Below are 1,153,433 nucleotides of genomic sequence, written 5' to 3' on the forward strand. Positions count from 1 at the left end.
TCCTCAATGTTCTATCCTCAATACGGAATCCTCAGCCTTCAATCCTCAATCCTCAACCCTCAATCCTCATTCTTCAATCCTCAATACCCAATCCTCAATCTCCAATCCTCAATCCTCAATCCTCAATTCTCAATCCTCGATCCTCAATCCTCAATCCTCAATCCTCAATCCTCAATGTTCAATCCTCAATACCCAATCCTCAATCTTCTATCCGCAATCCTCAATCCTCAATCCTCAATGCTCAATCCTCAATCCTCAATCCTCAGTTCTCAATCCTCAATGCTCAACCCTCAAACCTCAACCCTCAACCGTCAGTACTCGTCCTCAATCGTCAACACTCAATTCTCAATCCTCAATCCTCAATCCTCAATTCTCAATCCTCAATCCTCAGTCCCCAGTCCTCAAACATCAATCCTCAACCCTCAGCCCTCATCCTCAATCCTCAATCCTCAATCCTCAATCCTCAATCCTCAATCTTCAATTCTCAATACTCAATCTTCAATCCTCGATCCTCAATCCTCAATCCTCAATCCTCAATCCTCAATCGTCAGTCTTCAATCCTCAATACTCAATCTTCAATCCTCAGTCCTCAATCCTCAATCCTCAATCCTCAATCTTCAATCCTCAATACTCAATCTGCAATCTTCAATCCTCAAACCTCAATCTTCAATCCTCATTCTCCAATCCTCAATCCTCAGTACTCAAACCTCAATTCTGAATCCTCAATCCTGCATCCTCAATCTTCAGCCCTCAGTCCTCAACAATCAGTTGTCAACACTCAATCCCCAATAGAATATCCTCAATTCACAGCTTTCAATACTCAATACTCAACCAGCAATCCTCAATCTTCAATCCTCAATACTCAATCCTCAATCCTCAATCCTCAATCCTCAATCCTCAATATTCAATCCTCAGTCACACATACTCAATCTTCAATACTCACTCCTCAATCCTGAATCTTCAATCCTCAATACTCAGTCTTCAATCCTCAATCCTCAATCCTCAATCCTCAATTCTCAACCCTCATTCTTCAATCCTCAATACCTCATTCCTCAATCTTCAATCCTCAATCCTCAATCCTCAATTCTAAATCCTCAATCCTCAATCCTCAATCCTCAATCCTCAATCCTCAATCCGCAATCCTCAATCCTCAATCCTCAATCCTCATTCTTCAATCATCAATACCCAATCCTCAATCTTCAATCCTCAATCCACAAACCTCAATTCTCAATCCTCAATCCTCTATCCTCAATCCTCAATCCACAATCCTCAATGTTCCATCCTCAATCCTCAATCCTCAATCCTCAATCCTCAATTTTCAATCCTCAATACTCAATCTTCAATCCTCAATCCTCAATCCTCAATCCTCAACCCTCAATCGTCAGTCTTCAATCCTCAATATTCAATCTTCAATCCTCAATCCTCAATCCTCAATCCTCAATACGCAATCTTCAATCCTCAATACTCAATCTGCAATCTTCAATCCTCAAACCTCAATCTTCAATCCTCATTCTCCAATCCTCAATCCTCAGACCTCAAACCTCAATTCTGAATCCTCAATCCTGCATCCTGAATCTTCAGCCCTCAGTCCTGAACAATCAGTTGTCAATACTCAATCCCCAATAGAATATCCTCAATTCACAGTTTTCAATACTCAATACTCAATCTGCAATCTTCAAATCTCTATCCACAAACATCAATTCTCACCACTCGACCCTGAGCGCTCAGACCTCAATGTTCAACCCTCAATCCTCAATTCTCAATCTTCAATCCTCAATACTGAACTTTCAATCCTCAATCCTCAATCATCAATCCTCAATCCTCAATCCTCAATCCTCAATGCTCAATCCACATTCTTCAATCCTCAACACCCAATCCTCAATCTTCAATCCTCAATCCTCAACCCTCAATTCTCAATCCTCATTCCTCAATCCTCAGACCTCAAACATCAATACTCAACCCTCAGTCCTCGTCCTCAATCCACAACGCTCAATCCTCGATCCTCAATCTTCAATCCTCAATACTCAATCTTCAAACCTCAATCCTCAATCCTCAATCCTCAATCCTCAATCCTCAATCCTCAATCCTCAATTTTCAATCCTCAATCTTCAATCCTCAATACTCAATATTCAATCCTCCATCCTCAATCCTCAATCGTCAGTCTGCAATCCTCAATACTCAATCTTCAATCCTCAGTCCTCAATCCTCAATCCTTAATCCTCAATGTTCAATCCTCGATACTCAATCTGCAATCTTCAATCCTCAGTCCTCACTCCTCAATCCTCATTCTTCAATCCTCAATACCGAATCCTCAATCGTCAATCCTGAATCCTCAATCCTCAGTCCTCAATCTTCAATCCTCAATACTCAATCTGCAATCCTCAATCCTCAGTCCTCACTCCTCAATCCTCATTCTTCAATCCTCAATACCGAATCCTCAATCTTCAATCCTCAATCCTCAATCCTCATTCTTCAATCCTCAATACCCAACCCTCAATATTCAATCCTCAATCCTCAATCCTCAATCCTCAATCCTCAATCCTCAATCCTCAATCTTCAATCCTCAGTCCCAAATCCTCAATCTTCAAGACTCACTCCTCAATCCTCAATCTTCAATCCTAATTGCTCAGTCTTCAATCCTCAATCCTCAATCCTCAATCCTCAATCCTCATTCTTCAATCCTCAATACCCAATCCTCAACCTTCAATCCTCAATCCTCAATCCTCAATCCTCAATCCTCAATCGTCAATCCTCAATCCTCAATACTCATTCTTCAATCCTCAATACCCAATCCTCAATCTTCAATCCCCAATCCTCAATCCTCAATCCTCAATACTCAATCCTCAATCCTCAATGTTCTATCCTCAATACGCAATCCTCAACCTTCAATACTCAATCCTCAATCCTCAATCCTCAATCCTCAATCGTCAATCCTCAATCCTCAATACTCATTCTTCAATCCTCAATACCCAATCCTCAATCTTCAATCCCCAATCCTCAATCCTCAATTCTCAATCCTCAATCCTCAATCCTCAATCCTCAATCCTCAATCCTCAATGTTCAATCCGCAATACCCAATCCTCAATCTTCTATCCGCCATCCTCAATTCTCAATCCTCAATCCTCAATCCTCAATCCTCAATCCTTAATCTTCAATCCTCAATACTCAACCTTCAATCCTCAATCCTCAATCCTCAATCCTCAATCCTCATTCTCCAATCCTCAACACCCAATCCTCAATCTTCAATCCTCAATCCTCAACCCTCAATTCTCAATCCTCATTCCTCAATCCTCAGACCTCAAACATCAATACTCAACCCTCAGTCCTCGTCCTCAATCCACAACGCTCAATCCTCGATCCTCTATCTTCAATCATCAATATTCAATCTTCAATCCTCAATCCTCAATCCTCAATACTCAATCCTCAATCCTCAATGTTCTATCCTCAATACGCAATCCTCAACCTTCAATACTCAATCCTCAATCCTCAATCCTCAATCCTCAACCGTCAATCCTCAATCCTCAATACTCAGTCCTCAATCTTCAATCCTCAATACTCAATCTGCAATCCTCAATCCTCAGTCCTCACTCCTCAATCCTCATTCTGCAATCCTCAATACCGAATCCTCAATCTGCAATCCTCAACCCTCAATCCTCAATTCTCAATCCTCAATCCTGAATCCTCAGACTTCAAACATCAATACTCAACCCTCAGTCCTCGTCCTCAATCCACAACACTCAATCCTCAATCCTCAATCCTCAATCCTCATTCTCCAATCCTCAACACCCAATCCTCAATCTTCAATCCTCAATCCTCAGTCCTCAATTCTCAATCCTCAATCCCCAATCCTCAGACCTCAAACATCAATACTCTACCCTCAGTCCTCGTCCTCAATCCACAACACTCGATCCTCGATCCTCAATCTTCAATCATCAATATTCAATCTTCAATCCTCAATCCTCAATCCTCAATACTCAATCCTCAATCCTCAATCTTCAATACCCAATACTCAATCTTCAATCCTCAATCCTCAATACTCAATCCTCAGTCCTCAATCTTCAATCCTCACTCGTCAATCTTCAATCCTCAATACTCGACCTTCAATCCTCAATCCTCAATACTCAATACTCAATCCACATTCTTCAATCCTCAATACCCAAACCTCAATCTTCAATTCTCAATCCTCAATCCTCTATCCTCAATCCTCAATCTTCAATCCTCACTCCTCAATCCTCAATCCTCAATCCTCAATCTTCAATCCTCAATACTCAATCTTCAATCCTCAATCCTCAATCCTCAATACTCAATCCTCAATCGTCAATCCTCAATCGTCAATCTTCAATCCTCAATACTCAATCCTCAATCCTCAATCCTCAATCCTCAATCCTCAATCTTCAATCCTCAGTCCCAGATCCTCAATCTTCAATACTCACTCCTCAATCCTCAATCTTCAATCCTCAATACTCAGTCTTCAATCCTCAACCTCAATCCTCAATCCTCAATCCTCAATCCTCAATCTTCAATCCTCAGTCCCAAATCCTCAATGTTCAATACTCACTCCTCAATCCTCAATCTTCAATCCTCAATACTCAATACCCAATCTTCAAACCTCAATCCTCAGTCCTCAATCTCCAATCCTCAATGCTCAATCCTCAATCTTCAATCCTTAGTCCTCAATCCTCAATCCTCAATCCTCAAACCTCAATCCTCAACCGTCAGTCCTCGTCCTCAATCCTCAACCCTCATTCCTCAATCCACAATCTTCAATCCTCAATACTCAATATTCAGTCCTCAATCCTCAATCCTCAATCCTCAATCTTCAATCCTCAATCCTCAATCCTCAGTCCTCAATCCTCATTCTTCAATCCTCAATACCCAATCCACAATCTTCATTCCTCAATCCTCAATCATCAATTCTCAATCCTCAATCCTCAATCTTCAATCCTCAATGCTCAATCCTCAATCCTCAATCCTCAGTCCTCAATCCTCAATGCTCAACCCTCAAACCTCAACCCTCAACCGTCAGTACTCGTCCTCAATCGTCAACACTCAATCCTCAATCCTCAATCTTCAATCCTCATTCTTCAATCCTCAATACCCGATCCTCAATCTTCAATCCTCAATCCTCAATCCTCAATTCTCAATCCTCAATCCTCAGTCCCCAGTCCTCAAACCTCAATCCTCAACCCTCAGCCCTCATCCTCAATCCTCAATCCACAATCCTCAATCCTCAATCCTCAATCTTCAATCCTCAGTCACACATACTCAATCTTCAATACTCACTCCTCAATCCTGAATCTTCAATCCTCAATACTCAGTCTTCAATCCTCAATCCTCAATCCTCAATCCTCAATTCTCAACCCTCATTCTTCAATCCTCAATACCTCATTCCTCAATCTTCAATCCTCAATCCTCAATCCTCAATCCACAATCCTCAATGTTCAATCCTCAATCCTCAAACCTCAATTCTCAATCCTCAATCCTCAATCCTCAATCCTCAATCCACAATCCTCAATGTTCAATCCTCAATCCTCAATCCTCAATCCTCAATCCTCAATTTTCAATCCTCCATATTCAATCTTCAATCCTCAATCCTCAATCCTCAATCCTCAACCCTCAATCGTCAGTCTTCAATCCTCAATATTCAATCTTCAATCCTCAATCCTCAATCCTCAATCCTCAATACGCAATCTTCAATCCTCAATACTCAATCTGCAATCTTCAATCCTCAAACATCAATCTTCAATCCTCATTCTCCAATCCTCAATCCTCAGTCCTCAAACCTCAATTCTGAATCCTCAATCCTGCATCCTCAATCTTCAGCCCTCAGTCCTGAACAATCAGTTGTCAATACTCAATCCCCAATAGAATATCCTCAATTCACAGTTTTCAATACTCAATACTCAATCTGCAATCTTCAAATCTCTATCCGCAAACATCAATTCTCACCACTCGACCCTGAGCGCTCAGACCTCAATGTTCAACCCTCAATCCTCAATTCTCAATCTTCAATCCTCAATACTGAACTTTCAATCCTCAATCCTCAATCATCAATCCTCAATCCTCAATCCTCAGTAATCAATCCTCAATCTTCAATACTCAATCGTCATTCCTCAGTCCTCGATCCTCAATCCTCAATCCTCGTTCCTCAAACCTCAATCCTCAACCCTCAGTCCTCGTCCTCAATTCTCAATTCTCAATCCTCAATCCTCAATCCTCAATATTCAATCCTTAATAATCAATCTCCAATCCTAGATCCTCAATCCCCAATCTTCAATCCTTAATCCTCAATCTTCAATCCTCAATCCCCAGTCCTCAATCTTCAATCCTCAATGTTCAATCCTTAATCCTCAATCCTCAGTCCTCAATCCTCAACCCTCAACCCTCAAACCTCAATCCTCAACCGTCAGTCCTCGTCCTCAATCGTCAACACTCAACCCTCAATCCTCAATCTTCAATCCTCAATACTCAATATTCAATACTCAATCCTCAATCTTCAATCCTCAATAATCAATCCTCAATCCTCAATCCTCAATCCTCAATCCTCAATATTCAATCCTCAGTCACACATGCTCAATCTTCAATACTCACTCCTCAATCCTGAATCTTCAATCCTCAATACTCAGTCTTCAATCCTCAATCCTCAATCCTCAATCCTCAATCCTCAATCCTCATTCTTCAATCCTCAATACCTCATTCCTCAATCTTCAATCCTCATTCTTCAATCCTCAATCCTCAATCCTCTATCCTCAATCTTCAATTTTCAATCCTCAATACTCAATCTTCAATCCTCGATCATCATTCCTCAATCCTCAACCCTCAATCGTCAGTTTTCAATCCTCAATATCCAATCTTCAATCCTCAATACTCGACCTTCAATCCTCAATCCTCAATACTCAATACTCAATCCTCATTCTTCAATCCTCAATACCCAAACCTCAATCTTCAATTCTCAATCCTCAATCCTCTATCCTCAATCCTCAATCTTCAATCCTCAATCCTCAATCCTCAATCCTCAATCCTCAATCTTCAATCTTCAACCCTTAATCCTCAATCCTCAATGCTCAATCCTCATTCTTCAATCCTCAACACCCAATCCTCAATCTTCAATCCTCAATCCTCAACCCTCAATTCTCAATCCTCATTCCTCAATCCTCAGACCTCAAACATCAGTACTCAACCCTCAGTCCTCGTCCTCAATCCACAACGCTCAATCCTCGATCCTCAATCTTCAATCCTCAATCCTCAACCCTCAATACTCAATCCTCATTCCTCAATCCTCAGACCTCAAACATCAGTACTCAATCCTCAGTCCTCGTCCTCAATCCACAACGCTCAATCCTCGATCCTCAATCCTCAATCCTCAATCCCCAATCCTCAATTTTCAATCCTCAATCTTCAATCTTCAATACTCAATATTCAATCCTCCATCCTCAATCCTCAATCGTCAGTCTTCAATCCTCAATACTCAATCTTCAATCCTCAGTCCTCAATCCTCAATCCTCAATCCTCAATGTTCAATCCTCGATACTCAATCTGCAATCTTCAATCCTCAATCCTCAACCCTCAATCCTCATTCTTCAATCCTCAATCCTCAATCCTCAATCCTCAATCCTCAATTTTCAATCCTCAATACTCAATCTTCAATCCTCAATCCTCAATCCTCAATCCTCAACATTCAATCGTCAGTCTTCAATCCTCAATATTCAATCTTCAATCCTCAATCCTCAATCCTCAATCCTCAATACGCAATCTTCAATCCTCAATACTCAATCTGCAATCTTCAATCCTCAAACCTCAATCTTCAATCCTCATTCTCCAATCCTCAATCCTCAGTCCTCAAACCTCAATTCTGAATCCTCAATCCTGCATCCTCAATCTTCAGCCCTCAGTCCTCAACAATCAGTTGTCAATACTCAATCCCCAATAGAATATCCTCAATTCACAGTTTTCAATACTCAATACTCAATCTGCAGCCTTCAAATCTCTATCCACAAACATCAATTCTCACCACTCGACCCTGAGCGCTCAGATCTCAATGTTCAACTCTCAATCCTCAATTCTCAATCTTCACTCCTCAATACTGAACTTTCAATCCTCAATCCTCAATCCTCAATCCTCAATCCTCAATCCTCAGTAATCAATCCTCAATCTTCAATACTCAATCGTCATTCCTCAGTCCTCGATCCTCAATCCTCAATCCTCGTTCCTCAAACCTCAATCCTCAACCCTCAGTCCTCATCCTCAATTCTCAATTCTCAATCCTCAATCCTCAATCCTCAATATTCAATCCTTAATAATCAATCTCCAATCCTAGATCCTCAATCCCCAATCTTCAATCCTTAATCCTCAATCTTCAATCCTCAATCCCCAGTCCTCAATCTTCAATCCTCAATGTTCAATCCTTAATCCTCAATCCTCAGTCCTCAATCCTCAACCCTCAACCCTCAAACCTCAATCCTCAACCGTCAGTCCTCGTCCTCAATCGTCAACACTCAACCCTCAATCCTCAATCTTCAATCCTCAATACTCAATATTCAATACTCAATCCTGAATCTTCAATCCTCAATAATCAATCCTCAATCCTCAATCCTCAATCCTCAATCCTCAATATTCAATCCTCAGTCACACATGCTCAATCTTCAATACTCACTCCTCAATCCTGAATCTTCAATCCTCAATACTCAGTCTTCAATCCTCAATCCTCAATCCTCAATCCTCAATCCTCAATCCTCATTCTTCAATCCTCAATACCTCATTCCTCAATCTTCAATCCTCATTCTTCAATCCTCAATCCTCAATCCTCTATCCTCAATCTTCAATTTTCAATCCTCAATACTCAATCTTCAATCCTCGATCATCATTCCTCAATCCTCAACCCTCAATCGTCAGTTTTCAATCCTCAATATCCAATCTTCAATCCTCAATACTCGACCTTCAATCCTCAATCCTCAATACTCAATACTCAATACTCATTCTTCAATCCTCAATACCCAAACCTCAATCTTCAATTCTCAATCCTCAATCCTCTATCCTCAATCCTCAATCTTCAATCCTCAATCCTCAATCCTCAATCCTCAATCCTCAATCTTCAATCTTCAACCCTTAATCCTCAATCCTCAATGCTCAATCCTCATTCTTCAATCCTCAACACCCAATCCTCAATCTTCAATCCTCAATCCTCAACCCTCAATTCTCAATCCTCATTCCTCAATCCTCAGACCTCAAACATCAGTACTCAACCCTCAGTCCTCGTCCTCAATCCACAACACTCAATCCTCGATCCTCAATCTTCAATCCTCAATCCTCAACCCTCAATACTCAATCCTCATTCCTCAATCCTCAGACCTCAAACATCAGTACTCAACCCTCAGTCCTCGTCCTCAATCCACAACGCTCAATCCTCGATCCTCAATCCTCAATCCTCAATCCCCAATCCTCAATTTTCAATCCTCAATCTTCAATCCTCAATACTCAATATTCAATCCTCCATCCTCAATCCTCAATCGTCAGTCTTCAATCCTCAATACTCAATCTTCAATCCTCAGTCCTCAATCCTCAATCCTCAATCCTCAATGTTCAATCCTCGATACTCAATCTGCAATCTTCAATCCTCAATCCTCAATCCTCAATCCTCATTCTTCAATCCTCAATCCTCAATCCTCAATCCTCAATCCTCAATTTTCAATCCTCAATACTCAATCTTCAATCCTCAATACTCAATCTTCAATCATCAATCCTCAATCCACAATCCTCAATCCTCATTCTTCAATCCTCAACACCCAATCCTCAATCTTCAATCCTCAATCCTCAACCCTCAATTCTCAATCCTCATTCCTCAATCCTCAGACCTCAAACATCAATACTCAACCCTCAGTCCTCGTCCTCAAACCACAACGCTCAATCCTCGATCCTCAATCTTCAATCATCAATCTTCAATCTTCAATCCTCAATCCTCAATCCTCAATACTCAATTCTCAATCCTCAATGTTCTATCCTCAATACGGAATCCTCAACCTTCAATCCTCAATCCTCAATCCTCAATCCTCATTCTTCAATCCTCAATACCCAATCCTCAATCTTCAATCCTCAATCCTCAATCCTCAATTCTCAATCCTCGATCCTCAATCCTCAATCCTCAATCCTCAATCCTCAATGTTCAATCCTCAATACCCAATCCTCAATCTTCTATCCGCAATCCTCAATCCTCAATCCTCAATGCTCAATCCTCAATCCTCAATCCTCAGTTCTCAATCCTCAATGCTCAACCCTCAAACCTCAACCCTCAACCGTCAGTACTCGTCCTCAATCGTCAACACTCAATTCTCAATCCTCAATCTTCAATCCTCATTCTTCAATCCTCAATACCCGATCCTCAATCTTCAATCCTCAATCCTCAATCCTCAATTCTCAATCCTCAATCCTCAGTCCCCAGTCCTCAAACATCAATCCTCAACCCTCAGCCCTCATCCTCAATCCTCAATCCTCAATCCTCAATCCTCAATCCTCAATCTTCAATCCTCAATACTCAATCTTCAATCCTCGATCCTCAATCCTCAATCCTCAATCCTCAATCCTCAATCCTCAATCCTCAATTTTCAATCCTCAATCTTCAATCCTCAATACTCAATATTCAATCCTCCATCCTCAATCCTCAATAGTCGGTCTTCAATCCTCAATACTCAATCTTCAATCCTCAGACCTCAATACTCAGTCCTCAATCCTCAATCTTCAATCCTCAATACTCAATCTGCAATCTTCAATCCTCAATCCTCAACCCTCAATCCTCATTCTTCAATCCTCAATCCTCAATCCTCAATCCTCAATCCTCAATTTTCAATCCTCAATACTCAATCTTCAATCCTCAATCCTCAATCCTCAATCCTCAACACTCAATCGTCAGTTTTCAATCCTCAATATTCAATCTTCAATCCTCAATGCTCAATCCTCAATCCTCAATACCCAATCTTCAATCCTCAATACTCAATCGGCAATCTTCAATCCTCAATCCTCAATCTTCAATCCTCATTCTCCAATCCTCAATCCTCAGTCATCAAACCTCAATTCTGAATCCTCAATCCTGCATCCTCAATCTTCAGCCCTCAGTCCTCAACAATCAGTTGTCAATCCACAATCCCCAATAGAATATCCTCAATTCACAGTTTTCAATACTCAATACTCAATCTGCAGTCTTCAAATCTCTATCCACAGACATCAATCCTCATCACTCGACCCTGAGCGCTCAGACCTCAATGTTCAATCCTCAATCCTCAATTCTCAATCTTCAATCCTCAATACTGAACTTTCAATCCTCAATCCTCAATCCTCAATCCTCAATCCTCAATCCTCAGTAATCAGTCCTCAATCTTCAATACTCAATCGTCATTCCTCAGCCCTCAATCCTCAATCCTCAATCCTCGTTCCTCAAACCTCAATCCTCAACCCTCAGTTCTCATCCTCAATTCTCAATTCTCAATCCTCAATCCTCAATCCTCAATATTCAATCCTCAATAATCAATCTCCAATCCTAGATCCTCAATCGCCAATCTTCAATCCTTAATCCTCAATCTTCAATCCTCAATCCCCAGTCCTCAATCTTCAATCCTCAATGTTCAATCCTTAATCCTCAATCCTCAGTCCTCAATCCTCAACCCTCAACCCCCAAACCTCAATCCTCAACAGTCAGTCCTCGTCCTCAATCGTCAACACTCAACCCTCAATCCTCAATCTTCAATCCTCAATACTCAATATTCAATACTCAATCCTCAATCTTCAATCCTCAATCTTCAATCCTCAATACTCAATCCTCAATCCTCAATCCTCAATCCTCAATCCTCAATATTCAATCCTCAGTCACACATACTCAATCTTCAATACTCACTCCTCAATCCTGAATCTTCAATCCTCAATACTCAGTCTTCAATCCTCAATCCTCAATCCTCAATCCTCAATCCTCAATCCTCATTCTTCAATCCTCAATACCTCATTCCTCAATCTTCAATCCTCATTCTTCAATCCTCAATCCTCAATCCTCAATCGTCAACCTTCAATTTTCAATCCTCAATACTCAATCTTCAATCCTCGATCCTCAATCCTCAATCCTCAACCCTCAATCGTCAGTTTTCAATCCTCAATATCCAATCTTCAATCCTCAATACTCGAGCTTCAATCCTCAATCCTCAATCTTCAATCTTCAACCCTTAATCCTCAATCCTCAATGCTCAATCCTCATTCTTCAATCCTCAACACCCAATCCTCAATCTTCAATCCTCAATCCTCAACCCTCAATTCTCAATCCTCATTCCTCAATCCTCAGACCTCAAACATCAATACTCAACCCTCAGTCCTCGTCCTCAATCCACAACGCTCAATCCTCGATCCTCAATCTTCAATCCTCAATACTCAATCTTCAAACCTCAATCCTCAATCCTCAATCCTCAATCCTCAATTTTCAATCCTCAATCTTCAATCCTCAATACTCAATATTCAATCCTCCATCCTCAATCCTCAATCGTCAGTCTGCAATCCTCAATACTCAATCTTCAATCCTCAGTCCTCAATCCTCAATCCTCAATCCGCAATGTTCAATCCTCGATACTCAATCTGCAATCTTCAATCCTCAATCCTCAATCCTCAATCCTCATTCTTCAATCCTCAATCCTCAATCCTCAATCCTCAATCCTCAATTTTCAATCCTCAATACTCAATCTTCAATCCTCAATCCTCAATCCTCAATCCTCAACCCTCAATCGTCAGTCTTCAATCCTCAATATTCAATATTCAATCCTCAATCCTCAATCCTCAATCCTCAATACGCAATCTTCAATCCTCAATACTCAATCTGCAATCTTCAATCCTCAAACCTCAATCTTCAATCCTCATTCTCCAATCCTCAATCCTCAGTCCTCAAACCTCAATTCTGAATCCTCAATCCTGCATCCTCAATCTTCAGCACTCAGTCCTCAACAATCAGTTGTCAATACTCAATCCCCAATAGAATATCCTCAATTCACAGTTTTCAATACTCAATACTCAATCTGCAATCTTCAAATCTCTATCCACAAACATCAATTCTCACCACTCGACCCTGAGCGCTCAGACCTCAATGTTCAACCCTCAATCCTCAATTCTCAATCTTCAATCCTCAATACTGAACTTTCAATCCTCAATCCTCAATCCTCGATCCTCAATCCTCAATCCTCAGTAATCAATCCTCAATCTTCAATACTCAATCGTCATTCCTCAGTCCTCAACCCTCAATCCTCAATCCTCGTTCCTCAAACCTCAATCCTCAACCCTCAGTCCTCATCCTCAATTCTCAATTCTCAATCCTCAATCCTCAATCCTCAATATTCAATCCTCAATAATCAATCTCCAATCCTAGATCCTCAATCCCCAATCTTCAATCCTTAATCCTCAATCTTCAATCCTCAATCCCCAGTCCTCAATCTTCAATCCTCAATGTTCAATCCTTAATCCTCAATCCTCAGTCCTCAATCCTCAACCCTCAACCCTCAAACCTCAATCCTCGACCGTCAGTCCTCGTCCTCAATCGTCAACACTCAACCCTCAATCCTCAATCCTCAATCCTCAATACTCAATATTCAATACTCAATCCTCAATCTTCAATCCTCAATCTTCAATCCTCAATACTCAATCCTCAATCCTCAATCCTCAATCCTCAGTCCTCAATATTCAATCCTCAGTCACACATACTCAATCTTCAATACTCACTCCTCAATCCTGAATCTTCAATCCTCAATACTCAGTCTTCAATCCTCAATCCTCAATCCTCAATCCTCAATCCTCATTCTTCAATCCTCAATCCTCAATCCTCAATCCTCAACCCTCAATCGTCAGTTTTCAATCCTCAATATCCAATCTTCAATCCTCAATGCTCAATCCTCAATCCTCAACACTCAACCCTCAGTCCTCGTCCTCAATCCACAACGCTCAATCCTCGATACTCAATCTTCAATCATCAATATTAAATCTTCAATCCTCAGTCCTCAATCCTCAATACTCAATCCTCAATCCTCAATGTTCTATCCTCAATACGGAATCCTCAACCTTCAATCCTCAATCCTCAATCCTCAATCCTCAATCCTCAATCCTCAATCGTCAATCCTGAATCCTCAATCCTCAGTCCTCAATCTTCAATCCTCAATACTCAATCTGCAATCCTCAATCCTCAGTCCTCACTCCTCAATCCTCATTCTTCAATCCTCAATACCGAATCCTCAATCTTCAATCCTCAATCCTCAATCGTCAATCTTCAATCCTCAATCCTCAATCCTCAATCCTCAATCCTCAATGTTCAATCCGCAATACCCAATCCTCAATCTTCTATCCGCAAACCTCAATCCTCAGTTCTCAATCCTCAATGCTCAACCCTCAAATCTCAACCCTCAACCGTCAGTACTCGTCCTCAATCGTCAACACTCAATTCTCAATCCTCAATCTTCAATCCTCATTCTTCAATCCTCAATACCCGATCCTCAATCTTCAATCCTCAATCCTCAATCCTCAATTCTCAATCCTCAATCCTCAGTCCCCAGTCGTCAAACATCAATCCTCAACCCTCAGCCCTCATCCTCAATCCTCAATCCTCAATCCTCAATCCTCAATCCTCCATCTTCAATCCTCAATACTCAATCTTCAATGCTCGATCCTCAATCCTCAATCCTCAATCCTCAATCCTCCATACTCAATCTTCAATCCTCAATCCTCAATCCTCAATCCTCAACCCTCAATCGTCAGTCTTCAATCCTCAATATTCAATCTTCAATCCTCAATCCTCAATCCTCAATCCTCAATACGCAATCTTCAATCCTCAATACTCAATCTGCAATCTTCAATCCTCAAACCTCAATCTTCAATCCTCATTCTCCAATCCTCAATCCTCAGTCCTCAAACCTCAATTCTGAATCCTCAATCCTGCATCCTCAATCTTCAGCCCTCAGTCCTGAACAATCAGTTGTCAATACTCAATCCCCAATAGAATATCCTCAATTCACAGTTTTCAATACTCAATACTCAATCTGCAATCTTCAAATCTCTATCCACAAACATCAATTCTCACCACTCGACCCTGAGCGCTCAGACCTCAATGTTCAACCCTCAATCCTCAATTCTCAATCTTCAATCCTCAATACTGAAATTTCAATCCTCAATCCTCAATCATCAATCCTCAATCCTCAATCCTCAGTAATCAATCCTCAATCTTCACTACTCAATCGTCATTCCTCAGTCCTCGATCCTCAATCCTCAATCCTCGTTCCTCAAACCTCAATCCTCAACCCTCAGTCCTCATCCTCAATTCTCAATTCTCAATCCTCAATCCTCAATCCTCAATATTCAATCCTTAATAATCAATCTCCAATCCTAGATCCTCAATCCCCAATCTTCAATCCTTAATCCTCAATCTTCAATCCTCAATCCCCAGTCCTCAATCTTCAATCCTCAATGTTCAATCCTTAATCCTCAATCCTCAGTCCTCAATCCTCAACCCTCAACCCTCAAACCTCAATCCTCAACCGTCAGTCCCCGTCCTCAATCGTCAACACTCAACCCTCAATCCTCAATCTTCAATCCTCAATACTCAATATTCAATACTCAATCCTCAATCTTCAATCCTCAATAATCAATCCTCAATCCTCAATCCTCAATCCTCAATCCTCAATATTCAATCCTCAGTCACACATGCTCAATCTTCAATACTCACTCCTCAATCCTGAATCTTCAATCCTCAATACTCAGTCTTCAATCCTCAATCCTCAATCCTCAATCCTCAATCCTCAATCCTCAATCCTCAACCCTCAATACTCAATCCTCATTCCTCAATCCTCAGACCTCAAACATCAGTACTCAACCCTCAGTCCTCGTCCTCAATCCACAACGCTCAATCCTCGATCCTCAATCCTCAATCCTCAATCCCCAATCCTCAATTTTCAATCCTCAATCTTCAATCCTCAATACTCAATATTCAATCCTCCATCCTCAATCCTCAATCGTCAGTCTTCAATCCTCAATACTCAATCTTCAATCCTCAGTCCTCAATCCTCAATCCTCAATCCTCAATGTTCAATCCTCGATACTCAATCTGCAATCTTCAATCCTCAATCCTCAATCCTCAATCCTCATTCTTCAATCCTCAATCCTCAATCCTCAATCCTCAATCTTCAATCCTAATTGCTCAGTCTTCAATCCTCAATCCTCAATCCTCAATCCTCAATCCTCAATCCACATTCTTCAATCCTCAATACCCAATCCTCAATCTTCAATCCTCAATCCTCAATCCTTAATTCTCAATCCTCAATCCTCAATCCTCAATCCTCAATCCTCAATCCTCAATCCTCAATGTTCAATCCGCAATACCCAATCCTCAATCTTCTATCCGCAAACCTCAATCCTCAATCCTCAATCCTCAATCCTCAATCCTCAATCCTCAATCTTCAATCCTCAATACTCAATCTTCAATCATCAATCCTCAATCCACAATCCTCAATCCTCATTCTTCAAACCTCAACACCCAATCCTCAATCTTCAATCCTCAATCCTCAACCCTCAATTCTCAATCCTCATTCCTCAATCCTCAGACCTCAAACATCAATACTCAACCCTCAGTCCTCGTCCTCAAACCACAACGCTCAATCCTCGATCCTCAATCTTCAATCATCAATCTTCAATCTTCAATCCTCAATCCTCAATCCTCAATACTCAATTCTCAATCCTCAATGTTCTATCCTCAATACGGAATCCTCAACCTTCAATCCTCAATCCTCAATCCTCAATCCTCATTCTTCAATCCTCAATACCCAATCCTCAATCTTCAATCCTCAATCCTCAATCCTCAATTCTCAATCCTCGATCCTCAATCCTCAATCCTCAATCCTCAATCCTCAATGTTCAATCCTCAATACCCAATCCTCAATCTTCTATCCGCAATCCTCAATCCTCAATCCTCAATGCTCAATCCTCAATCCTCAATCCTCAGTTCTCAATCCTCAATGCTCAACCCTCAAACCTCAACCCTCAACCGTCAGTACTCGTCCTCAATCGTCAACACTCAATTCTCAATCCTCAATCTTCAATCCTCATTCTTCAATCCTCAATACCCGATCCTCAATCTTCAATCCTCAATCCTCAATCCTCAATTCTCAATCCTCAATCCTCAGTCCCCAGTCCTCAAACATCAATCCTCAACCCTCAGCCCTCATCCTCAATCCTCAATCCTCAATCCTCAATCCTCAATCCTCAATCTTCAATTCTTAATACTCAATCTTCAATCCTCGATCCTCAATCATCAATCCTCAATCCTCAATCCTCAATCCTCAATTTTCAATCCTCAATCTTCAATCCTCAATACTCAATATTCAATCCTCCATCCTCAATCCTCAATAGTCGGTTTTCAATCCTCAATACTCAATCTTCAATCCTCAGACCTCAATACTCAGTCCTCAATCCTCAATCTTCAATCCTCAATACTCAATCTGCAATCTTCAATCCTCAATCCTCAACCCTCAATCCTCATTCTTCAATCCTCAATCCTCAATCCTCAATCCTCAATCCTCAATTTTCAATCCTCAATACTCAATCTTCAATCCTCAATCCTCAATCCTCAATCCTCAACACTCAATCGTCAGTTTTCAATCCTCAATATTCAATCTTCAATCCTCAATGCTCAATCCTGAATCCTCAATACCCAATCTTCAATCCTCAATACTCAATCGGCAATCTTCAATCCTCAATCCTCAATCTTCAATCCTCATTCTCCAATCCTCAATCCTCAGTCCTCAAACCTCAATTCTGAATCCTCAATCCTCCATCCTCAATCTTCAGCCCTCAGTCCTCAACAATCAGTTGTCAATCCACAATCCCCAATAGAATATCCTCAATTCACAGTTTTCAATACTCAATACTCAATCTGCAGTCTTCAAATCTCTATCCACAAACATCAATCCTCATCACTCGACCCTGAGCGCTCAGACCTCAATGTTCAATCCTCAATCCTCAATTCTCAATCTTCAATCCTCAATACTGAACTTTCAATCCTCAATCCTCAATCCTGAATCCTCAATCCTCAATCCTCAGTAATCAGTCCTCAATCTTCAATACTCAATCGTCATTCCTCAGCCCTCAATCCTCAATCCTCAATCCTCGTTCCTCAAACCTCAATCCTCAACCCTCAGTTCTCATCCTCAATTCTCAATTCTCAATCCTCAATCCTCAATCCTCAATATTCAATCCTCAATAATCAATCTCCAATCCTAGATCCTCGATCGCCAATCTTCAATCCTTAATCCTCAATCTTCAATCCTCAATCCCCAGTCCTCAATCTTCAATCCTCAATGTTCAATCCTTAATCCTCAATCCTCAGTCCTCAATCCTCAACCCTCAACCCCCAAACCTCAATCCTCAACAGTCAGTCCTCGTCCTCAATCGTCAACACTCAACCCTCAATCCTCAATCTTCAATCCTCAATACTCAATATTCAATACTCAATCCTCAATCTTCAATCCTCAATCTTCAATCCTCAATACTCAATCCTCAATCCTCAATCCTCAATCCTCAATCCTCAATATTCAATCCTCAGTCACACATACTCAATCTTCAATACTCACTCCTCAATCCTGAATCTTCAATCCTCTATACTCAGTCTTCAATCCTCAATCCTCAATCCTCAATCCTCAATCCTCAATCCTCATTCTTCAATCCTCAATACCTCATTCCTCAATCTTCAATCCTCATTCTTCAATCCTCAATCCTCAATCCTCAATCCTCAACCTTCAATTTTCAATCCTCAATACTCAATCTTCAATCCTCGATCCTCAATCCTCAATCCTCAACCCTCAATCGTCAGTTTTCAATCCTCAATATTCAATCTTCAATCCTCAATGCTCAATCCTCAATCCTCAATACCCAATCTTCAATCCTCAATACTCAATCGGCAATCTTCAATCCTCAATCCTCAATCTTCAATCCTCATTCTCCAATCCTCAATCCTCAGTCATCAAACCTCAATTCTGAATCCTCAATCCTGCATCCTCAATCTTCAGCCCTCAGTCCTCAACAATCAGTTGTCAATCCACAATCCCCAATAGAATATCCTCAATTCACAGTTTTCAATACTCAATACTCAATCTGCAGTCTTCAAATCTCTATCCACAGACATCAATCCTCATCACTCGACCCTGAGCGCTCAGACCTCAATGTTCAATCCTCAATCCTCAATTCTCAATCTTCAATCCTCAATACTGAACTTTCAATCCTCAATCCTCAATCCTCAATCCTCAATCCTCAATCCTCAGTAATCAGTCCTCAATCTTCAATACTCAATCGTCATTCCTCAGCCCTCAATCCTCAATCCTCAATCCTCGTTCCTCAAACCTCAATCCTCAACCCTCAGTTCTCATCCTCAATTCTCAATTCTCAATCCTCAATCCTCAATCCTCAATATTCAATCCTCAATAATCAATCTCCAATCCTAGATCCTCAATCGCCAATCTTCAATCCTTAATCCTCAATCTTCAATCCTCAATCCCCAGTCCTCAATCTTCAATCCTCAATGTTCAATCCTTAATCCTCAATCCTCAGTCCTCAATCCTCAACCCTCAACCCCCAAACCTCAATCCTCAACAGTCAGTCCTCGTCCTCAATCGTCAACACTCAACCCTCAATCCTCAATCTTCAATCCTCAATACTCAATATTCAATACTCAATCCTCAATCTTCAATCCTCAATCTTCAATCCTCAATACTCAATCCTCAATCCTCAATCCTCAATCCTCAATCCTCAATATTCAATCCTCAGTCACACATACTCAATCTTCAATACTCACTCCTCAATCCTGAATCTTCAATCCTCAATACTCAGTCTTCAATCCTCAATCCTCAATCCTCAATCCTCAATCCTCAATCCTCATTCTTCAATCCTCAATACCTCATTCCTCAATCTTCAATCCTCATTCTTCAATCCTCAATCCTCAATCCTCAATCGTCAACCTTCAATTTTCAATCCTCAATACTCAATCTTCAATCCTCGATCCTCAATCCTCAATCCTCAACCCTCAATCGTCAGTTTTCAATCCTCAATATCCAATCTTCAATCCTCAATACTCGAGCTTCAATCCTCAATCCTCAATCTTCAATCTTCAACCCTTAATCCTCAATCCTCAATGCTCAATCCTCATTCTTCAATCCTCAACACCCAATCCTCAATCTTCAATCCTCAATCCTCAACCCTCAATTCTCAATCCTCATTCCTCAATCCTCAGACCTCAAACATCAATACTCAACCCTCAGTCCTCGTCCTCAATCCACAACGCTCAATCCTCGATCCTCAATCTTCAATCCTCAATACTCAATCTTCAAACCTCAATCCTCAATCCTCAATCCTCAATCCTCAATTTTCAATCCTCAATCTTCAATCCTCAATACTCAATATTCAATCCTCCATCCTCAATCCTCAATCGTCAGTCTGCAATCCTCAATACTCAATCTTCAATCCTCAGTCCTCAATCCTCAATCCTCAATCCTCATTCTTCAATCCTCAATCCTCAATCCTCAATCCTCAATCCTCAATTTTCAATCCTCAATACTCAATCTTCAATCCTCAATCCTCAATCCTCAATCCTCAACCCTCAATCGTCAGTCTTCAATCCTCAATATTCAATATTCAATCCTCAATCCTCAATCCTCAATCCTCAATACGCAATCTTCAATCCTCAATACTCAATCTGCAATCTTCAATCCTCAAACCTCAATCTTCAATCCTCATTCTCCAATCCTCAATCCTCAGTCCTCAAACCTCAATTCTGAATCCTCAATCCTGCATCCTCAATCTTCAGCACTCAGTCCTCAACAATCAGTTGTCAATACTCAATCCCCAATAGAATATCCTCAATTCACAGTTTTCAATACTCAATACTCAATCTGCAATCTTCAAATCTCTATCCACAAACATCAATTCTCACCACTCGACCCTGAGCGCTCAGACCTCAATGTTCAACCCTCAATCCTCAATTCTCAATCTTCAATCCTCAATACTGAACTTTCAATCCTCAATCCTCAATCCTCGATCCTCAATCCTCAATCCTCAGTAATCAATCCTCAATCTTCAATACTCAATCGTCATTCCTCAGTCCTCAACCCTCAATCCTCAATCCTCGTTCCTCAAACCTCAATCCTCAACCCTCAGTCCTCATCCTCAATTCTCAATTCTCAATCCTCAATCCTCAATCCTCAATATTCAATCCTCAATAATCAATCTCCAATCCTAGATCCTCAATCCCCAATCTTCAATCCTTAATCCTCAATCTTCAATCCTCAATCCCCAGTCCTCAATCTTCAATCCTCAATGTTCAATCCTTAATCCTCAATCCTCAGTCCTCAATCCTCAACCCTCAACCCTCAAACCTCAATCCTCGACCGTCAGTCCTCGTCCTCAATCGTCAACACTCAACCCTCAATCCTCAATCCTCAATCCTCAATACTCAATATTCAATACTCAATCCTCAATCTTCAATCCTCAATCTTCAATCCTCAATACTCAATCCTCAATCCTCAATCCTCAATCCTCAGTCCTCAATATTCAATCCTCAGTCACACATACTCAATCTTCAATACTCACTCCTCAATCCTGAATCTTCAATCCTCAATACTCAGTCTTCAATCCTCAATCCTCAATCCTCAATCCTCAATCCTCATTCTTCAATCCTCAATCCTCAATCCTCAATCCTCAACCCTCAATCGTCAGTTTTCAATCCTCAATATCCAATCTTCAATCCTCAATGCTCAATCCTCAATCCTCAACACTCAACCCTCAGTCCTCGTCCTCAATCCACAACGCTCAATCCTCGATACTCAATCTTCAATCATCAATATTAAATCTTCAATCCTCAGTCCTCAATCCTCAATACTCAATCCTCAATCCTCAATGTTCTATCCTCAATACGGAATCCTCAACCTTCAATCCTCAATCCTCAATCCTCAATCCTCAATCCTCAATCCTCAATCGTCAATCCTGAATCCTCAATCCTCAGTCCTCAATCTTCAATCCTCAATACTCAATCTGCAATCCTCAATCCTCAGTCCTCACTCCTCAATCCTCATTCTTCAATCCTCAATACCGAATCCTCAATCTTCAATCCTCAATCCTCAATCGTCAATCTTCAATCCTCAATCCTCAATCCTCAATCCTCAATCCTCAATGTTCAATCCGCAATACCCAATCCTCAATCTTCTATCCGCAAACCTCAATCCTCAGTTCTCAATCCTCAATGCTCAACCCTCAAATCTCAACCCTCAACCGTCAGTACTCGTCCTCAATCGTCAACACTCAATTCTCAATCCTCAATCTTCAATCCTCATTCTTCAATCCTCAATACCCGATCCTCAATCTTCAATCCTCAATCCTCAATCCTCAATTCTCAATCCTCAATCCTCAGTCCCCAGTCGTCAAACATCAATCCTCAACCCTCAGCCCTCATCCTCAATCCTCAATCCTCAATCCTCAATCCTCAATCCTCAATCTTCAATCCTCAATACTCAATCTTCAATGCTCGATCCTCAATCCTCAATCCTCAATCCTCAATCCTCAATCCTCAATCCTCAATCCTCAGTCCTCAATCCTCAATGCTCAACCCTCAAACCTCAACCCTCAACCGTCAGTACTCGTCCTCAATCGTCAACACTCAATCCTCAATCCTCAATCTTCAATCCTCATTCTTCAATCCTCAATACCCGATCCTCAATCTTCAATCCTCAATCCTCAATCCTCAATTCTCAATCCTCAATCCTCAGTCCCCAGTCCTCAAACCTCAATCCTCAACCCTCAGCCCTCATCCTCAATCCTCAATCCACAATCCTCAATCCTCAATCCTCAATCTTCAATCCTCAGTCACACATACTCAATCTTCAATACTCACTCCTCAATCCTGAATCTTCAATCCTCAATACTCAGTCTTCAATCCTCAATCCTCAATCCTCAATCCTCAATTCTCAACCCTCATTCTTCAATCCTCAATACCTCATTCCTCAATCTTCAATCCTCAATCCTCAATCCTCAATCCACAATACTCAATGTTCAATCCTCAATCCTCAAACCTCAATTCTCAATCCTCAATCCTCAATCCTCAATCCACAATCCTCAATGTTCAATCCTCAATCCTCAATCCTCAATCCTCAATCCTCAATTTTCAATCCTCCATACTCAATCTTCAATCCTCAATCCTCAATCCTCAATCCTCAACCCTCAATCGTCAGTCTTCAATCCTCAATATTCAATCTTCAATCCTCAATCCTCAATCCTCAATCCTCAATACGCAATCTTCAATCCTCAATACTCAATCTGCAATCTTCAATCCTCAAACCTCAATCTTCAATCCTCATTCTCCAATCCTCAATCCTCAGTCCTCAAACCTCAATTCTGAATCCTCAATCCTGCATCCTCAATCTTCAGCCCTCAGTCCTGAACAATCAGTTGTCAATACTCAATCCCCAATAGAATATCCTCAATTCACAGTTTTCAATACTCAATACTCAATCTGCAATCTTCAAATCTCTATCCACAAACATCAATTCTCACCACTCGACCCTGAGCGCTCAGACCTCAATGTTCAACCCTCAATCCTCAATTCTCAATCTTCAATCCTCAATACTGAAATTTCAATCCTCAATCCTCAATCATCAATCCTCAATCCTCAATCCTCAGTAATCAATCCTCAATCTTCACTACTCAATCGTCATTCCTCAGTCCTCGATCCTCAATCCTCAATCCTCGTTCCTCAAACCTCAATCCTCAACCCTCAGTCCTCATCCTCAATTCTCAATTCTCAATCCTCAATCCTCAATCCTCAATATTCAATCCTTAATAATCAATCTCCAATCCTAGATCCTCAATCCCCAATCTTCAATCCTTAATCCTCAATCTTCAATCCTCAATCCCCAGTCCTCAATCTTCAATCCTCAATGTTCAATCCTTAATCCTCAATCCTCAGTCCTCAATCCTCAACCCTCAACCCTCAAACCTCAATCCTCAACCGTCAGTCCCCGTCCTCAATCGTCAACACTCAACCCTCAATCCTCAATCTTCAATCCTCAATACTCAATATTCAATACTCAATCCTCAATCTTCAATCCTCAATAATCAATCCTCAATCCTCAATCCTCAATCCTCAATCCTCAATATTCAATCCTCAGTCACACATGCTCAATCTTCAATACTCACTCCTCAATCCTGAATCTTCAATCCTCAATACTCAGTCTTCAATCCTCAATCCTCAATCCTCAATCCTCAATCCTCAATCCTCAATCCTCAACCCTCAATACTCAATCCTCATTCCTCAATCCTCAGACCTCAAACATCAGTACTCAACCCTCAGTCCTCGTCCTCAATCCACAACGCTCAATCCTCGATCCTCAATCCTCAATCCTCAATCCCCAATCCTCAATTTTCAATCCTCAATCTTCAATCCTCAATACTCAATATTCAATCCTCCATCCTCAATCCTCAATCGTCAGTCTTCAATCCTCAATACTCAATCTTCAATCCTCAGTCCTCAATCCTCAATCCTCAATCCTCAATGTTCAATCCTCGATACTCAATCTGCAATCTTCAATCCTCAATCCTCAATCCTCAATCCTCATTCTTCAATCCTCAATCCTCAATCCTCAATCCTCAATCTTCAATCCTAATTGCTCAGTCTTCAATCCTCAATCCTCAATCCTCAATCCTCAATCCTCAATCCACATTCTTCAATCCTCAATACCCAATCCTCAATCTTCAATCCTCAATCCTCAATCCTTAATTCTCAATCCTCAATCCTCAATCCTCAATCCTCAATCCTCAATCCTCAATCCTCAATGTTCAATCCGCAATACCCAATCCTCAATCTTCTATCCGCAAACCTCAATCCTCAATCCTCAATCCTCAATCCTCAATCCTCAATCCTCAATCTTCAATCCTCAATACTCAATCTTCAATCATCAATCCTCAATCCACAATCCTCAATCCTCATTCTTCAAACCTCAACACCCAATCCTCAATCTTCAATCCTCAATCCTCAACCCTCAATTCTCAATCCTCATTCCTCAATCCTCAGACCTCAAACATCAATACTCAACCCTCAGTCCTCGTCCTCAAACCACAACGCTCAATCCTCGATCCTCAATCTTCAATCATCAATCTTCAATCTTCAATCCTCAATCCTCAATCCTCAATACTCAATTCTCAATCCTCAATGTTCTATCCTCAATACGGAATCCTCAACCTTCAATCCTCAATCCTCAATCCTCAATCCTCATTCTTCAATCCTCAATACCCAATCCTCAATCTTCAATCCTCAATCCTCAATCCTCAATTCTCAATCCTCGATCCTCAATCCTCAATCCTCAATCCTCAATCCTCAATGTTCAATCCTCAATACCCAATCCTCAATCTTCTATCCGCAATCCTCAATCCTCAATCCTCAATGCTCAATCCTCAATCCTCAATCCTCAGTTCTCAATCCTCAATGCTCAACCCTCAAACCTCAACCCTCAACCGTCAGTACTCGTCCTCAATCGTCAACACTCAATTCTCAATCCTCAATCTTCAATCCTCATTCTTCAATCCTCAATACCCGATCCTCAATCTTCAATCCTCAATCCTCAATCCTCAATTCTCAATCCTCAATCCTCAGTCCCCAGTCCTCAAACATCAATCCTCAACCCTCAGCCCTCATCCTCAATCCTCAATCCTCAATCCTCAATCCTCAATCCTCAATCTTCAATTCTTAATACTCAATCTTCAATCCTCGATCCTCAATCATCAATCCTCAATCCTCAATCCTCAATCCTCAATTTTCAATCCTCAATCTTCAATCCTCAATACTCAATATTCAATCCTCCATCCTCAATCCTCAATAGTCGGTTTTCAATCCTCAATACTCAATCTTCAATCCTCAGACCTCAATACTCAGTCCTCAATCCTCAATCTTCAATCCTCAATACTCAATCTGCAATCTTCAATCCTCAATCCTCAACCCTCAATCCTCATTCTTCAATCCTCAATCCTCAATCCTCAATCCTCAATCCTCAATTTTCAATCCTCAATACTCAATCTTCAATCCTCAATCCTCAATCCTCAATCCTCAACACTCAATCGTCAGTTTTCAATCCTCAATATTCAATCTTCAATCCTCAATGCTCAATCCCGAATCCTCAATACCCAATCTTCAATCCTCAATACTCAATCGGCAATCTTCAATCCTCAATCCTCAATCTTCAATCCTCATTCTCCAATCCTCAATCCTCAGTCCTCAAACCTCAATTCTGAATCCTCAATCCTCCATCCTCAATCTTCAGCCCTCAGTCCTCAACAATCAGTTGTCAATCCACAATCCCCAATAGAATATCCTCAATTCACAGTTTTCAATACTCAATACTCAATCTGCAGTCTTCAAATCTCTATCCACAAACATCAATCCTCATCACTCGACCCTGAGCGCTCAGACCTCAATGTTCAATCCTCAATCCTCAATTCTCAATCTTCAATCCTCAATACTGAACTTTCAATCCTCAATCCTCAATCCTGAATCCTCAATCCTCAATCCTCAGTAATCAGTCCTCAATCTTCAATACTCAATCGTCATTCCTCAGCCCTCAATCCTCAATCCTCAATCCTCGTTCCTCAAACCTCAATCCTCAACCCTCAGTTCTCATCCTCAATTCTCAATTCTCAATCCTCAATCCTCAATCCTCAATATTCAATCCTCAATAATCAATCTCCAATCCTAGATCCTCGATCGCCAATCTTCAATCCTTAATCCTCAATCTTCAATCCTCAATCCCCAGTCCTCAATCTTCAATCCTCAATGTTCAATCCTTAATCCTCAATCCTCAGTCCTCAATCCTCAACCCTCAACCCCCAAACCTCAATCCTCAACAGTCAGTCCTCGTCCTCAATCGTCAACACTCAACCCTCAATCCTCAATCTTCAATCCTCAATACTCAATATTCAATACTCAATCCTCAATCTTCAATCCTCAATCTTCAATCCTCAATACTCAATCCTCAATCCTCAATCCTCAATCCTCAATCCTCAATATTCAATCCTCAGTCACACATACTCAATCTTCAATACTCACTCCTCAATCCTGAATCTTCAATCCTCAATACTCAGTCTTCAATCCTCAATCCTCAATCCTCAATCCTCAATCCTCAATCCTCATTCTTCAATCCTCAATACCTCATTCCTCAATCTTCAATCCTCATTCTTCAATCCTCAATCCTCAATCCTCAATCCTCAACCTTCAATTTTCAATCCTCAATACTCAATCTTCAATCCTCGATCCTCAATCCTCAATCCTCAACCCTCAATCGTCAGTTTTCAATCCTCAATATCCAATCTTCAATCCTCAATACTCGACCTTCAATCCTCAATCCTCAATCTTCAATCTTCAACCCTTAATCCTCAATCCTCAATGCTCAATCCTCATTCTTCAATCCTCAACACCCAATCCTCAATCTTCAATCCTCAATCCTCAATCCTCAACCCTCAATTCTCAATCCTCATTCCTCAATCCTCAGACCTCAAACATCAATACTCAACCCTCAGTCCTCGACCTCAATCCACAACGCTCAATCCTCGATCCTCAATCTTCAATCCTCAATACTCAATCTTCAAACCTCAATCCTCAATCCTCAATCCTCAATCCTCAATCCTCAATCCTCAATCCTCAATTTTCAATCCTCAATCTTCAATCCTCAATACTCAATATTCAATCCTCCATCCTCAATCCTCAATCGTCAGTCTGCAATCCTCAATACTCAATCTTCAATCCTCAGTCCTCAATCCTCAATCCTCAATCCTCAATGTTCAATCCTCGATACTCAATCTGCAATCTTCAATCCTCAATCCTCAATCCTCAATCCTCATTCTTCAATCCTCAATCCTCAATCCTCAATCCTCAATCCTCAATTTTCAATCCTCAATACTCAATCTTCAATCCTCAATCCTCAATCCTCAATCCTCAACCCTCAATCGTCAGTCTTCAATCCTCAATATTCAATCTTCAATCCTCAATCCTCAATCCTCAATCCTCAATAGGCAATCTTCAATCCTCAATACTCAATCTGCAATCTTCAATCCTCAAACCTCAATCTTCAATCCTCATTCTCCAATCCTCAATCCTCAGTCCTCAAACCTCAATTCTGAATCCTCAATCCTGCATCCTCAATCTTCAGCACTCAGTCCTCAACAATCAGTTGTCAATACTCAATCCCCAATAGAATATCCTCAATTCACAGTTTTCAATACTCAATACTCAATCTGCAATCTTCAAATCTCTATCCACAAACATCAATTCTCACCACTCGACCCTGAGCGCTCAGACCTCAATGTTCAACCCTCAATCCTCAATTCTCAATCTTCAATCCTCAATACTGAACTTTCAATCCTCAATCCTCAATCCTCAATCCTCAATCCTCAATCCTCAGTAATCAATCCTCAATCTTCAATACTCAATCGTCATTCCTCAGTCCTCAACCCTCAATCCTCAATCCTCGTTCCTCAAACCTCAATCCTCAACCCTCAGTCCTCATCCTCAATTCTCAATTCTCAATCCTCAATCCTCAATCCTCAATATTCAATCCTCAATAATCAATCTCCAATCCTAGATCCTCAATCCCCAATCTTCAATCCTTAATCCTCAATCTTCAATCCTCAATCCCCAGTCCTCAATCTTCAATCCTCAATGTTCAATCCTTAATCCTCAATCCTCAGTCCTCAATCCTCAACCCTCAACCCTCAAACCTCAATCCTCAACCGTCAGTCCTCGTCCTCAATCGTCAACACTCAACCCTCAATCCTCAATCCTCAATCCTCAATACTCAATATTCAATACTCAATCCTCAATCTTCAATCCTCAATCTTCAATCCTCAATACTCAATCCTCAATCCTCAATCCTCAATCCTCAGTCCTCAATATTCAATCCTCAGTCACACATACTCAATCTTCAATACTCACTCCTCAATCCTGAATCTTCAATCCTCAATACTCAGTCTTCAATCCTCAATCCTCAATCCTCAATCCTCAATCCTCATTCTTCAATCCTCAATCCTCAATCCTCAATCCTCAACCCTCAATCGTCAGTTTTCAATCCTCAATATCCAATCTTCAATCCTCAATGCTCAATCCTCAATCCTCAACACTCAACCCTCAGTCCTCGTCCTCAATCCACAACGCTCAATCCTCGATACTCAATCTTCAATCATCAATATTAAATCTTCAATCCTCAGTCCTCAATCCTCAATACTCAATCCTCAATCCTCAATGTTCTATCCTCAATACGGAATCCTCAACCTTCAATCCTCAATCCTCAATCCTCAATCCTCAATCCTCAATCCTCAATCGTCAATCCTGAATCCTCAATCCTCAGTCCTCAATCTTCAATCCTCAATACTCAATCTGCAATCCTCAATCCTCAGTCCTCACTCCTCAATCCTCATTCTTCAATCCTCAATACCGAATCCTCAATCTTCAATCCTCAATCCTCAATCGTCAATCTTCAATCCTCAATCCTCAATCCTCAATCCTCAATCCTCAATGTTCAATCCGCAATACCCAATCCTCAATCTTCTATCCGCAAACCTCAATCCTCAGTTCTCAATCCTCAATGCTCAACCCTCAAATCTCAACCCTCAACCGTCAGTACTCGTCCTCAATCGTCAACACTCAATTCTCAATCCTCAATCTTCAATCCTCATTCTTCAATCCTCAATACCCGATCCTCAATCTTCAATCCTCAATCCTCAATCCTCAATTCTCAATCCTCAATCCTCAGTCCCCAGTCCTCAAACATCAATCCTCAACCCTCAGCCCTCATCCTCAATCCTCAATCCTCAATCCTCAATCCTCAATCCTCAATCTTCAATCCTCAATACTCAATCTTCAATCCTCGATCCTCAATCCTCAATCCTCAATCCTCAATCCTCAATCCTCAATCCTCAATCCTCAATTTTCAATCCTCAATCTTCAATCCTCAATACTCAATATTCAATCCTCCATCCTCAATCCTCAATCGTCGGTCTTCAATCCTCAATACTCAATCTTCAATCCTCAGTCCTCAATACTCAATCCTCAATCCTCAATCTTCAATCCTCAATACTCAATCTGCAATCTTCAATCCTCAATCCTCAACCCTCAATCCTCATTCTTCAATACTCAATCCTCAATCCTCAATCCTCAATCCTCAATTTTCAATCCTCAATACTCAATCTTCAATCCTCAATCCTCAATCCTCAATCCTCAACACTCAATCGTCAGTTTTCAATCCTCAATATTCAATCTTCAATCCTCAATGCTCAATCCTCAATCCTCAATACCCAGTCTTCAATCCTCAATACTCAATCGGCAATCTTCAATCCTCAATCCTCAATCTTCAATCCTCATTCTCCAATCCTCAATCCTCAGTCCTCAAACCTCAATTCTGAATCCTCAATCCTGCATCCTCAATCTTCAGCCCTCAGTCCTCAACAATCAGTTGTCAATCCACAATCCCCAATAGAATATCCTCAATTCACAGTTTTCAATACTCAATACTCAATCTGCAATCTTCAAATCTCTATCCACAAACATCAATCCTCATCACTCGACCCTGAGCGCTCAGACCTCAATGTTCAATCCTCAATCCTCAATTCTCAATCTTCAATCCTCAATACTGAACTTTCAATCCTCAATCCTCAATCCTCAATCCTCAATCCTCAATCCTCAATCCTCAGTAATCAATCCTCAATCTTCAATACTCAATCGTCATTCCTCAGCCCTCAATCCTCAATCCTCAATCCTCGTTCCTCAAACCTCAATCCTCAACCCTCAGTTCTCATCCTCAATTCTCAATTCTCAATCCTCAATCCTCAATCCTCAATATTCAATCCTCAATAATCAATCTCCAATCCTAGATCCTCAATCGCCAATCTTCAATCCTTAATCCTCAATCTTCAATCCTCAATCCCCAGTCCTCAATCTTCAATCCTCAATGCTCAATCCTTAATCCTCAATCCTCAGTCCTCAATCCTCAATCCTCAACCCTCAAACCTCAATCCTCAACCGTCAGTCCTCGTCCTCAATCGTCAACACTCAACCCTCAATCCTCAATCTTCAATCCTCAATACTCAATATTCAATACTCAATCCTCAATTTTCAATCCTCAGTCTTCAATCCTCAATACTCAATCCTCAATCCTCAATCCTCAATCCTCAATCCTCAATTCTCAACCCTCAATCCTCAGTCCTCAGTCCTCAAACCTCAATCCTCAAACCTCAGAACTCATCCTCAATCCTCAATCCTCAATCCTCAATCCTCAATCTTCAATCCTCAATACTCAATCTTCAATCATCAATCCTCAATCCTCAATCCCCAATCGTCAACCTTCAATCCTCAATACTCAATCCTCAATCCTCAATCCTCAATCCTCAACCTTCAATCCTCAATACCCAATCCACAATCTTCATTCCTCAATCCTCAATCATCAATTCTCAATCCTCAATCCTCAATCATCAATTCTCAATCCTCAATCCTCAATCTTCAATCCTCAATGCTCAATCCTCAATCCTCAATCCTCAGTCCTCAATCCTCAATGCTCAACCCTCAAACCTCAACCCTCAACCGTCAGTACTCGTCCTCAATCGTCAACACTCAATCCTCAATCCTCAATCTTCAATCCTCATTCTTCAATCCTCAATACCCGATCCTCAATCTTCAATCCTCAATCCTCAATCCTCAATTCTCAATCCTCAATCCTCAGTCCCCAGTCCTCAAACCTCAATCCTCAACCCTCAGCCCTCATCCTCAATTCTCAATCCTCAATCCTCAATCCTCAATCCTCAATCTTCAATCCTCAGTACTCAATCTTCAATCCTCGATCCTCAATCCTCAATCCTCAATCCTCAATCCTCAATCCTCAATCCTCAATTTTCAATCGTCAATCTTCAGTCCTCAATACTCAATATTCAATCCTCCATCCTCAATCCTCAATCGTCAGTCTTCAATCCTCAATACTCAATCTTCAATCCTCAGTCCTCAATCCTCAATCCTCAATCCTCAATCTTCAATCCTCAATACTCAATCTGCAATCTTCAATCCTCAAACCTCAATCTTCAATCCTCATTCTCCAATCCTCAATCCTCAGTACTCAAACCTCAATTCTGAATCCTCACCCTGCATCCTCAATCTTCAGCCCTCAGTCCTCACCAGTCAGTTGTCAATACTCAATCCCCAAAAGAAAATCCTCAATTCACAGTTTTCAATACTCAATCCTCAATCCTCAATCCTCAATCCTCAATCCTCAGTAATCAATCCTCAATCTTCAATACTCAATCGTCATTCCTCAGTCCTCAATCCTCAATCCTCAATCCTCGTTCCTCAAACCTCAATCCTCAACCCTCAGTCCTCATCCTCAATTTTCAATTCTCAATCCTCAATCCTCAACCCTCAATATTCAATCCTCAATAATCAATCTCCAATCCTAGATCCTCAATCCCCAATCTTCAATCCTTAATCCTCAATCTTCAATCCTCAATCCCCAGTCCTCAATCTCCAATCCTCAATGTTCAATCCTTAATCCTCAATCCTCAGTCCTCAATCCTCAACCCTCAACCCTCAAACCTCAATCCTCAACCGTCAGTCCTCGTCCTCAATCGTCAACACTCAACACTCAATCCTCAATCTTCAATCCTCAATACTGAATATTCAATACTCAATCCACAATCTTCAATCCTCAATCTTCAATCCTCAATACTCAATCCTCAGTCCTCAATCCTCAATCCTCAATCCTCATTATTGAATCCTCAGTCACACATACTCAATCTTCAATACTCACTCCTCAATCCTGAATTTTCAATCCTCAATACTCAGACTTCAATCCTCAATCCTCAATCCTCAATCCTCAATCCTCAATCCTCAACCTTCAATCCTCAATACCCAATCTTCAAACCTCAATCCTCAGTCCTCAATCTCCAATCCTCAATGCTCAATCCTCAATCTTCAATCCTTAGTCCTCAATCCTCAATCCTCAATCCTCAAACCTCAATCCCCAACCGTCTGTCCTCGTCCTCAATCCTCAACCCTCATTCCTCAATCCACAATCTTCAATCCTCAATACTCAATATTCAGTCCTCAATCCTCAATCCTCAATCCTCAATCTTCAATCCTCAATCCTCAATCCTCAATCCTCATTCTTCAATCCTCAATACCCAATCCACAATCTTCATTCCTCAATCCTCAATCATCAATTCTCAATCCTCAATCCTCAATCTTCAATCCTCAATGCTCAATCCTCAATCCTCAATCCTCAGTCCTCAATCCTCAATGCTCAACCCTCAAACCTCATCCCTCAACCGTCAGTACTCGTCCTCAATCGTCAAAACTCAATCCTCAATCCTCAATCTTCAATCCTCATTCTTCAATCCTCAATACCCGATCCTCAATCCTCAATCCTCAATCTTCAATGCTCAATGCTCAATCCTCAATCCTCAATCCTCAGTCCTCAATCCTCAATGCTCAGCCCTCAAACCTCAACCCTCAGCCGTCAGTACTCGTCCTCAATCGTCAACACTCAATCCTCAATCCTCAATCTTCAATCCTCATTCTTCAATCCTCAATACCCGATCCTCAATCTTCAATCCTCAATCCTCAATCCTCAATTCTCAATCCTCAATCCTCAGTCCCCAGTCCTCAAACCTCAATCCTCAACCCTCAGCCCTCATCCTCAATCCTCAATCCTCAATCCTCAATCCTCAATCCTCAATCTTCAATCCTCAATACTCAATCTTCAATCCTCGATCCTCAATCCTCAATCCTCAATCCTCAATCCTCAATCCTCAATCCTCAATTTTCAATCCTCAATCTTCAATCCTCAATAATCAATATTCAATCCTCCATCCTCAATCCTCAATCGTCAGTCTTCAATCCTCAATACTCAATCTTCAATCCTCAGTCCTCAATCCTCAATCCTCAATCCTCAATCTTCAATCCTCAATCCTCAATCCTCAATCCTCAATCCTCAATCCTCAATCCTCAATCCTCAATCTTCAATCCTCAGTCCCAAATCCTCAATCTTCAATACTCACTCATCAATCCTCAATCTTCAATCCTCAATACTCAGTCTTCAATCCTCAATCCTCAATCCGCAATCCTCAATCCTCAATCCTCAATCCTCATTCTTCAATCCTCAATACCCAATCCTCAATCTTCAATCCTCAATCCTCAAACCTCAATTCTCAATCCTCAATCCTCAATCCTCAATCCTCAATCCACAATCCTCAATGTTCCATCCTCAATCCTCAATCCTCAATCCTCAATCCTCAATTTTCAATCCTCAATACTCAATCTTCAATCCTCAATCCTCAATCCTCAATCCTCAACCCTCAATCGTCAGTCTTCAATCCTCAATATTCAATCATCAATCCTCAATCCTCAATCCTCAATCCTCAATCCTCAATACGCAATCTTCAATCCTCAATACTCAATCTGCAATCTTCAATCCTCAAACCTCAATCTTCAATCCTCATTCTCCAATCCTCAATCCTCAGTCCTCAAACCTCAATTCTGAATCCTCAATCCTGCATCCTCAATCTTCAGCCCTCAGTCCTGAACAATCAGTTGTCAATACTCAATCCCCAATAGAATATCCTCAATTCACAGTTTTCAATACTCAATACTCAATCTGCATTCTTCAAATCTCTATCCACAAACATCAATTCTCACCACTCGACCCTGAGCGCTCAGACCTCAATGTTCAACCCTTAATCCTCAATTCTCAATCTTCAATCCTCAATACTGAACTTTCAATCCTCAATCCTCAATCATCAATCCTCAATCCTCAAACTTCAGTAATCAATCCTCAATCTTCAATACTCAATCGTCATTCCTCAGTCCTCAATCCTCAATCCTCAATCCTCGTTCCTCAAACCTCAATCCTCAACCCTCAGTCCTCATCCTCAATTCTCAATTCTCAATCCTCAATCCTCAATCCTCAATATTCAATCCTCAATAATCAATCTCCAATCCTAGATCCTCAATCCCCAATCTTCAATCCTTAATCCTCAATCTTCAATCCTCAATCCCCAGTCCTCAATCTTCAATCCTCAATGTTCAATCCTTAATCCTCAATCCTCAGTCCTCAATCCTCAACCCTCAACCCCCAAACCTCAATCCTCAACCGTCAGTCCTCGCCCTCAATCGTCAACACTCAACCCTCAATCCTCAATCTTCAATCCTCAATACTCAATATTCAATACTCAATCCTCAATCTTCAATCCTCAATCTTCAATCCTCAATACTCAATCCTCAATCCTCAATCCTCAATCCTCAATCCTCAATATTCAATCCTCAGTCACACATACTCAATCTTCAATACTCACTCCTCAATCCTGAATCTTCAATCCTCAATACTCAGTCTTCAATCCTCAATCCTCAATCCTCAATCCTCAATCCTCAATCCTCATTCTTCAATCCTCAATACCTCATTCCTCAATCTTCAATCCTCATTCTTCAATCCTCAATCCTCAATCCTCAATCCTCAATCTTCAATTTTCAATCCTCAATACACAATCTTCAATCCTCGATCCTCAATCCTCAATCCTCAACCCTCAATCGTCAGTTTTCAATCCTCAATATCCAATCTTCAATCCTCAATACTCGACCTTCAATCCTCAATCCTCAATCTTCAATCTTCAACCCTTAATCCTCAATCCTCAATGCTCAATCCTCATTCTTCAATCCTCAACACCCAATCCTCAATCTTCAATCCTCAATCCTCAACCCTCAATTCTCAATCCTCATTCCTCAATCCTCAGACCTCAAACATCAATACTCAACCCTCAGTCCTCGTCCTCAATCCACAACGCTCAATCCTCGATCCTCAATCTTCAATCCTCAATACTCAATCTTCAAACCTCAATCCTCAATCCTCAATCCTCAATCCTCAATCCTCAATCCTCAATCCTCAATTTTCAATCCTCAATCTTCAATCCTCAATACTCAATATTCAATCCTCCATCCTCAATCCTCAATCGTCAGTCTTCAATCCTCAATACTCAATCTTCAATCCTCAGTCCTCAATCCTCAATCCTCAATCCTCAATGTTCAATCCTCGATACTCAATCTGCAATCTTCAATCCTCAATCCTCAATCCTCAATCCTCATTCTTCAATCCTCAATCCTCAATCCTCAATCCTCAATCCTCAATTTTCAATCCTCAATACTCAATCTTCAATCCTCAATCCTCAATCCTCAATCCTCAACCCTCAATCGTCAGTCTTCAATCCTCAATATTCAATCTTCAATCCTCAATCCTCAATCCTCAATCCTCAATACGCAATCTTCAATCCTCAATACTCAATCTGCAATCTTCAATCCTCAAACCTCAATCTTCAATCCTCATTCTCCAATCCTCAATCCTCAGTCCTCAAACCTCAATTCTGAATCCTCAATCCTGCATCCTCAATCTTCAGCCCTCAGTCCTCAACAATCAGTTGTCAATACTCAATCCCCAATAGAATATCCTCAATTCACAGTTTTCAATACTCAATACTCAATCTGCAATCTCCAAATCTCTATCCACAAACATCAATTCTCACCACTCGACCCTGAGCTCTCAGACCTCAATGTTCAACCCTCAATCCTCAATTCTCAATCTTCAATCTTCAATACTGAACTTTCAATCCTCAATCCTCAATCCTCAATCCTCAATCCTCAATCCTCATTCTTCAATACTCAATCCTCAATCCTCAATCCTCAATCCTCAATTTTCAATCCTCAATACTCAATCCTCAATCCTCAATCCTCAATCCTCAATTCTCAACCATCAATCCTCAGTCCTCAGTCCTCAAACCTCAATCCTCAAACCTCAGAACTCATCCTCAATCCTCAATCCTCAATCCTCAATCCTCAATCTTCAATCCTCAATACTCAATCTTCAATCCTCAATCCTCAATCCTCAATCCTCAATCCTCAATCCTCAATCCTCAATCGTCAACCTTCAATCCTCAATACTCAATCCTCAATCCTCAATCCTCAATCCTCAACCTTCAATCCTCAATACCCAATATTCAAACCTCAATCCTCAGTCCTCAATCTCCAATCCTCAATGCTCAATCCTCAATCTTCAATCCTTAGTCCTCAATCCTCAATCCTCAATCCTCAAACCTCAATCCCCAACCGTCAGTCCTCGTCCTCAATCCTCAACCCTCATTCCTCAATCCACAATCTTCAATCCTCAATACTCAATATTCAGTCCTCAATCCTCAATCCTCAATCCTCAATCTTCAATCCCCAATCCTCAATCCTCAATCCTCATTCTTCAATCCTCAATACCCAATCCACAATCTTCATTCCTCAATCCTCAATCATCAATTCTCAATCCTCAATCCTCAATCTTCAATCCTCAATGCTCAATCCTCAATCCTCAATCCTCAGTCCTCAATCCTCAATGCTCAACCCTCAAACCTCATCCCTCAACCGTCAGTACTCGTCCTCAATCGTCAAAACTCAATCCTCAATCCTCAATCTTCAATCCTCATTCTTCAATCCTCAATACCCGATCCTCAATCTTCAATCCTCAATTCTCAATCCTCAATTCTCAATCCTCAATCCTCAGTCCCCAGTCCTCAAACCTCAATCCTCAACCCTCAGACCTCATCCTCAATTCTCAATCCTCAATCCTCAATCCTCAATCCTCAATCTTCAATCCTCAGTACTCAATCTTCAATCCTCGATCCTCAATCCTCAATCCTCAATCCTCAATCCTCAATCTTCAATCCTCAATTTTCAATCCCCAATCTTCAGTCCTCAATACTCAATATTCAATCCTCCATCCTCAATCCTCAATCGTCAGTCTTCAATCCTCAATACTCAATCTTCAATCCTCAGTCCTCAATCCTCAATCCTCAATCCTCAATCTTCAATCCTCAATACTCAATCTGCAATCTTCAATCCTCAATCCTCAATCCTCAATCCTCATTCTTCAATCCTCAATCCTCAATCCTCAATCCTCAATCTTCAACTTTCAATCCTCAATACTCAATCTTCAATCCTCAATCATCAATCCTCAATCCTCAACCCTCAATCGTCAGTCTTCAATCCTCAATATTCAATCTTCAATCCTCAATGCTCAATCCTCAATCCTCAATACGCAATCTTAAATCCTCAATACTCAATCTGCAATCTTCAATCCTCAATCCTCAGTAATCAATCCTCAATCCTCAATACTCAATCGTCAGTCCTCAGTCCTCAATCCTCAACCCTCAGTCCTCGTTCCTCAAACCTAAATCCCCAACCCTCAGCCCTCATCCTCCATTCTCAATTCTCAATACTCAATCCTCAATCCTCAATCTTCAATCCTCAATAATCAATCTCCAATCCTAGATCCTCAATCCCCAATCCTCAATCCTTAACCCTCAATCTTCAATCCTCAATCCCCAGTCCTCAATCTCCAATCCACAATGCTCAATCCTCAATCTTCAATCCACAGTCCTCAATCCTCAATCCTCAATCCTCAAACCTCAGTCCTCAACCGTCAGTCCTCGTCCTCAATCCTCAACCCTCAATCCTCAATCCACAATCTTCAATCCTCAATACTCAATATTCAGTAATCAATCCTCAATCCTCAGTCCTCAATCTTCAATCCTCAATCGTCAATCCTCAATCCTCAATCCTCAATCCTCATTCTTCAATACTCAATACCCAATCCACAATCTTCATTCCTCAATCCTCAATCATCAATTCTCTATCCTCAATCCTCAATCTTCAATCCTCAATGCTCAACCCTCAATCCTCAATCCTCAGTCCTCAATCCTCAATGCTCAACCCTCAAACCTCAACCCTCAACCGTCAGTACTCGTCCTCAATCGTCAACACTCAATCCTCAATCCTCAATCTTCAATCCTCATTCTTTAATCCTCAATACCCAATCCCCAATCTTCAATCCTCAATCCTCAATCCTCAATTCTCAATCCTCAATCCTCAGTCCCCAGTCCTCAAACCTCAATCCTCAACCCTCAGCCCTCATCCTCAATCCTCAATCCTCAATCCTCAATCCTCAATCCTCAATCCTCAGTCTTCAATCCTCAATCTTCAATCCCCAATACTCAATCTTCAATCCTCAATCCTCAATCCTCAATCCTCAATCCTCAATCCTCAATCCTCAATCTTCAATACCCAATACTCAATCTTCAATCCTCAATCCTCAATACTCAATCCTCAGTCCTCAATCTTCAATCCTCAATCGTCAATCTTCAATCCTCAATACTCGACCTTCAATCCTCAATCCTCAATACACAATACTCAATCCTCATTCTTCAATCCTCAATACCCAAACCTCAATCTTCAATTCTCAATCCTCAATCCTCTATCCTCAATCCTCAATCTTCAATCCTCACTCCTCAATCCTCAATCCTCAATCCTCAATCTTCAATCCTCAATACTCAATCTTCAATCCTCAATCCTCAATCCTCAATACTCAATCCTCAATCGTCAATCCTCAATCGTCAATCTTCAATCCTCAATACTCAATCCTCAATCCTCAATCCTCAATCCTCAATCCTCAATCTTCAATCCTCAGTCCCAGATCCTCAATCTTCAATACTCACTCCTCAATCCTCAATCTTCAATCCTCAATACTCAGTCTTCAATCCTCAATCCTCAATCCTCAATCCTCAATCCTCAATCCTCAATCTTCAATCCTCAGTCCCAAATCCTCAATGTTCAATACTCACTCCTCAATCCTCAATCTTCAATCCTCAATACTCAATACCCAATCTTCAAACCTCAATCCTCAGTCCTCAATCTCCAATCCTCAATGCTCAATCCTCAATCTTCAATCCTTAGTCCTCAATCCTCAATCCTCAATCCTCAAACCTCAATCCTCAACCGTCAGTCCTCGTCCTCAATCCTCAACCCTCATTCCTCAATCCACAATCTTCAATCCTCAATACTCAATATTCAGTCCACAATCCTCAATCCTCAATCCTCAATCTTCAATCCTCAATCCTCAATCCTCAGTCCTCAATCCTCATTCTTCAATCCTCAATACCCAATCCATAATCTTCATTCCTCAATCCTCAATCGTCAATTCTCAATCCTCAATCCTCAATCTTCAATCCTCAATGCTCAATCCTCAATCCTCAATCCTCAGTCCTCAATCCTCAATGCTCAACCCTCAAACCTCAACCCTCAACCGTCAGTACTCGTCCTCAATCGTCATTCCTTAGTCCTCAATCCTCAATCCTCAATCCTCGTTCCTCAAACCTCAATCCTCAACCCTCAGTCCTCATCCTCAATTCTCAATTCTCAATCCTCAATCCTCAATCCTCAATATTCAATCCTCAATAATCAATCTCCAATCCTAGATCCTCAATCCCCAATCTTCAATCCTTAATCCTCAATCTTCAATCCTCAATCCCCAGTCCTCAATCTTCAATCCTCAATGTTCAATCCTTAATCCTCAATCCTCAGTCCTCAATCCTCAACCCTCAACCCCCAAACCTCAATCCTCAACCGTCAGTCCTCGCCCTCAATCGTCAACACTCAACCCTCAATCCTCAATCTTCAATCCTCAATACTCAATATTCAATACTCAATCCTCAATCTTCAATCCTCAATCTTCAATCCTCAATACTCAATCCTCAATCCTCAATCCTCAATCCTCAATCCTCAATATTCAATCCTCAGTCACACATACTCAATCTTCAATACTCACTCCTCAATCCTGAATCTTCAATCCTCAATACTCAGTCTTCAATCCTCAATCCTCAATCCTCAATCCTCAATCCTCAATCCTCATTCTTCAATCCTCAATACCTCATTCCTCAATCTTCAATCCTCATTCTTCAATCCTCAATCCTCAATCCTCAATCCTCAATCTTCAATTTTCAATCCTCAATACACAATCTTCAATCCTCGATCCTCAATCCTCAATCCTCAACCCTCAATCGTCAGTTTTCAATCCTCAATATCCAATCTTCAATCCTCAATACTCGACCTTCAATCCTCAATCCTCAATCTTCAATCTTCAACCCTTAATCCTCAATCCTCAATGCTCAATCCTCATTCTTCAATCCTCAACACCCAATCCTCAATCTTCAATCCTCAATCCTCAACCCTCAATTCTCAATCCTCATTCCTCAATCCTCAGACCTCAAACATCAATACTCAACCCTCAGTCCTCGTCCTCAATCCACAACGCTCAATCCTCGATCCTCAATCTTGAATCCTCAATACTCAATCTTCAAACCTCAATCCTCAATCCTCAATCCTCAATCCTCAATCCTCAATCCTCAATCCTCAATTTTCAATCCTCAATCTTCAATCCTCAATACTCAATATTCAATCCTCCATCCTCAATCCTCAATCGTCAGTCTTCAATCCTCAATACTCAATCTTCAATCCTCAGTCCTCAATCCTCAATCCTCAATCCTCAATGTTCAATCCTCGATACTCAATCTGCAATCTTCAATCCTCAATCCTCAATCCTCAATCCTCATTCTTCAATCCTCAATCCTCAATCCTCAATCCTCAATCCTCAATTTTCAATCCTCAATACTCAATCTTCAATCCTCAATCCTCAATCCTCAATCCTCAACCCTCAATCGTCAGTCTTCAATCCTCAATATTCAATCTTCAATCCTCAATCCTCAATCCTCAATCCTCAATACGCAATCTTCAATCCTCAATACTCAATCTGCAATCTTCAATCCTCAAACCTCAATCTTCAATCCTCATTCTCCAATCCTCAATCCTCAGTCCTCAAACCTCAATTCTGAATCCTCAATCCTGCATCCTCAATCTTCAGCCCTCAGTCCTCAACAATCAGTTGTCAATACTCAATCCCCAATAGAATATCCTCAATTCACAGTTTTCAATACTCAATACTCAATCTGCAATCTCCAAATCTCTATCCACAAACATCAATTCTCACCACTCGACCCTGAGCTCTCAGACCTCAATGTTCAACCCTCAATCCTCAATTCTCAATCTTCAATCTTCAATACTGAACTTTCAATCCTCAATCCTCAATCCTCAATCCTCAATCCTCAATCCTCATTCTTCAATACTCAATCCTCAATCCTCAATCCTCAATCCTCAATTTTCAATCCTCAATACTCAATCCTCAATCCTCAATCCTCAATCCTCAATTCTCAACCATCAATCCTCAGTCCTCAGTCCTCAAACCTCAATCCTCAAACCTCAGAACTCATCCTCAATCCTCAATCCTCAATCCTCAATCCTCAATCTTCAATCCTCAATACTCAATCTTCAATCCTCAATCCTCAATCCTCAATCCTCAATCCTCAATCCTCAATCCTCAGTCCCCAGTCCTCAAACCTCAATCCTCAACCCTCAGACCTCATCCTCAATTCTCAATCCTCAATCCTCAATCCTCAATCCTCAATCTTCAATCCTCAGTACTCAATCTTCAATCCTCGATCCTCAATCCTCAATCCTCAATCCTCAATCCTCAATCTTCAATCCTCAATTTTCAATCCCCAATCTTCAGTCCTCAATACTCAATATTCAATCCTCCATCCTCAATCCTCAATCGTCAGTCTTCAATCCTCAATACTCAATCTTCAATCCTCAGTCCTCAATCCTCAATCCTCAATCCTCAATCTTCAATCCTCAATACTCAATCTGCAATCTTCAATCCTCAATCCTCAATCCTCAATCCTCATTCTTCAATCCTCAATCCTCAATCCTCAATCCTCAATCTTCAACTTTCAATCCTCAATACTCAATCTTCAATCCTCAATCATCAATCCTCAATCCTCAACCCTCAATCGTCAGTCTTCAATCCTCAATATTCAATCTTCAATCCTCAATGCTCAATCCTCAATCCTCAATACGCAATCTTAAATCCTCAATACTCAATCTGCAATCTTCAATCCTCAATCCTCAGTAATCAATCCTCAATCCTCAATACTCAATCGTCAGTCCTCAGTCCTCAATCCTCAACCCTCAGTCCTCGTTCCTCAAACCTAAATCCCCAACCCTCAGCCCTCATCCTCCATTCTCAATTCTCAATACTCAATCCTCAATCCTCAATCTTCAATCCTCAATAATCAATCTCCAATCCTAGATCCTCAATCCCCAATCCTCAATCCTTAACCCTCAATCTTCAATCCTCAATCCCCAGTCCTCAATCTCCAATCCACAATGCTCAATCCTCAATCTTCAATCCACAGTCCTCAATCCTCAATCCTCAATCCTCAAACCTCAGTCCTCAACCGTCAGTCCTCGTCCTCAATCCTCAACCCTCAATCCTCAATCCACAATCTTCAATCCTCAATACTCAATATTCAGTAATCAATCCTCAATCCTCAGTCCTCAATCTTCAATCCTCAATCGTCAATCCTCAATCCTCAATCCTCAATCCTCATTCTTCAATACTCAATACCCAATCCACAATCTTCATTCCTCAATCCTCAATCATCAATTCTCTATCCTCAATCCTCAATCTTCAATCCTCAATGCTCAACCCTCAATCCTCAATCCTCAGTCCTCAATCCTCAATGCTCAACCCTCAAACCTCAACCCTCAACCGTCAGTACTCGTCCTCAATCGTCAACACTCAATCCTCAATCCTCAATCTTCAATCCTCATTCTTTAATCCTCAATACCCAATCCCCAATCTTCAATCCTCAATCCTCAATCCTCAATTCTCAATCCTCAATCCTCAGTCCCCAGTCCTCAAACCTCAATCCTCAACCCTCAGCCCTCATCCTCAATCCTCAATCCTCAATCCTCAATCCTCAATCCTCAATCCTCAGTCTTCAATCCTCAATCTTCAATCCCCAATACTCAATCTTCAATCCTCAATCCTCAATCCTCAATCCTCAATCCTCAATCCTCAATCCTCAATCTTCAATACCCAATACTCAATCTTCAATCCTCAATCCTCAATACTCAATCCTCAGTCCTCAATCTTCAATCCTCAATCGTCAATCTTCAATCCTCAATACTCGACCTTCAATCCTCAATCCTCAATACACAATACTCAATCCTCATTCTTCAATCCTCAATACCCAAACCTCAATCTTCAATTCTCAATCCTCAATCCTCTATCCTCAATCCTCAATCTTCAATCCTCACTCCTCAATCCTCAATCCTCAATCCTCAATCTTCAATCCTCAATACTCAATCTTCAATCCTCAATCCTCAATCCTCAATACTCAATCCTCAATCGTCAATCCTCAATCGTCAATCTTCAATCCTCAATACTCAATCCTCAATCCTCAATCCTCAATCCTCAATCCTCAATCTTCAATCCTCAGTCCCAGATCCTCAATCTTCAATACTCACTCCTCAATCCTCAATCTTCAATCCTCAATACTCAGTCTTCAATCCTCAATCCTCAATCCTCAATCCTCAATCCTCAATCCTCAATCTTCAATCCTCAGTCCCAAATCCTCAATGTTCAATACTCACTCCTCAATCCTCAATCTTCAATCCTCAATACTCAATACCCAATCTTCAAACCTCAATCCTCAGTCCTCAATCTCCAATCCTCAATGCTCAATCCTCAATCTTCAATCCTTAGTCCTCAATCCTCAATCCTCAATCCTCAAACCTCAATCCTCAACCGTCAGTCCTCGTCCTCAATCCTCAACCCTCATTCCTCAATCCACAATCTTCAATCCTCAATACTCAATATTCAGTCCACAATCCTCAATCCTCAATCCTCAATCTTCAATCCTCAATCCTCAATCCTCAGTCCTCAATCCTCATTCTTCAATCCTCAATACCCAATCCATAATCTTCATTCCTCAATCCTCAATCGTCAATTCTCAATCCTCAATCCTCAATCTTCAATCCTCAATGCTCAATCCTCAATCCTCAATCCTCAGTCCTCAATCCTCAATGCTCAACCCTCAAACCTCAACCCTCAACCGTCAGTACTCGTCCTCAATCGTCAACACTCAATCCTCAATCCTCAATCTTCAATCCTCATTCTTCAATCCTCAAAACCCGATCCTCAATCTTCAATCCTCAATCCTCAATCCTCAATTCTCAATCCTCAATCCTCAGTCCCCAGTCCTCAAACCTCAATCCTCAACCCTCAGCCCTCATCCTCAATCCTCAATCCTCAATCCTCAATCCTCAATCCTCAATCTTCAATCCTTAGTCACATATACTCAATCTTCAATACTCACTCCTCAATCCTGAATCTTCAATCCTCAATACTCAGTCTTCAATCCTCAATCCTCAATCCTCAATCCTCAATTCTCAACCCTCATTCTTCAATCCTCAATACCTCATTCCTCAATCTTCAATCCTCAATCCTCAATCCTCAATCCACAATCCTCAATGTTCAATCCTCAATCCTCAAACCTCAATTCTCAATCCTCAATCCTCAATCCTCAATCCTCAATCCACAATCCTCAATGTTCAATCCTCAATCCTCAATCCTCAATCCTCAATCCTCAATTTTCAATCCTCCATACTCAATCTTCAATCCTCAATCCTCAATCCTCAATCCTCAACCCTCAATCGTCAGTCTTCAATCCTCAATATTCAATCTTCAATCCTCAATCCTCAATCCTCAATCCTCAATACGCAATCTTCAATCCTCAATACTCAATCTGCAATCTTCAATCCTCAAACCTCAATCTTCAATCCTCATTCTCCAATCCTCAATCCTCAGTCCTCAAACCTCAATTCTGAATCCTCAATCCTGCATCCTCAATCTTCAGCCCTCAGTCCTGAACAATCAGTTGTCAATACTCAATCCCCATTAGAATATCCTCAATTCACAGTTTTCAATACTCAATACTCAATCTGCAATCTTCAAATCTCTATCCACAAACATCAATTCTCACCACTCGACCCTGAGCGCTCAGACCTCAATGTTCAACACTCAATCCTCAATTCTCAATCTTCAATCCTCAATACTGAACTTTCAATCCTCAATCCTCAATCATCAATCCGCAATCCTCAATCCTCAGTAATCAATCCTCAATCTTCAATACTCAATCGTCATTCCTCAGTCCTCGATCCTCAATCCTCAATCCTCGTTCCTCAAACCTCAATCCTCAACACTCAGTCCTCATCCTCAATTCTCAATTCTCAATCCTCAATCCTCAATCCTCAATATTCAATCCTTAATAATGAATCTCCAATCCTAGATCCTCAATCCCCAATCTTCAATCCTTAATCCTCAATCTTCAATCCTCAATCCCCAGTCCTCAATCTTCAATCCTCAATGTTCAATCCTTAATCCTCAATCCTCAGTCCTCAATCCTCAACCCTCAACCCTCAAACCTCAATCCTCAACCGTCAGTCCTCGTCCTCAATCGTCAACACTCAACCCTCAATCCTCAATCTTCAATCCTCAATACTCAATATTCAATACTCAATCCTCAATCTTCAATCCTCAATAATCAATCCTCAATCCTCAATCCTCAATCCTCAATCCTCAATATTCAATCCTCAGTCACACATACTCAATCTTCAATACTCACTCCTCAAACCTGAATCTTCAATCCTCAATACTCAGTCTTCAATCCTCAATCCTCAATCCTCAATCCTCAATCCTGAATCCTCATTCTTCAATCCTCAATACCTCATTCCTCAATCTTCAATCCTCATTCTTCAATCCTCAATCCTCAATCCTCTATCCTCAATCTTCAATTTTCAATCCTCAATACTCAATCTTCAATCCTCGATCATCATTCCTCAATCCTCAACCCTCAATCGTCAGTTTTCAATCCTCAATATCCAATCTTCAATCCTCAATACTCGACCTTCAATCCTCAATCCTCAATACTCAATACTCAATCCTCATTCTTCAATCCTCAATACCCAAACCTCAATCTTCAATTCTCAATCCTCAATCCTCTATCCTCAATCCCCAATCTTCAGTCCTCAATCCTCAATCCTCAATCCTCAATCCTCAATCTTCAATCTTCAATCTTCAACCCTTAATCCTCAATCCTCAATGCACAATCCTCATTCTTCAATCCTCAACACCCAATCCTCAATCTTCAATCCTCAATCCTCAATCCTCAATCCTCAATCCTCAATCCTCAATCCTCAATCCTCAATCTTCAATCCTCAGTCCCAAATCCTCAATCTTCAATACTCACTCATCAATCCTCAATCTTCAATCCTCAATACTCAGTCTTCAATCCTCAATCCTCAATCCGCAATCCTCAATCCTCAATCCTCAATCCTCATTCTTCAATCCTCAATACCCAATCCTCAATCTTCAATCCTCAATCCTCAAACCTCAATTCTCAATCCTCAATCCTCAATCCTCAATCCTCAATCCACAATCCTCAATGTTCCATCCTCAATCCTCAATCCTCAATCCTCAATCCTCAATTTTCAATCCTCAATACTCAATCTTCAATCCTCAATCCTCAATCCTCAATCCTCAACCCTCAATCGTCAGTCTTCAATCCTCAATATTCAATCTTCAATCCTCAATCCTCAATCCTCAATCCTCAATCCTCAATACGCAATCTACAATCCTCAATACTCAATCTGCAATCTTCAATCCTCAAACCTCAATCTTCAATCCTCATTCTCCAATCCTCAATCCTCAGTCCTCAAACCTCAATTCTGAATCCTCAATCCTGCATCCTCAATCTTCAGCCCTCAGTCCTGAACAATCAGTTGTCAATACTCAATCCCCAATAGAATATCCTCAATTCACAGTTTTCAATACTCAATACTCAATCTGCATTCTTCAAATCTCTATCCACAAACATCAATTCTCACCACTCGACCCTGAGCGCTCAGACCTCAATGTTCAACCCTTAATCCTCAATTCACAATCTTCAATCCTCAATACTGAACTTTCAATCCTCAATCCTCAATCATCAATCCTCAATCCTCAAACTTCAGTAATCAATCCTCAATCTTCAATACTCAATCGTCATTCCTCAGTCCTCAATCCTCAATCCTCAATCCTCGTTCCTCAAACCTCAATCCTCAACCCTCAGTCCTCATCCTCAATTCTCAATTCTCAATCCTCAATCCTCAATCCTCAATATTCAATCCTCAATAATCAATCTCCAATCCTAGATCCTCAATCCCCAATCTTCAATCCTTAATCCTCAATCTTCAATCCTCAATCCCCAGTCCTCAATCTTCAATCCTCAATGTTCAATCCTTAATCCTCAATCCTCAGTCCTCAATCCTCAACCCTCAACCCCCAAACCTCAATCCTCAACCGTCAGTCCTCGTCCTCAATCGTCAACACTCAACCCTCAATCCTCAATCTTCAATCCTCAATACTCAATATTCAATACTCAATCCTCAATCTTCAATCCTCAATCTTCAATCCTCAATACTCAATCCTCAATCCTCAATCCTCAATCCTCAATCCTCAATATTCAATCCTCAGTCACACATACTCAATCTTCAATACTCACTCCTCAATCCTGAATCTTCAATCCTCAATACTCAGTCTTCAATCCTCAATCCTCAATCCTCAATCCTCAATCCTCAATCCTCATTCTTCAATCCTCAATACCTCATTCCTCAATCTTCAATCCTCATTCTTCAATCCTCAATCCTCAATCCTCAATCCTCAATCTTCAATTTTCAATCCTCAATACACAATCTTCAATCCTCGATCCTCAATCCTCAATCCTCAACCCTCAATCGTCAGTTTTCAATCCTCAATATCCAATCTTCAATCCTCAATACTCGACCTTCAATCCTCAATCCTCAATCTTCAATCTTCAACCCTTAATCCTCAATCCTCAATGCTCAATCCTCATTCTTCAATCCTCAACACCCAATCCTCAATCTTCAATCCTCAATCCTCAACCCTCAATTCTCAATCCTCATTCCTCAATCCTCAGACCTCAAACATCAATACTCAACCCTCAGTCCTCGTCCTCAATCCACAACGCTCAATCCTCGATCCTCAATCTTCAATCCTCAATACTCAATCTTCAAACCTCAATCCTCAATCCTCAATCCTCAATCCTCAATCCTCAATCCTCAATCCTCAATTTTCAATCCTCAATCTTCAATCCTCAATACTCAATATTCAATCCTCCATCCTCAATCCTCAATCGTCAGTCTTCAATCCTCAATATTCAATCTTCAATCCTCAATCCTCAATCCTCAATCCTCAATCCTCAATACGCAATCTTCAATCCTCAATACTCAATCTGCAATCTTCAATCCTCAAACCTCAATCTTCAATCCTCATTCTCCAATCCTCAATCCTCAGTCCTCAAACCTCAATTCTGAATCCTCAATCCTGCATCCTCAATCTTCAGCCCTCAGTCCTGAACAATCAGTTGTCAATACTCAATCCCCAATAGAATATCCTCAATTCACAGTTTTCAATACTCAATACTCAATCTGCATTCTTCAAATCTCTATCCACAAACATCAATTCTCACCACTCGACCCTGAGCGCTCAGACCTCAATGTTCAACCGTTAATCCTCAATTCTCAATCTTCAATCCTCAATACTGAACTTTCAATCCTCAATCCTCAATCATCAATCCTCAATCCTCAAACTTCAGTAATCAATCCTCAATCTTCAATACTCAATCGTCATTCCTCAGTCCTCAATCCTCAATCCTCAATCCTCGTTCCTCAAACCTCAATCCTCAACCCTCAGTCCTCATCCTCAATTCTCAATTCTCAATCCTCAATCCTCAATCCTCAATATTCAATCCTCAATAATCAATCTCCAATCCTAGATCCTCAATCCCCAATCTTCAATCCTTAATCCTCAATCTTCAATCCTCAATCCCCAGTCCTCAATCTTCAATCCTCAATGTTCAATCCTTAATCCTCAATCCTCAGTCCTCAATCCTCAACCCTCAACCCCCAAACCTCAATCCTCAACCGTCAGTCCTCGTCCTCAATCGTCAACACTCAACCCTCAATCCTCAATCTTCAATCCTCAATACTCAATATTCAATACTCAATCCTCAATCTTCAATCCTCAATCTTCAATCCTCAATACTCAATCCTCAATCCTCAATCCTCAATCCTCAATCCTCAATATTCAATCCTCAGTCACACATACTCAATCTTCAATACTCACTCCTCAATCCTGAATCTTCAATCCTCAATACTCAGTCTTCAATCCTCAATCCTCAATCCTCAATCCTCAATCCTCAATCCTCATTCTTCAATCCTCAATACCTCATTCCTCAATCTTCAATCCTCATTCTTCAATCCTCAATCCTCAATCCTCAATCCTCAATCTTCAATTTTCAATCCTCAATACACAATCTTCAATCCTCGATCCTCAATCCTCAATCCTCAACCCTCAATCGTCAGTTTTCAATCCTCAATATCCAATCTTCAATCCTCAATACTCGACCTTCAATCCTCAATCCTCAATCTTCAATCTTCAACCCTTAATCCTCAATCCTCAATGCTCAATCCTCATTCTTCAATCCTCAACACCCAATCCTCAATCTTCAATCCTCAATCCTCAACCCTCAATTCTCAATCCTCATTCCTCAATCCTCAGACCTCAAACATCAATACTCAACCCTCAGTCCTCGTCCTCAATCCACAACGCTCAATCCTCGATCCTCAATCTTCAATCCTCAATACTCAATCTTCAAACCTCAATCCTCAATCCTCAATCCTCAATCCTCAATCCTCAATCCTCAATCCTCAATTTTCAATCCTCAATCTTCAATCCTCAATACTCAATATTCAATCCTCCATCCTCAATCCTCAATCGTCAGTCTTCAATCCTCAATACTCAATCTTCAATCCTCAGTCCTCAATCCTCAATCCTCAATCCTCAATGTTCAATCCTCGATACTCAATCTGCAATCTTCAATCCTCAATCCTCAATCCTCAATCCTCATTCTTCAATCCTCAATCCTCAATCCTCAATCCTCAATCCTCAATTTTCAATCCTCAATACTCAATCTTCAATCCTCAATCCTCAATCCTCAATCCTCAACCCTCAATCGTCAGTCTTCAATCCTCAATATTCAATCTTCAATCCTCAATCCTCAATCCTCAATCCTCAATACGCAATCTTCAATCCTCAATACTCAATCTGCAATCTTCAATCCTCAAACCTCAATCTTCAATCCTCATTCTCCAATCCTCAATCCTCAGTCCTCAAACCTCAATTCTGAATCCTCAATCCTGCATCCTCAATCTTCAGCCCTCAGTCCTCAACAATCAGTTGTCAATACTCAATCCCCAATAGAATATCCTCAATTCACAGTTTTCAATACTCAATACTCAATCTGCAATCTTCAAATCTCTATCCACAAACATCAATTCTCACCACTCGACCCTGAGCTCTCAGACCTCAATGTTCAACCCTCAATCCTCAATTCTCAATCTTCAATCTTCAATACTGAACTTTCAATCCTCAATCCTCAATCCTCAATCCTCAATCCTCAATCCTCATTCTTCAATACTCAATCCTCAATCCTCAATCCTCAATCCTCAATTTTCAATCCTCAATACTCAATCCTCAATCCTCAATCCTCAATCCTCAATTCTCAACCATCAATCCTCAGTCCTCAGTCCTCAAACCTCAATCCTCAAACCTCAGAACTCATCCTCAATCCTCAATCCTCAATCCTCAATCCTCAATCTTCAATCCTCAATACTCAATCCTCAATCCTCAATCCTCAATCCTCAACCTTCAATCCTCAATACCCAATATTCAAACCTCAATCCTCAGTCCTCAATCTCCAATCCTCAATGCTCAATCCTCAATCTTCAATCCTTAGTCCTCAATCCTCAATCCTCAATCCTCAAACCTCAATCCCCAACCGTCAGTCCTCGTCCTCAATCCTCAACCCTCATTCCTCAATCCACAATCTTCAATCCTCAATACTCAATATTCAGTCCTCAATCCTCAATCCTCAATCCTCAATCTTCAATCCCCAATCCTCAATCCTCAATCCTCATTCTTCAATCCTCAATACCCAATCCACAATCTTCATTCCTCTATCCTCAATCATCAATTCTCAATCCTCAATCCTCAATCTTCAATCCTCAATGCTCAATCCTCAATCCTCAATCCTCAGTCCTCAATCCTCAATGCTCAACCCTCAAACCTCATCCCTCAACCGTCAGTACTCGTCCTCAATCGTCAAAACTCAATCCTCAATCCTCAATCTTCAATCCTCATTCTTCAATCCTCAATACCCGATCCTCAATCTTCAATCCTCAATTCTCAATCCTCAATTCTCAATCCTCAATCCTCAGTCCCCAGTCCTCAAACCTCAATCCTCAACCCTCAGACCTCATCCTCAATTCTCAATCCTCAATCCTCAATCCTCAATCCTCAATCTTCAATCCTCAGTACTCAATCTTCAATCCTCGATCCTCAATCCTCAATCCTCAATCCTCAATCCTCAATCTTCAATCCTCAATTTTCAATCCCCAATCTTCAGTCCTCAATACTCAATATTCAATCCTCCATCCTCAATCCTCAATCGTCAGTCTTCAATCCTCAATACTCAATCTTCAATCCTCAGTCCTCAATCCTCAATCCTCAATCCTCAATCTTCAATCCTCAATACTCAATCTGCAATCTTCAATCCTCAATCCTCAATCCTCAATCCTCATTCTTCAATCCTCAATCCTCAATCCTCAATCCTCAATCTTCAACTTTCAATCCTCAATACTCAATCTTCAATCCTCAATCATCAATCCTCAATCCTCAACCCTCAATCGTCAGTCTTCAATCCTCAATATTCAATCTTCAATCCTCAATGCTCAATCCTCAATCCTCAATACGCAATCTTAAATCCTCAATACTCAATCTGCAATCTTCAATCCTCAATCCTCAGTAATCAATCCTCAATCCTCAATACTCAATCGTCAGTCCTCAGTCCTCAATCCTCAACCCTCAGTCCTCGTTCCTCAAACCTAAATCCCCAACCCTCAGCCCTCATCCTCCATTCTCAATTCTCAATACTCAATCCTCAATCCTCAATCCTCAATCCTCAATCCTCAATTTTCAATCCTCAATCTTCAATCCTCAATACTCAATATTCAATCCTCCATCCTCAATCCTCAATCGTCAGTCTTCAATCCTCAATACTCAATCTTCAATCCTCAGTCCTCAATCCTCAATCCTCAATCCTCAATGTTCAATCCTCGATACTCAATCTGCAATCTTCAATCCTCAATCCTCAATCCTCAATCCTCATTCTTCAATCCTCAATCCTCAATCCTCAATCCTCAATCCTCAATTTTCAATCCTCAATACTCAATCTTCAATCCTCAATCCTCAATCCTCAATCCTCAACCCTCAATCGTCAGTCTTCAATCCTCAATATTCAATCTTCAATCCTCAATCCTCAATCCTCAATCCTCAATACGCAATCTTCAATCCTCAATACTCAATCTGCAATCTTCAATCCTCAAACCTCAATCTTCAATCCTCATTCTCCAATCCTCAATCCTCAGTCCTCAAACCTCAATTCTGAATCCTCAATCCTGCATCCTCAATCTTCAGCCCTCAGTCCTCAACAATCAGTTGTCAATACTCAATCCCCAATAGAATATCCTCAATTCACAGTTTTCAATACTCAATACTCAATCTGCAATCTTCAAATCTCTATCCACAAACATCAATTCTCACCACTCGACCCTGAGCTCTCAGACCTCAATGTTCAACCCTCAATCCTCAATTCTCAATCTTCAATCTTCAATACTGAACTTTCAATCCTCAATCCTCAATCCTCAATCCTCAATCCTCAATTCTCATTCTTCAATACTCAATCCTCAATCCTCAATCCTCAATCCTCAATTTTCAATCCTCAATACTCAATCCTCAATCCTCAATCCTCAAACCTCAATTCTCAACCATCAATCCTCAGTCCTCAGTCCTCAAAACTCAATCCTCAAACCTCAGAACTCATCCTCAATCCTCAATCCTCAATCCTCAATCCTCAATCTTCAATCCTCAATACTCAATCCTCAATCCTCAATCCTCAATCCTCAACCTTCAATCCTCAATACCCAATATTCAAACCTCAATCCTCAGTCCTCAATCTCCAATCCTCAATGCTCAATCCTCAATCTTCAATCCTTAGTCCTCAATCCTCAATCCTCAATCCTCAAACCTCAATCCCCAACCGTCAGTCCTCGTCCTCAATCCTCAACCCTCATTCCTCAATCCACAATCTTCAATCCTCAATACTCAATATTCAGTCCTCAATCCTCAATCCTCAATCCTCAATCTTCAATCCCCAATCCTCAATCCTCAATCCTCATTCTTCAATCCTCAATACCCAATCCACAATCTTCATTCCTCAATCCTCAATCATCAATTCTCAATCCTCAATCCTCAATCTTCAATCCTCAATGCTCAATCCTCAATCCTCAATCCTCAGTCCTCAATCCTCAATGCTCAACCCTCAAACCTCATCCCTCAACCGTCAGTACTCGTCCTCAATCGTCAAAACTCAATCCTCAATCCTCAATCTTCAATCCTCATTCTTCAATCCTCAATACCCGATCCTCAATCTTCAATCCTCAATTCTCAATCCTCAATTCTCAATCCTCAATCCTCAGTCCCCAGTCCTCAAACCTCAATCCTCAACCCTCAGACCTCATCCTCAATTCTCAATCCTCAATCCTCAATCCTCAATCCTCAATCTTCAATCCTCAGTACTCAATCTTCAATCCTCGATCCTCAATCCTCAATCCTCAATCCTCAATCCTCAATCTTCAATCCTCAATTTTCAATCCCCAATCTTCAGTCCTCAATACTCAATATTCAATCCTCCATCCTCAATCCTCAATCGTCAGTCTTCAATCCTCAATACTCAATCTTCAATCCTCAGTCCTCAATCCTCAATCCTCAATCCTCAATCTTCAATCCTCAATACTCAATCCTCAATCTTCAACTTTCAATCCTCAATACTCAATCTTCAATCCTCAATCATCAATCCTCAATCCTCAACCCTCAATCGTCAGTCTTCAATCCTCAATATTCAATCTTCAATCCTCAATGCTCAATCCTCAATCCTCAATACGCAATCTTAAATCCTCAATACTCAATCTGCAATCTTCAATCCTCAATCCTCAGTAATCAATCCTCAATCCTCAATACTCAATCGTCAGTCCTCAGTCCTCAATCCACAACCCTCAGTCCTCGTTCCTCAAACCTAAATCCCCAACCCTCAGCCCTCATCCTCCATTCTCAATTCTCAATACTCAATCCTCAATCCTCAATCTTCAATCCTCAATAATCAATCTCCAATCCTAGATCCTCAATCCCCAATCCTCAATCCTTAACCCTCAATCTTCAATCCTCAATCCCCAGTCCTCAATCTCCAATCCACAATGCTCAATCCTCAATCTTCAATCCACAGTCCTCAATCCTCAATCCTCAATCCTCAAACCTCAGTCCTCAACCGTCAGTCCTCGTCCTCAATCCTCAACCCTCAATCCTCAATCCACAATCTTCAATCCTCAATACTCAATATTCAGTAATCAATCCTCAATCCTCAGTCCTCAATCTTCAATCCTCAATCGTCAGTCCTCAATCCTCAATCCTCAATCCTCATTCTTCAATACTCAATACCCAATCCACAATCTTCATTCCTCAATCCTCAATCATCAATTCTCTATCCTCAATCCTCAATCTTCAATCCTCAATGCTCAACCCTCAATCCTCAATCCTCAGTCCTCAATCCTCAATGCTCAACCCTCAAACCTCAACCCTCAACCGTCAGTACTCGTCCTCAATCGTCAACACTCAATCCTCAATCCTCAATCTTCAATCCTCATTCTTTAATCCTCAATACCCAATCCCCAATCTTCAATCCTCAATCCTCAATCCTCAATTCTCAATCCTCAATCCTCAGTCCCCAGTCCTCAAACCTCAATCCTCAACCCTCAGCCCTCATCCTCAATCCTCAATCCTCAATCCTCAATCCTCAATCCTCAATCCTCAGTCTTCAATCCTCAATCTTCAATCCCCAATACTCAATCTTCAATCCTCAATCCTCAATCCTCAATCCTCAATCCTCATTCGTCAATCTTCAACACCCAATCCTCAATCTTCAATCCTCAATCCTCAACCTTCAATTCTCAATCCTGATTCCTCAATCCTCAGACCTCAAACATCAATACTCAACCCTCGGTCCTCGTCCTCAATCCACAACGCTCAATCCTCGATCCTCAATCTTCAATCATCAATATTCTATCGTCAATCCTCAATCCTCAATCCTCAATACTCAATCCTCAATCCTCAATGTTCTATCCTCAATACGGAATCCTCAACCGTCAATCCTCAATCCTCAATCCTCAATCCTCAATCCTGAATCGTCAATCCTCAATCCTCAATCCTCAGTCCTCAATCTTCAATCCTCAATACTCAATCTGCAATCCTCAATCCTCAGTCCTCACTCCTCAATCCTCACTCTTCAATCCTCAATACCGAATCCTCAATCTTCAATCCTCAATCCTCAATCGTCAGTCTTCAATCCTGAATACTCAATCTTCAATACTCAATCCTCAATCCTCAATCCTCAATCCTCATTCTTCAATCCTCAATACCCAATCCTCAACCTTCAATCCTCAATCCTCAATCCTCAATCCTCAATCCTCAATCCTCAATCCTCAATCCTCAATCTTCACTCCTCAGTCCCAAATCCTCAATATTCAATACTCACCCCTCAATCCTCAATCTTCAATCCTCAATACTCAGTCTTCAATCCTCAATCCTCAATCCTCAATCCTCAATCCTCAATCCTCAATCCTCATTCTTCAGTCCTCAATACCCAATCCTCAATCTTCAATCCTCAATCCTCAATCCTCAATTCTCAATCCTCAATCCTCAATCCTCAATCCTCAATCCTCAATCCTCAATGTTCAATACGCAATACCCAATCCTCAATCTTCTATCCGCAATCCTCAATCCTCAATCCTCAATCCTCAATCCTCAATCCTCAATCCTCAATCCTCAATCCTCAATCCTCAGACCTCAATCCTCAATCCTCTATCGTCAATCTTCAATACTCAATACTCAATATTCAATCCTCAATCCTCAATCCTCAATCCTCAATCCTCATTCTTCAATCTTCAATTCCCAATCCTCAATCCTCAATCCTCAATCCTCAATCCTCAATCTTCAATCCTCAGTCCCAAATCCTCAATCTTCAATACTCACTCCTCAATCCTCAATCTTCAATCCTCAATATTCAGTATTCAATCCCCAATCCTCAATCCTCAATCCTCAATCCTCAATCCTCATTCTTCAATCCTCAATACCCAATCCTCAATCTTCAATCCTCGATCCTCAATCCTCAATTCTCAATCCTCAATCCTCAATCCTCAATCCTTAATCCTCAATCCTCAATGTTCATTCCGCAATACCCAATCCTCAATCTTCTATCCGCCATCCTCAATTCTCAATCCTCAATCCTCAATCCTCAATCCTCAATCCTTAATCTTCAATCCTCAATACTCAACCTTCAATCCTCAATCCTCAATCCTCAATCCTCAATCCTCATTCTCCAATCCTCAACACCCAATCCTCAATCTCCAATCCTCAATCCTCAACCCACAATTCTCGATCCTCATTCCTCAATCCTCAGACCTCAAACATCAATACTCAACCCTCAGTCCTCGTCCTCAATCCACAACGCTCAATCCTCGATCCTCAATCTTCAATCATCAATATTCAATCTTTAATCCTCAATCCTCAATCCTCAATACTCAATCCTCAATCCTCAATGTTCTATCCTCAATACGCAATCCTCAACCTTCAATACTCAATCCTCAATCCTCAATCCTCAATCCTCAATCGTCAATCCTCAATCCTCAATACTCATTCTTCAATCCTCAATACCCAATCCTCAATCTTCAATCCTCAATCCTCAATCCTCAATTCTCAATCCTCAATCCTCAATCCTCAATCCTCAATCCTCAATCCTCAATGTTCAATCCGCAATACCCAATCCTCAATCTTCTATCCGCCATCCTCAATTCTCAATCCTCAATCCTCAATCCTCAATCCTCAATCCTTAATCTTCAATCCTCAATACTCAACCTTCAATCCTCAATCCTCAATCCTCAATCCTCAATCCTCATTCTCCAATCCTCAACACCCAATCCTCAATCTTCAATCCTCAATCCTCAACCCTCAATTCTCAATCCTCAATCCCCAATCCTCAGACCTCAAACATCAATACTCTACCCTCAGTCCTCGTCCTCAATCCACAACACTCAATCCTCGATCCTCAATCTTCAATCATCAATATTCAATCTTCAATCCTCAATCCTCAATCCTCAATCCTCAATCCTCAATCCTCAATCCTCAATCTTCAATACCCAATACTCAATCTTCAATCCTCAATCCTCAATACTCAATCCTCAGTCCTCAATCTTCAATCCTCAATCGTCAATCTTCAATCCTCAATACTCGACCTTCAATCCTCAATCCTCAATACACAATACTCAATCCTCATTCTTCAATCCTCAATACCCAAACCTCAATCTTCAATTCTCAATCCTCAATCCTCTATCCTCAATCCTCAATCTTCAATCCTCACTCCTCAATCCTCAATCCTCAATCCTCAATCTTCAATCCTCAATACTCAATCTTCAATCCTCAATCCTCAATCCTCAATACTCAATCCTCAATCGTCAATCCTCAATCGTCAATCTTCAATCCTCAATACTCAATCCTCAATCCTCAATCCTCAATCCTCAATCCTCAATCTTCAATCCTCAGTCCCAGATCCTCAATCTTCAATACTCACTTCTCAATCCTCAATCTTCAATCCTCAATACTCAGTCTTCAATCCTCAATCCTCAATCCTCAATCCTCAATCCTCAATCCTCAATCTTCAATCCTCAGTCCCAAATCCTCAATGTTCAATACTCACTCCTCAATCCTCAATCTTCAATCCTCAATACTCAATACCCAATCTTCAAACCTCAATCCTCAGTCCTCAATCTCCAATCCTCAATGCTCAATCCTCAATCTTCAATCCTTAGTCCTCAATCCTCAATCCTCAATCCTCAAACCTCAATCCTCAACCGTCAGTCCTCGTCCTCAATCCTCAACCCTCATTCCTCAATCCACAATCTTCAATCCTCAATACTCAATATTCAGTCCACAATCCTCAATCCTCAATCCTCAATCTTCAATCCTCAATCCTCAATCCTCAGTCCTCAATCCTCATTCTTCAATCCTCAATACCCAATCCACAATCTTCATTCCTCAATCCTCAATCGTCAATTCTCAATCCTCAATCCTCAATCTTCAATCCTCAATGCTCAATCCTCAATCCTCAATCCTCAGTCCTCAATCCTCAATGCTCAACCCTCAAACCTCAACCCTCAACCGTCAGTACTCGTCCTCAATCGTCAACACTCAATCCTCAATCCTCAATCTTCAATCCTCATTCTTCAATCCTCAAAACCCGATCCTCAATCTTCAATCCTCAATCCTCAATCCTCAATTCTCAATCCTCAATCCTCAGTCCCCAGTCCTCAAACCTCAATCCTCAACCCTCAGCCCTCATCCTCAATCCTCAATCCTCAATCCTCAATCCTCAATCCTCAATCCTCAATCCTCAGTCCTCAATCCTCAATGCTCAACCCTCAAACCTCAACCCTCAACCGTCAGTACTCGTCCTCAATCGTCAACACTCAATCCTCAATCCTCAATCTTCAATCCTCATTCTTCAATCCTCAAAACCCGATCCTCAATCTTCAATCCTCAATCCTCAATCCTCAATTCTCAATCCTCAATCCTCAGTCCCCAGTCCTCAAACCTCAATCCTCAACCCTCAGCCCTCATCCTCAATCCTCAATCCTCAATCCTCAATCCTCAATCCTCAATCTTCAATCCTCAGTCACATATACTCAATCTTCAATACTCACTCCTCAATCCTGAATCTTCAATCCTCAATACTCAGTCTTCAATCCTCAATCCTCAATCCTCAATCCTCAATTCTCAACCCTCATTCTTCAATCCTCAATACCTCATTCCTCAATCTTCAATCCTCAATCCTCAATCCTCAATCCACAATCCTCAATGTTCAATCCTCAATCCTCAAACCTCAATTCTCAATCCTCAATCCTCAATCCTCAATCCTCAATCCACAATCCTCAATGTTCAATCCTCAATCCTCAATCCTCAATCCTCAATCCTCAATTTTCAATCCTCCATACTCAATCTTCAATCCTCAATCCTCAATCCTCAATCCTCAACCCTCAATCGTCAGTCTTCAATCCTCAATATTCAATCTTCAATCCTCAATCCTCAATCCTCAATCCTCAATACGCAATCTTCAATCCTCAATACTCAATCTGCAATCTTCAATCCTCAAACCTCAATCTTCAATCCTCATTCTCCAATCCTCAATCCTCAGTCCTCAAACCTCAATTCTGAATCCTCAATCCTGCATCCTCAATCTTCAGCCCTCAGTCCTGAACAATCAGTTGTCAATACTCAATCCCCAATAGAATATCCTCAATTCACAGTTTTCAATACTCAATACTCAATCTGCAATGTTCAAATCTCTATCCACAAACATCAATTCTCACCACTCGACCCTGAGCGCTCAGACCTCAATGTTCAACACTCAATCCTCAATTCTCAATCTTCAATCCTCAATACTGAACTTTCAATCCTCAATCCTCAATCATCAATCCGCAATCCTCAATCCTCAGTAATCAATCCTCAATCTTCAATACTCAATCGTCATTCCTCAGTCCTCGATCCTCAATCCTCGTTCCTCAAACCTCAATCCTCAACCCTCAGTCCTCATCCTCAATTCTCAATTCTCAATCCTCAATCCTCAATCCTCAATATTCAATCCTTAATAATGAATCTCCAATCCTAGATCCTCAATCCCCAATCTTCAATCCTTAATCCTCAATCTTCAATCCTCAATCCCCAGTCCTCAATCTTCAATCCTCAATGTTCAATCCTTAATCCTCAATCCTCAGTCCTCAATCCTCAACCCTCAACCCTCAAACCTCAATCCTCAACCGTCAGTCCTCGTCCTCAATCGTCAACACTCAACCCTCAATCCTCAATCTTCAATCCTCAATACTCAATATTCAATACTCAATCCTCAATCTTCAATCCTCAATAATCAATCCTCAATCCTCAATCCTCAATCCTCAATCCTCAATATTCAATCCTCAGTCACACATACTCAATCTTCAATACTCACTCCTCAAACCTGAATCTTCAATCCTCAATACTCAGTCTTCAATCCTCAATCCTCAATCCTCAATCCTCAATCCTGAATCCTCATTCTTCAATCCTCAATACCTCATTCCTCAATCTTCAATCCTCATTCTTCAATCCTCAATCCTCAATCCTCTATCCTCAATCTTCAATTTTCAATCCTCAATACTCAATCTTCAATCCTCGATCATCATTCCTCAATCCTCAACCCTCAATCGTCAGTTTTCAATCCTCAATATCCAATCTTCAATCCTCAATACTCGACCTTCAATCCTCAATCCTCAATACTCAATACTCAATCCTCATTCTTCAATCCTCAATACCCAAACCTCAATCTTCAATTCTCAATCCTCAATCCTCTATCCTCAATCCCCAATCTTCAGTCCTCAATCCTCAATCCTCAATCCTCAATCCTCAATCTTCAATCTTCAACCCTTAATCCTCAATCCTCAATGCACAATCCTCATTCTTCAATCCTCAACACCCAATCCTCAATCTTCAATCCTCAATCCTCAACCCTCAATTCTCAATCCTCATTCCTCAATCCTCAGACCTCAAACATCAGTACTCAACCCTCAGTCCTCGTCCTCAATCCACAACGCTCAATCCTCGATCCTCAATCTTCAATCCTCAATCCTCAACCCTCAATACTCAATACTCATTCCTCAATCCTCAGACCTCAAACATCAGTACTCAACCCTCAGTCCTCGTCCTCAATCCACAACGCTCAGTCCTCGATCCTCAATCCTCAATCCTCAATCCCCAATCCTCAATTTTCAATCCTCAATCTTCAATCCTCAATACTCAATATTCAATCCTCCATCCTCAATCCTCAATCGTCAGTCTTCAATCCTCAATACTCAATCTTCAAGCCTCAGTCCTCAATCCTCATTCCTCAATCCTCAATGTTCAATCCTCGATACTCAATCTGCAATCTTCAATCCTCAATCCTCAATCCTCAATCCTCATTCTTCAATCCTCAATCCTCAATCCTCAATCCTCAATCCTCAATTTTCAATCCTCAATACTCAATCTTCAATCCTCAATCCTCAATCCTCAATCCTCAACATTCAATCGTCAGTCTTCAATCCTCAATATTCAATCTTCAATCCTCAATCCTCAATCCTCAATCCTCAATACGCAATCTTCAATCCTCAATACTCAATCTGCAATCTTCAATCCTCAAACCTCAATCTTCAATCCTCATTCTCCAATCCTCAATCCTCAGTCCTCAAACCTCAATTCTGAATCCTCAATCCTGCATCCTCAATCTTCAGCCCTCAGTCCTCAACAATCAGTTGTCAATACTCAATCCCCAATAGAATATCCTCAATTCACAGTTTTCAATACTCAATACTCAATCTGCAACCTTCAAATCTCTATCCACAAACATCAATTCTCACCACTCGACCCTGAGCGCTCAGATCTCAATGTTCAACTCTCAATCCTCAATTCTCAATCTTCAATCCTCAATACTGAACTTTCAATCCTCAATCCTCAATCCTCAATCCTCAATCCTCAATCCTCAGTAATCAATCCTCAATCTTCAATACTCAATCGTCATTCCTCAGTCCTCAACCCTCAATCCTCAATCCTCGTTCCTCAAACCTCAATCCTCAACCCTCAGTCCTCATCCTCAATTCTCAATTCTCAATCCTCAATCATCAATCCTCAATATTCAATCCTCAATAATCAATCTCCAATCCTAGATCCTCAATCGCCAATCTTCAATCCTTAATCCTCAATCTTCAATCCTCAATCCCCAGTCCTCAATCTTCAATCCTCAATGTTCAATCCTTAATCCTCAATCCTCAGTCCTCAATCCTCAACCCTCAACCCTCAAACCTCAATCCTCAACCGTCAGTCCTCGTCCTCAATCGTCAACACTCAACCCTCAATCCTCAATCCTCAATCCTCAATACTCAATATTCAATACTCAATCCTCAATCTTCAATCCTCAATCTTCAATCGTCAATACTCAATCCTCAATCCTCAATCCTCAATCCTCAATCCTCAATATTCAATCCTCAGTCACACATACTCAATCTTCAATACTCACCCCTCAATCCTGAATCTTCAATCCTCAATACTCAGTCTTCAATCCTCAATCCTCAATCCTCAATCCTCAATCCTCATTCTTCAATCCTCAATCCTCAATCCTCAATCCTCAACCCTCAATCGTCAGTTTTCAATCCTCAATATTCAATCTTCAATCCTCAATGCTCAATCCTCAATCCTCAATACTCAACCCTCAGTCCTCGTCCTCAATCCACAACGCTCAATCCTCGATACTCAATCTTCAATCATCAATATTCAATCTTCAATCCTCAGTCCTCAATCCTCAATACTCAATCCTCAATCCTCAATGATCTATCCTCAATACGGAATCCTCAACCTTCAATCCTCAATCCTCAATCCTCAATCCTCAATCCTCAATCCTCAATCGTCAATCCTGAATCCTCAATCCTCAGTCCTCAATCTTCAATCCTCAATACTCAATCTGCAATCCTCAATCCTCAGTCCTCACTCCTCAATCCTCATTCTTCAATCCTCAATACCGAATCCTCAATCTTCAATCCTCAATCCTCAATCGTCAATCTTCAATCCTGAATACTCAATCTTCAATACTCAATCCTCAATCCTCAATCCTCAATCCTCATTCTTCAATCCTCAATACCCACCCTCAATATTCAATCCTCAATACCCACCCTCAATATTCAATCCTCAATCCTCAATCCTCAATCCTCAATCCTCAATCCTCAATCCTCAATCTTCAATCCTCAGTCCCAAATCCTCAATCTTCAATACTCACTCCTCAATCCTCAATCTTCAATCCTAATTGCTCAGTCTTCAATCCTCAATCCTCAATCCTCAATCCTCAATCCTCAATCCACATTCTTCATTCCTCAATACCCAATCCTCAATCTTCAATCCTCAATCCTCAATCCTTAATTCTCAATCCTCAATCCTCAATCCTCAATCCTCAATCCTCAATCCTCAATCCTCAATGTTCAATCCGCAATACCCAATCCTCAATCTTCTATCCTCAATCCTCAATCGTCAATCCTCAATCCTCAATCCTCAATCCTCAATCCTCAATCCTCAATCTTCAATCCTCAATACTCAATCTTCAATCATCAATCCTCAATCCACAATCCTCAATCCTCATTCTTCAATCCTCAACACCCAATCCTCAATCTTCAATCCTCAATCCTCAACCCTCAATTCTCAATCCTCATTCCTCAATCCTCAGACCTCAAACATCAATACTCAACCCTCAGTCCTCGTCCTCAAACCACAACGCTCAATCCTCGATCCTCAATCTTCAATCATCAATCTTCAATCTTCAATCCTCAATCCTCAATCCTCAATACTCAATCCTCAATCCTCAATGTTCTATCCTCAATACGGAATCCTCAACCTTCAATCCTCAATCCTCAATCCTCAATCCTCAATCCTCAAACGTCAATCCTGAATCCTCAATCCTCAGTCCTCAATCTTCAATCCTCAATACTCAATCTGCAATCCTCAATACTCAGTCCTCACTCCTCAATCCTCATGCTTCAATCCTCAATACCGAATACTCAATCTTCAATCCTCAATCCTCAATCGTCAATCTTCAATCCTGAATACTCAATCTTCAATACTCAATCCTCAATCCTCAATCCTCAATCCTCATTCTTCAATCCTCAATACCCAATCCTCAATCTTCAATCCTCAATCCTTAATCCTCAATCCTCAATCCTCAATCCTCAGTCCTCAATCTTCAATCCTCAATACTCAATCTGCAATCCTCAATCCTCAGTCCTCACTCCTCAATCCTCACTCTTCAATCCTCAATACCGAATCCTCAATCTTCAATCCTCAATCCTCAATCGTCAGTCTTCAATCCTGAATACTCAATCTTCAATACTCAATCCTCAATCCTCAATCCTCAATCCTCATTCTTCAATCCTCAATACCCAATCCTCAACCTTCAATCCTCAATCCTCAATCCTCAATCCTCAATCCTCAATCCTCAATCCTCAATCCTCAATCTTCACTCCTCAGTCCCAAATCCTCAATATTCAATACTCACCCCTCAATCCTCAATCTTCAATCCTCAATACTCAGTCTTCAATCCTCAATCCTCAATCCTCAATCCTCAATCCTCAATCCTCAATCCTCATTCTTCAGTCCTCAATACCCAATCCTCAATCTTCAATCCTCAATCCTCAATCCTCAATTCTCAATCCTCAATCCTCAATCCTCAATCCTCAATCCTCAATCCTCAATGTTCAATACGCAATACCCAATCCTCAATCTTCTATCCGCAATCCTCAATCCTCAATCCTCAATCCTCAATCCTCAATCCTCAATCCTCAATCCTCAATCCTCAATCCTCAGACCTCAATCCTCAATCCTCTATCGTCAATCTTCAATACTCAATACTCAATATTCAATCCTCAATCCTCAATCCTCAATCCTCAATCCTCATTCTTCAATCTTCAATTCCCATTCCTCAATCCTCAATCCTCAATCCTCAATCCTCAATCTTCAATCCTCAGTCCCAAATCCTCAATCTTCAATACTCACTCCTCAATCCTCAATCTTCAATCCTCAATATTCAGTATTCAATCCCCAATCCTCAATCCTCAATCCTCAATCCTCAATCCTCATTCTTCAATCCTCAATACCCAATCCTCAATCTTCAATCCTCAATCCTCAATCCTCAATTCTCAATCCTCAATCCTCAATCCTCAATCCTTAATCCTCAATCCTCAATGTTCATTCCGCAATACCCAATCCTCAATCTTCTATCCGCCATCCTCAATTCTCAATCCTCAATCCTCAATCCTCAATCCTCAATCCTTAATCTTCAATCCTCAATACTCAACCTTCAATCCTCAATCCTCGATCCTCAATCCTCAATCCTCATTCTCCAATCCTCAACACCCAATCCTCAATCTCCAATCCTCAATCCTCAACCCACAATTCTCGATCCTCATTCCTCAATCCTCAGACCTCAAACATCAATACTCAACCCTCAGTCCTCGTCCTCAATCCACAACGCTCAATCCTCGATCCTCAATCTTCAATCATCAATATTCAATCTTCAATCCTCAATCCTCAATCCTCAATACTCAATCCTCAATCCTCAATGTTCTATCCTCAATACGCAATCCTCAACCTTCAATACTCAATCCTCAATCCTCAATCCTCAATCCTCAATCGTCAATCCTCAATCCTCAATACTCATTCTTCAATCCTCAATACCCAATCCTCAATCTTCAATCCTCAATCCTCAATCCTCAATTCTCAATCCTCAATCCTCAATCCTCAATGTTCAATCCGCAATACCCAATCCTCAATCTTCTATCCGCCATCCTCAATTCTCAATCCTCAATCCTCAATCCTCAATCCTCAATCCTTAATCTTCAATCCTCAATACTCAACCTTCAATCCTCAATCCTCAATCCTCAATCCTCAATCCTCATTCTCCAATCCTCAACACCCAATCCTCAATCTTCAATCCTCAATCCTCAACCCTCAATTCTCAATCCTCAATCCCCAATCCTCAGACCTCAAACATCAATACTCTACCCTCAGTCCTCGTCCTCAATCCACAACACTCAATCCTCGATCCTCAATCTTCAATCATCAATATTCAATCTTCAATCCTCAATCCTCAATCCTCAATCCTCAATCCTCAATCCTCAATCCTCAATCTTCAATACCCAATACTCAATCTTCAATCCTCAATCCTCAATACTCAATCCTCAGTCCTCAATCTTCAATCCTCAATCGTCAATCTTCAATCCTCAATACTCGACCTTCAATCCTCAATCCTCAATACACAATACTCAATCCTCATTCTTCAATCCTCAATACCCAAACCTCAATCTTCAATTCTCAATCCTCAATCCTCTATCCTCAATCCTCAATCTTCAATCCTCACTCCTCAATCCTCAATCCTCAATCCTCAATCTTCAATCCTCAATACTCAATCTTCAATCCTCAATCCTCAATCCTCAATACTCAATCCTCAATCGTCAATCCTCAATCGTCAATCTTCAATCCTCAATACTCAATCCTCAATCCTCAATCCTCAATCCTCAATCCTCAATCTTCAATCCTCAGTCCCAGATCCTCAATCTTCAATACTCACTCCTCAATCCTCAATCTTCAATCCTCAATACTCAGTCTTCAATCCTCAATCCTCAATCCTCAATCCTCAATCCTCAATCCTCAATCTTCAATCCTCAGTCCCAAATCCTCAATGTTCAATACTCACTCCTCAATCCTCAATCTTCAATCCTCAATACTCAATACCCAATCTTCAAACCTCAATCCTCAGTCCTCAATCTCCAATCCTCAATGCTCAATCCTCAATCTTCAATCCTTAGTCCTCAATCCTCAATCCTCAATCCTCAAACCTCAATCCTCAACCGTCAGTCCTCGTCCTCAATCCTCAACCCTCATTCCTCAATCCACAATCTTCAATCCTCAATACTCAATATTCAGTCCACAATCCTCAATCCTCAATCCTCAATCTTCAATCCTCAATCCTCAATCCTCAGTCCTCAATCCTCATTCTTCAATCCTCAATACCCAATCCACAATCTTCATTCCTCAATCCTCAATCGTCAATTCTCAATCCTCAATCCTCAATCTTCAATCCTCAATGCTCAATCCTCAATCCTCAATCCTCAGTCCTCAATCCTCAATGCTCAACCCTCAAACCTCAACCCTCAACCGTCAGTACTCGTCCTCAATCGTCAACACTCAATCCTCAATCCTCAATCTTCAATCCTCATTCTTCAATCCTCAAAACCCGATCCTCAATCTTCAATCCTCAATCCTCAATCCTCAATTCTCAATCCTCAATCCTCAGTCCCCAGTCCTCAAACCTCAATCCTCAACCCTCAGCCCTCATCCTCAATCCTCAATCCTCAATCCTCAATCCTCAATCCTCAATCCTCAATCCTCAGTCCTCAATCCTCAATGCTCAACCCTCAAACCTCAACCCTCAACCGTCAGTACTCGTCCTCAATCGTCAACACTCAATCCTCAATCCTCAATCTTCAATCCTCATTCTTCAATCCTCAAAACCCGATCCTCAATCTTCAATCCTCAATCCTCAATCCTCAATTCTCAATCCTCAATCCTCAGTCCCCAGTCCTCAAACCTCAATCCTCAACCCTCAGCCCTCATCCTCAATCCTCAATCCTCAATCCTCAATCCTCAATCCTCAATCTTCAATCCTCAGTCACATATACTCAATCTTCAATACTCACTCCTCAATCCTGAATCTTCAATCCTCAATACTCAGTCTTCAATCCTCAATCCTCAATCCTCAATCCTCAATTCTCAACCCTCATTCTTCAATCCTCAATACCTCATTCCTCAATCTTCAATCCTCAATCCTCAATCCTCAATCCACAATCCTCAATGTTCAATCCTCAATCCTCAAACCTCAATTCTCAATCCTCAATCCTCAATCCTCAATCCTCAATCCACAATCCTCAATGTTCAATCCTCAATCCTCAATCCTCAATCCTCAATCCTCAATTTTCAATCCTCCATACTCAATCTTCAATCCTCAATCCTCAATCCTCAATCCTCAACCCTCAATCGTCAGTCCTCAATCCTCAATATTCAATCTTCAATCCTCAATCCTCAATCCTCAATCCTCAATACGCAATCTTCAATCCTCAATACTCAATCTGCAATCTTCAATCCTCAAACCTCAATCTTCAATCCTCATTCTCCAATCCTCAATCCTCAGTCCTCAAACCTCAATTCTGAATCCTCAATCCTGCATCCTCAATCTTCAGCCCTCAGTCCTGAACAATCAGTTGTCAATACTCAATCCCCAATAGAATATCCTCAATTCACAGTTTTCAATACTCAATACTCAATCTGCAATCTTCAAATCTCTATCCACAAACATCAATTCTCACCACTCGACCCTGAGCGCTCAGACCTCAATGTTCAACACTCAATCCTCAATTCTCAATCTTCAATCCTCAATACTGAACTTTCAGTCCTCAATCCTCAATCATCAATCCGCAATCCTCAATCCTCAGTAATCAATCCTCAATCTTCAATACTCAATCGTCATTCCTCAGTCCTCGATCCTCAATCCTCGTTCCTCAAACCTCAATCCTCAACCCTCAGTCCTCATCCTCAATTCTCAATTCTCAATCCTCAATCCTCAATCCTCAATATTCAATCCTTAATAATGAATCTCCAATCCTAGATCCTCAATCCCCAATCTTCAATCCTTAATCCTCAATCTTCAATCCTCAATCCCCAGTCCTCAATCTTCAATCCTCAATGTTCAATCCTTAATCCTCAATCCTCAGTCCTCAATCCTCAACCCTCAACCCTCAAACCTCAATCCTCAACCGTCAGTCCTCGTCCTCAATCGTCAACACTCAACCCTCAATCCTCAATCTTCAATCCTCAATACTCAATATTCAATACTCAATCCTCAATCTTCAATCCTCAATAATCAATCCTCAATCCTCAATCCTCAATCCTCAATCCTCAATATTCAATCCTCAGTCACACATACTCAATCTTCAATACTCACTCCTCAAACCTGAATCTTCAATCCTCAATACTCAGTCTTCAATCCTCAATCCTCAATCCTCAATCCTCAATCCTGAATCCTCATTCTTCAATCCTCAATACCTCATTCCTCAATCTTCAATCCTCATTCTTCAATCCTCAATCCTCAATCCTCTATCCTCAATCTTCAATTTTCAATCCTCAATACTCAATCTTCAATCCTCGATCATCATTCCTCAATCCTCAACCCTCAATCGTCAGTTTTCAATCCTCAATATCCAATCTTCAATCCTCAATACTCGACCTTCAATCCTCAATCCTCAATACTCAATACTCAATCCTCATTCTTCAATCCTCAATACCCAAACCTCAATCTTCAATTCTCAATCCTCAATCCTCTATCCTCAATCCCCAATCTTCAGTCCTCAATCCTCAATCCTCAATCCTCAATCCTCAATCTTCAATCTTCAACCCTTAATCCTCAATCCTCAATGCACAATCCTCATTCTTCAATCCTCAACACCCAATCCTCAATCTTCAATCCTCAATCCTCAACCCTCAATTCTCAATCCTCATTCCTCAATCCTCAGACCTCAAACATCAGTACTCAACCCTCAGTCCTCGTCCTCAATCCACAACGCTCAATCCTCGATCCTCAATCTTCAATCCTCAATCCTCAACCCTCAATACTCAATACTCATTCCTCAATCCTCAGACCTCAAACATCAGTACTCAACCCTCAGTCCTCGTCCTCAATCCACAACGCTCAGTCCTCGATCCTCAATCCTCAATCCTCAATCCCCAATCCTCAATTTTCAATCCTCAATCTTCAATCCTCAATACTCAATATTCAATCCTCCATCCTCAATCCTCAATCGTCAGTCTTCAATCCTCAATACTCAATCTTCAAGCCTCAGTCCTCAATCCTCATTCCTCAATCCTCAATGTTCAATCCTCGATACTCAATCTGCAATCTTCAATCCTCAATCCTCAATCCTCAATCCTCATTCTTCAATCCTCAATCCTCAATCCTCAATCCTCAATCCTCAATTTTCAATCCTCAATACTCAATCTTCAATCCTCAATCCTCAATCCTCAATCCTCAACATTCAATCGTCAGTCTTCAATCCTCAATATTCAATCTTCAATCCTCAATCCTCAATCCTCAATCCTCAATACGCAATCTTCAATCCTCAATACTCAATCTGCAATCTTCAATCCTCAAACCTCAATCTTCAATCCTCATTCTCCAATCCTCAATCCTCAGTCCTCAAACCTCAATTCTGAATCCTCAATCCTGCATCCTCAATCTTCAGCCCTCAGTCCTCAACAATCAGTTGTCAATACTCAATCCCCAATAGAATATCCTCAATTCACAGTTTTCAATACTCAATACTCAATCTGCAACCTTCAAATCTCTATCCACAAACATCAATTCTCACCACTCGACCCTGAGCGCTCAGATCTCAATGTTCAACTCTCAATCCTCAATTCTCAATCTTCAATCCTCAATACTGAACTTTCAATCCTCAATCCTCAATCCTCAATCCTCAATCCTCAATCCTCAGTAATCAATCCTCAATCTTCAATACTCAATCGTCATTCCTCAGTCCTCAACCCTCAATCCTCAATCCTCGTTCCTCAAACCTCAATCCTCAACCCTCAGTCCTCATCCTCAATTCTCAATTCTCAATCCTCAATCATCAATCCTCAATATTCAATCCTCAATAATCAATCTCCAATCCTAGATCCTCAATCGCCAATCTTCAATCCTTAATCCTCAATCTTCAATCCTCAATCCCCAGTCCTCAATCTTCAATCCTCAATGTTCAATCCTTAATCCTCAATCCTCAGTCCTCAATCCTCAACCCTCAACCCTCAAACCTCAATCCTCAACCGTCAGTCCTCGTCCTCAATCGTCAACACTCAACCCTCAATCCTCAATCCTCAATCCTCAATACTCAATATTCAATACTCAATCCTCAATCTTCAATCCTCAATCTTCAATCCTCAATACTCAATCCTCAATCCTCAATCCTCAATCCTCAATCCTCAATATTCAATCCTCAGTCACACATACTCAATCTTCAATACTCACTCCTCAATCCTGAATCTTCAATCCTCAATACTCAGTCTTCAATCCTCAATCCTCAATCCTCAATCCTCAATCCTCATTCTTCAATCCTCAATCCTCAATCCTCAATCCTCAACCCTCAATCGTCAGTTTTCAATCCTCAATATTCAATCTTCAATCCTCAATGCTCAATCCTCAATCCTCAATACTCAACCCTCAGTCCTCGTCCTCAATCCACAACGCTCAATCCTCGATACTCAATCTTCAATCATCAATATTCAATCTTCAATCCTCAGTCCTCAATCCTCAATACTCAATCCTCAATCCTCAATGATCTATCCTCAATACGGAATCCTCAACCTTCAATCCTCAATCCTCAATCCTCAATCCTCAATCCTCAATCCTCAATCGTCAATCCTGAATCCTCAATCCTCAGTCCTCAATCTTCAATCCTCAATACTCAATCTGCAATCCTCAATCCTCAGTCCTCACTCCTCAATCCTCATTCTTCAATCCTCAATACCGAATCCTCAATCTTCAATCCTCAATCCTCAATCGTCAATCTTCAATCCTGAATACTCAATCTTCAATACTCAATCCTCAATCCTCAATCCTCAATCCTCATTCTTCAATCCTCAATACCCACCCTCAATATTCAATCCTCAATACCCACCCTCAATATTCAATCCTCAATCCTCAATCCTCAATCCTCAATCCTCAATCCTCAATCCTCAATCTTCAATCCTCAGTCCCAAATCCTCAATCTTCAATACTCACTCCTCAATCCTCAATCTTCAATCCTAATTGCTCAGTCTTCAATCCTCAATCCTCAATCCTCAATCCTCAATCCTCAATCCACATTCTTCATTCCTCAATACCCAATCCTCAATCTTCAATCCTCAATCCTCAATCCTTAATTCTCAATCCTCAATCCTCAATCCTCAATCCTCAATCCTCAATCCTCAATCCTCAATGTTCAATCCGCAATACCCAATCCTCAATCTTCTATCCTCAATCCTCAATCGTCAATCCTCAATCCTCAATCCTCAATCCTCAATCCTCAATCCTCAATCTTCAATCCTCAATACTCAATCTTCAATCATCAATCCTCAATCCACAATCCTCAATCCTCATTCTTCAATCCTCAACACCCAATCCTCAATCTTCAATCCTCAATCCTCAACCCTCAATTCTCAATCCTCATTCCTCAATCCTCAGACCTCAAACATCAATACTCAACCCTCAGTCCTCGTCCTCAAACCACAACGCTCAATCCTCGATCCTCAATCTTCAATCATCAATCTTCAATCTTCAATCCTCAATCCTCAATCCTCAATACTCAATCCTCAATCCTCAATGTTCTATCCTCAATACGGAATCCTCAACCTTCAATCCTCAATCCTCAATCCTCAATCCTCAATACTCAATATTCAATACCCAATCCTCAATCTTCAATCCTCAATCCTTAATCCTCAATCCTCAATCCTCAATCCTCAATCCTCAATCTTCAATCCTCAGTCCCAAATCCTCAATCTTCAATACTCACTCCTCAATCCTCAATCTTCAATCCTCAATACTCAGTCTTCAATCCTCAATCCTCAATCCTCAATCCTCAATCCTCAATCCTCATTCTTCAATCCTCAATACCTAATCCTCAATCTTCAATCCTCAATCCTCAATCCTCAATTCTCAATCCTCGATCCTCAATCCTCAATCCTCAATCCTCAATCCTCAATGTTCAATCCTCAATACCCAATCCTCAATCTTCTATCCGCAATCCTCAATCCTCAATCCTCAATGCTCAATCCTCAATCCTCAATCCTCAGTTCTCAATCCTCAATGCTCAACCCTCAAACCTCAACCCTCAACCGTCAGTACTAGTCCTCAATCGTCAACACTCAATTCTCAATCCTCAATCATCAATCCTCATTCTTCAATCCTCAATACCCGATCCTCAATCTTCAATCCTCAATCCTCTGTCCTCAATTCTCAATCCTCAATCCTCAGTCCCCAGTCCTCAAACATCAATCCTCAACCCTCAGCCCTCATCCTCAATCCTCAATCCTCAATCCTCAATCCTCAATCCTCAATCTTCAATCCTCAATACTCAATCTTCAATCCTCGATCCTCAATCCTCAATCCTCAATCCTCAATCCTCAATCCTCAATCCTCAATTTTCAATCCTCAATCTTCAATCCTCAATACTCAATATTCAATCCTCCATCCTCAATCCTCAATCGTCGGTCTTCAATCCTCAATACTCAATCTTCAATCCTCAGACCTCAATACTCAATCCTCAATCCTCAATCTTCAATCCTCAATACTCAATCTGCAATCTTCAATCCTCAATCCTCAACCCTCAATCCTCATTCTTCAATCCTCAATCCTCAATCCTCAATCCTCAATCCTCAATTTTCAATCCTCAATACTCAATCCTCAATCCTCAATGTTCTATCCTCAATACGGAATCCTCAACCTTCAATCCTCAATCCTCAATCCTCAATCCTCAATCCTCAATCCTCAATCGTCAATCCTGAATCCTCAATCCTCAGTCCTCAATCTTCAATCCTCAATACTCAATCTGCAATCCTCAATCCTCAGTCCTCACTCCTCAATCCTCATTCTTCAATCCTCAATACCGAATCCTCAATCTTCAATCCTCAATCCTCAATCGTCAATCTTCAATCCTCAATCCTCAATCCTCAATCCTCAATCCTCAATGTTCAATCCGCAATACCCAATCCTCAATCTTCTATCCGCAAACCTCAATCCTCAGTTCTCAATCCTCAATGCTCAACCCTCAAATCTCAACCCTCAACCGTCAGTACTCGTCCTCAATCGTCAACACTCAATTCTCAATCCTCAATCTTCAATCCTCATTCTTCAATCCTCAATACCCGATCCTCAATCTTCAATCCTCAATCCTCAATCCTCAATTCTCAATCCTCAATCCTCAGTCCCCAGTCCTCAAACATCAATCCTCAACCCTCAGCCCTCATCCTCAATCCTCAATCCTCAATCCTCAATCCTCAATCCTCAATCTTCAATCCTCAATACTCAATCTTCAATCCTCGATCCTCAATCCTCAATCCTCAATCCTCAATCCTCAATCCTCAATCCTCAATCCTCAATTTTCAATCCTCAATCTTCAATCCTCAATACTCAATATTCAATCCTCCATCCTCAATCCTCAATCGTCGGTCTTCAATCCTCAATACTCAATCTTCAATCCTCAGTCCTCAATACTCAATCCTCAATCCTCAATCTTCAATCCTCAATACTCAATCTGCAATCTTCAATCCTCAATCCTCAACCCTCAATCCTCATTCTTCAATACTCAATCCTCAATCCTCAATCCTCAATCCTCAATTTTCAATCCTCAATACTCAATCTTCAATCCTCAATCCTCAATCCTCAATCCTCAACACTCAATCGTCAGTTTTCAATCCTCAATATTCAATCTTCAATCCTCAATGCTCAATCCTCAATCCTCAATACCCAGTCTTCAATCCTCAATACTCAATCGGCAATCTTCAATCCTCAATCCTCAATCTTCAATCCTCATTCTCCAATCCTCAATCCTCAGTCCTCAAACCTCAATTCTGAATCCTCAATCCTGCATCCTCAATCTTCAGCCCTCAGTCCTCAACAATCAGTTGTCAATCCACAATCCCCAATAGAATATCCTCAATTCACAGTTTTCAATACTCAATACTCAATCTGCAATCTTCAAATCTCTATCCACAAACATCAATCCTCATCACTCGACCCTGAGCGCTCAGACCTCAATGTTCAATCCTCAATCCTCAATTCTCAATCTTCAATCCTCAATACTGAACTTTCAATCCTCAATCCTCAATCCTCAATCCTCAATCCTCAATCCTCAATCCTCAGTAATCAATCCTCAATCTTCAATACTCAATCGTCATTCCTCAGCCCTCAATCCTCAATCCTCAATCCTCGTTCCTCAAACCTCAATCCTCAACCCTCAGTTCTCATCCTCAATTCTCAATTCTCAATCCTCAATCCTCAATCCTCAATATTCAATCCTCAATAATCAATCTCCAATCCTAGATCCTCAATCGCCAATCTTCAATCCTTAATCCTCAATCTTCAATCCTCAATCCCCAGTCCTCAATCTTCAATCCTCAATGCTCAATCCTTAATCCTCAATCCTCAGTCCTCAATCCTCAATCCTCAACCCTCAAACCTCAATCCTCAACCGTCAGTCCTCGTCCTCAATCGTCAACACTCAACCCTCAATCCTCAATCTTCAATCCTCAATACTCAATATTCAATACTCAATCCTCAATTTTCAATCCTCAGTCTTCAATCCTCAATACTCAATCCTCAATCCTCAATCCTCAATCCTCAATCCTCAATTCTCAACTCTCAATCCTCAGTCCTCAGTCCTCAAACCTCAATCCTCAAACCTCAGAACTCATCCTCAATCCTCAATCCTCAATCCTCAATCCTCGATCTTCAATCCTCAATACTCAATCTTCAATCATCAATCCTCAATCCTCAATCCCCAATCGTCAACCTTCAATCCTCAATACTCAATCCTCAATCCTCAATCCTCAATCCTCAACCTTCAATCCTCAATACCCAATCCACAATCTTCATTCCTCAATCCTCAATCATCAATTCTCAATCCTCAATCCTCAATCATCAATTCTCAATCCTCAATCCTCAATCTTCAATCCTCAATGCTCAATCCTCAATCCTCAATCCTCAGTCCTCAATCCTCAATGCTCAACCCTCAAACCTCAACCCTCAACCGTCAGTACTCGTCCTCAATCGTCAACACTCAATCCTCAATCCTCAATCTTCAATCCTCATTCTTCAATCCTCAATACCCGATCCTCAATCTTCAATCCTCAATCCTCAATCCTCAATTCTCAATCCTCAATCCTCAGTCCCCAGTCCTCAAACCTCAATCCTCAACCCTCAGCCCTCATCCTCAATTCTCAATCCTCAATCCTCAATCCTCAATCCTCAATCTTCAATCCTCAGTACTCAATCTTCAATCCTCGATCCTCAATCCTCAATCCTCAATCCTCAATCCTCAATCCTCAATCCTCAATTTTCAATCGTCAATCTTCAGTCCTCAATACTCAATATTCAATCCTCCATCCTCAATCCTCAATCGTCAGTCTTCAATCCTCAATACTCAATCTTCAATCCTCAGTCCTCAATCCTCAATCCTCAATCCTCAATCTTCAATCCTCAATACTCAATCTGCAATCTTCAATCCTCAAACCTCAATCTTCAATCCTCATTCTCCAATCCTCAATCCTCAGTACTCAAACCTCAATTCTGAATCCTCACCCTGCATCCTCAATCTTCAGCCCTCAGTCCTCACCAGTCAGTTGTCAATACTCAATCCCCAAAAGAAAATCCTCAATTCACAGTTTTCAATACTCAATCCTCAATCCTCAATCCTCAATCCTCAATCCTCAGTAATCAATCCTCAATCTTCAATACTCAATCGTCATTCCTCAGTCCTCAATCCTCAATCCTCAATCCTCGTTCCTCAAACCTCAATCCTCAACCCTCAGTCCTCATCCTCAATTTTCAATTCTCAATCCTCAATCCTCAACCCTCAATATTCAATCCTCAATAATCAATCTCCAATCCTAGATCCTCAATCCCCAATCTTCAATCCTTAATCCTCAATCTTCAATCCTCAATCCCCAGTCCTCAATCTCCAATCCTCAATGTTCAATCCTTAATCCTCAATCCTCAGTCCTCAATCCTCAACCCTCAACCCTCAAACCTCAATCCTCAACCGTCAGTCCTCGTCCTCAATCGTCAACACTCAACACTCAATCCTCAATCTTCAATCCTCAATACTGAATATTCAATACTCAATCCACAATCTTCAATCCTCAATCTTCAATCCTCAATACTCAATCCTCAGTCCTCAATCCTCAATCCTCAATCCTCATTATTGAATCCTCAGTCACACATACTCAATCTTCAATACTCACTCCTCAATCCTGAATTTTCAATCCTCAATACTCAGACTTCAATCCTCAATCCTCAATCCTCAATCCTCAATCCTCAATCCTCAACCTTCAATCCTCAATACCCAATCTTCAAACCTCAATCCTCAGTCCTCAATCTCCAATCCTCAATGCTCAATCCTCAATCTTCAATCCTTAGTCCTCAATCCTCAATCCTCAATCCTCAAACCTCAATCCCCAACCGTCTGTCCTCGTCCTCAATCCTCAACCCTCATTCCTCAATCCACAATCTTCAATCCTCAATACTCAATATTCAGTCCTCAATCCTCAATCCTCAATCCTCAATCTTCAATCCTCAATCCTCAATCCTCAATCCTCATTCTTCAATCCTCAATACCCAATCCACAATCTTCATTCCTCAATCCTCAATCATCAATTCTCAATCCTCAATCCTCAATCTTCAATCCTCAATGCTCAATCCTCAATCCTCAATCCTCAGTCCTCAATCCTCAATGCTCAACCCTCAAACCTCATCCCTCAACCGTCAGTACTCGTCCTCAATCGTCAAAACTCAATCCTCAATCCTCAATCTTCAATCCTCATTCTTCAATCCTCAATACCCGATCCTCAATCCTCAATCCTCAATCTTCAATGCTCAATGCTCAATCCTCAATCCTCAATCCTCAGTCCTCAATCCTCAATGCTCAGCCCTCAAACCTCAACCCTCAGCCGTCAGTACTCGTCCTCAATCGTCAACACTCAATCCTCAATCCTCAATCTTCAATCCTCATTCTTCAATCCTCAATACCCGATCCTCAATCTTCAATCCTCAATCCTCAATCCTCAATTCTCAATCCTCAATCCTCAGACCCCAGTCCTCAAACCTCAATCCTCAACCCTCAGCCCTCATCCTCAATCCTCAATCCTCAATCCTCAATCTTCAATCCTCAATACTCAATCTTCAATCCTCGATCCTCAATCCTCAATCCTCAATCCTCAATCCTCAATCCTCAATCCTCAATTTTCAATCCTCAATCTTCAATCCTCAATAATCAATATTCAATCCTCCATCCTCAATCCTCAATCGTCAGTCTTCAATCCTCAATACTCAATCTTCAATCCTCAGTCCTCAATCCTCAATCCTCAATCCTCAATCTTCAATCCTCAATCCTCAATCCTCAATCCTCAATCCTCAATCCTCAATCCTCAATCCTCAATCTTCAATCCTCAGTCCCAAATCCTCAATCTTCAATACTCACTCATCAATCCTCAATCTTCAATCCTCAATACTCAGTCTTCAATCCTCAATCCTCAATCCGCAATCCTCAATCCTCAATCCTCAATCCTCATTCTTCAATCCTCAATACCCAATCCTCAATCTTCAATCCTCAATCCTCAAACCTCAATTCTCAATCCTCAATCCTCAATCCTCAATCCTCAATCCACAATCCTCAATGTTCCATCCTCAATCCTCAATCCTCAATCCTCAATCCTCAATTTTCAATCCTCAATACTCAATCTTCAATCCTCAATCCTCAATCCTCAATCCTCAACCCTCAATCGTCAGTCTTCAATCCTCAATATTCAATCATCAATCCTCAATCCTCAATCCTCAATCCTCAATCCTCAATACGCAATCTTCAATCCTCAATACTCAATCTGCAATCTTCAATCCTCAAACCTCAATCTTCAATCCTCATTCTCCAATCCTCAATCCTCAGTCCTCAAACCTCAATTCTGAATCCTCAATCCTGCATCCTCAATCTTCAGCCCTCAGTCCTGAACAATCAGTTGTCAATACTCAATCCCCAATAGAATATCCTCAATTCACAGTTTTCAATACTCAATACTCAATCTGCATTCTTCAAATCTCTATCCACAAACATCAATTCTCACCACTCGACCCTGAGCGCTCAGACCTCAATGTTCAACCCTTAATCCTCAATTCTCAATCTTCAATCCTCAATACTGAACTTTCAATCCTCAATCCTCAATCATCAATCCTCAATCCTCAAACTTCAGTAATCAATCCTCAATCTTCAATACTCAATCGTCATTCCTCAGTCCTCAATCCTCAATCCTCAATCCTCGTTCCTCAAACCTCAATCCTCAACCCTCAGTCCTCATCCTCAATTCTCAATTCTCAATCCTCAATCCTCAATCCTCAATATTCAATCCTCAATAATCAATCTCCAATCCTAGATCCTCAATCCCCAATCTTCAATCCTTAATCCTCAATCTTCAATCCTCAATCCCCAGTCCTCAATCTTCAATCCTCAATGTTCAATCCTTAATCCTCAATCCTCAGTCCTCAATCCTCAACCCTCAACCCCCAAACCTCAATCCTCAACCGTCAGTCCTCGCCCTCAATCGTCAACACTCAACCCTCAATCCTCAATCTTCAATCCTCAATACTCAATATTCAATACTCAATCCTCAATCTTCAATCCTCAATCTTCAATCCTCAATACTCAATCCTCAATCCTCAATCCTCAATCCTCAATCCTCAATATTCAATCCTCAGTCACACATACTCAATCTTCAATACTCACTCCTCAATCCTGAATCTTCAATCCTCAATACTCAGTCTTCAATCCTCAATCCTCAATCCTCAATCCTCAATCCTCAATCCTCATTCTTCAATCCTCAATACCTCATTCCTCAATCTTCAATCCTCATTCTTCAATCCTCAATCCTCAATCCTCAATCCTCAATCTTCAATTTTCAATCCTCAATACACAATCTTCAATCCTCGATCCTCAATCCTCAATCCTCAACCCTCAATCGTCAGTTTTCAATCCTCAATATCCAATCTTCAATCCTCAATACTCGACCTTCAATCCTCAATCCTCAATCTTCAATCTTCAACCCTTAATCCTCAATCCTCAATGCTCAATCCTCATTCTTCAATCCTCAACACCCAATCCTCAATCTTCAATCCTCAATCCTCAACCCTCAATTCTCAATCCTCATTCCTCAATCCTCAGACCTCAAACATCAATACTCAACCCTCAGTCCTCGTCCTCAATCCACAACGCTCAATCCTCGATCCTCAATCTTCAATCCTCAATACTCAATCTTCAAACCTCAATCCTCAATCCTCAATCCTCAATCCTCAATCCTCAATCCTCAATCCTCAATTTTCAATCCTCAATCTTCAATCCTCAATACTCAATATTCAATCCTCCATCCTCAATCCTCAATCGTCAGTCTTCAATCCTCAATACTCAATCTTCAATCCTCAGTCCTCAATCCTCAATCCTCAATCCTCAATGTTCAATCCTCGATACTCAATCTGCAATCTTCAATCCTCAATCCTCAATCCTCAATCCTCATTCTTCAATCCTCAATCCTCAATCCTCAATCCTCAATCCTCAATTTTCAATCCTCAATACTCAATCTTCAATCCTCAATCCTCAATCCTCAATCCTCAACCCTCAATCGTCAGTCTTCAATCCTCAATATTCAATCTTCAATCCTCAATCCTCAATCCTCAATCCTCAATACGCAATCTTCAATCCTCAATACTCAATCTGCAATCTTCAATCCTCAAACCTCAATCTTCAATCCTCATTCTCCAATCCTCAATCCTCAGTCCTCAAACCTCAATTCTGAATCCTCAATCCTGCATCCTCAATCTTCAGCCCTCAGTCCTCAACAATCAGTTGTCAATACTCAATCCCCAATAGAATATCCTCAATTCACAGTTTTCAATACTCAATACTCAATCTGCAATCTCCAAATCTCTATCCACAAACATCAATTCTCACCACTCGACCCTGAGCTCTCAGACCTCAATGTTCAACCCTCAATCCTCAATTCTCAATCTTCAATCTTCAATACTGAACTTTCAATCCTCAATCCTCAATCCTCAATCCTCAATCCTCAATCCTCATTCTTCAATACTCAATCCTCAATCCTCAATCCTCAATCCTCAATTTTCAATCCTCAATACTCAATCCTCAATCCTCAATCCTCAATCCTCAATTCTCAACCATCAATCCTCAGTCCTCAGTCCTCAAACCTCAATCCTCAAACCTCAGAACTCATCCTCAATCCTCAATCCTCAATCCTCAATCCTCAATCTTCAATCCTCAATACTCAATCTTCAATCCTCAATCCTCAATCCTCAATCCTCAATCCTCAATCCTCAATCCTCAATCGTCAACCTTCAATCCTCAATACTCAATCCTCAATCCTCAATCCTCAATCCTCAACCTTCAATCCTCAATACCCAATATTCAAACCTCAATCCTCAGTCCTCAATCTCCAATCCTCAATGCTCAATCCTCAATCTTCAATCCTTAGTCCTCAATCCTCAATCCTCAATCCTCAAACCTCAATCCCCAACCGTCAGTCCTCGTCCTCAATCCTCAACCCTCATTCCTCAATCCACAATCTTCAATCCTCAATACTCAATATTCAGTCCTCAATCCTCAATCCTCAATCCTCAATCTTCAATCCCCAATCCTCAATCCTCAATCCTCATTCTTCAATCCTCAATACCCAATCCACAATCTTCATTCCTCAATCCTCAATCATCAATTCTCAATCCTCAATCCTCAATCTTCAATCCTCAATGCTCAATCCTCAATCCTCAATCCTCAGTCCTCAATCCTCAATGCTCAACCCTCAAACCTCATCCCTCAACCGTCAGTACTCGTCCTCAATCGTCAAAACTCAATCCTCAATCCTCAATCTTCAATCCTCATTCTTCAATCCTCAATACCCGATCCTCAATCTTCAATCCTCAATTCTCAATCCTCAATTCTCAATCCTCAATCCTCAGTCCCCAGTCCTCAAACCTCAATCCTCAACCCTCAGACCTCATCCTCAATTCTCAATCCTCAATCCTCAATCCTCAATCCTCAATCTTCAATCCTCAGTACTCAATCTTCAATCCTCGATCCTCAATCCTCAATCCTCAATCCTCAATCCTCAATCTTCAATCCTCAATTTTCAATCCCCAATCTTCAGTCCTCAATACTCAATATTCAATCCTCCATCCTCAATCCTCAATCGTCAGTCTTCAATCCTCAATACTCAATCTTCAATCCTCAGTCCTCAATCCTCAATCCTCAATCCTCAATCTTCAATCCTCAATACTCAATCTGCAATCTTCAATCCTCAATCCTCAATCCTCAATCCTCATTCTTCAATCCTCAATCCTCAATCCTCAATCCTCAATCTTCAACTTTCAATCCTCAATACTCAATCTTCAATCCTCAATCATCAATCCTCAATCCTCAACCCTCAATCGTCAGTCTTCAATCCTCAATATTCAATCTTCAATCCTCAATGCTCAATCCTCAATCCTCAATACGCAATCTTAATTCCTCAATACTCAATCTGCAATCTTCAATCCTCAATCCTCAGTAATCAATCCTCAATCCTCAATACTCAATCGTCAGTCCTCAGTCCTCAATCCTCAACCCTCAGTCCTCGTTCCTCAAACCTAAATCCCCAACCCTCAGCCCTCATCCTCCATTCTCAATTCTCAATACTCAATCCTCAATCCTCAATCTTCAATCCTCAATAATCAATCTCCAATCCTAGATCCTCAATCCCCAATCCTCAATCCTTAACCCTCAATCTTCAATCCTCAATCCCCAGTCCTCAATCTCCAATCCACAATGCTCAATCCTCAATCTTCAATCCACAGTCCTCAATCCTCAATCCTCAATCCTCAAACCTCAGTCCTCAACCGTCAGTCCTCGTCCTCAATCCTCAACCCTCAATCCTCAATCCACAATCTTCAATCCTCAATACTCAATATTCAGTAATCAATCCTCAATCCTCAGTCCTCAATCTTCAATCCTCAATCGTCAATCCTCAATCCTCAATCCTCAATCCTCATTCTTCAATACTCAATACCCAATCCACAATCTTCATTCCTCAATCCTCAATCATCAATTCTCTATCCTCAATCCTCAATCTTCAATCCTCAATGCTCAACCCTCAATCCTCAATCCTCAGTCCTCAATCCTCAATGCTCAACCCTCAAACCTCAACCCTCAACCGTCAGTACTCGTCCTCAATCGTCAACACTCAATCCTCAATCCTCAATCTTCAATCCTCATTCTTTAATCCTCAATACCCAATCCCCAATCTTCAATCCTCAATCCTCAATCCTCAATTCTCAATCCTCAATCCTCAGTCCCCAGTCCTCAAACCTCAATCCTCAACCCTCAGCCCTCATCCTCAATCCTCAATCCTCAATCCTCAATCCTCAATCCTCAATCCTCAGTCTTCAATCCTCAATCTTCAATCCCCAATACTCAATCTTCAATCCTCAATCCTCAATCCTCAATCCTCAATCCTCAATCCTCAATCCTCAATCTTCAATACCCAATACTCAATCTTCAATCCTCAATCCTCAATACTCAATCCTCAGTCCTCAATCTTCAATCCTCAATCGTCAATCTTCAATCCTCAATACTCGACCTTCAATCCTCAATCCTCAATACACAATACTCAATCCTCTTTCTTCAATCCTCAATACCCAAACCTCAATCTTCAATTCTCAATCCTCAATCCTCTATCCTCAATCCTCAATCTTCAATCCTCACTCCTCAATCCTCAATCCTCAATCCTCAATCTTCAATCCTCAATACTCAATCTTCAATCCTCAATCCTCAATCCTCAATACTCAATCCTCAATCGTCAATCCTCAATCGTCAATCTTCAATCCTCAATACTCAATCCTCAATCCTCAATCCTCAATCCTCAATCCTCAATCTTCAATCCTCAGTCCCAGATCCTCAATCTTCAATACTCACTCCTCAATCCTCAATCTTCAATCCTCAATACTCAGTCTTCAATCCTCAATCCTCAATCCTCAATCCTCAATCCTCAATCCTCAATCTTCAATCCTCAGTCCCAAATCCTCAATGTTCAATACTCACTCCTCAATCCTCAATCTTCAATCCTCAATACTCAATACCCAATCTTCAAACCTCAATCCTCAGTCCTCAATCTCCAATCCTCAATGCTCAATCCTCAATCTTCAATCCTTAGTCCTCAATCCTCAATCCTCAATCCTCAAACCTCAATCCTCAACCGTCAGTCCTCGTCCTCAATCCTCAACCCTCATTCCTCAATCCACAATCTTCAATCCTCAATACTCAATATTCAGTCCACAATCCTCAATCCTCAATCCTCAATCTTCAATCCTCAATCCTCAATCCTCAGTCCTCAATCCTCATTCTTCAATCCTCAATACCCAATCCATAATCTTCATTCCTCAATCCTCAATCGTCAATTCTCAATCCTCAATCCTCAATCTTCAATCCTCAATGCTCAATCCTCAATCCTCAATCCTCAGTCCTCAATCCTCAATGCTCAACCCTCAAACCTCAACCCTCAACCGTCAGTACTCGTCCTCAATCGTCAACACTCAATCCTCAATCCTCAATCTTCAATCCTCATTCTTCAATCCTCAAAACCCGATCCTCAATCTTCAATCCTCAATCCTCAATCCTCAATTCTCAATCCTCAATCCTCAGTCCCCAGTCCTCAAACCTCAATCCTCAACCCTCAGCCCTCATCCTCAATCCTCAATCCTCAATCCTCAATCCTCAATCCTCAATCTTCAATCCTCAGTCACATATACTCAATCTTCAATACTCACTCCTCAATCCTGAATCTTCAATCCTCAATACTCAGTCTTCAATCCTCAATCCTCAATCCTCAATCCTCAATTCTCAACCCTCATTCTTCAATCCTCAATACCTCATTCCTCAATCTTCAATCCTCAATCCTCAATCCTCAATCCACAATCCTCAATGTTCAATCCTCAATCCTCAAACCTCAATTGTCAATCCTCAATCCTCAATCCTCAATCCTCAATCCACAATCCTCAATGTTCAATCCTCAATCCTCAATCCTCAATCCTCAATCCTCAATTTTCAATCCTCCATACTCAATCTTCAATCCTCAATCCTCAATCCTCAATCCTCAACCCTCAATCGTCAGTCTTCAATCCTCAATATTCAATCTTCAATCCTCAATCCTCAATCCTCAATCCTCAATACGCAATCTTCAATCCTCAATACTCAATCTGCAATCTTCAATCCTCAAACCTCAATCTTCAATCCTCATTCTCCAATCCTCAATCCTCAGTCCTCAAACCTCAATTCTGAATCCTCAATCCTGCATCCTCAATCTTCAGCCCTCAGTCCTGAACAATCAGTTGTCAATACTCAATCCCCAATAGAATATCCTCAATTCACAGTTTTCAATACTCAATACTCAATCTGCAATCTTCAAATCTCTATCCACAAACATCAATTCTCACCACTCGACCCTGAGCGCTCAGACCTCAATGTTCAACACTCAATCCTCAATTCTCAATCTTCAATCCTCAATACTGAACTTTCAATCCTCAATCCTCAATCATCAATCCGCAATCCTCAATCCTCAGTAATCAATCCTCAATCTTCAATACTCAATCGTCATTCCTCAGTCCTCGATCCTCAATCCTCAATCCTCGTTCCTCAAACCTCAATCCTCAACCCTCAGTCCTCATCCTCAATTCTCAATTCTCAATCCTCAATCCTCAATCCTCAATATTCAATCCTTAATAATGAATCTCCAATCCTAGATCCTCAATCCCCAATCTTCAATCCTTAATCCTCAATCTTCAATCCTCAATCCCCAGTCCTCAATCTTCAATCCTCAATGTTCAATCCTTAATCCTCAATCCTCAGTCCTCAATCCTCAACCCTCAACCCTCAAACCTCAATCCTCAACCGTCAGTCCTCGTCCTCAATCGTCAACACTCAACCCTCAATCCTCAATCTTCAATCCTCAATACTCAATATTCAATACTCAATCCTCAATCTTCAATCCTCAATAATCAATCCTCAATCCTCAATCCTCAATCCTCAATCCTCAATATTCAATCCTCAGTCACACATACTCAATCTTCAATACTCACTCCTCAAACCTGAATCTTCAATCCTCAATACTCAGTCTTCAATCCTCAATCCTCAATCCTCAATCCTCAATCCTGAATCCTCATTCTTCAATCCTCAATACCTCATTCCTCAATCTTCAATCCTCATTCTTCAATCCTCAATCCTCAATCCTCTATCCTCAATCTTCAATTTTCAATCCTCAATACTCAATCTTCAATCCTCGATCATCATTCCTCAATCCTCAACCCTCAATCGTCAGTTTTCGATCCTCAATATCCAATCTTCAATCCTCAATACTCGACCTTCAATCCTCAATCCTCAATACTCAATACTCAATCCTCATTCTTCAATCCTCAATACCCAAACCTCAATCTTCAATTCTCAATCCTCAATCCTCTATCCTCAATCCCCAATCTTCAGTCCTCAATCCTCAATCCTCAATCCTCAATCCTCAATCTTCAATCTTCAACCCTTAATCCTCAATCCTCAATGCACAATCCTCATTCTTCAATCCTCAACACCCAATCCTCAATCTTCAATCCTCAATCCTCAATCCTCAATCCTCAATCCTCAATCCTCAATCCTCAATCCTCAATCCACAATCCTCAATGTTCCATCCTCAATCCTCAATCCTCAATCCTCAATCCTCAATTTTCAATCCTCAATCCACAATCCTCAATGTTCCATCCTCAATCCTCAATCCTCAATCCTCAATCCTCAATTTTCAATCCTCAATACTCAATCTTCAATCCTCAATCCTCAATCCTCAATCCTCAACCCTCAATCGTCAGTCTTCAATCCTCAATATTCAATCTTCAATCCTCAATCCTCAATCCTCAATCCTCAATCCTCAATACGCAATCTTCAATCCTCAATACTCAATCTGCAATCTTCAATCCTCAAACCTCAATCTTCAATCCTCATTCTCCAATCCTCAATCCTCAGTCCTCAAACCTCAATTCTGAATCCTCAATCCTGCATCCTCAATCTTCAGCCCTCAGTCCTGAACAATCAGTTGTCAATACTCAATCCCCAATAGAATGTCCTCAATTCACAGTTTTCAATACTCAATACTCAATCTGCATTCTTCAAATCTCTATCCACAAACATCAATTCTCACCACTCGACCCTGAGCGCTCAGACCTCAATGTTCAACCCTTAATCCTCAATTCACAATCTTCAATCCTCAATACTGAACTTTCAATCCTCAATCCTCAATCATCAATCCTCAATCCTCAAACTTCAGTAATCAATCCTCAATCTTCAATACTCAATCGTCATTCCTCAGTCCTCAATCCTCAATCCTCAATCCTCGTTCCTCAAACCTCAATCCTCAACCCTCAGTCCTCATCCTCAATTCTCAATTCTCAATCCTCAATCCTCAATCCTCAATATTCAATCCTCAATAATCAATCTCCAATCCTAGATCCTCAATCCCCAATCTTCAATCCTTAATCCTCAATCTTCAATCCTCAATCCCCAGTCCTCAATCTTCAATCCTCAATGTTCAATCCTTAATCCTCAATCCTCAGTCCTCAATCCTCAACCCTCAACCCCCAAACCTCAATCCTCAACCGTCAGTCCTCGTCCTCAATCGTCAACACTCAACCCTCAATCCTCAATCTTCAATCCTCAATACTCAATATTCAATACTCAATCCTCAATCTTCAATCCTCAATCTTCAATCCTCAATACTCAATCCTCAATCCTCAATCCTCAATCCTCAATCCTCAATATTCAATCCTCAGTCACACATACTCAATCTTCAATACTCACTCCTCAATCCTGAATCTTCAATCCTCAATACTCAGTCTTCAATCCTCAATCCTCAATCCTCAATCCTCAATCCTCAATCCTCATTCTTCAATCCTCAATACCTCATTCCTCAATCTTCAATCCTCATTCTTCAATCCTCAATCCTCAATCCTCAATCCTCAATCTTCAATTTTCAATCCTCAATACACAATCTTCAATCCTCGATCCTCAATCCTCAATCCTCAACCCTCAATCGTCAGTTTTCAATCCTCAATATCCAATCTTCAATCCTCAATACTCGACCTTCAATCCTCAATCCTCAATCTTCAATCTTCAACCCTTAATCCTCAATCCTCAATGCTCAATCCTCATTCTTCAATCCTCAACACCCAATCCTCAATCTTCAATCCTCAATCCTCAACCCTCAATTCTCAATCCTCATTCCTCAATCCTCAGACCTCAAACATCAATACTCAACCCTCAGTCCTCGTCCTCAATCCACAACGCTCAATCCTCGATCCTCAATCTTCAATCCTCAATACTCAATCTTCAAACCTCAATCCTCAATCCTCAATCCTCAATCCTCAATCCTCAATCCTCAATCCTCAATTTTCAATCCTCAATCTTCAATCCTCAATACTCAATATTCAATCCTCCATCCTCAATCCTCAATCGTCAGTCTTCAATCCTCAATATTCAATCTTCAATCCTCAATCCTCAATCCTCAATCCTCAATCCTCAATACGCAATCTTCAATCCTCAATACTCAATCTGCAATCTTCAATCCTCAAACCTCAATCTTCAATCCTCATTCTCCAATCCTCAATCCTCAGTCCTCAAACCTCAATTCTGAATCCTCAATCCTGCATCCTCAATCTTCAGCCCTCAGTCCTGAACAATCAGTTGTCAATACTCAATCCCCAATAGAATATCCTCAATTCACAGTTTTCAATACTCAATACTCAATCTGCATTCTTCAAATCTCTATCCACAAACATCAATTCTCACCACTCGACCCTGAGCGCTCAGACCTCAATGTTCAACCCTTAATCCTCAATTCTCAATCTTCAATCCTCAATACTGAACTTTCAATCCTCAATCCTCAATCATCAATCCTCAATCCTCAAACTTCAGTAATCAATCCTCAATCTTCAATACTCAATCGTCATTCCTCAGTCCTCAATCCTCAATCCTCAATCCTCGTTCCTCAAACCTCAATCCTCAACCCTCAGTCCTCATCCTCAATTCTCAATTCTCAATCCTCAATCCTCAATCCTCAATATTCAATCCTCAATAATCAATCTCCAATCCTAGATCCTCAATCCCCAATCTTCAATCCTTAATCCTCAATCTTCAATCCTCAATCCCCAGTCCTCAATCTTCAATCCTCAATGTTCAATCCTTAATCCTCAATCCTCAGTCCTCAATCCTCAACCCTCAACCCCCAAACCTCAATCCTCAACCGTCAGTCCTCGCCCTCAATCGTCAACACTCAACCCTCAATCCTCAATCTTCAATCCTCAATACTCAATATTCAATACTCAATCCTCAATCTTCAATCCTCAATCTTCAATCCTCAATACTCAATCCTCAATCCTCAATCCTCAATCCTCAATCCTCAATATTCAATCCTCAGTCACACATACTCAATCTTCAATACTCACTCCTCAATCCTGAATCTTCAATCCTCAATACTCAGTCTTCAATCCTCAATCCTCAATCCTCAATCCTCAATCCTCAATCCTCATTCTTCAATCCTCAATACCTCATTCCTCAATCTTCAATCCTCATTCTTCAATCCTCAATCCTCAATCCTCAATCCTCAATCTTCAATTTTCAATCCTCAATACACAATCTTCAATCCTCGATCCTCAATCCTCAATCCTCAACCCTCAATCGTCAGTTTTCAATCCTCAATATCCAATCTTCAATCCTCAATACTCGACCTTCAATCCTCAATCCTCAATCTTCAATCTTCAACCCTTAATCCTCAATCCTCAATGCTCAATCCTCATTCTTCAATCCTCAACACCCAATCCTCAATCTTCAATCCTCAATCCTCAACCCTCAATTCTCAATCCTCATTCCTCAATCCTCAGACCTCAAACATCAATACTCAACCCTCAGTCCTCGTCCTCAATCCACAACGCTCAATCCTCGATCCTCAATCTTCAATCCTCAATACTCAATCTTCAAACCTCAATCCTCAATCCTCAATCCTCAATCCTCAATCCTCAATCCTCAATCCTCAATTTTCAATCCTCAATCTTCAATCCTCAATACTCAATATTCAATCCTCCATCCTCAATCCTCAATCGTCAGTCTTCAATCCTCAATACTCAATCTTCAATCCTCAGTCCTCAATCCTCAATCCTCAATCCTCAATGTTCAATCCTCGATACTCAATCTGCAATCTTCAATCCTCAATCCTCAATCCTCAATCCTCATTCTTCAATCCTCAATCCTCAATCCTCAATCCTCAATCCTCAATTTTCAATCCTCAATACTCAATCTTCAATCCTCAATCCTCAATCCTCAATCCTCAACCCTCAATCGTCAGTCTTCAATCCTCAATATTCAATCTTCAATCCTCAATCCTCAATCCTCAATCCTCAATACGCAATCTTCAATCCTCAATACTCAATCTGCAATCTTCAATCCTCAAACCTCAATCTTCAATCCTCATTCTCCAATCCTCAATCCTCAGTCCTCAAACCTCAATTCTGAATCCTCAATCCTGCATCCTCAATCTTCAGCCCTCAGTCCTCAACAATCAGTTGTCAATACTCAATCCCCAATAGAATATCCTCAATTCACAGTTTTCAATACTCAATACTCAATCTGCAATCTCCAAATCTCTATCCACAAACATCAATTCTCACCACTCGACCCTGAGCTCTCAGACCTCAATGTTCAACCCTCAATCCTCAATTCTCAATCTTCAATCTTCAATACTGAACTTTCAATCCTCAATCCTCAATCCTCAATCCTCAATCCTCAATCCTCATTCTTCAATACTCAATCCTCAATCCTCAATCCTCAATCCTCAATTTTCAATCCTCAATACTCAATCCTCAATCCTCAATCCTCAATCCTCAATTCTCAACCATCAATCCTCAGTCCTCAGTCCTCAAACCTCAATCCTCAAACCTCAGAACTCATCCTCAATCCTCAATCCTCAATCCTCAATCCTCAATCTTCAATCCTCAATACTCAATCTTCAATCCTCAATCCTCAATCCTCAATCCTCAATCCTCAATCCTCAATCCTCAATCGTCAACCTTCAATCCTCAATACTCAATCCTCAATCCTCAATCCTCAATCCTCAACCTTCAATCCTCAATACCCAATATTCAAACCTCAATCCTCAGTCCTCAATCTCCAATCCTCAATGCTCAATCCTCAATCTTCAATCCTTAGTCCTCAATCCTCAATCCTCAATCCTCAAACCTCAATCCCCAACCGTCAGTCCTCGTCCTCAATCCTCAACCCTCATTCCTCAATCCACAATCTTCAATCCTCAATACTCAATATTCAGTCCTCAATCCTCAATCCTCAATCCTCAATCTTCAATCCCCAATCCTCAATCCTCAATCCTCATTCTTCAATCCTCAATACCCAATCCACAATCTTCATTCCTCAATCCTCAATCATCAATTCTCAATCCTCAATCCTCAATCTTCAATCCTCAATGCTCAATCCTCAATCCTCAATCCTCAGTCCTCAATCCTCAATGCTCAACCCTCAAACCTCATCCCTCAACCGTCAGTACTCGTCCTCAATCGTCAAAACTCAATCCTCAATCCTCAATCTTCAATCCTCATTCTTCAATCCTCAATACCCGATCCTCAATCTTCAATCCTCAATTCTCAATCCTCAATTCTCAATCCTCAATCCTCAGTCCCCAGTCCTCAAACCTCAATCCTCAACCCTCAGACCTCATCCTCAATTCTCAATCCTCAATCCTCAATCCTCAATCCTCAATCTTCAATCCTCAGTACTCAATCTTCAATCCTCGATCCTCAATCCTCAATCCTCAATCCTCAATCCTCAATCTTCAATCCTCAATCCTCAATCGTCAGTCTTCAATCCTCAATACTCAATCTTCAATCCTCAGTCCTCAATCCTCAATCCTCAATCCTCAATCTTCAATCCTCAATACTCAATCTGCAATCTTCAATCCTCAATCCTCAATCCTCAATCCTCATTCTTCAATCCTCAATCCTCAATCCTCAATCCTCAATCTTCAACTTTCAATCCTCAATACTCAATCTTCAATCCTCAATCATCAATCCTCAATCCTCAACCCTCAATCGTCAGTCTTCAATCCTCAATATTCAATCTTCAATCCTCAATGCTCAATCCTCAATCCTCAATACGCAATCCTCAGTCCCCAGTCCTCAAACCTCAATCCTCAACCCTCAGCCCTCATCCTCAATCCTCAATCCTCAATCCTCAATCCTCAATCCTCAATCTTCAATCCTCAGTCACATATACTCAATCTTCAATACTCACTCCTCAATCCTGAATCTTCAATCCTCAATACTCAGTCTTCAATCCTCAATCCTCAATCCTCAATCCTCAATTCTCAACCCTCATTCTTCAATCCTCAATACCTCATTCCTCAATCTTCAATCCTCAATCCTCAATCCTCAATCCACAATCCTCAATGTTCAATCCTCAATCCTCAAACCTCAATTCTCAATCCTCAATCCTCAATCCTCAATCCTCAATCCACAATCCTCAATGTTCAATCCTCAATCCTCAATCCTCAATCCTCAATCCTCAATTTTCAATCCTCCATACTCAATCTTCAATCCTCAATCCTCAATCCTCAATCCTCAACCCTCAATCGTCAGTCTTCAATCCTCAATATTCAATCTTCAATCCTCAATCCTCAATCCTCAATCCTCAATACGCAATCTTCAATCCTCAATACTCAATCTGCAATCTTCAATCCTCAAACCTCAATCTTCAATCCTCATTCTCCAATCCTCAATCCTCAGTCCTCAAACCTCAATTCTGAATCCTCAATCCTGCATCCTCAATCTTCAGCCCTCAGTCCTGAACAATCAGTTGTCAATACTCAATCCCCAATAGAATATCCTCAATTCACAGTTTTCAATACACAATACTCAATCTGCAATCTTCAAATCTCTATCCACAAACATCAATTCTCACCACTCGACCCTGAGCGCTCAGACCTCAATGTTCAACACTCAATCCTCAATTCTCAATCTTCAATCCTCAATACTGAACTTTCAATCCTCAATCCTCAATCATCAATCCGCAATCCTCAATCCTCAGTAATCAATCCTCAATCTTCAATACTCAATCGTCATTCCTCAGTCCTCGATCCTCAATCCTCAATCCTCGTTCCTCAAACCTCAATCCTCAACCCTCAGTCCTCATCCTCAATTCTCAATTCTCAATCCTCAATCCTCAATCCTCAATATTCAATCCTTAATAATGAATCTCCAATCCTAGATCCTCAATCCCCAATCTTCAATCCTTAATCCTCAATCTTCAATCCTCAATCCCCAGTCCTCAATCTTCAATCCTCAATGTTCAATCCTTAATCCTCAATCCTCAGTCCTCAATCCTCAACCCTCAACCCTCAAACCTCAATCCTCAACCGTCAGTCCTCGTCCTCAATCGTCAACACTCAACCCTCAATCCTCAATCTTCAATCCTCAATACTCAATATTCAATACTCAATCCTCAATCTTCAATCCTCAATAATCAATCCTCAATCCTCAATCCTCAATCCTCAATCCTCAATATTCAATCCTCAGTCACACATACTCAATCTTCAATACTCACTCCTCAAACCTGAATCTTCAATCCTCAATACTCAGTCTTCAATCCTCAATCCTCAATCCTCAATCCTCAATCCTGAATCCTCATTCTTCAATCCTCAATACCTCATTCCTCAATCTTCAATCCTCATTCTTCAATCCTCAATCCTCAATCCTCTATCCTCAATCTTCAATTTTCAATCCTCAATACTCAATCTTCAATCCTCGATCATCATTCCTCAATCCTCAACCCTCAATCGTCAGTTTTCAATCCTCAATATCCAATCTTCAATCCTCAATACTCGACCTTCAATCCTCAATCCTCAATACTCAATACTCAATCCTCATTCTTCAATCCTCAATACCCAAACCTCAATCTTCAATTCTCAATCCTCAATCCTCTATCCTCAATCCCCAATCTTCAGTCCTCAATCCTCAATCCTCAATCCTCAATCCTCAATCTTCAATCTTCAACCCTTAATCCTCAATCCTCAATGCACAATCCTCATTCTTCAATCCTCAACACCCAATCCTCAATCTTCAATCCTCAATCCTCAATCCTCAATCCTCAATCCTCAATCCTCAATCCTCAATCCTCAATCTTCAATCCTCAGTCCCAAATCCTCAATCTTCAATACTCACTCATCAATCCTCAATCTTCAATCCTCAATACTCAGTCTTCAATCCTCAATCCTCAATCCGCAATCCTCAATCCTCAATCCTCAATCCTCATTCTTCAATCCTCAATACCCAATCCTCAATCTTCAATCCTCAATCCTCAAACCTCAATTCTCAATCCTCAATCCTCAATCCTCAATCCTCAATCCACAATCCTCAATGTTCCATCCTCAATCCTCAATCCTCAATCCTCAATCCTCAATTTTCAATCCTCAATACTCAATCTTCAATCCTCAATCCTCAATCCTCAATCCTCAACCCTCAATCGTCAGTCTTCAATCCTCAATATTCAATCTTCAATCCTCAATCCTCAATCCTCAATCCTCAATCCTCAATACGCAATCTTCAATCCTCAATACTCAATCTGCAATCTTCAATCCTCAAACCTCAATCTTCAATCCTCATTCTCCAATCCTCAATCCTCAGTCCTCAAACCTCAATTCTGAATCCTCAATCCTGCATCCTCAATCGTCAGCCCTCAGTCCTGAACAATCAGTTGTCAATACTCAATCCCCAATAGAATATCCTCAATTCACAGTTTTCAATACTCAATACTCAATCTGCATTCTTCAAATCTCTATCCACAAACATCAATTCTCACCACTCGACCCTGAGCGCTCAGACCTCAATGTTCAACCCTTAATCCTCAATTCACAATCTTCAATCCTCAATACTGAACTTTCAATCCTCAATCCTCAATCATCAATCCTCAATCCTCAAACTTCAGTAATCAATCCTCAATCTTCAATACTCAATCGTCATTCCTCAGTCCTCAATCCTCAATCCTCAATCCTCGTTCCTCAAACCTCAATCCTCAACCCTCAGTCCTCATCCTCAATTCTCAATTCTCAATCCTCAATCCTCAATCCTCAATATTCAATCCTCAATAATCAATCTCCAATCCTAGATCCTCAATCCCCAATCTTCAATCCTTAATCCTCAATCTTCAATCCTCAATCCCCAGTCCTCAATCTTCAATCCTCAATGTTCAATCCTTAATCCTCAATCCTCAGTCCTCAATCCTCAACCCTCAACCCCCAAACCTCAATCCTCAACCGTCAGTCCTCGTCCTCAATCGTCAACACTCAACCCTCAATCCTCAATCTTCAATCCTCAATACTCAATATTCAATACTCAATCCTCAATCTTCAATCCTCAATCTTCAATCCTCAATACTCAATCCTCAATCCTCAATCCTCAATCCTCAATCCTCAATATTCAATCCTCAGTCACACATACTCAATCTTCAATACTCACTCCTCAATCCTGAATCTTCAATCCTCAATACTCAGTCTTCAATCCTCAATCCTCAATCCTCAATCCTCAATCCTCAATCCTCATTCTTCAATCCTCAATACCTCATTCCTCAATCTTCAATCCTCATTCTTCAATCCTCAATCCTCAATCCTCAATCCTCAATCTTCAATTTTCAATCCTCAATACACAATCTTCAATCCTCGATCCTCAATCCTCAATCCTCAACCCTCAATCGTCAGTTTTCAATCCTCAATATCCAATCTTCAATCCTCAATACTCGACCTTCAATCCTCAATCCTCAATCTTCAATCTTCAACCCTTAATCCTCAATCCTCAATGCTCAATCCTCATTCTTCAATCCTCAACACCCAATCCTCAATCTTCAATCCTCAATCCTCAACCCTCAATTCTCAATCCTCATTCCTCAATCCTCAGACCTCAAACATCAATACTCAACCCTCAGTCCTCGTCCTCAATCCACAACGCTCAATCCTCGATCCTCAATCTTCAATCCTCAATACTCAATCTTCAAACCTCAATCCTCAATCCTCAATCCTCAATCCTCAATCCTCAATCCTCAATCCTCAATTTTCAATCCTCAATCTTCAATCCTCAATACTCAATATTCAATCCTCCATCCTCAATCCTCAATCGTCAGTCTTCAATCCTCAATATTCAATCTTCAATCCTCAATCCTCAATCCTCAATCCTCAATCCTCAATACGCAATCTTCAATCCTCAATACTCAATCTGCAATCTTCAATCCTCAAACCTCAATCTTCAATCCTCATTCTCCAATCCTCAATCCTCAGTCCTCAAACCTCAATTCTGAATCCTCAATCCTGCATCCTCAATCTTCAGCCCTCAGTCCTGAACAATCAGTTGTCAATACTCAATCCCCAATAGAATATCCTCAATTCACAGTTTTCAATACTCAATACTCAATCTGCATTCTTCAAATCTCTATCCACAAACATCAATTCTCACCACTCGACCCTGAGCGCTCAGACCTCAATGTTCAACCCTTAATCCTCAATTCTCAATCTTCAATCCTCAATACTGAACTTTCAATCCTCAATCCTCAATCATCAATCCTCAATCCTCAAACTTCAGTAATCAATCCTCAATCTTCAATACTCAATCGTCATTCCTCAGTCCTCAATCCTCAATCCTCAATCCTCGTTCCTCAAACCTCAATCCTCAACCCTCAGTCCTCATCCTCAATTCTCAATTCTCAATCCTCAATCCTCAATCCTCAATATTCAATCCTCAATAATCAATCTCCAATCCTAGATCCTCAATCCCCAATCTTCAATCCTTAATCCTCAATCTTCAATCCTCAATCCCCAGTCCTCAATCTTCAATCCTCAATGTTCAATCCTTAATCCTCAATCCTCAGTCCTCAATCCTCAACCCTCAACCCCCAAACCTCAATCCTCAACCGTCAGTCCTCGTCCTCAATCGTCAACACTCAACCCTCAATCCTCAATCTTCAATCCTCAATACTCAATATTCAATACTCAATCCTCAATCTTCAATCCTCAATCTTCAATCCTCAATACTCAATCCTCAATCCTCAATCCTCAATCCTCAATCCTCAATATTCAATCCTCAGTCACACATACTCAATCTTCAATACTCACTCCTCAATCCTGAATCTTCAATCCTCAATACTCAGTCTTCAATCCTCAATCCTCAATCCTCAATCCTCAATCCTCAATCCTCATTCTTCAATCCTCAATACCTCATTCCTCAATCTTCAATCCTCATTCTTCAATCCTCAATCCTCAATCCTCAATCCTCAATCTTCAATTTTCAATCCTCAATACACAATCTTCAATCCTCGATCCTCAATCCTCAATCCTCAACCCTCAATCGTCAGTTTTCAATCCTCAATATCCAATCTTCAATCCTCAATACTCGACCTTCAATCCTCAATCCTCAATCTTCAATCTTCAACCCTTAATCCTCAATCCTCAATGCTCAATCCTCATTCTTCAATCCTCAACACCCAATCCTCAATCTTCAATCCTCAATCCTCAACCCTCAATTCTCAATCCTCATTCCTCAATCCTCAGACCTCAAACATCAATACTCAACCCTCAGTCCTCGTCCTCAATCCACAACGCTCAATCCTCGATCCTCAATCTTCAATCCTCAATACTCAATCTTCAAACCTCAATCCTCAATCCTCAATCCTCAATCCTCAATCCTCAATCCTCAATCCTCAATTTTCAATCCTCAATCTTCAATCCTCAATACTCAATATTCAATCCTCCATCCTCAATCCTCAATCGTCAGTCTTCAATCCTCAATATTCAATCTTCAATCCTCAATCCTCAATCCTCAATCCTCAATCCTCAATACGCAATCTTCAATCCTCAATACTCAATCTGCAATCTTCAATCCTCAAACCTCAATCTTCAATCCTCATTCTCCAATCCTCAATCCTCAGTCCTCAAACCTCAATTCTGAATCCTCAATCCTGCATCCTCAATCTTCAGCCCTCAGTCCTGAACAATCAGTTGTCAATACTCAATCCCCAATAGAATATCCTCAATTCACAGTTTTCAATACTCAATACTCAATCTGCATTCTTCAAATCTCTATCCACAAACATCAATTCTCACCACTCGACCCTGAGCGCTCAGACCTCAATGTTCAACCCTTAATCCTCAATTCTCAATCTTCAATCCTCAATACTGAACTTTCAATCCTCAATCCTCAATCATCAATCCTCAATCCTCAAACTTCAGTAATCAATCCTCAATCTTCAATACTCAATCGTCATTCCTCAGTCCTCAATCCTCAATCCTCAATCCTCGTTCCTCAAACCTCAATCCTCAACCCTCAGTCCTCATCCTCAATTCTCAATTCTCAATCCTCAATCCTCAATCCTCAATATTCAATCCTCAATAATCAATCTCCAATCCTAGATCCTCAATCCCCAATCTTCAATCCTTAATCCTCAATCTTCAATCCTCAATCCCCAGTCCTCAATCTTCAATCCTCAATGTTCAATCCTTAATCCTCAATCCTCAGTCCTCAATCCTCAACCCTCAACCCCCAAACCTCAATCCTCAACCGTCAGTCCTCGTCCTCAATCGTCAACACTCAACCCTCAATCCTCAATCTTCAATCCTCAATACTCAATATTCAATACTCAATCCTCAATCTTCAATCCTCAATCTTCAATCCTCAATACTCAATCCTCAATCCTCAATCCTCAATCCTCAATCCTCAATATTCAATCCTCAGTCACACATACTCAATCTTCAATACTCACTCCTCAATCCTGAATCTTCAATCCTCAATACTCAGTCTTCAATCCTCAATCCTCAATCCTCAATCCTCAATCCTCAATCCTCATTCTTCAATCCTCAATACCTCATTCCTCAATCTTCAATCCTCATTCTTCAATCCTCAATCCTCAATCCTCAATCCTCAATCTTCAATTTTCAATCCTCAATACACAATCTTCAATCCTCGATCCTCAATCCTCAATCCTCAACCCTCAATCGTCAGTTTTCAATCCTCAATATCCAATCTTCAATCCTCAATACTCGACCTTCAATCCTCAATCCTCAATCTTCAATCTTCAACCCTTAATCCTCAATCCTCAATGCTCAATCCTCATTCTTCAATCCTCAACACCCAATCCTCAATCTTCAATCCTCAATCCTCAACCCTCAATTCTCAATCCTCATTCCTCAATCCTCAGACCTCAAACATCAATACTCAACCCTCAGTCCTCGTCCTCAATCCACAACGCTCAATCCTCGATCCTCAATCTTCAATCCTCAATACTCAATCTTCAAACCTCAATCCTCAATCCTCAATCCTCAATCCTCAATCCTCAATCCTCAATCCTCAATTTTCAATCCTCAATCTTCAATCCTCAATACTCAATATTCAATCCTCCATCCTCAATCCTCAATCGTCAGTCTTCAATCCTCAATACTCAATCTTCAATCCTCAGTCCTCAATCCTCAATCCTCAATCCTCAATGTTCAATCCTCGATACTCAATCTGCAATCTTCAATCCTCAATCCTCAATCCTCAATCCTCATTCTTCAATCCTCAATCCTCAATCCTCAATCCTCAATCCTCAATTTTCAATCCTCAATACTCAATCTTCAATCCTCAATCCTCAATCCTCAATCCTCAACCCTCAATCGTCAGTCTTCAATCCTCAATATTCAATCTTCAATCCTCAATCCTCAATCCTCAATCCTCAATACGCAATCTTCAATAATCAATACTCAATCTGCAATCTTCAATCCTCAAACCTCAATCTTCAATCCTCATTCTCCAATCCTCAATCCTCAGTCCTCAAACCTCAATTCTGAATCCTCAATCCTGCATCCTCAATCTTCAGCCCTCAGTCCTCAACAATCAGTTGTCAATACTCAATCCCCAATAGAATATCCTCAATTCACAGTTTTCAATACTCAATACTCAATCTGCAATCTTCAAATCTCTATCCACAAACATCAATTCTCACCACTCGACCCTGAGCTCTCAGACCTCAATGTTCAACCCTCAATCCTCAATTCTCAATCTTCAATCTTCAATACTGAACTTTCAATCCTCAATCCTCAATCCTCAATCCTCAATCCTCAATCCTCATTCTTCAATACTCAATCCTCAATCCTCAATCCTCAATCCTCAATTTTCAATCCTCAATACTCAATCCTCAATCCTCAATCCTCAATCCTCAATTCTCAACCATCAATCCTCAGTCCTCAGTCCTCAAACCTCAATCCTCAAACCTCAGAACTCATCCTCAATCCTCAATCCTCAATCCTCAATCCTCAATCTTCAATCCTCAATACTCAATCCTCAATCCTCAATCCTCAATCCTCAACCTTCAATCCTCAATACCCAATATTCAAACCTCAATCCTCAGTCCTCAATCTCCAATCCTCAATGCTCAATCCTCAATCTTCAATCCTTAGTCCTCAATCCTCAATCCTCAATCCTCAAACCTCAATCCCCAACCGTCAGTCCTCGTCCTCAATCCTCAACCCTCATTCCTCAATCCACAATCTTCAATCCTCAATACTCAATATTCAGTCCTCAATCCTCAATCCTCAATCCTCAATCTTCAATCCCCAATCCTCAATCCTCAATCCTCATTCTTCAATCCTCAATACCCAATCCACAATCTTCATTCCTCAATCCTCAATCATCAATTCTCAATCCTCAATCCTCAATCTTCAATCCTCAATGCTCAATCCTCAATCCTCAATCCTCAGTCCTCAATCCTCAATGCTCAACCCTCAAACCTCATCCCTCAACCGTCAGTACTCGTCCTCAATCGTCAAAACTCAATCCTCAATCCTCAATCTTCAATCCTCATTCTTCAATCCTCAATACCCGATCCTCAATCTTCAATCCTCAATTCTCAATCCTCAATTCTCAATCCTCAATCCTCAGTCCCCAGTCCTCAAACCTCAATCCTCAACCCTCAGACCTCATCCTCAATTCTCAATCCTCAATCCTCAATCCTCAATCCTCAATCTTCAATCCTCAGTACTCAATCTTCAATCCTCGATCCTCAATCCTCAATCCTCAATCCTCAATCCTCAATCTTCAATCCTCAATTTTCAATCCCCAATCTTCAGTCCTCAATACTCAATATTCAATCCTCCATCCTCAATCCTCAATCGTCAGTCTTCAATCCTCAATACTCAATCTTCAATCCTCAGTCCTCAATCCTCAATCCTCAATCCTCAATCTTCAATCCTCAATACTCAATCTGCAATCTTCAATCCTCAATCCTCAATCCTCAATCCTCATTCTTCAATCCTCAATCCTCAATCCTCAATCCTCAATCTTCAACTTTCAATCCTCAATACTCAATCTTCAATCCTCAATCATCAATCCTCAATCCTCAACCCTCAATCGTCAGTCTTCAATCCTCAATATTCAATCTTCAATCCTCAATGCTCAATCCTCAATCCTCAATACGCAATCTTAAATCCTCAATACTCAATCTGCAATCTTCAATCCTCAATCCTCAGTAATCAATCCTCAATCCTCAATACTCAATCGTCAGTCCTCAGTCCTCAATCCTCAACCCTCAGTCCTCGTTCCTCAAACCTAAATCCCCAACCCTCAGCCCTCATCCTCCATTCTCAATTCTCAATACTCAATCCTCAATCCTCAATCTTCAATCCTCAATAATCAATCTCCAATCCTAGATCCTCAATCCCCAATCCTCAATCCTTAACCCTCAATCTTCAATCCTCAATCCCCAGTCCTCAATCTCCAATCCACAATGCTCAATCCTCAATCTTCAATCCACAGTCCTCAATCCTCAATCCTCAATCCTCAAACCTCAGTCCTCAACCGTCAGTCCTCGTCCTCAATCCTCAACCCTCAATCCTCAATCCACAATCTTCAATCCTCAATACTCAATATTCAGTAATCAATCCTCAATCCTCAGTCCTCAATCTTCAATCCTCAATCGTCAATCCTCAATCCTCAATCCTCAATCCTCATTCTTCAATACTCAATACCCAATCCACAATCTTCATTCCTCAATCCTCAATCATCAATTCTCTATCCTCAATCCTCAATCTTCAATCCTCAATGCTCAACCCTCAATCCTCAATCCTCAGTCCTCAATCCTCAATGCTCAACCCTCAAACCTCAACCCTCAACCGTCAGTACTCGTCCTCAATCGTCAACACTCAATCCTCAATCCTCAATCTTCAATCCTCATTCTTTAATCCTCAATACCCAATCCCCAATCTTCAATCCTCAATCCTCAATCCTCAATTCTCAATCCTCAATCCTCAGTCCCCAGTCCTCAAACCTCAATCCTCAACCCTCAGCCCTCATCCTCAATCCTCAATCCTCAATCCTCAATCCTCAATCCTCAATCCTCAGTCTTCAATCCTCAATCTTCAATCCCCAATACTCAATCTTCAATCCTCAATCCTCAATCCTCAATCCTCAATCCTCATTCGTCAATCTTCAACACCCAATCCTCAATCTTCAATCCTCAATCCTCAACCTTCAATTCTCAATCCTGATTCCTCAATCCTCAGACCTCAAACATCAATACTCAACCCTCGGTCCTCGTCCTCAATCCACAACGCTCAATCCTCGATCCTCAATCTTCAATCATCAATATTCTATCTTCAATCCTCAATCCTCAATCCTCAATACTCAATCCTCAATCCTCAATGTTCTATCCTCAATACGGAATCCTCAACCGTCAATCCTCAATCCTCAATCCTCAATCCTCAATCCTGAATCGTCAATCCTCAATCCTCAATCCTCAGTCCTCAATCTTCAATCCTCAATACTCAATCTGCAATCCTCAATCCTCAGTCCTCACTCCTCAATCCTCACTCTTCAATCCTCAATACCGAATCCTCAATCTTCAATCCTCAATCCTCAATCGTCAGTCTTCAATCCTGAATACTCAATCTTCAATACTCAATCCTCAATCCTCAATCCTCAATCCTCATTCTTCAATCCTCAATACCCAATCCTCAACCTTCAATCCTCAATCCTCAATCCTCAATCCTCAATCCTCAATCCTCAATCCTCAATCCTCAATCTTCACTCCTCAGTCCCAAATCCTCAATATTCAATACTCACCCCTCAATCCTCAATCTTCAATCCTCAATACTCAGTCTTCAATCCTCAATCCTCAATCCTCAATCCTCAATCCTCAATCCTCAATCCTCATTCTTCAGTCCTCAATACCCAATCCTCAATCTTCAATCCTCAATCCTCAATCCTCAATATTCAGTATTCAATCCCCAATCCTCAATCCTCAATCCTCAATCCTCAATCCTCATTCTTCAATCCTCAATACCCAATCCTCAATCTTCAATCCTCAATCCTCAATCCTCAATTCTCAATCCTCAATCCTCAATCCTCAATCCTTAATCCTCAATCCTCAATGTTCACTCCGCAATACCCAATCCTCAATCTTCTATCCGCCATCCTCAATTCTCAATCCTCAATCCTCAATCCTCAATCCTCAATCCTTAATCTTCAATCCTCAATACTCAACCTTCAATCCTCAATCCTCAATCCTCAATCCTCAATCCTCATTCTCCAATCCTCAACACCCAATCCTCAATCTCCAATCCTCAATCCTCAACCCACAATTCTCGATCCTCATTCCTCAATCCTCAGACCTCAAACATCAATACTCAACCCTCAGTCCTCGTCCTCAATCCACAACGCTCAATCCTCGATCCTCAATCTTCAATCATCAATATTCAATCTTCAATCCTCAATCCTCAATCCTCAATACTCAATCCTCAATCCTCAATGTTCTATCCTCAATACGCAATCCTCAACCTTCAATACTCAATCCTCAATCCTCAATCCTCAATCCTCAATCGTCAATCCTCAATCCTCAATACTCATTCTTCAATCCTCAATATCCAATCCTCAATCTTCAATCCTCAATCCTCAATCCTCAATTCTCAATCCTCAATCCTCAATCCTCAATCCTCAATCCTCAATCCTCAATGTTCAATCCGCAATACCCAATCCTCAATCTTCTATCCGCCATCCTCAATTCTCAATCCTCAATCCTCAATCCTCAATCCTCAATCCTTAATCTTCAATCCTCAATACTCAACCTTCAATCCTCAATCCTCAATCCTCAATCCTCAATCCTCATTCTCCAATCCTCAACACCCAATCCTCAATCTTCAATCCTCAATCCTCAACCCTCAATTCTCAATCCTCAATCCCCAATCCTCAGACCTCAAACATCAATACTCTACCCTCAGTCCTCGTCCTCAATCCACAACACTCAATCCTCGATCCTCAATCTTCAATCATCAATATTCAATCTTCAATCCTCAATCCTCAATCCTCAATCCTCAATCCTCAATCCTCAATCCTCAATCTTCAATACCCAATACTCAATCTTCAATCCTCAATCCTCAATACTCAATCCTCAGTCCTCAATCTTCAATCCTCAATCGTCAATCTTCAATCCTCAATACTCGACCTTCAATCCTCAATCCTCAATACACAATACTCAATCCTCATTCTTCAATCCTCAATACCCAAACCTCAATCTTCAATTCTCAATCCTCAATCCTCTATCCTCAATCCTCAATCTTCAATCCTCACTCCTCAATCCTCAATCCTCAATCCTCAATCTTCAATCCTCAATACTCAATCTTCAATCCTCAATCCTCAATCCTCAATACTCAATCCTCAATCGTCAATCCTCAATCGTCAATCTTCAATCCTCAATACTCAATCCTCAATCCTCAATCCTCAATCCTCAATCCTCAATCTTCAATCCTCAGTCCCAGATCCTCAATCTTCAATACTCACTCCTCAATCCTCAATCTTCAATCCTCAATACTCAGTCTTCAATCCTCAATCCTCAATCCTCAATCCTCAATCCTCAATCCTCAATCTTCAATCCTCAGTCCCAAATCCTCAATGTTCAATACTCACTCCTCAATCCTCAATCTTCAATCCTCAATACTCAATACCCAATCTTCAAACCTCAATCCTCAGTCCTCAATCTCCAATCCTCAATGCTCAATCCTCAATCTTCAATCCTTAGTCCTCAATCCTCAATCCTCAATCCTCAAACCTCAATCCTCAACCGTCAGTCCTCGTCCTCAATCCTCAACCCTCATTCCTCAATCCACAATCTTCAATCCTCAATACTCAATATTCAGTCCACAATCCTCAATCCTCAATCCTCAATCTTCAATCCTCAATCCTCAATCCTCAGTCCTCAATCCTCATTCTTCAATCCTCAATACCCAATCCACAATCTTCATTCCTCAATCCTCAATCGTCAATTCTCAATCCTCAATCCTCAATCTTCAATCCTCAATGCTCAATCCTCAATCCTCAATCCTCAGTCCTCAATCCTCAATGCTCAACCCTCAAACCTCAACCCTCAACCGTCAGTACTCGTCCTCAATCGTCAACACTCAATCCTCAATCCTCAATCTTCAATCCTCATTCTTCAATCCTCAAAACCCGATCCTCAATCTTCAATCCTCAATCCTCAATCCTCAATTCTCAATCCTCAATCCTCAGTCCCCAGTCCTCAAACCTCAATCCTCAACCCTCAGCCCTCATCCTCAATCCTCAATCCTCAATCCTCAATCCTCAATCCTCAATCCTCAATCCTCAGTCCTCAATCCTCAATGCTCAACCCTCAAACCTCAACCCTCAACCGTCAGTACTCGTCCTCAATCGTCAACACTCAATCCTCAATCCTCAATCTTCAATCCTCATTCTTCAATCCTCAAAACCCGATCCTCAATCTTCAATCCTCAATCCTCAATCCTCAATTCTCAATCCTCAATCCTCAGTCCCCAGTCCTCAAACCTCAATCCTCAACCCTCAGCCCTCATCCTCAATCCTCAATCCTCAATCCTCAATCCTCAATCCTCAATCTTCAATCCTCAGTCACATATACTCAATCTTCAATACTCACTCCTCAATCCTGAATCTTCAATCCTCAATACTCAGTCTTCAATCCTCAATCCTCAATCCTCAATCCTCAATTCTCAACCCTCATTCTTCAATCCTCAATACCTCATTCCTCAATCTTCAATCCTCAATCCTCAATCCTCAATCCACAATCCTCAATGTTCAATCCTCAATCCTCAAACCTCAATTCTCAATCCTCAATCCTCAATCCTCAATCCTCAATCCACAATCCTCAATGTTCAATCCTCAATCCTCAATCCTCAATCCTCAATCCTCAATTTTCAATCCTCCATACTCAATCTTCAATCCTCAATCCTCAATCCTCAATCCTCAACCCTCAATCGTCAGTCTTCAATCCTCAATATTCAATCTTCAATCCTCAATCCTCAATCCTCAATCCTCAATACGCAATCTTCAATCCTCAATACTCAATCTGCAATCTTCAATCCTCAAACCTCAATCTTCAATCCTCATTCTCCAATCCTCAATCCTCAGTCCTCAAACCTCAATTCTGAATCCTCAATCCTGCATCCTCAATCTTCAGCCCTCAGTCCTGAACAATCAGTTGTCAATACTCAATCCCCAATAGAATATCCTCAATTCACAGTTTTCAATACTCAATACTCAATCTGCAATCTTCAAATCTCTATCCACAAACATCAATTCTCACCACTCGACCCTGAGCGCTCAGACCTCAATGTTCAACACTCAATCCTCAATTCTCAATCTTCAATCCTCAATACTGAACTTTCAATCCTCAATCCTCAATCATCAATCCGCAATCCTCAATCCTCAGTAATCAATCCTCAATCTTCAATACTCAATCGTCATTCCTCAGTCCTCGATCCTCAATCCTCGTTCCTCAAACCTCAATCCTCAACCCTCAGTCCTCATCCTCAATTCTCAATTCTCAATCCTCAATCCTCAATCCTCAATATTCAATCCTTAATAATGAATCTCCAATCCTAGATCCTCAATCCCCAATCTTCAATCCTTAATCCTCGATCTTCAATCCTCAATCCCCAGTCCTCAATCTTCAATCCTCAATGTTCAATCCTTAATCCTCAATCCTCAGTCCTCAATCCTCAACCCTCAACCCTCAAACCTCAATCCTCAACCGTCAGTCCTCGTCCTCAATCGTCAATACTCAACCCTCAATCCTCAATCTTCAATCCTCAATACTCAATATTCAATACTCAATCCTCAATCTTCAATCCTCAATAATCAATCCTCAATCCTCAATCCTCAATCCTCAATCCTCAATATTCAATCCTCAGTCACACATACTCAATCTTCAATACTCACTCCTCAAACCTGAATCTTCAATCCTCAATACTCAGTCTTCAATCCTCAATCCTCAATCCTCAATCCTCAATCCTGAATCCTCATTCTTCAATCCTCAATACCTCATTCCTCAATCTTCAATCCTCATTCTTCAATCCTCAATCCTCAATCCTCTATCCTCAATCTTCAATTTTCAATCCTCAATACTCAATCTTCAATCCTCGATCATCATTCCTCAATCCTCAACCCTCAATCGTCAGTTTTCAATCCTCAATATCCAATCTTCAATCCTCAATACTCGACCTTCAATCCTCAATCCTCAATACTCAATACTCAATCCTCATTCTTCAATCCTCAATACCCAAACCTCAATCTTCAATTCTCAATCCTCAATCCTCTATCCTCAATCCCCAATCTTCAGTCCTCAATCCTCAATCCTCAATCCTCAATCCTCAATCTTCAATCTTCAACCCTTAATCCTCAATCCTCAATGCACAATCCTCATTCTTCAATCCTCAACACCCAATCCTCAATCTTCAATCCTCAATCCTCAACCCTCAATTCTCAATCCTCATTCCTCAATCCTCAGACCTCAAACATCAGTACTCAACCCTCAGTCCTCGTCCTCAATCCACAACGCTCAATCCTCGATCCTCAATCTTCAATCCTCAATCCTCAACCCTCAATACTCAATACTCATTCCTCAATCCTCAGACCTCAAACATCAGTACTCAACCCTCAGTCCTCGTCCTCAATCCACAACGCTCAGTCCTCGATCCTCAATCCTCAATCCTCAATCCCCAATCCTCAATTTTCAATCCTCAATCTTCAATCCTCAATACTCAATATTCAATCCTCCATCCTGAATCCTCAATCGTCAGTCTTCAATCCTCAATACTCAATCTTCAAGCCTCAGTCCTCAATCCTCATTCCTCAATCCTCAATGTTCAATCCTCGATACTCAATCTGCAATCTTCAATCCTCAATCCTCAATCCTCAATCCTCATTCTTCAATCCTCAATCCTCAATCCTCAATCCTCAATCCTCAATTTTCAATCCTCAATACTCAATCTTCAATCCTCAATCCTCAATCCTCAATCCTCAACATTCAATCGTCAGTCTTCAATCCTCAATATTCAATCTTCAATCCTCAATCCTCAATCCTCAATCCTCAATACGCAATCTTCAATCCTCAATACTCAATCTGCAATCTTCAATCCTCAAACCTCAATCTTCAATCCTCATTCTCCAATCCTCAATCCTCAGTCCTCAAACCTCAATTCTGAATCCTCAATCCTGCATCCTCAATCTTCAGCCCTCAGTCCTCAACAATCAGTTGTCAATACTCAATCCCCAATAGAATATCCTCAATTCACAGTTTTCAATACTCAATACTCAATCTGCAACCTTCAAATCTCTATCCACAAACATCAATTCTCACCACTCGACCCTGAGCGCTCAGATCTCAATGTTCAACTCTCAATCCTCAATTCTCAATCTTCAATCCTCAATACTGAACTTTCAATCCTCAATCCTCAATCCTCAATCCTCAATCCTCAATCCTCAGTAATCAATCCTCAATCTTCAATACTCAATCGTCATTCCTCAGTCCTCAACCCTCAATCCTCAATCCTCGTTCCTCAAACCTCAATCCTCAACCCTCAGTCCTCATCCTCAATTCTCAATTCTCAATCCTCAATCATCAATCCTCAATATTCAATCCTCAATAATCAATCTCCAATCCTAGATCCTCAATCGCCAATCTTCAATCCTTAATCCTCAATCTTCAATCCTCAATCCCCAGTCCTCAATCTTCAATCCTCAATGTTCAATCCTTAATCCTCAATCCTCAGTCCTCAATCCTCAACCCTCAACCCTCAAACCTCAATCCTCAACCGTCAGTCCTCGTCCTCAATCGTCAACACTCAACCCTCAATCCTCAATCCTCAATCCTCAATACTCAATATTCAATACTCAATCCTCAATCTTCAATCCTCAATCTTCAATCCTCAATACTCAATCCTCAATCCTCAATCCTCAATCCTCAATCCTCAATATTCAATCCTCAGTCACACATACTCAATCTTCAATACTCACTCCTCAATCCTGAATCTTCAATCCTCAATACTCAGTCTTCAATCCTCAATCCTCAATCCTCAATCCTCAATCCTCATTCTTCAATCCTCAATCCTCAATCCTCAATCCTCAACCCTCAATCGTCAGTTTTCAATCCTCAATATTCAATCTTCAATCCTCAATGCTCAATCCTCAATCCTCAATACTCAACCCTCAGTCCTCGTCCTCAATCCACAACGCTCAATCCTCGATACTCAATCTTCAATCATCAATATTCAATCTTCAATCCTCAGTCCTCAATCCTCAATACTCAATCCTCAATCCTCAATGATCTATCCTCAATACGGAATCCTCAACCTTCAATCCTCAATCCTCAATCCTCAATCCTCAATCCTCAATCCTCAATCGTCAATCCTGAATCCTCAATCCTCAGTCCTCAATCTTCAATCCTCAATACTCAATCTGCAATCCTCAATCCTCAGTCCTCACTCCTCAATCCTCATTCTTCAATCCTCAATACCGAATCCTCAATCTTCAATCCTCAATCCTCAATCGTCAATCTTCAATCCTGAATACTCAATCTTCAATACTCAATCCTCAATCCTCAATCCTCAATCCTCATTCTTCAATCCTCAATACCCACCCTCAATATTCAATCCTCAATACCCACCCTCAATATTCAATCCTCAATCCTCAATCCTCAATCCTCAATCCTCAATCCTCAATCCTCAATCTTCAATCCTCAGTCCCAAATCCTCAATCTTCAATACTCACTCCTCAATCCTCAATCTTCAATCCTAATTGCTCAGTCTTCAATCCTCAATCCTCAATCCTCAATCCTCAATCCTCAATCCACATTCTTCATTCCTCAATACCCAATCCTCAATCTTCAATCCTCAATCCTCAATCCTTAATTCTCAATCCTCAATCCTCAATCCTCAATCCTCAATCCTCAATCCTCAATCCTCAATGTTCAATCCGCAATACCCAATCCTCAATCTTCTATCCTCAATCCTCAATCGTCAATCCTCAATCCTCAATCCTCAATCCTCAATCCTCAATCCTCAATCTTCAATCCTCAATACTCAATCTTCAATCATCAATCCTCAATCCACAATCCTCAATCCTCATTCTTCAATCCTCAACACCCAATCCTCAATCTTCAATCCTCAATCCTCAACCCTCAATTCTCAATCCTCATTCCTCAATCCTCAGACCTCAAACATCAATACTCAACCCTCAGTCCTCGTCCTCAAACCACAACGCTCAATCCTCGATCCTCAATCTTCAATCATCAATCTTCAATCTTCAATCCTCAATCCTCAATCCTCAATACTCAATCCTCAATCCTCAATGTTCTATCCTCAATACGGAATCCTCAAGCTTCAATCCTCAATCCTCAATCCTCAATCCTCAATCCTCAAACGTCAATCCTGAATCCTCAATCCTCAGTCCTCAATCTTCAATCCTCAATACTCAATCTGCAATCCTCAATACTCAGTCCTCACTCCTCAATCCTCATGCTTCAATCCTCAATACCGAATACTCAATCTTCAATCCTCAATCCTCAATCGTCAATCTTCAATCCTGAATACTCAATCTTCAATACTCAATCCTCAATCCTCAATCCTCAATCCTCATTCTTCAATCCTCAATACCCAATCCTCAATCTTCAATCCTCAATCCTTAATCCTCAATCCTCAATCCTCAATCCTCAGTCCTCAATCTTCAATCCTCAATACTCAATCTGCAATCCTCAATCCTCAGTCCTCACTCCTCAATCCTCACTCTTCAATCCTCAATACCGAATCCTCAATCTTCAATCCTCAATCCTCAATCGTCAGTCTTCAATCCTGAATACTCAATCTTCAATACTCAATCCTCAATCCTCAATCCTCAATCCTCATTCTTCAATCCTCAATACCCAATCCTCAACCTTCAATCCTCAATCCTCAATCCTCAATCCTCAATCCTCAATCCTCAATCCTCAATCCTCAATCTTCACTCCTCAGTCCCAAATCCTCAATATTCAATACTCACCCCTCAATCCTCAATCTTCAATCCTCAATACTCAGTCTTCAATCCTCAATCCTCAATCCTCAATCCTCAATCCTCAATCCTCAATCCTCATTCTTCAGTCCTCAATACCCAATCCTCAATCTTCAATCCTCAATCCTCAATCCTCAATTCTCAATCCTCAATCCTCAATCCTCAATCCTCAATCCTCAATCCTCAATGTTCAATACGCAATACCCAATCCTCAATCTTCTATCCGCAATCCTCAATCCTCAATCCTCAATCCTCAATCCTCAATCCTCAATCCTCAATCCTCAATCCTCAATCCTCAGACCTCAATCCTCAATCCTCTATCGTCAATCTTCAATACTCAATACTCAATATTCAATCCTCAATCCTCAATCCTCAATCCTCAATCCTCATTCTTCAATCTTCAATTCCCATTCCTCAATCCTCAATCCTCAATCCTCAATCCTCAATCTTCAATCCTCAGTCCCAAATCCTCAATCTTCAATACTCACTCCTCAATCCTCAATCTTCAATCCTCAATATTCAGTATTCAATCCCCAATCCTCAATCCTCAATCCTCAATCCTCAATCCTCATTCTTCAATCCTCAATACCCAATCCTCAATCTTCAATCCTCAATCCTCAATCCTCAATTCTCAATCCTCAATCCTCAATCCTCAATCCTTAATCCTCAATCCTCAATGTTCATTCCGCAATACCCAATCCTCAATCTTCTATCCGCCATCCTCAATTCTCAATCCTCAATCCTCAATCCTCAATCCTCAATCCTTAATCTTCAATCCTCAATACTCAACCTTCAATCCTCAATCCTCAATCCTCAATCCTCAATCCTCATTCTCCAATCCTCAACACCCAATCCTCAATCTCCAATCCTCAATCCTCAACCCACAATTCTCGATCCTCATTCCTCAATCCTCAGACCTCAAACATCAATACTCAACCCTCAGTCCTCGTCCTCAATCCACAACGCTCAATCCTCGATCCTCAATCTTCAATCATCAATATTCAATCTTCAATCCTCAATCCTCAATCCTCAATACTCAATCCTCAATCCTCAATGTTCTATCCTCAATACGCAATCCTCAACCTTCAATACTCAATCCTCAATCCTCAATCCTCAATCCTCAATCGTCAATCCTCAATCCTCAATACTCATTCTTCAATCCTCAATACCCAATCCTCAATCTTCAATACTCAATCCTCAATCCTCAATTCTCAATCCTCAATCCTCAATCCTCAATCCTCAATCCTCAATCCTCAATGTTCAATCCGCAATACCCAATCCTCAATCTTCTATCCGCCATCCTCAATTCTCAATCCTCAATCCTCAATCCTCAATCCTCAATCCTTAATCTTCAATCCTCAATACTCAACCTTCAATCCTCAATCCTCAATCCTCAATCCTCAATCCTCATTCTCCAATCCTCAACACCCAATCCTCAATCTTCAATCCTCAATCCTCAACCCTCAATTCTCAATCCTCAATCCCCAATCCTCAGACCTCAAACATCAATACTCTACCCTCAGTCCTCGTCCTCAATCCACAACACTCAATCCTCGATCCTCAATCTTCAATCATCAATATTCAATCTTCAATCCTCAATCCTCAATCCTCAATCCTCAATCCTCAATCCTCAATCCTCAATCTTCAATACCCAATACTCAATCTTCAATCCTCAATCCTCAATACTCAATCCTCAGTCCTCAATCTTCAATCCTCAATCGTCAATCTTCAATCCTCAATACTCGACCTTCAATCCTCAATCCTCAATACACAATACTCAATCCTCATTCTTCAATCCTCAATACCCAAACCTCAATCTTCAATTCTCAATCCTCAATCCTCTATCCTCAATCCTCAATCTTCAATCCTCACTCCTCAATCCTCAATCCTCAATCCTCAATCTTCAATCCTCAATACTCAATCTTCAATCCTCAATCCTCAATCCTCAATACTCAATCCTCAATCGTCAATCCTCAATCGTCAATCTTCAATCCTCAATACTCAATCCTCAATCCTCAATCCTCAATCCTCAATCCTCAATCTTCAATCCTCAGTCCCAGATCCTCAATCTTCAATACTCACTCCTCAATCCTCAATCTTCAATCCTCAATACTCAGTCTTCAATCCTCAATCCTCAATCCTCAATCCTCGATCCTCAATCCTCAATCTTCAATCCTCAGTCCCAAATCCTCAATGTTCAATACTCACTCCTCAATCCTCAATCTTCAATCCTCAATACTCAATACCCAATCTTCAAACCTCAATCCTCAGTCCTCAATCTCCAATCCTCAATGCTCAATCCTCAATCTTCAATCCTTAGTCCTCAATCCTCAATCCTCAATCCTCAAACCTCAATCCTCAACCGTCAGTCCTCGTCCTCAATCCTCAACCCTCATTCCTCAATCCACAATCTTCAATCCTCAATACTCAATATTCAGTCCACAATCCTCAATCCTCAATCCTCAATCTTCAATCCTCAATCCTCAATCCTCAGTCCTCAATCCTCATTCTTCAATTTTCAATCCTCAATACTCAATCTTCAATCCTCGATCATCATTCCTCAATCCTCAACCCTCAATCGTCAGTTTTCAATCCTCAATATCCAATCTTCAATCCTCAATACTCGACCTTCAATCCTCAATCCTCAATACTCAATACTCAATCCTCATTCTTCAATCCTCAATACCCAAACCTCAATCTTCAATTCTCAATCCTCAATCCTCTATCCTCAATCCCCAATCTTCAGTCCTCAATCCTCAATCCTCAATCCTCAATCCTCAATCTTCAATCTTCAACCCTTAATCCTCAATCCTCAATGCACAATCCTCATTCTTCAATCCTCAACACCCAATCCTCAATCTTCAATCCTCAATCCTCAACCCTCAATTCTCAATCCTCATTCCTCAATCCTCAGACCTCAAACATCAGTACTCAACCCTCAGTCCTCGTCCTCAATCCACAACGCTCAATCCTCGATCCTCAATCTTCAATCCTCAATCCTCAACCCTCAATACTCAATACTCATTCCTCAATCCTCAGACCTCAAACATCAGTACTCAACCCTCAGTCCTCGTCCTCAATCCACAACGCTCAGTCCTCGATCCTCAATCCTCAATCCTCAATCCCCAATCCTCAATTTTCAATCCTCAATCTTCAATCCTCAATACTCAATATTCAATCCTCCATCCTGAATCCTCAATCGTCAGTCTTCAATCCTCAATACTCAATCTTCAAGCCTCAGTCCTCAATCCTCATTCCTCAATCCTCAATGTTCAATCCTCGATACTCAATCTGCAATCTTCAATCCTCAATCCTCAATCCTCAATCCTCATTCTTCAATCCTCAATCCTCAATCCTCAATCCTCAATCCTCAATTTTCAATCCTCAATACTCAATCTTCAATCCTCAATCCTCAATCCTCAATCCTCAACATTCAATCGTCAGTCTTCAATCCTCAATATTCAATCTTCAATCCTCAATCCTCAATCCTCAATCCTCAATACGCAATCTTCAATCCTCAATACTCAATCTGCAATCTTCAATCCTCAAACCTCAATCTTCAATCCTCATTCTCCAATCCTCAATCCTCAGTCCTCAAACCTCAATTCTGAATCCTCAATCCTGCATCCTCAATCTTCAGCCCTCAGTCCTCAACAATCAGTTGTCAATACTCAATCCCCAATAGAATATCCTCAATTCACAGTTTTCAATACTCAATACTCAATCTGCAACCTTCAAATCTCTATCCACAAACATCAATTCTCACCACTCGACCCTGAGCGCTCAGATCTCAATGTTCAACTCTCAATCCTCAATTCTCAATCTTCAATCCTCAATACTGAACTTTCAATCCTCAATCCTCAATCCTCAATCCTCAATCCTCAATCCTCAGTAATCAATCCTCAATCTTCAATACTCAATCGTCATTCCTCAGTCCTCAACCCTCAATCCTCAATCCTCGTTCCTCAAACCTCAATCCTCAACCCTCAGTCCTCATCCTCAATTCTCAATTCTCAATCCTCAATCATCAATCCTCAATATTCAATCCTCAATAATCAATCTCCAATCCTAGATCCTCAATCGCCAATCTTCAATCCTTAATCCTCAATCTTCAATCCTCAATCCCCAGTCCTCAATCTTCAATCCTCAATGTTCAATCCTTAATCCTCAATCCTCAGTCCTCAATCCTCAACCCTCAACCCTCAAACCTCAATCCTCAACCGTCAGTCCTCGTCCTCAATCGTCAACACTCAACCCTCAATCCTCAATCCTCAATCCTCAATACTCAATATTCAATACTCAATCCTCAATCTTCAATCCTCAATCTTCAATCCTCAATACTCAATCCTCAATCCTCAATCCTCAATCCTCAATCCTCAATATTCAATCCTCAGTCACACATACTCAATCTTCAATACTCACTCCTCAATCCTGAATCTTCAATCCTCAATACTCAGTCTTCAATCCTCAATCCTCAATCCTCAATCCTCAATCCTCATTCTTCAATCCTCAATCCTCAATCCTCAATCCTCAACCCTCAATCGTCAGTTTTCAATCCTCAATATTCAATCTTCAATCCTCAATGCTCAATCCTCAATCCTCAATACTCAACCCTCAGTCCTCGTCCTCAATCCACAACGCTCAATCCTCGATACTCAATCTTCAATCATCAATATTCAATCTTCAATCCTCAGTCCTCAATCCTCAATACTCAATCCTCAATCCTCAATGATCTATCCTCAATACGGAATCCTCAACCTTCAATCCTCAATCCTCAATCCTCAATCCTCAATCCTCAATCCTCAATCGTCAATCCTGAATCCTCAATCCTCAGTCCTCAATCTTCAATCCTCAATACTCAATCTGCAATCCTCAATCCTCAGTCCTCACTCCTCAATCCTCATTCTTCAATCCTCAATACCGAATCCTCAATCTTCAATCCTCAATCCTCAATCGTCAATCTTCAATCCTGAATACTCAATCTTCAATACTCAATCCTCAATCCTCAATCCTCAATCCTCATTCTTCAATCCTCAATACCCACCCTCAATATTCAATCCTCAATACCCACCCTCAATATTCAATCCTCAATCCTCAATCCTCAATCCTCAATCCTCAATCCTCAATCCTCAATCTTCAATCCTCAGTCCCAAATCCTCAATCTTCAATACTCACTCCTCAATCCTCAATCTTCAATCCTAATTGCTCAGTCTTCAATCCTCAATCCTCAATCCTCAATCCTCAATCCTCAATCCACATTCTTCATTCCTCAATACCCAATCCTCAATCTTCAATCCTCAATCCTCAATCCTTAATTCTCAATCCTCAATCCTCAATCCTCAATCCTCAATCCTCAATCCTCAATCCTCAATGTTCAATCCGCAATACCCAATCCTCAATCTTCTATCCTCAATCCTCAATCGTCAATCCTCAATCCTCAATCCTCAATCCTCAATCCTCAATCCTCAATCTTCAATCCTCAATACTCAATCTTCAATCATCAATCCTCAATCCACAATCCTCAATCCTCATTCTTCAATCCTCAACACCCAATCCTCAATCTTCAATCCTCAATCCTCAACCCTCAATTCTCAATCCTCATTCCTCAATCCTCAGACCTCAAACATCAATACTCAACCCTCAGTCCTCGTCCTCAAACCACAACGCTCAATCCTCGATCCTCAATCTTCAATCATCAATCTTCAATCTTCAATCCTCAATCCTCAATCCTCAATACTCAATCCTCAATCCTCAATGTTCTATCCTCAATACGGAATCCTCAAGCTTCAATCCTCAATCCTCAATCCTCAATCCTCAATCCTCAAACGTCAATCCTGAATCCTCAATCCTCAGTCCTCAATCTTCAATCCTCAATACTCAATCTGCAATCCTCAATACTCAGTCCTCACTCCTCAATCCTCATGCTTCAATCCTCAATACCGAATACTCAATCTTCAATCCTCAATCCTCAATCGTCAATCTTCAATCCTGAATACTCAATCTTCAATACTCAATCCTCAATCCTCAATCCTCAATCCTCATTCTTCAATCCTCAATACCCAATCCTCAATCTTCAATCCTCAATCCTTAATCCTCAATCCTCAATCCTCAATCCTCAGTCCTCAATCTTCAATCCTCAATACTCAATCTGCAATCCTCAATCCTCAGTCCTCACTCCTCAATCCTCACTCTTCAATCCTCAATACCGAATCCTCAATCTTCAATCCTCAATCCTCAATCGTCAGTCTTCAATCCTGAATACTCAATCTTCAATACTCAATCCTCAATCCTCAATCCTCAATCCTCATTCTTCAATCCTCAATACCCAATCCTCAACCTTCAATCCTCAATCCTCAATCCTCAATCCTCAATCCTCAATCCTCAATCCTCAATCCTCAATCTTCACTCCTCAGTCCCAAATCCTCAATATTCAATACTCACCCCTCAATCCTCAATCTTCAATCCTCAATACTCAGTCTTCAATCCTCAATCCTCAATCCTCAATCCTCAATCCTCAATCCTCAATCCTCATTCTTCAGTCCTCAATACCCAATCCTCAATCTTCAATCCTCAATCCTCAATCCTCAATTCTCAATCCTCAATCCTCAATCCTCAATCCTCAATCCTCAATCCTCAATGTTCAATACGCAATACCCAATCCTCAATCTTCTATCCGCAATCCTCAATCCTCAATCCTCAATCCTCAATCCTCAATCCTCAATCCTCAATCCTCAATCCTCAATCCTCAGACCTCAATCCTCAATCCTCTATCGTCAATCTTCAATACTCAATACTCAATATTCAATCCTCAATCCTCAATCCTCAATCCTCAATCCTCATTCTTCAATCTTCAATTCCCATTCCTCAATCCTCAATCCTCAATCCTCAATCCTCAATCTTCAATCCTCAGTCCCAAATCCTCAATCTTCAATACTCACTCCTCAATCCTCAATCTTCAATCCTCAATATTCAGTATTCAATCCCCAATCCTCAATCCTCAATCCTCAATCCTCAATCCTCATTCTTCAATCCTCAATACCCAATCCTCAATCTTCAATCCTCAATCCTCAATCCTCAATTCTCAATCCTCAATCCTCAATCCTCAATCCTTAATCCTCAATCCTCAATGTTCATTCCGCAATACCCAATCCTCAATCTTCTATCCGCCATCCTCAATTCTCAATCCTCAATCCTCAATCCTCAATCCTCAATCCTTAATCTTCAATCCTCAATACTCAACCTTCAATCCTCAATCCTCAATCCTCAATCCTCAATCCTCATTCTCCAATCCTCAACACCCAATCCTCAATCTCCAATCCTCAATCCTCAACCCACAATTCTCGATCCTCATTCCTCAATCCTCAGACCTCAAACATCAATACTCAACCCTCAGTCCTCGTCCTCAATCCACAACGCTCAATCCTCGATCCTCAATCTTCAATCATCAATATTCAATCTTCAATCCTCAATCCTCAATCCTCAATACTCAATCCTCAATCCTCAATGTTCTATCCTCAATACGCAATCCTCAACCTTCAATACTCAATCCTCAATCCTCAATCCTCAATCCTCAATCGTCAATCCTCAATCCTCAATACTCATTCTTCAATCCTCAATACCCAATCCTCAATCTTCAATACTCAATCCTCAATCCTCAATTCTCAATCCTCAATCCTCAATCCTCAATCCTCAATCCTCAATCCTCAATGTTCAATCCGCAATACCCAATCCTCAATCTTCTATCCGCCATCCTCAATTCTCAATCCTCAATCCTCAATCCTCAATCCTCAATCCTTAATCTTCAATCCTCAATACTCAACCTTCAATCCTCAATCCTCAATCCTCAATCCTCAATCCTCATTCTCCAATCCTCAACACCCAATCCTCAATCTTCAATCCTCAATCCTCAACCCTCAATTCTCAATCCTCAATCCCCAATCCTCAGACCTCAAACATCAATACTCTACCCTCAGTCCTCGTCCTCAATCCACAACACTCAATCCTCGATCCTCAATCTTCAATCATCAATATTCAATCTTCAATCCTCAATCCTCAATCCTCAATCCTCAATCCTCAATCCTCAATCCTCAATCTTCAATACCCAATACTCAATCTTCAATCCTCAATCCTCAATACTCAATCCTCAGTCCTCAATCTTCAATCCTCAATCGTCAATCTTCAATCCTCAATACTCGACCTTCAATCCTCAATCCTCAATACACAATACTCAATCCTCATTCTTCAATCCTCAATACCCAAACCTCAATCTTCAATTCTCAATCCTCAATCCTCTATCCTCAATCCTCAATCTTCAATCCTCACTCCTCAATCCTCAATCCTCAATCCTCAATCTTCAATCCTCAATACTCAATCTTCAATCCTCAATCCTCAATCCTCAATACTCAATCCTCAATCGTCAATCCTCAATCGTCAATCTTCAATCCTCAATACTCAATCCTCAATCCTCAATCCTCAATCCTCAATCCTCAATCTTCAATCCGCAGTCCCAGATCCTCAATCTTCAATACTCACTCCTCAATCCTCAATCTTCAATCCTCAATACTCAGTCTTCAATCCTCAATCCTCAATCCTCAATCCTCGATCCTCAATCCTCAATCTTCAATCCTCAGTCCCAAATCCTCAATGTTCAATACTCACTCCTCAATCCTCAATCTTCAATCCTCAATACTCAATACCCAATCTTCAAACCTCAATCCTCAGTCCTCAATCTCCAATCCTCAATGCTCAATCCTCAATCTTCAATCCTTAGTCCTCAATCCTCAATCCTCAATCCTCAAACCTCAATCCTCAACCGTCAGTCCTCGTCCTCAATCCTCAACCCTCATTCCTCAATCCACAATCTTCAATCCTCAATACTCAATATTCAGTCCACAATCCTCAATCCTCAATCCTCAATCTTCAATCCTCAATCCTCAATCCTCAGTCCTCAATCCTCATTCTTCAATCCTCAATACCCAATCCACAATCTTCATTCCTCAATCCTCAATCGTCAATTCTCAATCCTCAATCCTCAATCTTCAATCCTCAATGCTCAATCCTCAATCCTCAATCCTCAGTCCTCAATCCTCAATGCTCAACCCTCAAACCTCAACCCTCAACCGTCAGTACTCGTCCTCAATCGTCAACACTCAATCCTCAATCCTCAATCTTCAATCCTCATTCTTCAATCCTCAAAACCCGATCCTCAATCTTCAATCCTCAATCCTCAATCCTCAATTCTCAATCCTCAATCCTCAGTCCCCAGTCCTCAAACCTCAATCCTCAACCCTCAGCCCTCATCCTCAATCCTCAATCCTCAATCCTCAATCCTCAATCCTCAATCCTCAATCCTCAGTCCTCAATCCTCAATGCTCAACCCTCAAACCTCAACCCTCAACCGTCAGTACTCGTCCTCAATCGTCAACACTCAATCCTCAATCCTCAATCTTCAATCCTCATTCTTCAATCCTCAAAACCCGATCCTCAATCTTCAATCCTCAATCCTCAATCCTCAATTCTCAATCCTCAATCCTCAGTCCCCAGTCCTCAAACCTCAATCCTCAACCCTCAGCCCTCATCCTCAATCCTCAATCCTCAATCCTCAATCCTCAATCCTCAATCTTCAATCCTCAGTCACATATACTCAATCTTCAATACTCACTCCTCAATCCTGAATCTTCAATCCTCAATACTCAGTCTTCAATCCTCAATCCTCAATCCTCAATCCTCAATTCTCAACCCTCATTCTTCAATCCTCAATACCTCATTCCTCAATCTTCAATCCTCAATCCTCAATCCTCAATCCACAATCCTCAATGTTCAATCCTCAATCCTCAAACCTCAATTCTCAATCCTCAATCCTCAATCCTCAATCCTCAATCCACAATCCTCAATGTTCAATCCTCAATCCTCAATCCTCAATCCTCAATCCTCAATTTTCAATCCTCCATACTCAATCTTCAATCCTCAATCCTCAATCCTCAATCCTCAACCCTCAATCGTCAGTCTTCAATCCTCAATATTCAATCTTCAATCCTCAATCCTCAATCCTCAATCCTCAATACGCAATCTTCAATCCTCAATACTCAATCTGCAATCTTCAATCCTCAAACCTCAATCTTCAATCCTCATTCTCCAATCCTCAATCCTCAGTCCTCAAACCTCAATTCTGAATCCTCAATCCTGCATCCTCAATCTTCAGCCCTCAGTCCTGAACAATCAGTTGTCAATACTCAATCCCCAATAGAATATCCTCAATTCACAGTTTTCAATACTCAATACTCAATCTGCAATCTTCAAATCTCTATCCACAAACATCAATTCTCACCACTCGACCCTGAGCGCTCAGACCTCAATGTTCAACACTCAATCCTCAATTCTCAATCTTCAATCCTCAATACTGAACTTTCAATCCTCAATCCTCAATCATCAATCCGCAATCCTCAATCCTCAGTAATCAATCCTCAATCTTCAATACTCAATCGTCATTCCTCAGTCCTCGATCCTCAATCCTCGTTCCTCAAACCTCAATCCTCAACCCTCAGTCCTCATCCTCAATTCTCAATTCTCAATCCTCAATCCTCAATCCTCAATATTCAATCCTTAATAATGAATCTCCAATCCTAGATCCTCAATCCCCAATCTTCAATCCTTAATCCTCAATCTTCAATCCTCAATCCCCAGTCCTCAATCTTCAATCCTCAATGTTCAATCCTTAATCCTCAATCCTCAGTCCTCAATCCTCAACCCTCAACCCTCAAACCTCAATCCTCAACCGTCAGTCCTCGTCCTCAATCGTCAACACTCAACCCTCAATCCTCAATCTTCAATCCTCAATACTCAATATTCAATACTCAATCCTCAATCTTCAATCCTCAATAATCAATCCTCAATCCTCAATCCTCAATCCTCAATCCTCAATATTCAATCCTCAGTCACACATACTCAATCTTCAATACTCACTCCTCAAACCTGAATCTTCAATCCTCAATACTCAGTCTTCAATCCTCAATCCTCAATCCTCAATCCTCAATCCTGAATCCTCATTCTTCAATCCTCAATACCTCATTCCTCAATCTTCAATCCTCATTCTTCAATCCTCAATCCTCAATCCTCTATCCTCAATCTTCAATTTTCAATCCTCAATACTCAATCTTCAATCCTCGATCATCATTCCTCAATCCTCAACCCTCAATCGTCAGTTTTCAATCCTCAATATCCAATCTTCAATCCTCAATACTCGACCTTCAATCCTCAATCCTCAATACTCAATACTCAATCCTCATTCTTCAATCCTCAATACCCAAACCTCAATCTTCAATTCTCAATCCTCAATCCTCTATCCTCAATCCCCAATCTTCAGTCCTCAATCCTCAATCCTCAATCCTCAATCCTCAATCTTCAATCTTCAACCCTTAATCCTCAATCCTCAATGCACAATCCTCATTCTTCAATCCTCAACACCCAATCCTCAATCTTCAATCCTCAATCCTCAACCCTCAATTCTCAATCCTCATTCCTCAATCCTCAGACCTCAAACATCAGTACTCAACCCTCAGTCCTCGTCCTCAATCCACAACGCTCAATCCTCGATCCTCAATCTTCAATCCTCAATCCTCAACCCTCAATACTCAATACTCATTCCTCAATCCTCAGACCTCAAACATCAGTACTCAACCCTCAGTCCTCGTCCTCAATCCACAACGCTCAGTCCTCGATCCTCAATCCTCAATCCTCAATCCCCAATCCTCAATTTTCAATCCTCAATCTTCAATCCTCAATACTCAATATTCAATCCTCCATCCTCAATCCTCAATCGTCAGTCTTCAATCCTCAATACTCAATCTTCAAGCCTCAGTCCTCAATCCTCATTCCTCAATCCTCAATGTTCAATCCTCGATACTCAATCTGCAATCTTCAATCCTCAATCCTCAATCCTCAATCCTCATTCTTCAATCCTCAATCCTCAATCCTCAATCCTCAATCCTCAATTTTCAATCCTCAATACTCAATCTTCAATCCTCAATCCTCAATCCTCAATCCTCAACATTCAATCGTCAGTCTTCAATCCTCAATATTCAATCTTCAATCCTCAATCCTCAATCCTCAATCCTCAATACGCAATCTTCAATCCTCAATACTCAATCTGCAATCTTCAATCCTCAAACCTCAATCTTCAATCCTCATTCTCCAATCCTCAATCCTCAGTCCTCAAACCTCAATTCTGAATCCTCAATCCTGCATCCTCAATCTTCAGCCCTCAGTCCTCAACAATCAGTTGTCAATACTCAATCCCCAATAGAATATCCTCAATTCACAGTTTTCAATACTCAATACTCAATCTGCAACCTTCAAATCTCTATCCACAAACATCAATTCTCACCACTCGACCCTGAGCGCTCAGATCTCAATGTTCAACTCTCAATCCTCAATTCTCAATCTTCAATCCTCAATACTGAACTTTCAATCCTCAATCCTCAATCCTCAATCCTCAATCCTCAATCCTCAGTAATCAATCCTCAATCTTCAATACTCAATCGTCATTCCTCAGTCCTCAACCCTCAATCCTCAATCCTCGTTCCTCAAACCTCAATCCTCAACCCTCAGTCCTCATCCTCAATTCTCAATTCTCAATCCTCAATCATCAATCCTCAATATTCAATCCTCAATAATCAATCTCCAATCCTAGATCCTCAATCGCCAATCTTCAATCCTTAATCCTCAATCTTCAATCCTCAATCCCCAGTCCTCAATCTTCAATCCTCAATGTTCAATCCTTAATCCTCAATCCTCAGTCCTCAATCCTCAACCCTCAACCCTCAAACCTCAATCCTCAACCGTCAGTCCTCGTCCTCAATCGTCAACACTCAACCCTCAATCCTCAATCCTCAATCCTCAATACTCAATATTCAATACTCAATCCTCAATCTTCAACCCTCAATCTTCAATCCTCAATACTCAATCCTCAATCCTCAATCCTCAATCCTCAATCCTCAATATTCAATCCTCAGTCACACATACTCAATCTTCAATACTCACTCCTCAATCCTGAATCTTCAATCCTCAATACTCAGTCTTCAATCCTCAATCCTCAATCCTCAATCCTCAATCCTCATTCTTCAATCCTCAATCCTCAATCCTCAATCCTCAACCCTCAATCGTCAGTTTTCAATCCTCAATATTCAATCTTCAATCCTCAATGCTCAATCCTCAATCCTCAATACTCAACCCTCAGTCCTCGTCCTCAATCCACAACGCTCAATCCTCGATACTCAATCTTCAATCATCAATATTCAATCTTCAATCCTCAGTCCTCAATCCTCAATACTCAATCCTCAATCCTCAATGATCTATCCTCAATACGGAATCCTCAACCTTCAATCCTCAATCCTCAATCCTCAATCCTCAATCCTCAATCCTCAATCGTCAATCCTGAATCCTCAATCCTCAGTCCTCAATCTTCAATCCTCAATACTCAATCTGCAATCCTCAATCCTCAGTCCTCACTCCTCAATCCTCATTCTTCAATCCTCAATACCGAATCCTCAATCTTCAATCCTCAATCCTCAATCGTCAATCTTCAATCCTGAATACTCAATCTTCAATACTCAATCCTCAATCCTCAATCCTCAATCCTCATTCTTCAATCCTCAATACCCACCCTCAATATTCAATCCTCAATACCCACCCTCAATATTCAATCCTCAATCCTCAATCCTCAATCCTCAATCCTCAATCCTCAATCCTCAATCTTCAATCCTCAGTCCCAAATCCTCAATCTTCAATACTCACTCCTCAATCCTCAATCTTCAATCCTAATTGCTCAGTCTTCAATCCTCAATCCTCAATCCTCAATCCTCAATCCTCAATCCACATTCTTCATTCCTCAATACCCAATCCTCAATCTTCAATCCTCAATCCTCAATCCTTAATTCTCAATCCTCAATCCTCAATCCTCAATCCTCAATCCTCAATCCTCAATCCTCAATGTTCAATCCGCAATACCCAATCCTCAATCTTCTATCCTCAATCCTCAATCGTCAATCCTCAATCCTCAATCCTCAATCCTCAATCCTCAATCCTCAATCTTCAATCCTCAATACTCAATCTTCAATCATCAATCCTCAATCCACAATCCTCAATCCTCATTCTTCAATCCTCAACACCCAATCCTCAATCTTCAATCCTCAATCCTCAACCCTCAATTCTCAATCCTCATTCCTCAATCCTCAGACCTCAAACATCAATACTCAACCCTCAGTCCTCGTCCTCAAACCACAACGCTCAATCCTCGATCCTCAATCTTCAATCATCAATCTTCAATCTTCAATCCTCAATCCTCAATCCTCAATACTCAATCCTCAATCCTCAATGTTCTATCCTCAATACGGAATCCTCAACCTTCAATCCTCAATCCTCAATCCTCAATCCTCAATCCTCAAACGTCAATCCTGAATCCTCAATCCTCAGTCCTCAATCTTCAATCCTCAATACTCAATCTGCAATCCTCAATACTCAGTCCTCACTCCTCAATCCTCATGCTTCAATCCTCAATACCGAATACTCAATCTTCAATCCTCAATCCTCAATCGTCAATCTTCAATCCTGAATACTCAATCTTCAATACTCAATCCTCAATCCTCAATCCTCAATCCTCATTCTTCAATCCTCAATACCCAATCCTCAATCTTCAATCCTCAATCCTTAATCCTCAATCCTCAATCCTCAATCCTCAATCCTCAATCTTCAATCCTCAGTCCCAAATCCTCAATCTTCAATACTCACTCCTCAATCCTCAATCTTCAATCCTCAATACTCAGTCTTCAATCCTCAATCCTCAATCCTCAATCCTCAATCCTCAATCCTCATTCTTCAATCCTCAATACCTAATCCTCAATCTTCAATCCTCAATCCTCAATCCTCAATTCTCAATCCTCGATCCTCAATCCTCAATCCTCAATCCTCAATCCTCAATGTTCAATCCTCAATACCCAATCCTCAATCTTCTATCCGCAATCCTCAATCCTCAATCCTCAATGCTCAATCCTCAATCCTCAATCCTCAGTTCTCAATCCTCAATGCTCAACCCTCAAACCTCAACCCTCAACCGTCAGTACTAGTCCTCAATCGTCAACACTCAATTCTCAATCCTCAATCATCAATCCTCATTCTTCAATCCTCAATACCCGATCCTCAATCTTCAATCCTCAATCCTCTGTTCTCAATTCTCAATCCTCAATCCTCAGTCCCCAGTCCTCAAACATCAATCCTCAACCCTCAGCCCTCATCCTCAATCCTCAATCCTCAATCCTCAATCCTCAATCCTCAATCTTCAATCCTCAATACTCAATCTTCAATCCTCGATCCTCAATCCTCAATCCTCAATCCTCAATCCTCAATCCTCAATCCTCAATTTTCAATCCTCAATCTTCAATCCTCAATACTCAATATTCAATCCTCCATCCTCAATCCTCAATCGTCGGTCTTCAATCCTCAATACTCAATCTTCAATCCTCAGACCTCAATACTCAATCCTCAATCCTCAATCTTCAATCCTCAATACTCAATCTGCAATCTTCAATCCTCAATCCTCAACCCTCAATCCTCATTCTTCAATCCTCAATCCTCAATCCTCAATCCTCAATCCTCAATTTTCAATCCTCAATACTCAATCCTCAATCCTCAATCCTCAATCCTCAATCCTCAATTTTCAATCCTCAATCTTCAATCCTCAATACTCAATATTCAATCCTCCATCCTCAATCCTCAATCGTCGGTCTTCAATCCTCAATACTCAATCTTCAATCCTCAGACCTCAATACTCAATCCTCAATCCTCAATCTTCAATCCTCAATACTCAATCTGCAATCTTCAATCCTCAATCCTCAACCCTCAATCCTCATTCTTCAATCCTCAATCCTCAATCCTCAATTTTCAATCCTCAATATTCAATCCTCAATACTCAATATTCAATCCTCCATCCTCAATCCTCAATCGTCGGTCTTCAATCCTCAATACTCAATCTTCAATCCTCAGACCTCAATACTCAATCCTCAATCCTCAATCTTCAATCCTCAATACTCAATCTGCAATCTTCAATCCTCAATCCTCAACCCTCAATCCTCATTCTTCAATCCTCAATCCTCAATCCTCAATCCTCAATCCTCAATTTTCAATCCTCAATACTCAATCTTCAATCCTCAATCCTCAATCCTCAATCCTCAACACTCAATCGCCAGTTTTCAATCCTCAATATTCAATCTTCAATCCTCAATGCTCAATCCTCAATCCTCAATACCCAATCTTCAATCCTCAATACTCAATCGGCAATCTTCAATCCTCAATCCTCAATCTTCAATCCTCATTCTCCAATCCTCAATCCTCAGTCCTCAAACCTCAATTCTGAATCCTCTATCCTGCATCCTCAATCTTCAGCCCTCAGTCCTCAACAATCAGTTGTCAATCCACAATCCCCAATAGAATATCCTCAATTCACAGTTTTCAATACTCAATACTCAATCTGCAGTCTTCAAATCTCTATCCACAAACATCAATCCTCATCACTCGACCCTGAGCGCTCAGACCTCAATGTTCAATCCTCAATCCTCAATTCTCAATCTTCAATCCTCAATACTGAACTTTCAATCCTCAATCCTCAATCCTCAATCCTCAATCCTCAATCCTCAGTAATCAGTCCTCAATCTTCAATACTCAATCGTCATTCCTCAGCCCTCAATCCTCAATCCTCAATCCTCGTTCCTCAAACCTCAATCCTCAACCCTCAGTTCTCATCCTCAATTCTCAATTCTCAATCCTCAATCCTCAATCCTCAATATTCAATCCTCAATAATCAATCTCCAATCCTAGATCCTCAATCGCCAATCTTCAATCCTTAATCCTCAATCTTCAATCCTCAATCCCCAGTCCTCAATCTTCAATCCTCAATGCTCAATCCTTAATCCTCAATCCTCAGTCCTCAATCCTCAATCCTCAACCCTCAAACCTCAATCCTCAACCGTCAGTCCTCGTCCTCAATCGTCAACACTCAACCCTCAATCCTCAATCTTCAATCCTCAATACTCAATATTCAATACTCAATCCTCAATCTTCAATCCTCAGTCTTCAATCCTCAATACTCAATCCTCAATCCTCAATCCTCAATCCTCAATCCTCAATTCTCAACCCTCAATCCTCAGTCCTCAGTCCTCAAACCTCAATCCTCAAACCTCAGAACTCATCCTCAATCCTCAATCCTCAATCCTCAATCCTCAATCTTCAATCCTCAATACTCAATCTTCAATCCTCAATCCTCAATCCTCAATCCTCAATCCTCAATCCTCAATCCTCAATCCTCAATCGTCAACCTTCAATCCTCAATACTCAACCCTCAATCCTCAATCCTCAATCCTCAATCTTCAATCCTCAATACCCAATCTTCAAACCTCAATCCTCAGTCCTCAATCTGCAATCTTCAATCCTCAATGCTCAATCCTCAATCCTCAATCCTCAATCCTCAATCCTCAATTTTCAATCCTCAATCTTCAGTCCTCAATACTCAATATTCAATCCTCCATCCTCAATCCTCAATCGTCGGTCTTCAATCCTCAATACTCAATCTTCAATCCTCAGTCCTCAATCCTCAATCCTCAATCCTCAATCTTCAATCCTCAATACTCAATCTGCAATCTTCAATCCTCAAACCTCAATCTTCAATCCTCATTCTCCAATCCTCAATCCTCAGTACTCAAACCTCAATTCTGAATCCTCAATCCTGCATCCTCAATCTTCAGCCCTCAGTCCTCAACAATCAGTTGTCAATACTCAATCCCCAATAGAATATCCTCAATTCACAGCTTTCAATACTCAATACTCAATCTGCAATCCTCAATCTTCAATCCTCAATACTCAATCCTCAATCCTCAATCCTCAATCCTCAATCCTCAATATTCAATCCTCAATCACACATACTCAATCTTCAATACTCACTCCTCAATCCTGAATCTTCAATCCTCAATACTCAGTCTTCAATCCTCAATCCTCAATCCTCAATCCTCAATTCTCAACCCTCATTCTTCAATCCTCAATACCTCATTCCTCAATCTTCAATCCTCAATCCTCAATCCTCAATTCTAAATCCTCAATCCTCAATCCTCAATCCTCAATCCTCAATCCTCAATCCTCAATCCGCAATCCTCAATCCTCAATCCTCAATCCTCATTCTTCAATCATCAATACCCAATCCTCAATCTTCAATCCTCAATCCTCAAACCTCAATTCTCAATCCTCAATCCTCAATCCTCAATCCTCAATCCACAATCCTCAATGTTCCATCCTCAATCCTCAATCCTCAATCCTCAATCCTCAATCCTCAATTTTCAATCCTCAATACTCAATCTTCAATCCTCAATCCTCAATCCTCAATCCGCAACCCTCAATCGTCAGTCTTCAATCCTCAATATTCAATCTTCAATCCTCAATCCTCAATCCTCAATCCTCAATCCTCAATACGCAATCTTCAATCCTCAATACTCAATCTGCAATCTTCAATCCTCAAACCTCAATCTTCAATCCTCATTCTCCAATCCTCAATCCTCAGTCCTCAAACCTCAATTCTGAATCCTCAATCCTGCATCCTCAATCTTCAGCCCTCAGTCCTGAACAATCAGTTGTCAATACTCAATCCCCAATAGAATATCCTCAATTCACAGTTTTCAATACTCAATACTCAATCTGCAATCTTCAAATCTCTATCCACAAACATCAATTCTCACCACTCGACCCTGAGCGCTCAGACCTCAATGTTCAACCCTCAATCCTCAATTCTCAATCTTCAATCCTCAATACTGAACTTTCAATCCTCAATCCTCAATCATCAATCCTCAATCCTCAATCTTCAGTAATCAATCCTCAATCTTCAATACTCAATCGTCATTCCTCAGTCCTCAATCCTCAATCCTCAATCCTCGTTCCTCAAACCTCAATCCTCAACCCTCAGTCCTCAACCTCAATTCTCAATTCTCAATCCTCAATCCTCAATCCTCAATATTCAATCCTCAATAATCAATCTCCAATCCTAGATCCTCAATCCCCAATCTTCAATCCTTAATCCTCAATCTTCAATCCTCAATCCCCAGTCCTCAATCTTCAATCCTCAATGTTCAATCCTTAATCCTCAATCCTCAGTCCTCAATCCTCAACCCTCAACCCCCAAACCTCAATCCTCAACAGTCAGTCCTCGTCCTCAATCGTCAACACTCAACCCTCAATCCTCAATCTTCAATCCTCAATACTCAATATTCAATACTCAATCCTCAATCTTCAATCCTCAATCTTCAATCCTCAATACTCAATCCTCAATCCTCAATCCTCAATCCTCAATCCTCAATATTCAATCCTCAGTCACACGTACTCAATCTTCAATACTCACTCCTCAATCCTGAATCTTCAATCCTCAATACTCAGTCTTCAATCCTCAATCCTCAATCCTCAATCCTCAATCCTCAATCCTCATTCTTCAATCCTCAATACCTCATTCCTCAATCTTCAATCCTCATTCTTCAATCCTCAATCCTCAATCCTCAATCCTCAATCATCAATTCTCAATCCTCAATCCTCAATCTTCAATCCTCAATGCTCAATCCTCAATCCTCAATCCTCAGTCCTCAATCCTCAATGCTCAACCCTCAAACCTCAACCCTCAACCGTCAGTACTCGTCCTCAATCGTCAACACTCAATCCTCAATCCTCAATCTTCAATCCTCATTCTTCAATCCTCAATACCCGATCCTCAATCTTCAATCCTCAATCCTCAATCCTCAATCCTCAATCCTCATTCTTCAATCCTCAATACCCAACCCTCAATATTCAATCCTCAATCCTCAATCCTCAATCCTCAATCCTCAATCCTCAATCCTCAATCTTCAATCCTCAGTCCCAAATCCTCAATCTTCAATACTCACTCCTCAATCCTCAATCTTCAATCCTAATTGCTCAGTCTTCAATCCTCAATCCTCAATCCTCAATCCTCAATCCTCAATCCTCAATCCACATTCTTCAATCGTCAATACCCAATCCTCAATCTTCAATCCTCAATCCTCAATCCTTAATTCTCAATCCTCAATCCTCAATCCTCAATCCTCAATCCTCAATCCTCAATCCTCAATGTTCAATCCGCAATACCCAATCCTCAATCTTCTATCCGCAAACCTCAATCCTCAGTTCTCAATCCTCAATGCTCAACCCTCAAATCTCAACCCTCAACCGTCAGTACTCGTCCTCAATCGTCAACACTCAATTCTCAATCCTCAATCTTCAATCCTCATTCTTCAATCCTCAATACCCGATCCTCAATCTTCAATCCTCAATCCTCAATCCTCAATTCTCAATCCTCAATCCTCAGTCCCCAGTCCTCAAACATCAATCATCAACCCTCAGCCCTCATCCTCAATCCTCAATCCTCAATCCTCAATCCTCAATCCTCAATCTTCAATCCTCAATACTCAATCTTCAATCCTCGATCCTCAATCCTCAATCCTCAATCCTCAATCCTCAATCCTCAATCCTCAATTTTCAATCCTCAATCTTCAATCCTCAATACTCAATATTCAATCCTCCATCCTCAATCCTCAATCGTCGGTCTTCAATCCTCAATACTCAATCTTCAATCCTCAGTCCTCAATACTCAATCCTCAATCCTCAATCTTCAATCCTCAATACTCAATCTGCAATCTTGAATCCTCAATCCTCAACCCTCAATCCTCATTCTTCAATCCTCAATCCTCAATCCTCAATCCTCAATCCTCAATTTTCAATCCTCAATACTCAATCTTCAATCCTCAATCCTCAATCCTCAATCCTCAACACTCAATCGTCAGTTTTCAATCCTCAATATTCAATCTTCAATCCTCAATGCTCAATCCTCAATCCTCAATACCCAATCTTCAATCCTCAATACTCAATCGGCAATCTTCAATCCTCAATTCTCAATCTTCAATCCTCATTCTCCAATCCTCAATCCTCAGTCCTCAAACCTCAATTCTGAATCCTCAATCCTGCATCCTCAATCTTCAGCCCTCAGTCCTCAACAATCAGTTGTCAATCCACAATCCCCAATAGAATATCCTCAATTCACAGTTTTCAATACTCAATACTCAATCTGCAATCTTCAAATCTCTATCCACAAACATCAATCCTCATCACTCGACCCTGAGCGCTCAGACCTCAATGTTCAATCCTCAATCCTCAATTCTCAATCTTCAATCCTCAATACTGAACTTTCAGTCCTCAATCCTCAATCCTCAATCCTCAATCCTCAATCCTCAGTAATCAATCCTCAATCTTCAATACTCAATCGTCATTCCTCAGCCCTCAATCCTCAATCCTCAATCCTCGTTCCTCAAACCTCAATCCTCAACCCTCAGTTCTCATCCTCAATTCTCAATTCTCAATCCTCAATCCTCAATCCTCAATATTCAATCCTCAATAATCAATCTCCAATCCTAGATCCTCAATCGCCAATCCTCAATCCTTAATCCTCAATCTTCAATCCTCAATCCCCAGTCCTCAATCTTCAATCCTCAATGCTCAATCCTTAATCCTCAATCCTCAGTCCTCAATCCTCAATCCTCAACCCTCAAACCTCAATCCTCAACCGTCAGTCCTCGTCCTCAATCGTCAACACTCAACCCTCAATCCTCAATCTTCAATCCTCAATACTCAATATTCAATACTCAATCCTCAATCTTCAATCCTCAGTCTTCAATCCTCAATACTCAATCCTCAATCCTCAATCCTCAATCCTCAATCCTCAATTCTCAACCCTCAATCCTCAGTCCTCAGTCCTCAAGCCTCAATCCTCAAACCTCAGAACTCATCCTCAATCCTCAATCCTCAATCCTCAATCCTCAATCTTCAATCCTCAATACTCAATCTTCAATCATCAATCCTCAATCCTCAATCCTCAATCGTCAACCTTCAATCCTCAATACTCAATCCTCAATCCTCAATCCTCAATCCTCAACCTTCAATCCTCAATACCCAATCTTCAAACCTCAATCCTCAGTCCTCAATCTCCAATCCTCAATGCTCAATCCTCAATCTTCAATCCTTAGTCCTCAATCCTCAATCCACAAACCTCAATCCCCAACCGTCAGTCCTCGTCCTCAATCCTCAACCCTCATTCCTCAATCCACAATCTTCAACCCTCAATACTCAATATTCAGTCCTCAATCCTCAATCCTCAATCCTCAATCTTCAATCCTCAATCCTCAATCCTCAATCCTCAATCCTCATTCTTCAATCCTCAATACCCAATCCACAATCTTCATTCCTCAATCCTCAATCATCAATTCTCAATCCTCAATCCTCAATCATCAATTCTCAATCCTCAATCCTCAATCTTCAATCCTCAATGCTCAATCCTCAATCCTCAATCGCCAGTCCTCAATCCTCAATGCTCAACCCTCAAACCTCAACCCTCAACCGTCAGTACTCGTCCTCAATCGTCAACACTCAATCCTCAATCCTCAATCTTCAATCCTCATTCTTCAATCCTCAATACCCGATCCTCAATCTTCAATCCTCAATCCTCAATCCTCAATTCTCAATCCTCAATCCTCAGTCCCCAGTCCTCAAACCTCAATCCTCAACCCTCAGCCCTCATCCTCAATTCTCAATCCTCAATCCTCAATCCTCAATCCTCAATGTTCAATCCTCAGTACTCAATCTTCAATCCTCGATCCTCAATCCTCAATCCTCAATCCTCAATCCTCAATCCTCAATCCTCAATTTTCAATCCTCAATCTTCAGTCCTCAATACTCAATATTCAATCCTCCATCCTCAATCCTCAATCGTCAGTCTTCAATCCTCAATACTCAATCTTCAATCCTCAGTCCTCAATCCTCAATCCTCAATCCTCAATCTTCAATCCTCAATACTCAATCTGCAATCTTCAATCCTCAAACCTCAATCTTCAATCCTCATTCTCCAATCCTCAATCCTCAGTACTCAAACCTCAATTCTGAATCCTCACCCTGCATCCTCAATCTTCAGCCCTCAGTCCTCAACAGTCAGTTGTCAATACTCAATCCCCAAAAGAAAATCCTCAATTCACAGTTTTCAATACTCAATACTCAATCTGCAATCTTCAAATCTCTATCCACAAACATCAATTCTCACCACTCGACCCTGAGCGCTCAGACCTCAATGTTCAACCCTCAATCCTCAATTCTCAATCTTCAATCCTCAATACTGAACATTCAATCCTCAATCCTCAATCCTCAATCCACAATCCTCAATCCTCAGTAATCAATCCTCAATCTTCAATACTCAATCGTCATTCCTCAGTCCTCAATCCTCAATCCTCAATCCTCGTTCCTCAAACCTCAATCCTCAACCCTCAGTCCTCATCCTCAATTTTCAATTCTCAATCCTCAATCCTCAACCCTCAATATTCAATCCTCAATAATCAATCTCCAATCCTAGATCCTCAATCCCCAATCTTCAATCCTTAATCCTCAATCTTCAATCCTCAATCCCCAGTCCTCAATCTGCAATCCTCAATGTTCAATCCTCAATCCTCAATCCGCAATCCTCAATCCTCAATCCTCAATCCTCATTCTTCAATCCTCAATACCCAATCCACAATCTTCATTCCTCAATCCTCAATCATCAATTCTCAATCCTCAATCCTCATACTTCAATGCTCAATGCTCAATCCTCAATCCTCAATCCTCAGTCCTCAATCCTCAATGCTCAGCCCTCAAACCTCAACCCTCAGCCGTCAGTACTCGTCCTCAATCGTCAACACTCAATCCTCAATCCTCAATCTTCAATCCTCATTCTTCAATCCTCAATACCCGATCCTCAATCTTCAATCCTCAATCCTCAATCCTCAATTCTCAAGCCTCAATCCTCAGTCCCCAGTCCTCAAACCTCAATCCTCAACCCTCAGCCCTCATCCTCAATCCTCAATCCTCAATCCTCAATCCTCAATCCTCAATCCTCAATCTTCAATCCTCAATACTCAATCTTCAATCCTCAATCCCCAATCCTCAATCCTCAATCTTCAATCCTCAATACTCAATCTGCAATCTTCAATCCTCAATCCTCAATCCTCAATCCTCATTCTTCAATCCTCAATCCTCAATCCTCAATCCTCAATCCTCAATCCTCAATTTTCAATCCCCAATACTCAATCTTCAATCCTCAATCCTCAATCCTCAATCCTCAACCCTCAATCGTCAGTCTTCAATCCTCAATATTCAACCTTCAATCCTCAATCCTCAATCCTCAACCCTCAATACGCAATCTTCAATCCTCAATACTCAATCTGCAATATTCAATCCTCAAACCTCAATCTTCAATCCTCATTCTCCAATCCTCAATCCTCAGTCCTCAAACCTCAATTCTGAATCCTCAATCCTGCATCCTCAATCTTCAGCCCTCAGTACTCAACAATCAGTTGTCAATACTCAATCCCCAATAGAATATCCTCAATTCACAGCTTTCAATACTCAATACTCAATCTGCAATCCTCAATCTTCAATCCTCAATACTCAATCCTCAATCCTCAATCCTCAATCCTCAATCCTCAATATTCAATCCTCAGTCACACATACTCAATCTTCAATACTCACTCCTCAATCCTGAATCTTCAATCCTCAATCCTCAATCCTCAATCCTCAATTCTCAACCCTCATTCTTCAATCCTCAATACCTCATTCCTCAATCTTCAATCCTCAATCCTCAATCCTCAATTCTAAATCCTCAATCCTCAATCCTCAATCCTCAATCCTCAATCCTCAATCCTCAATCCTCAATCCTCAATATTCAATCCTCAGTCACACATACTCAATCTTCAATACTCACTCCTCAATCCTGAATCTTCAATCCTCAATACTCAGTCTTCAATCCTCAATCCTCAATCCTCAATCCTCAATCCTCAATCCTCATTCTTCAATCCTCAATACCTCATTCCTCAATCTTCAATCCTCATTCTTCAATCCTCAATCCTCAATCCTCAATCCTCAATCTTCAATTTTCAATCCTCAATACTCAATCTTCAATCCTCGATCCTCAATCCTCAATCCTCAACCCTCAATCGTCAGTTTTCAATCCTCAATATCCAATCTTCAATCCTCAATACTCGACCTTCAATCCTCAATCCTCAATCTTCAATCTTCAACCCTTAATCCTCAATCCTCAATGCTCAATCCTCATTCTTCAATCCTCAACACCCAATCCTCAATCTTCAATCCTCAATCCTCAACCCTCAATTCTCAATCCTCATTCCTCAATCCTCAGACCTCAAACATCAATACTCAACCCTCAGTCCTCGTCCTCAATCCACAACGCTCAATCCTCGATCCTCAATCTTCAATCCTCAATACTCAATCTTCAAACCTCAATCCTCAATCCTCAATCCTCAATCCTCAATCCTCAATCCTCAATCCTCAATTTTCAATCCACAATCTTCAATCCTCAATACTCAATATTCAATCCTCCATCCTCAATCCTCAATCGTCAGTCTTCAATCCTCAATACTCAATCTTCAATCCTCAGTCCTCAATCCTCAATCCTCAATCCTCAATGTTCAATCCTCGATACTCAATCTGCAATCTTCAATCCTCAGTCCTCAATCCTCAATCCTCATTCTTCAATCCTCAATCCTCAATCCTCAATCCTCAATCCTCAATTTTCAATCCTCAATACTCAATCTTCAATCCTCAATCCCCAATCCTCAATCCTCAACCCTCAATCGTCAGTCTTCAATCCTCAATATTCAATCTTCAATCCTCAATCCTCAATCCTCAATCCTCAATACGCAATCTTCAATCCTCAATACTCAATCTGCAATCTTCAATCCTCAAACCTCAATCTTCAATCCTCATTCTCCAATCCTCAATCCTCAGTCCTCAAACCTCAATTCTGAATCCTCAACCCTGCATCCTCAATCTTCAGCCCTCAGTCCTCAACAATCAGTTGTCAATACTCAATCCCCAATAGAATATCCTCAATTCACAGTTTTCAATACTCAATACTCAATCTGCAATCTTCAAATCTCTATCCACAAACATCAATTCTCACCACTCGACGCTGAGCTCTCAGACCTCAATGTTCAACCCTCAATCCTCAATTCTCAATCTTCAATCCTCAATACTGAACTTTCAATCCTCAATCCTCAATCCTCAATCCTCAATCCTCAATCCTCAGTAATCAATCCTCAATCTTCAATACTCAATCGTCATTCCTCAGTCCTCAACCCTCAATCCTCAATCCTCGTTCCTCAAACCTCAATCCTCAACCCTCAGTCCTCGTCCTCAATTCTCAATTCTCAATCCTCAATCCTCAATCCTCAATATTCAATCCTCAATAATCAATCTCCAATCCTAGATCCTCAATCCCCAATCTTCAATCCTTAATCCTCAATCTTCAATCCTCAATCCCCAGTCCTCAATCTTCAATCCTCAATGTTCAATCCTTAATCCTCAATCCTCAGTCCTCAATCCTCAACCCTCAACCCTCAAACCTCAATCCTCAACCGTCAGTCCTCGTCCTCAATCGTCAACACTCAACCCTCAATCCTCAATCCTCAATCCTCAATACTCAATATACAATACTCAATCCTCAATCTTCAATCCTCAATCTTCAATCCTCAATCCTCAATCCTCAATCCTCAATCCTCAATATTCAATCCTCAGTCACACATACTCAATCTTCAATACTCACTCCTCAATCCTGAATCTTCAATCCTCAATACTCAGTCTTCAATCCTCAATCCTCAATCCTCAATCCTCAATCCTCAATCCACATTCTTCAATCCTCAATACCCAATCCTCAATCTTCAATCCTCAATCCTCAATCCTTAATTCTCAATCCTCAATCCTCAATCCTCAATCCTCAATCCTCAATCCTCAATCCTCAATGTTCAATCCGCAATACCCAATCCTCAATCTTCTATCCGCAAACCTCAATCCTCAATCCTCAATCCTCAATCCTCAATCCTCAATCCTCAATCTTCAATCCTCAATACTCAATCTTCAATCATCAATCCTCAATCCACAATCCTCAATCCTCATTCTTCAATCCTCAATACCCAATCCTCAATCTTCAATCCTCACTCCTCAATCCTCAATCTTCAATCCTAATTGCTCAGTCTTCAATCCTCAATCCTCAATCCTCAATCCTCAATCCTCAATCCACATTCTTCAATCGTCAATACCCAATCCTCAATCTTCAATCCTCAATCCTCAATCCTTAATTCTCAATCCTCAATCCTCAATCCTCAATCCTCAATCCTCAATCCTCAATCCTCAATGTTCAATCCGCAATACCCAATCCTCAATCTTCTATCCGCAAACCTCAATCCTCAGTTCTCAATCCTCAATGCTCAACCCTCAAATCTCAACCCTCAACCGTCAGTACTCGTCCTCAATCGTCAACACTCAATTCTCAATCCTCAATCTTCAATCCTCATTCTTCAATCCTCAATACCCGATCCTCAATCTTCAATCCTCAATCCTCAATCCTCAATTCTCAATCCTCAATCCTCAGTCCCCAGTCCTCAAACATCAATCATCAACCCTCAGCCCTCATCCTCAATCCTCAATCCTCAATCCTCAATCCTCAATCCTCAATCTTCAATCCTCAATACTCAATCTTCAATCCTCGATCCTCAATCCTCAATCCTCAATCCTCAATCCTCAATCCTCAATCCTCAATTTTCAATCCTCAATCTTCAATCCTCAATACTCAATATTCAATCCTCCATCCTCAATCCTCAATCGTCGGTCTTCAATCCTCAATACTCAATCTTCAATCCTCAGTCCTCAATACTCAATCCTCAATCCTCAATCTTCAATCCTCAATACTCAATCTGCAATCTTGAATCCTCAATCCTCAACCCTCAATCCTCATTCTTCAATCCTCAATCCTCAATCCTCAATCCTCAATCCTCAATTTTCAATCCCCAATACTCAATCTTCAATCCTCAATCCTCAATCCTCAATCCTCAACACTCAATCGTCAGTTTTCAATCCTCAATATTCAATCTTCAATCCTCAATGCTCAATCCTCAATCCTCAATACCCAATCTTCAATCCTCAATACTCAATCGGCAATCTTCAATCCTCAATCCTCAATCTTCAATCCTCATTCTCCAATCCTCAATCCTCAGTCCTCAAACCTCAATTCTGAATCCTCAATCCTGCATCCTCAATCTTCAGCCCTCAGTCCTCAACAATCAGTTGTCAATCCACAATCCCCAATAGAATATCCTCAATTCACAGTTTTCAATACTCAATACTCAATCTGCAATCTTCAAATCTCTATCCACAAACATCAATCCTCATCACTCGACCCTGAGCGCTCAGACCTCAATGTTCAATCCTCAATCCTCAATTCTCAATCTTCAATCCTCAATACTGAACTTTCAGTCCTCAATCCTCAATCCTCAATCCTCAATCCTCAATCCTCAGTAATCAATCCTCAATCTTCAATACTCAATCGTCATTCCTCAGCCCTCAATCCTCAATCATCAATCCTCGTTCCTCAAACCTCAATCCTCAACCCTCAGTTCTCATCCTCAATTCTCAATTCTCAATCCTCAATCCTCAATCCTCAATATTCAATCCTCAATAATCAATCTCCAATCCTAGATCCTCAATCGCCAATCTTCAATCCTTAATCCTCAATCTTCAATCCTCAATCCCCAGTCCTCAATCTTCAATCCTCATTGCTCAATCCTTAATCCTCAATCCTCAGTCCTCAATCCTCAATCCTCAACCCTCAAACCTCAATCCTCAACCGTCAGTCCTCGTCCTCAATCGTCAACACTCAACCCTCAATCCTCAATCTTCAATCCTCAATACTCAATATTCAATACTCAATCCTCAATCTTCAATCCTCAGTCTTCAATCCTCAATACTCAATCCTCAATCCTCAATCCTCAATCCTCAATCCTCAATTCTCAACCCTCAATCCTCAGTCCTCAGTCCTCAAACCTCAATCCTCAAACCTCAGAACTCATCCTCAATCCTCAATCCTCAATCCTCAATCCTCAATCTTCAATCCTCAATACTCAATCTTCAATCATCAATCCTCAATCCTCAATCCTCAATCGTCAACCTTCAATCCTCAATACTCAATCCTCAATCCTCAATCCTCAATCCTCAACCTTCAATCCTCAATACCCAATCTTCAAACCTCAATCCTCAGTCCTCAATCTCCAATCCTCAATGCTCAATCCTCAATCTTCAATCCTTAGTCCTCAATCCTCAATCCACAAACCTCAATCCCCAACCGTCAGTCCTCGTCCTCAATCCTCAACCCTCATTCCTCAATCCACAATCTTCAACCCTCAATACTCAATATTCAGTCCTCAATCCTCAATCCTCAATCCTCAATCTTCAATCCTCAATCCTCAATCCTCAATCCTCAATCCTCATTCTTCAATCCTCAATACCCAATCCACAATCTTCATTCCTCAATCCTCAATCATCAATTCTCAATCCTCAATCCTCAATCATCAATTCTCAATCCTCAATCCTCAATCTTCAATCCTCAATGCTCAATCCTCAATCCTCAATCGCCAGTCCTCAATCCTCAATGCTCAACCCTCAAACCTCAACCCTCAACCGTCAGTACTCGTCCTCAATCGTCAACACTCAATCCTCAATCCTCAATCTTCAATCCTCATTCTTCAATCCTCAATACCCGATCCTCAATCTTCAATCCTCAATCCTCAATCCTCAATTCTCAATCCTCAATCCTCAGTCCCCAGTCCTCAAACCTCAATCCTCAACCCTCAGCCCTCATCCTCAATTCTCAATCCTCAATCCTCAATCCTCAATCCTCAATGTTCAATCCTCAGTACTCAATCTTCAATCCTCGATCCTCAATCCTCAATCCTCAATCCTCAATCCTCAATCCTCAATCCTCAATTTTCAATCCTCAATCTTCAGTCCTCAATACTCAATATTCAATCCTCCATCCTCAATCCTCAATCGTCAGTCTTCAATCCTCAATACTCAATCTTCAATCCTCAGTCCTCAATCCTCAATCCTCAATCCTCAATCTTCAATCCTCAATACTCAATCTGCAATCTTCAATCCTCAAACCTCAATCTTCAATCCTCATTCTCCAATCCTCAATCCTCAGTACTCAAACCTCAATTCTGAATCCTCACCCTGCATCCTCAATCTTCAGCCCTCAGTCCTCAACAGTCAGTTGTCAATACTCAATCCCCAAAAGAAAATCCTCAATTCACAGTTTTCAATACTCAATACTCAATCTGCAATCTTCAAATCTCTATCCACAAACATCAATTCTCACCACTCGACCCTGAGCGCTCAGACCTCAATGTTCAACCCTCAATCCTCAATTCTCAATCTTCAATCCTCAATACTGAACATTCAATCCTCAATCCTCAATCCTCAATCCACAATCCTCAATCCTCAGTAATCAATCCTCAATCTTCAATACTCAATCGTCATTCCTCAGTCCTCAATCCTCAATCCTCAATCCTCGTTCCTCAAACCTCAATCCTCAACCCTCAGTCCTCATCCTCAATTTTCAATTCTGAATCCTCAATCCTCAACCCTCAATATTCAATCCTCAATAATCAATCTCCAATCCTAGATCCTCAATCCCCAATCTTCAATCCTTAATCCTCAATCTTCAATCCTCAATCCCCAGTCCTCAATCTGCAATCCTCAATGTTCAATCCTTAATCCTCAATCCTCAGTCCTCAATCCTCAAACCTCAACCCTCAAACCTCAATCCTCAACCGTCAGTCCTCGTCCTCAATCGTCAACACTCAACACTCAATCCTCAATCTTCAATCCTCAATACTGAATATTCAATACTCAATCCACAATCTTCAATCCTCAATCTTCAATCCTCAATACTCAATCCTCAGTCCTCAATCCTCAATCCTCAATCCTCATTATTCAATCCTCAGTCACACATACTCAATCTTCAATACTCACTCCTCAATCCTGAATTTTCGATCCTCAATACTCAGACTTCAATCCTCAATCCTCAATCCTCAATCCTCAATCCTCAATCCTCATTCTTCAATCCTCAATACCTCATTCCTCAATCTTCAATCCTCAATCCTCAATCCTCAATCCTCAATCTTCCATCCTCAGTCCCAAATCCTCAATCTTCAATACTCACTCCTCAATCCTCAATCTTCAATCCTCAATACTCAGTCTTCAATCCTCAATCCTCAATCCGCAATCCTCAATCCTCAATCCTCAATCCTCATTCTTCAATCCTCAATACCCAATCCACAATCTTCATTCCTCAATCCTCAATCATCAATTCTCAATCCTCAATCCTCATACTTCAATGCTCAATGCTCAATCCTCAATCCTCAATCCTCAGTCCTCAATCCTCAATGCTCAGCCCTCAAACCTCAACCCTCAGCCGTCAGTACTCGTCCTCAATCGTCAACACTCAATCCTCAATCCTCAATCTTCAATCCTCATTCTTCAATCCTCAATACCCGATCCTCAATCTTCAATCCTCAATCCTCAATCCTCAATTCTCAATCCTCAATCCTCAGTCCCCAGTCCTCAAACCTCAATCCTCAACCCTCAGCCCTCATCCTCAATTCTCAATCCTCAATCCTCAATCCTCAATCCTCAATCTTCAATCCTCAGTACTCAATCTTCAATCCTCGATCCTCAATCCTCAATCCTCAATCCTCAATCCTCAATCCTCAATCCTCAATTTTCAATCCTCAATCTTCAGTCCTCAATACTCAATATTCAATCCTCCATCCTCAATCCTCAATCGTCAGTCTTCAATCCTCAATACTCAATCTTCAATCCTCAGTCCTCAATCCTCAATCCTCAATCCTCAATCTTCAATCCTCAATACTCAATCTGCAATCTTCAATCCTCAAACCTCAATCTTCAATCCTCATTCTCCAATCCTCAATCCTCAGTACTCAAACCTCAATTCTGAATCCTCACCCTGCATCCTCAATCTTCAGCCCTCAGTCCTCAACAGTCAGTTGTCAATACTCAAACCCCAAAAGAAAACCCTCAATTCACAGTTTTCAATACTCAATACTCAATCTGCAATCTTCAAATCTCTATCCACAAACATCAATTCTCACCACTCGACCCTGAGCGCTCAGACCTCAATGTTCAACCCTCAATCCTCAATTCTCAATCTTCAATCCTCAATACTGAACTTTCAATCCTCAATCCTCAATCCTCAATCCACAATCCTCAATATTCAGTAATCAATCCTCAATCTTCAATACTCAATCGTCATTCCTCAGTCCTCAATCCTCAATCCTCAATCCTCGTTCCTCAAACCTCAATCCTCAACCCTCAGTCCTCATCCTCAATTTTCAATTCTCAATCCTCAATCCTCAACCCTCAATATTCAATCCTCAATAATCAATCTCCAATCCTAGATCCTCAATCCCCAATCTTCAATCCTTAATCCTCAATCTTCAATCCTCAAACCTCAATCCTCAACCGTCAGTCCTCGTCCTCAATCGTCAACACTCAACACTCAATCCTCAATCTTCAATCCTCAATACTGAATATTCAATACTCAATCCACAATCTTCAATCCTCAATCTTCAATCCTCAATACTCAATCCTCAGTCCTCAATCCTCAATCCTCAATCCTCATTATTCAATCCTCAGTCACACATACTCAATCTTCAATACTCACTCCTCAATCCTGAATTTTCAATCCTCAATACTCAGACTTCAATCCTCAATCCTCAATCCTCAATCCTCAATCCTCAATCCTCATTCTTCAATCCTCAATACCTCATTCCTCAATCTTCAATCCTCAATCCTCAATCCTCAATCCTCAATCTTCCATCCTCAGTCCCAAATCCTCAATCTTCAATACTCACTCCTCAATCCTCAATCTTCAATCCTCAATACTCAGTCTTCAATCCTCAATCCTCAATCCGCAATCCTCAATCCTCAATCCTCAATCCTCATTCTTCAATCCTCAATACCCAATCCACAATCTTCATTCCTCAATCCTCAATCATCAATTCTCAATCCTCAATCCTCATACTTCAATGCTCAATGCTCAATCCTCAATCCTCAATCCTCAGTCCTCAATCCTCAATGCTCAGCCCTCAAACCTCAACCCTCAGCCGTCAGTACTCGTCCTCAATCGTCAACACTCAATCCTCAATCCTCAATCTTCAATCCTCATTCTTCAATCCTCAATACCCGATCCTCAATCTTCAATCCTCAATCCTCAATCCTCAATTCTCAATCCTCAATCCTCAGTCCCCAGTCCTCAAACCTCAATCCTCAACCCTCAGCCCTCATCCTCAATCCTCAATCCTCAATCCTCAATCCTCAATCCTCAATCTTCAATCCTCAATACTCAATCTTCAATAATCGATCCTCTATCCTCAATCCTCAATCCTCAATCCTCAATCCTCAATCCTCAATTTTCAATCCTCAATCTTCAATCCTCAATAATCAATATTCAATCCTCCATCCTCAATCCTCAATCGTCAGTCTTCAATCCTCAATACTCAATCTTCAATCCTCAGTCCTCAATCCCCAATCCTCAATCCTCAATCTTCAATCCTCAATACTCAATCTGCAATCTTTAATCCTCAATCCTCAATCCTCAATCCTCATTCTTCAATCCTCAATCCTCAATCCTCAATCCTCAATCCTCAATCCTCAATTTTCAATCCCCAATACTCAATCTTCAATCCTCAATCCTCAATCCTCAATCCTCAACCCTCAATCGTCAGTCTTCAATCCTCAATATTCAACCTTCAATCCTCAATCCTCAATCCTCAACCCTCAATACGCAATCTTCAATCCTCAATACTCAATCTGCAATATTCAATCCTCAAACCTCAATCTTCAATCCTCATTCTCCAATCCTCAATCCTCAGTCCTCAAACCTCAATTCTGAATCCTCAATCCTGCATCCTCAATCTTCAGCCCTCAGTCCTCAACAATCAGTTGTCAATACTCAATCCCCAATAGAATATCCTCAATTCACAGCTTTCAATACTCAATACTCAATCTGCAATCCTCAATCTTCAATCCTCAATACTCAATCCTCAATCCTCAATCCTCAATCCTCAATCCTCAATATTCAATCCTCAGTCACACATACTCAATCTTCAATACTCACTCCTCAATCCTGAATCTTCAATCCTCAATACTCAGTCTTCAATCCTCAATCCTCAATCCTCAATCCTCAATTCTCAACCCTCATTCTTCAATCCTCAATACCTCATTCCTCAATCTTCAATCCTCAATCCTCAATCCTCAATTCTAAATCCTCAATCCTCAATCCTCAATCCCCAATCCTCAATCCTCAATCTTCAATCCTCAATACTCAATCTGCAATCTTCAATCCTCAATCCTCAATCCTCAATCCTCATTCTTCAATCCTCAATCCTCAATCCTCAATCCTCAATCCTCAATCCTCAAACCTCAACCCTCAAACCTCAATCCTCAACCGTCAGTCCTCGTCCTCAATCGTCAACACTCAACACTCAATCCTCAATCTTCAATCCTCAATACTGAATATTCAATACTCAATCCACAATCTTCAATCCTCAATCTTCAATCCTCAATACTCAATCCTCAGTCCTCAATCCTCAATCCTCAATCCTCATTATTCAATCCTCAGTCACACATACTCAATCTTCAATACTCACTCCTCAATCCTGAATTTTCGATCCTCAATACTCAGACTTCAATCCTCAATCCTCAATCCTCAATCCTCAATCCTCAATCCTCATTCTTCAATCCTCAATACCTCATTCCTCAATCTTCAATCCTCAATCCTCAATCCTCAATCCTCAATCTTCCATCCTCAGTCCCAAATCCTCAATCTTCAATACTCACTCCTCAATCCTCAATCTTCAATCCTCAATACTCAGTCTTCAATCCTCAATCCTCAATCCGCAAACCTCAATCCTCAATCCTCAATCCTCATTCTTCAATCCTCAATACCCAATCCACAATCTTCATTCCTCAATCCTCAATCATCAATTCTCAATCCTCAATCCTCATACTTCAATGCTCAATGCTCAATCCTCAATCCTCAATCCTCAGTCCTCAATCCTCAATGCTCAGCCCTCAAACCTCAACCCTCAGCCGTCAGTACTCGTCCTCAATCGTCAACACTCAATCCTCAATCCTCAATCTTCAATCCTCATTCTTCAATCCTCAATACCCGATCCTCAATCTTCAATCCTCAAACCTCAATCCTCAATTCTCAATCCTCAATCCTCAGTCCCCAGTCCTCAAAGCTCAATCCTCAACCCTCAGCCCTCATCCTCAATCCTCAATCCTCAATCCTCAATCCTCAATCCTCAATCTTCAATCCTCAATACTCAATCTTCAATCCTCAATCCCCAATCCTCAATCCTCAATCTTCAATCCTCAATACTCAATCTGCAATCTTCAATCCTCAATCCTCAATCCTCAATCCTCATTCTTCAATCCTCAATCCTCAATCCTCAATCCTCAATCCTCAATCCTCAATTTTCAATCCCCAATACTCAATCTTCAATCCTCAATCCTCAATCCTCAATCCTCAACCCTCAATCGTCAGTCTTCAATCCTCAATATTCAACCTTCAATCCTCAATCCTCAATCCTCAACCCTCAATACGCAATCTTCAATCCTCAATACTCAATCTGCAATATTCAATCCTCAAACCTCAATCTTCAATCCTCATTCTCCAATCCTCAATCCTCAGTCCTCAAACCTCAATTCTGAATCCTCAATCCTGCATCCTCAATCTTCAGCCCTCAGTCCTCAACAATCAGTTGTCAATACTCAATCCCCAATAGAATATCCTCAATTCACAGCTTTCAATACTCAATACTCAATCTGCAATCCTCAATCTTCAATCCTCAATACTCAATCCTCAATCCTCAATCCTCAATCCTCAATCCTCAATATTCAATCCTCAGTCACACATACTCAATCTTCAATACTCACTCCTCAATCCTGAATCTTCAATCCTCAATACTCAGTCTTCAATCCTCAATCCTCAATCCTCAATCCTCAATTCTCAACCCTCATTCTTCAATCCTCAATACCTCATTCCTCAATCTTCAATCCTCAATCCTCAATCCTCAATTCTAAATCCTCAATCCTCAATCCTCAATCCTCAATCCTCAATCCTCAATCCTCAATCCTCAATCCTCAATATTCAATCCTCAGTCACACATACTCAATCTTCAATACTCACTCCTCAATCCTGAATCTTCAATCCTCAATACTCAGTCTTCGATCCTCAATCCTCAATCCTCAATCCTCAATCCTCAATCCTCATTCTTCAATCCTCAATACCTCATTCCTCAATCTTCAATCCTCATTCTTCAATCCTCAATCCTCAATCCTCAATCCTCAATCTTCAATTTTCAACCCTCAATACTCAATCTTCAATCCTCGATCCTCAATCCTCAATCCTCAACCCTCAATCGTCAGTTTTCAATCCTCAATATCCAATCTTCAATCCTCAATACTCGACCTTCAATCCTCAATCCTCAATCTTCAATCTTCAACCCTTAATCCTCAATCCTCAATGCTCAATCCTCATTCTTCAATCCTCAACACCCAATCCTCAATCTTCAATCCTCAATCCTCAACCCTCAATTCTCAATCCTCATTCCTCAATCCTCAGACCTCAAACATCAATACTCAACCCTCAGTCCTCGTCCTCAATCCACAACGCTCAATCCTCGATCCTCAATCTTCAATCCTCAATACTCAATCTTCAAACCTCAATCCTCAATCCTCAATCCTCAATCCTCAATCCTCAATCCTCAATCCTCAATTTTCAATCCACAATCTTCAATCCTCAATACTCAATATTCAATCCTCCATCCTCAATCCTCAATCGTCAGTCTTCAATCCTCAATACTCAATCTTGAATCCTCAGTCCTCAATCCTCAATCCTCAATCCTCAATGTTCAATCCTCGATACTCAATCTGCAATCTTCAATCCTCAATCCTCAATCCTCAATCCTCATTCTTCAATCCTCAATCCTCAATCCTCAATCCTCAATCCTCAATTTTCAATCCTCAATACTCAATCTTCAATCCTCAATCCCCAATCCTCAATCCTCAACCCTCAATCGTCAGTCTTCAATCCTCAATATTCAATCTTCAATCCTCAATCCTCAATCCTCAATCCTCAATACGCAATCTTCAATCCTCAATACTCAATCTGCAATCTTCAATCCTCAAACCTCAATCTTCAATCCTCATTCTCCAATCCTCAATCCTCAGTCCTCAAACCTCAATTCTGAATCCTCAACCCTGCATCCTCAATCTTCAGCCCTCAGTCCTCAACAATCAGTTGTCAATACTCAATCCCCAATAGAATATCCTCAATTCACAGTTTTCAATACTCAATACTCAATCTGCAATCTTCAAATCTCTATCCACAAACATCAATTCTCACCACTCGACGCTGAGCTCTCAGACCTCAATGTTCAACCCTCAATCCTCAATTCTCAATCTTCAATCCTCAATACTGAACTTTCAATCCTCAATCCTCAATCCTCAATCCTCAATCCTCAATCCTCAGTAATCAATCCTCAATCTTCAATACTCAATCGTCATTCCTCAGTCCTCAACCCTCAATCCTCAATCCTCGTTCCTCAAACCTCAATCCTCAACCCTCAGTCCTCGTCCTCAATTCTCAATTCTCAATCCTCAATCCTCAATCCTCAATATTCAATCCTCAATAATCAATCTCCAATCCTAGATCCTCAATCCCCAATCTTCAATCCTTAATCCTCAATCTTCAATCCTCAATCCCCAGTCCTCAATCTTCAATCCTCAATGTTCAATCCTTAATCCTCAATCCTCAGTCCTCAATCCTCAACCCTCAACCCTCAAACCTCAATCCTCAACCGTCAGTCCTCGTCCTCAATCGTCAACACTCAACCCTCAATCCTCAATCCTCAATCCTCAATACTCAATATTCAATACTCAATCCTCAATCTTCAATCCTCAATCTTCAATCCTCAATCCTCAATCCTCAATCCTCAATCCTCAATATTCAATCCTCAGTCACACATACTCAATCTTCAATACTCACTCCTCAATCCTGAATCTTCAATCCTCAATACTCAGTCTTCAATCCTCAATCCTCAATCCTCAATCCTCAATCCTCAATCCACATTCTTCAATCCTCAATACCCAATCCTCAATCTTCAATCCTCAATCCTCAATCCTTAATTCTCAATCCTCAATCCTCAATCCTCAATCCTCAATCCTCAATCCTCAATCCTCAATGTTCAATCCGCAATACCCAATCCTCAATCTTCTATCCGCAAACCTCAATCCTCAATCCTCAATCCTCAATCCTCAATCCTCAATCTTCAATCCTCAATACTCAATCTTCAATCATCAATCCTCAATCCACAATCCTCAATCCTCATTCTTCAATCCTCAATACCCAATCCTCAATCTTCAATCCTCAATCCTCAACCCTCAATTCTCAACCCTCATTCCTCAATCCTCAGACCTCAAACATCAATACTCAACCCTCAGTCCTCGTCCTCAAACCACAACGCTCAATCCTCGATCCTCAATCTTCAATCATCAATCTTCAATCTTCAATCCTCAATCCTCAATCCTCAATACTCAATCCTCAATCCTCAATGTCCTATCCTCAATACGGAATCCTCAACCTTCAATCCTCAAACCTCAATCCTCAATCCTCAATCCTCAATCGTCAATCCTGAATCCTCAATCCTCAGTCCTCAATCTTCAATCCTCAATACTCAATCTGCAATCCTCAATCCTCAGTCCTCACTCCTCAATCCTCATTCTTCAATCCTCAATACCGAATCCTCAATCTTCAATCCTCAATCCTCAATCCTCAATCGTCAATCTTCAATCGTCGGTCTTCAATCCTCAATACTCAATCTTCAATCCTCAGTCCTCAATACTCAATCCTCAATCCTCAATCTTCAATCCTCAATACTCAATCTGCAATCTTCAATCCTCAATCCTCAACCCTCAATCCTCATTCTTCAATCCTCAATCCTCTATCCTCAATCCTCAATCCTCAATCCTCAATCCTCAATCCCCATTCTTCAATCCTCAATACCCAATCCTCAATCTTCAATCCTCAATCCTCAATCCTCAATTCTCAATCCTCAATCCTCAATCCTCAATCCTCAATCCTCAATCCTCAATCCTCAATGTTCAATCCGCAATACCCAATACTCAATCTTCTATCCGCAATCCTCAATCCTCAATCCTCAATGCTCAATCCTCAATCCTCAATCCTCAGTTCTCAATCCTCAATGCTCAACCCTCAAACCTCAACCCTCAACCGTCAGTACTCGTCCTCAATCGTCAACACTCAATTCTCAATCCTCAATCTTCAATCCTCATTCTTCAATCCTCAATACCCGATCCTCAATCTTCAATCCTCAATCCTCAATCCTCAATTCTCAATCCTCAATCCTCAGTCCCCAGTCCTCAAACATCAATCCTCAACCCTCAGCCCTCATCCTCAATCCTCAATCCTCAATCCTCAATCCTCAATCCTCAACCTTCAATCCTCAATACTCAATCTTCAATCCTCGATCCTCAATCCTCAATCCTCAATCCTCACTCCTCAATCCTCAATCCTCAATTTTCAATCCTCAATCTTCAATCCTCAATACTCAATATTCAATCCTCCATCCTCAATCCTCAATCGTCGGTCTTCAATCCTCAATACTCAATCTTCAATCCTCAGTCCTCAATACTCAATCCTCAATCCTCAATCTTCAATCCTCAATACTCAATCTGCAATCTTCAATCCTCAATCCTCAACCCTCGATCCTCATTCTTCAATCCTCAATCCTCAATCCTCAATCCTCAATCCTCAATTTTCAATCCTCAATACTCAATCTTCAATCCTCAATCCTCAATCCTCAATCCTCAATACTCAATCGTCAGTTTTCAATCCTCAATATTCAATCTTCAATCCTCAATGCTCAATCCTCAATCCTCAATACCCAATCTTCAATCCTCAATACTCAATCGGCAATCTTCAATCCTCAATCCTCAATCTTCAATCCTCATTCTCCAATCCTCAATCCTCAGTCCTCAAACCTCAATTCTGAATCCTCAATCCTGCATCCTCAATCTTCAGCCCTCAGTCCTCAACAATCAGTTGTCAATCCACAATCCCCAATAGAATATCCTCAATTCACAGTTTTCAATACTCAATACTCAATCTGCAATCTTCAAATCTCTATCCACAAACATCAATCCTCATCACTCGACCCTGAGCGATCAGACCTCAATGTTCAATCCTCAATCCTCAATTCTCAATCTTCAATCCTCAATACTGAACTTTCAGTCCTCAATCCTCAATCCTCAATCCTCAATCCTCAATCCTCAGTAATCAATCCTCAATCTTCAATACTCAATCGTCATTCCTCAGCCCTCAATCCTCAATCCTCAATCCTCGTTCCTCAAACCTCAGTCCTCAACCCTCAGTCCTCATCCTCAATTCTCAATTCTCAATCCTCAATCCTCAATCCTCAATATTCAAACCTCAATAATCAATCTCCAATCCTAGATCCTCAATCCCCATCTTCAATCCTTAATCCTCAATCTTCAATCCCCAATCCCCAGTCCTCAATCTTCAATCCTCAATGCTCAATCCTTAATCCTCAATCCTCAGTCCTCAATCCTCAATCCTCAACCCTCAAACCTCAATCCTCAACCGTCAGTCCTCGTCCTCAATCGTCAACACTCAACCCTCAATCCTCAATCTTCAATCCTCAATACTCAATATTCAATACTCAATCCTCAATCTTCAATCCTCAGTCTTCAATCCTCAATACTCAATCCTCAATCCTCAATCCTCAATCCTCAATCCTCAATTCTCAACCCTCAATCCCCAGTCCTCAGTCCTCAAACCTCAATCCTCAAACCTCAGAACTCATCCTCAATCCTCAATCCTCAATCCTCAATCCTCAATCTTCAATCCTCAATACTCAATCTTCAATCCTCAATCCTCAATCCTCAATCCTCAATCCTCAATCCTCAATCCTCAATCCTCAATCGTCAACCTTCAATCCTCAATACTCAATCCTCAATCCTCAATCCTCAATCCTCAATCTTCAATCCTCAATACCCAATCTTCAAACCTCAATCCTCAGTCCTCAATCTCCAATCCTCAATGCTCAATCCTCAATCTTCAATCCTTAGTCCTCAATCCTCAATCCTCAAACCTCAATCCCCAACCGTCAGTCCTCGTCCTCAATCCTCAACCCTCATTCCTCAATCCACAATCTTCAACCCTCAATACTCAATATTCAGTCCTCAATCCTCAATCCTCAATCCTCAATCTTCAATCCTCAATCCTCAATCCTCAGTCCTCAATCTTCAATCCTCAATGCTCAATCCTCAATCCTCAATCCTCAGTCCTCAATCCTCAATGCTCAACCCTCAAACCTCAACCCTCAACCGTCCGTACTCGTCCTCAATCGTCAACACTCAATCCTCAATCCTCAATCTTCAATCCTCATTCTTCAATCCTCAATACCCGATCCTCAATCTTCAATCCTCAATCCTCAATCCTCAATTCTCAATCCTCAATCCTCAGTCCCCAGTCCTCAAACCTCAATCCTCAACCCTCAGCCCTCATCCTCAATTCTCAATCCTCAATCCTCAATTCTCAATCCTCAATCTTCAATCCTCAGTACTCAATCTACAATCCATCGATCCTCAATCCTCAATCCTCAATCCTCAACCCTCAATCCTCAATCCTCAATTTTCAATCCTCAATCTTCAGTCCTCAATACTCAATATTCAATCCTCCATCCTCAATCCTCAATCGTCAGTCTTCAATCCTCAATGCTCAATCTTCAATCCTCAGTCCTCAATCCTCAATCCTCAATCCTCAATCTTCAATCCTCAATACTCAATCTGCAATCTTCAATCCTCAATCCTCAATCCTCAATCCTCATTCTTCAATCCTCAATCCTCAATCCTCAATCCTCAATCCTCAATTTTCAATCCTCAATACTCAATCTTCAATCCTTAATCCTCAATCTTCAATCCTCAATCCCCAGTCCTCAATCTGCAATCCTCAATGTTCAATCCTTAATCCTCAATCCTCAGTCCTCAATCCTCAATCCTCAATCCTCAATCCTCAGTCCTCAATCCTCAATGCTCAACCCTCAAACCTCAACCCTCAACCGTCAGTACTCGTCCTCAATCGTCAACACTCAATCCTCAATCCTCAATCTTCAATCCTCATTCTTCAATCCTCAATACCCGATCCTCAATCTTCAATCCTCAATCCTCAATCCTCAATTCTCAATCCTCAATCCTCAGTCCCCAGTCCTCAAACCTCAATCCTCAACCCTCAGCCCTCATCCTCAATTCTCAATCCTCAATCCTCAATCCTCAATCCTCAATCTTCAATCCTCAGTACTCAATCTTCAATCCTCGATCCTCAATCCTCAATCCTCAATCCTCAATCCTCAATCCTCAATCCTCAATTTTCAATCCTCAATCTTCAGTCCTCAATACTCAATATTCAATCCTCCATCCTCAATCCTCAATCGTCAGTCTTCAATCCTCAATACTCAATCTTCAATCCTCAGTCCTCAATCCTCAATCCTCAATCCTCAATCTTCAATCCTCAATACTCAATCTGCAATCTTCAATCCTCAAACCTCAATCTTCAATCCTCATTCTCCAATCCTCAATCCTCAGTACTCAAACCTCAATTCTGAATCCTCACCCTGCATCCTCAATCTTCAGCCCTCAGTCCTCAACAGTCAGTTGTCAATACTCAAACCCCAAAAGAAAATCCTCAATTCACAGTTTTCAATACTCAATACTCAATCTGCAATCTTCAAATCTCTATCCACAAACATCAATTCTCACCACTCGACCCTGAGCGCTCAGACCTCATGTTCAACCCTCAATCCTCAATTCTCAATCTTCAATCCTCAATACTGAACTTTCAATCCTCAATCCTCAATCCTCAATCCACAATCCTCAATATTCAGTAATCAATCCTCAATCTTCAATACTCAATCGTCATTCCTCAGTCCTCAATCCTCAATCCTCAATCCTCGTTCCTCAAACCTCAATCCTCAACCCTCAGTCCTCATCCTCAATTTTCAATTCTCAATCCTCAATCCTCAACCCTCAATATTCAATCCTCAATAATCAATCTCCAATCCTAGATCCTCAATCCCCAATCTTCAATACTTAATCCTCAATCTTCAATCCTCAATCCCCAGTCCTCAATCTGCAATCCTCAATGTTCAATCCTTAATCCTCAATCCTCAGTCCTCAATCCTCAAACCTCAACCCTCAAACCTCAATCCTCAACCGTCAGTCCTCGTCCTCAATCGTCAACACTCAACACTCAATCCTCAATCTTCAATCCTCAATACTGAATATTCAATACTCAATCCACAATCTTCAATCCTCAATCTTCAATCCTCAATACTCAATCCTCAGTCCTCAATCCTCAATCCTCAATCCTCATTATTCAATCCTCAGTCACACATACTCAATCTTCAATACTCACTCCTCAATCCTGAATTTTCAATCCTCAATACTCAGACTTCAATCCTCAATCCTCAATCCTCAATCCTCAATCCTCAATCCTCATTCTTCAATCCTCAATACCTCATTCCTCAATCTTCAATCCTCAATCCTCAATCCTCAATCCTCAATCTTCCATCCTCAGTCCCAAATCCTCAATCTTCAATACTCACTCCTCAATCCTCAATCTTCAATCCTCAATACTCAGTCTTCAATCCTCAATCCTCAATCCGCAATCCTCAATCCTCAATCCTCAATCCTCATTCTTCAATCCTCAATACCCAATCCACAATCTTCATTCCTCAATCCTCAATCATCAATTCTCAATCCTCAATCCTCATACTTCAATGCTCAATGCTCAATCCTCAATCCTCAATCCTCAGTCCTCAATCCTCAATGCTCAGCCCTCAAACCTCAACCTTCAGCCGTCAGTACTCGTCCTCAATCGTCAACACTCAATCCTCAATCCTCAATCTTCAATCCTCATTCTTCAATCCTCAATACCCGATCCTCAATCTTCAATCCTCAATCCTCAATCCTCAATTCTCAATCCTCAATCCTCAGTCCCCAGTCCTCAAACCTCAATCCTCAACCCTCAGCCCTCATCCTCAATCCTCAATCCTCAATCCTCAATCCTCAATCCTCAATCTTCAATCCTCAATACTCAATCTTCAATCCTCGATCCTCTATCCTCAATCCTCAATCCTCAATCCTCAATCCTCAATCCTCAATTTTCAATCCTCAATCTTCAATCCTCAATAATCAATATTCAATCCTCCATCCTCAATCCTCAATCGTCAGTCTTCAATCCTCAATACTCAATCTTCAATCCTCAGTCCTCAATCCCCAATCCTCAATCCTCAATCTTCAATCCTCAATACTCAATCTGCAATCTTCAATCCTCAATCCTCAATCCTCAATCCTCATTCTTCAATCCTCAATCCTCAATCCTCAATCCTCAATCCTCAATCCTCAATTTTCAATCCCCAATACTCAATCTTCAATCCTCAATCCTCAATCCTCAATCCTCAACCCTCAATCGTCAGTCTTCAATCCTCAATATTCAACCTTCAATCCTCAATCCTCAATCCTCAACCCTCAATACGCAATCTTCAATCCTCAATACTCAATCTGCAATATTCAATCCTCAAACCTCAATCTTCAATCCTCATTCTCCAATCCTCAATCCTCAGTCCTCAAACCTCAATTCTGAATCCTCAATCCTGCATCCTCAATCTTCAGCCCTCAGTCCTCAACAATCAGTTGTCAATACTCAATCCCCAATAGAATATCCTCAATTCACAGCTTTCAATACTCAATACTCAATCTGCAATCCTCAATCTTCAATCCTCAATACTCAATCCTCAATCCTCAATCCTCAATCCTCAATCCTCAATATTCAATCCTCAGTCACACATACTCAATCTTCAATACTCACTCCTCAATCCTGAATCTTCAATCCTCAATACTCAGTCTTCAATCCTCAATCCTCAATCCTCAATCCTCAATTCTCAACCCTCATTCTTCAATCCTCAATACCTCATTCCTCAATCTTCAATCCTCAATCCTCAATCCTCAATTCTAAATCCTCAATCCTCAATCCTCAATCCTCAATCCTCAATCCTCAATCCTCAATCCTCAATCCTCAATATTCAATCCTCAGTCACACATACTCAATCTTCAATACTCACTCCTCAATCCTGAATCTTCAATCCTCAATACTCAGTCTTCAATCCTCAATCCTCAATCCTCAATCCTCAATCCTCAATCCTCATTCTTCAATCCTCAATACCTCATTCCTCAATCTTCAATCCTCATTCTTCAATCCTCAATCCTCAATCCTCAATCCTCAATCTTCAATTTTCAATCCTCAATACTCAATCTTCAATCCTCAATCTTCAATCCTCAATACTCAATATTCAATCCTCCATCCTCAATCCTCAATCGTCAGTCTTCAATCCTCAATACTCAATCTTCAATCCTCAGTCCTCAATCCTCTATCCTCAATCCTCAATGTTCAATCCTCGATACTCAATCTGCAATCTTCAATCCTCAATCCTCAATCCTCAATCCTCATTCTTCAATCCTCAATCCTCAATCCTCAATCCTCAATCCTCAATTTTCAATCCTCAATACTCAATCTTGAATCCTCAATCCCCAATCCTCAATCCTCAACCCTCAATCGTCAGTCTTCAATCCTCAATATTCAATCTTCAATCCTCAATCCTCAATCCTCAATCCTCAATACGCAATCTTCAATCCTCAATACTCAATCTGCAATCTTCAATCCTCAAACCTCAATCTTCAATCCTCATTCTCCAATCCTCAATCCTCAGTCCTCAAACCTCAATTCTGAATCCTCAACCCTGCATCCTCAATCTTCAGCCCTCAGTCCTCAACAATCAGTTGTCAATACTCAATCCCCAATAGAATATCCTCAATTCACAGTTTTCAATACTCAATACTCAATCTGCAATCTTCAAATCTCTATCCACAAACATCAATTCTCACCACTCGACGCTGAGCTCTCAGACCTCAATGTTCAACCCTCAATCCTCAATTCTCAATCTTCAATCCTCAATACTGAACTTTCAATCCTCAATCCTCAATCCTCAATCCTCAATCCTCAATCCTCAGTAATCAATCCTCAATCTTCAATACTCAATCGTCATTCCTCAGTCCTCAACCCTCAATCCTCAATCCTCGTTCCTCAAACCTCAATCCTCAACCCTCAGTCCTCGTCCTCAATTCTCAATTCTCAATCCTCAATCCTCAATCCTCAATATTCAATCCTCAATAATCAATCTCCAATCCTAGATCCTCAATCCCCAATCTTCAATCCTTAATCCTCAATCTTCAATCCTCAATCCCCAGTCCTCAATCTTCAATCCTCAATGTTCAATCCTTAATCCTCAATCCTCAGTCCTCAATCCTCAACCCTCAACCCTCAAACCTCAATCCTCAATCCTCAATATTCAATCCTCAGTCACACATACTCAATCTTCAATACTCACTCCTCAATCCTGAATCTTCAATCCTCAATACTCAGTCTTCAATCCTCAATCCTCAATCCTCAATCCTCAATCCTCAATCCACATTCTTCAATCCTCAATACCCAATCCTCAATCTTCAATCCTCAATCCTCAATCCTTAATTCTCAATCCTCAATCCTCAATCCTCAATCCTCAATCCTCAATCCTCAATCCTCAATGTTCAATCCGCAATACCCAATCCTCAATCTTCTATCCGCAAACCTCAATCCTCAATCCTCAATCCTCAATCCTCAATCCTCAATCCTCAATCTTCAATCCTCAATACTCAATCTTCAATCATCAATCCTCAATCCACAATCCTCAATCCTCATTCTTCAATCCTCAATACCCAATCCTCAATCTTCAATCCTCAATCCTCAACCCTCAATTCTCAACCCTCATTCCTCAATCCTCAGACCTCAAACATCAATACTCAACCCTCAGTCCTCGTCCTCAAACCACAACGCTCAATCCTCGATCCTCAATCTTCAATCATCAATCTTCAATCTTCAATCCTCAATCCTCAATCCTCAATACTCAATCCTCAATCCTCAATGTTCTATCCTCAATACGGAATCCTCAACCTTCAATCCTCAATCCTCAATCCTCAATCCTCAATCCTCAATCGTCAATCCTGAATCCTCAATCCTCAGTCCTCAATCTTCAATCCTCAATACTCAATCTGCAATCCTCAATCCTCAGTCCTCACTCCTCAATCCTCATTCTTCAATCCTCAATACCGAATCCTCAATCTTCAATCCTCAATCCTCAATCGTCAATCTTCAATCGTCGGTCTTCAATCCTCAATACTCAATCTTCAATCCTCAGTCCTCAATACTCAATCCTCAATCCTCAATCTTCAATCCTCAATACTCAATCTGCAATCTTCAATCCTCAATCCTCAACCCTCAATCCTCATTCTTCAATCCTCAATCCTCTATCCTCAATCCTCAATCCTCAATCCTCAATCCTCAATCCCCATTCTTCAATCCTCTATACCCAATCCTCAATCTTCAATCCTCAATCCTCAATCCTCAATTCTCAATCCTCAATCCTCAATCCTCAATCCTCAATCCTCAATCCTCAATGTTCAATCCGCAATACCCAATACTCAATCTTCTATCCGCAATCCTCAATCCTCAATCCTCAATGCTCAATCCTCAATCCTCAATCCTCAGTTCTCAATCCTCAATGCTCAACCCTCAAACCTCAACCCTCAACCGTCAGTACTCGTCCTCAATCGTCAACACTCAATTCTCAATCCTCAATCTTCAATCCTCATTCTTCAATCCTCAATACCCGATCCTCAATCTTCAATCCTCAATCCTCAATCCTCAATTCTCAATCCTCAATCCTCAGTCCCCAGTCCTCAAACATCAATCCTCAACCCTCAGCCCTCATCCTCAATCCTCAATCCTCAATCCTCAATCCTCAATCCTCAACCTTCAATCCTCAATACTCAATCCTCAATCCTCAATCCTCAATCCTCAATCCTCAATCCTCAATCGTCAACCTTCAATCCTCAATACTCAATCCTCAATCCTCAATCCTCAATCCTCAATCTTCAATCCTCAATACCCAATCTTCAAACCTCAATCCTCAGTCCTCAATCTCCAATCCTCAATGCTCAATCCTCAATCTTCAATCCTTAGTCCTCAATCCTCAATCCTCAAACCTCAATCCCCAACCGTCAGTCCTCGTCCTCAATCCTCAACCCTCATTCCTCAATCCACAATCTTCAACCCTCAATACTCAATATTCAGTCCTCAATCCTCAATCCTCAATCCTCAATCTTCAATCCTCAATCCTCAATCCTCAGTCCTCAATCTTCAATCCTCAATGCTCAATCCTCAATCCTCAATCCTCAGTCCTCAATCCTCAATGCTCAACCCTCAAACCTCAACCCTCAACCGTCAGTACTCGTCCTCAATCGTCAACACTCAATCCTCAATCCTCAATCTTCAATCCTCATTCTTCAATCCTCAATACCCGATCCTCAATCTTCAATCCTCAATCCTCAATCCTCAATTCTCAATCCTCAATCCTCAGTCCCCAGTCCTCAAACCTCAATCCTCTACCCTCAGCCCTCATCCTCAATTCTCAATCCTCAATCCTCAATTCTCAATCCTCAATCTTCAATCCTCAGTACTCAATCTACAATCCATCGATCCTCAATCCTCAATCCTCAATCCTCAACCCTCAATCCTCAATCCTCAATTTTCAATCCTCAATCTTCAGTCCTCAATACTCAATATTCAATCCTCCATCCTCAATCCTCAATCGTCAGTCTTCAATCCTCAATGCTCAATCTTCAATCCTCAGTCCTCAATCCTCAATCCTCAATCCTCAATCTTCAATCCTCAATACTCAATCTGCAATCTTCAATCCTCAATCCTCAATCCTCAATCCTCATTCTTCAATCCTCAATCCTCAATCCTCAATCCTCAATCCTCAATTTTCAATCCTCAATACTCAATCTTCAATCCTTAATCCTCAATCTTCAATCCTCAATCCCCAGTCCTCAATCTGCAATCCTCAATGTTCAATCCTTAATCCTCAATCCTCAGTCCTCAATCCTCAAACCTCAACCCTCAAACCTCAATCCTCAACCGTCAGTCCTCGTCCTCAATCGTCAACACTCAACACTCAATCCTCAATCTTCAATCCTCAATACTGAATATTCAATACTCAATCCACAATCTTCAATCCTCAATCTTCAATCCTCAATACTCAATCCTCAGTCCTCAATCCTCAATCCTCAATCCTCATTATTCAATCCTCAGTCACACATACTCAATCTTCAATACTCACTCCTCAATCCTGAATTTTCAATCCTCAATACTCAGACTTCAATCCTCAATCCTCAATCCTCAATCCTCAATCCTCAATCCTCATTCTTCAATCCTCAATACCTCATTCCTCAATCTTCAATCCTCAATCCTCAATCCTCAATCCTCAATCTTCCATCCTCAGTCCCAAATCCTCAATCTTCAATACTCACTCCTCAATCCTCAATCTTCAATCCTCAATACTCAGTCTTCAATCCTCAATCCTCAATCCGCAATCCTCAATCCTCAATCCTCAATCCTCATTCTTCAATCCTCAATACCCAATCCACAATCTTCATTCCTCAATCCTCAATCATCAATTCTCAATCCTCAATCCTCATACTTCAATGCTCAATGCTCAATCCTCAATCCTCAATCCTCAGTCCTCAATCCTCAATGCTCAGCCCTGAAACCTCAACCCTCAGCCGTCAGTACTCGTCCTCAATCGTCAACACTCAATCCTCAATCCTCAATCTTCAATCCTCATTCTTCAATCCTCAATACCCGATCCTCAATCTTCAATCCTCAATCCTCAATCCTCAATTCTCAATCCTCAATCCTCAGTCCCCAGTCCTCAAACCTCAATCCTCAACCCTCAGCCCTCATCCTCAATCCTCAATCCTCAATCCTCAATCCTCAATCCTCAATCTTCAATCCTCAATACTCAATCTTCAATCCTCGATCCTCAATCCTCAATCTTCAATCCTCAATCCTCAATCCTCAATCCTCAATTTTCAATCCTCAATCTTCAATCCTCAATAATCAATATTCAATCCTCCATCCTCAATCCTCAATCGTCAGTCTTCAATCCTCAATACTCAATCTTCAATCCTCAGTCCTCAATCCCCAATCCTCAATCCTCAATCTTCAATCCTCAATACTCAATCTGCAATCTTCAATCCTCAATCCTCAATCCTCAATCCTCATTCTTCAATCCTCAATCCTCAATCCTCAATCCTCAATCCTCAATCCTCAATTTTCAATCCCCAATACTCAATCTTCAATCCTCAATCCTCAATCCTCAATCCTCAACCCTCAATCGTCAGTCTTCAATCCTCAATATTCAACCTTCAATCCTCAATCCTCAATCCTCAACCCTCAATACGCAATCTTCAATCCTCAATACTCAATCTGCAATATTCAATCCTCAAACCTCAATCTTCAATCCTCATTCTCCAATCCTCAATCCTCAGTCCTCAAACCTCAATTCTGAATCCTCAATCCTGCATCCTCAATCTTCAGCCCTCAGTCCTCAACAATCAGTTGTCAATACTCAATCCCCAATAGAATATCCTCAATTCACAGCTTTCAATACTCAATACTCAATCTGCAATCCTCAATCTTCAATCCTCAATACTCAATCCTCAATCCTCAATCCTCAATCCTCAATCCTCAATATTCAATCCTCAGTCACACATACTCAATCTTCAATACTCACTCCTCAATCCTGAATCTTCAATCCTCAATACTCAGTCTTCAATCCTCAATCCTCAATCCTCAATCCTCAATTCTCAACCCTCATTCTTCAATCCTCAATACCTCATTCCTCAATCTTCAATCCTCAATCCTCAATCCTCAATTCTAAATCCTCAATCCTCAATCCTCAATCCTCAATCCTCAATCCTCAATCCTCAATCCTCAATCCTCAATATTCAATCCTCAGTCACACATTCTCAATCTTCAATACTCACTCCTCAATCCTGAATCTTCAATCCTCAATACTCAGTCTTCAATCCTCAATCCTCAATCCTCAATCCTCAATCCTCAATCCTCATTCTTCAATCCTCAATACCTCATTCCTCAATCTTCAATCCTCATCCTTCAATCCTCAATCCTCAATCCTCAATCCTCAATCTTCAATTTTCAATCCTCAATACTCAATCTTCAATCCTCGATCCTCAATCCTCAATCCTCAACCCTCAATCGTCAGTTTTCAATCCTCAATATCCAATCTTCAATCCTCAATAGTCGACCTTCAATCCTCAATCCTCAATGTTCAATCTTCAACCCTTAATCCTCAATCCTCAATGCTCAATCCTCATTCTTCAATCCTCAACACCCAATCCTCAATCTTCAATCCTCAATCCTCAACCCTCAATTCTCAATCCTCATTCCTCAATCCTCAGACCTCAAACATCAATACTCAACCCTCAGTCCTCGTCCTCAATCCACAACGCTCAATCCTCGATCCTCAATCTTCAATCCTCAATACTCAATCTTCAAACCTCAATCCTCAATCCTCAATCCTCAATCCTCAATCCTCAATCCTCAATCCTCAATTTTCAATCCTCAATCTTCAATCCTCAATACTCAATATTCAATCCTCCATCCTCAATCCTCAATCGTCAGTCTTCAATCCTCAATACTCAATCTTCAATCCTCAGTCCTCAATCCTCAATCCTCAATCCTCAATGTTCAATCCTCGATACTCAATCTGCAATCTTCAATCCTCAATCCTCAATCCTCAATCCTCATTCTTCAATCCTCAATCCTCAATCCTCAATCCTCAATCCTCAATTTTCAATCCTCAATACTCAATCTTCAATCCTCAATCCCCAATCCTCAATCCTCAACCCTCAATCGTCAGTCTTCAATCCTCAATATTCAATCTTCAATCCTCAATCCTCAATCCTCAATCCTCAATACGCAATCTTCAATCCTCAATACTCAATCTGCAATCTTCAATCCTCAAACCTCAATCTTCAATCCTCATTCTCCAATCCTCAATCCTCAGTCCTCAAACCTCAATTCTGAATCCTCAACCCTGCATCCTCAATCTTCAGCCCTCAGTCCTCAACAATCCGTTGTCAATACTCAATCCCCAATAGAATATCCTCAATTCACAGTTTTCAATACTCAATACTCAATCTGCAATCTTCAAATCTCTATCCACAAACATCAATTCTCACCACTCGACGCTGAGCTCTCAGACCTCAATGTTCAACCCTCAATCCTCAATTCTCAATCTTCAATCCTCAATACTGAACTTTCAATCCTCAATCCTCAATCCTCAATCCTCAATCCTCAATCCTCAGTAATCAATCCTCAATCTTCAATACTCAATCGTCATTCCTCAGTCCTCAACCCTCAATCCTCAATCCTCGTTCCTCAAACCTCAATCCTCAACCCTCAGTCCTCGTCCTCAATTCTCAATTCTCAATCCTCAATCCTCAATCCTCAATATTCAATCCTCAATAATCAATCTCCAATCCTAGATCCTCAATCCCCAATCTTCAATCCTTAATCCTCAATCTTCAATCCTCAATCCCCAGTCCTCAATCTTCAATCCTCAATGTTCAATCCTTAATCCTCAATCCTCAGTCCTCAATCCTCAACCCTCAACCCTCAAACCTCAATCCTCAACCGTCAGTCCTCGTCCTCAATCGTCAACACTCAACCCTCAATCCTCAATCCTCAATCCTCAATACTCAATATTCAATACTCAATCCTCAATCTTCAATCCTCAATCTTCAATCCTCAATCCTCAATCCTCAATCCTCAATCCTCAATATTCAATCCTCAGTCACACATACTCAATCTTCAATACTCACTCCTCAATCCTGAATCTTCAATCCTCAATACTCAGTCTTCAATCCTCAATCCTCAATCCTCAATCCTCAATCCTCAATCCACATTCTTCAATCCTCAATACCCAATCCTCAATCTTCAATCCTCAATCCTCAATCCTTAATTCTCAATCCTCAATCCTCAATCCTCAATCCTCAATCCTCAATCCTCAATCCTCAATGTTCAATCCGCAATACCCAATCCTCAATCTTCTATCGGCAAACCTCAATCCTCAATCCTCAATCCTCAATCCTCAATCCTCAATCCTCAATCTTCAATCCTCAATACTCAATCTTCAATCATCAATCCTCAATCCACAATCCTCAATCCTCATTCTCCAATCCTCAATACCCAATCCTCAATCTTCAATCCTCAATCCTCAACCCTCAATTCTCAACCCTCATTCCTCAATCCTCAGACCTCAAACATCAATACTCAACCCTCAGTCCTCGTCCTCAAACCACAACGCTCAATCCTCGATCCTCAATCTTCAATCATCAATCTTCAATCTTCAATCCTCAATCCTCAATCCTCAATACTCAATCCTCAATCCTCAATGTTCTATCCTCAATACGGAATCCTCAACCTTCAATCCTCAATCCTCAATCCTCAATCCTCAATCCTCAATCGTCAATCCTGAATCCTCAATCCTCAGTCCTCAATCTTCAATCCTCAATACTCAATCTGCAATCCTCAATCCTCAGTCCTCACTCCTCAATCCTCATTCTTCAATCCTCAATACCGAATCCTCAATCTTCAATCCTCAATCCTCAATCGTCAATCTTCAATCGTCGGTCTTCAATCCTCAATACTCAATCTTCAATCCTCAGTCCTCAATACTCAATCCTCAATCCTCAATCTTCAATCCTCAATACTCAATCTGCAATCTTCAATCCTCAATCCTCAACCCTCAATCCTCATTCTTCAATCCTCAATCCTCTATCCTCAATCCTCAATCCTCAATCCTCAATCCTCAATCCCCATTCTTCAATCCTCAATACCCAATCCTCAATCTTCAATCCTCAATCCTCAATCCTCAATTCTCAATCCTCAATCCTCAATCCTCAATCCTCAATCCTCAATCCTCAATGTTCAATCCGCAATACCCAATACTCAATCTTCTATCCGCAATCCTCAATCCTCAATCCTCAATGCTCAATCCTCAATCCTCAATCCTCAGTTCTCAATCCTCAATGCTCAACCCTCAAACCTCAACCCTCAACCGTCAGTACTCGTCCTAAATCGTCAACACTCAATTCTCAATCCTCAATCTTCAATCCTCATTCTTCAATCCTCAATACCCGATCCTCAATCTTCAATCCTCAATCCTCAATCCTCAATTCTCAATCCTCAATCCTCAGTCCCCAGTCCTCAAACATCAATCCTCAACCCTCAGCCCTCATCCTCAATCCTCAATCCTCAATCCTCAATCCTCAATCCTCAACCTTCAGTCCTCAATACTCAATCTTCAATCCTCGATCCTCAATCCTCAATCCTCAATCCTCAATCCTCAATCCTCAGTCCTCAAACCTCAATTCTGAATCCTCAATCCTGCATCCTCAATCTTCAGCCCTCAGTCCTCAACAATCAGTTGTCAATCCACAATCCCCAATAGAATATCCTCAATTCACAGTTTTCAATACTCAATACTCAATCTGCAATCTTCAAATCTCTATCCACAAACATCAATCCTCATCACTCGACCCTGAGCGCTCAGACCTCAATGTTCAATCCTCAATCCTCAATTCTCAATCTTCAATCCTCAATACTGAACTTTCAGTCCTCAATCCTCAATCCTCAATCCTCAATCCTCAATCCTCAGTAATCAATCCTCAATCTTCAATACTCAATCGTCATTCCTCAGCCCTCAATCCTCAATCCTCAATCCTCGTTCCTCAAACCTCAATCCTCAACCCTCAGTTCTCATCCTCAATTCTCAATTCTCAATCCTCAATCCTCAATCCTCAATATTCAATCCTCAATAATCAATCTCCAATCCTAGATCCTCAATCGCCAATCTTCAATCCTTAATCCTCAATCTTCAATCCTCAATCCCCAGTCCTCAATCTTCAATCCTCAATGCTCAATCCTTAATCCTCAATCCTCAGTCCTCAATCCTCAATCCTCAACCCTCAAACCTCAATCCTCAACCGTCAGTCCTCGTCCTCAATCGTCAACACTCAACCCTCAATCCTCAATCTTCAATCCTCAATACTCAATATTCAATACTCAATCCTCAATCTTCAATCCTCAGTCTTCAATCCTCAATACTCAATCCTCAATCCTCAATCCTCAATCCTCAATCCTCAATTCTCAACCCTCAATCCTCAGTCCTCAGTCCTCAAACCTCAATCCTCAAACCTCAGAACTCATCCTCAATCCTCAATCCTCAATCCTCAATCCTCAATCTTCAATCCTCAATACTCAATCTTCAATCATCAATCCTCAATCCTCAATCCTCAATCGTCAACCTTCAATCCTCAATACTCAATCCTCAATCCTCAATCCTCAATCCTCAACCTTCAATCCTCAATACCCAATCTTCAAACCTCAATCCTCAGTCCTCAATCTCCAATCCTCAATGCTCAATCCTCAATCTTCAATCCTTAGTCCTCAATCCTCAATCCACAAACCTCAATCCCCAACCGTCAGTCCTCGTCCTCAATCCTCAACCCTCATTCCTCAATCCACAATCTTCAACCCTCAATACTCAATATTCAGTCCTCAATCCTCAATCCTCAATCCTCAATCTTCAATCCTCAATCCTCAATCCTCAATCCTCAATCCTCATTCTTCAATCCTCAATACCCAATCCACAATCTTCATTCCTCAATCCTCAATCATCAATTCTCAATCCTCAATCCTCAATCATCAATTCTCAATCCTCAATCCTCAATCTTCAATCCTCAATGCTCAATCCTCAATCCTCAATCGCCAGTCCTCAATCCTCAATGCTCAACCCTCAAACCTCAACCCTCAACCGTCAGTACTCGTCCTCAATCGTCAACACTCAATCCTCAATCCTCAATCTTCAATCCTCATTCTTCAATCCTCAATACCCGATCCTCAATCTTCAATCCTCAATCCTCAATCCTCAATTCTCAATCCTCAATCCTCAGTCCCCAGTCCTCAAACCTCAATCCTCAACCCTCAGCCCTCATCCTCAATTCTCAATCCTCAATCCTCAATCCTCAATCCTCAATGTTCAATCCTCAGTACTCAATCTTCAATCCTCGATCCTCAATCCTCAATCCTCAATCCTCAATCCTCAATCCTCAATCCTCAATTTTCAATCCTCAATCTTCAGTCCTCAATACTCAATATTCAATCCTCCATCCTCAATCCTCAATCGTCAGTCTTCAATCCTCAATACTCAATCTTCAATCCTCAGTCCTCAATCCTCAATCCTCAATCCTCAATCTTCAATCCTCAATACTCAATCTGCAATCTTCAATCCTCAAACCTCAATCTTCAATCCTCATTCTCCAATCCTCAATCCTCAGTACTCAAACCTCAATTCTGAATCCTCACCCTGCATCCTCAATCTTCAGCCCTCAGTCCTCAACAGTCAGTTGTCAATACTCAATCCCCAAAAGAAAATCCTCAATTCACAGTTTTCAATACTCAATACTCAATCTGCAATCTTCAAATCTCTATCCACAAACATCAATTCTCACCACTCGACCCTGAGCGCTCAGACCTCAATGTTCAACCCTCAATCCTCAATTCTCAATCTTCAATCCTCAATACTGAACATTCAATCCTCAATCCTCAATCCTCAATCCACAATCCTCAATCCTCAGTAATCAATCCTCAATCTTCAATACTCAATCGTCATTCCTCAGTCCTCAATCCTCAATCCTCAATCCTCGTTCCTCAAACCTCAATCCTCAACCCTCAGTCCTCATCCTCAATTTTCAATTCTCAATCCTCAATCCTCAACCCTCAATATTCAATCCTCAATAATCAATCTCCAATCCTAGATCCTCAATCCCCAAACTTCAATCCTTAATCCTCAATCTTCAATCCTCAATCCCCAGTCCTCAATCTTCAATCCTCAATGCTCAATCCTTAATCCTCAATCCTCAGTCCTCAATCCTCAATCCTCAACCCTCAAACCTCAATCCTCAACCGTCAGTCCTCGTCCTCAATCGTCAACACTCAACCCTCAATCCTCAATCTTCAATCCTCAATACTCAATATTCAATACTCAATCCTCAATCTTCAATCCTCAGTCTTCAATCCTCAATACTCAATCCTCAATCCTCAATCCTCAATCCTCAATCCTCAATTCTCAACCCTCAATCCTCAGTCCTCAGTCCTCAAACCTCAATCCTCAAACCTCAGAACTCATCCTCAATCCTCAATCCTCAATCCTCAATCCTCAATCTTCAATCCTCAATACTCAATCTTCAATCATCAATCCTCAATCCTCAATCCTCAATCGTCAACCTTCAATCCTCAATACTCAATCCTCAATCCTCAATCCTCAATCCTCAACCTTCAATCCTCAATACCCAATCTTCAAACCTCAATCCTCAGTCCTCAATCTCCAATCCTCAATGCTCAATCCTCAATCTTCAATCCTTAGTCCTCAATCCTCAATCCACAAACCTCAATCCCCAACCGTCAGTCCTCGTCCTCAATCCTCAACCCTCATTCCTCAATCCACAATCTTCAACCCTCAATACTCAATATTCAGTCCTCAATCCTCAATCCTCAATCCTCAATCTTCAATCCTCAATCCTCAATCCTCAATCCTCAATCCTCATTCTTCAATCCTCAATACCCAATCCACAATCTACATTCCTCAATCCTCAATCATCAATTCTCAATCCTCAATCCTCAATCATCAATTCTCAATCCTCAATCCTCAATCTTCAATCCTCAATGCTCAATCCTCAATCCTCAATCGCCAGTCCTCAATCCTCAATGCTCAACCCTCAAACCTCAACCCTCAACCGTCAGTACTCGTCCTCAATCGTCAACACTCAATCCTCAATCCTCAATCTTCAATACTCATTCTTCAATCCTCAATACCCGATCCTCAATCTTCAATCCTCAATCCTCAATCCTCAATTCTCAATCCTCAATCCTCAGTCCCCAGTCCTCAAACCTCAATCCTCAACCCTCAGCCCTCATCCTCAATTCTCAATCCTCAATCCTCAATCCTCAATCCTCAATGTTCAATCCTCAGTACTCAATCTTCAATCCTCGATCCTCAATCCTCAATCCTCAATCCTCAATCCTCAATCCTCAATCCTCAATTTTCAATCCTCAATCTTCAGTCCTCAATACTCAATATTCAATCCTCCATCCTCAATCCTCAATCGTCAGTCTTCAATCCTCAATACTCAATCTTCAATCCTCAGTCCTCAATCCTCAATCCTCAATCCTCAATCTTCAATCCTCAATACTCAATCTGCAATCTTCAATCCTCAAACCTCAATCTTCAATCCTCATTCTCCAATCCTCAATCCTCAGTACTCAAACCTCAATTCTGAATCCTCACCCTGCATCCTCAATCTTCAGCCCTCAGTCCTCAACAGTCAGTTGTCAATACTCAATCCCCAAAAGAAAATCCTCAATTCACAGTTTTCAATACTCAATACTCAATCTGCAATCTTCAAATCTCTATCCACAAACATCAATTCTCACCACTCGACCCTGAGCGCTCAGACCTCAATGTTCAACCCTCAATCCTCAATTCTCAATCTTCAATCCTCAATACTGAACATTCAATCCTCAATCCTCAATCCTCAATCCACAATCCTCAATCCTCAGTAATCAATCCTCAATCTTCAATACTCAATCGTCATTCCTCAGTCCTCAATCCTCAATCCTCAATCCTCGTTCCTCAAACCTCAATCCTCAACCCTCAGTCCTCATCCTCAATTTTCAATTCTCAATCCTCAATCCTCAACCCTCAATATTCAATCCTCAATAATCAATCTCCAATCCTAGATCCTCAATCCCCAAACTTCAATCCTTAATCCTCAATCTTCAATCCTCAATCCCCAGTCCTCAATCTGCAATCCTCAATGTTCAATCCTTAATCCTCAATCCTCAGTCCTCAATCCTCAAACCTCAACCCTCAAACCTCAATCCTCAACCGTCAGTCCTCGTCCTCAATCGTCAACACTCAACACTCAATCCTCAATCTTCAATCCTCAATACTGAATATTCAATACTCAATCCACAATCTTCAATCCTCAATCTTCAATCCTCAATACTCAATCCTCAGTCCTCAATCCTCAATCCTCAATCCTCATTATTCAATCCTCAGTCACACATACTCAATCTTCAATACTCACTCCTCAATCCTGAATTTTCGATCCTCAATACTCAGACTTCAATCCTCAATCCTCAATCCTCAATCCTCAATCCTCAATCCTCATTCTTCAATCCTCAATACCTCATTCCTCAATCTTCAATCCTCAATCCTCAATCCTCAATCCTCAATCTTCCATCCTCAGTCCCAAATCCTCAATCTTCAATACTCACTCCTCAATCCTCAATCTTCAATCCTCAATACTCAGTCTTCAATCCTCAATCCTCAATCCGCAATCCTCAATCCTCAATCCTCAATCCTCATTCTTCAATCCTCAATACCCAATCCACAATCTTCATTCCTCAATCCTCAATCATCAATTCTCAATCCTCAATCCTCATACTTCAATGCTCAATGCTCAATCCTCAATCCTCAATCCTCAGTCCTCAATCCTCAATGCTCAGCCCTCAAACCTCAACCCTCAGCCGTCAGTACTCGTCCTCAATCGTCAACACTCAATCCTCAATCCTCAATCTTCAATCCTCATTCTTCAATCCTCAATACCCGATCCTCAATCTTCAATCCTCAATCCTCAATCCTCAATTCTCAATCCTCAATCCTCAGTCCCCAGTCCTCAAACCTCAATCCTCAACCCTCAGCCCTCATCCTCAATCCTCAATCCTCAATCCTCAATCCTCAATCCTCAATCTTCAATCCTCAATAATCAATCTTCAATCCTCAATCCCCAATCCTCAATCCTCAATCTTCAATCCTCAATACTCAATCTGCAATCTTCAATCCTCAATCCTCAATCCTCAATCCTCATTCTTCAATCCTCAATCCTCAATCCTCAATCCTCAATCCTCAATCCTCAATTTTCAATCCCCAATACTCAATCTTCAATCCTCAATCCTCAATCCTCAATCCTCAACCCTCAATCGTCAGTCTTCAATCCTCAATATTCAACCTTCAATCCTCAATCCTCAATCCTCAACCCTCAATACGCAATCTTCAATCCTCAATACTCAATCTGCAATATTCAATCCTCAAACCTCAATCTTCAATCCTCATTCTCCAATCCTCAATCCTCAGTCCTCAAACCTCAATTCTGAATCCTCAATCCTGCATCCTCAATCTTCAGCCCTCAGTCCTCAACAATCAGTTGTCAATACTCAATCCCCAATAGAATATCCTCAATTCACAGCTTTCAATACTCAATACTCAATCTGCAATCCTCAATCTTCAATCCTCAATACTCAATCCTCAATCCTCAATCCTCAATCCTCAATCCTCAATATTCAATCCTCAGTCACACATACTCAATCTTCAATACTCACTCCTCAATCCTGAATCTTCAATCCTCAATACTCAGTCTTCAATCCTCAATCCTCAATCCTCAATCCTCAATCCACATTCTTCAATCCTCAATACCCAATCCTCAATCTTCAATCCTCAATCCTCAATCCTTAATTCTCAATCCTCAATCCTCAATCCTCAATCCTCAATCCTCAATCCTCAATCCTCAATGTTCAATCCGCAATACCCAATCCTCAATCTTCTATCCGCAAACCTCAATCCTCAATCCTCAATCCTCAATCCTCAATCCTCAATCCTCAATCTTCAATCCTCAATACTCAATCTTCAATCATCAATCCTCAATCCACAATCCTCAATCCTCATTCTTCAATCCTCAATACCCAATCCGCAATCTTCAATCCTCAATCCTCAACCCTCAATTCTCAACCCTCATTCCTCAATCCTCAGACCTCAAACATCAATACTCAACCCTCAGTCCTCGTCCTCAAACCACAACGCTCAATCCTCGATCCTCAATCTTCAATCATCAATCTTCAATCTTCAATCCTCAATCCTCAATCCTCAATACTCAATCCTCAATCCTCAATGTTCTATCCTCAATACGGAATCCTCAACCTTCAATCCTCAAACCTCAATCCTCAATCCTCAATCCTCAATCGTCAATCCTGAATCCTCAATCCTCAGTCCTCAATCTTCAATCCTCAATACTCAATCTGCAATCCTCAATCCTCAGTCCTCACTCCTCAATCCTCATTCTTCAATCCTCAATACCGAATCCTCAATCTTCAATCCTCAATCCTCAATCCTCAATCGTCAATCTTCAATCGTCGGTCTTCAATCCTCAATACTCAATCTTCAATCCTCAGTCCTCAATACTCAATCCTCAATCCTCAATCTTCAATCCTCAATACTCAATCTGCAATCTTCAATCCTCAATCCTCAACCCTCAATCCTCATTCTTCAATCCTCAATCCTCTATCCTCAATCCTCAATCCTCAATCCTCAATCCTCAATCCCCATTCTTCAATCCTCAATACCCAATCCTCAATCTTCAATCCTCAATCCTCAATCCTCAATTCTCAATCCTCAATCCTCAATCCTCAAACCTCAATCCTCAATCCTCAATCCTCAATGTTCAATCCGCAATACCCAATACTCAATCTTCTATCCGCAATCCTCAATCCTCAATCCTCAATGCTCAATCCTCAATCCTCAATCCTCAGTTCTCAATCCTCAATGCTCAACCCTCAAACCTCAACCCTCAACCGTCAGTACTCGTCCTCAATCGTCAACACTCAATTCTCAATCCTCAATCTTCAATCCTCATTCTTCAATCCTCAATACCCGATCCTCAATCTTCAATCCTCAATCCTCAATCCTCAATTCTCAATCCTCAATCCTCAGTCCCCAGTCCTCAAACATCAATCCTCAACCCTCAGCCCTCATCCTCAATCCTCAATCCTCAATCCTCAATCCTCAATCCTCAACCTTCAATCCTCAATACTCAATCTTCAATCCTCGATCCTCAATCCTCAATCCTCAATCCTCAATCCTCAATCCTCAATCCTCAATTTTCAATCCTCAATCTTCAATCCTCAATACTCAATATTCAATCCTCCATCCTCAATCCTCAATCGTCGGTCTTCAATCCTCAATACTCAATCTTCAATCCTCAGTCCTCAATACTCAATCCTCAATCCTCAATCTTCAATCCTCAATACTCAATCTGCAATCTTCAATCCTCAATCCTCAACCCTCGATCCTCATTCTTCAATCCTCAATCCTCAATCCTCAATCCTCAATCCTCAATTTTCAATCCTCAATACTCAATCTTCAATCCTCAATCCTCAATCCTCAATCCTCAATACTCAATCGTCAGTTTTCAATCCTCAATATTCAATCTTCAATCCTCAATGCTCAATCCTCAATCCTCAATACCCAATCTTCAATCCTCAATACTCAATCGGCAATCTTCAATTCTCAATCCTCAATCTTCAATCCTCATTCTCCAATCCTCAATCCTCAGTCCTCAAACCTCAATTCTGAATCCTCAATCCTGCATCCTCAATCTTCAGCCCTCAGTCCTCAACAATCAGTTGTCAATCCACAATCCCCAATAGAATATCCTCAATTCACAGTTTTCAATACTCAATACTCAATCTGCAATCTTCAAATCTCTATCCACAAACATCAATCCTCATCACTCGACCCTGAGCGATCAGACCTCAATGTTCAATCCTCAATCCTCAATTCTCAATCTTCAATCCTCAATACTGAACTTTCAGTCCTCAATCCTCAATCCTCAATCCTCAATCCTCAATCCTCAGTAATCAATCCTCAATCTTCAATACTCAATCGTCATTCCTCAGCCCTCAATCCTCAATCCTCAATCCTCGTTCCTCAAACCTCAGTCCTCAACCCTCAGTCCTCATCCTCAATTCTCAATTCTCAATCCTCAATCCTCAATCCTCAATATTCAATCCTCAATAATCAATCTCCAATCCTAGATCCTCAATCCCCATCTTCAATCCTTAATCCTCAATCTTCAATCCCCAATCCCCAGTCCTCAATCTTCAATCCTCAATGCTCAATCCTTAATCCTCAATCCTCAGTCCTCAATCCTCAATCCTCAACCCTCAAACCTCAATCCTCAACCGTCAGTCCTCGTCCTCAATCGTCAACACTCAACCCTCAATCCTCAATCTTCAATCCTCAATACTCAATATTCAATACTCAATCCTCAATCTTCAATCCTCAGTCTTCAATCCTCAATACTCAATCCTCAATCCTCAATCCTCAATCCTCAATCCTCAATTCTCAACCCTCAATCCCCAGTCCTCAGTCCTCAAACCTCAATCCTCAAACCTCAGAACTCATCCTCAATCCTCAATCCTCAATCCTCAATCCTCAATCTTCAATCCTCAATACTCAATCTTCAATCCTCAATCCTCAATCCTCAATCCTCAATCCTCAATCCTCAATCCTCAATCCTCAATCGTCAACCTTCAATCCTCAATACTCAATCCTCAATCCTCAATCCTCAATCCTCAATCTTCAATCCTCAATACCCAATCTTCAAACCTCAATCCTCAGTCCTCAATCTCCAATCCTCAATGCTCAATCCTCAATCTTCAATCCTTAGTCCTCAATCCTCAATCCTCAAACCTCAATCCCCAACCGTCAGTCCTCGTCCTCAATCCTCAACCCTCATTCCTCAATCCACAATCTTCAACCCTCAATACTCAATATTCAGTCCTCAATCCTCAATCCTCAATCCTCAATCTTCAATCCTCAATCCTCAATCCTCAGTCCTCAATCTTCAATCCTCAATGCTCAATCCTCAATCCTCAATCCTCAGTCCTCAATCCTCAATGCTCAACCCTCAAACCTCAACCCTCAACCGTCAGTACTCGTCCTCAATCGTCAACACTCAATCCTCAATCCTCAATCTTCAATCCTCATTCTTCAATCCTCAATACGCGATCCTCAATCTTCAATCCTCAATCCTCAATCCTCAATTCTCAATCCTCAATCCTCAGTCCCCAGTCCTCAAACCTCAATCCTCAACCCTCAGCCCTCATCCTCAATTCTCAATCCTCAATCCTCAATTCTCAATCCTCAATCTTCAATCCTCAGTACTCAATCTACAATCCATCGATCCTCAATCCTCAATCCTCAATCCTCAACCCTCAATCCTGAATCCTCAATTTTCAATCCTCAATCTTCAGTCCTCAATACTCAATATTCAATCCTCCATCCTCAATCCTCAATCGTCAGTCTTCAATCCTCAATGCTCAATCTTCAATCCTCAGTCCTCAATCCTCAATCCTCAATCCTCAATCTTCAATCCTCAATACTCAATCTGCAATCTTCAATCCTCAATCCTCAATCCTCAATCCTCATCCTTCAATCCTCAATCCTCAATCCTCAATCCTCAATCCTCAATTTTCAATCCTCAATACTCAATCTTCAATCCTTAATCCTCAATCTTCAATCCTCAATCCCCAGTCCTCAATCTGCAATCCTCAATGTTCAATCCTTAATCCTCAATCCTCAGTCCTCAATCCTCAATCCTCAATCCTCAGTCCTCAATCCTCAATGCTCAACCCTCAAACCTCAACCCTCAACCGTCAGTACTCGTCCTCAATCGTCAACACTCAATCCTCAATCCTCAATCTTCAATCCTCATTCTTCAATCCTCAATACCCGATCCTCAATCTTCAATCCTCAATCCTCAATCCTCAATTCTCAATCCTCAATCCTCAGTCCCCAGTCCTCAAACCTCAATCCTCAACCCTCAGCCCTCATCCTCAATTCTCAATCCTCAATCCTCAATCCTCAATCCTCAATCTTCAATCCTCAGTACTCAATCTTCAATCCTCGATCCTCAATCCTCAATCCTCAATCCTCAATCCTCAATCCTCAATCCTCAATTTTCAATCCTCAATCTTCAGTCCTCAATACTCAATATTCAATCCTCCATCCTCAATCCTCAGTCGTCAGTCTTCAATCCTCAATACTCAATCTTCAATCCTCAGTCCTCAATCCTCAATCCTCAATCCTCAATCTTCAATCCTCAATACTCAATCTGCAATCTTCAATCCTCAAACCTCAATCTTCAATCCTCATTCTCCAATCCTCAATCCTCAGTACTCAAACCTCAATTCTGAATCCTCACCCTGCATCCTCAATCTTCAGCCCTCAGTCCTCAACAGTCAGTTGTCAATACTCAAACCCCAAAAGAAAATCCTCAATTCACAGTTTTCAATACTCAATACTCAATCTGCAATCTTCAAATCTCTATCCACAAACATCAATTCTCACCACTCGACCCTGAGCGCTCAGACCTCAATGTTCAACCCTCAATCCTCAATTCTCAATCTTCAATCCTCAATACTGAACTTTCAATCCTCAATCCTCAATCCTCAATCCACAATCCTCAATATTCAGTAATCAATCCTCAATCTTCAATACTCAATCGTCATTCCTCAGTCCTCAATCCTCAATCCTCAATCCTCGTTCCTCAAACCTCAATCCTCAACCCTCAGTCCTCATCCTCAATTTTCAATTCTCAATCCTCAATCCTCAACCCTCAATATTCAATCCTCAATAATCAATCTCCAATCCTAGATCCTCAATCCCCAATCTTCAATCCTTAATCCTCAATCTTCAATCCTCAATCCCCAGTCCTCAATCTGCAATCCTCAATGTTCAATCCTTAATCCTCAATCCTCAGTCCTCAATCCTCAAACCTCAACCCTCAAACCTCAATCCTCAACCGTCAGTCCTCGTCCTCAATCGTCAACACTCAACACTCAATCCTCAATCTTCAATCCTCAATACTGAATATTCAATACTCAATCCACAATCTTCAATCCTCAATCTTCAATCCTCAATACTCAATCCTCAGTCCTCAATCCTCAATCCTCAATCCTCATTATTCAATCCTCAGTCACACATACTCAATCTTCAATACTCACTCCTCAATCCTGAATTTTCAATCCTCAATACTCAGACTTCAATCCTCAATCCTCAATCCTCAATCCTCAATCCTCAATCCTCATTCTTCAATCCTCAATACCTCATTCCTCAATCTTCAATCCTCAATCCTCAATCCTCAATCCTCAATCTTCCATCCTCAGTCCCAAATCCTCAATCTTCAATACTCACTCCTCAATCCTCAATCTTCAATCCTCAATACTCAGTCTTCAATCCTCAATCCTCAATCCGCAATCCTCAATCCTCAATCCTCAATCCTCATTCTTCAATCCTCAATACCCAATCCACAATCTTCATTCCTCAATCCTCAATCATCAATTCTCAATCCTCAATCCTCATACTTCAATGCTCAATGCTCAATCCTCAATCCTCAATCCTCAGTCCTCAATCCTCAATGCTCAGCCCTCAAACCTCAACCCTCAGCCGTCAGTACTCGTCCTCAATCGTCAACACTCAATCCTCAATCATCAATCTTCAATCCTCATTCTTCAATCCTCAATACCCGATCCTCAATCTTCAATCCTCAATCCTCAATCCTCAATTCTCAATCCTCAATCCTCAGTCCCCAGTCCTCAAACCTCAATCCTCAACCCTCAGCCCTCATCCTCAATCCTCAATCCTCAATCCTCAATCCTCAATCCTCAATCTTCAATCCTCAATACTCAATCTTCAATCCTCGATCCTCTATCCTCAATCCTCAATCCTCAATCCTCAATCCTCAATCCTCAATTTTCAATCCTCAATCTTCAATCCTCAATAATCAATATTCAATCCTCCATCCTCAATCCTCAATCGTCAGTCTTCAATACTCAATACTCAATCTTCAATCCTCAGTCCTCAATCCCCAATCCTCAATCCTCAATCTTCAATCCTCAATACTCAATCTGCAATCTTCAATCCTCAATCCTCAATCCTCAATCCTCATTCTTCAATCCTCAATCCTCAATCCTCAATCCTCAGTAATCAATCCTCAATCTTCAATACTCAATCGTCATTCCTCAGTCCTCAACCCTCAATCCTCAATCCTCGTTCCTCAAACCTCAATCCTCAACCCTCAGTCCTCGTCCTCAATTCTCAATTCTCAATCCTCAATCCTCAATCCTCAATATTCAATCCTCAATAATCAATCTCCAATCCTAGATCCTCAATCCCCAATCTTCAATCCTTAATCCTCAATCTTCAATCCTCAATCCCCAGTCCTCAATCTTCAATCCTCAATGTTCAATCCTTAATCCTCAATCCTCAGTCCTCAATCCTCAACCCTCAACCCTCAAACCTCAATCCTCAACCGTCAGTCCTCGTCCTCAATCGTCAACACTCAACCCTCAATCCTCAATCCTCAATCCTCAATACTCAATATTCAATACTCAATCCTCAATCTTCAATCCTCAATCTTCAATCCTCAATCCTCAATCCTCAATCCTCAATCCTCAATATTCAATCCTCAGTCACACATACTCAATCTTCAATACTCACTCCTCAATCCTGAATCTTCAATCCTCAATTCTCAGTCTTCAATCCTCAATCCTCAATCCTCAATCCTCAATCCTCAATCCACATTCTTCAATCCTCAATACCCAATCCTCAATCTTCAATCCTCAATCCTCAATCCTTAATTCTCAATCCTCAATCCTCAATCCTCAATCCTCAATCCTCAATCCTCAATCCTCAATGTTCAATCCGCAATACCCAATCCTCAATCTTCTATCCGCAAACCTCAATCCTCAATCCTCAATCCTCAATCCTCAATCCTCAATCCTCAATCTTCAATCCTCAATACTCAATCTTCAATCATCAATCCTCAATCCACAATCCTCAATCCTCATTCTTCAATCCTCAATACCCAATCCGCAATCTTCAATCCTCAATCCTCAACCCTCAATTCTCAACCCTCATTCCTCAATCCTCAGACCTCAAACATCAATACTCAACCCTCAGTCCTCGTCCTCAAACCACAACGCTCAATCCTCGATCCTCAATCTTCAATCATCAATCTTCAATCTTCAATCCTCAATCCTCAATCCTCAATACTCAATCCTCAATCCTCAATGTTCTATCCTCAATACGGAATCCTCAACCTTCAATCCTCAAACCTCAATCCTCAATCCTCAATCCTCAATCGTCAATCCTGAATCCTCAATCCTCAGTCCTCAATCTTCAATCCTCAATACTCAATCTGCAATCCTCAATCCTCAGTCCTCACTCCTCAATCCTCATTCTTCAATCCTCAATACCGAATCCTCAATCTTCAATCCTCAATCCTCAATCCTCAATCGTCAATCTTCAATCGTCGGTCTTCAATCCTCAATACTCAATCTTCAATCCTCAGTCCTCAATACTCAATCCTCAATCCTCAATCTTCAATCCTCAATACTCAATCTGCAATCTTCAATCCTCAATCCTCAACCCTCAATCCTCATTCTTCAATCCTCAATCCTCTATCCTCAATCCTCAATCCTCAATCCTCAATCCTCAATCCCCATTCTTCAATCCTCAATACCCAATCCTCAATCTTCAATCCTCAATCCTCAATCCTCAATTCTCAATCCTCAATCCTCAATCCTCAATCCTCAATCCTCAATCCTCAATCCTCAATGTTCAATCCGCAATACCCAATACTCAATCTTCTATCCGCAATCCTCAATCCTCAATCCTCAATGCTCAATCCTCAATCCTCAATCCTCAGTTCTCAATCCTCAATGCTCAACCCTCAAACCTCAACCCTCAACCGTCAGTACTCGTCCTCAATCGTCAACACTCAATTCTCAATCCTCAATCTTCAATCCTCATTCTTCAATCCTCAATACCCGATCCTCAATCTTCAATCCTCAATCCTCAATCCTCAATTCTCAATCCTCAATCCTCAGTCCCCAGTCCTCAAACATCAATCCTCAACCCTCAGCCCTCATCCTCAATCCTCAATCCTCAATCCTCAATCCTCAATCCTCAACCTTCAATCCTCGATACTCAATCTTCAATCCTCGATCCTCAATCCTCAATCCTCAATCCTCAATCCTCAATCCTCAATCCTCAATTTTCAATCCTCAATCTTCAATCCTCAATACTCAATATTCAATCCTCCATCCTCAATCCTCAATCGTCGGTCTTCAATCCTCAATACTCAATCTTCAATCCTCAGTCCTCAATACTCAATCCTCAATCCTCAATCTTCAATCCTCAATACTCAATCTGCAATCTTCAATCCTCAATCCTCAACCCTCGATCCTCATTCTTCAATCCTCAATCCTCAATCCTCAATCCTCAATCCTCAATTTTCAATCCTCAATACTCAATCTTCAATCCTCAATCCTCAATCCTCAATCCTCAATACTCAATCGTCAGTTTTCAATCCTCAATATTCAATCTTCAATCCTCAATGCTCAATCCTCAATCCTCAATACCCAATCTTCAATCCTCAATACTCAATCGGCAATCTTCAATTCTCAATCCTCAATCTTCAATCCTCATTCTCCAATCCTCAATCCTCAGTCCTCAAACCTCAATTCTGAATCCTCAATCCTGCATCCTCAATCTTCAGCCCTCAGTCCTCAACAATCAGTTGTCAATCCACAATCCCCAATAGAATATCCTCAATTCACAGTTTTCAATACTCAATACTCAATCTGCAATCTTCAAATCTCTATCCACAAACATCAATCCTCATCACTCGACCCTGAGCGATCAGACCTCAATGTTCAATCCTCAATCCTCAATTCTCAATCTTCAATCCTCAATACTGAACTTTCAGTCCTCAATCCTCAATCCTCAATCCTCAATCCTCAATCCTCAGTAATCAATCCTCAATCTTCAATACTCAATCGTCATTCCTCAGCCCTCAATCCTCAATCCTCAATCCTCGTTCCTCAAACCTCAGTCCTCAACCCTCAGTCCTCATCCTCAATTCTCAATTCTCAATCCTCAATCCTCAATCCTCAATATTCAATCCTCAATAATCAATCTCCAATCCTAGATCCTCAATCCCCATCTTCAATCCTTAATCCTCAATCTTCAATCCCCAATCCCCAGTCCTCAATCTTCAATCCTCAATGCTCAATCCTTAATCCTCAATCCTCAGTCCTCAATCCTCAATCCTCAACCCTCAAACCTCAATCCTCAACCGTCAGTCCTCGTCCTCAATCGTCAACACTCAACCCTCAATCCTCAATCTTCAATCCTCAATACTCAATATTCAATACTCAATCCTCAATCTTCAATCCTCAGTCTTCAATCCTCAATACTCAATCCTCAATCCTCAATCCTCAATCCTCAATCCTCAATTCTCAACCCTCAATCCCCAGTCCTCAGTCCTCAAACCTCAATCCTCAAACCTCAGAACTCATCCTCAATCCTCAATCCTCAATCCTCAATCCTCAATCTTCAATCCTCAATACTCAATCTTCAATCCTCAATCCTCAATCCTCAATCCTCAATCCTCAATCCTCAATCCTCAATCCTCAATCGTCAACCTTCAATCCTCAATACTCAATCCTCAATCCTCAATCCTCAATCCTCAATCTTCAATCTTCAATACCCAATTTTCAAACCTCAATCCTCAGTCCTCAATCTCCAATCCTCAATGCTCAATCCTCAATCTTCAATCCTTAGTCCTCAATCCTCAATCCTCAAACCTCAATCCCCAACCGTCAGTCCTCGTCCTCAATCCTCAACCCTCATTCCTCAATCCACAATCTTCAACCCTCAATACTCAATATTCAGTCCTCAATCCTCAATCCTCAATCCTCAATCTTCAATCCTCAATCCTCAATCCTCAGTCCTCAATCTTCAATCCTCAATGCTCAATCCTCAATCCTCAATCCTCAGTCCTCAATCCTCAATGCTCAACCCTCAAACCTCAACCCTCAACCGTCAGTACTCGTCCTCAATCGTCAACACTCAATCCTCAATCCTCAATCTTCAATCCTCATTCTTCAATCCTCAATAGCCGATCCTCAATCTTCAATCCTCAATCCTCAATCCTCAATTCTCAATCCTCAATCCTCAGTCCCCAGTCCTCAAACCTCAATCCTCAACCCTCAGCCCTCATCCTCAATTCTCAATCCTCAATCCTCAATTCTCAATCCTCAATCTTCAATCCTCAGTACTCAATCTACAATCCATCGATCCTCAATCCTCAATCCTCAATCCTCAACCCTCAATCCTCAATCCTCAATTTTCAATCCTCAATCTTCAGTCCTCAATACTCAATATTCAATCCTCCATCCTCAATCCTCAATCGTCAGTCTTCAATCCTCAATGCTCAATCTTCAATCCTCAGTCCTCAATCCTCAATCCTCAATCCTCAATCTTCAATCCTCAATACTCAATCTGCAATCTTCAATCCTCAATCCTCAATCCTCAATCCTCATTCTTCAATCCTCAATCCTCAATCCTCAATCCTCAATCCTCAATTTTCAATCCTCAATACTCAATCTTCAATCCTTAATCCTCAATCTTCAATCCTCAATCCCCAGTCCTCAATCTGCAATCCTCAATGTTCAATCCTTAATCCTCAATCCTCAGTCCTCAATCCTCAATCCTCAATCCTCAGTCCTCAATCCTCAATGCTCAACCCTCAAACCTCAACCCTCAACCGTCAGTACTCGTCCTCAATCGTCAACACTCAATCCTCAATCCTCAATCTTCAATCCTCATTCTTCAATCCTCAATACCCGATCCTCAATCTTCAATCCTCAATCCTCAATCCTCAATTCTCAATCCTCAATCCTCAGTCCCCAGTCCTCAAACCTCAATCCTCAACCCTCAGCCCTCATCCTCAATTCTCAATCCTCAATCCTCAATCCTCAATCCTCAATCTTCAATCCTCAGTACTCAATCTTCAATCCTCGATCCTCAATCCTCAATCCTCAATCCTCAATCCTCAATCCTCAATCCTCAATTTTCAATCCTCAATCTTCAGTCCTCAATACTCAATATTCAATCCTCCATCCTCAATCCTCAATCGTCAGTCTTCAATCCTCAATACTCAATCTTCAATCCTCAGTCCTCAATCCTCAATCCTCAATCCTCAATCTTCAATCCTCAATACTCAATCTGCAATCTTCAATCCTCAAACCTCAATCTTCAATCCTCATTCTCCAATCCTCAATCCTCAGTACTCAAACCTCAATTCTGAATCCTCACCCTGCATCCTCAATCTTCAGCCCTCAGTCCTCAACAGTCAGTTGTCAATACTCAAACCCCAAAAGAAAATCCTCAATTCACAGTTTTCAATACTCAATACTCAATCTGCAATCTTCAAATCTCTATCCACAAACATCAATTCTCACCACTCGACCCTGAGCGCTCAGACCTCAATGTTCAACCCTCAATCCTCAATTCTCAATCTTCAATCCTCAATACTGAACTTTCAATCCTCAATCCTCAATCCTCAATCCACAATCCTCAATATTCAGTAATCAATCCTCAATCTTCAATACTCAATCGTCATTCCTCAGTCCTCAATCCTCAATCCTCAATCCTCGTTCCTCAAACCTCAATCCTCAACCCTCAGTCCTCATCCTCAATTTTCAATTCTCAATCCTCAATCCTCAACCCTCAATATTCAATCCTCAATAATCAATCTCCAATCCTAGATCCTCAATCCCCAATCTTCAATCCTTAATCCTCAATCTTCAATCCTCAATCCCCAGTCCTCAATCTGCAATCCTCAATGTTCAATCCTTAATCCTCAATCCTCAGTCCTCAATCCTCAAACCTCAACCCTCAAACCTCAATCCTCAACCGTCAGTCCTCGTCCTCAATCGTCAACACTCAACACTCAATCCTCAATCTTCAATCCTCAATACTGAATATTCAATACTCTATCCACAATCTTCAATCCTCAATCTTCAATCCTCAATACTCAATCCTCAGTCCTCAATCCTCAATCCTCAATCCTCATTATTCAATCCTCAGTCACACATACTCAATCTTCAATACTCACTCCTCAATCCTGAATTTTCAATCCTCAATACTCAGACTTCAATCCTCAATCCTCAATCCTCAATCCTCAATCCTCAATCCTCATTCTTCAATCCTCAATACCTCATTCCTCAATCTTCAATCCTCAATCCTCAATCCTCAATCCTCAATCTTCCATCCTCAGTCCCAAATCCTCAATCTTCAATACTCACTCCTCAATCCTCAATCTTCAATCCTCAATACTCAGTCTTCAATCCTCAATCCTCAATCCGCAATCCTCAATCCTCAATCCTCAATCCTCATTCTTCAATCCTCAATACCCAATCCACAATCTTCATTCCTCAATCCTCAATCATCAATTCTCAATCCTCAATCCTCATACTTCAATGCTCAATGCTCAATCCTCAATCCTCAATCCTCAGTCCTCAATCCTCAATGCTCAGCCCTCAAACCTCAACCCTCAGCCGTCAGTACTCGTCCTCAATCGTCAACACTCAATCCTCAATCCTCAATCTTCAATCCTCATTCTTCAATCCTCAATACCCGATCCTCAATCTTCAATCCTCAATCCTCAATCCTCAATTCTCAATCCTCAATCCTCAGTCCCCAGTCCTCAAACCTCAATCCTCAACCCTCAGCCCTCATCCTCAATCCTCAATCCTCAATCCTCAATCCTCAATCCTCAATCTTCAATCCTCAATACTCAATCTTCAATCCTCGATCCTCTATCCTCAATCCTCAATCCTCAATCCTCAATCCTCAATCCTCAATTTTCAATCCTCAATCTTCAATCCTCAATAATCAATATTCAATCCTCCATCCTCAATCCTCAATCGTCAGTCTTCAATCCTCAATACTCAATCTTCAATCCTCAGTCCTCAATCCCCAATCCTCAATCCTCAATCTTCAATCCTCAATACTCAATCTGCAATCTTCAATCCTCAATCCTCAATCCTCAATCCTCAATCCTCAATGTTCAATCCGCAATATTCAATCCTCAGTCACACATACTCAATCTTCAATACTCACTCCTCAATCCTGAATCTTCAATCCTCAATACTCAGTCTTCAATCCTCAATCCTCAATCCTCAATCCTCAATTCTCAACCCTCATTCTTCAATCCTCAATACCTCATTCCTCAATCTTCAATCCTCAATCCTCAATCCTCAATTCTAAATCCTCAATCCTCAATCCTCAATCCTCAATCCTCAATCCTCAATCCTCAATCCTCAATCCTCAATCCTCAATATTCAATCCTCAGTCACACATACTCAATCTTCAATACTCACTCCTCAATCCTGAATCTTCAATCCTCAATACTCAGTCTTCAATCCTCAATCCTCAATCCTCAATCCTCAATCCTCAATCCTCATTCTTCAATCCTCAATACCTCATTCCTCAATCTTCAATCCTCATTCTTCAATCCTCAATCCTCAATCCTCAATCCTCAATCTTCAATTTTCAATCCTCAATACTCAATCTTCAATCCTCAATCTTCAATCCTCAATACTCAATATTCAATCCTCCATCCTCAATCCTCAATCGTCAGTCTTCAATCCTCAATACTCAATCTTCAATCCTCAGTCCTCAATCCTCAATCCTCAATCCTCAATGTTCAATCCTCGATACTCAATCTGCAATCTTCAATCCTCAATCCTCAATCCTCAATCCTCATTCTTCAATCCTCAATCCTCAATCCTCAATCCTCAATCCTCAATTTTCAATCCTCAATACTCAATCTTCAATCCTCAATCCCCAATCCTCAATCCTCAACCCTCAATCGTCAGTCTTCAATCCTCAATATTCAATCTTCAATCCTCAATCCTCAATCCTCAATCCTCAATACGCAATCTTCAATCCTCAATACTCAATCTGCAATCTTCAATCCTCAAACCTCAATCTTCAATCCTCATTCTCCAATCCTCAATCCTCAGTCCTCAAACCTCAATTCTGAATCCTCAACCCTGCATCCTCAATCTTCAGCCCTCAGTCCTCAACAATCAGTTGTCAATACTCAATCCCCAATAGAATATCCTCAATTCACAGTTTTCAATACTCAATACTCAATCTGCAATCTTCAAATCTCTATCCACAAACATCAATTCTCACCACTCGACGCTGAGCTCTCAGACCTCAATGTTCAACCCTCAATCCTCAATTCTCAATCTTCAATCCTCAATACTGAACTTTCAATCCTCAATCCTCAATCCTCAATCCTCAATCCTCAATCCTCAGTAATCAATCCTCAATCTTCAATACTCAATCGTCATTCCTCAGTCCTCAACCCTCAATCCTCAATCCTCGTTCCTCAAACCTCAATCCTCAACCCTCAGTCCTCGTCCTCAATTCTCAATTCTCAATCCTCAATCCTCAATCCTCAATATTCAATCCTCAATAATCAATCTCCAATCCTAGATCCTCAATCCCCAATCTTCAATCCTTAATCCTCAATCTTCAATCCTCAATCCCCAGTCCTCAATCTTCAATCCTCAATGTTCAATCCTTAATCCTCAATCCTCAGTCCTCAATCCTCAACCCTCAACCCTCAAACCTCAATCCTCAATCCTCAATATTCAATCCTCAGTCACACATACTCAATCTTCAATACTCACTCCTCAATCCTGAATCTTCAATCCTCAATACTCAGTCTTCAATCCTCAATCCTCAATCCTCAATCCTCAATCCACATTCTTCAATCCTCAATACCCAATCCTCAATCTTCAATCCTCAATCCTCAATCCTTAATTCTCAATCCTCAATCCTCAATCCTCAATCCTCAATCCTCAATCCTCAATCCTCAATGTTCAATCCGCAATACCCAATCCTCAATCTTCTATCCGCAAACCTCAATCCTCAATCCTCAATCCTCAATCCTCAATCCTCAATCCTCAATCCTCAATCTTCAATCCTCAATACTCAATCTTCAATCATCAATCCTCAATCCACAATCCTCAATCCTCATTCTTCAATCCTCAATACCCAATCCTCAATCTTCAATCCTCAATCCTCAACCCTCAATTCTCAACCCTCATTCCTCAATCCTCAGACCTCAAACATCAATACTCAACCCTCAGTCCTCGTCCTCAAACCACAACGCTCAATCCTCGATCCTCAATCTTCAATCATCAATCTTCAATCTTCAATCCTCAATCCTCAATCCTCAATACTCAATCCTCAATCCTCAATGTTCTATCCTCAATACGGAATCCTCAACCTTCAATCCTCAATCCTCAATCCTCAATCCTCAATCCTCAATCGTCAATCCTGAATCCTCAATCCTCAGTCCTCAATCTTCAATCCTCAATACTCAATCTGCAATCCTCAATCCTCAGTCCTCACTCCTCAATCCTCATTCTTCAATCCTCAATACCGAATCCTCAATCTTCAATCCTCAATCCTCAATCGTCAATCTTCAATCGTCGGTCTTCAATCCTCAATACTCAATCTTCAATCCTCAGTCCTCAATACTCAATCCTCAATCCTCAATCTTCAATCCTCAATACTCAATCTGCAATCTTCAATCCTCAATCCTCAACCCTCAATCCTCATTCTTCAATCCTCAATCCTCTATCCTCAATCCTCAATCCTCAATCCTCAATCCTCAATCCCCATTCTTCAATCCTCTATACCCAATCCTCAATCTTCAATCCTCAATCCTCAATCCTCAATTCTCAATCCTCAATCCTCAATCCTCAATCCTCAATCCTCAATCCTCAATGTTCAATCCGCAATACCCAATACTCAATCTTCTATCCGCAATCCTCAATCCTCAATCCTCAATGCTCAATCCTCAATCCTCAATCCTCAGTTCTCAATCCTCAATGCTCAACCCTCAAACCTCAACCCTCAACCGTCAGTACTCGTCCTCAATCGTCAACACTCAATTCTCAATCCTCAATCTTCAATCCTCATTCTTCAATCCTCAATACCCGATCCTCAATCTTCAATCCTCAATCCTCAATCCTCAATTCTCAATCCTCAATCCTCAGTCCCCAATCCTCAAACATCAATCCTCAACCCTCAGCCCTCATCCTCAATCCTCAATCCTCAATCCTCAATCCTCAATCCTCAACCTTCAATCCTCAATACTCAATCTTCAATCCTCGATCCTCAATCCTCAATCCTCAATCCTCAATCCTCAATCCTCAATCCTCAATTTTCAATCCTCAATCTTCAATCCTCAATACTCAATATTCAATCCTCCATCCTCAATCCTCAATCGTCGGTCTTCAATCCTCAATACTCAATCTTCAATCCTCAGTCCTCAATACTCAATCCTCAATCCTCAATCTTCAATCCTCAATACTCAATCTGCAATCTTCAATCATCAATCCTCAACCCTCGATCCTCATTCTTCAATCCTCAATCCTCAATCCTCAATCCTCAATCCTCAATTTTCAATCCTCAATACTCAATCTTCAATCCTCAATCCTCAATCCTCAATCCTCAATACTCAATCGTCAGTTTTCAATCCTCAATATTCAATCTTCAATCCTCAATGCTCAATCCTCAATCCTCAATACCCAATCTTCAATCCTCAATACTCAATCGGCAATCTTCAATCCTCAATCCTCAATCTTCAATCCTCATTCTCCAATCCTCAATCCTCAGTCCTCAAACCTCAATTCTGAATCCTCAATCCTGCATCCTCAATCTTCAGCCCTCAGTCCTCAACAATCAGTTGTCAATCCACAATCCCCAATAGAATATCCTCAATTCACAGTTTTCAATACTCAATACTCAATCTGCAATCTTCAAATCTCTATCCACAAACATCAATCCTCATCACTCGACCCTGAGCGCTCAGACCTCAATGTTCAATCCTCAATCCTCAATTCTCAATCTTCAATCCTCAATACTGAACTTTCAGTCCTCAATCCTCAATCCTCAATCCTCAATCCTCAATCCTCAGTAATCAATCCTCAATCTTCAATACTCAATCGTCATTCCTCAGCCCTCAATCCTCAATCCTCAATCCTCGTTCCTCAAACCTCAGTCCTCAACCCTCAGTCCTCATCCTCAATTCTCAATTCTCAATCCTCAATCCTCAATCCTCAATATTCAATCCTCAATAATCAATCTCCAATCCTAGATCCACAATCCCCAATCTTCAATCCTTAATCCTCAATCTTCAATCCCCAATCCCCAGTCCTCAATCTTCAATCCTCAATGCTCAATCCTTAATCCTCAATCCTCAGTCCTCAATCCTCAATCCTCAACCCTCAAACCTCAATCCTCAACCGTCAGTCCTCGTCCTCAATCGTCAACACTCAACCCTCAATCCTCAATCTTCAATCCTCAATACTCAATATTCAATACTCAATCCTCAATCTTCAATCCTCAGTCTTCAATCCTCAATACTCAATCCTCAATCCTCAATCCTCAATCCTCAATCCTCAATTCTCAACCCTCAATCCCCAGTCCTCAGTCCTCAAACCTCAATCCTCAAACCTCAGAACTCATCCTCAATCCTCAATCCTCAATCCTCAATCCTCAATCTTCAATCCTCAATACTCAATCTTCAATCCTCAATCCTCAATCCTCAATCCTCAATCCTCAATCGTCAATCCTCAATCCTCAATCGTCAACCTTCAATCCTCAATACTCAATCCTCAATCCTCAATCCTCAATCCTCAATCTTCAATCCTCAATACTCAATCTGCAATCTTCAATCCTCAAACCTCAATCTTCAATCCTCATTCTCCAATCCTCAATCCTCAGTCCTCAAACCTCAATTCTGAATCCTCAACCCTGCATCCTCAATCTTCAGCCCTCAGTCCTCAACAATCAGTTGTCAATACTCAATCCCCAATAGAATATCCTCAATTCACAGTTTTCAATACTCAATACTCAATCTGCAATCTTCAAATCTCTATCCACAAACATCAATTCTCACCACTCGACGCTGAGCTCTCAGACCTCAATGTTCAACCCTCAATCCTCAATTCTCAATCTTCAATCCTCAATACTGAACTTTCAATCCTCAATCCTCAATCCTCAATCCTCAATCCTCAATCCTCAGTAATCAATCCTCAATCTTCAATACTCAATCGTCATTCCTCAGTCCTCAACCCTCAATCCTCAATCCTCGTTCCTCAAACCTCAATCCTCAACCCTCAGTCCTCGTCCTCAATTCTCAATTCTCAATCCTCAATCCTCAATCCTCAATATTCAATCCTCAATAATCAATCTCCAATCCTAGATCCTCAATCCCCAATCTTCAATCCTTAATCCTCAATCTTCAATCCTCAATCCCCAGTCCTCAATCTTCAATCCTCAATGTTCAATCCTTAATCCTCAATCCTCAGTCCTCAATCCTCAACCCTCAACCCTCAAACCTCAATACTCAATCCTCAATATTCAATCCTCAGTCACACATACTCAATCTTCAATACTCACTCCTCAATCCTGAATCTTCAATCCTCAATACTCAGTCTTCAATCCTCAATCCTCAATCCTCAATCCTCAATCCTCAATCCACATTCTTCAATCCTCAATACCCAATCCTCAATCTTCAATCCTCAATCCTCAATCCTTAATTCTCAATCCTCAATCCTCAATCCTCAATCCTCAATCCTCAATCCTCAATCCTCAATGTTCAATCCGCAATACCCAATCCTCAATCTTCTATCCGCAAACCTCAATCCTCAATCCTCAATCCTCAATCCTCAATCCTCAATCCTCAATCTTCAATCCTCAATACTCAATCTTCAATCATCAATCCTCAATCCACAATCCTCAATCCTCATTCTTCAATCCTCAATACCCAATCCTCAATCTTCAATCCTCAATCCTCAACCCTCAATTCTCAACCCTCATTCCTCAATCCTCAGACCTCAAACATCAATACTCAACCCTCAGTCCTCGTCCTCAAACCACAACGCTCAATCCTCGATCCTCAATCTTCAATCATCAATCTTCAATCTTCAATCCTCAATCCTCAATCCTCAATACTCAATCCTCAATCCTCAATGTTCTATCCTCAATACGGAATCCTCAACCTTCAATCCTCAATACTCAATCCTCAATCCTCAATCCTCAATCGTCAATCCTGAATCCTCAATCCTCAGTCCTCAATCTTCAATCCTCAATACTCAATCTGCAATCCTCAATCCTCAGTCCTCACTCCTCAATCCTCATTCTTCAATCCTCAATACCGAATCCTCAATCTTCAATCCTCAATCCTCAATCGTCAATCTTCAATCGTCGGTCTTCAATCCTCAATACTCAATCTTCAATCCTCAGTCCTCAATACTCAATCCTCAATCCTCAATCTTCAATCCTCAATACTCAATCTGCAATCTTCAATCCTCAATCCTCAACCCTCAATCCTCATTCTTCAATCCTCAATCCTCTATCCTCAATCCTCAATCCTCAATCCTCAATCCTCAATCCCCATTCTTCAATCCTCTATACCCAATCCTCAATCTTCAATCCTCAATCCTCAATCCTCAATTCTCAATCCTCAATCCTCAATCCTCAATCCTCAATCCTCAATCCTCAATGTTCAATCCGCAATACCCAATACTCAATCTTCTATCCGCAATCCTCAATCCTCAATCCTCAATGCTCAATCCTCAATCCTCAATCCTCAGTTCTCAATCCTCAATGCTCAACCCTCAAACCTCAACCCTCAACCGTCAGTACTCGTCCTCAATCGTCAACACTCAATTCTCAATCCTCAATCTTCAATCCTCATTCTTCAATCCTCAATACCCGATCCTCAATCTTCAATCCTCAATCCTCAATCCTCAATTCTCAATCCTCAATCCTCAGTCCCCAGTCCTCAAACATCAATCCTCAACCCTCAGCCCTCATCCTCAATCCTCAATCCTCAATCCTCAATCCTCAATCCTCAACCTTCAATCCTCAATACTCAATCTTCAATCCTCGATCCTCAATCCTCAATCCTCAATCCTCAATCCTCAATCCTCAATCCTCAATTTTCAATCCTCAATCTTCAATCCTCAATACTCAATATTCAATCCTCCATCCTCAATCCTCAATCGTCGGTCTTCAATCCTCAATACTCAATCTTCAATCCTCAGTCCTCAATACTCAATCCTCAATCCTCAATCTTCAATCCTCAATACTCAATCTGCAATCTTCAATCATCAATCCTCAACCCTCGATCCTCATTCTTCAATCCTCAATCCTCAATCCTCAATCCTCAATCCTCAATTTTCAATCCTCAATACTCAATCTTCAATCCTCAATCCTCAATCCTCAATCCTCAATACTCAATCGTCAGTTTTCAATCCTCAATATTCAATCTTCAATCCTCAATGCTCAATCCTCAATCCTCAATACCCAATCTTCAATCCTCAATACTCAATCGGCAATCTTCAATCCTCAATCCTCAATCTTCAATCCTCATTCTCCAATCCTCAATCCTCAGTCCTCAAACCTCAATTCTGAATCCTCAATCCTGCATCCTCAATCTTCAGCCCTCAGTCCTCAACAATCAGTTGTCAATCCACAATCCCCAATAGAATATCCTCAATTCACAGTTTTCAATACTCAATACTCAATCTGCAATCTTCAAATCTCTATCCACAAACATCAATCCTCATCACTCGACCCTGAGCGCTCAGACCTCAATGTTCAATCCTCAATCCTCAATTCTCAATCTTCAATCCTCAATACTGAACTTTCAGTCCTCAATCCTCAATCCTCAATCCTCAATCCTCAATCCTCAGTAATCAATCCTCAATCTTCAATACTCAATCGTCATTCCTCAGCCCTCAATCCTCAATCCTCAATCCTCGTTCCTCAAACCTCAGTCCTCAACCCTCAGTCCTCATCCTCAATTCTCAATTCTCAATCCTCAATCCTCAATCCTCAATATTCAATCCTCAATAATCAATCTCCAATCCTAGATCCACAATCCCCAATCTTCAATCCTTAATCCTCAATCTTCAATCCCCAATCCCCAGTCCTCAATCTTCAATCCTCAATGCTCAATCCTTAATCCTCAATCCTCAGTCCTCAATCCTCAATCCTCAACCCTCAAACCTCAATCCTCAACCGTCAGTCCTCGTCCTCAATCGTCAACACTCAACCCTCAATCCTCAATCTTCAATCCTCAATACTCAATATTCAATACTCAATCCTCAATCTTCAATCCTCAGTCTTCAATCCTCAATACTCAATCCTCAATCCTCAATCCTCAATCCTCAATCCTCAATTCTCAACCCTCAATCCCCAGTCCTCAGTCCTCAAACCTCAATCCTCAAACCTCAGAACTCATCCTCAATCCTCAATCCTCAATCCTCAATCCTCAATCTTCAATCCTCAATACTCAATCTTCAATCCTCAATCCTCAATCCTCAATCCTCAATCCTCAATCCTCAATCCTCAATCCTCAATCGTCAACCTTCAATCCTCAATACTCAATCCTCAATCCTCAATCCTCAATCCTCAATCTTCAATCCTCAATACCCAATCTTCAAACCTCAATCCTCAGTCCTCAATCTCCAATCCTCAATGCTCAATCCTCAATCTTCAATCCTTAGTCCTCAATCCTCAATCCTCAAACCTCAATCCCCAACCGTCAGTCCTCGTCCTCAATCCTCAACCCTCATTCCTCAATCCACAATCTTCAACCCTCAATACTCAATATTCAGTCCTCAATCCTCAATCCTCAATCCTCAAACTTCAATCCTCAATCCTCAATCCTCAGTCCTCAATCTTCAATCCTCAATGCTCAATCCTCAATCCTCAATACTCAGTCCTCAATCCTCAATGCTCAACCCTCAAACCTCAACCCTCAACCGTCAGTACTCGTCCTCAATCGTCAACACTCAATCCTCAATCCTCAATCTTCAATCCTCATTCTTCAATCCTCAATACCCGATCCTCAATCTTCAATCCTCAATCCTCAATCCTCAATTCTCAATCCTCAAACCTCAGTCCCCAGTCCTCAAACCTCAATCCTCAACCCTCAGCCCTCATCCTCAATTCTCAATCCTCAATCCTCAATTCTCAATCCTCAATCTTCAATCCTCAGTACTCAATCTACAATCCATCGATCCTCAATCCTCAATCCTCAATCCTCAACCCTCAATCCTCAATCCTCAATTTTCAATCCTCAATCTTCAGTCCTCAATACTCAATATTCAATCCTCCATCCTCAATCCTCAATCGTCAGTCTTCAATCCTCAATGCTCAATCTTCAATCCTCAGTCCTCAATCCTCAATCCTCAATCCTCAATCTTCAATCCTCAATACTCAATCTGCAATCTTCAATCCTCAATCCTCAATCCTCAATCCTCATTCTTCAATCCTCAATCCACAATCCTCAATCCTCAATCCTCAATTTTCAATCCTCAATACTCAATCTTCAATCCTTAATCCTCAATCTTCAATCCTCAATCCCCAGTCCTCAATCTGCAATCCTCAATGTTCAATCCTTAATCCTCAATCCTCAGTCCTCAATCCTCAAACCTCAACCCTCAAACCTCAATCCTCAACCGTCAGTCCTCGTCCTCAATCGTCAACACTCAACACTCAATCCTCAATCTTCAATCCTCAATACTGAATATTCAATACTCAATCCACAATCTTCAATCCTCAATCTTCAATCCTCAATACTCAATCCTCAGTCCTCAATCCTCAATCCTCAATCCTCATTATTCAATCCTCAGTCACACATACTCAATCTTCAATACTCACTCCTCAATCCTGAATTTTCAATCCTCAATACTCAGACTTCAATCCTCAATCCTCAATCCTCAATCCTCAATCCTCAATCCTCATTCTTCAATCCTCAATACCTCATTCCTCAATCTTCAATCCTCAATCCTCAATCCTCAATCCTCAATCTTCCATCCTCAGTCCCAAATCCTCAATCTTCAATACTCACTCCTCAATCCTCAATCTTCAATCCTCAATACTCAGTCTTCAATCCTCAATCCTCAATCCGCAATCCTCAATCCTCAATCCTCAATCCTCATTCTTCAATACTCAATACCCAATCCACAATCTTCATTCCTCAATCCTCAATCATCAATTCTCAATCCTCAATCCTCATACTTCAATGCTCAATGCTCAATCCTCAATCCTCAATCCTCAGTCCTCAATCCTCAATGCTCAATCTTCAATCCTCAGTCCTCAATCCCCAATCCTCAATCCTCAATCTTCAATCCTCAATACTCAATCTGCAATCTTCAATCCTCAATCCTCAATCCTCAATCCTCATTCTTCAATCCTCAATCCTCAATCCTCAATCCTCAATCCTCAATCCTCAACCCTCAATCCTCAACCCTCAGCCCTCATCCTCAATCCTCAATCCTCAATCCTCAATCCTCAATCCTCAATCTTCAATCCTCAATACTCAATCTTCAATCCTCGATTCTCAATCCTCAATCTTTAATCCTCAATCCTCAATCCTCAATCCTCAATTTTCAATCCTCAATCTTCAATCCTCAATAATCAATATTCAATCCTCCATCCTCAATCCTCAATCGTCAGTCTTCAATCCTCAATACTCAATATTCAATCCTCAGTCCTCAATCCCCAAACCTCAATCCTCAATCTTCAATCCTCAATACTCAATCTGCAATCTTCAATCCTCAATCCTCAATCCTCAATCCTCATTCTTCAATCCTCAATCCTCAATCCTCAATCCTCAATCCTCAATCCTCAATTTTCAATCCCCAATACTCAATCTTCAATCCTCAATCCTCAATCCTCAATCCTCAACCCTCAATCGTCAGTCTTCAATCCTCAATATTCAACCTTCAATCCTCAATCCTCAATCCTCAACCCTCAATACGCAATCTTCAATCCTCAATACTCAATCTGCAATATTCAATCCTCAAACCTCAATCTTCAATCCTCATTCTCCAATCCTCAATCCTCAGTCCTCAAACCTCAATTCTGAATCCTCAATCCTGCATCCTCAATCTTCAGCCCTCAGTCCTCAACAATCAGTTGTCAATACTCAATCCCCAATAGAATATCCTCAATTCACAGCTTTCAATACTCAATACTCAATCTGCAATCCTCAATCTTCAATCCTCAATACTCAATCCTCAATCCTCAATCCTCAATCCTCAATCCTCAATATTCAATCCTCAGTCACACATACTCAATCTTCAATACTCACTCCTCAATCCTGAATCTTCAATCCTCAATACTCAGTCTTCAATCCTCAATCCTCAATCCTCAATCCTCAATTCTCAACCCTCATTCTTCAATCCTCAATACCTCATTCCTCAATCTTCAATCCTCAATCCTCAATCCTCAATTCTAAATCCTCAATCCTCAATCCTCAATCCTCAATCCTCAATCCTCAATCCTCAATCCTCAATCCTCAATATTCAATCCTCAGTCACACATACTCAATCTTCAATACTCACTCCTCAATCCTGAATCTTCAATCCTCAATACTCAGTCTTCAATCCTCAATCCTCAATCCTCAATCCTCAATCCTCAATCCTCATTCTTCAATCCTCAATACCTCATTCCTCAATCTTCAATCCTCATCCTTCAATCCTCAATCCTCAATCCTCAATCCTCAATCTTCAATTTTCAATCCTCAATACTCAATCTTCAATCCTCGATCCTCAATCCTCAATCCTCAACCCTCAATCGTCAGTTTTCAATCCTCAATATCCAATCTTCAATCCTCAATAGTCGACCTTCAATCCTCAATCCTCAATCTTCAATCTTCAACCCTTAATCCTCAATCCTCAATGCTCAATCCTCATTCTTCAATCCTCAACACCCAATCCTCAATCTTCAATCCTCAATCCTCAATCCTCAACCCTCAATTCTCAATCCTCATTCCTCAATCCTCAGACCTCAAACATCAATACTCAACCCTCAGTCCTCGTCCTCAATCCACAACGCTCAATCCTCGATCCTCAATCTTCAATCCTCAATACTCAATCTTCAAACCTCAATCCTCAATCCTCAATCCTCAATCCTCAATCCTCAATCCTCAATCCTCAATTTTCAATCCTCAATCTTCAATCCTCAATACTCAATATTCAATCCTCCATCCTCAATCCTCAATCGTCAGTCTTCAATCCTCAATACTCAATCTTCAATCCTCAGTCCTCAATCCTCAATCCTCATTCCTCAACCTTCAATCCTCAGTACTCAATCTTCAATCATCAATCCTCAATCCACAATCCTCAATCCTCATTCTTCAATCCTCAACACCCAATCCTCAATCTTCAATCCTCAATCCTCAACCCTCAATTCTCAATCCTCATTCCTCAATCCTCAGACCTCAAACATCAATACTCAACCCTCAGTCCTCGTCCTCAATCCACAACGCTCAATCCTCGATCCTCAATCTTCAATCATCAATCTTCAATCTTCAATCCTCAATCCTCAATCCTCAATACTCAATCCTCAATCCACAATGTCCTATCCTCAATACGGAATCCTCAACCTTCAATCCTCAATCCTCAATCCTCAATCCTCAATCCTCAATCGTCAATCCTGAATCCTCAATCCTCAGTCCTCAATCTTCAATCCTCAATACTCAAGCTGCAATCCTCAATCCTCAGTCCTCACTCCTCAATCCTCATTCTTCAATCCTCAATACCGAATCCTCAATCTTCAATCCTCAATCCTCAATCGTCAATCTTCAATCCTGAATACTCAATCTTCAATACTCAATCCTCAATCCTCAATCCTCAATCCTCATTCTTCAATCCTCAATACCCAATCCTCAATCTTCAATCCTCAATCCTCAATCCTCAATCCTCAATCCTCAATCCTCAATCTTCAATCCTCAGTCCCAAATTCTCAATCTTCAATACTCACTCCTCAATCCTCAATCTTCAATCCTCAATACTCAGTCTTCAATCCTCAATCCTCAATCCTCAATCCTCAATCCTCAATCCTCATTCTTCAATCCTCAATACCCAATCCTCAATCTTCAATCCTCAATCCTCAATCCTAAATTCTCAATCCTCAATCCTCAATCCTCAATCCTCAATCCTCAATCCTCAATGTTCAATCCGCAATACCCAATCCTCAATCTTCTATCCGCAATCCTGAATCCTCCATCCTTAATCCTCAATCCTCAATCCTCAATGCTCAATCCTCAATCCTCAATCCTCAGTTCTCAATCCTCAATGCTCAACCCTCAAACCTCAAACCTCAACCGTCAGTACTCGTCCTCAATCGTCAACACTCAATTCTCAATCCTCAATCTTCAATGCTCATTCTTCAATCCTCAATACCCGATCCTCAATCTTCAATCCTCAATCCTCAATCCTCAATTCTCAATCCTCAATCCTCAGTCCCCAGTTCTCAAACATCAATCCTCAACCCTCAGCCCTCATCCTCAATCCTCAATCCTCAATCCTCAATCCTCAATCCTCAATCTTCAATCCTCAATACTCAATCTTCAATCCTCGATCCTCAATCCTCAATCATCAATCCTCAATCCTCAATCCTCAATCTTCAATCCTCAATCCTCAGTGTTCAATACGCAATACCCAATCCTCAATCTTCTATCCGCAATCCTCAATCCTCCATCCTGAATCCTCAATCCTCAACCCTCAATCCTCAATCCTCAGACCTCAATCCTCAATCCTCAATCGTCAATCTTCAATCCTCAATACTCAATCTTCAATCCGCAATCCTCAATCCTCAATCCTCAATCCTCATTCTTCAATCTTCAATACCCAATCCTCAATCCTCAATCATCAATCCTCAATCCACAATCTTCAATCCTCAGTCCCAAATCCTCAATCTTCAATACTCACTCCTCAATCCTCAATCTTCAATCCTCAATATTCAGTATTCAATCCCCAATCCTCAATCCTCAATCCTCAATCCTCAATCCTCATTCTTCAATCCTCAATACCCAATCCTCAATCTTCAATCCTCAATCCTCAATCCTCAATTCTCAATCCTCAATCCTCAATCCTCAATCCTCAATCCTCAATCCTCAATCCTCAATCCTCAATGTTCAATCCGCAATACCCAATCCTCAATCATCTATCCGCAATCCTCAATTCTCAATCCTCAATCCTCAATCCTCAATCCTCAATCCTCAATCTTCAATCCTCAATACTCAATCTTCAATCCTCAATCCTCAACCCTCAATCCTCAATCCTCATTCTCCAATCCTCAACACCCAATCCTCAATCTTCAATCCTCAATCCTCAACCCTCAATCTTCAATCCTCAGTCCCAAATCCTCAATCTTCAATACTCACTCCTCAATCCTCAATCTTCAATCCTCAATACTCAATCTGCAATCTTCAATCCTCAATCCTCAACCCTCAATCCTCATTCTTCAATCCTCAATCCTCAATCCTCAATCTTCAATCCTCAATACTCAATCTTCAATCCTCGATCCTCAATCCTCAATCCTCAATCCTCAATCCTCAATCCTCAATTTTCAATCCTCAATCTTCAATCCTCAATACTCAATATTCAAATCCTCCATCCTCAATCCTCAATCGTCGGTCTTCAATCCTCAATACTCAATCTTCAATCCTCAGTCCTCAATACTCAATCCTCAATCCTCAATCTTCAATCCTCAATACTCAACCCTCAAACCTCAATCCTCAACCCTCAATCCTCATTCTTCAATCCTCAATCCTCAATCCTCAATCCTCAATCCTGAATTTTCGATCCTCAATACTCAATCTTCAATCCTCAATCCTCAATCCTCAATCCTCAACACTCAATCGTCAGTTTTCAATCCTCAATATTCAATCTTCAATCCTCAATGCTCAATCCTCAATCCTCAATACCCAATCTTCAATCCTCAATACTCAATCGGCAATCTTCAATCCTCAATCCTCAATCTTCAATCCTCATTCTCCAATCCTCAATCCTCAGTCCTCAAACCTCAATTCTGAATCCTCAATCCTGCATCCTCAATCTTCAGCCCTCAGTCCTTAACAATCAGTTGTCAATCCACAATCCCCAATAGAATATCCTCAATTCACAGTTTTCAATACTCAATACTCAATCTGCAATATTCAAATCTCTATCCACAAACATCAATCCTCATCACTCGACCCTGAGCGGTCAGACCTCAATGTTCAATCCTCAATCCTCAATTCTCAATCTTCAATCCTCAATACTGAACTTTCAATCCTCAATCCTCAATCCTCAATCCTCAATCCTCAATCCTCAATCCTCAGTAATCAATCCTCAATCTTCAGTACTCAATCGTCATTCCTCAGCCCTCAATCCTCAATCCTCAATCCTCGTTTCTCAAACCTCAATCCTCAACCCTCAGCCCTCATCCTCAATTCTCAATTCTCAATCCTCAGTCCTCAATCCTCAATATTCAATCCTCAATAATCAAACTCCAATCCTAGATCCTCAATCCCCAATCTTCAATCCTTAATCCTCAATCTTCAATCCTCAATCCCCAGTCCTCAATCTTCAATCCTCAATGCTCAATCCTTAATCCTCAATCCTCAGTCCTCAATCCTCAATCCTCAATCCTCAATCCTCAATCCTCAATCCTCAATCCTCAATGTTCAATCCGCAATACCCAATCCTCAATCTTCTATCCGCAATCCTGAATCCTCCATCCTTAATCCTCAATCCTCAATCCTCAATGCTCAATCCTCAATCCTCAATCCTCAGTTCTCAATCCTCAATGCTCAACCCTCAAACCTCAAACCTCAACCGTCAGTACTCGTCCTCAATCGTCAACACTCAATTCTCAATCCTCAATCTTCAATGCTCATTCTTCAATCCTCAATACCCGATCCTCAATCTTCAATCCTCAATCCTCAATCCTCAATTCTCAATCCTCAATCCTCAGTCCCCAGTTCTCAAACATCAATCCTCAACCCTCAGCCCTCATCCTCAATCCTCAATCCTCAATCCTCAATCCTCAATCCTCAATCTTCAATCCTCAATACTCAATCTTCAATCCTCGATCCTCAATCCTCAATCATCAATCCTCAATCCTCAATCCTCAATCTTCAATCCTCAATCCTCAGTGTTCAATACGCAATACCCAATCCTCAATCTTCTATCCGCAATCCTCAATCCTCCATCCTGAATCCTCAATCCTCAACCCTCAATCCTCAATCCTCAGACCTCAATCCTCAATCCTCAATCGTCAATCTTCAATCCTCAATACTCAATCTTCAATCCGCAATCCTCAATCCTCAATCCTCAATCCTCATTCTTCAATCTTCAATACCCAATCCTCAATCCTCAATCATCAATCCTCAATCCACAATCTTCAATCCTCAGTCCCAAATCCTCAATCTTCAATACTCACTCCTCAATCCTCAATCTTCAATCCTCAATATTCAGTATTCAATCCCCAATCCTCAATCCTCAATCCTCAATCCTCAATCCTCATTCTTCAATCCTCAATACCCAATCCTCAATCTTCAATCCTCAATCCTCAATCCTCAATTCTCAATCCTCAATCCTCAATCCTCAATCCTCAATCCTCAATCCTCAATCCTCAATGTTCAATCCGCAATACCCAATCCTCAATCATCTATCCGCAATCCTCAATTCTCAATCCTCAATCCTCAATCCTCAATCCTCAATCCTCAATCTTCAATCCTCAATACTCAATCTTCAATCCTCAATCCTCAACCCTCAATCCTCAATCCTCATTCTCCAATCCTCAACACCCAATCCTCAATCTTCAATCCTCAATCCTCAACCCTCAATCTTCAATCCTCAGTCCCAAATCCTCAATCTTCAATACTCACTCCTCAATCCTCAATCTTCAATCCTCAATACTCAATCTGCAATCTTCAATCCTCAATCCTCAACCCTCAATCCTCATTCTTCAATCCTCAATCCTCAATCCTCAATCTTCAATCCTCAATACTCAATCTTCAATCCTCGATCCTCAATCCTCAATCCTCAATCCTCAATCCTCAATCCTCAATTTTCAATCCTCAATCTTCAATCCTCAATACTCAATATTCAAATCCTCCATCCTCAATCCTCAATCGTCGGTCTTCAATCCTCAATACTCAATCTTCAATCCTCAGTCCTCAATACTCAATCCTCAATCCTCAATCTTCAATCCTCAATACTCAACCCTCAAACCTCAATCCTCAACCCTCAATCCTCATTCTTCAATCCTCAATCCTCAATCCTCAATCCTCAATCCTGAATTTTCGATCCTCAATACTCAATCTTCAATCCTCAATCCTCAATCCTCAATCCTCAACACTCAATCGTCAGTTTTCAATCCTCAATATTCAATCTTCAATCCTCAATGCTCAATCCTCAATCCTCAATACCCAATCTTCAATCCTCAATACTCAATCGGCAATCTTCAATCCTCAATCCTCAATCTTCAATCCTCATTCTCCAATCCTCAATCCTCAGTCCTCAAACCTCAATTCTGAATCCTCAATCCTGCATCCTCAATCTTCAGCCCTCAGTCCTTAACAATCAGTTGTCAATCCACAATCCCCAATAGAATATCCTCAATTCACAGTTTTCAATACTCAATACTCAATCTGCAATATTCAAATCTCTATCCACAAACATCAATCCTCATCACTCGACCCTGAGCGGTCAGACCTCAATGTTCAATCCTCAATCCTCAATTCTCAATCTTCAATCCTCAATACTGAACTTTCAATCCTCAATCCTCAATCCTCAATCCTCAATCCTCAATCCTCAATCCTCAGTAATCAATCCTCAATCTTCAGTACTCAATCGTCATTCCTCAGCCCTCAATCCTCAATCCTCAATCCTCGTTTCTCAAACCTCAATCCTCAACCCTCAGCCCTCATCCTCAATTCTCAATTCTCAATCCTCAGTCCTCAATCCTCAATATTCAATCCTCAATAATCAAACTCCAATCCTAGATCCTCAATCCCCAATCTTCAATCCTTAATCCTCAATCTTCAATCCTCAATCCCCAGTCCTCAATCTTCAATCCTCAATGCTCAATCCTTAATCCTCAATCCTCAGTCCTCAATCCTCAATCCTCAACCCTCAAACCTCAATCCTCAACCGTCAGTCCTCGTCCTCAATCGTCAACACTCAACCCTCAATCCTCAATCTTCAATCCTCAATACTCAATATTCAATACTCAATCCTCAATCTTCAATCCTCAGTCTTCAATCCTCAATACTCAATCCTCAATCCTCAATCCTCAATCCTCAATCCTCAATTCTCAACCCTCAATCCTCAGTCCTCAGTCCTCAAACCTCAATCCTCAAACCTCAGAACTCATCCTCAATCCTCAATCCTCAATCCTCAATCCTCAATCTTCAATCCTCAATACTCAATCTTCAATCCTCAATCCTCAATCCTCAATCCTCAATCCTCAATCCTCAATCCTCAATCCTCAATCGTCAACCTTCAATCCTCAATACTCAATCCTCAATCCTCAATCCTCAATCCTCAATCTTCAATCCTCAATACCCAAACTTCAAACCTCAATCCTCAGTCCTCAATCTCCAATCCTCAATGCTCAATCCTCAATCTTCAATCCTTAGTCCTCAATCCTCAATCCTCAAACCTCAATCCCCAACCGTCAGTCCTCGTCCTCAATCCTCAACCCTCATTCCTCAATCCACAATCTTCAATCCTCAATACTCAATGTTCAGTCCTCAATCCTCAATCCTCAATCCTCAATCTTCAATCCTCAATCCTCAATCCTCAATCCTCAATCCTCATTTGTCAATCCTCAATACCCAATCCACAATCTTCATTCCTCAATCCTCAATCATCAATTCTCAATCCTCAATCCTCAATCTTCAATCCTCAATGCTCAATCCTCAATCCTCAATCCTCAGTCCTCAATCCTCAATGCTCAACCCTCAAACCTCAACCCTCAAACGTCAGTACTCGTCCTCAATCGTCAACACTCAATCCTCAATCCTCAATCTTCAATCCTCATTCTTCAATCCTCAATACCCGATCCTCAATCTTCAATCCTCAATCCTCAATCATCAATTCTCTATCCTCAATCCTCAATCTTCAATCCTCAGTACTCAATCTTCAATCCTCGATCCTCAATCCTCAATCCTCAATCCTCAATCCTCAATCCTCAATCCTCAATTTTCAATCCTCAATCTTCAGTCCTCAATACTCAATATTCAATCCTCCATTCTCAATCCTCAATCGTCAGTCTTCAATCCTCAATACTCAATCTTCAATCCTCAGTCCTCAATCCTCAATCCTCAATCCTCAATCTTCAATCCTCAATACTCAATCTGCAATCTTCAATCCTCAATCCTCAATCCTCAATCCTCATTCTTCAATCCTCAATCCTCAATCCTCAATCCTCAATCCTCAATTTTCAATCCTCAATACTCAATCTTCAATCCTCAATCCTCAATCCTCAATCCTCAACCCTCAATCGTCAGTCTTCAAACCTCAATATTCAATCTTCAATCCTCAATGCTCAATCCTCAATCCTCAATACGCAATCTTAAAACCTCAATACTCAATCTGCAATCTTCAATCCTCAATCCTCAGTAATCACTCCTCAATCCTCAATACTCAATCCTCAGTCCTCAGTCCTCAATCCTCAACCCTCAATCCTCGTTCCTCAAACCTAAATCCCCAACCCTCAGCCCTCATCCTCAATTCTCAATTCTCAATACTCAATCCTCAACCCTCAATCTTCAATCCTCAATAATCAATCTCCAATCCTAGATCCTCAATCCCCAATCCTCAATCCTTAATCCTCAATCTTCAATCCTCAATCCCCAGTCCTCAATCTCCAATCCTCAATGCTCAATCCTCAATCTTCAATCCTCAGTCCTCAATCCTCAATCCTCAATCCTCAAACCTCAGCCCTCAACCGTCAGTCCTCGTCCTCAATCCTCAACCCTCAATCCTCAATCCACAATCTTCAATCCTCAATACTCAATATTCAGTAATCAATCCTCAATCCTCAGTCCTCAATCTTCAATCCTCAATCCTCAATCCTCAATCCTCAATCCTCATTCTTCAATCCTCAATACCCAATCCACAATCTTCATTCCTCAATCCTCAATCATCAATTCTCTATCCTCAATCCTCAATCTTCAATCCTCAATGCTCAACCCTCAATCCTCAATCCTCAGTCCTCAATCCTCAATGCTCAACCCTCAAACCTCAACCCTCAACCGTCAGTACTCGTCCTCAATCGTCAACACTCAATCCTCAATCCTCAATCTTCAATCCTCATTCTTTAATCCTCAATACCCAATCCTCAATCTTCAATCCTCAATCCTCAATCCTCAATTCTCAATCCTCAATCCTCAGTCCCCAGTCCTCAAACCTCAATCCTCAACCCTCAGCCCTCATCCTCAATCCTCAATCCTCAATCCTCAATCCTTAATCCTCAATCCTCAATCCTCAATCCTGAATCTTCAATCCTCAATACTCAATCTTCAATCCTCAATCCTCAATCCTCAATCCTCAATCCTCATTCGTCAATCCTCAACACCCAATCCTCAATCTTCAATCCTCAATCCTCAACCCTCAATTCTCAATCCTCATTCCTCAATCCTCAGACCTCAAACATCAATACTCAACCCCCGGTCCTCGTCCTCAATCCACAACGCTCAATCCTCGATCCTCAATCTTCAATCATCAATATTCTATCTTCAATCCTCAATCCTCAATCCTCAATACACAATCCTCAATCCTCAATGTTCTATCCTCAATACGGAATCCTCAACCGTCAATCCTCAATCCTCAATCCTCAATCCTCAATCCTGAATCGTCAATCCTCAATCCTCAATCGTCAGTCCTCAATCTTCAATCCTCAATACTCAATCTGCAATCCTCAATCCTCAGTCCTCACTCCTCAATCCTCATTCTTCAATCCTCAATACCGAATCCTCAATCTTCAATCCTCAATCCTCAATCGTCAATCTTCAATCCTGAATACTCAATCTTCAATACTCAATCCTCAATCCTCAATCCTCAATCCTCATTCTTCAATCCTCAATACCCAATCCTCAATCTTCAATCCTCAATCCTCAATCCTCAATCCTCAATCCTCAATCCTCAATCCTCAATCCTCAATCTTCAATCCTCAGTCCCAAATCCTCAATATTCAATACTCACTCCTCAATCCTCAATCATCAATCCTCAATACTCAGTCTTCAATCCTCAATCCTCAATCCTCAATCCTCAATCCTCAATCCTCAATCCTCAATCCTCAATCCTCATTCTTCAGTCCTCAATACCCAATCCTCAATCTTCAATCCTCAATCCTCAATCCTCAATTCTCAATCCTCAATCCTCAATCCTCAATCCTCAATCCTCAATCCTCAGTGTTCAATACGCAATACCCAATCCTCAATCTTCTATCCGCAATCCTCAATCCTCCATCCTGAATCCTCAATCCTCAACCCTCAATCCTCAATCCTCAGACCTCAATCCTCAATCCTCAATCGTCAATCTTCAATCCTCAATACTCAATCTTCAATCCGCAATCCTCAATCCTCAATCCTCAATCCTCATTCTTCAATCTTCAATACCCAATCCTCAATCCTCAATCCTCAATCCTCAATCCACAATCTTCAATCCTCAGTCCCAAATCCTCAATCTTCAATACTCACTCCTCAATCCTCAATCTTCAATCCTCAATATTCAGTATTCAATCCCCAATCCTCAATCCTCAATCCTCAATCCTCAATCCTCATTCTTCAATCCTCAATACCCAATCCTCAATCTGCAATCCTCAATCCTCAATCCTCAATTCTCAATCCTCAATCCTCAATCCTCAATCCTCAATCCTCAATCCTCAATGTTCAATCCGCAATACCCAATCCTCAATCTTCTATCCGCAATCCTCAATTCTCAATCCTCAATCCTCAATCCTCAATCCTCAATCCTCAACCTTCAATCCTCAATACTCAATCTTCAATCCTCAATCCTCAAACCTCAATCCTCAATCCTCATTCTCCAATCCTCAACACCCAATCCTCAATCTTCAATCCTCAATCCTCAACCCTCAATCTTCAATCCTCAGTCCCAAATCCTCAATCTTCAATACACACTCCTCAATCCTCAAACTTCAATCCTCATTCTTTAATCCTCAATCCTCAATCCTCAATCCTCAACCTTCAATTATCAATCCTCAATACTCAATCTTCAATCCTCGTTCCTCAATCCTCAATCCTCAACCCTCAATCGTCAGTTTTCAATCCTCAATATCCAATCTTCAATCCTCAATACTCGACCTTCAATCCTCAATCCTCAATACTCAATACTCAATCCTCATTCTTCAATCCTCAATACCCAAACCTCAATGTTCAATTCTCAATCCTCAATCCTCAATTCTCAATCCTCAATCCTCAATCCTCAATCCTCAATCCTCAATCCTCAATGTTCAATACGCAATACCCAATCCTCAATCTTCTATCCGCAATCCTCAATCCTCCATCCTCAATCCTCAATCCTCATTCCTCAATCCTCAATCGTCAGACCTCAATCCTCAATCCTCAATCGTCAATCTTCATTCCTCAATACTCAATATTCAATCCTCAATCCTCAATCCTCAATCCTCAATCCTCATTCTTCAATCTTCAATACCCAATCCTCAATCCTCAATCCTCAATCCTCAATCCACAATCTTCAATCCTCAGTCCCAAATCCTCAATCTTCAATACTCACTCCTCAATCCTCAATCTTCAATCCTCAATATTCAGTATTCAATCCCCAATCCTCAATCCTCAATCCTCAATCCTCAATCCTCATTCTTCAATCCTCAATACCCAATCCTCAATCTTCAATCCTCAATCCTCAATCCTCAATTCTCAATCCTCAATCCTCAATTCTCAATCCTCAATCCTCAATCCTCAATCCTCAATCCTCAATCCTCAATGTTCAATCCTCAATACCCAATCCTCAATCTTCTATCCGCAATCCTCAATCCTCAATCCTCAATCCTCAATCCTCAATCCTCAATGCTCAATCCTCAATCCTCAATCCTCAGTTCTCAATCCTCAATGCTCAACCCTCAAACCTCAACCCTCAACCGTCAGTACTCGTACTCAATCGTCAACACTCAATTCTCAATCCTCAATCTTCAATCCTCATTCTTCAATCCTCAATACCCGATCCTCAATCTTCAATCCTCAATCCTCAATCCTCAATTCTCAATCCTCAATCCTCAGTCCCCAGTCCTCAAACATCAATCCTCAACCCTCAGCCCTCATCCTCAATCCTCAATCCTCAATCCTCAATCCTCAATCCTCAATCTTCAATCCTCAATACTCAATCTTCAATCCTCGATCCTCAATCCTCAATCCTCAATCCTCAATCCTCAATCCTCAATCCTCAATTTTCAATCCTCAATCTTCAATCCTCAATACTCAATATTCAATCCTCCATCCTCAATCCTCAATCGTCGGTCTTCAATCCTCAATACTCAATCTTCAATCCTCAGTCCTGAATACTCAATCCTCAATCCTCTATCTTCAATCCTCAATACTCAATCTGCAATCTTCAATCCTCAATCCTCAACCCTCAATCCTCATTCTTCAATCCTCAAACCTCAATCCTCAATCCTCAATCCTCAATTTTCAATCCTCAATACTCAATCTTCAATCCTCAATCCTCAATCCTCAATCCTCAACACTCAATCGTCAGTTTTCAATCCTCAATATTCAATCTTCAATCCTCAATGCTCAATCCTCAATCCTCAATACCCAATCTTCAATCCTCAATACTCAATCGGCAATCTTCAATCCTCAATCCTCAATCTTCAATCCTCATTCTCCAATCCTCAATCCTCAGTCCTCAAACCTCAATTCTGAATCCTCAATCCTGCATCCTCAATCTTCAGCCCTCAGTCCTCAACAATCAGTTGTCAATCCACAATCCCCAATAGAATATCCTCAATTCACAGTTTTCAATACTCAATACTCAATCTGCAATCTTCAAATCTCTATCCACAAACATCAATCCTCATCACTCGACCCTGAGCGCTCAGACCTCAATGTTAAATCCTCAATCCTCAATTCTCAATCTTCAATCCTCAATACTGAACTTTCAATCCTCAATCCTCAATCCTCAATCCTCAGTAATCAATCCTCAATCTTCAATACTCAATCGTCATTCCTCAGCCCTCACTCCTCAATCCTCAATCCTCGTTCCTCAAACCTCTATCCTCAACCCTCAGTCCTCATCCTCAATTCTCAATTCTCAATCCTCAATCCTCAATCCTCAATATTCAGTCCTCAATAATCAATCTCCAATCCTAGATCCTCAATCCCCAATCTTCAATCCTTAATCCTCAATCTTCAATCTTCAATCCTCAATGCTCAATCCTTAATCCTCAATCCTCAGTCCTCAATCCTCAATCCTCAACCCTCAAACCTCAATCCTCAACCGTCAGTCCTCGTCCTCAATCGTCAACACTCAACCCTCAATCCTCAATCTTCAATCCTCAATACTCAATATTCAATACTCAATCCTCAATCTTCAATCCTCAGTCCCAAATCCTCAATATTCAATACTCACTCCTCAATCCTCAATCTTCAATCCTCAATACTCAGTCTTCAATCCTCAATCCTCAATCCTCAATCCTCAATCCTCAATCCTCAATCCTCAATCCTCAATCCTCATTCTTCAGTCCTCAATACCCAATCCTCAATCTTCAATCCTCAATCCTCAATCCTCAATTCTCAATCCTCAATCCTCAATCCTCAATCCTCAATCCTCAATCCTCAATGTTCAATACGCAATACCCAATCCTCAATCTTCTATCCGCAATCCTCAATCCTCCATCCTCAATCCTCAATCCTCAATCCTCAATCCTCAATCCTCAGACCTCAATCCTCAATCCTCAATCGTCAATCTTCAATCCTCAATACTCAATATTCAATCCTCAATCCTCAATCCTCAATCCTCAATCCTCATTCTTCAATCTTCAATACCCAATCCTCAATCCTCAATCCTCAATCCTCAATCCACAATCTTCAATCCTCAGTCCCAAATCCTCAGTCTTCAATACTCACTCCTCAATCCTCAATCTTCAATCCTCAATATTCAGTATTCAATCCCCAATCCTCTATCCTCAATCCTCAATCCTCAATCCTCATTCTTCAATCCTCAATACCCAATCCTCAATCTTCAATCCTCAATCCTCAATCCTCAATTCTCAATCCTCAATCCTCAATCCTCAATCCTCAATCCTCAATCCTCAATGTTCAATCCGCAATACCCAATCCTCAATCTTCTATCCGCAATCCTCAATTCTCAATCCTCAATCCTCAATCCTCAATCCTCAATCCTCAATCTTCAATCCTCAATACTCAGTCTTCAATCCTCAATCCTCAAACCTCAATCCTCAATCCTCATTCTCCAATCCTCAACACCCAATCCTCAATCTTCAATCCTCAATCCTCAACCCTCAATCTTCAATCCTCAGTCCCAAATCCTCAATCTTCAATACTCACTCCTCAATCCTCAAACTTCAATCCTCATTCTTCAATCCTCAATCCTCAATCCTCAATCCTCAATCTTCAATTTTCAATCCTCAATACTCAATCTTCAATCCTCGTTCCTCAATCCTCAATCCTCAACCATCAATCGTCAGTTTTCAATCCTCAATATCCAATCTTCAATCCTCAATACTCGACCTTCAATCCTCAATCCTCAATACTCAATACTCAATCCTCATTCTTCAATCCTCAATACCCAAACCTCAATCTTCAATTCTCAATCCTCAATCCTCTATCCTCAATCATCAATCTTCAATCCTCAATCCTCAATCCTCAATCCTCAATCCTCAATCTTCAATCTTCAACCCTTAATCCTCAATCCTCAATGCTCAATCCTCATTCTTCAATCCTCAACACCCAATCCTCAATCTTCAATCCTCAATCCTCAACCCTCAATTCTCAATCCTCATTCCTCAATCCTCAGACCTCAAACATCAATACTCAACCCTCAGTCCTCGTCCTCAATCCACAACGCTCAATCCTCGATCCTCAATCTTCAATCCTCAATACTCAATCTTCAAACCTCAATCCTCAATCCTCAATCCTCAATCCTCAATCCTCAATCCTCAAACCTCAATTTTCAATCCTCAATCTTCAATCCTCAATACTCAATATTCAATCCTCCATCCTCAATCCTCAATCGTCAGTCTTCAATCCTCAATACTCAATCTTCAATCCTCAGTCCTCAATCCTCAATCCTCAATCCTCAATGTTCAATCCTCAATCCTCAATCCTCATTCGTCAATCCTCAACACCCAATCCTCAATCTTCAATCCTCAATCCTCAACCATCAATTCTCAATCCTCATTCCTCAATCCTCAGACCTCAAACATCAATACTCAACCCTCGGTCCTCGTCCTCAATCCACAACGCTCAATCCTCGATCCTCAATATTCAATCATCAATATTCTATCTTCAATCCTCAATCCTCAATCCTCAATACACAATCCTCAATCCTCAATGTTCTATCCTCAATACGGAATCCTCAACCGTCAATCCTCAATCCTCAATCCTCAATCCTCAATCCTGAATAGTCAATCCTCAATCCTCAATCCTCAGTCCTCAATCTTCAATCCTCAATACTCAATCTGCAATCCTCAATCCTCAGTCCTCACTCCTCAATCCTCATTCTTCAATCCTCAATACCGAATCCTCAATCTTCAATCCTCAATCCTCAATCGTCAATCTTCAATCCTGAATACTCAATCTTCAATACTCAATCCTCAATCCTCAATCCTCAATCCTCATTCTTCAATCCTCAATACCCAATCCTCAATCTTCAATCCTCAATCCTCAATCCTCAATCCTCAAACCTCAATCCTCAATCCTCAATCTTCAATCCTCAGTCCCAAATCCTCAATGTTCAATACTCACTCCTCAATCCTCAATCTTCAATCCTCAATACTCATTCTTCAATCCTCAATCCTCAGTCCTCAATCCTCAATCCTCAATCCTCATTCTTCAATCCTCAATACCCAATCCTCAATCTTCAATCCTCAATCCTCAATCCTCAATTCTCAATCCCCAATCCTCAATCCTCAATCCTCAATCCTCAATCCTCAATATTCAATCCGCAATACCCAATCCTCAATCTTCTATCCGCAATCCTCAATCCTCAATCCTCAATCCTCAATCCTCAGTCTTCAATCCTCAATACTCATTCTTCAATCCTCAATCCTCAATAGTCGGTCCTCAATCCTCAATCGTCAATCTCCAATCCTGAATACTCAATCTTCAATCCTCAATCCTCGATTCTCAATCCTCAGTCCTCAATCCTCATTCTTCAATCCTCAATACCCAATCCTCAATCTTCAATCCTCAATCCTCAATCCTCAATTCTCAACCCTCAATCCTCAGTTCTCAGTCGTCAAACCTCAATCCTCAGACCTCAGCACTCATCCTCAATACTCAATCCTCAATCCTCAATCCTCAATCCTCAATCTTCAATCCTCAATACCCAATCTTCAAACCTCAATCCTCAGTCCTCAATCTCCAATCCTCAATGCTCAATCCTCAATCTTCAATCCTTAGTCCTCAATCCTCAATCCTCAATCCTCTATCCTCAATCCTCAACCTTCAATCCTCAATCCTCAATCCTCAATCCTCAATCCTCAATCCTCATTCTTCAATCCTCAATGCTCAGTCTTCAATCCTCAATCCTCAATCCGCAATCCTCAATCCTCAATCCTCAATCCTCATTCTTCAATCCTCAATACCCAATCCTCAATCTTCAATCCTCAATCCTCAAACCTCAATTCTCAATCCTCAATCCTCAATCCTCAATCCTCAATCCTCAATCTTCAATCCTCAATACTCAATCTTCAACCCTTAATCCTCAATCCTCAATGCTCAATCCTCATTCTTCAATCCTCAACACCCAATCCTCAATCTTCAATCCTCAATCCTCAACCCTCAATTCTCAATCCTCATTCCTCAATCCTCGGACCTCAAACATCAATACTCAACCCTCAGTCCTCGTCCTCAATCCACAACGCTCAATCCTCGATCCTCAATCTTCAATCCTCAATACTCAATCTTCAAACCTCAATCCTCAATCCTCAATCCTCAATCCTCAATCCTCAATCCTCAATCCTCAATCCTCAATTTTCAATCCTCAATCTTCCATCCTCAATACTCAATATTCAATCCTCCATCCTCAATCCTCAATCGTCAGTCTTCAATCCTCAATGTTCAATCCGCAATACCCAATCCTCAATCTTCTATCCGCAATCCTCTATTCTCAATCCTCAATCCTCAATCCTCAATGCTCAATCCTCATTCTTCAATCCTCAACACCCAATCCTCAATCTTCAATCCTCAATCCTCAACCCTCAATTCTCAATCCTCATTCCTCAATCCTCAGACCTCAAACATCAATACTCAACCCTCACTCCTCGTCCTCAATCCACAACGCTCAATCCTCGATCCTCAATCTTCAATCCTCAATACTCAATCTTCAAACCTCAATCCTCAATCCTCAATCCTCAATCCTCAATCTTCAATCCTCAATACCCAATCTTCAAACCTCAATCCTCAGTCCTCAATCTCCAATCCTCAATGCTCAATCCTCAATCTTCAATCCTTAGTCCTCAATCCTCAATCCTCAATCCTCAAACCTCAATCCTCAACCGTCAGTCCTCGTCCTCAATCCTCAACCCTCATTCCTCAATCCACAATCTTCAATCCTCAATACTCAATCTTCAATCCTCAATACTCAATCTTCAACCCTTAATCCTCAATCCTCAATGCTCAATCCTCATTCTTCAATCCTCAACACCCAATCCTCAATCTTCAATCCTCAATCCTCAACCCTCAATTCTCAATCCTCATTCCTCAATCCTCAGACCTCAAACATCAATACTCAACCCTCAGTCCTCGTCCTCAATCCACAACGCTCAATCCTCGATCCTCAATCTTCAATCCTCAATACTCAATCTTCAAACCTCAATCCTCAATCCTCAATCCTCAATCCTCAATCCTCAATCCTCAATCCTCAATCCTCAATTTTCAATCCTCAATCTTCAATCCTCAATACTCAATATTCAATCCTCCATCCTCAATCCTCAATCGTCAGTCTTCAATCCTCAATACTCAATCTTCAATCCTCAGTCCTCAATCCTCAATCCTCAATCCTCATTCTTCAATCCTCAATCCTCAATCCTCAATCCTCAATCCTCAATCCTCAATCCTCAATCCTCAATCCTCAATCCTCAATCCTCAATCTTCAATCCTCAATACCCAATCTTCAAACCTCAATCCTCAGTCCTCATTCTTCAATCCTCAATACCCAATCCTCAATCTTCAATCCTCAATCCTCAATCCTCAATTCTCAACCCTCAATCCTCAGTTCTCAGTCCTCAAACCTCAATCCTCAGACCTCAGCACTCATCCTCAATACTCAATCCTCAATCCTCAATCCTCAATCCTCAATCTTCAATCCTCAATACCCAATCTTCAAACCTCAATCCTCAGTCCTCAATCTCCAATCCTCAATGCTCAATCCTCAATCTTCAATCCTTAGTCCTCAATCCTCAATCCTCAATCCTCAAACCTCAATCCTCAACCGTCAGTCCTCGTCCTCAATCCACAACGCTTAATCCTCGATCCTCAATCTTCAATCCTCAATACTCAATCTTCAAACCTCAATCCTCAATCCTCAATCCTCAATCCTCAATCCTCAATCCTCAATCCTCAATCCTCAATCCTCAATTTTCAATCCTCAATCTTCAATCCTCAATACTCAATATTCAATCCTCCATCCTCAATCCTCAATCGTCAGTCTTCAATCCTCAATACTCAATCTTCAATCCTCAGTCCTCAATCCTCAATCCTCAATCCTCAATCTTCAATCCTCAATACTCAATCTGCAATCTTCAATCCTCAATCCTCAATCCTCAATCCTCATTCCTCAATCCTCAATCCTCAATCCTCAATCCTCAATCCTCAATCCTCAATCCTCAATCCTCAGTCTTCAATCCTCAATACTCATTCTTCAATCCTCAATCCTCAATAGTCGGTCCTCAATCCTCAATCGTCAATCTCCAATCCTGAATACTCAATCTTCAATCCTCAATCCTCGATCCTCAATCCTCAGTCCTCAATCCTCATTCTTCAATCCTCAATACCCAATCCTCAATCTTCAATCCTCAATCCTCAATCCTCAATTCTCAACCCTCAATCCTCAGTTCTCAGTCCTCAAACCTCAATCCTCAGACCTCAGCACTCATCCTCAATACTCAATCCTCAATCCTCAATCCTCAATCCTCAATCTTCAATCCTCAATACCCAATCTTCAAACCTCAATCCTCAGTCCTCAATCTCCAATCCTCAATGCTCGATCCTCAATCTTCAATCCTTAGTCCTCAATCCTCAATCCTCAATCCTCAAACCTCAATCCTCAACCGTCAGTCCTCGTCCTCAATCCTCAACCCTCATTCCTCAATCCACAATCTTCAATCCTCAATACTCAATATTCAGTCCTCAATCCTCTATCCTCAATCCTCAACCTTCAATCCTCAATCCTCAATCCTCAATCCTCAATCCTCAATCCTCATTCTTCAATCCTCAATACACAATCCACAATCTTCATTCCTCATTCCTCAATCCTCAATCATCAATTCTCAATCCTCAATCCTCAATCTTCAATCCTCAATGCTCAATCCTCAATCCTCAATCCTCAGTCCTCAATCCTCAATGCTCAACCCTCAAACCTCAACCCTCAACCGTCAGTACTCGTCCTCAATCGTCAACACTCAATCCTCAATCCTCAACCTTCAATCCTCATTCTTCAATCCTCAATACCCGATCCTCAATCTTCAATCCTCAATCCTCAATCCTCAATTCTCAATCCTCAATCCTCAGTCCCCAGTCCTCAAACCTCAATCCTCAACCCTCAGCCCTCATCCTCAATCCTCAATCCTCAATCCTCAATCCTCAATCCTCAATCTTCAATCCTCAGTACTCAATCTTCAATCCTCGATACTCAATCCTCAATCCTCAATCCTCAATCCTCAATCCTCAATCCTCAATTTTCAATCCTCAATCTTCAATCCTCAATACTCAATATTCAATCCTCCATCCTCAATCCTCAATCGTCAGTCTTCAATACTCAATCTTCAATCCTCAGTCCTCAATCCTCAATCCTCAATCCTCAATCTTCAATCCTCAATACTCAATCTGCAATCTTCAATCCTCAAACCTCAATCTTCAAACCTCATTCTCCAATCCTCAATCCTCAGTCCTCAAACCTCAATTCTGAATCCTCAATCCTGCATCCTCAATCTTCAGCCCTCAGTCCTCAACAATCAGTTGTCAATACTCAATCCCCAATAGAATATCCTCAATTCACAGTTTTCAATACTCAATACTCAATCTGCAATCTTCAAATCTCTATCCACAAACATCAATTCTCACCACTCGACTCTGAGCGCTCAGACCTCAATGTTCAACCCTCAATCCTCAATTCTCAATCTTCAATCCTCAATACTGAACTTTCAATCCTCAATCCTCAATCCTCAATCCTCAATCCTCAATCCTCAGAAATCAATCCTCAATCTTCAATACTCAATCGTCATTCCTCAGTCCTCAATCCTCAATCCTCAATCCTCGTTCCTCAAACCTCAATCCTCAACCCTCAGTCCTCATCTTCAATTCTCAATTCTCAATCCTCAATCCTCAACCCTCAATATTCAATCCTCAATAATCAATCTCCAATCCTAGATCCTCAATCCCCAATCTTCAATCCTTAATCCTCAATCTTCAATCCTCAATCCCCAGTCCTCAATCTTCAATCCTCAATGTTCAATCCTTAATCCTCAATCCTCAGTCCTCAATCCTCAACCCTCAACCCTCAAACCTCAATCCTCAACCGTCAGTCCTCGTCCTCAATCGTCAACACTCAACCCTCAATCCTCAATCTTCAATCCTCAATACTCAATATTCAATACTCAATCCTCAATCTTCAATCCTCAACCTTCAATCCTCAATACTCAATCCTCAATCCTCAATCCTCAATCCTCAATCCTCAATATTCAATCCTCAGTCACACATACTCAATCTTCAATACTCACTCCTCAATCCTGAATCTTCAATCCTCAATACTCAGTCTTCAATCCTCAATCCTCAATCCTCAATCCTCAATCCTCAATCCTCATTCTTCAATCGTCAATACCTCATTCCTCAATCTTCAATCCTCAATCCTCAATCCTCAATTCTAAATCCTCAATCCTCAATCCTCAATCCTCAATCCTCAATCCTCAATCCTCAATCTTCAATCCTCAGTCCCAAATCCTCAATCTTCAATACTGACTCCTCAATCCTCAACCTTCAATCCTCAATGCTCAGTCTTCAATCCTCAATCCTGAATCCGCAATCCTCAATCCTCAATCCTCAATCCTCATTCTTCAATCCTCAATACCCAATCCTCAATCTTCAATCCTCAATCCTCAAACCTCAATTCTCAATCCTCAATCCTCAATCCTCAATCCTCAATCCTCAATCCTCAATCTTCAATCCTCAATACTCAATCTTCAACCCTTAATCCTCAATCCTCAATGCTCAATCCTCATTCTTCAATCCTCAACACCCAATCCTCAATCTTCAATCCTCAATCCTCAACCCTCAATTCTCAATCCTCATTCCTCAATCCTCAGACCTCAAACATCAATACTCAACCCTCAGTCCTCGTCCTCAATCCACAACGCTCAATCCTCGATCCTCAATCTTCAATCCTCAATACTCAATCTTCAAACCTCAATACTCAATCCTCAATCCTCAATCCTCAATCCTCAATCCTCAATCCTCAATCCTCAATTTTCAATCCTCAATCTTCAATCCTCAATACTCAATATTCAATCCTCCATCCTCAATCCTCAATCGTCAGTCTTCAATCCTCAATACTCAATCTTCAATCCTCAGTCCTCAATCCTCAATCCTCAATCCTCAATCTTCAATCCTCAATACTCAATCTGCAATCTTCAATCCTCAATCCTCAATCCTCAATCCTCATTCTTCAATCCTCAATCCTCAATCCTCAATCCTCAATCCTCAATCTTCAATCCTCAATATTCAATCTTCAATCCTCAATCCTCAATCCTCAATCCTCAACCCTCAATCGTCAGTCTTCAATCCTCAATATTCAATCTTCAATCCTCAATGCTCAATCGTCAGTCCTCAATACGCAATCTTCAATCCTCAATACTCAATCTGCAATCTTCAATCCTCAATCCTCGATCTTCAATCCTCATTCTGCAATCCTCAATCCTCAGTCCTCAAACCTCAATTCTTAATCCTCAATCCTGCATCCTCAATCTTCAGCCCTCAGTCCTCAACAATCAGTTGTCAATCCTCAATCCCCAATAGAATATCCTCAATTCACAGTTTTCAATACTCAATACTCAATCTGCAATCTTCAAATCTCTATCCACAAACATCAATCCTCATCACTCGACCCTGAGCGCTCAGACCTCAATGTTCAATACTCAATCCTCAATTCACAATCTTCAATCCTCAATTCTGAACTTTCAATCCTCAATCCTCAATCCTCAATCCTCAATCCTCAATCCTCAGTAATCAATCCTCAATCTTCAATACTCAATCGTCATTCCTCATCCCTCAATCCTCAATCCTCAATCCTCGTTCCTCAAACCTCAATCCTCAACCCTCAGTCCTCATCCTCAATTCTCAATTCTCAATCCTCAATCCTCAATCCTCAATATTCAATCCTCAATAATCAATCACCAATCCTAGATCCTCAATCCCCAATCCTCAATCCTTAATCCTCAATCTTCAATCCTCAATCCCCAGTCCTCAATCTCCAATCCTCAATGCTCAATCCTCAATCTTCAATCCACAGTCCTCAATCCTCAATCCTCAATCCTCAAACCTCAATCCTCGACCGTCTGTCCTCGTCCTCAATCCTCAACCCTCAATCCTCAATCCACAATCTTCAATCCTCAATACTCAATATTCAGTCCTCAATCCTCAATCCTCAATCCTCAATCTTCAATCCTCAATCCTCAATCCTCAATCCTCATTCTTCAATCCTCAATACCCAATCCACAATCTTCATTCCTCAATCCTCAATCATCAATTCTCAATCCTCAATCCTCAAACTTCAATCCTCAATGCTCAATCCTCCATCCTCAATCCTCAGTCCTCAATCCTCAATCCTCAACCCTCAAACCTCAACCCTTAACCGTCAGTACTCGTCCTCAATCGTCAGCACACAATCCTCAATCCTCAATCTTCAATCCTCATTCTTCAATCCTCAATACCCAATCCTCAATCTTCAATCCTCAATCCTCAATCCTCAATTCTCAATCCTCAATCCTCAGTCCCCAGTCCTCAAACCTCAATCCTCAACCCTCAGCCCTCATCCTCAATCCTCAATCCTCAATCCTCAATTCTCAATCCTCAATCCTCATTCCTCAATACTCAATCTTCAATCTTCAATCCTCAATCCTCAATCCTCAATCCTCAATCTTCAATCCTCAATACTCAATCTTCAATCCTCAATCCTCAATCCTCAATACTCAATCCTCAATCCTCAATCCTCAATCGTCAATCTTCAATCCTCAATACTCAATCCTCAATCCTCAATCCTCAATCCTCAATCCTCAATCTTCAATCCTCAGTCCCAAATCCTCAATGTTCAATACTCACTCCTCAATCCTCAATCTTCAATCCTCAATACTCAGTCTTCAATCCTCAATCCTCAGTCCTCAATCCTCAATCCTCAATCCTCATTCTTCAATCCTCAATACCCAATCCTCAATCTTCAATCCTCAATCCTCAATCCTCAATTCTCAATCACCAATCCTCAATCCTCAATCCTCAATCCTCAATCCTCAATATTCAATCCGCAATACCCAATCCTCAATCTTCTATCCGCAATCCTCAATCCTCAATCCTCAATCCTCAATCCTCAGTCTTCAATCCTCAATACTCATTCTTCAATCCTCAATCCTCAATAGTCGGTCCTCAATCCTCAATCGTCAATCTCCAATCCTGAATACTCAATCTTCAATCCTCAATCCTCGATCCTCAATCCTCAGTCCTCAATCCTCATTCTTCAATCCTCAATACCCAATCCTCAATCTTCAATCCTCAATCCTCAATCCTCAATTCTCAACCCTCAATCCTCAGTTCTCAGTCCTCAAACCTCAATCCTCAGACCTCAGCACTCGTCCTCAATACTCAATCCTCAATCCTCAATCCTCAATCCTCAATCTTCAATCCTCAATACCCAATCTTCAAACCTCAATCCTCAGTCCTCAATCTCCAATCCTCAATGCTCAATCCTCAATCTTCAATCCTTAGTCCTCAATCCTCAATCCTCAATCCTCAAACCTCAATCCTCAACCGTCAGTCCTCGTCCTCAATACTCAACCCTCATTCCTCAATCCACAATCTTCAATCCTCAATACTCAATATTCAGTCCTCAATCCTCAATCCTCAATCCTCAATCTTCAATCCTCAATCCTCAATCCTCAATCCTCAATCCTCATTCTTCAATCCTCAATACCCAATCCACAATCTTCATTCCTCAATCCTCAATCTACAATTCTCAATCCTCAATCCTCAATCTTCAATCCTCAATGCTCAATCCTCAATCCTCAATCCTCAGTCCTCAATCCTCAATGCTCAACCCTCAAACCTCAACCCTCAACCGTCAGTACTCGTCCTCAATCGTCAACACTCAATCCTCAATCCTCAATCTTCAATCCTCAAACCTCAATCTTCAATCCTCATTCTCCAATCCACAATCCTCAGTCCTCAAACCTCAATTCTGAATCCTCAATCCTGCATCCTCAATCTTCAGCCCTCAGTCCTGAACAATCAGTTGTCAATACTCAATCCCCAATAGAATATCCTCAATTCACAGTTTTCAATACTCAATACTCAATCTGCAATCTTCAAATCTCTATCCACAAACATCAATTCTCACCACTCGACCCTGAGCGCTCAGACCTCAATGTTCAACCCTCAATCCTCAATTCTCAATCTTCAATCCTCAATACTGAACTTTCAATCCTCAATGCTCAATCCTCAATCCTCATTCTTCAGTCCTCAATACCCAATCCTCAATCTTCAATCCTCAATCCTCAATCCTCAATCCTCAACCCTCAATCCTCAATACCCAATCCTCAATCTTCAATCCTCAATCCTCAATCCTCAATCCTCAATCCTCAATCTTCAATCCTCAAACCTCAATCCTCAACCCACAATCCTCAATCTTCAATCCTCAATACTCAAACTTCAATCCTCAATCCTCAATCCTCAATCTTAATCTTCAATCCTCAGTACGCAATCTTCAATCCTCAATCCTCAATCCTCAATCCCCAATCCTCAATCTTCAATACTCAATACTCAATCTTCAATCCTCAGTCCTCAATCCTCAATCCTCAATCCTCAATCCTCAATCCTCAATCGTCAATCTTCAATCCTCAATACTCAACCGTCAATACTCAATCCTCAATACTCAATACTCAATACTCAACCGTCAGTCCTCGTCCTCAATCCACAACCCCCAATACTCAAGCCTCAATCTTCAATTCTCAATCCTCAATCCTCAATCCTCAATCCTCAATCCTCAATCCTCAGACCTCAAACAGCAATAGTCAACCCTCAGTCCTCGTCCTCAATCCACAACCATCAATCCTCAATCCTCAATCTTCAATCATCAATATTCAACCTTCAGTCCTCAATCCTCAATCCTCAATCCTCAACACTCAATCCTCAATGTTCAATCCGCAATACCCAATCCTCAATCTTCTATCCGCAATCCTCAATCCTCAATCCTCAATCCTTAATCCTCAATCCTCAATCTTCAGTCCTCAATACTCAATCTTCAATCCTCAATACTCAATCCTCAATCCTCAATCCTCATTCTTCAATCCTCAACACCCAATCTTCAATCTTCAATAATCAATCCTCAATCCTCAATTCTCAATCCTCAACCCTCAATCCTTAGACCTTAAACATCAATACTCTACCCTCAGTCCTCGTCCTCAATCCACAACACTCAATCCTCGATCCTCAATCTTCAATCATCAATATTCAATCTTCAATCCTCAATCCTCAATCCTCAATACTCAATCCTCAATCCTCAATGTTCTATCCTCAATACGCAATCCTCAATCTTCTATCCTCAATCCTCAATCCTCAAACCTCAATCCTCAATCCTCAATCCTCAATCTTAATCTTCAATCCTCAGTACGCCATCTTCAATCCCCAATCCTCAATCCTCATTCCTCAATCCTCAATCTTCAATACTCAATACTCAATCTTCAATCCTCAATCCTCAATCCTCAGTCCTCAGTCCTCAATCCTCAATCCTCAATCGTCAATCTTCAATCCTCAATACTCAATCGTCAATACTCAATCCTCAATACTCAATACTCAATCCTCATTCTTCAATCCTCAATACCCAATCCTCAATCTTCAATCCTCAATCCTCAATCCTCAGTCCTCAGTCCTCAATCCTCAATCCTCAATCGTCAATCTTCAATCCTCAATACTCAATCGTCAATACTCAATCCTCAATACTCAATACTCAATCCTCATTCTTCAATCCTCAATACCCAATCCTCAATCTTCAATCCTCAATCCCCAATCTTCAATCCTTAATCCTCAATCTTCAATCCTCAATCCCCAGTCCTCAATCTTCAATCCTCAATGTTCAATCCTTAATCCTCAATCCTCAGTCCTCAATCCTCAACCCTCAACCCTCAAACCTCAATCCTCAACCGTCAGTCCTCGTCCTCAATCGTCAACACTCAACCCTCAATCCTCAATCTTCAATCCTCAATACTCAATATTCAATACTCAATCCTCAATCTTCAATCCTCAACCTTCAATCCTCAATACTCAATCCTCAATCCTCAATCCTCAATCCTCAATCCTCAATATTCAATCCTCAGTCACACATACTCAATCTTCAATACTCACTCCTCAATCCTGAATCTTCAATCCTCAATACTCAGTCTTCAATCCTCAATCCTCAATCCTCAATCCTCAATCCTCAATCCTCATTCTTCAATCGTCAATACCTCATTCCTCAATCTTCAATCCTCAATCCTCAATCCTCAATTCTAAATCCTCAATCCTCAATCCTCAATCCTCAATCCTCAATCCTCAATCCTCAATCTTCAATCCTCAGTCCCAAATCCTCAATCTTCAATACTGACTCCTCAATCCTCAACCTTCAATCCTCAATGCTCAGTCTTCAATCCTCAGTCCTGAATCCGCAATCCTCAATCCTCAATCCTCAATCCTCATTCTTCAATCCTCAATACCCAATCCTCAATCTTCAATCCTCAATCCTCAAACCTCAATTCTCAATCCTCAATCCTCAATCCTCAATCCTCAATCCTCAATCCTCAATCTTCAATCCTCAATACTCAATCTTCAACCCTTAATCCTCAATCCTCAATGCTCAATCCTCATTCTTCAATCCTCAACACCCAATCCTCAATCTTCAATCCTCAATCCTCAACCCTCAATTCTCAATCCTCATTCCTCAATCCTCAGACCTCAAACATCAATACTCAACCCTCAGTCCTCGTCCTCAATCCACAACGCTCAATCCTCGATCCTCAATCTTCAATCCTCAATACTCAATCTTCAAACCTCAATACTCAATCCTCAATCCTCAATCCTCAATCCTCAATCCTCAATCCTCAATCCTCAATTTTCAATCCTCAATCTTCAATCCTCAATACTCAATATTCAATCCTCCATCCTCAATCCTCAATCGTCAGTCTTCAATCCTCAATACTCAATCTTCAATCCTCAGTCCTCAATCCTCAATCCTCAATCCTCAATCTTCAATCCTCAATACTCAATCTGCAATCTTCAATCCTCAATCCTCAATCCTCAATCCTCATTCTTCAATCCTCAATCCTCAATCCTCAATCCTCAATCCTCAATCTTCAATCCTCAATATTCAATCTTCAATCCTCAATCCTCAATCCTCAATCCTCAACCCTCAATCGTCAGTCTTCAATCCTCAATATTCAATCTTCAATCCTCAATGCTCAATCGTCAGTCCTCAATACGCAATCTTCAATCCTCAATACTCAATCTGCAATCTTCAATCCTCAATCCTCGATCTTCAATCCTCATTCTGCAATCCTCAATCCTCAGTCCTCAAACCTCAATTCTTAATCCTCAATCCTGCATCCTCAATCTTCAGCCCTCAGTCCTCAACAATCAGTTGTCAATCCTCAATCCCCAATAGAATATCCTCAATTCACAGTTTTCAATACTCAATACTCAATCTGCAATCTTCAAATCTCTATCCACAAACATCAATCCTCATCACTCGACCCTGAGCGCTCAGACCTCAATGTTCAATACTCAATCCTCAATTCACAATCTTCAATCCTCAATTCTGAACTTTCAATCCTCAATCCTCAATCCTCAATCCTCAATCCTCAATCCTCAGTAATCAATCCTCAATCTTCAATACTCAATCGTCATTCCTCATCCCTCAATCCTCAATCCTCAATCCTCGTTCCTCAAACCTCAATCCTCAACCCTCAGTCCTCATCCTCAATTCTCAATTCTCAATCCTCAATCCTCAATCCTCAATATTCAATCCTCAATAATCAATCACCAATCCTAGATCCTCAATCCCCAATCCTCAATCCTTAATCCTCAATCTTCAATCCTCAATCCCCAGTCCTCAATCTCCAATCCTCAATGCTCAATCCTCAATCCTCAATCCTCATTCTTCAATCCTCAATACCCAATCCACAATCTTCATTCCTCAATCCTCAATCTACAATTCTCAATCCTCAATCCTCAATCTTCAATCCTCAATGCTCAATCCTCAATCCTCAATCCTCAGTCCTCAATCCTCAATGCTCAACCCTCAAACCTCAACCCTCAACCGTCAGTACTCGTCCTCAATCGTCAACACTCAATCCTCAATCCTCAATCTTCAATCCTCAAACCTCAATCTTCAATCCTCATTCTCCAATCCACAATCCTCAGTCCTCAAACCTCAATTCTGAATCCTCAATCCTGCATCCTCAATCTTCAGCCCTCAGTCCTGAACAATCAGTTGTCAATACTCAATCCCCAATAGAATATCCTCAATTCACAGTTTTCAATACTCAATACTCAATCTGCAATCTTCAAATCTCTATCCACAAACATCAATTCTCACCACTCGACCCTGAGCGCTCAGACCTCAATGTTCAACCCTCAATCCTCAATTCTCAATCTTCAATCCTCAATACTGAACTTTCAATCCTCAATGCTCAATCCTCAATCCTCATTCTTCAGTCCTCAATACCCAATCCTCAATCTTCAATCCTCAATCCTCAATCCTCAATCCTCAACCCTCAATCCTCAATACCCAATCCTCAATCTTCAATCCTCAATCCTCAATCCTCAATCCTCAATCCTCAATCTTCAATCCTCAAACCTCAATCCTCAACCCACAATCCTCAATCTTCAATCCTCAATACTCAAACTTCAATCCTCAATCCTCAATCCTCAATCTTAATCTTCAATCCTCAGTACGCAATCTTCAATCCTCAGTCCTCAATCCTCAATCCCCAATCCTCAATCTTCAATACTCAATACTCAATCTTCAATCCTCAGTCCTCAATCCTCAATCCTCAATCCTCAATCCTCAATCCTCAATCGTCAATCTTCAATCCTCAATACTCAACCGTCAATACTCAATCCTCAATACTCAATACTCAATACTCAACCGTCAGTCCTCGTCCTCAATCCACAACCCCCAATACTCAATCCTCAATCTTCAATTCTCAATCCTCAATCCTCAATCCTCAATCCTCAATCCTCAATCCTCAGACCTCAAACAGCAATAGTCAACCCTCAGTCCTCGTCCTCAATCCACAACCATCAATCCTCAATCCTCAATCTTCAATCATCAATATTCAACCTTCAGTCCTCAATCCTCAATCCTCAATCCTCAACACTCAATCCTCAATGTTCAATCCGCAATACCCAATCCTCAATCTTCTATCCGCAATCCTCAATCCTCAATCCTCAATCCTTAATCCTCAATCCTCAATCTTCAGTCCTCAATACTCAATCTTCAATCCTCAATACTCAATCCTCAATCCTCAATCCTCATTCTTCAATCCTCAACACCCAATCTTCAATCTTCAATAATCAATCCTCAATCCTCAATTCTCAATCCTCAACCCTCAATCCTTAGACCTTAAACATCAATACTCTACCCTCAGTCCTCGTCCTCAATCCACAACACTCAATCCTCGATCCTCAATCTTCAATCATCAATATTCAATCTTCAATCCTCAATCCTCAATCCTCAATACTCAATCCTCAATCCTCAATGTTCTATCCTCAATACGCAATCCTCAATCTTCTATCCTCAATCCTCAATCCTCAAACCTCAATCCTCAATCCTCAATCCTCAATCTTAATCTTCAATCCTCAGTACGCCATCTTCAATCCCCAATCCTCAATCCTCATTCCTCAATCCTCAATCTTCAATACTCAATACTCAATCTTCAATCCTCAATCCTCAATCCTCAGTCCTCAGTCCTCAATCCTCAATCCTCAATCGTCAATCTTCAATCCTCAATACTCAATCGTCAATACTCAATCCTCAATACTCAATACTCAATCCTCATTCTTCAATCCTCAATACCCAATCCTCAATCTTCAATCCTCAATCCTCAATCCTCAGTCCTCAGTCCTCAATCCTCAATCCTCAATCGTCAATCTTCAATCCTCAATACTCAATCGTCAATACTCAATCCTCAATACTCAATACTCAATCCTCATTCTTCAATCCTCAATACCCAATCCTCAATCTTCAATCCTCAATCCCCAATCTTCAATCCTTAATCCTCAATCTTCAATCCTCAATCCCCAGTCCTCAATCTTCAATCCTCAATGTTCAATCCTTAATCCTCAATCCTCAGTCCTCAATCCTCAACCCTCAACCCTCAAACCTCAATCCTCAACCGTCAGTCCTCGTCCTCAATCGTCAACACTCAACCCTCAATCCTCAATCTTCAATCCTCAATACTCAATATTCAATACTCAATCCTCAATCTTCAATCCTCAACCTTCAATCCTCAATACTCAATCCTCAATCCTCAATCCTCAATCCTCAATCCTCAATATTCAATCCTCAGTCACACATACTCAATCTTCAATACTCACTCCTCAATCCTGAATCTTCAATCCTCAATACTCAGTCTTCAATCCTCAATCCTCAATCCTCAATCCTCAATCCTCAATCCTCATTCTTCAATCGTCAATACCTCATTCCTCAATCTTCAATCCTCAATCCTCAATCCTCAATTCTAAATCCTCAATCCTCAATCCTCAATCCTCAATCCTCAATCCTCAATCCTCAATCTTCAATCCTCAGTCCCAAATCCTCAATCTTCAATACTGACTCCTCAATCCTCAACCTTCAATCCTCAATGCTCAGTCTTCAATCCTCAATCCTGAATCCGCAATCCTCAATCCTCAATCCTCAATCCTCATTCTTCAATCCTCAATACCCAATCCTCAATCTTCAATCCTCAATCCTCAAACCTCAATTCTCAATCCTCAATCCTCAATCCTCAATCCTCAATCCTCAATCCTCAATCTTCAATCCTCAATACTCAATCTTCAACCCTTAATCCTCAATCCTCAATGCTCAATCCTCATTCTTCAATCCTCAACACCCAATCCTCAATCTTCAATCCTCAATCCTCAACCCTCAATTCTCAATCCTCATTCCTCAATCCTCAGACCTCAAACATCAATACTCAACCCTCAGTCCTCGTCCTCAATCCACAACGCTCAATCCTCGATCCTCAATCTTCAATCCTCAATACTCAATCTTCAAACCTCAATACTCAATCCTCAATCCTCAATCCTCAATCCTCAATCCTCAATCCTCAATCCTCAATTTTCAATCCTCAATCTTCAATCCTCAATACTCAATATTCAATCCTCCATCCTCAATCCTCAATCGTCAGTCTTCAATCCTCAATACTCAATCTTCAATCCTCAGTCCTCAATCCTCAATCCTCAATCCTCAATCTTCAATCCTCAATACTCAATCTGCAATCTTCAATCCTCAATCCTCAATCCTCAATCCTCATTCTTCAATCCTCAATCCTCAATCCTCAATCCTCAATCCTCAATCTTCAATCCTCAATATTCAATCTTCAATCCTCAATCCTCAATCCTCAATCCTCAACCCTCAATCGTCAGTCTTCAATCCTCAATATTCAATCTTCAATCCTCAATGCTCAATCGTCAGTCCTCAATACGCAATCTTCAATCCTCAATACTCAATCTGCAATCTTCAATCCTCAATCCTCGATCTTCAATCCTCATTCTGCAATCCTCAATCCTCAGTCCTCAAACCTCAATTCTTAATCCTCAATCCTGCATCCTCAATCTTCAGCCCTCAGTCCTCAACAATCAGTTGTCAATCCTCAATCCCCAATAGAATATCCTCAATTCACAGTTTTCAATACTCAATACTCAATCTGCAATCTTCAAATCTCTATCCACAAACATCAATCCTCATCACTCGACCCTGAGCGCTCAGACCTCAATGTTCAATACTCAATCCTCAATTCACAATCTTCAATCCTCAATTCTGAACTTTCAATCCTCAATCCTCAATCCTCAATCCTCAATCCTCAATCCTCAGTAATCAATCCTCAATCTTCAATACTCAATCGTCATTCCTCATCCCTCAATCCTCAATCCTCAATCCTCGTTCCTCAAACCTCAATCCTCAACCCTCAGTCCTCATCCTCAATTCTCAATTCTCAATCCTCAATCCTCAATCCTCAATATTCAATCCTCAATAATCAATCACCAATCCTAGATCCTCAATCCCCAATCCTCAATCCTTAATCCTCAATCTTCAATCCTCAATCCCCAGTCCTCAATCTCCAATCCTCAATGCTCAATCCTCAATCTTCAATCCACAGTCCTCAATCCTCAATCCTCAATCCTCAAACCTCAATCCTCGACCGTCTGTCCTCGTCCTCAATCCTCAACCCTCAATCCTCAATCCACAATCTTCAATCCTCAATACTCAATATTCAGTCCTCAATCCTCAATCCTCAATCCTCAATCTTCAATCCTCAATCCTCAATCCTCAATCCTCATTCTTCAATCCTCAATACCCAATCCACAATCTTCATTCCTCAATCCTCAATCATCAATTCTCAATCCTCAATCCTCAAACTTCAATCCTCAATGCTCAATCCTCCATCCTCAATCCTCAGTCCTCAATCCTCAATCCTCAACCCTCAAACCTCAACCCTTAACCGTCAGTACTCGTCCTCAATCGTCAGCACACAATCCTCAATCCTCAATCTTCAATCCTCATTCTTCAATCCTCAATACCCAATCCTCAATCTTCAATCCTCAATCCTCAATCCTCAATTCTCAATCCTCAATCCTCAGTCCCCAGTCCTCAAACCTCAATCCTCAACCCTCAGCCCTCATCCTCAATCCTCAATCCTCAATCCTCAATTCTCAATCCTCAATCCTCATTCCTCAATACTCAATCTTCAATCTTCAATCCTCAATCCTCAATCCTCAATCCTCAATCTTCAATCCTCAATACTCAATCTTCAATCCTCAATCCTCAATCCTCAATACTCAATCCTCAATCCTCAATCCTCAATCGTCAATCTTCAATCCTCAATACTCAATCCTCAATCCTCAATCCTCAATCCTCAATCCTCAATCTTCAATCCTCAGTCCCAAATCCTCAATGTTCAATACTCACTCCTCAATCCTCAATCTTCAATCCTCAATACTCAGTCTTCAATCCTCAATCCTCAGTCCTCAATCCTCAATCCTCAATCCTCATTCTTCAATCCTCAATACCCAATCCTCAATCTTCAATCCTCAATCCTCAATCCTCAATTCTCAATCACCAATCCTCAATCCTCAATCCTCAATCCTCAATCCTCAATATTCAATCCGCAATACCCAATCCTCAATCTTCTATCCGCAATCCTCAATCCTCAATCCTCAATCCTCAATCCTCAGTCTTCAATCCTCAATACTCATTCTTCAATCCTCAATCCTCAATAGTCGGTCCTCAATCCTCAATCGTCAATCTCCAATCCTGAATACTCAATCTTCAATCCTCAATCCTCGATCCTCAATCCTCAGTCCTCAATCCTCATTCTTCAATCCTCAATACCCAATCCTCAATCTTCAATCCTCAATCCTCAATCCTCAATTCTCAACCCTCAATCCTCAGTTCTCAGTCCTCAAACCTCAATCCTCAGACCTCAGCACTCATCCTCAATACTCAATCCTCAATCCTCAATCCTCAATCCTCAATCTTCAATCCTCAATACCCAATCTTCAAACCTCAATCCTCAGTCCTCAATCTCCAATCCTCAATGCTCAATCCTCAATCTTCAATCCTTAGTCCTCAATCCTCAATCCTCAATCCTCAAACCTCAATCCTCAACCGTCAGTCCTCGTCCTCAATACTCAACCCTCATTCCTCAATCCACAATCTTCAATCCTCAATACTCAATATTCAGTCCTCAATCCTCAATCCTCAATCCTCAATCTTCAATCCTCAATCCTCAATCCTCAATCCTCAATCCTCATTCTTCAATCCTCAATACCCAATCCACAATCTTCATTCCTCAATCCTCAATCTACAATTCTCAATCCTCAATCCTCAATCTTCAATCCTCAATGCTCAATCCTCAATCCTCAATCCTCAGTCCTCAATCCTCAATGCTCAACCCTCAAACCTCAACCCTCAACCGTCAGTACTCGTCCTCAATCGTCAACACTCAATCCTCAATCCTCAATCTTCAATCCTCAAACCTCAATCTTCAATCCTCATTCTCCAATCCACAATCCTCAGTCCTCAAACCTCAATTCTGAATCCTCAATCCTGCATCCTCAATCTTCAGCCCTCAGTCCTGAACAATCAGTTGTCAATACTCAATCCCCAATAGAATATCCTCAATTCACAGTTTTCAATACTCAATACTCAATCTGCAATCTTCAAATCTCTATCCACAAACATCAATTCTCACCACTCGACCCTGAGCGCTCAGACCTCAATGTTCAACCCTCAATCCTCAATTCTCAATCTTCAATCCTCAATACTGAACTTTCAATCCTCAATGCTCAATCCTCAATCCTCATTCTTCAGTCCTCAATACCCAATCCTCAATCTTCAATCCTCAATCCTCAATCCTCAATCCTCAACCCTCAATCCTCAATACCCAATCCTCAATCTTCAATCCTCAATCCTCAATCCTCAATCCTCAATCCTCAATCTTCAATCCTCAAACCTCAATCCTCAACCCACAATCCTCAATCTTCAATCCTCAATACTCAAACTTCAATCCTCAATCCTCAACCCTCAATCTTAATCTTCAATCCTCAGTACGCAATCTTCAATCCTCAATCCTCAATCCTCAATCCCCAATCCTCAATCTTCAATACTCAATACTCAATCTTCAATCCTCAGTCCTCAATCCTCAATCCTCAATCCTCAATCCTCAATCCTCAATCGTCAATCTTCAATCCTCAATACTCAACCGTCAATACTCAATCCTCAATACTCAATACTCAATACTCAACCGTCAGTCCTCGTCCTCAATCCACAACCCCCAATACTCAATCCTCAATCTTCAATTCTCAATCCTCAATCCTCAATCCTCAATCCTCAATCCTCAATCCTCAGACCTCAAACAGCAATAGTCAACCCTCAGTCCTCGTCCTCAATCCACAACCATCAATCCTCAATCCTCAATCTTCAATCATCAATATTCAACCTTCAGTCCTCAATCCTCAATCCTCAATCCTCAACACTCAATCCTCAATGTTCAATCCGCAATACCCAATCCTCAATCTTCTATCCGCAATCCTCAATCCTCAATCCTCAATCCTTAATCCTCAATCCTCAATCTTCAGTCCTCAATACTCAATCTTCAATCCTCAATACTCAATCCTCAATCCTCAATCCTCATTCTTCAATCCTCAACACCCAATCTTCAATCTTCAATAATCAATCCTCAATCCTCAATTCTCAATCCTCAACCCTCAATCCTTAGACCTTAAACATCAATACTCTACCCTCAGTCCTCGTCCTCAATCCACAACACTCAATCCTCGATCCTCAATCTTCAATCATCAATATTCAATCTTCAATCCTCAATCCTCAATCCTCAATACTCAATCCTCAATCCTCAATGTTCTATCCTCAATACGCAATCCTCAATCTTCTATCCTCAATCCTCAATCCTCAAACCTCAATCCTCAATCCTCAATCCTCAATCTTAATCTTCAATCCTCAGTACGCCATCTTCAATCCCCAATCCTCAATCCTCATTCCTCAATCCTCAATCTTCAATACTCAATACTCAATCTTCAATCCTCAATCCTCAATCCTCAGTCCTCAGTCCTCAATCCTCAATCCTCAATCGTCAATCTTCAATCCTCAATACTCAATCGTCAATACTCAATCCTCAATACTCAATACTCAATCCTCATTCTTCAATCCTCAATACCCAATCCTCAATCTTCAATCCTCAATCCTCAATCCTCAATCCTCAATCCTAAATCTTCAATCCTCAAACCTCAGTCCTCAACCCTCAATCCTCAATCTTCAATCCTCAATACTCAAACTTCAATCCTCAATCATCAATCCTCAATCCTCAATCCTCAATCCTCAATCCTCAATCGTCAATCTTCAATCCTGAATATTCAATCTTCAATACTCAATCCTCAATCCTCAATCCTCAATCCTCATTCTTCAATCCTCAATACCCAATCCTCAATCTTCAATCCTCAATCCTCAATCCTCAATCCTCAATCCTCAATCCTCAATCCTCAATCTTCAATCCTCAGTCCCAAATCCTCAATATTCAATACTCACTCCTCAATCCTCAAACTTCAATCCTCAATACTCAGTCTTCAATCCTCAATCCTCAATCCTCAATCCTCAATCCTCAATCCTCATTCTTCAGTCCTCAATACCCAATCCTCAATCTTCAATCCTCAATCCTCAATCCTCAATTCTCATTCCTCAATCCTCAATCCTCAATCCTCAATCCTCAATCCTCAATGTTCAATCCGCAATACCCAATCCTCAATCTTCTATCCGCAATCCTCAATCCTCAATCCTCAATCCTCAATCCTCAATCCTCAATCCTCAATGTTCAATCCTCAATACCCAATCCTCAATCTTCGATCCGCAATCCTCAATCCTCAATCCTCAATCCTCAATCCTCAATCCTCAATGCTCAATCCTCAATCCTCAATCCTCAGTCCTCAATCCTCAATGCTCAACCCTCAAACCTCAACCCTCAACCGTCAGTACTCGTCCTCAATCGTCAACACTCAATCCTCAATCCTCAATCTTCAATCCTCAATCCTCAATCATCAATTCTCAATCCTCAATCCTCAGTCCCCAGTCCTCAAACCTCAATCCTCAACCCTCAGCCCTCATCCTCAATCCTCAATCCTCAATCCTCAATCCTCAATCCTCAACCTTCAATCCTCAGTACTCAATCTTCAATCCTCGATCCTCAATCCTCAATCCTCAATCCTCAATCCTCAATCCTCAATCCTCAATTTTCAATCCTCAATCTTCAATCCTCAATACTCAATATTCAATCCTCCATCCTCAATCCTCAATCGTCAGTCTTCAATCCTCAATACTCAAACTTCAATCCTCAGTCCTCAATCCTCAATCCTCAATCCTCAATCTTCAATCCTCAATACTCAATCTGCAATCTTCAATCCTCAAACCTCAATCTTCAATCCTCATTCTCCAATCCTCAATCCTCAGTCCTCAAACCTCAATTCTGAATCCTCAATCCTGCATCCTCAATCTTCAGCCCTCAGTCCTCAACAATCAGTTGTCAATACTCAATCCCCAATAGAAAATCCTCAATTCACAGTTTTCAATACTCAATACTCTACCTGCAATCTTCAAATCTCTATCCACAAACATCAATTCTCACCACTCGACCGTGAGCGCTCAGACCTCAATGTTCAACGCTCAATCCTCAATTCTCAATCTTCAATCCTCAATACTGAACTTTCAATCCTCAATCCTCAATCTTCAATCCTCAATACTCAATCCTCAATCCTCAATCATCAATCCTCAATCCTCACTATTCAATCCTCAGTCACACATACTCAATCTTCAATACTCACTCCTCAATCCTGAATCTTCAATCCTCAATACTCAGTCTTCAATCCTCAATCCTCAATCCTCAATCCTCAATCCTCAATCCTCATTCTTCAATCCTCAATACCTCATTCCTCAATCTTCAATCCTCAATCCTCAATCCTCAATTCTCAATCCCCAATCCTCAATCCTCAATCCTCAATCCTCAATCCTCAATATTCAATCCGCAATACCCAATCCTCAATCTTCTATCCGCAATCCTCAATCCTCAATCCTCAATCCTCAATCCTCAGTCTTCAACCCTCAATACTCATTCTTCAATCCTCAATCCTCAATAGTCGGTCCTCAATCCTCAATCGTCAATCTCCAATCCTGAATACTCAATCTTCAATCCTCAATCCTCAATACTCAATCCTCAATCCTCAATCCTCAATCGTCAATCTTCAATCCTCAATACTCAATCCTCAATCCTCAATCCTCAATCCTCAATCCTCAATCATCAATCCTCAGTCCCAAATCCTCAATGTTCAATACTCACTCCTCAATCCTCAATCTTCAATCCTCAATACTCAGTCTTCAATCCTCAATCCTCAATCCTCAATCCTCAATCCTCAATCCTCATTCTTCAATCCTCAATACACAATCCTCAATCTTCAATCCTCAATCCTCAACCCTCAATTCTCAATCCTCAATCCTCAATCCTCAATCCTCAATCCTCAATCCTCAATATTCAATCCGCAATACCCAATCCTCAATCTTCTATCCGCAATCCTCAATCCTCAATCCTCAATCCTCAATCCTCAGTCTTCAATCCTCAATACTCATTCTTCAATCCTCAATCCTCAATAGTCGGTCCTCAATCCTCAACCGTCAATCTCCAATCCTGAATACTCAATCTTCAATCCTCAATCCTCGATCCTCAATCCTCAGTCCTCAATCCTCATTCCTCAATCCTCAATACCCAACCCTCAATCTTCAATCCTCAATCCTCAATTCTCAATTCTCAACCCTCAATCCTCAGTTCTCAGTCCTCAAACCTCAATCCTCAGACCTCAGCACTCATCCTCAATACTCAATCCTCAATCCTCAATCCTCAATCCTCAATCTTCAATCCTCAATACCCAATCTTCGAACCTCAATCCTCAGTCCTCAATCTCCAATCCTCAATGCTCAATCCTCAATCTTCAATCCTTAGTCCTCAATCCTCAATCCTCAATCCTCAAACCTCAATCCTCAACCGTCAGTCCTCGTCCTCAATCCTCAACCCTCATTCCTCAATCCACAATCTTCAATCCTCAATACTCAATATTCAGTCCTCAATACTCTATCCTCAATCCTCAATCTTCAATCCTCAATCCCCAATCCTCAATCCTCAATCCTCAATCCTCATTCTTCAATCCTCAATACCCAATCCACAATCTTCATTCCTCAATCCTCAATCATCAATTCTCAATCCTCAATCCTCAATCTTCAGTCCTCAATGCTCAATCCTCAATCCTCAATCCTCAGTCCTCAATCCTCAATGCTCAACCCTCAAACCTCAACCCTCAACCGTCAGTACTCGTCCTCAGTCGTCAACACTCAATCCTCAATCCTCAACCTTCAATCCTCATTCTTCAATCCTCAATACCCGATCCTCAATCTTCAATCCTCAATCCTCAATCCTCAATTCTCAATCCTCAATCCTCAGTCCCCAGTCCTCAAACCTCAATCCTCAACCCTCAGCCCTCATCCTCAATCCTCAATCCTCAATCCTCAATCCTCAATCCTCAATCTTCAATCCTCAGTACTCAATCTTCAATCCTCGATCCTCAATCCTCAATCCTCAATCCTCAATCCTCAATCCTCAATCCTCAATTTTCAATCCTCAATCCTCAATCCTCAATACTCAATATTCAATCCTCCATCCTCAATCCTCAATCGTCAGTCTTCAATACTCAATCTTCAATCCTCAGTCCTCAATCCTCAATCCTCAATCCTCAATCTTCAATCCTCAATACTCAATCTGCAATCTTCAATCCTCAAACCTCAATCTTCAATCCTCATTCTCCAATCCTCAATCCTCAGTCCTCAAACCTCAATTCTGAATCCTCAATCCTGCATCCTCAATCTTCAGCCCTCAGTCCTCAACAATCAGTTGTCAATACTCAATCCCCAATAGAATATCCTCAATTCACAGTTTTCAATACTCAATACTCAATCTGCAATCTTCAAATCTCTATCCACAAACATCAATTCTCACCACTCGACTCTGAGCGCTCAGACCTCAATGTTCAACCCTCAATCCTCAATTCTCAATCTTCAATCCTCAATACTGAACTTTCAATCCTCAATCCTCAATCCTCAATCCTCAATCCTCACTCCTCAATCCTCAGTAATCAATCCTCAATCTTCAATACTCAATCGTCATTCCTCAGTCCTCAATCCTCAATCCTCAATCCTCGTTCCTCAAACCTCAATCCTCAACCCTCAGTCCTCATCTTCAATTCTCAATTCTCAATCCTCAATCCTCAACCCTCAATATTCAATCCTCAATAATCAATCTCCAATCCTAGATCCTCAATCCCCAATCTTCAATCCTTAATCCTCCATCTTCAATCCTCAATACTCAGTCTTCAATCTTCAATCCTCAATCCTCAATCCTCAATCCTCAATCCTCATTCTTCAATCCTCAATGCGTCATTCCTCAATCTTCAATCCTCAATCCTCAATCCTCAATTCTAAATCCTCAATCCTCAATCCTCAATCCTCAATCCTCAATCCTCAATCCTCAATCTTCAATCCTCAGTCCCAAATCCTCAATCTTCAATACTGACTCCTCAATCCTCAATCTTCAATCCTCAATGCTCAGTCTTCAATCCTCAATCCTCAATCCTCAATCCTCAATCCTCAATCCTCAATCCTCATTCTTCAGTCCTCAATACCCAATCCTCAATCTTCAATCCTCAATCCTCAATCCTCAATTCTCATTCCTCAATCCTCAATCCTCAATCCTCAATCCTCAATCCTCAATGTTCAATACGCAATACCCAATCCTCAATCTTCTATCCGCAATCCTCAATCCTCAATCCTCAATCCTCAATCCTCAATCCTCAATCCTCAATGTTCAATCCTCAATACCCAATCCTCAATCTTCTATCCGCAATCCTCAATCCTCAATCCTCAATCCTCAATCCTCAATCCTCAATGCTCAATCCTCAATCCTCAATCCTCAGTCCTCAATCCTCAATGCTCAACCCTCAAACCTCAACCCTCAACCGTCAGTACTCGTCCTCAATCGTCAACACTCAATCCTCAATCCTCAATCTTCAATCCTCAATCCTCAATCATCAATTCTCAATCCTCAATCCTCAGTCCCCAGTCCTCAAACCTCAATCCTCAACCCTCAGCCCTCATCCTCAATCCTCAATCCTCAATCCTCAATCCTCAATCCTCAACCTTCAATCCTCAGTACTCAATCTTCAATCCTCGATCCTCAATCCTCAATCCTCAATCCTCAATCCTCAATCCTCAATCCTCAATTTTCAATCCTCAATCTTCAATCCTCAATACTCAATATTCAATCCTCCATCCTCAATCCTCAATCGTCAGTCTTCAATCCTCAATACTCAAACTTCAATCCTCAGTCCTCAATCCTCAATCCTCAATCCTCAATCTTCAATCCTCAATACTCAATCTGCAATCTTCAATCCTCAAACCTCAATCTTCAATCCTCATTCTCCAATCCTCAATCCTCAGTCCTCAAACCTCAATTCTGAATCCTCAATCCTGCATCCTCAATCTTCAGCCCTCAGTCCTCAACAATCAGTTGTCAATACTCAATCCCCAATAGAAAATCCTCAATTCACAGTTTTCAATACTCAATACTCTACCTGCAATCTTCAAATCTCTATCCACAAACATCAATTCTCACCACTCGACCGTGAGCGCTCAGACCTCAATGTTCAACGCTCAATCCTCAATTCTCAATCTTCAATCCTCAATACTGAACTTTCAATCCTCAATCCTCAATCTTCAATCCTCAATACTCAATCCTCAATCCTCAATCATCAATCCTCAATCCTCACTATTCAATCCTCAGTCACACATACTCAATCTTCAATACTCACTCCTCAATCCTGAATCTTCAATCCTCAATACTCAGTCTTCAATCCTCAATCCTCAATCCTCAATCCTCAATCCTCAATCCTCATTCTTCAATCCTCAATACCTCATTCCTCAATCTTCAATCCTCAATCCTCAATCCTCAATTCTCAATCCCCAATCCTCAATCCTCAATCCTCAATCCTCAATCCTCAATATTCAATCCGCAATACCCAATCCTCAATCTTCTATCCGCAATCCTCAATCCTCAATCCTCAATCCTCAATCCTCAGTCTTCAACCCTCAATACTCATTCTTCAATCCTCAATCCTCAATAGTCGGTCCTCAATCCTCAATCGTCAATCTCCAATCCTGAATACTCAATCTTCAATCCTCAATCCTCAATACTCAATCCTCAATCCTCAATCCTCAATCGTCAATCTTCAATCCTCAATACTCAATCCTCAATCCTCAATCCTCAATCCTCAATCCTCAATCATCAATCCTCAGTCCCAAATCCTCAATGTTCAATACTCACTCCTCAATCCTCAATCTTCAATCCTCAATACTCAGTCTTCAATCCTCAATCCTCAATCCTCAATCCTCAATCCTCAATCCTCATTCTTCAATCCTCAATACACAATCCTCAATCTTCAATCCTCAATCCTCAACCCTCAATTCTCAATCCTCAATCCTCAATCCTCAATCCTCAATCCTCAATCCTCAATATTCAATCCGCAATACCCAATCCTCAATCTTCTATCCGCAATCCTCAATCCTCAATCCTCAATCCTCAATCCTCAGTCTTCAATCCTCAATACTCATTCTTCAATCCTCAATCCTCAATAGTCGGTCCTCAATCCTCAATCGTCAATCTCCAATCCTGAATACTCAATCTTCAATCCTCAATCCTCGATCCTCAATCCTCAGTCCTCAATCCTCATTCCTCAATCCTCAATACCCAACCCTCAATCTTCAATCCTCAATCCTCAATTCTCAATTCTCAACCCTCAATCCTCAGTTCTCAGTCCTCAAACCTCAATCCTCAGACCTCAGCACTCATCCTCAATACTCAATCCTCAATCCTCAATCCTCAATCCTCAATCTTCAATCCTCAATACCCAATCTTCGAACCTCAATCCTCAGTCCTCAATCTCCAATCCTCAATGCTCAATCCTCAATCTTCAATCCTTAGTCCTCAATCCTCAATCCTCAATCCTCAAACCTCAATCCTCAACCGTCAGTCCTCGTCCTCAATCCTCAACCCTCATTCCTCAATCCACAATCTTCAATCCTCAATACTCAATATTCAGTCCTCAATACTCTATCCTCAATCCTCAATCTTCAATCCTCAATCCTCAATCCTCAATCCTCAATCCTCAATCCTCATTCTTCAATCCTCAATACCCAATCCACAATCTTCATTCCTCAATCCTCAATCATCAATTCTCAATCCTCAATCCTCAATCTTCAATCCTCAATGCTCAATCCTCAATCCTCAATCCTCAGTCCTCAATCCTCAATGCTCAACCCTCAAACCTCAACCCTCAACCGTCAGTACTCGTCCTCAGTCGTCAACACTCAATCCTCAATCCTCAACCTTCAATCCTCATTCTTCAATCCTCAATACCCGATCCTCAATCTTCAATCCTCAATCCTCAATCCTCAATTCTCAATCCTCAATCCTCAGTCCCCAGTCCTCAAACCTCAATCCTCAACCCTCAGCCCTCATCCTCAATCCTCAATCCTCAATCCTCAATCCTCAATCCTCAATCTTCAATCCTCAGTACTCAATCTTCAATCCTCGATCCTCAATCCTCAATCCTCAATCCTCAATCCTCAATCCTCAATCCTCAATTTTCAATCCTCAATCCTCAATCCTCAATACTCAATATTCAATCCTCCATCCTCAATCCTCAATCGTCAGTCTTCAATACTCAATCTTCAATCCTCAGTCCTCAATCCTCAATCCTCAATCCTCAATCTTCAATCCTCAATACTCAATCTGCAATCTTCAATCCTCAAACCTCAATCTTCAATCCTCATTCTCCAATCCTCAATCCTCAGTCCTCAAACCTCAATTCTGAATCCTCAATCCTGCATCCTCAATCTTCAGCCCTCAGTCCTCAACAATCAGTTGTCAATACTCAATCCCCAATAGAATATCCTCAATTCACAGTTTTCAATACTCAATACTCAATCTGCAATCTTCAAATCTCTATCCACAAACATCAATTCTCACCACTCGACTCTGAGCGCTCAGACCTCAATGTTCAACCCTCAATCCTCAATTCTCAATCTTCAATCCTCAATACTGAACTTTCAATCCTCAATCCTCAATCCTCAATCCTCAATCCTCACTCCTCAATCCTCAGTAATCAATCCTCAATCTTCAATACTCAATCGTCATTCCTCAGTCCTCAATCCTCAATCCTCAATCCTCGTTCCTCAAACCTCAATCCTCAACCCTCAGTCCTCATCTTCAATTCTCAATTCTCAATCCTCAATCCTCAACCCTCAATATTCAATCCTCAATAATCAATCTCCAATCCTAGATCCTCAATCCCCAATCTTCAATCCTTAATCCTCCATCTTCAATCCTCAATCCCCAGTCCTCAATCTTCAATCCTCAATGTTCAATCCTTAATCCTCAATCCTCAGTCCGCAATCCTCAACCCTCAACCCTCAAACCTCAATCCTCAACCGTCAGTCCTCTTCCTCAATCGTCAACACTCAACCCTCAATCCTCAATCTTCAATCCTCAATACTCAATATTCAATACTCAATCCTCAATCTTCAATCCTCAATCTTCAATCCTCAATACTCAATCCTCAATCCTCAATCCTCAATCCTCAATCCTCAATATTCAATCCTCAGTCACACATACTCAATCTTCAATACTCACTCCTCAATCCTGAATCTTCAATCCTCAATACTCAGTCTTCAATCTTCAATCCTCAATCCTCAATCCTCAATCCTCAATCCTCATTCTTCAATCCTCAATGCGTCATTCCTCAATCTTCAATCCTCAATCCTCAATCCTCAATTCTAAATCCTCAATCCTCAATCCTCAATCCTCAATCCTCAATCCTCAATCCTCAATCTTCAATCCTCAGTCCCAAATCCTCAATCTTCAATACTGACTCCTCAATCCTCAATCTTCAATCCTCAATGCTCAGTCTTCAATCCTCAATCCTCAATCCGCAATCCTCAATCCTCAATCCTCAATCCTCATTCTTCAATCCTCAATACCCAATCCTCAATCTTCAATCCTCAATCCTCAAACCTCAATTCTCAATCCTCAATCCTCAATCCTCAATCCTCAATCCTCAACCTTCAATCCTCAATACTCAATCTTCAACCCTTAATCCTCAATCCTCAATGCTCAATCCTCATTCTTCAATCCTCAACACCCAATCCTCAATCTTCAATCCTCAATCCTCAAACCTCAATTCTCAATCCTCATTCCTCAATCCTCAGACCTCAAACATCAATACTCAACCCTCAGTCCTCGTCCTCAATCCACAACGCTCAATCCTCGATCCTCAATCTTCAATCCTCAATACTCAATCTTCAAACCTCAATCCTCAATCCTCAATCCTCAATCCTCAATCCTCAATCCTCAATCCTCAATCCTCAATTTTCAATCCTCAATCTTCAATCCTCAATACTCAATATTCAATCCTCCATCCTCAATCCTCAATCGTCAGTCTTCAATCCTCAATACTCAATCTTCAATCCTCAGTCCTCAATCCTCAATCCTCAATCCTCAATCTTCAATCCTCAATACTCAATCTGCAATCTTCAATCCTCAATCCTCAATCCTCAATCCTCATTCTTCAATCCTCAATCCTCAATCCTCAATCCTCAATCCTCAATTTTCAATCCTCAATACTCAATCTTCAATCCTCAATCCTCAATCCTCAATCCTCAACCCTCAATCGTCAATCTTCAATCCTCAATACTCAATCCTCAATCCTCAATCTTCAATCCCCAGTCCCAAATCCTCAATGTTCAATACTCACTCCTCAATCCTCAATCTTCAATCCTCAATACTCAGTCTTCAATCCTCAATCCTCAGTCCTCAATCCTCAATCCTCAATCCTCAATCCTCATTCTTCAATCCTCAATACCCAATCCTCAATCTTCAATCCTCAATCCTCAATCCTCAATTCTCAATCCCCAATCCTCAATCCTCAATCCTCAATCCTCAATCCTCAATATTCAATCCGCAATACCCATTCCTCAATCTTCTATCCGCAACCCTCAATCCTCAATCCTCAATCCTCAATCCTCAGTCTTCAATCCTCAATACTCATTCTTCAATCCTCAATCCTCAATAGTCGGTCCTCAATCCTCAATCGTCAATCTCCAATCCTGAATACTCAATCTTCAATCCTCAATCCTCGATCCTCAATCCTCAGTCCTCAATACTCATTCTTCAATCCTCAATACCCAATCCTCAATCTTCAATCCTCAATCCTCAATCCTCAATTCTCAACCCTCAATCCTCAGTTCTCAGTCCTCAAACCTCAATCCTCAGACCTCAGCACTCATCCTCAATACTCAATCCTCAATCCTCAATCCTCAATCCTCAATCTTCAATCCTCAATACCCAATCTTCAAACCTCAATCCTCAGTCCTCAATCTCCAATCCTCAATGCTCAATCCTCAATCTTCAATCCTTAGTCCTCAATCCTCAATCCTCAATCCTCAAACCTCAATCCTCAACCGTCAGTCCTCGTCCTCAATCCTCAACCCTCATTCCTCAATCCACAATCTTCAATCCTCAATACTCAGTATTCAGTCCTCAATCCTCTATCCTCAATCCTCAACCTTCAATCCTCAATCCTCAATCCTCAATCCTCAATCCTCAATCCTCATTCTTCAATCCTCAATGCTCAGTCTTCAATCCTCAATCCTCAATCCGCAATCCTCAATCCTCAATCCTCAATCCTCATTCTTCAATCCTCAATACCCAATCCTCAATCTTCAATCCTCAATCCTCAAACCTCAATTCTCAATCCTCAATCCTCAATCCTCAATCCTCAATCCTCAATCTTCAATCCTCAATACTCAATCTTCAACCCTTAATCCTCAATCCTCAATGCTCAATCCTCATTCTTCAATCCTCAACACCCAATCCTCAATCTTCAATCCTCAATCCTCAACCCTCAATTCTCAATCCTCATTCCTCAATCCTCAGACCTCAAACATCAATACTCAACCCTCAGTCCTCGTCCTCAATCCACAACGCTCAATCCTCGATCCTCAATCTTCAATCCTCAATACTCAATCTTCAAACCTCAATCCTCAATCCTCAATCCTCAATCCTCTATCTTCAATCCTCAATACCCAATCTTCAAACCTCAATCCTCAGTCCTCAATCTCCAATCCTCAATGCTCAATCCTCAATCTTCAATCCTTAGTCCTCAATCCTCAATCCTCAATCCTCAAACCTCAATCCTCAACCGTCAGTCCTCGTCCTCAATCCTCAACCCTCATTCCTCAATCCACAATCTTCAATCCTCAATACTCAATATTCAGTCCTCAATCCTCTATCCTCAATCCTCAACCTTCAATCCTCAATCCTCAATCCTCAATCCTCAATCCTCAATCCTCATTCTTCAATCCTCAATGCTCAGTCTTCAATCCTCAATCCTCAATCCGCAATCCTCAATCCTCAATCCTCAATCCTCATTCTTCAATCCTCAATACCCAATCCTCAATCTTCAATCCTCAATCCTCAAACCTCAATTCTCAATCCTCAATCCTCAATCCTCAATCCTCAATCCTCAATCTTCAATCCTCAATACTCAATCTTCAACCCTTAATCCTCAATCCTCAATGCTCAATCCTCATTCTTCAATCCTCAACACCCAATCCTCAATCTTCAATCCTCAATCCTCAACCCTCAATTCTCAATCCTCATTCCTCAATCCTCAGACCTCAAACATCAATACTCAACCCTCAGTCCTCGTCCTCAATCCACAACGCTCAATCCTCGATCCTCAATCTTCAATCCTCAATACTCAATCTTCAAACCTCAATCCTCAATCCTCAATCCTCAATCCTCAATCCTCAATCCTCAATCCTCAATCCTCAATTTTCAATCCTCAATCTTCAATCCTCAATACTCAATATTCAATCCTCCATCCTCAATCCTCAATCGTCAGTCTTCAATCCTCAATACTCAATCTTCAATCCTCAGTCCTCAATCCTCAATCCTCAATCCTCATTCTTCAATCCTCAATCCTCAATCCTCAATCCTCAATCCTCAATCCTCAATCCTCAATCCTCAATCCTCAATCCTCAATCCTCAATCTTCAATCCTCAATACCCAATCTTCAAACCTCAATCCTCAGTCCTCATTCTTCAATCCTCAATACCCAATCCTCAATCTTCAATCCTCAATCCTCAATCCTCAATTCTCAACCCTCAATCCTCAGTTCTCAGTCCTCAAACCTCAATCCTCAGACCTCAGCACTCATCCTCAATACTCAATCCTCAATCCTCAATCCTCAATCCTCAATCTTCAATCCTCAATACCCAATCTTCAAACCTCAATCCTCAGTCCTCAATCTCCAATCCTCAATGCTCAATCCTCAATCTTCAATCCTTAGTCCTCAATCCTCAATCCTCAATCCTCAAACCTCAATCCTCAACCGTCAGTCCTCGTCCTCAATCCACAACGCTTAATCCTCGATCCTCAATCTTCAATCCTCAATACTCAATCTTCAAACCTCAATCCTCAATCCTCAATCCTCAATCCTCAATCCTCAATCCTCAATCCTCAATCCTCAATTTTCAATCCTCAATCTTCAATCCTCAATACTCAATATTCAATCCTCCATCCTCAATCCTCAATCGTCAGTCTTCAATCCTCAATACTCAATCTTCAATCCTCAGTCCTCAATCCTCAATCCTCAATCCTCAATCTTCAATCCTCAATACTCAATCTGCAATCTTCAATCCTCAATCCTCAATCCTCAATCCTCATTCCTCAATCCTCAATCCTCAATCCTCAATCCTCAATCCTCAATCCTCAATCCTCAATCCTCAGTCTTCAATCCTCAATACTCATTCTTCAATCCTCAATCCTCAATAGTCGGTCCTCAATCCTCAATCGTCAATCTCCAATCCTGAATACTCAATCTTCAATCCTCAATCCTCGATCCTCAATCCTCAGTCCTCAATCCTCATTCTTCAATCCTCAATACCCAATCCTCAATCTTCAATCCTCAATCCTCAATCCTCAATTCTCAACCCTCAATCCTCAGTTCTCAGTCCTCAAACCTCAATCCTCAGACCTCAGCACTCATCCTCAATACTCAATCCTCAATCCTCAATCCTCAATCCTCAATCTTCAATCCTCAATACCCAATCTTCAAACCTCAATCCTCAGTCCTCAATCTCCAATCCTCAATGCTCGATCCTCAATCTTCAATCCTTAGTCCTCAATCCTCAATCCTCAATCCTCAAACCTCAATCCTCAACCGTCAGTCCTCGTCCTCAATCCTCAACCCTCATTCCTCAATCCACAATCTTCAATCCTCAATACTCAATATTCAGTCCTCAATCCTCTATCCTCACTCCTCAACCTTCAATCCTCAATCCTCAATCCTCAATCCTCAATCCTCAATCCTCATTCTTCAATCCTCAATACACAATCCACAATCTTCATTCCTCATTCCTCAATCCTCAATCATCAATTCTCAATCCTCAATCCTCAATCTTCAATCCTCAATGCTCAATCCTCAATCCTCAATCCTCAGTCCTCAATCCTCAATGCTCAACCCTCAAACCTCAACCCTCAACCGTCAGTACTCGTCCTCAATCGTCAACACTCAATCCTCAATCCTCAACCTTCAATCCTCATTCTTCAATCCTCAATACCCGATCCTCAATCTTCAATCCTCAATCCTCAATCCTCAATTCTCAATCCTCAATCCTCAGTCCCCAGTCCTCAAACCTCAATCCTCAACCCTCAGCCCTCATCCTCAATCCTCAATCCTCAATCCTCAATCCTCAATCCTCAATCTTCAATCCTCAGTACTCAATCTTCAATTCTCGATACTCAATCCTCAATCCTCAATCCTCAATCCTCAATCCTCAATCCTCAATTTTCAATCCTCAATCTTCAATCCTCAATACTCAATATTCAATCCTCCATCCTCAATCCTCAATCGTCAGTCTTCAATACTCAATCTTCAATCATCAGTCCTCAATCCTCAATCCTCAATCCTCAATCTTCAATCCTCAATACTCAATCTGCAATCTTCAATCCTCAAACCTCAATCTTCAATCCTCATTCTCCAATCCTCAATCCTCAGTCCTCAAACCTCAATTCTGAATCCTCAATCCTGCATCCTCAATCTTCAGCCCTCAGTCCTCAACAATCAGTTGTCAATACTCAATCCCCAATAGAATATCCTCAATTCACAGTTTTCAATACTCAATACTCAATCTGCAATCTTCAAATCTCTATCCACAAACATCAATTCTCACCACTCGACTCTGAGCGCTCAGACCTCAATGTTCAACCCTCAATCCTCAATTCTCAATCTTCAATCCTCAATACTGAACTTTCAATCCTCAATCCTCAATCCTCAATCCTCAATCCTCAATCCTCAGAAATCAATCCTCAATCTTCAATACTCAATCGTCATTCCTCAGTCCTCAATCCTCAATCCTCAATCCTCGTTCCTCAAACCTCAATCCTCAACCCTCAGTCCTCATCTTCAATTCTCAATTCTCAATCCTCAATCCTCAACCCTCAATATTCAATCCTCAATAATCAATCTCCAATCCTAGATCCTCAATCCCCAATCTTCAATCCTTAATCCTCAATCTTCAATCCTCAATCCCCAGTCCTCAATCTTCAATCCTCAATGTTCAATCCTTAATCCTCAATCCTCAGTCCTCAATCCTCAACCCTCAACCCTCAAACCTCAATCCTCAACCGTCAGTCCTCGTCCTCAATCGTCAACACTCAACCCTCAATCCTCAATCTTCAATCCTCAATTCTCAATATTCAATACTCAATCCTCAATCTTCAATCCTCAACCTTCAATCCTCAATACTCAATCCTCAATCCTCAATCCTCAATCCTCAATCCTCAATATTCAATCCTCAGTCACACATACTCAATCTTCAATACTCACTCCTCAATCCTGAATCTTCAATCCTCAATACTCAGTCTTCAATCCTCAATCCTCAATCCTCAATCCTCAATCCTCAATCCTCATTCTTCAATCGTCAATACCTCATTCCTCAATCTTCAATCCTCAATCCTCAATCCTCAATTCTAAATCCTCAATCCTCAATCCTCAATCCTCAATCCTCAGTCCTCAATCCTCAATCTTCAATCCTCAGTCCCAAATCCTCAATCTTCAATACTGACTCCTCAATCCTCAACCTTCAATCCTCAATGCTCAGTCTTCAATCCTCAATCCTGAATCCGCAATCCTCAATCCTCAATCCTCAATCCTCATTCTTCAATCCTCAATACCCAATCCTCAATCTTCAATCCTCAATCCTCAAACCTCAATTCTCAATCCTCAATCCTCAATCCTCAATCCTCAATCCTCAATCTTCAATCCTCAATACTCAATCTTCAACCCTTAATCCTCAATCCTCAATGCTCAATCCTCATTCTTCAATCCTCAACACCCAATCCTCAATCTTCAATCCTCAATCCTCAACCCTCAATTCTCAATCCTCATTCCTCAATCCTCAGACCTCAAACATCAATACTCAACCCTCAGTCCTCGTCCTCAATCCACAACGCTCAATCCTCGATCCTCAATCTTCAATCCTCAATACTCAATCTTCAAACCTCAATACTCAATCCTCAATCCTCAATCCTCAATCCTCAATCCTCAATTCTCAATCCTCAATTTTCAATCCTCAATCTTCAATCCTCAATACTCAATATTCAATCCTCCATCCTCAATCCTCAATCGTCAGTCTTCAATCCTCAATACTCAATCTTCAATACTCAGTCCTCAATCCTCAATCCTCAATCCTCAATCTTCAATCCTCAATACTCAATCTGCAATCTTCAATCCTCAATCCTCAATCCTCAATCCTCATTCTTCAATCCTCAATCCTCAATCCTCAATCCTCAATCCTCAATCTTCAATCCTCAATATTCAATCTTCAATCCTCAATCCTCAATCCTCAATCCTCAACCCTCAATCGTCAGTCTTCAATCCTCAATATTCAATCTTCAATCCTCAATGCTCAATCGTCAATCCTCAATACGCAATCTTCAATCCTCAATCCTCAATCCTCAATCCTCAATCCTCAATCTTCAATCCTCAGTCCCAAATCCTCAATATTCAATACTCACTCCTCAATCCTCAAACTTCAATCCTCAATACTCAGTCTTCAATCCTCAATCCTCAATCCTCAATCCTCAATCCTCAATCCTCATTCTTCAGTCCTCAATACCCAATCCTCAATCTTCAATCCTCAATCCTCAATCCTCAATTCTCAATCCTCAATCCTCAATCCTCAATCCTCAATCCTCAATCCTCAATGTTCAATCCGCAATACCCAATCCTCAATCTTCTATCCGCAATCCTCAATCCTCAATCCTCAATCCTCAATCCTCAATCCTCAATCCTCAACCCTCAGACCTCAATCCTCAATCCTCAATCGTCAATCTTCAATCCTCAATACTCAATCTTCAATCCTCAATCCTCAATCCTCAATCCTCAACCCTCATTCTTCAATCTTCAGTACCCAATCCTCAATCTTCAATCCTCAATACTCAGTCTTCAATCCTCAATCCTCAATCCTTAATCCTCAATCCTCAATCCTCATTCTTCAATCCTCAATACCCAATCCTCCATCTTCAATCCTCAATCCTCAATCCTCAATCCTCAATCCTCAATCCTCAATCCTCAATCTTCAATCCTCAATACTCAATCATCAATCCTCAATCCTCAATCCTCAATCCTCAATCCTCAATCCTCAATCTTAATCTTCAATCCTCAGTACTCAATCTTCAATCCTCAATCCTCAATCCTCAATCCTCAATTCTCAATCCTCAATCCCCAATCCTCAGACCTCAAACATCAATACTCTACCCTCAGTCCTCGTCCTCAATCCACAACACTCAATCCTCGATCCTCAATCTTCAATCATCAATATTCAATCTTCAATCCTCAATCCTCAATCATCAATCCTCAATCTTCAATCCTCAATCCTCAATCCTCTATCCTCAATCCTCAATCTGCAATCCTCAATACTCAATCTTCAATCCTCAATCCTCAATCCTCAATCCTCAATACTCAATCCTCAATCCTCAATCCTCAATCCTCAATGTTCTATCCTCAATACGCAATCCTCAATCTTCAATCCTCACTCCTCAATCCTCAATCCTCAATCCTCAATCCTCAATCTTAATTTTCAATCCTCAGTACGCAATCTTCAATCCTCAATCCTCAATCCTCAATCCTCAATCCTCAATCCTCAATCTTCAATACCCAATACTCAATCTTCAATCCTCAATCGTCAATCCTCAATCCTCAATCCTCAATCTTCAATCCTCAATCGTCAACCTTCAATCCTCAATACTCGACCTTCAATCCTCAATCCTCAATACTCAATACTCAATCCTCATTCTTCAGTCCTCAACACCCAATCCTCAATCTTCAATCCTCAATCCTCAATCCTCAATTCTCAATCCTCAATCCTCAGACCTCAAACATCAATACTCTACCCTCAGTCCTCGTCCTCAATCCACAACACTCAATCCTCGATCCTCAATCTTCAATCATCAATATTCAATCTTCAATCCTCAATCCTCAATCCTCAATACTCAATCCTCAATCCTCAATGTTGTATCCTCAATACGCAACCCGCAATCTTCAATCCTCTATCCTCAATCCTCAATCCTCAATCCTCAAACGTCAATCTTCAATCCTCAATACTCAATCGTCAATACTCAATCCTCAATACTCAATACTCAATACTCAACCGTCAGTCCTCGTCCTCAATCCACAACCCCCAATACTCAATCCTCAATCTTCAATTCTGAATCCTCAATCCTCAATCTTCAATCCTCAATCCTCAATCCTCAATCCTCAATCCTCAATCCTCAATCCTCAATCTTCAATCCTCAGTCCCAAATCCTCAATCTTCAATACTCACTCCTCAATCCTCAATCTTCAATCCTCAATACTCAGTCTTCAATCCTCAATCCTCAATCCGCAATCCTCAATCCTCAATCCTCATTCTTCAGTCCTCAATACCCAGTCCTCAATCTTCAATCCTCAATCCTCAATCCTCAATTCTCAATCCTCAATCCTCAATCCTCAATCCTCAATCCTCAATCCTCAATCCTCAATGTTCAATCCGCAATACCCAGTCCTCAATATTCTACCCGCAATCCTCAATGCTCAATCCTCAATCCTCAATCCTCAATCCACAATCCTCAATCTTCAATCCTCAATACTCAATCTTCAATCCTCAATCCTCAATCCTCAATCCTCAATCCTCATTCTTCAATCCTCAACACCCAATCCTCAATCTTCAATCCTCAGCCCTCAACCCTCAATTCTCAATCCTCGTTCCTCAATCCTCAGACCTCAAACATAAATACTCAACCCTCAGTACTCGTCCTCAATCCACAACGCTCAATCCTCGATCCTCAATCTTCAATCGTCAATATTCAATCTTCAATCCTCAATCCTCAATCCTCAAAACTCAATCCTCAATCCTGAATGTTCTATCCTCAATACGGAATCCTCAACCTTCAATCCTCAATCCTAAATCCTCAATCCTGAATCGCCAATCCTCAATCCTCAATCCTCAGTCCTCAATCTTCGATCCTCAATACTCAATCTGCAATCCTCAATCCTCAGTCCTCACTCCTCAATCCTCATTCTTCAATCCTCAATACCGAATCCTCAGTCTTCAATCCTCTATGTTCAATCCGCAATACCCAATCCTCAATCTTCTATCCGCAATCCTCAATCCTCAATCCTCAATCCTCAATCCTCAATCCTCAATCCTCAATCCTCAGACCTCAATCCTCAATCCTCAATCGTCAATCTTCAATCCTCAATACCCAATCTTCAATCCTCAATCCTCAATCCTCAATCCTCAAACCTCATTCTTCAATCTTCAATACCCAATCCTCAATCTTCAATCCTCAATACTCAGTCTTCAATCCTCAATCCTCAATCCTCAATCCTCAATCCTCAATCCTCATCCTTCAATCCTCAATACCCAATCCTCCATCTTCAATCCTCAATCCTCAATCCTCAATCCTCAATCCTCAATCCCCAATCTTCAATCCTCAATACTCAATCTTCAATCCTCAATACTCAATCCTCAATCCTCAAACATCAATACTCAACCGTCAGTCCTCGTCCTCAATCCACAACCCCCAATACTCAATCCTCAATCTTCAATTCTGAATCCTCAATCGTCAATCCTCAATCCTCGGTCCTCAAACCACAATCCTGAATCCTCAATCCTGAATCCTCAACCTTCAGCCCTCTGTCCTCAACAATCAGTTGTCAATCCTCAATCCTCAAGAGAATATCATCAATTCACAGTTTTCAATCCTCAATCCTCAATCTTCAATCCTCAAACCTCAATCTTCAATCCTCAATCCTCAATCCTCAATTCTCAATCCTCAATCCTCAATCCTCAATCCTCAATCCTCAATCCTCAATGTTCAATCCGCAATACCCAATCCTCAATCTTCTATCCGCAATCCTCAATCCTCAATCCTCAATCCTCAATCCTCAATCCTCAGACCTCAAACAGCAATAGTCAACCCTCAGTCCTCGTCCTCAATCCACAACCATCAACCCTCATTCCTCAATCTTCAATCATCAATCCTCAATCTTCAATTCTCAATCCTCAATCCTCAATCCTCAATCCTCAATCCTCAATCCTCAGACCTCAAACAGCAATAGTCAACCCTCGGTACTCGTCCTTAATGCACAACGCTCAATCCTCGATCCTCAATCTTCAATCATCAATATTCAATCTTCAATCCTCAATCCTCAATCCTCAATACTCAATCCTCAATCCTGAATGTTCTATCCTCAATACGGAATCCTCAACCTTCAATCCTCAATCCTCAATCCTCCATCCTCAATCCTGAATCGTCAATCCTCAATCCTCAATCCTCAGTCCTCAATCTTCAATCCTCAATACTCAATCTGCAATCCTCAATCCTCAGTCCTCACTCCTCAATCCTCATTCTTCAATCCTCAATACCGAATCCTCAATCTTCAATCCTCAATCCTCAATCGTCAATCTTCAATCCTGAATACTCAATCTTCAATACTCAATCCTCAATCCTCAATCCTCAATCCTCATTCTTCAATCCTCAATACCCAATCCTCAATCTTCAATCCTCAATCCTCAATCCTCAATCCTCAATCCTCAATCCTCAATACCCAATCCTCAATCTTCAATCCTCAATCCTCAATCCTCAATCCTCAATCCTCAATCTTCAATCCTCAAACCTCAATCCTCAACCCACAATCCTCAATCTTCAATCCTCAATACTCAAACTTCAATCCTCAATCCTCAATCCTCAATCTTAATCTTCAATCCTCAGTACGCAATCTTCAATCCTCAATCCTCAATCCTCAATCCCCAATCCTCAATCTTCAATACTCAATACTCAATCTTCAATCCTCAGTCCTCAATCCTCAATCCTCAATCCTCAATCCTCAATCCTCAATCGTCAATCTTCAATCCTCAATACTCAACCGTCAATACTCAATCCTCAATACTCAATACTCAATACTCAACCGTCAGTCCTCGTCCTCAATCCACAACCCCCAATACTCAATCCTCAATCTTCAATTCTCAATCCTCAATCCTCAATCCTCAAACCTCAATCCTAAATCCTCAGACCTCAAACAGCAATAGTCAACCCTCAGTCCTCGTCCTCAATCCACAACCATCAATCCTCAATCCTCAATCTTCAATCATCAATATTCAATCTTCAGTCCTCAATCCTCAATCCTCAATCCTCAACACTCAATCCTCAATGTTCAATCCGCAATACCCAATCCTCAATCTTCTATCCGCAATCCTCAATCCTCAATCCTCAATCCTTAATCCTCAATCATCAATCTTCAGTCCTCAATACTCAATCTTCAATCCTCAATACTCAATCCTCAATCCTCAATCCTCATTCTTCAATCCTCAACACCCAATCTTCAATCTTCAATAATCAATCCTCAATCCTCAATTCTCAATCCTCAACCCTCAATCCTTAGACCTTAAACATCAATACTCTACCCTCAGTCCTCGTCCTCAATCCACAACACTCAATCCTCGATCCTCAATCTTCAATCATCAATATTCAATCTTCAATCCTCAATCCTCAATCCTCAATACTCAATCCTCAATCCTCAATGTTCTATCCTCAATACGCAATCCTCAATCTTCTATCCTCAATCCTCAATCCTCAAACCTCAATCCTCAATCCTCAATCCTCAATCTTAATCTTCAATCCTCAGTACGCCATCTTCAATCCCCAATCCTCAATCCTCATTCCTCAATCCTCAATCTTCAATACTCAATACTCAATCTTCAATCCTCAATCCTCAATCCTCAGTCCTCAGTCCTCAATCCTCAATCCTCAATCGTCAATCTTCAATCCTCAATACTCAATCGTCAATACTCAATCCTCAATACTCAATACTCAATCCTCATTCTTCAATCCTCAATACCCAATCCTCAATCTTCAATCCTCAATCCTCAATCCTCAATCCTCAATCCTAAATCTTCAATCCTCAAACCTCAGTCCTCAACCCTCAATCCTCAATCTTCAATCCTCAATACTCAAACTTCAATCCTCAATCATCAATCCTCAATCCTCAATCCTCAATCCTCAATCCTCAATCGTCAATCTTCAATCCTGAATATTCAATCTTCAATACTCAATCCTCAATCCTCAATCCTCAATCCTCATTCTTCAATCCTCAATACCCAATCCTCAATCTTCAATCCTCAATCCTCAATCCTCAATCCTCAATCCTCAATCCTCAACCCTCAATCTTCAATCCTCAGTCCCAAATCCTCAATATTCAATACTCACTCCTCAATCCTCAAACTTCAATCCTCAATACTCAGTCTTCAATCCTCAATCCTCAATCCTCAATCCTCAATCCTCATTCTTCAGTCCTCAATACCCAATCCTCAATCTTCAATCCTCAATCCTCAATCCTCAATTCTCAATCCTCAATCCTCAATCCTCAATCCTCAATCCTCAATCCTCAATGTTCAATCCGCAATACCCAATCCTCAATCTTCTATCCGCAATCCTCAATCCTCAATCCTCAATCCTCAATCCTCAATCCTCAATCCTCAACCCTCAGACCTCAATCCTCAATCCTCAATCGTCAATCTTCAATCCTCAATACTCAATCTTCAATCCTCAATCCTCAATCCTCAATCCTCAACCCTCATTCTTCAATCTTCAGTACCCAATCCTCAATCTTCAATCCTCAATACTCAGTCTTCAATCCTCAATCCTCAATCCTTAATCCTCAATCCTCAATCCTCATTCTTCAATCCTCAATACCCAATCCTCCATCTTCAATCCTCAATTCTCAATCCTCAATCCTCAATCCTCAATCCTCAATCCTCAATCTTCAATCCTCAATACTCAATCTTCAATCCTCAATCCTCAATCCTCAATCCTCAATCCTCAATCCTCAATCTTAATCTTCAATCCTCAGTACTCAATCTTCAATCCTCAATCCTCAATCCTCAATCCTCAATTCTCAATCCTCAATCCCCAATCCTCAGACCTCAAACATCAATACTCTACCCTCAGTCCTCGTCCTCAATCCACAACACTCAATCCTCGATCCTCAATCTTCAATCATCAATATTCAATCTTCAATCCTCAATCCTCAATCATCAATCCTCAATCTTCAATCCTCAATCCTCAATCCTCTATCCTCAATCCTCAATCTGCAATCCTCAATACTCAATCTTCAATCCTCAATCCTCAATCCTCAATCCTCAATACTCAATCCTCAATCCTCAATCCTCAATCCTCAATGTTCTATCCTCAATACGCAATCCTCAATCTTCAATCCTCAATCCTCAATCCTCAATCATCAATCTTAATTTTCAATCCTCAGTACGCAATCTTCAATCCTCAATCCTCAATCCTCAATCCTCAATCCTCAATCCTCAATCTTCAATACCCAATACTCAATCTTCAATCCTCAATCCTCAATCCTCAATCCTCAATCCTCAATCTTCAATCCTCAATCGTCAACCTTCAATCCTCAATACTCGACCTTCAATCCTCAATCCTCAATACTCAATACTCAATCCTCATTCTTCAGTCCTCAATACCCAAACCTCAATCTTCAATCCTCAATCCTCAATCCTCTATCCTCAATCCTCAATCTTCAATCCTCAATCCTCAATCCTCTATCCTCAATCCTCAATCTGCAATCCTCAATACTCAATCTTCAATCCTCAATCCTCAATCCTCAATCCTCAATACTCAATCCTCAATCCTCAATCCTCAATCGTCAATCTTCAATCCTCAATACTCAATCCTCAATCCTCAATCCTCAATCCTCAATCCTCAATCTTCAATCCTCAGTCCCAAATCCTCAATCTTCAATACTCACTCCTCAATCCTCAATCTTCAATCCTCAATACTCAGTCTTCAATCCTCAATCCTCAATCCTCAATCCTCAATCCTCAATCCTCAATCCTCATTCTTCAATCCTCAATACCCAATCCTCAATCTTCAATTCTGAATCCTCAATCGTCAATCCTCAATCCTCGGTCCTCAAACCACAATCCTGAATCCTCAATCCTGAATCCTCAACCTTCAGCCCTCTGTCCTCAACAATCAGTTGTCAATCCTCAATCCTCAAGAGAATATCATCAATTCACAGTTTTCAATACTCAATACTCAATCTGCAATCTTCAAATCTCTATCCACAAACATCAATTCTCATCACTCAACCCTCAACACTCAGTCTTCAATCCTCAATCCGCAGTCCTCAATCCTCAATCCTCATTCTTCAATCCTCAATACCCTATCCTCAGTCTTCAATCCTCAATCCTCAATCCTCAACTCTCAATCCTCAATCCTCAATCCCCAGACCTCAAACAGCAATAGTCAACCCTCAGTCCTCGTCCTCAATCCACAACCATCAATCCTCAATCCTCAATCTTCAATCATCAATATTCAATCTTCAGTCCTCAATCCTCAATCCTCAATCCTCAATCCTCAATACACAATGTTCAATCCGCAATACCCAATCCACAATCTTCTATCCGCAATCCTCAATCCTCAATCCTCAATCCTCAATCCTCAATCCTCAATCTTCAATCCTCAATACTCAATCTTCAATCCTCAATACTGAATCCTCAATCCTCAATCCTCATTCTTCAATCCTCAACACCCAATCCTCAATCTTCAATCCTCAATCCTCATTCCTCAATTCTCAATCCTCAATCCTCAGACCTCAAACATCAATACTCTACCCTCAGTCCTCGTCCTCAATCCACAACACTCAATCCTCGATCCTCAATCTTCAATCATCAATATTCAATCTTCAATCCTCAATCCTCAATCCTCAATACTCAATCCTCAATCCTCAATGTTGTATCCTCAATACGCAACCCGCAATCTTCAATCCTCTATCCTCAATCCTCAATCCTCAATCCTCAATCCTCAAACGTCAATCTTCAATCCTCAATACTCAATCGTCAATACTCAATCCTCAATACTCAATACTCAATACTCAACCGTCAGTCCTCGTCCTCAATCCACAACCCCCAATACTCAATCCTCAATCTTCAATTCTGAATCCTCAATCCTCAATCTTCAATCCTCAATCCTCAATCCTCAATCCTCAATCCTCAATCCTCAATCCTCAATCTCCAATCCTCAGTCCCAAATCCTCAATCTTCAATACTCACACCTCAATCCTCAATCTTCAATCCTCAATACTCAGTCTTCAATCCTCAATCCTCAATCCGCAATCCTCAATCCTCAATCCTCATTCTTCAGTCCTCAATACCCAGTCCTCAATCTTCAATCCTCAATCCTCAATCCTCAATTCTCAATCCTCAATCCTCAATCCTCAATCCTCAATCCTCAATCCTCAATCCTCAATGTTCAATCCGCAATACCCAGTCCTCAATATTCTACCCGCAATCCTCAATCCTCAATCCTCAATCCTCAATCCTCAATCCACAATCCTCAATCTTCAATCCTCAATACTCAATCTTCAATCCTCAATCCTCAATCCTCAATCCTCAATCCTCATTCTTCAATCCTCAACACCCAATCCTCAATCTTCAATCCTCAGCCCTCAACCCTCAATTCTCAATCCTCGTTCCTCAATCCTCAGACCTCAAACATAAATACTCAACCCTCAGTACTCGTCCTCAATCCACAACGCTCAATCCTCGATCCTCAATCTTCAATCATCAATATTCAATCTTCAATCCTCAATCCTCAATCCTCAAAACTCAATCCTCAATCCTGAATGTTCTATCCTCAATACGGAATCCTCAACCTTCAATCCTCAATCCTAAATCCTCAATCCTGAATCGCCAATCCTCAATCCTCAATCCTCAGTCCTCAATCTTCGATCCTCAATACTCAATCTGCAATCCTCAATCCTCAGTCCTCACTCCTCAATCCTCATTCTTCAATCCTCAATACCGAATCCTCAGTCTTCAATCCTCTATGTTCAATCCGCAATACCCAATCCTCAATCTTCTATCCGCAATCCTCAATCCTCAATCCTCAATCCTCAATCCTCAATCCTCAATCCTCAATCCTCAGACCTCAATCCTCAATCCTCAATCGTCAATCTTCAATCCTCAATACTCAATCTTCAATCCTCAATCCTCAATCCTCAATCCTCAAACCTCATTCTTCAATCTTCAATACCCAATCCTCAATCTTCAATCCTCAATACTCAGTCTTCAATCCTCAATCCTCAATCCTCAATCCTCAATCCTCAATCCTCATTCTTCAATCCTCAATACCCAATCCTCCATCTTCAATCCTCAATCCTCAATCCTCAATCCTCAATCCTCAATCCCCAATCTTCAATCCTCAATACTCAATCTTCAATCCTCAATACTCAATCCTCAATCCTCAAACATCAATACTCAACCGTCAGTCCTCGTCCTCAATCCACAACCCCCAATACTCAATCCTCAATCTTCAATTCTGAATCCTCAATCGTCAATCCTCAATCCTCGGTCCTCAAACCACAATCCTGAATCCTCAATCCTGAATCCTCAACCTTCAGCCCTCTGTCCTCAACAATCAGTTGTCAATCCTCAATCCTCAAGAGAATATCATCAATTCACAGTTTTCAATACTCAATACTCAATCTGCAATCTTCAAATCTCTATCCACAAACATCAATTCTCATCACTCAACCCTCAACACTCAGTCTTCAATCCTCAATCCGCAGTCCTCAGTCCTCAATCCTCATTCTTCAATCCTCAATACCCTATCCTCAGTCTTCAATCCTCAATCCTCAATCCTCAATTCTCAATCCTCAATCCTCAATCCTCAGACCTCAAACAGCAATAGTCAACCCTCAGTCCTCGTCCTCAATCCACAACCATCAATCCTCAATCCTCAATCTTCAATCATCAATATTCAATCTTCAGTCCTCAATCCTCAATCCTCAATCCTCAATCCTCAATACACAATGTTCAATCCGCAATACCCAATCCTCAATCTTCTATCCGCAATCCTCAATCCTCAATCCTCATTCTTCAATCCTCAATCCTAAATCCTCAATCCTCAACCCTCAATCGTCAGTCTTCAATCCTCAATATTCAATCTTCAATCCTCAATCCTCAATCCTCAATCCTCAATACGCAATCTTCAATCCTCAATACTCAATCTGCAATCTTCAATCCTCAAACCTCAATCTTCAATCCTCATTCTCCAATCCTCAATCCTCAGTCCTCAAACCTCAATTCTGAATCCTCAATCCTGCATCCTCAATCTTCAGCCCTCAGTCCTCAACAATCAGTTGTCAATACTCAATCCCCAATAGAATATCCTCAATTCACAGTTTTCAATACTCAATACTCAATCTGCAATCTTCCAATCTCTATCCACAAACATCAATTCTCACCACTCGACCCTGAGCGCTCAGACGTCAATGTTCAAACCTCAATCCTCAATTCTCAATCTTCGATCCTCAATACTGAACTTTCAATCCTCAATCCTCAATCCTCAATCCTCAATCCTCAATCCTCAGTAATCAATCCTCAATCTTCAATACTCAATCGTCATTCCTCAGTCCTCAATCCTCAATCCTCAATCCTCGTTCCTCAAACCTCAATCCTCAACCCTCAGTCCTCATCCTCAATTCTCAATTCTCAATCCTCTATCCTCAATCCTCAATATTCAATCCTCAATAATCAATCTCCAATCCTAGATCCTCAATCCCCAATCTTCAATCCTTAATCCTCAATCTTCAATCCTCAATCCCCAGTCCTCAATCTTCAATCCTCAATGCTCAATCCTTAATCCTCAATCCTCAGTCCTCAATCCTCAACCCTCAACCCTCAAACCTCAATCCTCAACCGTCAGTCCTCGTCCTCAATCGTCAACACTCAACCCTCAATCCTCAATCTTCAATCCTCAATACTCAATATTCAATATTCAATCCTCAATCTTCAATCCTCAATCTTCAATCCTCAATACTCAATCCTCAATCCTCAATCCTCAATCCTCATTCTTCAATCCTCAATACCCAATCCTCAATCCACAATCCTCAATGTTCAATCCTCAATCCTCAATCCTCAATCCTCAATCCTCAATTTTCAATCCTCAATACTCAATCTTCAATCCTCAATCCTCAATCCTCAATCCTCAACCCTCAATCGTCAGTCTTCAATCCTCAATATTCAATCTTCAATCCTCAATCCTCAATCCTCAATACTCAATACGCAATCTTCAATCCTCAATACTCAATCTGCAATCTTCAATCCTCAAACCTCAATCTTCAATCCTCATTCTCCAATCCTCAATCCTCAGTCCTCAAACCTCAATTCTGAATCCTCAATCCTGCATCCTCAATCTTCAGCCCTCAGTCCTCAACAATCAGCTGTCAATCCTCAATCCCCAATAGAATATCCTCAATTCACAGTTTTCAATACTCAATACTCAATCTGCAATCTTCAAATCTCTATCCACAAACATCAATTCTCACCACTCGACCCTGAGCGCTCAGACCTCAATGTTCAACACTCAATCCTCAATTCTCAATCTTCAATCCTCAATATTCAATCCTCAATAATCAATCTCCAATCCTAGATCCTCAATCCCCAATCTTCAATCCTTAATCCTCAATCTTCAATCCTCAATCCCCAGTCCTCAATCTTCAATCCTCAATGCTCAATCCTTAATCCTCAATCCTCAGTCCTCAATCCTCAATCCCCAACCCTCAAACCTCAATCCTCAACCGTCAGTCCTCGTCCTCAATCGTCAACACTCAACCCTCAATCCTCAATCTTCAATCCTCAATACTCAATATTCAATACTCAATCCTCAATCTTCAATCCTCAGTCTTCAATCCTCAATACTCAATCCTCAATCCTCAATCCTCAATCCTCAGTCCTCAATTCTCAACCCTCAAACCTCAGTCCTCAGTCCTCAAACCTCAATCCTCAAACCTCAGAACTCATCCTCAATCCTCAATCCTCAATTCTCAATCCTCAATCTTCAATCCTCAATCCTCAATCCTCAATCCTCAACCCTCAATCGTCAGTCTTCAATCCTCAATATTCAATCTTCAATCCTCAATCCTCAATCCTCAATCCTCAATACGCAATCTTCAATCCTCAATACTCAATCTGCAATCTTCAATCCTCAAACCTCAATCTTCAATCCTCATTCTCCAATCCTCAATCCTCAGGCCTCAAACCTCAATTCGGAATCCTCAATCCTGCATCCTCAATCTTCAGCCCTCAGTCCTCAACAATCAGTTGTCAATCCTCAATCCCCAATAGAATATCCTCAATTCACAGTTTTCAATACTCAATACTCAATCTGCAATCTTCAAATCTCTATCCACAAACATCAATCCTCATCACTCGACCCTGAGCGATCAGACCTCAATGTTCAATCCTCAATCCTCAATTCTCAATCTTCAATCCTCAATACTGAACTTTCAATCCTCAATCCTCAATCCTCAATCCTCAGTCCTCAATCCTCAGTAATCAATCCTCAATCTTCAATACTCAATCGTCATTCCTCAGCCCTCAATCCTCAATCCTCAATCCTCGTTCCTCAAACCTCAATCCTCAACCCTCAGTCCTCATCCTCAAAACTCAATTCTCAATCCTCAATCCTCAATCCTCAATCCTCAATATTCATTCCTCAATAATCAATCTCCAATCCTAGATCCTCAATCCCCAATCTTCAATCCTTAATCCTCAATCTTCAATCCTCAATCCCCAGTCCTCAATCTACAATCCTCAATGCTCAATCCTTAATCCTCAATCCTCAGTCCTCAATCCTCAATCCTCAACCCTCAAACCTCAATCCTCAACCGTCAGTCCTCGTCCTGAATCGTCAACACTCAACCCTCAATCCTCAATCTTCAATCCTCAATACTCAATATTCAATACTCAATCCTCAATCTTCAATCCTCATTCTCCAATCCTCAATACTCAATCCTCAATCATCAATCCTCAATCCTCAATCCTCAATTCTCAACCCTCAATCCTCAGTCCTCAATCCCCAAACCTCAATCCTCAAACCTCAGAACTCATCCTCAATCCTCAATCCTCAATCCTCAATCCTCAATCTTCAATCCTCAATACTCAATCTTCAATCCTCAATCCTCAATCCTCAATCCTCAATCCTCAATCCTCAATCCTCAATCCTCAATCGTCAACCTTCAATCCTCAATACTCAATCTTCAATCCTCAATCCTCAACACTCAATACCCAATCCTCATTCTTCAATCTTCAATCCTCTTTCTTCAATCCTCAATACCCAATCCTCAGTCTTCAATCCTCAATCCTCAATCCTCAATTCTCAACCTTCAATTCTCAGTCCTCAGTCCTCAAACCTCAATCCTCAAACCTCAGCACTCATCCTCAATCCTCAATCCTCAATCCTCAATCCTCATTCCTTAATCCTCAGACCTAAAACATCAATACTCAACCCTCAGTCCTCGTCCTCAATCCACAACGCTCAATCCTCGATCCTCAATCTTCAATCATCAATATTCAATCTTCAATCCTCAGTCCTCAATCCTCAATACTCAATCCTCAATCCTCAATGTTCTATCCTCAATACGGAATCCTCAACCTTCAATCCTCAATCCTCAATCCTCAATCCTCAATCCTCAATCGTCAATCCTGAATCCTCAATCCTCAGTCCTCAATCTTCAATCCTCAATACTCAATCTGCAATCCTCAATCCTCAGTACTCACTCCTCAATCCTCATTCTTCAATCCTCAATACCGAATCCTCAATCTTCAATCCTCAATCCTCAATCGTCAATCTTCAATCCTGAATACTCAATCTTCAATACTCAATCCTCAATCCTCAATCCTCAATCCTCATTCTTCAATCCTCAATACCCAACCCTCAATATTCAATCCTCAATCCTCAATCCTCAATCCTCGATCCTCAATCCTCAATCCTCAATCTTCAATCCTCAGACCCAAATCCTCAATCTTCAATACTCACTCCTCAATCCTCAATCTTCAATCCTCATTACTCAGTCTTCAATCCTCAATCCTCAATCCTCAATCCTCAATCCTCAATCCTCATTCTTCAATCCTCAATACCCAATCCTCAATCTTCAATCCTCAATCCTCAATCCTCAATTCTCAATCCTCAATCCTCAATCCTCAATCCTCAATCCTCAATCCTCAATCCTCAATCCTCAATCCGCAATACCCAATCCTCAATCTTCTATCCGCAAACCTCAATCCTCAATCCTCAATCTTCAATACTCACTCCTCAATCCTCAATCTTCAATCCTCAATCCTCAATCTTCAATCCTCAATACTCAATCCTCAATCCTCAATCCTCAATCCTCAATCCTCAATCCTCAATCTTCAATCCTCAGTCCCAAATCCTCAATGTTCAATACTCACTCCTCAATCCTCAATCTTCAATCCTCAATACTCAGTCTTCAATCCTCAATACTCATTCTTCAATCCTCAATCCTCAATAGTCGGTCCTCAATCCTCAATCTTCAATCCTCAATATTCAATCCGCAATACCCAATCCTCAATCTTCTATCCGCAATCCTCAATCCTCAATCCTCAATCCTCAATCCTCAGTCTTCAATCCTCAATACTCATTCTTCAATCCTCAATCCTCAATCCGCAATACCCAATCCTCAATCTTCTATCCGCAAACCTCAATCCTCAATCCTCAATCCTCAATCCTCAATCCTCAATCCTCAATCTTCAATCCTCAATACTCAATCTTCAGTCATCAATCCTCAATCCACAATCCTCAATCCTCATTCTTCAATCCTCAACACCCAATCCTCAATCTTCAATCCTCAATCCTCAACCCTCAATTCTCAATTCTCATTCCTCAATCCTCAGACCTCAAACATCAATACTCAACACTCAGTCCTCGTCCTCAATCCACAACGCTCAATCCTCGATCCTCAATCTTCAATCATCAATCTTCAATCTTCAATCCTCAATCCTCAATCCTCAATACTCAATCCTCAATCCTCAATGTTCTATCCTCAATACGGAATCCTCAACCTTCAATCCTCAATCCTCAATCCTCAATCCTCAATCCTCAATCGTCAGTCCTGAATCCTCAATCCTCAGTCCTCAATCTTCAATCCTCAATACTCAATCTGCAATCCTCAATCCTCAGTCCTCACTCCTCAATCCTCATTCTTCAATCCTCAATACCGAATCCTCAAGCTTCAATCCTCAATCCTCAATCGTCAATCTTCAATCCTGAATACTCAATCTTCAATACTCAATCCTCAATCCTCAATCCTCAATCCTCACTCTTCAATCCTCAATACCCAATCCTCAATCTTCAATCCTCAATCCTCAATCCTCAATCCTCAATCCTCAATCCTCAATCCTCAATCTTCAATCCTCAGTCCCAAATCCTCAATCTTCAATACTCACTCCTCAATCCTCAATCTTCAATCCTCAATACTCAGTCTTCAATCCTCAATCCTCAATCCTCAATCCTCAATCCTCAATCCTCATTCTTCAATCCTCAATACCCAATCCTCAACCTTCAATCCTCAATTCTCAATCCTCAATCCTCAATCCTCAATCCTCAATCCTCAATCCTCAATGTTCAATCCGCAATACCCAATCCTCAATCTTCTATCCGCAATCCTCAATCCTCAATCCTCAATCCTCAATCCTCAATCCTCAATGCTCAATCCTCAATCCTCAATCCTCAGTCCTCAATCCTCAATGCTCAACCCTCAAACCTCAACCCTCAAGCGTCAGTACTCGTCCTCAATCGTCAACACTCAATCCTCAATCCTCAATCTTCAATCCTCATTCTTCAATCCTCAATACCCGAACCTCAATCTTCAATCCTCAATCCTCAATCCTCAATTCTCAATCCTCAATCCTCAGTCCCCAGTCCTCAAACATCAATCCTCAACCCTCAGCCCTCATCCTCAATCCTCAATCCTCAATCCTCAATCCTCAATCCTCAATCTTCAATCCTCAATACTCAATCTTCAATCCTCGATCCTCAATCCACAATCCTCAATCCTCAATCCTCAACCCTCAATCCTCAATTTTCAATCCTCAATCTTCAATCCTCAATACAAAATATTCAATCCTCCATCCTCAATCCTCAATCGTCAGTCTTCAATACTCAATACTCAATCTTCAATCCTCAGTCCTCAATCCTCAATCTCCAATCCTCAATCTTCAATCCTCAATACTCAATCTGCAATCTTCAATCCTCAATCCTCAATCCTCAATCCTCATTCTTCAATCCTCAATCCTCAATCCTCAATCCTCAATCCTCAATTTTCAATCCTCAATACTCAATCTTCAATCCTCAATCCTCAATCCTCAATCCTCAACCCTCAATCGTCAGTTTTCAATCCTCAATATTCAATCTTCAATTCTCAATGCTCAATCCTCAATCCTCAATACCCAATCTTCAATCCTCAATACTCAATCGGCAATCTTCAATCCTCAATCCTCAATCTTCAATCCTCATTCTCCAATCCTCAATCCTCAGTCCTCAAACCTCAATTCTGAATCCTCAATCCTGCATCCTCAATCTTCAGCCCTCAGTCCTCAACAATCAGTTGTCAATCCTCAATCCCCAATAGAATATCCTCAATTCACAGTTTTCAATACTCAATACTCAATCTGCAATCTTCAAATGTCTATCCACAAACATCAATCCTCATCACTCGACCCTGAGCGCTCAGACCTCAATGTTCAATCCTCAATCCTCAATTCTCAATCTTCAATCCTCAATACTGAACTTTCAATCCTCAATCCTCAATCCTCAATGCTCAATCCTCAATCCTCAGTAATCAATCCTCAATCTTCAATACTCAATCGTCATTCCTCAGCCCTCAATCCTCAATCCTCAATCCTCGTTCCTCAAACCTCACTCCTCAACACTCAGTCCTCATCCTCAATTCTCAATTCTCAATCCTCAACCCTCAATCCTCAATATTCAATCCTCAATAATCAATCTCCAATCATAGATCCTCAATCCCCAATCTTCAATCCTTAATCCTCAATCCTCAATCCTCAGTCCCCAGTCCTCAATCTTCAATCCTCAATGCTCAATCCTTAATCCTCAATCCTCAGTCCTCAATCCTCAATCCTCAACCCTCAAACCTCAATCCTCAACCGTCAGTCCTCGTCCTGAATCGTCAACACTCAACCCTCAATCCTCAATCTTCAATCCTCAATACTCAATATTCAATACTCAATCCTCAATCTTCAATCCTCATTCTCCAATCCTCAATACTCAATCCTCAATCCTCAATCCTCAATCCTCAATCCTCAATTCTCAACCCTCAATCCTCAGTCCTCAATCCCCAAACCTCAATCCTCAAACCTCAGAACTCATCCTCAATCCTCAATCCTCAATCCTCAATCCTCAATCTTCAATCCTCAATACTCAATCTTCAATCCTCAATCCTCAATCCTCAATCCTCAATCCTCAATCCTCAATCCTCAATCCTCAATCGTCAACCTTCAATCCTCAATACTCAATCTTCAATCCTCAATCCTCAACACTCAATACCCAATCCTCATTCTTCAATCTTCAATCCTCTTTCTTCAATCCTCAATACCCAATCCTCAGTCTTCAATCCTCAATCCTCAATCCTCAATTCTCAACCTTCAATTCTCAGTCCTCAGCCCTCAAACCTCAATCCTCAAACCTCAGCACTCATCCTCAATCCTCAATCCTCAATCCTCAATCCTCATTCCTTAATCCTCAGACCTAAAACATCAATACTCAACCCTCAGTCCTCGTCCTCAATCCACAACGCTCAATCCTCGATCCTCAATCTTCAATCATCAATATTCAATCTTCAATCCTCAGTCCTCAATCCTCAATACTCAATCCTCAATCCTCAATGTTCTATCCTCAATACGGAATCCTCAACCTTCAATCCTCAATCCTCAATCCTCAATCCTCAATCCTCAATCGTCAATCCTGAATCCTCAATCCTCAGTCCTCAATCTTCAATCCTCAATACTCAATCTGCAATCCTCAATCCTCAGTACTCACTCCTCAATCCTCATTCTTCAATCCTCAATACCGAATCCTCAATCTTCAATCCTCAATCCTCAATCGTCAATCTTCAATCCTGAATACTCAATCTTCAATACTCAATCCTCAATCCTCAATCCTCAATCCTCATTCTTCAATCCTCAATACCCAACCCTCAATATTCAATCCTCAATCCTCAATCCTCAATCCTCGATCCTCAATCCTCAATCCTCAATCTTCAATCCTCAGTCCCAAATCCTCAATCTTCAATACTCACTCCTCAATCCTCAATCTTCAATCCTCATTACTCAGTCTTCAATCCTCAATCCTCAATCCTCAAGCCTCAATCCTCAATCCTCATTCTTCAATCCTCAATACCCAATCCTCAATCTTCAATCCTCAATCCTCAATCCTCAATTCTCAATCCTCAATCCTCAATCCTCAATCCTCAATCCTCAATCCTCAATCCTCAATCCTCAATCCGCAATACCCAATCCTCAATCTTCTATCCGCAAACCTCAATCCTCAATCCTCAATCTTCAATACTCACTCCTCAATCCTCAATCTTCAATCCTCAATCCTCAATCTTCAATCCTCAATACTCAATCCTCAATCCTCAATCCTCAATCCTCAATCCTCAATCCTCAATCTTCAATCCTCAGTCCCAAATCCTCAATGTTCAATACTCACTCCTCAATCCTCAATCTTCAATCCTCAATACTCAGTCTTCAATCCTCAATACTCATTCTTCAATCCTCAATCCTCAATAGTCGGTCCTCAATCCTCAATCTTCAATCCTCAATATTCAATCCGCAATACCCAATCCTCAATCTTCTATCCGCAATCCTCAATCCTCAATCCTCAATCCTCAATCCTCAGTCTTCAATCCTCAATACTCATTCTTCAATCCTCAATCCTCAATCCGCAATACCCAATCCTCAATCTTCTATCCGCAAACCTCAATCCTCAATCCTCAATCCTCAATCCTCAATCCTCAATCCTCAATCTTCAATCCTCAATACTCAATCTTCAGTCATCAATCCTCAATCCACAATCCTCAATCCTCATTCTTCAATCCTCAACACCCAATCCTCAATCTTCAATCCTCAATCCTCAACCCTCAATTCTCAATCCTCATTCCTCAATCCTCAGACCTCAAACATCAATACTCAACTCTCAGTCCTCGTCCTCAATCCACAACGCTCAATCCTCGATCCTCAATCTTCAATCATCAATCTTCAATCTTCAATCCTCAATCCTCAATCCTCAATACTCAATCCTCAATCCTCAATGTTCTATCCTCAATACGGAATCCTCAACCTTCAATCCTCAATCCTCAATCCTCAATCCTCAATCCTCAATCGTCAGTCCTGAATCCTCAATCCTCAGTCCTCAATCTTCAATCCTCAATACTCAATCTGCAATCCTCAATCCTCAGTCCTCACTCCTCAATCCTCATTCTTCAATCCTCAATACCGAATCCTCAAGCTTCAATCCTCAATCCTCAATCGTCAATCTTCAATCCTGAATACTCAATCTTCAATACTCAATCCTCAATCCTCAATCCTCAATCCTCACTCTTCAATCCTCAATACCCAATCCTCAATCTTCAATCCTCAATCCTCAATCCTCAATCCTCAGTCCTCAATCCTCAATCCTCAATCTTCAATCCTCAGTCCCAAATCCTCAATCTTCAATACTCACTCCTCAATCCTCAATCTTCAATCCTCAATACTCAGTCTTCAATCCTCAATCCTCAATCCTCAATCCTCAATCCTCAATCCTCATTCTTCAGTCCTCAATACCCAATCCTCAACCTTCAATCCTCAATTCTCAATCCTCAATCCTCAATCCTCAATCCTCAATCCTCAATCCTCAATGTTCAATCCGCAATACCCAATCCTCAATCTTCTATCCGCAATCCTCAATCCTCAATCCTCAATCCTCAATCCTCAATCCTCAATGCTCAATCCTCAATCCTCAATCCTCAGTCCTCAATCCTCAATGCTCAACCCTCAAACCTCAACCCTCAAGCGTCAGTACTCGTCCTCAATCGTCAACACTCAATCCTCAATCCTCAATCTTCAATCCTCATTCTTCAATACTCAATACCCGAACCTCAATCTTCAATCCTCAATCCTCAATCCTCAATTCTCAATCCTCAATCCTCAGTCCCCAGTCCTCAAACATCAATCCTCAACCCTCAGCCCTCATCCTCAATCCTCAATCCTCAATCCTCAATCCTCAATCCTCAATCTTCAATCCTCAATACTCAATCTTCAATCCTCGATCCTCAATCCACAATCCTCAATCCTCAATCCTCAACCCTCAATCCTCAATTTTCAATCCTCAATCTTCAATCCTCAATACAAAATATTCAATCCTCCATCCTCAGTCCTCAATCGTCAGTCTTCAATACTCAATACTCAATCTTCAATCCTCAGTCCTCAATCCTCAATCTCCAATCCTCAATCTTCAATCCTCAATACTCAATCTGCAATCTTCAATCCTCAATCCTCAATCCTCAATCCTCATTCTTCAATCCTCAATCCTCAATCCTCAATCCTCAATCCTCAATTTTCAATCCTCAATACTCAATCTTCAATCCTCAATCCTCAATCCTCAATCCTCAACCCTCAATCGTCAGTTTTCAATCCTCAATATTCAATCTTCAATTCTCAATGCTCAATCCTCAATCCTCAATACCCAATCTTCAATCCTCAATACTCAATCGGCAATCTTCAATCCTCAATCCTCAATCTTCAATCCTCATTCTCCAATCCTCAATCCTCAGTCCTCAAACCTCAATTCTGAATCCTCAATCCTGCATCCTCAATCTTCAGCCCTCAGTCCTCAACAATCAGTTGTCAATCCTCAATCCCCAATAGAATATCCTCAATTCACAGTTTTCAATACTCAATACTCAATCTGCAATCTTCAAATCTCTATCCACAAACATCAATCCTCATCACTCGACCCTGAGCGCTCAGACCTCAATGTTCAATCCTCAATCCTCAATTCTCAATCTTCAATCCTCAATACTGAACTTTCAATCCTCAATCCTCAATCCTCAATCCTCAATCCTCAATCCTCAGTAATCAATCCTCAATCTTCAATACTCAATCGTCATTCCTCAGCCCTCAATCCGCAATCCTCAATCCTCGTTCCTCAAACCTCAATCCTCAACACTCAGTCCTCATCCTCAATTCTCAATTCTCAATCCTCAACCCTCAATCCTCAATATTCAATCCTCAATAATCAATCTCCAATCCTAGATCCTCAATCCCCAATCTTCAATCCTTAATCCTCAATCCTCAATCCTCAATCCCCAGTCCTCAATCTTCAATCCTCAATGCTCAATCCTTAATCCTCAATCCTCAGTCCTCAATCCTCAATCCTCAACCCTCAAACCTCAATCCTCAACCGTCAGTCCTCGTCCTCAATCGTCAACACTCAACCCTCAATCCTCAATCTTCAATCCTCAATACTCAGTATTCAATACTCAATCCTCAATCTTCAATCCTCAGTCTTCAATCCTCAATACTCAATCCTCAATCCTCAATCCTCAATCCTCAGTCCTCAATTCTCAACCCTCAATCCTCAGTCCTCAGTCCTCAAACCTCAATCCTCAAACCTCAGAACTCATCCTCAATCCTCAATCCTCAATCCTCAATCCTCAATCTTCAATCCTCAATACTCAATCTTCAATCCTCAATCCTCAATCCTCAATCCTCAATCCTCAATCCACAATCCTCAATCCTCAATCGTCAACCTTCAATCCTCAATACTCAATCTTCAATACTCAATCCTCAACACTCAATACCCAATCCTCATTCTTCAATCTTCAATCCTCATTCTTCAATCCTCAATACCCAATCCTCAATCTTCAATCCTCAATCCTCAATCCTCAATTCTCAACCTTCAATTCTCAGTCCTCAGTCCTCAAACCTCAATCCTCAAACCTCAGCACTCATCCTCAATCCTCAATCCTCAATCCTCAATCCTCAATCCTCAATCCTCTGTCTTCAATCCTCAATACTCAACATTCAAACCTCAATCCTCAGTCCTCAAACCTCAATTCTGAATCCTCAATCCTGCATCCTCAATCTTCAGCCCTCAGTCCTCAACAATCAGTTGTCAATCCTCAATCCGCAATAGAATATCCTCAATTCACAGCTTTCAATGCTCAATACTCAATCTGCAATCTTCAAATCTCTATCCACAAACATCAATTCTCATCACTCAACCCTGAACGCTCAGTCCTCAATGTTCAATCCTCAATCTTCAATTCTCAATCTTCAGCCCTCAATACTGAATCTTCAATACTCAATCCCCAATCCTCCATCCTCATTCCTCAATACTCAATCCTCAATCCTCAATCTTCAATCCTCAATACTCTATCTTCAAACCTCAATCCTCAATCCTCAATCCTCAATCCTCAATCCTCAATCCTCAATCCTCAATTTTCAATCCTCAATCTTCAATCCTCAATACTCAATGTTCAATCCTCCATCCTCAATCCTCAATCGCCAGTCTTCAATCCTCAATACTCAATCTTCAATCCTCAGTCCTCAATCCTCAATCCTCAATCCTCAATCTTCAATCCTCAATACTCAATCTGCAATCTTCAATCCTCAATCCTCAACCCTCAATCCTCATTCTTCAATCCTCAATCCTCAATCCTCAATCCTCAATCCTCAATTTTCAATCCTCAATACTCAATCTTCAATCCTCAATCCTCAATCCTCAATCCTCAACCCTCAATCGTCAGTCTTCAAGCCTCAATATTCAATCTTCAATCCTCAATCCTCAATCCTCAATCCTCAATACGCAATCTTCAATCCTCAATACTCAATCTGCAACCTTCAATCCTCAAACCTCGATCTTCAATCCTCATTCTCCAATCCTCAATCCTCAGTCCTCAAACCTCAATTCTGAATCCTCAATCCTGCATCCTCAATCTTCAGCCCTCAGTCCTCAACAATCAGTTGTCAATCCTCAATCCCCAACAGAATATCCTCAATTCACAGTTTTCAATACTCAATACTCAATCTGCAATCTTCAAATCTCTATCCACAAACATCAATTCTCATCACTCGACCCTGAGCGCTCAGACCTCAATGTTCAACCCTCAATCCTCAATTCTCAATCTTTAATCCTCAATACTGAACTTTCAATCCTCAATCCTCAATCCTCAATCCTCAATCCTCAATCCTCAGTAATCAATCCTCAATCTTCAATACTCAATCGTCATTCCTCAGTCCTCAATCCTCAATCCTCAATCCTCGTTCCTCAAACCTCAATCCTCAATCTTCAATCCTCAATACTCAATCCTCAATCCTCAATCCTCAATCCTCAATCCTCAATCCTCAATATTCAATTCTCAGTCACACATACTCAATCTTCAATACTCACTCCTCAATCCTGAATCTTCAAACCTCAATACTCTGTCTTCAATCCTCAATCCGCAATCTAAATCCTCAATCCTCAATCCTCATTCTCAATCCTCAATACCCAATCCTCAATCTTCAATCCTCAATCCTCAATCCTCAATTCTCAATCCTCAATCCTCAATCCTCAGTCCTCAATCCACAATCCTCAATGTTCAATCCGCAATACCCAATCCTCAATCCTCTATCCGCAATCCTCAATCCTCAATCCTCAATCCTCAATCCTCAATCCTCAATCCTCAATCCTCAATATTCAATCCGCAATACCCAATCCTCAATCTTCTATCCGCAATCCTCAATCCTCAATTCTCAATCCTCAATCCTCAATCCACAATCCTCAATCTTCAATCCTCAATACTCAATCTTCAATCCTCAATCCTCAATCCTCAATCCTCAATCCTCATTTTTCAATCCTCAACACCCAATCCTCAATCTTCAATCCTCAATCCTCAACCCTCAATTCTCAATCCTCATTCCTCAATCCTCAGACCTCAAACATCAATACTCAACCCTCAGTCCTCGTCCTCAATCCACAACGGTCAATCCACGATCCTCATTCTTCAATCCTCAATACCCAATCCTCAATCTTCAATCCTCAATCCTCTATCCTCAATTCTCAATCCTCAATCCTCAATCCTCAATCCTCAATCCTCAATCCTCAATATTCAATCCGCAATACCCAATCCTCAATCTTCTATCCGCAATCCTCAATCCTCTATTCTCAATCCTCAATCCTCAATACTCAATCCTCAATCCTCAATGTTCTATCCTCAATACGCAATCCTCAACCTTCAATCCTCAATCCTCAATCCTCAATCCTCAATCCTGAATACTCAATCCTCAGTCCTCAAACCTCAATCCTGAATCCACAAACCTGAACGCTCAATCTTCAGCCCTCAGTCCTCAACAATCAGTTGTGAATCCTCAATCCCCAATAGAATATCCTCAATTCACAGGTTTCAATACTCAATACTCAGCCTGCAATCTTCAAATCTCTATCCACAAACATCAATTCTCATCACTCAACCCTCAACACTCAGTCCCCAATCCTCAATCTTCAAACCTCAATCCTCAATCCTCAATCCTCAATCCTCAATCCTCAGTCATCAATCCTCAATACTCATTGTTCAATCCTCAATCCTCAATAGTCGGTCCTCAATCTTCAATCCTCAATACTCAATCTGCAATCCTCAACACCCAATCCTCAATCTTCAATCCTCAATCCTCAATGTTCTATCCTCAATACGCAATCCTCATTCTTCAATCCTCAATACCCAAACCTCAATCTTCAATCCTCAATCCTCAATCCTCTATCCTCAATCCTCAATCCTCAATCCTCAATCCTCAATCCTCAATCCTGCATCCTCTATCTTCAGCCCTCAGTCCTCAACAATCAGTTGTCAATCCTCAATCCGCAATAGAATATCCTCAATTCACAGCTTTCAATACTCAATACTCAATCTGCAATCTTCAAATCTCTATCCACAAACATCAATTCTCATCACTCAACCCTGAACGCTCAGTCCTCAATGTTCAATCCGCAATCTTCAATTCTCAATCTTCAATCCTCAATACTGAATCTTAAATACTCAATCCCCAATCCTCAATCCTCAATCCTCAATCCTCAATCCTCAGTAATCAATCCTCAATCCTCAATACTCAATCGTCAGCGCTCAGTCCTCAATCCTCAACCCTCAATCCTCGTTCCTCAAACCTAAATCCTCAACCCTCAGACCTCATTCTCAATTCTCAATTCTCAATACTCAATCCTCAATCCTCAATCTTCAATCCTCAATAATCAATCTCCAATCCTAGATCCTCAATCCCCGATCCTCAATCCTTAATCCTCAATCTTCAATCCTCAATCCCCAGTCCTCAATCTCCAATCCTCAATGCTCAATCCTCAATCTTCAATCCTCAGTCCTCAATCCTCAATCCTCAATCCTCAAACCTCAATCCTCAACCGTCAGTCCTCGTCCTCAATCCTCAACACTCAATCCTCAATCCACAATCTTCAATCCTCAATACTCAATATCCAGTCCTCAATCCTCAATCCTCAATCCTCAATCTTCAATGCTCAATCCTCAATCCTCAATCCTCAATCCTCATTCTTCAATCCTTAATACCCAATCCACAATCTTCATTCCTCAATCCTCAATCATCAATTCTCAATCCCCAATACTCAATCTTCAATCCTCAATGCTCAATCCTCAATCCTCAACCCTCAGCCCTCAATCCTCAATGCTCAACCCTCAAACCTCAACCCTCAACCGTCAGTACTCGTCCTCAATCGTCAACACTCAATCCTCAATCCTCAATCTTCAATCCTCAATACTCAATATTCAATACTCAATCCTCAATCTTCAATCCTCAATCTTCAATCCTCAATACTCAATCCTCAATCCTCAATCCTCAATCCTCAATCCTCAATATTCAATGCTCAGTCACACATACTCAATCTTCAATACTCACTCCTCATTCCTGAATCTTCAATCCTCAATACTCAGTCTCCAATCCTCAATCCTCAATCCTCAATCCTCAATCCTCAATCCTCATTCTTCAATCCTCAATACCTCATTCCTCAATCTTCAATCCTCAATCCTCAATCCTCAATTCTAAATCCTCAATCCTCATTCTTCAATCCTCAATACCCAATCCTCAATCTTCAATCCTCAATACTCAATCCTCAATCCTCGGTCCCACATCCTCAATCTTCAATATTCAATCCTCAGTCCCACATCCTCAATCTTCAATACTCACTCCTCAATCCTGAATCTTCAATCCTCAATACTCAGTCTTCAATCCTCAATCCTCAATCCTCAATCCTCAATCCTCAATCCTCATTCTTCAATCCTCAATACCCAATCCTCAATCTTCAATCCTCAATCCTCAATCCTCAATTCTAAATCCTCAATCCTCAATCCTCAATCCTCAATCCTCAATCCTCAATCTTAATCTTCAGTCCTCAGTACTCAATCTTCAATCCTCAATCCTCAATCCTCAATACTCAATACTCAATCCTCAATCTTCAATCCTCAATACTCAATCTTCAATCCTCAGTCCTCAATCCTCAATCCTCAATCCTCAATCTTCAATCCTCAATACTCAATCTGCAATCTTCAATCCTCAATCCTCAATCCTCCATCCTCATTCTTCAATCCTCAATCCTCAATCCTCAATCCTCAATCCTCAATCCTCAATCTTAATTTTCAATCCTCAGTACGCAATCTTCAATCCTCAATCCTCAATCCTCAATCCTCAATCCCCAATCCTCAATCTTCAATACCCAATACTCAATCTTCAATCCTCAATCCTCAATCCTCAATCCTCAATCCTCAATCCTCAATCCTCAATCGTCAATCTTCAAACCTCAATACTCAACCTTCAATCCTCAATCCTCAATACTCAATACTCAATCCTCATTCTTCAATCCTCAATACCCAAACCTCAATCTTCAATCCTCAATCCTCAATCCTCTATCCTCAATCCTCAATCCTCAATCCTCAATCCTCAATCCTCAATCCTCAATCCTGCATCCTCTATCTTCAGCCCTCAGTCCTCAACAATCAGTTGTCAATCCTCAATCCACAATAGAATATCCTCAATTCACAGCTTTCAATACTCAATACTCAATCTGCAATCTTCAAATCTCTATCCACAAACATCAATTCTCATCACTCAACCCTGAACGCTCAGTCCTCAATGTTCAATCCGCAATCTTCAATTCTCAATCTTCAATCCTCAATACTGAATCTTAAATACTCAATCCCCAATCCTCAATCATCAATCCTCAATCCTCAATCCTCAGTAATCCTCGGTCCCACATCCTCAATCTTCAATATTCAATCCTCAGTCCCACATCCTCAATCTTCAATACTCACTCCTCAATCCTGAATCTTCAATCCTCAATACTCAACCGTCAGCTCTCAGTCCTCAATCCTCAACCCTCAATCCTCGTTCCTCAAACCTAAATCCTCAACCCTCAGACCTCATCCTCAATTCTCAATTCTCAATACTCAATCCTCAATCCTCAATCTTCAATCCTCAATAATCAATCTCCAATCCTAGATCCTCAATCCGCGATCCTCAATCCATAATCCTCAATCTTCAATCCTCAATCCCCAGTCCTCAATCTCCAATCCTCAATGCTCAATCCTCAATTCTAAATCCTCAATCCTCAATACTCAATCTTCAATCCTCAGTCCTCAATCCTCAATCCTCAATCCTCAATCTTTAATCCTCAATACTCAATCTGCAATCTTCAATCCTCAATCCTCAATCCTCCATCCTCATTCTTCAATCCTCAATCCTCAATCCTCAATCCTCAATCCTCAATCCTCAATCTTAATTTTCAATCCTCAGTACGCAATCTTCAATCCTCAATCCTCAATCCTCAATCCTCAATCCCCAATCCTCAATCTTCAATACCCAATACTCAATCTTCAATCCTCAATCCTCAATCCTCAATCCTCAATAATCAATCCTCAATCCTCAATCGTCAATCTTCAAACCTCAATACTCAACCTTCAATCCTCAATCCTCAATACTCAATACTCAATCCTCATTCTTCAATCCTCAATACCCAAACCTCAATCTTCAATCCTCAATCCTCAATCCTCTATCCTCAATCCTCAATCCTCAATCCCCAATCCTCAATCCTCAATCCTGCATCCTCTATCTTCAGCCCTCAGTCCTCAACAATCAGTTGTCAATCCTCAATCCGCAATAGAATATCCTCAATTCACAGCTTTCAATACTCAATACTCAATCTGCAATCTTCAAATCTCTATCCACAAACATCAATTCTCATCACTCAACCCTGAACGCTCAGTCCTCAATGTTCAATCCGCAATCTTCAATTCTCAATCTTCAATCCTCAATACTGAATCTTAAATACTCAATCCCCAATCCTCAATCCTCAATCCTCAATCCTCAATCCTCAGTAATCAATCCTCAATCCTCAATACTCAATCGTCAGCTCTCAGTCCTCAATCCTCAACCCTCAATCCTCGTTCCTCAAACCTAAATCCTCAACCCTCAGACCTCATCCTCAATTCTCAATTCTCAATACTCAATCCTCAATCCTCAATCTTCAATCCTCAATAATCAATCTCCAATCCTAGATCCTCAATCCGCGATCCTCAATCCTTAATCCTCAATCTTCAATCCTCAATCCCCAGTCCTCAATCTCCAATCCTCAATGCTCAATCCTCAATCTTCAATCCTCAGTCCTCAATCCTCAATCCTCAATCCTCAAACCTCAATCCTCAACCGTCAGTCCTCGTCCTCAATCCTCAACACTCAATCCTCAATCCACAATCTTCAATCCTCAATACTCAATATCCAGTCCTCAACCCTCAATCCTCAATCCTCAATCTTCAATCCTCAATCCTCAATCCTCAATCCTCAATCCTCATTCTTCAATCCTCAATACCCAATCCACAATCTTCATTCCTCAATCCTCAATCATCAATTCTCAATCCTCAATCCTCAATCTTCAATCCTCAATGCTCAATCCTCAATCCTCAATCCTCAGCCCTCAATCCTCAATGCTCAACTCTCAAACCTCAACCCTCAACCGTCAGTACTCGTCCTCAATCGTCAACACTCAATCCTCAATCCTCAATCTTCAATCCTCAATACTCAATATTCAATACTCAATCCTCAATCTTCAATCCTCAATCTTCAATCCTCAATACTCAATCCTCAATCCTCAATCCTCAATCCTCAATCCTCAATATTCAATGCTCAGTCACACATACTCAATCTTCAATACTCACTCCTCATTCCTGAATCTTCAATCCTCAATACTCAGTCTCCAATCCTCAATCCTCAATCCTCAATCCTCAATCCTCAATCCTCATTCTTCAATCCTCAATACCTCATTCCTCAATCTTCAATCCTCAATCCTCAATCCTCAATTCTAGATCCTCAATCCTCAATCCTCAATCCTCAATCCTCAATCCTCAATCCTCAATCTTAATCTTCAATCCTCAGTACTCAATCTTCAATCCTCAATCCTCAATCCTCAATACTCAATCCTCAATCGTCAATCTTCAATACTCAATACTCAATCTTCAATCCTCAATCCTCGATCCTCAATCCTCAATCCTCAATCCTCAATCCTCAATCGTCAATCTTCAATCCTCAATACTCAATCTTCAATCCGCAATCCTCAATACTCAATACTCAATCCTCATTCTTCAATCCTCAATCCTCATTCTTCAATCCTCAATACCCAATCCTCAATCCTCAATCCTCAATCCTCAATCCTCAATTCTCATTCTTCAATCCTCAATACCCAATCCACAATCTTCATTCCTCAATCCTCAATCATCAATTCTCAATCCTCAATCCTCAATCTTCAATCCTCGATGCTCAATCCTCAATCCTCAATCCTCAGTCCTCAATCCTCAATCCTCAACCCTCAAACCTCAACCCTCAACCGTCAGTACTCGTCCTCAATCGTCAACACTCAATCCTCAATCCTCAATCCTCAGTAATCAATCCTCAATCCTCAATACTCAATCGTCAGCGCTCAGTCCTCAATCCTCAACCCTCAATCCTCGTTCCTCAAACCTAAATCCTCAACCCTCAGACCTCATTCTCAATTCTCAATTCTCAATACTCAATCCTCAATCCTCAATCTTCAATCCTCAATAATCAATCTCCAATCCTAGATCCTCAATCCCCGATCCTCAATCCCTAATCCTCAATCTTCAATCCTCAATCCCCAGTCCTCAATCTCCAATCCTCAATGCTCAATCCTCAATCTTCAATCCTCAGTCCTCAATCCTCAATCCTCAATCCTCAAACCTCAATCCTCAACCGTCAGTCCTCGTCCTCAATCCTCAACACTCAATCCTCAATCCACAATCTTCAATCCTCAATACTCAATATCCAGTCCTCAATCCTCAATCCTCAATCCTCAATCTTCAATCTTCAATCCTCAATCCTCAATCCTCAATCCTCATTCTTCAATCCTCAATACCCAATCCACAATCTTCATTCCTCAATCCTCAATCATCAATTCTCAATCCCCAATCCTCAATCTTCAATCCTCAATGCACAATCCTCAATCCTCAATCCTCAGCCCTCAATCCTCAATGCTCAACCCTCAAACCTCAACCCTCAACCGTCAGTACTCGTCCTCAATCGTCAACACTCAATCCTCAATCCTCAATCTTCAATCCTCAATACTCAATATTCAATACTCAATCCTCAATCTTCAATCCTCAATCTTCAATCCTCAATACTCAATCCTCAATCCTCAATCCTCAATCCTCAATCCTCAATATTCAATGCTCAGTCACACATACTCAATCTTCAATACTCACTCCTCATTCCTAAATCTTCAATCCTCAATACTCAGTCTCCAATCCTCAATCCTCAATCCTCAATCCTCAATCCTCAATCCTCATTCTTCAATCCTCAATACCCAATCCTCAATCTTCAATCCTCAATCCTCAATCCTCAATTCTAAATCCTCAATCCTCAATCCTCAATCCTCAATCCTCAATCCTCAATCTTAATCTTCAATCCTCAGTACTCAATCTTCAATCCTCAATCCTCAATCCTCAATACCCAATCCTCAATCCTCAATCTTCAATCCTCAATACTCAATCTTCAATCCTCAGTCCTCAATCCTCAATCCTCAATCCTCAATCTTCAATCCTCAATACTCAATCTGCAATCTTCAATCCTCAATCCTCAATCCTCCATCCTCATTCTTCAATCCTCAATCCTCAATCCTCAATCCTCAATCCTCAATCCTCAATCTTAATTTTCAATCCTCAGTACGCAATCTTCAATCCTCAATCCTCAATCCTCAGTCCTCAATCCTCAATCCTCAGTCTTCAATACCCAATACTCAATCTTCAATCCTCAATCCTCAATCCTCAATCCTCAATCCTCAATCCTCAATCCTCAATCGTCAATCTTCAAACCTCAATACTCAACCTTCAATCCTCAATCCTCAATACTCAATACTCAATCCTCATTCTTCAATCCTCAATACCCAAACCTCAATCTTCAATCCTCAATCCTCAATCCTTAATCCTCTATCCTCAATCCTCAATCCTCAATCCTCAATCCTCAATCCTCTATCTTCAGCCCTCAGTCCTCAACAATCAGTTGTCAATCCTCAATCCGCAATAGAATATCCTCAATTCACAGCTTTCAATACTCAATACTCAATCTGCAATCTTCAAATCTCTATCCACAAACATCAATTCTCATCACTCAACCCTGAACGCTCAGTCCTCAATGTTCAATCCGCAATCTTCAATTCTCAATCTTCAATCCTCAATACTGAATCTTAAATACTCAATCCCCAATCCTCAATCCTCAATCCTCAATCCTCAATCCTCAGTAATCAATCCTCAATCCTCAATACTCAATCGTCAGCGCTCAGTCCTCAATCCTCAACCCCCAATCCTCGTTCCTCAAACCTAAATCCTCAACCCTCAGACCTCATCCTCAATTCTCAATTCTCAATACTCAATCCTCAATCCTCAATCTGCAATCCTCAATAATCAATCTCCAATCCTAGATCCTCAATCCGCGATCCTCAATCCTTAATCCTCAATCTTCAATCCTCAATCCCCAGTCCTCAATCTCCAATCCTCAATGCTCAATCCTCAATCTTCAATCCTCAATCCTCAATCCTCAATCCTCAATCCTCAATCGTCAATCTTCAATCCTGAATATTCAATCTTCAATACTCAATCCTCAATCCTCAATCCTCAATCCTCATTCTTCAATCCTCAATACCCAATCCTCAATCTTCAATCCTCAATCCTCAATCCTCAATCCTCAATCCTCAATCCTCAATCCTCAATCTTCAATCCTCAGTCCCAAATCCTCAATATTCAATACTCACTCCTCAATCCTCAAACTTCAATCCTCAATACTCAGTCTTCAATCCTCAATCTTCAATCCTCAATCCTCAATCCTCAATCCTCATTCTTCAGTCCTCAATACCCAATCCTCAATCTTCAATCCTCAATCCTCAATCCTCAATTCTCAATCCTCAATCCTCAATCCTCAATCCTCAATCCTCAATCCTCAATGTTCAATCCGCAATACCCAATCCTCAATCTTCTATCCGCAATCCTCAATCCTCAATCCTCAATCCTCAACCCTCAGACCTCAATCCTCAATCCTCAATCGTCAATCTTCAATCCTCAATACTCAATCTTCAATCCTCAATCCTCAATCCTCAATCCTCAACCCTCATTCTTCAATCTTCAGTACCCAATCCTCAATCTTCAATCCTCAATACTCAGTCTTCAATCCTCAATCCTCAATCCTTAATCCTCAATCCTCAATCCTCATCCTTCAATCCTCAATACCCAATCCTCCATCTTCAATCCTCAATCCTCAATCCTCAATCCTCAATCCTCAATCCTCAATCCTCAATCTTCAATCCTCAATACTCAGTCTTCAATCCTCAATCCTCAATCCTCAATCCTCAATCCTCAATCCTCAATCTTAATCTTCAATCCTCAGTACTCAATCTTCAATCCTCAATCCTCAATCCTCAATCCTCAATTCTCAATCCTCAATCCCCAATCCTCAGACCTCAAACATCAATACTCTACCCTCAGTCCTCGGCCTCAATCCACAACACTCAATCCTCGATCCTCAATCTTCAATCATCAATATTCAATCTTCAATCCTCAATCCTCAATCATCAATCCTCAATCTTCAATCCTCAATCCTCAATCCTCTATCCTCAATCCTCAATCTGCAATCCTCAATACTCAATCTTCAATCCTCAATCCTCAATCCTCAATCCTCAATACTCAATCCTCAATCCTCAATCCTCAATCCTCAATGTTCTATCCTCAATACGCAATCCTCAATCTTCAATCCTCACTCCTCAATCCTCAATCCTCAATCCTCAATCCTCAATCTTAATTTTCAATCCTCAGTACGCAATCTTCAATCCTCAATCCTCAATCCTCAATCCTCAATCCTCAATCCTCAATCTTCAATACCCAATACTCAATCTTCAATCCTCAATCCTCAATCCTCAATCCTCAATCCTCAATCTTCAATCCTCAATCGTCAACCTTCAATCCTCAATACTCGACCTTCAATCCTCAATCCTCAATACTCAATACTCAATCCTCATTCTTCAGTCCTCAATACCCAAACCTCAATCTTCAATCCTCAATCCTCAATCCTCTATCCTCAATCCTCAATCTTCAATCCTCAATCCTCAATCCTCTATCCTCAATCCTCAATCTGCAATCCTCAATACTCAATCTTCAATCCTCAATCCTCAATCCTCAATCCTCAATACTCAATCCTCAATCCTCAATCCTCAATCGTCAATCTTCAATCCTCAATACTCAATCCTCAATCCTCAATCCTCAATCCTCAATCCTCAATCTTCAATCCTCAGTCCCAAATCCTCAATCTTCAATACTCACTCCTCAATCCTCAATCTTCAATCCTCAATACTCAGTCTTCAATCCTCAATCCTCAATCCTCAATCCTCAATCCTCAATCCTCAATCCTCATTCTTCAATCCTCAATACCCAATCCTCAATCTTCAATTCTGAATCCTCAATCGTCAATCCTCAATCCTCGGTCCTCAAACCACAATCCTGAATCCTCAATCCTGAATCCTCAACCTTCAGCCCTCTGTCCTCAACAATCAGTTGTCAATCCTCAATCCTCAAGAGAATATCATCAATTCACAGTTTTCAATACTCAATACTCAATCTGCAATCTTCAAATCTCTATCCACAAACATCAATTCTCATCACTCAACCCTCAACACTCAGTCTTCAATCCTCAATCCGCAGTCCTCAATCCTCAATCCTCATTCTTCAATCCTCAATACCCTATCCTCAGTCTTCAATCCTCAATCCTCAATCCTCAACTCTCAATCCTCAATCCTCAATCCCCAGACCTCAAACAGCAATAGTCAACCCTCAGTCCTCGTCCTCAATTCACAACCATCAATCCTCAATCCTCAATCTTCAATCATCAATATTCAATCTTCAGTCCTCAATCCTCAATCCTCAATCCTCAATCCTCAATACACAATGTTCAATCCGCAATACCCAATCCACAATCTTCTATCCGCAATCCTCAATCCTCAATCATCAGTCCTCAATCCTCAATCCTCAATCTTCAATCCTCAATACTCAATCTTCAATCCTCAATACTCAATCCTCAATCCTCAATCCTCATTCTTCAATCCTCAACACCCAATCCTCAATCTTCAATCCTCAATCCTCATTCCTCAATTCTCAATCCTCAATCCTCAGACCTCAAACATCAATACTCTACCCTCAGTCCTCGTCCTCAATCCACAAAACTCAATCCTCGATCCTCAATCTTCAATCATCAATATTCAATCTTCAATCCTCAATCCTCAATCCTCAATACTCAATCCTCAATCCTCAATGTTGTATCCTCAATACGCAACCCGCAATCTTCAATCCTCTATCCTCAATCCTCAATCCTCAATCCTCAAACGTCAATCTTCAATCCTCAATACTCAATCGTCAATACTCAATCCTCAATACTCAATACTCAATACTCAACCGTCAGTCCTCGTCCTCAATCCACAACCCCCAATACTCAATCCTCAATCTTCAATTCTGAATCCTCAATCCTCAATCTTCAATCCTCAATCCTCAATCCTCAATCCTCAATCTTCAATCCTCAGTCCCAAATCCTCAATCTTCAATACTCACTCCTCAATCCTCAATCTTCAATCCTCAATACTCAGTCTTCAATCCTCAATCCTCAATCCGCAATCCTCAATCCTCAATCCTCATTCTTCAGTCCTCAATACCCAGTCCTCAATCTTCAATCCTCAATCCTCAATCCTCAATTCTCAATCCTCAATCCTCAATCCTCAATCCTCAATCCTCAATCCTCAATCCTCAATGTTCATTCCGCAATACCCAGTCCTCAATATTCTACCCGCAATCCTCAATCCTCAATCCTCAATCCTCAATCCTCAATCCACAATCCTCAATCTTCAATCCTCAATACTCAATCTTCAATCCTCAATCCTCAATCCTCAATCCTCAATCCTCATTCTTCAATCCTCAACACCCAATCCTCAATCTTCAATCCTCAGCCCTCAACCCTCAATTCTCAATCCTCGTTCCTCAATCCTCAGACCTCAAACGTAAATACTCAACCCTCAGTACTCGTCCTCAATCCACAACGCTCAATCCTCGATCCTCAATCTTCAATCATCAATATTCAATCTTCAATCCTCAATCCTCAATCCTCAAAACTCAATCCTCAATCCTGAATGTTCTATCCTCAATACGGAATCCTCAACCTTCAATCCTCAATCCTAAATCCTCAATCCTGAATCGCCAATCCTCAATCCTCAATCCTCAGTCCTCAATCTTCGATCCTCAATACTCAATCTGCAATCCTCAATCCTCAGTCCTCACTCCTCAATCCTCATTCTTCAATCCTCAATACCGAATCCTCAGTCTTCAATCCTCTATGTTCAATCCGCAATACCCAATCCTCAATCTTCTATCCGCAATCCTCAATCCTCAATCCTCAATCCTCAATCCTCAATCCTCAATCCTCAATCCTCAGACCTCAATCCTCAATCCTCAATCGTCAATCTTCAATCCTCAATACTCAATCTTCAATCCTCAATCCTCAATCCTCAATCCTCAAACCTCATTCTTCAATCTTCAATACCCAATCCTCAATCTTCAATCCTCAATACTCAGTCTTCAATCCTCAATCCTCAATCCTCAGTCCTCAATCCTCAATCCTCATTCTTCAATCCTCAATACCCAATCCTCCATCTTCAATCTTCAATCCTCAATCCTCAATCCTCAATCCTCAATCCCCAATCTTCAATCCTCAATACTCAATCTTCAATCCTCAATACTCAATCCTCAATCCTCAAACATCAATACTCAACCGTCAGTCCTCGTCCTCAATCCACAACCCCCAATACTCAATCCTCAATCTTCAATTCTGAATCCTCAATCGTCAATCCTCAATCCTCGGTCCTCAAACCACAATCCTGAATCCTCAATCCTGAATCCTCAACCTTCAGCCCTCTGTCCTCAACAATCAGTTGTCAATCCTCAATCCTCAAGAGAATATCATCAATTCACAGTTTTCAATACTCAATACTCAATCTGCAATCTTCAAATCTCTATCCACAAACATCAATTCTCATCACTCAACCCTCAACACTCAGTCTTCAATCCTCAATCCGCAGTCCTCAGTCCTCAATCCTCATTCTTCAATCCTCAATACCCTATCCTCAGTCTTCAATCCTCAATCCTCAATCCTCAATTCTCAATCCTCAATCCTCAATCCTCAGACCTCAAACAGCAATAGTCAACCCTCAGTCCTCGTCCTCAATCCACAACCATCAATCCTCAATCCTCAATCTTCAATCATCAATATTCAATCTTCAGTCCTCAATCCTCAATCCTCAATCCTCAATCCTCAATACACAATGTTCAATCCGCAATACCCAATCCTCAATCTTCTATCCGCAATCCTCAATCCTCAATCCTCATTCTTCAATCCTCAATCCTCAATCCTCAATCCTCAATCCTCAATTTTCAATCCTCAATACTCAATCTTCAATCCTCAAACCTCAATCCTCAATCCTCAACCCTCAATCGTCAGTCTTCAATCCTCAATATTCAATCTTCAATCCTCAATCCTCAATCCTCAATCCTCAATACGCAATCTTCAATCCTCAATACTCAATCTGCAATCTTCAATCCTCAATTCTCAATCCTCAATCCTCAATCCACAATCCTCAATCCTCAATCCTCAATGTTCAATCCGCAATACCCAGTCCTCAATATTCTACCCGCAATCCTCAATCCTCAATCCTCAATCCTCAATCCTCAATCCACAATCCTCAATCTTCAATCCTCAATACTCAATCTTCAATCCTCAATCCTCAATCCTCAATCCTCAATCCTCATTCTTCAATCCTCAACACCCAATCCTCAATCTTCAATCCTCAGCCCTCAACCCTCAATTCTCAATCCTCGTTCCTCAATCCTCAGACCTCAAACATAAATACTCAACCCTCAGTACTCGTCCTCAATCCACAACGCTCAATCCTCGATCCTCAATCTTCAATCATCAATATTCAATCTTCAATCCTCAATCCTCAATCCTCAAAACTCAATCCTCAATCCTGAATGTTCTATCCTCAATACGGAATCCTCAACCTTCAATCCTCAATCCTAAATCCTCAATCCTGAATCGCCAATCCTCAATCCTCAATCCTCAGTCCTCAATCTTCGATCCTCAATACTCAATCTGCAATCCTCAATCCTCAGTCCTCACTCCTCAATCCTCATTCTTCAATCCTCAATACCGAATCCTCAGTCTTCAATCCTCTATGTTCAATCCGCAATACCCAATCCTCAATCTTCTATCCGCAATCCTCAATCCTCAATCCTCAATCCTCAATCCTCAATCCTCAATCCTCAATCCTCAGACCTCAATCCTCAATCCTCAATCGTCAATCTTCAATCCTCAATACTCAATCTTCAATCCTCAATCCTCAATCCTCAATCCTCAAACCTCATTCTTCAATCTTCAATACCCAATCCTCAATCTTCAATCCTCAATACTCAGTCTTCAATCCTCAATCCTCAATCCTCAATCCTCAATCCTCAATCCTCATTCTTCAATCCTCAATACCCAATCCTCCATCTTCAATCCTCAATCCTCAATCCTCAATCCTCAATCCTCAATCCCCAATCTTCAATCCTCAATACTCAATCTTCAATCCTCAATACTCAATCCTCAATCCTCAAACATCAATACTCAACCGTCAGTCCTCGTCCTCAATCCACAACCCCCAATACTCAATCCTCAATCTTCAATTCTGAATCCTCAATCGTCAATCCTCAATCCTCGGTCCTCAAACCACAATCCTGAATCCTCAATCCTGAATCCTCAACCTTCAGCCCTCTGTCCTCAACAATCAGTTGTCAATCCTCAATCCTCAAGAGAATATCATCAATTCACAGTTTTCAATACTCAATACTCAATCTGCAATCTTCAAATCTCTATCCACAAACATCAATTCTCATCACTCAACCCTCAACACTCAGTCTTCAATCCTCAATCCGCAGTCCTCAGTCCTCAATCCTCATTCTTCAATCCTCAATACCCTATCCTCAGTCTTCAATCCTCAATCCTCAATCCTCAATTCTCAATCCTCAATCCTCAATCCTCAGACCTCAAACAGCAATAGTCAACCCTCAGTCCTCGTCCTCAATCCACAACCATCAATCCTCAATCCTCAATCTTCAATCATCAATATTCAATCTTCAGTCCTCAATCCTCAATCCTCAATCCTCAATCCTCAATACACAATGTTCAATCCGCAATACCCAATCCTCAATCTTCTATCCGCAATCCTCAATCCTCAATCCTCATTCTTCAATCCTCAATCCTCAATCCTCAATCCTCAATCCTCAATTTTCAATCCTCAATACTCAATCTTCAATCCTCAATCCTCAATCCTCAATCCTCAACCCTCAATCGTCAGTCTTCAATCCTCAATATTCAATCTTCAATCCTCAATCCTCAATCCTCAATCCTCGATACGCAATCTTCAATCCTCAATACTCAATCTGCAATCTTCAATCCTCAATTCTCAATCCTCAATCCTCAATCCACAATCCTCAATCCTCAATCCTCAATGTTCAATCCGCAATACCCAGTCCTCAATATTCTACCCGCAATCCTCAATCCTCAATCCTCAATCCTCAATCCTCAATCCACAATCCTCAATCTTCAATCCTCAATACTCAATCTTCAATCCTCAATCCTCAATCCTCAATCCTCAATCCTCATTCTTCAATCCTCAACACCCAATCCTCAATCTTCAATCCTCAGCCCTCAACCCTCAATTCTCAATCCTCGTTCCTCAATCCTCAGACCTCAAACATAAATACTCAACCCTCAGTACTCGTCCTCAATCCACAACGCTCAATCCTCGATCCTCAATCTTCAATCATCAATATTCAATCTTCAATCCTCAATCCTCAATCCTCAAAACTCAATCCTCAATCCTGAATGTTCTATCCTCAATACGGAATCCTCAACCTTCAATCCTCAATCCTAAATCCTCAATCCTGAATCGCCAATCCTCAATCCTCAATCCTCAGTCCTCAATCTTCGATCCTCAATACTCAATCTGCAATCCTCAATCCTCAGTCCTCACTCCTCAATCCTCATTCTTCAATCCTCAATACCGAATCCTCAGTCTTCAATCCTCTATGTTCAATCCGCAATACCCAATCCTCAATCTTCTATCCGCAATCCTCAATCCTCAATCCTCAATCCTCAATCCTCAATCCTCAATCCTCAATCCTCAGTCCTCAATCCTCAATCCTCAATCGTCAATCTTCAATCCTCAATACTCAATCTTCAATCCTCAATCCTCAATCCTCAATCCTCAAACCTCATTCTTCAATCTTCAATACCCAATCCTCAATCTTCAATCCTCAATACTCAGTCTTCAATCCTCAATCCTCAATCCTCAATCCTCAATCCTCAATCCTCATTCTTCAATCCTCAATACCCAATCCTCCATCTTCAATCCTCAATCCTCAATCCTCAATCCTCAATCCTCAATCCCCAATCTTCAATCCTCAATACTCAATCTTCAATCCTCAATACTCAATCCTCAATCCTCAAACATCAATACTCAACCGTCAGTCCTCGTCCTCAATCCACAACCCCCAATACTCAATCCTCAATCTTCAATTCTGAATCCTCAATCGTCAATCCTCAATCCTCGGTCCTCAAACCACAATCCTGAATCCTCAATCCTGAATCCTCAACCTTCAGCCCTCTGTCCTCAACAATCAGTTGTCAATCCTCAATCCTCAAGAGAATATCATCAATTCACAGTTTTCAATACTCAATACTCAATCTGCAATCTTCAAATCTCTATCCACAAACATCAATTCTCATCACTCAACCCTCAACACTCAGTCTTCAATCCTCAATCCGCAGTCCTCAGTCCTCAATCCTCATTCTTCAATCCTCAATACCCTATCCTCAGTCTTCAATCCTCAATCCTCAATCCTCAATTCTCAATCCTCAATCCTCAATCCTCAGACCTCAAACAGCAATAGTCAACCCTCAGTCCTCGTCCTCAATCCACAACCATCAATCCTCAATCCTCAATCTTCAATCATCAATATTCAATCTTCAGTCCTCAATCCTCAATCCTCAATCCTCAATCCTCAATACACAATGTTCAATCCGCAATACCCAATCCTCAATCTTCTATCCGCAATCCTCAATCCTCAATCCTCATTCTTCAATCCTCAATCCTCAATCCTCAATCCTCAATCCTCAATTTTCAATCCTCAATACTCAATCTTCAATCCTCAATCCTCAATCCTCAATCCTCAACCCTCAATCGTCAGTCTTCAATCCTCAATATTCAATCTTCAATCCTCAATCCTCAATCCTCAATCCTCAATACGCAATCTTCAATCCTCAATACTCAATCTGCAATCTTCAATCCTCAAACCTCAATCTTCAATCCTCATTCTCCAATCCTCAATCCTCAGTCCTCAAACCTCAATTCTGAATCCTCAATCCTGCATCCTCAATCTTCAGCCCTCAGTCCTCAACAATCAGTTGTCAATACTCAATCCCCAATAGAATATCCTCAATTCACAGTTTTCAATACTCAATACTCAATCTGGAATCTTCAAATCTCTATCCACAAACATCAATTCTCACCACTCGACCCTGAGCGCTCAGACGTCAATGTTCAAACCTCAATCCTCAATTCTCAATCTTCAATCCTCAATACTGAATGTTTCAATCCTCAATCCTCAATCCTCAATCCTCAATCCTCAATCCTCAGTAATCAATCCTCAATCTTCAATACTCAATCGTCATTCCTCAGTCCTCAATCCTCAATCCTCAATCCTCGTTCCTCAAACCTCAATCCTCAACCCTCAGTCCTCATCCTCAATTCTCAATTCTCAATCCTCTATCCTCAATCCTCAATATTCAATCCTCAATAATCAATCTCCAATCCTAGATCCTCAATCCCCAATCTTCAATCCTTAATCCTCAATCTTCAATCCTCAATCCCCAGTCCTCAATCTTCAATCCTCAATGCTCAATACTTAATCCTCAATCCTCAGTCCTCAATCCTCAACCCTCAACCCTCAAACCTCAATCCTCAACCGTCAGTCCTCGTCCTCAATCGTCAACACTCAACCCTCAATCCTCAATCTTCAATCCTCAATACTCAATATTCAATATTCAATCCTCAATCTTCAATCCTCAATCTTCAATCCTCAATACTCAATCCTCAATCCTCAATCCTCAATCCTCATTCTTCAATCCTCAATACCCAATCCTCAATCTTCAATCCTCAATCCTCAAACCTCAATACTCAATCCTCAATCCTCAATCCTCAATCCACAATCCTCAATGTTCAATCCTCAATCCTCAATCCTCAATCCTCAATCCTCAATTTTCAATCCTCAATACTCAATCTTCAATCCTCAATCCTCAATCCTCAATCCTCAACCCTCAATCGTCAGTCTTCAATCCTCAATATTCAATCTTCAATCCTCAATCCTCAATCCTCAATCCTCAATACGCAATCTTCAATCCTCAATACTCAATCTGCAATCTTCAATCCTCAAACCTCAATCTTCAATCCTCATTCTCCAATCCTCAATCCTCAGTCCTCAAACCTCAATTCTGAATCCTCAATCCTGCATCCTCAATCTTCAGCCCTCAGTCCTCAACAATCAGTTGTCAATCCTCAATCCCCAATAGAATATCCTCAATTCACAGTTTTCAATACTCAATACTCAATCTGCAATCTTCAAATCTCTATCCACAAACATCAATTCTCACCACTCGACCCTGAGCGCTCAGACCTCAATGTTCAACCCTCAATCCTCAATTCTCAATCTTCAATCCTCAATACTGAACTTTCAATCCTCAATCCTCAATCCTCAATCCTCAATCCTCAATCCTCAGTAATCAATCCTCAATCTTCAATACTCAATCGTCATTCCTCAGTCCTCAATCCTCAATCCTCAATCCACGTTCCTCAAACCTCAATCCTCAACCCTCAGTCCTCATCCTCAATTCTCAATTCTCAATCCTCAATCCTCAATCCTCAATATTCAATCCTCAATAATCAATCTCCAATCCTAGATCCTCAATCCCCAATCTTCAATCCTTAATCCTCAATCTTCAATCCTCAATCCCCAGTCCTCAATCTTCAATCCTCAATGTTCAATCCTTAATCCTCAATCCTCAGTCATCAATCCTCAACCCTCAACCCTCAAACCTCAATCCTCAACCGTCAGTCCTCGTCCTCAATCGTCAACACTCAACCCTCAATCCTCAATCTTCAATCCTCAATACTCAATATTCAATACTCAATCCTCAATCTTCAATCAACAATCTTCAATCCTCAATACTCAATCCTCAATCCTCAATCCTCAATCCTCAATCCTCAATATTCAATCCTCAGTCACACATACTCAATCTTCAATACTCACTCCTCAATCCTGAATCTTCAATCCTCAATACTCAGTCTTCAATCCTCAATCCTCAATCCTCAATCCTCATTCTTCAATCCTCAACACCTCATTCCTCAATCTTCATTCCTCAATCCTCAATCCTCAATTCTAAATCCTCAATCCTCAATCCTCAATCCTCAATCCTCAATCTTCAATCCTCAGTCCCAAATCCTCAATCTTCAATACTCACTCCTCAATCCTCAATCTTCAATCCTAAATACTCAGTCCTCAATCCTCAATCCTCATTCCGCAATCCTCAATCCTCAATCCTCAATCCTCATTCTTCAATCCTCAATACCCAATCCTGAATCTTCAATCCTCAATCCTCAAACCTCAATTCTCGATCCTCAATCCTCAATCCTCAATCCTCTATCCACAATCCTCAATGTTCAATCCTCAATCCTCAATCCTCAATCCTCAACCCTCAATTTTCAATCCTCAATACTCAATCTTCAATCCTCAATCCTCAATCCTCAATCCTCAACCCTCAATCGTCAGTCTTCAATCCTCAATATTCAATCTTCAATCCTCAATCCTCAATCCTCAATCCTCAATACGCAATCTTCAATCCTCAATACTCAATCTGCAATCTTCAATCCTCAAAACTCAATCTTCAATCCTCATTCTCCAATCCTCAATCCTCAGTCCTCAAACCTCAATTCTGAATCCTCAATCCTGCATCCTCAATCTTCAGCCCTCAGTCCTCAACAATCAGTTGTCAATCCTCAATCCCCAATAGAATATCCTCAATTCACAGTTTTCAATACTCAATACTCAATCTGCAATCTTCAAATCTCTATCCACAAACATCAATCCTCATCACTCGACCCTGAGCGCTCAGACCTCAATGTTCAATCCTCAATCCTCAATTCTCAATCTTCAATCCTCAATACTGAACTTTCAATCCTCAATCCTCAATCCTCAATCCTCAATCCTCAATCCTCAATCCTCAGTCTTCAATCCTCAATACTCAATCCTCAATCCTCAATCCTCAATCCTCAATCCTCAATCCTCGTTCCTCAAACCTCAATCCTCAACCCTCAGTCCTCATCCTCAAATCTCAATTCTCAATCCTCAATCCTCAATCCTCAATCCTCAATATTCATTCCTCAATAATCAATCTCCAATCCTAGATCCTCAATCCCCAATCTTCAATCCTTAATCCTCAATCTTCAATCCTCAATCCCCAGTCCTCAATCTTCAATCCTCAATGCTCAATCCTTAATCCTCAATCCTCAGTCCTCAATCCTCAATCCTCAACCCTCAAACCTCAATCCTCAACCGTCAGTCCTCGTCCTGAATCGTCAACACTCAACCCTCAATCCTCAATCTTCAATCCTCAATACTCAATATTCAATACTCAATCCTCAATCTTCAATCCTCATTCTCCAATCCTCAATACTCAATCCTCAATCCTCAATCCTCAATCCTCAATCCTCAATTCTCAACCCTCAATCCTCAGTCCTCAGTCCTCAAACCTCAATCCTCAAACCTCAGAACTCATCCTCAATCCTCAATCCTCAATCCTCAATCCTCAATCTTCAATCCTCAATACTCAATCTTCAATCCTCAATCCTCAATCCTCAATCCTCAATCCTCAATCCTCAATCCTCAATCCTCAATCGTCAACCTTCAATCCTCAATACTCAATCTTCAATCCTCAATCCTCAACACTCAATACCCAATCCTCATTCTTCAATCTTCAATCCTCTTTCTTCAATCCTCAATACCCAATCCTCAGTCTTCAATCCTCAATCCTCAATCCTCAATTCTCAACCTTCAATTCTCAGTCCTCAGCCCTCAAACCTCAATCCTCAAACCTCAGCACTCATCCTCAATCCTCAATCCTCAATCCTCAATCCTCATTCCTTAATCCTCAGACCTAAAACATCAATACTCAACCCTCAGTCCTCGTCCTCAATCCACAACGCTCAATCCTCGATCCTCAATCTTCAATCATCAATATTCAATCTTTAATCCTCAATCCTCAATCCTCAATACTCAATCCTCAATCCTCAATGTTCTATCCTCAATACGGAATCCTCAACATTCAATCCTCAATCCTCAATCCTCAATCCTCAATCCTCAATCCTCAATCGTCAGTCCTGAATCCTCAATCCTCAGTCCTCAATCTTCAATCCTCAATACTCAATCTGCAATCCTCAATCCTCAGTCCTCACTCCTCAATCCTCATTCTTCAATCCTCAATACCGAATCCTCAAGCTTCAATCCTCAATCCTCAATCGTCAATCTTCAATCCTGAATACTCAATCTTCAATACTCAATCCTCAATCCTCAATCCTCAATCCTCACTCTTCAATCCTCAATACCCAATCCTCAATCTTCAATCCTCAATCCTCAATCCTCAATCCTCAATCCTCAATCCTCAATCCTCAATCTTCAATCCTAAGTCCCAAATCCTCAATCTTCAATACTCACTCCTCAATCCTCAATCTTCAATCCTCAATACTCAGTCTTCAATCCTCAATCCTCAATCCTCAATCCTCAATCCTCAATCCTCATTCTTCAATCCTCAATACCCAATCCTCAACCTTCAATCCTCAATTCTCAATCCTCAATCCTCAATCCTCAATCCTCAATCCTCAATCCTCAATGTTCAATCCGCAATACCCAATCCTCAATCTTCTATCCGCAATCCTCAATCCTCAATCCTCAATCCTCAATCCTCAATCCTCAATGCTCAATCCTCAATCCTCAATCCTCAGTCCTCAATCCTCAATGCTCAACCCTCAAACCTCAACCCTCAAGCGTCAGTACTCGTCCTCAATCGTCAACACTCAATCCTCAATCCTCAATCTTCAATCCTCATTCTTCAATCCTCAATACCCGAACCTCAATCTTCAATCCTCAATCCTCAATCCTCAATTCTCAATCCTCAATCCTCAGTCCCCAGTCCTCAAACATCAATCCTCAACCCTCAGCCCTCATCCTCAATCCTCAATCCTCAATCCTCAATCCTCAATCCTCAATCTTCAATCCTCAATACTCAATCTTCAATCCTCGATCCTCAATCCACAATCCTCAATCCTCAATCCTCAACCCTCAATCCTCAATTTTCAATCCTCAATCTTCAATCCTCAATACAAAATATTCAATCCTCCATCCTCAATCCTCAATCGTCAGTCTTCAATACTCAATACTCAATCTTCAATCCTCAGTCCTCAATCCTCAATCTCCAATCCTCAATCTTCAATCCTCAATACTCAATCTGCAATCTTCAATCCTCAATCCTCAATCCTCAATCCTCATTCTTCAATCCTCAATCCTCAATCCTCAATCCTCAATCCTCAATTTTCAATCCTCAATACTCAATCTTCAATCCTCAATCCTCAATCCTCAATCCTCAACCCTCAATCGTCAGTTTTCAATCCTCAATATTCAATCTTCAATTCTCAATGCTCAATCCTCAATCCTCAATACCCAATCTTCAATCCTCAATACTCAATCGGCAATCTTCAATCCTCAATCCTCAATCTTCAATCCTCATTCTCCAATCCTCAATCCTCAGTCCTCAAACCTCAATTCTGAATCCTCAATCCTGCATCCTCAATCTTCAGCCCTCAGTCCTCAACAATCAGTTGTCAATCCTCAATCCCCAATAGAATATCCTCAATTCACAGTTTTCAATACTCAATACTCAATCTGCAATCTTCAAATCTCTATCCACAAACATCAATCCTCATCACTCGACCCTGAGCGCTCAGACCTCAATGTTCAATCCTCAATCCTCAATTCTCAATCTTCAATCCTCAATACTGAACTTTCAATCCTCAATCCTCAATCCTCAATCCTCAATCCTCAATCCTCAGTAATCAATCCTCAATCTTCAATACTCAATCGTCATTCCTCAGCCCTCAATCCTCAATCCTCAATCCTCGTTCCTCAAACCTCAATCCTCAACACTCAGTCCTCATCCTCAATTCTCAATTCTCAATCCTCAACCCTCAATCCTCAATATTCAATCCTCAATAATCAATCTCCAATCCTAGATCCTCAATCCCCAATCTTCAATCCTTAATCCTCAATCCTCAATCCTCAATCCCCAGTCCTCAATCTTCAATCCTCAATGCTCAATCCTTAATCCTCAATCCTCAGTCCTCAATCCTCAATCCTCAACCCTCAAACCTCAATCCTCAACCGTCAGTCCTCGTCCTCAATCGTCAACACTCAACCCTCAATCCTCAATCTTCAATCCTCAATACTCAGTATTCAATACTCAATCCTCAACCTTCAATCCTCAGTCTTCAATCCTCAATACTCAATCCTCAATCCTCAATCCTCAATCCTCAGTCCTCAATTCTCAACCCTCAATCCTCAGTCCTCAGTCCTCAAACCTCAATCCTCAAACCTCAGAACTCATCCTCAATCCTCAATACTCAATCCTCAATCTTCAATCCTCAATACTCAATCTTCAATCCTCAATCCTCAATCCTCAATCCTCAATCCTCAATCCACAATCCTCCATCCTCAATCATCAACCTTCAATCCTCAATACTCAATCTTCAATCCTCAATCCTCAACACTCAATACCCAATCCTCATTCTTCAATCTTCAATCCTCATTCTTCAATCCTCAATACCCAATCCTCAATCTTCAATCCTCAATCCTCAATCCTCAATTCTCAACCTTCAATTCTCAGTCCTCAGTCCTCAAACCTCAATCCTCAAACCTCAGCACTCATCCTCAATCCTCAATCCTCAATCCTCAATCCTCAATCCTCAATCCTCTGTCTTCAATCCTCAATACTCAACATTCAAACCTCAATCCTCAGTCCTCAAACCTCAATTCTGAATCCTCAATCCTGCATCCACAATCTTCAGCCCTCAGTCCTCAACAATCAGTTGTCAATCCTCAATCCGCAATAGAATATCCTCAATTCACAGCTTTCAATGCTCAATACTCAATCTGCAATCTTCAAATCTCTATCCACAAACATCAATTCTCATCACTCAACCCTGAACGCTCAGTCCTCAATGTTCAATCCTCAATCTTCAATTCTCAATCTTCAGTCCTCAATACTGAATCTTCAATACTCAATCCCCAATCCTCAATCCTCATTCCTCAATACTCAATCCTCAATCCTCAATCTTCAATCCTCAATACTCTATCTTCAAACCTCAATCCTCAATCCTCAATCCTCAATCCTCAATCCTCAATCCTCAATCCTCAATTTTCAATCCTCAATCTTCAATCCTCAATACTCAATGTTCAATCCTCCATCCTCAATCCTCAATCGCCAGTCTTCAATCCTCAATACTCAATCTTCAATCCTCAGTCCTCAATCCTCAATCCTCAATCCTCAATCTTCAATCCTCAATACTCAATCTGCAATCTTCAATCCTCAATCCTCAACCCTCAATCCTCATTCTTCAATCCTCAATCCTCAATCCTCAATCCTCAATCCTCAATTTTCAATCCTCAATACTCAATCCTCAATCCTCAATCCTCAATCCTCAATCCTCAACCCTCAATCGTCAGTCTTCAAGCCTCAATATTCAATCTTCAATCCTCAATCCTCAATCCTCAATCCTCAATACGCAATCTTCAATCCTCAATACTCAATCTGCAACCTTCAATCCTCAAACCTCGATCTTCAATCCTCATTCTCCAATCCTCAATCCTCAGTCCTCAAACCTCAATTCTGAATCCTCAATCCTGCATCCTCAATCTTCAGCCCTCAGTCCTCAACAATCAGTTGTCAATCCTCAATCCCCAACAGAATATCCTCAATTCACAGTTTTCAATACTCAATACTCAATCTGCAATCTTCAAATCTCTATCCACAAACATCAATTCTCATCACTCGACCCTGAGCGCTCAGACCTCAATGTTCAACCCTCAATCCTCAATTCTCAATCTTTAATCCTCAATACTGAACTTTCAATCCTCAATCCTCAATCCTCAATACTCAATCCTCAATCCTCAGTAATCAATCCTCAATCTTCAATACTCAATCGTCATTCCTCAGTCCTCAATCCTCAATCCTCAATCCTCGTTCCTCAAACCTCAATCCTCAACCCTCAGTCCTCATCCTCAATTCTCAATTCTCAATCCTCAATCCTCAATCCTCAATATTCAATCCTCAATAATCAATCTCCAATCCTAGATTCTCAATCCCCAATCTTCAATCCTTAATCCTCAATCTTCAATCCTCAATCCCCAGTCCTCAATCTTCAATCCTCAATGTTCAATCCTTAATCCTCAATCCACAGTCCTCAATCCTCAATCCTCAACCCTCAAACCTCAATCCTCCAGCGTCAGTCCTCGTCCTCAATCGTCAACACTCAACCCTCAATCCTCAATCTTCAATCCTCAATACTCAATATTCAATACTCAATCCTCAATCTTCAATCCTCAATCTTCAATCCTCAATACTCAATCCTCAATCCTCAATCCTCAATCCTCAATCCTCAATCCTCAATATTCAATTCTCAGTCACACATACTCAATCTTCAATACTCACTCCTCAATCCTGAATCTTCAATCCTCAATACTCTGTCTTCAATCCTCAATCCGCAATCTAAATCCTCAATCCTCAATCCTCATTCTCAATCCTCAATACCCAATCCTCAATCTTCAATCCTCAATCCTCAATCCTCAATTCTCAATCCTCAATCCTCAATCCTCAGTCCTCAATCCACAATCCTCAATGTTCAATCCGCAATACCCAATCCTCAATCTTCTATCCGCAATCCTCAATCCTCAATCCTCAATCCTCAATCCTCAATCCTCAATCCTCAATCCTCAATATTCAATCCGCAATACCCAATCCTCAATCTTCTATCCGCAATCCTCAATCCTCAATTCTCAATCCTCAATCCTCAATCCACAATCCTCAATCTTCAATCCTCAATACTCAATCTTCAATCCTCAATCCTCAATCCTCAATCCTCAATCCTCATTTTTCAATCCTCAACACCCAATCCTCAATCTTCAATCCTCAATCCTCAACCCTCAATTCTCAATCCTCATTCCTCAATCCTCAGACCTCAAACATCAATACTCAACCCTCAGTCCTCGTCCTCAATCCACAACGGTCAATCCACGATCCTCATTCTTCAATCCTCAATACCCAATCCTCAATCTTCAATCCTCAATCCTCTATCCTCAATTCTCAATCCTCAATCCTCAATCCTCAATCCTCAATCCTCAATCCTCAATATTCAATCCGCAATACCCAATCCTCAATCTTCTATCCGCAATCCTCAATCCTCTATTCTCAATCCTCAATCCTCAATACTCAATCCTCAATCCTCAATGTTCTATCCTCAATACGCAATCCTCAACCTTCAATCCTCAATCCTCAATCCTCAATCCTCAATCCTGAATACTCAATCCTCAGTCCTCAAACCTCAATCCTGTATCCACAAACCTGAACGCTCAATCTTCAGCCCTCAGTCCTCAACAATCAGTTGTGAATCCTCAATCCTCAATAGAATATCCTCAATTCACAGGTTTCAATACTCAATACTCAGCCTGCAATCTTCAAATCTCTATCCACAAACATCAATTCTCATCACTCAACCCTCAACACTCAGTCCCCAATCCTCAATCTTCAAACCTCAATCCTCAATCCTCAATCCTCAATCCTCAATCCTCAGTCATCAATCCTCAATACTCATTGTTCAATCCTCAATCCTCAATAGTCGGTCCTCAATCTTCAATCCTCAATACTCAATCTGCAATCCGCAATCCTCAGTCCTCACTCCTCAATCCTCATTCTTCAATCCTCAATACCGAATCCTCAATCTGCAATCCTCAACCCTCAATCCTCAATTCCCAATCCTCAATCCTGAATCCTCAGACTTCAAACATCAATACTCAACCCTCAGTCCTCGTCCTCAATCCACAACCCCCAATCCTCAATCCTCAATCCTCAATCCTCATTCTCCAATCCTCAACACCCAATCCTCAATCTTCAATCCTCAATCCTCAATCCTCAATTCTCAATCCTCAATCCCCAATCTTCAGACCTCAAACATCAATACTCAATCCTCAATCCTCAATGTTCTATCCTCAATACGCAATCCTCAATCTTCAATCCTCAATCCTCAATCCTCAATCCTCAATCCTCAATCCTCAATCTTAATTTTCAATCCTCAGTACGCAATCTTCAATCCTCAGTCCTCAATCCTCAATCCTCAATCCTCAATCCTCAATCTTCAATACCCAATACTCAATCTTCAATCCTCAATCCTCAATCCTCAATCCTCAATCCTCAATCGTCAATCTTCAATCCTCAATACTCAACCTTCAATCCTCAATACTCAATACCCAATACTCAATCCTCATTCTTCAATCCTCAATACCCAAACCTCAATCTTCAATCCTCAATCCTCAATCCTCTATCCTCAATCCTCAATCCTCAATCCTCAATCCTCAATCCTCAATCCTGCATCCTCTATCTTCAGCCCTCAGTCCTCAACAATCAGTTGTCAATCCTCAATCCGCAATAGAATATCCTCAATTCACAGCTTTCAATACTCAATACTCAATCTGCAATCTTCAAATCTCTATCCACAAACATCAATTCTCATCACTCAACCCTGAACGCTCAGTCCTCAATGTTCAATCCGCAATCTTCAATTCTCAATCTTCAATCCTCAATACTGAATCTTAAATACTCAATCCCCAATCCTCAATCCTCAATCCTCAATCCTCAATCCTCAGTAATCAATCCTCAATCCTCAATACTCAATCGTCAGCGCTCAGTCCTCAATCCTCAACCCTCAATCCTCGTTCCTCAAACCTAAATCCTCAACCCTCAGACCTCATTCTCAATTCTCAATTCTCAATACTCAATCCTCAATCCTCAATCTTCAATCCTCAATAATCAATCTCCAATCCTAGATCCTCAATCCCCGATCCTCAATCCTTAATCCTCAATCTTCAATCCTCAATCCCCAGTCCTCAATCTCCAATCCTCAATGCTCAATCCTCAATCTTCAATCCTCAGTCCTCAATCCTCAATCCTCAATCCTCAAACCTCAATCCTCAACCGTCAGTCCTCGTCCTCAATCCTCAACACTCAATCCTCAATCCACAATCTTCAATCCTCAATACTCAATATCCAGTCCTCAATCCTCAATCCTCAATCCTCAATCTTCAATGCTCAATCCTCAATCCTCAATCCTCAATCCTCATTCTTCAATCCTTAATACCCAATCCACAATCTTCATTCCTCAATCCTCAATCATCAATTCTCAATCCCCAATACTCAATCTTCAATCCTCAATGCTCAATCCTCAATCCTCAACCCTCAGCCCTCAATCCTCAATGCTCAACCCTCAAACCTCAACCCTCAACCGTCAGTACTCGTCCTCAATCGTCAACACTCAATCCTCAATCCTCAATCTTCAATCCTCAATACTCAATATTCAATACTCAATCCTCAATCTTCAATCCTCAATCTTCAATCCTCAATACTCAATCCTCAATCCTCAATCCTCAATCCTCAATCCTCAATATTCAATGCTCAGTCACACATACTCAATCTTCAATACTCACTCCTCATTCCTGAATCTTCAATCCTCAATACTCAGTCTCCAATCCTCAATCCTCAATCCTCAATCCTCAATCCTCAATCCTCATTCTTCAATCCTCAATACCTCATTCCTCAATCTTCAATCCTCAATCCTCAATCCTCAATTCTAAATCCTCAATCCTCATTCTTCAATCCTCAATACCCAATCCTCAATCTTCAATCCTCAATACTCAATCCTCAATCCTCGGTCCCACATCCTCAATCTTCAATATTCAATCCTCAGTCCCACATCCTCAATCTTCAATACTCACTCCTCAATCCTGAATCTTCAATCCTCAATACTCAGTCTTCAATCCTCAATCCTCAATCCTCAATCCTCAATCCTCAATCCTCATTCTTGAATCCTCAATACCCAATCCTCAATCTTCAATCCTCAATCCTCAATCCTCAATTCTAAATCCTCAATCCTCAATCCTCAATCCTCAATCCTCAATCCTCAATCTTAATCTTCAATCCTCAGTACTCAATCTTCAATCCTCAATCCTCAATCCTCAATACTCAATCCTCAATCCTCAATCTTCAATCCTCAATACTCAATCTTCAATCCTCAGTCCTCAATCCTCAATCCTCAATCCTCAATCTTCAATCCTCAATACTCAATCTGCAATCTTCAATCCTCAATCCTCAATCCTCCATCCTCATTCTTCAATCCTCAATCCTCAATCCTCAATCCTCAATCCTCAATCCTCAATCTTAATTTTCAATCCTCAGTACGCAATCTTCAATCCTCAATCCTCAATCCTCAATCCTCAATCCTCAATCCCCAATCCTCAATCTTCAATACCCAATACTCAATCTTCAATCCTCAATCCTCAATCCTCAATCCTCAATCCTCAATCCTCAATCCTCAATCGTCAATCCTCAATCCTCTATCCTCAATCCTCAATCCTCAATCCTCAATCCTCAATCCTCAATCCTGCATCCTCTATCTTCAGCCCTCAGTCCTCAACAATCAGTTGTCAATCCTCAATCCGCAATAGAATATCCTCAATTCACAGCTTTCAATACTCAATTCTCAATCTGCAATCTTCAAATCTCTATCCACAAACATCAATTCTCATCACTCAACCCTGAACGCTCAGTCCTCAATGTTCAATCCGCAATCTTCAATTCTCAATCTTCAATCCTCAATACTGAATCTTAAATACTCAATCCCCAATCCTCAATCCTCAATCCTCAATCCTCAATCCTCAGTAATCAATCCTCAATCCTCAATACTCAATCGTCAGCTCTCAGTCCTCAATCCTCAACCCTCAATCCTCGTTCCTCAAACCTAAATCCTCAACCCTCAGACCTCATCCTCAATTCTCAATTCTCAATACTCAATCCTCAATCCTCAATCTTCAATCCTCAATAATCAATCTCCAATCCTAGATCCTCAATCCGCGATCCTCAATCCTTAATCCTCAATCTTCAATCCTCAATCCCCAGTCCTCAATCTCCAATCCTCAATGCTCAATCCTCAATTCTAAATCCTCAATCCTCAATACTCAATCTTCAATCCTCAGTCCTCAATCCTCAATCCTCAATCCTCAATCTTTAATCCTCAATACTCAATCTGCAATCTTCAATCCTCAATCCTCAATCCTCCATCCTCATTCTTCAATCCTCAATCCTCAATCCTCAATCCTCAATCCTCAATCCTCAATCTTAATTTTCAATCCTCAGTACGCAATCTTCAATCCTCAATCCTCAATCCTCAATCCTCAATCCCCAATCCTCAATCTTCAATACCCAATACTCAATCTTCAATCCTCAATCCTCAATCCTCAATCCTCAATCCTCAATCCTCAATCCTCAATCGTCAACCTTCAAACCTCAATACTCAACCTTCAATCCTCAATCCCCAATACTCAATACTCAATCCTCATTCTTCAATCCTCAATACCCAAACCTCAATCTTCAATCCTCAATCCTCAATCCTCTATCCTCAATCCTCAATCCTCAATCCTCAATCCTCAATCCTCAATCCTGCATCCTCTATCTTCAGCCCTCAGTCCTCAACAATCAGTTGTCAATCCTCAATCCGCAATAGAATATCCTCAATTCACAGCTTTCAATACTCAATACTCAATCTGCAATCTTCAAATCTCTATCCACAAACATCAATTCTCATCACTCAACCCTGAACGCTCAGTCCTCAATGTTCAATCCGCAATCTTCAATTCTCAATCTTCAATCCTCAATACTGAATCTTAAATACTCAATCCCCAATCCTCAATCCTCAATCCTCAATCCTCAATCATCAGTAATCAATCCTCAATCCTCAATACTCAATCGTCAGCTCTCAGTCCTCAATCCTCAACCCTCAATCCTCGTTCCTCAAACCTAAATCCTCAACCCTCAGACCTCATCCTCAATTCTCAATTCTCAATACTCAATCCTCAATCCTCAATCTTCAATCCTCAATAATCAATCTCCAATCCTAGATCCTCAATCCGCGATCCTCAATCCTTAATCCTCAATCTTCAATCCTCAATCCCCAGTCCTCAATCTCCAATCCTCAATGCTCAATCCTCAATCTTCAATCCTCAGTCCTCAATCCTCAATCCTCAATCCTCAAACCTCAATCCTCAACCGTCAGTCCTCGTCCTCAATCCTCAACCCTCAATCCTCAATCCACAATCTTCAATCCTCAATACTCAATATCCAGTCCTCAACCCTCAATCCTCAATCCTCAATCTTCAATCCTCAATCCTCAATCCTCAATCCTCAATCCTCAATCCTCATTCTTCAATCCTCAATACCCAATCCTCAATCTTCAATCCTCAATCCTCTATCCTCAATTCTCAATCCTCAATCCTCAATCCTCAATCCTCAATCCTCAATCCTCAATATTCAATCCGCAATACCCAATCCTCAATCTTCTATCCGCAATCCTCAATCCTCTATTCTCAATCCTCAATCCTCAATACTCAATCCTCAATCCTCAATGTTCTATCCTCAATACGCAATCCTCAACCTTCAATCCTCAATCCTCAATCCTCAATCCTCAATCCTGAATACTCAATCCTCAGTCCTCAAACCTCAATCCTGTATCCACAAACCTGAACGCTCAATCTTCAGCCCTCAGTCCTCAACAATCAGTTGTGAATCCTCAATCCTCAATAGAATATCCTCAATTCACAGGTTTCAATACTCAATACTCAGCCTGCAATCTTCAAATCTCTATCCACAAACATCAATTCTCATCACTCAACCCTCAACACTCAGTCCCCAATCCTCAATCTTCAAACCTCAATCCTCAATCCTCAATCCTCAATCCTCAATCCTCAGTCATCAATCCTCAATACTCATTGTTCAATCCTCAATCCTCAATAGTCGGTCCTCAATCTTCAATCCTCAATACTCAATCTGCAATCCGCAATCCTCAGTCCTCACTCCTCAATCCTCATTCTTCAATCCTCAATACCGAATCCTCAATCTGCAATCCTCAACCCTCAATCCTCAATTCCCAATCCTCAATCCTGAATCCTCAGACTTCAAACATCAATACTCAACCCTCAGTCCTCGTCCTCAATCCACAACCCCCAATCCTCAATCCTCAATCCTCAATCCTCATTCTCCAATCCTCAACACCCAATCCTCAATCTTCAATCCTCAATCCTCAATCCTCAATTCTCAATCCTCAATCCCCAATCTTCAGACCTCAAACATCAATACTCAATCCTCAATCCTCAATGTTCTATCCTCAATACGCAATCCTCAATCTTCAATCCTCAATCCTCAATCCTCAATCCTCAATCCTCAATCCTCAATCTTAATTTTCAATCCTCAGTACGCAATCTTCAATCCTCAGTCCTCAATCCTCAATCCTCAATCCTCAATCCTCAATCTTCAATACCCAATACTCAATCTTCAATCCTCAATCCTCAATCCTCAATCCTCAATCCTCAATCGTCAATCTTCAATCCTCAATACTCAACCTTCAATCCTCAATACTCAATACCCAATACTCAATCCTCATTCTTCAATCCTCAATACCCAAACCTCAATCTTCAATCCTCAATCCTCAATCCTCTATCCTCAATCCTCAATCCTCAATCCTCAATCCTCAATCCTCAATCCTGCATCCTCTATCTTCAGCCCTCAGTCCTCAACAATCAGTTGTCAATCCTCAATCCGCAATAGAATATCCTCAATTCACAGCTTTCAATACTCAATACTCAATCTGCAATCTTCAAATCTCTATCCACAAACATCAATTCTCATCACTCAACCCTGAACGCTCAGTCCTCAATGTTCAATCCGCAATCTTCAATTCTCAATCTTCAATCCTCAATACTGAATCTTAAATACTCAATCCCCAATCCTCAATCCTCAAACCTCAATCCTCAATCCTCAGTAATCAATCCTCAATCCTCAATACTCAATCGTCAGCGCTCAGTCCTCAATCCTCAACCCTCAATCCTCGTTCCTCAAACCTAAATCCTCAACCCTCAGACCTCATTCTCAATTCTCAATTCTCAATACTCAATCCTCAATCCTCAATCTTCAATCCTCAATAATCAATCTCCAATCCTAGATCCTCAATCCCCGATCCTCAATCCTTAATCCTCAATCTTCAATCCTCAATCCCCAGTCCTCAATCTCCAATCCTCAATGCTCAATCCTCAATCTTCAATCCTCAGTCCTCAATCCTCAATCCTCAATCCTCAAACCTCAATCCTCAACCGTCAGTCCTCGTCCTCAATCCTCAACACTCAATCCTCAATCCACAATCTTCAATCCTCAATACTCAATATCCAGTCCTCAATCCTCAATCCTCAATCCTCAATCTTCAATGCTCAATCCTCAATCCTCAATCCTCAATCCTCATTCTTCAATCCTTAATACCCAATCCACAATCTTCATTCCTCAATCCTCAATCATCAATTCTCAATCCCCAATACTCAATCTTCAATCCTCAATGCTCAATCCTCAATCCTCAACCCTCAGCCCTCAATCCTCAATGCTCAACCCTCAAACCTCAACCCTCAACCGTCAGTACTCGTCCTCAATCGTCAACACTCAATCCTCAATCCTCAATCTTCAATCCTCAATACTCAATATTCAATACTCAATCCTCAATCTTCAATCCTCAATCTTCAATCCTCAATACTCAATCCTCAATCCTCAATCCTCAATCCTCAATCCTCAATATTCAATGCTCAGTCACACATACTCAATCTTCAATACTCACTCCTCATTCCTGAATCTTCAATCCTCAATACTCAGTCTCCAATCCTCAATCCTCAATCCTCAATCCTCAATCCTCAATCCTCATTCTTCAATCCTCAATACCTCATTCCTCAATCTTCAATCCTCAATCCTCAATCCTCAATTCTAAATCCTCAATCCTCATTCTTCAATCCTCAATACCCAATCCTCAATCTTCAATCCTCAATACTCAATCCTCAATCCTCGGTCCCACATCCTCAATCTTCAATATTCAATCCTCAGTCCCACATCCTCAATCTTCAATACTCACTCCTCAATCCTGAATCTTCAATCCTCAATACTCAGTCTTCAATCCTCAATCCTCAATCCTCAATCCTCAATCCTCAATCCTCATTCTTGAATCCTCAATACCCAATCCTCAATCTTCAATCCTCAATCCTCAATCCTCAATTCTAAATCCTCAATCCTCAATCCTCAATCCTCAATCCTCAATCCTCAATCTTAATCTTCAATCCTCAGTACTCAATCTTCAATCCTCAATCCTCAATCCTCAATACTCAATCCTCAATCCTCAATCTTCAATCCTCAATACTCAATCTTCAATCCTCAGTCCTCAATCCTCAATCCTCAATCCTCAATCTTCAATCCTCAATACTCAATCTGCAATCTTCAATCCTCAATCCTCAATCCTCCATCCTCATTCTTCAATCCTCAATCCTCAATCCTCAATCCTCAATCCTCAATCCTCAATCTTAATTTTCAATCCTCAGTACGCAATCTTCAATCCTCAATCCTCAATCCTCAATCCTCAATCCTCAATCCCCAATCCTCAATCTTCAATACCCAATACTCAATCTTCAATCCTCAATCCTCAATCCTCAATCCTCAATCCTCAATCCTCAATCCTCAATCGTCAATCCTCAATCCTCTATCCTCAATCCTCAATCCTCAATCCTCAATCCTCAATCCTCAATCCTGCATCCTCTATCTTCAGCCCTCAGTCCTCAACAATCAGTTGTCAATCCTCAATCCGCAATAGAATATCCTCAATTCACAGCTTTCAATACTCAATTCTCAATCTGCAATCTTCAAATCTCTATCCACAAACATCAATTCTCATCACTCAACCCTGAACGCTCAGTCCTCAATGTTCAATCCGCAATCTTCAATTCTCAATCTTCAATCCTCAATACTGAATCTTAAATACTCAATCCCCAATCCTCAATCCTCAATCCTCAATCCTCAATCCTCAGTAATCAATCCTCAATCCTCAATACTCAATCGTCAGCTCTCAGTCCTCAATCCTCAACCCTCAATCCTCGTTCCTCAAACCTAAATCCTCAACCCTCAGACCTCATCCTCAATTCTCAATTCTCAATACTCAATCCTCAATCCTCAATCTTCAATCCTCAATAATCAATCTCCAATCCTAGATCCTCAATCCGCGATCCTCAATCCTTAATCCTCAATCTTCAATCCTCAATCCCCAGTCCTCAATCTCCAATCCTCAATGCTCAATCCTCAATTCTAAATCCTCAATCCTCAATACTCAATCTTCAATCCTCAGTCCTCAATCCTCAATCCTCAATCCTCAATCTTTAATCCTCAATACTCAATCTGCAATCTTCAATCCTCAATCCTCAATCCTCCATCCTCATTCTTCAATCCTCAATCCTCAATCCTCAATCCTCAATCCTCAATCCTCAATCTTAATTTTCAATCCTCAGTACGCAATCTTCAATCCTCAATCCTCAATCCTCAATCCTCAATCCCCAATCCTCAATCTTCAATACCCAATACTCAATCTTCAATCCTCAATCCTCAATCCTCAATCCTCAATCCTCAATCCTCAATCCTCAATCGTCAACCTTCAAACCTCAATACTCAACCTTCAATCCTCAATCCCCAATACTCAATACTCAATCCTCATTCTTCAATCCTCAATACCCAAACCTCAATCTTCAATCCTCAATCCTCAATCCTCTATCCTCAATCCTCAATCCTCAATCCTCAATCCTCAATCCTCAATCCTGCATCCTCTATCTTCAGCCCTCAGTCCTCAACAATCAGTTGTCAATCCTCAATCCGCAATAGAATATCCTCAATTCACAGCTTTCAATACTCAATACTCAATCTGCAATCTTCAAATCTCTATCCACAAACATCAATTCTCATCACTCAACCCTGAACGCTCAGTCCTCAATGTTCAATCCGCAATCTTCAATTCTCAATCTTCAATCCTCAATACTGAATCTTAAATACTCAATCCCCAATCCTCAATCCTCAATCCTCAATCCTCAATCCTCAATCCTCATTCTTCAATCCTCAATACCTCATTCCTCAATCTTCAATCCTCAATCCTCAATCCTCAATTCTAGATCCTCAATCCTCAATCCTCAATCCTCAATCCTCAATCCTCAATCCTCAATCTTAATCTTCAATCCTCAGTACTCAATCTTCAATCCTCAATCCTCAATCCTCAATACTCATTCCTCAATCCTCAATCTTCAATCCTCAATACTCAATCTTCAATCCTCAATCCTCGATCCTCAATCCTCAATCCTCAATCCTCAATCCTCAATCGTCAATCTTCAATCCTCAATACTCTATCTTCAATCCGCAATCCTCAATACTCAATACTCAATCCTCATTCTTCAATCCTCAATCCTCATTCTTCAATCCTCAATACCCAATCCTCAATCCTCAATCCTCAATCCTCAATCCTCAATTCTCATTCTTCAATCCTCAATACCCAATCCACAATCTTCATTCCTCAATCCTCAATCATCAATTCTCAATCCTCAATCCTCAATCTTCAATCCTCGATGCTCAATCCTCAATCCTCAATCCTCAGTCCTCAATCCTCAATCCTCAACCCTCAAACCTCAACCCTCAACCGTCAGTACTCGTCCTCAATCGTCAACACTCAATCCTCAATCCTCAATCCTCAGTAATCAATCCTCAATCCTCAATACTCAATCGTCAGCGCTCAGTCCTCAATCCTCAACCCTCAATCCTCGTTCCTCAAACCTAAATCCTCAACCCTCAGACCTCATTCTCAATTCTCAATTCTCAATACTCAATCCTCAATCCTCAATCTTCAATCCTCAATAATCAATCTCCAATCCTAGATCCTCAATCCCCGATCCTCAATCCTTAATCCTCAATCTTCAATCCTCAATCCCCAGTCCTCAATCTCCAATCCTCAATGCTCAATCCTCAATCTTCAATCCTCAGTCCTCAATCCTCAATCCTCAATCCTCAAACCTCAATCCTCAACCGTCAGTCCTCGTCCTCAATCCTCAACACTCAATCCTCAATCCACAATCTTCAATCCTCAATACTCAATATCCAGTCCTCAATCCTCAATCCTCAATCCTCAATCTTCAATCTTCAATCCTCAATCCTCAATCCTCAATCCTCATTCTTCAATCCTCAATACCCAATCCACAATCTTCATTCCTCAATCCTCAATCATCAATTCTCAATCCCCATTCCTCAATCTTCAATCTTCAATGCACAATCCTCAATCCTCAATCCTCAGCCCTCAATCCTCAATGCTCAACCCTCAAACCTCAACCCTCAACCGTCAGTACTCGTCCTCAATCGTCAACACTCAATCCTCAATCCTCAATCTTCAATCCTCAATACTCAATATTCAATACTCAATCCTCAATCTTCAATCCTCAATCTTCAATCCTCAATACTCAATCCTCAATCCTCAATCCTCAATCCTCAATCCTCAATATTCAATGCTCAGTCACACATACTCAATCTTCAATACTCACTCCTCATTCCTAAATCTTCAATCCTCAATACTCAGTCTCCAATCCTCAATCCTCAATCCTCAATCCTCAATCCTCAATCCTCATTCTTCAATCCTCAATACCCAATCCTCAATCTTCAATCCTCAATCCTCAATCCTCAATTCTAAATCCTCAATCCTCAATCCTCAATCCTCAATCCTCAATCCTCAATCTTAATCTTCAATCCTCAGTACTCAATCTTCAATCCTCAATCCTCAATCCTCAATACCCAATCCTCAATCCTCAATCTTCAATCCTCAATACTCAATCTTCAATCCTCAGTCCTCAATCCTCAATCCTCAATCCTCAATCTTCAATCCTCAATACTCAATCTGCAATCTTCAATCCTCAATCCTCAATCCTCCATCCTCATTCTTCAATCCTCAATCCTCAATCCTCAATCCTCAATCCTCAATCCTCAATCTTAATTTTCAATCCTCAGTACGCAATCTTCAATCCTCAATCCTCAATCCTCAGTCCTCAATCCTCAATCCTCAATCTTCAATACCCAATACTCAATCTTCAATCCTCAATCCTCAATCCTCAATCCTCAATCCTCAATCCTCAATCCTCAATCGTCAATCTTCAAACCTCAATACTCAACCTTCAATCCTCAATCCTCAATACTCAATACTCAATCTGCAATCTTCAAATCTCTATCCACAAACATCAATTCTCATCACTCAACCCTGAACGCTCAGTCCTCAATGTTCAATCCGCAATCTTCAATTCTCAATCTTCAATCCTCAATACTGAATCTTAAATACTCAATCCCCAATCCTCAATCCTCAATCCTCAATCCTCAATCCTCAGTAATCAATCCTCAATCCTCAATACTCAATCGTCAGCGCTCAGTCCTCAATCCTCAACCCCCAATCCTCGTTCCTCAAACCTAAATCCTCAACCCTCAGACCTCATCCTCAATTCTCAATTCTCAATACTCAATCCTCAATCCTCAATCTGCAATCCTCAATAATCAATCTCCAATCCTAGATCCTCAATCCGCGATCCTCAATCCTTAATCCTCAATCTTCAATCCTCAATCCCCAGTCCTCAATCTCCAATCCTCAATGCTCAATCCTCAATCTTCAATCCTCAGTCCTCAAACCTCAATCCTCAATCCTCAAACCTCAATCCTCAACCGTCAGTCCTCGTCCTCAATCCTCAACACTCAATCCTCAATCCACAATCTTCAATCCTCAATACTCAATATCCAGTCCTCAATCCTCAATCCTCAATCCTCAATCTTCAATCCTCAATCCTCAATCCTCAATCCTCAATCCTCATTCTTCAATCCTCAATACCCAATCCACAATCTTCATTCCTCAATCCTCAATCATCAATTCTCAATCCTCAATCCTCAATCTTCAATCCTCAATGCTCAATCCTCAATCCTCAATCCTCAGCCCTCAATCCTCAATGCTCAACCCTCAAACCTCAACCCTCAACCGTCAGTACTCGTCCTCAATCGTCAACACTCAATCCTCAATCCTCAATCTTCAATCCTCAATACTCAATATTCAATACTCAATCCTCAATCTTCAATCCTCAATCTTCAATCCTCAATACTCAATCCTCAATCCTCAATCCTCAATCCTCAATCCTCAATATTCAATGCTCAGTCACACATACTCAATCTTCAATACTCAACCCTCAATCCTCAATCCTCAATCCTCAATCCTCATTCTTCAGTCCTCAATACCCAATCCTCAATCTTCAATCCTCAATCCTCAATCCTTAATTCTCAGTCCTCAATCCTCAATCCTCAATGCTCAATCCTCAATCCTCAATGTTCAATCCGCAATACCCAATCCTCAATCTTCTATCCGCAATCCTCAATCCTCAATCCTCAATCCTCAATCCTCAATCCTCATTCCTCAATCCTCAGACCTCAATCCTCAATCCTCAATCGTCAATCTTCAATCCTCAATACTCAATCTTCAATCCTCACTCCTCAATCCTCAATCCTCAATCCTCAATCTTCATTCTTCAATCTTCAATACCCAATCCTCAATCTTCAATCCTCAATACTCAGTCTTCATTCCTCAATCCTCAATCCTCAATCCTCAATCCTCAATCCTCATTCTTCAATCCTCAATACCCAATCCTCCATCTTCAATCCTCAATCCTCAATCCTCAATCCTCAATCCTCAATCTTCAATCCTCAATACTCAATCTTCAATCCTCAATCCTCAATCCCCAATCCTCAATCCTCAATCCTCAATCTTAATCTTCAATCCTCAGTACTCAATCTTCAATCCTCAGTTCTCAATCCTCAATCCTCAATCCTCAATCTTCAATCCTCAATACTCAATCTTCAATCCTCAATTCTCAATCCTCAGTCCTCAATCCTCAATCCTCAATCCTCAATCCTCAATCGTCAATATTCAATCCTCAATACTCAATCCTCAATCCTCAATCCTCAATACTCAATACTCAACCGTCAGTCCTCGTCCTCAATCCACAACCCCCAATACTCAATCCTCAATCTTCAATTCTCAATCCTCAATCCTCAATCCTCAATCCTCGGTCGTCAAACCACAATCCTGAATCCTCAATCCTGAATCCTCAACCTTCAGCCCTCAGTACTCAACAATAAGTTGTCAATCCTCAATCCTCAAGAGAATATCATCAATTCACAGTTTTCAACACTCAATACTCAATCTGCAATCTTCAAATCTCTATCCACAAACATCAATACTCATCACTCAACCCTCAACACTCAGTCTTCAATCCTCAATCCTCAGTCCTCAATCCTCAATCCTCATTCTTCAATCCTCAATACCCAATCCTCAATCTTCAATCCTCAATACTCAATCCTCAATTCTCAATCCTCAATCCTCAATCTTAATCTTCAATACTCAATACTCAATCTTCAATCCTCAATCATCAATCCTCAATCCTCAATCCTCCATCCTCAATCCTCAATCGTCAGTCTTCAATCCTGAATATTCAATCTTCAATACTCAATCCTCAATCCTCAATCCTCAATTCTCATTCTTCAATCCTCAATACCCAATCCTCAATCTTCAATCCTCAATCCTCAATCCTCAATTCTCAATCCTCAATCCTCAATCCTCAATCCTCAATCCTCAATCCTCAGTGTTCAATCCGCAATACCCAATCCTCAAACTTCTATCCGCAATTCTCAATCCTCAATCCTCAATCCTCAATCCTCGATCCTCAATCCTCAATCTTCAATCCTCAATACTCAATCTTCAATCCTCAATCCTCAATCCTCGATCCTCAATCCTCATTCGTCAATCCTCAACACCCAATCCTCAATCTTCAATCCTCAATCCTCAACCCTCAATTCTCAATCCTCATTCCTCAATCCTCAGACCTCAAACATCAGTACTCAACCCTCAGTCCTCGTCCTCAATCCACAACGCTCAATCCTCGATCCTCAATCTTCAATCATCAATATTCAATCTTCAATCCTCAATCCTCAGTCCTCAATACTCAATCCTCAATCCTCAATGTTCTATCCTCAATACGGAATCCTCAACCTTCAATCCTCAATCCTCAATCCTCAATCCTCAACCTGAATCGTCAATCCTCAATCCTCAATCCTCAGTCGTCAATCTTCAATCCTCAATACTCAATCTGCAATCCTCCATCCGCAATCCTCAATCCTCAATCCTCATTCTTCAATCCTCAATACCCAGTCCTCAATCTTCAATCCTCAATCCTCAATCCTCAATTCTCAATCCTCAATCCTCAATCCTCAATCCTCAATCCTCAATCCTCAATGTTCAATCCGCAATCCCCAATCCTCAATCTTCTATCCGCAATCCTCAATCCTCAATCCTCAATCCTCAATCCTCAATCCTCAATCATCAATCATCAATCATCAATATTCTATATTCAATCCTCAATCCTCAATCCTCAATACTCAATATTCAATACTCAATCCTCAATCTTCAATCCTCAATCCTCAATCCTCAATTCTCAATCCTCAATCCTCAATCCTCAATCCTCAATCCTCAATCCTCAATGTTCAATCCGCAATACCCAATCCTCAAACTTCTATCCGCAATCCTCAATCCTCAATCCTCAATCCTCAATCCTCAATCCTCAATCCTCATTCGTCAATCCTCAATACCCAATCCTCAATCTTCAATCCTCAATCCTCAATCCTCAATCCTCAATCCTCAATCCTCAATGTTCAATCCTCAGTCCCAAATCCTCAATCTTCAATACTCAATCCTCAATCCTCAATCTTAATCTTCAATCCTCAGTACGCAATCTTGAATCCTCAATCCTCAATCCTCAATCCCCAATCCTCAGTCTTCAATACTCAATACTCAATCTTCAATCCTCAGTCCTCAATCCTCAATCCTCAATCCTCAATCCTCAATCCTCAATCGTCAATCTTCAATCCTCAATACTCAATCGTCAATACTCAATCCTCAATACTCAATACTCAATACTCAACCGTCAGTCCTCGTCCTCAATCCACAACCCCCAATACTCAATCCTCAATCTTCAATTCTCAATTCTCAATCCTCCATCCTCAATCCTCAATCCTCAATCCTCAGACCTCAAACAGCAATAGTCAACCCTCAGTCCTCGTCCTCAATCCACAACCATCAATCCTCAATCCTCAATCTTCAATCATCAATATTCAATCTTCAGTCCTCAATCCTCAATCCTCAATCCTCAGCCCTCAATCCTCAATGTTCAATCCGCAATACCCGATACTCAATCTTCTATCCGCAATCCTCAATCCTCAATCCTCAATCGTTAATCCTCAATCCTCAATCTTCAATCCTCAATACTCAATCTTCAATCCTTAATACACAATCCTCAATCCTCTATCCTCATTCTTCAATCCTCAACACCCAATCTTCAATCTTCAATACTCAATCCTCAATCCTCAATTCTCAATCCTCAACCCTCAATCCTTAGACCTTAAACATCAATACTCTACCCTCAGTCCTCGTCCTCAATCCACAACACTCAATCCTCGATCTTCAATCTTCAATCATCAATATTCAATCTTCAATCCTCAATCCTCAATCCTCAATACTCAATCCTCAATCCTCAATGTTCTATCCTCAATACGCAATCCTCAATCTTCAATACTCAATCCTCAATCCTCAATCCTCAATCCTCAATCCTCAATCCTCAATCTTAATCTTCAATCCTCAGTACGCCATCTTCAATCCCCAATCCTCAATCCTCATTCCTCAATCCTCAATCTTCAATACTCAATACTCAATCTTCAATCCTCAATCCTCAATCCTCAATCCTCAATCCTCAATCCTCAATCCTCAATACCCAATCCTCAATCTTCAATCCTGAATACTCAATCCTCAATTCTCAATCCTCAATCCTCAATCTTAATCTTCAATACTCAATACTCAATCTTCAATCCTCAATCATCAATCCTCAATCCTCAATCCTCCATCCTCAATCCTCAATCGTCAGTCTTCAATCCTGAATATTCAATCTTCAATACTCAATCCTCAATCCTCAATCCTCAATTCTCATTCTTCAATCCTCAATACCCAATCCTCAATCTTCAATCCTCAATCCTCAATCCTCAATTCTCAATCCTCAATCCTCAGTCCTCAATCCTCAATCCTCAATCCTCAGTGTTCAATCCGCAATACCCAATCCTCAAACTTCTATCCGCAATTCTCAATCCTCAATCCTCAATCCTCAATCCTCGATCCTCAATCCTCAATCTTCAATCCTCAATACTCAATCTTCAATCCTCAATCCTCAATCCTCGATCCTCAATCCTCATTCGTCAATCCTCAACACCCAATCCTCAATCTTCAATCCTCAATCCTCAACCCTCAATTCTCAATCCTCATTCCTCAATCCTCAGACCTCAAACATCAGTACTCAACCCTCAGTCCTCGTCCTCAATCCACAACGCTCAATCCTCGATCCTCAATCTTCAATCATCAATATTCAATCTTCAATCCTCAATCCTCAGTCCTCAATACTCAATCCTCAATCCTCAATGTTCTATCCTCAATACGGAATCCTCAACCTTCAATCCTCAATCCTCAATCCTCAATCCTCAACCTGAATCGTCAATCCTCAATCCTCAATCCTCAGTCGTCAATCTTCAATCCTCAATACTCAATCTGCAATCCTCCATCCGCAATCCTCAATCCTCAATCCTCATTCTTCAATCCTCAATACCCAGTCCCCAATCTTCAATCCTCAATCCTCAATCCTCAATTCTCAATCCTCAATCCTCAATCCTCAATCCTCAATCCTCAATCCTCAATGTTCAATCCGCAATCCCCAATCCTCAATCTTCTATCCGCAATCCTCAATCCTCAATCCTCAATCCTCAATCCTCAATCCTCAATCATCAATCATCAATCATCAATATTCTATATTCAATCCTCAATCCTCAATCCTCAATACTCAATATTCAATACTCAATCCTCAATCTTCAATCCTCAATCCTCAATCCTCAATTCTCAATCCTCAATCCTCAATCCTCAATCCTCAATCCTCAATCCTCAATGTTCAATCCGCAATACCCAATCCTCAAACTTCTATCCGCAATCCTCAATCCTCAATCCTCAATCCTCAATCCTCAATCCTCAATCCTCATTCGTCAATCCTCAATACCCAATCCTCAATCTTCAATCCTCAATCCTCAATCCTCAATCCTCAATCCTCAATGTTCAATCCTCAGTCCCAAATCCTCAATCTTCAATACTCAATCCTCAATCCTCAATCTTAATCTTCAATCCTCAGTACGCAATCTTGAATCCTCAATCCTCAATCCTCAATCCCCAATCCTCAGTCTTCAATACTCAATACTCAATCTTCAATCCTCAGTCCTCAATCCTCAATCCTCAATCCTCAATCCTCAATCCTCAATCGTCAATCTTCAATCCTCAATACTCAATCGTCAATACTCAATCCTCAATACTCAATACTCAATACTCAACCGTCAGTCCTCGTCCTCAATCCACAACCCCCAATACTCAATCCTCAATCTTCAATTCTCAATTCTCAATCCTCCATCCTCAATCCTCAATCCTCAATCCTCAGACCTCAAACAGCAATAGTCAACCCTCAGTCCTCGTCCTCAATCCACAACCATCAATCCTCAATCCTCAATCTTCAATCATCAATATTCAATCTTCAGTCCTCAATCCTCAATCCTCAATCCTCAACCCTCAATCCTCAACGTTCAATCCGCAATACCCGATCCTCAATCTTCAATCCGCAATCCTCAATCCTCAATCCTCAATCGTTAATCCTCAATCCTCAATCTTCAATCCTCAATACTCAATCTTCAATCCTTAATACACAATCCTCAATCCTCAATCCTCATTCTTCAATCCTCAACACCCAATCTTCAATCTTCAATACTCAATCCTCAATCCTCAATTCTCAATCCTCAACCCTCAATCCTTAGACCTTAAACATCAATACTCTACCCTCAGTCCTCGTCCTCAATCCACAACACTCAATCCTCGATCTTCAATCTTCAATCATCAATATTCAATCTTCAATCCTCAATCCTCAATCCTCAATACTCAATCCTCAATCCTCAATGTTCTATCCTCAATACGCAATCCTCAATCTTCAATCCTCAATCCTAAATCCTCAATCCTCAATCCTCAATCCTCAATCCTCAATCTTAATCTTCAATCCTCAGTACGCCATCTTCAATTCCCAATCCTCAATCCTCATTCCTCAATCCTCAATCTTCAATACTCAATACTCAATCTTCAATCCTCAATCCTCAATCCTCAATCCTCAATCCTCAATCCTCAATCCTCAATCCTCAATCGTCAATCTTCAATCCTCAATACTCAATCGTCAATACTCAATCCTCAATACTCAATACTCAATCCTCATTCTTCAATCCTCAATACCCAATCCTCAATCTTCAATCCTCAATCCTCAATCCTCAATCCTCAATCCTCAATCTTCAATCCTCAAACCTCAATCCTCAATCCTCAATCCTCAATCTTCAATCCTCAATACTCAAACTTCGATCCTCAATCCTCAATCCTCAATCCTCAATCCTCAATCGTCAATCTTCAATCCTGAATATTCAATCTTCAATACTCAATCCTCAATCCTCAATCCTCAATCCTCATTCTTCAATCCTCAATACCCAATCCTCAATCTTCAATCCTCAATCCTCAATCCTCAATCCTCAATCCTCAATCCTCAATCCTCAATCTTCAATTCTCAGTCCCAAATCCTCAATCTTCAAAACTCACTCCTCAATCCTCAATCTTCAATCCCCAATACCCAGTCCTCAATCTTCAATCCTCAATCCTCAATCCTCAATTCTCAATCCTCAATCCTCAATCCTCAATCCTCAATCCTCAATCATCAATGTTCAATCCGCAATACCCAATCCTCAATCTTCTATCCGCAATCCTCAATCCTCAATCCTCAATCCTCAATCCTCAATCCTCAATCCTCAATCCTCAATCTTCAATCCTCAATACTCAATCTTCAATCCTCAATCCTCAATCCTCAATCCTCAATCCTGAATGTTCTATCCTCAATACGGAATCCTCAACGTTCAATCCTCAATCCTCAATCCTCAATCCTCAATCCTGAATCGTCAATCCTCAATCCTCAATCCTCAGTCCTCAATCTTCAATCCTCAATACTCAATCTGCAATCCTCAATCCTCAGTCCTCACTGCTCAATCCTCATTCTTCAATCCTCAATACCGAATCCTCAATCTTCAATCCTCAATCCTCAATCGTCAATCTTCAATCCTGAATACTCAATCTTCAGTACTCAATCCTCAATCCTCAATCCTCAATCCTCATTCTTCAATCCTCAATACCCAATCCTCAATCTTCAATCCTCAATCCTCAATCCTCAATCCTGAATCCTCAATCCTCAATCCTCAATCTTCAATCCTCAGTCCCAAATCCTCAATATTCAATACTCACTCCTCAATCCTCAATCTTCAATCCTCAATACTCAGTCTTCAATCCTCAACCCTCAATCCTCAATCCTCAATCCTCAATCCTCATTCTTCAGTCCTCAATACCCAATCCTCAATCTTCAATCCTCAATCCTCAATCCTCAATTCTCAGTCCTCAATCCTCAATCCTCAATCCTCAATCCTCAATCCTCAATGTTCAATCCGCAATACCCAATCCTCAATCTTCTATCCGCAATTCTCAATCCTCAATCCTCAATCCTCAATCCTCGATCCTCAATCCTCAATATTCAATCCTCAATACTCAATCTTCAATCCTCAATCCTCAATCCTCAATCCTCAATCCTCATTCGTCAATCCTCAACACCCAATCCTCAATCTTCAATCCTCAATCCTCAACCCTCAATTCTCAATCCTCATTCCTCAATCCTCAGACCTCAAACATCAGTACTCAACCCCCAGTCCTCGTCCTCAATCCACAACGCTCAATCCTCGATCCTCAATCTTCAATCATCAATATTCAATCTTCAATACTCAATCCTCAGTCCTCAATACTCAATCCTCAATCCTCAATGTTCTATCCTCAATACGGAATCCTCAACCTTCAATCCTCAATCCTCAATCCTCAATCCTCAACCTGAATCGTCAATCCTCAATCCTCAGTCCTCAGTCGTCAATCTTCAATCCTCAATACTCAATCTGCAATCCTCCATCCGCAATCCTCAATCCTCAATCCTCATTCTTCAATCCTCAATACCCAGTCCTCAATCTTCAATCCTCAATCCTCAATCCTCAATTCTCAATCCTCAATCCTCAATCCTCAATCCTCAATCCTCAATCCTCAATGTTCAATCCGCAATACCCAATCCTTAATCTTCTATCCGCAATCCTCAATCCTCAATCCTCAATCCTCAATCCTCAATCCTCAATCCTCAATCTTCAATCATCAATATTCTATCTTCAATCCTCAATCCTCAATCCTCAATACTCAATATTCAATACTCAATCCTCAATCTTCAATCCTCAATCCTCAATCCTCAATTCTCAATCCTCAATCCTCAATCCTCAATCCTCAATCCTCAATCCTCAGTCCTCAATCCTCAATCCTCAATCCTCAATCCTCAATCCTCAATCCTCAATCGTCAATCTTCAATCCTCAATACTCAATCGTCAATACTCAATCCTCAATACTCAATACTCAATACTCAACCGTCAGTCCTCGTCCTCAATCCACAACCCCCAATACTCAATCCTCAATCTTCAATTCTCAATTCTCAATCCTCCATCCTCAATCCTCAATCCTCAATCCTCAGACCTCAAACAGCAATAGTCAACCCTCAGTCCTCGTCCTCAATCCACAACCATCAATCCTCAATCCTCAATCTTCAATCATCAATATTCAATCTTCAGTCCTCAATCCTCAATCCTCAATCCTCAGCCCTCAATCCTCAATGTTCAATCCGCAATACCCGATCCTCAATCTTCTATCCGCAATCCTCAATCCTCAATCCTCAATCGTTAATCCTCAATCCTCAATCTTCAATCCTCAATACTCAATCTTCAATCCTTAATACACAATCCTCAATCCTCTATCCTCATTCTTCAATCCTCAACACCCAATCTTCAATCTTCAATACTCAATCCTCAATCCTCAATTCTCAATCCTCAACCCTCAATCCTTAGACCTTAAACATCAATACTCTACCCTCAGTCCTCGTCCTCAATCCACAACACTCAATCCTCGATCTTCAATCTTCAATCATCAATATTCAATCTTCAATCCTCAATCCTCAATCCTCAATACTCAATCCTCAATCCTCAATGTTCTATCCTCAATACGCAATCCTCAATCTTCAATACTCAATCCTCAATCCTCAATCGTCAATCCTCAATCCTCAATCCTCAATCTTAATCTTCAATCCTCAGTACGCCATCTTCAATCCCCAATCCTCAATCCTCATTCCTCAATCCTCAATCTTCAATACTCAATACTCAATCTTCAATCCTCAATCCTCAATCCTCAATCCTCAATCCTCAATCCTCAATCCTCAATCCTCAATCGTCAATCTTCAATCCTCAATACTCAATCGTCAATACTCAATACTCAATCCTCATTCTTCAATCCTCAATACCCAATCCTCAATCTTCAATCCTCAATCCTCAATCCTCAATCCTCAATCCTCAATCTTCAATCCTCAAACCTCAATCCTCAATCCTCAATCCTCAATCTTCAATCCTCAATATTCAAACTTCGATCCTCAATCCTCAATCCTCAATCCTCAATCCTCAATCCTCAATCGTCAATCTTCAATCCTGAATATTCAATCTTCAATACTCAATCCTCAATCCTCAATCCTCAATCCTCATTCTTCAATCCTCAATACCCAATCCTCAATCTTCAATCCTCAATCCTCAATCCTCAATCCTCAATCCTCAATCCTCAATCCTCAATCTTCAATTCTCAGTCCCATATCCTCAATCTTCAATACTCACTCCTCAATCCTCAATCTTCAATCCCCAATACCCAGTCCTCAATCTTCAATCCTCAATCCTCAATCCTCAATTCTCAATCCTCAATCCTCAATCCTCAATCCTCAATCCTCAATCCTCAATGTTCAATCCGCAATACCCAATCCTCAATCTTCCATCCGCAATCCTCAATCCTCAATCCTCAATCCTCAATCCTCAATCCTCAATCCTCAATCCTCAATCTTCAATCCTCAATACTCAATCTTCAATCCTCAATCCTCAATCCTCAATCCTCAATCCTGAATGTTCTATCCTCAATACGGAATCCTCAACGCTCAATCCTCAATCCTCAATCCTCAATCCTCAATCCTGAATCGTCAATCCTCAATCCTCAATCCTCAGTCCTCAATCTTCAATCCTCAATACTCAATCTGCAATCCTCAATCCTCAGTCCTCACTCCTCAATCCTCATTCTTCAATCCTCAATACCGAATCCTCAATCTTCAATCCTCAATCCTCAATCGTCAATCTTCAATCCTGAATACTCAATCTTCAGTACTCAATCCTCAATCCTCAATCCTCAATCCTCATTCTTCAATCCTCAATACTCAATCCTCAATCCTCAATCCTCAATACTCAATACTCAACCGTCAGTCCTCGTCCTCAATCCACAACCCCCAATACTCAATCCTCAATCTTCAATTCTCAATCCTCAATCCTCAATCCTCAATCCTCGGTCGTCAAACCACAATCCTGAATCCTCAATCCTGAATCCTCAACCGTCAGCCCTCAGTACTCAACAATAAGTTGTCAATCCTCAATCCTCAAGAGAATATCATCAATTCACAGTTTTCAACACTCAATACTCAATCTGCAATCTTCAAATCTCTATCCACAAACATCAATACTCATCACTCAACCCTCAACACTCAGTCTTCAATCCTCAATCCTCAGTCCTCAATCCTCAATCCTCATTCTTCAATCCTCAATACCCAATCCTCAATTTTCAATCCTCAATCCTCAATCCTCAATTCTCAATCCTCAATCCTCAATCCTCAGACCTCAAACAGCAATAGTCAACCCTCAGTCCTCGTACTCAATCCACAACCATCAATCCTCAATCCTCAATCTTCTATCATCAATATTCAATCTTCAGTCCTCAATCCTCAATCCTCAATCCTCAACCCTCAATCCCCAATGTTCAATCCGCAATACCCAATCCTCAATCTTCTATCCGCAATCCTCAATCCTCAATCCTCAATCCTCAATCCTCAATCCTCAATACTCAATCTTCAATCCTCAATACTCAATCTTCAATCCTCAATACTCAATCCTCAATCCTCAATCCTCATTCTTCAATCCTCAACACCGAATCCTCAATCTTCAATCCTCAATCCTCAATCCTCAATTCTCAATCCTCAATCCTCAATCCTCAGACCTTAAACATCAATACTCTACCCTCAGACCTCGTCCTCAATCCACAACACTCAATCCTCGATCCTCAATCTTCAATCATCAATATTCAATCTTCAATCCTCAATCCTCAATCCTCAATACTCAATCCTCAATCCTCAATGTTCTATCCTCAATACGCAATTCTCAATCTTCAATCCTCAATCCTCAATCCTCAATCCTCAATCCTCAATCCTCAATCTTAATCTTCAATACTCAATACTCAATCTTCAATCCTCAATCCTCAATCCTCAATCCTCAATCCTCAATCGTCAATCTTCAATCTTCAATACTGAATCGTCAATACTCAATCCTCAATACTCAATACTCAATCGTCATTCTTCAATCCTCAATACCCAATCCTCAATCTTCAATCTTCAATCCTCAATCCTCAATCCTCAATCCTCAATCTTCAATCCTCAAACCTCAATCCTCAATCCTCAATCCTCAATCTTCAATCCTCAATACTCAAACTTCAATCCTCAATCATCAATCCTCAATCCTCAAACGTCAATCTTCAATCCTGAATATTCAATCTTCAATACTCAATCCTCAATCCTCAATCCTCAATTCTCAATCTTCAACCCTCAATACCCAATCCTCAAACTTCAATCCTCAATCCTCAATCCTCAATCCTCAATCCTCAATCCTCAATCCTCAATCCTCAATCTTCAATCCTCAGTCCCAAATCCTCAATCTTCAATACTCACTCCTCAATCCTCAATCTTCAATCCTCAATACTCAGTCTTCAATCCTCAATCCTCACTCCGCAATCCTCAATCCTCAATCCTCATTCTTCAATCCTCAATACCCAGTCCTCAATCTTCAATCCTCAATACTCAATCCTCAATTCTCAATCCTCAATCCTCAATCCTCAATCCTCAATCCGAAATCCTCAATGTTCAATCCGCAATACCCAATTCTCAATCTTCTATCCGCAATCCTCAATCCTCAATCCTCAATCCTCAATCCTCAATCCTCAATCCTCAATCTTCAATCCTCAATACTCAATCTTCAATCCTCAATCCTCAATCCTCAATCCTCAATCCTCATTCGTCAATCCTCAACACCCAATCCTCAATCTTCAATCCCCAATCCTCAACCCTCAATTCTCAATCCTCATTCCTCAATCCTCAGACCTCAAACATCAATACTCAACCCTCAGTCCTCGTCCTCAATCCACAACGCTCAATCCTCGATCCTCAATCTTCAATCATCAATATTCTATCTTCAATCCTCAATCCTCAATCCTCAATACTCAATCCTCAATCCTCAATGTTCTATCCTCAATACGCAATCCTCAATCTTCAATCCTCAATCCTCAATCCTCAATCCTCAATCCTCAATCCTCAATCCTCAACCTTAATCTTCAATCCTCAGTACGCCATCTTCAATCCCCAATCCTCAATCCTCATTCCTCAATCCTCAATCTTCAATACTCAATACTCAATCTTCAATCCTCAATCCTCTATCCTCAATCCTCAATCCTCAATCCTCAATCCTCAATCGTCAATCTTCAATCCTCAATACTCAATCGTCAATACTCAATCCTCAATCCTCATTCGTCAATCCTCAAACCTCAATCCTCAATCCTCAATCCTCAATCTTCAATCCTCAATACTCGAACTTCAATCCTCAATCATCAATCCTCAATCCTTAATCCTCAATCCTCAATCCTCAATCGTCAATCTTCAATCCTGAATATTCAATCTTCAATACTCAATCCTCAATCCTCAATCCTCAATCCTCATACTTCAACCCTCAATACCCAATCCTCAATCTTCAATCCTCAATCCTCAATCCTCAATCCTCAAACTTCAATCCTCAAACCTCAATCCTCAATCCTCAATCTTCAATCTTCAATCCTCAATACTCAATCCTCAATCTTCAATCCTCAAACCTCAATCCTCAATCCTCAATCTTCAATCTTCAATCCTCAATACTCAAACTTCAATCCTCAATCATCAATCCTCAATCCTCAATCCTCAATCCTCAATCCTCAATCGTCAATCTTCAATCCTGAATATTCAATCTTCAATACTCAATCCTCAATCCTCAATCCTCAATCCTCATTCTTCAATCCTCAATACCCAATCCTCAATCTTCAATCCTCAATCCTCAATCCTCAATCCTCAATCCTCAATCCTCAATCCTCAATCCTCAATACCCAATCCTCAATCCTCAATGTTCTATCCTCAATACGCAATTCTCAATCTTCAATCCTCAATCCTCAATCCTCAATCCTCAATCCTCAATCCTCAATCTTAATCTTCAATACTCAAAACTCAATCTTCAATCCTCAATCCTCAATCCTCAATCCTCAATCGTCAATCGTCAATCTTCAATCCTCAATACTCAGTCGTCAATACTCAATCCTCAATACTCAATACTCAATCCTCATTCTTCAATCCTCAATACCCAATCCTCAATCTTCAATCCTCAATCCTCAATCCTCAATCCTCAATCCTCAATCTTCAATCCTCAATCGTCAATCTTCAATCCTGAATATTCAATCTTCAATACTCAATCCTCAATCCTCAATCCTCAATCCTCATTCTTCAATCCTCAATACCCAATCCTCAATCTTCAATCCTCAATCCTCAATCCTCAATCCTCAATCCTCAATCCTCAATCCTCAATCTTCAATCCTCAGTCCCAAATCCTCAATCTTCAATACTCACTCCTCAATCCTCAATCTTCAATCCTCAATACTCAGTCTTCAATCCTCAATCCTCCATCCGCAATCCTCAATCCTCAATCCTCATTCTTCAATCCTCAATACCCAGTCCTCAATCTTCAATCCTCAATCCTCAATCCTCAATTCTCAATCCTCAATCCTCAATCCTCAATCCTCAATCCTCAATCCTCAATGTTCAATCCGCAATACCCTATCCTCAATCTTCTATCCGCAATCCTCAATCCTCAATCCTCAATCCTCAATCCTCAATCCTCAATCCTCAATCCTCAATCTTCAATCCTCAATACTCAATCTTCAATCCTCAATCCTCAATCCTGAATCCTCAATCCTCATTCGTCAATCCTCAACACCCAATCCTCAGTCTTCAATCCTCAAACCTCAACCCTCAATTCTCAATCCTCATTCCTCAATCGTCAGACCTCAAACATCAATACTCAACCCTCGGTCCTCGTCCTCAATCCACAACGCTCAATCTTCAATCATCAATATTCTATCTTCAATCCTCAATCCTCAATCCTCAATAATCAATCCTCAATCCTCAATGTTCTATCCTCAATACGGAATCCTCAACCTTCAATCCTCAATCCTCAATCCTCAATCCTCAATCCTGAATCGTCAATCCTCAATCCTCAATCCTCAGTCCTCAATCTTCAATCCTCAATACTCAATCTGCAATCCTCAATCCTCAGTCCTCACTCCTCAATCCTCATTCATCAATCCTCAATACCGAATCCTCAATCTTCAATCCTCAATCCTCAATCGTCAATCTTCAATCCTGAATACTCAATCTTCAATACTCAATCTTCAATCCTCAATCCTCAATCCTCATTCTTCAATCCTCAATACCCAAACCTCAATCTTCAATCCTCAATCCTCAATCCTCTATCCTCAATCCTCAATCTTCAATCCTCAATCCTCAATCCTCAATCCTCAATCCTCAATCCTCAATCTTAATTTTCAATCCTCAGTACGCAATCTTCAATACTCAATCCTCAATCCTCAATCCTCAATCCTCAATCCTCAATCCTCAATCTTCAATACCCAATACTCAATCTTCAATCCTCAATCCTCAATCCTCAATCCTCAATCCTCAATCTTCAATCCTCAATCGTCAATCTTCAATCCTCAATACTCGACCTTCAATCCTCAATCCTCAATACTCAATACTCAATCCTCATTCTTCAATCCTCAATACCCAAACCTCAATCTTCAATCCTCAATCCTCAATCCTCTATCCTCAATCCTCAATCTTCAATCCTCAATCCTCAATCCTCAATCCTCAATCCTCAATCTTCAATCCTCAATACTCAATCTTCAATCCTCAATCCTCAATCCTCAATACTCAATCCTCAATCCTCAATCCTCAATCGTCAATCCTCAGTCCTCAATCCTCAATCCTCAATCCTCAATCTTCAATCCTCAATACTCAATCTGCAATCTTCAATCCTCAATCCTCAATCCTCAATCCTCATTCTTCAATCCTCAATCCTCAATCCTCAATCCTCAATCCTCAATTTTCAATCCTCAATACTCAATCTTCAATCCTCAATCCTCAGTCCTCAATCCTCAACCCTCAATCGTCAGTCTTCAATCCTCAATATTCAATCTTCAATCCTCAATGCTCAATCCTCAATCCTCAATACGCAATCTTCAATCCTCAATACTCAATCTGCAATCTTCAATCCTCAATCCTCAATCTTCAATCCTCATTCTGCAATCCTCAATCCTCAGTCCTCAAACCTCAATTCTGAATCCTCAATCCTGCATCCTCAATCTTCAGCCCTCAGTCCTCAACAATCAGTTGTCAATCCTCAATCCCCAATAGAATATCCTCAATTCACAGTTTTCAATACTCAATACTCAATCTGCAATCTTCAAATCTCTATCCACAAACATCAATCCTCATCACTCGACCCTGAGCGCTCAGACCTCAATGTTCAATCCTCAATCCTCAATTCTCAATCTTCAATCCTCAATACTGAACTTTCAATCCTCAATCCTCAATCCTCAATCCTCAATCCTCAATCCTCAGTAATCAATCCTCAATCTTCAATACTCAATCGTCATTCCTCAGCCCTCAATCCTCAATCCTCAATCCTCGTTCCTCAAGCCTTAATCCTCAACCCTCAGTCCTCATCCTCAATTCTGAATTCTCAATCCTCAATCCTCAATCCTCAATATTCAATCCTCAATAATCAATCACCAATCCTAGATCCTCAATCCCCAATCCTCAATCCCTAATCCTCAATCTTCAATCCTCAATCCCCAGTCCTCAATCTCAAATCCTCAATGCTCAATCCTCAATCTTCAATCCTCTGTCCTCAATCCTCAATCCTCAATCCTCAAACCTCAATCCTCAATCGTCTGTCCTCGTCCTCAATCCTCAGCCCTCAATCCTCAATCCACAATCTTCAATCCTCAATACTCAATATTCAGTCCTCAATCCTCAATCCTCAATCCTCAATCTTCAATCCTCAATCCTCAATCCTCAATCCTCATTCTTCAATCCTCAATACCCAATCCACAATCTTCATTCCTCAATCCTCAATCATCAATTCACAATCCTCAATCCTCAAACTTCAATCCTCAATGCTCAATCCTCCATCCTCAATCCTCAGTCCTCAATCCTCAATCCTCAACCCTCAAACCTCAACCCTTAACCGTCAGTACTCGTCCTCAATCGTCAGCACTCAATCCTCAATCCGCAATGTTCAATCCTCATTCTTCAATCCTCAATATCCAATCCTCAATCTTCAATCCTCAATCCTCAATCCTCAATTCTCAATCCTCAATCCTCAGTCCCCAGTCCACAAACCTCAATCCACAACCCTCAGCCCTCATCCTCAATCCTCAATCCTCAATCCTCAATTCTCAATCCTCAATCCTCATTCCTCAATACTCAATCTTCAATCTTCAATCCTCAATCCTCAATCCTCAATCCTCAATCTTCAATCCTCAATACTCAATCTTCAATCCTCAATCCTCAATCCTCAATACTCAATCCTCAATCCTCAATCCTCAATCGTCAATCTTCAATCCTCAATACTCAATCCTCAATCCTCAATCCTCAATCCTCAATCCTCAATCTTCAATCCTCAGTCCCAAATCCTCAATGTTCAATACTCACTCCTCAATCCTCAATCTTCAATCCTCAATACTCAGTCTTCAATCCTCAAATCCTGAATCGTCAATCCTCAATCCTCAATCCTCAGTCCTCAATCTTCAATCCTCAATACTCAATCTGCAATCCTCAATCCTCAGTCCTCACTCCTCAATCCTCATTCTTCATTCCTCAATACCGAATCCTCAATCTTCAATCCTCAATCCCCAATCGTCAATCTTCAATCCTGAATACTCAATCTTCAATACTCAATCCTCAATCCTCAATCCTCAATCCTCATTCTTCAATCCTCAATACCCAATCCTCAATCTTCAATCCTCAATCCTCAATCCTCAATCCTCAATCCTCAATCCTCAATCCTCAATCCTCAATCTTCAATCCTCAGTCCCAAATCCTCAATATTCAATACTCACTCCTCAATCCTCAATATTCAATCCTGAATACTCAGTCTTCAATCCTCAATCCTCAATCCTCAATCCTCAATCCTCAATCCTCATTCTTCAGTCCTCAATACCCAATCCTCAATCTTCAATCCTCAATCCTCAATCCTCAATTGTCAATCCTCAATCCTCAATCCTCAATCCTCAATCCTCAATCCTCAATGTTCAATCCGCAATACCCAATCCTCAATCTTCTATCCGCAATCCTCAATCCTCAATCCTCAATCCTCAATCCTCAATCCTCAATCCTCAATCCTCAGACCTCAATCCTCAATCCTCAATCGTCAATCTTCTATCCTCAATACTCAATATTCAATCCTCAATCCTCAATCCTCAATCCTCAATCCTCATTCTTCAATCTTCAATACCCAATCCTCAATCCTCACTCCTCAATCCTCAATCTTCAATCCTCAATACTCAATCTTCAATCCTCAATCCTCAATCCTCAATCCTCAATCCTCAATCCTCAATCCTCAATCCTCAATCCTCAATCGTCAACCTTCAATCCTCAATACTCAATCTTCAATCCTCAATCCTCAACACTCAATACCCAATCCTCATTCTTCAATCTTCAATCCTCATTCTTCAATCCTCAATACCCAATCCTCAATCTTCAATCCTCAATCCTCAATCCTCAATTCTCAACCTTCAATTCTCAGTCCTCAGTCCGCAAACCTCAACCCTCAAACCTCAGCACTCATCCTCAATCCTCAATCCTCAATCCTCAATCCTCATTCCTCAATCCTCAGACCTCAAACATCAATACTCAACCCTCAGTCCTCGTCCTCACTCCACAACGCTCAATCCTCGATCCTCAATCTTCAATCATCAATCTTCAATCTTCAATCCTCAATCCTCAATCCTCAATACTCAGTCCTCAATCCTCAATGTTCTATCCTCAATACGGAATCCTCAACCTTCAATCCTCAATCCTCAATCCTCAATCCTCAATCCTCAATCGTCAATCCTGAATCCTCAGTCCCCAGTCCTCAATCTTCAATCCTCAATACTCAATCTGCAATCCTCAATCCTCACTCCTCACTCCTCAATCCTCATTCTTCAATCCTCAATACCGAATCCTCAATCTTCAATCCTCAATCCTCAATCGTCAATCTTCAATCCTGAATACTCAATCTTCAATACTCAATCCTCAATCCTCAATCCTCAATCCTCATTCTTCAATCCTCAATACCCAATCCTCAATCTTCAATCCTCAATCCTCAATCCTCAATCCTCAATCCTCAATCCTCAATCCTCAATCTTCAATCCTCAGTCCCAAATCCTCAATCTTCAATACTAACACCTCAATCCTCAATCTTCAATCCTCAATACTCAGTCTTCAATCCTCAATCCTCAATACTCAATCCTCATTCTTCAATCCTCAATACCCAATCCTCAATCTTCAATCCTCAATCCTCAATCCTCAATTCTCAATCCTCAATCCTCAATCCTCAATCCTCAATCCTCAATCCTCAATGTTCAATCCGCAATACCCAATCCTCAATCTTCTATCCGCAATCCTCAATCCTCAATCCTCAATCCTCAATCCTCAATCCTCCATGCTCAATCCTCAATCCTCAATCCTCAGTTCTCAATCCTCAATGCTCAACCCTAAAACCTCAACCCTCAACCGTCAGTACTCGTCCTCAATCGTCAACACTCAATTCTCAATCCTCAATCTTCAATCCTCATTCTTCAATCCTCAATACCCGATCCTCAATCTTCAATCCTCAATCCTCAGTCCTCAATTCTCAATCCCCAATCCTCAGTCCCCAATCCTCAAACATCAATCCTCAACCCTCAGCCCTCATCCTCAATCCTCAATCCTCAATCCTCAATCCTCAATCCTCAATCTTCAATCCTCAATACTCAATCTTCAATCCTCAATCCTCAATCCTCAATCCTCAATCCTCAATCCTCAATCCTCAATCCTCAATCCTCAATCGTCAACCTTCAATCCTCAATACTCAATCTTCAATCCTCAATCCTCAACACTCAATACCCAATCCTCATTCTTCAATCTTCAATCCTCATTCTTCAATCCTCAATACCCAATCCTCAATCTTCAATCCTCAATCCTCAATCCTCAATTCTCAACCTTCAATTCTCAGTCCTCAGTCCGCAAACCTCAACCCTCAAACCTCAGCACTCATCCTCAATCCTCAATCCTCAATCCTCAATCCTCATTCCTCAATCCTCAGACCTCAAACATCAATACTCAACCCTCAGTCCTCGTCCTCACTACACAACGCTCAATCCTCGATCCTCAATCTTCAATCATCAATCTTCAATCTTCAATCCTCAATCCTCAATCCTCAATACTCAATCCTCAATCCTCAATGTTCTATCCTCAATACGGAATCCTCAACCTTCAATCCTCAATCCTCAATCCTCAATCCTCAATCCTCAATCGTCAATCCTGAATCCTCAGTCCCCAGTCCTCAATCTTCAATCCTCAATACTCAATCTGCAATCCTCAATCCTCAGTCCTCACTCCTCAATCCTCATTCTTCAATCCTCAATACCGAATCCTCAATCTTCAATCCTCAATCCTCAATCGTCAATCTTCAATCCTGAATACTCAATCTTCAATACTCAATCCTCAATCCTCAGTCCTCAATCCTCATTCTTCAATCCTCAATACCCAATCCTCAATCTTCAATCCTCAATCCTCAATCCTCAATCCTCAATCCTCAATCCTCAATCCTCAATCTTCAATCCTCAGTCCCAAATCCTCAATCTTCAATACTAACACCTCAATCCTCAATCTTCAATCCTCAATACTCAGTCTTCAATCCTCAATCCTCAATCCTCAATCCTCAATACTCAATCCTCATTCTTCAATCCTCAATACCCAATCCTCAATCTTCAATCCTCAATCCTCAATCCTCAATTCTCAATCCTCAATCCTCAATCCTCAATCCTCAATCCTCAATCCTCAATGTTCAATCCGCAATACCCAATCCTCAATCTTCTATCCGCAATCCTCAATCCTCAATCCTCAATCCTCAATCCTCAATCCTCCATGCTCAATCCTCAATCCTCAATCCTCAGTTCTCAATCCTCAATGCTCAACCCTAAAACCTCAACCCTCAACCGTCAGTACTCGTCCTCAATCGTCAACACTCAATTCTCAATCCTCAATCTTCAATCCTCATTCTTCAATCCTCAATACCCGATCCTCAATCTTCAATCCTCAATCCTCAATCCTCAATCCTCAATCTTCAATCCTCAATACTCAATCTTCAATCCTCGATCCTCAATACTCAATCCTCAATCCTCAATCCTCAATCCTCAATCCTCAATTTTCAATCCTCAATCTTCAATCCTCAATACTCAATATTCAATCCTCCATCCTCAATCCTCAATCGTCAGTCTTCAACCCTCAATACTCAATCTTCAATCCTCAGTCCTCAATCCTCAATCCTCAATCCTCAATCCTCAATCTTCAATCCTCAATACTCAATCCTCAATCCTCTATCCTCAATTTTCAATCCTCAATCTTCAATCCTCAATACTCAATATTCAATCCTCCATCCTCAATCCTCAATCGTCAGTCTTCAATCCTCAATACTCAATCTTCAATCTTCAGTCCTCAATCGTCAATCCTCAATCCTCAATCTTCAATCCTGAATACTCAATCTGCAATCGTCAATCCTCAATCCTCAACCCTCAATCCTCATTCTTCAATCCTCAATCCTCAATCCTCAATCCTCAATCCTCAATTTTCAATCCTCAATACTCAATCTTCAATCCTCAATCCTCAATCCTCAATCCTCAACACTCAATCGTCAGTTTTCAATCCTCAATATTCAATCTTCAATCCTCATAGCTCAATCCTCAATCCTCAATACCCAATCTTCGATCCTCAATACTCAATCGCCAATCTTCAATCCTCAATCCTCAATCTTCAATCCTCATTATCCAATCCTCAATCCTCAGTCCTCAAACCTCAATTCTGAATCCTCAATCCTGCATCCTCAATCTTCAGCCCTCAGTCCTCAACAATCAGTTGTCAATCCTCAATCCCCAATAGAATATACTCAATTCACAGTTTTCAATACTCAATACTCAATCTGCAATCTTCAAATCTCTATCCACAAACATCAATCCTCATCACTCGACCCTGAGCGCTCAGACCTCAATGTTCAATCCTCAATCCTCAATTCTCAATCTTCAATCCTCAGTACTGAACTTTCAATCCTCAATCCTCAATCCTCAATCCTCAATCTTCAATCCTCAGTAATCAATCCTCAATCCTCAATACTCAATCCTCAATCCTCAATGTTCAATCCGCAATACCCAATCCTCAATCTTCTATCCGCCATCCTCAATTCTCAATCCTCAATCCTCAATCCTCAATCCTCAATCCTCTATCCTCAATCATCAATCTTCAATCCTCAGTCCCAAATCCTCAATCTTCAATACTCACTCCTCAATCCTCAATCTTCAATCCTCATTGCTCAGTCTTCAATCCTCAATCCTCAATCCTCAATCCTCAATCCTCAATCCTCATTCTTCAATCCTCAATACCCAATCCTCTGTCTTCAATCCTCAATCCTCAATCCTTAATTCTCAATCCTCAATCCTCAATCCTCAATCCTCAATCCTCAATCCTCAATGTTCAATCCGCAATACCCAATCCTCAATCTTCTATCCGCAAACCTCAATCCTCAATCCTCAATCCTCAATCCTCAATCCTCAATCCTCAATCCTCAATCTTCAATCCTCAATACTCAATCTTCAATCATCAATCCTCAATCCACAATCCTCAATCCTCATTCTTCAGTCCTCAACACCCAATCCTCAATCTTCAATCCTCAATCCTCAACCCTCAATTCTCAATCCTCATTGCTCAATCCTCAGACCTCAAACATCAATACTCAACCCTCAGTCCTCGTCCTCAATCCACAACGCTCAATCCTCGATCCTCAATCTTCAATCATCAGTCTTCAATCTTCAATCCTCAATCCTCAATCCTCAATACTCAATCCTCAGTCCTCAATGTTCTATCCTCAATACGGATTCCTCAACCTTCAATCCTCAATCCTCAATCCTCAATCCTCAATCCTCAATCGTCAATCCTGAATCCTCAATCCTCAGTCCTCAATCTTCAATCATCAATACTCAATCTGCAATCCTCAATCCTCAGTCCTCACTCCTCAATCCTCATTCTTCAATCCTCAATACCGAATCCTCAATCTTCAATCCTCAATCCTCAATCGTCAATCTTCAATCCTGAATACTCAATCTTCAATACTCAATCCTCAATCCTCAATACTCATTCTTCAATCCTCAATACCCAATCCTCAATCTTCAATCCTCAATCCTCAATCCTCAATCCTCAATCCTCAATCCTCAATCCGCATTCTTCAATCCTCAGTCCCAAATCCTCAATCTTCAATACTCACTCCTCAATCCTCAATCTTCAATCCTCAATACTCAGTCTTCAATCCTCAATCCTCAATCCTCAATCCTCAATCCTCAATCCTCATTCTTCAATCCTCAATACCCAATCCTCAATCTTCAATCCTCAATCCTCAATCCTCAATTCTCAATCCTCAATCCTCAATCCTCAATCCTCAATCCTCAATCCTCAATCCTCAATGTTCAATCCGCAATACCCAATCCTCAATCTTCTATCCGAAATCCTCAATCCTCAATCCTCAATCCTCAATCCTCAATCCTCAATGCTCAATCCTCAATCCTCAATCCTCAGTTCTCAATCCTCAATGCTCAACCCTCAAACCTCAACCCTCAACCGTCAGTACTCGTCCTCAATCGTCAACACTCAATTCTCAATACTCAATCCTCAATCTTCAATCCTCAATACTCAATCTTCAATCCTCGATCCTCAATCCTCAATCCTCAATCCTCAATCCTCAATCCTCAATCCTCAATTTTCAAACCTCAATCTTCAATCCTCAATACTCAATATTCAATCCTCCATCCTCAATCCTCAATCGTCAGTCTTCAATCCTCAATACTCAATCTTCAATCCTCAGTCCTCAATCCTCAATCCTCAATCCTCAATCTTCAATCCTGAATACTCAATCTGCAATCGTCAATCCTCAATCCTCAACCCTCAATCCTCATTCTTCAATACTCAATCCTCAATCCTCAATCCTCAATCCTTCAATTTTCAATCCTCAATACTCAATCCTCAATCCTCAATCCTCAATCCTCAATTCTCAACCATCAATCCTCAGTCCTCAGTCCTCAAACCTCAATCCTCAAACCTCAGAACTCATCCTCAATCCTCAATCCTCAATCCTCAATCCTCAATCTTCAATCCTCAATACTCAATCTTCAATCCTCAATCCTCAACCCTCAATCCTCAATCCTCAATCCTCAATCCTCAATCGTCAACCTTCAATCCTCAATACTCAATCCTCAATCCTCAATCCTCAATCCTCAACCTTCAATCCTCAATACCCAATCTTCAAACCTCAATCCTCAGTCCTCAATCTCCAATCCTCAATGCTCAATCCTCAATCTTCAATTCTTAGTCCTCAATCCTCAATCCTCAATCCTCAAACCTCAATCCCCAACCGTCAGTCCTCGTCCTCAATCCTCAACCCTCATTCCTCAATCCACAATCTTCAATCCTCAATACTCAATATTCAGTCCTCAATCCTCAATCCTCAATCCTCAATCTTCAATCCTCAATCCTCAATCCTCAATCCTCATTCTTCAATCCTCAATACCCAATCCACAATCTTCATTCCTCAATCCTCAATCATCAATTCTCAATCCTCAATCCTCAATCTTCAATCCTCAATGCTCAATCCTCAATCCTCAATCCTCAGTCCTCAATCCTCAATGCTCAACCCTCAAACCTCATCCCTCAACCGTCAGTGCTCGTCCTCAATCGTCAAAACTCAATCCTCAATCCTCAATCTTCAATCCTCATTCTTCAATCCTCAATACCCGATCCTCAATCTTCAATCCTCAATTCTCAATCCTCAATTCTCAATCCTCAATCCTCAGTCCCCAGTCCTCAAACCTCAATCCTCAACCCTCAGCCCTCATCCTCAATTCTCAATCCTCAATCCTCAATCCTCAAACCTCAGTCCTCAACCGTCAGTCCTCGTCCTCAATCCTCAACCCTCAATCCTCAATCCACAATCTTCAATCCTCAATACTCAATATTCAGTAATCAATCCTCAATCCTCAGTCCTCAATCTTCAATCCTCAATCCTCAATCCTCAATCCTCAATCCTCATTCTTCAATCCTCAATACCCAATCCACAATCTTCATTCCTCAATCCTCAATCATCAATTCTCTATCCTCAATCCTCAATCTTCAATCCTCAATGCTCAACCCTCAATCCTCAATCCTCAGTCCTCAATCCTCAATGCTCAACCCTCAAACCTCAACCCTCAACCGTCAGTACTCGTCCTCAATCGTCAACACTCAATCCTCAATCCTCAATCTTCAATCCTCATTCTTTAATCCTCAATACCCAATCCCCAATCTTCAATCCTCAATCCTCAATCCTCAATTCTCAATCCTCAATCCTCAGTCCCCAGTCCTCAAACCTCAATCCTCAACCCTCAGCCCTCATCCTCAATCCTCAATCCTCAATCCTCAATCCTCAATCCTCAATCCTCAGTCTTCAATCCTCAATCTTCAATCCCCAATACTCGATCTTCAATCCTCAATCCTCAATCCTCAATCCTCAATCCTCATTCGTCAATCTTCAACACCCAATCCTCAATCTTCAATCCTCAATCCTCAACCCTCAATTCTCAATCCTGATTCCTCAATCCTCAGACCTCAAACATCAATACTCAACCCTCGGTCCTCGTCCTCAATCCACAACGCTCAATCCTCGATCCTCAATCTTCAATCATCAATATTCTATCTTCAATCCTCAATCCTCAATCCTCAATACTCAATCCTCAATCCTCAATGTTCTATCCTCAATACGGAATCCTCAACCGTCAATCCTCAATCCTCAATCCTCAATCCTCAATCCTGAATCGTCAATCCTCAATCCTCAATCCTCAGTCCTCAATCTTCAATCCTCAATACTCAATCTGCAATCCTCAATCCTCAGTCCTCACTCCTCAATCCTCATTCTTCAATCCTCAATACCGAATCCTCAATCTTCAATCCTCAATCCTAAATCGTCAGTCTTCAATCCTGAATACTCAATCTTCAATACTCAATCCTCAATCCTCAATCCTCAATCCTCATTCTTCAATCCTCAATACCCAATCCTCAACCTTCAATCCTCAATCCTCAATCCTCAATCCTCAATCCTCAATCCTCAATCCTCAATCCTCAATCCTCAATCCTCAATCCTCAATCTTCACTCCTCAGTCCCAAATCCTCAATATTCAATACTCACTCCTCAATCCTCAATCTTCAATCCTCAATACTCAGTCTTCAATCCTCAATCCTCAATCCTCAATCCTCAATCCTCAATCCTCAATCCTCATTCTTCAGTCCTCAATACCCAATCCTCAATCTTCAATCCTCAATCCTCAATCCTCAATTCTCAATCCTCAATCCTCAATCCTCAATCCTCAATCCTCAATCCTCAATGTTCAATACGCAATACCCAATCCTCAATCTTCTATCCGCAATCCTCAATCCTCAATCCTCAATCCTCATTCCTCAATCCTCAATCCTCAATCCTCAATCCTCAGACCTCAATCCTCAATCCTCTATCGTCAATCTTCAATACTCAATACTCAATATTCAATCCTCAATCCTCAATCCTCAATCCTCAATCCTCATTCTTCAATCTTCAATTCCCAATCCTCAATCCTCAATCCTCAATCCTCAATCCTCAATCTTCAATCCTCAGTCCCAAATCCTCAATCTTCAATACTCACTCCTCAATCCTCAATCTTCAATCCTCAATATTCAGTATTCAATCCCCAATCCTCAATCCTCAATCCTCAATCCTCAATCCTCATTCTTCAATCCTCAATACCCAATCCTCAATCTTCAATCCTCAATCCTCAATCCTCAATCCTCAATCCTCAATCCTCAATCCTCAATCTTCAATCCTCAGTCCCAAATCCTCAATCTTCAATACTCACTCCTCAATCCTCAATCTTCAATCCTCAATACTCAGTCTTGAATCCTCAATCCTCAATCCTCAATCCTCAATCCTCAATCCTCATTCTTCAATCCTCAATACCCAATCCTCAATCTTCAATCCTCAATCCTCAATCCTCAATTCTCAATCCTCAATCCTCAATCCTCAATCCTCAATCCTCAATCCTCAATCCTCAATGTTCAATCCGCAATACCCAATCCTCAATCTTCTATCCGAAATCCTCAATCCTCAATCCTCAATCCTCAATCCTCAATCCTCAATGCTCAATCCTCAATCCTCAATCCTCAGTTCTCAATCCTCAATGCTCAACCCTCAAACCTCAACCCTCAACCGTCAGTACTCGTCCTCAATCGTCAACACTCAATTCTCAATACTCAATCCTCAATCTTCAATCCTCAATACTCAATCTTCAATCCTCGATCCTCAATCCTCAATCCTCAATCCTCAATCCTCAATCCTCAATCCTCAATTTTCAAACCTCAATCTTCAATCCTCAATACTCAATATTCAATCCTCCATCCTCAATCCTCAATCGTCAGTCTTCAATCCTCAATACTCAATCTTCAATCCTCAGTCCTCAATCCTCAATCCTCAATCCTCAATCTTCAAACCTGAATACTCAATCTGCAATCGTCAATCCTCAATCCTCAACCCTCAATCCTCATTCTTCAATACTCAATCCTCAATCCTCAATCCTCAATCCTCAATTTTCAATCCTCAATACTCAATCCTCAATCCTCAATCCTCAATCCTCAATTCTCAACCATCAATCCTCAGTCCTTAGTCCTCAAACCTCAATCCTCAAACCTCAGAACTCATCCTCAATCCTCAATCCTCAATCCTCAATCCTCAATCTTCAATCCTCAATACTCAATCTTCAATCCTCAATCCTCAACCCTCAATCCTCAATCCTCAATCCTCAATCCTCAATCGTCAACCTTCAATCCTCAATACTCAATCCTCAATCCTCAATCCTCAATCCTCAACCTTCAATCCTCAATACCCAATCTTCAAACCTCAATCCTCAGTCCTCAATCTCCAATCCTCAATGCTCAATCCTCAATCTTCAATCCTTAGTCCTCAATCCTCAATCCTCAATCCTCAAACCTCAATCCCCAACCGTCAGTCCTCGTCCTCAATCCTCAACCCTCATTCCTCAATCCACAATCTTCAATCCTCAATACTCAATATTCAGTCCTCAATCCTCAATCCTCAATCCTCAATCTTCAATCCTCAATCCTCAATCCTCAATCCTCATTCTTCAATCCTCAACCCTCAATCGTCAGTCTTCAATCCTCAATATTCAATCTTCAATCCTCAATGCTCAATCCTCAATCCTCAATACGCAATCTTCAATCCTCAATACTCAATCTGCAATCTTCAATCCTCAATCCTCAATCTTCAATCCTCATTCTGCAATCCTCAATCCTCAGTCCTCAAACCTCAATTCTGAATCCTCAATCCTGCATCCTCAATCTTCAGCCCTCAGTCCTCAACAATCAGTTGTCAATCCTCAATCCCCAATAGAATATCCTCAATTCACAGTTTTCAATACTCAATACTCAATCTGCAATCTTCAAATCTCTATCCACAAAAAACAATCCTCATCACTCGACCCTGAGCGCTCAGACCTCAATGTTCAATCCTCAATCCTCAATTCTCAATCTTCAATCCTCAATACTGAACTTTCAATCCTCAATCCTCAATCCTCAATCCTCAATCCTCAATCCTCAGTAATCAATCCTCAATCTTCAATACTCAATCGTCATTCCTCAGCCCTCAATCCTCAATCCTCAATCCTCGTTCCTCAAGCCTCAATCCTCAACCCTCAGTCCTCATCCTCAATTCTGAATTCTCAATCCTCAATCCTCAATCCTCAATATTCAATCCTCAATAATCAATCCTCAATCCTCAATCCTCAATCCTCAACCTTCAATCCTCAATACCCAATCTTCAAACCTCAATCCTCAGTCCTCAATCTCCAATCCTCAATGCTCAATCCTCAATCTTCAATCCTTAGTCCTCAATCCTCAATCCTCAATCCTCAAACCTCAATCCCCAACCGTCAGTCCTCGTCCTCAATCCTCAACCCTCATTCCTCAATCCACAATCTTCAATCCTCAATACTCAATATTCAGTCCTCAATCCTCAATCCTCAATCCTCAATCTTCAATCCTCAATCCTCAATCCTCAATCCTCATTCTTCAATCCTCAACCCTCAATCGTCAGTCTTCAATCCTCAATATTCAATCTTCAATCCTCAATGCTCAATCCTCAATCCTCAATACGCAATCTTCAATCCTCAATACTCAATCTGCAATCTTCAATCCTCAATCCTCAATCTTCAATCCTCATTCTGCAATCCTCAATCCTCAGTCCTCAAACCTCAATTCTGAATCCTCAATCCTGCATCCTCAATCTTCAGCCCTCAGTCCTCAACAATCAGTTGTCAATCCTCAATCCCCAATAGAATATCCTCAATTCACAGTTTTCAATACTCAATACTCAATCTGCAATCTTCAAATCTCTATCCACAAAAAACAATCCTCATCACTCGACCCTGAGCGCTCAGACCTCAATGTTCAATCCTCAATCCTCAATTCTCAATCTTCAATCCTCAATACTGAACTTTCAATCCTCAATCCTCAATCCTCAATCCTCAATCCTCAATCCTCAGTAATCAATCCTCAATCTTCAATACTCAATCGTCATTCCTCAGCCCTCAATCCTCAATCCTCAATCCTCGTTCCTCAAGCCTCAATCCTCAACCCTCAGTCCTCATCCTCAATTCTGAATTCTCAATCCTCAATCCTCAATCCTCAATATTCAATCCTCAATAATCAATCACCAATCCTAGATCCTCAATCCCCAATCCTCAATCCCTAATCCTCAATCTTCAATCCTCAATCCCCAGTCCTCAATCTCAAATCCTCAATGCTCAATCCTCAATCTTCAATCCTCTGTCCTCAATCCTCAATCCTCAATCCTCAAACCTCAATCCTCAATCGTCTGTCCTCGTCCTCAATCCTCAGCCCTCAATCCTCAATCCACAATCTTCAATCCTCAATACTCAATATTCAGTCCTCAATCCTCAATCCTCAATCCTCAATCTTCAATCCTCAATCCTCAATCCTCAATCCTCATTCTTCAATCCTCAATACCCAATCCACAATGTTCATTCCTCAATCCTCAATCATCAATTCACAATCCTCAATCCTCAAACTTCAATCCTCAATGCTCAATCCTCCATCCTCAATCCTCAGTCCTCAATCCTCAATCCTCAACCCTCAAACCTCAACCCTTAACCGTCAGTACTCGTCCTCAATCGTCAGCACTCAATCCTCAATCCGCAATGTTCAATCCTCATTCTTCAATCCTCAATATCCAATCCTCAATCTTCAATCCTCAATCCTCAATCCTCAATTCTCAATCCTCAATCCTCAGTCCCCAGTCCACAAACCTCAATCCACAACCCTCAGCCCTCATCCTCAATCCTCAATCCTCAATCCTCAATTCTCAATCCTCAATCCTCATTCCTCAATACTCAATCTTCAATCTTCAATCCTCAATCCTCAATCCTCAATCCTCAATCTTCAATCCTCAATACTCAATCTTCAATCCTCAATCCTCAATCCTCAATACTCAATACTCAATCCTCAATCCTCAATCGTCAATCTTCAATCCTCAATACTCAATCCTCAATCCTCAATCCTCAATCCTCAATCCTCAATCTTCAATCCTCAGTCCCAAATCCTCAATGTTCAATACTCACTCCTCAATCCTCAATCTTCAATCCTCAATACTCAGTCTTCAATCCTCAAATCCTGAATCGTCGATCCTCAATCCTCAATCCTCAGTCCTCAATCTTCAATCCTCAATACTCAATCTGCAATCCTCAATCCTCAGTCCTCACTCCTCAATCCTCATTCTTCAATCCTCAATACCGAATCCTCAATCTTCAATCCTCAATCCTCAATCGTCAATCTTCAATCCTGAATACTCAATCTTCAATACTCAATCCTCAATCCTCAATCCTCAATCCTCATTCTTCAATCCTCAATACCCAATCCTCAATCTTCAATCCTCAATCCTCAATCCTCAATCCTCAATCCTCAATCCTCAATCCTCAATCCTCAATCTTCAATCCTCAGTCCCAAATCCTCAATATTCAATACTCACTCCTCAATCCTCAATATTCAATCCTGAATACTCAGTCTTCAATCCTCAATGCTCAATCCTCAATCCTCAATCCTCAATCCTCATTCTTCAGTCCTCAATACCCAATCCTCAATCTTCAATCCTCAATCCTCAATCCTCAATTGTCAATCCTCAATCCTCAATCCTCAATCCTCAATCCTCAATCCTCAATGTTCAATCCGCAATACCCAATCCTCAATCTTCTATCCGCAATCCTCAATCCTCAATCCTCAATCCTCAATCCTCAATCCTCAATCCTCAATCCTCAGACCTCAATCCTCAATCCTCAATCGTCAATCTTCAATCCTCAATACTCAATATTCAATCCTCAATCCTCAATCCTCAACCCTCAATCCTCATTCTTCAATCTTCAATACCCAATCCTCAATCCTCACTCCTCAATCCTCAATCTTCAATCCTCAATACTCAATCTTCAATCCTCAATCCTCAATCCTCAATCCTCAATCCTCAATCCTCAATCCTCAATCCTCAATCCTCAATCGTCAACCTTCAATCCTCAATACTCAATCTTCAATCCTCAATCCTCAACACTCAATACCCAATCCTCATTCTTCAATCTTCAATCCTCATTCTTCAATCCTCAATACCCAATCCTCAATCTTCAATCCTCAATCCTCAATCCTCAATTCTCAACCTTCAATTCTCAGTCCTCAGTCCGCAAACCTCAACCCTCAAACCTCAGCACTCATCCTCAATCCTCAATCCTCAATCCTCAATCCTCATTCCTCAATCCTCAGACCTCAAACATCAATACTCAACCCTCAGTCCTCGTCCTCACTCCACAACGCTCAATCCTCGATCCTCAATCTTCAATCATCAATCTTCAATCTTCAATCCTCAATCCTCAATCCTCAATACTCAGTCCTCAATCCTCAATGTTCTATCCTCAATACGGAATCCTCAACCTTCAATCCTCAATCCTCAATCCTCAATCCTCAATCCTCAATCGTCAATCCTGAATCCTCAGTCCCCAGTCCTCAATCTTCAATCCTCAATACTCAATCTGCAATCCTCAATCCTCACTCCTCACTCCTCAATCCTCATTCTTCAATCCTCAATACCGAATCCTCAATCTTCAATACTCAATCCTCAATCGTCAATCTTCAATCCTGAATACTCAATCTTCAATACTCAATCCTCAATCCTCAATCCTCAATCCTCATTCTTCAATCCTCAATACCCAATCCTCAATCTTCAATCCTCAATCCTCAATCCTCAATCCTCAATCCTCAATCCTCAATCCTCAATCTTCAATCCTCAGTCCCAAATCCTCAATCTTCAATACTAACACCTCAATCCTCAATCTTCAATCCTCAATACTCAGTCTTCAATCCTCAATCCTCAATCCTCAATCCTCAATACTCAATCCTCATTCTTCAATCCTCAATACCCAATCCTCAATCTTCAATCCTCAATCCTCAATCCTCAATTCTCAATCCTCAATCCTCAATCCTCAATCCTCAATCCTCAATCCTCAATGTTCAATCCGCAATACCCAATCCTCAATCTTCTATCCGCAATCCTCAATCCTCAATCCTCAATCCTCAATCCTCAATCCTCCATGCTCAATCCTCAATCCTCAATCCTCAGTTCTCAATCCTCAATGCTCAACCCTAAAACCTCAACCCTCAACCGTCAGTACTCGTCCTCAATCGTCAACACTCAATTCTCAATCCTCAATCTTCAATCCTCATTCTTCAATCCTCAATACCCGATCCTCAATCTTCAATCCTCAATCCTCAGTCCTCAATTCTCAATCCCCAATCCTCAGTCCCCAATCCTCAAACATCAATCCTCAACCCTCAGCCCTCATCCTCAATCCTCAATCCTCAATCCTCAATCCTCAATCCTCAATCTTCAATCCTCAATACTCAATCTTCAATCCTCAATCCTCAATCCTCAATCCTCAATCCTCAATCCTCAATCCTCAATCCTCAATCCTCAATCGTCAACCTTCAATCCTCAATACTCAATCTTCAATCCTCAATCCTCAACACTCAATACCCAATCCTCATTCTTCAATCTTCAATCCTCATTCTTCAATCCTCAATACCCAATCCTCAATCTTCAATCCTCAATCCTCAATCCTCAATTCTCAACCTTCAATTCTCAGTCCTCAGTCCGCAAACCTCAACCCTCAAACCTCAGCACTCATCCTCAATCCTCAATCCTCAATCCTCAATCCTCATTCCTCAATCCTCAGACCTCAAACATCAATACTCAACCCTCAGTCCTCGTCCTCACTACACAACGCTCAATCCTCGATCCTCAATCTTCAATCATCAATCTTCAATCTTCAATCCTCAATCCTCAATCCTCAATACTCAATCCTCAATCCTCAATGTTCTATCCTCAATACGGAATCCTCAACCTTCAATCCTCAATCCTCAATCCTCAATCCTCAATCCTCAATCGTCAATCCTGAATCCTCAGTCCCCAGTCCTCAATCTTCAATCCTCAATACTCAATCTGCAATCCTCAATCCTCAGTCCTCACTCCTCAATCCTCATTCTTCAATCCTCAATACCGAATCCTCAATCTTCAATCCTCAATCCTCAATCGTCAATCTTCAATCCTGAATACTCAATCTTCAATACTCAATCCTCAATCCTCAATCCTCAATCCTCATTCTTCAATCCTCAATACCCAATCCTCAATCTTCAATCCTCAATCCTCAATCCTCAATCCTCAATCCTCAATCCTCAATCCTCAATCTTCAATCCTCAGTCCCAAATCCTCAATCTTCAATACTAACACCTCAATCCTCAATCTTCAATCCTCAATACTCAGTCTTCAATCCTCAATCCTCAATCCTCAATCCTCAATACTCAATCCTCATTCTTCAATCCTCAATACCCAATCCTCAATCTTCAATCCTCAATCCTCAATCCTCAATTCTCAATCCTCAATCCTCAATCCTCAATCCTCAATCCTCAATCCTCAATGTTCAATCCGCAATACCCAATCCTCAATCTTCTATCCGCAATCCTCAATCCTCAATCCTCAATCCTCAATCCTCAATCCTCCATGCTCAATCCTCAATCCTCAATCCTCAGTTCTCAATCCTCAATGCTCAACCCTAAAACCTCAACCCTCAACCGTCAGTACTCGTCCTCAATCGTCAACACTCAATTCTCAATCCTCAATCTTCAATCCTCATTCTTCAATCCTCAATACCCGATCCTCAATCTTCAATCCTCAATCCTCAATCCTCAATCCTCAATCTTCAATCCTCAATACTCAATCTTCAATCCTCGATCCTCAATACTCAATCCTCAATCCTCAATCCTCAATCCTCAATCCTCAATTTTCAATCCTCAATCTTCAATCCTCAATACTCAATATTCAATCCTCCATCCTCAATCCTCAATCGTCAGTCTTCAATCCTCAATACTCAATCTTCAATCCTCAGTCCTCAATCCTCAATCCTCAATCCTCAATCCTCAATCTTCAATCCTCAATACTCAATCCTCAATCCTCTATCCTCAATTTTCAATCCTCAATCTTCAATCCTCAATACTCAATATTCAATCCTCCATCCTCAATCCTCAATCGTCAGTCTTCAATCCTCAATACTCAATCTTCAATCTTCAGTCCTCAATCGTCAATCCTCAATCCTCAATCTTCAATCCTGAATACTCAATCTGCAATCGTCAATCCTCAATCCTCAACCCTCAATCCTCATTCTTCAATCCTCAATCCTCAATCCTCAATCCTCAATCCTCAATTTTCAATCCTCAATACTCAATCTTCAATCCTCAATCCTCAATCCTCAATCCTCAACACTCAATCGTCAGTTTTCAATCCTCAATATTCAATCTTCAATCCTCATAGCTCAATCCTCAATCCTCAATACCCAATCTTCGATCCTCAATACTCAATCGCCAATCTTCAATCCTCAATCCTCAATCTTCAATCCTCATCCTCCAATCCTCAATCCTCAGTCCTCAAACCTCAATTCTGAATCCTCAATCCTGCATCCTCAATCTTCAGCCCTCAGTCCTCAACAATCAGTTGTCAATCCTCAATCCCCAATAGAATATACTCAATTCACAGTTTTCAATACTCAATACTCAATCTGCAATCTTCAAATCTCCATCCACAAACATCAATCCTCATCACTCGACCCTGAGCGCTTAGACCTCAATGTTCAATCCTCAATCCTCAATTCTCAATCTTCAATCCTCAGTACTGAACTTTCAATCCTCAATCCTCAATCCTCAATCCTCAATCTTCAATCCTCAGTAATCAATCCTCAATCCTCAATACTCAATCCTCAATCCTCAATGTTCAATCCGCAATACCCAATCCTCAATCTTCTATCCGCCATCCTCAATTCTCAATCCTCAATCCTCAATCCTCAATCCTCAATCCTCTATCCTCAATCATCAATCTTCAATCCTCAGTCCCAAATCCTCAATCTTCAATACTCACTCCTCAATCCTCAATCTTCAATCCTCATTGCTCAGTCTTCAATCCTCAATCCTCAATCCTCAATCCTCAATCCTCAATCCTCATTCTTCAATCCTCAATACCCAATCCTCTGTCTTCAATCCTCAATCCTCAATCCTTAATTCTCAATCCTCAATCCTCAATCCTCAATCCTCAATCCTCAATCCTCAATGTTCAATCCGCAATACCCAATCCTCAATCTTCTATCCGCAAACCTCAATCCTCAATCCTCAATCCTCAATCCTCAATCCTCAATCCTCAATCCTCAATCTTCAATCCTCAATACTCAATCTTCAATCATCAATCCTCAATCCACAATCCTCAATCCTCATTCTTCAGTCCTCAACACCCAATCCTCAATCTTCAATCCTCAATCCTCAACCCTCAATTCTCAATCCTCATTGCTCAATCCTCAGACCTCAAACATCAATACTCAACCATCAGTCCTCGTCCTCAATCCACAACGCTCAATCCTCGATCCTCAATCTTCAATCATCAGTCTTCAATCTTCAATCCTCAATCCTCAATCCTCAATACTCAATCCTCAGTCCTCAATGTTCTATCCTCAATACGGATTCCTCAACCTTCAATCCTCAATCCTCAATCCTCAATCCTCAATCCTCAATCGTCAATCCTGAATCCTCAATCCTCAGTCCTCAATCTTCAATCATCAATACTCAATCTGCAATCCTCAATCCTCAGTCCTCACTCCTCAATCCTCATTCTTCAATCCTCAATACCGAATCCTCAATCTTCAATCCTCAATCCTCAATCGTCAATCTTCAATCCTGAATACTCAATCTTCAATACTCAATCCTCAATCCTCAATACTCATTCTTCAATCCTCAATACCCAATCCTCAATCTTCAATCCTCAATCCTCAATCCTCAATCCTCAATCCTCAATCCTCAATCCGCAATCTTCAATCCTCAGTCCCAAATCCTCAATCTTCAATACTCACTCCTCAATCCTCAATCTTCAATCCTCAATACTCAGTCTTCAATCCTCAATCCTCAATCCTCAATCCTCAATCCTCAATCCTCATTCTTCAATCCTCAATACCCAATCCTCAATCTTCAATCCTCAATCCTCAATCCTCAATTCTCAATCCTCAATCCTCAATCCTCAATCCTCAATCCTCAATCCTCAATCCTCAATGTTCAATCCGCAATACCCAATCCTCAATCTTCTATCCGAAATCCTCAATCCTCAATCCTCAATCCTCAATCCTCAATCCTCAATGCTCAATCCTCAATCCTCAATCCTCAGTTCTCAATCCTCAATGCTCAACCCTCAAACCTCAACCCTCAACCGTCAGTACTCGTCCTCAATCGTCAACACTCAATTCTCAATACTCAATCCTCAATCTTCAATCCTCAATACTCAATCTTCAATCCTCGATCCTCAATCCTCAATCCTCAATCCTCAATCCTCAATCCTCAATCCTCAATTTTCAAACCTCAATCTTCAATCCTCAATACTCAATATTCAATCCTCCATCCTCAATCCTCAATCGTCAGTCTTCAATCCTCAATACTCAATCTTCAATCCTCAGTCCTCAATCCTCAATCCTCAATCCTCAATCTTCAATCCTGAATACTCAATCTGCAATCGTCAATCCTCAATCCTCAACCCTCAATCCTCATTCTTCAATACTCAATCCTCAATCCTCAATCCTCAATCCTTCAATTTTCAATCCTCAATACTCAATCCTCAATCCTCAATCCTCAATCCTCAATTCTCAACCATCAATCCTCAGTCCTCAGTCCTCAAACCTCAATCCTCAAACCTCAGAACTCATCCTCAATCCTCAATCCTCAATCCTCAATCCTCAATCTTCAATCCTCAATACTCAATCTTCAATCCTCAATCCTCAACCCTCAATCCTCAATCCTCAATCCTCAATCCTCAATCGTCAACCTTCAATCCTCAATACTCAATCCTCAATCCTCAATCCTCAATCCTCAACCTTCAATCCTCAATACCCAATCTTCAAACCTCAATCCTCAGTCCTCAATCTCCAATCCTCAATGCTCAATCCTCAATCTTCAATTCTTAGTCCTCAATCCTCAATCCTCAATCCTCAAACCTCAATCCCCAACCGTCAGTCCTCGTCCTCAATCCTCAACCCTCATTCCTCAATCCACAATCTTCAATCCTCAATACTCAATATTCAGTAATCAATCCTCAATCCTCAGTCCTCAGTCTTCAATCCTCAATCCTCAATCCTCAATCTTCAATCCTCATTCTTCAATCCTCAATACCCGATCCTCAATCTTCAATCCTCAATTCTCAATCCTCAATTCTCAATCCTCAATCCTCAGTCCCCAGTCCTCAAACCTCAATCCTCAACCCTCAGCCCTCATCCTCAATTCTCAATCCTCAATCCTCAATCCTCAAACCTCAGTCCTCAACCGTCAGTCCTCGTCCTCAATCCTCAACCCTCAATCCTCAATCCACAATCTTCAATCCTCAATACTCAATATTCAGTAATCAATCCTCAATCCTCAGTCCTCAATCTTCAATCCTCAATCCTCAATCCTCAATCCTCAATCCTCATTCTTCAATCCTCAATACCCAATCCACAATCTTCATTCCTCAATCCTCAATCATCAATTCTCTATCCTCAATCCTCAATCTTCAATCCTCAATGCTCAACCCTCAATCCTCAATCCTCAGTCCTCAATCCTCAATGCTCAACCCTCAAACCTCAACCCTCAACCGTCAGTACTCGTCCTCAATCGTCAACACTCAATCCTCAATCCTCAATCTTCAATCCTCATTCTTTAATCCTCAATACCCAATCCCCAATCTTCAATCCTCAATCCTCAATCCTCAATTCTCAATCCTCAATCCTCAGTCCCCAGTCCTCAAACCTCAATCCTCAACCCTCAGCCCTCATCCTCAATCCTCAATCCTCAATCCTCAATCCTCAATCCTCAATCCTCAGTCTTCAATCCTCAATCTTCAATCCCCAATACTCGATCTTCAATCCTCAATCCTCAATCCTCAATCCTCAATCCTCATTCGTCAATCTTCAACACCCAATCCTCAATCTTCAATCCTCAATCCTCAACCCTCAATTCTCAATCCTGATTCCTCAATCCTCAGACCTCAAACATCAATACTCAACCCTCGGTCCTCGTCCTCAATCCACAACGCTCAATCCTCGATCCTCAATCTTCAATCATCAATATTCTATCTTCAATCCTCAATCCTCAATCCTCAATACTCAATCCTCAATCCTCAATGTTCTATCCTCAATACGGAATCCTCAACCGTCAATCCTCAATCCTCAATCCTCAATCCTCAATCCTGAATCGTCAATCCTCAATCCTCAATCCTCAGTCCTCAATCTTCAATCCTCAATACTCAATCTGCAATCCTCAATCCTCAGTCCTCACTCCTCAATCCTCATTCTTCAATCCTCAATACCGAATCCTCTATCTTCAATCCTCAATCCTAAATCGTCAGTCTTCAATCCTGAATACTCAATCTTCAATACTCAATCCTCAATCCTCAATCCTCAATCCTCATTCTTCAATCCTCAATACCCAATCCTCAACCTTCAATCCTCAATCCTCAATCCTCAATCCTCAATCCTCAATCCTCAATCCTCAATCCTCAATCCTCAATCCTCAATCCTCAATCTTCACTCCTCAGTCCCAAATCCTCAATATTCAATACTCACTCCTCAATCCTCAATCTTCAATCCTCAATACTCAGTCTTCAATCCTCAATCCTCAATCCTCAATCCTCAATCCTCAATCCTCAATCCTCATTCTTCAGTCCTCAATACCCAATCCTCAATCTTCAATCCTCAATCCTCAATCCTCAATTCTCAATCCTCAATCCTCAATCCTCAATCCTCAATCCTCAATCCTCAATGTTCAATACGCAATACCCAATCCTCAATCTTCTATCCGCAATCCTCAATCCTCAATCCTCAATCCTCATTCCTCAATCCTCAATCCTCAATCCTCAATCCTCAGACCTCAATCCTCAATCCTCTATCGTCAATCTTCAATACTCAATACTCAATATTCAATCCTCAATCCTCAATCCTCAATCCTCAATCCTCATTCTTCAATCTTCAATTCCCAATCCTCAATCCTCAATCCTCAATCCTCAATCCTCAATCTTCAATCCTCAGTCCCAAATCCTCAATCTTCAATACTCACTCCTCAATCCTCAATCTTCAATCCTCAATATTCAGTATTCAATCCCCAATCCTCAATCCTCAATCCTCAATCCTCAATCCTCATTCTTCAATCCTCAATACCCAATCCTCAATCTTCAATCCTCAATCCTCAATCCTCAATCCTCAATCCTCAATCCTCAATCCTCAATCTTCAATCCTCAGTCCCAAATCCTCAATCTTCAATACTCACTCCTCAATCCTCAACCTTCAATCCTCAATACTCAGTCCTGAATCCTCAATCCTCAATCCTCAATCCTCAATCCTCAATCCTCATTCTTCAATCCTCAATACCCAATCCTCAATCTTCAATCCTCAATCCTCAATCCTCAATTCTCAATCCTCAATCCTCAATCCTCAATCCTCAATCCTCAATCCTCAATCCTCAATGTTCAATCCGCAATACCCAATCCTCAATCTTCTATCCGAAATCCTCAATCCTCAATCCTTAATCCTCAATCCTCAATCCTCAATGCTCAATCCTCAATCCTCAATCCTCAGTTCTCAATCCTCAATGCTCAACCCTCAAACCTCAACCCTCAACCGTCAGTACTCGTCCTCAATCGTCAACACTCAATTCTCAATACTCAATCCTCAATCTTCAATCCTCAATACTCAATCTTCAATCCTCGATCCTCAATCCTCAATCCTCAATCCTCAATCCTCAATCCTCAATCCTCAATTTTCAAACCTCAATCTTCAATCCTCAATACTCAATATTCAATCCTCCATCCTCAATCCTCAATCGTCAGTCTTCAATCCTCAATACTCAATCTTCAATCCTCAGTCCTCAATCCTCAATCCTCAATCCTCAATCTTCAATCCTGAATACTCAATCTGCAATCGTCAATCCTCAATCCTCAACCCTCAATCCTCATTCTTCAATACTCAATCCTCAATCCTCAATCCTCAATCCTCAATTTTCAATCCTCAATACTCAATCCTCAATCCTCAATCCTCAATCCTCAATTCTCAACCATCAATCCTCAGTCCTCAGTCCTCAAACCTCAATCCTCAAACCTCAGAACTCATCCTCAATCCTCAATCCTCAATCCTCAATCCTCAATCTTCAATCCTCAATACTCAATCTTCAATCCTCAATCCTCAACCCTCAATCCTCAATCCTCAATCCTCAATCCTCAATCGTCAACCTTCAATCCTCAATACTCAATCCTCAATCCTCAATCCTCAATCCTCAACCTTCAATCCTCAATACCCAATCTTCAAACCTCAATCCTCAGTCCTCAATCTCCAATCCTCAATGCTCAATCCTCAATCTTCAATCCTTAGTCCTCAATCCTCAATCCTCAATCCTCAAACCTCAATCCCCAACCGTCAGTCCTCGTCCTCAATCCTCAACCCTCATTCCTCAATCCACAATCTTCAATCCTCAATACTCAATATTCAGTCCTCAATCCTCAATCCTCAATCCTCAATCTTCAATCCTCAATCCTCAATCCTCAATCCTCAATCCTCATTCTTCAATCCTCAATACCCAATCCACAATCTTCATTCCTCAATCCTCAATCATCAATTCTCAATCCTCAATCCTCAATCTTCAATCCTCAATGCTCAATCCTCAATCCTCAATCCTCAGTCCTCAATCCTCAATGCTCAACCCTCAAACCTCATCCCTCAACCGTCAGTGCTCGTCCTCAATCGTCAAAACTCAATCCTCAATCCTCAATCTTCAATCCTCATTCTTCAATCCTCAATACCCGATCCTCAATCTTCAATCCTCAATTCTCAATCCTCAATTCTCAATCCTCAATCCTCAGTCCCCAGTCCTCAAACCTCAATCCTCAACCCTCAGCCCTCATCCTCAATTCTCAATCCTCAATCCTCAATCCTCAAACCTCAGTCCTCAACCGTCAGTCCTCGTCCTCAATCCTCAACCCTCAATCCTCAATCCACAATCTTCAATCCTCAATACTCAATATTCAGTAATCAATCCTCAATCCTCAGTCCTCAATCTTCAATCCTCAATCCTCAATCCTCAATCCTCAATCCTCATTCTTCAATCCTCAATACCCAATCCACAATCTTCATTCCTCAATCCTCAATCATCAATTCTCTATCCTCAATCCTCAATCTTCAATCCTCAATGCTCAACCCTCAATCCTCAATCCTCAGTCCTCAATCCTCAATGCTCAACCCTCAAACCTCAACCCTCAACCGTCAGTACTCGTCCTCAATCGTCAACACTCAATCCTCAATCCTCAATCTTCAATCCTCATTCTTTAATCCTCAATACCCAATCCCCAATCTTCAATCCTCAATCCTCAATCCTCAATTCTCAATCCTCAATCCTCAGTCCCCAGTCCTCAAACCTCAATCCTCAACCCTCAGCCCTCATCCTCAATCCTCAATCCTCAATCCTCAATCCTCAATCCTCAATCCTCAGTCTTCAATCCTCAATCTTCAATCCCCAATACTCAATCTTCAATCCTCAATCCTCAATCCTCAATCCTCAATCCTCATTCGTCAATCTTCAACACCCAATCCTCAATCTTCAATCCTCAATCCTCAACCCTCAATTCTCGATCCTGATTCCTCAATCCTCAGACCTCAAACATCAATACTCAACCCTCGGTCCTCGTCCTCAATCCACAACGCTCAATCCTCGATCCTCAATCTTCAATCATCAATATTCTATCTTCAATCCTCAATCCTCAATCCTCAATACTCAATCCTCAATCCTCAATGTTCTATCCTCAATACGGAATCCTCAACCGTCAATCCTCAATCCTCAATCCTCAATCCTCAATTCTGAATCGTCAATCCTCAATCCTCAATCCTCAGTCCTCAATCTTCAATCCTCAATACTCAATCTGCAATCCTCAATCCTCAGTCCTCACTCCTCAATCCTCATTCTTCAATCCTCAATACCGAATCCTCAATCTTCAATCCTCAATCCTAAATCGTCAGTCTTCAATCCTGAATACTCAATCTTCAATACTCAATCCTCAATCCTCAATCCTCAATCCTCATTCTTCAATCCTCAATACCCAATCCTCAACCTTCAATCCTCAATCCTCAATCCTCAATCCTCAATCCTCAATCCTCAATCCTCAATCCTCAATCCTCAATCTTCACTCCTCAGTCCCAAATCCTCAATATTCAATACTCACTCCTCAATCCTCAATCTTCAATCCTCAATACTCAGTCTTCAATCCTCAATCCTCAATCCTCAATCCTCAATCCTCAATCCTCAATCCTCAATCCTCATTCTTCAGTCCTCAATACCCAATCCTCAATCTTCAATCCTCAATCCTCAATCCTCAATTCTCAATCCTCAATCCTCAATCCTCAATCCTCAATCCTCAATCCTCAATGTTCAATACGCAATACCCAATCCTCAATCTTCTATCCGCAATCCTCAATCCTCAATCCTCAATCCTCATTCCTCAATCCTCAATCCTCAATCCTCAATCCTCAGACCTCAATCCTCAATCCTCTATCGTCAATCTTCAATACTCAATACTCAATATTCAATCCTCAATCCTCAATCCTCAATCCTCAATCCTCATTCTTCAATCTTCAATTCCCAATCCTCAATCCTCAATCCTCAATCCTCAATCCTCAATCTTCAATCCTCAGTCCCAAATCCTCAATCTTCAATACTCACTCCTCAATCCTCAATCTTCAATCCTCAATATTCAGTATTCAATCCCCAATCCTCAATCCTCAATCCTCAATCCTCAATCCTCATTCTTCAATCCTCAATACCCAATCCTCAATCTTCAATCCTCAATCCTCAATCCTCAATTCTCAATCCTCAATCCTCAATCCTCAATCCTCAATCCTCAATCCTCAATGTTCAATCCGCAATACCCAATCCTCAATCTTCTATCCGCCATCCTCAATTCTCAATCCTCAATCCTCAATCCTCAATCCTCAATCCTTAATCTTCAATCCTCAATACTCAACCTTCAATCCTCAATCCTCAATCCTCAATCCTCAATCCTCATTCTCCAATCCTCAACACCCAATCCTCAATCTTCAATCCTCAATCCTCAACCCACAATTCTCAATCCTCATTCCTCAATCCTCAGACCTCAAACATCAATACTCAACCCTCAGTCCTCGTCCTCAATCCACAACGCTCAATCCTCGATCCTCAATCTTCAATCATCAATATTCAATCTTCAATCCTCAATCCTCAATCCTCAATACTCAATCCTCAATCCTCAATGTTCTATCCTCAATACGCAATCCTCAACCTTCAATACTCAATCCTCAATCCTCAATCCTCAATCCTCAATCGTCAATCCTCAATCCTCAATACTCATTCTTCAATCCTCAATACCCAATCCTCAATCTTCAATCCTCAATCCTCAATCCTCAATTCTCAATCCTCAATCCTCAATCCTCAATCCTCAATCCTCAATCCTCAATGTTCAATCCGCAATACCCAATCCTCAATCTTCTATCCGCCATCCTCAATTCTCAATCCTCAATCCTCAATCCTCAATCCTCAATCCTTAATCTTCAATCCTCAATACTCAACCTTCAATCCTCAATCCTCAATCCTCAATCCTCAATCCTCATTCCCCAATCCTCAACACCCAATCCTCAATCTTCAATCCTCAATCCTCAACCCTCAATTCTCAATCCTCATTCCTCAATCCTCAGACCTCAAACATCAATACTCAACCCTCAGTCCTCGTCCTCAATCCACAACGCTCAATCCTCGATCCTCAATCGTCAGTCTTCAATCCTGAATACTCAATCTTCAATACTCAATCCTCAATCCTCAATCCTCAATCCTCATTCTTCAATCCTCAATACCCAATCCTCAACCTTCAATCCTCAATCCTCAATCCTCAATCCTCAATCCTCAATCCTCAATCCTCAATCCTCAATCCTCAATCCTCAATCCTCAATCTTCACTCCTCGGTCCCAAATCCTCAATATTCAACACTCACTCCTCAATCCTCAATCTTCAATCCTCAATCCTCAATTCTCAATCCTCAATCCTCAATCCTCAATCCTCAATCCTCAATCCTCAATGTTCAATACGCAATACCCAATCCTCAATCTTCTATCCGCAATCCTCAATCCTCAATCCTCAATCCTCAATCCTCAATCCTCAATCCTCAATCCTCAATCCTCAGACCTCAATCCTCAATCCTCTATCGTCAATCTTCAATACTCAATACTCAATATTCAATCCTCAATCCTCAATCCTCAATCCTCAATCCTCATTCTTCAATCTTCAATTCCCAATCCTCAATCCTCAATCCTCAATCCTCAATCCTCAATCTTCAATCCTCAGTCCCAAATCCTCAATCTTCAATACTCACTCCTCAATCCTCAATCTTCAATCCTCAATATTCAGTATTCAATCCCCAATCCTCAATCCTCAATCCTCAATCCTCAATCCTCATTCTTCAATCCTCAATACCCAATCCTCAATCTTCAATCCTCAATCCTCAATCCTCAATGCTCAACCCTCAATCCTCAATCCTCAATCCTCAATCCTCAATCCTCAATCCTCAATGTTCAATCCGCAATACCCAATCCTCAATCTTCTATCCGCCATCCTCAATTCTCAATCCTCAATCCTCAATCCTCAATCCTCAATCCTTAATCTTCAATCCTCAATACTCAACCTTCAATCCTCAATCCTCAATCCTCAATCCTCAATCCTCATTCTCCAATCCTCAACACCCAATCCTCAATCTTCAATCCTCAATCCTCAACCCACAATTCTCAATCCTCATTCCTCAATCCTCAGACCTCAAACATCAATACTCAACCCTCAGTCCTCGTCCTCAATCCACAACGCTCAATCCTCGATCCTCAATCTTCAATCATCAATATTCAATCTTCAATCCTCAATCCTCAATCCTCAATACTCAATCCTCAATCCTCAATGTTCTATCCTCAATACGCAATCCTCAACCTTCAATACTCAATCCTCAATCCTCAATCCTCAATCCTCAATCGTCAATCCTCAATCCTCAATACTCATTCTTCAATCCTCAATACCCAATCCTCAATCTTCAATCCTCAATCCTCAATCCTCAATTCTCAATCCTCAATCCTCAATCCTCAATCCTCAATCCTCAGACCTCAATCCTCAATCCTCTATCGTCAATCTTCAATACTCAATACTCAATATTCAATCCTCAATCCTCAATCCTCAATCCTCAATCCTCATTCTTCAATCTTCAATTCCCAATCCTCAATCTTCAATCCTCAATCCTCAATCCTCAATTCTCAATCCTCAATCCTCAATCCTCAATCCTCAATCCTCAGTCCCAAATCCTCAATCTTCAATACTCACTCCTCAATCCTCAATCTTCAATCCTCAATATTCAGTATTCAATCCCCAATCCTCAATCCTCAATCCTCAATCCTCAATCCTCATTCTTCAATCCTCAATACCCAATCCTCAATCTTCAATCCTCAATCCTCAATCCTCAATTCTCAATCCTCAATCCTCAATCCTCAATCCTCAATCCTCAATCCTCAATGTTCAATCCGCAATACCCAATCCTCAATCTTCTATCCGCCATCCTCAATTCTCAATCCTCAATCCTCAGTCCTCAATCCTCAATCCTTAATCTTCAATCCTCAATACTCAACCTTCAATCCTCAATCCTCAATCCTCAATCCTCAATCCTCATTCTCCAATCCTCAACACCCAATCCTCAATCTTCAATCCTCAATCCTCAACCCTCAATTCTCAATCCTCATTCCTCAATCCTCAGACCTCAAACATCAATACTCAACCCTCAGTCCTCGTCCTCAATCCACAACGCTCAATCCTCGATCCTCTATCTTCAATCATCAATATTCAATCTTCAATCCTCAATCCTCAATCCTCAATACTCAATCCTCAATCCTCAATGTTCTATCCTCAATACGCAATCCTCAACCTTCAATACTCAATCCTCAATCCTCAATCCTCAATCCTCAATCGTCAATCCTCAATCCTCAATACACAGTCCTCAATCTTCAATCCTCAATACTCAATCTGCAATCCTCAATCCTCAGTCCTCACTCCTCAATCCTCATTCTGCAATCCTCAATACCGAATCCTCAATCTGCAATCCTCAACCCTCAATCCTCAATTCTCAATCCTCAATCCTGAATCCTCAGACTTCAAACATCAATACTCAACCCTCAGTCCTCGTCCTCAATCCACAACACTCAATCCTCAATCCTCAATCCTCAATCCTCATTCTCCAATCCGCAACACCCAATCCTCAATCTTCAATCCTCAATCCTCAGTCCTCAATTCTCAATCCTCAATCCCCAATCCTCAGACCTCAAACATCAATACTCTACCCTCAGTCCTCGTCCTCAATCCACAACACTCAATCCTCGATCCTCAATCTTCAATCATCAATATTCAATCTTCAATCCTCAATCCTCAATCCTCAATCCTCAATCCTCAATCCTCAATCTTCAATACCCAATACTCAATCTTCAATCCTCAATCCTCAATACTCAATCCTCAGTCCTCAATCTTCAATCCTCAATCGTCAATCTTCAATCCTCAATACTCGACCTTCAATCCTCAATCCTCAATACTCAATACTCAATCCTCATTCTTCAATCCTCAATACCCAAACCTCAATCTTCAATTCTCAATCCTCAATCCTCTATCCTCAATCCTCAATCTTCAATCCTCACTCCTCAATCCTCAATCCTCAATCCTCAATCCTCTATCCTCAATCCTCAATCTTCAATCCTCACTCCTCAATCCTCAATCCTCAATCCTCAATCTTCAATCCTCAATACTCAATCTTCAATCCTCAATCCTCAATCCTCAATACTCAATCCTCAATCGTCAATCCTCAATCGTCAATCTTCAATCCTCAATACTCAATCCTCAATCTTCAATCCTCAGTCCCAGATCCTCAATCTTCAATACTCACTCCTCAATCCTCAATCTGCAATCCTCAATACTCAGTCTTCAATCCTCAATCCTCAATCCTCAATCCTCAATCCTCAATCCTCAATCTTCAATCCTCAGTCCCAAATCCTCAATGTTCAATACTCACTCCTCAATCCTCAATCTTCAGTCCTCAATACTCAATACCCAATCTTCAAACCTCAATCCTCAGTCCTCAATCTCCAATCCTCAATGCTCAATCCTCAATCTTCAATCCTTAGTCCTCAATCCTCAATCCTCAACCCTCAAACCTCAATCCTCAACCGTCAGTCCTCGTCCTCAATCCTCAACCCTCATTCCTCAATCCACAATCTTCAATCCTCAATACTCAATATTCAGTCCTCAATCCTCAATCCTCAACCCTCAGCCCTCATCCTCAATCCTCAATCCTCAATCCTCAATCCTCAATCCTCAATCTTCAATCCTCAGTCACACATACTCAATCTGTAATACTCACTCCTCAATCCTGAATCTTCAATCCTCAATACTCAGTCTTCAATCCTCAATCCTCAATCCTCAATCCTCAATTCTCAACCCTCATTCTTCAATCCTCAATACCTCATTCCTCAATCTTCAATCCTCAATCCTCAATCCTCAATCCACAATCCTCAATGTTCAATCCTCAATCCTCATTCTTCAATCCTCAATACCTCATTCCTCAATCTTCAATCCTCATTCTTCAATCCTCAATCCTCAATCCTCTATCCTCAATCTTCAATTTTCAATCCTCAATACTCAATCTTCAATCCTCGATCATCATTCCTCAATCCTCAACCCTCAATCGTCAGTTTTCAATCCTCAATATCCAATCTTCAATCCTCAATACTCGACCTTCAATCCTCAATCCTCAATACTCAATACTCAATCCTCATTCTTCAATCCTCAATACCCAAACCTCAATCTTCAATTCTCAATCCTCAATCCTCTATCCTCAATCCTCAATCTTCAATCCTCAATCCTCAATCCTCAATCCTCAATCCTCAATCTTCAATCTTCAACCCTTAATCCTCAATCCTCAATGCTCAATCCTCATTCTTCAATCCTCAACACCCAATCCTCAATCTTCAATCCTCAATCCTCAACCCTCAATTCTCAATCCTCATTCCTCAATCCTCAGACCTCAAACATCAGTACTCAACCCTCAGTCCTCGTCCTCAATCCACAACGCTCAATCCTCGATCCTCAATCTTCAATCCTCAATCCTCAACCCTCAATACTCAATCCTCATTCCTCAATCCTCAGACCTCAAACATCAGTACTCAACCCTCAGTCCTCGTCCTCAATCCACAACGCTCAATCCTCGATCCTCAATCCTCAATCCTCAATCCCCAATCCTCAATTTTCAATCCTCAATCTTCAATCCTCAATACTCAATATTCAATCCTCCATCCTCAATCCTCAATCGTCAGACTTCAATCCTCAATACTCAATCTTCAATCCTCAGTCCTCAATCCTCAATCCTCAATCCTCAATGTTCAATCCTCGATACTCAATCTGCAATCCTCAATCCTCAATCCTCAATCCTCAATCCTCATTCTTCAATCCTCAATCCTCAATCCTCAATCCTCAATCCTCAATTTTCAATCCTCAATACTCAATCTTCAATCCTCAATCCTCAATCCTCAATCCTCAACATTCAATCGTCAGTCTTCAATCCTCAATATTCAATCTTCAATCCTCAATCCTCAATCCTCAATCCTCAATACGCAATCTTCAATCCTCAATACTCAATCTGCAATCTTCAATCCTCAAACCTCAATCTTCAATCCTCATTCTCCAATCCTCAATCCTCAGTACTCAAACCTCAATTCTGAATCCTCAATCCTGCATCCTCAATCTTCAGCCCTCAGTCCTCAACAATCAGTTGTCAACACTCAATCCCCAATAGAATATCCTCAATTCACAGCTTTCAATACTCAATACTCAACCTGCAATCCTCAATCTTCAATCCTCAATACTCAATCCTCAATCCTCAATCCTCAATCCTCAATCCTCAATATTCAATCCTCAGTCACACATACTCAATCTTCAATACTCACTCCTCAATCCTGAATCTTCAATCCTCAATACTCAGTCTTCAATCCTCAATCCTCAATCCTCAATCCTCAATTCTCAACCCTCATTCTTCAATCCTCAATACCTCATTCCTCAATCTTCAATCCTCAATCCTCAATCCTCAATTCTAAATCCTCAATCCTCAATCCTCAATCCTCAATCCTCAATCCTCAATCCGCAATCCTCAATCCTCAATCCTCAATCCTCATTCTTCAATCATCAATACCCAATCCTCAATCTTCAATCCTCAATCCACAAACCTCAATTCTCAATCCTCAATCCTCTATCCTCAATCCTCAATCCACAATCCTCAATGTTCCATCCTCAATCCTCAATCCTCAATCCTCAATCCTCAATTTTCAATCCTCAATACTCAATCTTCAATCCTCAATCCTCAATCCTCAATCCTCAACCCTCAATCGTCAGTCTTCAATCCTCAATATTCAATCTTCAATCCTCAATCCTCAATCCTCAATCCTCAATACGCAATCTTCAATCCTCAATACTCAATCTGCAATCTTCAATCCTCAAACCTCAATCTTCAATCCTCATTCTCCAATCCTCAATCCTCAGTCCTCAAACCTCAATTCTGAATCCTCAATCCTGCATCCTCAATCTTCAGCCCTCAGTCCTGAACAATCAGTTGTCAATACTCAATCCCCAATAGAATATCCTCAATTCACAGTTTTCAATACTCAATACTCAATCTGCAATCTTCAAATCTCTATCCACAAACATCAATTCTCACCACTCGACCCTGAGCGCTCAGACCTCAATGTTCAACCCTCAATCCTCAATTCTCAATCTTCAATCCTCAATACTGAACTTTCAATCCTCAATCCTCAATCATCAATCCTCAATCCTCAATCTTCAGTAATCAATCCTCAATCTTCAATACTCAATCGTCATTCCTCAGTCCTCAATCCTCAATCCTCAATCCTCGTTCCTCAAACCTCAATCCTCAACCCTCAGTCCTCATCCTCAATTCTCAATTCTCAATCCTCAATCCTCAATCCTCAATATTCAATCCTCAATAATCAATCTCCAATCCTAGATCCTCAATCCCCAATCTTCTATCCTTAATCCTCAATCTTCAATCCTCAATCCCCAGTCCTCAATCTTCAATCCTCAATGTTCAATCCTTAATCCTCAATCCTCAGTCCTCAATCCTCAACCCTCAACCCCCAAACCTCAATCCTCAACAGTCAGTCCTCGTCCTCAATAGTCAACACTCAACCCTCAATCCTCAATCTTCAATCCTCAATACTCAATATTCAATACTCAATCCTCAATCTTCAATCCTCAATCTTCAATCCTCAATACTCTATCCTCAATCCTCAATCCTCAATCCTCAGTCCTCAATATTCAATCCTCAGTCACACATACTCAATCTTCAATACTCACTCCTCAATCCTGAATCTTCAATCCTCAATACTCAGTCTTCAATCCTCAATCCTCAATCCTCAATCCTCAATCCTCAATCCTCATTCTTCAATCCTCAATACCTCATTCCTCAATCTTCAATCCTCATTCTTCAATCCTCAATCCTCAATCCTCAATCCTCAATCTTCAATTTTCAATCCTCAACACTCAATCTTCAATCCTCGATCCTCAATCCTCAATCCTCAACCCTCAATCGTCAGTTTGCAATCCTCAATATCCAATCTTCAATCCTCAATACTCGACCTTCAATCCTCAATCCTCAATCTTCAATCTTCAACCCTTAATCCTCAATCCTCAATGCTCAATCCACATTCTTCAATCCTCAACACCCAATCCTCAATCTTCAATCCTCAATCCTCAACCCTCAATTCTCAATCCTCATTCCTCAATCCTCAGACCTCAAACATCAATACTCAACCCTCAGTCCTCGTCCTCAATCCACAACGCTCAATCCTCGATCCTCAATCTTCAATCCTCAATACTCAATCCTCGATACTCAATCTGCAATCTTCAATCCTCAATCCTCAATCCTCAATCCTCATTCTTCAATCCTCAATCCTCAATCCTCAATCCTCAATCCTCAATCCTCAATCGTCAATCCTGAATCCTCAATCCTCAGTCCTCAATCTTCAATCCTCAATACTCAATCTGCAATCCTCAATCCTCAGTCCTCACTCCTCAATCCTCATTCTTCAATCCTCAATACCGAATCCTCAATCTTCAATCCTCAATCCTCAATCCTCATTCTTCAATCCTCAATACCCAACCCTCAATATTCATTCCTCAATCCTCAATCCTCAATCCTCAATCCTCAATCCTCAATCCTCAATCTTCAATCCTCAGTCCCAAATCCTCAATCTTCAAGACTCACTCCTCAATCCTCAATCTTCAATCCTAATTGCTCAGTCTTCAATCCTCAATCCTCAATCCTTAATCCTCAATCCTCATTCTTCAATCCTCAATCCTCAATCCTCAATCCTCAATCCTCAATCCTCAATCCTCAATCCTTAATTCTCAATCCTCAATCCTCAATCCTCAATCCTCAATCCTCAATCCTCAATCCTCAATGTTCAATCCGCAATACCCAATCCTCAATCTTCAATCCTCAATCCTCAATCCTCAATCCTCAGTCCTCAATCCTCATTCTTCAATCCTCAATACCCAACCCTCAATATTCAATCCTCAATCCTCAATCGTCAATCCTGAATCCTCAATCCTCAGTCCTCAACCTTCAATCCTCAATACTCAATCTGCAATCCTCAATCCTCAGTCCTCACTCCTCAATCCTCATTCTTCAATCCTCAATACCGAATCCTCAATCTTCAATCCTCAATCCTCAATCCTCATTCTTCAATCCTCAATACCCAACCCTCAATATTCAATCCTCAATCCTCAATCCTCAATCCTCAATCCTCAATCCTCAATCCTCAATCTTCAATCCTCAGTCCCAAATCCTCAATCTTCAAGACTCACTCCTCAATCCTCAATCTTCAATCCTAATTGCTCAGTCTTCAATCCTCAATCCTCAATCCTCAATCCTCAATCCTCATTCTTCAATCCTCAATACCCAATCCTCAACCTTCAATCCTCAATCCTCAATCCTCAATCCTCAATCCTCAATCCTCAATCCTCAATCCTCAATCTTCACTCCTCAGTCCCAAATCCACAATATTCAATACTCACTCCTCAATCCTCAATCTTCAATCCTCAATACTCAGTCCTCAATCCTCAATCCTCAATCCTCAATCCTCAATCCTCAATCCTCAATCCTCATTCTTCAGTCCTCAATACCCAATCCTCAATCTTCAATCCTCAATCCTCAATCCTCAATTCTCAATCCTCAATCCTCAATCCTCAATCCTCAATCCTCAATCCTCAATGTTCAATACGCAATACCCAATCCTCAATCTTCTATCCGCAATCCTCAATACTCAATCCTCAATCCTCAATCCTCAATCCTCAATCCTCAATCCTCAATCCTCAGACCTCAATCCTCAATCCTCTATCGTCAATCTTCAATACTCAATACTCAATATTCAATCCTCAATCCTCAATCCTCAATCCTCAATCCTCATTCTTCAATCTTCAATTCCCAATCCTCAATCCTCAATCCTCAATCCTCAATCCTCAATCTTCAATCCTCAGTCCCAAATCCTCAATCTTCAATACTCACTCCTCAATCCTCAATCTTCAATCCTCAATATTCAGTATTCAATCCCCAATCCTCAATCCTCAATCCTCAATCCTCAATCCTCATTCTTCAATCCTCAATACCCAATCCTCAATCTTCAATCCTCAATCCTCAATCCTCAATTCTCAATCCTCAATCCTCAATCCTCAATCCTCAATCCTCAATCCTCAATGTTCAATCCGCAATACCCAATCCTCAATCTTCTATCCGCCATCCTCAATTCTCAATCCTCAATCCTCAATCCTCAATCCTCAATCCTTAATCTTCAATCCTCAATACTCAACCTTCAATCCTCAATCCTCAATCCTCAATCCTCAATCCTCATTCTCCAATCCTCAACACCCAATCCTCAATCTTCAATCCTCAATCCTCAACCCTCAATTCTCAATCCTCATTCCTCAATCCTCAGACCTCAAACATCAATACTCAACCCTCAGTCCTCGTCCTCAATCCACAACGCTCAATCCTCGATCCTCTATCTTCAATCATCAATATTCAATCTTCAATCCTCAATCCTCAATCCTCAATACTCAATCCTCAATCCTCAATGTTCTATCCTCAATACGCAATCCTCAACCTTCAATACTCAATCCTCAATCCTCAATCCTCAATCCTCAATCGTCAATCCTCAATCCTCAATACTCAGTCCTCAATCTTCAATCCTCAATACTCAATCTGCAATCCTCAATCCTCAGTCCTCACTCCTCAATCCTCATTCTGCAATCCTCAATACCGAATCCTCAATCTGCAATCCTCAACCCTCAATCCTCAATTCTCAATCCTCAATCCTGAATCCTCAGACTTCAAACATCAATACTCAACCCTCAGTCCTCGTCCTCAATCCACAACACTCAATCCTCAATCCTCAATCCTCAATCCTCATTCTCCAATCCTCAACACCCAATCCTCAATCTTCAATCCTCAATCCTCAGTCCTCAATTCTCAATCCTCAATCCCCAATCCTCAGACCTCAAACATCAATACTCTACCCTCAGTCCTCGTCCTCAATCCACAACACTCGATCCTCGATCCTCAATCTTCAATCATCAATATTCAATCTTCAATCCTCAATCCTCAATCCTCAATACTCAATCCTCAATCCTCAATCTTCAATACCCAATACTCAATCTTCAATCCTCAATCCTCAATACTCAATCCTCAGTCCTCAATCTTCAATCCTCACTTGTCAATCTTCAATCCTCAATACTCGACCTTCAATCCTCAATCCTCAATACTCAATACTCAATCCTCATTCTTCAATCCTCAATATCCAAACCTCAATCTTCAATTCTCAATCCTCAATCCTCTATCCTCAATCCTCAATCTTCAATCCTCACTCCTCAATCCTCAATCCTCAATCCTCAATCTTCAATCCTCAATACTCAATCTTCAATCCTCAATCCTCAATCCTCAATACTCAATCCTCAATCGTCAATCCTCAATCGTCAATCTTCAATCCTCAATACTCAATCCTCAATCCTCAATCCTCAATCCTCAATCCTCAATCTTCAATCCTCAGTCCCAGATCCTCAATCTTCAATACTCACTCCTCAATCCTCAATCTTCAATCCTCAATACTCAGTCTTCAATCCTCAACCTCAATCCTCAATCCTCAATCCTCAATCCTCAATCTTCAATCCTCAGTCCCAAATCCTCAATGTTCAATACTCACTCCTCAATCCTCAATCTTCAATCCTCAATACTCAATACCCAATCTTCAAACCTCAATCCTCAGTCCTCAATCTCCAATCCTCAATGCACAATCCTCAATCTTCAATCCTTAGTCCTCAATCCTCAATCCTCAATCCTCAAACCTCAATCCTCAACCGTCAGTCCTCGTCCTCAATCCTCAACCCTCATTCCTCAATCCACAATCTTCAATCCTCAATACTCAATATTCAGTCCTCAATCCTCAATCCTCAATCCTCAATCTTCAATCCTCAATCCTCAATCCTCAGTCCTCAATCCTCATTCTTCAATCCTCAATACCCAATCCACAATCTTCATTCCTCAATCCTCAATCATCAATTCTCAATCCTCAATCCTCAATCTTCAATCCTCAATGCTCAATCCTCAATCCTCAATCCTCAGTTCTCAATCCTCAATGCTCAACCCTCAAACCTCAACCCTCAACCGTCAGTACTCGTCCTCAATCGTCAACACTCAATCCTCAATCCTCAATCTTCAATCCTCATTCTTCAATCCTCAATACCCGATCCTCAATCTTCAATCCTCAATCCTCAATCCTCAATCCTCAATTCTCAATCCTCAATCCTCAGTCCCCAGTCCTCAAACCTCAATCCTCAACCCTCAGCCCTCATCCTCAATCCTCAATCCACAATCCTCAATCCTCAATCCTCAATCTTCAATCCTCAGTCACACATACTCAATCTTCAATACTCACTCCTCAATCCTGAATCTTCAATCCTCAATACTCAGTCTTCAATCCTCAATCCTCAATCCTCAATCCTCAATTCTCAACCCTCATTCTTCAATCCTCAATACCTCATTCCTCAATCTTCAATCCTCAATCCTCAATCCTCAATCCACAATCCTCAATGTTCAATCCTCAATCCTCAAACCTCAATTCTCAATCCTCAATCCTCAATCCTCAATCCTCAATCCACAATCCTCAATGTTCAATCCTCAATCCTCAATCCTCAATCCTCAATCCTCAATTTTCAATCCTCCATACTCAATCTTCAATCCTCAATCCTCAATCCTCAATCCTCAACCCTCAATCGTCAGTCTTCAATCCTCAATATTCAATCTTCAATCCTCAATCCTCAATCCTCAATCCTCAATACGCAATCTTCAATCCTCAATACTCAATCTGCAATCTTCAATCCTCAAACCTCAATCTTCAATCCTCAATCCTCAGTCCCAAATCCTCAATCTTCAATACTCACTCCTCAATCCTCAATCTTCAATCCTCAATATTCAGTATTCAATCCCCAATCCTCAATCCTCAATCCTCAATCCTCAATCCTCATTCTTCAATCCTCAATACCCAATCCTCAATCTTCAATCCTCAATCCTCAATCCTCAATTCTCAATCCTCAATCCTCAATCCTCAATCCTCAATCCTCAATCCTCAATGTTCAATCCGCAATACCCAATCCTCAATCTTCTATCCGCCATCCTCAATACTCAATCCTCAATCCTCAATCCTCAATCCTCAATCCTTAATCTTCAATCCTCAATACTCAACCTTCAATCCTCAATCCTCAATCCTCAATCCTCAATCCTCATTCTCCAATCCTCAACACCCAATCCTCAATCTTCAATCCTCAATCCTCAACCCTCAATTCTCAATCCTCATTCCTCAATCCTCAGACCTCAAACATCAATACTCAACCCTCAGTCCTCGTCCTCAATCCACAACGCTCAATCCTCGATCCTCTATCTTCAATCATCAATATTCAATCTTCAATCCTCAATCCTCAATCCTCAATACTCAATCCTCAATCCTCAATGTTCTATCCTCAATACGCAATCCTCAACCTTCAATACTCAATCCTCAATCCTCAATCCTCAATCCTCAATCGTCAATCCTCAATCCTCAATACACAGTCCTCAATCTTCAATCCTCAATACTCAATCTGCAATCCTCAATCCTCAGTCCTCACTCCTCAATCCTCATTCTGCAATCCTCAATACCGAATCCTCAATCTGCAATCCTCAACCCTCAATCCTCAATTCTCAATCCTCAATCCTGAATCCTCAGACTTCAAACATCAATACTCAACCCTCAGTCCTCGTCCTCAATCCACAACACTCAATCCTCAATCCTCAATCCTCAATCCTCATTCTCCAATCCTCAACACCCAATCCTCAATCTTCAATCCTCAATCCTCAGTCCTCAATTCTCAATCCTCAATCCCCAATCCTCAGACCTCAAACATCAATACTCTACCCTCAGTCCTCGTCCTCAATCCACAACACTCAATCCTCGATCCTCAATCTTCAATCATCAATATTCAATCTTCAATCCTCAATCCTCAATCCTCAATCCTCAATCCTCAATCCTCAATCTTCAATACCCAATACTCAATCTTCAATCCTCAATCCTCAATACTCAATCCTCAGTCCTCAATCTTCAATCCTCAATCGTCAATCTTCAATCCTCAATACTCGACCTTCAATCCTCAATCCTCAATACTCAATACTCAATCCTCATTCTCCAATCCTCAACACCCAATCCTCAATCTTCAATCCTCAATCCTCAACCCTCAATTCTCAATCCTCATTCCTCAATCCTCAGACCTCAAACATCAATACTCAACCCTCAGTCCTCGTCCTCAATCCACAACGCTCAATCCTCGATCCTCTATCTTCAATCATCAATATTCAATCTTCAATCCTCAATCCTCAATCCTCAATACTCAATCCTCAATCCTCAATGTTCTATCCTCAATACGCAATCCTCAACCTTCAATACTCAATCCTCAATCCTCAATCCTCAATCCTCAATCGTCAATCCTCAATCCTCAATACACAGTCCTCAATCTTCAATCCTCAATACTCAATCTGCAATCCTCAATCCTCAGTCCTCACTCCTCAATCCTCATTCTGCAATCCTCAATACCGAATCCTCAATCTGCAATCCTCAACCCTCAATCCTCAATTCTCAATCCTCAATCCTGAATCCTCAGACTTCAAACATCAATACTCAACCCTCAGTCCTCGTCCTCAATCCACAACACTCAATCCTCAATCCTCAATCCTCAATCCTCATTCTCCAATCCTCAACACCCAATCCTCAATCTTCAATCCTCAATCCTCAGTCCTCAATTCTCAATCCTCAATCCCCAATCCTCAGACCTCAAACATCAATACTCTACCCTCAGTCCTCGTCCTCAATCCACAACACTCAATCCTCGATCCTCAATCTTCAATCATCAATATTCAATCTTCAATCCTCAATCCTCAATCCTCAATCCTCAATCCTCAATCCTCAATCTTCAATACCCAATACTCAATCTTCAATCCTCAATCCTCAATACTCAATCCTCAGTCCTCAATCTTCAATCCTCAATCGTCAATCTTCAATCCTCAATACTCGACCTTCAATCCTCAATCCTCAATACTCAATACTCAATCCTCATTCTTCAATCCTCAATACCCAAACCTCAATCTTCAATTCTCAATCCTCAATCCTCTATCCTCAATCCTCAATCTTCAATCCTCACTCCTCAATCCTCAATCCTCAATCCTCAATCCTCTATCCTCAATCCTCAATCTTCAATCCTCACTCCTCAATCCTCAATCCTCAATCCTCAATCTTCAATCCTCAATACTCAATCTTCAATCCTCAATCCTCAATCCTCAATACTCAATCCTCAATCGTCAATCCTCAATCGTCAATCTTCAATCCTCAATACTCAATCCTCAATCTTCAATCCTCAGTCCCAGATCCTCAATCTTCAATACTCACTCCTCAATCCTCAATCTGCAATCCTCAATACTCAGTCTTCAATCCTCAATCCTCAATCCTCAATCCTCAATCCTCAATCCTCAATCTTCAATCCTCAGTCCCAAATCCTCAATGTTCAATACTCACTCCTCAATCCTCAATCTTCAATCCTCAATACTCAATACCCAATCTTCAAACCTCAATCCTCAGTCCTCAATCTCCAATCCTCAATGCTCAATCCTCAATCTTCAATCCTTAGTCCTCAATCCTCAATCCTCAACCCTCAAACCTCAATCCTCAACCGTCAGTCCTCGTCCTCAATCCTCAACCCTCATTCCTCAATCCACAATCTTCAATCCTCAATACTCAATATTCAGTCCTCAATCCTCAATCCTCAACCCTCAGCCCTCATCCTCAATCCTCAATCCTCAATCCTCAATCCTCAATCCTCAATCTTCAATCCTCAGTCACACATACTCAATCTGTAATACTCACTCCTCAATCCTGAATCTTCAATCCTCAATACTCAGTCTTCAATCCTCAATCCTCAATCCTCAATCCTCAATTCTCAACCCTCATTCTTCAATCCTCAATACCTCATTCCTCAATCTTCAATCCTCAATCCTCAATCCTCAATCCACAATCCTCAATGTTCAATCCTCAATCCTCAAACCTCAATTCTCAATCCTCAATCCTCAATCCTCAATCCTCAATCCACAATCCTCAATGTTCAATCCTCAATCCTCAATCCTCAATCCTCAATCCTCAATTTTCAATCCTCCATACTCAATCTTCAATCCTCAATCCTCAATACTCAATCCTCAACCCTCAATCGTCAGTCTTCAATCCCCAATATTCAATCTTCAATCCTCAATCCTCAATCCTCAATCCTCAATACGCAATCTTCAATCCTCAATACTCAATCTGCAATCTTCAATCCTCAAACCTCAATCTTCAATCCTCATTCTCCAATCCTCAATCCTCAGTCCTCAAACCTCAATTCTGAATCCTCAATCCTGCATCCTCAATCTTCAGCCCTCAGTCCTGAACAATCAGTTGTCAATACTCAATCCCCAATAGAATATCCTCAATTCACAGTTTTCAATACTCAATACTCAATCTGCAATCTCCAAATCTCTATCCACAAACATCAATTCTCACCACTCGACCCTGAGCGCTCAGACCTCAATGTTCAACCCTCAATCCTCAATTCTCAATCTTCAATCCTCAATACTGAACTTTCAATCCTCAATCCTCAATCATCAATCCTCAATCCTCAATCCTCAGTAATCAATCCTCAATCTTCAATACTCAATCGTCATTCCTCAGTCCTCGATCCTCAATCCTCAATCCTCGTTCCTCAAACCTCAATCCTCAACCCTCAGTCCTCATCCTCAATTCTCAATTCTCAATCCTCAATCCTCAATCCTCAATATTCAATCCTTAATAATCAATCTCCAATCCTAGATCCTCAATCCCCAATCCTCAATCCTTAATCCTCAATCTTCAATCCTCAATCCCCAGTCCTCAATCTTCAATCCTCAATGTTCAATCCTTAATCCTCAATCCTCAGTCCTCAATCCTCAACCCTCAACCCACAAACCTCAATCCTCAACCGTCAGTCCTCGTCCTCAATCGTCAACACTCAACCCTCAATCCTCAATCTTCAATCCTCAATACTCAATATTCAATACTCAATCCTCAATCTTCAATCCTCAATAATCAATCCTCAATCCTCAATCCTCAATCCTCAATCCTCAATATTCAATCCTCAGTCACACATACTCAATCTTCAATACTCACTCCTCAATCCTGAATCTTCAATCCTCAATACTCAGTCTTCAATCCTCAATCCTCAATCCTCAATCCTCAATCCTCAATCCTCATTCTTCAATCCTCAATACCTCATTCCTCAATCTTCAATCCTCATTCTTCAATCCTCAATCCTCAATCCTCTATCCTCAATCTTCAATTTTCAATCCTCAATACTCAATCTTCAATCCTCGATCATCATTCCTCAATCCTCAACCCTCAATCGTCAGTTTTCAATCCTCAATATCCAATCTTCAATCCTCAATACTCGACCTTCAATCCTCAATCCTCAATACTCAATACTCAATCCTCATTCTTCAATCCTCAATACCCAAACCTCAATCTTCAATTCTCAATCCTCAATCCTCTATCCTCAATCCTCAATCTTCAATCCTCAATCCTCAATCCTCAATCCTCAATCCTCAATCCTCAATCTTCAATCTTCAACCCTTAATCCTCAATCCTCAATGCTCAATCCTCATTCTTCAATCCTCAACACCCAATCCTCAATCTTCAATCCTCAATCCTCAACCCTCAATTCTCAATCCTCATTCCTCAATCCTCAGACCTCAAACATCAGTACTCAACCCTCAGTCCTCGTCCTCAATCCACAACGCTCAATCCTCGATCCTCAATCTTCAATCCTCAATCCTCAACCCTCAATACTCAATCCTCATTCCTCAATCCTCAGACCTCAAACATCAGTACTCAACCCTCAGTCCTCGTCCTCAATCCACAACGCTCAATCCTCGATCCTCAATCCTCAATCCTCAATCCCCAATCCTCAATTTTCAATCCTCAATCTTCAATCCTCAATACTCAATATTCAATACTCAATCCTCAATCTTCAATCCTCAATCTTCAATCCTCAATACTCAATCCTCAATCCTCAATCCTCAATCCTCAGTCCTCAATCCTCAATCCTCAGTAATCAATCCTCAATCTTCAATACTCAATCGTCATTCCTCAGTCCTCAACCCTCAATCCTCAATCCTCGTTCCTCAAACCTCAATCCTCAACCCTCAGTCCTCATCCTCAATTCTCAATTCTCAATCCTCAATCCTCAATCCTCAATATTCAATCCTCAATAATCAATCTCCAATCCTAGATCCTCAATCCCCAATCTTCAATCCTTAATCCTCAATCTTCAATCCTCAATCCCCAGTCCTCAATCTTCAATCCTCAATGTTCAATCCTTAATCCTCAATCCTCAGTCCTCAATCCTCAACCCTCAACCCTCAAACCTCGATCCTCAACCGTCAGTCCTCGTCCTCAATCGTCAACACTCAACCCTCAATCCTCAATCCTCAATCCTCAATACTCAATATTCAATACTCAATCCTCAATCTTCAATCCTCAATCTTCAATCCTCAATACTCAATCCTCAATCCTCAATCCTCAATCCTCAGTCCTCAATATTCAATCCTCAGTCACACATACTCAATCTTCAATACTCACTCCTCAATCCTGAATCTTCAATCCTCAATACTCAGTCTTCAATCCTCAATCCTCAATCCTCAATCCTCAATCCTCATTCTTCAATCCTCAATCCTCAATCCTCAATCCTCAACCCTCAATCGTCAGTTTTCAATCCTCAATATCCAATCTTCAATCCTCAATGCTCAATCCTCAATCCTCAACACCCAACCCTCAGTCCTCGTCCTCAATCCACAACGCTCAATCCTCGATACTCAATCTTCAATCATCAATATTAAATCTTCAATCCTCAGTCCTCAATCCTCAATACTCAATCCTCAATCCTCAATGTTCTATCCTCAATACGGAATCCTCAACCTTCAATCCTCAATCCTCAATCCTCAATCCTCAATCCTCAATCCTCAATCGTCAATCCTGAATCCTCAATCCTCAGTCCTCAACCTTCAATCCTCAATACTCAATCTGCAATCCTCAATCCTCAGTCCTCACTCCTCAATCCTCATTCTTCAATCCTCAATACCGAATCCTCAATCTTCAATCCTCAATCCTCAATCCTCATTCTTCAATCCTCAATCCTCAATCCTCAATCCTCAATCCTCATTCTTCAATCCTCAATCCTCAATCCTCAATCCTCAACCCTCAATCGTCAGTTTTCAATCCTCAATATCCAATCTTCAATCCTCAATGCTCAATCCTCAATCCTCAACACCCAACCCTCAGTCCTCGTCCTCAATCCACAACGCTCAATCCTCGATACTCAATCTTCAATCATCAATATTAAATCTTCAATCCTCAGTCCTCAATCCTCAATACTCAATCCTCAATCCTCAATGTTCTATCCTCAATACGGAATCCTCAACCTTCAATCCTCAATCCTCAATCCTCAATCCTCAATCCTCAATCCTCAATCGTCAATCCTGAATCCTCAATCCTCAGTCCTCAATCTTCAATCCTCAATACTCAATCTGCAATCCTCAATCCTCAGTCCTCACTCCTCAATCCTCATTCTTCAATCCTCAATACCGAATCCTCAATCTTCAATCCTCAATCCTCAATCCTCATTCTTCAATCCTCAATACCCAACCCTCAATATTCATTCCTCAATCCTCAATCCTCAATCCTCAATCCTCAATCCTCAATCCTCAATCTTCAATCCTCAGTCCCAAATCCTCAATCTTCAAGACTCACTCCTCAATCCTCAATCTTCAATCCTAATTGCTCAGTCTTCAATCCTCAATCCTCAATCCTCAATCCTCAATCCTCATTCTTCAATCCTCAATCCTCAATCCTCAATCCTCAATCCTCAATCCTCAATCCTCAATCCTTAATTCTCAATCCTCAATCCTCAATCCTCAATCCTCAATCCTCAATCCTCAATCCTCAATGTTCAATCCGCAATACCCAATCCTCAATCTTCAATCCTCAATCCTCAATCCTCAATCCTCAGTCCTCAATCCTCATTCTTCAATCCTCAATACCCAACCCTCAATATTCAATCCTCAATCCTCAATCGTCAATCCTGAATCCTCAATCCTCAGTCCTCAACCTTCAATCCTCAATACTCAATCTGCAATCCTCAATCCTCAGTCCTCACTCCTCAATCCTCATTCTTCAATCCTCAATACCGAATCCTCAATCTTCAATCCTCAATCCTCAATCCTCATTCTTCAATCCTCAATACCCAACCCTCAATATTCAATCCTCAATCCTCAATCCTCAATCCTCAATCCTCAATCCTCAATCCTCAATCTTCAATCCTCAGTCCCAAATCCTCAATCTTCAAGACTCACTCCTCAATCCTCAATCTTCAATCCTAATTGCTCAGTCTTCAATCCTCAATCCTCAATCCTCAATCCTCAATCCTCATTCTTCAATCCTCAATACCCAATCCTCAACCTTCAATCCTCAATCCTCAATCCTCAATCCTCAATCCTCAATCCTCAATCCTCAATCTTCACTCCTCAGTCCCAAATCCACAATATTCAATACTCACTCCTCAATCCTCAATCTTCAATCCTCAATACTCAGTCCTCAATCCTCAATCCTCAATCCTCAATCCTCAATCCTCAATCCTCAATCCTCATTCTTCAGTCCTCAATACCCAATCCTCAATCTTCAATCCTCAATCCTCAATCCTCAATTCTCAATCCTCAATCCTCAATCCTCAATCCTCAATCCTCAATCCTCAATGTTCAATACGCAATACCCAATCCTCAATCTTCTATCCGCAATCCTCAATCCTCAATCCTCAATCCTCAATCCTCAATCCTCAATCCTCAATCCTCAATCCTCAGACCTCAATCCTCAATCCTCTATCGTCAATCTTCAATACTCAATACTCAATATTCAATCCTCAATCCTCAATCCTCAATCCTCAATCCTCATTCTTCAATCTTCAATTCCCAATCCTCAATCCTCAATCCTCAATCCTCAATCCTCAATCTTCAATCCTCAGTCCCAAATCCTCAATCTTCAATACTCACTCCTCAATCCTCAATCTTCAATCCTCAATATTCAGTATTCAATCCCCAATCCTCAATCCTCAATCCTCAATCCTCAATCCTCATACTTCAATCCTCAATACCCAATCCTCAATCTTCAATCCTCAATCCTCAATCCTCAATTCTCAATCCTCAATCCTCAATCCTCAATCCTCAATCCTCAATCCTCAATGTTCAATCCGCAATACCCAATCCTCAATCTTCTATCCGCCATCCTCAATTCTCAATCCTCAATCCTCAATCCTCAATCCTCAATCCTTAATCTTCAATCCTCAATACTCAACCTTCAATCCTCAATCCTCAATCCTCAATCCTCAATCCTCATTCTCCAATCCTCAACACCCAATCCTCAATCTTCAACCCTCAATCCTCAACACACAATTCTCAATCCTCATTCCTCAATCCTCAGACCTCAAACATCAATACTCAACCCTCAGTCCTCGTCCTCAATCCACAACGCTCAATCCTCGATCCTCAATCTTCAATCATCAATATTCAATCTTCAATCCTCAATCCTCAATCCTCAATACTCAATCCTCAATCCTCAATGTTCTATCCTCAATACGCAATCCTCAACCTTCAATACTCAATCCTCAATCCTCAATCCTCAATCCTCAATCGTCAATCCTCAATCCTCAATACTCATTCTTCAATCCTCAATACCCAATCCTCAATCTTCAATCCCCAATCCTCAATCCTCAATTCTCAATCCTCAATCCTCAATCCTCAATCCTCAATCCTCAATCCTCAATGTTCAATCCGCAATACCCAATCCTCAATCTTCTATCCGCCATCCTCAATTCTCAATCCTCAATCCTCAATCCTCAATCCTCAATCCTTAATCTTCAATCCTCAATACTCAACCTTCAATCCTCAATCCTCAATCCTCAATCCTCAATCCTCATTCTCCAATCCTCAACACCCAATCCTCAATCTTCAATCCTCAATCCTCAACCCTCAATTCTCAATGCTCATTCCTCAATCCTCAGACCTCAAACATCAATACTCAACCCTCAGTCCTCGTCCTCAATCCACAACGCTCAATCCTCGATCCTCTATCTTCAATCATCAATATTCAATCTTCAATCCTCAATCCTCAATCCTCAATACTCAATCCTCAATCCTCAATGTTCTATCCTCAATACGCAATCCTCAACCTTCAATACTCAATCCTCAATCCTCAATCCTCAATCCTCAATCGTCAATCCTCAATCCTCAATACTCAGTCCTCAATCTTCAATCCTCAATACTCAATCTGCAATCCTCAATCCTCAGTCCTCACTCCTCAATCCTCATTCTGCAATCCTCAATACCGAATCCTCAATCTGCAATCCTCAACCCTCAATCCTCAATTCTCAATCCTCAATCCTGAATCCTCAGACTTCAAACATCAATACTCAACCCTCAGTCCTCGTCCTCAATCCGCAACACTCAATCCTCAATCCTCAATCCTCAATCCTCATTCTCCAATCCTCAACACCCAATCCTCAATCTTCAATCCTCAATCCTCAGTCCTCAATTCTCAATCCTCAATCCCCAATCCTCAGACCTCAAACATCAATACTCTACCCTCAGTCCTCGTCCTCAATCCACAACACTCGATCCTCGATCCTCAATCTTCAATCATCAATATTCAATCTTCAATCCTCAATCCTCAATCCTCAATACTCAATCCTCAATCCTCAATCTTCAATACCCAATACTCAATCTTCAATCCTCAATCCTCAATACTCAATCCTCAGTCCTCAATCTTCAATCCTCACTCGTCAATCTTCAATCCTCAATACTCGACCTTCAATCCTCAATCCTCAATACTCAATACTCAATCCTCATTCTTCAATCCTCAATACCCAAACCTCAATCTTCAATTCTCAATCCTCAATCCTCTATCCTCAATCCTCAATCTTCAATCCTCACTCCTCAATCCTCAATCCTCAATCCTCAATCTTCAATCCTCAATACTCAATCTTCAATCCTCAATCCTCAATCCTCAATACTCAATCCTCAATCGTCAATCCTCAATCGTCAATCTTCAATCCTCAATACTCAATCCTCAATCCTCAATCCTCAATCCTCAATCCTCAATCTTCAATCCTCAGTCCCAGATCCTCAATCTTCAATACTCACTCCTCAATCCTCAATCTTCAATCCTCAATACTCAGTCTTCAATCCTCAACCTCAATCCTCAATCCTCAATCCTCAATCCTCAATCTTCAATCCTCAGTCCCAAATCCTCAATGTTCAATACTCACTCCTCAATCCTCAATCTTCAATCCTCAATACTCAATACCCAATCTTCAAACCTCAATCCTCAGTCCTCAATCTCCAATCCTCAATGCTCAATCCTCAATCTTCAATCCTTAGTCCTCAATCCTCAATCCTCGATCCTCAAACCTCAATCCTCAACCGTCAGTCCTCGTCCTCAATCCTCAACCCTCATTCCTCAATCCACAATCTTCAATCCTCAATACTCAATATTCAGTCCTCAATCCTCAATCCTCAATCCTCAATCTTCAATCCTCAATCCTCAATCCTCAGTCCTCAATCCTCATTCTTCAATCCTCAATACCCAATCCACAATCTTCATTCCTCAATCCTCAATCATCAATTCTCAATCCTCAATCCTCAATCTTCAATCCTCAATGCTCAATCCTCAATCCTCAATCCTCAGTTCTCAATCCTCAATGCTCAACCCTCAAACCTCAACCCTCAACCGTCAGTACTCGTCCTCAATCGTCAACACTCAATCCTCAATCCTCAATCTTCAATCCTCATTCTTCAATCCTCAATACCCGATCCTCAATCTTCAATCCTCAATCCTCAATCCTCAATTCTCAATCCTCAATCCTCAGTCCCCAGTCCTCAAACCTCAATCCTCAACCCTCAGCCCTCATCCTCAATCCTCAATCCACAATCCTCAATCCTCAATCCTCAATCTTCAATCCTCAGTCACACATACTCAATCTTCAATACTCACTCCTCAATCCTGAATCTTCAATCCTCAATACTCAGTCTTCAATCCTCAATCCTCAATCCTCAATCCTCAATTCTCAACCCTCATTCTTCAATCCTCAATACCTCATTCCTCAATCTTCAATCCTCAATCCTCAATCCTCAATCCACAATCCTCAATGTTCAATCCTCAATCCTCAAACCTCAATTCTCAATCCTCAATCCTCAATCCTCAATCCTCAATCCACAATCCTCAATGTTCAATCCTCAATCCTCAATCCTCAATCCTCAATCCTCAATTTTCAATCCTCCATACTCAATCTTCAATCCTCAATCCTCAATCCTCAATCCTCAACCCTCAATCGTCAGTCTTCAATCCTCAATATTCAATCTTCAATCCTCAATCCTCAATCCTCAATCCTCAATACGCAATCTTCAATCCTCAATACTCAATCTGCAATCTTCAATCCTCAAACCTCAATCTTCAATCCTCATTCTCCAATCCTCAATCCTCAGTCCTCAAACCTCAATTCTGAATCCTCAATCCTGCATCCTCAATCTTCAGCCCTCAGTCCTGAACAATCAGTTGTCAATACTCAATCCCCAATAGAATATCCTCAATTCACAGTTTTCAATACTCAATACTCAATCTGCAATCTTCAAATCTCTATCCGCAAACATCAATTCTCACCACTCGACCCTGAGCGCTCAGACCTCAATGTTCAACCCTCAATCCTCAATTCTCAATCTTCAATCCTCAATACTGAACTTTCAATCCTCAATCCTCAATCATCAATCCTCAATCCTCAATCCTCAGTAATCAATCCTCAATCTTCAATACTCAATCGTCATTCCTCAGTCCTCGATCCTCAATCCTCAATCCTCGTTCCTCAAACCTCAATCCTCAACCCTCAGTCCTCATCCTCAATTCTCAATTCTCAATCCTCAATCCTCAATCCTCAATATTCAATCCTTAATAATCAATCTCCAATCCTAGATCCTCAATCCCCAATCTTCAATCCTTAATCCTCAATCTTCAATCCTCAATCCCCAGTCCTCAATCTTCAATCCTCAATGTTCAATCCTTAATCCTCAATCCTCAGTCCTCAATCCTCAACCCTCAACCCTCAAACCTCAATCCTCAACCGTCAGTCCTCGTCCTCAATCGTCAACACTCAACCCTCAATCCTCAATCTTCAATCCTCAATACTCAATATTCAATACTCAATCCTCAATCTTCAATCCTCAATAATCAATCCTCAATCCTCAATCCTCAATCCTCAATCCTCAATATTCAATCCTCAGTCACACATGCTCAATCTTCAATACTCACTCCTCAATCCTGAATCTTCAATCCTCAATACTCAGTCTTCAATCCTCAATCCTCAATCCTCAATCCTCAATCCTCAATCCTCATTCTTCAATCCTCAATACCTCATTCCTCAATCTTCAATCCTCATTCTTCAATCCTCAATCCTCAATCCTCTATCCTCAATCTTCAATTTTCAATCCTCAATACTCAATCTTCAATCCTCGATCATCATTCCTCAATCCTCAACCCTCAATCGTCAGTTTTCAATCCTCAATATCCAATCTTCAATCCTCAATACTCGACCTTCAATCCTCAATCCTCAATACTCAATACTCAATCCTCATTCTTCAATCCTCAATACCCAAACCTCAATCTTCAATTCTCAATCCTCAATCCTCTATCCTCAATCCTCAATCTTCAATCCTCAATCCTCAATCCTCAATCCTCAATCCTCAATCTTCAATCTTCAACCCTTAATCCTCAATCCTCAATGCTCAATCCTCATTCTTCAATCCTCAACACCCAATCCTCAATCTTCAATCCTCAATCCTCAACCCTCAATTCTCAATCCTCATTCCTCAATCCTCAGACCTCAAACATCAGTACTCAACCCTCAGTCCTCGTCCTCAATCCACAACGCTCAATCCTCGATCCTCAATCTTCAATCCTCAATCCTCAACCCTCAATACTCAATCCTCATTCCTCAATCCTCAGACCTCAAACATCAGTACTCAACCCTCAGTCCTCGTCCTCAATCCACAACGCTCAATCCTCGATCCTCAATCCTCAATCCTCAATCCCCAATCCTCAATTTTCAATCCTCAATCTTCAATCCTCAATACTCAATATTCAATCCTCCATCCTCAATCCTCAATCGTCAGTCTTCAATCCTCAATACTCAATCTTCAATCCTCAGTCCTCAATCCTCAATCCTCAATCCTCAATGTTCAATCCTCGATACTCAATCTGCAATCTTCAATCCTCAATCCTCAATCCTCAATCCTCATTCTTCAATCCTCAATCCTCAATCCTCAATCCTCAATCCTCAATTTTCAATCCTCAATACTCAATCTTCAATCCTCAATCCTCAATCCTCAATCCTCAACATTCAATCGTCAGTCTTCAATCCTCAATATTCAATCTTCAATCCTCAATCCTCAATCCTCAATCCTCAATACGCAATCTTCAATCCTCAATACTCAATCTGCAATCTTCAATCCTCAAACCTCAATCTTCAATCCTCATTCTCCAATCCTCAATCCTCAGTCCTCAAACCTCAATTCTGAATCCTCAATCCTGCATCCTCAATCTTCAGCCCTCAGTCCTCAACAATCAGTTGTCAATACTCAATCCCCAATAGAATATCCTCAATTCACAGTTTTCAATACTCAATACTCAATCTGCAACCTTCAAATCTCTATCCACAAACATCAATTCTCACCACTCGACCCTGAGCGCTCAGATCTCAATGTTCAACTCTCAATCCTCAATTCTCAATCTTCACTCCTCAATACTGAACTTTCAATCCTCAATCCTCAATCCTCAATCCTCAATCCTCAATCCTCAGTAATCAATCCTCAATCTTCAATACTCAATCGTCATTCCTCAGTCCTCGATCCTCAATCCTCAATCCTCGTTCCTCAAACCTCAATCCTCAACCCTCAGTCCTCATCCTCAATTCTCAATTCTCAATCCTCAATCCTCAATCCTCAATATTCAATCCTTAATAATCAATCTCCAATCCTAGATCCTCAATCCCCAATCTTCAATCCTTAATCCTCAATCTTCAATCCTCAATCCCCAGTCCTCAATCTTCAATCCTCAATGTTCAATCCTTAATCCTCAATCCTCAGTCCTCAATCCTCAACCCTCAACCCTCAAACCTCAATCCTCAACCGTCAGTCCTCGTCCTCAATCGTCAACACTCAACCCTCAATCCTCAATCTTCAATCCTCAATACTCAATATTCAATACTCAATCCTGAATCTTCAATCCTCAATAATCAATCCTCAATCCTCAATCCTCAATCCTCAATCCTCAATATTCAATCCTCAGTCACACATGCTCAATCTTCAATACTCACTCCTCAATCCTGAATCTTCAATCCTCAATACTCAGTCTTCAATCCTCAATCCTCAATCCTCAATCCTCAATCCTCAATCCTCATTCTTCAATCCTCAATACCTCATTCCTCAATCTTCAATCCTCATTCTTCAATCCTCAATCCTCAATCCTCTATCCTCAATCTTCAATTTTCAATCCTCAATACTCAATCTTCAATCCTCGATCATCATTCCTCAATCCTCAACCCTCAATCGTCAGTTTTCAATCCTCAATATCCAATCTTCAATCCTCAATACTCGACCTTCAATCCTCAATCCTCAATACTCAATACTCAATCCTCATTCTTCAATCCTCAATACCCAAACCTCAATCTTCAATTCTCAATCCTCAATCCTCTATCCTCAATCCTCAATCTTCAATCCTCAATCCTCAATCCTCAATCCTCAATCCTCAATCTTCAATCTTCAACCCTTAATCCTCAATCCTCAATGCTCAATCCTCATTCTTCAATCCTCAACACCCAATCCTCAATCTTCAATCCTCAATCCTCAACCCTCAATTCTCAATCCTCATTCCTCAATCCTCAGACCTCAAACATCAGTACTCAACCCTCAGTCCTCGTCCTCAATCCACAACGCTCAATCCTCGATCCTCAATCTTCAATCCTCAATCCTCAACCCTCAATACTCAATCCTCATTCCTCAATCCTCAGACCTCAAACATCAGTACTCAACCCTCAGTCCTCGTCCTCAATCCACAACGCTCAATCCTCGATCCTCAATCCTCAATCCTCAATCCCCAATCCTCAATTTTCAATCCTCAATCTTCAATCCTCAATACTCAATATTCAATCCTCCATCCTCAATCCTCAATCGTCAGTCTTCAATCCTCAATACTCAATCTTCAATCCTCAGTCCTCAATCCTCAATCCTCAATCCTCAATGTTCAATCCTCGATACTCAATCTGCAATCTTCAATCCTCAATCCTCAATCCTCAATCCTCATTCTTCAATCCTCAATCCTCAATCCTCAATCCTCAATCCTCAATTTTCAATCCTCAATACTCAATCTTCAATCCTCAATCCTCAATCCTCAATCCTCAACATTCAATCGTCAGTCTTCAATCCTCAATATTCAATCTTCAATCCTCAATCCTCAGTCCTCAATCCTCAATACGCAATCTTCAATCCTCAATACTCAATCTGCAATCTTCAATCCTCAAACCTCAATCTTCAATCCTCATTCTCCAATCCTCAATCCTCAGTCCTCAAACCTCAATTCTGAATCCTCAATCCTGCATCCTCAATCTTCAGCCCTCAGTCCTCAACAATCAGTTGTCAATACTCAATCCCCAATAGAATATCCTCAATTCACAGTTTTCAATACTCAATACTCAATCTGCAACCTTCAAATCTCTATCCACAAACATCAATTCTCACCACTCGACCCTGAGCGCTCAGATCTCAATGTTCAACTCTCAATCCTCAATTCTCAATCTTCACTCCTCAATACTGAACTTTCAATCCTCAATCCTCAATCCTCAATCCTCAATCCTCAATCCTCAGTAATCAATCCTCAATCTTCAATACTCAATCGTCATTCCTCAGTCCTCAACCCTCAATCCTCAATCCTCGTTCCTCAAACCTCAATCCTCAACCCTCAGTCCTCATCCTCAATTCTCAATTCTCAATCCTCAATCATCAATCCTCAATATTCAATCCTCAATAATCAATCTCCAATCCTAGATCCTCAATCGCCAATCTTCAATCCTTAATCCTCAATCTTCAATCCTCAATCCCCAGTCCTCAATCTTCAATCCTCAATGTTCAATCCTTAATCCTCAATCCTCAGTCCTCAATCCTCAACCCTCAACCCTCAAACCTCAATCCTCAACCGTCAGTCCTCGTCCTCAATCGTCAACACTCAACCCTCAATCCTCAATCCTCAATCCTCAATACCCAATATTCAATACTCAATCCTCAATCTTCAATCCTCAATCTTCAATCCTCAATACTCAATCCTCAATCCTCAATCCTCAATCCTCAATCCTCAATATTCAATCCTCAGTCACACATACTCAATCTTCAATACTCACTCCTCAATCCTGAATCTTCAATCCTCAATACTCAGTCTTCAATCCTCAATCCTCAATCCTCAATCCTCAATCCTCATTCTTCAATCCTCAATCCTCAATCCTCAATCCTCAACCCTCAATCGTCAGTTTTCAATCCTCAATATTCAATCTTCAATCCTCAATGCTCAATCCTCAATCCTCAATACTCAACCCTCAGTCCTCGTCCTCAATCCACAACGCTCAATCCTCGATACTCAATCTTCAATCATCAATATTCAATCTTCAATCCTCAGTCCTCAATCCTCAATACTCAATCCTCAATCCTCAATGATCTATCCTCAATACGGAATCCTCAACCTTCAATCCTCAATCCTCAATCCTCAATCCTCAATCCTCAATCCTCAATCGTCAATCCTGAATCCTCAATCCTCAGTCCTCAATCTTCAATCCTCAATACTCAATCTGCAATCCTCAATCCTCAGTCCTCACTCCTCAATCCTCATTCTTCAATCCTCAATACCGAATCCTCAATCTTCAATCCTCAATCCTCAATCGTCAATCTTCAATCCTGAATACTCAATCTTCAATACTCAATCCTCAATCCTCAATCCTCAATCCTCATTCTTCAATCCTCAATACCCAACCCTCAATATTCAATCCTCAATCCTCAATCCTCAATCCTCAATCCTCAATCCTCAATCCTCAATCTTCAATCCTCAGTCCCAAATCCTCAATCTTCAATACTCACTCCTCAATCCTCAATCTTCAATCCTAATTGCTCAGTCTTCAATCCTCAATCCTCAATCCTCAATCCTCAATCCTCAATCCACATTCTTCAATCCTCAATACCCAATCCTCAGTCCTCAATCCTCAATCCTCAATCCTCAATGTTCAATCCTCGATACTCAATCTGCAATCTTCAATCCTCAATCCTCAATCCTCAATCCTCATTCTTCAATCCTCAATCCTCAATCCTCAATCCTCAATCCTCAATTTTCAATCCTCAATACTCAATCTTCAATCCTCAATCCTCAATCCTCAATCCTCAACATTCAATCGTCAGTCTTCAATCCTCAATATTCAATCTTCAATCCTCAATCCTCAATCCTCAATCCTCAATACGCAATCTTCAATCCTCAATACTCAATCTGCAATCTTCAATCCTCAAACCTCAATCTTCAATCCTCATTCTCCAATCCTCAATCCTCAGTCCTCAAACCTCAATTCTGAATCCTCAATCCTGCATCCTCAATCTTCAGCCCTCAGTCCTCAACAATCAGTTGTCAATACTCAATCCCCAATAGAATATCCTCAATTCACAGTTTTCAATACTCAATACTCAATCTGCAACCTTCAAATCTCTATCCACAAACATCAATTCTCACCACTCGACCCTGAGCGCTCAGATCTCAATGTTCAACTCTCAATCCTCAATTCTCAATCTTCACTCCTCAATACTGAACTTTCAATCCTCAATCCTCAATCCTCAATCCTCAATCCTCAATCCTCAGTAATCAATCCTCAATCTTCAATACTCAATCGTCATTCCTCAGTCCTCGATCCTCAATCCTCAATCCTCGTTCCTCAAACCTCAATCCTCAACCCTCAGTCCTCATCCTCAATTCTCAATTCTCAATCCTCAATCCTCAATCCTCAATATTCAATCCTTAATAATCAATCTCCAATCCTAGATCCTCAATCCCCAATCTTCAATCCTTAATCCTCAATCTTCAATCCTCAATCCCCAGTCCTCAATCTTCAATCCTCAATGTTCAATCCTTAATCCTCAATCCTCAGTCCTCAATCCTCAACCCTCAACCCTCAAACCTCAATCCTCAACCGTCAGTCCTCGTCCTCAATCGTCAACACTCAACCCTCAATCCTCAATCTTCAATCCTCAATACTCAATATTCAATACTCAATCCTGAATCTTCAATCCTCAATAATCAATCCTCAATCCTCAATCCTCAATCCTCAATCCTCAATATTCAATCCTCAGTCACACATGCTCAATCTTCAATACTCACTCCTCAATCCTGAATCTTCAATCCTCAATACTCAGTCTTCAATCCTCAATCCTCAATCCTCAATCCTCAATCCTCAATCCTCATTCTTCAATCCTCAATACCTCATTCCTCAATCTTCAATCCTCATTCTTCAATCCTCAATCCTCAATCCTCTATCCTCAATCTTCAATTTTCAATCCTCAATACTCAATCTTCAATCCTCGATCATCATTCCTCAATCCTCAACCCTCAATCGTCAGTTTTCAATCCTCAATATCCAATCTTCAATCCTCAATACTCGACCTTCAATCCTCAATCCTCAATACTCAATACTCAATCCTCATTCTTCAATCCTCAATACCCAAACCTCAATCTTCAATTCTCAATCCTCAATCCTCTATCCTCAATCCTCAATCTTCAATCCTCAATCCTCAATCCTCAATCCTCAATCCTCAATCTTCAATCTTCAACCCTTAATCCTCAATCCTCAATGCTCAATCCTCATTCTTCAATCCTCAACACCCAATCCTCAATCTTCAATCCTCAATCCTCAACCCTCAATTCTCAATCCTCATTCCTCAATCCTCAGACCTCAAACATCAGTACTCAACCCTCAGTCCTCGTCCTCAATCCACAACGCTCAATCCTCGATCCTCAATCTTCAATCCTCAATCCTCAACCCTCAATACTCAATCCTCATTCCTCAATCCTCAGACCTCAAACATCAGTACTCAACCCTCAGTCCTCGTCCTCAATCCACAACGCTCAATCCTCGATCCTCAATCCTCAATCCTCAATCCCCAATCCTCAATTTTCAATCCTCAATCTTCAATCCTCAATACTCAATATTCAATCCTCCATCCTCAATCCTCAATCGTCAGTCTTCAATCCTCAATACTCAATCTTCAATCCTCAGTCCTCAATCCTCAATCCTCAATCCTCAATGTTCAATCCTCGATACTCAATCTGCAATCTTCAATCCTCAATCCTCAATCCTCAATCCTCATTCTTCAATCCTCAATCCTCAATCCTCAATCCTCAATCCTCAATTTTCAATCCTCAATACTCAATCTTCAATCCTCAATCCTCAATCCTCAATCCTCAACATTCAATCGTCAGTCTTCAATCCTCAATATTCAATCTTCAATCCTCAATCCTCAATCCTCAATCCTCAATACGCAATCTTCAATCCTCAATACTCAATCTGCAATCTTCAATCCTCAAACCTCAATCTTCAATCCTCATTCTCCAATCCTCAATCCTCAGTCCTCAAACCTCAATTCTGAATCCTCAATCCTGCATCCTCAATCTTCAGCCCTCAGTCCTCAACAATCAGTTGTCAATACTCAATCCCCAATAGAATATCCTCAATTCACAGTTTTCAATACTCAATACTCAATCTGCAACCCTCAAATCTCTATCCACAAACATCAATTCTCACCACTCGACCCTGAGCGCTCAGATCTCAATGTTCAACTCTCAATCCTCAATTCTCAATCTTCACTCCTCAATACTGAACTTTCAATCCTCAATCCTCAATCCTCAATCCTCAATCCTCAATCCTCAGTAATCAATCCTCAATCTTCAATACTCAATCGTCATTCCTCAGTCCTCAACCCTCAATCCTCAATCCTCGTTCCTCAAACCTCAATCCTCAACCCTCAGTCCTCATCCTCAATTCTCAATTCTCAATCCTCAATCATCAATCCTCAATATTCAATCCTCAATAATCAATCTCCAATCCTAGATCCTCAATCGCCAATCTTCAATCCTTAATCCTCAATCTTCAATCCTCAATCCCCAGTCCTCAATCTTCAATCCTCAATGTTCAATCCTTAATCCTCAATCCTCAGTCCTCAATCCTCAACCCTCAACCCTCAAACCTCAATCCTCAACCGTCAGTCCTCGTCCTCAATCGTCAACACTCAACCCTCAATCCTCAATCCTCAATCCTCAATACTCAATATTCAATACTCAATCCTCAATCTTCAATCCTCAATCTTCAATCCTCAATACTCAATCCTCAATCCTCAATCCTCAATCCTCAATCCTCAATATTCAATCCTCAGTCACACATACTCAATCTTCAATACTCACTCCTCAATCCTGAATCTTCAATCCTCAATACTCAGTCTTCAATCCTCAATCCTCAATCCTCAATCCTCAATCCTCATTCTTCAATCCTCAATCCTCAATCCTCAATCCTCAACCCTCAATCGTCAGTTTTCAATCCTCAATATTCAATCTTCAATCCTCAATGCTCAATCCTCAATCCTCAATACTCAACCCTCAGTCCTCGTCCTCAATCCACAACGCTCAATCCTCGATACTCAATCTTCAATCATCAATATTCAATCTTCAATCCTCAGTCCTCAATCCTCAATACTCAATCCTCAATCCTCAATGATCTATCCTCAATACGGAATCCTCAACCTTCAATCCTCAATCCTCAATCCTCAATCCTCAATCCTCAATCCTCAATCGTCAATCCTGAATCCTCAATCCTCAGTCCTCAATCTTCAATCCTCAATACTCAATCTGCAATCCTCAATCCTCAGTCCTCACTCCTCAATCCTCATTCTTCAATCCTCAATACCGAATCCTCAATCTTCAATCCTCAATCCTCAATCGTCAATCTTCAATCCTGAATACTCAATCTTCAATACTCAATCCTCAATCCTCAATCCTCAATCCTCATTCTTCAATCCTCAATACCCAACCCTCAATATTCAATCCTCAATCCTCAATCCTCAATCCTCAATCCTCAATCCTCAATCCTCAATCTTCAATCCTCAGTCCCAAATCCTCAATCTTCAATACTCACTCCTCAATCCTCAATCTTCAATCCTAATTGCTCAGTCTTCAATCCTCAATCCTCAATCCTCAATCCTCAATCCTCAATCCACATTCTTCAATCCTCAATACCCAATCCTCAATCTTCAATCCTCAATCCTCAATCCTTAATTCTCAATCCTCAATCCTCAATCCTCAATCCTCAATCCTCAATCCTCAATCCTCAATGTTCAATCCGCAATACCCAATCCTCAATCTTCTATCCGCAAACCTCAATCCTCAATCCTCAATCCTCAATCCTCAATCCTCAATCCTCAATTTTCAATCCTCAATCTTCAATCCTCAATACTCAATATTCAATCCTCCATCCTCAATCCTCAATAGTCGGTCTTCAATCCTCAATACTCAATCTTCAATCCTCAGACCTCAATACTCAGTCCTCAATCCTCAATCTTCAATCCTCAATACTCAATCTGCAATCTTCAATCCTCAATCCTCAACCCTCAATCCTCATTCTTCAATCCTCAATCCTCAATCCTCAATACTCAATCCTCAATTTTCAATCCTCAATACTCAATCTTCAATCCTCAATCCTCAATCCTCAATCCTCAACACTCAATCGTCAGTTTTCAATCCTCAATATTCAATCTTCAATCCTCAATGCTCAATCCTCAATCCTCAATACCCAATCTTCAATCCTCAATACTCAATCGGCAATCTTCAATCCTCAATCCTCAATCTTCAATCCTCATTCTCCAATCCTCAATCCTCAGTCCTCAAACCTCAATTCTGAATCCTCAATCCTGCATCCTCAATCTTCAGCCCTCAGTCCTCAACAATCAGTTGTCAATCCACAATCCCCAATAGAATATCCTCAATTCACAGTTTTCAATACTCAATACTCAATCTGCAGTCTTCAAATCTCTATCCACAAACATCAATCCTCATCACTCGACCCTGAGCGCTCAGACCTCAATGTTCAATCCTCAATCCTCAATTCTCAATCTTCAATCCTCAATACTGAACTTTCAATCCTCAATCCTCAATCCTCAATCCTCAATCCTCAATCCTCAGTAATCAGTCCTCAATCTTCAATACTCAATCGTCATTCCTCAGCCCTCAATTCTCAATCCTCAATCCTCGTTCCTCAAACCTCAATCCTCAACCCTCAGTTCTCATCCTCAATTCTCAATTCTCAATCCTCAATCCTCAATCCTCAATATTCAATCCTCAATAATCAATCTCCAATCCTAGATCCTCAATCGCCAATCTTCAATCCTTAATCCTCAATCTTCAATCCTCAATCCCCAGTCCTCAATCTTCAATCCTCAATGTTCAATCCTTAATCCTCAATCCTCAGTCCTCAATCCTCAACCCTCAACCCCCAAACCTCAATCCTCAACAGTCAGTCCTCGTCCTCAATCGTCAACACTCAACCCTCAATCCTCAATCTTCAATCCTCAATACTCAATATTCAATACTCAATCCTCAATCTTCAATCCTCAATCTTCAATCCTCAATACTCAATCCTCAATCCTCAATCCTCAATCCTCAATCCTCAATATTCAATCCTCAGTCACACATACTCAATCTTCAATACTCACTCCTCAATCCTGAATCTTCAATCCTCAATACTCAGTCTTCAATCCTCAATCCTCAATCCTCAATCCTCAATCCTCAATCCTCATTCTTCAATCCTCAATACCTCATTCCTCAATCTTCAATCCTCATTCTTCAATCCTCAATCCTCAATCCTCAATCCTCAACCTTCAATTTTCAATCCTCAATACTCAATCTTCAATCCTCGATCCTCAATCCTCAATCCTCAACCCTCAATCGTCAGTTTTCAATCCTCAATATCCAATCTTCAATCCTCAATACTCGACCTTCAATCCTCAATCCTCAATCTTCAATCTTCAACCCTTAATCCTCAATCCTCAATGCTCAATCCTCATTCTTCAATCCTCAACACCCAATCCTCAATCTTCAATCCTCAATCCTCAACACTCAATTCTCAATCCTCATTCCTCAATCCTCAGACCTCAAACATCAATACTCAACCCTCAGTCCTCGTCCTCAATCCACAACGCTCAATCCTCGACCCTCAATCTTCAATCCTCAATACTCAATCTTCAAACCTCAATCCTCAATCCTCAATCCTCAATCCTCAATTTTCAATCCTCAATCTTCAATCCTCAATACTCAATATTCAATCCTCCATCCTCAATCCTCAATCGTCAGTCTGCAATCCTCAATACTCAATCTTCAATCCTCAGTCCTCAATCCTCAATCCTCAATCCTCAATGTTCAATCCTCGATACTCAATCTGCAATCTTCAATCCTCAATCCTCAATCCTCAATCCTCATTCTTCAATACTCAATCCTCAATCCTCAATCCTCAATCCTCAATTTTCAATCCTCAATACTCAATCTTCAATCCTCAATACTCAATCCTCAATCCTCAACCCTCAATCGTCAGTCTTCAATCCTCAATATTCAATCTTCAATCCTCAATCCTCAATCCTCAATCCTCAATACGCAATCTTCAATCCTCAATACTCAATCTGCAATCTTCAATCCTCAAACCTCAATCTTCAATCCTCATTCTCCAATCCTCAATCCTCAGTCCTCAAACCTCAATTCTGAATCCTCAATCCTGCATTCTCAATCTTCAGCACTCAGTCCTCAACAATCAGTTGTCAATACTCAATCCCCAATAGAATATCCTCAATTCACAGTTTTCAATACTCAATACTCAATCTGCAATCTTCAAATCTCTATCCACAAACATCAATTCTCACCACTCGACCCTGAGCGCTCAGACCTCAATGTTCAACCCTCAATCCTCAATTCTCAATCTTCAATCCTCAATACTGAACTTTCAATCCTCAATCCTCAATCCTCAATCCTCAATCCTCAATCCTCAGTAATCAATCCTCAATCTTCAATACTCAATCGTCATTCCTCAGTCCTCAACCCTCAATCCTCAATCCTCGTTCCTCAAACCTCAATCCTCAACCCTCAGTCCTCATCCTCAATTCTCAATTCTCAATCCTCAATCCTCAATCCTCAATATTCAATCCTCAATAATCAATCTCCAATCCTAGATCCTCAATCCCCAATCTTCAATCCTTAATCCTCAATCTTCAATCCTCAATCCCCAGTCCTCAATCTTCAATCCTCAATGTTCAATCCTTAATCCTCAATCCTCTGTCCTCAATCCTCAACCCTCAACCCTCAAACCTCAATCCTCAACCGTCAGTCCTCGTCCTCAATCGTCAACACTCAACCCTCAATCCTCAATCCTCAATCCTCAATACTCAATATTCAATACTCAATCCTCAATCTTCAATCCTCAATCTTCAATCCTCAATACTCAATCCTCAATCCTCAATCCTCAATCCTCAGTCCTCAATATTCAATCCTCAGTCACACATACTCAATCTTCAATACTCACTCCTCAATCCTGAATCTTCAATCCTCAATACTCAGTCTTCAATCCTCAATCCTCAATCCTCAATCCTCAATCCTCATTCTTCAATCCTCAATCCTCAATCCTCAATCCTCAACCCTCAATCGTCAGTTTTCAATCCTCAATATCCAATCTTCAATCCTCAATGCTCAATCCTCAATCCTCAACACTCAACCCTCAGTCCTCGTCCTCAATCCACAACGCTCAATCCTCGATACTCAATCTTCAATCATCAATATTAAATCTTCAATCCTCAGTCCTCAATCCTCAATACTCAATCCTCAATCCTCAATGTTCTATCCTCAATACGGAATGCTCAACCTTCAATCCTCAATCCTCAATCCTCAATCCTCAATCCTCAATCCTCAATCCTCAATCGTCAATCCTGAATCCTCAATCCTCAGTCCTCAATCTTCAATCCTCAATACTCAATCTGCAATCCTCAATCCTCAGTCCTCACTCCTCAATCCTCATTCTTCAATCCTCAATACCGAATCCTCAATCTTCAATCCTCAATCCTCAATCGTCAATCTTCAATCCTCAATCCTCAATCCTCAATCCTCAATCCTCAATGTTCAATCCGCAATACCCAATCCTCAATCTTCTATCCGCAAACCTCAATCCTCAGTTCTCAATCCTCAATGCTCAACCCTCAAATCTCAACCCTCAACCGTCAGTACTCGTCCTCAATCGTCAACACTCAATTCTCAATCCTCAATCTTCAATCCTCATTCTTCAATCCTCAATACCCGATCCTCAATCTTCAATCCTCAATCCTCAATCCTCAATTCTCAATCCTCAATCCTCAGTCCCCAGTCCTCAAACATCAATCCTCAACCCTCAGCCCTCATCCTCAATCCTCAATCCTCAATCCTCAATCCTCAATCCTCAATCTTCAATCCTCAATACTCAATCTTCAATCCTCGATCCTCAATCCTCAATCCTCAATCCTCAATCCTCAATCCTCAATCCTCAATCCTCAGTCCTCAATCCTCAATGCTCAACCCTCAAACCTCAACCCTCAACCGTCAGTACTCGTCCTCAATCGTCAACACTCAATCCTCAATCCTCAATCTTCAATCCTCATTCTTCAATCCTCAATACCCGATCCTCAATCTTCAATCCTCAATCCTCAATCCTCAATTCTCAATCCTCAATCCTCAGTCCCCAGTCCTCAAACCTCAATCCTCAACCCTCAGCCCTCATCCTCAATCCTCAATCCACAATCCTCAATCCTCAATCCTCAATCTTCAATCCTCAGTCACACATACTCAATCTTCAATACTCACTCCTCAATCCTGAATCTTCAATCCTCAATACTCAGTCTTCAATCCTCAATCCTCAATCCTCAATCCTCAATTCTCAACCCTCATTCTTCAATCCTCAATACCTCATTCCTCAATCTTCAATCCTCAATCCTCAATCCTCAATCCACAATCCTCAATGTTCAATCCTCAATCCTCAAACCTCAATTCTCAATCCTCAATCCTCAATCCTCAATCCTCAATCCACAATCCTCAATGTTCAATCCTCAATCCTCAATCCTCAATCCTCAATCCTCAATCCTCAATTTTCAATCCTCCATACTCAATCTTCAATCCTCAATCCTCAATCCTCAATCCTCAACCCTCAATCGTCAGTCTTCAATCCTCAATATTCAATCTTCAATCCTCAATCCTCAATCCTCAATCCTCAATACGCAATCTTCAATCCTCAATACTCAATCTGCAATCTTCAATCCTCAAACCTCAATCTTCAACCCTCATTCTCCAATCCTCAATCCTCAGTCCTCAAACCTCAATTCTGAATCCTCAATCCTGCATCCTCAATCTTCAGCCCTCAGTCCTGAACAATCAGTTGTCAATACTCAATCCCCAATAGAATATCCTCAATTCACAGTTTTCAATACTCAATACTCAATCTGCAATCTTCAAATCTCTATCCACAAACATCAATTCTCACCACTCGACCCTGAGCGCTCAGACCTCAATGTTCAACCCTCAATCCTCAATTCTCAATCTTCAATCCTCAATACTGAAATTTCAATCCTCAATCCTCAATCATCAATCCTCAATCCTCAATCCTCAGTAATCAATCCTCAATCTTCACTACTCAATCGTCATTCCTCAGTCCTCGATCCTCAATCCTCAATCCTCGTTCCTCAAACCTCAATCCTCAAGCCTCAGTCCTCATCCTCAATTCTCAATTCTCAATCCTCAATCCTCAATCCTCAATATTCAATCCTTAATAATCAATCTCCAATCCTAGATCCTCAATCCCCAATCTTCAATCCTTAATCCTCAATCTTCAATCCTCAATCCCCAGTCCTCAATCTTCAATCCTCAATGTTCAATCCTTAATCCTCAATCCTCAGTCCTCAATCCTCAACCCTCAACCCTCAAACCTCAATCCTCAACCGTCAGTCCTCGTCCTCAATCGTCAACACTCAACCCTCAATCCTCAATCTTCAATCCTCAATACTCAATATTCAATACTCAATCCTCAATCTTCAATCCTCAATAATCAATCCTCAATCCTCAATCCTCAATCCTCAATCCTCAATATTCAATCCTCAGTCACACATGCTCAATCTTCAATACTCACTCCTCAATCCTGAATCTTCAATCCTCAATACTCAGTCTTCAATCCTCAATCCTCAATCCTCAATCCTCAATCCTCAATCCTCAATCCTCAATCCTCATTCTTCAATCCTCAATACCTCATTCCTCAATCTTCAATCCTCATTCTTCAATCCTCAATCCTCAATCCTCTATCCTCAATCTTCAATTTTCAATCCTCAATACTCAATCTTCAATCCTCGATCATCATTCCTCAATCCACAACCCTCAATCGTCAGTTTTCAATCCTCAATATCCAATCTTCAATCCTCAATACTCGACCTTCAATCCTCAATCCTCAATACTCAATACTCAATCCTCATTCTTCAATCCTCAATACCCAAACCTCAATCTTCAATTCTCAATCCTCAATCCTCTATCCTCAATCCTCAATCTTCAATCCTCAATCCTCAATCCTCAATCCTCAATCCTCAATCTTCAATCTTCAACCCTTAATCCTCAATCCTCAATGCTCAATCCTCATTCTTCAATCCTCAACACCCAATCCTCAATCTTCAATCCTCAATCCTCAACCCTCAATTCTCAATCCTCATTCCTCAATCCTCAGACCTCAAACATCAGTACTCAACCCTCAGTCCTCGTCCTCAATCCACAACGCTCAATCCTCGATCCTCAATCTTCAATCCTCAATCCTCAACCCTCAATACTCAATCCTCATTCCTCAATCCTCAGACCTCAAACATCAGTACTCAACCCTCAGTCCTCGTCCTCAATCCACAACGCTCAATCCTCGATCCTCAATCCTCAATCCTCAATCCCCAATCCTCAATTTTCAATCCTCAATCTTCAATCCTCAATACTCAATATTCAATCCTCCATCCTCAATCCTCAATCGTCAGTCTTCAATCCTCAATACTCAATCTTCAATCCTCAGTCCTCAATCCTCAATCCTCAATCCTCAATGTTCAATCCTCGATACTCAATCTGCAATCTTCAATCCTCAATCCTCAATCCTCAATCCTCATTCTTCAATCCTCAATCCTCAATCCTCAATCCTCAATCCTCAATTTTCAATCCTCAATACTCAATCTTCAATCCTCAATCCTCAATCCTCAATCCTCAACATTCAATCGTCAGTCTTCAATCCTCAATATTCAATCTTCAATCCTCAATCCTCAATCCTCAATCCACAATACGCAATCTTCAATCCTCAATACTCAATCTGCAATCTTCAATCCTCAAACCTCAATCTTCAATCCTCATTCTCCAATCCTCAATCCTCAGTCCTCAAACCTCAATTCTGAATCCTCAATCCTGCATCCTCAATCTTCAGCCCTCAGTCCTCAACAATCAGTTGTCAATACTCAATCCCCAATAGAATATCCTCAATTCACAGTTTTCAATACTCAATACTCAATCTGCAACCTTCAAATCTCTATCCACAAACATCAATTCTCACCACTCGACCCTGAGCGCTCAGATCTCAATGTGCAACTCTCAATCCTCAATTCTCAATCTTCAATCCTCAATACTGAACTTTCAATCCTCAATCCTCAATCCTCAATCCTCAATCCTCAATCCTCAGTAATCAATCCTCAATCTTCAATACTCAATCGTCATTCCTCAGTCCTCAACCCTCAATCCTCAATCCTCGTTCCTCAAACCTCAATCCTCAACCCTCAGTCCTCATCCTCAATTCTCAATTCTCAATCCTCAATCATCAATCCTCAATATTCAATCCTCAATAATCAATCTCCAATCCTAGATCCTCAATCGCCAATCTTCAATCCTTAATCCTCAATCTTCAATCCTCAATCCCCAGTCCTCAATCTTCAATCCTCAATGTTCAATCCTTAATCCTCAATCCTCAGTCCTCAATCCTCAACCCTCAACCCTCAAACCTCAATCCTCAACCGTCAGTCCTCGTCCTCAATCGTCAACACTCAACCCTCAATCCTCAATCCTCAATCCTCAATACTCAATATTCAATACTCAATCCTCAATCCTCAATCCTCAATCCTCAATCCTCAATCCTCATTCTTCAATCCTCAATCCTCAATCCTCAATCCTCAACCCTCAATCGTCAGTTTTCAATCCTCAATATTCAATCTTCAATCCTCAATGCTCAACCCTCAATCCTCAATACTCAACCCTCAGTCCTCGTCCTCAATCCACAACGCTCAATCCTCGATACTCAATCTTCAATCATCAATATTCAATCTTCAATCCTCAGTCCTCAATCCTCAATACTCAATCCTCAATCCTCAATGATCTATCCTCAATACGGAATCCTCAACCTTCAATCCTCAATCCTCAATCCTCAATCCTCAATCCTCAATCCTCAATCGTCAATCCTGAATCCTCAATCCTCAGTCCACAATCTTCAATCCTCAATACTCAATCTGCAATCCTCAATCCTCAGTCCTCACTCCTCAATCCTCATTCTTCAATCCTCAATACCGAATCCTCAATCTTCAATCCTCAATCCTCAATCGTCAATCTTCAATCCTGAATACTCAATCTTCAATACTCAATCCTCAATCCTCAATCCTCAATCCTCATTCTTCAATCCTCAATACCCAACCCTCAATATTCAATCCTCAATCCTCAATCCTCAATCCTCAATCCTCAATCCTCAATCCTCAATCTTCAATCCTCAGTCCCAAATCCTCAATCTTCAATACTCACTCCTCAATCCTCAATCTTCAATCCTAATTGCTCAGTCTTCAATCCTCAATCCTCAATCCTCAATCCTCAATCCTCAATCCACATTCTTCAATCCTCAATACCCAATCCTCAATCTTCAATCCTCAATCCTCAATCCTTAATTCTCAATCCTCAATCCTCAATACTCAATCCTCAATCCTCAATCCTCAATCCTCAATGTTCAATCCGCAATACCCAATCCTCAATCTTCTATCCGCAAACCTCAATCCTCAATCCTCAATCCTCAATCCTCAATCCTCAATCCTCAATCTTCAATCCTCAATACTCAATCTTCAATCATCAATCCTCAATCCACAATCCACAATCCTCATTCTTCAATCCTCAACACCCAATCCTCAATCTTCAATCCTCAATCCTCAACCCTCAATTCTCAATCCTCATTCCTCAATCCTCAGACCTCAAACATCAATACTCAACCCTCAGTCCTCGTCCTCAAACCACAACGCTCAATCCTCGATCCTCAATCTTCAATCATCAATCTTCAATCTTCAATCCTCAATCCTCAATCCTCAATACTCAATTCTCAATCCTCAATGTTCTATCCTCAATACGGAATCCTCAACCTTCAATCCTCAATCCTCAATCCTCAATCCTCATTCTTCAATCCTCAATACCCAATCCTCAATCTTCAATCCTCAATCCTCAATCCTCAATTCTCAATCCTCGATCCTCAATCCTCAATCCTCAATCCTCAATCCTCAATGTTCAATCCTCAATACCCAATCCTCAATCTTCTATCCGCAATCCTCAATCCTCAATCCTCAATGCTCAATCCTCAATCCTCAATCCTCAGTTCTCAATCCTCAATGCTCAACCCTCAAACCTCAACCCTCAACCGTCAGTACTCGTCCTCAATCGTCAACACTCAATTCTCAATCCTCAATCTTCAATCCTCATTCTTCAATCCTCAATACCCGGTCCTCAATCTTCAATCCTCAATCCTCAATCCTCAATTCTCAATCCTCAATCCTCAGTCCCCAGTCCTCAAACATCAATCCTCAACCCTCAGCCCTCATCCTCAATCCTCAATCCTCAATCCTCAATCCTCAATCCTCAATCTTCAATTCTTAATACTCAATCTTCAATCCTCGATCCTCAATCCTCAATCCTCAATCCTCAATCCTCAATCCTCAATTTTCAATCCTCAATCTTCAATCCTCAATACTCAATATTCAATCCTCCATCCTCAATCCTCAATAGTCGGTCTTCAATCCTCAATACTCAATCTTCAATCCTCAGACCTCAATACTCAGTCCTCAATCCTCAATCTTCAATCCTCAATACTCAATCTGCAATCTTCAATCCTCAATCCTCAACCCTCAATCCTCATTCTTCAATCCTCAATCCTCAATCCTCAATCCTCAATCCTCAATTTTCAATCCTCAATACTCAGTCTTCAATCCTCAATCCTCAATCCTCAATCCTCAACACTCAATCGTCAGTTTTCAATCCTCAATATTCAATCTTCAATCCTCAATGCTCAATCCTCAATCCTCAATACCCAATCTTCAATCCTCAATACTCAATCGGCAATCTTCAATCCTCAATCCTCAATCTTCAATCCTCATTCTCCAATCCTCAATCCTCAGTCCTCAAACCTCAATTCTGAATCCTCAATCCTGCATCCTCAATCTTCAGCCCTCAGTCCTCAACAATCAGTTGTCAATCCACAATCCCCAATAGAATATCCTCAATTCACAGTTTTCAATACTCAATACTCAATCTGCAGTCTTCAAATCTCTATCCACAAACATCAATCCTCATCACTCGACCGTGAGCGCTCAGACCTCAATGTTCAATCCTCAATCCTCAATTCTCAATCTTCAATCCTCAATACTGAACTTTCAATCCTCAATCCTCAATCCTGAATCCTCAATCCTCAATCCTCAGTAATCAGTCCTCAATCTTCAATACTCAATCGTCATTCCTCAGACCTCAATCCTCAATCCTCAATCCTCGTTCCTCAAACCTCAATCCTCAACCCTCAGTTCTCATCCTCAATTCTCAATTCTCAATCCTCAATCCTCAATCCTCAATATTCAATCCTCAATAATCAATCTCCAATCCTAGATCCTCAATCGCCAATCTTCAATCCTTAATCCTCAATCTTCAATCCTCAATCCCCAGTCCTCAATCTTCAATCCTCAATGTTCAATCCTTAATCCTCAATCCTCAGTCCTCAATCCTCAACCCTCAACCCCCAAACCTCAATCCTCAACAGTCAGTCCTCGTCCTCAATCGTCAACACTCAACCCTCAATCCTCAATCTTCAATCCTCAATACTCAATATTCAATACTCAATCCTCAATCTTCAATCCTCAATCTTCAATCCTCAATACTCAATCCTCAATCCTCAATCCTCAATCCTCAATCCTCAATATTCAATCCTCAGTCACACATACTCAATCTTCAATACTCACTCCTCAATCCTGAATCTTCAATCCTCAATACTCAGTCTTCAATCCTCAATCCTCAATCCTCAATCCTCAATCCTCAATCCTCATTCTTCAATCCTCAATACCTCATTCCTCAATCTTCAATCCTCATTCTTCAATCCTCAATCCTCAATCCTCAATCCTCAACCTTCAATTTTCAATCCTCAATACTCAATCTTCAATCCTCGATCCTCAATCCTCAATCCTCAACCCTCAATCGTCAGTTTTCAATCCTCAATATCCAATCTTCAATCCTCAATACTCGACCTTCAATCCTCAATCCTCAATCTTCAATCTTCAACCCTTAATCCTCAATCCTCAATGCTCAATCCTCATTCTTCAATCCTCAACACCCAATCCTCAATCTTCAATCCTCAATCCTCAACCCTCAATTCTCAATCCTCATTCCTCAATCCTCAGACCTCAAACATCAATACTCAACCCTCAGTCCTCGTCCTCAATCCACAACGCTCAATCCTCGATCCTCAATCTTCAATCCTCAATACTCAATCTTCAAACCTCAATCCTCAATCCTCAATCCTCAATCCTCAATCCTCAATCCTCAATCCTCAATTTTCAATCCTCAATCTTCAATCCTCAATACTCAATATTCAATCCTCCATCCTCAATCCTCAATCGTCAGTCTGCAATCCTCAATACTCAATCTTCAATCCTCAGTCCTCAATCCTCAATCCTCAATCCTCAATGTTCAATCCTCGATACTCAATCTGCAATCTTCAATCCTCAATCCTCAATCCTCAATCCTCATTCTTCAATCCTCAATCCTCAATCCTCAATCCTCAATCCTCAATTTTCAATCCTCAATACTCAATCTTCAATCCTCAATCCTCAATCCTCAGTCCTCAACCCTCAATCGTCAGTCTTCAATCCTCAATATTCAATCTTCAATCCTCAATCCTCAATCCTCAATCCTCAATAGGCAATCTTCAATCCTCAATACTCAATCTGCAATCTTCAATCCTCAAACCTCAATCTTCAATCCTCATTCTCCAATCCTCAATCCTCAGTCCTCAAACCTCAATTCTGAAACCTCAATCCTGCATCCTCAATCTTCAGCACTCAGTCCTCAACAATCAGTTGTCAATACTCAATCCCCAATAGAATATCCTCAATTCACAGTTTTCAATACTCAATACTCAATCTGCAATCTTCAAATCTCTATCCACAAACATCAATTCTCACCACTCGACCCTGAGCGCTCAGACCTCAATGTTCAACCCTCAATCCTCAATTCTCAATCTTCAATCCTCAATACTGAACTTTCAATCCTCAATCCTCAATCCTCAATCCTCAATCCTCAATCCTCAGTAATCAATCCTCAATCTTCAATACTCAATCGTCATTCCTCAGTCCTCAACCCTCAATCCTCAATCCTCGTTCCTCAAACCTCAATCCTCAACCCTCAGTCCTCATCCTCAATTCTCAATTCTCAATCCTCAATCCTCAATCCTCAATATTCAATCCTCAATAATCAATCTCCAATCCTAGATCCTCAATCCCCAATCTTCAATCCTTAATCCTCAATCTTCAATCCTCAATCCCCAGTCCTCAATCTTCAATCCTCAATGTTCAATCCTTAATCCTCAATCCTCAGTCCTCAATCTTCAATCCTCAATACTCAATCTGCAATCCTCAATCCTCAGTCCTCACTCCTCAATCCTCATTCTTCAATCCTCAATACCGAATCCTCAATCTTCAATCCTCAATCCTCAATCGTCAATCTTCAATCCTGAATACTCAATCTTCAATACTCAATCCTCAATCCTCAATCCTCAATCCTCATTCTTCAATCCTCAATACCCAACCCTCAATATTCAATCCTCAATCCTCAATCCTCAATCCTCAATCCTCAATCCTCAATCCTCAATCTTCAATCCTCAGTCCCAAATCCTCAATCTTCAATACTCACTCCTCAATCCTCAATCTTCAATCCTAATTGCTCAGTCTTCAATCCTCAATCCTCAATCCTCAATCCTCAATCCTCAATCCACATTCTTCAATCCTCAATACCCAATCCTCAATCTTCAATCCTCAATCCTCAATCCTTAATTCTCAATCCTCAATCCTCAATACTCAATCCTCAATCCTCAATCCTCAATCCTCAATGTTCAATCCGCAATACCCAATCCTCAATCTTCTATCCGCAAACCTCAATCCTCAATCCTCAATCCTCAATCCTCAATCCTCAATCCTCAATCCTCAATCTTCAATCCTCAATACTCAATCTTCAATCATCAATCCTCAATCCACAATCCACAATCCTCATTCTTCAATCCTCAACACCCAATCCTCAATCTTCAATCCTCAATCCTCAACCCTCAATTCTCAATCCTCATTCCTCAATCCTCAGACCTCAAACATCAATACTCAACCCTCAGTCCTCGTCCTCAAACCACAACGCTCAATCCTCGATCCTCAATCTTCAATCATCAATCTTCAATCTTCAATCCTCAATCCTCAATCCTCAATACTCAATTCTCAATCCTCAATGTTCTATCCTCAATACCCAATCCTCAATCTTCTATCCGCAATCCTCAATCCTCAATCCTCAATGCTCAATCCTCAATCCTCAATCCTCAGTTCTCAATCCTCAATGCTCAACCCTCAAACCTCAACCCTCAACCGTCAGTACTCGTCCTCAATCGTCAACACTCAATTCTCAATCCTCAATCTTCAATCCTCATTCTTCAATCCTCAATACCCGATCCTCAATCTTCAATCCTCAATCCTCAATCCTCAATTCTCAATCCTCAATCCTCAGTCCCCAGTCCTCAAACATCAATCCTCAACCCTCAGCCCTCATCCTCAATCCTCAATCCTCAATCCTCAATCCTCAATCCTCAATCTTCAATTCTTAATACTCAATCTTCAATCCTCGATCCTCAATCCTCAATCCTCAATCCTCAATCCTCAATCCTCAATTTTCAATCCTCAATCTTCAATCCTCAATACTCAATATTCAATCCTCCATCCTCAATCCTCAATAGTCGGTCTTCAATCCTCAATACTCAATCTTCAATCCTCAGACCTCAATACTCAGTCCTCAATCCTCAATCTTCAATCCTCAATACTCAATCTGCAATCTTCAATCCTCAATCCTCAACCCTCAATCCTCATTCTTCAATCCTCAATCCTCAATCCTCAATCCTCAATCCTCAATTTTCAATCCTCAATACTCAATCTTCAATCCTCAATCCTCAATCGTCAATCCTCAACACTCAATCGTCAGTTTTCAATCCTCAATATTCAATCTTCAATCCTCAATGCTCAATCCTCAATCCTCAATACCCAATCTTCAATCCTCAATACTCAATCGGCAATCTTCAATCCTCAATCCTCAATCTTCAATCCTCATTCTCCAATCCTCAATCCTCAGTCCTCAAACCTCAATTCTGAATCCTCAATCCTGCATCCTCAATCTTCAGCCCTCAGTCCTCAACAATCAGTTGTCAATCCACAATCCCCAATAGAATATCCTCAATTCACAGTTTTCAATACTCAATACTCAATCTGCAGTCTTCAAATCTCTATCCACAAACATCAATCCTCATCACTCGACCCTGAGCGCTCAGACCTCAATGTTCAATCCTCAATCCTCAATTCTCAATCTTCAATCCTCAATACTGAACTTTCAATCCTCAATCCTCAATCCTGAATCCTCAATCCTCAATCCTCAGTAATCAGTCCTCAATCTTCAATACTCAATCGTCATTCCTCAGCCCTCAATCCTCAATCCTCAATCCTCGTTCCTCAAACCTCAATCCTCAACCCTCAGTTCTCATCCTCAATTCTCAATTCTCAATCCTCAATCCTCAATCCTCAATATTCAATCCTCAATAATCAATCTCCAATCCTAGATCCTCAATCGCCAATCTTCAATCCTTAATCCTCAATCTTCAATCCTCAATCCCCAGTCCTCAATCTTCAATCCTCAATGTTCAATCCTTAATCCTCAATCCTCAGTCCTCAATCCTCAACCCTCAACCCCCAAACCTCAATCCTCAACAGTCAGTCCTCGTCCTCAATCGTCAACACTCAACCCTCAATCCTCAATCTTCAATCCTCAATACTCAATATTCAATACTCAATCCTCAATCTTCAATCCTCAATCTTCAATCCTCAATACTCAATCCTCAATCCTCAATCCTCAATCCTCAATCCTCAATATTCAATCCTCAGTCACACATACTCAATCTTCAATACTCACTCCTCAATCCTGAATCTTCAATCCTCAATACTCAGTCTTCAATCCTCAATCCTCAATCCTCAATCCTCAATCCTCAATCCTCATTCTTCAATCCTCAATACCTCATTCCTCAATCTTCAATCCTCATTCTTCAATCCTCAATCCTCAATCCTCAATCCTCAACCTTCAATTTTCAATCCTCAATACTCAATCTTCAATCCTCGATCCTCAATCCTCAATCCTCAACCCTCAATCGTCAGTTTTCAATCCTCAATATCCAATCTTCAATCCTCAATACTCGACCTTCAATCCTCAATCCTCAATCTTCAATCTTCAACCCTTAATCCTCAATCCTCAATGCTCAATCCTCATTCTTCAATCCTCAAGACCCAATCCTCAATCTTCAATCCTCAATCCTCAACCCTCAATTCTCAATCCTCATTCCTCAATCCTCAGACCTCAAACATCAATACTCAACCCTCAGTCCTCGTCCTCAATCCACAACGCTCAATCCTCGATCCTCAATCTTCAATCCTCAATACTCAATCTTCAAACCTCAATCCTCAATCCTCAATCCTCAATCCTCAATCCTCAATCCTCAATCCTCAATTTTCAATCCTCAATCTTCAATCCTCAATACTCAATATTCAATCCTCCATCCTCAATCCTCAATCGTCAGTCTGCAATCCTCAATACTCAATCTTCAATCCTCAGTCCTCAATCCTCAATCCTCAATCCTCAATGTTCAATCCTCGATACTCAATCTGCAATCTTCAATCCTCAATCCTCAATCCTCAATCCTCATTCTTCAATCCTCAATCCTCAATCCTCAATCCTCAATCCTCAATTTTCAATCCTCAATACTCAATCTTCAATCCTCAATCCTCAATCCTCAATCCTCAACCCTCAATCGTCAGTCTTCAATCCTCAATATTCAATCTTCAATCCTCAATCCTCAATCCTCAATCCTCAATAGGCAATCTTCAATCCTCAATACTCAATCTGCAATCTTCAATCCTCAAACCTCAATCTTCAATCCTCATTCTCCAATCCTCAATCCTCAGTCCTCAAACCTCAATTCTGAAACCTCAATCCTGCATCCTCAATCTTCAGCACTCAGTCCTCAACAATCAGTTGTCAATACTCAATCCCCAATAGAATATCCTCAATTCACAGTTTTCAATACTCAATACTCAATCTGCAATCTTCAAATCTCTATCCACAAACATCAATTCTCACCACTCGACCCTGAGCGCTCAGACCTCAATGTTCAACCCTCAATCCTCAATTCTCAATCTTCAATCCTCAATACTGAACTTTCAATCCTCAATCCTCAATCCTCAATCCTCAATCCTCAATCCTCAGTAATCAATCCTCAATCTTCAATACTCAATCGTCATTCCTCAGTCCTCAACCCTCAATCCTCAATCCTCGTTCCTCAAACCTCAATCCTCAACCCTCAGTCCTCATCCTCAATTCTCAATTCTCAATCCTCAATCCTCAATCCTCAATATTCAATCCTCAATAATCAATCTCCAATCCTAGATCCTCAATCCCCAATCTTCAATCCTTAATCCTCAATCTTCAATCCTCAATCCCCAGTCCTCAATCTTCAATCCTCAATGTTCAATCCTTAATCCTCAATCCTCAGTCCTCAATCCTCAAACATCAATACTCAACCCTCAGTCCTCGTCCTCAATCCACAACGCTCAATCCTCGATCCTCAATCTTCAATCCTCAATACTCAATCTTCAAACCTCAATCCTCAATCCTCAATCCTCAATCCTCAATCCTCAATCCTCAATCCTCAATTTTCAATCCTCAATCTTCAATCCTCAATACTCAATATTCAATCCTCCATCCTCAATCCTCAGTCGTCAGTCTTCAATCCTCAATACTCAATCTTCAATCCTCAGTCCTCAATCCTCAATCCTCAATCCTCAATGTTCAATCCTCGATACTCAATCTGCAATCTTCAATCCTCAATCCTCAATCCTCAATCCTCATTCTTCAATCCTCAATCCTCAATCCTCAATCCTCAATCCTCAATTTTCAATCCTCAATACTCAATCTTCAATCCTCAATCCTCAATCCTCAATCCTCAACCCTCAATCGTCAGTCTTCAATCCTCAATATTCAATCTTCAATCCTCAATCCTCAATCCTCAATCCTCAATACGCAATCTTCAATCCTCAATACTCAATCTGCAATCTTCAATCCTCAAACCTCAATCTTCAATCCTCATTCTCCAATCCTCAATCCTCAGTCCTCAAACCTCAATTCTGAATCCTCAATCCTGCATCCTCAATCTTCAGCCCTCAGTCCTCAACAATCAGTTGTCAATACTCAATCCCCAATAGAATATCCTCAATTCACAGTTTTCAATACTCAATACTCAATCTGCAATCTTCAAATCTCTATTCACAAACATCAATTCTCACCACTCGACCCTGAGCTCTCAGACCTCAATGTTCAACCCTCAATCCTCAATTCTCAATCTTCAATCCTCAATACTGAACTTTCAATCCTCAATCCTCAATCCTCAATCCTCAATCCTCAATCCTCATTCTTCAATACTCAATCCTCAATCCTCAATCCTCAATCCTCAATTTTCAATCCTCAATACTCAATCCTCAATCCTCAATCCTCAATTCTCAACCATCAATCCTCAGTCCTCAGTCCTCAAACCTCAATCCTCAAACCTCAGAACTCATCCTCAATCCTCAATCCTCAATCCTCAATCCTCAATCTTCAATCCTCAATACTCAATCTTCAATCCTCAATCCTCAATCCTCAATCCTCAATCCTCAATCCTCAATCCTCAATCGTCAACCTTCAATCCTCAATACTCAATCCTCAATCCTCAATCCTCAATCCTCAACCTTCAATCCTCAATACCCAATATTCAAACCTCAATCCTCAGTCCTCAATCTCCAATCCTCAATGCTCAATCCTCAATCTTCAATCCTTAGTCCTCAATCCTCAATCCTCAATCCTCAAACCTCAATCCCCAACCGTCAGTCCTCGTCCTCAATCCTCAACCCTCATTCCTCAATCCACAATCTTCAATCCTCAATACTCAATATTCAGTCCTCAATCCTCAATCCTCAATCCTCAATCTTCAATCCTCAATCCTCAATCCTCAATCCTCATTCTTCAATCCTCAATACCCAATCCACAATCTTCATTCCTCAATCCTCAATCATCAATTCTCAATCCTCAATCCTCAATCTTCAATCCTCAATGCTCAATCCTCAATCCTCAATCCTCAGTCCTCAATCCTCAATGCTCAACCCTCAAACCTCATCCCTCAACCGTCAGTACTCGTCCTCAATCGTCAAAACTCAATCTTCAATCCTCAATCTTCAATCCTCATTCTTCAATCCTCAATACCCGATCCTCAATCTTCAATCCTCAATTCTCAATCCTCAATTCTCAATCCTCAATCCTCAGTCCCCAGTCCTCAAACCTCAATCCTCAACCCTCAGACCTCATCCTCAATTCTCAATCCTCAATCCTCAATCCTCAATCCTCAATCTTCAATCCTCAGTACTCAATCTTCAATCCTCGATCCTCAATCCTCAATCCTCAATCCTCAATCCTCAATCTTCAATCCTCAATTTTCAATCCCCAATCTTCAGTCCTCAATACTCAATATTCAATCCTCCATCCTCAATCCTCAATCGTCAGTCTTCAATCCTCAATACTCAATCTTCAATCCTCAGTCCTCAATCCTCAATCCTCAATCCTCAATCTTCAATCCTCAATACTCAATCTGCAATCTTCAATCCTCAATCCTCAATCCTCAATCCTCATTCTTCAATCCTCAATCCTCAATCCTCAATCCTCAATCTTCAACTTTCAATCCTCAATACTCAATCTTCAATCCTCAATCATCAATCCTCAATCCTCAACCCTCAATCGTCAGTCTTCAATCCTCAATATTCAATCTTCAATCCTCAATGCTCAATCCTCAATCCTCAATACGCAATCTTAAATCCTCAATACTCAATCTGCAATCTTCAATCCTCAATCCTCAGTAATCAATCCTCAATCCTCAATACTCAATCGTCAGTCCTCAGTCCTCAATCCTCAACCCTCAATCCTCGTTCCTCAAACCTAAATCCCCAACCCTCAGCCCTCATCCTCCATTCTCAATTCTCAATACTCAATCCTCAATCCTCAATCTTCAATCCTCAATAATCAATCTCCAATCCTAGATCCTCAATCCCCAATCCTCAATCCTTAACCCTCAATCTTCAATCCTCAATCCCCAGTCCTCAATCTCCAATCCACAATGCTCAATCCTCAATCTTCAATCCACAGTCCTCAATCCTCAATCCTCAATCCTCAAACCTCAGTCCTCAACCGTCAGTCCTCGTCCTCAATCCTCAACCCTCAATCCTCAATCCACAATCTTCAATCCTCAATACTCAATATTCAGTAATCAATCCTCAATCCTCAGTCCTCAATCTTCAATCCTCAATCCTCAATCCTCAATCCTCAATCCTCAATCCTCATTCTTCAATACTCAATACCCAATCCACAATCTTCATTCCTCAATCCTCAATCATCAATTCTCTATCCTCAATCCTCAATCTTCAATCCTCAATGCTCAACCCTCAATCCTCAATCCTCAGTCCTCAATCCTCAATGCTCAACCCTCAAACCTCAACCCTCAACCGTCAGTACTCGTCCTCAATCGTCAACACTCAATCCTCAATCCTCAATCTTCAATCCTCATTCTTTAATCCTCAATACCCAATCCCCAATCTTCAATCCTCAATCCTCAATCCTCAATTCTCAATCCTCAATCCTCAGTCCCCAGTCCTCAAACCTCAATCCTCAAACCTCAGCCCTCATCCTCAATCCTCAATCCTCAATCCTCAATCCTCAATCCTCAATCCTCAGTCTTCAATCCTCAATCTTCAATCCCCAATACTCAATCTTCAATCCTCAATCCTCAATCCTCAATCCTCAATCCTCATTCGTCAATCTTCAACACCCAATCCTCAATCTTCAATCCTCAATCCTCAACCCTCAATTCTCAATCCTGATTCCTCAATCCTCAGACCTCAAACATCAATACTCAACCCTCGGTCCTCGTCCTCAATCCACAACGCTCAATCCTCGATCCTCAATCTTCAATCATCAATATTCTATCTTCAATCCTCAATCCTCAATCCTCAATACTCAATCCTCAATCCTCAATGTTCTATCCTCAATACGGTATCCTCAACCGTCAATCCTCAATCCTCAATCCTCAATCCTCAATCCTGAATCGTCAATCCTCAATCCTCAATCCTCAGTCCTCAATCTTCAATCCTCAATACTCAATCTGCAATCCTCAATCCTCAGTCCTCACTCCTCAATCCTCACTCTTCAATCCTCAATACCGAATCCTCAATCTTCAATCCTCAATCCTCAATCGTCAGTCTTCAATCCTGAATACTCAATCTTCAATACTCAATCCTCAATCCTCAATCCTCAATCCTCATTCTTCAATCCTCAATACCCAATCCTCAACCTTCAATCCTCAATCCTCAATCCTCAATCCTCAATCCTCAATCCTCAATCCTCAATCCTCAATCTTCACTCCTCAGTCCCAAATCCTCAATATTCAATACTCACCCCTCAATCCTCAATCTTCAATCCTCAATACTCAGTCTTCAATCCTCAATCCTCAATCCTCAATCCTCAATCCTCAATCCTCAATCCTCATTCTTCAGTCCTCAATACCCAATCCTCAATCTTCAATCCTCAATCCTCAATCCTCAATTCTCAATCCTCAATCCTCAATCCTCAATCCTCAATCCTCAATCCTCAATGTTCAATACGCAATCCTCAATGTTCAATCCTCAATCCTCAATCCTCAATCCTCAATCCTCAATTTTCAATCCTCCATACTCAATCTTCAATCCTCAATCCTCAATCCTCAATCCTCAACCCTCAATCGTCAGTCTTCAATCCTCAATATTCAATCCTTAATAATGAATCTCCAATCCTAGATCCTCAATCCCCAATCTTCAATCCTTAATCCTCAATCTTCAATCCTCAATCCCCAGTCCTCAATCTTCAATCCTCAATGTTCAATCCTTAATCCTCAATCCTCAGTCCTCAATCCTCAACCCTCAACCCTCAAACCTCAATCCTCAACCGTCAGTCCTCGTCCTCAATCGTCAACACTCAACCCTCAATCCTCAATCTTCAATCCTCAATACTCAATATTCAATACTCAATCCTCAATCTTCAATCCTCAATAATCAATCCTCAATCTTCAATTCTCAATCCTCAATCCTCTATCCTCAATCCCCAATCTTCAATCCTCAATCCTCAATCCTCAATCCTCAATCCTCAATCTTCAATCTTCAACCCTTAATCCTCAATCCTCAATGCACAATCCTCATTCTTCAATCCTCAACACCCAATCCTCAATCTTCAATCCTCAATCCTCAACCCTCAATTCTCAATCCTCATTCCTCAATCCTCAGACCTCAAACATCAGTACTCAACCCTCAGTCCTCGTCCTCAATCCACAACGCTCAATCCTCGATCCTCAATCTTCAATCCTCAATCCTCAACCCTCAATACTCAATACTCATTCCTCAATCCTCAGACCTCAAACATCAGTACTCAACCCTCAGTCCTCGTCCTCAATCCACAACGCTCAGTCCTCGATCCTCAATCCTCAATCCTCAATCCCCAATCCTCAATTTTCAATCCTCAATCTTCAATCCTCAATACTCAATATTCAATCCTCCATCCTCAATCCTCAATCGTCAGTCTTCAATCCTCAATACTCAATCTTCAATCCTCAGTCCTCAATCCTCAATCCTCAATCCTCAATGTTCAATCCTCGATACTCAATCTGCAATCTTCAATCCTCAATCCTCAATCCTCAATCCTCATTCTTCAATCCTCAATCCTCAATCCTCAATCCTCAATCCTCAATTTTCAATCCTCAATACTCAATCTTCAATCCTCAATCCTCAATCCTCAATCCTCAACCCTCAATCGTCAGTCTTCAATCCTCAATATTCAATCTTCAATCCTCAATCCTCAATCCTCAATCCTCAATACGCAATCTTCAATCCTCAATACTCAATCTGCAATCTTCAATCCTCAAACCTCAATCTTCAATCCTCATTCTCCAATCCTCAATCCTCAGTCCTCAAACCTCAATTCTGAATCCTCAATCCTGCATCCTCAATCTTCAGCCCTCAGTCCTCAACAATCAGTTGTCAATACTCAATCCCCAATAGAATATCCTCAATTCACAGTTTTCAATACTCAATACTCAATCTGCAATCTTCAAATCTCTATTCACAAACATCAATTCTCACCACTCGACCCTGAGCTCTCAGACCTCAATGTTCAACCCTCAATCCTCAATTCTCAATCTTCAATCCTCAATACTGAACTTTCAATCCTCAATCCTCAATCCTCAATCCTCAATCCTCAATCCTCATTCTTCAATACTCAATCCTCAATCCTCAATCCTCAATCCTCAATTTTCAATCCTCAATACTCAATCCTCAATCCTCAATCCTCAATTCTCAACCATCAATCCTCAGTCCTCAGTCCTCAAACCTCAATCCTCAAACCTCAGAACTCATCCTCAATCCTCAATCCTCAATCCTCAATCCTCAATCTTCAATCCTCAATACTCAATCTTCAATCCTCAATCCTCAATCCTCAATCCTCAATCCTCAATCCTCAATCCTCAATCGTCAACCTTCAATCCTCAATACTCAATCCTCAATCCTCAATCCTCAATCCTCAACCTTCAATCCTCAATACCCAATATTCAAACCTCAATCCTCAGTCCTCAATCTCCAATCCTCAATGCTCAATCCTCAATCTTCAATCCTTAGTCCTCAATCCTCAATCCTCAATCCTCAAACCTCAATCCCCAACCGTCAGTCCTCGTCCTCAATCCTCAACCCTCATTCCTCAATCCACAATCTTCAATCCTCAATACTCAATATTCAGTCCTCAATCCTCAATCCTCAATCCTCAATCTTCAATCCTCAATCCTCAATCCTCAATCCTCATTCTTCAATCCTCAATACCCAATCCACAATCTTCATTCCTCAATCCTCAATCATCAATTCTCAATCCTCAATCCTCAATCTTCAATCCTCAATGCTCAATCCTCAATCCTCAATCCTCAGTCCTCAATCCTCAATGCTCAACCCTCAAACCTCATCCCTCAACCGTCAGTACTCGTCCTCAATCGTCAAAACTCAATCCTCAATCCTCAATCTTCAATCCTCATTCTTCAATCCTCAATACCCGATCCTCAATCTTCAATCCTCAATTCTCAATCCTCAATTCTCAATCCTCAATCCTCAGTCCCCAGTCCTCAAACCTCAATCCTCAACCCTCAGACCTCATCCTCAATTCTCAATCCTCAATCCTCAATCCTCAATCCTCAATCTTCAATCCTCAGTACTCAATCTTCAATCCTCGATCCTCAATCCTCAATCCTCAATCCTCAATCCTCAATCTTCAATCCTCAATTTTCAATCCCCAATCTTCAGTCCTCAATACTCAATATTCAATCCTCCATCCTCAATCCTCAATCGTCAGTCTTCAATCCTCAATACTCAATCTTCAATCCTCAGTCCTCAATCCTCAATCCTCAATCCTCAATCTTCAATCCTCAATACTCAATCTGCAATCTTCAATCCTCAATCCTCAATCCTCAATCCTCATTCTTCAATCCTCAATCCTCAATCCTCAATCCTCAATCTTCAACTTTCAATCCTCAATACTCAATCTTCAATCCTCAATCATCAATCCTCAATCCTCAACCCTCAATCGTCAGTCTTCAATCCTCAATATTCAATCTTCAATCCTCAATGCTCAATCCTCAATCCTCAATACGCAATCTTAAATCCTCAATACTCAATCTGCAATCTTCAATCCTCAATCCTCAGTAATCAATCCTCAATCCTCAATACTCAATCGTCAGTCCTCAGTCCTCAATCCTCAACCCTCAATCCTCGTTCCTCAAACCTAAATCCCCAACCCTCAGCCCTCATCCTCCATTCTCAATTCTCAATACTCAATCCTCAATCCTCAATCTTCAATCCTCAATAATCAATCTCCAATCCTAGATCCTCAATCCCCAATCCTCAATCCTTAACCCTCAATCTTCAATCCTCAATCCCCAGTCCTCAATCTCCAATCCACAATGCTCAATCCTCAATCTTCAATCCACAGTCCTCAATCCTCAATCCTCAATCCTCAAACCTCAGTCCTCAACCGTCAGTCCTCGTCCTCAATCCTCAACCCTCAATCCTCAATCCACAATCTTCAATCCTCAATACTCAATATTCAGTAATCAATCCTCAATCCTCAGTCCTCAATCTTCAATCCTCAATCCTCAATCCTCAATCCTCAATCCTCAATCCTCATTCTTCAATACTCAATACCCAATCCACAATCTTCATTCCTCAATCCTCAATCATCAATTCTCTATCCTCAATCCTCAATCTTCAATCCTCAATGCTCAACCCTCAATCCTCAATCCTCAGTCCTCAATCCTCAATGCTCAACCCTCAAACCTCAACCCTCAACCGTCAGTACTCGTCCTCAATCGTCAACACTCAATCCTCAATCCTCAATCTTCAATCCTCATTCTTTAATCCTCAATACCCAATCCCCAATCTTCAATCCTCAATCCTCAATCCTCAATTCTCAATCCTCAATCCTCAGTCCCCAGTCCTCAAACCTCAATCCTCAAACCTCAGCCCTCATCCTCAATCCTCAATCCTCAATCCTCAATCCTCAATCCTCAATCCTCAGTCTTCAATCCTCAATCTTCAATCCCCAATACTCAATCTTCAATCCTCAATCCTCAATCCTCAATCCTCAATCCTCATTCGTCAATCTTCAACACCCAATCCTCAATCTTCAATCCTCAATCCTCAACCCTCAATTCTCAATCCTGATTCCTCAATCCTCAGACCTCAAACATCAATACTCAACCCTCGGTCCTCGTCCTCAATCCACAACGCTCAATCCTCGATCCTCAATCTTCAATCATCAATATTCTATCTTCAATCCTCAATCCTCAATCCTCAATACTCAATCCTCAATCCTCAATGTTCTATCCTCAATACGGTATCCTCAACCGTCAATCCTCAATCCTCAATCCTCAATCCTCAATCCTGAATCGTCAATCCTCAATCCTCAATCCTCAGTCCTCAATCTTCAATCCTCAATACTCAATCTGCAATCCTCAATCCTCAGTCCTCACTCCTCAATCCTCACTCTTCAATCCTCAATACCGAATCCTCAATCTTCAATCCTCAATCCTCAATCGTCAGTCTTCAATCCTGAATACTCAATCTTCAATACTCAATCCTCAATCCTCAATCCTCAATCCTCATTCTTCAATCCTCAATACCCAATCCTCAACCTTCAATCCTCAATCCTCAATCCTCAATCCTCAATCCTCAATCCTCAATCCTCAATCCTCAATCTTCACTCCTCAGTCCCAAATCCTCAATATTCAATACTCACCCCTCAATCCTCAATCTTCAATCCTCAATACTCAGTCTTCAATCCTCAATCCTCAATCCTCAATCCTCAATCCTCAATCCTCAATCCTCATTCTTCAGTCCTCAATACCCAATCCTCAATCTTCAATCCTCAATCCTCAATCCTCAATTCTCAATCCTCAATCCTCAATCCTCAATCCTCAATCCTCAATCCTCAATGTTCAATACGCAATCCTCAATGTTCAATCCTCAATCCTCAATCCTCAATCCTCAATCCTCAATTTTCAATCCTCCATACTCAATCTTCAATCCTCAATCCTCAATCCTCAATCCTCAACCCTCAATCGTCAGTCTTCAATCCTCAATATTCAATCCTTAATAATGAATCTCCAATCCTAGATCCTCAATCCCCAATCTTCAATCCTTAATCCTCAATCTTCAATCCTCAATCCCCAGTCCTCAATCTTCAATCCTCAATGTTCAATCCTTAATCCTCAATCCTCAGTCCTCAATCCTCAACCCTCAACCCTCAAACCTCAATCCTCAACCGTCAGTCCTCGTCCTCAATCGTCAACACTCAACCCTCAATCCTCAATCTTCAATCCTCAATACTCAATATTCAATACTCAATCCTCAATCTTCAATCCTCAATAATCAATCCTCAATCTTCAATTCTCAATCCTCAATCCTCTATCCTCAATCCCCAATCTTCAATCCTCAATCCTCAATCCTCAATCCTCAATCCTCAATCTTCAATCTTCAACCCTTAATCCTCAATCCTCAATGCACAATCCTCATTCTTCAATCCTCAACACCCAATCCTCAATCTTCAATCCTCAATCCTCAACCCTCAATTCTCAATCCTCATTCCTCAATCCTCAGACCTCAAACATCAGTACTCAACCCTCAGTCCTCGTCCTCAATCCACAACGCTCAATCCTCGATCCTCAATCTTCAATCCTCAATCCTCAACCCTCAATACTCAATACTCATTCCTCAATCCTCAGACCTCAAACATCAGTACTCAACCCTCAGTCCTCGTCCTCAATCCACAACGCTCAGTCCTCGATCCTCAATCCTCAATCCTCAATCCCCAATCCTCAATTTTCAATCCTCAATCTTCAATCCTCAATACTCAATATTCAATCCTCCATCCTCAATCCTCAATCGTCAGTCTTCAATCCTCAATACTCAATCTTCAATCCTCAGTCCTCAATCCTCAATCCTCAATCCTCAATGTTCAATCCTCGATACTCAATCTGCAATCTTCAATCCTCAATCCTCAATCCTCAATCCTCATTCTTCAATCCTCAATCCTCAATCCTCAATCCTCAATCCTCAATTTTCAATCCTCAATACTCAATCTTCAATCCTCAATCCTCAATCCTCAATCCTCAACATTCAATCGTCAGTCTTCAATCCTCAATATTCAATCTTCAATCCTCAATCCTCAATCCTCAATCCTCAATACGCAATCTTCAATCCTCAATACTCAATCTGCAATCTTCAATCCTCAAACCTCAATCTTCAATCCTCATTCTCCAATCCTCAATCCTCAGTCCTCAAACCTCAATTCTGAATCCTCAATCCTGCATCCTCAATCTTCAGCCCTCAGTCCTCAACAATCAGTTGTCAATACTCAATCCCCAATAGAATATCCTCAATTCACAGTTTTCAATACTCAATACTCAATCTGCAACCTTCAAATCTCTATCCACAAACATCAATTCTCACCACTCGACCCTGAGCGCTCAGATCTCAATGTTCAACTCTCAATCCTCAATTCTCAATCTTCAATCCTCAATACTGAACTTTCAATCCTCAATCCTCAATCCTCAATCCTCAATCCTCAATCCTCAGTAATCAATCCTCAATCTTCAATACTCAATCGTCATTCCTCAGTCCTCAACCCTCAATCCTCAATCCTCGTTCCTCAAACCTCAATCCTCAACCCTCAGTCCTCATCCTCAATTCTCAATTCTCAATCCTCAATCATCAATCCTCAATATTCAATCCTCAATAATCAATCTCCAATCCTAGATCCTCAATCGCCAATCTTCAATCCTTAATCCTCAATCTTCAATCCTCAATCCCCAGTCCTCAATCTTCAATCCTCAATGTTCAATCCTTAATCCTCAATCCTCAGTCCTCAATCCTCAACCCTCAACCCTCAAACCTCAATCCTCAACCGTCAGTCCTCGTCCTCAATCGTCAACACTCAACCCTCAATCCTCAATCCTCAATCCTCAATACTCAATATTCAATACTCAATCCTCAATCTTCAATCCTCAATCTTCAATCCTCAATACTCAATCCTCAATCCTCAATCCTCAATCCTCAATCCTCAATATTCAATCCTCAGTCACACATACTCAATCTTCAATACTCACTCCTCAATCCTGAATCTTCAATCCTCAATACTCAGTCTTCAATCCTCAATCCTCAATCCTCAATCCTCAATCCTCATTCTTCAATCCTCAATCCTCAATCCTCAATCCTCAACCCTCAATCGTCAGTTTTCAATCCTCAATATTCAATCTTCAATCCTCAATGCTCAATCCTCAATCCTCAATACTCAACCCTCAGTCCTCGTCCTCAATCCACAACGCTCAATCCTCGATACTCAATCTTCAATCATCAATATTCAATCTTCAATCCTCAGTCCTCAATCCTCAATACTCAATCCTCAATCCTCAATGATCTATCCTCAATACGGAATCCTCAACCTTCAATCCTCAATCCTCAATCCTCAATCCTCAATCCTCAATCCTCAATCGTCAATCCTGAATCCTCAATCCTCAGTCCTCAATCTTCAATCCTCAATACTCAATCTGCAATCCTCAATCCTCAGTCCTCACTCCTCAATCCTCATTCTTCAATCCTCAATACCGAATCCTCAATCTTCAATCCTCAATCCTCAATCGTCAATCTTCAATCCTGAATACTCAATCTTCAATACTCAATCCTCAATCCTCAATCCTCAATCCTCATTCTTCAATCCTCAATACCCACCCTCAATATTCAATCCTCAATCCTCAATCCTCAATCCTCAATCCTCAATCCTCAATCCTCAATCTTCAATCCTCAGTCCCAAATCCTCAATCTTCAATACTCACTCCTCAATCCTCAATCTTCAATCCTAATTGCTCAGTCTTCAATCCTCAATCCTCAATCCTCAATCCTCAATCCTCAATCCACATTCTTCATTCCTCAATACCCACTCCTCAATCTTCAATCCTCAATCCTCAATCCTTAATTCTCAATCCTCAATCCTCAATCCTCAATCCTCAATCCTCAATCCTCAATCCTCAATGTTCAATTCGCAATACCCAATCCTCAATCTTCTATCCTCAATCCTCAATCGTCAATCCTCAATCCTCAATCCTCAATCCTCAATCCTCAATCCTCAATCTTCAATCCTCAATACTCAATCTTCAATCATCAATCCTCAATCCACAATCCTCAATCCTCATTCTTCAATCCTCAACACCCAATCCTCAATCTTCAATCCTCAATCCTCAACCCTCAATTCTCAATCCTCATTCCTCAATCCTCAGACCTCAAACATCAATACTCAACCCTCAGTCCTCGTCCTCAAACCACAACGCTCAATCCTCGATCCTCAATCTTCAATCATCAATCTTCAACCTTCAATCCTCAATCCTCAATCCTCAATACTCAATCCTCAATCCTCAATGTTCTATCCTCAATACGGAATCCTCAACCTTCAATCCTCAATCCTCAATCCTCAATCCTCAATCCTCAAACGTCAATCCTGAATCCTCAATCCTCAGTCCTCAATCTTCAATCCTCAATACTCAATCTGCAATCCTCAATACTCAGTCCTCACTCCTCAATCCTCATGCTTCAATCCTCAATACCGAATACTCAATCTTCAATCCTCAATCCTCAATCGTCAATCTTCAATCCTGAATACTCAATCTTCAATACTCAATCCTCAATCCTCAATCCTCAATCCTCATTCTTCAATCCTCAATACCCAATCCTCAATCTTCAATCCTCAATCCTTAATCCTCAATCCTCAATCCTCAATCCTCAATCCTCAATCTTCAATCCTCAGTCCCAAATCCTCAATCTTCAATACTCACTCCTCAATCCTCAATCTTCAATCCTCAATACTCAGTCTTCAATCCTCAATCCTCAATCCTCAATCCTCAATCCTCAATCCTCATTCTTCAATCCTCAATACCCAATCCTCAATCTTCAATCCTCAATCCTCAATCCTCAATTCTCAATCCTCGATCCTCAATCCTCAATCCTCAATCCTCAATCCTCAATGTTCAATCCTCAATACCCAATCCTCAATCTTCTATCCGCAATCCTCAATCCTCAATCCTCAATGCTCAATCCTCAATCCTCAATCCTCAGTTCTCAATCCTCAATGCTCAACCCTCAAACCTCAACCCTCAACCGTCAGTACTCGTCCTCAATCGTCAACACTCAATTCTCAATCCTCAATCTTCAATCCTCATTCTTCAATCCTCAATACCCGATCCTCAATCTTCAATCCTCAATCCTCTGTCCTCAATTCTCAATCCTCAATCCTCAGTCCCCAGTCCTCAAACATCAATCCTCAACCCTCAGCCCTCATCCTCAATCCTCAATCCTCAATCCTCAATCCTCAATCCTCAATCTTCAATCCTCAATACTCAATCTTCAATCCTCGATCCTCAATCCTCAATCCTCAATCCTCAATCCTCAATCCTCAATCCTCAATTTTCAATCCTCAATCTTCAATCCTCAATACTCAATATTCAATCCTCCATCCTCAATCCTCAATCGTCGGTCTTCAATCCTCAATACTCAATCTTCAATCCTCAGACCTCAATACTCAATCCTCAATCCTCAATCTTCAATCCTCAATACTCAATCTGCAATCTTCAATCCTCAATCCTCAACCCTCAATCCTCATTCTTCAATCCTCAATCCTCAATCCTCAATCCTCAATCCTCAATTTTCAATCCTCAATACTCAATCTTCAATCCTCAATCCTCAATCCTCAATCCTCAACACTCAATCGCCAGTTTTCAATCCTCAATATTCAATCTTCAATCCTCAATGCTCAATCTTCAATCCTCATTCTCCAATCCTCAATCCTCAGTCCTCAAACCTCAATTCTGAATCCTCTATCCTGCATCCTCAATCTTCAGCCCTCAGTCCTCAACAATCAGTTGTCAATCCACAATCCCCAATAGAATATCCTCAATTCACAGTTTTCAATACTCAATACTCAATCTGCAGTCTTCAAATCTCTATCCACAAACATCAATCCTCATCACTCGACCCTGAGCGCTCAGACCTCAATGTTCAATCCTCAATCCTCAATTCTCAATCTTCAATCCTCAATACTGAACTTTCAATCCTCAATCCTCAATCCTCAATCCTCAATCCTCAATCCTCAGTAATCAGTCCTCAATCTTCAATACTCAATCGTCATTCCTCAGCCCTCAATCCTCAATCCTCAATCCTCGTTCCTCAAACCTCAATCCTCAACCCTCAGTTCTCATCCTCAATTCTCAATTCTCAATCCTCAATCCTCAATCCTCAATATTCAATCCTCAATAATCAATCTCCAATCCTAGATCCTCAATCGCCAATCTTCAATCCTTAATCCTCAATCTTCAATCCTCAATCCCCAGTCCTCAATCTTCAATCCTCAATGCTCAATCCTTAATCCTCAATCCTCAGTCCTCAATCCTCAATCCTCAACCCTCAAACCTCAATCCTCAACCGTCAGTCCTCGTCCTCAATCGTCAACACTCAACCCTCAATCCTCAATCTTCAATCCTCAATACTCAATATTCAATACTCAATCCTCAATCTTCAATCCTCAGTCTTCAATCCTCAATACTCAATCCTCAATCCTCAATCCTCAATCCTCAATCCTCAATTCTCAACCCTCAATCCTCAGTCCTCAGTCCTCAAACCTCAATCCTCAAACCTCAGAACTCATCCTCAATCCTCAATCCTCAATCCTCAATCCTCAATCTTCAATCCTCAATACTCAATCTTCAATCCTCAATCCTCAATCCTCAATCCTCAATCCTCAATCCTCAATCCTCAATCCTCAATCGTCAACCTTCAATCCTCAATACTCAACCCTCAATCCTCAATCCTCAATCCTCAATCTTCAATCCTCAATACCCAATCTTCAAACCTCAATCCTCAGTCCTCAATCTGCAATCCTCAATGCTCAATCCTCAATCTTCAATCCTTAGTCCTCAATCCTCAATGCTCAAACCTCAATCCCCAACCGTCAGTCCTCGTCCTCAATCCTCAACACTCATTCCTCAATCCACAATCTTCAACCCTCAATACTCAATATTCAGTCCTCAATCCTCAATCCTCAATCCTCAATCTTCAATCCTCAATCCTCGATCCTCAATCCTCAATCCTCATTCTTCAATCCTCAATACCCAATCCACAATCTTCATTCCTCAATCCTCAATCATCAATTCTCAATCCTCAATCCTCAATCATTAATTCTCAATCCTCAATCCTCAATCTTCAATCCTCAATGCTCAATCCTCAATCCTCAATCCTCAGTCCTCAATCCTCAATGCTCAACCCTCAAACCTCAACCCTCAACCGTCAGTACTCGTCCTCAATCGTCAACACTCAATCCTCAATCCTCAATCTTCAATCCTCATTCTTCAATCCTCAATACCCGATCCTCAATCTTCAATCCTCAATCCTCAATCCTCAATTCTCAATCCTCAATCCTCAGTCCCCAGTCCTCAAACCTCAATCCTCAACCCTCAGCCCTCATCCTCAATTCTCAATCCTCAATCCTCAATCCTCAATCCTCAATCTTCAATCCGCAGTACTCAATCTTCAATCCTCGATCCTCAATCCTCAATCCTCAATCCTCAATCCTCAATCCTCAATCCTCAATTTTCAATCCTCAATCTTCAGTCCTCAATACTCAATATTCAATCCTCCATCCTCAATCCTCAATCGTCAGTCTTCAATCCTCAATACTCAATCTTCAATCCTCAGTCCTCAATCCTCAATCCTCAATCCTCAATCTTCAATCCTCAATACTCAATCTGCAATCTTCAATCCTCAAACCTCAATCTTCAATCCTCATTCTCCAATCCTCAATCCTCAGTACTCAAACCTCAATTCTGAATCCTCAATCCTGCATCCTCAATCTTCAGCCCTCAGTCCTCAACAATCAGTTGTCAATACTCAATCCCCAATAGAATATCCTCAATTCACAGCTTTCAATACTCAATACTCAATCTGCAATCCTCAATCTTCAATCCTCAATACTCAATCCTCAATCCTCAATCCTCAATCCTCAATCCTCAATATTCAATCCTCAGTCACACATACTCAATCTTCAATACTCACTCCTCAATCCTGAACCTTCAATCCTCAATACTCAGTCTTCAATCCTCAATCCTCAATCCTCAATCCTCAATTCTCAACCCTCATTCTTCAATCCTCAATACCTCATTCCTCAATCTTCAATCCTCAATCCTCAATCCTCAATTCTAAATCCTCAATCCTCAATCCTCAATCCTCAATCCTCAATCCTCAATCCTCAATCCGCAATCCTCAATCCTCAATCCTCAATCCTCATTCTTCAATCATCAATACCCAATCCTCAATCTTCAATCCTCAATCCTCAAACCTCAATTCTCAATCCTCAATCCTCAATCCTCAATCCTCAATCCACAATCCTCAATGTTCCATCCTCAATCCTCAATCCTCAATCCTCAATCCTCAATCCTCAATTTTCAATCCTCAATACTCAATCTTCAATCCTCAATCCTCAATCCTCAATCCTCAACCCTCAATCGTCAGTCTTCAATCCTCAATATTCAATCTTCAATCCTCAATCCTCAATCCTCAATCCTCAATACGCAATCTTCAATCCTCAATACTCAATCTGCAATCTTCAATCCTCAAACCTCAATCTTCAATCCTCATTCTCCAATCCTCAATCCTCAGTCCTCAAACCTCAATTCTGAATCCTCAATCCTGCATCCTCAATCTTCAGCCCTCAGTCCTGAACAATCAGTTGTCAATACTCAATCCCCAATAGAATATCCTCAATTCACAGTTTTCAATACTCAATACTCAATCTGCAATCTTCAAATCTCTATCCACAAACATCAATTCTCACCACTCGACCCTGAGCGCTCAGACCTCAATGTTCAACCCTCAATCCTCAATTCTCAATCTTCAATCCTCAATACTGAACTTTCAATCCTCAATCCTCAATCATCAATCCTCAATCCTCAATCTTCAGTAATCAATCCTCAATCTTCAATACTCAATCGTCATTCCTCAGTCCTCAATCCTCAATCCTCAATCCTCGTTCCTCAAACCTCAATCCTCAACCCTCAGTCCTCATCCTCAATTCTCAATTCTCAATCCTCAATCCTCAATCCTCAATATTCAATCCTCAATAATCAATCTCCAATCCTAGATCCTCAATCCCCAATCTTCAATCCTTAATCCTCAATCTTCAATCCTCAATCCCCAGTCCTCAATCTTCAATCCTCAATGTTCAATCCTTAGTCCTCAATCCTCAGTCCTCAATCCTCAACCCTCAACCCCCAAACCTCAATCCTCAACAGTCAGTCCTCGTCCTCAATCGTCAACACTCAACCCTCAATCCTCAATCTTCAATCCTCAATACTCAATATTCAATACTCAATCCTCAATCTTCAATCCTCAATCTTCAATCCTCAATACTCAATCCTCAATCCTCAATCCTCAATCCTCAATCCTCAATATTCAATCCTCAGTCACACGTACTCAATCTTCAATACTCACTCCTCAATCCTGAATCTTCAATCCTCAATACTCAGTCTTCAATCCTCAATCCTCAATCCTCAATCCTCAATCCTCAATCCTCATTCTTCAATCCTCAATACCTCATTCCTCAATCTTCAATCCTCATTCTTCAATCCTCAATCCTCAATCCTCAATCCTCAATCTTCAATTTTCAATCCTCAATACTCAATCTTCAATCCTCGATCCTCAATCCTCAATCCTCAACCCTCAATCGTCAGTTTTCAATCCTCAATATCCAATCTTCAATCCTCAATACTCGACCTTCAATCCACAATCCTCAATCTTCAATCTTCAACCCTTAATCCTCAATCCTCAATGCTCAATCCTCATTCTTCAATCCTCAACACCCAATCCTCAATCTTCAATCCTCAATCCTCAACCCTCAATTCTCAATCCTCATTCCTCAATCCTCAGACCTCAAACATCAATACTCAACCCTCAGTCCTCGTCCTCAATCCACAACGCTCAATCCTCGATCCTCAATCTTCAATCCTCAATACTCAATCTTCAAACCTCAATCCTCAATCCTCAATCCTCAATCCTCAATCCTCAATCCTCAATCCTCAATTTTCAATCCTCAATCTTCAATCCTCAATACTCAATATTCAATCCTCCATCCTCAATCCTCAATCGTCAGTCTGCAATCCTCAATACTCAATCTTCAATCCTCAGTCCTCAATCCTCAATCCTCAATCCTCAATGTTCAATCCTCGATACTCAATCTGCAATCTTCAATCCTCAATCCTCAATCCTCAATCCTCATTCTTCAATCCTCAATCCTCAATCCTCAATCCTCAATCCTCAATTTTCAATCCTCAATACTCAATCTTCAATCCTCAATCCTCAATCCTCAATCCTCAACCCTCAATCGTCAGTCTTCAATCCTCAATATTCAATCTTCAATCCTCAATCCTCAATCCTCAATCCTCAATACGCAATCTTCAATCCTCAATACTCAATCTGCAATCTTCAATCCTCAAACCTCAATCTTCAATCCTCATTCTCCAATCCTCAGTCCTCAGTCCTCAAACCTCAATTCTGAATCCTCAATCCTGCATCCTCAATCTTCAGCCCTCAGTCCTCAACAATCAGTTGTCAATACTCAATCCCCAATAGAATATCCTCAATTCACAGTTTTCAATACTCAATACTCAATCTGCAATCTTCAAATCTCTATCCACAAACATCAATTCTCACCACTCGACCCTGAGCGCTCAGACCTCAATGTTCAACCCTCAATCCTCAATTCTCAATCTTCAATCCTCAATACTGAACTTTCAATCCTCAATCCTCAATCCTCAATCCTCAATCCTCAATCCTCAGTAATCAATCCTCAATCTTCAATACTCAATCGTCATTCCTCAGTCCTCAACCCTCAATCCTCAATCCTCGTTCCTCAAACCTCAATCCTCAACCCTCAGTCCTCATCCTCAATTCTCAATTCTCAATCCTCAATCCTCAATCCTCAATATTCAATCCTCAATAATCAGTCTCCAATCCTAGATCCTCAATCCCCAATCTTCAATCCTTAATCCTCAATCTTCAATCCTCAATCCCCAGTCCTCAATCTTCAATCCTCAATGTTCAATCCTTAATCCTCAATCCTCAGTCCTCAATCCTCAACCCTCAACCCTCAAACCTCAATCCTCAACCGTCAGTCCTCGTCCTCAATCGTCAACACTCAACCCTCAATCCTCAATCCTCAATCCTCAATACTCAATATTCAATACTCAATCCTCAATCTTCAATCCTCAATCTTCAATCCTCAATACTCAATCCTCAATCCTCAATCCCCAATCCTCAGTCCTCAATATTCAATCCTCAGTCACACATACTCAATCTTCAATACTCACTCCTCAATCCTGAATCTTCAATCCTCAATACTCAGTCTTCAATCCTCAATCCTCAATCCTCAATCCTCAATCCTCATTCTTCAATCCTCAATCCTCAATCCTCAATCCTCAACCCTCAATCGTCAGTTTTCAATCCTCAATATCCAATCTTCAATCCTCAATGCTCAATCCTCAATCCTCAACACTCAACCCTCAGTCCTCGTCCTCAATCCACAACGCTCAATCCTCGATACTCAATCTTCAATCATCAATATTAAATCTTCAATCCTCAGTCCTCAATCCTCAATACTCAATCCTCAATCCTCAATGTTCTATCCTCAATACGGAATCCTCAACCTTCAATCCTCAATCCTCAATCCTCAATCCTCAATCCTCAATCCTCAATCGTCAATCCTGAATCCTCAATCCTCAGTCCTCAATCTTCAATCCTCAATACTCAATCTGCAATCCTCAATCCTCAGTCCTCACTCCTCAATCCTCATTCTTTAATCCTCAATACCGAATCCTCAATCTTCAATCCTCAATCCTCAATCGTCAATCTTCAATCCTGAATACTCAATCTTCAATACTCAATCCTCAATCCTCAATCCTCAATCCTCATTCTTCAATCCTCAATACCCAACCCTCAATATTCAATCCTCAATCCTCAATCCTCAATCCTCAATCCTCAATCCTCAATCCTCAATCTTCAATCCTCAGTCCCAAATCCTCAATCTTCAATACTCACTCCTCAATCCTCAATCTTCAATCCTAATTGCTCAGTCTTCAATCCTCAATCCTCAATCCTCAATCCTCAATCCTCAATCCACATTCTTCAATCGTCAATACCCAATCCTCAATCTTCAATCCTCAATCCTCAATCCTTAATTCTCAATCCTCAATCCTCAATCCTCAATCCTCAATCCTCAATCCTCAATCCTCAATGTTCAATCCGCAATACCCAATCCTCAATCTTCTATCCGCAAACCTCAATCCTCAGTTCTCAATCCTCAATGCTCAACCCTCAAATCTCAACCCTCAACCGTCAGTACTCGTCCTCAATCGTCAACACTCAATTCTCAATCCTCAATCTTCAATCCTCATTCTTCAATCCTCAATACCCGATCCTCAATCTTCAATACTCAATCCTCAATCCTCAATTCTCAATCCTCAATCCTCAGTCCCCCGTCCTCAAACATCAATCATCAACCCTCAGCCCTCATCCTCAATCCTCAATCCTCAATCCTCAATCCTCAATCCTCAATCGTCAATCCTCAATACTCAATCTTCAATCCTCGATCCTCAATCCTCAATCCTCAATCCTCAATCCTCAATCCTCAATCCTCAATCCTCAATTTTCAATCCTCAATCTTCAATCCTCAATACTCAATATTCAATCCTCCATTCTCAATCCTCAATCGTCGGTCTTCAATCCTCAATACTCAATCTTCAATCCTCAGTCCTCAATACTCAATCCTCAATCCTCAATCTTCAATCCTCAATACTCAATCTGCAATCTTGAATCCTCAATCCTCAACCCTCAATCCTCATTCTTCAATCCTCAATCCTCAATCCTCAATCCTCAATCATCAATTTTCAATCCTCAATACTCAATCTTCAATCCTCAATCCTCAATCCTCAATCCTCAACACTCAATCGTCAGTTTTCAATCCTCAATATTCAATCTTCAATCCTCAATGCTCAATCCTCAATCCTCAATACCCAATCTTCAATCCTCAATACTCAATCGGCAATCTTCAATCCTCAATCCTCAATCTTCAATCCTCATTCTCCAATCCTCAATCCTCAGTCCTCAAACCTCAATTCTGAATCCTCAATCCTGCATCCTCAATCTTCAGCCCTCAGTCCTCAACAATCAGTTGTCAATCCACAATCCCCAATAGAATATCCTCAATTCACAGTTTTCAATACTCAATACTCAATCTGCAATCTTCAAATCTCTATCCACAAACATCAATCCTCATCACTCGACCCTGAGCGCTCAGACCTCAATGTTCAATCCTCAATCCTCAATTCTCAATCTTCAATCCTCAATACTGAACTTTCAGTCCTCAATCCTCAATCCTCAATCCTCAATCCTCAATCCTCAGTAATCAATCCTCAATCTTCAATACTCAATCGTCATTCCTCAGTCCTCAATCCTCAATCCTCAATCCTCGTTCCTCAAACCTCAATCCTCAACCCTCAGTTCTCATCCTCAATTCTCAATTCTCAATCCTCAATCCTCAATCCTCAATATTCAATCCTCAATAATCAATCTCCAATCCTAGATCCTCAATCGCCAATCTTCAATCCTTAATCCTCAATCTTCAATCCTCAATCCCCAGTCCTCAATCTTCAATCCTCAATGCTCAATCCTTAATCCTCAATCCTCAGTCCTCAATCCTCAATCCTCAACCCTCAAACCTCAATCCTCAACCGTCAGTCCTCGTCCTCAATCGTCAACACTCAACCCTCAATCCTCAATCTTCAATCCTCAATACTCAATATTCAATACTCAATCCTCAATCTTCAATCCTCAGTCTTCAATCCTCAATACTCAATCCTCAATCCTCAATCCTCAATCCTCAATCCTCAATTCTCAACCCTCAATCCTCAGTCCTCAGTCCTCAAACCTCAATCCTCAAACCTCAGAACTCATCCTCAATCCTCAATCCTCAATCCTCAATCCTCAATCTTCAATCCTCAATACTCAATCTTCAATCATCAATCCTCAATCCTCAATCCTCAATCGTCAACCTTCAATCCTCAATACTCAATCCTCAATCCTCAATCCTCAATCCTCAACCTTCAATCCTCAATACCCAATCTTCAAACCTCAATCCTCAGTCCTCAATCTCCAATCCTCAATGCTCAATCCTCAATCTTCAATCCTTAGTCCTCAATCCTCAATCCACAAACCTCAATCCCCAACCGTCAGTCCTCGTCCTCAATCCTCAACCCTCATTCCTCAATCCACAATCTTCAACCCTCAATACTCAATATTCAGTCCTCAATCCTCAATCCTCAATCCTCAATCTTCAATCCTCAATCCTCAATCCTCAATCCTCAATCCTCAATCCTCATTCTTCAATCCTCAATACCCAATCCACAATCTTCATTCCTCAATCCTCAATCATCAATTCTCAATCCTCAATCCTCAATCATCAATTCTCAATCCTCAATCCTCAATCTTCAATCCTCAATGCTCAATCCTCAATCCTCAATCGCCAGTCCTCAATCCTCAATGCTCAACCCTCAAACCTCAACCCTCAACCGTCAGTACTCGTCCTCAATCGTCAACACTCAATCCTCAATCCTCAATCTTCAATCCTCATTCTTCAATCCTCAATACCCGATCCTCAATCTTCAATCCTCAATCCTCAATCCTCAATTCTCAATCCTCAATCCTCAGTCCCCAGTCCTCAAACCTCAATCCTCAACCCTCAGCCCTCATCCTCAATTCTCAATCCTCAATCCTCAATCCTCAATCCTCAATCTTCAATCCTCAGTACTCAATCTTCAATCCTCGATCCTCAATCCTCAATCCTCAATCCTCAATCCTCAATCCTCAATCCTCAATTTTCAATCCTCAATCTTCAGTCCTCAATACTCAATATTCAATCCTCCATCCTCAATCCTCAATCGTCAGTCTTCAATCCTCAATACTCAATCTTCAATCCTCAGTCCTCAATCCTCAATCCTCAATCCTCAATCTTCAATCCTCAATACTCAATCTGCAATCTTCAATCCTCAAACCTCAATCTTCAATCCTCATTCTCCAATCCTCAATCCTCAGTACTCAAACCTCAATTCTGAATCCTCACCCTGCATCCTCAATCTTCAGCCCTCAGTCCTCAACAGTCAGTTGTCAATACTCAATCCCCAAAAGAAAATCCTCAATTCACAGTTTTCAATACTCAATACTCAATCTGCAATCTTCAAATCTCTATCCACAAACATCAATTCTCACCACTCGACCCTGAGCGCTCAGACCTCAATTTTCAACCCTCAATCCTCAATTCTCAATCTTCAATCCTCAATACTGAACATTCAATCCTCAATCCTCAATCCTCAATCCACAATCCTCAATCCTCGGTAATCAATCCTCAATCTTCAATACTCAATCGTCATTCCTCAGTCCTCAATCCTCAATCCTCAATCCTCGTTCCTCAAACCTCAATCCTCAACCCTCAGTCCTCATCCTCAATTTTCAATTCTCAATCCTCAATCCTCAACCCTCAATATTCAATCCTCAATAATCAATCTCCAATCCTAGATCCTCAATCCCCAATCTTCAATCCTTAATCCTCAATCTTCAATCCTCAATCCCCAGTCCTCAATCTGCAATCCTCAATGTTCAATCCTTAATCCTCAATCCTCAGTCCTCAATCCTCAAACCTCAACCCTCAAACCTCAATCCTCAACCGTCAGTCCTCGTCCTCAATCGTCAACACTCAACACTCAATCCTCAATCTTCAATCCTCAATACTGAATATTCAATACTCAATCCACAATCTTCAATCCTCAATCTTCAATCCTCAATACTCAATCCTCAGTCCTCAATCCTCAATCCTCAATCCTCATTATTCAATCCTCAGTCACACATACTCAATCTTCAATACTCACTCCTCAATCCTGAATTTTCAATCCTCAATACTCAGACTTCAATCCTCAATCCTCAATCCTCAATCCTCAATCCTCAATCCTCATTCTTCAATCCTCAATACCTCATTCCTCAATCTTCAATCCTCAATCCTCAATCCTCAATTCTAAATCCTCAATCCTCAATCCTCAATCCTCAATCCTCAATCCTCAATCCTCAATCCTCAATCCTCAATATTCAGTCCTCAGTCACACATACTCAATCTTCAATACTCACTCCTCAATCCTGAATCTTCAATCCTCAATACTCAGTCTTCAATCCTCAATCCTCAATCCTCAATCCTCAATCCTCAATCCTCATTCTTCAATCCTCAATACCTCATTCCTCAATCTTCAATCCTCATTCTTCAATCCTCAATCCTCAATCCTCAATCCTCAATCTTCAATTTTCAATCCTCAATACTCAATCTTCAATCCTCGATCCTCAATCCTCAATCCTCAACCCTCAATCGTCAGTTTTCAATCCTCAATATCCAATCTTCAATCCTCAATACTCGACCTTCAATCCTCAATCCTCAATCTTCAATCTTCAACCCTTAATCCTCAATCCTCAATGCTCAATCCTCATTCTTCAATCCTCAACACCCAATCCTCAATCTTCAATCCTCAATCCTCAACCCTCAATTCTCAATCCTCATTCCTCAATCCTCAGACCTCAAACATCAATACTCAACCCTCAGTCCTCGTCCTCAATCCACAACGCTCAATCCTCGATCCTCAATCTTCAATCCTCAATACTCAATCTTCAAACCTCAATCCTCAATCCTCAATCCTCAATCCTCAATCCTCAATCCTCAATCCTCAATTTTCAATCCTCAATCTTCAATCCTCAATACTCAATATTCAATCCTCCATCCTCAATCCTCAATCGTCAGTCTTCAATCCTCAATACTCAATCTTCAATCCTCAGTCCTCAATCCTCAATCCTCAATCCTCAATGTTCAATCCTCGATACTCAATCTGCAATCTTCAATCCTCAATCCTCAATCCTCAATCCTCATTCTTCAATCCTCAATCCTCAATCCTCAATCCTCAATCCTCAATTTTCAATCCTCAATACTCAATCTTCAATCCTCAATCCCCAATCCTCAATCCTCAACCCTCAATCGTCAGTCTTCAATCCTCAATATTCAATCTTCAATCCTCAATCCTCAATCCTCAATCCTCAATACGCAATCTTCAATCCTCAATACTCAATCTGCAATCTTCAATCCTCAAACCTCAATCTTCAATCCTCATTCTCCAATCCTCAATCCTCAGTCCTCAAACCTCAATTCTGAATCCTCAACACTGCATCCTCAATCTTCAGCCCTCAGTCCTCAACAATCAGTTGTCAATACTCAATCCCCAATAGAATATCCTCAATTCACAGTTTTCAATACTCAATACTCAATCTGCAATCTTCAAATCTCTATCCACAAACATCAATTCTCACCACTCGACGCTGAGCTCTCAGACCTCAATGTTCAACCCTCAATCCCCAATTCTCAATCTTCAATCCTCAATACTGAACTTTCAATCCTCAATCCTCAATCCTCAATCCTCAATCCTCAATCCTCAGTAATCAATCCTCAATCTTCAATACTCAATCGTCATTCCTCAGTCCTCAACCCTCAATCCTCAATCCTCGTTCCTCAAACCTCAATCCTCAACCCTCAGTCCTCGTCCTCAATTCTCAATTCTCAATCCTCAATCCTCAATCCTCAATATTCAATCCTCAATAATCAATCTCCAATCCTAGATCCTCAATCCCCAATCTTCAATCCTTAATCCTCAATCTTCAATCCTCAATCCCCAGTCCTCAATCTTCAATCCTCAATGTTCAATCCTTAATCCTCAATCCTCAGTCCTCAATCCTCAACCCTCAACCCTCAAACCTCAATCCTCAACCGTCAGTCCTCGTCCTCAATCGTCAACACTCAACCCTCAATCCTCAATCCTCAATCCTCAATACTCAATATTCAATACTCAATCCTCAATCTTCAATCCTCAATCTTCAATCCTCAATCCTCAATCCTCAATCCTCAATCCTCAATATTCAATCCTCAGTCACACATACTCAATCTTCAATACTCACTCCTCAATCCTGAATCTTCAATCCTCAATACTCAGTCTTCAATCCTCAATCCTCAATCCTCAATCCTCAATCCTCAATCCACATTCTTCAATCCTCAATACCCAATCCTCAATCTTCAATCCTCAATCCTCAATCCTTAATTCTCAATCCTCAATCCTCAATCCTCAATCCTCAATCCTCAATCCTCAATCCTGAATGTTCAATCCGCAATACCCAATCCTCAATCTTCTATCCGCAAACCTCAATCCTCAATCCTCAATCCTCAATCCTCAATCCTCAATCCTCAATCCTCAATCTTCAATCCTCAATACTCAATCTTCAATCATCAATCCTCAATCCACAATCCTCAATCCTCATTCTTCAATCCTCAATACCCAATCCTCAATCTTCAATCCTCAATCCTCAACCCTCAATTCTCAACCCTCATTCCTCAATCCTCAGACCTCAAACATCAATACTCAACCCTCAGTCCTCGTCCTCAAACCACAACGCTCAATCCTCGATCCTCAATCTTCAATCATCAATCTTCAATCTTCAATCCTCAATCCTCAATCCTCAATACTCAATCCTCAATCCTCAATGTTCTATCCTCAATACGGAATCCTCAACCTTCAATCCTCAAACCTCAATCCTCAATCCTCAATCCTCAATCCTCAATCGTCAATCCTGAATCCTCAATCCTCAGTCCTCAATCTTCAATCCTCAATACTCAATCTGCAATCCTCAATCCTCAGTCCTCACTCCTCAATCCTCATTCTTCAATCCTCAATACCGAATCCTCAATCTTCAATCCTCAATCCTCAATCGTCAATCTTCAATCGTCGGTCTTCAATCCTCAATACTCAATCTTCAATCCTCAGTCCTCAATACTCAATCCTCAATCCTCAATCTTCAATCCTCAATACTCAATCTGCAATCTTCAATCCTCAATCCTCAACCCTCAATCCTCATTCTTCAATCCTCAATCCTCTATCCTCAATCCTCAATCCTCAATCCTCAATCCTCAATCCCCATTCTTCAATCCTCAATACCCAATCCTCAATCTTCAATCCTCAATCCTCAATCCTCAATTCTCAATCCTCAATCCTCAATCCTCAATCCTCAATCCTCAATCCTCAATGTTCAATCCGCAATACCCAATACTCAATCTTCTATCCGCAATCCTCAATCCTCAATCCTCAATGCTCAATCCTCAATCCTCAATCCTCAGTTCTCAATCCTCAATGCTCAACCCTCAAACCTCAACCCTCAACCGTCAGTACTCGTCCTCAATCGTCAACACTCAATTCTCAATCCTCAATCTTCAATCCTCATTCTTCAATCCTCAATACCCGATCCTCAATCTTCAATCCTCAATCCTCAATCCTCAATTCTCAATCCTCAATCCTCAGTCCCCAGTCCTCAAACATCAATCCTCAACCCTCAGCCCTCATCCTCAATCCTCAATCCTCAATCCTCAATCCTCAATCCTCAACCTTCAATCCTCAATACTCAATCTTCAATCCTCGATCCTCAATCCTCAATCCTCAATCCTCAATCCTCAATCCTCAATCCTCAATTTTCAATCCTCAATCTTCAATCCTCAATACTCAATATTCAATCCTCCATCCTCAATCCTCAATCGTCGGTCTTCAATCCTCAATACTCAATCTTCAATCCTCAGTCCTCAATACTCAATCCTCAATCCTCAATCTTCAATCCTCAATACTCAATCTGCAATCTTCAATCCTCAATCCTCAACCCTCGATCCTCATTCTTCAATCCTCAATCCTCAATCCTCAATCCTCAATCCTCAATTTTCAATCCTCAATACTCAATCTTCAATCCTCAATCCTCAATCCTCAATCCTCAATACTCAATCGTCAGTTTTCAATCCTCAATATTCAATCTTCAATCCTCAATGCTCAATCCTCAATCCTCAATACCCAATCTTCAATCCTCAATACTCAATCGGCAATCTTCAATCCTCAATCCTCAATCTTCAATCCTCATTCTCCAATCCTCAATCCTCAGTCCTCAAACCTCAATTCTGAATCCTCAATCCTGCATCCTCAATCTTCAGCCCTCAGTCCTCAACAATCAGTTGTCAATCCACAATCCCCAATAGAATATCCTCAATTCACAGTTTTCAATACTCAATACTCAATCTGCAATCTTCAAATCTCTATCCACAAACAGCAATCCTCATCACTCGACCCTGAGCGCTCAGACCTCAATGTTCAATCCTCAATCCTCAATTCTCAATCTTCAATCCTCAATACTGAACTTTCAGTCCTCAATCCTCAATCCTCAATCCTCAATCCTCAATCCTCAGTAATCAATCCTCAATCTTCAATACTCAATCGTCATTCCTCAGCCCTCAATCCTCAATCCTCAATCCTCGTTCCTCAAACCTCAGTCCTCAACCCTCAGTCCTCATCCTCAATTCTCAATTCTCAATCCTCAATCCTCAATCCTCAATATTCAATCCTCAATAATCAATCTCCAATCCTAGATCCTCAATCCCCAATCTTCAATCCTTAATCCTCAATCTTCAATCCCCAATCCCCAGTCCTCAATCTTCAATCCTCAATGCTCAATCCTTAATCCTCAATCCTCAGTCCTCAATCCTCAATCCTCAACCCTCAAACCTCAATCCTCAACCGTCAGTCCTCGTCCTCAATCGTCAACACTCAACCCTCAATCCTCAATCTTCAATCCTCAATACTCAATATTCAATACTCAATCCTCAATCTTCAATCCTCAGTCTTCAATCCTCAATACTCAATCCTCAATCCTCAATCCTCAATCCTCAATCCTCAATTCTCAACCCTCAATCCCCAGTCCTCAGTCCTCAAACCTCAATCCTCAAACCTCAGAACTCATCCTCAATCCTCAATCCTCAATCCTCAATCCTCAATCTTCAATCCTCAATACTCAATCTTCAATCCTCAATCCTCAATCCTCAATCCTCAATCCTCAATCCTCAATCCTCAATCCTCAATCGTCAACCTTCAATCCTCAATACTCAATCCTCAATCCTCAATCCTCAATCCTCAATCTTCAATCCTCAATACCCAATCTTCAAACCTCAATCCTCAGTCCTCAATCTCCAATCCTCAATGCTCAATCCTCAATCTTCAATCCTTAGTCCTCAATCCTCAATCCTCAAACCTCAATCCCCAACCGTCAGTCCTCGTCCTCAATCCTCAACCCTCATTCCTCAATCCACAATCTTCAACCCTCAATACTCAATATTCAGTCCTCAATCCTCAATCCTCAATCCTCAATCTTCAATCCTCAATCCTCAATCCTCAGTCCTCAATCTTCAATCCTCAATGCTCAATCCTCAATCCTCAATCCTCAGTCCTCAATCCTCAATGCTCAACCCTCAAACCTCAACCCTCAACCGTCAGTACTCGTCCTCAATCGTCAACACTCAATCCTCAATCCTCAATCTTCAATCCTCATTCTTCAATCCTCAATACCCGATCCTCAATCTTCAATCCTCAATCCTCAATCCTCAATTCTCAATCCTCAATCCTCAGTCCTCAATCCTCAATGCTCAACCCTCAAACCTCAACCCTCAACCGTCAGTACTCGTCCTCAATCGTCAACACTCAATCCTCAATCCTCAATCTTCAATCCTCATTCTTCAATCCTCAATACCCGATCCTCAATCTTCAATCCTCAATCCTCAATCCTCAATTCTCAATCCTCAATCCTCAGTCCCCAGTTCTCAAACCTCAATCCTCAACCCTCAGCCCTCATCCTCAATTCTCAATCCTCAATCCTCAATCCTCAATCCTCAATCTTCAATCCTCAGTACTCAATCTTCAATCCTCGATCCTCAATCCTCAATCCTCAATCCTCAATCCTCAATCCTCAATCCTCAGTTTTCAATCCTCAATCTTCAGTCCTCAATACTCAATATTCAATCCTCCATCCTCAATCCTCAATCGTCAGTCTTCAATCCTCAATACTCAATCTTCAATCCTCAGTCCTCAATCCTCAATCCTCAATCCTCAATCTTCAATCCTCAATACTCAATCTGCAATCTTCAATCCTCAAACCTCAATCTTCAATCCTCATTCTCCAATCCTCAATCCTCAGTACTCAAACCTCAATTCTGAATCCTCACCCTGCATCCTCAATCTTCAGCCCTCAGTCCTCAACAGTCAGTTGTCAATACTCAATCCCCAAAAGAAAATCCTCAATTCACAGTTTTCAATACTCAATACTCAATCTGCAATCTTCAAATCTCTATCCACAAACATCAATTCTCACCACTCGACCCTGAGCGCTCAGACCTCAATGTTCAACCCTCAATCCTCAATTCTCAATCTTCAATCCTCAATACTGAACTTTCAATCCTCAATCCTCAATCCTCAATCCACAATCCTCAATATTCAGTAATCAATCCTCAATCTTCAATACTCAATCGTCATTCCTCAGTCCTCAATCCTCAATCCTCAATCCTCGTTCCTCAAACCTCAATCCTCAACCCTCAGTCCTCATCCTCAATTTTCAATTCTCAATCCTCAATCCTCAACCCTCAATATTCAATCCTCAATAATCAATCTCCAATCCTAGATCCTCAATCCCCAATCTTCAATCCTTAATCCTCAATCTTCAATCCTCAATCCCCAGTCCTCAATCTGCAATCCTCAATGTTCAATCCTTAATCCTCAATCCTCAGTCCTCAATCCTCAAACCTCAACCCTCAAACCTCAATCCTCAACCGTCAGTCCTCGTCCTCAATCGTCAACACTCAACACTCAATCCTCAATCTTCAATCCTCAATACTGAATATTCAATACTCAATCCACAATCTTCAATCCTCAATCTTCAATCCTCAATACTCAATCCTCAGTCCTCAATCCTCAATCCTCAATCCTCATTATTCAATCCTCAGTCACACATACTCAATCTTCAATACTCACTCCTCAATCCTGAATTTTCAATCCTCAATACTCAGACTTCAATCCTCAATCCTCAATCCTCAATCCTCAATCCTCAATCCTCATTCTTCAATCCTCAATACCTCATTCCTCAATCTTCAATCCTCAATCCTCAATCCTCAATCCTCAATCTTCCATCCTCAGTCCCAAATCCTCAATCTTCAATACTCACTCCTCAATCCTCAATCTTCAATCCTCAATACTCAGTCTTCAATCCTCAATCCTCAATCCGCAATCCTCAATCCTCAATCCTCAATCCTCATTCTTCAATCCTCAATACCCAATCCACAATCTTCATTCCTCAATCCTCAATCATCAATTCTCAATCCTCAATCCTCATACTTCAATGCTCAATGCTCAATCCCCAATCCTCAATCCTCAGTCCTCAATCCTCAATGCTCAGCCCTCAAACCTCAACCCTCAGCCGTCAGTACTCGTCCTCAATCGTCAACACTCAATCCTCAATCCTCAATCTTCAATCCTCATTCTTCAATCCTCAATACCCGATCCTCAATCTTCAATCCTCAATCCTCAATCCTCAATTCTCAATCCTCAATCCTCAGTCCCCAGTCCTCAAACCTCAATCCTCAACCCTCAGCCCTCATCCTCAATCCTCAATCCTCAATCCTCAATCCTCAATCCTCAATCTTCAATTCTCAATACTCAATCTTCAATCCTCGATCCTCTATCCTCAATCCTCAATCCTCAATCCTCAATCCTCAATCCTCAATTTTCAATCCTCAATCTTCAATCCTCAATAATCAATATTCAATCCTCCATCCTCAATCCTCAATCGTCAGTCTTCAATCCTCAATACTCAATCTTCAATCCTCAGTCCTCAATCCCCAATTCTCAATCCTCAATCTTCAATCCTCAATACTCAATCTGCAATCTTCAATCCTCAATCCTCAATCCTCAATCCTCATTCTTCAATCCTCAATCCTCAATCCTCAATCCTCAATCCTCAATCCTCAATTTTCAATCCCCAATACTCAATCTTCAATCCTCAATCCTCAATCCTCAATCCTCAACCCTCAATCGTCAGTCTTCAATCCTCAATATTCAACCTTCAATCCTCAATCCTCAATCCTCAACCCTCAATACGCAATCTTCAATCCTCAATACTCAATCTGCAATATTCAATCCTCAAACCTCAATCTTCAATCCTCATTCTCCAATCCTCAATCCTCAGTCCTCAAACCTCAATTCTGAATCCTCAATCCTGCATCCTCAATCTTCAGCCCTCAGTCCTCAACAATCAGTTGTCAATACTCAATCCCCAATAGAATATCCTCAATTCACAGCTTTCAATACTCAATACTCAATCTGCAATCCTCAATCTTCAATCCTCAATACTCAATCCTCAATCCTCAATCCTCAATCCTCAATCCTCAATATTCAATCCTCAGTCACACATACTCAATCTTCAATACTCACTCCTCAATCCTGAATCTTCAATCCTCAATACTCAGTCTTCAATCCTCAATCCTCAATCCTCAATCCTCAATTCCCAACCCTCATTCTTCAATCCTCAATGCCTCATTCCTCAATCTTCAATCCTCAATCCTCAATCCTCAATTCTAAATCCTCAATCCTCAATCCTCAATCCTCAATCCTCAATCCTCAATCCTCAATCCTCAATCCTCAATATTCAATCCTCAGTCACACATACTCAATCTTCAATACTCACTCCTCAATCCTGAATCTTCAATCCTCAATACTCAGTCTTCAATCCTCAATCCTCAATCCTCAATCCTCAATCCTCAATCCTCATTCTTCAATCCTCAATACCTCATTCCTCAATCTTCAATCCTCATTCTTCAATCCTCAATCCTCAATCCTCAATCCTCAATCTTCAATTTTCAATCCTCAATACTCAATCTTCAATCCTCAATCTTCAATCCTCAATACTCAATATTCAATCCTCCATCCTCAATCCTCAATCGTCAGTCTTCAATCCTCAATACTCAATCTTCAATCCTCAGTCCTCAATCCTCAATCCTCAATCCTCAATGATCAATCCTCGATACTCAATCTGCAATCTTCAATCCTCAATCCTCAATCCTCAATCCTCATTCTTCAATCCTCAATCCTCAATCCTCAATCCTCAATCCTCAATTTTCAATCCTCAATACTCAATCTTCAATCCTCAATCCCCAATCCTCAATCCTCAACCCTCAATCGTCAGTCTTCAATCCTCAATATTCAATCTTCAATCCTCAATCCTCAATCCTCAATCCTCAATACGCAATCTTCAATCCTCAATACTCAATCTGCAATCTTCAATCCTCAAACCTCAATCTTCAATCCTCATTCTCCAATCCTCAATCCTCAGTCCTCAAACCTCAATTCTGAATCCTCAACCCTGCATCCTCAATCTTCAGCCCTCAGTCCTCAACAATCAGTTGTCAATACTCAATCCCCAATAGAATATCCTCAATTCACAGTTTTCAATACTCAATACTCAATCTGCAATCTTCAAATCTCTATCCACAAACATCAATTCTCACCACTCGACGCTGAGCTCTCAGACCTCAATGTTCAACCCTCAATCCTCAATTCTCAATCTTCAATCCTCAATACTGAACTTTCAATCCTCAATCCTCAATCCTCAATCCTCAATCCTCAATCCTCAGTAATCAATCCTCAATCTTCAATACTCAATCGTCATTCCTCAGTCCTCAACCCTCAATCCTCAATCCTCGTTCCTCAAACCTCAATCCTCAACCCTCAGTCCTCGTCCTCAATTCTCAATTCTCAATCCTCAATCCTCAATCCTCAATATTCAATCCTCAATAATCAATCTCCAATCCTAGATCCTCAATCCCCAATCTTCAATCCTTAATCCTCAATCTTCAATCCTCAATCCCCAGTCCTCAATCTTCAATCCTCAATGTTCAATCCTTAATCCTCAATCCTCAGTCCTCATGCCTCAACCCTCAACCCTCAAACCTCAATCCTCAACCGTCAGTCCTCGTCCTCAATCGTCAACACTCAACCCTCAATCCTCAATCCTCAATCCTCAATACTCAATATTCAATACTCAATCCTCAATCTTCAATCCTCAATCTTCAATCCTCAATCCTCAATCCTCGATCCTCAATCCTCAATATTCAATCCTCAGTCACACATACTCAATCTTCAATACTCACTCCTCAATCCTGAATCTTCAATCCTCAATACTCAGTCTTCAATCCTCAATCCTCAATCCTCAATCCTCAATCCTCAATCCACATTCTTCAATCCTCAATACCCAATCCTCAATCTTCAATCCTCAATCCTCAATCCTTAATTCTCAATCCTCAATCCTCAATCCTCAATCCTCAATCCTCAATCCTCAATCCTCAATGTTCAATCCGCAATACCCAATCCTCAATCTTCTATCCGCAAACCTCAATCCTCAATCCTCAATCCTCAATCCTCAATCCTCAATCCTCAATCTTCAATCCTCAATACTCAATCTTCAATCATCAATCCTCAATCCACAATCCTCAATCCTCATTCTTCAATCCTCAATACCCAATCCTCAATCTTCAATCCTCAATCCTCAACCCTCAATTCTCAACACTCATTCCTCAATCCTCAGACCTCAAACATCAATACTCAACCCTCAGTCCTCGTCCTCAAACCACAACGCTCAATCCTCGATCCTCAATCTTCAATCCTCAATCTTCAATCCTCAATACTCAATCTGCAATCTTCAATCCTCAAATCTCAATCTTCAATCCTCATTCTCCAATCCTCATTCCTCAGTACTCAAACCTCAATTCTGAATCCTCACCCTGCATCCTCAATCTTCAGCCCTCAGTCCTCAACAGTCAGTTGTCAATACTCAATCCCCAAAAGAAAATCCTCAATTCACAGTTTTCAATACTCAATACTCAATCTGCAATCTTCAAATCTCTATCCACAAACATCAATTCTCACCACTCGACCCTGAGCGCACAGACCTCAATGTTCAACCCTCAATCCTCAATTCTCAATCTTCAATCCTCAATACTGAACTTTCAATCCTCAATCCTCAATCCTCAATCCACAATCCTCAATATTCAGTAATCAATCCTCAATCTTCAATACTCAATCGTCATTCCTCAGTCCTCAATCCTCAATCCTCAATCCTCGTTCCTCAAACCTCAATCCTCAACCCTCAGTCCTCATCCTCAATTTTCAATTCTCAATCCTCAATCCTCAACCCTCAATATTCAATCCTCAATAATCAATCTCCAATCCTAGATCCTCAATCCCCAATCTTCAATCCTTAATCCTCAATCCTCAATCCTCAATCCCCAGTCCTCAATCTGCAATCCTCAATGTTCAATCCTTAATCCTCAATCCTCAGTCCTCAATCCTCAAACCTCAACCCTCAAACCTCAATCCTCAACCGTCAGTCCTCGTCCTCAATTGTCAACACTCAACACTCAATCCTCAATCTTCAATCCTCAATACTGAATATTCAATACTCAATCCACAATCTTCAATCCTCAATCTTCAATCCTCAATACTCAATCCTCAGTCCTCAATCCTCAATCCTCAATCCTCATTATTCAATCCTCAGTCACACATACTCAATCTTCAATACTCACTCCTCAATCCTGAATTTTCAATCCTCAATACTCAGACTTCAATCCTCAATCCTCAATCCTCAATCCTCAATCCTCAATCCTCATTCTTCAATCCTCAATACCTCATTCCTCAATCTTCAATCCTCAATCCTCAATCCTCAATCCTCAATCTTCCATCCTCAGTCCCAAATCCTCAATCTTCAATACTCACTCCTCAATCCTCAATCTTCAATCCTCAATACTCAGTCTTCAATCCTCAATCCTCAATCCGCAATCCTCAATCCTCAATCCTCAATCCTCATTCTTCAATCCTCAATACCCAATCCACAATCTTCATTCCTCAATCCTCAATCATCAATTCTCAATCCTCAATCCTCATACTTCAATGCTCAATGCTCAATCCTCAATCCTCAATCCTCAGTCCTCAATCCTCAATGCTCAGCCCTCAAACCTCAACCCTCAGCCGTCAGTACTCGTCCTCAATCGTCAACACTCAATCCTCAATCCTCAATCTTCAATCCTCATTCTTCAATCCTCAATACCCGATCCTCAATCTTCAATCCTCAATCCTCAATCCTCAATTCTCAATCCTCAATCCTCAGTCCCCAGTCCTCAAACCTCAATCCTCAACCCTCAGCCCTCATCCTCAATCCTCAATCCTCAATCCTCAATCCTCAATCCTCAATCTTCAATTCTCAATACTCAATCTTCAATCCTCGATCCTCTATCCTCAATCCTCAATCCTCAATCCTCAATCCTCAATCCTCAATTTTCAATCCTCAATCTTCAATCCTCAATAATCAATATTCAATCCTCCATCCTCAATCCTCAATCGTCAGTCTTCAATCCTCAATACTCAATCTTCAATCCTCAGTCCTCAATCCCCAATCCTCAATCCTCAATCTTCAATCCTCAATACTCAATCTGCAATCTTCAATCCTCAATCCTCAATCCTCAATCCTCATTCTTCAATCCTCAATCCTCAATCCTCAATCCTCAATCCTCAATCCTCAATTTTCAATCCCCAATACTCAATCTTCAATCCTCAATCCTCAATCCTCAATCCTCAACCCTCAATCGTCAGTCTTCAATCCTCAATATTCAACCTTCAATCCTCAATCCTCAATCCTCAACCCTCAATACGCAATCTTCAATCCTCAATACTCAATCTGCAATATTCAATCCTCAAACCTCAATCTTCAATCCTCATTCTCCAATCCTCAATCCTCAGTCCTCAAACCTCAATTCTGAATCCTCAATCCTGCATCCTCAATCTTCAGCCCTCAGTCCTCAACAATCAGTTGTCAATACTCAATCCCCAATAGAATATCCTCAATTCACAGCTTTCAATACTCAATACTCAATCTGCAATCCTCAATCTTCAATCCTCAATACTCAATCCTCAATCCTCAATCCTCAATCCTCAATCCTCAATATTCAATCCTCAGTCACACATACTCAATCTTCAATACTCACTCCTCAATCCTGAATCTTCAATCCTCAATACTCAGTCTTCAATCCTCAATCCTCAATCCTCAATCCTCAATTCTCAACCCTCATTCTTCAATCCTCAATACCTCATTCCTCAATCTTCAATCCTCAATCCTCAATCCTCAATTCTAAATCCTCAATCCTCAATCCTCAATCCTCAATCCTCAATCCTCAATCCTCAATCCTCAATCCTCAATATTCAATCCTCAGTCACACATACTCAATCTTCAATACTCACTCCTCAATCCTGAATCTTCAATCCTCAATACTCAGTCTTCAATCCTCAATCCTCAATCCTCAATCCTCAATCCTCAATCCTCATTCTTCAATCCTCAATACCTCATTCCTCAATCTTCAATCCTCATTCTTCAATCCTCAATCCTCAATCCTCAATCCTCAATCTTCAATTTTCAATCCTCAATACTCAATCTTCAATCCTCAATCTTCAATCCTCAATACTCAATATTCAATCCTCCATCCTCAATCCTCAATCGTCAGTCTTCAATCCTCAATACTCAATCTTCAATCCTCAGTCCTCAATCCTCAATCCTCAATCCTCAATGATCAATCCTCGATACTCAATCTGCAATCTTCAATCCTCAATCCTCAATCCTCAATCCTCATTCTTCAATCCTCAATCCTCAATCCTCAATCCTCAATCCTCAATTTTCAATCCTCAATACTCAATCTTCAATCCTCAATCCCCAATCCTCAATCCTCAACCCTCAATCGTGAGTCTTCAATCCTCAATATTCAATCTTCAATCCTCAATCCTCAATCCTCAATCCTCAATACGCAATCTTCAATCCTCAATACTCAATCTGCAATCTTCAATCCTCAAACCTCAATCTTCAATCCTCATTCTCCAATCCTCAATCCTCAGTCCTCAAACCTCAATTCTGAATCCTCAACCCTGCATCCTCAATCTTCAGCCCTCAGTCCTCAACAATCAGTTGTCAATACTCAATCCCCAATAGAATATCCTCAATTCACAGTTTTCAATACTCAATACTCAATCTGCAATCTTCAAATCTCTATCCACAAACATCAATTCTCACCACTCGACGCTGAGCTCTCAGACCTCAATGTTCAACCCTCAATCCTCAATCCTCAATCTTCAATCCTCAATACTGAACTTTCAATCCTCAATCCTCAATCCTCAATCCTCAGTCCTCAATCCTCAGTAATCAATCCTCAATCTTCAATACTCAATCGTCATTCCTCAGTCCTCAACCCTCAATCCTCAATCCTCGTTCCTCAAACCTCAATCCTCAACCCTCAGTCCTCGTCCTCAATTCTCAATTCTCAATCCTCAATCCTCAATCCTCAATATTCAATCCTCAATAATCAATCTCCAATCCTAGATCCTCAATCCCCAATCTTCAATCCTTAATCCTCAATCTTCAATCCTCAATCCCCAGTCCTCAATCTTCAATCCTCAATGTTCAATCCTTAATCCTCAATCCTCAGTCCTCAATCCTCAACCCTCAACCCTCAAACCTCAATCCTCAACCGTCAGTCCTCGTCCTCAATCGTCAACACTCAACCCTCAATCCTCAATCCTCAATCCTCAATACCCAATATTCAATACTCAATCCTCAATCTTCAATCCTCAATCTTCAATCCTCAATCCTCAATCCTCAATCCTCAATCCTCAATATTCAATCCTCAGTCACACATACTCAATCTTCAATACTCACTCCTCAATCCTGAATCTTCAATCCTCAATACTCAGTCTTCAATCCTCAATCCTCAATCCTCAATCCTCAATCCTCAATCCACATTCTTCAATCCTCAATACCCAATCCTCAATCTTCAATCCTCAATCCTCAATCCTTAATTCTCAATCCTCAATCCTCAATCCTCAATCCTCAATCCTCAATCCTCAATCCTCAATGTTCAATCCGCAATACCCAATCCTCAATCTTCTATCCGCAAACCTCAATCCTCAATCCTCAATCCTCAATCCTCAATCCTCAATCCTCAATCTTCAATCCTCAATACTCAATCTTCAATCATCAATCCTCAATCCACAATCCTCAATCCTCATTCTTCAATCCTCAATACCCAATCCTCAATCTTCAATCCTCAATCCTCAATCCTCAATTCTCAATCCTCAATCCTCAATCCTCAATCCTCAATCCTCAATCCTCAATGTTCAATCCGCAATACCCAATACTCAATCTTCTATCCGCAATCCTCAATCCTCAATCCTCAATGCTCAATCCTCAATCCTCAATCCTCAGTTCTCAATCCTCAATGCTCAACCCTCAAACCTCAACCCTCAACCGTCAGTACTCGTCCTCAATCGTCAACACTCAATTCTCAATCCTCAATCTTCAATACTCATTCTTCAATCCTCAATACCCGATCCTCAATCTTCAATCCTCAATCCTCAATCCTCAATTCTCAATCCTCAATCCTCAGTCCCCAGTCCTCAAACATCAATCCTCAACCCTCAGCCCTCATCCTCAATTCTCAATCCTCAATCCTCAATCCTCAATCCTCAACCTTCAATCCTCAATACTCAATCTTCAATCCTCGATCCTCAATCCTCAATCCTCAATCCTCAATCCTCAATCCTCAATCCTCAATTTTCAATCCTCAATCTTCAATCCTCAATACTCAATATTCAATCCTCCATCCTCAATCCTCAATCGTCGGTCTTCAATCCTCAATACTCAATCTTCAATCCTCAGTCCTCAATACTCAATCCTCAATCCTCAATCTTCAATCCTCAATACTCAATCTGCAATCTTCAATCCTCAATCCTCAACCCTCGATCCTCATTCTTCAATCCTCAATCCTCAATCCTCAATCCTCAATCCTCAATTTTCAATCCTCAATACTCAATCTTCAATCCTCAATCCTCAATCCTCAATCCTCAATACTCAATCGTCAGTTTTCAATCCTCAATATTCAATCTTCAATCCTCAATGCTCAATCCTCAATCCTCAATACCCAATCTTCAATCCTCAATACTCAATCGGCAATCTTCAATCCTCAATCCTCAATCTTCAATCCTCATTCTCCAATCCTCAATCCTCAGTCCTCAAACCTCAATTCTGAATCCTCAATCCTGCATCCTCAATCTTCAGCCCTCAGTCCTCAACAATCAGTTGTCAATCCACAATCCCCAATAGAATATCCTCAATTCACAGTTTTCAATACTCAATACTCAATCTGCAATCTTCAAATCTCTATCCACAAACATCAATCCTCATCACTCGACCCTGAGCGCTCAGACCTCAATGTTCAATCCTCAATCCTCAATTCTCAATCTTCAATCCTCAATACTGAACTTTCAGTCCTCAATCCTCAATCCTCAATCCTCAATCCTCAATCCTCAGTAATCAATCCTCAATCTTCAATACTCAATCGTCATTCCTCAGCCCTCAATCCTCAATCCTCAATCCTCGTTCCTCAAACCTCAGTCCTCAACCCTCAGTCCTCATCCTCAATTCTCAATTCTCAATCCTCAATCCTCAATCCTCAATATTCAATCCTCAATAATCAATCTCCAATCCTAGATCCTCAATCCCCAATCTTCAATCCTTAATCCTCAATCTTCAATCCCCAATCCCCAGTCCTCAATCTTCAATCCTCAATGCTCAATCCTTAATCCTCAATCCTCAGTCCTCAATCCTCAATCCTCAACCCTCAAACCTCAATCCTCATTCTTCAATCCTCAATCCTCTATCCTCAATCCTCAATCCTCAATCCTCAATCCTCAATCCCCATTCTTCAATCCTCAATACCCAATCCTCAATCTTCAATCCTCAATCCTCAATCCTCAATTCTCAATCCTCAATCCTCAATCCTCAATCCTCAATCCTCAATCCTCAATGTTCAATCCGCAATACCCAATACTCAATCTTCTATCCGCAATCCTCAATCCTCAATCCTCAATGCTCAATCCTCAATCCTCAATCCTCAGTTCTCAATCCTCAATGCTCAACCCTCAAACCTCAACCCTCAACCGTCAGTACTCGTCCTCAATCGTCAACACTCAATTCTCAATCCTCAATCTTCAATCCTCATTCTTCAATCCTCAATACCCGATCCTCAATCTTCAATCCTCAATCCTCAATCCTCAATTCTCAATCCTCAATCCTCAGTCCCCAGTCCTCAAACATCAATCCTCAACCCTCAGCCCTCATCCTCAATCCTCAATCCTCAATCCTCAATCCTCAATCCTCAACCTTCAGTCCTCAATACTCAATCTTCAATCCTCGATCCTCAATCCTCAATCCTCAATCCTCAATCCTCAATCCTCAATCCTCAATTTTCAATCCTCAATCTTCAATCCTCAATACTCAATATTCAATCCTCCATCCTCAATCCTCAATCGTCGGTCTTCAATCCTCAATACTCAATCTTCAATCCTCAGTCCTCAATACTCAATCCTCAATCCTCAATCTTCAATCCTCAATACTCAATCTGCAATCCTCAATCCTCAATCCTCAATTTTCAATCCTCAATACTCAATCTTCAATCCTCAATCCTCAATCCTCAATCCTCAATACTCAATCGTCAGTTTTCAATCCTCAATATTCAATCTTCAATCCTCAATGCTCAATCCTCAATCCTCAATACCCAATCTTCAATCCTCAATACTCAATCGGCAATCTTCAATCCTCAATCCTCAATCTTCAATCCTCATTCTCCAATCCTCAATCCTCAGTCCTCAAACCTCAATTCTGAATCCTCAATCCTGCATCCTCAATCTTCAGCCCTCAGTCCTCAACAATCAGTTGTCAATCCACAATCCCCAATAGAATATCCTCAATTCACAGTTTTCAATACTCAATACTCAATCTGCAATCTTCAAATCTCTATCCACAAACATCAATCCTCATCACTCGACCCTGAGCGCTCAGACCTCAATGTTCAATCCTCAATCCTCAATTCTCAATCTTCAATCCTCAATACTGAACTTTCAGTCCTCAATCCTCAATCCTCAATCCTCAATCCTCAATCCTCAGTAATCAATCCTCAATCTTCAATACTCAATCGTCATTCCTCAGCCCTCAATCCTCAATCCTCAATCCTCGTTCCTCAAACCTCAGTCCTCAACCCTCAGTCCTCATCCTCAATTCTCAATTCTCAATCCTCAATCCTCAATCCTCAATATTCAATCCTCAATAATCAATCTCCAATCCTAGATCCTCAATCCCCAATCTTCAATCCTTAATCCTCAATCTTCAATCCCCAATCCCCAGTCCTCAATCTTCAATCCTCAATGCTCAATCCTTAATCCTCAATCCTCAGTCCTCAATCCTCAATCCTCAACCCTCAAACCTCAATCCTCAACCGTCAGTCCTCGTCCTCAATCGTCAACACTCAACCCTCAATCCTCAATCTTCAATCCTCAATACTCAATATTCAATACTCAATCCTCAATCTTCAATCCTCAGTCTTCAATCCTCAATACTCAATCCTCAATCCTCAATCCTCAATCCTCAATCCTCAATTCTCAACCCTCAATCCCCAGTCCTCAGTCCTCAAACCTCAATCCTCAAACCTCAGAACTCATCCTCAATCCTCAATCCTCAATCCTCAATCCTCAATCTTCAATCCTCAATACTCAATCTTCAATCCTCAATCCTCAATCCTCAATCCTCAATCCTCAATCCTCAATCCTCAATCCTCAATCGTCAACCTTCAATCCTCAATACTCAATCCTCAATCCTCAATCCTCAATCCTCAATCTTCAATCCTCAATACCCAATCTTCAAACCTCAATCCTCAGTCCTCAATCTCCAATCCTCAATGCTCAATCCTCAATCTTCAATCCTTAGTCCTCAATCCTCAATCCTCAAACCTCAATCCCCAACCGTCAGTCCTCGTCCTCAATCCTCAACCCTCATTCCTCAATCCACAATCTTCAACCCTCAATACTCAATATTCAGTCCTCAATCCTCAATCCTCAATCCTCAATCTTCAATCCTCAATCCTCGATCCTCAGTCCTCAATCTTCAATCCTCAATGCTCAATCCTCAATCCTCAATCCTCAATCCTCATTCTTCAAACCTCAATCCTCAATCCTCAATCCTCAACCCTCAATCGTCAGTTTTCAATCCTCAATATTCAATCTTCAATCCTAAATGCTCAATCCTCAATCCTCAATACTCAACCCTCAGTCCTCGTCCTCAATCAACAACGCTCAATCCTCGATACTCAATCTTCAATCATCAATATTCAATCTTCAATCCTCAGTCCTCAATCCTCAATACTCAATCCTCAATCCTCAATGTTCTATCCTCAATACGGAATCCTCAACCTTCAATCCTCAATCCTCAATCCTCAATCCTCAATCTTCAATCGTCAATCCTGAATCCTCAATCCTCAGTCCTCAATCTTCAATCCTCAATACTCAATCTGCAATCCTCAATCCTCAGTCCTCACTCCTCAATCCTCATTCTTCAATCCTCAATACCGAATCCTCAATCTTCAATCCTCAATCCTCAATCGTCAATCTTCAATCCTGAATACTCAATCTTCAATACTCAATCCTCAATCCTCAATCCTCAATCCTCATTCTTCAGTCCTCAATACCCAACCCTCAATATTCAATCCTCAATCCTCAATCCTCAATCCTCAATCCTCAATCCTCAATCCTCAATCTTCAATCCTCATTGCTCAGTCTTCAATCCTCAATCCTCAATCCTCAATCCTCAATCCTCAATCCACATTCTTCAATCCTCAATACCCAATCCTCAATCTTCAATCCTCAATCCTCAATCCTTAATTCTCAATCTTCAATCCTCAATCCTCAATCCTCAACCCTCAATCCTCAATCCTCAATGTTCAATCCGCAATACCCAATCCTCAATCTTCTATCCGCAAACCTCAATCCTCAATCCTCAATCCTCAATCCTCAATCCTCAATCCTCAATCCTCAATCCTCAATCCTCAATGTTCAATCCGCAATACCCAATCCTCAATCTTCTATCCGCAATCCTGAATCCTCAATCCTCAATCCTCAATCCTCAATCCTCATTGCTCAATCCTCAATCCTCAATCCTCAGTTCTCAATCCTCAATGCTCAACCCTCAAACCTCAAACCTCAACCGTCAGTACTCGTCCTCAATCGTCAACACTCAATTCTCAATCCTCAATCTTCAATGCTCATTCTTCAATCCTCAATACCCGATCCTCAATCTTCAATCCTCAATCCTCAATCCTCAATTCTCAATCCTCAATCCTCAGTCCCCAGTTCTCAAACATCAATCCTCAACCCTCAGCCCTCATCCTCAATCCTCAATCCTCAATCCTCAATCCTCAATCCTCAATCCTCAATCTTCAATCCTCAATACTCAATCTTCAATCCTCGATCCTCAATCCTCAATCCTCAATCCTCAATCCTCAATCCTCAATCCTCAATTTTCAATCCTCAATCTTCAATCCCCAATACTCAATATTCAAATCCTCCATCCTCAATCCTCAATCGTCGGTCTTCAATCCTCAATACTCAATCTTCAATCCTCAGTCCTCAATACTCAATCCTCAATCCTCAATCTTCAATCCTCAATACTCAACCCTCAAACCTCAATCCTCAACCCTCAATCCTCATTCTTCAATCCTCAATCCTCAATCCTCAATCCTCAATCCTCAATTTTCAATCCTCAATACTCAATCTTCAATCCTCAATCCTCAATCCTCAATCCTCAACACTCAATCGTCAGTTTTCAATCCTCAATATTCAATCTTCAATCCTCAATGCTCAATCCTCAATCCTCAATACCCAATCTTCAATCCTCAATACACAATCGGCAATCATCAATCCTCAATCCTCAATCTTCAATCCTCATTCTCCAATCCTCAATCCTCAGTCCTCAAACCTCAATTCTGAATCCTCAATCCTGCATCCTCAATCTTCAGCCCTCAGTCCTTAACAATCAGTTGTCAATCCACAATCCCCAATAGAATATCCTCAATTCACAGTTTTCAATACTCAATACTCAATCTGCAATCTTCAAATCTCTATCCACAAACATCAATCCTCATCACTCGACCCTGAGCGGTCAGACCTCAATGTTCAATCCTCAATCCTCAATTCTCAATCTTCAATCCTCAATACTGAACTTTCAGTCCTCAATCCTCAATCCTCAATCCTCAATCCTCAATCCTCAGCAATCAATCCTCAATCTTCAATACTCAATCGTCATTCCTCAGCCCTCAATCCTCAATCCTCAATCCTCGTTCCTCAAACCTCAATCCTCAACCCTCAGTCCTCATCCTCAATTCTCAATTCTCAATCCTCAATCCTCAATCCTCAATCTTCAATCTTCAACCCTTAATCCTCAATCCTCAATGCTCAATCCTCATTCTTCAATCCTCAACACCCAATCCTCAATCTTCAATCCTCAATCCTCAACCCTCAATCCTCAATCCTCAATCCTCAATCCTCATTCTTCAATCCTCAATACCCAATCCACAATCTTCATTCCTCAATCCTCAATCACCAATTCTCTATCCTCAATCCTCAATCTTCAATCCTCAATGCTCAACCCTCAATCCTTAATCCTCAGTCCTCAATCCTCAATGCTCAACCCTCAAACCTCAACCCTCAACCGTCAGTACTCGTCCTCAATCGTCAACACTCAATCCTCAATCCTCAATCTTCAATCCTCATTCTTTAATCCTCAATACCCAATCCTCAATCTTCAATCCTCAATCCTCAATCCTCAATTCTCAATCCTCAATCCTCAGTCCCCAGTCCTCAAACCTCAATCCTCAACCCTCAGCCCTCATCCTCAATCCTCAATCCTCAATCCTCAATCCTCAATCCTCAATCCTCAATCCTCAATCCTCAATCCTCAATCTTCAATCCTCAATACTCAATCTTCAATCCTCAATCCTCAATCCTCAATCCTCAATCCTCATTCGTCAATCCTCAACACCCAATCCTCAATCTTCAATCCTCAATCCTCAACCCTCAATTCTCAATCCTCATTCCTCAATCCTCAGACCTCAAACATCAATACTCAACCCTCGGTCCTCGTCCTCAATCCACAACGCTCAATCCTCGATCCTCAATCTTCAATCATCAATATTCTATCTTCAATCCTCAAACCTCAATCCTCAATACTCAATCCTCAATTCTCAATGTTCTATCCTCAATACGGAATCGTCAACCGTCAATCCTCAATCCTCAATCCTCAATCCTCAATCCTCAATCCTCAATCTTCAATCCTCAGTCCCAAATCCTCAATATTCAATACTCACTCCTCAATCCTCAATCTTCAATCCTCAATACTCAGCCTTCAATCCTCAATCCTCAATACTCAATCCTCAATCCTCAATCCTCAATCCTCAATCCTCAATCCTCATTCTTCAATCCTCAATCCTCATTCTCCAATCCTCAACACCCAATCCTCAATCTTCAATCCTCAATCCTCAATCCTCAATCTTCAATCCTCAGTCCCAAATCCTCAATCTTCAGTACTCACTCCTCAATCCTCAATCTTCAATCCTCAATATTCAGTATTCAATCCCCAATCCTCAATCCTCAATCCTCAATCCTCAATCCTCATTCTTCAATCCTCAATACCTCATTCCTCAATCTTCAATCCTCATTCCTCAATCCTCAATCCTCAATCCTCAATCCTCAATCCTCATTCTCCAATCCTCAACACCCAATCCTCAATCTTCAATCCTCAATCCTCAATCCTCAATCTTCAATCCTCAGTCCTAAATCCTCAATCTTCAATACTCACTCCTCAATCCTCAATCTTCAATCCTCAATCCTCAATACTCAATACTCAATCCTCATTCTTCAATCCTCAATACCCAAACCTCAATCTTCAATTCTCAATCCTCAATCCTCTACCCTCAATCCTCAATCTTCAATCCTCAATCCTCAATCCTCAATCCTCAATCCTCAATCTTCAATCTTCAACCCTTAATCCTCAATCCTCAATGCTCAATCCTCATTCTTCAATCCTCAACACCCAATCCTCAATCTTCAATCCTCAATCCTCAACCCTCAATTCTCAATCCTCATTCCTCAATCCTCAGACCTCAATCCTCAATCCTCAATCCTCAATCCTCAATCCTCAATCCTCAATCCTCAATCCTCAATCCTCAATCCTCAATCCTCAATCCTCAATTTTCAATCCTCAATCTTCAATCCTCAATACTCAATATTCAATCCTCCATCCTCAATCCTCAATCGTCAGTCTTCAATCCTCAATACTCAATCTTCAATCCTCAGTCCTCAATCCTCAATCCTCAATCCTCAATCCTCAACCCTCAATCGTCAGTCTTCAATCCTCAATATTCAATCTTCAATCCTCAATCTTCAATCCTCAATCCTCAATACTCAATACTCAATCCTCATTCTTCAATCCTCAATACCCAAACCTCAATCTTCAATTCTCAATCCTCAATCCTCTACCCTCAATCCTCAATCTTCAATCCTCAATCCTCAATCCTCAATCCTCAATCCTCAATCTTCAATCCTCAATACTCAATCCTCAATCCTCAATCCTCAATCCTCAATCTTCAATCCTCAATACCCAATCTTCAAACCTCAATCCTCAGTCCTCAATCTCCAATCCTCAATGCTCAATCCTCAATCTTCAATCCTTAGTCCTCAATCCTCAATCCTCAAACCTCAATCCCCAACCGTCAGTCCTCGTCCTCAATCCTCAACCCTCATTCCTCAATCCACAATCTTCAACCCTCAACACTCAATATTCAGTCCTCAATCCTCAATCCTCAATCCTCAATCTTCAATCCTCAATCCTCAATCCTCAGTCCTCAATCTTCAATCCTCAATGCTCAATCCTCAATCCTCAATCCTCAATCCTCAGTCCTCAATCCTCAATGCTCAACCCTCAAACCTCAACCCTCAACCGTCAGTACTCGTCCTCAATCGTCAACACTCAATCCTCAATCCTCAATCTTCAATCCTCATTCTTCAATCCTCAATACCCGATCCTCAATCTTCAATCCTCAATCCTCAATCCTCAATTCTTCAATCCTCAATCCTCAGTCCCCAGTCCTCAAACCTCAATCCTCAACCCTCAGCCCTCATCCTCAATTCTCAATCCTCAATCCTCAATTCTCAATCCTCAATCTTCAATCCTCAGTACTCAATCTACAATCCATCGATCCTCAATCCTCAATCCTCAATCCTCAACCCTCAATCCTCAATCCTCAATTTTCAATCCTCAATCTTCAGTCCTCAATACTCAATATTCAATCCTCCATCCTCAATCCTCAATCGTCAGTCTTCAATCCTCAATGCTCAATCTTCAATCCTCAGTCCTCAATCCTCAATCCTCAATCCTCAATCTTCAATCCTCAATACTCAATCTGCAATCTTCAATCCTCAATCCTCAATCCTCAATCCTCATTCTTCAATCCTCAATCCTCAATCCTCAATCCTCAATCCTCAATTTTCAATCCTCAATACTCAATCTTCAATCCTCAATCCTCAATCCTCAATACTCAACCCTCAATCGTCAGTCTTCAGTCCTCAATATTCAATCTTCAATCCTCAATGCTCAATCCTCAATCCTCAATACGCAATCTTAAAACCTCAATACTCAATCTGCAATCTTCAATACTCAATCCTCAGTAATCAATCCTCAATCCTCAATACTCTATCGTCAGTCATCATTCCTCAATCGTCAACCCTCAATCCTCGTTCCTCAAACCTAAATCCCCAAACCTCAGCCCTCATCCTCAATTCTCAATTCTCAATACTCAATCCTCAATCCTCAATCTTCAATCCTCAATAATCAATCTCCAATCCTAGATCCTCAATCCCGAATCCTCAATCCTTAATCCTCAATCTTCAATCCTCAATCCCCAGTCCTCAATCTCCAATCCTCAATGCTCAATCCTCAATCTTCAATCCTCAGTCCTCAATCCTCAATCCTCAATCCTCAATCCTCAGTAATCAATCCTCAATCTTCAATACTCAATCGTCATTCCTCAGTCCTCAACCCACAATCCTCAATCCTCGTTCCTCAAACCTCAATCCTCAACCCTCAGTCCTCATCCTCAATTCTCAATTCTCAATCCTCAATCCTCAATCCTCAATATTCAATCCTCAATAATCAATCTCCAATCCTAGATCCTCAATCCCCAATCTTCAATCCTTAATCCTCAATCTTCAATCCTTAATCCCCAGTCCTCAATCTTCAATCCTCAATGTTCAATCCTTAATCCTCAATCCTCAGTCCTCAATCCTCAAACCTCAATCCTCAATCCTCAATGTTCAATCCGCAATACCCAATCCTCAATCTTCTATCCGCAAACCTCAATCCTCAATCCTCAATCCTCAATCCTCAATCCTCAACCTTCAATCCTCAGTACTCAATCTTCAATCATCAATCCTCAATCCACAATCCTCAATCCTCATTCTTCAATCCTCAACACCCAATCCTCAATCTTCAATCCTCAATCCTCAACCCTCAATTCTCAATCCTCATTCCTCAATCCTCAGACCTCAAACATCAATACTCAACCCTCAGTCCTCGTCCTCAATCCACAACGCTCAATCCTCGATCCTCAATCTTCAATCATCAATCTTCAATCTTCAATCCTCAATCCTCAATCCTCAGTACTCAATCCTCAATCCTCAATACTCAAGCTGCAATCCTCAATCCTCAGTCCTCACTCCTCAATCCTCATTCTTCAATCCTCAATACCGAATCCTCAATCTTCAATCCTCAATCCTCAATCGTCAATCTTCAATCCTGAATACTCAATCTTCAATACACAATCCTCAATCCTCACTCCTCAATCCTCATTCTTCAATCCTCAATACCCAATCCTCAATCTTCAATCCTCAATCCTCAATCCTCTATCCTCAATCCTCAATCCTCAATCCTCAATCTTCAATCCTCAGTCCCAAATCCTCAATCTTCAATACTCACTCCTCAATCCTCAATCTTCAATCCTCAATACTCAGTCTTCAATCCTCAATCCTCAATCCTCAATCCTCAATCCTCAATCCTCATTCTTCAATCCTCAATACCCAATCCTCAATCTTCAATCCTCAATCCTCAATCCTAAATTCTCAATCCTCAATCCTCAATCCTCAATCCTCAATCCTCAATCCTCAATGTTCAATCCGCAATACCCAATCCTCAATCTTCTATCCGCAATCCTGAATCCTCAATCCTCAATCCTCAATCCTCAATCCTCATTGCTCAATCCTCAATCCTCAATCCTCAGTTCTCAATCCTCAATGCTCAACCCTCAAACCTCAAACCTCAACCGTCAGTACTCGTCCTCAATCGTCAACACTCAATTCTCAATCCTCAATCTTCAATGCTCATTCTTCAATCCTCAATACCCGATCCTCAATCTTCAATCCTCAATCCTCAATCCTCAATTCTCAATCCTCAATCCTCAGTCCCCAGTTCTCAAACATCAATCCTCAACCCTCAGCCCTCATCCTCAATCCTCAATCCTCAATCCTCAATCCTCAATCCTCAATCCTCAATCTTCAATCCTCAATACTCAATCTTCAATCCTCGATCCTCAATCCTCAATCCTCAATCCTCAATCCTCAATCCTCAATCCTCAATTTTCAATCCTCAATCTTCAATCCCCAATACTCAATATTCAAATCCTCCATCCTCAATCCTCAATCGTCGGTCTTCAATCCTCAATACTCAATCTTCAATCCTCAGTCCTCAATACTCAATCCTCAATCCTCAATCTTCAATCCTCAATACTCAACCCTCAAACCTCAATCCTCAACCCTCAATCCTCATTCTTCAATCCTCAATCCTCAATCCTCAATCCTCAATCCTCAATTTTCAATCCTCAATACTCAATCTTCAATCCTCAATCCTCAATCCTCAATCCTCAACACTCAATCGTCAGTTTTCAATCCTCAATATTCAATCTTCAATCCTCAATGCTCAATCCTCAATCCTCAATACCCAATCTTCAATCCTCAATACTCAATCGGCAATCATCAATCCTCAATCCTCAATCTTCAACCCTCATTCTCCAATCCTCAATCCTCAGTCCTCAAACCTCAATTCTGAATCCTCAATCCTGCATCCTCAATCTTCAGCCCTCAGTCCTTAACAATCAGTTGTCAATCCACAATCCCCAATAGAATATCCTCAATTCACAGTTTTCAATACTCAATACTCAATCTGCAATCTTCAAATCTCTATCCACAAACATCAATCCTCATCACTCGACCCTGAGCGGTCAGACCTCAATGTTCAATCCTCAATCCTCAATTCTCAATCTTCAATCCTCAATACTGAACATTCAGTCCTCAATCCTCAATCCTCAATCCTCAATCCTCAATCCTCAGTAATCAATCCTCAATCTTCAATACTCAATCGTCATTCCTCAGCCCTCAATCCTCAATCCTCAATCCTCGTTCCTCAAACCTCAATCCTCAACCCTCAGTCCTCATCCTCAATTCTCAATTCTCAATCCTCAATCCTCAATCCTCAATCTTCAATCTTCAACCCTTAATCCTCAATCCTCAATGCTCAATCCTCATTCTTCAATCCTCAACACCCAATCCTCAATCTTCAATCCTCAATCCTCAACCCTCAATCCTCAATCCTCAATCCTCAATCCTCATTCTTCAATCCTCAATACCCAATCCACAATCTTCATTCCTCAATCCTCAATCACCAATTCTCTATCCTCAATCCTCAATCTTCAATCCTCAATGCTCAACCCTCAATCCTTAATCCTCAGTCCTCAATCCTCAATGCTCAACCCTCAAACCTCAACCCTCAACCGTCAGTACTCGTCCTCAATCGTCAACACTCAATCCTCAATCCTCAATCTTCAATCCTCATTCTTTAATCCTCAATACCCAACCCTCAATCTTCAATCCTCAATCCTCAATCCTCAATTCTCAATCCTCAATCCTCAGTCCCCAGTCCTCAAACCTCAATCCTCAACCCTCAGCCCTCATCCTCAATCCTCAATCCTCAATCCTCAATCCTCAATCCTCAATCCTCAATCCTCAATCCTCAATCCTCAATCCTCAATCTTCAATCCTCAATACTCAATATTCAATCCTCAATCCTCAATCCTCAATCCTCAATCCTCATTCGTCAATCCTCAACACCCAATCCTCAATCTTCAATCCTCAATCCTCAACCCTCAATTCTCAATCCTCATTCCTCAATCCTCAGACCTCAAACATCAATACTCAACCCTCGGTCCTCGTCCTCAATCCACAACGCTCAATCCTCGATCCTCAATCTTCAATCATCAATATTCTATCTTCAATCCTCAAACCTCAATCCTCAATACTCAATCCTCAATTCTCAATGTTCTATCCTCAATACGGAATCGTCAACCGTCAATCCTCAATCCTCAATCCTCAATCCTCAATCCTCAATCCTCAATCTTCAATCCTCAGTCCCAAATCCTCAATATTCAATACTCACTCCTCAATCCTCAATCTTCAATCCTCAATACTCAGCCTTCAATCCTCAATCCTCAATACTCAATCCTCAATCCTCAATCCTCAATCCTCAATCCTCAATCCTCATTCTTCAATCCTCAATCCTCATTCTCCAATCCTCAACACCCAATCCTCAATCTTCAATCCTCAATCCTCAATCCTCAATCTTCAATCCTCAGTCCCAAATCCTCAATCTTCAGTACTCACTCCTCAATCCTCAATCTTCAATCCTCAATATTCAGTATTCAATCCCCAATCCTCAATCCTCAATCCTCAATCCTCAATCCTCATTCTTCAATCCTCAATACCTCATTCCTCAATCTTCAATCCTCATTCCTCAATCCTCAATCCTCAATCCTCAATCCTCAATCCTCATTCTCCAATCCTCAACACCCAATCCTCAATCTTCAATCCTCAATCCTCAATCCTCAATCTTCAATCCTCAGTCCTAAATCCTCAATCTTCAATACTCACTCCTCAATCCTCAATCTTCAATCCTCAATCCTCAATACTCAATACTCAATCCTCATTCTTCAATCCTCAATACCCAAACCTCAATCTTCAATTCTCAATCCTCAATCCTCTACCCTCAATCCTCAATCTTCAATCCTCAATCCTCAATCCTCAATCCTCAATCCTCAATCTTCAATCTTCAACCCTTAATCCTCAATCCTCAATGCTCAATCCTCATTCTTCAATCCTCAACACCCAATCCTCAATCTTCAATCCTCAATCCTCAACCCTCAATTCTCAATCCTCATTCCTCAATCCTCAGACCTCAATCCTCAATCCTCAATCCTCAATCCTCAATCCTCAATCCTCAATCCTCAATTTTCAATCCTCAATCTTCAATCCTCAATACTCAATATTCAATCCTCCATCCTCAATCCTCAATCGTCAGTCTTCAATCCTCAATACTCAATCTTCAATCCTCAGTCCTCAATCCTCAATCCTCAATCCTCAATCCTCAACCCTCAATCGTCAGTCTTCAATCCTCAATATTCAATCTTCAATCCTCAATCCTCAATCCTCAATCCTCAATACGCAATCTTCAATCCTCAATACTCAATCTGCAATCTTCAATCCTCAAACCTCAATCTTCAATCCTCATTCTCCAATCCTCAATCCTCAGTCCTCAAACCTCAATTCTGTATCCTCAATCCTGCATCCTCAACCTTCAGCCCTCAGTCCTCAACAATCAGTTGTCAATACTCAATCCCCAATAGAATATCCTCAATTCACAGTTTTCAATACTCAATATTCAATCTGCAATCTTCAAATCTCTATCCACAAACATCAATTCTCAACACTCGACCCTGAGCGCTCAGACCTCAATGTTCAACCCTCAATCCTCAATCCTCAGTCCTCAATCCTCAATCCTCAACCCTCAAACCTCAATCCTCAACCGTCAGTCCTCGTCCTCAATCGTCAACACTCAACCCTCAATCCTCAATCTTCAATCCTCAATACTCAATATTCAATACTCAATCCTCAATCTTCAATCCTCAGTCTTCAATCCTCAATACTCAATCCTCAATCCTCAATCCTCAATCCTCAATCCTCAATTCTCAACCCTCAATCCCCAGTCCTCAGTCCTCAAACCTCAATCCTCAAACCTCAGAACTCATCCTCAATCCTCAATCCTCAATCCTCAATCCTCAATCTTCAATCCTCAATACTCAATCTTCAATCCTCAATCCTCAATCCTCAATCCTCAATCCTCAATCCTCAATCCTCAATCCTCAATCGTCAACCTTCAATCCTCAATACTCAATCCTCAATCCTCAATCCTCAATCCTCAATCTTCAATCCTCAATACCCAATCTTCAAACCTCAATCCTTAGTCCTCAATCTCCAATCCTCAATGCTCAATCCTCAATCTTCAATCCTTAGTCCTCAATCCTCAATCCTCAAACCTCAATCCCCAACCGTCAGTCCTCGTCCTCAATCCTCAACCCTCATTCCTCAATCCACAATCTTCAACCCTCAATACTCAATATTCAGTCCTCAATCCTCAACCCTCAACCGTCAGTACTCGTCCTCAATCGTCAACACTCAATCCTCAATCCTCAATCTTCAATCCTCATTCTTCAATCCTCAATACCCGATCCTCAATCTTCAATCCTCAATCCTCAATCCTCAATTCTTCAATCCTCAATCCTCAGTCCCCAGTCCTCAAACCTCAATCCTCAACCCTCAGCCCTCATCCTCAATTCTCAATCCTCAATCCTCAATTCTCAATCCTCAATCTTCAATCCTCAGTACTCAATCTACAATCCATCGATCCTCAATCCTCAATCCTCAATCCTCAACCCTCAATCCTCAATCCTCAATTTTCAATCCTCAATCTTCAGTCCTCAATACTCAATATTCAATCCTCCATCCTCAATCCTCAATCGTCAGTCTTCAATCCTCAATGCTCAATCTTCAATCCTCAGTCCTCAATCCTCAATCCTCAATCCTCAATCTTCAATCCTCAATACTCAATCTGCAATCTTCAATCCTCAATCCTCAATCCTCAATCCTCATTCTTCAATCCTCAATCCTCAATACTCAACCCTCAATCGTCAGTCTTCAGTCCTCAATATTCAATCTTCAATCCTCAATGCTCAATCCTCAATCCTCAATACGCAATCTTAAAACCTCAATACTCAATCTGCAATCTTCAATACTCAATCCTCAGTAATCAATCCTCAATCCTCAATACTCTATCGTCAGTCATCATTCCTCAATCGTCAACCCTCAATCCTCGTTCCTCAAACCTAAATCCCCAAACCTCAGCCCTCATCCTCAATTCTCAATTCTCAATACTCAATCCTCAATCCTCAATCTTCAATCCTCAATAATCAATCTCCAATCCTAGATCCTCAATCCCGAATCCTCAATCCTTAATCCTCAATCTTCAATCCTCAATCCCCAGTCCTCAATCTCCAATCCTCAATGCTCAATCCTCAATCTTCAATCCTCAGTCCTCAATCCTCAATCCTCAATCCTCAATCCTCAGTAATCAATCTTCAATCTTCAATACTCAATCGTCATTCCTCAGTCCTCAACCCACAATCCTCAATCCTCGTTCCTCAAACCTCAATCCTCAACCCTCAGTCCTCATCCTCAATTCTCAATTCTCAATCCTCAATCCTCAATCCTCAATATTCAATCCTCAATAATCAATCTCCAATCCTAGATCCTCAATCCCCAATCTTCAATCCTTAATCCTCAATCTTCAATCCTTAATCCCCAGTCCTCAATCTTCAATCCTCAATGTTCAATCCTTAATCCTCAATCCTCAGTCCTCAATCCTCAAACCTCAATCCTCAATCCTCAATGTTCAATCCGCAATACCCAATCCTCAATCTTCTATCCGCAAACCTCAATCCTCAATCCTCAATCCTCAATCCTCAATCCTCAACCTTCAATCCTCAGTACTCAATCTTCAATCATCAATCCTCAATCCACAATCCTCAATCCTCATTCTTCAATCCTCAACACCCAATCCTCAATCTTCAATCCTCAATCCTCAACCCTCAATTCTCAATCCTCATTCCTCAATCCTCAGACCTCAAACATCAATACTCAACCCTCAGTCCTCGTCCTCAATCCACAACGCTCAATCCTCGATCCTCAATCTTCAATCATCAATCTTCAATCTTCAATCCTCAATCCTCAATCCTCAGTACTCAATCCTCAATCCTCAATACTCAAGCTGCAATCCTCAATCCTCAGTCCTCACTCCTCAATCCTCATTCTTCAATCCTCAATACCGAATCCTCAATCTTCAATCCTCAATCCTCAATCGTCAATCTTCAATCCTGAATACTCAATCTTCAATACACAATCCTCAATCCTCACTCCTCAATCCTCATTCTTCAATCCTCAATACCCAATCCTCAATCTTCAATCCTCAATCCTCAATCCTCTATCCTCAATCCTCAATCCTCAATCCTCAATCTTCAATCCTCAGTCCCAAATCCTCAATCTTCAATACTCACTCCTCAATCCTCAATCTTCAATCCTCAATACTCAGTCTTCAATCCTCAATCCTCAATCCTCAATCCTCAATCCTCAATCCTCATTCTTCAATCCTCAATACCCAATCCTCAATCTTCAATCCTCAATCCTCAATCCTAAATTCTCAATCCTCAATCCTCAATCCTCAATCCTCAATCCTCAATCCTCAATTCTCAATCCTCAATCTTCAATCCTCAGTACTCAATCTACAATCCATCGATCCTCAATCCTCAATCCTCAATCCTCAACCCTCAATCCTCAATCCTCAATTTTCAATCCTCAATCTTCAGTCCTCAATACTCAATATTCAATCCTCCATCCTCAATCCTCAATCGTCAGTCTTCAATCCTCAATGCTCAATCTTCAATCCTCAGTCCTCAATCCTCAATCCTCAATCCTCAATCTTCAATCCTCAATACTCAATCTGCAATCTTCAATCCTCAATCCTCAATCCTCAATCCTCATTCTTCAATCCTCAATCCTCAATCCTCAATCCTCAATCCTCAATTTTCAATCCTCAATACTCAATCTTCAATCCTCAATCCTCAATCCTCAATACTCAACCCTCAATCGTCAGTCTTCAGTCCTCAATATTCAATCTTCAATCCTCAATGCTCAATCCTCAATCCTCAATACGCAATCTTAAAACCTCAATACTCAATCTGCAATCTTCAATACTCAATCCTCAGTAATCAATCCTCAATCCTCAATACTCTATCGTCAGTCATCATTCCTCAATCGTCAACCCTCAATCCTCGTTCCTCAAACCTAAATCCCCAAACCTCAGCCCTCATCCTCAATTCTCAATTCTCAATACTCAATCCTCAATCCTCAATCTTCAATCCTCAATAATCAATCTCCAATCCTAGATCCTCAATCCCGAATCCTCAATCCTTAATCCTCAATCTTCAATCCTCAATCCCCAGTCCTCAATCTCCAATCCTCAATGCTCAATCCTCAATCTTCAATCCTCAGTCCTCAATCCTCAATCCTCAATCCTCAATCCTCAGTAATCAATCCTCAATCTTCAATACTCAATCGTCATTCCTCAGTCCTCAACCCACAATCCTCAATCCTCGTTCCTCAAACCTCAATCCTCAACCCTCAGTCCTCATCCTCAATTCTCAATTCTCAATCCTCAATCCTCAATCCTCAATATTCAATCCTCAATAATCAATCTCCAATCCTAGATCCTCAATCCCCAATCTTCAATCCTTAATCCTCAATCTTCAATCCTTAATCCCCAGTCCTCAATCTTCAATCCTCAATGTTCAATCCTTAATCCTCAATCCTCAGTCCTCAATCCTCAAACCTCAATCCTCAATCCTCAATGTTCAATCCGCAATACCCAATCCTCAATCTTCTATCCGCAAACCTCAATCCTCAATCCTCAATCCTCAATCCTCAATCCTCAACCTTCAATCCTCAGTACTCAATCTTCAATCATCAATCCTCAATCCACAATCCTCAATCCTCATTCTTCAATCCTCAACACCCAATCCTCAATCTTCAATCCTCAATCCTCAACCCTCAATTCTCAATCCTCATTCCTCAATCCTCAGACCTCAAACATCAATACTCAACCCTCAGTCCTCGTCCTCAATCCACAACGCTCAATCCTCGATCCTCAATCTTCAATCATCAATCTTCAATCTTCAATCCTCAATCCTCAATCCTCAGTACTCAATCCTCAATCCTCAATACTCAAGCTGCAATCCTCAATCCTCAGTCCTCACTCCTCAATCCTCATTCTTCAATCCTCAATACCGAATCCTCAATCTTCAATCCTCAATCCTCAATCGTCAATCTTCAATCCTGAATACTCAATCTTCAATACACAATCCTCAATCCTCACTCCTCAATCCTCATTCTTCAATCCTCAATACCCAATCCTCAATCTTCAATCCTCAATCCTCAATCCTCTATCCTCAATCCTCAATCCTCAATCCTCAATCTTCAATCCTCAGTCCCAAATCCTCAATCTTCAATACTCACTCCTCAATCCTCAATCTTCAATCCTCAATACTCAGTCTTCAATCCTCAATCCTCAATCCTCAATCCTCAATCCTCAATCCTCATTCTTCAATCCTCAATACCCAATCCTCAATCTTCAATCCTCAATCCTCAATCCTAAATTCTCAATCCTCAATCCTCAATCCTCAATCCTCAATCCTCAATCCTCAATGTTCAATCCGCAATACCCAATCCTCAATCTTCTATCCGCAATCCTGAATCCTCAATCCTCAATCCTCAATCCTCAATCCTCATTGCTCAATCCTCAATCCTCAATCCTCAGTTCTCAATCCTCAATGCTCAACCCTCAAACCTCAAACCTCAACCGTCAGTACTCGTCCTCAATCGTCAACACTCAATTCTCAATCCTCAATCTTCAATGCTCATTCTTCAATCCTCAATACCCGATCCTCAATCTTCAATCCTCAATCCTCAATCCTCAATTCTCAATCCTCAATCCTCAGTCCCCAGTTCTCAAACATCAATCCTCAACCCTCAGCCCTCATCCTCAATCCTCAATCCTCAATCCTCAATCCTCAATCCTCAATCCTCAATCTTCAATCCTCAATACTCAATCTTCAATCCTCGATCCTCAATCCTCAATCCTCAATCCTCAATCCTCAATCCTCAATCCTCAATTTTCAATCCTCAATCTTCAATCCCCAATACTCAATATTCAAATCCTCCATCCTCAATCCTCAATCGTCGGTCTTCAATCCTCAATACTCAATCTTCAATCCTCAGTCCTCAATACTCAATCCTCAATCCTCAATCTTCAATCCTCAATACTCAACCCTCAAACCTCAATCCTCAACCCTCAATCCTCATTCTTCAATCCTCAATCCTCAATCCTCAATCCTCAATCCTCAATTTTCAATCCTCAATACTCAATCTTCAATCCTCAATCCTCAATCCTCAATCCTCAACACTCAATCGTCAGTTTTCAATCCTCAATATTCAATCTTCAATCCTCAATGCTCAATCCTCAATCCTCAATACCCAATCTTCAATCCTCAATACTCAATCGGCAATCATCAATCCTCAATCCTCAATCTTCAACCCTCATTCTCCAATCCTCAATCCTCAGTCCTCAAACCTCAATTCTGAATCCTCAATCCTGCATCCTCAATCTTCAGCCCTCAGTCCTTAACAATCAGTTGTCAATCCACAATCCCCAATAGAATATCCTCAATTCACAGTTTTCAATACTCAATACTCAATCTGCAATCTTCAAATCTCTATCCACAAACATCAATCCTCATCACTCGACCCTGAGCGGTCAGACCTCAATGTTCAATCCTCAATCCTCAATTCTCAATCTTCAATCCTCAATACTGAACATTCAGTCCTCAATCCTCAATCCTCAATCCTCAATCCTCAATCCTCAGTAATCAATCCTCAATCTTCAATACTCAATCGTCATTCCTCAGCCCTCAATCCTCAATCCTCAATCCTCGTTCCTCAAACCTCAATCCTCAACCCTCAGTCCTCATCCTCAATTCTCAATTCTCAATCCTCAATCCTCAATCCTCAATCTTCAATCTTCAACCCTTAATCCTCAATCCTCAATGCTCAATCCTCATTCTTCAATCCTCAACACCCAATCCTCAATCTTCAATCCTCAATCCTCAACCCTCAATCCTCAATCCTCAATCCTCAATCCTCATTCTTCAATCCTCAATACCCAATCCACAATCTTCATTCCTCAATCCTCAATCACCAATTCTCTATCCTCAATCCTCAATCTTCAATCCTCAATGCTCAACCCTCAATCCTTAATCCTCAGTCCTCAATCCTCAATGCTCAACCCTCAAACCTCAACCCTCAACCGTCAGTACTCGTCCTCAATCGTCAACACTCAATCCTCAATCCTCAATCTTCAATCCTCATTCTTTAATCCTCAATACCCAACCCTCAATCTTCAATCCTCAATCCTCAATCCTCAATTCTCAATCCTCAATCCTCAGTCCCCAGTCCTCAAACCTCAATCCTCAACCCTCAGCCCTCATCCTCAATCCTCAATCCTCAATCCTCAATCCTCAATCCTCAATCCTCAATCCTCAATCCTCAATCCTCAATCCTCAATCTTCAATCCTCAATACTCAATATTCAATCCTCAATCCTCAATCCTCAATCCTCAATCCTCATTCGTCAATCCTCAACACCCAATCCTCAATCTTCAATCCTCAATCCTCAACCCTCAATTCTCAATCCTCATTCCTCAATCCTCAGACCTCAAACATCAATACTCAACCCTCGGTCCTCGTCCTCAATCCACAACGCTCAATCCTCGATCCTCAATCTTCAATCATCAATATTCTATCTTCAATCCTCAAACCTCAATCCTCAATACTCAATCCTCAATTCTCAATGTTCTATCCTCAATACGGAATCGTCAACCGTCAATCCTCAATCCTCAATCCTCAATCCTCAATCCTCAATCCTCAATCTTCAATCCTCAGTCCCAAATCCTCAATATTCAATACTCACTCCTCAATCCTCAATCTTCAATCCTCAATACTCAGCCTTCAATCCTCAATCCTCAATACTCAATCCTCAATCCTCAATCCTCAATCCTCAATCCTCAATCCTCATTCTTCAATCCTCAATCCTCATTCTCCAATCCTCAACACCCAATCCTCAATCTTCAATCCTCAATCCTCAATCCTCAATCTTCAATCCTCAGTCCCAAATCCTCAATCTTCAGTACTCACTCCTCAATCCTCAATCTTCAATCCTCAATATTCAGTATTCAATCCCCAATCCTCAATCCTCAATCCTCAATCCTCAATCCTCATTCTTCAATCCTCAATACCTCATTCCTCAATCTTCAATCCTCATTCCTCAATCCTCAATCCTCAATCCTCAATCCTCAATCCTCATTCTCCAATCCTCAACACCCAATCCTCAATCTTCAATCCTCAATCCTCAATCCTCAATCTTCAATCCTCAGTCCTAAATCCTCAATCTTCAATACTCACTCCTCAATCCTCAATCTTCAATCCTCAATCCTCAATACTCAATACTCAATCCTCATTCTTCAATCCTCAATACCCAAACCTCAATCTTCAATTCTCAATCCTCAATCCTCTACCCTCAATCCTCAATCTTCAATCCTCAATCCTCAATCCTCAATCCTCAATCCTCAATCTTCAATCTTCAACCCTTAATCCTCAATCCTCAATGCTCAATCCTCATTCTTCAATCCTCAACACCCAATCCTCAATCTTCAATCCTCAATCCTCAACCCTCAATTCTCAATCCTCATTCCTCAATCCTCAGACCTCAATCCTCAATCCTCAATCCTCAATCCTCAATCCTCAATCCTCAATCCTCAATTTTCAATCCTCAATCTTCAATCCTCAATACTCAATATTCAATCCTCCATCCTCAATCCTCAATCGTCAGTCTTCAATCCTCAATACTCAATCTTCAATCCTCAGTCCTCAATCCTCAATCCTCAATCCTCAATCCTCAACCCTCAATCGTCAGTCTTCAATCCTCAATATTCAATCTTCAATCCTCAATCCTCAATCCTCAATCCTCAATACGCAATCTTCAATCCTCAATACTCAATCTGCAATCTTCAATCCTCAAACCTCAATCTTCAATCCTCATTCTCCAATCCTCAATCCTCAGTCCTCAAACCTCAATTCTGTATCCTCAATCCTGCATCCTCAACCTTCAGCCCTCAGTCCTCAACAATCAGTTGTCAATACTCAATCCCCAATAGAATATCCTCAATTCACAGTTTTCAATACTCAATATTCAATCTGCAATCTTCAAATCTCTATCCACAAACATCAATTCTCAACACTCGACCCTGAGCGCTCAGACCTCAATGTTCAACCCTCAATCCTCAATCCTCAGTCCTCAATCCTCAATCCTCAACCCTCAAACCTCAATCCTCAACCGTCAGTCCTCGTCCTCAATCGTCAACACTCAACCCTCAATCCTCAATCTTCAATCCTCAATACTCAATATTCAATACTCAATCCTCAATCTTCAATCCTCAGTCTTCAATCCTCAATACTCAATCCTCAATCCTCAATCCTCAATCCTCAATCCTCAATTCTCAACCCTCAATCCCCAGTCCTCAGTCCTCAAACCTCAATCCTCAAACCTCAGAACTCATCCTCAATCCTCAATCCTCAATCCTCAATCCTCAATCTTCAATCCTCAATACTCAATCTTCAATCCTCAATCCTCAATCCTCAATCCTCAATCCTCAATCCTCAATCCTCAATCCTCAATCGTCAACCTTCAATCCTCAATACTCAATCCTCAATCCTCAATCCTCAATCCTCAATCTTCAATCCTCAATACCCAATCTTCAAACCTCAATCCTTAGTCCTCAATCTCCAATCCTCAATGCTCAATCCTCAATCTTCAATCCTTAGTCCTCAATCCTCAATCCTCAAACCTCAATCCCCAACCGTCAGTCCTCGTCCTCAATCCTCAACCCTCATTCCTCAATCCACAATCTTCAACCCTCAATACTCAATATTCAGTCCTCAATCCTCAACCCTCAACCGTCAGTACTCGTCCTCAATCGTCAACACTCAATCCTCAATCCTCAATCTTCAATCCTCATTCTTCAATCCTCAATACCCGATCCTCAATCTTCAATCCTCAATCCTCAATCCTCAATTCTTCAATCCTCAATCCTCAGTCCCCAGTCCTCAAACCTCAATCCTCAACCCTCAGCCCTCATCCTCAATTCTCAATCCTCAATCCTCAATTCTCAATCCTCAATCTTCAATCCTCAGTACTCAATCTACAATCCATCGATCCTCAATCCTCAATCCTCAATCCTCAACCCTCAATCCTCAATCCTCAATTTTCAATCCTCAATCTTCAGTCCTCAATACTCAATATTCAATCCTCCATCCTCAATCCTCAATCGTCAGTCTTCAATCCTCAATGCTCAATCTTCAATCCTCAGTCCTCAATCCTCAATCCTCAATCCTCAATCTTCAATCCTCAATACTCAATCTGCAATCTTCAATCCTCAATCCTCAATCCTCAATCCTCATTCTTCAATCCTCAATCCTCAATACTCAACCCTCAATCGTCAGTCTTCAGTCCTCAATATTCAATCTTCAATCCTCAATGCTCAATCCTCAATCCTCAATACGCAATCTTAAAACCTCAATACTCAATCTGCAATCTTCAATACTCAATCCTCAGTAATCAATCCTCAATCCTCAATACTCTATCGTCAGTCATCATTCCTCAATCGTCAACCCTCAATCCTCGTTCCTCAAACCTAAATCCCCAAACCTCAGCCCTCATCCTCAATTCTCAATTCTCAATACTCAATCCTCAATCCTCAATCTTCAATCCTCAATAATCAATCTCCAATCCTAGATCCTCAATCCCGAATCCTCAATCCTTAATCCTCAATCTTCAATCCTCAATCCCCAGTCCTCAATCTCCAATCCTCAATGCTCAATCCTCAATCTTCAATCCTCAGTCCTCAATCCTCAATCCTCAATCCTCAATCCTCAGTAATCAATCTTCAATCTTCAATACTCAATCGTCATTCCTCAGTCCTCAACCCACAATCCTCAATCCTCGTTCCTCAAACCTCAATCCTCAACCCTCAGTCCTCATCCTCAATTCTCAATTCTCAATCCTCAATCCTCAATCCTCAATATTCAATCCTCAATAATCAATCTCCAATCCTAGATCCTCAATCCCCAATCTTCAATCCTTAATCCTCAATCTTCAATCCTTAATCCCCAGTCCTCAATCTTCAATCCTCAATGTTCAATCCTTAATCCTCAATCCTCAGTCCTCAATCCTCAAACCTCAATCCTCAATCCTCAATGTTCAATCCGCAATACCCAATCCTCAATCTTCTATCCGCAAACCTCAATCCTCAATCCTCAATCCTCAATCCTCAATCCTCAACCTTCAATCCTCAGTACTCAATCTTCAATCATCAATCCTCAATCCACAATCCTCAATCCTCATTCTTCAATCCTCAACACCCAATCCTCAATCTTCAATCCTCAATCCTCAACCCTCAATTCTCAATCCTCATTCCTCAATCCTCAGACCTCAAACATCAATACTCAACCCTCAGTCCTCGTCCTCAATCCACAACGCTCAATCCTCGATCCTCAATCTTCAATCATCAATCTTCAATCTTCAATCCTCAATCCTCAATCCTCAGTACTCAATCCTCAATCCTCAATACTCAAGCTGCAATCCTCAATCCTCAGTCCTCACTCCTCAATCCTCATTCTTCAATCCTCAATACCGAATCCTCAATCTTCAATCCTCAATCCTCAATCGTCAATCTTCAATCCTGAATACTCAATCTTCAATACACAATCCTCAATCCTCACTCCTCAATCCTCATTCTTCAATCCTCAATACCCAATCCTCAATCTTCAATCCTCAATCCTCAATCCTCTATCCTCAATCCTCAATCCTCAATCCTCAATCTTCAATCCTCAGTCCCAAATCCTCAATCTTCAATACTCACTCCTCAATCCTCAATCTTCAATCCTCAATACTCAGTCTTCAATCCTCAATCCTCAATCCTCAATCCTCAATCCTCAATCCTCATTCTTCAATCCTCAATACCCAATCCTCAATCTTCAATCCTCAATCCTCAATCCTAAATTCTCAATCCTCAATCCTCAATCCTCAATCCTCAATCCTCAATCCTCAATGTTCAATCCGCAATACCCAATCCTCAATCTTCTATCCGCAATCCTGAATCCTCAATCCTCAATCCTCAATCCTCAATCCTCATTGCTCAATCCTCAATCCTCAATCCTCAGTTCTCAATCCTCAATGCTCAACCCTCAAACCTCAAACCTCAACCGTCAGTACTCGTCCTCAATCGTCAACACTCAATACTCAATCCTCAATCTTCAATGCTCATTCTTCAATCCTCAATACCCGATCCTCAATCTTCAATCCTCAATCCTCAATCCTCAATTCTCAATCCTCAATCCTCAGTCCCCAGTTCTCAAACATCAATCCTCAACCCTCAGCCCTCATCCTCAATCCTCAATCCTCAATCCTCAATCCTCAATCCTCAATCCTCAATCTTCAATCCTCAATACTCAATCTTCAATCCTCGATCCTCAATCCTCAATCCTCAATCCTCAATCCTCAATCCTCAATCCTCAATTTTCAATCCTCAATCTTCAATCCCCAATACTCAATATTCAAATCCTCAATCCTCAATCCTCATTCTTCAATCCTCAATACCCAATCCTCAATCTTCAATCCTCAATCCTCAATCCTAAATTCTCAATCCTCAATCCTCAATCCTCAATCCTCAATCCTCAATCCTCATTCTTCAATCCTCAATACCTCATTCCTCAATCTTCAATCCTCATTCCTCAATCCTCAATCCTCAATCCTCAATCCTCAATCCTCATTCTCCAATCCTCAACACCCAATCCTCAATCTTCAATCCTCAATCCTCAATCCTCAATCTTCAATCCTCAGTCCTAAATCCTCAATCTTCAATACTCACTCCTCAATCCTCAATCTTCAATCCTCAATCCTCAATACTCAATACTCAATCCTCATTCTTCAATCCTCAATACCCAAACCTCAATCTTCAATTCTCAATCCTCAATCCTCTACCCTCAATCCTCAATCTTCAATCCTCAATCCTCAATCCTCAATCCTCAATCCTCAATCTTCAATCTTCAACCCTTAATCCTCAATCCTCAATGCTCAATCCTCATTCTTCAATCCTCAACACCCAATCCTCAATCTTCAATCCTCAATCCTCAACCCTCAATTCTCAATCCTCATTCCTCAATCCTCAGACCTCAATCCTCAATCCTCAATCCTCAATCCTCAATCCTCAATCCTCAATCCTCAATTTTCAATCCTCAATCTTCAATCCTCAATACTCAATATTCAATCCTCCATCCTCAATCCTCAATCGTCAGTCTTCAATCCTCAATACTCAATCTTCAATCCTCAGTCCTCAATCCTCAATCCTCAATCCTCAATCCTCAACCCTCAATCGTCAGTCTTCAATCCTCAATATTCAATCTTCAATCCTCAATCCTCAATCCTCAATCCTCAATACGCAATCTTCAATCCTCAATACTCAATCTGCAATCTTCAATCCTCAAACCTCAATCTTCAATCCTCATTCTCCAATCCTCAATCCTCAGTCCTCAAACCTCAATTCTGTATCCTCAATCCTGCATCCTCAACCTTCAGCCCTCAGTCCTCAACAATCAGTTGTCAATACTCAATCCCCAATAGAATATCCTCAATTCACAGTTTTCAATACTCAATATTCAATCTGCAATCTTCAAATCTCTATCCACAAACATCAATTCTCAACACTCGACCCTGAGCGCTCAGACCTCAATGTTCAACCCTCAATCCTCAATCCTCAGTCCTCAATCCTCAATCCTCAACCCTCAAACCTCAATCCTCAACCGTCAGTCCTCGTCCTCAATCGTCAACACTCAACCCTCAATCCTCAATCTTCAATCCTCAATACTCAATATTCAATACTCAATCCTCAATCTTCAATCCTCAGTCTTCAATCCTCAATACTCAATCCTCAATCCTCAATCCTCAATCCTCAATCCTCAATTCTCAACCCTCAATCCCCAGTCCTCAGTCCTCAAACCTCAATCCTCAAACCTCAGAACTCATCCTCAATCCTCAATCCTCAATCCTCAATCCTCAATCTTCAATCCTCAATACTCAATCTTCAATCCTCAATCCTCAATCCTCAATCCTCAATCCTCAATCCTCAATCCTCAATCCTCAATCGTCAACCTTCAATCCTCAATACTCAATCCTCAATCCTCAATCCTCAATCCTCAATCTTCAATCCTCAATACCCAATCTTCAAACCTCAATCCTTAGTCCTCAATCTCCAATCCTCAATGCTCAATCCTCAATCTTCAATCCTTAGTCCTCAATCCTCAATCCTCAAACCTCAATCCCCAACCGTCAGTCCTCGTCCTCAATCCTCAACCCTCATTCCTCAATCCACAATCTTCAACCCTCAATACTCAATATTCAGTCCTCAATCCTCAATCCTCAATCCTCAATCTTCAATCCTCAATCCTCAATCCTCAGTCCTCAATCTTCAATCCTCAGTGCTCAATCCTCAATCCTCAATCCTCAATCCTCAGTCCTCAATCCTCAATGCTCAACCCTCAAACCTCAACCCTCAACCGTCAGTACTCGTCCTCAATCGTCAACACTCAATCCTCAATCCTCAATCTTCAATCCTCATTCTTCAATCCTCAATACCCGATCCTCAATCTTCAATCCTCAATCCTCAATCCTCAATTCTCAATCCTCAATCCTCAGTCCCCAGTCCTCAAACCTCAATCCTCAACCCTCAGCCCTCATCCTCAATTCTCAATCCTCAATCCTCAATTCTCAATCCTCAATCTTCAATCCTCAGTACTCAATCTACGATCCATCGATCCTCAATCCTCAATCCTCAATCCTCAACCCTCAATCCTCAATCCTCAATTTTCAATCCTCAATCTTCAGTCCTCAATACTCAATATTCAATCCTCCATCCTCAATCCTCAATCGTCAGTCTTCAGTCCTCAATATTCAATCTTCAATCCTCAATGCTCAATCCTCAATCCTCAATACGCAATCTTAAAACCTCAATACTCAATCTGCAATCTTCAATACTCAATCCTCAGTAATCAATCCTCAATCCTCAATACTCTATCGTCAGTCATCATTCCTCAATCGTCAACCCTCAATCCTCGTTCCTCAAACCTAAATCCCCAAACCTCAGCCCTCATCCTCAATTCTCAATTCTCAATACTCAATCCTCAATCCTCAATCTTCAATCCTCAATAATCAATCTCCAATCCTAGATCCTCAATCCCGAATCCTCAATCCTTAATCCACAATCTTCAATCCTCAATCCCCAGTCCTCAATCTCCAATCCTCAATGCTCAATCCTCAATCTTCAATCCTCAGTCCTCAATCCTCAATCCTCAATCCTCAATCCTCAGTAATCAATCCTCAATCTTCAATACTCAATCGTCATTCCTCAGTCCTCAACCCACAATCCTCAATCCTCGTTCCTCAAACCTCAATCCTCAACCCTCAGTCCTCATCCTCAATTCTCAATTCTCAATCCTGAATCCTCAATCCTCAATATTCAATCCTCAATAATCAATCTCCAATCCTAGATCCTCAATCCCCAATCTTCAATCCTTAATCCTCAATCTTCAATCCTTAATCCCCAGTCCTCAATCTTCAATCCTCAATGTTCAATCCTTAATCCTCAATCCTCAGTCCTCAATCCTCAAACCTCAACCCTCAAACCTCAATCCTCAACCGTCAGTCCTCGTCCTCAATCTTCAACACTCAACCCTCAATCCTCAATCTTCAATCCTCAATACTCAATATTCAATACTCAATCCTCAATCTTCAATCCTCAATCTTCAATCCTCAATACTCAATCCTCAATCCTCAATCCTCAATCCTCAATCCTCAATATTCAATCCTCAGGCACACATACTCAATCTTCAATACTCACTCCTCAATCCTGAATCTTCAATCCTCAATACTCAGTCTTCAATCCTCAATCCTCAATCCTCAATCCTCAATCCTCAATCCTCATTCTTCAAACCTCAATCCTCAATCCTCAATCCTCAACCCTCAATCGTCAGTTTTCAATCCTCAATATTCAATCTTCAATCCTAAATGCTCAATCCTCAATCCTCAATACTCAACCCTCAATCCTCAATGTTCTATCCTCAATACGGAATCCTCAACCTTCAATCCTCAATCCTCAATCCTCAATCCTCAATCTTCAATCGTCAATCCTGAATCCTCAATCCTCAGTCCTCAATCTTCAATCCTCAATACTCAATCTGCAATCCTCAATCCTCAGTCCTCACTCCTCAATCCTCATTCTTCAATCCTCAATACCGAATCCTCAATCTTCAATCCTCAATCCTCAATCGTCAATCTTCAATCCTGAATACTCAATCTTCAATACTCAATCCTCAATCCTCAATCCTCAATCCTCATTCTTCAATCCTCAATACCCAACCCTCAATATTCAATCCTCAATCCTCAATCCTCAATCCTCAATCCTCAATCCTCAATCCTCAATCTTCAATCCTCATTGCTCAGTCTTCAATCCTCAATCCTCAATCCTCAATCCTCAATCCTCAATCCACATTCTTCAATCCTCAATACCCAATCCTCAATCTTCAATCCTCAATCCTCAATCCTTAATTCTCAATCTTCAATCCTCAATCCTCAATCCTCAACCCTCAATCCTCAATCCTCAATGTTCAATCCGCAATACCCAATCCTCAATCTTCTATCCGCAAACCTCAATCCTCAATCCTCAATCCTCAATCCTCAATCCTCAATCCTCAATCCTCAACCTTCAATCCTCAGTACTCAATCTTCAATCATCAATCCTCAATCCACAATCCTCAATCCTCATTCTTCAATCCTCAACACCCTATCCTCAATCTTCAATCCTCAATCCTCAACCCTCAATTCTCAATCCTCATTCCTTAATCCTCAGACCTCAAACATCAATACTCAACCCTCAGTCCTCGTCCTCAATCCACAACGCTCAATCCTCGATCCTCAATCTTCAATCATCAATCTTCAATCTTCAATCCTCAATCCTCAATCCTCAGTACTCAATCCTCAATCCTCAATACTCAAGCTGCAATCCTCAATCCTCAGTCCTCACTCCTCAATCCTCATTCTTCAATCCTCAATACCGAATCCTCAATCTTCAATCCTCAATCCTCAATCGTCAATCTTCAATCCTGAATACTCAATCTTCAATACACAATCCTCAATCCTCACTCCTCAATCCTCATTCTTCAATCCTCAATACCCAATCCTCAATCTTCAATCCTCAATCCTCAATCCTCTATCCTCAATCCTCAATCCTCAATCCTCAATCTTCAATCCTCAGTCCCAAATCCTCAATCTTCAATACTCACTCCTCAATCCTCAATCTTCAATCCTCAATACTCAGTCTTCAATCCTCAATCCTCAATCCTCAATCCTCAATCCTCAATCCTCATTCTTCAATCCTCAATACCCAATCCTCAATCTTCAATCCTCAATCCTCAATCCTAAATTCTCAATCCTCAATCCTCAATCCTCAATCCTCAATCCTCAATCCTCAATGTTCAATCCGCAATACCCAATCCTCAATCTTCTATCCGCAATCCTGAATCCTCAATCCTCAATCCTCAATCCTCAATCCTCATTGCTCAATCCTCAATCCTCAATCCTCAGTTCTCAATCCTCAATGCTCAACCCTCAAACCTCAAACCTCAACCGTCAGTACTCGTCCTCAATCGTCAACACTCAATTCTCAATCCTCAATCTTCAATGCTCATTCTTCAATCCTCAATACCCGATCCTCAATCTTCAATCCTCAATCCTCAATCCTCAATTCTCAATCCTCAATCCTCAGTCCCCAGTTCTCAAACATCAATCCTCAACCCTCAGCCCTCATCCTCAATCCTCAATCCTCAATCCTCAATCCTCAATCCTCAATCCTCAATCTTCAATCCTCAATACTCAATCTTCAATCCTCGATCCTCAATCCTCAATCCTCAATCCTCAATCCTCAATCCTCAATCCTCAATTTTCAATCCTCAATCTTCAATCCCCAATACTCAATATTCAAATCCTCCATCCTCAATCCTCAATCGTCGGTCTTCAATCCTCAATACTCAATCTTCAATCCTCAGTCCTCAATACTCAATCCTCAATCCTCAATCTTCAATCCTCAATACTCAACCCTCAAACCTCAATCCTCAACCCTCAATCCTCATTCTTCAATCCTCAATCCTCAATCCTCAATCCTCAATCCTCAATTTTCAATCCTCAATACTCAATCTTCAATCCTCAATCCTCAATCCTCAATCCTCAACACTCAATCGTCAGTTTTCAATCCTCAATATTCAATCTTCAATCCTCAATGCTCAATCCTCAATCCTCAATACCCAATCTTCAATCCTCAATACTCAATCGGCAATCATCAATCCTCAATCCTCAATCTTCAATCCTCATTCTCCAATCCTCAATCCTCAGTCCTCAAACCTCAATTCTGAATCCTCAATCCTGCATCCTCAATCTTCAGCCCTCAGTCCTTAACAATCAGTTGTCAATCCACAATCCCCAATAGAATATCCTCAATTCACAGTTTTCAATACTCAATACTCAATCTGCAATCTTCAAATCTCTATCCACAAACATCAATCATCATCACTCGACCCTGAGGGGTCAGACCTCAATGTTCAATCCTCAATCCTCAATTCTCAATCTTCAATCCTCAATACTGAACTTTCAGTCCTCAATCCTCAATCCTCAATCCTCAATCCTCAATCCTCAGTAATCAATCCTCAATCTTCAATACTCAATCGTCATTCCTCAGCCCTCAATCCTCAATCCTCAATCCTCGTTCCTCAAACCTCAATCCTCAACCCTCAGTCCTCATCCTCAATTCTCAATTCTCAATCCTCAATCCTCAATCCTCAATCTTCAATCTTCAACCCTTAATCCTCAATCCTCAATGCTCAATCCTCATTCTTCAATCCTCAACACCCAATCCTCAATCTTCAATCCTCAATCCTCAACCCTCAATCCTCAATCCTCAATCCTCAATCCTCATTCTTCAATCCTCAATACCCAATCCACAATCTTCATTCCTCAATCCTCAATCACCAATTCTCTATCCTCAATCCTCAATCTTCAATCCTCAATGCTCAACCCTCAATCCTTAATCCTCAGTCCTCAATCCTCAATGCTCAACCCTCAAACCTCAACCCTCAACCGTCAGTACTCGTCCTCAATCGTCAACACTCAATCCTCAATCCTCAATCTTCAATCCTCATTCTTTAATCCTCAATACCCAATCCTCAATCTTCAATCCTCAATCCTCAATCCTCAATTCTCAATCCTCAATCCTCAGTCCCCAGTCCTCAAACCTCAATCCTCAACCCTCAGCCCTCATCCTCAATCCTCAATCCTCAATCCTCAATCCTCAATCCTCAATCCTCAATCCTCAATCCTCAATCCTCAATCTTCAATCCTCAATACTCAATCTTCAATCCTCAATCCTCAATCCTCAATCCTCAATCCTCATTCGTCAATCCTCAACACCCAATCCTCAATCTTCAATCCTCAATCCTCAACCCTCAATTCTCAATCCTCATTCCTCAATCCTCAGACCTCAAACATCAATACTCAACCCTCGGTCCTCGTCCTCAATCCACAACGCTCAATCCTCGATCCTCAATCTTCAATCATCAATATTCTATCTTCAATCCTCAAACCTCAATCCTCAATACTCAATCCTCAATTCTCAATGTTCTATCCTCAATACGGAATCCTCAACCGTCAATCCTCAATCCTCAATCCTCAATCCTCAATCCTCAATCCTCAATCTTCAATCCTCAGTCCCAAATCCTCAATATTCAATACTCACTCCTCAACCCTCAATCTTCAATCCTCAATACTCAGCCTTCAATCCTCAATCCTCAATACTCAATCCTCAATCCTCAATCCTCAATCCTCAATCCTCAATCCTCATTCTTCAATCCTCAATCCTCATTCTCCAATCCTCAACACCCAATCCTCAATCTTCAATCCTCAATCCTCAATCCTCAATCTTCAATCCTCAGTCCCAAATCCTCAATCTTCAGTACTCACTCCTCAATCCTCAATCTTCAATCCTCAATATTCAGTATTCAATCCCCAATCCTCAATCCTCAATCCTCAATCCTCAATCCTCATTCTTCAATCCTCAATACCTCATTCCTCAATCTTCAATCCTCATTCCTCAATCCTCAATCCTCAATCCTCAATCCTCAATCCTCATTCTCCAATCCTCAACACCCAATCCTCAATCTTCAATCCTCAATCCTCAATCCTCAATCTTCAATCCTCAGTCCTAAATCCTCAATCTTCAATACTCACTCCTCAATCCTCAATCTTCAATCCTCAATCCTCAATACTCAATACTCAATCCTCATTCTTCAATCCTCAATACCCAAACCTCAATCTTCAATTCTCAATCCTCAATCCTCTACCCTCAATCCTCAATCTTCAATCCTCAATCCTCAATCCTCAATCCTCAATCCTCAATCTTCAATCTTCAACCCTTAATCCTCAATCCTCAATGCTCAATCCTCATTCTTCAATCCTCAACACCCAATCCTCAATCTTCAATCCTCAATCCTCAACCCTCAATTCTCAATCCTCATTCCTCAATCCTCAGACCTCAATCCTCAATCCTCAATCCTCAATCCTCAATCCTCAATCCTCAATCCTCAATTTTCAATCCTCAATCTTCAATCCTCAATACTCAATATTCAATCCTCCATCCTCAATCCTCAATCGTCAGTCTTCAATCCTCAATATTCAATCTTCAATCCTCAATCCTCAATCCTCAATCCTCAATACGCAATCTTCAATCCTCAATACTCAATCTGCAATCTTCAATCCTCAAACCTCAATCTTCAATCCTCATTCTCCAATCCTCAATCCTCAGTCCTCAAACCTCAATTCTGTATCCTCAATCCTGCATCCTCAATCTTCAGCCCTCAGTCCTCAACAATCAGTTGTCAATACTCAATCCCCAATAGAATATCCTCAATTCACAGTTTTCAATACTCAATATTCAATCTGCAATCTTCAAATCTCTATCCACAAATATCAATTCTCAACACTCGACCCTGAGCGCTCAGACCTCAATGTTCAACCCTCAATCCTCAATTCTCAATCTTCAATCCTCAATACTGAACTTTCAATCCTCAATCCTCAACCGTCAGTCCTCGTCCTCAATCTTCAACACTCAACCCTCAATCCTCAATCTTCAATCCTCAATACTCAATATTCAATACTCAATCCTCAATCTTCAATCCTCAATCTTCAATCCTCAATACTCAATCCTCAATCCTCAATCCTCAATCCTCAATCCTCAATATTCAATCCTCAGGCACACATACTCAATCTTCAATACTCACTCCTCAATCCTGAATCTTCAATCCTCAATACTCAGTCTTCAATCCTCAATCCTCAATCCTCAATCCTCAATCCTCAATCCTCATTCTTCAAACCTCAATCCTCAATCCTCAATCCTCAACCCTCAATCGTCAATCTTCAATCCTCAATCCTCAACCCTCAATCCTCAATCCTCAATCCTCAATCCTCATTCTTCAATCCTCAATACCCAATCCACAATCTTCATTCCTCAATCCTCAATCACCAATTCTCTATCCTCAATCCTCAATCTTCAATCCTCAATGCTCAACCCTCAATCCTTAATCCTCAGTCCTCAATCCTCAATGCTCAACCCTCAAACCTCAACCCTCAACCGTCAGTACTCGTCCTCAATCGTCAACACTCAATCCTCAATCCTCAATCTTCAATCCTCATTCTTTAATCCTCAATACCCAATCCTCAATCTTCAATCCTCAATCCTCAATCCTCAATTCTCAATCCTCAATCCTCAGTCCCCAGTCCTCAAACCTCAATCCTCAACCCTCAGCCCTCATCCTCAATCCTCAATCCTCAATCCTCAATCCTCAATCCTCAATCCTCAATCCTCAATCCTCAATCCTCAATCTTCAATCCTCAATACTCAATCTTCAATCCTCAATCCTCAATCCTCAATCCTCAATCCTCATTCGTCAATCCTCAACACCCAATCCTCAATCTTCAATCCTCAATCCTCAACCCTCAATTCTCAATCCTCATTCCTCAATCCTCAGACCTCAAACATCAATACTCAACCCTCGGTCCTCGTCCTCAATCCACAACGCTCAATCCTCGATCCTCAATCTTCAATCATCAATATTCTATCTTCAATCCTCAAACCTCAATCCTCAATACTCAATCCTCAATTCTCAATGTTCTATCCTCAATACGGAATCCTCAACCGTCAATCCTCAATCCTCAATCCTCAATCCTCAATCCTCAATCCTCAATCTTCAATCCTCAGTCCCAAATCCTCAATATTCAATACTCACTCCTCAACCCTCAATCTTCAATCCTCAATACTCAGCCTTCAATCCTCAATCCTCAATACTCAATCCTCAATCCTCAATCCTCAATCCTCAATCCTCAATCCTCATTCTTCAATCCTCAATCCTCATTCTCCAATCCTCAACACCCAATCCTCAATCTTCAATCCTCAATCCTCAATCCTCAATCTTCAATCCTCAGTCCCAAATCCTCAATCTTCAGTACTCACTCCTCAATCCTCAATCTTCAATCCTCAATATTCAGTATTCAATCCCCAATCCTCAATCCTCAATCCTCAATCCTCAATCCTCATTCTTCAATCCTCAATACCTCATTCCTCAATCTTCAATCCTCATTCCTCAATCCTCAATCCTCAATCCTCAATCCTCAATCCTCATTCTCCAATCCTCAACACCCAATCCTCAATCTTCAATCCTCAATCCTCAATCCTCAATCTTCAATCCTCAGTCCTAAATCCTCAATCTTCAATACTCACTCCTCAATCCTCAATCTTCAATCCTCAATCCTCAATACTCAATACTCAATCCTCATTCTTCAATCCTCAATACCCAAACCTCAATCTTCAATTCTCAATCCTCAATCCTCTACCCTCAATCCTCAATCTTCAATCCTCAATCCTCAATCCTCAATCCTCAATCCTCAATCTTCAATCTTCAACCCTTAATCCTCAATCCTCAATGCTCAATCCTCATTCTTCAATCCTCAACACCCAATCCTCAATCTTCAATCCTCAATCCTCAACCCTCAATTCTCAATCCTCATTCCTCAATCCTCAGACCTCAATCCTCAATCCTCAATCCTCAATCCTCAATCCTCAATCCTCAATCCTCAATTTTCAATCCTCAATCTTCAATCCTCAATACTCAATATTCAATCCTCCATCCTCAATCCTCAATCGTCAGTCTTCAATCCTCAATACTCAATCTTCAATCCTCAGTCCTCAATCCTCAATCCTCAATCCTCAATCCTCAACCCTCAATCGTCAGTCTTCAATCCTCAATATTCAATCTTCAATCCTCAATCCTCAATCCTCAATCCTCAATACGCAATCTTCAATCCTCAATACTCAATCTGCAATCTTCAATCCTCAAACCTCAATCTTCAATCCTCATTCTCCAATCCTCAATCCTCAGTCCTCAAACCTCAATTCTGTATCCTCAATCCTGCATCCTCAATCTTCAGCCCTCAGTCCTCAACAATCAGTTGTCAATACTCAATCCCCAATAGAATATCCTCAATTCACAGTTTTCAATACTCAATATTCAATCTGCAATCTTCAAATCTCTATCCACAAATATCAATTCTCAACACTCGACCCTGAGCGCTCAGACCTCAATGTTCAACCCTCAATCCTCAATTCTCAATCTTCAATCCTCAATACTGAACTTTCAATCCTCAATCCTCAACCGTCAGTCCTCGTCCTCAATCTTCAACACTCAACCCTCAATCCTCAATCTTCAATCCTCAATACTCAATATTCAATACTCAATCCTCAATCTTCAATCCTCAATCTTCAATCCTCAATACTCAATCCTCAATCCTCAATCCTCAATCCTCAATCCTCAATATTCAATCCTCAGGCACACATACTCAATCTTCAATACTCACTCCTCAATCCTGAATCTTCAATCCTCAATACTCAGTCTTCAATCCTCAATCCTCAATCCTCAATCCTCAATCCTCAATCCTCATTCTTCAAACCTCAATCCTCAATCCTCAATCCTCAACCCTCAATCGTCAATCTTCAATCCTCAATCCTCAACCCTCAATCCTCAATCCTCAATCCTCAATCCTCATTCTTCAATCCTCAATACCCAATCCACAATCTTCATTCCTCAATCCTCAATCACCAATTCTCTATCCTCAATCCTCAATCTTCAATCCTCAATGCTCAACCCTCAATCCTTAATCCTCAGTCCTCAATCCTCAATGCTCAACCCTCAAACCTCAACCCTCAACCGTCAGTACTCGTCCTCAATCGTCAACACTCAATCCTCAATCCTCAATCTTCAATCCTCATTCTTTAATCCTCAATACCCAATCCTCAATCTTCAATCCTCAATCCTCAATCCTCAATTCTCAATCCTCAATCCTCAGTCCCCAGTCCTCAAACCTCAATCCTCAACCCTCAGCCCTCATCCTCAATCCTCAATCCTCAATCCTCAATCCTCAATCCTCAATCCTCAATCCTCAATCCTCAATCCTCAATCTTCAATCCTCAATACTCAATCTTCAATCCTCAATCCTCAATCCTCAATCCTCAATCCTCATTCGTCAATCCTCAACACCCAATCCTCAATCTTCAATCCTCAATCCTCAACCCTCAATTCTCAATCCTCATTCCTCAATCCTCAGACCTCAAACATCAATACTCAACCCTCGGTCCTCGTCCTCAATCCACAACGCTCAATCCTCGATCCTCAATCTTCAATCATCAATATTCTATCTTCAATCCTCAAACCTCAATCCTCAATACTCAATCCTCAATTCTCAATGTTCTATCCTCAATACGGAATCCTCAACCGTCAATCCTCAATCCTCAATCCTCAATCCTCAATCCTCAATCCTCAATCTTCAATCCTCAGTCCCAAATCCTCAATATTCAATACTCACTCCTCAACCCTCAATCTTCAATCCTCAATACTCAGCCTTCAATCCTCAATCCTCAATACTCAATCCTCAATCCTCAATCCTCAATCCTCAATCCTCAATCCTCATTCTTCAATCCTCAATCCTCATTCTCCAATCCTCAACACCCAATCCTCAATCTTCAATCCTCAATCCTCAATCCTCAATCTTCAATCCTCAGTCCCAAATCCTCAATCTTCAGTACTCACTCCTCAATCCTCAATCTTCAATCCTCAATATTCAGTATTCAATCCCCAATCCTCAATCCTCAATCCTCAATCCTCAATCCTCATTCTTCAATCCTCAATACCTCATTCCTCAATCTTCAATCCTCATTCCTCAATCCTCAATCCTCAATCCTCAATCCTCAATCCTCATTCTCCAATCCTCAACACCCAATCCTCAATCTTCAATCCTCAATCCTCAATCCTCAATCTTCAATCCTCAGTCCTAAATCCTCAATCTTCAATACTCACTCCTCAATCCTCAATCTTCAATCCTCAATCCTCAATACTCAATACTCAATCCTCATTCTTCAATCCTCAATACCCAAACCTCAATCTTCAATTCTCAATCCTCAATCCTCTACCCTCAATCCTCAATCTTCAATCCTCAATCCTCAATCCTCAATCCTCAATCCTCAATCTTCAATCTTCAACCCTTAATCCTCAATCCTCAATGCTCAATCCTCATTCTTCAATCCTCAACACCCAATCCTCAATCTTCAATCCTCAATCCTCAACCCTCAATTCTCAATCCTCATTCCTCAATCCTCAGACCTCAATCCTCAATCCTCAATCCTCAATCCTCAATCCTCAATCCTCAATCCTCAATTTTCAATCCTCAATCTTCAATCCTCAATACTCAATATTCAATCCTCCATCCTCAATCCTCAATCGTCAGTCTTCAATCCTCAATACTCAATCTTCAATCCTCAGTCCTCAATCCTCAATCCTCAATCCTCAATCCTCAACCCTCAATCGTCAGTCTTCAATCCTCAATATTCAATCTTCAATCCTCAATCCTCAATCCTCAATCCTCAATACGCAATCTTCAATCCTCAATACTCAATCTGCAATCTTCAATCCTCAAACCTCAATCTTCAATCCTCATTCTCCAATCCTCAATCCTCAGTCCTCAAACCTCAATTCTGTATCCTCAATCCTGCATCCTCAATCTTCAGCCCTCAGTCCTCAACAATCAGTTGTCAATACTCAATCCCCAATAGAATATCCTCAATTCACAGTTTTCAATACTCAATATTCAATCTGCAATCTTCAAATCTCTATCCACAAACATCAATTCTCAACACTCGACCCTGAGCGCTCAGACCTCAATGTTCAACCCTCAATCCTCAATTCTCAATCTTCAATCCTCAATACTGAACTTTCAATCCTCAATCCTCAACCGTCAGTCCTCGTCCTCAATCTTCAACACTCAACCCTCAATCCTCAATCTTCAATCCTCAATACTCAATATTCAATACTCAATCCTCAATCTTCAATCCTCAATCTTCAATCCTCAATACTCAATCCTCAATCCTCAATCCTCAATCCTCAATCCTCAATATTCAATCCTCAGGCACACATACTCAATCTTCAATACTCACTCCTCAATCCTGAATCTTCAATCCTCAATACTCAGTCTTCAATCCTCAATCCTCAATCCTCAATCCTCAATCCTCAATCCTCATTCTTCAAACCTCAATCCTCAATCCTCAATCCTCAACCCTCAATCGTCAGTTTTCAATCCTCAATATTCAATCTTCAATCCTAAATGCTCAATCCTCAATCCTCAATACTCAACCCTCAGTCCTCGTCCTCAATCCACAACGCTCAATCCTCGATACTCAATCTTCAATCATCAATATTCAATCTTCAATCCTCAGTCCTCAATCCTCAATACTCAATCCTCAATCCTCAATGTTCTATCCTCAATACGGAATCCTCAACCTTCAATCCTCAATCCTCAATCCTCAATCCTCAATCTTCAATCGTCAATCCTGAATCCTCAATCCTCAGTCCTCAATCTTCAATCCTCAATACTCAATCTGCAATCCTCAATCCTCAGTCCTCACTCCTCAATCCTCATTCTTCAATCCTCAATACCGAATCCTCAATCTTCAATCCTCAATCCTCAATCGTCAATCTTCAATCCTGAATACTCAATCTTCAATACTCAATCCTCAATCCTCAATCCTCAATCCTCATTCTTCAATCCTCAATACCCAACCCTCAATATTCAATCCTCAATCCTCAATCCTCAATCCTCAATCCTCAATCCTCAATCCTCAATCTTCAATCCTCATTGCTCAGTCTTCAATCCTCAATCCTCAATCCTCAATCCTCAATCCTCAATCCACATTCTTCAATCCTCAATACCCAATCCTCAATCTTCAATCCTCAATCCTCAATCCTTAATTCTCAATCTTCAATCCTCAATCCTCAATCCTCAACCCTCAATCCTCAATCCTCAATGTTCAATCCGCAATACCCAATCCTCAATCTTCTATCCGCAAACCTCAATCCTCAATCCTCAATCCTCAATCCTCAATCCTCAATCCTCAATCCTCAACCTTCAATCCTCAGTACTCAATCTTCAATCATCAATCCTCAATCCACAATCCTCAATCCTCATTCTTCAATCCTCAACACCCAATCCTCAATCTTCAATCCTCAATCCTCAACCCTCAATTCTCAATCCTCATTCCTCAATCCTCAGACCTCAAACATCAATACTCAACCCTCAGTCCTCGTCCTCAATCCACAACGCTCAATCCTCGATCCTCAATCTTCAATCATCAATCTTCAATCTTCAATCCTCAATCCTCAATCCTCAGTACTCAATCCTCAATCCTCAATACTCAAGCTGCAATCCTCAATCCTCAGTCCTCACTCCTCAATCCTCATTCTTCAATCCTCAATACCGAATCCTCAATCTTCAATCCTCAATCCTCAATCGTCAATCTTCAATCCTGAATACTCAATCTTCAATACACAATCCTCAATCCTCACTCCTCAATCCTCATTCTTCAATCCTCAATACCCAATCCTCAATCTTCAATCCTCAATCCTCAATCCTCTATCCTCAATCCTCAATCCTCAATCCTCAATCTTCAATCCTCAGTCCCAAATCCTCAATCTTCAATACTCACTCCTCAATCCTCAATGTTCAATCCTCAATACTCAGTCTTCAATCCTCAATCCTCAATCCTCATTCCTCAATCCTCAATCCTCATTCTTCAATCCTCAATACCCAATCCTCAATCTTCAATCCTCAATCCTCAATCCTAAATTCTCAATCCTCAATCCTCAATCCTCAATCCTCAATCCTCAATCCTCAATGTTCAATCCGCAATACCCAATCCTCAATCTTCTATCCGCAATCCTGAATCCTCAATCCTCAATCCTCAATCCTCAATCCTCATTGCTCAATCCTCAATCCTCAATCCTCAGTTCTCAATCCTCAATGCTCAACCCTCAAACCTCAAACCTCAACCGTCAGTACTCGTCCTCAATCGTCAACACTCAATTCTCAATCCTCAATCTTCAATGCTCATTCTTCAATCCTCAATACCCGATCCTCAATCTTCAATCCTCAATCCTCAATCCTCAATTCTCAATCCTCAATCCTCAGTCCCCAGTTCTCAAACATCAATCCTCAACCCTCAGCCCTCATCCTCAATCCTCAATCCTCAATCCTCAATCCTCAATCCTCAATCTTCAATCCTCAATACTCAATCTTCAATCCTCGATCCTCAATCCTCAATCCTCAATCCTCAATCCTCAATCCTCAATCCTCAATTTTCAATCCTCAATCTTCAATCCCCAATACTCAATATTCAAATCCTCCATCCTCAATCCTCAATCGTCGGTCTTCAATCCTCAATACTCAATCTTCAATCCTCAGTCCTCAATACTCAATCCTCAATCCTCAATCTTCAATCCTCAATACTCAACCCTCAAACCTCAATCCTCAACCCTCAATCCTCATTCTTCAATCCTCAATCCTCAATCCTCAATCCTCAATCCTCAATTTTCAATCCTCAATACTCAATCTTCAATCCTCAATCCTCAATCCTCAATCCTCAACACTCAATCGTCAGTTTTCAATCCTCAATATTCAATCTTCAATCCTCAATGCTCAATCCTCAATCCTCAATACCCAATCTTCAATCCTCAATACTCAATCGGCAATCATCAATCCTCAATCCTCAATCTTCAATCCTCATTCTCCAATCCTCAATCCTCAGTCCTCAAACCTCAATTCTGAATCCTCAATCCTGCATCCTCAATCTTCAGCCCTCAGTCCTTAACAATCAGTTGTCAATCCACAATCCCCAATAGAATATCCTCAATTCACAGTTTTCAATACTCAATACTCAATCTGCAATCTTCAAATCTCTATCCACAAACATCAATCCTCATCACTCGACCCTGAGCGGTCAGACCTCAATGTTCAATCCTCAATCCTCAATTCTCAATCTTCAATCCTCAATACTGAACTTTCAGTCCTCAATCCTCAATCCTCAATCCTCAATCCTCAATCCTCAGTAATCAATCCTCAATCTTCAATACTCAATCGTCATTCCTCAGCCCTCAATCCTCAATCCTCAATCCTCGTTCCTCAAACCTCAATCCTCAACCCTCAGTCCTCATCCTCAATTCTCAATTCTCAATCCTCAATCCTCAATCCTCAATATTCAATCCTCAATAATCAATCTCCAATCCTAGATCCTCAATCCCCAATCTTCAATCCTTAATCCTCAATCTTCAATCCCCAATCCCCAGTCCTCAATCTTCAATCCTCAATGCTCAATCCTTAATCCTCAATCCTCAGTCCTCAATCCTCAATCCTCAACCCTCAAACCTCAATCCTCAGCCGTCAGTCCTCGTCCTCAATCGTCAACACTCAACCCTCAATCCTCAATCTTCAATCCTCAATACTCAATATTCAATACTCAATCCTCAATCTTCAATCCTCAGTCTTCAATCCTCAATACTCAATCCTCAATCCTCAATCCTCAATCCTCAATCCTCAATTCTCAACCCTCAATCCCCAGTCCTCAGTCCTCAAACCTCAATCCTCAAACCTCAGAACTCATCCTCAATCCTCAATCCTCAATCCTCAATCCTCAATCTTCAATCCTCAATACTCAATCTTCAATCCTCAATCCTCAATCCTCAATCCTCAATCCTCAATCCTGAATCCTCAATCCTCAATCGTCAACCTTCAATCCTCAATACTCAATCCTCAATCCTCAATCCTCAATCCTCAATCTTCAATCCTCAATACCCAATCTTCAAACCTCAATCCTCAGTCCTCAATCTCCAATCCTCAATGCTCAATCCTCAATCTTCAATCCTTAGTCCTCAATCCTCAATCCTCAAACCTCAATCCCCAACCGTCAGTCCTCGTCCTCAATCCTCAACCCTCATTCCTCAATCCACAATATTCAACCCTCAATACTCAATATTCAGTCCTCAATCCTCAATCCTCAATCCTCAATCTTCAATACTCAATCCTCAATCCTCAGTCCTCAATCTTCAATCCTCAATGCTCAATCCTCAATCCTCAATCCTCAGTCCTCAATCCTCAATGCTCAACCCTCAAACCTCAACCCTCAACCGTCAGTACTCGTCCTCAATCGTCAACACTCAATCCTCAATCCTCAATCTTCAATCCTCATTCTTCAATCCTCAATACCCGATCCTCAATCTTCAATCCTCAATCCTCAATCATCAATTCTCAATCCTCAATCCTCAGTCCCCAGTCCTCAAACCTCAATCCTCAACCCTCAGCCCTCATCCTCAATTCCCAATCCTCAATCCTCAATTCTCAATCCTCAATCTTCAATCCTCAGTACTCAATCTTCAATCCTCGATCCTCAATCCTCAATCCTCAATCCTCAATCCTCAATCCTCAATCCTCAATCCTCAATTTTCAATCCTCAATCTTCAGTCCTCAATACTCAATATTCAATCCTCCATCCTCAATCCTCAATCGTCAGTCTTCAATCCTCAATGCTCAATCTTCAATCCTCAGTCCTCAATCCTCAATCCTCAATCCTCAATCTTCAATCCTCAATACTCAATCTGCAATCTTCAATCCTCAATCCTCAATCCTCAATCCTCATTCTTCAATCCTCAATCCTCAATCCTCAATCCTCAATCCTCAATTTTCAATCCTCAATACTCAATCTTCAATCCTCAATCCTCAATCCTCAATACTCAACCCTCAATCGTCAGTCTTCAATCCTCAATATTCAATCTTCAATCCTCAATGCTCAATCCTCAATCCTCAATACGCAATGTTAAAACCTCAATACTCAATCTGCAATCTTCAATACTCAATCCTCAGTAATCAATCCTCAATCCTCAATACTCTATCGTCAGTCATCATTCCTCAATCGTCAACCCTCAATCCTCGTTCCTCAAACCTAAATCCCCAAACGTCAGCCCTCATCCTCAATTCTCAATTCTCAATACTCAATCCTCAATCCTCAATCTTCAGTCCTCAATAATCAATCTCCAATCCTAGATCCTCAATCCCGAATCCTCAATCCTTAATCCTCAATCTTCAATCCTCAATCCCCAGTCCTCAATCTCCAATCCTCAATGCTCAATCCTCAATCTTCAATCCTCAGTCCTCAATCCTCAATCCTCAATCCTCAAACCTCAGTCCTCAACCGTCAGTCCTCGTCCTCAATCCTCAAACCTCAATCCTCAATCCACAATCTTCAATCCTCAATGCTCAATATTCAGTAATCAATCCTCAATCCTCAGTCCTCAATCTTCAATCCTCAATCCTCAATCCTCAATCCTCAATCCTCATTCTTCAATCCTCAATACCCAATCCACAATCTTCATTCCTCAATCCTCAATCACCAATTCTCTATCCTCAATCCTCAATCTTCAATCCTCAATGCTCAACCCTCAATCCTTAATCCTCAGTCCTCAATCCTCAATGCTCAACCCTCAAACCTCAACCCTCAACCGTCAGTACTCGTCCTCAATCGTCAACACTCAATCCTCAATCCTCAATCTTCAATCCTCATTCTTTAATCCTCAATACCCAATCCTCAATCTTCAATCCTCAATCCTCAATCCTCAATTCTCAATCCTCAATCCTCAGTCCCCAGTCCTCAAACCTCAATCCTCAACCCTCAGCCCTCATCCTCAATCCTCAATCCTCAATCCTCAATCCTCAATCCTCAATCCTCAATCCTCAATCCTCAACCTTCAATCCTCAATACTCAATCTTCAATCCTCAATCCTCAATCCTCAATCCTCAATCCTCATTCGTCAATCCTCAACACCCAATCCTCAATCTTCAATCCTCAATCCTCAACCCTCAATTCTCAATCCTCATCCCTCAATCCTCAGACCTCAAACATCAATACTCAACCCTCGGTCCTCGTCCTCAATCCACAACGCTCAATCCTCGATCCTCAATCTTCAATCATCAATATTCTATCTTCAATCCTCAAACCTCAATCCTCAATACTCAATCCTCAATCCTCAATTCTCAATCTTCAATCCTCAATACTGAACTTTCAATCCTCAATCCTCAATCCTCAATCCTCAATCCTCAATCCTCAGTAATCAATCCTCAATCTTCAATACTCAATCGTCATTCCTCAGTCCTCAACCCTCAATCCTCAATCCTCGTTCCTCAAACCTCAATCCTCAACCCTCAGTCCTCATCCTCAATTCTCAATTCTCAATCCTCAATCCTCAATCCTCAATATTCAATCCTCAATAATCAATCTCCAATCCTAGATCCTCAATCCCCAATCTTCAATCCTTAATCCACAATCTTCAATCCTCAATCCCCAGTCCTCAATCTTCAATCCTCAATGTTCAATCCTTAATCCTCAATCCTCAGTCCTCAATCCTCAAACCTCAACCCTCAAACCTCAATCCTCAACCGTCAGTCCTCGTCCTCAATCTTCAACACTCAACCCTCAATCCTCAATCTTCAATCCTCAATACTCAATATTCAATACTCAATCCTCAATCTTCAATCCTCAATCTTCAATCCTCAATACTCAATCCTCAATCCTCAATCCTCAATCCTCAATCCTCAATCCTCAATATTCAATCCTCAGTCACACATACTCAATCTTCAATACTCACTCCTCAATCCTGAATCTTCAATCCTCAATACTCAGTCTTCAATCCTCAATCCTCAATCCTCAATCCTCAATCCTCAATCCTCATTCTTCAATCCTCAATCCTCAATCCTCAATCCTCAACCCTCAATCGTCAGTTTTCAATCCTCAATATTCAATCTTCAATCCTAAATGCTCAATCCTCAATCCTCAATACTCAACCCTCGGTCCTCGTCCTCAATCCACAACGCTCAATCCTCGATACTCAATCTTCAATCATCAATATTCAATCTTCAATCCTCAGTCCTCAATCCTCAATACTCAATCCTCAATCCTCAATGTTCTATCCTCAATACGGAATCCTCAACCTTCAATCCTCAATCCTCAATCCTCAATCCTCAATCTTCAATCGTCAATCCTGAATCCTCAATCCTCAGTCCTCAATCTTCAATCCTCAATACTCAATCTGCAATCCTCAATCCTCAGTCCTCACTCCTCAATCCTCATTCTTCAATCCTCAATACCGAATCCTCAATCTTCAATCCTCAATCCTCAATCGTCAATCTTCAATCCTGAATACTCAATCTTCAATACTCAATCCTCAATCCTCAATCCTCAATCCTCATTCTTCAATCCTCAATACCCAACCCTCAATATTCAATCCTCAATCCTCAATCCTCAATCCTCAATCCTCAATCCTGAATCCTCAATCTTCAATCCTCATTGCTCAGTCTTCAATCCTCAATCCTCAATCCTCAATCCTCAATCCTCAATCCACATTCTTCAATCCTCAATACCCAATCCTCAATCTTCAATCCTCAATCCTCAATCCTTAATTCTCAATCTTCAATCCTCAATCCTCAATCCTCAATCCTCAATCCTCAATCCTCAATGTTCAATCCGCAATACCCAATCCTCAATCTTCTATCCGCAAACCTCAATCCTCAATCCTCAATCCTCAATCCTCAATCCTCAATCCTCAACCTTCAATCCTCAGTACTCAATCTTCAATCATCAATCCTCAATCCACAATCCTCAATCCTCATTCTTCAATCCTCAACACCCAATCCTCAATCTTCAATCCTCAATCCTCAACCCTCAATTCTCAATCCTCATTCCTCAATCCTCAGACCTCAAACATCAATACTCAACCCTCAGTCCTCGTCCTCAATCCACAACGCTCAATCCTCGATCCTCAATCTTCAATCATCAATCTTCAATCTTCAATCCTCAATCCTCAATCCTCAATACTCAATCCTCAATCCACAATGTCCTATCCTCAATACGGAATCCTCAACCTTCAATCCTCAATCCTCAATCCTCAATCCTCAATCCTCAATCGTCAATCCTGAATCCTCAATCCTCAGTCCTCAATCTTCAATCCTCAATACTCAAGCTGCAATCCTCAATCCTCAGTCCTCACTCCTCAATCCTCATTCTTCAATCCTCAATACCGAATCCTCAATCTTCAATCCTCAATCCTCAATCGTCAATCTTCAATCCTGAATACTCAATCTTCAATACTCAATCCTCAATCCTCAATCCTCAATCCTCATTCTTCAATCCTCAATACCCAATCCTCAATCTTCAATCCTCAATCCTCAATCCTCAATCCTCAATCCTCAATCCTCAATCTTCAATCCTCAGTCCCAAATCCTCAATCTTCAATACTCACTCCTCAATCCTCAATCTTCAATCCTCAATACTCAGTCTTCAATCCTCAATCCTCAATCCTCAATCCTCAATCCTCAATCCTCATTCTTCAATCCTCAATACCCAATCCTCAATCTTCAATCCTCAATCCTCAATCCTAAATTCTCAATCCTCAATCCTCAATCCTCAATTCTCAATCCTCAATCCTCAATGTTCAATCCGCAATACCCAATCCTCAATCTTCTATCCGCAATCCTGAATCCTCAATCCTTAATCCTCAATCCTCAATCCTCAATGCTCAATCCTCAATCCTCAATCCTCAGTTCTCAATCCTCAATGCTCAACCCTCAAACCTCAAACCTCAACCGTCAGTACTCGTCCTCAATCGTCAACACTCAATCCTCAATCCTCAATCTTAAATGCTCATTCTTCAATCCTCAATACCCGATCCTCAATCTTCAATCCTCAATCCTCAATCCTCAATTCTCAATCCTCAATCCTCAGTCCCCAGTTCTCAAACATCAATCCTCAACCCTCAGCCCTCATCCTCAATCCTCAATCCTCAATCCTCAATCCTCAATCCTCAATCTTCAATCCTCAATACTCAATCTTTAATCCTCGATCCTCAATCCTCAATCATCAATCCTCAATCCTCAATCCTCAATCCTCAATTTTCAATCCTCAATCTTCAATCCTCAATACTCAATATTCAAATCCTCCATCCTCAATCCTCAATCGTCGGTCTTCAATCCTCAATACTCTATCTTCAATCCTCAGTCCTCAATACTCAATCCTCAATCCTCAATCTTCAATCCTCAATACTCAACCCTCAAACCTCAATTCTCAACCCTCAATCCTCATTCTTCAATCCTCAATCCTCAATCCTCAATCCTCAATCCTCAATTTTCAATCCTCAATACTCAATCTTCAATCCTCAATCCTCAATCCTCAATCCTCAACACTCAATCGTCAGTTTTCAATCCTCAATATTCAATCTTCAATCCTCAATGCTCAATCCTCAATCCTTAATACCCAATCTTCAATCCTCAATACTCAATCGGCAATCTTCAATCCTCAATCCTCAATCTTCAATCCTCATTCTCCAATCCTCAATCCTCAGTCCTCAAACCTCAATTCTGAATCCTCAATCCTGCATCCTCAATCTTCAGCCCTCAGTCCTTAACAATCAGTTGTCAATCCACAATCCCCAATAGAATATCCTCAATTCACAGTTTTCAATACTCAATACTCAATCTGCAATATTCAAATCTCTATCCACAAACATCAATCCTCATCACTCGACCCTGAGCGGTCAGACCTCAATGTTCAATCCTCAATCCTCAATTCTCAATCGTCAATCCTCAATACTGAACTTTCAATCCTCAATCCTCAATCCTCAATCCTCAATCCTCAATCCTCAGTAATCAATCCTCAATCTTCAGTACTCAATCGTCATTCCTCAGCCCTCAATCCTCAATCCTCAATCCTCGTTTCTCAAACCTCAATCCTCAACCCTCAGCCCTCATCCTCAATTCTCAATTCTCAATCCTCAATCTTCAATCCTCAGTACTCAATCTTCAATACTCGATCCTCAATCCTCAATCCTCAATCGTCAATCCTCAATCCTCAATCCTCAATTTTCAATCCTCAATACTCAATCTTCAATCCTCAATCCTCAATCCTCAATCCTCAACCCTCAATCGTCAGCCTTCAATCCTCAATATTCAATCTTCAATCCTCAATGCTCAATCCTCAATCCTCAATACGCAATCTTAAAACCTCAATACTCAATCTGCAATCTTCAATCCTCAATCCTCAGTAATCAATCCTCAATCCTCAATACTCAATCGTCAGTCCTCAGTCCTCAATCCTCAACCCTCAATCCTCGTTCCTCAAACCTAAATCCCCAACCCTCAGCCCTCATCCTCAATTCTCAATTCTCAATACTCAATCCTCAACCCTCAATCTTCAATCCTCAATAATCAATCTCCAATCCTAGATCCTCAATCCCCAATCCTCAATCCTTAATCCTCAATCTTCAATCCTCAATCCCCAGTCCTCAATCTCCAATCCTCAATGCTCAATCGTCAATCTTCAATCCTCAGTCCTCAATCCTCAATCCTCAATCCTCAAACCTCAGTCCTCAACCGTCAGTCCTCGTCCTCAATCCTCAACCCTCAATCCTCAATCCACAATCTTCAATCCTCAATACTCAATATTCAGTAATCAATCCTCAATCCTCAGTCCTCAATCTTCAATCCTCAATCCTCAATCCTCAATCCTCAATCCTCATTCTTCAATCCTCAATACCCAATCCACAATCTTCATTCCTCAATCCTCAATCGTCAACACTCAATCCTCAATCCTCAATCTTCAATCCTCATTCTTTAATCCTCAATACCCAATCCTCAATCTTCAATCCTCAATCCTCAATCCTCAATTCTCAATCCTCAATCCTCAGTCCCCAGTCCTCAAACCTCAATCCTCAACCCTCAGCCCTCATCCTCAATCCTCAATCCTCAATCCTCAATCCTTAATCCTCAATCCTCAATCCTCAATCCTCAATCTTCAATCCTCAATACTCAATCTTCAACCCTCAATCCTCAATCCTCAATCCTCAATCCTCATTCGTCAATCCTCAACACCCAATCCTCAATCTTCAATCCTCAATCCTCAACCCTCAATTCTCAATCCTCATTCCTCAATCCTCAGACCTCAAACATCAATACTCAACCCCCGGTCCTCGTCCTCAATCCACAACGCTCAATCCTCGATCCTCAATCTTCAATCATCAATATTCATTCTTCAATCCTCAATCCTCAATCCTCAATACACAATCCTCAATCCTCAATGTTCTATCCTCAATACGGAATCCTCAACCGTCAATCCTCAATCCTCAATCCTCAATCCTCAATCCTGAATCGTCAATCCTCAATCCTCAATCGTCAGTCCTCAATCTTCAATCCTCAATACTCAATCTGCAATCCTCAATCCTCAGTCCTCACTCCTCAATCCTCATTCTTCAATCCTCAATACCGAATCCTCAATCTTCAATCCTCATTCCTCAATCGTCAATCTTCAATCCTGAATACTCAATCTTCAATACTCAATCCTCAATCCTCAATCCTCAATCCTCATTCTTCAATCCTCAATACCCAATCCTCAATCTTCAATCCTCAATCCTCAATCCTCAATCCTCAATCCTCAATCCTCAATCCTCAATCTTCAATCCTCAGTCCCAAATCCTCAATATTCAATACTCACTCCTCAATCCTCAATCATCAATCCTCAATACTCAGTCTTCAATCCTCAATCCTCAATCCTCTATCCTCAATCCTCAATCCTCAATCCTCAATCCTCAATCCTCATTCTTCAGTCCTCAATACCCAATCCTCAATCTTCAATCCTCAATCCTCAATCCTCAATTCTCAATCCTCAATCCTCAATCCTCAATCCTCAATCCTCAGTGTTCAATACGCAATACCCAATCCTCAATCTTCTATCCGCAATCCTCAATCCTCCATCCTGAATCCTCAATCCTCAACCCTCAATCCTCAATCCTCAGACCTCAATCCTCAATCCTCAATCGTCAATCTTCAATCCTCAATACTCAATCTTCAATCCGCAATCCTCAATCCTCAATCCTCAATCCTCATTCTTCAATCTTCAATACCCAATCCTCAATCCTCAATCATCAATCCTCAATCCACAATCTTCAATCCTCAGTCCCAAATCCTCAATCTTCAATACTCACTCCTCAATCCTCAATCTTCAATCCTCAATATTCAGTATTCAATCCCCAATCCTCAATCCTCAATCATCAATCCTCAATCCTCATTCTTCAATCCTCAATACCCAATCCTCAATCTTCAATCCTCAATCCTCAATCCTCAATTCTCAATCCTCAATCCTCAATCCTCAATCCTCAATCCTCAATCCTCAATCCTCAATGTTCAATCCGCAATACCCAATCCTCAATCATCTATCCGCAATCCTCAATTCTCAATCCTCAATCCTCAATCCTCAATCCTCAATCCTCAATCTTCAATCCTCAATACTCAATCTTCAATCCTCAATCCTCAACCCTCAATCCTCAATCCTCATTCTCCAATCCTCAACACCCAATCCTCAATCTTCAATCCTCAATCCTCAACCCTCAATCTTCAATCCTCAGTCCCAAATCCTCAATCTTCAATACTCACTCCTCAATCCTCAATCCTCAATCGTCAATCTTCAATCCTCAATACTCAATCTTCAATCCGCAATCCTCAATCCTCAATCCTCAATCCTCATTCTTCAATCTTCAATACCCAATCCTCAATCCTCAATCATCAATCCTCAATCCACAATCTTCAATCCTCAGTCCCAAATCCTCAATCTTCAATACTCACTCCTCAATCCTCAATCTTCAATCCTCAATATTCAGTATTCAATCCCCAATCCTCAATCCTCAATCATCAATCCTCAATCCTCATTCTTCAATCCTCAATACCCAATCCTCAATCTTCAATCCTCAATCCTCAATCCTCAATTCTCAATCCTCAATCCTCAATCCTCAATCCTCAATCCTCAATCCTCAATCCTCAATGTTCAATCCGCAATACCCAATCCTCAATCATCTATCCGCAATCCTCAATTCTCAATCCTCAATCCTCAATCCTCAATCCTCAATCCTCAATCTTCAATCCTCAATACTCAATCTTCAATCCTCAATCCTCAACCCTCAATCCTCAATCCTCATTCTCCAATCCTCAACACCCAATCCTCAATCTTCAATCCTCAATCCTCAACCCTCAATCTTCAATCCTCAGTCCCAAATCCTCAATCTTCAATACTCACTCCTCAATCCTCAATCTTCAATCCTCAATACTCAATCTGCAATCTTCAATCCTCAATCCTCAACCCTCAATCCTCATTCTTCAATCCTCAATCCTCAATCCTCAATCCTCAATACTCAATTTTCAATCCTCAATACTCAATCTTCAATCCTCAATTCTCAATCCTCAATCCTCAACACTCAATCGTCAGTTTTCAATCCTCAATATTCAATCTTCAATCCTCAATGCTCAATCCTCAATCCTCAATACCCAATCTTCCATCCTCAATACTCAATCGGCAATCTTCAATACTCAATCCTCAATCTTCAATCCTCAATCCTCAATCCTCAATTCTCAATCCTCAATCCTCAGTCCCCAGTTCTCAAACATCAATCCTCAACCCTCAGCCCTCATCCTCAATCCTCAATCCTCAATCCTCAATCCTCAATCCTCAATCTTCAATCCTCAATACTCAATCTTCAATCCTCGATCCTCAATCCTCAATCCTCAATCCTCAATCCTCAATCCTCAATCCTCAATTTTCAATCCTCAATCTTCAATCCTCAATACTCAATATTCAAATCCTCCATCCTCAATCCTCAATCGTCGGTCTTCAATCCTCAATACTCAATCTTCAATCCTCAGTCCTCAATACTCAATCCTCAATCCTCAATCTTCAATCCTCAATACTCAACCCTCAAACCTCAATCCTCAACCCTCAATCCTCATTCTTCAATCCTCAATCCTCAATCCTCAATCCTCAATCCTGAATCCTCAATTTTCGATCCTCAATACTCAATCTTCAATCCTCAATCCTCAGTCCTCAATCCTCAACACTCAATCGTCAGTTTTCAATCCTCAATATTCAATCTTCAATCCTCAATGCTCAATCCTCAATCCTCAATACCCAATCTTCAATCCTCAATACTCAATCGGCAATCTTCAATCCTCAATCCTCAATCTTCAATCCTCATTCTCCAATCCTCAATCCTCAGTCCTCAAACCTCAATTCTGAATCCTCAATCCTGCATCCTCAATCTTCAGCCCTCAGTCCTTAACAATCAGTTGTCAATCCACAATCCCCAATAGAATATCCTCAATTCACAGTTTTCAATACTCAATACTCAATCTGCAATATTCAAATCTCTATCCACAAACATCAATCCTCATCACTCGACCCTGAGCGGTCAGACCTCAATGTTCAATCCTCAATCCTCAATTCTCAATCTTCAATCCTCAATACTGAACTTTCAATCCTCAATCCTCAATCCTCAATCCTCAATCCTCAATCCTCAATCCTCAGTAATCAATCCTCAATCTTCAGTACTCAATCGTCATTCCTCAGCCCTCAATCCTCAATCCTCAATCCTCGTTTCTCAAACCTCAATCCTCAACCCTCAGCCCTCATCCTCAATTCTCAATTCTCAATCCTCAATCCTCAATCCTCAATATTCAATCCTCAATAATCAAACTCCAATCCTAAATCCTCAATCCCCAATCTTCAATCCTTAATCCTCAATATTCAATCCTCAATCCCCAGTCCTCAATCTTCAATCCTCAATGCTCAATCCTTAATCCTCAATCCTCAGTCCTCAATCCTCAATCCTCAACCCTCAAACCTCAATCCTCAACCGTCAGTCCTCGTCCTCAATCGTCAACACTCAACCCTCAATCCTCAATCTTCAATCCTCAATACTCAATATTCAATACTCAATCCTCAATCTTCAATCCTCAGTCTTCAATCCTCAATACTCAATCCTCAATCCTCAATCCTCAATCCTCAATCCTCAATTCTCAACCCTCAATCCTCAGTCCTCAGTCCTCAAACCTCAATCCTCAAACCTCAGAACTCATCCTCAATCCTCAATCCTCAATCCTCAATCCTCAATCTTCAATCCTCAATACTCAATCTTCAATCCTCAATCCTCAATCCTCAATCCTCAATCCTCAATCCTCAATCCTCAATCCTCAATCGTCAACCTTCAATCCTCAATACTCAATCCTCAATCCTCAATCCTCAATCCTCAATCTTCAATCCTCAATACCCAATCTTCAAACCTCAATCCTCAGTCCTCAATCTCCAATCCTCAATGCTCAATCCTCAATCTTCAATCCTTAGTCCTCAATCCTCAATCCTCAAACCTCAATCCCCAACCGTCAGTCCTCGTCCTCAATCCTCAACCCTCATTCCTCAATCCACAATCTTCAATCCTCAATACTCAATGTTCAGTCCTCAATCCTCAATCCTCAATCCTCAATCTTCAATCCTCAATCCTCAATCCTCAATCCTCATTTTTCAATCCTCAATACCCAATCCACAATCTTCATTCCTCAATCCTCAATCATCAATTCTCAATCCTCAATCCTCAATCTTCAATCCTCAATGCTCAATCCTCAATCCTCAATCCTCAGTCCTCAATCCTCAATGCTCAACCCTCAAACCTCAACCCTCAACCGTCAGTACTCGTCCTCAATCGTCAACACTCAATCCTCAATCCTCAATCTTCAATCCTCATTCTTCAATCCTCAATACCCGATCCTCAATCTTCAATCCTCAATCTTCAATCATCAATATTCAATCTTCAATCCTCAATCCTCAATCCTCAAAACTCAATCCTCAATCCTGAATGTTCTATCCTCAATACGGAATCCTCAACCTTCAATCCTCAATCCTAAATCCTCAATCCTGAATCGCCAATCCTCAATCCTCAATCCTCAGTCCTCAATCTTCGATCCTCAATACTCAATCTGCAATCCTCAATCCTCAGTCCTCACTCCTCAATCCTCATTCTTCAATCCTCAATACCGAATCCTCAGTCTTCAATCCTCTATGTTCAATCCGCAATACCCAATCCTCAATCTTCTATCCGCAATCCTCAATCCTCAATCCTCAATCCTCAATCCTCAATCCTCAATCCTCAATCCTCAGACCTCAATCCTCAATCCTCAATCGTCAATCTTCAATCCTCAATACTCAATCTTCAATCCTCAATCCTCAATCCTCAATCCTCAAACCTCATTCTTCAATCTTCAATACCCAATCCTCAATCTTCAATCCTCAATACTCAGTCTTCAATCCTCAATCCTCAATCCTCAATCCTCAATCCTCAATCCTCATTCTTCAATCCTCAATACCCAATCCTCCATCTTCAATCCTCAATCCTCAATCCTCAATCCTCAATCCTCAATCCCCAATCTTCAATCCTCAATACTCAATCTTCAATCCTCAATACTCAATCCTCAATCCTCAAACATCAATACTCAACCGTCAGTCCTCGTCCTCAATCCACAACCCCCAATACTCAATCCTCAATCTTCAATTCTGAATCCTCAATCGTCAATCCTCAATCCTCGGTCCTCAAACCACAATCCTGAATCCTCAATCCTGAATCCTCAACCTTCAGCCCTCTGTCCTCAACAATCAGTTGTCAATCCTCAATCCTCAAGAGAATATCATCAATTCACAGTTTTCAATACTCAATACTCAATCTGCAATCTTCAAATCTCTATCCACAAACATCAATTCTCATCACTCAACCCTCAACACTCAGTCTTCAATCCTCAATCCGCAGTCCTCAGTCCTCAATCCTCATTCTTCAATCCTCAATACCCTATCCTCAGTCTTCAATCCTCAATCCTCAATCCTCAATTCTCAATCCTCAATCCTCAATCCTCAGACCTCAAACAGCAATAGTCAACCCTCAGTCCTCGTCCTCAATCCACAACCATCAATCCTCAATCCTCAATCTTCAATCATCAATATTCAATCTTCAGTCCTCAATCCTCAATCCTCAATCCTCAATCCTCAATACACAATGTTCAATCCGCAATACCCAATCCTCAATCTTCTATCCGCAATCCTCAATCCTCAATCCTCATTCTTCAATCCTCAATCCTCAATCCTCAATCCTCAATCCTCAATTTTCAATCCTCAATACTCAATCTTCAATCCTCAATCCTCAATCCTCAATCCTCAACCCTCAATCGTCAGTCTTCAATCCTCAATATTCAATCTTCAATCCTCAATCCTCAATCCTCAATCCTCAATACGCAATCTTCAATCCTCAATACTCAATCTGCAATCTTCAATCCTCAAACCTCAATCTTCAATCCTCATTCTCCAATTCTCAATCCTCAGTCCTCAAACCTCAATTCTGAATCCTCAATCCTGCATCCTCAATATTCAGCCCTCAGTCCTCAACAATCAGTTGTCAATACTCAATCCCCAATAGAATATCCTCAATTCACAGTTTTCAATACTCAATACTCAATCTGCAATCTTCAAATCTCTATCCACAAACATCAATTCTCACCACTCGACCCTGAGCGCTCAGACGTCAATGTTCAAACCTCAATCCTCAATTCTCAATCTTCAATCCTCAATACTGAACTTTCAATCCTCAATCCTCAATCCTCAATCCTCAATCCTCAATCCTCAGTAATCAATCCTCAATCTTCAATACTCAATCGTCATTCCTCAGTCCTCAATCCTCAATCCTCAATCCTCGTTCCTCAAATCTCAATCCTCAACCCTCAGTCCTCATCCTCAATTCTCAATTCTCAATCCTCTATCCTCAATCCTCAATATTCAATCCTCAATAATCAATCTCCAATCCTAGATCCTCAATCCCCAATCTTCAATCCTTAATCCTCAATCTTCAATCCTCAATCCCCAGTCCTCAATCTTCAATCCTCAATGCTCAATCCTTAATCCTCAATCCTCAGTCCTCAATCCTCAACCCTCAACCCTCAAACCTCAATCCTCAACCGTCAGTCCCCGTCCTCAATCGTCAACACTCAACCCTCAATCCTCAATCTTCAATCCTCAATACTCAATATTCAATATTCAATCCTCAATCTTCAATCCTCAATCTTCAATCCTCAATACTCAATCCTCAATCCTCAATCCTCAATCCTCATTCTTCAATCCTCAATACCCAATCCTCAATCCACAATCCTCAATGTTCAATCCTCAATCCTCAATCCTCAATCCTCAATCCTCAATTTTCAATCCTCAATGCTCAATCTTCAATCCTCAATCCTCAATCCTCAATCCTCAACCCTCAATCGTCAGTCTTCAATCCTCAATATTCAATCTTCAATCCTCAATCCTCAATCCTCAATCCTCAATACGCAATCTTCAATCCTCAATACTCAATCTGCAATCTTCAATCCTCAAACCTCAATCTTCAATCCTCATTCTCCAATCCTCAATCCTCAGGCCTCAAACCTCAATTCGGAATCCTCAATCCTGCATCCTCAATCTTCAGCCCTCAGTCCTCAACAATCAGTTGTCAATCCTCAATCCCCAATAGAATATCCTCAATTCACAGTTTTCAATACTCAATACTCAATCTGCAATCTTCAAATCTCTATCCACAAACATCAATCCTCATCACTCGACCCTGAGCGCTCAGACCTCAATGTTCAATCCTCAATCCTCAATTCTCAATCTTCAATCCTCAATACTGAACTTTCAATCCTCAATCCTCAATCCTCAATCCTCAATCCTCAATCCTCAATCCTCAGTAATCAATCCTCAATCTTCAGTACTCAATCGTCATTCCTCAGCCCTCAATCCTCAATCCTCAATCCTCGTTTCTCAAACCTCAATCCTCAACCCTCAGCCCTCATCCTCAATTCTCAATTCTCAATCCTCAATCCTCAATCCTCAATATTCAATCCTCAATAATCAAACTCCAATCCTAGATCCTCAATCCCCAATCTTCAATCCTTAATCCTCAATCTTCAATCCTCAATCCCCAGTCCTCAATCTTCAATCCTCAATGCTCAATCCTTAATCCTCAATCCTCAGTCCTCAATCCTCAATCCTCAACCCTCAAACCTCAATCCTCAACCGTCAGTCCTCGTCCTCAATCGTCAACACTCAACCCTCAATCCTCAATCTTCAATCCTCAATACTCAATATTCAATACTCAATCCTCAATCTTCAATCCTCAGTCTTCAATCCTCAATACTCAATCCTCAATCCTCAATCCTCAATCCTCAATCCTCAATTCTCAACCCTCAATCCTCAGTCCTCAGTCCTCAAACCTCAATCCTCAAACCTCAGAACTCATCCTCAATCCTCAATCCTCAATCCTCAATCCTCAATCTTCAATCCTCAATACTCAATCTTCAATCCTCAATCCTCAATCCTCAATCCTCAATCCTCAATCCTCAATCCTCAATCCTCAATCGTCAACCTTCAATCCTCAATACTCAATCCTCAATCCTCAATCCTCAATCCTCAATCTTCAATCCTCAATACCCAATCTTCAAACCTCAGTCCTCAGTCCTCAATCTCCAATCCTCAATGCTCAATCCTCAATCTTCAATCCTTAGTCCTCAATCCTCAATCCTCAAACCTCAATACCCGATCCTCAATCTTCAATCCTCAATCTTCAATCATCAATATTCAATCTTCAATCCTCAATCCTCAATCCTCAAAACTCAATCCTCAGTCCTCAGTCCTCAAACCTCAATCCTCAAACCTCAGAACTCATCCTCAATCCTCAATCCTCAATCCTCAATCCTCAATGTTCAGTCCTCAATCCTCAATCCTCAATCCTCAATCTTCAATCCTCAATCCTCAATCCTCAATCCTCATTTTTCAATCCTCAATACCCAATCCACAATCTTCATTCCTCAATCCTCAATCATCAATTCTCAATCCTCAATCCTCAATCTTCAATCCTCAATGCTCAATCCTCAATCCTCAATCCTCAGTCCTCAATCCTCAATGCTCAACCCTCAAACCTCAACCCTCAACCGTCAGTACTCGTCCTCAATCGTCAACACTCAATCCTCAATCCTCAATCTTCAATCCTCATTCTTCAATCCTCAATACCCGATCCTCAATCTTCAATCCTCAATCTTCAATCATCAATATTCAATCTTCAATCCTCAATCCTCAATCCTCAAAACTCAATCCTCAATCCTGAATGTTCTATCCTCAATACGGAATCCTCAACCTTCAATCCTCAATCCTAAATCCTCAATCCTGAATCGCCAATCCTCAATCCTCAATCCTCAGTCCTCAATCTTCGATCCTCAATACTCAATCTGCAATCCTCAATCCTCAGTCCTCACTCCTCAATCCTCATTCTTCAATCCTCAATACCGAATCCTCAGTCTTCAATCCTCTATGTTCAATCCGCAATACCCAATCCTCAATCTTCTATCCGCAATCCTCAATCCTCAATCCTCAATCCTCAATCCTCAATCCTCAATCCTCAATCCTCAGACCTCAATCCTCAATCCTCAATCGTCAATCTTCAATCCTCAATACTCAATCTTCAATCCTCAATCCTCAATCCTCAATCCTCAAACCTCATTCTTCAATCTTCAATACCCAATCCTCAATCTTCAATCCTCAATACTCAGTCTTCAATCCTCAATCCTCAATCCTCAATCCTCAATCCTCAATCATCATTCTTCAATCCTCAATACCCAATCCTCCATCTTCAATCCTCAATCCTCAATCCTCAATCCTCAATCCTCAATCCCCAATCTTCAATCCTCAATACTCAATCTTCAATCCTCAATACTCAATCCTCAATCCTCAAACATCAATACTCAACCGTCAGTCCTCGTCCTCAATCCACAACCCCCAATACTCAATCCTCAATCTTCAATTCTGAATCCTCAATCGTCAATCCTCAATCCTCGGTCCTCAAACCACAATCCTGAATCCTCAATCCTGAATCCTCAACCTTCAGCCCTCTGTCCTCAACAATCAGTTGTCAATCCTCAATCCTCAAGAGAATATCATCAATTCACAGTTTTCAATACTCAATACTCAATCTGCAATCTTCAAATCTCTATCCACAAACATCAATTCTCATCACTCAACCCTCAACACTCAGTCTTCAATCCTCAATCCGCAGTCCTCAGTCCTCAATCCTCATTCTTCAATCCTCAATACCCTATCCTCAGTCTTCAATCCTCAATCCTCAATCCTCAATTCTCAATCCTCAATCCTCAATCCTCAGACCTCAAACAGCAATAGTCAACCCTCAGTCCTCGTCCTCAATCCACAACCATCAATCCTCAATCCTCAATCTTCAATCATCAATATTCAATCTTCAGTCCTCAATCCTCAATCCTCAATCCTCAATCCTCAATACACAATGTTCAATCCGCAATACCCAATCCTCAATCTTCTATCCGCAATCCTCAATCCTCAATCCTCATTCTTCAATCCTCAATCCTCAATCCTCAATCCTCAATCCTCAATTTTCAATCCTCAATACTCAATCTTCAATCCTCAATCCTCAATCCTCAATCCTCAACCCTCAATCGTCAGTCTTCAATCCTCAATATTCAATCTTCAATCCTCAATCCTCAATCCTCAATCCTCAATACGCAATCTTCAATCCTCAATACTCAATCTGCAATCTTCAATCCTCAAACCTCAATCTTCAATCCTCATTCTCCAATTCTCAATCCTCAGTCCTCAAACCTCAATTCTGAATCCTCAATCCTGCATCCTCAATCTTCAGCCCTCAGTCCTCAACAATCAGTTGTCAATACTCAATCCCCAATAGAATATCCTCAATTCACAGTTTTCAATACTCAATACTCAATCTGCAATCTTCAAATCTCTATCCACAAACATCAATTCTCACCACTCGACCCTGAGCGCTCAGACGTCAATGTTCAAACCTCAATCCTCAATTCTCAATCTTCAATCCTCAATACTGAACTTTCAATCCTCAATCCTCAATCCTCAATCCTCAATCCTCAATCCTCAGTAATCAATCCTCAATCTTCAATACTCAATCGTCATTCCTCAGTCCTCAATCCTCAATCCTCAATCCTCGTTCCTCAAATCTCAATCCTCAACCCTCAGTCCTCATCCTCAATTCTCAATTCTCAATCCTCTATACTCAATCCTCAATATTCAATCCTCAATAATCAATCTCCAATCCTAGATCCTCAATCCCCAATCTTCAATCCTTAATCCTCAATCTTCAATCCTCAATCCCCAGTCCTCAATCTTCAATCCTCAATGCTCAATCCTTAATCCTCAATCCTCAGTCCTCAATCCTCAACCCTCAACCCTCAAACCTCAATCCTCAACCGTCAGTCCCCGTCCTCAATCGTCAACACTCAACCCTCAATCCTCAATCTTCAATCCTCAATACTCAATATTCAATATTCAATCCTCAATCTTCAATCCTCAATCTTCAATCCTCAATACTCAATCCTCAATCCTCAATCCTCAATCCTCATTCTTCAATCCTCAATACCCAATCCTCAATCCACAATCCTCAATGTTCAATCCTCAATCCTCAATCCTCAATCCTCAATCCTCAATTTTCAATCCTCAATGCTCAATCTTCAATCCTCAATCCTCAATCCTCAATCCTCAACCCTCAATCGTCAGTCTTCAATCCTCAATATTCAATCTTCAATCCTCAATCCTCAATCCTCAATCCTCAATACGCAATCTTCAATCCTCAATACTCAATCTGCAATCTTCAATCCTCAAACCTCAATCTTCAATCCTCATTCTCCAATCCTCAATCCTCAGGCCTCAAACCTCAATTCGGAATCCTCAATCCTGCATCCTCAATCTTCAGCCCTCAGTCCTCAACAATCAGTTGTCAATCCTCAATCCCCAATAGAATATCCTCAATTCACAGTTTTCAATACTCAATACTCAATCTGCAATCTTCAAATCTCTATCCACAAACATCAATCCTCATCACTCGACCCTGAGCGCTCAGACCTCAATGTTCAATCCTCAATCCTCAATTCTCAATCTTCAATCCTCAATACTGAACTTTCAATCCTCAATCCTCAATCCTCAATCCTCAATCCTCAATCCTCAGTAATCAATCCTCAATCTTCAATACTCAATCGTCATTCCTCAGCCCTCAATCCTCAATCCTCAATCCTCGTTCCTCAAACCTCAATCCTCAACCCTCAGTCCTCATCCTCAAATCTCAATTGTCAATCCTCAATCCTCAATCCTCAATCCTCAATATTCATTCCTCAATAATCAATCTCCAATCCTAGAACCTCAATCCCCAATCTTCAATCCTTAATCCTCAATCTTCAATCCTCAATCCCCAGTCCTCAATCTTCAATCCTCAATGCTCAATCCTTAATCCTCAATCCTCAGTCCTCAATCCTCAATCCTCAACCCTCAAACCTCAATCCTCAACCGTCAGTCCTCGTCCTGAATCGTCAACACTCAACCCTCAATCCTCAATCTTCAATCCTCAATACTCAATATTCAATACTCAATCCTCAATCTTCAATCCTCATTCTCCAATCCTCAATACTCAATCCTCAATCCTCAATCCTCAATCCTCAATCCTCAATTCTCAACCCTCAATCCTCAGTCCTCAATCCTCAAACCTCAATCCTCAAACCTCAGAACTCATCCTCAATCCTCAATCCTCAATCCTCAATCCTCAATCTTCAATCCTCAATACTCAATCTTCAATCCTCAATCCTCAATCCTCAATCCTCAATCCTCAATCCTCAATCCTCAATCCTCAATCGTCAACCTTCAATCCTCAATACTCAATCTTCAATCCTCAATCCTCAACACTCAATACCCAATCCTCATTCTTCAATCTTCAATCCTCTTTCTTCAATCCTCAATACCCAATCCTCAGTCTTCAATCCTCAATCCTCAATCCTCAATTCTCAACCTTCAATTCTCAGTCCTCAGCCCTCAAACCTCAATCCTCAAACCTCAGCACTCATCCTCAATCCTCAATCCTCAATCCTCAATCCTCATTCCTTAATCCTCAGACCTAAAACATCAATACTCAACCCTCAGTCCTCGTCCTCAATCCACAACGCTCAATCCTCGATCCTCAATCTTCAATCATCAATATTCAATCTTCAATCCTCAGTCCTCAATCCTCAATACTCAATCCTCAATCCTCAATGTTCTATCCTCAATACGGAATCCTCAACCTTCAATCCTCAATCCTCAATCCTCAATCCTCAATCCTCAATCGTCAATCCTGAATCCTCAATCCTCAGTCCTCAATCTTCAATCCTCAATACTCAATCTGCAATCCTCAATCCTCAGTACTCACTCCTCAATCCTCATTCTTCAATCCTCAATACCGAATCCTCAATCTTCAATCCTCAATCCTCAATCGTCAATCTTCAATCCTGAATACTCAATCTTCAATACTCAATCCTCAATCCTCAATCCTCAATCCTCATTCTTCAATCCTCAATACCCAACCCTCAATATTCAATCCTCAATCCTCAATCCTCAATCCTCGATCCTCAATCCTCAATCCTCAATCTTCAATCCTCAGTCCCAAATCCTCAATCTTCAATACTCACTCCTCAATCCTCAATCTTCAATCCTCATTACTCAGTCTTCAATCCTCAATCCTCAATCCTCAATCCTCAATCCTCAATCCTCATTCTTCAATCCTCAATACCCAATCCTCAATCTTCAATCCTCAATCCTCAATCCTCAATTCTCAATCCTCAATCCTCAATCCTCAATCCTCAATCCTCAATCCTCAATCCTCAATCCTCAATCCGCAATACCCAATCCTCAATCTTCTATCCGCAAACCTCAATCCTCAATCCTCAATCCTCAATCCTCAATCCTCAATCCTCAACCTTCAATCCTCAATACTCAATCTTCAATCATCAATCCTCAATCCACAATCCTCAATCCTCATTCTTCAATCCTCAACACCCAATCCTCAATCTTCAATCCTCAATCCTCAACCCTCAATTCTCAATCCTCATTCCTCAATCCTCAGACCTCAAACATCAATACTCAACTCTCAGTCCTCGTCCTCAATCCACAACGCTCAATCCTCGATCCTCAATCTTCAATCATCAATCTTCAATCTTCAATCCTCAATACTCAATCCTCAATCCTCAATCCTCAATCCTCAATCCTCAATCTTCAATCCTCAGTCCCAAATCCTCAATGTTCAATACTCACTCCTCAATCCTCAATCTTCAATCCTCAGTCTTCAATCCTCAATACTCATTGTTCAATCCTCAATCCTCAATAGTCGGTCCTCAATCCTCAATCGTCAATCTCCAATCCTGAATACTCAATCTTCAATCCTCAATCCTCGATCCTCAATCCTCAGTCCTCAATCCTCATTCTTCAATCCTCAATACCCAATCCTCAATCTTCAATCCTCAATCCTCAATCCTCAATTCTCAACCCTCAATCCTCAGTTCTCAGTCCTCAAACCTCAATCCTCAGACCTCAGCACTCATCCTCAATACTCAATCCTCAATCCTCAATCCACAATCCTCAATCTTCAATCCTCAATACCCAATCTTCAAACCTCAATCCTCAGTCCTCAATCTCCAATCCTCAATGCTCAATCCTCAATCTTCAATCCTTAGTCCTCAATCCTCAATCCTCAATCCTCAAACCTCAATCCTCAACCGTCAGTCCTCGTCCTCAATCCTCAACCCTCATTCCTCAATCCACAATCTTCAATCCTCAATACTCAATATTCAGTCCTCAATCCTCAACCCTCAATCCTCAATCTTCAATCCTCAATCCTCAATCCTCAATCCTCAATCCTCATTCTTCAATCCTCAATACCCAATCCACAATCTTCATTCCTCAATCCTCAATCTACAATTCTCAATCCTCAATCCTCAATCTTCAATCCTCAATGCTCAATCCTCAATCCTCAATCATCAGTCCTCAATCCTCAATGCTCAACCCTCAAACCTCAACCCTCAACCGTCAGTACTCGTCCTCAATCGTCAACACTCAATCCTCAATCCTCAATCTTCAATCCTCAAACCTCAATCTTCAATCCTCATTCTCCAATCCACAATCCTCAGTCCTCAAACCTCAATTCTGAATCCTCAATCCTGCATCCTCAATCTTCAGCCCTCAGTCCTGAACAATCAGTTGTCAATACTCAATCCCCAATAGAATATCCTCAATTCACAGTTTTCAATACTCAATACTCAATCTGCAATCTTCAAATCTCTATCCACAAACATCAATTCTCACCACTCGAACCTGAGCGCTCAGACCTCAATGTTCAACCCTCAATCCTCAATTCTCAATCTTCAATCCTCAATACTGAACTTTCAATCCTCAATCCTCAATCCTCAATCCTCAATCCACAATCCTCAGTAATCAATCCTCAATCTTCAATACTCAATCGTCATTCCTCAGTCCTCAATCCTCAATCCTCAATCCTCGTTCCTCAAACCTCAATCCTCAACCCTCAGTCCTCATCCTCAATTCTCAATTCTCAATCCTCAATCCTCAATCCTCAATATTCAATCCTCAATAATCAATCTCCAATCCTAGATCCTCAATCCCCAATCTTCAATCCTTAATCCTGAATATTCAATCCTCTATCCCCAGTCCTCAATCTTCAATCCTCAATGTTCAATCCTTAATCCTCAATCCTCAGTCCTCAATCCTCAACCCTCAATCCTCAAACCTCAATCCTCAACCGTCAGTCCTCGTCCTCAATCGTCAACACTCAACCCTCAATCCTCAATCTTCAATCCTCAATACTCAATATTCAATACTCAATCCTCAATACCCAACCCTCAATATTCAATCCTCAATCCTCAATCCTCAATCCTCGATCCTCAATCCTCAATCCTCAATCTTCAATCCTCAGTCCCAAATCCTCAATCTTCAATACTCACTCCTCAATCCTCAATCTTCAATCCTCAATCCTCAATCTTCAATCCTCAATACTCAATCTTCAATCATCAATCCTCAATCCACAATCCTCAATCCTCATTCTTCAATCCTCAACACCCAATCCTCAATCTTCAATCCTCAATCCTCAACCCTCAATTCTCAATCCTCATTCCTCAATCCTCAGACCTCAAACATCAATACTCAACTCTCAGTCCTCGTCCTCAATCCACAACGCTCAATCCTCGATCCTCAATCTTCAATCATCAATCTTCAATCTTCAATCCTCAATACTCAATCCTCAATCCTCAATCCTCAATCCTCAATCCTCAATCCTCAATCTTCAATCCTCAGTCCCAAATCCTCAATGTTCAATACTCACTCCTCAATCCTCAATCTTCAATCCTCAATACTCAGTCTTCAATCCTCAATACTCATTCTTCAATCCTCAATCCTCAATAGTCGGTCCTCAATCCTCAATCTTCAATCCTCAATATTCAATCCGCAATACCCAATCCTCAATCTTCTATCCGCAATCCTCAATCCTCAATCCTCAATCCTCAATCCTCAGTCTTCAATCCTCAATACTCATTCTTCAATCCTCAATCCTCAATCCGCAATACCCAATCCTCAATCTTCTATCCGCAAACCTCAATCCTCAATCCTCAATCCTCAATCCTCAATCCTCAATCCTCAATCTTCAATCCTCAATACTCAATCTTCAGTCATCAATCCTCAATCCACAATCCTCAATCCTCATTCTTCAATCCTCAACACCCAATCCTCAATCTTCAATCCTCAATCCTCAACCCTCAATTCTCAATCCTCATTCCTCAATCCTCAGACCTCAAACATCAATACTCAACTCTCAGTCCTCGTCCTCAATCCACAACGCTCAATCCTCGATCCTCAATCTTCAATCATCAATCTTCAATCTTCAATCCTCAATCCTCAATCCTCAATACTCAATCCTCAATCCTCAATGTTCTATCCTCAATACGGAATCCTCAACCTTCAATCCTCAATCCTCAATCCTCAATCCTCAATCCTCAATCGTCAGTCCTGAATCCTCAATCCTCAGTCCTCAATCTTCAATCCTCAATACTCAATCTGCAATCCTCAATCCTCAGTCCTCACTCCTCAATCCTCATTCTTCAATCCTCAATACCGAATCCTCAAGCTTCAATCCTCAATCCTCAATCGTCAATCTTCAATCCTGAATACTCAATCTTCAATACTCAATCCTCAATCCTCAATCCTCAATCCTCACTCTTCAATCCTCAATACCCAATCCTCAATCTTCAATCCTCAATCCTCAATCCTCAATCCTCAATCCTCAATCCTCAATCCTCAATCTTCAATCCTCAGTCCCAAATCCTCAATCTTCAATACTCACTCCTCAATCCTCAATCTTCAATCCTCAATACTCAGTCTTCAATCCTCAATCCTCAATCCTCAATCCTCAATCCTCAATCCTCATTCTTCAATCCTCAATACCCAATCCTCAACCTTCAATCCTCAATTCTCAATCCTCAATCCTCAATCCTCAATCCTCAATCCTCAATCCTCAATGTTCAATCCGCAATACCCAATCCTCAATCTTCTATCCGCAATCCTCAATCCTCAATCCTCAATCCTCAATCCTCAATCCTGCATCCTCTATCTTCAGCCCTCAGTCCTCAAACATCAATCCTCAACCCTCAGCGCTCATCCTCAATCCTCAATCCTCAATCCTCAATCCTCAATCCTCAATCTTCAATCCTCAATACTCAATCTTCAATCCTCGATCCTCAATCCACAATCCTCAATCCTCAATCCTCAACCCTCAATCCTCAATTTTCAATCCTCAATCTTCAATCCTCAATACAAAATATTCAATCCTCCATCCTCAATCCTCAATCGTCAGTCTTCAATACTCAATACTCAATCTTCAATCCTCAGTCCTCAATCCTCAATCTCCAATCCTCAATCTTCAATCCTCAATACTCAATCTGCAATCTTCAATCCTCAATCCTCAATCCTCAATCCTCATTCTTCAATCCTCAATCCTCAATCCTCAATCCTCAATCCTCAATTTTCAATCCTCAATACTCAATCTTCAATCCTCAATCCTCAATCCTCAATCCTCAACCCTCAATCGTCAGTTTTCAATCCTCAATCCTCAGTCCTCAAACCTCAATTCTGAATCCTCAATCCTGCATCCTCAATCTTCAGCCCTCAGTCCTCAACAATCAGTTGTCAATCCTCAATCCCCAATAGAATATCCTCAATTCACAGTTTTCAATACTCAATACTCAATCTGCAATCTTCAAATCTCTATCCACAAACATCAATCCTCATCACTCGACCCTGAGCGCTCAGACCTCAATGTTCAATCCTCAATCCTCAATTCTCAATCTTCAATCCTCAATACTGAACTTTCAATCCTCAATCCTCAATCCTCAATCCTCAATCCTCAATCCTCAGTAATCAATCCTCAATCTTCAATACTCAATCGTCATTCCTCAGCCCTCAATCCTCAATCCTCAATCCTCGTTCCTCAAACCTCAATCCTCAACACTCAGTCCTCATCCTCAATTCTCAATTCTCAATCCTCAACCCTCAATCCTCAATATTCAATCCTCAATAATCAATCTCCAATCCTAGATCCTCAATCCCCAATCTTCAATCCTTAATCCTCAATCCTCAATCCTCAATCCCCAGTCCTCAATCTTCAATCCTCAATGCTCAATCCTTAATCCTCAATCCTCAGTCCTCAATCCTCAATCCTCAACCCTCAAACCTCAATCCTCAACCGTCAGTCCTCGTCCTCAATCGTCAACACTCAACCCTCAATCCTCAATCTTCAATCCTCAATACTCAGTATTCAATACTCAATCCTCAATCTTCAATCCTCAGTCTTCAATCCTCAATACTCAATCCTCAATCCTCAATCCTCAATCCTCAGTCCTCAATTCTCAACCCTCAATCCTCAGTCCTCAGTCCTCAAACCTCAATCCTCAAACCTCAGAACTCATCCTCAATCCTCAATCCTCAATCCTCAATCCTCAATCTTCAATCCTCAATACTCAATCTTCAATCCTCAATCCTCAATCCTCAATCCTCAATCCTCAATCCACAATCCTCAATCCTCAATCGTCAACCTTCAATCCTCAATACTCAATCTTCAATCCTCAATCCTCAACACTCAATACCCAATCCTCATTCTTCAATCTTCAATCCTCATTCTTCAATCCTCAATACCCAATCCTCAATCTTCAATCCTCAATCCTCAATCCTCAATTCTCAACCTTCAATTCTCAGTCCTCAGTCCTCAAACCTCAATCCTCAAACCTCAGCACTCATCCTCAATCCTCAATCCTCAATCCTCAATCCTCAATCCTCAATCCTCTGTCTTCAATCCTCAATACTCAACATTCAAACCTCAATCCTCAGTCCTCAAACCTCAATTCTGAATCCTCAATCCTGCATCCTCAATCTTCAGCCCTCAGTCCTCAAGAATCAGTTGTCAATCCTCAATCCGCAATAGAATATCCTCAATTCACAGCTTTCAATGCTCAATACTCAATCTGCAATCTTCAAATCTCTATCCACAAACATCAATTCTCATCACTCAACCCTGAACGCTCAGTCCTCAATGTTCAATCCTCAATCTTCAATTCTCAATCTTCAGTCCTCAATACTGAATCTTCAATACTCAATCCCCAATCCTCAATCCTCATTCCTCAATACTCAATCCTCAATCCTCAATCTTCAATCCTCAATACTCTATCTTCAAACCTCAATCCTCAATCCTCAATCCTCAATCCTCAATCCTCAATCCTCAATCCTCAATTTTCAATCCTCAATCTTCAATCCTCAATACTCAATGTTCAATCCTCCATCCTCAATCCTCAATCGCCAGTCTTCAATCCTCAATACTCAATCTTCAATCCTCAGTCCTCAATCCTCAATCCTCAATCCTCAATCTTCAATCCTCAATACTCAATCTGCAATCTTCAATCCTCAATCCTCAACCCTCAATCCTCATTCTTCAATCCTCAATCCTCAATCCTCAATCCTCAATCCTCAATTTTCAATCCTCAATACTCAATCTTCAATCCTCAATCCTCAATCCTCAATCCTCAACCCTCAATCGTCAGTCTTCAAGCCTCAATATTCAATCTTCAATCCTCAATCCTCAATCCTCAATCCTCAATACGCAATCTTCAATCCTCAATACTCAATCTGCAACCTTCAATCCTCAAACCTCGATCTTCAATCCTCATTCGCCAATCCTCAATCCTCAGTCCTCAAACCTCAATTCTGAATCCTCAATCCTGCATCCTCAATCTTCAGCCCTCAGTCCTCAACAATCAGTTGTCAATCCTCAATCCCCAACAGAATATCCTCAATTCACAGTTTTCAATACTCAATACTCAATCTGCAATCTTCAAATCTCTATCCACAAACATCAATTCTCATCACTCGACCCTGAGCGCTCAGACCTCAATGTTCAACCCTCAATCCTCAATTCTCAATCTTTAATCCTCAATACTGAACTTTCAATCCTCAATCCTCAATCCTCAATCCTCAATCCTCAATCCTCAGTAATCAATCCTCAATCTTCAATACTCAATCGTCATTCCTCAGTCCTCAATCCTCAATCCTCAATCCTCGTTCCTCAAACCTCAATCCTCAACCCTCAGTCCTCATCCTCAATTCTCAATTCTCAATCCTCAATCCTCAATCCTCAATATTCAATCCTCAATAATCAATCTCCAATCCTAGATTCTCAATCCCCAATCTTCAATCCTTAATCCTCAATCTTCAATCCTCAATCCCCAGTCCTCAATCTTCAATCCTCAATGTTCAATCCTTAATCCTCAATCCACAGTCCTCAATCCTCAATCCTCAACCCTCAAACCTCAATCCTCCAGCGTCAGTCCTCGTCCTCAATCGTCAACACTCAACCCTCAATCCTCAATCTTCAATCCTCAATACTCAATATTCAATACTCAATCCTCAATCTTCAATCCTCAATCTTCAATCCTCAATACTCAATCCTCAATCCTCAATCCTCAATCCTCAATCCTCAATCCTCAATATTCAATTCTCAGTCACACATACTCAATCTTCAATACTCACTCCTCAATCCTGAATCTTCAATCCTCAATACTCTGTCTTCAATCCTCAATCCGCAATCTAAATCCTCAATCCTCAATCCTCATTCTCAATCCTCAATACCCAATCCTCAATCTTCAATCCTCAATCCTCAATCCTCAATCCTCAATCCTCAATCCTCAATCCTCAATCCTCAATCTTAATTTTCAATCCTCAGTACGCAATCTTCAATCCTCAGTCCTCAATCCTCAATCCTCAATCCTCAATCCTCAATCTTCAATACCCAATACTCAATCTTCAATCCTCAATCCTCAATCCTCAATCCTCAATCCTCAATCGTCAATCTTCAATCCTCAATACTCAACCTTCAATCCTCAATACTCAATACCCAATACTCAATCCTCATTCTTCAATCCTCAATACCCAAACCTCAATCTTCAATCCTCAATCCTCAATCCTCTATCCTCAATCCTCAATCCTCAATCCTCAATCCTCAATCCTCAATCCTGCATCCTCTATCTTCAGCCCTCAGTCCTCAACAATCAGTTGTCAATCCTCAATCCGCAATAGAATATCCTCAATTCACAGCTTTCAATACTCAATACTCAATCTGCATCTTCAAATCTCTATCCACAAACATCAATTCTCATCACTCAACCCTGAACGCTCAGTCGTCAATGTTCAATCCGCAATCTTCAATTCTCAATCTTCAATCCTCAATGCTCAATCCTCAATCTTCAATCCTCAGTCCTCAATCCTCAATCCTCAATCCTCAAACCTCAATCCTCAACCGTCAGTCCTCGTCCTCAATCCTCAACACTCAATCCTCAATCCACAATCTTCAATCCTCAATACTCAATATCCAGTCCTCAATCCTCAATCCTCAATCCTCAATCTTCAATGCTCAATCCTCAATCCTCAATCCTCAATCCTCATTCTTCAATCCTTAATACCCAATCCACAATCTTCATTCCTCAATCCTCAATCATCAATTCTCAATCCCCAATACTCAATCTTCAATCCTCAATGCTCAATCCTCAATCCTCAACCCTCAGCCCTCAATCCTCAATGCTCAACCCTCAAACCTCAACCCTCAACCGTCAGTACTCGTCCTCAATCGTCAACACTCAATCCTCAATCCTCAATCTTCAATCCTCAATACTCAATATTCAATACTCAATCCTCAATCTTCAATCCTCAATCTTCAATCCTCAATACTCAATCCTCAATCCTCAATCCTCAATCCTCAATCCTCAATATTCAATGCTCAGTCACACATACTCAATCTTCAATACTCACTCCTCATTCCTGAATCTTCAATCCTCAATACTCAGTCTCCAATCCTCAATCCTCAATCCTCAATCCTCAATCCTCAATCCTCATTCTTCAATCCTCAATACCTCATTCCTCAATCTTCAATCCTCAATCCTCAATCCTCATTCTTCAATCCTCAATACCCAATCCTCAATCTTCAATCCTCAATACTCAATCCTCAATCCTCGGTCCCACATCCTCAATCTTCAATATTCAATCCTCAGTCCCACATCCTCAATCTTCAATACTCACTCCTCAATCCTGTATCTTCAATCCTCAATACTCAGTCTTCAATCCTCAATCCTCAATCCTCAATCCTCAATCCTCAATCCTCATTCTTCAATCCTCAATACCCAATCCTCAATCTTCAATCCTCAATCCTCAATCCTCAATTCTAAATCCTCAATCCTCAATCCTCAATCCTCAATCCTCAATCCTCAATCTTAATCTTCAGTCCTCAGTACTCAATCTTCAATCCTCAATCCTCAATCCTCAATACTCAATCCTCAATCCTCAATCTTCAATCCTCAATACTCAATCTTCAATCCTCAGTCCTCAATCCTCAATCCTCAATCCTCAATCTTCAATCCTCAATACTCAATCTGCAATCTTCAATCCTCAATCCTCAATCCTCCATCCTCATTCTTCAATCCTCAATCCTCAATCCTCAATCCTCAATCCTCAATCCTCAATCTTAATTTTCAATCCTCAGTACGCAATCTTCAATCCTCAATCCTCAATCCTCAATCCTCAATCCCCAATCCTCAATCTTCAATACCCAATACTCAATCTTCAATCCTCAATCCTCAATCCTCAATCCTCAATCGTCAATCTTCAAACCTCAATACTCAACCTTCAATCCTCAATCCTCAATACTCAATACTCAATCCTCATTCTTCAATCCTCAATACCCAAACCTCAATCTTCAATCCTCAATCCTCAATCCTCTATCCTCAATCCTCAATCCTCAATCCTCAATCCTCAATCCTCAATCCTGCATCCTCTATCTTCAGCCCTCAGTCCTCAACAATCAGTTGTCAATCCTCAATCCGCAATAGAATATCCTCAATTCACAGCTTTCAATACTCAATACTCAATCTGCAATCTTCAAATCTCTATCCACAAACATCAATTCTCATCACACAACCCTGAACGCTCAGTCCTCAATGTTCAATCCGCAATCTTCAATTCTCAATCTTCAATCCTCAATACTGAATCTTAAATACTCAATCCCCAATCCTCAATCCTCAATCCTCAATCCTCAATCCTCAGTAATCCTCGGTCCCACATCCTCAATCTTCAATATTCAATCCTCAGTCCCACATCCTCAATCTTCAATACTCACTCCTCAATCCTGAATCTTCAATCCTCAATACTCAATCGTCAGCTCTCAGTCCTCAATCCTCAACCCTCAATCCTCGTTCCTCAAACCTAAATCCTCAACCCTCAGACCTCATCCTCAATTCTCAATTCTCAATACTCAATCCTCAATCCTCAATCTTCAATCCTCAATAATCAATCTCCAATCCTAGATCCTCAATCCGCGATCCTCAATCCTTAATCCTCAATCTTCAATCCTCAATCCCCAGTCCTCAATCTCCAATCCTCAATGCTCAATCCTCAATTCTAAATCCTCAATCCTCAATACTCAATCTTCAATCCTCAGTCCTCAATCCTCAATCCTCAATCCTCAATCTTTAATCCTCAATACTCAATCTGCAATCTTCAATCCTCAATCCTCAATCCTCCATCCTCATTCTTCAATCCTCAATCCTCAATCCTCAATCCTCAATCCTCAATCCTCAATCTTAATTTTCAATCCTCAATCTTAATTTTCAATCCTCAGTACGCAATCTTCAATCCTCAATCCTCAATCCTCAATCCTCAATCCCCAATCCCCAATCTTCAATACCCAATACTCAATCTTCAATCCTCAATCCTCAATCCTCAATCCTCAATCCTCAATCCTCAATCCTCAATCGTCAATCTTCAAACCTCAATACTCAACCTTCAATCCTCAATCCTCAATACTCAATACTCAATCCTCATTCTTCAATCCTCAATACCCAAACCTCAATCTTCAATCCTCAATCCTCAATCCTCTATCCTCAATCCTCAATCCTCAATCCTCAATCCTCAATCCTCAATCCTGCATCCTCTATCTTCAGCCCTCAGTCCTCAACAATCAGTTGTCAATCCTCAATCCGCAATAGAATATCCTCAATTCACAGCTTTCAATACTCAATACTCAATCTGCAATCTTCAAATCTCTATCCACAAACATCAATTCTCATCACTCAACCCTGAACGCTCAGTCCTCAATGTTCAATCCGCAATCTTCAATTCTCAATCTTCAATCCTCAATACTGAATCTTAAATACTCAATCCCCAATCCTCAATCCTCAATCCTCAATCCTCAATCCTCAGTAATCAATCCTCAATCCTCAATACTCAATCGTCAGCTCTCAGTCCTCAATCCTCAACCCTCAATCCTCGTTCCTCAAACCTAAATCCTCAACCCTCAGACCTCATCCTCAATTCTCAATTCTCAATACTCAATCCTCAATCCTCAATCTTCAATCCTCAATAATCAATCTCCAATCCTAGATCCTCAATCCGCGATCCTCAATCCTTAATCCTCAATCTTCAATCCTCAATCCCCAGTCCTCAATCTCCAATCCTCAATGCTCAATCCTCAATCTTCAATCCTCAGTCCTCAATCCTCAATCCTCAATCCTCAAACCTCAATCCTCAACCGTCAGTCCTCGTCCTGAATCGTCAACACTCAACCCTCAATCCTCAATCTTCAATCCTCAATACTCAATATTCAATACTCAATCCTCAATCTTCAATCCTCATTCTCCAATCCTCAATACTCAATCCTCAATCCTCAATCCTCAATCCTCAATCCTCAATTCTCAACCCTCAATCCTCAGTCCTCAGTCCTCAAATCTCAATCCTCAAACCTCAGAACTCATCCTCAATCCTCAATCCTCAATCCTCAATCCTCAATCTTCAATCCTCAATACTCAATCTTCAATCCTCAATCCTCAATCCTCAATCCTCAATCCTCAATCCTCAATCCTCAATCCTCAATCGTCAACCTTCAATCCTCAATACTCAATCTTCAATCCTCAATCCTCAACACTCAATACCCAATCCTCATTCTTCAATCTTCAATCCTCTTTCTTCAATCCTCAATACCCAATCCTCAGTCTTCAATCCTCAATCCTCAATCCTCAATTCTCAACCTTCAATTCTCAGTCCTCAGCCCTCAAACCTCAATCCTCAAACCTCAGCACTCATCCTCAATCCTCAATCCTCAATCCTCAATCCTCATTCCTTAATCCTCAGACCTAAAACATCAATACTCAACCCTCAGTCCTCGTCCTCAATCCACAACGCTCAATCCTCGATCCTCAATCTTCAATCATCAATATTCAATCTTCAATCCTCAGTCCTCAATCCTCAATACTCAATCCTCAATCCTCAATGTTCTATCCTCAATACGGAATCCTCAACCTTCAATCCTCAATCCTCAATCCTCAATCCTCAATCCTCAATCGTCAATCCTGAATCCTCAATCCTCAGTCCTCAATCTTCAATCCTCAATACTCAATCTGCAATCCTCAATCCTCAGTACTCACTCCTCAATCCTCATTCTTCAATCCTCAATACCGAATCCTCAATCTTCAATCCTCAATCCTCAATCGTCAATCTTCAATCCTGAATACTCAATCTTCAATACTCAATCCTCAATCCTCAATCCTCAATCCTCATTCTTCAATCCTCAATACCCAACCCTCAATATTCAATCCTCAATCCTCAATCCTCAATCCTCGATCCTCAATCCTCAATCCTCAATCTTCAATCCTCAGTCCCAAATCCTCAATCTTCAATACTCACTCCTCAATCCTCAATCTTCAATCCTCATTACTCTGTCTTCAATCCTCAATCCTCAATCCTCAATCCTCAATCCTCAATCCTCATTCTTCAATCCTCAATACCCAATCCTCAATCTTCAATCCTCAATCCTCAATCCTCAATTCTCAATCCTCAATCCTCAATCCTCAATCCTCAATCCTCAATCCTCAATCCTCAATCCTCAATCCGCAATACCCAATCCTCAATCTTCTATCCGCAAACCTCAATCCTCAATCCTCAATCCTCAATCCTCAATCCTCAATCCTCAATCTTCAATCCTCAATACTCAATCTTCAATCATCAATCCTCAATCCACAATCCTCAATCCTCATTCTTCAATCCTCAACACCCAATCCTCAATCTTCAATCCTCAATCCTCAACCCTCAATTCTCAATCCTCATTCCTCAATCCTCAGACCTCAAACATCAATACTCAACTCTCAGTCCTCGTCCTCAATCCACAACGCTCAATCCTCGATCCTCAATCTTCAATCATCAATCTTCAATCTTCAATCCTCAATACTCAATCCTCAATCCTCAATCCTCAATCCTCAATCCTCAATCTTCAATCCTCAGTCCCAAATCCTCAATGTTCAATACTCACTCCTCAATCCTCAATCTTCAATCCTCAATACTCAGTCTTCAATCCTCAATACTCATTCTTCAATCCTCAATCCTCAATAGTCGGTCCTCAATCCTCAATCTTCAATCCTCAATATTCAATCCGCAATACCCAATCCTCAATCTTCTATCCGCAATCCTCAATCCTCAATCCTCAATCCTCAATCCTCAGTCTTCAATCCTCAATACTCATTCTTCAATCCTCAATCCTCAATAGTCGGTCCTCAATCCTCAATCGTCAATCTCCAATCCTGAATACTCAATCTTCAATCCTCAATCCTCGATCCTCAATCCTCAGTCCTCAATCCTCATTCTTCAATCCTCAATACCCAATCCTCAATCTTCAATCCTCAATCCTCAATCCTCAATTCTCAACCCTCAATCCTCAGTTCTCAGTCCTCAAACCTCAATCCTCAGACCTCAGCACTCATCCTCAATACTCAATCCTCAATCCTCAATCCACAATCCTCAATCTTCAATCCTCAATACCCAATCTTCAAACCTCAATCCTCAGTCCTCAATCTCCAATCCTCAATGCTCAATCCTCAATCTTCAATCCTTAGTCCTCAATCCTCAATCCTCAATCCTCAAACCTCAATCCTCAACCGTCAGTCCTCGTCCTCAATCCTCAACCCTCATTCCTCAATCCACAATCTTCAATCCTCAATACTCAATATTCAGTCCTCAATCCTCAATCCTCAATCCTCAATCTTCAATCCTCAATCCTCAATCCTCAATCCTCAATCCTCATTCTTCAATCCTCAATACCCAATCCACAATCTTCATTCCTCAATCCTCAATCTACAATTCTCAATCCTCAATCCTCAATCTTCAATCCTCAATGCTCAATCCTCAATCCTCAATCATCAGTCCTCAATCCTCAATGCTCAACCCTCAAACCTCAACCCTCAACCGTCAGTACTCGTCCTCAATCGTCAACACTCAATCCTCAATCCTCAATCTTCAATCCTCAAACCTCAATCTTCAATCCTCATTCTCCAATCCACAATCCTCAGTCCTCAAACCTCAATTCTGAATCCTCAATCCTGCATCCTCAACCTTCAGCCCTCAGTCCTGAACAATCAGTTGTCAATACTCAATCCCCAATAGAATATCCTCAATTCACAGTTTTCAATACTCAATACTCAATCTGCAATCTTCAAATCTCTATCCACAAACATCAATTCTCACCACTCGACCCTGAGCGCTCAGACCTCAATGTTCAACCCTCAATCCTCAATTCTCAATCTTCAATCCTCAATACTGAACTTTCAATCCTCAATCCTCAATCCTCAATCCTCAATCCACAATCCTCAGTAATCAATCCTCAATCTTCAATACTCAATCGTCATTCCTCAGTCCTCAATCCTCAATCCTCAATCCTCGTTCCTCAAACCTCAATCCTCAACCCTCAGTCCTCATCCTCAATTCTCAATTCTCAATCCTCAATCCTCAATCCTCAATATTCAATCCTCAATAATCAATCTCCAATCCTAGATCCTCAATCCCCAATCTTCAATCCTTAATCCTGAATATTCAATCCTCTATCCCCAGTCCTCAATCTTCAATCCTCAATGTTCAATCCGTAATCCTCAATCCTCAGTCCTCAATCCTCAACCCTCAACCCTCAAACCTCAATCCTCAACCGTCAGTCCTCGTCCTCAATCGTCAACACTCAACCCTCAATCCTCAATCTTCAATCCTCAATACTCAATATTCAATACTCAATCCTCAATACCCAACCCTCAATATTCAATCCTCAATCCTCAATCCTCAATCCTCGATCCTCAATCCTCAATCCTCAATCTTCAATCCTCAGTCCCAAATCCTCAATCTTCAATACTCACTCCTCAATCCTCAATCTTCAATCCTCAATCCTCAATCTTCAATACTCAATCCTCAATCTTCAATCCTCATTCTCCAATCCTCAATACTCAATCCTCAATCCTCAATCCTCAATCCTCAATCCTCAATTCTCAACCCTCAATCCTCAGTCCTCAGTCCTCAAACCTCAATCCTCAAACCTCAGAACTCATCCTCAATCCTCAATCCTCAATCCTCAATCCTCAATCTTCAATCCTCAATACTCAATCTTCAATCCTCAATCCTCAATCCTCAATCCTCAATCCTCAATCCTCAATCCTCAATCCTCAATCCTCAATCGTCAACCTTCAATCCTCAATACTCAATCTTCAATCCTCAATCCTCAACACTCAATACCCAATCCTCATTCTTCAATCTTCAATCCTCTTTCTTCAATCCTCAATACCCAATCCTCAGTCTTCAATCCTCAATCCTCAATCCTCAATTCTCAACCTTCAATTCTCAGTCCTCAGCCCTCAAACCTCAATCCTCAAACCTCAGCGCTCATCCTCAATCCTCAATCCTCAATCCTCAATCCTCATTCCTTAATCCTCAGACCTAAAACATCAATACTCAACCCTCAGTCCTCGTCCTCAATCCACAACGCTCAATCCTCGATCCTCAATCTTCAATCATCAATATTCAATCTTCAATCCTCAGTCCTCAATCCTCAATACTCAATCCTCAATCCTCAATGTTCTATCCTCAATACGGAATCCTCAACCTTCAATCCTCAATCCTCAATCCTCAATCCTCAATCCTCAATCGTCAATCCTGAATCCTCAATCCTCAGTCCTCAATCTTCAATCCTCAATACTCAATCTGCAATCCTCAATCCTCAGTACTCACTCCTCAATCCTCATTCTTCAATCCTCAATACCGAATCCTCAATCTTCAATCCTCAATCCTCAATCGTCAATCTTCAATCCTGAATACTCAATCTTCAATACTCAATCCTCAATCCTCAATCCTCAATCCTCATTCTTCAATCCTCAATACCCAACCCTCAATATTCAATCCTCAATCCTCAATCCTCAATCCTCGATCCTCAATCCTCAATCCTCAATCTTCAATCCTCAGTCCCAAATCCTCAATCTTCAATACTCACTCCTCAATCCTCAATCTTCAATCCTCATTACTCTGTCTTCAATCCTCAATCCTCAATCCTCAATCCTCAATCCTCAATCCTCATTCTTCAATCCTCAATACCCAATCCTCAATCTTCAATCCTCAATCCTCAATCCTCAATTCTCAATCCTCAATCCTCAATCCTCAATCCTCAATCCTCAATCCTCAATCCTCAATCCTCAATCCGCAATACCCAATCCTCAATCTTCTATCCGCAAACCTCAATCCTCAATCCTCAATCCTCAATCCTCAATCCTCAATCCTCAATCTTCAATCCTCAATACTCAATATTCAATCATCAATCCTCAATCCACAATCCTCAATCCTCATTCTTCAATCCTCAACACCCAATCCTCAATCTTCAATCCTCAATCCTCAACCCTCAATTCTCAATCCTCATTCCTCAATCCTCAGACCTCAAACATCAATACTCAACTCTCAGTCCTCGTCCTCAATCCACAACGCTCAATCCTCGATCCTCAATCTTCAATCATCAATCTTCAATCTTCAATCCTCAATACTCAATCCTCAATCCTCAATCCTCAATCCTCAATCCTCAATCTTCAATCCTCAGTCCCAAATCCTCAATGTTCAATACTCACTCCTCAATCCTCAATCTTCAATCCTCAATACTCAGTCTTCAATCCTCAATACTCATTCTTCAATCCTCAATCCTCAATAGTCGGTCCTCAATCCTCAATCTTCAATCCTCAATATTCAATCCGCAATACCCAATCCTCAATCTTCTATCCGCAATCCTCAATCCTCAATCCTCAATCCTCAATCCTCAGTCTTCAATCCTCAATACTCATTCTTCAATCCTCAATCCTCAATAGTCGGTCCTCAATCCTCAATCGTCAATCTCCAATCCTGAATACTCAATCTTCAATCCTCAATCCTCGATCCTCAATCCTCAGTCCTCAATCCTCATTCTTCAATCCTCAATACCCAATCCTCAATCTTCAATCCTCAATCCTCAATCCTCAATTCTCAACCCTCAATCCTCAGTTCTCAGTCCTCAAACCTCAATCCTCAGACCTCAGCACTCATCCTCAATACTCAATCCTCAATCCTCAATCCACAATCCTCAATCTTCAATCCTCAATACCCAATCTTCAAACCTCAATCCTCAGTCCTCAATCTCCAATCCTCAATGCTCAATCCTCAATCTTCAATCCTTGGTCCTCAATCCTCAATCCTCAATCCTCAAACCTCAATCCTCAACCGTCAGTCCTCGTCCTCAATCCTCAACCCTCATTCCTCAATCCACAATCTTCAATCCCCAATACTCAATATTCAGTCCTCAATCCTCAATCCTCAATCCTCAATCTTCAATCCTCAATCCTCAATCCTCAATCCTCAATCCTCAATCCTCATTCTTCAATCCTCAATACCCAATCCACAATCTTCATTCCTCAATCCTCAATCTACAATTCTCAATCCTCAATCCTCAATCTTCAATCCTCAATGCTCAATCCTCAATCCTCAATCATCAGTCCTCAATCCTCAATGCTCAACCCTCAAACCTCAACCCTCAACCGTCAGTACTCGTCCTCAATCGTCAACACTCAATCCTCAATCCTCAATCTTCAATCCTCAAACCTCAATCTTCAATCCTCATTCTCCAATCCACAATCCTCAGTCCTCAAACCTCAATTCTGAATTCTCAATCCTGCATCCTCAACCTTCAGCCCTCAGTCCTGAACAATCAGTTGTCAATACTCAATCCCCAATAGAATATCCTCAATTCACAGTTTTCAATACTCAATACTCAATCTGCAATCTTCAAATCTCTATCCACAAACATCAATTCTCACCACTCGACCCTGAGCGCTCAGACCTCAATGTTCAACCCTCAATCCTCAATTCTCAATCTTCAATCCTCAATACTGAACTTTCAATCCTCAATCCTCAATCCTCAATCCTCAATCCACAATCCTCAGTAATCAATCCTCAATCTTCAATACTCAATCGTCATTCCTCAGTCCTCAATCCTCAATCCTCAATCCTCGTTCCTCAAACCTCAATCCTCAACCCTCAGTCCTCATCCTCAATTCTCAATTCTCAATCCTCAATCCTCAATCCTCAATATTCAATCCTCAATAATCAATCTCCAATCCTAGATCCTGAATCCCCAATCTTCAATCCTTAATCCTGAATATTCAATCCTCTATCCCCAGTCCTCAATCTTCAATCCTCAATGTTCAATCCGTAATCCTCAATCCTCAGTCCTCAATCCTCAACCCTCAACCCTCAAACCTCAATCCTCAACCGTCAGTCCTCGACCTCAATCGTCAACACTCAACCCTCAATCCTCAATCTTCAATCCTCAATACTCAATATTCAATACTCAATCCTCAATACCCAACCCTCAATATTCAATCCTCAATCCTCAATCCTCAATCCTCGATCCTCAATCCTCAATCCTCAATCTTCAATCCTCAGTCCCAAATCCTCAATCTTCAATACTCACTCCTCAATCCTCAATCTTCAATCCTCAATCCTCAATCTTCAATCCTCAATACTCAATCTTCAATCATCAATCCTCAATCCACAATCCTCAATCCTCATTCTTCAATCCTCAACACCCAATCCTCAATCTTCAATCCTCAATCCTCAACCCTCAATTCTCAATCCTCATTCCTCAATCCTCAGACCTCAAACATCAATACTCAACTCTCAGTCCTCGTCCTCAATCCACAACGCTCAATCCTCGATCCTCAATCTTCAATCATCAATCTTCAATCTTCAATCCTCAATACTCAATCCTCAATCCTCAATCCTCAATCCTCAATCCTCAATCTTCAATCCTCAGTCCCAAATCCTCAATGTTCAATACTCACTCCTCAATCCTCAATCTTCAATCCTCAATACTCAGTCTTCAATCCTCAATACTCATTCTTCAATCCTCAATCCTCAATAGTCGGTCCTCAATCCTCAATCTTCAATCCTCAATATTCAATCCGCAATACCCAATCCTCAATCTTCTATCCGCAATCCTCAATCCTCAATCCTCAATCCTCAATCCTCAGTCTTCAATCCTCAATACTCATTCTTCAATCCTCAATCCTCAATCCGCAATACCCAATCCTCAATCTTCTATCCGCAAACCTCAATCCTCAATCCTCAATCCTCAATCCTCAATCCTCAATCCTCAATCTTCAATCCTCAATACTCAATCTACAGTCATCAATCCTCAATCCACAATCCTCAATCCTCATTCTTCAATCCTCAACACCCAATCCTCAATCTTCAATCCTCAATCCTCAACCCTCAATTCTCAATCCTCATTCCTCAATCCTCAGACCTCAAACATCAATACTCAACTCTCAGTCCTCGTCCTCAATCCACAACGCTCAATCCTCGATCCTCAATCTTCAATCATCAATCTTCAATCTTCAATCCTCAATCCTCAATCCTCAATACTCAATCCTCAATCCTCAATGTTCTATCCTCAATACGGAATCCTCAACCTTCAATCCTCAATCCTCAATCCTCAATCCTCAATCCTCAATCGTCAGTCCTGAATCCTCAATCCTCAGTCCTCAATCTTCAATCCTGAATACTCAATCTGCAATCCTCAATCCTCAGTCCTCACTCCTCAATCCTCATTCTTCAATCCTCAATACCGAATCCTCAAGCTTCAATCCTCAATCCTCAATCGTCAATCTTCAATCCTGAATACTCAATCTTCAATACTCAATCCTCAATCCTCAATCCTCAATCCTCACTCTTCAATCCTCAATACCCAATCCTCAATCTTCAATCCTCAATCCTCAATCCTCAATCCTCAATCCTCAATCCTCAATCCTCAATCTTCAATCCTCAGTCCCAAATCCTCAATCTTCAATACTCACTCCTCAATCCTCAATCTTCAATCCTCAATACTCAGTCTTCAATCCTCAATCCTCAATCCTCAATCCTCAATCCTCAATCCTCATTCTTCAATCCTCAATACCCAATCCTCAACCTTCAATCCTCAATTCTCAATCCTCAATCCTCAATCCTCAATCCTCAATCCTCAATGTTCAATCCGCAATACCCAATCTTCAATCCTCAATACTCAATCGGCAATCTTCAATCCTCAATCCTCAATCTTCAATCCTCATTCTCCAATCCTCAATCCTCAGTCCTCAAACCTCAATTCTGAATCCTCAATCCTGCATCCTCAATCTTCAGCCCTCAGTCCTCAACAATCAGTTGTCAATCCTCAATCCCCAATAGAATATCCTCAATTCACAGTTTTCAATACTCAATACTCAATCTGCAATCTTCAAATCTCTATCCACAAACATCAATCCTCATCACTCGACCCTGAGCGCTCAGACCTCAATGTTCAATCCTCAATCCTCAATTCTCAATCTTCAATCCTCAATACTGAACTTTCAATCCTCAATCCTCAATCCTCAATCCTCAATCCTCAATCCTCAGTAATCAATCCTCAATCTTCTATACTCAATCGTCATTCCTCAGCCCTCAATCCTCAATCCTCAATCCTCGTTCCTCAAACCTCAATCCTCAACACTCAGTCCTCATCCTCAATTCTCAATTCTCAATCCTCAACCCTCAATCCTCAATATTCAATCCTCAATAATCAATCTCCAATCCTAGATCCTCAATCCTCAATCCTCAATCCCCAGTCCTCAATCTTCAATCCTCAATGCTCAATCCTTAATCCTCAATCCTCAGTCCTCAATCCTCAATCCTCAACCCTCAAGCCTCAATCCTCAACCGTCAGTCCTCGTCCTCAATCGTCAACACTCAACCCTCAATCCTCAATCTTCAATCCTCAATACTCAGTATTCAATACTCAATCCTCAATCTTCAATCCTCAGTCTTCAATCCTCAATACTCAATCCTCAATCCTCAATCCTCAATCCTCAGTCCTCAATTCTCAACCCTCAATCCTCAGTCCTCAGTCCTCAAACCTCAATCCTCAAACCTCAGAACTCATCCTCAATCCTCAATCCTCAATCCTCAATCCTCAATCTTCAATCCTCAATACTCAATCTTCAATCCTCAATCCTCAATCCTCAATCCTCAATCCTCAATCCACAATCCTCAATCCTCAATCGTCAACCTTCAATCCTCAATACTCAATCTTCAATCCTCAATCCTCAACACTCAATACCCAATCCTCATTCTTCAATCTTCAATCCTCATTCTTCAATCCTCAATACCCAATCCTCAATCTTCAATCCTCAATCCTCAATCCTCAATTCTCAACCTTCAATTCTCAGTCCTCAGTCCTCAAACCTCAATCCTCAAACCTCAGCACTCATCCTCAATCCTCAATCCTCAATCCTCAATCCTCAATCCTCAATCCTCTGTCTTCAATCCTCAATACTCAACATTCAAACCTCAATCCTCAGTCCTCAAACCTCAATTCTGAATCCTCAATCCTGCATCCTCAATCTTCAGCCCTCAGTCCTCAACAATCAGTTGTCAATCCTCAATCCGCAATAGAATATCCTCAATTCACAGCTTTCAATGCTCAATACTCAATCTGCAATCTTCAAATCTCTATCCACAAACATCAATTCTCATCACTCAACCCTGAACGCTCAGTCCTCAATGTTCAATCCTCAATCTTCAATTCTCAATCTTCAGTCCTCAATACTGAATCTTCAATACTCAATCCTCAATCCTCAATCCTCAATTTTCAATCCTCAATCTTCAATCCTCAATACTCAATGTTCAATCCTCCATCCTCAATCCTCAATCGCCAGTCTTCAATCCTCAATACTCAATCTGCAATCTTCAAATCTCTATCCACAAACATCAATTCTCATCACTCGACCCTGAGCGCTCAGACCTCAATGTTCAACCCTCAATCCTCAGTTCTCAATCTTTAATCCTCAATACTGAACTTTCAATCCTCAATCCTCAATCCTCAATCCTCAATCCTCAATCCTCAGTAATCAATCCTCAATCTTCAATACTCAATCGTCATTCCTCAGTCCTCAATCCTCAATCCTCAATCCTCGTTCCTCAAACCTCAATCCTCAACCCTCAGTCCTCATCCTCAATTCTCAATTCTCAATCCTCAATCCTCAATCCTCAATATTCAATCCTCAATAATCAATCTCCAATCCTAGATTCTCAATCCCCAATCTTCAATCCTTAATCCTCAATCTTCAATCCTCAATCCCCAGTCCTCAATCTTCAATCCTCAATGTTCAATCCTTAATCCTCAATCCACAGTCCTCAATCCTCAATCCTCAACCCTCAAACCTCAATCCTCCAGCGTCAGTCCTCGTCCTCAATCGTCAACACTCAACCCTCAATCCTCAATCTTCAATCCTCAATACTCAATATTCAATACTCAATCCTCAATCTTCAATCCTCAATCTTCAATCCTCAATACTCAATCCTCAATCCTCAATCCTCAATCCTCAATCCTCAATCCTCAATATTCAATTCTCAGTCACACATACTCAATCTTCAATACTCACTCCTCAATCCTGAATCTTCAATCCTCAATACTCTGTCTTCAATCCTCAATCCGCAATCTAAATCCTCAATCCTCAATCCTCATTCTCAATCCTCAATACCCAATCCTCAATTTCAATCCTCAATCCTCAATCCTCAATTCTCAATCCTCAATCCTCAATCCTCAGTCCTCAATCCACAATCCTCAATGTTCAATCCGCAATACCCAATCCTCAATCTTCTATCCGCAATCCTCAATCCTCAATCCTCAATCCTCAATCCTCAATCCTCAATCCTCAATCCTCAATATTCAATCCGCAATACCCAATCCTCAATCTTCTATCCGCAATCCTCAATCCTCAATTCTCAATCCTCAATCCTCAATCCACAATCCTCAATCTTCAATCCTCAATACTCAATCTTCAATCCTCAATCCTCAATCCTCAATCCTCAATCCTCATTTTTCAATCCTCAACACCCAATCCTCAATCTTCAATCCTCAATCCTCAACCCTCAATTCTCAATCCTCATTCCTCAATCCTCAGACCTCAAACATCAATACTCAACCCTCAGTCCTCGTCCTCAATCCACAACGGTCAATCCACGATCCTCATTCTTCAATCCTCAATACCCAATCCTCAATCTTCAATCCTCAATCCTCTATCCTCAATTCTCAATCCTCAATCCTCAATCCTCAATCCTCAATCCTCAATCCTCAATATTCAATCCGCAATACCCAATCCTCAATCTTCTATCCGCAATCCTCAATCCTCTATTCTCAATCCTCAATCCTCAATACTCAATCCTCAATCCTCAATGTTCTATCCTCAATACGCAATCCTCAACCTTCAATCCTCAATCCTCAATCCTCAATCCTCAATCCTGAATACTCAATCCTCAGTCCTCAAACCTCAATCCTGAATCCACAAACCTGAACGCTCAATCTTCAGCCCTCAGTCCTCAACAATCAGTTGTGAATCCTCAATCCTCAATCCTCAATCCTCAATCCTCAATCCTCAGTCATCAATCCTCAATACTCATTGTTCAATCCTCAATCCTCAATAGTCGGTCCTCAATCTTCAATCCTCAATACTCAATCTGCAATCCGCAATCCTCAGTCCTCACTCCTCAATCCTCATTCTTCAATCCTCAATACCGAATCCTCAATCTGCAATCCTCAACCCTCAATCCTCAATTCCCAATCCTCAATCCTGAATCCTCAGACTTCAAACATCAATACTCAACCCTCAGTCCTCGTCCTCAATCCACAACACTCAATCGTCGATCCTCAATCTTCAATCATGAATATTCAATCTTCAATCCTCAATCCTCAATCCTCAATACTCAATCCTCAATCCTCAATGTTCTATCCTCAATACGCAATCCTCAATCTTCATTCCTCAATCCTCAATCCTCAATCCTCAATCCTCAACCCTCAATCTTAATTTTCAATCCTCAGTACGCAATCTTCAATCCTCAGTCCTCAATCCTCAATCCTCAATCCTCAATCCTCAATCTTCAATACCCAATACTCAATCTTCAATCCTCAATCCTCAATCCTCAATCCTCAATCCTCAATCGTCAATCTTCAATCCTCAATACTCAACCTTCAATCCTCAATACTCAATACCCAATACTCAATCCTCATTCTTCAATCCTCAATACCCAAACCTCAATCTTCAATCCTCAATCCTCAATCCTCTATCCTCAATCCTCAATCCTCAATCCTCAATCCTCAATCCTCAATCCTGCATCCTCTATCTTCAGCCCTCAGTCCTCAACAATCAGTTGTCAATCCTCAATCCGCAATAGAATATCCTCAATTCACAGCTTTCAATACTCAATACTCAATCTGCAATCTTCAAATCTCTATCCACAAACATCAATTCTCATCACTCAACCCTGAACGCTCAGTCCTCAATGTTCAATCCGCAATCTTCAATTCTCAATCTTCAATCCTCAATACTGAATCTTAAATACTCAATCCCCAATCCTCAATCCTCAATCCTCAATCCTCAATCCTCAGTAATCAATCCTCAATCCTCAATACTCAATCGTCAGCGCTCAGTCCTCAATCCTCAACCCTCAATCCTCGTTCCTCAAACCTAAATCCTCAACCCTCAGACCTCATTCTCAATTCTCAATTCTCAATACTCAATCCTCAATCCTCAATCTTCAATCCTCAATAATCAATCTCCAATCCTAGATCCTCAATCCCCGATCCTCAATCCTTAATCCTCAATCTTCAATCCTCAATCCCCAGTCCTCAATCTCCAATCCTCAATGCTCAATCCTCAATCTTCAATCCTCAGTCCTCAATCCTCAATCCTCAATCCTCAAACCTCAATCCTCAACCGTCAGTCCTCGTCCTCAATCCTCAACACTCAATCCTCAATCCACAATCTTCAATCCTCAATACTCAATATCCAGTCCTCAATCCTCAATCCTCAATCCTCAATCTTCAATGCTCAATCCTCAATCCTCAATCCTCAATCCTCATTCTTCAATCCTTAATACCCAATCCACAATCTTCATTCCTCAATCCTCAATCATCAATTCTCAATCCCCAATACTCAATCTTCAATCCTCAATGCTCAATCCTCAATCCTCAACCCTCAGCCCTCAATCCTCAATGCTCAACCCTCAAACCTCAACCCTCAACCGTCAGTACTCGTCCTCAATCGTCAACACTCAATCCTCAATCCTCAATCTTCAATCCTCAATACTCAATATTCAATACTCAATCCTCAATCTTCAATCCTCAATCTTCAATCCTCAATACTCAATCCTCAATCCTCAATCCTCAATCCTCAATCCTCAATATTCAATGCTCAGTCACACATACTCAATCTTCAATACTCACTCCTCATTCCTGAATCTTCAATCCTCAATACTCAGTCTCCAATCCTCAATCCTCAATCCTCAATCCTCAATCCTCAATCCTCATTCTTCAATCCTCAATACCTCATTCCTCAATCTTCAATCCTCAATCCTCAATCCTCAATTCTAAATCCTCAATCCTCATTCTTCAATCCTCAATACCCAATCCTCAATCTTCAGTCCTCAATACTCAATCCTCAATCCTCGGTCCCACATCCTCAATCTTCAATATTCAATCCTCAGTCCCACATCCTCAATCTTCAATACTCACTCCTCAATCCTGAATCTTCAATCCTCAATACTCAGTCTTCAATCCTCAATCCTCAATCCTCAATCCTCAATCCTCAATCCTCATTCTTCAATCCTCAATACCCAATCCTCAATCTTCAATCCTCAATCCTCAATCCTCAATTCTAAATCCTCAATCCTCAATCCTCAATCCTCAATCCTCAATCCTCAATCTTAATCTTCAATCCTCAGTACTCAATCTTCAATCCTCAATCCTCAATCCTCAATACTCAATCCTCAATCCTCAATCTTCAATCCTCAATACTCAATCTTCAATCCTCAGTCCTCAATCCTCAATCCTCAATCCTCATTCTTCAATCCTCAATACCCAAACCTCAATCTTCAATCCTCAATCCTCAATCCTCTATCCTCAATCCTCAATCCTCAATCCTCAATCCTCAATCCTCAATCCTGCATCCTCTATCTTCAGCCCTCAGTCCTCAACAATCAGTTGTCAATCCTCAATCCGCAATAGAATATCCTCAATTCACAGCTTTCAATACTCAATACTCAATCTGCAATCTTCAAATCTCTATCCACAAACATCAATTCTCATCACTCAACCCTGAACGCTCAGTCCTCAATGTTCAATCCGCAATCTTCAATTCTCAATCTTCAATCCTCAATACTGAATCTTAAATACTCAATCCCCAATCCTCAATCCTCAATCCTCAATCCTCAATCCTCAGTAATCAATCCTCAATCCTCAATACTCAATCGTCAGCTCTCAGTCCTCAATCCTCAACCCTCAATCCTCGTTCCTCAAACCTAAATCCTCAACCCTCAGACCTCATCTTCAATTCTCAATTCTCAATACTCAATCCTCAATCCTCAATCTTCAATCCTCAATAATCAATCTCCAATCCTAGATCCTCAATCCGCGATCCTCAATCCTTAATCCTCAATCTTCAATCCTCAATCCCCAGTCCTCAATCTCCAATCCTCAATGCTCAATCCTCAATTCTAAATCCTCAATCCTCAATACTCAATCTTCAATCCTCAGTCCTCAATCCTCAATCCTCAATCCTCAATCTTTAATCCTCAGTACTCAATCTGCAATCTTCAATCCTCAATCCTCAATCCCCCATCCTCATTCTTCAATCCTCAATCCTCAATCCTCAATCCTCAATCCTCAATCCTCAATCTTAATTTTCAATCCTCAGTACGCAATCTTCAATCCTCAATCCTCAATCCTCAATCCTCAATCCCCAATCCTCAATCTTCAATACCCAATACTCAATCTTCAATCCACAATCCTCAATCCTCAATCCTCAATCCTCAATCCTCAATCCTCAATCGTCAATCTTCAAACCTCAATACTCAACCTTCAATCCTCAATCCTCAATACTCAATACTCAATCCTCATTCTTCAATCCTCAATACCCAAACCTCAATCTTCAATCCTCAATCCTCAATCCTCTATCCTCAATCCTCAATCCTCAATCCTCAATCCTCAATCCTCAATCCTGCATCCTCTATCTTCAGCCCTCAGTCCCCAACAATCAGTTGTCAATCCTCAATCCGCAATAGAATATCCTCAATTCACAGCTTTCAATACTCAATACTCAATCTGCAATCTTCAAATCTCTATCCACAAACATCAATTCTCATCACTCAACCCTGAACGCTCAGTCCTCAATGTTCAATCCGCAATCTTCAATTCTCAATCTTCAATCCTCAATACTGAATCTTAAATACTCAATCCCCAATCCTCAATCCTCAATCCTCAATCCTCAATCCTCAGTAATCAATCCTCAATCCTCAATACTCAATCGTCAGCTCTCAGTCCTCAATCCTCAACCCTCAATCCTCGTTCCTCAAACCTAAATCCTCAACCCACAGACCTCATCCTCAATTCTCAATTCTCAATACTCAATCCTCAATCCTCAATCTTCAATCCTCAATAATCAATCTCCAATCCTAGATCCTCAATCCGCGATCCTCAATCCTTAATCCTCAATCTTCAATCCTCAATCCCCAGTCCTCAATCTCCAATCCTCAATGCTCAATCCTCAATCTTCAATCCTCAGTCCTCAATCCTCAATCCTCAATCCTCAAACCTCAATCCTCAACCGTCAGTCCTCGTCCTCAATCCTCAACACTCAATCCTCAATCCACAATCTTCAATCCTCAATACTCAATATCCAGTCCTCAACCCTCAATCCTCAATCCTCAATCTTCAATCCTCAATCCTCAATCCTCAATCCTCAATCCTCATTCTTCAATCCTCAATACCCAATCCACAATCTTCATTCCTCAATCCTCAATCATCAATTCTCAATCCTCAATCCTCAATCTTCAATCCTCAATGCTCAATCCTCAATCCTCAATCCTCAGCCCTCAATCCTCAATGCTCAACTCTCAAACCTCAACACTCAACCGTCAGTACTCGTCCTCAATCGTCAACACTCAATCCTCAATCCTCAATCTTCAATCCTCAATACTCAATATTCAATACTCAATCCTCAATCTTCAATCCTCAATCTTCAATCCTCAATACTCAATCCTCAATCCTCAATCCTCAATCCTCAATCCTCAATATTCAATGCTCAGTCACACATACTCAATCTTCAATACTCACTCCTCATTCCTGAATCTTCAATCCTCAATACTCAGTCTCCAATCCTCAATCCTCAATCCTCAATCCTCAATCCTCAATCCTCATTCTTCAATCCTCAATACCTCATTCCTCAATCTTCAATCCTCAATCCTCAATCCTCAATTCTAGATCCTCAATCCTCAATCCTCAATCCTCAATCCTCAATCCTCAATCCTCAATCTTAATCTTCAATCCTCAGTACTCAATCTTCAATCCTCAATCCTCAATCCTCAATACTCAATCCTCAATCCTCAATCTTCAATCCTCAATACTCAATCTTCAATCCTCAATCCTCGATCCTCAATCCTCAATCTTCAATCCTCAATCCTCAATCCTCAATACTCAATCCTCAATCCTCAATCTTCAATCCTCAATACTCAATCTTCAATCCTCAATCCTCGATCCTCAATCCTCAATACCTCATTCCTCAATCTTCAATCCTCAATCCTCAATCCTCAATTCTAAATCCTCAATCCTCATTCTTCAATCCTCAATACCCGATCCTCAATCTTCAATCCTCAATACTCAATCCTCAATCCTCGGTCCCACATCCTCAATCTTCAATATTCAATCCTCAGTCCCACATCCTCAATCTTCAATACTCACTCCTCAATCCTGAATCTTCAATCCTCAGTACTCAGTCTTCAATCCTCAATCCTCAATCCTCAATCCTCAATCCTCAATCCTCATTCTTCAGTCCTCAATACCCAATCCTCAATCTTCAATCCTCAATCCTCAATCCTCAATTCTAAATCCTCAATCCTCAATCCTCAATCCTCAATCCTCAATCCTCAATCTTAATCTTCAATCCTCAGTACTCAATCTTCAATCCTCAATCCTCAATCCTCAATACTCAATCCTCAATCCTCAATCTTCAATCCTCAATACTCAATCTTCAATCCTCAGTCCTCAATCCTCAATCTTCAATCCTCAATACTCAATCTGCAATCTTCAATCCTCAATCCTCAATCCTCCATCCTCATTCTTCAATCCTCAATCCTCAATCCTCAATCCTCAATCCTCAATCCTCAATCCTCAATCTTAATTTTCAATCCTCAGTACGCAATCTTCAATCCTCAATCCTCAATCCTCAATCCTCAATCTTCAATACCCAATACTCAATCTTCAATCCTCAATCCTCAATCCTCAATCCTCAACCCTCAATCCTCAATCCTCAATCGTCAATCTTCAAACCTCAATACTCAACCTTCAATCCTCAATCCTCAATACTCAATACTCAATCCTCATTCTTCAATCCTCAATACCCAAACCTCAATCTTCAATCCTCAATCCTCAATCCTCTATCCTCAATCCTCAATCCTCAATCCTCAATCCTCAATCCTCAATCCTGCATCCTCCATCTTCAGCCCTCAGTCCTCAACAATCAGTTGTCAATCCTCAATCCGCAATAGAATATCCTCAATTCACAGCTTTCAATACTCAATACTCAATCTGCAATCTTCAAATCTCTATCCACAAACATCAATTCTCATCACTCAACCCTGAACGCTCAGTCCTCAATGTTCAATCCGCAATCTTCAATTCTCAATCTTCAATCCTCAATACTGAATCTTAAATACTCAATCCCCAATCCTCAATCCTCAATCCTCAATCCTCAAACCTCAGTAATCAATCCTCAATCCTCAATACTCAATCGTCAGCGCTCAGTCCTCAATCCTCAACCCCCAATCCTCGTTCCTCAAACCTAAATCCTCAACCCTCAGACCTCATCCTCAATTCTCAATTCTCAATACTCAATCCTCAATCCTCAATCTGCAATCCTCAATAATCAATCTCCAATCCTAGATCCTCAATCCGCGATCCTCAATCCTTAATCCTCAATCTTCAATCCTCAATCCCCAGTCCTCAATCTCCAATCCTCAATGCTCAATCCTCAATCTTCAATCCTCAGTCCTCAATCCTCAATCCTCAATCCTCAAACCTCAATCCTCAACCGTCAGTCCTCGTCCTCAATCCTCAACACTCAATCCTCAATCCACAATCTTCAATCCTCAATACTCAATATCCAGTCCTCAATCCTCAATCCTCAATCCTCAATCTTCAATCCTCAATCCTCAATCCTCAATCCTCAATCCTCATTCTTCAATCCTCAATACCCAATCCACAATCTTCATTCCTCAATCCTCAATCATCAATTCTCAATCCTCAATCCTCAATCTTCAATCCTCAATGCTCAATCCTCAATCCTCAATCCTCAGCCCTCAATCCTCAATGCTCAACCCTCAAACCTCAACCCTCAACCGTCAGTACTCGACCTCAATCGTCAACACTCAATCCTCAATCCTCAATCTTCAATCCTCAATACTCAATATTCAATACTCAATCCTCAATCTTCAATCCTCAATCTTCAATCCTCAATACTCAATCCTCAATCCTCAATCCTCAATCCTCAATCCTCAATATTCAATGCTCAGTCACACATACTCAATCTTCAATACTCACTCCTCATTCCTGAATCTTCAATCCTCAATACTCAGTCTCGAATCCTCAATCCTCAATCCTCAATCCTCAATCCTCAATCCTCATTCTTCAATCCTCAATACCTCATTCCTCAATCTTCAATCCTCAATCCTCAATCCTCAATTCTAAATCCTCAATCCTCAATCCTCAATCCTCAATCCTCAATCAACAATCCTCAATCTTAATCTTCAATCCTCAGTACTCAATCTTCAATCCTCAATCCTCAATCCTCAATACTCAATCCTCAATCCTCAATCTTCAATCCTCAATACTCAATCTTCAATCCTCAATCCTCGATCCTCAATCCTCAATCCTCAATCCTCAATCCTCAATCGTCAATCTTCAATCCTCAATACTCAATCTTCAATCCGCAATCCTCAATACTCAATACTCAATCCTCATTCTTCAATCCTCAATCCTCATTCTTCAATCCTCAATACCCAATCCTCAATCCTCAATCCTCAATCCTCAATTCTCATTCTTCAATCCTCAATACCCAATCCACAATCTTCATTCCTCAATCCTCAATCATCAATTCTCAATCCTCAATCCTCAATCTTCAATCCTCAATCCTCAATCTTCAATCCTCAATACTCAATCTTCAATCCTCAATCCTCAATCCTCAATCCTCAATCCTCAAACCTCAATCCTCAATCCTCAGTCCTCAATCCTCAATCCTCAACCCTCAAACCTCAACCCTTAACCGTCAGTACTCGTCCTCAATCGTCAACACTCAATCCTCAATCCACAATCTTCAATCCTCATTCTTCAATCCTCATTACTCAATCCTCAATCTTCAATCCTCAATCCTCAATCCACAATTCTCAATCCTCAATCCTCAGTCCCCAGTCCTCAAACCTCAATCCTCTACCCTCAGCCCTCATCCTCAATCCTCAATCCTCAATCCTCAATCCTCAATCCTCAATCTTCAATCCTCAATACTCAATCTTCAATCCTCAATCCTCAATCCTCAATCCTCAATCCTCAAACCTCAATCCTCAAACCTCAAACCTCAATTCTGAATCCTCAATCCTGCATCCTCGATCTTCAGCCCTCAGTCCTAAACAATCAGTTGTCAATCCTCAATCCGCAATGGAATATCCTCAATTCACAGTTTTCAATACTCAATACTCGATCTGCAGTCTTCAAATCTATATCCACAAACATCAATTCTCATCACTCAACACTGAACGCTCAGTCCTCAATGTTCAATCCTCAATCTTCAATTCTCAATCTTCAGTCCTCAATACTGAATCTTCAATACTCAATCCCCAATCCTCAATCCTCAATTTTCAATCCTCAATCTTCAATCCTCAATACTCAATATTCAATTCTCCATCCTCAATGCTCAATCGTCAGTCTTCAATCCTCAATACTCAATCTTCATTCCTCAATACTCAATCCTCAATCCTCAATCCTCAATCTTCAATCCTCAATACTCAATCTGCAACCTTCAATCCTCAGTCCTCAATCCTCAATCCTCATTCTTCAATCCTCAATCCTCAATCCTCAATCCTCAATCCTCAATTTTCAATCCTCAACCCTCAGCCCTCATCCTCAATCCTCAATCCTCAATCCTCAATACTCAATCCTCAATCTTCAATCCTCAATACTCAATCTTCAATCCTCAATCCTCAATCCTCAATCCTCAATCCTCAAACCTCAATCCTCAAACCTCAAACCTCAATTCTGAATCCTCAATCCTGCATCCTCGATCTTCAGCCCTCAGTCCTAAACAATCAGTTGTCAATCCTCAATCCGCAATGGATTATCCTCAATTCACAGTTTTCAATACTCAATACTCGATCTGCAATCTTCAAATCTCTATCCACAAACATCAATTCTCATCACTCAACACTGAACGCTCAGTCCTCAATGTTCAATCCTCAATACTCAATATTCAATCCTCCATCCTCAATCCTCAATCGTCAGTCTTCAATCCTCAATACTCAATCCTCAATCCTGAATCCTCAATCCTCATTCTTCAATCCTCAATGCCTCATTCCTCAATCTTCAATCCTCAATCCTCAATCCTCAATTCTAAATCCTCAATCCTCATTCTTCAATCCTCAATACCCAATCCTCAATCTTCAATCCTCAATACTCAATCCTCAATCCTCGGGCCCACATCCTCAATCTTCAATATTCAATCCTCAGTCCCACATCCTCAATCTTCAATACTCACTCCTCAATCCTGAATCTTCAACCCTCAGTACTCAGTCTTCAATCCTCAATCCTCAATCCTCAATCCTCAATCCTCAATCCTCATTCTTCAATCCTCAATACCCAATCCTCAATCTTCAATCCTCAATCCTCAATCCTCAATTCTAAATCCTCAATCCTCAATCCTCAATCCTCAATCCTCAATCCTCAATCTTAATCTTCAATCCTCAGTACTCAATCTTCAATCCTCAATCCTCAATCCTCAATACTCAATCCTCAATCCTCAATCTTCAATCCTCAATACTCAATCTTCAATCCTCAGTCCTCAATCCTCAATCTTCAATCCTCAATACTCAATCTGCAATCTTCAATCCTCAATCCTCAATCCTCCATCCTCATTCTTCAATCCTCAATCCTCAATCCTCAATCCTCAATCCTCAATCCTCAATCCTCAATCTTAATTTTCAATCCTCAGTACGCAATCTTCAATCCTCAATCCTCAATCCTCAATCCTCAATCTTCAATACCCAATACTCAATCTTCAATCCTCAATCCTCAATCCTCAATCCTCAACCCTCAATCCTCAATCATCAATCGTCAATCTTCAAACCTCAATACTCAACCTTCAATCCTCAATCCTCAATACTCAATACTCAATCCTCATTCTTCAATCCTCAATACCCAAACCTCAATCTTCAATCCTCAATCCTCAATCCTCTATCCTCAATCCTCAATCCTCAATCCTCAATCCTCAATCCTCAATCCTGCATCCTCCATCTTCAGCCCTCAGTCCTCAACAATCAGTTGTCAATCCTCAATCCGCAATAGAATATCATCAATTCACAGCTTTCAATACTCAATACTCAATCTGCAATCTTCAAATCTCTATCCACAAACATCAATTATCATCACTCAACCCTGAACGCTCAGTCCTCAATGTTCAATCCGCAATCTTCAATTCTAAATCTTCAATCCTCAATACTGAATCTTAAATACTCAATCCCCAATCCTCAATCCTCAATCCTCAATCCTCAATCCTCAGTAATCAATCCTCAATCCTCAATACTCAATCGTCAGCGCTCAGTCCTCAATCCTCAACCCTCAATCCTCGTTCCTCAAACCTAAATCCTCAACCCTCAGACCTCATCCTCAATTCTCAATTCTCAATACTCAATCCTCAATCCTCAAACCTCAATCCTCAACCGTCAGTCCTCGTCCTCAATCCTCAACACTCAATCCTCAATCCACAATCTTCAATCCTCAATACTCAATATCCAGTCCTCAATCCTCAATCCTCAATCCTCAATCCTCAATCCTCAATCCTCAATCCTCAATCCTCAATCCTCATTCTTCAATCCTCAATACCCAATCCACAATCTTCATTCCTCAATCCTCAATCATCAATTCTCAATCCTCAATCCTCAATCTTCTATCCTCAATGCTCAATCCTCAATCCTCAATCCTCAGCCCTCAATCCTCAATGCTCAACCCTCAAACCTCAACCCTCAACCGTCAGTACTCGTCCTCAATCGTCAATACTCAATCCTCAATCCTCAATCTTCAATCCTCAATACTCAATATTCAATACTCAATCCTCAATCTTCAATCCTCAATCTTCAATCCTCAATACTCAATCCTCAATCCTCAATCCTCAATCCTCAATCCTCAATATTCAATGCTCAGTCACACATACTCAATCTTCAATACTCACTCCTCATTCCTGAATCTTCAATCCTCAATACTCAGTCTCCAATCCTCAATCCTCAATCCTCAATCCTCAATCCTCAATCCTCATTGTTCAATCCTCAATACCTCATTCCTCAATCTTCAATCCTCAATCCTCAATCCTCTATTCTAAATCCTCAATGCTCAATCCTCAATCCTCAATCCTCAATCTTCAATCCTCAGTACTCAATCTTCAATCCTCAATCCTCAATCCTCAATACTCAATCCTCAGTCCCCAGTCCTCAAACCTCAATCCTCTGCCCTCAGCCCTCGTCCTCAATCCTCAATCCTCAATCCTCAATCCTCAATCCTCAATCCTCAATCCTCAATCCTCAAACCTCAATCCTCAAACCTCAAACCTCAATTCTGAATCCTCAATCCTGCATCCTCGATCTTCAGCCCTCAGTCCTAAACATTCAGTTGTCAATCCTCAATCCGCAATGGAATATCCTCAATTCACAGTTTTCAATACTCAATACTCGATCTGCAATCTTCAAATCTATATCCACAAACATCAATTCTCATCACTCAACACTGAACGCTCAGTCCTCAATGTTCAATCCTCAATCTTCAATTCTCAATCTTCAATCCTCAATACTGAATCTTCAATACTCAATCCCCAATCCTCAATCCTCAATTTTCAATCCTCAATCTTCAATACTCAATACTCAATATTCAATCCTCCATACTCAATGCTCAATCGTCAGTCTTCAATCCTCAATACTCAATCCTCAATCCTCAATCCTCAATCTTCAATTCTCAATACTCAATCTGCAACATTCAATCCTCAGTCCTCAATCCTCAATCCTCATTCTTCAATCCTCAATCCTCAATCCTCAATCCTCAATCCTCAATTTTCAATCCTCAATACTCAATCTTCAATCCTCAATCCTCAATCCTCAATCCTCAACCCTCAATCGTCAGTCTTCAATCCTCAATACTCAATCTTCAATCCTCAATCCTCAATCCTCAATCCTCAATCCGCTATCTTCAATCCTCAATACTCAATCTGCAATCTTCAATCCTCAATCCTCAATCCTCAATCCTCATTCTCCAATCCTCAATCCTCAGTCCTCAAACCTCAATTCTGAATCCTCAATCCTGCATCCTCAATCTTCAGCCCTCAGTCCTCAACAATCAGTTGTCAATACACAATCCCCAATAGAATATCCTCAATTCACAGTTTTCAATACTCAATACTCAATCTGCAATCTTCAAATCTCTATCCACAAACATCTATTCTCATCACTCGACCCTGAGCGCTCAGACCTCAATGTTCAATCCTCAATCCTGAATTCTCAATCTTCAATCCTCAATACTGAACCTTCAATCCTCAATCCTCAATCCTCAATCCTCAATCCTCAGTAATCAATCCTCAATCTTCAATACTCAATCGTCATTCCTCAGTCCTCACTCCTCAATCCTCAATCCTCGTTCCTCAAACCTCAATCCTCAACCCTCAGTCCTCATCCTCAATTCTCAGTTCTCAATCCTCAATCCTCAATCCTCAATACTCAATCCTCAATAATCAATCTCCAGTCCTAGATCCTCAATCCCCAATCTTCAATCCTCAATACTCAATCTTCAATCCTCAATCCTCAATCCTCAATCTTCAATCCTCAAACCTCAATCACCAAACCTCAAACCTCAATTCTGAATCCTCAATCCTGCATCCTCGATCTTCAGCCCTCAGTCCTAAACAATCAGTTGTCAATCCTCAATCCGCAATGGAATATCCTCAATTCACAGTTTTCAATACTCAATACTCGATCTGCAATCTTCAAATCTCTATCCACAAACATCAATTCTCATCACTCAACACTGAACGCTCAGTCCTCAATGTTCAATCCTCAATCTTCAATTCTCAATCTTCAATCCTCAACACGCAGTATTCAATCCTCCATCCTCAATCCTCAATCGTCAGTCTTCAATCCTCAATACTCAATCTTCAATCCTCAGACCTCAATCCTCAATCCTCAATCCTCAATCTTCAATCCTCAATACTCAATCTGCAATATTCAATCCTCAATCCTCAATCCTCCATCCTCATTCTTCAATCCTCAATCCTCAATCCTCAATCCTCAATCCTCAATTTTCAATCCTCAATACTCAATCTTCAATCCTCAATCCTCAATCCTCAATCCTCAACCCTCAATCGTCAGTCTTCAATCCTCAATATTCAATCTTCAATCCTCAATGCTCAATCCCCAATCCTCAATACGCAATATTCAATCCTCAATACTCAATCTGCAATCTTCAATCCTCAATCCTCAATCTTCAATCCTCATTCTCCAATCCTCAATCCTCTGTCCTCAAACCTCAATTCTGAATCCTCAATCCCGCATCCTCAATCTTCAGCCCTCAGTCCTCAGCAATCAGTTGTCAATCCTCAATCCCCAATAGAATTTCCTCAATTCACAGTTTTCAATACTCAATACTCAATCTGCAATCTTCAAATCTCTATCCACAAACATCAATCCTCATCGCTCGACCCTGAGCGCTCAGACCTCAATGTTCCATCCTCAATCCTCAATTCTCAATCTTCAATCCTCAATACTGAACTTTCAATCCTCAATCCTCAATCCTCAATCCTCAATCCTCAATCCTCAATCCTCAGTAATCAATCCTCAATCTTCAATACTCAATCGTCATTCCTCAGCCCTCAATCCTCAATCCTCAATCCTCGTTCCTCAAACCTCAATCCTCAACCCTCAGTCCTCATCCTCAATTCTCAATCCTCAATCCTCAATCCTCATTCTTCAATCCTCAATACCCAATCCTCAATCTTCAATCCTCAATCCTCAATCCTCAATCCTCAATCCTCAATCCTCTATCCTCAATCTTAATCTTCAATCCTCAGCCCTCATCCTCAATTCTCAATTCTCAATACTCAATCCTCAATCCTCAATCTTCAATCCTCAATAATCAATATCCAATCCTAGATCCTCAATCCCCAATCCTCAATCCTTAATCCTCAATCTTCAATCCTCAATCCCCAGTCCTCAATCTCCAATCCCCAATGCTCAATCCTCAATCTTCAATCCTCAGTCCTCAATCCTCAATCCTCAATCCTCAAACCTCAATCCTCAACCGTCAGTCCTCGTCCTCAATCCTCACTCCTCAATCCTCAATCCACAATCTTCAATCCTCAATACTCAATATTCAGTCCTCAATCCTCAATCCTCAATCCTCAATCTTCAATCCTCAATCCTCAATCCTCAATCCTCAATCCTCATTCTTCAATTCTCAATACCCAATCCACAATCTTCATTCCTCAATCCTCAATCATCAATTCTCAATCCTCAATCCTCAATCTTCAATCCTCAATGCTCAATCCTCAATCCTCAATCCTCAGTCCTCAATCCTCAATGCTCAACCCTCAAACCTCAACCCTCAACCGTCAGTACTCGTCCTCAATCGTCAACACTCAATCCTCAATCCTCAATCTTCAATCCTCATTCTTCAATCCTCAATACCCGATCCTCAATCTTCAATCCTCAATCCTCAATCCTCAATTCTCAATCCTCAATCCTCAGACCCCAGTCCTCAAACCTCAATCCTCAACCCTCAGTCCTCATCCTCAATTCTCAATTCTCAATCCTCAATCCTCAATCCTCAATATTCAATCCTCAATAATCAATCTCCAATCCTAGATCCTCAATCCCCAATCTTCAATCCTTAATCCTCAATATTCAATCCTCAATTCCCAGTCCTCAATCTTCAATCCTCAATGTTCAATCCTTAATCCTCAATCCTCAGTCCTCAATCATCAATCCTCAACCCTCAAACCTCAATCCTCAACCGTCAGTCCTCGTCCTCAATCGTCAACACTCAACACTCAATCCTCAATCTTCAATCCTCAGTACTCAATATTCAATACTCAATCCTCAATCTTCAATCCTCAATCTTCAATCCTCAATACTCAATCCTCAATCCTCAATCCTCAATCCTCAATACTCAATATTCAATGCTCAGTCACACATACTCAATCTTCAATACTCACTCCTCAATCCTGAACCTTCAATCCTCAATACTCAGTCTCCAATCCTCAATCCTCAATCCTCAATACTCAATCCTCAATCCTCAATGCTCAACCCTCAAACCTCAACCCTCAACCGTCAGTACTCGTCCTCAATCGTCAACACTCAATCCTCAATCCTCAATCTTCAATCCTCAATACTCAATATTCAATCCTCAATCCACAATCTTCAATCCTCAATACTCAATATCCAGTCCTCAATCCTCAATCCTCAATCCTCAATCTTCAATCCTCAATCCTCAATCCTCAATCCTCAATCCTCATTCTTCAATCCTCAATACCCAATCCACAATCTTCATTCCTCAATCCTCAATCATCAATTCTCAATCCTCAATCCTCAATCTTCAATCCTCAATGCTCAATCCTCAATCCTCAATCCTCAGCCCTCAATCCTCAATGCTCAAACCTCAAACCTCAACCCTCAACCGTCAGTACTCGTCCTCAATCGTCAACACTCAATCCTCAATCCTCAATCTTCAATCCTCAATACTCAATATTCAATACTCAATCCTCAATCTTCAATCCTCAATCTTCAATCCTCAATACTCAATCCTCAATCCTCAATCCTCAATCCTCAATCCTCAATATTCAATGCTCAGTCACACATACTCAATCTTCAATACTCACTCCTCATTCCTGAATCTTCAATCCTCAATACTCAGTCTCCAATCCTCAATCCTCAATCCTCAATCCTCAATCCTCAATCCTCATTCTTCAATCCTCAATACCTCATTCCTCAATCTTCAATCCTCAATCCTCAATCCTCAATTCTAAATCCTCAATCCTCAATCATCAATCCTCAATCCTCAATCCTCAATCCTCAATCTTAATCTTCAATCCTCAGTACTCAATCTTCAATCCTCAATCCTCAATCCTCAATACTCAATCCTCAATCCTCAATCTTCAATCCTCAATACTCAATCTTCAATCCTCAATCCTCGATCCTCAATCCTCAATCCTCAATCCTCAATCCTCAATCGTCAATCTTCAATCCTCAATACTCAATCTTCAATCCGCCATCCTCAATACTCAATACTCAATCCTCATTCTTCAATCCTCAATCCTCATTCTTCAATCCTCAATACCCAATCCTCAATCGTCAATCCACAATCCTCAATTCTCATTCTTCAATCCTCAATACCCAATCCACAATCTTCATTCCTCAATCCTCAATCATCAATTCTCAATCCTCAATCCTCAATCTTCAATCCTCAATCCTCAATCTTCAATCCTCAATACTCAATCTTCAATCCTCAATCCTCAATCCTCAATCCTCAATCCTCAAACCTCAATCCTCAATCCTCAGTCCTCAATCCTCAATCCTCAACCCTCAAACCTCAACCCTTAACCGTCAGTACTCGTCCTCAATCGTCAACACTCAATCCTCAATCCACAATCTTCAATCCTCATTCTTCAATCCTCATTACTCAATCCTCAATCTTCAATCCTCAATCCTCAATCCACAATTCTCAATCCTCAATCCTCAGTCCCCAGTCCTCAAACCTCAATCCTCTACCCTCAGCCCTCATCCTCAATCCTCAATCCTCAATCCTCAATCCTCAATCCTCAATCTTCAATCCTCAATACTCAATCTTCAATCCTCAATCCTCAATCCTCAATCCTCAATCCTCAAACCTCAATCCTCAAACCTCAAACCTCAATTCTGAATCCTCAATCCTGCATCCTCGATCTTCAGCCCTCAGTCCTAAACAATCAGTTGTCAATCCTCAATCCGCAATGGAATATCCTCAATTCACAGTTTTCAATACTCAATACTCGATCTGCAGTCTTCAAATCTATATCCACAAACATCAATTCTCATCACTCAACACTGAACGCTCAGTCCTCAATGTTCAATCCTCAATCTTCAATTCTCAATCTTCAGTCCTCAATACTGAATCTTCAATACTCAATCCCCAATCCTCAATCCTCAATTTTCAATCCTCAATCTTCAATCCTCAATACTCAATATTCAATTCTCCATCCTCAATGCTCAATCGTCAGTCTTCAATCCTCAATACTCAATCTTCATTCCTCAATACTCAATCCTCAATCCTCAATCCTCAATCTTCAATCCTCAATACTCAATCTGCAACCTTCAATCCTCAGTCCTCAATCCTCAATCCTCATTCTTCAATCCTCAATCCTCAATCCTCAATCCTCAATCCTCAATTTTCAATCCTCAACCCTCAGCCCTCATCCTCAATCCTCAATCCTCAATCCTCAATACTCAATCCTCAATCTTCAATCCTCAATACTCAATCTTCAATCCTCAATCCTCAATCCTCAATCCTCAATCCTCAAACCTCAATCCTCAAACCTCAAACCTCAATTCTGAATCCTCAATCCTGCATCCTCGATCTTCAGCCCTCAGTCCTAAACAATCAGTTGTCAATCCTCAATCCGCAATGGATTATCCTCAATTCACAGTTTTCAATACTCAATACTCGATCTGCAATCTTCAAATCTCTATCCACAAACATCAATTCTCATCACTCAACACTGAACGCTCAGTCCTCAATGTTCAATCCTCAATACTCAATATTCAATCCTCCATCCTCAATCCTCAATCGTCAGTCTTCAATCCTCAATACTCAATCCTCAATCCTGAATCCTCAATCCTCATTCTTCAATCCTCAATGCCTCATTCCTCAATCTTCAATCCTCAATCCTCAATCCTCAATTCTAAATCCTCAATCCTCATTCTTCAATCCTCAATACCCAATCCTCAATCTTCAATCCTCAATACTCAATCCTCAATCCTCGGGCCCACATCCTCAATCTTCAATATTCAATCCTCAGTCCCACATCCTCAATCTTCAATACTCACTCCTCAATCCTGAATCTTCAACCCTCAGTACTCAGTCTTCAATCCTCAATCCTCAATCCTCAATCCTCAATCCTCAATCCTCATTCTTCAATCCTCAATACCCAATCCTCAATCTTCAATCCTCAATCCTCAATCCTCAATTCTAAATCCTCAATCCTCAATCCTCAATCCTCAATCCTCAATCCTCAATCTTAATCTTCAATCCTCAGTACTCAATCTTCAATCCTCAATCCTCAATCCTCAATACTCAATCCTCAATCCTCAATCTTCAATCCTCAATACTCAATCTTCAATCCTCAGTCCTCAATCCTCAATCTTCAATCCTCAATACTCAATCTGCAATCTTCAATCCTCAATCCTCAATCCTCCATCCTCATTCTTCAATCCTCAATCCTCAATCCTCAATCCTCAATCCTCAATCCTCAATCCTCAATCTTAATTTTCAATCCTCAGTACGCAATCTTCAATCCTCAATCCTCAATCCTCAATCCTCAATCTTCAATACCCAATACTCAATCTTCAATCCTCAATCCTCAATCCTCAATCCTCAACCCTCAATCCTCAATCATCAATCGTCAATCTTCAAACCTCAATACTCAACCTTCAATCCTCAATCCTCAATACTCAATACTCAATCCTCATTCTTCAATCCTCAATACCCAAACCTCAATCTTCAATCCTCAATCCTCAATCCTCTATCCTCAATCCTCAATCCTCAATCCTCAATCCTCAATCCTCAATCCTGCATCCTCCATCTTCAGCCCTCAGTCCTCAACAATCAGTTGTCAATCCTCAATCCGCAATAGAATATCATCAATTCACAGCTTTCAATACTCAATACTCAATCTGCAATCTTCAAATCTCTATCCACAAACATCAATTATCATCACTCAACCCTGAACGCTCAGTCCTCAATGTTCAATCCGCAATCTTCAATTCTAAATCTTCAATCCTCAATACTGAATCTTAAATACTCAATCCCCAATCCTCAATCCTCAATCCTCAATCCTCAATCCTCAGTAATCAATCCTCAATCCTCAATACTCAATCGTCAGCGCTCAGTCCTCAATCCTCAACCCTCAATCCTCGTTCCTCAAACCTAAATCCTCAACCCTCAGACCTCATCCTCAATTCTCAATTCTCAATACTCAATCCTCAATCCTCAAACCTCAATCCTCAACCGTCAGTCCTCGTCCTCAATCCTCAACACTCAATCCTCAATCCACAATCTTCAATCCTCAATACTCAATATCCAGTCCTCAATCCTCAATCCTCAATCCTCAATCCTCAATCCTCAATCCTCAATCCTCAATCCTCAATCCTCATTCTTCAATCCTCAATACCCAATCCACAATCTTCATTCCTCAATCCTCAATCATCAATTCTCAATCCTCAATCCTCAATCTTCTATCCTCAATGCTCAATCCTCAATCCTCAATCCTCAGCCCTCAATCCTCAATGCTCAACCCTCAAACCTCAACCCTCAACCGTCAGTACTCGTCCTCAATCGTCAATACTCAATCCTCAATCCTCAATCTTCAATCCTCAATACTCAATATTCAATACTCAATCCTCAATCTTCAATCCTCAATCTTCAATCCTCAATACTCAATCCTCAATCCTCAATCCTCAATCCTCAATCCTCAATATTCAATGCTCAGTCACACATACTCAATCTTCAATACTCACTCCTCATTCCTGAATCTTCAATCCTCAATACTCAGTCTCCAATCCTCAATCCTCAATCCTCAATCCTCAATCCTCAATCCTCATTGTTCAATCCTCAATACCTCATTCCTCAATCTTCAATCCTCAATCCTCAATCCTCTATTCTAAATCCTCAATGCTCAATCCTCAATCCTCAATCCTCAATCTTCAATCCTCAGTACTCAATCTTCAATCCTCAATCCTCAATCCTCAATACTCAATCCTCAGTCCCCAGTCCTCAAACCTCAATCCTCTGCCCTCAGCCCTCGTCCTCAATCCTCAATCCTCAATCCTCAATCCTCAATCCTCAATCCTCAATCCTCAATCCTCAAACCTCAATCCTCAAACCTCAAACCTCAATTCTGAATCCTCAATCCTGCATCCTCGATCTTCAGCCCTCAGTCCTAAACATTCAGTTGTCAATCCTCAATCCGCAATGGAATATCCTCAATTCACAGTTTTCAATACTCAATACTCGATCTGCAATCTTCAAATCTATATCCACAAACATCAATTCTCATCACTCAACACTGAACGCTCAGTCCTCAATGTTCAATCCTCAATCTTCAATTCTCAATCTTCAATCCTCAATACTGAATCTTCAATACTCAATCCCCAATCCTCAATCCTCAATTTTCAATCCTCAATCTTCAATACTCAATACTCAATATTCAATCCTCCATACTCAATGCTCAATCGTCAGTCTTCAATCCTCAATACTCAATCCTCAATCCTCAATCCTCAATCTTCAATTCTCAATACTCAATCTGCAACATTCAATCCTCAGTCCTCAATCCTCAATCCTCATTCTTCAATCCTCAATCCTCAATCCTCAATCCTCAATCCTCAATTTTCAATCCTCAATACTCAATCTTCAATCCTCAATCCTCAATCCTCAATCCTCAACCCTCAATCGTCAGTCTTCAATCCTCAATACTCAATCTTCAATCCTCAATCCTCAATCCTCAATCCTCAATCCGCTATCTTCAATCCTCAATACTCAATCTGCAATCTTCAATCCTCAATCCTCAATCCTCAATCCTCATTCTCCAATCCTCAATCCTCAGTCCTCAAACCTCAATTCTGAATCCTCAATCCTGCATCCTCAATCTTCAGCCCTCAGTCCTCAACAATCAGTTGTCAATACACAATCCCCAATAGAATATCCTCAATTCACAGTTTTCAATACTCAATACTCAATCTGCAATCTTCAAATCTCTATCCACAAACATCTATTCTCATCACTCGACCCTGAGCGCTCAGACCTCAATGTTCAATCCTCAATCCTGAATTCTCAATCTTCAATCCTCAATACTGAACCTTCAATCCTCAATCCTCAATCCTCAATCCTCAATCCTCAGTAATCAATCCTCAATCTTCAATACTCAATCGTCATTCCTCAGTCCTCACTCCTCAATCCTCAATCCTCGTTCCTCAAACCTCAATCCTCAACCCTCAGTCCTCATCCTCAATTCTCAGTTCTCAATCCTCAATCCTCAATCCTCAATACTCAATCCTCAATAATCAATCTCCAGTCCTAGATCCTCAATCCCCAATCTTCAATCCTCAATACTCAATCTTCAATCCTCAATCCTCAATCCTCAATCTTCAATCCTCAAACCTCAATCACCAAACCTCAAACCTCAATTCTGAATCCTCAATCCTGCATCCTCGATCTTCAGCCCTCAGTCCTAAACAATCAGTTGTCAATCCTCAATCCGCAATGGAATATCCTCAATTCACAGTTTTCAATACTCAATACTCGATCTGCAATCTTCAAATCTCTATCCACAAACATCAATTCTCATCACTCAACACTGAACGCTCAGTCCTCAATGTTCAATCCTCAATCTTCAATTCTCAATCTTCAATCCTCAATACGCAGTATTCAATCCTCCATCCTCAATCCTCAATCGTCAGTCTTCAATCCTCAATACTCAATCTTCAATCCTCAGACCTCAATCCTCAATCCTCAATCCTCAATCTTCAATCCTCAATACTCAATCTGCAATATTCAATCCTCAATCCTCAATCCTCCATCCTCATTCTTCAATCCTCAATCCTCAATCCTCAATCCTCAATCCTCAATTTTCAATCCTCAATACTCAATCTTCAATCCTCAATCCTCAATCCTCAATCCTCAACCCTCAATCGTCAGTCTTCAATCCTCAATATTCAATCTTCAATCCTCAATGCTCAATCCCCAATCCTCAATACGCAATATTCAATCCTCAATACTCAATCTGCAATCTTCAATCCTCAATCCTCAATCTTCAATCCTCATTCTCCAATCCTCAATCCTCTGTCCTCAAACCTCAATTCTGAATCCTCAATCCCGCATCCTCAATCTTCAGCCCTCAGTCCTCAGCAATCAGTTGTCAATCCTCAATCCCCAATAGAATTTCCTCAATTCACAGTTTTCAATACTCAATACTCAATCTGCAATCTTCAAATCTCTATCCACAAACATCAATCCTCATCGCTCGACCCTGAGCGCTCAGACCTCAATGTTCCATCCTCAATCCTCAATTCTCAATCTTCAATCCTCAATACTGAACTTTCAATCCTCAATCCTCAATCCTCAATCCTCAATCCTCAATCCTCAATCCTCAGTAATCAATCCTCAATCTTCAATACTCAATCGTCATTCCTCAGCCCTCAATCCTCAATCCTCAATCCTCGTTCCTCAAACCTCAATCCTCAACCCTCAGTCCTCATCCTCAATTCTCAATCCTCAATCCTCAATCCTCATTCTTCAATCCTCAATACCCAATCCTCAATCTTCAATCCTCAATCCTCAATCCTCAATCCTCAATCCTCAATCCTCTATCCTCAATCTTAATCTTCAATCCTCAGCCCTCATCCTCAATTCTCAATTCTCAATACTCAATCCTCAATCCTCAATCTTCAATCCTCAATAATCAATATCCAATCCTAGATCCTCAATCCCCAATCCTCAATCCTTAATCCTCAATCTTCAATCCTCAATCCCCAGTCCTCAATCTCCAATCCCCAATGCTCAATCCTCAATCTTCAATCCTCAGTCCTCAATCCTCAATCCTCAATCCTCAAACCTCAATCCTCAACCGTCAGTCCTCGTCCTCAATCCTCACTCCTCAATCCTCAATCCACAATCTTCAATCCTCAATACTCAATATTCAGTCCTCAATCCTCAATCCTCAATCCTCAATCTTCAATCCTCAATCCTCAATCCTCAATCCTCAATCCTCATTCTTCAATTCTCAATACCCAATCCACAATCTTCATTCCTCAATCCTCAATCATCAATTCTCAATCCTCAATCCTCAATCTTCAATCCTCAATGCTCAATCCTCAATCCTCTATCCTCAGTCCTCAATCCTCAATGCTCAACCCTCAAACCTCAACCCTCAACCGTCAGTACTCGTCCTCAATCGTCAACACTCAATCCTCAATCCTCAATCTTCAATCCTCATTCTTCAATCCTCAATACCCGATCCTCAATCTTCAATCCTCAATCCTCAATCCTCAATTCTCAATCCTCAATCCTCAGACCCCAGTCCTCAAACCTCAATCCTCAACCCTCAGTCCTCATCCTCAATTCTCAATTCTCAATCCTCAATCCTCAATCCTCAATATTCAATCCTCAATAATCAATCTCCAATCCTAGATCCTCAATCCCCAATCTTCAATCCTTAATACTCAATATTCAATCCTCAATTCCCAGTCCTCAATCTTCAATCCTCAATGTTCAATCCTTAATCCTCAATCCTCAGTCCTCAATCATCAATCCTCAACCCTCAAACCTCAATCCTCAACCGTCAGTCCTCGTCCTCAATCGTCAACACTCAACACTCAATCCTCAATCTTCAATCCTCAGTACTCAATATTCAATACTCAATCCTCAATCTTCAATCCTCAATCTTCAATCCTCAATACTCAATCCTCAATCCTCAATCCTCAATCCTCAATACTCAATATTCAATGCTCAGTCACACATACTCAATCTTCAATACTCACTCCTCAATCCTGAACCTTCAATCCTCAATACTCAGTCTCCAATCCTCAATCCTCAATCCTCAATACTCAATCCTCAATCCTCAATGCTCAACCCTCAAACCTCAACCCTCAACCGTCAGTACTCGTCCTCAATCGTCAACACTCAATCCTCAATCCTCAATCTTCAATCCTCAATACTCAATATTCAATCCTCAATCCACAATCTTCAATCCTCAATACTCAATATCCAGTCCTCAATCCTCAATCCTCAATCCTCAATCTTCAATCCTCAATCCTCAATCCTCAATCCTCAATCCTCATTCTTCAATCCTCAATACCCAATCCACAATCTTCATTCCTCAATCCTCAATCATCAATTCTCAATCCTCAATCCTCAATCTTCAATCCTCAATGCTCAATCCTCAATCTTCAATCCTCAATCTTCAATCCTCAATACTCAATCCTCAATCCTCAATCCTCAATCCTCAATACTCAATATTCAATGCTCAGTCACACATACTCAATCTTCAATACTCACTCCTCAATCCTGAACCTTCAATCCTCAATACTCAGTCTCCAATCCTCAATCCTCAATCCTCAATACTCAATCCTCAATCCTCAATGCTCAACCCTCAAACCTCAACCCTCAACCGTCAGTACTCGTCCTCAATCGTCAACACTCAATCCTCAATCCTCAATCTTCAATTCTCAATACTCAATATTCAATCCTCAATCCACAATCTTCAATCCTCAATACTCAATATCCAGTCCTCAATCCTCAATCCTCAATCCTCAATCTTCAATCCTCAATCCTCAATCCTCAATCCTCAATCCTCATTCTTCAATCCTCAATACCCAATCCACAATCTTCATTCCTCAATCCTCAATCATCAATTCTCAATCCTCAATCCTCAATCTTCAATCCTCAATGCTCAATCCTCAATCCTCAATCCTCAGCCCTCAATCCTCAATGCTCAAACCTCAAACCTCAACCCTCAACCGTCAGTACTCGTCCTCAATCGTCAACACTCAATCCTCAATCCTCAATCTTCAATCCTCAATACTCAATATTCAATACTCAATCCTCAATCTTCAATCCTCAATCTTCAATCCTCAATACTCAATCCTCAATCCTCAATCCTCAATCCTCAATCCTCAATATTCAATGCTCAGTCACACATACTCAATCTTCAATACTCACTCCTCATTCCTGAATCTTCAATCCTCAATACTCAGTCTCCAATCCTCAATCCTCAATCCTCAATCCTCAATCCTCAATCCTCATTCTTCAATCCTCAATACCTCATTCCTCAATCTTCAATCCTCAATCCTCAATCCTCAATTCTAAATCCTCAATCCTCAATCATCAATCCTCAATCCTCAATCCTCAATCCTCAATCTTAATCTTCAATCCTCAGTACTCAATCTTCAATCCTCAATCCTCAATCCTCAATACTCAATCCTCAATCCTCAATCTTCAATCCTCAATACTCAATCTTCAATCCTCAATCCTCGATCCTCAATCCTCAATCCTCAATCCTCAATCCTCAATCGTCAATCTTCAATCCTCAATACTCAATCTTCAATCCGCCATCCTCAATACTCAATACTCAATCCTCATTCTTCAATCCTCAATCCTCATTCTTCAATCCTCAATACCCAATCCTCAATCGTCAATCCACAATCCTCAATTCTCATTCTTCAATCCTCAATACCCAATCCACAATCTTCATTCCTCAATCCTCAATCATCAATTCTCAATCCTCAATCCTCAGTGCCCAGTCCTCAAACCTCAATCCTCTACCCTCAGCCCTCAGCCCTCATCCTCAATCCTCAATCCTCAATCCTCAATCCTCAATCCTCAATCTTCAATCCTCAATACTCAATCTTCAATCCTCAATCCTCAATCCTCAATCCTCAATCCTCAAACCTCAATCCTCAAACCTCAAACCTCAATTCTGAATCCTCAATCCTGCATCCTCGATCTTCAGCCCTCAGTCCTAAACATTCAGTTGTCAATCCTCAATCCGCAATGGAATATCCTCAATTCACAGTTTTCAATACTCAATACTCGATCTGCAATCTTCAAATCTATATCCACAAACATCAATTCTCATCACTCAACACTGAACGCTCAGTCCTCAATGTTCAATCCTCAATCTTCAATTCTCAATCTTCAATCCTCAATACTGAATCTTCAATACTCAATCCCCAATCCTCAATCCTCAATTTTCAATCCTCAATCTTCAATCCTCAATACTCAATATTCAATCCTCCATACTCAATGCTCAATCGTCAGTCTTCAATCCTCAATACTCAATCTTCATTCCTCAATACTCAATCCTCAATCCTCAATCCTCAATCTTCAATTCTCAATACTCAATCTGCAACATTCAATCCTCAGTCCTCAATCCTCAATCCTCATTCTTCAATCCTCAATCCTCAATCCTCAATCCTCAATCCTCAATTTTCAATCCTCAATACTCAATCTTCAATCCTCAATCCTCAATCCTCAATCCTCAACCCTCAATCGTCAGTCTTCAATCCTCAATACTCAATCTTCAATCCTCAATCCTCAATCCTCAATCCTCAATCCGCTATCTTCAATCCTCAATACTCAATCTGCAATCTTCAATCCTCAATCCTCAATCCTCAATCCTCATTCTCCAATCCTCAATTCTCAGTCCTCAAACCTCAATTCTGAATCCTCAATCCTGCATCCTCAATCTTCAGCCCTCAGTCCTCAACAATCAGTTGTCAATCCACAATCCCCAATAGAATATCCTCAATTTACAGTTTTCAATACTCAATACTCAATCTGCAATCTTCAAATCTCTATCCACAAACATCTATTCTCATCACTCGACCCTGAGCGCTCAGACCTCAATGTTCAATCCTCAATCCTGAATTCTCAATCTTCAATCCTCAATACTGAACCTTCAATCCTCAATCCTCAATCCTCAATCCTCAATCCTCAGTAATCAATCCTCAATCTTCAATACTCAATCGTCATTCCTCAGTCCTCACTCCTCAATCCTCAATCCTCGTTCCTCAAACCTCAATCCTCAACCCTCAGTCCTCATCCTCAATTCTCAGTTCTCAATCCTCAATCCTCAATCCTCAATACTCAATCCTCAATAATCAATCTCCAGTCCTAGATCCTCAATCCCCAATCTTCAATCCTTGATCCTCGATCTTCAATCCTCAATCCCCAGTACTCAATCTTCAATCCTCAATGCTCAATCCTCAATCCTCAATCCTCAGTCCTCAATCCTCAATCCTGAACCCTCAAACCTCAACCCTCAACCGTCAGTACTCGTCCTCAATCGTCAACACTCCATCCTCAATCCACAATCTTCAATCCTCATTCTTCAATCCTCAATACCCAATCCTCAATCTTCAATCCTCAATCCTCAATCCTCAATTCTCAATCCTCAATCCTCAGTCCCCAGTCCTCAAAGCTCAATCCTCAACCCTCAGCCCTCATCCTCAATCCTCAGTCCTCAATCCTCAATCCTCAATCCTCAATCCTCAATCTTCAATCGTCAATACTCAATCTTCAATCCTCAATCCTCAATCCTCAATCCTCAATCCTCAAACCTCAATCACCAAACCTCAAACCTCAATTCTGAATCCTCAATCCTCAATCCTCAATCCTCAATCCTCAATCCTCAATCCTGAGTAATCAATCCTCAATCTTCAATACTCAATCGTCATTCCTCAGCCCTCAATCCTCAATCCTCAATCCTCGTTCCTCAAACCTCAATCCTCAACCCTCAGTCCTCATCCTCAATTCTCAATCCTCAATCCTCAATCCTCATTCTTCAATCCTCAATACCCAATCCTCAATCTTCAATCCTCAATCCTCAATCCTCAATCCTCAATCCTCAGTCCTCAATCCTCAATGCTCAACCCTCAAACCTCAACCCTCAACCGTCAGTACTCGTCCTCAATCGTCAACACTCAATCCTCAATCCTCAATCTTCAATCCTCATCCTTCAATCCTCAATACCCGATCCTCAATCTTCAATCCTCAATCCTCAATCCTCAATTCTCAATCCTCAATCCTCAGACCCCAGTCCTCAAACCTCAATCCTCAACCCTCAGTCCTCATCCTCAATTCTCAATTCTCAATCCTCAATCCTCAATCCTCAATATTCAATCCTCAATAATCAATCTCCAATCCTAGATCCTCAATCCCCAATCCTCAATCCTTAATCCTCAATATTCAATCCTCAATTCCCAGTCCTCAATCTTCAATCCTCAATGTTCAATCCTTAATCCTCAATCCTCAGTAATCAATCCTCAATCTTCAATACTCAATCGTCATTCCTCAGTCCTCACTCCTCAATCCTCAATCCTCGTTCCTCAAACCTCAATCCTCAACCCTCAGTCCTCATCCTCAATTCTCAGTTCTCAATCCTCAATCCTCAATCCTCAATACTCAATCCTCAATAATCAATCTCCAGTCCTAGATCCTCAATCCCCAATCTTCAATCCTTGATCCTCGATCTTCAATCCTCAATCCCCAGTACTCAATCTTCAATCCTCAATGCTCAATCCTCAATCCTCAATCCTCAGTCCTCAATCCTCAATCCTGAACCCTCAAACCTCAACCCTCAACCGTCAGTACTCGTCCTCAATCGTCAACACTCCATCCTCAATCCACAATCTTCAATCCTCATTCTTCAATCCTCAATACCCAATCCTCAATCTTCAATCCTCAATCCTCAATCCTCAATTCTCAATCCTCAATCCTCAGTCCCCAGTCCTCAAAGCTCAATCCTCAACCCTCAGCCCTCATCCTCAATCCTCAGTCCTCAATCCTCAATCCTCAATCCTCAATCCTCAATCTTCAATCGTCAATACTCAATCTTCAATCCTCAATCCTCAATCCTCAATCCTCAATCCTCAAACCTCAATCACCAAACCTCAAACCTCAATTCTGAATCCTCAATCCTCAATCCTCAATCCTCAATCCTCAATCCTCAATCCTGAGTAATCAATCCTCAATCTTCAATACTCAATCGTCATTCCTCAGCCCTCAATCCTCAATCCTCAATCCTCGTTCCTCAAACCTCAATCCTCAACCCTCAGTCCTCATCCTCAATTCTCAATCCTCAATCCTCAATCCTCATTCTTCAATCCTCAATACCCAATCCTCAATCTTCAATCCTCAATCCTCAATCCTCAATCCTCAATCCTCAGTCCTCAATCCTCAATGCTCAACCCTCAAACCTCAACCCTCAACCGTCAGTACTCGTCCTCAATCGTCAACACTCAATCCTCAATCCTCAATCTTCAATCCTCATCCTTCAATCCTCAATACCCGATCCTCAATCTTCAATCCTCAATCCTCAATCCTCAATTCTCAATCCTCAATCCTCAGACCCCAGTCCTCAAACCTCAATCCTCAACCCTCAGTCCTCATCCTCAATTCTCAATTCTCAATCCTCAATCCTCAATCCTCAATATTCAATCCTCAATAATCAATCTCCAATCCTAGATCCTCAATCCCCAATCCTCAATCCTTAATCCTCAATATTCAATCCTCAATTCCCAGTCCTCAATCTTCAATCCTCAATGTTCAATCCTTAATCCTCAATCCTCAGTCCTCAATCCTCAATCCTCAACCCTCAAACCTCAACCCTCAACCGTCAGTCCTCGTCCTCAATCGTCAACACTCAACACTCAATCCTCAATCTTCAATCCTCAGTACTCAATATTCAATACTCAATCCTCAATCTTCAATCCTCAATCTTCAATCCTCAATACTCAATCCTCAATCCTCAATCCTCAATCCTCAATACTCAATATTCAATGCTCAGTCACACATACTCAATCTTCAATACTCACTCCTCAATCCTGAACCTTCAATCCTCAATACTCAGTCTCCAATCCTCAATCCTCAATCCTCAATACTCAATCCTCAATCCTCAATGCTCAACCCTCAAACCTCAACCCTCAACCGTCAGTACTCGTCCTCAATCGTCAACACTCAATCCTCAATCCTCAATCTTCAATCCTCAATACTCAATATTCAATCCTCAATCCACAATCTTCAATCCTCAATACTCAATATCCAGTCCTCAATCCTCAATCCTCAATCCTCAATCTTCAATCCTCAATCCTCAATCCTCAATCCTCAATCCTCATTCTTCAATCCTCAATACCCAATACACAATCTTCATTCCTCAATCCTCAATCATCAATTCTCAATCCTCAATCCTCAATCTTCAATCCTCAATGCTCAATCCTCAATCCTCAATCCTCAGCCCTCAATCCTCAATGCTCAACCCTCAAACCTCAACCCTCAACCGTCAGTACTCGTCCTCAATCGTCAACACTCAATCCTCAATCCTCAATCTTCAATCCTCAATCCTCAATCTTCAATCCTCAATACTCAATATTCAATACTCAATCCTCAATCTTCAATCCTCAATCTTCAATCCTCAATACTCAATCCTCAATCCTCAATCCTCAATCCTCAATCCTCAATATTCAATGCTCAGTCACACATACTCAATCTTCAATACTCACTCCTCATTCCTGAATCTTCAATCCTCAATACTCAGTCTCCAATCCTCAATCCTCAATCCTCAATCCTCAATCCTCAATCCTCAATCCTCATTCTTCAATCCTCAATACCTCATTCCTCAATCTTCAATCCTCAATCCTCAATCCTCAATTCTAAATCCTCAATCCTCAATCCTCAATCCTCAATCCTCAATCCTCAATCCTCAATCTTAATCTTCAATCCTCAGTACTCAATCTTCAATCCTCAATCCTCAATCCTCAATACTCAATCCTCAATCCTCAATCTTCAATCCTCAATACTCAATCTTCAATCCTCAATCCTCGATCCTCAATCCTCAATCCTCAATCCTCAATCCTCAATCGTCAATCTTCAATCCTCAATACTCAATCTTCAATCCGCAATCCTCAATACTCAATACTCAATCCTCATTCTTCAATCCTCAATCCTCATTCTTCAATCCTCAATACCCAATCCTCAATCGTCAATCCACAATCCTCAATTCTCATTCTTCAATCCTCAATACCCAATCCACAATCTTCATTCCTCAATCCTCAATCATCAATTCTCAATCCTCAATCCTCAGTCCCCAGTCCTCAAACCTCAGTCCTCTACCCTCAGCCCTCATCCTCAATCCTCAATCCTCAATCCTCAATCCTCAATCCTCAATCTTCAATCCTCAATACTCAATCTTCAATCCTCAATCCTCAATCCTCAATCCTCAATCCTCAAACCTCAATCCTCAAACCTCAAACCTCAATTCTGAGTCCTCAATCTTGCATCCTCGATTTTCAGCCCTCAGTCCTAAACAATCAGTTGTCAATCCTCAATCCGCAATGGAATATCCTCAATTCACAGTTTTCAATACTCAATACTCGATCTGCAATCTTCAAATCTCTATCCACAGACATCAATTCTCATCACTCAGCACTGAACGCTCAGTCCTCAATGTTCAATCCTCAATCTTCAATTCTCAATCTTCAATCCTCAATACTGAACTTTCAATCCTCAATCCTCAATCCTCAATCCTCAATTTTCAATCCTCAATCTTCAATCCTCAATACTCAATATTCAATCCTCCATCCTCAATGCTCAATCGTCAGTCTTCAATCCTCAATACTCAATCTTCATTCCTCAATACTCAATCCTCAATCCTCAATCCTCAATCTTCAATCCTCAATACTCAATCTGCAACCTTCAATCCTCAGTCCTCAATCCTCAATCCTCATTCTTCAATCCTCAATCCTCAATCCTCAATCCTCAATCCTCAATTTTCAACCCTCAATCGTCAGTCTTCAATCCTCAATATTCAATCTTCAATCCTCAATGCTCAATCCTCAATCCTCAATACGCCATCTTCAATCCTCAATACTCAATGTGCAATCTTCAATCCTCAATCCTCAATCTTCAATCCTCATTCTCCAATCCTCAATCCTCAGTCCTCAAACCTCAATTCTGAATCCTCAATCCTGCATCCTCAATCTTCAGCCCTCAGTCCTCAACAATCAGTTGTCAATCCTCAATCCCCAATAGAATATCCTCAATTCACAGTTTTCAATACTCAATACTCAATCTGCAATCTTCAAATCTCTATCCACAAACATCAATCCTCATCACTCGACCCTGAGCGCTCAGACTTCAATGTTCAATCCTCAATCCTCAATTTCTCAATCTTCAATCCTCAATACTGAACTTTCAATCCTCAATCCTCAATCCTCAATCCTCAATCCTCAATCCTCAATCCTCAGTAATCAATCCTCAATCTTCAATACTCAATCGTCATTCCTCAGCCCTCAATCCTCAATCCTCAATCCTCGTTCCTCAAACCTCAATCCTCAACCCTCAGTCCTCATCCTCAATTCTCAATTCTCAATCCTCAATCCTCAATCCTCAATATTCAATCCTCAATAATCAATCTCCAATCCTTGATCCTCAATCCCCAATCTTCAATCCTTAATCCTCAATCTTCAATCCTCAATCCCCAGTCCTCAATCTTCAATCATCAATGCTCAATCCTTAATCCTCAATCCTCAGTCCTCAATCCTCAATCCTCAACCCTCAAACCTCAATCCTCAACCGTCAGTCCTCGTCCTCAATCGTCAACACTCAACCCTCAATCCTCAATCTTCAATCCTCAATATTCAATATTCAATACTCAATCCTCAATCTTCAATCCTCAATCTTCAATCCTCAATACTCAATCCTCAATCCTCAATCCTCAATCCTCAATCCTCAATCCTGAATCCTTAATCATCAATCCTCAATCCTCAATCCTCAATCCTCAATCCTCAGTAATCAATCCTCAATCCTCAATACTCAATCGTCAGTCCTCAGTCCTCAATCCTCAACCCGCAATCCTCGTTCCTCAAACCTAAATCCTCAACCCTCAGCCCTCATCCTCAATTCTCAATTCTCAATACTCAATCCTCAATCCTCAATCTTCAATCCTCAATAATCAATCTCCAATCCTAGATCCTCAATCCCCAATCCTCAATCCTTAATCCTCAATCTTCAATCCTCAATCCCCAGTCCTCAATCTCCAATCCTCAATGCTCAATCCTCAACCTTCAATCCTCAGTCCTCAATCCTCAATCCTCAATCGTCAAACCTCAATCCTCAACCGTCAGTCCTCGTCCTCACTCCTCAACCCTCAATCCTCAATTCACAATCTTCAATCCTCAATACTCAATATTCAGTACTCAATCCTCAATCCTCAATCCTCAATCTTCAATCCTCAACACCCAATCCACAATCTTCATTCCTCAATCCTCAATCATCAATTCTCAATCCTCAATCCTCAATCTTCAATCCTCAATGCTCAATCCTCAATCCTCAATCCTCAGTCCTCAATCCTCAATGCTCAACCCTCAAACCTCAACCCTCAACCGTCAGTACTCGTCCTCAATCGTCAACACTCAATCCTCAACCCTCAATCTTCAATCCTCATTCTTCAATCCTCAATACCCAATCCTCAATCTTCAATCCTCAATCCTCAATCCTCAATTCTCAATCCTCAATCCTCAGTCCCCAGTCCTCAAACCTCAATCCTCAACCCTCAGCCCTAATCCTCAAATCCTCAATCCTCAATCCTCAATCCTCAATCCTCAATCTTCAATCCTCAATACTCAATCTTCAAACCTCAATCCTCAATCCTCAATCCTCAATCCTCAATCCTCAATCCACAATCCTCAATTTTCAATCCTCAATCTTCAATCCTCAATACTCAATATTCAATCCTCCATCCTCCATCCTCAATCGTCAGTCTTCAATCCTCAATACTCAATCTTCAATCCTCAGTCCTCAATCCTCAATCCTCAATCCTCAATCTTCAATCGTCAATACTCAATCCTCAATCCTCAATCCTCAATCCTCAATCCTCAATCCTCAATCCTCAACCCTCAATCGTCAGTCTTCAATCCTCAATATTCAATCTGCAATCCTCAATCCTCAATCCTCAATCCTCAATACGCAATCTTCAATCCGCAATACTCAATCTGCAATCTTCAATCTTCAATCCTCAATCCTCAATCTTCAATCCTCATTCTCCAATCCTCAATCCTCAGTCCTCAAACCTCAATTCTGAATCCTCAATCCTGCATACTCAATCTTCAGCCCTCAGTCCTCAACAATCAGTTGTCAATCCTCAATCCCCAATAGAATATCCTCAATTCACAGATTTCAATACTCAATACTCAATCTGCAATCTTCAAATCTCTATCCACAAGCATCAATTCTCATCACTCGACCCTGAGCTCTCAAACCTCAATGTTCAACCCTCAATCCTCAATTCTCAATCTTCAATCCTCAATACTGAACTTTCAATCATCAATCCTCAATCCTCAATCCTCAATCCTCAATCCTCAGTAATCAATCCTCAATCTTCAATACTCAATCGTCATTCCTCAGTCCTCAATCCTCAATCCTCAATCCTCGTTCCTCAAACCTCAATCCTCAACCTCAGTCCTCATCCTCAATTCTCAATTCTCAATCCTCAATCCTCAATCCTCAATACTCAATCCTCAATAATCAATCTCCAGTCCTAGATCCTCAATCCCCAATCTTCAATCCTTGATCCTCGATCTTCAATCCTCAACCCCAGTACTCAATCTTCAATCCTCAATGCTCAATCCTCAATCCTCAATCCTCAGTCCTCAATCCTCAATCCTGAACCCTCAAACCTCAACCCTCAACCGTCAGTACTCGTCCTCAATCGTCAACACTCCATCCTCAATCCACAATCTTCAATCCTCATTCTTCAATCCCCAATACCCAATCCTCAATCTTCAATCCTCAATCCTCAATCCTCAATTCTCAATCCTCAATCCTCAGTCCCCAGTCCTCAAAGCTCAATCCTCAACCCTCAGCCCTCATCCTCAATCCTCAATCCTCAATCCTCAATCCTCAATCCTCAATCTTCAATCCTCAATACTCAATCTTCAATCCTCAATCCTCAATCCTCAACCTTCAATCCTCAAACCTCAATCACCAAACCTCAAACCTCAATTCTGAATCCTCAATCCTGCATCCTCGATCTTCAGCCCTCAGTCCTAAACAATCAGTTGTCAATCCTCAATCCGCAATGGAATATCCTCAATTCACAGTTTTCAATACTCAATACTCGATCTGCAATCTTCAAATCTCTATCCACAAACATCAATTCTCATCACTCAACACTGAACGCTCAGTCCTCAATGTTCAATCCTCAATCTTCAATTCTCAATCTTCAATCCTCAATACGCAGTATTCAATCCTCCATCCTCAATCCTCAATCGTCAGTCTTCAATCCTCAATACTCAATCTTCAATCCTCAGACCTCAATCCTCAATCCTCAATCCTCAATCTTCAATCCTCAATACTCAATCTGCAATATTCAATCCTCAATCCTCAATCCTCCATCCTCATTCTTCAATCCTCAATCCTCAATCCTCAATCCTCAATCCTCAATTTTCAATCCTCAATACTCAATCTTCAATCCTCAATCCTCAATCCTCTATCCTCAATCTTAATCTTCAATCCTCAGCCCTCATCCTCAATTCTCAATTCTCAATACTCAATCCTCAATCCTCAATCCTCATTCTTCAATCCTCAATACCCAATCCTCAATCTTCAATCCTCAATCCTCAATCCTCAATCCTCAATCCTCAATCCTCTATCCTCAATCTTAATCTTCAATCCTCAGCCCTCATCCTCAATTCTCAATTCTCAATACTCAATCCTCAATCCTCAATCTTCAATCCTCAATAATCAATATCCAATCCTAGATCCTCAATCCCCAATCCTCAATCCTTAATCCTCAATCTTCAATCCTCAATCCCCAGTCCTCAATCTCCAATCCCCAATGCTCAATCCTCAATCTTCAATCCTCAGTCCTCAATCCTCAATCCTCAATCCTCAAACCTCAATCCTCAACCGTCAGTCCTCGTCCTCAATCCTCACTCCTCAATCCTCAATCCACAATCTTCAATCCTCAATACTCAATATTCAGTCCTCAATCCTCAATCCTCAATCCTCAATCTTCAATCCTCAATCCTCAATCCTCAATCCTCAATCCTCATTCTTCAATTCTCAATACCCAATCCACAATCTTCATTCCTCAATCCTCAATCATCAATTCTCAATCCTCAATCCTCAATCTTCAATCCTCAATGCTCAATCCTCAATCCTCAATCCTCAGTCCTCAATCCTCAATGCTCAACCCTCAAACCTCAACCCTCAACCGTCAGTACTCGTCCTCAATCGTCAACACTCAATCCTCAATCCTCAATCTTCAATCCTCATTCTTCAATCCTCAATACCCGATCCTCAATCTTCAATCCTCAATCCTCAATCCTCAATTCTCAATCCTCAATCCTCAGACCCCAGTCCTCAAACCTCAATCCTCAACCCTCAGTCCTCATCCTCAATTCTCAATTCTCAATCCTCAATCCTCAATCCTCAATATTCAATCCTCAATAATCAATCTCCAATCCTAGATCCTCAATCCCCAATCTTCAATCCTTAATCCTCAATATTCCATCCTCAATTCCCAGTCCTCAATCTTCAATCCTCAATGTTCAATCCTTAATCCTCAATCCTCAGTCCTCAATCATCAATCCTCAACCCTCAAACCTCAATCCTCAACCGTCAGTCCTCGTCCTCAATCGTCAACACTCAACACTCAATCCTCAATCTTCAATCCTCAGTACTCAATATTCAATACTCAATCCTCAATCTTCAATCCTCAATCTTCAATCCTCAATACTCAATCCTCAATCCTCAATCCTCAATCCTCAATACTCAATATTCAATGCTCAGTCACACATACTCAATCTTCAATACTCACTCCTCAATCCTGAACCTTCAATCCTCAATACTCAGTCTCCAATCCTCAATCCTCAATCCTCAATACTCAATCCTCAATCCTCAATGCTCAACCCTCAAACCTCAACCCTCAACCGTCAGTACTCGTCCTCAATCGTCAACACTCAATCCTCAATCCTCAATCTTCAATCCTCAATACTCAATATTCATTCCTCAATCCACAATCTTCAATCCTCAATACACAATATCCAGTCCTCAATCCTCAATCCTCAATCCTCAATCTTCAATCCTCAATCCTCAATCCTCAATCCTCAATCCTCATTCTTCAATCCTCAATACCCAATCCACAATCTTCATTCCTCAATCCTCAATCATCAATTCTCAATCCTCAATCCTCAATCTTCAATCCTCAATGCTCAATCCTCAATCCTCAATCCTCAGCCCTCAATCCTCAATGCTCAACCCTCAAACCTCAACCCTCAACCGTCAGTACTCGTCCTCAATCGTCAACACTCAATCCTCAATCCTCAATCTTCAATCCTCAATACTCAATATTCAATACTCAATCCTCAATCTTCAATCCTCAATCTTCAATCCTCAATACTCAATCCTCAATCCTCAATCCTCAATCCTCAATCCTCAATATTCAATGCTCAGTCACACATACTCAATCTTCAATACTCACTCCTCATTCCTGAATCTTCAATCCTCAATACTCAGTCTCCAATCCTCAATCCTCAATCCTCAATCCTCAATCCTCAATCCTCATTCTTCAATCCTCAATACCTCATTCCTCAATCTTCAATCCTCAATCCTCAATCCTCAATTCTAAATCCTCAATCCTCAATCCTCAATCCTCAATCCTCAATCCTCAATCCTCAATCTTAATCTTCAATCCTCAGTACTCAATCTTCAATCCTCAATCCTCAATCCTCAATACTCAATCCTCAATCCTCAATCTTCAATCCTCAATACTCAATCTTCAATCCTCAATCCTCGATCCTCAATCCTCAATCCTCAATCCTCAATCCTCAATCGTCAATCTTCAATCCTCAATACTCAATCTTCAATCCGCCATCCTCAATACTCAATACTCAATCCTCATTCTTCAATCCTCAATCCTCATTCTTCAATCCTCAATACCCAATCCTCAATCGTCAATCCACAATCCTCAATTCTCATTCTTCAATCCTCAATACCCAATCCACAATCTTCATTCCTCAATCCTCAATCATCAATTCTCAATCCTCAATCCTCAGTGCCCAGTCCTCAAACCTCAATCCTCTACCCTCAGCCCTCAGCCCTCATCCTCAATCCTCAATCCTCAATCCTCAATCCTCAATCCTCAATCTTCAATCCTCAATACTCAATCTTCAATCCTCAATCCTCAATCCTCAATCCTCAATCCTCAAACCTCAATCCTCAAACCTCAAACCTCAATTCTGAATCCTCAATCCTGCATCCTCGATCTTCAGCCCACAGTCCTAAACATTCAGTTGTCAATCCTCAATCCGCAATGGAATATCCTCAATTCACAGTTTTCAATACTCAATACTCGATCTGCAATCTTCAAATCTATATCCACAAACATCAATTCTCATCACTCAACACTGAACGCTCAGTCCTCAATGTTCAATCCTCAATCTTCAATTCTCAATCTTCAATCCTCAATACTGAATCTTCAATACTCAATCCCCAATCCTCAATCCTCAATTTTCAATCCTCAATCTTCAATCCTCAATACTCAATATTCAATCCTCCATACTCAATGCTCAATCGTCAGTCTTCAATCCTCAATACTCAATCTTCATTCCTCAATACTCAATCCTCAATCCTCAATCCTCAATCTTCAATTCTCAATACTCAATCTGCAACATTCAATCCTCAGTCCTCAATCCTCAATCCTCATTCTTCAATCCTCAATCCTCAATCCTCAATCCTCAATCCTCAATTTTCAATCCTCAATACTCAATCTTCAATCCTCAATCCTCAATCCTCAATCCTCAACCCTCAATCGTCAGTCTTCAATCCTCAATACTCAATCTTCAATCCTCAATCCTCAATCCTCAATCCTCAATCCGCTATCTTCAATCCTCAATACTCAATCTGCAATCTTCAATCCTCAATCCTCAATCCTCAATCCTCATTCTCCAATCCTCAATCCTCAGTCCTCAAACCTCAATTCTGAATCCTCAATCCTGCATCCTCAATCTTCAGCCCTCAGTCCTCAACAATCAGTTGTCAATCCACAATCCCCAATAGAATATCCTCAATTCACAGTTTTCAATACTCAATACTCAATCTGCAATCTTCAAATCTCTATCCACAAACATCTATTCTCATCACTCGACCCTGAGCGCTCAGACCTCAATGTTCAATCCTCAATCCTGAATTCTCAATCTTCAATCCTCAATACTGAACCTTCAATCCTCAATCCTCAATCCTCAATCCTCAATCCTCAGTAATCAATCCTCAATCTTCAATACTCAATCGTCATTCCTCAGTCCTCACTCCTCAATCCTCAATCCTCGTTCCTCAAACCTCAATCCTCAACCCTCAGTCCTCATCCTCAATTCTCAGTTCTCAATCCTCAATCCTCAATCCTCAATACTCAATCCTCAATAATCAATCTCCAGTCCTAGATCCTCAATCCCCAATCTTCAATCCTTGATCCTCGATCTTCAATCCTCAATCCCCAGTACTCAATCTTCAATCCTCAATGCTCAATCCTCAATCCTCAATCCTCAGTCCTCAATCCTCAATCCTGAACCCTCAAACCTCAACCCTCAACCGTCAGTACTCGTCCTCAATCGTCAACACTCCATCCTCAATCCACAATCTTCAATCCTCATTCTTCAATCCTCAATACCCAATCCTCAATCTTCAATCCTCAATCCTCAATCCTCAATTCTCAATCCTCAATCCTCAGTCCCCAGTCCTCAAAGCTCAATCCTCAACCCTCAGCCCTCATCCTCAATCCTCAATCCTCAATCCTCAATCCTCAATCCTCAATCCTCAATCTTCAATCGTCAATACTCAATCTTCAATCCTCAATCCTCAATCCTCAATCCTCAATCCTCAAACCTCAATCACCAAACCTCAAACCTCAATTCTGAATCCTCAATCCTGCATCCTCGATCTTCAGCCCTCAGTCCTAAACAATCAGTTGTCAATCCTCAATCCGCAATGGAATATCCTCAATTCACAGTTTTCAATACTCAATACTCGATCTGCAATCTTCAAATCTCTATCCACAAACATCAATTCTCATCACTCAACACTGAACGCTCAGTCCTCAATGTTCAATCCTCAATCTTCAATTCTCAATCTTCAATCCTCAATACGCAATATTCAATCCTCCATCCTCAATCCTCAATCGTCAGTCTTCAATCCTCAATACTCAATCTTCAATCCTCAGACCTCAATCCTCAATCCTCAATCCTCAATCTTCAATCCTCAATACTCAATCTGCAATCTTCAATCCTCAAACCTCAATCCTCCATCCTCATTCTTCAATCCTCAATCCTCAATCCTCAATCCTCAATCCTCAATCGTCAGTCTTCAATCCTCAATATTCAATCTTCAATCCTCAATGCTCAATCCCCAATCCTCAATACGCAATATTCAATCCTCAATACTCAATCTGCAATCTTCAATCCTCAATCCTCAATCTTCAATCCTCATTCTCCAATCCTCAATCCTCTGTCCTCAAACCTCAATTCTGAATCCTCAATCCCGCATCCTCAACCTTCAGCCCTCAGTCCTCAGCAATCAGTTGTCAATCCTCAATCCCCAATAGAATTTCCTCAATTCACAGTTTTCAATACTCAATACTCAATCTGCAATCTTCAAATCTCTATCCACAAACATCAATCCTCATCACTCGACCCTGAGCGCTCAGACCTCAATGTTCCATCCTCAATCCTCAATTCTCAATCTTCAATCCTCAATACTGAACTTTCAATCCTCAATCCTCAATCCTCAATCCTCAATCCTCAATCCTCAATCCTGAGTAATCAATCCTCAATCTTCAATACTCAATCGTCATTCCTCAGCCCTCAATCCTCAATCCTCAATCCTCGTTCCTCAAACCTCAATCCTCAACCCTCAGTCCTCATCCTCAATTCTCAATCCTCAATCCTCAATCCTCATTCTTCAATCCTCAATACCCAATCCTCAATCTTCAATCCTCAATCCTCAATCCTCAATCCTCAATCCTCAATCCTCTATCCTCAATCTTAATCTTCAATCCTCAGCCCTCATCCTCAATTCTCAATTCTCAATACTCAATCCTCAATCCTCAATCTTCAATCCTCAATAATCAATATCCAATCCTAGATCCTCAATCCCCAATCCTCAATCCTTAATCCTCAATCTTCAATCCTCAATCCCCATTCCTCAATCTCCAATCCTCAATGCTCAATCCTCAATCCTCATTCTTCAATTCTCAATACCCAATCCACAATCTTCATTCCTCAATCCTCAATCATCAATTCTCAATCCTCAATCCTCGATCTTCAATCCTCAATGCTCAATCCTCAATCCTCAATCCTCAGTCCTCAATCCTCAATGCTCAACCCTCAAACCTCAACCCTCAACCGTCAGTACTCGTCCTCAATCGTCAACACTCAATCCTCAATCCTCAATCTTCAATCCTCATCCTTCAATCCTCAATACCCGATCCTCAATCTTCAATCCTCAATCCTCAATCCTCAATTCTCAATCCTCAATCCTCAGACCCCAGTCCTCAAACCTCAATCCTCAACCCTCAGTCCTCATCCTCAATTCTCAATTCTCAATCCTCAATCCTCAATCCTCAATATTCAATCCTCAATAATCAATCTCCAATCCTAGATCCTCAATCCCCAATCCTCAATCCTTAATCCTCAATATTCAATCCTCAATTCCCAGTCCTCAATCTTCAATCCTCAATGTTCAATCCTTAATCCTCAATCCTCAGTCCTCAATCCTCAATCCTCAACCCTCAAACCTCAACCCTCAACCGTCAGTCCTCGTCCTCAATCGTCAACACTCAACACTCAATCCTCAATCTTCAATCCTCAGTACTCAATATTCAATACTCAATCCTCAATCTTCAATCCTCAATCTTCAATCCTCAATACTCAATCCTCAATCCTCAATCCTCAATCCTTAATACTCAATATTCAATGCTCAGTCACACATACTCAATCTTCAATACTCACTCCTCAATCCTGAACCTTCAATCCTCAATACTCAGTCTCCAATCCTCAATCCTCAATCCTCAATACTCAATCCTCAATCCTCAATGCTCAACCCTCAAACCTCAACCCTCAACCGTCAGTACTCGTCCTCAATCGTCAACACTCAATCCTCAATCCTCAATCTTCAATCCTCAATACTCAATATTCAATCCTCAATCCACAATCTTCAATCCTCAATACTCAATATCCAGTCCTCAATCCTCAATCCTCAATCCTCAATCTTCAATCCTCAATCCTCAATCCTCAATCCTCAATCCTCATTCTTCAATACTCAATACCCAATCCACAATCTTCATTCCTCAATCCTCAATCATCAATTCTCAATCCTCAATCCTCAATCTTCAATCCTCAATGCTCAATCCTCAATCCTCAATCCTCAGCCCTCAATCCTCAATGCTCAACCCTCAAACCTCAACCCTCAACCGTCAGTACTCGTCCTCAATCGTCAACACTCAATCCTCAATCCTCAATCTTCAATCCTCAATCCTCAATCTTCAATCCTCAATACTCAATATTCAATACTCAATCCTCAATCTTCAATCCTCAATCTTCAATCCTCAATACTCAATCCTCAATCCTCAATCCTCAATCCTCAATCCTCAATATTCAATGCTCAGTCACACATACTCAATCTTCAATACTCACTCCTCATTCCTGAATCTTCAATCCTCAATACTCAGTCTCCAATCCTCAATCCTCAATCCTCAATCCTCAATCCTCAATCCTCAATCCTCATTCTTCAATCCTCAATACCTCATTCCTCAATCTTCAATCCTCAATCCTCAATCCTCAATTCTAAATCCTCAATCCTCAATCCTCAATCCTCAATCCTCAATCCTCAATCCTCAATCTTAATCTTCAATCCTCAGTACTCAATCTTCAATCCTCAATCCTCAATCCTCAATACTCAATCCTCAATCCTCAATCTTCAATCCTCAATACTCAATCTTCAATCCTCAATCCTCGATCCTCAATCCTCAATCCTCAATCCTCAATCCTCAATCGTCAATCTTCAATCCTCAATACTCAATCTTCAATCCGCAATCCTCAATACTCAATACTCAATCCTCATTCTTCAATCCTCAATCCTCATTCTTCAATCCTCAATACCCAATCCTCAATCGTCAATCCACAATCCTCAATTCTCATTCTTCAATCCTCAATACCCAATCCACAATCTTCATTCCTCAATCCTCAATCATCAATTCTCAATCCTCAATCCTCAGTCCCCAGTCCTCAAACCTCAATCCTCTACCCTCAGCCCTCATCCTCAATCCTCAATCCTCAATCCTCAATCCTCAATCCTCAATCTTCAATCCTCAATACTCAATCTTCAATCCTCAATCCTCAATCCTCAATCCTCAATCCTCAAACCTCAATCCTCAAACCTCAAACCTCAATTCTGAGTCCTCAATCTTGCATCCTCGATTTTCAGCCCTCAGTCCTAAACAATCAGTTGTCAATCCTCAATCCGCAATGGAATATCCTCAATTCACAGTTTTCAATACTCAATACTCGATCTGCAATCTTCAAATCTCTATCCACAGACATCAATTCTCATCACTCAGCACTGAACGCTCAGTCCTCAATGTTCAATCCTCAATCTTCAATTCTCAATCTTCAATCCTCAATACTGAACTTTCAATCCTCAATCCTCAATCCTCAATCCTCAATTTTCAATCCTCAATCTTCAATCCTCAATACTCAATATTCAATCCTCCATCCTCAATGCTCAATCGTCAGTCTTCAATCCTCAATACTCAATCTTCATTCCTCAATACTCAATCCTCAATCCTCAATCCTCAATCTTCAATCCTCAATACTCAATCTGCAACCTTCAATCCTCAGTCCTCAATCCTCAATCCTCATTCTTCAATCCTCAATCCTCAATCCTCAATCCTCAATCCTCAATTTTCAACCCTCAATCGTCAGTCTTCAATCCTCAATATTCAATCTTCAATCCTCAATGCTCAATCCTCAATCCTCAATACGCCATCTTCAATCCTCAATACTCAATGTGCAATCTTCAATCCTCAATCCTCAATCTTCAATCCTCATTCTCCAATCCTCAATCCTCAGTCCTCAAACCTCAATTCTGAATCCTCAATCCTGCATCCTCAATCTTCAGCCCTCAGTCCTCAACAATCAGTTGTCAATCCTCAATCCCCAATAGAATATCCTCAATTCACAGTTTTCAATACTCAATACTCAATCTGCAATCTTCAAATCTCTATCCACAAACATCAATCCTCATCACTCGACCCTGAGCGCTCAGACTTCAATGTTCAATCCTCAATCCTCAATTTCTCAATCTTCAATCCTCAATACTGAACTTTCAATCCTCAATCCTCAATCCTCAATCCTCAATCCTCAATCCTCAATCCTCAGTAATCAATCCTCAATCTTCAATACTCAATCGTCATTCCTCAGCCCTCAATCCTCAATCCTCAATCCTCGTTCCTCAAACCTCAATCCTCAACCCTCAGTCCTCATCCTCAATTCTCAATTCTCAATCCTCAATCCTCAATCCTCAATATTCAATCCTCAATAATCAATCTCAAATCCTAGATCCTCAATCCCCAATCTTCAATCCTTAATCCTCAATCTTCAATCCTCAATCCCCAGTCCTCAATCTTCAATCCTCAATGCTCAATCCTTAATCCTCAATCCTCAGTCCTCAATCCTCAATCCTCAACCCTCAAACCTCAATCCTCAACCGACAGTCCTCGTCCTCAATCGTCAACACTCAACCCTCAATCCTCAATCTTCAATCCTCAATATTCAATATTCAATACTCAATCCTCAATCTTCAATCCTCAATCTTCAATCCTCAATACTCAATCCTCAATCCTCAAACCTCAATCCTCAATCCTCAATCCTGAATCCTCAATCATCAATCCTCAATCCTCAATCCTCAATCCTCAATCCTCAGTAATCAATCCTCAATCCTCAATACTCAATCGTCAGTCCTCAGTCCTCAATCCTCAACCCGCAATCCTCGTTCCTCAAACCTAAATCCTCAACCCTCAGCCCTCATCCTCAATTCTCAATTCTCAATACTCAATCCTCAATCCTCAATCTTCAATCCTCAATAATCAATCTCCAATCCTAGATCCTCAATCCCCAATCCTCAATCCTTAATCCTCAATCTTCAATCCTCAATCCCCAGTCCTCAATCTCCAATCCTCAATGCTCAATCCTCAACCTTCAATCCTCAGTCCTCAATCCTCAATCCTCAATCGTCAAACCTCAATCCTCAACCGTCAGTCCTCGTCCTCAATCCTCAACCCTCAATCCTCAATTCACAATCTTCAATCCTCAATACTCAATATTCAGTACTCAATCCTCAATCCTCAATCCTCAATCTTCAATCCTCAACACCCAATCCACAATCTTCATTCCTCAATCCTCAATCATCAATTCTCAATCCTCAATCCTCAATCTTCAATCCTCAATGCTCAATCCTCAATCCTCAATCCTCAGTCCTCAATCCTCAATGCTCAACCCTCAAACCTCAACCCTCAACCGTCAGTACTCGTCCTCAATCGTCAACACTCAATCCTCAACCCTCAATCTTCAATCCTCATTCTTCAATCCTCAATACCCAATCCTCAATCTTCAATCCTCAATCCTCAATCCTCAATTCTCAATCCTCAATCCTCAGTCCCCAGTCCTCAAACCTCAATCCTCAACCCTCAGCCCTAATCCTCAATCCTCAATCCTCAATCCTCAATCCTCAATCCTCAATCTTCAATCCTCAATACTCAATCTTCAAACCTCAATCCTCAATCCTCAATCCTCAATCCTCAATCCTCAATCCACAATCCTCAATTTTCAATCCTCAATCTTCAATCCTCAATACTCAATATTCAATCCTCCATCCTCCATCCTCAATCGTCAGTCTTCAATCCTCAATACTCAATCTTCAATCCTCAGTCCTCAATCCTCAATCCTCAATCCTCAATCTTCAATCGTCAATACTCAATCTGCAATCTTCAATCCTCAATCCTCAATCCTCAATCCTCATTCTTCAATCCTCAATCCTCAATCCTCAATCCTCAATCCTCATTCTTCAATCCTCAATCCTCAATCCTCAATCCTCAATCCTCAATCCTCAATCCTCAACCCTCAATCGTCAGTCTTCAATCCTCAATATTCAATCTGCAATCCTCAATCCTCAATCCTCAATCCTCAATACGCAATCTTCAATCCGCAATACTCAATCTGCAATCTTCAATCCTCAATCCTCAATCTTCAATCCTCATTCTCCAATCCTCAATCCTCAGTCCTCAAACCTCAATTCTGAATCCTCAATCCTGCATACTCAATCTTCAGCCCTCAGTCCTCAACAATCAGTTGTCAATCCTCAATCCCCAATAGAATATCCTCAATTCACAGATTTCAATACTCAATACTCAATCTGCAATCTTCAAATCTCTATCCACAAGCATCAATTCTCATCACTCGACCCTGAGCTCTCAAACCTCAATGTTCAACCCTCAATCCTCAATTCTCAATCTTCAATCCTCAATACTGAACTTTCAATCATCAATCCTCAATCCTCAATCCTCAATCCTCAATCCTCAGTAATCAATCCTCAATCTTCAATACTCAATCGTCATTCCTCAGTCCTCAATCCTCAATCCTCAATCCTCGTTCCTCAAACCTCAATCCTCAACCTCAGTCCTCATCCTCAATTCTCAATTCTCAATCCTCAATCCTCAATCCTCAATATTCAATCTTCAATAATCAATCTCCAATCCTAGATCCTCAATCCCAAATCTTCAATCCTTAATCATCAATATTCAATCCTCAATCCCCAGTCCTCAATCTTCAATCCTCAATGTTCAATCCTTAATCCTCAATGCTCAGTCCTCAATCCTCAATCCTCAACCCTCAAACCTCAATCCTCAACCGTCAGTCCTCGTCCTCAATCGTCAACACTCAACCCTCAATACTCAATCTTCAATCCTCAATACTCAATATTCAATACTCAATCCTCAATCTTCAATCCTCAATCTTCAATCCTCAATACTCAATCCTCAATCCTGAATCCTCAATATTCAATCCTCAGTCACACATACTCAATCTTCAATGCTCACTCCTCAATCCTGAATCTTCAATCCTCAATACTCAGTCTTCAATCCTCAATCCTCAATCCTCAATCCTCAATCCTCAATCCTCATTCTTCAATCCTCAAAACCTCATTCCTCAATCTTCAATCCTCAATCCTCAATCCTCAATTCTAAATCCTCAATCCTCAATCCTCAATCCTCAATCCTCAATCCTCAATCTTAACCTTCAATCCTCAGTACTCAATCTTCAATCCTCAATCCTCAATCCTCAGTACTCAATCCTCAATCCTCAATCTTCAATCCTCAATACTCAATCTTCAATCCTCAATCCTCAATCCTCAATCCTCAATCCTCAATCTTCAATCTTCAATCGTCAATCTTCAATCCTCAATACTCAATCTTCAATCCTCAATCCTCAATACTCAATACTCAATCCTCATTCTTCAATCCTCAATCCTCATTCTTCAATCCTCAATACCCAATCCTCAATCCTCAATCCTCAATCCTCAATCCTCATTCTTCAATCCTCAATACCCAATCCACAATCTTCATTCCTCAATCCTCAATCATCAATTCTCAATCCGCAATCCTCAATCTTCAATCCTCAATGCTCAATCCTCAATCCTCAATCCTCAGTCCTCAATCCTCAATCCTCAACCCTCAAACCTCAACCCTCAACCGTCAGTACTCGACATCAATCGTCAACACTCAATCCTCAATCCACAATCTTCAATCCTCATTCTTCAATCCTCAATACCCAATCCTCAATCTTCAATCCTCAATCCTCAATCCTCAATTCTCAATCCTCAATCCTCAGTCCCCAGTCCTCAAACCTCAATCCTCAACCCTCAGCCCTCATCCTCAATCCTCAATCCTCAATCCTCAATCCTCAATCCTCAATCTTCAATCCTCAATACTCAATCTTCAATCCTCAATCCTCAATCCTCAATCCTCAATCCTCAAACCTCAATCCTCAAACCTCAAACCTCAATTCTGAATCCTCAATCCTGCATCCTCGATCTTCAGCCCTCAGTCCTAAACAATCAGTTGTCAATCCTCAATCCGCAATGGAATATCCTCAATTCACAGTTTTCAATACTCAATACTCGACCTGCAATCTTCAAATCTCTATCCACAAACATCAATTCTCATCACTCAACCCTGAACGCTCAGTCCTCAATGTTCAATCCTCAATCTTCAATTCTCAATCTTCAATCCTCAATACTGAATCTTCAATACTCAATCCCCAATCCTCAATCCCCGATCCTCAATCCTCAATCCTCAGTAATCAATCCTCAATCCTCAATACTCAATCGTCAGTCCTCAATCCTCAATCCTCAATCCTCAATCTTCAATCCTCAATCCTCATTCTTCAATCCTCAATCCTCAATCCTCAATCCTCAATCCTCAATTTTCAATCCACAATACTCAATCTTCAATCCTCAATCCTCAATCCTCAATCCTCAACCCTCAATCGTCAGTGTTCAATCCTCAATACTCAATCTTCAATCCTCAATCCTCAATCCTCAATCTTCAATCCTCAATCCGCAATCTTCAATCCTCTATACTCAATCTGCAATCTTCAATCCTCAATCCTCAATCCTCAATCCTCAATTCTAATTCCTCAATCCTCAATCCTCAATCCTCAATCCTCAATCCCCAATCTTAATCTTCAATCCTCAGTACTCAATCTTCAATCCTCAATCCTCAATCCTCAATCCTCAATACTCAATCCTCAATCCTCAATCTTCAATCCTCAATCCTCAATTCTCAATACTCAATCCTCAATCCTCAATCCTCAATCCTCAATCCTCAGTAATCAATCCTCAATCCTCAATACTCAATCGTCAGTCCTCAGTCCTCAATCCTCAACACTCAATCCTCGTTCCTCAAACCTAAATCCTCAACCCTCAGCCCTCATCCTCATTCCTCAATTCTCAATACTCAATCCTCAATCCTCAATCTTCAATCCTCAATAATCAATCTCCAATCCTAGATCCTCAATCCCCAATCCTCAATCCTTAATCCTCAATCTTCAATCCTCAATCCCCAGTCCTCAATCTCCAATCCTCAATGCTCAATCCTCAATCTTCATTCCTCAGTCCTCAATCCTCAATCCTCAATCCTCAAACCTCAAACCTCAACCGTCAGTCCTCGTCCTCAATCCTCAACCCTCAATCCTCAATTCACAATCTTCAATCCTCAATACTCAATATTCAGTCCTCAATCCTCAATCCTCAATCCTCAATCTTCAATCCTCAATCCTCAATCCTCAATCCTCAGTCCTCATTCTTCAATCCTCAATACCCAATCCACAATCTTCATTCCTCAATCCTCAATCATCAATTCTCAATCCTCAATCCTCAATCTTCAATCCTCAATGCTCAATCCTCAATCCTCAATCCTCAGTCCTCAATCCTCAATGCTCAACCCTCAAACCTCAACCCTCAACCGTCAGTACTCGTCCTCAATCGTCAACACTCAATCCTCAATCCTCAATCTTCAATCCTCAATCTTCAATCCTCAATGCTCAATCCTCAATCCTCAATCCTCAGTCCTCAATCCTCAATCCTCAACCCTCAAACCTCAACCCTCAACCGTCAGTACTCGTCCTCAATCGTCAACACTCAATCCTCAATCCACAATCTTCAATCCTCATTCTTCAATCCTCAATACCCAATCCTCAATCTTCAATCCTCAATCCTCAATACTCAATCTTCAATCCTCAATCCTCAATCCTCAATCCTCAATCCTCAAACCTCAATCCTCAAACCTCAAACCTCAATTCTGAATCCTCAATCCTGCATCCTCGATCTTCAGCCGTCAGTCCTAAACAATCAGTTGTCAATCCTCAATCCGCAATGGAATATCCTCAATTCACAGTTTTCAATACTCAATACTCGATCTGCAATCTTCAAATCTCTATCCACAAACATCAATTCTCATCACTCAACCCTGAACGCTCAGTCCTCAATGTTCAATCCTCAATCTTCAATTCTCAATCTTCAATCCTCAGTACTGAATCTTCAATACTCAATCCACAATCCTCAATCCCCAATCGTCAATCCTCAATCCTCAGTAATCAATACTCAATCCTCAATACTCAATCGTCAGTCCTCAATCCTCAATCCTCAATCCTCAATCTTCAATCCTCAATCCTCATTCTTCAATCCTCAATCCTCAATCCTCAATCCTCAATCCTCAATTTTCAATCCACAATACTCAATCTTCAATCCTCAATCCTCAATCCTCAATCCTCAACCCTCAATCGTCAGTGTTCAATCCTCAATACTCAATCTTCAATCCTCAATCCTCAATCCTCAATCCTCAATCCGCAATCTTCAATCCTCAATACTCAATCTGCAATCCTCAATCCTCAATCCTCAATCCTCAATCCGCAATCTTCAATCCTCAATACTCAATCTGCAATCTTCAATCCTCAATCCTCAATCCTCAATCCTCATTATCCAATCCTCAATCCTCAGTCCTCAAACCTCAATTCTGAATCCTCAATCCTGCATCCTCAATCTTCAGCCCTCAGTCCTCAACAATCAGTTGTCAATCCTCAATCCCCAAGAGAATATCCTCAATTCACAGGTTTCAATACTCAATACTCAATCTGCAATCTTCAAATCTCTATCCACAAACATCAATTCTCATCACTCGACCCTGAGCGCTCAGACCTCAATGTTCAACCCTCAATCCTCAATTCTCAATATTCAATCCTCAATACTGAACTTTCAATCCTCAATCCTCAATCCTCAATCCTCAATCCTCAATCCTCAGTAATCAATCCCCAATCTTCAATACTCAATCGTCATTCCTCAGTCCTCAATCCTCAATCCTCAATCCTCGTTCCTCAAACCTCAATCCTCAACCCTCAGTCCTCATCCTCAATTCTCAATTCTCAATCCTCAATCGTCAATCCTCAATATTCAATCCTCAATAATCAATCTCCAATCCTAGATCCTCAATCCCCAATCTTCAATCCTTAATCCTCAATATTCAATCCTCAATCCCCAGTCCTCAATCTTCAATCCTCAATGTTCAATACTTAATCCTCAATCCTCAGCCCTCAATCCTCAATCCTCAACCCTCAAACCTCAATCCTCAACCGTCAGTCCTCGTCCTCAATCGTCAACACCCAATCCTCAATCCTCAATCTTCAATCCTCAATCCTCAATCCTCAATCTTCAATCCTCAATCCGCAATCTTCAATCCTCTATACTCAATCTGCAATCTTCAATCCTCAATCCTCAATCCTCAATCCTCAATCCTCAATCCTCAATCCTCGTTCTTCAATCCTCAATGCCCAATCCTCAATCTTCAATCCTCAATCCTCAATCCTCAATTCTAATTCCTCAATCCTCAATCCTCAATCCTCAATCCTCAATCCCCAATCTTAATCTTCAATCCTCAGTACTCAATCTTCAATCCTCAATCCTCAATCCTCAATACTCAATCCTCAATCCTCAATCTTCAATCCTCAATCCTCAATTCTCAATACTCAATCCTCAATCCTCAATCCTCAATCCTCAATCCTCAGTAATCAATCCTCAATCCTCAGTACTCAATCGTCAGTCCTCAGTCCTCAATCCTCAACACTCAATCCTCGTTCCTCAAACCTAAATCCTCAACCCTCAGCCCTCATCCTCATTCCTCAATTCTCAATACTCAATCCTCAATCCTCAATCTTCAATCCTCAATAATCAATCTCCAATCCTAGATCCTCAATCCCCAATCCTCAATCCTTAATCCTCAATCTTCAATCCTCAATCCCCAGTCCTCAATCTCCAATCCTCAATGCTCAATCCTCAATCTTCATTCCTCAGTCCTCAATCCTCAATCCTCAATCCTCAAACCTCAAACCTCAACCGTCAGTCCTCGTCCTCAATCCTCAACCCTCAATCCTCAATTCACAATCTTTAATCCTCAATACTCAATATTCAGTCCTCAATCCTCAATCCTCAATCCTCAATCTTCAATCCTCAATCCTCAATCCTCAATCCTCAGTCCTCATTCTTCAATCCTCAATACCCAATCCACAATCTTCATTCCTCAATCCTCAATCATCAATTCTCAATCCTCAATCCTCAATCTTCAATCCTCAATGCTCAATCCTCAATCCTCAATCCTCAGTCCTCAATCCTCAATGCTCAACCCTCAAACCTCAACCCTCAACCGTCAGTACTCGTCCTCAATCGTCAACACTCAATCCTCAATCCTCAATCTTCAATCCTCAATCTTCAATCCTCAATGCTCAATCCTCAATCCTCAATCCTCAGTCCTCAATCCTCAATCCTCAACCCTCAAACCTCAACCCTCAACCGTCAGTACTCGTCCTCAATCGTCAACACTCAATCCTCAATCCACAATCTTCAATCCTCATTCTTCAATCCTCAATACCCAATCCTCAATCTTCAATCCTCAATCCTCAATACTCAATCTTCAATCCTCAATCCTCAATCCTCAATCCTCAATCCTCAAACCTCAATCCTCAAACCTCAAACCTCAATTCTGAATCCTCAATCCTGCATCCTCGATCTTCAGCCGTCAGTCCTAAACAATCAGTTGTCAATCCTCAATCCGCAATGGAATATCCTCAATTCACAGTTTTCAATACTCAATACTCGATCTGCAATCTTCAAATCTCTATCCACAAACATCAATTCTCATCACTCAACCCTGAACGCTCAGTCCTCAATGTTCAATCCTCAATCTTCAATTCTCAATCTTCAATCCTCAATACTGAATCTTCAATACTCAATCCACAATCCTCAATCCCCAATCGTCAATCCTCAATCCTCAGTAATCAATACTCAATCCTCAATACTCAATCGTCAGTCCTCAATCCTCAATCCTCAATCCTCAATCTTCAATCCTCAATCCTCATTCTTCAATCCTCAATCCTCAATCCTCAATCCTCAATCCTCAATTTTCAATCCACAATACTCAATCTTCAATCCTCAATCCTCAATCCTCAATCCTCAACCCTCAATCGTCAGTGTTCAATCCTCAATACTCAATCTTCAATCCTCAATCCTCAATCCTCAATCCTCAATCCGCAATCTTCAATCCTCAATACTCAATCTGCAATCCTCAATCCTCAATCCTCAATCCTCAATCCGCAATCTTCAATCCTCAATACTCAATCTGCAATCTTCAATCCTCAATCCTCAATCCTCAATCCTCATTATCCAATCCTCAATCCTCAGTCCTCAAACCTCAATTCTGAATCCTCAATCCTGCATCCTCAATCTTCAGCCCTCAGTCCTCAACAATCAGTTGTCAATCCTCAATCCCCAAGAGAATATCCTCAATTCACAGGTTTCAATACTCAATACTCAATCTGCAATCTTCAAATCTCTATCCACAAACATCAATTCTCATCACTCGACCCTGAGCGCTCAGACCTCAATGTTCAACCCTCAATCCTCAATTCTCAATATTCAATCCTCAATACTGAACTTTCAATCCTCAATCCTCAATCCTCAATCCTCAATCCTCAATCCTCAGTAATCAATCCCCAATCTTCAATACTCAATCGTCATTCCTCAGTCCTCAATCCTCAATCCTCAATCCTCGTTCCTCAAACCTCAATCCTCAACCCTCAGTCCTCATCCTCAATTCTCAATTCTCAATCCTCAATCGTCAATCCTCAATATTCAATCCTCAATAATCAATCTCCAATCCTAGATCCTCAATCCCCAATCTTCAATCCTTAATCCTCAATATTCAATCCTCAATCCCCAGTCCTCAATCTTCAATCCTCAATGTTCAATACTTAATCCTCAATCCTCAGCCCTCAATCCTCAATCTTCAATCCTCAATCCTCAATCCTCAATCCTCAATCCTCAATCCTCAATCCTCAATCCTCAATCCTCAATCCTCAATCCTCAATCCTCAATCCTCAATCCTCAATCCTCAATCCTCAATCCTCAATCCACATTCTTCAATCCTCAATACCCAATCCTCAATATTCAATCCTCAATACTCAATCCTCAATCCTCAATCCTCAATCCTCAGTCCTCAATATTCAATCCTCAGTCCCACATCCTCAATCTTCAATACTCACTCCTCAATCCTGAATCTTCAATCCTCAATACTCAGTCTTCAATCCTCAATCCTCAATCCTCAATCCTCAATCCTCAATCCTCATTCTTCAATCCTCAATGCCCAATCCTCAATCTTCAATCCTCAATCCTCAATCCTCAATTCTAAATCCTCAATCCTCAATCCTCAATCCTCAAACCTCAAACCTCAACCGTCAGTCCTCGTCCTCAACCCTCAACCCTCAATCCTCAATTCACAATCTTCAATCCTCAATACTCAATATTCAGTCCTCAATCCTCAATCCTCAATCCTCAATCTTCAATCCTCAATCCTCAATCCTCAATCCTCAGTCCTCATTCTTCAATCCTCAATACCCTATCCACAATCTTCATTCCTCAATCCTCAATCATCAATTCTCAATCCTCAATCCTCAATCTTCAATCCTCAATGCTCAATCCTCAATCCTCAATCCTCGGTCCTCAATCCTCAATGCTCAACCCTCAAACCTCATCTCTCAACCGTCAGTACTCGTCCTCAATCGTCAACACTCAATCCTCAATCCTCAATCTTCAATCCTCATTCTTCAATCCTCAATACCCAATCCTCAATCTTCAATCCTCAATCCTCAATCCTCAATTCTCAATCCTCAATCCTCAGTCCCCAGTCCTCAAACCTCAATCCTCAACCCTTAGCCCTAATCCTCAATCCTCAATCCTCAATCCTCAATCCTCAATCCTCAATCTTCAATCCTCAATACTCAATCTGCAATCCTCAATCCTCAATCCTCAATCCTCAATACGCAAACTTCAATCCTCAATACTCAATCTGCAATCTTCAATCCTCAATCCTCAATCTTCAATCCTCATTCTCCAAACCTCAATCCTCAGTCCTCAAACCTCAATTCTGAATCCTCAATCCTGCATCCTCAATCTTCAGCCCTCAGTCCTCAACAATCAGTTGTCAATCCTCAATCCCCAATAGAATATCCTCAATTCACAGTTTTCAATACTCAATACTCAATCTGCAATCTTCAAATCTCTATCCACAAACATCAATTCTCATCACTCGACCCTGAGCGCTCAGACCTCAATGTTCAACCCTCAATCCTCAATTCTCAATCTTCAATCCTCAATACTGAACTTTCAATCCTCAATCCTCAATCCTCAATTCTCAATCCTCAATCCTCAGTAATCAATCCTCAATCTTCAATACTCAATCGTCATTCCTCAGTCCTCAATCCTCAATCCTCAATCCTCGTTCCTCAAACCTCAATCCTCAACCCTCAGTCCTCATCCTCAATTCTCAATTCACAATCCTCAATCCTCAATCCTCAATATTCAATCCTCAATAATCAATCTCCAATCCTAGATCCCCAATCCCCAATCTTCAATCCTTAATCCTCAATATTCAATCCTCAATCCCCAGTCCTCAATCTTCAATCCTCAATGTTCAATCCTTAATCCTCAATCCTCAGTCCTCAATCCTCAATCCTCAACCCTCAAACCTCAATCCTCGACCGTCAGTCCTCGTCCTCAAACGTCAACACTCAACCCTCAATCCTCAACCTTCAATCCTCAATACTCAATATTCATTACTCAATCCTCAATCCTCAATCTTCAATCCTCAATCTTCAATCCTCAATACTCAATCCTCAATCCTCAATCCTCAATCCTCAATCCTCAATATTCAATCCTCAGTCACACATACTCAATCTTCAATACTCACTCCTCAATCCTGAATCTTCAATCCTCAATACTCAGTCTTCAATCCTCAATCCTCAATCCTCAATCCTCAATCCTCAGTCCTCATTCTTCAATCCTCAATACCTCGTTCCTCAATCTTCAATCCTCAATCCTCAATCCTCAATTCTAAATCCTCAATCCTCAATCCTCAATCCTCAATCCTCAATCCTCAATCTTAATCTTCAATCCTCAGTACTCAATCTTCAATACTCAATCCTCAATCCTCAATACCCAATCCCCAATCCTCAATCTTCAATCCTCAATACTCAATCTTCAATCCTCAATCCTCAATCCTCAATCCTCAATCCTCAATCCTCAATCCTCAATCGTCAATCTTCAATCCTCAATACTCAATCTTCAATCCTCAATCCTCAATACTCAATACTCAATCCTCATTCTTCAATCCTCAATCCTGATTCTTCAATCCTCAATACCCAATCATCAATCCTCAATCCTCAATCCTCAATCCTCATTCTTCAATCCTCAATACCCAATCCACAATCTTCATTCCTCAATCCTCAATCATCAATTCTCAATCCTCAATCCTCAATCTTCAATCCTCAATGCTCAATCCTCAATCCTCAATCCTCAATCCTCAATCCTCAATCCTCAACCCTCAAACCTCAACCCTCAACCGTCAGTACTCGTCATCAATCGTCAACACTCAATCCTCAATGCACAATCTTCAATCCTCATTCGTCAATCCTCAATACCCAATCATCAATCTTCAATCCTCAATCCTCAATCGTCAATTCTCAATCCTCAATCCTCAGTCCCCAGTCCTCAAACCTCAATCCTCAACCCTCAGCCCTCATCCTCAATCCTCAATCCTCAATCCTCAATCCTCAATCCTCAATCTTCAATCCTCAATACTCAATCTTCAATCCTCAATCCTCAATCCTCAATCCTCAATCCTCAAACCTCAATCCTCAAACCTCAAACCTCAATTCTGAATCCTCAATCCTGCATCCTCGATCTTCAGCCCTCAGTCCTCAACAATCAGTTGTCAATCCTCAATCCCCAATAGAATATCCTCAATTCACAGGTTTCAATACTCAATACTCAATCTGCAATCTTCAAATCTCTATCCACAAACATCAATTCTCATCACTCAACCCTGAGCGCTCAGACCTCAATGTTCAATCCTCAATCCTCAATTCTCAATCTTCAATCCTCAATACTCAATCTTCAATCCTCAATCCTCAATTCTCAATCTTCAATCCTCAATACTGAACCTTCAATCCTCAATCCTCAATCCTCAATCCTCAATCCTCAATCCTCAATCCTCAGTAATCAATCCTCAATCTTCAATACTCAATCGTCATTCCTCAGTCCTCAATCCTCAATCCTCAATCCTCGTTCCTCAAACCTCAATCCTCAACCCTCAGTCCTCATCCTCAATTCTCAATTCTCAATCCTCAATCTTCATTCCTCAATCTTCAATCCTCAATAATCAATCTCCAATCCTAGATCCTCAATCCCCAATCCTCAATCCTTAATCCTCAATCTTCAATCCTCAATCCCCAGTCCTCAATCTCCAATCCTCAATGCTCAATCCTCAATCTTCATTCCTCAGTCCTCAATCCTCAGTAATCAATCCTCAATCCTCAATACTCAATCGTCAGTCCTCAGTCCTCAATCCTCAACACTCAATCCTCGTTCCTCAAACCTAAATCCTCAACCCTCAGCCCTCATCCTCATTCCTCAATTCTCAATACTCAATCCTCAATCCTCAATCTTCAATCCTCAATAATCAATCTCCAATCCTAGATCCTCAATCCCCAATCCTCAATCCTTAATCCTCAATCTTCAATCCTCAATCCCCAGTCCTCAATCTCCAATCCTCAATGCTCAATCCTCAATCTTCATTCCTCAGTCCTCAATCCTCAATCCTCAATCCTCAAACCTCAAACCTCAACCGTCAGTCCTCGTCCTCAATCCTCAACCCTCAATCCTCAATTCACAATCTTTAATCCTCAATACTCAATATTCAGTCCTCAATCCTCAATCCTCAATCCTCAATCTTCAATCCTCAATCCTCAATCCTCAATCCTCAGTCCTCATTCTTCAATCCTCAATACCCAATCCACAATCTTCATTCCTCAATCCTCAATCATCAATTCTCAATCCTCAATCCTCAATCTTCAATCCTCAATGCTCAATCCTCAATCCTCAATCCTCAGTCCTCAATCCTCAATGCTCAACCCTCAAACCTCAACCCTCAACCGTCAGTACTCGTCCTCAATCGTCAACACTCAATCCTCAATCCTCAATCTTCAATCCTCAATCTTCAATCCTCAGTAATCAATACTCAATCCTCAATACTCAATCGTCAGTCCTCAATCCTCAATCCTCAATCCTCAATCTTCAATCCTCAATCCTCAGTCCTCAAACCTCAATTCTGAATCCTCAATCCTGCATCCTCAATCTTCAGCCCTCAGTCCTCAACAATCAGTTGTCAATCCTCAATCCCCAAGAGAATATCCTCAATTCACAGGTTTCAATACTCAATACTCAATCTGCAATCTTCAAATCTCTATCCACAAACATCAATTCTCATCACTCGACCCTGAGCGCTCAGACCTCAATGTTCAACCCTCAATCCTCAATTCTCAATATTCAATCCTCAATACTGAACTTTCAATCCTCAATCCTCAATCCTCAATCCTCAATCCTCAATCCTCAGTAATCAATCCCCAATCTTCAATACTCAATCGTCATTCCTCAGTCCTCAATCCTCAATCCTCAATCCTCGTTCCTCAAACCTCAATCCTCAACCCTCAGTCCTCATCCTCAATTCTCAATTCTCAATCCTCAATCGTCAATCCTCAATATTCAATCCTCAATAATCAATCTCCAATCCTAGATCCTCAATCCCCAATCTTCAATCCTTAATCCTCAATATTCAATCCTCAATCCCCAGTCCTCAATCTTCAATCCTCAATGTTCAATACTTAATCCTCAATCCTCAGCCCTCAATCCTCAATCTTCAATCCTCAATCCTCAATCCTCAATCCTCAATCCTCAATCCTCAATCCTCAATCCTCAATCCTCAATCCTCAATCCTCAATCCTCAATCCTCAATCCTCAATCCTCAATCCTCAATCCTCAATCCACATTCTTCAATCCTCAATACCCAATCCTCAATATTCAATCCTCAATACTCAATCCTCAATCCTCAATCCTCAATCCTCAGTCCTCAATATTCAATCCTCAGTCCCACATCCTCAATCTTCAATACTCACTCCTCAATCCTGAATCTTCAATCCTCAATACTCAGTCTTCAATCCTCAATCCTCAATCCTCAATCCTCAATCCTCAATCCTCATTCTTCAATCCTCAATGCCCAATCCTCAATCTTCAATCCTCAATCCTCAATCCTCAATTCTAAATCCTCAATCCTCAATCCTCAATCCTCAAACCTCAAACCTCAACCGTCAGTCCTCGTCCTCAACCCTCAACCCTCAATCCTCAATTCACAATCTTCAATCCTCAATACTCAATATTCAGTCCTCAATCCTCAATCCTCAATCCTCAATCTTCAATCCTCAATCCTCAATCCTCAATCCTCAGTCCTCATTCTTCAATCCTCAATACCCTATCCACAATCTTCATTCCTCAATCCTCAATCATCAATTCTCAATCCTCAATCCTCAATCTTCAATCCTCAATGCTCAATCCTCAATCCTCAATCCTCGGTCCTCAATCCTCAATGCTCAACCCTCAAACCTCATCTCTCAACCGTCAGTACTCGTCCTCAATCGTCAACACTCAATCCTCAATCCTCAATCTTCAATCCTCATTCTTCAATCCTCAATACCCAATCCTCAATCTTCAATCCTCAATCCTCAATCCTCAATTCTCAATCCTCAATCCTCAGTCCCCAGTCCTCAAACCTCAATCCTCAACCCTTAGCCCTAATCCTCAATCCTCAATCCTCAATCCTCAATCCTCAATCCTCAATCTTCAATCCTCAATACTCAATCTGCAATCCTCAATCCTCAATCCTCAATCCTCAATACGCAAACTTCAATCCTCAATACTCAATCTGCAATCTTCAATCCTCAATCCTCAATCTTCAATCCTCATTCTCCAAACCTCAATCCTCAGTCCTCAAACCTCAATTCTGAATCCTCAATCCTGCATCCTCAATCTTCAGCCCTCAGTCCTCAACAATCAGTTGTCAATCCTCAATCCCCAATAGAATATCCTCAATTCACAGTTTTCAATACTCAATACTCAATCTGCAATCTTCAAATCTCTATCCACAAACATCAATTCTCATCACTCGACCCTGAGCGCTCAGACCTCAATGTTCAACCCTCAATCCTCAATTCTCAATCTTCAATCCTCAATACTGAACTTTCAATCCTCAATCCTCAATCCTCAATTCTCAATCCTCAATCCTCAGTAATCAATCCTCAATCTTCAATACTCAATCGTCATTCCTCAGTCCTCAATCCTCAATCCTCAATCCTCGTTCCTCAAACCTCAATCCTCAACCCTCAGTCCTCATCCTCAATTCTCAATTCACAATCCTCAATCCTCAATCCTCAATATTCAATCCTCAATAATCAATCTCCAATCCTAGATCCCCAATCCCCAATCTTCAATCCTTAATCCTCAATATTCAATCCTCAATCCCCAGTCCTCAATCTTCAATCCTCAATGTTCAATCCTTAATCCTCAATCCTCAGTCCTCAATCCTCAATCCTCAACCCTCAAACCTCAATCCTCGACCGTCAGTCCTCGTCCTCAAACGTCAACACTCAACCCTCAATCCTCAACCTTCAATCCTCAATACTCAATATTCATTACTCAATCCTCAATCCTCAATCTTCAATCCTCAATCTTCAATCCTCAATACTCAATCCTCAATCCTCAATCCTCAATCCTCAATCCTCAATATTCAATCCTCAGTCACACATACTCAATCTTCAATACTCACTCCTCAATCCTGAATCTTCAATCCTCAATACTCAGTCTTCAATCCTCAATCCTCAATCCTCAATCCTCAATCCTCAGTCCTCATTCTTCAATCCTCAATACCTCGTTCCTCAATCTTCAATCCTCAATCCTCAATCCTCAATTCTAAATCCTCAATCCTCAATCCTCAATCCTCAATCCTCAATCCTCAATCTTAATCTTCAATCCTCAGTACTCAATCTTCAATACTCAATCCTCAATCCTCAATACCCAATCCCCAATCCTCAATCTTCAATCCTCAATACTCAATCTTCAATCCTCAATCCTCAATCCTCAATCCTCAATCCTCAATCCTCAATCCTCAATCGTCAATCTTCAATCCTCAATACTCAATCTTCAATCCTCAATCCTCAATACTCAATACTCAATCCTCATTCTTCAATCCTCAATCCTGATTCTTCAATCCTCAATACCCAATCATCAATCCTCAATCCTCAATCCTCAATCCTCATTCTTCAATCCTCAATACCCAATCCACAATCTTCATTCCTCAATCCTCAATCATCAATTCTCAATCCTCAATCCTCAATCTTCAATCCTCAATGCTCAATCCTCAATCCTCAATCCTCAATCCTCAATCCTCAATCCTCAACCCTCAAACCTCAACCCTCAACCGTCAGTACTCGTCATCAATCGTCAACACTCAATCCTCAATGCACAATCTTCAATCCTCATTCGTCAATCCTCAATACCCAATCATCAATCTTCAATCCTCAATCCTCAATCGTCAATTCTCAATCCTCAATCCTCAGTCCCCAGTCCTCAAACCTCAATCCTCAACCCTCAGCCCTCATCCTCAATCCTCAATCCTCAATCCTCAATCCTCAATCCTCAATCTTCAATCCTCAATACTCAATCTTCAATCCTCAATCCTCAATCCTCAATCCTCAATCCTCAAACCTCAATCCTCAAACCTCAAACCTCAATTCTGAATCCTCAATCCTGCATCCTCGATCTTCAGCCCTCAGTCCTCAACAATCAGTTGTCAATCCTCAATCCCCAATAGAATATCCTCAATTCACAGGTTTCAATACTCAATACTCAATCTGCAATCTTCAAATCTCTATCCACAAACATCAATTCTCATCACTCAACCCTGAGCGCTCAGACCTCAATGTTCAATCCTCAATCCTCAATTCTCAATCTTCAATCCTCAATACTCAATCTTCAATCCTCAATCCTCAATTCTCAATCTTCAATCCTCAATACTGAACCTTCAATCCTCAATCCTCAATCCTCAATCCTCAATCCTCAATCCTCAATCCTCAGTAATCAATCCTCAATCTTCAATACTCAATCGTCATTCCTCAGTCCTCAATCCTCAATCCTCAATCCTCGTTCCTCAAACCTCAATCCTCAACCCTCAGTCCTCATCCTCAATTCTCAATTCTCAATCCTCAATCTTCATTCCTCAATCTTCAATCCTCAATAATCAATCTCCAATCCTAGATCCTCAATCCCCAATCCTCAATCCTTAATCCTCAATCTTCAATCCTCAATCCCCAGTCCTCAATCTCCAATCCTCAATGCTCAATCCTCAATCTTCATTCCTCAGTCCTCAATCCTCAGTAATCAATCCTCAATCCTCAATACTCAATCGTCAGTCCTCAGTCCTCAATCCTCAACACTCAATCCTCGTTCCTCAAACCTAAATCCTCAACCCTCAGCCCTCATCCTCATTCCTCAATTCTCAATACTCAATCCTCAATCCTCAATCTTCAATCCTCAATAATCAATCTCCAATCCTAGATCCTCAATCCCCAATCCTCAATCCTTAATCCTCAATCTTCAATCCTCAATCCCCAGTCCTCAATCTCCAATCCTCAATGCTCAATCCTCAATCTTCATTCCTCAGTCCTCAATCCTCAATCCTCAATCCTCAAACCTCAAACCTCAACCGTCAGTCCTCGTCCTCAATCCTCAACCCTCAATCCTCAATTCACAATCTTTAATCCTCAATACTCAATATTCAGTCCTCAATCCTCAATCCTCAATCCTCAATCTTCAATCCTCAATCCTCAATCCTCAATCCTCAGTCCTCATTCTTCAATCCTCAATACCCAATCCACAATCTTCATTCCTCAATCCTCAATCATCAATTCTCAATCCTCAATCCTCAATCTTCAATCCTCAATGCTCAATCCTCAATCCTCAATCCTCAGTCCTCAATCCTCAATGCTCAACCCTCAAACCTCAACCCTCAACCGTCAGTACTCGTCCTCAATCGTCAACACTCAATCCTCAATCCTCAATCTTCAATCCTCAATCTTCAATCCTCAATGCTCAATCCTCAATCCTCAATCCTCAGTCCTCAATCCTCAATCCTCAACCCTCAAACCTCAACCCTCAACCGTCAGTACTCGTCCTCAATCGTCAACACTCAATCCTCAATCCACAATCTTCAATCCTCATTCTTCAATCCTCAATACCCAATCCTCAATCTTCAATCCTCAATCCTCAATACTCAATCTTCAATCCTCAATCCTCAATCCTCAATCCTCAATCCTCAAACCTCAATCCTCAAACCTCAAACCTCAATTCTGAATCCTCAATCCTGCATCCTCGATCTTCAGCCGTCAGTCCTAAACAATCAGTTGTCAATCCTCAATCCGCAATGGAATATCCTCAATTCACAGTTTTCAATACTCAATACTCGATCTGCAATCTTCAAATCTCTATCCACAAACATCAATTCTCATCACTCAACCCTGAACGCTCAGTCCTCAATGTTCAATCCTCAATCTTCAATTCTCAATCTTCAATCCTCAATACTGAATCTTCAATACTCAATCCACAATCCTCAATCCCCAATCGTCAATCCTCAATCCTCAGTAATCAATACTCAATCCTCAATACTCAATCGTCAGTCCTCAATCCTCAATCCTCAATCCTCAATCTTCAATCCTCAATCCTCATTCTTCAATCCTCAATCCTCAATCCTCAATCCTCAATCCTCAATTTTCAATCCACAATACTCAATCTTCAATCCTCAATCCTCAATCCTCAATCCTCAACCCTCAATCGTCAGTGTTCAATCCTCAATACTCAATCTTCAATCCTCAATCCTCAATCCTCAATCCTCAATCCGCAATCTTCAATCCTCAATACTCAATCTGCAATCCTCAATCCTCAATCCTCAATCCTCAATCCGCAATCTTCAATCCTCAATACTCAATCTGCAATCTTCAATCCTCAATCCTCAATCCTCAATCCTCATTATCCAATCCTCAATCCTCAGTCCTCAAACCTCAATTCTGAATCCTCAATCCTGCATCCTCAATCTTCAGCCCTCAGTCCTCAACAATCAGTTGTCAATCCTCAATCCCCAAGAGAATATCCTCAATTCACAGGTTTCAATACTCAATACTCAATCTGCAATCTTCAAATCTCTATCCACAAACATCAATTCTCATCACTCGACCCTGAGCGCTCAGACCTCAATGTTCAACCCTCAATCCTCAATTCTCAATATTCAATCCTCAATACTGAACTTTCAATCCTCAATCCTCAATCCTCAATCCTCAATCCTCAATCCTCAGTAATCAATCCCCAATCTTCAATACTCAATCGTCATTCCTCAGTCCTCAATCCTCAATCCTCAATCCTCGTTCCTCAAACCTCAATCCTCAACCCTCAGTCCTCATCCTCAATTCTCAATTCTCAATCCTCAATCGTCAATCCTCAATATTCAATCCTCAATAATCAATCTCCAATCCTAGATCCTCAATCCCCAATCTTCAATCCTTAATCCTCAATATTCAATCCTCAATCCCCAGTCCTCAATCTTCAATCCTCAATGTTCAATACTTAATCCTCAATCCTCAGCCCTCAATCCTCAATCTTCAATCCTCAATCCTCAATCCTCAATCCTCAATCCTCAATCCTCAATCCTCAATCCTCAATCCTCAATCCTCAATCCTCAATCCTCAATCCTCAATCCTCAATCCTCAATCCTCAATCCTCAATCCACATTCTTCAATCCTCAATACCCAATCCTCAATATTCAATCCTCAATACTCAATCCTCAATCCTCAATCCTCAATCCTCAGTCCTCAATATTCAATCCTCAGTCCCACATCCTCAATCTTCAATACTCACTCCTCAATCCTGAATCTTCAATCCTCAATACTCAGTCTTCAATCCTCAATCCTCAATCCTCAATCCTCAATCCTCAATCCTCATTCTTCAATCCTCAATGCCCAATCCTCAATCTTCAATCCTCAATCCTCAATCCTCAATTCTAAATCCTCAATCCTCAATCCTCAATCCTCAAACCTCAAACCTCAACCGTCAGTCCTCGTCCTCAACCCTCAACCCTCAATCCTCAATTCACAATCTTCAATCCTCAATACTCAATATTCAGTCCTCAATCCTCAATCCTCAATCCTCAATCTTCAATCCTCAATCCTCAATCCTCAATCCTCAGTCCTCATTCTTCAATCCTCAATACCCTATCCACAATCTTCATTCCTCAATCCTCAATCATCAATTCTCAATCCTCAATCCTCAATCTTCAATCCTCAATGCTCAATCCTCAATCCTCAATCCTCGGTCCTCAATCCTCAATGCTCAACCCTCAAACCTCATCTCTCAACCGTCAGTACTCGTCCTCAATCGTCAACACTCAATCCTCAATCCTCAATCTTCAATCCTCATTCTTCAATCCTCAATACCCAATCCTCAATCTTCAATCCTCAATCCTCAATCCTCAATTCTCAATCCTCAATCCTCAGTCCCCAGTCCTCAAACCTCAATCCTCAACCCTTAGCCCTAATCCTCAATCCTCAATCCTCAATCCTCAATCCTCAATCCTCAATCTTCAATCCTCAATACTCAATCTGCAATCCTCAATCCTCAATCCTCAATCCTCAATACGCAAACTTCAATCCTCAATACTCAATCTGCAATCTTCAATCCTCAATCCTCAATCTTCAATCCTCATTCTCCAAACCTCAATCCTCAGTCCTCAAACCTCAATTCTGAATCCTCAATCCTGCATCCTCAATCTTCAGCCCTCAGTCCTCAACAATCAGTTGTCAATCCTCAATCCCCAATAGAATATCCTCAATTCACAGTTTTCAATACTCAATACTCAATCTGCAATCTTCAAATCTCTATCCACAAACATCAATTCTCATCACTCGACCCTGAGCGCTCAGACCTCAATGTTCAACCCTCAATCCTCAATTCTCAATCTTCAATCCTCAATACTGAACTTTCAATCCTCAATCCTCAATCCTCAATTCTCAATCCTCAATCCTCAGTAATCAATCCTCAATCTTCAATACTCAATCGTCATTCCTCAGTCCTCAATCCTCAATCCTCAATCCTCGTTCCTCAAACCTCAATCCTCAACCCTCAGTCCTCATCCTCAATTCTCAATTCACAATCCTCAATCCTCAATCCTCAATATTCAATCCTCAATAATCAATCTCCAATCCTAGATCCCCAATCCCCAATCTTCAATCCTTAATCCTCAATATTCAATCCTCAATCCCCAGTCCTCAATCTTCAATCCTCAATGTTCAATCCTTAATCCTCAATCCTCAGTCCTCAATCCTCAATCCTCAACCCTCAAACCTCAATCCTCGACCGTCAGTCCTCGTCCTCAAACGTCAACACTCAACCCTCAATCCTCAACCTTCAATCCTCAATACTCAATATTCATTACTCAATCCTCAATCCTCAATCTTCAATCCTCAATCTTCAATCCTCAATACTCAATCCTCAATCCTCAATCCTCAATCCTCAATCCTCAATATTCAATCCTCAGTCACACATACTCAATCTTCAATACTCACTCCTCAATCCTGAATCTTCAATCCTCAATACTCAGTCTTCAATCCTCAATCCTCAATCCTCAATCCTCAATCCTCAGTCCTCATTCTTCAATCCTCAATACCTCGTTCCTCAATCTTCAATCCTCAATCCTCAATCCTCAATTCTAAATCCTCAATCCTCAATCCTCAATCCTCAATCCTCAATCCTCAATCTTAATCTTCAATCCTCAGTACTCAATCTTCAATACTCAATCCTCAATCCTCAATACCCAATCCCCAATCCTCAATCTTCAATCCTCAATACTCAATCTTCAATCCTCAATCCTCAATCCTCAATCCTCAATCCTCAATCCTCAATCCTCAATCGTCAATCTTCAATCCTCAATACTCAATCTTCAATCCTCAATCCTCAATACTCAATACTCAATCCTCATTCTTCAATCCTCAATCCTGATTCTTCAATCCTCAATACCCAATCATCAATCCTCAATCCTCAATCCTCAATCCTCATTCTTCAATCCTCAATACCCAATCCACAATCTTCATTCCTCAATCCTCAATCATCAATTCTCAATCCTCAATCCTCAATCTTCAATCCTCAATGCTCAATCCTCAATCCTCAATCCTCAATCCTCAATCCTCAATCCTCAACCCTCAAACCTCAACCCTCAACCGTCAGTACTCGTCATCAATCGTCAACACTCAATCCTCAATGCACAATCTTCAATCCTCATTCGTCAATCCTCAATACCCAATCATCAATCTTCAATCCTCAATCCTCAATCGTCAATTCTCAATCCTCAATCCTCAGTCCCCAGTCCTCAAACCTCAATCCTCAACCCTCAGCCCTCATCCTCAATCCTCAATCTTCAATCCTCAATACTGAACCTTCAATCCTCAATCCTCAATCCTCAATCCTCAATCCTCAATCCTCAATCCTCAGTAATCAATCCTCAATCTTCAATACTCAATCGTCATTCCTCAGTCCTCAATCCTCAATCCTCAATCCTCGTTCCTCAAACCTCAATCCTCAACCCTCAGTCCTCATCCTCAATTCTCAATTCTCAATCCTCAATCCTCAATCCTTAATATTCAATCCTCAATGATCAATCTCCAATACTAGATCCTCAATCCCCAACCTTCAATCCTTAATCCTCAATCTTCAATCCTCAATCCCCAGTCCTCAATCTTCAATCCTCCATGCTCAATCCTCAATCCTCAATCCTCAGTCCTCAATCCTCAATACTCAACCCTCAAACCTCAATCCTCAACCGTCAGTCCTCGTCCTCAATCGTCAACACCCAATCCTCAATCCTCAATCTTCAATCCTCAATACTCAATGTTCAATACCCAATCCTCAGTCTTCAATCCTCAATCTTCAATCCTCAATCCTCAATCCTCAATCCTCAATCCTCAATCCTCAATCCTCAATCCTCATTCTTCAATCCTCAATACCCAATCCTCAATATTCAATCCTCAATACTCAATCCTCAATCCTAAATCCTCAATCCTCAATCCTCAATATTCAATCCTCAGTCCCACATCCTCAATCTTCAATACTCACTCCTCAATCCTGAATCTTCAATCCTCAATACTCAGTCTTCAATCCTCAATCCTCAATCCTCAATCCTCAATCCTCAATCCTCAATCCTCATTCTTCAATCCTCAATGCCCAATCCTCAATATTCAATCCTCAATCCTCAATCCTCAATTCTAAATCCTCAATCCTCAATCCTCAATCCTCAATCCTCAATCCTCAATCTTAATCTTCAATCCTCAGTACTCAATCTTCAATCCTCAATCCTCAATCCTCAATACTCAATCCTCAATCCTCAATCTTCAATCCTCAATCCACAATTCTCAATACTCAATCCTCATTCTTCAATCCTCAATCCTTATTCTTCAATCCTCAATCCTCAATCCTCATTCTTCAATCCTCAATACCCAATTCTCAATCTTCAATCCTCAATCCTCAATCCTCAATCCTCAATCCTCAATCCTCAATCCTCAATCGTCAATCTTCAATCCTCAATACTCAATCTTCAATCCTCAATCCTCAATTCTCAATACTCAATCCTCATTCTTCAATCCTCAATCCTCATTCTTCAATCCTCAATCCTCATTCTTCAATCCTCTATACCCAATCCTCAATCTTCAATCCTCAATCCTCAATCCTCAACTCTCAGTCCTCAATCCTCAGTCCTCAGTCCTCAAACCTCAATCCTCAAACCTCAGCACTCATCCTCAATCCTCAATCCTCAATCCTCAATCCTCAATCCTCAATCCTCAATCTTCAATACTCAATACTCAATCTTCAAACCTCAATCCTCAGTCTTCAAACCTCAATTCTGAATCCTCAATCCCGCATCCTCAATCTTCAGCCCTCAGTCCTCAACAATCAGTTGTCAATCCTCAATCCGCAATAGAATATCCTCAATTCACAGTTTTCAATACTCAATACTCAATCTGCAATCTTCAAATCTCTATCTACAAACATCAATTCTCATCACTCAACCCTGAACGCTCAGTCCTCAATGTTCAATCCTCAATCTTCAATTCTCAATTTTCAATCCTCAATACTGAATCTTCAATACTCAATCCCCGATCCTCAATCCTCAATCCTCAATCCTCAATGCTCAATCCTCAATCCACAGTAAACAATCCTCAATCCTCAATACTCAATCGTCAGTCCTCAGGCCTCAGTCCTCAACCCTCAATCCTCGTTCCTCAAACCTCAATCCTCAACCCTCAGCCCTCATCCTCAATTCTCAATTCTCAATACTCAATCCTCGATCCTCAATATTCAATCCTCAATAATCAATCTCCAATCCTAGATCCTCTATCCCCAATCCTCAATCCTTAATCCTCAATCTTCAATCCTCAATCCCCAGTCCTCAATCTCCAATCCTCAATGCTCAATCCTCAATCTTCAATCCTCAGTCCTCAATCCTCAATCCTCAATTCTCAAACCTTAATCCTCAACCGTCAGTCCTCGTCCTCAATCCTCAACCCTCAATCCTCAATCCACAATCTTCAATCCTCAATACTCAATATTCAGTCCTCAATCCTCAATCCTCAATCCTCAATCTTCAATCCTCAATCCTCAATGCTCAATCCTCATTCTTCAATCCTCAATACCCAATCCACAATCTTCATTCCTCAATCCTCAATCATCAATTCTCAATCCTCAATCCTCAATCTTCAATCCTCAATGCTCAATCCTCAATCCTCAATCCTCAGCCCTCAATCCTCAATCCTCAACCCTCAAACCTCAACCCTCGACCGTCAGTACTCGTCCTCAATCGTGAACACTCAATCCTCAATCCACAACCTTCAATCCTCATTCTTCAATCCTCAACACCCAATCCTCAATCTTCAATCCTCAATCCTCAGTCCTCAATTCTCAATCCTCAATCCTCAGTCCCCAGTCCTCAAACCTCAATCCTCAACCCTCAGCCCTCATCCTCAGTCCTCAACACTCAATCCTCAATTCTCAATCCTCAATCTTCATTCCTCAATACTCAATCTCCAATCCTCAATCCTCAATCCTCAATCCTCAATCCTCAATCCTCAATCCTCAATCCTCAATCCTCAGTAATCAATCCTCAATCCTCAATACTCAATCGTCAGTCCTCAATCTTCAATCCTCAATAATCAATCTCCAATCCTAGATCCTCAATCCCCAATCCTCAATCCTTAATCCCCAATCTTCAATCCTCAATCCCCTGTCCTCAATCTCCAATCCTCAATGCTCAATCCTCAATCTTCATTCCTCAGTCCTCAATCCTCAATCCTCAATCCTCAAACCTCAATCCTCAACCGTCAGTCCTTGTCCTCAATCCTCAACCCTCAATCCTCAATTCACAATCTTCAATCCTCAATACTCAATATTCAGTCCTCAATCCTCAATCCTCAATCCTCAATCTTCAATCCTCAATCCTCAATCCTCAATCCTCAATCCTCAATCCTCATTCTTCAATCCTCAATACCCAATCCACAATCTTCATTGCTCAATACTCAATCATCAATTCTCAATCCTCAATCCTCAATCTTCAATCCTCAATGCTCAATCCTCAATCTTCAATCCTCAGTCCTCAATCCTCAATGCTCAACCCTCAAACCTCAACCCTCAACCGTCAGTACTCGTCCTCAATCGTCAACACTCAATCCTCAATCCTCAATCTTCAATCCTCATTCTTCAATCCTCAATACCCAATCCTCAATCTTCAATCATCAATCCTCAATCCTCAATTCTCAATCCTCAATCCTCAGTCCCCAGTCCTCAAACCTCAATCCTCAACCCTTAGCCCTAATCCTCAATCCTCAATCCTCAATCCTCAATCCTCAATCCTCAATCTTCAATCCTCAATACTCAATCTGCAATCCTCAATCCTCAATCCTCAATCCTCAATACGCAAACTTCAATCCTCAATACTCAATCTGCAATCTTCAATCCTCAATCCTCAATCTTCAATCCTCATTCTCCAAACCTCAATCCTCAGTCCTCAAACCTCAATTCTGAATCCTCAATCCTGCATCCTCAATCTTCAGCCCTCAGCCCTCAACAATCAGTTGTCAATCCTCAATCCCCAATAGAATATCCTCAATTCACAGTTTTCAATACTCAATACTCAATCTGCAATCTTCAAATCTCTATCCACAAACATCAATTCTCATCACTCGACCCTGAGCGCTCAGACCTCAATGTTCAACCCTCAATCCTCAATTCTCAATCTTCAATCCTCAATACTGAACTTTCAATCCTGAATCCTCAATCCTCAATTCTCAATCCTCAATCCTCAGTAATCAATCCTCAATCTTCAATACTCAATCGTCATTCCTCAGTCCTCAATCCTCAATCCTCAATCCTCGTTCCTCAAACCTCAATCCTCAACCCTCAGTCCTCATCCTCAATTCTCAATTCACAATCCTCAATCCTCAATCCTCAATATTCAATCCTCAATAATCAATCTCCAATCCTAGATCCCCAATCCCCAATCTTCAATCCTTAATCCTCAATATTCAATCCTCAATCCCCAGTCCTCAATCTTCAATCCTCAATGTTCAATCCTTAATCCTCAATCCTCAGTCCTCAATCCTCAATCCTCAACCCTCAAACCTCAATCCTCGACCGTCAGTCCTCGTCCTCAAACGTCAACACTCAACCCTCAATCCTCAACCTTCAATCCTCAATACTCAATATTCATTACTCAATCCTCAATCTTCAATCCTCAATCTTCAATCCTCAATACTCAATCCTCAATCCTCAATCCTCAATCCTCAATCCTCAATCCTCAATATTCAATCCTCAGTCACACATACTCAATCTTCAATACTCACTCCTCAATCCTGAATCTTCAATCCTCAATACTCAGTCTTCAATCCTCAATCCTCAATCCTCAATCCTCAATCCTCAGTCCTCATTCTTCAATCCTCAATACCTCGTTCCTCAATCTTCAATCCTCAATCCTCAATCCTCAATTCTAAATCCTCAATCCTCAATCCTCAATCCTCAATCCTCAATCCTCAATCTTAATCTTCAATCCTCAGTACTCAATCTTCAATACTCAATCCTCAATCCTCAATACCCAATCCCCAATCCTCAATCTTCAATCCTCAATACTCAATCTTCAATCCTCAATCCTCAATCCTCAATCCTCAATCCTCAATCCTCAATCCTCAATCGTCAATCTTCAATCCTCAATACTCAATCTTCAATCCTCAATCCTCAATACTCAATACTCAATCCTCATTCTTCAATCCTCAATCCTGATTCTTCAATCCTCAATACCCAATCATCAATCCTCAATCCTCAATCCTCAATCCTCATTCTTCAATCCTCAATACCCAATCCACAATCTTCATTCCTCAATCCTCAATCATCAATTCTCAATCCTCAATCCTCAATCTTCAATCCTCAATGCTCAATCCTCAATCCTCAATCCTCAATCCTCAATCCTCAATCCTCAACCCTCAAACCTCAACCCTCAACCGTCAGTACTCGTCATCAATCGTCAACACTCAATCCTCAATGCACAATCTTCAATCCTCATTCTTCAATCCTCAATACCCAATCATCAATCTTCAATCCTCAATCCTCAATCGTCAATTCTCAATCCTCAATCCTCAGTCCCCAGTCCTCAAACCTCAATCCTCAACCCTCAGCCCTCATCCTCAATCCTCAATCCTCAATCCTCAATCCTCAATCCTCAATCTTCAATCCTCAATACTCAATCTTCAATCCTCAATCCTCAATCCTCAATCCTCAATCCTCAAACCTCAATCCTCAAACCTCAAACCTCAATTCTGAATCCTCAATCCTGCATCCTCGATCTTCAGCCCTCAGTCCTCAACAATCAGTTGTCAATCCTCAATCCCCAATAGAATATCCTCAATTCACAGGTTTCAATACTCAATACTCAATCTGCAATCTTCAAATCTCTATCCACAAACATCAATTCTCATCACTCAACCCTGAGCGCTCAGACCTCAATGTTCAATCCTCAATCCTCAATTCTCAATCTTCAATCCTCAATACTCAATCTTCAATCCTCAATCCTCAATTCTCAATCTTCAATCCTCAATACTGAACCTTCAATCCTCAATCCTCAATCCTCAATCCTCAATCCTCAATCCTCAGTAATCAATCCTCAATCTTCAATACTCAATCGTCATTCCTCAGTCCTCAATCCTCAATCCTCAATCCTCGTTCCTCAAACCTCAATCCTCAACCCTCAGTCCTCATCCTCAATTCTCAATTCTCAATCCTCAATCCTCAATCCTTAATATTCAATCCTCAATGATCAATCTCCAATACTAGATCCTCAATCCCCAACCTTCAATCCTTAATCCTCAATCTTCAATCCTCAATCCCCAGTCCTCAATCTTCAATCCTCCATGCTCAATCCTCAATCCTCAATCCTCAGTCCTCAATCCTCAATACTCAACCCTCAAACCTCAATCCTCAACCGTCAGTCCTCGTCCTCAATCGTCAACACCCAATCCTCAATCCTCAATCTTCAATCCTCAATACTCAATGTTCAATACCCAATCCTCAGTCTTCAATCCTCAATCTTCAATCCTCAATCCTCAATCCTCAATCCTCAATCCTCAATCCTCAATCCTCAATCCTCAATCCTCATTCTTCAATCCTCAATACCCAATCCTCAATATTCAATCCTCAATACTCAATCCTCAATCCTAAATCCTCAATCCTCAATCCTCAATATTCAATCCTCAGTCCCACATCCTCAATCTTCAATACTCACTCCTCAATCCTGAATCTTCAATCCTCAATACTCAGTCTTCAATCCTCAATCCTCAATCCTCAATCCTCAATCCTCAATTCTCATTCTTCAATCCTCAATGCCCAATCCTCAATCTTCAATCCTCATTCCTCAATCCTCAATTCTAAATCCTCAATCCTCAATCCTCAATCCTCAATCCTCAATCCTCAATCTTAATCTTCAATCCTCAGTACTCAAACTTCAATCCTCAATCCTCAATCCTCAATACTCAATCCTCAATCCTCAATCTTCAATCCTCAATCCACAATTCTCAATACTCAATCCTCATTCTTCAATCCTCAATACTTATTCTTCAATCCTCAATCCTCAATCCTCATTCTTCAATCCTCAATACCCAATTCTCAATCTTCAATCCTCAATCCTCAATCCTCAATCCTCAATCCTCAATCCTCAATCCTCAATCGTCAATCTTCAATCCTCAATACTCAATCTTCAATCCTCAATCCTCAATTCTCAATACTCAATCCTCATTCTTCAATCCTCAATCCTCATTCTTCAATCCTCTATACCCAATCCTCAATCTTCAATCCTCAATCCTCAATCCTCAATTCTCAGTCCTCAATCCTCAGTCCTCAGTCCTCAAACCTCAATCCTCAAACCTCAGCACTCATCCTCAATCCTCAATCCTCAATCCTCAATCCTCAATCCTCAATCCTCAATCCTCAATCTTCAATACTCAATACTCAATCTTCAAACCTCAATCCTCAGTCTTCAAACCTCAATTCTGAATCCTCAATCCCGCATCCTCAATCTTCAGCCCTCAGTCCTCAACAATCAGTTGTCAATCCTCAATCCGCAATAGAATATCCTCAATTCACAGTTTTCAATACTCAATACTCAATCTGCAATCTTCAAATCTCTATCTACAAACATCAATTCTCATCACTCAACCCTGAACGCTCAGTCCTCAATGTTCAATCCTCAATCTTCAATTCTCAATTTTCAATCCTCAATACTGAATCTTCAATACTCAATCCCCGATCCTCAATCCTCAATCCTCAATCCTCAATGCTCAATCCTCAATCCTCAGTAAACAATCCTCAATCCTCAATACTCAATCGTCAGTCCTCAGGCCTCAGTCCTCAACCCTCAATCCTCGTTCCTCAAACCTCAATCCTCAACCCTCAGCCCTCATCCTCAATTCTCAATTCTCAATACTCAATCCTCGATCCTCAATATTCAATCCTCAATAATCAATCTCCAATCCTAGATCCTCTATCCCCAATCCTCAATCCTTAATCCTCAATCTTCAATCCTCAATCCCCAGTCCTCAATCTCCAATCCTCAATGCTCAATCCTCAATCTTCAATCCTCAGTCCTCAATCCTCAATCCTCAACTCTCAAACCTTAATCCTCAACCGTCAGTCCTCGTCCTCAATCCTCAACCCTCAATCCTCAATCCACAATCTTCAATCCTCAATACTCAATATTCAGTCCTCAATCCTCAATCCTCAATCCTCAATCTTCAATCCTCAATCCTCAATGCTCAATCCTCATTCTTCAATCCTCAATACCCAATCCACAATCTTCATTCCTCAATCCTCAATCATCAATTCTCAATCCTCAATCCTCAATCTTCAATCCTCAATGCTCAATCCTCAATCCTCAATCCTCAGCCCTCAATCCTCAATCCTCAACCCTCAAACCTCAACCCTCGACCGTCAGTACTCGTCCTCAATCGTGAACACTCAATCCTCAATCCACAACCTTCAATCCTCATTCTTCAATCCTCAACACCCAATCCTCAATCTTCAATCCTCAATCCTCAGTCCTCAATTCTCAATCCTCAATCCTCAGTCCCCAGTCCTCAAACCTCAATCCTCAACCCTCAGCCCTCATCCTCAGTCCTCAACACTCAATCCTCAATTCTCAATCCTCAATCTTCATTCCTCAATACTCAATCTCCAATCCTCAATCCTCAATCCTCAATCCTCAATCCTCAATCCTCAATCCTCAATCCTCAATCCTCAGTAATCAATCCTCAATCCTCAATACTCAATCGTCAGTCCTCAATCTTCAATCCTCAATAATCAATCTCCAATCCTAGATCCGCAATCCCCAATCCTCAATCCTTAATCCCCAATCTTCAATCCTCAATCCCCAGTCCTCAATCTCCAATCCTCAATGCTCAATCCTCAATCTTCATTCCTCAGTCCTCAATCCTCAATCCTCAATCCTCAAACCTCAATCCTCAACCGTCAGTCCTTGTCCTCAATCCTCAACCCTCAATCCTCAATTCACAATCTTCAATCCTCAATACTCAATATTCAGTCCTCAATCCTCAATCCTCAATCCTCAATCTTCAATCCTCAATCCTCAATCCTCAATCCTCAATCCTCATTCTTCAATCCTCAATACCCAATCCACAATCTTCATTGCTCAATACTCAATCATCAATTCTCAATCCTCAATCCTCAATCTTCAATCCTCAATGCTCAATCCTCAATCCTCAATCCTCAGTCCTCAATCCTCAATGCTCAACCCTCAAACCTCAACCCTCAACCGTCAGTACTCGTCCTCAATCGTCAACACTCAATCCTCAATCCTCAATCTTCAATCCTCATTCTTCAATCCTCAATACCCAATCCTCAATCTTCAATCATCAATCCTCAATCCTCAATTCTCAATCCTCAATCCTCAGTCCCCAGTCCTCAAACCTCAATCCTCAACCCTTAGCCCTAATCCTCAATCCTCAATCCTCAATCCTCAATCCTCAATCCTCAATCTTCAATCCTCACTACTCAATCTGCAATCCTCAATCCTCAATCCTCAATCCTCAATACGCAATCTTCAATCCTCAATACTCAATCTGCAATCTTCAATCCTCAATCCTCAATCTTCAATCCTCATTCTCCAAACCTCTATCCTCAGTCCTCAAACCTCAATTCTGAATCCTCAATCCTGCATCCTCAATCTACAGCCCTCAGTCCTCAACAATCAGTTGTCAATCCTCAATCCCCAATAGAATATCCTCAATTCACAGTTTTCAATACTCAATACACAATCTGCAATCTTCAAATCTCTATCCACAAACATCATTTCTCATCACTCCACCCTGGGCGCTCAGACCTCAATGTTCAACCCTCAATCCTCAATTCTCAATCTTCAATCCTCAATACTGAACTTTCAATCCTCAATCCTCAATCCTCAATCCTCAATCCTCAATCCTCAGTAATCAATCCTCAATCTTCAATACTCAATCGTCATTCCTCAGTCCTCAATCCTCAATCCTCAATCCTCGTTCCTCAAACCTCAATCCTCAACCCTCAGCCCTCATCCTCAATTCTCAATTCTCAATCCTCAATCCTCAATCCTCAATATTCAATCCTCAATAATCAATCTCCAATCCTAGATCCTCAATCCCCAACCTTCAATCCTTAATCCTCAATATTCAATCCTCAATCCCCAGTCCTCAATCTTCAATCCTCAATGTTCAATCCTTAATCCTCAATCCTCAGTCCTCAATCCTCAATCCTCAACCCTCAAACCTCAATCCTCAACCGTCAGTCCTCGTCCTCAATCGTCAACACTCAACCCTCAATCCTCAATCTTCAATCCTCAATACTCAATATTCAATACTCAATCCTCAATCTTCAATCCTCAATCTTCAATCCTCAATACTCAATCCTCAATCCTCAATCCTCAATCCTCAATCCTCAATATTCAATCCTCAGTCACACATACTCAATCTTCAATACTCAGTCCTCAATCCTGAATCTTCAATCCTCAATACTCAGTCTTCAATCCTCAATCCTCAATCCTCAATCCTCAATCCTCAATCCTCATTCTTCAATCCTCAATACCTCATTCCTCAATCTTCAACCCTCAATCCTCAATCCTCAATTCTAAATCCTCAATCCTCAATCCTCAATCCTCAATCCTCAATCCTCAATCTTAATCTTCAATCCTCAGTACTCAATCTTCAATCCTCAATCCTCAATCCTCAATACTCAATCCTCAATCCTCAATCTTCAATCCTCAATACTCAATCTTCAATCCTCAATCCTCATTCTTCAATCCTCAATACCCAATCCACAATCTTCATTCCTCAATCCTCAATCATCAATTCTCAATCCTCAATCCTCAATCTTCAATCCTCAGTGCTCAATCCTCAATCCTCAATCCTCAGTCCTCAATCCTCAATCCTCAACCCTCAAACCTTAACCCTCAACCGTCAGTACTCGTCCTCAATCGTCAACACTCAATCCTCAATCCACAATCTTCAATCCTCATTCTTCAATCCTCAATACCCAATCCTCAATCTTCAATCCTCAATCCTCAATCCTCAATTCTCAATCCTCAATCCTCAGTCCCCAGTCCACAAACCTCAATCCTCAACCCTCAGCCCTCATCCTCAATCCTCAATCCTCAATCCTCAATCCTCAATCCTCAATATTCAATCCTCAATACTCAATCTTCAATCCTCAATCCTCAATCCTCAATCCTCAATCTTCAATCCTCAATGCTCAATCCTCAATCTTCAATCCTCAATCCTCAATCCTCAATTCTGAATCCTCAATCCTCAGTCCCCAGTCCTCAAACCTCAATCCTCAACCCTTAGCCCTAATCCTCAATCCTCAATCCTCAATCCTCAATCCTCAATCCTCAATCTTCAATCCTCACTACTCAATCTGCAATCCTCAATCCTCAATCCTCAATCCTCAATACGCAATCTTCAATCCTCAATACTCAATCTGCAATCTTCAATCCTCAATCCTCAATCTTCAATCCTCATTCTCCAAACCTCTATCCTCAGTCCTCAAACCTCAATTCTGAATCCTCAATCCTGCATCCTCAATCTTCAGCCCTCAGTCCTCAACAATCAGTTGTCAATCCTCAATCCCCAATAGAATATCCTCAATTCACAGTTTTCAATACTCAATACTCAATCTGCAATCTTCAAATCTCTATCCACAAACATCATTTCTCATCACTCCACCCTGAGCGCTCAGACCTCAATGTTCAACCCTCAATCCTCAATTCTCAATCTTCAATCCTCAATACTGAACTTTCAATCCTCAATCCTCAATCCTCAATCCTCAATCCTCAATCCTCAGTAATCAATCCTCAATCTTAAATACTCAATCGTCATTCCTCAGTCCTCAATCCTCAAACCTCAATCCTCGTTCCTCAATCCTCAATCCTCAACCCTCAGTCCTCATCCTCAATTCTCAATTCTCAATCCCCAGTCCTCAATCTTCAATCCTCAATGTTCAATCCTTAATCCTCAATCCTCAGTCCTCAATCCTCAATCCTCAACCCTCAAACCTCAATCCTCAACCGTCAGTCCTCGTCCTCAATCGTCAACACTCAACCCTCAATCCTCAATCTTCAATCCTCAATACTCAATATTCAATACTCAATCCTCAATCTTCAATCCTCAACCTTCCATCCTCAATACTCAATCCTCAATCCTCAATCCTCAATCCTCAATCCTCAATATTCAATCCTCAGTCACACATACTCAATCTTCAATACTCACTCCTCAATCCTGAATCTTCAATCCTCAATACTCAGTCTTCAATCCTCAATCCTCAATCCTCAATCCTCAATCCTCAATCCTCATTCTTCAATCCTCAATACCTCATTCCTCAATCTTCAATCCTCAATCCTCAATCCTCAATTCTAAATCCTCAATCCTCAATCCTCAATCCTCAATCCTCAATCCTCAATCTTAATCTTCAATCCTCAGTACTCAATCTTCAATCCTCAATCCTCAATCCTCAATACTCAATCCTCAATCCTCAATCTTCAATCCTCAATACTCAATCTTCAATCCTCAATCCTCAATCCTCAATCCTCAATCCTCAATCCCCAATCCTCAATCCTCAATCATCAATCGTCAATCTTCAATCCTCAATACTCAATCTTCAATCCTCAATCCTCAATACTCAATACTCAATTCTCATTCTTCAATCCTCAATCCTCATTCTTCAATCCTCAATACCCAATCCTCAATCCTCAATCCTCAATCCTCAATCCTCAATCCTCATTCTTCAATCCTCAATACCCAATCCACAATCTTCATTCCTCAATCCTCAATCATCAATTCTCAATCCTCAATCCTCAATCTTCAATCCTCAATGCTCAATCCTCAATCCTCAATCCTCAGTCCTCAATCCTCAATCCTCAACCCTCAAACCTTAACCCTCAACCGTCAGTACTCGTCCTCAATCGTCAACACTCAATCCTCAATCCACAATCTTCAATCCTCATTCTTCAATCCTCAATACCCAATCCTCAATCTTCAATCCTCAATCCTCAATCCTCAATTCTCAATCCTCAATCCTCAGTCCCCAGTCCACAAACCTCAATCCTCAACCCTCAGCCCTCATCCTCAATCCTCAATCCTCAATCCTCAATCCTCAATCCTCAATCTTCAATCCTCAATACTCAATCTTCAATCCTCAATCCTCAATCCTCAATCCTCAATCCTCAAACCTCAATCCTCAAACCTCAAACCTCAATTCTGAATCCTCAATCCTGCATTCTCGATCTTCAGCCCTCAGTCCTAAACAATCAGTTGTCAATCCTCAATCCGCAATGGAATATCCTCAATTCACAGTTTTCAATACTCAATACTCGATCTGCAATCTTCAAATCTCTATCCACAAACATCAATTCTCATCACTCAACCCTGAACGCTCAGTCCTCAATGTTCAATCCTCAATCTTCAATTCTCAATCTTCAATCCTCAATACTGAATCTTCAATACTCAATCCCCAATCCTCAATCCCCAATCCTCAATCCTCAATCCTCAGTAATCAATCCTCAATCCTCAATACTCAATCGTCAGTCCTCAATCCTCAATCCTCAATCCTCAATCTTCAATCCTCAATCCCCATTCTTCAATCCTCAATCCTCAATCCTCAATCCTCAATCCTCAATTTTCAATCCACAATACTCAATCTTCAATCCTCAATCCTCAATCCTCAATCCTCAACACTCAATCGTCAGTCTTCAATCCTCAATACTCAATCTTCAATCCTCAATCCTCAATCCTCAATCCTCAATCCTCAATCTTCAATCCTCAATACTCAATCTGCAATCCTCAATCCTCAATCCTCAATCCTCAATCCGCAATCCTCGTTCCTCAAACCTCAATCCTCAACCCTCAGTCCTCATCCTCAATTCTCAATTCTCAATCCTCAATCCTCAATCCTCAATATTCAATCCTCAATGATCAATCTCCAATACTAGATCCTCAATCCCCAACCTTCAATCCTTAATCCTCAATCTTCAATCCTCAATCCCCAGTCCTCAATCTTCAATCCTCCATGCTCAATCCTCAATCCTCAATTCTCAGTCCTCAATCCTCAATACTCAACCCTCAAACCTCAATCCTCAACCGTCAGTCCTCGTCCTCAATCGTCAACACCCAATCCTCAATCCTCAATCTTCAATCCTCAATACTCAATGTTCAATACCCAATCCTCAGTCTTCAATCCTCAATCTTCAATCCTCAATCCTCAATCCTCAATCCTCAATCCTCAATCCTCAATCCTCAATCCTCAATCCTCATTCTTCGATCCTCAATACCCAATCCTCAATATTCAATCCTCAATACTCAATCCTCAATCCTAAATCCTCAATCCTCAATCCTCAATATTCAATCCTCAGTCCCACATCCTCAATCTTCAATACTCACTCCTCAATCCTGAATCTTCAATCCTCAATACTCAGTCTTCAATCCTCAATCCTCAATCCTCAATCCTCAATCCTCAATCCTCATTCTTCAATCCTCAATGCCCAATCCTCAATCTTCAATTCTCAATCCTCAATCCTCAATTCTAAATCCTCAATCCTCAATCCTCAATCCTCAATCCTCAATCCTCAATCTTAATCTTCAATCCTCAGTACTCAATCTTCAATCCTCAATCCTCAATCCTCAATACTCAATCCTCAATCCTCAATCTTCAATCCTCAATCCACAATTCTCAATACTCAATCCTCATTCTTCAATCCTCAATCCTTATTCTTCAATCCTCAATCCTCAATCCTCATTCTTCAATCCTCAATACCCAATTCTCAATCTTCAATCCTCAATCCTCAATCCTCAATCCTCAATCCTCAATCCTCAATCCTCAATCGTCAATCTTCAAACCTCAATACTCAATCTTCAATCCTCAATCCTCAATTCTCAATACTCAATCCTCATTCTTCAATCCTCAATCCTCATTCTTCAATCCTCTATACCCAATCCTCAATCTTCAATCGTCAATCCTCAATCCTCAATTCTCAGTCCTCAATCCTCAGTCCTCAGTCCTCAAACCTCAATCCTCAAACCTCAGCACTCATCCTCAATCCTCAATCCTCAATCCTCAATCCTCAATCCTCAATCCTCAATCTTCAATACTCAATACTCAATCTTCAAACCTCAATCCTCAGTCTTCAAACCTCAATTCTGAATCCTCAATCCCGCATCCTCAATCTTCAGCCCTCAGTCCTCAACAATCAGTTGTCAATCCTCAATCCGCAATAGAATATCCTCAATTCACAGTTTTCAATACTCAATACTCAATCTGCAATCTTCAAATCTCTATCTACAAACATCAATTCTCATCACTCAACCCTGAACGCTCAGTCCTCAATGTTCAATCCTCAATCTTCAATTCTCAATTTTCAATCCTCAATACTGAATCTTCAATACTCAATCCCCGATCCTCAATCCTCAATCCTCAACCCTCAATGCTCAATCCTCAATCCTCAGTAAACAATCCTCAATCCTCAATACTCAATCGTCAGTCCTCAGGCCTCAGTCCTCAAACCTCAATCCTCGTTCCTCAAACCTCAATCCTCAACCCTCAGCCCTCATCCTCAATTCTCAATTCTCAATACTCAATCCTCGATCCTCAATATTCAATCCTCAATAATCAATCTCCAATCCTAGATCCTCTATCCCCAATCCTCAATCCTTAATCCTCAATCTTCAATCCTCAATCCCCAGTCCTCAATCTCCAATCCTCAATGCTCAATCCTCAATCTTCAATCCTCAGTCCTCAATCCTCAATCCTCAATTCTCAAACCTTAATCCTCAACCGTCAGTCCTCGTCCTCAATCCTCAACCCTCAATCCTCAATCCACAATCTTCAATCCTCAATACTCAATATTCAGTCCTCAATCCTCAATCCTCAATCCTCAATCTTCAATCCTCAATCCTCAATGCTCAATCCTCATTCTTCAATCCTCAATACCCAATCCACAATCTTCATTCCTCAATCCTCAATCATCAATTCTCAATCCTCAATCCTCAATCTTCAATCCTCAATGCTCAATCCTCAATCCTCAATCCTCAGTCCTCAATCCTCAATCCTCAACCCTCAAACCTCAATCCTCAACCGTCAGTCCTCGTCCTCAATCGTCAACACTCAACCCTCAATCCTCAATCTTCAATCCTCAATACTCAATATTCAATACTCAATGCTCAATCTTCAATCCTCAATCTTCAATCCTCAATACTCAATCCTCAATCCTCAATCCTCGATCCTCAATCCTCAATATTCAATCCTCAGTCACACATACTCAATCTTCAATACTCACTCCTCAATCCTGAATCTTCAATCCTCAATACTCAGTCTTCAATCCTCAATCCTCAATCCTCAATCCTCAATCCTCAATCCTCATTCTTCAATCCTCAATACCTCATTCCTCAATCTTCAATCCTCAATCCTCAATCCTCAATTCTAAATCCTCAATCCTCAATCCTCAATCCTCAATCCTCAATCCTCAATCCTCAATCTTAATCTTCAATCCTCAGTACTCAATCTTCAATCCTCAATCCTCAATCCTCAATACTCAATCCTCAATCCTCAATCTTCAATCCTCAATACTCAATCTTCAATCCTCAATCCTCATTCTTCAATCCTCAATACCCAATCCACAATCTTCATTCCTCAATCCTCAATCATCAATTCTCAATCCTCAATCCTCAATCTTCAATCCTCAGTGCTCAATCCTCAATCCTCAATCCTCAGTCCTCAATCCTCAATCCTCAACCCTCAAACCTTAACCCTCAACCGTCAGTACTCGTCCTAAATCGTCAACACTCAATCCTCAATCCACAATCTTCAATCCTCATTCTTCAATCCTCAATACCCAATCCTCAATCTTCAATCCTCAATCCTCAATCCTCAATTCTCAATCCTCAATCCTCAGTCCCCAGTCCACAAACCTCAATCCTCAACCCTCAGCCCTCATCCTCAATCCTCAATCCTCAATCCTCAATCCTCAATCCTCAATCTTCAATCCTCAATACTCAATCTTCAATCCTCAATCCTCAATCCTCAATCCTCAATCTTCAATCCTCAATGCTCAATCCTCAATCTTCAATCCTCAATCCTCAATCCTCAATTCTCAATCCTCAATCCTCAGTCCCCAGTCCTCAAACCTCAATCCTCAACCCTTAGCCCTAATCCTCAATCCTCAATCCTCAATCCCCAATCCTCAATCCTCAATCTTCAATCCTCACTACTCAATCTGCAATCCTCAATCCTCAATCCTCAATCCTCAATACGCAATCTTCAAACCTCAATACTCAATCTGCAATCTTCAATCCTCAATCCTCAATCTTCAATCCTCATTCTCCAAACCTCTATCCTCAGTCCTCAAACCTCAATTCTGAATCCTCAATCCTGCATCCTCAATCTTCAGCCCTCAGTCCTCAACAATCAGTTGTCAATCCTCAATCCCCAATAGAATATCCTCAATTCACAGTTTTCAATACTCAATACTCAATCTGCAATCTTCAAATCTCTATCCACAAACATCATTTCTCATCACTCCACCCTGAGCGCTCAGACCTCAATGTTCAACCCTCAATCCTCAATTCTCAATCTTCAATCCTCAATACTGAACTTTCAATCCTCAATCCTCAATCCTCAATCCTCAATCCTCAATCCTCAGTAATCAATCCTCAATCTTCAATACTCAATCGTCATTCCTCAGTCCTCAATCCTCAAACCTCAATCCTCGTTCCTCAAACCTCAATCCTCAACCCTCAGTCCTCATCCTCAATTCTCAATTCTCAATCCCCAGTCCTCAATCTTCAATCCTCAATGTTCAATCCTTAATCCTCAATCCTCAGTCCTCAATCCTCAATCCTCAACCCTCAAACCTCAATCCTCAACCGTCAGTCCTCGTCCTCAATCGTCAACACTCAACCCTCAATCCTCAATCTTCAATCCTCAATACTCAATATTCAATACTCAATCCTCAATCTTCAATCCTCAATCTTCCATCCTCAATACTCAATCCTCAATCCTCAATCCTCAATCCTCAATCCTCAATATTCAATCCTCAGTCACACATACTCAATCTTCAATACTCACTCCTCAATCCTGAATCTTCAATCCTCAATACTCAGTCTTCAATCCTCAATCCTCAATCCTCAATCCTCAATCCTCAATCCTCATTCTTCAATCCTCAATACCTCATTCCTCAATCTTCAATCCTCAATCCTCAATCCTCAATTCTAAATCCTCAATCCTCAATCCTCAATCCTCAATCCTCAATCCTCAATCTTAATCTTCAATCCTCAGTACTCAATCTTCAATCCTCAATCCTCAATCCTCAATACTCAATCCTCAATCCTCAATCTTCAATCCTCAATACTCAATCTTCAATCCTCAATCCTCAATCCTCAATCCTCAATCCTCAATCCTCAATCCTCAATCCTCAATCATCAATCGTCAATCTTCAATCCTCAATACTCAATCTTCAATCCTCAATCCTCAATACTCAATACTCAATCCTCATTCTTCAATCCTCAATCCTCATTCTTCAATCCTCAATACCCAATCCTCAATCCTCAATCCTCAATCCTCAATCCTCAATCCTCATTCTTCAATCCTCAATACCCAATCCACAATCTTCATTCCTCAATCCTCAATCATCAATTCTCAATCCTCAATCCTCAATCTTCAATCCTCAATACTGAACCCTCAATCCTCCATCCTCAATCCTCAATCCTCAATCCTCAATCCTCAGTAATCAATCCTCAATCTTCAATACTCAATCGTCATTCCTCAGTCCTCAATCCTCAATCCTCAATCCTCATTCCTCAAACCTCAATCCTCAACCCTCAGTCCTCATCCTCAATTCTCAATTCTCAATCCTCAATCCTCAATCCTCAATATTCAATCCTCAATGATCAATCTCCAATCCTAGATCCTCAATCCCCAACCTTCAATCCTTAATCCTCAATCTTCAATCCTCAATCCCCAGTCCTCAAACTTCAATCCTCAATGCTCAATCCTCAATCCTCAATCCTCAGTCCTCAATCCTCAGTCCTCAATCCTGAATCCTCAATCCTCAATTCTAAATCCTCAATCCTCAATCCTCAATCCTCAATCCTCAAACCTCAATTCTGTATCTTCAATCCTGCATCCTCGATCTTCAGCCCTCAGTCCTCAACAATCAGTTGTCAATCCCCAATCCGCAATAGAATATCCTCAATTCACAGTTTTCAATACTCAATACTCAATCTGGAATCTTCAAATCTCTATCCACAAACTTCAACTCTCATCACTCAACCCTGAACGCGCAGTCCTCAATGTTCAATCCTCAATCTTCAATTCTCAATCTTCAATCCTCAATACTGATTCTTCAATACTCAATCCCCAATCCTCAATCTTCAATCCTCAATCCTCAATCCTCAGTAATCAATCCTCAATCCTCAGTCCTCAATCCTCAACTCTCAATCCTCGTTCCTCAAACCTCAATCCTCAACCCTCAGCCCTCATCCTCAATTCTCAATTCTCTATACTCAATCCTCAATACTCAATCTTCAATCCTCAATAATCAATCTCCAATCCTAGATCCTCAATACCCAATCCTCAATCCTTAATCCTCAATCTTCAACACTCAATCCCCAATCCTCAATCCTCAATCCTCAATCCTCAATCCTCAGTAATCAATCCTCAATCCTCAATACTCAATCGTCAGTCCTCAGTCCTCAATCCTCAACCCTCAATCCTCGTTCCTCAAACCTCAATCCTCAACCCTCAGCCCTCATCCTAAATCCTCAATTCTCAATACTCAATCCTCAATCCTCAATCCTCAATCCTCAATCCTCAATCCTCAATCCTCAATCCTCAATCCTCAATCCTCATTCTTCAATCCTCAATACCCAATCCTCAATCTTCATTCCTCAATCCTCAATCATCAATTCTCAATCCTCAATCCTCAATCTTCAATCCTCAGTGCTCAATCCTCAATCCTCAATCCTCAGTCCTCAATCCTCAATCCTCAACCCTCAAACCTCAACCCTCAACCGTCAGTACTCGTCCTCAATCGTCAACACTCAATCCTCAATCCTCAGTCTTCAATCCTCATTCTTCAATCCTCAATACCCAATCCTCAATCTTCAATCCTCAATCCTAAATCCTCAATTCTCAATACTCAATCCTCAGTCCCCAGTCCTCAAACCTCAATCCTCAATCCTCAATCCTCCATCCTCAATCCTCAATCCTCAATCCTCAATCCTCATTCTTCAATCCTCAATACCCAATCCTCAATCTTCAATCCTCAATACTCAATCCTCAATCCTCAATCCTCGATCCTCAATCCTCAATATTCAATCCTCAGTCCCACATCCTCAATCTTCAATACTCACTCCTCAATCCTGAATCTTCAATCCTCAATACTCGGTCTTCAATCCTCAATCCTCAATACTCAATCCTCAATCCTCAATCCTCATTCTCCAATCCTCAATCCTCAATCCTCAGTCTTCAATCCTCATTCTTCAATCCTCAATACCCAATCCTCAATCTTCAATCCTCAATCCTAAATCCTCAATTCTCAATACTCAATCCTCAGTCCCCAGTCCTCAAACCTCAATCCTCAATCCTCAATCCTCAATCCTCAATCCTCAATACTCAATCCTCAATCCTCAATCTTCAATCCTCAGTCCTCAATCCTCAATCCTCAACCCTCAAACCTTAACCCTCAACCGTCAGTACTCGTCCTCAATCGTCAACACTCAATCCTCAATCCACAATCTTCAATCCTCATTCTTCAATCCTCAATACCCAATCCTCAACCTTCAATCCTCAATCCTCAATCCTCAATTCTCAATCCTCAATCCTCAGTCCCCAGTCCACAAACCTCAATCCTCAACCCTCAGCCCTCATCCTCAATCCTCAATCCTCAATCCTCAATCCTCAATCCTCAATCTTCAATCCTCAATACTCAATCTTCAATCCTCAATCCTCAATCCTCAATCCTCAATCCTCAAACCTCAATCCTCAAACCTCAAACCTCAATTCTGAATCCTCAATCCTGCATTCTCGATCTTCAGCCCTCAGTCCTAAACAATCAGTTGTCAATCCTCAATCCGCAATGGAATATCCTCAATTCACAGTTTTCAATACTCAATACTCGATCTGCAATCTTCAAATCTCTATCCACAAACATCAATTCTCATCACTCAACCCTGAACGCTCAGTCCTCAATGTTCAATCCTCAATCTTCAATTCTCAATCTTCAATCCTCAATACTGAATCTTCAATACTCAATCCCCAATCCTCAATCCCCAATCCTCAATCCTCAATCCTCAGTAATCAATCCTCAATCCTCAATACTCAATCGTCAGTCCTCAGTCCTCAATCCTCAATCCTCAATCTTCAATCCTCAATCCCCATTCTTCAATCCTCAATCCTCAATCCTCAATCCTCAATCCTCAATTTTCAATCCACAATACTCAATCTTCAATCCTCAATCCTCAATCCTCAATCCTCAACACTCAATCGTCAGTCTTCAATCCTCAATACTCAATCTTCAATCCTCAATCCTCAATCCTCAATCCTCAATCCTCAATATTCAATCCTCAATACTCAATCTGCAATCCTCAATCCTCAATCCTCAATCCTCAATCCGCAATCTTCAATCCTCAATACTCAATCAGCAATCTTCAATCCTCAATCCTCAATCCTCAATCCTCATTATCCAATCCTCAATCGTCAGTCCTCAAACCTCAATTCTGAATCCTCAATCCTGCATCCTCAATCTTCAGCCCTCAGTCCTCAACAATCAGTTGTCAATCCTCAATCCCCAATAGAATATCCTCAATTCACAGGTTTCAATGCTCGATACCCAATCTGCAATCTTCAAATCTCTATCCACAAACATCAATTCTCATCACTCAACCCTGAGCGCTCAGACCTCAATGTTCAATCCTCAATCCTCAATTCCCAATCTTCAATCCCCAATACTCAATCTTCAATCCTCAATCCTCAATTCTCAATCTTCAATCCTCAATACTGAACCCTCAATCCTCCATCCTCAATCCTCAATCCTCAATCCTCAATCCTCAGTAATCAATCCTCAATCTTCAATACTCAATCGTCATTCCTCAGTCCTCAATCCTCAATCCTCAATCCTCATTCCTCAAACCTCAATCCTCAACCCTCAGTCCTCATCCTCAATTCTCAATTCTCAATCCTCAATCCTCAATCCTCAATATTCAATCCTCAATGATCAATCTCCAATCCTAGATCCTCAATCCCCAACCTTCAATCCTTAATCCTCAATCTTCAATCCTCAATCCCCAGTCCTCAAACTTCAATCCTCAATGCTCAATCCTCAATCCTCAATCCTCAGTCCTCAATCCTCAGTCCTCAATCCTGAATCCTCAATCCTCGATTCTAAATCCTCAATCCTCAATCCTCAATCCTCAATCCTCAAACCTCAATTCTGTATCTTCAATCCTGCATCCTCGATCTTCAGCCCTCAGTCCTCAACAATCAGTTGTCAATCCCCAATCCGCAATAGAATATCCTCAATTCACAGTTTTCAATACTCAATACTCAATCTGGAATCTTCAAATCTCTATCCACAAACTTCAACTCTCATCACTCAACCCTGAACGCGCAGTCCTCAATGTTCAATCCTCAATCTTCAATTCTCAATCTTCAATCCTCAATACTGATTCTTCAATACTCAATCCCCAATCCTCAATCTTCAATCCTCAATCCTCAATCCTCAGTAATCAATCCTCAATCCTCAGTCCTCAATCCTCAACTCTCAATCCTCGTTCCTCAAACCTCAATCCTCAACCCTCAGCCCTCATCCTCAATTCACAATTCTCTATACTCAATCCTCAATACTCAATCTTCAATCCTCAATAATCAATCTCCAATCCTAGATCCTCAATACCCAATCCTCAATCCTTAATCCTCAATCTTCAACACTCAATCCCCAATCCTCAATCCTCAATCCTCAATCCTCAATCCTCAGTAATCAATCCTCAATCCTCAATACTCAATCGTCAGTCCTCAGTCCTCAATCCTCAACCCTCAATCCTCGTTCCTCAAACCTCAATCCTCAACCCTCAGCCCTCATCCTAAATCCTCAATTCTCAATACTCAATCCTCAATCCTCAATCCTCAATCCTCAATCCTCAATCCTCAATCCTCAATCCTCAATCCTCAATCCTCATTCTTCAATCCTCAATACCCAATCCTCAATCTTCATTCCTCAATCCTCAATCATCAATTCTCAATCCTCAATCCTCAATCTTCAATCCTCAGTGCTCAATCCTCAATCCTCAATCCTCAGTCCTCAATCCTCAATCCTCAACCCTCAAACCTCAACCCTCAACCGTCAGTACTCGTCCTCAATCGTCAACACTCAATCCTCAATCCTCAGTCTTCAATCCTCATTCTTCAATCCTCAATACCCAATCCTCAATCTTCAATCCTCAATCCTAAATCCTCAATTCTCAATACTCAATCCTCAGTCCCCAGTCCTCAAACCTCAATCCTCAATCCTCAATCCTCAATCCTCAATCCTCAATCCTCAATCCTCAATCCTCATTCTTCAATCCTCAATACCCAATCCTCAATCTTCAATCCTCAATACTCAATCCTCAATCCTCAATCCTCGATCCTCAATCCTCAATATTCAATCCTCAGTCCCACATCCTCAATCTTCAATACTCACTCCTCAATCCTGAATGTTCAATCCTCAATACTCGGTCTTCAATCCTCAATCCTCAATACTCAATTCTCAATCCTCAATCCTCATTCTCCAATCCTCAATGCCCAATCCTCAATCTTCAATCCTCAATCCTCAAACCTCAATTCTAAATCCTCAATCCTCAGTCCTCAATCCTCTATCCTCAATCCTCAATCTTAATCTTCAATCCTCAGTACTCAATCTTCAATCCTCAATCCTCAATCCTCAATACTCAATCCTCAATCCTCAATCTTCAATCCTCAATACTCAATCTGCAATCTTCAATCCTCAATACTCAATCTTCAATCCTCATTCTCCAATCCTCAATCCTCAGTCCTCAAACCTCAATTCTGAATCCTCAATCCTGCATCCTCAATCTTCAGCCCTCAGTCCTCAACAATCAGTTGTCAATCCTCAATCCCCAATAGAATATCCTCAATTCACAGTTTTCAATACTCAATACTCAATCTGCAATCTTCAAATCTCTATCCACAAACATCAATTCTCATCACTCGACCCTGAGCGCTCAAACCTCAATGTTCAACCCTCAATCCTCAATTCTCAATCTTCAATCCTCAATACTGAACTTTCAATCCTCAATCCTCAATCCTCAATCCTCAATTCTAAATCCTCAATCCTCAATCCTCAATCCTCAATCCTCAATCCTCAATCTTAATCTTCAATCCTCAGTACTCAATCTTCAATCCTCAATCCTCAATCCTCAATACTCAATCCTCAATCCTCAATCTTCAATCCTCAATACTCAATCTTCAATCCTCAATCCTCAATCCTCAATCCTCAATCCTCAATCCACAATCTTCAATCGTCAATCTTCAATCCTCTATACTCAATCTACAATCCTCAATCCTCAATACTCAATACTCAATCCTCATTCTTCAATCCTCAATCCTCATTCTTCAATCCTCAATACCCAATCCTCAATCCTCAATCCTCAATCCTCAATCCTCATTCTTCAATCCTCAATACCCAATCCACAATCTTCATTCCTCAATCCTCAATCATCAATTCTCAATCCTCAATCCTCAATCTTCAATCCTCAATGCTCAATCCTCAATCCTCAATCCTCAGTCCTCAATCCTCAATCCTCAACCCTCAAACCTCAACCCTCAACCGTCAGTACTCGTCCTCAATCGTCAACACTCAATCCTCAATCCACAATCTTCAATCCTCATTCTTCAATCCTCAATACCCAATCCTCAATCTTCAATCCTCAATCCTCAATCCTCAATTCTCAATCCTCAATCCTCAGTCCCCAGTTCTCAAACCTCAATCCTCAACCCTCAGCCCTGATCCTCAATCCTCAATCCTCAGCCCTCAATCCTCAATCCTCAATCTTCAATCCTCAATACTCAATCTTCAATCCTCAATCCTCAATCCTCAATCCTCAATCCTCAAACCTCAATCCTCAAACCTCAAACCTCAATTCTGAATCCTCAATCCTGCATCCTCGATCTTCAGCCCTCAGGCCTAAACAATCAGTTGTCAATCCTCAATCCGCAATGGAATATCCTCAATTCACAGTTTTCAATACTCAATGCTCGATCTGCAATCTTCAAATCTCTATCCACAAACATCAATTCTCATCACTCAACCCTGAACGCTCAGTCCTCAATGTTCAATCCTCAATCCTCAATTCTCAATCTTCAATCGTCAATACTCAATCTTCAATCCTCAATCCTCAATTCTCAATCTTCAATCCTCAATACTGAACCTTCAATCCTCAATCCTCAATCCCCAATCCTCAATCCTCAATCCTCAGTAATCAATCCTCAATCTTCAATACTCAATCGTCATTCCTCAGTCCTCAATCCTCAATCCTCAATCCTCGTTCCTCAAACCTCAATCCTCAACCCTCAGTCCTCATCCTCAATTCTCAATTCTCAATCCTCAATCCTCAATCCTCAATATTCAATCCTCAATGATCTATCTCCAATCCTAGATCCTCAATCCCCAACCTTCAATCCTTAATCCTCAATCTTCAATCCTCAATCCCCAGTCCTCAATCTTCAATCCTCCATGCTCAATCCTCAATCCTCAACCCTCAGTCCTCAATCCTCAATACTCAAACCTCAAACCTCAATCCTCAACCGTCAGTCCTCGTCCTCAATCGTCAACACCCAATCCTCAATCCTCAATCTTCAATCCTCAATACTCAATGTTCAATACTCAATCCTCAATCTTCAATCCTCAATCTTCAATCCTCAATCCTCAATGCTCAATCCTCAATCCTCAATCCTCAATCCTCAATCCTCAATCCTCAATCCTCAATCCTCAATCCTCAATCCTCAATCCACATTCTTCAATCCTCAATACCCAATCCTCAATATTCAATCCTCAATACTCAATCCTCAATCCTCTATCCTCAATCCTCAGTCCTCAATATTCAATCCTCAGTCCCACATCCTCAATCTTCAATACTCACTCCTCAATCCTGAATCTTCAATCCTCAATACTCAGTCTTCAATCCTCAATCCTCAATCCTCAATCCTCAATCCTCAATCCTCATTCTTCAATCCTCAATGCCCAATCCTCAATCTTCAATCCTCAATCCTCAATCCTCAATTCTAAATCCTCAATCCTCAATCCTCAATCCTCAAACCTCAAACCTCAACCGTCAGTCCTCGTCCTCAACCCTCAACCCTCAATCCTCAATTCACAATCTTCAATCCTCAATACTCAATATTCAGTCCTCAATCCTCAATCCTCAATCCTCAATCTTCAATCCTCAATCCTCAATCCTCAATCCTCAGTCCTCATTCTTCAATCCTCAATACCCTATCCACAATCTTCATTCCTCAATCCTCAATCATCAATTCTCAATCCTCAATCCTTAATCTTCAATCCTCAATGCTCAATCCTCAATCCTCAATCCTCGGTCCTCAATCCTCAATGCTCAACCCTCAAACCTCATCTCTCAACCGTCAGTACTCGTCCTCAATCGTCAACACTCAATCCTCAATCCTCAATCTTCAATCCTCATTCTTCAATCCTCAATACCCAATCCTCAATCTTCAATCCTCAATCCTCAATCCTCAATTCTCAATCCTCAATCCTCAGTCCCCAGTCCTCAAACCTCAATCCTCAACCCTTAGCCCTAATCCTCAATCCTCAATCCTCAATCCTCAATCCTCAATCCTCAATCTTCAATCCTCAATACTCAATCTGCAATCCTCAATCCTCAATCCTCAATCCTCAATACGCAAACTTCAATCCTCAATACTCAATCTGCAATCTTCAATCCTCAATCCTCAATCTTCAATCCTCATTCTCCAAACCTCAATCCTCAGTCCTCAAACCTCAATTCTGAATCCTCAATCCTGCATCCTCAATCTTCAGCCCTCAGTCCTCAACAATCAGTTGTCAATCCTCAATCCCCAATAGAATATCCTCAATTCACAGTTTTCAATACTCAATACTCAATCTGCAATCTTCAAATCTCTATCCACAAACATCAATTCTCATCACTCGACCCTGAGCGCTCAGACCTCAATGTTCAACCCTCAATCCTCAATTCTCAATCTTCAATCCTCAATACTGAACTTTCAATCCTCAATCCTCAATCCTCAATTCTCAATCCTCAATCCTCAGTAATCAATCCTCAATCTTCAATACTCAATCGTCATTCCTCAGTCCTCAATCCTCAATCCTCAATCCTCGTTCCTCAAACCTCAATCCTCAACCCTCAGTCCTCATCCTCAATTCTCAATTCACAATCCTCAATCCTCAATCCTCAATATTCAATCCTCAATAATCAATCTCCAATCCTAGATCCCCAATCCCCAATCTTCAATCCTTAATCCTCAATATTCAATCCTCAATCCCCAGTCCTCAATCTTCAATCCTCAATGTTCAATCCTTAATCCTCAATCCTCAGTCCTCAATCCTCAATCCTCAACCATCAAACCTCAATCCTCGACCGTCAGTCCTCGTCCTCAAACGTCAACACTCAACCCTCAATCCTCAACCTTCAATCCTCAATACTCAATATTCATTACTCAATCCTCAATCTTCAATCCTCAATCTTCAATCCTCAATACTCAATCCTCAATCCTCAATCCTCAATCCTCAATCCTCAATCCTCAATCCTCAATCCTCAATCCTCAATCGTCAATCTTCAATCCTCAATACTCAATCTTCAATCCTCAATCCTCAATACTCAATACTCAATCCTCATTCTTCAATCCTCAATCCTGATTCTTCAATCCTCAATACCCAATCATCAATCCTCAATCCTCAATCCTCAATCCTCATTCTTCAATCCTCAATACCCAATCCACAATCTTCATTCCTCAATCCTCAATCATCAATTCTCAATCCTCAATCCTCAATCTTCAATCCTCAATGCTCAATCCTCAATCCTCAATCCTCAATCCTCAATCCTCAATCCTCAACCCTCAAACCTCAACCCTCAACCGTCAGTACTCGTCATCAATCGTCAACACTCAATCCTCAATGCACAATCTTCAATCCTCATTCTTCAATCCTCAATACCCAATCATCAATCTTCAATCCTCAATCCTCAATCGTCAATTCTCAATCCTCAATCCTCAGTCCCCAGTCCTCAAACCTCAATCCTCAACCCTCAGCCCTCATCCTCAATCCTCAATCCTCAATCCTCAATCCTCAATCCTCGATCTTCAATCCTCAATACTCAATCTTCAATCCTCAATCCTCAATCCTCAATCCTCAATCCTCAAACCTCAATCCTCAAACCTCAAACCTCAATTCTGAATCCTCAATCCTGCATCCTCGATCTTCAGCCCTCAGTCCTCAACAATCAGTTGTCAATCCTCAATCCCCAATAGAATATCCTCAATTCACAGGTTTCAATACTCAATACTCAATCTGCAATCTTCAAATCTCTATCCACAAACATCAATTCTCATCACTCAACCCTGAGCGCTCAGACCTCAATGTTCAATCCTCAATCCTCAATACTCAATCTTCAATCCTCAATACTCAATCTTCAATCCTCAATCCTCAATTCTCAATCTTCAATCCTCAATACTGAACCTTCAATCCTCAATCCTCAATCCTCAATCCTCAATCCTCAATCCTCAATCCTCAGTAATCAATCCTCAATCTTCAATACTCAATCGTCATTCCTCAGTCCTCAATCCTCAATCCTCAATCCTCGTTCCTCAAACCTCAATCCTCAACCCTCAGTCCTCATCCTCAATTCTCAATTCTCAATCCTCAATCCTCAATCCTTAATATTCAATCCTCAATGATCAATCTCCAATACTAGATCCTCAATCCCCAACCTTCAATCCTTAATCCTCAATCTTCAAACCTCAATCCCCAGTCCTCAATCTTCAATCCTCCATGCTCAATCCTCAATCCTCAATCCTCAGTCCTCAATCCTCAATACTCAACCCTCAAACCTCAATCCTCAACCGTCAGTCCTCGTCCTCAATCGTCAACACCCAATCCTCAATCCTCAATCTTCAATCCTCAATACTCAATGTTCAATACCCAATCCTCAGTCTTCAATCCTCAATCTTCAATCCTCAATCCTCAATCCTCAATCCTCAATCCTCAATCCTCAATCCTCAATCCTCAATCCTCATTCTTCAATCCTCAATACCCAATCCTCAATATTCAATCCTCAATACTCAATCCTCAATCCTAAATCCTCAATCCTCAATCCTCAATATTCAATCCTCAGTCCTCATTCTTCAATCCTCAATACCTCGTTCCTCAATCTTCAATCCTCAATCCTCAATCCTCAATTCTAAATCCTCAATCCTCAATCCTCAATCCTCAATCCTCAGTCCTCAATCCTCAATCCTCAATCCTCATTCCTCAAACCTCAATCCTCAACCCTCAGTCCTCATCCTCAATTCTCAATTCTCAATCCTCAATCCTCAATCCTCAGTCCTCAATCCTCAGTCCTCAATCCTGAATCCTCAATCCTCAATTCTAAATCCTCAATCCTCAATCCTCAATCCTCAATCCTCAATCCTCAAACCTCAATTCTGTATCTTCAATCCTGCATCCTCGATCTTCAGCCCTCAGTCCTCAACAATCAGTTGTCAATCCCCAATCCGCAATAGAATATCCTCAATTCACAGTTTTCAATACTCAATACTCAATCTGGAATCTTCAAATCTCTATCCACAAACTTCAACTCTCATCACTCAACCCTGAACGCGCAGTCCTCAATGTTCAATCCTCAATCTTCAATTCTCAATCTTCAATCCTCAATACTGATTCTTCAATACTCAATCCCCAATCCTCAATCTTCAATCCTCAATCCTCAATCCTCAGTAATCAATCCTCAATCCTCAGTCCTCAATCCTCAACTCTCAATCCTCGTTCCTCAAACCTCAATCCTCAACCCTCAGCCCTCATCCTCAATTCTCAATTCTCTATACTCAATCCTCAATACTCAATCTTCAATCCTCAATAATCAATCTCCAATCCTAGATCCTCAATACCCAATCCTCAATCCTTAATCCTCAATCTTCAACACTCAATCCCCAATCCTCAATCCTCAATCCTCAATCCTCAATCCTCAGTAATCAATCCTCAATCCTCAATACTCAATCGTCAGTCCTCAGTCCTCAATCCTCAACCCTCAATCCTCGTTCCTCAAACCTCAATCCTCAACCCTCAGCCCTCATCCTAAATCCTCAATTCTCAATACTCAATCCTCAATCCTCAATCCTCAATCCTCAATCCTCAATCCTCAATCCTCAATCCTCAATCCTCAATCCTCATTCTTCAATCCTCAATACCCAATCCTCAATCTTCATTCCTCAATCCTCAATCATCAATTCTCAATCCTCAATCCTCAATCTTCAATCCTCAGTGCTCAATCCTCAATCCTCAATCCTCAGTCCTCAATCCTCAATCCTCAACCCTCAAACCTCAACCCTCAACCGTCAGTACTCGTCCTCAATCGTCAACACTCAATCCTCAATCCTCAGTCTTCAATCCTCATTCTTCAATCCTCAATACCCAATCCTCAATCTTCAATCCTCAATCCTAAATCCTCAATTCTCAATACTCAATCCTCAGTCCCCAGTCCTCAAACCTCAATCCTCAATCCTCAATTTTCAATCCTCAATACTCAATCTTCAATCCTCAATCCTCAATCCTCAACCCTCAGCCCTCAATCGTCAGTCTTCAATCCTCAATACTCAATCTTCAATCCTCAATCCTCAATCCTCAATCCTCAATTCTCAATACTCAATCCTCAATCCTCAATCCTCAATCCTCAATCCTCAATCCTCAATCCTCAATCCTCAATCCTCAATCCTCATTCTTCAATCCTCAATACCCAATCCTCAATCTTCATTCCTCAATCCTCAATCATCAATTCTCAATCCTCAATCCTCAATCTTCAATCCTCAGTGCTCAATCCTCAATCCTCAATCCTCAGTCCTCAATCCTCAATCCTCAACCCTCAAACCTCAACCCTCAACCGTCAGTACTCGTCCTCAATCGTCAACACTCAATCCTCAATCCTCAGTCTTCAATCCTCATTCTTCAATCCTCAATACCCAATCCTCAATCTTCAATCCTCAATCCTAAATCCTCAATTCTCAATACTCAATCCTCAGTCCCCAGTCCTCAAACCTCAATCCTCAATCCTCAATCCTCAATCCTCAATCCTCAATCCTCAATCCTCATTCTTCAATCCTCAATACCCAATCCTCAATCTTCAATCCTCAATACTCAATCCTCAATCCTCAATCCTCGATCCTCAATCCTCAATATTCAATCCTCAGTCCCACATCCTCAATCTTCAATACTCACTCCTCAATCCTGAATCTTCAATCCTCAATACTCGGTCTTCAATTCTCAATCCTCAATACTCAATCCTCAATCCTCAATCCTCATTCTCCAATCCTCAATGCCCAATCCTCAATCTTCAATCCTCAATCCTCAAACCTCAATTCTAAATCCTCAATCCTCAGTCCTCAATCCTCAATCCTCAATCCTCAATCTTAATCTTCAATCCTCAGTACTCAATCTTCAATCCTCAATCCTCAATCCTCAATACTCAATCCTCAATCCTCAATCTTCAATCCTCAATACTCAATCTGCAATCTTCAATCCTCAATACTCAATCTTCAATCCTCATTCTCCAATCCTCAATCCTCAGTCCTCAAACCTCAATTCTGAATCCTCAATCCTGCATCCTCAATCTTCAGCCCTCAGTCCTCAACAATCATCTGTCAATCCTCAATCCCCAATAGAATATCCTCAATTCACAGTTTTCAATACTCAATACTCAATCTGCAATCTTCAAATCTCTATCCACAAACATCAATTCTCATCACTCGACCCTGAGCGCTCAAACCTCAATGTTCAACCCTCAATCCTCAATTCTCAATCTTCAATCCTCAATACTGAACTTTCAATCCTCAATCCTCAATCCTCAATCCTCAATTCTAAATCCTCAATCCTCAATCCTCAATCCTCAATCCTCAATCCTCAATCTTAATCTTCAATCCTCAGTACTCAATCTTCAATCCTCAATCCTCAATCCTCAATACTCAATCCTCAATCCTCAATCTTCAATCCTCAATACTCAATCTTCAATCCTCAATCCTCAATCCTCAATCCTCAATCCTCAATCCACAATCTTCAATCGTCAATCTTCAATCCTCTATACTCAATCTACAATCCTCAAACCTCAATACTCAATACTCAATCCTCATTCTTCAATCCTCAATCCTCATTCTTCAATCCTCAATACCCAATCCTCAATCCTCAATCCTCAATCCTCAATCCTCATTCTTCAATCCTCAATACCCAATCCACAATCTTCATTCCTCAATCCTCAATCATCAATTCTCAATCCTCAATCCTCAATCTTCAATCCTCAACGCTCAATCCTCAATCCTCAATCCTCAGTCCTCAATCCTCAATCCTCAACCCTCAAACCTCAACCCTCAACCGTCAGTACTCGTCCTCAATCGTCAACACTCAATCCTCAATCCACAATCTTCAATCCTCATTCTTCAATCCTCAATACCCAATCCTCAATCTTCAATCCTCAATCCTCAATCCTCAATACTCAATCCTCAATCCTCAGTCCCCAGTTCTCAAACCTCAATCCTCAACCCTCAGCCCTCATCCTCAATCCTCAATCCTCAGCCCTCAATCCTCAATCCTCAATCCTCAATCCTCAATCCTCAAACCTCAATCCTCAAACCTCAAACCTCAATTCTGAATCCTCAATCCTGCATCCTCGATCTTCAGCCCTCAGGCCTAAACAATCAGTTGTCAATCCTCAATCCGCAATGGAATATCCTCAATTCACAGTTTTCAATACTCAATGCTCGATCTGCAATCTTCAAATCTCTATCCACAAACATCAATTCTCATCACTCAACCCTGAACGCTCAGTCCTCAATGTTCAATCCTCAATCCTCAATTCTCAATCTTCAATCCTCAATACTCAATCTTCAATCCTCAATCCTCAATTCTCAATCTTCAATCCTCAATACTGAACCTTCAATCCTCAATCCTCAATCCCCAATCCTCAATCCTCAATCCTCAGTAATCAATCCTCAATCTTCAATACTCAATCGTCATTCCTCAGTCCTCAATCCTCAATCCTCAATCCTCGTTCCTCAAACCTCAATCCTCAACCCTCAGTCCTCATCCTCAATTCTCAATTCTCAATCCTCAATCTTCAATCCTCAATATTCAATCCTCAATGATCAATCTCCAATCCTAGATCCTCAATCCCCAACCTTCAATCCTTAATCCTCAATCTTCAATCCTCAATCCCCAGTCCTCAATCTTCAATCCTCCATGCTCAATCCTCAATCCTCAACCCTCAGTCCTCAATCCTCAATACTCAAACCTCAAACCTCAATCCTCAACCGTCAGTCCTCGTCCTCAATCGTCAACACCCAATCCTCAATCCTCAATCTTCAATCCTCAATACTCAATGTTCAATACTCAATCCTCAATCTTCAATCCTCAATCTTCAATCCTCAATCCTCAATCCTCAATCCTCAATCCTCAATCCTCAATCCTCAATCCTCAATCCTCAATCCTCAATCCTCAATCCTCAATCCACATTCTTCAATCCTCAATACCCAATCCTCAATATTCAATCCTCAATACTCAATCCTCAATCCTCAATCCTCAATCCTCAGTCCTCAATATTCAATCCTCAGTCCCACATCCTCAATCTTCAATACTCACTCCTCAATCCTGAATCTTCAATCCTCAATACTCAGTCTTCAATCCTCAATCCTCAATCCTCAATCCTCAATCCTCAATCCTCATTCTTCAATCCTCAATACCCAATCCTCAATCTTCAATCCTCAATCCTCAATCCTCAATTCTCAATCCTCAATCCTCAGTCCCCAGTTCTCAAACCTCAATCCTCAACCCTCAGCCCTCATCCTCAATCCTCAATCCTCAGCCCTCAATCCTCAATCCTCAATCTTCAATCCTCAATACTCAATCTTCAATCCTCAATCCTCAATCCTCAATCCTCAATCCTCAAACCTCAATCCTCAAACCTCAAACCTCAATTCTGAATCCTCAATCCTGCATCCTCGATCTTCAGCCCTCAGGCCTAAACAATCAGTTGTCAATCCTCAATCCGCAATGGAATATCCTCAATTCACAGTTTTCAATACTCAATGCTCGATCTGCAATCTTCAAATCTCTATCCACAAACATCAATTCTCATCACTCAACCCTGAACGCTCAGTCCTCAATGTTCAATCCTCAATCCTCAATTCTCAATCTTCAATCCTCAGTACTCAATCTTCAATCCTCAATCCTCAATTCTCAATCTTCAATCCTCAATACTGAACCTTCAATCCTCAATCCTCAATCCCCAATCCTCGATCCTCAATCCTCAGTAATCAATCCTCAATCTTCAATACTCAATCGTCATTCCTCAGTCCTCAATCCTCAATCCTCAATCCTCGTTCCTCAAACCTCAATCCTCAACCCTCAGTCCTCATCCTCAATTCTCAATTCTCAATCCTCAATCTTCAATCCTCAATATTCAATCCTCAATGATCAATCTCCAATCCTAGATCCTCAATCCCCAACCTTCAATCCTTAATCCTCAATCTTCAATCCTCAATCCCCAGTCCTCAATCTTCAATCCTCCATGCTCAATCCTCAATCCTCAACCCTCAGTCCTCAATCCTCAATACTCAAACCTCAAACCTCAATCCTCAACCGTCAGTCCTCGTCCTCAATCGTCAACACCCAATCCTCAATCCTCAATCTTCAATCCTCAATACTCAATGTTCAATACTCAATCCTCAATCTTCAATCCTCAATCTTCAATCCTCAATCCTCAATCCTCAATCCTCAATCCTCAATCCTCAATCCTCAATCCTCAATCCTCAATCCTCAATCCTCAATCCTCAATCCACATTCTTCAATCCTCAATACCCAATCCTCAATATTCAATCCTCAATACTCAATCCTCAATCCTCAATCCTCAATCCTCAGTCCTCAATATTCAATCCTCAGTCCCACATCCTCAATCTTCAATACTCACTCCTCAATCCTGAATCTTCAATCCTCAATACTCAGTCTTCAATCCTCAATCCTCAATCCTCAATCCTCAATCCTCAATCCTCATTCTTCAATCCTCAATGCCCAATCCTCAATCTTCAATCCTCAATCCTCAATCCTCAATTCTAAATCCTCAATCCTCAATCCTCAATCCTCAAACCTCAAACCTCAACCGTCAGTCCTCGTCCTCAACCCTCAACCCTCAATCCTCAATTCACAATCTTCAATCCTCAATACTCAATATTCAGTCCTCAATCCTCAATCCTCAATCCTCAATCTTCAATCCTCAATCCTCAATCCTCAATCCTCAGTCCTCATTCTTCAATCCTCAATACCCTATCCACAATCTTCATTCCTCAATCCTCAATCATCAATTCTCAATCCTCAATCCTTAATCTTCAATCCTCAATGCTCAATCCTCAATCCTCAATCCTCGGTCCTCAATCCTCAATGCTCAACCCTCAAACCTCATCTCTCAACCGTCAGTACTCGTCCTCAATCGTCAACACTCAATCCTCAATCCTCAATCTTCAATCCTCATTCTTCAATCCTCAATACCCAATCCTCAATCTTCAATCCTCAATCCTCAATCCTCAATTCTCAATCCTCAATCCTCAGTCCCCAGTCCTCAAACCTCAATCCTCAACCCTTAGCCCTAATCCTCAATCCTCAATCCTCAATCCTCAATCCTCAATCCTCAATCTTCAATCCTCAATACTCAATCTGCAATCCTCAATCCTCAATCCTCAATCCTCAATACGCAAACTTCAATCCTCAATACTCAATCTGCAATCTTCAATCCTCAATCCTCAATCTTCAATCCTCATTCTCCAAACCTCAATCCTCAGTCCTCAAACCTCAATTCTGAATCCTCAATCCTGCATCCTCAATCTTCAGCCCTCAGTCCTCAACAATCGGTTGTCAATCCTCAATCCCCAATAGAATATCCTCAATTCACAGTTTTCAATACTCAATACTCAATCTGCAATCTTCAAATCTCTATCCACAAACATCAATTCTCATCACTCGACCCTGAGCGCTCAGACCTCAATGTTCAACCCTCAATCCTCAATTCTCAATCTTCAATCCTCAATACTGAACTTTCAATCCTCAATCCTCAATCCTCAATTCTCAATCCTCAATCCTCAGTAATCAATCCTCAATCTTCAATACTCAATCGTCATTCCTCAGTCCTCAATCCTCAATCCTCAATCCTCGTTCCTCAAACCTCAATCCTCAACCCTCAGTCCTCATCCTCAATTCTCAATTCACAATCCTCAATCCTCAATCCTCAATATTCAATCCTCAATAATCAATCTCCAATCCTAGATCCCCAATCCCCAATCTTCAATCCTTAATCCTCAATATTCAATCCTCAATCCCCAGTCCTCAATCTTCAATCCTCAATGTTCAATCCTTAATCCTCAATCCTCAGTCCTCAATCCTCAATCCTCAACCATCAAACCTCAATCCTCGACCGTCAGTCCTCGTCCTCAAACGTCAACACTCAACCCTCAATCCTCAACCTTCAATCCTCAATACTCAATATTCATTACTCAATCCTCAATCTTCAATCCTCAATCTTCAATCCTCAATACTCAATCCTCAATCCTCAATCCTCAATCCTCAATCCTCAATATTCAATCCTCAGTCACACATACTCAATCTTCAATACTCACTCCTCAATCCTGAATCTTCAATCCTCAATACTCAGTCTTCAATCCTCAATCCTCAATCCTCAATCCTCAATCCTCAGTCCTCATTCTTCAATCCTCAATACCTCGTTCCTCAATCTTCAATCCTCAATCCTCAATCCTCAATTCTAAATCCTCAATCCTCAATCCTCAATCCTCAATCCTCAATCCTCAATCTTAATCTTCAATCCTCAGTACTCAATCTTCAATACTCAATCCTCAATCCTCAATACCCAATCCCCAATCCTCAATCTTCAATCCTCAATACTCAATCTTCAATCCTCAATCCTCAATCCTCAATCCTCAATCCTCAATCCTCAATCCTCAATCGTCAATCTTCAATCCTCAATACTCAATCTTCAATCCTCAATCCTCAATACTCAATACTCAATCCTCATTCTTCAATCCTCAATCCTGATTCTTCAATCCTCAATACCCAATCATCAATCCTCAATCCTCAATCCTCAATCCTCATTCTTCAATCCTCAATACCCAATCCACAATCTTCATTCCTCAATCCTCAATCATCAATTCTCAATCCTCAATCCTCAATCTTCAATCCTCAATGCTCAATCCTCAATCCTCAATCCTCAATCCTCAATCCTCAATCCTCAACCCTCAAACCTCAACCCTCAACCGTCAGTACTCGTCATCAATCGTCAACACTCAATCCTCAATGCACAATCTTCAATCCTCATTCTTCAATCCTCAATACCCAATCATCAATCTTCAATCCTCAATCCTCAATCGTCAATTCTCAATCCTCAATCCTCAGTCCCCAGTCCTCAAACCTCAATCCTCAACCCTCAGCCCTCATCCTCAATCCTCAATCCTCAATCCTCAATCCTCAATCCTCGATCTTCAATCCTCAATACTCAATCTTCAATCCTCAATCCTCAATCCTCAATCCTCAATCCTCAAACCTCAATCCTCAAACCTCAAACCTCAATTCTGAATCCTCAATCCTGCATCCTCGATCTTCAGCCCTCAGTCCTCAACAATCAGTTGTCAATCCTCAATCCCCAATAGAATATCCTCAATTCACAGGTTTCAATACTCAATACTCAATCTGCAATCTTCAAATCTCTATCCACAAACATCAATTCTCATCACTCAACCCTGAGCGCTCAGACCTCAATGTTCAATCCTCAATCCTCAATACTCAATCTTCAATCCTCAATACTCAATCTTCAATCCTCAATCCTCAATTCTCAATCTTCAATCCTCAATACTGAACCTTCAATCCTCAATCCTCAATCCTCAATCCTCAATCCTCAATCCTCAATCCTCAGTAATCAATCCTCAATCTTCAATACTCAATCGTCATTCCTCAGTCCTCAATCCTCAATCCTCAATCCTCGTTCCTCAAACCTCAATCCTCAACCCTCAGTCCTCATCCTCAATTCTCAATTCTCAATCCTCAATCCTCAATCCTTAATATTCAATCCTCAATGATCAATCTCCAATACTAGATCCTCAATCCCCAACCTTCAATCCTTAATCCTCAATCTTCAATCCTCAATCCCCAGTCCTCAATCTTCAATCCTCCATGCTCAATCCTCAATCCTCAATCCTCAGTCCTCAATCCTCAATACTCAACCCACAAACCTCAATCCTCAACCGTCAGTCCTCGTCCTCAATCGTCAACACCCAATCCTCAATCCTCAATCTTCAATCCTCAATACTCAATGTTCAATACCCAATCCTCAGTCTTCAATCCTCAATCTTCAATCCTCAATCCTCAATCCTCAATCCTCAATCCTCAATCCTCAATCCTCAATCCTCAATCCTCATTCTTCAATCCTCAATACCCAATCCTCAATATTCAATCCTCAATACTCAATCCTCAATCCTAAATCCTCAATCCTCAATCCTCAATATTCAATCCTCAGTCCCACATCCTCAATCTACAATACTCACTCCTCAATCCTGAATCTTCAATCCTCAATACTCAGTCTTCAATCCTCAATCCTCAATCCTCAATCCTCAATCCTCAATCCTCATTCTTCAATCCTCAATGCCCAATCCTCAATCTTCAATCCTCAATCCTCAATCCTCAATTCTAAATCCTCAATCCTCAATCCTCAATCCTCAATCCTCAATCCTCAATCTTAATCTTCAATCCTCAGTACTCAATCTTCAATCCTCAATCCTCAATCCTCAATACTCAATCCTCAATCCTCAATCTTCAATCCTCAATCCACAATTCTCAATACTCAATCCTCATCCTTCAATCCTCAATCCTTATTCTTCAATCCTCAATCCTCAATCCTCATTCTTCAATCCTCAATACCCAATTCTCAATCTTCAATCCTCAATCCTCAATCCTCAATCCTCAATCCTCAATCCTCAATCCTCAATCGTCAATCTTCAATCCTCAATACTCAATCTTCAATCCTCAATCCTCAATTCTCAATACTCAATCCTCATTCTTCAATCCTCAATCCTCATTCTTCAATCCTCTATACCCAATCCTCAATCTTCAATCCTCAATCCTCAATCCTCAATTCTCAGTCCTCAATCCTCAGTCCTCAGTCCTCAAACCTCAATCCTCAAACCTCAGCACTCATCCTCAATCCTCAATCCTCAATCCTCAATCCCCAATCCTCAATCCTCAATCTTCAATACTCAATACTCAATCTTCAAACCTCAATCCTCAGTCTTCAAACCTCAATTCTGAATCCTCAATCCCGCATCCTCAATCTTCAGCCCTCAGTCCTCAACAATCAGTTGTCAATCCTCAATCCGCAATAGAATATCCTCAATTCACAGTTTTCAATACTCAATACTCAATCTGCAATCTTCAAATCTCTATCTACAAACATCAATTCTCATCACTCAACCCTGAACGCTCAGTCCTCAATGTTCAATCCTCAATCTTCAATTCTCAATTTTCAATCCTCAATACTGAATCTTCAATACTCAATCCCCGATCCTCAATCCTCAATCCTCAATCCTCAATGCTCAATCCTCAATCCTCAGTAAACAATCCTCAATCCTCAATACTCAATCGTCAGTCCTCAGGCCTCAGTCCTCAACCCTCAATCCTCGTTCCTCAAACCTCAATCCTCAACCCTCAGCCCTCATCCTCAATTCTCAATTCTCAATACTCAATCCTCGATCCTCAATATTCAATCCTCAATAATCAATCTCCAATCCTAGATCCTCTATCCCCAATCCTCAATCCTTAATCCTCAATCTTCAATCCTCAATCCCCAGTCCTCAATCTCCAATCCTCAATGCTCAATCCTCAATCTTCAATCCTCAGTCCTCAATCCTCAATCCTCAATTCTCAAACCTTAATCCTCAACCGTCAGTCCTCGTCCTCAATCCTCAACCCTCAATCCTCAATCCACAATCTTCAATCCTCAATACTCAATATTCAGTCCTCAATCCTCAATCCTCAATCCTCAATCTTCAATCCTCAATCCTCAATGCTCAATCCTCATTCTTCAATCCTCAATACCCAATCCACAATCTTCATTCCTCAATCCTCAATCATCAATTCTCAATCCTCAATCCTCAATCTTCAATCCTCAATGCTCAATCCTCAATCCTCAATCCTCAGTAATCAATCCTCAATCCTCAATACTCAATCGTCAGTCCTCAATATTCAATCCTCAATAATCAATCTCCAATCCTAGATCCTCTATCCCCAATCCTCAATCCTTAATCCTCAATCTTCAATCCTCAATCCCCAGTCCTCAATCTCCAATCCTCAATGCTCAATCCTCAATCTTCAATCCTCAGTCCTCAATCCTCAATCCTCAATTCTCAAACCTTAATCCTCAACCGTCAGTCCTCGTCCTCAATCCTCAACCCTCAATCCTCAATCCACAATCTTCAATCCTCAATACTCAATATTCAGTCCTCAATCCTCAATCCTCAATCCTCAATCTTCAATCCTCAATCCTCAATGCTCAATCCTCATTCTTCAATCCTCAATACCCAATCCACAATCTTCATTCCTCAATCCTCAATCATCAATTCTCAATCCTCAATCCTCAATCTTCAATCCTCAATGCTCAATCCTCAATCCTCAATCCTCAGTAATCAATCCTCAATCCTCAATACTCAATCGTCAGTCCTCAATCTTCAATCCTCAATAATCAATCTCCAATCCTAGATCCTCAATCCCCAATCCTCAATCCTTAATCCCCAATCTTCAATCCTCAATCCCCAGTCCTCAATCTCCAATCCTCAATGCTCAATCCTCAATCTTCATTCCTCAGTCCTCAATCCTCAATCCTCAATCCTCAAACCTCAATCCTCAACCGTCAGTCCTTGTCCTCAATCCTCAACCCTCAATCCTCAATTCACAATCTTCAATCCTCAATACTCAATATTCAGTCCTCAATCCTCAATCCTCAATCCTCAATCTTCAATCCTCAGTCCTCAATCCTCAATCCTCAATCCTCATTCTTCAATCCTCAATACCCAATCCACAATCTTCATTGCTCAATACTCAATCATCAATTCTCAATCCTCAATCCTCAATCTTCAATCCTCAATGCTCAATCCTCAATCCTCAATCCTCAGTCCTCAATCCTCAATGCTCAACCCTCAAACCTCAACCCTCAACCGTCAGTACTCGTCCTCAATCGTCAACACTCAATCCTCAATCCTCAATCTTCAATCCTCATTCTTCAATCCTCAATACCCAATCCTCAATCTTCAATCATCAATCCTCAATCCTCAATTCTCAATCCTCAATCCTCAGTCCCCAGTCCTCAAACCTCAATCCTCAACCCTTAGCCCTAATCCTCAATCCTCAATCCTCAATCCTCAATCCTCAATCCTCAATCTTCAATCCTCACTACTCAATCTGCAATCCTCAATCCTCAATCCTCAATCCTCAATACGCAATCTTCAATCCTCAATACTCAATCTGCAATCTTCAATCCTCAATCCTCAATCTTCAATCCTCATTCTCCAAACCTCTATCCTCAGTCCTCAAACCTCAATTCTGAATCCTCAATCCTGCATCCTCAATCTTCAGCCCTCAGTCCTCAACAATCAGTTGTCAATCCTCAATCCCCAATAGAATATCCTCAATTCACAGTTTTCAATACTCAATACACAATCTGCAATCTTCAAATCTCTATCCACAAACATCATTTCTCATCACTCCACCCTGAGCGCTCAGACCTCAATGTTCAACCCTCAATCCTCAATTCTCAATCTTCAATCCTCAATACTGAACTTTCAATCCTCAATCCTCAATCCTCAATCCTCAATCCTCAATCCTCAGTAATCAATCCTCAATCTTCAATACTCAATCGTCATTCCTCAGTCCTCAATCCTCAATCCTCAATCCTCGTTCCTCAAACCTCAATCCTCAACCCTCAGCCCTCATCCTCAATTCTCAATTCTCAATCCTCAATCCTCAATCCTCAATATTCAATCCTCAATAATCAATCTCCAATCCTAGATCCTCAATCCCCAACCTTCAATCCTTAATCCTCAATATTCAATCCTCAATCCCCAGTCCTCAATCTTCAATCCTCAATGTTCAATCCTTAATCCTCAATCCTCAGTCCTCAATCCTCAATCCTCAACCCTCAAACCTCAATCCTCAACCGTCAGTCCTCGTCCTCAATCGTCAACACTCAACCCTCAATCCTCAATCTTCAATCCTCAATACTCAATATTCAATACTCAATCCTCAATCTTCAATCCTCAATCTTCAATCCTCAATACTCAATCCTCAATCCTCAATCCTCAATCCTCAATCCTCAATATTCAATCCTCAGTCACACATACTCAATCTTCAATACTCACTCCTCAATCCTGAATCTTCAATCCTCAATACTCAGTCTTCAATCCTCAATCCTCAATCCTCAATCCTCAATCCTCAATCCTCATTCTTCAATCCTCAATACCTCATTCCTCAATCTTCAATCCTCAATCCTCAATCCTCAATTCTAAATCCTCAATCCTCAATCCTCAATCCTCAATCCTCAATCCTCAATCTTAATCTTCAATCCTCAGTACTCAATCTTCAATCCTCAATCCTCAATCCTCAATACTCAATCCTCAATCCTCAATCTTCAATCCTCAATACTCAATCTTCAATCCTCAATCCTCATTCTTCAATCCTCAATACCCAATCCTCAATCCTCAATCCTCAATCCTCAATCCTCAATCCTCATTCTTCAATCCTCAATACCCAATCCACAATCTTCATTCCTCAATCCTCAATCATCAATTCTCAATCCTCAATCCTCAATCTTCAATCCTCAATGCTCAATCCTCAATCCTCAATCCTCAGTCCTCAATCCTCAATCCTCAACCCTCAAACCTTAACCCTCAACCGTCAGTACTCGTCCTCAATCGTCAACACTCAATCGTCAATCCACAATCTTCAATCCTCATTCTTCAATCCTCAATACCCAATCCTCAATCTTCAATCCTCAATCCTCAATCCTCAATTCTCAATCCTCAATCCTCAGTCCCCAGTCCACAAACCTGAATCCTCAACCCTCAGCCCTCATCCTCAATCCTCAATCCTCAATCCTCAATCCTCAATCCTCAATCTTCAATCCTCAATACTCAATCTTCAATCCTCAATCCTCAATCCTCAATCCTCAATCCTCAAACCTCAATCCTCAAACCTCAAACCTCAATTCTGAATCCTCAATCCTGCATTCTCGATCTTCAGCCCTCAGTCCTAAACAATCAGTTGTCAATCCTCAATCCGCAATGGAATATCCTCAATTCACAGTTTTCAATACTCAATACTCGATCTGCAATCTTCAAATCTCTATCCACAAACATCAATTCTCATCACTCAACCCTGAACGCTCAGTCCTCAATGTTCAATCCTCAATCTTCAATTCTCAATCTTCAATCCTCAATACTGAATCTTCAATACTCAATCCCCAATCCTCAATCCCCAATCCTCAATCCTCAATCCTCAGTAATCAATCCTCAATCCTCAATACTCAATCGTCAGTCCTCAATCCTCAATCCTCAATCCTCAATCTTCAATCCTCAATCCCCATTCTTCAATCCTCAATCCTCAATCGTCAATCCTCAATCCTCAATTTTCAATCCACAATACTCAATCCTCAATCCTCAATCCTCAATCCTCAATCCTCAACACTCAATCGTCAGTCTTCAATCCTCAATACTCAATCTTCAATCCTCAATCCTCAATCCTCAATCCTCAATCCTCAATCTTCAATCCTCAATACTCAATCTGCAATCCTCAATCCTCAATCCTCAATCCTCAATCCGCAATCCTCGTTCCTCAAACCTCAATCCTCAACCCTCAGTCCTCATCCTCAATTCTCAATTCTCAATCCTCAATCCTCAATCCTCAATATTCAATCCTCAATGATCAATCTCCAATACTAGATCCTCAATCCCCAACCTTCAATCCTTAATCCTCAATCTTCAATCCTCAATCCCCAGTCCTCAATCTTCAATCCTCCATGCTCAATCCTCAATCCTCAATCCTCAGTCCTCAATCCTCAATACTCAACCCTCAAACCTCAATCCTCAACCGTCAGTCCTCGTCCTCAATCGTCAACACCCAATCCTCAATCCTCAATCTTCAATCCTCAATACTCAATGTTCAATACCCAATCCTCAGTCTTCAATCCTCAATCTTCAATCCTCAATCCTCAATCCTCAATCCTCAATCCTCAATCCTCAATCCTCAATCCTCAATCCTCATTCTTCAATCCTCAATACCCAATCCTCAATATTCAATCCTCAGTCCCACATCCTCAATCTTCAATACTCACTCCTCAATCCTGAATCTTCAATCCTCAATACTCAGTCTTCAATCCTCAATCCTCAATCCTCAATCCTCAATCCTCAATCCTCATTCTTCAATCCTCAATGCCCAATCCTCAATCTTCAATTCTCAATCCTCAATCCTCAATTCTAAATCCTCAATCCTCAATCCTCAATCCTCAATCCTCAATCCTCAATCTTAATCTTCAATCCTCAGTACTCAATCTTCAATCCTCAATCCTCAATCTTCAATCCTCAATACTCAATCTGCAATCCTCAATCCTCAATCCTCAATCCTCAATACGCAAACTTCAATCCTCAATACTCAATCTGCAATCTTCAATCCTCAATCCTCAATCTTCAATCCTCATTCTCCAAACCTCAATCCTCAGTCCTCAAACCTCAATTCTGAATCCTCAATCCTGCATCCTCAATCTTCAGCCCTCAGTCCTCAACAATCAGTTGTCAATCCTCAATCCCCAATAGAATATCCTCAATTCACAGTTTTCAATACTCAATACTCAATCTGCAATCTTCAAATCTCTATCCACAAACATCAATTCTCATCACTCGACCCTGAGCGCTCAGACCTCAATGTTCAACCCTCAATCCTCAATTCTCAATCTTCAATCCTCAATACTGAACTTTCAATCCTCAATCCTCAATCCTCAATTCTCAATCCTCAATCCTCAGTAATCAATCCTCAATCTTCAATACTCAATCGTCATTCCTCAGTCCTCAATCCTCAATCCTCAATCCTCGTTCCTCAAACCTCAATCCTCAACCCTCAGTCCTCATCCTCAATTCTCAATTCACAATCCTCAATCCTCAATCCTCAATATTCAATCCTCAATAATCAATCTCCAATCCTAGATCCCCAATCCCCAATCTTCAATCCTTAATCCTCAATATTCAATCCTCAATCCCCAGTCCTCAATCTTCAATCCTCAATGTTCAATCCTTAATCCTCAATCCTCAGTCCTCAATCCTCAATCCTCAACCATCAAACCTCAATCCTCGACCGTCAGTCCTCGTCCTCAAACGTCAACACTCAACCCTCAATCCTCAACCTTCAATCCTCAATACTCAATATTCATTACTCAATCCTCAATCTTCAATCCTCAATCTTCAATCCTCAATACTCAATCCTGAATCCTCAATCCTCAATCCTCAATCCTCAATATTCAATCCTCAGTCACACATACTCAATCTTCAATACTCACTCCTCAATCCTGAATCTTCAATCCTCAATACTCAGTCTTCAATCCTCAATCCTCAATCCTCAATCCTCAATCCTCAGTCCTCATTCTTCAATCCTCAATACCTCGTTCCTCAATCTTCAATCCTCAATCCTCAATCCTCAATTCTAAATCCTCAATCCTCAATCCTCAATCCTCAATCCTCAATCCTCAATCTTAATCTTCAATCCTCAGTACTCAATCTTCAATACTCAATCCTCAATCCTCAATACCCAATCCCCAATCCTCAATCTTCAATCCTCAATACTCAATCTTCAATCCTCAATCCTCAATCCTCAATCCTCAATCCTCAATCCTCAATCCTCAATCGTCAATCTTCAATCCTCAATACTCAATCTTCAATCCTCAATCCTCAATACTCAATACTCAATCCTCATTCTTCAATCCTCAATCCTGATTCTTCAATCCTCAATACCCAATCATCAATCCTCAATCCTCAATCCTCAATCCTCATTCTTCAATCCTCAATACCCAATCCACAATCTTCATTCCTCAATCCTCAATCATCAATTCTCAATCCTCAATCCTCAATCTTCAATCCTCAATGCTCAATCCTCAATCCTCAATCCTCAATCCTCAATCCTCAATCCTCAACCCTCAAACCTCAACCCTCAACCGTCAGTACTCGTCATCAATCGTCAACACTCAATCCTCAATGCACAATCTTCAATCCTCATTCTTCAATCCTCAATACCCAATCATCAATCTTCAATCCTCAATCCTCAATCGTCAATTCTCAATCCTCAATCCTCAGTCCCCAGTCCTCAAACCTCAATCCTCAACCCTCAGCCCTCATCCTCAATACTCAATCCTCAATCCTCAATCCTCAATCCTCGATCTTCAATCCTCAATACTCAATCTTCAATCCTCAATCCTCAATCCTCAATCCTCAATCCTCAAACCTCAATCCTCAAACCTCAAACCTCAATTCTGAATCCTCAATCCTGCATCCTCGATCTTCAGCCCTCAGTCCTCAACAATCAGTTGTCAATCCTCAATCCCCAATAGAATATCCTCAATTCACAGGTTTCAATACTCAATACTCAATCTGCAATCTTCAAATCTCTATCCACAAACATCAATTCTCATCACTCAACCCTGAGCGCTCAGACCTCAATGTTCAATCCTCAATCCTCAATACTCAATCTTCAATCCTCAATACTCAATCTTCAATCCTCAATCCTCAATTCTCAATCTTCAATCCTCAATACTGAACCTTCAATCCTCAATCCTCAATCCTCAATCCTCAATCCTCAATCCTCAATCCTCAGTAATCAATCCTCAATCTTCAATACTCAATCGTCATTCCTCAGTCCTCAATCCTCAATCCTCAATCCTCGTTCCTCAAACCTCAATCCTCAACCCTCAGTCCTCATCCTCAATTCTCAATTCTCAATCCTCAATCCTCAATCCTTAATATTCCATCCTCAATGATCAATCTCCAATACTAGATCCTCAATCCCCAACCTTCAATCCTTAATCCTCAATCTTCAATCCTCAATCCCCAGTCCTCAATCTTCAATCCTCCATGCTCAATCCTCAATCCTCAATCCTCAGTCCTCAATCCTCAATACTCAACCCACAAACCTCAATCCTCAACCGTCAGTCCTCGTCCTCAATCGTCAACACCCAATCCTCAATCCTCAATCTTCAATCCTCAATACTCAATGTTCAATACCCAATCCTCAGTCTTCAATCCTCAATCTTCAATCCTCAATCCTCAATCCTCAATCCTCAATCCTCAATCCTCAATCCTCAATCCTCAATCCTCATTCTTCAATCCTCAATACCCAATCCTCAATATTCAATCCTCAATACTCAATCCTCAATCCTAAATCCTCAATCCTCAATCCTCAATATTCAATCCTCAGTCCCACATCCTCAATCTTCAATACTCACTCCTCAATCCTGAATCTTCAATCCTCAATACTCAGTCTTCAATCCTCAATCCTCAATCCTCAATCCTCAATCCTCAATCCTCATTCTTCAATCCTCAATGCCCAATCCTCAATCTTCAATCCTCAATCCTCAATCCTCAATTCTAAATCCTCAATCCTCAATCCTCAATCCTCAATCCTCAATCCTCAATCTTAATCTTCAATCCTCAGTACTCAATCTTCAATCCTCAATCCTCAATCCTCAATACTCAATCCTCAATCCTCAATCTTCAATCCTCAATCCACAATTCTCAATACTCAATCCTCATCCTTCAATCCTCAATCCTTATTCTTCAATCCTCAATCCTCAATCCTCATTCTTCAATCCTCAATACCCAATTCTCAATCTTCAATCCTCAATCCTCAATCCTCAATCCTCAATCCTCAATCCTCAATCCTCAATCGTCAATCTTCAATCCTCAATACTCAATCTTCAATCCTCAATCCTCAATTCTCAATACTCAATCCTCATTCTTCAATCCTCAATCCTCATTCTTCAATCCTCTATACCCAATCCTCAATCTTCAATCCTCAATCCTCAATCCTCAATTCTCAGTCCTCAATCCTCAGTCCTCAGTCCTCAAACCTCAATCCTCAAACCTCAGCACTCATCCTCAATCCTCAATCCTCAATCCTCAATCCCCAATCCTCAATCCTCAATCTTCAATACTCAATACTCAATCTTCAAACCTCAATCCTCAGTCTTCAAACTTCAATTCTGAATCCTCAATCCCGCATCCTCAATCTTCAGCCCTCAGTCCTCAACAATCAGTTGTCAATCCTCAATCCGCAATAGAATATCCTCAATTCACAGTTTTCAATACTCAATACTCAATCTGCAATCTTCAAATCTCTATCTACAAACATCAATTCTCATCACTCAACCCTGAACGCTCAGTCCTCAATGTTCAATCCTCAATCTTCAATTCTCAATTTTCAATCCTCAATACTGAATCTTCAATACTCAATCCCCGATCCTCAATCCTCAATCCTCAATCCTCAATGCTCAATCCTCAATCCTCAGTAAACAATCCTCAATCCTCAATACTCAATCGTCAGTCCTCAGGCCTCAGTCCTCAACCCTCAATCCTCGTTCCTCAAACCTCAATCCTCAACCCTCAGCCCTCATCCTCAATTCTCAATTCTCAATACTCAATCCTCGATCCTCAATATTCAATCCTCAATAATCAATCTCCAATCCTAGATCCTCTATCCCCAATCCTCAATCCTTAATCCTCAATCTTCAATCCTCAATCCCCAGTCCTCAATCTCCAATCCTCAATGCTCAATCCTCAATCTTCAATCCTCAGTCCTCAATCCTCAATCCTCAATTCTCAAACCTTAATCCTCAACCGTCAGTCCTCGTCCTCAATCCTCAACCCTCAATCCTCAATCCACAATCTTCAATCCTCAATACTCAATATTCAGTCCTCAATCCTCAATCCTCAATCCTCAATCTTCAATCCTCAATCCTCAATGCTCAATCCTCATTCTTCAATCCTCAATACCCAATCCACAATCTTCATTCCTCAATCCTCAATCATCAATTCTCAATCCTCAATCCTCAATCTTCAATCCTCAATGCTCAATCCTCAATCCTCAATGCTCAATCCTCAATCCTCAATCCTCAGTAATCAATCCTCAATCCTCAATACTCAATCGTCAGTCCTCAATATTCAATCCTCAATAATCAATCTCCAATCCTAGATCCTCTATCCCCAATCCTCAATCCTTAATCCTCAATCTTCAATCCTCAATCCCCAGTCCTCAATCTCCAATCCTCAATGCTCAATCCTCAATCTTCAATCCTCAGTCCTCAATCCTCAATCCTCAATTCTCAAACCTTAATCCTCAACCGTCAGTCCTCGTCCTCAATCCTCAACCCTCAATCCTCAATCCACAATCTTCAATCCTCAATACTCAATATTCAGTCCTCAATCCTCAATCCTCAATCCTCAATCCTCAATCTTCAATCCTCAATCCTCAATGCTCAATCCTCATTCTTCAATCCTCAATACCCAATCCACAATCTTCATTCCTCAATCCTCAATCATCAATTCTCAATCCTCAATCCTCAATCTTCAATCCTCAATGCTCAATCCTCAATCCTCAATCCTCAGTAATCAATCCTCAATCCTCAATACTCAATCGTCAGTCCTCAATCTTCAATCCTCAATAATCAATCTCCAATCCTAGATCCTCAATCCCCAATCCTCAATCCTTAATCCCCAATCTTCAATCCTCAATCCCCAGTCCTCAATCTCCAATCCTCAATGCTCAATCCTCAATCTTCATTCCTCAGTCCTCAATCCTCAATCCTCAATCCTCAAACCTCAATCCTCAACCGTCAGTCCTTGTCCTCAATCCTCAACCCTCAATCCTCAATTCACAATCTTCAATCCTCAATACTCAATATTCAGTCCTCAATCCTCAATCCTCAATCCTCAATCTTCAATCCTCAATCCTCAATCCTCAATCCTCAATCCTCATTCTTCAATCCTCAATACCCAATCCACAATCTTCATTGCTCAATACTCAATCATCAATTCTCCATCCTCAATCCTCAATCTTCAATCCTCAATGCTCAATCCTCAATCCTCAATCCTCAGTCCTCAATCCTCAATGCTCAACCCTCAAACCTCAACCCTCAACCGTCAGTACTCGTCCTCAATCGTCAACACTCAATCCTCAATCCTCAATCTTCAATCCTCATTCTTCAATCCTCAATACCCAATCCTCAATCTTCAATCATCAATCCTCAATCCTCAATTCTCAATCCTCAATCCTCAGTCCCCAGTCCTCAAACCTCAATCCTCAACCCTTAGCCCTAATCCTCAATCCTCAATCCTCAATCCTCAATACTCAATCCTCAATCTTCAATCCTCACTACTCAATCTGCAATCCTCAATCCTCAATCCTCAATCCTCAATACGCAATCTTCAATCCTCAATACTCAATCTGCAATCTTCAATCCTCAATCCTCAATCTTCAATCCTCATTCTCCAAACCTCTATCCTCAGTCCTCAAACCTCAATTCTGAATCCTCAATCCTGCATCCTCAATCTTCAGCCCTCAGTCCTCAACAATCAGTTGTCAATCCTCAATCCCCAATAGAATATCCTCAATTCACAGTTTTCAATACTCAATACACAATCTGCAATCTTCAAATCTCTATCCACAAACATCATTTCTCATCACTCCACCCTGAGCGCTCAGACCTCAATGTTCAACCCTCAATCCTCAATTCTCAATCTTCAATCCTCAATACTGAACTTTCAATCCTCAATCCTCAATCCTCAATCCTCAATCCTCAATCCTCAGTAATCAATCCTCAATCTTCAATACTCAATCGTCATTCCTCAGTCCTCAATCCTCAATCCTCAATCCTCGTTCCTCAAACCTCAATCCTCAACCCTCAGCCCTCATCCTCAATTCTCAATTCTCAATCCTCAATCCTCAATCCTCAATATTCAATCCTCAATAATCAATCTCCAATCCTAGATCCTCAATCCCCAACCTTCAATCCTTAATCCTCAATATTCAATCCTCAATCCCCAGTCCTCAATCTTCAATCCTCAATGTTCAATCCTTAATCCTCAATCCTCAGTCCTCAATCCTCAATCCTCAACCCTCAAACCTCAATCCTCAACCGTCAGTCCTCGTCCTCAATCGTCAACACTCAACCCTCAATCCTCAATCTTCAATCCTCAATACTCAATATTCAATACACAATCCTCAATCTTCAATCCTCAATCTTCAATCCTCAATACTCAATCCTCAATCCTCAATCCTCAATCCTCAATCCTCAATATTCAATCCTCAGTCACACATACTCAATCTTCAATACTCACTCCTCAATCCTGAATCTTCAATCCTCAATACTCAGTCTTCAATCCTCAATCCTCAATCCTCAATCCTCAATCCTCAATCCTCATTCTTCAATCCTCAATACCTCATTCCTCAATCTTCAATCCTCAATCCTCAATCCTCAATTCTAAATCCTCAATCCTCAATCCTCAATCCTCAATCCTCAATCCTCAATCTTAATCTTCAATCCTCAGTACTCAATCTTCAATCCTCAATCCTCAATCCTCAATACTCAATCCTCAATCCTCAATCTTCAATCCTCAATACTCAATCTTCAATCCTCAATCCTCATTCTTCAATCCTCAATACCCAATCCTCAATCCTCAATCCTCAATCCTCAATCCTCAATCCTCATTCTTCAATCCTCAATACCCAATCCACAATCTTCATTCCTCAATCCTCAATCATCAATTCTCAATCCTCAATCCTCAATCTTCAATCCTCAATGCTCAATCCTCAATCCTCAATCCTCAGTCCTCAATCCTCAATCCTCAACCCTCAAACCTTAACCCTCAACCGTCAGTACTCGTCCTCAATCGTCAACACTCAATCGTCAATCCACAATCTTCAATCCTCATTCTTCAATCCTCAATACCCAATCCTCAATCTTCAATCCTCAATCCTCAATCCTCAATTCTCAATCCTCAATCCTCAGTCCCCAGTCCACAAACCTCAATCCTCAACCCTCAGCCCTCATCCTCAATCCTCAATCCTCAATCCTCAATCCTCAATCCTCAATCTTCAATCCTCAATACTCAATCTTCAATCCTCAATCCTCAATCCTCAATCCTCAATCCTCAAACCTCAATCCTCAAACCTCAAACCTCAATTCTGAATCCTCAATCCTGCATTCTCGATCTTCAGCCCTCAGTCCTAAACAATCAGTTGTCAATCCTCAATCCGCAATGGAATATCCTCAATTCACAGTTTTCAATACTCAATACTCGATCTGCAATCTTCAAATCTCTATCCACAAACATCAATTCTCATCACTCAACCCTGAACGCTCAGTCCTCAATGTTCAATCCTCAATCTTCAATTCTCAATCTTCAATCCTCAATACTGAATCTTCAATACTCAATCCCCAATCCTCAATCCCCAATCCTCAATCCTCAATCCTCAGTAATCAATCCTCAATCCTCAATACTCAATCGTCAGTCCTCAATCCTCAATCCTCAATCCTCAATCTTCAATCCTCAATCCCCATTCTTCAATCCTCAATCCTCAATCGTCAATCCTCAATCCTCAATTTTCAATCCACAATACTCAATCCTCAATCCTCAATCCTCAATCCTCAATCCTCAACACTCAATCGTCAGTCTTCAATCCTCAATACTCAATCTTCAATCCTCAATCCTCAATCCTCAATCCTCAATCCTCAATCTTCAATCCTCAATACTCAATCTGCAATCCTCAATCCTCAATCCTCAATCCTCAATCCGCAATCCTCGTTCCTCAAACCTCAATCCTCAACCCTCAGTCCTCATCCTCAATTCTCAATTCTCAATCCTCAATCCTCAATCCTCAATATTCAATCCTCAATGATCAATCTCCAATACTAGATCCTCAATCCCCAACCTTCAATCCTTAATCCTCAATCTTCAATCCTCAATCCCCAGTCCTCAATCTTCAATCCTCCATGCTCAATCCTCAATCCTCAATCCTCAGTCCTCAATCCTCAATACTCAACCCTCAAACCTCAATCCTCAACCGTCAGTCCTCGTCCTCAATCGTCAACACCCAATCCTCAATCCTCAATATTCAATCCTCAATACTCAATGTTCAATACCCAATCCTCAGTCTTCAATCCTCAATCTTCAATCCTCAATCCTCAATCCTCAATCCTCAATCCTCAATCCTCAATCCTCAATCCTCAATCCTCATTCTTCAATCCTCAATACCCAATCCTCAATATTCAATCCTCAGTCCCACATCCTCAATCTTCAATACTCACTCCTCAATCCTGAATCTTCAATCCTCAATACTCAGTCTTCAATCCTCAATCCTCAATCCTCAATCCTCAATCCTCAATCCTCATTCTTCAATCCTCAATGCCCAATCCTCAATCTTCAATTCTCAATCCTCAATCCTCAATTCTAAATCCTCAATCCTCAATCCTCAATCCTCAATCCTCAATCCTCAATCCTCAATCTTAATCTTCAATCCTCAGTACTCAATCTTCAATCCTCAATCCTCAATCCTCAATACTCAATCCTCAATCCTCAATCTTCAATCCTCAATCCACAATTCTCAATACTCAATCCTCATTCTTCAATCCTCAATCCTTATTCTTCAATCCTCAATCCTCAATCCTCATTCTTCAATCCTCAATACCCAATTCTCAATCTTCAATCCTCAATCCTCAATCCTCAATCCTCAATCCTCAATCCTCAATCCTCAATCGTCAATCTTCAAACCTCAATACTCAATCTTCAATCCTCAATCCTCAATTCTCAATACTCAATCCTCATTCTTCAATCCTCAATCCTCATTCTTCAATCCTCTATACCCAATCCTCAATCTTCAATCCTCAATCCTCAATCCTCAATTCTCAGTCCTCAATCCTCAGTCCTCAGTCCTCAAACCTCAATCCTCAAACCTCAGCACTCATCCTCAATCCTCAATCCTCAATCCTCAATCCTCAATCCTCAATCCTCAATCTTCAATACTCAATACTCAATCTTCAAACCTCAATCCTCAGTCTTCAAACCTCAATTCTGAATCCTCAATCCCGCATCCTCAATCTTCAGCCCTCAGTCCTCAACAATCAGTTGTCAATCCTCAATCCGCAATAGAATATCCTCAATTCACAGTTTTCAATACTCAATACTCAATCTGCAATCTTCAAATCTCTATCTACAAACATCAATTCTCATCACTCAACCCTGAACGCTCAGTCCTCAATGTTCAATCCTCAATCTTCAATTCTCAATTTTCAATCCTCAATACTGAATCTTCAATACTCAATCCCAGATCCTCAATCCTCAATCCTCAATCCTCAATGCTCAATCCTCAATCCTCAGTAAACATTCCTCAATCCTCAATACTCAATCGTCAGTCCTCAGGCCTCAGTCCTCAACCCTCAATCCTCGTTCCTCAAACCTCAATCCTCAACCCTCAGCCCTCATGCTCAATTCTCAATTCTCAATACTCAATCCTCGATCCTCAATATTCAATCCTCAATAATCAATCTCCAATCCTAGATCCTCTATCCCCAATCCTCAATCCTTAATCCTCAATCTTCAATCCTCAATCCCCAGTCCTCAATCTCCAATCCTCAATGCTCAATCCTCAATCTTCAATCCTCAGTCCTCAATCCTCAATCCTCAATTCTCAAACCTTAATCCTCAACCGTCAGTCCTCGTCCTCAATCCTCAACCCTCAATCCTCAATCCACAATCTTCAATCCTCAATACTCAATATTCAGTCCTCAATCCTCAATCCTCAATCCTCAATCTTCAATCCTCAATCCTCAATGCTCAATCCTCATTCTTCAATCCTCAATACCCAATCCACAATCTTCATTCCTCAATCCTCAATCATCAATTCTCAATCCTCAATCCTCAATCTTCAATCCTCAATGCTCAATCCTCAATCCTCAATCCTCAGTCCTCAATCCTCAATGCTCAACCCTCAAACCTCAACCCTCAATCGTCAGTACTCGTCCTCAATCGTCAACACTCAATCCTCAATCCTCAATCTTCAATCCTCATTCTTCAATCCTCAATACCCAATCCTCAATCTTCAATCATCAATCCTCAATCCTCAATTCTCAATCCTCAATCCTCAGTCCCCAGTCCTCAAACCTCAATCCTCAACCCTTAGCCCTAATCCTCAATCCTCAATCCTCAATCTTCAATCCTCAATCCTCAATCCTCAATCCTCAATCCTCATTCTTCAATCCTCAATACCCAATCCACAATCTTCATTGCTCAATCCTCAATCATCAATTCTCAATCCTCAATCCTCAATCTTCAATCCTCAATGTTCAATCCTTAATCCTCAATCCTCAGTCCTCAATCCTCAATCCTCAACCCTCAAACCTCAATCCTCAACCGTCAGTCCTCGTCCTCAATCGTCAACACTCAACCCTCAATCCTCAATCTTCAATCCTCAATACTCAATATTCAATACTCAATCCTTAATCTTCAATCCTCAATCTTCAATCCTCAATACTCAATCCTCAATCCTCAATCCTCGATCCTCAATCCTCAATATTCAATCCTCAGTCACACATACTCAATCTTCAATACTCACTCCTCAATCCTGAATCTTCAATCCTCAATACTCAGTCTTCAATCCTCAATCCTCAATCCTCAATCCTCAATCCTCAATCCTTAATCTTCAATCCTCAATGCTCAATCCTCAATCCTCAATCCTCGGTCCTCAATCCTCAATGCTCAACCCTCAAACCTCATCTCTCAACCGTCAGTACTCGTCCTCAATCGTCAACACTCAATCCTCAATCCTCAATCTTCAATCCTCATTCTTCAATCCTCAATACCCAATCCTCAATCTTCAATCCTCAATCCTCAATCCTCAATTCTCAATCCTCAATCCTCAGTCCCCAGTCCTCAAACCTCAATCCTCAACCCTTAGCCCTAATCCTCAATCCTCAATCCTCAATCCTCAATCCTCAATCCTCAATCTTCAATCCTCAATACTCAATCTGCAATCCTCAATCCTCAATCCTCAATCCTCAATACGCAAACTTCAATCCTCAATACTCAATCTGCAATCTTCAATCCTCAATCCTCAATCTTCAATCCTCATTCTCCAAACCTCAATCCTCAGTCCTCAAACCTCAATTCTGAATCCTCAATCCTGCATCCTCAATCTTCAGCCCTCAGTCCTCAACAATCAGTTGTCAATCCTCAATCCCCAATAGAATATCCTCAATTCACAGTTTTCAATACTCAATACTCAATCTGCAATCTTCAAATCTCTATCCACAAACATCAATTCTCATCACTCGACCCTGAGCGCTCAGACCTCAATGTTCAACCCTCAATCCTCAATTCTCAATCTTCAATCCTCAATACTGAACTTTCAATCCTCAATCCTCAATCCTCAATTCTCAATCCTCAATCCTCAGTAATCAATCCTCAATCTTCAATACTCAATCGTCATTCCTCAGTCCTCAATCCTCAATCCTCAATCCTCGTTCCTCAAACCTCAATCCTCAACCCTCAGTCCTCATCCTCAATTCTCAATTCACAATCCTCAATCCTCAATCCTCAATATTCAATCCTCAATAATCAATCTCCAATCCTAGATCCCCAATCCCCAATCTTCAATCCTTAATCCTCAATATTCAATCCTCAATCCCCAGTCCTCAATCTTCAATCCTCAATGTTCAATCCTTAATCCTCAATCCTCAGTCCTCAATCCTCAATCCTCAACCATCAAACCTCAATCCTCGACCGTCAGTCCTCGTCCTCAAACGTCAACACTCAACCCTCAATCCTCAACCTTCAATCCTCAATACTCAATATTCATTACTCAATCCTCAATCTTCAATCCTCAATCTTCAATCCTCAATACTCAATCCTCAATCCTCAATCCTCAATCCTCAATCCTCAATATTCAATCCTCAGTCACACATACTCAATCTTCAATACTCACTCCTCAATCCTGAATCTTCAATCCTCAATACTCAGTCTTCAATCCTCAATCCTCAATCCTCAATCCTCAATCCTCAGTCCTCATTCTTCAATCCTCAATACCTCGTTCCTCAATCTTCAATCCTCAATCCTCAATCCTCAATTCTAAATCCTCAATCCTCAATCCTCAATCCTCAATCCTCAATCCTCAATCTTAATCTTCAATCCTCAGTACTCAATCTTCAATACTCAATCCTCAATCCTCAATACCCAATCCCCAATCCTCAATCTTCAATCCTCAATACTCAATCTTCAATCCTCAATCCTCAATCCTCAATCCTCAATCCTCAATCCTCAATCCTCAATCGTCAATCTTCAATCCTCAATACTCAATCTTCAATCCTCAATCCTCAATACTCAATACTCAATCCTCATTCTTCAATCCTCAATCCTGATTCTTCAATCCTCAATACCCAATCATCAATCCTCAATCCTCAATCCTCAATCCTCATTCTTCAATCCTCAATACCCAATCCACAATCTTCATTCCTCAATCCTCAATCATCAATTCTCAATCCTCAATCCTCAATCTTCAATCCTCAATGCTCAATCCTCAATCCTCAATCCTCAATCCTCAATCCTCAACCCTCAAACCTCAACCCTCAACCGTCAGTACTCGTCATCAATCGTCAACACTCAATCCTCAATGCACAATCTTCAATCCTCATTCTTCAATCCTCAATACCCAATCATCAATCTACAATCCTCAATCCTCAATCGTCAATTCTCAATCCTCAATCCTCAGTCCCCAGTCCTCAAACCTCAATCCTCAACCCTCAGCCCTCATCCTCAATCCTCAATCCTCAATCCTCAATCCTCAATCCTCGATCTTCAATCCTCAATACTCAATCTTCAATCCTCAATCCTCAATGATCAATCCTCAATCCTCAAACCTCAATCCTCAAACCTCAAACCTCAATTCTGAATCCTCAATCCTGCATCCTCGATCTTCAGCCCTCAGTCCTCAACAATCAGTTGTCAATCCTCAATCCCCAATAGAATATCCTCAATTCACAGGTTTCAATACTCAATACTCAATCTGCAATCTTCAAATCTCTATCCACAAACATCAATTCTCATCACTCAACCCTGAGCGCTCAGACCTCAATGTTCAATCCTCAATCCTCAATACTCAATCTTCAATCCTCAATACTCAATCTTCAATCCTCAATCCTCAATTCTCAATCTTCAATCCTCAATACTGAACCTTCAATCCTCAATCCTCAATCCTCAATCCTCAATCCTCAATCCTCAATCCTCAGTAATCAATCCTCAATCTTCAATACTCAATCGTCATTCCTCAGTCCTCAATCCTCAATCCTCAATCCTCGTTCCTCAAACCTCAATCCTCAACCCTCAGTCCTCATCCTCAATTCTCAATTCTCAATCCTCAATCCTCAATCCTTAATATTCAATCCTCAATGATCAATCTCCAATACTAGATCCTCAATCCCCAACCTTCAATCCTTAATCCTCAATCTTCAATCCTCAATCCCCAGTCCTCAATCTTCAATCCTCCATGCTCAATCCTCAATCCTCAATCCTCAGTCCTCAATCCTCAATACTCAACCCTCAAACCTCAATCCTCAACCGTCAGTCCTCGTCCTCAATCGTCAACACCCAATCCTCAATCCTCAATCTTCAATCCTCAATACTCAATGTTCAATACCCAATCCTCAGTCTTCAATCCTCAATCTTCAATCCTCAATCCTCAATCCTCAATCCTCAATCCTCAATCCTCAATCCTCAATCCTCAATCCTCATTCTTCAATCCTCAATACCCAATCCTCAATATTCAATCCTCAATACTCAATCCTCAATCCTAAATCCTCAATCCTCAATCCTCAATATTCAATCCTCAGTCCTCATTCTTCAATCCTCAATACCTCGTTCCTCAATCTTCAATCCTCAATCCTCAATCCTCAATTCTAAATCCTCAATCCTCAATCCTCAATCCTCAATCCTCAGTCCTCAATCCTCAATCCTCAATCCTCATTCCTCAAACCTCAATCCTCAACCCTCAGTCCTCATCCTCAATTCTCAATTCTCAATCCTCAATCCTCAATCCTCAATATTCAATCCTCAATGATCAATCTCCAATCCTAGATCCTCAATCCCCAACCTTCAATCCTTAATCCTGAATCTTCAATCCTCAATCCCCAGTCCTCAAACTTCAATCCTCAATGCTCAATCCTCAATCCTCAATCCTCAGTCCTCAATCCTCAGTCCTCAATCCTGAATCCTCAATCCTCAATTCTAAATCCTCAATCCTCAATCCTCAATCCTCAATCCTCAAACCTCAATTCTGTATCTTCAATCCTGCATCCTCGGTCTTCAGCCCTCAGTCCTCAACAATCAGTTGTCAATCCCCAATCCGCAATAGAATATCCTCAATTCACAGTTTTCAATACTCAATACTCAATCTGGAATCTTCAAATCTCTATCCACAAACTTCAACTCTCATCACTCAACCCTGAACGCGCAGTCCTCAATGTTCAATCCTCAATCTTCAATTCTCAATCTTCAATCCTCAATACTGATTCTTCAATACTCAATCCCCAATCCTCAATCTTCAATCCTCAATCCTCAATCCTCAGTCCTCAATCCTCAACTCTCAATCCTCGTTCCTCAAACCTCAATCCTCAACCCTCAGCCCTCATCCTCAATTCTCAATTCTCTATACTCAATCCTCAATACTCAATCTTCAATCCTCAATAATCAATCTCCAATCCTAGATCCTCAATACCCAATCCTCAATCCTTAATCCTCAATCTTCAACACTCAATCCCCAATCCTCAATCCTCAATCCTCAATCCTCAATCCTCAGTAATCAATCCTCAATCCTCAATACTCAATCGTCAGTCCTCAGTCCTCAATCCTCAACCCTCAATCCTCGTTCCTCAAACCTCAATCCTCAACCCTCAGCCCTCATCCTAAATCCTCAATTCTCAATACTCAATCCTCAATCCTCAATCCTCAATCCTCAATCCTCAATCCTCAATCCTCAATCCTCAATCCTCAATCCTCATTCTTCAATCCTCAATACCCAATCCTCAATCTTCATTCCTCAATCCTCAATCATCAATTCTCAATCCTCAATCCTCAATCTTCAATCCTCAGTGCTCAATCCTCAATCCTCAATCCTCAGTCCTCAATCCTCAATCCTCAACCCTCAAACCTCAACCCTCAACCGTCAGTACTCGTCCTCAATCGTCAACACTCAATCCTCAATCCTCAGTCTTCAATCCTCATTCTTCAATCCTCAATACCCAATCCTCAATCTTCAATCCTCAATCCTAAATCCTCAATTCTCAATACTCAATCCTCAGTCCCCAGTCCTCAAACCTCAATCCTCAATCCTCAATCCTCAATCCTCAATCCTCAATCCTCAATCCTCAATCCTCATTCTTCAATCCTCAATACCCAATCCTCAATCTTCAATCCTCAATACTCAATCCTCAATCCTCAATCCTCGATCCTCAATCCTCAATATTCAATCCTCAGTCCCACATCCTCAATCTTCAATACTCACTCCTCAATCCTGAATCTTCAATCCTCAATACTCGGTCTTCAATCCTCAATCCTCAATACTCAATCCTCAATCCTCAATCCTCATTCTCCAATCCTCAATGCCCAATCCTCAATCTTCAATCCTCAATCCTCAAACCTCAATTCTAAATCCTCAATCCTCAGTCCTTAATCCTCAATCCTCAATCCTCAATCTTAATCTTCAATCCTCAGTACTCAATCTTCAATCCTCAATCCTCAATCCTCAATACTCAATCCTCAATCCTCAATCTTCAATCCTCAATACTCAATCTGCAATCTTCAATCCTCAATACTCAATCTTCAATCCTCATTCTCCAATCCTCAATCCTCAGTCCTCAAACCTCAATTCTGAATCCTCAATCCTGCATCCTCAATCTTCAGCCCTCAGTCCTCAACAATCAGTTGTCAATCCTCAATCCCCAATAGAATATCCTCAATTCACAGTTTTCAATACTCAATACTCAATCTGCAATCTTCAAATCTCTATCCACAAACATCAATTCTCATCACTCGACCCTGAGCGCTCAAACCTCAATGTTCAACCCTCAATCCTCAATTCTCAATCTTCAATCCTCAATACTGAACTTTCAATCCTCAATCCTCAATCCTCAATCCTCAATTCTAAATCCTCAATCCTCAATCCTCAATCCTCAATCCTCAATCCTCAATCTTAATCTTCAATCCTCAGTACTCAATCTTCAATCCTCAATCCTCAATCCTCAATACTCAATCCTCAATCCTCAATCTTCAATCCTCAATACTCAATCTTCAATCCTCAATCCTCAATCCTCAATCCTCAATCCTCAATCCACAATCTTCAATCGTCAATCTTCAATCCTCTATACTCAATCTACAATCCTCAATCCTCAATACTCAATACTCAATCCTCATTCTTCAATCCTCAATCCTCATTCTTCAATCCTCAATACCCAATCCTCAATCCTCAATCCTCAATCCTCAATCCTCATTCTTCAATCCTCAATACCCAATCCACAATCTTCATTCCTCAATCCTCAATCATCAATTCTCAATCCTCAATCCTCAATCTTCAATCCTCAATGCTCAATCCTCAATCCTCAATCCTCAGTCCTCAATCTTCAATCCTCAACCCTCAAGCCTCAACCCTCAACCGTCAGTACTCGTCCTCAATCGTCAACACTCAATCCTCAATCCACAATCTTCAATCCTCATTCTTCAATCCTCAATACCCAATCCTCAATCTTCAATCCTCAATCCTCAATCCTCAATTCTCAATCCTCAATCCTCAGTCCCCAGTTCTCAAACCTCAATCCTCAACCCTCAGCCCTCATCCTCAATCCTCAATCCTCAGCCCTCAATCCTCAATCCTCAATCTTCAATCCTCAATACTCAATCTTCAATCCTCAATCCTCAATCCTCAATCCTCAATCCTCAAACCTCAATCCTCAAACCTCAATTCTGAATCCTCAATCCTGCATCCTCGATCTTCAGCCCTCAGGCCTAAACAATCAGTTGTCAATACTCAATCCGCAATGGAATATCCTCAATTCACAGTTTTCAATACTCAATGCTCGATCTGCAATCTTCAAATCTCTATCCACAAACATCAATTCTCATCACTCAACCCTGAACGCTCAGTCCTCAATGTTCAATCCTCAATCCTCAATTCTCAATCCTCAATCTTCAATCCTCAATCCTCAATCCTCAAGCCTCAATCCTCAATCCTCAATCCTCAATCCTCAATCCTCAATCCTCAATCCTCAATCCTCAATCCACATTCTTCAATCCTCAATACCCAATCCTCAATATTCAATCCTCAATACTCAATCCTCAATCCTCAATCCTCAATCCTCAGTCCTCAATATTCAATCCTCAGTCCCACATCCTCAATCTTCAATACTCACTCCTCAATCCTGAATCTTCAATCCTCAATACTCAGTCTTCAATCCTCAATCCTCAATCCTCAATCCTCAATCCTCAATCCTCATTCTTCAATCCTCAATACCCAATCCTCAATCTTCAATCCTCAATCCTCAATCCTCAATTCTCAATCCTCAATCCTCAGTCCCCAGTTCTCAAACCTCAATCCTCAACCCTCAGCCCTCATCCTCAATCCTCAATCCTCAGCCCTCAATCCTCAATCCTCAATCTTCAATCCTCAATACTCAATCTTCAATCCTCAATCCTCAATCCTCAATCCTCAATCCTCAAACCTCAATCCTCAAACCTCAAACCTCAATTCTGAATCCTCAATCCTGCATCCTCGATCTTCAGCCCTCAGGCCTAAACAATCAGTTGTCAATCCTCAATCCGCAATGGAATATCCTCAATTCACAGTTTTCAATACTCAATGCTCGATCTGCAATCTTCAAATCTCTATCCACAAACATCAATTCTCATCACTCAACCCTGAACGCTCAGTCCTCAATGTTCAATCCTCAATTCTCAATTCTCAATCTTCAATCCTCAGTACTCAATCTTCAATCCTCAATCCTCAATTCTCAATCTTCAATCCTCAATACTGAACCTTCAATCCTCAATCCTCAATCCCCAATCCTCAATCCTCAATCCTCAGTAATCAATCCTCAATCTTCAATACTCAATCGTCATTCCTCAGTCCTCAATCCTCAATCCTCAATCCTCGTTCCTCAAACCTCAATCCTCAACCCTCAGTCCTCATCCTCAATTCTCAATTCTCAATCCTCAATCTTCAATCCTCAATATTCAATCCTCAATGATCAATCTCCAATCCTAGATCCTCAATCCCCAACCTTCAATCCTTAATCCTCAATCTTCAATCCTCAATCCCCAGTCCTCAATCTTCAATCCTCCATGCTCAATCCTCAATCCTCAACCCTCAGTCCTCAATCCTCAATACTCAAACCTCAAACCTCAATCCTCAACCGTCAGTCCTCGTCCTCAATCGTCAACACCCAATCCTCAATCCTCAATCTTCAATCCTCAATACTCAATGTTCAATACTCAATCCTCAATCTTCAATCCTCAATCTTCAATCCTCAATCCTCAATCCTCAATCCTCAATCCTCAATCCTCAATCCTCAATCCTCAATCCTCAATCCTCAATCCTCAATCCTCAATCCACATTCTTCAATCCTCAATACCCAATCCTCAATATTCAATCCTCAATACTCAATCCTCAATCCTCAATCCTCAATCCTCAGTCCTCAATATTCAATCCTCAGTCCCACATCCTCAATCTTCAATACTCACTCCTCAATCCTGAATCTTCAATCCTCAATACTCAGTCTTCAATCCTCAATCCTCAATCCTCAATCCTCAATCCTCAATCCTCATTCTTCAATCCTCAATGCCCAATCCTCAATCTTCAATCCTCAATCCTCAATCCTCAATTCTAAATCCTCAATCCTCAATCCTCAATCCTCAAACCTCAAACCTCAACCGTCAGTCCTCGTCCTCAACCCTCAACCCTCAATCCTCAATTCACAATCTTCAATCCTCAATACTCAATATTCAGTCCTCAATCCTCAATCCTCAATCCTCAATCTTCAATCCTCAATCCTCAATCCTCAATCCTCAGTCCTCATTCTTCAATCCTCAATACCCTATCCACAATCTTCATTCCTCAATCCTCAATCATCAATTCTCAATCCTCAATCCTTAATCTTCAATCCTCAATGCTCAATCCTCAATCCTCAATCCTCGGTCCTCAATCCTCAATGCTCAACCCTCAAACCTCATCTCTCAACCGTCAGTACTCGTCCTCAATCGTCAACACGCAATCCTCAATCCTCAATCTTCAATCCTCATTCTTCAATCCTCAATACCCAATCCTCAATCTTCAATCCTCAATCCTCAATCCTCAATTCTCAATCCTCAATCCTCAGTCCCCAGTCCTCAAACCTCAATCCTCAACCCTTAGCCCTAATCCTCAATCCTCAATCCTCAATCCTCAATCCTCAATCCTCAATCTTCAATCCTCAATACTCAATCTGCAATCCTCAATCCTCAATCCTCAATCCTCAATACGCAAACTTCAATCCTCAATACTCAATCTGCAATCTTCAATCCTCAATCCTCAATCTTCAATCCTCATTCTCCAAACCTCAATCCTCAGTCCTCAAACCTCAATTCTGAATCCTCAATCCTGCATCCTCAATCTTCAGCCCTCAGTCCTCAACAATCAGTTGTCAATCCTCAATCCCCAATAGAATATCCTCAATTCACAGTTTTCAATACTCAATACTCAATCTGCAATCTTCAAATCTCTATCCACAAACATCAATTCTCATCACTCGACCCTGAGCGCTCAGACCTCAATGTTCAACCCTCAATCCTCAATTCTCAATCTTCAATCCTCAATACTGAACTTTCAATCCTCAATCCTCAATCCTCAATTCTCAATCCTCAATCCTCAGTAATCAATCCTCAATCTTCAATACTCAATCGTCATTCCTCAGTCCTCAATCCTCAATCCTCAATCCTCGTTCCTCAAACCTCAATCCTCAACCCTCAGTCCTCATCCTCAATTCTCAATTCACAATCCTCAATCCTCAATCCTCAATATTCAATCCTCAATAATCAATCTCCAATCCTAGATCCCCAATCCCCAATCTTCAATCCTTAATCCTCAATATTCAATCCTCAATCCCCAGTCCTCAATCTTCAATCCTCAATGTTCAATCCTTAATCCTCAATCCTCAGTCCTCAATCCTCAATCCTCAACCATCAAACCTCAATCCTCGACCGTCAGTCCTCGTCCTCAAACGTCAACACTCAACCCTCAATCCTCAACCTTCAATCCTCAATACTCAATATTCATTACTCAATCCTCAATCTTCAATCCTCAATCTTCAATCCTCAATACTCAATCCTCAATCCTCAATCCTCAATCCTCAATCCTCAATATTCAATCCTCAGTCACACATACTCAATCTTCAATACTCCCTCCTCAATCCTGAATCTTCAATCCTCAATACTCAGTCTTCAATCCTCAATCTTCAATCCTCAATCCTCAATCCTCAGTCCTCATTCTTCAATCCTCAATACCTCGTTCCTCAATCTTCAATCCTCAATCCTCAATCCTCAATTCTAAATCCTCAATCCTCAATCCTCAATCCTCAATCCTCAATCCTCAATCTTAATCTTCAATCCTCAGTACTCAATCTTCAATACTCAATCCTCAATCCTCAATACCCAATCCCCAATCCTCAATCTTCAATCCTCAATACTCAATCTTCAATCCTCAATCCTCAATCCTCAATCCTCAATCCTCAATCCTCAATCCTCAATCGTCAATCTTCAATCCTCAATACTCAATCTTCAATCCTCAATCCTCAATACTCAATACTCAATCCTCATTCTTCAATCCTCAATCCTGATTCTTCAATCCTCAATACCCAATCATCAATCCTCAATCCTCAATCCTCAATCCTCATTCTTCAATCCTCAATACCCAATCCACAATCTTCATTCCTCAATCCTCAATCATCAATTCTCAATCCTCAATCCTCAATCTTCAATCCTCAATGCTCAATCCTCAATCCTCAATCCTCAATCCTCAATCCTCAATCCTCAACCCTTAAACCTCAACCCTCAACCGTCAGTACTCGTCATCAATCGTCAACACTCAATCCTCAATGCACAATCTTCAATCCTCATTCTTCAATCCTCAATACCCAATCATCAATCTTCAATCCTCAATCCTCAATCGTCAATTCTCAATCCTCAATCCTCAGTCCCCAGTCCTCAAACCTCAATCCTCAACCCTCAGCCCTCATCCTCAATCCTCAATCCTCAATCCTCAATCCTCAATCCTCGATCTTCAATCCTCAATACTCAATCTTCAATCCTCAATCCTCAATCCTCAATCCTCAATCCTCAATCCTCAAACCTCAATCCTCAAACCTCAAACCTCAATTCTGAATCCTCAATCCTGCATCCTCGATCTTCAGCCCTCAGTCCTCAACAATCAGTTGTCAATCCTCAATCCCCAATAGAATATCCTCAATTCACAGGTTTCAATACTCAATACTGAATCTGCAATCTTCAAATCTCTATCCACAAACATCAATTCTCATCACTCAACCCTGAGCGCTCAGACCTCAATGTTCAATCCTCAATCCTCAATACTCAATCTTCAATCCTCAATACTCAATCTTCAATCCTCAATCCTCAATTCTCAATCTTCAATCCTCAATACTGAACCTTCAATCCTCAATCCTCAATCCTCAATCCTCAGTAATCAATCCTCAATCTTCAATACTCAATCGTCATTCCTCAGTCCTCAATCCTCAATCCTCAATCCTCGTTCCTCAAACCTCAATCCTCAACCCTCAGTCCTCATCCTCAATTCTCAATTCTCAATCCTCAATCCTCAATCCTTAATATTCAATCCTCAATGATCAATCTCCAATACTAGATCCTCAATCCCCAACCTTCAATCCTTAATCCTCAATCTTCAATCCTCAATCCCCAGTCCTCAATCTTCAATCCTCCATGCTCAATCCTCAATCCTCAATCCTCAGTCCTCAATCCTCAATACTCAACCCTCAAACCTCAATCCTCAACCGTCAGTCCTCGTCCTCAATCGTCAACACCCAATCCTCAATCCTCAATCTTCAATCCTCAATACTCAATGTTCAATACCCAATCCTCAGTCTTCAATCCTCAATCTTCAATCCTCAATCCTCAATCCTCAATCCTCAATCCTCAATCCTCAATCCTCAATCCTCAATCCTCATTCTTCAATCCTCAATACCCAATCCTCAATATTCAATCCTCAATACTCAATCCTCAATCCTAAATCCTCAATCCTCAATCCTCAATATTCAATCCTCAGTCCCACATCCTCAATCTTCAATACTCACTCCTCAATCCTGAATCTTCAATCCTCAATACTCAGTCTTCAATCCTCAATCCTCAATCCTCAATCCTCAATCCTCAATCCTCATTCTTCAATCCTCAATGCCCAATCCTCAATCTTCAATCCCAAATCCTCAATCCTCAATCCTCAATCCTCAATCCTCAATCCTCAATCCTCAATCCTCATTCTTCAATCCTCAATACCCTATCCTCAATATTCAATCCTCAATACTCAATCCTCAATCCTCAATCCTCAATCCTCAATCCTCAATATTCAATCCTCAGTCCCACATCCTCAATCTTCAATACTCACTCCTCAATCCTCAAACCTCAATTCTGAATCTTCAATCCTGCATCCTCGATCTTCAGCCCTCAGTCCTCAACAATCAGTTGTCAATCCCCAATCCGCAATAGAATATCCTCAATTCACAGTTTTCAATACTCAATACTCAATCTGGAATCTTCAAATCTCTATGAACAATCTTCAACTCTCATCACTCAACCCTGAACGCTCAGTCCTCAATGTTCAATCCTCAATCTTCAATTCTCAATCTTCAATCCTCAATACTGATTCTTCAATACTCAATCCCCAATCCTCAATCTTCAGTCCTCAATCCTCAATCCTCAGTAATCAATCCTCTATCCTCAGTCCTCAATCCTCAACTCTCAATCCTCGTTCCTCAAACCTCAATCCTCAACCCTCAGCCCTCATCCTCAATTCTCAATTCTCAATACTCAATCCTCAATCCTCAATCTTCAATCCTCAAAAATCAATCTCCAATCCTAGATCCTCGATACCCAATCCTCAATCCTTAATCCTCAATCTTCAACACTCAATCCCCAATCCTCAATCCTCAATCCTCAATCCTCAATCCTCAGTAATCAATCCTCAATCCTCAATACTCAATCGTCAGTCCTCAGTCCTCAATCCTCAACCCTCAATCCTCGTTCCTCAAACCTCAATCCTCAACCCTCAGCCCTCATCCTAAATCCTCAATTCTCAATACCCAGTCCTCAATCTTCAATCCTCAATACTCAATCCTCAATCCTCAATCCTCAATCCTCAATCCTCAATATTCAATCCTCAGTCTTCAATCCACAATACTCAATATTCAATCCTCCATCCTCAATCTTGAATCCTCAATCCTCAATCCTCAATCCTCAATCCTCAATCCTCAATTCTCAATCCTCAATTTTCAATCCTCAATCTTCAATCCACAATACTCAATATTCAATGCTTCATCCTCAATCCTCAATCGTCAGTCTTCAATCCTCAATACTCAACCTGCAATCTTCAATCCTCAATCCTCAACACTCAATCCTCATTCTTCAATCCTCAATCCTCAATCCTCAATCCTCAATCCTCAATTTTCAATCCTCAATACTCAATCTTCAATCCTCAATCCTCAATCCTCAACCCTCAGCCCTCAATCGTCAGTCTTCAATCCTCAATACTCAATCTTCAATCCTCAATCCTCAATCCTCAACCCTCAGCCCTCAATCGTCAGTCTTCAATCCTCAATACTCAATCTTCAATCCTCAATCCTCAATCCTCAATCCTCGTTCCTCAAACCTCAATCCTCAATCCTCAATCCTCAATCTTCAATACTCAATACTCAATCTTCAAACCTCAATCCTCAGTCCTCAAACCTCAATCTCTGAATCCTCAATCCTGCATCCTCAATCTTCAGCCCTCAGTCCTCAACAATCAGTTGTCAATCCTCAATCCGCAATAGAATATCCTCAATTCACAGTTTTCAATACTCAATACTCAATCCGCAATCTTCAAATCTCTATCCACAAACATCAATTCTCATCGCTCAACCCTGAACGCTCAGTCCTCAATGTTCAATCCTCAATCTTCAATTCTCAATCTTCAATCCTCAATACTGAATCTTCAATCCTCAATCCCAAATCTTCAATCCTCAATCCTCAATCCTCAATCCTCAGTAATCAATCCTCAATCCTCAATCCTCAATCCTCAATCCTCAGTAATCAATCCTCAATCCTCAATCATCAGTCCTCAATCCTCAACCCTCAATCCTCGTTCCTCAAACCTCAATCCTCAGCCCTCAGCCCTCATCCTCAATTCTCAATTCTCAATACTCAATCCTCAATCCTCAATCTTCAATCCTCAATAATCAATCTCCAATCCTAGATCCTCAATCCCCAATCCTCAGTAATCAACCCTCAATCATCAATACTCAATCCTCAGTCCTCAGTCCTCAATCCTCAACCCACAATCCTCGTTCCTCAAACCTCAATCCTAAACCCTCAGCCCTCATCCTCAATCCTCAATTCTCAATACTCAATCCTCAATCCTCAATCCTCAATCCTCAATCTTCAATACTCAATCCTCAATCCTCAATTCTCAATCCCCAATCCTCAATACTCAATCCTCAATCCTCAATCTTCAATCCTCAATACTCAACCTTCAATCCTCAATCCTCAATCCTCAATCCTCAATCCTCAATCCTCAATCCTCAATCCTCAATCCTCAATCCTCAATCGTCAATCTTCAATCCTCAATCCTCAATCCTCAATCCTCAATCCTCAATCCTCAATCGTCAATCTTCAATCCTCAATACTCAATCTTCAATCCTCAATCCTCAATCCTCAACCCTCAAACCTCAACCCTCAACCGTCAGTACTCGTCCTCAATCGTCAACACTCAATCCTCAATCCTCAATCTTCAATCCTCATTCTTCAATCCTCAATACCCAATCCCCAATCTTCAATCCTCAATCCTCAATCCTCAATTCTCAATCCTCAATCCTCAGTCCCCAGTCCTCAAACCTCAATCCTCAACCCTCAGCCCTCATCCTCAATCCTCAATCCTCAATCCTCAATTCTCAATCCTCAATCCTCAATTTTCAATCCTCAGTCTTCAATCCACAATACTCAATATTCAATCCTCCATCCTCAATCTTCAATCCTCAATCCTCAATCCTCAATCCTCAATCCTCAATCCTCAATTCTCAATCCTCAATTTTCAATCCTCAATCTTCAATCCAGAATACTCAATATTCAATGCTTCATCCTCAATCCTCAATCGTCAGTCTTCAATCCTCAATCCTCTATCTTCAATCCTCAATCCTCAATCCTCAATCCTCAATCCTCAATTTTCAATCCTCAATACTCAATCTTCAATCCTCAATCCTCAATCCTCAACCCTCAGCCCTCAATCGTCAGTCTTCAATCCTCAATACTCAATCTTCAATCCTCAATCCTCAATCCTCAATCCTCGTTCCTCAAACCTCAATCCTCAATCCTCAATCATCAGTCCTCAATCCTCAACCCTCAATCCTCGTTCCTCAAACCTCAATCCTCAGCCCTCAGCCCTCATCCTCAATTCTCAATTCTCAATACTCAATCCTCAATCCTCAATCTTCAATCCTCAATAATCAATCTCCAATCCTAGATCCTCAATCCCCAATGCTCAGTAATCAATCCTCAATCATCAATACTCAATCCTCAGTCCTCAGTCCTCAATCCTCAACCCACAATCCTCGTTCCTCAAACCTCAATCCTAAACCCTCAGCCCACATCCTCAATTCTCAATTCTCAATACTCAATCCTCAAACCTCAATCCTCAATCCTCAATCTTCAATCCTCAATCCTCAATCCTCAATCCTCAATCCTCATTCTTCAATCCTCAATACCCAATCCTCAATCTTCATTCCTCAATCCTCAATCATCAATTCTCAATCCTCAATCCTCAATCTTCAATCCTCAGTGCTCAATCCTCAATCCTCAATCCTCAGTCCTCAATCCTCAATCCTCAACCCTCAAACCTCAACCCTCAACCGTCAGTACTCGTCCTCAATCGTCAACACTCAATCCTCAATCCTCAGTCTTCAATCCTCATTCTTCAATCCTCAATACCCAATCCTCAATCTTCAATCCTCAATCCTCAATCCTCAATTCTCAATCCTCAATCCTCAGTCCCCAATCCTCAAACCTCAATCCTCAACCCTCAGCCCTCATCATCAATCCTCAATCCTCAATCCTCAATCCTCAATCCTCAATCTTCAATCCTCAATACTCAATCTTCAATCCTCAATCCTCAATCCTCAATCCTCAATCCTCAATCCTCAATCCTCAAACCTCAATTTTCAATCCTCAATATTCAATCCTCAATACTCAATATTCAATCCTCCATCCTCAATCCTCAATCGTCAGTCTTCAATCCTCAATACTCAATCTTCAATCCTCAATCCTCAATCCTCAATCCTCAATCCTCAACCTTCAATCCTCAATACTCAATCTGCAATCTTCAATCCTCAATCCTCAATCCTCAATCCTCATTCTTCAATCCTCAATCCCCAATCCTCAATCCTCAATCCTCAATTTTCTATCCTCAATACTCAATCTTCAATCCTCAATCCTCAATCCTCAATCCTCTATCCTCAACCCTCAATCGTCAGTCTTCAATCCTCAATCTTCAATCCTCAATCCTCAATCCTCAATCCTCAATCCTCAATCCTCAACCCTCAGCCCTCAATCCTCATTCTTCAATCCTAAATACCCAATCCTCAATCCTCAATCCTCATTCTTCAATCCTCAATACCCAATCCTCAATCTTCAATCCTCAATACTCAATCCTCAATCCTCAATCCTCAATCCTCAATCCTCAATATTCAATCCTCAGTCCCACATCCTCAATCTTCAATACTCACTCCTCAATCCTGAATCTTCAATCCTCAATACTCAGTCTTCAATCCTCAATCCTCAATCCTCAATCCTCAATCCTCAATCCTCATTCTTCAATCCTCAACACCCAATCCTCAATCTACAATCCTCAATCCTCAATCCTCAAGTCTAAATCCTTCAATACTCAATCCTCAATCCTCAATCCTCAATCCTCAATCTTAATCTTCAATCCTCAGTACTCAATCTTCAATCCTCAATCCTCAATCCTCAATCCTCAATACTCAATATTCAATACTCAATCCTCAATCGTCAATCCTCAATCTTCAATCCTCAATCCTCAATCCTCAATCCTGAATCCTCAATCCTCAATCCTCAATCCTCAATCCTCATTCTTCAAACCTCAATACCCAATCCTCAATCCTCAATCCTCGTTCTTCAATCCTCAATACCCAGTCCTCAATCTTCAATCCTCAATACTCAATCCTCAATCCTCAATCCTCAATCCTCAATCCTCAATATTCAATACTCAGTCCCACATCCTCAATCTTCAATACTCACTCCTCAATCCTGAATCTTCAATCCTCAATACTCAGTCTTCAATCCTCAATCCTCAATCCTCAATTCTCAATCCTCAATCCTCATTCTTCAATCCTCAATACCCAATCCTCAATCTTCAATCCTCAATCCTCAATCCTCAATTCTAAATCCTCAATCCTCAATCCTCAATCCTCAATCCTCAATCCTCAATCTTAATCTTCAATCCTCAGTACTCAATCTTCAATCCTCAATCCTCAATCCTCAATTCTCAATCCTCAATCCTCAGTCCCCAGTCCTCAAACCTCAATCCTCAACCATCAGCCCTCATCCTCAATCCTCAGTCCTCAATCCTCAATTCTCAATCCTCAATCCTCAATTTTCAATCCTCAATCTTCAATCCACATTACTCAATATTCAATCCTCCATCCTCAATCTTCAATCCTCAATCCTCAATCCTCAATCCTCAATCCTCAATCCTCAATCCTCAATCCTCAATTTTCAATCCTCAGTCTTCCATCCACAATACTCAATATTCAATCCTCCATCCTCAATCCTCAATCGTCAGTCTTCAATCCTCAATACTCAATCTTCAATCCTCAATCCTCAATCCTCAATCCTCAATCCTCAATCTTCAATCCTCAATACTCAACCTGCAATCTTCAATCCTCAATCCTCAACACTCAATCCTCATTCTTCAATCCTCAATCCTCAATCCTCAACCCTCAATCCTCAATTTTCAATCCTCAATACTCAATCTTCAATCCTCAATCCTCAATCCTCAATCCTCAGCCCTCAATCGTCAGTCTTCAATCCTCAATACTCAATCTTCAATCCTCAATCCTCAATCCTCAATCCTCGTTCGTCAAACCTCAATCCTCAATCCTCAATCCTCAATCTTCAATACTCAATACTCAATCTTCAAACCTCAATCCTCAGTCCTCAAACCTCAATTCTGAATCCTCAATCCTGCATCCTCAATCTTCAGCCCTCAGTCCTCAACAATCAGTTGTCAATCCTCAATCCGCAATAGCATATCCTCAATTCACAGTTTTCAATACTCAATACTCAATCTGCAATCTTCAAATCTCTATCCACAAACATCAATTCTCATCACTCAACCATGAACGCTCAGTCCTCAATGTTCAATCATCAATCTTCAATTCTCAATCTTCAATCCTCAATACTGAATCTTCAATACTCAATCCCCAATCCTCAATCCTCAATCCTCAATCCTCAATCCTCAATACTCAGTAATCAATCCTCAATCCTCAATACTCAATCTTCAGTCCTCAGTCCTCAATCCTCAACCCTCAATCCTCGTTCCTCAAACCTCAATCCTCAACCCTCAGCCCTCATCCTCAATTCTCAATTCTCAATACTCAATCCTCAATCCTCAATCTTCAATCCTCAATAATCAATCTCCAATCCTAGATCCTCAATCCCCAATCCTCAATCCTTAATCCTCAATCTTCAATCCTCAATCCCCAGTCCTCAATCTCCAATCCTCAATGCTCAATCCTCAATCTTCAATCCTCAGTCCTCAATCCTCAACCCTCAATCCTCAAACCTCAGTCCTCAACCGTCAGTCCTCGTCCTCAATCCTCAACCCTCAATCCTCAATCCACAATCTTCAATCCTCAATACTCAATATTCAGTCCTCAATCCTCAATCCTCAATTTTCAATCCTCAATATTCAATCCTCAATACTCAATATTCAATCCTCCATCCTCAATCCTCAATCGTCAGTCTTCAATCCTCAATACTCAATCTTCAATCCTCAATCCTCAATCCTCAATCCTCAATCCTCAACCTTCAATCCTCAATACTCAATCTGCAATCTTCAATCCTCAATCCTCAATACTCAATCTTCAATCCTCAATCCTCAATCCTCAATCCTCTATCCTCAACCCTCAATCGTCAGTCTTCAATCCTCAATCTTCAATCCTCAATCCTCAATCCTCAATCCTCAATCCTCAATCCTCAATCCTCTATCCTCAATCCTCATTCTTCAATCCTAAATACCCAATCCTCAATCCTCAATCCTCATTCTTCAATCCTCAATACCCAATCCTCAATCTTCAATCCTCAATACTCAATCCTCAATCCTCAATCCTCAATCCTCAATCCTCAATATTCAATCCTCAGTCCCACATCCTCAATCTTCAATACTCACTCCTCAATCCTGAATCTTCAATCCTCAATACTCAGTCTTCAATCCTCAATCCTCAATCCTCAATCCTCAATCCTCAATCCTCATTCTTCAATCCTCAACACCCAATCCTCAATCTTCAATCCTCAATCCTCAATCCTCAAGTCTAAATCCTTCAATACTCAATCCTCAATCCTCAATCCTCAATCCTCAATCTTAATCTCCAATCCTCAGTACTCAATCTTCAATCCTCAATCCTCAATCCTCAATCCTCAATACTCAATATTCAATACTCAATCCTCAATCGTCAATCCTCAATCTTCAATCCTCAATCCTCAATCCTCAATCCTGAATCCTCAATCCTCAATCCTCAATCCTCAATCCTCATTCTTCAAACCTCAATACCCAATCCTCAATCCTCAATCCTCGTTCTTCAATCCTCAATACCCAGTCCTCAATCTTCAATCCTCAATACTCAATCCTCAATCCTCAATCCTCAATCCTCAATCCTCAATATTCAATCCTCAGTCCCACATCCTCAATCTTCAATACTCACTCCTCAATCCTGAATCTTCAATCCTCAATACTCAGTCTTCAATCCTCAATCCTCAATCCTCAATTCTCAATCCTCAATCCTCATTCTTCAATCCTCAATACCCAATCCTCAATCTTCAATCCTCAATCCTCAATCCTCAATTCTAAATCCTCAATCCTCAATCCTCAATCCTCAATCCTCAATCCTCAATCTTAATCTTCAATCCTCAGTACTCAATCTTCAATCCTCAATCCTCAATCCTCAATTCTCAATCCTCAATCCTCAGTCCCCAGTCCTCAAACCTCAATCCTCAACCATCAGCCCTCATCCTCAATCCTCAGTCCTCAATCCTCAATTCTCAATCCTCAATCCTCAATTTTCAATCCTCAATCTTCAATCCACATTACTCAATATTCAATCCTCCATCCTCAATCTTCAATCCTCAATCCTCAATCCTCAATCCTCAATCCTCAATCCTCAATCCTCAATCCTCAATCTTCAATCCTCAGTCTTCCATCCACAATACTCAATATTCAATCCTCCATCCTCAATCCTCAATCGTCAGTCTTCAATCCTCAATACTCAATCTTCAATCCTCAATCCTCAATCCTCAATCCTCAATCCTCAATCTTCAATCCTCAATACTCAACCTGCAATCTTCAATCCTCAATCCTCAACACTCAATCCTCATTCTTCAATCCTCAATCCTCAATCCTCAACCCTCAATCCTCAATTTTCAATCCTCAATACTCAATCTTCAATCCTCAATCCTCAATCCTCAATCCTCAGCCCTCAATCGTCAGTCTTCAATCCTCAATACTCAATCTTCAATCCTCAATCCTCAATCCTCAATCCTCGTTCGTCAAACCTCAATCCTCAATCCTCAATCCTCAATCTTCAATACTCAATACTCAATCTTCAAACCTCAATCCTCAGTCCTCAAACCTCAATTCTGAATCCTCAATCCTGCATCCTCAATCTTCAGCCCTCAGTCCTCAACAATCAGTTGTCAATCCTCAATCCGCAATAGCATATCCTCAATTCACAGTTTTCAATACTCAATACTCAATCTGCAATCTTCAAATCTCTATCCACAAACATCAATTCTCATCACTCAACCATGAACGCTCAGTCCTCAATGTTCAATCATCAATCTTCAATTCTCAATCTTCAATCCTCAATACTGAATCTTCAATACTCAATCCCCAATCCTCAATCCTCAATCCTCAATCCTCAATCCTCAATACTCAGTAATCAATCCTCAATCCTCAATACTCAATCTTCAGTCCTCAGTCCTCAATCCTCAACCCTCAATCCTCGTTCCTCAAACCTCAATCCTCAACCCTCAGCCCTCATCCTCAATTCTCAATTCTCAATACTCAATCCTCAATCCTCAATCTTCAATCCTCAATAATCAATCTCCAATCCTAGATCCTCAATCCCCAATCCTCAATCCTTAATCCTCAATCTTCAATCCTCAATCCCCAGTCCTCAATCTCCAATCCTCAATGCTCAATCCTCAATCTTCAATCCTCAGTCCGCAATCCTCAACCCTCAATCCTCAAACCTCAGTCCTCAACCGTCAGTCCTCGTCCTCAATCCTCAACCCTCAATCCTCAATCCACAATCTTCAATCCTCAATACTCAATATTCAGTCCTCAATCCTCAATCCTCAATCCTCAATCATCAGTCCTCAATCCTCAATCCTCAATCCTCATTCTTGAATCCTCAATACCCAATCCTCAATCTTCATTCCTCAATCCTCAATCATCAATTCTCAATCCTCAATCCTCAATCTTCAATCCTCAGTGCTCAATCCTCAATCCTCAATCCTCAGTCCTCAATCCTCAATCCTCAACCCTCAAACCTCAACCCTCAACCGTCAGTACTCGTCCTCAATCGTCAACACTCAATCCTCAATCCTCAGTCTTCAATCCTCATTCTTCAATCCTCAATACCCAATCCTCAATCTTCAATCCTCAATCCTCAATCCTCAATTCTCAATCCTCAATCCTCAGTCCCCAATCCTCAAACCTCAATCCTCAACCCTCAGCCCTCATCATCAATCCTCAATCCTCAATCCTCAATCCTCAATCCTCAATCTTCAATCCTCAATACTCAATCTTCAATCCTCAATCCTCAATCCTCAATCCTCAATCCTCAATCCTCAATCCTCAAACCTCAATTTTCAATCCTCAATATTCAATCCTCAATACTCAATATTCAATCCTCCATCCTCAATCCTCAATCGTCAGTCTTCAATCCTCAATACCCAATCCTCAATCTTCAATGCTCAATACTCAATCCTCAATCCTCAATCCTCAATCCTCAATCCTCAATATTCAATCCTCAGTCCCACATCCTCAATCTTCAATACTCACTCCTCAATCCTTAATCTTCAATCCTCAATACTCAGTCTTCAATCCTCAATCCTCAATCCTCAATCCTCAATCCTCAATCCTCATTCTTCAATCCTCAACGCCCAATCCTCAATCTTCAATCCTCAATCCTCAATCCTCAAGTCTAAGTCCTTCAATACTCAATCCTCAATCCTCAATCCTCAATCCTCAATCTTAATCTTCAATCCTCAGTACTCAATCTTCAATCCTCAATCCTCAATCCTCAATCCTCAATACTCAATATTCAATACTCAATCCTCAATCGTCAATCCTCAATCTTCAATCCTCAATCCTCAATCCTCAATCCTGAATCCTCAATCCTCAATCCTCAATCCTCAATCCTCATTCTTCAAACCTCAATACCCAATCCTCAATCCTCAATCCTCGTTCTTCAATCCTCAATACCCAGTCCTCAATCTTCAATCCTCAATACTCAATCCTCAATCCTCAATCCTCAATCCTCAATCCTCAATATTCAATCCTCAGTCCCACATCCTCAATCTTCAATACTCACTCCTCAATCCTGAATCTTCAATCCTCAATACTCAGTCTTCAATCCTCAATCCTCAATCCTCAATTCTCAATCCTCAATCCTCATTCTTCAATCCTCAATACCCAATCCTCAATCTTCAATCCTCAATCCTCAATCCTCAATTCTAAATCCTCAATCCTCAATCCTCAATCCTCAATCCTCAATCCTCAATCTTAATCTTCAATCCTCAGTACTCAATCTTCAATCCTCAATCCTCAATACTCAATTCTCAATCCTCAATCCTCAGTCCCCAGTCCTCAAACCTCAATCCTCAACCATCAGCCCTCATCCTCAATCCTCAGTCCTCAATCCTCAATTCTCAATCCTCAATCCTCAATTTTCAATCCTCAATCTTCAATCCACATTACTCAATATTCAATCCTCCATCCTCAATCTTCAATCCTCAATCCTCAATCCTCAATCCTCAATCCTCAATCCTCAATCCTCAATTTTCAATCCTCAGTCTTCAATCCACAATACTCAATATTCAATCCTCCATCCTCAATCCTCAATCGTCAGTCTTCAATCCTCAATACTCAATCTTCAATCCTCAATCCTCAATCCTCAATCCTCGTTCGTCAAACCTCAATCCTCAATCCTCAATCCTCAATCTTCAATACTCAATACTCAATCTTCAAACCTCAATCCTCAGTCCTCAAACCTCAATTCTGAATCCTCAATCCTGCATCCTCAATCTTCAGCCCTCAGTCCTCAACAATCAGTTGTCAATCCTCAATCCGCAATAGAATATCCTCAATTCACAGTTTTCAATACTCAATACTCAATCTGCAATCTTCAAATCTCTATCCACAAACATCAATTCTCATCACTCAACCATGAACGCTCAGTCCTCAATGTTCAATCATCAATCTTCAATTCTCAATCTTCAATCCTCAATACTGAATCTTCAATACTCAATCCCCAATCCTCAATCCTCAATCCTCAATCCTCAATCCTCAATACTCAGTAATCAATCCTCAATCCTCAATACTCAATCTTCAGTCCTCAGTCCTCAATCCTCAACCCTCAATCCTCGTTCCTCAAACCTCAATCCTCAACCCTCAGCCCTCATCCTCAATTCTCAATTCTCAATACTCAATCCTCAATCCTCAATCTTCAATCCTCAATAATCAATCTCCAATCCTAGATCCTCAATCCCCAATCCTCAATCCTTAATCCTCAATCTTCAATCCTCAATCCCCAGTCCTCAATCTCCAATCCTCAATGCTCAATCCTCAATCTTCAATCCTCAGTCCTCAATCCTCAATCCTCAATCCTCAAACCTCAATCCTCAACCGCCAGTCCTCGTCCTCAATCCTCAACCCTCAATCCTCAATCCACAATCTTCAATCCTCAATACTCAATATTCAGTCCTCAATCCTCAATCCTCAATCCTCAATCCTCAATCCTCAATCCTCAATTTTCAATCCTCAATCTTCAATCCTCAATACTCAATATTCAATCCTCCATCCTCAATCCTCAATCGTCAGTCTTCAATCCTCAATACTCAATCTTCAATCCTCGACCCTCAATCCTCAATCCTCAATCCTCAATCCTCAATCTTCAATCCTCAATACTCAATCTGCAATCTTCAATCCTCAATCCTCAATCCTCAATCCTCATTCTTCAATCCTCAATCCACAACGCTCAATCCTCAGTCCTCAATTTTCAATCCTCAATACTCAATCTTCAATCCTCAATAATCAATCTCCAATCCTAGATCCTCAATCCCCAATCCTCAATCCTTAATCCTCAATCTTCAATCCTCAATCCCCAGTCCTCAATCTCCAATCCTCAATGCTCAATCCTCAATCTTCAATCTTCAGTCCTCAATCCTCAATCCTCAATCCTCAAACCTCAGTCCTCAACCGTCAGTCCTCGTCCTCAATCCTCAACCCTCAATCCTCAATCCACAATCTTCAATCCTCAATACTCAATATTCAGTCCTCAATCCTCAATCCTCAATCCTCAATCATCAGTCCTCAATCCTCAATCCTCATCCTCATTCTTCAATCCTCAATACCCAATCCACAATCTTCATTCCTCAATCCTCAATCATCAATTCTCAATCCTCAATCCTGAAACTTCAATCCTCAATGCTCAATCCTCCATCCTCAATCCTCAGTCCTCAATCCTCAATCCTCAACCCTCAAACCTCAACCCTCAACCGTCAGTACTCGTCCTCAATCGTCAACACTCAATCCTCAATCCTCAATCTTCAATCCTCATTCTTCAATCCTCAATACCCAATCCCCAATCTTCAATCCTCAATCCTCAATCCTCAATTCTCAATCCTCAATCCTCAATCCTCAATCCTCAATCCTCAATTCTCAATCCTCAATTTTCAATCCTCAATCTTCAATCCACAATACTCAATATTCAATGCTTCATCCTCAATCCTCAATCGTCAGTCTTCAATCCTCAATACTCAATCTTCAATCCTCAATCCTCAATCTTCAATCCTCAATACTCAACCTGCAATCTTCAATCCTCAATCCTCAACACTCAATCCTCATTCTTCAATCCTCAATCCTCAATCCTCAATCCTCAGTCCTCAATTTTCAATCCTCATTACTCAATCTTCAATCCTCAATCCTCAATCCTCAACCCTCAGCCCTCAATCGTCAGTCTTCAATCCTCAATACTCAATCTTCAATCCTCAATCCTCAATCCTCAATCCTCGTTCCTCAAACCTCAATCGTCGATCCTCAATCCTCAATCTTCAATACTCAATACTCAATCTTCAAACCTCAATCCTCAGTCCTCAAACCTCAATCTCTGAATCCTCAATCCTGCATCCTCAATCTTCAGCCCTCAGTCCTCAACAATCAGTTGTCAATCCTCAATCCGCAATAGAATATCCTCAATTCACAGTTTTCAATACTCAATACTCAATCCGCAATCTTCAAATCTCTATCCACAAACATCAATTCTCATCACTCAACCCTGAACGCTCAGTCCTCAATGTTCAATCCTCAATCTTCAATTCTCAATCTTCAATCCTCAATACTGAATCTTCAATCCTCAATCCCAAATCTTCAATCCTCAATCCTCAATCCTCAATCCTCAGTAATCAATCCTCAATCCTCAATCCTCAATCCTCAATCCTCAGTAATCAATCCTCAATCCTCAATCATCAGTCCTCAATCCTCAACCCTCAATCCTCGTTCCTCAAACCTCAATCCTCAGCCCTCAGCCCTCATCCTCAATTCTCAATTCTCAATACTCAATCCTCAATCCTCAATCTTCAATCCTCAATAATCAATCTCCAATCCTAGATCCTCAATCCCCAATCCTCAGTAATCAATCCTCAATCATCAATACTCAATCCTCAGTCCTCAGTCCTCAATCCTCAACCCACAATCCTCGTTCCTCAAACCTCAATCCTAAACCCTCAGACCTCATCCTCAATTCTCAATTCTCAATACTCAATCCTCAATCCTCAATCCTCAATCCTCAATCTTCAATCCTCAATCCTCAATCCTCAATCCTCAATCCTCATTCTTCAATCCTCAATACCCAATCCTCAATCTTCATTCCTCAATCCTCAATCATCAATTCTCAATCCTCAATCCTCAATCTTCAATCCTCAGTGCTCAATCCTCAATCCTCAATCCACAGTCCTCAATCCTCAATCCTCAACCCTCAAACCTCAACCCTCAACCGTCAGTACTCGTCCTCAATCGTCAACACTCAATCCTCAATCCTCAGTCTTCAATCCTCATTCTTCAATCCTCAATACCCAATCCTCAATCTTGAATCCTCAATCCTCAATCCTCAATTCTCAATCCTCAATCCTCAGTCTCCAATCCTCAAACCTCGATCCTCAACCCTCAGCCCTCATCATCAATCCTCAATCCTCAATCCTCAATCCTCAATCCTCAATCTTCAATCCTCAATACTCAATCTTCAATCCTCAATCCTCAATCCTCAATCCTCAATCCTCAATCCTCAATCCTCAATCCTCAATTTTCAATCCTCAATATTCAATCCTCAATACTCAATATTCAATCCTCCATCCTCAATCCTCAATCGTCAGTCTTCAATCCTCAATACTCAATCTTCAATCCTCAATCCTCAATCCTCAATCCTCAATCCTCAACCTTCAATCCTCAATACTCAATCTGCAATCTTCAATCCTCAATCCTCAATCCTCAATCCTCATTCTTCAATCCTCAATCTTCAATCCTCAATACTCAATCTGCAATCTTCAATCCTCAATCCTCAATCCTCAATCCTCATTCTTCAATCCTCAATCCTCAACCCTCAATCCTCAATCCTCAATTTTCAATCCTCAATACTCAATCTTCAATCCTCAATCCTCAATCCTCAATCCTCAACCCTCAATCGTCAGTCTTCAATCCTCAATACTCAATCTTCAATCCTCAATCCTCAATCCTCAATCCTCAATTCTCAATCTTCAATCCTCAATACTCAACCTGCAATCTTCAATCCTCAATCCTCAACACTCAATCCTCATTCCTCAATCCTCAATCCTCAATCCTCTATCCTCAATCCTCAATTTTCAATCCTCAATACTCAATCTTCAATCCTCAATCCTCAATCCTCAATCCTCGTTCGTCAAACCTCAATCCTCAATCCTCAATCCTCAATCTTCAATAATCAATACTCAATCTTCAAACCTCAATCCTCAGTCCTCAAACCTCAATTCTGAATCCTCAATCCTGCATCCTCAATCTTCAGCCCTCAGTCCTCAACAATCAGTTGTCAATCCTCAATCCGCAATAGAATATCCTCAATTCACAGTTTTCAATACTCGATAATCAATCTGCAATCTTCAAATCTCTATCCACAAACATCAATTCTCATCACTCAACCCTGAACGCTCAGTCCTCAATGTTCAATCCTCAATCTTCAATTCTCAATCTTCAATCCTCAATCTTCAATCCTCAATACTCAATCTTCAATCCTCAATCCTCAATCCTCAATCCTCAATCCTCAATCCTCAATCCTCAATCCTCAATTTTCAATCCTCAATATTCAATCCTCAATACTCAATATTCAATCCTCCATCCTCAATCCTCAATCGTCAGTCTTCAATCCTCAATACTCAATCTTCAATCCTCAACCCTCAATCCGCAATCCTCAATCCTCAACCTTCAATCCTCAATACTCAATCTGCAATCTTCAATCCTCAATCCTCAATCCTCAATCCACATTCTTCAATCCTCAATCCTCAATCCTCAATCCTCAATCCTCAATTTTCAATCCTCAATACTCAATCTTCAATCCTCAATCCTCAATCCTCAATCCTCTATCCTCAACCCTCAATCGTCAGTCTTCAATCCTCAATCTTCAATCCTCAATCCTCAATCCTCAATCCTCAATCCTCAATCCTCAATCCTCAATCCTCAATCCTCATTCTTCAATCCTCAATACCCAATCCTCAATCCTCAATCCTCATTCTTCAATCCTCAATACCCAATCCTCAATCTTCAATCCTCAATACTCAATCCTCAATCCTCAATCCTCAATTCTCAATCCTCAATCCTCAGTCCCCTGTCCTCAAACCTCAATCCTCAACCATCAGCCCTCATCCTCAATCCTCAGTCCTCAATCCTCAATTCTCAATCCTCAATCCTCAATCTTCAATCCTCAATCTTCAATCCACATTACTCAATATTCAATCCTCCATCCTCAATCTTCAATCATCAATCCTCAATCCTCAATCCTCAATCCTCAATCCTCAATCCTCAATCCTCAATCTTCAATCCTCAATCCTCAATCCTCGTTCTTCAATCCTCAATACCCAATCCTCAATCCTCAATCCTCATTCTTCAATCCTCAATCCTCAATCCTCAATCCTCAATCCTCAATCCTCAATCCTCAATCCTCAATCCTCATTCTTCAATCCTCAATACCCAATCCTCAATACTCAATCCTCATTCTTCAATCCTCAATACCCAGTCCTCAATCTTCAATCCTCAATACTCAATCCTCAATCCTCAATCCTCAATCCTCAATCCTCAATATTCAATCCTCAGTCCCACATCCTCAATCTTCAATACTCACTCCGCAATCCTGAATCTTCAATCCTCAATACTCAGTCTTCAATCCTCAATCCTCAATCCTCAATCCTCAATCCTCAATCCTCATTCTTCAATCCTCAACACCCAATCCTCAATCTTCAATCCTCAATCCTCAATCCTCAAGTCTAAATCCTCAATACTCAATCCTCAATCCTCAATCCTCAATCCTCAATCTTAATCTTCAATCCTCAGTACTCAATCTTCAATCCTCAATCCTCAATCCTCAATCCTCAATACTCAATATTCAATACTCAATCCTCAATCGTCAATCCTCAATCTTCAATCCTCAATCCTCAATCCTCAATCCTCAATCCTCAATCCTCAACCCTCAATCCTCAATCCTCATTCTTCAAACCTCAATACCCAATCCTCAATCCTCAATCCTCATTCTTCAATCCTCAATACCCAGTCCTCAATCTTCAATCCTCAATACTCAATCCTCAATCCTCAATCCTCAATCCTCAATCCTCAATCCTCAATATTCAATCCTCAGTCCCACATCCTCAATCTTCAATACGCACTCCTCAATCCTGAATCTTCAATCCTCAATACTCAGTCTTCAATCCTCAACCCTCAATCCTCAATTCTCAATCCTCAATCCTCATTCTTCAATCCTCAATACCCAATCCTCAATCTTCAATCCTCAGTCCTCAATCCTCAATTCTAAATCCTCAATCCTCAATCCTCAATCCTCAATCCTCAATCCTCAATCTTAATCTTCAATCCACATTACTCAATATTCAATCCTCCATCCTCAATCTTCAATCATCAATCCTCAATCCTCAATCCTCAATCCTCAATCCTCAATCCTCAATCCTCAATTTTCAATCCTCAGTCTTCAATCCACAATACTCAATATTCAATCCTCCATCCTCAATCCTCAATCGTCAGTCTTCAATCCTCAATACTCAATCTTCAATCCTCAATCCTCAATCCTCAATCCTCAATCCTCAATCTTCAATCCTCAATACTCAACGTGCAATCTTCAATCCTCAATCCTCAACACTCAATCCTCATTCTTCAATCCTCAATCCTCAATCCTCAATCCTCAATCCTCAATTTTCAATCCTCAATACTCAATCTTCAATCCTCAATCCTCAATCCTCAGTCCTCAGCCCTCAATCGTCAGTCTTCAATCCTCAATACTCAATCTTCAATCCTCAATCCTCAATCCTCAATCCTCGTTCGTCAAACCTCAATCCTCAATCCTCAATCCTCAATCTTCAATACTCAATACTCAATCTTCAAACCTCAATCCTCAGTCCTCAAACCTCAATTCTGAATCCTCAATCCCGCATCCTCAATCTTCAGCCCTCAGTCCTCAACAATCAGTTGTCAATCCTCAATCCGCAATAGAATATCCTCAATTCACAGTTTTCAATACTCAATACTCAATCTGCAATCTTCAAATCTCTATCCACAAACATCAATTCTCATCACTCAACCCTGAACGCTCAGTCCTCAATGTTCAATCATCAATCTTCAATTCTCAATCTTCAATCCTCAATACTGAATCTTCAATACTCAATCCCCAATCCTGAATCCTCAATCCTCAATCCTCAATCCTCAATCCTCAATACTCAGTAATCAATCCTCAATCCTCAATACTCAATCGTCAGTCCTCAGTCCTCAATCCTCAACCCTCAATCCTCGTTCCTCAAACCTCAATCCTCAACCCTCAGCCCTCATCCTCAATTCTCAATTCTCAATACTCAATCCTCAATCCTCAATCTTCAATCCTCAATAATCAATCTCCAATCCTAGATCCTCAATCCCCAATCCTCAATCCTTAATCCTCAATCTTCAATCCTCAATCCCCAGTCCTCAACCTCCAATCCTCAATGCTCAATCCTCAATCTTCAATCCTCAGTCCTCAATCCTCAATCCTCAATCCTCAAACCTCAATCCTCAACCGCCAGTCCTCGTCCTCAATCCTCAACCCACAATCCTCAATCCACAATCTTCAATCCTCAATACTCAATATTCAGTCCTCAATCATCAATCCTCAATTCTCAATACTCAATCCTCAATCCTCAATCCTCAATCCTCATTCTTCAATCCTCAATACCCAATCCTCAATCTTCATTCCTCAATCCTCAATCATAAATTCTCAATCCTCAATCCTCAATCTTCAATCCTCACTGCTCAATGCTCAATCCTCAATCCTCAGTCCTCAATCCTCAATCCTCAACCCTCAAACCTCAACCCTCAACCGTCAGTACTCGTCCTCAATCGTCAACACTCAATCCTGAATCCTGAGTCTTCAATCCTCATTCTTCAATCCTCAATACCCAATCCTCAATCTTCAATTCTCAATCCTCAATCCTCAATTCTCAATCCTCAATCCTCAGTCCCCAGTCCTCAAACCTCAATCCTCAACCCTCAGCCCTCATCCTCAATCCTCAATCCTCAATCCTCAATCCTCAATCCTCAATCTTCAATCCTCAATACTCAATCTTCAATCCTCAATCCTCAATCCTCTATCATCAATCCTCAATACTCAATCCTCAATCCTCAATTTTCAATCCTCAATCTTCAATCCACAATACTCAATATTCAATCCTCCATCCTCAATCCTCAATCGTCAGCCTTCAATCCTCAATACTCAATCTTCAATCCTCAATCCTCAATCCTCAATCCTCAATCCTCAATCTTCAATCCTCAATACTCAACCTGCAATCTTCAATCCTCAATCCTCAATCCTCATTCCTCAACCCTCAAACCTCAACCCTCAACCGTCAGTACTCGTCCTCAATCGTCAACACTCAATCCTCAATACTCAATCTTCATTCCTCATTCTTCAATCCTCAATACCCAATCCTCAATCTTCAATCCTCAATCCTCAATCCTCAATTCTCAATCCTCAATCCTCAGTCCCCAGTCCTCAAACCTCAATCCTCAACCCTCAGCCCTCATCCTCAATCCTCAATCCTCAATCCTCAATTCTCAATCCTCAATCTTCATTCCTCAATACTCAATCTTCAATCTTCAATCCTCAATCCTCAATCCTCAATCCTCATTCCTCAATCCTCAATCCTCAATTTTCAATCCTCAATTTTCAATCCTCAATCTTCAATCCTCAATACTCAATATTCAATCCTCCATCCTCAACCCTCAATCGTCAGTCTTCAATCCTCAATGCTCATTCTTCAATCCTCGATCCTCAATCCTCAATCCTCAATCCTCAATCTTCAATCCTCAATACTCAATCTGCAATCTTCAATCCTCAATCCTCAATCCTCAATCCTCAATCCGCAATCTTCAATTCTCAATACTCAATCTGCAATCTTCAATCCTCAATCCTCAATCCTCAATCCTCATTCTCCAATCCTCAATCCTCAGTCCTCAAACCTCAGTTCTGAATCCTCAATCCTGCATCCTCAATCTTCAGCCCTCAGTCCTCAACAATCAGTTGTCAATCCTCAATCCCCAATAGAATATCCTCAATTCACAGTTTTCAATACTCAATAATCAATCTGCAATCTTCAAATATCTATCCACAAACATCAATTCTCATCACTCAACCCTGAGCGCTCAGACCTCAATGTTCAATCCTCAATCCTCAATTCTCAATCTTCAATCCTCAATACTGAACCTTCAATCCTCAATCCTCAATACTCAATACTCAATCCTCATTCTTCAATCCTCAATCCTCATTCTTCAATCCTCAATACCCAATCCTCAATCTTCAAACCTCAATCCTCATTCCTCAATTCTCAACCCTCAATCCTCAGTCCTCAGTCCTCAAACCTCAATCCTCAAACCTCAAACCTCAATTCTGAATCCTCAATCCTGCATCCTCGATCTTCAGCCCTCAGTCCTCAACAATCAGTTGTCAATCCTCAATCCGCAATAGAATATCCTCAATTCACAGTTTTCAATACTCAATACTCAATCTGCAATCTTCAAATCTCTATCCACAAACTTCAATTCTCATCACTCAACCCTGAACGCTCAGTCCTCAATGTTCAATCCTCAATCTTCAATTCTCAATCTTCAATCCTCAATACTGAATCTTCAATACTCAATCTCCAATCGTAAATCCTCAAATCCTCGATCCTCAATCCTGAGTAATCAATCCTCAATCCTCAATCCTGAGTCCTCAATGCTCAACCCTCAATCCTCGTTTCTCAAACCACAATCCTCAACCCTCATCCCTCATCCTCAATTCTCAATTCTCAATACTCAATCCTCAATCCTCAATCTTCAATCCTCAATAATCAATCTCCAATCCTAGATCCTCAATCCCCAATCCTCAATCCTTAATCCTCAATCTTCAATACTCAATCCCCAATCCTCAATCCTCAATCCTCAATCCTCAATCCTCAGTAATCAATCCTCAATCCTCCATACTCAATCGTCTCTCCTCAGTCCTCAATCCTCAACACTCAATCCACGTTCCTCAAACCTCTATCCTCAACCCTCAGCCCTCATCCTCAATCCTCAATTCTCAATACACAATCCTCAATCCTCAACCCTCAATCCTCGTTCCTCAAACCTCAATCCTCAACCCTCAGCCCTCATCCTCGATTCTCAATTCTCAATACTCAATCATCAATCCTCAATATTCAATCCTCAAAAATCAATCTCCAATCCTAGATCCTCAATCCCCAATCCTCAATCCTTAATCCTCAATCTTCAATCCTCAATCCCGAGTCCTCAATCTCCAATCCTCAATGCTCAATCCTCAATCTTCAATCCTCAGTCCTCAATCCTCAATCCTCAATCCTCAAACCTCAATCCTCAACTGTCAGTCCCCGTCCTCAATCCTCAACCCTGAATCCTCAATCCACAATCTTCAATCCTCAATACTCAATATTCAGTCCTCAATCCTCAATCCTCAATCCTCAATCTTCAATCCTCAATCCTCAATCCTCAATCCTCATTCTTCAATCCTCAATACCCAATCCACAATCTTCATTCCTCAATCCTCAATCATCAATTCTCAATCCTCAATCCTGAAACTTCAATCCTCAATGCTCAATCCTCCATCCTCAATCCTCAGTCCTCAATCCTCAATCCTCAACCCTCAAAACTCAACCCTCAACCGTCAGTACTCGTCCTCAATCGTCAACACTCAATCCTCAATCCTCAATCTTCAATCCTCAATCCTCAATCCTCAATCCTCAGTAATCAATCCTCAATCCTCTATACTCAATCGTCTCTCCTCAGCCCTCAATCCTCAACACTCAATCCACGTTCCTCAAACCTCAATCCTCAACCCTCAGCCCTCATCCTCAATCCTCAATTCTCAATACTCAATCCTCAATCCTCAACCCTCAATCCTCGTTCCTCAAACCTCAATCCTCAACCCTCAGCCCTCATCCTCGGTTCTCAATTCTCAATACTCAATCATCAATCCTCAATCTTCAATCCTCAATAATCAATCTCCAATCCTAGATCCTCAATCCCCAATCCTCAATCCTTAATCCTCAATCTTCAATCCTCAATCCCCAGTCCTCAATCTCCAATCCTCAATGCTCAATCCTCAATCTTCAATCCTCAATCCTCAATCCTCAAACCTCAATCCTCAACTATCAGTCCTCGTCCTCAATCCTCAACCCTCAATCCTCAATCCACAATCTTCAATCCTCAATACTCAATATTCAGTCCTCAATCCTCAATCCTCAATCCTCAATCTTCAATCCTCAATCCTCAATCCTCAATCCTCATTCTTCAATCCTCAATACCCAATCCACAATCTTCATTCCTCAATCCTCAATCATCAATTCTCAATCCTCAATCCTGAAACTTCAATCCTCAATGCTCAATACTGCATCCTCAATCCTCAGTCCTCAATCCTCAATCCTCAACCCTCAAACCTCAACACTCAACCGTCAGTACTCGTCCTCAATCGTCAACACTCAATCCTCAATCCTCAATCTTCAATCCTCATTCTTCAATCCTCAATACCCAATCCCCAATCTTCAATCCTCAATCCTCAGTCCTCAATTCTCAATCCTCAATCCTCAGTCCCCAGTCCTCAAACCTCAATCCTCAACCCTCAGCCCTCATCCTCAATCCTCAATCCTCAATCCTCAATTCTCAATCCTCAATCCTCAATTTTCAATCCTCAGCCTTCAATCCACAATACTCAATATTCAATCCTCCATCCTCAATCTTCAATCCTCAATCCTCAATCCTCAATCCTCAATCCTCAATCCTCAATTCTCAATCCTCAATTTTCAATCCTCAATCTTCAATCCACAATACTCAATATTCAATGCTTCATCCTCAATCCTCAATCGTCAGTCTTCAATCCTCAATCCTCATTCTTCAATCCTCAATCCTCAATATTCAATCCTCAGTCCCACATCCTCAATCTTCAATACTCACTCCTCAATCCTGAATCTTCAATCCTCAATACTCAGTCTTCAATCCTCAATCCTCAATCCTCAATCCTCAATCCTCAATCCTCATTCTTCAATCCTCAACACCCAATCCTCAATCTTCAATCCTCAATCCTCAATCCTCAAGTCTAAATCCTTCAATACTCAATCCTCAATCCTCAATCCTCGTTCTTCAATCCTCAATCCCGAGTCCTCAATCTCCAATCCTCAATGCTCAATCCTCAATCTTCAATCCTCAGTCCTCAATCCTCAATCCTCAATCCTCAAACCTCAATCCTCAACTGTCAGTCCCCGTCCTCAATCCTCAACCCTGAATCCTCAATCCACAATCTTCAATCCTCAATACTCAATATTCAGTCCTCAATCCTCAATCCTCAATCCTCAATCTTCAATCCTCAATCCTCAATCCTCAATCCTCATTCTTCAATCCTCAATACCCAATCCACAATCTTCATTCCTCAATCCTCAATCATCAATTCTCAATCCTCAATCCTGAAACTTCAATCCTCAATGCTCAATCCTCCATCCTCAATCCTCAGTCCTCAATCCTCAATCCTCAACCCTCAAAACTCAACCCTCAACCGTCAGTACTCGTCCTCAATCGTCAACACTCAATCCTCAATCCTCAATCTTCAATCCTCAATCCTCAATCCTCAATCCTCAGTAATCAATCCTCAATCCTCTATACTCAATCGTCTCTCCTCAGCCCTCAATCCTCAACACTCAATCCACGTTCCTCAAACCTCAATCCTCAACCCTCAGCCCTCATCCTCAATCCTCAATTCTCAATACTCAATCCTCAATCCTCAACCCTCAATCCTCGTTCCTCAAACCTCAATCCTCAACCCTCAGCCCTCATCCTCGGTTCTCAATTCTCAATACTCAATCATCAATCCTCAATCTTCAATCCTCAATAATCAATCTCCAATCCTAGATCCTCAATCCCCAATCCTCAATCCTTAATCCTCAATCTTCAATCCTCAATCCCCAGTCCTCAATCTCCAATCCTCAATGCTCAATCCTCAATCTTCAATCCTCAATCCTCAATCCTCAAACCTCAATCCTCAACTATCAGTCCTCGTCCTCAATCCTCAACCCTCAATCCTCAATCCACAATCTTCAATCCTCAATACTCAATATTCAGTCCTCAATCCTCAATCCTCAATCCTCAATCTTCAATCCTCAATCCTCAATCCTCAATCCTCATTCTTCAATCCTCAATACCCAATCCACAATCTTCATTCCTCAATCCTCAATCATCAATTCTCAATCCTCAATCCTGAAACTTCAATCCTCAATGCTCAATACTGCATCCTCAATCCTCAGTCCTCAATCCTCAATCCTCAACCCTCAAACCTCAACACTCAACCGTCAGTACTCGTCCTCAATCGTCAACACTCAATCCTCAATCCTCAATCTTCAATCCTCATTCTTCAATCCTCAATACCCAATCCCCAATCTTCAATCCTCAATCCTCAGTCCTCAATTCTCAATCCTCAATCCTCAGTCCCCAGTCCTCAAACCTCAATCCTCAACCCTCAGCCCTCATCCTCAATCCTCAATCCTCAATCCTCAATTCTCAATCCTCAATCCTCAATTTTCAATCCTCAGCCTTCAATCCACAATACTCAATATTCAATCCTCCATCCTCAATCTTCAATCCTCAATCCTCAATCCTCAATCCTCAATCCTCAATCCTCAATTCTCAATCCTCAATTTTCAATCCTCAATCTTCAATCCACAATACTCAATATTCAATGCTTCATCCTCAATCCTCAATCGTCAGTCTTCAATCCTCAATCCTCATTCTTCAATCCTCAATCCTCAATATTCAATCCTCAGTCCCACATCCTCAATCTTCAATACTCACTCCTCAATCCTGAATCTTCAATCCTCAATACTCAGTCTTCAATCCTCAATCCTCAATCCTCAATCCTCAATCCTCAATCCTCATTCTTCAATCCTCAACACCCAATCCTCAATCTTCAATCCTCAATCCTCAATCCTCAAGTCTAAATCCTTCAATACTCAATCCTCAATCCTCAATCCTCGTTCTTCAATCCTCAATACCCAGTCCTCAATCTTCAATCCTCAATACTCAATCCTCAATCCTCAATCCTCAATCCTCAATCCTCAATATTCAATCCTCAGTCCCACATCCTCAATCTTCAATACTCACTCCTCAATCCTGAATCTTCAATCCTCAATACTCAGTCTTCAATCCTCAATCCTCAATCCTCAATTCTCAATCCTCAATCCTCATTCTTCAATCCTCAGTACCCAATCCTCAATCTTCAATCCTCAATCCTCAATCCTCAATTCTAAATCCTCAATCCTCAATCCTCAATCTTCAATAATCAATCTCCAATCCTAGATCCTCAATCCCCAATCCTCAATCCTTAATCCTCAATCTTCAATCCTCAATCCCCAGTCCTCAATCTCCAATCCTCAATGCTCAATCCTCAATCTTCAATCCTCAGTCCTCAATCCTCAATCCTCAATCCTCAAACCTCAATCCTCAACCGCCAGTCCTCGTCCTCAATCCTCAACCCTCAATCCTCAATCCACAATCTTCAATACTCAATACTCAATATTCAGTCCTCAATCCTCAATCCTCAATCCTCAATCTTCAATCCTCAATCCTCAATCCTCAATCCTCATTCTTCAATCCTCAATACCGAATCCACAATCTTTATTCCTCAATCCTCAATCATCAATTCTCAATCCTCAATCCTCAATCTTCAATCCTCAATGCTCAATCCTCAATCCTCAATCCTCAGTCCTCAATCCTCAATCCTCAACCCTCAACCCTCAACCCTCAACCGTCAGTACTCGTCCTCAATCGTCAACACTCAATCCTCAATCCTCAATCTTCAATCCTCATTCTTCAATCCTCAATACCCAATCCTCAATCTTCAATCCTCAACCTCAATCCTCAATTCTCAATCCTCAATCCTCAGTCCCCAGTCCTCAAACCTCAATCCTCAACCCTCAGCCCTCATCCTCAATCCTCAATCCTCAATCCTCAATTCTCAATCCTCAATCTTCATTCCTCAATACTCAATCTTCAATCTTCAATCCTCAATACTCAATCTGCAATCTTCAATCCTCAATCCTCAATCCTCAATCCTCATTCTTCAATCCTCAATCCCCAATCCTCAATCCTCAATCCTCAATTTTCAATCCTCAATACACAATCTTCAATCCTCAATCCTCAATCCTCAATCCTCTATCCTCAACCCTCAATCGTCAGTCTTCAATCCTCAATCTTCAATCCTCAATCCTCAATCCTCAATCCTCAATCCTCAATCCTCAATCCTCAATCCTCAATCCCCAGTCCTCAAACCTCAATCCTCAACCCTCAGCCCTCATCCTCAATCCTCAATCCTCAATCCTCAATTCTCAATCCTCAATCTTCATTCCTCAATACTCAATCTTCAATCTTCAATCCTCAATACTCAATCTGCAATCTTCAATCCTCAATCCTCAATCCTCAATCTTAATCTTCAATCCTCAGTACTCAATCTTCAATCCTCAATCCTCAATCCTCAATCCTCAATACTCAATATTCAATACTCAATCCTCAATCGTCAATCCTCAATCTTCAATCCTCAATCCTCAGTCCTCAATCCTGAATCCTCAATCCTCAATCCTCAATCCTGAATCCTCATTCTTCAAACCTCAATACCCAATCCTCAATCCTCAATCCTCGTTCTTCAATCCTCAATACCCAGTCCTCAATCTTCAATCCTCAATACTCAATCCTCAATCCTCAATCCTCAATATTCAATCCTCAGTCCCACATCCTCAATCTTCAATACTCACTCCTCAATCCTGAATCTTCAATCCTCAATACTCAGTCTTCAATCCTCAATCCTCAATCCTCAATTCTCAATCCTCAATCCTCATTCTTCAATCCTCAATACCCAATCCTCAATCTTCAATCCTCAATCCTCAATCCTCAATTCTAAATCCTCAATCCTCAATCCTCAATCCTCAATCCTCAATCCTCAATCTTAATCTTCAATCCTCAGTACTCAATCTTCAATCCTCAATCCTCAATCCTCAATTCTCAATCCTCAATCCTCAGTCCCCAGTCCTCAAACCTCAATCCTCAACCATCAGCCCTCATCCTCAATCCTCAGTCCTCAATCCTCAATTCTCAATCCTCAATCCTCAATTTTCAATCCTCAATCTTCAATCCACATTACTCAATATTCAATCCTCCATCCGCAATCTTCAATCCTCAATCCTCAATCCTCAATCCTCAATCCTCAATCCTCAATCCTCAATCCTCAATCCTCAATTTTCAATCCTCAGTCTTCAATCCACAATACTCAATATTCAATCCTCCATCCTCAATCCTCAATCGTCAGTCTTCAATCCTCAATACTCAATCTTCAATCCTCAATCCTCAATCCTCAATCCTCAATCCTCAATCTTCAATCCTCAATACTCAACCTGCAATCTTCAATCCTCAATCCTCAACACTCAATCCTCATTCTTCAATCCTCAATCCTCAATCCTCAACCCTCAATCCTCAATTTTCAATCCTCAATACTCAATCTTCAATCCTCAATCCTCAATCCTCAATCCTCAGCACTCAATCGTCAGTCTTCAATCCTCAATACTCAATCTTCAATCCTCAATCCTCAATCCTCAATCCTCGTTCGTCAAACCTCAATCCTCAATCCTCAATCCTCAATCTTCAATACTCAATACTCAATCTTCAAACCTCAATCCTCAGTCCTCAAACCTCAATTCTGAATCCTCAATCCTGCATCCTCAATCTTCAGCCCTCAGTCCTCAACAATCAGTTGTCAATCCTCAATCCGCAATAGAATATCCTCAATTCACAGTTTTCAATACTCAATACTCAATCTGCAATCTTCAAATCTCTATCCACAAACATCAATTCTCATCACTCAACCATGAACGCTCAGTCCTCAATGTTCAATAATCAATCTTCAATTCTCAATCTTCAATCCTCAATACTGAATCTTCAATACTCAATCCCCAATCCTCAATCCTCAATCCTCAATCCTCAATCCTCAATACTCAGTAATCAATCCTCAATCCTCAATACTCAATCTTCAGTCCTCAGTCCTCAATCCTCAACCCTCAATCCTCGTTCCTCAAACCTCAATCCTCAACCCTCAGCCCTCATCCTCAATTCTCAATTCTCAATACTCAATCCTCAATCCTCAATCTTCAATCCTCAATAATCAATCTCCAATCCTAGATCCTCAATCCCCAATCCTCAATCCTTAATCCTCAATCTTCAATCCTCAATCCCCAGTCCTCAATCTCCAATCCTCAATGCTCAATCCTCAATCTTCAATCCTCAGTCCTCAATCCTCAATCCTCAATCCTCAAACCTCAATCCTCAACCGCCAGTCCTCGTCCTCAATCCTCAACCCTCAATCCTCAATCCACAATCTTCAATCCTCAATACTCAATATTCAGTCCTCAATCCTCAATCCTCAATCCTCAATCTTCAATCCTCAATCCTCAATCCTCAATCCTCATTCTTCAATCCTCAATACCGAATCCACAATCTTTATTCCTCAATCCTCAATCATCAATTCTCAATCCTCAGTCCTCAATCTTCAATCCTCAATGCTCAATCCTCAATCCTCAATCCTCAGTCCTCAATGCTCAATCCTCAACCCTCAACCCTCAACCCTCAACCGTCAGTACTCGTCCTCAATCGTCAACACTCAATCCTCAATCCTCAATCTTCAATCCTCATTCTTCAATCCTCAATACCCAATCCTCAATCTTCAATCCTCAACCTCAATCCTCAATTCTCAATCCTCAATCCTCAGTCCCCAGTCCTCAAACCTCAATCCTCAACCCTCAGCCCTCATCCTCAATCCTCAATCCTCAATCCTCAATTCTCAATCCTCAATCTTCATTCCTCAATACTCAATCTTCAATCTTCAATCCTCAATCCTCAATCCTCAATCCTCAATCCTCAATCCTCAATCCTCAATCCTCAATCCTCAATTTTCAATCCTCAATCTTCAATCCTCAATACTCAATATTCAATCCTCCATCCTCAATCCTCAATCGTCAGTCTTCAATCCTCAATACTCAATCTTCAATCCTCGATCCTCAATCCTCAATCCTCAATCCTCAATCTTCAATCCTCAATACTCAATCTGCAATCTTCAATCCTCAATCCTCAATCCTCAATCCTCATTCTTCAATCCTCAATCCACAACGCTCAATCCTCAGTCCTCAATTTTCAATCCTCAATACTCAATCTTCAATCCTCAATAATCAATCTCCAATCCTAGATCCTCAATCCCCAATCCTCAATCCTTAATCCTCAATCTTCAATCCTCAATCCCCAGTCCTCAATCTCCAATCCTCAATGGTCAATCCTCAATCTTCAATCCTCAGTCCTCAATCCTCAATCCTCAATCCTCAAACCTCAGTCCTCAACCGTCAGTCCTCGTCCTCAATCCTCAACCCTCAATCCTCAATCCACAATCTTCAATCCTCAATACTCAATATTCAGTCCTCAATCCTCAATCCTCAATCCTCAATCATCAGTCCTCAATCCTCAATCCTCAATCCTCAATTTTCAATCCTCAATCTTCAATCCTCAATACTCAATATTCAATCCTCCATCCTCAATCCTCAATCGTCAGTCTTCAATCCTCAATACTCAATCTTCAATCCTCGATCCTCAATCCTCAATCCTCAATCCTCAATCTTCAATCCTCAATACTCAATCTGTAATCTTCAATCCTCAATCCTCAATCCTCAATCCTCATTCTTCAATCCTCAATCCACAACGCTCAATCCTCAGTCCTCAATTTTCAATCCTCAATACTCAATCTTCAATCCTCAATAATCAATCTCCAATCCTAGATCCTCAATCCCCAATCCTCAATCCTTAATACTCAATCTTCAATCCTCAATCCCCAGTCCTCAATCTCCAATCCTCAATGGTCAATCCTCAATCTTCAATCCTCAGTCCTCAATCCTCAATCCTCAATCCTCAAACCTCAGTCCTCAACCGTCAGTCCTCGTCCTCAATCCTCAACCCTCAATCCTCAATCCACAATCTTCAATCCTCAATACTCAATATTCAGTCCTCAATCCTCAATCCTCAATCCTCAATCATCAGTCCTCAATCCTCAATCCTCAATCCTCATTCTTCAATCCTCAATACCCAATCCACAATCTTCATTCCTCAATCCTCAATCATCAATTCTCAATCCTCAATCCTGAAACTTCAATCCTCAATGCTCAATCCTCCATCCTCAATCCTCAGTCCTCAATCCTCAATCCTCAATCCTCAAACCTCAACCCTCAACCGTCAGTACTCGTCCTCAATCGTCAACACTCAATCCTCAATCCTCAATCTTCAATCCTCATTCTTCAATCCTCAATACCCAATCCCCAATCTTCAATCCTCAATCCTCAATCCTCAATTCTCAATCCTCAATCCTCAGTCCCCAGTCCTCAAACCTCAATCCTCAACCCTCAGCCCTCATCCTCAATCCTCAATCCTCAATCCTCAATTCTCAATCCTCAATCCTCAATTTTCAATCCTCAGTCTTCAATCCACAATACTCAATATTCAATCCTCCATCCTCAATCTTGAATCCTCAATCCTCAATCCTCAATCCTCAATCCTCAATCCTCAATTCTCAATCCTCAATTTTCAATCCTCAATCTTCAATCCACAATACTCAATATTCAATGCTTCATCCTCAATCCTCAATCGTCAGTCTTCAATCCTCAATACTCAATCTTCAATCCTCAATCCTCAATCCTCAATCCTCAATCCTCAATCTTCAATCCTCAATACTCAACCTGCAATCTTCAATCCTCAATCCTCAACACTCAATCCTCATTCTTCAATCCTCAATCCTCAATCCTCAATCCTCAATCCTCAATTTTCAATCCTCAATACTCAATCTTCAATCCTCAATCCTCAATCCTCAACCCTCAGCCCTCAATCGTCAGTCTTCAATCCTCAATACTCAATCTTCAATCCTCAATCCTCAATCCTCAATCCTCGTTCCTCAAACCTCAATCCTCGATCCTCAATCCTCAATCTTCAATACTCAATACTCAATCTTCAAACCTCAATCCTCAGTCCTCAAACCTCAATCTCTGAATCCTCAATCCTGCATCCTCAATCTTCAGCCCTCAGTCCTCAACAATCAGTTGTCAATCCTCAATCCGCAATAGAATATCCTCAATTCACAGTTTTCAATACTCAATACTCAATCCGCAATCTTCAAATCTCTATCCACAAACATCAATTCTCATCACTCAACCCTGAACGCTCAGTCCTCAATGTTCAATCCTCAATCTTCAATTCTCAATCTTCAATCCTCAATACTGAATCTTCAATCCTCAATCCCAAATCTTCAATCCTCAATCCTCAATCCTCAATCCTCAGTAATCAATCCTCAATCCTCAATCCTCAATCCTCAATCCTCAGTAATCAATCCTCAATCCTCAATCATCAGTCCTCAATCCTCAACCCTCAATCCTCGTTCCTCAAACCTCAATCCTCAGCCCTCAGCCCTCATCCTCAATTCTCAATTCTCAATACTCAATCCTCAATCCTCAATCTTCAATCCTCAATAATCAATCTCCAATCCTAGATCCTCAATCCCCAATCCTCAGTAATCAATCCTCAATCATCAATACTCAATCCTCAGTCCTCAGTCCTCAATCCTCAACCCACAATCCTCGTTCCTCAAACCTCAATCCTAAACCCTCAGCCCTCATCCTCAATTCTCAATTCTCAATACTCAATCCTCAATCCTCAATCCTCAATCCTCAATCTTCAATCCTCAATCCTCAATCCTCAATCCTCAATCCTCATTCTTCAATCCTCAATACCCAATCCTCAATCTTCATTCCTCAATCCTCAATCATCAATTCTCAATCCTCAATCCTCAATCTTCAATCCTCAGTGCTCAATCCTCAATCCTCAATCCACAGTCCTCAATCCTCAATCCTCAACCCTCAAACCTCAACCCTCAACCGTCAGTACTCGTCCTCAATCGTCAACACTCAATCCTCATTCCTCAGTCTTCAATCCTCATTCTTCAATCCTCAATACCCAATCCTCAATCCTCAATCCTCAATCCTCAATCCTCAATCCTCAATCCTCAATCCTCAATCCCCAGTCCTCAAACCTCAATCCTCAACCCTCAGCCCTCATCCTCAATCCTCAATCCTCAATCCTCAATTCTCAATCCTCAATCTTCATTCCTCAATACTCAATCTTCAATCTTCAATCCTCAATACTCAATCCTCAATCCTCAATCCTCAATTTTCAATCCTCAATACTCAATCTTCAATCCTCAATCCTCAATCCTCAACCCTCAGCCCTCAATCGTCAGTCTTCAATCCTCAATACTCAATCTTCAATCCTCAATCCTCAATCCTCAATCCTCGTTCCTCAAACCTCAATCCTCGATCCTCAATCCTCAATCTTCAATACTCAATACTCAATCTTCAAACCTCAATCCTCAGTCCTCAAACCTCAATCTCTGAATCCTCAATCCTGCATCCTCAATCTTCAGCCCTCAGTCCTCAACAATCAGTTGTCAATCCTCAATCCGCAATAGAATATCCTCAATTCACAGTTTTCAATACTCAATACTCAATCCGCAATCTTCAAATCTCTATCCACAAACATCAATTCTCATCACTCAACCCTGAACGCTCAGTCCTCAATGTTCAATCCTCAATCTTCAATTCTCAATCTTCAATCCTCAATACTGAATCTTCAATCCTCAATCCCAAATCTTCAATCCTCAATCCTCAATCCTCAATCCTCAGTAATCAATCCTCAATCCTCAATCCTCAATCCTCAATCCTCAGTAATCAATCCTCAATCCTCAATCATCAGTCCTCAATCCTCAACCCTCAATCCTCGTTCCTCAAACCTCAATCCTCAGCCCTCAGCCCTCATCCTCAATTCTCAATTCTCAATACTCAATCCTCAATCCTCAATCTTCAATCCTCAATAATCAATCTCCAATCCTAGATCCTCAATCCCCAATCCTCAGTAATCAATCCTGAATCATCAATACTCAATCCTCAGTCCTCAGTCCTCAATCCTCAACCCACAATCCTCGTTCCTCAAACCTCAATCCTAAACCCTCAGCCCTCATCCTCAATTCTCAATTCTCAATACTCAATCCTCAATCCTCAATCCTCAATCCTCAATCTTCAATCCTCAATCCTCAATCCTCAATCCTCAATCCTCATTCTTCAATCCTCAATACCCAATCCTCAATCTTCATTCCTCAATCCTCAATCATCAATTCTCAATCCTCAATCCTCAATCTTCAATCCTCAGTGCTCAATCCTCAATCCTCAATCCACAGTCCTCAATCCTCAATCCTCAACCCTCAAACCTCAACCCTCAACCGTCAGTACTCGTCCTCAATCGTCAACACTCAATCCTCATTCCTCAGTCTTCAATCCTCATTCTTCAATCCTCAATACCCAATCCTCAATCCTCAATCCTCAATCCTCAATCCTCAATCCTCAATCCTCAATCCTCAATCCCCAGTCCTCAAACCTCAATCCTCAACCCTCAGCCCTCATCCTCAATCCTCAATCCTCAATCCTCAATTCTCAATCCTCAATCTTCATTCCTCAATACTCAATCTTCAATCTTCAATCCTCAATACTCAATCTGCAATCTTCAATCCTCAATCCTCAATCCTCAATCTTAATCTTCAATCCTCAGTACTCAATCTTCAATCCTCAATCCTCAATCCTCAATCCTCAATACTCAATATTCAATACTCAATCCTCAATCGTCAATCCTCAATCTTCAATCCTCAATCCTCAATCCTCAATCCTGAATCCTCAATCCTCAATCCTCAATCCTGAATCCTCATTCTTCAAACCTCAATACCCAATCCTCAATCCTCAATCGTCGTTCTTCAATCCTCAATACCCAGTCCTCAATCTTCAATCCTCAATACTCAATCCTCAATCCTCAATCCTCAATATTCAATCCTCAGTCCCACATCCTCAATCTTCAATACTCACTCCTCAATCCTGAATCTTCAATCCTCAATACTCAGTCTTCAATCCTCAATCCTCAATCCTCAATTCTCAATCCTCAATCCTCATTCTTCAATCCTCAATACCCAATCCTCAATCTTCAATCCTCAATCCTCAATCCTCAATTCTAAATCCTCAATCCTCAATCCTCAATCCTCAATCCTCAATCCTCAATCTTAATCTTCAATCCTCAGTACTCAATCTTCAATCCTCAATCCTCAATCCTCAATTCTCAATCCTCAATCCTCAGTCCCCAGTCCTCAAACCTCAATCCTCAACCATCAGCCCTCATCCTCAATCCTCAGTCCTCAATCCTCAATTCTCAATCCTCAATCCTCAATTTTCAATCCTCAATCTTCAATCCACATTACTCAATATTCAATCCTCCATCCGCAATCTTCAATCCTCAATCCTCAATCCTCAATCCTCAATCCTCAATCCTCAATCCTCAATCCTCAATCCTCAATTTTCAATCCTCAGTCTTCAATCCACAATACTCAATATTCAATCCTCCATCCTCAATCCTCAATCGTCAGTCTTCAATCCTCAATACTCAATCTTCAATCCTCAATCCTCAATCCTCAATCCTCAATCCTCAATCTTCAATCCTCAATACTCAACCTGCAATCTTCAATCCTCAATCCTCAACACTCAATCCTCATTCTTCAATCCTCAATCCTCAATCCTCAACCCTCAATCCTCAATTTTCAATCCTCAATACTCAATCTTCAATCCTCAATCCTCAATCCTCAATCCTCAGCACTCAATCGTCAGTCTTCAATCCTCAATACTCAATCTTCAATCCTCAATCCTCAATCCTCAATCCTCGTTCGTCAAACCTCAATCCTCAATCCTCAATCCTCAATCTTCAATACTCAATACTCAATCTTCAAACCTCAATCCTCAGTCCTCAAACCTCAATTCTGAATCCTCAATCCTGCATCCTCTATCTTCAGCCCTCAGTCCTCAACAATCAGTTGTCAATCCTCAATCCGCAATAGAATATCCTCAATTCACAGTTTTCAATACTCAATACTCAATCTGCAATCTTCAAATCTCTATCCACAAACATCAATTCTCATCACTCAACCATGAACGCTCAGTCCTCAATGTTCAATAATCAATCTTCAATTCTCAATCTTCAATCCTCAATACTGAATCTTCAATACTCAATCCCCAATCCTCAATCCTCAATCCTCAATCCTCAATCCTCAATACTCAGTAATCAATCCTCAATCCTCAATACTCAATCTTCAGTCCTCAGTCCTCAATCCTCAACCCTCAATCCTCGTTCCTCAAACCTCAATCCTCAACCCTCAGCCCTCATCCTCAATTCTCAATTCTCAATACTCAATCCTCAATCCTCAATCTTCAATCCTCAATAATCAATCTCCAATCCTAGATCCTCAATCCCCAATCCTCAATCCTTAATCCTCAATCTTCAATCCTCAATCCCCAGTCCTCAATCTCCAATCCTCAATGCTCAATCCTCAATCTTCAATCCTCAGTCCTCAATCCTCAATCCTCAATCCTCAAACCTCAATCCTCAACCGCCAGTCCTCGTCCTCAATCCTCAACCCTCAATCCTCAATCCACAATCTTCAATCCTCAATACTCAATATTCAGTCCTCAATCCTCAATCCTCAATCCTCAATCTTCAATCCTCAATCCTCAATCCTCAATCCTCATTCTTCAATCCTCAATACCGAATCCACAATCTTTATTCCTCAATCCTCAATCATCAATTCTCAATCCTCAGTCCTCAATCTTCAATCCTCAATGCTCAATCCTCAATCCTCAATCCTCAGTCCTCAATGCTCAATCCTCAACCCTCAACCCTCAACCCTCAACCGTCAGTACTCGTCCTCAATCGTCAACACTCAATCCTCAATCCTCAATCTTCAATCCTCATTCTTCAATCCTCAATACCCAATCCTCAATCTTCAATCCTCAACCTCAATCCTCAATTCTCAATCCTCAATCCTCAGTCCCCAGTCCTCAAACCTCAATCCTCAACCCTCAGCCCTCATCCTCAATCCTCAATCCTCAATCCTCAATTCTCAATCCTCAATCTTCATTCCTCAATACTCAATCTTCAATCTTCAATCCTCAATCCTCAATCCTCAATCCTCAATCCTCAATCCGCAATCCTCAATCCTCAATTTTCAATCCTCAATCTTCAATCCTCAATACTCAATATTCAATCCTCCATCCTCAATCCTCAATCGTCAGTCTTCAATCCTCAATACTCAATCTTCAATCCTCGATCCTCAATCCTCAATCCTCAATCCTCAATCTTCAATCCTCAATACTCAATCTGCAATCTTCAATCCTCAATCCTCAATCCTCAATCCTCATTCTTCAATCCTCAATCCACAACGCTCAATCCTCAGTCCTCAATTTTCAATCCTCAATACTCAATCTTCAATCCTCAATAATCAATCTCCAATCCTAGATCCTCAATCCCCAATCCTCAATCCTTAATCCTCAATCTTCAATCCTCAATCCCCAGTCCTCAATCTCCAATCCTCAATGGTCAATCCTCAATCTTCAATCCTCAGTCCTCAATCCTCAATCCTCAATCCTCAAACCTCAGTCCTCAACCGTCAGTCCTCGTCCTCAATCCTCAACCCTCAATCCTCAATCCACAATCTTCAATCCTCAATACTCAATATTCAGTCCTCAATCCTCAATCCTCAATCCTCAATCATCAGTCCTCAATCCTCAATCCTCAATCCTCAATTTTCAATCCTCAATCTTCAATCCTCAATACTCAATATTCAATCCTCCATCCTCAATCCTCAATCCTCATTCTTCAATCCTCAATACCCAATCCTCAATCTTCATTCCTCAATCCTCAATCATCAATTCTCAATCCTCAATCCTCAATCTTCAATCCTCAGTGCTCAATCCTCAATCCTCAATCCACAGTCCTCAATCCTCAATCCTCAACCCTCAAACCTCAACCCTCAACCGTCAGTACTCGTCCTCAATCGTCAACACTCAATCCTCATTCCTCAGTCTTCAATCCTCATTCTTCAATCCTCAATACCCAATCCTCAATCTTCAATCCTCAATCCTCAATCCTCAATCCTCAATCCTCAATCCTCAATCTTCAATCCTCAATACTCAATCTTCAATCCTCAATCCTCAATCCTCAATCCTCAATCCTCAATCCTCAACCTTCAATCCTCAATACTCAATCTGCAATCTTCAATCCTCAATCCTCAATCCTCAATCCTCATTCTTCAATCCTCAATCCTCAATCCTCAATCCTCAATCCTCAATTTTCAATCCTCAATACTCAATCTTCAATCCTCAATCCTCAATCCTCAATCCTCTATTCTCAACCCTCAATCGTCAGTCTTCAATCCTCAATCTTCAATCCTCAATCCTCAATCCTCAATCCTCAATCCTCAATCCTCAATCCTCAATCCTCAATCCTCATTCTTCAATCCTCAATACCCAATCCTCAATCCGCAATCCTCATTCTTCAATCCTCAATACCCAATCCTCAATCTTCAATCCTCAATACTCAATCCTCAATCCTCAATCCTCAATCCTCAATCCTCAATATTCAATCCTCAGTCCCACATCCTCAATCTTCAATACTCACTCCTCAATCCTGAATCTTCAATCCTCAATACTCAGTCTTCAATCCTCAATCCTCAATCCTCAATCCTCGATCCTCAATCCTCATTCTTCAATCCTCAACACCCAATCCTCAATCTTCAATCCTCAATCCTCAATCCTCAAGTCTAAATCCTGACTACTCAATCCTCAATCCTCAATCCTCAATCCTCAATCTTAATCTTCAATCCCCAGTACTCAATCTTCAATCCTCAATCCTCAATCCTCAATCCTCAATACTCAATATTCAATACTCAATCCTCAAACGTCAATCCTCAATCTTCAATCCTCAATCCTCAATCCTCGTTCTTCAATCCTCAATACCCAATCCTCAATCCTCAATCCTCATTCTTCAATCCTCAATCCTCAATCCTCAATCCTCAATCCTCAATCCTCAATCCTCAATCCTCAATCCTCATTCTTCAATCCTCAATACCCAATCCTCAATCCTCATTCTTCAATCCTCAATACCCAGTCCTCAATCTTCAATCCTCAATACTCAATCCTCAATCCTCAATCCTCAATCCTCAATGCTCAATATTCAATCCTCAGTCCCACATCCTCAATCTTCAATACTCACTCCTCAATCCTGGATCTTCAATCCTCAATACTCAGTCTTCAATCCTCAATCCTCAATCCTCAATTCTCAATCCTCAATCCTCATTCTTCAATCCTCAATACCCAATCCTCAATCTTCAATCCTCAATCCTCAATCCTCAATTCTAAATCCTCAATCCTCAATCCTCAATCCTCAATCCTCAATCCTCAATCTTAATCTTCAATCCTCAGTACTCAATCTTCAATCCTCAATCCTCAATCCTCAATTCTCAATCCTCAATCCTCAGTCCCCAGTCCTCAAACCTCAATCCTCAACCATCAGCCCTCATCCTCAATCCTCAGTCCTCAATCCTCAATTCTCAATCCTCAATCCTCAATTTTCAATCCTCAATCTTCAATCCACATTACTCAATATTCAATCCTCCATCCTCAATCTTCAACCCTCAATCCTCAATCCTCAATCCTCAATCCTCAATCCTCAATCCTCAATCCTCAATTTTCAATCCTCAGTCTTCAATCCACAATACTCAATATTCAATCCTCCATCCTCAATCCTCAATCGTCAGTCTTCAATCCTCAATACTCAATCTTCAATCCTCAATCCTCAATCCTCAATCCTCAATCCTCAATCTTCAATCCTCAATACTCAACCTGCAATCTTCAATCCTCAATCCTCAACACTCAATCCTCATTCTTCAATCCTCAATCCTCAATCCTCAATCCTCAATCCTCAGTTTTCAATCCTCAATACTCAATCTTCAATCCTCAATCCTCAATCCTCAATCCTCAGCCCTCAATCGTCAGTCTTCAATCCTCAATACTCAATCTTCAATCCTCAATCCTCAATCCTCAATCCTCGTTCGTCAAACCTCAATCCTCAATCCTCAATCCTCAATCTTCAATACTCAATACTCAATCTTCAAACCTCAATCCTCAGTCCTCAAACCTCAATTCTGAATCCTCAATCCTGCATCCTCAATCTTCAGCCCTCAGTCCTCAACAATCAGTTGTCAATCCTCAATCCGCAATAGAATATCCTCAATTCACAGTTTTCAATACTCAATACTCAATCTGCAATCTTCAAATCTCTATCCACAAACATCAATTCTCATCACTCAACCCTGAACGCTCAGTCCTCAATGTTCAATCATCAATCTTCAATTCTCAATCTTCAATCCTCAATACTGAATCTTCAATACTCAATCCCCAATCCTCAATCCTCAATCCTCAATCCTCAATCTTCAATCCTCAGTCCTCAATCCTCAATCCTCAATCCTCAAACCTCAATCCTCAATCTTCAATCCTCAATCCCCAGTCCTCAATCTCCAATCCTCAATGCTCAATCCTCAATCTTCAATCCTCAGTCCTCAATCCTCAATCCTCAATCCTCAAACCTCAATCCTCAACCGCCAGTCCTCGTCCTCAATCCTCAACCCTCAATCCTCAATCCACAATCTTCAATCCTCAATACTCAATATTCAGTCCTCAATCCTCAATCCTCAATCCTCAATCTTCAATCCTCAATCCTCAATCCTCAATCCTCATTCTTCAATCCTCAATACCCAATCCACAATCTTCATTCCTCAATCCTCAATCATCAATTCTCAATTCTCAATCCTCAATCTTCAATCCTCAATGCTCAATCCTCAATCCTGAATCCTCAGTCCTCAATCCTCAATCCTCAACCCTCAAACCTCAACCCTCAACCGTCAGTACTCGTCCTCAATCGTCAACACTCAATCCTCAATCCTCAATCTTCAATCCTCATTCTTCAATCCTCAATACCCAATCCTCAATCTTCAATCCTCAACCTCAATCTTCAATTCTCAATCCTCAATCCTCAGTCCCCAGTCCTCAAACCTCAATCCTCAACCCTCAGCCCTCATCCTCAATCGTCAATCCTCAATCCTCAATTCTCAATCCTCAATCTTCATTCCTCAATACTCAATCTTCAATCTTCAATCATCAATCCTCAATCCTCAATCCTCAATCCTCAATCCTCAATCCTCAATCCTCAATTTTCAATCCTCAATCTTCAATCCTCAATACTCAATATTCAATCCTCCATCCTCAATCCTCAATCGTCAGTCTTCAATCCTCAATACTCAATCTTCAATCCTCGATCCTCAAACCTCAATCCTCAATCCTCAATCTTCAATCCTCAATACTCAATCTGCAATCTTCAATCCTCAATCCTCAATCCTCAATCCTCATTCTTCAATCCTCAATCCTCAACCCTCAATCCTCAATCCTCAATTTTCAATCCTCAATACTCAATCTTCAATCCTCAATCCTCAATCCTCAATCCTCAACCCTCAATCGTCAGTCTTCAATCCTCAATACTCAATCTTCAATCCTCAATCCTCAATCCTCAATCCTCAATCCTCAATCTTCAATCCTCAATACTCAACCTGCAATCTTCAATCCTCAATCCTCAACACTCAATCCTCATTCCTCAATCCTCAATCCTCAATCCTCTATCCTCAATCCTCAATTTTCAATCCTCAATACTCAATCTTCAATCCTCAATCCTCAATCCTCAATCCTCGTTCGTCAAACCTCAATCCTCAATCCTCAATCCTCAATCTTCAATAATCAATACTCAATCTTCAAACCTCAATCCTCAGTCCTCAAACCTCAATTCTGAATCCTCAATCCTGCATCCTCAATCTTCAGCCCTCAGTCCTCAACAATCAGTTGTCAATCCTCAATCCGCAATAGAATATCCTCAATTCACAGTTTTCAATACTCAATAATCAATCTGCAATCTTCAAATCTCTATCCACAAACATCAATTCTCATCACTCAACCCTGAACGCTCAGTCCTCAATGTTCAATCCTCAATCTTCAATTCTCAATCTTCAATCCTCAATCTTCAATCCTCAATACTCAATCTTCAATCCTCAATCCTCAATCCTCAATCCTCAATCCTCAATCCTCAATCCTCAATCCTCAATTTTCAATCCTCAATATTCAATCCTCAATACTCAATATTCAATCCTCCATCCTCAATCCTCAATCGTCAGTCTTCAATCCTCAATACTCAATCTTCAATCCTCAATCCTCAATCCGCAATCCTCAATCCTCAACCTTCAATCCTCAATACTCAATCTGCAATCTTCAATCCTCAATCCTCAATCCTCAATCCTCATTCTTCAGTCCTCAATCCTCAATCCTCAATCCTCAATCCTCAATTTTCAATCCTCAATACTCAATCTTCAATCCTCAATCCTCAATCCTCAATCCTCTATCCTCAACCCTCAATCGTCAGTCTTCAATCCTCAATCTTCAATCCTCAATCCTCAATCCTCAATCCTCAATCCTCAATCCTCAATCCTCAATCCTCAATCCTCATTCTTCAATCCTCAATACCCAATCCTCAATCCTCAATCCTCATTCTTCAATCCTCAATACCCAATCCTCAATCTTCAATCCTCAACACTCAATCCTCAATCCTCAATCCTCAATTCTCAATCCTCAATCCTCAGTCCCCTGTCCTCAAACCTCAATCCTCAACCATCAGCCCTCATCCTCAATCCTCAGTCCTCAATCCTCAATTCTCAATCCTCAATCCTCAATCTTCAATCCTCAATCTTCAATCCACATTACTCAATATTCAATCCTCCATCCTCAATCTTCAATCATCAATCCTCAATCCTCAATCCTCAATCCTCAATCCTCAATCCTCAATCCTCAATCTTCAATCCTCAATCCTCAATCCTCGTTCTTCAATCCTCAATACCCAATCCTCAATCCTCAATCCTCATTCTTCAATCCTCAATCCTCAATCCTCAATCCTCAATCCTCAATCCTCAATCCTCAATCCTCAATCCTCATTCTTCAATCCTCAATACCCAATCCTCAATACTCAATCCTCATTCTTCAATCCTCAATACCCAGTCCTCAATCTTCAATCCTCAATACTCAATCCTCAATCCTCAATCCTCAATCCTCAATCCTCAATATTCAATCCTCAGTCCCACATCCTCAATCTTCAATACTCACTCCTCAATCCTGAATCTTCAATCCTCAATACTCAGTCTTCAATCCTCAATCCTCAATCCTCAATTCTCAATCCTCAATCCTCATTCTTCAATCCTCAATACCCAATCCTCAATCTTCAATCCTCAATCCTCAATCCTCAATTCTAAATCCTCAATCCTCAATCCTCAATCCTCAATCCTCAATCCTCAATCTTAATCTTCAATCCTCAGTACTCAATCTTCAATCCTCAATCCTCAATCCTCAATTCTCAATCCTCAATCCTCAGTCCCCAGTCCTCAAACCTCAATCCTCAACCATCAGCCCACATCCTCAATCCTCAGTCCTCAATCCTCAATTCTCAATCCTCAATCCTCAATTTTCAATCCTCAATCTTCAATCCACATTACTCAATATTCAATCCTCCATCCTCAATCTTCAATCCTCAATCCTCAATCCTCAATCCTCAATCCTCAATCCTCAATCCTCAATCCTCAATTTTCAATCCTCAGTCTTCAATCCACAATACTCAATATTCAATCCTCCATCCTCAATCCTCAATCGTCAGTCTTCAATCCTCAATACTCAATCTTCAATCCTCAATCCTCAATCCTCAATCCTCAATCCTCAATCTTCAATCCTCAATACTCAACCTGCAATCTTCAATCCTCAATCCTCAACACTCAATCCTCATTCTTCAAACCTCAATCCTCAATCCTCAATCCTCAATCCTCAATTTTCAATCCTCAATACTCATTCTTCAATCCTCAATCCTCAATCCTCAATCCTCAGCCCTCAATCGTCAGTCTTCAATCCTCAATACTCAGTCTTCAATCCTCAATCCTCAATCCTCAATCCTCGTTCGTCAAACCTCAATCCTCAATCCTCAATCCTCAATCTTCAATACTCAATACTCAATCTTCAAACCTCAATCCTCAGTCCTCAAACCTCAATTCTGAATCCTCAATCCTGCATCCTCAATCTTCAGCCCTCAGTCCTCAACAATCAGTTGTCAATCCTCAATCCGCAATAGAATATCCTCAATTCACAGTTTTCAATACTCAATACTCAATCTGCAATCTTCAAATCTCTATCCACAAACATCAATTCTCATCACTCAACCCTGAACGCTCAGTCCTCAATGTTCAATCATCAATCTTCAATTCTCAATCTTCAATCCTCAATACTGAATCTTCAATACTCAATCCCCAATCCTCAATCCTCAATCCTCAATCCTCAATCCTCAATACTCAGTAATCAATCCTCAATCCTCAATACTCAATCGTCAGTCCTCAGTCCTCAATCCTCAACCCTCAATCCTCGTTCCTCAAACCTCAATCCTCAACCCTCAGCCCTCATCCTCAATTCTCAATTCTCAATACTCAATCCTCAATCCTCAATCTTCAATCCTCAATAATCAATCTCCAATCCTAGATCCTCAATCCCCAATCCTCAATCCTTAATCCTCAATCTTCAATCCTCAATCCCCAGTCCTCAACCTCCAATCCTCAATGCTCAATCCTCAATCTTCAATCCTCAGTCCTCAATCCTCAATCCTCAATCCTCAAACCTCAATCCTCAACCGCCAGTCCTCGTCCTCAATCCTCAACCCTCAATCCTCAATCCACAATCTTCAATCCTCAATACTCAATATTCAGTCCTCAATCCTCAATCCTCAATCCTCAATCTTCAATCCTCAATCCTCAATCCTCAATCCTCATTCTTCAATCCTCAATACCCAATCCACAATCTTCATTCCTCAATCCTCAACCATCAATTCTCAATTCTCAATCCTCAATCTTCAATCCTCAATGCTCAATCCTCAATCCTGAATCCTCAGTCCTCAATCCTCAATCCTCAACCCTCAAACCTCAACCCTCAACCGTCAGTACTCGTCCTCAATCGTCAACACTCAATCCTCAATCCTCAATCTTCAATCCTCATTCTTCAATCCTCAATACCCAATCCTCAATCTTCAATCCTCAAACTCAATCCTCAATTCTCAATCCTCAATCCTCAGTCCCCAGTCCTCAAACCTCAATCCTCAACCCTCAGCCCTCATCCTCAATCCTCAATCCTCAATCCTCAATTCTCAATCCTCAACCTTCATTCCTCAATACTCAATCTTCAACCTTCAATCATCAATCCTCAATCCTCAATCCTCAATCCTCAATCCTCAATCCTCAATCCTCAATTTTCAATCCTCAATCTTCTATCCTCAATACTCAATATTCAATCCTCCATCCTCAATCCTCAATCGTCAGTCTTCAATCCTCAATACTCAATCTTCAATCCTCGATCCTCAATCCTCAATCCTCAATCCTCAATCTTCAATCCTCAATACTCAACCTGCAATCTTCAATCCTCAATCCTCAACACTCAATCCTCATTCTTCAATCCTCAATCCTCAATCCTCAATCCTCAATCCTCAATTTTCAATCCTCAATACTCAATCTTCAATCCTCAATCCTCAATCCTCAGTCCTCAGCCCTCAATCGTCAGTCTTCAATCCTCAATACTCAATCTTCAATCCTCAATCCTCAATCCTCAATCCTCGTTCGTCAAACCTCAATCCTCAATCCTCAATCCTCAATCTTCAATACTCAATACTCAATCTTCAAACCTCAATCCTCAGTCCTCAAACCTCAATTCTGAATCCTCAATCCCGCATCCTCAATCTTCAGCCCTCAGTCCTCAACAATCAGTTGTCAATCCTCAATCCGCAATAGAATATCCTCAATTCACAGTTTTCAATACTCAATACTCAATCTGCAATCTTCAAATCTCTATCCACAAACATCAATTCTCATCACTCAACCCTGAACGCTCAGTCCTCAATGTTCAATCATCAATCTTCAATTCTCAATCTTCAATCCTCAATACTGAATCTTCAATACTCAATCCCCAATCCTCAATCCTCAATCCTCAATCCTCAATCCTCAATACTCAGTAATCAATCCTCAATCCTCAATACTCAATCGTCAGTCCTCAGTCCTCAATCCTCAACCCTCAATCCTCGTTCCTCAAACCTCAATCCTCAACCCTCAGCCCTCATCCTCAATTCTCAATTCTCAATACTCAATACTCAATCCTCAATCTTCAATCCTCAATAATCAATCTCCAATCCTAGATCCTCAATCCCCAATCCTCAATCCTTAATCCTCAATCTTCAATCCTCAATCCCCAGTCCTCAACCTCCAATCCTCAATGCTCAATCCTCAATCTTCAATCCTCAGTCCTCAATCCTCAATCCTCAATCCTCAAACCTCAATCCTCAACCGCCAGTCCTCGTCCTCAATCCTCAACCCACAATCCTCAATCCACAATCTTCAATCCTCAATACTCAATATTCAGTCCTCAATCATCAATCCTCAATTCTCAATACTCAATCCTCAATCCTCAATCCTCAATCCTCATTCTTCAATCCTCAATACCCAATCCTCAATCTTCATTCCTCAATCCTCAATCATAAATTCTCAATCCTCAATCCTCAATCTTCAATCCTCACTGCTCAATGCTCAATCCTCAATCCTCAGTCCTCAATCCTCAATCCTCAACCCTCAAACCTCAACCCTCAACCGTCAGTACTCGTCCTCAATCGTCAACACTCAATCCTCAATCCTGAGTCTTCAATCCTCATTCTTCAATCCTCAATACCCAATCCTCAATCTTCAATCCTCAATCCTCAATCCTCAATTCTCAATCCTCAATCCTCAGTCCCCAGTCCTCAAACCTCAATCCTCAACCCTCAGCCCTCATCCTCAATCCTCAATCCTCAATCCTCAATCCTCAATCCTCAATCCTCAATCTTCAATCCTCAATACTCAATCTTCAATCCTCAATCCTCAATCCTCTATCATCAATCCTCAATCCTCAATCCTCAATCCTCAATTTTCAATCCTCAACCTTCAATCCACAATACTCGATATTCAATCCTCCATCCTCAATCCTCAATCGTCAGCCTTCAATCCTCAATACTCAATCTTCAATCCTCAATCCTCAATCCTCAATCCTCAATCCTCAATCTTCAATCCTCAATACTCAACCTGCAATCTTCAATCCTCAATCCTCAATCCTCATTCCTCAACCCTCAAACCTCAACCCTCAACCGTCAGTACTCGTCCTCAGTCGTCAACACTCAATCCTCAATACTCAATCTTCATTCCTCATTCTTCAATCCTCAATACCCAATCCTCAATCTTCAATCCTCAATCCTCAATCCTCAATTCTCAATCCTCAATCCCCAGTCCCCAGTCCTCAAACCTCAATCCTCAACCCTCAGCCCTCATCCTCAATCCTCAATCCTCAATCCTCAATTCTCAATCCTCAATCTTCATTCCTCAATACTCAATCTTCAATCTTCAATCCTCAATCCTCAATCCTCAATCCTCATTCCTCAATCCTCAATCCTCAATTTTCAATCCTCAATTTTCAATCCTCAATCTTCAATCCTCAATACTCAATATTCAATCCTCCATCCTCAACCCTCAATCGTCAGTCTTCAATCCTCAATGCTCATTCTTCAATCCTCGATCCTCAATCCTCAATCCTCAATCCTCAATCTTCAATCCTCAATACTCAATCTGCAATCTTCAATCCTCAATCCTCAATCCTCAATCCTCAATCCGCAATCTTCAATTCTCAATACTCAATCTGCAATCTTCAATCCTCAATCCTCAATCATCAATCCTCATTCTCCAATCCTCAATCCTCAGTCCTCAAACCTCAGTTCTGAATCCTCAATCCTGCATCCTCAATCTTCAGCCCTCAGTCCTCAACAATCAGTTGTCAATCCTCAATCCCCAATAGAATATCCTCAATTCACAGTTTTCAATACTCAATAATCAATCTGCAATCTTCAAATATCTATCCACAAACATCAATTCTCATCACTCAACCCTGAGCGCTCAGACCTCAATGTTCAATCCTCAATCCTCAATTCTCAATCTTCAATCCTCAATACTGAACCTTCAATCCTCAATCCTCAATCCTCAATCCTCAATCCTCAATCCTCAGTAATCAATCCTCAATCTTCAATACTCAATCGTCATTCCCCAGTCCTCAATCCTCTATCCTCAATCCTCGTTCCTCAAACCTCGATCCTCAACCCTCAGTCCGCATCCTCAATTCTCAATTCTCAATCCTCAATCCTCAATCCTCAATCTGCAATCCTCAATAATCAATCTCCAATCGTAGATCCTGAATCCCCAATCTTCAATCCTTAATCCTCAATCTTCAATCCTCTATCCCCAGTCCTCAATCATCAATCCTCAATGCTCAATCCTCAATCCTCAATCCTCAGTCCTCAATCCTCAATCCTCAACCCTCAAACTTCAATCCTCAACCGTCAATCCTCGTCCTCAATCGTCAACACTCAATCCTCAATCCTCAATCGTCAATCCTCAATCTTCAATCCTCAATCCTCAATCCTCAATCCTCAATCCTCAATCCTCAACCCTCAATCCTCAATCCTCATTCTTCAAACCTCAATACCCAATCCTCAATCCTCAATCCTCATTCTTCAATCCTCAATACCCAGTCCTCAATCTTCAATCCTCAATACTCAATCCTCAATCCTCAATCCTCAATCCTCAATCCTCAATATTCAATCCTCAGTCCCACATCCTCAATCTTCAATACTCACTCCTCAATCCTGAATCTTCAATCCTCAATACTCAGTCTTCAATCCTCAACCCTCAATCCTCAATTCTCAATCCTCAATCCTCATTCTTCAATCCTCAATACCCAATCCTCAATCTTCAATCCTCAGTCCTCAATCCTCAATTCTAAATCCTCAATCCTCAATCCTCAATCCTCAATCCTCAATCCTCAATCTTAATCTTCAATCCACATTACTCAATATTCAATCCTCCATCCTCAATCTTCAATCATCAATCCTCAATCCTCAATCCTCAATCCTCAATCCTCAATCCTCAATCCTCAATTTTCAATCCTCAGTCTTCAATCCACAATACTCAATATTCAATCCTCCATCCTCAATCCTCAATCGTCAGTCTTCAATCCTCAATACTCAATCTTCAATCCTCAATCCTCAATCCTCAATCCTCAATCCTCAATCTTCAATCCTCAATACTCAACCAGCAATCTTCAATCCTCAATCCTCAACACTCAATCCTCATTCTTCAATCCTCAATCCTCAATCCTCAATCCTCAATCCTCAATTTTCAATCCTCAATACTCAATCTTCAATCCTCAATCCTCAATCCTCAGTCCTCAGCCCTCAATCGTCAGTCTTCAATCCTCAATACTCAATCTTCAATCCTCAATCCTCAATCCTCAATCCTCGTTCGTCAAACCTCAATCCTCAATCCTCAATCCTCAATCTTCAATACTCAATACTCAATCTTCAACCCTCAATCCTCAGTCCTCAAACCTCAATTCTGAATCCTCAATCCCGCATCCTCAATCTTCAGCCCTCAGTCCTCAACAATCAGTTGTCAATCCTCAATCCGCAATAGAATATCCTCAATTCACAGTTTTCAATACTCAATACTCAATCTGCAATCTTCAAATCTCTATCCACAAACATCAATTCTCATCACTCAACCCTGAACGCTCAGTCCTCAATGTTCAATCATCAATCTTCAATTCTCAATCTTCAATCCTCAATACTGAATCTTCAATACTCAATCCCCAATCCTCAATCCTCAATCCTCAATCCTCAGTAATCAATCCTCAATCTTCAATACTCAATCGTCATTCCTCAGTCCTCAATCCTCTATCCTCAATCCTCGTTCCTCAAACCTCGATCCTCAACCCTCAGTCCGCATCCTCAATTCTCAATTCTCAATCCTCAATCCTCAATCCTCAATCTGCAATCCTCAATAATCAATCTCCAATCGTAGATCCTGAATCCCCAATCTTCAATCCTTAATCCTCAATCTTCAATCCTCTATCCCCAGTCCTCAATCATCAATCCTCAATGCTCAATCCTCAATCCTCAATCCTCAGTCCTCAATCCTCAATCCTCAACCCTCAAACTTCAATCCTCAACCGTCAATCCTCGTCCTCAATCGTCAACACTCAATCCTCAATCCTCAATCGTCAATCCTCAATCTTCAATCCTCAATCCTCAATCCTCAATCCTCAATCCTCAATCCTCAACCCTCAATCCTCAATCCTCATTCTTCAAACCTCAATACCCAATCCTCAATCCTCAATCCTCATTCTTCAATCCTCAATACCCAGTCCTCAATCTTCAATCCTCAATACTCAATCCTCAATCCTCAATCCTCAATCCTCAATCCTCAATCCTCAATATTCAATCCTCAGTCCCACATCCTCAATCTTCAATACTCACTCCTCAATCCTGAATCTTCAATCCTCAATACTCAGTCTTCAATCCTCAACCCTCAATCCTCAATTCTCAATCCTCAATCCTCAATATTCAATCCTCAATACTCAATATTCAATCCTCCATCCTCAATCCTCAATCGTCAGTCTTCAATCCTCAATACTCAATCTTCAATCCTCAATCCTCAATCCGCAATCCTCAATCCTCAACCTTCAATCCTCAATACTCAATCTGCAATCTTCAATCCTCAATCCTCAATCCTCAATCCTCATTCTTCAGTCCTCAATCCTCAATCCTCAATCCTCAATCCTCAATTTTCAATCCTCAATACTCAATCTTCAATCCTCAATCCTCAATCCTCAATCCTCTATCCTCAACCCTCAATCGTCAGTCTTCAATCCTCAATCTTCAATCCTCAATCCTCAATCCTCAATCCTCAATCCTCAATCCTCAATCCTCAATCCTCAATCCTCATTCTTCAATCCTCAATACCCAATCCTCAATCCTCAATCCTCATTCTTCAATCCTCAATACCCAATCCTCAATCTTCAATCCTCAACACTCAATCCTCAATCCTCAATCCTCAATTCTCAATCCTCAATCCTCAGTCCCCTGTCCTCAAACCTCAATCCTCAACCATCAGCCCTCATCCTCAATCCTCAGTCCTCAATCCTCAATTCTCAATCCTCAATCCTCAATCTTCAATCCTCAATCTTCAATCCACATTACTCAATATTCAATCCTCCATCCTCAATCTTCAATCATCAATCCTCAATCCTCAATCCTCAATCCTCAATCCTCAATCCTCAATCCTCAATCTTCAATCCTCAATCCTCAATCTTCGTTCTTCAATCCTCAATACCCAATCCTCAATCCTCAATCCTCATTCTTCAATCCTCAATCCTCAATCCTCAATCCTCAATCCTCAATCCTCAATCCTCAATCCTCAATCCTCATTCTTCAATCCTCAATAGCCAATCCTCAATACTCAATCCTCATTCTTCAATCCTCAATACCCAGTCCTCAATCTTCAATCCTCAATACTCAATCCTCAATCCTCAATCCTCAATCCTCAATCCTCAATATTCAATCCTCAGTCCCACATCCTCAATCTTCAATACTCACTCCTCAATCCTGAATCTTCAATCCTCAATACTCAGTCTTCAATCCTCAATCCTCAATCCTCAATTCTCAATCCTCAATCCTCATTCTTCAATCCTCAATACCCAATCCTCAATCTTCAATCCTCAATCCTCAATCCTCAATTCTAAATCCTCAATCCTCAATCCTCAATCCTCAATCCTCAATCCTCAATCCTCAATCTTAATCTTCAATCCTCAGTACTCAATCTTCAATCCTCAATCCTCAATCCTCAATTCTCAATCCTCAATCCTCAGTCCCCAGTCCTCAAACCTCAATCCTCAACCATCAGCCCACATCCTCAATCCTCAGTCCTCAATCCTCAATTCTCAATCCTCAATCCTCAATTTTCAATCCTCAATCTTCAATCCACATTACTCAATATTCAATCCTCCATCCTCAATCTTCAATCCTCAATCCTCAATCCTCAATCCTCAATCCTCAATCCTCAATCCTCAATCCTCAATTTTCAATCCTCAGTCTTCAATCCACAATACTCAATATTCAATCCTCCATCCTCAATCCTCAATCGTCAGTCTTCAATCCTCAATACTCAATCTTCAATCCTCAATCCTCAATCCTCAATCCTCAATCCTCAATCTTCAATCCTCAATACTCAACCTGCAATCTTCAATCCTCAATCCTCAACACTCAATCCTCATTCTTCAATCCTCAATCCTCAATCCTCAATCCTCAAACCTCAATTTTCAATCCTCAATACTCATTCTTCAATCCTCAATCCTCAATCCTCAATCCTCAGCCCTCAATCGTCAGTCTTCAATCCTCAATACTCAGTCTTCAATCCTCAATCCTCAATCCTCAATCCTCGTTCGTCAAACCTCAATCCTCAATCCTCAATCCTCAATCTTCAATACTCAATACTCAATCTTCAAACCTCAATCCTCAGTCCTCAAACCTCAATTCTGAATCCTCAATCCTGCATCCTCAATCTTCAGCCCTCAGTCCTCAACAATCAGTTGTCAATCCTCAATCCGCAATAGAATATCCTCAATTCACAGTTTTCAATACTCAATACTCAATCTGCAATCTTCAAATCTCTATCCACAAACATCAATTCTCATCACTCAACCCTGAACGCTCAGTCCTCAATGTTCAATCATCAATCTTCAATTCTCAATCTTCAATCCTCAATACTGAATCTTCAATACTCAATCCCCAATCCTCAATCCTCAATCCTCAATACTCAGTAATCAATCCTCAATCCTCAATACTCAATCGTCAGTCCTCAGTCCTCAATCCTCAACCCTCAATCCTCGTTCCTCAAACCTCAATCCTCAACCCTCAGCCCTCATCCTCAATTCTCAATTCTCAATACTCAATCCTCAATCCTCAATCTTCAATCCTCAATAATCAATCTCCAATCCTAGATCCTCAATCCCCAATCCTCAATCCTTAATCCTCAATCTTCAATCCTCAATCATAAATTCTCAATCCTCAATCCTCAATCTTCAATCCTCACTGCTCAATGCTCAATCCTCAATCCTCAGTCCTCAATCCTCAATCCTCAACCCTCAAACCTCAACCCTCAACCGTCAGTACTCGTCCTCAATCGTCAACACTCAATCCTCAATCCTGAGTCTTCAATCCTCATTCTTCAATCCTCAATACCCAATCCTCAATCTTCAATCCTCAATCCTCAATCCTCAATTCTCAATCCTCAATCCTCAGTCCCCAGTCCTCAAACCTCAATCCTCAACCCTCAGCCCTCATCCTCAATCCTCAATCCTCAATCCTCAATCCTCAATCCTCAATCCTCAATCTTCAATCCTCAATACTCAATCTTCAATCCTCAATCCTCAATCCTCTATCATCAATCCTCAATCCTCAATCCTCAATCCTCAATTTTCAATCCTCAATCTTCAATCCACAATACTCAATATTCAATCCTCCATCCTCAATCCTCAATCGTCAGCCTTCAATCCTCAATACTCAATCTTCAATACTCAATCCTCAATCCTCAATCCTCAATCCTCAATCTTCAATCCTCAATACTCAACCTGCAATCTTCAATCCTCAATCCTCAATCCTCATTCCTCAACCCTCAAACCTCAACCCTCAACCGTCAGTACTCGTCCTCAGTCGTCAACACTCAATCCTCAATACTCAATCTTCATTCCTCATTCTTCAATCCTCAATACCCAATCCTCAATCTTCAATCCTCAATCCTCAATCCTCAATTCTCAATCCTCAATCCTCAGTCCCCAGTCCTCAAACCTCAATCCTCAACCCTCAGCCCTCATCCTCAATCCTCAATCCTCAATCCTCAATTCTCAATCCTCCATCTTCATTCCTCAATACTCAATCTTCAATCTTCAATCCTCAATCCTCAATCCTCAATCCTCATTCCTCAATCCTCAATCCTCAATTTTCAATCCTCAATTTTCAATCCTCAATTTTCAATCCTCAATACTCAATATTCAATCCTCCATCCTCAACCCTCAATCGTCAGTCTTCAATCCTCAATGCTCATTCTTCAATCCTCGATCCTCAATCCTCAATCCTCAATCCTCAATCTTCAATCCTCAATACTCAATCTGCAATCTTCAATCCTCAATCCTCAATCCTCAATCCTCAATCCGCAATCTTCAATTCTCAATACTCAATCTGCAATCTTCAATCCTCAATCCTCAATCATCAATCCTCATTCTCCAATCCTCAATCCTCAGTCCTCAAACCTCAGTTCTGAATCCTCAATCCTGCATCCTCAATCTTCAGCCCTCAGTCCTCAACAATCAGTTGTCAATCCTCAATCCCCAATAGAATATCCTCAATTCACAGTTTTCAATACTCAATAATCAATCTGCAATCTTCAAATATCTATCCACAAACATCAATTCTCATCACTCAACCCTGAGCGCTCAGACCTCAATGTTCAATCCTCAATCCTCAATTCTCAATCTTCAATCCTCAATACTGAACCTTCAATCCTCAATCCTCAATCCTCAATCCTCAATCCTCAATCCTCAGTAATCAATCCTCAATCTTCAATACTCAATCGTCATTCCCCAGTCCTCAATCCTCTATCCTCAATCCTCGTTCCTCAAACCTCGATCCTCAACCCTCAGTCCGCATCCTCAATTCTCAATTCTCAATCCTCAATCCTCAATCCTCAATCTGCAATCCTCAATAATCAATCTCCAATCGTAGATCCTGAATCCCCAATCTTCAATCCTTAATCCTCAATCTTCAATCCTCTATCCCCAGTCCTCAATCATCAATCCTCAATGCTCAATCCTCAATCCTCAATCCTCAGTCCTCAATCCTCAATCCTCAACCCTCAAACTTCAATCCTCAACCGTCAATCCTCGTCCTCAATCGTCAACACTCAATCCTCAATCCTCAATCGTCAATCCTCAATCTTCAATCCTCAATCCTCAATCCTCAATCCTCAATCCTCAATCCTCAACCCTCAATCCTCAATCCTCATTCTTCAAACCTCAATACCCAATCCTCAATCCTCAATCCTCATTCTTCAATCCTCAATACCCAGTCCTCAATCTTCAATCCTCAATACTCAATCCTCAATCCTCAATCCTCAATCCTCAATCCTCAATCCTCAATATTCAATCCTCAGTCCCACATCCTCAATCTTCAATACTCACTCCTCAATCCTGAATCTTCAATCCTCAATACTCAGTCTTCAATCCTCAACCCTCAATCCTCAATTCTCAATCCTCAATCCTCAATATTCAATCCTCAATACTCAATATTCAATCCTCCATCCTCAATCCTCAATCGTCAGTCTTCAATCCTCAATACTCAATCTTCAATCCTCAATCCTCAATCCGCAATCCTCAATCCTCAACCTTCAATCCTCAATACTCAATCTGCAATCTTCAATCCTCAATCCTCAATCCTCAATCCTCATTCTTCAGTCCTCAATCCTCAATCCTCAATCCTCAATCCTCAATTTTCAATCCTCAATACTCAATCTTCAATCCTCAATCCTCAATCCTCAATCCTCTATCCTCAACCCTCAATTGTCAGTCTTCAACCTCAATCTTCAATCCTCAATCCTCAATCCTCAATCCTCAATCCTCAATCCTCAATCCTCAATCCTCAATCCTCATTCTTCAATCCTCAATACCCAATCCTCAATCCTCAATCCTCATTCTTCAATCCTCAATACCCAATCCTCAATCTTCAATCCTCAACACTCAATCCTCAATCCTCAATCCTCAATTCTCAATCCTCAATCCTCAGTCCCCTGTCCTCAAACCTCAATCCTCAACCATCAGCCCTCATCCTCAATCCTCAGTCCTCAATCCTCAATTCTCAATCCTCAATCCTCAATCTTCAATCCTCAATCTTCAATCCACATTACTCAATATTCAATCCTCCATCCTCAATCTTCAATCATCAATCCTCAATCCTCAATCCTCAATCCTCAATCCTCAATCCTCAATCCTCAATCTTCAATCCTCAATCCTCAATCTTCGTTCTTCAATCCTCAATACCCAATCCTCAATCCTCAATCCTCATTCTTCAATCCTCAATCCTCAATCCTCAATCCTCAATCCTCAATCCTCAATCCTCAATCCTCAATCCTCATTCTTCAATCCTCAATACCCAATCCTCAATACTCAATCCTCATTCTTCAATCCTCAATACCCAGTCCTCAATCTTCAATCCTCAATACTCAATCCTCAATCCTCAATCCTCAATCCTCAATCCTCAATATTCAATCCTCAGTCCCACATCCTCAATCTTCAATACTCACTCCTCAATCCTGAATCTTCAATCCTCAATACTCAGTCTTCAATCCTCAATCCTCAATCCTCAATTCTCAATCCTCAATCCTCATTCTTCAATCCTCAATACCCAATCCTCAATCTTCAATCCTCAATCCTCAATCCTCAATTCTAAATCCTCAATCCTCAATCCTCAATCCTCAATCCTCAATCCTCAATCTTAATCTTCAATCCTCAGTACTCAATCTTCAATCCTCAATCCTCAATCCTCAATTCTCAATCCTCAATCCTCAGTCCCCAGTCCTCAAACCTCAATCCTCAACCATCAGCCCACATCCTCAATCCTCAGTCCTCAATCCTCAATTCTCAATCCTCAATCCTCAATTTTCAATCCTCAATCTTCAATCCACATTACTCAATATTCAATCCTCCATCCTCAATCTTCAATCCTCAATCCTCAATCCTCAATCCTCAATCCTCAATCCTCAATCCTCAATCCTCAATTTTCAATCCTCAGTCTTCAATCCACAATACTCAATATTCAATCCTCCATCCTCAATCCTCAATCGTCAGTCTTCAATCCTCAATACTCAATCTTCAATCCTCAATCCTCAATCCTCAATCCTCAATCCTCAATCTTCAATCCTCAATACTCAACCTGCAATCTTCAATCCTCAATCCTCAACACTCAATCCTCATTCTTCAATCCTCAATCCTCAATCCTCAATCCTCAATCCTCAATTTTCAATCCTCAATACTCATTCTTCAATCCTCAATCCTCAATCCTCAATCCTGAGCCCTCAATCGTCAGTCTTCAATCCTCAATACTCAGTCTTCAATCCTCAATCCTCAATCCTCAATCCTCGTTCGTCAAACCTCAATCCTCAATCCTCAATCCTCAATCTTCAATACTCAATACTCAATCTTCAAACCTCAATCCTCAGTCCTCAAACCTCAATTCTGAATCCTCAATCCTGCATCCTCAATCTTCAGCCCTCAGTCCTCAACAATCAGTTGTCAATCCTCAATCCGCAATAGAATATACTCAATTCACAGTTTTCAATACTCAATACTCAATCTGCAATCTTCAAATCTCTATCCACAAACATCAATTCTCATCACTCAACCCTGAACGCTCAGTCCTCAATGTTCAATCATCAATCTTCAATTCTCAATCTTCAATCCTCAATACTGAATCTTCAATACTCAATCCCCAATCCTCAATCCTCAATCCTCAATCCTCAATCCTCAATACTCAGTAATCAATCCTCAATCCTCAATACTCAATCGTCAGTCCTCAGTCCTCAATCCTCAACCCTCAATCCTCGTTCCTCAAACCTCAATCCTCAACCCTCAGCCCTCATCCTCAATTCTCAATTCTCAATACTCAATCCTCAATCCTCAATCTTCAATCCTCAATAATCAATCTCCAATCCTAGATCCTCAATCCCCAATCCTCAATCCTTAATCCTCAATCTTCAATCCTCAATCCCCAGTCCTCAACCTCCAATCCTCAATGCTCAATCCTCAATCTTCAATCCTCAGTCCTCAATCCTAAATCCTCAATCCTCAAACCTCAATCCTCAACCGCCAGTCCTCGTCCTCAATCCTCAACCCTCAATCCTCAATCCACAATCTTCAATCCTCAATACTCAATATTCAGTCCTCAATCCTCAATCCTCAATCCTCAATCTTCAATCCTCAATCCTCAATCCTCAATCCTCATTCTTCAATCCTCAATACCCAATCCACAATCTTCATTCCTCAATCCTCAACCTTCAATTCTCAATTCTCAATCCTCAATCTTCAATCCTCAATGCTCAATCCTCAATCCTGAATCCTCAGTCCTCAATCCTCAATCCTCAACCCTCAAACCTCAACCCTCAACCGTCAGTACTCGTCCTCAATCGTCAACACTCAATCCTCAATCCTCAATCTTCAATCCTCAATACTCAATCTTCAATCCTCAATCCTCAATCCTCAATCCTCTATCCTCAACCCTCAATCGTCAGTCTTCAACCTCAATCTTCAATCCTCAATCCTCAATCCTCAATCCTCAATCCTCATTCTTCAGTCCTCAATCCTCAATCCTCAATCCTCAATCCTCAATTTTCAATCCTCAATACTCAATCTTCAATCCTCAATCCTCAATCCTCAATCCTCTATCCTCAACCCTCAATCGTCAGTCTTCAACCTCAATCTTCAATCCTCAATCCTCAATCCTCAATCCTCAATCCTCAATCCTCAATCCTCAATCCTCAATCCTCATTCTTCAATCCTCAATACCCAATCCTCAATCCTCAATCCTCATTCTTCAATCCTCAATACCCAATCCTCAATCTTCAATCCTCAACACTCAATCCTCAATCCTCAATCCTCAATTCTCAATCCTCAATCCTCAGTCCCCTGTCCTCAAACCTCAATCCTCAACCATCAGCCCTCATCCTCAATCCTCAGTCCTCAATCCTCAATTCTCAATCCTCAATCCTCAATCTTCAATCCTCAATCTTCAATCCACATTACTCAATATTCAATCCTCCATCCTCAATCTTCAATCATCAATCCTCAATCCTCAATCCTCAATCCTCAATCCTCAATCCTCAATCCTCAATCTTCAATCCTCAATCCTCAATCTTCGTTCTTCAATCCTCAATACCCAATCCTCAATCCTCAATCCTCATTCTTCAATCCTCAATCCTCAATCCTCAATCCTCAATCCTCAATCCTCAATCCTCAATCCTCAATCCTCATTCTTCAATCCTCAATACCCAATCCTCAATACTCAATCCTCATTCTTCAATCCTCAATACCCAGTCCTCAATCTTCAATCCTCAATACTCAATCCTCAATCCTCAATCCTCAATCCTCAATCCTCAATATTCAATCCTCAGTCCCACATCCTCAATCTTCAATACTCACTCCTCAATCCTGAATCTTCAATCCTCAATACTCAGTCTTCAATCCTCAATCCTCAATCCTCAATTCTCAATCCTCAATCCTCATTCTTCAATCCTCAATACCCAATCCTCAATCTTCAATCCTCAATCCTCAATCCTCAATTCTAAATCCTCAATCCTCAATCCTCAATCCTCAATCCTCAATCCTCAATCTTAATCTTCAATCCTCAGTACTCAATCTTCAATCCTCAATCCTCAATCCTCAATTCTCAATCCTCAATCCTCAGTCCCCAGTCCTCAAACCTCAATCCTCAACCATCAGCCCACATCCTCAATCCTCAGTCCTCAATCCTCAATTCTCAATCCTCAATCCTCAATTTTCAATCCTCAATCTTCAATCCACATTACTCAATATTCAATCCTCCATCCTCAATCTTCAATCCTCAATCCTCAATCCTCAATCCTCAATCCTCAATCCTCAATCCTCAATCCTCAATTTTCAATCCTCAGTCTTCAATCCACAATACTCAATATTCAATCCTCCATCCTCAATCCTCAATCGTCAGTCTTCAATCCTCAATACTCAATCTTCAATCCTCAATCCTCAATCCTCAATCCTCACTCCTCAATCTTCAATCCTCAATACTCAACCTGCAATCTTCAATCCTCAATCCTCAACACTCAATCCTCATTCTTCAATCCTCAATCCTCAATCCTCAATCCTCAATCCTCAATTTTCAATCCTCAATACTCATTCTTCAATCCTCAATCCTCAATCCTCAATCCTGAGCCCTCAATCGTCAGTCTTCAATCCTCAATACTCAGTCTTCAATCCTCAATCCTCAATCCTCAATCCTCGTTCGTCAAACCTCAATCCTCAATCCTCAATCCTCAATCTTCAATACTCAATACTCAATCTTCAAACCTCAATCCTCAGTCCTCAAACCTCAATTCTGAATCCTCAATCCTGCATCCTCAATCTTCAGCCCTCAGTCCTCAACAATCAGTTGTCAATCCTCAATCCGCAATAGAATATCCTCAATTCACAGTTTTCAATACTCAATACTCAATCTGCAATCTTCAAATCTCTATCCACAAACATCAATTCTCATCACTCAACCCTGAACGCTCAGTCCTCAATGTTCAATCATCAATCTTCAATTCTCAATCTTCAATTCTCAATACTGAATCTTCAATACTCAATCCCCAATCCTCAATCCTCAATCCTCAATCCTCAATCCTCAATACTCAGTAATCAATCCTCAATCCTCAATACTCAATCGTCAGTCCTCAGTCCTCAATCCTCAACCCTCAATCCTCGTTCCTCAAACCTCAATCCTCAACCCTCAGCCCTCATCCTCAATTCTCAATTCTCAATACTCAATCCTCAATCCTCAATCTTCAATCCTCAATAATCAATCTCCAATCCTAGATCCTCAATCCCCAATCCTCAATCCTTAATCCTCAATCTTCAATCCTCAATCCCCAGTCCTCAACCTCCAATCCTCAATGCTCAATCCTCAATCTTCAATCCTCAGTCCTCAATCCTCAATCCTCAATCCTCAAACCTCAATCCTCAACCGCCAGTCCTCGTCCTCAATCCTCAACCCTCAATCCTCAATCCACAATCTTCAATCCTCAATACTCAATATTCAGTCCTCAATCCTCAATCCTCAATCCTCAATCTTCAATCCTCAATCCTCAATCCTCAATCCTCATTCTTCAATCCTCAATACCCAATCCACAATCTTCATTCCTCAATCCTCAACCATCAATTCTCAATTCTCAATCCTCAATCTTCAATCCTCAATGCTCAATCCTCAATCCTGAATCCTCAGTCCTCAATCCTCAATCCTCAACCCTCAAACCTCAACCCTCAACCGTCAGTACTCGTCCTCAATCGTCAACACTCAATCCTCAATCCTCAATCTTCAATCCTCATTCTTCAATCCTCAATACCCAATCCTCAATCTTCAATCCTCAAACTCAATCCTCAATTCTCAATCCTCAATCCTCAGTCCCCAGTCCTCAAACCTCAATCCTCAACCCTCAGCCCTCATCCTCAATCCTCAATCCTCAATCCTCAATTCTCAATCCTCAACCTTCATTCCTCAATACTCAATCTTCAACCTTCAATCATCAATCCTCAATCCTCAATCCTCAATCCTCAATCCTCAATCCTCAATCCTCAATTTTCAATCCTCAATCTTCTATCCTCAATACTCAATATTCAATCCTCCATCCTCAATCCTCAATCGTCAGTCTTCAATCCTCAATACTCAATCTTCAATCCTCGATCCTCAATCCTCAATCCTCAATCCTCAATCTTCAATCCTCAATACTCAACCTGCAATCTTCAATCCTCAATCCTCAACACTCAATCCTCATTCTTCAATCCTCAATCCTCAATCCTCAATCCTCAATCCTCAATTTTCAATCCTCAATACTCAATCTTCAATCCTCAATCCTCAATCCTCAGTCCTCAGCCCTCAATCGTCAGTCTTCAATCCTCAATACTCAATCTTCAATCCTCAATCCTCAATCCTCAATCCTCGTTCGTCAAACCTCAATCCTCAATCCTCAATCCTCAATCTTCAATACTCAATACTCAATCTTCAAACCTCAATCCTCAGTCCTCAAACCTCAATTCTGAATCCTCAATCCCGCATCCTCAATCTTCAGCCCTCAGTCCTCAACAATCAGTTGTCAATCCTCAATCCGCAATAGAATATCCTCAATTCACAGTTTTCAATACTCAATACTCAATCTGCAATCTTCAAATCTCTATCCACAAACATCAATTCTCATCACTCAACCCTGAACGCTCAGTCCTCAATGTTCAATCATCAATCTTCAATTCTCAATCTTCAATCCTCAATACTGAATCTTCAATACTCAATCCCCAATCCTCAATCTTCAATCCTCAATCCTCAATCCTCAATACTCAGTAATCAATCCTCAATCCTCAATACTCAATCGTCAGTCCTCAGTCCTCAATCCTCAACCCTCAATCCTCGTTCCTCAAACCTCAATCCTCAACCCTCAGCCCTCATCCTCAATTCTCAATTCTCAATACTCAATACTCAATCCTCAATCTTCAATCCTCAATAATCAATCTCCAATCCTAGATCCTCAATCCCCAATCCTCAATCCTTAATCCTCAATCTTCAATCCTCAATCCCCAGTCCTCAACCTCCAATCCTCAATGCTCAATCCTCAATCTTCAATCCTCAGTCCTCAATCCTCAATCCTCAATCCTCAAACCTCAATCCTCAACCGCCAGTCCTCGTCCTCAATCCTCAACCCACAATCCTCAATCCACAATCTTCAATCCTCAATACTCAATATTCAGTCCTCGATCATCAATCCTCAATTCTCAATACTCAATCCTCAATCCTCAATCCTCAATCCTCATTCTTCAATCCTCAATACCCAATCCTCAATCTTCATTCCTCAATCCTCAATCATAAATTCTCAATCCTCAATCCTCAATCTTCAATCCTCACTGCTCAATGCTCAATCCTCAATCCTCAGTCCTCAATCCTCAATCCTCAACCCTCAAACCTCAACCCTCAACCGTCAGTACTCGTCCTCAATCGTCAACACTCAATCCTCAATCCTGAGTCTTCAATCCTCATTCTTCAATCCTCAATACCCAATCCTCAATCTTCAATCCTCAATCCTCAATCCTCAATTCTCAATCCTCAATCCTTAGTCCCCAGTCCTCAAACCTCAATCCTCAACCCTCAGCCCTCATCCTCAATCCTCAATCCTCAATCCTCAATCCTCAATCCTCAATCCTCAATCTTCAATCCTCAATACTCAATCTTCAATCCTCAATCCTCAATCCTCTATCATCAATCCTCAATCCTCAATCCTCAATCCTCAATTTTCAATCCTCAATCTTCAATCCACAATACTCAATATTCAATCCTCCATCCTCAATCCTCAATCGTCAGCCTTCAATCCTCAATACTCAATCTTCAATCCTCAATCCTCAATCCTCAATCCTCAATCCTCAATCTTCAATCCTCAATACTCAACCTGCAATCTTCAATCCTCAATCCTCAATCCTCATTCCTCAACCCTCAAACCTCAACCCTCAACCGTCAGTACTCGTCCTCAGTCGTCAACACTCAATCCTCAATACTCAATCTTCATTCCTCATTCTTCAATCCTCAATACCCAATCCTCAATCTTCAATCCTCAATCCTCAATCCTCAATTCTCAATCCTCAATCCTCAGTCCCCAGTCCTCAAACCTCAATCCTCAACCCTCAGCCCTCATCCTCAATCCTCAATCCTCAATCCTCAATTCTCAATCCTCAATCTTCATTCCTCAATACTCAATCTTCAATCTTCAATCCTCAATCCTCAATCCTCAATCCTCATTCCTCAATCCTCAATCCTCAATTTTCAATCCTCAATTTTCAATCCTCAATCTTCAATCCTCAATACTCAATATTCAATCCTCCATCCTCAACCCTCAATCGTCAGTCTTCAATCCTCAATGCTCATTCTTCAATCCTCGATCCTCAATCCTCAATCCTCAATCCTGAATCTTCAATCCTCAATACTCAATCTGCAATCTTCAATCCTCAATCCTCAATCCTCAATCCTCAATCCGCAATCTTCAATTCTCAATACTCAATCTGCAATCTTCAATCCTCAATCCTCAATCATCAATCCTCATTCTCCAATCCTCAATCCTCAGTCCTCAAACCTCAGTTCTGAATCCTCAATCCTGCATCCTCAATCTTCAGCCCTCAGTCCTCAACAATCAGTTGTCAATCCTCAATCCCCAATAGAATATCCTCAATTCACAGTTTTCAATACTCAATAATCAATCTGCAATCTTCAAATATCTATCCACAAACATCAATTCTCATCACTCAACCCTGAGCGCTCAGACCTCAATGTTCAATCCTCAATCCTCAATTCTCAATCTTCAATCCTCAATACTGAACCTTCAATCCTCAATCCTCAATCCTCAATCCTCAATCCTCAATCCTCAGTAATCAATCCTCAATCTTCAATACTCAATCGTCATTCCTCAGTCCTCAATCCTCTATCCTCAATCCTCGTTCCTCAAACCTCGATCCTCAACCCTCAGTCCGCATCCTCAATTCTCAATTCTCAATCCTCAATCCTCAATCCTCAATCTGCAATCCTCAATAATCAATCTCCAATCGTAGATCCTGAATCCCCAATCTTCAATCCTTAATCCTCAATCTTCAATCCTCTATCCCCAGTCCTCAATCATCAATCCTCAGTGCTCAATCCTCAATCCTCAATCCTCAGTCCTCAATCCTCAATCCTCAACCCTCAAACTTCAATCCTCAACCGTCAATCCTCGTCCTCAATCGTCAACACTCAATCCTCAATCCCCAATCGTCAATCCTCAACCTTCAATCCTCAATCCTCAATCCTCAATCCTCAATCCTCAATCCTCAACCCTCAATCCTCAATCCTCATTCTTCAAACCTCAATACCCAATCCTCAATCCTCAATCCTCATTCTTCAATCCTCAATACCCAGTCCTCAATCTTCAATCCTCAATACTCAATCCTCAATCCTCAATCCTCAATCCTCAATCCTCAATCCTCAATATTCAATCCTCAGTCCCACATCCTCAATCTTCAATACTCACTCCTCAATCCTGAATCTTCAATCCTCAATACTCAGTCTTCAATCCTCAACCCTCAATCCTCAATTCTCAATCCTCAATCCTCATTCTTCAATCCTCAATACCCAATCCTCAATCTTCAATCCTCAGTCCTCAATCCTCAATTCTAAATCCTCAGTCCTCAATCCTCAATCCTCAATCCTCAATCCTCAATCTTAATCTTCAATCCACATTACTCAATATTCAATCCTCCATCCTCAATCTTCAATCATCAATCCTCAATCCTCAATCCTCAATCCTCAATCCTCAATCCTCAATCCTCAATTTTCAATCCTCAGTCTTCAATCCACAATACTCAATATCCAATCCTCCATCCTCAATCCTCAATCGTCAGTCTTCAATCCTCAATACTCAATCTTCAATCCTCAATCCTCAATCCTCAATCCTCAATCCTCAATCTTCAATCCTCAATACTCAACCTGCAATCTTCAATCCTCAATCCTCAACACTCAATCCTCATTCTTCAATCCTCAATCCTCAATCCTCAATCCTCAATCCTCAGTCCCCAGTCCTCAAACCTCAATCCTCAACCCTCAGCCCTCATCCTCAATCCTCAATCCTCAATCCTCAATTCTCAATCCTCAATCTTCATTCCTCAATACTCAATCTTCAATCTTCAATCCTCAATCCTCAATCCTCAATCCTCATTCCTCAATCCTCAATCCTCAATTTTCAATCCTCAATTTTCAATCCTCAATCTTCAATCCTCAATACTCAATATTCAATCCTCCATCCTCAACCCTCAATCGTCAGTCTTCAATCCTCAATGCTCATTCTTCAACCCTCGATCCTCAATCCTCAATCCTCAATCCTCAATCTTCAATCCTCAATACTCAATCTGCAATCTTCAATCCTCAATCCTCAATCCTCAATCCTCAATCCGCAATCTTCAATTCTCAATACTCAATCTGCAATCTTCAATCCTCAATCCTCAATCCTCAATCCTCATTCTCCAATCCTCAATCCTCAGTCCTCAAACCTCAGTTCTGAATCCTCAATCCTGCATCCTCAATCTGCAGCCCTCAGTCCTCAACAATCAGTTGTCAATCCTCAATCCCCAATAGAATATCCTCAATTCACAGTTTTCAATACTCAATAATCAATCTGCAATCTTCAAATATCTATCCACAAACATCAATTCTCATCACTCAACCCTGAGCGCTCAGACCTCAATGTTCAATCCTCAATCCTCAATTCTCAATCTTCAATCCTCAATACTGAACCTTCAATCCTCAATCCTCAATCCTCAATCCTCAATCCTCAATCCTCAGTAATCAATCCTCAATCTTCAATACTCAATCGTCATTCCTCAGTCCTCAATCCTCTATCCTCAATCCTCGTTCCTCAAACCTCGATCCTCAACCCTCAGTCCGCATCCTCAATTCTCAATTCTCAATCCTCAATCCTCAATCCTCAATCTGCAATCCTCAATAATCAATCTCCAATCGTAGATCCTGAATCCCCAATCTTCAATCCTCAATCCTCAATCTTCAATCCTCAATACTCAATACTCAATATTCAATACTCAATCCTCAATCATCAATCCTCGATCCTCAGTCCTCAATCCTCAATCATCAACCCTCAAACCTCAACCCTCAACCGTCAGTACTCGTCCTCAACCGTCAACACTCAATCCTCAATCCTCAACCTTCAATCCTCATTCTTCAATCCTCAATACCCAATCCTCAATCTTCAATCCTCAATCCTCAGTCCTCAATTCTCAATCCTCAATCCTCAATCCTCAATCGTCAATCTTTAATCCTCAATACTCAATCTTCAATCCTCAATCCTCAATACTCAATACTCAATCCTCATTCTTCAATCCTCAATCCTCATTCTTCAATCCTCAATACCCAATCCTCAATCTTCAAACCTCAATCCTCAATCCTCAATTCTCAACCCTCAATCCTCAGTCCTCAGTCCTCAAACCTCAATCCTCAAACCTCAAACCTCAATTCTGAATCCTCAATCCTGCATCCTCGATCTTCAGCCCTCAGTCCTCAACAATCAGTTGTCAATCCTCAATCCGCAATAGAATATCCTCAATTCACAGTTTTCAATACTCAATACTAAATCTGCAATCTTCAAATCTCTATCCACAAACTTCAATTCTCATCACTCAACCCTGAACGCTCAGTCCTCAATGTTCAATCCTCAATCTTCAATTCTCAATCTTCAATCCTCAATACTGAATCTTCAATACTCAATCCCCAATCGTAAATCCTCAATCCTCGATCCTCAATCCTGAGTAATCAATCCTCAATCCTCAATCCTGAGTCCTCAATGCTCAACCCTCAATCCTCGTTTCTCAAACCACAATCCTCAACCCTCAGCCCTCATCCTCAATTCTCAATTCTCAATACTCAATCCTCAATCCTCAATCTTCAATCCTCAATAATCAATCTCCAATCCTAGATCCTCAATACCCAATCCTCAATCCTTAATCCTCAATCTTCAATACTCAATCCCCAATCCTCAATCCTCAATCCTCAATCCTCAATCCTCAGTAATCAATCCTCAATCCTCCATACTCAATCGTCTCTCCTCAGTCCTCAATCCTCAACACTCAATCCACGTTCCTCAAACCTCTATCCTCAACCCTCAGCCCTCATCCTCAATCCTCAATTCTCAATACTCAATCCTCAATCCTCAACCCTCAATCCTCGATCCTCAAACCTCAATCCTCAACCCTCAGCCCTCATCCTCGATTCTCAATTCTCAATACTCAATCATCAATCCTCAATATTCAATCCTCAATAATCAACCTCCAATCCTAGATCCTCAATCCCCAATCCTCAATCCTTAATCCTCAATCTTCAATCCTCAATCCCGAGTCCTCAATCTCCAATCCTCAATGCTCAATCCTCAATCTTCAATCCTCAGTCCTCAATCCTCAATCCTCAATCCTCAAACCTCAATCCTCAACTGTCAGTCCTCGTCCTCAATCCTCAACCCTGAATCCTCAATCCACAATCTTCAATCCTCAATACTCAATATTCAGTCCTCAATCCTCAATCCTCAATCCTCAATCTTCAATCCTCAATCCTCAATCCTCAATCCTCATTCTTCAATCCTCAATACCCAATCCACAATCTTCATTCCTCAATCCTCAATCATCAATTCTCAATCCTCAATCCTGAAACTTCAGTCCTCAATGCTCAATCCTCCATCCTCAATCCTCAGTCCTCAATCCTCAATCCTCAACCCTCAAACCTCAACCCTCAACCGTCAGTACTCGTCCTCAATCGTCAACACTCAATCCTCAATCCTCAATCTTCAATCCTCGATCCTCAATCCTCAATCCTCAGTAATCAATCCTCAATCCTCTATACTCAATCGTCTCTCCTCAGCCCTCAATCCTCAACACTCAATCCACGTTCCTCAAACCTCAATCCTAAACCCTCAGCCCTCATCCTCAATCCTCAATTCTCAATACTCAATCCTCAATCCTCAACCCTCAATCCTCGTTCCTCAAACCTCAATCCTCAACCCTCAGCCCTCATCCTCGGTTCTCAATTCTCAATACTCAATCATCAATCCTCAATCTTCAATCCTCAATAATCAATCTCCAATCCTAGATCCTCAATCCCCAATCCTCAATCCTTAATCCTCAATCTTCAACCCTCAATCCCCAGTCCTCAATCTCCAATCCTCAATGCTCAATCCTCAATCTTCAATCCTCAATCCTCAATCCTCAAACCTCAATCCTCAACTGTCAGTCCTCGTCCTCAATCCTCAACCCTCAATCCTCAATCCACAATCTTCAATCCTCAATACTCAATATTCAGTCCTCAATCCTCAATCCTCAATCCTCAATCTTCAATCCTCAATCCTCAATCCTCAATCCTCATTCTTCAATCCTCAATACCCAATCCACAATCTTCATTCCTCAATCCTCAATCATCAATTCTCAATCCTCAATCCTGAAACTTCAATCCTCAATGCTCAATACTCCATCCTCAATCCTCAGTCCTCAATCCTCAATCCTCAACCCTCAAACCTCAACCCTCAACCGTCAGTACTCGTCCTCAATCGTCAACACTCAATCCTCAATCCTCAATCTTCAATCCTCATTCTTCAATCCTCAATACCCAGTCCTCAATCTTCAATCCTCAATCCTCAATCCTCAATTCTCAATCCTCAATCCTCAGTCCCCAGTCCTCAAACCTCAATCCTCAACCCTCAGCCCTCATCCTCAATCCTCAATTCTCAATCCTCAATTCTCAATCCTCAATCATCAATTTTCAATCCTCAGTCCCACATCCTCAATCTTCAATACTCACTCCTCAATCCTGAATCTTCAATCGTCAATACTCAGTCTTCAATCCTCAATCCTCAATCCTCAATTCTCAATCCTCAATCCTCAATACTCAATCCTCAATCCTCAATCTTCAATCCTCAATACTCAACCTTCAATCCTCAATCCTCAATCCTCAATCCTCAATCCTCAATCCTCAATCCTCAATCCTCAATCGTCAATCTTCAATCCTCAATCCTCAATCCTCAATCCTCAATCCTCAATCCTCAATCCTCAATCCTCAATCGTCAATCTTCAATCCTCAATACTCAATCTTCAATCCTCAATCCTCAATACTCAATACTCAATCCTCATTCTTCAATCCTCAATCCTCATTCTTCAATCCTCAATAGCCAATCCTCAATCTTCAAACCTCAATCCTCAATCCTCAATTCTCAACCCTCAACCCTCAGTCCTCAGTCCTCAAACCTCAAACCTCAAACCTCAAACCTCAATTCTGAATCCTCAATCCTGCATCCTCGATCTTCAGACCTCAGTCCCCAACAATCAGTTGTCAATCCTCAATCCGCAATAGAATATCATCAATTCACAGTTTTCAATACTCAATACTCAATCTGCAATCTTCAAATCTCTATCCACAAACTTCAATTCTCATCACTCAACCCTGAACGCTCAGTCCTCAATGTTCAATCCTCAATCTTCAATTCTCAATCTTCAATCCTCAATACTGAATCTTCAATACTCAATCCCTGATCGTAAATCCTCAATCCTCAATCCTCAATCCTGAGTAATCAATACTCAATCCTCAATCCTGAGTCCTCAATCCTCAACCCTCAATCCTCGTTCCTCAAACCACAATCCTCAACCCTCAGCCCTCATCCTCAATTCTCAATTCTCAATACTCAATCCTCAATCCTCAATCTTCAATCCTCAATAATCAATCTCCAATCCTAGATCCTCAATCCCCAATCCTCAATCCTTAATCCTCAATCTTCAATACTCAATCCCCAATCCTCAATCCTCAATCCTCAATCCTCAATCCTCAGTAATCAATCCTCAATCCTCAACCCTCAATCCTCGTTCCTCAAACCTCAATCCTCAACCCTCAGCCCTCATCCTCGATTCTCAATTCTCAATACTCAATCATCAATCCTCAATCTTCAATCCTCAATAATCAATATCCAATCCTAGATCCTCAATCCCCAATCCTCAATCCTTAATCCTCAATCTTCAATCCTCAATCCCCAGTCCTCAATCTCCAATCCTCAATGCTCAATCCTCAATCTTCAATCCTCAGTCCTCAATCCTCAATCCTCAATCCTCAAACCTCAGTCCTCAACCGTCAGTCCTCGTCCTCAATCCTCAACCCTCAATCCTCAATCCACAATCTTCAATCCTCAATACTCAATATTCAGTCCTCAATCCTCAATCCTCAATCCTCAATCATCAATCCTCAATCCTCAATCCTCAATCCTCATTCTTCAATCCTCAATACCCAATCCACAATCTTCATTCCTCAATCCTCAATCATCAATTCTCAATCCTCAATCCTGAAAATTCAATCCTCAATGCTCAATCCTCCATCCTCAATCCTCATTCCTCAATCCTCAATCCTCAACCCTCAAACCTCAACCCTCAACCGTCAGTACTCGTCCTCAATCGTCAACACTCAATCCTCAATCCTCAATCTTCAATCCTCATTCTTCAATCCTCAATACCCAATCCCCAATCTTCAATCCTCAATGCTCACTCCTCAATTCTCAATCCTCAATCCTCAGTCCCCAGTCCTCAAACCTCAATCCTCAACCCTCAGCCCTTATCCTCAATCCTCAATCCTCAATCCTCAATTCTCAATCCTCAATCCTCAATTTTCGATCCTCAGTCTTCAATCCACAATACTCAATATTCAATCCTCCATCCTCAATCTTCAATCCTCAATCCTCAATCCTCAATCCTCAATCCTCAATCCTCAATTCTCAATCCTCAATTTTCAATCCTCAATCTTCAATCCACAATACTCAATATTCAATGCTTCATCCTCAATCCTCAATCGTCAGTCTTCAATCCTCAATACTCAATCTTCAATCCTCAATCCTCAATCCTCAATCCTCAATCCTCAATCTTCAATCCTCAATACTCAACCTGCAATCTTCAATCCTCTATCCTCAACACTCAATCCTCATTCTTCAATCCTCAATCCTCAATCCTCAATCCTCAATCCTCAATTTTCAATCCTCAATACTCAATCTTCAATCCTCAATCCTCAATCCTCAACCCTCAGCCCTCAATCGTCAGTCTTCAATCCTCAATACTCAATCTTCGATCCTCAATCCTCAATCCTCAATCCTCGTTCCTCAAACCACAATCCTCAATCCTCAATCCTCAATCTTCAATACTCAATACTCAATCTTCAAACCTCAATCCTCAGTCCTCAAACCTCAATCTCTGAATCCTCAATCCTGCATCCTCAATCTTCAGCCCTCAGTCCTCAACAATCAGTTGTCAATCCTCAATCCGCAATAGAATATCCTCAATTCACAGTTTTAAATACTCAATACTCAATCCGCAATCTTCAAATATCTATCCACAAACATCAATTCTCATCACTCAACCCTGAACGCTCAGTCCTCAATGTTCAATCCTCAATCTTCAATTCTCAATCTTCAATCCTCAATACTGAATCTTCAATCCTCAATCCCAAATCTTCAATCCTCAATCCTCAATCCTCAATCCTCAGTAATCAATCCTCAATCCTCAATCCTCAATCCTCAATCCTCAGTAATCAATCCTCAATCCTCAATCATCAGTCCTCAATCCTCAACCCTCAATCCTCGTTCCTCAAACCTCAATCCTCAGCCCTCAGCCCTCATCCTCAATTCTCAATTCTCAATACTCAATCCTCAATCCTCAATCTTCAATCCCCAATAATCAATCTCCAATCCTAGATCCTCAATCCCCAATCCTCAGTAATCAATCCTCAATCATCAATACTCAATCCTCAGTCCTCAGTCCTCAATCCTCAACCCACAATCCTCGTTCCTCAACCCACAATCCTCGTTCCTCAAACCTCAATCCTAAACCCTCAGCCCTCATCCTCAATTCTCAATTCTCAATACTCAATCCTCAATCCTCAATCCTCAATCCTCAATCTTCAATCCTCAATCCTCAATCCTCAATCCTCAATCCTCAGTCCTCAATCCTCAATCCTCAACCCTCAAACCTCAACCCTCAACCGTCAGTACTCGTCCTCAATCGTCAACACTCAATCCTCAATCCTCAGTCTTCAATCCTCATTCTTCAATCCTCAATACCCAATCCTCAATCTTCAATCCTCAATCCTCAATCCTCAATTCTCAATCCTCAATCCTCAGTCCCCAATCCTCAAACCTCAATCCTCAACCCTCAGCCCTCATCATCAATCCTCAATCCTCAATCCTCAATCCTCAATCCTCAATCTTCAATCCTCAATACTCAACCTTCAATCCTCAATCCTCAATCCTCAATCCTCAATCCTCAATCCTCAATCCTCAATCCTCAATCCTCATCCTCAATTTTCAATCCTCAATATTCAATCCTCAATACTCAATATTCAATCCTCCATCCTCAATCCTCAATCGTCAGACTTCAATCCTCAATACTCAATCTTCAATCCTCAATCCTCAATCCTCAATCCTCAATCCTCAACCTTCAATCCTCAATACTCAATCTGCAATCTTCAATCCTCAATCCTCAATCCTCAATCCTCATTCTTCAATCCTCAATCCTCAATCCTCAATCCTCAATCCTCAATTTTCAATCCTCAATACTCAATCTTCAATCCTCAATCCTCAATCCTCAATCCTCTATCCTCAACCCTCAATCGTCAGTCTTCAATCCTCAATCTTCAATCCTCAATCCTCAATCCTCAATCCTCAATCCTCAATCCTCAATCCTCAATCCTCAATCCTCATTCTTCAATCCTCAATACCCAATCCTCAATCCTCAATCCTCATTCTTCAATCCTCAATACCCAATCCTCAATCTTCAATCCTCAATACTCAATCCTCAATCCTCAATCCTCAATCCTCAATCCTCAATATTCAATCCTCAGTCCCACATCCTCAATCTTCAATACTCACTCCTCAATCCTGAACCTTCAATCCTCAATACTCAGTCTTCAATCCTCAATCCTCAATCCTCAATACTCAATCCTCAATCCTCATTCTTCAATCCTCAACACCCAATCCTCAATCTTCAATCCTCAATCCTCAATCCTCAAATCTAAATCCTCAATACTCAATCCTCAATCCTCAATCCTCAATCCTCAATCTTAATCTTCAATCCTCAGTACTCAATCTTCAATCCTCAATCCTCAATCCTCAATCCTCAATACTCAATATTCAATACTCAATCCTCAATCGTCAATCCTCAATCTTCAATCCTCAATCCTCAATCCTCAATCCTCAATCCACAATCCTCAATCCTCAATCCTCAATCCTCATTCTTCAAACCTCAATACCCAATCCTCAATCCTCAATCCTCATTCTTCAATCCTCAATACCCAGTCCTCAATCTTCAATCCTCAATACTCAATCCTCAATCCTCAATCCTCAATCCTCAATCCTCAATATTCAATCCTCAGTCCCACATCCTCAATCTTCAATACTCACTCCTCAATCCTGAATCTTCAATCCTCAATACTCAGTCTTCAATCCTCAATCCTCAATCCTCAATTCTCAATCCTCAATCCTCATTCTTCAATCCTCAATACCCAATCCTCAATCTTCAATCCTCAATCCTCAATCCTCAATTCTAAATCCTCAATCCTCAATCCTCAATCCTCAATCCTCAATCCTCAATCTTAATCTTCAATCCTCAGTACTCAATCTTCAATCCTCAATCCTGAATCCTCAATTATCAATCCTCAATCCTCAGTCCCCAGTCCTCAAACCTCAATCCTCAACCATCAGCCCTCATCCTCAATCCTCAGTCCTCAATCCTCAATTCTCAATCCTCAATCCTCAATTTTCAATCCTCAATCTTCAATCCACATTACTCAATATTCAATCCTCCATCCTCAATCTTCAATCCTCAATCCTCAATCCTCAATCCTCAATCCTCAATCCTCAATCCTCAATCCTCAATCCTCAATTTTCAATCCTCAGTCTTCAATCCACAATACTCAATATTCAATCCTCCATCCTCAATCCTCAATCGTCAGTCTTCAATCCTCAATCCTCAATCCTCGTTCGTCAAACCTCAATCCTCAATCCTCAATCCTCAATCTTCAATACTCAATACTCAATCTTCAAACCTCAATCCTCAGGCCTCAAACCTCAATTCTGAATCCTCAATCCTGCATCCTCAATCTTCAGCCCTCAGTCCTCAACAATCAGTTGTCAATCCTCAATCCGCAATAGAATATCCTCAATTCACAGTTTTCAATACTCAATACTCAATCTGCAATCTTCAAATCTCTATCCACAAACATCAATTCTCGTCACTCAACCCTGAACGCTCAGTCCTCAATGTTCAATCATCAATCTTCAATTCTCAATCTTCAATCCTCAATACTGAATCTTCAATACTCAATCCCCAATCCTCAATCCTCAATCCTCAATCCTCAATCCTCAATACTCAGTAATCAATCCTCAATCCTCAATACTCAATCGTCAGTCCTCAGTCCTCAATCCTCAACCCTCAATCCTCGTTCCTCAAACCTCAATCCTCAACCCTCAGCCCTCATCCTCAATTCTCAATTCTCAATACTCAATCCTCAATCCTCAATCTTCAATCCTCAATAATCAATCTCCAATCCTAGATCCTCAATCCCCAATCCTCAATCCTTAATCCTCAATCTTCAATCCTCAATCCCCAGTCCTCAATCTCCAATCCTCAATGCTCAATCCTCAATCTTCAATCCTCAGTCCTCAATCCTCAATCCTCAATCCTCAAACCTCAATCCTCAACCGCCAGTCCTCGTCCTCAATCCTCAACCCTCAATCCTCAATCCACAATCATCAATCCTCAATACTCAATATTCAGTCCTCAATCCTCAATCCTCAATCCTCAATCTTCAATCCTCAATCCTCAATCCTCAATCCTCATTCTTCAATCCTCAATACCCAATCCACAATCTTCATTCCTCAATCCTCAATCCTCAATACTCAATATTCAATACTCAATCCTCAATCGTCAATCCTCAATCTTCAATCCTCAATCCTCAATCCTCATTCTTCAATCCTCAATACCCAATCCTCAATCCTCAATCCTCACTCTTCAATCCTCAATCCTCAATCCTCAATCCTCAATCCTCAATCCTCAATCCTCAATCCTCAATCCTCATTCTTCAATCCTCAATACCCAATCCTCAATCCTCAATCCTCATTCTTCAATCCTCAATACCCAGTCCTCAATCTTCAATCCTCAATACTCAATCCTCAATCCTCAATCCTCAGTCCTCAATCCTCAATATTCAATCCTCAGTCCCACATCCTCAATCTTCAATACTCACTCCTCAATCCTGAATCTTCAATCCTCAATACTCAGTCTTCAATCCTCAATCCTCAATCCTCAATTCTCAATCCTCAATCCTCATTCTTCAATCCTCAATACCCAATCCTCAATCTTCAATCCTCAATCCTCAATCCTCAATCCTAAGCCCTCAATCGTCAGTCTTCAATCCTCAATACTCAATCTTCAATCCTCAATCCTCAATCCTCAATCCTCGTTCGTCAAACCTCAATCCTCAATCCTCAATCCTCAATCTTCAATAATCAATACTCAATCTTCAAACCTCAATCCTCAGTCCTCAAACCTCAATTCTGAATCCTCAATCCTGCATCCTCAATCTTCAGCCCTCAGTCCTCAACAATCAGTTGTCAATCCTCAATCCGCAATAGAATATCCTCAATTCACAGTTTTCAATACTCAATACTCAATCTGCAATCTTCAAATCTCTATCCACAAACATCAATTCTCATCACTCAACCCTGAACGCTCAGTCCTCAATGTTCAATCCTCAATCTTCAATTCTCAATCTTCAATCCTCAATACTGAATCTTCAATACTCAATCCCCAATACTCAACACTCAATCCTCAATCCTCAATCCTCAATACTCAGCAATCAATCCTCAATCCTCAATACTCAATCGTCAGTCCTCAGTCCTCAATCCTCAACCCTCAATCCTCGTTCCTCAAACCTCAATCCTCAACCCTCAGCCCTCATCCTCAATCCTCAATCCTCAATCCTCAATCCTCAATCCTCAATCTTCATTCCTCAATCGTCAGTCTTCAATCCTCAATACTCAATCTTCAATCCTCGATCCTCAATCCTCAATCCTCAATCCTCAATCCTCAATTTTCAATCCTCAATACTCAATCTTGAATCCTCAATCCTCAATCCTCAATCCTCAACCCTCTATCGCCAGTCTTCAATCCTCAATACTCAATCTTCAACCCTCAATCCTCAATCCTCAATCCTCAATCCGCAATCTTCAATCCTCAATACTCAATCTGCAATCTTCAATCCTCAATCCTCAATCCTCATTCTCCAATCCTCAATCCTCAGTCCTCAAACCTCAATTCTGAATCCTCTATCCTGCATCCTCAATCTTCAGCCCTCAGTCCTCAATCGTCAGTAATCAATCCTCAATCCTCAATCATCAGTCCTCAATCCTCAACCACCAATCCTCGTTCCTCAAACCTCAATCCTCAGCCCTCAGCCCTCATCCTCAATTCTCAATTCTCAATACTCAATCCTCAATCCTCAATCTTCAATCCTCAATAATCAATCTCCAATCCTAGATCCTCAATCCCCAGTCCTCAGTAATCAATCCTCAATCATCAATACTCAATCGTCAGTCCTCAGTCCTCAATCCTCAACACACAATCCTCGTTCCTCAAACCTCAATCCTCAACCCTCAGCCCTCATCCTCAATTCTCAATTCTCAATACTCAATCCTCAATCCTCAATCCTCAATCCTCAATCTTCAATCCTCAATCCTCAATCCTCAATCCTCAATCCTCATTCTTCAATCCTCAATACCCAATCCTCAATCTTCATTCCTCAATCCTCAATCATCAATTCTCAATCCTCAATCCTCAATCTTCAATCCTCAGTGCTCAATCCTCAATCCTCAATCCTCAATCCTCAGTCCTCAATCCTCAATCCTCAACACTCAAACCTCAACCCTCAACCGTCAGTACTCGTCCTCAATCGTCATCACTCAATCCTCAATCCTCAGTCTTCAATCCTCATTCTTCAATCCTCAATACCCAATCCTCAATCCTCAATCCTCAATAAGCAGCCCTCAATCGTCAGTCTTCAATCCTCAATACTCAATCTTCAATCCTCAATCCTCAATCCTCAATCCTCGTTCGTCAAGCCTCAATCCTCAATCCTCAATCCTCAATCCTCAATCCTCAATCCTCAATCATCAATTCTCAATCCTCAATCCTCAATCCTCAGACCTCAAACAGCAATAGCCAACCCTCAGTCCTCGTCCTCAATCCACAACCATCAATCCTCAATCCTCAATCTTCAATCATCAATATTCAATTTCAGTCCTCTAATCCTCAACACTCAATCCTCAACCCTCAATCCTCAATGTTCAATCCGCAATACCCAATCCTCAATCTTCTATCCGCAATCCTCAATCCTCAATCCTCAATCCTCAATCCTCAATCCTCAATCTTCAATCCTCAATACTCAATCTTCAATCCTCAATACTCAATCCTCAATCCTCAATCCTCATTCTTCAATCCTCAACACCCAATCCTCAATCTTCAATCCTCAATCCTCAATCCTCAATTCTCAATCCTCAATCCTCAATCCTCAGACCTTAAACATCAATACTCTGCCCTCAGTCCTCGTCCTCAATCCACAACACTCAATCCTCGATCCTCAATCTTCAATCATTAATATTCAATCTTCAATCCTCAATCCTCAATCCTCAATACTCAATCCTCAATCCTCAATGTTCTATCCTCAATACGCAATCCTCAATCTTCAATCCTCAATCCTCAATCCTCAATCCTCAATCCTCAATCCTCAATCTTAATCTTCAATCCTCAGTACGCAATCCTCAATCCTCAATCCTCATTCTTCAATCCTCAATACCCAATCCTCAATCTTCAATCCTCAATACTCAGGCTTCAATCCTCAATCCTCAATCCTCAATCCTCAATCCTCAATCCTCATTCTTCAATCCTCAATACACAATCCTCAATCCTCAATCCTCAATTCTCAATCCTCAATCCTCAATCCTCAATCGTCAATATTCAATCCTCAATACTCAATACTCAATCGTCAATACTCAATCCTCAATACTCAATACTCAATCCTCATTCTTCAATCCTCAATACACAATCCTCAATCTTCAATCCTCAATCCTCAATCCTCAATCCTCAATCCTCAATCTTCAATCATCAAACCTCAATCCTCAATCCTCAATCCTCAATCTTCAATCCTCAATCCTCAATCCTCATTCTTCAATCCTCAATACCCAATCCTCAATCTTCAATCCTCAATCCTCAATCCTCAATCCTCAATCCTCAATCCTCAATCCTCAATCTTCAATCCTCAGTCCCAAATCCTCAATCTTCAATACTCACTCCTCAATCCTCAATCTTCAATCCTCAATACTCAGTCTTCAATCCTCAATCCTCAATCCGCAAACCTCAATCCTCAATCCTCATTCTTCAATCCTCAATACCCAATCCTCAATCTTCAATCCTCCATCCTCAATCCTCAATTCTCAATACTCAAACTTCAATCGTCAATCATCAATCCTCAATCCTCAATCCTCAATCCTCAATCCTCAATCGTCAATCTTCAATCCTGAATACTCAATCTTCAATACTCAATCCTCAATCCTCAATCCTCAATCCACATTCTTCAATACTCAATACCCAATCCTCAATCTTCAATCCTCAATCCTCAATCCTCAATCCTCAATCTTCAATCCTCAATACTCAATCTTCAATCCTCAATACTCAATCCTCAATCCTCAATCCTCATTCTTCAATCCTCAACACCCAATCCTCAATCTTCAATCCTCAATCCTCAATCCTCAATTCTCAATCCTCAATCCTCAATCCTCAGACCTTAAACATCAATACTCTACCCTCATTTCTCGTCCTCAATCCACAACACTCAATCCTCGATCCTCAATCTTCAATCATCAATATTCAATCTTCAATCCCCAATCCTCAATCCTCAATAATCAATCCTCAATCCTCAATGTTCTCTGCTCAATACGCAACCCTCAATCCTCAATCCTCAATCCTCAATCCTCAATCCTCAATCCTCAATCCTCAATCTTAATCTTCAATCCTCAGTACGCAATCTTCAATCCTCAATCCTCAATCCTCATTCCTCAATCCGCAATTTTCAATACTCAATACTCAATCTTCAATCCTCAATCATCAATTCTCAATACTCAATCTTCAATCTTCAATCCTCAATCCTCAATCCTCAATCCTCAATCCTCAATCCTCAATCCTCAATCCTCAATTTTCAATCCTCAATCTTCAATCCTCAATACTCAATATTCAATCCTCTATCCTCAATCCTCAATCGTCAGTCTTCAATCCTCAATGCTCAATCATCAATCCTCGATCCTCAATCCTCAATCCTCAATCCTCAATCTTCAATCCTCAATACTCAATCTGCAATCTTCAATCCTCAATCCTCAATCCTCAATCCTCAATCCGCAATCTTCAATCCTCAATACTCAATCTGCAATCTGCAATCCTCAATCCTCAATCCTCATTCTCCAATCCTCAATCCTCAGTCCTCAAACCTCAATTCTGAATCCTCAATCCTGCATCCTCAATCTTCAGCCCTCAGTCCTCAACAATCAGTTGTTAATCCTCAATCCCCTATAGAATATCCTCAATTCACAGTTTTGAATACTCAATAATCAATCTGCAATCTTCAAATATCTATCCACAAACATCTATTCTCATCACTCAACCCTGAGCGCTCAGACCTCAATGTTCAATCCTCAATCCTCAATTCTCAATCTTCAATTCTCAATACTGAACCTTCAATCCTCAATCCTCAATCCTCAATCCTCAATCCTCAATCCTCAGTAATCAATCCTCAATCTTCAATACTCAATCCTCAATCCTCAGTCCTCAATCCTCAAGGCTCAATCCTCAATCCTCAATCCTCAGCCCTCAATCCTCAATCCTCGACCCTCAAACTTCAATCCTCAACCGTCAGTCCTCGTCCTCAATCGTCAACACTCAATCCTCAATCCTCAATCTTCAATCCTCAATACTCAATACTCAATATTCAATACTCAATACTCAATCATCAATCCTCAATCTTCAATCCTCAATCCTCAATCCTCAATCCTCATTCTTCAATCCTCAATACCCAATCCACAATCTTCATTCCTCAATCCTCAATCATCAATTCTCAATCCTCAATCCTCCATCTTCAATCCTCAATGCTCAATCCTCAATCCTCAACCCTCAGTCCTCAATCCTCAATCCTCAACCCTCAAACCTCAACCCTCAACCGTCAGTACTCGTCCTCAATCGTCAACACTCAATCCTCAATCCTCAACCTTCAATCCTCATTCTTCAATCCTCAATACCCAATCCTCAATCTTCAATCCTCAATCCTAAGTCCTCAATTCTCAATCCTCAATCCTCAGTCCCCAGTCCTCAAACCTTAATCCTCAATTCTCAATCCTCAATCCTCAATCCTCAATCCTCAATCCTCAATTTTCAATCCTCAATCTTCAATCCTCAATACTCAGTATTCAATCCTCCATCCTCAATCCTCAATCGTCAGTCTTCAATGCTCAATACTCAATCTTCAATCCTCAATCCTCAATCCTCAATCCTCAATCCTCAATCTTCAATCCTCAGTACTCAATCTGCAATCTTCAATCCTCAATCCTCAATCCTCAATCCTCATTCTTCAATCCTCAATCCTCAATCCTCAATCCTCAATCCTCAGTTTTCAATCCTCAATACTCAATCTTCAATCCTCAATCCTCAATCCTCTATCCTCAACCCTCGATCGTCAGTCTTCAATCCTCAATACTCAATCTTCAATCCTCAATCGTCAATCCTCAATCCTCGTTCCTCAAACCTCAGTCCTCAACCCTCAGCCCTCATCCTCAATTCCCAATTCTCAATACTCAATCCTCAATCCTCAATCTTCAATCCTCAATAATCAATCTCCAATCCTAGATCCTCAATCCCCAATCCTCAATCCTTAATCCTCAATCTTCAATCCTCAATCCCCAGTCCTCAATCTCCAATCCTCAATGCTCAATCCTCAATCTTCAATCCTCAGTCCTCAATCCTCAATCCTCAATCATCAAACCTCAATCCTCAACCGCCAGTCCTCGTCCTCAATCCTCAACCCTCAATCCTCAATCCACAATCTTCAATCCTCAATGCTCAATCCTCAATCTTCAATCCTCAGTCCTCAATCCTCAATCCTCAATCATCAAACCTCAATCCTCAACCGCCAGTCCTCGTCCTCAATCCTCAACCCTCAATCCTCAATCCACAATCTTCAATCCTCAATACTCAATATTCAGTCCTCAATCCTCAATCCTCAATCCTCAATCTTCAATCCTCAATGCTCAATCCCCAATCCTCAACCCTCAGTCCTCAATCCTCAATCCTCAACCCTCAAACCTCAACCCTCAACCGTCAGTACTCGTCCTCAATCGTCAACACTCAATCCTCAATCCTCAATCTTCAATCCTCATTCTTCAATCCTCAATACCCAATCCTCAATCTTCAATCCTCAATCCTCAATCCTCAATTCTCAATCCTCAATCCTCAGTCCCCAGTCCTCAAACCTCAATCCTCAACCCTCAGCCCTCATCCTCAATCCTCAATCCTCAATCCTCAATCCTCAATCCTCAATCTTCATTCCTCAATCGTCAGTCTTCAATCCTCAAAACTCAATCTTCAATCCTCGATCCTCAATCCTCAATCCTCAATTCTCAATCCTCAATTTTCAATCCTCAATACTCAATCTTCAATCCTCAATCCTCAATCCTCAATCCTCAACCCTCAATCGTCAGCCTTCAATCCTCAATACTCAATCTTCAACCCTCAATCCTCAATCCTCAATCCTCAATCCGCAATCTTCAATCCTCAATACTCAATCTGCAATCATCAATCCTCAATCCTCAATCCTCAATCCTCATTCTCCAATCCTCAATCCTCAGTCCTCAAACCTCAATTCTGAATCCTCTATCCTGCATCCTCAATCTTCAGCCCTCAGTCCTCAACAATCAGTTGTCAATCCTCAATCCCCAATAGAATATCCTCAATTCACAGTTTTCAATACTCAATAATCAATCTGCAATCTTCAAATCTCTATCCACAAACATCAATTCTCATCACTCAACCCTGAGCGCTCAGACCTCAATGTTCAATCCTCAATCCTCAATTCTCAATCTTCAATCCTCAATACTGAACCTCCAATCCTCAATCCTCAATCCTCAATCCTCAATCCTCAATCCTCAGTAATCAATCCTCAATCTTCAATACTCAATCGTCATTCCTCAGTCCTCAATCTTCAATCCTCAATCCTCGTTCCTCAAACCTCAATCCTCAACCCTCAGTCCTCATCCTCAATTCTCAATTCTCAATACTCAATCCTCAATCCTCAATCTTCAATCCTCAATAATCAATCTCCAATCACAGATCCTCAATCCCCAATCTTCAATCCTTAATCCTCAATCTTCAATCCTCAATCCCCAGTCCTCAATCTTCAATCCTCAATGCTCAATCCTCAATCCTCAATCCTCAGTCCTCAATCCTCAATCCTCAACCCTCAAACTTCAATCCTCAACCGTCAGTCCTCGTCCTCAATCGTCAACACTCAATCCTCAATCCTCAATCTTCAATCCTCAATACTCAATACTCAATATTCAATACTCAATCCTCAATCATCAATACTCAATCTTCAATCCTCAATACTCAATCCTCAGTCCTCAATCCTCAATCCTCAATCCTCAATCCTCAATCCTCAATCCTCAATCCTCAATCCTCAATCCTCAGTAATCAATCCTCAACACTCAAACCTCAACCCTCAACCGTCAGTACTCGTCCTTAATCGTCAACACTCAATCCTCAATCCTCAGTCTTCAATCCTCATTCCTCAATCCTCAATACCCAATCCTCAATCTTCAATCCTCAATCCTCAATCCTCAATTCTCAATCTTCAATCCTCAATCCTCAATCCTCAATCCTCAATCCTCGACCCTCAAACTTCAATCCTCAACCGTCAGTCCTCGTCCTCAATCGTCAACACTCAATCCTCAATCCTCAATCTTCAATCCTCAATACTCAATACTCAATATTCAATACTCAATCCTCAATCATCAATCCTCAATCTTCAATCCTCAATCCTCAATCTTCAATCCTCAATCCTCAATCCTCAATCCTCATTCTTCAATCCTCAATACCCAATCCACAATCTTCATTCCTCAATCCTCAATCATCAATTCTCAATCCTCAATCCTCAATCTTCAATCCTCAATGCTCAATCCTCAATCCTCAATCCTCAGTCCTCAATCCTCAATCCTCAACCCTCAAACCTCAACCCTCAACCGTCAGTACTCGTCCTCAATCGTCAACACTCAATCCTCAATCCTCAACCTTCAATCCTCATTCTTCAATCCTCAATACCCAATCCTCAATCTTCAATCCTCAATCCTAAGTCCTCAATTCTCAATCCTCAATCCTCAGTCCCCAGTCCTCAAACCTCAATCCTCAATCCTCAATCCTCAATCCTCAATCCTCAATCCTCAATCCTCAATTTTCAATCCTCAATCTTCAATCCTCAATACTCAATATTCAATCCTCCATCCTCAATCCTCAATCGTCAGTCTTCAATCCTCAATACTCAATCTTCAATCCTCAATCCTCAATCCTCAATCCTCAATCCTCAATCTTCAATCCTCAATACTCAATCTGCAATCTTCAATCCTCAATCCTCAATCCTCAATCCTCATTCTTCAATCCTCAATCCTCAATCCTCAATCCTCAATCCTCAGTTTTCAATCCTCAATACTCAATACTCAATCTTCAATCCTCAATCCTCAATCCTCTATCCTCAACCCTCAATCGTCAGCCTTCAATCCTCAATACTCAATCTTCAATCCTCAATCCTCCATCCTCAATCCTCGTTCCTCAAACCTCAGTCCTCAACCCTCAGCCCTCATCCTCAATTCTCAATTCTCAATACTCAATCCTCAATCCTCAATCTTCAATCCTCAATAATCAATCTCCAATCCTAGATCCTCAATCCCCAATCCTCAATCCTTAATCCTCAATCTTCAATCCTCAACACCCAATCCTCAATCTTCAATCCTCAATCCTCAATCCTCAATTCTCAATCCTCAATCCTCATTCCTCAGACCTTAAACATCATTACTCTACCCTCAGTCCTCGTCCTCAATCCACAACACTCAATCCTCGATCCTCAATCTTCAATCATCAATATTCAATCTTCAATCCTCAATCCTCAATCCTCAATACTCAATCCTCAATCCTCAATGTTCTATCCTCAATACGCAACCCTCAATCCTCAATCCTCAATCCTCAATCCTCAATCCTCAATCCTCAATCCTCAATCTTAATCTTCAATCCTCAGTACGCAATCTTCAATGCTCAACCCCCAATCCTCATTCCTCAATCCTCAATCTTCAATACTCAATACTCAATCTTCAATCCTCAATCCTCAATCCTCAATCCTCAATCCTCAATCCTCAATCCTCAATCCTCAATCGTCAATCTTCAATCCTCAATACTTAATCGTCAATACCCAATCCTCAATACTCAATACTCAATCCTCATTCTTCAATCCTCAATACCCAATCCTCAATCTTCAATCCTCAATCTTCAATCCTCAATAATCAATCTCCAATCACAGATCCTCAATCCCCAATCTTCAATCCTTAATCCTCAATCTTCAATCCTCAATCCCCAGTCCTCAATCTTCAATCCTCAATGCTCAATCCTCAATCCTCAATCCTCAGTCCTCAATCCTCAATCCTCAACCCTCAAACTTCAATCCTCAACCGTCAGTCCTCGTCCTCAATCGTCAACACTCAATCCTCAATCCTCAATCTTCAATCCTCAATACTCAATACTCAATATTCAATACTCAATCCTCAATCATCAATACTCAATCTTCAATCCTCAATCCTCAATCCTCAGTCCTCAATCCTCAATCCTCAATCCTCAATCCTCAATCCTCAATCCTCAATCCTCAATCCTCAATCCTCAATCCTCAGTAATCAATCCTCAACACTCAAACCTCAACCCTCAACCGTCAGTACTCGTCCTTGATCGTCAACACTCAATCCTCAATCCTCAGTCTTCAATCCTCATTCCTCAATCCTCAATACCCAATCCTCAATCTTCAATCCTCAATCCTCAATCCTCAATTCTCAATCTTCAATCCTCAATCCTCAATCCTCAATCCTCAATCCTCGACCCTCAAACTTCAATCCTCAACCGTCAGTCCTCGTCCTCAATCGTCAACACTCAATCCTCAATCCTCAATCTTCAATCCTCAATACTCAATACTCAATATTCAATACTCAATCCTCAATCATCAATCCTCAATCTTCAATCCTCAATCCTCAATCTTCAATCCTCAATCCTCAATCCTCAATCCTCATTCTTCAATCCTCAATACCCAATCCACAATCTTCATTCCTCAATCCTCAATCATCAATTCTCAATCCTCAATCCTCAATCTTCAATCCTCAATGCTCAATCCTCAATCCTCAATCCTCAGTCCTCAATCCTCAATCCTCAACCCTCAAACCTCAACCCTCAACCGTCAGTACTCGTCCTCAATCGTCAACACTCAATCCTCAATCCTCAACCTTCAATCCTCATTCTTCAATCCTCAATACCCAATCCTCAATCTTCAATCCTCAATCCTAAGTCCTCAATTCTCAATCCTCAATCCTCAGTCCCCAGTCCTCAAACCTCAATCCTCAATCCTCAATCCTCAATCCTCAATCCTCAATCCTCAATCCTCAATTTTCAATCCTCAATCTTCAATCCTCAATACTCAATATTCAATCCTCCATCCTCAATCCTCAATCGTCAGTCTTCAATCCTCAATACTCAATCTTCAATCCTCAATCCTCAATCCTCAATCCTCAATCCTCAATCTTCAATCCTCAATACTCAATCTGCAATCTTCAATCCTCAATCCTCAATCCTCAATCCTCATTCTTCAATCCTCAATCCTCAATCCTCAATCCTCAATCCTCAGTTTTCAATCCTCAATACTCAATACTCAATCTTCAATCCTCAATCCTCAATCCTCTATCCTCAACCCTCAATCGTCAGCCTTCAATCCTCAATACTCAATCTTCAATCCTCAATCCTCCATCCTCAATCCTCGTTCCTCAAACCTCAGTCCTCAACCCTCAGCCCTCATCCTCAATTCTCAATTCTCAATACTCAATCCTCAATCCTCAATCTTCAATCCTCAATAATCAATCTCCAATCCTAGATCCTCAATCCCCAATCCTCAATCCTTAATCCTCAATCTTCAATCCTCAACACCCAATCCTCAATCTTCAATCCTCAATCCTCAATCCTCAATTCTCAATCCTCAATCCTCATTCCTCAGACCTTAAACATCAATACTCTACCCTCAGTCCTCGTCCTCAATCCACAACACTCAATCCTCGATCCTCAATCTTCAATCATCAATATTCAATCTTCAATCCTCAATCCTCAATCCTCAATACTCAATCCTCAATCCTCAATGTTCTATCCTCAATACGCAACCCTCAATCCTCAATCCTCAATCCTCAATCCTCAATCCTCAATCCTCAATCCTCAATCTTAATCTTCAATCCTCAGTACGCAATCTTCAATGCTCAACCCCCAATCCTCATTCCTCAATCCTCAATCTTCAATACTCAATACTCAATCTTCAATCCTCAATCCTCAATCCTCAATCCTCAATCCTCAATCCTCAATCCTCAATCCTCAATCGTCAATCTTCAATCCTCAATACTTAATCGTCAATACCCAATCCTCAATACTCAATACTCAATCCTCATTCTTCAATCCTCAATACCCAATCCTCAATCTTCAATCCTCAATCCACAATCCTCAATCCTCAATCCTCAATCTTCAATCCTCAAACCTCAATCCTCAATCCTCAATCCTCAACATTCAATCCTCAATACTCAAACTTCAATCCTCAATCTTCAATCCTCATTCCTCAATCCTCAATCCTCAATCCTCAATCGTCAATCTTCAATCCTGAATACTCAATCTTCAATACTCAATCCTCAATCCTCAATCCTCAATCCTCATTCTTCAATCCTCAATACCCAATCCTCAATCTTCAATCCTCAATCCTCAATCCTCAATCCACAATCCTCAATCCTCAATCCTCAATCTTCAATCCTATGTCCCAAATACTCAATCTTCAATACTCACTCCTCAATCGTCAATCTTCAATCCTGAATACTCAATCTTCAATACTCAATCCTCATTCTTCAATCCTCAATACCCAATCCTCCATCTTCAATCCTCAATCCTCAATCCTCAATACTCAATCCTCAATCCTCAATGTTCTATCCTCAATACGCAACCCTCAATCCTCAATCCTCAATCCTCAATCCTCAATCCTCAATCCTCAATCCTCAATCTTAATCTTCAATCCTCAGTACGCAATCTTCAATCCTCAATCCTCAATCCTCATTCCTCAATCCGCATTCTTCAATACTCAATACTCAATCTTCAATCCTCAATCCTCAATCCTCAATCATCGATCCTCAATCCTCAATCCTCAATCATCAATCCTCAATCGTCAATCTTCAATCCTGAATGCTCAATCTTCAATACTCAATCCTCAATTCTCAATCCTCAATACTCATTCTTCAATCCTCAATACCCAATCCTCAATCTTCAATCCTCAATCCTCAATCCTCAATCCTCAATCCTCAATCCTCAATCCTCAATCTTCAATCCTCAGTCCCAAATCCTCAATCTTCAATACTCACTCCTCAATCCTCAATCTTCAATCCTCAATACTTAGTCTTCAATCCTCAATCCTGAATCTGCAATCCTCAATCCTCAATCCTCATTCTTCAATCCTCAATACCCAATTCTCAATCTTCAATCCTCAATCCTCAATCCTCAATTCTCAATCCTCAATCCTCAATCCTCAATCCTCAATCCTCAATCCTCAATCCTCAATTCTCAATCCTCAATCCTCAATCCTCAGACCTCAAACAGCAATAGCCAACCCTCAGTCCTCGTCCTCAATCCACAACCATCAATCCTCAATCCTCAATCTTCAATCATCAATATTCAATTTCAGTCCTCTAATCCTCAACACTCAATCCTCAACCCTCAATCCTCAATGTTCAATCCGCAATACCCAATCCTCAATCTTCTATCCGCAATCCTCAATCCTCAATCCTCAATCCTCAATCCTCAATCCTGAATCTTCAATCCTCAATACTCAATCTTCAATCCTCAATACTCAATCCTCAATCCTCAATCCTCATTCTTCAATCCTCAACACCCAATCCTCAATCTTCAATCCTCAATCCTCAATCCTCAATTCTCAATCCTCAATCCTCAATCCTCAGACCTTAAACATCAATACTCTACCCTCAGTCCTCGTCCTCAATCCACAACACTCAATCCTCGATCCTCAATCTTCAATCATTAATATTCAATCTTCAGTCCTCAATCCTCAATCCTCAATACTCAATCCTCAATCCTGAATGTTCTATCCTCAATACGCAATCCTCAATCTTCAATCCTCAATCCTCAATCCTCAATCCTCAATCCTCAATCCTCAATCTTAATCTTCAATCCTCAGTACGCAATCCTCAATCCTCAATCCTCGTTCTTCAATCCTCAATACCCAATCCTCAATCTTCAATCCTCAATACTCAGTCTTCAATCCTCAATCCTCAATCCTCAATCCTCAATCCTCAATCCTCATTCTTCAATCCTCAATACACAATCCTCAATCCTCAATCCTCAATTCTCAATCCTCAATCCTCAATCCTCAATCGTCAATATTCAATCCTCAATACTCAATACTCAATCGTCAATACTCAATCCTCAATACTCAATACTCAATCCTCATTCTTCAATCCTCAATACACAATCCTCAATCTTCAATCCTCAATCCTCATTCCTCAATCCTCAATCCTCAATCTTCAATCATCAAACCTCAATCCTCAATCCTCAATCCTCAATCTTCAATCCTCAATCCTCAATCCTCATTCTTCAATCCTCAATACCCAATCCTCAATCTTCAATCCTCAATCCTCAATCCTCAATCCTCAATCCTCAATCCTCAATCCTCAATCTTCAATCCTCAGTCCCAAATCCTCAATCTTCAATACTCACTCCTCAATCCTCAATCTTCAATCCTCAATACTCAGTCTTCAATCCTCAATCCTCAATCCGCAATCCTCAATCCTCAATCCTCATTCTTCAATCCTCAATACCCAATCCTCAATCTTCAATCCTCCATCCTCAATCCTCAATTCTCAATACTCAAACTTCAATCCTCAATCATCAATCCTCAATCCTCAATCCTCAATCCTCAATCCTCAATCGTCAATCTTCAATCCTGAATACTCAATCTTCAATACTCAATCCTCAATCCTCAATCCTCAATCCACATTCTTCAATACTCAATACCCAATCCTCAATCTTCAATCCTCAATCCTCAATCCTCAATCCTCAATCTTCAATCCTCAATACTCAATCTTCAATCCTCAATACTCAATCCTCAATCCTCAATCCTCATTCTTCAATCCTCAACACCCAATCCTCAATCTTCAATCCTCAATACTCAATCCTCAATTCTCAATCCTCAATCCTCAGTCCTCAGACCTTAAACATCAATACTCTACCCTCAGTCCTCGTCCTCAATCCACAACACTCAATCCTCGATCCTCAATCTTCAATCATCAATATTCAATCTTCAATCCTCAATCCTCAATCCTCAATACTCAATCCTCAATCCTCAATGTTCTATCCTCAATACGCAACCCTCAATCCTCAATCCTCAATCCTCAATCCTCAATCCTCAATCCTCAGTCCCCAGTCCTCAAACCTCAATCCTCAACCCTCAGCCCTCATCCTCAATCCTCAATCCTCAATCCTCAACCCTGAATCCTCAATCCTCAATCCTCGACCCTCAACCTTCAATCCTCAACCGTCAGTCCTCGTCCTCAATCCACAACACTCAATCCTCGATCCTCAATCTTCAATCATCAATATTCAATCTTCAATCTTCAATCCTCAATCCTCAATACCCAATCCTCAATCCTCAATCCTCAATCCTCATTCTTCAATCCTCAATACCCAATCCTCAATCTTCAATCCTCAATACTCAATCCTCAATCCTCAATCCTCAATCCTCAATATTCAATCCTCAGTCCCACATCCTCAATCTTCAATACTCACTCCTCAATCCTGAATCTTCAATCCTCAATACTCAGTCTTCAACCCTCAATCCTCAATCCTCAATTCTCAATCCTCAATCCTCATTCTTCAATCCTCAATACCCAATCCTCAGTCTTCAATCCTCAATTTTCTATCCTCAATCTTCAATCCTCAATACTCAATATTCAATCCTCCATCCTCAATCCTCAATCGTCAGTCTTCAATCCTCAATTCTCAATCTTCAGTGCTCAATCCTCAATCCTCAATCCTCAATCCTCAATCTTCAATCCTCAATACTCAGTCTGAAATCTTCAATCCTCAATCCTCAACCCTCAGTCCTCATTCTTCAATCCTCAATCCTCAATCCTCAATCCTCATTCTTCAATCCTCAATCCTCAATCCTCAATCCTCAATCCTCAGTTTTCAATCCTCAATACTCAATACTCAATCTTCAATCCTCAATCCTCAATCCTCTATCCTCAACCCTCAATCGTCAGCCTTCAATCCTCAATACTCAATCTTCAATCCTCAATCCTCCATCCTCAATCCTCGTTCCTCAAACCTCAGTCCTCAACCCTCAGCCCTCATCCTCAATTCTCAATTCTCAATACTCAATCCTCAATCCTCAATCTTCAATCCTCAATAATCAATCTCCAATCCTAGATCCTCAATCCCCAATCCTCAATCCTTAATCCTCAATCTTCAATCCTCAACACCCAATCCTCAATCTTCAATCCTCAATCCTCAATCCTCAATTCTCAATCCTCAATCCTCATTCCTCAGACCTTAAACATCAATACTCTACCCTCAGTCCTCGTCCTCAATCCACAACACTCAATCCTCGATCCTCAATCTTCAATCATCAATATTCAATCTTCAATCCTCAATCCTCAATCCTCAATACTCAATCCTCAATCCTCAATGTTCTATCCTCAATACGCAACCCTCAATCCTCAATCCTCAATCCTCAATCCTCAATCCTCAATCCTCAATCCTCAATCTTAATCTTCAATCCTCAGTACGCAATCTTCAATGCTCAACCCCCAATCCTCATTCCTCAATCCTCAATCTTCAATACTCAATACTCAATCTTCAATCCTCAATCCTCAATCCTCAATCCTCAATCCTCAATCCTCAATCCTCAATCCTCAATCGTCAATCTTCAATCCTCAATACTTAATCGTCAATACCCAATCCTCAATACTCAATACTCAATCCTCATTCTTCAATCCTCAATACCCAATCCTCAATCTTCAATCCTCAATCCACAATCCTCAATCCTCAATCCTCAATCTTCAATCCTCAAACCTCAATCCTCAATCCTCAATCCTCAACATTCAATCCTCAATACTCAAACTTCAATCCTCAATCTTCAATCCTCATTCCTCAATCCTCAATCCTCAATCCTCAATCGTCAATCTTCAATCCTGAATACTCAATCTTCAATACTCAATCCTCAATCCTCAATCCTCAATCCTCATTCTTCAATCCTCAATACCCAATCCTCAATCTTCAATCCTCAATCCTCAATCCTCAATCCACAATCCTCAATCCTCAATCCTCAATCTTCAATCCTATGTCCCAAATACTCAATCTTCAATACTCACTCCTCAATCGTCAATCTTCAATCCTGAATACTCAATCTTCAATACTCAATCCTCATTCTTCAATCCTCAATACCCAATCCTCCATCTTCAATCCTCAATCCTCAATCCTCAATACTCAATCCTCAATCCTCAATGTTCTATCCTCAATACGCAACCCTCAATCCTCAATCCTCAATCCTCAATCCTCAATCCTCAATCCTCAATCCTCAATCTTAATCTTCAATCCTCAGTACGCAATCTTCAATCCTCAATCCTCAATCCTCATTCCTCAATCCGCAATCTTCAATACTCAATACTCAATCTTCAATCCTCAATCCTCAATCCTCAATCATCGATCCTCAATCCTCAATCCTCAATCATCAATCCTCAATCGTCAATCTTCAATCCTGAATACTCAATCTTCAATACTCAATCCTCAATTCTCAATCCTCAATACTCATTCTTCAATCCTCAATACCCAATCCTCAATCTTCAATCCTCAATCCTCAATCCTCAATCCTCAATCCTCAATCCTCAATCCTCAATCCTCAATCTTCAATCCTCAGTCCCAAATCCTCAATCTTCAATACTCACTCCTCAATCCTCAATCTTCAATCCTCAATACTTAGTCTTCAATCCTCAATCCTGAATCTGCAATCCTCAATCCTCAATCCTCATTCTTCAATCCTCAATACCCAATTCTCAATCTTCAATCCTCAATCCTCAATCCTCAATTCTCAATCCTCAATCCTCAATCCTCAATCCTCAATCCTCAATCCTCAATCCTCAATTCTCAATCCTCAATCCTCAATCCTCAGACCTCAAACAGCAATAGCCAACCCTCAGTCCTCGTCCTCAATCCACAACCATCAATCCTCAATCCTCAATCTTCAATCATCAATATTCAATTTCAGTCCTCTAATCCTCAACACTCAATCCTCAACCCTCAATCCTCAATGTTCAATCCGCAATACCCAATCCTCAATCTTCTATCCGCAATCCTCAATCCTCAATCCTCAATCCTCAATCCTCAATCCTGAATCTTCAATCCTCAATACTCAATCTTCAATCCTCAATACTCAATCCTCAATCCTCAATCCTCATTCTTCAATCCTCAACACCCAATCCTCAATCTTCAATCCTCAATCCTCAATCCTCAATTCTCAATCCTCAATCCTCAATCCTCAGACCTTAAACATCAATACTCTACCCTCAGTCCTCGTCCTCAATCCACAACACTCAATCCTCGATCCTCAATCTTCAATCATTAATATTCAATCTTCAGTCCTCAATCCTCAATCCTCAATACTCAATCCTCAATCCTGAATGTTCTATCCTCAATACGCAATCCTCAATCTTCAATCCTCAATCCTCAATCCTCAATCCTCAATCCTCAATCCTCAATCTTAATCTTCAATCCTCAGTACGCAATCCTCAATCCTCAATCCTCGTTCTTCAATCCTCAATACCCAATCCTCAATCTTCAATCCTCAATACTCAGTCTTCAATCCTCAATCCTCAATCCTCAATCCTCAATCCTCAATCCTCATTCTTCAATCCTCAATACACAATCCTCAATCCTCAATCCTCAATTCTCAATCCTCAATCCTCAATCCTCAATCGTCAATATTCAATCCTCAATACTCAATACTCAATCGTCAATACTCAATCCTCAATACTCAATACTCAATCCTCATTCTTCAATCCTCAATACACAATCCTCAATCTTCAATCCTCAATCCTCATTCCTCAATCCTCAATCCTCAATCTTCAATCATCAAACCTCAATCCTCAATCCTCAATCCTCAATCTTCAATCCTCAATCCTCAATCCTCATTCTTCAATCCTCAATACCCAATCCTCAATCTTCAATCCTCAATCCTCAATCCTCAATCCTCAATCCTCAATCCTCAATCCTCAATCTTCAATCCTCAGTCCCAAATCCTCAATCTTCAATACTCACTCCTCAATCCTCAATCTTCAATCCTCAATACTCAGTCTTCAATCCTCAATCCTCAATCCGCAATCCTCAATCCTCAATCCTCATTCTTCAATCCTCAATACCCAATCCTCAATCTTCAATCCTCCATCCTCAATCCTCAATTCTCAATACTCAAACTTCAATCCTCAATCATCAATCCTCAATCCTCAATCCTCAATCCTCAATCCTCAATCGTCAATCTTCAATCCTGAATACTCAATCTTCAATACTCAATCCTCAATCCTCAATCCTCAATCCACATTCTTCAATACTCAATACCCAATCCTCAATCTTCAATCCTCAATCCTCAATCCTCAATCCTCAATCTTCAATCCTCAATACTCAATCTTCAATCCTCAATACTCAATCCTCAATCCTCAATCCTCATTCTTCAATCCTCAACACCCAATCCTCAATCTTCAATCCTCAATACTCAATCCTCAATTCTCAATCCTCAATCCTCAATCCTCAGACCTTAAACATCAATACTCTACCCTCAGTCCTCGTCCTCAATCCACAACACTCAATCCTCGATCCTCAATCTTCAATCATCAATATTCAATCTTCAATCCTCAATCCTCAATCCTCAATACTCAATCCTCAATCCTCAATGTTCTATCCTCAATACGCAACCCTCAATCCTCAATCCTCAATCCTCAATCCTCAATCCTCAATCCTCAGTCCCCAGTCCTCAAACCTCAATCCTCAACCCTCTGCCCTCATCCTCAATCCTCAATCCTCAATCCTCAACCCTGAATCCTCAATCCTCAATCCTCGACCCTCAACCTTCAATCCTCAACCGTCAGTCCTCGTCCTCAATCCACAACACTCAATCCTCGATCCTCAATCTTCAATCATCAATATTCAATCTTCAATCTTCAATCCTCAATCCTCAATACCCAATCCTCAATCCTCAATCCTCAATCCTCATTCTTCAATCCTCAATACCCAATCCTCAATCTTCAATCCTCAATACTCAATCCTCAATCCTCAATCCTCAATCCTCAATATTCAATCCTCAGTCCCACATCCTCAATCTTCAATACTCACTCCTCAATCCTGAATCTTCAATCCTCAATACTCAGTCTTCAACCCTCAATGCCCTATCCACAATCTTCATTCCTCAATCCTCAATCATCAATTCTCAATCCTCAATCCTCAATCCTCAATCCTCAATCCTCAATTTTCAATCCTCAATCTTCAATCCTCAATACTCAATGTTCAATCCTCCATCCTCAATCCTCAATCGTCAGTCTTCAATCCTCAATGCTCAATCTTCAATCCTCGATCCTCAATCCTCAATCCTCAATCCTCAATCTTCAATCCTCAATACTCAATCTGCAATCTTCAATCCTCAATCCTCAATCCTCAATCCTCAATCCGCAATCTTCAATCCTCAATACTCAATCTGCAATCTTCAATCCTCAATCCTCAATCCTCATTCTCCAATCCTCAATCCTCAGTCCTCAAACCTCAATTCTGAATCCTCAATCCTGCATCCTCAATCTTCAGCCCTCAGTCCTCAACAATCAGTTGTCAATCCTCAATCCCCAATAGAATATCCTCAATTCACAGTTTTCAATACTCAATAATCAATCTGCAATCTTCAAATATCTATCCACAAACATCTATTCTCATCACTCAACCCTGAGCGCTCAGACCTCAATGTTCGATCCTCAATCCTCAATTCTCAATCTTCAATTCTCAATACTGAACCTTCAATCCTCAATACTCAATCCTCAATCCTCAATCCTCAATCCTCAGTAATCAATCCTCAATCTTCAATACTCAATCGTCATTCCTCAGTCCTCAATCCTCAATCCTCAAACCTCGTTCCTCAAACCTCAATCCTCAACCCTCAATCCTCATCCTCAATTCTCAATTCTCAATCCTCAATCCTCAATCCTCAATCTTCAATCCTCAATAATCAATCTCCAATCGTAGATCCTCAATCCCCAATCTTCAATCCTTAATCCTCAATCTTCAATCCTCAATCCCCAGTCCTCAATCATCAATCCTCAATGCTCAATCCTCAATCCTCAATCCTCAGTCCTCAATCGTCAATCCTCGACCCTCAAACTTCAATCCTCAACCGTCAGTCCTCGTCCTCAATCGTCAACACTCAATCCTCAATCCTCAATCTTCAATCCTCAATACTCAATACTCAATATTCAATACTCAATCCACAACCATCAATCCTCAATCTTCAATCCTCAATCCTCAATCTTCAATCCTCAATCCTCAATCCTCAATCCTCATTCTTCAATCCTCAATACCCAATCCACAATCTTCATTCTTCAATCCTCAATACCCAATCCACAATCTTCATTCCTCAATCCTCAATCATCAATTCTCAATCCTCAATCCTGAAACTTCAATCCTCAATCCCCAGTCCTCAATCTCCAATCCTCAATGCTCAATCCTCAATCTTCAATCCTCAATCCTCAATCCTCAAACCTCAATCCTCAACTGTCAGTCCTCGTCCTCAATCCTCAACCCTCAATCCTCAATCCACAATCTTCAATCCTCAATACTCAATATTCAGTCCTCAATCCTCAATCCTCAATCCTCAATCTTCAATCCTCAATCCTCAATCCTCAATCCTCATTCTTCAATCCTCAATACCCAATCCACAATCTTCATTCCTCAATCCTCAATCATCAATTCTCAATCCTCAATCCTGAAACTTCAATCCTCAATGCTCAATACTCCATCCTCAATCCTCAGTCCTCAATCCTCAATCCTCAACCCTCAAACCTCAACCCTCAACCGTCAGTACTCGTCCTCAATCGTCAACACTCAATCCTCAATCCTCAATCTTCAATCCTCATTCTTCAATCCTCAATACCCAGTCCTCAATCTTCAATCCTCAATCCTCAATCCTCAATTCTCAATCCTCAATCCTCAGTCCCCAGTCCTCAAACCTCAATCCTCAACCCTCAGCCCTCATCCTCAATCCTCAATTCTCAATCCTCAATTCTCAATCCTCAATCATCAATTTTCAATCCTCAGTCCCACATCCTCAATCTTCAATACTCACTCCTCAATCCTGAATCTTCAATCGTCAATACTCAGTCTTCAATCCTCAATCCTCAATCCTCAATTCTCAATCCTCAATCCTCAATACTCAATCCTCAATCCTCAATCTTCAATCCTCAATACTCAACCTTCAATCCTCAATCCTCAATCCTCAATCCTCAATCCTCAATCCTCAATCCTCAATCCTCAATCGTCAATCTTCAATCCTCAATCCTCAATCCTCAATCCTCAATCCTCAATCCTCAATCCTCAATCCTCAATCGTCAATCTTCAATCCTCAATACTCAATCTTCAATCCTCAATCCTCAATACTCAATACTCAATCCTCATTCTTCAATCCTCAATCCTCATTCTTCAATCCTCAATAGCCAATCCTCAATCTTCAAACCTCAATCCTCAATCCTCAATTCTCAACCCTCAACCCTCAGTCCTCAGTCCTCAAACCTCAAACCTCAAACCTCAAACCTCAATTCTGAATCCTCAATCCTGCATCCTCGATCTTCAGACCTCAGTCCCCAACAATCAGTTGTCAATCCTCAATCCGCAATAGAATATCATCAATTCACAGTTTTCAATACTCAATACTCAATCTGCAATCTTCAAATCTCTATCCACAAACTTCAATTCTCATCACTCAACCCTGAACGCTCAGTCCTCAATGTTCAATCCTCAATCTTCAATTCTCAATCTTCAATCCTCAATACTGAATCTTCAATACTCAATCCCTGATCGTAAATCCTCAATCCTCAATCCTCAATCCTGAGTAATCAATACTCAATCCTCAATCCTGAGTCCTCAATCCTCAACCCTCAATCCTCGTTCCTCAAACCACAATCCTCAACCCTCAGCCCTCATCCTCAATTCTCAATTCTCAATACTCAATCCTCAATCCTCAATCTTCAATCCTCAATAATCAATCTCCAATCCTAGATCCTCAATCCCCAATCCTCAATCCTTAATCCTCAATCTTCAATACTCAATCCCCAATCCTCAATCCTCAATCCTCAATCCTCAATCCTCAGTAATCAATCCTCAATCCTCAACCCTCAATCCTCGTTCCTCAAACCTCAATCCTCAACCCTCAGCCCTCATCCTCGATTCTCAATTCTCAATACTCAATCATCAATCCTCAATCTTCAATCCTCAATAATCAATATCCAATCCTAGATCCTCAATCCCCAATCCTCAATCCTTAATCCTCAATCTTCAATCCTCAATCCCCAGTCCTCAATCTCCAATCCTCAATGCTCAATCCTCAATCTTCAATCCTCAGTCCTCAATCCTCAATCCTCAATCCTCAAACCTCAGTCCTCAACCGTCAGTCCTCGTCCTCAATCCTCAACCCTCAATCCTCAATCCACAATCTTCAATCCTCAATACTCAATATTCAGTCCTCAATCCTCAATCCTCAATCCTCAATCATCAATCCTCAATCCTCAATCCTCAATCCTCATTCTTCAATCCTCAATACCCAATCCACAATCTTCATTCCTCAATCCTCAATCATCAATTCTCAATCCTCAATCCTGAAAATTCAATCCTCAATGCTCAATCCTCCATCCTCAATCCTCATTCCTCAATCCTCAATCCTCAACCCTCAAACCTCAACCCTCAACCGTCAGTACTCGTCCTCAATCGTCAACACTCAATCCTCAATCCTCAATCTTCAATCCTCATTCTTCAATCCTCAATACCCAATCCCCAATCTTCAATCCTCAATGCTCACTCCTCAATTCTCAATCCTCAATCCTCAGTCCCCAGTCCTCAAACCTCAATCCTCAACCCTCAGCCCTTATCCTCAATCCTCAATCCTCAATCCTCAATTCTCAATCCTCAATCCTCAATTTTCGATCCTCAGTCTTCAATCCACAATACTCAATATTCAATCCTCCATCCTCAATCTTCAATCCTCAATCCTCAATCCTCAATCCTCAATCCTCAATCCTCAATTCTCAATCCTCAATTTTCAATCCTCAATCTTCAATCCACAATACTCAATATTCAATGCTTCATCCTCAATCCTCAATCGTCAGTCTTCAATCCTCAATACTCAATCTTCAATCCTCAATCCTCAATCCTCAATCCTCAATCCTCAATCTTCAATCCTCAATACTCAACCTGCAATCTTCAATCCTCAATCCTCAACACTCAATCCTCATTCTTCAATCCTCAATCCTCAATCCTCAATCCTCAATCCTCAATTTTCAATCCTCAATACTCAATCTTCAATCCTCAATCCTCAATCCTCAACCCTCAGCCCTCAATCGTCAGTCTTCAATCCTCAATACTCAATCTTCGATCCTCAATCCTCAATCCTCAATCCTCGTTCCTCAAACCACAATCCTCAATCCTCAATCCTCAATCTTCAATACTCAATACTCAATCTTCAAACCTCAATCCTCAGTCCTCAAACCTCAATCTCTGAATCCTCAATCCTGCATCCTCAATCTTCAGCCCTCAGTCCTCAACAATCAGTTGTCAATCCTCAATCCGCAATAGAATATCCTCAATTCACAGTTTTCAATACTCAATACTCAATCCGCAATCTTCAAATATCTATCCACAAACATCAATTCTCATCACTCAACCCTGAACGCTCAGTCCTCAATGTTCAATCCTCAATCTTCAATTCTCAATCTTCAATCCTCAATACTGAATCTTCAATCCTCAATCCCAAATCTTCAATCCTCAATCCTCAATCCTCAATCCTCAGTAATCAATCCTCAATCCTCAATCCTCAATCCTCAATCCTCAGTAATCAATCCTCAATCCTCAATCATCAGTCCTCAATCCTCAACCCTCAATCCTCGTTCCTCAAACCTCAATCCTCAGCCCTCAGCCCTCATCCTCAATTCTCAATTCTCAATACTCAATCCTCAATCCTCAATCTTCAATCCCCAATAATCAATCTCCAATCCTAGATCCTCAATCCCCAATCCTCAGTAATCAATCCTCAATCATCAATACTCAATCCTCAGTCCTCAGTCCTCAATCCTCAACCCACAATCCTCGTTCCTCAACCCACAATCCTCGTTCCTCAAACCTCAATCCTAAACCCTCAGCCCTCATCCTCAATTCTCAATTCTCAATACTCAATCCTCAATCCTCAATCCTCAATCCTCAATCTTCAATCCTCAATCCTCAATCCTCAATCCTCAATCCTCAGTCCTCAATCCTCAATCCTCAACCCTCAAACCTCAACCCTCAACCGTCAGTACTCGTCCTCAATCGTCAACACTCAATCCTCAATCCTCAGTCTTCAATCCTCATTCTTCAATCCTCAATACCCAATCCTCAATCTTCAATCCTCAATCCTCAATCCTCAATTCTCAATCCTCAATCCTCAGTCCCCAATCCTCAAACCTCAATCCTCAACCCTCAGCCCTCATCATCAATCCTCAATCCTCAATCCTCAATCCTCAATCCTCAATCTTCAATCCTCAATACTCAACCTTCAATCCTCAATCCTCAATCCTCAATCCTCAATCCTCAATCCTCAATCCTCAATCCTCAATCCTCATCCTCAATTTTCAATCCTCAATATTCAATCCTCAATACTCAATATTCAATCCTCCATCCTCAATCCTCAATCGTCAGACTTCAATCCTCAATACTCAATCTTCAATCCTCAATCCTCAATCCTCAATCCTCAATCCTCAACCTTCAATCCTCAATACTCAATCTGCAATCTTCAATCCTCAATCCTCAATCCTCAATCCTCATTCTTCAATCCTCAATCCTCAATCCTCAATCCTCAATCCTCAATTTTCAATCCTCAATACTCAATCTTCAATCCTCAATCCTCAATCCTCAATCCTCTATCCTCAACCCTCAATCGTCAGTCTTCAATCCTCAATCTTCAATCCTCAATCCTCAATCCTCAATCCTCAATCCTCAATCCTCAATCCTCAATCCTCAATCCTCATTCTTCAATCCTCAATACCCAATCCTCAATCCTCAATCCTCATTCTTCAATCCTCAATACCCAATCCTCAATCTTCAATCCTCAATACTCAATCCTCAATCCTCAATCCTCAATCCTCAATCCTCAATATTCAATCCTCAGTCCCACATCCTCAATCTTCAATACTCACTCCTCAATCCTGAACCTTCAATCCTCAATACTCAGTCTTCAATCCTCAATCCTCAATCCTCAATACTCAATCCTCAATCCTCATTCTTCAATCCTCAACACCCAATCCTCAATCTTCAATCCTCAATCCTCAATCCTCAAATCTAAATCCTCAATACTCAATCCTCAATCCTCAATCCTCAATCCTCAATCTTAATCTTCAATCCTCAGTACTCAATCTTCAATCCTCAATCCTCAATCCTCAATCCTCAATACTCAATATTCAATACTCAATCCTCAATCGTCAATCCTCAATCTTCAATCCTCAATCCTCAATCCTCAATCCTCAATCCACAATCCTCAATCCTCAATCCTCAATCCTCATTCTTCAAACCTCAATACCCAATCCTCAATCCTCAATCCTCATTCTTCAATCCTCAATACCCAGTCCTCAATCTTCAATCCTCAATACTCAATCCTCAATCCTCAATCCTCAATCCTCAATCCTCAATATTCAATCCTCAGTCCCACATCCTCAATCTTCAATACTCACTCCTCAATCCTGAATCTTCAATCCTCAATACTCAGTCTTCAATCCTCAATCCTCAATCCTCAATTCTCAATCCTCAATCCTCATTCTTCAATCCTCAATACCCAATCCTCAATCTTCAATCCTCAATCCTCAATCCTCAATTCTAAATCCTCAATCCTCAATCCTCAATCCTCAATCCTCAATCCTCAATCTTAATCTTCAATCCTCAGTACTCAATCTTCAATCCTCAATCCTGAATCCTCAATTATCAATCCTCAATCCTCAGTCCCCAGTCCTCAAACCTCAATCCTCAACCATCAGCCCTCATCCTCAATCCTCAGTCCTCAATCCTCAATTCTCAATCCTCAATCCTCAATTTTCAATCCTCAATCTTCAATCCACATTACTCAATATTCAATCCTCCATCCTCAATCTTCAATCCTCAATCCTCAATCCTCAATCCTCAATCCTCAATCCTCAATCCTCAATCCTCAATCCTCAATTTTCAATCCTCAGTCTTCAATCCACAATACTCAATATTCAATCCTCCATCCTCAATCCTCAATCGTCAGTCTTCAATCCTCAATCCTCAATCCTCGTTCGTCAAACCTCAATCCTCAATCCTCAATCCTCAATCTTCAATACTCAATACTCAATCTTCAAACCTCAATCCTCAGGCCTCAAACCTCAATTCTGAATCCTCAATCCTGCATCCTCAATCTTCAGCCCTCAGTCCTCAACAATCAGTTGTCAATCCTCAATCCGCAATAGAATATTCTCAATTCACAGTTTTCAATACTCAATACTCAATCTGCAATCTTCAAATCTCTATCCACAAACATCAATTCTCGTCACTCAACCCTGAACGCTCAGTCCTCAATGTTCAATCATCAATCTTCAATTCTCAATCTTCAATCCTCAATACTGAATCTTCAATACTCAATCCCCAATCCTCAATCCTCAATCCTCAATCCTCAATCCTCAATACTCAGTAATCAATCCTCAATCCTCAATACTCAATCGTCAGTCCTCAGTCCTCAATCCTCAACCCTCAATCCTCGTTCCTCAAACCTCAATCCTCAACCCTCAGCCCTCATCCTCAATTCTCAATTCTCAATACTCAATCCTCAATCCTCAATCTTCAATCCTCAATAATCAATCTCCAATCCTAGATCCTCAATCCCCAATCCTCAATCCTTAATCCTCAATCTTCAATCCTCAATCCCCAGTCCTCAATCTCCAATCCTCAATGCTCAATCCTCAATCTTCAATCCTCAGTCCTCAATCCTCAATCCTCAATCCTCAAACCTCAATCCTCAACCGCCAGTCCTCGTCCTCAATCCTCAACCCTCAATCCTCAATCCACAATCTTCAATCCTCAATACTCAATATTCAGTCCTCAATCCTCAATCCTCAATCCTCAATCTTCAATCCTCAATCCTCAATCCTCAATCCTCATTCTTCAATCCTCAATACCCAATCCACAATCTTCATTCCTCAATCCTCAATCCTCAATACTCAATATTCAATACTCAATCCTCAATCGTCAATCCTCAATCTTCAATCCTCAATCCTCAATCCTCATTCTTCAATCCTCAATACCCAATCCTCAATCCTCAATCCTCACTCTTCAATCCTCAATCCTCAATCCTCAATCCTCAATCCTCAATCCTCAATCCTCAATCCTCAATCCTCATTCTTCAATCCTCAATACCCAATCCTCAATCCTCAATCCTCATTCTTCAATCCTCAATACCCAGTCCTCAATCTTCAATCCTCAATACTCAATCCTCAATCCTCAATCCTCAGTCCTCAATCCTCAATATTCAATCCTCAGTCCCACATCCTCAATCTTCAATACTCACTCCTCAATCCTGAATCTTCAATCCTCAATACTCAGTCTTCAATCCTCAATCCTCAATCCTCAATTCTCAATCCTCAATCCTCATTCTTCAATCCTCAATACCCAATCCTCAATCTTCAATCCTCAATCCTCAATCCTCAATCCTAAGCCCTCAATCGTCAGTCTTCAATCCTCAATACTCAATCTTCAATCCTCAATCCTCAATCCTCAATCCTCGTTCGTCAAACCTCAATCCTCAATCCTCAATCCTCAATCTTCAATAATCAATACTCAATCTTCAAACCTCAATCCTCAGTCCTCAAACCTCAATTCTGAATCCTCAATCCTGCATCCTCAATCTTCAGCCCTCAGTCCTCAACAATCAGTTGTCAATCCTCAATCCGCAATAGAATATCCTCAATTCACAGTTTTCAATACTCAATACTCAATCTGCAATCTTCAAATCTCTATCCACAAACATCAATTCTCATCACTCAACCCTGAACGCTCAGTCCTCAATGTTCAATCCTCAATCTTCAATTCTCAATCTTCAATCCTCAATACTGAATCTTCAATACTCAATCCCCAATACTCAACACTCAATCCTCAATCCTCAATCCTCAATACTCAGCAATCAATCCTCAATCCTCAATACTCAATCGTCAGTCCTCAGTCCTCAATCCTCAACCCTCAATCCTCGTTCCTCAAACCTCAATCCTCAACCCTCAGCCCTCATCCTCAATCCTCAATCCTCAATCCTCAATCCTCAATCCTCAATCTTCATTCCTCAATCGTCAGTCTTCAATCCTCAATACTCAATCTTCAATCCTCGATCCTCAATCCTCAATCCTCAATCCTCAATCCTCAATTTTCAATCCTCAATACTCAATCTTGAATCCTCAATCCTCAATCCTCAATCCTCAACCCTCTATCGCCAGTCTTCAATCCTCAATACTCAATCTTCAACCCTCAATCCTCAATCCTCAATCCTCAATCCGCAATCTTCAATCCTCAATACTCAATCTGCAATCTTCAATCCTCAATCCTCAATCCTCATTCTCCAATCCTCAATCCTCAGTCCTCAAACCTCAATTCTGAATCCTCTATCCTGCATCCTCAATCTTCAGCCCTCAGTCCTCAATCGTCAGTAATCAATCCTCAATCCTCAATCATCAGTCCTCAATCCTCAACCACCAATCCTCGTTCCTCAAACCTCAATCCTCAGCCCTCAGCCCTCATCCTCAATTCTCAATTCTCAATACTCAATCCTCAATCCTCAATCTTCAATCCTCAATAATCAATCTCCAATCCTAGATCCTCAATCCCCAGTCCTCAGTAATCAATCCTCAATCATCAATACTCAATCGTCAGTCCTCAGTCCTCAATCCTCAACACACAATCCTCGTTCCTCAAACCTCAATCCTCAACCCTCAGCCCTCATCCTCAATTCTCAATTCTCAATACTCAATCCTCAATCCTCAATCCTCAATCCTCAATCTTCAATCCTCAATCCTCAATCCTCAATCCTCAATCCTCATTCTTCAATCCTCAATACCCAATCCTCAATCTTCATTCCTCAATCCTCAATCATCAATTCTCAATCCTCAATCCTCAATCTTCAATCCTCAGTGCTCAATCCTCAATCCTCAATCCTCAATCCTCAGTCCTCAATCCTCAATCCTCAACACTCAAACCTCAACCCTCAACCGTCAGTACTCGTCCTCAATCGTCATCACTCAATCCTCAATCCTCAGTCTTCAATCCTCATTCTTCAATCCTCAATACCCAATCCTCAATCCTCAATCCTCAATAAGCAGCCCTCAATCGTCAGTCTTCAATCCTCAATACTCAATCTTCAATCCTCAATCCTCAATCCTCAATCCTCGTTCGTCAAGCCTCAATCCTCAATCCTCAATCCTCAATCTTCAATACTCAATACTCAATCTTCAAACCTCAATCCTCAGTCCTCAAACCTCAATTCTGAATCCTCAATCCTGCATCCTCAATCTTCAGCCCTCAGTCCTCAACAATCAGTTGTCAATCCTCAATCCGCAATAGAATATCCTCAATTCACAGTTTTCAATACTCAATACTCAATCTGCAATCTTCAAATATCTATCCACAAACATCAATTCTCATCACTCAACCCTGAACGCTCAGTCCTCAATGTTCAATCCTCAATCTTCAATTCTCAATCTTCAATCCTCAATACTGAATCTTCAATACTCAATCCCCAATCCTCAATCCTCAATCCTCAATCCTCAATCCTCAATACTCAGTAATCAATCCTCAATCCTCAATACTCAATCGTCAGTCCTCAGTCCTCAATCCTCAACCCTCAATCCTCGTTCCTCAAACCTCAATCCTCAACCCTCAGCCCTCATCCTCAATTCTCAATTCTCAATACTCAATCCTCAATCCTCAATCTTCAATCCTCAATAATCAATCTCCAATCCTAGATCTTCAATCCCCAATCCTCAATCCTCAATCCTCATTCTTCAATCCTCAATACCCAATCCTCAATCTTCAATCCTCAATCCTCAATCCTCAATTCTAAATCCTCAATCCTCAATCCTCAATCCTCAATCCTCAATCCTCAATCTTATTCTTCAATCCTCAGTACTCAATCTTCAATCCTCAATCCTCAATCCTCAATTCTCAATCCTCAATCCTCAGTCCCCAGTCCTCAAACCTCAATCCTCAACCCTCAGCCCTCATCCTCAATCCTCAATCCTCAATCCTCAATTCTCAATCCGCAATCCTCAATTTTCAATCCTCAATCTTCAATCCACATTACTCAATATTCAATCCTCCATCCTCAATCTTCAATCCTCAATCCTCAATTCTCAATCCTCAATCTTCAATCCTATGTCCCAAATACTCAATCTTCAATACTCACTCCTCAATCGTCAATCTTCAATCCTAAATACTCAATCTTCAATACTCAATCCTCATTCTTCAATCCTCAATACCCAATCCTCCATCTTCAATCCTCAATCCTCAATCCTCAATACTCAATCCTCAATCCTCAATGTTCTATCCTCAATACGCAACCCTCAATCTTCAATCCTCAATCCTCAATCCTTAATCCTCAATCCTCAATCCTCAATCTTAATCTTCAATCCTCAGTACGCAATCTTCAATCCTCAATCCTCAATCCTCATTCCTCAATCCGCAATCTTCAATACTCAATACTCAATCTTCAATCCTCAATCCTCAATCCTCAATCATCGATCCTCAATCCTCAATCCTCAATCCTCAATCCTCAATCGTCAATCTTCAATCCTGAATACTCAATCTTCAATACTCAATCCTCAATCCTCAATCCTCAATCCTCAGTCCCAAATCCTCAATCTTCAATACTCACTCCTCAATCCTCAATCTTCAATCCTCAATACTCAGTCTTCAATCCTCAATCCTGAATCTGCAATCCTCAATCCTCAATCCTCATTCTTCAATCCTCAATACCCAATTCTCAATCTTCAATCCTCAACCCTCAATCCTCAATTCTCAATCCTCAATCCTCAATCCTCAATCCTCAATCCTCAATCCTCAATCATCAATTCTCAATCCTCAATCCTCAATCCTCAGACCTCAAACAGCAATAGCCAACCCTCAGTCCTCGTCCTCAATCCACAACCATCAATCCTCAATCCTCAATCTTCAATCATCAATATTCAATTTCAGTCCTCTAATCCTCAACACTCAATCCTCAACCCTCAATCCTCAATGTTCAATCCGCAATACCCAATCCTCAATCTTCTATCCGCAATCCTCAATCCTCAATCCTCAATCCTCAATCCTCAATCCTCAATCTTCAATCCTCAATACTCAATCTTCAATCCTCAATACTCAATCCTCAATCCTCAATCCTCATTCTTCAATCCTCAACACCCAATCCTCAATCTTCAATCCTCAATCCTCAATCCTCAATTCTCAATCCTCAATCCTCAATCCTCAGACCTTAAACATCAATACTCTGCCCTCAGTCCTCGTCCTCAATCCACAACACTCAATCCTCGATCCTCAATCTTCAATCATTAATATTCAATCTTCAATCCTCAATCCTCAATCCTCAATACTCAATCCTCAATCCTCAATGTTCTATCCTCAATACGCAATCCTCAATCTTCAATCCTCAATCCTCAATCCTCAATCCTCAATCCTCAATCCTCAATCTTAATCTTCAATCCTCAGTACGCAATCCTCAATCCTCAATCCTCATTCTTCAATCCTCAATACCCAATCCTCAATCTTCAATCCTCAATACTCAGGCTTCAATCCTCAATCCTCAATCCTCAATCCTCAATCCTCAATCCTCATTCTTCAATCCTCAATACACAATCCTCAATCCTCAATCCTCAATTCTCAATCCTCAATCCTCAATCCTCAATCGTCAATATTCAATCCTCAATACTCAATACTCAATCGTCAATACTCAATCCTCAATACTCAATACTCAATCCTCATTCTTCAATCCTCAATACACAATCCTCAATCTTCAATCCTCAATCCTCAATCCTCAATCCTCAATCCTCAATCTTCAATCATCAAACCTCAATCCTCAATCCTCAATCCTCAATCTTCAATCCTCAATCCTCAATCCTCATTCTTCAATCCTCAATACCCAATCCTCAATCTTCAATCCTCAATCCTCAATCCTCAATCCTCAATCCTCAATCCTCAATCCTCAATCTTCAATCCTCAGTCCCAAATCCTCAATCTTCAATACTCACTCCTCAATCCTCAATCTTCAATCCTCAATACTCAGTCTTCAATCCTCAATCCTCAATCCGCAAACCTCAATCCTCAATCCTCATTCTTCAATCCTCAATACCCAATCCTCAATCTTCAATCCTCCATCCTCAATCCTCAATTCTCAATACTCAAACTTCAATCGTCAATCATCAATCCTCAATCCTCAATCCTCAATCCTCAATCCTCAATCGTCAATCTTCAATCCTGAATACTCAATCTTCAATACTCAATCCTCAATCCTCAATCCTCAATCCACATTCTTCAATACTCAATACCCAATCCTCAATCTTCAATCCTCAATCCTCTATCCTCAATCCTCAATCTTCAATCCTCAATAATCAATCTTCAATCCTCAATACTCAATCCTCAATCCTCAATCCTCATTCTTCAATCCTCAACACCCAATCCTCAATCTTCAATCCTCAATCCTCAATCCTCAATTCTCAATCCTCAATCCTCAATCCTCAGACCTTAAACATCAATACTCTACCCTCATTTCTCGTCCTCAATCCACAACACTCAATCCTCGATCCTCAATCTTCAATCATCAATATTCAATCTTCAATCCCCAATCCTCAATCCTCAATAATCAATCCTCAATCCTCAATGTTCTCTGCTCAATACGCAACCCTCAATCCTCAATCCTCAATCCTCAATCCTCAATCCTCAATCCTCAATCCTCAATCTTAATCTTCAATCCTCAGTACGCAATCTTCAATCCTCAATCCTCAATCCTCATTCCTCAATCCGCAATTTTCAATACTCAATACTCAATCTTCAATCCTCAATCATCAATTCTCAATACTCAATCTTCAATCTTCAATCCTCAATCCTCAATCCTCAATCCTCAATCCTCAATCCTCAATCCTCAATCCTCAATTTTCAATCCTCAATCTTCAATCCTCAATACTCAATATTCAATCCTCTATCCTCAATCCTCAATCGTCAGTCTTCAATCCTCAATGCTCAATCATCAATCCTCGATCCTCAATCCTCAATCCTCAATCCTCAATCTTCAATCCTCAATACTCAATCTGCAATCTTCAATCCTCAATCCTCAATCCTCAATCCTCAATCCGCAATCTTCAATCCTCAATACTCAATCTGCAATCTGCAATCCTCAATCCTCACTCCTCATTCTCCAATCCTCAATCCTCAGTCCTCAAACCTCAATTCTGAATCCTCAATCCTGCATCCTCAATCTTCAGCCCTCAGTCCTCAACAATCAGTTGTTAATCCTCAATCCCCTATAGAATATCCTCAATTCACAGTTTTGAATACTCAATAATCAATCTGCAATCTTCAAATATCTATCCACAAACATCTATTCTCATCACTCAACCCTGAGCGCTCAGACCTCAATGTTCAATCCTCAATCCTCAATTCTCAATCTTCAATTCTCAATACTGAACCTTCAATCCTCAATCCTCAATCCTCAATCCTCAATCCTCAATCCTCAGTAATCAATCCTCAATCTTCAATACTCAATCCTCAATCCTCAGTCCTCAATCCTCAAGGCTCAATCCTCAATCCTCAATCCTCAGCCCTCAATCCTCAATCCTCGACCCTCAAACTTCAATCCTCAACCGTCAGTCCTCGTCCTCAATCGTCAACACTCAATCCTCAATCCTCAATCTTCAATCCTCAATACTCAATACTCAATATTCAATACTCAATACTCAATCATCAATCCTCAATCTTCAATCCTCAATCCTCAATCCTCAATCCTCATTCTTCAATCCTCAATACCCAATCCACAATCTTCATTCCTCAATCCTCAATCATCAATTCTCAATCCTCAATCCTCCATCTTCAATCCTCAATGCTCAATCCTCAATCCTCAACCCTCAGTCCTCAATCCTCAATCCTCAACCCTCAAACCTCAACCCTCAACCGTCAGTACTCGTCCTCAATCGTCAACACTCAATCCTCAATCCTCAACCTTCAATCCTCATTCTTCAATCCTCAATACCCAATCCTCAATCTTCAATCCTCAATCCTAAGTCCTCAATTCTCAATCCTCAATCCTCAGTCCCCAGTCCTCAAACCTTAATCCTCAATTCTCAATCCTCAATCCTCAATCCTCAATCCTCAATCCTCAATTTTCAATCCTCAATCTTCAATCCTCAATACTCAGTATTCAATCCTCCATCCTCAATCCTCAATCGTCAGTCTTCAATGCTCAATACTCAATCTTCAATCCTCAATCCTCAATCCTCAATCCTCAATCCTCAATCTTCAATCCTCAGTACTCAATCTGCAATCTTCAATCCTCAATCCTCAATCCTCAATCCTCATTCTTCAATCCTCAATCCTCAATCCTCAATCCTCAATCCTCAGTTTTCAATCCTCAATACTCAATCTTCAATCCTCAATCCTCAATCCTCTATCCTCAACCCTCGATCGTCAGTCTTCAATCCTCAATACTCAATCTTCAATCCTCAATCGTCAATCCTCAATCCTCGTTCCTCAAACCTCAGTCCTCAACCCTCAGCCCTCATCCTCAATTCTCAATTCTCAATACTCAATCCTCAATCCTCAATCTTCAATCCTCAATAATCAATCTCCAATCCTAGATCCTCAATCCCCAATCCTCAATCCTTAATCCTCAATCTTCAATCCTCAATCCCCAGTCCTCAATCTCCAATCCTCAATGCTCAATCCTCAATCTTCAATCCTCAGTCCTCAATCCTCAATCCTCAATCATCAAACCTCAATCCTCAACCGCCAGTCCTCGTCCTCAATCCTCAACCCTCAATCCTCAATCCACAATCTTCAATCCTCAATGCTCAATCCTCAATCTTCAATCCTCAGTCCTCAATCCTCAATCCTCAATCATCAAACCTCAATCCTCAACCGCCAGTCCTCGTCCTCAATCCTCAACCCTCAATCCTCAATCCACAATCTTCAATCCTCAATACTCAATATTCAGTCCTCAATCCTCAATCCTCAATCCTCAATCTTCAATCCTCAATGCTCAATCCCCAATCCTCAACCCTCAGTCCTCAATCCTCAATCCTCAACCCTCAAACCTCAACCCTCAACCGTCAGTACTCGTCCTCAATCGTCAACACTCAATCCTCAATCCTCAATCTTCAATCCTCATTCTTCAATCCTCAATACCCAATCCTCAATCTTCAATCCTCAATCCTCAATCCTCAATTCTCAATCCTCAATCCTCAGTCCCCAGTCCTCAAACCTCAATCCTCAACCCTCAGCCCTCATCCTCAATCCTCAATCCTCAATCCTCAATCCTCAATCCTCAATCTTCATTCCTCAATCGTCAGTCTTCAATCCTCAATACTCAATCTTCAATCCTCGATCCTCAATCCTCAATCCTCAATTCTCAATCCTCAATTTTCAATCCTCAATACTCAATCTTCAATCCTCAATCCTCAATCCTCAATCCTCAACCCTCAATCGTCAGCCTTCAATCCTCAATACTCAATCTTCAACCCTCAATCCTCAATCCTCAATCCTCAATCCGCAATCTTCAATCCTCAATACTCAATCTGCAATCATCAATCCTCAATCCTCAATCCTCAATCCTCATTCTCCAATCCTCAATCCTCAGTCCTCAAACCTCAATTCTGAATCCTCTATCCTGCATCCTCAATCTTCAGCCCTCAGTCCTCAACAATCAGTTGTCAATCCTCAATCCCCAATAGAATATCCTCAATTCACAGTTTTCAATACTCAATAATCAATCTGCAATCTTCAAATCTCTATCCACAAACATCAATTCTCATCACTCAACCCTGAGCGCTCAGACCTCAATGTTCAATCCTCAATCCTCAATTCTCAATCTTCAATCCTCAATACTGAACCTCCAATCCTCAATCCTCAATCCTCAATCCTCAATCCTCAATCCTCAGTAATCAATCCTCAATCTTCAATACTCAATCGTCATTCCTCAGTCCTCAATCTTCAATCCTCAATCCTCGTTCCTCAAACCTCAATCCTCAACCCTCAGTCCTCATCCTCAATTCTCAATTCTCAATACTCAATCCTCAATCCTCAATCTTCAATCCTCAATAATCAATCTCCAATCACAGATCCTCAATCCCCAATCTTCAATCCTTAATCCTCAATCTTCAATCCTCAATCCCCAGTCCTCAATCTTCAATCCTCAATGCTCAATCCTCAATCCTCAATCCTCAGTCCTCAATCCTCAATCCTCAACCCTCAAACTTCAATCCTCAACCGTCAGTCCTCGTCCTCAATCGTCAACACTCAATCCTCAATCCTCAATCTTCAATCCTCAATACTCAATACTCAATATTCAATACTCAATCCTCAATCATCAATACTCAATCTTCAATCCTCAATACTCAATCCTCAGTCCTCAATCCTCAATCCTCAATCCTCAATCCTCAATCCTCAATCCTCAATCCTCAATCCTCAATCCTCAGTAATCAATCCTCAACACTCAAACCTCAACCCTCAACCGTCAGTACTCGTCCTTAATCGTCAACACTCAATCCTCAATCCTCAGTCTTCAATCCTCATTCCTCAATCCTCAATACCCAATCCTCAATCTTCAATCCTCAATCCTCAATCCTCAATTCTCAATCTTCAATCCTCAATCCTCAATCCTCAATCCTCAATCCTCGACCCTCAAACTTCAATCCTCAACCGTCAGTCCTCGTCCTCAATCGTCAACACTCAATCCTCAATCCTCAATCTTCAATCCTCAATACTCAATACTCAATATTCAATACTCAATCCTCAATCATCAATCCTCAATCTTCAATCCTCAATCCTCAATCTTCAATCCTCAATCCTCAATCCTCAATCCTCATTCTTCAATCCTCAATACCCAATCCACAATCTTCATTCCTCAATCCTCAATCATCAATTCTCAATCCTCAATCCTCAATCTTCAATCCTCAATGCTCAATCCTCAATCCTCAATCCTCAGTCCTCAATCCTCAATCCTCAACCCTCAAACCTCAACCCTCAACCGTCAGTACTCGTCCTCAATCGTCAACACTCAATCCTCAATCCTCAACCTTCAATCCTCATTCTTCAATCCTCAATACCCAATCCTCAATCTTCAATCCTCAATCCTAAGTCCTCAATTCTCAATCCTCAATCCTCAGTCCCCAGTCCTCAAACCTCAATCCTCAATCCTCAATCCTCAATCCTCAATCCTCAATCCTCAATCCTCAATTTTCAATCCTCAATCTTCAATCCTCAATACTCAATATTCAATCCTCCATCCTCAATCCTCAATCGTCAGTCTTCAATCCTCAATACTCAATCTTCAATCCTCAATCCTCAATCCTCAATCCTCAATCCTCAATCTTCAATCCTCAATACTCAATCTGCAATCTTCAATCCTCAATCCTCAATCCTCAATCCTCATTCTTCAATCCTCAATCCTCAATCCTCAATCCTCAATCCTCAGTTTTCAATCCTCAATACTCAATACTCAATCTTCAATCCTCAATCCTCAATCCTCTATCCTCAACCCTCAATCGTCAGCCTTCAATCCTCAATACTCAATCTTCAATCCTCAATCCTCCATCCTCAATCCTCGTTCCTCAAACCTCAGTCCTCAACCCTCAGCCCTCATCCTCAATTCTCAATTCTCAATACTCAATCCTCAATCCTCAATCTTCAATCCTCAATAATCAATCTCCAATCCTAGATCCTCAATCCCCAATCCTCAATCCTTAATCCTCAATCTTCAATCCTCAACACCCAATCCTCAATCTTCAATCCTCAATCCTCAATCCTCAATTCTCAATCCTCAATCCTCATTCCTCAGACCTTAAACATCATTACTCTACCCTCAGTCCTCGTCCTCAATCCACAACACTCAATCCTCGATCCTCAATCTTCAATCATCAATATTCAATCTTCAATCCTCAATCCTCAATCCTCAATACTCAATCCTCAATCCTCAATGTTCTATCCTCAATACGCAACCCTCAATCCTCAATCCTCAATCCTCAATCCTCAATCCTCAATCCTCAATCCTCAATCTTAATCTTCAATCCTCAGTACGCAATCTTCAATGCTCAACCCCCAATCCTCATTCCTCAATCCTCAATCTTCAATACTCAATACTCAATCTTCAATCCTCAATCCTCAATCCTCAATCCTCAATCCTCAATCCTCAATCCTCAATCCTCAATCGTCAATCTTCAATCCTCAATACTTAATCGTCAATACCCAATCCTCAATACTCAATACTCAATCCTCATTCTTCAATCCTCAATACCCAATCCTCAATCTTCAATCCTCAATCTTCAATCCTCAATAATCAATCTCCAATCACAGATCCTCAATCCCCAATCTTCAATCCTTAATCCTCAATCTTCAATCCTCAATCCCCAGTCCTCAATCTTCAATCCTCAATGCTCAATCCTCAATCCTCAATCCTCAGTCCTCAATCCTCAATCCTCAACCCTCAAACTTCAATCCTCAACCGTCAGTCCTCGTCCTCAATCGTCAACACTCAATCCTCAATCCTCAATCTTCAATCCTCAATACTCAATACTCAATATTCAATACTCAATCCTCAATCATCAATACTCAATCTTCAATCCTCAATCCTCAATCCTCAGTCCTCAATCCTCAATCCTCAATCCTCAATCCTCAATCCTCAATCCTCAATCCTCAATCCTCAATCCTCAATCCTCAGTAATCAATCCTCAACACTCAAACCTCAACCCTCAACCGTCAGTACTCGTCCTTAATCGTCAACACTCAATCCTCAATCCTCAGTCTTCAATCCTCATTCCTCAATCCTCAATACCCAATCCTCAATCTTCAATCCTCAATCCTCAATCCTCAATTCTCAATCTTCAATCCTCAATCCTCAATCCTCAATCCTCAATCCTCGACCCTCAAACTTCAATCCTCAACCGTCAGTCCTCGTCCTCAATCGTCAACACTCAATCCTCAATCCTCAATCTTCAATCCTCAATACTCAATACTCAATATTCAATACTCAATCCTCAATCATCAATCCTCAATCTTCAATCCTCAATCCTCAATCTTCAATCCTCAATCCTCAATCCTCAATCCTCATTCTTCAATCCTCAATACCCAATCCACAATCTTCATTCCTCAATCCTCAATCATCAATTCTCAATCCTCAATCCTCAATCTTCAATCCTCAATGCTCAATCCTCAATCCTCAATCCTCAGTCCTCAATCCTCAATCCTCAACCCTCAAACCTCAACCCTCAACCGTCAGTACTCGTCCTCAATCGTCAACACTCAATCCTCAATCCTCAACCTTCAATCCTCATTCTTCAATCCTCAATACCCAATCCTCAATCTTCAATCCTCAATCCTAAGTCCTCAATTCTCAATCCTCAATCCTCAGTCCCCAGTCCTCAAACCTCAATCCTCAATCCTCAATCCTCAATCCTCAATCCTCAATCCTCAATCCTCAATTTTCAATCCTCAATCTTCAATCCTCAATACTCAATATTCAATCCTCCATCCTCAATCCTCAATCGTCAGTCTTCAATCCTCAATACTCAATCTTCAATCCTCAATCCTCAATCCTCAATCCTCAATCCTCAATCTTCAATCCTCAATACTCAATCTGCAATCTTCAATCCTCAATCCTCAATCCTCAATCCTCATTCTTCAATCCTCAATCCTCAATCCTCAATCCTCAATCCTCAGTTTTCAATCCTCAATACTCAATACTCAATCTTCAATCCTCAATCCTCAATCCTCTATCCTCAACCCTCAATCGTCAGCCTTCAATCCTCAATACTCAATCTTCAATCCTCAATCCTCCATCCTCAATCCTCGTTCCTCAAACCTCAGTCCTCAACCCTCAGCCCTCATCCTCAATTCTCAATTCTCAATACTCAATCCTCAATCCTCAATCTTCAATCCTCAATAATCAATCTCCAATCCTAGATCCTCAATCCCCAATCCTCAATCCTTAATCCTCAATCTTCAATCCTCAACACCCAATCCTCAATCTTCAATCCTCAATCCTCAATCCTCAATTCTCAATCCTCAATCCTCATTCCTCAGACCTTAAACATCAATACTCTACCCTCAGTCCTCGTCCTCAATCCACAACACTCAATCCTCGATCCTCAATCTTCAATCATCAATATTCAATCTTCAATCCTCAATCCTCAATCCTCAATACTCAATCCTCAATCCTCAATGTTCTATCCTCAATACGCAACCCTCAATCCTCAATCCTCAATCCTCAATCCTCAATCCTCAATCCTCAATCCTCAATCTTAATCTTCAATCCTCAGTACGCAATCTTCAATGCTCAACCCCCAATCCTCATTCCTCAATCCTCAATCTTCAATACTCAATACTCAATCTTCAATCCTCAATCCTCAATCCTCAATCCTCAATCCTCAATCCTCAATCCTCAATCCTCAATCGTCAATCTTCAATCCTCAATACTTAATCGTCAATACCCAATCCTCAATACTCAATACTCAATCCTCATTCTTCAATCCTCAATACCCAATCCTCAATCTTCAATCCTCAATCCACAATCCTCAATCCTCAATCCTCAATCTTCAATCCTCAAACCTCAATCCTCAATCCTCAATCCTCAACATTCAATCCCCAATACTCAAACTTCAATCCTCAATCTTCAATCCTCATTCCTCAATCCTCAATCCTCAATCCTCAATCGTCAATCTTCAATCCTGAATACTCAATCTTCAATACTCAATCCTCAATCCTCAATCCTCAATCCTCATTCTTCAATCCTCAATACCCAATCCTCAATCTTCAATCCTCAATCCTCAATCCTCAATCCACAATCCTCAATCCTCAATCCTCAATCTTCAATCCTATGTCCCAAATACTCAATCTTCAATACTCACTCCTCAATCGTCAATCTTCAATCCTGAATACTCAATCTTCAATACTCAATCCTCATTCTTCAATCCTCAATACCCAATCCTCCATCTTCAATCCTCAATCCTCAATCCTCAATACTCAATCCTCAATCCTCAATGTTCTATCCTCAATACGCAACCCTCAATCCTCAATCCTCAATCCTCAATCCTCAATCCTCAATCCTCAATCCTCAATCTTAATCTTCAATCCTCAGTACGCAATCTTCAATCCTCAATCCTCAATCCTCATTCCTCAATCCGCAATCTTCAATACTCAATACTCAATCTTCAATCCTCAATCCTCAATCCTCAATCATCGATCCTCAATCCTCAATCCTCAATCATCAATCCTCAATCGTCAATCTTCAATCCTGAATACTCAATCTTCAATACTCAATCCTCAATTCTCAATCCTCAATACTCATTCTTCAATCCTCAATACCCAATCCTCAATCTTCAATCCTCAATCCTCAATCCTCAATCCTCAATCCTCAATCCTCAATCCTCAATCTTCAATCCTCAGTCCCAAATCCTCAATCTTCAATACTCACTCCTCAATCCTCAATCTTCAATCCTCAATACTTAGTCTTCAATCCTCAATCCTGAATCTGCAATCCTCAATCCTCAATCCTCATTCTTCAATCCTCAATACCCAATTCTCAATCTTCAATCCTCAATCCTCAATCCTCAATTCTCAATCCTCAATCCTCAATCCTCAATCCTCAATCCTCAATCCTCAATCCTCAATTCTCAATCCTCAATCCTCAATCCTCAGACCTCAAACAGCAATAGCCAACCCTCAGTCCTCGTCCTCAATCCACAACCATCAATCCTCAATCCTCAATCTTCAATCATCAATATTCAATTTCAGTCCTCTAATCCTCAACACTCAATCCTCAACCCTCAATCCTCAATGTTCAATCCGCAATACCCAATCCTCAATCTTCTATCCGCAATCCTCAATCCTCAATCCTCAATCCTCAATCCTCAATCCTGAATCTTCAATCCTCAATACTCAATCTTCAATCCTCAATACTCAATCCTCAATCCTCAATCCTCATTCTTCAATCCTCAACACCCAGTCCTCAATCTTCAATCCTCAATCCTCAATCCTCAATTCTCAATCCTCAATCCTCAATCCTCAGACCTTAAACATCAATACTCTACCCTCAGTCCTCGTCCTCAATCCACAACACTCAATCCTCGATCCTCAATCTTCAATCATTAATATTCAATCTTCAGTCCTCAATCCTCAATCCTCAATACTCAATCCTCAATCCTGAATGTTCTATCCTCAATACGCAATCCTCAATCTTCAATCCTCAATCCTCAATCCTCAATCCTCAATCCTCAATCCTCAATCTTAATCTTCAATCCTCAGTACGCAATCCTCAATCCTCAATCCTCGTTCTTCAATCCTCAATACCCAATCCTCAATCTTCAATCCTCAATACTCAGTCTTCAATCCTCAATCCTCAATCCTCAATCCTCAATCCTCAATCCTCATTCTTCAATCCTCAATACACAATCCTCAATCCTCAATCCTCAATTCTCAATCCTCAATCCTCAATCCTCAATCGTCAATATTCAATCCTCAATACTCAATACTCAATCGTCAATACTCAATCCTCAATACTCAATACTCAATCCTCATTCTTCAATCCTCAATACACAATCCTCAATCTTCAATCCTCAATCCTCATTCCTCAATCCTCAATCCTCAATCTTCAATCATCAAACCTCAATCCTCAATCCTCAATCCTCAATCTTCAATCCTCAATCCTCAATCCTCATTCTTCAATCCTCAATACCCAATCCTCAATCTTCAATCCTCAATCCTCAATCCTCAATCCTCAATCCTCAATCCTCAATCCTCAATCTTCAATCCTCAGTCCCAAATCCTCAATCTTCAATACTCACTCCTCAATCCTCAATCTTCAATCCTCAATACTCAGTCTTCAATCCTCAATCCTCAATCCGCAATCCTCAATCCTCAATCCTCATTCTTCAATCCTCAATACCCAATCCTCAATCTTCAATCCTCCATCCTCAATCCTCAATTCTCAATACTCAAACTTCAATCCTCAATCATCAATCCTCAATCCTCAATCCTCAATCCTCAATCCTCAATCGTCAATCTTCAATCCTGAATACTCAATCTTCAATACTCAATCCTCAATCCTCAATCCTCAATCCACATTCTTCAATACTCAATACCCAATCCTCAATCTTCAATCCTCAATCCTCAATCCTCAATCCTCAATCTTCAATCCTCAATACTCAATCTTCAATCCTCAATACTCAATCCTCAATCCTCAATCCTCATTCTTCAATCCTCAACACCCAATCCTCAATCTTCAATCCTCAATCCTCAATCCTCAATTCTCAATCCTCAATCCTCATTCCTCAGACCTTAAACATCATTACTCTACCCTCAGTCCTCGTCCTCAATCCACAACACTCAATCCTCGATCCTCAATCTTCAATCATCAATATTCAATCTTCAATCCTCAATCCTCAATCCTCAATACTCAATCCTCAATCCTCAATGTTCTATCCTCAATACGCAACCCTCAATCCTCAATCCTCAATCCTCAATCCTCAATCCTCAATCCTCAATCCTCAATCTTAATCTTCAATCCTCAGTACGCAATCTTCAATGCTCAACCCCCAATCCTCATTCCTCAATCCTCAATCTTCAATACTCAATACTCAATCTTCAATCCTCAATCCTCAATCCTCAATCCTCAATCCTCAATCCTCAATCCTCAATCCTCAATCGTCAATCTTCAATCCTCAATACTTAATCGTCAATACCCAATCCTCAATACTCAATACTCAATCCTCATTCTTCAATCCTCAATACCCAATCCTCAATCTTCAATCCTCAATCTTCAATCCTCAATAATCAATCTCCAATCACAGATCCTCAATCCCCAATCTTCAATCCTTAATCCTCAATCTTCAATCCTCAATCCCCAGTCCTCAATCTTCAATCCTCAATGCTCAATCCTCAATCCTCAATCCTCAGTCCTCAATCCTCAATCCTCAACCCTCAAACTTCAATCCTCAACCGTCAGTCCTCGTCCTCAATCGTCAACACTCAATCCTCAATCCTCAATCTTCAATCCTCAATACTCAATACTCAATATTCAATACTCAATCCTCAATCATCAATACTCAATCTTCAATCCTCAATCCTCAATCCTCAGTCCTCAATCCTCAATCCTCAATCCTCAATCCTCAATCCTCAATCCTCAATCCTCAATCCTCAATCCTCAATCCTCAGTAACCAATCCTCAACACTCAAACCTCAACCCTCAACCGTCAGTACTCGTCCTTAATCGTCAACACTCAATCCTCAATCCTCAGTCTTCAATCCTCATTCCTCAATCCTCAATACCCAATCCTCAATCTTCAATCCTCAATCCTCAATCCTCAATTCTCAATCTTCAATCCTCAATCCTCAATCCTCAATCCTCAATCCTCGACCCTCAAACTTCAATCCTCAACCGTCAGTCCTCGTCCTCAATCGTCAACACTCAATCCTCAATCCTCAATCTTCAATCCTCAATACTCAATACTCAATATTCAATACTCAATCCTCAATCATCAATCCTCAATCTTCAATCCTCAATCCTCAATCTTCAATCCTCAATCCTCAATCCTCAATCCTCATTCTTCAATCCTCAATACCCAATCCACAATCTTCATTCCTCAATCCTCAATCATCAATTCTCAATCCTCAATCCTCAATCTTCAATCCTCAATGCTCAATCCTCAATCCTCAATCCTCAGTCCTCAATCCTCAATCCTCAACCCTCAAACCTCAACCCTCAACCGTCAGTACTCGTCCTCAATCGTCAACACTCAATCCTCAATCCTCAACCTTCAATCCTCATTCTTCAATCCTCAATACCCAATCCTCAATCTTCAATCCTCAATCCTAAGTCCTCAATTCTCAATCCTCAATCCTCAGTCCCCAGTCCTCAAACCTCAATCCTCAATCCTCAATCCTCAATCCTCAATCCTCAATCCTCAATCCTCAATTTTCAATCCTCAATCTTCAATCCTCAATACTCAATATTCAATCCTCCATCCTCAATCCTCAATCGTCAGTCTTCAATCCTCAATACTCAATCTTCAATCCTCAATCCTCAATCCTCAATCCTCAATCCTCAATCTTCAATCCTCAATACTCAATCTGCAATCTTCAATCCTCAATCCTCAATCCTCAATCCTCATTCTTCAATCCTCAATCCTCAATCCTCAATCCTCAATCCTCAGTTTTCAATCCTCAATACTCAATACTCAATCTTCAATCCTCAATCCTCAATCCTCTATCCTCAACCCTCAATCGTCAGCCTTCAATCCTCAATACTCAATCTTCAATTCTCAATCCTCCATCCTCAATCCTCGTTCCTCAAACCTCAGTCCTCAACCCTCAGCCCTCATCCTCAATTCTCAATTCTCAATACTCAATCCTCAATCCTCAATCTTCAATCCTCAATAATCAATCTCCAATCCTAGATCCTCAATCCCCAATCCTCAATCCTTAATCCTCAATCTTCAATCCTCAACACCCAATCCTCAATCTTCAATCCTCAATCCTCAATCCTCAATTCTCAATCCTCAATCCTCATTCCTCAGACCTTAAACATCAATACTCTACCCTCAGTCCTCGTCCTCAATCCACAACACTCAATCCTCGATCCTCAATCTTCAATCATCAATATTCAATCTTCAATCCTCAATCCTCAATCCTCAATACTCAATCCTCAATCCTCAATGTTCTATCCTCAATACGCAACCCTCAATCCTCAATCCTCAATCCTCAATCCTCAATCCTCAATCCTCAATCCTCAATCTTAATCTTCAATCCTCAGTACGCAATCTTCAATGCTCAACCCCCAATCCTCATTCCTCAATCCTCAATCTTCAATACTCAATACTCAATCTTCAATCCTCAATCCTCAATCCTCAATCCTCAATCCTCAATCCTCAATCCTCAATCCTCAATCGTCAATCTTCAATCCTCAATACTTAATCGTCAATACCCAATCCTCAATACTCAATACTCAATCCTCATTCTTCAATCCTCAATACCCAATCCTCAATCTTCAATCCTCAATCCACAATCCTCAATCCTCAATCCTCAATCTTCAATCCTCAAACCTCAATCCTCAATCCTCAATCCTCAACATTCAATCCTCAATACTCAAACTTCAATCCTCAATCTTCAATCCTCATTCCTCAATCCTCAATCCTCAATCCTCAATCGTCAATCTTCAATCCTGAATACTCAATCTTCAATACTCAATCCTCAATCCTCAATCCTCAATCCTCATTCTTCAATCCTCAATACCCAATCCTCAATCTTCAATCCTCAATCCTCAATCCTCAATCCACAATCCTCAATCCTCAATCCTCAATCTTCAATCCTATGTCCCAAATACTCAATCTTCAATACTCACTCCTCAATCGTCAATCTTCAATCCTGAATACTCAATCTTCAATACTCAATCCTCATTCTTCAATCCTCAATACCCAATCCTCCATCTTCAATCCTCAATCCTCAATCCTCAATACTCAATCCTCAATCCTCAATGTTCTATCCTCAATACGCAACCCTCAATCCTCAATCCTCAATCCTCAATCCTCAATCCTCAATCCTCAATCCTCAATCTTAATCTTCAATCCTCAGTACGCAATCTTCAATCCTCAATCCTCAATCCTCATTCCTCAATCCGCAATCTTCAATACTCAATACTCAATCTTCAATCCTCAATCCTCAATCCTCAATCATCGATCCTCAATCCTCAATCCTCAATCATCAATCCTCAATCGTCAATCTTCAATCCTGAATACTCAATCTTCAATACTCAATCCTCAATTCTCAATCCTCAATACTCATTCTTCAATCCTCAATACCCAATCCTCAATCTTCAATCCTCAATCCTCAATCCTCAATCCTCAATCCTCAATCCTCAATCCTCAATCCTCAATCTTCAATCCTCAGTCCCAAATCCTCAATCTTCAATACTCACTCCTCAATCCTCAATCTTCAATCCTCAATACTTAGTCTTCAATCCTCAATCCTGAATCTGCAATCCTCAATCCTCAATCCTCATTCTTCAATCCTCAATACCCAATTCTCAATCTTCAATCCTCAATCCTCAATCCTCAATTCTCAATCCTCAATCCTCAATCCTCAATCCTCAATCCTCAATCCTCAATCCTCAATTCTCAATCCTCAATCCTCAATCCTCAGACCTCAAACAGCAATAGCCAACCCTCAGTCCTCGTCCTCAATCCACAACCATCAATCCTCAATCCTCAATCTTCAATCATCAATATTCAATTTCAGTCCTCTAATCCTCAACACTCAATCCTCAACCCTCAATCCTCAATGTTCAATCCGCAATACCCAATCCTCAATCTTCTATCCGCAATCCTCAATCCTCAATCCTCAATCCTCAATCCTCAATCCTGAATCTTCAATCCTCAATACTCAATCTTCAATCCTCAATACTCAATCCTCAATCCTCAATCCTCATTCTTCAATCCTCAACACCCAATCCTCAATCTTCAATCCTCAATCCTCAATCCTCAATTCTCAATCCTCAATCCTCAATCCTCAGACCTTAAACATCAATACTCTACCCTCAGTCCTCGTCCTCAATCCACAACACTCAATCCTCGATCCTCAATCTTCAATCATTAATATTCAATCTTCAGTCCTCAATCCTCAATCCTCAATACTCAATCCTCAATCCTGAATGTTCTATCCTCAATACGCAATCCTCAATCTTCAATCCTCAATCCTCAATCCTCAATCCTCAATCCTCAATCCTCAATCTTAATCTTCAATCCTCAGTACGCAATCCTCAATCCTCAATCCTCGTTCTTCAATCCTCAATACCCAATCCTCAATCTTCAATCCTCAATACTCAGTCTTCAATCCTCAATCCTCAATCCTCAATCCTCAATCCTCAATCCTCATTCTTCAATCCTCAATACACAATCCTCAATCCTCAATCCTCAATTCTCAATCCTCAATCCTCAATCCTCAATCGTCAATATTCAATCCTCAATACTCAATACTCAATCGTCAATACTCAATCCTCAATACTCAATACTCAATCCTCATTCTTCAATCCTCAATACACAATCCTCAATCTTCAATCCTCAATCCTCATTCCTCAATCCTCAATCCTCAATCTTCAATCATCAAACCTCAATCCTCAATCCTCAATCCTCAATCTTCAATCCTCAATCCTCAATCCTCATTCTTCAATCCTCAATACCCAATCCTCAATCTTCAATCCTCAATCCTCAATCCTCAATCCTCAATCCTCAATCCTCAATCCTCAATCTTCAATCCTCAGTCCCAAATCCTCAATCTTCAATACTCACTCCTCAATCCTCAATCTTCAATCCTCAATACTCAGTCTTCAATCCTCAATCCTCAATCCGCAATCCTCAATCCTCAATCCTCATTCTTCAATCCTCAATACCCAATCCTCAATCTTCAATCCTCCATCCTCAATCCTCAATTCTCAATACTCAAACTTCAATCCTCAATCATCAATCCTCAATCCTCAATCCTCAATCCTCAATCCTCAATCGTCAATCTTCAATCCTGAATACTCAATCTTCAATACTCAATCCTCAATCCTCAATCCTCAATCCACATTCTTCAATACTCAATACCCAATCCTCAATCTTCAATCCTCAATCCTCAATCCTCAATCCTCAATCTTCAATCCTCAATACTCAATCTTCAATCCTCAATACTCAATCCTCAATCCTCAATCCTCATTCTTCAATCCTCAACACCCAATCCTCAATCTTCAATCCTCAATACTCAATCCTCAATTCTCAATCCTCAATCCTCAATCCTCAGACCTTAAACATCAATACTCTACCCTCAGTCCTCGTCCTCAATCCACAACACTCAATCCTCGATCCTCAATCTTCAATCATCAATATTCAATCTTCAATCCTCAATCCTCAATCCTCAATACTCAATCCTCAATCCTCAATGTTCTATCCTCAATACGCAACCCTCAATCCTCAATCCTCAATCCTCAATCCTCAATCCTCAATCCTCAGTCCCCAGTCCTCAAACCTCAATCCTCAACCCTCAGCCCTCATCCTCAATCCTCAATCCTCAATCCTCAACCCTGAATCCTCAATCCTCAATCCTCGACCCTCAACCTTCAATCCTCAACCGTCAGTCCTCGTCCTCAATCCACAACACTCAATCCTCGATCCTCAATCTTCAATCATCAATATTCAATCTTCAATCTTCAATCCTCAATCCTCAATACCCAATCCTCAATCCTCAATCCTCAATCCTCATTCTTCAATCCTCAATACCCAATCCTCAATCTTCAATCCTCAATACTCAATCCTCAATCCTCAATCCTCAATCCTCAATATTCAATCCTCAGTCCCACATCCTCAATCTTCAATACTCACTCCTCAATCCTGAATCTTCAATCCTCAATACTCAGTCTTCAACCCTCAATCCTCAATCCTCAATTCTCAATCCTCAATCCTCATTCTTCAATCCTCAATACCCAATCCTCAGTCTTCAATCCTCAATTTTCTATCCTCAATCTTCAATCCTCAATACTCAATATTCAATCCTCCATCCTCAATCCTCAATCGTCAGTCTTCAATCCTCAATTCTCAATCTTCAGTGCTCAATCCTCAATCCTCAATCCTCAATCCTCAATCTTCAATCCTCAATACTCAGTCTGAAATCTTCAATCCTCAATCCTCAACCCTCAGTCCTCATTCTTCAATCCTCAATCCTCAATCCTCAATCCTCAATCCTCAGTTTTCAATCCTCAATACTCAATCTTCAATCATAGATCCTCAATCCCCAATCCTCAATCCTCAACCCTCAATCTTCAATACTCAATCCCCAATCCTCAATCCTCAATCCTCAATCCTCAATCCTCAGTAATCAATCCTCAATCCTCCATACTCAATCGTCACTCCTCAGTCCTCAGTCCTCAACACTCAATCCTCGTTCCTCAAACCTCAATCCTCAACCCTCAGCCCTCATCCTCAATCCTCAATTCTCAATACTCAATCCTCAATCCTCAACCCTCAATCCTCGTTCCTCAAACCTCAATCCTCAACCCTCAGCCCTCATCATCAATTCTCAATTCTCAATACTCAATCCTCAATCCTCAATCTTCAATCCTCAATAATCAATCTCCAATCCTAGATCCTCAATACCCAATCCCCAATCCTTAATCCTCAATCTTCAATCCTCAATCCCCAGTCCTCAATCTCCAATCCTCAATGCTCAAACATCAATCTTCAATCCTCAGACCTCAATCCTCAATCCTCAATCCTCAGACCTCAATCGTCAACCGTCTGTCCTCGTCCTCAATCCTCAACCCTCAATACTCAATCCACAATCTTCAATCCTCAATACTCAATATTCAGTCCTCAATCCTCAATCCTCAATCCTCAATCTTCATTCCTCAATCTTCAATCCTCAATACTCAATCTTCAATCCTCAATCCTCAGTCCCCAATCCTCAAACCTCAATCCTCAATCCTCAATCCTCAACCTTCAATCCTCAATACTCAATCTGCAATCTTCAATCCTCAATCCTCAATCCTCAATCCTCATAGTTCAACCCTCAATCCTCAATCCTCAATCCGCAATCCTCAATTTTCAATCCTCAATACTCAATCTTCAATCCTCAATCCTCAATCCTCTATCCTCAACCCTCAATCGTCAGTCTTCAATCCTCAATCTTCAATCCTCAATCCTCATTCCTCAATCCTCAATCCTCAATCCTCAATCCGCAATCCTCAATCCTCATTCTTCAATCCTCAATACCCAATCCTCAAACCTCAATCCTCATTCTTCAATCCTCAATACCCAATCCTCAATCTTCAATCCTCAATACTCAATCCTCAATCCTCAATCCTCAATCCTCAATCCTCAATATCCAATCCTCAGTCCCACATCCTCAATCTTCAATACTCACTCCTCAATCCTGCATCTTCAATCCTCAATACTCAGTCTTCAATCCTCAATCCTCAATCCTCAATCCTCAATCCTCAATCCTCATTCTTCAATCCTCAATACCCAATCCTTAATCTTCAATCCTCAATCCTCAATCCCCAAGTCTAAATCCTCAATACTCAATCCTCAATCCTCAATCCTCAATCCTCAATCTTAATCTTCAATCCTCAGTACTCAATCTTCAATCCTCAATCCTCAATCCTCAATACTCAATCCTCAATCCTCAATCTTCAATCCTCAATACTCAACCTTCAATCCTCAATCCTCAATCCTCAATCCTCAATCCTCAATCCTCAATCCACAATCCTCATTTCTCAATCGTCAATCTTCAATCCTCAATCCTCAATCCTCAATCCTCAATCCTCAATCCTCAACCCTCAATCCTCAGTCCTCAGTCCTCAAACCTCAATCCTCAAACCTCAAACCTCAATTCTGAATCCTCAATACTGCATCCTCGATCTTCAGCCCTCAGTCCTCAACAATCAGTTGTCAATCCTCAATCCGCAATAGAATATCCTCAATTCACAGTTTTCAATACTCAATACTCAATCTGCAATCTTCAAATCTCTATCCACAAACTTCAATTCTCATCACTCAACCCTGAACGCTCAGTCCTCAATGTTCAACCCTCAATCTTCAATTCTCAATCTTCAATCCTCAATACTGAATCTTCAATACTCAATCCCCAATCCTCAATCCTCAATCCTCAATCCTCAATCCTCAATCCTCAGTAATCAATCCTCAATCCTCAATCCTGAGTCCTCAATCCTCAACCCTCAATCCTCGTTCCTCGAACCACAATCCTCAACCCTCAGCCCTCATTCTCAATTCTCAATTCTCAATACTCAATCCTCAATCCTCAATCTTCAATCCTCAATAATCAATCTCCAATCCTAGATCCTCAATCCCCAATCCTCAATCCTTAATCCTCAATCTTCAATACTCAATCCCCAATCCTCAATCCTCAATCCTCAATCCTCAATCCTCAGTAATCAATCCTCAATCCTCCTTACTCAGTCGTCACTCCTCAGTCCTCAATCCTCAACACTCAATCCTCGTTCCTCAAACCTCAATCCTCAACCCTCAGCCCTCATCCTCAATCCTCAATTCTCAATACTCAATCCTCAATCCTCAATCCTCAATCCTCAATCTTCAATCCTCAATCAACAATCCTCAATCCTCAATCCTCATTCTTCAATCGTCAATACCCAATCCTCAATCTTCATTCCTCAATCCTCAATCATCAATTCTCAATCCTCAGTCCTCAATCCTCAATCCTCAACCCTCAAACCTCAACCCTCAACCGTCAGTACTCGTCCTCAATCGTCAACACTCAATCCTCAATCCTCAGTCTTCAATCCTCATTCTTCAATCCTCAATACCCAATCCTCAATCTTCAATCCTCAATCCTCAATCCTCAATCCTCAATTCTCGATCCTCAATCCTCAGTCCCCAGTCCTCAAACCTCAATCCTCAACCCTCAGCCCTCATCCTCAATCCTCAATCCTCAATCCTCAGTCCTCAATCCTCAACCCTCAATCCTCGTTCCTCAAACCTCAATCCTCAACCCTCAGCGCTCATCCTCAATTCTCAATACTCAATACTCAATCCTCAATCCTCAATCTTCAATCCTCAATAATCAATCTCCAATCCTAGATCCTCAATCCCCAATCCTCAATCCTTAATCCTCAATCTTCAATCCTCAATCCCCAGTCCTCAATCTCCAATCCTCAATGCTCAATCCTCAATCTTCAATCCTCAGTCCTCAATCCTCAATCCTTAATCCTCAAACCTCAATCCTCAACCGTCAGTCCTCGTCCTCAATCCTCAATCCTCAATCTTCAATCCTCAATCCTCAATCCTCCATCCTCATTCTTCAATCCTCAATGCCCTATCCACAATCTTCATTCCTCAATCCTCAATCATCAATTCTCAATCCTCAATCCTCAAACTTCAATCCTCAATGCTCAATCCTCAATCCTCAATCCTCAGACCTCAATCCTCAATCCTCAACCCTCAAACCTCAACCCTCAACCGTCAGTACTCGTCCTCAATCGTCAACACTCAATCCTCAATCCTCAATCTTCAATCCTCATTCTTCAATCCTCAATACCCAATCCTCAATCTTCAATCCTCAATCCTCAATCCTCAATTCTCAATCCTCAATCCTCAATCCTCAATCCTCAATCCTCAATTTTCAATCCTCAATCTTCAATCCTCAATACTCAATGTTCAATCCTCCATCCTCAATCCTCAATCGTCAGTCTTCAATCCTCAATGCTCAATCTTCAATCCTCGATCCTCAATCCTCAATCCTCAATCCTCAATCTTCAATCCTCAATACTCAATCTGCAATCTTCAATCCTCAATCCTCAATCCTCAATCCTCAATCCGCAATCTTCAATCCTCAATACTCAATCTGCAATCTTCAATCCTCAATCCTCAATCCTCATTCTCCAATCCTCAATCCTCAGTCCTCAAACCTCAATTCTGAATCCTCAATCCTGCATCCTCAATCTTCAGCCCTCAGTCCTCAACAATCAGTTGTCAATCCTCAATCCCCAATAGAATATCCTCAATTCACAGTTTTCAATACTCAATAATCAATCTGCAATCTTCAAATATCTATCCACAAACATCTATTCTCATCACTCAACCCTGAGCGCTCAGACCTCAATGTTCGATCCTCAATCCTCAATTCTCAATCTTCAATTCTCAATACTGAACCTTCAATCCTCAATACTCAATCCTCAATCCTCAATCCTCAATCCTCAGTAATCAATCCTCAATCTTCAATACTCAATCGTCATTCCTCAGTCCTCAATCCTCAATCCTCAAACCTCGTTCCTCAAACCTCAATCCTCAACCCTCAATCCTCATCCTCAATTCTCAATTCTCAATCCTCAATCCTCAATCCTCAATCTTCAATCCTCAATAATCAATCTCCAATCGTAGATCCTCAATCCCCAATCTTCAATCCTTAATCCTCAATCTTCAATCCTCAATCCCCAGTCCTCAATCATCAATCCTCAATGCTCAATCCTCAATCCTCAATCCTCAGTCCTCAATCGTCAATCCTCGACCCTCAAACTTCAATCCTCAACCGTCAGTCCTCGTCCTCAATCGTCAACACTCAATCCTCAATCCTCAATCTTCAATCCTCAATACTCAATACTCAATATTCAATACTCAATCCACAACCATCAATCCTCAATCTTCAATCCTCAATCCTCAATCTTCAATCCTCAATCCTCAATCCTCAATCCTCATTCTTCAATCCTCAATACCCAATCCACAATCTTCATTCCTCAATCCTCAATCATCAATTCTCAATCCTCAATCCTCAATCTTCAATCCTCAATGCTCAATCCTCAATCCTCAATCCTCAGTCCTCAATCCTCAATCCTCAACCCTCAAACTTCAATCCTCAACCGTCGGTCCTCGTCCTCAATCGTCAACACTCAATCCTCAATCCTCAATCTTCAATCCTCAATACTCAATACTCAATATTCAATACTCAATCCTCAATCATCAATACTCAATCCTCAATCCTCAATCTTCAATCCTCAATACTCAACCTTCAATCCTCAATCCTCAATCCTCAATCCTCAATCCTCAATCCTCAATCCTCAAACCTCAATCCTCAATCCTCAATCTTCAATCCTCAATCCTCAATCCTCAATCCTCAATCCTCAATCCTCAATACTCAATCGTCAATCTTCAATCCTCAATACTCAATCTTCAATCCTCAATCCTCAATACTCAATACTCAATCCTCCTTCTTCAATCCTCAATCCTCATTCTTCAATCCTCAATACCCAATCCTCAATCTTCAAACCTCAATCCTCAATCCTCAATTCTCAACCCTCAATCCTCAGTCCTCAGTCCTCAAACCTCAATCCTCAAACCTCAAACCTCAATTCTGAATCCTCAATCCTGCATCCTCGATCTTCAGCCCTCAGTCCTCAACAATCAGTTGTCAATCCTCAATCCGCAATAGAATATCCTCAATTCACTGCTTTCAATACTCAATACTCAATCTGCAATCTTCAAATCTCTATCCACATACTTCAATTCTCATCACTCAACCCTGAACGCTCAGTCCTCAATGTTCAATCCTCAATCTTCAATTCTCAATCTTCAATCCTCAATACTGAATCTTCAATACTCAATCCCCAATCCTCAATTCTCAATCCTCAATCCTCAATACTCAGTAATCAATCCTCAATCCTCAATCCTGAGTCCTCAATCCTCAACCCTCAATCCTCGTTCCTCGAACCACAATCCTCAACCCTCAGCCCTCATCCTCAATTCTCAATTCTCAGTACTCAATCCTCAATCCTCAATCTTCAATCCTCAATAATCAATCTGCAATCCTAGATCCTCAATCCCCAATCCTCAATCCTTAATCCTCAATCTTCAATACTCAATCCCCAATCCTCAATCCTCAATCCTCAACCCTCAATCCTCAGTAGTCAATCCTCAATCCTCCATACTCAGTCGTCAATCCTCAGTCCTCAATCCTCAACACTCAATCCTCGTTCCTCAAACCTCAATCCTCAACCCTCAGCCCTCATCCTCAATCCTCAATTCTCAATACTCAATCCTCAATCCTCAATCCTCAATCCTCAATCTTCAATCCACAATCCTCAATCCTCAATCCTCAATCCTCATTCTTCAATCCTCAATACCCAATCCTCAATCTTCATTCCTCAATCCTCAATCATCAATTCTCAATTCTCAATCCTCAATCTTCAATCCTCAGTGCTCAATCCTCAATCCTCAATCCTCAATCCTCAGTCCTCAATCCTCAATCCTCAACCCTCAAACCTCAACCCTCAACCGTCAGTACTCGTCCTCAATCGTCAACACTCAATCCTCAATCCTCAGTCTTCAATCCTCATTCTTCAATCCTCAATACCCAATCCTCAATCTTCAATCCTCAATCCTCAATCCTCAATTCTCGATCCTCAATCCTCAGTCCCCAGTCCTCAAACCTCAATCCTCAACCCTCAGCCCTCATCCTCAATCCTCAATCCTCAATCCTCAGTCCTCAATCCTCAACCCTCAATCCTCGTTCCTCAAACCTCAATCCTCAACCCTCAGCCCTCATCCTCAATTCTCAATACTCAATACTCAATCCCCAATCCTCAATCCTTAATCCTCAATCTTCAATCCTCAATCCCCAGTCCTCAATCTCCAATCCTCAATGCTCAATCCTCAATCTTCAATCCTCAGTCCTCAATCCTCAATCCTCAATCCTCAAACCTCAATCCTCAACCGTCAGTCCTCGTCCTCAATCCTCAATCCTCAATCTTCAATCCTCAATCCTCAATCTTCAATCCTCATTCTTCAATCCTCAATGCCCAATCCACAATCTTCATTCCTCAATCCTCAATCATCAATTCTCAATCCTCAATCCTCAAACTTCAATCCTCAATGCTCAATCCTCAATCCTCAATCCTCAATCCTCAATCCTCAGTCCTCAATCCTCAATCCTCAACCCTCAAACCTCAACCCTCAACCGTCAGTACCCGTCCTCAATCGTCAACACTCAATCTTCAATCCTCAATCCTCAATCCTCAATTCTAAATCCTCAATCCTCAGTCCCCAGTCCTCAAACCTCAATCCTCAACCCTCAGCCCTCATCCTCAACCCTCAGCCCTCATCCTCAACCCTGAATCCTCAATCCTCAATTCTCATTCCTCAATCTTCATTTCTCAATACTCAATCTTCAATCTTCAATCCTCAATCCTCAATCCTCAATCCTCAATCCTCAACCCTCAATCCTCAGTAATCAATCCTCAATCCTCCATACTCAGTCGTCAATCCTCAGTCCTCAATCCTCAACACTCAATCTTCATTCCTCAATCCTCAATCATCAATTCTCAATCCTCAATCCTCAAACTTCAATCCTCAATGCTCAATCCTCAATCCTCAATCCTCAGTCCTCAATCCTCAATCCTCAACCCTCAAACCTCAACCCTCAACCGTCAGTACCCGTCCTCAATCGTCAACACTCAATCTTCAATCCTCAATCCTCAATCCTCAATTCTCAATCCTCAATCCTCAGTCCCCAGTCCTCAAACCTCAATCCTCAACCCTCAGCCCTCATCCTCAACCCTCAGCCCTCATCCTCAACCCTGAATCCTCAATCCTCAATTCTCATTCCTCAATCTTCATTTCTCAATACTCAATCTTCAATCTTCAATCCTCAATCCTCAATCCTCAATCCTCAATCCTCAATCCTCAATCCTCAATCCTCTATTTTCAATCCTCTATCTTCAATCCTCAATACTCAATATTCAATCCTCCATCCTCAATCCTCAATCGTCAGTCTTCAATCCTCAATACTCAATCTTCAATCCTCGATCCTCAATCCTCAATCCTCAATCCTCAATCTTCAATCCTCAATACTCAATCTGCAATCTTCAATCCTCAATCCTCAATCCTCAATCCTCAATCCGCAATCTTCAATCCTCAATACTCAATCTGCAATCTTCAATCCTCAATCCTCAATCCTCATTCTCCAATCCTCAATCCTCAGTCCTCAAACATCAATTCTGAATCCTCAATCCTGCATCCTCAATCTTCAGCCCTCAGCCCTCAACAATCAGTTGTCAATCCTCAATCCCCAATAGAATATCCTCAATTCACAGTTTTCAATACTCAATAATCAATCTGCAATCTTCAAATATCTATCCACAAACATCAATTCTCATCACTCAACCCTGAGCGCTCAGACCTCAATGGCCAATCCTCAATCCTCAATTCTCAATCTTCAATTCTCAATACTGAACCTTCAATCTTCAATCCTCAATCCTCAATCCTAAGTAATCAATCCTCAATCTTCAATACTCAATCGTCATTCCTCTGTCCCCAATCCTCAATCCTCAATCCTCGTTCCTCAAACCTCAATCCTCAACCCTCAGTCCTCATCCTCAATTCTCAATTCTCGATCCTCAATCCTCAATCCTCAATCTTCAATCCTCAATAATCAATCTCCAATCGCAGATCCTCAATCCCCAATCTTCAATCCTTAATCCTCAATGTTCAATCCTCAATCCCCAGTCCTCAATCATCAATCCTCAATGCTCAATCCTCAATCCTCAATCCTCAGTCCTCAATCCTCAATCCTCGACCCTCAAACTTCAATCCTCAACCGTCAGTCCTCGTCCTCAATCGTCAACACTCAATCCTCAATCCTCAATCTTCAATCCTCAATACTCAATACTCAATATTCAATACTCAATCCTCAATCATCAATACTCAATCCTCAATCCTCAATCTTCAATCCTCAATACTCAACCTTCAATCCTCAATCCTCAATCCTCAATCCTCAATCCTCAATCCTCAATCCTCAATCCTCAATCCTCAATCGTCAATCTTCAATCCTCAATCCTCAATCCTCAATCCTCAATCCTCAATCCTCAATACTCAATCGTGAATCTTCAATCCTCAATACTCAATCTTCAATCCTCAATCCTCAATACTCAATACTCAATCCTCCTTCTTCAATCCTCAATCCTCATTCTTCAATCCTCAATACCCAATCCTCAATCTTCAAACCTCAATCCTCAATCCTCAATTCTCAACCCTCAATCCTCAGTCCTCAGTCCTCAAACCTCAATCCTCAAACCTCAAACCTCAATTCTGAATCCTCAATCCTGCATCCTCGATCTTCAGCCCTCAGTCCTCAACAATCAGTTGTCAATCCTCAATCCGCAATAGAATATCCTCAATTCACTGCTTTCAATACTCAATACTCAATCTGCAATCTTCAAATCTCTATCCACAAACTTCAATTCTCATCACTCAACCCTGAACGCTCAGTCCTCAATGTTCAATCCTCAATCTTCAATTCTCAATGTTCAATCCTCAATACTGAACCTTCAATACTCAATCCCCAATCCTCAATTCTCAATCCTCAATCCTCAATACTCAGTAATCAATCCTCAATCCTCAATCCTGAGTCCTCAATCCTCAACCCTCAATCCTCGTTCCTCGAACCACAATCCTCAACCCTCAGCCCTCATCCTCAATTCTCAATTCTCAGTACTCAATCCTCAATCCTCAATCTTCAATCCTCAATAATCAATCTCCAATCCTAGATCCTCAATCCCCAATCCTCAGTCCTTAATCCTCAATCTTCAATACTCAATCCCCAATCCTCAATCCTCAATCCTCAACCCTCAATCCTCAGTAATCAATCCTCAATCCTCCATACTCAGTCGTCAATCCTCAGTCCTCAATCCTCAACACTCAATCCTCGTTCCTCAAACCTCAATCCTCAACCCTCAGCCCTCATCCTCAATCCTCAATTCTCAATACTCAATCCTCAATCCTCAATCCTCAATCCTCAATCTTCAATCCTCAATCCTCAATCCTCAATACTCAATCTTCAATCCTCAATCCTCAATCCTCAATCCTCGTTCCTCAAACCTCAGTCCTCAACCCTCAGTCCTCATACTCAATTCTCAATTCTCAATCCTCAATCAGCAATCCTCAACATTCAATCCTCAATAATCAATCTCCAATCCTAGATCCTCAATCCCCAATCTTCAATCCTTAATCCTCAATCTTCAATCCTCAATCCCCAGTCCTCAATCTTCAATCCTCAATGCTCAATCCTCAATCCTCAATCCTCAGTCCTCAATCCTCAATCCTCAATCCTCAATCCTCAATCCTCAATCCTCAATCCTCAATCCTCATTCTTCAATCCTCAATACCCAATCCTCAATCCTCAATCCTCAATCCTCATTCTTCAATCCTCAATACCCAATCCTCAATCTTCAATCCTCAATACTCAATCCTCAATCCTCAATCCTCAATCCTCAATCCTCAATATTCAATCCTCAGTCCCACATCCTCAATCTTCAATACTCACTCCTCAATCCTGAATCTTCAATCCTCAATACTCAGTCTTCAACCCTCAATCCTCAATCCTCAATTCTCAATCCTCAATCCTCATTCTTCAATCCTCAATACCCAATCCTCAGTCTTCAATCCTCAATCCTCAATCCTCAATTCTAAATCCTCAATCCTCAATCCTCAATCCTCAATCCTCAATCCTCAATCTTAATCTTCAATCCTCAGTACTCAATCTTCAATCCTCAATCCTCAATCCTCAATACTCAATCCTCAATCCTCAATCTTCAGTCCTCAATACTCAACATCAATCCTCAATCCTCAATCCTCAATCCTCAATCCTCAATCCTCAATCCTCAATCCTCAATCGTCAATTCTCAATCCTCAATCCTCAATCTTCAATCCTCAATGCTCAATCCTCAATCCTCAATCCTCAGTCCTCAATCCTCAATACTCAACCCTCAACCCTCAACCCTCAACCGTCAGTACTCGTCCTCAATCGTCAACACTCAATCCTCAATCCTCAACCTTCAATCCTCATTCTTCAATCCTCAATACCCAATCCTCAATCTTCAATCCTCAAACCTAAGTCCTCAATCCTCAATCCTCAATCCTCAGTCCCCAGTCCTCAAACCTCAATCCTCAATCCTCAATCCTCAATCCTCAATCCTCAATCCTCAATCCTCAAATTTCAATCCTCAATCTTCAATCCTCAATACTCAATATTCAATCCTCCATACTCAATCCTCAATCGTCAGTCTTCAATCCTCAATACTCAATCTTCAATCCTCAATCCTCAATCCTCAATCCTCAATGCTCAATCTTCAACCCTCAATACTCAATCTGCAATCTTCAATCCTCAATCCTCAATCCTCAATCCTCATTCTTCAATCCTCAATCCTCAATCCTCAATCCTCAATCCTCAGTTTTCAATCCTCAATACTCAATTTTCAATCCTCAATCCTCAATCCTCTATCCTCAACTCTCAATCGTCAGTCTTCAATCCTCAATACTCAATCTTCAATCCTCAATCCTCAATCCTCAATCCTCGTTCCTCAAACCTCAGTCCTCAACCCTCAGTCCTCATACTCAATTCTCAATTCTCAATCCTCAATCCGCAATCCTCAACATTCAATCCTCAATAATCAATCTCCAATCCTAGATCCTCAATCCCCAATCTTCAATCCTTAATCCTCAATCTTCAATCCTCAATCCCCAGTACTCAATCTTCAATCCTCGTTCCTCAAACCTCAATCCTCAACCCTCAGCCCTCATCCTCAATCCTCAATTCTCAATACTCAATCCTCAATCCTCAACCCTCAATCCTCGTTCCTCAAACCTCAATCCTCAACCCTCAGACCTCATCATCAATTCTCAATTCTCAATACTCAATCCTCAATCCTCAATCTTCAATCCTCAATAATCAATCTCCAATCCTAGATCCTCAATACCCAATCCCCAATCCTTAATCCTCAATCTTCAATCCTCAATCCCCAGTCCTCAATCTCCAATCCTCAATGCTCAAACATCAATCTTCAATCCTCAGACCTCAATCCTCAATCCTCAATCCTCAGACCTCAATCGTCAACCGTCTGTCCTCACCCTCAATCCTCAACCTCAATACTCAATCCACAATCTTCAATCCTCAATACTCAATATTCAGTCCTCAATCCTCAATCCTCAATCCTCAATCTTCATTCCTCAATCTTCAATCCTCAATACTCAATCTTCAATCCTCAATCCTCAATACTCAATACTCAATCCTCATTCTTCAATCCTCAATCCTCATTCTTCAATCCTCAATACCCAATCCTCAATCTTCAAACCTCAATCCTCAATCCTCAATTCTCAACCCTCAATCCTCAGTCCTCAGTCCTCAAACCTCAATCCTCAAACCTCAAACCTCAATTCTGAATCCTCAATCCTGCATTCTCGATCTTCAGCCCTCAGTCCTCAACAATCAGATGTCAATCCTCAATCCGCAATAGAATATCCTCAATTCACAGTTTTCAATACTCAATACTCAATCTGCAATCTTCAAATCTCTATCCACAAACTTCAATTCTCATCACTCAACCCTGAACGCTCAGTCCTCAATGTTCAATCCTCAATCTTCAATTCTCAATCTTCAATCCTCAATACTGAATCTTCAATACTCAATCCCCAATCGTCAATCCTCTATCCTCAATCCTCAATCCTCAGTAATCAATCCTCAATCCTCAATCCTGAGTCCTCAATCCTCAACCCTCAATCCTCGTTCCTCAAACCACAATCCTCAACCCTCAGCCCTCATCCTCAATTCTCAATTCTCAATACTCAATCCTCAATCCTCAATCTTCAATCCTCAATAATCAATCTCCAATCATAGATCCTCAATCCCCAATACTCAATCCTTAATCCTCAATCTTCAATACTCAATCCCCAATCCTCAATCCTCAATCCTCAATCCTCAATCCTCAGTAATCAATCCTCAATCCTCCATACTCAATCGTCACTCCTCAGTCCTCAGTCCTCAACACTCAATCCTCGTTCCTCAAACCTCAATCCTCAACCCTCAGCCCTCATCCTCAATCCTCAATTCTCAATACTCAATCCTCAATCCTCAACCCTCAATCCTCGTTCCTCAAACCTCAATCCTCAACCCTCAGCCCTCATCATCAATTCTCAATTCTCAATACTCAATCCTCAATCCTCAATCTTCAATCCTCAATAATCAATCTCCAATCCTAGATCCTCAATCCCCAATCCCCAATCCTTAATCCTCAATCTTCAATCCTCAATCCCCAGTCCTCAATCTCCAATCCTCAATGCTCAAACATCAATCTTCAATCCTCAGACCTCAATCCTCAATCCTCAATCCTCAGACCTCAATCGTCAACCGTCTGTCCTCGTCCTCAATCCTCAACCCTCAATCCTCAATCCTCATCCTTCAATCCTCAATAACCAATCCTCAATCTTCAAACCTCAATCCTCAATCCTCAATTCTCAACCCTCAATCCTCAGTCCTCAGTACTCAAACCTCAATCCTCAAACCTCAAACCTCAATTCTGAATCCTCAATACTGCATCCTCTATCTTCAGACCTCAGTCCTCAACAATCAGTTGTCAATCCTCAATCCGCAATAGAATATCCTCAATTCACAGTTTTCAATACTCAATACTCAATCTGCAATCTCCAAATCTCTATCCACAAACTTCAATTCTCATCACTCAACCCTGAACGCTCAATCCTCAATAATCAATTCTCAATCCTCAATCCTCAAACTTCAATCCTCAATGCTCAATCCTCCATCCTCAATCCTCAGTCCTCAATCCTCAATCCTCAACCCTCAAACCTCAACCCTCAACCGTCAGTACTCGTCCTCAATCGTCAACACTCAATCCTCAATCCTCAATCTTCAATCCTCATTCTTCAATCCTCAAGAACCAATCCTCAATCTTCAATCCTCAATCCTCAATCCTCAATCCTCAATCCTCAATTCTCAGTCCCCAGTCCTCAAACCTCAATCCTCAACCCTCAGCCCTCATCCTCAATCCTCAATCCTCAATCCTCAATCCTCAATCCTCAATCTTCAATCCTCAATACTCAATCTTCAATCCTCAATCCTCAATCCTCAGTCCCACATCCTCAATCTTCAATACTCACTCCTCAATCCTGAATCTTCAATCCTCAATACTCGGTCTTCAATCCTCAATCCTCAATCCTCAATCCTCAATCCTCAATCCTCAATCCTCATTCTCCAATCCTCAATACCCAATCCTCAATCTTCAATCCTCAATCCTCAATCCTCAATTCTAAATCCTCAATCCTCAATCCTCAATCCTCAATCCTCAATCCTCAATCTTAATCTTCAATCCTCAGTACTCAATCTTCAATCCTCAATCCTCAATCCTCAATACTCAATCCTCAATCCTCAATCTTCAATCCTCAATACTCAATCTTCAATCCTCAATCCTCAATCCTCAATCCTCAGTCCTCAATCCTCAATCCTCAATCGTCAATCTTCAATCCTCAATCCTCAATACTCAATACTCAATCCTCATTCTTCAATCCTCAATCCTCATTCTTCAATCCTCAATACCCAATCCTCAATCTTCATTCCTCAATACTCAATCTTCAATCTTCAATCCTCAATCCTCAATCCTCAATCCTCAATCCTCAATCCTCAATCCTCAATCCTCAATTTTCAATCCTCAATCCTCAATCTTCAATCCTCAATGCTCAATCCTCAATCCTCAATCCTCAGTCCTCAATCCTCAATACTCAACCCTCAACCCTCAACCCTCAACCGTCAGTACTCGTCCTCAATCGTCAACACTCAATCCTCAATCCTCAACCTTCAATCCTCATTCTTCAATCCTCAATACCCAATCCGCAATCTTCAATCCTCAATCCTAAGTCCTCAATTCTCAATCTTCAATCCTCAGTCCCCAGTCCTCAAACCTCAATCCTCAATCCTCAATCCTCAATCCTCAATCCTCAGACCTCAAACCTCAGTCCTCAACCCTCAGTCCTCATACTCAATTCTCAATTCTCAATCCTCAATCCTCAATCCTCAATCGTCAATCTTCAATCCTCAATACTCAATCTTCAATCCTCAATCCTCAATACTCAATACTCAATCCTCATTCTTCAATCCTCAATGCTCATTCTTCAATCCTCAATACCCAATCCTCAATCTTCAAACCTCAATCCTCAATCCTCAATTCTCAACCCTCAATCCTCAGTCCTCAGTCCTCAAACCTCAATCCTCAAACCTCAAACCTCAATTCTGAATCCTCAATCCTGCATCCTCGATCTTCAGCCCTCAGTCCTCAACAATCAGTTGTCAATCCTCAATCCGCAATAGAATATCCTCAATTCACAGTTTTCAATACTCAATACTCAATCTGCAATCTTCAAATCTCTATCCACAAACTTCAATTCTCATCACTCAACCCTGAACGCTCAGTCCTCAATGTTCAATCCTCAATCTTCAATTCTCAATCTTCAATCCTCAATACTGAATCTTCAATACTCAATCCCCAATCGTCAATCCTCTATCCTCAATCCTCAATCCTCAGTAATCAATCCTCAATCCTCAATCCTGAGTCCTCAATCCTCAACACACAATCCTCGTTCCTCAAACCACAATCCTCAACCCTCAGCCCTCATCCTCAATTCTCAATTCTCAATACTCAATCCTCAATCCTCAATCTTCAATCCTCAATAATCAATCTCCAATCATAGATCCTCAATCCCCAATACTCAATCCTTAATCCTCAATCTTCAATACTCAATCCCCAATCCTCAATCCTCAATCCTCAATCCTCAATCCTCAGTAATCAATCCTCAATCCTCCATACTCAATCGTCACTCCTCAGTCCTCAGCCCTCAACACTCAATCCTCGTTCCTCAAACCTCAATCCTCAACCCTCAGCCCTCATCCTCAATCCTCAATTCTCAATACTCAATCCTCAATCCTCAACCCTCAATCCTCGTTCCTCAAACCTCAATCCTCAACCCTCAGCCCTCATCATCAATTCTCAATTCTCAATACTCAATCCTCAATCCTCAATCTTCAATCCTCAATAATCAATCTCCAATCCTAGATCCTCAATACCCAATCCCCAATCCTTAATCCTCAATCTTCAATCCTCAATCCCCAGTCCTCAATCTCCAATCCTCAATGCTCAAACATCAATCTTCAATCCTCAGACCTCAATCCTCAATCCTCAATCCTCAGACCTCAATCGTCAACCGTCTGTCCTCGTCCTCAATCCTCAACCCTCAATACTCAATCCACAATCTTCAATCCTCAATACTCAATATTCAGTCCTCAATCCTCAATCCTCAATCCTCAATCTTCATTCCTCAATCTTCAATCCTCAATACTCAATCTTCAATCCTCAATCCTCAATACTCAATACTCAATCCTCATTCTTCAATCCTCAATCCTCATTCTTCAATCCTCAATACCCAATCCTCAATCTTCAAACCTCAATCCTCAATCCTCAATTCTCAACCCTCAATCCTCAGTCCTCAGTCCTCAAACCTCAATCCTCAAACCTCAAACCTCAATTCTGAATCCTCAATCCTGCATCCTCGATCTTCAGCCCTCAGTCCTCAACAATCAGTTGTCAATCCTCAATCCGCAATAGAATATCCTCAATTCACTGCTTTCAATACTCAATACTCAATCTGCAATCTTCAAATCTCTATCCACAAACTTCAATTCTCATCACTCAACCCTGAACGCTCAGTCCTCAATGTTCAATCCTCAATCTTCAATCCTCAATCTTCAATCCTCAATACTGAATCTTCAATACTCAATCCCCAATCCTCAATTCTCAATCCTCAATCCTCAATACTCAGTAATCAATCCTCAATCCTCAATCCTGAGTCCTCAATCCTCAACCCTCAATCCTCGTTCCTCGAACCACAATCCTCAACCCTCAGCCCTCATCCTCAATTCTCAATTCTCAGTACTCAATCCTCAATCCTCAATCTTCAATCCTCAATAATCAATCTCCAATCCTAGATCCTCAATCCCCAATCCTCAATCCTTAATCCTCAATCTTCAATACTCAATCCCCAATCCTCAATCCTCAATCCTCAACCCTCAATCCTCAGTAATCAATCCTCAATCCTCCATACTCAGTCGTCAATCCTCAGTCCTCAATCCTCAACACTCAATCCTCGTTCCTCAAACCTCAATCCTCAACCCTCAGCCCTCATCCTCAATCCTCAATTCTCAATACTCAATCCTCAATCCTCAATCCTCAATCCTCAATCTTCAATCCTCAATCCCCAGTCCTCAATCTTCAATCCTCAATGCTCAATCCTCAATCCTCAATCCTCAGTCCTCAATCCTCAATCCTCAATCCTCAATCCTCAATCCTCAATCCTCAATCCTCAATCCTCATTCTTCAATCCTCAATACCCAATCCTCAATCCTCAATCCTCAATCCTCATTCTTCAATCCTCAATACCCAATCCTCAATCTTCAATCCTCAATACTCAATCCTCAATCCTCAATCCTCAATCCTCAATCCTCAATATTCAATCCTCAGTCCCACATCCTCAATCTTCAATACTCACTCCTCAATCCTGAATCTTCAATCCTCAATACTCAGTCTTCAACCCTCAATCCTCAATCCTCAATTCTCAATCCTCAATCCTCATTCTTCAATCCTCAATACCCAATCCTCAGTCTTCAATCCTCAATCCTCAATCCTCAATTCTAAATCCTCAATCCTCAATCCTCAATCCTCAATCCTCAATCCTCAATCTTAATCTTCAATCCTCAGTACTCAATCTCCAATCCTCAATTCTCAATCCTCAATACTCAATCCTCAATCCTCAATCTTCAGTCCTCAATACTCAACTTCAATCCTCAATCCTCAATCCTCAATCCTCAATCCTCAATCCTCAATCCTCAATCCTCAATCGTCAATTCTCAATCCTCAATCCTCAATCTTCAATCCTCAATGCTAAATCCTCAATCCTCAATCCTCAGTCCTCAATCCTCAATACTCAACCCTCAACCCTCGACCCTCAACCGTCAGTACTCGTCCTCAATCGTCACCACTCAATCCTCAATCCTCAACCTTCAATCCTCATTCTTCAATCCTCAATACCCAATCCTCAATCTTCAATCCTCAATCCTAAGTCCTCAATCCTCAATCCTCAATCCTCAGTCCCCAGTCCTCAAACCTCAATCCTCAATCCTCAATCCTCAATCCTCAATCCTCAATCCTCAATCCTCAAATTTCAATCCTCAATCTTCAATCCTCAATACTCAATATTCAATCCTCCATCCTCAATCCTCAATCGTCAGTCTTCAATCCTCAATACTCAATCTTCAATCCTCAATCCTCAATCCTCAATCCTCAATGCTCAATCTTCAACCCTCAATACTCAATCTGCAATCTTCAATCCTCAATCCTCAATCCTCAATCCTCATTCTTCAATCCTCAATCCTCAATCCTCAATCCTCAATCCTCAGTTTTCAATCCTCAATACTCAATTTTCAATCCTCAATCCTCAATCCTCTATCCTCAACCCTCAATCGTCAGTCTTCAATCCTCAATACTCAATCTTCAATCCTCAATCCTCAATCCTCAATCCTCGTTCCTCAAACCTCAGTCCTCAACCCTCAGTCCTCATACTCAATTCTCAATTCTCAATCCTCAATCCGCAATCCTCAACATTCAATCCTCAATAATCAATCTCCAATCCTAGATCCTCAATCCCCAATCTTCAATCCTTAATCCTCAATCTTCAATCCTCAATCCCCAGTCCTCAATCTTCAATCCTCAATGCTCAATCCTCAATCCTCAATCCTCAGTCCTCAATCCTCAATCCTCAATCCTCAATCCTCAATCCTCAATCCTCAATCCTCAATCCTCATTCTTCAATCCTCAATACCCAATCCTCAATCCTCAATCCTCAATCCTCATTCTTCAATCCTCAATACCCAATCCTCAATCTTCAATCCTCAATACTCAATCCTCAATCCTCAATCCTCAATCCTCAATCCTCAATCCTCAGTAATCAATCCTCAATCCTCCATACTCAATCGTCACTCCTCAGTCCTCAGTCCTCAACACTCAATCCTCGTTCCTCAAACCTCAATCCTCAACCCTCAGCCCTCATCCTCAATCCTCAATTCTCAATACTCAATCCTCAATCCTCAACCCTCAATCCTCGTTCCTCAAACCTCAATCCTCAACCCTCAGCCCTCATCATCAATTCTCAATTCTCAATACTCAATCCTCAATCCTCAATCTTCAATCCTCAATAATCAATCTCCAATCCTAGATCCTCAATACCCAATCCCCAATCCTTAATCCTCAATCTTCAATCCTCAATCCCCAGTCCTCAATCTCCAATCCTCAATGCTCAAACATCAATCTTCAATCCTCAGACCTCAATCCTCAATCCTCAATCCTCAGACCTCAATCGTCAACCGTCTGTCCTCGTCCTCAATCCTCAACCCTCAATACTCAATCCACAATCTTCAATCCTCAATACTCAATATTCAGTCCTCAATCCTCAATCCTCAATCCTCAATCTTCATTCCTCAATCTTCAATCCTCAATACTCAATCTTCAATCCTCAATCCTCAATACTCAATACTCAATCCTCATTCTTCAATCCTCAATCCTCATTCTTCAATCCTCAATACCCAATCCTCAATCTTCAAACCTCAATCCTCAATCCTCAATTCTCAACCCTCAATCCTCAGTCCTCAGTCCTCAAACCTCAATCCTCAAACCTCAAACCTCAATTCTGAATCCTCAATCCTGCATTCTCGATCTTCAGCCCTCAGTCCTCAACAATCAGTTGTCAATCCTCAATCCGCAATAGAATATCCTCAATTCACAGTTTTCAATTCTCAATACTCAATCTGCAATCTTCAAATCTCTATCCACAAACTTCAATTCTCATCACTCAACCCTGAACGCTCAGTCCTCAATGTTCAATCCTCAATCTTCAATTCTCAATCTTCAATCCTCAATACTGAATCTTCAATACTCAATCCCCAATCGTCAATCCTCTATCCTCAATCCTCAATCCTCAGTAATCAATCCTCAATCCTCAATCCTGAGTCCTCAATCCTCAACCCTCAATCCTCGTTCCTCAAACCACAATCCTCAACCCTCAGCCCTCATCCTCAATTCTCAATTCTCAATACTCAATCCTCAATCCTCAATCTTCAATCCTCAATAATCAATCTCCAATCATAGATCCTCAATCCCCAATACTCAATCCTTAATCCTCAATCTTCAATACTCAATCCCCAATCCTCAATCCTCAATCCTCAATCCTCAATCCTCAGTAATCAATCCTCAATCCTCCATACTCAATCGTCACTCCTCAGTCCTCAGTCCTCAACACTCAATCCTCGTTCCTCAAACCTCAATCCTCAACCCTCAGCCCTCATCCTCAATCCTCAATTCTCAATACTCAATCCTCAATCCTCAACCCTCAATCCTCGTTCCTCAAACCTCAATCCTCAACCCTCAGCCCTCATCATCAATTCTCAATTCTCAATACTCAATCCTCAATCCTCAATCTTCAATCCTCAATAATCAATCTCCAATCCTAGATCCTCAATCCCCAATCCCCAATCCTTAATCCTCAATCTTCAATCCTCAATCCCCAGTCCTCAATCTCCAATCCTCAATGCTCAAACATCAATCTTCAATCCTCAGACCTCAATCCTCAATCCTCAATCCTCAGACCTCAATCGTCAACCGTCTGTCCTCGTCCTCAATCCTCAACCCTCAATCCTCAATCCTCATCCTTCAATCCTCAATAACCAATCCTCAATCTTCAAACCTCAATCCTCAATCCTCAATTCTCAACCCTCAATCCTCAGTCCTCAGTACTCAAACCTCAATCCTCAAACCTCAAACCTCAATTCTGAATCCTCAATACTGCATCCTCGATCTTCAGACCTCAGTCCTCAACAATCAGTTGTCAATCCTCAATCCGCAATAGAATATCCTCAATTCACAGTATTCAATACTCAATACTCAATCTGCAATCTCCAAATCTCTATCCACAAACTTCAATTCTCATCACTCAACCCTGAACGCTCAATCCTCAATCATCAATTCTCAATCCTCAATCCTCAAACTTCAATCCTCAATGCTCAATCCTCCATCCTCAATCCTCAGTCCTCAATCCTCAATCCTCAACCCTCAAACCTCAACCCTCAACCGTCAGTACTCGTCCTCAATCGTCAACACTCAATCCTCAATCCTCAATCTTCAATCCTCATTCTTCAATCCTCAAGAACCAATCCTCAATCTTCAATCCTCAATCCTCAATCCTCAATCCTCAATCCTCAATTCTCAGTCCCCAGTCCTCAAACCTCAATCCTCAACCCTCAGCCCTCATCCTCAATCCTCAATCCTCAATCCTCAATCCTCAATCCTCAATCTTCAATCCTCAATACTCAATCTTCAATCCTCAATCCTCAATCCTCAGTCCCACATCCTCAATCTTCAATACTCACTCCTCAATCCTGAATCTTCAATCCTCAATACTCGGTCTTCAATCCTCAATCCTCAATCCTCAATCCTCAATCCTCAATCCTCAATCCTCAATCTTCAATCCTCAATCCTCAATCCTCAATACTCAATCTTCAATCCTCAATCCTCAATCCTCAATCCTCGTTCCTCAAACCTCAGTCCTCAACCCTCAGTCCTCATACTCAATTCTCAATTCTCAATCCTCAATCCGCAATCCTCAACATTCAATCCTCAATAATCAATCTCCAATCCTAGATCCTCAATCCCCAATCTTCAATCCTTAATCCTCAATCTTCAATCCTCAATCCCCAGTCCTCAATCTTCAATCCTCAATGCTCAATCCTCAATCCTCAATCCTCAGTCCTCAATCCTCAATCCTCAATCCTCAATCCTCAATCCTCAATCCTCAATCCTCAATCCTCATTCTTCAATCCTCAATACCCAATCCTCAATCCTCAATCCTCAATCCTCATTCTTCAATCCTCAATACCCAATCCTCAATCTTCAATCCTCAATACTCAATCCTCAATCCTCAATCCTCAATCCTCAATCCTCAATATTCAATCCTCAGTCCCACATCCTCAATCTTCAATACTCACTCCTCAATCCTGAATCTTCAATCCTCAATACTCAGTCTTCAACCCTCAATCCTCAATCCTCAATTCTCAATCCTCAATCCTCATTCTTCAATCCTCAATACCCAATCCTCAGTCTTCAATCCTCAATCCTCAATCCTCAATTCTAAATCCTCAATCCTCAATCCTCAATCCTCAATCCTCAATCCTCAATCTTAATCTTCAATCCTCAGTACTCAATCTTCAATCCTCAATCCTCAATCCTCAATACTCAATCCTCAATCCTCAATCTTCAGTCCTCAATACTCAACTTCAATCCTCAATCCTCAATCCTCAATCCTCAATCCTCAATCCTCAATCCTCAATCCTCAATCGTCAATTCTCAATCCTCAATCCTCAATCTTCAATCCTCAATGCTCAATCCTCAATCCTCAATCCTCAGTCCTCAATCCTCAATACTCAACCCTCAACCCTCGACCCTCAACCGTCAGTACTCGTCCTCAATCGTCACCACTCAATCCTCAATCCTCAACCTTCAATCCTCATTCTTCAATCCTCAATACCCAATCCTCAATCTTCAATCCTCAATCCTAAGTCCTCAATCCTCAATCCTCAATCCTCAGTCCCCAGTCCTCAAACCTCAATCCTCAATCCTCAATCCTCAATCCTCAATCCTCAATCCTCAATCCTCAAATTTCAATCCTCAATCTTCAATCCTCAATACTCAATATTCAATCCTCCATCCTCAATCCTCAATCGTCAGTCTTCAATCCTCAATACTCAATCTTCAATCCTCAATCCTCAATCCTCAATCCTCAATGCTCAATCTTCAACCCTCAATACTCAATCTGCAATCTTCAATCCTCAATCCTCAATCCTCAATCCTCATTCTTCAATCCTCAATCCTCAATCCTCAATCCTCAATCCTCAGTTTTCAATCCTCAATACTCAATTTTCAATCCTCAATCCTCAATCCTCTATCCTCAACCCTCAATCGTCAGTCTTCAATCCTCAATACTCAATCTTCAATCCTCAATCCTCAATCCTCAATCCTCGTTCCTCAAACCTCAGTCCTCAACCCTCAGTCCTCATACTCAATTCTCAATTCTCAATCCTCAATCCGCAATCCTCAACATTCAATCCTCAATAATCAATCTCCAATCCTAGATCCTCAATCCCCAATCTTCAATCCTTAATCCTCAATCTTCAATCCTCAATCCCCAGTCCTCAATCTTCAATCCTCAATGCTCAATCCTCAATCCTCAATCCTCAGTCCTCAATCCTCAATCCTCAATCCTCAATCCTCAATCCTCAACCCTCAATACTCAATCCACAATCTTCAATCCTCAATACTCAATATTCAGTCCTCAATCCTCAATCCTCAATCCTCAATCTTCATTCCTCAATCTTCAATCCTCAATACTCAATCTTCAATCCTCAATCCTCAATACTCAATACTCAATCCTCATTCTTCAATCCTCAATCCTCATTCTTCAATCCTCAATACCCAATCCTCAATCTTCAAACCTCAATCCTCAATCCTCAATTCTCAACCCTCAATCCTCACTCCTCAGTCCTCAAACCTCAATCCTCAAACCTCAAACCTCAATTCTGAATCCTCAATCCTGCATTCTCGATCTTCAGCCCTCAGTCCTCAACAATCAGTTGTCAATCCTCAATCCGCAATAGAATATCCTCAATTCACAGTTTTCAATTCTCAATACTCAATCTGCAATCTTCAAATCTCTATCCACAAACTTCAATTCTCATCACTCAACCCTGAACGCTCAGTCCTCAATGTTCAATCCTCAATCTTCAATTCTCAATCTTCAATCCTCAATACTGAATCTTCAATACTCAATCCCCAATCGTCAATCCTCTATCCTCAATCCTCAATCCTCAGTAATCAATCCTCAATCCTCAATCCTGAGTCCTCAATCCTCAACCCTCAATCCTCGTTCCTCAAACCACAATCCTCAACCCTCAGCCCTCATCCTCAATTCTCAATTCTCAATACTCAATCCTCAATCCTCAATCTTCAATCCTCAATAATCAATCTCCAATCATAGATCCTCAATCCCCAATACTCAATCCTTAATCCTCAATCTTCAATACTCAATCCCCAATCCTCAATCCTCAATCCTCAATCCTCAATCCTCAGTAATCAATCCTCAATCCTCCATACTCAATCGTCACTCCTCAGTCCTCAGTCCTCAACACTCAATCCTCGTTCCTCAAACCTCAATCCTCAACCCTCAGCCCTCATCCTCAATCCTCAATTCTCAATACTCAATCCTCAATCCTCAACCCTCAATCCTCGTTCCTCAAACCTCAATCCTCAACCCTCAGCCCTCATCATCAATTCTCAATTCTCAATACTCAATCCTCAATCCTCAATCTTCAATCCTCAATAATCAATCTCCAATCCTAGATCCTCAATCCCCAATCCCCAATCCTTAATCCTCAATCTTCAATCCTCAATCCCCAGTCCTCAATCTCCAATCCTCAATGCTCAAACATCAATCTTCAATCCTCAGACCTCAATCCTCAATCCTCAATCCTCAGACCTCAATCGTCAACCGTCTGTCCTCGTCCTCAATCCTCAACCCTCAATCCTCAATCCTCATCCTTCAATCCTCAATAACCAATCCTCAATCTTCAAACCTCAATCCTCAATCCTCAATTCTCAACCCTCAATCCTCAGTCCTCAGTACTCAAACCTCAATCCTCAAACCTCAAACCTCAATTCTGAATCCTCAATACTGCATCCTCGATCTTCAGACCTCAGTCCTCAACAATCAGTTGTCAATCCTCAATCCGCAATAGAATATCCTCAATTCACAGTATTCAATACTCAATACTCAATCTGCAATCTCCAAATCTCTATCCACAAACTTCAATTCTCATCACTCAACCCTGAACGCTCAATCCTCAATCATCAATTCTCAATCCTCAATCCTCAAACTTCAATCCTCAATGCTCAATCCTCCATCCTCAATCCTCAGTCCTCAATCCTCAATCCTCAACCCTCAAACCTCAACCCTCAACCGTCAGTACTCGTCCTCAATCGTCAACACTCAATCCTCAATCCTCAATCTTCAATCCTCATTCTTCAATCCTCAAGAACCAATCCTCAATCTTCAATCCTCAATCCTCAATCCTCAATCCTCAATCCTCAATTCACAGTCCCCAGTCCTCAAACCTCAATCCTCAACCCTCAGCCCTCATCCTCAATCCTCAATCCTCAATCCTCAATCCTCAATCCTCAATCTTCAATCCTCAATACTCAATCTTCAATCCTCAATCCTCAATCCTCAGTCCCACATCCTCAATCTTCAATACTCACTCCTCAATCCTGAATCTTCAATCCTCAATACTCGGTCTTCAATCCTCAATCCTCAATCCTCAATCCTCAATCCTCAATCCTCAATCCTCATTCTCCAATCCTCAATACCCAATCCTCAATCTTCAATCCTCAATCCTCAATCCTCAATTCTAAATCCTCAATCCTCAATCCTCAATCCTCAATCCTCAATCCTCAATCTTAATCTTCAATCCTCAGTACTCAATCTTCAATCCTCAATCCTCAATCCTCAATACTCAATCCTCAATCCTCAATCTTCAATCCTCAATACTCAATCTTCAATCCTCAATCCTCAATCCTCAATCCTCAGTCCTCAATCCTCAATCCTCAATCGTCAATCTTCAATCCTCAATCCTCAATACTCAATACTCAATCCTCATTCTTCAATCCTCAATCCTCATTCTTCAATCCTCAATACCCAATCCTCAATCTTCATTCCTCAATACTCAATCTTCAATCTTCAATCCTCAATCCTCAATCCTCAATCCTCAATCCTCAATCCTCAATCCTCAATCCTCAATTTTCAATCCTCAATCTTCAATCCTCAATACTCAATATTCAATCCTCCATCCTCAATCCTCAATCGTCAGTCTTCAATCCTCAATGCTCAATCTTCAATCCTCGATCCTCAATCCTCAATCCTCAATCCTCAATCTTCAATCCTCAATACTCAATCTGCAATCTTCAATCCTCAATCCTCAATCCTCAATCCTCAATCCGCAATCTTCAATCCTCAATAATCAATCTCCAATCCTAGATCCTCAATCCGCAATCCCCAATCCTTAATCCTCAATCTTCAATCCTCAATCCCCAGTCCTCAATCTCCAATCCTCAATGCTCAAACATCAATCCTCAATCCTCAGACCTCAATCCTCAATCCTCAATCCTCAGACCTCAATCGTCAACCGTCTGTCCTCGTCCTCAATCCTCAACCCTCAATCCTCAATCCACAATCTTCAATCCTCAATACTCAATATTCAGTCCTCAATCCTCAATCCTCAATCCTCAATCTTCATTCCTCAATCCTCAATCATCAATTCTCAATCCTCAATCCTCAAACTTCAATCCTCAATGCTCAATCCTCCATCCTCAATCCTCAGTCCTCAATCCTCAATCCTCAACCCTCAAACCTCAACCCTCAACCGTCAGTACTCGTCCTCAATCGTCAACACTCAATCCTCAATCCTCAACCTTCAATCCTCATTCTTCAATCCTCAAGAACCAATCCTCAATCTTCAATCCTCAATCCTCAATCCTCAATCCTCAATCCTCAATCCTCAGTCCCCAGTCCTCAAACCTCAATCCTCAACCCTCAGCCCTCATCCTCAATCCTCAATCCTCAATCCTTAATCCTCAATCCTCAATTTTCAATCCTCAATCTTCAATACTCAATACTCAATATTCAATCCTCCATCCTCAATCATCAATCGTCAGTCTTCAATCCTCAATGCTCAATCTTCAATCCTCGATCCTCAATCTTCAATCCTCAATCCTCAATCTTCAATCCTCAATACTCAATCTGCAATCTTCAACCCTCAATCCTCGTTCCTCAAACCTCAATCCTCAACCCTCAGCCCTCATCATCAATTCTCAATTCTCAATACTCAATCCTCAATCCTCAATCTTCAATCCTCAATCCTCAATCTTCAATCCTCAATACTCAATCTGCAATCTTCAATCCTCAATCCTCAACCCTCAATCCTCATTCTTCAATCCTCAATCCTCAATCCTCAATCCTCAATCCTCAATTTTCAATCCTCAATACTCAATCTTCAATCCTCAATCCTCAATCCTCAATCCTCAACCCTCAATCGTCAGTCTTCAATCCTCAATACTCAATCTTCAATCCTCAATCCTCAATCCTCAATCCTCGTTCCTCAAACCTCAATCCTCAATCCTCAATCTTCAATACTCAATACTCAATCTTCAACCTCAATCCTCAGTCCTCAAGCCTCAATTCTGAAACCTCAATCCTGCATCCTCAATCTTCAGCCCTCAGTCCTCAACAATCAGTTGTCAATCCTCAATCCGCAATAGAATATCATCAATTCACAGTTTTGAATACTCAATACTCAATCTGCAATCTTCAAATCTCTATCCACGAACATCAATTCTCATCACGCAACCCTGAACGATCAGTCCGCAATGTTCAATCCTCAATCTTCAATAATCAATCTTCAATCCTCAATACTGAATCTTCAATACTCAATCCCCAATCCTCAATCCTCAATCCTCAATCCTAAATCCTGAATCCTCAGTAATCAATCCTCAATCCTCAATACTCAATCGTCAGTCCTCAGTCCTCAATCCGCAACCCTCAATCCTCGTTCCTCAAACCTCAATCCTCAACCCTCAGCCCTCATTCTCAATTCTCAATTCTCAATACTCAATCCTCAATCCTCAATCTTCAATCCTCAATAATCAATCTCCAATCCTAGATCCTCAATCCCCAATCCTCAATCCTTAATCCTCAATCTTCAATCCTCAATCCCCAGCCCTCAATCTCCAATCCTCAATGCTCAATCCTCAATCTTCAATCCTCAATCATCAATTCTCAATCCTCAATCCTCAATCTTCAATCCTCAGTGCTCAATCCTCAATCCTCAATCCTCAGTCCTCAAGCCTCAATCCTCACCCTCAAACCTCAACCCTCAACCGTCAGTACTCGTCCTCAATCGTCAACACTCAATCCTCAATCCTCAGTCTTCAACCCTCATTCTTCAATCCTCAATACCCAATCCTCAATCTTCAATCCTCAATCCTCAATCCTCAATTCTCAATCCTCAATCCTCAGACCCCAATCCTCAAACCTCAATCCTCAACCCTCAGCCCTCATCCTCAATCCTCAATCCTTAATCCTCAATCCTCAATCCTCAATCTTCAATCCTCAATACTCAATCTTCAATCCTCAATCCTCAATTTTCAATCCTCAATCTTCAATTCTCAATCTTCAATCCTCAATACTGAATCTTCAATCCTCAATCCTCAATCCTCAGTAATCAATCCTCAATCCTCAATCATCAGTCCTCAATCCTCAACCCTCAATCCTCGTTCCTCAAACCTCAATCCTCAACCCTCAGCCCTCATCCTCAATTCTCAATTCTCAATACTCAATCCTCAATCCTCAATCTTCAATCCTCAATAATCAATCTCCAATCCTAGATCCTCAATCCCCAATCCTCAATCTTCAATCCTCAATCCTCAATCCTCAATCCTCAATCCTCAATCCTCAATCCTCAATCGTCAATCTTCAATCCTCAATACTCAATCTTCAATCCTCAATCCTCAATACTCAATACTCAATCCTCATTCTTCAATCCTCAATCCTCATTCTTCAATCCTCAATACCCAATCCTCAATCTTCAAACCTCAATCCTCAATCCTCAATTCTCAACCCTCAATCCTCAGTCGTCAGTCCTCAAACCTCAATCCTCAAACCTCAAACCTCAATTCTGAATCCTCAATCCTGCATCCTCGATCTTCAGCCCTCAGTCCTCAACAATCAGTTGTCAATCCTCAATCCGCAATAGAATATCCCCAATTCACAGTTTTCAATACTCAATACTCAATCTGCAATCTTCAAATCTCTATCCACAAACTTCAATTCTCATCACTCAACCCTGAACGCTCAGTCCTCAATGTTCAATCCTCAATCTTCAATTCTCAATCTTCAATCCTCAATACTGAATCTTCAATACTCAATCCCCAATCGTCAATCCTCAATCCTCAATCCTCAATCCTCAGTAATCAATCCTCAATCCTCAATCCTGAGTCCTCAATCCTCAACCCTCAATCCTCGTTCCTCAAACCACAATCCTCAACCCTCAGCCCTCATCCTCAATTCTCAATTCTCAATACTCAATCCTCAATCCTCAATCTTCAATCCTCAATAATCAATCCTCAGACCTCAATCGTCAACCGTCTGTCCTCGTCCTCAATCCTCAACCCTCAATCCTCAATCCACAATCTTCAATCCTCAATACTCAATATTCAGTCCTCAATCCTCAATCCTCAATCCTCAATCTTCATTCCTCAATCCTCAATCATCAATTCTCAATCCTCAATCCTCAAACTTCAATCCTCAATACTCAATCCTCAATCCTCAATCTTCAATCCTCAATCCTCAATCTTCAATCCTCAATACTCAATCTGCAATCTTCAATCCTCAATCCTCAACCCTCAATCCTCATTCTTCAATCCTCAATCCTCAATCCTCAATCCTCAATCCTCAATTTTCAATCCTCAATACTCAATCTTCAATCCTCAATCCTCAATCCTCAATCCTCAACCCTCAATCGTCAGTCTTCAATCCTCAATACTCAATCTTCAATCCTCAATCCTCAATCCTCAATCCTCGTTCCTCAAACCTCAATCCTCAATCCTCAATCTTCAATACTCAATACTCAATCTTCAACCTCAATCCTCAGTCCTCAAGCCTCAATTCTGAAACCTCAATCCTGCATCCTCAATCTTCAGCCCTCAGTCCTCAACAATCAGTTGTCAATCCTCAATCCGCAATAGAATATCATCAATTCACAGTTTTGAATACTCAATACTCAATCTGCAATCTTCAAATCTCTATCCACGAACATCAATTCTCATCACGCAACCCTGAACGATCAGTCCGCAATGTTCAATCCTCAATCTTCAATAATCAATCTTCAATCCTCAATACTGAATCTTCAATACTCAATCCCCAATCCTCAATCCTCAATCCTCAATCCTAAATCATGAATCCTCAGTAATCAATCCTCAATCCTCAATACTCAATCGTCAGTCCTCAGTCCTCAATCCGCAACCCTCAATCCTCGTTCCTCAAACCTCAATCCTCAACCCTCAGCCCTCATTCTCAATTCTCAATTCTCAATACTCAATCCTCAATCCTCAATCTTCAATCCTCAATAATCAATCTCCAATCCTAGATCCTCAATCCCCAATCCTCAATCCTTAATCCTCAATCTTCAATCCTCAATCCCCAGCCCTCAATCTCCAATCCTCAATGCTCAATCCTCAATCTTCAATCCTCAATCATCAATTCTCAATCCTCAATCCTCAATCTTCAATCCTCAGTGCTCAATCCTCAATCCTCAATCCTCAGTCCTCAAGCCTCAATCCTCACCCTCAAACCTCAACCCTCAACCGTCAGTACTCGTCCTCAATCGTCAACACTCAATCCTCAATCCTCAGTCTTCAACCCTCATTCTTCAATCCTCGATACCCAATCCTCAATCTTCAATCCTCAATCCTCAATCCTCAATTCTCAATCCTCAATCCTCAGACCCCAATCCTCAAACCTCAATCCTCAACCCTCAGCCCTCATCCTCAATCCTCAATCCTTAATCCTCAATCCTCAATCCTCAATCTTCAATCCTCAATACTCAATCTTCAATCCTCAATCCTCAATTTTCAATCCTCAATCTTCAATTCTCAATCTTCAATCCTCAATACTGAATCTTCAATCCTCAATCCTCAATCCTCAGTAATCAATCCTCAATCCTCAATCATCAGTCCTCAATCCTCAACCCTCAATCCTCGTTCCTCAAACCTCAATCCTCAACCCTCAGCCCTCATCCTCAATTCTCAATTCTCAATACTCAATCCTCAATCCTCAATCTTCAATCCTCAATAATCAATCTCCAATCCTAGATCCTCAATCCCCAATCCTCAATCTTCAATCCTCAATCCTCAATCCTCAATCCTCAATCCTCAATCCTCAATCCTCAATCCTCAATCGTCAATCTTCAATCCTCAATACTCAATCTTCAATCCTCAATCCTCAATACTCAATACTCAATCCTCATTCTTCAATCCTCAATCCTCATTCTTCAATCCTCAATACCCAATCCTCAATCTTCAAACCTCAATCCTCAATCCTCAATTCTCAACCCTCAATCCTCAGTCGTCAGTCCTAAAACCTCAATCCTCAAACCTCAAACCTCAATTCTGAATCCTCAATCCTGCATCCTCGATCTTCAGCCCTCAGTCCTCAACAATCAGTTGTCAATCCTCAATCCGCAATAGAATATCCCCAATTCACAGTTTTCAATACTCAATACTCAATCTGCAATCTTCAAATCTCTATCCACAAACTTCAATTCTCATCACTCAACCCTGAACGCTCAGTCCTCAATGTTCAATCCTCAATCTTCAATTCTCAATCTTCAATCCTCAATACTGAATCTTCAATACTCAATCCCCAATCGTCAATCCTCAATCCTCAATCCTCAATCCTCAGTAATCAATCCTCAATCCTCAATCCTGAGTCCTCAATCCTCAACCCTCAATCCTCGTTCCTCAAACCACAATCCTCAACCCTCAGCCCTCATCCTCAATTCTCAATTCTCAATACTCAATCCTCAATCCTCAATCTTCAATCCTCAATAATCAATCTCCAATCCTAGATCCTCAATCCCCAATCCTCAATCCTTAATCCTCAATCTTCAATACTCAATCTCCAATCCTCAATCCTCAATCCTCAATCCTCAATCCTCAGTAATCAATCCTCAATCCTCCATACTCAATCGTCACTCCTCAGTCCTCAGTCCTCAACACTCAATCCTCGTTCCTCAAACCTCAATCTTCAACCCTCAGCCCTCATCCTCAATCCTCAATTCTCAATACTCAATCCTCAATCCTCAACCCTCAATCCTCGTTTCTCAAACCTCAATCCTCAACCCTCAGCCCTCATCATCAATTCTCAATTCTCAATACTCAATCCTCAATCCTCAATCCTCAATCTTCAATCCTCAATAATCAATCTCCAATCCTAGATCCTCAATCCCCAATCCCCAATCCTTAATCCTCAATCTTCAATCCTCAATCCCCAGTCCTCAATCTCCAATCCTCAATGCTCAAACCTCAATCTTCAATCCTCAGACCTCAATCCTCAATCCTCAATCCTCAGACCTCAATCGTCAACCGTCTGTCCTCGTCCTCAATCCTCAACCCTCAACCCTCAATCCACAATCTTCAATCCTCAATACTCAATATTCAGTCCTCAATCCTCAATCCTCAATCCTCAATCTTCATTCCTCAATCCTCAATCATCAATTCTCTATCCTCAATCCTCAAACTTCAATCCTCAATGCTCAATCCTCCATCCTCAATCCTCAGTCCTCAATCCTCAATCCTCAACCCTCAAACCTCAACCCTCAACCGTCAGTACTCGTCCTCAATCGTCAACACTCAATCCTCAATCCTCAATCTTCAATCCTCATTCTTCAATCCTCAAGAACCAATCCTCAATCTTCAATCCTCAATCCTCAATCCTCAATCCTCAATCCTCAATCCTCAGTCCCCAGTCCTCAAACATCAATCCTCAACCCTCAGCCCTCATCCTCAATCCTCAATCCTCAATCCTCAATCCTCAATCCTCAATCTTCATTCCTCAATACTCAATCTTCAATCTCCAATCCTCAATCCTCAATCGTCAATCCTCAATCCTCAATCCTCAATCCTCAATCCTCAATTTTCAATCCTCAACCTTCAATACTCAATACTCAATATTCAATCCTCCATCCTCAATCATCAATCGTCAGTCTTCAATCCTCAATGCTCAATCTTCAACCCTCGATCCTCAATCCTCAATCCTCAATCCTCAATCTTCAATCCTCAATACTCAATCTGCAATCTTCAATCCTCAATCCTCAACCCTCAATCCTCATTCTTCAATCCTCAATCCTCAATCCTCAATCCTCAATCCTCAATTTTCAATCCTCAATACTCAATCTTCAATCCTCAATCCTCAATCCTCAATCCTCAACCCTCAATCGTCAGTCTTCAATCCTCAATACTCAATCTTCAATCCTCAATCCTCAATCCTCAATCCTCGTTCCTCAAACCTCAATCCTCAATCCTCAATCTTCAATACTCAATACTCAATCTTCAAACCTCAATCCTCAGTCCTCAAACCTCAATTCTGAAACCTCAATCCTGCATCCTCAATCTTCAGCCCTCAGTCCTCAACAATCAGTTGTCAATCCTCAATCCGCAATAGAATATCATCAATTCACAGTTTTCAATACTCAATACTCAATCTGCAATCTTCAAATCTCTATCCACAAACATCAATTCTCATCACGCAACCCTGAACGATCAGTCCGCAATGTTCAATCCTCAATCTTCAATTCTCAATCTTCAATCCTCAATACTGAATCTTCAATACTCAATCCCCAATCCTCAATCCTCAATCCTCAATCCTCAATCCTCAATCCTCAGTAATCAATCCTCAATCCTCAATACTCAATCGTCAGTCCTCAGTCCTCAATCCTCAACCCTCAATCCTCGTTCCTCAAACCTCAATCCTCAACCCTCAGCCCTCATTCTCAATTCTCAATTCTCAATACTCAATCCTCAATCCTCAATCTTCAATCCTCAATAATCAATCTCCAATCCTAGATCCTCAATCCCCAATCCTCAATCCTTAATCCTCAATCTTCAATCCTCAATCCCCAGTCCTCAGTCTCCAATCCTCAATGCTCAATCCTCAATCTTCAATCCTCAATCATCAATTCTCAATCCTCAATCCTCAATCTTCAATCCTCAGTGCTCAATCCTCAATCCTCAATCCCCAGTCCTCAATCCTCAATCCTCACCCTCAAACCTCAACCCTCAACCGTCAGTACTCGTCCTCAATCGTCAACACTCAATCCTCAATCCTCAGTCTTCAATCCTCATTCTTCAATCCTCAATACCCAATCCTCAATCTTCAATCCTCAATCCTCAATCCTCAATTCTCAATCCTCAATCCTCAGACCCCAATCCTCAAACCTCAATCCTCAACCCTCAGCCCTCATCCTCAATCCTCAATCCTTAATCCTCAATCCTCAATCCTCAATCTTCAATCCTCAATACTCAATCTTCAATCCTCAATCCTCAATTTTCAATCCTCAATCTTCAATTCTCAATCTTCAATCCTCAATACTGAATCTTCAATCCTCAATCCTCAATCCTCAGTAATCAATCCTCAATCCTCAATCATCAGTCCTCAATCCTCAACCCTCAATCCTCGTTCCTCAAACCTCAATCCTCAACCCTCAGCCCTCATCCTCAATTCTCAATTCTCAATACTCAATCCTCAATCCTCAATCTTCAATCCTCAATAATCAATCTCCAATCCTAGATCCTCAATCCCCAATCCTCAATCTTCAATCCTCAATCCTCAATCCTCAATCCTCAATCCTCAATCCTCAATCCTCAATCGTCAATCTTCAATCCTCAATACTCAATCTTCAATCCTCAATCCTCAATACTCAATACTCAATCCTCATTCTTCAATCCTCAATCCTCATTCTTCAATCCTCAATACCCAATCCTCAATCTTCAAACCTCAATCCTCAATCCTCAATTCTCAACCCTCAATCCTCAGTCGTCAGTCCTCAAACCTCAATCCTCAAACCTCAAACCTCAATTCTGAATCCTCAATCCTGCATCCTCGATCTTCAGCCCTCAGTCCTCAACAATCAGTTGTCAATCCTCAATCCGCAATAGAATATCCCCAATTCACAGTTTTCAATACTCAATACTCAATCTGCAATCTTCAAATCTCTATCCACAAACTTCAATTCTCATCACTCAACCCTGAACGCTCAGTCCTCAATGTTCAATCCTCAATCTTCAATTCTCAATCTTCAATCCTCAATACTGAATCTACAGTACTCAATCCCCAATCGTCAATCCTCAATCCTCAATCCTCAATCCTCAGTAATCAATCCTCAATCCTCAATCCTGAGTCCTCAATCCTCAACCCTCAATCCTCGTTCCTCAAACCACAATCCTCAACCCTCAGCCCTCATCCTCAATTCTCAATTCTCAATACTCAATCCTCAATCCTCAATCTTCAATCCTCAATAATCAATCTCCAATCCTAGATCCTCAATCCCCAATCCTCAATCCTTAATCCTCAATCTTCAATACTCAATCTCCAATCCTCAATCCTCAATCCTCAATCCTCAATCCTCAGTAATCAATCCTCAATCCTCCATACTCAATCGTCACTCCTCAGTCCTCAGTCCTCAACACTCAATCCTCGTTCCTCAAACCTCAATCCTCAACCCTCAGCCCTCATCCTCAATCCTCAATTCTCAATACTCAATCCTCAATCCTCAACCCTCAATCCTCGTTTCTCAAACCTCAATCCTCAACCCTCAGCCCTCATCATCAATTCTCAATTCTCAATACTCAATCCTCAATCCTCAATCCTCAATCTTCAATCCTCAATAATCAATCTCCAATCCTAGATCCTCAATCCCCAATCCCCAATCCTTAATCCTCAATCTTCAATCCTCAATCCCCAGTCCTCAATCTCCAATCCTCAATGCTCAAACCTCAACCTTCAATCCTCAGACCTCAATCCTCAATCCTCAATCCTCAGACCTCAATCGTCAACCGTCTGTCCTCGTCCTCAATCCTCAACCCTCAACCCTCAATCCACAATCTTCAATCCTCAATACTCAATATTCAGTCCTCAATCCTCAATCCTCAATCCTCAATCTTCATTCCTCAATCCTCAATCTTCAATCCTCAATACTGAATCTTCAATCCTCAATCCTCAATCCTCAGTAATCAATCCTCAATCCTCAATCATCAGTCCTCAATCCTCAACCCTCAATCCTCGTTCCTCAAACCTCAATCCTCAACCCTCAGCCCTCATCCTCAATTCTCAATTCTCAATACTCAATCCTCAATCCTCAATCTTCAATCCTCAATAATCAATCTCCAATCCTAGATCCTCAATCCCCAATCCTCAATCCTTAATCCTCAATCTTCAATACTCAATCCCCAATCCTCAATCCTCAATCCTCAATCCTCAATCCTCAGTCCCCAATCCTCAAACCTCAATCCTCAACCCTCAGCCCTCATCCTCAATCCTCAATGCTCAATCTTCAATCCTCAATAATCAATCTCCAATCCTAGATCCTCAATCCCCAATCCTCAATCCTTAATCCTCATTCTTCAATACTCAATCCCCAATCCTCAACCCTCAATCCTCAATCCTCAATCCTCAGTCCCCAATCCTCAAACCTCAATCCTCAACCCTCAGCCCTCATCCTCAATCCTCAATCCTCAATCCTCAATCCTCAATCCTCAATCTTCAATCCTCAATACTCAATCTTCAATCCTCAATCCTCAATCCTCAATCCTCAATCCTCAATCCTCAATCCTCAATTTTCAATCCTCAATCTTCAATTCTCAATCTTCAATCCTCAATACTGAATCTTCAATACTCAATCCCCAATCCTCAATCCTCAATCCTCAACCCTCAATCGTCAGTCATCAATCCTCAATACTCAATCTTCAATCCTCAATCCTCAATCCTCAGTCCCACATCCTCAATCTTCAATACTCACTCCTCAATCCTGAATCTTCAATCCTCAATACTCGGTCTTCAATACTCAATCCTCAATCCTCAATCCAAAATCCTCAATCCTCATTCTCCAATCCTCAATACCCAATCCTCAATCTTCAATCCTCAATCCTCAATCCTCAATTCTAAATCCTGAATCCTCAATCCTCAATCCTCAATCCTCAATCCTCAATCTTAATCTTCAATCCTCAGTACTCAATCTTCAATCCTCAATACTCAATACTCAATACTCAATCCTCATTCTTCAATCCTCAATCCTCATTCTTCAATCCTCAATACCCAATCCTCAATCTTCAATCCTCAATCCTCAATCCTCAATTCTCAACCCTCAATCCTCAGTCCTCAGTCCTCAAACCTCAATCCTCAAACCTCAAACCTCAATTCTGAATCCTCAATCCTGCATCCTCGATCTTCAGCCCTCAGTCCTCAACAATCAGTTGTCAATCCTCAATCCGCAATAGAATATCCTCAATTCACAGTTTTCAATACTCAATACTCAATCTGCAATCTTCAAATCTCTATCCACAAACTTCAATTCTCATCACTCAACCCTGAACGCTCAGTCCTCAATGTTCAATCCTCAATCTTCAATTCTCAATCTTCAATCCTCAATACTGAATCTTCAATACTCAATCCCCAATCGTCAATCCTCTATCCTCAATCCTCAATCCTCAGTAATCGATCCTCAATCCTCAATCCTGAGTCCTCAATCCTCAACCCTCAATCCTCGTTCCTCAAACCACAATCCTCAACCCTCAGCCCTCATCCTCAATTCTCAATTCTCAATACTCAATCCTCAATCCTCAATCTTCAATCCTCAATAATCAATCTCCAATCATAGATCCTCAATCCCCAATCCTCAATCCTTAATCCTCAATCTTCAATACTCAATCCCCAATACTCAATCCTCAATCCTCAATCCTCAATCCTCAGTAATCAATCCTCAATCCTCCATACTCAATCGTCACTCCTCAGTCCTCAGTCCTCAACACTCAATCCTCGTTCCTCAAACCTCAATCCTCAACCCTCAGCCCACATCCTCAATCCTCAGTTCTCAATACTCAATCCTCAATCCTCAATCCTCAATCCTCAATCCTCAATCCTCAATCCTCAATCTTCAATCCTCAATAATCAATCTCCAATCCTAGATCCTCAATCCCCAATCCTCAATCCTTAATCCTCAATCTTCAATCCTCAATCCCCAGTCCTCAGTCTCCAATCCTCAATGCTCAATCCTCAATCTTCAATCCTCAATCATCAATTCTCAATCCTCAATCCTCAATCTTCAATCCTCAGTGCTCAATCCTCAATCCTCAATCCCCAGTCCTCAATCCTCAATCCTCACCCTCAAACCTCAACCCTCAACCGTCAGTACTCGTCCTCAATCGTCAACACTCAATCCTCAATCCTCAGTCTTCAATCCTCATTCTTCAATCCTCAATACCCAATCCTCAATCTTCAATCCTCAATCCTCAATCCTCAATTCTCAATCCTCAATCCTCAGACCCCAATCCTCAAACCTCAATCCTCAACCCTCAGCCCTCATCCTCAATCCTCAATCCTTAATCCTCAATCCTCAATCCTCAATCTTCAATCCTCAATACTCAATCTTCAATCCTCAATCCTCAATTTTCAATCCTCAATCTTCAATTCTCAATCTTCAATCCTCAATACTGAATCTTCAATCCTCAATCCTCAATCCTCAGTAATCAATCCTCAATCCTCAATCATCAGTCCTCAATCCTCAACCCTCAATCCTCGTTCCTCAAACCTCAATCCTCAACCCTCAGCCCTCATCCTCAATTCTCAATTCTCAATACTCAATCCTCAATCCTCAATCTTCAATCCTCAATAATCAATCTCCAATCCTAGATCCTCAATCCCCAATCCTCAATCTTCAATCCTCAATCCTCAATCCTCAATCCTGAATCCTCAATCCTCAATCCTCAATCGTCAATCTTCAATCCTCAATACTCAATCTTCAATCCTCAATCCTCAATACTCAATACTCAATCCTCATTCTTCAATCCTCAATCCTCATTCTTCAATCCTCAATACCCAATCCTCAATCTTCAAACCTCAATCCTCAATCCTCAATTCTCAACCCTCAATCCTCAGTCGTCAGTCCTCAAACCTCAATCCTCAAACCTCAAACCTCAATTCTGAATCCTCAATCCTGCATCCTCGATCTTCAGCCCTCAGTCCTCAACAATCAGTTGTCAATCCTCAATCCGCAATAGAATATCCCCAATTCACAGTTTTCAATACTCAATACTCAATCTGCAATCTTCAAATCTCTATCCACAAACTTCAATTCTCATCACTCAACCCTGAACGCTCAGTCCTCAATGTTCAATCCTCAATCTTCAATTCTCAATCTTCAATCCTCAATACTGAATCTACAGTACTCAATCCCCAATCGTCAATCCTCAATCCTCAATCCTCAATCCTCAGTAATCAATCCTCAATCCTCAATCCTGAGTCCTCAATCCTCAACCCTCAATCCTCGTTCCTCAAACCACAATCCTCAACCCTCAGCCCTCATCCTCAATTCTCAATTCTCAATACTCAATCCTCAATCCTCAATCTTCAATCCTCAATAATCAATCTCCAATCCTAGATCCTCAATCCCCAATCCTCAATCCTTAATCCTCAATCTTCAATACTCAATCTCCAATCCTCAATCCTCAATCCTCAATCCTCAATCCTCAGTAATCAATCCTCAATCCTCCATACTCAATCGTCACTCCTCAGTCCTCAGTCCTCAACACTCAATCCTCGTTCCTCAAACCTCAATCCTCAACCCTCAGCCCTCATCCTCAATCCTCAATTCTCAATACTCAATCCTCAATCCTCAACCCTCAATCCTCGTTTCTCAAACCTCAATCCTCAACCCTCAGCCCTCATCATCAATTCTCAATTCTCAATACTCAATCCTCAATCCTCAATCCTCAATCTTCAATCCTCAATAATCAATCTCCAATCCTAGATCCTCAATCCCCAATCCCCAATCCTTAATCCTCAATCTTCAATCCTCAATCCCCAGTCCTCAATCTCCAATCCTCAATGCTCAAACCTCAACCTTCAATCCTCAGACCTCAATCCTCAATCCTCAATCCTCAGACCTCAATCGTCAACCGTCTGTCCTCGTCCTCAATCCTCAACCCTCAACCCTCAATCCACAATCTTCAATCCTCAATACTCAATATTCAGTCCTCAATCCTCAATCCTCAATCCTCAATCTTCATTCCTCAATCCTCAATCTTCAATCCTCAATACTGAATCTTCAATCCTCAATCCTCAATCCTCAGTAATCAATCCTCAATCCTCAATCACCAGTCCTCAATCCTCAACCCTCAATCCTCGTTCCTCAAACCTCAATCCTCAACCCTCAGCCCTCATCCTCAATTCTCAATTCTCAATACTCAATCCTCAATCCTCAATCTTCAATCCTCAATAATCAATCTCCAATCCTAGATCCTCAATCCCCAATCCTCAATCCTTAATCCTCAATCTTCAATACTCAATCCCCAATCCTCAATCCTCAATCCTCAATCCTCAATCCTCAGTCCCCAATCCTCAAACCTCAATCCTCAACCCTCAGCCCTCATCCTCAATCCTCAATGCTCAATCTTCAATCCTCAATAATCAATCTCCAATCCTAGATCCTCAATCCCCAATCCTCAATCCTTAATCCTCATTCTTCAATACTCAATCCCCAATCCTCAACCCTCAATCCTCAATCCTCAATCCTCAGTCCCCAATCCTCAAACCTCAATCCTCAACCCTCAGCCCTCATCCTCAATCCTCAATCCTCAATCCTCAATCCTCAATCCTCAATCTTCAATCCTCAATACTCAATCTTCAATCCTCAATCCTCAATCCTCAATCCTCAATCCTCAATCCTCAATCCTCAATTTTCAATCCTCAATCTTCAATTCTCAATCTTCAATCCTCAATACTGAATCTTCAATACTCAATCCCCAATCCTCAATCCTCAATCCTCAACCCTCAATCGTCAGTCATCAATCCTCAATACTCAATCTTCAATCCTCAATCCTCAATCCTCAGTCCCACATCCTCAATCTTCAATACTCACTCCTCAATCCTGAATCTTCAATCCTCAATACTCGGTCTTCAATACTCAATCCTCAATCCTCAATCCAAAATCCTCAATCCTCATTCTCCAATCCTCAATACCCAATCCTCAATCTTCAATCCTCAATCCTCAATCCTCAATTCTAAATCCTGAATCCTCAATCCTCAATCCTCAATCCTCAATCCTCAATCTTAATCTTCAATCCTCAGTACTCAATCTTCAATCCTCAATACTCAATACTCAATACTCAATCCTCATTCTTCAATCCTCAATCCTCATTCTTCAATCCTCAATACCCAATCCTCAATCTTCAATCCTCAATCCTCAATCCTCAATTCTCAACCCTCAATCCTCAGTCCTCAGTCCTCAAACCTCAATCCTCAAACCTCAAACCTCAATTCTGAATCCTCAATCCTGCATCCTCGATCTTCAGCCCTCAGTCCTCAACAATCAGTTGTCAATCCTCAATCCGCAATAGAATATCCTCAATTCACAGTTTTCAATACTCAATACTCAATCTGCAATCTTCAAATCTCTATCCACAAACTTCAATTCTCATCACTCAACCCTGAACGCTCAGTCCTCAATGTTCAATCCTCAATCTTCAATTCTCAATCTTCAATCCTCAATACTGAATCTTCAATACTCAATCCCCAATCGTCAATCCTCTATCCTCAATCCTCAATCCTCAGTAATCGATCCTCAGTCCTCAATCCTGAGTCCTCAATCCTCAACCCTCAATCCTCGTTCCTCAAACCACAATCCTCAACCCTCAGCCCTCATCCTCAATTCTCAATTCTCAATACTCAATCCTCAATCCTCAATCTTCAATCCTCAATAATCAATCTCCAATCATAGATCCTCAATCCCCAATCCTCAATCCTTAATCCTCAATCTTCAATACTCAATCCCCAATACTCAATCCTCAATCCTCAATCCTCAATCCTCAGTAATCAATCCTCAATCCTCCATACTCAATCGTCACTCCTCAGTCCTCAGTCCTCAACACTCAATCCTCGTTCCTCAAACCTCAATCCTCAACCCTCAGCCCACATCCTCAATCCTCAGTTCTCAATACTCAATCCTCAATCCTCAACCCTCAATCCTCGTTCCTCAAACCTCAATCCTCAACCCTCAGCCCTCATCATCAATTCTCAATTCTCAATCCTCAATCTTCAATCCTCAATAATCAATCTCCAATCCTAGATCCTCAATCCCCAATCCCCAATCCTTAATCCTCAATCTTCAATCCTCAATCCCCAGTCCTCAATCTCCAATCCTCAATGCTCAAACATCAATCTTCAATCCTCAGACCTCAATCCTCAATCCTCAATCCTCAGACCTCAATCGTCAACCGTCTGTCCTCGTCCTCAATCCTCAACCCTCAATCCTCAATCCACAATCTTCAATCCTCAATACTCAATATTCAGTCCTCAATCCTCAATCCTCAATCCTCAATCTTCAGTCCTCAATCCTCAATCATCAACTCTCAATCCTCAATCCTCAAACTTCAATCCTCAATGCTCAATCCTCCATCCTCAATCCTCAGTCCTCAATCCTCAATCCTCAACCCTCAAACCTCAACCCTCAACCGTCAGTACTCGTCCTCAATCGTCAACACTCAATCCTCAATCCTCAATCTTCAATCCTCATTCTTCAATCCTCAAGAACCAATCCTCAATCTTCAATCCTCAATCCTCAATCCTCAATCCTCAATCCTCAATCCTCAGTCCCCAGTCCTCAAACCTCAATCCTCAACCCTCAGCCCTCATCCTCAATCCTCAATCCTCAATCCTCAATCCTCAATCCTCAATCTTCATTCCTCAATACTCAATCTTCAATCTCCAATCCTCAATCCTCAATCGTCAATCCTCAATCCTCAATCCTCAATCCTCAATCCTCAATTTTCAATCCTCAATCTTCAATACTCAATACCCAATATTCAATCCTCCATCCTCAATCATCAATCGTCAGTCTTCAATCCTCAATGCTCAATCTTCAATCCTCGATCCTCTATCCTCAATCCTCAATCCTCAATCTTCAATCCTCAATACTCAATCTGCAATCTTCAATCCTCAATCCTCAACCCTCAATCCTCATTCTTCAATCCTCAATCCTCAATCCTCAATCCTCAATCCCCAATTTTCAATCCTCAATACTCAATCTTCAATCCTCAATCCTCAATCCTCAATCCTCAACCCTCAATCGTCAGTCTTCAATCCTCAATACTCAATCTTCAATCCTCAATCCTCAATCCTCAATCCTCGTTCCTCAAACCTCAATCCTCAATCCTCAATCTTCAATACTCAATACTCAATCTTCAAACCTCAATCCTCAGTCCTCAAACCTCAATTCTGAAACCTCAATACTGCATCCTCAATCTTCAGCCCTCAGTCCTCAACAATCAGTTGTCAATCCTCAATCCGCAATAGAATATCATCAATTCACAGTTTTCAATACTCAATACTCAATCTGCAATCTTCAAATCTCTATCCACAAACATCAATTCTCATCACGCAACCCTGAACGATCAGTCCGCAATGTTCAATCCTCAGTCTTCAATTCTCAATCTTCAATCCTCAATACTGAATCTTCAATACTCAATCCCCAATCCTCAATCCTCAATCCTCAATCCTCAATCCTCAATCCTCAGTAATCAATCCTCAATCCTCAATACTCAATCGTCAGTCCTCAGTCCTCAATCCTCAACCCTCAATCCTCGTTCCTCAAACCTCAACCCTCAACCCTCAGCCCTCATTCTCAATTCTCAATTCTCAATACTCAATCCTCAATCCTAAATCTTCAATCCTCAATAATCAATCTCCAATCCTAGATCCTCAATCCCCAATCCTCAATCCTTAATCCTCAATCTTCAATCCTCAATCCCCAGTCCTCAATCTCCAATCCTCAATGCTCAATCCTCAATCTTCAATCCTCAATCATCAATTCTCAATCCTCAGTCCTCAATCTTCAATCCTCAGTGCTCAATCCTCAATCCTCAATCCTCAGTCCTCAATCCTCAATCCTCACCCTCAAACCTCAACCCTCAACCGTCAGTACTCGTCCTCAATCGTCAACACTCAATCCTCAATCCTCAGTCTTCAACCCTCATTCTTCAATCCCCAATACGCAATCCTCAATCTTCAATCCTCAATCCTCAATCCTCAATTCTCAATCCTCAATCCTCAGACCCCAATCCTCAAACCTCAATCCTCAACCCTCAGCCCTCATCCTCAATACTCAATCCTTAATCCTCAATACTCAATCCTCAATCTTCAATCCTCAATACTCAATCTTCAATCCTCAATCCTCAATCCTCAATCCTCAATCCTCAATCCTTAATCCTCAATCTTCAATACTCAATCCCCAATCCTCAATCCTCAATCCTCAATCCTCAATCCTCAGTCCCCAATCCTCAAACCTCAATCCTCAACCCTCAGCCCTCATCCTCAATCCTCAATCCTCAATCCTCAATCCTCAATCCTCAATCTTCAATCCTCAATCCTCAATCCTCAGTCCCACATCCTCAATCTTCAATCCTCACTCCTCAATCCTGAATCTTCAACCCTCAATACTCGGTCTTCAATACTCAATCCTCAATCCTCAATCCAAAATCCTCAATCCTCATTCTCCAATCCTCAATACCCAATCCTCAATCTTCAATCCTCAATCCTCAATCCTCAGTTCTAAATCCTGAATCCTCAATCCTCAATCCTCAATCCTCAATCCTCAATCTTAATCTTCAATCCTCAGTACTCAATCTTCAATCCTCAATACTCAATCCTCAATACTCAGTCCTCAATCCTCAATCTTCAATCCTCAATACTCAATCTTCAATCCTCAATCCTCAATCCTCAATCCTCAATCCTCAATCCTCAATCCTCAATCGTCAATCTTCAATCCTCAATCCTCAATACTCAATACTCAATACTCAATCCTCATTCTTCAATCCTCAAGCCTCATTCTTCAATCCTCAATACCCAATCCTCAATCTTCAATCCTCAATCCTCAATCCTCAATTCTCAACCCTCAATCCTCAGTCCTCAGTCCTCAAACCTCAATCCTCAAACCTCAAACCTCAATTCTGAATCCTCAATCCTGCATCCTCGATCTTCAGCCCTCAGTCCTCAACAATCAGTTGTCAATCCTCAATCCGCAATAGAATATCCTCAATTCACAGTATTCAATACTCAATACTCAATCTGCAATCTTCAAATCTCTATCCACAAACTTCAATTCTCATCACTCAACCCTGAACGCTCAGTCCTCAATGTTCAATCCTCAATCTTCAATTCTCAATCTTCAATCCTCAATACTGAATCTTCAATACTCAATCCCCAATCGTCAATCCTCTATCCTCAATCCTCAATCCTCAGTAATCAATCCTCAATCCTCAATCCTGAGTCCTCAATCCTCAACCCTCAATCCTCGTTCCTCAAACCACAATCCTCAACCCTCAGCCCTCATCCTCAATTCTCAATTCTCAATACTCAATCCTCAATCCTCAATCTTCAATCCTCAATAATCAATCTCCAATCATAGATCCTCAATCCCCAATCATCAATCCTTAATCCCCAATCTTCAATACTCAATCCCCAATACTCAATCCTCAATCCTCAATCCTCAATCCTCAGTAATCAATCCTCAATCCTCCATACTCAATCGTCACTCCTCAGTCCTCAGTCCTCAACACTCAATCCTCGTTCCTCAAACCTCAATCCTCAACCCTCAGCCGTCATCCTCAATCCTCAATTCTCAATACTCAATCCTCAATCCTCAACCCTCAATCCTCGTTCCTCAAACCTCAATCCTCAACCCTCAGCCCTCATCATCAATTCTCAATTCTCAATACTCAATCCTCAATCCTCAATCTTCAATCCTCAATAATCAATCTCCAATCCTAGATCCTCAATCCCCAATCCCCAATCCTTAATCCTCAATCTTCAATCCTCAATCCCCAGTCCTCAATCTCCAATCCTCAATGCTCAAACATCAATCTTCAATCCTCAATCCTCAATCCTCAGTCCCCAGTCCTCAAACCTCAATCCTCAACCCTCAGCCCTCATCCTCAATCCTCAATCCTCAATCCTCAATCCTCAATCCTCAATCTTCATTCCTCAATACTCAATCTTCAATCTCCAATCCTCAATCCTCAATCGTCAATCCTCAATCCTCAATCCTCAATCCTCAATCCTCAATTTTCAATCCTCAATCTTCAATACTCAATACTCAATATTCAATCCTCCATCCTCAATCATCAATCGTCAGTCTTCAATCCTCAATGCTCAATCTGCAATCCTCGATCCTCAATCCTCAATCCTCAATCCTCAATCTTCAATAATCAATACTCAATCTGCAATCTTCAATCCTCAATCCTCAACCCTCAATCCTCATTCTTCAATCCTCAATCCTCAATCCTCAATCCTCAATCCTCAATTTTCAATCCTCAATACTCAATCTTCAATCCTCAATCCTCAATCCTCAATCCTCAATCCTCAACCCTCAATCGTCAGTCTTCAATCCTCAATACTCAATCTTCAATCCTCAATCCTCAATCCTCAATCCTCGTTCCTCAAACCTCAATCCTCAATCCTCAATCTTCAATACTCAATACTCAATCTTCAAACCTCAATCCTCAGTCCTCAAACCTCAATTCTGAAACCTCAATCCTGCATCCTCAATCTTCAGCCCTCAGTCCTCAACAATCAGTTGTCAATCCTCAATCCGCAATAGAATATCGTCAATTCACAGTTTACAATACTCAATACTCAATCTGCAATCTTCAAGTCTCTATCCACAAACATCAATTCTCATCACGCAACCCTGAACGATCAGTCCGCAATGTTCAATCCTCAATCTTCAATTCTCAAACTTCAATCCTCAATACTGAATCTTCAATACTCAATCCCCAATCCTCAATCCTCAATCCTCAATCCTCAATCCTCAATCCTCAGTAATCAATCCTCAATCCTCAATACTCAATCGTCAGTCCTCAGTCCTCATCGTCAATTCTCAATTCTCAATACTCAATCCTCAATCCTCAATCTTCAATCCTCAATAATCAATCTCCAATCCTAGATCCTCAATCCCCAATCCCCAATCCTTAATCCTCAATCTTCAATCCTCAATCCCCAGTCCTCAATCTCCAATCCTCAATGCTCAAACATCAACCCTCAATCCTCAGACCTCAATCCTCAATCCTCAATCCTCAGACCTCAATCGTCAACCGTCTGTCCTCGTCCTCAATCCTCAACCCTCAATCCTCAATCCACAATCTTCAATACTCAATACTCAATATTCAGTCCTCAATCCTCAATCCTCAATCTTCATTCCTCAATCCTCAATCATCAATTCTCAATCCTCAATCCTCAAACTTCAATCCTCAATGCTCAATCCTCCATCCTCAATCCTCAGTCCTCAATCCTCAATCCTCAACCCTCAAACCTCAACCTTCAACCGTCAGTACTCGTCCTCAATCGTCAACACTCAATCCTCAATCCTCAATCTTCAATCCTCATTCTTCAATCCTCAAGAACCAATCCTCAATCTTCAATCCTCAATCCTCAATCCTCAATCCTCAATCCTCAATCCTCAGTCCCCAGTCCTCAAACCTCAATCCTCAACCCTCAGCCCTCATCCTCAATCCTCAATCCTCAATCCTCAATCCTCAATCCTCAATTTTCAATCCTCAATCTTCAATACTCAATACTCAATATTCAATCCTCCATCCTCAATCATCAATCGTCAGTCTTCAATCCTCAATGCTCAATCTTCAATCCTCGATCCTCAATCTTCAATCCTCAATCCTCAATCTTCAATCCTCAATACTCAATCTGCAATCTTCAATCCTCAATCCTCAATCCTCAATCCTCAGTAATCAATCCTCAATCCTCCATACTCAATCGTCACTCCTCAGTCCTCAGTCCTCAACACTCAATCCTCGTTCCTCAAACCTCAATCCTCAACCCTCAGCCCTCATCCTCAATCCTCAATTCTCAATACTCAATCCTCAATCCTCAACCCTCAATCCTCGTTTCTCAAACCTCAATCCTCAACCCTCAGCCCTCATCATCAATTCTCAATTCTCAATACTCAATCCTCAATCCTCAATCCTCAATCTTCAATCCTCAATAATCAATCTCCAATCCTAGATCCTCAATCCCCAATCCCCAATCCTTAATCCTCAATCTTCAATCCTCAATCCCCAGTCCTCAATCTCCAATCCTCAATGCTCAAACCTCAATCTTCAATCCTCAGACCTCAATCCTCAATCCTCAATCCTCAGACCTCAATCGTCAACCGTCTGTCCTCGTCCTCAATCCTCAACCCTCAACCCTCAATCCACAATCTTCAATCCTCAATACTCAATATTCAGTCCTCAATCCTCAATCCTCAATCCTCAATCTTCATTCCTCAATCCTCAATCATCAATTCTCAATCCTCAATCCTCAAACTTCAATCCTCAATGCTCAATCCTCCATCCTCAATCCTCAGTCCTCAATCCTCAATCCTCAACCCTCAAACCTCAACCCTCAACCGTCAGTACTCGTCCTCAATCGTCAACACTCAATCCTCAATCCTCAATCTTCAATCCTCATTCTTCAATCCTCAAGAACCAATCCTCAATCTTCAATCCTCAATCCTCAATCCTCAATCCTCAATCCTCAATCCTCAGTCCCCAGTCCTCAAACATCAATCCTCAACCCTCAGCCCTCATCCTCAATCCTCAATCCTCAATCCTCAATCCTCAATCCTCAATCTTCATTCCTCAATACTCAATCTTCAATCTCCAATCCTCAATCCTCAATCGTCAATCCTCAATCCTCAATCCTCAATCCTAAATCCTCAATTTTCAATCCTCAACCTTCAATACTCAATACTCAATATTCAATCCTCCATCCTCAATCATCAATCGTCAGTCTTCAATCCTCAATGCTCAATCTTCAACCCTCGATCCTCAATCCTCAATCCTCAATCCTCAATCTTCAATCCTCAATACTCAATCTGCAATCTTCAATCCTCAATCCTCAACCCTCAATCCTCATTCTTCAATCCTCAATCCTCAATCCTCAATCCTCAATCCTCAATTTTCAATCCTCAATACTCAATCTTCAATCCTCAATCCTCAATCCTCAATCCTCAACCCTCAATCGTCAGTCTTCAATCCTCAATACTCAATCTTCAATCCTCAATCCTCAATCCTCAATCCTCGTTCCTCAAACCTCAATCCTCAATCCTCAATCTTCAATACTCAATACTCAATCTTCAAACCTCAATCCTCAGTCCTCAAACCTCAATTCTGAAACCTCAATCCTGCATCCTCAATCTTCAGCCCTCAGTCCTCAACAATCAGTTGTCAATCCTCAATCCGCAATAGAATATCATCAATTCACAGTTTTCAATACTCAATACTCAATCTGCAATCTTCAAATCTCTATCCACAAACATCAATTCTCATCACGCAACCCTGAACGATCAGTCCGCAATGTTCAATCCTCAATCTTCAATTCTCAATCTTCAATCCTCAATACTGAATCTTCAATACTCAATCCCCAATCCTCAATCCTCAATCCTCAATCCTCAATCCTCAATCCTCAGTAATCAATCCTCAATCCTCAATACTCAATCGTCAGTCCTCAGTCCTCAATCCTCAACCCTCAATCCTCGTTCCTCAAACCTCAATCCTCAACCCTCAGCCCTCATTCTCAATTCTCAATTCTCAATACTCAATCCTCAATCCTCAATCTTCAATCCTCAATAATCAATCTCCAATCCTAGATCCTCAATCCCCAATCCTCAATCCTTAATCCTCAATCTTCAATCCTCAATCCCCAGTCCTCAGTCTCCAATCCTCAATGCTCAATCCTCAATCTTCAATCCTCAATCATCAATTCTCAATCCTCAATCCTCAATCTTCAATCCTCAGTGCTCAATCCTCAATCCTCAATCCCCAGTCCTCAATCCTCAATCCTCACCCTCAAACCTCAACCCTCAACCGTCAGTACTCGTCCTCAATCGTCAACACTCAATCCTCAATCCTCAGTCTTCAATCCTCATTCTTCAATCCTCAATACCCAATCCTCAATCTTCAATCCTCAATCCTCAATCCTCAATTCTCAATCCTCAATCCTCAGACCCCAATCCTCAAACCTCAATCCTCAACCCTCAGCCCTCATCCTCAATCCTCAATCCTTAATCCTCAATCCTCAATCCTCAATCTTCAATCCTCAATACTCAATCTTCAATCCTCAATCCTCAATTTTCAATCCTCAATCTTCAATTCTCAATCTTCAATCCTCAATACTGAATCTTCAATCCTCAATCCTCAATCCTCAGTAATCAATCCTCAATCCTCAATCATCAGTCCTCAATCCTCAACCCTCAATCCTCGTTCCTCAAACCTCAATCCTCAACCCTCAGCCCTCATCCTCAATTCTCAATTCTCAATACTCAATCCTCAATCCTCAATCTTCAATCCTCAATAATCAATCTCCAATCCTAGATCCTCAATCCCCAATCCTCAATCTTCAATCCTCAATCCTCAATCCTCAATCCTCAATCCTCAATCCTCAATCCTCAATCGTCAATCTTCAATCCTCAATACTCAATCTTCAATCCTCAATCCTCAATACTCAATACTCAATCCTCATTCTTCAATCCTCAATCCTCATTCTTCAATCCTCAATACCCAATCCTCAATCTTCAAACCTCAATCCTCAATCCTCAATTCTCAACCCTCAATCCTCAGTCGTCAGTCCTCAAACCTCAATCCTCAAACCTCAAACCTCAATTCTGAATCCTCAATCCTGCATCCTCGATCTTCAGCCCTCAGTCCTCAACAATCAGTTGTCAATCCTCAATCCGCAATAGAATATCCCCAATTCACAGTTTTCAATACTCAATACTCAATCTGCAATCTTCAAATCTCTATCCACAAACTTCAATTCTCATCACTCAACCCTGAACGCTCAGTCCTCAATGTTCAATCCTCAACCTTCAATTCTCAATCTTCAATCCTCAATACTGAATCTACAGTACTCAATCCCCAATCGTCAATCCTCAATCCTCAATCCTCAATCCTCAGTAATCAATCCTCAATCCTCAATCCTGAGTCCTCAATCCTCAACCCTCAATCCTCGTTCCTCAAACCACAATCCTCAACCCTCAGCCCTCATCCTCAATTCTCAATTCTCAATACTCAATCCTCAATCCTCAATCTTCAATCCTCAATAATCAATCTCCAATCCTAGATCCTCAATCCCCAATCCTCAATCCTTAATCCTCAATCTTCAATACTCAATCTCCAATCCTCAATCCTCAATCCTCAATCCTCAATCCTCAGTAATCAATCCTCAATCCTCCATACTCAATCGTCACTCCTCAGTCCTCAGTCCTCAACACTCAATCCTCGTTCCTCAAACCTCAATCCTCAACCCTCAGCCCTCATCCTCAATCCTCAATTCTCAATACTCAATCCTCAATCCTCAACCCTCAATCCTCGTTTCTCAAACCTCAATCCTCAACCCTCAGCCCTCATCATCAATTCTCAATTCTCAATACTCAATCCTCAATCCTCAATCCTCAATCTTCAATCCTCAATAATCAATCTCCAATCCTAGATCCTCAATCCCCAATCCCCAATCCTTAATCCTCAATCTTCAATCCTCAATCCCCAGTCCTCAATCTCCAATCCTCAATGCTCAAACATCAATCTTCAATCCTCAGACCTCAATCCTCAATCCTCAATCCTCAGACCTCAATCGTCAACCGTCTGTCCTCGTCCTCAATCCTCAACCCTCAATCCTCAATCCACAATCTTCAATCCTCAATACTCAATATTCAGTCCTCAATCCTCAATCCTCAATCCTCAATCTTCAGTCCTCAATCCTCAATCATCAACTCTCAATCCTCAATCCTCAAACTTCAATCCTCAATGCTCAATCCTCCATCCTCAATCCTCAGTCCTCAATCCTCAATCCTCAACCCTCAAACCTCAACCCTCAACCGTCAGTACTCGTCCTCAATCGTCAACACTCAATCCTCAATCCTCAATCTTCAATCCTCATTCTTCAATCCTCAAGAACCAATCCTCAATCTTCAATCCTCAATCCTCAATCCTCAATCCTCAATCCTCAATCCTCAGTCCCCAGTCCTCAAACCTCAATCCTCAACCCTCAGCCCTCATCCTCAATCCTCAATCCTCAATCCTCAATCCTCAATCCTCAATCTTCATTCCTCAATACTCAATCTTCAATCTCCAATCCTCAATTATCAATCGTCAATCCTCAATCCTCAATCCTCAATCCTCAATCCTCAATTTTCAATCCTCAATCTTCAATACTCAATACCCAATATTCAATCCTCCATCCTCAATCATCAATCGTCAGTCTTCAATCCTCAATGCTCAATCTTCAATCCTCGATCCTCAATCCTCAATCCTCAATCCTCAATCTTCAATCCTCAATACTCAATCTGCAATCTTCAATCCTCAATCCTCAACCCTCAATCCTCATTCTTCAATCCTCAATCCTCAATCCTCAATCCTCAATCCCCAATTTTCAATCCTCAATACTCAATCTTCAATCCTCAATCCTCAATCCTCAATCCTCAACCCTCAATCGTCAGTCTTCAATCCTCAATACTCAATCTTCAATCCTCAATCCTCAATCCTCAATCCTCGTTCCTCAAACCTCAATCCTCAATCCTCAATCTTCAATACTCAATACTCAATCTCCAAACCTCAATCCTCAGTCCTCAAACCTCAATTCTGAAACCTCAATCCTGCATCCTCAATCTTCAGCCCTCAGTCCTCAACAATCAGTTGTCAATCCTCAATCCGCAATAGAATATCATCAATTCACAGTTTTCAATACTCAATACTCAATCTGCAATCTTCAAATCTCTATCCACAAACATCAATTCTCATCACGCAACCCTGAACGATCAGTCCGCAATGTTCAATCCTCAGTCTTCAATTCTCAATCTTCAATCCTCAATACTGAATCTTCAATACTCAATCCCCAATCCTCAATCCTCAATCCTCAATCCTCAATCCTCAATCCTCAGTAATCAATCCTCAATCCTCAATACTCAATCGTCAGTCCTCAGTCCTCAATCCTCAACCCTCAATCCTCGTTCCTCAAACCTCAACCCTCAACCCTCAGCCCTCATTCTCAATTCTCAATTCTCAATACTCAATCCTCAATCCTAAATCTTCAATCCTCAATAATCAATCTCCAATCCTAGATCCTCAATCCCCAATCCTCAATCCTTAATCCTCAATCTTCAATCCTCAATCCCCAGTCCTCAATCTCCAATCCTCAATGCTCAATCCTCAATCTTCAATCCTCAATCATCAATTCTCAATCCTCAGTCCTCAATCTTCAATCCTCAGTGCTCAATCCTCAATCCTCAATCCTCAGTCCTCAATCCTCAATCCTCACCCTCAAACCTCAACCCTCAACCGTCAGTACTCGTCCTCAATCGTCAACACTCAATCCTCAATCCTCAGTCTTCAACCCTCATTCTTCAATCCCCAATACGCAATCCTCAATCTTCAATCCTCAATCCTCAATCCTCAATTCTCAATCCTCAATCCTCAGACCCCAATCCTCAAACCTCAATCCTCAACCCTCAGCCCTCATCCTCAATACTCAATCCTTAATCCTCAATCCTCAATCCTCAATCTTCAATCCTCAATACTCAATCTTCAATCCTCAATCCTCAATCCTCAATCCTCAATCCTCAATCCTTAATCCTCAATCTTCAATACTCAATCCCCAATCCTCAATCCTCAATCCTCAATCCTCAATCCTCAGTCCCCAATCCTCAAACCTCAATCCTCAAACCTCAATCCTCAACCCTCAGCCCTCATCCTCAATCCTCAATCCTCAATCCTCAATCCTCAATCCTCAATCTTCAATCCTCAATCCTCAATCCTCAGTCCCACATCCTCAATCTTCAATACTCACTCCTCAATCCTGAATCTTCAATCCTCAATACTCGGTCTTCAATACTCAATCCTCAATCCTCAATCCAAAATCCTCAATCCTCATTCTCCAATCCTCAATACCCAATCCTCAATCTTCAATCCTCAATCCTCAATCCTCAGTTCTAAATCCTGAATCCTCAATCCTCAATCCTCAATCCTCAATCCTCAATCTTAATCTTCAATCCTCAGTACTCAATCTTCAATCCTCAATACTCAATCCTCAATACTCAGTCCTCAATCCTCAATCTTCAATCCTCAATACTCAATCTTCAATCCTCAATCCTCAATCCTCAATCCTCAATCCTCAATCCTCAATCCTCAATCGTCAATCTTCAATCCTCAATCCTCAATACTCAATACTCAATACTCAATCCTCATTCTTCAATCCTCAAGCCTCATTCTTCAATCCTCAATACCCAATCCTCAATCTTCAATCCTCAATCCTCAATCCTCAATTCTCAACCCTCAATCCTCAGTCCTCAGTCCTCAAACCTCAATCCTCAAACCTCAAACCTCAATTCTGAATCCTCAATCCTGCATCCTCGATCTTCAGCCCTCAGTCCTCAACAATCAGTTGTCAATCCTCAATCCGCAATAGAATATCCTCAATTCACAGTTTTCAATACTCAATACTCAATCTGCAATCTTCAAATCTCTATCCACAAACTTCAATTCTCATCACTCAACCCTGAACGCTCAGTCCTCAATGTTCAATCCTCAATCTTCAATTCTCAATCTTCAATCCTCAATACTGAATCTTCAATACTCAATCCCCAATCGTCAATCCTCTATCCTCAATCCTCAATCCTCAGTAATCAATCCTCAATCCTCAATCCTGAGTCCTCAATCCTCAACCCTCAATCCTCGTTCCTCAAACCACAATCCTCAACCCTCAGCCCTCATCCTCAATTCTCAATTCTCAATACTCAATCCTCAATCCTCAATCTTCAATCCTCAATAATCAATCTCCAATCATAGATCCTCAATCCCCAATCATCAATCCTTAATCCCCAATCTTCAATACTCAATCCCCAATACTCAATCCTCAATCCTCAATCCTCAATCCTCAGTAATCAATCCTCAATCCTCCATACTCAATCGTCACTCCTCAGTCCTCAGTCCTCAACACTCAATCCTCGTTCCTCAAACCTCAATCCTCAACCCTCAGCCCTCATCCTCAATCCTCAATTCTCAATACTCAATCCTCAATCCTCAACCCTCAATCCTCGTTCCTCAAACCTCAATCCTCAACCCTCAGCCCTCATCATCAAATCTCAATTCTCAATACTCAATCCTCAATCCTCAATCTTCAATCCTCAATAATCAATCTCCAATCCTAGATCCTCAATCCCCAATCCCCAATCCTTAATCCTCAATCTTCAATCCTCAATCCCCAGTCCTCAATCTCCAATCCTCAATGCTCAAACATCAATCTTCAATCCTCAATCCTCAATCCTCAGTCCCCAGTCCTCAAACCTCAATCCTCAACCCTCAGCCCTCATCCTCAATCCTCAATCCTCAATCCTCAATCCTCAATCCTCAATCTTCATTCCTCAATACTCAATCTTCAATCTCCAATCCTCAATCCTCAATCGTCAATCCTCAATCCTCAATCCTCAATCCTCAATCCTCAATTTTCAATCCTCAATCTTCAATACTCAATACTCAATATTCAATCCTCCATCCTCAATCATCAATCGTCAGTCTTCAATCCTCAATGCTCAATCTGCAATCCTCGATCCTCAATCCTCAATCCTCAATCCTCAATCTTCAATAATCAATACTCAATCTGCAATCTTCAATCCTCAATCCTCAACCCTCAATCCTCATTCTTCAATCCTCAATCCTCAATCCTCAATCCTCAATCCTCAATTTTCAATCCTCAATACTCAATCTTCAATCCTCAATCCTCAATCCTCAATCCTCAATCCTCAACCCTCAATCGTCAGTCTTCAATCCTCAATACTCAATCTTCAATCCTCAATCCTCAATCCTCAATCCTCGTTCCTCAAACCTCAATCCTCAATCCTCAATCTTCAATACTCAATACTCAATCTTCAAACCTCAATCCTCAGTCCTCAAACCTCAATTCTGAAACCTCAATCCTGCATCCTCAATCTTCAGCCCTCAGTCCTCAACAATCAGTTGTCAATCCTCAATCCGCAATAGAATATCGTCAATTCACAGTTTACAATACTCAATACTCAATCTGCAATCTTCAAGTCTCTATCCACAAACATCAATTCTCATCACGCAACCCTGAACGATCAGTCCGCAATGTTCAATCCTCAATCTTCAATTCTCAATCTTCAATCCTCAATACTGAATCTTCAATACTCAATCCCCAATCCTCAATCCTCAATCCTCAATCCTCAATCCTCAATCCTCAGTAATCAATCCTCAATCCTCAATACTCAATCGTCAGTCCTCAGTCCTCATCGTCAATTCTCAATTCTCAATACTCAATCCTCAATCCTCAATCTTCAATCCTCAATAATCAATCTCCAATCCTAGATCCTCAATCCCCAATCCCCAATCCTTAATCCTCAATCTTCAATCCTCAATCCCCAGTCCTCAATCTCCAATCCTCAATGCTCAAACATCAACCCTCAATCCTCAGACCTCAATCCTCAATCCTCAATCCTCAGACCTCAATCGTCAACCGTCTGTCCTCGTCCTCAATCCTCAACCCTCAATCCTCAATCCACAATCTTCAATACTCAATACTCAATATTCAGTCCTCAATCCTCAATCCTCAATCCTCAATCTTCATTCCTCAATCCTCAATCATCAATTCTCAATCCTCAATCCTCAAACTTCAATCCTCAATGCTCAATCCTCCATCCTCAATCCTCAGTCCTCAATCCTCAATCCTCAACCCTCAAACCTCAACCTTCAACCGTCAGTACTCGTCCTCAATCGTCAACACTCAATCCTCAATCCTCAATCTTCAATCCTCATTCTTCAATCCTCAAGAACCAATCCTCAATCTTCAATCCTCAATCCTCAATCCTCAATCCTCAATCCTCAATCCTCAGTCCCCAGTCCTCAAACCTCAATCCTCAACCCTCAGCCCTCATCCTCAATCCTCAATCCTCAATCCTCAATCCTCAATCCTCAATTTTCAATCCTCAATCTTCAATACTCAATACTCAATATTCAATCCTCCATCCTCAATCATCAATCGTCAGTCTTCAATCCTCAATGCTCAATCTTCAATCCTCGATCCTCAATCTTCAATCCTCAATCCTCAATCTTCAATCCTCAATACTCAATCTGCAATCTTCAATCCTCAATCCTCAACCTTCAATCCTCATTCTTCAATCCTCAATCCTCAATCCTCAATACTCAATCTTCAATTTTCAATCCTCAATACTCAATCTTCAGTCCTCAATCCTCAGTCCTCAATCCTCAACCCTCAGCCCTCATCCTCAATCCTCAATTCTCAATACTCAATCCTCAATCCTCAACCCTCAATCCTCGTTCCTCAAACCTCAATCCTCAACCCTCAGCCCTCATCATCAATTCTCAATTCTCAATACTCAATCCTCAATCCTCAATCTTCAATCCTCAATAATCAATCTCCAATCCTAGATCCTCAATCCCCAATCCCCAATCCTTAATCCTCAATCTTCAATCCTCAATCCCCAGTCCTCAATCTCCAATCCTCAATGCTCAAACATCAATCTTCAATCCTCAGACCTCAATCCTCAATCCTCAGACCTCAATCGTCAACCGTCTGTCCTCGTCCTCAATCCTCAACCCTCAATCCTCAATCCTCATTCTTCAATCCTCAATACCTAATCCTCAATCTTCAAACCTCAATCCTCAATCATCAATTCTCAACCCTCAATCCTCAGTCCTCAGTACTCAAACCTCAATCCTCGAACCTCAAACCTCAATTCTGAATCCTCAATCCTGCATCCTCGATCTTCAGCCCTCAGTCCTCAACAATCAGTTGTCAGTCCTCAATCCGCAATAGAATATCCTCAATTCACAGTTTTCAATACTCAATACGCAATCTGCAATCTTCAAATCTCTATCCACAAACTTCAATTCTCATCACTCAACCCTGAACGCTCAATCCTCAATCATCAATTCTCAATCCTCAATCCTCAAACTTCAATCCTCAATGCTCAATCCTCCATCCTCAATCCTCAGTCCTCAATCCTCAATCCTCAACCCTCAAACCTCAACCCTCAACCGTCAGTACTCGTCCTCAATCGTCAACACTCAATCCTCAATCCTCAATCTTCAATCCTCATTCTTCAATCCTCAAGAACCAATCCTCAATCTTCAATCCTCAATCCTCAATCCTCAATCCTCAATCCTCAATCCTCAGTCCCCAGTCGTCAAACCTCAATCCTCAACCCTCAGCCCTCATCCTCAATCCTCAATCCTCAATCCTCAATCCTCAATCCTCAATCTTCATTCCTCAGTACTCAATCTTCAATCTCCAATCCTCAATCCTCAATCGTCAATCCTCAATCCTCAATCCTCAATCCTCAATCCTCAATTTTCAATCCTCAATCTTCAATACTCAATACTCAATATTCAATCCTCCATCCTCAATCATCAATCGTCAGTCTTCAATCCTCAATGCTCAATCTTCAATCCTCGATCCTCAATCTTCAATCCTCAATCCTCAATCTTCAATCCTCAATACTCAATCTGCAATCTTCAATCCTCAATCCTCAACCCTCAATCCTCATTCTTCAATCCTCAATCCTCAATCCTCAATCCTCAATCCTCAATTTTCAATCCTCAATACTCAATCTTCAATCCTCAATCCTCAATCCTCAATCCTCAACCCTCAATCGTCAGTCTTCAATCCTCAATACTCAATCTTCAATCCTCAATCCTCAATCCTCAATCCTCGTTCCTCAAACCTCAATCCTCAATCCTCAATCTTCAATACTCAATACTCAATCTTCAACCTCAATCCTCAGTCCTCAAGCCTCAATTCTGAAACCTCAATCCTGCATCCTCAATCTTCAGCCCTCAGTCCTCAACAATCAGTTGTCAATCCTCAATCCCCAATAGAATATCATCAATTCACAGTTTTCAATACTCAATACTCAATCTGCAGTCTTCAAATCTCTATCCACAAACATCAATTCTCATCACGCAACCCTGAACGATCAGTCCGCAATGTTCAATCCTCAATCTTCAATAATCAATCTTCAATCCTCAATACTGAATCTTCAATACTCAATCCCCAATCCTCAATCCTCAATCCTCAATCCTAAATCCTGAATCCTCAGTAATCAATCCTCAATCCTCAATACTCAATCGTCAGTCCTCAGTCCTCAATCCTCAACCCTCAATCCTCGTTCCTCAAACCTCAATCCTCAACCCTCAGCCCTCATTCTCAATTCTCAATTCTCAATACTCAATCCTCAATCCTCAATCTTCAATCCTCAATAATCAATCTCCAATCCTAGATCCTCAATCCCCAATCCTCAATCCTTAATCCTTAATCCTCAATCTTCAATCCACAATCCCCAGTCCTCAATCTCCAATCCTCAATGCTCAATCCTCAATCTTCAATCCTCAATCATCAATTCTCAATCCTCAATACTCAATCTTCAATCCTCAGTGCTCAATCCTCAATCCTCAATCCTCAGTCCTCAAGCCTCAATCCTCACCCTCAAACCTCAACCCTCAACCGTCAGTACTCGTCCTCAATCGTCAACACTCAATCCTCAATCCTCAGTCTTCAACCCTCATTCTTCAATCCTCAATACCCAATCCTCAATCTTCAATCCTCAATCCTCAATCCTCAATTCTCAATCCTCAATCCTCAGACCCCAATCCTCAAACCTCAATCCTCAACCCTCAGCCCTCATCCTCAATCCTCAATCCTTAATCCTCAATCCTCAATCCTCAATCTTCAATCCTCAATACTCAATCTTCAATCCTCAATCCTCAATTTTCAATCCTCAATCTTCAATTCTCAATCTTCAATCCTCAATACTGAATCTTCAATCCTCAATCCTCAATCCTCAGTAATCAATCCTCAATCCTCAATCATCAGTCCTCAATCCTCAACCCTCAATCCTCGTTCCTCAAACCTCAATCCTCAACCCTCAGCCCTCATCCTCAATTCTCAATTCTCAATACTCAATCCTCAATCCTCAATCTTCAATCCTCAATAATCAATCTCCAATCCTAGATCCTCAATCCCCAATCCTCAATCTTCAATCCTCAATCCTCAATCCTCAATCCTCAATCCTCAATCCTCAATCCTCAATCGTCAATCTTCAATCCTCAATACTCAATCTTCAATCCTCAATCCTCAATACTCAATACTCAATCCTCATTCTTCAATCCTCAATCCTCATTCTTCAATCCTCAATACCCAATCCTCAATCTTCAAACCTCAATCCTCAATCCTCAATTCTCAACCCTCAATCCTCAGTCCTCAGTCCTCAAACCTCAATCCTCAAACCTCAAACCTCAATTCTGAATCCTCAATCCTGCATCCTCGATCTTCAGCCCTCAGTCCTCAACAATCAGTTGTCAATCCTCAATCCGCAATAGAATATCCCCAATTCACAGTTTTCAATACTCAATACTCAATCTGCAATCTTCAAATCTCTATCCACAAACTTCAATTCTCATCACTCAACCCTGAACGCTCAGTCCTCAATGTTCAATCCTCAATCTTCAATTCTCAATCTTCAATCCTCAATACTGAATCTTCAATACTCAATCCCCAATCGTCAATCCTCAATCCTCAATCCTCAATCCTCAGTAATCAATCCTCAATCCTCAATCCTGAGTCCTCAATCCTCAACCCTCAATCCTCGTTCCTCAAACCACAATCCTCAACCCTCAGCCCTCATCCTCAATTCTCAATTCTCAATACTCAATCCTCAATCCTCAATCTTCAATCCTCAATAATCAATCTCCAATCCTAGATCCTCAATCCCCAATCCTCAATCCTTAATCCTCAATCTTCAATACTCAATCTCCAATCCTCAATCCTCAATCCTCAATCCTCAATCCTCAGTAATCAATCCTCAATCCTCCATACTCAATCGTCACTCCTCAGTCCTCAGTCCTCAACACTCAATCCTCGTTCCTCAAACCTCAATCCTCAACCCTCAGCCCTCATCCTCAATCCTCAATTCTCAATACTCAATCCTCAATCCTCAACCCTCAATCCTCGTTCCTCAAACCTCAATCCTCAACCCTCAGCCCTCATCATCAATTCTCAATTCTCAATACTCAATCCTCAATCCTCAATCCTCAATCTTCAATCCTCAATAATCAATCTCCAATCCTAGATCCTCAATCCCCAATCCCCAATCCTTAATCCTCAATCTTCAATCCTCAATCCCCAGTCCTCAATCTCCAATCCTCAATGCTCAAACCTCAATCTTCAATCCTCAGACCTCAATCCTCAATCCTCAATCCTCAGACCTCAATCGTCAACCGTCTGTCCTCGTCCTCAATCCTCAACCCTCAACCCTCAATCCACAATCTTCAATCCTCAATACTCAATATTCAGTCCTCAATCCTCAATCCTCAATCCTCAATCTTCAATCCTCATTCTTCAATCCTCAAGAACCAATCCTCAATCTTCAATCCTCAATCCTCAATCCTCAATCCTCAATCCTCAATCCTCAGTCCCCAGTCCTCAAACCTCAATCCTCAACCCTCAGCCCTCATCCTCAATCCTCAATCCTCAATCCTCAATCCTCAATCCTCAATCTTCATTCCTCAATACTCAATCTTCAATCTCCAATCCTCAATCCTCAATCGTCAATCCTCAATCCTCAATCCTCAATCCTCAATCCTCAATTTTCAATCCTCAACCTTCAATACTCAATACTCAATATTCAATCTTCCATCCTCAATCATCAATCGTCAGTCTTCAATCCTCAATGCTCAATCTTCAACCCTCGATCCTCAATCCTCAATCCTCAATCCTCAATCTTCAATCCTCAATACTCAATCTGCAATCTTCAATCCTCAATCCTCAACCCTCAATCCTCATTCTTCAATCCTCAATCCTCAATCCTCAATCCTCAATCCTCAATTTTCAATCCTCAATACTCAATCTTCAATCCTCAATCCTCAATCCTCAATCCTCAACCCTGAATCGTCAGTCTTCAATCCTCACTCCTCAATCTTCAAACCTCAATCCTCAATCCTCAATCCTCGTTCTTCAAACCTCAATCCTCAATCCTCAATCTTCAATACTCAATACTCAATCTTCAAACCTCAATCCTCAGTCCTCAAACCTCAATTCTGAAACCTCAATCCTGCATCCTCAATCTTCAGCCCTCAGTCCTCAACAATCAGTCGTCAATCCTCAATCCGGAATAGAATATCATCAATTCACAGTTTTCAATACTCAATACTCAATCTGCAATCTTCAAATCTCTATCCACGAACATCAATTCTCATCACGCAACCCTGAACGATCAGTCCGCAATGTTCAATCCTCAATCTTCAATTCTCAATTTTCAATCCTCAATACTGAATCTTCAATACTCAATCCCCAATCCTCAATCCTCAATCCTCAATCCTCAATCCTCAATCCTCAGTAATCAATCCTCAATCCTCAATACTCAATCGTCAGTCCTCAGTCCTCAATCCTCAACCCTCAATCCTCGTTCCTCAAACCTCAATCCTCAACCCTCAGCCCTCATTCTCAATTCTCAATTCTCAATACTCAATCCTCAATCCTCAATCTTCAATCCTCAATAATCAATCTCCAATCCTAGATCCTCAATCCCCAATCCTCAATCCTTAATCCTCAATCTTCAATCCTCAATCCCCAGTCCTCAGGCTCCAATCCTCAATGCTCAATCCTCAATCTTCAATCCTCAATCATCAATTCTCAATCCTCAATCCTCAATCTTCAATCCTCAGTGCTCAATCCTCAATCCTCAATCCTCAACCCTCAAACCTCAACCGTCAACCGTCAGTACTCGTCCTCAATCGTCAACACTCAATCCTCAATCCTCAATCTTCAATCCTCATTCTTCAATCCTCAAGAACCAATCCTCAATCTTCAATCCTCAATCCTCAATCCTCAATCCTCAGTCCCCAGTCCTCAAACCTCAATCCTCAACCCTCAGCCCTCATCCTCAATCCTCAATCCTCAATCCTCAATCCTCAATCCTCAATCTTCATTCCTCAATACTCAATCTTCAATCTCCAATCCTCAATCCTCAATCGTCAATCCTCAATCCTCAATCCTCAATCCTCAATCCTCAATTTTCAATCCTCAATCTTCAATACTCAATACTCAATATTCAATCCTCCATCCTCAATCATCAATCGTCAGTCTTCAATCCTCAATGCTCAATCTTCAATCCTCGATCCTCAATCCTCAATCCTCAATCCTCAATCTTCAATCCTCAATACTCAATCTGTAATCTTCAATCCTCAATCCTCAACCCTCAATCCTCATTCTTCAATCCTCAATCCTGAATCCTCAATCCTCAATCCCCAATTTTCAATCCTCAATACTCAATCTTCAATCCTCAATCCTCAATCCTCAATCCTCAACCCTCAATCGTCAGTCTTCAATCCTCAATACTCAATCTTCAATCCTCAATCCTCAATCCTCAATCCTCGTTTCTCAAACCTCAATCCTCAATCCTCAATCTTCAATACTCAATACTCAATCTTCAAACCTCAATCGTCAGTCCTCAAACCTCAATTCTGAAACCTCAATCCTGCATCCTCAATCTTCAGCCCTCAGTCCTCAACCATCAGTTGTCAATCCTCAATCCGCAATAGAATATCATCAATTCACAGTTTTCAATACTCAATACTCAATCTGCAATCTTCAAATCTCTATCCACAAACATCAATTCTCATCACGCAACCCTGAACGATCAGTCCGCAATGTTCAATCCTCAGTCTTCAATTCTCAATCTTCAATCCTCAATACTGAATCTTCAATACTCAATCCCCAATCCTCAATCCTCAATCCTCAATCCTCAATCCTCAATCCTCAGTAATCAATCCTCAATCCTCAATACTCAATCGTCAGTCCTCAGTCCTCAATCCTCAACCCTCAATCCTCGTTCCTCAAACCTCAACCCTCAACCCTCAGCCCTCATTCTCAATTCTCAATTCTCGATACTCAATCCTCAATCCTAAATCTTCAATCCTCAATAATCAATCTCCAATCCTAGATCCTCAATCCCCAATCCTCAATCCTTAATCCTCAATCTTCAATCCTCAATCCCCAGTCCTCAATCTCCAATCATCAATGCTCAATCCTCAATCTTCAATCCTCAATCATCAATTCTCAATCCTCAGTCCTCAATCTTCAATCCTCAGTGCTCAATCCTCAATCCTCAATCCTCAGTCCTCAATCCTCAATCCTCACCCTCAAACCTCAACCCTCAACCGTCAGTACTCGTCCTCAATCGTCAACACTCAATCCTCAATCCTCAGTCTTCAACCCTCATTCTTCAATCCCCAATACGCAATCCTCAATCTTCAATCCTCAATCCTCAATCCTCAATTCTCAATCCTCAATCCTCAGACCCCAATCCTCAAACCTCAATCCTCAACCCTCAGCCCTCATCCTCAATACTCAATCCTTAATCCTCAATCCTCAATCCTCAATCTTCAATCCTCAATACTCAATCTTCAATCCTCAATCCTCAATCCTCAATCCTCAATCCTCAATCCTTAATCCTCAATCTTCAATACTCAATCCCCAATCCTCAATCCTCAATCCTCAATCCTCAATCCTCAGTCCCCAATCCTCAAACCTCAATCCTCAACCCTCAGCCCTCATCCTCAATCCTCAATCCTCAATCCTCAATCCTCAATCCTCAATCTTCAATCCTCAATCCTCAATCCTCAGTCCCACATCCTCAATCTTCAATACTCACTCCTCAATCCTGAATCTTCAATCCTCAATACTCGGTCTTCAATACTCAATCCTCAATCCTCAATCCAAAATCCTCAATCCTCATTCTCCAATCCTCAATACCCAATCCTCAACCTTCAATCCTCAATCCTCAATCCTCAGTTCTAAATCCTGAATCCTCAATCCTCAATCCTCAATCCTCAATCCTCAATCTTAATCTTCAATCCTCAGTACTCAATCTTCAATCCTCAATACTCAATCCTCAATACTCAGTCCTCAATCCTCAATCTTCAATCCTCAATACTCAATCTTCAATCCTCAATCCTCAATCCTCAATCCTCAATCCTCAATCCTCAATCCTCAATCGTCAATCTTCAATCCTCAATCCTCAATACTCAATACTCAATACTCAATCCTCATTCTTCAATCCTCAATCCTCATTCTTCAATCCTCAATACCCAATCCTCAATCTTCAATCCTCAATCCTCAATCCTCAATTCTCAACCCTCAATCCTCAGTCCTCAGTCCTCAAACCTCAATCCTCAAACCTCAAACCTCAATTCTGAATCCTCAATCCTGCATCCTCGATCTTCAGCCCTCAGTCCTCAACAATCAGTTGTCAATCCTCAATCCGCAATAGAATATCCTCAATTCACAGTTTTCAATACTCAATACTCAATCTGCAATCTTCAAATCTCTATCCACAAACTTCAATTCTCATCACTCAACCCTGAACGCTCAGTCCTCAATGTTCAATCCTCAATCTTCAATTCTCAATCTTCAATCCTCAATACTGAATCTTCAATACTCAATCCCCAATCGTCAATCCTCTATCCTCAATCCTCAATCCTCAGTAATCAATCCTCAATCCTCAATCCTGAGTCCTCAATCCTCAACCCTCAATCCTCGTTCCTCAAACCACAATCCTCAACCCTCAGCCCTCATCCTCAATTCTCAATTCTCATTACTCAATCCTCAATCCTCAATCTTCAATCCTCAATAATCAATCTCCAATCATAGATCCTCAATCCCCAATCATAAATCCTTAATCCTCAATCTTCAATACTCAATCCTCAATACTCAATCCTCAATCCTCAATCCTCAATCCTCAGTAATCAATCCTCAATCCTCCATACTCAATCGTCACTCCTCAGTCCTCAGTCCTCAACACTCAATCCTCGTTCCTCAAACCTCAATCCTCAACCCTCAGCCCTCATCCTCAATCCTCAATCCTCAATTCTCAATACTCAATCCTCAATCCTCAACCCTCAATCCTCGTTCCTCAAACCTCAATCCTCAACCCTCAGCCCTCATCATCAATTCTCAATTCTCAATACTCAATCCTCAATCCTCAATCTTCAATCCTCAATAATCAATCTCCAATCCTAGATCCTCAATCCCCAATCCCCAATCCTTAATCCTCAATCTTCAATCCTCAATCCCCAGTCCTCAATCTCCAATCCTCAATGCTCAAACATCAATCTTCAATCCTCAATCCTCAATCCTCAGTCCCCAGTCCTCAAACCTCAATCCTCAACCCTCAGCCCTCATCCTCAATCCTCAATCCTCAATCCTCAATCCTCAATCCTCAATCTTCATTCCTCAATACTCAATCTTCAATCTCCAATCCTCAATCCTCAATCGTCAATCCTCAATCCTCAATCCTCAATCCTCAATCCGCAATTTTCAATCCTCAATCTTCAATACTCAATACTCAATATTCAATCCTCCATCCTCAATCATCAATCGTCAGTCTTCAATCCTCAATGCTCAATCTTCAATCCTCGATCCTCAATCCTCAATCCTCAATCCTCAATCTTCAATCCTCAATACTCAATCTGCAATCTTCAATCCTCAATCCTCAACCCTCAATCCTCATTCTTCAATCCTCAATCCTCAATCCTCAATCCTCAATCTTCAATTTTCAATCCTCAATACTCAATCTTCAATCCTCAATCCTCAAACCTCAATCCTCAATCCTCAACCGTCAATCGTCAGTCTTCAATCCTCAATACTCAATCTTCAATCCTCAATCCTCAATCCTCAATCCTCAATCTTCAATCCTCAATACTCAATCTGCAATCTTCAATCCTCAATCCTCAACCCTCAATCCTCATTCTTCAATCCTCAATCCTCAAACCTCAATCCTCAATCCTCAATCTTCAATACTCAATACTCAATCTTCAAACCTCAATCCTCAGTCCTCAAACCTCAATTCTGAAACCTCAATCCTGCATCCTCAATCTTCAGCCCTCAGTCCTCAACAATCAGTTGTCAATCCTCAATCCGCAATAGAATATCGTCAATTCACAGTTTACAATACTCAATACTCAATCTGCAATCTTCAAGTCTCTATCCACAAACATCAATTCTCATCACGCAACCCTGAACGATCAGTCCGCAATGTTCAATCCTCAGTCTTCAATTCTCAATCTTCAATCCTCAATACTGAATCTTCAATACTCAATCCCCAATCCTCAATCCTCAATCCTCAATCCTCAATCCTCAATCCTCAGTAATCAATCCTCAATCCTCAATACTCAATCGTCAGTCCTCAGTCCTCAATCCTCAACCCTCAATCCTCGTTCCTCAAACCTCAACCCTCAACCCTCAGCCCTCATTCTCAATTCTCAATTCTCGATACTCAATCCTCAATCCTAAATCTTCAATCCTCAATAATCAATCTCCAATCCTAGATCCTCAATCCCCAATCCTCAATCCTTAATCCTCAATCTTCAATCCTCAATCCCCAGTCCTCAATCTCCAATCATCAATGCTCAATCCTCAATCTTCAATCCTCAATCATCAATTCTCAATCCTCAGTCCTCAATCTTCAATCCTCAGTGCTCAATCCTCAATCCTCAATCCTCAGTCCTCAATCCTCAATCCTCACCCTCAAACCTCAACCCTCAACCGTCAGTACTCGTCCTCAATCGTCAACACTCAATCCTCAATCCTCAGTCTTCAACCCTCATTCTTCAATCCCCAATACGCAATCCTCAATCTTCAATCCTCAATCCTCAATCCTCAATTCTCAATCCTCAATCCTCAGACCCCAATCCTCAAACCTCAATCCTCAACCCTCAGCCCTCATCCTCAATACTCAATCCTTAATCCTCAATCCTCAATCCTCAATCTTCAATCCTCAATACTCAATCTTCAATCCTCAATCCTCAATCCTCAATCCTCAATCCTCAATCCTTAATCCTCAATCTTCAATACTCAATCCCCAATCCTCAATCCTCAATCCTCAATCCTCAATCCTCAGTCCCCAATCCTCAAACCTCAATCCTCAACCCTCAGCCCTCATCCTCAATCCTCAATCCTCAATCCTCAATCCTCAATCCTCAATCTTCAATCCTCAATCCTCAATCCTCAGTCCCACATCCTCAATCTTCAATACTCACTCCTCAATCCTGAATCTTCAATCCTCAATACTCGGTCTTCAATACTCAATCCTCAATCCTCAATCCAAAATCCTCAATCCTCATTCTCCAATCCTCAATACCCAATCCTCAATCTTCAATCCTCAATCCTCAATCCTCAGTTCTAAATCCTGAATCCTCAATCCTCAATCCTCAATCCTCAATCCTCAATCTTAATCTTCAATCCTCAGTACTCAATCTTCAATCCTCAATACTCAATCCTCAATACTCAGTCCTCAATCCTCAATCTTCAATCCTCAATACTCAATCTTCAATCCTCAATCCTCAATCCTCAATCCTCAATCCTCAATCCTCAATCCTCAATCGTCAATCTTCAATCCTCAATCCTCAATACTCAATACTCAATACTCAATCCTCATTCTTCAATCCTCAATCCTCATTCTTCAATCCTCAATACCCAATCCTCAATCTTCAATCCTCAATCCTCAATCCTCAATTCTCAACCCTCAATCCTCAGTCCTCAGTCCTCAAACCTCAATCCTCAAACCTCAAACCTCAATTCTGAATCCTCAATCCTGCATCCTCGATCTTCAGCCCTCAGTCCTCAACAATCAGTTGTCAATCCTCAATCCGCAATAGAATATCCTCAATTCACAGTTTTCAATACTCAATACTCAATCTGCAATCTTCAAATCTCTATCCACAAACTTCAATTCTCATCACTCAACCCTGAACGCTCAGTCCTCAATGTTCAATCCTCAATCTTCAATTCTCAATCTTCAATCCTCAATACTGAATCTTCAATACTCAATCCCCAATCGTCAATCCTCTATCCTCAATCCTCAATCCTCAGTAATCAATCCTCAATCCTCAATCCTGAGTCCTCAATCCTCAACCCTCAATCCTCGTTCCTCAAACCACAATCCTCAACCCTCAGCCCTCATCCTCAATTCTCAATTCTCATTACTCAATCCTCAATCCTCAATCTTCAATCCTCAATAATCAATCTCCAATCATAGATCCTCAATCCCCAATCATAAATCCTTAATCCTCAATCTTCAATACTCAATCCTCAATACTCAATCCTCAATCCTCAATCCTCAATCCTCAGTAATCAATCCTCAATCCTCCATACTCAATCGTCACTCCTCAGTCCTCAGTCCTCAACACTCAATCCTCGTTCCTCAAACCTCAATCCTCAACCCTCAGCCCTCATCCTCAATCCTCAATTCTCAATACTCAATCCTCAATCCTCAACCCTCAATCCTCGTTCCTCAAACCTCAATCCTCAACCCTCAGCCCTCATCATCAATTCTCAATTCTCAATACTCAATCCTCAATCCTCAATCTTCAATCCTCAATAATCAATCTCCAATCCTAGATCCTCAATCCCCAATCCCCAATCCTTAATCCTCAATCTTCAATCCTCAATCCCCAGTCCTCAATCTCCAATCCTCAATGCTCAAACATCAATCTTCAATCCTCAATCCTCAATCCTCAGTCCCCAGTCCTCAAACCTCAATCCTCAACCCTCAGCCCTCATCCTCAATCCTCAATCCTCAATCCTCAATCCTCAATCCTCAATCTTCATTCCTCAATACTCAATCTTCAATCTCCAATCCTCAATCCTCAATCGTCAATCCTCAATCCTCAATCCTCAATCCTCAATCCGCAATTTTCAATCCTCAATCTTCAATACTCAATACTCAATATTCAATCCTCCATCCTCAATCATCAATCGTCAGTCTTCAATCCTCAATGCTCAATCTTCAATCCTCGATCCTCAATCCTCAATCCTCAATCCTCAATCTTCAATCCTCAATACTCAATCTGCAATCTTCAATCCTCAATCCTCAACCCTCAATCCTCATTCTTCAATCCTCAATCCTCAATCCTCAATCCTCAATCTTCAATTTTCAATCCTCAATACTCAATCTTCAATCCTCAATCCTCAAACCTCAATCCTCAATCCTCAACCCTCAATCGTCAGTCTTCAATCCTCAATACTCAATCTTCAATCCTCAATCCTCAATCCTCAATCCTCAATCTTCAATCCTCAATACTCAATCTGCAATCTTCAATCCTCAATCCTCAACCCTCAATCCTCATTCTTCAATCCTCAATCCTCAAACCTCAATCCTCAATCCTCAATCTTCAATACTCAATACTCAATCTTCAAACCTCAATCCTCAGTCCTCAAACCTCAATTCTGAAACCTCAATCCTGCATCCTCAATCTTCAGCCCTCAGTCCTCAACAATCAGTTGTCAATCCTCAATCCGCAATAGAATATCGTCAATTCACAGTTTACAATACTCAATACTCAATCTGCAATCTTCAAGTCTCTATCCACAAACATCAATTCTCATCACGCAACCCTGAACGATCAGTCCGCAATGTTCAATCCTCAATCTTCAATTCTCAATCTTCAATCCTCAATACTGAATCTTCAATACTCAATCCCCAATCCTCAATCCTCAATCCTCAATCCTCAATCCTCAATCCTCAGTAATCAATCCTCAATCCTCAATACTCAATCGTCAGTCCTCAGTCCTCATCGTCAATTCTCAATTCTCAATACTCAATCCTCAATCCTCAATCTTCAATCCTCAATAATCAATCTCCAATCCTAGATCCTCAATCCCCAATCCCCAATCCTTAATCCTCAATCTTCAATCCTCAATCCCCAGTCCTCAATCTCCAATCCTCAATGCTCAAACATCAATCCTCAATCCTCAGACCTCAATCCTCAATCCTCAATCCTCAGACCTCAATCGTCAACCGTCTGTCCTCGTCCTCAATCCTCAACCCTCAATACTCAATCCACAATCTTCAATCCTCAATACTCAATATTCAGTCCTCAATCCTCAATCCTCAATCCTCAATCTTCATTCCTCAATCCTCAATCATCAATTCTCAATCCTCAATCCTCAAACTTCAATCCTCAATGCTCAATCCTCCATCCTCAATCCTCAGTCCTCAATCCTCAATCCTCAACCCTCAAACCTCAACCTTCAACCGTCAGTACTCGTCCTCAATCGTCAACACTCAATCCTCAATCCTCAATCTTCAATCCTCATTCTTCAATCCTCAAGAACCAATCCTCAATCTTCAATCCTCAATCCTCAATCCTCAATCCTCAATCCTCAATCCTCAGTCCCCAGTCCTCAAACCTCAATCCTCAACCCTCAGCCCTCATCCTCAATCCTCAATCCTCAATCCTCAATCCTCAATCCTCAATCCTCAATTTTCAATCCTCAATCTTCAATACTCAATACTCAATATTCAATCCTCCATCCTCAATCATCAATCGTCAGTCTTCAATCCTCAATGCTCAATCTTCAATCCTCAATCCTCAATCTTCAATCCTCAATACTCAATCTGCAATCTTCAATCCTCAATCCTCAACCCTCAATCCTCATTCTTCAATCCTCAATCCTCAATCCTCAATCCTCAATCTTCAATTTTCAATCCTCAATACTCAATCTTCAATCCTCAATCCTCAGTCCTCAATCCTCAACCCTCAGCCCTCATCCTCAATCCTCAATTCTCAATACTCAATCCTCAATCCTCAACCCTCAATCCTCGTTCCTCAAACCTCAATCCTCAACCCTCAGCCCTCATCATCAATTCTCAATTCTCAATCCTCCATCCTCAATCCTCAGTCCTCAATCCTCAATCCTCAACCCTCAAACCTCAACCCTCAACCGTCAGTACTCGTCCTCAATCGTCAACACTCAATCCTCAATCCTCAATCTTCAATCCTCATTCTTCAATCCTCAAGAACCAATCCTCAATCTTCAATCCTCAATCCTCAATCCTCAATCCTCAATCCTCAATCCTCCATCCTGAGTCCCCAGTCCTCAAACCTCAATCCTCAACCCTCAGCCCTCATCCTCAATCCTCAATCCTCAATCCTCAATCCTCAATCCTCAATCCTCATTCCTCAATACTCAATCTTCAATCTCCAATCCTCAGTCCTCAATCGTCAATCCTCAATCCTCAATCCTCAATCCTCAATCCTCAATTTTCAATCCTCAATCTTCAATACTCAATACTCAATATTCAATCCTCAATACTCAATCTTCAATCCTCAATCCTCAATCCTCAATCCTCAACCCTCAATCGTCAGTCTTCAATCCTCAATACTCAATCTTCAATCCTCAATCCTCAATCCTCAATCCTCGTTCCTCAAACCTCAATCCTCAATCCTCAATCTTCAATACTCAATACTCAATCTTCAACCTCAATCCTCAGTCCTCAAGCCTCAATTCTGAAACCTCAATCCTGCATCCTCAATCTTCAGCCCTCAGTCCTCAACAATCAGTTGTCAATCCTCAATCCGCAATAGAATATTATCAATTCACAGTTTTCAATACTCAATACTCAATCTGCAGTCTTCAAATCTCTATCCACAAACATCAATTCTCATCACGCAACCCTGAACGATCAGTCCGCAATGTTCAATCCTCAATCTTCAATAATCAATCTTCAATCCTCAATACTGAATCTTCAATACACAATCCCCAATCCTCAATCCTCAATCCTCAATCCTAAATCCTGAATCCTCAGTAATCAATCCTCAATCCTCAATACTCAATCGTCAGTCCTCAGTCCTCAATCCTCAACCCTCAATCCTCGTTCCTCAAACCTCAATCCTCAACCCTCAGCCCTCATTCTCAATTCTCAATTCTCAATACTCAATCCTCAATCCTCAATCTTCAATCCTCAATAATCAATCTCCAATCCTAGATCCTCAATCCCCAATCCTCAATCCTTAATCCTCAATCTTCAATCCTCAATCCCCAGTCCTCAATCTCCAATCCTCAATGCTCAATCCTCAATCTTCAATCCTCAATCATCAATTCTCAATCCTCAATCCTCAATCTTCAATCCTCAGTGCTCAATCCTCAATCCTCAATCCTCAGTCCTCAAGCCTCAATCCTCACCCTCAAACCTCAACCCTCAACCGTCAGTACTCGTCCTCAATCGTCAACACTCAATCCTCAATCCTCAGTCTTCAACCCTCATTCTTCAATCCTCAATACCCAATCCTCAATCTTCAATCCTCAATCCTCAATCCTCAATTCTCAATCCTCAATCCTCAGACCCCAATCCTCAAACCTCAATCCTCAACCCTCAGCCCTCATCCTCAATCCTCAATCCTTAATCCTCAATCCTCAATCCTCAATCTTCAATCCTCAATAATCAATCTTCAATCCTCAATCCTCAATTTTCAATCCTCAATCTTCAATTCTCAATCTTCAATCCTCAATACTGAATCTTCAATCCTCAATCCTCAATCCTCAGTAATCAATCCTCAATCCTCAATCATCAGTCCTCAATCCTCAACCCTCAATCCTCGTTCCTCAAACCTCAATCCTCAACCCTCAGCCCTCATCCTCAATTCTCAATTCTCAATACTCAATCCTCAATCCTCAATCTTCAATCCTCAATAATCAATCTCCAATCCTAGATCCTCAATACCCAATCCTCAATCCTTAATCCTCAATCTTCAATACTCAATCCCCAATCCTCAATCCTCAATCCTCAATCCTCAATCCTCAGTCCCCAATCCTCAAACCTCAATCCTCAACCCTCAGCCCTCATCCTCAATCCTCAATGCTCAATCTTCAATCCTCAATAATCAATCTCCAATCCCAGATCCTCAATCCCCAATCCTCAATCCTTAATCCTCAATCTTCAATACTCAATCCCCAATCCTCAACCCTCAATCCTCAATCCTCAATCCTCAGTCCCCAATCCTCAAACCTCAATCCTCAACCCTCAGCCGTCATCCTCAATCCTCAATCCTCAATCCTCAATCCTCAATCCTCAATCTTCAATCCTCAATACTCAATCTTCAATCCTCAATCCTCAATCCTCAATCCTCAATCCTCAATCCTCAATCCTCAATCCTCAATTTTCAATCCTCAATCTTCAATTCTCAATCTTCAATCCTCAATACTGAATCTTCAATACTCAATCCCCAATCCTCAATCCTCAATCCTCAACCCTCAATCGTCAGTCTTCAATCCTCAATACTCAATCTTCAATCCTCAATCCTCAATCCTCAGTCCCACATCCTCAATCTTCAATACTCACTCCTCAATCCTGAATCTTCAATCCTCAATACTCGGTCTTCAATACTCAATCCTCAATCCTCAATCCAAAATCCTCAATCCTCATTCTCCAATCCTCAATACCCAATCCTCAATCTTCAATCCTCAATCCTCAATCCTCAATTCTAAATCCTGAATCCTCAATCCTCAATCCTCAATCCTCAATCCTCAATCTTAATCTTCAATCCTCAGTACTCAATCTTCAATCCTCAATACTCAATACTCAATACTCAATCCTCATTCTTCAATCCTCAATCCTCATTCTTCAATCCTCAATACCCAATCCTCAATCTTCAATCCTCAATCCTCAATCCTCAATTCTCATCCCTCAATCCTCAGTCCTCAGTCCTCAAACCTCAATCCTCAAACCTCAAACCTCAATTCTGAATCCTCAATCCTGCATCCTCGATCTTCAGCCCTCAGTCCTCAACAATCAGTTGTCAATCCTCAATCCGCAATAGAATATCCTCAATTCACAGTTTTCAATACTCAATGCTCAATCTGCAATCTTCAAATCTCTATCCACAAACTTCAATTCTCATCACTCAACCCTGAACGCTCAGTCCTCAATGTTCAATCCTCAATCTTCAATTCTCAATCTTCAATCCTCAATACTGAATCTTCAATACTCAATCCCCAATCGTCAATCCTCTATCCTCAATCCTCAATCCTCAGTAATCAATCCTCAATCCTCAATCCTGAGTCCTCAATCCTCAACCCTCAATCCTCGTTCCTCAAACCACAATCCTCAACCCTCAGCCCTCATCCTCAATTCTCAATTCTCAATACTCAATCCTCAATCCTCAATCTTCAATCCTCAATAATCAATCTCCAATCATAGATCCTCAATCCCCAATCCTCAATCCTTAATCCTCAATCTTCAATACTCAATCCCCAATACTCAATCCTCAATCCTCAATCCTCAATCCTCAGTAATCAATCCTCAATCCTCCATACTCAATCGTCACTCCTCAGTCCTCAGTCCTCAACACTCAATCCTCGTTCCTCAAACCTCAATCCTCAACCCTCAGCCCTCATCCTCAATCCTCAGTTCTCAATACTCAATCCTCAATCCTCAACCCTCAATCCTCGTTCCTCAAACCTCAATCCTCAACCCTCAGCCCTCATCATCAATTCTCAATTCTCAATACTCAATCCTCAATCCTCAATCTTCAATCCTCAATAATCAATCTCCAATCCTAGATCCTCAATCCCCAATCCCCAATCCTTAATCCTCAATCTTCAATCCTCAATCCCCAGTCCTCAATCTCCAATCCTCAATGCTCAAACATCAATCTTCAATCCTCAGACCTCAATCCTCAATCCTCAATCCTCAGACCTCAATCGTCAACCGTCTGTCCTCGTCCTCAATCCTCAACCCTCAATCCTCAATCCACAATCTTCAATCCTCAATACTCAATATTCAGTCCTCAATCCTCAATCCTCAATCCTCAATCTTCATTCCTCAATCCTCAATCATCAACTCTCAATCCTCAATCCTCAAACTTCAATCCTCAATGCTCAATCCTCCATCCTCAATCCTCAGTCCTCAATACTCAATCCTCAACCCTCAAACCTCAACCCTCAACCGTCAGTACTCGTCCTCAATCGTCAACACTCAATCCTCAATCCTCAACCTTCAATCCTCATTCTTCAATCCTCAAGAACCAATCCTCAATCTTCAATCCTCAATCCTCAATCCTCAATCCTCAATCCTCAATCCTCAGTCCCCAGTCCTCAAACCTCAATCCTCAACCCTCAGCCCTCATTCTCAATCTTCAATCCTCAATCCTCAATCCTCAATCCTCAACCCTCAATCGTCAGTCTTCAATCCTCAATACTCAATCTTCAATCCTCAATCCTCAATCCTCAATCCTCGTTCCTCAAACCTCAATCCTCAATCCTCAATCTTCAATACTCAATACTCAATCTTCAAACCTCAATCCTCAGTCCTCAAACCTCAATTCTGAAACCTCAATCCTGCATCCTCAATCTTCAGCCCTCAGTCCTCAACAATCAGTTGTCAATCCTCAATCCGCAATAGAATATCATCAATTCACAGTTTTCAATACTCAATACTCAATCTGCAATCTTCAAATCTCTATCCACAAACATCAATTCTCATCACGCAACCCTGAACGATCAGTCCGCAATGTTCAATCCTCAATCTTCAATTCTCAATCTTCAATCCTCAATACTGAATCTTCAATACTCAATCCCCAATCCTCAATCCTCAATCCTCAATCCTCAATCCCAAATCCTCAGTAATCAATCCTCAATCCTCAATACTCACTCGTCAGTCCTCAGTCCTCAATCCTCAACCCTCAATCCTCGTTCCTCAAACCTCAATCCTCAACCCTCAGCCCTCATTCTCAATTCTCAATTCTCAATACTCAATCCTCAATCCTAAATCTTCAATCCTCAATAATCAATCTCCAATCCTAGATCCTCAATCCCCAATCCTCAATCCTTAATCCTCAATCTTCAATCCTCAATCCCCAGTCCTCAATCTCCAATCCTCAATGCTCAATCCTCAATCTTCAATCCTCAATCATCAATTCTCAATCCTCAATGCTCAATCTTCAATCCTCAGTGCTCAATCCTCAATCCTCAATCCTCAGTCCTCAATCCTCAATCCTCACCCTCAAACCTCAACCCTCAACCGTCAGTACTCGTCCTCAATCGTCAACACTCAATCCTCAATCCTCAGTCTTCAACCCTCATTCTTCAATCCTCAATACCCAATCCTCAATCTTCAATCCTCAATCCTCAATCCTCAATTCTCAATCCTCAATCCTCAGACCCCAATCCTCAAACCTCAATCCTCAACCCTCAGCCCTCATCCTCAATACTCAATCCTTAATCCTCAATCCTCAATCCTCAATCTTCAATCCTCAATACTCAATCTTCAATCCTCAATCCTCAATCCTCAATCCTCAATCCTCAATCCTTAATCCTCAATCTTCAATACTCAATCCCCAATCCTCAATCCTCAATCCTCAATCCTCAATCCTCAGTCCCCAATCCTCAAACCTCAATCCTCAACCCTCAGCCCTCATCCTCAATCCTCAATCCTCAATCCTCAATCCTCAATCCTCAATCTTCAATCCTCAATCCTCAATCCTCAGTCCCACATCCTCAATCTTCAATACTCACTCCTCAATCCTGAATCTTCAATCCTCAATACTCGGTCTTCAATACTCAATCCTCAATCCTCAATCCTCAATCCTCAGTAATCAATCCTCAATCCTCCATACTCAATCGTCACTCCTCAGTCCTCAGTCCTCAACACTCAATCCTCGTTCCTCAAACCTCAATCCTCAACCCTCAGCCCTCATCCTCAATCCTCAGTTCTCAATACTCAATCCTCAATCCTCAACCCTCAATCCTCGTTCCTCAAACCTCAATCCTCAACCCTCAGCCCTCATCATCAATTCTCAATTCTCAATACTCAATCCTCAATCCTCAATCTTCAATCCTCAATAATCAATCTCCAATCCTAGATCCTCAATCCCCAATCCCCAATCCTTAATCCTCAATCTTCAATCCTCAATCCCCAGTCCTCAATCTCCAATCCTCAATGCTCAAACATCAATCTTCAATCCTCAGACCTCAATCCTCAATCCTCAATCCTCAGACCTCAATCGTCAACCGTCTGTCCTCGTCCTCAATCCTCAACCCTCAATCCTCAATCCACAATCTTCAATCCTCAATACTCAATATTCAGTCCTCAATCCTCAATCCTCAATCCTCAATCTTCATTCCTCAATCCTCAATCATCAACTCTCAATCCTCAATCCTCAAACTTCAATCCTCAATGCTCAATCCTCCATCCTCAATCCTCAGTCCTCAATACTCAATCCTCAACCCTCAAACCTCAACCCTCAACCGTCAGTACTCGTCCTCAATCGTCAACACTCAATCCTCAATCCTCAACCTTCAATCCTCATTCTTCAATCCTCAAGAACCAATCCTCAATCTTCAATCCTCAATCCTCAATCCTCAATCCTCAATCCTCAATCCTCAGTCGCCAGTCCTCAAACCTCAATCCTCAACCCTCAGCCCTCATTCTCAATCTTCAATCCTCAATCCTCAATCCTCAATCCTCAACCCTCAATCGTCAGTCTTCAATCCTCAATACTCAATCTTCAATCCTCAATCCTCAATCCTCAATCCTCGTTCCTCAAACCTCAATCCTCAATCCTCAATCTTCAATACTCAATACTCAATCTTCAAACCTCAATCCTCAGTCCTCAAACCTCAATTCTGAAACCTCAATCCTGCATCCTCAATCTTCAGCCCTCAGTCCTCAACAATCAGTTGTCAATCCTCAATCCGCAATAGAATATCATCAATTCACAGTTTTCAATACTCAATACTCAATCTGCAATCTTCAAATCTCTATCCACAAACATCAATTCTCATCACGCAACCCTGAACGATCAGTCCGCAATGTTCAATCCTCAATCTTCAATTCTCAATCTTCAATCCTCAATACTGAATCTTCAATACTCAATCCCCAATCCTCAATCCTCAATCCTCAATCCTAAATCCTGAATCCTCAGTAATCAATCCTCAATCCTCAATACTCAATCGTCAGTCCTCAGTCCTCAATCCTCAACCCTCAATCCTCGTTCCTCAAACCTCAATCCTCAACCCTCAGCCCTAATTCTCAATTCTCAATTCTCAATACTCAATCCTCAATCCTCAATCTTCAATCCTCAATAATCAATCTCCAATCCTAGATCCTCAATCCCCAATCCTCAATCCTTAATCCTCAATCTTCAATCCTCAATCCCCAGTCCTCAATCTCCAATCCTCAATGCTCAATCCTCAATCTTCAATCCTCAATCATCAATTCTCAATCCTCAATCCTCAATCTTCAATCCTCAGTGCTCAATCCTCAATCCTCAATCCTCAGTCCTCAAGCCTCAATCCTCACCCTCAAACCTCAACCCTCAACCGTCAGTACTCGTCCTCAATCGTCAACACTCAATCCTCAATCCTCAGTCTTCAACCCTCATTCTTCAATCCTCAATACCCAATCCTCAATCTTCAATCCTCAATCCTCAATCCTCAATTCTCAATCCTCAATCCTCAGACCCCAATCCTCAAACCTCAATCCTCAACCCTCAGCCCTCATCCTCAATCCTCAATCCTTAATCCTCAATCCTCAATCCTCAATCTTCAATCCTCAATACTCAATCTTCAATCCTCAATCCTCAATTTTCAATCCTCAATCTTCAATTCTCAATCTTCAATCCTCAATACTGAATCTTCAATCCTCAATCCTCAATCCTCAGTAATCAATCCTCAATCCTCAATCATCAGTCCTCAATCCTCAACCCTCAATCCTCGTTCCTCAAACCTCAATCCTCAACCCTCAGCCCTCATCCTCAATTCTCAATTCTCAATACTCAATCCTCAATCCTCAATCTTCAATCCTCAATAATCAATCTCCAATCCTAGATCCTCAATACCCAATCCTCAATCCTTAATCCTCAATCTTCAATACTCAATCCCCAATCCTCAATCCTCAATCCTCAATCCTCAATCCTCAGTCCCCAATCCTCAAACCTCAATCCTCAACCCTCAGCCCTCATCCTCAATCCTCAATGCTCAATCTTCAATCCTCAATAATCAATCTCCAATCCCAGATCCTCAATCCCCAATCCTCAATCCTTAATCCTCAATCTTCAATACTCAATCCCCAATCCTCAACCCTCAATCCTCAATCCTCAATCCTCAGTCCCCAATCCTCAAACCTCAATCCTCAACCCTCAGCCGTCATCCTCAATCCTCAATCCTCAATCCTCAATCCTCAATCCTCAATCTTCAATCCTCAATACTCAATCTTCAATCCTCAATCCTCAATCCTCAATCCTCAATCCTCAATCCTCAATCCTCAATCCTCAATTTTCAATCCTCAATCTTCAATTCTCAATCTTCAATCCTCAATACTGAATCTTCAATACTCAATCCCCAATCCTCAATCCTCAATCCTCAACCCTCAATCGTCAGTCTTCAATCCTCAATACTCAATCTTCAATCCTCAATCCTCAATCCTCAGTCCCACATCCTCAATCTTCAATACTCACTCCTCAATCCTGAATCTTCAATCCTCAATACTCGGTCTTCAATACTCAATCCTCAATCCTCAATCCAAAATCCTCAATCCTCATTCTCCAATCCTCAATACCCAATCCTCAATCTTCAATCCTCAATCCTCAATCCTCAATTCTAAATCCTGAATCCTCAATCCTCAATCCTCAATCCTCAATCCTCAATCTTAATCTTCAATCCTCAGTACTCAATCTTCAATCCTCAATACTCAATACTCAATACTCAATCCTCATTCTTCAATCCTCAATCCTCATTCTTCAATCCTCAATACCCAATCCTCAATCTTCAATCCTCAATCCTCAATCCTCAATTCTCATCCCTCAATCCTCAGTCCTCAGTCCTCAATCCTCAATCCTCAAACCTCAAACCTCAATTCTGAATCCTCAATCCTGCATCCTCGATCTTCAGCCCTCAGTCCTCAACAATCAGTTGTCAATCCTCAATCCGCAATAGAATATCCTCAATTCACAGTTTTCAATACTCAATGCTCAATCTGCAATCTTCAAATCTCTATCCACAAACTTCAATTCTCATCACTCAACCCTGAACGCTCAGTCCTCAATGTTCAATCCTCAATCTTCAATTCTCAATCTTCAATCCTCAATACTGAATCTTCAATACTCAATCCCCAATCGTCAATCCTCTATCCTCAATCCTCAATCCTCAGTAATCAATCCTCAATCCTCAATCCTGAGTCCTCAATCCTCAACCCTCAATCCTCGTTCCTCAAACCACAATCCTCAACCCTCAGCCCTCATCCTCAATTCTCAATTCTCAATACTCAATCCTCAATCCTCAATCTTCAATCCTCAATAATCAATCTCCAATCATAGATCCTCAATCCCCAATCCTCAATCCTTAATCCTCAATCTTCAATACTCAATCCCCAATACTCAATCCTCAATCCTCAATCCTCAATCCTCAGTAATCAATCCTCAATCCTCCATACTCAATCGTCACTCCTCAGTCCTCAGTCCTCAACACTCAATCCTCGTTCCTCAAACCTCAATCCTCAACCCTCAGCCCTCATCCTCAATCCTCAGTTCTCAATACTCAATCCTCAATCCTCAACCCTCAATCCTCGTTCCTCAAACCTCAATCCTCAACCCTCAGCCCTCATCATCAATTCTCAATTCTCAATACTCAATCCTCAATCCTCAATCTTCAATCCTCAATAATCAATCTCCAATCCTAGATCCTCAATCCCCAATCCCCAATCCTTAATCCTCAATCTTCAATCCTCAATCCCCAGTCCTCAATCTCCAATCCTCAATGCTCAAACATCAATCTTCAATCCTCAGACCTCAATCCTCAATCCTCAATCCTCAGACCTCAATCGTCAACCGTCTGTCCTCGTCCTCAATCCTCAACCCTCAATCCTCAATCCACAATCTTCAATCCTCAATACTCAATATTCAGTCCTCAATCCTCAATCCTCAATCCTCAATCTTCATTCCTCAATCCTCAATCATCAACTCTCAATCCTCAATCCTCAAACTTCAATCCTCAATGCTCAATCCTCCATCCTCAATCCTCAGTCCTCAATACTCAATCCTCAACCCTCAAACCTCAACCCTCAACCGTCAGTACTCGTCCTCAATCGTCAACACTCAATCCTCAATCCTCAACCTTCAATCCTCATTCTTCAATCCTCAAGAACCAATCCTCAATCTTCAATCCTCAATCCTCAATCCTCAATCCTCAATCCTCAATCCTCAGTCCCCAGTCCTCAAACCTCAATCCTCAACCCTCAGCCCTCATTCTCAATCTTCAATCCTCAATCCTCAATCCTCAATCCTCAACCCTCAATCGTCAGTCTTCAATCCTCAATACTCAATCTTCAATCCTCAATCCTCAATCCTCAATCCTCGTTCCTCAAACCTCAATCCTCAATCCTCAATCTTCAATACTCAATACTCAATCTTCAAACCTCAATCCTCAGTCCTCAAACCTCAATTCTGAAACCTCAATCCTGCATCCTCAATCTTCAGCCCTCAGTCCTCAACAATCAGTTGTCAATCCTCAATCCGCAATAGAATATCATCAATTCACAGTTTTCAATACTCAATACTCAATCTGCAATCTTCAAATCTCTATCCACAAACATCAATTCTCATCACGCAACCCTGAACGATCAGTCCGCAATGTTCAATCCTCAATCTTCAATTCTCAATCTTCAATCCTCAATACTGAATCTTCAATACTCAATCCCCAATCCTCAATCCTCAATCCTCAATCCTCAATCCCAAATCCTCAGTTATCAATCCTCAATCCTCAATACTCACTCGTCAGTCCTCAGTCCTCAATCCTCAACCCTCAATCCTCGTTCCTCAAACCTCAATCCTCAACCCTCAGCCCTCATTCTCAATTCTCAATTCTCAATACTCAATCCTCAATCCTAAATCTTCAATCCTCAATAATCAATCTCCAATCCTAGATCCTCAATCCCCAATCCTCAATCCTTAATCCTCAATCTTCAATCCTCAATCCCCAGTCCTCAATCTCCAATCCTCAATGCTCAATCCTCAATCTTCAATCCTCAATCATCAATTCTCAATCCTCAATGCTCAATCTTCAATCCTCAGTGCTCAATCCTCAATCCTCAATCCTCAGTCCTCAATCCTCAATCCTCACCCTCAAACCTCAACCCTCAACCGTCAGTACTCGTCCTCAATCGTCAACACTCAATCCTCAATCCTCAGTCTTCAACCCTCATTCTTCAATCCTCAATACCCAATCCTCAATCTTCAATCCTCAATCCTCAATCCTCAATTCTCAATCCTCAATCCTCAGACCCCAATCCTCAAACCTCAATCCTCAACCCTCAGCCCTCATCCTCAATACTCAATCCTTAATCCTCAATCCTCAATCCTCAATCTTCAATCCTCAATACTCAATCTTCAATCCTCAATCCTCAATCCTCAATCCTCAATCCTCAATCCTTAATCCTCAATCTTCAATACTCAATCCCCAATCCTCAATCCTCAATCCTCAATCCTCAATCCTCAGTCCCCAATCCTCAAACCTCAATCCTCAACCCTCAGCCCTCATCCTCAATCCTCAATCCTCAATCCTCAATCCTCAATCCTCAATCTTCAATCCTCAATCCTCAATCCTCAGTCCCACATCCTCAATCTTCAATACTCACTCCTCAATCCTGAATCTTCAATCCTCAATACTCGGTCTTCAATACTCAATCCTCAATCCTCAATCCTCAATCCTCAGTAACCAATCCTCAATCCTCCATACTCAATCGTCACTCCTCAGTCCTCAGTCCTCAACACTCAATCCTCGTTCCTCAAACCTCAATCCTCAACCCTCAGCCCTCATCCTCAATCCTCAGTTCTCAATACTCAATCCTCAATCCTCAACCCTCAATCCTCGTTCCTCAAACCTCAATCCTCAACCCTCAGCCCTCATCATCAATTCTCAATTCTCAATACTCAATCCTCAATCCTCAATCTTCAATCCTCAATAATCAATCTCCAATCCTAGATCCTCAATCCCCAATCCCCAATCCTTAATCCTCAATCTTCAATCCTCAATCCCCAGTCCTCAATCTCCAATCCTCAATGCTCAAACATCAATCTTCAATCCTCAGACCTCAATCCTCAATCCTCAATCCTCAGACCTCAATCGTCAACCGTCTGTCCTCGTCCTCAATCCTCAACCCTCAATCCTCAATCCACAATCTTCAATCCTCAATACTCAATATTCAGTCCTCAATCCTCAATCCTCAATCCTCAATCTTCATTCCTCAATCCTCAATCATCAACTCTCAATCCTCAATCCTCAAACTTCAATCCTCAATGCTCAATCCTCCATCCTCAATCCTCAGTCCTCAATACTCAATCCTCAACCCTCAAACCTCAACCCTCAACCGTCAGTACTCGTCCTCAATCGTCAACACTCAATCCTCAATCCTCAACCTTCAATCCTCATTCTTCAATCCTCAAGAACCAATCCTCAATCTTCAATCCTCAATCCTCAATCCTCAATCCTCAATCCTCAATCCTCAGTCCCCAGTCCTCAAACCTCAATCCTCAACCCTCAGCCCTCATTCTCAATCTTCAATCCTCAATCCTCAATCCTCAATCCTCAACCCTCAATCGTCAGTCTTCAATCCTCAATACTCAATCTTCAATCCTCAATCCTCAATCCTCAATCCTCGTTCCTCAAACCTCAATCCTCAATCCTCAATCTTCAATACTCAATACTCAATCTTCAAACCTCAATCCTCAGTCCTCAAACCTCAATTCTGAAACCTCAATCCTGCATCCTCAATCTTCAGCCCTCAGTCCTCAACAATCAGTTGTCAATCCTCAATCCGCAATAGAATATCATCAATTCACAGTTTTCAATACTCAATACTCAATCTGCAATCTTCAAATCTCTATCCACAAACATCAATTCTCATCACGCAACCCTGAACGATCAGTCCGCAATGTTCAATCCTCAATCTTCAATTCTCAATCTTCAATCCTCAATACTGAATCTTCAATACTCAATCCCCAATCCTCAATCCTCAATCCTCAATCCTCAATCCTCAATCCTCAGTAATCAATCCTCAATCCTCAATACTCACTCGTCAGTCCTCAGTCCTCAATCCTCAACCCTCAATCCTCGTTCCTCAAACCTCAATCCTCAACCCTCAGCCCTCATTCTCAATTCTCAATTCTCAATACTCAATCCTCAATCCTAAATCTTCAATCCTCAATAATCAATCTCCAATCCTAGATCCTCAATCCCCAATCCTCAATCCTTAATCCTCAATCTTCAATCCTCAATCCCCAGTCCTCAATCTCCAATCCTCAATGCTCAATCCTCAATCTTCAATCCTCAATCATCAATTCTCAATCCTCAATGCTCAATCTTCAATCCTCAGTGCTCAATCCTCAATCCTCAATCCTCAGTCCTCAATCCTCAATCCTCACCCTCAAACCTCAACCCTCAACCGTCAGTACTCGTCCTCAATCGTCAACACTCAATCCTCAATCTTCAGTCTTCAACCCTCATTCTTCAATCCTCAATACCCAATCCTCAATCTTCAATCCTCAATCCTCAATCCTCAATTCTCAATCCTCAATCCTCAGACCCCAATCCTCAAACCTCAATCCTCAACCCTCAGCCCTCATCCTCAATACTCAATCCTTAATCCTCAATCCTCAATCCTCAATCTTCAATCCTCAATACTCAATCTTCAATCCTCAATCCTCAATCCTCAATCCTCAATCCTCAATCCTTAATCCTCAATCTTCAATACTCAATCCCCAATCCTCAATCCTCAATCCTCAATCCTCAATCCTCAGTCCCCAATCCTCAAACCTCAATCCTCAACCCTCAGCCCTCATCCTCAATCCTCAATCCTCAATCCTCAATCCTCAATCCTCAATCTTCAATCCTCAATCCTCAATCCTCAGTCCCACATCCTCAATCTTCAATACTCACTCCTCAATCCTGAATCTTCAATCCTCAATACTCGGTCTTCAATACTCAATCCTCAATCCTCAATCCTCAATCCTCAGTAATCAATCCTCAATCCTCCATACTCAATCGTCACTCCTCAGTCCTCAGTCCTCAACACTCAATCCTCGTTCCTCAAACCTCAATCCTCAACCCTCAGCCCTCATCCTCAATCCTCAGTTCTCAATACTCAATCCTCAATCCTCAACCCTCAATCCTCGTTCCTCAAACCTCAATCCTCAACCCTCAGCCCTCATCATCAATTCTCAATTCTCAATACTCAATCCTCAATCCTCAATCTTCAATCCTCAATAATCAATCTCCAATCCTAGATCCTCAATCCCCAATCCCCAATCCTTAATCCTCAATCTTCAATCCTCAATCCCCAGTCCTCAATCTCCAATCCTCAATGCTCAAACATCAATCTTCAATCCTCAGACCTCAATCCTCAATCCTCAATCCTCAGACCTCAATCGTCAACCGTCTGTCCTCGTCCTCAATCCTCAACCCTCAATCCTCAATCCACAATCTTCAATCCTCAATACTCAATATTCAGTCCTCAATCCTCAATCCTCAATCCTCAATCTTCATTCCTCAATCCTCAATCATCAACTCTCAATCCTCAATCCTCAAACTTCAATCCTCAATGCTCAATCCTCCATCCTCAATCCTCAGTCCTCAATACTCAATCCTCAACCCTCAAACCTCAACCCTCAACCGTCAGTACTCGTCCTCAATCGTCAACACTCAATCCTCAATCCTCAATCTTCAATCCTCATTCTTCAATCCTCAAGAACCAATCCTCAATCTTCAATCCTCAATCCTCAATCCTCAATCCTCAATCCTCAATCCTCAGTCCCCAGTCCTCAAACCTCAATCCTCAACCCTCAGCCCTCATCCTCAATCCTCAATCCTCAATCCTCAATCCTCAATCCTCAATCTTCATTCCTCAATACTCAATCTTCAATCTCCAATCCTCAATCCTCAATCGTCAATCCTCAATCCTCAATCCTCAATCCTCAATCCTCAATTTTCAATCCTCAATCTTCAATACTCAATACTCAATATTCAATCCTCCATCCTCAATCATCAATCGTCAGTCTTCAATCCGCAATGCTCAATCTTCAATCCTCGATCCTCAATCCTCAATCCCCAATCCTCAATCTTCAATCCTCAATACTCAATCTGCAATCTTCAATCCTCAATCCTCAACCCTCAATCCTCATTCTTCAATCCTCAATCCTCAATCCTCAATCCTCAATCCCCAATTTTCAATCCTCAATACTCACTCTTCAATCCTCAATCCTCAATCCTCAATCCTCAACCCTCAATCGTCAGTCTTCAATCCTCAATACTCAATCTTCAATCCTCAATCCTCAATCCTCAATCCTCGTTCCTCAAACCTCAATCCTCAATCCTCAATCTTCAATACTCAATACTCAATCTTCAAACCTCAATCCTCAGTCCTCAAACCTCAATTCTGAAACCTCAATCCTGCATCCTCAATCTTCAGCCCTCAGTCCTCAACAATCAGTTGTCAATCCTCAATCCGCAATAGAATATCATCAATTCACAGTTTTCAATACTCAATACTCAATCTGCAATCTTCAAATCTCTATCCACAAACATCAATTCTCATCACGCAACCCTGAACGATCAGTCCGCAATGTTCAATCCTCAATCTTCAATTCTCAATCTTCAATCCTCAATACTGAATCTTCAATACTCAATCCCCAATCCTCAATCCTCAATCCTCAATCCTCAATCCTCAATCCTCAGTAATCAATCCTCAATCCTCAATACTCACTCGTCAGTCCTCAGTCCTCAATCCTCAACCCTCAATCCTCGTTCCTCAAACCTCAATCCTCAACCCTCAGCCCTCATTCTCAATTCTCAATTCTCAATACTCATTCCTCAATCCTAAATCTTCAATCCTCAATAATCAATCTCCAATCCTAGATCCTCAATCCCCAATCCTCAATCCTTAATCCTCAATCTTCAATCCTCAATCCCCAGTCCTCAATCTCCAATCCTCAATGCTCAATCCTCAATCTTCAATCCTCAATCATCAATTCTCAATCCTCAATCCTCAATCTTCAATACTCAATCTTCAATCCTCAATCCTCAATCCTCAATCCTCAATACTCAATCTTCAATCCTCAATCCTCAATCCTCAATCCTCAATCCTCAATCGTCAATCCTCCATCGTCAATCTTCAATCCTCAATCCTCAATACTCAATACTCAATACTCAATCCTCATTCTTCAATCCTCAATCCTCATTCTTCAATCCTCAATACCCAATCCTCAATCTTCAATCCTCAATCCTCAATCCTCAACTCTCAACCCTCAATCCTCAGTCCTCTGTCCTCAAACCTCAATCCTCAAACCTCAAACCTCAATTCTGAATCCTCAATCCTGCATCCTCGATCTTCAGCCCTCAGTCCTCAACAATCAGTTGTCAATCCTCAATCCGCAATAGAATATCCTCAATTCACGGTTTTCAATACTCAATACTCAATCTGCAATCTTCAAATCTCTATCCACAAACTTCAATTCTCATCACTCAACCCTCAACGCTCAGTCCTCAATGTTCAATCCTCAATCTTCAATTCTCAATCTTCAATCCTCAATACTGAATCTTCAATACTCAATCCCCAATCGTCAATCCTCTATCCTCAATCCTCAATCCTCAGTAATCAATCCTCAATCCTCAATCCTGAGTCCTCAATCCTCAACCCTCAATCGTCGTTCCTCAAACCACAATCCTCAACCCTCAGCCGTCATCCTCAATTCTCAATTCTCAATACTCAATCCTCAATCCTCAATCTTCAATTCTCAATAATCAATCTCCAATCATAGATCCTCAATCCCCAATCATCAATCCTTAATCCACAATCTTCAATACTCAATCCCCAATACTCAATCCTCAATCCTCAATCCTCAATCCTCAGTAATCAATCCTCAATCCTCCGTACTCAATCGTCACTCCTCAGTCCTCAGTCCTCAACACTCAATCCTCGTTCCTCAAACCTCAATCCTCAACCCTCAGCCCTCATCCTCAATCCTCAATTCTCAATACTCAATCCTCAATCCTCAACCCTCAATCCTCGTTCCTCAAACCTCAATCCTCAACCCTCAGCCCTCATCATCAATTCTCAATTCTCAATACTCAATCCTCAATCCTCAATCTTCAATCCTCAATAATCAATCTCCAATCCTAGATCCTCAATCCCCAATCCCAAATCCTTAATCCTCAATCTTCAATCCTCAATCCCCAGTCCTCAATCTCCAATCCTCAATGCTCAAACATCAATCTTCAATCCTCAGACCTCAATCCTCAATCCTCAATCCTCAGACCTCAAACGTCAACCGTCTGTCCTCGTCCTCAATCCTCAACCCTCAATCCTCAATCCACAATCTTCAATCCTCAATACTCAATATTCAGTCCTCAATCCTCAATCCTCAATCCTCAATCTTCATTCCTCAATCCTCAATCATCAATTCTCAATCCTCAATCCTCAAACTTCAATCCTCAATGCTCAATCCTCCATCCTCAATCCTCAGTCCTCAATCCTCAATCCTCAACCCTCAAACCTCCACCCTCAACCGTCAGTACTCGTCCTCAATCGTCAACACTCAATCCTCAATCCTCAATCTTCAATCCTCATTCTTCAATCCTCAAGAACCAATCCTCAATCTTCAATCCTCAATCCTCAATCCTCAATCCTCAATCCTCAATCCTCAGTCCCCAGTCCTCAAACGTCAATCCTCAACCCTCAGCCCTCATCCTCAATCCTCAATCCTCAATCCTCAATCCTCAATCCTCAATCTTCATTCCTCAATACTCAATCTTCAATCTCCAATCCTCAATCCTCAATCCTCAATCGTCAATCCTCAATCCTCAATCCTCAATCCTCAATCCTCAATTTTCAATCCTCAATCTTCAATACTCAATACTCAATATTCAATCCTCCATCCTCAATCATCAATCGTCAGTCTTCAATCCTCAATGCTCAATCTTCAATCCTCGATCCTCAATCCTCAATCCTCAATCCTCAATCTTCAATCCTCAATACTCAATCTGCAATCTTCAATCCTCAATCCTCAACCCTCAATCCTCATTCTTCAATCCTCAATCCTCAATCCTCAATCCTCAATCCTCAATTTTCAATCCTCAATACTCAATCTTCAATCCTCAATCCTCAATCCTCAATCCTCAACCCTCAATCGTCAGTCTTCAATCCTCAATACTCAATCTTCAATCCTCAATCCTCAATCCTCAATCCTCGTTCCTCAAACCTCAATCCTCAATCCTCAATCTTCAATACTCAATACTCAATCTTCAAACCTCAATCCTCAGTCCTCAAACCTCAATTCTGAAACCTCAATCCTGCATCCTCAATCTTCAGCCCTCAGTCATCAACAATCAGTTGTCAATCCTCAATCCGCAATAGAATATCATCAATTCACAGTTTTCAATACTCAATACTCAATCTGCAATCTTCAAGTCTCTATCCACAAACATCAATTCTCATCACGCAACCCTGAACGATCAGTCCGCAATGTTCAATCCTCAATCTTCAATTCTCAATCTTCAATCCTCAATACTGAATCTTCAATACTCAATCCCCAATCCTCAATCCTCAATCCTCAATCCTCAATCCTCAACCCTCAGCCCTCATCCTCAATCCTCAATTCTCAATACTCAATCCTCAATCCTCAACCCTCAATCCTCGTTCCTCAAACCTCAATCCTCAACCCTCAGCCCTCATCATCAATTCTCAATTCTCAATACTCAATCCTCAATCCTCAATCTTCAATCCTCAATAATCAATCTCCAATCCTAGATCCTCAATCCCCAATCCCAAATCCTTAATCCTCAATCTTCAGTCCTCAATCCCCAGTCCTCAATCTCCAATCCTCAATGCTCAAACATCAATCTTCAATCCTCAGACCTCAATCCTCAATCCTCAATCCTCAGACCTCAAACGTCAACCGTCTGTCCTCGTCCTCAATCCTCAACCCTCAATCCTCAATCCACAATCTTCAATCCTCAATACTCAATATTCAGTCCTCAATCCTCAATCCTCAATCCTCAATCTTCATTCCTCAATCCTCAATCATCAATTCTCAATCCTCAATCCTCAAACTTCAATCCTCAATGCTCAATCCTCCATCCTCAATCCTCAGTCCTCAATCCTCAATCCTCAACCCTCAAACCTCCACCCTCAACCGTCAGTACTCGTCCTCAATCGTCAACACTCAATCCTCAATCCTCAATCTTCAATCCTCATTCTTCAATCCTCAAGAACCAATCCTCAATCTTCAATCCTCAATCCTCAATCCTCAATCCTCAATCCTCAATCCTCAGTCCCCAGTCCTCAAACCTCAATCCTCAACCCTCAGCCCTCATCCTCAATCCTCAATCCTCAATCCTCAATCCTCAATCCTCAATCTTCATTCCTCAATACTCAAACTTCAATCTCCAATCCTCAATCCTCAATCGTCAATCCTCAATCCTCAATCCTCAATCCTCAATCCTCAATTTTCAATCCTCAACCTTCAATACTCAATACTCAATATTCAATCCTCCATCCTCAATCATCAATCGTCAGTCTTCAATCCGCAATGCTCAATCTTCAATCCTCGATCCTCAATCCTCAATCCCCAATCCTCAATCTTCAATCCTCAATACTCAATCTGCAATCTTCAATCCTCAATCCTCAACCCTCAATCCTCATTCTTCAATCCTCAATCCTCAATCCTCAATCCTCAATCCCCAATTTTCAATCCTCAATACTCAATCTTCAATCCTCAATCCTCAATCCTCAATCCTCAACCCTCAATCGTCAGTCTTCAATCCTCAATACTCAATCTTCAATCCTCAATCCTCAATCCTCAATCCTCGTTCCTCAAACCTCAATCCTCAATCCTCAATCTTCAATACTCAATACTCAATCTTCAAACCTCAATCCTCAGTCCTCAAACCTCAATTCTGAAACCTCAATCCTGCATCCTCAATCTTCAGCCCTCAGTCCTCAACAATCAGTTGTCAATCCTCAATCCGCAATAGAATATCATCAATTCACAGTTTTCAATACTCAATACTCAATCTGCAATCTTCAAATCTCTATCCACAAACATCAATTCTCATCACGCAACCCTGAACGATCAGTCCGCAATGTTCAATCCTCAATCTTCAATTCTCAATCTTCAATCCTCAATACTGAATCTTCAATACTCAATCCCCAATCCTCAATCCTCAATCCTCAATCCTCAATCCTCAATCCTCAGTAATCAATCCTCAATCCTCAATACTCACTCGTCAGTCCTCAGTCCTCAATCCTCAACCCTCAATCCTCGTTCCTCAAACCTCAATCCTCAACCCTCAGCCCTCATTCTCAATTCTCAATTCTCAATACTCAATCCTCAATCCTAAATCTTCAATCCTCAATAATCAATCTCCAATCCTAGATCCTCAATCCCCAATCCTCAATCCTTAATCCTCAATCTTCAATCCTCAATCCCCAGTCCTCAATCTCCAATCCTCAATGCTCAATCCTCAATCTTCAATCCTCAATCATCAATTCTCAATCCTCAATCCTCAATCTTCAATCCTCAGTGCTCAATCCTCAATCCTCTATCCTCAGTCCTCAATCCTCAATCCTCACCCTCAAACCTCAACCCTCAACCGTCAGTACTCGTCCTCAATCGTCAACACTCAATCCTCAATCCTCAGTCTTCAACCCTCATTCTTCAATCCTCAATACCCAATCCTCAATCTTCAATCCTCAATCCTCAATCCTCAATTCTCAATCCTCAATCCTCAGACCCCAATCCTCAAACCTCAATCCTCAACCCTCAGCCCTCATCCTCAATACTCAATCCTTAATCCTCAATCCTCAATCCTCAATCTTCAATCCTCAATACTCAATCTTCAATCCTCAATCCTCAATCCTCAATCCTCAATCATCAATCCTTAATCCTCAATCTTCAATACTCAATCCCCAATCCTCAATCCTCAATCCTCAATCCTCAATCCTCAGTCCCCAATCCTCAAACCTCAATCCTCAACCCTCAGCCCTCATCCTCAATCCTCAATCCTCAATCCTCAATCCTCAATCCTCAATCTTCAATCCTCAATCCTCAATCCTCAGTCCCACATCCTCAATCTTCAATACTCACTCCTCAATCCTGAATATTCAATCCTCAATACTCGGTCTTCAATACTCAATCCTCAATCCTCAATCCAAAATCCTCAATCCTCATTCTCCAATCCTCAATACCCAATCCTCAATCTTCAATCCTCAATCCTCAATCCTCAGTTCTAAATCCTGAATCCTCAATCCTCAATCCTCAATCCTCAATCCTCAATCTTATTCTTCCATCCTCAGTACTCAATCTTCAATCCTCAATACTCAATCCTCAATACTCAGTCCTCAATCCTCAATCTTCAATCCTCAATACTCAATCTTCAATCCTCAATCCTCAATCCTCAATCCTCAATCCTCAATCGTCAATCCTCCATCGTCAATCTTCAATCCTCAATCCTCAATACTCAATACTCAATACTCAATCCTCATTCTTCAATCCTCAATCCTCATTCTTCAATCCTCAATACCCAATCCTCAATCTTCAATCCTCAATCCTCAATCCTCAACTCTCAACCCTCAATCCTCAGTCCTCTGTCCTCAAACCTCAATCCTCAAACCTCAAACCTCAATTCTGAATCCTCAATCCTGCATCCTCGATCTTCAGCCCTCAGTCCTCAACAATCAGTTGTCAATCCTCAATCCGCAATAGAATATCCTCAATTCACAGTTTTCAATACTCAATACTCAATCTGCAATCTTCAAATCTCTATCCACAAACTTCAATTCTCATCACTCAACCCTGAACGCTCAGTCCTCAATGTTCAATCCTCAATCTTCAATTCTCAATCTTCAATCCTCAATACTGAATCTTCAATACTCAATCCCCAATCGTCAATCCTCTATCCTCAATGCTCAATCCTCAGTAATCAATCCTCAATCCTCAATCCTGAGTCCTCAATCCTCAACCCTCAATCGTCGTTCCTCAAACCACAATCCTCAACCCTCAGCCGTCATCCTCAATTCTCAATTCTCAATACTCAATCCTCAATCCTCAATCTTCAATGCTCAATAATCAATCTCCAATCATAGATCCTCAATCCCCAATCATCAATCCTTAATCCTCAATCTTCAATACTCAATCCCCAATACTCAATCCTCAATCCTCAATCCTCAATCCTCAGTAATCAATCCTCAATCCTCCGTACTCAATCGTCACTCCTCAGTCCTCAGTCCTCAACACTCAATCCTCGTTCCTCAAACTTCAATCCTCAACCCTCAGCCCTCATCCTCAATCCTCAATTCTCAATACTCAATCCTCAATCCTCAACCCTCAATCCTCGTTCCTCAAACCTCAATCCTCAACCCTCAGCCCTCATCATCAATTCTCAATTCTCAATACTCAATCCTCAATCCTCAATCTTCAATCCTCAATAATCAATCTCCAATCCTAGATCCTCAATCCCCAATCCCAAATCCTTAATCCTCAATCTTCAATCCTCAATCCCCAGTCCTCAATCTCCAATCCTCAATGCTCAAACATCAATCTTCAATCCTCAGACCTCAATCCTCAATCCTCAATCCTCAGACCTCAAACGTCAACCGTCTGTCCTCGTCCTCAATCCTCAACCCTCAATCCTCAATCCACAATCTTCAATCCTCAATACTCAATATTCAGTCCTCAATCCTCAATCCTCAATCCTCAATCTTCATTCCTCAATCCTCAATCATCAATTCTCAATCCTCAATCCTCAAACTTCAATCCTCAATGCTCAATCCTCCATCCTCAATCCTCAGTCCTCAATCCTCAATCCTCAACCCTCAAACCTCCACCCTCAACCGTCAGTACTCGTCCTCAATCGTCAACACTCAATCCTCAATCCTCAATCTTCAATCCTCATTCTTCAATCCTCAAGAACCAATCCTCAATCTTCAATCCTCAATCCTCAATCCTCAATCCTCAATCCTCAATCCTCAGTCCCCAGTCCTCAAACCTCAATCCTCAACCCTCAGCCCTCATCCTCAATCCTCAATCCTCAATCCTCAATCCTCAATCCTCAATCTTCATTCCTCAATACTCAATCTTCAATCTCCAATCCTCAATCCTCAATCGTCAATCCTCAATCCTCAATCCTCAATCCTCAATCCTCAATTTTCAATCCTCAATCTTCAATACTCAATACTCAATATTCAATCCTCCATCCTCAATCATCAATCGTCAGTCTTCAATCCTCAATGCTCAATCTTCAATCCTCGATCCTCAATCCTCAATCCTCAATCCTCAATCTTCAATCCTCAATACTCAATCTGCAATCTTCAATCCTCAATCCTCAACCCTCAATCCTCATTCTTCAATCCTCAATCCTCAATCCTCAATCCTCAATCCTCAATTTTCAATCCTCAATACTCAATCTTCAATCCTCAATCCTCAATCCTCAATCCTCAACCCTCAATCGTCAGTCTTCAATCCTCAATACTCAATCTTCAATCCTCAATCCTCAATCCTCAATCCTCGTTCCTCAAACCTCAATCCTCAATCCTCAATCTTCAATACTCAATACTCAATCTTCAAACCTCAATCCTCAGTCCTCAAACCCCAATTCTGAAACCTCAATCCTGCATCCTCAATCTTCAGCCCTCAGTCCTCAACAATCAGTTGTCAATCCTCAATCCGCAATAGAATATCATCAATTCACAGTTTTCAATACTCAATACTCAATCTGCAATCTTCAAGTCTCTATCCACAAACATCAATTCTCATCACGCAACCCTGAACGATCAGTCCGCAATGTTCAATCCTCAATCTTCAATTCTCAATCTTCAATCCTCAATACTGAATCTTCAATACTCAATCCCCAATCCTCAATCCTCAATCCTCAATCCTCAATCCTCAACCCTCAGCCCTCATCCTCAATCCTCAATTCTCAATACTCAATCCTCAATCCTCAACCCTCAATCCTCGTTCCTCAAACCTCAATCCTCAACCCTCAGCCCTCATCATCAATTCTCAATTCTCAATACTCAATCCTCAATCCTCAATCTTCAATCCTCAATAATCAATCTCCAATCCTAGATCCTCAATCCCCAATCCCAAATCCTTAATCCTCAATCTTCAGTCCTCAATCCCCAGTCCTCAATCTCCAATCCTCAATGCTCAAACATCAATCTTCAATCCTCAGACCTCAATCCTCAATCCTCAATCCTCAGACCTCAAACGTCAACCGTCTGTCCTCGTCCTCAATCCTCAACCCTCAATCCTCAATCCACAATCTTCAATCCTCAATACTCAATATTCAGTCCTCAATCCTCAATCCTCAATCCTCAATCTTCATTCCTCAATCCTCAATCATCAATTCTCAATCCTCAATCCTCAAACTTCAATCCTCAATGCTCAATCCTCCATCCTCAATCCTCAGTCCTCAATCCTCAATCCTCAACCCTCAAACCTCCACCCTCAACCGTCAGTACTCGTCCTCAATCGTCAACACTCAATCCTCAATCCTCAATCTTCAATCCTCATTCTTCAATCCTCAAGAACCAATCCTCAATCTTCAATCCTCAATCCTCAATCCTCAATCCTCAATCCTCAATCCTCAGTCCCCAGTCCTCAAACCTCAATCCTCAACCCTCAGCCCTCATCCTCAATCCTCAATCCTCAATCCTCAATCCTCAATCCTCAATCTTCATTCCTCAATACTCAATCTTCAATCTCCAATCCTCAATCCTCAATCGTCAATCCTCAATCCTCAATCCTCAATCCTCAATCCTCAATTTTCAATCCTCAATCTTCAATACTCAATACTCAATATTCAATCCTCCATCCTCAATCATCAATCGTCAGTCTTCAATCCTCAATGCTCAATCTTCAATCCTCGATCCTCAATCCTCAATCCTCAATCCTCAATCTTCAATCCTCAATACTCAATCTGCAATCTTCAATCCTCAATCCTCAACCCTCAATCCTCATTCTTCAATCCTCAATCCTCAATCCTCAATCCTCAATCCTCAATTTTCAATCCTCAATACTCAATCTTCAATCCTCAATCCTCAATCCTCAATCCTCAACCCTCAATCGTCAGTCTTCAATCCTCAATACTCAATCTGCAATCCTCAATCCTCAATCCTCAATCCTCGTTCCTCAAACCTCAATCCTCAATCCTCAATCTTCAATACTCAATACTCAATCTTCAAACCTCAATCCTCAGTCCTCAAACCTCAATTCTGAAACCTCAATCCTGCATCCTCAATCTTCAGCCCTCAGTCCTCAACAATCAGTTGTCAATCCTCAATCCGCAATAGAATATCATCAATTCACAGTTTTCAATACTCAATACTCAATCTGCAATCTTCAAGTCTCTATCCACAAACATCAATTCTCATCACGCAACCCTGAACGATCAGTCCGCAATGTTCAATCCTCAATCTTCAATTCTCAATCTTCAATCCTCAATACTGAATCTTCAATACTCAATCCCCAATCCTCAATCCTCAATCCTCAATCCTCAATCCTCAATCCTCAGTAATCAATCCTCAATCCTCAATACTCAATCGTCAGTCCTCAGTCCTCAATCCTCAACCCTCAATCCTCGTTCCTCAAACCTCAATCCTCAACCCTCAGCCCTCATTCTCAATTCTCAATTCTCAATACTCAATCCTCAATCCTCAATCTTCAATCCTCAACAATCAATCTCCAATCCTAGATCCTCAATCCCCAATCCTCAATCCTTAATCCTCAATCTTCAATCCTCAATCCCCAGTCCTCAATCTCCAATCCTCAATGCTCAATCCTCAATCTTCAATCCTCAATCATCAATTCTCAATCCTCAATCCTCAATCTTCAATCCTCAGTGCTCAATCCTCAATCCTCAATCCTCAGTCCTCAATCCTCAATCCTCACCCTCAAACCTCAACCCTCAACGGTCAGTACTCGTCCTCAATCGTCAACACTCAATCCTCAATCCTCAGTCTTCAACCCTCATTCTTCAATCCTCAATACCCAATCCTCAATCTTCAATCCTCAATCCTCAATCCTCAATCCTCAATTCTCAATCCTCAATCCTCAGACCCCAATCCTCAAACCTCAATCCTCAACCCTCAGCCCTCATCCTCAATACTCAATCCTTAATCCTCAATCCTCAGTCCTCAACCTTCAATCCTCAATACTCAATCTTCAATCCTCAATCCTCAATCCTCAATCCTCAATCCTCAATCCTCAATCCTCAATCCTCAATCCTCAATTTTCAATCCTCAATCTTCAATTCTCAATCTTCAATCCTCAATACTGAATCTTCAATCCTCAATCCTCAATCCTCAGTAATCAATCCTCAATCCTCAATCATCAGTCCTCAATCCTCAACCCTCAATCCTCGTTCCTCAAACCGCAATCCTCAACCCTCAGCCCTCATCCTCAATTCTCAATTCTCAATACTCAATCCTCAATCCTCTATCTTCAATCCTCAATAATCAATCTCCAATCCTAGATCCTCAATCCCCAATCCTCAATCTTCAATCCTCAATCCTCAATCCTCAATCCTCAATCCTCAATCCTCAATCCTCAATCGTCAATCTTCAATCCTCAATACTCAATCTTCAATCCTCAATCCTCAATACTCAATACTCAATCCTCATTCTTCAATCCTCAATCCACATTCTTCAATCCTCAATACCCAATCCTCAATCTTCAAACCTCAATCCTCAATCCTCAATTCTCAACCCTCAATCCTCAGTCCTCAGTCCTCAAACCTCAATCCTCAAACCTCAAACCTCAATTCTGAATCCTCAATCCTGCATCCTCGATCTTCAGCCCTCAGTCCTCAACAATCAGTTGTCAATCCTCAATCCGCAATAGAATATCCTCAATTCACAGTTTTCAATACTCAATACTCAATCTGCAATCTTCAAATCTCTATCCACAAACTTCAATTCTCATCACTCAACCCTGAACGCTCAGTCCTCAATGTTCAATCCTCAATCTTCAATTCTCAATCTTCAATCCTCAATACTGAATCTTCAATACTCAATCCCCAATCCTCAATCCTCAATCCTCAATCCTCAGTCCTCAATCCTAAATACTCAGTAATCAATCCTCAATCCTCAATACTCAATCGTCAGTCCTCAGTCCTCAATCCTCAACCCTCAATCCTCGTTCCTCAAACCTCAATCCTCAACCCTCAGCCCTCATCCTCAATTCTCTATTCTCAATACTCAATCCTCAATCCTCAATCTTCAATCCTCAATAATCAATCTCCAATCCTAGATCCTCAATCCCCAATCCTCAATCCTTAATCCTCAATCTTCAATCCTCAATCCCCTGTCCTCAATCTCCAATCCTCAATGCTCAATCCTCAATCTTCAATCCTCAGTCCTCAATCCTCAATCCTCAATCCTCAAACCTCAATCCTCAACCGTCAGTCCTCGTCCTCAATCCTCAACCCTCAATCCTCAATCCACAATCTTCAATCCTCAATACTCAATATTCAGTCCTCAATCCTCAATCCTCAACCCTCAATCGTCAGTCTTCAATCCTCAATACTCAATCTTCAACACTCAATCCTCAATCCTCAATCTTCAATCCGCAATCTTCAATCCTCAGTACTCAATCTGCAATCTTCAATCCTCAATCCTCAATCCTCAATCCTCATTCTCCAATCCTCAATCCTCAGTCCTCAAACCTCAATTCTGAATCCTCAATACTGCATCCTCAATCTTCAGCCCTCAGTCCTCAACAATCAGTTGTCAATCCTCAATCCCCAATAGAATATCCTCAAGTCACAGTTTTCTATACTCAATAATCAATCTGCAATCTTCAAATCTCTATCCACAAACATCAATTCTCATCACTCAACCCTGAGCGCTCAGACCTCAATGTTCAATCCTCAATCCTCAATTCTCAATCTTCAATCCTCAATACAGAACCTTCAATCCTCAATCCTCAATCCTCAATCCTCAATCCTCAATCCTCAGTAATCAATCCTCAATCTTCAATACTCAATCGTCATCCCTCAGTCCTCAATCCTCAATCCTCAATCCTCGTTCCTCAAACCTCAATCCTCAACCCTCAGTCCTCATCCTCAATTCTCAATTCTCAATCCTCAATCCTCAATCCTCAATCTTCAATCCTCAATAATCAATCTCCAATCGTAGATCCTCAATCCCCAATCTTAAATCCTTAATCCTCAATCTTCAATCCTCAATCCCCAGTCCTCAATCTTCAATCCTCAACGCTCAATCCTCAATCCTCAATTCTCAGTCCTCAATCCTCAATCCTCAACCCTCAAACTTCAATTCTCAACCGTCAGTCCTCGTCCTCAATCGTCAACACTCAATCCTCAATCCTCAATCTTCAATCCTCAATACTCAATACTCAATATTCAATACTCAATCCTCAATCATCAATCCTCAATCTTCAATCCTCAATCCTCAATCCTCAATCCTCAATCCTCAATCCTCAATCCTCAATCCTCAATCCTCAATCCTCAATCCTCAATCCTCAATCATCAGTCCTAAATCCTCAACCCTCAATCCTCGTTCCTCAAACCTCAATCCTCAACCCTCAGCCCTCATCCTCAATTCTCAATTCTCAATACTCAATCCTCAATCCTCAATCTTCAATCCTCAATAATCAATCTCCAATCCTAGATCCTCAATCCCCAATCCTCAATCCTTAATCCTCAATCTTCAATACACAATCCCCAATCCTCAATCCTCAATCCTCAAACCTCAATCCTCAGTAATCAATCCTCAATCCTCAATACTCAATCGTCAGTCCTCAGTCCTCAATCCTCAACCCTCAATCCTCGTTCCTCAAACCTCAATCCTCAACCCTCAGCCCTCAAACGTCAACCGTCTGTCCTCGTCCTCAATCCTCAACCCTCAATCCTCAATCCACAATCTTCAATCCTCAATACTCAATATTCAGTCCTCAATCCTCAATCCTCAATCCTCAATCTTCATTCCTCAATCCTCAATCATCAATTCTCAATCCTCAATCCTCAAACTTCAATCCTCAATGCTCAATCCTCCATCCTCAATCCTCAGTCCTCAATCCTCAATCCTCAACCCTCAAACCTCCACCCTCAACCGTCAGTACTCGTCCTCAATCGTCAACACTCAATCCTCAATCCTCAATCTTCAATCCTCATTCTTCAATCCTCAAGAACCAATCCTCAATCTTCAATCCTCAATCCTCAATCCTCAATCCTCAATCCTCAATCCTCAGTCCCCAGTCCTCAAACCTCAATCCTCAACCCTCAGCCCTCATCCTCAATCCTCAATCCTCAATCCTCAATCCTCAATCCTCAATCTTCATTCCTCAATACTCAATCTTCAATCTCCAATCCTCAATCCTCAATCGTCAATCCTCAATCCTCAATCCTCAATCCTCAATCCTCAATTTTCAATCCTCAATCTTCAATACTCAATACTCAATATTCAATCCTCCATCCTCAATCATCAATCGTCAGTCTTCAATCCTCAATGCTCAATCTTCAATCCTCGATCCTCAATCCTCAATCCTCAATCCTCAATCTTCAATCCTCAATACTCAATCTGCAATCTTCAATCCTCAATCCTCAACCCTCAATCCTCATTCTTCAATCCTCAATCCTCAATCCTCAATCCTCAATCCTCAATTTTCAATCCTCAATACTCAATCTTCAATCCTCAATCCTCAATCCTCAATCCTCAACCCTCAATCGTCAGTCTTCAATCCTCAATACTCAATCTTCAATCCTCAATCCTCAATCCTCAATCCTCGTTCCTCAAACCTCAATCCTCAATCCTCAATCTTCAATACTCAATACTCAATCTTCAAACCTCAATCCTCAGTCCTCAAACCTCAATTCTGAAACCTCAATCCTGCATCCTCAATCTTCAGCCCTCAGTCCTCAACAATCAGTTGTCAATCCTCAATCCGCAATAGAATATCATCAATTCACAGTTTTCAATACTCAATACTCAATCTGCAATCTTCAAGTCTCTATCCACAAACATCAATTCTCATCACGCAACCCTGAACGATCAGTCCGCAATGTTCAATCCTCAATCTTCAATTCTCAATCTTCAATCCTCAATACTGAATCTTCAATACTCAATCCCCAATCCTCAATCCTCAATCCTCAATCCTCAATCCTCAACCCTCAGCCCTCATCCTCAATCCTCAATTCTCAATACTCAATCCTCAATCCTCAACCCTCAATCCTCGTTCCTCAAACCTCAATCCTCAACCCTCAGCCCTCATCATCAATTCTCAATTCTCAATACTCAATCCTCAATCCTCAATCTTCAATCCTCAATAATCAATCTCCAATCCTAGATCCTCAATCCCCAATCCCAAATCCTTAATCCTCAATCTTCAGTCCTCAATCCCCAGTCCTCAATCTCCAATCCTCAATGCTCAAACATCAATCTTCAATCCTCAGACCTCAATCCTCAATCCTCAATCCTCAGACCTCAAACGTCAACCGTCTGTCCTCGTCCTCAATCCTCAACCCTCAATCCTCAATCCACAATCTTCAATCCTCAATACTCAATATTCAGTCCTCAATCCTCAATCCTTAATCCTCAATCTTCATTCCTCAATCCTCAATCATCAATTCTCAATCCTCAATCCTCAAACTTCAATCCTCAATGCTCAATCCTCCATCCTCAATCCTCAGTCCTCAATCCTCAATCCTCAACCCTCAAACCTCCACCCTCAACCGTCAGTACTCGTCCTCAATCGTCAACACTCAATCCTCAATCCTCAATCTTCAATCCTCATTCTTCAATCCTCAAGAACCAATCCTCAATCTTCAATCCTCAATCCTCAATCCTCAATCCTCAATCCTCAATCCTCAGTCCCCAGTCCTCAAACCTCAATCCTCAACCCTCAGCCCTCATCCTCAATCCTCAATCCTCAATCCTCAATCCTCAATCCTCAATCTTCATTCCTCAATACTCAATCTTCAATCTCCAATCCTCAATCCTCAATCGTCAATCCTCAATCCTCAATCCTCAATCCTCAATCCTCAATTTTCAATCCTCAATCTTCAATACTCAATACTCAATATTCAATCCTCCATCCTCAATCATCAATCGTCAGTCTTCAATCCTCAATGCTCAATCTTCAATCCTCGATCCTCAATCCTCAATCCTCAATCCTCAATCTTCAATCCTCAATACTCAATCTGCAATCTTCAATCCTCAATCCTCAACCCTCAATCCTCATTCTTCAATCCTCAATCCTCAATCCTCAATCCTCAATCCTCAATTTTCAATCCTCAATACTCAATCTTCAATCCTCAATCCTCAATCCTCAATCCTCAATCCTCAATCCTCAATCCTCAACCCTCAATCGTCAGTCTTCAATCCTCAATACTCAATCTTCAATCCTCAATCCTCAATCCTCAATCCTCGTTCCTCAAACCTCAATCCTCAATCCTCAATCTTCAATACTCAATACTCAATCTTCAAACCTCAATCCTCAGTCCTCAAACCTCAATTCTGAAACCTCAATCCTGCATCCTCAATCTTCAGCCCTCAGTCCTCAACAATCAGTTGTCAATCCTCAATCCGCAATAGAATATCATCAATTCACAGTTTTCAATACTCAATACTCAATCTGCAATCTTCAAGTCTCTATCCACAAACATCAATTCTCATCACGCAACCCTGAACGATCAGTCCGCAATGTTCAATCCTCAATCTTCAATTCTCAATCTTCAATCCTCAATACTGAATCTTCAATACTCAATCCCCAATCCTCAATCCTCAATCCTCAATCCTCAATCCTCAATCCTCAGTAATCAATCCTCAATCCTCAATACTCAATCGTCAGTCCTCAGTCCTCAATCCTCAACCCTCAATCCTCGTTCCTCAAACCTCAATCCTCAACCCTCAGCCCTCATTCTCAATTCTCAATTCTCAATACTCAATCCTCAATCCTCAATCTTCAATCCTCAACAATCAATCTCCAATCCTAGATCCTCAATCCCCAATCCTCAATCCTTAATCCTCAATCTTCAATCCTCAATCCCCAGTCCTCAATCTCCAATCCTCAATGCTCAATCCTCAATCTTCAATCCTCAATCATCAATTCTCAATCCTCAATCCTCAATCTTCAATCCTCAGTGCTCAATCCTCAATCCTCAATCCTCAGTCCTCAATCCTCAATCCTCACCCTCAAACCTCAACCCTCAACGGTCAGTACTCGTCCTCAATCGTCAACACTCAATCCTCAATCCTCAGTCTTCAACCCTCATTCTTCAATCCTCAATACCCAATCCTCAATCTTCAATCCTCAATCCTCAATCCTCAATCCTCAATTCTCAATCCTCAATCCTCAGACCCCAATCCTCAAACCTCAATCCTCAACCCTCAGCCCTCATCCTCAATACTCAATCCTTAATCCTCAATCCTCAGTCCTCAATCTTCAATCCTCAATACTCAATCTTCAATCCTCAATCCTCAATCCTCAATCCTCAATCCTCAATCCTCAATCCTCAATCCTCAATCCTCAATTTTCAATCCTCAATCTTCAATTCTCAATCTTCAATCCTCAATACTGAATCTTCAATCCTCAATCCTCAATCCTCAGTAATCAATCCTCAATCCTCAATCATCAGTCCTCAATCCTCAACCCTCAATCCTCGTTCCTCAAACCGCAATCCTCAACCCTCAGCCCTCATCCTCAATTCTCAATTCTCAATACTCAATCCTCAATCCTCTATCTTCAATCCTCAATAATCAATCTCCAATCCTAGATCCTCAATCCCCAATCCTCAATCTTCAATCCTCAATCCTCAATCCTCAATCCTCAATCCTCAATCCTCAATCCTCAATCGTCAATCTTCAATCCTCAATACTCAATCTTCAATCCTCAATCCTCAATACTCAATACTCAATCCTCATTCTTCAATCCTCAATCCACATTCTTCAATCCTCAATACCCAATCCTCAATCTTCAAACCTCAATCCTCAATCCTCAATTCTCAACCCTCAATCCTCAGTCCTCAGTCCTCAAACCTCAATCCTCAAACCTCAAACCTCAATTCTGAATCCTCAATCCTGCATCCTCGATCTTCAGCCCTCAGTCCTCAACAATCAGTTGTCAATCCTCAATCCGCAATAGAATATCCTCAATTCACAGTTTTCAATACTCAATACTCAATCTGCAATCTTCAAATCTCTATCCACAAACTTCAATTCTCATCACTCAACCCTGAACGCTCAGTCCTCAATGTTCAATCCTCAATCTTCTATTCTCAATCTTCAATCCTCAATACTGAATCTTCAATACTCAATCCCCAATCCTCAATCCTCAATCCTCAATCCTCAGTCCTCAATCCTAAATACTCAGTAATCAATCCTCAATCCTCAATACTCAATCGTCAGTCCTCAGTCCTCAATCCTCAACCCTCAATCCTCGTTCCTCAAACCTCAATCCTCAACCCTCAGCCCTCATCCTCAATTCTCTATTCTCAATACTCAATCCTCAATCCTCAATCTTCAATCCTCAATAATCAATCTCCAATCCTAGATCCTCAATCCCCAATCCTCAATCCTTAATCCTCAATCTTCAATCCTCAATCCCCTGTCCTCAATCTCCAATCCTCAATGCTCAATCCTCAATCTTCAATCCTCAGTCCTCAATCCTCAATCCTCAATCCTCAAACCTCAATCCTCAACCGTCAGTCCTCGTCCTCAATCCTCAACCCTCAATCCTCAATCCACAATCTTCAATCCTCAATACTCAATATTCAGTCCTCAATCCTCAATCCTCAATCCTCAATCTTCAATCCTCAATCCTCAATCCTCATTCTTCAATCCTCAATACCCAGTCCACAATCTTCATTCCTCAATCCTCAATCATCAATTCTCAATCCACAATCCTCAATCTTCAATCCTCAATGCTCAATCCTCAATCCTCAATCCTCAGTCCTCAATCCTCAATCCTCAACCCTCAAACCTCAACCCTCAACCGTCAGTACTCGTCCTCAATCGTCAACACTCAATCCTCAATCCTCAATCTTCAATCCTCATTCTTCAATCCTCAATACCCAATCCTCAATCTTCAATCCTCAATCCTCAATCCTCAATTCTCAATCCTCAATCCTCAGTCCCCAGTCCTCAAACCTCAATCCTCAACCCTCAGCCCTCATCCTCAACCCTCAATCCTCAATCCTCAATTCTCAATCCTCAATCTTCATTCCTCAATACTCAATCTTCAATCTTCAATCCTCAATGCTCAATCCTCAATCTTCGATCCTCAGTCCTCAATCCTCAATCCTCAATCCTCAAACCTCAATCCTCAACCGTCTGTCCTCGTCCTCTATCCTCAACCCTCAATCCTCAATCACAATCTTCAATCCTCAATACTCAATATTCAGTCCTCAATCCTCAATCCTCAATCCTCAATCGTCAATCCTCAATCCTCAATCCTCAATCCTCATTCTTCAATCCTCAATACCCACCCACAATCTTCATTCCTCAATCCTCAATCATCAATTCTCAATACTCAATCCTCAATCTTCAATCCTCAATGCTCAATCCTCAATCCTCAATCCTCAGTCCTCAATCCTCAATCCTCAACCCTCAAACCTCAACCCTCAACCGTCAGTACTCGTCCTCAATCGTCAACACTCAATCCTCAATTCTCAACCTTCAATCCTCATTCTGCAATCCTCAATACCCAATCCTCAATCTTCAATCCTCAATCCTCAATCCTCAATTCTCAATCCTCAATCCTCAGTCCCCAGTCCTCAAACCTCAATCCTGAACCCTCAGCCCTCATCCTCAATCCTCAGTCCTCAATCCTGAATTCTCAATCCTCAATCTTCATTCCTCAATACTCAATCTTCTATCGTCAATCCTCAATCCTCAATCCTCAATCCTCAATCCTCAATGCTCAATCCTCAATCCTCAATTTTCAATCCTCAATCTTCAATCCTCAATACTCAATATTCAATCCTCCATCCTCAATCCTCAATCGACAGTCTTCAATCCTCAATACTCAATCTTCAATCCTCGATCCTCAATCCTCAATCATCAATCCTCAATCTTCAATCCTCAATACTCAATCTGCAATCTTCAATCCTCAATCCTCAATCCTCAAACCTCATTCCTCAATCCTCAATCCTCAATCCTCAATTTTCAATCCTCAATACTCAATCTTCAATCCTCAATCCTCAATCCTCAATCCTCAACCCTCAATCGTCAGTCTTCAATCCTCAATACTCAATCTTCAACACTCAATCCTCAATCCTCAATCTTCAATCCGCAATCTTCAATCCTCAGTACTCAATCTGCAATCTTCAATCCTCAATCCTCAATCCTCAATCCTCATTCTCCAATCCTCAATCCTCAGTCCTCAAACCTCAATTCTGAATCCTCAATACTGCATCCTCAATCTTCAGCCCTCAGTCCTCAACAATCAGTTGTCAATCCTCAATCCCCAATAGAATATCCTCAATTCACAGTTTTCTATACTCAATAATCAATCTGCAATCTTCAAATCTCTATCCACAAACATCAATTCTCATCACTCAACCCTGAGCGCTCAGACCTCAATGTTCAATCCTCAATCCTCAATTCTCAATCTTCAATCCTCAATACAGAACCTTCAATCCTCAATCCTCAATCCTCAATCCTCAATCCTCAATCCTCAGTAATCAATCCTCAATCTTCAATACTCAATCGTCATCCCTCAGTCCTCAATCCTCAATCCTCAATCCTCGTTCCTCAAACCTCAATCCTCAACCCTCAGTCCTCATCCTCAATTCTCAATTCTCAATCCTCAATCCTCAATCCTCAATCTTCAATCCTCAATAATCAATCTCCAATCGTAGATCCTCAATCCCCAATCTTAAATCCTTAATCCTCAATCTTCAATCCTCAATCCCCAGTCCTCAATCTTCAATCCTCAACGCTCAATCCTCAATCCTCAATTCTCAGTCCTCAATCCTCAATCCTCAACCCTCAAACTTCAATTCTCAACCGTCAGTCCTCGTCCTCAATCGTCAACACTCAATCCTCAATCCTCAATCTTCAATCCTCAATACTCAATACTCAATATTCAATACTCAATCCTCAATCATCAATCCTCAATCTTCAATCCTCAATCCTCAATCCTCAATCCTCAATCCTCAATCCTCAATCCTCAATCCTCAATCCTCAATCCTCAATCCTCAATCCTCAATCATCAGTCCTAAATCCTCAACCCTCAATCCTCGTTCCTCAAACCTCAATCCTCAACCCTCAGCCCTCATCCTCAATTCTCAATTCTCAATACTCAATCCTCAATCCTCAATCTTCAATCCTCAATAATCAATCTCCAATCCTAGATCCTCAATCCCCAATCCTCAATCCTTAATCCTCAATCTTCAATACACAATCCCCAATCCTCAATCCTCAATCCTCAAACCTCAATCCTCAGTAATCAATCCTCAATCCTCAATACTCAATCGTCAGTCCTCAGTCCTCAATCCTCAACCCTCAATCCTCGTTCCTCAAACCTCAATCCTCAACCCTCAGCCCTCATCCTGAATTCTCAATTCTCAATACTCAATCCTCAATCCTCAATCCTCAATCCTCAATCTTCAATCCTCAATCCTCAATCCTCAATCCTCAATCCTCATTCTTCAATCCTCAATACCCAATCCTCAATCTTCATTCCTCAATCCTCAATCCTGAATTCGCAATCCTCAATCCTCAGTCCCCAATCCTCAAACCTCAATCCTCAACCCTCAGCCCTCATCCTCAATCCACAATCCTCAATCCTCAATCCTCAGTCCTCAATCCTCAATCCTCAATCTTCAATCCTCAATACTCAATCTTCAATCCTCAATCCTCAATCCTCAATCCTCAATCCTCAATCCTCAATCCTCAATCCTCAATCCTCAATTTTCAATCCCCAATCTTCAATCCTCAATACTCAATATTCAATCCTCCATCCTCAATCCTCAATCGTCAGTCTTCAATCCTCAATACTCAATCTTCAATCCTCAATCCTCAATCCTCAATCCTCAATCCTCAATCTTCAATCCTCAATACTCAATCTGCAATCTTCAATCCTCAATCCTCAATCCTCAATCCTCATTCTTCAATCCTCAATCCTCAATCCTCAATCCTCAATCCTCAATTTTCAATCCTCAATACTCAATCTTCAATTCTCAATCCTCAATCCTCTATCCTCAACCCTCAATCGTCAGTCTTCAATCCTTAATACTCAATCTTCAATCCTCAATCCTCAATCCTCAGCCCTCGTTCCTCAAACCTAAATCCTCAACCCTCAGTCCTCATCCTCAATTCTCAATTCTCAATCCTCAATCCTCAATCCTCAATCCTCAATCTTAATCTTCAATCCTCACTACTCAATCTTCAATCCTCAATCCTCAATTCTCAATACTCAATCCTCAATCCTCAATCCTTAATCCTCAATCCTCAATCCTCAATCCTCAATCGTCAATCTTCAATCCTCAGTCCTCAATCCTCAATCCTCAATCCTCAATCCTCAATCCTCAATCGTCAATCTTCAATCCTCAATACTCAAACTTCAATCCTCAATCCTCAATCCTCAATCCTCAGTAATCAATCCTCAATCTTCAATACTCAATCGTCATTCCTCAGTCCTCAATCCTCAATCCTCAATCCTCGTTCCTCAAACCGAAATCCTCAACCCTCAGTCCTCATCCTCAATTCTTAATTCTCAATCCTCAATCCTCAATCCTCAATCTTCAATCCTCAATAATCAATCTCCAAGCGTAGATCCTCAATCCCCAATCATCAATCCTCAATCTTCAATCCTCAATCCTCAATCCTCAATCCTCAATCTTCAATCCTCAATCCTCAATCCTCAATCCTCAATCCTCAATCCTCAATCCTCAATCCTCAATCCTCAATAATCAATCTCCAATCCTAGATCCTCAATCCCCAATCCTCAATCCTTAATCCTCAATCTTCAATCCTCAATCCCCTGTCCTCAATCTCCAATCCTCAATGCTCAATCCTCAATCTTCAATCCTCAGTCCTCAATCCTCAATCCTCAATCCTCAAACCTCAATCCTCAACCGTCAGTCCTCGTCCTCAATCCTCAACCCTCAATCCTCAATCCACAATCTTCAATCCTCAATACTCAATATTCAGTCCTCAATCCTCAATCCTCAATCCTCAATCTTCAATCCTCAATCCTCAATCCTCATTCTTCAATCCTCAATACCCAGTCCACAATCTTCATTCCTCAATCCTCAATCATCAATTCTCAATCCACAATCCTCAATCTTCAATCCTCAATGCTCAATCCTCAATCCTCAATCCTCAGTCCTCAATCCTCAATCCTCAACCCTCAAACCTCAACCCTCAACCGTCAGTACTCGTCCTCAATCGTCAACACTCAATCCTCAATCCTCAATCTTCAATCCTCATTCTTCAATCCTCAATACCCAATCCTCAATCTTCAATCCTCAATCCTCAATCCTCAATTCTCAATCCTCAATCCTCAGTCCCCAGTCCTCAAACCTCAATCCTCAACCCTCAGCCCTCATCCTCAACCCTCAATCCTCAATCCTCAATTCTCAATCCTCAATCTTCATTCCTCAATACTCAATCTTCAATCTTCAATCCTCAATGCTCAATCCTCAATCTTCGATCCTCAGTCCTCAATCCTCAATCCTCAATCCTCAAACCTCAATCCTCAACCGTCTGTCCTCGTCCTCTATCCTCAACCCTCAATCCTCAATCACAATCTTCAATCCTCAATACTCAATATTCAGTCCTCAATCCTCAATCCTCAATCCTCAATCGTCAATCCTCAATCCTCAATCCTCAATCCTCATTCTTCAATCCTCAATACCCACCCACAATCTTCATTCCTCAATCCTCAATCATCAATTCTCAATACTCAATCCTCAATCTTCAATCCTCAATGCTCAATCCTCAATCCTCAATCCTCAGTCCTCAATCCTCAATCCTCAACCCTCAAACCTCAACCCTCAACCGTCAGTACTCGTCCTCAATCGTCAACACTCAATCCTCAATTCTCAACCTTCAATCCTCATTCTGCAATCCTCAATACCCAATCCTCAATCTTCAATCCTCAATCCTCAATCCTCAATTCTCAATCCTCAATCCTCAGTCCCCAGTCCTCAAACCTCAATCCTGAACCCTCAGCCCTCATCCTCAATCCTCAGTCCTCAATCCTGAATTCTCAATCCTCAATCTTCATTCCTCAATACTCAATCTTCTATCGTCAATCCTCAATCCTCAATCCTCAATCCTCAATCCTCAATGCTCAATCCTCAATCCTCAATTTTCAATCCTCAATACTCAATCTTCAATACTCAATCCTCAATCCTCAATCCTCAATCCTTAATCCTCAATCCTCAATCCTCAATCCTCAATTTTCAATCCTCAATACTCAATCTTCAATTCTCAATCCTCAATCCTCTATCCTCAACCCTCAATCGTCAGTCTTCAATCCTTAATACTCAATCTTCAATCCTCAATCCTCAATCCTCAGCCCTCGTTCCTCAAACCTAAATCCTCAACCCTCAGTCCTCATCCTCAATTCTCAATTCTCAATCCTCAATCCTCAATCCTCAATCCTCAATCTTAATCTTCAATCCTCACTACTCAATCTTCAATCCTCAATCCTCAATTCTCAATACTCAATCCTCAATCCTCAATCCTTAATCCTCAATCCTCAATCCTCAATCCTCAATCGTCAATCTTCAATCCTCAGTCCTCAATCCTCAATCCTCAATCCTCAATCCTCAATCCTCAATCGTCAATCTTCAATCCTCAATACTCAAACTTCAATCCTCAATCCTCAATCCTCAATCCTCAGTAATCAATCCTCAATCTTCAATACTCAATCGTCATTCCTCAGTCCTCAATCCTCAATCCTCAATCCTCGTTCCTCAAACCGAAATCCTCAACCCTCAGTCCTCATCCTCAATTCTTAATTCTCAATCCTCAATCCTCAATCCTCAATCTTCAATCCTCAATAATCAATCTCCAAGCGTAGATCCTCAATCCCCAATCATCAATCCTCAATCTTCAATCCTCAATCCTCAATCCTCAATCCTCAATCTTCAATCCTCAATCCTCAATCCTCAATCCTCAATCCTCAATCCTCAATCCTCAATCCTCAATCCTCAATCCTCAATCCTCAATCCTCAATCATCAGTCCTAAATCCTCAACCCTCAATCCTCGTTCCTCAAACCTCAATCCTCAACCCTCAGCCCTCATCCTCAATTCTCAATTCTCAATACTCAATCCTCAATCCTCAATCTTCAATCCTCAATAATCAATCTCCAAGCGTAGATCCTCAATCCCCAATCATCAATCCTCAATCTTCAATCCTCAATCCTCAATCCTCAATCCTCAATCTTCAATCCTCAATCCTCAATCCTCAATCCTCAATCCTCAATCCTCAATCCTCAATCCTCAATCCTCAATCCTCAATCCTCAATCCTCAATCATCAGTCCTAAATCCTCAACCCTCAATCCTCGTTCCTCAAACCTCAATCCTCAACCCTCAGCCCTCATCCTCAATTCTCAATTCTCAATACTCAATCCTCAATCCTCAATCTTCAATCCTCAATAATCAATCTCCAATCCTAGATCCTCAATCCCCAATCCTCAATCCTTAATCCTCAATCTTCAATAAACAATCCCCAATCCTCAATCCTCAATCCTCAAACCTCAATCCTCAGTAATCAATCCTCAATCCTCAATACTCAATCGTCAGTCCTCAGTCCTCAATCCTCAACCCTCAATCCTCGTTCCTCAAACCTTAATCCTCAACCCTCAGCCCTCATCCTGAATTCTCAATTCTCAATACTCAATCCTCAATCCTCAATCCTCAATCCTCAATCCTCAATCCTCAGTCTTCAATCCTCAATACTCATTCTTCAATCCTCAATCCTCAATCCTCGGTCCTCAATCCTCAATCGTCAATCTCCAATCCTGAATACTCAATCTTCAATCCTCAATCCTCAATCCTCAATCCTCAATCCTCAATTCTGAATCCTCAATCCTCAATCCTCAATCTTCAATCCTCAATAATCAATCTCCAATCCTAGGTCCTCAATCCACAATCCTCAGTCCTTAACCCTCAATCTTCAATCCTCAATCCCCAGTCCTCAATCTTCAATCCTCAGTGCTCAGTCCTCAATCTACAATCCTCAGTCCTCAATCCTCAATCCTCAATCATCAAACCTCAATCCTCAACCGTCAGTCCTCATCCTCAATCCTCAACCCTCAATCCTCAATCCTCATTCTTCAATCCTCAATACCCAATCCTCAATCTTCAATCCTCAATCCTCAATCCACAATTCTCAATCCTCAATCCTCAGTCCCCAGTCCTCAAACCTCAATGCTCAACCCTCAGCCCTCATCCTCAATCCTCAATCCTCAATCCTCATTCCTCAATTCTCAATCTTCAATCCTCAATACTCAATGTTCAATCCTCAATCCTCAATCCTCAATCCTCATTCCTCAATCCTCAATCCTCAATCCTCAATTTTCAATCATCAATCTTCAATCCTCAATACTCAATATTCAATCCTCCATCCTCAATCCTCAATCGTCAGTCTTCAATCCTCAATACTCAATCTTCAATCCTCAATGCTCAACACTCAATCGTCAGTCTTCAATCCTCAATACTCAATCTTCAATCCTCAATCCTCAATCCTCAATCCTCAATCCGGAATCTTCAATCCTCAATACTCAATCTGCAATCTTCAATCCTCAATCCTCAATCCTCAATCCTCATTTTCCAATCCTCAATCCTCGGTCCTCAAACCTCAATTCTGAATCCTCATTCCTGCATCCTCAATCTTCAGCCCTCAGTCCTCAACAATCAGTTGTCAATCCTCAATCCCCAATAGAATATCCTCAATTCACAGTTTTCAATACTCAATACTCAATCTGCAATCTTCAAATCTCTATCCACAAACATCAATTCTCATCACTCAACCCTGAACGCTCAGACCTCAATGTTCAATCCTCAATCCTCGATTCTCAATCTTCAATCCTCAATACTGAACCGTCAATCCTCAATCCTCAATCCTCAATCCTCAATCCTCAATCCTCAGTAGTCAATCCTGAATCTTCAATACTCAATCGTCATTCCTCAGTCCTCAATCCTGAATCCTCAATCCTCGTTCCTCAAACCTCAATCCTCAACCCTCAGTCCTCATCCTCAATTCTCAATTCTCAATCCTCAATCCTCAATCCTCAATCTTCAATCCTCAATAATCAATCTCCAATCCTAGATCCTCAATCGCCAATGTTCAATCCTTAAACCTCAATCTTCAATCCTCAATCCCCAGTCCTCAATCTTCAATCCTCAATGCTCAATCCTGGATCCTCAATCCTCAGTCCCCAATCCTCAATCCTCAACCCTCAAACCTCAATCCTCAACCGTGAGTCCTCGTCCTCAATCGTCAACACTCAATCCTCAATCCTCAATCCTCAATCTTCAATCCTCAATACTCAATGTTCAATCCTCAATCCTCAATTCTAAATCCTCAATCCTCAATCCTCAGTCCTCAATCCTCAATCCTCAATCTTCAATCCCCAATCCTCAATCCTCAATCCTCAATCCTCAATCCTCAATCCTCGATCGTCAATCTGCAATCCTCAATACTCAATCCTCAATCCTCAATCCTCAGTCCTCAATCTTCAATCCTCAATCCTTAATCCTCAATCCTCATTCTTCAATCCTCAATACCCAATCCACAATCTTCATTCCTCAATCCTCAAACATCAATTCTCAATCCTCAATCCTCAATCTTCAATCCTCAATCCTCAATCCTCAATCCTCAATCCTCAATCTTCAATCCTCAATACTCAATCTGCAATCTTCAATCCTCAATCCTCAATCCTCAATCCTCATTCTTCAATCCTCAATCCTCAATACTCAATCCTCAATCCTCAATTTTCAATCCTCAATACTCAATCTTCAATTCTCAATCCTCAATCCTCTATCCTCAACCCTCAATCGTCAGTCTTCAATCCTTAATACTCAATCTTCAATCCTCAATCCTCAATCCTCAACCCTCGTTCCTCAAACCTAAATCCTCAACCCTCAGTCCTCATCCTCAATTCTCAATTCTCAATCCTCAATCCTCAATCCTCAATATTCAATCCTCAATAGTCAATCTCCAATCCTAGATCCTCAATCCCCAATCTTCAATCCTTATTCCTCAATCTTCAAACCTCAATCCCCAGTCCTCAATCTTCAATCCTCAATGCTCAATCCTCAATCCTCAATCCTCAGTCCTCAATCCTCAATCGTCAACCCTCAAACCTCAATCCTCAACCGTCAGTCCTCGTCCTCAATCGTCAACACTCAATCCTCAATCCTCAATCTTCAATCCTCAATACTCAATATTCAATACTCAATCCTCAATCCTCAATCCTCAATCTTCAATCCTCAATCCTCAATCCTCAATCCTCAATCCTCAGTCCTCAATCCTCAATCCTCAATCCTCATTCTTCAATCCTCAATACCCAATCCTCAATCTTCAATCTTCAATACTCAATCCTCAATCCTCAATCCTCAATCCTCAATCCTCAATCCTCAATATTCAATCCTCAGTCCCACATCCTCAATCTTCAATACTCACTCCTCAATCCTGAATCTTCAATCCTCAATACTCAGTCTTCAATCCTCAATCCTCAATCCTCAATCCTCAGTCCTCAATCCTCATTCTTCAATCCTCAATACTCAATCCTCAATCCTCAATCTTCAATCCTCAATAATCAATCTCCAATCCTAGATCCTCAATCCCCAATCCTCAATCCTTAATCCTCAATCTTCAATACACAATCCCCAATCCTCAATCCTCAATCCTCAAACCTCAATCCTCAGTAATCAATCCTCAATCCTCAATACTCAATCGTCAGTCCTCAGTCCTCAATCCTCAACCCTCAATCCTCGTTCCTCAAACCTCAATCCTCAACCCTCAGCCCTCATCCTGAATTCTCAATTCTCAATACTCAATCCTCAATCCTCAATCCTCAATCCTCAATCCTCAATCCTCATTCTTCAATACTCAATCCTCAATCCTCGGTCCTCAATCCTCAATCGTCAATCTCCAATCCTGAATACTCAATCTTCAATCCTCAATCCTCAATCCTCAATCCTCAATCCTCAATTCTGAATCCTCAATCCTCAATCCTCAATCTTCAATCCTCAATAATCAATCTCCAATCCTAGGTCCTCAATCCACAATCCTCAGTCCTTAACCCTCAATCTTCAATCCTCAATCCCCAGTCCTCAATCTTCAATCCTCAGTGCTCAGTCCTCAATCTACAATCCTCAGTCCTCAATCCTCAATCCTCAATCATCAAACCTCAATCCTCAACCGTCAGTCCTCATCCTCAATCCTCAACCCTCAATCCTCAATCCTCATTCTTCAATCCTCAATACCCAATCCTCAATCTTCAATCCTCAATCCTCAATCCACAATTCTCAATCCTCAATCCTCAGTCCCCAGTCCTCAAACCTCAATCCTCAACCCTCAGCCCTCATCCTCAATCCTCAATCCTCATTCCTCAATTCTCAATCTTCAATCCTCAATACTCAATGTTCAATCCTCAATCCTCAATCCTCAATCCTCATTCCTCAATCCTCAATCCTCAATCCTCAATTTTCAATCCTCAATCTTCAATCCTCAATACTCAATATTCAATCCTCCATCCTCAATCCTCAATCGTCAGTCTTCAATCCTCAATACTCAATCTTCAATCCTCAATGCTCAACACTCAATCGTCAGTCTTCAATCCTCAATACTCAATCTTCAATCCTCAATCCTCAATCCTCAATCCTCAATCCGCAATCTTCAATCCTCAATACTCAATCTGCAATCTTCAATCCTCAATCCTCAATCCTCAATCCTCATTTTCCAATCCTCAATCCTCGGTCCTCAAACCTCAATTCTGAATCCTCATTCCTGCATCCTCAATCTTCAGCCCTCAGTCCTCAACAATCAGTTGTCAATCCTCAATCCCCAATAGAATATCCTCAATTCACAGTTTTCAATACTCAATACTCAATCTGCAATCTTCAAATCTCTATCCACAAACATCAATTCTCATCACTCAACCCTGAACGCTCAGACCTCAATGTTCAATCCTCAATCCTCGATTCTCAATCTTCAATCCTCAATACTGAACCGTCAATCCTCAATCCTCAATCCTCAATCCTCAATCCTCAATCCTCAGTAATCAATCCTGAATCTTCAATACTCAATCGTCATTCCTCAGTCCTCAATCCTCAATCCTCAATCCTCGTTCCTCAAACCTCAATCCTCAACCCTCAGTCCTCATCCTCAATTCTCAATTCTCAATCCTCAATCCTCAATCCTCAATCTTCAATCCTCAATAATCAATCTCCAATCCTAGATCCTCAATCGCCAATGTTCAATCCTTAAACCTCAATCTTCAATCCTCAATCCCCAGTCCTCAATCTTCAATCCTCAATGCTCAATCCTGGATCCTCAATCCTCAGTCCCCAATCCTCAATCCTCAACCCTCAAACCTCAATCCTCAACCGTGAGTCCTCGTCCTCAATCGTCAACACTCAATCCTCAATCCTCAATCCTCAATCTTCAATCCTCAATACTCAATGTTCAATCCTCAATCCTCAATTCTAAATCCTCAATCCTCAATCCTCAGTCCTCAATCCTCAATCCTCAATCTTCAATCCCCAATCCTCAATCCTCAATCCTCAATCCTCAATCCTCAATCCTCGATCGTCAATCTGCAATCCTCAATACTCAATCCTCAATCCTCAATCCTCAGTCCTCAATCTTCAATCCTCAATCCTTAATCCTCAATCCTCATTCTTCAATCCTCAATACCCAATCCACAATCTTCATTCCTCAATCCTCAAACATCAATTCTCAATCCTCAATCCTCAATCTTCAATCCTCAATGCTCAATCCTCAATCCTCAATCCTCAGTCCTCAATCCTCAATCCTCAACCCTCAAACCTCAACCCTCAACCGTCAGTACTCGTCCTCAATTGTCAACACTCAATCCTCAATCCTCAATCTTCAATCCTCATTCTTCAATCCTCAATACCCAATCCTCAATCCTCAATCTTCAATCCTCAATAATCAATCTCCAACCCTAGATCCTCAATCCCCAATCCTCAATCCTCAATCTTCAGTCCTCATTCTTCAATCCTCAATACCCAATCCTCAATCTTCAATCCTCATTCCTCAATCCTCAATTCTCAATCCTCAATCCTCAGTCCCCAGTCCTCAAACCTCAAACCTCAACCCTCAGCCCTCATCCTCAATCCTTAATCCTCAATCTTCAATACTCAATCCCGAATCCTCAATCCTCAATCCTCAATCCTCAATCCTCAATCCTCAGACCTCAAACATCAATACTCAACCCTGAGTCCTCGTCCTCAATCCACAACACTCAATCCTCGATCCTCAATCTTCAATCATCAATATTCAATCTTCAATCCACAATCCTCAATCCTCAATACTCAATCCTCAATCCTCAATGTTCTATCCTCAATACGCAATCCTCAACCTCCAATCGTCAATCCTCAATCCTCAATCCTCAATCCTGAATCCTCAAGCCTCAGTCCTCGAACCCCAATCCTGAATCCACAATCCTGAACGCTCAATCTTCAGCCCTCAGGCCTCAGCAATCAGTTGTGAATCCTCAATCCTCAATAGAATATCCTCAATCCACAGGTTTCAATACTCAATACTCAGCCTGCAATCTTCAAATCTCTATCCACAAACACCAATTCTCATCACTCAACCCTCAACACTCAGTCCCCAATCCTCAATCTTCAAACCTCAATCCTCAATCCTCAATCCTCAATCCTCAGTCTTCAATCCTCAATACTCATTCTTCAATCCTCAATCCTCAATCCTCGGTCCTCAATCCTCAATCGTCAATCTCCAATCCTGAATACTCAATCTTCAATCCTCAATCCTCAATCCTCAATCCGCAATCCTCAATCCTCATTCTTCAATCCTCAATACCCAATCCTTAATCTTCAATCCTCAATCCTCAATCCTCAATTCTCAACCCTCAACCCTCAGTCCTCAGTCCTCAAACCTCAATCCTCAAACCTCAGCACTCATCCTCAATCCTCAATCCTCAATCCTCAATATTCAATCCTCAATCTTCAATCCTCAATACTCAATCTTCAAACCTCAATCCTCAGTCCTCAAACCTCAATTCTGAATCCTCAATCCTGCATCCTGAATCTTCAGCCCTCAGTCCTCAACAATCAGTTGTCAATCCTCAATCCGCAATAGAATATCCTCAATTCACAGTTTTCAATACTCAATACTCAATCGGCAATCTTCAAATCTCTATCCACAAACATCAATTCTCATCACTCAACACTGAACTCTCAGTCCTCAATGTTCAATCCTCAATCTTCAGTTCAGAATCTTCAATCCCCAATACTGAATCTTCAATACTCAATCCCCAATCCTCAATCCTCAATCCTCAATCCTCAATCCTCAGTAATCAATACTCAATCCTCAATTCTCATTCGTCAGTCCTCAGTCCTCAATCCTCAACCCTCAATCCTCGTTCCTCAAACCTCAATCCTCAACCCTCATCCCTCATCCTCAATTCTCAATTCTCAATACTCAATCCTCAATCCTCAATCTTCAATCCTCAATAATCAATCTCCAATCCTAGGTCCTCAATCCCCAATCCTCAATCCTTAACCCTCAATCTTCAATCCTCAATCCCCAGTCCTCAATCTTCAATCCTCAGTGCTCAATCCTCAATCTACAATCCTCAGTCCTCAATCCTCAATCCTCAATCACCAAACCTCAATCCTCAACCGTCAGTCCTCGTCCTCAATCCTCAACCCTCAATCCTCAATTCACAATCTTCAATCCTCAATACTCAATATTCAATCCTCAATCCTCAATCCTCAATCCTCAATCTTCAATCCTCAATCCTCAATCCTCAATCCTCAATCCTCAGTCCTCAATCCTCAATCCTCAATCCTCAATCCTCAATCCTCAATCCTCAATCCTCAATCCTCAATCCTCAATCCTCATTCTTCAATCCCCAATACCCAATCCTCAATCTTCAATCCTCAATCCTCAATCCACAATTCTCAATCCTCAATCCGCAGTCCCCAGTCCTCAAACCTCAATCCTCAACCCTCAGCCCTCATCCTCAATCCTCAATCCTCGATCCTCAGTCCTCATCCTCAATTCTCAATTCTCAATCCTCAATCCTCAATCCTCAATCTTCAATCCTCAATAATCAATCTCCAAGCGTAGATCCTCAATCCCCAATCATCAATCCTCAATCTTCAATCCTCAATCCTCAATCCTCAATCCTCAATCTTCAATCCTCAATCCTCAATCCTCAATCCTCAATCCTCAATCCTCAATCCTCAATCCTCAATCCTCAATCCTCAATCCTCAATCCTCAATCATCAGTCCTAAATCCTCAACCCTCAATCCTCGTTCCTCAAACCTCAATCCTCAACCCTCAGCCCTCATCCTCAATTCTCAATTCTCAATACTCAATCCTCAATCCTCAATCTTCAATCCTCAATAATCAATCTCCAATCCTAGATCCTCAATCCCCAATCCTCAATCCTTAATCCTCAATCTTCAATACACAATCCCCAATCCTCAATCCTCAATCCTCAAACCTCAATCCTCAGTAATCAATCCTCAATCCTCAATACTCAATCGTCAGTCCTCAGTCCTCAATCCTCAACCCTCAATCCTCGTTCCTCAAACCTCAATCCTCAACCCTCAGCCCTCATCCTGAATTCTCAATTCTCAATACTCAATCCTCAATCCTCAATCCTCAATCCTCAATCCTCAATCCTCAGTCTTCAATCCTCAATACTCATTCTTCAATCCTCAATCCTCAATCCTCGGTCCTCAATCCTCAATCGTCAATCTCCAATCCTGAATACTCAATCTTCAATCCTCAATCCTCAATCCTCAATCCTCAATCCTCAATTCTGAATCCTCAATCCTCAATCCTCAATCTTCAATCCTCAATAATCAATCTCCAATCCTAGGTCCTCAATCCACAATCCTCAGTCCTTAACCCTCAATCTTCAATCCTCAATCCCCAGTCCTCAATCTTCAATCCTCAGTGCTCAGTCCTCAATCTACAATCCTCAGTCCTCAATCCTCAATCCTCAATCATCAAACCTCAATCCTCAACCGTCAGTCCTCATCCTCAATCCTCAACCCTCAATCCTCAATCCTCATTCTTCAATCCTCAATACCCAATCCTCAATCTTCAATCCTCAATCCTCAATCCACAATTCTCAATCCTCAAACCTCAGTCCCCAGTCCTCAAACCTCAATCCTCAACCCTCAGCCCTCATCCTCAATCCTCAATCCTCAATCCTCAATCCTCATTCCTCAATTCTCAATCTTCAATCCTCAATACTCAATGTTCAATCCTCAATCCTCAATCCTCAATCCTCATTCCTCAATCCTCAATCCTCAATCCTCAATTTTCAATCCTCAATCTTCAATCCTCAATACTCAATATTCAATCCTCCATCCTCAATCCTCAATCGTCAGTCTTCAATCCTCAATACTCAATCTTCAATCCTCAATGCTCAACACTCAATCGTCAGTCTTCAATCCTCAATACTCAATCTTCAATCCTCAATCCTCAATCCTCAATCCTCAATGCGCAATCTTCAATCCTCAATACTCAATCTGCAATCTTCAATCCTCAATCCTCAATCCTCAATCCTCAATCCTCATTTTCCAATCCTCAATCCTCGGTCCTCAAACCTCAATTCTGAATCCTCATTCCTGCATCCTCAATCTTCAGCCCTCAGTCCTCAACAATCAGTTGTCAATCCTCAATCCCCAATAGAATATCCTCAATTCACAGTTTTCAATACTCAATACTCAATCTGCAATCTTCAAATCTCTATCCACAAACATCAATTCTCATCACTCAACCCTGAACGCTCAGACCTCAATGTTCAATCCTCAATCCTCGATTCTCAATCTTCAATCCTCAATACTGAACCGTCAATCCTCAATCCTCAATCCTCAATCCTCAATCCTCAATCCTCAGTAATCAATCCTGAATCTTCAATACTCAATCGTCATTCCTCAGTCCTCAATCCTCAATCCTCAATCCTCGTTCCTCAAACCTCAATCCTCAACCCTCAGTCCTCATCCTCAATTCTCAATTCTCAATCCTCAATCCTCAATCCTCAATCTTCAATCCTCAATAATCAATCTCCAATCCTAGATCCTCAATCGCCAATGTTCAATCCTTAAACCTCAATCTTCAATCCTCAATCCCCAGTCCTCAATCTTCAATCCTCAATGCTCAATCCTGGATCCTCAATCCTCAGTCCCCAATCCTCAATCCTCAACCCTCAAACCTCAATCCTCAACCGTGAGTCCTCGTCCTCAATCGTCAACACTCAATCCTCAATCCTCAATCCTCAATCTTCAATCCTCAATACTCAATGTTCAATCCTCAATCCTCAATTCTAAATCCTCAATCCTCAATCCTCAGTCCTCAATCCTCAATCCTCAATCTTCAATCAATCCTCAATCCTCAATCCTCAATCCTCAATCCTCAATCCTCGATCGTCAATCTGCAATCCTCAATACTCAATCCTCAATCCTCAATCCTCAGTCCTCAATCTTCAATCCTCAATCCTTAATCCTCAATCCTCATTCCTCATTCTTCAATCCTCAATACCCAATCCTCAATCTTCAATCCTCAATCCTCAATCCTCAATTCTAAATCCTCAATCCTCAATCCTCAATCCTCAATCCTCAATCCTCAATCTTAATCTTCAATCCTCAGTACTCAATCTTCAATCCTCAATCCTCAATTCTCAATACTCAATCCTCAATCCTCAATCCTTAATCCTCAATCCTCAATCCTCAATCCTCAATCCTCAATCGTCAATCTTCAATCCTCAGTCCTCAATCCTCAATCCTCAATCCTCAATCCTCAATCCTCAATCGTCAATCTTCAATCCTCAATACTCAAACTTCAATCCTCAATCCTCAATCCTCAATCCTCAGTAATCAATCCTCAATCTTCAATACTCAATCGTCATTCCTCAGTCCTCAATCCTCAATCCTCAATCCTCGTTCCTCAAACCTAAATCCTCAACCCTCAGTCCTCATCCTCATTTCTCAATTCTCAATCCTCAATCCTCAATCCTCAATCTTCAATCCTCAATAATCAATCTCCAAGCGTAGATCCTCAATCCCCAATCATCTATCCTCAATCTTCAATCCTCAATCCTCAATCCTCAATCGTCAATCTTCAATCCTCAATCCTCAATCCTCAATCCTCAATCCTCAATCCTCAATCCTCAATCCTCAATCCTCAATCCTCAATCCTCAATCCTCAATCATCAGTCCTAAATCCTCAACCCTCAATCCTCGTTCCTCAAACCTCAATCCTCAACCCTCAGCCCTCATCCTCAATTCTCAATACTCAATACTCAATCCTCAATCCTCAATCTTCAATCCTCAATAATCAATCTCCAATCCTAGATCCTCAATCCCCAATCCTCAATCCTTAATCCTCAATCTTCAATACACAATCCCCAATCCTCAATCCTCAATCCTCAAACCTCAATCCTCAGTAATCAATCCTCAATCCTCAATACTCAATCGTCAGTCCTCAGTCCTCAATCCTCAACCCTCAATCCTCGTTCCTCAAACCTCAATCCTCAACCCTCAGCCCTCATCCTGAATTCTCAATTCTCAATACTCAATCCTCAATCCTCAATCCGCAATCCTCAATCCTCAGTCTTCAATCCTCAATACTCATTCTTCAATCCTCAATCCTCAATCCTCGGTCCTCAATCCTCAATCGTCAATCTCCAATCCTGAATACTCAATCTTCAATCCTCAATCCTCAATCCTCAATCCTCAATCCTCAATTCTGAATCCTCAATCCTCAATCCTCAATCTTCAATCCTCAATAATCAATCTCCAATCCTAGGTCCTCAATCCACAATCCTCAGTCCTTAACCCTCAATCTTCAATCCTCAATCCCCAGTCCTCAATCTTCAATCCTCAGTGCTCAGTCCTCAATCTACAATCCTCAGTCCTCAATCCTCAATCCTCAATCATCAAACCTCAATCCTCAACCGTCAGTCCTCATCCTCAATCCTCAACCCTCAATCCTCAATCCTCATTCTTCAATCCTCAATACCCAATCCTCAATCTTCAATCCTCAATCCTCAATCCACAATTCTCAATCCTCAATCCTCAGTCCCCAGTCCTCAAACCTCAATCCTCAACCCTCAGCCCTCATCCTCAATCCTCAATCCTCAATCCTCATTCCTCAATTCTCAATCTTCAATCCTCAATACTCAATGTTCAATCCTCAATCCTCAATCCTCAATCCTCATTCCTCAATCCTCAATCCTCAATCCTCAATTTTCAATCCTCAATCTTCAATCCTCAATACTCAATATTCAATCCTCCATCCTCAATCCTCAATCGTCAGTCTTCAATCCTCAATACTCAATCTTCAATCCTCAATGCTCAACACTCAATCGTCAGTCTTCAATCCTCAATACTCAATCTTCAATCCTCAATCCTCAATCCTCAATCCTCAATCCGCAATCTTCAATCCTCAATACTCAATCTGCAATCTTCAATCCTCAATCCTCAATCCTCAATCCTCATTTTCCAATCCTCAATCCTCGGTCCTCAAACCTCAATTCTGAATCCTCATTCCTGCATCCTCAATCTTCAGCCCTCAGTCCTCAACAATCAGTTGTCAATCCTCAATCCCCAATAGAATATCCTCAATTCACAGTTTTCAATACTCAATACTCAATCTGCAATCTTCAAATCTCTATCCACAAACATCAATTCTCATCACTCAACCCTGAACGCTCAGACCTCAATGTTCAATCCTCAATCCTCGATTCTCAATCTTCAATCCTCAATACTGAACCGTCAATCCTCAATCCTCAATCCTCAATCCTCAATCCTCAATCCTCAGTAATCAATCCTGAATCTTCAATACTCAATCGTCATTCCTCAGTCCTCAATCCTCAATCCTCAATCCTCGTTCCTCAAACCTCAATCCTCAACCCTCAGTCCTCATCCTCAATTCTCAATTCTCAATCCTCAATCCTCAATCCTCAATCTTCAATCCTCAATAATCAATCTCCAATCCTAGATCCTCAATCGCCAATGTTCAATCCTTAAACCTCAATCTTCAATCCTCAATCCCCAGTCCTCAATCTTCAATCCTCAATGCTCAATCCTGGATCCTCAATCCTCAGTCCCCAATCCTCAATCCTCAACCCTCAAACCTCAATCCTCAACCGTGAGTCCTCGTCCTCAATCGTCAACACTCAATCCTCAATCCTCAATCCTCAATCTTCAATCCTCAATACTCAATGTTCAATCCTCAATCCTCAATTCTAAATCCTCAATCCTCAATCCTCAGTCCTCAATCCTCAATCCTCAATCTTCAATCCCCAATCCTCAATCCTCAATCCTCAATCCTCAATCTTCAGTCCTCATTCTTCAATCCTCAATACCCAATCCTCAATCTTCAATCCTCAATCCTCAATCCTCAATTCTCAATCCTCAATCCTCAGTCCCCAGTCCTCAAACCTCAATCCTCAACCCTCAGCCCTCATCCTCAATCCTCAACCCTCAATCCTCAATCCACAATCTTCAATCCTCAATACTCAATATTCAATCCTCAATCCTCAATCCTCAATCCTCAATCTTCAATCCTCAATCCTCAATCCTCAATCCTCAATCCTCAGTCCTCAATCCTCATTCCTCAATCCTCAATCCTCAATCCTCAATCCTCAAACCTCAATCCTCAATCCTCAATCCTCAATCCTCAGTCTTCAATCCTCAATACTCATTCTTCAATCCTCAATCCTCAATCCTCGGTCCTCAATACTCAATCGTCAATCTCCAATCCTGAATACTCAATCTTCAATCCTCAATCCTCAATCCTCAATCCTCAATCCTCAATCCTCATTCTTCAATCCTCAATACCCAATCCTTAATCTTCAATCCTCAATCCTCAATCCTCAATTCTCAACCGTCAACCCTCAGTCCTCAGTCCTCAAACCTCAATCCTCAAACCTCAGCACTCATCCTCAATCCTCAATCCTCAATCCTCAATCCTCAATCCTCAATCTTCAATCCTCAATACTCAATCTTCAAACCTCAATCCGCAGTCCTCAAACCTCAATTCTGAATCCTCAATCCTGCATCCTCAATCTTCAGCCCTCTGTCCTCAACAATCAGTTGTCAATCCTCAATTCGCAATAGAATATCCTCAATTCACAGTTTTCAATACTCAATACTCAATCTGCAATCTTCAAATCTCTATCCACAAACATCAATTCTCATCACTCAACACTGAACGCTCAGTCCTCAATGTTCAATCCTCAATCTTCAGTTCTGAATCTTCAATCCCCAATACTGAATCTTCAATACTCAATCCCCAATCCTCAATCCTCAATCCTCAATCCTCAATCATCAGTAATCAATACTCAATCCTCAATTCTCATTCGTCAGTCCTCAGTCCTCAATCCTCAACCCTCAATCCTCGTTCCTCAAACCTCAATCCTCAACCCTCAGCCCTCATCCTCAATTCTCAATTCTCAATACTCAATCCTCAATCCTCAATCCTCAATCTTCAATCCTCAATAATCAATCTCCAATCCTAGGTCCTCAATCCTCATTCTTCAATCCTCAATACCCAATCCACAATCTTCATTCCTCAATCCTCAAACATCAATTCTCAATCCTCAATCCTCAATCTTCAATCCTCAATGATCAATCCTCAATCCTCAATCCTCAGTCCTCAATCCTCAATCCTCAACCCTCAAACCTCAACCCTCAACCGTCAGTACTCGTCCTCAATTGTCAACACTCAATCCTCAATCCTCAATCTTCAATCCTCATTCTTCAATCCTCAATACCCAATCCTCAATCCTCAATCTTCAATCCTCAATAATCAATCTCCAATCCTAGATCCTCAATCCCCAATCCTCAATCCTCAATCTTCAGTCCTCATTCTTCAATCCTCAATACCCAATCCTCAATCTTCAATCCTCAATCCTCAATCCTCAATTCTCAATCCTCAATCCTCAGTCCCCAGTCCTCAAACCTCAAACCTCAACCCTCAGCCCTCATCCTCAATTCTCAATACTCAATACTCAATCCTCAATCCTCAATCTTCAATCCTCAATAATCAATCTCCAATCCTAGATCCTCAATCCCCAATCCTCAATCCTTAATCCTCAATCTTCAATACACAATCCCCAATCCTCAATCCTCAATCCTCAAACCTCAATCCTCAGTAATCAATCCTCAATCCTCAATACTCAATCGTCAGTCCTCAGTCCTCAATCCTCAACCCTCAATCCTCGTTCCTCAAACCTCAATCCTCAACCCTCAGCCCTCATCCTGAATTCTCAATTCTCAATACTCAATCCTCAATCCTCAATCCGCAATCCTCAATCCTCAGTCTTCAATCCTCAATACTCATTCTTCAATCCTCAATCCTCAATCCTCGGTCCTCAATCCTCAATCGTCAATCTCCAATCCTGAATACTCAATCTTCAATCCTCAATCCTCAATCCTCAATCCTCAATCCTCAATTCTGAATCCTCAATCCTCAATCCTCAATCTTCAATCCTCAATAATCAATCTCCAATCCTAGGTCCTCAATCCACAATCCTCAGTCCTTAACCCTCAATCTTCAATCCTCAATCCCCAGTCCTCAATCTTCAATCCTCAGTGCTCAGTCCTCAATCTACAATCCTCAGTCCTCAATCCTCAATCCTCAATCATCAAACCTCAATCCTCAACCGTCAGTCCTCATCCTCAATCCTCAACCCTCAATCCTCAATCCTCATTCTTCAATCCTCAATACCCAATCCTCAATCTTCAATCCTCAATCCTCAATCCACAATTCTCAATCCTCAATCCTCAGTCCCCAGTCCTCAAACCTCAATCCTCAACCCTCAGCCCTCATCCTCAATCCTCAATCCTCAATCCTCATTCCTCAATTCTCAATCTTCAATCCTCAATACTCAATGTTCAATCCTCAATCCTCAATCCTCAATCCTCATTCCTCAATCCTCAATCCTCAATCCTCAATTTTCAATCCTCAATCTTCAATCCTCAATACTCAATATTCAATCCTCCATCCTCAATCCTCAATCGTCAGTCTTCAATCCTCAATACTCAATCTTCAATCCTCAATGCTCAACACTCAATCGTCAGTCTTCAATCCTCAATACTCAATCTTCAATCCTCAATCCTCAATCCTCAATCCTCAATCCGCAATCTTCAATCCTCAATACTCAATCTGCAATCTTCAATCCTCAATCCTCAATCCTCAATCCTCATTTTCCAATCCTCAATCCTCGGTCCTCAAACCTCAATTCTGAATCCTCATTCCTGCATCCTCAATCTTCAGCCCTCAGTCCTCAACAATCAGTTGTCAATCCTCAATCCCCAATAGAATATCCTCAATTCACAGTTTTCAATACTCAATACTCAATCTGCAATCTTCAAATCTCTATCCACAAACATCAATTCTCATCACTCAACCCTGAACGCTCAGACCTCAATGTTCAATCCTCAATCCTCGATTCTCAATCTTCAATCCTCAATACTGAACCGTCAATCCTCAATCCTCAATCCTCAATCCTCAATCCTCAATCCTCAGTAATCAATCCTGAATCTTCAATACTCAATCGTCATTCCTCAGTCCTCAATCCTCAATCCTCAATCCTCGTTCCTCAAACCTCAATCCTCAACCCTCAGTCCTCATCCTCAATTCTCAATTCTCAATCCTCAATCCTCAATCCTCAATCTTCAATCCTCAATAATCAATCTCCAATCCTAGATCCTCAATCGCCAATGTTCAATCCTTAAACCTCAATCTTCAATCCTCAATCCCCAGTCCTCAATCTTCAATCCTCAATGCTCAATCCTGGATCCTCAATCCTCAGTCCCCAATCCTCAATCCTCAACCCTCAAACCTCAATCCTCAACCGTGAGTCCTCGTCCTCAATCGTCAACACTCAATCCTCAATCCTCAATCCTCAATCTTCAATCCTCAATACTCAATGTTCAATCCTCAATCCTCAATTCTAAATCCTCAATCCTCAATCCTCAGTCCTCAATCCTCAATCCTCAATCTTCAATCCCCAATCCTCAATCCTCAATCCTCAATCCTCAATCTTCAGTCCTCATTCTTCAATCCTCAATACCCAATCCTCAATCTTCAATCCTCAATCCTCAATCCTCAATTCTCAATCCTCAATCCTCAGTCCCCAGTCCTCAAACCTCAATCCTCAACCCTCAGCCCTCATCCTCAATCCTCAACCCTCAATCCTCAATCCACAATCTTCAATCCTCAATACTCAATATTCAATCCTCAATCCTCAATCCTCAATCCTCAATCTTCAATCCTCAATCCTCAATCCTCAATCCTCAATCCTCAGTCCTCAATCCTCATTCCTCAATCCTCAATCCTCAATCCTCAATCCTCAAACCTCAATCCTCAATCCTCAATCCTCAATCCTCAGTCTTCAATCCTCAATACTCATTCTTCAATCCTCAATCCTCAATCCTCGGTCCTCAATACTCAATCGTCAATCTCCAATCCTGAATACTCAATCTTCAATCCTCAATCCTCAATCCTCAATCCTCAATCCTCAATCCTCAATCCTCAGTCTTCAATCCTCAATACTCATTCTTCAATCCTCAATCCTCAATCCTCGGTCCTCAATACTCAATCGTCAATCTCCAATCCTGAATACTCAATCTTCAATCCTCAATCCTCAATCCTCAATCCTCAATCCTCAATCCTCATTCTTCAATCCTCAATACCCAATCCTTAATCTTCAATCCTCAATCCTCAATCCTCAATTCTCAACCGTCAACCCTCAGTCCTCAGTCCTCAAACCTCAATCCTCAAACCTCAGCACTCATCCTCAATCCTCAATCCTCAATCCTCAATCCTCAATCCTCAATCTTCAATCCTCAATACTCAATCTTCAAACCTCAATCCGCAGTCCTCAAACCTCAATTCTGAATCCTCAATCCTGCATCCTCAATCTTCAGCCCTCTGTCCTCAACAATCAGTTGTCAATCCTCAATTCGCAATAGAATATCCTCAATTCACAGTTTTCAATACTCAATACTCAATCTGCAATCTTCAAATCTCTATCCACAAACATCAATTCTCATCACTCAACACTGAACGCTCAGTCCTCAATGTTCAATCCTCAATCTTCAGTTCTGAATCTTCAATCCCCAATACTGAATCTTCAATACTCAATCCCCAATCCTCAATCCTCAATCCTCAATCCTCAATCATCAGTAATCAATACTCAATCCTCAATTCTCATTCGTCAGTCCTCAGTCCTCAATCCTCAACCCTCAATCCTCGTTCCTCAAACCTCAATCCTCAACCCTCAGCCCTCATCCTCAATTCTCAATTCTCAATACTCAATCCTCAATCCTCAATCCTCAATCTTCAATCCTCAATAATCAATCTCCAATCCTAGGTCCTCAATCCTCATTCTTCAATCCTCAATACCCAATCCACAATCTTCATTCCTCAATCCTCAAACATCAATTCTCAATCCTCAATCCTCAATCTTCAATCCTCAATGATCAATCCTCAATCCTCAATCCTCAGTCCTCAATCCTCAATCCTCAACCCTCAAACCTCAACCCTCAACCGTCAGTACTCGTCCTCAATTGTCAACACTCAATCCTCAATCCTCAATCTTCAATCCTCATTCTTCAATCCTCAATACCCAATCCTCAATCCTCAATCTTCAATCCTCAATAATCAATCTCCAATCCTAGATCCTCAATCCCCAATCCTCAATCCTCAATCTTCAGTCCTCATTCTTCAATCCTCAATACCCAATCCTCAATCTTCAATCCTCAATCCTCAATCCTCAATTCTCAATCCTCAATCCTCAGTCCCCAGTCCTCAAACCTCAAACCTCAACCCTCAGCCCTCATCCTCAATTCTCAATACTCAATACTCAATCCTCAATCCTCAATCTTCAATCCTCAATAATCAATCTCCAATCCTAGATCCTCAATCCCCAATCCTCAATCCTTAATCCTCAATCTTCAATACACAATCCCCAATCCTCAATCCTCAATCCTCAAACCTCAATCCTCAGTAATCAATCCTCAATCCTCAATACTCAATCGTCAGTCCTCAGTCCTCAATCCTCAACCCTCAATCCTCGTTCCTCAAACCTCAATCCTCAACCCTCAGCCCTCATCCTGAATTCTCAATTCTCAATACTCAATCCTCAATCCTCAATCCGCAATCCTCAATCCTCAGTCTTCAATCCTCAATACTCATTCTTCAATCCTCAATCCTCAATCCTCGGTCCTCAATCCTCAATCGTCAATCTCCAATCCTGAATACTCAATCTTCAATCCTCAATCCTCAATCCTCAATCCTCAATCCTCAATTCTGCATCCTCAATCCTCAATCCTCAATCTTCAATCCTCAATAATCAATCTCCAATCCTAGGTCCTCAATCCACAATCCTCAGTCCTTAACCCTCAATCTTCAATCCTCAATCCCCAGTCCTCAATCTTCAATCCTCAGTGCTCAGTCCTCAATCTACAATCCTCAGTCCTCAATCCTCAATCCTCAATCATCAAACCTCAATCCTCAACCGTCAGTCCTCATCCTCAATCCTCAACCCTCAATCCTCAATCCTCATTCTTCAATCCTCAATACCCAATCCTCAATCTTCAATCCTCAATCCTCAATCCACAATTCTCAATCCTCAATCCTCAGTCCCCAGTCCTCAAACCTCAATCCTCAACCCTCAGCCCTCATCCTCAATCCTCAATCCTCAATCCTCATTCCTCAATTCTCAATCTTCAATCCTCAATACTCAATGTTCAATCCTCAATCCTCAATCCTCAATCCTCATTCCTCAATCCTCAATCCTCAATCCTCAATTTTCAATCCTCAATCTTCAATCCTCAATACTCAATATTCAATCCTCCATCCTCAATCCTCAATCGTCAGTCTTCAATCCTCAATACTCAATCTTCAATCCTCAATGCTCAACACTCAATCGTCAGTCTTCAATCCTCAATACTCAATCTTCAATCCTCAATCCTCAATCCTCAATCCTCAATCCGCAATCTTCAATCCTCAATACTCAATCTGCAATCTTCAATCCTCAATCCTCAATCCTCAATCCTCATTTTCCAATCCTCAATCCTCGGTCCTCAAACCTCAATTCTGAATCCTCATTCCTGCATCCTCAATCTTCAGCCCTCAGTCCTCAACAATCAGTTGTCAATCCTCAATCCCCAATAGAATATCCTCAATTCACAGTTTTCAATACTCAATACTCAATCTGCAATCTTCAAATCTCTATCCACAAACATCAATTCTCATCACTCAACCCTGAACGCTCAGACCTCAATGTTCAATCCTCAATCCTCGATTCTCAATCTTCAATCCTCAATACTGAACCGTCAATCCTCAATCCTCAATCCTCAATCCTCAATCCTCAATCCTCAGTAATCAATCCTGAATCTTCAATACTCAATCGTCATTCCTCAGTCCTCAATCCTCAATCCTCAATCCTCGTTCCTCAAACCTCAATCCTCAACCCTCAGTCCTCATCCTCAATTCTCAATTCTCAATCCTCAATCCTCAATCCTCAATCTTCAATCCTCAATAATCAATCTCCAATCCTAGATCCTCAATCGCCAATGTTCAATCCTTAAACCTCAATCTTCAATCCTCAATCCCCAGTCCTCAATCTTCAATCCTCAATGCTCAATCCTGGATCCTCAATCCTCAGTCCCCAATCCTCAATCCTCAACCCTCAAACCTCAATCCTCAACCGTGAGTCCTCGTCCTCAATCGTCAACACTCAATCCTCAATCCTCAATCCTCAATCTTCAATCCTCAATACTCAATGTTCAATCCTCAATCCTCAATTCTAAATCCTCAATCCTCAATCCTCAGTCCTCAATCCTCAATCCTCAATCTTCAATCCCCAATCCTCAATCCTCAATCCTCAATCCTCAATCTTCAGTCCTCATTCTTCAATCCTCAATACCCAATCCTCAATCTTCAATCCTCAATCCTCAATCCTCAATTCTCAATCCTCAATCCTCAGTCCCCAGTCCTCAAACCTCAATCCTCAACCCTCAGCCCTCATCCTCAATCCTCAACCCTCAATCCTCAATCCACAATCTTCAATCCTCAATACTCAATATTCAATCCTCAATCCTCAATCCTCAATCCTCAATCTTCAATCCTCAATCCTCAATCCTCAATCCTCAATCCTCAGTCCTCAATCCTCATTCCTCAATCCTCAATCCTCAATCCTCAATCCTCAAACCTCAATCCTCAATCCTCAATCCTCAATCCTCAGTCTTCAATCCTCAATACTCATTCTTCAATCCTCAATCCTCAATCCTCGGTCCTCAATACTCAATCGTCAATCTCCAATCCTGAATACTCAATCTTCAATCCTCAATCCTCAATCCTCAATCCTCAATCCTCAATCCTCATTCTTCAATCCTCAATACCCAATCCTTAATCTTCAATCCTCAATCCTCAATCCTCAATTCTCAACCGTCAACCCTCAGTCCTCAGTCCTCAAACCTCAATCCTCAAACCTCAGCACTCATCCTCAATCCTCAATCCTCAATCCTCAATCCTCAATCCTCAATCTTCAATCCTCAATACTCAATCTTCAAACCTCAATCCGCAGTCCTCAAACCTCAATTCTGAATCCTCAATCCTGCATCCTCAATCTTCAGCCCTCTGTCCTCAACAATCAGTTGTCAATCCTCAATTCGCAATAGAATATCCTCAATTCACAGTTTTCAATACTCAATACTCAATCTGCAATCTTCAAATCTCTATCCACAAACATCAATTCTCATCACTGAACACTGAACGCTCAGTCCTCAATGTTCAATCCTCAATCTTCAGTTCTGAATCTTCAATCCCCAATACTGAATCTTCAATACTCAATCCCCAATCCTCAATCCTCAATCCTCAATCCTCAATCATCAGTAATCAATACTCAATCCTCAATTCTCATTCGTCAGTCCTCAGTCCTCAATCCTCAACCCTCAATCCTCGTTCCTCAAACCTCAATCCTCAACCCTCAGCCCTCATCCTCAATTCTCAATTCTCAATACTCAATCCTCAATCCTCAATCCTCAATCTTCAATCCTCAATAATCAATCTCCAATCCTAGGTCCTCAATCCTCATTCTTCAATCCTCAATACCCAATCCACAATCTTCATTCCTCAATCCTCAAACATCAATTCTCAATCCTCAATCCTCAATCTTCAATCCTCAATGATCAATCCTCAATCCTCAATCCTCAGTCCTCAATCCTCAATCCTCAACCCTCAAACCTCAACCCTCAACCGTCAGTACTCGTCCTCAATTGTCAACACTCAATCCTCAATCCTCAATCTTCAATCCTCATTCTTCAATCCTCAATACCCAATCCTCAATCCTCAATCTTCAATCCTCAATAATCAATCTCCAATCCTAGATCCTCAATCCCCAATCCTCAATCCTCAATCTTCAGTCCTCATTCTTCAATCCTCAATACCCAATCCTCAATCTTCAATACTCAATCCTCAATCCTCAATTCTCAATCCTCAATCCTCAGTCCCCAGTCCTCAAACCTCAAACCTCAACCCTCAGCCCTCATCCTCAATCCTTAATCCTCAATCTTCAATACTCAATCCCGAATCCTCAATCCTCAATCCTCAATCCTCAATCCTCAATCCTCAGACCTCAAACATCAATACTCAACCCTGAGTCCTCGTCCTCAATCCACAACACTCAATCCTCGATCCTCAATCTTCAATCATCAATATTCAATCTTCAATCCACAATCCTCAATCCTCAATACTCAATCCTCAATCCTCAATGTTCTATCCTCAATACGCAATCCTCAACCTCCAATCGTCAATCCTCAATCCTCAATCCTCAATCCTGAATCCTCAAGCCTCAGTCCTCGAACCCCAATCCTGAATCCACAATCCTGAACGCTCAATCTTCAGCCCTCAGGCCTCAGCAATCAGTTGTGAATCCTCAATCCTCAATAGAATATCCTCAATCCACAGGTTTCAATACTCAATACTCAGCCTGCAATCTTCAAATCTCTATCCACAAACACCAATTCTCATCACTCAACCCTCAACACTCAGTCCCCAATCCTCAATCTTCAAACCTCAATCCTCAATCCTCAATCCTCAATCCTCAGTCTTCAATCCTCAATACTCATTCTTCAATCCTCAATCCTCAATCCTCGGTCCTCAATCCTCAATCGTCAATCTCCAATCCTGAATACTCAATCTTCAATCCTCAATCCTCAATCCTCAATCCGCAATCCTCAATCCTCATTCTTCAATCCTCAATACCCAATCCTTAATCTTCAATCCTCAATCCTCAATCCTCAATTCTCAACCCTCAACCATCAGTCCTCAGTCCTCAAACCTCAATCCTCAAACCTCAGCACTCATCCTCAATCCTCAATCCTCAATCCTCAATATTCAATCCTCAATCTTCAATCCTCAATACTCAATCTTCAAACCTCAATCCTCAGTCCTCAAACCTCAATTCTGAATCCTCAATCCTGCATCCTGAATCTTCAGCCCTCAGTCCTCAACAATCAGTTGTCAATCCTCAATCCGCAATAGAATATCCTCAATTCACAGTTTTCAATACTCAATACTCAATCTGCAATCTTCAAATCTCTATCCACAAACATCAATTCTCATCACTCAACACTGAACTCTCAGTCCTCAATGTTCAATCCTCAATCTTCAGTTCAGAATCTTCAATCCCCAATACTGAATCTTCAATACTCAATCCCCAATCCTCAATCCTCAATCCTCAATCCTCAATCCTCAGTAATCAATACTCAATCCTCAATTCTCATTCGTCAGTCCTCAGTCCTCAATCCTCAACCCTCAATCCTCGTTCCTCAAACCTCAATCCTCAACCCTCAACCCTCATCCTCAATTCTCAATTCTCAATACTCAATCCTCAATCCTCAATCTTCAATCCTCAATAATCAATCTCCAATCCTAGGTCCTCAATCCCCAATCCTCAATCCTTAACCCTCAATCTTCAATCCTCAATCCCCAGTCCTCAATCTTCAATCCTCAGTGCTCAATCCTCAATCTACAATCCTCAGTCCTCAATCCTCAATCCTCAATCACCAAACCTCAATCCTCAACCGTCAGTCCTCGTCCTCAATCCTCAACCCTCAATCCTCAATTCACAATCTTCAATCCTCAATACTCAATATTCAATCCTCAATCCTCAATCCTCAATCCTCAATCTTCAATCCTCAATCCTCAATCCTCAATCCTCAATCCTCAGTCCTCAATCCTCAATCCTCAATCCTCAATCCTCAATCCTCAATCCTCAATCCTCAATCCTCAATCCTCAATCCTCATTCTTCAATCCCCAATACCCAATCCTCAATCTTCAATCCTCAATCCTCAATCCACAATTCTCAATCCTCAATCCTCAGTCCCCAGTCCTCAAACCTCAATCCTCAACCCTCAGCCCTCATCCTCAATCCTCAATCCTCAATCCTCATTCCTCAATTCTCAATCCTCAATCCTCAATCCTCAATCCTCAATTTTCAATCCTCAATACTGAATATTCAATCCTCAATCCTCAATCCTCAATCCTCAATCCTCAATCCTCAATACTCAATCCTCAATCCTCAATCTTCAATCCTCAATACTCAATCTTCAATCCTCAGTCCTCAATCCGCAATCCTCAATCCTCAATCCTCAATCCTCAATCCTCAATCCTCAATCGTCAATCTTCAATCCTCAATCCTCAATCCTCAATCCTCAATCCTCAATCCTCAATCCTCAATCGTCAATCTTCAATCCTCAATACTCAATCTTCAATCCTCAATCCTCAATATTCAATACTCAATCCTCATTCTTCAATCCTCAATCCTCAATTCTCAATCCTCAATCCTCAATTTTCAATCCTCAATACTGAATCCTCAATCCTGCATCCTCAATCTTCAGCCCTCAGTCCTCACCAATCAATTGTCAATCCTCAATCCGCAATAGAATATCCTCAATTCACAGTTTTCAAAACTCAATACTCAATCTGCAATCTTCAAATCTCTTTCCACAAACATCAATTCTCTTCACTCAACCCTGAACGCTCAGTCCTCTATGTTCAATCCTCAATCTTCAATTCTCAATCTTCAATCCTCAATACTGAATCTTGAATACTCTATCCCCAACCCTCAATCCTCAATCCTCAATTCTCAATCCTCAATCCTCAGTAATCAATCCTCAATCCTCAATACTCAATCGTCAGTCCTCAGTCCTCAATCCTCAACCCTCAATCCTCGTTCCTCAAACCTCAATCCTCAACCCTCAGCCCTCGTCCTCAATTCTCAATTCTCAATACTCAATCCGCAATCCTCAATCTTCAATCCTCAATAATCAATCTCCAATCCTAGATCCTCAATCCCCAATCCTCAATCCTTAATCCTCAATCTTCAATCCTCAATCCCCAGCCCTCAATCTGCAATCCTCAATGCTCAATCCTCAATCTTCAATCCTCAGTCCTCAATCCTCAATCCTCAATCATCAAACCTCAATCCTCAACCGTCAGTCCTCGTCCTCAATCCTCAACCCTCAATCCTCAATCCTCAATCCGCAATCTTCAATCCTCAATACTCAATCTGCAATGTTCAATCCTCAATCCTCAATCCTCAATCCTCATTCTCCAATCCTCAATCCTCAGTCCTCAAACCTCAATTCTGAATCCTCAACCCTGCATCCTCAATCTTCAGCCCTCAGTCCTCAACAATCAGTTGTCAATCCTCAATCCCCAATAGAATATCCTCAATCCACAGTTTTCAATACTCAATACTCAATCTGCAATCTTCAAATCTCTATCCACAAACATCAATTCTCATCACTCAACCCTGAACGCTCAGACCTCAATGTTGAATCCTCAATCCTCGATTCTCAATCTTCAATCCTCAATACTGAACCGTCAATCCTCAATCCTCAATCCTCAGTCCTCAATCTTCAATCCTCAATCCTTAATCCTCAATCCTCATTCTTCAATCCTCAATACCCAATCCACAATCTTCATTCCTCAATCCTCAAACATCAATTCTCAATCCTCAATCCTCAATCTTCAATCCTCAATGCTGAATCCTCAATCCTCAATCCTCAGTCCTCAATCCTCAATCCTCAACCCTCAAACCTCAACCCTCAACCGTCAGTACTCGTCCTCAATCGTCAACACTCAATCCTCAATCCTCAATCTTCAATCCTCATTCTTCAATCCTCCATACCCAGTCCTCAATCCTCAATCTTCAATCCTCAATAATCAATCTCCAATCCTAGATCCTCAATCCCCAATCCTCAATCCTCAATCTTCAGTCCTCATTCTTCAATCCTCAATACCCAATCCTCAATCTTCAATCCTCAATCCTCAATCCTCAATTCTCAATCCTCAATCCTCAGTCCCCAGTCCTCAAACCTCAATCCTCAACCCTCAGCCCTCATCCTCAATCCTTAATCCTCAATCTTCAATACTCAATCCCGAATCCTCAATCCTCAATCCTCAATCCTCAATCCTCTATCCTCAATGTTCTATCCTCAATACGCAATCCTCAACCTTCAATCGTCAATCCTCAATCCTCAATCCTCAATCCTGAATCCCCAAGCCTCAGTCCTCGAACCCCAATCCTGAATCCACAATCCTGAACGCTCAATCTTCAGCCCTCAGACCTCAGCAATCAGTTGTGAATCCTCAATCCTCAATAGAATATCCTCAATTCACAGGTTTCGATACTCAATACTCAGCCTGCAATCTTCAAATCTCTATCCACAAACACCAATTCTCATCACTCAACCCTCAACACTCAGTCCCCAATCCTCAATCTTCAAACCTCAACCCTCAATCCTCAATCCTCAATCCTCAGTCTTCAATCCTCAATACTCATTCTTCAATCCTCAATCCTCAATCCTCCGTCCTCAATCCTCAATCGTCAATCTCCAATCCTGGATACTCAATCTTCAATCCTCAATCCTCAATCCTCAATCCTCAATCCTCAATTCTGAATCCTCAATCCTCAATCCTCAATCTTCAATCCTCAATAATCAATCTCCAATCCTAGGTCCTCAATCCCCAATCCTCAGTCGTTAACCCTCAATCTTCAATCCTCAATCCCCAGTCCTCAATCTTCAATCCTCAGTGCTCAGTCCTCAATCTACAATCCTCAGTCCTCAATCCTCAATCCTCAATCATCAAACCTCAATCCTCAACCGTCAGTCCTCATCCTCAATCCTCAACCCTCAATCCTCAATCCACAATCTTCAATCCTCAATACTCAATATTCAATCCTCAATCCTCAATCCTCAATCCTCAATCTTCAATCCTCAATCCTCAATCCTCAATCCTCAATCCTCAGTCCTCAATCCTCATTCCTCAATCCTCAATCCTCAATCCTCAATCCTCAAACCTCAATCCTCAATCCTCAATCCTCAATCCTCAGTCTTCAATCCTCAATACTCATTCTTCAATCCTCAATCCTCAATCCTCGGTCCTCAATACTCAATCGTCAATCTCCAATCCTGAATACTCAATCTTCAATCCTCAATCCTCAATCCTCAATCCTCAATCCTCAATCCTCATTCTTCAATCCTCAATACCCAATCCTTAATCTTCAATCCTCAATCCTCAATCCTCAATTCTCAACCGTCAACCCTCAGTCCTCAGTCCTCAAACCTCAATCCTCAAACCTCAGCACTCATCCTCAATCCTCAATCCTCAATCCTCAATCCTCAATCCTCAATCTTCAATCCTCAATACTCAATCTTCAAACCTCAATCCGCAGTCCTCAAACCTCAATTCTGAATCCTCAATCCTGCATCCTCAATCTTCAGCCCTCTGTCCTCAACAATCAGTTGTCAATCCTCAATTCGCAATAGAATATCCTCAATTCACAGTTTTCAATACTCAATACTCAATCTGCAATCTTCAAATCTCTATCCACAAACATCAATTCTCATCACTCAACACTGAACGCTCAGTCCTCAATGTTCAATCCTCAATCTTCAGTTCTGAATCTTCAATCCCCAATACTGAATCTTCAATACTCAATCCCCAATCCTCAATCCTCAATCCTCAATCCTTAATCATCAGTAATCAATACTCAATCCTCAATTCTCATTCGTCAGTCCTCAGTCCTCAATCCTCAACCCTCAATCCTCGTTCCTCAAACCTCAATCCTCAACCCTCAGCCCTCATCCTCAATTCTCAATTCTCAATACTCAATCCTCAATCCTCAATCCTCAATCTTCAATCCTCAATAATCAATCTCCAATCCTAGGTCCTCAATCCTCATTCTTCAATCCTCAATACCCAATCCACAATCTTCATTCCTCAATCCTCAAACATCAATTCTCAATCCTCAATCCTCAATCTTCAATCCTCAATGATCAATCCTCAATCCTCAATCCTCAGTCCTCAATCCTCAATCCTCAACCCTCAAACCTCAACCCTCAACCGTCAGTACTCGTCCTCAATTGTCAACACTCAATCCTCAATCCTCAATCTTCAATCCTCATTCTTCAATCCTCAATACCCAATCCTCAATCCTCAATCTTCAATCCTCAATAATCAATCTCCAATCCTAGATCCTCAATCCCCGATCCTCAATCCTCAATCTTCAGTCCTCATTCTTCAATCCTCAATACCCAATCCTCAATCTTCAATCCTCAATCCTCAATCCTCAATTCTCAATCCTCAATCCTCAGTCCCCAGTCCTCAAACCTCAATCCTCAACCCTCAGCCCTCATCCTCAATCCTTAATCCTCAATCTTCAATACTCAATCCCGAATCCTCAATCCTCAATCCTCAATCCTCAATCCTCAATCCTCAGACCTCAAACATCAATACTCAACCCTGAGTCCTCGTCCTCAATCCACAACACTCAATCCTCGATCCTCAATCTTCAATCATCAATATTCAATCTTCAATCCACAATCCTCAATCCTCAATACTCAATCCTCAATCCTCAATGTTCTATCCCCAATACGCAATCCTCAACCTTCAATCGTCAATCCTCAATCCTCAATCCTCAATCCTGAATCCTCAAGCCTCAGTCCTCGAACCCCAATCCTGAATCCACAATCCTGAACGCTCAATCTTCAGCCCTTAGACCTCAGCAATCAGTTGTGACTCCTCAATCCTCAATAGAATATCCTCAATTCACAGGTTTCATTACTCAATACTCAGCCTGCAATCTTCAAATCTCTATCCACAAACACCAATTCTCATCACTCAACCCTCAACACTCAGTCCCCAATCCTCAATCTTCAAACCTCAATCCTCAATCCTCAATCCTCAATCCTCAGTCTTCAATCCTCAATACTCATTCTTCAATCCTCAATCCTCAATCCTCGGTCCTCAATCCTCAATCGTCAATCTCCAATCCTGAATACTCAATCTTCAATCCTGAACCCTCAATCCTCAATCCGCAATCCTCAATCCTCATTCTTCAATCCTCAATACCCAATCCTTAATCTTCAATCCTCAATCCTCAATCCTCAATTCTCAACCCTCAACCCTCAGTCCTCAGTCCTCAAACCTCAATCCTCAAACCTCAGCACTCATCCTCAATCCTCAATCCTCAATCCTCAATCCTCAATCCTCAATCTTCAATCCTTAATACTCAATCTTCAAACCTCAATCCTCAGTCCTCAAACCTCAATTCTGAATCCTCAATCCTGCATCCTGAATCTTCAGCCCTCAGTCCTCAACAATCAGTTGTCAATCCTCAATCCGCAATAGAATATCCTCAATTCACAGTTTTCAATACTCAATACTCAATCTGCAATCTTCAAATCTCTATCCACAAACATCAATTCTCATCACTCAACACTGAACGCTCAGTCCTCAATGTTCAATCCTCAATCTTCAGTTCAGAATCTTCAATCCCCAATACTGAATCTTCAATACTCAATCCCCAATCCTCAATCCTCAATCCTCAATCCTCAATCCTCAGTAATCAATACTCAATCCTCAATTCTCATTCGTCAGTCCTCAGTCCTCAATCCTCAACCCTCAATCCTCGTTCCTCAAACCTCAATCCTCAACCCTCATCCCTCATCCTCAATTCTCAATTCTCAATACTCAATCCTCAATCCTCAATCTTCAATCCTCAATAATCAATCTCCAATCCTAGGTCCTCAATCCCCAATCCTCAATCCTTAACCCTCAATCTTCAATCCTCAATCCCCAGTCCTCAATCTTCAATCCTCAGTGCTCAATCCTCAATCTACAATCCTCAGTCCTCAATCCTCAATCCTCAATCACCAAACCTCAATCCTCAACCGTCAGTCCTCGTCCTCAATCCTCAACCCTCAATCCTCAATTCACAATCTTCAATCCTCAATACTCAATATTCAATCCTCAATCCTCAATCCTCAATCCTCAATCTTCAATCCTCAATCCTCAATCCTCAATCCTCAATCCTCAGTCCTCAATCCTCAATCCTCAATCCTCAATCCTCAATACTCAATCCTCAATCCTCAATCCTCAATCCTCATTCTTCAATCCCCAATACCCAATCCTCAATCTTCAATCCTCAATCCTCAATCCACAATTCTCAATCCTCAATCCTCAGTCCCCAGTCCTCAAACCTCAATCCTCAACCCTCAGCCCTCATCCTCAATCCTCAATCCTCAATCCTCATTCCTCAATTCTCAATCTTCAATCCTCAATACTCAATGTTCAATCCTCAATCCTCAATCCTCAATCCTCAATCCTCAATACTCAATCCTCAATCCTCAATCCTCAATTTTCAATCCTCAATCATCAATCCTCAATACTCAATATTCAACCCTCCATCCTCAATCCTCAATCGTCAGTCTTCAATCCTCAATACTCAATCTTCAATCCTCAATGCTCAACACTCAATCGTCAGGCTTCAATCCTCAATACTCAATCTTCAATCCTCAATCCTCAATCCTCAATCCTCAATCCGCAATCTTCAATCCTCAATACTCAATCTGCAATCTTCAATCATCAATCCTCAATCTTCAATCCTCATTCTCCAATCCTCAATCCTCAGTCCTCAAACCTCAATTCTGAATCCTCAATCCTGCATCCTCAATCTTCAGCCCTCAGTCCTCAACAATCAGTTGTCAATCCTCAATCCCCAATAGAATATCCTCAATTCACAGTTTTCAATACTCAATACTCAATCTGCAATCTTCAAATCTCTATCCACAAACATCGATTCTCATCACTCAACCCTGAACGCTCAGACCTCAATGTTCAATCCTCAATCCTCGATTCTCAATCTTCAATCCTCAATACTGAACCGTCAATCCTCAATCCTCAATCCTCAATCCTCAATCCTCAATCCTCAGTAATCAATCCTGAATCTTCAATACTCAATCGTCATTCCTCAGTCCTCAATCCTCAATCCTCAATCCCCGTTCCTCAAACCTCAATCCTCAACCCTCAGTCCTCATACTCAATTCTCAATTCTCAATCCTCAATCCTCAATCCTCAATCTTCAATCCTCAATAATCAATCTCCAATCCTAGATCCTCAATCGCCAATGTTCAATCCTTAAACCTCAATCTTCAATCCTCGATCCCCAGCCCTCAATCTTCAATCCTCAATGCTCAATCCTGGATCCTCAATCCTCAGTCCTCAATCCTCAATCCTCAACCCTCAAACCTCAATCCTCAACCGTGAGTCCTCGTCCTCAATCGTCAACACTCAATCCTCAATCCTCAATCCTCAATCTTCAATCCTCAATACTCAATGTTCAATCCTCAATCCTCAATTCTAAATCCTCAATCCTCAATCCTCAATCCTCAATCCTCAATCCTCAACCTTAATCTTCAATCCTCAGTACTCAATCTTCAATCCTCAATCCTCAATCCTCAATCCCCAATCCTCAATCCTCAATCTTCAATCCTCAATGCTCAATCCTCAATCCTCAATCCTCAATCCTCAGTCCTCAATCCTCAATCCTCAAAACTCAAACCTCAATCCTCAACCGTCAGTCCTCGTCCTCAATCGTCAACACTCAATCCTCAATCCTCAATCCTCAATCTTCAATCCTCAATACTCAATGTTCAATCCTCAATCCTCAATTCTAAACCCTCAATCCTCAATCCTCAGTACTCAATCCTCAATCCTCAGTCCTCAATCCTCAATCCTCAAAACTCAAACCTCAATCCTCAACCGTCAGTCCTCGTCCTCAATCGTCAACACTCAATCCTCAATCCTCAATCCTCAATCTTCAATCCTCAATACTCAATGTTCAATCCTCAATCCTCAATTCTAAACCCTCAATCCTCAATCCTCAGTACTCAATCCTCAATCCTCAATCTTCAATCCCCAATCCTCAATCCTCGGTCCTCAATCCTCAATCGTCAATCTCCAATCCTGAATACTCAATCTTCAATCCTGAATCCTCAATCCTCAATCCGCAATCCTCAATCCTCATTCTTCAATCCTCAATACCCAATCCTTAATCTTCAATCCTCAATCCTCAATCCTCAATTCTCAACCCTCAACCCTCAGTCCTCAGGCCTCAAACCTCAATCCTCAAACCTCAGCACTCATCCTCAATCCTCAATCCTCAATCCTCAATCCTCAATCCTCAATCTTCAATCCTTAATACTCAATCTTCAAACCTCAATCCTCAGTCCTCAAACCTCAATTCTGAATCCTCAATCCTGCATCCTGAATCTTCAGCCCTCAGTCCTCAACAATCAGTTGTCAATCCTCAATCCGCAATAGAATATCCTCAATTCACAGTTTTCAATACTCAATACTCAATCTGCAATCTTCAAATCTCTATCCACAAACATCAATTCTCATCACTCAACACTGAACGCTCAGTCCTCAATGTTCAATCCTCAATCTTCAGTTCAGAATCTTCAATCCCCAATACTGAATCTTCAATACTCAATCCCCAATCCTCAATCCTCAATCCTCAATCCTCAATCCTCAGTAATCAATACTCAATCCTCAATTCTCATTCGTCAGTCCTCAGTCCTCAATCCTCAACCCTCAATCCTCGTTCCTCAAACCTCAATCCTCAACCCTCATCCCTCATCCTCAATTCTCAATTCTCAATACTCAATCCTCAATCCTCAATCTTCAATCCTCAATAATCAATCTCCAATCCTAGGTCCTCAATCCCCAATCCTCAATCCTTAACCCTCAATCTTCAATCCTCAATCCCCAGTCCTCAATCTTCAATCCTCAGTGCTCAATCCTCAATCTACAATCCTCAGTCCTCAATCCTCAATCCTCAATCACCAAACCTCAATCCTCAACCGTCAGTCCTCGTCCTCAATCCTCAACCCTCAATCCTCAATTCACAATCTTCAATCCTCAATACTCAATATTCAATCCTCAATCCTCAATCCTCAATCCTCAATCTTCAATCCTCAATCCTCAATCCTCAATCCTCAATCCTCAGTCCTCAATCCTCAATCCTCAATCCTCAATCCTCAATCCTCAATCCTCAATCCTCAATCCTCAATCCTCATTCTTCAATCCCCAATACCCAATCCTCAATCTTCAATCCTCAATCCTCAATCCACAATTCTCAATCCTCAATCCTCAGTCCCCAGTCCTCAAACCTCAATCCTCAACCCTCAGCCCTCATCCTCAATCCTCAATCCTCAATCCTCATTCCTCAATTCTCAATCTTCAATCCTCAATACTCAATGTTCAATCCTCAATCCTCAATCCTCAATCCTCAATCCTCAATACTCAATCCTCAATCCTCAATCCTCAATTTTCAATCCTCAATCATCAATCCTCAATACTCAATATTCAACCCTCCATCCTCAATCCTCAATCGTCAGTCTTCAATCCTCAATACTCAATCTTCAATCGTCAATGCTCAACACTCAATCGTCAGGCTTCAATCCTCAATACTCAATCTTCAATCCTCAATCCTCAATCCTCAATCCTCAATCCGCAATCTTCAATCCTCAATACTCAATCTGCAATCTTCAATCATCAATCCTCAATCTTCAATCCTCATTCTCCAATCCTCAATCCTCAGTCTTCAAACCTCAATTCTGAATCCTCAATCCTGCATCCTCAATCTTCAGCCCTCAGTCCTCAACAATCAGTTGTCAATCCTCAATCCCCAATAGAATATCCTCAATTCAGAGTTTTCAATACTCAATACTCAATCTGCAATCTTCAAATCTCTATCCACAAACATCGATTCTCATCACTCAACCCTGAACGCTCAGACCTCAATGTTCAATCCTCAATCCTCGATTCTCAATCTTCAATCCTCAATACTGAACCGTCAATCCTCAATCCTCAATCCTCAATCCTCAATCCTCAATCCTCAGTAATCAATCCTGAATCTTCAATACTCAATCGTCATTCCTCAGTCCTCAATCCTCAATCCTCAATCCCCGTTCCTCAAACCTCAATCCTCAACCCTCAGTCCTCATACTCAATTCTCAATTCTCAATCCTCAATCCTCAATCCTCAATCTTCAATCCTCAATAATCAATCTCCAATCCTAGATCCTCAATCGCCAATTTTCAATCCTTAAACCTCAATCTTCAATCCTCGATCCCCAGTCCTCAATCTTCAATCCTCAATGCTCAATCCTGGATCCTCAATCCTCAGTCCTCAATCCTCAATCCTCAACCCTCAAACCTCAATCCTCAACCGTGAGTCCTCGTCCTCAATCGTCAACACTCAATCCTCAATCCTCAATCCTCAATCTTCAATCCTCAATACTCAATGTTCAATCCTCAATCCTCAATTCTAAATCCTCAATCCTCAATCCTCAATCCTCAATCCTCAATCCTCAACCTTAATCTTCAATCCTCAGTACTCAATCTTCAATCCTCAATCCTCAATCCTCAATCCCCAATCCTCAATCCTCAATCTTCAATCCTCAATGCTCAATCCTCAATCCTCAATCCTCAATCCTCAGTCCTCAATCCTCAATCCTCAAAACTCAAACCTCAATCCTCAACCGTCAGTCCTCGTCCTCAATCGTCAACACTCAATCCTCAATCCTCAATCCTCAATCTTCAATCCTCAATACTCAATGTTCAATCCTCAATCCTCAATTCTAAACCCTCAATCCTCAATCCTCAGTACTCAATCCTCAATCCTCAGTCCTCAATACTCAATCCTCAAAACTCAAACCTCAATCCTCAACCGTCAGTCCTCGTCCTCAATCGTCAACACTCAATCCTCAATCCTCAATCCTCAATCTTCAATCCTCAATACTCAATGTTCAATCCTCAATCCTCAATTCTAAACCCTCAATCCTCAATCCTCAGTACTCAATCCTCAATCCTCAATCTTCAATCCCCAATCCTCAATCCTCAATCCTCAATCCTCAATCCTCAATCCTCGATCGTCAATCTTCAATCCTCAATACTCAATCCTCAATCCTCAATCCTCAGTCCTCAATCTTCAACCCTCAATCCTCAATCCTCAATCCTCATTCTTCAATCCTCAACCCTCAAACCTCAACCCTCAACCGTCAGTACTCGTCCTCAATCGTCAACACTCAATCCTCAATCCTCAATCTTCAATCCTCATTCTTCAATCCTCAATACCCAATACTCAATCCTCAATCTTCAATCCTCAATCCTCAATCTTCAATCCTCAATCCTCAATCCTCAATCCTCAATCCTCAGTCCTCAATCGTCATTCCTCAATCCTCAATCCTCAATCCTCAATCCTCAATCCTCAATCCTCATTCTTCAATCCTCAATACCCAATCCTCAATCTTCAATCCTCAATCCTCAATCCACAATTCTCAATCCTCAATCCTCAGTCCCCAGTCCTCAAACCTCAATCCTCAACCCTCAGCCCTCATCCTCAATCCTCAATCCTCAATCCTCATTCCTCAATCCTCAATCCTCAATCTTCAATCCTCAATACTCAATGTTTAATCCTCAATCCTCAATCCTCAATCCTCAATCCTCAATCCTCAATCCTCAATCCTCAATTCTCAATCCTCAATCTTCAATCCTCAATACTCAATATTCAATCCTCCATCCTCAATCCTCAATCGTCAGTCTTCAATCCTCAATACTCAATCTTCAATCCTCAATCCTCAGTTCTCAATCCTCAATCCTCAATCTTCAATCCTCAATACTCAATTTGCAATCTTCAATCCTCAATCCTCAATCCTCAATCCTCAATCCTCATTCTTCAATCCTCAATCCTTAATCCTCAATCCTCAATCCTCAATTTTCAATCCTCAATACTCAATCTTCAATCCTCAATCCTCAATCCTCAATGCTCAACACTCAATCGTCAGACTTCAATCCTCAACACTCAATCTTCAATCCTCAATCCTCAATCCTCAATCCTCAATCCGCAATCTTCAATCCTCAATACTCAATCTGCAATCTTCAATCCTCAATCCTCAATCCTCAATCCTCATTCTCCAATCCTCAATCCTCAGTCCTCAAACCTCAATTCTGAATCCTCTATCCTGCATCCTCAATCTTCAGCCCTCAGTCCTCAACAATCAGTTGTCAATCCTCAATACCCAATAGAATATCCTCAATTCACAGTATTCAATACTCAATACTAAATCTGCAATCTTCAAATCTCTATCCACAAACATCAATTCTCATCACTAAACCCTGAACGCTCAGACCTCAATGTTCAACCCTCAATCCTCGATTCTCAATCTTCAATCCTCAATACTGAACCGTCAATCCTCAATCCTCAATCCTCAATCCTCAATCCTCAATCCTCAGTAATCAATCCTGAATCTTCAATACTCAATCGTCATTCCTCAGTCCTCAATCCTCAATCCTCAATCCTCGTTCCTCAAACCTTAATCCTCAACCCTCAGTCCTCATCCTCAATTCTCAATTCTCAATCCTCAATCCGCAATCCTCAATCTTCAATCCTCAATACTCAATGTTCAACCCTCAATCCTCAATTCTAAATCCTCAGTCCTCAATCCTCAATCCTCAATCTTAATCTTCAATCCTCAGTACTCAATCTTCAATCCTCAATCCTCAATCCTCAATCCTCAATCCTCAATCCTCAATCTTCAATCCTCAATGCTCAATCCTCAATCCTCAATCCTCAGTCCTCAATCCTCAATCCTCAACCCTCAAACCTCAATCCTCAACCGTCAGTCCTCGTCCTCAATCGTCAACACTCAACCCTCAATCCTCAATCCTCAATCTTCAATCCTCAATACTCAGTGTTCAATCGTCAATCCTCAATTCTAAATCCTCAATCCTCAATCCTCAGTCATCAATCCTCAATCCTCAATCTTCAATCCCCAATCCTCAATCCTCAATCCTCAATCCTCAATCCTCAATCCTCGATCGTCAATCTTCAATCCTCAATACTCAATCTTAAATCCTCAATCCTCAATACTCAATACTCAACCCTCATTCTTTAATCCTCAATACCCAATCCTCAATCTTCAATCCTCAATCCTCAATCCTCAGTCCTCAATCCTCAATCTTCAATCCTCAATTCTCAATCCTCAATCCTCAATCCTCAGACCTCAAACATCAATACTCAACCCTGAGTCCTCGTCCTCAATCCACAACCCTCAATCCTCGATCCTCGATCTTCAATCATCGATATTCAATCTTCAATCCACAATCCTCAATCCTCAGTACTCAATCCTCAATCCTCAATGTTCTATCCTCAATACGCAATCCTCGACCTTCAATCCTCAATCCTCAATCCTCATTCTTCAATCGTCAATACCCAATCCTCAATCTTCAATCCTCAATCCTCAATCCTCAATTCTCAACCCTCAATCCTCAGTCCTCAGTCCTCAAACATCAATCCTCAAACCTCGGCACTCATCCTCAATCCTCAATCCTCAATCCTCAATCCTCAATCCTCAATCTTCAATCCTCAATAATCAATCTCCAATCCTAGATCCTCAATCCCCAATCCTCAATCCTTAATCCTCAATCTTCAATCCTCAATCCCCAGTCCTCAATCTCCAATCCTCAGTGCTCAATCCTCAATCTTCAATCCTCAGTCCTCAATCCTCAATCCTCAATCCTCAAACCTCAATCCTCAACCGTCAGTACTCGTCCTCAATCCTCAACCCTCAATCCTCAATCCACAATCTTCAATCCTCAATACTCAATATTCAATCCTCAATCCTCAATCCTCAATCCTCAATCTTCAATCCTCAATCCTCAATCCTCAATCCTCAATCCTCAATCCTCAATCCTCAATCCTCAATCCTCAATCCTCAATCCTCAATCCTCAATCCTCAAACCTCAATCCTCAATCCTCAATCCTCAATCCTCAGTCTTCAATCCTCAATACTCATTCTTCAATCCTCAATCCTCGGTCCTCAATACTCAATCGTCAATCTCCAATCCTGAATACTCAATCTTCAATCCTCAATCCTCAATCCTCAATCCTCAATCCTCAATCCTCATTCTTCAATCCTCAATACCCAATCCTTAATCTTCAATCCTCAATCCTCAATCCTCAATTCTCAACCCTCAACCCTCAGTCCTCAGTCCTCAAACCTCAATCCTCAAACCTCAGCACTCATCCACAATCCTCAATCCTCAATCCTCAATCCTCAATCCTCAATCTTCAATCCTCAATACTCAATCTTCAAACCTCTATCCTCAGTCCTCAAACCTCAATTCTGAATCCTCAATCTTCAGCCCTCAGTCCTCAACAATCAGTTGTCAATCCTCAGTCCGCAATAGAATATCCTCAATTCACAGTTTTCAATACTCAATACTCAATCTGCAATCTTCAAATATCTATCCACAAACATCAATTCTCATCACTCAACACTGAACGCTCAATCCTCAATGTTCAATCCTCAATCTTCAGTTCTGAATCTTCAATCCCCAATACTGAATCTTCAATACTCAATCCCCAATTCTCAATCCTCAATCCTCAATCCTCAATCCTCAGTAATCAATACTCAATCCTCAATTCTCAATCGTCAGTCCTCAGTCCTCAATCCTCAACCCTCAATCCTCGTTCCTCAAACCTCAATCCTCAACCCTCAGCCCTCATCCTCAATTCTCAATTCTCAATACTCAATCCTCAATCCTCAATCTTCAATCCTCAATAATCAATCTCCAATCCTAGGTCCTCAATCCCCAATCCTCAATCCTTAACCCTCAATCTTCCATCCTCAATCCCCAGTCCTCAATATTCAATCCTCAGTGCTCAATCCTCAATCTACAATCCTCAGTCCTCAATCCTCTATCCTCAATCACCAAACCTCAATCCTCAACCGTCAGTCCTCGTCCTCAATCCTCAACCCTCAATCCTCAATCCACAATCTTCAATCCTCATTACTCAATATTCAATCCTCAATCCTCAATCCTCAATCCTCAATCTTCAATCCTCAATCCTCAATCCTCAATCCTCAATCCTCGGTCCTCAATCCTCAATCCTCAATCCTCAATCCTCAATCCTCAATCCTCAATCCTCAATCCTCATTCTTCAATCCTCAATACCCAATCCTCAATCTTCAATCCTCAATCCTCAATCCACAATTCTCAATCCTGAATCCTCAGTCCCCAGTCCTCAAACCTCAATCCTCAACCCTCAGCCCTCATCCTCAATCCTCAATCCTCAATCCTCATTCCTCAATTCTCAATCTTCAATCCTCAATACTCAATGTTCAATCCTCAATCCTCAATCCTCAATCCTCAATCCTCAATCCTCAATCCTCAATCCTCATTCTTCAATCCTCAATCCTCAATCCGCAATCTTCAATCCTCAATACTCAATCTGCAATCTTCAATCCCCAATCCTCAATCCTCAATCCTCATTCTCCAATCCTCAATCCTCAGTCCTCAAACCTCAATTCTGAATCCTCAATCCTGCATCCTCAATCTTCAGCCCTCGGTCCTCAACAATCAGTTGTCAATCCTCAATCCCCAATAGAATATCCTCAATTCACAGTTTTCAATACTCAATACTCAATCTGCAATCTTCAAATCTCTATCCACAATCATCAATTCTCATCACTCAACCCTGAACGCTCAGACCTCAATGTTCAATCCTCAATCCTCGATTCTCAATCTTCAATCCTCAACACTGAACCGTCAATCCTCAATCCTCAATTCTCAATCCTCAATCCTCAATCCTCAATCCTCAATCCTCAATCCTCAATCCTCAATCATCAATCCTCATTCTTCAATCCTCAATACCCAATCCACAATCTTCATTCCTCAATCCTCAAACATCAATTCTCAATCCTCAATCCTCAATCTTCAATCCTCAATGCTCAATCCTCAGTCTTCAATCCTCAGTCCTCAATCCTCAATCCTCAATCCTGAAACCTCAATCCTCAACCGTCAGTACTCGTCCTCAATCCTCAACCCTCAATCCTCAATCCACAATCTTCAATACTCAATACTCAATATTCAATCCTCAATCCTCAATCCTCAATCCTCAATCTTCAATCCTCAATCCTCAATCCTCAATCCTCAATCCTCAAACCTCAAACCTCAATCCTCAATCCTCAATCCTCAATCCTCAATCCCCAGTCCTCAATCTCCAATCCTCAATGCTCAATCCTCAATCTTCAATCCTCAGTCCTCAATCCTCAATCCTCAATCCTCAAACCTCAATCCTCAACCGTCAGTCCTCGTCCTCAATCCTCAACCCTCAATCCTCAATCCACAATCTTCAATCCTCAATACTCAATATTCAGTCCTCAATCCTCAATCCTCAATCCTCAATCTTCAATCCTCAATCCTCAATCGTCAATCCTCATTGTTCAATCCTCAATACCCAATCCACAATCTTCATTCCTCAATCCTCAAACATCAATTCTCAATCCTCAATCCTCAATCTTCAATCCTCAATGCTCAATCCTCAATCGTCAATCCTCAGTCCTCAATCCTCAATCCTCAACCCTCAAACCTCAACCCTCAACCGTCAGTACTCGTCCTCAATCGTCAACACTCAATCCTCAATCCTCAATCTTCAATCCTCATTCTTCAATCCTCAATACCCAATCCTCAATCCTCAATCTTCAATCCTCAATAATCAATCTCCAATCCTAGATCCTCAATCCCCAATCCTCAATCCTCAATCTTCAATCCTCATTCTTCAATCCTCAATACCCAATCCTCAATCTTCAATCCTCAATCCTCAATCCTCAGTTCTCAATCCTCAATCCTCAGTCCCCAGTCCTCAAACCTCAATCCTCAACCCTCAGTCCTCATCCTCAATCCTTAATCCTCAATCTTCAATACTCAATCCCGAATCCTGAATCCTCAATCCTCAATCCTCAATCCTCAATCCTCAGACCTCAAACATCAATACTCAACCCTGAGTCCTCGTCCTCAATCAACAACTCTAAATCCTCGATCCTCAATCTTCAATCATCAATATTCAATCTTCAATCCACAATCCTCAATCCTCAATACTCAATCATCAATCCTCAATACCCAATCCTCAATCTTCAATCCTCAATCCTCAATCCTCAATCCTCATTCTTCAATCCTCAATACCCAATCCTCAATCTTCAATCCTCAATCCTCAATCCTCAATTCTAAATCCTCAATACTCAATCCTCAATCCTCAATCCTCAATCCTCAATCTTGATATTCAATCCTCAGTACTCAATCTTCAAACCTCAATCCTCAATCCTCAATACTCAATCCTCAACCCTCAAACCTCAACCCTCAACCGTCAGTACTCGTCCTCAATCGTCAACACTCAATCCTCAATCCTCAATCTTCAATCCTCATTCTTCAATCCTCAATACCCAATCCTCAATCCTCAATCTTCAATCCTCAATAATCAATCTCCAATCCTAGATCCTCAATCCCCAATCCTCAATCCTCAATCTTCAATCCTCATTCTTCAATCCTCAATACCCAATCCTCAATCTTCAATCCTCAATCATCAATCCTCAATTCTCAATCCTGAATCCTCAGTCCCCAGTCCTCAAACCTCAATCCTCAATCTTCAATCCTCAATACTCAATCATCAAACCTCAATCCTCAGTCCTCAAACCTCAATTCTGAATCCTCAATCCTGCATCCTCAATCTTCAGCCCTCAGTCCTCAACAATCAGTTGTCAATCCTCAATCCGCAATAGAATATCCTCAATTCACAGTTTTCAATACTCCGTACTCAATCTGCAATCTTCAAATCTCTATCCACAAACGTCAATTCTCATCACTCAACACTGAACGATCAGTCCTCAATGTTCAATCCTCAATCTTCAGTTCTCAATCTTCAATCCTCAATACTGAACCGTCAATCCTCAATCCTCAATCCTCAATCCTCAGTAATCAATCCTCAATCTTCAATACTCAATCGTCATTCCTGAGTCCTCAATCCTCAATCCTAAATCCTCGTTCCTCAAACCTCAATCCTCAACCCTCAGTCCTCATCCTCAATTCTCAGTTCTCAATCCTCAATCCTCAATCCTCAATCTTCAATCCTCAATAATCAATCTCCAATCCTAGATCCTCAATCTCCAAGGTTCAGTCCTTAATCCTCAATCTTCAATCCTCAATCCCCAGTCCTCAATCTTCAATCCTCAATGCTCAATCCACTATCCTGAATCCTCAGTCCTCAATCCTCAATCCTCAATCTTCAATCCCCAACCCTCAATCCTCAATCCTCAATCCTCAATCCTCAATCCTCAATCCTCAATCCTCAATCTTCAATCCCCAACCCTCAATCCTCAATCCTCAATCCTCAATCCTCAATCCTAGATCGTCAATCTTCAATTCTCAATACTCAATCTTCAATCCTCAATCCTCAATACTCAATACTCAACCCTCATTCGTCAATCCTCAATACCCAATCCTCAATCTTCAATCCTCAATCCTCAATCCTCAATCCTCAATCCTCAATCTTCAATCCTCAATTCTCAATCCTCAACCCTCAATCCTCAGACCTCAAACATCAATACTCAACCCTGAGTCCTCGTCCTCAATCCACAACCCTCAATCCTCGATCCTCTATCTTCAATCATCGATATTCAACCTTCAATCCACAATCCTCAATTCTCAATACTCAATCCTCAATCCTCAATCCTCAATCCTCAATCCTCGATCGTCAATCTTCAATCCTCAATACTCAATCTTAAATCCTCAATCCTCAATACTCAATACTCAACCCTCATTCTTTAATCCTCAATACCCAATCCTCAATCTTCAATCCTCAATCCTCAATCCTCAGTCCTCAATCCTCAATCTTCAATCCTCAATTCTCAATCCTCAATCCTCAATCCTCAGACCTCAAACATCAATACTCAACCCTGAGTCCTCGTCCTCAATCCACAACCCTCAATCCTCGATCCTCGATCTTCAATCATCGATATTCAATCTTCAATCCACAATCCTCAATCCTCAATACTCAATCCTCAATCCTCAATGTTCTATCCTCAATACGCAATCCTCGACCTTCAATCCTCAATCCTCAATCCTCATTCTTCAATCGTCAATACCCAATCCTCAATCTTCAATCCTCAATCCTCAATCCTCAATTCTCAACCCTCAATCCTCAGTCCTCAGTCCTCAAACATCAATCCTCAAACCTCGGCACTCATCCTCAATCCTCAATCCTCAATCCTCAATCCTCAATCCTCAATCTTCAATCCTCAATAATCAATCTCCAATCCTAGATCCTCAATCCCCAATCCTCAATCCTTAATCCTCAATCTTCAATCCTCAATCCCCAGTCCTCAATCTTCAATCCTCAGTGCTCAATCCTCAATCTTCAATCCTCAGTCCTCAATCCTCAATCCTCAATCCTCAAACCTCAATCCTCAACCGTCAGTACTCGTCCTCAATCCTCAACCCTCAATCCTCAATCCACAATCTTCAATCCTCAATACTCAATATTCAATCCTCAATCCTCAATCCTCAATCCTCAATCTTCAATCCTCAATCCTCAATCCTCAATCCTCAATCCTCAATCCTCAATCCTCAATCCTCAATCCTCAATCCTCAATCCTCAATCCTCAATCCTCAAACCTCAATCCTCAATCCTCAATCCTCAATCCTCAGTCTTCAATCCTCAATACTCATTCTTCAATCCTCAATCCTCGGTCCTCAATACTCAATCGTCAATCTCCAATCCTGAATACTCAATCTTCAATCCTCAATCCTCAATCCTCAATCCTCAATCCTCAATCCTCATTCTTCAATCCTCAATACCCAATCCTTAATCTTCCATCCTCAATCCTCAATCCTCAATTCTCAACCCTCAACCCTCAGTCCTCAGTCCTCAAACCTCAATCCTCAAACCTCAGCACTCATCCTCAATCCTCAATCCTCAATCCTCAATCCTCAATCCTCAATCTTCAATCCTCAATACTCAATCTTCAAACCTCTATCCTCAGTCCTCAAACCTCAATTCTGAATCCTCAATCTTCAGCCCTCAGTCCTCAACAATCAGTTGTCAATCCTCAGTCCGCAATAGAATATCCTCAATTCACAGTTTTCAATACTCAATACTCAATCTGCAATCTTCAAATATCTATCCACAAACATCAATTCTCATCACTCAACACTGAACGCTCAATCCTCAATGTTCAATCCTCAATCTTCAGTTCTGAATCTTCAATCCCCAATACTGAATCTTCAATACTCAATCCCCAATTCTCAATCCTCAATCCTCAATCCTCAATCCTCAGTAATCAATACTCAATCCTCAATTCTCAATCGTCAGTCCTCAGTCCTCAATCCTCAACCCTCAATCCTCGTTCCTCAAACCTCAATCCTCAACCCTCAGCCCTCATCCTCAATTCTCAATTCTCAATACTCAATCCTCAATCCTCAATCTTCAATCCTCAATAATCAATCTCCAATCCTAGGTCCTCAATCCCCAATCCTCAATCCTTAACCCTCAATCTTCCATCCTCAATCCCCAGTCCTCAATATTCAATCCTCAGTGCTCAATCCTCAATCTACAATCCTCAGTCCTCAATCCTCTATCCTCAATCACCAAACCTCAATCCTCAACCGTCAGTCCTCGTCCTCAATCCTCAACCCTCAATCCTCAATCCACAATCTTCAATCCTCATTACTCAATATTCAATCCTCAATCCTCAATCCTCAATCCTCAATCTTCAATCCTCAATCCTCAATCCTCAATCCTCAATCCTCGGTCCTCAATCCTCAATCCTCAATCCTCAATCCTCAATCCTCAATCCTCAATCCTCAATCCTCATTCTTCAATCCTCAATACCCAATCCTCAATCTTCAATCCTCAATCCTCAATCCACAATTCTCAATCCTGAATCCTCAGTCCCCAGTCCTCAAACCTCAATCCTCAACCCTCAGCCCTCATCCTCAATCCTCAATCCTCAATCCTCATTCCTCAATTCTCAATCTTCAATCCTCAATACTCAATGTTCAATCCTCAATCCTCAATCCTCAATCCTCAATCCTCAATCCTCAATCCTCAATCCTCATTCTTCAATCCTCAATCCTCAATCCGCAATCTTCAATCCTCAATACTCAATCTGCAATCTTCAATCCCCAATCCTCAATCCTCAATCCTCATTCTCCAATCCTCAATCCTCAGTCCTCAAACCTCAATTCTGAATCCTCAATCCTGCATCCTCAATCTTCAGCCCTCGGTCCTCAACAATCAGTTGTCAATCCTCAATCCCCAATAGAATATCCTCAATTCACAGCTTTCAATACTCAATACTCAATCTGCAATCTTCAAATCTCTATCCACAATCATCAATTCTCATCACTCAACCCTGAACGCTCAGACCTCAATGTTCAATCCTCAATCCTCGATTCTCAATCTTCAATCCTCAACACTGAACCGTCAATCCTCAATCCTCAATTCTCAATCCTCAATCCTCAATCCTCAATCCTCAATCCTCAATCCTCAATCCTCAATCATCAATCCTCATTCTTCAATCCTCAATACCCAATCCACAATCTTCATTCCTCAATCCTCAAACATCAATTCTCAATCCTCAATCCTCAATCTTCAATCCTCAATGCTCAATCCTCAGTCTTCAATCCTCAGTCCTCAATCCTCAATCCTCAATCCTGAAACCTCAATCCTCAACCGTCAGTACTCGTCCTCAATCCTCAACCCTCAATCCTCAATCCACAATCTTCAATACTCAATACTCAATATTCAATCCTCAATCCTCAATCCTCAATCCTCAATCTTCAATCCTCAATCCTCAATCCTCAATCCTCAATCCTCAAACCTCAAACCTCAATCCTCAATCCTCAATCCTCAATCCTCAATCCCCAGTCCTCAATCTCCAATCCTCAATGCTCAATCCTCAATCTTCAATCCTCAGTCCTCAATCCTCAATCCTCAATCCTCAAACCTCAATCCTCAACCGTCAGTCCTCGTCCTCAATCCTCAACCCTCAATCCTCAATCCACAATCTTCAATCCTCAATACTCAATATTCAGTCCTCAATCCTCAATCCTCAATCCTCAATCTTCAATCCTCAATCCTCAATCGTCAATCCTCATTGTTCAATCCTCAATACCCAATCCACAATCTTCATTCCTCAATCCTCAAACATCAATTCTCAATCCTCAATCCTCAATCTTCAATCCTCAATGCTCAATCCTCAATCGTCAATCCTCAGTCCTCAATCCTCAATCCTCAACCCTCAAACCTCAACCCTCAACCGTCAGTACTCGTCCTCAATCGTCAACACTCAATCCTCAATCCTCAATCTTCAATCCTCATTCTTCAATCCTCAATACCCAATCCTCAATCCTCAATCTTCAATCCTCAATAATCAATCTCCAATCCTAGATCCTCAATCCCCAATCCTCAATCCTCAATCTTCAATCCTCATTCTTCAATCCTCAATACCCAATCCTCAATCTTCAATCCTCAATCCTCAATCCTCAGTTCTCAATCCTCAATCCTCAGTCCCCAGTCCTCAAACCTCAATCCTCAACCCTCAGTCCTCATCCTCAATCCTTAATCCTCAATCTTCAATACTCAATCCCGAATCCTGAATCCTCAATCCTCAATCCTCAATCCTCAATCCTCAGACCTCAAACATCAATACTCAACCCTGAGTCCTCGTCCTCAATCAACAACTCTAAATCCTCGATCCTCAATCTTCAATCATCAATATTCAATCTTCAATCCACAATCCTCAATCCTCAATACTCAATCATCAATCCTCAATACCCAATCCTCAATCTTCAATCCTCAATCCTCAATCCTCAATCCTCATTCTTCAATCCTCAATACCCAATCCTCAATCTTCAATCCTCAATCCTCAATCCTCAATTCTAAATCCTCAATACTCAATCCTCAATCCTCAATCCTCAATCCTCAATCTTGATATTCAATCCTCAGTACTCAATCTTCAAACCTCAATCCTCAATCCTCAATACTCAATCCTCAACCCTCAAACCTCAACCCTCAACCGTCAGTACTCGTCCTCAATCGTCAACACTCAATCCTCAATCCTCAATCTTCAATCCTCATTCTTCAATCCTCAATACCCAATCCTCAATCCTCAATCTTCAATCCTCAATAATCAATCTCCAATCCTAGATCCTCAATCCCCAATCCTCAATCCTCAATCTTCAATCCTCATTCTTCAATCCTCAATACCCAATCCTCAATCTTCAATCCTCAATCCTCAATCCTCAATTCTCAATCCTGAATCCTCAGTCCCCAGTCCTCAAACCTCAATCCTCAATCTTCAATCCTCAATACTCAATCATCAAACCTCAATCCTCAGTCCTCAAACCTCAATTCTGAATCCTCAATCCTGCATCCTCAATCTTCAGCCCTCAGTCCTCAACAATCAGTTGTCAATCCTCAATCCGCAATAGAATATCCTCAATTCACAGTTTTCAATACTCCGTACTCAATCTGCAATCTTCAAATCTCTATCCACAAACGTCAATTCTCATCACTCAACACTGAACGATCAGTCCTCAATGTTCAATCCTCAATCTTCAGTTCTCAATCTTCAATCCTCAATACTGAACCGTCAATCCTCAATCCTCAATCCTCAATCCTCAGTAATCAATCCTCAATCTTCAATACTCAATCGTCATTCCTGAGTCCTCAATCCTCAATCCTAAATCCTCGTTCCTCAAACCTCAATCCTCAACCCTCAGTCCTCATCCTCAATTCTCAGTTCTCAATCCTCAATCCTCAATCCTCAATCTTCAATCCTCAATAATCAATCTCCAATCCTAGATCCTCAATCTCCAAGGTTCAGTCCTTAATCCTCAATCTTCAATCCTCAATCCCCAGTCCTCAATCTTCAATCCTCAATGCTCAATCCACTATCCTGAATCCTCAGTCCTCAATCCTCAATCCTCAATCTTCAATCCCCAACCCTCAATCCTCAATCCTCAATCCTCAATCCTCAATCCTCAATCCTCAATCCTCAATCTTCAATCCCCAACCCTCAATCCTCAATCCTCAATCCTCAATCCTCAATCCTAGATCGTCAATCTTCAATTCTCAATACTCAATCTTCAATCCTCAATCCTCAATACTCAATACTCAACCCTCATTCGTCAATCCTCAATACCCAATCCTCAATCTTCAATCCTCAATCCTCAATCCTCAATCCTCAATCCTCAATCTTCAATCCTCAATTCTCAATCCTCAACCCTCAATCCTCAGACCTCAAACATCAATACTCAACCCTGAGTCCTCGTCCTCAATCCACAACCCTCAATCCTCGATCCTCTATCTTCAATCATCGATATTCAACCTTCAATCCACAATCCTCAATTCTCAATACTCAATCCTCAATCCTCAATGTTCTATCCTCAATACGCAATCCTCAACCTTCAATCCTCAATCCTCAATCCTCAATCCTCAATCCTGAATCCTCAATCCTCAGTCCTCAAACCCCAATCCTGAATCCACAATCCTGAACGCTCAATCTTCAGCCCTCAGTCCTCAACAATCAGTCGTGAATCCTCAATCCTCAATAGAATATCCTCAATTCACAGGTTTCAATACTCAATACTCAGCCTGCAATCTTCAGATCTCTGTCCACAAACATCAATTCTCATCACTCAACACTGAACACTCAGTCCCCAACCTTCAATCTTCAAACCTCAATCCTCAATCCTCAATCCTCAATCCTCAATCCGCAATCTTCAATCCTCAATACTCAATCTGCAATCTTCAATCCTCAATCCTCAATCCTCAATCCTCATTCTCCAATCGTCAATCCTCAGTCCTCAAACCTCAATTCTGTATCCTCAATCCTGCATCCTCAATCTTCAGCCCTCAGTCCTCAACAATCAGTTGTCAATCCTCAATCCCCAATAGAATATCCTCAATTCGCAGCTTTCAATACTCAATACGCAATCTGCAATCTTAAAATCTCTATCCACAAACGTCAATTCTCATCACTCAACCCTGAACGCTCAGACCTCAGTGTTCAATCCTCAATCCTCAATTATCAATCTTCAATACTCAATACTGAACCGTCAATCCTCAATCCTCAATCCTCAATCCTCAATCCTCAATCCTCAGTAATCAATCCTCAATCTTCAATACTCAATCGTCATTCCTCAGTCCTCAATCCTCAATCCTCAATCCTCGTTCCTCAAACCTCATTCCTCAACCCTCAGTCCTCATCCTCAATTCTCAATTCTCAATCCTCAATCCTTAATCCTCAATCTTCAATCCTCAATAATCAATCTCCAATCCTAGATCCTCAATCCCCAATGTTCAGTCCTTAATCCTCAATCTTCAATCCTCAATCCCCAGTCCTCAATCTTCAATCCTCAATGCTCAATCCTCAATCCTCAATCCTCAGTCGTCAATCCTCAATCCTCAACCCTCAAACCTCAATCCTCAACCGTCAGTCCTCGTCCTCAATCGTCAACACTCAATCCTCAATCCTCAATACTCAATCTTCAATCCTCAGTACTCAATGTTCAATCCTCAATCCTCAATTCTAAATCCTCAATCCTCAATCCTCAGTCCTCAATCCTCAATTCTGAATCCTCAATCCTGCATCCTCAATCTTCAGCCCTCAGTCCTCAACAATCAGTTGTCAATCCTGAATCCGCAATAGAATATCCTCAATTCACAGTTTTCAATACTCAATACTCAATCTGCAATCTTCAAATCTCTATCCACAAACATCAATTCTCATCACTCAACACTGAACGCTCAGTCCTCAATGTTCAATCCTCAATCTTCAATTCTCAATCTTCAATCCTCAATACTGAATCTTCAATACTCAATCCCCAATCCTCAATCCTCAATCCTCAATCCTCAATCCTCAGTAATCAATACTCAATCCTCAATACTCAATCGTCAGTCCTCAGTCCTCAATCCTCAACCCTCAATCCTCGTTCCTCAAACCTCAATCCTCAACCCTCAGCCCTCATCCTCAATTCTCAATCCTCAATACTCAATCCTCAATCCTCAATCTTCAATCCTCAATAATCAATCTCCAATCCTAGATCCTCAATCCCCAATCCTCAATCCTTAATCCTCAATCTTCAATCCTCAATCCCCAGTCCACAATCTTCAATCCTCAGTGCTCAATCCTCAATCTTCAATCCTCAGTCCTCAATCCTCAATCCTCAATCCTCAAACCTCAATCCTCAACCGTCAGTCCTCGTCCTCAATCCTCAACCCTCAATCCTCTATCCACAATCTTCAATCCTCAATACTCAATATTCAATGTTCAATCCTCAATCCTCAATCCTCAATCCTCAATCCTCAATCCTCAATCCTCAATTTTCAATCCTCAATCTTCAATCCTCAATACTCAATATTCAATCCTCCATCCTCAATCCTCAATCGTCAGTCTTCAATCCTCAATACTCAATCTTCAATCCTCAATCCTCAATCCTCAATCCTCAACCCTCAATCTTCAATCCTCAATACTCAATCTGCAATCTTCAATCCTCAATCCTCAATCCTCAATCCTCATTCTTCAATCCTCAATCCTCAATCCTCAATCCTCAATCCTCAATTTTCAATCCTCAATACTCAATCTTCAATCCTCAATCCTCAATCCTCAATGCTCAACCCTCAATCGTCAGTCTTCAATCCTCAATACTCAATCTTCAATCCTCAATCCTCAATCCTCAATCCTCAATACGCAATCTTCAATCCTCAATACTCAATCTGCAATCTTCAATCCTCAATCCTCAATCCTCAAACCTCATTCTCCAATCCTCAATCCTCAGTCCTCAAACCTCAATTCTGAATCCTCAATACTGCATCCTCAATCTTCAACCCTCAGTCCTCAACAATCAGTTGTCAATCCACAATCCCCAATAGAATATCCCCAATTCACAGCTTTCAATACTCAATACTCAATCTGCAATCTTCAAATCTCTATCCACAAACATCAATTCTCATCACTCAACCCTGAACGCTCAGACCTCAATGATCAATCCTCAATCCTCAATTCTCAATCTTCAATCCTCAATCCTCAATCCTCAATCCTCAATCCTCAATCCTCAGTCCTCAATCCTCAATCTTCAATCCTCAATGCTCAATCCTCAATCCTCAATCCTCAGTCCTCAATCCTCAATCCTCAACCCTCAAACCTCAATCCTCAACCGCCAGTCCTCGTCCTCAATCGTCAACACTCAATCCTCAATCCTCAATCTTCAATCCTCAATACTCAATATTCAATACTCAATCCTCAATCTTCAATCCTCAATCTTCAATCGTCAATCCTCAATCCTCAATCCTCAATCCTCAATCCTCAATCCTCAATCCTCAATCCTCATTCTTCAATCCTCAATACCCAATCCTCAATCTTCAATCCTCAATCCTCAATCCTCCATCCTCAATCCTCAATCCTCAATCCTCAATCCTCAATCTTGAATCCTCAGTCCCAAATCCTCAGTCTTCAATACTCAATCCTCAATCCTCAATCTTCAATCCTCAATACTCAGTCTTCAATCCTCAATCCTCAATCCTCAATCCTCAATCCTCAATCCTCATTCTTCAATCCTCAATACCCAATCCTCAATCTTCAATCCTCAATCCTCAATCCTCAATCCTCAATTCTAAATCCTCAGTCCTCAATCCTCAATCCTCAATCCTCAATCTTCAATCTTAATCTTCAATCCTCAGTACTCAATCTTCAATCCTCAATCCTCAATCCTCAATCCTCAATCCTCAATCTTCAACCCTCAATACTCAATCTTCAATCCTCAATCCTCAATCCTCAATCCTCAGTCCTCAATCCTCATTCCTCAATCCTCGATCGTCATTCTTCAATCCTCAATACTCAATCTTCAATCCTCAATCCTCAATACTCACTACTCAACCCTCATTCTTCAATCCTCAATACCCAATCCTCAATCTTCAATCCTGAATCCTCAATCCTCAATCCTCAATCCTCAATCTTCAATCCTCAATCCTCAATCCTCAATCTTCAATCCTCATTCTTCAATCCTCAATACCCAATCCTCAATCTTCAATCCTCAATCCTCAATCCTCAATCCTCAATCCTCAATCCTCAATCTTCAATCCTCAGTCCCAAATCCTCAATCTTCAATACTCACTCCACAATCCTCAATATTCAATCCTCAATACTCTGTTTTCAATCCTCAATCCTCAATCCTCAATCCTCAATCCTCAATTCTCAATCCTCAATTCTCAATCCTTAGACCTCAAACATCAATACTCAACCCTGAGTCCTCGTCCTCAATCCACGACCGTCAATCCTCGATCCTCAATCTTCAATCATCAATATTCAATCTTCAATCCACAATCCTCAATCCTCAATACTCAATCCTCAATCCTCAATGTTCTATCCTCAATACGCAATCCTCAACCTTCAATCCTCAATCCTCAATCCTCAATCCTCAATCCTGAATCCTGAATCCTCAATCCTCAGTCCTCAAACCCCAATCCTGAATCCACAATCCTGAACGCTCAATCTTCAGCCCTCAGACCTCAACAATCAGTTGTGAATCCTCAACCCTCAATAGAATATCCTCAATTCACAGGTTTCAATACTCAATACTCAGCCTGCAATCTTCAAGTCTCTATCCACAAACATCAATTCTCATCACTCAACCCTCAACACTCAGTCCCCGATCCTCAATCTTCAAACCTCAATCCTCACTCCTCAATCCTCAATCCTCAGTCTTCAATCCTCAATACTCATTCTTCAATCCTCAATCCTCAATACTCGGTCCTCAATCCCCAATCGTCAATCTCCAATCCTGAATACTCAATCTTCAATCCTCAATCCTCAATCCTCAATCCTGAATCCTCAATCCTCATTCTTCAATCCTCAATACCCAATCCTCAACCTTCAATCCTCAATACTCAATCTTCAATCCTCAATCCTCAATCCTCAATCCTCAATCCTCAATCCTCAATCCTCAATCCTCATTCTTCAATCCTCAATACCCAATCCGCAATCTTCAATACTCAATCCTCAATCCTCAATCCTCATTCCTCAATCCTCAATCTTCAATCCTCAATACGCAATGTTCAATACCTCAATCCTCAATCCTCAATGCTCAACCCTCAATCGTCAGTCTTCAATCCTCAATACTCAATCTTCAATCCTCAATCCTCAATCCTCAATCCTCAATCCGCAATCTTCAATCCTCAATACTCAATCTGCAATCTTCAATCCTCAATCCTCAATCCTCAATCCTCATTCTCCAATCCTCAATCCTCAGTCCTCAAACCTCAATTCTGAATCCTCAATCCTACATCCTCAATCTTCAGCCCTCAGTCCTCAATTCACAGTTTTCAATACTCAATACTCAATCTGCAATCTTCAAATCTCTATCCACAAACATCAATTCTCATCACTCAACCCTGAACGCTCAGACCTCAATGTTCAATCCTCAATCCTCAATTCTCAATCTTCAATCCTCAATACTAAACCTTCAATCCTCAATCCTCAATCCTCAATCCTCAATCCTCAGTAATCAATCCTCAATCTTCAATACTCAATCGTCATTCCTCAGTCCTCAATCCTCAATCCTCGTTCCTCAAACCTCATTCCTCAACCCTCAGTCCTCATCCTCAATTCTCAATTCTCAATCCTCAATCCTCAATCCTCAATCTTCAATCCTCAATAATCAATCTCCAATCCTAGATCCTCAATCCCCAATGTTCAGTCCTTAATCCTCAATCTTCAATCCTCAATCCCCAGTCCTCAATCTTCAATCCTCAATGCTCAATCCTCAATCCTCAATCCTCAGTCGTCAATCCTCAATCCTCAACCCTCAAACCTCAATCCTCAACCGTCAGTCCTCGTCCTCAATCGTCAACACTCAATCCTCAATCCTCAATACTCAATCTTCAATCCTCAGTACTCAATGTTCAATCCTCAATCCTCAATTCTAAATCCTCAATCCTCAATCCTCAGTCCTCAATCCTCAATTCTGAATCCTCAATCCTGCATCCTCAATCTTCAGCCCTCAGTCCTCAACAATCAGTTGTCAATCCTGAATCCGCAATAGAATATCCTCAATTCACAGTTTACAATACTCAATACTCAATCTGCAATCTTCAAATCTCTATCCACAAACATCAATTCTCATCACTCAACACTGAACGCTCAGTCCTCAATGTTCAATCCTCAATCTTCAATTCTCAATCTTCAATCCTCAATACTGAACCTTCAATACTCAATCCCCAATCCTCAATCCTCAATCCTCAATCCTCAATCCTCAGTAATCAATACTCAATCCTCAATACTCAATCGTCAGTCCTCAGTCCTCAATCCTCAACCCTCAATCCTCGTTCCTCAAACCTCAATCCTCAACCCTCAGCCCTCATCCTCAATTCTCAATCCTCAATACTCAATCCTCAATCCTCAATCTTCAATCCTCAATAATCAATCTCCAATCCTAGATCCTCAATCCCCAATCCTCAATCCTTAATCCTCAATCTTCAATCCTCAATCCCCAGTCCACAATCTTCAATCCTCAGTGCTCAATCCTCAATCTTCAATCCTCAGTCCTCAATCCTCAATCCTCAATCCTCAAACCTCAATCCTCAACCGTCAGTCCTCGTCCTCAATCCTCAACCCTCAATCCTCTATCCACAATCTTCAATCCTCAATACTCAATATTCAATGTTCAATCCTCAATCCTCAATCCTCAATCCTCAATCCTCAATCCTCAATCCTCAATCCTCAATTTTCAATCCTCAATCTTCAATCCTCAATACTCAATATTCAATCCTCCATCCTCAATCCTCAATCGTCAGTCTTCAATCCTCAATACTCAATCTTCAATCCTCAATCCTCAATCCTCAATCCTCAACCCTCAATCTTCAATCCTCAATACTCAATCTGCAATCTTCAATCCTCAATCCTCAATCCTCAATCCTCATTCTTCAATCCTCAATCCTCAATCCTCAATCCTCAATCCTCAATTTTCAATCCTCAATACTCAATCTTCAATCCTCAATCCTCAATCCTCAATGCTGAACCCTCAATCGTCAGTCTTCAATCCTCAATACTCAATCTTCAATCCTCAATCCTCAATCCTCAATCCTCAATACGCAATCTTCAATCCTCAATACTCAATCTGCAATCTTCAATCCTCAATCCTCAATCCTCAAACCTCATTCTCCAATCCTCAATCCTCAGTCCTCAAACCTCAATTCTGAATCCTCAATACTGCATCCTCAATCTTCAACCCTCAGTCCTCAACAATCAGTTGTCAATCCACAATCCCCAATAGAATATCCCCAATTCACAGCTTTCAATACTCAATACTCAATCTGCAATCTTCAAATCTCTATCCACAAACATCAATTCTCATCACTCAACCCTGAACGCTCAGACCTCAATGATCAATCCTCAATCCTCAATTCTCAATCTTCAATCCTCAATCCTCAATCCTCAATCCTCAATCCTCAATCCTCAGTCCTCAATCCTCAATCTTCAATCCTCAATGCTCAATCCTCAATCCTCAATCCTCAGTCCTCAATCCTCAATCCTCAACCCTCAAACCTCAATCCTCAACCGCCAGTCCTCGTCCTCAATCGTCAACACTCAATCCTCAATCCTCAATCTTCAATCCTCAATACTCAATATTCAATACTCAATCCTCAATCTTCAATCCTCAATCTTCAATCGTCAATCCTCAATCCTCAATCCTCAATCCTCAATCCTCAATCCTCAATCCTCAATCCTCATTCTTCAATCCTCAATACCCAATCCTCAATCTTCAATCCTCAATCCTCAATCCTCAATCCTCAATCCTCAATCCTCAATCCTCAATCCTCAATCTTGAATCCTCAGTCCCAAATCCTCAGTCTTCAATACTCAATCCTCAATCCTCAATCTTCAATCCTCAATACTCAGTCTTCAATCCTCAATCCTCAATCCTCAATCCTCAATCCTCAATCCTCATTCTTCAATCCTCAATACCCAATCCTCAATCTTCAATCCTCAATCCTCAATCCTCAATCCTCAATTCTAAATCCTCAGTCCTCAATCCTCAATCCTCAATCCTCAATCTTCAATCTTAATCTTCAATCCTCAGTACTCAATCTTCAATCCTCAATCCTCAATCCTCAATCCTCAATCCTCAATCTTCAACCCTCAATACTCAATCTTCAATCCTCAATCCTCAATCCTCAATCCTCAATCCTCAATCCTCATTCCTCAATCCTCGATCGTCATTCTTCAATCCTCAATACTCAATCTTCAATCCTCAATCCTCAATACTCACTACTCAACCCTCATTCTTCAATCCTCAATACCCAATCCTCAATCTTCAATCCTGAATCCTCAATCCTCAATCCTCAATCCTCAATCTTCAATCCTCAATCCTCATTCCTCAATCTTCAATCCTCATTATTCAATCCTCAATACCCAATCCTCAATCTTCAATCCTCAATCCTCAATCCTCAATCCTCAATCCTCAATCCTCAATCTTCAATCCTCAGTCCCAAATCCTCAATCTTCAATACTTACTCCTCAATCCTCAATATTCAATCCTCAATACTCTGTTTTCAATCCTCAATCCTCAATCCTCAATCCTCAATCCTCAATTCTCAATCCTCAATTCTCAATCCTTAGACCTCAAACATCAATACTCAACCCTGAGTCCTCGTCCTCAATCCACGACCGTCAATCCTCGATCCTCAATCTTCAATCATCAATATTCAATCTTCAATCCACAATCCTCAATCCTCAATACTCAATCCTCAATCCTCAATGTTCTATCCTCAATACGCAATCCTCAACCTTCAATCCTCAATCCTCAATCCTCAATCCTCAATCCTGAATCCTGAATCCTCAATCCTCAGTCCTCAAACCCCAATCCTGAATCCACAATCCTGAACGCTCAATCTTCAGCCCTCAGACCTCAACAATCAGTTGTGAATCCTCAACCCTCAATAGAATATCCTCAATTCACAGGTTTGAATACTCAATACTCAGCCTGCAATCTTCAAGTCTCTATCCACAAACATCAATTCTCATCACTCAACCCTCAACACTCAGTCCCCGATCCTCAATCTTCAAACCTCAATCCTCACTCCTCAATCCTCAATCCTCAGTCTTCAATCCTCAATACTCATTCTTCAATCCTCAATCCTCAATACTCGGTCCTCAATCCCCAATCGTCAATCTCCAATCCTGAATACTCAATCTTCAATCCTCAATCCTCAATCCTCAATCCTGAATCCTCAATCCTCATTCTTCAATCCTCAATACCCAATCCGCAATCTTCAATACTCAATCCTCAATCCTCAATCCTCATTCCTCAATCCTCAATCTTCAATCCTCAATACGCAATGTTCAATACCTCAATCCTCAATCCTCAATGCTCAACCCTCAATCGTCAGTCTTCAATCCTCAATACTCAATCTTCAATCCTCAATCCTCAATCCTCAATCCTCAATCCGCAATCTTCAATCCTCAATACTCAATCTGCAATCTTCAATCCTCAATCCTCAATCCTCAATCCTCATTCTCCAATCCTCAATCCTCAGTCCTCAAACCTCAATTCTGAATCCTCAATCCTACATCCTCAATCTTCAGCCCTCAGTCCTCAACAATCTGTTGTCAATCCTCAATCCCAAATAGAATATCCTCAATTCACAGTTTTCAATACTCAATACTCAATCTGCAATCTTCAAATCTCTATCCACAAACATCAATTCTCATCACTCAACCCTGAACGCTCAGACCTCAATGTTCAATCCTCAATCCTCAATTCTCAATCTTCAATCCTCAATACTGAACCTTCAATCCTCAATCCTCAATCCTCAATCCTCAATCCTCAGTAATCAATCCTCAATCTTCAATACTCAATCGTCATTCCTCAGTCCTCAATCCTCAATCCTCAATCCTCGTTCCTCAAACCTCATTCCTCAACCCTCAGTCCTCATCCTCAATTCTCAATTCTCAATCCTCAATCCTCAATCCTCAATCTTCAATCCTCAATAATCAATCTCCAATCCTAGATCCTCAATCCCCAATGTTCAGTCCTTAATCCTCAATCTTCAATCCTCAATCCCCAGTCCTCAATCTTCAATCCTCAATGCTCAATCCTCAATCCTCAATCCTCAGTCGTCAATCCTCAATCCTCAACCCTCAAACCTCAATCCTCAACCGTCAGTCCTCGTCCTCAATCGTCAACACTCAATCCTCAATCCTCAATACTCAATCTTCAATTCTCAGTACTCAATGTTCAATCCTCAATCCTCAATTCTAAATCCTCAATCCTCAATCCTCAGTCCTCAATCCTCAATTCTGAATCCTCAATCCTGCATCCTCAATCTTCAGCCCTCAGTCCTCAACAATCAGTTGTCAATCCTGAATCCGCAATAGAATATCCTCAATTCACAGTTTTCAATACTCAATACTCAATCTGCAATCTTCAAATCTCTATCCACAAACATCAATTCTCATCACTCAACACTGAACGCTCAGTCCTCAATGTTCAATCCTCAATCTTCAATTCTCAATCTTCAATCCTCAATACTGAATCTTCAATACTCAATCCCCAATCCTCAATCCTCAATCCTCAATCCTCAATCCTCAGTAATCAATACTCAATCCTCAATACTCAATCGTCAGTCCTCAGTCCTCAATCCTCAACCCTCAATCCTCGTTCCTCAAACCTCAATCCTCAACCCTCAGCCCTCATCCTCAATTCTCAATCCTCAGTACTCAATCCTCAATCCTCAATCTTCAATCCTCAATAATCAATCTCCAATCCTAGATCCTCAATCCCCAATCCTCAATCCTTAATCCTCAATCTTCAATCCTCAATCCCCAGTCCACAATCTTCAATCCTCAGTGCTCAATCCTCAATCTTCAATCCTCAGTCCTCAATCCTCAATCCTCAATCCTCAAACCTCAATCCTCAACCGTCAGTCCTCGTCCTCAATCCTCAACCCTCAATCCTCTATCCACAATCTTCAATCCTCAATACTCAATATTCAATGTTCAATCCTCAATCCTCAATCCTCAATCCTCAATCCTCAATCCTCATTCCTCAATCCTCAATTTTCAATCCTCAATCTTCAATCCTCAATACTCAATATTCAATCCTCCATCCTCAATCCTCAATCGTCAGTCTTCAATCCTCAATACTCAATCTTCAATCCTCAATCCTCAATCCTCAATCCTCAACCCTCAATCTTCAATCCTCAATACTCAATCTGCAATCTTCAATCCTCAATCCTCAATCCTCAATCCTCATTCTTCAATCCTCAATCCTCAATCCTCAATCCTCAATCCTCAATTTTCAATCCTCAATACTCAATCTTCAATCCTCAATCCTCAATCCTCAATGCTCAACCCTCAATCGTCAGTTTTCAATCCTCAAAACTCAATCTTCAATCCTCAATCCTCAATCCTCAATCCTCAATACGCAATCTTCAATCCTCAATACTCAATCTGCAATCTTCAATCCTCAATCCTCAATCCTCAAACCTCATTCTCCAATCCTCAATCCTCAGTCCTCAAACCTCAATTCTGAATCCTCAATACTGCATCCTCAATCTTCAACCCTCAGTCCTCAACAATCAGTTGTCAATCCACAATCCCCAATAGAATATCCCCAATTCACAGCTTTCAATACTCAATACTCAATCTGCAATCTTCAAATCTCTATCCACAAACATCAATTCTCATCACTCAACCCTGAACGCTCAGACCTCAATGATCAATCCTCAATCCTCAATTCTCAATCTTCAATCCTCAATCCTCAATCCTCAATCCTCAATCCTCAATCCTCAGTCCTCAATCCTCAATCTTCAATCCTCAATGCTCAATCCTCAATCCTCAATCCTCAGTCCTCAATCCTCAATCCTCAACCCTCAAACCTCAATCCTCAACCGCCAGTCCTCGTCCTCAATCGTCAACACTCAATCCTCAATCCTCAATCTTCAATCCTCAATACTCAATATTCAATACTCAATCCTCAATCTTCAATCCTCAATCTTCAATCGTCAATCCTCAATCCTCAATCCTCAATCCTCAATCCTCAATCCTCAATCCTCAATCCTCATTCTTCAATCCTCAATACCCAATCCTCAATCTTCAATCCTCAATCCTCAATCCTCAATCCTCAATCCTCAATCCTCAATCCTCAATCCTCAATCTTGAATCCTCAGTCCCAAATCCTCAGTCTTCAATACTCAATCCTCAATCCTCAATCTTCAATCCTCAATACTCAGTCTTCAATCCTCAATCCTCAATCCTCAATCCTCAATCCTCAATCCTCATTCTTCAATCCTCAATACCCAATCCTCAATCTTCAATCCTCAATCCTCAATCCTCAATCCTCAATTCTAAATCCTCAGTCCTCAATCCTCAATCCTCAATCCTCAATCTTCAATCTTAATCTTCAATCCTCAGTACTCAATCTTCAATCCTCAATCCTCAATCCTCAATCCTCAATCCTCAATCTTCAACCCTCAATACTCAATCTTCAATCCTCAATCCTCAATCCTCAATCCTCAATCCTCAATCCTCATTCCTCAATCCTCGATCGTCATTCTTCAATCCTCAATACTCAATCTTCAATCCTCAATCCTCAATACTCACTACTCAACCCTCATTCTTCAATCCTCAATACCCAATCCTCAACCTTCAATCCTGAATCCTCAATCCTCAATCCTCAATCCTCAATCTTCAATCCTCAATCCTCAATCCTCAATCTTCAATCCTCATTCTTCAATCCTCAATACCCAATCCTCAATCTTCAATCCTCAATCCTCAATCCTCAATCCTCAATCCTCAATCCTCAATCTTCAATCCTCAGTCCCAAATCCTCAATCTTCAATACTCACTCCTCAATCCTCAATATTCAATCCTCAATACTCTGTTTTCAATCCTCAATCCTCAATCCTCAATCCTCAATCCTCAATCCTCAATTCTCAATCCTCAATTCTCAATCCTTAGACCTCAAACATCAATACTCAACCCTGAGTCCTCGTCCTCAATCCACGACCGTCAATCCTCGATCCTCAATCTTCAATCATCAATATTCAATCTTCAATCCACAATCCTCAATCCTCAATACTCAATCCTCAATCCTCAATGTTCTATCCTCAATACGCAATCCTCAACCTTGAATCCTCAATCCTCAATCCTCAATCCTCAATCCTGAATCCTGAATCCTCAATCCTCAGTCCTCAAACCCCAATCCTGAATCCACAATCCTGAACGCTCAATCTTCAGCCCTCAGACCTCAACAATCAGTTGTGAATCCTCAACCCTCAATCGAATATCCTCAATTCACAGGTTTCAATACTCAATACTCAGCCTGCAATCTTCAAGTCTCTATCCACAAACATCAATTCTCATCACTCAACCCTCAACACTCAGTCCCCGATCCTCAATCTTCAAACCTCAATCCTCACTCCTCAATCCTCAATCCTCAGTCTTCAATCCTCAATACTCATTCTTCAATCCTCAATCCTCAATACTCGGTCCTCAATCCCCAATCGTCAATCCTCAATCCTCAATCCTCAATCCTCAATCCTCAATCCTCATTCTTCAATCCTCAATACCCAATCCGCAATCTTCAATACTCAATCCTCAATCCTCAATCCTCATTCCTCAATCCTCAATCTTCAATCCTCAATACGCAATGTTCAATACCTCAATCCTCAATCCTCAATGCTCAACCCTCAATCGTCAGTCTTCAATCCTCAATACTCAATCTTCAATCCTCAATCCTCAATCCTCAATCCTCAATCCGCAATCTTCAATCCTCAATACTCAATCTGCAATCTTCAATCCTCAATCCTCAATCCTCAATCCTCATTCTCCAATCCTCAATCCTCAGTCCTCAAACCTCAATTCTGAATCCTCAATCCTACATCCTCAATCTTCAGCCCTCAGTCCTCAACAATCTGTTGTCAATCCTCAATCCCAAATAGAATATCCTCAATTCACAGTTTTCAATACTCAATACTCAATCTGCAATCTTCAAATCTCTATCCACAAACATCAATTCTCATCACTCAACCCTGAACGCTCAGACCTCAATGTTCAATCCTCAATCCTCAATTCTCAATCTTCAATCCTCAATACTGAACCTTCAATCCTCAATCCTCAATCCTCAATCCTCAATCCTCAGTAATCAATCTCCAATCCTAGATCCTCAATCCCCAATGTTCAATCCTTTATCCTCAATCTTCAATCCTCAATCCCCAGTCCTCAATCTTCAATCCTCAATGCTCAATCCTCAATCCTCAATCCTCAATCGTCAATCTTCAATCCTCAATACTCAATCTTCAATCCTCAATCCTCAATACTCAATACTCAACCCTCATTCTTCAATCCTCAATACCCAATCCTCAATCCTCAATCCCCGTTCCTCAAACCTCAATCCTCAGCCCCCAGTCCTCATCCTCAATTCTCAATTCTCAATCCTCAATCCTCAATCCTCAACCTTCAATCCTCAATAATCAATCTCCAATCCTAGATCCTCAATCCCCAATGTTCAATCCTTAATCCTCAAACTTCAATACTCAATCCCCAGTCCTCAATCTTCAATCCCCAATGCTCAATCCTCAATCCTCAATCCTCAGTCCTCAATCCTCAATCCTCAACCTTCAATCCTCAATCCTCAACCGTCAGTCCTCGTCCTCAATCGTCAACACTCAATCCTCAATACTCAATCTTCAATCGTGAATCCTCAATCCTCAGTCCTCAAACACCAATCCTGAATACACAATCCTGAACGCTCAATCTTCAGCCCTCAGACCTCAACAATCAGTTGTGAATCCTTAATCCTCAATAGAATATCCTCAATTCACAGGTTTCAATACACAATACTCAGCCTGCAATCGTCAAATCTCTATACACAAACATCAATTCTCATCACTCAACCCTCAACACTCAGTTCCCAATCCTCAATCTTCAAACCACAATCCTCAATCCTCAGTCCTCAATCCTCAGGCTTCAATCCTCAATACTCATTCTTCAATCCTCAATCCTCAATCCCCGGTCCTCAATCCTCAATCGTCAATCTCCAATCCTGAATACTCAATCTTCAATCCTCAATCCTCAATCCTCAATCCTCAATCCTCAATCCTCATTCTCCAATCCTCAATACCCAATACTCAATCTTCAATCCTCAATCCTCAATCCTCAATTCTCAACCCTCAATCCTCAGTCCTCAGTCCTCAAACATCAATCCTCAAACCTCGGCACTCATCCTCAATCCTCAATCCTCAATCCTCAACCCTCAATCCTCAATCTTCAATCCTCAATACTCAATCTTCAAACCTCAAACCTCAGTCCCATCCTCAATTCTGAATCCTCAATCCTGCATCCTCAAATTTCAGCCCTCAGTCCTCAACAATCAGTTGCCAATCCTCAATCCGCAAAAGAATATCCTCAATTCACAGTTTTCAATACTCAATACTCAATCTGCAATCTTCAAATCTCTATCCACAAACATCAATTCTCATCACTCAACACTGAACGCTCAGTCCTCAATGTTCAATCCTCAATCTTCAATTCTCAATTTTCAATCCTCAATACTGAATCTTCAATACTCAATCCCCAATCCTCAATCCTCAATCCTCAATCCTCAGTCCTCAGTAATCAATACTCAATCCTCAATACTCAATCGTCAGTCCTCTGTCCTCAATCCTCAACCCTCAATCCTCGTTCCTCAAACCTCAATCCTCAACCCTCAGTCCTCATCCTCAGTTCTCAAGTCTCAAACCTCAATCCTCAATCCTCAATATACAATCCTCAATAATCAATCTCCAATCCTAGATTCTCAATCCCCAATCTTCAATCCTTAATCCTCAATCTTCAATTCTCAATCCCCAGTCCTCAATCTTCAATCCTCAATGCTCAATCCTCAATCCTCAATCCTCAGTCCTCAATCCTCAATCCTCAACCCTCAAACATCAAGCCTCAATCCTCAACCCTCAAACCTCAATCCTCAACCGTCAGTCCTCGTCCTCAATCGTCAACACTCAATCCTCAATCCTCAATCTTCAATCCTCAATACTCAATACCCAATCCTCAGATTTCAATCCTCAATCCTCAATCCTCAATCCTCATTCTCCAATCCCCAATCCTCAGTCCTCAAACCTCAATTCTGAATCCTCAATCCTACATCCTCAATCTTCAGCCCTCAGTCCTCAACAATCAGTTGTCAATCCTCAATCCCCAATAGAATATCCTCAATTCACAGTTTTCAATACTCAATACTCAATCTGCAATCTTCAAATCTCTATCCACAAACATCAATTCTCATCACTCAACCCTGAACGCTCAGACCTCAATGTTCAATCCTCAATCCTCAATTCTCAATCTTCAATCCTCAATACTGAACCTTCAATCCTCAATCCTCAATCCTCAATCCTCAATCCTCAATCCTCAGTAATCAATCTCCAATCCTAGATCCTCAATCGCCAATGTTCAATCCTTAATCCTCAATATTCAATCCTCAATCCCCAGTCCTCAATCTTCAATCCTCAATGCTCAATCCTCAATTCTCAATCCTCAGTCCTCAATCCTCAATCCTCAACCCTCAAACCTCAATCCTCAACCGTCAGTCCTCGTCCTCAATCGTCAATCCTCAATCCCCAACCCTCAATCTTCAATTCTCAATCCTCAATCCTCAATCCTCAACACTCAATCTTCAATACTCAATACTCAATCTTCAATCCTCAATCCTGAATCCTCAATCCTCAATCCTCAGTCCTCTATCCTCAATCTTCAGTCCTCAATACTCAGTCTTCAATCCTCAATCCTCAATCCTCAATCCTCAATCCTCATTCCTCAATCCTCAATACCCAATCCTCAGTCTTCAATCCTCAATCCTCAATCCTCAATCCTCATTCTCCAATCCTCAATCCTCAGTCCTCAAACCTCAATTCTGAATCCTCAATCCTACATCCTCAATCTTCAGCACTCAGTCGTCAACAATCAGTTGTCAATCCTCAATCCCCAACAGAATATCCTCAATTCACAGATTTCAATACTCAATACTCAATCTGAAATCTTCAAATCTCTATCCACAAACATCAATTCTCATCACTCAACCCTGAACGCTCAGACCTCAATGTTCAATCCTCAATCCTCAATTCACAATCTTCAATCCTCAATACTGAACCTTCAATCCTCAATCCTCAATCCTCAATCCTCAATCCTCAATCCTCAGTAATCAATCCTCAATCTTCAATACTCAATCGTCATTCCTCAGTCCTCAATCCTCAATCCTCAACCCTCGTTCCTCAAACCTCAATCCACAACCCTCAGTCCTCATCCTCAATTCTCAATTCCCAATCCTCAATCTTCAATCCTCAATAATCAATCTCCAATCCTAGATCCTCAATCCCCAATCTTCAATCCTTAATCCTCCATCCTCAATCCTCAATCCCCAGTCCTCAATCTTCAATCCTCAATGCTCAATCCTCAAACCTCAACCCTCAGTCCTCAATCCTCAATCCTCAACCCTCAAACCTCAATCCTCAACCGTCAGTCCTCGTCCTCAATCGTCAACACTGAATCCTCAATCATCAACCTTCAATCCTCAATACTCAATATTCAATACTCAATCCTCAATCTTCAATCCTCAATCTTCAATCCTCAATCCTCAATCCTCAATCCTCAATCCTCAATCCTCAATCCTCAATCATCATTCTTCAATCCTCAATACCCAATCCTCAATCTTCAATCCTCAATCCTCAATCCTCAATCTTCAATCCTCAATACACAATATTCAATCCTCAATCCTCAATCCTCAATGCTCAATCCTCATTCTTCAATCCTCAACACCCAATCCTCAATCTTCAATCCCCAATCCTCAATCCTCAATTCTCAACCCTCAATCCTCAATCCTCAGACCTCAAACATCAACACTCAACCCTCAGTCCTCGTCCTCAATCCACAACCCTCAATCCTCGAACCTCAATCTTCAATCATCAATATTCAATCTTCAATCCACAATCCTCAATCCTCAATACTCAATCCTCAATCCTCAATGTTCTATCCTCAATACGCAATCCTCAACCTTCAATCCTCAATCCTCAATCCTCAATCCTCAATCCTGAATCCTCAATCCTCAGTCCTCAAACCCCAATCCTGAATCCACAATCCTGAACGCTCAATCTTCAGCCCTCAGACCTCAACAATCAGTTGTGAATCCTCAATCCTCAATAGAATATCCTCTATTCACAGGTTTCAATACTCAATACTCAGCATGCAATCTTCAAATATCTATCCACAAACATCAATTCTCATCACTCAACCCTCAACACTCAGTCCCCAATCCTCAATCTTCAAACCTCAATCCTCAATCCTCAATCCTCAGTCCTCAGTCTTCAATTCTCAATCCTCAATCTTCAATCCTCAATACTCAATCTTCAATCCTCAATCCTCAATCCTCAATCCTCAATCCTCAGTCCTCAATCCTCATTCCTCAATCCTCAATCCTCAATCCTCAATCCTCAAACCTCAATCCTCAATCCTCAATCCTCAATCCTCAGTCTTCAATCCTCAATACTCATTCTTCAATCCTCAATCCTCAATCCTCGGTCCTCAATACTCAATCGTCAATCTCCAATCCTGAATACTCAATCTTCAATCCTCAATCCTCAATCCTCAATCCTCAATCCTCAATCCTCATTCTTCAATCCTCAATACCCAATCCTTAATCTTCAATCCTCAATCCTCAATCCTCAATTCTCAACCGTCAACCCTCAGTCCTCAGTCCTCAAACCTCAATCCTCAAACCTCAGCACTCATCCTCAATCCTCAATCCTCAATCCTCAATCCTCAATCCTCAATCTTCAATCCTCAATACTCAATCTTCAAACCTCAATCCGCAGTCCTCAAACCCCAATTCTGAATCCTCAATCCTGCATCCTCAATCTTCAGCCCTCTGTCCTCAACAATCAGTTGTCAATCCTCAATTCGCAATAGAATATCCTCAATTCACAGTTTTCAATACTCAATACTCAATCTGCAATCTTCAAATCTCTATCCACAAACATCAATTCTCATCACTCAACACTGAACGCTCAGTCCTCAATGTTCAATCCTCAATCTTCAGTTCTGAATCTTCAATCCCCAATACTGAATCTTCAATACTCAATCCCCAATCCTCAATCCTCAATCCTCAATCCTCAATCATCAGTAATCAATACTCAATCCTCAATTCTCATTCGTCAGTCCTCAGTCCTCAATCCTCAACCCTCAATCCTCGTTCCTCAAACCTCAATCCTCAACCCTCAGCCCTCATCCTCAATTCTCAATTCTCAATACTCAATCCTCAATCCTCAATCCTCAATCCTCAATCTTCAATCCTCAATAATCAATCTCCAATCCTAGGTCCTCAATCCTCATTCTTCAATCCTCAATACCCAATCCACAATCTTCATTCCTCAATCCTCAAACATCAATTCTCAATCCTCAATCCTCAATCTTCAATCCTCAATGATCAATCCTCAATCCTCAATCCTCAGTCCTCAATCCTCAATCCTCAACCCTCAAACCTCAACCCTCAACCGTCAGTACTCGTCCTCAATTGTCAACACTCAATCCTCAATCCTCAATCTTCAATCCTCATTCTTCAATCCTCAATACCCAATCCTCAATCCTCAATCTTCAATCCTCAATAATCAATCTCCAATCCTAGATCCTCAATCCCCAATCCTCAATCCTCAATCTTCAGTCCTCATTCTTCAATCCTCAATACCCAATCCTCAATCTTCAATCCTCAATCCTCAATCCTCAATTCTCAATCCTCAATCCTCAGTCCCCAGTCCTCAAACCTCAATCCTCAACCCTCAGCCCTCATCCTCAATCCTGAATCCTCAATCTTCAATACTCAATCCCGAATCCTCAATCCTCAATCCTCAATCCTCAATCCTCAATCCTCAGACCTCAAACATCAATACTCAACCCTGAGTCCTCGTCCTCAATCCACAACACTCAATCCTCGATCCTCAATCTTCAATCATCAATATTCAATCTTCAATCCACAATCCTCAATCCTCAATACTCAATCCTCAATCCTCAATGTTCTATCCCCAATACGCAATCCTCAACCTTCAATCGTCAATCCTCAATCCTCAATCCTCAATCCTGAATCCTCAAGCCTCAGTCCTCGAACCCCAATCCTGAATCCACAATCCTGAACGCTCAATCTTCAGACCTTAGACCTCAGCAATCAGTTGTGACTCCTCAATCCTCAATAGAATATCCTCAATACACAGGTTTCATTACTCAATACTCAGCCTGCAATCTTCAAATCTCTATCCACAAACACCAATTCTCATCACTCAACCCTCAACACTCAGTCCCCAATCCTCAATCTTCAAACCTCAATCCTCAATCCTCAATCCTCAATCCTCAGTCTTCAATCCTCAATACTCATTCTTCAATCCTCAATCCTCAATCCTCGGTCCTCAATCCTCAATCGTCAATCTCCAATCCTGAATACTCAGTCTTCAATCCTGAATCCTCAATCCTCAATCCGCAATCCTCAATCCTCATTCTTCAATCCTCAATACCCAATCCTTAATCTTCAATCCTCAATCCTCAATCCTCAATTCTCAACCCTCAACCCTCAGTCCTCAGTCCTCAAACCTCAATCCTCAAACCTCAGCACTCATCCTCAATCCTCAATCCTCAATCCTCAATCCTCAATCCTCAATCTTCAATCCTTAATACTCAATCTTCAAACCTCAATCCTCAGTCCTCAAACCTCAATTCTGAATCCTCAATCCTGCATCCTGAATCTTCAGCCCTCAGTCCTCAACAATCAGTTGTCAATCCTCAATCCGCAATAGAATATCCTCAATTCACAGTTTTCAATACTCAATACTCAATCTGCAATCTTCAAATCTCTATCCACAAACATCAATTCTCATCACTCAACACTGAACGCTCAGTCCTCAATGTTCAATCCTCAATCTTCAGTTCAGAATCTTCAATCCCCAATACTGAATCTTCAATACTCAATCCCCAATCCTCAATCCTCAATCCTCAATCCTCAATCCTCAGTAATCAATACTCAATCCTCAATTCTCATTCGTCAGTCCTCAGTCCTCAATCCTCAACCCTCAATCCTCGTTCCTCAAACCTCAATCCTCAACCCTCATCCCTCATCCTCAATTCTCAATTCTCAATACTCAATCCTCAATCCTCAATCTTCAATCCTCAATAATCAATCTCCAATCCTAGGTCCTCAATCCCCAATCCTCAATCCTTAACCCTCAATCTTCAATCCTCAATCCCCAGTCCTCAATCTTCATTCCTCAGTGCTCAATCCTCAATCTACAATCCTCAGTCCTCAATCCTCAATCCTCAATCACCAAACCTCAATCCTCAACCGTCAGTCCTCGTCCTCAATCCTCAACCCTCAATCCTCAATTCACAATCTTCAATCCTCAATACTCAATATTCAATCCTCAATCCTCAATCCTCAATCCTCAATCTTCAATCCTCAATCCTCAATCCTCAATCCTCAATCCTCAGTCCTCAATCCTCAATCCTCAATCCTCAATCCTCAATCCTCAATCCTCAATCCTCAATCCTCAATCCTCAATCCTCATTCTTCAATCCCCAATACCCAATCCTCAATCTTCAATCCTCAATCCTCAATCCACAATTCTCGATCCTCAATCCTCAGTCCCCAGTCCTCAAACCACAATCCTCAACCCTCAGCCCTCATCCTCAATCCTCAATCCTCAATCCTCATTCCTCAATTCTCAATCTTCAATCCTCAATACTCAATGTTCAATCCTCAATCCTCAATCCTCAATCCTCAATCCTCAATACTCAATCCTCAATCCTCAATCCGCAATTTTCAATCCTCAATCATCAATCCTCAATACTCAATATTCAACCCTCCATCCTCAATCCTCAATCGTCAGTCTTCAATCCTCAATACTCAATCTTCAATCCTCAATGCTCAACACTCAATCGTCAGGCTTCAATCCTCAATACTCAATCTTCAATCCTCAATCCTCAATCCTCAATCCTCAATCCGCAATCTTCAATCCTCAATACTCAATCTGCAATCTTCAATCATCAATCCTCAATCTTCAATCCTCATTCTCCAATCCTCAATCCTCAGTCCTCAAACCTCAATTCTGAATCCTCAATCCTGCATCCTCAATCTTCAGCCCTCAGTCCTCAACAATCAGTTGTCAATCCACAATCCCCAATAGAATATCCTCAATTCACAGTTTTCAATACTCAATACTCAATCTGCAATCTTCAAATCTCTATCCACAAACATCGATTCTCATCACTCAACCCTGAACGCTCAGACCTCAATGTTCAATCCTCAATCCTCGATTCTCAATCTTCAATCCTCAATACTGAACCGTCAATCCTCAATCCTCAATCCTCAATCCTCAATCCTCAATCCTCAATCCTCAGTAATCAATCCTGAATCTTCAATACTCAATCGTCATTCCTCAGTCCTCAATCCTCAATCCTCAATCCCCGTTCCTCAAACCTCAATCCTCAACCCTCAGTCCTCATACTCAATTCTCAATTCTCAATCCTCAATCCTCAATCCTCAATCTTCAATCCTCAATAATCAATCTCCAATCCTAGATCCTCAATCGCCAATGTTCAATCCTTAAACCTCAATCTTCAATCCTCGATCCCCAGTCCTCAATCTTCAATCCTCAATGCTCAATCCTGGATCCTCAATCCTCAGTCCTCAATCCTCAATCCTCAACCCTCAAACCTCAATCCTCAACCGTGAGTCCTCGTGCTCAATCGTCAACACTCAATCCTCAATCCTCAATCCTCAATCTTCAATCCTCAATACTCAATGTTCAATCCTCAATCCTCAATTCTAGATCCTCAATCCTCAATCCTCAATCCTCAATCCTCAATCCTCAACCTTAATCTTCAATCCTCAGTACTCAATCTTCAATCCTCAATCCTCAATCCTCAATCCCCAATCCTCAATCCTCAATCTTCAATCCTCAATGCTCAATCCTCAATCCTCAATCCTCAATCCTCAGTCCTCAATCCTCAATCCTCAAAACTCAAACCTCAATCCTCAACCGTCAGTCCTCGTCCTCAATCGTCAGCACTCAATCCTCAATCCTCAATCCTCAATCTTCAATCCTCAATACTCAATGTTCAATCCTCAATCCTCAATTCTAAACCCTCAATCCTCAATCCTCAGTACTCAATCCTCAATCCTCAATCTTCAATCCCCAATCCTCAATCCTCAATCCTCAATCCTCAATCCTCAATCCTCGATCGTCAATCTTCAATCCTCAATACTCAATCCTCAATCCTCAATCCTCAGTCCTCAATCTTCAACCCTCAATCCTCAATCCTCAATCCTCATTCTTCAATCCTCAACCCTCAAACCTCAACCCTCAACCGTCAGTACTCGTCCTCAATCGTCAACACTCAATCCTCAATCCTCAATCTTCAATCCTCATTCTTCAATCCTCAATACCCAATCCTCAATCCTCAATCTTCAATCCTCAATCCTCAATCTTCAATCCTCAATCCTCAATCCGCAATCCTCAATCCTCAATCCTCAGTCCTCAATCGTCATTCCTCAATCCTCAATCCTCAATCCTCAATCCTCAATCCTCAATCCTCAATCCTCATTCTTCAATCCTCAATACCCAATCCTCAATCTTCAATCCTCAATCCTCAATCCACAATTCTCAATCCTCAATCCTCAGTCCCCAGTCCTCAAACCTCAATCCTCAACCCTCAGCCCTCATCCTCAATCCTCAATCCTCAATCCTCATTCCTCAATCCTCAATCCTCAATCTTCAATCCTCAATACTCAATGTTTAATCCTCAATCCTCAATCCTCAATCCTCAATCCTCAATCCTCAATCCTCAATCCTCAATCCTCAATTCTCAATCCTCAATCTTCAATCCTCAATACTCAATATTCAATCCTCCATCCTCAATCCTCAATCGTCAGTCTTCAATCCTCAATACTCAATCTTCAATCCTCAATCCTCAATTCTCAATCCTCAATCCTCAATCTTCAATCCTCAATACTCAATTTGCAATCTTCAATCCTCAATCCTCAATCCTCAATCCTCATTCTTCAATCCTCAATCCTTAATCCTCAATCCTCAATCCTCAATTTTCAATCCTCAATACTCAATCTTCAATCCTCAATCCTCAATCCTCAATGCTCAACACTCAATCGTCAGACTTCAATCCTCAACACTCAATCTTCAATCCTCAATCCTCAATCCTCAATCCTCAATCCGCAATCTTCAATCCTCAATACTCAATCTGCAATCTTCAATCCTCAATCCTCAGTCCTCAATCCTCATTCTCCAATCCTCAATCCTCAGTCCTCAAATCTCAATTCTGAATCCTCTATCCTGCATCCTCAATCTTCAGCCCTCAGTCCTCAACAATCAGTTGTCAATCCTCAATACCCAATAGAATATCCTCAATTCACAGTATTCAATACTCAATACTCAATCTGCAATCTTCAAATCTCTATCCACAAACATCAATTCTCATCACTAAACCCTGAACGCTCAGACCTCAATGTTCAACCCTCAATCCTCGATTCTCAATCTTCAATCCTCAATACTGAACCGTCAATCCTCAATCCTCAATCCTCAATCCTCAATCCTCAATCCTCAGTAATCAATCCTGAATCTTCAATACTCAATCGTCATTCCTCAGTCCTCAAACCTCAATCCTCAATCCTCGTTCCTCAAACCTTAATCCTCAACCCTCAGTCCTCATCCTCAATTCTCAATTCTCAATCCTCAATCCTCAATCCTCAATCTTCAATCCTCAATACTCAATGTTCAACCCTCAATCCTCAATTCTAAATCCTCAATCCTCAATCCTCAATCCTCAATCTTAATCTTCAATCCTCAGTACTCAATCTTCAATCCTCAATCCTCAATCCTCAATCCTCAATCCTCAATCCTCAATCTTCAATCCTCAATGCTCAATCCTCAATCCTCAATCCTCAGTCCTCAATCCTCAATCCTCAACCCTCAAACCTCAATCCTCAACCGTCAGTCCTCGTCCTCAATCGTCAACACTCAACCCTCAATCCTCAATCCTCAATCTTCAATCCTCAATACTCAGTGTTCAATCGTCAATCCTCAATTCTAAATCCTCAATCCTCAATCCTCAGTCATCAATCCTCAATCCTCAATCTTCAATCCCCAATCCTCAATCCTCAATCCTCAATCCTCAATCCTCAATCCTCGATCGTCAATCTTCAATCCTCAATACTCAATCTTAAATCCTCAATCCTCAATACTCAATACTCAACCCTCATTCTTTAATCGTCAATACCCAATCCTCAATCTTCAATCCTCAATCCTCAATCCTCAGTCCTCAATCCTCAATCTTCAATCCTCAATTCTCAATCCTCAATCCTCAATCCTCAGACCTCAAACATCAATACTCAACCCTGAGTCCTCGTCCTCAATCCACAACCCTCAATCCTCGATCCTCGATCTTCAATCATCGATATTCAATCTTCAATCCACAATCCTCAATCCTCAATACTCAATCCTCAATCCTCAATGTTCTATCCTCAATACGCAATCCTCGACCTTCAATCCTCAATCCTCAATCCTCATTCTTCAATCGTCAATACCCAATCCTCAATCTTCAATCCTCAATCCTCAATCCTCAATTCTCAACCCTCAATCCTCAGTCCTCAGTCCTCAAACATCAATCCTCAAACCTCGGCACTCATCCTCAATCCTCAATCCTCAATCCTCAATCCTCAATCCTCAATCTTCAATCCTCAATAATCAATCTCCAATCCTAGATCCTCAATCCCCAATCCTCAATCCTTAATCCTCAATCTTCAATCCTCAATCCCCAGTCCTCAATCTTCAATCCTCAGTGCTCAATCCTCAATCTTCAATCCTCAGTCCTCAATCCTCAATCCTCAATCCTCAAACCTCAATCCTCAACCGTCAGTACTCGTCCTCAATCCTCAACCCTCAATCCTCAATCCACAATCTTCAATCCTCAATACTCAATATTCAATCCTCAATCCTCAATCCTCAATCCTCAATCTTCAATCCTCAATCCTCAATCCTCAATCCTCAATCCTCAATCCTCAATCCTCAATCCTCAATCCTCAATCCTCAATCCTCAATCCTCAATCCTCAAACCTCAATCCTCAATCCTCAATCCTCAATCCTCAGTCTTCAATCCTCAATACTCATTCTTCAATCCTCAATCCTCGGTCCTCAATACTCAATCGTCAATCTCCAATCCTGAATACTCAATCTTCAATCCTCAATCCTCAATCCTCAATCCTCAATCCTCAATCCTCATTCTTCAATCCTCAATACCCAATCCTTAATCTTCAATCCTCAATCCTCAATCCTCAATTCTCAACCCTCAACCCTCAGTCCTCAGTCCTCAAACCTCAATCCTCAAACCTCAGCACTCATCCTCAATCCTCAATCCTCAATCCTCAATCCTCAATCCTCAATCTTCAATCCTCAATACTCAATCTTCAAACCTCTATCCTCAGTCCTCAAACTTCAATTCTGAATCCTCAATCCTGCATCCTCAATCTTCAGCCCTCAGTCCTCAACAATCTGTTGTCAATCCTCAATACCCAATAGAATATCCTCAATTCACAGTATTCAATACTCAATACTCAATCTGCAATCTTCAAATCTCTATCCACAATCATCAATTCTCATCACTCAAACCTGAACGCTCAGACCTCAATGTTCAATCCTCAATCCTCGATTCTCAATCTTCAATCCTCAACACTGAACCGTCAATCCTCAATCCTCAATTCTCAATCCTCAATCCTCAATCCTCAATCCTCAATCCTCAATCCTCAATCCTCAATCATCAATCCTCATTCTTCAATCCTCAATACCCAATCCACAATCTTCATTCCTCAATCCTCAAACATCAATTCTCAATCCTCAATCCTCAATCTTCAATCCTCAATGCTCAATCCTCAGTCTTCAATCCTCAGTCCTCAATCCTCAATCCTCAATCCTGAAACCTCAATCCTCAACCGTCAGTACTCGTCCTCAATCCTCAACCCTCAATCCTCAATCCACAATCTTCAATACTCAATACTCAATATTCAATCCTCAATCCTCAATCCTCAATCCTCAATCTTCAATCCTCAATCCTCAATCCTCAATCCTCAATCCTCAATCCTCAATCCTCAATCCTCAATCCTCAATCCTCAATCCCCAGTCCTCAATCTCCAATCCTCAATGCTCAATCCTCAATCTTCAATCCTCAGTCCTCAATCCTCAATCCTCAATCCTCAAACCTCAATCCTCAACCGTCAGTCCTCGTCCTCAATCCTCAACCCTCAATCCTCAATCCACAATCTTCAATCCTCAATACTCAATATTCAGTCCTCAATCCTCAATCCTCAATCCTCAATCTTCAATCCTCAATCCTCAATCGTCAATCCTCATTGTTCAATCCTCAATACCCAATCCACAATCTTCATTCCTCAATCCTCAAACATCAATTCTCAATCCTCAATCCTCAATCTTCAATCCTCAATGCTCAATCCTCAATCCTCAATCCTCAGTCCTCAATCCTCAATCCTCAACCCTCAAACCTCAACCCTCAACCGTCAGTACTCGTCCTCAATCGTCAACACTCAATCCTCAATCCTCAATCTTCAATCCTCATTCTTCAATCCTCAATACCCAATCCTCAATCCTCAATCTTCAATCCTCAATAATCAATCTCCAATCCTAGATCCTCAATCCCCAGTCCTCAATCCTCAATCCTCAATCCTCATTCTTCAATCCTCAATACCCAATCCTCAATCTTCAATCCTCAATCCTCAATCCTCAATTCTCAATCCTCAATCCTCAGTCCCCAGTCCTCAAACCTCAATCCTCAACCCTCAGCCCTCATCCTCAATCCTTAATCCTCAATCTTCAATACTCAATCCCGAATCCTCAATCCTCAATCCTCAATCCTCAATCCTCAATCCTCAGACCTCAAACATCAATACTCAACCCTGAGTCCTCGTCCTCAATCAACAACTCTCAATCCTCGATCCTCAATCTTCAATCATGAATATTCAATCTTCAATCCACAATCCTCAATCCTCAATACTCAATCATCAATCCTCAATACCCAATCCTCAATCTTCAATCCTCAATCCTCAATCCTCAATCCTCATTCTTCAATCCTCAATACCCAATCCTCAATCTTCAATCCTCAATCCTCAATCCTCAATTCTAAATCCTCAATACTCAATCCTCAATCCTCAATCCTCAATCCTCAATCTTGATATTCAATCCTCAGTACTCAATCTTCAAACCTCAATCCTCAATCCTCAATACTCAATCCTCAACCCTCAAACCTCAACCCTCAACCGTCAGTACTCGTCCTCAATCGTCAACACTCAATCCTCAATCCTCAATCTTCAATCCTCATTCTTCAATCCTCAATACCCAATCCTCAATCCTCAATCTTCAATCCTCAATAATCAATCTCCAATCCTAGATCCTCAATCCCCAATCCTCAATCCTCAATCTTCAATCCTCATTCTTCAATCCTCATTCTTCAATCCTCAATACCCAATCCTCAATCTTCAATCCTCATTCTTCAATCCTCAATACCCAATCCTCAATCCTCAATCTTCAATCCTCAATAATCAATCTCCAATCCTAGATCCTCAATCCCCAATCCTCAATCCTCAATCTTCAATCCTCATTCTTCAATCCTCAATACCCAATCCTCAATCTTCAATCCTCAATCCTCAATCCTCAATTCTCAATCCTGAATCCTCAGTCCCCAGTCCTCAAACCTCAATCCTCAATCTTCAATCCTCAATGCTCAATCATCAAACCTCAATCCTCAGTCCTCAAACCTCAATGCTGAATCCTCAATCCTGCATCCTCAATCTTCAGCCCTCAGTCCTCAACAATCAGTTGTCAATCCTCAATCCGCAATAGAATATCCTCAATTCACAGTTTTCAATACTCCGTACTCAATCTGCAATCTTCAAATCTCTATCCACAAACGTCAATTCTCATCACTCAACACTGAACGATCAGTCCTCAATGTTCAATCCTCAATCTTCAGTTCTCAATCTTCAATCCTCAATACTGAACCGTCAATCCTCAATCCTCAATCCTCAATCCTCAATCCTCAATCCTCAGTAATCAATCCTCAATCTTCAATACTCAATCGTCATTCCTGAGTCCTCAATCCTCAATCCTAAATCCTCGTTCCTCAAACCTCAATCCTCAACCCTCAGTCCTCATCCTCAATTCTCAGTTCTCAATCCTCAATCCTCAATCCTCAATCTTCAATCCTCAATAATCAATCTCCAATCCTAGATCCTCAATCCCCAAGGTTCAGTCCTTAATCCTCAATCTTCAATCCTCAATCCCCAGTCCTCAATCTTCAATCCTCAATGCTCAATCCACTATCCTGAATCCTCAGTCCTCAATCCTCAATCCTCAATCTTCAATCCCCAACCCTCAATCCTCAATCCTCAATCCTCAATCCCCAATCCTCAATCCTCAATCCTCAATCTTCAATCCCCAACCCTCAATCCTCAGTCCTCAATCCTCAATCCTCAATCCTAGATCGTCAATCTTCAATTCTCAATACTCAATCTTCAATCCTCAATCCTCAATACTCAATACTCAACCCTCATTCGTCAATCCTCAATACCCAATCCTCAATCTTCAATCCTCAATCCTCAATCCTCAATCCTCAATCCTCAATCTTCAATCCTCAATTCTCAATCCTCAACCCTCAATCCTCAGACCTCAAACATCAATACTCAACCCTGAGTCCTCGTCCTCAATCCACAACCCTCAATCCTCGATCCTCTATCTTCAATCATCGATATTCAACCTTCAATCCACAATCCTCAATTCTCAATACTCAATCCTCAATCCTCAATGTTCTATCCTCAATACGCAATCCTCAACCTTCAATCCTCAATCCTCAATACTCAATCCTCAATCCTGAATCCTCAATCCTCAGTCCTCAAACCCCAATCCTGAATCCACAATCCTGAACGCTCAATCTTCAGCCCTCAGTCCTCAACAATCAGTCGTGAATCCTCAATCCTCAATAGAATATCCTCAATTCACAGGTTTCAATACTCAATACTCAGCCTGCAATCTTCAGATCTCTGTCCACAAACATCAATTCTCATCACTCAACACTGAACACTCAGTCCCCAACCTTCAATCTTCAAACCTCAATCCTCAATCCTCAATCCTCAATCCTCAATCCGCAATCTTCAATCATCAATACTCAATCTGCAATCTTCAATCCTCAATCCTCAATCCTCAATCCTCATTCTCCAATCGTCAATCCTCAGTCGTCAAACCTCAATTCTGAATCCTCAATCCTGCATCCTCAATCTTCAGCCCTCAGTCCTCAACAATCAGTTGTCAATCCTCAATCCCCAATAGAATATCCTCAATTCGCAGCTTTCAATACTCAATACGCAATCTGCAATCTTAAAATCTCTATCCACAAACGTCAATTCTCATCACTCAACCCTGAACGCTCAGACCTCAGTGTTCAATCCTCAATCCTCAATTATCAATCTTCAATACTCAATACTGAACCGCCAATCCTCAATCCTCAATCCTCAATCCTCAATCCTCAATCCTCAGTAATCAATCCTCAATCTTCAATACTCAATCGTCATTCCTCAGTCCTCAATCCTCAATCCTCAATCCTCGTTCCTCAAACCTCATTCCTCAACCCTCAGTCCTCATCCTCAATTCTCAATTCTCAATCCTCAATCCTCAATCCTCAATCTTCAATCCTCAATAATCAATCTCCAATCCTAGATCCTCAATCCCCAATGTTCAGTCCTTAATCCTCAATCTTCAATCCTCAATCCCCAGTCCTCAATCTTCAATCCTCAATGCTCAATCCTCAATCCTCAATCCTCAGTCGTCAATCCTCAATCCTCAACCCTCAAACCTCAATCCTCAACCGTCAGTCCTCGTCCTCAATCGTCAACACTCAATCCTCAATCCTCAATACTCAATCTTCAATCCTCAGTACTCAATGTTCAATCCTCAATCCTCAATTCTAAATCCTCAATCCTCAATCCTCAGTCCTCAATCCTCAATTCTGAATCCTCAATCCTGCATCCTCAATCTTCAGCCCTCAGTCCTCAACAATCAGTTGTCAATCCTGAATCCGCAATAGAATATCCTCAATTCACAGTTTTCAATACTCAATACTCAATCTGCAATCTTCAAATCTCTATCCACAAACATCAATTCTCATCACTCAACACTGAACGCTCAGTCCTCAATGTTCAATCCTCAATCTTCAATTCTCAATCTTCAATCCTCAATACTGAATCTTCAATACTCAATCCCCAATCCTCAATCCTCAATCCTCAATCCTCAATCCTCAGTAATCAATACTCAATCCTCAATACTCAATCGTCAGTCCTCAGTCCTCAATCCTCAACCCTCAATCCTCGTTCCTCAAACCTCAATCCTCAACCCTCAGCCCTCATCCTCAATTCTCAATCCTCAATACTCAATCCTCAATCCTCAATCTTCAATCCTCAATAATCAATCTCCAATCCTAGATCCTCAATCCCCAATCCTCAATCCTTAATCCTCAATCTTCAATCCTCAATCCCCAGTCCACAATCTTCAATCCTCAGTGCTCAATCCTCAATCTTCAATCCTCAGTCCTCAATCCTCAATCCTCAATCCTCAAACCTCAATCCTCAACCGTCAGTCCTCGTCCTCAATCCTCAACCCTCAATCCTCTATCCACAATCTTCAATCCTCAATACTCAATATTCAATGTTCAATCCTCAATCCTCAATCCTCAATCCTCAATCCTCAATCCTCAATCCTCAATCCTCAATTTTCAATCCTCAATCTTCAATCCTCAATACTCAATATTCAATCCTCCATCCTCAATCCTCAATCGTCAGTCTTCAATCCTCAATACTCAATCTTCAATCCTCAATCCTCAATCCTCAATCCTCAACCCTCAATCTTCAATCCTCAATACTCAATCTGCAATCTTCAATCCTCAATCCTCAATCCTCAATCCTCATTCTTCAATCCTCAATCCTCAATCCTCAATCCTCAATCCTCAATTTTCAATCCTCAATACTCAATCTTCAATCCTCAATCCTCAATCCTCAATGCTCAACCCTCAATCGTCAGTCTTCAATCCTCAATTCTCAATCTTCAATCCTCAATCCTCAATCCTCAATCCTCAATACGCAATCTTCAATCCTCAATACTCAATCTGCAATCTTCAATCCTCAATCCTCAATCCTCAAACCTCATTCTCCAATCCTCAATCCTCAGTCCTCAAACCTCAATTCTGAATCCTCAATACTGCATCCTCAATCTTCAACCCTCAGTCCTCAACAATCAGTTGTCAATCCTCAATCCCCAATAGAATATCCCCAATTCACAGCTTTCAATACTCAATACTCAATCTGCAATCTTCAAATCTCTATCCACAAACATCAATTCTCATCACTCAACCCTGAACGCTCAGACCTCAATGATCAATCCTCAATCCTCAATTCTCAATCTTCAATCCTCAATCCTCAATCCTCAATCCTCAATCCTCAATCCTCAGTCCTCAATCCTCAATCTTCAATCCTCAATGCTCAATCCTCAATCCTCAATCCTCAGTCCTCAATCCTCAATCCTCAACCCTCAAACCTCAATCCTCAACCGCCAGTCCTCGTCCTCAATCGTCAACACTCAATCCTCAATCCTCAATCTTCAATCCTCAATACTCAATATTCAATACTCAATCCTCAATCTTCAATCCTCAATCTTCAATCGTCAATCCTCAATCCTCAATCCTCAATCCTCAATCCTCAATCCTCAATCCTCAATCCTCATTCTTCAATCCTCAATACCCAATCCTCAATCTTCAGTCCTCAATCCTCAATCCTCAATCCTCAATCCTCAATCCTCAATCCTCAATCCTCAATCTTGAATCCTCAGTCCCAAATCCTCAGTCTTCAATACTCAATCCTCAATCCTCAATCTTCAATCCTCAATACTCAGTCTTCAATCCTCAATCCTCAATCCTCAATCCTCAATCCTGAATCCTCATTCTTCAATCCTCAATACCCAATCCTCAATCTTCAATCCTCAATCCTCAATCCTCAATCCTCAATTCTAAATCCTCAGTCCTCAATCCTCAATCCTCAATCCTCACCCTCAATCTTAATCTTCAATCCTCAGTACTCAATCTTCAATCCTCAATCCTCAATCCTCAATCCTCAATCCTCAATCTTCAACCCTCAATACTCAATCTTCAATCCTCAATCCTCAATCCTCAATCCTCAATCCTCAATCCTCATTCCTCAATCCTCGATCGTCATTCTTCAATCCTCAATACTCAATCTTCAATCCTCAATCCTCAATACTCACTACTCAACCCTCATTCTTCAATCCTCAATACCCAATCCTCAATCTTCAATCCTGAATCCTCAATCCTCAATCCTCAATCCTCAATCTTCAATCCTCAATCCTCAATCCTCAATCTTCAATCCTCATTCTTCAATCCTCAATACCCAATCCTCAATCTTCAATCCTCAATCCTCAATCCTCAATCCTCAATCCTCAATCCTCAATCTTCAATCCTCAGTCCCAAATCCTCAATCTTCAATACTCACTCCTCAATCCTCAATATTCAATCCTCAATACTCTGTTTTCAATCCTCAATCCTCAATCCTCAATCCTCAATCCTCAATCCTCAATTCTCAATCCTCAATCCTCAATCCTTAGACCTCAAACATCAATACTCAACCCTGAGTCCTCGTCCTCAATCCACGACCGTCAATCCTCGATCCTCAATCTTCAATCATCAATATTCAATCTTCAATCCACAATCCTCAATCCTCAATACTCAATCCTCAATCCTCAATGTTCTATCCTCAATACGCAATCCTCAACCTTCAATCCTCAATCCTCAATCCTCAATCCTCAATCCTGAATCCTGAATCCTCAATCCTCAGTCCTCAAACCCCAATCCTGAATCCACAATCCTGAACGCTCAATCTTCAGCCCTCAGACCTCAACAATCAGTTGTGAATCCTCAACCCTCAATAGAATATCCTCAATTCACAGGTTTCAATACTCAATACTCAGCCTGCAATCTTCAAGTCTCTATCCACAAACATCAATTCTCATCACTCAACCCTCAACACTCAGTCCCCGATCCTCAATCTTCAAACCTCAATCCTCACTCCTCAATCCTCAATCCTCAGTCTTCAATCCTCAATACTCATTCTTCAATCCTCAATCCTCAATTCTCGGTCCTCAATCCCCAATCGTCAATCTCCAATCCTGAATACTCAATCTTCAATCCTCAATCCTCAATCCTCAATCCTGAATCCTCAATCCTCATTCTTCAATCCTCAATACCCAATCCTCAACCTTCAATCCTCAATACTCAATCTTCAATCCTCAATCCTCAATCCTCAATCCTCAATCCTCAATCCTCAATCCTCAATCCTCATTCTTCAATCCTCAATACCCAATCCTCAATCTTCAATACTCAATCCTCAATCCTCAATCCTCATTCCTCAATCCTCAATCTTCAATCCTCAATACGCAATGTTCAATACCTCAATCCTCAATCCTCAATGCTCAACCCTCAATCGTCAGTCTTCAATCCTCAATACTCAATCTTCAATCCTCAATCCTCAATCCTCAATCCTCAATCCGCAATCTTCAATCCTCAATACTCAATCTGCAATCTTCAATCCTCAATCCTCAATCCTCAATCCTCATTCTCCAATCCTCAATCCTCAGTCCTCAAACCTCAATTCTGAATCCTCAATCCTACATCCTCAATCTTCAGCCCTCAGTCCTCAACAATCTGTTGTCAATCCTCAATCCCAAATAGAATATCCTCAATTCACAGTTTTCAATACTCAATACTCAATCTGCAATCTTCAAATCTCTATCCACAAACATCAATTCTCATCACTCAACCCTGAACGCTCAGACCTCAATGTTCAATCCTCAATCCTCAATTCTCAATCTTCAATCCTCAATACTGAACCTTCAATCCTCAATCCTCAATCCTCAATCCTCAATCCTCAATCCTCAGTAATCAATCTCCAATCCTAGATCCTCAATCCCCAATGTTCAATCCTTTATCCTCAATCTTCAATCCTCAATCCCCAGTCCTCAATCTTCAATCCTCAATGCTCAATCTTCAATCCTCAATCCTCAATCGTCAATCTTCAATCCTCAATACTCAATCTTCAATCCTCAATCCTCAATACTCAATACTCAACCCTCATTCTTCAATCCTCAATACCCAATCATCAATCCTCAATCCCCGTTCCTCAAACCTCAATCCTCAGCCCCCAGTCCTCATCCTCAATTCTCAATTCTCAATCCTCAATCCTCAATCCTCAACCTTCAATCCTCAATAATCAATCTCCAATCCTAGATCCTCAATCCCCAATGTTCAATCCTTAATCCTCAAACTTCAATACTCAATCCCCAGTCCTCAATCTTCAATCCCCAATGCTCAATCCTCAATCCTCAATCCTCAGTCCTCAATCCTCAATCCTCAACCTTCAATCCTCAATCCTCAACCGTCAGTCCTCGTCCTCAATCGTCAACACTCAATCCTCAATACTCAATCTTCAATCGTGAATCCTCAATCCTCAGTCCTCAAACACCAATCCTGAATACACAATCCTGAACGCTCAATCTTCAGCCCTCAGACCTCAACAATCAGTTGTGAATCCTTAATCCTCAATAGAATATCCTCAATTCACAGGTTTCAATACACAATACTCAGCCTGCAATCGTCAAATCTCTATACACAAACATCAATTCTCATCACTCAACCCTCAACACTCAGTTCCCAATCCTCAATCTTCAAACCACAATCCTCAATCCTCAGTCCTCAATCCTCAGGCTTCAATCCTCAATACTCATTCTTCAATCCTCAATCCTCAATCCTCGGTCCTCAATCCTCAATCGTCAATCTCCAATCCTGAATACTCAATCTTCAATCCTCAATCCTCAATCCTCAATCCTCAATCCTCAATCCTCATTCTTCAATCCTCAATACCCAATACTCAATCTTCAATCCTCAATCCTCAATCCTCAATTCTCAACCCTCAATCCTCAGTCCTCAGTCCTCAAACATCAATCCTCAAACCTCGGCACTCATCCTCAATCCTCAATCCTCAATCCTCAACCCTCAATCCTCAATCTTCAATCCTCAATACTCAATCTTCAAACCTCAATCCTCAGTCCCATCCTCAATTCTGAATCCTCAATCCTGCATCCTCAATCTTCAGCCCTCAGTCCTCAACAATCAGTTGTCAATCCTCAATCCGCAAAAGAATATCCTCAATTCACAGTTTTCAATACTCAATACTCAATCTGCAATCTTCAAATCTCTATCCACAAACATCAATTCTCATCACTCAACACTGAACGCTCAGTCCTCAATGTTCAATCCTCAATCTTCAATTCTCAATTTTCAATCCTCAATACTGAATCTTCAATACTCAATCCCCAATCCTCAATCCTCAATCCTCAATCCTCAGTCCTCAGTAATCAATACTCAATCCTCAATACTCAATCGTCAGTCCTCTGTCCTCAATCCTCAACCCTCAATCCTCGTTCCTCAAACCTCAATCCTCAACCCTCAGTCCTCATCCTCAGTTCTCAATTCTCAAACCTCAATCCTCAATCCTCAATATACAATCCTCAATAATCAATCTCCAATCCTAGATTCTCAATCCCCAATCTTCAATCCTTAATCCTCAATCTTCAATTCTCAATCCCCAGTCCTCAATCTTCAATCCTCAATGCTCAATCCTCAATCCTCAATCCTCAGTCCTCAATCCTCAATCCTCAACCCTCAAACATCAAGCCTCAATCCTCAACCCTCAAACCTCAATCCTCAACCGTCAGTCCTCGTCCTCAATCGTCAACACTCAATCCTCAATCCTCAATCTTCAATCCTCAATACTCAATACCCAATCCTCAGATTTCAATCCTCAATCCTCAATCCTCAATCCTCATTCTCCAATCCTCAATCCTCAGTCCTCAAACCTCAATTCTGAATCCTCAATCCTACATCCTCAATCTTCAGCCCTCAGTCCTCAACAATCAGTTGTCAATCCTCAATCCCCAATAGAATATCCTCAATTCACAGTTTTCAATACTCAATACTCAATCTGCAATCTTCAAATCTCTATCCACAAACATCAATTCTCATCACTCAACCCTGAACGCTCAGACCTCAATGTTCAATCCTCAATCCTCAATTCTCAATCTTCAATCCTCAATACTGAACCTTCAATCCTCAATCCTCAATCCTCAATCCTCAATCCTCAATCCTCAGTAATCAATCTCCAATCCTAGATCCTCAATCGCCAATGTTCAATCCTTAATCCTCAATATTCAATCCTCAATCCCCAGTCCTCAATCTTCAATCCTCAATGCTCAATCCTCAATTCTCAATCCTCAGTCCTCAATCCTCAATCCTCAACCCTCAAACCTCAATCCTCAACCGTCAGTCCTCGTCCTCAATCGTCAATCCTCAATCCCCAACCCTCAATCTTCAATTCTCAATCCTCAATCCTCAATCCTCAACACTCAATCTTCAATACTCAATACTCAATCTTCAATCCTCAATCCTGAATCCTCAATCCTCAATCCTCAGTCCTCTATCCTCAATCTTCAGTCCTCAATACTCAGTCTTCAATCCTCAATCCTCAATCCTCAATCCTCAATCCTCATTCCTCAATCCTCAATACCCAATCCTCAGTCTTCAATCCTCAATCCTCAATCCTCAATCCTCATTCTCCAATCCTCAATCCTCAGTCCTCAAACCTCAATTCTGAATCCTCAATCCTACATCCTCAATCTTCAGCACTCAGTCGTCAACAATCAGTTGTCAATCCTCAATCCCCAACAGAATATCCTCAATTCACAGATTTCAATACTCAATACTCAATCTGAAATCTTCAAATCTCTATCCACAAACATCAATTCTCATCACTCAACCCTGAACGCTCAGACCTCAATGTTCAATCCTCAATCCTCAATTCACCATCTTCAATCCTCAATACTGAACCTTCAATCCTCAATCCTCAATCCTCAATCCTCAATCCTCAATCCTCAGTAATCAATCCTCAATCTTCAATACTCAATCGTCATTCCTCAGTCCTCAATCCTCAATCCTCAACCCTCGTTCCTCAAACCTCAATCCACAACCCTCAGTCCTCATCCTCAATTCTCAATTCCCAATCCTCAATCTTCAATCCTCAATAATCAATCTCCAATCCTAGATCCTCAATCCCCAATCTTCAATCCTTAATTCTCCATCCTCAATCCTCAATCCCCAGTCCTCAATCTTCAATCCTCAATGCTCAATCCTCAATCCTCAACCCTCAGTCCTCAATCCTCAATCCTCAACCCTCAAACCTCAATCCTCAACCGTCAGTCCTCGTCCTCAATCGTCAACACTGAATCCTCAATCATCAACCTTCAATCCTCAATACTCAATATTCAATACTCAATCCTCAATCTTCAATCCTCAATCTTCAATCCTCAATCCTCAATCCTCAATCCTCAATCCTCAATCCTCAATCCTCAATCATCATTCTTCAATCCTCAATACCCAATCCTCAATCTTCAATCCTCAATCCTCAATCCTCAATCTTCAATCCTCAATACACAATATTCAATCCTCAATCCTCAATCCTCAATGCTCAATCCTCATTCTTCAATCCTCAACACCCAATCCTCAATCTTCAATCCTCAATCCTCAATCCTCAATTCTCAACCCTCAATCCTCAATCCTCAGACCTCAAACATCAACACTCAACCCTCAGTCCTCGTCCTCAATCCACAACCCTCAATCCTCGAACCTCAATCTTCAATCATCAATATTCAATCTTCAATCCACAATCCTCAATCCTCAATACTCAATCCTCAATCCTCAATGTTCTATCCTCAATACGCAATCCTCAACCTTCAATCCTCAATCCTCAATCCTCAATCCTCAATCCTGAATCCTCAATCCTCAGTCCTCAAACCCCAATCCTGAATCCACAATCCTGAACGCTCAATCTTCAGCCCTCAGACCTCAACAATCAGTTGTGAATCCTCAATCCTCAATAGAATATCCTCTATTCACAGGTTTCAATACTCAATACTCAGCATGCAATCTTCAAATATCTATCCACAAACATCAATTCTCATCACTCAACCCTCAACACTCAGTCCCCAATCCTCAATCTTCAAACCTCAATCCTCAATCCTCAATCCTCAGTCCTCAGTCTTCAATTCTCAATCCTCAATCTTCAATCCTCAATACTCAATATTCAATACTCAATCCTCAATCTTCAATCCTTCATCTTCAATCCTCAATCCTCAACCCTCAGCCCTCATCCTCAATCCTCAATCCTCAATCCTCAATCCTCATTCTTCAACCCTCAATACCCAATCCTCAATCTTCAATCTTCAATCCTCAGTCCCAAATCCTCAATCTTCAATACTCAATCCTCAATCCTCAATCTTCAATCCTCAATCTTCAATCCTCAATCCTCAATCCTCAATCCTCAATCCTCAATCCTCATTCTTCAATCCTCAATACCCAATCCTCAATCTTCAATCCTCAACCCTCAGTCCTCAATTTTCAAACCTCAATCCTCAGTCCTCAGTCCTCAAACGTCAATCCTCAACCCTCAGCCCTCATCCTCAATCCTCAATCCTCAATCCTCAATCCTCAATCCTCAATCCTCAATCTTCAATCCTCAATACTCAACCTTCAATAATCAATCCTCAATTCTCAATCGTCAATACTCAATACTCAATCGTCAATCCTCAATCCCCAATCCTCAATCTTCAATTCTCAATCCTCAATCCTCAATCCTCAGTAATCAATCCTCAATCTTCAATACTCAATCGACATTCCTCAGTCCTCAATCCTCAATCCTCAATCCTCGTTTCTCAAACCTCAATCCTCAACCCTCAGTCCTCATCCTCAGTTCTCAATTCTCAATCCTCAATCCTCAATCCTCAATCTTCAATCCTCAATAATCAATCTCCAATCCTAGATCCTCAATCCCCAATCTTCAATCCTTAATCCTCAATCTTCAATCCTGAATCCTCAATCCTCAGTCCTCAAACCCCAATCCTGAATCCACAATCCTGAACGCTCAAACTTCAGCCCTCAGACCTCAACAATCAGTTGTGAATCCTCAATCCTCAATAGAATATCCTCTATTCACAGGTTTCAATACTCAATACTCAGCATGCAATCTTCAAATATCTATCCACAAACATCAATCCTCATCACTCAACCCTCAACACTCAGTCCCCAATCCTCAATCTTCAAACCTCAATACCCAATCCTCAATCCCCAGTCCTCAGTCTTCAATTCTCAATCCTCAATCTTCAATCCTCAATACTCAATATTCAATACTCAATCCTCAATCTTCAATCCTTCATCTTCAATCCTCAATCCTCAACCCTCAGCCCTCATCCTCAATCCTCAATCCTCAATCCTCAATCCTCATTCTTCAACCCTCAATACCCAATCCTCAATCTTCAATCTTCAATCCTCAGTCCCAAATCCTCAATCTTCAATACTCAATCCTCAATCCTCAATCTTCAATCCTCAATCTTCAATCCTCAATCCTCAATCCTCAATCCTCAATCCTCAATCCTCATTCTTCAATCCTCAATACCCAATCCTCAATCTTCAATCCTCAACCCTCAGTCCTCAATTTTCAAACCTCAATCCTCAGTCCTCAGTCCTCAAACGTCAATCCTCAACCCTCAGCCCTCATCCTCAATCCTCAATCCTCAATCCTCAATCCTCAATCCTCAATCCTCAATCTTCAATCCTCAATACTCAACCTTCAATAATCAATCCTCAATTCTCAATCGTCAATACTCAATACTCAATCGTCAATCCTCAATCCCCAATCCTCAATCTTCAATTCTCAATCCTCAATCTTCAATCCTCAATACTGAACCGTCAATCCTCAATCCTCAATCCTCAATCCTCAATCCTCAATCCTCAATCCTCAGTAATCAATCCTCAATCTTCAATACTCAATCGTCATTCCTCAGTCCTCAATCCTCAATCCTCAACCCAACGTTCCTCAAACCTCAATCCTCAACCCTCAGTCCTCATCCTCGATTCTCAATTCTCAATCCTCAATCCTCAATCCTCAACCGTCAGTCCTCGTCCTCAATCGTCAACACTCAATCCTCAATCCTCAATCCTCAATATTCAATCCTCAATACTCAATGTTCAATCCTCAATCCTCAATTCTAAATCCTCAATCCTCAATCCTCAGTCCTCAATCCTCAATCCTCAATCTTCAATCCCCAATCCTCAATCCTCAATCCTCTATCCTCAATCCTCATTCTTCAATCCTCAATACCCAATCCTCAATCTTCAATCCTCAATCCTCAATCCTCAATTCTCAACCCTCAATCCTCAGTCCTCAGTCCTCAAACATCAATCCTCAAACCTCGGCACTCATCCTCAATCCTCAATCCTCAATCCTCAATCCTCAATCCTCAATCTTCAATCCTCAATACTCAATCTTCAAACCTCAATCCTCAGTCCCATCCTCAATTCTGAATCCTCAATCCTGCATCCTCAATCTTCAGCCCTCAGTCCTCAACAATCAGTTGTCAATCCTCAATCCGCAATAGAATATCCTCAATTCACAGTTTTCAATACCCAATACTCAATCTGCAATCTTCAAATCTCTATCCACAAACATCAATTCTCATCACTCAACACTGAACGCTCAGTCCTCAATGTTCAATCCTCAATCTTCAATTCTCAATTTTCAATCCTCAATACTGAATCTTCAATACTCAATCCCCAATCCTCAACCCTCAATCCTCAATCCTCAGTCCTCAGTAATCAATACTCAATCCTCAATACTCAATCGTCAGTCCTCTGTCCTCAATCCTCAACCCTCAATCCTCGTTCCTCAAACCTCAATCCTCAACCCTCAGTCCTCATCCTCAGTTCTCAATTCTCAATCCTCAATCCTCAATCCTCAATATTCAATCCTCAATAATCAATCTCCAATCCTAGATTCTCAATCCCCAATCTTCAATCCTTAATCCTCAATCTTCAATCCTCAATCCCCAGTCCTCAATCTTCAATCCTCAATGCTCAATCGTCAATCCTCAATCCTCAGTCCTCAATCCTCAATCCTCAACCCTCAAACATCAAGCCTCAATCCTCAACCCTCAAACCTCAATCCTCAACCGTCAGTCCTCGTCCTCAATCGTCAACACTCAATCCTCAATCCTCAATCTTCAATCCTCAATACTCAATACCCAATCCTCAGATTTCAATCCTCAATCCTCAATCCCCAATCCTCATTCTCCGATCCTCAATCCTCAGTCCTCAAACCTCAATTCTGAATCCTCAATCCTACATCCTCAATCTTCAGCCCTCAGTCCTCAACAATCTGTTGTCAATCCTCAATCCCCAATAGAATATCCTCAATTCACAGTTTTCAATACTCAATACTCAACCTGCAATCTTCAAATCTCTATCCACAAACATCAATTCTCATCACTCAACCCTCAACACTCAGTCCCCAATCCTCAATCTTCAAACCTCAATCCTCAATCCTCAATCCTCAATCCTCAGGCTTCAATCCTCAATACTCATTCTTCAATCCTCAATCCTCAATCCTCGGTCCTCAATCCTCAATCGTCAACCTCCAATCCTGAATACTCAATCTTCAATCCTCAATCCTCAATCCTCAATCCTCAATCCTCAATCCTCACTCTTCAATCCTCAATACCCAATCCTCAATCTTCAATCCTCAATCATCAATCCTCAATTCTCAACCCTCAATCCTCAGTCCTCAGTCCTCAATCCTCAGACCTCAAACATCAATACTCAACCCCGAGTCCTCGTCCTCAATCCACAACCCTCAATCCTCGATCTTCAATATTCAATCATCGATATTCAATCTTCAATCCACAATCCTCAATCCTCAATACTCAATCCTCAATCCTCAATCCTCAATCCTCAATCCTGAATCCTCAATCCTCAGTCCTCAAACCCCAATCCTGAATCCACAATCCTGAACGCTCAATCTTCAGCCCTCAGACCTCAACAATCAGTTGTGAATCCTCAATCTTCAATAGAATATCCTCAATTCACAGGTTTCAATACTCAATACTCAGCCTGCAGTCTTCACATCTCTATCCACAAACATCAATTCTCATCACTCATCCCTCAACACTGAGTCCCCAATCCTCAATCTTCAAACCTCAATCCTCAATCCTCAATCCTCAATCCTCAGGCTTCAATCCTCAATACTCATTCTTCAATCCTCAATCCTCTATCCTCGGTCCTCAATCCTCAATCGTCAATCTCCAATCCTGAATGCTCAATCTTCAATCCTCAATCCTCAATCCTCAATCCTCAATCCTCAATCCTCATTCTTCAATCCTCAATACCCAATCCTCATTCTTCAATCCTCAATCCTCAATCCTCAATTCTCAACCGTCAATCCTCAGTCCTCAGTCCTCAAACATCAATCCTCAAACCTCGGCACTCATCCTCAATCCTCAATCCTCAATCATCAATCCTCAATCCTCAATCTTCAATCCTCAATACTCAATCTTCAAACCTCAATCCTCAGTCCTCAAACCTCAATTCTGAGTCCTCAATCCTGCATCCTCAATCTTCAGTCCTCAGTCCTCAACAATCAGTTGTCAATCCTCAATCCGCAATAGAATATCCTCAATTCACAGTTTTCAATACTCAATACTCAATCTGCAATCTTCAAATCTCTATCCACAAACATCAATTCTCATCACTCAACACTGAACGCTCAGTCCTCAATGTTCAATCCTCAATCTTCAATTCTCAATCTTCAATCCTCAATACTGAATCTTCAATACTCAATCCCCAATCCTCAATCCTCAATCCTCAATCCTCAATCCTCAGTAATCAATACTCAATCCTCAATACTCAATCGTCAGTCCTCAGTTCTCAATCCTCAACCCTCAATCCTCGTTCCTCAAACCTCAATCCTCAACCCTCAGTCCTCATCCTCGGTTCTCAATTCTCAATCCTCAATTCTCAATCCTCAATCTTCAATCCTCAATAATCAATCTCCAATCCTAGATCCTCAGTCCCCAATCTTCAATCCTTAATCCACAATCTTCAATCCTCAATCCCCAGTCCTCAATCTTCAATCCTCAATGCTCAATCCTCAATCCTCAATCCTCAGTCCTCAATCCTCAATCCTCAACCCTCAAACCTCAATCCTCAACCGTCAGTCCTCGTCCTCAATCGTCAACACTCAATCCTCAATCCTCAATCTTCAATCCTCAATACTCAATATTCAATACTCAATCCTCAATCTTCAATCCTCAATCTTCAATCCTCAATCCTCAATCCTCAATCCTCAATCCTCATTCCTCAATCCTCAATACCCAATCCTCAATCTTCAATCCTCAATCCTCAATCCTCAATTTTCAATCCTCAATCGTCAGTCCTCAGTCCTCAAACCTCAATCCTCAACCCTCAGCCCTCATCCTCAATCCTCAATCCTCAATCCTCAATCCTCAATCTTCAATCCTCAATACTCAACCTTCAATAATCAATCCTCAATTCTCAATCCTCAATACTCAATCCTCAGTAATCAATCCTCAATCTTCAATACTCAATCGTCATTCCTCAGTCCTCAATCCTCAATCCTCAATCCTCGATTCTCAAACCTCAATCCTCAACCCTCAGTCCTCATCCTCAATTCTCAATTCTCAATCCTCAATCCTCAATCCTCAACCTTCAATCCTCAATAATCAATCTCCAATCCTAGATCCTCAATCCTCAATCTTCAATCCTTAATCCTCAATCTTCAATCCTCAATCCCCAGTCCTCAATCTTCAATCCTCAATGCTCAATCCTCATTCCTCAATCCTCAGTCCTCAATCCTCAATCCTCAACCCTCAAACCTCAATCGTCCACCGTCAGTCCTCGTCCTCAATCGTCAACACTCAATCCTCAATCCTCAATCTTAAATCCTCAATACTCAATATTCAATACTCAATCCTCAATCTTCAATCCTCAATCGTCAATCCTCAATCCTCAATCCTCAATCCTCAATCCTCAATCATCAATCCTCAATCCTCAATCCTCAATCCTCATTCTTCAATCCTCAATACCCAATCCTCAATCTTCAATCCTCAATCCTCAATCCTCAATCCTCAATCCTCAGCCCTCATCCTCAATCCTCAACCCTCAATCCTCAATCCTCAGTCCTCAATCCTCAATCCTCAATCCTCATTCTTCAATCCTCAATACCCAATCCTCAATCTTCAATCCTCAATCCCCAACCCTCAATCTTCAATTCTCAATCCTCAATCCTCAATCCTCAACACTCAATCTTCAATACTCAATACTCAATCTTCAATCCTCAATCCTGAATCCTCAATCCTCAATCCTCAATCCTCAGTCCTCTATCCTCAATCTTCAATCCTCGATACTCAGTCTTCAGTCCTCAATCCTCAATCCTCAATCTTCAATCCTCATTCCTCAATCCTCAATACCCAATCCTCAGTCTTCAATCCTCAATCCTCAATCCTCAATCCTCATTCTCCAATCCTCAATCCTCAGTCCTCAAACCTCAATTCTGAATCCTCAGTCCTACATCCTCAATCTTCAGCACTCAGTCGTCAACAATCAGTTGTCAATCCTCAATCCCCAACTGAATATCCTCAATTCACAGATTTCAATACTCAATACTCAATCTGCAATCTTCAAATCTCTATCCACAAACATCAATTCTCATCACTCAACCCTGAACGCTCAGACTTCAATGTTCAATCCTCAATCCTCAATTCACAATCTTCAATCCTCAATACTGAACCTTCAATCCTCAATCCTCAATCCTCAATCCTCAATCCTCAATCCTCAGTAATCAATCCTCAATCTTCAATACTCAATCGTCATTCCTCAGTCCTCAATCCTCAATCCTCAACCCTCGTTCCTCAAACATCAATCCACAACCCTCAGTCCTCATCCTCAATTCTCAATTCCCAATCCTCAATCCTCAATCCTCAATCTTCAATCCTCAATAATCAATCTCCAATCCTAGATCCTCAATCCCCAATCTTCAATCCTTAATCCTCAATCTTCAATCCTCAATCCCCAGTCCTCAATCTTCAATCCTCAATGCTCAATCCTCAATCCTCAATCCTCAGTCCTCAATCCTCAATCCTCAACCCTCAAACCTCAATCCTCAACCGTCAGTCCTCGTCCTCAATCGTCAACACTCAATCCTCAATCCTCAATCTTCAATCCTCAATACTCAATACCCAATCCTCAGATTTCAATCCTCAATCCTCAATCCCCAATCCTCATTCTCCGATCCTCAATCCTCAGTCCTCAAACCTCAATTCTGAATCCTCAATCCTACATCCTCAATCTTCAGCCCTCAGTCCTCAACAATCTGTTGTCAATCCTCAATCCCCAATAGAATATCCTCAATTCACAGTTTTCAATACTCAATACTCAACCTGCAATCTTCAAATCTCTATCCACAAACATCAATTCTCATCACTCAACCCTCAACACTCAGTCCCCAATCCTCAATCTTCAAACCTCAATCCTCAATCCTCAATCCTCAATCCTCAGGCTTCAATCCTCAATACTCATTCTTCAATCCTCAATCCTCAATCCTCGGTCCTCAATCCTCAATCGTCAACCTCCAATCCTGAATACTCAATCTTCAATCCTCAATCCTCAATCCTCAATCCTCAATCCTCAATCCTCATTCTTCAATCCTCAATACCCAATCCTCAATCTTCAATCCTCAATCATCAATCCTCAATTCTCAACCCTCAATCCTCAGTCCTCAGTCCTCAATCCTCAGACCTCAAACATCAATACTCAACCCCGAGTCCTCGTCCTCAATCCACAACCCTCAATCCTCGATCTTCAATATTCAATCATCGATATTCAATCTTCAATCCACAATCCTCAATCCTCAATACTCAATCCTCAATCCTCAATCCTCAATCCTCAATCCTGAATCCTCAATCCTCAGTCCTCAAACCCCAATCCTGAATCCACAATCCTGAACGCTCAATCTTCAGCCCTCAGACCTCAACAATCAGTTGTGAATCCTCAATCTTCAATAGAATATCCTCAATTCACAGGTTTCAATACTCAATACTCAGCCTGCAGTCTTCACATCTCTATCCACAAACATCAATTCTCATCACTCATCCCTCAACACTGAGTCCCCAATCCTCAATCTTCAAACCTCAATCCTCAATCCTCAATCCTCAATCCTCAGGCTTCAATCCTCAATACTCATTCTTCAATCCTCAATCCTCTATCCTCGGTCCTCAATCCTCAATCGTCAATCTCCAATCCTGAATGCTCAATCTTCAATCCTCAATCCTCAATCCTCAATCCTCAATCCTCAATCCTCATTCTTCAATCCTCAATACCCAATCCTCATTCTTCAATCCTCAATCCTCAATCCTCAATTCTCAACCGTCAATCCTCAGTCCTCAGTCCTCAAACATCAATCCTCAAACCTCGGCACTCATCCTCAATCCTCAATCCTCAATCATCAATCCTCAATCCTCAATCTTCAATCCTCAATACTCAATCTTCAAACCTCAATCCTCAGTCCTCAAACCTCAATTCTGAGTCCTCAATCCTGCATCCTCAATCTTCAGTCCTCAGTCCTCAACAATCAGTTGTCAATCCTCAATCCGCAATAGAATATCCTCAATTCACAGTTTTCAATACTCAATACTCAATCTGCAATCTTCAAATCTCTATCCACAAACATCAATTCTCATCACTCAACACTGAACGCTCAGTCCTCAATGTTCAATCCTCAATCTTCAATTCTCAATCTTCAATCCTCAATACTGAATCTTCAATACTCAATCCCCAATCCTCAATCCTCAATCCTCAATCCTCAATCCTCAGTAATCAATACTCAATCCTCAATACTCAATCGTCAGTCCTCAGTTCTCAATCCTCAACCCTCAATCCTCGTTCCTCAAACCTCAATCCTCAACCCTCAGTCCTCATCCTCGGTTCTCAATTCTCAATCCTCAATTCTCAATCCTCAATCTTCAATCCTCAATAATCAATCTCCAATCCTAGATCCTCAGTCCCCAATCTTCAATCCTTAATCCACAATCTTCAATCCTCAATCCCCAGTCCTCAATCTTCAATCCTCAATGCTCAATCCTCAATCCTCAATCCTCAGTCCTCAATCCTCAATCCTCAACCCTCAAACCTCAATCCTCAACCGTCAGTCCTCGTCCTCAATCGTCAACACTCAATCCTCAATCCTCAATCTTCAATCCTCAATACTCAATATTCAATACTCAATCCTCAATCTTCAATCCTCAATCTTCAATCCTCAATCCTCAATCCTCAATCCTCAATCCTCAATCCTCATTCCTCAATCCTCAATACCCAATCCTCAATCTTCAATCCTCAATCCTCAATCCTCAATTTTCAATCCTCAATCGTCAGTCCTCAGTCCTCAAACCTCAATCCTCAACCCTCAGCCCTCATCCTCAATCCTCAATCCTCAATCCTCAATCCTCAATCTTCAATCCTCAATACTCAACCTTCAATAATCAATCCTCAATTCTCAATCCTCAATACTCAATCCTCAGTAATCAATCCTCAATCTTCAATACTCAATCGTCATTCCTCAGTCCTCAATCCTCAATCCTCAATCCTCGATTCTCAAACCTCAATCCTCAACCCTCAGTCCTCATCCTCAATTCTCAATTCTCAATCCTCAATCCTCAATCCTCAACCTTCAATCCTCAATAATCAATCTCCAATCCTAGATCCTCAATCCTCAATCTTCAATCCTTAATCCTCAATCTTCAATCCTCAATCCCCAGTCCTCAATCTTCAATCCTCAATGCTCAATCCTCATTCCTCAATCCTCAGTCCTCAATCCTCAATCCTCAACCCTCAAACCTCAATCGTCCACCGTCAGTCCTCGTCCTCAATCGTCAACACTCAATCCTCAATCCTCAATCTTAAATCCTCAATACTCAATATTCAATACTCAATCCTCAATCTTCAATCCTCAATCGTCAATCCTCAATCCTCAATCCTCAATCCTCAATCCTCAATCATCAATCCTCAATCCTCAATCCTCAATCCTCATTCTTCAATCCTCAATACCCAATCCTCAATCTTCAATCCTCAATCCTCAATCCTCAATCCTCAATCCTCAGCCCTCATCCTCAATCCTCAACCCTCAATCCTCAATCCTCAGTCCTCAATCCTCAATCCTCAATCCTCATTCTTCAATCCTCAATACCCAATCCTCAATCTTCAATCCTCAATCCCCAACCCTCAATCTTCAATTCTCAATCCTCAATCCTCAATCCTCAACACTCAATCTTCAATACTCAATACTCAATCTTCAATCCTCAATCCTGAATCCTCAATCCTCAATCCTCAATCCTCAGTCCTCTATCCTCAATCTTCAATCCTCGATACTCAGTCTTCAGTCCTCAATCCTCAATCCTCAATCTTCAATCCTCATTCCTCAATCCTCAATACCCAATCCTCAGTCTTCAATCCTCAATCCTCAATCCTCAATCCTCATTCTCCAATCCTCAATCCTCAGTCCTCAAACCTCAATTCTGAATCCTCAGTCCTACATCCTCAATCTTCAGCACTCAGTCGTCAACAATCAGTTGTCAATCCTCAATCCCCAACAGAATATCCTCAATTCACAGATTTCAATACTCAATACTCAATCTGCAATCTTCAAATCTCTATCCACAAACATCAATTCTCATCACTCAACCCTGAACGCTCAGACTTCAATGTTCAATCCTCAATCCTCAATTCACAATCTTCAATCCTCAATACTGAACCTTCAATCCTCAATCCTCAATCCTCAATCCTCAATCCTCAATCCTCAGTAATCAATCCTCAATCTTCAATACTCAATCGTCATTCCTCAGTCCTCAATCCTCAATCCTCAACCCTCGTTCCTCAAACATCAATCCACAACCCTCAGTCCTCATCCTCAATTCTCAATTCCCAATCCTCAATCCTCAATCCTCAATCTTCAATCCTCAATAATCAATCTCCAATCCTAGATCCTCAATCCCCAATCTTCAATCCTTAATCCTCAATCTTCAATCCTCAATCCCCAGTCCTCAATCTTCAATCCTCAATGCTCAATCCTCAATCCTCAATCCTCAGTCCTCAATCCTCAATCCTCAACCCTCAAACCTCAATCCTCAACCGTCAGTCCTGGTCCTCAATCGTCAACACTGAATCCTCAATCCTCAACCTTCAATCCTCAATACTCAATATTCAATACTCAATCCTCAATCTTCAATCGTCAATCTTCAATCCTCAATCCTCAATCCTCAATCCTCAATCCTCAATCCTCAATCCTCAATCATCATTCTTCAATCCTCAATACCCAATCCTCAATCTTCAATCCTCAATCCTCAATCCTCAATCCTCAATCCTCAATCCTCAATCCTCAATCTTCAATCATCAATATTCAATCTTCAATCCACAATCCTCAATCCTCAATACTCAATCCTCAATCCTCAATGTCCTATCCTCAATACGCAATCCTCAACCTTCAATCCTCAATCCTCAATCCTCAATCCTCAATCCTGAATCCTCAATCCTCAGTCCTCAAACCCCAATCCTGAATCCACAATCCTGAACGCTCAATCTTCAGCCCTCAGACCTCAACAATCAGTTGTGAATCCTCAATCCTCAATAGAATATCCTCAATTCACAGGTTTCAATACTCAATACTCAGCATGCAATCTTCAAATCTCTATCCACAAACATCAATTCTCATCACTCAACCCTCAACACTCAGTCCCCAATCCTCAATCTTCAAACCTCAATCCTCAATCCTAAATCCTCAATCCTCAATCCTCAGTCTTCAATCCTCAATACTCATTCTTCAATCCTCAATCCTCAATCCTCAATCCTCAATCCTCAATCTTCAATCCTCAATACACAATATTCAATCCTCAATCCTCAATCCTCAATGCTCAATCCTCATTCTTCAATCCTCAACACCCAATCCTCAATCTTCAATCCCCAATCCTCAATCCTCAATTCTCAACCCTCAATCCTCAATCCTCAGACCTCAAACATCAACACTCAACCCTCAGTCCTCGTCCTCAATCCACAACCATCAATCCTCGAACCTCAATCTTCAATCATCAATATTCAATCTTCAATCCACAATCCTCAATCCTCAATACTCAATCCTCAATCCTCAATGTTCTATCCTCAATACGCAATCCTCAACCTTCAATCCTCAATCCTCAATCCTCAATCCTCAATCCTGAATCCTCAATCCTCAGTCCTCAAACCCCAATCCTGAATCCACAATCCTGAACGCTCAATCTTCAGCCCTCAGACCTCAACAATCAGTTGTGAATCCTCAATCCTCAATAGAATATCCTCTATTCACAGGTTTCAATACTCAATAATCAGCATGCAATCTTCAAATCTCTATCCACAAACATCAATTCTCATCACTCAACCCTCAACACTCAGTCCCCAATCCTCAATCTTCAAACCTCAATCCTCAATCCTCAATCCACAGTCCTCAGTCTTCAATCCTCAATACTCATTCTTCAATCCTCAATCCTCAATCCTCGGTCCTCAATCCTCAATCCCCAGTCCTCAATCTTCAATCCTCAATGCTCAATCCTCAATCCTCAACCCTCAGTCCTCAATCCTCAATCCTCAACCCTCAAACCTCAATCCTCAACCGTCAGTCCTCGTCCTCAATCGTCAACACTGAATCCTCAATCATCAACCTTCAATCCTCAATACTCAATATTCAATACTCAATCCTCAATCTTCAATCCTCAATCTTCAATCCTCAATCCTCAATCCTCAATCCTCAATCCTCAATCCTCAATCCTCAATCATCATTCTTCAATCCTCAATACCCAATCCTCAATCTTCAATCCTCAATCCTCAATCCTCAATCTTCAATCCTCAATACACAATATTCAATCCTCAATCCTCAATCCTCAATGCTCAATCCTCATTCTTCAATCCTCAACACCCAATCCTCAATCTTCAATCCTCAATCCTCAATCCTCAATTCTCAACCCTCAATCCTCAATCCTCAGACCTCAAACATCAACACTCAACCCTCAGTCCTCGTCCTCAATCCACAACCCTCAATCCTCGAACCTCAATCTTCAATCATCAATATTCAACCTTCAATCCACAATCCTCAATCCTCAATACTCAATCCTCAATCCTCAATGTTCTATCCTCAATACGCAATCCTCAACCTTCAATCCTCAATCCTCAATCCTCAATCCTCAATCCTGAATCCTCAATCCTCAGTCCTCAAACCCCAATCCTGAATCCACAATCCTGAACGCTCAATCTTCAGCCCTCAGACCTCAACAATCAGTTGTGAATGCTCAATCCTCAATAGAATATCCTCTATTCACAGGTTTCAATACTCAATACTCAGCATGCAATCTTCAAATATCTATCCACAAACATCAATTCTCATCACTCAACCCTCAACACTCAGTCCCCAATCCTCAATCTTCAAACCTCAATCCTCAATCCTCAATCCTCAGTCCTCAGTCTTCAATTCTCAATCCTCAATCTTCAATCCTCAATACTCAATATTCAATACTCAATCCTCAATCTTCAATCCTTCATCTTCAATCCTCAATCCTCAACCCTCAGCCCTCATCCTCAATCCTCAATCCTCAATCCTCAATCCTCATTCTTCAACCCTCAATACCCAATCCTCAATCTTCAATCTTCAATCCTCAGTCCCAAATCCTCAATCTTCAATACTCAATCCTCAATCCTCAATCTTCAATCCTCAATCTTCAATCCTCAATCCTCAATCCTCAATCCTCAATCCTCAATCCTCATTCTTCAATCCTCAATACCCAATCCTCAATCTTCAATCCTCAACCCTCAGTCCTCAATTTTCAAACCTCAATCCTCAGTCCTCAGTCCTCAAACGTCAATCCTCAACCCTCAGCCCTCATCCTCAATCCTCAATCCTCAATCCTCAATCCTCAATCCTCAATCCTCAATCTTCAATCCTCAATACTCAACCTTCAATAATCAATCCTCAATTCTCAATCGTCAATACTCAATACTCAATCGTCAATCCTCAATCCCCAATCCTCAATCTTCAATTCTCAATCCTCAATCCTCAATCCTCAGTAATCAATCCTCAATCTTCAATACTCAATCGACATTCCTCAGTCCTCAATCCTCAATCCTCAATCCTCGTTTCTCAAACCTCAATCCTCAACCCTCAGTCCTCATCCTCAGTTCTCAATTCTCAATCCTCAATCCTCAATCCTCAATCTTCAATCCTCAATAATCAATCTCCAATCCTAGATCCTCAATCCCCAATCTTCAATCCTTAATCCTCAATCTTCAATCCTGAATCCTCAATCCTCAGTCCTCAAACCCCAATCCTGAATCCACAATCCTGAACGCTCAATCTTCAGCCCTCAGACCTCAACAATCAGTTGTGAATCCTCAATCCTCAATAGAATATCCTCTATTCACAGGTTTCAATACTCAATACTCAGCATGCAATCTTCAAATATCTATCCACAAACATCAATTCTCATCACTCAACCCTCAACACTCAGTCCCCAATCCTCAATCTTCAAACCTCAATCCTCAATCCTCAATCCCCAGTCCTCAGTCTTCAATTCTCAATCCTCAATCTTCAATCCTCAATACTCAATATTCAATACTCAATCCTCAATCTTCAATCCTTCATCTTCAATCCTCAATCCTCAACCCTCAGCCCTCATCCTCAATCCTCAATCCTCAATCCTCAATCCTCATTCTTCAACCCTCAATACCCAATCCTCAATCTTCAATCTTCAATCCTCAGTCCCAAATCCTCAATCTTCAATACTCAATCCTCAATCCTCAATCTTCAATCCTCAATCTTCAATCCTCAATCCTCAATCCTCAATCCTCAATCCTCAATCCTCATTCTTCAATCCTCAATACCCAATCCTCAATCTTCAATCCTCAACCCTCAGTCCTCAATTTTCAAACCTCAATCCTCAGTCCTCAGTCCTCAAACGTCAATCCTCCACCCTCAGCCCTCATCCTCAATCCTCAATCCTCAATCCTCAATCCTCAATCCTCAATCCTCAATCCTCAATCTTCAATCCTCAATACTCAACCTTCAATAATCAATCCTCAATTCTCAATCGTCAATACTCAATACTCAATCGTCAATCCTCAATCCCCAATCCTCAATCTTCAATTCTCAATCCTCAATCTTCAATCCTCAATACTGAACCGTCAATCCTCAATCCTCAATCCTCAATCCTCAATCCTCAATCCTCAATCCTCAGTAATCAATCCTCAATCTTCAATACTCAATCGTCATTCCTCAGTCCTCAATCCTCAATCCTCAACCCAACGTTCCTCAAACCTCAATCCTCAACCCTCAGTCCTCATCCTCGATTCTCAATTCTCAATCCTCAATCCTCAATCCTCAACCGTCAGTCCTCGTCCTCAATCGTCAACACTCAATCCTCAATCCTCAATCCTCAATATTCAATCCTCAATACTCAATGTTCAATCCTCAATCCTCAATTCTAAATCCTCAATCCTCAATCCTCAGTCCTCAATCCTCAATCCTCAATCTTCAATCCCCAATCCTCAATCCTCAATCCTCTATCCTCAATCCTCATTCTTCAATCCTCAATACCCAATCCTCAATCTTCAATCCTCAATCCTCAATCCTCAATTCTCAACCCTCAATCCTCAGTCCTCAGTCCTCAAACATCAATCCTCAAACCTCGGCACTCATCCTCAATCCTCAATCCTCAATCCTCAATCCTCAATCCTCAATCTTCAATCCTCAATACTCAATCTTCAAACCTCAATCCTCAGTCCCATCCTCAATTCTGAATCCTCAATCCTGCATCCTCAATCTTCAGCCCTCAGTCCTCAACAATCAGTTGTCAATCCTCAATCCGCAATAGAATATCCTCAATTCACAGTTTTCAATACCCAATACTCAATCTGCAATCTTCAAATCTCTATCCACAAACATCAATTCTCATCACTCAACACTGAACGCTCAGTCCTCAATGTTCAATCCTCAATCTTCAATTCTCAATTTTCAATCCTCAATACTGAATCTTCAATACTCAATCCCCAATCCTCAACCCTCAATCCTCAATCCTCAGTCCTCAGTAATCAATACTCAATCCTCAATACTCAATCGTCAGTCCTCTGTCCTCAATCCTCAACCCTCAATCCTCGTTCCTCAAACCTCAATCCTCAACCCTCAGTCCTCATCCTCAGTTCTCAATTCTCAATCCTCAATCCTCAATCCTCAATATTCAATCCTCAATAATCAATCTCCAATCCTAGATTCTCAATCCCCAATCTTCAATCCTTAATCCTCAATCTTCAATCCTCAATCCCCAGTCCTCAATCTTCAATCCTCAATGCTCAATCGTCAATCCTCAATCCTCAGTCCTCAATCCTCAATCCTCAACCCTCAAACATCAAGCCTCAATCCTCAACCCTCAAACCTCAATCCTCAACCGTCAGTCCTCGTCCTCAATCGTCAACACTCAATCCTCAATCCTCAATCTTCAATCCTCAATACTCAATACCCAATCCTCAGATTTCAATCCTCAATCCTCAATCCCCAATCCTCATTCTCCGATCCTCAATCCTCAGTCCTCAAACCTCAATTCTGAATCCTCAATCCTACACCCTCAATCTTCAGCCCTCAGTCCTCAACAATCTGTTGTCAATCCTCAATCCCCAATAGAATATCCTCAATTCACAGTTTTCAATACTCAATACTCAACCTGCAATCTTCAAATCTCTATCCACAAACATCAATTCTCATCACTCAACCCTCAACACTCAGTCCCCAATCCTCAATCTTCAAACCTCAATCCTCAATCCTCAATCCTCAATCCTCAGGCTTCAATCCTCAATACTCATTCTTCAATCCTCAATCCTCAATCCTCGGTCCTCAATCCTCAATCGTCAACCTCCAATCCTGAATACTCAATCTTCAATCCTCAATCCTCAATCCTCAATCCTCAATCCTCAATCCTCATTCCTCAATCCTCAATACCCAATCCTCAATCTTCAATCCTCAATCCTCAATCCTCAATTTTCAATCCTCAATCGTCAGTCCTCAGTCCTCAAACCTCAATCCTCAACCCTCAGCCCTCATCCTCAATCCTCAATCCTCAATCCTCAATCCTCAATCTTCAATCCTCAATACTCAACCTTCAATAATCAATCCTCAATTCTCAATCCTCAATACTCAATCCTCAGTAATCAATCCTCAATCTTCAATACTCAATCGTCATTCCTCAGTCCTCAATCCTCAATCCTCAATCCTCGATTCTCAAACCTCAATCCTCAACCCTCAGTCCTCATCCTCAATTCTCAATTCTCAATCCTCAATCCTCAATCCTCAACCTTCAATCCTCAATAATCAATCTCCAATCCTAGATCCTCAATCCTCAATCTTCAATCCTTAATCCTCAATCTTCAATCCTCAATCCCCAGTCCTCAATCTTCAATCCTCAATGCTCAATCCTCATTCCTCAATCCTCAGTCCTCAATCCTCAATCCTCAACCCTCAAACCTCAATCGTCCACCGTCAGTCCTCGTCCTCAATCGTCAACACTCAATCCTCAATCCTCAATCTTAAATCCTCAATACTCAATATTCAATACTCAATCCTCAATCTTCAATCCTCAATCGTCAATCCTCAATCCTCAATCCTCAATCCTCAATCCTCAATCATCAATCCTCAATCCTCAATCCTCAATCCTCATTCTTCAATCCTCAATACCCAGTCCTCAATCTTCAATCCTCAATCCTCAATCCTCAATCCTCAATCCTCAGCCCTCATCCTCAATCCTCAACCCTCAATCCTCAATCCTCAATCCTCAATCCTCAATCCTCAATCCTCATTCTTCAATCCTCAATACCCAATCCTCAATCTTCAATCCTCAATCCCCAACCCTCAATCTTCAATTCTCAATCCTCAATCCTCAATCCTCAACACTCAATCTTCAATACTCAATACTCAATCTTCAATCCTCAATCCTGAATACTCAATCCTCAATCCTCAATCCTCAGTCCTCTATCCTCAATCTTCAATCCTCGATACTCAGTCTTCAGTCCTCAATCCTCAATCCTCAATCTTCAATCCTCATTCCTCAATCCTCAATACCCAATCCTCAGTCTTCAATCCTCAATCCTCAATCCTCAATCCTCATTCTCCAATCCTCAATCCTCAGTCCTCAAACCTCAATTCTGAATCCTCAGTCCTACATCCTCAATCTTCAGCACTCAGTCGTCAACAATCAGTTGTCAATCCTCAATCCCCAACAGAATATCCTCAATTCACAGATTTCAATACTCAATACTCAATCTGCAATCTTCAAATCTCTATCCACAAACATCAATTCTCATCACTCAACCCTGAACGCTCAGACTTCAATGTTCAATCCTCAATCCTCAATTCACAATCTTCAATCCTCAATACTGAACCTTCAATCCTCAATCCTCAATCCTCAATCCTCAATCCTCAATCCTCAGTAATCAATCCTCAATCTTCAATACTCAATCGTCATTCCTCAGTCCTCAATCCTCAATCCTCAACCCTCGTTCCTCAAACATCAATCCACAACCCTCAGTCCTCATCCTCAATTCTCAATTCCCAATCCTCAATCCTCAATCCTCAATCTTCAATCCTCAATAATCAATCTCCAATCCTAGATCCTCAATCCCCAATCTTCAATCCTTAATCCTCAATCTTCAATCCTCAATCCCCAGTCCTCAATCTTCAATCCTCAATGCTCAATCCTCAATCCTCAATCCTCAGTCCTCAATCCTCAATCCTCAACCCTCAAACCTCAATCCTCAACCGTCAGTCCTGGTCCTCAATCGTCAACACTGAATCCTCAATCCTCAACCTTCAATCCTCAATACTCAATATTCAATACTCAATCCTCAATCTTCAATCGTCAATCTTCAATCCTCAATCCTCAATCCTCAATCCTCAATCCTCAATCCTCAATCCTCAATCATCATTCTTCAATCCTCAATACCCAATCCTCAATCTTCAATCCTCAATCCTCAATCCTCAATCCTCAATCCTCAATCCTCAATCCTCAATCTTCAATCCTCAATACACAATATTCAATCCTCAATCCTCAATCCTCAATCCTCAATCCTCATTCTTCAATCCTCAACACCCAATCCTCACTCTTCAATCCTCAATCCTCAATCCTCAATTCTCAACCCTCAATCCTCAATCCTCAGACCTCAAACATCAATACTCAACGCTCAGTCCTCGTCCTCAATCCACAACCCTCAATCCTCGAACCTCAATCTTCAATCATCAATATTCAATCTTCAATCCACAATCCTCAATCCTCAATACTCAATCCTCAATCCTCAATGTCCTATCCTCAATACGCAATCCTCAACCTTCAATCCTCAATCCTCAATCCTCAATCCTCAATCCTGAATCCTCAATCCTCAGTCCTCAAACCCCAATCCTGAATCCACAATCCTGAACGCTCAATCTTCAGCCCTCAGACCTCAACAATCAGTTGTGAATCCTCAATCCTCAATAGAATATCCTCAATTCACAGGTTTCAATACTCAATACTCAGCATGCAATCTTCAAATCTCTATCCACAAACATCAATTCTCATCACTCAACCCTCAACACTCAGTCCCCAATCCTCAATCTTCAAACCTCAATCCTCAATCCTAAATCCTCAATCCTCAATCCTCAGTCTTCAATCCTCAATACTCATTCTTCAATCCTCAATCCTCAATCCTCAATCCTCAATCCTCAATCTTCAATCCTCAATACACAATATTCAATCCTCAATCCTCAATCCTCAATGCTCAATCCTCATTCTTCAATCCTCAACACCCAATCCTCAATCTTCAATCCCCAATCCTCAATCCTCAATTCTCAACCCTCAATCCTCAATCCTCAGACCTCAAACATCAACACTCAACCCTCAGTCCTCGTCCTCAATCCACAACCATCAATCCTCGAACCTCAATCTTCAATCATCAATATTCAATCTTCAATCCACAATCCTCAATCCTCAATACTCAATCCTCAATCCTCAATGTTCTATCCTCAATACGCAATCCTCAACCTTCAATCCTCAATCCTCAATCCTCAATCCTCAATCCTGAATCCTCAATCCTCAGTCCTCAAACCCCAATCCTGAATCCACAATCCTGAACGCTCAATCTTCAGCCCTCAGACCTCAACAATCAGTTGTGAATCCTCAATCCTCAATAGAATATCCTCTATTCACAGGTTTCAATACTCAATAATCAGCATGCAATCTTCAAATCTCTATCCACAAACATCAATTCTCATCACTCAACCCTCAACACTCAGTCCCCAATCCTCAATCTTCAAACCTCAATCCTCAATCCTCAATCCACAGTCCTCAGTCTTCAATCCTCAATACTCATTCTTCAATCCTCAATCCTCAATCCTCGGTCCTCAATCCTCAATCGTCAATCTCCAATCCCGAATACTCAATCTTCAATCATCAATCCTCAGTCCTCAATCCTCAATCCTCAATCCTCACTCCTCAATCCTCAATCCTCAATCCTCATTCTTCAGTCCTAAATACCCAATCCTCAATCTTCAATCCTCAATCCTCAATCCTCAATCCTCAATCCTCAATCCTCAATCCTCAATCTTCAATCCTCAATACACAATATTCAATCTTCAATCCTCAATCCTCAATGCTCAATCCTCATTCTTCAATCCTCAACACCCAATCCTCAATCTTCAATCCTCAATCCTCAATCCTCAATTCTCAACCCTCAATCCTCAATCCTCAGACCTCAAACATCAATACTCAACCGTCAGTCCTCGTCCTCAATCCACAACCCTCAATCCTCGAACCTCAATCTTCAATCATCAATATTCAATCTTCAATCCACAATCCTCAATCCTCAATACTCAATCCTCAATCCTCAATGTTCTATCCTCAATACGCAATCCTCAATCTTCAATCCTCAATCCTCAATCCTCAATCCTCAATCCTCAATCCTCAATCCTCAATCTTCAATCCTCAATACACAATATTCAATCCTCAATCCTCAATCCTCAATGCTCAATCCTCATTCTTCAATCCTCAACACCAAATCCTCAATCTTCAATCCTCAATCATCAATCCTCAATTCTCAACCCTCAATCCTCAATCCTCAGACCTCAAACATCAATACTCAACCCTCAGTCCTCGTCCTCAATCCACAACCCTCAATCCTCGAACCTCAATCTTCAATCATCAATATTCAATCTTCAATCCACAATCCTCAATCCTCAATACTCAATCCTCAATCCTCAATGTTCTATTCTCAATACGCAATCCTCAACCTTCAATCCTCAATCCTCAATCCTCAATCCTCAATCCTGAATCCTCAATCCTCAGTCCTTAAACCCCAATCCTGAATCCACAATCCTGAACGCTCAACCTTCAGCCCTCAGACCTCAACAATCAGTTGTGAATCCTCAATCCTCAATAGAATATCCTCAATTCACAGGTTTCAATACTCAATACTCAGCATGCAATCTTCAAATCTCTATCCACAAACATCAATTCTCATCACTCAACCCTCAACACTCAGTCCCCAATCCTCAACCTTCAAACCTCAATCCTCAATCCTCAATCCTGAATCCTCAGTCTTCAATCCTCAATACTCATTCTTCAATCCTCAATCCTCAATCCTCGGTCCTCAATCCTCAATCGTCAATCTCCAATCCTGAATGCTCAATCTTCAATCCTCAATCCTCAATCCTCACTCCTCAATCCTCAATCCTCATTCTTCAATCCTCAATACCCAATCCTCAATCTTCAATCCACAATCCTCAATCCTCAATTCTCAACCGTCAATCCTCAGTCCTCAGTCCTCAAACATCAATCCTCAAACCTCGGCACTCATCCTCAATCCTCAATCCTCAATCATCAATCCTCAATCCTCAATCTTCAATCCTCAATACTCAATCTTCAAACCTCAATCCTCAGTCCTCAAACCTCAATTCTGAATCCTCAATCCTGCATCCTCAATCTTCAGTCCTCAGTCCTCAACAATCAGTTGTCAATCCTCAATCCGCAATAGAATATCCTCAATTCACAGTTTTCAATACTCAATACTCAATCTGCAATCTTCAAATCTCTATCCACAAACATCAATTCTCATTACTCAACACTGAACGCTCAGTCCTCAATGTTCAATACTCAATCTTCAATTCTCAATCTTCAATCCTCAATACTGAATCTTCAATACTCAATCCCCAATCCTCAATCTTCAATCCTCAATCCTCAATCCTCAATTTTCAATCCTCAATCGTCAGTCCTCAGTCCTCAAACCTCAATCCTCAAACCTCAATTCTGAATCCTCAATCCTACATCCTCAATCTTCAGCACTCAGTCGTCAACAATCAGTTGTCAATCCTCAATCCCCAACAGAATATCCTCAATTCACAGATTTCAATACTCAATACTCAATCTTCAATCCTCAATCCTGAATCCTCAATCCTCAATCCTCAATCCTCAGTCCTCTATCCTCAATCTTCAATCCTCAATACTCAGTCTTCAATCCTCAATCCTCAATCCTCAATCCTCAAACCTCATTCCTCAATCCTCAATACCCAATCCTCAGTCTTCAATCCTCAATCCTCAATCCTCAATCCTCATTCTCCAATCCTCAATCCTCAGTCCTCAAACCTCAATTCTGAATCCTCAATCCTACACCCTCAATCTTCAACACTCAGTCGTCAACAATCAGTTGTCAATCCTCAATCCCCAACAGAATATCCTCAATTCACAGATTTCAATACTCAATACTCAATCTGCAATCTTCAAATCTCTATCCACAAACATCAATTCTCATCACTCAACCCTGAACGCTCAGACCTCAATGTTCAATCCTCAATCCTCAATTCACAATCTTCAATCCTCAATACTGAACCTTCAATCCTCAATCCTCAATCCTCAATCCTCAATCCTCAATCCTCAGTAATCAATCCTCAATCTTCAATACTCAATCGTCATTCCTCAGTCCTCAATCCTCAATCCTCAACCCTCGTTCCTCAAACCTCAATCCACAACCCTCAGTCCTCATCCTCAATTCTCAATTCCCAATCCTCAATCCTCAATCCTCAATCTTCAATCCTCAATAATCAATCTCCAATCCTAGATCCTCAATCCCCAATCTTCAATCCTTAATCCTCAATCTTCAATCCTCAATCCCCAGTCCTCAATCTTCAATCCTCAATGCTCAATCCTCAATCCTCAATCCTCAGTCCTCAATCCTCAATCCTCAACCCTCAAACCTCAATCCTCAACCGTCAGTCCTCGTCCTCAATCGTCAACACTGAATCCTCAATCCTCAACCTTCAATCCTCAATACTCAATATTCAATACTCAATCCTCAATCTTCAATCCTCAATCTTCAATCCTCAATCCTCAATCCTCGATCCTCAATCCTCAATCCTCAATCCTCAATCATCATTCTTCAATCCTCAATACCCAATCCTCCATCTTCAATCCTCAATCCTCAATCCTCAATCTTCAATCCTCAATACACAATATTCAATCCACAATCCTCAATCCTCAATGCTCAATCCTCATTCTTCAATCCTCAACACCCAATCCTCAATCTTCAATCCTCAATCCTCAATCCTCAATTCTCAACCCTCAATCCTCAATCCTCAGACCTCAAACATCAACACTCAACCCTCAGTCCTCGTCCTCAATCCACACCCCTCAATCCTCGAACCTCAATCTTCAATCATCAATATTCAATCTTCAATCCACAATCCTCAATCCTCAATACTCAATCCTCAATCCTCAATGTTCTATCCTCAATACGCAATCCTCAACCTTCAATCCTCAATCCTCAATCCTCAATCCTCAATCCTGAATCCTCAATCCTCAGTCCTCAAACCCCAATCCTGAATCCACAATCCTGAACGCTCAATCTTCAGCCCTCAGACCTCAACAATCAGTTGTGAATCCTCAATCCTCAATAGAATATCCTCTATTCACACGTTTCAATACTCAATACTCAGCATGCAATCTTCAAATATCTATCCACAAACATCAATTCTCATCACTCAACCCTCAACACTCAGTCCCCAATCCTCAATCTTCAAACCTCAATCCTCAATCCTCAATCCTCAGTCCTCAGCCTTCAATTCTCAATCCTCAATCTTCAATCCTCAATACTCAATATTCAATACTCAATCCTCAATCTTCAATCCTTCATCTTCAATCCTCAATCCTCAACCCTCAGCCCTCATCCTCAATCCTCAATCCTCAATCCTCAATCCTCATTCTTCAACCCTCAATACCCAATCCTCAATCTTCAATCTTCAATCCTCAGTCCCAAATCCTCAATCTTCAATACTCAATCCTCAATCCTCAATCTTCAATCCTCAATCTTCAATCCTCAATCCTCAATCCTCAATCCTCAATCCTCAATCCTCATTCTTCAATCCTCAATACCCAATCCTCAATCTTCAATCCTCAACCCTCAGTCCTCAATTTTCAAACCTCAATCCTCAGTCCTCAGTCCTCAAACGTCAATCCTCAACCCTCAGCCCTCATCCTCAATCCTCAATCCTCAATCCTCAATCCTCAATCCTCAATCCTCAATCTTCAATCCTCAATACTCAACCTTCAATAATCAATCCTCAATTCTCAATCGTCAATACTCAATACTCAATCGTCAATCCTCAATCCCCAATCCTCAATCTTCAATTCTCAATCCTCAATCCTCAATCCTCAGTAATCAATCCTCAATCTTCAATACTCAATCGACATTCCTCAGTCCTCAATCCTCAATCCTCAATCCTCGTTTCTCAAACCTCAATCCTCAACCCTCAGTCCTCATCCTCAGTTCTCAATTCTCAATCCTCAATCCTCAATCCTCAATCTTCAATCCTCAATAATCAATCTCCAATCCTAGATCCTCAATCCCCAATCTTCAATCCTTAATCCTCAATCTTCAATCCTCAATTCCCAGTACTCAATCTTCAATCCTCAATGCTCAATCCTCAATCCTCAATCCTCAGTCCTCAATCCTCAATCCTCAACCCTCAAACCTCAATCCTCAACCGTCAGTCCTCGTCCTCAATCGTCAACACTCAACCCTCAATCCTCAATCTTAAATCCTCAATACTCAATATTCAATACTCAATCCTCAATCTTCAATACTCAATCGTCAATCCTCAATCCTCAATCCTCAATCCTCAATCCTCAATCCTCAATCCTCAATCCTCAATCCTCATTCTTCAATCCTCAATACCCAATCCTCAATCTTCAATCCTCAATCCTCAATCCTCAATCCTCAATCCTCAATCCTCAGCCCTCATCCTCAATCCTCAACCCTCAATCCTCAATCCTCAATCTTCAATCCTCAATACTCAACCTTCAATAATCAATCCTCAAATCTCAATCCTCAATACTCAATCCTCAATCGTCAATCCTCAATCCCCAACCCTCAATCTTCAATTCTCAATCCTCAATCCTCAATCCTCAACACTCAATTTTCAGTCCTCTATCCTCAATCTTCAATCCTCAATACTGAACCTTCAATCCTCAATCCTCAATCCTCAATCCTCAATCCTCAATCCTCAATCCTCAATCCTCAGTAATCAATCTCCAATCCTGAATACTCAATCTTCAATCCTCAATCCTCAATCCTCAATCCTCAATCCTCAATCCTCATTCTTCAATCCTCAATACCCAATCCTCAATCTTCAATCCTCAATCCTCAATCCTCAATTCTGAACCCTCAATCCTCAGTCCTCAGTCCTCAAACATCAATCCTCAAACCTCGGCACTCATGCTCAATCCTCAATCCTCAATCCTCAATCCTCAATCCTCAATCTTCAATCCTCAATACTCAATCTGCAATATTCAATCCTCAATCCTCAATCCTCAATCCTCATTCTTCAATCCTCAATCCTCAATCCTCAATCCTCAGTCCTCAATTTTCAAGCCTCAATACTCAATCTTCAATCCTCAATCCTGAATCCTCAATGCTCAATCCTCAATCGTCAGTCTTCAATCCTCAATACTCAATCTTCAATCCTCAATCCTCGATCCTCAATCCGCAATCTTCAATCCTCAATACTCAGTCCTCAAACCCCAATCCTGAATCCACAATCCTGAACGCTCAATCTTCAGACCTCAGTCCTCAACAATCAGTCGTGAATCCTCAATCCTCAATAGAATATCCTCAATTCACAGGTTTCAATACTCAATACTGAGCCTGCAATCTTCAAATCTCTATCCACAAACATCAATTCTCATCACTCAACCCTCAACACTCAGTCCCCAATCCTCAATCTTCAAACCTCAATCCTCAACCCTCAATCCTCAATCCTCAACCCGCAATCTTCAATCCCCAATACTCAATCTGCAATCTTCAATCCTCAATCATCAATCCTCAATCCCCATTCTCCAATCCTCAATCCTCACTCCTCAAACCTCAATTCTGAATCCTCAATCCTGCATCCTCAATCTTCAGCCCTCAGTCCTCAACAATCAGTTGTCAATCCTCAATCCCCAATAGAATATCCTCAATTCACAGTTTTCGATACTCAATACTCAATCTGCAATCTTCAAATATCTATCCACAAACATCAATTCTCATCACTCAACCCTGAACCCTCAGACCTCAATGTTCAATCCTCAATCCTCAATTCTCAATCTTCAATCCTCAATACTGAACCGTCAATCCTCAATCCTCAATCCTCAATCCTCAATCCTCAATCCTCAATCCTCAGTAGTCAATCCTCAATCTTCAATGCTCAATCGTCATTCCTCAGTCCTCAATCCTCAATCCTCAACCCAACGTTCCTCAAACCTCAATCCTCAACCCTCAGTCCTCATCCTCGGTTCTCAATTCTCAATCCTCAATCCTCAATCCTCAACCGTCAGTCCTCGTCCTCAATCGTCAACACTCAATCCTCAATCCTCAATCCTCAATATTCAATCCTCAATACTCAATGTTCAATCCTCAATCCTCAATTCTAAATCCTCAATCCTCAATCCTCAGTCCTCAATCCTCAATCCTCAATCCTCAATCTTCAATCCCCAATCCTCAATCCTCAATCCTCTATCCTCAATCCTCAATCCTCGATCGTCAATCTTCAATCCTCAATACTCAATCTTCAATCCTCAATCCTCAATACTCAATACTCAACCCTCATTCTTCAATCCTCAATACCCAATCCTCAATCTTCAATCCTCAATCCTCAATCCTCAATCCTCAATCCTCAAACCCCAATCCTGAATCCACAATCCTGAACGCTCAATCTTCAGCCCTCAGACCTCAACAATCAGTTGTGAATCCTCAATCCTCAATAGAATATCCTGAATTCACAGGTTTCAATACTCAATACTCAGCCTTCAATCTTCAAATCTCTATCCACAAACATCAATCCTCATCACTCAACCCTCAACACTCAGTCCCCAATCCTCAATCTTCAAACCTCAATCCCCAATCCTCAATCCTCAATCCTCAATCCTCAATCCTCAGGCTTCAATCCTCAATACTCATTCTTCAATCCTCAATCCTCAATCCTCGGTCCTCAATCCTCAATCGTCAATCTCCAATCCTGAATACTCAATCTTCAATCCTCAATCCTCAATCCTCAATCCTCAATCCTCAATCCTCATTCTTCAATCCTCAATACCCAATCCTCAATCTTCAATCCTCAATCCTCAGTCCTCAAACCTCAATTCTGAATCCTCAATCCTACATCCTCAATCTTCAGCCCTCAGTCCTCAACAGTCTGTTGTCAATCCTCAATCCCCAATAGAATATCCTCAATTCACAGCTTTCAATACTCAATACTCAATCTGCAATCTTCAAATCTCTATCCACAAACATCAATTCTCATCACTCAACCCTGAACGCTCAGACCTCAATGTTCAATCCTCAATCCTCAATTCTCAATCTTCAATCCTCAATACTGAACCTTCAATCCTCAATCCTCAATCCTCAATCCTCAATCCTCAATCCTCAGTAATCAATCTCCAATCCTAGATCCTCAATCCCCAATGTTCAATCCTTAATCCTCAATCTTCAATCCTCAATCCCCAGTCCTCAATCTTCAATCCTCAATGCTCAATCCTCAATTCTCAATCCTCAGTCCTCAATCCTCAATCCTCAACCCTCAAACCTCAATCCTCAACCGTCAGTCCTCGTCCTCAATCGTCAACACTCAATCCTCAATCCTCAATCTTCAATCCTCAATACTCAATATTCAATACTCAATCCTCAATCTTCAATCCTCAATCTTCAATCCTCAATCCTCAATCCTCAATCCTCAATCCTCAATCCTCAATCCTCAATCCTCATTCTTCAATCCTCAATACCCAATCCTCAATCTTCAATCCTCAATCCTCAATCCTCAATTCTCAACCCTCAATCCTCAGTCCTCAGTCCTCAAACATCAATCCTCAAACCTCGGCACTCATCCTCAATCCTCAATCCTCAATCCTCAATCCTCAATCCTCAATCTTCAATCCTCAATACTCAATCTTCAAACCTCAATCCTCAGTCCCATCCTCAATTCTGAATCCTCAATCCTGCATCCTCAATCTTCAGCCCTCAGTCCTCAACAATCAGTTGTCAATCCTCAATCCGCAATAGAATATCCTCAATTCACAGTCTTCAATACCCAATACTCAATCTGCAATCTTCAAATCTCTATCCACAAACATCAATTCTCATCACTCAACACTGAACGCTCAGTCCTCAATGTTCAATCCTCAATCTTCAATTCTCAATTTTCAATCCTCAATACTGAATCTTCAATACTCAATCCCCAATCCTCAATCCTCAATCCTCAATACTCAATCCTCAGTAATCAATACTCAATCCTCAATACTCAATCGTCAGTCCTCAGTTCTCAATCCTCAACCCTCAATCCTCGTTCCTCAAACCTCAATCCTCAACCCTCAGTCCTCATCCTCGGTTCTCAATTCTCAATCCTCAATTCTCAATCCTCAATCTTCAATCCTCAATAATCAATCTCCAATCCTAGATCCTCAGTCCCCAATCTTCAATCCTTAATCCACAATCTTCAATCCTCAATCCCCAGTCCTCAATCTTCAATCCTCAATGCTCAATCCTCAATCCTCAATCCTCAGTCCTCAATCCTCAATCCTCAACCCTCAAACCTCAATCCTCAACCGTCAGTCCTCGTCCTCAATCGTCAACACTCAATCCTCAATCCTCAATCTTCAATCCTCAATACTCAATATTCAATACTCAATCCTCAATCTTCAATCCTCAATCTTCAATCCTCAATCCTCAATCCTCAATCCTCAATCCTCAATCCTCATTCCTCAATCCTCAATACCCAATCCTCAATCTTCAATCCTCAATCCTCAATCCTCAATTTTCAATCCTCAATCGTCAGTCCTCAGTCCTCAAACCTCAATCCTCAACCCTCAGCCCTCATCCTCAATCCTCAATCCTCAATCCTCAATCCTCAATCTTCAATCCTCAATACTCAACCTTCAATAATCAATCCTCAATTCTCAATCCTCAATACTCAATCCTCAGTAATCAATCCTCAATCTTCAATACTCAATCGTCATTCCTCAGTCCTCAATCCTCAATCCTCAATCCTCGATTCTCAAACCTCAATCCTCAACCCTCAGTCCTCATCCTCAATTCTCAATTCTCAATCCTCAATCCTCAATCCTCAACCTTCAATCCTCAATAATCAATCTCCAATCCTAGATCCTCAATCCTCAATCTTCAATCCTTAATCCTCAATCTTCAATCCTCAATCCCCAGTCCTCAATCTTCAATCCTCAATGCTCAATCCTCATTCCTCAATCCTCAGTCCTCAATCCTCAATCCTCAACCCTCAAACCTCAATCGTCCACCGTCAGTCCTCGTCCTCAATCGTCAACACTCAATCCTCAATCCTCAATCTTAAATCCTCAATACTCAATATTCAATACTCAATCCTCAATCTTCAGTCCTCAATCGTCAATCCTCAATCCTCAATCCTCAATCCTCAATCCTCAATCATCAATCCTCAATCCTCAATCCTCAATCCTCATTCTTCAATCCTCAATACCCAATCCTCAATCTTCAATCCTCAATCCTCAATCCTCAATCCTCAATCCTCAGCCCTCATCCTCAATCCTCAACCCTCAATCCTCAATCCTCAATCCTCAATCCTCAATCCTCAATCCTCATTCTTCAATCCTCAATACCCAATCCTCAATCTTCAATCCTCAATCCCCAACCCTCAATCTTCAATTCTCAATCCTCAATCCTCAATCCTCAACACTCAATCTTCAATACTCAATACTCAATCTTCAATCCTCAATCCTGAATCCTCAATCCTCAATCCTCAATCCTCAGTCCTCTATCCTCAATCTTCAATCCTCAATACTCAGTCTTCAGTCCTCAATCCTCAATCCTCAATCCTCAATCCTCATTCCTCAATCCTCAATACCCAATCCTCAGTCTTCAATCCTCAATCCTCAATCCTCAATCCTCATTCTCCAATCCTCAATCCTCAGTCCTCAAACCTCAATTCTGAATCCTCAGTCCTACATCCTCAATCTTCAGCACTCAGTCGTCAACAATCAGTTGTCAATCCTCAATCCCCAACAGAATATCCTCAATTCACAGATTTCAATACTCAATACTCAATCTGCAATCTTCAAATCTCTATCCACAAACATCAATTCTCATCACTCAACCCTGAACGCTCAGACTTCAATGTTCAATCCTCAATCCTCAATTCACAATATTCAATCCTCAATACTGAACCTTCAATCCTCAATCCTCAATCCTCAATCCTCAATCCTCAATCCTCAGTAATCAATCCTCAATCTTCAATACTCAATCGTCACTCCTCAGTCCTCAATCCTCAATCCTCAACCCTCGTTCCTCAAACATCAATCCACAACCCTCAGTCCTCATCCTCAATTCTCAATTCCCAATCCTCAATCCTCAATCCTCAATCTTCAATCCTCAATAATCAATCTCCAATCCTAGATCCTCAATCCCCAATCTTCAATCCTTAATCCTCAATCTTCAATCCTCAATCCCCAGTCCTCAATCTTCAATCCTCAATGCTCAATCCTCAATCCTCAATCCTCAGACCTCAAACATCAATACTCAACGCTCAGTCCTCGTCCTCAATCCACAACCCTCAATCCTCGAACCTCAATCTTCAATCATCAATATTCAACCTTCAATCCACAATCCTCAATCCTCAATACTCAATCCTCAATCCTCAATGTCCTATCCTCAATACGCAATCCTCAACCTTCAATCCTCAATCCTCAATCCTCAATCCTCAATCCTGAATCCTCAATCCTCAGTCCTCAAACCCCAATCCTGAATCCACAATCCTGAACGCTCAATCTTCAGCCCTCAGACCTCAACAATCAGTTGTGAATCCTCAATCCTCAATAGAATATCCTCAATTCACAGGTTTCAATACTCAATACTCAGCATGCAATCTTCAAATCTCTATCCACAAACATCAATTCTCATCACTCAACCCTCAACACTCAGTCCCCAATCCTCAATCTTCAAACCTCAATCCTCAATCCTAAATCCTCAATCCTCAATCCTCAGTCTTCAATCCTCAATACTCATTCTTCAATCCTCAATCCTCAATCCTCAATCCTCAATCCTCAATCTTCAATCCTCAATACACAATATTCAATCCTCAATCCTCAATCCTCAATGCTCAATCCTCATTCTTCAATCCTCAACACCCAATCCTCAATCTTCAATCCCCAATCCTCAATCCTCAATTCTCAACCCTCAGTCCTCAATCCTCAGACCTCAAACATCAACACTCAACAATCAGTCCTCGTCCTCAATCCACAACCATCAATCCTCGAACCTCAATCTTCAATCATCAATATTCAATCTTCAATCCACAATCCTCAATCCTCAATACTCAATCCTCAATCCTCAATGTTCTATCCTCAATACGCAATCCTCAACCTTCAATCCTCAATCCTCAATCCTCAATCCTCAATCCTCAATCCTGAATCCTCAATCCTCAGTCCTCAAACCCCAATCCTGAATCCACAATCCTGAACGCTCAATCTTCAGCCCTCAGACCTCAACAATCAGTTGTGAATCCTCAATCCTCAATAGAATATCCTCTATTCACAGGTTTCAATACTCAATAATCAGCATGCAATCTTCAAATCTCTATCCACAAACATCAATTCTCATCACTCAACCCTCAACACTCAGTCCCCAATCCTCAATCTTCAAACCTCAATCCTCAATCCTCAATCCACAGTCCTCAGTCTTCAATCCTCAATACTCACTCTTCAATCCTCAATCCTCAATCCTCGGTCCTCAATCCTCAATCGTCAATCTCCAATCCCGAATACTCAATCTTCAATCATCAATCCTCAGTCCTCAATCCTCAATCCTCAATCCTCACTCCTCAATCCTCAATCCTCAATCCTCATTCTTCAGTCCTAAATACCCAATCCTCAATCTTCAATCCTCAATCCTCAATCCTCAATCCTCAATCCTCAATCCTCAATCCTCAATCTTCAATCCTCAATACACAATATTCAATCCTCAATCCTCAATCCTCAATGCTCAATCCTCATTCTTCAATCCTCAACACCCAATCCTCAATCTTCAATCCTCAATCCTCAATCCTCAATTCTCAACCCTCAATCCTCAATCCTCAGACCTCAAACATCAATACTCAACCCTCAGTCCTCGTCCTCAATCCACAACCCTCAATCCTCGAACCTCAATCTTCAATCATCAATATTCAATCTTCAATCCACAATCCTCAATCCTCAATACTCAATCCTCAATCCTCAATGTTCTATCCTCAATACGCAATCCTCAATCTTCAATCCTCAATCCTCAATCCTCAATCCTCAATCCTCAATCCTCAATCCTCAATCTTCAATCCTCAATACACAATATTCAATCCTCAATCCTCAATCCTCAATGCTCAATCCTCATTCTTCAATCCTCAACACCAAATCCTCAATCTTCAATCCTCAATCCTCAATCCTCAATCCTCAATCCTCAATCCTCAGTAATCAATCTCCAATCCTAGATCCTCAATCCCCAATGTTCAATCCTTAATCCTCAATCTTCAATCCTCAATCCCCAGTCCTCAATCTTCAATCCTCAATGCTCAATCCTCAATTCTCAATCCTCAGTCCTCAATCCTCAATCCTCAACCCTCAAACCTCAATCCTCAACCGTCAGTCCTCGTCCTCAATCGTCAACACTCAATCCTCAATCCTCAATCTTCAATCCTCAATACTCAATATTCAATACTCAATCCTCAATCTTCAATCCTCAATCTTCAATCCTCAATCCTCAATCCTCAATCCTCAATCCTCAATCCTCAATCCTCAATCCTCATTCTTCAATCCTCAATACCCAATCCTCAATCTTCAATCCTCAATCCTCAATCCTCAATTCTCAACCCTCAATCCTCAGTCCTCAGTCCTCAAACATCAATCCTCAAACCTCGGCACTCATCCTCAATCCTCAATCCTCAATCCTCAATCCTCAATCCTCAATCTTCAATCCTCAATACTCAATCTTCAAACCTCAATCCTCAGTCCCATCCTCAATTCTGAATCCTCAATCCTGCATCCTCAATCTTCAGCCCTCAGTCCTCAACAATCAGTTGTCAATCCTCAATCCGCAATAGAATATCCTCAATTCACAGTCTTCAATACCCAATACTCAATCTGCAATCTTCAAATCTCTATCCACAAACATCAATTCTCATCACTCAACACTGAACGCTCAGTCCTCAATGTTCAATCCTCAATCTTCAATTCTCAATTTTCAATCCTCAATACTGAATCTTCAATACTCAATCCCCAATCCTCAATCCTCAATCCTCAATCCTCAATCCTCAGTAATCAATACTCAATCCTCAATACTCAATCGTCAGTCCTCAGTTCTCAATCCTCAACCCTCAATCCTCGTTCCTCAAACCTCAATCCTCAACCCTCAGTCCTCATCCTCGGTTCTCAATTCTCAATCCTCAATTCTCAATCCTCAATCTTCAATCCTCAATAATCAATCTCCAATCCTAGATCCTCAGTCCCCAATCTTCAATCCTTAATCCACAATCTTCAATCCTCAATCCCCAGTCCTCAATCTTCAATCCTCAATGCTCAATCCTCAATCCTCAATCCTCAGTCCTCAATCCTCAATCCTCAACCCTCAAACCTCAATCCTCAACCGTCAGTCCTCGTCCTCAATCGTCAACACTCAATCCTCAATCCTCAATCTTCAATCCTCAATACTCAATATTCAATACTCAATCCTCAATCTTCAATCCTCAATCTTCAATCCTCAATCCTCAATCCTCAATCCTCAATCCTCAATCCTCAATCCTCATTCCTCAATCCTCAATACCCAATCCTCAATCTTCAATCCTCAATCCTCAATCCTCAATTTTCGATCCTCAATCGTCAGTCCTCCGTCCTCAAACCTCAATCCTCAACCCTCAGCCCTCATCCTCAATCCTCAATCCTCAATCCTCAATCCTCAATCTTCAATCCTCAATACTCAACCTTCAATAATCAATCCTCAATTCTCAATCCTCAATACTCAATCCTCAGTAATCAATCCTCAATCTTCAATACTCAATCGTCATTCCTCAGTCCTCAATCCTCAATCCTCAATCCTCGATTCTCAAACCTCAATCCTCAACCCTCAGTACTCATCCTCAATTCTCAATTCTCAATCCTCAATCCTCAATCCTCAACCTTCAATCCTCAATAATCAATCTCCAATCCTAGATCCTCAATCCTCAATCTTCAATCCTTAATCCTCAATCTTCAATCCTCAATCCCCAGTCCTCAATCTTCAATCCTCAATGCTCAATCCTCAATTCTCAACCCTCAATCCTCAGTCCTCAGTCCTCAAACATCAATCCTCAAACCTCGGCACTCATCCTCAATCCTCAATCCTCAATCCTCAATCCTCAATCCTCAATCTTCAATCCTCAATACTCAATCTTCAAACCTCAATCCTCAGTCCCATCCTCAATTCTGAATCCTCAATCCTGCATCCTCAATCTTCAGCCCTCAGTCCTCAACAATCAGTTGTCAATCCTCAATCCGCAATAGAATATCCTCAATTCACAGTCTTCAATACCCAATACTCAATCTGCAATCTTCAAATCTCTATCCACAAACATCAATTCTCATCACTCAACACTGAACGCTCAGTCCTCAATGTTCAATCCTCAATCTTCAATTCTCAATTTTCAATCCTCAATACTGAATCTTCAATACTCAATCCCCAATCCTCAATCCTCAATCCTCAATCCTCAATCCTCAGTAATCAATACTCAATCCTCAATACTCAATCGTCAGTCCTCAGTTCTCAATCCTCAACCCTCAATCCTCGTTCCTCAAACCTCAATCCTCAACCCTCAGTCCTCATCCTCGGTTCTCAATTCTCAATCCTCAATTCTCAATCCTCAATCTTCAATCCTCAATAATCAATCTCCAATCCTAGATCCTCAGTCCCCAATCTTCAATCCTTAATCCACAATCTTCAATCCTCAATCCCCAGTCCTCAATCTTCAATCCTCAATGCTCAATCCTCAATCCTCAATCCTCAGTCCTCAATCCTCAATCCTCAACCCTCAAACCTCAATCCTCAACCGTCAGTCCTCGTCCTCAATCGTCAACACTCAATCCTCAATCCTCAATCTTCAATCCTCAATACTCAATATTCAATACTCAATCCTCAATCTTCAATCCTCAATCTTCAATCCTCAATCCTCAATCCTCAATCCTCAATCCTCAATCCTCATTCCTCAATCCTCAATACCCAATCCTCAATCTTCAATCCTCAATCCTCAATCCTCAATTTTCAATCCTCAATCGTCAGTCCTCAGTCCTCAAACCTCAATCCTCAACCCTCAGCCCTCATCCTCAATCCTCAATCCTCAATCCTCAATCCTCAATCTTCAATCCTCAATACTCAACCTTCAATAATCAATCCTCAATTCTCAATCCTCAATACTCAATCCTCAGTAATCAATCCTCAATCTTCAATACTCAATCGTCATTCCTCAGTCCTCAATCCTCAATCCTCAATCCTCGATTCTCAAACCTCAATCCTCAACCCTCAGTCCTCATCCTCAATTCTCAATTCTCAATCCTCAATCCTCAATCCTCAACCTTCAATCCTCAATAATCAATCTCCAATCCTAGATCCTCAATCCTCAATCTTCAATCCTTAATCCTCAATCTTCAATCCTCAATCCCCAGTCCTCAATCTTCAATCCTCAATGCTCAATCCTCATTCCTCAATCCTCAGTCCTCAATCCTCAATCCTCAACCCTCAAACCTCAATCGTCCACCGTCAGTCCTCGTCCTCAATCGTCAACACTCAATCCTCAATCCTCAATCTTAAATCCTCAATACTCAATATTCAATACTCAATCCTCAATCTTCAGTCCTCAATCGTCAATCCTCAATCCTCAATCCTCAATCCTCAATCCTCAATCATCAATCCTCAATCCTCAATCCTCAATCCTCATTCTTCAATCCTCAATACCCAATCCTCAATCTTCAATCCTCAATCCTCAATCCTCAATCCTCAATCCTCAGCCCTCATCCTCAATCCTCAACCCTCAATCCTCAATCCTCAATCCTCAATCCTCAATCCTCAATCCTCATTCTTCAATCCTCAATACCCAATCCTCAATCTTCAATCCTCAATCCCCAACCCTCAATCTTCAATTCTCAATCCTCAATCCTCAATCCTCAACACTCAATCTTCAATACTCAATACTCAATCTTCAATCCTCAATCCTGAATCCTCAATCCTCAATCCTCAATCCTCAGTCCTCTATCCTCAATCTTCAATCCTCAATACTCAGTCTTCAGTCCTCAATCCTCAATCCTCAATCCTCAATCCTCATTCCTCAATCCTCAATACCCAATCCTCAGTCTTCAATCCTCAATCCTCAATCCTCAATCCTCATTCTCCAATCCTCAATCCTCAGTCCTCAAACCTCAATTCTGAATCCTCAGTCCTACATCCTCAATCTTCAGCACTCAGTCGTCAACAATCAGTTGTCAATCCTCAATCCCCAACAGAATATCCTCAATTCACAGATTTCAATACTCAATACTCAATCTGCAATCTTCAAATCTCTATCCACAAACATCAATTCTCATCACTCAACCCTGAACGCTCAGACTTCAATGTTCAATCCTCAATCCTCAATTCACAATATTCAATCCTCAATACTGAACCTTCAATCCTCAATCCTCAATCCTCAATCCTCAATCCTCAATCCTCAGTAATCAATCCTCAATCTTCAATACTCAATCGTCACTCCTCAGTCCTCAATCCTCAATCCTCAACCCTCGTTCCTCAAACATCAATCCACAACCCTCAGTCCTCATCCTCAATTCTCAATTCCCAATCCTCAATCCTCAATCCTCAATCTTCAATCCTCAATAATCAATCTCCAATCCTAGATCCTCAATCCCCAATCTTCAATCCTTAATCCTCAATCTTCAATCCTCAATCCCCAGTCCTCAATCTTCAATCCTCAATGCTCAATCCTCAATCCTCAATCCTCAGACCTCAAACATCAATACTCAACGCTCAGTCCTCGTCCTCAATCCACAACCCTCAATCCTCGAACCTCAATCTTCAATCATCAATATTCAACCTTCAATCCACAATCCTCAATCCTCAATACTCAATCCTCAATCCTCAATGTCCTATCCTCAATACGCAATCCTCAACCTTCAATCCTCAATCCTCAATCCTCAATCCTCAATCCTGAATCCTCAATCCTCAGTCCTCAAACCCCAATCCTGAATCCACAATCCTGAACGCTCAATCTTCAGCCCTCAGACCTCAACAATCAGTTGTGAATCCTCAATCCTCAATAGAATATCCTCAATTCACAGGTTTCAATACTCAATACTCAGCATGCAATCTTCAAATCTCTATCCACAAACATCAATTCTCATCACTCAACCCTCAACACTCAGTCCCCAATCCTCAATCTTCAAACCTCAATCCTCAATCCTAAATCCTCAATCCTCAATCCTCAGTCTTCAATCCTCAATACTCATTCTTCAATCCTCAATCCTCAATCCTCAATCCTCAATCCTCAATCTTCAATCCTCAATACACAATATTCAATCCTCAATCCTCAATCCTCAATGCTCAATCCTCATTCTTCAATCCTCAACACCCAATCCTCAATCTTCAATCCCCAATCCTCAATCCTCAATTCTCAACCCTCAGTCCTCAATCCTCAGACCTCAAACATCAACACTCAACCCTCAGTCCTCGTCCTCAATCCACAACCATCAATCCTCGAACCTCAATCTTCAATCATCAATATTCAATCTTCAATCCACAATCCTCAATCCTCAATACTCAATCCTCAATCCTCAATGTTCTATCCTCAATACGCAATCCTCAACCTTCAATCCTCAATCCTCAATCCTCAATCCTCAATCCTCAATCCTGAATCCTCAATCCTCAGTCCTCAAACCCCAATCCTGAATCCACAATCCTGAACGCTCAATCTTCAGCCCTCAGACCTCAACAATCAGTTGTGAATCCTCAATCCTCAATAGAATATCCTCTATTCACAGGTTTCAATACTCAATAATCAGCATGCAATCTTCAAATCTCTATCCACAAACATCAATTCTCATCACTCAACCCTCAACACTCAGTCCCCAATCCTCAATCTTCAAACCTCAATCCTCAATCCTCAATCCACAGTCCTCAGTCTTCAATCCTCAATACTCACTCTTCAATCCTCAATCCTCAATCCTCGGTCCTCAATCCTCAATCGTCAATCTCCAATCCCGAATACTCAATCTTCAATCATCAATCCTCAGTCCTCAATCCTCAATCCTCAATCCTCACTCCTCAATCCTCAATCCTCAATCCTCATTCTTCAGTCCTAAATACCCAATCCTCAATCTTCAATCCTCAATCCTCAATCCTCAATCCTCAATCCTCAATCCTCAATCCTCAATCTTCAATCCTCAATACACAATATTCAATCCTCAATCCTCAATCCTCAATGCTCAATCCTCATTCTTCAATCCTCAACACCCAATCCTCAATCTTCAATCCTCAATCCTCAATCCTCAATTCTCAACCCTCAATCCTCAATCCTCAGACCTCAAACATCAATACTCAACCCTCAGTCCTCGTCCTCAATCCACAACCCTCAATCCTCGAACCTCAATCTTCAATCATCAATATTCAATCTTCAATCCACAATCCTCAATCCTCAATACTCAATCCTCAATCCTCAATGTTCTATCCTCAATACGCAATCCTCAATCTTCAATCCTCAATCCTCAATCCTCAATCCTCAATCCTCAATCCTCAATCCTCAATCTTCAATCCTCAATACACAATATTCAATCCTCAATCCTCAATCCTCAATGCTCAATCCTCATTCTTCAATCCTCAACACCAAATCCTCAATCTTCAATCCTCAATCCTCAATCCTCAATTCTCAACCCTCAATCCTCAATCCTCAGACCTCAAACATCAATACTCAACGCTCAGTCCTCGTCCTCAATCCACAACCCTCAATCCTCGAACCTCAATCTTCAATCATCAATATTCAATCTTCAATCCACAATCCTCAATCCTCAATCCTCAATCTTCAATCCTCAATACTCAATCTTCAAACCTCAATCCTCAGTCCCATCCTCAATTCTGAATCCTCAATCCTGCATCCTCAATCTTCAGCCCTCAGTCCTCAACAATCAGTTGTCAATCCTCAATCCGCAATAGAATATCCTCAATTCACAGTCTTCAATACCCAATACTCAATCTGCAATCTTCAAATCTCTATCCACAAACATCAATTCTCATCACTCAACACTGAACGCTCAGTCCTCAATGTTCAATCCTCAATCTTCAATTCTCAATTTTCAATCCTCAATACTGAATCTTCAATACTCAATCCCCAATCCTCAATCCTCAATCCTCAATCCTCAATCCTCAGTAATCAATACTCAATCCTCAATACTCAATCGTCAGTCCTCAGTTCTCAATCCTCAACCCTCAATCCTCGTTCCTCAAACCTCAATCCTCAACCCTCAGTCCTCATCCTCGGTTCTCAATTCTCAATCCTCAATTCTCAATCCTCAATCTTCAATCCTCAATAATGAATCTCCAATCCTAGATCCTCAGTCCCCAATCTTCAATCCTTAATCCACAATCTTCAATCCTCAATCCCCAGTCCTCAATCTTCAATCCTCAATGCTCAATCCTCAATCCTCAATCCTCAGTCCTCAATCCTCAATCCTCAACCCTCAAACCTCAATCCTCAACCGTCAGTCCTCGTCCTCAATCGTCAACACTCAATCCTCAATCCTCAATCTTCAATCCTCAATACTCAATATTCAATACTCAATCCTCAATCTTCAATCCTCAATCTTCAATCCTCAATCCTCAATCCTCAATCCTCAATCCTCAATCCTCATTCCTCAATCCTCAATACCCAATCCTCAATCTTCAATCCTCAATCCTCAATCCTCAATTTTCAATCCTCAATCGTCAGTCCTCAGTCCTCAAACCTCAATCCTCAACCCTCAGCCCTCATCCTCAATCCTCAATCCTCAATCCTCAATCCTCAATCTTCAATCCTCAATACTCAACCTTCAATAATCAATCCTCAATTCTCAATCCTCAATACTCAATCCTCAGTAATCAATCCTCAATCTTCAATACTCAATCGTCATTCCTCAGTCCTCAATCCTCAATCCTCAATCCTCGATTCTCAAACCTCAATCCTCAACCCTCAGTCCTCATCCTCAATTCTCAATTCTCAATCCTCAATCCTCAATCCTCAACCTTCAATCCTCAATAATCAATCTCCAATCCTAGATCCTCAATCCTCAATCTTCAATCCTTAATCCTCAATCTTCAATCCTCAATCCCCAGTCCTCAATCTTCAATCCTCAATGCTCAATCCTCATTCCTCAATCCTCAGTCCTCAATCCTCAATCCTCAACCCTCAAACCTCAATCGTCCACCGTCAGTCCTCGTCCTCAATCGTCAACACTCAATCCTCAATCCTCAATCTTAAATCCTCAATACTCAATATTCAATACTCAATCCTCAATCTTCAGTCCTCAATCGTCAATCCTCAATCCTCAATCCTCAATCCTCAATCCTCAATCATCAATCCTCAATCCTCAATCCTCAATCCTCATTCTTCAATCCTCAATACCCAATCCTCAATCTTCAATCCTCAATCCTCAATCCTCAATCCTCAATCCTCAGCCCTCATCCTCAATCCTCAACCCTCAATCGTCAATCCTCAATCCTCAATCCTCAATCCTCAATCCTCATTCTTCAATCCTCAATACCCAATCCTCAATCTTCAATCCTCAATCCCCAACCCTCAATCTTCAATTCTCAATCCTCAATCCTCAATCCTCAACACTCAATCTTCAATACTCAATACTCAATCTTCAATCCTCAATCCTGAATCCTCAATCCTCAATCCTCAATCCTCAGTCCTCTATCCTCAATCTTCAATCCTCAATACTCAGTGTTCAGTCCTCAATCCTCAATCCTCAATCCTCAATCCTCATTCCTCAATCCTCAATACCCAATCCTCAGTCTTCAATCCTCAATCCTCAATCCTCAATCCTCATTCTCCAATCCTCAATCCTCAGTCCTCAAACCTCAATTCTGAATCCTCAGTCCTACATCCTCAATCTTCAGCACTCAGTCGTCAACAATCAGTTGTCAATCCTCAATCCCCAACAGAATATCCTCAATTCACAGATTTCAATACTCAATACTCAATCTGCAATCTTCAAATCTCTATCCACAAACATCAATTCTCATCACTCAACCCTGAACGCTCAGACTTCAATGTTCAATCCTCAATCCTCAATTCACAATATTCAATCCTCAATACTGAACCTTCAATCCTCAATCCTCAATCCTCAATCCTCAATCCTCAATCCTCAGTAATCAATCCTCAATCTTCAATACTCAATCGTCACTCCTCAGTCCTCAATCCTCAATCCTCAACCCTCGTTCCTCAAACATCAATCCACAACCCTCAGTCCTCATCCTCAATTCTCAATTCCCAATCCTCAATCCTCAATCCTCAATCTTCAATCCTCAATAATCAATCTCCAATCCTAGATCCTCAATCCCCAATCTTCAATCCTTAATCCTCAATCTTCAATCCTCAATCCCCAGTCCTCAATCTTCAATCCTCAATGCTCAATCCTCAATCCTCAATCCTCAGACCTCAAACATCAATACTCAACGCTCAGTCCTCGTCCTCAATCCACAACCCTCAATCCTCGAACCTCAATCTTCAATCATCAATATTCAACCTTCAATCCACAATCCTCAATCCTCAATACTCAATCCTCAATCCTCAATGTCCTATCCTCAATACGCAATCCTCAACCTTCAATCCTCAATCCTCAATCCTCAATCCTCAATCCTGAATCCTCAATCCTCAGTCCTCAAACCCCAATCCTGAATCCACAATCCTGAACGCTCAATCTTCAGCCCTCAGACCTCAACAATCAGTTGTGAATCCTCAATCCTCAATAGAATATCCTCAATTCACAGGTTTCAATACTCAATACTCAGCATGCAATCTTCAAATCTCTATCCACAAACATCAATTCTCATCACTCAACCCTCAACACTCAGTCCCCAATCCTCAATCTTCAAACCTCAATCCTCAATCCTAAATCCTAAATCCTCAATCCTCAATCCTCAGTCTTCAATCCTCAATACTCATTCTTCAATCCTCAATCCTCAATCCTCAATCCTCAATCCTCAATCTTCAATCCTCAATACACAATATTCAATCCTCAATCCTCAATCCTCAATGCTCAATCCTCATTCTTCAATCCTCAACACCCAATCCTCAATCTTCAATCCCCAATCCTCAATCCTCAATTCTCAACCCTCAGTCCTCAATCCTCAGACCTCAAACATCAACACTCAACCCTCAGTCCTCGTCCTCAATCCACAACCATCAATCCTCGAACCTCAATCTTCAATCATCAATATTCAATCTTCAATCCACAATCCTCAATCCTCAATACTCAATCCTCAATCCTCAATGTTCTATCCTCAATACGCAATCCTCAACCTTCAATCCTCAATCCTCAATCCTCAATCCTCAATCCTCAATCCTGAATCCTCAATCCTCAGTCCTCAAACCCCAATCCTGAATCCACAATCCTGAACGCTCAATCTTCAGCCCTCAGACCTCAACAATCAGTTGTGAATCCTCAATCCTCAATAGAATATCCTCTATTCACAGGTTTCAATACTCAATAATCAGCATGCAATCTTCAAATCTCTATCCACAAACATCAATTCTCATCACTCAACCCTCAACACTCAGTCCCCAATCCTCAATCTTCAAACCTCAATCCTCAATCCTCAATCCACAGTCCTCAGTCTTCAATCCTCAATACTCACTCTTCAATCCTCAATCGTCAATCCTCGGTCCTCAATCCTCAATCGTCAATCTCCAATCCCGAATACTCAATCTTCAATCATCAATCCTCAGTCCTCAATCCTCAATCCTCAATCCTCACTCCTCAATCCTCAATCCTCAATCCTCATTCTTCAGTCCTAAATACCCAATCCTCAATCTTCAATCCTCAATCCTCAATCCTCAATCCTCAATCCTCAATCCTCAATCCTCAATCTTCAATCCTCAATACACAATATTCAATCCTCAATCCTCAATCCTCAATGCTCAATCCTCATTCTTCAATCCTCAACACCCAATCCTCAATCTTCAATCCTCAATCCTCAATCCTCAATTCTCAACCCTCAATCCTCAATCCTCAGACCTCAAACATCAATACTCAACCCTCAGTCCTCGTCCTCAATCCACAACCCTCAATCCTCGAACCTCAATCTTCAATCATCAATATTCAATCTTCAATCCACAATCCTCAATCCTCAATACTCAATCCTCAATCCTCAATGTTCTATCCTCAATACGCAATCCTCAATCTTCAATCCTCAATCCTCAATCCTCAATCCTCAATCCTCAATCCTCAATCCTCAATCTTCAATCCTCAATACACAATATTCAATCCTCAATCCTCAATCCTCAATGCTCAATCCTCATTCTTCAATCCTCAACACCAAATCCTCAATCTTCAATCCTCAATCCTCAATCCTCAATTCTCAACCCTCAATCCTCAATCCTCAGACCTCAAACATCAATACTCAACGCTCAGTCCTCGTCCTCAATCCACAACCCTCAATCCTCGAACCTCAATCTTCAATCATCAATATTCAATCTTCAATCCACAATCCTCAATCCTCAATACTCAATCCTCAATCCTCAATGTCCTATCCTCAATACGCAATCCTCAACCTTCAATCCTCAATCCTCAATCCTCAATCCTCAATCCTGAATCCTCAATCCTCAGTCCTCAAACCCCAATCCTGAATCCACAATCCTGAACGCTCAATCTTCAGCCCTCAGACCTCAACAATCAGTTGTGAATCCTCAATCCTCAATAGAATATCCTCAATTCACAGGTTTCAATACTCAATACTCAGCATGCAATCTTCAAATCTCTATCCACAAACATCAATTCTCATCACTCAACCCTCAACACTCAGTCCCCAATCCTCAATCTTCAAACCTCAATCCTCAATCCTAAATCCTCAATCCTCAATCCTCAGTCTTCAATCCTCAATACTCATTCTTCAATCCTCAATCCTCAATCCTCAATCCTCAATCCTCAATCTTCAATCCTCAATACACAATATTCAATCCTCAATCCTCAATCCTCAATGCTCAATCCTCATTCTTCAATCCTCAACACCCAATCCTCAATCTTCAATCCCCAATCCTCAATCCTCAATTCTCAACCCTCAATCCTCAATCCTCAGACCTCAAACATCAACACTCAACCCTCAATCCTCGTCCTCAATCCACAACCATCAATCCTCGAACCTCAATCCTCAATCTTCAGTCCTCAATACTCAATCTTCAAACCTCAATCCTCAGTCCTCAAACCTCAATTCTGAATCCTCAATCCTGCATCCTCAATCTTCAGTCCTCAGTCCTCAACAATCAGTTGTCAATCCTCAATCCGCAATAGAATATCCTCAAGTCACAGTTTTCAATACTCAATACTCAATCTGCAATCTTCAAATCTCTATCCACAAACATCAATTCTCATTACTCAACACTGAACGCTCAGTCCTCAATGTTCAATACTCAATCTTCAATTCTCAATCTTCAATCCTCAATACTGAATCTTCAATACTCAATCCCCAATCCTCAATCCTAAATCCTCAATCCTCAATCCTCAGTCTTCAATCCTCAATACTCATTCTTCAATCCTCAATCCTCAATCCTCAATCCTCAATCCTCAATCTTCAATCCTCAATACACAATATTCAATCCTCAATCCTCAATCCTCAATGCTCAATCCTCATTCTTCAATCCTCAACACCCAATCCTCAATCTTCAATCCCCAATCCTCAATCCTCAATTCTCAACCCTCAATCCTCAATCCTCAGACCTCAAACATCAACACTCAACCCTCAATCCTCGTCCTCAATCCACAACCATCAATCCTCGAACCTCAATCCTCAATCTTCAATCCTCAATACTCAATCTTCAAACCTCAATCCTCAGTCCTCAAACCTCAATTCTGAATCCTCAATCCTGCATCCTCAATCTTCAGTCCTCAGTCCTCAACAATCAGTTGTCAATCCTCAATCCGCAATAGAATATCCTCAATTCACAGTTTTCAATACTCAATACTCAATCTGCAATCTTCAAATCTCTATCCACAAACATCAATTCTCATTACTCAACACTGAACGCTCAGTCCTCAATGTTCAATACTCAATCTTCAATTCTCAATCTTCAATCCTCAATACTGAATCTTCAATACTCAATCCCCAATCCTCAATCTTCAATCCTCAATCCTCAATCCTCAATTTTCAATCCTCAATCGTCAGTCCTCAGTCCTCAAACCTCAATCCTCAAACCTCAATTCTGAATCCTCAATCCTACATCCTCAATCTTCAGCACTCAGTCGTCAACAATCAGTTGTCAATCCTCAATCCCCAACAGAATATCCTCAATTCACAGATTTCAATACTCAATACTCAATCTTCAATCCTCAATCCTGAATCCTCAATCCTCAATCCTCAATCCTCAGTCCTCTATCCTCAATCTTCAATCCTCAATACTCAGTCTTCAATCCTGAATCCTCAATCCTCAATCCTCAATCCTCATTCCTCAATCCTCAATACCCAATCCTCAGTCTTCAATCCTCAATCCTCAATCCTCAATCCTCATTCTCCAATCCTCAATCCTCAGTCCTCAAACCTCAATTCTGAATCCTCAATCCTACACCCTCAATCTTCAGCACTCAGTCGTCAACAATCAGTTGTCAATCCTCAATCCCCAACACAATATCCTCAATTCACAGATTTCAATACTCAATACTCAATCTGCAATCTTCAAATCTCTATCCACAAACATCAATTCTCATCACTCAACCCTGAACGCTCAGACCTCAATGTTCAATCCTCAATCCTCAATTCACAATCTTCAATCCTCAATACTGAACCTTCAATCCTCAATCCTCAATCCTCAATCCTCAATCCTCAATCCTCAGTAATCAATCCTCAATCTTCAATACTCAATCGTCATTCCTCAGTCCTCAATCCTCAATCCTCAACCCTCGTTCCTCAAACCTCAATCCACAACCCTCAGTCCTCATCCTCAATTCTCAATTCCCAATCCTCAATCCTCAATCCTCAATCTTCAATCCTCAATAATCAATCTCCAATCCTAGATCCTCAATCCCCAATCTTCAATCCTTAATCCTCAATCTTCAATCCTCAATCCCCAGTCCTCAATCTTCAATCCTCAATGCTCAATCCTCAATCCTCAATCCTCAGTCCTCAATCCTCAATCCTCAACCCTCAAACCTCAATCCTCAACCGTCAGTCCTCGTCCTCAATCGTCAACACTGAATCCTCAATCCTCAACCTTCAATCCTCAATACTCAATATTCAATACTCAATCCTCAATCTTCAATCCTCAATCTTCAATCCTCAATCCTCAATCCTCGATCCTCAATCCTCAATCCTCAATCCTCAATCATCATTCTTCAATCCTCAATACCCAATCCTCAATCTTCAATCCTCAATCCTCAATCCTCAATCCTCAATCCTCAATCCTCAATCCTCAATCTTCAATCCTCAATACACAATATTCAATCCTCAATCCTCAATCCTCAATCCTCAATCCTCATTCTTCAATCCTCAACACCCAATCCTCAATCTTCAATCCTCAATCCTCAATCCTCAATTCTCAACCCTCAATCCTCAATCCTCAGACCTCAAACATCAAAACTCAACGCTCAGTCCTGGTCCTCAATCCACAACCCTCAATCCTCGAACCGCAATCTTCAATCATCAATATTCAATCTTCAATCCACAATCCTCAATCCTCAATACTCAATCCTCAATCCTCAATGTCCTATCCTCAATACGCAATCCTCAGCCTTCAATCCTCAATCCTCAATCCTCAATCCTCAATCCTGAATCCTCAATCCTCAGTCCTCAAACCCCAATCCTGAATCCACAATCCTGAACGCTCAATCTTCAGCCCTCAGACCTCAACAATCAGTTGTGAATCCTCAATCCTCAATAGAATATCCTCAATTCACGGGTTTCAATACTCAATACTCAGCATGCAATCTTCAAATCTCTATCCACAAACATCAATTCTCATCACTCAACCCTCAACACTCAGTCCCCAATCCTCAATCTTCAAACCTCAATCCTCAATACTCAATCCTCAATCCTCAATCCTCAGTCTTCAATCCTCAATACTCATTCTTCAATCCTCAATCCTCAATCCTCAATCCTCAATCCTCAATCTTCAATCCTCAATACACAATATTCAATCCTCAATCCTCAATCCTCAATGCTCAATCCTCATTCTTCAATCCTCAACACCCAATCCTCAATCTTCAATCCTCAATCCTCAATCCTCAATTCTCAACCCTCAATCCTCAATCCTCAGACCTCAAACATCAACACTCAACCCTCAGTCCTCGTCCTCAATCCACAACCCTCAATCCTCGAACCTCAATCTTCAATCATGAATATTCAATCTTCAATCCACAATCCTCAATCCTCAATACTCAATCCTCAATCCTCAATGTTCTATCCTCAATACGCAATCCTCAACCTTCAATCCTCAATCCTCAATCCTCAATCCTCAATCCTAAATCCTCAATCCTCAGTCCTCAAACCCCAATCCTGAATCCACAATCCTGAACGCTCAATCTTCAGCCCTCAGACCTCAACAATCAGTTGTGAATCCTCAATCCTCAATAGAATATCCTCTATTCACAGGTTTCAATACTCAATACTCAGCATGCAATCTTCAAATCTCTATCCACAAACATCAATTCTCATCACTCAACCCTCAACACTCAGTTCCCAATCCTCAATCCTCAGACCTCAAACATCAATACTCAACCCTCAGTCCTCGTCCTCAATCCACAACCCTCAATCCTCGAACCTCAATCTTCAATCATCAATATTCAATCTTCAATCCACAATCCTCAATCCTCAATCCTCAGTCCTCAGTCCTCAAACCTCAATCCTCAACCCTCAGCCCTCATCCTCAATCCTCAATCCTCAATTCTTAATCCTCAATCTTCAATCCTCAATACTCAACCTTCAATAATCAATCCTCAATTCTCAATCCTCAATACTCAATCCTCAATCGTCAACCCTCAATCCCCAATCCTCAATCTTCAATCCTCAATCCTCAATCCTCAATCCTCAATCCTGAATCCTCAATCCTCAGTCCTCAAACCTCAAACCTGAATCCTCAATCCTGAATCCTCAATCTTCAGACCTCAGTCCTCAACAATCAGTTGTCAATTCTCAATCCTCAATAGAATATTATCAATTCACTGTTTTCAATACTCAATACCCAATCTGCAATCTTCAAATCTCTATCCACAAACATCAATTCTCATCATTCATCCCTCAACACTCAGTCCCCAATCCTCAATCCTTAATCCTCAATCTTCAATCCTCAATCCCCAGTCCTCGATCTTCAATCCTCAATCCCCAGTCCTCAATCTTCAATCCTCAATGCTCAATCCTCAATCCTCAATCCTCAGTCCTCAATCCTCAAACGTCAATCCTCAACCGTCAGTCGTCGTCCTCAATCGTCAACACACAATCCTCAATCCTCAATCCTCAATCTTCAATCCTCAATACTCAATGTTCAATCCTCAATCCTCAATTCTAAATCCTCAATCTTCAATCCTCAGTCCTCAATCCTCAATCCTCAATCTTCAATCCCCTATCCTCAATCCTCAATCCTCAATCCTCAATCCTCAATCCTCGATCGTCAATCTTCAATCCTCAATACTCAATCTTCAATCCTCAATCCTCAATACTCAATACTCAACCCTCATTCTTCAATCCTCAATACCCAATCCTCAATCTTCAATCCTCAATCCTCAAACCTCAATCCTCAATCCTCAATCTTCAATACTCAATTCTCAATCCTCAATACTCAATCCTCAGACCTCAAACATCAATACTCAACCCTGAGTCCTCGTCCTCAATCCACATCCCTCAATCCTCGATCCTCAATCTTCAATCATCGATATTCAATCTTCAATCCACAATGCTCAATCCTCAATACTCAATCCTCGATCCTCAATGTTCTATCCTCAATACGCAATCCTCAACCATCAATCCTCAATCCTCAATCCTCAATCCTCAATCCTGAATCCTCAATCCTCAGTCCTCAAACCCCAATCCTCAATCCACAATCCTGAACGCTCAATCTTCAGCCCTCAGACCTCAACAATCAGTTGTGAATCCTCAATCCTCAATAGAGTATCCTCAATTCACAGGTTTCAATACTCAATACTCAGCCTGCAATCTTCAAATCTCTATCCACAAACATCAATTCTCATCACTCAACACTCAACACTCAGTCGCCAATCCTCAATCTTCAAACCTCAATCCTCAGTCCTCAATCCTCAATCCTCAGGCTTCAATCCTCAATACTCATTCTTCAATCCTCAATCCTCAATCCTCGGTCCTCAATCCTCAATCGTCAATCTCCAATCCTGAATACTCAATCTTCAATCCTCAATCCTCAATCCTCAATCCTCAATCCTCAATCCTCATTCTTCAATCCTCAATACCCAATCCTCAATCTTCAATCCTCAATACTCAATCCTCAATCCTCAATCCTCAGTCCTCAATCCTCAATCCTCAACCCTCAAACCTCAACCCTCAACCGTCAGTCCTCGTCCTCAATCGTCAACACTGAATCCTCAATCCTCAACCTTCAATCCTCAATACTCAATATTCAATACTCAATCCTCAATCTTCAATCCTCAATCTTCAATCCTCAATCCTCAATCCTCAATCCTCAATCCTCAATCCTCTATCCTCGTTTCTCAAACCTCAATCCTCAACCCTCAGTCCTCATCCTCAATTCTCAATCCTCAATCCTCAATCCTCAATCCTCAATCTTCAATCCTCAATAATCAATCTCCAATCCTAGATCCTCAATCCCCAATCTTCAATCCTTAATCCTCAATCTTCAATCCTCAATTCCCAGTACTCAATCTTCAATCCTCAATGCTCAATCCTCAATCCTCAATCCTCAGTCCTCAATCCTCAATCCACAACCCTCAAACCTCAATCCTCAACCGTCAGTCCTCGTCCTCAATCGTCAACACTCAACCCTCAATCCTCAATCTTAAATCCTCAATACTCAATATTCAATACTCAATCCTCAATCTTCAATCCTCAATCGTCAATCCTCAAACCTCAATCCTCAATCCTCAATCCTCAATCCTCAATCCTCAATCCTCAATCCTCATTCTTCAATCCTCAATACCCAATCCTCAACCTTCAATCCTCAATCCTCAATCCTCAATCCTCAATCCTCAATCCTCAGCCCTCATCCTCAATCCTCAACCCTCAATCCTCAATCCTCAATCTTCAATCCTCAATACTCAACCTTCAATAATCAATCCGCAATCCTCAATCCTCAATACTCAATCCTCAATCGTCAATCCTCAATCCCCAACCCTCAATCTTCAATTCTCAATCCTCAATCCTCAATCCTCAACACTCAATCTTCAATACTCAATACTCAATCTTCAATCCTCAATCCTGAATCCTCAATCCTCAATCCTCAGTCCTCAATCCTCAATCTTCAATCCTCAATACTGAACCTTCAATCCTCAATCCTCAATCCTCAATCTTCAATCCTCAATCCTCAGTAATCAATCCTCAATCTTCAATACTCAATCGTCATTCCTCAGTCCTCAATCCTCAATCCTCAACCCTCGTTCCTCAAACCTCAATCCACAACCCTCAGTCCTCATCCTCAATTCTCAATTCCCAATCCTCAATCCTCAATCCTCAACCTTCAATCCTCAATAATCAATCTCCAATCCTAGATCCTCAATCCCCAATCTTCAATCCTTAATCCTCAATTTTCAATCCTCAATCCCCAGTCCTCAATCTTCAATCCTCAATGCTCAATCCTCAATCCTCAATCCTCAGTCCTCAATCCTCAATCCTCAACCCTCAAACCTCAACCCTCAACCGTCAGTCCTCGTCCTCAATCGTCAACACTGAATCCTCAATCCTCAACCTTCAATCCTCAATACTCAATATTCAATACTCAATCCTCAATCTTCAATCCTCAATCTTCAATCCTCAATCCTCAATCCTCAATCCTCAATCCTCAATCCTCAATCCTCAATCCTCAATCCTCATTCTTCAATCCTCAATACCCAATCCTCAATCTTCAATCCTCAATCCTCAATCCTCAATCCTCAATCCTCAATCCTCAATCCTCAATCCTCAGACCTCAAACATCAATACTCAACCCTCAGTCCTCGTCCTCAATCCACAACCCTCAATCCTCGAACCTCAATCTTCAATCATCAATATTCAATCTTCAATCCACAATCCTCAATCCTCAATACTCATTCTTCAATCCTCAACACCCAATCCTCAAGCTTCAATCCTCAATCCTCAATCCTCAATTCTCAACCCTCAATCCTCAATCCTCAGACCTCAAACATCAATACTCAACCCTCAGTCCTCGTCCTCAATCCACAACCCTCAATCCTCGAACCTCAATCTTCAATCATCAATATTCAATCTTCAATCCACAATCCTCAATCCTCAATACTCAATCCTCAATCCTCAATCGTCAATCTCCAATCCTGAATACTCAATCATCAATCCTCAATCCTCAGTACTCAATCCTCAATCCTCAACCCTCATTCTTCAATCCTCAATCTTCAATCCTCAATCTTCAATCCTCAATACTGAATCTTCAATACTCAATCCCCAATACTCAATCCTCAATCCTCAATCCTCAATCCTCAGTAATCAATCCTCAATCCTCAATACTCAATCGTCAGTCCTCAGTCCTCAATCCTCAATCCTCAACCCTCAAACCTCAATCCTCAACCGTCAGTCCTCGTCCTCAATCCTCAACCCTCAATCCTCAATCCACAATCTTCAATCCTCAATACTCAATATTCAATCCTCAATCCTCAATCCTCAATCCTCAATCCTCAATCTTCAATCCTCAATACCCAATCCTCAATCTTCAATCCTCAATCCTCAATCCTCAATTCTCAATCCTCAATCCTCAGTCCTCAGTCCTCAAACCTCAATCCTCAACCCTCAGCCCTCATCCTCAATCCTCAATCCTCAATTCTTAATCCTCAATCTTCAATCCTCAATACTCAACCTTCAATAATCAATCCTCAATTCTCAATCCTCAATACTCAATCCTCAATCGTCAACCCTCAATCCCCAATCCTCAATCTTCAATCCTCAATCCTCAATCCTCAATCCTCAATCCTGAATCCTCAATCCTCAGTCCTCAAACCTCAAACCTGAATCCTCAATCCTGAATCCTCAATCTTCAGACCTCAGTCCTCAACAATCAGTTGTCAATTCTCAATCCTCAATAGAATATTATCAATTCACTGTTTTCAATACTCAATACCCAATCTGCAATCTTCAAATCTCTATCCACAAACATCAATTCTCATCATTCATCCCTCAACACTCAGTCCCCAATCCTCAATCCTTAATCCTCAATCTTCAATCCTCAATCCCCAGTCCTCGATCTTCAATCCTCAATGCTCAATCCTCAATCCTCAATCCTCAGTCCTCAATCCTCAATCATCAGCCCTCAAACCTCAATCCTCAACCGTCAGTCCTCGTCCTCAATCGTCAACACTCAATCCTCAATCCTCAATCTTCAAACCTCAATCCTCAGTCTTCAATCCTCAATACTCATTCTTCAATCCTTAATCCTCAATCCTCGGTCCTCAATCGTCAATCGTCAATCTCCAATCCTGAATACTCAATCTTCAATCCTCAACTCTCAGTCCTCAATCCTCAATCCTCAATCCTCATTCTTCAATCCTCAATACCCAATCCTCAATCTTCAATCCTCAGTCCTCAAACCTCAATTCTGAATCCTCAATCCTGCATCCTCAATCTTCAGCCCTCAGTCCTCAACAATCAGTAGTCAATCCTCAATCCGCAATAGAATATTCTCAATTCACAGTTTTCAATACTCAATACTCAATCTGCAATCTTCAAATCTCCATCCACAAACATCAATTCTCATCACTCAACACTGAACTCTCAGTCCTCAATGTTCAATCCTCAATCTTCAATTCTCAATCTTCAATCCTCAGTACTGAATCTTCAATACTCAATCCCCAATACTCAATCCTCAATCCTCAATCCTCAATCCTCAGTAATCAATCCTCAATCCTCAATACTCAATCGTCAGTCCTCAGTCCTCAATCCTCAATCCTCAACCCTCAAACATCAATCCTCAACCGTCAGTCCTCGTCCTCAATCCTCAACCCTCAATCCTCAATCCACAATCTTCAATCCTCAATACTCAATATTCAATCCTCAATCCTCAATCCTCTATCCTCAATCCTCAATCTTCAATCCTCAATTCTCAATCCTCAATCCTCAATCCTCAATCCCCATTCTTCAATCCTCAATACCCAATCCTCAATCTTCATTCCTCAATCCTCAATCCTCAATTCTCGATCCTCAATCCCCAATCTTCAATCCTCAATAATCGATCTCCAATCCTAGATCCTCAATCCCCAATCTTCAATCCTTAATCCTCAATCTTCAATCCTCAATACTCAACCTTCAATAATCAATCCTCAATTCTCAATCCTCAATACTCAATCCTCAATCATCAATCCTCAATGCTCAATCCTCAATCCTCAAGCCTCAGTCCTCAATCCTCAATCCTCAATCCTCAACCCTCAAACCTCAATCCTCAACCGTCAGTCCTCGTCCTCAATCGTCAACACTCAACCCTCAATCCTCAACCTTCAATCCTCAATACTCAATATTCAATACTCAATCCTCAATCTTCAATCCTCAATCTTCAATCCTCAATTCTCAACCCTCAATCCTCAATCCTCAGACCTCAAACATCAATACTCAACCCTCAGTCCTCGTCCTCAATCCACAACCCTCAATCCTCGAACCTCAATCTTCAATCATCAATATTCAATCTTCAATCCACAATCCTCAATCCTCAATCCTCAGTCCTCAGTCCTCAAACCTCAATCCTCAACCCTCAGCCCTCATCCTCAATCCTCAATCCACAATTCTTAATCCTCAATCTTCAATCCTCAATACTCAACCTTCAATAATCAATCCTCAATTCTCAATCCTCAATACTCAATCCTCAATCGTCAACCCTCAATCCCCAATCCTCAATCTTCAATCCTCAATCCTCAATCCTCAATCCTCAATCCTGAATCCTCAATCCTCAGTCCTCAAACCTCAAACCTGAATCCTCAATCCTGAATCCTCAATCTTCAGACCTCAGTCCTCAACAATCAGTTGTCAATGCTCAATCCTCAATAGAATATTATCAATTCACTGTTTTCAATACTCAATACCCAATCTGCAATCTTCAAATCTCTATCCACAAACATCAATTCTCATCATTCATCCCTCAACACTCAGTCCCCAATCCTCAATCCTTAATCCTCAATCTTCAATCCTCAATCCCCAGTCCTCGATCTTCAATCCTCAATCCCCAGTCCTCAATCTTCAATCCTCAATGCTCAATCCTCAATCCTCAATCCTCAGTCCTCAATCCTCAAACGTCAATCCTCAACCGTCAGTCGTCGTCCTCAATCGTCAACACACAATCCTCAATCCTCAATCCTCAATCTTCAATACTCAATACTCAATGTTCAATCCTCAATCCTCAATTCTAAATCCTCAATCTTCAATCCTCAGTCCTCAATCCTCAATCCTCAATCTTCAATCCCCAATCCTCAATCCTCAATCCTCAATCCTCAATCCTCAATCCTCGATCGTCAATCTTCAATCCTCAATACTCAATCTTCAATCCTCAATCCTCAATACTCAATACTCAACGCTCATTCTTCAATCCTCAATACCCAATCCTCAATCTTCAATCCTCAATCCTCAAACCTCAATCCTCAATCCTCAATCTTCAATCCTCAATTCTCAATCCTCAATACTCAATCCTCAGACCTCAAACATCAATACTCAACCCTGAGTCCTCGTCCTCAATCCACATCCCTCAATCCTCGATCCTCAATCTTCAATCATCGATATTCAATCTTCAATCCACAATCCTCAATCCTCAATCCTCAATCCTCAATCCTCAATCCTGAATCCTCAATCCTCAGTCCTCAAACCCCAATCCTCAATCCACAATCCTGAACGCTCAATCTTCAGCCCTCAGACCTCAACAATCAGTTGTGAATCCTCAATCCTCAATAGAGTATCCTCAATTCACAGGTTTCAATACTCAATACTCAGCCTGCAATCTTCAAATCTCTATCCACAAACATCAATTCTCATCACTCAACACTCAACACTCAGTCGCCAATCCTCAATCTTCAAACCTCAATCCTCAGTCCTCAATCCTCAATCCTCAGGCTTCAATCCTCAATACTCATTCTTCAATCCTCAATCCTCAATCCTCGGTCCTCAATCCTCAATCGTCAATCTCCAATCCTGAATACTCAATCTTCAATCCTCAATCCTCAATCCTCAATCCTCAATCCTCAATCCTCATTCTTCAATCCTCAATACCCAATCCTCAATCTTCAATCCTCAATACTCAATCCTCAATCCTCAATCCTCAGTCCTCAATCCTCAATCCTCAACCCTCAAACCTCAACCCTCAACCGTCAGTCCTCGTCCTCAATCGTCAACACTGAATCCTCAATCCTCAACCTTCAATCCTCAATACTCAATATTCAATACTCAATCCTCAATCTTCAATCCTCAATCTTCAATCCTCAATCCTCAATCCTCAATCCTCAATCCTCAATCCTCAATCCTCGTTTCTCAAACCTCAATCCTCAACCCTCAGTCCTCATCCTCAATTCTCAATCCTCAATCCTCAATCCTCAATCCTCAATCTTCAATCCTCAATAATCAATCTCCAATCCTAGATCCTCAATCCCCAATCTTCAATCCTTAATCCTCAATCTTCAATCCTCAATTCCCAGTACTCAATCTTCAATCCTCAATGCTCAATCCTCAATCCTCAATCCTCAGTCCTCAATCCTCAATCCACAACCCTCAAACCTCAATCCTCAACCGTCAGTCCTCGTCCTCAATCGTCAACACTCAACCCTCAATCCTCAATCTTAAATCCTCAATACTCAATATTCAATACTCAATCCTCAATCTTCAATCCTCAATCGTCAATCCTCAAACCTCAATCCTCAATCCTCAATCCTCAATCCTCAATCCTCAATCCTCAATCCTCATTCTTCAATCCTCAATACCCAATCCTCAACCTTCAATCCTCAATCCTCAATCCTCAATCCTCAATCCTCAATCCTCAGCCCTCATCCTCAATCCTCAACCCTCAATCCTCAATCCTCAATCTTCAATCCTCAATACTCAACCTTCAATAATCAATCCGCAATCCTCAATCCTCAATACTCAATCCTCAATCGTCAATCCTCAATCCCCAACCCTCAATCTTCAATTCTCAATCCTCAATCCTCAATCCTCAACACTCAATCTTCAATACTCAATACTCAATCTTCAATCCTCAATCCTGAATCCTCAATCCTCAATCCTCAGTCCTCAATCCTCAATCTTCAATCCTCAATACTGAACCTTCAATCCTCAATCCTCAATCCTCAATCTTCTATCCTCAATCCTCAGTAATCAATCCTCAATCTTCAATACTCAATCGTCATTCCTCAGTCCTCAATCCTCAATCCTCAACACTCGTTCCTCAAACCTCAATCCACAACCCTCAGTCCTCATCCTCAATTCTCAATTCCCAATCCTCAATCCTCAATCCTCAACCTTCAATCCTCAATAATCAATCTCCAATCCTAGATCCTCAATCCCCAATCTTCAATCCTTAATCCTCAATTTTCAATCCTCAATCCCCAGTCCTCAATCTTCAATCCTCAATGCTCAATCCTCAATCCTCAATCCTCAGTCCTCAATCCTCAATCCTCAACCCTCAATCCTCAACCCTCAACCGTCAGTCCTCGTCCTCAATCGTCAACACTGAATCCTCAATCCTCAACCTTCAATCCTCAATACTCAATATTCAATACTCAATCCTCAATCTTCAATCCTCAATCTTCAATCCTCAATCCTCAATCCTCAATCCTCAATCCTCAATCCTCAATCCTCAATCCTCAATCCTCATTCTTCAATCCTCAATACCCAATCCTCAATCTTCAATCCTCAATCCTCAATCCTCAATCCTCAATCCTCAATCCTCAATCCTCAATCTTCAATCCTCAATACACAATATTCAATCCTCAATCCTCAATCCTCAATCCTCAATCCTCATTCTTCAATCCTCAACACCCAATCCTCAAGCTTCAATCCTCAATCCTCAATCCTCAATTCTCAACCCTCAATCCTCAATCCTCAGACCTCAAACATCAATACTCAACCCTCAGTCCTCGTCCTCAATCCACAACCCTCAATCCTCGAACCTCAATCTTCAATCATCAATATTCAATCTTCAATCCACAATCCTCAATCCTCAATACTCAATCCTCAATCCTCAATGTTCTTTCCTCAATACGCAATCCTCAACCTTCAATCCTCAATCCTCAATCCTCAATCCTCAATCCTGAATCCTGAATCCTCAGTCCTCAAACCCCAATCCTGAATCCCCAATCCTGAACGCTCAATCTTCAGCCCTCAGACCTCGACAGTCAGTTGTGAATCCTCAATCCTCAATAGAATATCCTCAATTCACAGGTTTCAATACTCAATACTCAGAATGCAATCTTCAAATCTCTATCCACAAACATCAATTCTCATCACTCAACCCTCAACACTCAGTCCCCAATCATCAATCTTCAAACCTCAATCCTCAATCCTCAATCCTCAATCCTCAGGCTTCAATCCTCAATACTCATTCTTGAATCCTCAATCCTCAATCCTCGGTCCACAATCCTCAATCGTCAACCTCCAATCCTGAATACTCAATCTTCAATCCTCAATCCTCAATCCTCAATCCTCAATCCTCAATCCTCATTCTTCAATCCTCAATACCCAATCCTCAATCTTCAATCCTCAATCATCAATCCTCAATTCTCAACCCTCAATCCTCAGTCCTCAGTCCTCAATCCTCAGACCTCAAACATCAATACTCAGCCCCGAGTCCTCGTCCTCAATCCACAACCCTCAATCCTCGTTCCTCAATCTTCAATCATCGATATTCAATCTTCAATCCACAATCCTCAATCCTCAATACTCAATCCTCAATCCTCAATCCTCAATCCTCAATCCTGAATCCTCAATCCTCAGTCCTCAAACCCCAATCCTGAATCCACAATCCTGAACGCTCAATCTTCAGCCCTCAGACCTCAACAATCAGTTGTGAATCCTCAATCCTCAATAGAATATCCTCAATTCACAGCTTTCAGTACTCAATACTCAGCCTGCAATCTTCAAATCTCTATACACAAACATCAATTCTCATCACTCAACCCTCAACACTCAGTCCCCAATCCTCAATCTTCAAACCTCAATCCTCAATCCTCAATCCTGAATCCTCAGGCTTCAATCCTCAATACTCATTCTTCAATCCTCAATCCTCAATCCTCGGTCCTCAATCCTCAATGGACAATCTCCCATCCTGAATACTCAATCTTCAATCCTCAATCCTCAATCCTCAATCCTCAATCCTCAATCCTCATTCTTCAATCCTCAATACCCAATCCTCAATCTTCAATCCTCAATCCTCAAACCTCAATTCTCAACCCTCAATCCTCAGTCCTCAGTCCTCAAACATCAATCCTCAAACCTCGGCACTCATCCTCAATCCTCAATCCTCAATCCTCAATCCTCAATCCTCAATCCTCAATCTTCAATCCTCAATACTCAATCTTCAAACCTCAATCCTCAGTCCTCAAACCTCAATTCTGAATCCTTAATCATGCATCCTCAATCTTCAGCCCTCAGTCCTCAACAGTCTGTTGTCAATCCTCAATCCGCAATAGAATATCCACAATTCACAGTTTTCAATACTCAATACTCAATCTGCAATCTTCAAATCTCTATCCCCAAACATCAATTCTCATCACTCAACACTGAACGCTCAGTCCTCAATGTTCAATCCTCAATCTTCAATTCTCAATCTTCAATCCTCAATACTGAATTTTCAATACTCAATCCCCAATCCTCAATCCTCAATCCTCAATCCTCAATCCTCAGTAATCTATACTCAATCCTCAATACTCAATCGTCAGTCCTCAGTCCTCAATCCTCAACCCTCAATCCTCAAACCTCAATCCTCAACCGTCAGTCCTCGTCCTCAATCGTCAACACTCAATCCTCAATCCTCAATCTTCAATCCTCAATACTCAATACCCAATCCTCAGATTTCAATCCTCAATCCTCAATCCTCAATCCTCAATCCTCATTCTCCAATCCTCAATCCTCAGTCCTCAAACCTCAATTCTGAATCCTCATTCCTACATGCTCAATCTTCAGCCCTCAGTCCTCAACAATCTGTTGTCAATCCTCAATCCCCAATAGAATATCCTCAATTCACAGTTTTCAATACTCAATACTCAATCTGCAATCTTCAAATCTCTATCCACAATCCTCAATCCTCAATCCTCAGGCTTCAATCCTCAATACTCATTCTTCAATACTCAATCCTCAATCCTCGGTCCTCAATCCTCAATCGTCAACCTCCAATCCTGAATACTCAATCTTCAATCCTCAATCCTCAATCCTCAATCCTCAATCCTCAATCCTCATTCTTCAATCCTCAATACCCAATCCTCAATCTTCAATCCTCAATCACCAATCCTCAATTCTCAACCCTCAGTCCTCAGTCCTCAGTCCTCAATCCTCAGACCTCAAACATCAATACTCAACCCCGAGTCCTCGTCCTCAATCCACAACCCTCAATCCTCGATCCTCAATCTTCAATCATCGATATTCAATCTTCAATCCACAATCGTCAATCCTCAATACTCAATCCTCAATCCTCAATCCTCAATCCTCAATCCTGAATCCTCAATCCTCAGTCTTCAAACCCCAATCCTGAATCCACAATCCTGAACGCTCAATCTTCAGCCCTCAGACCTCAACAATCAGTTGTGAATCCTCAATCCTCAATAGAATATCCTCAATTCACAGGTTTCAATACTCAATACTCAGCCTGCAATCTTCAAATCTCTATACACAAACATCAATTCTCATCACTCAACCCTCAACACTCAGTCCCCAATCCTCAACCTTCAAACCTCAAACCTCAATCCTCAACCGTCAGTCCTCGTCCTCAATCCACAACCCTCAATCCTCGACCCTCAATCTTCAATCATCGATATTCAATATTCAATCCACAACCCTCAATCCTCAATACTCAATGCTCAATCCTCAATGTTCTATCCTCAATACGCAATCCTCAACCTTCAATCCTCAATCCTCAATCCTCAATGCTCAATCCTGAATCCTCAATCCTCAGTCCTCAAACCACAATCCTGAATCCACAATCCTGAACGCTCAATCGTCAGCCCTCAGACCTCAACAATCAGTTGTGAATCCTCAATCCTCAATAGAATATCCTCAATTCACAGGTTTCAATACTCAATACTCAGCCTGCAATCTTCAAATCTCTATCCACAAACATCAATTCTCATCACTCAACCCTCAACACTCAGTCCCCAATCCTCAATCTTCAAACCTCAATCCTCAATCCTCAATCCTCAATCCTCAGGCTTCAATCCTCAATACTCATTCTTCAATCCTCAATCCTCAATCCTCGGTCCTCAATCCTCAATCGTCAACCTCCAATCCTGAATACTCAATCTTCAATCCTCAATCCTCAATCCTCAATCCTCAATCCTCAATCCTCATTCTTCAATCCTCAATACCCAATCCTCAATCTTCAATCCTCAATCATCAATCCTCAATTCTCAACCCTCAATCCTCAGTCCTCAGTCCTCAATCCTCAGACCTCAAACATCAATACTCAACCCCGAGTCCTCGTCCTCAATCCACAACCCTCAATCCTCAATCCTCAATCTTCAATCCTCAATACTCAATCTTCAAACCTCAATCCTCAGTCCTCAAAACTCAATTCTGAATCCTCAATCATGCATCCTCAATCTTCAGCCCTCAGTCCTCAACAATCTGTTGTCAATCCTCAATCCGCAATAGAATATCCTCAATTCACAGTTTTCAATACTCAATACTCAATCTGCAATCTTCAAATCTCTATCCACAAACATCAATTATCATCACTCAACACTGAACGCTCAGTCCTCAATGTTCAATCCTCAATCTTCAATTCTCAATCTTCAATCCTCAATACTGAATCTCCAATACTCAATCCCCAATCCTCAATCCTCAATCCTCAACCGTCAGTCCTCGTCCTCAATCGTCAACACTCAATCCTCAATCCTCAATCTTCAATCCTCAATACTCAATATTCAATACTCAATCCTCAATCTTCAATCCTCAATCTTCAATCCTCAATCCTCAATCCTCAATCCTCGATCCTCAATCCTCATTCCTCAATCCTCAATACCCAATCCTCAATCCTCAATACTCAATCCTCAATCCTCAATTTTCAATCCTCAATCCTCAGTCCTCAGTCCTCAAACCTCAATCCTCAACCCTCAGCCCTCAATCCTGAATCCTGAATCCTCAGTCCTCAATCCTCAATCTTCAATCCTCAATACTCAACCTTCAATAATCAATCCTCAATTCTCAATCCTCAATACTCAATCCTCAATCGTCAATCCTCAATCCCCAATCCTCAATCTTCAATTCTCAATCCTCAATCCTCAATCCTCAGTAATCAATCCTCAATCTTCAATACTCAATCGTCATTCCTCAGTCCTCAATCCTCAATCCTCAATCCTCGTTTCTCAAACCTCAATCCTAAACCCTCAGACCTCATCCTCAATTCTCAATTCTCAATCCTCAATCCTCAATCCTCAATCTTCAATCCTCAATAATCAATCTCCAATCCTAGATCCTCAATCCCCAATCTTCAATCCTTAATCCTCAATCTTCAATCCTCAATCCCCAGTCCTCAATCTTCAATCCTCAATGCTCAATCCTCATTCCTCAATCCTCAGTCCTCAATCCTCAATCCTGAACCCTCAAACCTCAATCCTCAACCGTCAGTCGTCGTCCTCAATCGTCAACACTCAATCCTCAATCCTCAATCTTAAATCCTCAATACTCAATATTCAATACTCAATCCTCAATCTTCAATCCTCAATCGTCAATCCTCATTCCTCAATCCTCAATACCCAATCCTCAGTCTTCAATCCTCAATCCTCAATCCTCAATCCTCATTCTCCAATCCTCAATCCTCAGTCCTCAAACCTCAATTCTGAATCCTCAATCCTACATCCTCAATCATCAGCCCTCAGTCCTCAACAATCAGTTGTCAATCCTCAATCCCCAACAGAGTATCCTCAATTCTCAGTTTTCAATACTCAATACTCAATCTGCAATCTTCAAATCTCTATCCACAAACATCAATTCTCATCACTCAACCCTGAACGCTCAGACCTCAATGTTCAATCCTCAATACTCAATTCACAATCTTCAATCCTCAATACTGAACCTTCAATCCTCAATCCTCAATCCTCAATCCTCAATCCTCAATCCTCAGTAATCAATCCTCAATCCTCAACCCTCAAACCTCAATCCTCAACCGTCAGTCCTCGTCCTCAATCGTCAACACTGAATCCTCAATCCTCAATCTTCAATCCTCAATACTCAATATTCAATACTCAATCCTCAATCTTCAATCCTCAATCCTCAATCCTCAATCCTCAATCCTCAATCCTCAATCCTCAATCATCAATCCGCAATCCTCAATCCTCAATACTCAATCTTAAATCCTCAATACTCAATCCTCAATTCGCAATCCTCAATACCCAATCCTCAATCTTCAATCCTCAATCCTCAATCCTCAATTCTCAATCCTCAATCCTCAATCCTCAGACCTCAAACATAAATATTCAGCCCTCAGTCCTCGTCCTCAATCCACAACCCTCAATCCTCAATCCTCAATCCTCAATCCTCAGTCCTCAATCCTCAATCCTCAATCCTCAACCATCAATCCTCAATCCTCAATCCTCAATCCTCAATCTTCAATCCTCAATACTCAATCCTCAATTCGCAATCCTCAATAGTCAATCTTCAATCCTCAATACTCAATATTCAATCCTCAATCTTCAATACTCAATCGTCATTCCTCAGTCCTCAATCCTCAATCCTCAACCCTCGTTCCTCAAACCTCAATCCACAACCTTCAGTCCTCATACTCAATTCTCAATTCCCAATCCTCAATCCTCAATCCTCAATCTTCAATCCTCAATAATCAATCTCCAATCCTAGATCCTCAATCCCCAATCTTCAATCCTCAATCCTCAATCTTCAATCCTCAATCCCCAGCCCTCAATCTTCAATCCTCAATGCTCAATCCTCAATCCTCAATCCTCAGTCCTCAATCCTCAATCCTCAACCCTCAAACCTCAATCCTCAACCGTCAGTCCTCGTCCTCAATCGTCAACACTGAATCCTCAATCCTCAATCTTCAATCCTCAATACTCAATATTCAATACTCAATCCTCAATCTTCAATCCTCAATCCTCAATCCTCAATCCTCAATCCTCAATCCTCAATCCTCAATCATCAATCCGCAATCCTCAATCCTCAATACTCAATCTTAAATCCTCAATACTCAATCCTCAATTCGCAATCCTCAATACCCAATCCTCAATCTTCAATCCTCAATCCTCAATCCTCAATTCTCAATCCTCAATCCTCAATCCTCAGACCTCAAACATAAATATTCAGCCCTCAGTCCTCGTCCTCAATCCACAACCCTCAATCCTCAATCCTCAATCCTCAATCCTCAGTCCTCAATCCTCAATCCTCAATCCTCAACCATCAATCCTCAATCCTCAATCCTCAATCCTCAATCTTCAATCCTCAATACTCAATCCTCAATTCGCAATCCTCAATAGTCAATCTTCAATCCTCAATACTCAATATTCAATCCTCAATCCTCAATCCTCAATCCTCGTTCTTCGATCCTCAATACCCAATCCTCAATCTTCAATCCTCAATCCTCAATCCTCAATTCTCAATCCTCAATCCTCCGTCCTTAGTCCTCAAACCCCAATCCTCAACCCACAGCCCTCATCCTCAATCCTCAATCCTCAATCCTCAATCCTCAATCTTCAATCCTCAATACTCAATCTTCAACCCTCACTCCTCAGTCCTCAAACCTCAATTCTGAATCCTCAATCCTGAATCCTCAATCTTCAGCCCTCAGTCCTCAACATTCAGTTGTCAATCCTCAATCCTCAATAGAATATCCTCAATTCACAGTTTTCAATACTCAATACTCAATCTGCAATCATCAAATCTCTATCCAGAAACATAAATTCTCATCACTCAACCCTCAACACTAAGTACTCAATGTTCAATCCTCATCCTCAATTCTGAATCTTCAATCCTCAATACTGAATCTTCAATCCGCAATCCTCAATCCCCAATCCTCAATCCTCAATCCTCAATCTTCAAACCTCAATACTCAATCTTCAATCCTCAATCCGCAATCCTCAATCCTCATTCGTCAATCCTCAATACCCAATCCTCAATCTTCAATCCTCATTCCTCAATTCTCACTTCTCAATCCTCAGTCCTCAGACCTCAGACATCAATATTCAACACTCAGTCCTCGTCCTCAATCCACAACCCTCAATCCTCAACCCTCAATCTTTAATCATCAATATTCAATCTTCAATCCTCAATCCTGAATCCTCAATCCTGAATACTCAATCCTCAATCTTCACCACTCAAACCGCAATCCTCAATCCTCAACGTTCAATCCTCAATACCCAATCCTCAGTCTTCAATCCTCAATTCTCAATCCTCAATCCTCAACCCTCAATCCTCAATCCTCAATCCTCAGTCCTCAAACCTCAATCCTGAATCCTCAAACCTGAATCCTCAATCTTCAGCCCTCAGTCCTCAACAATCGGTGGTCCATCCTCAATCCTCAATAGAATATCATGATTTCACAATTTTCAATACTCAATACTCAACCTGCAATCTTCAAATCTCTATCCACAAACATCAACTCTCATCACTCAACCCTCAACACTCAGTCCCCAATCCTCAATATTCAAGCCTCAATCCTCAATCATCAATCCACAATCCTCAACCTTCAATCCTCAATACTCAATCTTCAATTATCAATCCTCAACCCTAAATCCTCAATTCGCAATCCTCAATAGTCGACCTTCAATCCTCAATACTCAATATTCAATCCTCAATCCTCAATCCTCAATCCTCAATCATCATCCTTCAATCCTCAATACCCTATCCTTAATCTTCATTCCTCAATCCTCAATCCTCAATACCCAATCCTCAATCTTCAATCCTCAATCCTCAATCCTCAATTCTCAATCCTCAATCCTCAATTCTCAATCCTCTATCCTCAATCCTCAGACCTCAAACGTAAATATTCAACCCTCAGTCCTCGTCTTCAATCCACAACCCTCAATCCTCAATCCTCAATCCTCAATCCTCAATCTTCAATCCTCAATCCTCAATCCTCAATCCTCAATCCTCAATCCTAAATCCTCAATCTTCAATCCTCAACACTCAATCTTCAATCCTTAATCCTCAATCCTCAATCCTCAATCCTCAGTATTCAATCCTCAATACTCAATATTCAATCCTCAGTCCTCAATACTCATTCCCCAATACTCATTCTTCAATCCTCATTCTTCAATCCTCAATACCCAATCCTCAATCTTCAATCCTCAATCCTCAATCCTCAATCCTCAATCCTCAATCCTCAATCTTCAATCCTCAATACTCAATCTTCAATCCTCAATCCTCAATCCTCAATCCTCACTCCTCAGTCCTCAAACCTCAATTCTGAATCCTCAATGCTGAATCCTCAATCCTCAGCCCTCAGTCCTCAACATTCAGTTGTCAATCCTCAATCCTCAATAGAATATCCTCAATTCGCAGTTTTCAATACTCAATACTCAATCTGCAATCCTCAAATCTCTATCCAGAAACATAAATTCTCATCACTCAACACTCAACACTCAGTACTCAATGTTCAATCCTCATCCTCAATTCTGAGTCTTCAATCCTCAATACTGAATTTTCAAACCGCAATCCTCAATCCCCAATCCTCAATCTTCAACCATCGATACTCAATCTTCAATCCTCAATCCGCAATCCTCAATCCTCATTCGTCAATCCTCAATACTCAATCCTCAATCTTCAATCCTCATTCCTCAATTCTCAATTCTCAATCCTCAATCCTCAGACCACAAACATCAATATTCAACACTCAGTCCTCGTCCTCAATCCACAACCCTCAATCCTCAACACTCAATCTTTAATCATCAATATTCAATCTTCAATCCTCAATCCTCAATCCTCAATCCTGAATCCTCAATCCTCAATCTTCACCACTCAAACCGCAATCCTCAATCCTCAACGTTCAATCCTCAATAACCAATCCTCAGTCTTCAATCCTCAATCCTCAATCCTCAATCCTCGATCCTCAATCCTCAATTATCAATCCTCATTCATCAATATTCAACCTTCAACCCTCAATGCTCAATCCTCAATCCTCAATCCTCAATCCTCAATCTGAACCTTCAATCCTCAGTACTCAATCTTCAATCCTCAATCCTCAATCCTCAATCCTCAATCCTCAATCCTCAATCTTCAATCCTCAATACTCAATCATCAATCCTCAATCCTCAATCCTCAATCCTCAATCCTCAATCCTCAATCTTAACCTTCAATCCTCGGTACTCAATCTTCAATCCTCAATACTCGACCCTCAATCCTCAATCCTCAATCCTCAGACCTCAAACATAAATATTCAACCCTCAGTCCTCGTCCTCAATCCACAACCCTCAATCCTCAATCCTCAATCCTCAATCCTCAATCCCCAATCCTCAATCCTCAATCCTCAATCTTCAATCCTCAATACTCAATCCTCAATTCGCAATCCTCAATAGTCAATCTTCAATCCGCAATACTCAATATTCAATCCTCAATCCTCAATCCTCAATCCTCAATCCTCATTTTTCGATCCTCAAAACCCAATCCTCAATCTTCATTCCTCAATCCTCAATCCTCAATCCTCAATCCTCAATCCTCAATCCTCAATCCCCAATCTTCAATCCTCAATCCTCAACCCTCAATCCTCAATTCGCAATTCTCAATAGTCGATCTTCAATCCTCAATACTCAATATTCAATCCTCAATCCTCAATCCTCAGTCCTCAATCATCATCCTTCAATCCTCAATACCCTATCCTCAATCTTCAATCCTCAATCCTCAATCCTCAATACCCAATCCTCAATCTTCAATCCTCAATCCTCAATCCTCAATTCTCAATCCTCAATCCTCAATCCTCAGACCTCAAACATAAATATTCAACCCTCAGTCCTCGTCCTCAATTCACAACCCTCAATACTCAATCCTCAATCCTCAATACTCAATCCTCAATCCTCAATCCTCAATCATCAATCCGCAATCCTCAATCCTCAATACTCAATCTTAAATCCTCAATACTCAATCCTCAATTCGCAATCCTCAATAGTCGATCTTCAATCCTCAATACTCAATATTCAGTCCGCAATCCTCAATCCTCAACCCTCAATCATCATCCTTCAATCCTCAATACCCTATCCTCAATCTTCAATCCTCAATCCTCTATCCTCAATCTTCAATCCTCAATACTCAATCTTCAATCCTCACTCCTCAGTCCTCAAACCTCAATTCTGAATCCTCAATCCTGAATCCTCAATCTTCAGCCCTCAGTCCTCAACATTCAGTTGTCAATCCTCAATCCTCAATAGAATATCCTCAATTCACAGTTTTCAATACTCAATACTCAATCTGCAATCTTCAAATCTCTATCCAGAAACATAAATTCTCATCACTCAACCCTCAACACTAAGTACTCAATGTTCAATCCTCATCCTCAATTCTGAATCTTCAATCCGTAATCCTCAATCCCCAATCCTCAGTCCTCAATCCTCAATCTTCAACCCTCAATACTCAATCTTCAATCCTCAATCCGCAATCCTCAATCCTCATTCGTCAATCCTCAATACCCAATCCTCAATACCCAATCCTCAATCTTCAATCCTCATTCCTCAATTCTCAATTCTCAATCCTCAGTCCTCAGACCTCAGACATCAATATTCAACACTCAGTCCTCGTCCTCAATCCACAACCCTCAATCCTCAACCCTCAATCTTTAATCATCAATATTCAATCTTCAATCCTCAATCCTGAACCCTCAATCCTGAATACTCAATCCTCAATCTTCACCACTCAAACCGCAATCCTCAATCCTCAACGTTCAATCCTCAATACCCAATCCTCAGTCTTCAATCCTCAATCCTCAATCCTCAATACCCTATCCTCAATCTTCATTCCTCAATCCTCAATCCTCAATCCTCAATCCTCAATCTTCAATCCTCAATACTGAATCTTCAATCCGCAATCCTCAATCCCCAATCCTCAATCCTCAATCCTCAATCTTCAACCCTCAATACTCAATCTTCAATCCTCAATCCGCAATCCTCAATCCTCATTCGTCAATACTCAATACCCAATCCTCAATCTTCAATCCTCATTCCTCAATTCTCAATTCTCAATCCTCAATCCTCAGACCTCAAACATCAATATTCAACGTTCAGACCTCGTCCTCAATCCACAACCCTCAATCCTCAACCCTCAATCTTTAATCATCAATATTCAATCTTCAATCCTCAATCCTCAATCCTCAATCCTGAATCCTCAATCCTCAATCTTCACCACTCAACCCGCAATCCTCAATCCTCAAGGTTCAATCCTCAATAACCAATCCTCAGTCTTCAATCCTCAATCCTCAATCCTCAATCCTTAATCCTCAACCCACAATTATCAATCCTCATTCATCAATATTCAACCTTCAACCCTCAATGCTCAATCGTCAATCCTCAATCCTCAATGTTCAATCCTCAACAGCCAATCTTCAATCCTCAATCCTCAATCCTCAATTCTCAATCCTCAACCCTCAATCCTCAGTCCTCTGTCCTCAAACCCCAATCCTGAATCCTTAATACTGAATCCTCAAGCTTCAGCCCTCAGTCCTCAACAATCAGTGGTCAATCCTCAATCCTCAATAGAATATCATCAATTCACAGTTTTCAATACTCAATACTCAATCTGCAATCTTCAAATCTCTATCCACAATCACCAATTATCATCATTCAACCCTCAACACTCAGTCCCCAATCCTCAGTATTCAATCCTCAATCCTCAATCCTCAATCCACAATACTCAACCTTCAATCCTCAATATTCAATCTTCAATCCTCAATCCTCAATACTCAATCCTAATTCTCAATCCTCGATCGTCAATCTTCAATCCTCAATACTCAATCTTCAATCCTCAATCCTCAATCCTCAATCCTCAATCCTCATTCTTCAATCCTCAATACCCTATCCCCAATCTTCAACCCTCAATCCTCAATCCTCAATTCTCAATCCTCAATCCTCAGTCCTCAGTCCTCAAACCTCAATCCTCAACCCTCGGGCCTCATCCTCAATCCTCAATCCTCAATCCTCAATTCTGAATCTTCAATCCTCAATACTGAATCTTCAATCCTCAATGCTCAGTCCTCAAATTTCAATTCTGAATCCTCAATCCGGAACCCTCAATCTTCAGCCCTCAGTCCTAAACAATCAGTTGTCAATCCTCAATCCTCAATAGAATATCCTCAATTCACAGTTTTCAATACTCAATACTCAATCTGCAATCTTCAAATCTCTATCCAGAAACATAAATTCTCATCACTCAACCCTCAACACTAAGTACTCAATGTTCAATCCTCATCCTCAATTCTGAATCTTCAATCCTCAATACTGAATCTTCAATCCGCAATCCTCAATCCCCAATCCTCAATCCTCAATCCTCAATCTTCAACCCTCAATACTCAATCTTCAATCCTCAATCCGCAATCCTCAATCCTCATTCGTCAATCCTCAATACCCAATCCTCAATACCCAATCCTCAATCTTCAATCCTCATTCCTCACTTCTCAATTCTCAATCCTCAGTCCTCAGACCTCAGACATCAATATTCAACACTCAGTCCTCGTCCTCAATCCACAACCCTCAATCCTCAACCCTCAATCTTTAATCATCAATATTCAATCTTCAATCCTCAATCCTGAATCCTCAATCCTGAATACTCAGTCCTCAATCTTCACCACTCAAACCGCAATCCTCAATCCTCAACGTTCAATCCTCAATACCCAATCCTCAGTCTTCAATCCTCAATCCTCAATCCTCAATCCTCAACCCTCAATCCTCAATCCTCAATCCTCAGTCCTCAAACCTCAATCCTGAATCCTCAAACCTGAATCCTCAATCTTCAGCCCTCAGTCCTCAACAATCGGTGGTCCATCCTCAATCCTCAATAGAATATCATGATTTCACAATTTTCAATACTCAATACTCAACCTGCAATCTTCAAATCTCTATCCACAAACATCAACTCTCATCACTCAACCCTCAACACTCAGTCCCCAATCCTCAATATTCAAGCCTCAATCCTCAATCATCAATCCACAATCCTCAACCTTCAATCCTCAATACTCAATCTTCAATTATCAATCCTCAACCCTAAATCCTCAATTCGCAATCCTCAATAGTCGACCTTCAATCCTCAATACTCAATATTCAATCCTCAATCCTCAATCCTCAATCCTCAATCATCATCCTTCAATCCTCAATACCCTATCCTCAATCTTCATTCCTCAATCCTCAATCCTCAATTCCCAATCCTCAATCTTCAATCCTCAATCCTCAATCCTCAATTCTCAATCCTCTATCCTCAATCCTCAGACCTCAAACGTAAATATTCAACCCTCAGTCCTCGTCTTCAATCCACAACCCTCAATCCTCAATCCTCAATCCTCAATCCTCAATCTTCAATCCTCAATCCTCAATCCTCAATCCTCAATCCTCAATCCTAAATCCTCAATCTTCAATCCTCAATACTCAAACTTCAATCCTTAATCCTCAATCCTCAATCCTCAATCCTCAATATTCAATCCTCAATACTCAATATTCAATCCTCAATCCTCAATACTCATTCCCCAATCCTCATTCTTCAATCCTCATTCTTCAATCCTCAATACCCAATCCTCAATCTTCAATCCTCAATCCTCAATCCTCAATCCTCAATCCTCAATCCTCAATCTTCAATCCTCAATACTCAATCTTCAATCCTCAATCCTCAATCCTCAATCCTCACTCCTCAGTCCTCAAACCTCAAATCTGAATCCTCAATCCTGAATCCTCAATCTTCAGCACTCAGTCCTCAACATTCAGTTGTCAATCCTCAATCCTCAATAGAATATCCTCAATTCACAGTTTTCAATACTCAATACTCAATCTGCAATCTTCAAATCTCTATCCAGAAACATAAATTCTCATCACTCAACCCTCAACACTAAGTACTCAATGTTCAATCCTCATCCTCAATTCTGAATCTTCAATCCTCAAATCTGAATCTTCAATCCGCAATCCTCAATCCCCAATCCTCAATCCTCAATCCTCAATCTTCAACCCTCAATACTCAATCATCAATCCTCAATCCGCAATCCTCAATCCTCATTCGTCAATCCTCAATACCCAATCCTCAATCTTCAATCCTCATTCCTCAATTCTCAATTCTCAATCCTCAATCCTCAGACCTCAGACAGCAATATTCAACACTCAGTCCTCGTCCTCAATCCACAACCCTCAATCCTCAACCCTCAATCTTTAATCATCAATATTCAATCTTCAATCCTCAATCCTGAATCCTCAATCCTGAATACTCAATCCTCAATCTTCACCACTCAAACCGCAATCCTCAATCCTCGACGTTCAATCCTCAATACCCAATCCTCAGTCTTCAATCCTCAATCCTCAATCCTCAATCCTCAACCCTCAATCCTCAATCCTCAATCCTCAGTCCTCAAACCTCAATCCTGAATCCTCAATCCTGAATCCTCAACCTTCAGCCCTCAGTCCTCAACAATCAGTGGTCCATCCTCAATCCTCAATAGAATATCATGATTTCACAATTTTCAATACTCAATACTCAACCTGCAATCTTCAAATCTCTATCCACAAACATCAACTCTCATCACTCAACCCTCAACACTCAGTCCCCAATCCTCAATATTCAAGCCTCAATCCTCAATCATCAATCCACAATCCTCAACCTTCAATCCTCAATACTCAATCTTCAATTATCAATCCTCAACCCTAAATCCTCAATTCGCAATCCTCAATAGTCGACCTTCAATCCTCAATACTCAATATTCAATCCTCAATCCTCAATCCTCAATCCTCAATCATCATCCTTCAATCCTCAATACCCTATCCTCAATCTTCATTCCTCAATCCTCAATCCTCAATCCTCAATCCTCAATCTTCAATCCTCAATACTCAATCTTCAATCCTCACTCCTCAGTCCTCAAACCTCAATTCTGAATCCTCAATCCTGAATCCTCAATCTTCAGCCCTCAGTCCTCAACATTCAGTTGTCAATCCTCAATATTCAAGCCTCAATCCTCAATCATCAATCCACAATCCTCAACCTTCAATCCTCAATACTCAATCTTCAATTATCAATCCTCAACCCTAAATCCTCAATTCGCAATCCTCAATAGTCGACCTTCAATCCTCAATACTCAATATTCAATCCTCAATCCTCAATCCTCAATCCTCAATCATCATCCTTCAATCCTCAATACCCTATCCTCAATCTTCATTCCTCAATCCTCAATCCTCAATCCTCAATCCTCAATCTTCAATCCTCAATACTGAATCTTCAATCCGCAATCCTCAATCCCCAATCCTCAATCCTCAATCCTCAATCTTCAACCCTCAATACTCAATCTTCAATCCTCAATCCGCAATCCTCAATCCTCATTCGTCAATACTCAATACCCAATCCTCAATCTTCAATCCTCATTCCTCAATTCTCAATTCTCAATCCTCAATCCTCAGACCTCAAACATCAATATTCAACGTTCAGACCTCGTCCTCAATCCACAACCCTCAATCCTCAACCCTCAATCTTTAATCATCAATATTCAATCTTCAATCCTCAATCCTCAATCCTCAATCCTGAATCCTCAATCCTCAATCTTCACCACTCAACCCGCAATCCTCAATCCTCAAGGTTCAATCCTCAATAACCAATCCTCAGTCTTCAATCCTCAATCCTCAATCCTCAATCCTTAATCCTCAACCCACAATTATCAATCCTCATTCATCAATATTCAACCTTCAACCCTCAATGCTCAATCGTCAATCCTCAATCCTCAATGTTCAATCCTCAACAGCCAATCTTCAATCCTCAATCCTCAATCCTCAATTCTCAATCCTCAACCCTCAATCCTCAGTCCTCTGTCCTCAAACCCCAATCCTGAATCCTTAATACTGAATCCTCAAGCTTCAGCCCTCAGTCCTCAACAATCAGTGGTCAATCCTCAATCCTCAATAGAATATCATCAATTCACAGTTTTCAATACTCAATACTCAATCTGCAATCTTCAAATCTCTATCCACAATCACCAATTATCATCATTCAACCCTCAACACTCAGTCCCCAATCCTCAGTATTCAATCCTCAATCCTCAATCCTCAATCCACAATACTCAACCTTCAATCCTCAATATTCAATCTTCAATCCTAAATCCTCAATACTCAATCCTAATTCTCAATCCTCGATCGTCAATCTTCAATCCTCAATACTCAATCTTCAATCCTCAATCCTCAATCCTCAATCCTCAATCCTCATTCTTCAATCCTCAATACCCTATCCCCAATCTTCAACCCTCAATCCTCAATCCTCAATTCTCAATCCTCAATCCTCAGTCCTCAGTCCTCAAACCTCAATCCTCAACCCTCGGGCCTCATCCTCAATCCTCAATCCTCAATCCTCAATTCTGAATCTTCAATCCTCAATACTGAATCTTCAATCCTCAATGCTCAGTCCTCAAATTTCAATTCTGAATCCTCAATCCGGAACCCTCAATCTTCAGCCCTCAGTCCTAAACAATCAGTTGTCAATCCTCAATCCTCAATAGAATATCCTCAATTCACAGTTTTCAATACTCAATACTCAATCTGCAATCTTCAAATCTCTATCCAGAAACATAAATTCTCATCACTCAACCCTCAACACTAAGTACTCAATGTTCAATCCTCATCCTCAATTCTGAATCTTCAATCCTCAATACTGAATCTTCAATCCGCAATCCTCAATCCCCAATCCTCAATCCTCAATCCTCAATCTTCAACCCTCAATACTCAATCTTCAATCCTCAATCCGCAATCCTCAATCCTCATTCGTCAATCCTCAATACCCAATCCTCAATACCCAATCCTCAATCTTCAATCCTCATTCCTCAATTCTCAATTCTCAATCCTCAGTCCTCAGACCTCAGACATCAATATTCAACACTCAGTCCTCGTCCTCAATCCACAACCCTCAATCCTCAACCCTCAATCTTTAATCATCAATATTCAATCTTCAATCCTCAATCCTGAATCCTCAATCCTGAATACTCAATCCTCAATCTTCACCACTCAAACCGCAATCCTCAATCCTCAACGTTCAATCCTCAATACCCAATCCTCAGTCTTCAATCCTCAATCCTCAATCCTCAATCCTCAACCCTCAATCCTCAATCCTCAATCCTCAGTCCTCAAACCTCAATCCTGAATCCTCAAACCTGAATCCTCAATCTTCAGCCCTCAGTCCTCAACAATCGGTGGTCCATCCTCAATCCTCAATAGAATATCATGATTTCACAATTTTCAATACTCAATACTCAACCTGCAATCTTCAAATCTCTATCCACAAACATCAACTCTCATCACTCAACCCTCAACACTCAGTCCCCAATCCTCAATATTCAAGCCTCAATCCTCAATCATCAATCCACAATCCTCAACCTTCAATCCTCAATACTCAATCTTCAATTATCAATCCTCAACCCTAAATCCTCAATTCGCAATCCTCAATAGTCGACCTTCAATCCTCAATACTCAATATTCAATCCTCAATCCTCAATCCTCAATCCTCAATCATCATCCTTCAATCCTCAATACCCTATCCTTAATCTTCATTCCTCAATCCTCAATCCTCAATACCCAATCCTCAATCTTCAATCCTCAATCCTCAATCCTCAATTCTCAATCCTCAATCCTCAATTCTCAATCCTCTATCCTCAATCCTCAGACCTCAAACGTAAATATTCAACCCTCAGTCCTCGTCTTCAATCCACAACCCTCAATCCTCAATCCTCAATCCTCAATCCTCAATCTTCAATCCTCAATCCTCAATCCTCAATCCTCAATCCTCAATCCTAAATCCTCAATCTTCAATCCTCAACACTCAATCTTCAATCCTTAATCCTCAATCCTCAATCCTCAATCCTCAGTATTCAATCCTCAATACTCAATATTCAATCCTCAGTCCTCAATACTCATTCCCCAATACTCATTCTTCAATCCTCATTCTTCAATCCTCAATACCCAATCCTCAATCTTCAATCCTCAATCCTCAATCCTCAATCCTCAATCCTCAATCCTCAATCTTCAATCCTCAATACTCAATCTTCAATCCTCAATCCTCAATCCTCAATCCTCACTCCTCAGTCCTCAAACCTCAATTCTGAATCCTCAATGCTGAATCCTCAATCCTCAGCCCTCAGTCCTCAACATTCAGTTGTCAATCCTCAATCCTCAATAGAATATCCTCAATTCGCAGTTTTCAATACTCAATACTCAATCTGCAATCCTCAAATCTCTATCCAGAAACATAAATTCTCATCACTCAACACTCAACACTCAGTACTCAATGTTCAATCCTCATCCTCAATTCTGAGTCTTCAATCCTCAATACTGAATTTTCAATCCGCAATCCTCAATCCCCAATCCTCAATCCTCAATCCTCAATGTTCAACCATCGATACTCAATCTTCAATCCTCAATCCGCAATCCTCAATCCTCATTCGTCAATCCTCAATACTCAATCCTCAATCTTCAATACTCATTCCTCAATTCTCAATTCTCAATCCTCAATCCTCAGACCACAAACATCAATATTCAACACTCAGTCCTCGTCCTCAATCCACAACCCTCAATCCTCAACACTCAATCTTTAATCATCAATATTCAATCTTCAATCCTCAATCCTCAATCCTCAATCCTGAATCCTCAATCCTCAATCTTCACCACTCAAACCGCAATCCTCAATCCTCAACGTTCAATCCTCAATAACCAATCCTCAGTCTTCAATCCTCAATCCTCAATCCTCAATCCTCGATCCTCAATCCTCAATTATCAATCCTCATTCATCAATATTCAACCTTCAACCCTCAATGCTCAATCCTCAATCCTCAATCCTCAATCCTCAATCTGAACCTTCAATCCTCAGTACTCAATCTTCAATCCTCAATCCTCAATCCTCAATCCTCAATCCTCAATCCTCAATCTTCAATCCTCAATACTCAATCATCAATCCTCAATCCTCAATCCTCAATCCTCAATCCTCAATCCTCAATCTTAACCTTCAATCCTCGGTACTCAATCATCAATCCTCAATACTCGACCCTCAATCCTCAATCCTCAATCCTCAGACCTCAAACATAAATATTCAACCCTCAGTCCTCGTCCTCAATCCACAACCCTCAATCCTCAATCCTCAATCCTCAATCCTCAATCCCCAATCCTCAATCCTCAATCCTCAATCTTCAATCCTCAATACTCAATCCTCAATTCGCAATCCTCAATAGTCAATCTTCAATCCTCAATACTCAATATTCAATCCTCAATCCTCAATCCTCAATCCTCAATCCTCATTTTTCGATCCTCAAAACCCAATCCTCAATCTTCAATCCTCAATCCTCAATCCTCAATCCTCAATCCTCAATCCTCAATCTTCAACCCTCAATACTCAATCTTCAATCCTCAATCCGCAATCCTCAATCCTCATTCGTCAATACTCAATACCCAATCCTCAATCTTCAATCCTCATTCCTCAATTCTCAATTCTCAATCCTCAATCCTCAGACCTCAAACATCAATATTCAACGTTCAGACCTCGTCCTCAATCCACAACCCTCAATCCTCAACCCTCAATCTTTAATCATCAATATTCAATCTTCAATCCTCAATCCTCAATCCTCAATCCTCAATCCTCAATCTTCAATCCTCAATACTCAATCTTCAATCCTCACTCCTCAGTCCTCAAACCTCAATTCTGAATCCTCAATCCTGAATCCTCAATCTTCAGCCCTCAGTCCTCAACATTCAGTTGTCAATCCTCAATATTCAAGCCTCAATCCTCAATCATCAATCCACAATCCTCAACCTTCAATCCTCAATACTCAATCTTCAATTATCAATCCTCAACCCTAAATCCTCAATTCGCAATCCTCAATAGTCGACCTTCAATCCTCAATACTCAATATTCAATCCTCAATCCTCAATCCTCAATCCTCAATCATCATCCTTCAATCCTCAATACCCTATCCTCAATCTTCATTCCTCAATCCTCAATCCTCAATCCTCAATCCTCAATCTTCAATCCTCAATACTGAATCTTCAATCCGCAATCCTCAATCCCCAATCCTCAATCCTCAATCCTCAATCTTCAACCCTCAATACTCAATCTTCAATCCTCAATCCGCAATCCTCAATCCTCATTCGTCAATACTCAATACCCAATCCTCAATCTTCAATCCTCATTCCTCAATTCTCAATTCTCAATCCTCAATCCTCAGACCTCAAACATCAATATTCAACGTTCAGACCTCGTCCTCAATCCACAACCCTCAATCCTCAACCCTCAATCCTCAGTCCTCTGTCCTCAAACCCCAATCCTGAATCCTTAATACTGAATCCTCAAGCTTCAGCCCTCAGTCCTCAACAATCAGTGGTCAATCCTCAATCCTCAATAGAATATCATCAATTCACAGTTTTCAATACTCAATACTCAATCTGCAATCTTCAAATCTCTATCCACAATCACCAATTATCATCATTCAACCCTCAACACTCAGTCCCCAATCCTCAGTATTCAATCCTCAATCCTCAATCCTCAATCCACAATACTCAACCTTCAATCCTCAATATTCAATCTTCAATCCTCAATCCTCAATACTCAATCCTAATTCTCAATCCTCGATCGTCAATCTTCAATCCTCAATACTCAATCTTCAATCCTCAATCCTCAATCCTCAATCCTCAATCCTCATTCTTCAATCCTCAATACCCTATCCCCAATCTTCAACCCTCAATCCTCAATCCTCAATTCTCAATCCTCAATCCTCAGTCCTCAGTCCTCAAACCTCAATCCTCAACCCTCGGGCCTCATCCTCAATCCTCAATCCTCAATCCTCAATTCTGAATCTTCAATCCTCAATACTGAATCTTCAATCCTCAATGCTCAGTCCTCAAATTTCAATTCTGAATCCTCAATCCGGAACCCTCAATCTTCAGCCCTCAGTCCTAAACAATCAGTTGTCAATCCTCAATCCTCAATAGAATATCCTCAATTCACAGTTTTCAATACTCAATACTCAATCTGCAATCTTCAAATCTCTATCCAGAAACATAAATTCTCATCACTCAACCCTCAACACTAAGTACTCAATGTTCAATCCTCATCCTCAATTCTGAATCTTCAATCCTCAATACTGAATCTTCAATCCGCAATCCTCAATCCCCAATCCTCAATCCTCAATCCTCAATCTTCAACCCTCAATACTCAATCTTCAATCCTCAATCCGCAATCCTCAATCCTCATTCGTCAATCCTCAATACCCAATCCTCAATACCCAATCCTCAATCTTCAATCCTCATTCCTCAATTCTCAATTCTCAATCCTCAGTCCTCAGACCTCAGACATCAATATTCAACACTCAGTCCTCGTCCTCAATCCACAACCCTCAATCCTCAACCCTCAATCTTTAATCATCAATATTCAATCTTCAATCCTCAATCCTGAATCCTCAATCCTGAATACTCAATCCTCAATCTTCACCACTCAAACCGCAATCCTCAATCCTCAACGTTCAATCCTCAATACCCAATCCTCAGTCTTCAATCCTCAATCCTCAATCCTCAATCCTCAACCCTCAATCCTCAATCCTCAATCCTCAGTCCTCAAACCTCAATCCTGAATCCTCAAACCTGAATCCTCAATCTTCAGCCCTCAGTCCTCAACAATCGGTGGTCCATCCTCAATCCTCAATAGAATATCATGATTTCACAATTTTCAATACTCAATACTCAACCTGCAATCTTCAAATCTCTATCCACAAACATCAACTCTCATCACTCAACCCTCAACACTCAGTCCCCAATCCTCAATATTCAAGCCTCAATCCTCAATCATCAATCCACAATCCTCAACCTTCAATCCTCAATACTCAATCTTCAATTATCAATCCTCAACCCTAAATCCTCAATTCGCAATCCTCAATAGTCGACCTTCAATCCTCAATACTCAATATTCAATCCTCAATCCTCAATCCTCAATCCTCAATCATCATCCTTCAATCCTCAATACCCTATCCTCAATCTTCATTCCTCAATCCTCAATCCTCAATTCCCAATCCTCAATCTTCAATCCTCAATCCTCAATCCTCAATTCTCAATCCTCTATCCTCAATCCTCAGACCTCAAACGTAAATATTCAACCCTCAGTCCTCGTCTTCAATCCACAACCCTCAATCCTCAATCCTCAATCCTCAATCCTCAATCTTCAATCCTCAATCCTCAATCCTCAATCCTCAATCCTCAATCCTAAATCCTCAATCTTCAATCCTCAATACTCAAACTTCAATCCTTAATCCTCAATCCTCAATCCTCAATCCTCAATATTCAATCCTCAATACTCAATATTCAATCCTCAATCCTCAATACTCATTCCCCAATCCTCATTCTTCAATCCTCATTCTTCAATCCTCAATACCCAATCCTCAATCTTCAATCCTCAATCCTCAATCCTCAATCCTCAATCCTCAATCCTCAATCTTCAATCCTCAATACTCAATCTTCAATCCTCAATCCTCAATCCTCAATCCTCACTCCTCAGTCCTCAAACCTCAAATCTGAATCCTCAATCCTGAATCCTCAATCTTCAGCACTCAGTCCTCAACATTCAGTTGTCAATCCTCAATCCTCAATAGAATATCCTCAATTCACAGTTTTCAATACTCAATACTCAATCTGCAATCTTCAAATCTCTATCCAGAAACATAAATTCTCATCACTCAACCCTCAACACTAAGTACTCAATGTTCAATCCTCATCCTCAATTCTGAATCTTCAATCCTCAAATCTGAATCTTCAATCCGCAATCCTCAATCCCCAATCCTCAATCCTCAATCCTCAATCTTCAACCCTCAATACTCAATCATCAATCCTCAATCCGCAATCCTCAATCCTCATTCGTCAATCCTCAATACCCAATCCTCAATCTTCAATCCTCATTCCTCAATTCTCAATTCTCAATCCTCAATCCTCAGACCTCAGACAGCAATATTCAACACTCAGTCCTCGTCCTCAATCCACAACCCTCAATCCTCAACCCTCAATCTTTAATCATCAATATTCAATCTTCAATCCTCAATCCTGAATCCTCAATCCTGAATACTCAATCCTCAATCTTCACCACTCAAACCGCAATCCTCAATCCTCGACGTTCAATCCTCAATACCCAATCCTCAGTCTTCAATCCTCAATCCTCAATCCTCAATCCTCAACCCTCAATCCTCAATCCTCAATCCTCAGTCCTCAAACCTCAATCCTGAATCCTCAATCCTGAATCCTCAACCTTCAGCCCTCAGTCCTCAACAATCAGTGGTCCATCCTCAATCCTCAATAGAATATCATGATTTCACAATTTTCAATACTCAATACTCAACCTGCAATCTTCAAATCTCTATCCACAAACATCAACTCTCATCACTCAGCCCTCAACACTCAGTCCCCAATCCTCAATATTCAAGCCTCAATCCTCAATCATCAATCCACAATCCTCAACCTTCAATCCTCAATACTCAATCTTCAATTATCAATCCTCAACCCTAAATCCTCAATTCGCAATCCTCAATAGTCGACCTTCAATCCTCAATACTCAATATTCAATCCTCAATCCTCAATCCTCAATCCTCAATCATCATCCTTCAATCCTCAATACCCTATCCTCAATCTTCATTCCTCAATCCTCAATCCTCAATCCTCAATCCTCAATCTTCAATCCTCAATACTCAATCTTCAATCCTCACTCCTCAGTCCTCAAACCTCAATTCTGAATCCTCAATCCTGAATCCTCAATCTTCAGCCCTCAGTCCTCAACATTCAGTTGTCAATCCTCAATATTCAAGCCTCAATCCTCAATCATCAATCCACAATCCTCAACCTTCAATCCTCAATACTCAATCTTCAATTATCAATCCTCAACCCTAAATCCTCAATTCGCAATCCTCAATAGTCGACCTTCAATCCTCAATACTCAATATTCAATCCTCAATCCTCAATCCTCAATCCTCAATCATCATCCTTCAATCCTCAATACCCTATCCTCAATCTTCATTCCTCAATCCTCAATCCTCAATCCTCAATCCTCAATCTTCAATCCTCAATACTGAATCTTCAATCCGCAATCCTCAATCCCCAATCCTCAATCCTCAATCCTCAATCTTCAACCCTCAATACTCAATCTTCAATCCTCAATCCTCAATCTTCAACCATCGATACTCAATCTTCAATCCTCAATCCGCAATCCTCAATCCTCATTCGTCAATCCTCAATACTCAATCCTCAATCTTCAATACTCATTCCTCAATTCTCAATTCTCAATCCTCAATCCTCAGACCACAAACATCAATATTCAACACTCAGTCCTCGTCCTCAATCCACAACCCTCAATCCTCAACACTCAATCTTTAATCATCAATATTCAATCTTCAATCCTCAATCCTCAATCCTCAATCCTGAATCCTCAATCCTCAATCTTCACCACTCAAACCGCAATCCTCAATCCTCAACGTTCAATCCTCAATAACCAATCCTCAGTCTTCAATCCTCAATCCTCAATCCTCAATCCTCGATCCTCAATCCTCAATTATCAATCCTCATTCATCAATATTCAACCTTCAACCCTCAATGCTCAATCCTCAATCCTCAATCCTCAATCCTCAATCTGAACCTTCAATCCTCAGTACTCAATCTTCAATCCTCAATCCTCAATCCTCAATCCTCAATCCTCAATCCTCAATCTTCAATCCTCAATACTCAATCATCAATCCTCAATCCTCAATCCTCAATCCTCAATCCTCAATCCTCAATCTTAACCTTCAATCCTCGGTACTCAATCTTCAATCCTCAATACTCGACCCTCAATCCTCAATCCTCAATCCTCAGACCTCAAACATAAATATTCAACCCTCAGTCCTCGTCCTCAATCCACAACCCTCAATCCTCAATCCTCAATCCTCAATCCTCAATCCCCAATCCTCAATCCTCAATCCTCAATCTTCAATCCTCAATACTCAATCCTCAATTCGCAATCCTCAATAGTCAATCTTCAATCCTCAATACTCAATATTCAATCCTCAATCCTCAATCCTCAATCCTCAATCCTCATTTTTCGATCCTCAAAACCCAATCCTCAATCTTCAATCCTCAATCCTCAATCCTCAATCCTCAATCCTCAATCCTCAATCCTCAATCCCCAATCTTCAATCCTCAATCCTCAACCCTCAATCCTCAATTCGCAATTCTCAATAGTCGATCTTCAATCCTCAATACTCAATATTCAATCCTCAATCCTCAATCCTCAGTCCTCAATCATCATCCTTCAATCCTCAATACCCAATCCTCAATCTTCAATCCTCAATCCTCAATCCTCAATTCTCAATCCTCAATCCTCAATCCTCAGACCTCAAACATAAATATTCAACCCTCAGTCCTCGTCCTCAATTCACAACCCTCAATACTCAATCCTCAATCCTCAATACTCAATCCTCAATCCTCAATCCTCAATCATCAATCCGCAATCCTCAATCCTCAATACTCAATCTTAAATCCTCAATACTCAATCCTCAATTCGCAATCCTCAATAGTCAATCTTCAATCCTCAATACTCAATATTCAATCCTCAATCCTCAATCCTCAACCCTCAATCCTCATTCTTCGATCCTCAATACCCAATCCTCAATCTTCAATCCTCAATCCTCAATCCTCAATTCTCAATCCTCAATCCTCCGTCCTTAGTTCTCAAACCCCAATCCTCAACCCGCAGCCCTCATCCTCAATCCTCAATCCTCAATCATCAACCCTCAATACTCAATCTTCAATCCTCAATCCTCAACCTTCAATCCTCAATACTCAATCTTCAATCCTCAATCCCCAAACCTCAATCCTCAATTCGCAATCCTCAATAGTCGATCTTCAATCCTCAATACTCAATATTCAGTCCGCAATCCTCAATCCTCAATCCTCAATCATCATCCTTCAATCCTCAATACCCTATCCTCAATCTTCAATCCTCAATCCTCTATCCTCAATCTTCAATCCTCAATACTCAATCTTCAATCCTCACTCCTCAGTCCTCAAACCTCAATTCTGAATCCTCAATCCTGAATCCTCAAGCTTCAGCCCTCAGTCCTCAACATTCAGTTGTCAATCCTCAATCCTCAATAGAATATCCTCAATTCACAGTTTTCAATACTCAATACTCAATCTGCAATCTTCAAATCTCTATCCACAATCACCAATTATCATCATTCAACCCTCAACACTCAGTCCCCAATCCTCAGTATTCAATCCTCAATCCTCAATCCTCAATCCACAATACTCAACCTTCAATCCTCAATATTCAACCTTCAATCCTCAATCCTCAATACTCAATCCTAATTCTCAATCCTCGATCGTCAATCTTCAATCCTCAATACTCAATCTTCAATCCTCAATCCTCAATCCTCAATCCTCAATCCTCATTCTTCAATCCTCAATACCCTATCCCCAATCTTCAACCCTCAATGCTCAATCCTCAATTCTCAATCCTCAATCCTCAGTCCTCAGTCCTCAAACCTCAATCCTCAACCCTCGGGCCTCATCCTCAATCCTCAATCCTCAATCCTCAATTCTGAATCTTCAATCCTCAATACTGAATCTTCAATCCTCAATGCTCAGTCCTCAAATTTCAATTCTGAATCCTCAATCCGGAACCCTCAATCTTCAGCCCTCAGTCCTAAACAATCAGTTGTCAATCCTCAATCCTCAATAGAATATCCTCAATTCACAGTTTTCAATACTCAATACTCAATCTGCAATCTTCAAATCTCTATCCAGAAACATAAATTCTCATCACTCAACCCTCAACACTAAGTACTCAATGTTCAATCCTCATCCTCAATTCTGAATCTTCAATCCTCAATACTGAATCTTCAATCCGCAATCCTCAATCCCCAATCCTCAATCCTCAATCCTCAATCTTCAACCCTCAATACTCAATCTTCAATCCTCAATCCGCAATCCTCAATCCTCATTCGTCAATCCTCAATACCCAATCCTCAATACCCAATCCTCAATCTTCAATCCTCATTCCTCAATTCTCAATTCTCAATCCTCAGTCCTCAGACCTCAGACATCAATATTCAACACTCAGTCCTCGTCCTCAATCCACAACCCTCAATCCTCAACCCTCAATCTTTAATCATCAATATTCAATCTTCAATCCTCAATCCTGAATCCTCAATCCTGAATACTCAATCCTCAATCTTCACCACTCAAACCGCAATCCTCAATCCTCAACGTTCAATCCTCAATACCCAATCCTCAGTCTTCAATCCTCAATCCTCAATCCTCAATCCTCAACCCTCAATCCTCAATCCTCAATCCTCAGTCCTCAAACCTCAATCCTGAATCCTCAAACCTGAATCCTCAATCTTCAGCCCTCAGTCCTCAACAATCGGTGGTCCATCCTCAATCCTCAATAGAATATCATGATTTCACAATTTTCAATACTCAATACTCAACCTGCAATCTTCAAATCTCTATCCACAAACATCAACTCTCATCACTCAACCCTCAACACTCAGTCCCCAATCCTCAATATTCAAGCCTCAATCCTCAATCATCAATCCACAATCCTCAACAATCAATCCTCAATACTCAATCTTCAATTATCAATCCTCAACCCTAAATCCTCAATTCGCAATCCTCAGTAGTCGACCTTCAATCCTCAATACTCAATATTCAATCCTCAATCCTCAATCCTCAATCCTCAATCATCATCCTTCAATCCTCAATACCCTATCCTTAATCTTCATTCCTCAATCCTCAATCCTCAATACCCAATCCTCAATCTTCAATCCTCAATCCTCAATCCTCAATTCTCAATCCTCAATCCTCAATTCTCAATCCTCTATCCTCAATCCTCAGACCTCAAACGTAAATATTCAACCCTCAGTCCTCGTCTTCAATCCACAACCCTCAATCCTCAATCCTCAATCCTCAATCCTCAATCTTCAATCCTCAATCCTCAATCCTCAATCCTCAATCCTCAATCCTAAATCCTCAATCTTCAATCCTCAACACTCAATCTTCAATCCTTAATCCTCAATCCTCAATCCTCAATCCTCAGTATTCAATCCTCAATACTCAATATTCAATCCTCAGTCCTCAATACTCATTCCCCAATACTCATTCTTCAATCCTCATTCTTCAATCCTCAATACCCAATCCTCAATCTTCAATCCTCAATCCTCAATCCTCAATCCTCAATCCTCAATCCTCAATCTTCAATCCTCAATACTCAATCTTCAATCCTCAATCCTCAATCCTCAATCCTCACTCCTCAGTCCTCAAACCTCAATTCTGAATCCTCAATCCTGAATCCTCAATCTTCAGCCCTCAGTCCTCAACATTCAGTTGTCAATCCTCAATATTCAAGCCTCAATCCTCAATCATCAATCCACAATCCTCAACCTTCAATCCTCAATCCTCAATCCTCAATCCTCAATCCTCAATCCTAAATCCTCAATCTTCAATCCTCAATACTCAAACTTCAATCCTTAATCCTCAATCCTCAATCCTCAATCCTCAATATTCAATCCTCAATACTCAATATTCAATCCTCAATCCTCAATACTCATTCCCCAATCCTCATTCTTCAATCCTCATTCTTGAATCCTCAATACCCAATCCTCAATCTTCAATCCTCAATCCTCAATCCTCAATCCTCAATCCTCAATCCTCAATCTTCAATCCTCAATACTCAATCTTCAATCCTCAATCCTCAATCCTCAATCCTCACTCCTCAGTCCTCAAACCTCAAATCTGAATCCTCAATCCTGAATCCTCAATCTTCAGCACTCAGTCCTCAACATTCAGTTGTCAATCCTCAATCCTCAATAGAATATCCTCAATTCACAGTTTTCAATACTCAATACTCAATCTGCAATCTTCAAATCTCTATCCAGAAACATAAATTCTCATCACTCAACCCTCAACACTAAGTACTCAATGTTCAATCCTCATCCTCAATTCTGAATCTTCAATCCTCAAATCTGAATCTTCAATCCGCAATCCTCAATCCCCAATCCTCAATCCTCAATCCTCAATCTTCAACCCTCAATACTCAATCATCAATCCTCAATCCGCAATCCTCAATCCTCATTCGTCAATCCTCAATACCCAATCCTCAATCTTCAATCCTCATTCCTCAATTCTCAATTCTCAATCCTCAATCCTCAGACCTCAGACAGCAATATTCAACACTCAGTCCTCGTCCTCAATCCACAGCCCTCAATCCTCAACCCTCAATCTTTAATCATCAATATTCAATCTTCAATCCTCAATCCTGAATCCTCAATCCTGAATACTCAATCCTCAATCTTCACCACTCAAACCGCAATCCTCAATCCTCGACGTTCAATCCTCAATACCCAATCCTCAGTCTTCAATCCTCAATCCTCAATCCTCAATCCTCAACCCTCAATCCTCAATCCTCAATCCTCAGTCCTCAAACCTCAATCCTGAATCCTCAATCCTGAATCCTCAACCTTCAGCCCTCAGTCCTCAACAATCAGTGGTCCATCCTCAATCCTCAATAGAATATCATGATTTCACAATTTTCAATACTCAATACTCAACCTGCAATCTTCAAATCTCTATCCACAAACATCAACTCTCATCACTCAACCCTCAACACTCAGTCCCCAATCCTCAATATTCAAGCCTCAATCCTCAATCATCAATCCACAATCCTCAACCTTCAATCCTCAATACTCAATCTTCAATTATCAATCCTCAACCCTAAATCCTCAATTCGCAATCCTCAATAGTCGACCTTCAATCCTCAATACTCAATATTCAATCCTCAATCCTCAATCCTCAATCCTCAATCATCATCCTTCAATCCTCAATACCCTATCCTCAATCTTCATTCCTCAATCCTCAATCCTCAATCCTCAATCCTCAATCTTCAATCCTCAATACTCAATCTTCAATCCTCACTCCTCAGTCCTCAAACCTCAATTCTGAATCCTCAATCCTGAATCCTCAATCTTCAGCCCTCAGTCCTCAACATTCAGTTGTCAATCCTCAATATTCAAGCCTCAATCCTCAATCATCAATCCACAATCCTCAACCTTCAATCCTCAATACTCAATCTTCAATTATCAATCCTCAACCCTAAATCCTCAATTCGCAATCCTCAATAGTCGACCTTCAATCCTCAATACTCAATATTCAATCCTCAATCCTCAATCCTCAATCCTCAATCATCATCCTTCAATCCTCAATACCCTATCCTCAATCTTCATTCCTCAATCCTCAATCCTCAATCCTCAATCCTCAATCTTCAATCCTCAATACTGAATCTTCAATCCGCAATCCTCAATCCCCAATCCTCAATCCTCAATCCTCAATCTTCAACCCTCAATACTCAATCTTCAATCCTCAATCCGCAATCCTCAATCCTCATTCGTCAATACTCAATACCCAATCCTCAATCTTCAATCCTCATTCCTCAATTCTCAATTCTCAATCCTCAATCCTCAGACCTCAAACATCAATATTCAACGTTCAGACCTCGTCCTCAATCCACAACCCTCAATCCTCAACCCTCAATCTTTAATCATCAATATTCAATCTTCAATCCTCAATCCTCAATCCTCAATCCTGAATCCTCAATCCTCAATCTTCACCACTCAACCCGCAATCCTCAATCCTCAAGGTTCAATCCTCAATAACCAATCCTCAGTCTTCAATCCTCAATCCTCAATCCTCAATCCTTAATCCTCAACCCACAATTATCAATCCTCATTCATCAATATTCAACCTTCAACCCTCAATGCTCAATCGTCAATCCTCAATCCTCAATGTTCAATCCTCAACAGCCAATCTTCAATCCTCAATCCTCAATCCTCAATTCTCAATCCTCAACCCTCAATCCTCAGTCCTCTGTCCTCAAACCCCAATCCTGAATCCTTAATACTGAATCCTCAAGCTTCAGCCCTCAGTCCTCAACAATCAGTGGTCAATCCTCAATCCTCAATAGAATATCATCAATTCACAGTTTTCAATACTCAATACTCAATCTGCAATCTTCAAATCTCTATCCACAATCACCAATTATCATCATTCAACCCTCAACACTCAGTCCCCAATCCTCAGTATTCAATCCTCAATCCTCAATCCTCAATCCACAATACTCAACCTTCAATCCTCAATATTCAATCTTCAATCCTCAATCCTCAATACTCAATCCTAATTCTCAATCCTCGATCGTCAATCTTCAATCCTCAATACTCAATCTTCAATCCTCAATCCTCAATCCTCAATCCTCAATCCTCATTCTTCAATCCTCAATACCCTATCCCCAATCTTCAACCCTCAATCCTCAATCCTCAATTCTCAATCCTCAATCCTCAGTCCTCAGTCCTCAAACCTCAATCCTCAACCCTCGGGCCTCATCCTCAATCCTCAATCCTCAATCCTCAATTCTGAATCTTCAATCCTCAATACTGAATCTTCAATCCTCAATGCTCAGTCCTCAAATTTCAATTCTGAATCCTCAATCCGGAACCCTCAATCTTCAGCCCTCAGTCCTAAACAATCAGTTGTCAATCCTCAATCCTCAATAGAATATCCTCAATTCACAGTTTTCAATACTCAATACTCAATCTGCAATCTTCAAATCTCTATCCAGAAACATAAATTCTCATCACTCAACCCTCAACACTAAGTACTCAATGTTCAATCCTCATCCTCAATTCTGAATCTTCAATCCTCAATACTGAATCTTCAATCCGCAATCCTCAATCCCCAATCCTCAATCCTCAATCCTCAATCTTCAACCCTCAATACTCAATCTTCAATCCTCAATCCGCAATCCTCAATCCTCATTCGTCAATCCTCAATACCCAATCCTCAATACCCAATCCTCAATCTTCAATCCTCATTCCTCAATTCTCAATTCTCAATCCTCAGTCCTCAGACCTCAGACATCAATATTCAACACTCAGTCCTCGTCCTCAATCCACAACCCTCAATCCTCAACCCTCAATCTTTAATCATCAATATTCAATCTTCAATCCTCAATCCTGAATCCTCAATCCTGAATACTCAATCCTCAATCTTCACCACTCAAACCGCAATCCTCAATCCTCAACGTTCAATCCTCAATACCCAATCCTCAGTCTTCAATCCTCAATCCTCAATCCTCAATCCTCAACCCTCAATCCTCAATCCTCAATCCTCAGTCCTCAAACCTCAATCCTGAATCCTCAAACCTGAATCCTCAATCTTCAGCCCTCAGTCCTCAACAATCGGTGGTCCATCCTCAATCCTCAATAGAATATCATGATTTCACAATTTTCAATACTCAATACTCAACCTGCAATCTTCAAATCTCTATCCACAAACATCAACTCTCATCACTCAACCCTCAACACTCAGTCCCCAATCCTCAATATTCAAGCCTCAATCCTCAATCATCAATCCACAATCCTCAACCTTCAATCCTCAATACTCAATCTTCAATTATCAATCCTCAACCCTAAATCCTCAATTCGCAATCCTCAGTAGTCGACCTTCAATCCTCAATACTCAATATTCAATCCTCAATCCTCAATCCTCAATCCTCAATCATCATCCTTCAATCCTCAATACCCTATCCTTAATCTTCATTCCTCAATCCTCAATCCTCAATACCCAATCCTCAATCTTCAATCCTCAATCCTCAATCCTCAATTCTCAATCCTCAATCCTCAATTCTCAATCCTCTATCCTCAATCCTCAGACCTCAAACGTAAATATTCAACCCTCAGTCCTCGTCTTCAATCCACAACCCTCAATCCTCAATCCTCAATCCTCAATCCTCAATCTTCAATCCTCAATCCTCAATCCTCAATCCTCAATCCTCAATCCTAAATCCTCAATCTTCAATCCTCAACACTCAATCTTCAATCCTTAATCCTCAATCCTCAATCCTCAATCCTCAGTATTCAATCCTCAATACTCAATATTCAATCCTCAGTCCTCAATACTCATTCCCCAATACTCATTCTTCAATCCTCATTCTTCAATCCTCAATACCCAATCCTCAATCTTCAATCCTCAATCCTCAATCCTCAATCCTCAATCCTCAATCCTCAATCTTCAATCCTCAATACTCAATCTTCAATCCTCAATCCTCAATCCTCAATCCTCACTCCTCAGTCCTCAAACCTCAATTCTGAATCCTCAATGCTGAATCCTCAATCCTCAGCCCTCAGTCCTCAACATTCAGTTGTCAATCCTCAATCCTCAATAGAATATCCTCAATTCGCAGTTTTCAATACTCAATACTCAATCTGCAATCCTCAAATCTCTATCCAGAAACATAAATTCTCATCACTCAACACTCAACACTCAGTACTCAATGTTCAATCCTCATCCTCAATTCTGAGTCTTCAATCCTCAATACTGAATTTTCAATCCGCAATCCTCAATCCCCAATCCTCAATCCTCAATCCTCAATCTTCAACCATCGATACTCAATCTTCAATCCTCAATCCGCAATCCTCAATCCTCATTCGTCAATCCTCAATACTCAATCCTCAATCTTCAATACTCATTCCTCAATTCTCAATTCTCAATCCTCAATCCTCAGACCACAAACATCAATATTCAACACTCAGTCCTCGTCCTCAATCCACAACCCTCAATCCTCAACACTCAATCTTTAATCATCAATATTCAATCTTCAATCCTCAATCCTCAATCCTCAATCCTGAATCCTCAATCCTCAATCTTCACCACTCAAACCGCAATCCTCAATCCTCAACGTTCAATCCTCAATAACCAATCCTCAGTCTTCAATCCTCAATCCTCAATCCTCAATCCTCGATCCTCAATCCTCAATTATCAATCCTCATTCATCAATATTCAACCTTCAACCCTCAATGCTCAATCCTCAATCCTCAATCCTCAATCCTCAATCTGAACCTTCAATCCTCAGTACTCAATCTTCAATCCTCAATCCTCAATCCTCAATCCTCAATCCTCAATCCTCAATCTTCAATCCTCAATACTCAATCATCAATCCTCAATCCTCAATCCTCAATCCTCAATCCTCAATCCTCAATCTTAACCTTCAATCCTCGGTACTCAATCTTCAATCCTCAATACTCGACCCTCAATCCTCAATCCTCAATCCTCAGACCTCAAACATAAATATTCAACCCTCAGTCCTCGTCCTCAATCCACAACCCTCAATCCTCAATCCTCAATCCTCAATCCTCAATCCCCAATCCTCAATCCTCAATCCTCAATCTTCAATCCTCAATACTCAATCCTCAATTCGCAATCCTCAATAGTCAATCTTCAATCCTCAATACTCAATATTCAATCCTCAATCCTCAATCCTCAATCCTCAATCCTCAATCCTCATTTATCGATCCTCAAAACCCAATCCTCAATCTTCAATCCTCAATCCTCAATCCTCAATCCTCAATCCTCAATCCTCAATCCTCAATCCCCAATCTTCAATCCTCAATCCTCAACCCTCAATCCTCAATTCGCAATTCTCAATAGTCGATCTTCAATCCTCAATACTCAATATTCAATCCTCAATCCTCAATCCTCAGTCCTCAATCATCATCCTTCAATCCTCAATACCCTATCCTCAATCTTCAATCCTCAATCCTCAATCCTCAATACCCAATCCTCAATCTTCAATCCTCAATCCTCAATCCTCAATTCTCAATCCTCAATCCTCAATCCTCAGACCTCAAACATAAATATTCAACCCTCAGTCCTCGTCCTCAATTCACAACCCTCAATACTCAATCCTCAATCCTCAATACTCAATCCTCAATCCTCAATCCTCAATCCTCAATCATCAATCCGCAATCCTCAATCCTCAATACTCAATCTTAAATCCTCAATACTCAATCCTCAATTCGCAATCCTCAATAGTCAATCTTCAATCCTCAATACTCAATATTCAATCCTCAATCCTCAATCCTCAACCCTCAATCCTCATTCTTCGATCCTCAATACCCAATCCTCAATCTTCAATCCTCAATCCTCAATCCTCAATTCTCAATCCTCAATCCTCCGTCCTTAGTTCTCAAACCCCAATCCTCAACCCGCAGCCCTCATCCTCAATCCTCAATCCTCAATCATCAACCCTCAATACTCAATCTTCAATCCTCAATCCTCAACCTTCAATCCTCAATACTCAATCTTCAATCCTCAATCCCCAAACCTCAATCCTCAATTCGCAATCCTCAATAGTCGATCTTCAATCCTCAATACTCAATATTCAGTCCGCAATCCTCAATCCTCAATCCTCAATCATCATCCTTCAATCCTCAATACCCTATCCTCAATCTTCAATCCTCAATCCTCTATCCTCAATCTTCAATCCTCAATACTCAATCTTCAATCCTCACTCCTCAGTCCTCAAACCTCAATTCTGAATCCTCAATCCTGAATCCTCAATCTTCAGCCCTCAGTCCTCAACATTCAGTTGTCAATCCTCAATCCTCAATAGAATATCCTCAATTCACAGTTTTCAATACTCAATACTCAATCTGCAATCTTCAAATCTCTATCCAGAAACATAAATTCTCATCACTCAACCCTCAACACTAAGTACTCAATGTTCAATCCTCATCCTCAATTCTGAATCTTCAATCCGTAATCCTCAATCCCCAATCCTCAGTCCTCAATCCTCAATCTTCAACCCTCAATACTCAATCTTCAATCCTCCATCCGCAATCCTCAATCCTCATTCGTCAATCCTCAATACCCAATCCTCAATACCCAATCCTCAATCTTCAATCCTCATTCCTCAATTCTCAATTCTCAATCCTCAGTCCTCAGACCTCAGACATCAATATTCAACACTCAGTCCTCGTCCTCAATCCACAACCCTCAATCCTCAACCCTCAATCTTTAATCATCAATATTCAATCTTCAATCCTCAATCCTGAATCCTCAATCCTGAATACTCAATCCTCAATCTTCACCACTCAAACCGCAATCCTCAATCCTCAACGTTCAATCCTCAATACCCAATCCTCAGTCTTCAATCCTCAATCCTCAATCCTCAATACCCTATCCTCAATCTTCATTCCTCAATCCTCAATCCTCAATCCTCAATCCTCAATCTTCAATCCTCAATACTGAATCTTCAATCCGCAATCCTCAATCCCCAATCCTCAATCCTCAATCCTCAATCTTCAACCCTCAATACTCAATCTTCAATCCTCAATCCGCAATCCTCAATCCTCATTCGTCAATACTCAATACCCAATCCTCAATCTTCAATCCTCATTCCTCAATTCTCAATTCTCAATCCTCAATCCTCAGACCTCAAACATCAATATTCAACGTTCAGACCTCGTCCTCAATCCACAACCCTCAATCCTCAACCCTCAATCTTTAATCATCAATATTCAATCTTCAATCCTCAATCCTCAATCCTCAATCCTGAATCCTCAATCCTCAATCTTCACCACTCAATCCGCAATCCTCAATCCTCAAGGTTCAATCCTCAATAACCAATCCTCAGTCTTCAATCCTCAATCCTCAATCCTCAATCCTTAATCCTCAACCCACAATTATCAATCCTCATTCATCAATATTCAACCTTCAACCCTCAATGCTCAATCGTCAATCCTCAATCCTCAATGTTCAATCCTCAACAGCCAATCTTCAATCCTCAATCCTCAATCCTCAATTCTCAATCCTCAACCCTCAATCCTCAGTCCTCTGTCCTCAAACCCCAATCCTGAATCCTTAATACTGAATCCTCAAGCTTCAGCCCTCAGTCCTCAACAATCAGTGGTCAATCCTCAATCCTCAATAGAATATCATCAATTCACAGTTTTCAATACTCAATACTCAATCTGCAATCTTCAAATCTCTATCCACAATCACCAATTATCATCATTCAACCCTCAACACTCAGTCCCCAATCCTCAGTATTCAATCCTCAATCCTCAATCCTCAATCCACAATACTCAACCTTCAATCCTCAATATTCAATCTTCAATCCTCAATCCTCAATACTCAATCCTAATTCTCAATCCTCGATCGTCAATCTTCAATCCTCAATACTCAATCTTCAATCCTCAATCCTCAATCCTCAATCCTCAATCCTCATTCTTCAATCCTCAATACCCTATCCCCAATCTTCAACCCTCAATCCTCAATCCTCAATTCTCAATCCTCAATCCTCAGTCCTCAGTCCTCAAACCTCAATCCTCAACCCTCGGGCCTCATCCTCAATCCTCAATCCTCAATCCTCAATTCTGAATCTTCAATCCTCAATACTGAATCTTCAATCCTCAATGCTCAGTCCTCAAATTTCAATTCTGAATCCTCAATTCGGAACCCTCAATCTTCAGCCCTCAGTCCTAAACAATCAGTTGTCAATCCTCAATCCCCAATAGAATATCCTCAATTCACAGTTTTCAATACTCAATACTCAATCTGCAATCTTCAAATCTCTATCCAGAAACATAAATTCTCATCACTCAACCCTCAACACTAAGTACTCAATGTTCAATCCTCATCCTCAATTCTGAATCTTCAATCCTCAATACTGAATCTTCAATCCGCAATCCTCAATCCCCAATCCTCAATCCTCAATCCTCAATCTTCAACCCTCAATACTCAATCTTCAATCCTCAATCCGCAATCCTCAATCCTCATTCGTCAATCCTCAATACCCAATCCTCAATACCCAATCCTCAATCTTCAATCCTCATTACTCAATTCTCAATTCTCAATCCTCAGTCCTCAGACCTCAGACAGCAATATTCAACACTCAGTCCTCGTCCTCAATCCACAACCCTCAATCCTCAACCCTCAATCTTTAATCATCAATATTCAATCTTCAATCCTCAATCCTGAATCCTCAATCCTGAATACTCAATCCTCAATCTTCACCACTCAAACCGCAATCCTCAATCCTCGACGTTCAATCCTCAATACCCAATCCTCAGTCTTCAATCCTCAATCCTCAATCCTCAATCCTCAACCCTCAATCCTCAATCCTCAATCCTCAGTCCTCAAACCTCAATCCTGAATCCTCAATCCTGAATCCTCAACCTTCAGCCCTCAGTCCTCAACAATCAGTGGTCCATCCTCAATCCTCAATAGAATATCATGATTTCACAATTTTCAATACTCAATACTCAACCTGCAATCTTCAAATCTCTATCCACAAACATCAACTCTCATCACTCAACCCTCAACACTCAGTCCCCAATCCTCAATATTCAAGCCTCAATCCTCAATCATCAATCCACAATCCTCAACCTTCAATCCTCAATACTCAATCTTCAATTATCAATCCTCAACCCTAAATCCTCAATTCGCAATCCTCAATAGTCGACCTTCAATCCTCAATACTCAATATTCAATCCTCAATCCTCAATCCTCAATCCTCAATCATCATCCTTCAATCCTCAATACCCTATCCTCAATCTTCATTCCTCAATCCTCAATCCTCAATCCTCAATCCTCAATCTTCAATCCTCAATACTCAATCTTCAATCCTCACTCCTCAGTCCTCAAACCTCAATTCTGAATCCTCAATCCTGAATCCTCAATCTTCAGCCCTCAGTCCTCAACATTCAGTTGTCAATCCTCAATATTCAAGCCTCAATCCTCAATCATCAATCCACAATCCTCAACCTTCAATCCTCAATACTCAATCTTCAATTATCAATCCTCAACCCTAAATCCTCAATTCGCAATCCTCAATAGTCGACCTTCAATCCTCAATACTCAATATTCAATCCCCAATCCTCAATCCTCAATCCTCAATCATCATCCTTCAATCCTCAATACCCTATCCTCAATCTTCATTCCTCAATCCTCAATCCTCAATCCTCAATCCTCAATCTTCAATCCTCAATACTGAATCTTCAATCCGCAATCCTCAATCCCCAATCCTCAATCCTCAATCCTCAATCTTCAACCCTCAATACTCAATCTTCAATCCTCAATCCGCAATCCTCAATCCTCATTCGTCAATACTCAATACCCAATCCTCAATCTTCAATCCTCATTCCTCAATTCTCAATTCTCAATCCTCAATCCTCAGACCTCAAACATCAATATTCAACGTTCAGACCTCGTCCTCAATCCACAACCCTCAATCCTCAACCCTCAATCTTTAATCATCAATATTCAATCTTCAATCCTCAATCCTCAATCCTCAATCCTGAATCCTCAATCCTCAATCTTCACCACTCAACCCGCAATCCTCAATCCTCAAGGTTCAATCCTCAATAACCAATCCTCAGTCTTCAATCCTCAATCCTCAATCCTCAATCCTTAATCCTCAACCCACAATTATCAATCCTCATTCATCAATATTCAACCTTCAACCCTCAATGCTCAATCGTCAATCCTCAATCCTCAATGTTCAATCCTCAACAGCCAATCTTCAATCCTCAATCCTCAATCCTCAATTCTCAATCCTCAACCCTCAATCCTCAGTCCTCTGTCCTCAAACCCCAATCCTGAATCCTTAATACTGAATCCTCAAGCTTCAGCCCTCAGTCCTCAACAATCAGTGGTCAATCCTCAATCCTCAATAGAATATCATCAATTCACAGTTTTCAATACTCAATACTCAATCTGCAATCTTCAAATCTCTATCCACAATCACCAATTATCATCATTCAACCCTCAACACTCAGTCCCCAATCCTCAGTATTCAATCCTCAATCCTCAATCCTCAATCCACAATACTCAACCTTCAATCCTCAATATTCAATCTTCAATCCTCAATCCTCAATACTCAATCCTAATTCTCAATCCTCGATCGTCAATCTTCAATCCTCAATACTCAATCTTCAATCCTCAATCCTCAATCCTCAATCCTCAATCCTCATTCTTCAATCCTCAATACCCTATCCCCAATCTTCAACCCTCAATCCTCAATCCTCAATTCTCAATCCTCAATCCTCAGTCCTCAGTCCTCAAACCTCAATCCTCAACCCTCGGGCCTCATCCTCAATCCTCAATCCTCAATCCTCAATTCTGAATCTTCAATCCTCAATACTGAATCTTCAATCCTCAATGCTCAGTCCTCAAATTTCAATTCTGAATCCTCAATCCGGAACCCTCAATCTTCAGCCCTCAGTCCTAAACAATCAGTTGTCAATCCTCAATCCTCAATAGAATATCCTCAATTCACAGTTTTCAATACTCAATACTCAATCTGCAATCTTCAAATCTCTATCCAGAAACATAAATTCTCATCACTCAACCCTCAACACTAAGTACTCAATGTTCAATCCTCATCCTCAATTCTGAATCTTCAATCCTCAATACTGAATCTTCAATCCGCAATCCTCAATCCCCAATCCTCAATCCTCAATCCTCAATCTTCAACCCTCAATACTCAATCTTCAATCCTCAATCCGCAATCCTCAATCCTCATTCGTCAATCCTCAATACCCAATCCTCAATACCCAATCCTCAATCTTCAATCCTCATTCCTCAATTCTCAATTCTCAATCCTCAGTCCTCAGACCTCAGACATCAATATTCAACACTCAGTCCTCGTCCTCAATCCACAACACTCAATCCTCAACCCTCAATCTTTAATCATCAATATTCAATCTTCAATCCTCAATCCTGAATCCTCAATCCTGAATACTCAATCCTCAATCTTCACCACTCAAACCGCAATCCTCAATCCTCAACGTTCAATCCTCAATACCCAATCCTCAGTCTTCAATCCTCAATCCTCAATCCTCAATCCTCAACCCTCAATCCTCAATCCTCAATCCTCAGTCCTCAAACCTCAATCCTGAATCCTCAAACCTGAATCCTCAATCTTCAGCCCTCAGTCCTCAACAATCGGTGGTCCATCCTCAATCCTCAATAGAATATCATGATTTCACAATTTTCAATACTCAATACTCAACCTGCAATCTTCAAATCTCTATCCACAAACATCAACTCTCATCACTCAACCCTCAACACTCAGTCCCCAATCCTCAATATTCAAGCCTCAATCCTCAATCATCAATCCACAATCCTCAACCTTCAATCCTCAATACTCAATCTTCAATTATCAATCCTCAACCCTAAATCCTCAATTCGCAATCCTCAGTAGTCGACCTTCAATCCTCAATACTCAATATTCAATCCTCAATCCTCAATCCTTAATCCTCAATCATCATCCTTCAATCCTCAATACCCTATCCTTAATCTTCATTCCTCAATCCTCAATCCTCAATACCCAATCCTCAATCTTCAATCCTCAATCCTCAATCCTCAATTCTCAATCCTCAATCCACAATTCTCAATCCTCTATCCTCAATCCTCAGACCTCAAACGTAAATATTCAACCCTCAGTCCTCGTCTTCAATCCACAATCCTCAATCCTCAATCCTCAATCCTCAATCCTCAATCTTCAATCCTCAATCCTCAATCCTCAATCCTCAATCCTCAATCCTAAATCCTCAATCTTCAATCCTCAACACTCAATCTTCAATCCTTAATCCTCAATCCTCAATCCTCAATCCTCAGTATTCAATCCTCAATACTCAATATTCAATCCTCAGTCCTCAATACTCATTCCCCAATACTCATTCTTCAATCCTCATTCTTCAATCCTCAATACCCAATCCTCAATCTTCAATCCTCAATCCTCAATCCTCAGTCCTCAATCCTCAATCCTCAATCCTCAGTCCTCAATCCTCAACCGTCAACATTCAATCCTCAATACACTATCTTCAATCCTCAATCCTCAATCCTCATTCTTCAATCGTCAATACCCAATCCTCAATCTTCAATCCTCAATCCTCAATCCTCAATTCTCAATCCTCAATCCTCAGTCCTCAGTCCTCAAACCTCAATCCTCAACCCTCAGCCCTCATCCTCAATCCTCAATCCTCAATCCTCAATCCTCAATCTTCAATCCTCAATACTCAATCTTCAATCCTCAATCCTCAATCCTCAATCCTCACTCCTCAGTCGTCAAACCTCAATTCTGAATCCTCAATGCTGAATCCTCAATCCTCAGCCCTCAGTCCTCAACATTCAGTTGTCAATCCTCAATCCTCAATAGAATATCCTCAATTCGCAGTTTTCAATACTCAATACTCAATCTGCAATCCTCAAATCTCTATCCAGAAACATAAATTCTCATCACTCAACACTCAACACTCAGTACTCAATGTTCAATCCTCATCCTCAATTCTGAGTCTTCAATCCTCAATACTGAATTTTCAATCCGCAATCCTCAATCCCCAATCCTCAATCCTCAATCCTCAATCTTCAACCATCGATACTCAATCTTCAATCCTCAATCCGCAATCCTCAATCCTCATTCGTCAATCCTCAATACTCAATCCTCAATCTTCAATACTCATTCTTCAATTCTCAATTCTCAATCCTCAATCCTCAGACCACAAACATCAATATTCAACACTCAGTCCTCGTCCTCAATCCACAACCCTCAATCCTCAACACTCAATCTTTAATCATCAATATTCAATCTTCAATCCTCAATCCTCAATCCTCAATCCTGAATCCTCAATCCTCAATCTTCACCACTCAAACCGCAATCCTCAATCCTCAACGTTCAATCCTCAATAACCAATCCTCAGTCTTCAATCCTCAATCCTCAATCCTCAATCCTCGATCCTCAATCCTCAATTATCAATCCTCATTCATCAATATTCAACCTTCAACCCTCAATGCTCAATCCTCAATCCTCAATCCTCAATCCTCAATCTGAACCTTCAATCCTCAGTACTCAATCTTCAATCCTCAATCCTCAATCCTCAATCCTCAATCCTCAATCCTCAATCTTCAATCCTCAATACTCAATCATCAATCCTCAATCCTCAATCCTCAATCCTCAATCCTCAATCCTCAATCTTAACCTTCAATCCTCGGTACTCAATCTTCAATCCTCAATACTCGACCCTCAATCCTCAATCCTCAATCCTCAGACCTCAAACATAAATATTCAACCCTCAGTCCTCGTCCTCAATCCACAACCCTCAATCCTCAATCCTCAATCCTCAATCCTCAATCCCCAATCCTCAATCCTCAATCCTCAATCTTCAATCCTCAATACTCAATCCTCAATTCGCAATCCTCAATAGTCAATCTTCAATCCTCAATACTCAATATTCAATCCTCAATCCTCAATCCTCAATCCTCAATCCTCATTTTTCGATCCTCAAAACCCAATCCTCAATCTTCAATCCTCAATCCTCAATCCTCAATCCTCAATCCTCAATCCTCAATCCTCAATCCCCAATCTTCAATCCTCAATCCTCAACCCTCAATCCTCAATTCGCAATTCTCAATAGTCGATCTTCAATCCTCAATACTCAATATTCAATCCTCAATCCTCAATCCTCAGTCCTCAATCATCATCCTTCAATCCTCAATACCCTATCCTCAATCTTCAATCCTCAATCCTCAATCCTCAATACCCAATCCTCAATCTTCAATCCTCAATCCTCAATCCTCAATTCTCAATCCTCAATCCTCAATCCTCAGACCTCAAACATAAATATTCAACCCTCAGTCCTCGTCCTCAATTCACAACCCTCAATACTCAATCCTCAATCCTCAATACTCAATCCTCAATCCTCAATCCTCAATCATCAATCCGCAATCCTCAATCCTCAATACTCAATCTTAAATCCTCAATACTCAATCCTCAATTCGCAATCCTCAATAGTCAATCTTCAATCCTCAATACTCAATATTCAATCCTCAATCCTCAATCCTCAACCCTCAATCCTCATTCTTCGATCCTCAATACCCAATCCTCAATCTTCAATCCTCAATCCTCAATCCTCAATTCTCAATCCTCAATCCTCCGTCCTTAGTTCTCAAACCCCAATCCTCAACCCGCAGCCCTCATCCTCAATCCTCAATCCTCAATCATCAACCCTCAATACTCAATCTTCAATCCTCAATCCTCAACCTTCAATCCTCAATACTCAATCTTCAATCCTCAATCCCCAAACCTCAATCCTCAATTCGCAATCCTCAATAGTCGATCTTCAATCCTCAATACTCAATATTCAGTCCGCAATCCTCAATCCTCAATCCTCAATCATCATCCTTCAATCCTCAATACCCTATCCTCAATCTTCAATCCTCAATCCTCTATCCTCAATCTTCAATCCTCAATACTCAATCTTCAATCCTCACTCCTCAGTCCTCAAACCTCAATTCTGAATCCTCAATCCTGAATCCTCAATCTTCAGCCCTCAGTCCTCAACATTCAGTTGTCAATCCTCAATCCTCAATAGAATATCCTCAATTCACAGTTTTCAATACTCAATACTCAATCTGCAATCTTCAAATCTCTATCCAGAAACATAAATTCTCAACACTCAACCCTCAACACTAAGTACTCAATGTTCAATCCTCATCCTCAATTCTGAATCTTCAATCCGTAATCCTCAATCCCCAATCCTCAGTCCTCAATCCTCAATCTTCAACCCTCAATACTCAATCTTCAATCCTCAATCCGCAATCCTCAATCCTCATTCGTCAATCCTCAATACCCAATCCTCAATACCCAATCCTCAATCTTCAATCCTCATTCCTCAATTCTCAATTCTCAATCCTCAGTCCTCAGACCTCAGACATCAATATTCAACACTCAGTCCTCGTCCTCAATCCACAACCCTCAATCCTCAACCCTCAATCTTTAATCATCAATATTCAATCTTCAATCCTCAATCCTGAATCCTCAATCCTGAATACTCAATCCTCAATCTTCACCACTCAAACCGCAATCCTCAATCCTCAACGTTCAATCCTCAATACCCAATCCTCAGTCTTCAATCCTCAATCCTCAATCCTCAATCCTCAACCCTCAATCCTCAATCCTCAATCCTCAGTCCTCAAACCTCAATCCTGAATCCTCAATCCTGAATCCTCAATCTTCAGCCCTCAGTCCTCAACAATCGGTGGTCCATCCTCAATCCTCAATAGAATATCATGATTTCACAATTTTCAATACTCAATACTCAACCTGCAATCTTCAAATCTCTATCCACAAACATCAACTCTCATCACTCAACCCTCAACACTCAGTCCCCAATCCTCAATATTCAAGCCTCAATCCTCAATCATCAATCCACAATCCTCAACCTTCAATCCTCAATACTCAATCTTCAATTATCAATCCTCAACCCTAAATCCTCAATTCGCAATCCTCAATAGTCGACCTTCAATCCTCAATACTCAATATTCAATCCTCAATCCTCAATCCTCAATCCTCAATCATCATCCTTCAATCCTCAATACCCTATCCTCAATCTTCATTCCTCAATCCTCAATCCTCAATCCTCAATCCTCAATCTTCAATCCTCAATACTCAATCTTCAATCCTCACTCCTCAGTCCTCAAACCTCAATTCTGAATCCTCAATCCTGAATCCTCAATCTTCAGCCCTCAGTCCTCAACATTCAGTTGTCAATCCTCAATATTCAAGCCTCAATCCTCAATCATCAATCCACAATCCTCAACCTTCAATCCTCAATACTCAATCTTCAATTATCAATCCTCAACCCTAAATCCTCAATTCGCAATCCTCAATAGTCGACCTTCAATCCTCAATACTCAATATTCAATCCTCAATCCTCAATCCTCAATCCTCAATCATCATCCTTCAATCCTCAATACCCTATCCTCAATCTTCATTCCTCAATCCTCAATCCTCAATCCTCAATCCTCAATCTTCAATCCTCAATACTGAATCTTCAATCCGCAATCCTCAATCCCCAATCCTCAATCCTCAATCCTCAATCTTCAACCCTCAATACTCAATCTTCAATCCTCAATCCGCAATCCTCAATCCTCATTCGTCAATACTCAATACCCAATCCTCAATCTTCAATCCTCATTCCTCAATTCTCAATTCTCAATCCTCAATCCTCAGACCTCAAACATCAATATTCAACGCTCAGACCTCGTCCTCAATCCACAACCCTCAATCCTCAACCCTCAATCTTTAATCATCAATATTCAATCTTCAATCCTCAATCCTCAATCCTCAATCCTGAATCCTCAATCCTCAATCTTCACCACTCAACCCGCAATCCTCAATCCTCAAGGTTCAATCCTCAATAACCAATCCTCAGTCTTCAATCCTCAATCCTCAATCCTCAATCCTTAATCCTCAACCCACAATTATCAATCCTCATTCATCAATATTCAACCTTCAACCCTCAATGCTCAATCGTCAATCCTCAATCCTCAATGTTCAATCCTCAACAGCCAATCTTCAATCCTCAATCCTCAATCCTCAATTCTCAATCCTCAACCCTCAATCCTCAGTCCTCTGTTCTCAAACCCCAATCCTGAATCCTTAATACTGAATCCTCAAGCTTCAGCCCTCAGTCCTCAACAATCAGTGGTCAATCCTCAATCCTCAATAGAATATCATCAATTCACAGTTTTCAATACTCAATACTCAATCTGCAATCTTCAAATCTCTATCCACAATCACCAATTATCATCATTCAACCCTCAACACTCAGTCCCCAATCCTCAGTATTCAATCCTCAATCCTCAATCCTCAATCCACAATACTCAACCTTCAATCCTCAATATTCAATCTTCAATCCTCAATCCTCAATACTCAATCCTAATTCTCAATCCTCGATCGTCAATCTTCAATCCTCAATACTCAATCTTCAATCCTCAATCCTCAATCCTCAATCCTCAATCCTCATTCTTCAATCCTCAATACCCTATCCCCAATCTTCAACCCTCAATCCTCAATCCTCAATTCTCAATCCTCAATCCTCAGTCCTCAGTGCTCAAACCTCAATCCTCAACCCTCGGGCCTCATCCTCGATCCTCAATCCTCAATCCTCAATTCTGAATCTTCAATCCTCAATACTGAATCTTCAATCCTCAATGCTCAGTCCTCAAATTTCAATTCTGAATCCTCAATCCGGAACCCTCAATCTTCAGCCCTCAGTCCTAAACAATCAGTTGTCAATCCTCAATCCTCAACAGGATATCCTCAATTCACAGTTTTCAATACTCAATACTCAATCTGCAATCTTCAAATCTCTATCCAGAAACATAAATTCTCATCACTCAACCCTCAACACTAAGTACTCAATGTTCAATCCTCATCCTCAATTCTGAATCTTCAATGCTCAATACTGAATCTTCAATCCGCAATCCTCAATCCCCAATCCTCAATCCTCAATCCTCAATCTTCAACCCTCAATACTCAATCTTCAATCCTCAATCCGCAATCCTCAATCCTCATTCGTCAATCCTCAATACCCAATCCTCAATACCCAATCCGCAATCTTCAATCCTCATTCCTCAATTCTCAATTCTCAATCCTCAGTCCTCAGACCTCAGACATCAATATTCAACACTCAGTCCTCGTCCTCAATCCACAACCTTCAATCCTCAACCCTCAATCTTTAATCATCAATATTCAATCTTCAATCCTCAATCCTGAATCCTCAATCCTGAATACTCAATCCTCAATCTTCACCACTCAAACCGCAATCCTCAATCCTCAACGTTCAATCCTCAATACCCAATCCTCAGTCTTCAATCCTCAATCCTCAATCCTCAATCCTCAACCCTCAATCCTCAATCCTCAATCCTCAGTCCTCAAACCTCAATCCTGAATCCTCAAACCTGAATCCTCAATCTTCAGCCCTCAGTCCTCAACAATCGGTGGTCCATCCTCAATCCTCAATAGAATATCATGATTTCACAATTTTCAATACTCAATACTCAACCTGCAATCTTCAAATCTCTATCCACAAACATCAACTCTCATCACTCAACCCTCAACACTCAGTCCCCAATCCTCAATATTCAAGCCTCAATCCTCAATCATCAATCCACAATCCTCAACCTTCAATCCTCAATACTCAATCTTCAATTATCAATCCTCAACCCTAAATCCTCAATTCGCAATCCTCAATAGTCGACCTTCAATCCTCAATACTCAATATTCAATCCTCAATCCTCAATCCTCAACCCTCAATCCTCATTCTTCGATCCTCAATACCCAATCCTCAATCTTCAATCCTCAATCCTCAATCCTCAATTCTCAATCCTCAATCCTCCGTCCTTAGTTCTCAAACCCCAATCCTCAACCCGCAGCCCTCATCCTCAATCCTCAATCCTCAATCATCAGCCCTCAATACTCAATCTTCAATCCTCAATCCTCAACCTTCAATCCTCAATACTCAATCTTCAATCCTCAATCCCCAAACCTCAATCCTCAATTCGCAATCCTCAATAGTCGACCTTCAATCCTCAATACTCAATATTCAGTCCGCAATCCTCAATCCTCAATCCTCAATCATCATCCTTCAATCCTCAATACCCTATCCTCAATCTTCAATCCTCAATCCTCTATCCTCAATCTTCAATCCTCAATACTCAATCTTCAATCCTCACTCCTCAGTCCTCAAACCTCAATTCTGAATCCTCAATCCTGAATCCTCAATCTTCAGCCCTCAGTCCTCAACATTCAGTTGTCAATCCTCAATCCTCAATAGAATATCCTCAATTCACAGTTTTCAATACTCAATACTCAATCTGCAATCTTCAAATCTCTATCCAGAAACATAAATTCTCATCACTCAACCCTCAACACTAAGTACTCAATGTTCAATCCTCATCCTCAATTCTGAATCTTCAATCCTCAATACTGAATCTTCAATCCGCAATCCTCAATCCCCAATCCTCAATCCTCAATCCTCAATCTTCACCACTCAAACCGCAATCCTCAATCCTCAACGTTCAATCCTCAATACCCAATCCTCAGTCTTCAATCCTCAATCCTCAATCCTCAATCCTCAATCCTCAATCCTCAATCCTCAATCCTCAATACTCAATCCTCAATCCTCAGACCTCAAACCTCAATCCTGAATCCTCAATCCTGAATCCTCAATCTTCAGCCCTCAGTCCTCAACAATCAGTGGTCCATCCTCAATCCTCAATAGAATATCATGATTTCACAATTATCAATACTCAATACTCAACCTGCAATCTTCAAATCTCTATCCACAAACATCAATTCTCATCACTCAACCCTCAGCACTCAGTCCCCAATCCTCAATCCTCTATCCTCAATCTTCAATCCTCAATACTCAATCTTCAATCCTCACTCCTCAGTCCTCAAACCTCAATTCTGAATCCTCAATCCTGAATCCTCAATCTTCAGCCCTCAGTCCTCAACATTCAGTTGCCAATACTCAATGCTCAATAGAATATCCTCAATTCACAGTTTTCAATACTCAATACTCAATCTGCAATCTTCAAATCTCTGTCCAGAAACATAAATTCTCATCACTCAAAACTCAACACTCAGTACTCAATGTTCAATCCTCATCCTCAATTCTGAATCTTCAATCCTCAATACTGAATCTTCAATCCGCAATCCTCAATCCCCAATCCTCAATCCTCAATCCTCAATCATCAACACTCAATACTCAATCTTCAATCCTCAATCCTCAACCTTCAATCCTCAATACTCAATCTTCAATCCTCAATCCCCAACCCTCAGTCCTCAATTCGCAATCCTCAATAGTCGATCTTCAATCCTCAATACTCAATATTCAGTCCGCAATCCTCAATCCTCAATCCTCAATCATCATCCTTCAATCCTCAATACCCTATCCTCAATCTTCAATCCTCAATCCTCAATCCTCAATACCCAATCCTCAATCTTCAATCCTCAATCCTCAATCCTCAATTCTCAATCCTCAATCCTCAATCCTCAGACCTCAAACATAAATATTCAGCCCTCAGTCCTCGTCCTCAATCCACACCCCTCAATCCTCAATCCTCAATCCTCAATCCTCAATCCTCAATCCTCAATCCTCAACCATCAATCCTCAATCCTCAATCCACAATCCTCAATCTTCAATCCTCAATACTCAATCTTCAATCCTAAATCCGCAATCCTCAATCCTCGTTCGTCAATCCTCAATACCCAATCCTCAATCTTCAATCCCCATTCCTCAATTCTCAATTCTCAATCCTCAATCCTCAGACCTCAGACATCAATATTCAACACTCAGTCCTCGTCCTCAATCCACAACCCTCAATCCTCAACCCTCAATCTTTAATCATCAATATTCAATCTTCAATCTTCAATCCTGAGTCCTCAATCTTCAATCCTCAATACTCAATCTTCAATCCTCACTCCTCAGTCCTCAAACCTCAATTCTGAATCCTCAATCCTGAATCCTCAATCTTCAGCCCTCAGTCCTCAACATTCAGTTGTCAATCCTCAATCCTCAATAGAATATCCTCAATTCACAGTTTTCAATACTCAATACTCAATCTGCAATCTTCAAATCTCTATACAGAAACATAAATTATCATCACTCAACTCTCAACACTAAGTACTCAATGTTCAATCCTCATCCTCAATTCTGAATCTTCAATCCTCAATACTGAATCTTCAATCCGCAATCCTCAATCCCCAATCCTCAATCCTCAATCCTCAATCTTCACCACTCAAACCGCAATCCTCAATCCTCAACGTTCAATCCTCAATACCCAATCCTCAGTCTTCAATCCTCAATCCTCAATCATCAATCCTCAATCCTCAATCCTCAATCCTCAATCCTCAATACTCAATCCTCAATCCTCAGACCTCAAACCTCAATCCTGAATCCTCAATCCTGAATCCTCAATCTTCAGCCCTCAGTCCTCAACAATCAGTGGTCCATCCTCAATCCTCAATAGAATATCATGATTTCACAATTATCAATACTCAATACTCAACCTGCAATCTTCAAATCTCTATCCACAAACATCAATTCTCATCACTCAACCCTCAGCACTCAGTCCCCAATCCTCAATCCTCTATCCTCAATCTTCAATCCTCAATACTCAATCTTCAATCCTCACTCCTCAGTCCTCAAACCTCAATTCTGAATCCTCAATCCTGAATCCTCAATCTTCAGCCCTCAGTCCTCAACATTCAGTTGCCAATACTCAATGCTCAATAGAATATCCTCAATTCACAGTTTTCAATACTCAATACTCAATCTGCAATCTTCAAATCTCTGTCCAGAAACATAAATTCTCATCACTCAAAACTCAACACTCAGTACTCAATGTTCAATCCTCATCCTCAATTCTGAATCTTCAATCCTCAATACTGAATCTTCAATCCGCAATCCTCAATCCCCAATCCTCAATCCTCAATACTCAATCATCAACCCTCAATACTCAATCTTCAATCCTCAATCCTCAACCTTCAATCCTCAATACTCAATCTTCAATCCTCAATCCCCAACCCTCAATCCTCAATTCGCAATCCTCAATAGTCGATCTTCAATCCTCAATACTCAATATTCAGTCCGCAATCCTCAATCCTCAATCCTCAATCATCATCCTTCAATCCTCAATACCCTATCCTCAATCTTCAATCCTCAATCCTCAATCCTCAATACCCAATCCTCAATCTTCAATCCTCAATCCTCAATCCTCAATTCTCAATCCTCAATCCTCAATCCTCAGACCTCAAACATAAATATTGAGCCCTCAGTCCTCGTCCTCAATCCACAACCCTCAATCCTCAATACTCAATCCTCAATCCTCAATCCTCAATCCTCAATCCTCAACCATCAATCCTCAATCCTCAATCCCCAATCCTCAATCTTCAATCCTCAATACTCAATCCTCAATTCGCAATCCTCAATAGTCAATCTTCAATCCTCAATACTCAATATTCAATCCTCAATCCTCAATCCTCAATCCTCATTCTTCGATCCTCAATACCCAATCCTCAATCTTCAATCCTCAATCCTCAATCCTCAATTCTCAATCCTCAATCCTCCGTCCTTAGTCCTCAAACACCAATCCTCAACCCACAGCCCTCATCCTCAATCCTCAATCCTCAATCCTCAATCCTCAATCTTCAATCCTCAATACTCAATCTTCAATCCTCACTCCTCAGTCCTCAAACCTCAATTCTGAATCCTCAATCCTGAATCCTCAATCTTCAGCCCTCAGTCCTCAACATTCAGTTGTCAATCCTCAATCCTCAATAGAATATCCTCAATTCACAGTTTTCAATACTCAATACTCAATCTGCAATCTTCAAATCTCTATCCAGAAACATAAATTCTCATCACTCAACCCTCAACACTAAGTACTCAATGCTCAATCCTCATCCTCAATTCTGAATCTTCAATCCTCAATAGTGAATCTTCAATCCGCAATCCTCAATCCTCAATCCTCAATCCTCAATCCTCAATCCTCAATCCTCAATCCTCAATCCTCAGTCCTCAAACCTCAATCCTGAATCCTCAATCCTGAATCCTCAATCTTCAGCCCTCAGTCCTCAACAATCAGTGGTCCATCCTCAATCCTCAATAGAATATCATGATTTCACAATTTTCAATACTCAATACTCAACCTGCAATCTTCAAATCTCTATCCACAAACATCAATTCTCATCACTCAACCCTCAGCACTAAGTCCCCAATCCTCAATATTCAAGCCTCAATCCTCAATCATCAATCCACAATCCTCAACTTTCAATCCCCAATACTCAATCTTCAATTAACAATTCTCAACCCTAAATCCTCAATTCGCAATCCTCAATAGTCGACCTTCAATCCTCAATACTCAATATTCAATCCTCAATCCTCAATCCTCAATCCTCAATCATCATCCTTCAATCCTCAATACCCTATCCTCAATCTTCATTCCTCAATCCTCAATCCTCAATACCCAATCCTCAATCTTCAATCCTCAATCCTCAATCCTCAATTCTCAATCCTCTATCCTCAATCCTCATCCCTCAAACGTAAATATTCAACCCTCAGTCCTCGTCTTCAATCCACAACCCTCAATCCTCAATCCTCAATCCTCAATCCTCAATCTTCAATCCTCAATCCTCAATCCTCAATCCTCAATCCTCTATCCTAAATCCTCAATCTTCAATCCTCAATACTCAAACTTCAATCCTTAATCCTCAATCCTCAATCCTCAATCCTCAATATTCAATCCTCAATACTCAATATTCAATACTCAATCCTCAATACTCATTCCCCAATCCTCATTCTTCAATCCTCATTCTTCAATCCTCAATACCCAATCCTCAATCTTCAATCCTCAATCCTCAATCCTCAATCCTCAATCCTCAATCCTCAATCTTCAATCCTCAATACTCAATCTTCAATCCTCAATCCTCAATCCTCAATCCTCACTCCTCAGTCCTCAAACCTCAATTCTGAATCCTCAATCCTGAATCCTCAATCTTCAGCACTCAGTCCTCAACATTCAGTTGTCAATCTTCAATCCTCAATAGAATATCCTCAATTCACAGTTTTCAATACTCAATACTCAATTTGCAATCTTCAAATCTCTATCCAGAAACATAAATTCTCATCACTCAACCCACAACACTAAGTACTCAATGTTCAATCCTCATCCTCAATTCTGAATCTTCAATCCTCAAATCTGAATCTTCAATCCGCAATCCTCAATCCCCAATCCTCAATCCTCAATCCTCAATCTTCAACCCTCAATACTCAATCATCATTCCTCAATCCGCAATCCTCAATCCTCATTCGTCAATCCTCAATACCCAATCCTCAATCTTCAATCCTCATTCCTCAATTCTCAATTCTCAATCCTCAATCCTCAGACCTCAGACATCAATATTCAACACTCAGTCCTCGTCCTCAATCCACAACCCTCAATCCTCAACCCTCAATCTTTAATCATCAATATTCAATCTTCAATCCTCAATCCTGAATCCTCAATCCTGAATACTCAATCCTCAATTTTCACCACTCAAACCGCAATCCTCAATCCTCAACGTTCAATCCTCAATACCCAATCCTCAGTCTTCAATCCTCAATCCTCAATCATCAATCCTCAACCCTCAATCGTCAATCCTCAATCCTCAGTCCTCAAACCTCAATCCTGAATCCTCAATCCTGAATCCTCAACCTTCAGCCCTCAGTCCACAACAATCAGTGGTCCACCCTCGATCCTCAATAGAATATCATGATTTCACAATTTTCAATACTCAATACTCAACCTGCAATCTTCAAATCTCTATCCACAAACATCAACTCTCATCACTCAACCCTCAACACTCAGTCCCCAATCCTCAATATTCAAGCCTCAATCCTCAGTCATCAATCCACAATCCTCAACCTTCAATCCTCAATACTCAATCTTCAATTATCAATCCTCAACCCTAAATCCTCAATTCGCAATCCTCAATAGTCGACCTTCAATCCTCAATACTCAATATTCAATCCTCAATCCTCAATCCTCAATCCTCAATCATCATCCTTCAATCCTCAATACCCTATCCTCAATCTTCATTCCTCAATCCTCAATCCTCAATCCTCAATCCTCAATCTTCAATCCTCAATACTCAATCTTCAATCCTCACTCCTCAGTCCTCAAACCTCAATTCTGAATCCTCAATCCTGAATCCTCAATCTTCAGCCCCCAGTCCTCAACATTCAGTTGTCAATCCTCAATCCTCTATAGAATATCCTCAATTCACAGTTTTCAATACTCAATACTCAATCTGCAATCTTCAAATCTCTATCCAGAAACATAAATTCTCATCACTAAACCCTCAACACTCAGTACTCAATGTTCAATCCTCATCCTCAATTCTGAATCTTCAATCCTCAATACTGAATCTTCAATCCGCAATCCTCAATCCCCAATCCTCAATCCTCAATCCTCAATCTTCAACCCTCAGTACTCAATCTTCAATCCTCAATCCGCAATCCTCAATCCTCATTCGTCAATACTCAATACCCAATCCTCAATCTTCAATCCTCATTCCTCAATTCTCAATTCTTAATCCTCAATCCTCAGACCTCAGACATCAATATTCAACACTCAGACTTCGTCCTCAATCCACAACCCTTAATCCTCAACCCTCAATCTTTAATCATCAATATTCAATCTTCAATCCTCAATCCTCGATCCTCAATCCTGAATCCTCAATCCTCAATCTTCACCACTCAAACCGCAATCCTCAATCCTCAACGTTCAATCCTCAATAACCAATCCTCAGTCTTCAATCCTCAATCCTCAATCCTCAATCCTCAATCCTCAATCCTCAATTATCAATCCTCATTCATCAATATTCAACCTTCAACCCTCAATGCTCAATCCTCAATCCTCAATCCTCAATGTTCAATCCTCAACAGCCAATCTTCAATCCTCAATCCTCAATCCTCAATTCTCAATCCTCAACCCTCAATCCTCAGTCCTCTGTCCTCAAACCTCAATTCTGAATTCTCAATCCTGAATCCTCAATCTTCAGCCCTCGGTCCTCAACATTCAGTTGTCAATCCTCAATCCTCAATAGAATATCCTCAATTCACAGTTTTCAATACTCAATACTCAATCTGCAATCTTCAAATCTCTATCCAGAAACATAAATTCTCATCACTCAACCCTCAACACTAAGTACTCAACGTTCAATCCTCATCCTCAATTCTGAATCTTCAATCCTCAATACTGAATCTTCAATCCGCAATCCTCAATCCCCAATCCTCAATCCTCAATCCTCAATCTTCAACCCTCACTACTCAATCTTCAATCCTAAATCCGCAATACTCAATCCTCATTCGTCAATCCTCAATACCCAATCCTCAATCTTCAATCCTCATTCCTCAATTCTCAATTCTCAATCCTCAATCCTCAGACCTCAGACATCAATATTCAACACTCAGTCCTCGTCCTCAATCCACAACCCTCAATCCTCAACCCTCAATCTTTAATCATCAATATTCAATCTTCAATCCTCAATCCTGAGTCCTCAATCCTGAATACTCAATCCTCAATCTTCACCACACAAACCGCAATCCTCAATCCTCAACGTTCAATCCTCAATACCCAATCCTCAGTCTTCAATCCTCAATCCTCAATCCTCAATCCTCAACCCTCAATCCTCAATCCTCAATCCTCAGTCCTCAAACCTCAATCCTGAATCCTCAATCCTGAATCCTCAATCTTCAGCCCTCAGTCCTCAACAATCAGTGGTCCATCCGCAATCCTCAATAGAATATCATGATTTCACAATTTTCAATACTCAATACTCAACCTGCAATCTTCAAATCTCTATCCACAAACATCAACTCTCATCACTCAACCCTCAACACTCAGTCCCCAATCCTCAATATTCAAGCCTCAATCCTCAATCATCAATCCACAATCCTCAACCTTCAATCCTCAATACTCAATCTTCAATTATCAATCCTCAACCCTAAATCCTCAATTCGCAATCCTCAATAGTCGACCTTCAATCCTCAGTACTCAATATTCAATCCTCAATCCTCAATCCTCAATCCTCAATCATCATCCTTCAATCCTCAATACCCTATCCTCAATCTTCATTCCTCAATCCTCAATCCTCAATCCTCAATCCTCAATCTTCAATCCTCAATACTCAATCTTCAATCCTCACTCCTCAGTCCTCAAACCTCAATTCTGAATCCTCAATCCTGAATCCTCAATCTTCAGCCCTCAGTCCTCAACATTCAGTTGTCAATCCTCAATCCACAATAGAATATCCTCAATTCACAGTTTTCAATACTCAATACTCAATCTGCAATCTTCAAATCTCTATCCAGAAACATAAATTCTCATCACTAAACTCTCAACACTCAGTACTCAATGTTCAATCCTCATCCTCAATTCTGAATCTTCAATCCTCAATACTGAATCTTCAATCCGCAATCCTCAATCCCCAATCCTCAATCCTCAATCCTCAATCTTCAACCCTCAGTACTCAACCTTCAATCCTCAATCCGCAATCCTCAATCCTCATTCGTCAATACTCAATACCCAATCCTCAATCTTCAATCCCCATTCCTCAATTCTCAATTCTCAATCCTCAATCCTCAGACCTCAAACATCAATATTCAACACTCAGACTTCGTCCTCAATCCACAACCCTCAATCTTCAACCCACAATCTTTAATCATCAATATTCAATCTTCAATCCTCAATCCTCAATCCTCAATCCTGAATCCTCAATCCTCAATCTTCACCACTCAAACCGCAATCCTCAATCCTCAACGTTCAATCCTCAATAACCAATCCTCAGTATTCAATCCTCAATCCTCAATCCTCAATCCTCAATCCTCAATCCTCAATTATCAATCCTCATTCATCAATATTCAACCTTCAACCCTCAATGCTCAATCCTCAATCCTCAATCCTCAATGTTCAATCCTCAACAGCCAATCTTCAATCCTCAATCCTCAATCCTCAATTCTCAATCCTCAACCCTCAATCCTCAGTCCTCTGTCCTCAAACCTCAATTCTGAATCCTCAATCCTGAATCCTCAATCTTCAGCCCTCGGTCCTCAACATTCAGTTGTCAATCCTCAATCCTCAATAGTATATCCTCAATTCACAGTTTTCAATACTCAATACTCAATCTGCAATCTTCAAATCTCTATCCAGAAACATAAATTCTCATCACTCAACCCTCAACACTAAGTACTCAATGTTCAATCCTCATCCTCAATTCTGAATCTTCAATCCTCAATACTGAATCTTCAATCCGCAATCCTCAATCCCCAATCCTCAATCCTCAATCCTCAATCTTCAACCCTCAATACTCAATCTTCAATCCTCAATCCGCAATCCTCAATCCTCATTCGTCAATACTCAATACCCAATCCTCAATCTTCAATCCTCATTCCTCAATTCTCAATTCTCAATCCTCAATCCTCAGACCTCAGACATCAATATTCAACACTCAGTCCTCGTCCTCAATCCACAACCCTCAATCCTCAACCCTCAATCTTTAATCATCAATATTCAATCTTCAATCCTCAATCCTGAGTCCTCATTCCTGAATACTCAATCCTCAATCTTCACCACACAAACCGCAATTCTCAATCCTCAACGTTCAATCCTCAATACCCAATCCTCAGTCTTCAATCCTCAATCCTCAATCCTCAATCCTCAACCCTCAATCCTCAATCCTCAATCCTCAGTCCTCAAACCTCAATCCTGAATCCTCAATCCTGAATCCTCAATCTTCAGCCCTCAGTCCTCAACAATCAGCGGTCCATTCTCAATCCTCAATAGAATATCATGATTTCACAATTTTCAATACTCAATACTCAACCTGCAATCTTCAAATCTCTATCCACAAACATCAATTCTCATCACTCAACCCTCAACACTCAGTCCCCAATCCTCAATATTCAAGCCGCAATCCTCAATCATCAATCCACAATCCTCAACCTTCAATCCTCAATACTCAATCTTCAATTATCAATCCTCAACCCTAAATCCTCAATTCGCAATCCTCAATAGTCGACCTTCAATCCTCAATACTCAATATTCAATCCTCAATCCTCAATCCTCAATCCTCAATCATCATCCTTCAATCCTCAATACCCTATCCTCAATCTTCATTCCTCAATCCTCAATCCTCAATACCAAATCCTCAATCTTCAATCCTCAATCCTCAATCCTCAATTCTCAATCCTCAATCCTCAATCCTCAGACCACAAACATAAATATTCAACCCTCAGTCCTCGTCTTCAATCCACAACCCTCAAACCTCAGTCCTCAATCCTCAATCCTCAATCTTAACCTTCAATCCTCAGTACTCAATCTTCAATCCTCAAACCTCAATCCTCAATCCTCAATCCTCAATCATCAATCGTCAATACTCATCATCAATCCTCAATCCTCAATCCTCAATCCTCAATCCTCAATCCTCAATCTTAATCTTCAATCCTCAGTACTCAATCTTCAATCCTCAATACTCGATCCTCAATCCTCAATCCTCAATCCTCAGACCTCAAACATAAATATTCAACCCTCAGTCCTCGTCCTCAATCCACAACCCTCAATCCTCAATCCTCAATCATCAATCCTCAACCTTCAATCCTCAATACTCAATCTTCAATCCTCAATACCCAACCCTCAATCCTCAATTCGCAATCCTCAATAGTCGATCTTCAATCCTCAATACTCAATATTCAATCCTCAATCCTCAATCCTCAATCCTCAATCATCATCCTTCAATCCTCAATACCCTATCCTCAATCTTCAATCCTCAATCCTCAATCCTCAATACCCAATCCTCAATCTTCAATCCTCAATCCTCAATCCTCAATTCTCAATCCTCAATCCTCAATCCTCTGACCTCAAACATAAATATTCAACCCTCAGACCTCGTCCTCAATCCACAACCCTCAATCCTCAATCCTCAATTCTCAATCCTCAATCCTCAATCCTCAATCCTCAATCATCAATCCTCAATCCTCAATCCTCAATCCTCAATCTTCAATTCTCAATACTCAATCCACAATTCGCAATCCTCAATAGTCAATCTTCAATCCTCAATACTCAATATTCAATCCTCAATCCTCAATCCTCAATCCTCATTCTTCGATCCTCAATACCCAATCCTCAATCTTCAATCCTCAATCCTCAATCCTCAATTCTCAATCCTCAATCCTCCGTCCTTAGTCCTCAAACCCCAATCCTCAACCCGCAGCCCTCATCCTCAATCCTCAATCCTCAATCCTCAATCCTCAGACCTCAGACATCAATATTCAACACTCAGTCCTCGTCCTCAATCCACAACCCTCAATCCTCAACCCTCAATCTTTAATCATCAATATTCAATCTTCAATCCTCAATCCTGAGTCCTCATTCCTGAATACTCAATCCTCAATCTTCACCGCACAAACCGCAATCCTCAATCCTCAACGTTCAATCCTCAATACCCAATCCTCAGTCTTCAATCCTCAATCCTCAATCCTCAATCCTCAACCCTCAATCCTCAATCCTCAATCCTCAGTCCTCAAACCTCAATCCTGAATCCTCAATCCTGAATCCTCAATCTTCAGCCCTCAGTCCTCAACAATCAGTGGTCCATTCTCAATCCTCAATAGAATATCATGATTTCACAATTTTCAATACTCAATACTCAACCTGCAATCTTCAAATCTCTATCCACAAACATCAATTCTCATCACTCAACCCTCAACACTCAGTCCCCAATCCTCAATATTCAAGCCTCAATCCTCAATCATCAATCCACAATCCTCAACCTTCAATCCTCAATACTCAATCTTCAATTATCAATCCTCAACCCTAAATCCTCAATTCGCAATCCTCAATAGTCGACCTTCAATCCTCAATACTCAATATTCAATCCTCAATCCTCAATCCTCAATCCTCAATCATCATCCTTCAATCCTCAATACCCTATCCTCAATCTTCATTCCTCAATCCTCAATCCTCAATACCAAATCCTCAATCTTCAATCCTCAATCCTCAATCCTCAATTCTCAATCCTCAATCCTCAATCCTCAGACCTCAAACATAAATATTCAACCCTCAGTCCTCGTCTTCAATCCACAACCCTCAAACCTCAGTCCTCAATCCTCAATCCTCAATCTTAACCTTCAATCCTCAGTACTCAATCTTCAATCCTCAAACCTCAATCCTCAATCCTCAATCCTCAATCTTCAATCCTCAATACTCATCATCAATCCTCAATCCTCAATCCTCAATCCTCAATCCTCAATCCTCAATCTTAATCTTCAATCCTCAGTACTCAATCTTCAATCCTCAATACTCGATCCTCAATCCTCAATCCTCGATCCTCAGACCTCAAACATAAATATTCAACCCTCAGTCCTCGTCCTCAATCCACAACCCTCAATCCTCAATCCTCAATCATCAATCCTCAACCTTCAATCCTCAATACTCAATCTTCAATCCTCAATACCCAACCCTCAATCCTCAATTCGCAATCCTCAATAGTCGATCTTCAATCCTCAATACTCAATATTCAATCCTCAATCCTCAATCCTCAATCCTCAATCATCATCCTTCAATCCTCAATACCCTATCCTCAATCTTCAATCCTCAATCCTCAATCCTCAATACCCAATCCTCAATCTTCAATCCTCAATCCTCAATCCTCAATTCTCAATCCTCAATCCTCAATCCTCAGACCTCAAACATAAATATTCAACCCTCAGACCTCGTCCTCAATCCACAACCCTCAATCCTCAATCCTCAATTCTCAATCCTCAATCCTCAATCCTCAATCCTCAATCATCAATCCTCAATCCTCAATCCTCAATCCTCAATCTTCAATTCTCAATACTCAATCCTCAATTCGCAATCCTCAATAGTCAATCTTCAATCCTCAATACTCAATATTCAATCCTCAATCCTCAATCCTCAATCCTCATTCTTCGATCCTCAGTACCCAATCCTCAATCTTCAATCCTCAATCCTCAATCCTCAATTCTCAATCCTCAATCCTCCGTCCTTAGTCCTCAAACCCCAATCCTCAACCCGCAGCCCTCATCCTCAATCCTCAATCCTCAATCCTCAATCCTCAATCTTCAATCCTCAATACTCAATCTTCAATCCTCGCTCCTCAGTCCTCAAACCACTATTCTGAATCCTCAATCCTGAATCCTCAATCTTCAGCCCTCAGTCCTCAACATTCAGTTGTCAATCCTCAATCCCCAATAGAATATCCTCAATTCACAGTTTTCAATACTCAATACTCAATCTGCAATCTTCAAATCTCTATCCAGAAACATAAATTCTCATCACTCAACCCTCAACACTAAGTACTCAATGTTCAATCCTCATCCTCAATTCTGAATCTTCAATCCTCAATACTGAATCTTCAATCCGCAATCCTCAATCCCCAATCCTCAATCCTCAATCCTCAATCTTCAACCCTCAATACTCAATCTTCAATCCTCAATCCGCATTCCTCAATCCTCATTCGTCAATCCTCAATACCCAATCCTCAATCTTCAATCCTCATTCCTCAATTCTCAATTCTCAATCCTCAATCCTCAGACCTCAGACATCAATATTCAACCCTCAATACTCAATCTTCAATCCTCAATCCGCAATCCTCAATCCTCATTCGTCAATCCTCAATACCCAATCCTCAATCTTCAATCCTCATTCCTCAATTCTCAATTCTCAATCCTCAATCCTCAGACCTCAGACATCAATTTTCAACACTCAGTCCTCGTCCTCAATCCACAACGCTCAATCCTCAACCCTCAATCTTTAATCATCAATATTCAATCTTCAATCCTCAATCCTGAATCCTCAATCCTGAATCCTCAATCCTCAATCTTCACCACTCAAACCGCAATCCTCAATCCTCAACGTTCAATCCTCAATACCGAATCCTCAGTCTTCAATCCTCAATCCTCAATCCTCAATCCTCAATCCTCAATCCCCAATCCTCAATCCTGAGTCCTCAAACCTCAATCCTGAATCCTCAATCCTGAATCCTCAATCTTCAGCCCTCAGACCTCAACAATCAGTGGTCCATCCTCAATCCTCAATAGAATATCATGATTTCACAAATTTCAATACTCAATACTCAACCTGCAATATTCAAATCTCTATCCACAAACATCAATTCTCATCACTCAACCCTCAACACTCAGTCCCCAATCCTCAATCCTCAATGCTCAATCCTCAATCCTCAATCTTCAATCCTCAATACTCAATCTTCAATCCTCACTCCTCAGTCCTCAAACCTCAATTCAGAATCCTCAATCCTGAATCCTCAATCTTCAGCCCTCAGTCCTCAACATTCAGTTGTCAATCCTCAATCCTCAATAGAATATCCTCAATTCACAGTTTTCAATACTCAATACTCAATCAGCAATCTTCAAATCTCTATCCAGAAACATAAATTCTCATCACTCAACCCTCAACACTCAGTACTCAATGTTCAACCCTCATCCTCAATTCTGAATCTTCAATCCTCAATACTGAATCTTCAATCCGCAATCCTCAATCCCCAATCCTCAATCCTCAATCCTCAATCATCAACCCTCAATACTCAATCTTCAATCCTCAATCCTCAATCCTCGGTCGTCAAACCACAATCCTGAATCCTCAATCCTGAATCCTCAACCTTCAGCCCTCAGTCCTCAACAATCAGTTGTCAATCCTCAATCCTCAAGATAATATCATGATTTCACAATTTTCAATACTCAATACTCAACCTGCAATCTTCAAATCTCTATCCACAAACATCAATTCTCATCACTCAACCCTCAACGCTCAGTCCCCAATCCTCAATATTCAAGCCTCAATCCTCAATCATCAATCCACAATCCTCAACCTTCAATCCTCAATACTCAATCTTCAATTATCAATCCTCAACCCTGAATCCTCAATTCGCAATCCTCAATAGTCGACCTTCAATCCTCAATACTCAATATTCAATCCTCAATCCTCAATCCTCAATCCTCAATCATCATCCTTCAATCCTCAATACCCTATCCTCAATCTTCATTCCTCAATCCTCAATCCTCAATACCAAATCCTCAATCTTCAATCCTCAATCCTCAATCCTCAATTCTCAATCCTCAATCCTCAATCCTCAGACCTCAAACATAAATATTCAACCCTCAGTCCTCGTCTTCAATCCACAACCCTCAAACCTCAGTCCTCAATCCTCAATCCTCAATCTTAACCTTCAATCCTCAGTACTCAATCTTCAATCCTCAAACCTCAATCCTCAATCCTCAATCCTCAATCTTCAATCCTCAATACTCATCATCAATCCTCAATCCTCAATCCTCAATCCTCAATCCTCAATCCTCAATCTTAATCTTCAATCCTCAGTACTCAATCTTCAATCCTCAATACTCGATCCTCAATCCTCAATCCTCAATCCTCAGACCTCAAACATAAATATTCAACCCTCAGTCCTCGTCCTCAATCCACAACCCTCAATCCTCAATCCTCAATCATCAATCCTCAACCTTCAATCCTCAATACTCAATCTTCAATCCTCAATACCCAACCCTCAATCCTCAATTCGCAATCCTCAATAGTCGATCTTCAATCCTCAATACTCAATATTCAATCCTCAATCCTCAATCCTCAATCCTCAATCATCATCCTTCAATCCTCAATACCCTATCCTCAATCTTCAATCCTCAATCCTCAATCCTCAATACCCAATCCTCAATCTTCAATCCTCAATCCTCAATCCTCAATTCTCAATCCTCAATCCTCAATCCTCAGACCTCAAACATAAATATTCAACCCTCAGACCTCGTCCTCAATCCACAACCCTCAATCCTCAATCCTCAATTCTCAATCCTCAATCCTCAATCCTCAATCCTCAATCATCAATCCTCAATCCTCAATCCTCAATCCTCAATCTTCAATTCTCAATACTCAATCCTCAATTCGCAATCCTCAATAGTCAATCTTCAATCCTCAATACTCAACATTCAATCCTCAATCCTCAATCCTCAATCCTCATTCTTCGATCCTCAATACCCAATCCTCAATCTTCAATCCTCAATCCTCAATCCTCAATCCTCAATCCTCAATCCTCAATCTTATCCTTCAATCCTCAGTACGCAATCTTCAATCCTCAATCCTCAATCCTCATTCCTCTATCCTCAATCTTCAATACTCAATACTCAATCTTCAATCCTCAATCCTCAATCCTCAATCCTCAATCCTCAATCCTCAGACCTCAATCGTCAATCTTCAATCCTCAATACTCAATCCTCAATCCTCAATCCTCAATCCTCAATCTTCAATCCTCAATACGCAATCTGCAATCCTCAATCCTCAATCCTCAATCCTCAATCCTCAATCCTCAGACCTCAATCGTCAATCTTCAATCCTCAATACTCAATCCTCAATCCTCAATCCTCAATCCTCAATCTTCAATCCTCAATACGCAATCTGCAATCCTCAATCCTCAGTCCTCACTCCTGAATCCTCAATCTTCAATCCTCAATACTCAATCATCAATCCTCAATCCTCAATCCTCAATCCTCAATCTTAATCTTCAATCCTCAGTACTCAATCTTCAATCCTCAACCGTCAGTCCTCGTCCTCAATCCACAACACCCAATACTCAATCCTCAATCTTCAATTCTCAATCCTCAATCCTCAATCCTCAATCCTCGGTCCTCAAACCACAATCCTGAATCCTCAATCCTGAATCCTCAACCTTCAGCCCCCAGTCCTCAACAATCAGTTGTCAATCCTCAATCCTCAAGAGAATATCATCATTTCACAGTTTTCAATACTCAATACTCAATCTGCAATCTTCAAATCTCTATCCACAAACATCAATTGTCATCACTCAACACTCAACACTCAGTCTTCAATCCTCAATCCTCAGTCCTCAATCCTCAATCCTCATTCTTCAATCCTCAATACCCAATCCTCAATCTTCAATCCTCAATCCTCAATCCTCAATCCTCAATCCTCAATCTTCAATCCTCAAACCTCAATCCTCAATCCTCAGTCCTCAATCTTCAATCCTCAATACTCAGTCTTCAATCCTCAATCATCAATCCTCAATCCTCAATCCTCAATCCTCAATCCTCAATCGTCAGTCTTCAATCCTGAATACTCAATCTTCAATACTCAATCCTCAATCCTCTATCCTCAATCCTCATTCTTCAATCCTCAATACCCAATCCTCAATCTTCAATCCTCAATCCTCAATCCTCAATCCTCAATCCTCAATCCTCAATCCTCAATCCTCAATCTTCAATCCTCAGTCCCAAATCCTCAATCTTCAATACTCACTCCTCAATCCTCAATCTTCAATCCTCAATACTCAGTATTCAATCCTCAATCCTCCATCCTCAATCCTCAATCCTCAATCCTCATTCTTCAATCCTCAATACCCAATCCTCAATCTTCAATCCTCAATCCTCAATCCTCAATTCTCAATCCTCAACCCTCAATCCTCAATCCTCAATCCTCATTCCTCAATGTTCAATCCGCAATACCCAATCCTCAATCTTCTATCCGCAATCCTCAATCCTCAATCCTCAATCCTCAATCCTCAATCCTCAACCTTCAATCCTCAATACTCAATCTTCAATCCTCAATCCTCAATCCTCAATCCTCAATCCTCATTCTTCAATCCTCAACACACAGTCCTCAATCTTTAATCCTCAATCCTCAACCCTCAATTCTCAATCCTCATTGCTCCATCCTCAGACCTCAAACATCAATACTCAACCCTCAGTCCTCGTCCTCAATCCACAACGCTCAATCCTCGATCCTCAATCTTCAAACATCAATATTCAATCTTCAATCCTCAATCCTCAATCCTCAATACTCAATCCTCAATCCTCAATGTTCTATTCTCAATACGCAATCCTCAACCTTCAATCCTAAATCCTCAATCCTCAATCCTCAATCCTCATTCATCAATCCTCAACACCCAATCCTCAATCTTCAATCCTCAATCCTCAATCCTCAATTCTCAATCCTCAATCCTCAATCCTCAGACCTCAAACATCAATACTCTACCCTCAGTCCTCGTCCTCAATACACAACACTCAATCCTCGATCCTCAATATTCAATCATCAATATTCAATCTTCAATCCTCAATTCTCAATCCTCAATACTCAATCCTCAATCCTCAATGTTCTATCCTCAATACGCAATCCTCAGTCCTCAATCCTCAATCCTCAATCCTCAATCCTGAATCCTCAATCGTCAATCTTCAATCCTCAATACTCAATCGTCAATACTCAATCCTCAATACTCAATACTCAATCCTCATTCTTCAATCCTCAATACCCAATCCTCAATCTTCAATCATCAATCCTCAATCCTCAATCCTCAATACTCAATCCTCAATCTTCAATCCTCAAACCTCAATCCTCAATCCTCAATCCTCAATCATCAATACTCAATACTCAATCTTCAATCCTCAATCATCGATCCTCAATCCTCAATCCTCAATCCTCAATCCTCAATCGTCAATCTTCAATCCTCAATACTCAATCTTCAATCCTCAATCCTCAATCCTCAATCCTCAATCCTCAATCCTCATTCTTCAATCCTCAATACCCAATCCTCAATCTTCACTCCTCAATACTCAGTCTTCAATCCTCAATCCTCAATCCTCAACCCTCAATCCTCAATCCTCATTCTTCAATCCTCAATACCCAATCCTCAATCTTCAATCCTCAATAGTCAATCTTCAATCCTCAATCCTCAACCCTCAATACTCAATACTCAATCCTCAATCCTCAATCCTCAATCGTCAATATTCAATCCTCAATACTCAATCTTCAATCCTCAATCCTCAATACTCAATACACAACCGTCAGTCCTCGTCCTCAATCCACAACCCCCAATACTCAATCCTGAATCTTCAATTCTCAATCCTCAATCCTCAATCCTCAATCCTCAATCCTCGGTCGTCAAAACCACAATCCTGAATCCTCAATCCTGAATCCTCAACCTTCAGCCCTCAGTCCTCAACAATCAGTTGTCAATCCTCAATCCTCAAGAGAATATCATCAATTCACAGTTTTCAATACTCAATACTCAATCTGCAATCTTCAAATCTCTATCCACAAACATCAATTCTCATCACTCAACCCTAAACACTCAGTATTCAATCCTCAATCCTCAGTCCTCAATCCTCAACCCTCATTCTTCAATCCTCAATACCCAATCCTCAATCTTCAATCCTCAATCCTCAATCCTCAATTCTCAATCCTCTATCCTCAATCCTCAGACCTCAAACAGCAATAGTCAACCCTCAGTCCTCGTCCTCAATCCAAAACCATCAATCCTCAATCCTCAATCTTCAATCATCAATATTCAATCTTCAGTCCTCAATCCTCAATCCTCAATCCTCAACCCTCAATCCTCAATGTTCAATCCGCAATACCCAATCCTCAATCTTCTATCCGCAATACTCAATCCTCAATCCTCAATCCTCAATCCTCAATCCTCAATCTTCAATCCTCAATACTCAATCTGCAATCCTCAATCATCAGTCCTCAATCCTCAATCCTCATTCCTCAATCCTCAATACCGAATCCTCAATCTTCAATCCTCAATCCTCAATCATCAATCTTCAATCCTGAATACTCAATCTTCAATACTCAATCCTCAATCCTCAATCCTCAATCCTCAATCCTCAATCCTCAATCTTCAATCCTCAGTCCCAAATCCTCAATCTTCAATACTCACTCCTCAATCCTCAACCTTCAATCCTCAATACTCAGTATTCAATCCTCAATCCTCAATCCTCAATCCTCAATCCTCAATCCTCATTCTTCAATCCTCAATACCCAATCCTCAATCTTCAATCCTCAATCCTCAATCCTCAAATCTCAATCCTCAATCCTCAATCCTCAATCCTCAATCCTCAATCCTCAATCCTCAATGTTCAATCCGCAATACCCAATCCTCAATCTTCTATCCGCAATCCTCAATCCTCAATCCTCAATCCTCAATCCTCAATCCTCAACCTTCAATCCTCAATACTCAATCTTCAATCCTCAATCCTCAATCCTCAATCCTCAATCCTCATTCTTCAATCCTCAACACCCAATCCTCAATCTTCAATCCTCAATCCTCAACCCTCAATTCTCAATCCTCATTCCTCAATCCTCAGACCTCAAACATCAATACTCAACCCTCAGTCCTCGTCCTCAATCCACAACGCTCAATCCTCGATCCTCAATCTTCAAACATCAATATTCAATCTTCAATCCTCAATCCTCAATCCTCAATACTCAATCCTCAATCCTCAATGTTCTATCCTCAATACGCAATCCTCAACCTTCAATCCTCAATCCTCAATCCTCAATCCTCAATCCTCAATCGTCAATCCTCAATCCTCAATCCTCAGTCCTCAATCTTCAATCCTCAATACTCAATCTGCAATCCTCAACCCTCAGTCCTCAATACTCAATCTTCAATTATCAATCCTCAACCCTGAATCCTCAATTCGCAATCCTCAATAGTCGACCTTCAATCCTCAATACTCAATATTCAATCCTCAATCCTCAATCCTCAATCCTCAATCATCATCCTTCAATCCTCAATACCCTATCCTCAATCTTCATTCCTCAATCCTCAATCCTCAATACCAAATCCTCAATCTTCAATCCTCAATCCTCAATCCTCAATTCTCAATCCTCAATCCTCAATCCTCAGACCTCAAACATAAATATTCAACCCTCAGTCCTCGTCTTCAATCCACAACCCTCAAACCTCAGTCCTCAATCCTCAATCCTCAATCTTAACCTTCAATCCTCAGTACTCAATCTTCAATCCTCAAACCTCAATCCTCAATCCTCAATCCTCAATCTTCAATCCTCAATACTCATCATCAATCCTCAATCCTCAATCCTCAATCCTCAATCCTCAATCCTCAATCTTAATCTTCAATCCTCAGTACTCAGTCTTCAATCCTCAATACTCGATCCTCAATCCTCAATCCTCAATCCTCAGACCTCAAACATAAATATTCAACCCTCAGTCCTCGTCCTCAATCCACAACCCTCAATCCTCAATCCTCAATCATCAATCCTCAACCTTCAATCCTCAATACTCAATCTTCAATCCTCAATACCCAACCCTCAATCCTCAATTCGCAATCCTCAATAGTCGATCTTCAATCCTCAATACTCAATATTCAATCCTCAATCCTCAATCCTCAATCCTCAATCATCATCCTTCAATCCTCAATACCCTATCCTCAATCTTCAATCCTCAATCCTCAATCCTCAATACCCAATCCTCAATCTTCAATCCTCAATCCTCAATCCTCAATTCTCAATCCTCAATCCTCAATCCTCAGACCTCAAACATAAATATTCAACCCTCAGACCTCGTCCTCAATCCACAACCCTCAATCCTCAATCCTCAATTCTCAATCCTCAATCCTCAATCCTCAATCCTCAATCATCAATCCTCAATCCTCAATCCTCAATCCTCAATCTTCAATTCTCAATACTCAATCCTCAATTCGCAATCCTCAATAGTCAATCTTCAATCCTCAATACTCAACATTCAATCCTCAATCCTCAATCCTCAATCCTCATTCTTCGATCCTCAATACCCAATCCTCAATCTTCAATCCTCAATCCTCAATCCTCAATCCTCAATCCTCAATCCTCAATCTTATCCTTCAATCCTCAGTACGCAATCTTCAATCCTCAATCCTCAATCCTCATTCCTCAATCCTCAATCTTCAATACTCAATACTCAATCTTCAATCCTCAATCCTCAATCCTCAATCCTCAATCCTCAATCCTCAGACCTCAATCGTCAATCTTCAATCCTCAATACTCAATCCTCAATCCTCAATCCTCAATCCTCAATCTTCAATCCTCAATACGCAATCTGCAATCCTCAATCCTCAATCCTCAATCCTCAATCCTCAATCCTCAGACCTCAATCGTCAATCTTCAATCCTCAATACTCAATCCTCAATCCTCAATCCTCAATCCTCAATCTTCAATCCTCAATACGCAATCTGCAATCCTCAATCCTCAGTCCTCACTCCTGAATCCTCAATCTTCAATCCTCAATACTCAATCATCAATCCTCAATCCTCAATCCTCAATCCTCAATCTTAATCTTCAATCCTCAGTACTCAATCTTCAATCCTCAACCGTCAGTCCTCGTCCTCAATCCACAACACCCAATACTCAATCCTCAATCTTCAATTCTCAATCCTCAATCCTCAATCCTCAATCCTCGGTCCTCAAACCACAATCCTGAATCCTCAATCCTGAATCCTCAACCTTCAGCCCCCAGTCCTCAACAATCAGTTGTCAATCCTCAATCCTCAAGAGAATATCATCATTTCACAGTTTTCAATACTCAATACTCAATCTGCAATCTTCAAATCTCTATCCACAAACATCAATTGTCATCACTCAACACTCAACACTCAGTCTTCAGTCCTCAATCCTCAGTCCTCAATCCTCAATCCTCATTCTTCAATCCTCAATACCCAATCCTCAATCTTCAATCCTCAATCCTCAATCCTCAATCCTCAATCCTCAATCTTCAATCCTCAAACCTCAATCCTCAATCCTCAGTCCTCAATCTTCAATCCTCAATACTCAGTCTTCAATCCTCAATCATCAATCCTCAATCCTCAATCCTCAATCCTCAATCCTCAATCGTCAGTCTTCAATCCTGAATACTCAATCTTCAATACTCAATCCTCAATCCTCTATCCTCAATCCTCATTCTTCAATCCTCAATACCCAATCCTCAATCTTCAATCCTCAATCCTCAATCCTCAATCCTCAATCCTCAATCCTCAATCCTCAATCCTCAATCTTCAATCCTCAGTCCCAAATCCTCAATCTTCAATACTCACTCCTCAATCCTCAATCTTCAATCCTCAATACTCAGTATTCAATCCTCAATCCTCCATCCTCAATCCTCAATCCTCAATCCTCATTCTTCAATCCTCAATACCCAATCCTCAATCTTCAATCCTCAATCCTCAATCCTCAATTCTCAATCCTCAACCCTCAATCCTCAATCCTCAATCCTCATTCCTCAATGTTCAATCCGCAATACCCAATCCTCAATCTTCTATCCGCAATCCTCAATCCTCAATCCTCAATCCTCAATCCTCAATCCTCAACCTTCAATCCTCAATACTCAATCTTCAATCCTCAATCCTCAATCCTCAATCCTCAATCCTCATTCTTCAATCCTCAACACACAGTCCTCAATCTTTAATCCTCAATCCTCAACCCTCAATTCTCAATCCTCATTGCTCCATCCTCAGACCTCAAACATCAATACTCAACCCTCAGTCCTCGTCCTCAATCCACAACGCTCAATCCTCGATCCTCAATCTTCAAACATCAATATTCAATCTTCAATCCTCAATCCTCAATCCTCAATACTCAATCCTCAATCCTCAATGTTCTATTCTCAATACGCAATCCTCAACCTTCAATCCTAAATCCTCAATCCTCAATCCTCAATCCTCATTCATCAATCCTCAACACCCAATCCTCAATCTTCAATCCTCAATCCTCAATCCTCAATTCTCAATCCTCAATCCTCAATCCTCAGACCTCAAACATCAATACTCTACCCTCAGTCCTCGTCCTCAATACACAACACTCAATCCTCGATCCTCAATATTCAATCATCAATATTCAATCTTCAATCCTCAATTCTCAATCCTCAATACTCAATCCTCAATCCTCAATGTTCTATCCTCAATACGCAATCCTCAGTCCTCAATCCTCAATCCTCAATCCTCAATCCTGAATCCTCAATCGTCAATCTTCAATCCTCAATACTCAATCGTCAATACTCAATCCTCAATACTCAATACTCAATCCTCATTCTTCAATCCTCAATACCCAATCCTCAATCTTCAATCATCAATCCTCAATCCTCAATCCTCAATACTCAATCCTCAATCTTCAATCCTCAAACCTCAATCCTCAATCCTCAATCCTCAATCATCAATACTCAATACTCAATCTTCAATCCTCAATCATCGATCCTCAATCCTCAATCCTCAATCCTCAATCCTCAATCGTCAATCTTCAATCCTCAATACTCAATCTTCAATCCTCAATCCTCAATCCTCAATCCTCAATCCTCAATCCTCATTCTTCAATCCTCAATACCCAATCCTCAATCTTCACTCCTCAATACTCAGTCTTCAATCCTCAATCCTCAATCCTCAACCCTCAATCCTCAATCCTCATTCTTCAATCCTCAATACCCAATCCTCAATCTTCAATCCTCAATAGTCAATCTTCAATCCTCAATCCTCAACCCTCAATACTCAATACTCAATCCTCAATCCTCAATCCTCAATCGTCAATATTCAATCCTCAATACTCAATCTTCAATCCTCAATCCTCAATACTCAATACACAACCGTCAGTCCTCGTCCTCAATCCACAACCCCCAATACTCAATCCTGAATCTTCAATTCTCAATCCTCAATCCTCAATCCTCAATCCTCAATCCTCGGTCGTCAAAACCACAATCCTGAATCCTCAATCCTGAATCCTCAACCTTCAGCCCTCAGTCCTCAACAATCAGTTGTCAATCCTCAATCCTCAAGAGAATATCATCAATTCACAGTTTTCAATACTCAATACTCAATCTGCAATCTTCAAATCTCTATCCACAAACATCAATTCTCATCACTCAACCCTAAACACTCAGTATTCAATCCTCAATCCTCAGTCCTCAATCCTCAACCCTCATTCTTCAATCCTCAATACCCAATCCTCAATCTTCAATCCTCAATCCTCAATCCTCAATTCTCAATCCTCTATCCTCAATCCTCAGACCTCAAACAGCAATAGTCAACCCTCAGTCCTCGTCCTCAATCCAAAACCATCAATCCTCAATCCTCAATCTTCAATCATCAATATTCAATCTTCAGTCCTCAATCCTCAATCCTCAATCCTCAACCCTCAATCCTCAATGTTCAATCCGCAATACCCAATCCTCAATCTTCTATCCGCAATACTCAATCCTCAATCCTCAATCCTCAATCCTCAATCCTCAATCTTCAATCCTCAATACTCAATCTGCAATCCTCAATCATCAGTCCTCAATCCTCAATCCTCATTCCTCAATCCTCAATACCGAATCCTCAATCTTCAATCCTCAATCCTCAATCATCAATCTTCAATCCTGAATACTCAATCTTCAATACTCAATCCTCAATCCTCAATCCTCAATCCTCAATCCTCAATCCTCAATCTTCAATCCTCAGTCCCAAATCCTCAATCTTCAATACTCACTCCTCAATCCTCAACCTTCAATCCTCAATACTCAGTATTCAATCCTCAATCCTCAATCCTCAATCCTCAATCCTCAATCCTCATTCTTCAATCCTCAATACCCAATCCTCAATCTTCAATCCTCAATCCTCAATCCTCAAATCTCAATCCTCAATCCTCAATCCTCAATCCTCAATCCTCAATCCTCAATCCTCAATGTTCAATCCGCAATACCCAATCCTCAATCTTCTATCCGCAATCCTCAATCCTCAATCCTCAATCCTCAATCCTCAATCCTCAACCTTCAATCCTCAATACTCAATCTTCAATCCTCAATCCTCAATCCTCAATCCTCAATCCTCATTCTTCAATCCTCAACACCCAATCCTCAATCTTCAATCCTCAATCCTCAACCCTCAATTCTCAATCCTCATTCCTCAATCCTCAGACCTCAAACATCAATACTCAACCCTCAGTCCTCGTCCTCAATCCACAACGCTCAATCCTCGATCCTCAATCTTCAAACATCAATATTCAATCTTCAATCCTCAATCCTCAATCCTCAATACTCAATCCTCAATCCTCAATGTTCTATCCTCAATACGCAATCCTCAACCTTCAATCCTCAATCCTCAATCCTCAATCCTCAATCCTCAATCGTCAATCCTCAATCCTCAATCCTCAGTCCTCAATCTTCAATCCTCAATACTCAATCTGCAATCCTCAACCCTCAGTCCTCACTCCTCAATCCTCACTCTTCAATCCTCAATACCGAATCCTCAATCTGCAATCCTCAACCCTCAATCCTCAATCCTCAATCCTCAATCCTCAATCCTCAATCCTCATTCTTCAATCCTCAATACCCAATCCTCAATCTTCAATCCTCAATCCTCAACCCTCAATTCTCAATCCTCATTCCTCAATCCTCAGACCTCAAACATCAATACTCAACCCTCAGTCCTCGTCCTCAATCCACAACGCTCAATCCTCGATCCTCCATCTTCAAACATCAATATTCAATCTTCAATCCTCAATCCTCAATCCTCAATACTCAATCCTCAATCCTCATTGTTCTATCCTCAATACGCAATACTCAATCTTCAATCCTCAATACTCAATCCTCAATCCTCATTCCTCATTCTTCAATCCTCAACACCCAATCCTCAATCTTCAATCCTCAATCATCAATCCTCAATTCTCAATCCTCAGTCCTTAATCCTCAGACCTTAAACATCAATACTCTACCCTCAGTCCTCGTCCTCAATCTACAACACTCAATCCTCGATCCTCAATCTTCAATCATCAATATTCAATCTTCAATCCTCAATCCTCAATCCTCAATTCTCAATCCTCAATCCTCAATCCTCAGACCTCAAACATAAATATTCAACCCTCAGTCCTCGTCTTCAATCCACAACCCTCAAACCTCAGTCCTCAATCCTCAATCCTCAATCTTAACCTTCAATCCTCAGTACTCAATCTTCAATCCTCAAACCTCAATCCTCAATCCTCAATCCTCAATCTTCAATCCTCAATACTCATCATCAATCCTCAATCCTCAATCCTCAATCCTCAATCCTCAATCCTCAATCTTAATCTTCAATCCTCAGTACTCAATCTTCAATCCTCAATACTCGATCCTCAATCCTCAATACCCAACCCTCAATCCTCAATTCGCAATCCTCAATAGTCGATCTTCAAACCTCAATACTCAATATTCAATCCTCAATCCTCAATCCTCAATCCTCAATCATCATCCTTCAATCCTCAATACCCTATCCTCAATCTTCAATCCTCAATCCTCAATCCTCAATACCCAATCCTCAATCTTCAATCCTCAATCCTCAATCCTCAATTCTCAATCCTCAATCCTCAATCCTCAGACCTCAAACATAAATATTCAACCCTCAGACCTCGTCCTCAATCCACAACCCTCAATCCTCAATCCTCAATTCTCAATCCTCAATCCTCAATCCTCAATCCTCAATCATCAATCCTCAATCCTCAATCCTCAATCCTCAATCTTCAATTCTCAATACTCAATCCTCAATTCGCAATCCTCAATAGTCAATCTTCAATCCTCAATACTCAATATTCAATCCTCAATCCTCAATCCTCAATCCTCATTCTTCGATCCTCAATACCCAATCCTCAATCTTCAATCCTCAATCCTCAATCCTCAATTCTCAATCCTCAATCCTCCGTCCTTAGTCCTCAAACCCCAATCCTCAACCCGCAGCCCTCATCCTCAATCCTCAATCCTCAATCCTCAATCCTCAATCTTCAATCCTCAATACTCAATCTTCAATCCTCGCTACTCAGTCCTCAAACCTCAATTCTGAATCCTCAATCCTGAATCCTCAACCTTCAGCCCTCAGTCCTCAACATTCAGTTGTCAATCCTCAATCCCCAATAGAATATCCTCAATTCACAGTCTTCAATACTCAATACTCAATCTGCAATCTTCAAATCTCAATCCAGAAACATAAATTCTCATCACTCAACCCTCAACACTAAGTACTCAATGTTCAATCCTCATCCTCAATTCTGAATCTTCAATCCTCAATACTGAATCTTCAATCCGCAATCCTCAATCCCCAATCCTCAATCCTCAATCCTCAATCTTCAACCCTCAATACTCAATCTTCAATCCTCAATCCGCATTCCTCAATCCTCATTCGTCAATCCTCAATACCCAATCCTCAATCTTCAATCCTCATTCCTCAATTCTCAATTCTCAATCCTCAATCCTCAGACCTCAGACATCAATATTCAACCCTCAATACTCAATCTTCAATCCTCAATCCGCAATCCTCAATCCTCATTCGTCAATCCTCAATATCCAATCCTCAATCTTCAATCCTCATTCCTCAATTCTCAATTCTCAATCCTCAATCCTCAGACCTCAGACATCAATATTCAACACTCAGTCCTCGTCCTCAATCCACAACGCTCAATCCTCAACCCTCAATCTTTAATCATCAATATTCAATCTTCAATCCTCAATCCTGAATCCTCAATCCTGAATCCTCAATCCTCAATCTTCACCACTCAAACCGCAATCCTCAATCCTCAACGTTCAATCCTCAATACCCAATCCTCAGTCTTCAATCCTCAATCCTCAATCCTCAATCCTCAATCCTCAATCCCCAATCCTCAATCCTGAGTCCTCAAACCTCAATCCTGAATCCTCAATCCTGAATCCTCAATCTTCAGCCCTCAGACCTCAACAATCAGTGGTCCATCCTCAATCCTCAATAGAATATCATGATTTCACAATTTTCAATACTCAATACTCAACCTGCAATATTCATATCTCTATCCACAAACATCAATTCTCATCACTCAACCCTCAACACTCAGTCCCCAATCCTCAATCCTCAATGCTCAATCCTCAATCCTCAATCTTCAATCCTCAATACTCAATCTTCAATCCTCACTCCTCAGTCCTCAAACCTCAATTCAGAATCCTCAATCCTGAATCCTCAATCTTCAGCCCTCAGTCCTCAACATTCAGTTGTCAATCCTCAATCCTCAATAGAATATCCTCAATTCACAGTTTTCAATACTCAATACTCAATCAGCAATCTTCAAATCTCTATCCAGAAACATAAATTCTCATCACTCAACCCTCAACACTGAGTACTCAATGTTCAATCCTCATCCTCAATTCTGAATCTTCAATCCTCAATACTGAATCTTCAATCCGCAATCCTCAATCCCCAATCCTCAATCCTCAATCCTCAATCATCAACCCTCAATACTCAATCTTCAATCCTCAATCCTCAATCCTCGGTCGTCAAACCACAATCCTGAATCCTCAATCCTGAATCCTCAACCTTCAGCCCTCAGTCCTCAACAATCAGTTGTCAATCCTCAATCCTCAAGATAATATCATCAATTCACAGTTTTCAATACTCAATACTCAATCTGCAATCTTCAAATCTCTATCCACAAACATCAATTCTCATCACTCAACCCTAAACACTCAGTATTCAATCCTCAATCCTCAGTCCTAAATCCTCAACCCTCATTCTTCAATCCTCAATACCCAATCCTCAATCTTCATCCTCAATCCTCAATCCTCAATTCTCAATCCTCTATCCTCAATCCTCAGACCTCAATCAGCAATAGTCAACCCTCAGTCCTCGTCCTCAATCCACAACCATCAATCCTCAATCCTCAATCTTCAATCATCAATATTCAATCTTCAGTCCTCAATCCTCAATCCTCAATCCTCAACCCTCAATCCTCAATGTTCAATCCGCAATACCCAATCCTCAATCTTCTATACGCAATACTCAATCCTGAATCCTCAATCCTCAATCCTCAATCCTCAATCTTCAATCCTCAATACTCAATCTTCAATCCTCAATACTCAATCCTCAATCCTCATTCCTCATTCTTCAATCCTAAACACCCAATCCTCAATCTTCAATCCTCAATCATCAATCCTCAATTCTCAATCCTCAATCCTTAATCCTCAGACCTTAAACATCAATACTCTACCCTCAGTCCTCGTCCTCAATCTACAACACTCAATCCTCGATCCTCAATCTTCAATCATCAATATTCAATCTTCAATCCTCAATCCTCAATCCTTAATACTCAATCCTCAATCCTCAATGTTCTATCCTCAATACGCAATCCTCAATCTTCAATCCTCAATCCTCAATCCTCAATCCTCAATCCTCAATCCTCAATCTTATCCTTCAATCCTCAGTACGCAATCTTCAATCCTCAATCCTCAATCCTCATTCCTCAATCCTCAATCTTCAATACTCAATACTCAATCTTCAAACCTCAATCCTCAATCCTCAATCCTCAATCCTCAATCCTCAGACCTCAATCGTCAATCTTCAATCCTCAATACTCAATCCTCAATCCTCAATCCTCAATCCTCAATCTTCAATCCTCAATACGCAATCTGCAATCCTCAATCCTCAGTCCTCACTCCTGAATCCTCAATCTTCAATCCTCAATACTCAATCATCAATCCTCAATCCTCAATCCTCAATCCTCAATCTTAATCTTCAATCCTCAGTACTCAATCTTCAATCCTCAACCGTCAGTCCTCGTCCTCAATCCACAACACCCAATACTCAATCCTCAATCTTCAATTCTCAATCCTCAATCCTCAATCCTCAATCCTCAATCCTCAATCCTCAATACTCAATCCTCAATCTTCAATCCTCAAACCTCAATCCTCAATCCTCAATCCTCAATCATCAATACTCAATACTCAATCTTCAATCCTCAATCATCGATCCTCAATCCTCAATCCTCAATCCTCAATCCTCAATCGTCAATCTTCAATCCTCAATACTCAATCTTCAATCCTCAATCCTCAATCCTCAATCCTCAATCCTCATTCTTCAATCCTCAATACCCAATCCTCAATCTTCACTCCTCAATACTCAGTCTTCAATCCTCAATCCTCAATCCTCAACCCTCAATCCTCAATCCTCATTCTTCAATCCTCAATACCCAATCCTCAATCTTCAATCCTCAATAGTCAATCTTCAATCCTCAATCCTCAACCCTCAATACTCAATACTCAATCCTCAATCCTCAATCCTCAATCGTCAATATTCAATCCTCAATACTCAATCTTCAATCCTCAATCCTCAATCCTCAATCCTCAATATTCAACCCTTATTCTTCAATCCTCAATACCCAATCCTCAATGTTCAATCCTCAATCCTCAATCCTTAATCCTCAATCCTCAACACCCAATCCTCAATCTCCAATCCTCAATCCTCAACCCTCAATTCTCAATCCTCATTCCTCAATCCTCAGACCTCAAACATCAATTCTCAACCCTCAGTCCTCGTCCTCAATCCACAACGCTCAACCCTCGATCCTCAATCTTCAATCATCAATATTCAATCTTCAATCCTCAATCCTCAATCCTCAATACTCAATCCTCAATCCTCAACATTCTATCCTCAATACGCGATCCTCAATCTTCAATCCTCAACACTCAGTCCTCAATGTTCAACCCTCAATCCTCAATTCTCAATCTTCAATCCTCAATACTGAACCTTCAATCCTCAATCCTCAATCCTCAGTCCTCAATCCTCAATCCTCAATCTTAATCTTCAATCCTCAGTACTCAATCTTCAATCCTCAATCCTCAATCCTCAATCCTCTATCCTCAATCTTCAATCCTCAATACTCAATCTTCAATCCTCAATCCTCAATCCTGAATCCTCAAACCTCAATCCTCAATCCTCAATCCTCAATCTTCAATACTCAATACTCAATCTTCAATCCTCAATCATCGATCCTCAATCCTCAATCCTCAATCCGCAATCCTCAATCGTCAATCTTCAATCCTCAATACGCAATCGTCAATACTCAATCCTCAATACTCAATACTCAATCCTCATTCTTCAATCCTCAATACCCAATCCTCAATCTTCAATCCTCAATCCTCAATCCTCAATCCTCAATACTCAATCCTCAACCTTCAATCCTCAAACCTCAATCCTCAATCCTCAATCCTCAATCATCAATCCTCAATACTCAATCTTCAATCCTCAATCATCGATCCTCAATCCTCAATCCTCAATCCTCAATCCTCAATCGTCAATCTTCAATCCTCAATACTCAACCTTCAATCCTCGATCCTCAATCCTCAATCCTCAATCCTCATTCTTCAATCCTCAATACCCAATCCTCAATCTTCACTCCTCAATACTCAATCTTCAATCCTCAATCCTCAATCCTCAACCCTCAATCCTCAATCCTCATTCTTCAATCCTCAATACCCAATCCTCAATCTTCAATCCTCAATAGTCAATCTTCAATCCTCAATCCTCAACCCTCAATACTCAACACTCAATCCTCAATCCTCAATCCTCAATCGTCAATATTCAATCCTCAATACTCAATCTTCAATCCTCAATCCTCAATACTCAATACTCAACCGTCAGTCCTCGTCCTCAATCCACAACCCCCAATACTCAATCCTGAATCTTCAATTCTCAATCCTCAATCCTCAATCCTCAATCCTCAATCCTCGGTCGTCAAAACCACAATCCTGAATCCTCAATCCTGAATCCTCAACCTTCAGCCCTCAGTCCTCAACAATCAGTTGTCAATCCTCAATCCTCAAGAGAATATCATCAATTCACAGTTTTCAATACTCAATACTCAATCTGCAATCTTCAAATCTCTATCCACAAACATCAATTCTCATCACTCAACCCTAAACACTCAGTATTCAATCCTCAATCCTCAGTCCTCAATCCTCAACCCTCATTCTTCAATCCTCAATACCCAATCCTCAATCTTCAATCCTCAATCCTCAATCCTCAATTCTCAATCCTCAATCCTCAATCCTCAATCCTCATTCTTCAATCCTCAATACCCAATCCTCAATCTTCAATCCTCAATCCTCAATCTTAATCTTCAATCCTCAGTACTCAATCTTCAATCCTCAATCCTCAATCCTCAATCCTCAATCCTCTATCCTCAATCTTCAATCCTCAATACTCAATCGTCAATCCTCAATCCTCAATCCTGAATCCTCAAACCTCAATCCTCAATCCTCAATCCTCAATCTTCAATACTCAATACTCAATCTTCAATCCTCAATCATCGATCCTCAATCCTCAATCCTCAATCCGCAATCCTCAATCGTCAATCTTCAATCCTCAATCCTCAATCCTCAATCCTCTATCCTCAATCCTCAATCCTCGGTCGTCAAACCACAATCCTGAATCCTCAATCCTGAATCCTCAACCTTCAGCCCTCAGTCCTCAACAATCAGTTGTCAATCTTCAATCCTCAAGAGAATATCATCAATTCACAGTTTTCAATACTCAATACTCAATCTGCAATCTCCAAATCTCTATCCACAAACATCAATTCTCATCACTCAACCCTCAACACTCAGTCTTCAATCCTCAATCCTCAGTCCTCAATCCTCAATCGTCATTCTTCAATCCTCAATACCCAATCCTCAATCTTCAATCCTCAATCCTCAATCCTCAATCCTCAATCCTCAATCGTCAATCCTCAATCCTCAATCCTCAGTCCTCAATCTTCAATCCTCAATACTCAATCTGCAATCCTCAACCCTCAGTCCTCACTCCTCAATCCTCACTCTTCAATCCTCAATACCGAATCCTCAATCTGCAATCCTCAACCCTCAATCCTCAATCCTCAATCCTCAATCCTCAATACCCAATCCTCAGTCTTCAATCCTCAATCCTCAATCCTCAATCCTCAATCCTCAATCCCCAATCCTCAATCCTGAGTCCTCAAACCTCAATCCTGAATCCTCAATCCTGAATCCTCAATCTTCAGCCCTCAGACCTCAACAATCAGTGGTCCATCCTCAATCCTCAATAGAATATCATGATTTCACAATTTTCAATACTCAATACTCAACCTGCAATATTCAAATCTCTATCCACAAACATCAATTCTCATCACTCAACCCTCAACACTCAGTCCCCAATCCTCAATCCTCAATGCTCAATCCTCAATCCTCAATCTTCAATCCTCAATACTCAATCTTCAATCCTCACTCCTCAGTCCTCAAACCTCAATTCAGAATCCTCAATCCTGAATCCTCAATCTTCAGCCCTCAGTCCTCAACATTCAGTTGTCAATCCTCAATCCTCAATAGAATATCCTCAATTCACAGTTTTCAATACTCAATACTCAATCAGCAATCTTCAAATCTCTATCCAGAAACATAAATTCTCATCACTCAACCCTCAACACTCAGTACTCAATGTTCAATCCTCATCCTCAATTCTGAATCTTCAATCCTCAATACTGAATCTTCAATCCGCAATCCTCAATCCCCAATCCTCAATCCTCAATGTTCAATCCGCAATACCCAATCCTCAATCTTCTATACGCAATACTCAATCCTGAATCCTCAATCCTCAATCCTCAATCCTCAATCTTCAATCCTCAATACTCAATCTTCAATCCTCAATACTCAATCCTCAATCCTCATTCCTCATTCTTCAATCCTCAACACCCAATCCTCAATCTTCAATCCTCAATCATCAATCCTCAATTCTCAATCCTCAATCCTTAATCCTCAATCCTCAATCCTCAATCCTCAATCGTCAATCTTCAATCCTCAATACTCAACCTTCAATCCTCGATCCTCAATCCTCAATCCTCAATCCTCATTCTTCAATCCTCAATACCCAATCCTCAATCTTCACTCCTCAATACTCAATCTTCAATTATCAATCCTCAACCCTAAATCCTCAATTCGCAATCCTCAATATTCGACCTTCAATCCTCAATACTCAATATTCAATCCTCAATCCTCAATCCTCAATCCTCAATCATCATCCTTCAATCCTCAATACCCTATCCTCAATCTTCATTCCTCAATCCTCAATCCTCAATACCAAATCCTCAATCTTCAATCCTCAATCCTCAATCCTCAATTCTCAATCCTCAATCCTCAATCCTCAGACCTCAAACATAAATATCCAACCCTCAGTCCTCGTCTTCAATCCACAACCCTCAAACCTCAGTCCTCAATCCTCAATCCTCAATCTTAACCTTCAATCCTCAGTACTCAATCTTCAATCCTCAAACCTCAATCCTCAATCCTCAATCCTCAATCTTCAATCCTCAATACTCATCATCAATCCTCAATCCTCAATCCTCAATCCTCAATCCTCAATCCTCAATCTTAATCTTCAACCCTCAGTACTCAATCTTCAATCCTCAATACTCGATCCTCAATCCTCAATCCTCAATCCTCAGACCTCAAACATAAATATTCAACCCTCAGTCCTCGTCCTCAATCCACAACCCTCAATCCTCAATCCTCAATCATCAATCCTCAACCTTCAATCCTCAATACTCAATCTTCAATCCTCAATACCCAACCCTCAATCCTCAATTCGCAATCCTCAATAGTCGATCTTCAATCCTCAATACTCAATATTCAATCCTCAATCCTCAATCCTCAATCCTCAATCATCATCCTTCAATCCTCAGTACCCTATCCTCAATCTTCAATCCTCAATCCTCAATCCTCAATACCCAATCCTCAATCTTCAATCCTCAATCCTCAATCCTCAATTCTCAATCCTCAATCCTCAATCCTCAGACCTCAAACATAAATATTCAACCCTCAGACCTCGTCCTCAATCCACAACCCTCAATCCTCAATCCTCAATTCTCAATCCTCAATCCTCAATCCTCAATCCTCAATCATCAATCCTCAATCCTCAATCCTCAATCCTCAATCTTCAATTCTCAATACTCAATCCTCAATTCGCAATCCTCAATAGTCAATCTTCAATCCTCAATACTCAATATTCAATCCTCAATCCTCAATCCTCAATCCTCATTCTTCGATCCTCAATACCCAATCCTCAATCTTCAATCCTCAATCCTCAATCCTCAATTCTCAATCCTCAATCCTCCGTCCTTAGTCCTCAAACCCCAGTCCTCAACCCGCAGCCCTCATCCTCAATCCTCAATCCTCAATCCTCAATCCCCAATCTTCAATCCTCAATACTCAATCTTCAATCCTCGCTCCTCAGTCCTCAAACCTCAATTCTGAATCCTCAATCCTGAATCCTCAATCTTCAGCCCTCAGTCCTCAACATTCAGTTGTCAATCCTCAATCCCCAATAGAATATCCTCAATTCACAGTTTTCAATACTCAATACTCAATCTGCAATCTTCAAATCTCTATCCAGAAACATAAATTCTCATCACTCAACCCTCAACACTAAGTACTCAATGTTCAATCCTCATCCTCAATTCTGAATCTTCAATCCTCAATACTGAATCTTCAATCCGCAATCCTCAATCCCCAATCCTCAATCCTCAATCCTCAATCTTCAACCCTCAATACTCAATCTTCAATCCTCAATCCGCATTCCTCAATCCTCATTCGTCAATCCTCAATACCCAATCCTCAATCTTCAATCCTCATTCCTCAATTCTCAATTCTCAATCCTCAATCCTCAGACCTCAGACATCAATATTCAACCCTCAATACTCAATCTTCAATCCTCAATCCGCAATCCTCAATCCTCATTCGTCAATCCTCAATATCCAATCCTCAATCTTCAATCCTCATTCCTCAATTCTCAATTCTCAATCCTCAATCCTCAGACCTCAGACATCAATATTCAACACTCAGTCCTCGTCCTCAATCCACAACGCTCAATCCTCAACCCTCAATCTTTAATCATCAATATTCAATCTTCAATCCTCAATCCTGAATCCTCAATCCTGAATCCTCAATCCTCAATCTTCACCACTCAAACCGCAATCCTCAATCCTCAACGTTCAATCCTCAATACCCAATCCTCAGTCTTCAATCCTCAATCCTCAATCCTCAATCCTCAATCCTCAATCCTTAATACTCAATCCTCAATCCTCAATGTTCTATCCTCAATACGCAATCCTCAATCTTCAATCCTCAATCCTCAATCCTCAATCCTCAATCCTCAATCCTCAATCTTATCCTTCAATCCTCAGTACGCAATCTTCAATCCTCAATCCTCAATCCTCATTCCTCAATCCTCAATCTTCAATACTCAATACTCAATCTTCAATCCTCAATCCTCAATCCTCAATCCTCAACCCTCAATCCTCAGACCTCAATCGTCAATCTTCAATCCTCAATACTCAATCCTCAATCCTCAATCCTCAATCCTCAATCTTCAATCCTCAATACGCAATCTGCAATCCTCAATCCTCAGTCCTCACTCCTGAATCCTCAATCTTCAATCCTCAATACTCAATCATCAATCCTCAATCCTCAATCCACAATCCTCAATCTTAATCTTCAATCCTCAGTACTCAATCTTCAATCCTCAACCGTCAGTCCTCGTCCTCAATCCACAACACCCAATACTCAATCCTCAATCTTCAATTCTCAATCCTCAATCCTCAATCCTCAATCCTCGGTCCTCAAACCACAATCCTGAATCCTCAATCCTGAATCCTCAACCTTCAGCCCCCAGTCCTCAACAATCAGTTGTCAATCCTCAATCCTCAAGAGAATATCATCATTTCACAGTTTTCAATACTCAATACTCAATCTGCAATCTTCAAATCTCTATCCACAAACATCAATTGTCATCACTCAACACTCAACACTCAGTCTTCAATCCTCAATCCTCAGTCCTCAATCCTCAATCCTCATTCTTCAATCCTCAATACCCAATCCTCAATCTTCAATCCTCAATCCTCAATCCCCAATTCTCAATCCTCAATCCTCAGACCTCAAACAGCAATAGTCAACCCTCAGTCCTCGTCCTCAATCCACAACCATCAATCCTCAATCCTCAATCTTCAATCATCAATATTCAATCTTCAGTCCTCAATCCTCAATACTCAATCCTCAATCCTCAATCCTCAATGTTCAATCCGCAATACCCAATCCTCAATCTTCTATCCGCATTCCTCAATCCTCAATGCTCAATCCTCAATCTTCAATCCTCAATACTCAATCTTCAATCCTCAATACTCAATCCTCAATCCTCAATCCTCATTCGTCAACCCTCAACACCCAATCCTCAATCTTCAATCCTCAATCCTCAATCCTCAATTCTCAATCCTCAATCCTCAACCTTCAATCCTCAATCCTCAACCTTCAATCCTCAATACTCAGTATGCAATCCTCAATCCTCAATCCTCAATCCTCAATCCTCAATCCTCATTCTTCAATCCTCAATACCCAATCCTCAATCTTCAATCCTCAATCCTCAATCCTCAATCCTCAATCCTCAATGTTCAATCCGCAATACCCAATCCTCAATCTTCTATCCGCAATCCTCAATCCTCAATCCTCAATCCTCAATCCTCAATCCTCAATCCTCAACCTTCAATCCTCAATACTCAATCTTCAATTCTCAATCCTCAATCCTCAATCCTCAATCCTCATTCTTCAATCCTCAACACCCAATCCTCAATCTTCAATCCTCAATCCTCAACCCTCAATTCTCAATCCTCATTCCTCAATCCTCAGACATCAAACATCAATACTCAACCCTCAGTCCTCGTCCTCAATCCACAACGCTCAATCCTCGATCCTCAATCTTCAAACATCAATATTCAATCTTCAATCCTCAATCCTCAATCCTCAATACTCAATCCTCAATCCTCAATGTTCTATCCTCAATACGCAATCCTCAACCTTCAATCCTCAATCCTCAATCCTCAATCCTCAATCCTCAATCGTCAATCCTCAATCCTCAATCCTCAGTCCTCAATCTTCAACCCTCAATACTCAATCTGCAATCCTCAACCCTCAGTCCTCACTCCTCAATCCTCATTCTTCAATCCTCAATACCGAATCCTCAATCTGCAATCCTCAACCCTCAATCCTCAATCCTCAATCCTCAATCCTTAATCCTCAATCCTCATTCTTCAATCCTCAACACCCAATCCTCAATCTTCAATCCTCAATCATCAATCCTCAATACTCAATCCTCAATCCTCAATGTTCTATCCTCAATACGCAATCCTCAACCTTCAATCCTAAATCCTCAATCCTCAATCCTCAATCCTCATTCATCAATCCTCAACACCCAATCCTCAATCTTCAATCCTCAATCCTCAATCCTCAATTCTCAATCCTCAATCCTCAATCCTCAGACCTCAAACATCAATACTCTACCCTCAGTCCTCGTCCTCAATCCACAACACTCAATCCGCGATCCTCAATATTCAATCATCAATATTCAATCTTCAATCCTCAATTCTCAATCCTCAATACTCAATCCGCAATCCTCAATGTTCTATCCTCAATACGCAATCCTCAGTCCTCAATCCTCAATCCTCAATCCTCAATCCTGAATCCTCAATCGTCAATCTTCAATCCTCAATACTCAATCGTCAATACTCAATCCTCAATACTCAATACTCAATCCTCATTCTCCAATCCTCAATACCCAATCCTCAATCTTCAATCCTCAATCCTCAATCCTCAATCCTCAATACTCAATCCTCAATCTTCAATCCTCAAACCTCAATCCTCAATCCTCAATCCTCAATCATCAATCCTCAATACTCAATCTTCAATCCTCAATCATCGATCCTCAATCCTCAATCCTCAATCATCAATCCTCAATCGTCAATCTTCAATCCTCAATACTCAATCTTCAATCCTCAATCCTCAATCCTCAATCCTCAATCCTCATTCTTCAATCCTCAATACCCAATCCTCAATCTTCACTCCTCAATACTCAGTCTTCAATCCTCAATCCTCAATCCTCAACCCTCAATCCTCAATCCTCATTCTTCAATCCTCAATACCCAATCCTCAATCTTCAATCCTCAATAGTCAATCTTCAATCCTCAATCCTCAACCCTCAATACTCAATACTCAATCCTCAATCCTGAATCCTCAATCGTCAATATTCAATCCTCAATACTCAATCTTCAATCCTCAATCCTCAATACTCAATACTCAACCGTCAGTCCTCGTCCTCAATCCACAACCCCAATACTCAATCCTGAATCTTCAATTCTCAATCCTCAATCCTCAATCCTCAATCCTCAATCCTCGGTCGTCAAAACCACAATCCTGAATCCTCAATCCTGAATCCTCAACCTTCAGCCCTCAGTCCTCAACAATCAGTTGTCAATCCTCAATCCTCAAGAGAATATCATCAATTCACAGTTTTCAATACTCAATACTCAATCTGCAATCTTCAAATCTCTATCCACAAACATCAATTCTCATCACTCAACCCTAAACACTCAGTATTCAATCCTGAATCCTCAGTCCTCAATCCTCAACCCTCATTCTTCAATCCTCAATACCCAATCCTCAATCTTCAATCCTCAATCCTCAATCCTCAATTCTCAATCCTCTATCCTCAATCCTCAGACCTCAAACAGCAATAGTCAACCCTCAGTCCTCGTCCTCAATCCAAAACCATCAATCCTCAATCCTCAATCTTCAATCATCAATATTCAATCTTCAGTCCTCAATCCTCAATCCTCAATCTTCAACCCTCAATCCTCAATGTTCAATCCGCAATACCCAATCCTCAATCTTCTATCCGCAATACTCAATCCTCAATCCTCAATCCTCAATCCTCAATCCTCAATCTTCAATCCTCAATACACAATCTGCAATCCTCAATCATCACTCCTCAATCCTCAATCCTCATTCCTCAATCCTCAATACCGAATCCTCAATCTTCAATCCTCAATCCTCAATCATCAATCTTCAATCCTGAATACTCAATCTTCAATACTCAATCCTCAATCCTCAATCCTCAATCCTCAATCCTCAATCCTCAATCCTCAATCTTCAATCCTCAGTCCCAAATACTCAATCTTCAATACTCACTCCTCAATCCTCAACCTTCAATCCTCAATACTCAGTATTCAATCCTCAATCCTCAATCCTCAATCCTCAATCCTCAATCCTCAATCCTCATTCTTCAATCCTCAATACCCAATCCTCAATCTTCAATCCTCAATCCTCAACCCTCAATTCTCAATCCTCATTCCTCAATCCTCAGACCTCAAACATCAATACTCAACCCTCAGTCCTCGTCCTCAATCCACAACGCTCAATCCTCGATCCTCAATCTTCAAACATCAATATTCAATCTTCAATCCTCAATCCTCAATCCTCAATACTCAATCCTCAATCCTCAAACGTTCTATCCTCAATACGCAATCCTCAACCATCAATCCTAAATCCTCAATCCTCAATCCTCAATCCTCATTCATCAATCCTCAACACCCAATCCTCAATCTTCAATCCTCAATCCTCAATCCTCAATTCTCAATCCTCAATCCTCAATCCTCAGACCTCAAACATCAATACTCTACCCTCAGTCCTCGTCCTGAATCCACAACACTCAATCCTCGATCCTCAATATTCAATCATCAATATTCAATCTTCAATCCTCAATCCTCAATCCTCAATACTCAATCCTCAGTCCTCAATGTTCTATCCTCAATACGCAATCCTCAGTCCTCAATCCTCAATCCTCAATCCTCTATCCTGAATCCTCAATCGTCAATCTTCAATCCTCAATACTCAATCGTCAATACTCAATCCTCAATACTCAATACTCAATCCTCATTCTTCAATCCTCAATACCCAATCCTCAATCTTCAATCCTCAATCCTCAATCCTCAATCCTCAATCCTCAATCCTCAATCTTCAATCCTCGAACCTCAATCCTCAATCCTCAATCCTCAATCATCAATCCTCAATACTCAATCTTCAATCCTCAATCATCGATCCTCAATCCTCAATACTCAATCCTCAATCCTCAATCGTCAATCTTCAATCCTCAATACTCAATCTTCAATCCTCAATCCTCAATCCTCAATCCTCAATCCTCATTCTTCAATCCTCAATACCCAATCCTCAAACTTCAATCCTCAATACTCAGTCTTCAATCCTCAATCCTCAATCCTCAATCCTCAATATTCAATCCTCATTCTTCAATCCTCAATACCCAATCCTCAATGTTCAATCCTCAATCCTCAATCCTCAATCCTCAATCCTCAACACCCAATCCTCAATCTCCAATCGTCAATCCTCAACCCTCAATTCTCAATCCTCATTCCTCAATCCTCAGACCTCAAACATCAATTCTCAACCCTCAGTCCTCGTCCTCAATCCACAACGCTCAACCATCGATCCTCAATCTTCAATCATCAATATTCAATCTTCAATCCTCAATCCTCAATCCTCAATTCTCAATCCTCTATCCTCAATCCTCAGACCTCAAACAGCAATAGTCAACCCTCAGTCCTCGTCCTCAATCCAAAACCATCAATCCTCAATCCTCAATCTTCAATCATCAATATTCAATCTTCAGTCCTCAATCCTCAATCCTCAATCCTCAACCCTCAATCCTCAATGTTCAATCCGCAATACCCAATCCTCAATCTTCTATCCGCAATACTCAATCCTCAATCCTCAATCCTCAATCCTCAATCCTCAATCTTCAATCCTCAATACTCAATCTGCAATCCTCAATCATCAGTCCTCAATCCTCAATCCTCATTCCTCAATCCTCAATACCGAATCCTCAATCTTCAATCCTCAATCCTCAATCATCAATCTTCAATCCTGAATACTCAATCTTCAATACTCAATCCTCAATCCTCAATCCTCAATCCTCAATCCTCAATCCTCAATCCTCAATCTTCAATCCTCAGTCCCAAATCCTCAATCTTCAATACTCACTCCTCAATCCTCAACCTTCAATCCTCAATACTCTGTATTCAATCCTCAATCCTCAATCCTCAATCCTCAATCCTCAATCCTCATTCTTCAATCCTCAATACCCAATCCTCAATCTTCAATCCTCAATCCTCAATCCTCAAATCTCAATCCTCAATCCTCAATGCTCAATCCTCAATCCTCAATCCTCAATCCTCAATGTTCAATCCGCAATACCCAATCCTCAATCTTCTATCCGCAATCCTCAATCCTCAATCCTCAATCCTCAATCCTCAATCCTCAACCTTCAATCCTCAATACTCAATCTTCAATCCTCAATCCTCAATCCTCAATCCTCAATCCTCATTCTTCAATCCTCAACACCCAATCCTCAATCTTCAATCCTCAATCCTCAACCCTCAATTCTCAATCCTCATTCCTCAATCCTCAGACCTCAAACATCAATACTCAACCCTCAGTCCTCGTCCTCAATCCACAACGCTCAATCCTCGATCCTCAATCTTCAAACATCAATATTCAATCTTCAATCCTCAATCCTCAATCTTCAATCCTCGAACCTCAATCCTCAATCCTCAATCCTCAATCATCAATCCTCAATACTCAATCTTCAATCCTCAATCATCGATCCTCAATCCTCAATACTCAATCCTCAATCCTCAATCGTCAATCTTCAATCCTCAATACTCAATCTTCAATCCTCAATCCTCAATCCTCAATCCTCAATCCTCATTCTTCAATCCTCAATACCCAATCCTCAAACTTCAATCCTCAATACTCAGTCTTCAATCCTCAATCCTCAATCCTCAATCCTCAATATTCAATCCTCATTCTTCAATCCTCAATACCCAATCCTCAATGTTCAATCCTCAATCCTCAATCCTCAATCCTCAATCCTCAACACCCAATCCTCAATCTCCAATCCTCAATCCTCAACCCTCAATTCTCAACACCCAATCCTCAATCTCCAATCCTCAATCCTCAACCCTCAATTCTCAATCCTCATTCCTCAATCCTCAGACCTCAAACATCAATTCTCAACCCTCAGTCCTCGTCCTCAATCCACAACGCTCAACCCTCGATCCTCAATCTTCAATCATCAATATTCAATCTTCAATCCTCAATCCTCAATCCTCAATACTCAATCCTCAATCCTCAACATTCTATCCTCAATACGCGATCCTCAATCTTCAATCCTCAACACTCAGTCCTCAATGTTCAACCCTCAATCCTCAATTCTCAATCTTCAATCCTCAATACTGAACCTTCAATCCTCAATCCTCAATCCTCAGTCCTCAATCCTCAATCCTCAATCTTAATCTTCAATCCTCAGTACTCAATCTTCAATCCTCAATCCTCAATCCTCAATCCTCTATCCTCAATCTTCAATCCTCAATACTCAATCTTCAATCCTCAATCCTCAATCCTGAATCCTCAAACCTCAATCCTCAATCCTCAATCCTCAATCTTCAATACTCAATACTCAATCTTCAATCCTCAATCATCGATCCTCAATCCTCAATCCTCAATCCGCAATCCTCAATCGTCAATCTTCAATCCTCAATCCTCAATCCTCAATCCTCTATCCTCAATCCTCAATCCTCGGTCGTCAAACCACAATCCTGAATCCTCAATCCTGAATCCTCAACCTTCAGCCCTCAGTCCTCAACAATCAGTTGTCAATCTTCAATCCTCAAGAGAATATCATCAATTCACAGTTTTCAATACTCAATACTCAATCTGCAATCTTCAAATCTCTATCCACAAACATCAATTCTCATCACTCAACCCTCAACACTCAGTCTTCAATCCTCAATCCTCAGTCCTCAATCCTCAATCCTCATTCTTCAATCCTCAATACCCAATCCTCAATCTTCAATCCTCAATCCTCAATCCTCAATCCTCAATCCTCAATCGTCAATCCTCAATCCTCAATCCTCAGTCCTCAATCTTCAATCCTCAATACTCAATCTGCAATCCTCAACCCTCAGTCCTCACTCCTCAATCCTCACTCTTCAATCCTCAATACCGAATCCTCAATCTGCAATCCTCAACCCTCAATCCTCAATCCTCAATCCTCAATCCTCAATCCTCAATCCTCATTCTTCAATCCTCAATACCCAATCCTCAATCTTCAATCCTCAATCCTCAACCCTCAATTCTCAATCCTCATTCCTCAATCCTCAGACCTCAAACATCAATACTCAACCCTCAGTCCTCATCCTCAATCCACAACGCTCAATCCTCGATCCTCAATCTTCAAACATCAATATTCAATCTTCAATCCTCAATCCTCAATCCTCAATACTCAATCCTCAATCCTCAATGTTCTATCCTCAATACGCAATCCTCAACCTTCAATCCTAAATCCTCAATCCTCAATCCTCAATCCTCATTCATCAATCCTCACCACCCAATCCTCAATCTTCAATCCTCAATCCTCAATCCTCAATTCTCAATCCTCAATCCTCAATCCTCAGACCTCAAACATCAATACTCTACCCTCAGTCCTCGTCCTGAATCCACAACACTCAATCCTCGATCCTCAATATTCAATCATCAATATTCAATCTTCAATCCTCAATCCTCAATCCTCAATACTCAATCCTCAGTCCTCAATGTTCTATCCTCAATACGCAATCCTCAGTCCTCAATCCTCAATCCTCAATCCTCTATCCTGAATCCTCAATCGTCAATCTTCAATCCTCAATACTCAATCGTCAATACTCAATCCTCAATACTCAATACTCAATCCTCATTCTTCAATCCTCAATACCCAATCCTCAATCTTCAATCCTCAATCCTCAATCCTCAATCCTCAATGCTCAATCCTCAATCTTCATTCCTCGAACCTCAATCCTCAATCCTCAATCCTCAATCATCAATCCTCAATACTCAATCTTCAATCCTCAATCATCGATCCTCAATCCTCAATACTCAATCCTCAATCCTCAATCGTCAATCTTCAATCCTCAATACTCAATCTTCAATCCTCAATCCTCAATCCTCAATCCTCAATCCTCATTCTTCAATCCTCAATACCCAATCCTCAAACTTCAATCCTCAATACTCAGTCTTCAATCCTCAATCCTCAATCCTCAATCCTCAATATTCAATCCTCATTCTTCAATCCTCAATACCCAATCCTCAATGTTCAATCCTCAATCCTCAATCCTCAATCCTCAACACCCAATCCTCAATCTCCAATCCTCAATCCTCAACCCTCAATTCTCAATCCTCATTCCTCAATCCTCAGACCTCAAACATCAATTCTCAACCCTCAGTCCTCGTCCTCAATCCACAACGCTCAACCCTCGATCCTCAATCTTCAATCATCAATATTCAATCTTCAATCCTCAACCCTCAATCCTCAATACTCAATCCTCAATCCTCAACATTCTATCCTCAATACGCGATCCTCAATCTTCAATCCTCAACACTCAGTCCTCAATGTTCAACCCTCAATCCTCAATTCTCAATCTTCAATCCTCAATACTGAACCTTCAATCCTCAATCCTCAATCCTCAGTCCTCAATCCTCAATCCTCAATCTTAATCTTCAATCCTCAGTACTCAATCTTCAATCCTCAATCCTCAATCCTCAATCCTCTATCCTCAATCTTCAATCCTCAATCCTCAATCCTGAATCCTCAAACCTCAATCCTCAATCCTCAATCCTCAATCTTCAATACTCAATACTCAATCTTCAATCCTCAATCATCGATCCTCAATCCTCAATCCTCAACCCGCAATCCTCAATCGTCAATCTTCAATCCTCAATCCTCAATCCTCAATCCTCTATCCTCAATCCTCAATCCTCGGTCGTCAAACCACAATCCTGAATCCTCAATCCTGAATCCTCAACCTTCAGCCCTCAGTCCTCAACAATCAGTTGTCAATCTTCAATCCTCAAGAGAATATCATCAATTCACAGTTTTCAATACTCAATACTCAATCTGCAATCTTCAAATCTCTATCCACAAACATCAATTCTCATCACTCAACCCTCAAAACTCAGTCTTCAATCCTCAATCCTCAGTCCTCAATCCTCAATCCTCATTCTTCAATCCTCAATACCCAATCCTCAATCTTCAATCCTCAATCCTCAATCCTCAATTCTCAATCCTCTATCCTCAATCCTCAGACCTCAAACAGCAATAGTCAACCCTCAGTCCTCGTCCTCAATCCACAACCATCAATCCTCAATCCTCAATCTTCAATCATCAATATTCAATCTTCAGTCCTCAATCCTCAATCCTCAATCCTCAACCCTCAATCCTCAATGTTCAATCCGCAATACCCAATCCTCAATCTTCTATCCGCAATCCTCAATCCTCAATCCTCAATCCTCAATCCTCAATCCTCAATCTTCAATCCTCAATACTCAATCTTCAATCCTCAATACTCAATCCTCAATCCTCAATCCTCATTCTTCAATCCTCAACACCCAATCCTCAATCTTCAATCCTCAATCATCAATCCTCAATTCTCAATCCTCAATCCTCAATCCTCAGACCCTAAACATCAATACTCCACCCTCAGTCCTCGTCCTCAATCCACAACACTCAATCCTCGATCCTCAATCTTCAATCATCAATATTCAATCTTCAGTCCACAATCCTCAATCCTCAATACTCAATCCTCAATCCTCAATGTTCTATCCTCAATCCTCAATCCTCAATCTTAATCTTCAATCGTCAGTACGCAATCTTCAATCCTCAATCCTCAATCCTCATTCCTCAATCCTCAATCTTCAGTACTCAATACTCAATCTTCAATCCTCAATCCTCAATCCTCAATCCTCAATCCTCAGTCCTCAATCGTCAATCTTCAGTCCTCAATACTCAATCGTCAATGCTCAATCCTCAATACTCAATACTCAATCCTCATTCTTCAATCCTCAATACCCAATCCGCAATCCTCAACCCTCAATCCTCAATGTTCAATCCGCTATACCCAATCCTCAATCCTCTATCCGCAATCCTCAATCCTCAATCCACAACGCTCAATCCTCGATCCTCAATCTTCAATCATCAATATTCAATCTTCAATCCTCAATCCTCAATCCTCAATACTCAATCCTCAATCCTCAATGTTCTATCCTCGGTACGGAATCCTCAACCTTCAATCCTCAATCCTCAACCCTCAATCCTCAATCCTCAATCGTCAATCTTGAATCCTCAATACTCAATCGTCAATACTCAATCCTCAATACTCAATACTCAATCCTCATTCTTCAATCCTCAATACCCAATCCTCAATCTTCTATCCTCAATCCTCAATCCCCAATCCTCAATCCTCAATCCTCAATCCTGAATCCTCAAACCTCAATCCTCAATCCTCAATCCTCAATCTTCAATACTCAATACTCAATCTTCAATCCTCAATCATCGATCCTCAATCCTCAATCCTCAATCCTCAATCCTCAATCGTCAATCTTCAATCCTCAATCCTCAATCCTCAATCCTCTATCCTCAATCCTCAATCCTCGGTAGTCAAACCACAATCCTGAATCCTCAATCGTGAATCCTCAACCTTCAGCCCTCAGTCCTCAACAATCAGTTGTCAATCTTCAATCCTCAAGAGAATATCATCAATTCACAGTTTTCAATACTCAATACTCAATCTGCAATCTTCAAATCTCTATCCACAAACATCAATTCTCATCACTCAACCCTCAACACTCAGTCTTCAATCCTCAATCCTCAGTCCTCAATCCTCAATCCTCACTCTTCAATCCTCAATACCCAATCCTCAATCTTCAATCCTCAATCCTCAATCCTCAATTCTCAATCCTCTATCCTCAATCCTCAGACCTCAAACAGCAATAGTCAACCCTCAGTCCTCGTCCTCAATCCACAACCATCAATCCTCAATCCTCAATCTTCAATCATCAATATTCAATCTTCAGTCCTCAATCCTCAATCCTCAATCCTCAACCCTCAATCCTCAATGTTCAATCCGCAATACCCAATCCTCAATCTTCTATCCGCAATCCTCAATCCTCAATCCTCAATCCTCAATCCTCAATCCTCAATCTTCAATCCTCAATACTCAATCTTCAATCCTCAATACTCAATCCTCAATCCTCAATCCTCATTCTTCAATCCTCAACACCAAATCCTCAATCTTCAATCCTCAATCATCAATCCTTAATTCTCAATCCTCAATCCTCAATCCTCAGACCTTAAACATCAATACTCTACCCTCAGTCCTCGTCCTCAATCCACAACACTCAAACCTCGATCCTCAATCTTCAATCATCAATATTCGATCTTCAATCCTCAATCCTCTATCCTCAATACTCAATCCTCAATCCTCAATGTTCTATCCTCAATACGCAATCCTCAATCTTCAATCCTCTATCCTCAATCCTCAATCCTCAATCCTCAATCCTCAATCCTCAATCTTAATCTTCAATCGTCAGTACGCAATCTTCAATCCTCAATCCTCAATCCTCATTCATCAATCCTCAATCTTCAGTACTCAATACTCAATCTTCAATCCTCAATCCTCAATCCTCAATCCTCAATCCTCAATCCTCAGTCCTCAATCGTCAATCTTCAGTCCTCAATACTCAATCGCCAATACTCAATCCTCAATACTCAATACTCAATCCTCATTCTTCAATCCTCAATACCCAATCCTCAATCCTCAATCCTCAATCCTCAATCCTCAATCCTCAATCTTCAATCCTCAAACCTCAATCCTCAATCCTCAATCCTCATTCTTCAATCCTCAACACCCAATCCTCAATCTTCAATCCTCAATCCTCAACCCTCAATTCTCAATCCTCATTCCTCAATCCTCAGACCTCAAACATCAATACTCAACCCTCAGTCCTCGTCCTCAATCCACAACGCTCAATCCTCGATCCTCAATCTTCAATCATCAATATTCAATCTTCAATCCTCAATCCTCAATCCTCAATACTCAATCCTCAATCCTCAATGTTCTATCCTCAATACGGAATCCTCAACCTTCAATCCTCAATCCTCAATCCTCAATCCTCAATCCTCAATCGTCAATCCTCAATCCTCAATCCTCAGTCCTCAATCTTCAATCCTCAATACTCAACCTGCAATCCTCAATCCTCAGTCCTCACTCCTCAATCCTCATTCCTCAATCCTCAATACCGAATCCTCAATCTTCAATCCTCAATCCTCAATCATCAATCTTCAATCCTGAATACTCAATCTTCAATACTCAATCCTCAATCCTCAATCCTCAATCCTCAATCCTCAATCCTCAATCCTCAATCCTCAATCTTCAATCCTCAGTCCCAAATCCTCAATCTTCAATACTCACTCCTCAATCCTCAATCTTCAATCCCCAATACTCAGTATTCAATCCTCAATCCTCAATCCTCAATCCTCAATACTCAATCCTCATTCTTCAATCCTCAATACCCAATCCTCAATCTTCAATCCTCAATCCTCAATCCTCAATTCTCAATCCTCAATCCTCAATCCTCAATCCTCAATCCTCAATCCTCAATCGTCAATGTTCAATCCGCAATACCCAATACTCAATCTTCTATCCGCAATCCTCAATCCTCAATCCTCAATCCTCAATCCTCAATCCTCAATCCTCAACATTCAATCCTCAATACTCAATCTTCAATCCTCAATCCTCAATCCTCAATCCTCAATCCTCATTCTTCGATCCTCAACACCCAATCCTCAATCTTCAATCCTCAATCCTCAACCCTCAATTCTCAATCCTCATTCCTCAATCCTCAGACCTCAAACATCAATACTCAACCCTCAGTCCTCGTCCTCAATCCACAACGCTCAATCCTCGATCCTCAATCTTCAAACATCAATATTCAATCTTCAATCCTCAATCCTCAATCCTCAATCCTCAATCCTCAATACTCAATACTCAATCCTCAATCCTCAATTGTCTATCCTCAATACGCAATCCTCAATCTTCAATCCTCAACACTCAGTCCTCAATGTTCAATCCTCAATCCTCAATTCTCAATCTTCTATCCTCAATACTGAACCTTCAATCCTCAATCCTCAATCCTCAGTCCTCAATCCTCAATCCTCAATCTTAATCTTCAATCCACAGTACTCAATCTTCAATCCTCAATCCGCAATCCTCAATCCTCTATCCTCAATCTTCAATCCTCAATACTCAATCTTCAATACTCAATCCTCAATCCTCAATCCTCAATCCTCAATCCTCAATCGTCAATCTTCAATCCTCAATACTCAATCTTCAATCCTCAATCCTCAATCCTCAATCCTCAATCCTCACTCTTCAATCCTCAATACCCAATCCTCAATCTTCACTCCTCAATACTCAGTCTTCAATCCTCAATCCTCAATCCTCAACCCTCAATCCTCAATCCTCATTCTTCAATCCTCAATACCCAATCTTCAATCTTCAATCCTCAATAGTCAATCTTCAATCCTCAATCCTCAATCCTCAATACTCAATACTCAATCCTCAATCCTCAATCCTCAATCGTCAATATTCAATCCTCAATACTCAATCTTCAATCCTCAATCCTCAATACACAATACTCAACCGTCAGTCCTCGTCCTCAATCCACAACCCACAATACTCAATCCTCAATCTTCAATTCTCAATCCTCAATCCTCAATCCTCAATCCTCAATCCTCGGTCGTCAAAACCACAATCCTGAATCCTCAATCCTGAATCCTCAACCTTCAGCCCTCAGTCCTCAACAATCAGTTGTCAATCCTCAATCCTCAAGAGAATATCATCAATTCACAGTTTTCAATACTCAATACTCAATCTGCAATCTTCAAATCTCTATCCACAAACATCAATTCTCATCACTCAACCCTAAACACTCAGTATTCAATCCTCAATCCTCAGTCCTCAATCCTCAACCCTCATTCTTCAATCCTCAATACCCAATCCTCAATCTTCAATCCTCAATCCTCAATCCTCAATTCTCAATCCTCTATCCTCAATCCTCAGACCTCAAACAGCAATAGTCAACCCTCAGTCCTCGTCCTCAATCCAAAACCATCAATCCTCAATCCTCAATCTTCAATCATCAATATTCAATCTTCAGTCCTCAATCCTCAATCCTCAATCCTCAACCCTCAATCCTCAATGTTCAATCCGCAATACCCAATCCTCAATCTTCTATCCGCAATACTCAATCCTCAATCCTCAATCCTCAATCCTCAATCCTCAATCTTCAATCCTCAATACTCAATCTGCAATCCTCAATCATCAGTCCTCAATCCTCAATCCTCATTCCTCAATCCTCAATACCGAATCCTCAATCTTCAATCCTCAATCCTCAATCATCAATCTTCAATCCTGAATACTCAATCTTCAATACTCAATCCTCAATCCTCAATCCTCAATCCTCAATCCTCAATCCTCAATCTTCAATCCTCAGTCCCAAATCCTCAATCTTCAATACTCACTCCTCAATCCTCAACCTTCAATCCTCAATACTCAGTATTCAATCCTCAATCCTCAATCCTCAATCCTCAATCCTCAATCCTCATTCTTCAATCCTCAATACCCAATCCTCAATCTTCAATCCTCAATCCTCAATCCTCAAATCTCAATCCTCAATCCTCAATCCTCAATCCTCAATCCTCAATCCTCAATCCTCAATGTTCAATCCGCAATACCCAATCCTCAA

The sequence above is a fragment of the Calliopsis andreniformis genome, unplaced genomic scaffold, assembly GCF_051401765.1.
Source record: "Calliopsis andreniformis isolate RMS-2024a unplaced genomic scaffold, iyCalAndr_principal scaffold0035, whole genome shotgun sequence".
Classification (NCBI taxonomy): Eukaryota; Metazoa; Arthropoda; class Insecta; order Hymenoptera; family Andrenidae; genus Calliopsis; species Calliopsis andreniformis.